The following is a 1,153,433-nucleotide window of genomic DNA, read 5'->3' on the forward strand; positions in this document are numbered from 1 at the left end:
GGACCTTTTGTAGTAGAGGTGGATCTATCTGAAGTGGGTAGACTAGAGAAATGGGCTCAAGGCCATTCAAAAGGGCAGATTCTGAACACCATGCCCCTAATTCACAGGAATTGCGTCACTGCCCATGGGAATCGTTCTAGCTAACATTGTACTACAGTAGTGAACGGCAATAATGCGTGGGCCGGGCCGGGAAATAACTCAATTTCTTCAGTCCAGATTTCTCATGATATATCAAACACAAAGGAGTCACATTGCTTTTCAACAACTATAATGTGCTTGAGCAAAGTCTAAGAGAAGGGTGGGTTAGCAAGAAATGAGATGATAACGTGATCAATATGGTCAATTATGAGGCACTGAGAATCAAATGCTTATAATAAGTAACTGATTTCTTGCATTAAGCCTGTAATCCCTCAGCTGTTTCCCCTTACTACTGAATGCCCCCACTGTCCTCTTTATCTTTATCACTCCCACCACCCCAGGCAATATTGGCCACTTCGGGAATCACTAGTTTACAATAAACTAATTGATGTGTGAAATATTATCAAAGACCTAATGAAAATCTAATTATCAATTGATACTAGAGCGTACAGTCATCACAGTGATATTTGATTCTGTGCTTCGCACTCCTGGAATTACAAATCGATGGTAAATATTAAAAATTTAAATTATAAGTCATAAATAGAAAATAGAAAGGGGAAAGTAAGGTAGTGCAAACAAAACCGAGAGGCAGGTCCGGATATTTGGAGGGTACGGCCCAGATCCAGGTCAGGATCCATTCAGCAGTCTTATCACAGTTGGAAAGAAGCTGTTCCCAAATCTGGCTGTACAAGTCTTCAAGCTCCTGAGCCTTCTCCCTGAGGGAAGAGGGACAAAAAGTGTGTTGGATGGGTGGGTCGTGTCCTTCATTATCCTGGCAACACTGCTCCGACAGCGTGCAGTGTAAAGTGAGTCCAAGGACAGAAGATTGGTTTGTGTGATGTGCTGGGCTGTGTTCACGATCTTCTGCAGCTTCTTCCGGTCTTGGACAGGACAACTTCCATACCAGGTTGTGATGCACCCTAGAATAGTCATACTTTATTGATCCCGGGGGAAATTGGTTTTCATTACAGTTGCACCATAAATAATTAAATAGTAATAAAACCATAAATAGTTAAATAGTAATATGTAAATTATGTCAGGAAATAAGTCCAGGACCAGCTCAGGGTGTCTGACCCTCCAAGGGAGGAGCTGTAAAGTTTGATGGCCACAGGCAGGAATGACCTCCTATGAAGAAGAATGCTTTCTACAGTGCATCTATAAAAATTAATGAGGGTTTTAGGGAACAGGCCAAATTTCCTTAGCTTTCTCAGGAAGTAAAGGCGCTGGTGGGCCTTCTTGGCAGTGGACTCTGCTTGGTTGGACCAAGTCAGGTCATTTGTGATATTGACCCCGAGGAACGTAAAGCTTTTGACCTGTTCCACTTGCACACCACCGATGTAAATTGGGTCGTGCGGTCCGCTACTCCTTCTGAAGTCAACAACCAATTCCTTCGTCTTGCTGACGTTGAAGGATAGGTTATTGTCTTCACACCATGCCACCAGGTTCTTAATTTCCTCTCTGTACTCAAACTCATCATTACCCGAGATACGGCCTACAATTGTTGTGTCATCAGCAAACTTATATATTGAGTCCAATGGAAACTTGGCTACACAATCATGGGTGTACAGTGAGTACAGCAGGGGGCTGAGTACACAGCCCTGTGGGGCACCGGTGCTCAGAGTGATTGTAGAGGAGAGCTTGTCCCCTATTTTTACAGCAACACACATCAAAGTTGCTGGTGAACGCAGCAGGCCAAGCAGCATCTATAGGAAGAGGCGCAGTCGACGTTTCAGGCCGAGTCCCTTCGTCAGGACTAACTGAAGGAAGAGTGAGTAAGGGATTTGAAAGCTGGAGGGGGAGGGGGAGATGCAAAATGATAGGAGAAGACAGGAGGGGGAGGGATAGAGCCGAGAGCTGGACAGGTGATAGGCAAAAGGGGATACGAGAGGATCATGGGACAGGAGGTCCGGGAAGAAAGACGGGGGGGGGTGACCCAGAGGATGGGCAAGAGGTATATTCAGAGGGACAGAGGGAGAAAAAGGAGAGTGAGAGAAAGAATGTGTGCATAAAAATGAGTAACAGATGGGGTACGAGGGGGAGGTGGGGCCTAGCGGAAGTTAGAGAAGTCAATGTTCATGCCATCAGGTTGGAGGCTACCCAGACGGAATATAAGGTGTTGTTCCTCCAACCTGAGTGTGGCTTCATCTTTACAGTAGAGGAGGCCGTGGATAGACATGTCAGAATGGGAATGGGATGTGGAATTAAAATGTGTGGCCACTGGGAGATCCTGCTTTCTCTGGCGGACAGAGCGTAGATGTTCAGCAAAGCGGTCTCCCAGTCTGCGTCGGGTCTCACCAATATATAAAAGGCCACATCGGGAGCACCGGACGCAGTATATCACCCCAGTCGACTCACAGGTGAAGTGATGCCTCACCTGGAAGGACTGTTTGGGGCCCTGAATGGTGGTAAGGGAGGAAGTGTAAGGGCATGTGTAGCACTTGTTCCGCTTACACGGATAAGTGCCAGGAGGGAGATCAGTGGGGAGGGATGGGGGGGACGAATGGACAAGGGAGTTGTGTAGGGAGCGATCCCTGCTGAATGCAGAGAGAGGGGGGGAGGGAAAGATGTGCTTAGTGGTGGGATCCCGTTGGAGGTGGCGGAAGTTACGGAGAATAATATGTTGGACCCGGAGGCTGGTGGGGTGGTAGGTGAGGACCAGGGGAACCCTATTCCTAGTGGGGTGGTGGGAGGATGGAGTGAGAGCAGATGTACGTGAAATGGGGGAGATGCGTTTAAGAGCAGAGTTGATAGTGGAGGAAGGGAAGCCCCTTTCTTTAAAAAATGAAGACATCTCCCTCGTCCTAGAATGAAAAACCTCATCCTGAGAGCAGATGCGGCGGAGACGGAGGAATTGCGAGAAGGGGATGGCGTTTTTGCAAGAGACAGGGTGAGAAGAGGAATAGTCCAGATAGCTGTGAGAGTCAGTAGGCTTATAGTAGACATCAGTGGATAAGCTGTCTCCAGAGACAGAGACAGAAAGATCTAGAAAGGGGAGGGAGGTGTCGGAAATGGACCAGGTAAACTTGAGGGCAGGGTGAAAGTTGGAGGCAAAGTTAATAAAGTCAACGAGTTCTGCATGCGTGCAGGAAGCAGCGCCAATGCAGTCGTCGATGTAGCGAAGGAAAAGTGGGGGACAGATACCAGAATAGGCACGGAACATAGATTGTTCCACAAACCCAACAAAAAGGCAGGCATAGCTAGGACCCATACGGGTGTCCATAGCTACACCTTTAGTTTGGAGGAAATGGGAGGAGCAAAAGGAGAAATTATTAAGAGTAAGGACTAATTCCGCTAGTCGGAGCAGAGTGGTGGTAGAGGGGAACTGATTAGGTCTGGAATCCAAAATGAAGCGTAGAGCTTTGAGACCTTCCTGATGGGGGATGGACCCGACGCAGACTGGGAGACCGTTTTGCTGAACATCTACGCTCTGTCCGCCAGAGAAAGCAGGATCTCCCAGTGGCCACACATTTTAATTCCACATCCCATTCCCATTCTGACATGTCTATCCACGGCCTCCTCTACTGTAAAGGTGAAGCCACACTCAGGTTGGAGGAACAACACCTTATATTCCGTCTGGGTAGCCTCCAACCCGATGGCATGAACATTGACTTCTCTAACTTCCGCTAGGCCCCACCTCCCCCTCGTACCCCATCTGTTACTCATTTTTATGTACACATTCTTTCTCTCACTCTCCTTTTTCTCCCTCTGTCCCTCTGAATATACCTCTTGCCCATCCTCTGGGTCACCCCCCCCCTTGTCTTTCTTCCCGGACCTCCTGTCCCATGATCCTCTCGGATCCCCTTTTGCCTATCACCTGTCCAGCTCTCGGCTCTATCCCTCCCCCTCCTGTCTTCTCCTATCATTTTGCATCTCCCCCTCCCCCTCCAGCTGTCAAATCCCTTACTCACTCTTCCTTCAGTTAGTCCTGACGAAGGGTCTCGGCCTGAAACGTCGACTGCGCCTCTTCCTATAGATGCTGCTTGGCCTGCTGCGTTCACCAGCAACTTTGATGTATGTTGCTTGAATTTCCAGCATCTGCAGAATTCCTGTTGTTTGCCCCTATTTTTACAGCCTGGGTCCTGTCTGTGAGGAAGTTGAAGATACCCCTGCAGATCTGAGTGCTAAGGCCCAGGTTCCGGAGCTTAGGAATCAGTTTACTTGGAATGATGGTATTAAAGGCAGAGCTGTAGTCAATGAAAAGGAGCCTTACATATGCGTCCTTATTCTTCAGGTGCTCTAAGGAGGAACGTAGGGCCAGAGAGATGGCATCTGCGTAACATCCATTGGTTTCCTCCTTACTCATTCTACTCTTCATATTCTTATAAAACATCAAATGATTGGTCAATATGAATTTGCTTTCAAAAATCCATGCTGAGTCTGCAAAACCCTATTACACCTGACTTATGGACACTCCTACATACAAATAAGTGTCTTTAAAATTATTAAGTTCAAATGCCCAAAGTACTTAAATAGATGCATAAGAATAGCATAACTAGTTTCCCCTCTGTTCACTGTTAGTGATGATTCTTTCTTGTGCACCTTCAATACCATTCACTGCGGAGGTATGGTAACCATATCAATTGATTATTTTCTGATCTAAAGATGAACTTGAGTTATGGCCACCTGTAAAATTGGAAATCTATCAACTTGTGTGGATGGACTGGAATGCCAATTTCCATTAGTTCCTCATTCTTACTGGCACCTTAGTTCTCTAGTATTTTTGGCAGGTTTTCTCGATCTTCTTCCATGAAGATAAAGTATCTGTTTACTTTCTCCATCATTTCCTTATACAATGTACCTACTTATAAATTCTCCCATTTCCCCTCACTAGTTTTTTCACTTTACATTTCTGTAGAAGTTCTTACTGTAAGTTACATTATCGTGATAATTGTAGTCTGATGCAAGAGTCACCCACAATCTTGGGCATGTTACTGAGATACAACAATCCTGCAGGGTGTGCTGGTACCTCATCCCTTTTACCATCACGCAACAACAGTCAAGAGCGGGGTTAAGAAATAACTCTTACAATCAGTTGCAAGTACATCTTCCCCTCGAGTTCATGTGCTGATTGGAAAAACACTTGCATTAATTTCACTAACATCCATTCTCATAATTCACTTTAAAGCAGTTATATCGCAATATGGTTTGAAGGTTTCAATAATGTATTTGTTCGTGGTGGCTGGGAAGCTGGGCCCGTCTCTGCAGCACCAATAGTTGTAGCTTATTAAGTGCACAGGATTTTCCTAATGTGGTGCTTGTTAATCATTGAATGCAAGTTACTTTGATCTTTTTATTGAAAATTTAAAATACCATATGTTATGTAAATTTATGTTTGAAATATGATATGTATAACAAAATATGAACTAATCCACTTTGTAGCTAAAGACTAAATTACCCTGATATCAGGAAACTTAAATTATTCTCAAGAAAAGTCACTGCAATTATTATATCGGTAACTGGTATAGTCATTTGGTAGTTTGTAGTTTATACAGCTAGCCGCCCGAAACAAACATTGCTTTTCTGTGTGGTATGTTACCACTAGTAATGATTTAATCCATCAAGTAAAAGGGTTTTAATTGGATTGATCAAGCAAATTTTACTATCCAGAAGTCATCATCCAAAGCTATGTTATATAAAAAGAATCTTTCTTTGAATAGAGAAGAAAAGATCATGAATAAGTATATCTTATTCAAAGTACTTCCTGTTTCATTAACAGAAAAATGGCAACTTGCTGACATCTCACAGTATGTTCTTCAGCCAAAAAATATCCATATAGTTTTAGTGGCTCCTGCATGCTGTGAAGTTCTCAAGAGTTGCCCAGTGCGAGAAACTATAGGATTGAGCAAACTCTTTGAAGTGTGCTTTCTTGCTTTGTTGAGCTACCAAGAATTTTAAGTCTCAGAAGGGAGCCATTTGAACAAGGTTCCTCTGCAGCCAAATTTTGAGTGGAGCCCTCCAGGAAACTTTCTTTTAGTATTGCCACCTGTGCTGCCAAGCTCAAACTTTCAGTCTGCCCAAGAATTTCCTTTCAGAGAGAAAAACAAAGATGTTCAATCAAAGGAATGTACAGTGAAATTATTTTTCTTCTTCAATAAAAAGTTATGATATATCCTCTTCTTTTCAAGAAGCAGGGAGTAGATGACATTTTTAAGCTCCAAAGATGGATGCCTCCACTAATGATGTTGCCATAAATCATTAACAATCTCATTCACTGTAGAGCTTTTGGACATATTGAATATGATATATTTGTAAAATAAGAGGGCTTGGTTGGACAACAAAGAACTTACTCCTGCATTCTCAAACACTATCTGTGCTGTTTGCAGGGCTAGCTTTTAATATGCATTCTTGATTCCCCTTGAGTCTGTAGTGGTGAATCACCATCTATGACGTTACCTGCAGCTTCCTCCAGAACAACAGTGCAGGAGTATTTAACATGTGTTGGAGCAACTATGCTATACTTCTGAGTTGGAATGGAGTCTGATTCAGAGGGAAACTTGCAACCACTGTACTTTTTATGTGCCTGTTCCTCTTCGATTTCCTGATAGTGGAGTTTGTAGATTTGGGAGATTTTGTTCAGGAAGCCTAGGCAAAGTGTGGTAATCCATTTCATTCAACTGGAATAATGTTTTACTGGTGGAATGATGAAACATTTAGGGATAGAGTGTCAGTCAAATTCGATCACTTCATCCCAGATGGTGTCAATCTTCTTTTATGTTGTTAGAGTCAGAGTAGTTTAGACAAGTGTAGAATATTCCATCACACTCCTAACACGTGCATTTTAGATAGTGGAAAGTTTGGGAAGGTGACCTAACTTGGTGTTCCAGTTGTAGCATTTACATGGTTGGGTTCTGATAAATTTCTAGTCAACCCATAGGGTTTAGAAGGTGGTGGCTTTGATAATATTAATGGCATACAGTGTAAAGGCAAGGTTGTTAGACTCTCTGCAGCTGGAGCAGGTGATTGTCTGGTATGAATATGAGTTGCTAGTCTTCACCATCTTTAAATTAAAGAGTGTGGTTGACTTCTATGAATTTCCTCAGTTCAGGGGCATTTAGGGCTAAACAATAAATGTCAGGTGGAGCTGTCCACATCACGTGGTGAATAAATTTTTTAAAAATATTCTAAAAGGTCACCAATAAAAGATTACTGGAAGAAATTGATGTTTCAGGCTTCTATTATTGTTATGGTCTGGTCCATGAAGTCTGCATTTTGGTTCACGATCCAGTCTGTCGATCCATATTCCAGGTTTTCCAGTTTTCCATTGTTCTGTTGGGTGCTCTAATTAAGGCACACGATTCTCGTTTGGGCAGACACATAAATACCTCCAGAGAGCAGGGCTTGGGTGCTGGATTATTCCTGTCAAAATCCCCTGACTGAATTCCTTCTCTGCCCTGTCTGCCTGTAGCCTTGCCCTGCAACCAGTGTCTGAAGCCTTGCCTTGCCTTGCCTTGCTTTGCTTTGCCTTGCCTTGCCTGGAGCCTTGCCTCACCTGTAACCCTTGCTTGCAACCTTTGCCTACACTGCTGTCAAGTTCATTAGCTGGAGTAAGGTAAGGAACTATCTATTGTTATTTTGAACTGTCTCTGTCCATGCCTTCACTAGGTAGGTCCAGCTGTTTGCTGCTACCTAGTGTTGGGAACTGTCTCTGTCCATGCCTCCACTAGGGAGGTCCAGCTGTTTGCTGCTATCTTGTGTTGGGAACTGTCTCTCTATGTTCTGTGTATGAGTCTTGGTCCTATGTCCTGTTCACAAAGAGGGGTCCCAGCTCTGTGTTCTGTGTCCCTGTCTCCCTTGACCTAGGCCCTGTGTCCCTGTCTCCCTTGACCTAGGCCCTGTTTTGTGTTCTTGTCCTGTCTATGTGCCTTGCCCAGCCAGGTGCTGGGGTTCCCTCGTCCTGTCCAGGCCATGTCCAAGAATCTCATCCTGTCCAGGCCATGTCCAAGAATCTCGTCCTGTCCAAGTCAAGGCTTTGTGTTCTTGTCCTGTCCACGTGCCTCATCCTGTGCCGGAGTTCCACATCCTGTCCTGTTACCTCGTCCTGTCCTTGCCAAGATCCTAGTCATGAGTCTTGGCCTAGACCTGGGTTCCGGTTCCGAGTCCCAATCAAGACCCAGGTTCCGAGTTCCAATCAAGACCCAGGTTCTGGGTCCTTGTCCAGGCTCTGGTTCCGGAGTTCCATGTCACTAGTCCAGGCTCATTGTTCTTAGTTCCTCATCCATATCCTGTGTCTCTTGTCCAAGTCCTAGCCCAGGCCCTGAATCCTTGTCTTGTCCAGGGCCTGTGTCAATGTCCAGTATCATTTCTTCCCCTCTTCCCTTGCTTCCTTGTCACACCTAGTACTGTTCCTAGTACGTCAGTGTCTGTGTCTTGCATTTGGGTCCGCCATCAGCGACCCCCTCTATGACAGAACAGTCCAGCCAGACTTGGACCCAGAAACACACACTGTTGTTAAACTCTTGCCATCCAGGGACCCCTCTTGTTGAATGCCCCCCCCCCACCCGTCCAGGTCATCGACTCTCCTGGCAAGCCTGTTGGTTGCCAGGAGGCTCCCATCAAGGGGGGTGGGGGTTACTGTCATGCTCCAGTCTGTGAAGTCTGCATTCCAGTTCACGGTCCAGTCCATCAATCCATATTCCAGGTTTTCCATTAAGGCACATGATTTTCGTTTGGACAGACACATAAATACCTCTGGAGACCAGGGCTTGGGTGCTGGATTGTTCCTGTCAAAACCCCCTGTCTGAATCCCTTCTCTGCCCCTTCCTCCTGTAGCCTTGCCCTACAACCAGTGTCTGAAGCCTTGCCTCGCCTGCAGCCTTGCCTGTAACGCTTACCGGCAACCTTTGCCTGCACCAATGTCAAGTTCAACCACCGGAGCAAGATAAGGAACTGTCTATCGTTGTTTTGAACTGTCTGTGTCCACGCCTTGGCTAGATAGGTCTGGCCGTTTGCCGCTACCTAGTGTTGGAAACTGTCTCCGTCCTCACCTCCGCTAGGTAGGTCCGGCCATTTGCCGCTACCTAGTGTTCAGAACTGTCTCTCTGTGTATGAGTCCTGGCCCTACGTCCTGTTCCCAAGGAGGGGTCCCGGCTCTGTGTTCCTGTCTCCCTCAACCTAGGCTCTGCGTCCCTGTCTCTGTCGACCAAGTCAAGGCTTCGTGTTCTCGTCCTGTCAATGTGCCTCGCCCAGCCTGGTGCTGGGGTTCCCTCGTCCTGTCCTAGCCACGTCCAAGAACCTCGTTCTGTCCAGGCAACGTCTAAGAACCTCATCCTGTCCAAATCAAGGCTTTGTGTTCTCGTCCTGTCCATGTGCCTTGTCCTGTGCAGGAGTTCCATGTCCTGTTCTGTGTTCTCGTCCTGTCCTTGCCAAGAACCTAGTCACGAGTTCTAGCCTAGACCTGGGTTCTGGTTCCTAGTCAAGGCCCAGGTTCCGAGTCCCAATCAAGACCCAGGCACTGGTTCCAGTGTTCCGTGTCGCTAGTCCAGGCTCCTTGTTCTTAGTTCCTCATCCATATCCCGTGTCTCTTGTCCAAGTCCTAGCCGAGGCCCTGACTCCTTGTCTCATCCAGGGCCTGTGACAATGTCCAGCGTCATTTCTTCCCCTCTTCCCTTGTTTCCTTGTCACACCTAGTCCTGTTCCTAGTGCGTCAGTGCCTGTGTCTTGCAATCGGGTCCGCCATCAGTGCCCGCCTCTATGACAATTATAGGGTGTCACTGGCACATAACCTAAATTCTACATACTTCACTGTCATAAGCAGAAACTATGCTGGCGTGGCATAATATATTGTATTTGGTAATACTCCAGAATCCAAGGAAAGGTGAGAAAGAATGCCAGTCATTCATGTTCCTGTTTATGTCCAGGAGATGGTGGAGTTGCAAATTTCGCTTAGCCAAGTACTGGGTGTTTTTTTCATAAGCACCTCATGAAATTTAAATAGTTTACTAAATTCTAATAAAGTAGCTTTGGGAAGAAATGTTATCTGCCTTTCCCTTTGCACAGAGTATTTCTAGCATTTTCTGCTTTAATGTCAAAAATCCAAAAATTCAGAATTTAAAGATATTTCATTCACCTCAATTTTTTAAATGGAAATGAGTTGAGTAGAGAATGGAGAATAGTGTCATCTCGTAGATATAAGGTTGCAAAACTCCAAAATCAGATATATTGACCTTTTCCAGTCTCTTCCTCATCTTTAAAACTAAATTATTTTCTCTTTCTCAGTTCTGATGAGCAACCTTTGGCCTGAAACAAGACCCTTATTTCTCTTTCCACAGATGTTGCCTGACCAACTGAGATTTTATTGCGTTTTCTGTTTTTTTTGCTTGTAGTCTCCAATAATTAAAGAACGAGCGCCAACACATGACTGTAGGTAACCAGAAAATTAATCAGATGGTTAGCAATTAGAGAAGTTCTGCAGATGCTGGAAATTCAAAACAACACACACACACTGCTGGAGGAACTCGGCAGGTCAGATAGCGTCCATGGAAACGAACAAATAGCTGATGTTTCGCGCTGAGGTGCTTCTTCAGGACTGGAAAGGAAGGGGGAAGTCCTCGAGTTTCTCCTGCATTTTGTGTCTTCCCCTTCCTTTACACTCCCGAAGAAGGGTCTCAGTCCGAAACATCAAATATTTCTTCACTTCCATGATGCTGCCTGACTTTGAGTTCCTCCAGTATTTTGTGTGTGGCAATGGGAAGGAATCAGGCAGATTGCAATTGGAACGAAATAACAGGAGGTTTGCTCTGCTAATTTTTTCCACAATTCCATCATTTGAAAATATCCCTGATTAAGACCGTAAGAACATAAGATATAGTAGCGAAAGTGGGACATTTGGCCCATCAAGTCTGCTCTGTCATTCAATCATGGGCTGATCCAATTCTTCCAGTCATCCCCACTCCCCTGCCTTCTCCCCATACTCTTCGATGCGTTGGCTAATTAAGAACCTATCTGTCTTTGCCTTAAATGCACCCAATGACTTGACCTTCACAGCTTCTTGTGGCAAGAAGTTCAACAGATTTATCAGCCTCTGACTAAAGTAATTTCTCCGCATCTCTGTTTTAAATGGATGTCTTTCAATCCTGAAGTCGTGCCCCCTTGTCCTAGACTCCCCTACCATGGGAAATAACTTTGCCATATCTAATCTGTTCAGGCCTTTTAACATTTGGAATGTTTCTATATGATCCCCCCCTCATTCTCCTGAACTCCATAGGGACTACTGGTGTTTAGAATATATTATATGTATTCTTGATTCTCCAACCTTTGTAAAACATTTGGCAGGTAGATTAGTTTTTCTGTTGAAGTATAAAAGTCAGTCACTCTCCCAATTCATACCAACTATGAGGGATCATGTCTATAGTAAGCACATATTGGAAAACCATAATCAGTACAGACACACAATTTTCCAAAGTGCTTTGCCAGTGGGTAAAGCCTCTTGCCAGTCACATACTTGGAGATCATTTATGTTAGAAGGAACAATGCCTGAGGGTTTGTGCATTATTTCCAGTGTTAGAGTGGGGAGAGCTGAAGAAAACAGTGTGGCATCTGCAAACGCCAAGTCTCTGGCTCAGCAACTCATGGAAAAGATGGTTAGACAGAAGTCTCATCTAGCCTTAGAGACTCAGACTATCGACAGAAGCAGAATTACTTTAAGGCCCTCTTTCTTCAATAGGTCAAGTTTGAGTAGCTTGCCATCCCTGCTTAACATGCACCTGAATTAATTTAAAGCCAGTCAGGGATCACAGAAATAATTAAATATCTTCAGGTTGTACCCAATAACAGGGTCAGAACAAGGGTTCCTGCTCTGCCATAATTTCGATATGGAGTGGATCTGGAAAATGTCAATGCCAGTATTCAGAGACTAATCACTTTGGTTATAATTGTTGGATTTTATGCAGATGAAAATGTGTGTCTGAATGCTATTGTTCTACTTCTGAGTGCACTTTGACTCCTTTCTTATTCTCTCTGTAAGACCTCGGTTAAAACACTTAAATGCACAACTCAAATAACTGGCACTGATGTAAAACTAATGAATCATTCTGAACTGAGTCCTATGCTAAGAGATAAAACCCATACTGTACATTAATTAAGCAATTCCACCATAATGGGATTTCATTTTAAATTGTAAAACTGCTCCACATGCAACCATAACCAACCAAGATAAATAGCCTCAAATATTTTGAACTATTAAGCTAAATAGCTAAATGTTTTAAAAAAGAGATTTTTTTTTTGACACTACCTAACAAACACATGTGTCAAGTATACATATTTCTACATTCATTCTTCATGACTATATTTTGGACGGGTTTCTTCATTTTGAGCAAAACCTGGTGTCTTTCATTTCCTAAGTCCTTGTTTGTTCAGACTGATTGTAAGCATAATTCTTGATTCCTGGGCTTCTGCCCAGGAGAAATGTACATATCCTGTTTGGTGTCTGCAATATCGCATTCTTTCATTGTACACAACTTGTAGTTTGGTCAGGCAGATTGTAGACAAGCTTTATTATGAATGCTTTTTACTGCCAACTGCAGTTATTTCTCTCAGAATTTCTGCTGATGAACCAAGCTAGATGATAGATACTAACTGGGAGAAACTGGATTCATACAATGTTTTTTTTGGCAATGTAAACAGTGAAATGTCTTTCATTTGAAGATTTAATTGATAGTGCACATTTTTTGTGCTAACTCTTCTGGCCAGCATTTTGAAAAGTGCAATACTGCATGTGTGGCATGGATATGGTAAGTAGTAAAGTAGGTACAGCAGATATTGACTGACATCAGGCTGAATTGATACCCTTTTCAAACTGGATCAGGCTGATGAACCTGGCCAGTCGTAACAGGCAGACTACCATTCTATACATCCCTTCTTTAAGGATATCAATTACCTTCACAGGAAAATGAGTTGCATTTGTGCTGCTTGTGGAGGAGTTCAAAATTTGGATACTAACAGGAACATAATTAATTTCTCAAACATGAGAAAATCTGCTGATGCTGAAAATCGAAAGCAACACGTACTCAGCAGGCCAGGCAGCATCTATGGAAAAGAGTAAACAGTCTTTGATTGAGACCCTTCATCAGGAGTGAAAAGGAGGGGACGTCAGAGTAAGAAGGTGGGGGGAGGGGAGGGAGAAGTACAAGTGGCAGGCGATAGGTGAGACTGGAAAGGTGGGAGGAGTGAAGGAAAAGCTGGGGAAGTTCTTAGAATAGTGAAAATAGAACTGGGAAGTTCCAGTTTTCTGAGTGTCCAGTCCCTATACACTTCTATTCTCCCATCAGGAGGGCCTTAAAGCTCTCCACAGATCCAACCAGTTCCCCTTCAACACGGCTCTTCTCCGTTAAGCAGACCGGTCTTCACCCTCAATAACTTCTGTCAGCTCCTCCACTTCCTTCAAACCCAAGTTCTAGCCGTGGGCACTTGCATGGGTCCCAGATATGTCTGCCTTTTTATCAGCTACATGGAACTGTCTATGCTCCAAGCCTACACCAGCATTGCTGCTCAACTGTTTTTACGCTACATCGACAACTGCTTTGGTGCTGCTTCCTGCACCCATGCTAAGCTTGTTGACTTCATCAACTTTGCCTCAGATAATATGAGATGTAATCACTGTGTAGCAAAGTGGTCCAATTCTGTGCTTAAATCTTTCCCAGTACCCACTTTTGATCACCTCTGTAGTCCCTCACCAGGACGTCTTGCCCAGGAGTAAAATATCTGACCTCCTTGTTTGAGGAGCCTTCTAATTGTCTCGGCTGTTTGTTCTGCATACTCCTCCTGAGGTTGGGTTTGAGGAGATCCACACGTGAATGTAGAGGATGACTTAGGAGCAGTATAGCTGACGAATTGTTGATTGCGGAGTGTGCTACTTTGCGATATGCAAGGAGGAAATTGGTGAGCTTGAGCTTCAGTGTCAGTGTAGTGTCTTCTGCTCACACTGTGTTCTTTAGACTCTGGACAAACATTTGTAGGTGGGTTGTAAGATGCAGATGTAAAATGTCTTATTTCGTTCATTTTCAGGAACAACTGAAATTGTTCTGTAACAAACTGTAGTCCATTGTCACTGAACACACTGCCAGGACAATGTAGGCCATTCACAGTGATGGAGAGGCACTGCACTTGGCTACTTCTGGATGTGATGGCATCCCGGATAGTGTATGGCAAGCTGCTCGATCTGCTGATCTATCCATGGCCAACAGACACTGCTTTCATTTTAACTGTGCTTTGTGCATGCCAGACATCTATCACTCCTCCAACATTTTATCTCTCAGCTTGGATGGTACAACAACTTTCAAACCCCACATATGGCAACTCCCATCAGGGTCAAGTTCATTCCAACACTGGTAAAAATGGGGAACTGGGATTTCTGCTGCTCATTCCTGCCAGAGTGCAGATGCAGGTACTACTCCCAAAATAAGCCGATTATAGCAATAGAGCCCTTCATGGGCAGTTCTGGTGAAAAAGACTTTGAACTCTTCTTCCATCTCCATCTGTAGATAGGACACAGCTAAGTTCACTTAGCTGAAATGTTTCTCTCCAGAAAGGTTTGCAAAGACCTCTATCCTGGGAAAAGGGCTTTGACCTACTTTCAGTACTGGGTTGCCATTCAAACACATTTTGTGGAATGAATGAAACAGCCAAGCCAGCGTCGAATTCCATTTCAATTAATTCTGATGTAAATCTCACGGTTAGGCAGACCTGTGTCACTCTCACCACTATCAGATTTTGCATTAACTACATGCAGATCAGTGTCTTTTTGAATTTGCAACTTGACTTTTTTTTTCTCTTCCCTGTACAGTCCCTTTGTGTCCATTTTGTTGCATTTTCTGTAAGTTTCACCTTTAAAACTATATTTTTTTGGTGTATGTGAGCCCCTGTCATAATGGTAAAATTTGTTTGGCCAGCCAGGCCTCCATCTAGATACTGAAATTTTGTTTATGTTCACTTTCATTTCTGACTGCAACTCAACTGTCTCTGTCAGCTGTTTCCATTGATAAAGCTATTTCAACTGCTCTTTCAAATGTAAGTTGTGCTTCAGTTTGGAATTGTTTATCTGAATGCTTTCTAGTAAGATTCCAAAAACTAAACAATCTTATTGCATCCTTAAGCCCATTACTGAACTGACAATGCTCAGACAATCTCTTCAGTTCAGCCACATACACTGAAACTGACTCTCCTTCCCTTTGATTCCCCTTATGAAACCAAAAGTGCTCTGCAATCAACAATTGTTTTGGTTGGTCATAGAAAACTAGAGCACAGAAACAGGACCTTCAGCCCATCTAGTCCCTGTCAAACCATTTAAACTGCCTAGCCCCACTGACCTGATCGATACCCCTCCAATCATGTACCTGTTCAAATTCTCTTAAATGTTGAAATCGAAATCACATTCACCACTTGCGCTGGCAGCTCTTTCCACAGTCTCACCACCCTCTAAGAGAAGAAGTTTCCCCTCATGTTACCCTTAAATGTTTCGCCTTTTACCCTTAATGCATGACCTCTAGTTTTTGTCTCACCTAACCTTAATGGTTCTAAATGTTCCTGTATTACTTTCACAATATCAGCAAAGCTTGTTTTGGCTGGATTGGTTGGAGCAGTCAAGCTTCTAAGCAAACTGTATGCCTTCAAACCCAATGCATTCAGCAAAGTGGCACCTGCTTCTCATTGGTTATTCAATTTGCTTTGAAGTACAGCTTGACTCGCTCGGTACACATCTTACAATTACTGTAGCTCTTGTGCAGTCAAACATGTCAATCTTTCTGATGTAACCAGCCTGGGACTCACTGATTATAAACCTGTGTATTTGTCCATTTTCTGCCCTTTTTTAAAACTCGGTCGTGTCTGTCCCTTAAAAAGAAGCAGGTGCTCAGCTGTTCCTCCTTCATCTACTGTTTCTGCTGCACTATTTTTCTTAACTCAAACGGCTTACTGCACTTTCAACAGGTAGCTAGTCATTTCGGCTTCATTAAAAAAAAAATTACCTTGTCACCACTGTTATGCTTTGCAACTCCAAAACATAAAACCTAATTGAAAGGAGAACAAAGGAGCTGGGAGATAACTTGTGTACTTTTACTTTAAGCAAGAGACGTACGTATGACATGGTGGCGTAATGCCGTATGCCATTTACGTTCTTCTACATATATCTTATGATTTATTTAAACAAAGAATCCTTAATCAACAACATATTACAATATTACACAAATATTACTGAAATATTAAATACACAACACTTATCACCACATCCATTGCAGGGTACATTTTTCTCTCTGTTACAACATAAGTAAGACTTCAATAAAAACATTGAAATGTACCATACCAATTACCTTCAACTTGATATTCACATGTGCGTCACAGAAATATTGAATAAAACCTACATCAACTACTCACCATTATACTCTCCCTTTCAGTGATGCCTTCCATGCCAGTGCCTGCCCTGGTGCTCCTCCACAGTGGTGTCCCAGTGGTGGTAGTGTGGCTGATGGATGCTGGTTTGCAGTGGTGGAGTTTGAATGCTAGCCTGGAGCTGCTCTCATGACACAGCAGCAACAGAAACACTCTGAGCTGTCTGGGTGTTGGAAACAGAGTGTGACGTGTAAAGAAGGATGTAATATTGAGTCTTAAGACATTGGTCAGATTGTACAAGAGTATTGTGAGCAGTTTTGGGTCCCTTATCAATGAAAAGATGTGCTGGCTTTGGGCAGTATCCAGAGGAGATTCATGAGAATGAAAGGGTTAATGTATGAGCAGTGTTTGATGGCTCTTGGCCCATACTTGCTGGAGTTTAGAGAATGAGGGGGTATCTCATTGAAACCTATTGAATATTGAAAAACCTGGATAAAGTGGACGTGGAGAGGGTGTTTTCTCTAGTTAGGGAGTCTAGGGCAGGTGGGCACAGGCTCAGAATAGAAGGATGTCCATTTGGAATAGAAATGAGGAGGAATTTCTTTAGCCAGAAGATGGTGAATCTGTAGAATTCATTGCCACAGACGGCTGTGGAGGCCAAGTAATTAAGTACATTTAAAGCTGAGTTTTGACAGATTCTTGATTATTAAGGTTACAGGGAGAAGGCAGGAGAATGGGGTTGAGGGCGATAATAAATCAACCATGGTAAAATGGCGGAACATACTCAATGGTCCTAATGTCCTGATTGTGCCTTTGTGACTTACGGTCTTATGGAACGCTGTCATGTAAAGAGAGAATAGCAGGTCGGTGTGCCTTGACACCACTGCTGCTGTCCACACAGATGCTGGAAGAGGGGTTATTGGTTCAGTGCATCGTGCTTAAAGCCACATTCAACCCTGCTGTTGAAAGCTATGATGGAGGCAGCCTGAGCTTTATACATGGTGCGGTTACAGTTGTGGTTTACTAGAAGCTGAGGCATCATTCATCAAATGCTCTGATATTACTGAGTTGGCTGGTGTTGATGGGAATTTGGCACCCACTTCGCTGCCGAAAAGGAGGCCTCCAGGTTCCATACAAAGCCTCATGCACTCTTCTATGCTCATTAATGTTACACTCAGGAATACTGACAGACTAGCCAATGCACCAACCAATCTCGGTGAAATGTGAGAAGTAGCATTGCTCCCGAACATGCCATCAGCTCTCATGAGCTGTGCATGTGCATGGAAGTCTTCTGTCAGCTGCTGTAACCTGTGCAGTACACTGTTCTGTGTCACTGTCTGAGCTAATGTTGCTGCAGCATCTTTCCCAATTTCATTTGGACATGTGGAAATTCCTGACTACTTGAGAAGAGAGAAACACAAGAGTAGGGTGTTAATGAGGGAAGTGGGGGAAGTAAGAGTGATTTATTTATACCAGCCATGTCCTATGAGTTACAAGAGACTGTAGATGAAGTGAGAGTGTAATGTGAGAAGTAGCAATAGCCCTAAACATACTGTCAACTTTCATAAGCCGAGCATGTTCTTTGTGGATCTGGCTTCTTCCTAAAGCTCGAAAGTCGTCTTTTTCATCCAAGGTACTGAACCGACAGAGGTGCCCCTGTTCCTCACCAATCTGCTTTTGTTGCTTTCAGTTCTGTGGTAAACTTCTCTTGCAACAGGGAAGGAAGTGTGGCCGAGCGTGTGTGGTAATGTGACTGGGGTGATGCAATTTTGCAAAAGCTGGGAGATGTATTGAAGCACCATCAAACAATGGAGAGTGTAATGGAATAAATGGATATTGTTTCTGAATCCTGTCTGATTACTGGGAGATGAATTTGGAATGTTTTCTATAAGGGTAAGGGCGATTGTAACCACACTTGACATCACTTCCACATGTCTTGATGGCTTCCTACAACCCCATGGTCAAAGGATTTGTCTCTTCCTTTCCATTTCAACCATAAATGGCATCTGGATTAAGTTTTTTCCTTTACACAGTATGCCGTTCCTGCTATATTGTTTACACAGCCATGAGATGACCTCCAGCATCATTTGCAGTTACAAAATAGTTGTCTTTAAGAGATCCAGCCTTGGATCTGACTAGTGTTAAAGTCAGCAATAACGTGATAACTGCTGTCTCATTGCTACCATCATTGCAATGAGATCTGATCTCAAGCTTTCCTTGTGACCTCCACCAACTCAGATGGGTGTGGGCTAATTCCACATTCTTAATTCCTCACCCATTTGCAGCACAATATCGCTTCAAGCTTTAACATTTTAAAAAATTGAGTTTAATATTTTTCCCCCCAAGTCTGAAGTGAAATTCAGCATGAGCCTACATATTTTACACTTTGAAAGTTAAAATTGATGAATGATTTTAATATTGGAGCACAGTTGTTTTTCAGTATGAACTTGAATAAATGGCCCTTTCCAGGTCCTGGATGGAAGGAATCATCACTGAATTGGTAGGGACGGCCAATTTCTCTCTGGAGCAGATGAAACCAACAATCAGCTTGAAAGAAATTAGAAATTACTCAACCGGCAATATATCAGTATATCAGTTGTTTATTCTGTTTAGAATCAGACTTTTGTAATAATCATATAACCATATAACAATTACAGCACAGAAACAGGCCATCTCGGCCCTTCTAGTCCGTGCCGAACGCTTACTCTCACCTAGTCCCACAGACCTGCACTCAGCCCATAACCCTCCATTCCTTTCCTGTCCATATAGCTATCCAATTTAACTTTAAATGACAACATCGAACTTGCCTCAACCACTTCTGCTGGAAGCTCATTCCACACAGCTACCACTCTCTGAGTAAAGAAGTTCCCCCTCATGTTACCCCTAAACTTTTGCCTTTTAACTCTCAACTCATGTCCTTTGTTTGAATCTCCCCTACTCTCAATGGAAACAGCCTATCCACGCCAACTCTATCTATCCCCCTCATAATTTTAAATACCTCTATCAAGTCCCCCCTCAACCTTCTACGCTCCAAAGAATAAAGACCTAACTTGTTCAACCTTTCTCTGTAACTTGCGTGATGAAACCCAGGTAACATTCTAGTAAATCTTCTCTGTACTCCCCCTATTTTGTTGACATCTTTCCTGTAATTTGGTGACCAGAACTGTACACAATACTCCAAATTTGGTCTTACCAATGCCTTGTACAATTTCAACATTACATCCCAACTCCTATACTCAATGCTCTGATTTATAAAGGCCAGCATACCAAAAGCTTTCTTCACCACCCTATCCACATGAGATTCCACCTTCAGGGAACTATGCACCATTATTCCTAGATCCCTCTGTTCTACTGCATTCTTCAATGCCCTACCATTTACCATGTATGTCCTATTTTGATTAGTCCTACCAAAATGAAGGACCTCACATTTATCAGCATTAAACTCCATCTGCCATCTTTCAGCCCACTCTTCTAACTGGCCTAAATCTCTCTAAGCTTTGAAAACCTACTTCATTATCCACAACTCCACCTATCTTAGTATCATTTGCATACTTACTAATCCAATTTACCACCCCATCATCCAGATCATTAATGTATATGACAAACAACATTGGACCCAGTACAGATCCCTGAGGCACACCACTAGTCACTGGCCTCCAATCTGACAAACAGTTATCCACCACTACTCTGGCATCTCCCATCCAGCCACTGCTGAATCCATTTTACTACTTCAATATTAATACCTAACGATTGAACCTTCCTAACTAACTTTCCGTGTGGAACCTTGTCAAAGGCCTTACTGAAGTCCATATAGACAACATCCAGCACTTTACCCTCATCAACTTTCCTAGTAACCTCTTCAAAAAATTCAATAAGGTTTGTCAAACATGACCTTCACGCACAAATCCATGTTGACTGTTCCTAATCAGACACTGTCTTTCCAGATAATTATATATACCATTTCTAAGAATACTTTCTATCAATTTACCCACTACTGACGTCAAACTCACAGGCCGATAATTGCTAGGTTTACTCTTAGAACCCTTTTTAAACAATGGAACAACATGAGCAATACGCCAATCCTCCGGCACCATCCCCATTTCTAATGACATTTGAAATATTTCTATCTGAGCCCCTGCTATTTCCACACTAACTTCCCTCAAGGTCCTAGGGAATATCCTGTCAGGACCCAGAGACTTATCCACTTTTATATTCCTTAAAAGCGCCAGTACTTCCCCTACTTTAATCATCATTGTTTCTATAACTTCCCTAGCTGTTTCCTGTACGTTACACAATTCAATATCCTTCTCCTTAGTGAATACCGAAGAAAAGAAATTGTTCAGAATCCCCCCCATCTCTTTTGACTCCACACATAGCTATCCACTCTGATTCTCTAAGGGACCAATTTTATCCCTCACTATCCTTCTGCTATTTATATAACTATAGAAACCCTTTGGATTTATTTTCACCTTACTTGCCAAAGCAATCTCATCATCTTTTAGCTTTTCTGATTTCTTTCTTAAGATTCTTTTTACATTCTTTATATTCCTCGAGCATCTCATTTACTCCATGCTGCCTATATTTATTGTAGGTATTTCTTTTTCCAAACCAAGTTTCCAATATCCCTTTAAAACCATGGCTCTCTCAAACTTTTAACCTTTCCTTTCAACCTAACAGGAACATAAAGATTCTGTACACTCAAAATTTCACCTTTAAATGACCTCCATTACTCTATTACATTCTTCCTATAAAACAAATTGTCTCAATTCACTCCTTCTAAATCCTTTCGCATCATCTCAAAGTTGGCCTTTCTCCAATCAAAAATCTCAACCCTGGGTCCAGACTCCATAATTATATTGAAACTAATAGCATTGTGATCACTGGACCTGAAGTGCTCCCAACACAAACCTCCGTCACCTGACCTATTTCATTACCTAATAATATTAGACTTATTCTCATTCTATTAGAATCAGAATGGGTAGGAAAATCTATCCTCACTTTCCATTCTTCCTGCCTCTATATTCAATGGATCCCCATTTCCTTCAGCTTCAATCAGATTCCATCACCAGATAAATCTTCACTTCTCTCCCTCTTCTGAAGAGACTATTCCATTTGCAACTCCTCAGTGTAATCTTCTGTCCCCACCAGTCACTCCCCTTCTCATTGCACTCTCCCATGCAACCTCAGGAAAAGCTTCCTGTCCTTTACTTTTGATTTAACCTGTTGTTTTACCATTTCAGTTCCCATCTTTGAGGGACCCACTCAGTCTTTCTGAGTAAAGCAGAAATTTATTGACGTTGTTTCCAGTCTGATGTGTTACATTCTGCACTGGAATGTGAAGAGAAGGTGAAAGATATTCTTGCTTTTGGAAACGTTAACTTTCCCTGGTACATGGCAAGCTATGATTATGGATGAAGGAATACATTTCAGAGGTATCTAGAAAGAAAGTCACACCAAATCAAATATAATGGATACAGAGAAATTGGATGTATCTGATGTTCTGTATCTATATTTGAGAAATGAAACACAGATTGGGTGACAGTTTTGTGGAACGTCTGCATTCAGTCCATGGGGTGACTCAGAGTTCTCTGCTGTTTGAAACTTTAATTCTTCATCCCACTCTCACTCAGACTCATCTGTTTATAACCTCCTGTCCAGAGTAAGTTTGAGGTACACCACTTCATTTTTCATTCTGGTACATTGCAGCCAGGCTCAATATTGAATTGTACAGCATCAGATAACTCACTCTGTCTGAATCAAAAATGAGCATTTCTGCTATGATTTATCTATTTAGAATATTGGCTAATAGAGGATTTCTCTCTCTATTTGCACTTTGATAATCTATTACATTTCATATCTTATTCACTTTTTTGTTTCTATTCTCATTGCTTGCATTGACCTATCCAATGAATGGCTTTTATAACTCTGGCAATCAAAATATCATCTTATCTCAGATATTCTTTGTTTAATCTGTCTCTCAAGAAACATCTCTGCATCTTAAGACTAACCTACCATTTTTTTCCCAGTTCTGATAAAAGGTATTCAATCCAAATCATTAATTTTTTATTTTTCCATGGACTCTGCCTGGACAATTGAGTGTTTCCAGCAGATTTTTTTTGTTGTTTTATTTTAGATTTCCATCATTTGCAGTTATTTGATTTTCATCCATCAAAGTAAGTTGCTAATGCAGAACCTAGTTTTCATAAAACACAATGACTTTACCTAGTGTGTTATGATACTTAATACCTGTATCCTCCTGCATTTAGTTTCACTTCAAGATTTTGACCTTGTTTTTTCAACAATATGGCTAGTAGAGGGATGTGCTATTATGATTATAGGGCCTGTACGTAAATCAACATTTCCTGAATTTCATGCCCTAATAAACATTGCTATGGGTGCCAAGTTCAAAATGTGAAAAATATCTTTGAAACAGGAATGGGTTTCAATAAAACTAGCAGGAACTTTTCAATTGGTTGCTTCTCTACTGAACGTTTTCAGTCAATGCTTTGATCATAGAGCACGAAACTAAGAACTTGATCGTTTCTCTCCATTCCTAGACACCATGTATTTGCACTACAACAAAACTTCCTTCATCTTTTAATTCATGAGCAAGGGAACAGTTCAGAGAAAGTCTAGCAGTATGAAAATAAAGGTCTTCAAGTTTAACTGAAGAAAAACTGGCTTCAGGTATTTTATGTCCCGATTCAGATATCTTGTTTAGTTCCTTGAGCCAACAAAAATATGATTGAGTCTCAAACATTGATTCTTCTGTGATTAATGAGAAAAAGTTAAAATTGTTTTGATTTTCATTTTAGTTTTCCAAATTGCATTCAGTGCTCACATGCATTTAAATTATATTTCTTCAAATGTTTGCAAAACAAATTCATAAAATCTCAAGAAGAACCCTTTCCATATGAAAAACACTTTAAAGACTAGTTCATCTTGAAAACAATGATCCAAATCATAACAGAATATTAAAGTACAATATAATTTTTCAGTTTATTTGGTGATGATAAACATTTAGAGACAAAGTACATAAATCTGAAATATAATTCCATTGATTATTTGATAACGTTTCTGAACTGCTATATTCTGGGCTCTGTTCCCATCACACTTTAATAAATCTCATTGCACATAGCAGGGCCTCCAAAAGCAGGGCCTGAGTTTATCACCAACCTAATCATGTATTTGAGATATCAGCAACAAAGGACCATTCCTAAATTGCAAAATAGAATTCCAAAATAATAGCTATATAACACCATAAATCAGCAAGTTGTTTGTCTTTGTTGGTCCCCCCTCACTGAAAGAGGGACATCTCTCTTTCCACTTATTGGGGAGGGAGGGAGAGAGTGTGGAATGTCGACTGGTTGGGTGAACGATTAGTTTTTGTTGTACTGCAGATTATGGTCTTGTCTTTGGGGTTTTGCTATTGCTTGGCTGGTAGGAGGGTGTTGATGCTTTTTTTGCTGGTAGTGGTGGAGGGGGATGGTCATTGTTTTGCTGCTGCTTGTGCATGGGACGGGGGCAGTGGGGGCTTAGGGGTTCTGTTTTTACTGTCATATTCTTCTGGGCACTCTTCTGTTTTCATGGATGTCTGTGAAGAGCAAGAATTTTCAAGTTGTATATTCCATACATTCTCTGATATTAAATGGAACTATTGAACTAAGTTCTGAACAAAACTGGTGGAATTGTGGAAAGGTAATACTGACTTTACTATTTTAATTTGCAATTATTAGTAGGCACATTTATTTCTGGGAAGAGCAACTTCAAACTCAGGAAAATAGATTTTGCCTATTGATAATGGTAAATAGTTTTGTATATTGGTATACAATCAGTCCAAGTTGTCATAATATTGCTATCCGAAGAAAGTGACTCGGCTTGTGTAGGTTGGTTCAATTAGTGAATGGTTGAAGGGAGGTAACTGTTCTTAAAGCTGGTGGTTTGGAAATTTAAGCTTCTGTACCTCCTGCCCAATGGTAGCTGTGAGAAGGTGGCGTCACCCAGAAGGTAGGGATCTGAGTGACGAGTCCACTACCCTCTGCAGCTTCTAACACTCCTATGTACTGTATTCAAATTGCTGTACTGTACTAGGTCATGATGATTGCTGCAGCAGTGTAAAAGTATGTGAGATCAGTGGTTACATCCAACAAAGTTGATTGCAGATACATATACTAGAAAAGACAAGCTCAAACAAGATGCATATGATTTATTCAGGAGTTCTTCACACACTGTCTGTCAACATTTTTATATAACACTGCTGCAACCCAGACAGCAACCTGGATAGGGGCAGCAGCCTGGATGTATTATTCACCACCAATATTGTAGATATTTAAAAACACTGTGCAGAAGTCTCAGGCACATATATATAAATAGGCTGTCTAAGACTCTTGCACAGTACTGTAATAATTTTATGTATTAAACTATACTGATGCTGCTGCAAAAAAAAACAAATTTCATGACACATGTAAGTGATAATAAACCTGATTCTGATATGGGTCTCTAATGTAGGAAAGGGGCAGGGAAAGGGGAATCATGGTTGGGAAAAGGAGAAGGGAGAGGGAACGGGAAGCACCAGAGAGACTCTGTAGTGACCACTAAAGCAAATGTGGAATCAAATCACTTTGTCTGGTGTCTCAGAGCTGAGTGTATTTGAATCTGCACCACCCCTGTCCCTGGCACTCCTCTGCCAGCTGCACCACACCCCTCCCATAGCACTCCACCCTCGCCATTCACAACATCCTTTGCTCCTGCCAGATTTACAAGCTCACTCTCTGCTCCATGTTGACATGTACAGTCTTGGGCACCCTGGCTATATGCTGTATATATGCCTAAGACTTTTTGCACAGTACTATAGATGCAGGATACTCTATATAATATTATTAGGGCAGCATGGAAGAGTAGCGTTAAATGCAATCACTTTACAGCACCAATAATCACTGACTGGGGTTCAATTCCCTCCGCTGTCTGTAAAGAGTTTGTGTGTTCTCCCTGTGACCATGTGGGTTTTATTCCGGGTGCTCCGGATTCCTCCCACATTCCGAAGATTACTGTTGGGGTTACTGAGCTGTGGGCATGCTGTGTTGGAGCTAGAGGCATGACAACACTTGTAGACTGCCCCACGACAATGCTCGCTGATGTGATGTAATGCGAGTAACACATTTTACTATGAGAAAGAAAGCAAGACTTTCTTTAGACTACTAGCTTGTGGAACAGTATGTGAAGGAGGATCATGGTTATTAGAAATGTTAAGATGGATAAGCTTCTCTGAGATATGGTATGACTTGGAATTCCCAAAATTTGGATATAGTTGGATCAGGTCAGATGGTAACTTTTAATTCCCTGAACATCTCCCCAGTTCCCATTCAAACTCCGTGTTTCTGATTTTAGTGAATGGGTGCAATTAAGCTCCTCTCATATGACAATGTCTGATTAACCATTTTAATGCAGCTAACTCTTTTTATTTTTTGACCAGTTCTAGAGCTTTGACCAGTGGCCAATCTGGACATTAGAAGTTTGGAGAGGAGGGGACTTCAATCAGGTCCACTACCTGAGCGTAAAAAGTAGGAGCGGTTCGCAACAGCATAATAGAACTTTGACCAGCATGCAACTGGCGTTTGGGATTGATTAGTAACAGCAAACTAAAGGAAGGCAGGAACAAGTGCAACGGGCATCGTCGCAGTGACTGCATCGGAGTGGTGATCTTAAGGCTTTAGTTCTTCGAGGCTTCCGCGAAGAGGCTTCACTCAGAAAGCAAAGGGAAGAAGATCTCAAGTTTTTCCCTTTCCTCCTTTATAATGGCTCAGATATGACAGTAGAGATGTCAGGCAAGATGGTGCAAACGTCCTCTTGTGGAATGTGGGAAGGCAGGAAGACCTCGCGTGTCCCTGACAGGTGAGAAGTGCATCCAGCTGCAACTTTTAACAAACCACGTTTAGAAGCTGGAGCTGGAACTGGATGAACTGGAGATCATTCAGGAGGCTGAAGTAGTGATAGACAAGACAGAGAGGTAGTTACACCCAAGGTGCAGGACACAGGAAACTGGGAGACAGTTAGGAAAGGGAAAGGGGTTAAGGAGCCACTGAAGAGTACCCCCGTGGTCATCCCCCTCAACAACCAATATATCACTTTAGATACTGTCGGGGTGGGAATGACCTAACAGAGGAAAGTCACAGTGCTTGGGCCTCTGACACTGAGACTGCCTCTGTGACACAGGAGGGAAGGGGGAAGAAGAGGCACACTGCAGTGATGGGGGATTTGTTAGTGAGGGGACCAGACAGGAGGTTCTGTGGGTGAGAACGAGATTCCCGGATGGTATGTTGCCTCCCAGGTGCTGGGGTCTGGGATATCTCAGATCGAGTCCTCAGCATTCTTAATTGGGAGGGTGAATAGCCAGAAGTCATGATCCATGCAGGTACCAATGGCATGGGTAGGATGAGTGATGAGGTACTAAATAGGGGGTTCAATGAGTTGGGTGCTAAGTTAAAGGACATGATCTCCAGGGTTGTGATCTCTGGATTGCCACCCATGCCACGTGCTAGTGAGGCTAGAACAGGGAAGATTATACAGTTTAATAGCTGCCGAAGGAGTTGGTGTAGGAGGGAGGGCATAATATTTCTGGATCATTGGGCTCTTTTCCTGGGAAGGTGGGACCTGTACAGAAGGGATGGTCTGCATCTGAATTGAAGGGGGACTAATATCCTAGTGCAAAGGTGTGTTGGTCATAGTCATACTTTATTGATCCCGGGGGAAATTGGTTTTCGTTTCAGTTGCATCATAAATAATAAATAGTAATAGAACCATAAATAGTTAAACAGTAATATGTAAATTATGCCAGTAAATTATGAAATAAGTCCAGGACCAGCCTATCGGCTCAGGGTGTCTGACCCTCCAAGGGAGGAATTGTAAAGTTTGATGGCCACAGGCAGGAATGACTTCCTATGATGCTCTGTGCTGCATCTCAGAGGAATGTGTCTCTGGCTGAATGTACTCCTGTGCCCACCCAGTACATTATGTAGTGGATGGGAGACATTGACCAAGATGGCATGCAACTTAGACAGCATCTTCTTTTCGGACACCACCGTGAGAGAGTCCAGTTCCATCCCCACAACATCACTGGCCTTACGAATGAGTTTGTTGATTCTGTTGGTGTCTGCTACCCTCAGCCTGCTGCCCCAGCACACAACAGCAAGCATGATAGCACTGGCCACCACAGACTCAGCGTTGTCCGGCAGATGTTAAAGGACCTCAGTCTCCTCAGGAAATAGAGACAGCTCTGACCTTTGTAGACAGAAGCTGCACGGTGGGGTTTAAACTAGAGTTGTAGGGGGATGGGAAGCAGAGTGTCAGACAGCTAGTGGAGAGGTTGTGGAGGCTGGTATTACTGAGACCTCAGACAAAGTTAGGCACAGAGTCTGAGTATGGTGTGACAAAATCAAAAATGATGAAAACAGGACTGAAGGTGCATCTGAATGTGCGTACTATACGGAATAAGGTAAGTGAACTTGCAGCACAGTTGCAGATTGGCAGGTATGATGTTGTAGGCATCACTAAATTGTGACAAAGATTATAGCTGGGAGCTTAATGTACAAGGATACACATTGTATTGAAAGTATAAGCAGGAAGGCAGAGGGGAGTGTTTTTGCTCTGTTGGTAAAAATTGAAATTAAATCATTAGAAAGAGGTGACATAGGGTCGGAAGATGTTGAATCATTGTGGATAGAGCTAAGGAACTCCAAGGATAAAAGGACTGATGGGTGTTGTATACAGACTTCCAAACAGTAGTAATGATATGGCCTATAAATTATAATAGGATATAGGTAATGCATGCCAAAAAGAGCAATTGTACAATAGTCAATATGCAGGTAGACTGAGAAATTCAGGTTGGTGCTGAATTACAAGAGGGGGAGTTTCTAGACTGCCTATGAGATGGCTTTTTAGAGCAGCTTGTGGTTGAGCCCACTAGAGGATCAGTTATTCTGGATTGGGTGTTGTGCAATGAACCAAAATTGATTAGAGACTTTAAGGTAGAAGAACCCTTGGGGGATATGATCATATTACAATGGAGTAAAAGGAATTATAGAGGCATGAGAGAGAAATTGACAAGAATTAATCAAAAAAGAACACTGGCAGGGATGATGGCAGAGCAACAATAGCTGGAATTTCTGGAAGCATTTCACAAAGCACAGGATATACACATCCCAAAGAGGAAGTATTCTAAAGGAAAGATGGCACAATCCTGGGTAGCAAAAGAAGTCAAAGTCAATGTAAAAGCCATATAATAGAGCAAAAATTAGGGTGAAGTTGGAGGATTAGGAAGCTTTTAAAAAGCAACAGAAGGCAACAAAAAAGTCATTAAGAAGATGATGATTGAATGCGGAAATAAATAAATAAAGGCATCCATTAGTCTTTGCAAGACCATGGATCTGTGCCTGGAAAGTCTTCACTCTCCAGGGCGCAGGCCTAGGCAAGGTTGTATGGAAGACCAGCAGTTGTCCATGCTGCAATTCTCCACTCTCCACGACACCAATGTTGTCCAAGAGAAGGGCATTAGGACCCATACAGCTTGGCACCATTGTCGTCACAGAGCAGTGTGTGATTAACTGCCTTGCTCAAGGACACAACATATGTTGCCTCGGCTGGGGCTCGAACTCACGACCTTCAGTTTGCTAGTCCAATGCCTTAACCACTTGGCCACGTGCCCACACACGGCCAAGTAAACAAGCCAATAATATTAAAGAGGATACCAAAAGTTTCTTCAGATACATAAATTATGAAAGAGGTGAGAGTGGATATCAGACTGCTGAAAAATGATGCTGGAGAGGTTAGGAATGGGGGACAAGGAAATGGCAGATGAACTGAATATGTATTTTGCATCAGTCTTTGCTGTGGAAGACACGAGCAGTATGGTGGAAGTTTTAGGTGCCAGGAGGCATGAAGTGTGTGAAGTTACCATAACTAGATAGAAGATTCTTGGGGAAACAGAGTAGAAGGTAGATAGGTCATTTGGACCAAATGGTGAACATCCAGGGTTCTGAAAGAGGTAGTTGAAGGGATGGTGGTGGTATTAGTAATAATCTTTCAAGAATATTAGATTCTGGAATAGTTCCAGAAGACTGGAAAATTGCAAATGTCACTCCAGTCTTCAAGAATGGAGAGAGGCAAAAGAAAGGAAATTATAGGCCAGTTAATCTGAACTCAGTAGGGAAGATGTTGGAGCCGATTATTAAGGATGAGGTCTCAGTACTTGGAGGCATGTGATAAAATAGACTATAAGTCAGCATGTTTTCCTCAATGGAAAATCTTGCCTGACATCTGTTGGAATTCTTTGAAGATATAACAAGCAGGATAGACAGGAAAATCGTTTGATCTTGTGTCCTTTCAGAAGGCCTTTGACAAGGTGCCACACAAAGCTACTTAAACATCCAAGAGCCCATGTTATTACAGGAAAGATTCTAGCATAGATAAATAAGTGGCTGATTGGCAGGAGCCAAAATGTGGGAATAAAGGGAGCCTTTTCTGGCTGGCTGCCAGTGATTGGTAATATTCCACAAGGTTCTGTGTTGGGACCAATTCTTTTCACATTATATGTCAATGATTTGGATGATAGAATTGATAGCTTTGTTGCAAAGCTTGCAGATGATATGAAGATAGCTGGATGGGTAGGTAGCTTTGAGGAAGTAGAGAGGCTACAGTGGGACTTAGATTAGGGGAATAGACAAAGAAATGGCAGATGAAATAGTGTTGGGAAGTGTATGGTCATGCACTTTGCAAGAAGAAATGAAAGGGCTGAATATTTTCTAAATGGCGAGCAAATACAAAAAACTGAGGTGCAAAGGGACTTGGGCGTCCTTGTGCAGGATTCCCTAAAGGTTAATTTGTAGGTCGAGTCTATGATGATGAAGGCAAATGCAATGTTAGAATTCATTTCAAGAGGACTAGAATATAAAAGCAAGGATGTAATGTTGAGAATGTTCAAGGACATCTTCAATCTCTCCCTCATGCAGTCAGAGGTTCCCTCCTGCTTTGAAAGGGTGACAATCGTACTAGTGTCTCAGAAGAGCCTGGTGAGCTGACTCAAAGACCAACACCCAGTTGCACTTGCATCTACTGTGACGAAGTGCTTTGAGAGCTTGGTCAAGGCCACAATCAACTCCTGTCTAATCAAGCACCTGAACCCACTGCCGTTTGACTGTTGCCACAGTAAGTCTACACTCAATGAAATCTCACTAGCTCTCCACTCAGTCTTCGATCACTGGCTGCTGTTCATTGATTACAGCTGAACATTCAACACAATCATGCCCTCAGTTCTAATCAAGAAGCTCCAAAACCTGGGCCTCCCTCTGCAACAGGATGCTTGACTTCATCACCAGGAGGTCATAGTCAGTGTGGATTTGGAAATATCATCTCCTCGCTGACAATCAACACAGGCACACCTCAGCTTAGCTCACTGCTCTACTCTCTGTACTCTGTCTGGCTAGGCATAGCTCAAATGCCAACTATAAACCTGTTGGTGCCACAAATGGTGTTGGCAGAATTTCAGATAGTGACGGGAAGATGTACAGGAGCAAGATAGGTTAGCTAGTTGAGTGATGTCACAAGACTTAATAGGTGCAGAAACCCATTAACTTGCATTCTTGCCTCACTTCCATGAGTTGACTGAACATGCACTAATCTCACTGACCAGGTCTCTTCTGGGTAATGCTATAGACAGGTAAAAGGAGTGGAGACAATGTACAATGGACTGGATCAGACTCAATCCAGTCCCCTGCTTACAGTGCTTGTGCTTCCACGCAGAAGCAGTGACCAAAAGAAAGTGTGACTCAGCCCAGTGGCTTTCTCAACTTTTTCCAGATCCTCGCATCCATTTGATCATTTATTTGATTCCTCACCAGAGGACTATCAAACTTGATAATATGCTTCAGAACCATTAATTCTCATATTGCAGTTGTAACAGAAACATGCAGTACGCATGACTCCTTTCAAAGAACCGATCAGCTTGATGAATCTAAAGAATGCAAATGATGACGAGACAAAGTGGCTCAGAATCGCTCCTTGAGTTTTGAGTTATCCCTTTGAATTCTGCACACACCACCAGTCTTTACACTTGTATTTAATGTACCACAGCAAGATCACGCACGGAGACCAAACCATCCACAAATTAAGACAAGTTCAGAATGTTCTTTGACAAGTGTAAAACAATTATGACCTGGTTATTTGAGACGATCATATGAAATGGTAACTGCTGGAGGTACTTTAATGATGTAAATTGCTGAAGAGTATCCAGCATTCAGCTATGTAGTGCATGGAGCACATTACTTGGGCAGGAATTCTACTCTGTAATTTTCATGATGTCATTTTCTTTTCAACTGCTGCCATAATCACATTTAGTTTTATTAAATGCATCACCAGGTTTTCCAACTGGCTTCAGCTGAAAAATATCTGGTTGCACAGAATGGATGACATCAGGGTCAATCATGGCAGGGACATCCCTATTTCAGTAAAAGGTCTGCCAGATAATGATTGTCCAATTCATACGAATGACCCTAACCTCTGTGGCACAACTGAACAACTTCAGCAGCAGAAAGAGAAAGAAAAGTCACTGGAAAAGAATTTTTAAAAAAATGTTGGTAGAATAAATATTATTGCCACTGGCTTTGTTTAAGTGGTTGAGGAGGGTAAAACATATTTAGTTCTCATTGGGTCATGTATGAAAAGCATTAAAACTAGGAATCATGACTATACTGTATATTTGGGTATTAGTGGAAGTATATTCTAATTTCTTTAAAAATATTTTTGATCCATTCAGTTTGAGCAGCATTCTACATTCTTAAAATGAAGTTTTCATCAATAAAATATACACAAGACTGATCACCACTGAGTCCACTGTAGGAGAGTTGATACCTTTTGTTGAATGCCAATTAAACCATTGCCAGTTTGAATTCTGGCTGAAGCCACAAAAGTATGAGTTTTGGGGTTTCAATTAAAACAATCAGAACCAATTTTCTCTATCATGTTTGCAACTGAAGGACATCTCTTGTGTTTTAGTATGTGTAGACTGTGCAATGTTTGAGTTCCTATGAAACAGATTATTTTTCTTATAGGGGAAAAGCTTGCTGATAGCAAGATCTAAATTATAACTATATTTCTTGAATGTGTCACTTTAAAAACAAGCATTTTGCTTCGCTACCCTAAGAACCAATGCAGGTGAAATTCAATGCACTAATATAGTGTGCATTCTATAGTAGGGAGCGAAATGCTCAAATGCATACAGTAGATTTAAACAATGAACAATAAAGATTGATGATTCTTTGAAATTAATTCATCAAATGTCTTTTGGCTACATAACCTAAACTGCAAGAGTATGTAGACTATTATTTCCTCTGTCACCATAGCTTTAGTTTTCTATACATTTGATTCTGTGACATCGATTTGATTTATGCCTTCTAATCTTGGGCCAAAAGTTTGAAATGAAAAAGGATAACACTACCTAGGAAAGCATAAACGTTTTTATTTATCTATTGTATCCAATCAACATTAAGTATCGGTGGTGTGCCAGCATGCTATTGACTTTAAATTTACTTTTAGCAAGCAATCAAAAGAACAGAAAATAACAATTCTACTCACATAAGCAAATTTATCTCTGCTAAGTGTTTGTGAAGTTTATTTTCATAACTTCCCACCATTTGGAATATATCCCTAAAAACTGAATGCAGAAAATTATGCATTGCTGACATTACAATTCTGAATACAAATTCTTCCTGGGCTCCTGGGCTGGCTTCTCTTACCATTGTGATCAAGGAACTTTGATTCTTGAATTGAGCCTTTGAGATATAGGTGATAATGGCTTGACATAGACACAAAACATAAATGGAGTGGCCACGGTTCCTGCCTCTTATTTGGAAAATCACACCATTTTCCCAACATTTGCCAATATAGTGAACAAATGAGGAGGAATGCCAAAACATATTCCTCTGAGTTTGGTGTACAAATTTAGATCTACTTTGATATTCGTGAGTGGGATTTTTTTTGAAAAATGTCACAGGCAAGCCCCGTGACTGAACATTAAATACATTTGATGGCAAAGGATTGTTACAGGTGCTGTTCAATGGTGCCTTTGTGTCTGGTGGAACAATTGCATAATTCTGTTCTTGAAACAGAGATCAGTTTTATGTCCTTTGCTGACAAAAAATGGAATGTGGTATGGTATGAATGGTTATACATTGGTTTTATATTGAAGTTTAAATCAAATAAGACCATTTCAAGGTTACAAACTCGGGACTTATGGATACCACTGCAGCTGAACAGGCTTCTATATTAGTAAACTTGTTTGTCTCTCCAAACAGCAATGCTACTTTACTTTCCCTCCACTTTGAATAATTGTTCCCCCTTTTCAGTCTTATGTGCTTTTGGTGACATTAATTACAATACTGTGAATGTTTGGTTACTATGTCAAATGATTTTGTGTACTTTCTGACATCGGTCTGTCAGTGGGTGCCGTCCCGAATCCGGGGCTGGCCGCTATGCATCTTCATCTTCTTCAATCTTGTGACAGCACCGAGAACAGCCTCTCCTCCAGTTTGTTCTTGCTGGCCGCCCACCGCCGCCCCGCCAAACTCGAGCCCGAGGCCGTCTCGGCCTCTAGCCGTGGCCGCTTCTTCGAGCTCGGCCCTTCCTTAGGCGGAGGCCTTGGGCAGGTCCAGGCACATGGTGCAGCACCCAAGTTCATCCTATCTCTTCTAATTAGGTGCACAGCATACGATTCGTAGATACGTGGTGAGGCTTTAGTCTCTTCCACGGAAGATGGCCATTGGCCCACAAGGAGCTCATCCGCCCTTTGTCAGGTCTTGTTTTTTTAGTCCTGCTGGGTGTCCTCACACCCTCCTCACCAGACTAAGTCCGGTGGGGGAGCCGGCCCAAGTCACCGACCACTCAACCACGGCCCCTGGCTGAGCTCCGGGTGCCCGCCCCCCACTGAATCTCTGACATATGGGCAAGAAAATGGACATCTGTAAAAGTGTTCATTACCCGATGATGGCCTGTCCTTTGAAACAAATCTGATACCAATAAATTATTCTCTAATGAATTTACCAGACAATCTCAGAACCAATGTATGGTTTCACTGGTTGCAGAAATTATTCAGAAAGGAACCAACAGTTATCTTTAAGGAATAAAGTAGCTTTGATATAAATGAGGAAATTATATTTGTTTTTAATTGTGCTTGAAATTAATGACTAATAGAAATCAATTTTTGTCACTATCATGGAACTTCAGAAGACATTGGAGTAGATTAGGCCATTCGGCCCATCGAGTCTGCTCCTACATTTGATCATGGCTGATCTTTTTCCCTCTCAACCCCATTCTCCTGCCTTCTCCCCATAACCTTTCATGTCATGTCATGTCTTATAAAGGATCTATCAATCTCTGCCGAAAACATACTTGGCCTCCACAGCCACATGTGGCAACAACTTCCACAGATTCACCACCCTCTGGCTAAAACAATTCCTCCTCATCCCTGTTCTAAGTGGGCAGACTTCAATTTTGAGGTTGTCCGAGATACACCCCCACCAAAGGAAACATCTTCTTCATATCCACTCTATCTTGGCCTTCAAGATTCAATAGGTTCAATGAGATACTCCTCCCCCCCTTAAGAAACTCTTGAAATAAAAGCAACAAGAACTGAATAGTTAAGGGTAGTGTTTTTCCTGGTTGTATCACCACTAGACTTTCGATGGTGTATTCTGGAATAGAAATAGAGACATCATTTGGTGTATTACATTTAATCTGTATCTGAACTACCTAGTTTTAGTAAGAATCATGAAGAACTAAAAGATCTACTTCAAAATGGAGCTTTGAGAAGTTTCATTTTCACAGTGTCTCCCCAGCATAGAAACTTGTCCTCTGCTATACAGGATCACAGGTTATCACCATCCACACGATTCAGAATTTTCCCTCCACTATTTCAACACACCAAGAAACCTCTGGTAGATCAATATGAAGTGTGCTTTAGATATGGTGCTTTGAATGTATTGATAGCTGTTTTCTTTGCTATAAAATGAGTCAACTTATAAAGTGATTAAGTTAGACCTTAAAATTTTAAAGTCCAGCAAACTCAGCTGGTTTTCCTTAATCATAATTCGTCTTGTGTTTCGGGAACTCAGAAAAGAAATACAAATTTGCTATTAATTAGTTAACTCCAGACATAAATCCGAAATCAATTATTGGCTGTAAATTCAACTAGATAACACTGTTTATTTCAGTATTACGTAAGCAAAATTTGAATTTTCCATAGGCGTGGTGTGATAAAGACTGTTACTAGGCTGCTTGGAGTCCCTCAGAAAATAGTGAGTCAACTTGCAACCCTAATGTCATTACAGCATCACAGCTACACAGAATGGTTCATTCCACTTACAATGATTCTTTTGCAGCAGAACTCAGCCCTCAAGCCCGAAGGGACTTGTCCTGGAAAAGTAGGGTCTTAGTCACACTGCACCAACCTGGGAGATGTACAAGGCTAGGAAACAGCTTACTGACTCCTTGGGCACTACACCAACACCCTATTACAAACTAGGCTCCAGAGTGCCCGTGACCCTGTCGTGATCTGTGATCCGACTATTAACCACAACAACAATGTACAATTCTTTCTGACATAATGCTGGATCACACAACCCCTCCTCCTAACTCCAAAACATAAAAACTAATTGAAAAATAAACAAGGGAATCCAGAATGAATGGCTAATTTCATTTTTACTCTATGCAAGGCATGCACATATGACATGGTGGTATAAGGACATATGCCATTTATATATAACCCATAAGGAGTTTTTGAAACAAACAAGAATACCTAATCAAACAACATGAATTTCTGTGGAGGATTTCCTACTCTTGCGGGATAACATCTTGCCTGACGAGAGATCTCTCTGCTTGGCAGGAGAGACGTGGTTGTAAAACAGTCTGAGGTACTGGGGCCTCCTCCGTGGTGGTTGTATTAGTTCTCTCTGGGCCTGCAGGAAGTAGTTCTGCCAGCTCTGGACACCTTTCTTCCGGATGTGTTGCCGTCCTGAATATCTAACTGTTTGATCTGCAGATCTACCCCAGGCCACCAGACAAAGCTTTGAGCCAACACGTTCACTCTGACCGTACCTAGGTGACCAGTATGCAACTCCTCCAACACTTTAGATCTCAGCTTGGATGGTACAACATTTTTCAATCTCCACAGCAAGAAAGCACCAGTAAGGGAGAGTTCACCCCTGCACTGGTAAAAGTGAGGGAACTGGAGTTTCTGCTGCACATTCCAGACATTCTGGGTGGCCATGTAGACCTGAAACAGGGCAGGGTCTTTTCTAGTTTGCCTTTGGGTCATCTCTGCCATAATAGGGAGATTTTGATTTGCATTAGGGAGAGTATATTCTTGGGAATGCCCCCTTTTGTGCCTTTTCTCAGGAATTTCCTTTTCCAAGGGGAAATGGGACTATCTATCAGTATTTCCATAATTAGATGTCCTCTTGAATTTAATATTACAATTGTGTTCTCCAAGAAACAGACCCCATTACTACCTTCATGCTGCGGCTGTTAGTGGAACACCGTTCGGTGGTATGAAATGGACTCTAATGGTTGATAATCAATAACAAGGGAAAACTCTGACCCATGCAAGTACTGGTTGAAATTGTTTACACCGCAAACCAGATCTAAGGCTTTTCTGTGTATACTTTTTCTCAGCAGTGCGAAGAGAACATGATACAAAGATCATTCATAACATGTGACATGATTGCACCTATACCATAAGGTGAGGCATCACAGGCAAGCTTCACCAGACTTTGTGGATCATAATGTGTGAGTACGATGCCCAACATAGAAACATAGAAAACCTACAGCACAATACAGGCCCTTCGGCACACAAAGCTGTGGGGAACATGTCCTTCTCTTAGAAATACCTAGGCTTACCAATAGCCCTTTATTTTTCTAAGCTCCATGTAGCCATCCAGGAGTCTCTTAAAAGACCCTATCATTTCCGCCTCCACCACCACCACCAGCAGCCCATTCCACGCACTCATCACTCTCTGTGTAATAAAAAAAACTTACCCCTGACATCTCCTCTGTACCTACTTCCAAGCACCTTAAAACTATGCCCTCTCGGGCTAGCCATTTCAGCCATGGGAAAAAGCCTCTGACTATCCACATGATCAATGCCTCTCATTATCTCGTACACCTCTATCAGGTCACCTCTCATCCTCCGCCACTCCAAGGAGAAAAGGCCAAGTTCGCTCAACCTATTCTCATAAGGCATGCTCCCCAATCCAGGCAATATCCTTGTAAATTTCCTCTGCATCCTTTCTATGGTTTCCACATCCTTCCTGTAGTGAGATGACCAGAATTGAGCACAGTACATCACTACTTCCTCTACCATTTAGAAAGCTGCCTCACACTGTTTTGTCCATTGCCATTTCTTCCCGATCTGAGTAATGAGTTCAAGGAACAGAACCTATCTCTGCATTTCTGATGCTGCTGTTAATGAAACACCTTTCTGTGGATTAAATAGACACTGGTGGTTGATGTTCAGTATTGAGGGTGAACTCTCTCCCATACAAGTCCTGGTTGAACGGTTTTACGGACTTAATGGCAGTAGCCAGGTTTGGCAGGAACCCATTAGAGTAACTAACAAATCCTAAAAAGGATACAACTGTGACACATCCTTTGGACTTGGGGCATCTGCCACTGCTTGACTTTTCTCAGCACACTTGTGTAATGCTTGTGTGTCAATGATGTAACCACAGTAAGTGATGCTTGGTTTAAGGATTTCATGCTCTGAGCCCATAATCTTCTGTCTTGAGATTTGGAGACGTTCCTTGTAGCAATGATGTCATCTAGGTAACACTGCGTCCCTGGGCAGCTGGCCCATAGCTTTCTGCCAGACTGCAGGTGCAAATGCTACTTTAGAAATAAGTCTATTATAGTGATAAAGCTCTTTGTGAGTCTTTCTGGTGAGAAACACTTCTACCTCCATCGGCTAGTAGGCCTCAGCTAAGTCCCCTTTGCTGAAGTGCTTCCCATCAGAAAGATTTGCAAATATATCCTCTAACCTGGGCAGAGGGTATTGATCTACTTTCTGTACTGGGTTGATGGTGACCTTAAAATTACTATAGATCCTGACCAACCCACTCTCTTGTCTATTGGGACCATTGGTGTTTCCCATGTGCTCCACTCAACCTTGGAAAGAATTCCTTCAGCCTCCATATGATGGAGCTCACTGGCTACTTTATCACAGATGGCATAAGGAACTGGATGGGCTTTGTAAATATTGGATGTGGCATTTTCATTTAACACAATTTTATCCTTGATATGTTTGAGTTCTCCAATGCCAATCCTGAACACTGCTGTGGCATCTTGCAGTACCTTTCATAGTTCACTATTAGTTGACTCTTTGGCAACTAAATTCTCCAATCAAGTCACAGATGTCTCAGCCAATCACATCCCCACAATGCTTCTGTTTTTAGCACACACAAGCCCAATGTGGCTTGTGGGTGGCTGTATTTCACTGTTACAAATCTCATATGTACTGCACTGTTATTTTTACTTGACCATTTCTTGCAGTGCTTTTTTAAAAACTCTCCGGTAGGGAGTCGTCTTGGGTTCATTTAAAACTTCCTCATTGCTACTGTTAAGATTTGTAATTTCAAAACGTGAAAATCCATTGAAAGAAAAAAAAATCAAGGAAGTCAGGAATGTGTGACTAGTTTCATTTCTACTTTCAGCAAGGCAAGAATTATGACATGGTGGCTTAATGACGTATGCCATTCATGTACTTTTACGTATAGCCCATAATGAATTATTTAAACAAACAGGAATGCTTAATCAAATATTACAGTATACTTGCAATATTATTCTCAAACATTACTGAAATATTAAATACACAGCATTTCTGAATTTCCCAGTCCCATTTCCCTGAAATATTGCTGAATCTTCCAACCCTTTCACCTGATGTTCAGAGTAATTGTTAAGTGCGCTTCGGCATGTAAGTTTCAAACATCTTTTTTTCAGTATAGAAGTATCTGAACCCATGATATTCCTTTGTCTGATGAGTATACTGTAGACGAGAGACAAATATAAACTGAGAACAGTATAGAAAGAATGGAATTTTTTAAATTCTGTGGTTATTTTATATATGCTGAGGTGGTTAGATTGACATTTCAAACTACTTTGTTCTATGTGTCCGCAGCATATGTCAACGCTACGATTGTAAGAGATGTCGTCTCAAGCAGCACGCATAATGAATGTCAAAGCTATTCTCAGCTATTCTATTATGTGGCAGCCAGTTCAAGTATACATTTGAACACTTTATACATCAAAGAACTGTCTTGAAGCAACTGTTGTAAATTCTGTTGGTTAAGTGGTTTTGTTTGGCAGTGTGCTCATTAACTCAAAACCTGGAGAGCTTTACAAAATTGATCCATGTATTTTGACTCTAGTACAAGTTAACAACTGGTGAATTAGTTCTTTGAGAATGTCAGTCTGTACTATGCATGTATGTACTGGACACCAACAGCGTTTGGCTAGGTAACAATGATCTCTTGCTTGTGACTTTGAAAGAAGAATGCATGAGACAATTGTGAAAGTGTTCCTTTCATTCAACTCAGTGTGTAAGAGACAACTCAGCAAGAAATTGGACCCATGCCCAGAATGTGCAGCAGGTCAGTGAAGCAACAGCTTTACATGCCATTGCTGGCAGGCTGAGGCCATCTGTAGCATTTATGTAGGCATACCAGTGGGATCTTGTAGTGTACCATGGAGCAAGTTGCAATTCCAGATTGATCTGAGGAAACCAGTCTGCAGAGGCCACACAAATCATTATAGGCAGCTTACTGGCAGCCAGAGTCCTACCTACTAGCAATTGCATTCTCATCTGACCCTCTCAGAGGAGTTCTGAAGTGTCAGTCACTCAGGGCAGCTATCAAAAAAGCAGCCGTAGAGACAAGATGCAGTCATAGAAACATAGAAAACCTACAGCACAATACAGGCCCTTCAGCCTACAATGCTGTGCCGAGCATGTACTTACTTTAGAAATTACCTAGGGTTACCCATAGCCCTCTACTTTTCTAAACTCCATGTACCTATCCAGGAGCCCCTTAAAAGACCCTATCGTATCCGCATCCACCACCGTCACCGGCAGCCCATTCCACGCTCTCACCTATCTCTGCGTAAAAAAAACTTACCCCTGACATCTCTTCTGTACCTCCTTCCAAGCGCCTTAAAACTGTGCCCTCTCATGTTAGCCATTTCAGCCCTGGGAAAAACCCTCTGTCTATCCGCATAATCAATGCCTCTCATCATCTTATAAAACCTCTATCAAGTCACCTCTCATCCTCTGTCCCTCCAAGGAGAAAAGGCCGAGTTCAATTAACCTGTTTTCATAAGGCATGCTCCCCAATCCAGGCAACATCCTCTGCACTCTTTTTACAGTTTCTACATCATTCCTGTAGTGAGGTGACCAGAACTGAGCACAGTACTCCAAGTAGGGTCTGACCAGGGTCCTATATAGCTGCAACATTACCTCTCAGCTTTTAAACTGAATCCCACAGTTGATGAAGGCCAATACACCGTACGCCTTTTTAACCACAGAGTCAACCTGCACAACTGCTTTGAGCGTTCTATGGACTCGGACCCCAAGACCCCTCTGATTCTCCACACTGCCAAGAGTCTTACCATTAATACTATGTTCTGCCATCATATTTGACCTACCAAAATGAACCACTTCACACTTATCTGGGTTGAACCCATCTGCCACTTCTCAGCCCAGTTTTGCAGCTTATCAATGTAACCTCTGACAGCCCTCCACACTATCCACAACATCCCCAACCCTTGTGTCATCAGCAAACTTAGTAGCCCATCCCTCCACTTCTTCATCCAGGTCATTTATAAAAATCACGAAGAGTAGGGGTCCCAGAACAGATCCCTGAGACACACCACTGGTCACCAACCTCCATGCAGCATATGACCTGTTTACAACCACTCTTTGCCTTCTGTGGGCAAGCCAATTCTGGATCCACAAAGCAAGGTCCCCTCGGATCCCATGCCTCCTTTCTCAATAAACCTTGCATGGGGTACCTTATTAAATGCCTTCCTGAAATCCATCTACACTATATCTACTGCTCTACCTTCATCAATGTGTTTAGTCACATCCCCAAAATATTCAAACAGGCTCGTAAGGCATGACCTGCCTTTGACAAAGCCATACTGACTATTCCTAATCATATTATGCTTCTCCATATGTTCTTAACTCCTGCCTCTCAGGATCTTTTCCATGAACTTACTCACCACTGAATAAAGACTCACTGGTCTATAATTTCCCGGGCTATCTCTACTCCCCTACTTGAATAAGGGAACAACATCTACAACCGTCCAATCCTCCAAAACCTCTCCTTTCACCATTGATGATGCAAGGATCATTGCCAGAGCCTCAGCAATCACTTCTCTCACCTCCCACAGTAGCCTGAGGTACATTTCTTCCAGTTCCAGAGATTTATCCAACTCAATGCTTTCCAAAAGCTCCAGCACATCCTCTTTCTTAATGTCTATATGCTCAAGCTTTTCAGTCCACTGTAAGTCACGCCCATAATTGTCAAGGTCCTTTTCACTGATGAAGACTGAAGCACAGTATTCATTAAGTACCTCTGCTATTTCCTCCAGTTCCATACATACTTTTCCACTGTCACACTTGATTGGTCCTATTCTCTCACGTTTTATCCTCTTGCTCTTCACATACTTGTAGAATGCCTTGGGGTATTCTTTAATCCTTTTCATGGCCCCTTCCGGCTCTCCTAATTTCATTCTTAAGCTCCCTCCTGCCAGCCTTATAATCTTCTAGATCTCTATCATTACCTAATTTTTCAAACCTTTCATAAGCTTTTCTGTTCTTCTTGACTAGACTAGATTTGATTCTGAGACTAGATTTCATGAAAAAAGAGAAACAGGAACTTTAAGATAAAGAGTCTGTACTGAGTACAAATATTGAGGAATCCTCAGTAAAACATGCATTAATGCTTTCCCCCTATTCTTTGGCACTAATTATTTCAAGATAGGTGAATCTTGTCATCACTAATTTATTGTTGAGGCTTTGGCAAGAAGGGGTAATTTTTTTCCTCCTTTCTTTCTTTCTGTCTTTCTTTCTTATTGCACAGTCAGAGCAGTGGCAATGCCAGGACGGGACAGTGGAATGCTCCTTTTGAGGAAAGTGGGAAGGCAGGGAAACCCCTAGAATCCCTGATGACTACACTCGCAGGAAGTGCATTCAGCTGCAGTTTCTTACATACAGTGCTAGGGGACTGGCGTCGGAGCTGGATGACCTTCGGATCATTCTGGAGATGGAGGAGTCGATTTCCAGTAGATACAGAGAGGTAGTTACACCCAAGGTGCTGAATACAAGAAAATAAAAGCTTTTGGAAGGTTCAGAGAGTTAGGTAATGTTAGAGATCTAGAAGATTATAAGGCTAACAGGAAGGAGCTTAAGAAAGAAATTAGGAGAGCCAAAAGGGGCCATGAGAAGGCCTTGGTGGGCAGGATTAAGGAAAACCCCAAGGCATTTTACAAATATGTGAAGAGCAAAAGAGTAAGATGTGAGAGAATAGGACCTATCAAGTGTGACAGTGGGAAAGTGTGTATGGAACCGGAGGAAATAGCAGAGGTACTTAATGAATACTTCACTTCAGTATTCACTATGGAAAAGGATCTTGGTGATTGTAGGGATGACTTGCAGCAGACTGAAAAGCTTGAGCATGTCGATATTAAGAAAGAGGATGTGCTGGAGCTTTTGGAAAGCATCAAGTTGGATAAGTCACCAGGACTGGATGAGATGTACCCCAGGCTACTGTGGGAGGTGAGGGAGGAGATTGTTGAGCCTCTGGCGATGATCTTTGCATTATCAATGGGGACGGGAGAGGTTCTGGAGGATTGGAGGGTTGTGGATGTTGTTCCCTTATTCAGGAAAGGGAGTACAGATAGCCCAGGAAATTATAGACCAGTGAGTCTTACTTCAGTGGTTGATAAGTTGAAGGAGAAGATCCTGAGAGGCAGGATTTATGAACATTTGGAGAGGTATAATATGATTAGGAATAGTCTGCATGGCTTTGTCAAGGGCATGTCATGCCTTACATGCCTAATTGAATTTTTTGAGGATGTGACTAAACACGTTGATGAAGGAAGAGCAGTAGATGTAGTATATATGGATTTCAGCAAGGCATTTGATAAGGTACCCCACGCAAGGCTTATTGAGAAAGTAAGGAGGCATGGGATCCAAGGGGAGATTGCTTTGTAGGCTGAAGGGCCTGTACTGTGCTGTAGGTTTCCTATGTTTCTCTGACTGGGTGGCCATCATTTAGGCAGGCAGAGTACACCTGTGGCCATTCCTCTAAATAAAAAGTATATTGTTTTGGATGCTATTAGGGGTGGGTGCGGAGGGAGGTGAGAACAACCAAGCAGAGGAAGCTACAGTAGTCAGGTCTCTGGCACTGAGTCTGGCTCTGTGATTCAGAAGGGAAGTTGGGGGTGGGGGGATATGAGCTGCAAGCAGTAATAATAGGGGATTTAGTGGTCAGGCAACACACAGGAGGTTCTGTGCATGAGAACCAGATTCCCTTATGATTTGTTACCTCTTACATACCAGAATCAGAGATCAAGTCCACAGCATTTTTAAGGGGGAGTGTGTGGGCTGTCAGAGGCCATGGTCCACATCGGTACCAATGACATAGCTAGGAAGGGTGATAAATCCTACAATGTGAGTTCAGGGAGTTAGGAGCTAAGTTAACGAACAGAACTTTCAGGGTGTTAATCTCGGGACTGCTACATATGCCACATGCTAGTGTGGCTAGAAATAGAAAAATAATCCAATTTAACATGTGGCTCATATGATGGTGTACAAATTTGGAGTATTGTGTACAGTTCTGATCACCTAGCTACAGGATAAGACTGAAGGAATACAGAGAAAATCTACATGGTTGTTGCCAGGGCTTCACGACCTGACTCATAGGAAAAAGTTGAATAGCTCAGGACTTTCTTCGGTGAAATACTGGAGAATGAGGGTTGATTTGACAAACAAATAAGGGGTTAGATAGGGTAAATAATCAAAACAGGTTTTTTCCCACCAAGGTGGGATGCACCTGGAACTAGAGTTTATGGGTTATGGGCGAAAGGTGAAATATCTAAGGGAACCAGAGTGGGGAGCTTCTTCACTCAGAGGGTAGAGAGAGTGTAGAATGAGCTGCTAAGGGCAGTGATGGATGTGGTTTTGATTGCAAAAGTTAGAGTACATGGATGGGAGGGGTGTGAGAAGCCATTGTAAGTTCGATGGAGCTAGACAGAATACTAGTTTGGCACGGTCTAGATGGGTGAAGGGCCCATTTCTGTGTTGAAGTGCTCTATGACTCTCAGATGAATGTATCACATCTGCTGCGGTACAATACCACATGAATTGTTTAGCCATACAAATCAGAGACTGCACACTTATGGAATATATTACTTCTTGATTTCAAAATATTGTTGAATAACAACATCATGAGAACATTCTTGATTAGCCATCAATTGCGAGAGCGATAATGCTTGCTGATCTCTCCCACTTATCAATGTGGAAATGAATAAACATGCTTCCCTCAGCAAACGTGGTTATACTAGCAGTGAACAATGATAATTTTTTTCATTTTCCAAGGACAGCATATTTTGCCTTTTGCTTAATTGCTCTAATATCTGCTTTACCTACCCTTTGTTTTACCTTTTTCATTGTTCACAGAGCGATGGCTTTCATTACCCTTATTTTGACCTTGTAAAAATACTCCTACACAGTCTTCTCATTTAATTTCAGCCTCCGCTCCATTATGACTGATCACCCTTCATTCACTCCAATTTCCGTAAGTAAATCACTCCACATTTCACTGGAATTTAACAACAATTTTACTCTAGATTTCATTGTATTCATTTCCGTAATTAATATAAAACTTACATTACTGTAACAGCATCAATGCTGCACAACTGCAAGATTCTCCTCTTGACCTAGTTAAAAATCCAGGAATGGGTTTAGACACAAAATACTTCTTGAACAGAAAACATTAATCAAGAATCCATAACTCGCTTGCTGAAAGGAAACAAAGGCTGCAGGTGGGAGATACTTTTCTGATTGGGAATTGTTGAATGGTAGTGTATCACAAGCATCAGTCCAAGAACCTTTGATTTTATGATGTACATTGTATATTAATACCTCAGAAGTAAATATAGGAGTATTATTAAAAAGTGTGGGTAACATGAAAACGGGTCATATTGTAGACACCTTGCCCACTCCACAACCATCAGACTCTTGAACAAAGGGGATAACTAACACTCACTTGCCCATCCATTGAGATACTCTCACAACCAATTATCTCACTTTAAGGGTTCTTTATCTTGTTATTTCATGTTCTCATTATTTATTGCTGTTTATTTATATTCGCACTATTTGTTGCCTTATACACTCTAATTGATCTTTCATTGAACCTGTCATAGTTACCATCCAATAGATTTGCTGAGTATGCCCACAGGAAAATGAATCACAAGGTTGTATATGGTGACATCTACGTATGTACTTTGATAATAAACTTACTTTGAACTTTGAATTTGGATCGTGAAAAAGGTTTTTAAAACCACAGCAGGATATAAATCAACTGGAGAGTTGTGCAGAGCAATATCATACAGATCTTAATCCCGACAAGCATGACGTAATGCATTTTAGGAAGCCAGATAAGGGTGAGACATTTACAGTAACTGGTAGGGCCCTGAGCAGTGTTGATAAACAGTGCAACCATGAGGCTGAAGTCCCTAGCTCCCTGAAAGTGGTGATACCGGTAGATTAGGGAGTAAAAATGTCATTTGATTTGCATGGATACTTGGAGTACTCTGTGTAGTACAGATTACTATGCTATAGGAAAGATGTGATTATGCTGGAAAGGTTAGAGCAGAGATTGAACATAATTTTGCCTGGACTAGAGGACTTTAATTATAAGGAGGTTTTGGGTAGGCTGGGTTTGTTTTCCCTGGTGCAGTGGGAGCTGATGAGAGACCTAATTGAAGTTTACAAAATAATGACAGGCAAAGATAGGATAGATGGCAAAAATTTGTTTTTGATATTGGAGGCCTCCAAACAAAGAGGGTGCACTTTTCAGATGAGAGGGAGGAGGTTTGGAGGAGATCAGTGGAGAAAGTTTTCACAGTGACCGTGGTTGATGTTAAATTTTGAAACTCCAAAACATAGAACTAATCAAAAGAAAAACTCAGAGCCAGGGATACACGTGTATGTTTTGCCCTACTTTTGCTGAGGTATGCACTTATGATGTGGTAGTGTAATGACGTATGCCATTCATGTATTGACATACCCAATGTACTCAGCAAAACCAGTATTCGTTTCTCGTTGGCTATTTCATTTGCTTCAAAATACTGCTCAATTCCCTTAGTACACAATATCTAGTTAACTCCTTTGCAATTGAACGTATCTATCTTTCTGACGTAGCCAGCCATTTCTACTTTTTTTTATTTATGATTATTATTACTTGGTACTCACTATTGATGAACCCATGAATGTTGTCTCTTTTCCACCTTTTCTTAGCTCAACCGTCTCTGTCTCTTCCTGAAGAAGCACATGCTGTGTTCTTTTTTTAAACTCAGATGTCTTGCTGTGCTTCAACAGGTAGGTCGTTGTCTTGGGTTCATTTGAAACTTCCTTTTCACCACTGTTATGTTTTGTAACTCCAAATCATAAAAACTAATCAAAAGAAAAACACAGAGCCAGGGGTACACATGTACATTTTGTTTTAGTTTTGGCAAGTTGAGCACTTATAATGTGGTGCCATAATGACATATGCCAGTCATGTATTTTTGCATATAACCCATAATGAATTATGTAAGCAACAAAGAATGCTTAATCAAATAATATTACCATATTATTCAAATATTACTGAAACATTAAATACACAACAGCTGATATCTGCTACATGTTCCCTGAGGAAGTAGCAGAGGCAGATATGAACACACGCATGAGTTGACAAGACATAAAAGGCTACAGACCTAATAAGGGTAAATAGGATTAATTTATGGTACATTGGTTGGTTTGGGGCTCTTTTTGATGCTGTACAACTCTATTACTCCAAGATAATTCTCCTAATATATCTCAGAAGCTGCTCCTTTACTGAAGGGAGGGATATTGATGGGTGTGTAAGATAGAATAGGTTACAGGAGATTAAGTGATGGAAAGGATCTTATAAAAAAAAGTTCTGAAAGCTGTCACATATATGATGGACTGAATGGGCTCCTCTGTGTTTTGAGAAAATATGATCATCCCTCCCATTATGCCATACAAAATAATACAATACAGTAAATTGCAAAGCAACTCTGCTATTTTTTATATGGCTATTCAAGTGCCTTAATCTCAATGGACAGGGTTTTCCCTTTGTTATACCATCACGTTATCCCACAAAGGACGAGAACTCCGTGATGGCCTGTAGGTCAAAATTTATAAACTATGAATAATAACTATGGGTAACATAGAGGCAGGTATGTAAGGTGTGCAGAGAAATAGTCAATACTGAGGAGGATTTCGATAAATTACAAGAGGATATTAGTAAGCATATGTCATATGTAAATAATTGGCCAATAAAGTTGAATGTAGATAAATATGAAATAATAAATTTGGTTTGATTGTGGTAGGAGGATTAGAGTTGCCAATTGCTAATTGTGAAGTGTAAGCCCAGGTTCATTAGAGGAATAAATGTCAGATGTTAGCAAGGCCAATGAAGCAAAACAAATGAAGCATTTGGATTTATTTCTCAAGGTTCAGAGATGATTAGTAAGGGTTAATATAAAACCAATATCATCCCTTACTTAGACCACACGTAATATGGTTCTGGAAACTATATTGTAAGGAGAATATAGAGGCACTGAAGAGAAGAAAAGAAGATATATGAGGAAGGTATTGGGAATATGAAGACAATCATAGCAGGAAAAAATATACAAATGGATCTCTTTTCTCCTGTGAAAAGGCTGAGGGGCTTTAAAGTTAAAAAGGATTTTGATTAGGTGCAGAAGAAGAATTAACCTGAAACCATTTACATTAGATGGTTACCAAAAAGTCCAATAGTGAACTCAGAAGGAACTTCTTTTCGCAAGGTGTAAAAAGAATCTGAACTTGTGCAACATAATATGCTTGAAATTAGTTGTATAGATGATTTTAAAAGGAGGCCAATAAGCATAAGAGGAAAAAAGGAATAGAAAGTTACACCAAAAGATTTAAATGAGAGATGGGAGAATTCCAGCTGGTTGTAACAAATACTTTGCTGCTTTGTCTTATGTTCTATGTAATCAAAAGAAATCCTGTGTGATTTTTAAAAAATCTTTTTCCTCTTGTGCAAAAGGAACTTAATAGAGAATGCAAAAATGCCTGCGCCTTGATTCCACAATAATGCAAAGTGTTTCCAAATGCTTCTCAATAGAATACCAGAATGAAATGCAGATATGGTATTAATTTGCCTTGTACAGGAAAATTCAAATCTCTGTTATGATGAAGTTTTAAAAAAAAAGTTTGAAAGTTGAAATTTATCCAGTGGAGGCTTTTTTTGTTTTTGGCCTGATTGTTCTGCTAATTGTTCCAGTTGTACATTACGCAAAACAAAATCTATGCCGTAGTGTAAGAGTTTCCAGAATATTAACATCTTTGACAAACGTTTTTTGGCTGATATGCATTTTCTTGGGAAAGGTGATTGACTTTACCAGGACTTTAATGTTTACTTCAGGGAGAATATGCAAAAAACAAACAATGTTCTCATGTTTCATTAAACCTATTATAACTCAATGATATGGAAAATTTGTAACTTGGGTCCAGATATTGTTCGGCAGGAACCTAATCAGAGAGTCCTGATGACTAATGTAAATTAGTCATTGAACCTGATCTGCAGGAGGTAGCTTCACTGATGCTGCCACTACTGATCGAGCACCTGAGAGTATTAGTCCAATGGACATAGGAGTCGGAACCAATACCTGAGTGCATTGAATGTAGACCACCTCACCAGTAAACTGGTAAGCTCTCCCATTGCTTCCACACTCAAGATAAGAGGGCAAAGTATATCAATTTCTACCTCACTATGTTAGTTCTATTCTCTGAAAAGAAATTTAGTCAGTTATTAGAACAGTAGCAACTTACTCTGCATGTTAGTTCAAATCTATATCTGACTATCTTTTAAGTTTATTTCATATTGTGTGTTTCAGGTTGGTTTGGGCAATAAATAACCAATTTCTGCAAAAGTTTTCATAATATTAAGATCTATGCAAAAATGTATCTGCCTGATGTGTTTTTCTACCAGAAAGCTGATTGTTCTATTGCATTTCAACATTATTTCAGGGATGGCAGATTTTTAGATATAGAAACATAGAAACATAGAAAATAGGTGCAGGAGTAGGCCATTCGGCCCTTCGAGCCTGCACCGCCATTTATTATGATCATGGCTGATCATCCAACTCAGAACCCCGCCCCAGCCTTCTCTCCATACCCCCTGACCCCCGTAGCCACAAGGGCCATATCTAACTCCCTCTTAAATATAGCCAATGAACTGGCCTCAACTGTTTCCTGTGGCAGAGAATTCCACAGATTCACCACTCTCTGTGTGAAGAAGTTTTTCCTAATCTCGGTCCTAAAAGGCTTCCCCTCTATCCTCAAACTGTGACCCTCAAAATATGAAAGGAAATCATGGGATTAGTGAAAGAAAGTGGGGCTAAGGCCATTGATCAGCCATGATATTAATAAATGATGGAACAGATACAAGGGTCCAAATGGCCTACTTTTGCTTCTGGTTTGTATTGTTAGTGTGAGATAGCTTCTCTTTCTGCTGTTTAAAAAGTTCCCCTGACTTTGATTCTGTAGTGGTTAGCAGTCTCTCTGAGACCAAGCATACATTCTTCTCCGAGTTGGCTAACTTCACGTGATTCTGGCCTGGAGGAAGGATCAAAGCCAAGGCGACAAAATCAAGATTACTCTATTCCAAATATACCGACACATCATAGCATGAAATGTAACTTTAAAATTAATTTCATTGTCATTGAGAGACACACCAGAGAGGGTCCACTTGGCTCACTCAAATCAACCACCAGAGGGACATAAATACAGATGAGACATTCCTGGATGCAAAAATAATAAATATGATAAAGATGAACACTTCAAATCCATTGTCATCTGATTTGTATACAATTTCATTTTTCAGTAGCACAAATGATCCTTTCTCATCTCATCTCTAATGACTTCAGTTAACGGGACCTTTACATGGGTACTAGAGTTGCTAGATCTAGATTCTCAAGAAAGTGGAGGTTTCAGACAAAGATTGGAAGGGAAGGAGAAGGCAGAAGATGCTGTGGCACCAGGTGGGAGAGAATAATGAATCATTGATCATCTGAATGCTAAAATGATTTATGGAAGAATGAAATTTTCTAAAGAGGTAGATCATTTAAGGTAAGGGGTGGGAAGTTCAAGGGGAATATTAGAGGGAAGTTTTTTACTCAGAGAGTGGTTGGTGCATGGAATGCACTGCCTGAGTCAGTGGTGGAGGCAGATACACTAATGAAGTTTAAGAAACTACTAGATAGGTATATGGAGGAATTTAAAGTGGGGGGTTATATGGGAGGCAGGGTTTGAGGGTCAGCACAACATTGTGGGCCGAAGGGCCTGTACTGTGCTGTACTATTCTATGTTCTATGTTCTAAATGCTCTTTCAAGATAATAAAAGTAACTGCTTCCAAAGATTAGTTGTTGCTTTAATGTAACTTAGATATCTTTGTTCTAAATTTGAATAATTGTTTCTCATCATCTTCATTTGGCACAGTTATTAATGCAAAAGGAGATTCCAGAAAAGGCACAGACACTGTTCCTTCTCATCTCAGAAGCACCGAATTTAATATCTACTTTAACTAAGAATTCATGGAAATTGAAGAAACACTAAAAGAACTGATTTTCTTTTTGGCTGAGATCTTGAGTGGTCTTGGCAGGGTGAGTATGTTGAGAATGTTTCTTCACGTACAAGAACCGAGAAGTAGGGGTTGTTCTTCAGCCTCTGCCTGTACGCAGGTAGGAGGAGCATAGTCAGGTGATCAGATTTCCTGAAGTGTGGCCCAGACATTGAAGAGTAAGCATTCCTAATAATAGTATAGCAGTGGTCGAGCGTGTTGGGACTCTGGTGCTGCAGGTTATACGTTTATGATAATTAGGCAGCTATTTCTTCAAACGTTCCTGACTGAAGTCACCAACAATGATTTGAAAAGCATTGGGAAAGGCTGTTTCTTTTTTGCTAATGGCAGCATTCAATATCTCAAGTGCCTGCATAACATCGACCTTTAGTGGTATGCAAACTCTGGTCAGGATTATAGAGGAAATATTGGAATGGTTGGCACATAATTGTTAGACATTCCAGGTCAGGAGAACAAGAGAGCTACAGGACCGCAGTGTCCAAGCACCACGAAGAGTTTATCATGAAACACAAACTCCCACCTTTTACCTTCTCCATATCAGCAGCGCAGCCCTCAAGTCTTACCATTGTAACCAACGTGTCCAGAATGAGCCCTGTCTCCATGAAACACTGAACGCAGCAATTTCTCATTTCCCTCCAATACAGCATTCTTGCCTTAGGTCCTCTATCTTGTTCTTCAGCAACTGTACATTTGCTAACAAGATGCTAGGTAGAGGAAGTTTCATTTCCCTGTGTTTTAGTCTAGCTTGTAGTCCTCCCCTCTTCCCTCTCTTATGGCCATGGTGATGTACCTTTGTTCACTTAAAAATGCTGTACCTGCATTCTTGAGAGTTATTTCAATGGGCAGAGTGGCCTATCCTAATTCATGTATTGGTATGTTTGAATTCATTGTTTAAGATGCCATTTGTCTGGATCTCTAAAATAACATTAGAGTACATTCATTATTATATTCTTTTGGTTCTGATTTATGAATAAGTTTTTGGAGTGAATGGTTACAAGAAACTTTCCTTTAGTTTTACTTGACATCTGAAGCAGAGTAAATTTCAACCTGTGACCACCATAGTAAAAGTAAAAGTAGACAGCAGGATTAGAGAGCTTTGCTATGAAAGTGGGAAGGAAAGTTGCCAGGTTCATGCTCAAAACTCATTGCAAAGCTGCAACTACTCACAGGTCAACTGCAAAGAAAGTTTCCATTTAATAATTCGCCAAAGATAAATTACTGTCTGTTTTTCACAGGCACATAGAAGGAAAGATCTAAACAGTTCCCTTCAACAAGTTATTAAAAAAATTTGAAGTGCATAATATTTTCTTCATATTTATATTTAAATCTTGTCATTGAAATCTTTGGTGCCTTTTCTACAATGTTTCCTATATTAAAAAATGCAAATCTAATTGCATGGTGTGGATGTGCCAAACGTACCAATCACTTCTTATCTGAGAACTGTACAAGTTGGATGTAATTTATATGCATGCCACGTAGACAACTACATCAGTTATCTGGGCCACATTATCTTGCTCAATTATGGCTATGGAGTTATTAACATTTTTTTCTATAAAGGCAGTGTTCAAGGTTTGCATATTAACTAAGGGAAAACAATTTTTACTGTAACAACAGTGAAATTTTGAACTGAAAGACAGCACTTTACACCATCCACAGGCACCAAAGGGCCCTTTCTTAGCTCCTGTCCCAGCAAAACCTCTCTTACCGTCTTTCCAGAGTTCTTCTGAATTCAGCAGAGAACACCTCACTTAACGCTTACTTCCAAAAATTGAAAAGTTGTACTGCCCTGTGCTGTCAACAGTGAACACTATGCTAATTTGTTTCTTATTCAGGGAAAAATATACAGTCTCCAGTAGAATTCAAGATGCTCTGCTGAAAGCATGTTCTCATTGGTAGTGTACTAATGTACTAGAGTTTTAAGTAACATGGAGTAATGGCTTCATTCTTCTTAGTGCATTTTCCAAAGAAGATATTTGGAGGCAGGAAGCTTTGCCTTAAAAATAATAGTTCATTTTCAAAATTCTCTTCTCCTGAAGTTTGATTTACTTCATGCACCATCCATTTGCCATCAAGCAGAGTCATCATAAAATGATTCTATCAATAGTTATCCTAAAAGATCACCAAGAACAATTACATTGTGTTATGTAATGCTGCCTTTGGTTATTAGTCACCAAACGGCAGAAATGTAGAAATCTGAATGAATAACTAACATTCAGCTTAATTTTGCCCAGCAGTTAGGGAAGAGAGCTGAATTGAGCTGGGTTGTGTAACAGTAGTCTGCACATATTTCTTGTGCCTTTATTGGTGAGGATGTATTTCAACTCGAAGGATCCCCTGCAAAATCTCTCTCTCTTTCTTTCTTTTCACCCTGCCCCTTCAGCCATCTTTGTCCTTTTCCCACTCCTGGCTTCATCCATCCACTTCACACATGTTCCAGCAACACACACAAAATGCTGGAGGAACTCAGCAGGCCAGGCAGCATCTATAGAAAAGAGTACAGCCGATGTTTTGAGCCGAAACCCTTTGGCAAGACTGGAGGAAAAAAAGCTGAGGCAGAAGGCCGTGGAAGAAAGAGGAAGGGGAGGAGTACCACCAGAGGGAGGCAATGGGTGGGCAAGGAGATACATGAGAGAGGGACAAGGGGATGGAAAATGGTGAAGGGAGGGGGGAATGGAGGCATTTCTGGAAGTTTGAGAAATTGATGTTCATGCTGTCAGGTTGGAGGCTACCCAAACATGTCCCCTTCCCCAATACCCTATATCTGGTTCCAACCTTTCCCTTCTGCTCAAGTGGCTTCCCATTCTCACTTCCTTTTACTTATCTGTATCCAGCTCCAACAGTGCTTTGTGTTCCAGCACACGCCACCCAGTAATAATTCTGCAGCCACACTTTCCCAGCTCTACTCCTGCTTATGTCTCCGACCCAGCACTATTTGCCTGTCATCTTACACCCCACCTCACTCTACCAATTGCCCTAGAATTCTTTCTTGTCTCTCCCCTTTTCCCCTCTGTGCAGGCCTCTTCTCCTTTCCACACTAGCGCTCTGAGCAGCAACCAATCCGCACATCAGAAGTTTGAGAGGAGGGGATTTCACTCGGATGCACTGACTGAATAAAAACAGGCAGCAGTGGATCATGGCAACGTAATTGAGCTCTGATCAGCGATCAAACCGCATTTGAATTGATTAGCGAGAACAAGTTAAAGGAAGGCAGGGCAAGCTCTGTGGCTGTTGTCTGAGTGGACAGAATTAGAGTGGTGATCTTGAGGCTTTAGCTCTTTGAGACTCCAGTCAGAGAAAGCTAAAAAAGAAAAGCTCTAGGTAAAGTTTTTACGTTCCCTTCTTTGTATCTACTCAGTTAGGACAGTAGAGATTCCGGGCAGGATGGCTGAACACTCTTCTTGCAGGATGTGGGAAGGCCAGGAGACCTCCAGTGTCCCTGATGACTACAACTGTGAGAAGTGCATCCAGTTGCAGCTTCTAACAATCCGCATTAAGAAGTTGAAGCTGGAACTGGATTGAACTCTGGATCATTCAGGAGGCTGAGCATGTGATAGATAGGACCTATAGAGGTAGCTACGTATACCCAAAGTGCAGGACACAGGAAACTGGATGACAGTCAGGAAGGGGAAAGGGGTTAAGGAGCCAGTGCAGAGTACCCCTGTGGCCATCCCCCTCAACAACAGGTACATCACTTTGGAAACTGCTGGGGAGGGATGACCTAACAGAGGGAAGTCACAGCGGTAGGGTCTCTGGCACTGAGTCTGCCTCCGTGACTCAGAAGGGAAGGGGAAAAAAAGGTGTACTGTGGTGACAGGTGATATGTTAGTTCGAAGAATAGACAGGAGGTTCTATGGGCAAGAATGAGATTCCCGGATGGTACGTTGCCAGGGTCCAGGACATCTAGGATAGAGTCCTCAGCATTCTTAAGTGGGAGAGTGAAGGGCTAGAGGTCATGGTCCACATAGGTACCAATGACATGGGTAGAACGAATGATGGGGTTCTGCACAGGAAATTAGGTGCTAAGTTAAAGGACCTCCAAAGTTGTGATCTCAGGATTGCTACCTATGCCTTTGTGGGTGTATGGGTTGTCCAGGGAGGGGTAGCACCTCTGGTGACAGGCTTGTTGTGCTCTGACCAGGGGCAGCTCATCCACCTTTGGTCCCCACCTGCCACCCAGCTCTCACCTGGGCTCCAAGTAACTGTTTGCATGTGACAGTGGCCACACCCTGGTGCACCACTTTGACGGGCGTGCTAAACCAGGTGAGAGTAGCCGGAAAGATCCAACTCTGGTGAGACAGGGACAGGCCTGCCCCAACATGTGAAGTTCAGTTCCAGCAGACGGGGTGGATGAGATCAACTACAAGATCTAAAGGCCAGGAAGGCGGTGCTTCAATCCTTCGTGGAGAGGGAGGGGTGTGACATGATGTGGAGAAGGTGTCATGGCTAACCACTGCAGCTGAGGAAGTCTCCAGTCGTGACGAGTTCTCGTACCATTGGACAAAGATTTTTGAGCCGAGAGAGGGGAATTGCCCTAGTGCAATGTCCTTTTCACTATAAAACTCTTCCCGCACAGGTTACGTCATTGTCAGAAATGACAGACAACCCACACACCTGTGCCATTTGCTAATGATGTCAGAACTAGGAAGATTATCCAATTTAATATGTGGCTAAGAAATTGGTGCAGCAGGGAGAGCATATAATTTTTGGATCATTGGACTCTCTTCCAGGGAAGAGGGGACCTGTAGAAAAGATACAGTTTAAACTGAACTAGAGAGGAAATAATATGGTAAGGTTTGTGAATGCTGCACAGTGGGGTTTAAACTAGAGTTGTAGGGGGAAGGGAACCAGAGTGCCAGAACACTTAGTGAAGAGGTTGTGGAGGCAGATGTTGGTAAGACCTCAGACAAAGTCAGAAATCAAAAGGTTGAGCATGATGCGACTAGAGTCCTGAGCTGTGTCGGACCTCAGGCCTGGATCAACACCTGGAATTATGACGCTGTGTCCATTAGTGAGACTTGGTTGCAAAAGGGGCAGGACTGGCAGTACAATCTTCTGAGGTTCCAATGTTTCAGACGTGACAAATTGGGAGGGATTAAAAGAGGAGGGGTGGTGTTACCAGTCAGGGAAAACATCACAGCAGTGCTCTATCAGGCCAGAATGGAGAACTCGAATAGTGAGGACTTGCAGATGGAACTGAGAAATAAGTAAGGTATAACCATGTTAATGGGACTATATTACTGACCACCCAACAGTCTGAGGGATTTAGAGGAACAAATTTGTAAAGAGATCACACACTGTTGCAAGGAACATAAGGTTGTTTAGTAGGTGATTTTAACTTTTCACATATTGACTGAGAATCTCATACTGTAAAAGGACTAGATGGGATAGAGTTTGTTAAATGTGTTCAGGAAAGTTGCCTTCATTAGTATGTACGTTCGAATGCTGTTCATAGACTTCAGTTCAGCATTCAACACAATCATTCCTCAGCACCTGATTGGAAAGCTGAGCCTGCTGGCCCTGAACACCTCCCTCTGCAAATGGATCCTAGACTTCCTGACTGGGAGACCTCAGTCAGTCCGGATTGGAAGCAGCATCTCCAACACCATCACACTGAGCACGGGGGCCCCCCAGGGCTGTGTGCTCAGTCCACTGCTGTTCACTCTGCTGACCCACGACTGTGCTGCAACACACAGCTCGAACCACATCATCAAGTTCGCCGATGACACGACCGTGGTGAGTCTCATCAGCAAGAACGATGAGCCAGCATACAGAGAGGCGGTGCAGCGGCTAACGGACTGGTGCAGAGCCAACAACCTGTCTGTGAATGTGAACAAAACAAAAGAGATGGTTGTTGACTTCAGGAGGACTTGGAGCGACCACTCTCCCCTGAACATCGATGACTCCTCCGTAGAGATCGTTAAGAGCACCAAATTTCTTGGCGTTCACCTGGCGGAGAATCTCACCTGGTCTCTCAACACCAGCACCATAGCAAAGAAGGCCCAGCAACATCTCTACTTTCTGCGAAGGCTGAGAAAAGTCCATCTCCCACGCCCCCATCCTCACCACATTCTACAGAGGTTGTATTGAGAGCATCCTGAGCAGCTGCATCACTGCCTGGTTCGGAAATTACACCATCTCAGATCACAAGATCCTGTAGCAGATAGTGAGGTCAGCTGAGAAGATCATCGAGGTCTCTCTTCCTGCTATTACAGACATTTACACCACACACTGCATCTGCAAAGCAAACAGCATTGTGAAGGACACCACGCACCCCTCATACAAACTCTCTCCCTCCTGCCATCTGGCAAAAGGCACCAAAGTATTCGGGCTCTCACGACCAGACTATGTAACAGTTTCTTCCCCCCAAGCCATCAGACTCCTCAATACCCAGAGCCTGAACTGACACCAACCTACTGCCCTCTACTGTGCAAATTGTCTTGTTTATTATTTATTGTAATGCCTGCACTGTTTTGTGCACTTTATGCAGTCCTGGGTAGGTCTGTAGTCTAGTGTAGTTTTGTGTCGGTTTACGTAGTTCAGTGTAGTTTTTGTATTGTTCATGTAGCACCATGGTCCTGAAAAACGTTGTCTCAGTTTTACTGTGTACTGTACCAGCAGTTATGGTCGAAATGACAATAAAATGTGACTTGACTTGAAAAGACCCAATGAGCGAGCGTGCAATCCCGGATTGGCTATTAAGGAATGAAGCCAGGCAGGTGACAGAAGTTTCTGAAGGGGAACACTTTGCATCCAGTGACTACAATGCCATTAGTTTCAAATTAAATATGAAAAGAAGATAGGTCTGGTCCACAGGTTGAAATTCTAAATTGGAGAAAGGCCAATTTTGATGGCATCAGAAATGATCTGGCAAGTGCAGATTGGGACAGGCTGTTTTCTGGCAAAGTTGTACTTGGCAAGTGGGAGGCCTTTAAAAGTGAAATGTGCCTGCCAGAATAAAAGGTAAAGACAACAACAGTAGGGAACCTTGGTTTTCAAGAGATATTGAGACCCTGGTTAAGAGAAAAAAAGGAGGTGCAGGTGTAGGCAAGTGGGAACAAATGAGGTGCATATGGACTATAAGAAATATAAGAGGACACCTAAGAAAGAAATCAAGAAGGCTAAAAGAAGGTATAAAGTTGCTCTAGCAGACAAAGTGGAGGAGAATCCCAAGGGATTCTACAGATATGCTAAGCGCCAAAGGATTGCAAGAGACAAAATTGGTCCTCTGAGAGACCTGAACGGTAATCCATGTGTAGAGCCAAATGAAATGGGGAAGATTTTAAATGCATTATTTGCATTGGTATTTATTCAGGAGATGAATATTGAAGTGTCTATTGAAGTGAGGCAAATCAGCATCAACTTCACAGATCCTGTACAGATTGCAGAGGAGGGGGTGTTGGTTACCCTGAGGCAAATCAGGGAGCATAAATCCCCAGGGCCTGACAAGGTGTTCTGTTGGATCCTATGGGAGGCAAGTGCAGAAGTTGCTGGGGTCCTTAAAGAGATATTTAAAAAATCCTTAGTGACAGGAGAGGTACCAGAGGATGGGAGGATAGCCAATGTTGTTCCACTGTCTAAAAAAAGGCTCTAAACATAAACATAAGGAAATTATAGGCCGGTGAATCTGACATCAGTTGTGGAAAAGTTATTGGAAGGTATTCTAAGGGACTAGATATATAAGTATTTGGATAGACTTGGACTGAATAAGAACAGTCAGCATGGTTTCATGTGTGGTAGGTCATGTCTAACCAATCATAAGGAAAGATTACATAGGTTAGGACTTTATTCCTTGGAACATAGAAAATTGACAGGAAATTTGATAGAGGTATACAAAATTATGAGGGGTATAGATAGGGTAAATGCAAGCAGGCTTTTTTCACTGAGGTTGGGTGGGACTACAAGCAGAGGTCATGGTTAAGGGTGAAAGGTGAAAAGTTTAAGGGGAACATGAGGGGAAACTTTGCTCAGAGTGTCGTGAGAGTGTAGAATGAGCTGCCAGCACAACTGGTGCATGTGAGCTCAATTTCAATGTTTAAGAGAAGTTTGGATAGGTACATGGATGGCAGGGGTATAGAGGGCTATGGTCCAGGTGCATGTCGATGAAAGTAGGCAGCTTAAATGTTTTCGACATGGACTAGTTGGGTCGAAGGGCCTGTTTCTGTGCTGTACTTCTCTATGACTCAGCCCTGATTCAAGGTTTCGACCCAAAACATGAATAATTTTTTCCCCAAGCAGATGCTGCTCAACCCGCTGAGTGTTTGTTATTCCAGGTTCCAGGGTTTGCAAACTCTTGCTGTTGTAGACTACCCAGGCAGCATGTAAGGTGGTACTCCTCCAGTTTGCATTGGGCTTCATCCTGGATGCAAAGAAGGCCAAGGATGGACTTTTGTCTCATTCAATGTCTCTTGTCATAGAGTCTGATCGCTTTTCATCATGTGTTCTAGAAAGGCTGGCTGAATTCAAAACTGAATCTTGAGGGCCAAAACTGTCCAATCGGAAGATGAGAAATTGCTCTTTAGACATGCATGAGCTTCACTGGAACAGTATAAGAGGTGGAAAGAGACTGAGTCTACAAAGTTGACCCCGAGTTCCAATCGTCCTTCATTCCATCCCCACTCTGAGCTCTCCAACTTTCATCATGGCTGTATTAATCATCTCTTGCCAAAGCTACCAATAATGAATAGGTTACTTTCATTAACCATCAGTTGAGGTTTGGATCACCGCAGGGCATTATCTCCCTGTTGATTGGAGATTATACAAACACCCCTAGAATGGTGGGGAAATGTACAGACTCCTGCACCCACATTGAACAAGGATTATGCATTTTCAGAAAAGTCGAACAACTTGAATGTGCACTTGGTTTAATGTCTTGAACTATTCAAGTCGATGATTGTACGTGGGGCCCTGATTGTGATTTTGTGATGTAACTGGGTGGAGTATGAAACATACATGCTGAGCAGTGTTTCACTTGGCAGGCAAACTGGAGAAGAAGTTATCTGCTTACTAATCAATGGTGCATCGCTTTTTTAATAATAGGCAAATAACCCATATACTTCCCTTCTGTAGAAGTCAAAAGAGGAAGCATTTCTTTGTTTTTGTAGGTCTGAAGTGTTTCTTCTGGCTCCACAAAAAAAATTCCAGGTCCCTGCCACACTCCTAATTTGCATTGCTCACTGCTGAAAATCAATATTACTCCCCACAACATTTCAAAGGCTGCTGTGGTAAGTTAGTAGCTTCTTCCTTAGTGACACCCAGCTATATATATATATATATATATATATATATATATATATATATATTAATTCATCATTTTGGAATGCTGGAATTGCTTGTAAGGCCAGTATTTACTGTCCAGCCCTTAGTTCGGCTGGGAAGGCACTGGTGAGCTGCTCCCTTGAATCATTGTGGTGCTTTTATTGAATTTACTCTCACGTAGTGTTCCTGGGTCAGATATTCCATGATTTACACCTAGTGACAATGAAGAAATGGTGATAGATTTTTGAATCAGGACAGTATGTGATCTGGAGGGGAATCTGCTGAAAGCAGTGTATTGCCCTTGTCCGTGGTGATAGACCTTGTGGGTTTGGGATGCACTGTCAGAGTAGCTAAGGAGAGTAAACTTTGTAGATGATAAACAGTTCTGTGCATCAGTGGTGGAGGAAGTGATATTCTGTGTGGTGGACAGGGCACCAATCAATGAGCTCTGCTATCCTAGATGGTATTGAGCTTCCTGAGATTGTTAGAGCTGCAGTCACCCACGCAAGTACAGGGTTTTTCATCACAACTATGACCTGTAGCTTGCAGATGGTGGGAGGGCTTTTGGTGTCAAGAGGTGAGTCATTTGCAGCAGGACACATGGCTTCTTACCTGCAACTGTGGTGGTTGCACAGTTGTGGTTGATCAGTTGAGTATCTGGTCAATAGCGGCCCGAGCACATGGCTGTTGTGGCAGCTGGTGATGGTGAAAACATTGAATGTCAAGGATAGGTAGTAAAATTCTCTCTTGTTGCAGATGACTTGTCTAACACTGTAGTAATGTAGATGGCATTTGCTCCTTATCAGCCCTTGACTGAATGTTGTCTATTCCATGTTACATGCAGTCAGGAAATGTCCCAATTTCTGACCTAATGATGGAAGGTAAGTCATTGATAAAGCAGTTTACAAACATTGGGCCTGAGACACTGTTCTGAAGAATTATTGCAGCACTATCCCAGTGCTGGGATGATTGATGTCCAAAAAACATAATTATTCTCTTTTGTGAAAAGTATGACTTTGAATATTGGAGTGGTTTTCCTTTGATGCCCATTGACTTCAGCTCTGGGCCTCCTTGATGTCACAATCTGCCTTCTGCTGCCCTAATGATCCAGGGGCTTCTGAAAGGAACAATATTTCTGTCCTTAAATATGGAAGTCCTAGAGGGAAGTTTAGAGAGTTGGCAGAGGAGTCAAAGGTTCAAGCGATGTTTGTGACTTGTAACTTTTATTTTCCAACTAATTACTTGTAAGGAATCCAATTCATTGTAATTACATCTAAACGAGAGCGATAGAAATATACCGACCTCTTTCTCACATCGAATACTGAATTTGTGCTCAGTAAAGTCATTGTAATAAGTAACAAAAATAACAGAAGCAGATCATTGTACATAGAAGTTTCTTCTATGCAAGTGACACCTTGCCACAAATGTTTGCAATACAGTGAAAGCCTCTTTAATGTTTACTTATTTGACTATGAAATGCTGAACTGCTATCCTTCCAAAACAGAACTCCATATCTGATTTATTTTGTGCAATTCTTTGTTTATTGGGCTGGATTGTGGCAGCCGTGAGATTCCCCCCAAGACAGCTGGGTAACACAATCCTTGCACCAAGCAGTATATTCAAATTTAATACCAATTTGACTTATTTGTGTGCAAAAAGCATGTTCAGATTTGACGTGGCTCTAAAACAGCTCATCTGTACTAATTACATTAATTATTACCAGCCTGATTTCTGTTTCATTCAAATGTTTGTCAGGTCATTCCTCTTCAAGATAAAAGTCCATGTGAAGATTATCTGGCAATTTATTTACTCAGTCTGACAAGAATAAGCAGAAACAGACAAGCTCCCATGCAACAAGTGTCAAACTTTGGGATTTGTTTAAGTTATCATCAGCCAGCAGCTGTTGTGAAGACTGGAGGGGGTGTTGAGTAACTGGCGGGGGAATCAAGGTGACAGTCACATTATATTAAAACTGATGTGCTCTTTTGATTTGTGCTTTTATGTCACAGAACACACATACTAGAAATTTTACACAGTACAAGTCTGTCTTCTGTGACATTATTCATTGTAAAGGCCTCATGACTGGTTTCTAACAACAGCAGTATTATGTCATTACAAAAACATTGACATAATTCCTTACACAACTTCATAGTGTTCTGAAGTGCTTTACAGTCAATTACTTTAATGTTAGAAATAATGACAGCCACTTTACAACAACAATATGATAATTACAGAATAATATGTTGATTATTATTATGATCAGCCACCAAACTCCCCTGTTACAGGTTTTATTTTACTGTCCAATCGAGAGACCCACCTTTGGGTGGGTTTGCTTTAAAGTCTGTTAAGAAGAAAAATATGCAATGTGCTTAATGCTACCCAGTCTTTTAAGACTGATGGTAAGAGTGCCATAAGTTGACATATTCTGAAATCATTGCAAGGATAAGCACAGCTGCTGAGTGAAACTTCAAGACAGACACTTGTTCACAAGTTGCACCTCTGGGACAGAAAAAAAACACGACAAAATATTACCTTTCCTCCTGTAATTTTTTATACTATCAAGTATGACATCTGAAGAATGACGAAAAATTCAAGCAAGATTAATATCCTCTCCTCTGCAATGCAATCAATGTTTAAAATATACTGACAAACAGAATAGATTGGTCCTTTTGTGTCAGAACCAGTGCATGCAAATGACTTTGAAATTGCATTTACCCCATTCACAGCACAAGCAACATTAAAAAAACATGACAAGTAAAATTATACACATACATTGCTGTGTATAACATGAAGTTGTATACAACAAGATGAAGAACTAGAAATTTAGCTGTGTCAAACATGTTTTTGATCACTAAGCACAATCAATATCTGGAAGCACAGATGCATAATGCAGCTGTCGATTGCTTGGCTACACGTACATATCATACATGTATGGAAAGCGTGTTGTGTGCAGGGGTTGATGTTAATCCTTAATGCATAATTTTCACCAGCCCCCATGATCTTAGTGCACATATATGCAATTATCCCTGTGTGGGCATGCACTGGAAATCAGCTCTGAACTGTGGGAACAAGTCCTGCTCCTGCTCTATTTGTGCAGGCACATGGAGTTTGTGCCAATAAATGAGACCTGTTTCAGGTTCTTAACATAGTGTGTCCATGGGGTGTTTTATTAGACTGTTTTATTGATTTGGGACCTTTCAGAACTTTTTGGCAGGTTGCAATCATAATGATCTCTTAGGACTTGGCAGGGGTAAATAAAAAGAAAGTGAGATGTAAGCAGAGTGACCATTGATGGAGTGGACAGTGTTAGAGTGGCCAGATTTTGGCTCATCAACTTTCAGCGAGAACAGACACATGCTAGAACTTAAGCTTGAGAAGTTAGAGGTATAACACGTGTAGGTGAGGTGGTAGTTCAGACAGTGGACTGCTCCTCCTGTGAGATGTAGGATATCAGGGTACCTGACAGTCTCCCTGATGACTACATCTGCGGGAAGTGCATCTAACTTCAGCACCTAAAGGTCAAGGAGCTGGAGCTGGATGTACTCAGGATCATCTGGGAGGCTGAGACGTTTACTGAGATGGTCACACACAGTGTAAGCTTCAGACAGTAGATGGATGACCAATGACAGATATAAGGGGAATAAGTAGTCAGCGCAGGCCATTTCCCTCAGAACAAGTATACCCCTTTGGATACTGCTGGAGGAAAATGAACTATCAGGGCACAACAACAGCAGTCAGACCAGAGGCACCGTAGCTGGCTCTGAGGCTCACCAATTCAGGAGGAGTGATAGTGATAGTGAAGTTAAGAAACTGCAAGGGTAAAAAGACACTGATAGGAGTTTTATTTATTTACAGTGTGGAATAAGCCCTTCCGGCCCTTCAAGCCACACCACCCAGCAATCCCCAATCTAATCCTAGCCTAATCACGGGACAATTTACAACGACCAATTAACCTACCAAATGCCACGTCTTCGGAATGCGGGAGGAAACCAGAGTACCCGGAGGATACCCAAGTGATCACGGAGAGAACGTACAAGCTCCTTACAGGCAATGACGGGAATAGAACTCAGGCTGCTGGAACCGTCAGGCATTGTGCTAACCACTGCACTACCTTCTGAAAGGTTTGAAGGTAGGTAAGTCACCTGGACCAGATGGACTATACCACAGGGCTCTGGAGTATATTAACTGATAAGATTGTGGATGTATTTCCTGTGGAGTATGAAGAAAGCTCACCTCTGTCCCAGGATACTGACGGACTTTTACCGCTGTACCATTGAGAGCATACTCACCAACTGCATCTCAGTGTGGTATGGCAATTGTCCTGTATCAAACTGCAAAGCACTCCAGCGTGTGGTGAAAACTGCCCAGCGGATTATTGGCACCCAATTGCCCACCATTGAGAACATCTACCATAAACGCTGCCTGGGCAGGGCGAAAAGCATTATCAGGGATGCATCTCACCCTAACCATGGACTTTTTACTCTCCTCCCATCCGGTAGGCACTACAGGAGCCTCCGCTCCCACACCAGCAGGCACAGGAAGAGCTTCTTCCCTGAGGCTGTGACACTGCTGAACCTCTCATCACAGCACTAAGCAGTATTGCACCCATATTGTACTGTCTCAGTACTTTTATATTTGTGTGCTGTAGCACTTCTTTTATTCGCAGTTATTTTGTAAATAACACTATTCTTTGCATTTCTGGTCAGATGCTAACTGCATTTCATTGGCTTTGTATCTGTACTCGGCACAATGACAATAAAGTTGAATCTAATCTTATGTAATCTAATTAGTACTGATCTTTCATGAATCACTAGATTCTAGAATGGTTCCAGGGAGAATCGTCTTTGGCCAGCTTCTCTCCCATTCCTCTGTAATTCCCTTTACTCCGCTGTAATACTGATACATCTGACTTTAGTTTCTCCTTCTCAGATTGCAGTGTGAGCTCTATCTTATTATGATCACCTCCTCCTATGGGTTTCTTTACCTTAAGCTCCCTAATCAAATCTGGTTCATTACACAACACCCAATCCAGAATTTCCTTTTCCTTTCTCGGCTCAACCACAAGCTGCTTTGAAAAGCTATCTCACAGGCTTTGTAAAAATTCGCTTTCTTAGAATCCAGCACTAACTTAATTTTCCCAATTTTCCTGCGTATTGAAATCCTCTTTGACTATCGTAACTGTGCCCTTTTTGCATACATTTTCTATCTCCTGGTGTAATTTGTACCCCACTGTTTGGAGGCCTGTATGTAACTCCCATCTTGCTTATTTTTACGTTGCAGTTTCTTAACTGTACCCACAAGGATTCTATATCTTCTGATCTTTGTCACCTCTTTCTAAGGATCAGAGCCAACAGAGGTTGGTTTCTAACCAACAGAGCCAACCATCCTGTCTATCTACTTGCCTGTAGGCATTCCTTCTTGTAAGCGTTCACAATAGAACCAAGAAATACAACAGAATAAATGAAAAACTACACAAAAACAAAGACTGACAAATAACCTTTGTGCAAAAGAAGACAAACTGTGCAAATACAAAAAAATTATTGATAAATAAATAATATTGAGAACGTGAATTGTTGAGTCTTTGAAAGTGAGTCCACGGGTTATGGAGTCAGTTCAGTGATTGAGTGAGTGAGTGAAGTTACCACACTGGTTCATGAGCCTCATAGTTGAAGGGTAATATCTGTTCCTGAACCTGGTTGTGTGGGACTCAAGGCTTCTGTACCTCCTTCCCAATAGCAGCAGTGAGAAGAGAGCATGGCCTGGATGATAGGGTCCTTGATAATGGATGCTGCTTCCCCTTGTGGCAGTGCTCCTAGTAGATGTGATCAATGGTGGGGAGGTCTTTTCTTGTGATGGACTGGGCTGTATCAATTACTTTTTGTTGGCTTTTCTATTCTTGGTTGTTGTTGGCTGTGATGCATTCAGACAGGATACTCTCTATAGAAGTCTGTCCAAGTTTTAGATGACTTGCTGAATCTGCACAAACATCTAAGAAAGTAGAGTCACAGCTCTGACTTCTTTCTAATGGTACCTATGTGCTGATCCCGGGACAGATCCTTGGAAATAAAAACTTCAAAGAGTTTAAAATTAACATCCCTCTCCATCTCCAATCCCCTAATGAGGTCTGGTTTTTGGATATTTGGTTTCTTCCTCCTGTAGTCAATAATCAGCTCTTTGGTCAGCTCAGACTGGCAACACAGTGAAGTTGCCCTAGATGAATTTATCCATTTCAGATCTAGTCTTGCTAGTATGATTTTCACCAACATGGAGGTGCAAGTTATACCATATGTACAAATAGTTTGAAAGTCTACTCTGCATTTTTGCATTAACAAACAGCCACAACCATTGTTACAAACACATGCAAACCATATGTATAGATAAAAGGGAGTAGCACAAATCATCAGCATCTAGATTTAAGAAATACATTTCCTAAAAATATCCTGTGTCCAAAAAATGTTATTGGAGCAAGAACCAATAATTCCCCACTGTGAGAGGATGTCTTGAACTCGGTCACACTGGGCAGCAATTAATTTCTTTCTCTCCAAAGTCATCTGGTGAGGATATCTTGATCAATAGAAAAATATCAGAGAAACATCCCTAATGAAATAGCTGGAGAGTGTAGTTAACCTTTGTAATAACTGTTCTGATGAAGATGTGGGTATAGATAAAGTGGCATGTGATTATTCTCAGCCAGTCTACTTTCACAGGAATCAATACTGTTGCCTGAATAGGTCACTGGGAGACACAACTCACCATGAACCAGTTACCAGAAACTGGAGTATGATAGGAAAAGTCAGATGTAGTCAAGTTTCTGGAATGTAGAAATGGACCAGTGCAGGACCAGCTTAGATGGGCATTTTGGTTGGCACGTCCGTGTTGAGCCAAAAGGCCTGTTGCCATGTTGTATGGGAAGGTTGCATGGTATGGGTGTTTTGAGTCCTTCTGGACAAATCAACCATATTTCAGCTACTTCTTGGATGTTCTCAGGGAGATAATGTCTCCTCATGCCAGTCTGAGCAAACGTTTGAACTGAGCCATGAGATCACTAGGAGCTTAGAAGAGAGTCTTTGAGATTCTGCTGTCACGGAACCCTCGGTACCCTCTACAAGGAATCTCCTGCTTCTCCATCAGCAGTTGCGTGCTGCAAATCTGCCTGCCATGACAGCACATCAACAGGAAAAGAAAGAGAAGGGGAAAAACTGTGATGAAAAGAACTCCTTTGTCAGGGTGAGTTTATAGGAAAAGGTTCAGTGTAGAAGCCAACTCCAGCATCTTGAGTCCCAAGCAGGGACATCATCTAGTGCACTAATCCATCCTCCAAGAAACCAGCACACAAGTTACTTCTTGGCCTAGCTGGAATCTAGCTCTGACTAGTGACATATAGTGTGCGGCTTCTGCTTAAAAATAGTCTTCACTATCTGCACAGTGCCAAGGTCTGAGCTAGTGAATGTGGGACAAATGCAAAGATACCCATCTTCTTTTGAATGGGAGAATTCAACTGCTGAGCCCCTAACAAGAGATACTTCATTTGGGGTGAGTGATGAGTAAAACCATTTACAGTTCAAAGTTCAACATAAACTTATTACCAAAGTACATATATGTCTCCATAAACAACCCTGAGATTAATTTTCTAGTGGGCATACTCAATAAATCCGTAATAGAACAATCCCACAGTCCATGTTATAAGACAGAAAGGACTGTAGAATGAGGATAGGGAGATACGAAGGGAGCTGGATGTGAGCACATTGTAATCCTCAATCATTTCCAATCCTTCGCTAGTCACATGTTGTGTGAGCCCATGGAAACCAGCAGCCTATCTGCAGAAGATGATTAGGACCTACATTTGTGTTAGGAAGAGTTGCATGTGTGTGTGAATGTGCTCCATGCACATGTACATAATAGATGCGTCACAGCTGAAGAGCTGGATGTTCCGGGTGCACAATGTACTTAGAAGACTCAGAATAGTGATAAGTGAATAACTACAGTTGTACAGTTAAGATTTGTTTTTATTTTTATTTAGAGACACAGCTTAGAATAGGCCCTTCCAGCCCTTCAAACCGCACCACCCAGAAACCCCTGATTTAACCCTAAACTAATCATGGGACAATTTACAATGACCGTTTAACCTACTAACCAGTACACCTTTGGACTGCTGGAGGAAACCGGAGACCATAGGGAAGATATACAGACACTTTACGGATGACGTTGGGATTGAAACCTGAACTCTGACTCCCCGCGCTGTAATAGTATCGTGCTACCCGCTACACTCAAGTGTATTTGTGTATTATTTTCCTATGTTTCATTCAACTTTACTAAGTGCTGGAACGCAACCTGAGTCTTCAGGCATTTGCCTCTCTGGCCATCTTCTGCCACAGCATTGTCTTTGCCCTTGCACTCTCAAACTTACATTGCAGATTTCTGGTCAGTGATTAAAGTCGATTTTCACCTATTTCCTGAAGATGGTGATTCAATGTACTTTCTCATGGGCCCTGGCTGCCCTCTCAAACCTCTACTAACAATCCCAGCCTGAGATTACCTGAATGACAGGGAGTGCTTTATTGTAATTTAACATTCACACCACAGTTTCCAGTAGAAATCAATGAATTATGCTCAGAAGAAAGATGGTTGTATCGGTTGTAATTGTGGAGCTATTGCTGTTGCTATGGTAACAAACCTAGCTGAGATCAGATAATTCTACAGATAGAAGGAGTTGAATTTAGGGTATGGATTCACTGCAGACTGAGTTCTATGGTGACAGGAGTTATTTTTGAAAAGTCCAAACTTACTTGAATTAAGAAGGGCTTGAAGCTTCCGTACAATCCCCAAAATCGGGAGTGCAATTGCTGGGGTGTCAAATGTGAATATTTTGACAAGGAGTGCTTCTGATATTGTATAAATGGATGATGTTGGTATTTCAATTCTGGCCTAAACGCAGACTTCCTGATTCAAAAGCAGGCTGCTCCTAATTGCCTTTCTTAAATATAGATGCTGATGATTTGTGGTACTTATCCATGCATATGGTTTGAATGTGTTTGTAACAGCAGTTGTGGCTGTTTGTTAATGCAAAAATGCAGAGTAGACTGTCAAACTATTTGTACATATGGTATAACTTACACCTCCATGTTGGTGAAAATCATACTAGCAAGACTAGATCTGAAATGGATAAATCCGTCTGGGCTCCTTCGCTGTGTGCCCAGTCTGATCTGACCAAAGAGCTGATTATTGACTACAGGAGGAAGAAACCAGACATCCAAAAACCAGACCTCATTAAGGGATTGGAGGTGGAGAGGGATGTTAATTTTAAACTCTTTGAAGTTTTTATTTCCGAGAATCTGTCCCGGGATCAGCACATAGGTACCATTACAAAGAAGTCAGAGCTGTGGGATTCTTTAAGTACTATACAGGTGAATGCTGAGAGGATGAAACTTTTCATGGAGAGTTCTGGGCCAAAAGGCATAAGGGGGCACTCATTTAAAGTTGATATAAGGAATAAGTTCTTCTCTCAAAAGGGTTATGCAACTTTGGAACTCTTTGCCACATACAGCTGTGGAGCCACAGTCCTCCAATGTATTTAAAGCTAAGGGTTGAGTTTCGAATTAATGGAGAGACCTGGGGAGAGGGCAGGAAAGTAGGCTTGAGAAATGTTGCATTAGTCATAATCCTAGTAAATGGCAGAACAGACTCAAAGGGCTGAATGGCCTGTATGTGTTACTACTTCTCATGGACTTACGATAGTCCTGCCAATATTGTCTGACCTCTAGTATCTTGCTCCAAGTTGTAGGATGTGGGTTCTCACAATCAGACTTCTGGACAACAGGAAATATTAACAATGCAAGGACAAAAGAATTAAAATCTCCATACAAGAATTTGTCCTTACGTTGCTAATACCTTACTGCCTAGGGAGGCAAATCCTCCCTCACCTCTGAAGACACCACAGTGTTAGAGCTGCCTCTGATCCTTCCCTACCAAACAACTTTGCACAAGATCACTAGATATCATATAAGACTGAGCATATTTGCAAATACATCTTGGCAGGATTACTCAAAATATTCAAAACTGGAAACTCCAGCAAACTTTTGCCCACTCCAGCCCATTGCAGTTTCTCACTGATGTAATACAGAACTGATAATCAAGGAAAAAAAGTATTCCTTTGTTCCTTTAAAAATCTATACATGTCAGAGGCAGTGAGATAGAATTTGGCATGATAGAAATTAGAGGAAAATTGAATTATTTCATAGGAAATGTACAGAAAGTTTACTAATGTGCTAGTGGCTCCGCCAAGCACATTCCTGTAGGTTTTGGACACTGTGCTAGAGACGTTTGATTTATTGTCCGCGTAGATGACCAATTTCTCCATCTGACTTTGAATATGGGAACGAAGGGTCTAATCCCACCAAACTCCCAGCAGGTTAGACAGCACCTGTGGATGGAGAAAAGGTAAACAATTCAGCTCAAAGAACCTTTGTCAGAACAGGGAAAGAGACAAACCGTGTTAGTGTTTTACTGCAGGGAGTGCAAGGAAAGGGTGGATAGATCAAAGGGAATATGTTGACTGAGTGAGGCCATTTTCTCTGGTGATAAGGTAATTTGGTCAGTAAATTAGTGTGTGCAGTCAGAGAGAGTATGGTCATTTGTTAATAACAGCTATAAAAGAGGGCTGTCGGAGACTGAGAATACAGGCAAAGGACTGTAAGAGCTGTGGAATTCCAGGCACAGGACATGCCCTGTGCTGTAAAAGAGAGACAAGCTGCACCACTACCATCAAAGTTTCTGTTTGCACAGCTGCAATGTGACCTGCATTCTATATTTTATTTCAGATTTCTACTATATGCAGCTTTTCTTTATCTCATCACCTAATACCTACTGTCATATTCCCTCTGGATTATATTATTGACGAGTAAAGCAATCATTAAGCTTGTTTTGTTTAGGAAGTTGCAATAGCCCTAAAGAAAGTTTCAAAACAAGGTTGGAAAGCACATCCCCTAAACAGGAGCAGAAGATTCCTCGAGTTGTTGCAATGGACTCTACTGGTCAGCCACTACTATAACCCAGCTTCCCCTGCCACTTGTTAGGCAGTCCAGCTTCAGTTGCCACTTCAGTTTAACACTTTCTGAGGTGGCTGATGAAGCCAGTGTATAGACGACAGACTCCTTCTCAGATGAATCAACTGTATCATTTGGTCAACTGCATATGGAGGCTTAAATACATAAGATGTTGAATGACATTGGATCTCTTCTCCACTAACAGCTCTCCCTTCAACACAAACTCAACAGAGGAAGGAGCATTTATTTCCGTGAAATTTTCCAAATAATGTTATGTTTTATGACAACAAGACCTTCCATGGAACTACAAATTCTGTGGCTCTAATTCAACAGTACATTCTCTCTAGGCCAAGAAGAATGACTGAAGTTTGACACACTAAAAAATTCAAGCTAACGGGAAGAACCTTTAATGTGGAAACCAAAGTCAACATTAACACACTCAAAGATTGTAATTCCTTTTATGTTACTGGATCATTTGTAAACACGAACAGGTCAAAAATCTTGGAACTAGTGCAGAAATACAGCAATGGCTTTCCACTTTTACTCTGAAGCTCAGCAGCAACTAGTTGCCGATTTTAAGATTTATTGTACACATGCTCTAAATTAGGCCCCCATAAATAGTTAAAAGATTAGGTACAACAAACTGTTAATTGCCATTGGGTGGTGACAAATGGAACTCTGCCGTGATCAGTGCCTTGCCAAAAGAACACAATGTTAAATGACATACATGCCCAAAAATGTCCTGGAATTTAATCAGCTGGAAGCAGCTTCACATGTGGAGATTAAAGGGTGGAGACCTCTATGTTTACATATTATAGTAGCTGTTAATGCCCTGGTTTTATTCAGTAGTAGCTCTAAGTTATTAGTGAGAGCTAGAAACTCAGTACTGCAGTGCGACTGCTCTGACAGCATTCTTGTAGTTCCCAATGGAACCTAAGTGTAAAGTGAGGATACGGATGATGTAATTACTCATGGATAACAAAATGCTGAAATAAAGAAGCTGCTATTATTGGCAGCCATGGATACATATATCAATTGCTTCCCCCTTCACTATACTTCTCCAATCTTTATCAATTCGCCATGATTATTGCACTTTTAGAAGCAACACCCTTGAACTTATCAAACAGGGTAGAAACAAGCCATTTGGCTAACTCATCCATGCTAATCAAGGTGACTTCCAGTATTAGTCCTTTTGCATGTGTTTGGTCCATATCCTTCAAAACTTTTCCTGTCCAATACCTGTCCAAAGGTCTATTTCATGTTGTAACTATATTCACATCTATCATCCTTTTAAATTTTTCTCCTTTCATCCCCTAGCATTAGACTCCCTCACCTGAGGAAAAGATTGTGGCCTTTCATGTTATCGATGGCCCTCATGATTTTACGCTTCCCATGCTCAAGAGAGAAGTCCCAGCTTGTCCAGTCACTTATTAAAACTCAAGCCCTGCAGTCCAAATCTTTTCTGCACCTTTTCCAACTTAATGACATCCTTCCTATGGCAGGATGACCAGAACGACACACAATACTCCAAGTTTGATTTCACCAGCAACTTGTACTATTGTGACATAATATTTCAACTCCTGAACGTAATGCCCTGACCAATGAAGGCAAGCACGCCAAAGGGATTTTTCACCACTCAGTCTACCTGTGTCACCAGTTTCAAGGAATTATTGCATGCACCTACCATGTACCCCAAGATCTCTCTGTTGTGCAACAGTCTCTAGGGCCCTACCACTTACTGTTTAAGTCCTGCCCTTCTAGTTAAAGTAGAATTTCATCCACTTAAATTATTTGTACAGCAGATGTTTGGAATATAGTTCCCAATTATCAAATGCAATTTAATGATTATAATGCCCTCACCAGCAACTCATCCATTTCCCGAACATCCATACTCACCCCATCTTCCCGTTGCCTTAAGTGATAGAGTCTCTCTTGTCCTTGCCTACCACTCTATGAGTCGCATCTTACATATCAATCTCCACAACTTCCATCATCTCCAAAGGGATCCTACCACTAAATATATCTTTACATTTCCCCCTCCCACTTTCCATGATTACCTTGTCCAGTCGTTCTTCCCCACTAATCTCACTCCCAGCACTTATCTTGGCGAGCGGCCAAAGTGCTACACCTGCCCATTCACCACCTCCCTCACATCCATTCAGGGCCCCAATCAGTCCTTCCAGGTGAAGCAACGCTTCACCTGTGAATCTGCTGGGGTCGTCTATTGTGTCTGGTACTCCTGATGTGGCCTCCTCTATATTGGTGAGACACATCGTAAATTTGGAGACCACTTCAAGCAGAATTTCCCGGTGGCCAAACACTTTAACTCCCATTCCCATTCTGATACATTGATCTGTTGCTACAATGAAGACACTCACAGGGTGGAGGACCAACACCTTATATTCTATCTGGGAGACATCCAACCTGAGGGCATGAATATTGATTTCTCCTTCTGGTAAAAAAAAATCCCTCCCCCTCCCCTCTTCTTCTATTCCCCATGCTGGCCCTTACCTCTTCTCTCCCGCCTATCACCTCCATCCTCCTTCCCTTTCTCCTATGGTCCACTCTCCTCTTCTTTCTGATTCCTTCCTCTCCAACCCTTTACTTTTCTTACCCATCTATCATCTTCTAGATATCCTCCTTCCCCTCCCCCCACCTTTTTACTCTGGCCTTTTCCCCTTCCTGCTCAGTCCTGAAGAACAGTCTCAGACCAAATAGTCATTTCCATAGTTGCTGCCTGACCTGCTGATTTCCTCCTGCATTTTGTGTGTGTTTCTCAAGGGAGAGTTAATCTTTGTACAACTGATCCCAGCAGCCTATACTATATTTAATAAAATCTATTTTAAGATCAGAAATTAATATCACAGATCTAATTATTACAGATTTACATAGAGATTGACATTCAAACTTAACAACAAGAACATGAAATTCTTTGTCACCTTGCTAATGATGTTAGTCTTTGAAGAAGGATGGTGATGTACTTACATTATATTAAAATTTCTAATTTAATGCTATTAATATTCCACTATTTATGCTGTGCTCATTACATGCTAATTACAGGAGAGACATTTCCATTTAAGATTATATATGAATATTATCAAAATGGAGAGAGAGTTCTCTTTTTTATTCATTGATAATTGATTTTCTCAAAGCCAATAATTAACGGCCTTTGAGAAAATGATAATGAGCTGCCTTGGTAAACCACAGGGAGTCTGCGTGGGAAAGGTAATATCAAAGAGCTATGAAACAGCGAGTTTGGAATATTGACACATATAATCTGCATTTCCAAATCAGGTTGATGAGTACTGTTGGATAGTGGTATAGAATTGTTATTTTCCTTGTAGTTTAACTTTCCTATGCTTGCTTGTATTTTTATACAATTACAACATACATGTAATTGTTCGGGGAATTTTCCAGTAATTACAATACAGTTACTTCTGTATTTTTTTTTAGAAACTTCTCATTTTTTCTTGAATCTGGCTATTTTATAGGTTAAATGTCATCACTGGAATTTGCTGATATCTCCATTCTGGTATGAGATGACCACAACTGCTTTTTAGTCTAGTCTTCTAGTTCATTTGACACTTCGACTTCTTCTTTGCTCTTGTAACTTTAAATAAAATGGCCGAAAGCAACAAGTTTTATGTCTCATTCTTGATTTCTGAAAAAAATTTGGGCCACAAAAGCAACATGATCCAACAGTACCTCAGAAGACAATAGAAATCATGGGTTGAAAGATCCTTCGTGAAATGTTGCAGTACATTTTGCAGAGAGTTCACAATGCACCCATCATGCACCAGTGCTGGAGGCCATTGTTTCTAGGCAGTGCTGAGGGTGCCTAATGAAGTGGAGTGATTTGCCTTCACAATGTTTGAGCTTTTGAATGTTGTTAGAGCTGCATTCATCCAGTTTTTGATCATACTCCTGGTATGTCTTGTAGAGGTTGAAACAACTCTGGGGTGTCAGGAAAGGAGCCACTCGCTCCAAAACACTCAGTGTCTGATTTGTACCTGTATTCATCACATTTCTGTAGCTGATCCAAACAACTTTTGGTTCAAGAGTAACAGTCCCAGATATTTCTGGTGGGGTCTTGGAGATATCACACCAAGGAAAAATAATTAAACTCTTTCTTGTTGGAAATGGTTATTGCTTGGCACTCACATAGAACATAATACTGTACAGCACTGGGCAGACATTCAGCCCATGATGCTGTTCCAATTTTGATACTTAATGACCTGTGTCATCTATATCCATCTATTCCCTTCACGTTCATGTACCTGTCACATGTCTGTCATGTTCATGTTCATGTGTTTGTAGGTCTCCCCTAAACCTCTGATGCTCTAGGGAGAACAATACATGTGTCAAACCTTTCCTTCTAACTCATACCTTTGAATCCAGGCAGGAAACTCATACCTTCTAATCCATCCTAGTATATCTCTTCTTCACCTTTTCCACTAGCTTCACGTCGTTTCTAATATGCGGCAACCAAATCTGCAGACAATACTCCAAGTACAGTCTGACTAAAGTTTTATATAGTTGCAGTATGACTTCCTTATGCTTGTACTCTTATACTAGAGGAGGGAACCGTGTGTAGCATATCTAAGCTTGCTGCAAATTGAGTAGAAAAGCAAATTGTGTAGAGGATGTGGAAAGTCTGCAGAGGGATATAGATAGGTTAACTAAGTGGGCAAGGATCTGGGCAAGTAGGCAGGTTCACCATTGGTAAATGCGAGGTCATCCACTTTGGAAGGAAATAAAAAAAGTAGAAAAGCAGATTACTATTAAAATGGTGAAAGACTGCAGAATGCTGTCATACAGAGAGACTTGGGAGTGACTGCACACAGACTTCTTTGTCATGTAAGGAAGCATGAGTGCAAATAAATACCGTACAATCATCACTAAAGAACCCTGCTTTTATCCTTATGGTGGAGGGAAAGAAATAGCTGAAGTACTGGAAAATGAATACAGCCCTGAGGAACTTCTGCAGTACGTCCAGGAATGATTAACCTCCAATAATAACAACCAGCTTTCTTCGAGCTAGTTATGACACCAGTTTATCTCAGTTCTAGCAGGGACCGCTGGGTATCACATTTGACCAAATGTCAGCTTAATACCAGGGACAATCATTTTTACTTCATCTCTGGAATTTAAGTCTTTCATTCATACTTGGATCAGAGCAGTACTGATGTTGATTGGTGAGTGTGCTTTAAAAGGAGCACAGAGCGGAGACTCAGGACAGTGTGATCGCGGGACCGTCGCAGCAGGGGACAAATAAAAGGAGGGGTAACTGAAGAGGAGCGGCCAGTGTGTGTGTGGTTCAGGGTAGGAGTGGAGCTTTGAGGCTTTGGCGAGCAGAGGCTGAGGAGGAGCTTTCATCTGAGGTAAGGCCAGGTAAGTTCCTTTAACTAATTTAATTAACTTAGGAGTAGGTAATGGAGGCAGCAGTTAGGGCAGTCGAGTGCTCTGTATGCAGTATGTGGGAAGTCAGGAACAGCCCAATGGTCCCTGATGACTACACCTGTAAAAGGTGCATCCAGCTGCAGCTCCTGACAAACTGAGTTAGGGAACTGGAGCTGGAGCTGGATGAACTTCGGATCATTCATGAGGCAGAGGCAGAAATAGACAGGAGTTTCAGTGAGATAGTCACCCCTAAAAGTCAGGAGGCAGGTAGCTGGGTGACTGTCAGGAAAGGGAAGGGGAGTAGACAGAATGAGCAGAGCACCCCTGTGGCCGTTCCCATTAATAATAAGTATACCGTTTTGGATACTGTTGGTGGGGACGACCTACCAGGGACAAGTTGTAGTGGTCACGTCTCTGACACCGAGACTGGACCCTCAGCTCGGAAAGGAAGGAGGGAAAAGAGGAGAGCAGTAGTGATAGGGGATTTGATAGTTAGGAGGACAGATAAGAGGTTCTGTGGGAGAGATCAAGAATCCCGGATGGTCTGTTGCCTCCCTGGTGCCAGGGTCCGTGATATCTCGGATCGAGTTCTCGGTATTCTCAGGAGGGAGGGAGAGCAGCCAGATGTTGTGGTTCATGTAGGGACCAATGACATGGATAGGAAGGAGGAGGATGTCCTGTATAGGGAGTTAGGTGCAAAGTTGAAGGACAGGACCTCCAGGGTTGCAATCTCAGGATTGCTACCCGTGCCATGAGCTAGTGAGGCTAGAAATAGGAAGATAATACAGCTAAATACGTGGCTAAGGAGATGGTGCAGGAGAGAGGGCTTCATGTTTCTGGACAATTGGGCTTTGTTTCAGGAAGGTGGGACCTGTTCCGGCGGGACGGTTTGCACCTGAACTACTGGAGGGGGACTAACATCCTTGCGGGTAAGTTTGCTAGTGCTGCTCCGTGGGGGGGGGGGGGTTAAACTAGATTTGCAGGAGGAGGGGAACCAGAGTGTTAGAGCAGATAGTGAGGTGGAGGAGGATAAAGGTCATGCGAGGACTGCATGTACAGAAATTAAAGGTTTGTATGTGATAGAAATGTTCTCAGGTGCATCTATTTCAATGCAAGGAGTATTGTAAGTAAGGCAGATGAGTTTAGGCTGTGGATTGGCACATGGGATTATGACATTATTGCTATTAGTGAGACTTGGTTGTAGGAGGGGCAGGACTGGCAGTTTAATGTTCTGGGTTTCCGTTGTTTCAGACGTGATAGAGGAGGAGAGATGAAAGGGGGAGGAGTGGCATTACTAGTCAGGGAAAAGATCACAGCTGTGTGTAGACAAGACAGCACGGAGGGCTTGTCTATAGAGGCCATATGGGTGGAGCTGAGGAACAGGAAAGGTGTGACCACACTAATAGGGTTACCACCCAATAGTCAGAGAGAATAATACCGCCCAATAGTCAGAGAGAATTGGAGGAGCAAATTTGTAGAGAGATAGCAGACCGATGTAAGAAACAGAAAGATGTAATAGTAGGGGATTTTAACTTTCCACATATTGACTGGGACTCCCACACTGTGAAAGGGCTAGATGGCTTGGAGTTTGTCAAATGTGTTCAGGAAAGTTTTTAAAATCAATATATAGAGGTACCAACAAGAGAGGATACAATACTTGATCTCCTATTAGGGAACCAGACAGGTCAGGTGACAGAAGTATGTGTAGGCGAACACTTTGGGTCCAGTGACCATAATGTCATTAGTTTCAAGTTAATTATGGGTAAGGATAGGTCTGGTCCTCAAGTTAAGGTTCTAAATTGGAGAAGGGCCAATTTTGTGGACATGAGAAAGGATCTAGGAAGAGTGGATTGGGATAAGTTGTTTTCTGGCAAGGATGTGTTCAGTAAGTGGAAGGGCTTCAAACGCAAAATTTTGAGTGCAGAGTTTGCATGTTCCTGCCAGGATTAAAGGCAAAGTCAACAGGCATAGGGAACCTTGGTTTTCAAGGGATATTGGCAATCTGGTTAAGAAAAAGAGAGAGGTGTATAGCAGGTATAGGCAACAAAGAACAAATGAGGTACTTGAAGAGTATAGAAAATGTACAAAAATACTAAAGAAGGAAATCAGGAAGGCAAAAAAAAGACATGAGGTTGCTTTGGCAGATAACGTGAAGGTAAACCCGAAGGGTTTCTACAAGTATATTAAGAGTAAAAGGATAATAAGGGACAAAATTGGTCCCCTAGAAGATCAGAGTGGTCTTCTATATGTGGAGCCTCACGGGATGGGGGAGATCTTAAACAGTTTTTTGGCATCAGTATTTACTCAGGAAGCTGGCATAGTGTATATGGAAGGAAAGGAAACAAGCAGTAGTGTCATGGAACATATAGAGATTAAAGAGGAGGAGGTGCTTGCTGCCTTACAGTAAATAAAGGTAGATAAATCCCCCGGGCCTGACATGATATTTCCTTGGACCTTGAGAGAGACTAGTGTAGAAATTGCAGGGGCCCTGGCAGAAATATTTAAAATGTCCTTAGCCACGGGTGTGGTGCTGGAGGATTGGAGGGTAGCTCATGTTGTTCCGTTGCTTAAAATAGGCTCCAAAAGTAAACCAGGTAATTACAGGCCAGTGAGCCTGACATCAGTAGTAGATAAATTATTGGAAGGTGTTCTGAGAGATCGGATATACAAGTATTTGGATAGCCAAGGGCTGATTAAGGATAGTCAGCATGACTTTGTGCATGATAGATCGTGTATAACGAATCTTGTAGAGTTTTTCGAGGAGTTACCAAGAAAATAGACGAAGGAAAGGCTGTGGATGTTGTCTACATGGACTTTAGTAAGGTCTTTGACAAGATCCCACATGGGAGGTTAGTTCAGAAGGTTCAGACACTAGGTATCCATGAAGAGGTTGTAAACTGGATTCGAAATTGGCTGTGTGGGAGAAGACAGAGAGTGGTAGTGGATGATTGCTTCTCAGACTGGAGGCCTGTGACTAGTGGTGTACTTCAAGGATCTGTGCTGGGACTATTGTTGTTTATTGTCTATATCAATGATCTAGATGATAACGTGGTAAATTGGATCAGCAAGTTTGCTGATGACACTAAGATTGGAGGCATTGTGGACAGCTCTGGACCAACTGGAAAAATGGGCCAGAAAATGGCAGATAGAATTTAATGCAGACAAATGTGAGGTGTTGCATTTTGGAAGGACAAATCAAGGTTGGACATACACAGTAAATGGTAGGGCACTGAGGAGTGTGGAGGAACAAAAGGATCTGGGAGTTCAGATATATAATTCCCTGAAAGTGACATCACAGGTAGACAGGGTTGTAAAGAAGGCTTTTGACATCCTGGCATTCATAAATCAAAGTATTGAGTATAGGAGTTGGGATGTTATGGTGAGGCTGTATAAGACATTGGTGAGGCCAAATTTGGAGTATTGTGTCTAGTTCTGGTCACCTAACGACAGGAAGGATATCAGTAAGATTGAAAGAGTGCAGAGAAGATATACTAGTATGCTGCCGGGTCTTCGGGAGTTGAGTTACAGGGAAAGATTGAACAAGTTAGGACATTATTCCTTGGAGCGTGGAAGAATGAGGGGAGATTTAATAGAGGTTTACAAATTTATGAGGGGTATAGACAGAGTAAATGCGAGTAGGCTCTTTCCACTTAGATTAGGAGAGATAAATACTAGAGGACATGGCTTTAGGGTGAAAGAGAAAAGGCTTAGGGGAACATTAGGGGGAACTTCTTCACTCAGAGAGTGGTGGGAGTGTGGAACAAGCTGCCATCTGACATGGTAGATGCGGGCTCACTTTTAAGTTTTAAGAATAAATTGGATAGATACATGGATGGGAGAGGTCTGGAGAGTTATGGACTAGGTGCAGGTCAATGGGACTAGCGGAATAAAGTTTCTGCACAGACTAGAAGGGACAAATAGCCTGTTTTCTGCGCTGTAGTGTTCTATGGTTCTATGGATCTGCTTGAACACAACTGAGACATCAGCAAGCAAGATGTTATTGATGAATGGTAATGCAAAGGGATTGAAATTGGGCTGTGCATTTGCTTTCACGCAGAATTGCAAAATGAAAATAAATAGCTGTTGACCTCCAAGGTGAGGCAATCCTAACCATTTTTGCAATCTGTAGTGTAACTTCTCTGCATATTTTGATTCTAGCTCCTTTTAAAGGGATCAATCAATGCTGAGTCAACTATTTAATGGACCTTTTTCTTTGCTTTAGTCCAAAACAGCATTTCTTATATAAAAAAATTCAGATACATTAATCAGATAAAAGAAAAAAATGTCTCACTATTCCTAAGTACATTAATCTCAGTAATTGAAAATATAGTTCAGCCTGTATAAGACGATGAAGTCCTGATGACGAGTCTCAGCCTGAAACGTCACCTGTACTCTTTTCCATAGATGCTGCCTGGCCTGCTAATTTCTGTCGGCATTTTGTGTGCGTTGCTTGGGCTTCCAGCAGCTGCAAATTTTCTCATCTGTATGAAATAAATGTGGATTTGATTCCTTGGAAGCCAGTTAATCTAAATCATGTCTGTTATCATTACTGGAAATTGAATCTTAAGCTCTGGCCCTGATCTTTCTGTCAGCAAGATTTCAGGTTGACACCAGAAAGTTCACACACTGTTCGAGCCTCCGGAATCACAGCAGTTCTGCTGATTGCAAAAGGGTTAATTAAACAGCAGCTTGCATCTCATTGCAGCAGACATTTATATAAATACTTCATAAAAAGTCTCTCAGCAAGTTGCTTCCTCTAGGCTAGGAAATATAGCCTGGGTTAAGAATTCTCACCATGTCTGCTTACAAGAGGGATTTGCCCATTAACAAAGTACTGGTGCCAAGTGTGGATTCTTAAACCCTGGATAGGGCTGATATTATATAAAGCAAGACTGAGCAATGATAGGAGGTAATTTCATATCAGTTCTAAAAAAACAACAAAATTTTCTGTATGAAGCTCCTTCGGGACAGCATCAGTATTAAGAAAACAGGCTAACGCCACATAGGTCCCGTGATAAAACCGCACTTTTGAATGACCTGATTACAAAGTTCAAATTAAATTTTATTATCGAAGTACATATATGTGATCATATATAACTCTAAGATTCATTTTCTTGTGGGCATACATAGTAAATCAAGGAAATACAATAGAATCAATGAAAGGCCACACCCAACAGCACAGAGAAACAACCATTGTGCAAAAAACAACAAAATGTGCAAATATAAAATTAAAAAATGTATAAATAAATAAGCAATAAATATCAAGAACATGCGATGAAGATTTCTTGGAAGTGAGTCCACAGGTTGTGGGAATATTTCAGTAATGGGGCAAGTGAAGTTGCCCTTCTGATTCAAGAGTCGAAGGGTAATAACTGTTCCTGAACCTCTTGCTATGAGTCCTGAGGCTCCTGAACCTTCTTCCTGATGGCGGCAACGAGAAGAGAGCATGGCCTGGATGGTGGGGTCCTTGATGATAGACGCTGCTTTCCTGTCACAGTGTGTCATGTAGTGCTCAATGATGAGGAGGGCTTTACTCATGATGGACTGGGCCGTATCCGTTACTATTTGTGCGATTTTCCGTTCGGGCCATTGGTGTTTCCATACCAGGCCGTGATGCAACCAGTCAACGTACTCCCCACCACACATCTATAAAAGTTTGCCAGAATTTTAGATGTCATGCTGAATCTTTGCAAACGTCTAGGAAAGTAGAAGTGCCATTGTGCCTTCTTCATGCTGGACCCAGGACAGATCCTCCAAAATGGTTAACACTGAGGAATTTAAAGTTGCTACCTCTCTCCACCTCTGATCCCCTGATGAGGACTCGCTCACGGACCTTCATTTTCCACCTCCTGAAGTCAATAATCAGCTCCTTGGGCTTGCTGACATTGAGTGAGAGGTTGTTGTGACACCATTCAGCCAGATTTTCAATCTCCCTCCTACATTCTGATTCATTGCTAAAGACAGTGGTGCTGTTAGTAAACTTAAATATGACTTTGGATCTGTGCTTAGACTTAGTGACAAAATTGTCAGCATATTATAAGACCATAAGGCATAGGAGCGGAATTAAGCCATTTGGCCCATTGAATCCATTCTGCCATTTCATCATAGCTAGTCTATTTCCCTCTCAACCTCATTCTCCTGCCTTCTCCCCATAACCTTTCCAGTTGTGACTAATCAAGAACCTCTACCTTAAATGCACCCAGTGACCTGACCTCCACAGCCACCAATGGCAACATATTCCATAGAATCACCACCTTCTGGCTAAAGATATTCCTCCTCATCCTTCTTCAAAATGGACGTCCTTTATATTGAGGCTGTGCCCACCAAAGGAAACACCCTATCCACATCCACTCTATCTAGGCCTTTCAACATTCAATAAGTTTCAATGAGATCCCCCTCATTCTTCTAAATTCCAGCGCGTACAGGCCAAGAGCTTTCAATGGCTGCTCATATAACAACTCTTCCATTCCCAAAATCATTCTCTTGAAGCTCCTCTGAACCCTTTCCAATGTCAGCCCAGCCTTTCTTAAATAAGGGGCCCAAAATTGCTCACAATACACCAAGTGAGGCCTCAACATTGTATCCTTACTTTTATATTCTAGTCCTCTTGAAATAAATGCTAACATTGTATTCTTCGCCACTGATTCAACTTTCAAATTAACCTTTATGGAATCCTGCACAGAGACTCCGATATTCCTTTGCAGCTCAGATTTTTTAAATCTCCCCACTTAGAAAATAGTCTATGCTTTTATTCATTCTACCAATGTGCATGGCCATACACTTCCTGCCGCTATATTCCATTTGCCACCTCTTTGCTCATTTTCCTAACCTTTTCAAATCCTTCTCCAACTCTCCACTTTATCACCTGCCCCTCCAGCTATCTTCAAATCATCCACAAACCTGGCCACAAAGCATTTAGTCATGCAAATTGTTGACATACAACATAAAAAGAAGTTATCCCAACACAGTTCCCTGTGGAACACCACTAGTCATTTGCAGCCAATCGGTAAAGGATTCGTCTACTCCTTCACTTTGCATCCTGCAAATTAGCCAATGCTCTGTCCATGCTAATCTCTTTCCCTTACTACCATGGGCTCTTATCTTGTTTCGGAGGCTCATGTATGGCACCTTGTCAAAGGCCATCTGAAATTCCAAGTACACAACATCAACCAATTCTCCTTTGTCTTTCCTGCCCATTATTTTCTCAAAGTATTCTAACAGATTTGTCAGCCAAGATTTTTCCTTAAGGAAACCATGCTGACTTTGGCCTATTTTATTGTGTGCCTCCAAGTACCCCAAAACCACATCCTTAACAATAGACTCCTACACCTTCCTAATCATTGAGGTCAGGCTAACTGGCCTATAATTTCCTTTCTTCTGCCTCCCTTTTTGGAGTGATAGTTGCAATTTTCCAATCATCTGGAACCATGCCAGAATCTATTGATTCTGGAAAGATGATTACTAATGCTTCCACAATCTCTTCATCTCCCTCTTTCAGAACCCTGAAGTGTAGTCCATCAGAACTAGCTGACTTACTTACCTTCAGACCTCTCAGTTTCCCAAGCACTATTGTTGTGTCTTTGCAACTGCGTATCTTGGCTTTAACTTCACATTGCAGCGAGAGAGGGAGAGAACAATGTGTATGTGTAGACAACAGATCAATACATAGTGCTAAGGTGGGGGGGGGAGGGTCATTGCTCTAAAAGAAATAGATTCATACATTACACTTCCTCCCCTTCAATGAACGTAACATAAAACTGTACATGTACAAAACATTCAATTTCCCTTTCACAAACCATATTCAAATCAACGTGCTTTCACAAGAACAGTCCATTACTAACTTTGCTGTTCTAAAGATTCAGTCTTTTGGGTGGCATTCTGTTTCTTTCAAGATGGCGCCTCGGGACCTGTGGAGTGGTACCAAGTTTGACAGGTGTCTTATCTAAGACAATTTTTTTGGTTTCCAGTGTCACGTTGCTGTCAGTGACATGATCATCTCTGAGAGGTAAGTCCGGTGACTGTAATGTGTCTGTCTTCTTAGATGCAATCAACTCAGGTGTGTTCTTCAGTTGAGCATCAAGAATCTGGTCTACATGACGTCTCCACGTATGATCTCCAACATCCACAATGTACAAGGAGAAATGTCCTCCTTGTCCATTGCTTTAATGTACTACAGGGAAAGTTTGGATAAACCCTCCAGCTAACCTATTCGATGCTCGGTAGTGAGGAGCTGACTTGAAATGTCTGATGCCATGAACAGTTGAAATTCTTCTGATGTGTATTGTGGTTCATTGTCACTCACAATTGGTTCTGGTAAGCCATTTCTGGCAAAGATAGTTGGCAGAGTAGAGACTTTCTTTGCTGAGGTGGTTGACTTCATTGGTATAACCTTCAGCCACTTCGAATGAGCATCCACAGCAATCAGGAACATGAAGTCCATGAATGGCCCAGCAAAGTCAATATGAACTGTTAGCCATGGTGACGATGGCCGCTCCCAATGGTGTAACGGTGCCTGTGGGGTGCATTTTGAATGTTTTGGAATCCCGAACAGCTTTTGGCCAAGTTTTCAATCTGTTTATCTATTTCCAGCCACCACACGTAGCTCAAGCAGAGACTCTTCATCTCAACTATACCCAGGAATCCTTCATGCAGAGTTTCTAACATTCTGGTGCACGATTTAGAGGGAATCACAATCTGAGATCCACACATCAGCATTCTTTGACGTACCAACAGTTGGTCTCGTCTCACTGAGACCTCTGGAAGCTTAGGGTTACCATGAGCTGGCCATCGTTGCATGGTGATGTCATTGACTTCTGACAATGTCAGTCATTCCTTGTTTTTCTTTCCGAATTTGTTACCAGCATCTGGTCCACCAATACAGTGTGGAACACTTCTGCTAGGCCACAGTTTGAAGACTTTTCTTCTTCAATTGCCAGTAGTGGAAGACGTGACAAGCTGTCAGCATTGCTGTGTTGTTTGGTGCCCTTGAAATCTATGTCATAAGAGTAGGGTCTGAGGAACAGTGTCCACAGTTATAGCTGGGTAGCAATCATCACTGGAATTCCCTTCCTGGGATTGAAAATTGACACAAGGGGCTGGTGATCTGTGACTAGCATAAACTTTTGTCCATAGAGGTAGTGGTAGAACTTCTTTATTCCCTATTCTAGACTAAAGGGCTCTCAGTCAAATCTGTGCGTAATTGCATTCTGCGCTCATCAGTGATCATGATGCAAATGCAATCGGGCGTTCAGATCCACCTTTCCTAGTGTGCAACGAAGTGACTTCAATGGCATAAGGAGACACTTCGCATGCCAGTTCGATGCTTAGCAATGGGTCATAATAGGTGAACAGTTCATCTGACGTTATTAGTCTCTTTGTTTCCTTGAATGCCCTTTCACATCTTTCTGACCATTCCCGCTTTGCTCCTGTCTGCAACAGTGCATCACTGTAGCAATGCTTGGGAGATACCAGTGGTATCAGTTTACAAGGCCCAAGTATGACCCGAGTTGAGCCACATTTTCCGGTTTGGTTGCCTGTAACACTGCTTCAATCTTCCCTTGTGACGTATGTAAGCTGTGTTGTCAGTGACATGTCCACAATATGAGGTATCATTCTTGAAAAATTCACATTGCTCCCTCTTTGCACGCAGACCATACTCATTCAGTCTGGTAGGCACTTTACCAAGGTTCTGGAGGTGCTCTTCGTCATTCTTGCCAGTCACAATCGAAGTAACATTGTGCTCTTGGATACCTTGGAGCACTTGGTCCATTGCTCTTTGCCAAATCGCTGGAGCTGATACAATGCCAAAGACAGGACAATTATACTGTGAGAACTTCCTGCTTAACCCCTCAGTCTCTATTTGCAGATGGGTTTGTGACAAGTCAATTGTTGAAAATCTCTCCCCGCCTGCCAAAGATGCAGTTCTACTGCATCCTTTGCCACGGTCTCTAATGATATTGTAATGGTCAATACCCATTCTAAGGATAGGTCTCTTTCCTAATCCTCTAAATTCCCACTAACTTTTGCTCTATCATATGCCCTCTGTTTGGTGTTTATGTTGGATTCGACTTCCCTTTTCAGCGGTAGTTGCATCATCCTGCCTTTATAATACTTCCTCTTCTTTGGAAATCTGCACCTTCCAAATTGCCCCCAGAAGCTCTAGCCTTCCCTTCTCTGCTGTCATCCCTCCTAGTGTCTCCTTCAGGAGGTTCTCCAGCAATTCTCACATGCCTCTATAATTCCCTTTACTGTACTCTTATACTGATATATCTGACACTAGTTTTGCCTTCTCAAGTTGCAGGGTGAATTCTATCATTTTATAATCACTGTTTCTTAAGGTTTCGTTTACCTTAAGCTCTCTAATCATATCCGGCTCGTTACACAACACTCAATCCAGAAATGATGATCCCTAGTGGACTCAACCAGAAGCTGCTCCAAAGAGACTAATTCCACAAACACTCTTTCGTGGGATCCAGCATCAACTTGGTTTTCCCAATCTACCTGCATATTGAAATCCCCCATGACTATCATAACATTACTCCTTTGACAGGCCTTTTCTATCTCCTGTTATAATTTATAGTCCACATCCTCACTACTGTTCAGAGGCCTGTATATAACTCCCATCAGGGTCTTCTTACCCTTGCAGTTTCTTAACTCTACCCACAAGAATTCTGCATCTTCCGATTCTATGTTACTTTTTTATAAATATATGATTTCATTCTTTACCAGCAGAGCCAGTCATCCACCTCTACCTACCTGCCTGTCCTTTTGATAGACGGTATACTCTTGGATATTAAGCTCCCAACCACAATTCAGCCATGATTTCCTGATAGCCATAACATCATACCTTCCAATCTCTAACTGCGCTACAAGATTATCTACCTTATTTTGTATACTGCATGCATTCAAATATAACATAGTCATAGTCATAATCATACTTTATTGATCCCGAGGGAAATTGGTTTTCGTTACAGTTGCACCAACCAAGAATAGAGTATAAATAAAGCAATATAAAACCATAAATAATTAAATAGTAATATGTAAATGCAGGAAATAAGTCCAGGACCAGCCTATTGGCTCAGGGTGTTCTGATCCTCCAAGGGAGGAGTTGTAAAGTTTGATGGCCACAGGCAGGAATGACTTCCTATGACACTCAGTGCTGCATCTCGGTGGAATGAGTCTCTGGCTGAATGTACTCCTGTGCCCACCCAGTACATTATGTAGTGGATGGGAGACATTGTCCAAGATGGCATGCAACTTAGACAGCATCCTCTTTTCACACACCACCGTCAGAGAGTCCAGTTCCATCCCCACAACATCACTGGCCTTACGAATGAGTTTGTTGATTCTGTTGGTGTCTGCTACCCTCAGCCTGCTGCCCCTGCTCACAACAGCAAACATTATACCACTGGCCACCACAGACTCGTAGAACGTCCTCAGCATCGTCCAACAGATGTTTAAGGACCTCAGTCTCCTCAGGAAATAGAGACGGCTCTGACCCTTCTTGTAGACAGCCTCAGTGTTCTTTGACCAGTCCAGTTTATTGTCAATTCGTATCCCCAGGTATTTGTAATCCTCCACCATGTTCTCACTGACTCCCTGGATGGAAACAGGGGTCACCGGTGCCTTAGCCCTCCTCAGGTCCACCACCAGCTCCTTAGTCTTTTTCACATTAAACCGCAGATAATTCTGCTCACACCATGTGACAAAGTTTCCTACTGTAGCCCTGTACTCAGCCTCATCTCCCTCGCTGATGCATTCAACTATGTCAGAGTGATCAGAAAATTTCTGAAGATGGCAAGACTCTGTGCAGTAGTTGAAGTCCGAGGTGTAAATGGTGAAGAGAAAGGGAGACAAGACAGTCCCCTGTGGAGCCCCAGTGCTGCAGATCACTCTGTCGGACACACAGTGTTGTAACTTCAGTCCTGTATTTGTCACCTTTTTCAATTTTGTCCCCCTGTACAGTGCAGCCTATCCCACTGACCGCAATGTTGCCCGATCATCTGCCTGTGCTTCCTGATAGTCTCACTACACACTACTTCTCACTACACACTACTTCTACATGTAAACCGACATCCCTAACCTCAGCCATATCACTCTGGTTGCCATCCCCCTGACAAATTAGCTTAATCCTTTCCCAACCCTTCAAGCAAACCTGCCCGCTAGGATACTGCTCTCCCTCGGGTTCAGGTGTAGACCATTCCTTCTGTACAGGTCATACTTTTCTCAGCAGAGATCCTAATGATCCATAAATCTGAAACCCTGCCCTCTGAACCTATTCATGAACCACACATTCATCTGCCAAATCATTCCATTCTTTCCTCACTGGCATGTAGCGCAGGCAGCAATCTAGATATTACGAACTTAAGGATCCTGCTTTTCAACTTTCTCCCTCGCTCTCCAAGTTCTCTTTTTGGGACCTTCTCTCTTTTCCTTCCCATGTCATGTTATGACCAGTTTCGTCAAAAAGTTGATGGGGTGCCATGACTTCTCTTTTTCTTTAAATGAGGACTGAGTAAAATTGAAGGAAAGGAGCAACTAAATTATTAAAATACATTTTACTTTGCAGAGACACCGAACTATCAATGAGTTAAAGGCTGATGTGATTAATACTTTGAAGAAGCTGCAAAAAGAGGGTGCACCTGAGTTTTCTCAGAAGAATTGCAATAAACAGGAAATAAAGTTTCAACCTTATAAAAACCTTATTTAAAAAAAGGCTATTTTCATGCTATTACGTTACACCTGAGGTCTCATCAGTGAGTAAAAAGAAACTGGAACTCTTCTTTTCCTTTAAATTTGTTTTACCAATTTTAATTTAATGGTGACTCATAGCACTTACAATATAGTAAAAAGATGATTTCCTTTTCTAATAAGAAATTAAGTCATTTGTAAATGCATGGTTCCAAATAAAGTGTTGATCTGCTCTAAAAATATGGATGAATGAATCCTGAGCAACTCTGAGTGATACTAAATAAGCACCTAGTTCTGAGCTGACCTGAATTAAGTCAATAATGCTCTCTTGTTACCACATTGACAGTGAATCAATCTGCTGAAAAAGACTCAGATCCTGTAAACCTTAAATATTGAACTCAATGTAAAATTACATGTATATAGCCAGAGTGTACCTTCAAGTAAAATAAAATAAAATTGCAGATGTTAACATTTTGAAAGAAGAACAGAAAATGAGAGCACAAAAGCCTCTCATTTAAATATTTTTAGTATTTTGTGCTTAAATTTGTATCTGCAAGCATTGGGTCATGCTTGAACTTTTACTTCAGTGTTATTTTCCTCCTTATCGGTAAAGCCTGACATAAACATTGATTTATCAACCATTTCCTTATTCCTCAGTATAATTTCTCCCTGTCTCAATCCACTAGTAAATATTAACTTTTGACAAATCTTTTCCTTTAATATTCCGTCATTTGTTCTTATGTTTACTGCTACATCAGTCTTTTATTCTATTTTCCCTTTCCCTATCTTGGTCCGCAATCACTGAATTCCAATTTTTTTATTATAAGCCTTTTCTTTTGATCTCACACTTTAATTGTTTGGCATAGGTGTGTCGATATCCCTCCTGGGTCTTGTGCTTTTAAAAGATATATATTGTATATGTACTGCAAACATCTATCGATTATGTTGGGCAATGCTTATAAATGTATACCCCTTTAAAATGCTTTCCCAGTCTACCATAACCAACACATACTTCATAGTTTCTTTTGTTTAGATTTAATACCCTGGTTTCACGCTGCGCTAAGTCACTTTCATCTTTATATAGAATTCTCTACATGCCCCTTAACCACCATATTACTAACTAACCCTTTCTCATTGCAAAATACCAGATCAGAAATAGTCAGTGCTCTCTTTAATTCCTTAATATACTGGCATATCTCTTATGTGCTCTCCAGACTATTATTGCTAATGGAGCTTTGTTCATTTTATGTGTAGGTTAAGTTCTCGCCTGATTATTGCATGATCTACTTTACATGTGCCTTTAATTTCCTGATTTATACTTGCTTTCATTACCACAACAGTTGAATTGTGCAAGAGAATTTGCTTTATACTGAACATTGGTAACACTTTCCACATTCTGCTCCTTTCACTTAACCCTGATTACAGCTCCCTCCTCCCATCTCACTTCCCACCACTCAAGTGTTTGAAGACCAATCCCTCAGACCTGATACCAAGCTCATGATCCACTGTGCAATTCAGTGTGTCCCCTGTTACCAATTTTTACCGATGCTCCAAACAAAGCATTTTGTCCGGATGCTCGACAGCTTGGTTTGGCGATTGCTCTCTGCACTTGACCGCAAGAAACTGAAGGGAATTGTGGGCACAACTCGGTGCATCAGAGGAATCAGCTTCCCTTCCATGGTCTCTGTCTATACTCTTTGTTCTCTCGGTAAAGCAGCCAGATTAATCAAAGACCCACGCACCCCAGGCATTCTCTCTTTTCCCCACTCCCCTGAAGCAGAATATATGGAAGACTGAAAGCATGTACCACCAGGCTTAAGGACAGCTTCTATTCCATTGTTATCAGACTCTTGAATGTACAGTACCTCCTGTATGACAAAATGAACTCTTCAGTTAGGGCATCAAATTTACAAGTAGGGACATTATGTTGCATTATCCCTGGTCCATGCCAAGAAAGCTCATCAATGCCTCTACTTCCTAAGGAAGTTAAAGAAATTTGCTATGTCCCCATCAACCCTCACCATTTTTTTATCAAAGCACCACTGAAGGATTCTATCTGGATGCATAATGGCTTGGTATGGTAACTGCCCAATGCGCTGTGTAATTCTTTGATCTGTATGAACGATATGCAAGACAAGCTTTTCACTCTGTCTCAGTACGTTTGACAATAATAAACCAATTCCAGTTCTAATTCCATCACACCATCTTCAAAGGTCTTGTGCAAAACAGCAGAAGGAGCACAAGGCATTCCATACAACCCAACTAGCAAAGTCATGGAGGAATTTGAAAACAAGGCTAATCATTGACGTACTGTTGAAGAATTTTGTGTTAATCATGGCACTCTGCCATATTTTCCAATTAGCACTGGCTCAAGCCAACCCATAAGTGGCACTTTAGAGTAACTGCTGTCCTCTTGATTTGCATGGATGTGACAATGCATGAAACAAATCTAAATTACAAAATACTCACTCCTTTTTGGTCTTATGGTTCATTACCAAACCACCGCGGGAAAGCAAGTTGTGAGGAGAGAGTAAGCAGTCTGTAAAAGAATAGTGGACAGCTTCAGTGAACGTGAAGATCTGATAAATGGGATACAAGATGAAGAAAGTATGAAATTATCCAAAATGGTAAGAAAAATAAAATATAAGAAGATTATTATTTAAATGGTGAGGGATTAGAGTGTTCAGAGTGGCTGAATCATCGGATTGTCCTGGTGTATGATTTGCAAAAACTATTATGCAGGTTCAGCAAATAATTAGAAAAGTTAATAGGATTGAATGCAGAACTAGGAAATTTATGCTCCATATAAACAAGTGAGACCACGTCCAGGATACTGTGTATAGTAATAGTCTTCTTATTTAAGAGGGAATTAAAATGTTGGAAGCGGTTTAGAAAAGTTTTAGTAGATCTGGAATAATGCAGACTGTCTTACGAGGAAAGCATTGGACAGACTAAGATTGTTTCTGCAGGCTTTAAAAGAGTTGTATTGAGGAGTTGATTGAAACATATAAGATGCAAGGAGGTCTTGGCAGGCTGGAAGTTTCCTCTTGTGGGAGCATCTAAAACTGGAGGTCACTTTTTTAAACAAAAGCATGATGTGTTGTCTATTTAAGACAGAGATAAAGTGAATTTATTTTCTCACAGAAGTCATCAGTCTTTGGAACTCTCTTCCTCAAAGGGAGATGAAAGGAGAATCTTTGGATACTTTTTAGGCAGTAGTAGAGAGATTTTTGACAATCAAGAAGGTTAAGAAATTACTGGATGTACACAGGAATGTAAAACTGAGGTTATAATCTGATCAACCATGAGCATTAAATAGCAGAGCAAGGTTGAGTGATTTGAGTGGCCAACTCCTGTTCCTAGTTTGGATATTTTGCAGTTAAAGGAATATAAAACAGCTTGAAATTATATGACAAGCCTTCTTTCTATAGTGTCTTTGTTTTGAAACTAACATTGCAAAATTGTCAAAACTATTTAGGAAACCAACCTCTGAGCTCTCCACTGTGTTGCGCATAGATTTGTGTGTGACTATGATGATGATCTACTATGACTTAGTGGTTAACCAATACTATATTTACTTGGAATTTCCAGGCATACAGATGCCTTCCCAAAAAGTCACGGGTAATTTTTCTCAAAGTACTAACATCTAACTGTTATCTGCTGTAAAGATTGTGCTCTGACTATGGGCTGAAAAACTTAGTTACTTGTCATTGAAAAGCATTCTTGCACTGAGCAAATAGACACTCTGCCAGCTCTAGTTCAGCTCCCAATTATCAGATAAAACTCTTTGCTGTAAGGTTTATATGGAGCATGGTGGGCTAGATGCTTCCGGGCCTCTTCAAAAATGACCAGACTCATCAGCCTTCAGGGACCAATGGATAAATCATTTTTTTTTAAATAGAAATGGTCAGTTACTTTGGCTAATGAGAACAAAATCAGTCTTTGGACTTGGAACAGTAGATAGCAAATAAAATTACTAAACATTTTTTTTCCAAATGTTTGACCCAAGACCCCTTGTTAAGCTTGAGCCATCCAACAAGTGCAAAACATTTCAGAGTGTGTTTAAAGTCCTGTCCAGAACATACCTCCTTTTTCTTATCCATCCATATTTTAGTCCCTCCAAACAATTGTGTCCATGCTTTTGTCAGGGCATGTTGTTTTTTCTATGTCAGTAAAAAAATTTTGTTAAAATCCAATTCATAAACATGAGAAAGTTTGCTGATTTATAATTCTGCGTTTAGTAATTTCCAGAAAAGAGATTATTACATTAGTTGATTGGTTGCACCATTTGGACCAACTGTTCTTTTGGTCCAATGACAGAAAACATCAGCAAAATCATTTTGCTGAGTTCAAAATCTGAGTGAAAGCTGTGTCAAAAATTTATGTCAACGATGTCTAGACACAGGGTCAAGCCAAAAAATGCTATTTTTAATTGGCACTACATCAATGTAAAAATCTCTAACACATAAAACTAGACTCCAAAGTTAGAGAAGATATTTAGGATTGGATTGCATTTTGCATGTGTTTAAGGTATGAACAACTAAATAATAACAGCAATTGAGTCAGGCCTTTGAATTGCATGTGACATTTTCTTTTCCTAGTATTTCAGAGATGTGATTAGGAATCTGTTTTGAGGTGCTCCCTGTAGAGTACAACACCTTACATTATATACACATCTCTTTCTAAACAAGGCCAATATAGTCAAGTCAATTCGCTTTTTATTGTCATTTTGACCATAAACTGCTGGTACAGCACACAGTAAAAATGAAGCAATGTTCCTCCAGGACCATGGTGCTACATGAAACAGCACAAAACTACACTAGACTATGTGAGACAACTCAAGGCTACACTAGACTACGTAAAACAACAGGAAAACTGCACTAGACTACAGACTTACACAGGACTACATATGCACAAAACAGTGCAGGGCCATACAATAACTAATTAATTAATTAATTAATCAACTAGACAATAGGCACAGTAGAGGACAATTTCAATATAATAATAAATCATGTAGATGTCAGTCTAGACTCTGGGTATTGAGGAGTCTGATGGCTTGGGGGAAGAAACTGTTGCACAGTCAAGTCGTGAGAGCCCGAATGTTTCAGTACCTTTTGCCAGATGGCAGGAGGGAGAAGAGTTTGTATGAGGGGTGCGTGGGGTCCTTCACAATGCTGTTGGCTTTACGGGTGCAACGTGTTCTGTAAATGTCTGTAGTGGCAGGAAGAGAGACCCCGATGATCTTCTCAGCTGACCTCACTATCCGCTGCAGGGTCTTGCAATCCAAGATGGTGCAATTCCCGAACCAGGCAGTGATGCAGCTGCTCAGGATGCTCTTGTCCTCTGTAGAAGCTGGTGAGGATGGCGGGGGGTGGTGGGAGATGGACTTTTCTCAGCTTTCACAGAAAGTAGAGACGCTGCTGGGCTTTCTTGTCTATGGAACTGGTGTTGAGGGACTAGGTGAAATTCTCCACCAGGTGAACACCAAGAAATTTGGTGCTCTTAACAATTTCAATGGAGGAACAGTCAATGTTCAGCGGAGAGTAGACGCTCCGTGCTCTCCTGAAGTCAACAACCGTCTCTTTTGTTTTGTTCACATTCAGTGAGAGGTTGTTGGCTCTGCACCAGTCCGTTAGCTGCTGCACCTCCTCTCTGTATGTTGACTCGTCGTTCTTGCTGATGAGACCCACCACGGTCGTGTCATTGGCGAATTTGATGATTGAAAGTCATTGAAGGTAGAAAAACGTTATTGAGATATTAAATCGACGTGCTAGAAATTCCAGTGCCAAAGATGACGTGCAACCAAAATGAAAATTACTTCTCCTCATGGGAATGAATTGATTACCATATAAGGATAATAATACATACTAATTTATTTTGGGACGTTAGAGCAACTCTTTCTTGCTATGGTGGGAAGTTTCCTGTGATAGATGTAGCTTGTTACTTCACTACGCTACATCTCCTCCTGTTCGGAATCAGGGTTACTGATAAGTTGTAACTGAGGAGGCAAGGCATCTGATTGAGAGATAAACATGAACAAAGAAACTGAAACAAAGACAGAAAATGTTGAAAAACTCAGCGGTCAGGTAGCACCTTTGGATAGGAAAGCAAAGTTATTGTTCAGGTTAAAGAAAGTGAAATAAGAGTCTTCAGATGAAGGACCTTTATCCAGAAACGTCAGCTCTGTCTCTCTTTGCCGAGATGCTACCTAACTTGCTGAGCGTTTCCAGTATTGTTTATTTTATTCCTATTGGCTGGTGAATGGCTCTGAGCAACATGACCTCTAACTGGAGAAACATCACTTTGAAAGATAGGAAATATCTTGGAAAATTTTCTAAGATAGCTTGGGAATCCTTCAATTGCAGGGCAGAAGGATACCTGACTCTCCATAGACTGCAATCCTGTGCAAGGTAAAATCCTCCCTAATCCATCAATATACTCAACCACATTATCAATGCTATGGTTGAACATTAAAATTATTACTCTCTCCTACCTCGGTTATTTCACTTGCGCTGTACCTCATCTTTAGAATCCAATACTTAAGCAGAAAAGTTTTAGCTGTTCCTGGAATGCAAAGGTATGATTTAACATCTCCTATCTGCTACAAACAATCCTCACAAAACCTTTTCCACTTTCTATTCCCTCATCACCTTCAATAAAAAGTTGCCTATGCAGTTTTTTTCTGGCATGAGGTAGAAGTGATGTCAAGGCTATCACTACAGGATGTAGGGATTATAAATAAGTGTAGGCATAATGGCCTTGATGTTTATGAGCAGGGTGTATATGAGAATGAAAACAACTGAAGAATCTGGAAATGCCAAGGCTGGAGATGACCTCTGAATTGTGTGGCAAGTTTTCTTTGATGTTTCCCGCCTGAGCCATCCAAATAGATTGCCTGACTTTTTTTTAAACTTATTGATTCACTTGTGAAAAGGCCCTTTTGTGAAATATCTTGCCGAGCCATTTAAACTGCATATCAGGGTTAGATGTTGCTCTGTAAAGTCGGAGTGGTTGCTGGTGCGCAATGGTTGAAAGCAATTATCCAGAGGCATCTTCTACTCCTCAGCTCTGGAGTGAGACGAAGTCAGATTCAACCTCAGTTAAGAAATGAAGAAAATCACTGTGGGTTTTGAGACACAGATTGGCTGAATGGGTAAGTGCAGTGGATTTCCTTTTCTAAAGAATATTAATTGTTTACTTCACATAACAGAGAAGGTGGATATTCAGCCCATTGTAGAATAAGGGCATCCGTTTCAGCATCCCATAAATCTCATCCCTTTTCTCCTTTTATTCCCTGTAGCCCTAAAACTTGTTCTTACACATATCCACTTCGATACTCTTACCATCCACCTACATTAAGTTACAGTAGCCAATGAAACTAATGGGCTGTTAAAATTCAGTAGCTTCAAGGACACTATTACTGATATTTGCTTTTGTTATTCCAGATACATTTAACTGGATTTAAATATTTTAGCTGCTGTGATGCTGTTTGCACACATTTCCATATATATCTGGATTGATAGTACCAAAAATTTAATCTATACTGTTGTAGGCAGTGGAAATAATGGTGGAATATAGGTTCCACCTCTTGGGAACTCACCGCTTGCACAAACTTGCCTGAAGAATGTAATATTTGGAACCAGAATATCTGACTGCTCTCAGAGCTCATTTACTAACTAACTTCCTGATCCCACTTTTCTTTGGGTGGATGCTGGTTCCCACCTGATTGAGCATTAAAGGGACATTTGGCCCTAAACCTCTCAGAAATCTCCCTAAGCCATCCCTATCCTACCCTCCCTAGAATGAACTAAACCATCCCTATCCTACCCTCCCCAGAAATCTCCCTAAACCATCCCTATCCTACCCTCCCCAGAATGAATTAACTGTTTAAGAGTTTGAACAGTTGCATGAAATTCATTATCATTTGTTTTTGGTTTATGACATATTGAACACAATATGACCCAATGCTTACAGATACAAATACCGTAAAAGCAAAAAAAAAGTATTGAAAATACTTAGATGAGAGGCTTTTGTGCTGAGTGTTTCCAGCATTTTCTGTTATTCTTACAAATTTTTAACATCTGCAAGTTTATTTTATCTCACTTAAGACCGATAGACCATAAGGTATAGGAGCAGAATTAGGCCGTTTAGCCCATCTTATAATTTCTCAACATTACATCTTTGCTTTTATATTTTAGTCCTCCTGAAATAAATGCTAACATAGCATTTGTCTTCCTCTCCACACACTCAACCTTCAGTGAATTCTGCACAAAGACTCCCAAGCACTGAAACATTGACTGTTTACTCTTTTCCATAGATGTCACCTGGCCTGCTGAGTTCCTTCAGCATTTTAGAAACATAGAAAACCTACAGCACAATACAGGCCTTTCAGCTCACAAAATTGTGCCAAACATGTCCCGACCTTAGAAATTACTAGGCTTACCTATAGCCCTCCATTTTTCTAAGCTCCATGTACCTATCCAAAAGTCTCTTGAAAGACCCTATCGTATCTGCCTCCACCACTGTTGCCGGCAGCCCATCCAATGCACTCACAACTCTCTGAGTAAAAAACTTGCCCCTGACATCTCCTCTGTACCTACTCCCCTGCACGTTAAACCTGTGTCCTCTTGTGGCAACCACTTCAGCCCTGGGAAAAAGCCTCTGACTATCCACACGATCAATGCCTCTCATCATCTTATACACCACTATCAGGTCACCTCTCATCCTCCATCACTCCAAGGAGAAAAGGCCGAGTTCTCTCAACCTGTTTTCATAAGGCATGCTCCCCAATCCAGGCAACATCCTTGTAAGTCTCCTCTTCACCCTTTCTATGGTTTCCATGTCCTTCCTGCAATGAGGTGACTAAAATTGAGCACAGTACTCCAAGTGGTCCTATATAGCTGCAACATTACCTCTCGGCTCCTAAATTCAGTTCCATGATTGATGAAGGCCAATACACTGTACGCCTTCTTAACCACAGAGTAAACCTGCGCAGCTGCTTTGAGCGTCCTATGGACTCGGACCCAAAGATCCCTCTGATCCGCCACACTGCCAGGAGTCTTACCACTAATACTATATTCTGCCATCATATTTGACCTACCAAAATGAACCACTTCACACTTATCTGGATTGAACACCATCTGCCACTCCCCAGCGTAGTTTTGCATCCTATCAATGTCCCACTGTAACCTCTGACAGCCCTCCACACTATCCACAACAGCTCCAACCTTTGTGTCATCAGCAAACTTACTAACCCATCCCTCCGCTTCCTCATCCAGGTCATTTATAAAAATCACGAAGAGTAAGGGTCCCAGAACAGATCCCTGAGGCACTCCACTGGTGACCAACCTCCATGCAGAATATGACCCATCTACAACCACTCTTTGCCTTCTGTGGGCAAGCCAGTTCTGGATCCACAAAGAAATGTCCCCTTGGATCCCATGTCTCCTTACTTTCTCAATAAGCCTTGCAAGGGGTACCTTATCAAATGCCTTGCTGAAATCCATATACACTACCTCTACTGCTCTTCCTTCATCAATGTGTTTAGTCACATCCTCAAAAAATCCAATCAGGCTCGTAAGGTACGACCTGCCCTTGACAAAGCCATGCTGACTATTCCTAGTCATATTATACCTCTCCAAATGTTCATAAATCCTGCCTCTGAGGATCTTCTCCATCAACTTACTAATCACTGAGGTAAGACTCACTGGTCTATAATTTCCTGGGCTACCTCTACTCCCTTTCTTGAATAAGGGAACAACATCTGCAACCCTCCAATCCTCCAGAACCTCTCCTGTCCCTATTGATGATGCAAGGATCATCACCAGAGGCTCAGCATTTTGTGTGTGTTGCTCGGATTTCCTGCAAAAAGGCGGGAAGAGAAGATTGCAGCGCAACGCGCGCACGCAGCTCTCCAGTGAAAATGATATCGTATCTGTTAAATAGGGGCCGTGGACAATTCTGATTTGATGAAGACAGACGTGAGAAGCAGAGGAACATTTGGAGAAATTTCTGGAATGCCTGGTTCTCTGCTGTTGTTACTGTGTGATCGAGAATCTCCGGAGGGTAGGCCCCAAAATCCCCGGCTTTGCCTGCTGCTGGCAACTGAGGCTGAGGTCAAAACGTTTGGACAGAGATGGTGCTTGGTACGCGGTGTCGGAGGGCTGATCAGAGCTCAAAGTTTTCGGACGACTCAGAGTCGGACTGTGGTTGGGCATGGCAGGGAGAGATTTCTGCCTTCTCCCGTCTGCATGAGATGTGGGACTTTCAAGAAACTTTGAACTTTTTTACTGTGCCATGGACTGTTCTTCAACAAGTTATGGTATTGTTGCACTGTTGTAACTGTATGTTATAATTATGTGGTTTTGTTAGTTTTTCAGTCTTGGTCTGTCCTGTTTTTTGTGATATCACACCGGAGGAAATATTGTATCATTTCTTAATGCATATATTACTAAATGACAATAAAAGAGAACTGCGTGTCCTCATAATCTAATCTAATCTGCAGATTTTCTCTTGTTTGTGCTAAGGACTTCCAAGTCCCTTCGCACTTCAGTGTTAGCATTTTCTCTCTATTTAGAAATAATCACACTTTCATTTATTCTACCAAAGTGCATGACTGTACACTTCCCAACGCAGTATTCCATCTGACAATCTCCGAATCTGTCAAAGATGTTCTGTCGCCTCTCTACTTCCTCAAAACTACCTGCCCCTCCACCTATCTTTGCAACAAAGCCATTAATTCCATCATCCAAGTCATTAACATACAATGTAAAAAAAATAAGTCCCAACACAGACCCCTGTGGAACACCACTAGTCACCAGCCGCCAACCAGAAAAGGCTCTCTTTATTCCCACTCTTTGCCTCCTGCCAATCACCACTTGTTTTTTTATTTCGCTTGAGGTTTCACTCTGGCTATATACTGAGTCTCATGTGATTTTGCACTGAGTACAGTAATACTGTCCAGGTGAGACAGGCTGAATGGTCTGCTTCTGCTTAGTATATTCAACGATTCAGAGCTCAGTTTGTAAGTTTGCCTTCACAAAACTGCTGCTCAATGTAGAATGGAAAGTGTAGAGGAGACGCGCGATATTGGAAGTAATATACACCAGCCTGAAGGAGAAATATGAGCACTCCTGCTCAGACTGCATCTTTGACATAGTTACCCTTACACGTACTAATTAGACAACCACCCTTCACCATGCCTTCAGAAATCCAGAGTCTGTATTTCCCTCTCTGAATCTCTGTGTCTCTCCTATTCTTAAGGCTTTTTGGGGTCACATATCCTCATTTCTCCTTATCTACGTTGGTCTTAGCTTTATTTAGAATTGTGTCTGTGAAGCTTCCTTAGTTAATTTATTGTCATAAAGTTGTTTTATAAATGTATGTTTATATTGTAAGTCACATCACACTGCCTTCTTAAAATAACCCCAAAACAAAATGCTACATTGGATTGATTTCAAACTCAGTCAACATAGTTATCAATAAGTTAAATAATAAGTCTCAACTGAAATAAAGATCAGAACAGGATGCTGATTTCCTGCCAACCATTTTCTATAATTACATAATACCTGCATCAAAGTACCTGTTCAGGTCTGTTCATCTTTCTGCTGATAGAAGTTCAAATCATTTTGGAAAGTATTTAGATCTATCTATATTATACTGTATATGCAGTGAGATCAGGAGAATTGTCATGAAGTGACGATGAGAAGTTGATGAGTGGTGGTATAGAATGTGGTGAAAAAGGAATGGTTGGAGCAGTCGTCAATTGTTCTTAATTTCCTCTGCATACTCAATTGCTCTTTCCAGAATGATGTTAGAGTAGATGGGGTAGCATTTTGTTCTGCCTGAAAATATTTTCCAATCATTTGTGGTGGTTTAATACAACAGTATAAATGAGCAATACTTAGAATTCAGTCAGAAGTTGCATTGTGAATGGTGGTATGCGTTGCCCAATTTTGTAGCCAATTTTGTCCCCACAATACTGCATAATGGTTCCTGTGGATAACATGAGCTCCCATCCCAACCATTCCCCAAGTTAAAACAGTTTGTGAAATTCAATTTTCAAATTAGAGATGGCCATATTATAAAAATGCTGCATCATTATAAGTTGGTGGCATTCATATTAGACTCAATTTTAATTGGCCACATATTCAATTATTATAAAACAACAACCTAGGTTTTCCGCTGGGTCAAAGGATGGAGTAGGGAAATATAAAAATCAAATCTCTCCTTAGGGTTTGTAAATCACCTTTACAATGGTGTAGATTCAAGTAATACTTTTAAAGATCCCCAAGAGTTTAAGAGGACAGTTTAACAATCAGCTACTTCAACAAGATCTTGAGAGAATGATCTTGTCACATCACCTCCTGACCTAGGCAATGCAATTATGTAGAAGAACTAGACCCTGCTTGAACACCAGTGGTGGAATTCCCTAAGGAGAGCACACAACGGCAAAGAGAAGACTGTAAACTCAGTTCCTCTATCCATACCAAAACAAAATGATTAACGTCCCTATCAGATAACCTAAACACCTATCTATTTTTCCGAGCTTCCGGTGTGAAAAAGACTAAAGAGCTGGTGGGAGACCTGAGGAGAGCTAAGGTACCGGTGACCCCTGTTTCCATCCAGGGGGTCAGTGTGGACATGGTGGAGGATTACAAATACCTGGGGATATGAATTGACAATAAACTGGACTGGTCAAAGAACACTGAGGCTGTCTACAAGAAGGGTCAGAGCCGTCTCTATTTCCTGAGGAGACTGAGGTCCTTTAACATCTGCCGGACGATGCTGAGGATGTTCTACGAGTCAGTGGTGGCCAGTGCTATCATGTTTGCTGTTGTGTACTGGGGCAGCAGGCTGAGGGTAGCAGACATCAACAGAATCAACAAACTCATTCGTAAGGCCAGTGATGTTGTTGGGGTGGAACTGGACTCTCTGACGGTGATGTGTGAAAAGAGGATGCTGTCTAAGTTGCATGCCATCTTGGTCAATGTCTCCCATCCACTACATAATGTACTGGGTGGGCACAGGAGTACATTCAGCCAGAGACTCATTCCTCCAAGATGCAGCACTGAGCGTCATAGGAAGTCATTCCTGCCTGCGGCCATCAAACTTTACAACCCCTCCCTTGGAGGGTCAGACACCCTGAGCCAATAGGCTGGTCCTGGACTTATTTCATAATTTACTGGCATAATTTACATATTACTATTTAACTATTTATGGTTCTATTACTATTTATTGTTTATGGTGCAACTGTAACGAAAACCAATTTCCCCCAGGATCAATAAAGTATGACTACTATGACTATGACTTGATGGCACTAGAAAACAATGATTACTCGAGTGACATCTTCCAGGTAGTCAATCAACTCAGTTTTTCTATGTTTTCTACTTATTCTTTTCATCTTAATTTTGTTTTTGATACTGTTGGAGCCTGTGACTCACAGATTGTTGTTTGATTGAGTGAGCTTGCACTCTGCTGTCCCCAGAAAAACTTCAGAAGAGAAATGCATGCATGAACTACCATGAGGAGAGGCTCAGGGACAAGACAAGGAGCCATGATCAACTGCATTTCTTGCTGATTAAAGCATCTTGGAAGATTGAAACATAGAGGCAAAAGCAGAGGAAAGCGAACAGTTCTCAGAGAGACCTGCTGAAAAGTGTTGGTTCAAGTTGCTAGTTTGAGTCACTGCCCTCAGAAGTGCCGCTGGTTCATGTCACGGCCCTCGGTGTGTTTGCTGGATCCAATGCTATTGGAGATGTTATTGAAATTCTGAAATTTATGGATTGGGCTGTAGTTCATTTTGGCCCCTTTCAGCTCTATGGGGTTTTTTCCCGTGTTCTCGCCCATTCTTTCTCGTGTGAATTAGTAGGCTGGGGGCTGGGGTGATCTGTTAGTTTTGTGCAAGGGAGGGGTTGGGGGTGTTTGAGGTTTGTGAGTGTTTGTTTCTTGTTCTTTTTGTGCTGGGGAGGGAGGATTGATGATGTCTTTCATTCAACTATTTCTATGGTTTTCTGTATCCTATGGCTATCTGGAGAAGGCAATTTTCTGAGTTGTATTCTGGATACATACTTTGATAATGAGTGAACCTTTGAACATGCTGACAACAGAGACTGCCTCCCTTCATTGTGTTAAACAACCATAATGTGATACTGCTGATAGCTTCAGTCTGCATTTGATATCATACTCTAGTCTTACCAAATATAGGGAGTTTGTCAGAATTACTTCAATCACCTGGACCTGGAAATGTTGAATCGAATGAAAGGTACGTTCTTTGTTTGAAAGTCACTTGAGCACCGATCACTGGGCAGCTAAGGCAGGACTTCAGGAGGATCTGAGTGACTGTCTCTCATATACATCCATACATATCATGACAATAGACTGAGAAAATTATTTTAATACATTTGATTGTTTATCTTCCGGGAACCAGTAAAATATATACATACAATGCAACTTTATAACAGATCTTAAGGCAGTTTTCTCCTTCACCTCTCTGGGGCATAGACCTCTCCCACCTCAGTACATTGCCGTCTTCAACTCATGAGCACTACACATGAAGATTTGTTCGTTACTTGTACTATTTTTAAATTGCTCCAAGATCAATGAACAGATACAAGGATTTTTAAAGCAGAGGTGGGCAACCAACCTATTTCCAATAGTACTCATAGGAATGGAGCTTAACAAGAAACTAATTTAATTATTCCCTTACTGCCAGCAAGATTCCATTGACCTAACTGACAAAGACTTTTCATTTTGACATTTTCAGCAGAATCCTGTCATTTAGGATGTTGTTTTGCTGAGGGAATCAAGATGTTCATAAACAATTGACTATCTAAGAGGGGGTGAATGCGTTCTTTTGATATCTTTGGATGCCTGTGCTAACAATGCCAGCAAGATTGGAGATCTGGTAATTGAAAAGTTCGTCAACATTGCTGGGCAAGGGTGTAGTGATGGATTAAACATCTGCTTCCTTCAGTCCCTCGATAATAATGCAGCATAGCATGAAGCTGAAGGAAAAGAAAGATTCTCAGTCATAAATAGCAGTTCGTTTCCATTATGTTTTGTTCAAAGGAGTCACAGGTGGTTGAAATATAGTCAAATATGCCATTGACTGACAAAATGAATGAAAGATCAGATTATGATCTACAGCATTACAACAATGAACATCATTATTACTTCATCTTTAAAAACATCAAACATTACAACAGGACAGGTGGCTTCTGTGAGAGAGAACTTTCGAATCTTTCAAGTCAGTGACCAAAAGCCACATTGTTTTTGGCCATATTTGATCCATTTAGTGAATTTACAAGCTTTTCCCTCCTTCCCTGAAGGATTTTAGCAGCAGGTGATCTCCCAGATGGCCTTCCATTGGCTGTCAATAGACAAATCAAGCTCCAACAATACCACTACTACACTCATTCATGCCTGCACCCATTGCCTAGGTAAATTTAACAAGTAGTTTTGGGAGAGCAAAGTGACATACCTGTACTCTTGCCCATGGATGAAAGATCATTTGAACTCTACCGAAAGTTGCTCACCTATACTTGAGAGAAGAATTTTGTTTTTAGAGCTAACCTGCCATGAGTCCTGTGGGCTTCTGCAGTGAGCCCCAGAGGGTTGGGCTTCTAGGTTTCTCAAGCACCTGTATTTATCAACTGTTGTCTTAACTAGTGTCGTTAAGCCCTTGTGATTTCTGTTTAATCTTGTCAAGTTAATTGTGACTGGCACAGGGTGTCTGCATTCTGTGATTATATAAAGTGGACTCCACATTAGCGCTGAACTCGGAGTCCTTAGTTTGAGAGTGATTCATCTCACTGTGTCACACCGTTGTGCCCCTGATGTTCTGTTGGGTTTCCTTTGCATAGACCCTTGTCTCCATCCCTACATGGGCATCTGTCATTCCTCCACACTTGGGTTCAGTCTTTGCCAGCACTCACAGTGACAGAAGGATCCTGCAATCAATGGACTCAGCAGAAGTACAACAGTGGCTTGGATATCGGTCGGCTAGAGACAGGGGTGCCATCTATACTCAGTGCATGTCCCAAGTCTACCTCCGAGTGCCCTGAGTCTATGTTCTAAGTGTTCGTTCCTCCACACTTGCCAGCGCTCACCGTTAGTTTTCTGTGTTTCATATATTTTCTAAATGTTCAATTTCAATGTTTTCCTCTACAATGAGTTCCAGACATTCAGATTTTTCTCCTTTATATTGTGTTTTATGAAATTGTAGTTTCTCTACTGCTGTAGGGAAGTTCTTTGCAGTGTCAGTTGTAGCCTGTGAATTAATTATAAACTTAAAAGGAGAAATATTAACCAAATGTACTGATACTATAAATAATGTCTACTTTGACGAATTCATTCATTTTAGTTCATAAGTTTGTACATACAGTACATGAGGCAAATCCCATGCTAATAATAGACAGAGTCAAAAATCTGTTGAAAACCGAGGAGGAAAATGCAGTACCTAGGTTGTGTTCCATCAATCTTGTTTCTAACTTGTATTTATCATGAAAACAATGAAAATGCTTTGGCACAGCGACTAGAAACTTTCAGAGTAAGTGGTGAATGCTGGTGTTTGTTATGCTTTTCTGGCTGGGAATGATCTAGAAGAATTTTGGATCAAAGTGGTTAGAGAACTAACAATCGGTTCATTCATGCAAGCACCAGTAAAGAGAAATTCCTATGTGGTCAGTATGTGCTGGGTCTTTGATCCTCCTTAATCTGGCAGCTTCAGTCAGCATTCAGGGCAACTTTAGGTTGCTGAGAATCGATGTATGAAAAAGTCACGTCTTGTCAAAAAGTCCCACAATCATGATAATAAAGCCAGTATTTCATTAGCAGTGGCAGGATGAGAGCCTTCAGCTAGCACACGGACACTGTGGATTGCTGTGGTTCTATTTACGTTTTCAGCATAATGCCGTGAACTTGAGTTACTTACTTCCATAACCCAGAATGCACAAGAATTACGTTAACATTTCTCAAAGACCAAAATGTGGCTGAAAGCTACTTCATAAAATCCTACCTTTTTAAGTACCGCATTTATAATTTTCTTTGCTGGTGCTTTACTCTCCTCCTTTGTTAACTACTTTCTACACTGTGGTTACAAATACACTGAACAACCTTCAACATTTTTCTTATGAGGCAGTAATTTGTGATTCATTCCTGACAGCTTTTCTTAAAATGCAGTTTGTGGTCAATCATTCTTACTGCCTGATCTTGCGTTTACAATTCACACTTTCGATTCATGACACAAGACACAAAGAAGAAGCAGCAACATAAGATTGTCTTTCTGTCCCCAGGTAGAAGAAAAAGAAATCACATGTACCCACCACCAATCAGGAAAAGTACAGCAGGCTTAACCCAAACACAGAGCAGCGGAGATGATTCAGCAACAAACGATAACTTTAATGATAAATTGCAAAATAACAAGCCATGAGGGGCCTCAAAACAAGAGAGAACAGATACTAAGCACAGCAGGCAACAAGGCAACTGAATGCTAAGAGCAAATGGTTGCGGCTGGCTGGTTCGATGAGTGAACAAGGGCTGTGGATGAGAGCTAAGCTTAAGTAGGCTGCAGGTGATTTCTGCTAACTGGATGGAAACTGGAGATGCCTGCCTGTGCAGGCCTGCCAGGACACTTGGCCCAAGGCAATCTGGGTGGGTCCAGTGGAGCTCCTTGATGAGCAATGGATACAAGATGAAACTGGACAGCATCTAAGACCTCTCCACCGGGCTGCATACTCTGTCCATGATGACATAAATCCATCGACCAGTGAACCATGTACACTGGACCACCTTCCATCATCCTAGGTTTGGGCGGTGCAGGGTCCAACTCAGTGCCCTGAGGGAAGCCATGGAGGTTGACTATATGGCGGAGAACCAGGACCCCATCTCAGTGGCTGATGGAAGTTTGGGGAGAATAATGAAATGGGCTACCTTGGAGAACCAGTCAACCACTATAACGATCACCGTGGCCTCATTGGAAGGCAGCAAACCCATGATAAAATCCATGGGGATGCAAGACCACAGGCGTTGAGGGATCGTATGGGGTTGCAGGAGCCCAGAGGGCCACTGGTTGGAGGAATTGGACTGGAGACATTGAGGGCAGACATAAGCGACCATGGTAGCCCACCAGAACTGGCATCACAGAAAATCTAGAGGCCATCGTGCATCTGAATGGCCGGACAGCAGTGTGGAGCAGGCCCACTGGAATCCTTCACAATGCATGACTGCCAGCACGTACATGTGGTTTTCTGGGGTGTCAGTAGGAAGAGGCTAATGTTGTAGGGCTTGGCAGATCTGGTTCTCAAGGTCCCAGATGATCGGGGTGAGGATCTGGGAGGATGGAATGATAGGCTGAGGGTTGACCTCTGTTTCATGTTCTTGGAGCCAGGTAGGTCTGTTGTATGGAAATGAGGTTATGGTGATTAGACCAGATCAGGCAGGGCTCAGATATCACCCAATATCTCCATTCCTCCAAGGCTCATTTAATGGTGAGCAGTTCCCTGTCTCTGACTCCATAACCATACTGTGTAGAGTTAAACTTGTGTGAGAAGGCAGAATAAGGCCACGTATTCCTGTCCAGTCCTCGCTGGGAGAGGATGGCCACTGTGTCCATGTCAGAAGTGCCCAACTGTACCACAAAACGACCGGAGGGACTCGGATGGCAGAGAATGGAAGTGATGGTGAAGTGTCTCGAGCTCTCCAGAAGTGTGGTCCATGGCAGCAGACCAGGTGCCTTAATGAGGGAGGGGAGAGGAGTGATATTTGGCTGTTGTTTTGGATGAAACAGTGGTAGAAGTAGAGGAAGCTGAAGAAGCTCAGTAGCTGTTTGAGTGAGTGCAGTTGGGGCACGAACGATTCACACTTTCTCTGGGCCCATTGTTATGCTGAGGGGGAAAGGACATAAACTAGGGGTGTGGAACTGGCATTTTTCTAACCTGCAGTACAGCTGGTTTTCAAGGAGACTGAAGGACTGAACAGACATGACAGATGTGGTCTTGGAGATTTTTGGAGAAGATGAGAATGTTGTTGAGGTGGCATGTCTTGAAGGCTTGGAAATGGCTGAACAGTGGGAAATTCCGAAAGGTATCACCAAGTATTCATAGTGGCCAGTGGGTGTTATAAATGCTGTCTTCCACTCCTTCTCCCAAGCGAGTGCAGATCAGGTTGTACAATCTCTGTAGATTCAGTTTGCTGAAGATATGGATCCACAGTTTGTTTCGAATGTGCTATCCATCAAGGGGAAATGGGGGGGGCGTTTCTTAGTGGTGATTTTGTTGCGTTTTCAGTAGTCGACGCAGGGACAAAGATCCCCATCTTTTGTGACAAAGAAGAATCCTGCTCTGGCTGGTGACTGGAATGGTTGAATGAAGCAGTGGTCCTTCACGATGTGGTCATTCACGGCTTGGGTCTCAGGAGAAGAGAGGGGGAACAGGTAACCTTGGAGACAGGTTGTGCTTGAGAGGGGGTTGATCGTGCAGTCATGTGGTCTGTGAGGTGGCAGGGTGCTGGTTTCCCTCTTACTGAAGGTGACGGCAAGGTTGTGGCATTCCTATGAAACTTTAGTGAGGCTTGGGTTTCCCTGTCTCCATCAATTTACCGGGTGAGGTCAACTGAGGTTGCAAACTGTTGTAGTGGTAGGTGGGTCCCCAACTCAGCATTGAACTGGATGATCATGTGAAGTGAGGGTCGTAAGGACAGAGTCAGGGGTAACCCAAGATAAGAGGAGTGCTGGGTGTGTTGATCAGGAGAAATTGGATGGATTTGCAGTACTCTCCTTTGATCATGTGCACAGTGCGTCTGCACTTGCTGACCATCCCAGACCCCAAGCAAGATCTGTCAATGATGGTGGTGCAGAAGGGATAGGCTAGGTATGAAGTCCAAGCGGCACACAGAGTCCAGTTGTCAACTGCATTGGAATCCACCAGAGCCTGCTGGGTATGTAGCACCATCGGTGTGTGGAGGAGGACAGAGAGAGAGTGAGTTGGGCTATGGTGCTGGCACGAGGGGCTGGCGAGAGCTCACCAGATAGAGGGCCCCTCACCTCTACATGGTGATGCCACTTCCCGGATGCAGTGGACACTTGATGCGTTGACGTTCAGCTGCTTCACTGTAGACACGCAAGTTGTTCCTCCACCAATGCTCGCACACTTGGGACGTTAGGGGAGGTCTCCCTAGCTGCCTGGGTTCTGGAGGTGCCGCTGCGGAGCACCCTGCAGTAGGAAACGATTTTGGGAATGGAACTGACCATTAGGAGGGTTGTTCTACAAGACACATTGATGTGGAGGGCCAGAGTGATGAGGCTTTCAAGGTCAGTGGGCATCTCCCAGGTAGACAGCTTGCCTTTCAAGTGCTCTAAGAGACCATGATGGTAACGGGCTCCAGTCGCACTCTGCCAAGTGGGTCCTGGATTCCATGGTGTAATCCAGCACCATGAGTGTGAGCCTTGACACAGGCAAAGTAACTGATCCGCTGCATCCCTTCCGCTTCCTGGATGGTCGAAAACCGTCACATCTCACCAGTAAGATATTCATATCTGCTGCAAATGGGGGTCTTCTTATCCCATTTAGTGGCAGCCCATATCAGGGCTTACCCAGTCAAGGGACAGATACTGAAGGCAATTTTGGCTTGATCTGTAAAACACAGAGATGGCTGGAGATTGAAGTGCTGGACACACTGCGACAGCAAACTGCGGCATCAGGTTGGGGGGCCATCAAAGTGTTCGGGCAGCAGAATCTGGGGCTCTGAGGGAGGAGGTTGACTGGCGCAGGGTTGCTGTATTGAGACAGAGATTTGGTTGGGAATGGTGAGCAGATGGTCAATGGTTTCCTGCTGCTTCTCGATTGTGTCCTCCTGTCAATGAGCAACTTGTTTTAGACAGGCAAACTCTGCTGGGTCAATCATTTGTTCATTCATCCACTCAGGAAATGTGGAGGAGTCTTCAACCAAACACAGAGCAGCAGAGATGATTCAGAAGTGAGTGATGACTTTAATAGTAAACGAGAAAATAACAAGCCATAAGGTGGCTCCTAACAAGAGAGAACAGATACTTGACATGACAAGGCAACAAAAGTAACTGAAGGCTAGGAGCAACTGGTTGAGGCTGGCTGGTTCGATGAATGAACAAGGGCTGTGGATGAGAGCTGGGTTTAAATAGGCTGCAGGTGATGAGATGGAAACGAGTAGCAGCTGATTCCTATTAGCTGGGTGAAGCATGGGAGGAATCTGCCTGAGCAGGTCTGACACCACCTTCCCTGTTTAATTCAGCACAGACCAACGATTCTTCCCACAGCCCAAAGGCACACAGGTTGATAGGTCAATTGTCCACTATAAATTGCGTCTGGTATACATTTGAATCTGGGGGGAGTTATCAATGTAAAACATAGAACAGTACAGCACAGGGACATGTCCTTTGGCTCACCATTATGTTTGGAACTAACTAACCAGTAATTAAGCACCTTACTGAACTAAACCCTTCTGTCAGCACAGTGCCTATATGCCTTCACTCTCTGTACATTCATGTCTATCCAAGAGACTTTTAAATGCCTCCTATTATATTTGCTTCACTACTACCCCTGGCAGTGAATTCCATGGATCCAGCACTCTTGGTGTAAAAATGTGCTCTGCATATCCACTTTGAAATTATCCCCTCTCACTTTAAATACCATGACTTTTACTTCTAGAATTAGACATTTCAACCCTGTGTAAAAAAGCTACTGGCTGTCCACCATATCTGCACCCCTCATAATCTTATATTCTTCTATTAGTTTCCCCCCCCAACCCCCACAACCTCTTCTTCTCCACAGAAAGCAACTTAAAGTTTGTCCAACCTTTCCTTATAGTACGGGATGAGGGTCTCTGCGTTGTACGAGCTATGATGGAAATTATAAAGCGGTTCGTGTACAATTAGACTCAAGGAATAGTTAATGGTCAGCATGAAATTGGTAGGCCAAAGTGTTTGTTTCTCTGCTGTATCTCTCCATGATTCAATGTGCAGGTATTTGTAAGCATTTGTCTAAAGAATTTGCCTACACCTCACACACTGTTGACCTTTTCAAGGATTTCAAGTTCCCTGGCTCATTTTCACTATGGATGTCCAGTCCCTATACACCTCCATACCCCACCAGGAAGGACTCAAAGATATGCCTGCCTATTTGTCAGCTATGTGGAACAGTCTATGTTTCAAACCTACACTGATGACCGTCCCGCACTTCTCCTATACTACATCAACAACTGCATTGGTGCTACTTCCTACACCCATGCTGAACTCGTCAATTTCATCCACTTCACCTCCAACTTCCACCCTGCCCTCAAATTCACCTGGTTCATTTCCAACACCTCCTTTCCCTTTCTCAATCTCACAATCTCTATCTCTGGAGACAGTTAATCCACCGATATCTATTATAAACCAACGGACTCTCACAGCTACCTGGACTATACCTCATCCCATTCTGCTACTTGTAAAAACACCATCCCCTTCTCTCAATTCCTTTTGCGTCTGCCCTCCGGATGAAGCTTTTCATTCTAGAACAAAGGAGATGTCCTCCTTTTTCAAAGAAAGGGACTTCCCTCCCTCCACCATCAAAGCTGCCCTCAATGCTTTTCTTCCATTTCACGCATGTCTGCTCTTACCTCATCCTCCCACCACGCTACCAGGGATAGGGTTCCTCTCGTCCTCACCTAAAGTCCCCCCCAGCCACCGCATCCAGCACATAATTCTCCAAAACTTCTACCACCTCCAACAGGATCCCACACCAAGCACATCTTTCCGTGCACCCCACTTACTGCTTTCCGCAGGGATTGCTCCCTACGTGACTCCCTTCTCCATTCATTCCCCCCCCAGTGATCTCCCTCCTGGCCTTTATCCTTGCAAGCGGAACACGTGCTACACTTCCTCCCTCACTACCATCCAGGGCCCTAAACAGTCCTTCCAGCAGATGCAGCACTTCACCTGTGAGTCTGTTGGGATCATTTACTGTGTTCGATGCTCCCGGTGTGGCCTCCTGTACATTGGTAAGACCCAGCATAGATTGGGAGACTGCTCCGCCGAGCATCTATGCTCCGTCCACCAGAACAATTGGGATCTCCCAGTGGCCACCCATTTTAGGTTGGAGGAACAACATCTTAGATTCCACTTGGGTAGCCTCCAACCTGATAGCATGAACATCGATTTCTCAAACTTCCAGTAATGCTCCCCAACCTCTCCTCTTCTCCATTTCCCATTCCCTTGTCCTTCTCTCACCTCATCTCCTTGCCCGACTATCGCCTCCCTCTGGTGCTCCTCCCCCTTTTTCTCTCTTCCCTGGCCTTCTGTCTCTTTCACCAATCAACTTTCCAGCTCTTTACTTCATCCTTCCCCCTCCAGGTTTCATCTAACACCTGGCAGTTCTCTCTCCCCTTCCCCCACCTTCTTAATCTACTCCTCATCTTTTTTTCTCCAGTCCCGCTGAAGAGTTTTGGCCCGAACATCGACAGTACTTTTTTCCATATATACTGCCTGGCCTGCTGAGTTGCTCCAGCATTTTGTATGTGTTGCTCGGATTTCCAGCATCTGCTGATCTTCTCGTTTGCCTAAAGAGTTATTTGAGGTTAATTTTGCCTATTTGATGATCGAAAGTTTCAAATGGATACCATCTCAAACAGGCTCAGCACAGTAATTGAATGAGGCAACATACACAAAGTGCTGGAGAAACTCAAGAGACCAGGCAGCACCTTTGGAAAGGGATACACAGTTGGCGGTTCGGGGTGGACCCTTCATCAGCATCTGCAGAATTTCTCGTGTTAATAACTTAACGAGCCTGTTACACAGTCCCAGAGATGTCTGATAAAACATGCATTTAATCCATGCCAAACAATAGTGCAAATCCCATGAAGATACCATAAAATCAAGAATCTATTAAATCTAAGCGGAACAGCTATGTTCCTTTGACTTTATTTTTTAATTAGTAATTTGGTAATTTTTTATAATTGTCATATGTATTGAGGTACATACACAGAAAAGGACCCTTTGCCCCATCTTGACTATGCCAAACTATTAATCTGCCTTGTCCCATGGACCTGCACCTGGATCATAGTCATCCATACCCCGCACATCCATGTACCTATCCAAACTTCTCTTAAATGTTGAAATCAAACTTGCATACACCACTTCCATTAGCAGCTCATTCTATACTTCTACCATCCTCTGAGAGCAGAAGTTTCCCCCATGTTTCCATTAAACATTTCACCTTTCACCCTTAATCTATGACCTCTACTTGTAGTCCCACCCAACCTCATTGGAAAAGGCCTGGTTACCTTTACCCTATCTATACCCCTCATAATTTTTTATACATCTACCAAATCTCCCCTCATTTTCCTACACACCAAGGAATAAAGTCCTAACCTATTCAACCTTTTCCTATAACTCATCTCCTCAAGTCCTGGCAAAATCCTTTTAAATTTTCTCTGTACTCCTTCAATTTTGTTGCTATCTTTCCTGTAGGTAACCAGAATTACATACTCACAACACGCTGGAGGAACTCAGCAGGTCGGGCTGCATCCGTGGAAAAGATCGGTCGACGTTTTGGGCCGGAACCCTTCGTCAGGACTGTAGGGGGAAGGGGCAGAGGCTCTATAAAGAAGGTGGGGGGAGGTTGGGAAGGAGAAGGCTGGTAGGTTCCAGGTGAAAAACCAGTAAGGGGAAAGATAAAGGAGTGGGGGAGGGTAAGCAAGGAGGTGATAGGCAGGAAAGGTGAAGAAAGAATAGGGGAAAACACAATGGGTAGTAGAAGGAGGCGGAACCATGAGGGAGGTGATAGGCAGCTGGGGGAGGGGGAAGAGTGACATAGGGATAGGAGTTACATACAGTACTCCAAATTAGGCCTCACAAACATCTTAAACAATATCAACATAACATCCCTACACGAGTACTCAAGACTTTGATTTATGAAGGCCAATATGCCAAAAGCAACAGTGAAAAACTTGCATACCATTCATACAGATCAATTCATTACAACAGTGCATGGAGGTAGTACAAGGTTAAACAATAACAGAATGCAGAATAAAGTGTTACAGTTACAGAGAAAGTGCAGTGCAGGTGGACAATAAGGCATAGGATTATAGACGTAAACTGTGGGGTCAAGAAACCACCTTATCTTACTAGGAGCCATCCAACGGTTTTATAACAACAGAATAGAAGCTGTCCTTGAATCTGGAGGCACGTGCTTTCAGGATTTTCTATCTTCTGCAGATGGGAAGGGGGTAAAAGAGAGAATGTCTGTGGTTGGGGGGAGCTTTGATTATGTTAGCTGCTTTTTCAAGGCAGCATGATATGTATGGAGAGTCTATGGGGTGTATGGAGGCGAGTGATGAGCTGTATCCATCACTCTCTGCAGATTCTTGTAGTCATGGATGAGCAATTTCAATTGGTAAGGGTCAAGCTTCCTTTAACTCTAGAGGAATTAGAGGCACTCGTGAGCTTTCTTGGCAATGGCATCAACATGATTAGCCCTAAACACAATTATGTGCATGATCCCTTCCTGAAGTGACCAGTTGTTTTATTTTGCTGACATGGATGGAAAGGTTGTTGTTACTAGGCTCCCTATCTTCCTCCTGCACTCCAATTTATCATTATTTGAGATATGGCCCATTACGGTGCTATTATCAGCAAACATGTATGTGGAGTTCTCCCTTTCTCTCTGGGGCTTTATAAGACACTGCTAAGGCCTCACTTAGAGTATTGTGAGCAGTTTTGGGACCCTTATTTAAGAAAGGATGTGATGACATTGGAGAAGGTTCAGAGGAGGTTCATGACAAGGATTCTGGGAATGAAAGGCTTATGGTCTGAGGAGTGATTGATGGTTTGGGCCTTTACTCGCTGGAACTGAGAAGAATGAGGGGGGATCTCATTGAAACCTGTCGAATTTTGATAGGCCTGGATAGAGTGGGTATGGAATGGATGTTTCCTGTAGTGGGGAGAGTCTAGGATCAGAGGGCACAGCCTCTGAATAGAGGAACATCCATTTAGAACAGAGGTGAAGAGAAATTTCTTTAGCCAGAGGGTGGTGAAATATTTTGGGGAGAGGGCAGGGGAACGGGGTTGAGAGGGAAGTGGAGACTCAGTGGGTTGGATGGCCTAATTATGGTCCTGTGTCTTTTGGCTTTATGGAGCTAGAGATGAAACTGGCTGCACAGTCACAAGGGAGCAGATTAGCAAGCTGAGAGTCCAGGCCCTGTGAGGTACCTGTGTTGAGAATAATTGTGCTGGAGCTGTTGCTGCCTTTCTCTACTGATTGACATCTGTTGGTAACATTTAAAACTGATTTTTTTTTGAAACACTAATTAGATTCAATGTGACTCAAATTCTTTGAGTGTTACAGGTGCCAGTTTAATTCTAATATGTCAGGACAATGTACCAGTTGGAAGTAAGATTTGGAATACTGATTCAACATCATTTTTGAGATCAGCATTCCAACGGATGCCTCTCACACAGCAGAATATGTTCAGCCACTGGAAATAACATTGCATTGAAACTGTTCTGTGCCTGGCCAAGGAGAACCCCTAAATTATTTGGTATCCATCTCGTAAGTTTGGTGATGGTCTTCTGCATGCTACCTGACCACCATGAGGGCATGTTCTTTGCCACTGGGGCACAGGGACATGAGGAAGAGAACTAGGAGGAAAGGAGGCAGCCTTTGCGGCTCTTTCTGCCTGGGTACCTGTCTACCAATAAATACAACCTCAATTTCTCTGTTTGTTAGCACTTAACCCCACCCATTCTTTGCTACTAGGCATCAATATGTTGAGTTGGTAACAATGCAAAAAACACGAAAGAAATCCATGAAATAAAATCTATAAACGAAACTTCCTCACGTTACAATGAAACATGACTTGCATTTTCTGGACGCATGACACTTGCAGGCCTTTCCTTGACTGGTGCTCTTGTGGAGTGCAGCTCCAGTGAACACACCATTGCTACTGAAACGCGATTGACTTCCAGCAGAGAAGGCTTTACTGGTCTTTGAGGATGACTACAAGCAGCCTTGTCTGCTGACAGCATCTCAGCATTATCAACAATAGTCTGTCTGCTTGAGAACCTAGATGGACTGTTGTCCTTCTGAATGCAAGATTGTGTTCCTTGGTGCCACTGCTACGTTCCACAGAACTCCCTCCGCGTTCATAATGACATGGGAGTATTAGGAACACTGTACTGTGGCCTTGCTAGAGATACTTCATCAGAGGAGAGATGATCTCTGTCCCTCATTATGTCATAATCAAACACTGTTTCCGATCAAGGTTCTGAATTGGAAAATCAATCTCAGGGTAGTATATGGAGACATATATGTACTTTAATTCCACCACTCTCTGTAGCCACAATACTCCTCCCATGTAAGAAGGTCAAGTTGGTGGAAAGAAGTGCAGGCTAGCTCTAAACATGCAAGGCACTCACAATATGACCTCTGCAGCAATAGCAGGCAATGGTACACCGTCTGCTTTCAGAAGCAACAAGCAGGGGTTAATCATGTTTTGCAATCATTGTTCTTTATTCAGCAGTTTTAAATTTAGCCTCTTAACAAGATGAATCAACACAGTGTTTCTGTACAGCAGAACAACTGTGAATGAAATCCCAGCCAAGAACCAGAGGTTATGGAATGACGGAATTATAGAATTCGTTAGCACAGGAATGAACCCTTTCGGCTCAGCACGTCTGTACTGACTTTGATGCCTGTCCACACTAATCATAATTTGCCTGCATTAGGCCATTATCCCACTACTCATTTCATATCTAAGTACCTATTCAAATGTTCTTTAAATGTTGTAATTGTACCCACCTATACCGCCTCCTCTGGCCGTTTGTTCTAGATAACCGCCACCTTCTGTTTGAAAAACTTACCCCTCTGATCATCTCATTTTAAATTCTGCCATCCAGTTCCAGATGACCCTGTCCTGGGAAAAGACTCTCCATATCTATCTTTCCTATACCACTCATAATGTTGTAATTTTCTATGACATCACTCCCCAATCTCCTATGTTTCAGTGGGAGTAAACCCAGCCTATCCAATCCCTCCTTATATAGAGCCCTGCACTCCAGGCAACATTCTAACAAATCTCTTGCACCCTCTCTCTATTGTCACCATATCCTTCTGCAATGGGGTGAACAGAGCTGTACACAACATTGCAAGTGTGGTCTAACTCATGTTTTGTATAAGTCCTAACTCATATGTTCAACATCCTGTCCATGAAGGCAAGCATTCTATATAAAATGTCAACTTTGCTGCTCGATCAGCCTGCGTCATCACTCTGAGGAGGCTCTGACTGTGGGTATGAGTCAGTTCCTCAGGACAGCATCACCAGCTAAGTTTAGTCATCACTGATCTGTTAGTCCTGCAGCTCGTCATGTCTGCCAACTGCCTGCACATGGTCCATATTCCTCCCTCCCCTGCCTGTTTGTAAACCAATCTAAATGGCTCTTAAACATTGTTATATCTGCCTCTATCAGCCCTGCACAGCCCCCTCCGGGTACCTAGTACCCATTGTGTAAAGAGCTTGCCTCACACATCACCTTAAAACTCGTCTCCCTCACCTTCAGCACATGCCCTCTAGTAATTGACATTTCATCCCGGGAAAAAGACTCTGATTATCTACGTTATCTATGCTTCTCAAAACTTTATATTCTTTTATCAGGTCACTCCCTCAGCCTTCAGAGAAAACTATCCAACTTTGTCTAAAGTCTCCTTATTTTAACACACTCCAATCCAATTGACATTCTATTGAACCTTTTCTGTGCCGTCCCATCTTTCCTGCCTAGAACTGTACACAATACTTCAAATGTAGTCTTACCTACTGTACAGTTACAAAATGACTCCCTGAATTCTATAGTCAAGTCCCAACCTTCATGCCATATACCTTCATCAACTCTCCCCACCACAATCCACTTGTTTCCACCACAAACTTGCATGCCAAGATCTCTCCGTACATCAATACTCTGAAGCATCCTGCCATTTGCTGTATACTTGACATTTCAAAGTGTAACAACTGATTAGACCATAGACCATAAGACCATAAGGGATTGGAGCAGAATTAGGCCATTTGGTCCATTAAGTCTACTCCTCTATTTTATCACCACTGATCCAATATTCCTGTCAGCCCCAGTCTCCTGCCTTCTCCCCGCGTCACTTCATGCCTTGACCAATCAAAAATCTGTCAACCTCTGCCTTAAATATACACAAACCCTTGGCCTCCACAGCTGTTTGTGGCGAAGAATTCCACAGATTCACCACTCTCTGGCTAAAGAAAATCCTCCTCATCTCTATCTAAAACGATTACCCTCCACATCCACTCTACCTAGGCCTTTCATCATTCGATAGGTTTCAATGAGGTTATCCCTCATTCTTCTGAGTTCTAGTGAATAAAGGCCCAGAGCCATCAAACGCTCTTCATGTGACAAGCCATTCAATCCTGGAATCATTTCCGTGAACCTCCTTTGAACCTTCTCCAGTTTTGGTATATCCTTTCTGAGATAAGGGGCCCAAACTTGCTCACAGTACTCCAAGTGAGGCCTCACCAGTGCTTTATAAAGTCTCAACATTACATCCCTGCTTTTATATTCTAATCCTCTTGAAATGAATGCTAACATCACTTTTACCATTCTCATCACAGATTCAATCTGCAAATTAACCTTTATGGAAACATGCACAAGGACTCCCTTTGCACCTCAGTTTTTTTTGTATTTTCTCTCTATTTAGAAAATAGTCAACACTTTTATTTCTTCAGCCAAAGTGCATGACCATACATTTCCTTGATACTGTCTTCCATCCGCCATTTCCCTTCAAGTGAATGCAAACATTACATTTGCCTTCCTCATCACAGACTCATTCTCCTAATCTGTCTAAGTCCTTCTGCAGCCCCTCTACTTCTTCAAAACTACCTGCCTCACGACCTATCTTCATATTGTCTGCAGACTTTGCAACAAAGCCATCAACTCTATTATCCAAATCATTGACATGTAATGTAAAAAGAATCAGTCTCAACACAGGCCCCAGTGGAACACCATTAGTCACGGGCAGCCAACCAGAAAAGGCTCCCTTTATTCCCACTCTTTGCCTCCTGCCAATCAGCCACTGCTGTATCCATGCTAGAATCTTTCCTGTAATACCATGGGTTCGTAGCTTGTTGAGCAACCTCGTGTGTGGCACTTGTCAAAGGCCTTCTGAAAATCCTGTACACAACATCAAGTGATTCTCCTTTGTCTACCTTGCTTGTTATTTCTTCAAAGAATTCCAACAGACTTGTCCCTTGAGGAAACCATGTTGACTATGGTCTATTTTATCATGTGGCTCCAAGTTCCCTGATCTCAGTAATCAATTCCAACATCTTCCCAACCATTGAGATCAGACTAACTGGCCTATAGATTCCTTTCTTCTGCCTCTCTCCCTTCTTGAAGAGTGGAATGACATTTGCAGTTTTCCAGTCTTCTGGAGCCATTCCAGAATCTAGTGATTCTTGAAAGATCATTACCAATGCCTCTACAATCTCTTCATCACCTCTTTCAGAACCCAGGGGTGTAGTCCATCTGATCCAGGTAACTTATCTATCTTCAGACCTTTCAGTTTCCCAAGAATCTTCTCTCTAGTAATGGTAACTTCACAAAATTCATAATCCTTGATAGCTGGAATTTCCAGCATACTGCTAGTGTCTTCCATAGTGAAAACTGATGCAAAATACTTATTCAGTTCATCTGCCATTTCCTTGTCCCCCATTACTACCTCTCCAGCATCATTTTTCAATATCCAAAACCCATTCTCACTCCTCTTTTACACATTATGTATCTGAAGAAACTTTGGTACCCTCTTTAATATTATTGGCTAGCTTATTTTTATATTCCATCGTTAACTTCTTAATAACTTTTTTAGTTTCCTTCTGTTGGTTTTTAAAAGCTTCCTAATCCTCTAACTTTATTATATGCCATATCTTTGGTTTTTATGTTGGTGTTGACTTCTCTTGTTAGCTACGGTTGTGTCATCTTGCCTTTAGAATACTTCTTCCTCTTTGGGATGTATATATCCTATGTCTTCCGAATTGCTTCTAGAAATTCCAGACTTTGCTGTTGTGCCATCATCCCTTCTTGTCAATTCTTGTCAACTCCTCTCTCATGCCTCTGTAATTCCCTTTACTCCACTGTAGTATTGATACATCTGATTTTAGCATCTCCTTCTCAAATTTCATGGTGAATTCGATCATATTATGATTGCTTTCCCCAAAGGGTTCTTTTACCTTGAGCTCTCTAATCAATTCTGGTTGAACTCCATCTGCCAATATTCTCTCCATATTTCTGATTAATCTATATCCTGCTGTGTCTTTTGACAGCCTCCCTCACTGTCCACAACTCCAACACTTTATGTGTTGTCTGCAAACGTACTGGTAAGACCACCTATATTTTCATATAAATCATTTTTATTAAATGAAACACCATTGATCACAGACATCTAATCAGAAAATCCTCCCTTCACCATTCTATGAGCAAGCCAATTTTGTATCCATCTTATCCATTCATCGTGGATCACATGGGATTTAATTTTCTAATCAGCCTACTTGAGGGACCTTGGTACCTTGGTAAATGCTTTACTAAAGTCCACGTGGACAACATCCCACTACCTTACTTTTAGCAATTATCTTCATCAACTCTTCAAAAAACTCAAATTAAATTAATGAGGCAGAATCTCCCTACAGAAAACCATGCTCACTATCCCTAATGTCCACACTTTTCCAAATCAAGTAACTCTTATTATAAAACAACTTTTCCACATATTTCCCTGAGGTAAGACTCACCTGATGTAAACCTATAAACCTCTGGATCATCCCTGTTACTCCTTCTGAACAAAGGAATGAAAAATAGCTATTTTCCAAGCTTCTGGGATCTCACTCTAGCTAAAGAGTGTCCAGGTGGTCAAGTAATCTCCTTCCTTTTTACCTCAGTATCATCTAGTAGATTCCGTCAGGCTCCAGATTTACTCATCTTAATGTTTTTCAACATACAACACCTCCACCTTATTAATATTGAATAAGAAGGTGTTGGGTTAACTCAAGATAATTGTCTTAGAATATTAGTATACTCCTCCCTGATCTCTGCATCATCCATGTCCTTTTCCTTTGTGGATACCGACGCAAAGTACTTATTTAGACCCACGTCCTCTGGCTCCATGCATAAAATCCTTGCTTTGCCTTTGGCCTTCGATCCAGAAATCTTTAACATCTTTGCTTAATAAAATCCTAACGATTTTAGTATTTAGATTTACAATTAATCAACCTTCCACTTCTTTTTGGAGAGAGGACTCCATTTTTCTGCACATCGTAGAAGTGCTTTCTGACATCACCTCTGACAACCTGATTCTCATTTTAACATTATGCCCCACTGATCTAATACCTGCCCAATCAAACATGCCAATCTATTTAAACAGCTCAATTACATCATCTCTTTTTTCTATATTCTGGGAAATCATCCAGACCATGCAAAGTTCTTGCCGTTATTTGCTCACAAATTGCCATATAGTCATTCCAAATTTGCCTCCATAGTAACTTACATTTATCAGGTGTTCCTAAACACAAAATACTCTGCAGATGCTGGGGTCAAAGCAACACTCACAATGCGCTGGAGGAACTCAGCAGGTCGGGCAGCATCTGTGGAAAAGAACAGTCAATGTTTCAGGCTGGAACCCTTCTAAGGGTTCCAGCCCAAAATGTTGACTGTTCTTTTCCACGGATGCTGCCCGACCTGCTGAGTTCCTCCAGCATGTTGTGACTATCAGGTGTTCCTGCAGTGCAAAATACTGCAAGTGGAACAGCGGAACCGTATCATGGAGCAGTAACAGGAGGGACTTAGAGAGGAGATGGAGATGGAGCCTAGTAGAAGGTTTTAGAGATGTAACAATCTTGAATTATGACTAGAAGTCAGTTTTATTTTCTTGTATGATAGCAACTTTTACCCAACATGTCAAAGTCAAGAGATAATGACAACAGACCATTATTTTCCAACGTTTCAGATTGTTGCTCACATTTACTCATTCCATGAGTAAATCTAAAATGATAAAATTGCACAGGAAGAAAGCACAAAAATAGGATCACAATCACTGGTAATTTTTTTTCATTCAATTCGTCATCCGCAAACCCTGGCAACTGATTCTATTTCTTGTACTGCAGCACCCCCGTCTGGATTGCTCTTGGAATCTGCAGAGTGTGACAAACAGGCTCATTGCTTGTTTGCATCCAGTCCATCTTCAAATCATTTTGACTACTAATAATTCCAGGAAATTGGTTATATCATTTGGCAAGAATTGTATTAGAATGAAAGTATGGAAAAAGTTAAGAGCAGATTAAGCTGGGAGGGTGATGCAATGGATATATGATTATTAAAACTATGGCTCAGTCCCATTTAAACTGGGATATCAAAGGTCATCACACTCAGTGGCCACTTTATTAGGTACGCCTGCACACCTGCTCTTTAATTCAAATATCTAATCGGCCAATCATATGACAGCAACTCAATGCATAAAAGCATGCAGACATGGTCAAGAGATCCAATTGCTATTCAGACTAAATATCAGAATGGGGAAGAAATGTGACCGAAGTGATTTTGACCATGGAATGATTGTTGGTGCCAGACGGGGTGACTTGAACGTCTCAGAAATTGCTGATCTCCTGGGATTTTCATGCACAGCAGTCTCTAGAGTTTACAGAAAATGATGTGAAAGACAAATAAAAACATCTAGTGAGCAGCAGTTCTTTGGGTGACAATGCTTTGTTAATGAGAGAGGTCAGAGGAGAATGGCCTGATTACTTCAAGTTGACAGGAAGGCGACTATAACTTAAATAACCACAGGTTACGATGGTGTGCAGAAGAGCATCTCTGAACATACAACATATTGACCTTTGAATCGGATGGGCTGCAGCAGCAGAAAAATATCAACTTTATTGGTCAACTTTGTTAAGTACAAGTATACCTAATAGCCATATCATGAAACCATATATTTCACTTCTTTTATGTCTTTTATATTTGTTTTTCATCTTGAATGTGATTCTGGAACTGTTGGAGCCTGTGATTTGGATTTTGGAGATCGTCTGGGCGTTTCCGTGCTCTACAGTCTCTGGGAGGCAGAGGCAGTGTACTGTAACCTCATGGCAGGCACCAGCCAATGTTTGAATATATTTTGCCGATTAAACCTTCCATTGTTCACCAATTAAAGCGATGAGGGAGATTGAAACATTGAAATGAATGCGGAAAGTGAGCACTAGTTGCCTACCTTTTTATCCAAGGCGAGATCGCTCTGCTACAGAGAGGGGAGACTGCCTTTTTATCGCTGGTGAGATCACTCTGTTATGAAGAGGGAAGACTGCCTTTTTATCGCTGGTGAGATTGTTCTGCTACGGCGAGGGGAGACTGCCTTTTTATCGCTGGTGAGATCACTCAGCTCCAGAGAGAGAAAGGCCTACTGCTTTGCCTGGAGAATGGTATTCAGGTTTTCTGTATTTTGGATTTGGGCTATAGACTTTTTTTCAGTCTTATAAAATCACAAGGGTCACAGAAAGGGTGAACCAACACAGCCTTTTTCCTAAGGAAAGGGAATTAAGAGCAGGGTTCGAAGATGAGAGGTGAAAGGTTTGAGGGATCTGAAGGGCAACTTCTCCGTACTGAGGCTGGTGTGTAAATGGAGTGAGCTGCCAGACAAAGTGGTTGAGGCAGGTGCAATAACAACATTTGAAGGAAATTTCGATAAGTGCATGGATATGAGAGGTTTAGAGAGATGTGGGCCATTTGCAGGCAAATGAGACGGAACTTGTTGGCACCATGTTTCCATGCCGTATGACTCTGACTCTAAGTGAAAGGTTTTCAGTGCATCCCAATGCATGTGGCAATAATAACCCAATAACCTGCAGGTTCTGTAGAGCTGATAGTCCGGGCCTGGACCACACATCAGTACTTCACCAATAACACAAAGGCAGCCAAAAGATTGATCTGAAAAATATGTAATGTTTGTTTACAGAGTTAATCATAATTTTGCAGATAGAATTGCCATTGTACAAGGGTCTAGCCTAGCGAGAAGTTCTTTGAATTTTGATGATGCTAAAATTTGTTAGTAAGCCACTACATGAAAGGAATCATTTTCATGGTGTCAAGAAGGTCCTAAAATATATCTTCAGCTACATGCAGGTGCTGAAGGGGAAGAAGGGAGTGTAAGTGCAGGCAAGCATGAAACATAATCCAATGTGGGAACAGGATTATTGAGTAAACAGCTAAGTGAGAAATCAGCAGGTACGATCCACTCAACTATCAATGATCCCAATTAGGAGAAGCAATACTCGAAGTACATGTCTGATTTGTTTGTAAAGCTCATCCTGTGATTTGTCTAGGCAGATATAGCTCATCATCTTTGAAATGCCTTCTGCTAATAGAAAAGAAACATAAAAATGAAACAGGAACACGGGATTTATTACTCATCTGCTCAGCTCAGCCATACATAATGCTGGCATTTTCAAGTTTTCCAGCAATTAAAAATGTTGCCCTGTCACAAATGGCTTTGGCACTAAAAATGGAGGACAAGGATCCCCCACTGATTTTATCTTGGAAAGTTTTTGAACTCTCTGTGAAATTTGACTTGTAATAAGGCATCCATATCACCAACAACCTCACCTGGTCACTCCAAACTGATGCAGTGAACAAGAAAGCTCACCAATACATTTTTTTTCTTAGGTGGCTGAGAAGATTTGCATGCCCATGAAGGTTCCCTTGAACTTCTACAGATCCACTATAGGAAGTATCCTGATGGGTAGCATCTCAACCAGGTATGGCAACTGCTCTGCTCTGGACTGATGGACTCTGCAGAGTGTGGTGAACATAATTAAATCCATCACAGGCTCGTCACTTCCTTCCATCCAGTCCATCTTCACAGTGATATGCTTCAAAATACAGGAGCTTGTAAATCTGGATGTCTAGACTTAATAACGGCTTTTTCTCCACTGCTTTCTTTTTCAATATTTTTATTGATTTCTTACATAAAAGAATACAGAGTACATTAGGATATATAATATATATCGATTACAATATATTGGAATCACAAATATAATCTCATTACCCTGTATCCATATACATTAAATTTAAACATAATATTGAAAAGAGATAATTTTATTATACAAAAAAAAACTAACCCACTACCAGAAGAAAAACAGCTGTTTGGTTTAAAAAAAAGAAAAGGAAAAAATCCTTATGATATAATAAAACAATATTGTTAGCCAACATCTGTGCTTAATAGCAAATCAAAGATTTTGAAAAAACTTTCAAAAAAGGTCCCTACAATGTTAAAAAAGATCTTGTCTAGGTTCAGAAAATGAACAGTGAATCTTCTCTAAATTTAAACATGACATAACATCATTTAACCAATGAGTATGAGTAGGCAGAGTGGCATCCTTCCACTTAAGCAAAAATGCCCTCCTGACTGTAAGAGAACTAAAGGCCAAAATGTGCAAATCATGTGACTCCTAAATAATATCATTTCCTCCAACAATAACAAATAAGGCAGTCAAAGGAATAGGTTTAAAATTTACTTTAAAAACCACCGAAAAAGTTTGGAATACTTCCTTCCAATATTTTTCAAGACTCGGACAAGTCCAAAACATATGAATTAGGGAAGCTTCTCCATTGTTACATCTATCACAATAGGGAGATATATCCGAATAAAAATGAGAGAGCTTATCTTTAGTCATGTGGGCCCTATGAATCACTTTAAATTGTAGAAGGGAATGATGGACATATAATGATGAGGTATTAACCAATTTAAAAATTTCATTCCAAGTATCCTCAGAAATTGGAATTTGTAAATCTTGTTCCCAGAGATTTTTAATTTTGTCTAAAGGAATATTTCTCATTCCCAACAACATGCCATAAATATTAGATATAGATCCATTACGGAACGGTTTCAAATTAAAAATTGTATCAAGTAAATTCTGATCTGGACTTTTAGGAAATGCATGTACTTGAGAACACAAAAAGTCTCTAATTTGTAAATATCGAAAAAAGTGGGTTTTGGGTAGGATATACTTAGCTGACAGTTGTTCAAATGAAGAGAGACTATCTCCAACAAACAAATCCTGAAAACATTTAATACCCTATCTATTCCACTCTTTAAAAACTACATCAGTCACAGAAGGTTTAAAAAAGTTAGAAAAAATGGGACTTGAACGTGAAAAGCTCAATAAACCAAAGTATTTTCTAAGTTGTACCCAAATCCTCAAGGTGTGTTTAACTACAAAATTATCAGTTAAATTACTTAAAGATAAAGGAATTGAGGATCTGAGAAGAGAAATGATAGAAAATTTATTAACAGAATTAGATTCTAAAGAAACCCAGACCGGACAGTCCTCTCAATTAATATAATACAACCAAAACTTAAGATTCCGTATATATATTACCCAGTAATAAACCCTAAAATTGGGTAAGGCAAAACCTCCATTCTTTTTAGCTTTTTGAAGATGAAATTTATTTAATCGAGAAATTTTATTTTTCCATATATAAGAAGATATAATAGAATCAAAAAAGGATTTAGGAATAAAAACAGGTACAGCCTAAAATAAATATAAAAATATAGGCAAAATATATATTAATGACTTGGATGAGGGAATTAAATGCAGCATCTCCAAGTTTGCGGATGACACGAAGCTGGGTGGCAGTGTTAGCTGTGAGGAGGATGCTAAGAGGATGCAGAGTGACTTGGATAGGTTGGGTGAGTGGGCAAATTCATGGCAGATGCAACTTAATGTGGATAAATGTGAAGTTATCCACTTTGGTGGCAAAAATAGGAAAACAGATTATTATCTGAATGGTGGCCGATTAGGAAAAGGGGAGGTGCAACGAGACCTGGGTGTCATTATACACCAGTCATTGAAAGTGGGCATGCAGGTACAGCAGGCGGTGAAAAAGGCGAATGGTATGCTGGCATTTATAGCGAGAGGATTCGAGTACAGGAGCAGGGAGGTACTACTGCAGTTGTACAAGACCTTGGTGAGACCACACCTGGAGTATTGTGTGCAGTTTTGGTCCCCGAATCTGAGGAAAGACATCCTTGCCATAGAGGGAGTACAAAAAAGGTTCACCAGATTGATTCCTGGGATGGCAGGACTTTCATATGAAGAAAGACTGGATGAACTGGGCTTGTACTCGTTGGAATTTAGAAGATTGAGGGGGGATCTGATTGAAACGTATAAAATCCTAAAGGGATTGGACAGGCTAGATGCAGGAAGATTGTTCCCGATGTTGGGGAAGTCCAGAACAAGGGGCCACAGTTTGAGGATAGAGGGGAAGCCTTTTATGACCGAGATTAGGAAAAACTTCTTCACACAGAGAGTGGTGAATCTGTGGAATTCACTGCCACAGGAAGCAGTTGAGGCCAGTTCATTGGCTATATTTAAGAGGGAGTTAGATATGGCCCTTGTGGCTACGGGGGTCAGGGGGTATGGAGGGAAGGCTGGGGTGGGGTTCTGAGTTGGATGATCAGCCATGATCATAATAAATGGCAGTGCAGGCTCGAAGGGCCGAATGGCCTACTCCTGCACCTATTTTCTATGTTTCTATGTTTCTACAAAGGAATTGAGGATCTGAGAAGAGAAATGATAGAAAATTTATTAACAGAATTAGCTTCTAAAGAAACCCAGACTGGACAGTCCTCTCAATTAATATAATACAAGCAAAACTTAAGATTCCGTATATATACTACCCAGTAATAAACCCTAAAATTGGGTAAGGCAAAACCTCCATTCTTTTTAGCTTTTTGAAGATGAACTTTATTTAATTGAGAAATTTTATTTTTCCATATATAAGAAGATATAATAGAATCCAGAGAATTAAAAAAGGATTTAGGAATAAAAACAGGTACGGCCTAAAATAAATATAAAAATATAGGCAAAATATTCATTTTAATAGAATTAATTTGGCCAATCAACGATAAAGAAAGGGGTGACCAATTTGATAGTGCCTTCTTATCATAATTCAGAAGTGTAAAAAAATTCTCTTTAGAAAGGAATTTATAATTCCTAGTAACCGTTACGCCCAAATAAGTGCTCCACTGCTATCAGACTTCTGAATCAATCATATTGCCTTCCATGTGCTGCTGCCACATTCTTGGATTTTTAATTCTATCTCTCTCAATTATTCTGTTATTGTCACTTCAGCATTTCTTTTAGAACGATTTCTAATTTCACAGCAATCTTTGCACCATTCTGTGGGTGCGTACTCCTCAGTGTATTTATTATAACTTGGTGTATAGTCAAAAAATATGCTAATCTAAGTCTGACTCTGAATCTGAATATAAAGTTGTTTGGCTTTATAATGTCATCAGAAGCCACTGGTGTACTATAACTTTGTCCCACTATCCAGCTTATGAATATTAGATCCAACGCAACTGTAATGTACTGAATGTTTTTCTGGTAGTAATATTATCTTATATTTCTGTGAAATAAACAGAAAAAAATTCTTAGACTGATTTACACTCAGTGGTCACTTTATTAGGTACACCTGTACATTAATGCAAATCTCTGATCATATGGCAGCAACTCGATGTATGTGCAGACATGGTCAAAAGTTTCAGTTGTCGTCCAGACCAAACATCAGAATGGGGTAAAAATGACTTTGACCGTGGAGTGATTGGTGCCAGACAGAGTGGATTGAGTATCTCAGAAACTGCTGATCTCCAGGGATTTTTACACACAAACAGTCTCTAGAGTTTACAGAGAATCATGAGAAAAGCAAGAAACATTGAGTGAGTGGCAGTTATATAGGCAAAAATACCCTATTAATGAGAGAGCATAGAGGAGAATCGGCAGACTGATTCAAGCTGACAGGATGGCAACAGTGACTCAAGTAACCACGCGTTACAACAGTGATATACAGAAGAGCATCTCTGAATGCACAACACATCGACCCTTTCTTTTCTTTTTAAATCTTTTTAAACACATCGACCCTTAAACTGGATGGGCTACAGCAGTAGAAGACTATGAACGTACCTCAGTGGCCACTTTATTAGGTACAGAGTGAAAATCAAATGTATCACTGATTTCATGAAATTAAATAGGTCTGAGGATTTCTACCACAAATACGAAAGAGAAATATTGAAAATGACAACAGAAGAAACAAAAGAAACACGAGCAGGAGTAGGCCAAATGGCTTCTTAAATCTACTTCACAATTTAGTAAGGTCAAAGGTGATCTGATCTTGGCTTCAACTTCACTTTCTTGTCTATAACCAGTCATTATTGACCAATAGGTTCCACTCTAGACCTGTTACGGATTACCAACTAGTATCACATTTAACCAGCCACAATGTAAATTAATTATTGCAAAGTCTGCACTGACAGTATGTTTCTGTGTGTGAAACATAAACAAATTAAATTGAATGGAATCTCTTCAAGAAAATTGAACAAGAAACAGTCATAAGAGTAAAATAACACCAACAATGTACATCTATACAATGTTTCTAAGGTAAAGATTATCTCAAAATGGTTCACAAATAGGCAAAATGAAACCTGACACTTAGCCAGGAAGGGAGGGATTAAAATGACTGACTGAATAATTGGCAGTGGATTTTGAAGGGTTTTTAAAGGAAAAGTGGGAAAGCACACACGTTCAGGAGTGAATTGCAGAGTGTAGGATATAGATTGCTGAACTTCTGTGCCAAAGATTAAGGGAAAGGTGAGGGGATGTACAGATGGGCAGAACAGCAGGAATGAGCCGCAGGATATTTTCAGCATTTTACACAAATTTTACTTCAGGGAAAATGAAAATAATGGAGTTCAAAAAGGAGAACGCTGGGATAATTAATCTGTAGCAACAAATGCTCAACCACTTCAAAATAGAGGGCTCTGTACTGCTCTCTGCAATTTTTTGCCATTTTTGAGTGGTTTGATTGCTGCGGACTGGGGTGATTATCATGCATCCAGCAGTGGGCTAGTGGTGTGGTGTGGAACTGAACTAAACAGAATACTACTGGACTCCTGACTTGATGTTTCATTTTCTATGTATTGTTTGCTCGCTTTTTGCTGTTTGCGTAATTGTTCTTTTCTCGTGCATTGGGTGTTTGTTGTTTTCTTGAACAGGTTTCATGGTGTTTATTTGTTTTGTGGCTACCTGCAGGAGGACAAATCTCAGAGTTGTGTTCTGTATAGAATCTTTGATAATAAGTGTTCTTTGAACTTTTGAATCTTTGGATCCTTGACTAGCTCATTGCGAGACCAGTCAGTATAGCTTGGAAATAACATCTCCTGTTGATTCACTATTAATACAGGCACATTGTGAAGGTGTATTTTGGAGTTAGGGTATATAGCAAATATTCATTTCCACAGCAAACAATCTGTGTAGCTGGTAGATATGAAAAGTAGCCTTTACTTGATACACACACTCTTACAAATAAGCTGACAGCCTTTTGGAGTCACGTGAGAGAGAGTGAGAGAGAGTGTGTGTGTGAGAGAAAGAGAGATCTGCTTGACCCAGCACTACATGATATTTTATATGCTAAAGATTAAAGAAAGTTTAAGACAATTCCATATTTACAAGCAACACACATCAAAGTTGCTGGTGAACGCAGCAGGCCAGGCAGCATCTCTAGGAAGAGGTACAGTCGACGTTTCAGGCCGAGACCCTTCGTCAGGACTAACTGAAGGAAGAGTGAGTAAGGGATTTGAAAGTTGGAGGGGGAGGAGGAGATCCAAAATGATAGGAGAAGACAGGAGGGGGAGGGATGGAGCCAAGAGCTGGACAGGTGATTGGCAAAAGGGATACGAGAGGATCATGGGACAGGAGGTCCGGGAAGAAAGACGGGGGGGTGGGGGGAACCCAGAGGATGGGCAAGGGGAATATTCAGAGGGACAGAGGGAGAAAAAGGAGAGTGAGAGAAAGAATGTGTGTATATAAATAAATAACGGATGGGGTACGAGGGGGAGGTGGGGCAATAGCGGAAGTTAGAGAAGTCAATGTTCATGCCATCAGGTTGAAGGCTACCCAGATGGAATATAAGGTGTTGTTCCTCCAACCTGAGTGTGGCTTCATCTTTACAGTAGAGGAGGCCGTGGATAGACATGTCAGAATGGGAATGGGATGTGGAATTAAAATGTGTGGCCACTGGGAGATCCTGCTTTCTCTGGCAGACAGAGCGTAGGTGTTCAGCAAAGCGGTCTCCCAGTCTGCGTCAGGTCTCACCAATATATAGAAGGCCACATCGGGAGCACCGGACGCAGTATATCACCCCAGCCGACTCACAGGTGAAGTGTCGCCTCACCTGGAAGGACTGTTTGGGGCCCTGAATGGTGGTAAGGGAGGAAGTGTAAGGGCATGTGTAGCACTTGTTCCGCTTACACGGATAAGTGCCAGGAGGGAGATCAGTGGGGAGGGATGGGGGGGGGGACGAATGGACAAGGGAGTCACGTAGGGAGCGATCCCTGCGGAAAGCAGAGGGGGGGGAGGGAAAGATGTGCTTAGTGGTGGGGTCCCATTGGAGGTGGCGGAAGTTACAGAGAATAATATGTTGGACCCGGAGGCTGGTGGGGTGGTAGGTGAGGACCAGGAGAACCCTATTCCTAGTGGGGTGGCGGGAGGATGGAGTGAGAGCAGATGTACGTGAAATGGGGGAGATGCGTTTAAGAGCAGAGTTGATAGTGGAGGAAGGGAAGCCCCTTTCTTTAAAAAAGGAGGACATCTCCCTCGTCCTAGAATTAAAAGCCTCATCCTGAGAGCAGATGCGGCGGAGACGGAGGAATTGCGAGAAGGCGATGGCGTTTTTGCAAGAGACAGGGTGAAAAGAGGAATAGTTCAGATAGCTGTGAGAGTCAGTAGGCTTATAGTAGACATCAGTGGATAAACTGTCTCCAGAGACAGAGACAGAAAGATCTAGAAAGGGGAGGGAGGTGTCGGAAATGGACCAGGTAAACTTGAGGGCAGGGTGAAAGTTGGAGGCAAAGTTAATAAAGTCAACGAGCTCTGCATGCGTGCAGGAAGCAGCGCCAATGCAGTCGTCAATGTAGCGAAGGAAAAGTGGGGGACAGATACCAGAAGAGGCACAGAACATAGATTGTTCCACAAAGCCAACAAAAAGGCAGGCACAACTAGGACCCATACGGGTGCCCATAGCTACATCTTTAGTTTCGAGGAAGTGGGAGGAGCCAAAGGCGAAATTATTCCCCCCCCCCCATCATCTTGGATCTCCCCCTCCCCCTCCTACTTTCAAATCTCTTACTCACTCTTCCTTCAGTTCGTCCTGACGAAGGGTCTCGGCCTGAAACATCGACTGTACCTCTTCCTAGAGATGCTGCCTGGCCTCCTGCGTTCACCAGCAACTTTGATGTGTGTTGCTTGAATTGCCAGCATCTGCAGAATTCCTGTTGTTTCCATGTTTACAAGCTTCCTTTGAACTACACACCACCTTCACACCTCCCTTTTCACCCTTTTCACACCCATACTGCAAACACCCAAATACACACAAATAACAAATTTAAATCTGTGTTGCCTGGTCTTCCAATTGACTTGGTTCACGGTTCTTAAGAATCCATTGTTCAGAGCTGCATTTTAGATCTAATCCACAATTCACAGAAGACTGGTAGCTGGAGTCAGTTGCTGAAGTTATTTGCTGTATGTGCTAAGCACAAGAACATTCTAGCATGCACTTGATTGCTCTTAGCCTGTACTCACACAGGGGTTTATAGGAAAGAGAGAGGGGAATATCATTGAAATCTACTGAATATTGAAAGGCCTAGGTAAACTGGGTGTGGAGACGAGGGGCTGTTTCCAATAGAAGGATTGACCAGAGGGTACAGCCTCAGAACAGAAGTGTGTCCATTTAGAATGGCAGTGGGTAGGAAGAGGATTGTCATTGGATATATTTAAAGCAGGGTTTGATATGTTCTTGATTAGTAAGAGAATCCAAACTTGTGGGTATAAGGCAGGAGAATGGGGTTGAGAGGGAAAATAAATCAGCCATGATCGAATGGTGGAGCAGACTTGATGAGCCAAATGGTCCAATTTTGCTCCTTATGGTCTAGTGAAAACTGAAACATTGATTCCGACTGGCCTGTTTGCTATTTTCAACTTTTATTTTGCTTTAATGCAAACTTTCAGCATCTGCAATATTTTATTTCTGTTCCAACCCCTTTACTTGGTTGTGGTCTCCAACTCAGAAAAGCTGTTATCTTAGCAGAGGGAGAAAAGAGACTAACAGTATTACTCAAATGTACTTTCAGGTTCTCGTTAAAATTCAATGTTCTCTAATTAATTTTTTTTATTTTTAAATATGATATTGCTTATTTTTTGGGCGGCAGGGGTGGAGATACAGTACGTCTCCACCAAAGAATACGTAAGGTTCTCCGTCCCTACGCTAGACTGCAGGTCACCCTCGGGCAAGGTGTAGCACCTGCTAAGCCACCTCCCCACACAGCCAACCCACCCCACCCCACCTCCGATCAAGGCAAACCACTTCTGCAGAAAATAAAATCGCCGAAAACAATATTGGTCCAAGACCACGATCGCACACGTCATACAACGCGGCACATAACGATAATGATCATTGCTTATCTTCGACGTAAATACTGCAAACTTCGACTGAAAGGGTCTGTTTAGGTGGGTGATGGGAGGGGGAACAGACATCTAATTCCTCAATGGATTTGAAGTCGTACACCATTTCGTATTAAAGATTATTATGGCCCCACTAGGTTTGCTTTACGATGGCGAGCTGAGTGAAGGGATATTGAATTGAGCTACTGTAGTTTTCCGCTAACTGCAATTACTTCTGACAGCTGTCCCAGTGCTAAATGCGTGCAAAGCTCTGAAGCTTCAATTCCTGAAAAACTTCTTGTCCAGGGTGACTTCTACAGGACAGAGGGATTCGGCTGGAAAAGGACAGGTCGCCACTGCACATACTCTGTTAATGCCACTGCAATAGGCTGGCGTGCAGAAATACCCTCCTCGTGTCGCAGAATTCAGAATCAGAATCAGGTTTAATATCACTGGCATATGTCAAGTTAAGTTAATTGTCATTTAACTATGTACATGCATATAACCATATTATGTATATGGAAACGAGACGTTAATTTCTCCAAAGACGGGTGTAAAGCACAGTAGTACACAAGCTCACGGCAACTTAAGAAGTTAAAGATAAAATCTACAGAAAAACCACGCATTAATACCAAACTAAAGTGCATAAATTAAATATTGTAAGGTACGGGACAGATTAACCGGAGGCATTTCGAAGGCGATGCGGCAGGGAATTTAGAAGCCTGATGGCCTGAGGGAGAAGTTGTTTGTCATCCTGACCGTTCTTGTATTTGTGCATCCGAGTCTCCTGCCTAATGGTAGAAAGTCAAAGAGGGTGCTGGGTGGCAGCAGTACAATGCAATAGGTAATAATAACAACTGTAAGTTACGATAAAAGAGTTAAATTAAGTAAGTAATGCAAAAAGAGAGAGAAAAAAGTCGTGAGGTAGTGTTCATGGGTTCAATGCCCAATCAGAAATCTGATGGCAGAGGGGAAGAGGCTATTCCAAAATAGTTGAATTGATATGGAATTAAAATTATTCAAGAGGGCTTAATAATTACCCCACTGAACACAAAAATAAATTAAAATTGATGACTTTGTATGTTTTCAGAAATAAACATGCAAAATACTCCGAAAAAAAATTAGTTATTTCTGGGATTCGGAATCAGTTCTGCTGATACAAAAACTATGTTGAAACCATTCCCATGAAAAGTCTCCCCTCAACGAGCCTTCAATATTATTTTCAAATGTGTCAATGTGCTTTGAATATTTAATACTATAAGTAAACTCTACTGAGAACAAAGCCTTGGAATGTGTTAAGACTTTTATTGCATTTTACTGCTTAAATATGTTCAACCGCTTCCCCGCCTCCTCGGATATCCTACTGAAGGAAGCTGGTGTTTTTTTAGTGGAAGGTAGGGACAGACACTTGTCAGAGAGCAACATACATGCTGGGCCGAAAATGGAAGCAATTACCTGAATAAGTGATAATTGTCGGGAATAATTGGAAACAGAAAACTGATAGGAAGTGTATCTGAAACAAACATATTACATTTTTTTTAAATCTGCTATAAACTTGCAAATGAAATCTTTTTCCATCGTGAACGACCTCCTTGCTCAGACTGATAGTGCTCTATCAGCCAAATGCAAGCCTAGAACACAGCGGGTACAGAAGCTCTTAACTGGATACAGTGAAAATGTGCTTGATTGTTAATTGCCGCAACTTTTGTCGATGGTACGAGATAAATACACACCTTCCCGCTGTTCGAACATATTACCTGTCTTCAATAAATTTCTAAAGGATCGTTGCATCGCTGAAGGGATAGTTGCATATATGGTTAACCTGCCTTGTCCAGTGCAATGATTATAAACACTGAGGTGAACTTAGTAAATTTAAACCCCAATCAATGTGATATTCCGAACGGTACCGAAATACCATGTCAGTTAACTGCGAATCCATTTTGAATTCCGCAGATCGAGAAGATCTTTAAGCACATCGATTACATCGACGTGGAGCACAGTAATGTCAACACTGAAAGCAAAACGGAACAGCAGCGAGAAGTCCAAGCGCCGAAGACAGACGGATATCACATTGAGTTGTATTTAAAAGTGGAGAAGTTCTCGGGAAGACTAGTGTAAAATAGAGCAGCATTAGAAACTAACAGATTAATTGTTACCAGTGCAAAGACTTTCTCTTACAAGAAAAGGTTTTTATTCTCTTTGTTTCAACAAGAGAGTGCTGTACCTACCCACTTTTCAGTCCTTAATTTTCAATGACGTTACCATTACCTAATACTCTGTTCTGAATATTCTGGGGATCCATTTGTCTAGAAAGTCAACTGAAATGACATCATAAATACTGTGGTTACTTTCATGCATTTTAAGAAAGTTAAACCAGGGTGCACAGGGTCTTGGGGAGAGTTACTGAACAGAGAGCTGTTGGCCTACAAGTACATAGTTCCTGGAAAGTGGCAGCACAGTTAGACATCCCTGGTGAGGAAGGCACAGGAGAAGCTTTCCTTCACCAAACAGGGCATTGAGTATAAGAGCTGGAACATAGTGTTACAGTGTATAAGACGTTGGTCAGGCCAAGAGGTAATATGATAGAGATAAAATGAACTCTAAGAGGTAAAATAAACTCTACCATATGACTCTAGGTATATAAAATAACTAGAGGCATAGAAAGGATAGATAGCCAGAGTCAATCTCTGGACAATCTAGGTGTAATCCCATATTGCTATTTAAATAACCTTTCTTTACTATTAATAACTAAAATAATTTTTCAACAACACATGACATAAGTATGATACGCTTGTTAGGTGACAGATTTTTGAGAGTAAAACTGAATACAGAAAATTATAATATCCCTTTGCTAGATTACAATGATGAGTAAACTTCAAAAGCTTCAGGACGTCCTGAAAGGGATCTGAAAAGCCCAATAAACATGCAAGTCCATCCTTTTATTTAAAGAATTTCTGTTTTAGAAGTGAAGTGAAATTAACTTCTCTACATCTCCATACCTTTTATAAGTATGCTTTTAAATTTAGAAAATAAAATTAACAAGAACTGACCTAATAGTTAAATGTTGAAATAACTCTGCTAGTAAATGCCTGGGGTCTTACAATGAAGTGTTCACAATCCCAGTTTGCTACTTCAACATTGTTGGTTCAGTTTACAGTATTTAATGTATTTGGAGCTTCTGATGTTCTTGGAAAAGAAACTGTGACCTCTATTGCCCGCATTTTATTCATATAAAGTCTGACACGGGCTTTGGTCTTTTCTTTTCTAATGCACCTTGGCCCATGTACGAAGACAAGATTAAAATTCACCTTCTTTTGTTGAATTTTCCCCCAAGTTCTCAGTCGTCGTCCCCCCCCCCACATTCTCTTTGGCTCACCTCAACCTGTTAGGTATTGTCCTCTTCAACATCACCACCCCGTGGAAAAACTTCAAAATCTATTGTCAAATCAAAACAGCGAGAGTGGTTCTTTATTTCTCCTGCTTAGTTGCTCATCCTTTCATAAAGAATTTTAAGTCTTACTTGTTCAATGAGGAATGTGATGAGATGCAAAACCAAATCTACTCTACACTGATTCCCATTCAATCATGTTTTTTCATATGCAGTTAAATATAAATGAGGAAGCATGCATGGAAAACTAATATGCTACTTTGGCATTTTCTACCGCTGTCTCAATAGATTTAATGTACTTGGAGTTTCTGGAATCATTGGATAAGAAAACACAAATAACCACAAAAACTAAACATTAGATTTGTTATCTGCCCTCTCATTATTTGTCCTGATGTAGGATCTTCACTCAAAACATCGACAATTCTTTGCCCCCATGCAAATGCAGCTCAAGCAATCGAGTTCTTCCAGCGGTTTATTTGATTGCCACAGATTAACCACATACCTTCAGTAGATGTACCACAAGGATCAGTAAAGAACTAGAGAAGCAGTTTAAACACAGATAGGAAAATATGGGCAGTGATACTTATGATTACCTTGATTCAAAAACAGTAGTATAGAATTATAATTAGAACAGTACAGCAAAGGAACATATCCTTTGGCCCAAGATATTGTGCCAAACTAAATTAGTAATCAAATGTGCAACTAAACTAATTCCTTCTGCCTGCAAAATGTCTGGATCATTCCATTTCCTGCACATCAAGTGCCTATCCAACTGACTCGTGAATGCTTCTATTACATTTGCCTCCACCTCCACCCTTGGCAGTTCATTCCAGGTAACCACTATTCACTGTGTGAAAAAACTTACCCCATGCATCTCTTCTCAATTTACCACTTCTGATTTTAAATGTACGCCTTCTGGTATTAGACATTTCAACCATGGGGAAGAGATACTGTCTGTCTACTCGATGCATCTCATAATCTTATAAACCTCTATTAGAACTCTACACTGCCTCTGCTGCTCCAGACAAAAATTACAAGTTTGTCCAACCTTTCTTTATAATGTATATGCCATCGAATCAAGGCAGCATCCTGTTAAACCTCTTCTGCACCTTCTCCAAGCCTCAACACCTTTCCTGTAATACAATGCTCCAGAGGCAGCCTAACTAGAGTTTTATACAGCTGCAACATAACTTTGTGACTCTTGAACTGATTTCTTCAACTAATAAAGGAAAGCAAGCCATGTGCCTTTTTTACCACCATATCAACCAGTGTAGCCACTTCAGGCAGTTATGAACTTGAATCCTAATATTCCTCTGCACATCAACACTATCAAGTGTTTTGCCATTAACAGTCTATTGTCCCTTTACATCTGCTCTCCCAAAGTGTAGCTTTTCATATTTGTCCAGGACAAATTTGCAACTGATCTCTAGTCTGCAGTATCCTTTGTCGGTCTTCTATGCTATCCATGCTACCAATCGCAGCATAGTCTGCAAACTTACTAACTTACTTTAATTTTATTAGAGCAGCATTTTAGCGTTAAAAAAGGAGCAAATGAATATGCAAAATATGAAAGTAAATTGCAGCTATTGGATATCTGAACCAAAAGCAAAAATATTGGCAATATTCAGCAGGTCAGGCAGCATCTGTGGAAAGATAAACAGGGTTAACATATTGGATAGATGATCTTTCATCAAACTTTTCTTTGCAGTTACATGCACTGAGTGGCAATTGGTAAAGTTTTAAGTTTATTTAAGATAATAATTAAAGTTCAGGTTATGATTTTATGTTATAATGTAACATATAATTCAGTGTTTCAAAGCTTGATCGATTGACTACTTGAAGCACCAGTCTGCAATTAATTACAGGTTGAAATTTGAGCACTGTGACATATTACAGTCATGTCATTTTTGAAGACATTTTCTCACTGTTCACCATAATTCTACCCATGTTGCTAGCTTTGGCTTGATATATAATGTTGCTCATGTCCTTGGGTTAGAAACATAGAAACATAGAAAATAGGTGCAGGAGTAGGCCATTCAGCCCTTTGAGCCTGCACCGCCATTCAGTATGATTATGGCTGATCATCCAACTCAGAACCCTGTACCTGCCTTCTCTCCATACTCCCTGATCCCTTTAGCCACAAGGGCCATATCTAACTCCCCCTTAAATATAGCCAATGAACTGGCCTCAGCTGTTTCCTGTGGCAGAGAATTCCACAGATTCACCACTCTCTGTGTGAAGAAGTTTTTCCTCATCTCGGTCCTAAAAGGCTTCCCCTTTATCCTCAAACTGTGACCCCTCGTTCTGGACTTCTCCAACATCGGGAACAATCTTCCTGCATCTAGCCTGTCCAATCCCTTTAGAGTTTTATACATTTCAATCGGATCCCCCCTCAATCTTCTAAATTCCAGAGAGTACAAGCCTAGTTGATCCAATCTTTCATCATATGAAAGTCCTGCCATCCCAGGAATCAATCTGGTGAACCTTCTTTGTACTCCCTCTATGGCAAGAATGTCTTTCCTCAAATTAGGGAACCAAAACTGCACACAATACTCCAGGTGTGGTCTCACCAAGGCCTTGTACAATTGCAGTAGTACCTCCCTGCTCCTGTACTCGAATCCTTTTGCTATGAATGCCAGCATACCATTCACCTTTTTCACCGCCTGCTGTACCTGCATGCCCACTTTCAATGACTGGTGTACAATGACACCCAGGTCTCGTTGCACCTCCCCTTTTCCTAATCGGCCACCATTCAGATAATAATCTGTTTCCCTGTTCTTGCCACCAAAGTGGATAACTTCGCATTTATCCACATTAAATTACATCTGCCATGAATTTGCCCACTCACCCAACCTATCCAAGTCACTCTGCATCCTCTTAGCATCCTCCTCACAGCTAACACTGCCGCCCAGCTTCGTGTCATCCGCAAACTTGGAGATGCTGCATTTAATTCCCTCGTCTAAGTCATTAATATGTATTGTAAACAACTGGGGTCCCAGCACTGAGCCTTGCGGTACCCCACTAGTCACTGCACTGAGCCTTGTGGTACCCCGCTAGTCACTATCCCACTAGTGCATTGCCTCTGATACAGCTGAGAGCTTGAGAGAACCAAGGACATAAGTATCAGAGTTCATCTGTTTGGATTTATCCATATTCCCAATTCTATCTATAACCTAGACTTCACTGATTTTTCAACATTAGGTTTTGTGCGCAGTGCTCCAGATCTGGAAAGCAAGATCTTTTGATGAATGTTGTTAAAAGTTGGGGCTACAAGGAACCACCAACGAGAGTTAGATGAACCTCTGTTGGGTCATAATGACTGCCCTCTCCTCTTCAACTCCTTGATTTAAGCAGAAAAGTCTATTATTTGTTAGCTCCTGAATCCAGTATCTGTCATAGTTTCCTTCAAAATTGCACTACATGATTTATTGGCACCAACAACTTTTACTTACTTAATGGTGAAGAATGATGGGAAAAAAACACCATATTAATGACGCAAACATGAGGAAATCTGCAGATGCTGGAGTTTCAAGCAACACACATAAAAATTGCTGGTGAATGCAGCAGGCCAGGCAGCATCTATAGGAAGAGGTACAGTCGACGTTTCGGGCCGAGACCCTTGAGTCCTGATGAAGGGTCTCGGCCCAAAACGTCGACTGTACCTCTTCCTACAGATGCTGCCTGGCCTGCTGCATTCACCAACAATTTTTTTGTGTGTTACCATATTAATGAGATTGGGGAGCTGGTTAGGGTACAGTCACAGCAAATGCCACTGATCATCAAATACCACTTGGTCTGGAAGGGTTCAAAAGAACAAAGAAGTAATTCAAAAACATTATGGAAAAGATGAGGTAACAAACAATCTGCTAGAGGAAGCAGTGGATCAATAACATCTGTGAGGAAAATGCAATTGTCAAATGCAGGGTTTTGAGGTAAAGCATTGACAGCTCCACAGATACTGCTTGACCTGTTGTATTTCTTAAGCAGATAGCTTGATGTTTCCCTGCCAGCAGTTGTAGTCTCATGTGTCTCCATGGAAAAGATAGGGAAGGATTTAGAATTTGAAAGTGAACATCGGGAGAGTGGAAATGGGAAAATCATGCGAAGATGGAGGGAATGACCATATATAGATAGATAGGTTCTTGATTAGCCAGGGCATCAAATGGTATGGGGAGAAGGCAGGGGAGTGGGGACGACTGGAAGAATTGGATCAGACCATGACTGACTGGCAGGGCAGACTCAACGGGCCGAATGGCCTACTTCTGCTCCAATATCTTATGGTCTTATAGTCTTAAATTTTTAAAGGAGGCATCACTGATTTTGAAAAGATTGTTGATGTGTTAAATCTACAGTTTAAAATATAAATGAGTCTTTTGCAAAATAATAGATGTATAATGGATGAAATACATTTAAACTGTTTAGAAGATTAAGCCAGTATGGAAGAGCAGATTCAAATACTGCCCCCGTAGAGTGACTGAGAACAAAGTTCCTGATATACTTGAAGGAAGTGAGAACTTGGATGGACAGATACTCTTCACCCTGCCCTTCTGGCATTGCATTAAGCTGAAATCATACTATAGGTTAAAATCCTCTGAGAAACACCTGCTCATTGATAATTTAAAAGGCAAAATGACTTCCAGAGTCACTTTTGTACCAAAGAGGATGAAATTGTGTTATTGATTTTGCCATCAGTTAAAACACACACAGGTGTCTATCTTATTTTTCACTAGTCAACTGCATGATTGGAATTGATTGATGGTTCCTGTGGGTACACCTATTACAATAGTATTTGCATTAAATGCTGCAGAGGCCTAATTATCCTTTTCGCAGGATAATTCAAAGGCAGGCTTATAAACTTCATAAAATATTATATCAAAACACCTGATCCTCTCTCTCAACAGAGAGAGAGAGAGTATAGACCCGCTCTCTCCCTGTTGGCTACTTTTGTGGCCAGAATTAAACTGTAGCAATGACTTCTCTTTGAAGCCCAGTAGTGTTAATTCCAAACATTCTTAACACCCTTGGCTCCTTCTTTTCTCTGTTTTAGCCTAACCCTGATAGGTGTAGATGACTTTTATTTGCAATTTGCCAACACCAAGTCCTACAGCTCCATCATCTCTTTTAGTCCCTGTGCTGACTCTGGCCGATGAAGCTGCAGCATCAGACTCTGCACGTTCATCCTCACTCACCCCACTTCCTCTCCATCACGATGATGGCAAGCATTTAAAGGTTGCATGGATGAACTACAACAATTGTTCATCCCAGTTTGGCAAAAGAATAAATCAAGGAAGGTAGTGCACCCGTGGCTGACAAGAGAAATTAGGGATAGTATCAATTCCAAAGAAGTAGCATACAAATTAGCCAGAGAAAGTGGCTCACCTGAGGACTGGGAGAAATTCAGAGTTCAGCAGAGGAGGACAAAGGGCTTAATTAGGAAAGGGTAAAAAGATTTTGAGAGAAAACTGGCAGAGAACATAAAAACGGACTGTAAAAGCTTTTATAGATATGTAAAAAGGAAAAGACTGGTAAAGACAAATGTAGGTCCCCTGCAGACAGAAACAGGTGAATTGATTATGGGGAGCAAGGACATGGCAGACCAATTGAATAATTACTTTGGTTCTGTCTTCACTAAGGAGGACATAAATAATCTTCCAGAAATAGTAAGGGACAGAGGGTCCAGTGAGATGGAGGAACTGAGTGAAATACATGTTAGTAGGGAAGTGGTGTTAGGTAAATTGAAGGGATTGAAGGCAGATAAATCCCCAGGGCCAGATGGTCTGCATCCTAGAGTGCTTAAGGAAGTAGCCCAAGAAATAGTGGATGCATTAGTGATAATTTTTCAAAACTCGTTAGATTCTGGACTAGTTCCTGAGGATTGGAGGGTGGCTAATGTAACCCCACTTTTTAAAAAAGGAGGGAGAGAGAAACCGGGGAATTATAGACCGGTTAGCCTAACGTCGGTGGTGGGGAAACTGCTGGAGTCAGTTATCAAGGATGTGATAACAGCACATTTGGAAAGCGGTGAAATGATCGGACAAAGTCAGCATGGATTTGTGAAAGGAAAATCATGTCTGACGAATCTCATAGAATTTTTTGAGGATGTAACTAGTAGAGTGGATAGGGGAGAACCAGTGGATGTGGTATATTTGGATTTTCAAAAGGCTTTTGACAAGGTCCCACACAGGAGATTAGTGTGCAAACTTAAAGCACACGGTATTGGGGGTAAGGTATTGGTGTGGGTGGAGAATTGGTTAGCAGACAGGAAGCAAAGAGTGGAAATAAACGGGACCTTTTCAGAATGGCAGGCGGTGACTAGTGGGGTACTGCAAGGCTCAGTGCTGGGACCCCAGTTGTTTACAATATATATTAATGACTTGGATGAGGGAATTAAATGCAACATCTCCAAGTTTGCGGATGACACGAAGCTGGGTGGCAGTGTTAGCAGTGAGGAGGATGCTAAGAGGATGCAGGGTGACTTGGATAGGTTGGGTGAGTGGGCAAACTCATGGCAGATGCAATTTAATGTGGGTAAATGTGAAGTTATCCACTTTGGTGGCAAAAATAGGAAAACAGATTATTATCTGAATGGTGGCCGATTAGGAAAAGGGGAGGTGCAACGAGACCTGGGTGTCATTATACACCAGTCATTGAAAGTGGGCATGCAGGTACAGCAGGCGGTGAAAAAGGCGAATGGTATGCTGGCATTTATAGCGAGAGGATTCGAGTACAGGAGCAGGGAGGTACTACTGCAGTTGTACAAGGCCTTGGTGAGACCACACCTGGAGTATTGTGTGCAGTTTTGGTCCCTTAATCTGAGGAAGGACATCTTTGCCATAGAGGGAGTACAAAGAAGGTTCACCAGATTGATTCCTGGGATGGCAGGACTTTCATATGAAGAAAGACTGGATGAACTGGGCTTGTACTCGTTGGAATTTAGAAGATTGAGGGGGGATCTGATTGAAACGTATAAAATCCTAAAGGGATTGGACAGGCTAGATGCAGAAAGATTGTTCCCGATGTTGGGGAAGTCCAGAACGAGGGGTCACAGTTTGAGGATAGAGGGGAAGCCTTTCAGGACCGAGATTAGGAAAAACTTCTTCACACAGAGAGTGGTGAATCTGTGGAATTCTCTGCCACAGCAAACTGTTGAGGCCAGTTCATTGGCTATGTTTAAGAGGGAGTTAGATATGGCCCTTGTGGCTACGGGGGTCAGGGGGTATGGAGGGAAGGCTGGGGCGGGGTTCTGAGTTGGATGATCAGCCATGATTATAATAAATGGCGGTGCAGGCTCGAAGGGCTGAATGGCCTACTCCTGCACCTATTTTCTATGTTTCTATGTCAACTTCCATATCAGTATTATTATCAATATTTATGTATACCTCATCCAATATGACTGAAATGCTTATCCATGTCACTTCAGTTCCATAATGAACCACTTAAAAGCTTTCCTAATCTCTAGCCTCCCTGTTCTATAAGCTTAAGTTCCATCCTGAAACTATTTTGCTGGCATTCCATCCTGCATGAATCCAGCTCTTCCAGCATACCTGTCATTGCAATTCCACTCTGCCTCTCTGATTACACTGGACAAAAATTTTTGCATAAGTGTTACTTCCTCAGAATTTTTTTTGGGTTATGATAGAATGCTTGAGCTGAACACGAATAAGGAATCATCCTGTGTTTATGATTGACCACTTGAAGCACAACACAAATATAAATTCAGACTACTTGTTTCACTTAGGAATCTGGAGAAACAAGAAATTAACTTTTATTGAATATAATGCACAAAATGCATAATGGTGCTGACTCTTTGCAATAAAAAGCTAAAAGGGTTCTATTGCTGATTTTTATTCATACTCAGTGTCTGAGGCTTCTTGCTTAAGTGTTCAACAATAACCAGCCAGCTTTGATGGATCCTAATTGCCCTGATACCTCTTCTCCATGACCGTATGTCCTGGAGAAATCCTTCACCATGCCTGTCACTGACAACACCAAGGTTTGCAGGGAAGATGTCTAAATGGGAATATAATAAATGTGAGTACAGACTTTGTCTCGATCAGCAATTTCACACCCAAGGTAGAACTCAAAGGCTTTTTTAATTAGGGGAGTCATGCTCTTTGAGATTTAAGCAAATACTCACCACAAATATAACAGGAAGTATCATGGCTGTTGCAACATTGGCAAGACGTTTTGCTATCAGAAGTACTCCTGAAAATACAATTGCTTTATTATAATAAGTGCACACAGAATGCTATGCACGTAGAACATGCATATCAATGTGATCATATACCAATATAAATGTAAATGCAATGCAGAAAATGGTGTATACATGATGCTTTTATAGCTTTCTAAAACTTGTCCTGCCATGCAGCTTCCAAAGATAGAAAACGTTAAGAGTTACACTGTGGGCAGCATTTTAATTGACTTGAATTATCAGAATTAGAATCAGGTTTATTATCACCGGCATGTGTCGTTAAATTTGTTAGCTTAGCAGCAGCAGTACAATGCATGATAATATAGAAAGAAAAAAAAGTACATGAGTAAATGAATTACAGTAAGTACATATTATATTAAATGGATTAAAAATAGTGCAAAACAGAAATAATATTTTTGAAAAAGTGAGGCAGTGTTTATGGGTTCAATGTCCATTTAGGAATTGGTTGGCAGAAGCGAAGAAGCTGTTCCTGAATTGCTGAGTGTGTGCCTTTGGGATTCTGAACCTCCTTCCTGATGGTAACAATGAGAAGAGGGCCTGTCCTGGGTGATGGGGGTCCTTAATATTGGCACCACCTTTCTGAGGCACTGCTCCTTGAAGATGTCTTGGATACTATCCATGATGAAGCTGACTAATTTTACACTCTCTTCTGCTTACTTCAATTCTGTGCAGAAGTACCCCCCACCATACCAGACAGTGATGCAGCCAGTCAGAATACCCTCCATCTGTAGAAGTTTTCAAGTGTTTTAGGTTGCAGCCCAAATCTTTTCAAACTCTTCATGAAATGTAGCCACTGCCTTGCCTTCTTTATAGCTGCATCGATATGTTGGGACCAGGTTAGTACCTCAGATATCTTGACACTCAGGAACTTGAAATTTTTCACTCTCTCCACTTCTGATCCCAGTCAATTATTCTGAATTGATTCTGATCAATTATGAATTGAAATAACAAATATAGATGATTACATAAAAAAATGTTGCGTGATAGGGGAATTTCATGGTGATTTTCATGATCAACAACCCAAAAGCCATAACATACACCCAGAGGTATTCAGGAAGCAAAATCTTTGCTGTTCAGTGTTACCTAAGTCTCAAATAATTACTCACCTCTTGTTTAAAACTTCGGTTGATAGTTGTAGTTCAGACATTCTATCAATTTTCTTTAGCTGAGATTGTATTTAGGCATTATGTAGAGCATAAACCACTTGGCCTCTCAGCTTCTTTGGGGGATGGAATTGACGAGAATCTGGAAAGTATGAAATAGGATTAGTGGAGATGGGTGGTTAATGGCCAGTGGTTCTGTTCCATTCCGCAAAAATTTATGACTATCTCACTTCGACAGCTGAACTGTTAATTCATCAAAATATCTAATCAAACAAGGTGCATTTTTGTTTTTACTTTTTTCCATTTTAAGGATGTGATTCTTATAATTAAGGAATTTTGTAATATTTAATTTCTAGAAGAGTAAAAAGGTGTCAACAAAATTGGATTTTCTGGCATGGTGGTCTTCAATCATTTTTACAAGATAGGATTGCGAGCCCCATACCCAGCCTTTCTCCTTTCACAGCCTCCATGACAGAGTTAATGAGATAATTACTTGATTCTTATCATTGCTTTTATGTTGGACCTCTCTGTGCAAAATTGGATGCGACACTTCCTACATTGATAAAACATTTGACTAAATTTCAAGTGACTTCAAGAGCTGTAAAACACTTTGGGACTGCCTGATTTTGCCCACGACCTTTCCTGTGCTAGTGACTCCCCAAAATTCAAAGGAACTTTATTATCAAAGTACATATATGTCACCATATACTCCCCTGAGATTTTCCTGTGGGCATTCACAGCAGAACAAAGAAATACAATAGAATTAGTGAAAAGCTACATACAAAGACAAACAGCCAATGTGCAAAATAAGACAAAATGTGCAAATTCAAAAAAAAAATAAATAAATAATACTGAAAACATGATTCATAGTATCTTTAAAAGTGAGTCCATAGATTGTGAACTCAGTTCACTGTTGAGGTGAGTGAAGTTATCTATGCCAGTTCAGGGGCCTGATGTTTGAAGGGTAGTAACTTTTCCTGAACTTGGTGGTGTGGGACTTCAGCACTATATATTCCCGCCCCCATTTTCATCGCTGTAAATGCTTAAGGGAAGATAGCAATCTTTGTCCAACACTATTTTATAGCAACTTATTCCAGGCTATTAGCATCGTGTCACAATATAGAATAGTCTTCCTTTTTTCCCCAAAACTATTGTCAAAGCGTCAACTACCTTGATATCAATCAGACCTTGATCAATCTTAAGATCAGATATAAAGGGGTTTTTTTTTGGCTCGAGATATATCGTTCTTCATTTTAAATTTCGTGCTCTTATAACTTGTTTGATTAGTCATACATTCTTCCAATGCAATCCATGAAGAACAACATCCCAATTAAAACCTTTTCCGTCTCCATCCTTCACGATCTGCCTGCAGGCTGTTGGATTAGACCACGTTAATTGCAAATAGTCCAATTCTCCTCGTCCTTCAATCGATTTATATTTAACGGATTTTTTAAAAGTGCAATCTTCTATATCTATACAGAAGCAATTAGCTGTATTTTCTCCCATTAATTGCTCTATAATTAAAGTTCAAATGCGATTTCGCTCCTGACCTATCGCAACCTAAACATTTAATGAATCTCGTTCAAGTCGTTAAATTTTAAAATAACGTTATCTGCATCTGTTTTCATTCTAGCTTGTTAGAACAATTATACTTTGATCTAAAGATAAAATAACGACGATAAACCCACAGCGGGAAAGTTCTTTGCGAATTCCGTGTGTGATGTATAAATGTTTGTAGAACATTTCAATAGCATGAAATTACTGTTAATGAAACTTGCTCCCTTTGTTTATTTTTTCCCGTGTACGGTGTTGCCACGATCGTGAGGAATGAGTGGCCGAAATTGTACCAAATATTACTATCGTAAACGTATTAAATAAATATTATTATAGTGTTCTTATCGAAAATAAATGCACAGTTGCTTTAACATGATAACCTATAACATGCACTTTTATCTTTAACATGTTGTCTCTTAGTGTCGCAGATAGCAGTCCATTAAGGACATATGTGTACATGCAATGATTCATAGTAATACCAAGCAGATGTTTTCCCCCGCCATGTATATCAGTAGTCCATTGCTGTATTTCACTTCAGATCATTACTGACAGAACCAGCTCTTTGAAGGAATTAACCAAAGAAGTATTTGGGCCACTTCGTGGGACCATACAACTCATACATGTTTAGAAAGCATACGTTTTCTTCTTCATGAAAAAAAACGGGGAAATTCCATGCTTAATTACAACTTTGCGGCTTATTCTAATAGTTATAGCACACATGGAAGGGAAAGTGGATCTCCAATCTTGCTCATGTCTACTCTTTCTCCTTTGGGAAACAGTTCGGTCTCACTGGAGCTCTTCGTTTTGTAGTTGCCGTTGGGCTGGAGCGTGACATCAGGGTTCTTAGAGCCGAATTAGCTTTTCACAAAAAGGATGCTTAGTTTAAAGCCCAGGCCTGTCCAGCAGAGTTCTGACATACAACCACCCACAGAGACTTCCCTGACTTTCCATTACCACCCAGTTTACCAGCGATCTTTAGTTATTCGAGTTAAAGCATTCGCCCTTTCAGTAGCCTTTGCATCATACCACTGCCCGTCTGTAATAGAGGAAACCGTACTCAGTGTTATTTTGAGCCACTTTCATTATTAGCCTTGGTCGACGATTGGTTGTTCGGGCTCGGTGGACCATGATGATGTCATGATGCCACCAGGTAAACTTGTCAAACTGGGGTGGAGAAGGTGCATTCCTCGGAGCTGGAGGATCAAGATTCTGCAGCATCTGCCTGCTCCCCCCATAAAATGAAAATGGCCCAAGAGTTGCAGTCAATCAGCGGACGGGAAGGTAAAAGAAAAGGTGATGAATTTCTATCGCTTTTTCCAGATCACACCAATTCTGTCAATTCAACGACAGGTGAGTAATATGAATTTAGCCGTGCTTTAAACGGGAGTTAGAACAACGCAGTCATACAAGGATTCGTGTAAACTTAAATCATCAATCGGCGATATAGTTGCTTTCAGTGTTATACATACAACTGATAAATAATCATACATAGAAAAGATGTCTGTGATCTTCATATAATGATTCATTGTAAAATTGCACGTTTTCCTCAATAGTCAGGCCCTTCAATTAAACCGGAGAAAAATACGGACAATGTATAAACGCATGCTCGGTATTATTTCCTATAAAATGTCTATTCTAAACTACGCTTGCCGTACAACTTTTGCCCTTGCTCATAACTCCGTCTCAAAATTAAAATTTCACTTATTGTTTTCAGCTCTCAAAACGAAGCTAGTTTTAAAAACAGCAAATGAAACCAAATAAATTTAAAATATGTATTATATTTTGTGTGCTTGATTTGTAGGGAGTAAAACGGAAGTTTAATTTTGTCATATACAGCATTTGAAATGTACCAGGTTCCTGGAATTTTGAATAAAGGGCAGGTTGGGATTATGTGAGTTATAATCGTAAATTCGTCAGGAGCTTTTAGGACCGTGCACCATCTCAAAATAAAACTTTCCAATACAATGAAGCACACCACATTCACATATTCCCCAACCTCCCGACACAAGGTATACAGTAATTTTCTTGCAAATGATATAAAACAATTCTGTATATGAGATGTCAATTATATCAAAATGGTCAACATTAGGTTCTGGATAAGCACTCCCCAACAGGTAGCATGGATAGAAAAAAACTGCATACCTCTCTGTTAACATGTAAAATGGGCTAGTACCCAATTTACAAGAAAGAGTATCTACTTGCTGGAAATTGGAAGAGGAGTTTACTTCTGTAAATGCAGTGGAATGCTGGTACAGTTTTCACTACAGTTTTGGAAAACAAGTTGGAGTGCTTTGTTACCTTACCCAAGTATATCATGTATGTTATCAAACTTAACTAGCTTTTGACTGAAAGCTTCGGATATTAATAGGAAATGTTTCTAAACTCAAAAAGAAAGAACTTATATCTTACATATCAGCCAATACATTATTCACATAAAAGTTTATGGTTTATAAATACAATGGAGTCATGCAAAGTAGTTTGTTTTACATTCCTAGCACCTAAACTGCAGAGGGTCAAGATTGCCTGGAAGAACTTGTGTATATTCTGACTAGACCTCAAACTAATTTCAGCATCAGCTGATAACAGTACACTGAGTTCGAGTAAGAGATAATAAATGCCATTTCTTTTTTGACAGAGTTGGGTGATGTCAACATTAGAACTGTTGGCATGTCACTTCACCTGTTCTCATAGTCACACTTCAAACAATGCTCTCTCATTTTCTAATTTATCATAAGTCATGGGCAAAATTGCCTTTGATTTTCTGATATATACGTATTTAGCTGGAGATGACATTCTCCTTTGCCAGGTACTTGCATCAGCGAGGAAAGAGCACAATTCTTTGGTTAATTCCTTCAAAGAGCTGGTTCTGTCAGTAATGATCTGAATAGCATTTTGTGTCAGAAATTGATAGAATATTTGGATATCTACGTGAATCAAGGAATAAGAGTTAGAGCAGAAAGGTGGTGCTAAGGTGACAGTGAAGGCAAAGGACTAACTGGTCCAATCCTGCTTTTATGTTTTATGTTCATATAATCTGTGTCCAATGGAGTCTTTAAACACTTTTAAATAGACTGACAGGCCATAGTTTTATACCACAGGCAGGTTTGAACCTCGGGCTGCTCCAACTACAGTAATCCTTTCCTAAGCCTGCCCTGCTTACAGTGTCACTTTTGCATTAGCTTTCAAAGAGGGTAAAACTGATAGTACTCTCATAGGTTTTTGCATCCTGGCATTAAGGGGGCAAAAGTTTTTTTTATATTCATCTGCTTACAAAAGAGCAGTATTCAAGTATTCAGGTATTATAATGTACTAATTTCAAGCATATTTGGGTCTTAGGTACAGTTATGGATTATGTCTTTGGAAAGAATAATATTGTAACACTGGGGAAATATTGTTCTATTGAGATTCATGAAGATCAAACATTACATATTATCAATTCTAGCACATTAAAATACTAGTTATTTATACTGATAACATTAAGTATTTTCTACATAAAATGCATTTAGATATTTAAATATACTGATAATGAAAGTTCATTTTTATCTAATATAGTGTATTTAGAAGTATTAGGTACTTAGTAGACACAGGTCTATAGCAATACATATTAAAGACATTATTTATAATTTGGTAATAAAAATGTAAGTGCAAAACAACTATAAATTTAATTTAAAAAACAAGCTGCTGGAAGAACTCATTGAGTGACATTTCAGCTCGACTCAAAATAGCAACGCTCCATTTCTCTCCAAAGATGTTACTTGAACTATTGAGTTCCTCCAGTAGTTTGTTTCTCACTCTAGGTTATATCATCTGCAGTTTCTTGTGTCTCTACTGAACATTATCATAGTATTGATATTGAAGATCACTACTGGAAAGCTTATCTATTAACTGACTATTCAGTGTGTTATTGAAAGCTCTATAATAAAATTGTGCAAAATTCATGTTGAATATTAGTAGGAATATTTCCATTATTCAAGCATTGAAGCAGTGATGGCTTGCCAGATATTAAATTATGAGTTTTCTATCCTTAATATTTGAAATCACAAGAATACAAAATTCAATTGCAATGAATTCATCTTTAAAGAGGACCCACCAAAAATTGGTAATGAATATACATGAATGCAATTTGATTAAAATTTAGATTTCTTTATTTAAAGATTCAGATTGCATGAGGAATTTCTTTTTGCTATTTTCTGTTAAATTAAATTTCTGTTTTAGTTTTACAATCAGGAAGCAAAGATTGTTACAAGGCTGCCATCAGAAATGTATATCTATCTTGTCAATATAATGCTAAAAAGTCTCCAGGCATAAGCTAACCACAGAGTTTCATCATAATCTGGTGTAAGTGGTTGATAATATTTATTTGAGCAATGCTGTTTTGGTAACTGTGGCATTTTGCAACATAACAGCTAATGACCTCAAGGCAACCACAGAAATGTGAAAACTTTAAACTTACTTAAATCTGGTTATGGAACTAAGTACATATCCTTGCAATTTTAATTCATAACACTATCAAATTCAAAGGTTGCAAGTGCACTTCCAAGTAGGATAATCACAGATTCTGCAGATTCTGAAAATCTAGAGCAACACACACTAAATGCTGGAGGAACTCGACAGGTCAGGCAGCATCTATGGAAATGAATAAACAGTTGACGTTTCAGCCAAGACCCTTCTTCAGGAAAGGAGTAAGATGCCAGAAAAAAAAGTGGGGGAAGGGAAGGAGGGCTAGCTAGAAGGTGATAGGTGAATCCAGGTGTATGAGAAGGGTAAAGGGCTGGAGAAGATGGAATCTGATAGAAGAGGAGAGTGCACCATGGGAGAAAGAGAAGGAAGGATACCAGACAGAGATGATAGGCAGGTGAGGAGGAAAATTAAGAGGCCAGAGTGGGGAATAGAAGAAAAGGGAAGGATGGAGGTGAATAGGCAGGGTATGATATTTCTGTTGCTTGTAGGGTTATGTGCCAGGATTAGTGGGGAGGGATGAATGAATAAGGGAATCATGGAGGGAACGCTTCCTGCAGAAAGTGGAGTGTGAGGGGGAGTTAAAGATGTGTTTGGTAGTAGGATCTTATAAAATGTGGCAGAAGCTGTGGAGAGTGATGTGTTGGATGAGTCTCATTGGGTGGTAGGTGAGGACAAGAACTCTATTCCTGTTAATGCATCAGGAAGGTAGGGTGAGTGCGGATATGTAAGAAATGGAGGAGATGAGAGCATCAATGGTGGAGGAAGGGCAACCCCATTGTTTGAAGAAGAAGGACATCTCTGATGTCCTGGAAAGGAAAGCCTCATCCTTGTATCAGAGATGAAGGAACCGTGAAAAGGGACTAGCGTTTTTACAGGAGACAGGGTGGGAAGGGATATAGTCAAGATAGCCATAGAAAATGATAGGTTTATAAATTATGTCAGTAGATAGTGGTCTCCAAAGATGAAGATAGAGAGAGTGAGAAAGGGAGGAGATGTGTCAGAAATGGACCAAGTGAATTTCAGGGCAGGTTGGAAGTTGGAAGCAAAGTGGATGAAATTGACAAGGTCAGCATGGGTGCATGAAACAGAACTAATGCAGTCATCCATGTAATGTAGCAAGAGTTGGGAAGCATTATCTGAGAAGGCATGGAATATGGGCTGTTCTACATAGCCAATGAAAGGGCCTCATGCGGGTGCCCTTGGCTACCCCTTGAGTTTGGAGAAAGTCAAAGGAGGAATTGTTGAGGATAAGGACCAGTTCTGCCAGACAGAGGAGGGTGATGGCTGGGCCTTTTGTTGAGAAAGAAAAGGAGAGCTTTAATGCCTTGATGGGAGAGAGAAGTGTATGGGGACTGGACTTCCATAGTGAAAATAAGGCACTCAGAACCTGGGAAATGAAAGTTGTTGGTGAGGTTAAGAGTATGTGAAGTGTCATGGATGTAGGTGGGAAGGGACTGAACCAAAGGGGATAGAATGGAGTTGAGGTATGTGAACACAAGTTCAGTGGTGCAAGAGCAGGCAGAGGCAATGGGCCCAGCTGAACAATCAGATTTGTGGATCTTGGGTTGGAAGTAATGCAGGATAAGGAAACAATGAATTTGGTGGTAGTGGATGGGAGTTCCCCAGAGTTGATGAAGTTAGTGATGGTGTTGGAAACAATTTCCTGATGGTGTGGAGTAGGGTCCTTATCAAGAGGTAAGTAAGAGGAGGTGTCTGGCCTCAAAAAAGGTAGAGGTGAGTCTGCCACATTACAACAGCACCCCCCTTTTCTGCAAGTTTGCTGATAAGGTTGGGATTGGGGTGGAGAGAGTTGAGGGCAGTGCGTTCTGAGGGGATAAAGTTCGAGGAGGAGAGAGGAATGCTGAAGTTGAGGTAGTTGAAGTCTTGTTGGCAATTAGAGATGAAAAGATACAGAGCAGGCAGAGAACCAAACTGAGGTGTCCAAGAAGAGGAGGAAGGTTGTAGACAGGAGAATGGGTCATTAGTGTGGGATGGGACATTCTTGCCAAAGAAATTGGTTAAGAGACGGAGAATGGGAAGGAGATCTTGGTGTTGTGGCAGACGCAGAAGTTGCAAATGTGAATGTGAATGGAACCTGATTCTTTTCAAGGTGAAACTTCACATTTTTCATTAACATTAGAACCATGTAGGGGAGAAAGCTGAATGCCTTTAATTTGGCATTTTAAGTACTGTACTTTGTATAATTTGCAAACAAAATTAATATTAATATAATACATTTAGTATCACTCATTTTGCTGATAGGACAGTTGAATGCATTGTGGGTGGATTTCAGAACCACTGTTTACCTTGTTATTTGTAAATAATCTAGATCTGCATACAACTGGAAGCACAAAGGTGTGGATAATAGCACAATCTAAATAGTACAGAGAATAATACTTCTAAAAGACATTGACTAATTAGATCAGATATAGAAAAAAATTAGTGATCTTTGGATAAATAGAATTTAATGCAGCTAAATTTGAAATGATGCACTAGGAAAGAATAGAGACAGCGCGGACCACCACCGAGCCACTTGATCCCCTCCCTTTCATTCTTAGTATTCTGGAGGTACCATTAATTCATATTTTTCTCATGCAAACTTTCACCCCTCCCTTCCCACCATCTCAGGACCCAAGCAGTTCTTCCAAGTGAAACAGCAATTCACCTGCACTTCTTCCAATATAGTGTACTGCATGTGGTGATCACGATGTATTCTTTCCAGTAAGTTGGGGTGTGGGGGGTGGGGGAATCAAATGCAGATCAGTGGTTTGCTGAACACCTCCACTTGTGACCTGGAGCTTGCAGTCACCTATAATAGTCACAAAGCTTTACAACCAGAGATAGGCCCTTCAGCCCTTTATGTCCTTGTTGATCATTTTTGCCTATCTATACTAATCCCAGTTCAGTCCATATCCTTCTATGCCCTGTCTAATCAAGTGCACATCTAAATGTCTCTGAAACCCAATAATTGAATCTGATTCGACTACTTCCTTTGGCTGCACGTTCCCAGATATCAAATATTTCTGATTAAAATACTTACCCCTCCACATTCCTTTAAAATACCTTCCTCTCACCTTAAGCCTATGCCTACTGTTTGATACCCTTAGGATGGAGAAAAGATTATGACTGTCTGACCTACAAATGCCTCTTTTAATGCCATATACCTTTAGCAGGTTACTCTTCAGTCTCCTTAGCTCCAGGTAAGACAAGCTCAGCCTATCCAGAGGAAAGCCACAGCAGTCAGGTCTCTGGCACTGTGTGATTCTGGGGAGAAGAGGTGAGAAGTAGTGATAGAGGATTGATTGATTAGGGAAATAAGCAGGAGATGTGGTGGATGAGAACCAGATTAAAGGATGGTATGTTGCTATCCAGGTGTCAGGGAGGGGGATAATATATCCTTAAGTGGGGGGGGGTGGAGGGGATGGATGAACAGTCAGAAGTTGTAGCCCATATCAGGACTAATGGCATAGGTAAGGGTGACGAGTTCCTACAAAGGAAGTTCAGAGAGTTAGATACTAAGTTCAAGGATGGGACTTTCAGAGTAATAATCTCAGGATTGCTACACATGTCATGTACTAATAAAGCTAAAAGTAGGAAGATAATACAGTTCAACATGTGGTTGTCCCTTTCTTAGGGATGAGGAGATGGTGCAGGAGAGGGGGCTTCAGATTTTTGGATCATTGGGTTTTCTTCCAGGGAAGGTGGGCCTTGAATAAACAGGACCACTGTTCCCCCTAATCTGTGAGGGTGTGCAGCGGCACAGTATCTGAAATGCTCCCATGCACTAGCCTTCGTTATGGTGCAGCTTCAATTTTCTTTACATAATATTATTTTAATTTTGAATTATTTGATTCATTCAACACTTGGATAATAGATTTCCTGGCGATGAGTTAAGAGAATGATGAGCTTTTGATCCTGTTGCGACAAATTTTGAATTTGGAAAAGAGAATGTATGACTGGCAAATAAATACTCAGCTACTATTATGAACTACGACGAAAGCATTGCCTGAAAAATATTGCAGTAATATGGTGATTTAAAATTTGTCATTTCTGATAAAGTTAAGGCTGGTTCAATTAAGATGCTTACTGATATGTTGAACTATATGCTTAGAAACAAAGAATTTAAAGAATTCTTGTTGATATCATTGATACATTTCAACCTGCTATTGCTGATTGTGAATGTGGATTTGGTCTTATGAATTCAATCAAATATAAATCCAGAAACAGACAAGGAAAAGGAATATTTGGATGATCTAATGAGGATTAAGATGTACCTTTCATTTGTCTGCAAAATTAATCTAGTATTGACAATGGATTTGTAATAAAATCAGAGGAGAAAATGTTTGCAAAATGTTAAAGATTTTCTTTGTTACACTGCATTTCATTATACCCTGCAATCAATAAATAAGTAGACCATATCAGGACATAAATAAGTGATTTTTCAATTTTCATTCTAAATATTCATAGTATGCATATTACAAAAAAACTGCCATGCAGTTTTCAGGCCATGTAAAAGTCTCCTGTTCAGAGCAATGGTTGATCTGCGTAGCTGTACAACAAAACTAGAGGGAATGTTGAATAGAACAGGTCGCCCCTGAAGTGTAGAGGACCAATATCCTTGTGCAAAGATTTACTAGATTACCCTGGGAGCTTTAAAGTAGAATTGTAGGGGGATGAGAACCAAAGGGCCAGAGCAGCTATTGGAGAGGTTGGGTGGAAAGTAGATGTTAAGCCTACATACAAAGTCAGGAACTGAATGGCTGAGCATGGCGGGACTGATGTACTGAGTTGTATCTATTTCAGTGCAAGGAGTATTGTAGGTGAGCCAGATGAGCTTAGAGCATGGATCAGCACATGGGATTTTGATATTGTAGCCATTAACTAGATTTGGTTGCAAGAGGGGTAGGACTGGCAGCTTAGTGCTCTAGGGTTCCAATGTTTTAGACATGATAGAGGGAGAGGTATTAAAGGGGGAAGGATGGTATTACTTGTCAGGGAAAATGTGCTCAGCCTCGACAGACAGGACAGACTCTGCCTACTGTCTACTGAGGATGTATGGGTGGAACTGAGGAATAAGAAAAGGATGTCCACATTAATGGTATTATGTTGTAGACCTCCAAATATTCGTAGTGAGAAGGAAGACAGTTGCATGAAAAATTAGGTTATGATAGGTGATTTTAACTTTCTATATAATGTTTGGGACTCACATACTGTAAAAGGACTGGATGGGATAGAGTCTGTTAAATGTGTTCAGGAAAGATTCCTGAATGAATATATAGAGGTCCCAACTAGAGGGCGTGATCCTAGATCTCCTAACAAGGAAAGAGTCAATGCAGGTGTCAAGGGGAACACCTTGGATTTAGTGATCATAATTCCACTAGTTTCACGATAATTATATGAATCTCAACCCTGGTTGAGATTCTAAATTGAAAATAGACCAATTTTGATGACAACAGAAAGGTTTTCTATATATTTCTTGGCTCAGTGATCATTTACTTGATTTTAGTCCTTTGTAGTCATTGGAACATTTTTATGTTGGAAATTTTCCTAAATCCAGTCACTGTCATAGTGTACCATTGATTACCATCTTCCCCATTCATCACAACATTTTCTAGACCAAAGCAATATAATATAAATCACAGTTGCCTTGTTGCAGCATATTGCAGTTGGTCCTGCAGATAAATTCTATTATAACTGGTTAAATTCTTACCATATATCTATAGATATTGAGAGTACTTATCAACCTGAGGTTAAATTCTTTCTTTACATTTAGATGAGATATGTAGCCACGAGGATGGAGACTGAACTTTATGGCTGGTAAATGGAAATTCAATATATATATTTTTTAAGTATTTGGTTAGGAACATTGTTCTGTGGTATTATCAAATTTCTGAGTCACTCCGATAGCTACTGACCAAGGACATGTAACACTGCAAAACAAAGTTTTCATTACATATGTGAAAATTTTATCTGTGATTCTTTAGATCACTGGTTCCTAAGAAATACTGTTTGACACAGTGTGCATAAAAGAAGGCCTACTAATGAGTCTGCACAAAGCTCAGTGTTACATTCTAATGCATTAGAATATAATGAAGTACAGTATTACATTCTAATTCTGAAGTCTGTTACTTAGGCACAGTCACTTGACTTACCCTGCTAATCAGTAGTGCTGGTAAGCACATAGTCCTTTTCAGACAAATTATTCTCTTTGTCCGTTTTGTTCTCCCTACCTGAAAAGTCTAGCTGCAGGTCTTGCTCACTTTCTCACGATATTAAATTATATGAAGTAAAACCAAGTGATTATCAGATTCCACATTCCCAGTAGGTTGGTATAATGGCTATGGTGAAGTCTAATCCCTGGATCCAGAGGCTGAATGAGTGTTTCCACCGCCAGCATCACGTCTGGTTGAGCAATCAGAACCTGGCTAGCTCTGTTCTGTTTTCGAAGCCAGGGCTTGACCTATTGTCAAATGCGAAGCTTATACCTCTTTATGCTCATGTTATTCTACTTACAAAAGGAAGAGAAAACAAAAATCAATCTCCTTGGATTGCATTTCTTTACAATTAGAAAGTGTACTGCACTACTAGACCTTCAGCTGTTTTCAAGATGGAAATGGAAAACATCAGTTTGCAAATGTCCCGTGTGTTCTTTCTTTACTTAAACATTTTATTCCAACCTGTATTCAGATTCATTTTTAAAGAACAGTAGAAAATGAATAATGTTGGAAATTTAACATCATTGTTTTGAAGAGACTATTTCACAAACGGGCATGATGAAATCTACCAGAAGTTGAGTCATGGAAATATGGTTCAGAATAATGGAGCTTCATCCAATAGAAAGAATTTTAATACTTAAGAAAATTACTTAGTTGCCAAAGAATATTACTGCTTCTATTATTTTTCAGTCTATGCAACATCAATAAATAATAAGATGCATTGAATTATTCAAGTCCATAATTATCAATTAACATTTTTGAACCTGTGCAAAGAATCTTAATTGTAATAATTAGCAGCAATGTCAAAAAGGTTTATAGAAGTGGAACAGCAGATAGAAGGACAACTGGTGAAAATGACATCTTAAATCATAAATGCAAAACATTGATAAATTGTGTTTTGAACTACATTTTTACATCTGCTGTTCTTTATTTCACATAAAAATAACTTTGTTTTTTTTTGTAAAGCACCAAAAATAACTGGAATATATTGCAATTATTCACTATTCAATTCTGGAAATTTGTATATGTAATAGCTCCATTACTTGTTCCTACAAACTAGGTCCTAGCTATGAAAAACAACATAGTGGGAGCAGTAATACTGCCACAGAATGGCTCTGAGCGCCAACCACCCTGTTTTTTTATCAACACACATCAAGGTTGCTGGTGAACGCAGCAGGCCAGGCAGCATCTCTAGGAAGAGGTACAGTCGATGTTTCGGGCAGAGACCCTTCGTCAGGACCCTTCCTGAGTTCTGACGAAGGGTCTCGGCCCGAAAGGTCGACTGTACCTCTTCCTAGAGATGCTGCCTGGCCTGCTGCGTTCACCAGCAACTTTGTGTGTTGCTTGAATTTCCAGCATCTGCAGAATTCCTCATGTTTGCTGTTTTTTTTTTATCAGTTTGGTTTACATTTGCAAAATTATTGCAATCTAATTCACTTATGATTCTTATGTATTCATTGGTATAATTTATTTTTAATTCTCTTGAAACATTGATCTGAGGAAGTAAACTCAATGCATGTTGTCACTCTTTGGCAGGTTAGGTTCACAAGAATGGTATATGAGAGGAACTTCAGTTACCTGGAAATAGAAAAATATAGGTTGCCTTGTTTTGAGCAGATAATATTTAGTCTTTGACCTAACTTGCCACATGTCTGTGGAAGACTTGAGTTCCAGTCTTAAGAGTATGAATGAAATTCAGTAGGGGTGGCAGATTGTTACCCTCTTCCAAAATTTTGGTGAATTTGGTCCCATTGCTCCATTATACTCAGTTCAATGTAAGAAAGTTAGTAAAACAAGGCACACCCAGTCAAGACAAACAGTGGCATTCTGGAACCAGACACCTCTGTCAAGTCATATTTTAGCCACCAGACCCTAGGAAACCATAGGCAAAACTTGTTATTTGGGTAAGCACAATGGATTGAGTACATGAGTAGGAAGCATGTGAGAGCATAGAGAAGATGCAGGAGAGGATCAGCAGTACGTTGCCTGGGATGGAATGAGGATAGAATGGAGACATTAGGTCCGTTTTCCTTAGAGCAGAGGAGGTAGAGGCAATATGATTATGGTAGATAAGATAATGGGGGATATAGATTGGCTGGAATGCAGGAAACTTTTCCCCATATCAGAGGTAGACAAAACAAGAGCAGGTATCTTTAATAAAAAGAGATACGAGATTCAAGGGGGATATGAGGGAGAACTCAGAGTGTGGTGGGTACCTGGATGCACTACCAGAGTGATGGAAGCTGTGTCGCTGATTAGCAGCGAAGAAGTCACTAGATAAGCACTTGGACTACTTAGGCAAAAAAGGATATAGGCCATGTGCTGCTCAGCTGGAATTAGTGTGGATGCTTGTTCATGGACTGCCTGGGAGTGCTAGGATGAATGGCTTGTTATCATGCTGTATCTCTCTGACGCTATGCTCAGTGAACCCAACATCTTTTCCAGATTTGGGAGGTTAGTTTACAGACTGTTTTCATTTGCACTGGTTAAATACACAACTGACCTAGACATAAAGATAGTGGTGAGGTGGAGATGCAGTTTGGTGTACTGCAATTATTAATAAAAATTGCGTATCATCACTTTACAAATAGGCTGACTAAGTCAAAAAAGAGAATATCAACTGTTCCTGACTCATTTTGGCTGCCAGACATTATGATGTCCATCTTCTAATTTTTTTATACTCGTATTTTCCCCATGCCTTGTCTTCATCCACTCCAAACTTACTGCCACAATATAATCCATGAATGTGATAAACACACTTGAACGGAACATATTACAGGGTGCTCAGATGTCCATGGAATCACGCAACTAATTGCTAGGTTTTAATTAGGATTTTGTTTTTTTTAAGCTTGCATTTTTTGCTTAATTATAATCTTCTGACATGTAAATGCCATTTCACTTATATTCAGAACTGAGAAGTGGATTATGATAAAAAGGTCACCCATTGGGCAATGAAGTGTTCTAGTAATGCAAACTTGGGTATCCATTGTCATTGTAGCTTTAAAAAGGTATTTATATTTACAGTATATTGAACATGCATTTAGAGATTACTGCCATGAAACATTGACTGTGCTTCTCTCTTCACAGATGTTGCCTGGCCTGCTGAGTGTTCCCACATTTAGATTTTATTTTTAGACATTTGTTTCTGATTTCAGTTGACAGCACTGCTTACAAGAAGTTCTCTGAGAATTCAAACTCGGGTAGTAACTCCTGCCTGCCGGGCAATTTGCACGGACAGGCCCACTACCCAACACCTGCACGCCGACGTCACCGGACCACCTTCAGTCAGGAACAACTGGAACACCTGGAGGCTACTTTCAGTAAAAACCATTACCCAGACATCTACTGCAGGGAGGAGTTGGCAAAGATCACCAAACTGAATGAGGCACGCATACAGGTCAGAGCTAAGGGGATTCAATTCGCAGAGCAAAGCTAAAATGCACAATGATGACTATGAGATGACTTTTTAAAGCAGCTTGTGATTTGAGCCACTAGGGGAATCACCTAATGTCGATTGGATGTGGTGTAATGAATCAGATTTGATGAGGGAGCCTAAGGTAGAGGAAACCTTAAGGAAGCAGTGTTCATAATGATAGAATTCACACTGCAATTTGAGAGGGAGAAGCTAAAGTCAGAGGTATCAGTATTACAGTGGAGTAGAGGAAGTTACCGAGGCATAAGAGATGAAGCAGCCGCTAGAAGGGATGACAGCAGAGCAGCACTAGCTTGAGTTTTTGGGAGAAATTTGGAAGGTTCAGAATAGATACATCTCAGAGAAAAAGGATCCTAAAGGTGGATAAGTCAAAGCCACATAAGAGCAAAAGAGAGAGCATATAATAGAGCAAAATATAGTCAGAAGTTAGAGGATTGGGAATCTTTTAAAACAGAAGGCAACTAAGGAATTCAAAAGGAAAGCATGACATATAAACAGTAAAAAAAAAGAGGCGAGAATAGATAGTGAACTGCTGGAAAATGATGCTGGAGAGGTGGTAATGATGGACAAGGAAATGGCGGATGAACTGAATAAGTATTTTGCACCAGTCTTCACGATGGAAGACACCAGCAGATGCTGGAAGTTCCAGAGCCAGGGGGCAGAAGTGTGTAGTTACCATTACTTTAGCATTATCATGGAAAAGGATAGAATCAGAGAGGACAGAAAAACTTTTAATTGGGGAAAGGCAAATTATGAGGCTATAAGGCTAGAACTTGCGGGTGTGAATTGGGATGATGTTTTTGCAGGGAAATGTACTACGGACATGTGGTCGATGTTTAGAGATCTCTTGCGGGATGTTAGGGATAAATTTGTCCCGGTGAGGAAGATAAAGAATGGTAGGGTGAAGGAACCATGGGTGACAAGTGAGGTAGAAAATCTAGTCAGGTGGAAGGCGGCAGCATACATGAGGTTTAGGAAGCAAGGATCAGATGGATCTATTGAGGAATATAGGGAAGCAAGAAAAGAGCTTAAGAAGGGGCTGAGAAGAGCAAGAAGGGGGCATGAGAAGGCCTTGGCGAGTAGGATAAAGGAAAACCCAAAGGCATTCTTCAATTATGTGAAGAACAAAAGGATGACAGGAGTGAAGGTAGGACTGCTTAGAGATAAAGGTGGGAAGATGTGCCTGGAGGCTGTGGAAGTGAGCGAGGTCCTCAATGAATACTTCTCTTCAGTATTCACCAATGAGAGGGAACTTGATGATGGTGAGGACAATATGAGTGAGGTTGATGTTCTGGAGCATGTTGATATTAAGGGAGAGGAGGTGTTGGAGTTGTTAAAATACATTAGGACAGATAAGTCCCCGGGGCCCGACGGAATATTCCCCAGGCTGCTCCACGAGGCAAGAGAAGAGATTGCTGAGCCTCTGGCTAGGATCTTTATGTCCTCGTTGTCCACGGGCATGGTACCGGAGGATTGGAGGGAGGTGAATGTTGTCCCCTTGTTCAAAAAAGGTAGTAGGGATAGTCAGGGTAATTATAGACCAGTGAGCCTTACGTCTGTGGTGGGAAAGCTGTTGGAAAAGATTCTTAGAGATAGGATCTATAGGCATTTAGAGAATCATGGTCTGATCAGGGAGTCAGCATGGCTTTGTGAAGGGCAGATCGTGTCTAACAAGCCTGATAGAGTTCTTTGAGGAGGTGACCAGGCATATAGATGACGGTAGTGCAGTGGATGTGAGCTATATGGATTTTAGTAAGGCATTTGACAAGGTTCCACACAGTAGGGTTATTCAGAAAGTTAGAAGGCATGGGATCCAGGGAAGTTTGGCCAGGTGGATTCAAAATTGGCTTGCCTGCAGAAGGCAGAGGGTGGTGGTGGAGGGAGTATATTCAGATTGGAGGATTGTGACTAGTGGTGTCCCACAAGGATCTATTCTGGGACCTCTACTTTTTGTGATTTTTATTAATGACCTGGATGTGGGGTAGAAGAGTGGGTTGGCAAGTTTGCAGACGACACAAAGGTTGGTGGTGTTGTAGATAGTGTAGAGGATTGTCAAAGATTGCAGAGAGACATTGATAGGATGCAGAAGTGGGCTGAGAAATGGCAGATGGAGTTCAACCTGGAGAAGTGTGAGGTGGTACACTTTGGAAGGACAAACTCCAAGGCTGAGTATAAAGTAAATGGCAGGATACTTGGTAGTGTGGAGGAGCAGAGGGATCTGGGGGTATATGTCCACAGATCCCTGAAAGTTGCCTCACAGGTGGATAGGGTAGTTAAGAAAGCTTATGGGGTGTTAGCTTTCATAAGTCGAGGGATAGACTTTAAGAGTCGCGATGTAATGATGCAGCTCTATAAAACTCTGGTTAGGCCACACTTGAGAGTACTGTGTCCAGTTCTGGTCACCTCACTATAGGAAGGATGTGGAAGCATTGGAAAGGGTACAGAGGAGATTTACCAGGATGCTGCCTGCTTTAGAAAGTATGCATTATGATCAGAGATTGAAGGAGCTCGGGCTTTACTCTTTGGAGAGAAGGAGGATGAGAGGAGACATGATCAAGGTGTACAAGATAATAAGAGGAATAGATAGAGTGGATAGCCAGCACCTCTTCCCCAGGGCACCACTGCTCAATACAAGAGGACATGGCTTTAAGGTAAGGGGTGGGAAGTTCAATGGGGATATTAGAGGAAGGTTTTTTACTCAGAGAGTGGTTGGTGCGTGGAATGCACTGCCTGAGTCAGTGGTGGAGGCAGATACACTAGTGAAGTTTAAGAGACTACTAGACAGGAGGAATTTGAGGTGGGGGCTTATATGGGAGGCAGGGTTTGAGGGTCGGCACAACATTGTGGGCCGAAAGGCCTGTACTGTGCTGTACTATTCTATGTTCTATGTAAGAAGGTGCTTGAGAAGCTCAAAGGTGAGGGTAGATAAGTCACTTGGACTAGATGGACTACACCCCAGAGGGAGCTGAAGAGATTGTGGGCATTAGTAATGATCACTCATGTGCGGCAACTTCTCAGAGGCTTTGAGAAAATCCAATTACACAACATCCAACAATTCTTCTTTATATATTGTACCTGTTATTTCCTCAAAGAATTCCAACAGTTTTGTCAGGAAAGATTTTTCCTTAAGGAAACCATGCTGACTTTGGCCTGTTTTATCATGTGCCTCCAAATACCCCAAAACCTCATCCTTAAAAATCAACTCCAACATCTTCCCAGCCATTGAGAAAATGCTAACTGGACTACAATTTCCTTTCTTCTGCCTCTTTTCCTTCTTGAAGAGTGGATGATGGAATGATGGTTTTATGGCCAGGGTTGCAGATAATACAACAATAGGTGGAGGGGCAGGTGGTGTTGAGAAAGCAGGGAGGCTGCAGGACTTACGACAAATTAGAATAGGCAATGAAGTGGCAGATAGAATACAGTATTGGTAAGTATATGGTCATTCATTTTGCAGAAGGAATAAAAGCAGATACTATTTTCTAAACAGGGAGAAAATTCAAAAATTTGAGGTGCAAAGGGACTTGGGAGTCCTCATGCAGGATTCTCTAAAATTGAACTTGCAAGTTGAGTCAGCAGTGAGGAAGGCAAAAGTGATGTTAGCTTTCATTTCAAGACTAGAATATAAAAGTAAGGATCTAATACTGAGGCTTTGTAAGGCACTGGTGAGGCCTCACTTGGATACTGTGAGAAGTTTTGGGCACCTTGTCTAAGAAGGAGTGTGCTGATATTGGAGAGGGTTCAGAGGAGGTTCACGACAATGATTCTGGGAATGAAAGGGTTATCATATGAGGAGCGTTTGATGGCTCTGGGCCTGTACTCACTGGAATTCAGAAGAATGAGGGGAGAATCTCATTGCTACCTATTGAATGTTGGAAGGCCTAGATAAGAGTAGATGTTTCCTATAGTGGGGGATTCTAGGACCAGACAGTACAATCTCAGAAAAGAGGGATTTAGAACAGAGACGATAAGAGATTTCTTTAGCCAAAAGGTGGATCTGTGGAATTTGTTGGGCTGTGGAGGTCAGGTCATGGGCTGAAGGTGGATGCTCAGAGATTCTTGATTAATTGGGGTGTGAAAGGTTACGGGGGAGGGGTGTGCAGGCAGGATAAGGGGATTGTGAGGGAAATGATCAGCCATGATGAAATGGTGGAGCAGATTTGATTGGCCAAATGACCTAATTCCGGTCTTATGTGAAATTTTACACACCATGTATGATATGTGTTTTTGTATTTATATTTACATGATATGATTAAGGGTTTAGTGATTTATTACATGATTTTCATTTCATTAATTTTTTCCATGTAATGCCACATTGTAATTCCACCCTTTACCTTTCTGAAACACAAATTCAACATTCCTAAATTTAAATATTGTGATGAACAGAAACTGTTCTAGCAAATGCTTCATCAGGCCCATAGGTGAGCCACTGAATCAATCCTGATTTTTTTTTTGTTCAGACTCATTGTTGTATCTAGTAATAAAAGTATAGTGGTCATTTGGGGGATAATTCACTGGGAGCTACTTAAAGAGAAAAGCATGTTATATAAGTGTAGATATCACCTTTGATGTTAGCTGGCACCAGGATCAAAAAGTTGGGTATTAAGCAGTCAAGGCAATGAGATAAGCTGGGACAACAGGAATTCTGCAGATGCTGGAAATTCAAGCAACACACATCAAAGTTGCTGGTGAACGCAGCAGGCCAGGCAGCATCTCTAGGAAGAGGTGCAGTTGACGTTTCAGGCCGAGACCCTTCGTCAGGACTAACTCAAGGAAGAGTGAGTAAGGGATTTTAAAGTTGGAGGGGGAGGGGGAGATCCAACATGATAGGAGAAGACAGGAGGGGGAGGGATGGAGCCAAGAGCTGGACAGGTGATAGGCAAAAGGGATACGAGAGGATCATGGGACAGGAGGTCTGGGAAGAAAGATGCAGGGGGGGGGGAGACCCAGAGGATGGGCAAGGGGTATATTCAGAGGAACAGAGGGAGAAAAAGGAGAGTGAGAGAAAGAATGTGTGTATAAAAAAAAAGTAACAGATGGGGTACGGGGGGAGGTGGGGCATTAGCGGAAGTTAGAGAAATCGATGTTCATGCCATCAGGTTGGAGGCTACCCAGACGGAATATAAGATGTTGTTCCTCCAACCTGAGTGTGGCTTCATCTTTACAGTAGAGGAGGCCGTGGATAGACATGTCAGAATGGGAATGGGATGTGGAATTAAAATGTGTGGCCACTGGGAGATCCTGCTTTCTCTGGCGGACAGAGCGTAGGTGTTCAGCAAAGTGGTCTCCCAGTCTGCGTCGGGTCTCGCCAATATATAAAAGGCCACATCGGGAGCACCGGACGCAGTATATCACCCCAGCCGACTCACAGGTGAAGTGTTGCCTCACCTGGAAAGACTGTTTGGGGCCCTGAATGGTGGTAAGGGAGGAAGTGTAAGGGCATGTGTAGCACTTGTTCTGCTTACATGGATAAGTGCCAGGAGGGAGATCAGTGGGGAGGGATGGGGGGGACGAATGGACAAGGGAGTCGCATAGGGAGCGATCCCTGCGGAATGCAGGGGGGGGGAGGGAAAGATGTGCTTAGTGGTGGGATCCCGTTGGAGGTGGCGGAAGTTATGGAGAATAATATGTTGGACCCGGAGGCTGGTGGGGTGGTAGGTGAGGACCAGGGGAACCCTATTCCTAGTGGGGTGGCGGGAGGATGGAGTGAGAGCAGATGTACGTGAAATGGGGGAGATGCGTTTAAAAGCAGAGTTGATAGTGGAGGAAGGGAAGCCCCTTTCTTTAAAAAAGGAAGACATCTCCCTCGTCCTAGAATGAAAAGCCTCATCCTGAGAGCAGATGCGGCGGAGACGGAGGAATTGCGAGAAGGGGATGGCGTTTCTGCAAGAGACAAGGTGAGAAGAGGAATAGTCCAGATAGCTGTGAGAGTCAGTAGGCTTATAGTACACATCAGTGGATAAGCTGTCTCCAGAGACACAGACAGAAAGATCTAGAAAGGGGAGGGAGGTGTCGGAAATGGACCAGATAAACTTGAGGGCAGGGTGAAAGTTGGAGGCAAAGTTAATAAAGTCAACGAGCTCTACATGCGTGCAGGAAGCAGCACCAATGCAGTCGTCGATGTAGCGAAGGAAAAGTGGGGGACAGATACCAGAATAGGCACGGAACATAGATTGTTCCACAAAGCCAACAAAAAGGCAGGCATAGCTAGGACCCATACGGGTGCCCATAGCTACAGAGATAAGCTGGGATAAGTTTGTGCAATAATTTTAGTACTCAGCTAAAACAATAGCAGAGTATCAAAAGTTTCTGCTGCCTGTATTTGTCTAGAAGACCACTGCATTTGCAAATGTAAAAATATGGTGTCACTTAGCAAATTCATTGTATAGTTCTACTCAATGAATTCCTGTTCTTTCAGGTTTGGTTTCAAAACAGACGTGCCAAGCATCGGAAACAGGAACGTGCCATTCAGAAGTCAATTCCTCCCACTGTTATTTCAGCTTGTGGCGGCCTAATACCTGCTGTTTGTCCCATGTCTACTTCATCCAGACCTTACCAGTACCCACACACCATTAATCATATGTCACGATTCTCTTCGATGGCAACAAGCGGCTATGGCTCCCCTTCAGCTGTCAGCCAATTCACCTATACCAGCACACACGCACATTTAGCCTCTGCACCTCCTGCACCACGCCAGCACGAAGACTGGTACAATCCCTTACGCTCCATTAACTCTCCCACAGCTGGCTTACCTTCATCAATGCTTTCCCTGGGACCCATGCCAAGTCTGGATCCACAAACACACTGGAGCTAATTGCTAATTGCAAAAGAAAATGTCTTGCTTTGCAAAATAAAATCAAGATTGTTTATTAACCCCATTTATCAGTTATATCCCCTAGATATCTGTTAACCATGCACTAATTTAGAGAATTTTATATATATGCAAATGTACCCAACTCAGCAATTGATTTTGTTAGTGGTAAAGATCATGTGAGGCATTTCCAACTATAAAATTGAGAACCGATTATAAAAATAAAAGCAACAATTTATTAAAAGTTGTGTTTCTTGTGCCTTTGGAAGTTTGAGCTTTCTACTTAATATTGATACTCAACACTGAATGTTGTATAATTTATCCAATTTTCCATAAATTTAAGGTATTTCTATTTTATACATTCTTAATACTTGAAAGATATCATATAGAAGAAAAAGAAGTTAATAATTAGTTTTATTTGGCACATGTAAACTGCAACATAAAGTAAAATACATCATTTGTGTCAAACCAGAGAGGATTGTGCTGGGCGGCAAGTAAGTGTCATCACCCTTCTGGTACAAACAAAGCATGCATATAACTCACTAACCTAACATTTGGAATGTGGGAGCAAACTCGTGCACCTAGAGGAAACCCACACAGGCACAGGGAGAATACACAAATTCTTTACAGACAGTTGTGGGAATTTTACCACTGGTGTTGTAAAGCAGTTCACTAACCACTACGCACCATGCAGTCCTGTCACCCATTTGCTCTAAATTAAATGGCAAAGCACATTTCAAGCTGCTTGGTAAATTTAATGGGAATGCTTTTCTACAATTGAAGTAAGAAAAGTTGGTCCTCCAGCTTAATGATAATGCCACAGAAAAATGCCAGCCTATGAGGTTGAGATCTACATTAAAATAAAAAGAGAGCTGCAAAGTGTCTTGATCTCAATTAGAACATTGGTTGTGCCACAATTTTACCTTCAAAGTGAAGATTGCACACTGGTCACTTCTACAAAAATTGCTATCAACTTAGATGGACAGATGTAGCTATGATAAGCAGATTGGTGAAGAGGAGGTCAAGTATCTTCATTCTTTACATTGGCTCTCTCACCAGCCACTGCAGCCTATCCTTCTGAACACTGGCTAGGTAGCTTCGTGTTTGCAATGTTGCGAATCCATTCAAGTCTTGCATGGTATATTCTGTATTTTTGTTATTCTCAGTACTTATGAAAATAACAAAAGTTAAAAGGGAGGTGTTGCATCTTAGTACGGCAAATGCAAGGAGGTAGTACACTGTTAAAGGCAAGTCCTTAACAGTGTTGCTGAGCAGAGAGATCTTGGGATCCAAGTTCATAGCTCCTTGAAAGAGGCTACACAGGTTGATAAGGTGGTTAAGGCAGCTTATGGAACATTTGCTTTTATTAGTCAAGGCATTGAGTTCAAAAGTTAGAGGTTATATTGCAACTTTGGTTAGGCCACATCAGGAGTACTGCATACAGTCCTGTATATTGCTCCACTATAGGAAGGATGTTGAGGCTTTGGGGAGGATACAGAAGAGGTTTACCTGGATGCTGCCTGGTGTAGAGGCCATGCACTATCATGAGAAGGTGGACAAACCTGGGTTGTTTTCTCTGAAGCAGCAGAGGCTAAAGGAAGATCCGATAAAGGTTTATAAGATTACGTGAGGCATAGATAGAGTAGTCAGGGAGCATCTTTTTTCCCAGGGTAGTAATGTCCAATACCAGAGGGCATGCACTGAAGCTGAGAAGAGGCAGGTTCAAAGGGGATGCAAGGGGCAAGTTTCTACTCAGAATGGTGGATGACTGGTATGGTGGTAGAGGCAAATACATTAGGGGCTTTTAAGAGATAGGCACATGAATATGAGGAAAATGGAGGTATATGGACATTGTGTAGGTAGGAGGGATTAGTTTTGCTGTTTATTTACTTTTAGCTGGTCCGGCATAACATTTTGGGCCGAAGGGCCTGCTTCTGTACTGTTTTATGTTCTAATTTCAAACATGGGTTTAACATTGAAGAATACTATTTCAACATATGAAGTAGTAGGTGGTCAGTATTTCGAAGCAAACAGCCTTGGCTTTGTTTGACTGATCCACCAAGTCTTGGCTCGATGTGACAACGCAAGGGCCAATGAATCAAATTTATGCACTCTATGCTAGAATCTCTCATGGGGCTGTCTTATTGGCATGGGACAGCGGAAGGAAATATAGAATATTTTTATAATACAGACCCAGAACTTATGGAGTAGGGGGACACTGGGTGAAAGAGTGGTGCTTAAGTAATCCACAGAACACTTTTCCAGTCGAGGAGAAATTCGGAAGTGGTCTGGCTGTAATTTACCATGTTTGATTTGTTTGTAGATGGTGTAGATATTTACACAGTTTTGTTGTTTATGCGGCAACAAATACACAATCGCTTCTTTATACTTTAAAGAATAACTGTTTATCATTAACTTTAGATTACTTTGCTACTTTCAGCCAGCCATCTGACCTCAAACCGTGAACACAAGATGTACCAAGCCCAAACTACTGGCATCAGCAATAATACTACCAATCTTTTAAGTGGTGTATCTATATACAAATTGAAAAGTGGAATAATTTGATCCAAGGATAGTTAAAAAGTTCTGAGGGTGTAATAAGTTTAAAATTAATTTAATTTTAAATTACATATGAATATTACAAGCACAAAATCTATGCAATCAGTATAAAATTGGTTTGTCCACTTTAATTAACACTTGCTGTAAGAGACACTAGTAACACGTACATTGACATATAAACAGTGTAACTGGAGACCAGAACGTTCTCCTTGTACTATTGAAAATGTTCACTGCTTAAGTCTACATTTAGTCCTTTGATAATGAATAATTTGCAGCATTTTAAATGGTACTCATTCTTTTCCAACAACTCAGATCTTAAAATACACTTTAATAAAATACAACAGAAACTTCTAATATAGGCTTTCATAAATCAAAAATAACTTTTTATCCAAATTACCACAGAACTGGTTCATTATGCTTCAATAAGCATAAAAATTTCTATTATACAGCACAACAGAAACTAGGAAATAAATGCAAAGAATGATCAGTGCAAATATGAATTATCATACCAAACTGCATGCTGGAAGTATTCCATTGCTGTCCCCTAGACTGGTTTAAGAGAGTGGAATAACAGACTTCTCAATTACAACTTCACACGAGTAGGTTTCTGAAATTAAATGTTTAATATGCACGTATAATGCTTTACTTCATATATATATTCTACCCAAAATCAGAATTGATACAAACAAAATAATTAACTGGTCTCCCATATTTCAACTGTTTAATATTGTGCAAGTCATGGAAGAAATGAAGATTTACAAACTAAAAACTTATCCTCCAATCCAATGGAGTTGCACTTATGGCTTAAGAGCAACTATCCGCTATTTTAACTTCTTAAAAAGATTAAGAAAAAGAATGAATTTGTTATGCTTTTATGTCAATATTTCATTCATTTTTTACTGAACAAGTGGCTCCAATGCAATGTCACAAAATATTGCAATATTAGGATAGCAAGCGTAACAGAATCCTTTACACTTCATTTAAATTGCACAAAAATATTTTTATAGATATCCAGTGAAATTTCAAAATTGGGTTTATAATTCTGTACAAGTTAAAACCTTCTGAGAGGCTGGTAAACTATAATTGGCTCAGCTGTTAAGAAAATAAAGTTAACTGACCTTTACCAAACAAAAAAACCTTACAATGGCAGTCAGAAATGGAAAATAAATCAATTGTGCTTTTTTATTCTAATGATTTTGCAAATTCAGCATAATCAATGTATCCATCATTATTTTTGTCATCATCTCTTAAAATATCATCAATTAAACTAACGATTTCCTCCTCACCCATGGGCTGCCCTTGGCCTCCACTTTCCTGCATAGGAAGACAGATCAGAAAAAAAGAGTTATTTGAGTGTGTGAAAACTAGGTTTTATACAAAAAAGATAGTTTACTTATGTAAATGTTTAAACAGAGGTTAATTTGAATTATTAGCATGTACGAGCATTTACAGCTATGCATTTTAATAGGTTCAGCTTCAATTAATACATCCTATGGGATTCTTCTTTTCCTTTACAGATGCTACTGAGTTTAATTTTATTCTGTTTCATTAATTTACAATTTGCAGCCCAGTACTTAATAAAATTGGATCATCATTTACACCCTGTACAAAACCTAGTAAATTATTCATTACAACTGCAAAAAAAAGTATGCTGCAAGTCATGCTTCTAGCTGCAGTCATACTGTCAATTTTTGCAGTAATAAAAAGTAATTTAAAAATTGCAAAGTGCTGTGAACCACTTATTTAATTCAGATCCTGATTAAAAATGCTTTTAAATCAAATGCTAATAATCACTGCAAATTCCATAGGGACCAGAATCACAAAAACCTGGAAAGCTCTAGGTTCTAAATCAACATAGATTTCACCCAATAAACCAGAAAAGACTGGTGAAAACTTAACATTTACCTCTTTATGTACATGTGCAATGGCTGAAATTAACTCCAATCCATCAAGCAAGTTATTCCCATCGTAATCATGCATTTTAAAATAATGAAGTTGAAGTTCTTGCGGTGTCATCTCGGATTCGGGTTTGTCTATAACACCATCTAAATGCTCCATTATATGACTGGAAAATTAATAGAAATTCATTTGTTACAAGCATTGCGTCCATTCAAAAACAGCAAATTAGGGTGACTAAAAAGCATATCTATTAGAGAATGTTCTGGAACATTAAAATGAAAGATACAGTGTAAACAAATAGATTTCTCTTATTTAGCACACAACAAAAACTAGCAAATTATACTAACTTTTCATTAGGAGGTCCGATATGAACTTCTAAGAAGTTATTACATACTCATATTACATAGCAATCCGTTCATCATAAAACAAATAATATTTCCCAGCTTCCAGTACTGTTCATCACCCCTAAAGTTACTTCAGCTAAGCAGCCAGGACATGGACAATGCAGAATGGAAAATTACAAAGCCCTTTGGTTTAATTAGTAACCAATCTGATTTCTTCACGCTAAACACTTAGAAAGATGGTACTGGCAGGTCCAAGTGCAAGTTCAAAAATGATTTGTGTTCATTTAAGTATTTCTGACTATATTTGAGTTCCTCCAAAATAATAAATCATTGCAATAAAATGGTTATTTGCTCAAGCCTTTATAGTTTCACATTCGTTCTTGAATTGAATCCATTTCTAATGATACAATTCTGTTCTGATATGAAGTATGGAGTTGCAATTTGAAAGTTCCAAAAAAGCACATAAACGTTAACTAGAAAAATTCCAAAAAGCAATACAATAGATTTTTAATGATTTCAGTTACAAATCTGAGCATAAAAAATCCACCTTGTATAGTTATGTGATGATTGGCCTTGCAATTAATAGAAAACTAATCGATAAAGCATTGGTGAAGCCTCACCTTGAGTACCGTGAACAGTTTTGGACGCCTTATTTTAGAAAAGATGTGCTGATGATTGGAGAGGGTCCAGAGGAGGTTCACAAGGATGATTCCAGGAATGAAAGGGTTATCATATGACGAACGTTTGATGGCTCTGGATCTGCACTGGCTGGAATTCAGAAGGATGGGGGGGGGGAATTTCATTGAAACATTTTGAATGTTGAAAGGCCTAGACAGAGTAGATGTGGAAAGGATGTCTCCCATGGTGGGAGAGTCTAGGACAAGAGGGCACAACCTCAGGATAGAGGAGTAACCATTTAAAACAGAGATGCTGAGGAATTTCTTTAGCCAAAGGCTGGTGAATTTGTGGAATTTGTTGCCACATGCAGCTGTGGAGGCCAGGTCGTTGGGTATATTTAAGGCAGAGATTGATAGGTTCTTGATTGGACATGGCATCAAATGTTACGGGGAGAAGGCCAGGAACTGGGGTTGAGGAACAGAAAAAGAAACGATCAGCCATGATTGAATGGCACAGTAGATTCGATAGGCCAGATGGCCTAATTCTGCTCCAATGTCTTATGGTCTATAAACTACCTACCCATCATATATATGGGAGAAACTAAGTTTGCAATCTCCAGGCACACAGCGAGAGAGAATTAGAGGTCCCTTTTCAATTTTCCTATTCCAGCTTCTCCTGAAGTGCAGTATGTTGTTGGAGGGAGTTGGGTATCACCAGTGTTATCAAGGACATGTTCCTACCATATTGCCTCATTCTGTGATGGCTAACATATCTGGTGTATGAACCCCAGAGACCAGAATATCTGCAACAATCAAGCAGAAAATTGAAGAGGCATCTGTTCAAAATGTGCCTGGCATGTTTCAGGACTATTCTGAAGTGTTTGTGACCTTGATTCCAAGCAAATAAAGACATATCCTTATGTTTCAAGCTCAAGCAACAGAGCTGTTCCCCCTCTGCTTTAAGCACATGAAGAAATAAGTGAACAAAGGAGCAAATTATTGAAGTAACTACATCCAAACAAATTGAAAATATTCCAAGTTAAAAACAGACTTTTTACTTGCAAAAACAAATGTTCAATTAGGTACAACTGGTAAACTAGAAAGGAATTACAAATAGAGAAAACTGCTTTAGTAGAATATATTTTCCTTATTGCAGAAAGTGAGTTACATACTCTTTGTCTTGAACAAGATTTTTGTCTAGACGAATGTTTGGTCGATGACCCTCAGTAATTTCAGGATCATGTGCTGGATGGTTTTGAGCATGAGTCGAAAACAGGTGTTGCCTGCCTGACAGTACAAGACACAAGAATCCTATAAAGCAGCTCCTTGCAATTCTATCGCTGCATTCCATGGTGTCAAACCTGCATAAAAGTGGCAGAGATTATTTCAATAAGAGCAATGAACTGCTGTAGTCCTTAACATTGTTCAGAAGACTAAGTACTTTTATTATGTAATAGTTGGAATTCAGAAGTAAAACTTCATAATATTAAAAGTTCCTGCAAAAATGAGGAATTACACTTAATTACTCTTTCTCTTAAAAAGCTCGATGGAATTCATGCATTTGAAGGACTAAAGGGTTCAAGTTAACCACACATCACTGGAAGATCAAATTGTCAAAATTTTGTACCAATTTTGCTTGTTTGACTATTTATTATTTCAGCTTCTATCAACAACAACAACAAATATAAATAAGTACCTTTAAAACAGCAAGTTGCTTTTCAGGAATATTACTAAATTACATGAAAAAAAATCTCAGGTCAGTTGACCAAAAACCTTGGGGAGTTCTTTTTAAGTCCTCCAGAAAGGTAGGTGGTCCATATACATTTGTTGCCTGCACACTACTAAACTCAGAAGAAGTGAACAATTCAAAGCTTGTGCTTCAAAAATTTGAAGCACAAGCTTTGAATTGTTCACTTCTGAAAGGTTTTCAGAGTTCAGTTACATTAGTAACAGGCATCAAGAGTGTGATAATTAAAAAATTCCAATAAAGGATGTGAAACACTGTAAATTAGATAATATTTTGTCAAAAGTGAATTGCTATCAACTATTCAGAGATTTCAGTTGATCCCAAGTATTTCCAGCATTTTAAATGTTTTTAATGTATGATAGCTTTATTGCTCTTTGTTTGGCAGATTATGGTATAGAACCAAGAGGCAGCAGGGAATGAAATCACTGGTAAGAGATGAAAAAGGATCTAGAGCTAGTGCTTTCCCAGTGTATATGACGAATAAACGCTTCTCGTCCGAAGGGTCTCGGCCCAAAGTCAAATATCCATAGATGCTGCCTGGCCTGCATTTTACGTGTAAACCAGGTACAGATATCAATTATAACCGACGTTTCAATGGCAAACTCTGCCGTCTTCTTCAGGGATGAAACATGGGCATATATTGGTTATAATCGATAGCTGTACCTGGCTTGAAGCCTAAGAAGTGTTTACTGGTAAGAGATGCTTATAGATTCCTGATAGCAGTCCTGATGTAGGGTCAGATAAATATGAGGAAGTTTACTGCAATACAGACTGAGCAAATGAAATCAGTGCTATTTTTCCACCATACCCCCTCAGAACACAGTTCCCCAATTTTTTTTGCCAAGCCTGCAACCCCCCCCCACCTCCATTTGCCCACCACCAACACACTCAATTCACTCCAAGAAAGGCACAAAACCTCTTAGTTGTACTGGAGAAATTAATGGTCCAGTGCAAGCAAGAAAACAAAAGTTAGTAATAGTGCAGTCAATGTGCTTGAAAATTGCTAAATCCCTAATTATATAGTTCAGAGGAATTTAACAAGGATGATTCCGGTAATGAAAGGGTTATCACATGAGCAAAATTTGATAGCTCTAGGTCTGTACTCGCTGAAATTTAGAAGGACAAGGGGGAATCTCATTGAAACCTTTCGAATGTTTAAAGGCCTAGACAGAGTAGATGTGGAACGGATGTTTCCCATGGTGGGAGAGTCTAGGCCAAGAGGGCACAGCCTCAGGATAGAGGGGCATCACTTAAACAGATGTGGAGAAATTTTTTTAGCCAGAGGGTGGTGAATTTGTGGAATTTATTACCACAGGCATGCAGCTAATGGAGGCCAGGTTGTTGGGTTTATTTAAGGCAAAGCTTAATAGGTTCTTGATTGGATAAGGCATCAAAGGTTACAGGGAGAAGGCCAGGGAGTGGGACTGAGGAGGGGAAAAAGGATCAACCATGATTGAATGGTGGAGCAGACTCGATGGGCCAAGTGGCCTAATTCTGCTCCTATGTCTTATAGTATGGTCTATACCTCCCCAGGATTGAAAGATGTGAATACGGAAATAATGAACTCCCTGGCTGTCATCTTCCAAAATTCGAATGTTTTCAAATAGTCCACATAGCAAACAAGAAAGGTGAGAAACAGAAAACACAGTATCTACAAGTGAGCCTGCTCTCGCTTATTGGGAAAACAATGGAATCTATTATAAAATGACATTAAAGTAAGACCATCTACTACAGATTTTTGAAGATGTATTTAGTAGAGAAGATGAGAGGGAACCAGTGGACATAGTACAGTGGATTTTGGTTAAACACATCGACCAGTATATTTTGGCCCCATTTAGCCAAAGTTTCATGGAAATAGTTAAAAAGGTATTAAAAAAAAAGACAAACTACTGTTTAACTGAGTAACACCATATATTGAAATGAAATACAGAGCAAACTAGAATATTACTACAATACCATAAAACTATGTACTAGTTCCCTTTAGTCATGAACAGAGAAATTCATTCAGTGTACATGTTCTTTTGATTGACTGGAAATGAACAAAATCAACAGACACCTAGGGTAAATAATGCCTTTAGACAATGCTATCAACGATTGCATCCTCCAAACCTTTATCATTGTAACATTCAAGATGATTGTTGATATAAATTCTTCATAGTTCTTAACTGTTGAAGTGAAATTTTTTCATCTTTTCTGGCATCTCCAAGACTGAATTCTTGAAACTGTAGTAAGCAAAACTGTTCTGAATGCTTATTTCCCATCAACTATCAATGATAAAAAAACTCACTGTCTTTTTGAACACAAGTGCACACAACTGATGCTATCTAATAACTATTCACGCTAAGCACAGTTAGTGTCTAATTGCACACAAATGCACAGGCCTGAAGCTACAGTTCCCATTTTGCAAAATTCTCCTGCCTCAATTAAGCGGTATAGTGTCCCAAATTAATGAAGGGAAACCGGGCTATTTTCTCGATTAGTTTCTGTTCTGTAAGAGTTGTCCCAAATAAGTGGCTGCCCTGACTAACTGATGGCCCCATTAACCAGAATCCACTGTACATAGATTTTTCAAGTTTTTTTTAAAAACAGGCCTTGTAAAGGATTGGTAAACAAGGTTAAAGTAGTTGTAACTTAGGGCAATAAACTAGAACAGAACAAGTGTAGGAAAACAAACAAAAAATAAACAGATCACGCTGACAGGCCACAACCACTGGAATTATGTGGGGATCAGGTTGATTATCAATGACGTCTTGAAATGTGTTGCTTCGTTTTAGTATAAAGAACAGTACATTGCATAAACATTACTACAAGATGCAAAAATAAAGAAATAGTGCAAAGACGGATGACGAGGTAATTCTCATACACCATTCAGAAATCCGATGGCAGAGAGGAAGAAGCTGTTCCTAAAACAACGAGGGTCTTCAAGTTCCTGTACTTCCTCCCTGGTGGCAGTAACAAGAAGGCATGCCCCTGACAGTGAGGATCCTTCAGGATGAATGTCCTCCTAATCCTGTGTATTTGGAGCCTCCTTACCAGGCAGTAATGCAGTCAGTCAGAAAAATCTCTACTGTACATGTGTAGAAATTTGCAAGTCTTCCATGACATAGCAAATCTCTTCAAACTCCAGCCTCTTTTAAATTTCTACAGATGCACAATAGAGAGCATTCTGATTGGTTGCAGAATCAAATGGTATGGAAGTTAAATTTGTAGGCTCAAAAAAGGCTGCACAAGGTCTCAAAGATTTATGAGCCTATCCATGCAAGTCTCATAAATCTAAATAAATGCCCCAATTAAGTTGACATAACTCAATGCAACACTTCTTTGCTGAATGACCCAAAAAGAGCAGAAAAGTATTTCCTGACGCCACAGACTGTAGACATTCTCCTATCAGACTATGATCCCATTCCCATCAACCCATTCTCTTACTTTTTCTATCTTACATCCTTCATCTTCACCCAATTCCCTCACCAACTCTCTGATGCCATTTTTAGACCTGGACTGCTGGAGCTGAGGCAGCAACACAAGATGCTACACTATTGGGCCACCTATTCCTCTATTCATTTGTCAGCAAGTATGTTTTCTCAGGCTAAATGGTGACATATCACAAATCATTATAAAAGGCTAGCTCTTGGTATAATACATTATGTGCTCTAGAACAGTGAATGTAGACACTTGTGCTAGGCACCAAAGTTTGCTGGCTGAATGTCTGGCTTATCATCACTAGCATTGTAATCCTCCACTTACAGCCTATACAGAAACAAACTCAGGACTGTTTTGATGGCTAATTTCTCAAAAGCACATGCACGCTTATCGTATACTAAGCAACACACATAAAAGTTGCTGGTGAACGCAGCAGGCCAGGCAGCATCTCTAGGAAGAGGTACAGTCAACGTTTCGGGCCAAGACCCTCTGTCAGGACTAACTGAAAGAAGAGCTAGTAAGAGATTTGAAAGGGGGAGGGGGAGATCCAAAATGAAAGGAGAAGACAGGAGGGGGAGGGATGGCGCCAAGAGCTGGACAGGTGATTGGCAAAAGGGGTAGACAGGATCATGGGACAGGAGGCCTAGGGAGAAAGAAAAGGGGGAGGAGGGGAAACCCAGAGGATGGGCAAGGGGTATAGTGAGGGGGACAGAGAGAGAAGAAGAATGTGTGTATATAAATAAATAACTGATGGGGTACGAGGGGGAGGTGGGGCATTAGTGGAAGTTGGAGAAGTCAATGTTCATGTCATCAGGCTGGAGACTACCCAGACACAATGTAAGGTGCTGTTCCTCCAACCTGAGTGTGGCTTCATCTTTACAGTACAGGAGGCCGTGGATAGATATATCAGAATGGGAATGGGACGTGGAATTAAAATGTGTGTCCTCGTGTCTGCGTTTATCGTATATTATCAGTTCTGCCGCTATCTGAGTGAGTTAGTAAATAATTGAACCTGTTACTGGAGGCGGGGGGGGGGGGGAAGGCTTAGTTCCAGAGTGTCTCTGCCACAAGCCTAACAGTAATTACCCCTCCACTACAACTCACATTACGACCACAGCAATTCATGCGAGGTTTATGCAAATCCGCTAAATAAGGTGTCAAGAGATAAAACAAGCTATTATCACATATCAGCTGAATAGAGGAACACTTACATCGCCCTGAGGTACGGAACCCCGCCCACATCCCTACCCAATTGGTACATCAGTCCTACTGGTTGTGACGTCCCGTGCGCTGATTGGGACGGAGAATGCCGGTCAAGCCATCTAACCGGCGTCACATACCAACCAGACGCTGTTGGTGATGGGGGAATAGCCACACGGCACCTGGACGCGCAGCATAAATGTAAACATGTAGCGTGGATTAAACACGCAAGAAATGGTCGCCTACCTTTCCCACGCCATCGCCTTCTGAAAGCGTGGCCGCTAAGCTGACTTTCGCTCGCGTATTGACCGTTAGACCGGACACTGCCGCAGGTTTAGTCGAAACCGCAGCCCTGCCCATCAACAAGACAACCACACACTTACCGCCTGTCACTATCTTGTCGCTCGGAGCAGCCTGCCCGCACGGCGACCGTGACTATTTCGCTCACTATTCACGGAATCCCCTTTGAACCCACGTGACCGAGACTCCCTTCAGCCTCGCCCCTCCGGAGGTTGATTGGTGGACGTCTGCGTCACGTGACCCCGGGGGGAAGCGCGTGGCAAAACTTGCAGTTTGCCACGTGTGTGTCTCGGAGGTAGAGTTGGCCAGCCTGGCCGGAGTTAGGATAGCTCCAGCCGATGGACGGAAACGGCTGCAGATTTGAAGCGGTCACGGTGCGATAAGCACCTGACTGATTGCAAAAGCAGAAAATGCTGCCAAATGCTCACCAAGTGCCCAAGTGGGGCAGCGGTTGAGCGAGAAGTAGAGTTCATTTTACAAGTGGATGATCGTCAGCCCTCCCATTCAGATTTGCATTCGTCGATTTGTTTGCAAAAAATATATCAATGGCGTGCTTATACATAATTAATGATCAACTTTAGCTCTTTGGGCTGGAGAATTTCAAACACTAAGATCTTTATCTGAGCTAACACCGCTGTCCATACAGAAAAGAACAGCTCCTCTGCGTTGACCTTTTATGGAATATGTTTCAGTTTATTGGAATCTTACTGATAATTCTAAAAGAGAAATATACTGTAATTGAAATGGCAAACTAGAAAGCATAGATGAACTGAAATGTGGAACTGCAGCGTTCAGATCAGGTGACCCTGACCTTACACAAATGGAGATACAATATCTGTAATGCTATTAGGGATGCCAAGAGACAATACCAGTCCCAGATCAGCCATAAGTGGTTTTACTGTGTATGTGTGTGTGTGTGTATGTATGTGTATATATACTGTAACGAGCTACAAAACTAAGTTGGGCGGCATCCCTTCCCGATGAACTTCATGCATTCCATGCACATTATGAGCAGGTTGACTGTTAAGCTCCATCTAATACCACATTTTGCCTTCTGAGGGGAAGCCAATTCTGAATCCAGGCTGCCAAGTTTCCCTGGATCCCAAGCATCCTGTCTTTCTGAATGAACTTACCATGGGGAACTTTATCAAATGCCTTACTAAATTCATTTACACCACATCCACTACTCTGCCTTCATCAATTTGTTTTGTCACTTCCTTAAAAAATTCAGTGAAGCTTGTGAGGAATGACCTGCCCTTCACAAAGCTGTGTTGACTATCCCTAATCAATAAGTTTCAATGAGATCCCCTCTCATTCTTCTAAACACCAGTGAGTACAGGCCCAGAGCCATCTAACATTCCTCATACATTAACCCTTTAATTCCTGAGATCATTCTCGTAAACCACCTCTGGACCTTCTCCATTGCCATCTCGTCCTTTCTTAGACCCAAAACTGTTCACAATATTCAAAATGTGTTCTGACCAATACCTTATAAAGCCTCAGCATTACGCTGAGAAACAGAGTAAATGTTTCACTTCCAAGACTCGAGAAAAATAAGAAAATAAATTTAGTTTAATTTGTACAGAGGATGAGAAAGGGACAGGTAACTTCAGCAGCTGTAATGTGTTCTTTTGTTCTCTCTCTCTCTCTCTAACTTTTCTTGTTAATCTATTAACCAGACAGGTCAGTAAGTGTTAAAAATCACCTGGAAATCATGACCTCAGCCTCAGGGTTATTCCTGTTCTGTTAAATATCCCTCCTACAATCACACTGCAACTTAAAACCTTACACTTCCTCCTTTACCACCATTCAGGGCCCCAGACAGTCCTTCCAGGTGAGGCGACACTTCACCTGTGAGTCAGCTGGGGTGATATACTGCATCCGGTGCTCCCAATGTGGCCTTCTATAATTGGCTCGACCCGACGCAGACTGGGAGACCACTTTGCTGAACACCTACGCTCTATCCGCCAGAGAAAGCAAGATCTCCCAGTGGCCACACATTTTAATTCCACATCCCATTCCCATTCTGACATGTCTATCCACGACCTCCTCTACTGTAAAGATGAAGCCACACTCAGGTTGGAGGAACAACACCTTATATTCCGTCTGGGTAGCCTCCAACCTGATGGCATGAACATCGACTTCTCTAACTTCCGCTAATGCCCCACCTCCCCCTCGTACCCCATCCGTTATTTATTTTTATACACACATTCTTTCTCTCACTCTCCTTTTTCTCCCTCTGTCCCTCTGACTATACCCCTTGCCCATCCTCTGGGTTCCCCCCCACCTTGTCTTTCTCCCCAGACCTCCTGTCCCATGATCCTCTCGTATCCCCTTTGCCAATCACCTGTCCAGCTCTTGGCTCCATCCCTCCCCCTCCTGTCTTCTCCTATCATTTTGGATCTCCCCCTCCCCCTCCCACTTTCCAATCTCTTACTAACTCTTCCATCAGTTAGTCCTGACGAAGAGTCTTGGCCTGAAACGTTGACTGTACCTCTTCCTAGAGATGCTGCCTGGCCTGCTGCGTTCACCAGCAACTTTGATGTGTGTTGCAACTTAAAATGAACCTGTTTTATCACTTTCCCAGTCCTGATGAAAGGTATTCAATCTGAAATTTTGCTTTGTTTCCACAAATATTGCCTAACCTGCTAATGTTCTATGTTTTTATAAAAATGCACTGATGAAAGAGACATTTCTTCTGTACACTTCCCTGAGAACACCTGTTTCCAATTCATGCTTCCAAATTCCTGCCTGATAGCCTCATATTTCCCCTTACTCCAATAAAACATTTCCTAACTTGTCTGTTCCTATCCCTCTCCAATGCTCTGGTAAAGGAGATAGAATTGTGATCACTATCACCAAAATGCTCTCCCACTGACAGACCTAACACCTGGCCGGGTTCATTTCCCAACACCAGATCAAGTACAGCCTCTCCTCTTGTAGGCTTATCTACATATTGTGTCAGGAGACTTTCCTGAACACACCTAACAAACTCTACTCCCATCTAAACCCCTCACTCTAGGGAGATGCCAATCAATATTTGGGAAATTAAAATCTCCCACAACCCTGTTATTATTACTCTTTTCCAGAATCTGTCTTCCTATCTGCTCCTCAATGTTCCTGTTACTATTGAGTGGTCTATAAAAAGCACCCAGCAGAGTTATTGACTTCTTCCTATTCCTAACTTCCACCCACAGAGACTCCGTAGACAACCCCTCCATGACTTCCTCCTTTTCTGCAACTGTGACACTATCTCTGATCAACAGCGCCATGCCCCCACCTCTTTTGCCTCCCTCCCTGTCCTTTCTGAAACATCTAAAGCCTAGCACTTGAAGTAGCCATTCCTGCCCCTGCACCATCCAAGTCTCTGTAATAGCCACAACATCATAGCTCCAAGTGCTGATGCACGCTTTATGTTTTGTATTTTTTTGTGATGCATCAGATCAGGAGTAACAATTATTTCGTTCTCCTTTACACTTGTGTACAGGAAGTGACATTAAATAATCTTGAATTGATAATACAAAATATTGATGTCAGCATAAATCATTGCTCATTTTTTCCTCTTTTTTTATTGCCACTCATTGGAAAGAAATAATGCTCATTATGAAAATGTACCATATTCCTTAAATGCAATAATAGCTAAAGTTAATGGAATAGTTTGAAGCAATTACATTTATTTGCATCTACTGTTGAAACAAATAAAAATACTGATTGGGATTCTGTATCACAGAAACGATTCTCTTGACATAACTTGGCTAGGTTTTATGCTCCACCTGGACTTTCTCACACTTTCTCTAACCCATCCAGTATTTTTGTCTCCCTCATATATTTACCAAGATTTCTCTGCAATTCATCCATCATCTCTTTTTAGGGACTTCCTCAGGTCTGAGAATGACTTGCTTCTAGTATTCTTCTGTGGGTTTTGAGATGACCAGTGAGAGCAACATAGGATTGCTGACTGCGACACAGGTGGGGCTGGAAGACCCTGATGGGGGTGGATAGGGACAGGTGAATCACTTAGTTGGTGGTGCGCTTGTTTCACTGATTACTTTTGGCTTGTTTTGGAAGCACACAGGCATTAATGCCTTCTAGAGCAGTCACGGACCAGAGACTTCACCACTCAGTGGGAATGCTGCATCATTTTCCAAGAAGGTTTTGAGAAATCCCCATGTCTTTTATTTTCTCTCTGTCTATTTGGTCAGCTATTCTTGTAATAGAACTCTGAATAGAGTACCTCTCTCACCTCATCGCCTTGTTCGCTCATCGCCTCTCTCTGGTACTCCTTCCCCCTTTTTCTTTCTTCCCTGGCCTTCCGTCTCTTTCAGTAATCAACTTCCCAGCTCTTTATTTCATCCCTCCCCTACCAGGTTTCACCTATCACCTGGTGTTTCTCTCTCCCCTTTCCCACCTTTTAGATCTACCCCTCAGCCTTTTCTCTCCAGTCCTGCTGAAGGTTTTCAGCCCAAAACATTGACTGTACTTCTTTCCACAGATGCTGCCTGGCCTGCTGAGTTCCTCCGGCATTTTGTGTGTGTGTTACTCGGATTTCCAGCATCTGCAGATTTTCTCTTGTTTCTGAATAGGATATTTAATTTAGGAGTGTAATTAGGGCCTCAGTGCTGTGCTGCTGGCCTGGGAAAAAAGCTGACGTTGGTTCCGTTAACCTGCCAATGGTATTTGGAGAATACCACAGAGGTAGTGTCAGTGATATCGGTCCAGAACAATGAAGTACAGTGAAGTTAATCCAAATCTCAAATGCAGAGGAAAGAAAATAGCAAGGATCATTCCTGCCGGATAGCTCAAGAGTTTTTTTGCCAAGTTTGTGATCTTTGTCTTCAGTCTTTTCCTCAGGTGGTCAAAGGCTGTACAAGTGCACTGCAGGTGATGGTGAGTGGAAGTGATGTAGCTCGGACAGTTTTATTGAAGCTGAGGTGCAATATTGTAGTGAGAAAGAATCCCTTACTGTTTTTCCTCACTGACTTGATCTTCAAGCTGGCAATCTTCTTCATATACAGTATGTCATATGCCACACGTAGTGTGTTTATGGGGAGGGATGTGGGGGGGGGAGTAGTGGGGCAGGGTCACAATATCAATATCAGAGCACCCACTTTCGCAGACTAAAGTGACTACTGAGTGTATGGCATATAGTCATAATTTGTCCATATTTGGCAGTGGCTATAAGAAAAGGAATACATGAAGCAATGTTCAGGCATGTCACTAGAGTTCTTTTAATATTTTGAATTTAATATTGAGAAATGGAATTTGCCTCCACTCAATTCCTTTAAATGTGTGACAGCTTTGGCACAACAGCTACTGCATGGACTTGACAGAGTGCAACCTTGATTCAGTACAAAGTAGTCTGAGGCAACAGTGAGAACTACTAAGTGGAAAAGGTGCTCTCACCTGGAATTCTGTAAATATGGTTTTTTTTCTGCTAGCTAAAATAGACTCTAAATCCACTCCATTTCCACACACTGGGTCCTGGTTCCTGGGCTCCCTTCCAGCTCACCAGAGCCCTGCTTTCCATGCTCCCTTCCCATCGATGGGGGTCCTAATTGCTGTTCTTTACTTCATTTCCACTCATCTGAGCCCTGTAATTTTATGTTCCCTTCAAGTTTATCTGGTTCATTGGAAATTTTTCTGTAGCACTGTACAATATGTTAAAAAAGTGAATTTTATAATTGTGCTAAGGTATTGTAGGCCAGACATAAATAATGGATTTTGGTCTATCCCACTGGAATGAGCGTGTCAATACAAGTTTGCATTTACCTTTCAGGGACAGCAGTATGCATGAACTGCCCTACCACAGGGGTTCCATAATTGTCCATCATTGTCCAGTGCTTGGTGGGGGGAGGGTTAAAACTATTTTCAAAACCCAAGTGCTTGGTACAATATATAGATGATATACTCCTGCAGACTGAAACCAAGCAGGAACATTATCAGCTATTGACAGAACTGTTGCAATTAATAGTTGCATAAGGTAAACACTAAAAAAGCACAGGTGATGAAACAAGAAGTTAGTTATTTGGGAATGATCTTGACACTGGGAAAAAGAGAAATTGATAAGCAAAGAGTAGAATCAGTTATGAAACTGCCTATTCCCTGAGACCTGAAAGGGCTACAGTCCTTTCTGGGGCTGGTAGGATACTGTAGAGATCACACTGATGGATTTTCCTCTAAAGCAGCTCTTTTAGTGGAATTACTGGAAAAGAATGTGGCATGGGAATGGAAATCAGAACATACCCGGGCCATCACAGCTCTGAAGTAAGCACTGGGCATTGTGCCTGGTTTAAAAACCCAAATCCGAATGAGCCTTTCTCATTGGAGGTGGCTACAACTGACACCACCTCTCAGCAGTGCTGTTACAGTAGACACATGGGAAGTTAAGATCAGTAGCTTATGCATCACGCACACACTCTCCAGTAGAACAGGGATATACTGTATGTGAAAAGCATTTGTTAGCTGTTTTCTGGGTGGTACAACATTTTGCCTACATGGTGGGACTTATTACACTGACAATACTGACCCCCATACATTACTGTTAGATAGAAGGATTAAAGATGGTTCAGTAAGCCAAAACAAGTGGACCCAAGGATCTATTTGTATCAAAACAAGAAGGAGGGCGTGGAAGCAGATCAGATAAAGTAATGACTGAGAACAAAGACACAAAGGAAAATGAAAAACCTTATTTTAACATTTTGTAGATGGCTCTTCATCAGTATAGGATGGTGAGGGAACCAGGTGTGTCATCTATGTAGAGGATGATCATGGCCAGGAAAGGTGTAGTATAGTTTTTAAATTATCCAAAACCATGAGTGCACAGGCAGCAGAATTGGCAGCTGTGGCGTATATGGTCAGCCATCCAGAATGTTTTCCGCCAGAGTCAGTCATACAATCTGATAGTATGTACGTTTGTAACAGCCTTACAGAACATTTGCCTCTGTGGAAGGCCAGAGGGTTTGTTTCACCTGATGGGAAGCCCCACTCATCTGCTGCTTTATTAAATTATATATATATTTGAGGAGGCAGAGGGAAAGGAATATGGTGTCATAAAGGTGAAAGCCCACTCTAAGTTATCTTCTGAAGGAAATAAAAAGGCTGATGAATTGGTGAAGCAAGGTGCTTCATTTGGGCAGGAAGGGCAGCCACAGATTGGGAAGCAGAAAGATCAAGAGATTAAGGTTATGGATTTAACAGAGGAGCAGAAGAAAGATAAAGTATTAAAAAAAATGACAGAAGGTGCAGGATCTGAAATATACAGAGAGCACAAGGGAGTGTTTGTCAAAGATGGAGTTGTCCTTCATGAAGGAAAGTTTGTGGTTCCAGAGGAGGGAAGAAACCAAATGATCCATTGGTACCATAATCTATATGGACACCAGGGATGCAAAAACATCCTGGAAAAGATCAAGAAAGTGGGCTGTTGCCCTCAGATGAAGGATAATGTGGAGTTTATGTCAAAAATTGATTGATTTGTGCACCATATAATTCTGACGGAAATGTAAAGAAAGGAGCCGTTCGACACACCGGACCAGTGGAAGGGCCTTGGACTAATTTGCAGATAGATTATTTTGGTCCCTTACCACCCACCCCAGGAGGGTACAAATATATTCTGTTAGTAATAGATACCTTTACAAAGTGGGTGAAGGCTTTCCTGGTTAAGGCAAATACAGCAAAGGCCACTGCAAAAATCTTGTTGGAAAGGATATTTACTTACTGGGGACCACCCTGATGTATTGAATCCGATCAAGGCACACATTTCACAGCCCAGATAATGCAAGATGTTGTGACACTTTTAGGGATCAAGCAGAGATTTCATATACCCTATAGACCACAATCTAGTGGAGTTGTGGAAAGGATGAATCGAACACTAAAAAATATGATTGCAAAAATGGTGCAACAACATGGCAGGTAGTTTTGCCTTATGCCTTGATGATAATAAGGAATACAGTGGCATCTTCAACTGGTTACACCCCGTGTAAACTCGTGACCAGAAGAAACATGATAGGATTGGAGGAGTTGTTACGATTAGATTTGTCAGAACCCGAAATCGTTGGGATTGTGTCAGAAAAGTGGGTACAACAATTGGTATAGACAGTGAAAGAGGTCAATTATGTGGCAGCCCACCACATAGGAAAGAGGAAACAACAGAGTAAAGCCTACTTTGAATCAAAAGTCAGTTCCATAGAATTAAGCCCAGGACAAAAAGTGATGATTAGAATACACCAACCCACCTCATTTTTAAATCTAAGGTTTTCAGGACCCTATGAAATTATAGATAAAGCAAGTCCTTCAGTGTACAAAGTATGACTTCTCCAGATAAAAGTGGGTGGTACCATATCAACCACCTGAAATTGGTGGGGACGAAACAGTAATGTCATCACCACTGGCACAAAATAATTGATGTGCATGATAGCCCTGATTTGGGAGACTTGAAGATGGAACAACTGTTCCAAGAAGATGCGGACAGGTCCTACCAAGGGGGTGTTTTTCATTTCCCTCGTCCTGAGAACCAAGGGAGTTTTGTCAAAAAAAATCAAAGGAAAAGGAAGATAAGCCAGTGCTTGTCCCTCCTAACCTGAAACAAAATTGGGTGAGGAAAAATGGATGCCTTGAGTCAAAAGACAATTGGGAGTCTGGATTGGATGGTCTAGAAAAACAAAATATGGACTTAAAATAATTTAAACTGGAAATAGGAGCAGATATTACCCTTGTGTATTACAGGTTGAACTCAACATGAAGAGAATATTGTATTCTGTTGCAATGATATTAACCATAACTGGGGACATGGTCAGTCTTGTTCCAGAGCCAGTACAGTGGACAAACGTGTCAACAGTGAAATTGTTGCTTGGGAAACACTCAGTGAACAAAAAAAAAGTCTTCCTAACGGACGTAGGTAATACAGTCTAACAAAGGAGAAATGGAGGACTCAAATTTGTATTGTGCACAGTAATGAAGGAGAACTTCAAGATCCAACACACTGATACAGATGAATATTTGTGGGACTATGTTGCTACTGAGTTGCCACCAAGTCCTCACTTGACTGCAGACTGGACATGTGTTGTGGAAGAGGCAAGGGAGATCATCCATCAATGGACTAAGCACACTGAAGTAACGAAAACACATGCTGGCAAAGCAAGTGAAATATTGAGTGACCCAGGCTTTTGGAGTAAATTTTGGAATTGGGGGATGAATGTTCAAGTACATCCATGGGCAAGGATAGTAACACATGTTGCTGTAATACTAATTTTATATACTGTACCCTGATAATTGTATTGATCAATGTATATCAACTGAGAAGATAGAAGGCTGAAATCATGAAACAGCAGAGACGATTATCAATATAAAATGAGTGAATTTAGTTAGTAAATATTAACATTATTTATAGAATGTAAGTGTTGCCCACCTACTAGGGTTTCATGGCAGTCCTATGGGCTGCCAACTGAATGAGAAGAGGATAATGATCCTAAGATAAATATCTTTCTCTTTGTTTCTCCCCGTTTTGTGGACTCTGAACTGATTCTTGCTCTTGGAAAATCTAATCAGAGCAACAGAATGTGGACACAGGAAGTTTCAGGCAATGATCTGCTAAACCTGAGACCATTCTCAAACAAGTAGCTATTTGTTATGTAAAGGTCGTGGACTCTGAACTGATGCTTGACTCTGGGACAATCTAATCAGAGCAATTGAATGTGGACAAAGAACTTCAGGTAATGACCTACTAAATCTGAGACCATTCTTAGAGGAGTAGCAACTTGTGTAAAATGCCAGACCTACCAAAGAAGGAATCTGTAACCGTATTAGACACTGTCTGGGTTGCCTCATTTATCTGGTCTAAACCAGTCAGAGTTGAAAGACTCAAATACACTAGTCTGGGGTGGGCAGAACCCTGAAACAATGTCGGTTGTAGCCCTGTACGATGACCAGTAAGAAGGTAACCCGGGTAGGTCAGGTGACCTCGAGGCAATGGGATGGAGATCCAACAGTTCAATTGATGAGGAACAGTACTGTATAAGACTCAGGAACTCCAAATATGCAGGGGCGATAACTCTCCAGCACCCGGAGACTGACCATAGTGGAGAGGGAGGACCCCACGGACATATGGAGATTGGGACTACGAGAAACACCAGGCCAGCGTAGACTTCTTTCCCGGGTAATACCTTTCCTCTTCATTGACTGTTCATGGAGGGTCAGGGATTCTAGTAGGGTGTATGCAGGTAGATAGTTTGTGAGCCCATGTGCTTTTTAGGTGAAACAATAAAAGCTACTTGCCAGTAAATCAGGTTCTCTGTGCCTCACTGATCATTATTACAAGGGGTGATTCTTGTAACAGAATTAATAGAAATAACATAACCAATAGTCTGGAAAATATGTTATTCTGGCACCACTAAATTCTCAAGTGTTGGAATTTTACCGTATGCACAACACTAATAGTAAGAATTAAGGAATATTCCTTTGGCTGCGTTTTAAATGTTAGGGGCCAAAACTTGCTAAATGCCTGTTGCAAACCTAAAGGAAGAATTATTGAAAAGACATTAAGTTTGAAACCTGTGGCACAGGGAATAATGCTGGATTTAGTATCATTGGCTACACATACTGAAATAGACAAATGAGATGTCCTTGGAAGGTGTACAGTTTAACAAATTTACAGATTGCAATTGCACAAATCTTTACAGGGCCAAATATGAACGAATGACTAAATGCCACTTTATTAATGCTTGTTCGTGCATATATCTCTAACCAGTCAATCACACGGCAGCAACATAATGCATTAAAGCATGCAGAAATGGTCAAGTGGTTTAGTTGTTGTTCAGACCAAACATCAGAATGGGTAAGAAATGTAATCAAAGTGACTTTGACCATGGAATGATTGTTGGTACCGGATGGGGTAGTTTGAGTATCTCAGAAATTGCTGATCTCCTGGGATTTTCACGCACAACAGTCTTCAGAGTTTACAGAGAATGGTATGAAGAACAAAGAACATCCAGTAAGCAGCAGTTCTGTGGGGAAGATCAGGGGAGAATAGCCAGACTGGTTTAAGCTGACAGGAAGGTGACAGAAACTCAAATAACCATGTGTTACAAGTGATGTGCAAAAGAGGATCTCTGAAAGCACAACATTGGCGAATCTTGAAGTGGATGCACTAAAGTATCAGAAGACCAGTTTATTAGGCCGCTGAGAGTGTGCTCTACTGTGAATATTTTGTTTTGAGGCAGTGATTCTTTTTACAATCATGTGACTATAGGCATATTTTAAAGTAATAATGTTTAAAGACAAATGCAAATCAGTTTGAAGTTAACAGTGCATTGTTTATTAAATGTTAAATAACTCTGTGAAATAATCAGTTCCATTCAAATATATTGCAATATAAATAATTGAACATTGGTATTGTACATTAAGTTTCTGCATTAAATAGAATATAAACTAAAAATGTTTTAAAGGCCTTTGTACTAAGAAAATACAACTGTGTGGAGATGTATTCCAGATCATCTCTCACTATTTAATTATGAAATTAACTTTGTTCATAGCAATAGTTTTAAAAGAATTATTTTGCTACTTTGCTAACTTAAAATTGAAAACGTCAAGTGAAATATGAACAAGTTTTTATGGTGATGTAACTAAACTATGACATAAATACTTGTAGTAATAATATAAATAAACAGGTGCATTCTGGTACAATGAAATTAATGTTATATGAATTCTGACATGTAATATTTCATGGAACATTATGATATAAAAGCAGAACGTAATATACTGTGCATTTATTGATATTCTAAAATAAAATCTTTCTTAATGTACCATCTGATTGAAAGAAAAAAAGAACATGGAAACATGTTACTGTTTACATGTTACAAACCCAAAGAGTTATGTATTTGCAACAAAAATGAAATACAGTCAGAATTTTTATTTTTGTAACATTAGTAAAAGTAAAATAAAAGATTTAATTGTGTGGTTATTGGCACTCAGTGCATTCAAACAGTATAACACTTATTAATGGAATGGACAAATTCCAGCATTAAACCCAAGGGAATTTTATTATCAACCACAACAGGTTGTTAGAATCTTCTGTAGTTTCAAATCATTGTAGCAACCAGAATTCTGGAACTTAACAGATGAGGCTTCTTAAATAACAGACACACTAGGAACAGTTATTAATGAAGAAAACAAGTTTGTTTGGAACCGAGATACGAAACTAATAAAGATAGTATAATTAATAATGTATTTACATCATTTAATATTGATATACATCTTTGCAAAAGTAGTGCATATTTAGAACTGGAAGTCCAGTCATGACACCTGAAAAATGAACTTCACATTAGTCCTGCTTGACTTTAAATGAAGGTTATATCCAATGCATTGTTAAATGAGATTTGATTAAAAGTATGCTTATCTTTGAAATTGATAACACAATTAGTCTAAGTGCATTTGCAGCAATTATTGTTGTTGGTATATTCAGATTTAAATGCTAGATAGGTAATTCTGTATACATGTAAGGGTGCCAACTGTTCTTTCAGGTGACAACATTCAGGTTTCAACCAAGCTGAATAAACAAGGTCATCCTTGGCTAATAGTGGAGGTACACACTGAACCTAACCTTAGAATGCAATAATAAGGAAAACTAAATTAACTCCTCAATGAGATTCTCAGCCTCTCTGGAGAAAGAAACACTTACTGTTTCAGATTGATGTGCTTTTGTCAGTTCTGAAGAAAGGTCATTGACTTGAAACTTTAACTCTGTTTCCCATCCTGCAGGTGTCACCTAACTAAGGCCTAACATTTCCTAACTTTCTTTCAGATTTACACCATCTAGTGTTCTGCTGTTCCAGCTCAGATTGGTGGTTAGAAAATATTCCCCTTCACAACAGTATGCATTAGATGGACTAGACAATGGTAAAAAGAGCTACTGCTTATTGATCAAGAACTTAAAACAGGAATATGAATCCTTAAGTATTCTATTGAAATTTATTAATCTAACCATGTTTCAGGACTTATTTAAGGCATCTGTTAGTCTTGCGAGACCATGGATCTGCGCCTGGAAAGTCTTCACTCTCCAGGGCGCAGGCCTGGGCAAGGTTGTATGGAAGACCAGCAGTTGCCCATGCTGCAAGTCTCCCCTCTCCATGACATCAATGTTGTCCAAGGGAAGGGCACTAGGACCCATACAGCTTGGCACTAGTGTCGTCGCAGAGCAATGTGTGATTAAGTGCCTTGTTCACAACACGTTGCCTCGGCTGGGGCTCGAACTCACGACCTTCAGGTCGCTAGTCTAATGCCTTAACCACGTGGCCACGTGCCCACACATGGACTTAAGAGAATAAACAAAAGCTATTTTTTTTTGGCTAGAAACCAAGTGAAGGACAGGACCAAAGGAAATACAGATGAAATACCTTCCATCTGTTGACATTGATTGGGCAGGGCTCTAGTTTTAGAACAGATGAGGGAAGTTAAGAGGTATGATCAGATGAAGAATTGGCATTTATTTTGGGTACAAAAAAGTGACTTTAAAGTCTAGGGAATATTTCAGTCAGGCAGCATTATGCTAGTCTGAGGAACTAGAATAGATGAATATAGAGAAGGAATGGTACAATGAGTTTCAATTTTATACACAAGCAGTATTCAGATTCCAAGGGCATTTTATTTGCTTAATTGGAAGAGCACTGAATTAATTAATTAAGAGCATTGAAAATGCTAATATAGAAAAAAGGAGACTGACAAAAAGAAAAACAAATAATTGAAATTAAGCTTCCCATTCTATTAATAACAAGATATTTACAACAGTAACTATCCAAAACTTAGTTACTTTATGGACTAGTTATTATTATATGCAAAATGAGATACAGTATTTGGTATTTAAACTCTGTTACTCTGGACTTCCAGCATCTGCAGAATCTCTTGGGTTTGGAATTTAAAGTTGGTTTAATATACAGGTAAGTGCTAAGTAGGACTCAATTGTTTGGATTCTTCAAATATTTACTTAGAAGTACTGCATGGATTTGAAAGAATTTCTGAAACATGGGTCACCAGTGCTGTACAATCTCTTAGCTGGCATCACATTTTATACCAGAGGAACCTTGTTTGTCCTTCATGCAATTAAACGTAGAATGTAAAAATGTAGAACAACTCTACAGTTGCAGGAATGAAAATTTGTAAGAATTACATTTGCTTCTTCTTCTTCTTGAATTGGGCCAGCTGCATTTTTGGGTGCAAGAAAGGGAACTCTCTGAGCAATGTTATCAGAAAGCACAGAGCACAGTGGTTGCACTTGTTAATCTATCTTCCAATGCACTGTATTAAAGAAAATGCCAGACAACTGGCAGGATGCCTCCAATAACAAGTTCCAGAATACATGGTTTAATATTGTCATTATGCTGAATTTTGTTTTATTCATTAGAAAAGGATTCTGCGTCAATTCCAACAATTTGGTTACTGTTCTATAATCTGAATTATTGCTGTGAATTAATTTATAGTGTATATTTTGACATGCTACTTATGGTCAGTACTTTACATTATATTCAAGGAAACAACTCTGGTAAAAATAAAAGGACTGAATCTGCACTAATATTTCTTTGGGGAATCAAAAAAAAGTTGCATTTGTTGGAAATCTAAAGATACAAAATGCAAAAAAATACACAGCAGGTCAGACAGCTTCTGTGGAAAGGAAAACATTCGACAGTTACAGGTCTGAGATCATTTCTCAATGCTGTCTGATCATTTTCTGTTTTTATTCCAATATTTCTTCTTTTTCAGGCCTTTGGAAACAATAATTAATGTTATTTTTCTGTTCTTCCTCCTGAATGTGTGAGGTGGAAGAATATTTACGATTCTTCTCTGACATTAGCTCTATTGCAGCACAATAGTTTTGATTCCTTTGAAAGAAATAAAAGATCTCTGTTAGAATTATTAACACTATGATTGACAGCCAAGTAAAAGGTTTTATCTATTTAAAAAGTCGTAACATTAATAACTAAGAATAAATGTAATTTGTCATGCATAGCATAATACATTGTTGAATAGACATTGCAAGGAAGAGGCTGCACGTATAGATGGACTTGTGGACAGGATGATATTGGAAGGTGGGGTTAGGGACTGAGATGAAAAAGAAATGAGAGAAAGATGGGACTAAAGCAAAACAAGGCTAGATTCTGCAAGATTGGTGGGAACAAATGATAAAGCGGAAGAGGTAGTTGAAAATATACTTCCATTCTCAATGACATTTATAATCTGGTCTGCTGTTAGTTATGAAGATAAAAGACACCGGGCAAAGATGATTAAGACGATGGATATTTATGGAGAAAAAGTGTTGATTTTGTTGTGGGGAGTTGCCTGTTTTTGTACAGATGTTCTCCCAGGTTCCATTCCTGTGAATTATTTGTAACACAAACAGTTCACATCAGAAATGTGGGCGCAAACTGAGTTCTCAGGCAGCAGAACCTGCCTGCAACCCCTGAGTAACTGGCATATCCATAACACTAGTCTCCCAAATGATTGCATACATGGGCCGTATGTAAGTTGGGTGTCTCTGAGCTGGGGAGGAGCTATATGATGACCAATTGGAGGGATCAAAAATGATTTCATAGCATAGGAAAAGTAAATGAACAAACATAAGGAAACAAGATAATCAATTGTAGAGGTGAATGAAGGACTAGTTTACTAGCATGATATTATGAAATACTTGGCAAATATTTATTACATTTCATATTTTGATGTTTTGTTCTGCTTCACCATTTGTCTTTTTTGTATTGATCACTTAGAATTACACAATCAAATTGTCAGTAATCTAGCCTTTGACTTTGAATTTCTGAGACAATAAATAATTTTTAAAAAACTTTTTGGTATTATGAACACTTCTGAATGTTGTTAATATTACATGTGGTGAAGTTGAAAATGATTAGATGGTGTGGAAATTAAAAAAAAAAGTAATATTTAATCATGCAGCGCATTAATCATCAAATCAAGCAGAATATTGAAAAAGACTGAAAGATAATGGTTGCAATTGATTAATGCCACACTCAAACTGTATTCCTTAAACCAATTCCACTCCTTAAATACTGGCTACCGAGTGACAATGGAATCTCAGGTACTGGGGACAGCCGAGAACCTCGGAAGTTGGACAGCAAGACTGGAGGAATGTAGGCATTTCAAGTTGTAGACACAATGTTTCTCTATACAGCAGTACATCCACAGTGACATATACTGTTTCACTATAAAGATAATATTAAACCATCAAACAATATCCATGTCAGGAAGATAGTCTTCATGTAAAATTAACATGGAAAATCTTCTAGACAGAGCAGCAGTGGAAATAAATCCAGAAATATTTACGAAATGAATGGATGCCATGCTGGGCGAGTGGTAGGATCATCCCCGAAGGATAAAGAAGATGAATCTTTTTCATGGCTTGCAATATCTATGGCAACAACATTTTAGATTGCCTTATTCATTGAAATTTTCCTAGTACCTTTGTGCTGGAAGTTAAGTATTATTAGAGTCATAGAACATGGAAACAGGACTTATGATCCATCAAGTCCATGTCGTCCATCAGGGCATTAGTGTACACTTCAAGCACCTGTGTACACTAAGGCCCCTTACATGTGCATTAACTTTCCCCAGATACTACCACTCACTTACACATATGAACAATTTAGAGCAGCGGTCCCCAAGCACCGGGCCGCAGACTGGTACCGGGCCACAGAGCATGTGCTACCAGGCCGCAAGGAAATGATATGAGTCAACTGCACCTTTCTTCATTCCCTGTCACGCACTGTTGAACTTGAACATAGGGTTGCCAACTGTCCCGTATTTGCTAGGACATCCCGTATATTGGGCTAAATTGGCTTGTCCCATACGGGACCGCCCTTGTCCCGTATTTCCCCTGCTAAGGTAGAGCATTCCTATGAAACCTTTCGTGCCGAAATGGCGTAAAGCGAAGAAGCAATTACCATTAATTCATATGGAAATTTTTTTTGAGCGTTCCCAGACCCAAAAAATAACCTAACAAATCATACCATAAAACCAAAAATAAATAACACTAACATATAGTAAAAGCAGGAATGATATGATAAATACACAGCCTATATAAAGTAGAAATAATGTATGTACAGTATAGTTGGAAAGATGAAGGCAAAACCGATTTGTGGGGGAAAAAAATCAGCACGTACGCGCATGCGCACGTCACTCATGTGCACACGGGTGCCCACGCAAGGCTTCATGGTCATGGTAGTCTTCCCTGGGGTAAAGTGTCCCGGAATTTGACCGCTACTTTTGTCCCTTATTTGGGAGTGAGAAAGTTGGCAACCCTAACCGTAAAAGACATGTTGAGGTGAGCTTAACCCGACTTGAACACCCTCCCCCTGGTCAGCAAGAATATTGTCAATATTAAACCGGTCCATGGTGCAAAAAAGGTTGGGGACCCCTGATTTAGAGCGACCAATTAAGCTACCAACTCATATACTCTTGGAATGTAGGAAGAAACCAGAGCACCTAGAAGAAATCGAAATGGTGTCAAGGAGAACATGCACTCTTCACCACTGGAGATTGCTATCAAGTTTGGGTTACTGGAGCTGTGAGGAAGTAACTCTATCAGTTGCACCATTGTGCCACTCTAAGTTAGTAATGTCTGTTTGTTTCTTAATATTTTTATATGGGTTGTGGGGGGCAGGGGGGCAGTGGAGAGAAGCGCATTACATGATTTTCACTTTTTATTTTGCTTGTTGTTAAGCAAAGATAAACTTTATGGCCAGAGATGTAAATAGAAACATAGAAACATAGAAAATAGGTGCAGGAGTAGGCCATTCGGCCCTTCGAGCCTGCACCGCCATTTATTATGATCATGGCTGATCATCCAACTCAGAACCCCGCCCCAGCCTTCCCTCCATACCCCCTGACCCCCGTAGCCACAAGGGCCATATCTAACTCCCTCTTAAATATAGCCAATGAACTGGCCTCAACTGTTTCCTCTGGCAGAGAATTCCACAGATTCACCACTCTCTGTGTGAAGAAGTTTTTCCTAATCTCGGTCCTAAAAGGCTTACCCTCTATCCTCAAACTGTGGCCCCTCGTTTTGGAATTTCCCAACATCAGAAACAATCTTCCTGTATCTAGCCTGTCCAATCCTTTTTGGATCTTATACGTTTCAATCAGATCCCCCCTCAATCTTCTAAATTCCAACGAGTACAAGCCCAGTTCATCCAGTCTTTCTTCATATGAAAGTCCTGCCATCCCAGGAATCAATCTGGTGAACCTTCTTTGTACTCCCTCTAAGGCAAGGATGTCTTTCCTCAGATTAGGGGACCAAAACTGCACACAATACTCCAGGTGTGGTCTCACCAAGGCCTTGTACAACTGCAGTAGTACCTCCCTGCTCCTGTACTCGAATCCTCTTGCTATAAATGCCAGCATACCATTCGCCTTTTTCACCGCCTGCTGTACCTGCATGCCCACTTTCAATGACTGGTGTATAATGATACCTAGGTCTCGTTGCACCTCCCCTTTTCCTAATCGGCCACCATTCAGATAATAATCTGTTTTCCTATTTTTGCCACCAAAGTGGATAACTTCACATTTACCCACATTAAATTGCATCTGCCATGAGTTTGTCCACTCACCCAACCTATCCAAGTCACCCTGCATCCTCCTCACAGCTAACACTGCCACCCAGCTTCATGTCATCCGCAAACTTGGAGATGCTGCATTTAATTCCCTCATCCAAGTCATTAATATATATTGTAAACAACTGGGGTCCCAGCACTGAGCCTTGCAGTACCCCACTAGTCACCGCCTGCCATTCTGAAAAGGTCCCGTTTATTCCCACTCTTTGCTTCCTGTCTGCTAACCAATTCTCCACCCACACCAATACCTTACCCCCAATACCGTGTGCTTTAAGTTTGCACACTAATCTCCTGTGTGGGACCTTGTCAGAAGCCTTTTGAAAATCCAAATATACCACATCCACTGGTTCTCCCCTATCCACTTTACTAGTTACATCCTCAAAAAATTCTATGAGATTCGTCAGATATGATTTTCCTTTCACAAATCCATGCTGACTTTGTCCGATCATTTCACCGCTTTCCAAATGTGCTGTTATCACATCCTTGATAACTGACTCCAGCAGTTTCCCCACCACCGACGTTAGGCTAACCGGTCTATAATTCCCCGGTTTCTCTCTCCCTCCTTTTTTAAAAAGTGGAGTTACATTAGCCACCCTCCAATCCTCAGGAACTAGTCTAGAATCTAACGAGTTTTGAAAAATTATCACTAATGCATCCACTATTTCTTGGGCTACTTCCTTAAGCACTCTAGGATGCAGACCATCTGGGCCTGGGGATTTATCTGCCTTCAATCCCTTCAATTTACCTAACACCACTTCCCTACTAACATGTATTTCGCTCAGTTCCTCCATCTCACTGGACCCTCTGTCCCCTACTATTTCTGGAAGATTATTTATGTCCTCCTTAGTGAAGACAGAACCAAAGTAATTATTCAATTGGTCTGCCATGTCCTTGCTCCCCATAATCAATTCACCTGTTTCTGTCTGCAGGGGACCTACATTTGTCTTTACCAGTCTTTTCCTTTTTACATATCTATAAAAGCTTTCACAGTCCGTTTTTATATTCCCTGCCAGTTTTCTCTCATAATCTTTTTTCCCCTTCCTAATTAAGCCCTTTGTCCTCCTCTGCTGAACTCTGAATTTCTCCCAGTCCTCAGGTGAGCCACTTTCTCTGGCTAACTTGTATGCTTCTTCTTTGGAATTGATACTATCCCTAATTTCTCTTGTCAGCCACGGGTGCACTACCTTCCTTGATTAATTCTTTTGCCAAACTGGGATGAACAATTGTTGTAGTTCATCCATGCAACCTTTAAATGCTTGCCATTGCATATCCACCGTCAATCCTTTAAGTGTCATTTGCCAGTCTATCTTAGCTAATTCACGTCTCATACCTTCAAAGTTACCCCTCTTTAAGTTCAGAACCTTTGTTTCTGAATTAACTATGTCACTCTCCATCTTAATGAAGAATTCCACCATATTATGGTCACTCTTACCCAAGGGGCCTCTCATGACAAGATCGCTAATTAACCCTTCCTCATTGCTCAAAACCCAGTCCAGAATAGCCTGCTCTCTAGTTGGTTCCTCGACACGTTGGTTCAAAAAACCATCCCGCATACATTCCAAGAAATCCTCTTCCTCAGCACCTTTACCAATTTGGTTCACCCAATCTACATGTAGATTGAAGTCACCCATTATAACTGCTGTTCCTTTATTGCACACATTTCTAATTTCCTGTTTAATACCATCTCTGACCTCACTACTACTGTTAGGTGGCCTGTACACAACTCCCACCAGCGTCTTCTGCCCCTTAGTGTTACGCAGCTCTACCCATATCGATTCCACATCTTCCCGGCTTATGTCCTTCCTTTCTATTGCATTAATCTCTTCTTTAACCAGCAACGCCACCCCACCTCCCCTTCCTTCATGTCTATCCCTCCTGAATATTGAATATCCCTGAACGTTGAGCTCCCATCCCTGGTCACCCTGGAGCCATGTCTCTGTGATCCCAACTATATCATAATCATTAATAACAATCTGCACTTTCAATTCATCCACCTTGTTACGAATGCTCCTGGCATTGACACACAAAGCCTTCAGGCGCTCTTTTACACCTCTCTTAGCCCTTATACAATTATGTTGAAAAGTGGCCCTTTTTAATGCTTGCCCTGGATTTGTCGGCCTGCCACTTTTACTTTTCTCCTTTGTACTTTTTGCTTCTACCCTCACTTTACACCCCTCTGTCTTTCTGCACTGGTTCCCATCCCCCTGTTGTGAACTAACCTCCTCACGCCTAGCCTCTTTAATTTGATTCCCACCCCCCAACCATTCTAGTTTAAAGTCACCTCAGTAGCCCCCGCTAATCTCCCTGCCAGGATATTGGTCCCCCTAGGATTCAAGTGTAACCCGTCCTTTTTGTACAGGTCACGCCTGCGCCAAAAGAGGTCCCAATGATCCAAAAACTTGAATCCCTGCCCCCTGCTCCAATCCCTCAGCCACGCATTTATCCTCCACCTCATCGCATTCCTACTCTCACTGTTGCGTGGCACAGGCAGTAATCCCGAGATTACTACCTTTGCGGTCCTTTTTCTCAACTCCCTTCCTAGCTCCCTATATTCTCCTTTCAGGACCTCATCCCTTTTCCTACCTATGTCATTGGTACCTATATGTACCACGACCTCTGGCTCCTCACCCTCCCACTTCAGGATATCTTGGACACGATCAGAAATATCCCAGACCCTGGCACCAGGGAGGCAAACTACCATCCGGGTCTCTGGACTGCGTCCACAGAATCGCCTATCTGACCCCCTTACTATCGAGTCCCCTATCACAACTGCCCTCCTCTTCCTTGCCCTACCCTTCTGAGCTACAGGGCCAGACTCTGTGCCGGAGGCACGGCCACTGTCGCTTCCCCCGGGTAAGCTGTCTCCCCCAACAGTACTCAAACAGGAGTACCTGTTGTTAAGGGGCACAGCCACCGGGGTACTCCCTATTACCTGACTTTTCCCCTTCCCCCTCCTAACCGTGACCCACTTGTCTGCCTCCCGTGGTCCCGGCGTGACCACCTGCCTGCAACTCCTCTCTATCACCTCCTCACTCTCCCTGACCAGAAAGATGCAAATCTTTAAGATATGATTTAGAAGGTAACTAAGATAAAAATAAATCTGTAAAAAAAAGCATAGTGTGGTTATTTGTCTCAGAGAAACCGTCACATTTGACTTAAATACTTGACATCCAACAAAAAAGTCATTTGATATTTACACTATAAACTAGAAGTGAATAATATAATTTTAATCATCATTACACAGATATTGAAATAGATCAGGTCCCTTCATTATTTTAGTTGAGAATTGAGAATGTAACTATTGTTCAGTGGCCATGTACGCAACATGGCACTTAGTTTGATTGCCATCTATCCAGGAGAGCAAGAGCCTTGTTTAACAGAGAAAAAATATACAACTGTTTTGTAGTTCAAATACTTGAATGCTATCTTCACTCTAAAGGAATTAAAGGTCTTACCAATGTTAATTAAAATTTCAGAGGCAGCTGTTAGAGTGATTTTTGGATTTAGGTCATTTAGCAGATTGGTTTGGCCACCAGTCTTCTATTCCCTGACAATGTACCGTGGATTTAGTTTGTAACAATGCATTTCCTAAAAACTGTGAATCCCAGTCCATTTGTAACAACGCATTTCCTAAAAGCTGTGAATACCAGTTCAGACACTGCTGGCACCTGGGAAGGATGTGAACTAGAAGGTGTGAAGTTTGCATGCTGTTTCAAAAGAAAGCATTATCTATACTTTGTAAATATGGATTGCCCTTTGTGTTTAGCAAATAAATATTGAGCCCCACACTGAGCCAGCAGAGCTTTCCACTGAAAGCGTCTCTGTATGATGCCTGCTGTACCTTGTTTTGTCAAATAAAGAAGCTGCTTTGTATCTACCAGTAACACTCTGTCCAGTGATTTCATTCACGCAACAATATCTGGTGGCAGGAGTGGGATACCTTCATGACCCATCATGTGGCCAGCGATCCTAGCAGTCTAAGTTGGTGAGTATTTTTCTAAAATAGCACTCACACTTGGATCTGTTCGGGTTGGTGGTACACGCGAACACGAGGTATCACAAACGCGGAGAACTGAACTGGTAAATATAAAAGTAGTGTGTACGCATGCATGTGTGTTTCTGTAAGTGGGGAAACTTTGCGTGTTAACTTGGTGAGACGGAGCCACCAGTTGTGAAGGGTGGTTACCGACGGTTTGGGACACCAGAGTGGGGGCGTGTATACTCGTTTGGGGAGCCGTATTTTAGTGTATATGTTTGCAAGTGTGATGCAAAGGAATACAGCAGGCATCATGAGTTCAGGTGTTCAAAAGTGGCAGATTGTGGAGTACATACTCTGTAGTTTTAACTATGTGCTGTTTAACTGCCTGCCTTTTATATTTTGCGTAGTGTGGGAATTAGTGTGGAGATATCTCAGGGAGAGGTTTTACCCAGATAGATCTACCAGAATGGCACCTATTGAGGTCAGGCAACGTCAGGTTGAGAACCCTGATGATCCAAGCCAGCCCTTGACCTTGATTACAACTATTCATAAGCCCTTCACCCCCCGGGGAGAAACAGAGCATTTTGTCTGAGTTGCCCTCATTTATGGTTGCCTGTGGGAATTCAGAATTCTGGCGTAAGCTTGAGAAAATGGTTGAAATTCACCAGATACACCCTAAAGATATACACTTGTCGGTAAAAGCGAAGTGCCCGAGGAATATGTGGGACAGGATGGCCCAGGGGGTGCAGGATGGTACCTGGGCAACTACTGGGAAAGCCAGCAATGAAGAAAGATATCACTTTTTTAAAGGGGAAATGAAGCAGCGACTGGGGGGAGGTGAAAGTAACTGGCGAGCGATAGTGGCAGTAATTCAAAAAGTTGATGAGACGGCCATGGATTATGCAGAACGTAAATATCATGCATATGAGGAGTATTCAGGGTTGGATAATCCAGGGAGGGACGACCAAGTCTTCCTGAAAATGCTGAAGGAAGGCCTGAGTTCAGCCCACCAGGAAGTTTTAGATTTAGTCATAATGGTGGGGTCGACCTACTCTGCGATAGTTTCCCGGGCCAAATGAGATAGACGGAAAAGAGTGCAAGAGAGATCGTAAAGTGGCTATAGTGGATGCAGCTGCTGTGATGTCCCAGAGAGTTTGTTTTGCTTACCGGCAGCCAGGGCACGAAACAAGGAATTGCTGGAATAGATGTGGGAGGGTACAGGAGTTGATATGCTACAGGTGTGGCCTACTGGGACATGGTTGGAGGCAGTGTCCGAAACAGAAGAAAGAAAAACAGGCGAACGCCACAGCAGACACACAATCTCTCAACCCATCAGTACCCAGTCTGACCAATCTAGGTCAGAAAAAGATGTGGCGGTGGGCCCCACTGCCAGCGCTGGTGACCCACAGATGTACACAACAGCAACGTTAGGGGGATGGCAATGCGATATGTTAGAGGACACAGGGGCATCAGTATCGACAACAGACTTACCCTTGCCAACAACCGGATGGGCCTTTATATTCGGGGTGTAGGAGGGAAAATAGTGAAGGCAGAAAGAAGTGAATCGCAAATACTAGAAATCAAGGGAGTGCAGCTTCCGGTATATTTCTGGGTATGTCCAAATATCGAGGGCACTATCCTTGGAATAGACATCCTAAGGGAAGCAGGAGATGGTATTGATTCGGGAAAGGGAGAAATAATATGGACAAGTCAGGGGCAGCGAACGCATACAACCAACAGAATACACAACCTGGCTAGCATAGTCGCAGCTGCCTCGATCACCAGAGAGTGGAGTCAGGATGGTGTCTATGGGTTACTTTGTCAGCAGTTCCCAGTTATGTGGGCTAGACACAAGCAAGATTGTGGTCGAGTAAAGATAAGCCCAGTTAAAGTAGAGGAGGGTCTGTATAAACCCCATTAGCAGTACTCTATAAAAACTGATGCACTGACCACTGTTCAGGGTATAGCGAAGGAACAAAATCAGCAGGGGATACTCAGAGAGACTGCAGCCACTACTAACTCGCCTATATGGCCAGTAAAGCCCAGTGAATCATATCCATTAACAACAGGCTATACCGCCCTTAAGACCAGGCTGAGATTGTATCCCATAGTGGCGGGCCCTGCAACAATCCTGAATGGCTTGTCTCCAGAACATAAAGTTTTTCCTGTCCCTCCGAGGGCAGACATTACTGTGAATAAGGCAGCAGGGGAACAAGAGGCAATTGAAATTGCAAGTGCGCAGGAAGGAACGACAGAAGTCAGTTTAGTAAAATTATACGAGGGGTGATTGATAAGTTCGTGGCCTAAGGTAGAAGGAGTCAACTTTAGAAAACCTAGCACATTTATTTTTCCTACATTTACACACTTAGTCCAGCAGTTGTGGAGCATACGGATCCCTTCTTTGTAGAAGTCAGCGTCTTGGACCTCCAGAAAGTGGTCCACAGCAGGGGTGATTGATAAGTTCATGGCCTAAGGTAGAAGAAGATGAGTTATTAACTTCAATCTTTCTGCATTTTCACTCAAAGAGTTGAACTGCACGTGCATGTAACGAGAGCTGTATAACTCATCTCCTTCTACCTTAGGCCACAAACTTATCAATCACCCCCGCTGTGGACCATCTGGAGGTCCAAGACGCTCTCATTATATGCACATGCAGTTCAACTCTTTGAGTGATAATGCAGAAAGTTTTAAGTTAATAAGTCATCTCCTCCTACCTTAGGCCACGAACTTATCAATCACCCGTGCTGCGGACCACTTCTACAAAGAAGGGATCCGTATGCTCCACGACCGCTGGACTAAGTGTGTACATGTAGGAGGGGACTATGTTGAAAAATAAATGTGCTAGGTTTTCTAAAATTGACTCCTTCTATCTTAGGCCACGAACTTATCAATCACCCCTTGTATGAAGAGGTGGAGGCAGAAGAGGAGAGGTGGCGGAGAAAGGGAGCAAAGGAGGGACCAGACGGGAGCTGGACACACGGGAAGGGAAGAGTCGCGGTGGCCCCACCATGTATTAGGCAGATACTGCTGAAGTTACATCATGGGGTAATGCATCAGGGAAGGCAGAGCATGATCACAACCCTCTGGCAGGACTGGTGGTGGCCAGGGATGGGCAGGGATGTTGAGAAATTCTGCTGCTGTTGTATCATTTGTGCCCAGCATAACCCTGGTAAGGGCAGAAAACTACAGCTGACAAATCAGTCTCAGTCGAGGGGACCCTGGGAAAACATCCAGACAGACTTCACAGGGCACCTGCCAAAAAGCAGGGGGAAAAGCTACTGGCTAGTAATTATGGATCACTTCACCTGGTGGGCAGAGGCTTTCCCAACAAGGGACTGCACCGCCCGCACCACTGCATGGATCCTAGTTCAGGAAATCCTCCCAAGGTGGGGAACCCCAGCTCAGGGAGGACATTTCATGGGGAAAGTGATGAAGGAAATGTGCCAACTGCTAGGGATTCAACAACGTTTCCATGTACCCTACAACCCCCAGAGTTCAGGAATGGCAGAAAGGATGAACTGAACAATCAAGAATGCGTTAGCCAAAGCTATAACTGAGACAGGAAAGACATGGGTTGATGTATTACCAGGAATCCTGATGAGATTGTGCGCAACCCTGAACCGCACGTTGGGTCTCAGCCGCTACGAAGTATCGATGGGGCGAGCAATGCGACTCCCCTATGGGGTAATTACGGGTTGCAGGGAGCCTGGGGCTTACAGGGATAGAATGACGCAATATGTGAAAGACCTTTGTAACCAACTTAAAGTGTTGAAGGACCCAGCAAAACAACAACAGCGAATCGCTGATCAGAGAGAGCAGAGGGGAAGGGGATAGTCCTTCCACAGCTCAGCGACCAAGTCATGGTGAGGGTGCTGCCAGAAAGGCCGGGGTTTGCCCCCAGGTGGATAGGACCACAGATGGTACTCTTAACCAATGATACGTGTGTCTGTGTACAGACTCGGCGAGGCAGCCAGTGGAAACACTGGACCCAGATTAAAGCATACAACTCACCCTCTTGTTGCTCCCACAGACAGAGCAGGGGATCAAGTGTACCCAGTAACCATGTAATTACAGAGAAACTAAGACAGGAACACCAGCCGGCCATGGCAGACCTGGCCACAGCTGATGAAAACATATCCGGAGGAAACGCAAAGGCAGAAAATGCTGACAGCATGGCAGAAGACACTGAGAACACGTTGGAAAACCATGAATAGCCTGCTAAAATGTGACAATGATGGTACTCTGTAAGGGCGGCTGGTTGCTGAAGGTAGATGATTAGTTTAATAGCATAGAATAGAAAAATATTGGAAAATAGATGGGGAAGGATTCTTAAGCTAAAGCAGAGACAGCAAATTCCACCACTTCGATGGCATTTCAGACTGCACATGGCATCTGAAAGCAGCCACCTAGAGTCTGAGGAACTGGGCCCTTTCAGCAGTTGGGCCAGTAATCAACCAGATAATTGGGAAGGGGGTACCACCGGGGAGAGGTCCTTGCAGGCATTTACATAGAGGACATCGATGAGAGGGCCCGTGGGTGCTCCTGGAAAGAGAGTTTCAGCGACCAGAGAATGAAGGGTTGAAGACAAAGGAATGTGATTAAGCTGCAATCAGCCTGCAGGGAAAGAGCCGACAGGCACACAAAAGAAGCCGCATTTCTAAAGACTTGTTCAAATTTGTGGAACATCCTCTCTGCTTAACATTTGGTAGGTAGCGATTAGGGAATGCTAGGGTAGATATCGAGGCACACAAAATTGGGGGGGGGGGGAGTTTCGAGGCAGGGCTTTTTTGCTGCCCTATCTGAGTAGATCCTCCTAGACTGGCCTTTCCTGGTACAAATTTATTTTTGTCCAGGAGGGCCAAGAGGAGGGACTGTTAGAGTGATTTTGGGTTTAGGACATTTACATTTAGCAAATGGGTTTGGCCACCCGCCTTCTGTTCCCTGACAATGTATTGTGGATTTAGTTTGTAACAATGCATTTCCTAAAAGCTGTGAATACCAGCTCAGACGCTGCTGGTGCCTAGGATGGATGTGAACCAGAAGGTGTGAAGTTTGCATGTAGTTTCGAAGACAGCATTATCTATACTTTGTAAATATGGATTGTCCTTCATGTTAAGCATATAAAATACCAAATAAATGTATTGTGGATTCAGCTTGGAACAAAGCTTTTCCTAAAAGCTGTGGATCCCAGTCCAGACACTGATGGCGCTGGTGGGATGGATGTAATCAGAATGTCAGAGGCAGCTACATTTTTGTGCAATAAACTTTAGAATATTTTCTTCACATTGCTAAAGGTGCATTTTAACATTGTACTGTATAGAAAATATCAATAGGTTGATTACCATCATAGTTATAACAAAGTTGGTCCTTTGGTTGGCCTGGCCTGTGAAAGTAATGGTTGGCTTCCCATATCCTTTAATTTTTGTCCTGCAGTTTGGACAGAAAGTGAAGATGGAAGTGAAAGGTGGTGAACAGCTCCTTTCTGGTATTGGAAACTATTGATGTAGCTGGCTATAAGCGAAGTGATTTCTAGGATCTGTAAAAATAAAGACAGAAATTGATGAGTTCAGTTGATGACAACATTTATTTTCAAAATGAGTAAAACTGTCCAGCTACAACTTTTCAAATATTAGTATCAAAGCAGACTGCCTTTAATTCTAAGGGAGTTTTAACTATTGACATGAATGAGTGACAAATATGTGACTGCTTTATTTTTGCTGTTAACCAATTAGGGATGATAAACATCCCAACAGTCTGTAAAATAATTCCCTATGCACATAATGCACATGTTTTGGCTTACACATTGCAAATAGAGAAATCATGTTTAAACTGCGAAAACAATTTGTGGCACATGGGAAAGAAAGGTGTCCAGGTTTATGGATAATGTTTTGGAGACCCCATTGAAAGTGAAAAGATATCCATTTCAGCAACTTGATTTCAGAGATGAAGTATGAATGATTGCCGTATTAAGATGCCTTGGTAAAAATGTGTCAATTGGGCATGAAAGGGAAAATGCTCCATGTTTGGAGCCATACTTCACACAAGATGAGGACTGTGGAGATTGTTGGAAGTCAATTATCTCAGCCCCAACTTACTGCCACTCTTATTTCATTACAGTTCATTACCTCTGACAAATAGAAGTTTGTGGGAATAATGTGCTAGTTTCTATCATCATTAACTACTGTATCAGTTCCTTTATATCCATCATAGAGCAAAAGGTGAGGATATTCCCTGATAATTATACATTGCTTTATTTACAAATGAGGCAGACCATGCCAGCAGACATGCAGCAAGATCCAGACAACATTCAGGAATGACTCACGTGGCAGGCAATAACTATCATAAGAGTGAAACTGACCACCTACCCTTGGTATTCAATAACATTACCATTAAATCCCAGGTATCAATCTCTGGCACCTGGATACAGTGCTGGATGAAGTTCAATGAATTCATAAGACTGGTCAATAAATGAATTCTGAAAGGCCTCATCCCAATAACTGCTTCACCACCCTCAGACATGTGCCAACCAGCATAATAAATTAGGACTTCAACTACTCAATGAAATCCACCCACCTTGTCACACAATTAATTTGTAGCTCACTAATTGTACAAACTGCAGCCTAACCATCCCCAACAATTACTCTCCACAGCACTCACTGATGAACTTTACTCTCAGGAGATGGCACTCAAAAGAGAGTAGCAAGGGCTACCCACAAGTAACTCTCATAACTTGTCAAACATATTGGGCTTATTTGATAAGGTAATGGAGCTGAATAAATAGGATTGTTTTTATTTTAGATTCAATTGTTTTACAAATGAATAAAGGACAGATGACTTACTTATTACTACAGAATATTAGATGTGCATAACACAACAGTGGTTTTCTGTACAGTTGGCTTGGACATTTAACATACAAACCTTCGGCTTTGACAAGGCAAACAGGAGCTTTTGTGTTGCTTTATCTTTTGCATATACACCTTCTGACAATTTTCTGACTGCAAGCATAAAGTCATCACTACAGCCACCAAACGTAATGATATTCTTGTATATATATGTTGTTATCAAACGCTGCAGAAATCAGGAAAGAAGAAAATGCAATTAGTATAACAATTAGGTAATTTCTTTTTCATCTTTAATGTTGCATTTCTCTAAAAAAATGAATGACAATTTACATTCTCAAACAAAGACATATTTAAGGGCACATCTGAACTACTGGCAGGGTTAGGGCTGCAGTGGATGGCATTGTGTTGAAGGTTTGGCAGAATTTATCTCCCTGATCTGACCTTTTGCTATGAATGTGGCTTGCAGGAATTTAGGAGTTAGTAAAGTAGGTGCCCTCCCACCCTGAGAGGGCTGTCAGCAGCAAAGTATTGGGAGGTGGAATTAAATGGAGTGCTTTATGCTGCAATGTTTCCAACTTTGTCAGCCATACTCCATCTGAAGTATTTAATTCAGACTTAGTAACTGTAAAAGTGGCTGAATTTCTAAATTTGATCATATACAATGACTTGCAACATTCAGTGATGAAAAATGAATTGACAGAAAATCAAGTGAATACTTAAATGAAATATATTTTGTTTCCTCTCACACTGAAGACATGTGGCCTAGTTAAGGAAGCAGTGAACGGTAACATTTCTATGTATGTGGCTAAAATACATTTTGCAGACTTTCCCCTAATAGTTTTCTTGAGCTATTGCATGAGTTGCATCGCAAACACAAGAACATCTGCAGATGCTGGAAATCCAAATCAACACACACAAAATGCTGGAGGGACTCAGCAGGCCCCAGGCAGCATGTCTGAAAAAGAGTAAGCAATTGATGTTTCAGGCTGAGACACTTCATCAGGATAACTCAGCCTGAAACTTCAATGGTTTACACTTTTGTATAGATGCTGCCTGACCTGCTGAGTTCCTCAGGCATTTTGTATGTGTTGAATGACTTGCATCATTCACTGTTCTGGGTTCAAAGGTTCATTCATTATTAAAGTATACAATTCTGAAATTCTTCTTCAGAGAGTCACAAAACCAAGAAAGATCATCGACCCCCAAATCCCTCCTCCCAGCACAAAAAGCAAACAAAAACGGGACAGGCACATTGACCCCCAAATCCCCTTCCCCTGCACACAAAAAAATGGGAAAGATTGGGTGGAAAACACAGAATATAAAAAAAAATTATAAGACTTGTAAGAAGTCTATAGTCCAAGTCCATATCCAAAACGCAGAAAACCTGGTGTTTTAACACCAAATGCTGTTTGTGGGTTATACATTATATATACCTAGGTAGTGTTGTATTTTTGTGTGCTAAGTTAATGATTTTATCTATAATATGATTGTGTTTCTCCAGGTGCTCTGTGCATGTGATAACCACATACATAGAACCCATTGGACATGCAGTGATCTAAAATTCTTAGAGTCATAAAGAAGTACAGCTCAGAAACAGGCCCTTTGGCCCATCTAGTCTGTAACGAACCATTTAATCTGCCTACTCCAATTGACCTGCACTGAGACTATAGCCCTCCATACCCCTACTGTCCATGTACCTAACCGAACTTTGCTTAAACATTGAAATCAAGCTCACATGCACCTCATTCCACTCTCTCATGACCCTCTAAGTGAAGTGGTTTCCCCTCATGTTCCTCTTAAACTATTTACCTTTCACCCTTAACTCATGACCTCTGGTTGTAGTTCCACCCAATCTCAGTGGAAAAAGCCTGTTTGCATTTACCCTATCTATACCCCTCATTACTTTGTATACCTCTATCAAATGTCCTCTCAGTCTTCTATGTTCCAAGGAATGAAGTTCTAACCTATTCAATCTTTCCATATAATTCAGGTCTTCCAAACCCTGCAACATCCTTGTAAATTTTCTCTGTACTCTTTCAATCTTATTTACACCTTTCCTGTAGGTAGGTGACCAAACTGAACAAAATAAAGCAGATTAGGCCTCACCAATATCTTACACAGCTTCAGCTTAACATCCCAACTCCTGTACTCAATACATTGATTTATGAAGGCCCATGTGTTAAAAGCTTTCTTTACGACCTATCTACCTGTGATCCCACTATCAACAAATTATGGACCTGTATTCCTAGGTCTCTTTGTTCTACCAGATCCCTCAGTCCTCTACTATTCACTGTGTAAGACCTATCCTGGTTGGTCCCACCAAAGTACAAGACGTCGCACTTGTCAAGTCAAGCCAAGTCAAGTGCAGTTTATTGCATTTAATTACATACATGTATATAACATATATAATGTATATAGACACGAGACAAAGTTCCTTCAAACCAGGGTGTGAAGCACATAACACATGATAACAAGGATAAAATCTATAAATGAATCACACATAAATAACAAACTAAAATGCATTAATATTAAATATTGTAAGGTATGGAACAGATTAACCAGTGACATTTTGAATACAATGCAGCTGTGAGTTTAGAAGCTTAATGGTCTGGGGGAAGAAACTGCTTCTCATCCAGACTGCTCTTGCTTTTATGCATCGTAGTCTTCTGCCTGATGGCAAAAAGTCAAAGAGGATGCTGGATGAATGGGTGGGATCCTTAATAATACTAAAAACCTTGCGTATGCAGCGCTCCGGATAAATGTTCCCAATGGATGGTAGAGAGACTCCTATAATCCTCTCAGCTGTCTTCATTGTCCTATGTCGGGACTTCAGGTCCGATGCTCGACTGCTCCCATATTAGATGGAGATGAAACTTGTCAGGATGCTCTTAATGGTGCTCCTGTAAACTGCAGTTAAAATGGGAGGTGGGAGCTTTGCTTGCCTCAATCTTCTTAGGAAGATTGCCTTCTTGTTCAGGGAGGTGATATTAAGGGATCAGGTGAGGTCATCGTGATGTGAACCCCCAGGAACTTGACGTACTGAACTTTCTCTATGGAGGAGCCACATATTCGCAGAGGGGGATGGTTCATCTGCACCTTCCTGAAGTCCATAATGATTTTCTTTGACGTTCCCACATTAAGGCTTAGGTTGTTCTCACAACAATCCACCAGCCACTGCACTTCTCTCCATACTCTGTCTCGTCATCGTACTTTATAAGGCCAACCACTGTTGTCTCATCCGCAAACCTGATGACATGGTTTGATCTGGATCCTGTGACACAGTCACACGTCAGCAGTGTGAACAGCAGCGGGGAGTGCTCGTGCTCAGCGTAATGAGATGAGAGATATTGCTGCTCACATGGACTGACTGCAGCCTTACTGTATCTTATTGTATCCAGTATCTGATTAAAGAGGGAGGTGTTGAGACCCAACAAGGACAATTTCCCCACCAGTTTCTGGGGTATGATGGAGTTTAACGCATTAAATTGCATCTGCCATTTTTCCGCCCATTTTTCCGTCTGATGTAGATCCCTCTGCAAACATTCCCTGCTGTCTGTGACACCCCCAATATTCATGTCATCCACAAATTTGCTGATCCAGTTAACTATTATCATCCAGAGCATTGATATAGTTGACTTACAGCAATGGAACCAGCATTGATCCCTGTGGCACACCTCTAGTCACAAGATTAGTTAGGCATGACCTACCATGCACAAAGCCATGCTGATTATCCTAATCAGTCCATGTCTATCCAAATACTTATATATTCAGTCCCTTAGAATGCCTTCCAATAACATTCCAACAACTGATGTCAGACCCACTGCCCTATAATTTCCTGGCTTATGCTTAGAGCCTTTCTTAAGTAACAGAACAACATTGGCTATCCTCCATTCCTCTGGTACCTCTCCTGTCACTAAGGATGATTTTAATATCTCTGCTAGGGCCCTGGCAATTTCTGCACTTGCCTCCCATAGGATCCGAGGGAATACCTTCCCTGATTTATCCACCCTGATTTGCCTCAGGATAGGAAACACCTCCTCCTCTGTAAACTGTACTGGGTCCATGAAATTGATGCCACTTTGCCTCAAATCTATAGAGTCTGTGTCCGTCTCCTGAGTAAATACAGATGCAAGTAATTTATTTAAGAGCTCCCTCATCTGTTTTGGCTCCACACATGGATTACCATTCTGATCTTCTAGAGGACCAAATTTGTTCCTTGCAATCCTTTTGCTCTCAATATATCTGTCGAATTCTATAGGATTCTCCTTCACCCTGCTGCTAGAGCAACTTCATGCCTTCTTTTAGCCCTCCTAATTTCTTACTTGCATTTGTTCTCGTGTTTCAAATGTTCTCTTGCATTTCTTATACTGTATAAGAATCTCATTTGTTCCTACCTGCCTATACCTGCTGTGCACCTCCTATTTTCCTTTAATCAGGGCCTCAGTGTCTCTTGAAAACCAAGGTTCCCTGCACTTGTTATCGTTAGATTTATTCTGACAGGCACATACAAGCTTTGTACTCCCAAAATGTTGTCTTTGAGGTGTCCCACTTACCAGCTACAGCTTTGCCAGAAAGCAGCCTGTCCCAGTCTACATTTGCCAGATCACTTCTGGCCATCAAAATTGGCCTTTCTCCAATTTAGAATCTCAACTCAAGGACCAGACCTATTTCTTTGCATATTTACTTTAAACCTAATGGCATTGTGGTCACAAGATGCAAATTGTTCTCCTATACAAAATTCTGTCACTTGCCTTGTCTCATTCCGGAATAGCAGATCCAGTATGGCACACTCTCTCATTAAGGAAGCTTTTGACAAACTCTATCCCATCTAATCCTTTGATTGTACGGAGTCCCAGTCAATATATGGAAAATTAAAATCACCCACTATAACAACCTTATGTTCCTTGCAACAGTCTACAATCTTTCCTCCAAGTCCCTAGGACTTCGGTGGTCTGTAATATAGTCCCATTAACATGATCATACCCTTCTTAATTCTCAGTTAATTCCCATAATGCCTGGATGAGTTCTCCAGTCTATCCTGAGGGAGTACTGCTGTGACGTTTTCTGTGACTAGCAACACCACCCCTCCTCCTTAAACCTCTCCCACTCTGTTACACTTATAACAAAGGGAACTGGGAACATTGAGCTGCCAGTCCTGCCCCTCCTACAACTAAGTCTCACTAATGGTTATAAAGGCACTCGTTAGTCTTGCGAGACCATGGATCTGCGCCTAGAAAGTCTTCACTCTCCAGGGCGCAGGCCTGGGCAAGGTTGTATGGAAGACCGGCAGTTGCCCATGGTGCAAGTCTCCCCTCTCCACGACACCGATGTTGTCCAAGGGAAAGGCATTAGGACCCATACAGCTTGGCACCAGTGTCGTCGCAGAGCACTGTGTGGTTAAGTGCCTTGCTCAAGGACACAACACGCTGCCTCGACTGGGGCTCGAACTCACGACCTTCAGGTCGCTAGTCGAATGCCTTAACCACTTGGCCACGTGCCCACATCACTAATGGTTACAACATCATAATTCCAGGTGTTGATCCATGCCCTGAGCTCATCCGCCTTTCCTACAATACTTCTTGCATAGAAATATATGCAGCTCAGGACTCTAGTCGCACCATGCTCAACCCTTTTGATTCCTGACTTTGTCTAAGGTCTTACCAACATCTGTCTCCACAACACGTCCACTAACTGTTCTGGCACTCTGTTTCCCTGCAACTCTAGTTTAAACCCTACCGTGCAGCATTAACAAACCTTACTGCTGGGATATTAGGCTCCCTCCTGTTCTAAAACCATCTCTTCTGTACAGGTCCCACCTTCTCTGGAAGAGAGCTCAATGATCCAAAAATCTTATGTCCTCCTTCCTACACCAACTCCTTAGTCATGTGTTAAACTGTGTAACCTTACTAGTTCTCGCCTCACTAGCACATAACATGGGTAGCAATCCTGAGATCACAACCCTGGAGGTCCTGCCCTTCAACTTAGCACCCAACCCCCTGAACTCCCTTTGTAGAACCTTGTCACTCATCCTACCCATGTCATTGGTACATGGATCACGACTTCTGGCTGATTACCCTCCCACTTGAGAAAGCTGAGGACTCAATCTGAGATGTCCCAGACTCTGGTACCCGGGATGCAACATACATCTGGGAATCTCATTCTTCCCGACAGAATCTCCTTTCTGTTCCCCTAACTAATGAATTCCCTATCACCACAGCACACATCTTCTTCCCCCCCCCACCCACTTCCCTTCTGAGTCACAGAGCTAGACTCAGTGCTAGAGACCCAACTGCTGTAATTTTCCTCTGTTTGGTCATTCCCCCCAACAGTATCCTAAGTGGTATACCTGTTGTTGAGGGGGATGGCCACTGGGGTACTCTGCACTGGCTCCTTAACCCCTTTCCCTTTCTTGACTGTAACCTAGTTTCCTGTGTCCTGCACTTTGGGTGTAACCGTCTTTCTATATGTCCTATCTATCACCACCTGAGCCTCCTGAATGATCTGGAGTTTATCCAGTTCCAGCTCCAGCTCCTTAATGCAGCTTGTTAGAAGCTGCAGCTGGATGCACTTCCTGCTGGTGTAGTTGTTAGGGACACCAGAGGTCTCTGTGCCTTCCTACATCCTACAAAAGGAGCATTCCACTGTCTTGCCTGGCACTCCTACTGTCCTAACTGAGCAAATGTAAAGAACATGGAAAAAAAAAACTCCTCTAACTACAGTGTTTTGATTTTGTTTTCTCCAACTGAAGCCGCTCTTTGCTGAAGCCTCGGAGAAATGAAGTCTCAAAATCTCCACTCAGACTCTGTCCACTCTGAGGCTTGCCCTTGCCTTACTTCAATTTGTTCTTGATAATGAATCTCAAATGCTGATTGGTCACTGGTAAAAGCTCCTATGGATATTCTAGGCTGGTAAATGGAGTGAACTACCTACATTCCATAACTAAAGAATGAGGTTTACTTTTGAAATACATAAAGGCCACCCTGCAAATCTGATGTTCCATGTTGACAAATGCGTCTATCTCTTTACAGAAAGGTTTTGCTTTCAGTATTTTACTTTTTAGGTAGAACTCTCTTGTGTCCTTATCCCTGCTATTGCTTTCTCTCAGAGCAATTCTATCCATCGATACCTCTAGTTGCCCAGGACTCCACACCCAATCTTTGCTCCTTTTTGATCTCCTTTTCTTCCACCCACGGTCCATGCTCAACTTTTCCTTTCACTGCAAACTGTCACTAACCTGAAAGGCCTTTGCCCATATTCTAGGTTCCAAAAATCTCAGTAGTTTCTGACCCACATCAGAGAGTCTATGAGTGTACAGCATTGATATGGGTCCTTAGGCCCATCATGCTGGAGGTGCCTATTGCACCTAACAACAATAACCCCATTTACACTGATTAGAATCAAACCTTTCGATGTCTTGGTGAAGCCAGTGCATGTCTAAATGCTTTGTAAATGTGTATGAAATAATATTTAGAATGTATTACATTTTGTACAACTTACGTTGCGTTTGTATTTTCGTGTGAACGTTGTGTATCTAATACTATGTGTCCGTGATGCTGCTGCAAGTACATTTTTCATTGCAATTGTACATTGTACATGTACTCATGCACAGGACAATAGACTTGGCTTCAACTTGACTTAATGTAAAAGGGAAAAATGCCTCTTTGGTTGTACAGCATCATTCTGAGTGTTTAAATAGTGGCAAATGTGTAATCATAATATGCAAAGATGATCAGCCTTACCATTGAGCTGTATTCCAGTACACTAATGCCATTCTCATTCACAGCCAACCATACTGGTGCAGTATCAGATAGTGGTGGGACTATAGGCTGTATAACAGAAATAAAAGGTGAATGATGATGTATATTACACTCAGAAAATCCATGGTAAATTGAAAGAATTTTTTTTTAAAGTTCTGGAAATATATGCACTCCTGAATATTGTTAATATTATAGATGGTGAAGCTGATTGTGTTAAACAATAATTTGACCACCTTCTTGATCATCCTTTGAATTCCAATGGCTTATCACAATTGCCAGTGCTATGAATTGGAATCCTCTTCTCTCCAACAAAAAAATATGTTCTCTCCTTAGAAAATTAACCAGCACATTACTGTTTAAAGTAAAATTTAATAAATGGCTATGCTTAGTTCATTGTCATTGAAATGTCATTGAAATTCTGTTGTACAAATCTTTAAAATGGATATTTAGAGCTTAAAATTACCTTAAGGTCAAGCAGACCAATACTATTTTTCGGATGACTCTGCCATAGTTGGATGCATCAGCAAGGGAGATGAGGCTGGGTACAGGGCTACGGTAGGAAACTTTGTCACATGGTGTGAGCAGAATTATCAGTAGCTTAATGTGAAAAAGACCAAGGAGCTGGTGGTGGACCTGAGGAGAGCTAAGGTACTGGTGACCCCTGTTTCCATCCAGGGGGTCAGCGTGGACATGGTGGAGGATTACAAATACCTGGGGATACGAATTGACAATAAACTGGACTGGTCAAAGAACACTGAGGCTGTCTACAAGAAGGGTCAGAGCCGTCTCTATTTCCTGAGGAGACTGAGGTCCTTTAACATCTGCCAGACGATGCTGAGGACGTTCTACGAGTCTGTGGTAGCCAGTGCGAACATGTTTGCTGTTGTGTGCTGGGGCAGCAGGCTGAGGGTAGCAGACACCAACAGAATCAACAAACTCATTCGTAAGGCCAGTGATGTTGTGGGGATGGAACTGGACTCTCTGACGGTGGTGTCTGAAAAGAGGATGCTGTCCAAGTTGTATGCCATCTTGGACAATGTCTCCCATCCACTACATAATGTACTGGGTGGGCACAGGAGTACATTCAGCCAGAAACTCATTCCACCGAGATGCAACACAGAGCGTCATAGGAAGTCATTCCTCCCTGTGGCCATCAAACTTTACAACTCCTCCCTTGGAAGGTCAGACACCCTGAGCCAATAGGCTGGTCCTGGACTTATTTCCTGGCATAATTTACATATTACTATTTAACTACTTATGGTTTTATTACTATTTAATTATTTATGGTGCAACTGTAATGAAAACCAATTTCCCCTGGGATCAATAAAGTATGACTATGACTATGACTATTCACAATTCTGGGAGTATTACCCCTCAATATGAAATATGCTTTCAAATTTCTGGCAAGATTTTCATTTGAATGAACACCATTCTTTGTAGCATTAAACTCAAGAAATACATCGACGGTGTGCAACACAATATTTATAATCTCACAGGACCAAAGGATCCCAGTTTTTGTATACTCACAGCACAACTAACTGTGACAAGTGATTTAAATTGCAAACTCATACATTTACTTGGAATGCTTTGCCCATGGAGGGCAAGGTTACTGTCTCTCTCAGCTTCCTAGTCTCCAGACATTTCAATGTTGCTGCAACTGATCTTTCCCATATTTTAGTTTGTTACTCACTGTTAAATTTATAGGATCACATAGTTCAAGGACAGAGGACTTATCTACTTCAGCTCACAGGGTTCTCCCAAAGAGCACAAATAGAAGACTACACTTATGTAGTACCACTGCTGTCAGCCTTTACCAGAGACACCTTTGCTGAAACTTTCTGATAGGAGAGGACAGTGGACCATGGGAGAAAAGGGAAGGGAAAAGGGCACCAGGGAGAGGTGATAGGCAGGCGAGGAGAAGAGGAGATGTGAGAGGAGCCAGAGTGGGGGATCGAACAAGAGGAGGGGGAGGGGGGGAAATGAAAAAAATTACTGGAAGATGGTGAAATCCATTTCATGCCATCAGGTTGGAGGTTTACACATATGGAATATGAGGTGTTACTTCTCCACCCTGAGAGTGGCTTCATCACGGCAGGGGAGGAGGCCATCGACTAACGTGTCTGATTGGGAAAGGGGACAGAAATTAAAACGGGACACTGGGAAATCCTGCCTTCTGCGGATCAAGCAAAGGTGCCTGACAAAACGGTCCCCTAATTTATGTAGGGTCTCACCAATTTAGAGGGAGCTGCATTGGGATCTCCGAATACGGTTGATGACAATTTTGCCCTGTAAAATCTTACCCAAGACCACGACACCAGTTTTATGTGACTTTTAATATAGCACAATGTTAACAAGGAATTCACATAAAGGATCAAAGCTGCATAAAAGTAAACAAAATAATACCTTCGCAGCAAACAGCTTTCCTCCAAAAAATGGCCATTTCCTAGCTACAGCTAAGTAAATGCGTATGCAGTCAGCAACAACACGGCCCCGGAGAGCCATCCATTTAGTAGAAAGTCGCTGATGTAATTGTCTGAAATAAACACACCGGTAATCAGGAACTTCTGCTGTATGTGCCTGCCAGACTGGTTTTTGAACAATACTTGCTTTGAAATCTTATCTGTGAATTTTAATTAAGCACTCAAAATGAATAAAATAATCAGTCTTTCAACAATGAAAAAGCTGCATGAGGATTTAAATGAACGTTAAAATTGCAAGCAATGCACGCACAATGCTGGAGGAACTCAGCAAGACAGGCAGCATCTATGGAAAAGAGTAAAGAGAAACTGTTTCAGGCTGAGACCTTTCATCAGGACTGGAGAAAAATATGAGGTCAGAGTAAGAAGGTGGGGGGGAAGAGAGGAAAGTGGTAGGTGAAACAGGAGGGGTAGGGAAGGGGTGAAGTAAAGAGCTGGGAAGTTGATTGGTGAAAGAGATAAAGGGCTGGAGAAGGGGGAATCTGATAGGAGAGTGTAGAGGACCATGGAAGAAAGGGAAGGGGGAGGTGATGGGCAGGTGAGAGACGGAAATGGGAATAGGGAATGGTGAATGGTGAGGGAGGAGCAATTACTGGAAGTTTGAGAAATCGATGTTCAAGGCATCAGGTTGAAGGCTACCCAGACAGAATACAAGGTGCTGCTCCTCCAACCTCAGTGTGGCCACATCATGGCAGAAGAGGAGGCCAGGGAATGACATGCAGAATGGGAATGGAAAGTAGAACTGAAATGGGTGTCCACTGGGGGATCCTGATTTGCTGGCAGGCAGAGCGTAGGTGCTTGCTGAAGCAGTCTCCCAATCTACGTCGGGTCTCACCAAAATACAGCAGGACACACCAGGAGCACTGGATACAGTAGATGACCCCAACAGACTCACAGGCAAAGTGTCACCTTACCTGGAAGGACTGTTTCGGGCCCTGAATAGTAATGATGGAGGAGGAGTAGGGCAGATGTGGCACTTGTTCTGCTTGGAAGGGTAAGTACCAGGAGGGAAATCAGTGGGGAGGGGAGGGACAAATGGACAAGGGTGTCGTGTAGAGAGTGATCCCTGTCGAAAGTGGTTAGTTGGGGGGGGGCAGGAGGGAAAGATGTGTTTGGTGGGATCCCATTGGAGATGGCTTAGACATGAGAGTTGTGTTGGGAGAGATTTGACAAGGGAGTGCTCCCAGTGTGGCTTCCTGTATGTCGGTGAGACCAGACATAAGATTGGGAAACTGCATTGCCGAGCATCTACTTTCTGAATGCCAGAAAAAACGGGATCTCCCAGTGGCCACCCATTTCAATTCTACTTTCCATTCTGACATGTCAGTCCACGGCTTCCTCTTCTGCCACGATGAGATCACACTCAGGTTGGAGGAGCAACATCTTATACTCGGTCTGGGTAGTCTTCAATCTGATGGCATGAACATTGATTTTTCGAACTTCTGGTAATTGACCTCCCCTCACTTCACCATTCACCATTCCTGTTTCCCTCTCTCACCTGCCCATTACCTCCTTCTGGTGCCCCTCCCCCTTCCCTTTCTTCCAGGTCTTCTATACTCTTCTATCAGATTCCCCCTCCTCCAGCCCTTTAACTCTTTCATCATTCAACCTCCCATCTCTTTATTTCACCCCCTCCCCAGCTCTCGGTTTCACCCATCGCCTTGTACTTCTTCCTCTCCTCCCCCAGCTTCTTACATCTGACTTCTCATCTTTTTTTTCCCAGTCCTGATTGAAGGATCTCAGCCTGAAACGTCGGCTATTTACTCTTTTCCATAGATGCCGCCTGGCCTGCTGAGTTCCTCCGACATTTTGTATGCGTTGCCCCAGAAATTTCCAGCAGCTGCAGATTTTCTTGTGTTTGAGTAAAATTCGCAAACCTTGGTTGTCAGTATTTGTCCTCAATGGTTCCATACTTACTTGAGTTCATCATCTGTACAGCCTTGTTTGTATCTTTTAGGATAAAATTTCTCTATTACTTGCTTCAGTGCTTGGTTTGATTTAGATTGCATTGAGATATGACATGCTGGAGTTGAGAATGGTCGTTCAAAGTCTCCAAACTCCACCTAATAAGAAAAACATGTAATGACGGTTGTGCCACCATATATTCACTGTTTCATAAAAGCTGCAGAAATAGGAACAGGAGTAGGTCATCTGACCCTGCCACAATTAGTGGATGTATCAAATTTCTCCACCATAACTATTTAATAAGTTAAATAATCTTGCTGGAAAAGGTTGTGATTACAACCAAGGTTCACAACTAGGTGATTGGGCATTCTACAGTAAACCATACAGCCTTTCTGATGAACCCCCTTTTATTGTATGGTAATTTGAAGAGTTGCTGTCGTGACCAAAAAAGGTTGTCAGTGCAATCTTCCCTCTGAATTGTATTAATCAGAGTGTAGAACAGGAATCCCCAACCTTTTGTATGATATTGGACCCCTACCATTAACCAAGGGGTCTGTGTACATCAGTTTGGATATCCCTGGTGCAAAAGACATTTCACAGTTTCCTTGAGTTTTACTATCTGTCCAAAGCTTGTTGGGGAAGGGCCATGATCTAGGGCCCTGACACCACTGGACACTGCTCAGCTGGGCCCACTGTAACAGGCTATCAAATGCTTCTTGGCTGTATTAAAGAAGAAAAATGTGTGGCATTGATACATTGTATGAGAATGTATTGATTTAATGGTGTAATGCCCCAGTGGTACACACCATATACTGTAGGTGATAGATATATAAAAAAAAATTCCCAGTCAAGAAATCAAACCAAAATAATGGGGGTGTTGGAAACCACTTTTGCTAATTAACATTTGTTGGAAACATTTTCACGAGCTTAGCACGATAGCTCATAAGATCAAATAGTTTCTCAGCACTAGTCTTTATGATTCCAAAGTGAAATGGCTAACTGTGATGTTTTGAAGAGCTGCTGGATTCATGTTTACAAGCTGTGAGGGAACGATGCCACGCAGCTTGCTTTGCTTATTTATACTGAAACATCATCTGAACAATGTTAAGCTTTTATGAAAAAAAATACAATCTGTAGCCTCAGGAAGCTTTCCGTGATACTTGATCATTAACAATAGGTAAATAATACTGTTTGTAGAGGATTACACACCAATAATATGTGGAATAAAAATAACTTACAGAAATGTGGAAGAAAGCATAGAAAGAAACTTGGTTTACATACATTTAGCTGATATAGATATTTCCTTTACACTGCTGAACTGAGACAGATTCATGAAACTGCAATTCATCAACAGGTCTGTTACATTCTTACCTGCGCTAACAGTGCTGCCATTTCTAATGCAAGTTCTTTGTTGACTGGAAAACGTCCATTTACAATTGCCTCATTAGTTTGGTACATCAGCAAGAGCTTTTCTCTATCTGTTTCTCCGCGAACTTGTGTGGAGAAATACAGCCTGCAAATATGAAAATAATGGAATGGAATATGTAACATTAATGTATTCCATCAGGGAGAATCAGAGTCTCGCTTGTTACTGAAAATAAATCTACGTCATTTGCAATTTAATTGGCTATTTAGCTCTCAGACTTGCTCTGATTTCAATAAAATGACAGCTGATTTTAATTCCATTTTCCTGCCTGATTTCCCCCTAACTCTCAAATTTTCTAAAGTCCAATGCTCTAAAGTTCAATGAATCGGCTTCTGCAGTTTTCTGGAATACAGAACTCCAAAGATTCACTATTCCTTCTAAAGAATAAATTCCTCTTTATATTAACCAGTTATTATCAACTGTGCCCCCAGTCCTTTATACCCTCCACAATGGGAAATATCCTCCCAGCATCCATCTTATCTCGCCCATTAGAATCTTACGCTTCAAAATGATCATCTCTCATTCCTCTGAACTCTGTTCAACCATTCGACATAACGCAGCCAAATCATTCCTGGAAGCGATCATCACTAAACTACCTCCAAACGCACGTGTATTCCCACTCCGTCTGGTTTCATCTTACCTGTTCTTATAGGTGAGCCGGACAGTTCTAATACCCTCATATTTGCCAGAATGCTGTTCCTTGGAGGCTTGTTCCCATTTGCAAATTATGTCACAAATCTGAAACAAGGTAAAAAACATTTCTGAAAATATAATGAATTTGTTAAACCTAGGCAAGATCATAACACCATGTTACAATAATATTGCAGTACATATATGGAATATTCCCTTCACTGAATTAGAATCAGAATCAAGTTTATTATCGCTAACACAGAATTTGTTGTTTTGTGGCAGCAGTACGGTGCAAAGGCATAAAATTACTATAAATTATAGAATAAATAAATTGTGAAAAAAAGAATGAGGCACTGTTCGTGAACTTTTCAGAAATCTAATGATTTTCTAGAGTGAAATCTATCCTTTCTTAAAATCATTATTTATCATAACCATGAATTAAACTGTCTTATCTTTCATAATAAAATTACTGTTAAGAAGTTTCCAACTAACTGTTATAGAAACATAGAAACATAGAAAATAGGTGCAGGAGTAGGCCATTCGGCCCTTCGAGCCTGCACCGCCATTTATTATGATCATGGCTGATCATCCAACTCAGAACCCCGCCCCAGCCTTCCCTCCATACCCACTGACCCCCGTAGCCACAAGGGCCATATCTAACTCCCTCTTAAATATAGCCAATGAACTGGCCTCAACTGTTTCCTGTGGCAGAGAATTCCACAGATTCACCACTCTCTGTGTGAAGAAGTTTTTCCTAATCTCGGTCCTAAAAGGCTTCCCCTCTATCCTCAAACTGTGGCCCCTCGTTCTGGACTTCAATTTTGCGCTTCACAAAAAAGTTTAAGTTCCGGAAACATAATCAGATATAAATATTCTCCAAAATATCTTTGCTATAACATGCCTACACAATTCCTGCAGAGGAAATTACAAAGAAAATGTCGGAATCCTTAGCAAGTCAGGCAGCAACTTTCCGCCAATGAATGTTACCTTCATTTTCTGATGAACAGGAAGCTGACCTCCTGTCGGAAGACTGAAACTGAAATCAAGCTGGAGCAATGTAGAATTCAAGGGAAAGTGCCAGGCAGATTTCAAACTCCTTTCTATCGTTTTCAAACTGACTGAACATTTCATTCTGAGTCCTTCACATCTACATCATCTTCTAGCAAATGCATAAGGTGGAAGCTGCTATCAGAGGCCTCTTTTTCTATGTGTATTACTGTAAAGGAGGGATCAATGGATGCAGTCATGCAAGCATTGCAAGACAGACACCATTGTGAAATCTACACTTCATAAGCAATGGTAAATTAATGTGATGTAGACATCACAAAGCTACTATTAAATGATTGTTCCTCAGCAGATCAGGCAGTAACTTTAGAGGGGAATAAACAGTTGATGTTTTGGCCGGCACCCTTCATCAGTACTGGAAAGGGAAGGGGGAAGACGCCAGATTAAGAAGTGGGGAGAGTGGAGGGAATATAAGCGAGAAGGTGATATGTGAAGTCAGATGGGCGGGTGAGGGAGTGACGGAGTAAGAGACTGGGAGGTGATAGGTGGAAAAATTAAAAGGGCTGGAGAAGAAGAAATCTGATAGGAGAGGTGAGTGAACCACAAGAGGGAAAGAGGGGCACCAGCGGTAGGTGGTAGGTAGCTGAGAAGAGATAAACTGAGGCAGGGGGGCAGAATGGCGAAATGAGTAAGAGGGAAGGAGAGGGAAAAAAATTAGCCAGTGTTGGAGAAATTGATGTTCATCCCATTAGACTGGAGGCTACCTTGATAGACTGTAAGGTGTTTCTTCTCCAACCCGAGACTGGCTTCATTGTGGCAGAAGAGGAGGCCATGGGCTGACATATTGGAATGGGAATGGGGATAGGAATTAAGATTGTAGGTCACCAGGAAATATTGCTTTATGCAGATGGAGCAAAGGTGCTTGAAAAAGTGGTCCCCCAATCTATGTTGGGTCTCACCAATGTAGAGGAGGCTACATTGGGAGCACTGGATACAGCAGAAAACCCCAACAGATTCACAGGTGAAGTGTTGCCTGGCATGGAAAGACTGCCTGGGACCCTGAATGGAGATGAGGGAAAAGGTGAATGGAAGGTGTAGCACTCCTTCTCCCTGCAGTGCTAAGTGTCAGGAGGGAGATTAGTAGAGAGGCACAAATGGGCAAGGGAGTCACCAAGGAAATGATCCTGTGGAAAGTGGAGAATGGAGGGGAAGGTAGAGATGCATTTGGTGGTAGGGTCCCGTTGAAGATGGCGGAAGTTGTGGAGAATGATGCGTTAGATGCGGAGGCTCATGGGGTGGTAGGTGAGGACAAGGTGATCTCTATCACTGTTAAGGCAGTGCATAGATGGGGTGAGCGCTGATTTCTAGGGAATAGAAGAGATTCGGGTAGGGACAACATTCATGGTGAAGTCCCATTCTTTAAAGGAGGAGGACATCTCTGATGTCTTGGGAGCAGATGCGGCAGAGATGAAGGAACTGAGAGAACAAATGCCATTTTTACAGTTGATGGGTTGAGAAGAGGTATAGCCAAGATAGCTGTAGGAATCAGTAGGTTTATAAAACATATTGGTAGACTGTTTGTCCCCAAGGATGGAGAAAGAGAGATTGAGAAAGGGGAGAGAGGTGTTAGAAATGGACCAAGTGAATTTAGGTGCAGGGTGGAAGTTGGAGACAAAGTTGATGAAATTGACATACTCAGCATGGGTGCATGAACCGCACCAATGCAGTCATCAATGTAGTGCAGAAAGAGTTGGAGAGGATTATCAGGAAAGGCTTGAAACATGGACTCACCTACATAGCCATTGAAAAGGCTGGCACAACTAGGGCCCATGTGGATGTCCATGGCGACACCTTGAGTTTGGCGAAAGAGTGAGGAGCCGAAAGAGAAATTGTTGAGGGTGAGGACCAGTTCCGCCAGATGGAGGAAGGAGGGGGCGGAGGAGAACTGGTTTGTTCTGTTGTTGAGAAAGAAGCAGAGAGCTTTAAGGTCTTGATGGGGATAGAAGTATGAAGAGACTGAAAATGGTGAAAATGAGGTGATCAGGCCAGGGAATTGAAACTTGTTGAGATCGAGAGCATGTGAAGATCATTGAGTGTTTTTGCCATGGATACCCAGTCCCTATACACTTCCATCCCTCACTGAGAATCACATACTCTCAATCTCCTGAACATGTACTCCCAATGTGGCCTCCTCGACATTTGTGAGACATAGATTGGTGAACTGCTTTGTCAAGCTCTTTCGCTCCATCTGCAAAAAGCAGGATTTCCTGGTGGCCAATTATTTAAATTCCAATCCCCAATCCCATTCTGACATGTTGGTCCATTGCCTCCTCTTCTGTATGATGAGGCCACTCTCAGGTTGGAGGAGCAACACCTGATATTCTGTCTGGGTAGCCTCCAACCTGATGGGATGAACATTGAATGCTCTGCCTTCCCTCTTCTTCATTTACCCACTCTGGATCCCTCTTACCTCCTCTTCTCACCTGCCCATCATCTACTCCTGGTGCTCCTCCTCCTTCCCATTCTCCCATGGTCCACTCTCCTCTCCTATCAGATTTCGTCTTCTCCTGCATTTTACCTTTTCTACCTATCACCCGATAGTTTCTTACTTCATCTTCCCTCCCCCACCCACTTGACTTCACTTATCATCACCTCCCCCATTTTGTTAGACTGGCATCTCCTCCCTTCCTTTCCAGTCCTCATGAAGGGTCTTGGCCCAAACATGCTGCCTGAAATACACAAAATGCTGGAGGAACTTGGTGTGTTGCTCTGGACTTCCAGCATCTGTAGAATCTAGAAGCTTGTGTAAATGATTGTTCCTGTTCATTTATGATTCACACTCATAACATGTTGAATGGCTTGTTGCAAATGGCAACTCAGGGTGTTGATATACAAAACAGTGAATAACAACTTTGCACTCAAATTCAGTAAGATCAAACAATTGATTGTGGAATATAGGAGGGAGGAAGCTGAGAGAACACACGCTAGTCTTCATCAAGGGATCAGCAGTGGAAAACAGGAGAAGTTTCAGGTTCCTGGAGGTCAACATCCCTGAATATTTATCCTGGACCCAACATATTGATGCAATTACAAACAAGATATGCCATGGGCTATACCTTATGAAGTTTGAGGAGATATGGTGTGTCACCAAAGATTCCAGTAAATTTTTTACAGATGTACAGTGGAGAGCATTCTGGTTGGTAGCATCACAGTCTGGTATAGAGGTGCCAACACAAAGAGATTTGCTGCAGAGCAGCAGACAGTTGTAAACTCAGTTAGCTCCATCATGGGCACTAGCCTCCCCACCATCAAAAACATCTTCAAAGTGAGATGCCTCAAGAAAGCGGCATCAATCATTAAGGACCCTCCCCATCCAGGACATGCCCTTTTCTCATTATATCCAGGGAAGTGGTATAGGAGCCTGAAGACAAACACTCAACATTTTAGGAACAGCTTCTTCCCCTCCACCATCAGATTTCTGAACGGTTCAGACACCAATGAACACTGCCTCATTTCTGGCTCTCTTTTTACACTACTTATTTATTTTTTTATATTTCTTATTGTAGCATATAGTAATTTTTAATGTGTCATACTCTACTGCTGCTGCTAAACAACTTTCATGACATATATCAGTGATAATAAGCCTGATTCTGACAATCTGGAATTGAGAGGGTAATTAGGGAACAACTTCATCCTGAAGTATAAAGTATCAGTAAAATGGAATGGTTTTATACAAGTTATCACTCATTCCATGAGAATATTAGTTTAAAATAATGGAATATACACTCTAGGGTATCTTTATTAGGTACCGCCTATACCAGATAGAGTGGCCACTGAGTGTACGTTTGTCTTCTGCTGCTGTATCCCATCTACTTCAAGGTTTGATGTGTTGTGCATTCAGAGAAGCTCTTCTGCACACTACTGTGTAATGCATGGTTATTTGAGTTACTGTTGCCTTCCTGTCAGCTTGAACCAGTCTGGCCATTCTCCTCTCTCATTAACAAGGCATTTTTCACCCACAGACCTGCCACTCACTAGATTTTTTTTTTTATTTCACGCACCTTTCTCTGTAAACTCTAGAAACTGTTGTGCATGAAAACCAGGAGGAGATCAGGAGTTTCTGAGATACTCAAACCACACCATCCGGCATCAACAATCATTTCACGGTCAAAGACACTTAGATCACATTTCTTCCCCATTCTGATGTTTGGTCTGAACAACAACTGAACCTCTTGAACATGTCTGCATGGTTTTATGCATTGAGTTGCTGCGACAAGATTAGCTGATTAGATATTTGCACTATGAGCAGGTGTCTAGGCGGATCTAATAAAGTGGTTATTTATTTTAAAATAAATTTATGAAAACTATTCTTTGGAAAGAAAGAAAATGTATTGAAATGATACTTTTATTCCATAAAGACATTCCCCAACTTTTTGAAGCAAGCTTGGACAAGATCAAAGTATGAGAATCAAATCTTTCACCAAAATTTAAGATACTAGGCTAATTGATTTCAGATATTAAAAGAGTGAGCACAGAATGCAAATCACAGTTTTTGATATAATATAGAAACTGAAAATACTGTAAACATTCAGTCAGGCAATTTTTGAAGGAAAAGAAACCAGTTAACATTTCATGTTAATGATTCTTTGAGAGAACTGAAAGCAAATCAGTTTAAAGTTACAGTGAGTGTGAGGCTGGATGGAGAGATCAAAGGGAAAAGTTGCCACGGCTACAAATTGTAGATGATGTCAATTGTCATCTGGTGGATGGGTTAACAGGGACACGGGGAGGAAACGGAGAGCCAAGAGCGGTTGTATGCGTGTACATGCGAGGAAACCTAGGCAACAAAGTTATTTAGATTGAGAAAACCAACAAGGTCGTGTTTATTTCAGATTTGTATGTGCAGCTTTTTGTTTAAGCTTTTCTTTACACTTGACTTCTTCACATGTTAATAATTTAAACAACTGTCTCTTGAAGTAATTAGTAGATCTTAAAATGTTCATTTTACAGTTCCCTTTTTCCTTGTATATTTACTGACCTTTCCTATCAGTCCTTCCAGAAAGACATTCCCCAGCCTGACCCAACTAATTATGATACGGTTAGGGATTTTTTTTCATTTATTCTATCCAACCGTTATCAGAGTATTGAACAAACTTGTACCTCAATGGATTCTTGACCCCACTGCTCTGCAATGCCAACATGTTTTGGTTTTAATAATTAAGCTGCACACATGTTTGTATGTATGAATTCCCATTAGTCAGAAGACCTCAGATCTGCTAAATGATTACCTTTATGTTTCCCTGGAGACAGTGCTCTTGATCATTTCCTGAAGGATCATCTGTGTACAGAAAGAATCCGGACTGCACAGGTTTCCTCATGCCAGTTTCTTGGTTGAGGGTGTGTAGAAATTCTTCCACTGTAGTGGATGCATCAAATCCAACCACCTATACACACAGAACACAGAAGTTTTATAACTAATGCAGGTTGTAAAAGTTAAAAATGTTAAATAAAACAACTGCTTTAATGCTTTCAACAAAATCATGTTGTCACTTCTTGCTGAAAATTATTTATTGTCTGTTGTGGATGCTCATGTTGCAGTTGTGATCATTATTTGGTTTTGTGCAATAGATTCATTGAAAAAATTAAGATACATCTCAATACACACTACTGTTTTTCAAGCATTTGCAATTAGATTCAATTTAAGACTTACAATCAGAAAAATTATTTTCAGATTCCAATGACTCAGTATTTTTTAAAAAAGTCAGGTCAAATATTCAGCACCATAACTTTTGCAATTAGTATTGACTACTAACGAAGAAAAAATATTGCCACAATTTGTTCTGCTTCAACAGAATGCACCAGAGCAATTAACATTCCATAAATAATGAGCGGTGGCAATAATCATATATTAGAAGTTATATTGCCAAGCTACATGCTCACCTGATAGGTGCCATTCATGAAATGAACAGGAATGCTGAATGGTAGTGAGTGGTGGTAGGGATTTCTCAGGAGTATTGATAGGATTTCCATCCTAGACGGTTTTGATTCCCGACCTCCATTTTTCTGAGTTCTGTCCAGTGATCGCTGGCAGTAAATAGCATACTTTCCTACTTCAGTTCTGCAATTTGTTAGTGGAGCACAACAAAATTATACTTTAAATTCTTTGATGTGTGAAACAAACAATGTTTCAGTAATGAATATTAGCAAAAATGCTGCATTATAATGGAGTTTTGATAAATCAATGGTTTAAATGGGAGAGGGAGAAGAATTAATATGTTCAGATGGAAGACCCTTCATTAAAACTGGGAAAAAGTAACAATTAGGTTTTAATTTGTCCATAACCAATATAACTCTTCCCTACTACACAGCCCAAAATCCTCATCCATAACCAATATAACCTTTCCCTCCTACACAGTCTATAATCAATATAACCCTTCCCTCTTACACAGCCCATATTCCTCGTCCATAATCAATATAGCCCTTCCCTCCTACAAAGCCTGTAATCCTCGTCCATAATCCATATAACACTTCCCTCCTACACAGTCCAAAATCCTCATCTATAATCAATATAACCCTTCCCTTCATTTTTCTTACATCCATGTGTCTATTGAAGAATCTCTTGAATGTCTCTACTGTGTCAGCCTCTACGACTACCCCTAGCAACACATTCCAGGCACTGACCACAGTGTGTAAATAGAACCTAGTCTGACATTTCCCCTAAACTTTACTCCACTCAACTTAAATGAATGTCCTCTGATTCTGACCATTATCACCCCAGAAAAAAGTGCTGGCTGTCCACTCTATCTCTACCTCTCATACACTTCAATCAAGTCACCTCTCAAACTCTGTCACTCAAAAGAGAATTGTGACAGAACAGGTTAGCAATGCTCATTCTCCCACCAACCTTGTCCCTTTGCCCTGTTAATCATTCACAGAACAGACCCCTGCAGAATGCCACTAGTTACTAACTTCAGGCGGAATACTACTACCCTCTGCCTTCTGAGGGCAAGCCAATTCCAAATCTATGTAGCCAAGTTTCTCTGGAGCCCATGCTTGATGACTTCCTGAATGAACCAACTACAGGGAACCTTGTCAGATGCCTTACTGAAATCCATACACACCACATCCAGCGCTCTACCTACATCAATTTTTTGTCACCTCCCTGAGAAACTCAATCAGGCTCGTGAGGTGTGACCTGCATCTCTCAAATTCCAAACTTGTGAGGCAAGTTTTTGTTCTTATGGAGCGGTAGGTGCCTGGGAGGCAGTGCCATGGGAGATGTTTCAAGCAGATAAAACAGCAATGTTGAAGAGGCATTCAGTCAGACACATGGATGGGCAGGAAACAGCTGGATTTGGACCATGTGTTGGCAGTTGGGGGGCAGTTTGAAATGGCATCGTGATTAGCTCACACAAAGGTGGACTGAAGGGTTTGCTATACTGTCTAAGTTATATGTTCCAGAGTTCTAATGAAGAGTATAAAACACAGCGTTTCCAGCATTTTCTTTTTACTTTAAATAAGTTACAGCAAGAATGGCAGGCGATTTGCAGTGATGATTGTTGGTGGTGGACCCATGTCAAAAAGATTCTGTGTGATCATTTACCCTGATCAGTTTTTATAGTTATTAAAATGTAAGATGCAAGTCAAGATTGTCAGCTCTGAGAATTTCATTTCCAACCACTGTTACTTCAGCAAACAACCATTGGGCTATAATTTACTGTAATAGGGTAGCTTGCATCATCAGTTTGACTTGCCCTCTTAGAACTTTTGCATGCCAAGTTGCCGAATTGTGAGCTGATAATAGACACTGATAATAGTAATTGAAGCATTTCCTCCAAGAAGGTGGAATAGAGGTGTATATTATTCTTGGTGAATTCTAGGTTAAATCAAGTGCTGAAGGAAAAAAAAAGTGAAAAAGAGTCAAGATAAACTAAAAGTAAATTTCAAAGTGATATTTGTTTTAAATCTTGAATATGAATTAAAATCTGAAGAAATTAGCATTTCCATCAGACAGGGAACTGAGCACAGGAATTGAGACATAATGTTGCAGTCTTTGGTGAGGCTGCATTTGGAATACTGTGTACAATTTGGTCTCCCTGTTGTAGGAAGGATTTGATTAAACTGAAAAGAATGCAGAAAAGATCGATGAAGATGTCGCTAGGACCAAAGGGCCTGAGTCATAAGGAGAGTTTGGCCAGGCTAAGTCTTTATTCCTTGTAGTGTAGGAGACTGACAGGTGACCTTGTAGAGATTTATATAATCATGAGGGACATTGATAAGGTGCAATGGTAGCAGTTTTTTCCACAGAGTAGAGTGTTCAAAACTGGGGGCAAAGATTTAGAGTAAGATTTAAAAGAGACTTGAGAGGCAACCTTCACATGTAGAGGGTAGTGTAGATAGTGCAAGCTGCCATTGTAAGTGGTTGAGGTGGATACAATTATATCATTTAAAAAGGACATGGATAGATACACAGAGGGGCAAGACTTGGGGGAATATGGGCTGAACGGAGAATATTGGGATTGGATGGGTGGGCACCATGGTCGGCATGGACTTGTTGGGCTGAAGGGCTTGTATCCATGCTATATTGCTCTATGATTCTACAGCATTTGGTTCATTTACACTCCTAGAAATACTGTCTGGCAGTAATGAGCACCTGACATATTAAAGCAGAATGTAGACTGAAGATCATGTTTTGTATTGTGAGTTTAGCCCTTATTTATTGCACAAATACAATGACCATGCCATTCAATGCAGTTTAATGTGGGCACATTGCTTTTGTGAAGCTGATAATAGAGTGGAACATTAGTTTTTGGATTTTTGCATTTAACTATGCTTCTCTTTTTTGAAGTTGCTATGATATTCATGCAGAAATACTGATCAGTGTCATTAATCTCAACATTATTAAGACACCATATTATTGACCATTTCTCTTTGTAGTGCATACCTAGGATCTGCATTCTGCTGCAGATGACCTCTGAGTAACCAGAGAAAAGGATGCTGAGGAAGAAAAAGGCCAATGCACAGAGCCAACAACTGCCATCCCTAAAATAGACAAAAAATTATTACAACCCACATGAAATGAAACTACTTCAGTTTACCCTAATTCTTATTTATTCTTTTAAACAGTATATTCTACAAATATTTATGAGCAATTCACTATTATAGGTCTCATTACAAAGATCATTTCAACCATAACCCAAGATGTAGACAATTCACAAGTATAATGAGAGAAGGAATACCTCACAGATTTAGTGAGTCTTAACCGACAAGTCATTTCACTTATTTTATTTCTCATCTAAATAATAATTTGACTCAATTTCTATCTAAATAATGCACAGCTTTACTGAAAATTCTTCATTGTACCTGCAGTGTTCCAGCCTGTTTCTGGGTTTGCTGCTTTCTTGTTTGCTTGATTAATTGGCAGTAGATCTCATTCTGAAGATCTTTATGTGTGAGACACACTTGTAAAGCACTCTGAGCCAGTGAGACATGATAGTCAATGGCAGGGGCATCAATAGCAACGTTGATGAATAACTGGGAAGTCTGGAGAGTAAAACAAGCATTTTATTTTATAACAGATGGTGGATGTTGGGGCAATTTCTCCTGGAGTTTGGTCAAAGCATAAGTAGCCAACATTTGAGACTAAACTATCTGACAAACTATATGTTCAGCTGGACCTAGAAGTGATGAAATAATGTGGTAACGTGCTTCTCAAGAATCATTGAACAATTTAGTTCTGAGGAAACGTTAGAAGTTCCTATAAGAAGCCAGGTCACACCGGAAAATGGGGGGAAAGTCCCTAAGAAAGGAAATACAGGATGTCAGAAGAAACTCAGATAACCCTTACTGCAAGAGTATAGTCTGCACAATAACTAACCTGGAAAAACGACAGTCAGTACATTATGATCTTAAGAATTGAGTATGTAAACTAAAGGTCATTTCTTAATGTAAAGAAAACAAAAGGGGGAAATAAAAAAATAGGATTCCCCCCCCCCAAACAATGAATGCTGATCTAATCTAATATTGTTCAATCATTTTGATGAGAAATTTCTAAAGCCTGAAGGAATGTGGCATAACACTTGCCTTTTCAGCTGTTATATACACTAAGATGGCAAAAATTGTAGCGATTTCAATATACGTCTTCTACACAAATACAGACACTTCTTATCCATTGAGCTGGTAACTTCACAAAGCTAACAAAGGAGATGGCCTGCAGTGACATTAGGATTTTTGTGTTCAATATTGAATTCGTCCTCTCCTGAAGATGTTGTGGCATCTTGGGGTAAACAGCAGTGAGCTTTGTTGTTCTCACTATTACTCTGAATGGAAGTTATGTCCCATTGTTCTTCACTTTACAAATGAATGTTACCTTAAACAGTTTGAGTGCTTCAGTTTGCAGTGCTGCAGATGGCAGTGTGGTAAGGGGAGACGTTATCCCATCTTTACAGTAGCACAGAGTGGGTTGCATCCAAATCTGAGGGGCTGAAAAGAGAAAACACAAAGAAATCAACCTTAGAACTGAATAAAAAGGACGTTCGTGAGGTTGCATTCCGCGGTGGTTTCTCTAGCGATTAAATGCATTCTGCATTGAGCTAGCCAAGCGTTGATTAAGGAGTGTGTCCATTACATTAGATCCAGTCTGGAGATCAATGCGAACGGACCACTGTCTCTTCCCCTGGGACTGTCAGCCCTCTTGTCCCCTGGTGATTGGGAGTACATCGACAGGTGCCCTGCTGTCCAAGGCGAACTAGTTCCATGAAGAAACACTGCGAGGCAGGTCAGGAAATACAACAAACCATCCAAACAAAATGCAGCCATCCCACTATTGGACCCAGAAAGGGCTGTCATCAATCAAACTGGGCAAAGCATCAACGAGGTGACTAGACTGATCCTCACCAAGGGGCTAAACTTCGCTCCGGTCCCCAGTGCTATACCTTATCAGGACTACATTGGCAGAGTACAGCAAGCAATCTGAAAACTACTGCAGAGGAGGTAAGGATAGAGGTCTGGATGGCCGTAAAAAGAGCCATTTTGCCAAAACCGAGCAGTACAAAAGGACAGCGACTGGCCCTCCAGGCACTACGGTGAAACACAGCCATCGTGATTTTACCAGTGGACAAAGGAAATACAGCAGTCCTAATGTCTTCCGAGGAATACCACAGTAAAGTCCAATGGATTCTGGACAATCTCATCTACCGAGTTTTATAGCAGGATCCCACAGATTCGATTGTCAGGATGATCTTTGCCTTACTGAAGAAATCCGGACTGCCAGCAGACACCTGCAAGACACTTCTGCCTCAGGCGTTGGTACCACCAAGATGTTACGGAGGGGGGACACCCCTCCCCCCCACCCCAAGGATTATCTTCTGTGGGATAGATTCTCCAATTTACTACTTTGCTAAGCATTTAATGACTAAATTTCTCCCTTTGTTGGGGTCTGTGAGCATTACATTACAAATTCGACTGACTTCGTTAAAAGGATAACCAACATCCAGCTGAACCTGGAGGACATAATGGTCAGTTTTCATGAGCGTTTCCAATAAGGACAGCTTAGTCCTCCTGCAGTTAGGTTTTGATAAGGGTACCACTGACTTTTTGAAATCATCCTTACATCGGCATACTTCCTCTACAAGGGGAACTACTATGAAGAAACGGATGGAGTGGCCGTGGGATTGCCCTTGTCGCTGGCTATTCCTAATTACTACATGGAGGACTTTGAGGAGAGGGCTCCGAGTTCATCGCCCTCACGCCGCAAATGCTTCTTCAGATATATCGATGACATCTTCATAGTATGGCCTCACGGACCCCAGGCAAACCAACAGTTCCACGACCATCTGAACAGTATACATCCAAACATTCAATTTATGACGGAGATGGAGAAGAATGGTTGCCTCCTGTGCCTGGATATTCTAATACAACGGAAACCGGACGGTAACTTTGGACATGGCGTCACATGGACTTGTACCTCAAAAGTAACAGTCACCATCATGCCTCCTAATGTAGAGTGGTTCTTTCGACTTTGATTAATCATGTGAAAACTATTTCAGACCTGGAGAGCTCTCCCCCAAGAAAATAAGTCGATTACACACAATGTTCCTACACTATGGCTACAAAATGAAGGAAATCAATTGGGCTCTTAAAAGCACTGAAAGAAAAATCAGGAAAGCTAATAACAAGGAGAAATCTGTTGCCACTGCCTGCCTTCCCTATAGTTCCATGCTTTCTGGAAGGATCACCAGGATCCTGAAGAAATACCGGATTAATACCATCCACAAACCCGTAGGGAAGCTCAAATCACACCTTATACAGTTCAAAGATGACCTGGGACTGGTGGGCTGGCAGTCACATGATTCCCTGTGAATGCGGAGCAGCGTAAATCAGCCAGACAGGATGCAGGGCAGAAGCCCGCATCAAGGAGCACAGGACGGGTATCTGTTTGGGTTACTCAGAAAAATCGGCGGTAGCGGAACACTGCATTCGCAAAGGCCATAGGATTCACTTTGACGTCACAAAACTACTGTGTCGCACCATTGGCTTTTGGGACTGCCTGATAAAGGAAGACATTGAAATAAAACTAGAAGAAAAGAATTTTAACAAAGGCAAAATTCTCGCTCTAAGTAAGAACTGGAACTTGATCGCAAACAAGGTGGAAGAGAGGAAACCTAACTGGATAAGGAATAACCTATCAGGAGGGATGGACTACGGGGGTATAAATACCACTGAACTAGACATGCCCATGCATTAACCCTGTAGAATATGGTGGAGCTTGTCATCGAAACGTAGGTTATAATCGATACATGTACCCGGCTGGAATTCCGAGAAGACTTTTTTCATTATGTACGCCTCTAGCTCAGACTCGTGTCCAGCATGGTTACTCATAAAGCGAATGCTTTTTAAGAAGACTTCCTTACCAGCTTTCCTTAATAGTCACACTGCAGTTAATAAGTCACATTTTAGTAACAGCTTCGTGGTTGGCAGTACTATAAGAATTTGGAAGCAGATTCAACTACACATTAAGGTCCCAAAAACTTATATTGACACTCCGATTTGTGACAATCATTCCTTTTTGCCAGGCCTGAATGATACTGTTTTTTCTACCTGGAAACAGAGAGGCATCTGTAGTGTAGGTGACCTATATATTAACGGAAACTTTGCCTCATTTGCGCAGTTACAAGCAGTTTACGATATCCCTGCATCTAGTTTTTCTAGATATTTACAAATTTGAGATTATGTTAGGAAATATATACCTAACTTTGAGGTTTTAGACAAACATGAGTCCCTGGAGGCAATAAATAAATTTGATCCTGTTACTCGTAGTGCGGTATCCTATTTTTATCATTTCCTACATCATGGAGCTCAGGTGAATACTGCAGGTTTTAAACAGGCATGGGTGGATGAATTGGGTATAGAACTGACAGAGGATGAGTGTTTAAAGAGTATACATGATTGTTCAATCAACATCAGACACAGACTTATACAGTTTAAAACAATACATAGACTCCATTATTCCAAAGAAAAGTTGCACAGTTTCTACCCTGATGTTTCACCGGTTTGTAATAGATGTAAATCTGTGAACAGTAATTTGTCACATTAATTCTGGTCATGTTGTAAGCTTTATGCATACTGGAAAAGTATTTTTCACTGTTTCTCTGAGGCTTTTGGGAAGCAGTGGGAACCAGACCCGCTCATGGCCATCCTTGGAGCAACAAGCTCCCTATCTTCAACCAATATGTATGAAAAAATGGCTGTATTGTTTGGCATGGTGATTCCTAAGAAGTTAATCCTGCAAATGTGGAAAATGGACTCTGTGCCGAAGCACGATCTGTGGCTGAGAGAACTGGAAAATACTTTACATTTGGAGAGACTGAGACTATGTAATGAGGATGGAGGGGACATCTTTGAAAGGATATGGGGCCCTGTATTGGACTTTCTCACGGGGTGAGGACTGAGGGTTTTTGGTGTGGTGCACCTCTGCTGTGTGTGTTTACTTTTGCCTTTATATTTTTCTCCCTTTTGCTGCTCAATATTTAATTTGATTTTGTTATGGTTGTGGTTTTTGTGGATATGCTGTATTTTTTGTGTTTTTTGTTTGTTTGTAATAAATAAAAATAAATACTTAAAAAAATTCTAAATCATTATTCAGATCAATAATAAGCAACATATGAATGCAGTGATCCATTTGTACACATAAAAAACTTTGTCTTGGCAATACCTCATTCCCAAATCATTGGAAAATGAGAATTCTTATGTCAGATGTTTGTAGATAGAAAGACATGCTTTGTGAATGAAATTTCACTTGTAAGGATTGCACTTACGTTTCTCACTAAATACTTAGGAGTAGTTTGATGCCTTTGAAGCTACTTCAGTATTGCTGAAGTCACCAAAGTCAGTACGTGAAATCGATAGTATCAATAAATGTGAGGTGTTAACTTTTGGAACGAAGGACAAGGAGGTCCCTTATTACTTAGAGGGTGGAAGTTCACATGATTAGAGGAACAAAGGGATTCTGGATCATATCAGAAAATATAGGGTTATCAATATCAGGACAGAATAAACAGACTAGGTCTTTTTTTCTCTTGAGAAAATAGGACTAAATGATAACCTTATGAAAGACTTTTAAAATGAGGTATGCATTTGATAGAATGGATGAAGAGAATGTTTCTTCTTGTGGAGACTATATAGTAACTAGAGATATTGTCAAATATCCAAATGGAAATTCGGAAGTAAAATTACTTTATTCAAAGAATAATGAGGTTGCGGAACTTACTGGTGGGGGCTACAAATAATATTGATGTGTTGCAGTGAAGGCTCAATAAGCAGAGAAGAAAGGAAGGAATAGATTTAAGTGGAAGAGAAATGGGAAGAGGATCATGGCTCATGTTGGGATATACAAGTTAAGATAAACATTCGGTGACTGCAGTTTTCATCCAATGTGATCTTATGAAATAAGCAGGACCTCAATAAGGATCATTTTAAAATTTTGACTTTACTTTCCACTCATCTTTGAAATAGTGAATGGGTGTCTGTGCCTATAATTTCTGTAACTGATCTTAAGTTTGATCTTGGTGAGCATCGACTCCCTAGGCCGAGTGAAGATGAGCTGGGACAATCTCTGAGCTGTCTCTGGATAGAAAGAATGAAAATGTGGAAGAAATGGCTGGCCATGTATTACCTGGAAAGGCAAATCTGAAAATCTAATGCAATCCAACTATAGTTTTTCCATTTCAGATGATACGACTGTATTGTATAATCTTCAATATCAAATTAAATAGTTATATAAAGTAACATTCAAAGCAGATCGTTTAAAATACTGCATGATATAGGGATGAGTAGTCCCCTCCAGATTCTGGGTTGGAATACATCTGGAATACAAAATTCGATTACTTATCGGCTAATAATTAGTTGTTTCAGCACAGGAGGTTGTGATTGAGAAGGTAGATGGTGGTTGGGACAAAATATAGATGCTTTTTCTTCAGTTCAAACCACATCAAGAATGCTTTATAACCTTATGAAAGACTTTTAAAATGAGGTAGAATTTAAACATAATGTTAAATATTTTATATACATCTGAAATATTCAATTAGACTTACATAAATCATTGTCTGCATTCAGCAGGTTGCCGACCAGTTGTTCAAATTCAGTTCCCACATTTATATCAGTGCAACCTGAAGCTACAATTAGTTGGTAAAACCAGGTGTCCTTGGAAAAAGCAAATCACATTAAAGCAACAATGATTAATCCAAGTCCTGATAAGATTCATATGAATTCTGTAACTGGCTAACTACAGGGCATTCCTTAAACTCAAGTTTAACTTTGATGAGAATAAACGTTCATATACGTGAGTGTCTACTTTGGTCAGGAGAAAATTGAGTCAGGTCAAACACAGGCTTTAGTGCAGTGATGAATAAAACTGCAAAGTTCGACGTTCAAAGTAAATTTATTATCAAAGTACATATATGTCACCATATGCCACCCTGAGATGCATTTTCGTGGGGCAGACTGAGTAAATCCAAGAAGCATAATAGAGTTCATGAAGGACCATACACAACAGGGATCCAACTGTCTCTAATATTGGGAAAGGCAAAATTCATGTCATTGTGAATGCAGGATCTTGCAGCACAGTTCCGTTGCAATTAACAGCAAGAACCATCATGTTGCATTAAACCACAAAATTTGCCTTTGCCCTTCACTGCCCTATTGAGAGAGGACTGCTTGGCTTGTGGTTTTGGCAAGAAACATTAAATATTAAACCCATCAATGCTCAGGTTGATGGAAAAGGATTCCAAGGGTTATACAGTGAAGAACAAGGTAGTTCTTACACTTCCTTATGCAGCATTATTTAATGAATAACCAAAAAAAATGATCTGTACACTTGCTTCATAGCTACTTGCGGGACTTTGCTGCGTGCAAAATCATTGCTAAGTTCCCCACATGATTACAGTCAATTAGCTACAAATCTTCTGGGGCAACCCCAAAGTCAAAGGCGCCTTCAGACACAGAATCACCCGCAGGTGTCATGAAAATTGTTAACTTAGCAGTAGCAGTTCAATGCAATACATAAAATAGAAGAAAGATAAAAAAATAAATAAGTAAATCAAATACAGTATACCTATATTGAATAATTTAAAATTGTGCAAAAAACAGAAATAATATATATTTAAAAAGTGAGGTAGTGTTCAAGGGTTCAATGTCCATTTAGGAATCGGATGGCAGAGGGGAAGAAGCTGTTCCTGAATCGCTGAGTGTTGCCTTCAGGCTTCTGTACCTCCTACCTGATGGTAGCAGTGAGAAAAGGGCATGTCCTGGGTGCTGGAGGACCTTCATAATGGACGCTGCCTTTCTGAGACAACGCTCCTTGAAGATGTCCTGGGTATATTGTAGGCTAGTACCCAAGATGGAGCCAACTAAATTTACAACCTTCTGCATCTTCTTCTGGTCCTGTGCAATAGTTCCCCCCCACCCCAACAGCTGACAGTGATGCAGCCTGTCAGAATGCTCTTCCCGGTACATCTATAGAAGTTTTTGAGTGTACTTGTTGACATACCGAATTTCTTCAAACTCCTAGTGAAGTATAGCCGCCATCTTGCCTTCTTTATAACTACATCGATATGTAGGGACCAGGTTAGGTCCTCAGAGATCTTGACACCCAAGAACATGAAACTGCTCACTCTCTCCACTTCTGATCCCTCTACGAGGATTGTTATGTGTTCCTTCGTCTTATCCTTCCTGAAGTCCACAGTCAGCTCTTTCATCTTACTGACGTTGAGTGCCAGGTTGTTGCTGCAACACCACTCCACTAGTTGGCATATCTCACTCCTGTATGCCCTCTCGTCACCACCTGAGATTCTACCAACAATGGTTATATCATCAGCAAATTTATAGATGGTATTTGAGCTATGCCTAGCCACACAGTCATGTGTATACAGAGAGTAGAGCAGTGGGCTAAGCACACACCCCTGAGGTGCACCAGTGTTGACCGTCAGTGAGGCGGAGATATTATCACCAATCTGCACAGATTATGATCTTCCAGTCAGTAAATCGAGGATCCAATTGCAGAGGGAAGTACAGAGGCCCAGGTTCTTTAACTTCTCAATCAAGATTTTGGGGATGATGGTATTAAATGCTGAACTATTATCGATGAACAGCATCCTGACAGGTGTTTGCGTTGTCCAGGTGGTCTAAAGCTGTGTGAAGAGCCGTTGTGATTGCATCTGCGGTTGACCTATTGTGACGATAGGCAAATTGCAATGGGTCCAGGTCCTTGATGAGGCAGAAATTTAGTCTAGTCATGACCAACCTCTCAAAGCATTTCATCACTGTAGATGTGAGTGCTACTGGGCGATAGTCATTAAGGCAGCTCACATTATTCTTCTTAGGCACTGGTATAATTGTTGCCTTCTTGAAGCAAGTGGGAACTTCCGCCCATAGCATCATATTGTGTATAAACTAGGGGCTTCTAATCCCTAATATAAAGCTCCTTACAGATACACTGCAGAGGTATACTAAATAACTGTGAACATAAAGCAACACGCACAAAATACGGGAGGAACTCAGCAGGCCAGGTTGCATCTGTGGAAATGAATAAACAGTTGACCTTTCAGTCCAAGACCCTTGAGCCCAGAAGAAGGATCTCGGCCCAAAACATTGACTGTCTATTCCTTTCCATAGATGCTGCCTGGCCTGCTGAGTTCCTCCAGCATTTTGTGTATGTTGCTTTGGACTTCCAGGATCTGCAGACTTTCTCCTGTTTATAATTGTAAACATACCTTTTCATGTTTAGAGCCTATGAGGAGGTAGGTAGGCCCCTGATTTTTGGGATGAATGGCAATTGTATAATGTGTAGAGAGCAGGCTCTGACTACTGGTTTCATAGTCTTCATCTGAATCACATGATCTGTCCACTTCTTCAATTGTGGCTTCCATCAAATTAATCTGACCTAAAGGAAACTTGAAAATAAGCAATATATTATGTTGTAGATAAAGCTACTGATTTTTGCTATTAATGTACAGCATATAACCAGTCTATTAAAGTTACTTTAGCAGACAGCACAAATTATTACCTAATTCACTACTATATGACTGGTGTATTAGAGTTTTATTTTGTCAAAGGGTGCTTAAGGTGGGACATTGTTTGGCAATTTAAAAAAAATTCACAAATGACCACTTTTAATTAAGATATATGTGCTCGCTGGAATTTAGAAGGATGAGGGGAGATCTCATTGAGACCTTTCGAAAGTTGAAAGGCCTAGACAGAGTAGATGTGGAAAGGACGTTTCCCATGGTGGGAGAGTCTAGGACAAGAGGGCACAGCCTCAGGATAGAGGGGGCATCCATTCAAAATAGAGATGCGGAGAAATTTCTTTAGCCAGAGGGTGGTGAATTTGTGGAATTTGTTGCCACATGCAGCTGTGGAGGCCAGATCGTTGGGTGTATTTAAGGCAGAGATTGATAGGTTCTTGATTGAACATGGCACCAAAGGTTACAGGGAGAAGCCGGGAAATGGGGTTGATTAGGAGAAAAAAGGATCAGCCATGATTGAATGGTGGAGCAGACTCGATGGGCCAGATGGCCTAATTCTGTTCCTATGTCCTATGGTCTTATATCAATCATTTAAGCCCGAGCACGGAGACAACACGATGAGCTCTGCATTTAAGTAACGTATTTGGAGGGGTGACAGGTACATGAGGCATTTCTCCACTAATGAATGGAAATAAAAATGTAACTAGCATAATATCTGAAAGTGGAACATTAAAATAATGTATTCACAGACTACAACATTCAGCACTCAGGAAGGTGAACAAAGGGCATTGGAAGTCAAAGCACACAATTTGGAGAGGATCCAGTCATTTAATGTTTGTGGTTTACCTTATTTTCCTGATTGCGGAAATAATAAAGGACTTTTCCAACAATTGCGCACCAGACTTTCTTGGAGTAACCATGCTTCACCTGAAAAAGAAGAGAGAATTCAAACATGAGGCTGCTTATGATAGTAGATGAATCAAGACTTAGTGAAGATATCTGGGTGAGAATTGAAAGCTATAAGGATAAAGGAATAACACTGGGTGTATGTTATAGACCTGCTTATGCCGTTAGTGATTTTAACAAACAACTCTATCAGAATATTAAAAGAAGCAAGTTCTGAGGGTGATGTTATAGTTATGGGTGACTTTAATTTCCCAAATATTGAGTGGGAGAATTCAGTGACCGATGGATTTCTGGAAATTGAATTAATTGAGTTATTGAATGATTGCTTTTTGACCCAGCATGTTAATGCACCAACAAAAGGGAAAGCCTGTCTAGATTTGATATTCTGTAACAATCAGGATAGAATTTTGAGTATGGAGGTTGTTGAGCCTTTAGGAACAAATGACCATAACATAGCTAGTCTTGAAGTTTTTTGGAAGAGTGTATCAGTGAAAATCAAAGCCATTAAATTGAATTTCAGAAAAGTAAATTCGTGCAGAAGTGGCAAAGACTTCGGAAGGTAAACTGGGAGGATTTGCTTGACGTTGAGTCAGTTGAGGAACAATGGAGTGGACTTAAAGAGCTAATACATGCAGTGCAGGAAATGTTCGTACACAAGGTCAGGAGAAGCAACAAAAATAATAGATCGACTACATGGATGAATAAAGATATACATAAAAATTATTGAAGAAAAGACAACTATATAAGGAGTACAGAAAAAAGAGCAATGATGTTAACCACAGGGCATACGAAAATATGAAAGCTATAGTCGAGAGGGAAAGTCAGATTGCCAAAAAGCAGGTTAAGAAGGATATTGCTGATACCATCTAAGATTGACCCCAAGAGAGTTTTTCAATGCTTTCATAGTAACAGAAAGGGCAAGGAGGAAGACCAATGCATTAGGAATAATAGTGCGGTGTTAAATTATGTAGAGAAGGACATAGCAGATACTCTTAACTCATATTCACCTGCGAAGATGTTAGCAATATTCCAGTAAGTGTAGAGAAAAATAAGGCTGTTTTAAGTGACTTAGGGGTCTTAGAAAGTGAGGTTCTGTTTCAGCTATAAAGGCTGAATGTGCTATGAAGAAAGAGTGAAATAATTAAATCTTTTTAGCTTAAGTAGACGTAGAATGGGAGGAGATATGATAGAAGTGTTCAAAACCATTAAGCTTGTAAAAGTAGATGCCAGCTTCTACTGCAAAAGTACTCCATCATCAAGGACACGGGGCCATAGACGAAGACTGGTTAAGGGGAGATTTCAGACAAACATCAGGAAGCAATTCTTTACACAGCGAGTTGAGGAAACGTGGAACAAACTACCTAATTGTGTAGTTGAGAGCCCTTCAAATCTAAACTCGATAGTTATTTCAACATATTATGTGAATGAGAATTTTGCAAGGGTTTTTTGGGCTGAATGGCCTGTTTTTGCCAAAAATGTTCTAATTTTCTAAAGTCAAAACTGGGATCTGACTTTATAGACACCAGAAGTAGCAGAATACAAATATATGTATTGTAAAAGTCTGTTAGCATTGGCTGAGTATGGCAGATGGAATTCGAGCCTGAAAGATATGAGGTGATGCATTTTGGGAGATGAATACAGCTAGGATATACAAAATGGATGGTAAGAGCTTAGGGGGTACTGAGGAATACAGGAGTTTTGGTGTTCATGTCCATGGATCCCTGAAGATGGATAAGGTGATGAGGAAAAGGCATAACAGGTGCACAATTTCATGAAGTAGAGCAGAGAATACAAGAGCATGGAGGTTACAGTATAGCTATTGGTTAGGTCACAGCTGGAGTACTGTGTGCAGTTCTGGTTGCTGCACCATAGCAAGAATGTGATTCCACTGCAGAAGTTGCAGAGGAGATCCACCAGGATGCTGTCTAGAGAAAGCACTCCAACTCTGAAGAGAGGCTGACAGGCTGAGTGTGGTTTCTTTGGAATGGAAAACTGAAATAGGTAAACAATATTATGAGAGGCTTGAATAGTGAGAAACCTATCCCGTTAGAAGAGATGTTTATAAGATCTAAGTTAGATTATATTAGAGGAATATTTTGTTTATCAGGTGACTGTGTCATTCTTTGAAATATCTTGAAATTTTAGTGTGATTGATTATTCAATTGTGCATCTCTTTTATAAATATGAATTACACAGTTGCACAACATGTAAATAAACATACACTTTAAACTTCAAAATATAAGTAATACTAGGACACAGCAAAATAAGATCTCAACACTTATGACAGCGTGGCTAGGCATATCTCAAACACCATGTAATGAGGCTATGCGGTATATCACCAAAGACTCAAACTTCTGCAGATAGAGCAATCTGACTGATTGCAACACCGCCTGATACGGAGTCTCCAATGCACAGGATCACAAGAGGCTGAAGGGAATTGTAGACTTCTGCCAACTCCATCATGGGCACAACTCTCTCTGCTATCATCTTCAAGAAGCAGCAATTCAAAAAGGCGGTATTTATTATTAAAGGCCCTCACCAGAATCAAGTTTATTATCACTGATGTATGTTGTAAAATGTATTGTTCTGCGGCAGCTGCAGTACAGTGCAATACATAAAAGAATTACTGTAAGTTGAAGAGAAATAAAAAGTAGGCAGCGCAAGAAGTGAGCAAATTAGGAGGTAGCGTCCATTGGTTCACGCACTATTCAGAAACCTGATGGTGGGGAGGAAGAAGCTGTTCTTAAAACATTGAGAGCACGTTTTCAGACTCTTGTATCTCCTCTCTCATGTTAGCAATGAGAAAAGGGTACATCCTGGATGATGAGGGCCCTTAACGATGGATGTCGTCTTCTTCAGGCACCACCTTTGAAGATCTGAGAATTTTTTTTTACTACCACCGGGGAGGAGGTACAGGAACCTGAGCATTCACTCTAAATATTTTTAAGTTATAGTAACTTCTATGTCATACACTTTATCACTGCGGCAAAACACCAAATTTCATGACATACTGTATGTCAGTGATAATAAACCTGATTCTGATTATTCGTATGAACTGTAAATTCCCGTATTCACCAATTGCTAACTAATAACTAACTATTGGATCATTACCTTGGTTAGTAAACCTTCGATCGATGGCTTCGTGTCTGGCTGCGTGTAGAGGGGGCTGGCAGCTTGAATGCGCAAAACATTCTGTAAAACCCGAATCCATTCCTCGAGAATATTAGGAGAATCTGCAGTCAAGTAGTAGGTCTTTTTCTCTGTAATAAGCTTGGAAAACATTACACACTCATTATCATCAGCCATCAGGAGTCCTTGTAGTTGGATAAATGATTGGACTACAAATTACATGGACTCAGAAATCTTTGGAAAAGATAACAATTGCAATCAGGAAGTTGATTGAAAGCAAATTTAATGCAAAATCAATTACAGGTTGAGCACCCCTTATCAGAAATGCTTGGGGCCAGAAGTGTTTTGGATTTTGGAATAAATAATAAGATAGTCATAATTTCCAACTCTGAATTTATGTGCTACTGTTAAGGAGCCTTTCTTATACACTTTTTCATCACACATATGTACTGAACAGTAAAGATTATTATATATTTTTAATATAATGAAAATGTAATGTGTGCAGGGTAACAAAAGCATCGGGAGAAAAACTGAATCAGCTGTTGAACAACAACAACAGGCTTTCAGTTTCCACCCATGATGCCGTGTTTACACTGTATTTGTATTTTACTTTTTTCTAGGTTTACGTAAGGTATAAAAGCAATCAGCATTGTAGACTTGTTCTGGTGCTAGATTTTCGTGATCAGTAGATGTTTTAAATATTCAATGCAATGCCTTTACTTAAATTTCTGCAACCAGCCCGCTGAATATTCACAATTACCCTCGATTTTAAGTTTGTTGTGATAGGTCCTTCTTTGTTTCATGATCAGCATACCATTAAGCAGCATATGTTTACTCCAATGCCGACCATACATGTTAGAGTTCTTCATATTTCTATTTTTCATTAACCTCTGTCGCTTCTCACAACTGTCTGTGCTGCACATTGCCTGGGAACCTTCCCAGCATCTTGTGTAATTTTCCATTTGTGATATCACTCCAGCGCTCAAAAAAAATTCAGATTTCAGAGGTTTTCAAATCTTGAAATTTCGGATAAGGAGTATACAACCTGTACTTCATTTCAATAACTGAAACGGGTGCTGTCATTGGCAAATAAACCGTAGAATACTAACCTGAATTGTTTGCTTTCCATCACATCTGACAATATGATTTGAGATATTGAGCTCAATTCGACCCTGGGGTTTACGGATGACATCACTCTGGATTCAGATGCATGAATAAAATTATCTATCAATAAATTCCACTTTGCAAATAATAGGACAATAACATTTAAATAATTTTACTAAATCCTTGATTAAAATCTACAAGAAAGTTTTATATCTTAGCTCTAAATTTAATGACACCACAGTGCTAAAAGCAAAGAGTTCTGTTTATCATACTTACTGGTGATTTGTAGTATAACAATTCACCGCCTTTAAGGACAAACCATCGCCGCTTCCATGTTTTTGCTTTTCCTCCCATTTTTAGCAAATATCCAGACTTTTCTAATGATTCCTGCAGAAGAGATTATTGTGCATTTTGATTATGGTTATCTAATGAATCCTTAGTATGCATCTTTGGCTGTTCACGTTTTCAGTGAATTTAGAGCTAAACAAGAGAGGCATATAGTTATGCATGCCAAGGGAGAAGCTGTGACTTATTGAATACAAGAGGTAATACCACTTTTGGCTTGTAAACAATATGTTATTTATAGGGAAGACAACCTATTCTCAAGATTTTTAAAAGATCTGTTAACTATTTGCAATGAATGGTGAAAGACTTAGGTACTTGAAGATGACTTACCTGTTGAACGATCAGTAATTACCTTTGTCCTGTCAGTGTTCTGCACCAGCAGCAAGAGAAGGATGTGTGCTTAGCCCCCTGCTCTACTCACTTTACACCTATGACCGTGTGGCTAAGTACAGCTCCAAAACCATATACAAGTTTGCTGATGACACCACTGTTGTGGGTCGTATCAAAGATGGTGATGAATCAGCATATAGGAGGGAGATTGAAAATTTGGCTGAGTGGTATAATAACAACATGCTCTCACTCAATGTCAATAAGACCAAGGAACTGATTGTGGACTTCAGGAGAGGGAAACCTGAGGTCCATGAACCAGTATTCAACAGAGAATCAGTAACTTCAAATTCCTGGGTGTCACTATCTCAGAGGACCTGTCCTGGACCCTACATATATAATTGCAAAGAAAGCACAACTGCGCCTCTACTTCCTCAGGAGTCTGCAGAGATCCAGCATGTCATCCAAAACCATGGTAAACTTCTATAGATGGTGTGGTGGAAAGTGTGCTGACTGGCTGCTTTATGGCCTGGTATGGGAACACCAATGCCTTTGAGTGGAAAATCCTACAAAATGTAGTGGATCTGACCCAGTACATCATGGGTAAAGCCCTCCCAACTGTTGAGCAAATCTACATGAAACATTGCCATAGAAAAGCAGCACCTATTGTCAAAAGTCCTCACCACCCAGGCCATGCTCTTTTCTCACTGACACCATCAGGTAGAAGGTACAGGTGCCTTAGGAATCACACCACCAGGTTCAAGAACAGATACTATCCCTCAGTCATCATGCTGTTGAACAAAAGGGGATAACAACTTTCATTCATTTCTGGTGCTCCCACAACCAGTGGTCTCACGCTAAGGACTCTTAATCTTGTTATTTCATGCTCTTGTAACTTATTGCTATCTATTTATATTTTCAATTGTACAGTCTGTTGTTCATTGATCATTGACTGTTTACAGTCACTGTTCTATAGATTTGCTAAGTACGCCCACAGAAAAAAGAATCTCGGGGTTGCATGTGGTGACATGCATGTACTCTGATAATAGATTTTACTTGAAACGTTTTTTGAACTTTGAAAGTTGGTCAAATATCCCGGTCTTGTTTGCAATTTCTTGCTTTTGTAAATAATGTTTAGTAGGGGAAAGATAATGGGAGTTACAGGCACTGTCATTGTGTGTTGTTTGTGCTCTTGGTTTCAGCAAGCTGGTTCCAGGGTTGTTACGGGCTCTTTGACCTGGCAAATCAAGCTCATCTTAATTCCTTCAATGATCAATGACCCCTAACAAAACAATTCAAGCAGGGGTCATTGGTTAATGATTAAATTGACTGATTTCTCCATATCCTCATCTGAAATATTATGGTTAGAGGTCATACTGTCAGATTAATAAACTCAATATACTTGCTGGTCCAACTAATAATTATTCTAACCCGAATAGCTTGGTATTAAAACAGGCTATTTGTGGCAGGAATTAAACTTACATTTTTTCCACTGTCAATGGAATGGGAAGAACATGTTTTTGGAAGTTTCTGCTCCGGCTCGGAACATTCTGTGTCAGTACAATATGCATCTGGTGGGATGGCGTAATCACTTTCTGAAGTCATAGATGACATTGAAACACCTGTACAAGACATGTGCATAATAAATTCATTATAATTTGAACAAATTCCATCTGTTTTGATGAAATTTATTTTAAATATAAGTATTGCACCCATATTGAAAGATCACAGGTTCAAGACGTAGGAATGTGTCTTGTTTTAGAAATATTCAGTTATTGGGATTTGGTTACAAGTCACACCATGCCTGGAAGTTTCTCTGATTTACCAGAGATTAAGCTAATACTGGAGATAAGCTCCCTTAGTTGTGATCCTGAATAAAAAGTCCAGCACTGCTTTGGTTTGCATTGCCTCAGCAGTGCAAAAGACAATTTTTATATTTCCTCTATGAAATAAAACACTTCTGTCAGATAAAAGAAGAGAAAATCTGCAGGTGCTGGAAGTCCAAGCAACACGCACAAAAGGCTGGAGGAACTCAGACAGCATCTATGGAAAAGAGTATACAGTCGACGTTTTGGGCTGAGATCCTTCATCAGGACGGTTCTGATAAAAGGTCTCGACCCGAAACGTCGACTGTTCACTCTTTTCCATAGATGCTGCCTCACCTGCTGAGTTCCTCCAGCATTTTGCGTGTGTTGCTTCCATCAGATAAAAGTACGTTTTGCAATATGCGCGTAATTAAAAAGGTTAAGAGAATGGACAAGAAAGACAACATTTTCTCCAGTTCCCTAGGACTTCCAAAGTATTGAGACTCTACTACTGGAAAGTCTCATTATTTTACATGCATCATTTATAAAAAAGGAATAACGAATTTTATTAAGAGTGTGAGTAAAATTTATTAAAGGGGTAATTTTGATGTGGATTTTGGAATCATAATTAGTGACAAGCATGAAGGGATAAATTTGTTCTCAATTTTTCACATGCTTAGCGGAAATAGAGAGGACATCACACCTCGTTTCATGGCTCGTGGACTGCTGGGGCTGCTGGCTTTGCGGGAGTCTGATCCTGCCATGGAAGTCCTGGAGCTTCCTCTTGAGCTGTCACTTTCATCCATTTCAGAGGACTCGTCTGAGAAAGGTCCGGTACTGATCTGAGTTGCTTTCTTAAAGTTTTAAGAAGATATCTGTGTTAATATATGGCAAGAACTTCCTCGTTCTTGACACTGTATTAATTAGATATGTGTGATAATCGACAGGGTCATTTAACCTATAGAAGCAAATATTACTGAAGGTTTTGTGGTTAAACTTTTGGCAATTGTGGTAAAGGCATATACTACAACGTACATGAATTTAAACCTTCCAACTTTTACAGGAGCATAGATAGAAACCACTTCGAAGTCTACACAGGAGTTCCTTCCCTCCTCCACCCTGCTTCTTTATACTGGGCATGTGGGAATGAATATTTCAAAGAACAATACCTGCTCATTTTGTTCAACGTTTGAGTTGTAACTCTCTGATTTATAAATATATTTTTAGAGCATAGAACATAGAAACCTACAGCACATTACAGGCTCTTCAGCCCACAATGTTGTGCCGTCCATGTAATCTACTCCAGAGGCTGCTTAGAATTTCCCTAGTGCATAGCCCTCTATTTTTCTAAGCTCCTATCTAATCTAAGAGGCTCTTAAAAGACCCTATTGTATCCACTTCCACCACTGCTGCCGGCAGTGCATTCCATGCACCCACCACTCTGTGTGGAAAACTTACCCCTGACATCCCCTCGGTACCTATTTCCAAGCACCTTAAAACTATACCCCTCGTGTTAGCCATTTCAGCCCTGGGAAAAAGCCTCTGGCTATCCACGTGATCAATGCTGCTCATCATCTTATACACATTTTTAAGTATTCTTCATGCTAAATTTTAGAGTCAACAAATCATACAATACAGAAACAGGCCCTTTGGCCTAATAAGCTGAATCTTGGTAATGACAGAGACAATGAAATTCTATGCAGACTGAATTTAATAATATAAATAAAATATAGTCACTATATATACAGTACAATACAGCGTGGGCAGGTCTGACTTAAGCAGAGAGCAGCTCAAAATATATTCTTAATCCAGAATGTGAGACTAAGAAGATATTGTCAAGTGAATATTTACCCATCTAATCCTCTTTTAAAAGAATTACAAGATGTGCTTCAGGAAGATTTTATAGAAAAAAATGTCATGCTCTCATTGTAAAGGGTTTTAATTCCATAAATTCCTGTTGTCTTATTACTCTCCTGCCAACTAATGGAGTCAATTTATAAACCTTTATCACTGTTCAATCTTTTCTGGCTACAGCTTCTTCTAGCTCTTCAGCACAAAGTTCACAGCTGCAAATTTTCACATCTTTCTTCACGACTCTCTCATCATTGACAACATTCTAAGCTGTATTGGCATGGTCAGTTTACTCCTTGCCTTACAATTTTCATCTCTATTCCATTAGGCATCATGGGAACAACTTCTATAAGTATGTATTTATTGAATGTGGTTACAAAGAACTCTGCAGTTTCAAAATTGTAACATCTATATCAACAGGAGCACTGCTTATGTTCAGTTGGGGTGCTAAGAATTGTTCTGAGATGTATTCTCAGCCTTCTTTGGCTTAGTTCGGGGTTCTTGGGGTTGGGGGATGGGGTAGTCTTTTACTTTTCTAATTTTTTCTGTCGGGCTGATTCAGAACTACAAAGATGTCCGCAGTGTCGAGATTTCCAGTTCCGCTCTAATCATGTATTCCCCTTCCGATTTCATGAGCTCACATTATGGTTAACCCCTTACTCACCAAAGGGTTAATTTTCAATTATGGCTCATACTATTAATTTTGTCTCTTGGAATACAAATGGTTTAAACCATCCAATAAAACCGAAAAAGATTTTCAAAGTGTTCCAAAGACTGAATGCTCATATTATTTTTGCACAAGAGACTCATGTAAGGAAAGAGGACAATCAACGCTTCTTTAAGTTTTGGAAAAAACAACAATACCATTCAAATGCTCAAGCCAAAATTAAAGGCGTTTCAATTTTTATTGATCCCTCAATTACATTTATTCATCAAGGCATTAGTTCAGATCCTAATGGCAGATTTCTGTTAATTACTGGGGTACTTTTTAATAAAAAGGTCGCTATGGTTAATGTTTACGCTCCAAATGTGGATTATCCTGAATTTTTTAAACACTTATTCACTTCCTTTCCTAACTTAAACGAGTATATGTTGATAATGGGCATGACTTTAATTTATGTCTGAATCCCATGTTGGACAGATCCATAGGTAGTCCGGCTTTACCGAATAAGTCGGCTACTATTATTAACTCTTTTATGTTGGATTCTGGGATTTCAGAAATTTGGAGATTTCTACATCCAAATGATTAGGAATTCTCCTTCTTTTCACATGTTCATCGTTCTTTTTCCCGAATTGATTATTTCTTGATTGACTCTCGTTTGATTCCATATGTAGTTGATTGTAATTATGACAATATTGCTATTTCAGATCATGCTCCAATCAAACTTTCCATCAAGTTAATGGACACCTCTTGTACTAGCAGACAATGGCGATTTAACCCTATATTGCTTCAAGATCCTGACTTTGTCAAATTTATAAAGGAGCAGATTGATTTCTTCTTTTCAACTAATACTACGGAAGAAGATTCCAATGGAACTGTTTGGGACGCCTTTAAAGCTTATATCCGTGGTCAGATTATTTCCTATTTGGCTGGTTTGAAAAGACGTGTTAACAATGAAATACTTCTGTTGGTTGATAAAATTAAAGAAGTCGATAAAAAATATGCTATTTCTCCCAGTAAGGAGCTGTACAAACACAGAGTTGAACTCCAATTGGAACATAGCTCATTATTAACATCCTCGATCGAAAATCAATTAATGAGAACTAGAAGTGATTTTTATATTCATAGCGATAAATCGGGTAAATTACTGGCTAACCAATTGAAATTTGATTCGGTTAAACATCAAATTACTAAGATTCGCAAACAGGATCATACTTTCACAGTTGATCATGCTGGGATAAACCAAACCTTTCAAGAATTTTATACCTCTTTATATCACTCTGATTTTCCTCATGATTCTAATTTTATGCGTGATTTTTTAAGTAAATTGAGTTTTCCGAAACTATCACCCGAAGATTGCTTATCATTAGAAACTTCCATTTCAGAGGAAGAAATAATAACTGCAATCTCATCATTGAATTCCAGTAAAGCAGCCGGTCCGGATGGGTTTACAGTGGAATTTTAAAAATATTTTTCCTCCATTCTTTCTTCTAAGTTGTCTAGAATATTCAAGGAAGCAATCAGTTTAGGTAAATTACCACAATCGTTTTATGAAGCCTCTATTTCCTTAATTCTTGAAAAGAATAAAGATCCTACTGATTGTGCATCACACAGACCGATATCTCTTTTGAATGTAGACTCTAAAATTTTTTCAAAAATTCTAGTAACTAGGTTGGAGAAGGTGTTACCTCAAATTATTTCCATGGATCAAACCGGATTTATTAAAAATTGCTATTCATCCTTTAAAATTAGGAGGTTAATGAATGTTGTTTATACCCCCTCACTTACTACCCTGGAGTGTATTATCTCATTAGATGCTGAGAAAGCCTTTGACAGTGTTGAATGGCCTTATTTATTTAATGTTCTTGAGAAATTTAATTTTAATTTGACATTTATATCTTGGATTAAATTGTTATATTACTCCCTGGTAGCCTCGGTTTGTACAAATAATTATAGATCTCCTTTTTTTCGTCTTTTTCGTGGTACTAGGCAAGGTTGCCCTCTTAGTCCTTTACTATTCAATATTGCTCTTGAACCTTTAGCAATTGCTATTCGTGACTCGCCAAATATTGTTGGTATTACCTGTGGAAATGAAATACATAAATTATCATTATATGGAGATGATTTGTTGTTATACATCTCTAACCCGGAGAAGTCAATTCCTGCTATCCTAGGTCTGTTAGCTCAATTTAGTAACTTCTCTGGTTACAAATTGAATCTTAATAAGAGTGAATTATTCCCTTTAAATAAGCAAGTACCTATTTATGGACGTTTACCATTTAAATTGGTTACTGATTCATTTATATATTTAGGGATAACAATTATGAAAAAATATAAAGATTTATTTAAAGCTAATTTTTTACCTTTAATTGATCAGATTAAACTTTTATTTACTAAATGGTCACCAATCTCTTTATCTTTGATTGGTCGGATTAATGCTATTAGATGATCATTTTGCCCAAATTTTTGTATATATTTCAATCGGTTCCAATTTTTATCCCAAAATCTTTTTTTGATAACGTAGATTCAAAAATTTCCTCATATATTTGGCAGAACAAAAATCCTAGGTTAGGTAAAAGGTATCTACAGAAATCTAAAAAGGAGGGGGGGGCTCGCCCTCCTGAATTTTAGATTCTATTACTGGGCAATTAATATTCGATATTTAAAATTTTGGTTATGAGATTTGGACGTATCTTTAAACCCTCATTGGGTAAATCTTGAATCTAATTCATTACAAGGGTTTTCCTTGGGTTCGGTTTTAGGAACTTTACTTCCTTTTACTTCTTTTAAATCGTATAAACAAATGAACAACCCAATAGTTAAGCATACTTTACGTATATGGTTTCAATTCCGAAGATTTTTTGGGTTTAATTAATTTATTCTAGCAAGTCCCATTATATCAAATTTACTTTTTCAACCTTCCACGATGGATCAAGCTTACTTTGATTGGAAAACCAAAGGTATAATATCTTTTCACGATTTATTTTTGGATAATTGTTTTATGTCTTTTGATCAACTCTCTAATAAATATAACTTACCCAGATCTCACTTTTTTAGATACCTACAGATTAGAAACTTTTTAATTACTGTCTCCCCTAATTTTCCACACCCATATCCAATGGACACTTTGGAAAAAATCTTAGATTTAAATCTCTCTCAGAAAAGTGTAGTAGCAATTATATATAATATAATTATGAATTTATGTCCTGATGCTTCTAATAAAATTAAAGCTGACTGGGAAAGAGAACTTGAGATTAATATACCAACTGAAAAATGGGAAAAAATTCTTCAGTTGGTGAATTCATCCTCTGTATGTGCTAAGCAGAGGTTGATACAGTTTAAAGCAGTGCACAGGGCTCATATGTCCAAAGATAAACGATCTCGTTATTACTCTTATATTAATCCAATATGTGACAGATGTCATTCCGAGATAGCTTCTCTAACCCACATGTTTTGGTCATGTCCCTTGTTGGAGAAATATTGGAAAGATATTTTTGATATTATTTCAACGGTCCTAAATATAGACTTACAACCTCATCCAATTACTGCTATCTTTGGACTACCAATGATAGACTTAAATAATTTAACCTCTTCATCACGAAGGATGATTGCATTTCTTACTTTAATGGCTAGAAGGTCCATTTTGTTGGATTGGAAAGAGATTAACCCTCCTAAGGTATTTCATTGGTTTTCACAAACTATGGTGTGTTTGAATTTGGAGAAAATTAGAAGTGCAGTTTATGACCCTTCCATTAAGTTTGAAAAAACTTGGAGGCCATTCATTCAGCATTTTCATTTGATGTAATTTGATCATTCCCAAACTTGTTTTATCTCTCTGTACTGTTGTTGGAGAGGAATGGAGTCGTCGACACTAAGGTTTTCTTCTTTTCCATTTTTTAGTTGTTAGTTTTGCCCAAGTCTTTTAGTTTAGTTGATTAATTCTGTTTTTCTTTGGGGATGGGGTTTGTTTTTTTTTGTTTTGTTTTTTTTTCTTTTTCATGATTTTTTTTTCCCAGTTTTTTTTTGCTTTCTATTATCCGTTGTTAGTTCTACATGATTGGGAGCTTTGTTAATTTACACTATTTGGTTTTGCAATTACTTTTTTAAATGTAACAATATATCTCCTACTATTTGTATTATTGTTATGTTTTGTTTCTATATTTTGAAATTAATAAAAAGATTGAAAAAGAAAGAGATGTATTCTCACAGTTTCCTTGGGAAAAAAATTGCTATACACACTTAACTGTAAACATTAATCTACACCTAAACCAATGTAAGGGAGTTGAATAATTGGAAATTTCATCGTCACCATCATGTGCTGTGTCATATGACGAGGGTGATTATGGTCTCATGATCATGATTGTTCTTGACAAATTTTTCCACATAAGTGGTTTGGCACTTCTTTCTTTTGGGTAGCATTGTTACAAGACATGTGACCACAGCCATTGTCAATACTCTTCAGAGATTGTCTACCCGGCACCAGTGGTTTCATAACCAGGACTTGTGATGTGCACCAGCTGCTCATACAAACATCCACCACTTGCTCCCATGGTTTAATGTGACCTTGATCGGGGGCTAAGCAGCTGCTACACCTTGTCTAAGGGTGACCCGCAGACTAGTGGAGGGAAAGAATGCCTTACACCTCCCTTGATAAGAGATGTATCTCCACGCCAACACCTAAAGTTGCCTGAGTAAAAAAAAAGCTAAAAATTCAGAAATATTAAACAAAAGCCTCGATGGCTTACATTAGCAAATTGTTCAGTGTATAATACTTCAAGTATAGGAGAATAAAGGAGATGTTATAGAGGTGTACAGAATTATGAGGGTTAGAGATAGGGTAAATACATGCAGCGTTTTCCCCCTGAGATTGGGTGAGTCTAGAAATCAAGGTCATAGATTTTATATTTAAGGGAAATAGGAGCGGAAGAACATCTTCACTCAGAGGGTGGTGTGAGTGTGGAATGATTTGCCAATGGAAGTGGCAGATGTGGGTTCAATTGCAACACTTAAGAAAAGTTCGGACAAGTACATAGATGAGAGGGGTATGGACGGCTATGGTCTGGGTGTGGGTGGATAGGACTAGGATGAGAATACAATGTTGCAAAGTGTATGGTTATGCACTTTGGCAAAAGAAATAAACCGTCAGACTATTATTTAAATGGGAAGAGAATTCAAAGTTTTGAGATGCAATGGGACTTGGGAGTCCTTGTACAGGATACCCTTAAGGTTAACCTCCAGGTTGAGTCGGTGGTGAAGAAGGTGAATGCAATGTTGGCATTCATTTCTAGAGGAATAGAGTATAGGAGCAGGGATGTGATGATGAGGCTCTATAAGGCACTGGTGAGACCTCACTTGGAGTACTGTGGGCAGGTTTGGTCTCCTTATTTAAGAAAGGATGTGCTGGTGTTGGAAAGGGTACAGAGAAGATTCACTTGAATGATTCCGGGAATGAGAGGGTTAACATATGAGGAATTTTTATCCGTTCTTGGACTGTGTTCCTTGGAGTTTAGAAGAATGAGGGGAGACCTCATAGAAACATTTTGAATGTTGAAAGGCATGGACAGAGTGGACGTGGAAAAGTTGTTTCCCATGATGGGGGAGTCTAGTACGAGAGGGCATGACTTAAGGATTGAAGGGCACCCATTCAGAACAGAAATGCGAAGAAATTTTTTTTAAGCCAGAGGGTGGTGAATCTATGGAACTTGTTGCCATGGGCGGCAGTGGAGGCCAAGTCATTGGGTGTATTTAAGGCAGAGATTGATAGGTATCTGAGTAGCCAGGGCATTAAAGGTTATGGCGAGAAGCCGGGGGAGCGGGACTAAATGGGAGAATGGATCAGCTCATGATAAAATGGCAGAGCAGACTCGATGGGCTGAATGGCCAACTTCTGCTCCTTTGTCTTATGGTCTTATGGAGAAATGAGTCAGCATGAACCAGATGAGCCTATTTATGTACTCACCCCTTTCAAAACAGTATAAACTGGAGTGGCCATGTTATTATAGACCAAACTGGTATAAGATTCCGATGTTGATTGTGAAGGCATGAAGCCAGTGCCTAGAATAAAGAATATGTACTATATAACTTGTTTAACATCCAGAAGCTACATTAAAATTCTGTGTTGTACAGAAATTAACCATATATCTAGTTGAAGGGATTGGACTGCTATACTGCCTTACTTGGAAGAGGATTAGACAAATTGTTTCCGATTATACTAACCTGAGTCAGCCGACCAAGATAAAGGTAGGTTTAATACTGACCTGTACTGATCTGTCAGAACTCACTTGAGGTGATTAGAGCAGGGGATAGTGAGTATGTTGCCCTAATGTTGGAAGCTACATAAGTCAGTGCACGTATATGGATACCAGATCTACATAATAAACTTAAAGACATTTGAAAGCCCGCCTCCAACCCCCACCTCCCCTCCCCACTCACAAGAGAATGAGCTAGGTCCAAGAAGCAGCTGAGCCAAGAGGAAACTGATTTCAATTTCCAGTCTCTTCAGCTTGTTTGACCTGAGCAAGATTCAAGAGACCATTTCTGAAGATCGGTCAAAAGAGGTGCATATGGGTTACATAGAATGTAAGGCAACTATCATATAAACATAGAGTAATGATTCATAGAAAGGATGCTATTCAATCAGTTTAACACAGGAAACAACTTTTAAATGACAGAATAGTGATAATATACTGTTCTAGGAGAGCATTTTCACACATTCAAACAGCTGGTATACAGATCTAACACAAATATGGATGACTGCATTGGTGGGCCATAAGAATTTCCATTTCCCTGCTCCCAGTTTTCAGTGACTCCCATGGGAACATTTGTGCTGTGAATGCTGGAGAAGGGGAGGACTGGAGTCAGATGTGAAGCTTTGGTAGGTCAATCCATGTGACATCAATAACCACTTAGGCCCAGACACAAAGAATGGTTGCCAAGACAAAATAGCTGAGAACTGCCACAATCAAACTGTACTTCAGCAAAAATCACTTTTTTTCCATATAAACAGAAAAAGAAGCCAAGGGAAATGCAAGTGTTTTTACAACAGAGGAAATTTTCTTTAAACTAATCTTATTAGACATATCAGAAAGGACACTGATTTAACTATTCACAGGAAAGTAAGCACAGTCCTGTAAAACTTTCTAAAACAGTAACTGTTCTATAATCACAGAATTTTGTGAATGAGTGACCACATACATAACTATTCCATTAATCTGGAAACATTTCTCTCTCATAGGTACCAAATACTTACATTTGTTACTTGGATCTGCACTAATGGCCTCTGACATTCTCATACCTGATTTGGCCACTGCATATATTCTGCTCTCCTATATGAAAAAGATAAAGGAAAATCTCTTAATGTCACTGAACTATCACACAAATTATTGAACTGCATACTTTCAGGAATATGAATTCCACACCAGGATCAAAAGCAAATTTTTGATTACTGACTTACAGTCTGTTTCCAGGTGGGTTAAAAAAAGGTCTAAGCAGAACAAAATCTTTATTTATTTCAATTTCTTTAAGTAAATTTATTTTCACCACATATTACCCTGAAATTAATTTCCTTGTGGGCATTCATTGTAGATACAAAGACACAACAGAATCAATGAAAAACTACACACAAAGGCGGACAAACAACGAATGTGCAAAAAAAGACAAACTGTGCAAATATGAAAGAAAACAAATAATAATAATAAATAAGATTGAGAGCGTGAGCTGTAGAGCCCTTGAAAGTGAGTCCATAGGTTGTGGAATCATCTGAGTGTTCAGTTGAGTGAAGTTATCCACACTGGCTCAGGAGACTGATGGTTAAAGGATACTGTTTCCTTTCCTTTACTTTATCCTATTCCTATTCCTGGACCTGGCAGTGTGGGACCTAACACTCCTGATGGCAGCAGTGAGAAGAGAACACTGCCTCCCAGCGGGAGTTCTCATTTATTTGAACACTCGAGGTATGTCATTTCACCGAGGGGGTGGTTTCTTAAAGCTTTAGTAGATCCATCACAATTTGTCAACACCTCCACCCACTAACTGCACCACTATTTTATTATTTCTCATCTGTCACCTTATGTACAGCCTGGTATCACTTTATGGACATACAATCAATTTATGTCTATAAGGTATCTTGTGTATTTACATTTACTGTGTTTTTAAATTATTGTGTACTGTATCTTTTATAGGTTTCTTTGTGCTGCATCAGATCCAGAGTAACAATTATTTCATTCTCCTTTACACTTGTGTGCAGGGAATAACATCGAACAATCTTGAAAAGGCGGATCACCTCTCACATCTGCGGCGTCACCTCTCGGCAAAGCAGACACTGATGATGGCATTCACCATCACCTTCAAGGTGCTGACACAACCTTTGTTTGAGGAAAATGACGTTGGAAAAACTAGCTGTCAGTAGCAGGGGTTCCTGAGCCCCAGAATGTTTCTGAGACGTGGACTACGTACACTAAACACTGAGGATATACTACCCACACTGTCTCCATAAAATCCTTCAAATTCTCTGGAAGGAACAAGTGGACTAATGCCAATATTTTCTCTCTGGTCGACAGCCTAGTGTTGTCATCTTTGCTACACTTGGTCAGCTACACTGAGTTGGTTGCATCATTTAAATATGCAGTGGCAGATTCGCCAAACAGACACTACTAAAAGTCTGACTCTGAAAGGGATTATCAGCTAAACAGAGGAAAAGATTCAATGATATGATCAAAGCATTTTTGAAGAAATAGAGCATTCCCACTGACTCCTGGTGATCTCTGGCTCATCATAACTTAAAATGAAGGAGCAGCTTCCAGGGTCAGACTGCAAACATTGAGTCCGTACATCAGCAGTGGAGCAAATCCCTGTGCAAGTGGCAGAAGGAAAGTACCACCTCATAAACAACCCTCCTGCAGTCATCTCCTGTCCCTTCTGTGGGAGAGTTTGTGATTCCCCTTTGGATGTAATAGTCACCTCAGAACACACTAAAGCATACTTGAAGAATGCCACATTTAATGCTACACCACCTACTGCTCTTACATCATTGAAATATATGCATTGTAAATCTAGTTCTAGCAGAACGTTGGTATAAACTGATGGTGTAATTAACTTAATAATATTTAAATATATTTCAACAATTACTTCATTTCATCATGATTTGACTGCTTGTTCTGTTCCTATGTCTTCTGGCAAGAGTTGAAAGGGCTCGATGGTCTTGGCATGACGACCATAGATGATGAACATTTAAAATTTATGACAATCAATTTAGTCACCCTTCCCTCTGCTTTCTTTCTGAGAATCAGTCATCATCAGTTACAGTATTCTACAAAGATAACAGATCATAATCAATTGATCACTAGGGTTGAGTATAGTCAGGTTAAATTGCAGCTATGTAGTCAAGATCTGCAGTGTAGCTTCAAGAGGCAGAGACAGCAAACAGAATGTATGCTTATGGGAATTCTAAGGGATTTTACTCCAATTCTTTCAAGTGAACCCTTGATTTTTAGAAAACCCTCAAGCATCCTTTTTTTTTCTCAAATAACCAAAGGTTTGTTGGCCATGTAACATCTAATTTAATGATTTCACAGCTTTAATAACTTATTTTTATTTTTTACAATGAGAATATGGGGAGAACTCAGAATATTGGTTTCTCTCACTTGATCGGTTATTTTCCATTTGCAATATACATCAATGAAAAGCCATACTGCAGAGTGGAGTTTATGTCTGAATGTGCAAGATGATAGAGACCTTATAGCGTCAAAGTACAGAAAAGAATACAGCTGACCCACTTTGCATGTATTGGCTGTTCTGAAAATTGCTCAAATTGTTCTCACCTCCATAAACTGCATCCCTTCGACTATTTTTCCAATTCCTTTTTGAAACGTATTACTGAAGAGAGCCAGATTACACAACCCAATTTTCAATTGTGTGGTAATGTAAATGTGTACGTTACTATTAAGTAAAATCCACATAATTTAGATTATGTTAGCATAACTTCAGTTTTCTTTTACATATATTGCTTGAGCAAACAGTCAAGCTTTCTTTTAAAATAATGCTTAGCAGATTCTCAATGTGCAGTGATGGGGGAGACTTGTACAGCAGCCTTTCCCGAAACTCTGCACTTAATTTCAGTGTGTTCTGTACTATGCAGTTTGGGTTTTAGAATCTGCTGGTTCACAGACTTTGGCAGATCTGATCACAAGTTCTTGGAATACTGGGAGGAATTCTGTCTGGGACCAGACACAATTCAGTGATGCTCCTTCTGTCTGCCCCCAGACATCATTTCTGCTATCAGAATTATTTATGTTCATCAGTGTATTTTTGGAATAATTGTTTTAGGTCTTAAACTGGATTAGCAGACAGACCAATTCTACAGAAATGTTTAGGTAAAACAATTTCAGAAGAGGGATCAATATTTCAAAAATTAAAAAGATATACCAGTCTAGACTGAAATGGATACTTGAAACCTTGGAGGTTAGGAAGGCTACATTGATTTAAAGCTGTCAGAGCAACGCTAACATATTCAAAAAGTTACATCTTTTAAAAAAATCAAGAAATAAAACATTAATCACTATTTATCAACACAACAGAGCAATAGGATTTACCCAGGAAGGGAATCTGTGCAAAGGAGGAGTTGGTGGTTTGTTACTGGGAACTTTGCCTTTGGTGTCTCCTGTGTTGAATTGCTCTTCTGTGATGTAGGTTTCAATTGATTCATAGCAAAACATTCCCTCTTCGTAGCCTGTTTCCATTTTCCCCAGAATATCACTTTCAACGTCAATGACATCAATATCTGTCTCTTCGTGATCCATTGGCCTCATCATACTTATAGCGTTACGGTTTCCACCAAACAGGCGATCAGTGCTTAACTGAGGCTGGCTACAATGCTTCTTTGCTTTGGCCACATTTACACTGAATACATTAGGAACCCTCAACTTTGGAGCTGTTAAGTCTGAAAGTGAATTTATTTCCGTTAAGGAAGCTGTGGGGTGGATGCTGGTCACTGCTGTAGGTGATGTTAGAATTGGGCTTGGAGTTTGCTTTTCATTGGACGAAGAATCGAGCCTTTGTGATTGAAATTTCTTGTTTAACTCATCAGAAGAGTAATCCTGATCTATTTTTTTATTTAGTGTTTTTGAGATTGCGACGCTTGGAAAATGATCCACTGCCTGAAGGAACTCTGCATCCTGTGACGGTGGTTTTTGCTCAGTTTCGCTCTCATCATCAAATGCGGTGCTGCTGTCGTCGGACGCTGTTAAATAAGTGTCACTCCCAATCTGACTAAGTCTAATTGCGTCCTCTGATGTCCGAGTAGAGAGGTTTGACCAGCATTTCGACCTTGTTTGATTTTTCCTCACTCCTTCATCGGAACTATCATCACTCAAAGGCATAAATGCTGTGGCTTCTTCTTTAGATAAAAGCTGGTGATTAGTCAGTCCTTTGCTACCTTGTATTTCCGATACACAGTTGCTTTGTGAGAAACCCCTTTGATCTATTTCAGTATTTTGAACAGGCTTTGTGTGGGACCTCTTGTTCATTTCCTTGCCTGGAAAGGATAAATACATGTTAAATTATGCCCATAATTCTGTGCTTAAAATGACAAAGATTGATGCATCAATGTGTTAAGTTAGAGATTTCAAATAGTAATGGACATAAAGTTATTCTCCTTCCTTGACTCCTTAAAATCAGACCAAGAGAGATACCAAGTTAGGCAGCAGGTTAGCACAGGAAATCAGAGGCTTTATCATTCCTAGAGTGTTCTCTGTTAATTCCCACTATCCCTTTAAAAGTACATCGGCAATAAGTACACGGGCAGCAGTGGAGGCCAAGTTATTGGGTATATTTAAGGCAGAGATTGATAGGTATCTGAGTAGCCAGGGCATCAAAGGTTATGGTGAGAAAGCGGGGGAGTGGGACTAAATAGGAAAATGGATTAGCTCATGATAAAATGGCGGAGCAGACTCGATGGGCCGAATTGCCTACTTCTGCTCCTTTGTCTTATGGTCTTAAGTAAATACAATAATCAGCTTGGCGCTGTTTCCCAGGTCTAATCGCCACTTTGTTAATTTGACCAGACCATTCTAAGAGCAAGATGCAGTTATGATTTCTGAGTTGGATTGGGATGGGACATGTCACTTCTAATGCAAGTCTCATACAGAGCGTAGCCAGGGAAGACTTGGTTCAGAAACATGCGATCATCCCGTACTTGGGCCCTATGCAGATTGGAATAGCAGGGATCTCTTTAGAGCAGTGTTATCTGAAGGTGAGCCAGCCTGCCTAGGGAACTCACTTCAGGTTTATTGATTTCAACTTGTTTTAGACTGGTTTTTTACATCCATGCCCACTCTTCTACAATATTGACCTCACAATCCAACCAAAGCTTATGATCCGACCCCACTGCTGATCTCGTGGGCACCAGGATCCAATTCCCTAACTGTACTGATCTATACAACTCAGCGATCACCCCCGACTCGGTAATCATCCTCCCGTACTAATAACCACTCTCTCCATTCCACCCAACAGGAGACAAATAGCACAGGGTACAAAGGAAAGGACCTTTCCTTGTGTAGGTTTGTTATAGCTGCTGAGCAAAGTGGTCACGGGCATGCAATGTGAATATGGGATAATAGGTGCCTATAGATGCCAATGAATTTTGAGGCCAATATTTTTCTTTCAGACTTTCCATAGAATGAGCAATCCACGGCAAGAATTAAAATAATTCTTTACCAATTCTCTAGAATGAAAGCACTTGACAGATTAACAGAAAAATGTCTGTATTAACTTCGGATAGTAAAATATTGTCTTAAGTTGCCAGCTGGTGAATACTTAAAGAATGCCCAGCCCATAATATACATTGTACATTATTAGGAAGTTGTTCACCTGTAACTTGTCTGTCCAGTACTCCAGCTTCCAGAGTATTTTGCTGAAGACTTTGGGGATTTCCTTTAAAGTAGCCAAAAGTCAGGCTGCTTAACCGCTGTGCTTTGCTTGAGGTTTCACTTAAGCCAGATGGTGACTTCTGTTCTCGACTCCCTGTAAGGGCTGAAATGGAGTGGTATGAAATTTGTTATTTCATCTTCCTGACTGCAGGGTAAAAGTGGTCCCTTTCCTTGTTGAAATGGTAGTTTAACTTTATTGTAATATATACTAGAAATTCCTTCGCACCAGAACTTCTCAAAATGAGACCTGTATTTCTCTGGTAAGGCATGGAGTTATCCCAGTGCAGGAAAGAGAAGAACATTATGGCTCACTCATTGACAAGTCAGGATTTTACATATTAGAAATGGGGGAAAAAATAAACAGCCTGCTGGGCAGCACAATGAATCAAGCTAGATAAGAATATCAACTGAAACAAGACGAAGAGTGGGTTATTTGTATTTAAATCTTCTGTTTAATACAATGGATCAGATGGTTGACTTGGAGAATGCAAAAGCTGGGGGTGTCTGTGTTTCAAGATAGACTCTTCATGATGCTAGTAATCTGTGGTCTTGTCGCACTCTTGTTCCTCTGATTCAGAACATCTGATGATTAAGTGCCGACTGTTCTACTTACCGAGAGAGTTCTCCTCTCTGATCCCGACCACAGTTTACATCCTGGCTGACATTAAGCAAGCACTCAAGGTACTGAGTCCAGTGATTAGAAAACAAGAAAATGCCTATCCAGACACCTTTCAAATCATTGTCAGGGACTTCAATCAGGCTTGTTTGAAGAAATCTCTACTCACTTATTATAAACATGTCACCTGCAGCACAAGGGGCACCAATACATTTGACCACTGTTATACTATGATTAGGAATATTGACCGTTTAATCCCTAGACTGCATTTCAGGAAACCTGATCATTTTGTTGTTTTCCTTGCTACCTGTGCACAGGCAGAGGCTAAAGATGAAGACTTCACAGATAAGGAGAACAAAGAGGTGGTCGTGAAGGCAGGGGAGTGGCTACAAGATTTCTTCGTGGGTGGATTGTACTGTGTTCAAGGACTCATAAGAACATAAGAAATAGGAGGAGTAGGCCATTTGGCCAAGCAAGCCTGCCCCGCCATTCAATAAGATCATGGCTGATCTGCCCGTAAACTCAGCTCCATCAACCTGCCTTTTCCCCATAACCCGTAATTCCCTTACTATGTTAAAACCTATCTAAGTGTTTCTTAAATATATTTTGTTAAGAAGCCTCAACTGCTTCCCTGGGCAGAGAACTCCACAGATTCACTACTCTGTGGGAAAAACAGTTTCTCCTCATCTCCATCCTAAATCTTCTCCCCTGAATCTTGAGGCAATGTCCCCTAGTTCTAGTCTCATCTAGATCCTCATCAGAGGATCTGAACTAGTAAGCCATGGTTGTCATGGACTTTATGAAAACAGTTGTAGACGAGTGTGCCCCCACAAAATCATTCAGAGTCTCAGAGTCTTCCCCCACCAGAAGCCCTGGAGGAACTAAAAGATCCACAATCTGCTGAGGGCCAAGTTAGTGGCATTCAGTTCTGTCGACCAATTAAAATGGAAGAGGTCCAGGTATGTCCTCTGGAAAGCCATCTCATACGCAAAGTGACAATTCTAGACCAAACTTGAATCACTGAAGGATTCCCGATAGCTGTGGCAGGACATGAATGCTATCACCTCCTAGAAGGTGAAACCAAGCGACATATGTGACAACAAGATTTTGCTCCAGATGAGCTCAATGCCTTTCAAATGGAGCCACCTTCATAAACCCCTACAGCTCCCAACAGCCCTGTGATTTCAGTCTCTGAGACCGGCATGAGAGTATCGTTCAGGAGGGAGAACCCATGGAAAGCATCTGGCCAAGACAGAGTACTTGGCTGAGCACTAATGACCTGTGCTGAGCAACTGGCATGTGTTCACTGATATATTTAATCTCTCACTTTGGCGGACTGAGGGACTCACCTGCTTCACTCAGGCTTCAATTATACCAGTGCCCAAGAAGAACGTGATAACCTGTCTCAATGACTATTGTCCAGTTGCACATGCATCAACTGTGATTAAGTGCTTTGAGATATTGGTGATGAAACCTATCAACTCCTGTCTGAGAAGCGACTTGGATCCATTCAAATTTTCCGACCGTCACAACAGGTCAACGGCAGATACCATTTCATTGGTTGTTCACTCTGCCCTGGGACATCCGGACAGCGATATGCATACATCAGGATGCTCTTCATTGACTATAGTTCGGCATTTAATACTATCATCCCCTCAAAACCAATCCATAAGCTCCAATAGACCTTGGCCTCAATAGTTTCTTGTACAACTGGATCCTTGATTTCCTCACTTGCAGACTCCAATCAGTTCAGACTGGCAACACCTCCTGCACAATCACCATCAGCATAGCTGCACCACAAAGGTGTGTGTTTAGCCCCCTGCTCTACTCGCCTTTATACTTACCACTGTAAGGCTAAGCACTTCTCCAAAGCCATATTTAAGTTTGCTGACGACATCACTGCAGTTGATCGATTCAAAGGTGGTGACAAATCATCATATAGAAGGGAGACTGAAATCTTGGCTGAGTGGTGCCACTAAAGCAACTTCTTACTCAAGACCAAGGAAATGATTATTGATTTCAGGAGGAAACCAAAAGTACATGAGTCCATCTCATCAGGGGATCGGAGGTGAAAAGGATCAGCAACTTTAAATTCCTCGGGTGTTATCATTTCAGAGGATCTGAGCTGAGTTGAGCATGTAAGTGCCATTACAATGACAGTGCCTCTACATTCTTGGAAATTTGTGGGGATTCAGCACGTCACCTAAAACTTTGACAGACTTCTATAGATGTGTGGTGGAGAGAATATTGACTGGTTGCAGTATGGGAACACCAATGCCCTTGAGCCTATAAAAGGTAGTGAATATCCCAGTCCATCACCCCTCACCATTGACATCTACATGGAGTGCTATCACAGGAAAGCAGCATCCATCATCAAGGTCCCCCACCATCCAGGCCATGGTTTCTTCTAGCTGCTGCTGTTAGGAAGGAGGTACAGGAGCTTAGGGAACCAATACCACCCAGTTCAGGGACAGTTATTACCTCTCAACCATCAGACTGTTAAACCAGATGGGATAACTTCACTCACCACAACAATGAACTGTTCCCAGAACCTATGGACTCACTTTTAAGGACTCTTTGTCTCATGTTCTTGATATTTATTGTTTATATATTTATTATCATCTTGTTTGGTACTGTTTTGATTCTTTGAATTTACTGTGATTACTGTAATGAAGTGAATCTTAGGGTTGTATATGGTGACATATATGCACTTCGATAATAAATTTAGTTTGAACTTAGAACTTTGACTAGAACATAGTTTCCACTCTGTCCGCCAGAGAAAGCAGGATCTCCCAGTGGCCGCACATTTTAATTCCACGTCCCATTCCCATTCTGATATGTCTATCCACGGCCTCCTCTACTGTAAAGATGAAGCCACACTCAGGTTGGAGGAACAACACCTTATATTCCGTCTGGGTAGCCTCCAACCTGATGGCATGAACATTGACTTCTCTAACTTCCGTTAATGCCCCACCTCCCCCTCATACCCCATCCGTTATTTATTTTTTATTTACACACACACACACAAAGATTCTTTTTCTCTCTCTCCTTTTTCTCACTCTGTCCCTCTCACTATACCCCTTGCCCATCCTCTGGGCTCCCCCCCTCCCCCTTTTCTTTCTCCCTGGGCCTCCCATCCCATGATCCTCTCATATCCCTTTTGCCAATCAACTGACCAGCTCTTGGCTCCATCCCTCCCCCTCCCCCTCCCACTTTCAAATCTCTTACTAGCTCTTCCTTCAGTTAGTCCTGACGGAGAGTCTCGGCCAAAAACGTCAACTGTATCTCTTCCTATAGATGCTGCCTGGCCTGCTGCGTTCATCAGCAACTTTTATGTGTGTTGCTTGAAATTTCAGCATCTGCAGATTTCCTCGTGTTTGCGTTTCAAATGCCATTTACCTTTTATTGTTCTGATTTTATTCTTGTACAAGTATTTCATCCATATAAAAATACTAATTTTGAGTAATGGAAACAAATGTTCCTTTTGGCAAAATATTCTATGTTGTGATGTGTGCTGTAAATCTAGAGAGAGCATTTTTAGCAATCTAATATTAAACATACATATTAGATTGTTTAATCTAATTAAACATATTAGATTGGTAAAAAGATTAGAATGAACAAACCAGTAACAGTAGATCACTTAGTGTCTAAATCCTAACTTGAGTCCAGAGGATGAAAGTATAAAAATGGTCTGAAACTTGGGTAGGAATATGCAGGCTGCATGTATACTTGATTTCACTTCCACGAGTGACTACAGTTAAATAAGTCCTACTTCATTGGGATGCCACCATTCCGAATGGCCAAAAGGCAGGAGAACCACTCATATGGGAATGTTACTCGTTCTCACTCTGAAGAATGATGAGCAGGAGCCAGCAGGTTTGAGAGTGTGACATAATGACAGAAGACTGCAGCCCAAAATATTGATGCTTCTGCATGTATACTCATTTCACACCGGTTTTTATAATCATTCTCAAAAAAGCAGATTCATGGGCATAAAAAGAGGAGCAAATTTTAGCAATCTACAAAATATATTGGAAGAACTCAGTAGGTCAAGCAGCATCTATGTAAGGAAGTGATGGATCAACATTTTGGGTATAAAATCCTTCATCAGCACTGGAAAGAAACATAGAACAGTACAGAACAAAACAGGCCATTCAGCCCACAACATTGTGCTGAACCAGCTATTGTTATGTTTATTATTTAGTGTTGCGTTTGTTATGTTATGATTGCACTGCTCCTAAGAAACGCTGTCTCATTCTGCCCTGCAGAGCTGATGTACGGTTAGAATGACAATAAAGTTTTTTGAATCTTGAATCTTGAAATCTTGAAAAGCAAATCAAAAACACCCAAACACTAATTCCTCCTACCAACACCATGTTCATATCCTTCCATCTTCCTTATATCTATGTGCCGATCCAAACGTCTCTTAAAAGCCTGTAATGTATTTGCCTCTACCACAATACCAGGCAGCACATTCCAGATATCCACAACTCTGAGTAAAAACTTACCCCTCACATCCACCTTGAATCTACCCCTCTCACCTTTAATGCATGCCCTCTGGTATTAAGCACTTCAACCCTGGGAAACAGATACTCTCTGTCCACTCTACCTATGCCTCTCATCATCTTTTAAACCTCTATCAGATCTCCCCTTCGCCTCTGGCACTCCAAAGAAATCAACCCAAGTTTATCCAGCCTCTCGTGATAGCACATACCCTCCAAACCAGGCAGCATCCGAGTAAACCTCTCCTGCACCCTCTTCAAACCCTCAACATCCTTCCTATAGTGGGGCAATCAGAACTCTATGCAATACCCTAGATGTGACTTAACCAGAGTTTTCTAAAATTGCAACATAACCTTTTGACTTTTGAACTCAATGCCTCGACTAATAAAAACAAGCATTCCAGAAGCTATCTTAACCACCTTATCAACCTGTGTAGCCACTTTCAAGGAGCTGTGAACTTGGATCCCAAGATCTCTCTGCTCAGCAACACTGTTAAGGATCTTGCCCTGAACAGTATACTGACTCCTTGCATTTGCCCTGCCAAGGTTCAATAATTCACATCTGGGTTAAACTCCACCTGCCATTCCTCTGTCCATATCAGCAACTGATCTATATCATGTTGTACTCTTTGCCAATCTTCTGCGCTATCCACAACTCCACCTATCTTGGTATCAACTGCAAATTTACAAACCCAGCCATCTACATTTTCATCCATGTGGTGGGAGGTGTGGGTGGGTGGGGATGGGTGGTGAGGTGGGTGTGATGGAGGTGTGGGAAGGGGTGGAAGATGTGGGTGGTGATGGGGGTGTGGGTGGGTGGTGATGGCAGGTGTGGGTGGGTGGTGATGGGGGTGAGATGGGTGAGGATGGGAGGTGTGGGTGGTGATGGGAGGTGTGGGTGGGAGTGATGGGAGGTGTGGGTTGGTGGGGATGGGAAGTATGGGTGGGTGGGGATGGGGGTGAGATGGGTGAGGATGGGAGGTGTGGGTGGGTGGTGATAGGAGGTGTGGTGGGTGGTGATGGGAGGTGAGGGTGGGAGTGATGGGTGGGTGGGTGGGGTTGGGAGTGCGGGAAGGGGTGAGAGGTATGGGAAGTGTGGGTGGGTGGGGATGGGAGGTATGGGTGGTGATGGGAGGTGTGGGAAGGTGTGGGTGGTGATGGGGGTGGGGGTGGGTGGGGATGGGAGGTGTGCGTGGGGGTGACAGGGGGAGTGGGTGCTGATGGGAGGTGTGGGAAGGTGTGGGTGGTGATGGGAGGTGTGGGTAGGTGGGGATGGGGGTGTGGGTGGTGATGGGAGACGTGGTGGGTGATGATGGGAGATGTGAGTAGGCTAATGAGGATGAGGTGTGGGCAGGAATGGGAGGTGTGGTGGGTGGTGATGGGGGCTGTAGGAAGGGGTGGGAGATGTGGGAGGTGTGGGTGGGGATTGACAAAGTGATCCCTCCAGTCTGCATGAGGTCTCATTGATGTAGAGAAGGCTGCACAGGATGCAATAAATGACACTACTGGATTCACATGTAAAGATGTCCTCATCTGGAAGAACTGATTAGTGTCCTGAATTGTGGTGAGAGAGTAGGGGCAAGTGTAACACTTAGCATGGTTACAGGGAAGTGCCTGGAGAGGGAATAAGTTGGGAAGGAGGGAAATGAGCAACAAGGGAGAAGTAGAGAGAGTGATCCCTGTGGAAAGCTGGGAGGGCAAGGGTAGATATGCTTGGTGGTGAGATCCTGTTGGAGCTGTTACAAGTTGTGCAGAACGTCATGTTGGAGGCAGAGGCTTATGGGAAGATTGGTAAGGACAAGGGAATCCCTATCCCTGTTAAGTCGGGGTGGGGAAGGATTAGGGCAGACATGTGAGACATGGATGGAATGTGGGTGAGTAACAGAGCAATTTTTAGCTTCATTTTAGCACATCATGGGTCAGCGGACTTGCAGCCTGCAGCATCCAGAGGAATAACAAGGGCAGTGAACATGTTCAATAATCAATAATACATCAATAATATATTGATAAGAATACACAATAGACTGCTGAGTTTATTCAGTGAAACATTAATATTTCGGGAAACTTTGTTCCTACCTTGTAGCTTTGTCTGAAGGATCTGGATATGTTCCATTTGTTGCTGGTTGGCAAATTTAACATTTTGATTTTCAGTTTCAAGCTACAGACAAGCAGAGAATATTAATGTGGCACTAAATCCTTTATCACTCCACATTAAAACACATCTAATTAGGTCAATAATATTTATTTTACTGAAAATGCTCATCAAAATATATTGTGTAATATTTATGATTTTATTCTCCCAAGCTACATTGTAAGCAGCCATCATTGAGGGGACTTGATGGGACAAATTAGAGGACATGAACTCTGAAGTGCGTTTACATGAGCTGATTAGCAGAAGCCTCTTCAGCTCCTCAGTGACTGTGAATGATCATGTGGCATAAAGTTTTTTAAATCACGACCAGCCTTTATCCTTCAATAGACGTTATTAAGTCTGATAATCTGGTCTTGATCATATGACTGTGGGAACTTATTGTTTGCAATTTGTAGTTTCTGTCTTTTCAAAAGTGAGTAAGGCTTACAAGTAATTCATTCTGGCACAAACACTCTGGAATATCTTGAGGTTGTCACATTATAAATACAAATAATCTTTTAAGTGTATTTTCAGAAACCTAATAATTAAAAAACTACAACTGCTCCACACCACTTAGAAATTCTAACACAGTTATAAAGAATCAAATACTGAACCATATTTACATAGGCAGTTCAGTATGTGGTGCTGATATTTTCCTATAAATATATGGCATGGCCTGAGTACCTCCTGTAACTTCATTGTCACCCAATCTTTGATTTTAGCTGCTTTCTCTTCAATAACTTTAGCCTCCTGTCCTCGTAGATGCTTCTAAAATACAAAAAAAGTTATATAACAATTTATATTTTGCACTGCAACAGAACACTGAACTATAAATGAGGAAAGTTGAATATTTGTGAAAGATACTTGAATCATTAGCTGATGGCCTTTTCATTTATAGTATAACTTTGTTAGAACCTTCTCCATTATTCTGTTCAAAACTCTGTCAAGACAACCGGTAGCAAATATGTATATACCGTACTTCAAATCCAAGTAGGGTCAATCATAGTTCAGAGTTCCTTTCTGCTCTCTGTACATGATTTGTTTTGCAAGCTTGTCTGATCTCATTTAATCTCCATTTCTTTCTGTCTTTAAAACAGAATTGAGGTTCCTCTGAAAGCTATTAGTGAAGTGAATGGACGATAAGATCCAGGATCAGGTTAGATGTACTGAATGAACAGGATTTACACAAAGTAATTGAAGTAAAGCTTCTGTCTTTGTCAGGAGAAACTTAAAATGATAATCAATCAGGAACTAATTAATGCTCATTATCCCTACTTTCTAATGAACACTGCATATGTGTTCATTCCACTTAGGGGCAACAACTTGTTCGGTACCTCCTGGTCACTGAGTGTTTGTTTGTGGTCTCCTGCAGCTGTAGCTCATCCAGCTCCAGGTTCGATGTGTTGTGCATTCTAAGATGCTCTTCAGCACACTACTGTTGTGATGTGTGGTTGCTTGAGTTTACTGTCGCCTTCCTGTCATCTGAACCAGCTTGGCCATTCTCCTCTGACCTCTTTCAATACAAGGCAGTTTTGCCCAAAGAACTGCTGCTCATTGGATATATTTTCCTGTTTCTCGCACCACAGACTGAACCCTAGAGACTGCTGTGCATGAAAACCCCAGGAGATGAGCAGTTTCTGAGGTACTCTGACCACCTGTCTGGCACCAACAATCATGCCACATCAAAGACACTGAGATCACATTTCTTCCCCTTTCTAATGTTTGGCCTAAACAACTGAAACTCTTGACTATGTCTGCATGTTTTTATGCACTGTTGGTGCTACATGATTGGCTGATTTGATATTTACAATAATGAGCAGGTGCACAGGTATATCTGATAAAGTGACATTAATAAAAGTGTTATATGTCTATAATGCTTTTCATAATTTAATAACCTATCAGCTTTGGATCTGGTCTGAAACATAAGAAATGCTCAATTGGACAAGCTAACCAATAGTTCTGATGTAATAGCTGGACCTGAAGTGTCCACAATTCCTTGCAGCTCAATGATGCTAAGTTGCTTTTAGTTCCAGAATCCAGATTTTCAGTTTCTGCGCTTCAGACGACCCAACAGTAACTGGTAAGCCCATCAAAACTCAGCACCTATGTAACAGGAGCAGCATTTATATAAAAATTAAGCTGAGTGAGGACGCTTTTAACTTTTGACATTTTCAATACCAATAATCAGTTCTATCTCTCTCCCAGCATTTTCTTTCGTCAATTAAATAAAACAAAATGTGAAAGGCTATAATTTAATTAAAGGATTTTCCAGGGTTTGTCTACCAGCAAAACTTTACTTCCATCAACTGTGGCCAATGCGTTTCTGGCTGAACACATGTCCACTAATTTACTAATTGGCTGATCAATCCGGTTTTCCCTTGAAAAATAATTCCTGAACATCTGGATTTAACCTCCAAGAGGACCACAACTTTGTCATGGCTTGGAGGCTTGCGTGTCTCAATGACCAAGAGAACTATGCTGGCTAGAGTCAGAGCCCCTTGCTTTGGCTCATGGCAGAGTCACCCATGCCAAACAGGTCAAAGGGTAGAGACCAGATGAGGAATTGTCCACCGTTACTCCAGGTTTGGAGGTTCAGCTCAGGGTTAATAACCAAACAAAACTGTTATGGAAAAAGCAAGGAAGAATCCTTCTATATCTGTGTATGATGGTATTCCTGAGTCTCCACCTGAGACTTGCATCGCCTACAGCAGGGAAGACTGAGAGGAAGCTACCGGCATGATGAAGGAAGCTCTGAACACTGGACAGAGGTGAAGCACCTTCATTAACACAGAATAAGCTGCAGAAGCTGGGATCAAAGCAACACTCGCAACACGCGTGAGGAACTCAGCAGGTCGGGCAGCATCTGTGGAAATAATCAGTCAACGTTTCAGGCTGGAACCCTTCATCAGGACTGAAGAGGGAAGGGGCAGAGGCCCTATAAAGAAGGTGGGGGGGAGGGTGGGAAGGAGAAGGCTGGTAGGTGCCAGGTGAAAAACCAGTAAGGGGAAAGATAAAGGGGTGGAGGAGGGGAAGCAGGGAGGTGATAGGCAGGAAAGAAGGAATAGGGGAAAGCACAATGGGTAGTAGAAGGAGGCAGAACCATGAGGGAGGTAGTAGGCAGCTGGGGAAGGGGGCAGAGTGAAATTGGGATAGGGGAAGGGAAGGGAAGGGGAGGGAATTACCAGAAGTTGGAGAATTCAATGTTCATACCAAGGGGCTGGAGACTACCCAGATGGTATATGAGGTGTTGCTCCTCCAATCTGAGTTTAGCCTCATCATGGCAGTAGAGGAGGCCATGTATGGACATATCCGAATGGGAATGTGAAGCAGAGTTGAAGTCGGTGGCTACCGGGAGATCCTGTCTGTTGTGGCGGACGGAGCGGAGGTGCCTCAGTGCCAGCAGGGGTAATAGGCAGTAAGTAAGTTAGCTGAATTTAAAGATCATTGAGCACACAGTCTCATGGTTTTGAAGAATATGATTGTTAGTTCAACTGTTCATTGCTTTTCCTGCTGCATTGAAAGGTTTAGTAAAAGCAGCGGGGATTATGGAATACAGAAGGAACTGAGCAGGTTAAAGTGTTAACAGTGAACTTTCCAGACTTACACAGGACATTTTTACACTTGACTTAACGTCTTCAAATCTGTAATGTTCAGCATCACTGAACACATTACCTAAGGATAATGGAAAAATTTCAAAGATGTCTCCTGAATTGAACTTATGTATAAATTCAAATTAACTTCAGGTTCTAACATAAAAAGTATCTGGTATGTCACTCAACATCTCCCTCTACTGGCCAGGCCAGAATCTGTAACTCACGATTCTACTGGCTTTTGAATGTTATCATTTTAAGTGAATATTACCTTGATGATGGATGAAAATGCATGAAAATCACTTTTTTCCAATTTGCATAGTTGACTTTATTTAAAAAAATAAATTGGATGCATATTAAGGCAGTTGTTGTCCATTCTTAGTAGTCCTTGAGAATGTTGTGAAACTCTCTCTACAATTCTCCTGCTTATGGAGATCCAAGACAGGTGACACTGAAGAATTATGTGAAACTTGGAACAGGTCTTACAGTGGTGCCATTCCATACATCATCTAGTGCATAGAATGTTCTTCACAGAGGCAACGGGAGTTACGATGCATATCATGCATCTTGTCTAAGTTATAATCTGCTATTATGGAGCACCTGTGGTGGAGGAATTGAATATTTAGCATGGTGGATGGGGAATTGCAACTGCAACTAAGCAAATGGATTCTTTCTGACTTAATAAGCGAATAATGTCTGTCGGTGCCCATTAATGAAGAAGTTGAAGGTAGCTGGTTATAGAACACCATCCTGAAGAAGTCCCACAGTAACGTCCTGTGGGTGTGATGACTGACCTTCAATATACACGAGTATCTTCCTTCTGCAAGACATATATCCCGCTAACAAAGATTTTCTGTGGCTCAAATATTACCAGAGATTCTTGTTGCCAAACTTGGTTAAATATTGTCCTGATGTCTCAGAACCTCAGTTCTTCAGAACTGGCAATATTATGACCTCAGTTCTTCAGAACTGCCAAACACCCCAGAGAACAGTGATTCTCAGACTGCAGCTCTGGAGTCACACATGGCTCAATGACATGTAACTTGTGACTCAAGATCTTTACTTTCTATATTAGAATATGAAATCAGAATTATGAAACTAGAATATAGTTATTACATTACATATCCCATTGTATAATGCTAATACCAGGATAAAAACTGGTATGGAGTAGGAAGTCAAAGTCAAAGGGTACATATTTAATGTCAGAACCACTGATACAAACATAAAAAAAAAATCAACCTTCAAACTCTTGCCACATAATGCATTGAATCAACAAGCATTTTCCAGTGACCAAAAAGCTAACCCTGAATTGTATTGGATTCAGTCCATCCAGAGCCACCACCAGCATTGAGCACAGTCTGGCAGGTTGCAATGTCTGTATGCCTGATGGAAGACTCTTTAAACATGTATTTTTTGAATGCCATGGGAAGAGGTTACCAGCTGAATAGAGGAAAAAGATTTAAGGTTATGTTCAAAGCCTCCACAGACCACTGGGCATCAATGGACCATAACACCACAAGGTGGATAGGGAGCACTTGGAATGATATCGAGAAGCTCAAGGCTATGAGTTAGGAGCAGAGAGATGCCATATAAATAGCAAAGGAGTGCTCAACCTCCCACCACCCATCCAGCCTCCCCAGTCTGGCTCCTTCTGTGGAAGGGTGTGCATTTCTCACGTCAGTCTCATGAGTCACCTTGAAGCCGACAGAACACAAGTGGAAACAAGTCATCCTCAATCCCATGGTACTGACTAAGAAAAACAAATTTGAATGTCTTCAGACAAATTATTTAAAATGAACCAAATGACATTCCTCTTTGGTAATTATCTTGGAACACACCGGCAATTTGATAGATCAGAGAATCTGCATATTCAGCAGCTGCTGGAGATCAGAGATTCTATTAGGCATTTGATTTCAGTTATGTTAGTTATTTATTTGGAGTCTATCACCATTTTCTTTAAATCAATAGAACATAAATTGAGTTGTGATGTCCCATAGAGGGAACAGGGGCAAGAGAAAGAATTCATGACAAGAAGACCACTACTATGGAAGAAAAACAAACTTAACTATAAAAACTTCAGATTTCATGTTTAACCGGCATCCATGTCTGCGTTACCAAGGAATGAATTACTGAAGAGGAGCTCAAACCTGTTCATCCAGCTGGAGTTCTAAACGCTGAATGATATCATCTTTTTCCACTACAAGGGCCTCCAACTCCTGGCAATTTTTATACAACTTATTCTCGGATTCACTTGTCTGGATGTTAGCTGCATTTAGCTTTTCTTCCATAATGCGAACCTATAGGTACAAACCAATTGTTCAAAATAGATTTAATAATGATTCTCTTTCCAGGAAAAGTAAATAGCAGCAGCTAATAATTGTTAGAGTACAAACCAAGGAGACATGACTATTCCATTAAACTCTGGGTAAAATTCTATGATTTCTTTGTGAGAGATTTCAAATTCCAGTATTTCTAAAATTCCACAGTCATTTGTTCACAAATGTATTTTAAACACACTGCAACCTCCTAGTACTGAGATGAAGACCAGACAGACTTCCCTGAATGAAATCATCATGTTCTGGTAATTAGAAGCAATTCAACTAATTGAAAGCAATTCCCTTTTGTAACAAGGTGGGAACGTTTGCAGAATGATTGCTTAACAGTGGCTTCTAACTCTGCTGCTAATACCGTGACTTTGTTGTGTCTCATGCATTCCTGGTAAAATGTAGATGTATCCAGAGAAATGCTAAATTTCTAGCAGACAAATTTTAAACATTTGTAAGAGACCACAAATATTCTTGTAAATGTACAATCATAGACACATGTAAATGCCACACAGAAGTCTATTTTTTTTAAGTTTTCCAGTGAGCAGATTTCAGATATTTAATCCTGATCACCAGATTGATGAATCACAATGTGAAATATGAGGTCCGGTCTTTTAAATTAAATATGAACACCAATGCATGCACTTTTTGGTTTCTTGACAGTTTTACAAGAGGCAGCCAATCCTCTGGCCTTAACTGATCGGATCAAGGAATCTTAAACATGCAGCTAAATTTCAAATTACTTCAGAAAGCAAATGAAAGCTTCTTTTTTGTACTATGAGTAACAAAAAATGTTCATAATTTTGATCTATTAATAATGAAGTCAAAAAGAACCAAGCTGAAAGAAAAAGAGAACACATAAGAGAGAAATAAGGGCTAAATGAAGCCAAGAGGTTGCTCTGGCAGACAACATGAAGGAGAATTGCGAGATATTCTACAGAGATATCTTTAGAGCAAAAGGATAACAAGGGACAAAATTGGGCTACCTGAAGATCAGCATAGAGCTGAAAGAGATGGGGGAGATCTTAAGTGGATCTTTTGCAGCTGCATTTACTCAGGAGATGAATAGAGTCTATAGACAGGCAAAATGGTAGAGGTGTCATGGATTATATCAGTTTCAGAAGAGGAGGTATGTTTGCTGTCTTGAGGAAAATCAGGGCAGATAAGTCCCTAGGGCTTGACAAGGGACTTGCCCCTCAGACCTAGTGCAGAAATTGCAGGGACCCTGGCAGGGGTATTTAAAACATCCTTAGCCACAGATAAGATGCCAAAGGACTGGAGGATAGCTAATGTTTTGTTGTAAATGAAAGGCTCTACGGATAAGCAGGGAGGTTATAGACCAGTGACCCTAACATCGGTAAAGGGTAAATTATTGGAAAGTAATCTAAGGGACAGGATATATAAGTATTTGTATAGACAAGGTCTGGTTGGGGATAATCAACATGGCATTGTTCTTGGTAGGTCATGTCTAACCAATCTTATAGTGTTGTAGAAGGAGGCTATTAGAAAAGTTGATGGAGGAAACGCAATAGACATAGTCTACATGGACTTAAGCAAGGCCTTTGACAAAGTCCCATGTGGGAGGCTGGTCCAGAAGGGTCAGTCGCTTGGCATTCAGGATGAAGTAATAAATATTTTCAATATTGGCTTAGAGTTGGGGAGTATTACCAGGAAAGACTTGTAATATGGTCTGTTCTGTGTAGCCAACAAAAAGCATCGCTGAGGCCCATGCAGGCTACCCCCTGAGTCTGGAGAAAGTGGGAGGAGCCAAAGGAAAAATTGCTGAGTTTTGCCAGAAGGAGAAGGGTGGTGTTGGAGGGGAAATGGTTATTATAACCTTTATTATGGTAGAACAAAGGGATACAGGAATAAAGATCCGTAATTCCTTGAAATGTGTGTTACATTTCCCAGATGGGGAGGTTCTTCACTCAGAGGGAACGAGCTACCAGTTGAAGTGGTGGAAGTGGGTTTGAGTGCAACACTTAAGAGAGGTTTGGATAAGTACATGGATAGGAGGACTTTGGAGGGCTTTGGATGGCTACGGTCCAGGTGTGGGTCAATGGGAATAAGCAGAATAATAGTTTGGCATGGATTCGATGGGCCATAAGGCCTGTTTCTGTGCTGTAGTGTTCTGTGACTCTATGACATGACAATGAACAGGAAGAAAGTTAATACCATAACTTAAATTACAAATTTGAAAACAAGCTACAAGTGTTTATGGGTTCTCAGAAATGTGGAAATAATTCCAGTATTTTAACATGAGCCGAAATTAAACTGCTGGTCATGGCTGCAAAATACCTCTGTACAGTCATTACCTGTAAATCACAGCATCACAACAAAGTATTTGCAGCTGTGATAGAACAAACAGAATGGGAATTTTGAAACAAACATTTTGAACACAAGATTTTTGGAACATTGGGCTCACTTCTAGGGAAGGCGGATTCTGTACAGTAGGAACAGTTTGCACCTGAACTGGAGGGGGACTAATACCCTAGTCGGAAGGTTTGCTAGTGCTGCATAGTGGGGTTTAAACTAGAGTTACAGGGGGATGGGAAACAGAGCGCCAGAACAGTTCGTGGACAGGTTGTGGAGAAAGATGTTGGCAAGACCTCAGACAAAGTTAGGAATCAAAAGGTTGAGCACGGTGCAACTAGTGACCAGTGCTGTGTATATTTCAACGCAAGTATCGTAAGAAAGGCGGATGTGCTCAGGGCATGCATCAACACCTGGAATTATGACATTGTAGCCATTAGTGAGACATGGTTGCAGCAGGGGCAGGATCGACAGCTCAGTATCCTGGGGTTCCATTGTTTTAGAAGTGATAGAGTGGGAGGAATTAAAGGAAGAGGGGTGGTGTTACCAGTCAGGGAAAATGTCCATCAGGGCAGACTGCAGAACTCATCTAGTGAGGCATTATGACTGGAACTGAGGGCTAAAGGTAGGACCACGTTAATGGGGCTATATTACAGACCACCCAACAGTCCTAAGGACTTAGAGGAAGAAATTTGTAAAGAGATGGCAGGCTGTTGCAAGAAGCATAAGGTTGTTATAAATGGGGATTTTAACTTTCCATATATTGACCTGGAATCCCATATTGTAAAAGCACTAGATTTGATAGGGCTTGTCAAATATATTCATCAGTACATAGAAGTCCTGACAAGAGAGCATGTAATACTAGATCTGCTAATAGGGAATGAGACAGGTCAGGTAACAGAATTTTATGTTGGGGAATACTTTGCATTTAGTGATCACAATGCCACTAGTTTTGAAGTAAATATGGAAAAGGATAGTCTGGTCTGTAGATTAAGATTCTAAATTGGAGTAAGGCCAATTTTGACGGTAACAGAACTGATCTGGCAAGTGAGGATTGGGACAGGCTGTTTTCTGGCAAAGCTATACTTGGTAAGTGGGAGGCATTGAAAAGTGAAATTCTGAGAGTACAAAGCTTATATGTGAGTGTCAGAATAAAAGGTAAAGATAACAAGTACAGGGAACCTTGGTCTTCAAGAGATATTGAGGCCCTGGTTAAGAGAAAAAAGGAGGTGCATAGCAGCTATAGGCTAGTAGGAACAAATGAGCTGCTTATGGAATATAAGAAATGCAAGAGGACACTTAAGTAAATCAGGAAGGCTAAAAGAAGGCATGAAGTTGCTCTAGCAGACAAGGTGAAGGAGAATCCTGAGGGTCTCTAGAGATATGCTAAGAGCAAAAGGATTGCAAGGGACAAAATCGGTCCTCTGGAAGACCAGAATGGTAATCCATGTGTGCAGCCAAAACAGATGTGGGAGATCTTAAATAAATGACTTTCATCTGTATTTACTTGGGAGACAGACACAGACTCTATAGAAGTGAGGCAAAGCCGCATCAACTTCATGGTCTGTGTATAGATTATCCTGAGACAAGTTAGACTGAATAAATCCCCAGGGCCTGAGAAGGTGTTTCCCTTGGATCCTACAGAGGGCAAGTGCAGAAATTGTGCGGGACCTAGCAGAGATATGTAAACCATCCTTAGCGTCAGGAGAGATACCAAAGGATTGGAGGATAGCCAATGTTGTTCTGCTGTTTAAAAAAGGCTGGTTTCCGGTCAAGATGGCGCCAGTGTATAATGCTCCCACAGTCAACATCTTCCAGTTAGCTCATAAAAATGTCTTTTTTACTTCTTTTACATCTGCTTTACACCTCAGATGTGTTTCTGGGACTGTTAGAGCCTGTGCTTTACCGTTTGGAGATCAATTGAGTAACTCAGTGCTTTGCTGTCTCCAAGAAGATTCCAGAAAGTGAGCATGTCCTCAGATGGCCTCGATTTGAAGAAACTCGAGACACCATTTTGCTGATTAAAGCACGCATCACTGCCAATTAAAGCACTGAGGAAGACTGAGACATCGAGGCGAATGCAGAAGACAAGCGAGAGTTCAGCACTGACTGTCTTCCTTTTGATCACTGCCGAGGAGTCTGTGAGCGGCCTATTGCTGTCTGGCTCACTGTGGCAGGTGGGTAGGCCTCTCTGCCTCATGTGGTGTCCCTCTCTTTTGATGAATGTTAGTGATATCATAGGATGGTATCATAGTTCTGTGTTTATGGATTGGACTATTGTGTTTATGGACTGTGGACTTTTTCAGATTTATGGTTTTTATATTCTATGTTTTTTAACAGCATATTTCTTTTCTGTTTTGTTGTGCGAGGGAGGGGGCTTGGGCACTAATGTTCTGGTGTGATGTATGTGGATACATGCTTTGATAATAAATGAACCTTTGAACCTTGAACTTCTGAAACATAAGCCAGGAAATTATAGGCTGGTGAGTCTGATATCTGTTGTGGGAAAGTTATTGGAAGGTATTCTAAGGGACCGAATATATAAATATTTAGATAAACATGGACTGATTAAGGATAGAAAGCATGGCTTTGTGCATGGTAGGACATGCCTAACCAATCTTCTAATAGTTTTTTGAGGAAGTTACCGGGAAAGTGGACGAAGGCAAGGCAGTGGATGTTGTCTACATGGACTTTAGCAAGGCATTTGACCACTTTCTGCATGGGAGGTTGGTCAAAAAGGTTCAGTTGCTCGGCATTCAAGATGAGGTAGTAAATTGGATAAGACATTGGCTCTGTGGGAGAAGCCAGAGAGTGGTAGTAGAGGGTTGCCTCTCTTACTGGAGGCCTGTGACTAGTGGTGTGCCACAGGGATCGCTGCTGGGTCCGTTGTTATTTGTCATCCATATCAATGATGTGAATGATAATGTGGTCAACTAGATCAACAAATTTGCAGATGACACCAAGATTGGGGGTGTAGTGGACTGTGAGGAAAGCTATCATAGCTTGCAGAGTGATTTGCATCAGCTGGAAAAATGGGCCAAAAATGGCAGATGGAATTTAATGCAGACAAGTGCGAGGTTTTGCACTTCGGTAAGACCAACCAGGGTGGGTTTTATACAGTGAACAGTAAGGTACTGAAGAGTTGGTAGAACAAAGGGATCTGGGAATAATATGTTGAAAGTGGCATCTCAGGTTAATAGGGTTGTAAGGAAAGAGTTTGGCACATTGGCCTTCATAAATCAGTTGAGTTCAGGAGATGGGATGTTATGTTGAAGTTGTATAAGACATTGGTGAAGCCTAATTTGGAATGTGGTGTGCAGTTTTGGTCACCTACCTACAGGAAGATGTAAATAAGGTTGAAAATTTTACAAGGATGTTGCTGGGTCTGGAGGAGCTGAGTTATAAGGAAAGATTGAATAGGCTAGGACTTTATTCCTTAGAACATAGAAGATTGAGAGGAGATTTGATAGAGGTATGCAAAATTATGAGGGGTACAAGACCATAAGACCATAAGATATAGGAGCAGAAGTAGGTCATTCGGCCCATCGAGTCTGCTCCGCCATTCAACCATGGGCTGATCCAATTCTTCCAATCACCCCCACTCCCCTGCCTTCACCCCATACCCTTTGATGTCCTGAATAATCAAGAACCTATCTATCTCTGCCTTAAATGCACCCAATGACTTGGCCTCCACAGCCACTCATGGCAACAAACTCCACAGATTTACCAATCTCTGACTAAAGCAATTTCTCCGCGTCTCAGTTCTAAATGGACGTCCTTCAATCCTGAAGTTGTGCCCTCTTGTACTAGAATCCCCTACCATGGGAAATAACTTTGCCATATCTAATCTGTTCAGGCCTCTTAACATTCGGTGTAGATAGGTTTAATGCAAACAGCTTTTTTCCACTGAAGTTGGGTGGGACTACACTAGAAGTCAAGTGTTAAGGGTGAAAGGTGAGAAGTTTAAAGGGAACATGAGGGGATACTTCTTCACTCAGAAGGTCAAGAGGGAATGGAATGATCTGCCAGCACAATTGGTGCATGCAGGCTCAATTTCAACGTTTAAGAGAAGTTGAGATAGGTACATGAATGGTAGGGGTAGGGAGGGCTATGGTCCCAGCGCAAGTTGACAGAAGTAGGCAGATTAAATGGTTTTGGCATGGACTAGATGGGCCAAAGGACCTATTTCTGTGCTGTAGAACAAAGGGATCTGTGAACCCTTTAGTGGATAAGAATGTAAGTCAGGGCAATGGTAGCTGATCAGCCCTTCTTGCCTTCTCCTCTATCATTAAGATTATGGCTGATCTACTCAGTGGCATTTTCAAGCACTATTCTGACATCCTTTGGTTTACTGAATCTCCTGATCTCCACTTTGACTGAGCATAATGATTTCCAGCCTTCCGCAGTGAAGCGTTCCAAAGATTCATGACCCTCTGAGTGACCTTCTCATTCAGTCCAAATCTGCCTATCGTTATTTTGAAACTATGCTCCTTTGTCCTAAACAGGAATGTCTAGTCAGTCAGGTGAAAGACCTCCCTGTATCTAGCCTGTCAAGCACAAAGAAATTTGTATGTTTTGGTGAGATCATCTCTCAATCCTCTAGACTCTGGAGAGGATAGAGAGATGATCTCATCAGACTTTAATGTAGTCATTAGACAAATCTGCCATCCTTACAAGAAGTCGAATAACCATATGCTGCCCTCCTTGTATGACAAGTATATCCTTTATTGCATTAGGAGACCACAACATTTCAGTACTCCAGACTCTAAGATCTTATATAATTACAAGACATGTTGCTTTCTCCTGAGTTCAAATTCTCTTGTAGTAAGGCCATTTGCCTTCTTAATTACTTGCTGCACCTGAATATTGGTCTTTAGTGACTTGTGTCCAGGCACACCCAAGCCCCTTTGAACATCAGCACTGTCCAATCTCTTGCCGAAGTGAACGTGATCATATTTTTCACATTTGTGTTTGATCTTCCATAGTTTATTCTCTTGCATTAACTCAAGGGAATGTGGGTGAGTAAAATGGGATTAGGGTTGGGTTAATCTAAATAGCTGTTTATTGTTCATTTATTTTGAACACCCGTTTCACTCTACACTTACAATTCTGTAAGCTTAGCTTCATTAGCGAATTTAGAAATCTGTCATTTCATTTCCTCAACACGATCACTGATATATTGTGACTGGTTGGAGCCCAAGCAGGACCCTAATAGTCACCGGATAATAAATGGAAAACCATCAACTTTTTTCTGTTCTTTGTTTACTCACAATAATCAATTCTCAGTCAATGTCCGTAAATCACCTCATTTCCGTGTGCTCTACTTGGCAGCCAATCTCCTGTGCAGGATCTTATCTAACACCTTCTGAAAATCCACGTACAATCCACCTACTAGTTTAGTTGCACCCTTGAAAAACTCTTGCAGATAAGTCAAATATAATTTCCTTTTTTGTAAATACATGTTAGTTCTGCTCAGTCCTATTATTCTTTGAGGTGTGTAGCACAGTGGTTAAGTTACTAGACCAAAAAGTAATGGTCTGAACAAACTAATTAAAATTAAAATAATTTAGTTAATCTGATTTTAGGATATGATAGTGGCAGTGATGGCAAGCTCATAAAACTATAAATAGTTGTAAAACAACAAGAGATTCACTTATGTCCTTCAGGGCCTCAATGAAGATCAATGCTGTTTAGTGAGTAGTGACCATCTGCGCTGAGATAGTTCCCATAAATCACAGGGAGGTGCATGTGCTAGAGTCACACTGGAACAATCAAGTTTGTTTATACACCACCTGCTGGTTCGCCTTGTCAGCACGACGGTTGGCATCCATTACTTGCCTCTCCAGTTGTTGCATCTGAAAAGCAGAAATCATTGTGTTAATATGGAGGAAAACTGCAAAACAATTTCCACAGGAAGATTCTAAAAATGCTTTGTAGCATGTGGAGATGGTTCCTTTCCTTTGGATGATTGGGAAAGGAAACCAACTGCTGGCTTAATCCAGGTAAAAAACAGGAATCCATTTCAACATTCAGCATTTGGTGGTTCCTCCAATGTTCATTTTATGATGTCAGTGATCTTCACAACCCTATCCCCCATCATGTAGGTCTTAAGGTTTTCTGTTTCTTTCTAGAGAACAGACCTAGGCAGCTGCCCTCCAGCAGCACTCCTCTCCATCTGACAGAATTGGTCCACAGTCTCAACTATTTCTCTTTCAGTTCCTCTCCAAACCCAAGGTGTAGTCACGGGCCCAGGCTATGCCTGCCTTTTTGTTGGTACATGGAACAGTACATATTTGATATTTACAATGGGAATGATCCCCAACTCTTTTTGTGCTAGATCAATGACTGCATTGGTGCTGCTTCTTGCACCAATGTTGAGCTCATCAATCTCATCAACCATGTCTGCAGCTTGCACCCTGCTCTCAGCTTTACTTTGTCCATCTTAAACAACTCTCTCCCCTTTCTCATCTTCCTGATCGCCTGCTTATATCTTTTATAAATCTACTGACTCACAACTATATTGACTATGCGTACTTCATACCACCATGTCACTTGTAAAAGTGCTATTCCCTTTTCTCAGTTTATCTATCTTCACCACATCTGTTTTCATGACAATACATTCTATTCTTCAAAGAATGGGGTTTCCTTTCCTCTACCATCGATGTTCCCCTCCGCATTTCCCAGACATCTGCCCTCGCCTCATCTCCCCGCAGCCGTAACAGGTAGGTAAGGACAGTTCCTCTTTTCCTTACCTACCACTGCACAGGCCTCCGGATCCAACACATCACTCTCCACAACCTCCATCATCTTCAACACATCTTTCCCTCCCCTTCCCACTCTTTGGCTTCTGTAGGGATCACAATATCGTTCTCCATGCAACTTCCTTGTCCCCATGTTTCTCATCACTCATCTTCGTCTTGGCACTTCCCACTGTAAGTGCTACACCTGTCCCTACACATCCTCCCTCTCCACCATTCAGGGCCACCGACACTCCTTCCAAGTGAGGCGACCATTCATGTGTGAGTATGTCAAAGTTGTATGGTATCCTGTGCAGCTTCCTTTAAAATCACTGAGACTCGATGTATATTAACTGACCAATTCATTGAGCCCTTTTGCTCTGTTCACCACAAAAAGGGGCTTTCCCAGTGGCCACCCATTTTCCATTCCAACATGTCATAATGAGACAACTCTCAGGTTGGAAGAGCAACACCTCATATTCTGTTTGGGCAGCCTCTTTACTGATGGTGTGAACATCCATTTCTCCCCCCTCCCCCTTTTCTCTTTTGCCAATCTCCATTCTGACACCTCCCTTACCCCTTCTCTTATCCTCACCTGCCTCTCACTTCCCTCTGATGTCCCTCATCCTTGCCTTTCTCCCATGGTCCATTTTCCACTCCTATCAGATTCTTTCTTCTTCAGCCCTTTATCCAGCTATCACCCCCAGCTTCTCACTTCATCCCCACTCCCCCACCTACCTAGCTTCTCTGTCACCAGGTTTTATCCTTTATATCTCCCTCTCCCTTCCCCTCCCCTCCCCCGTGGGAACGATAGCAGGACAGTGGTGTGCTTCTCTGGCATGATATGGGAGGTCCTCCAGTGTCTCTGATGACTACACCTGTGAAAAGTACATCTGACTTCTTACAGACCATGTCAGAGAACTGGAGCTGGATGATCTTTTGATCATTCGAGAGACTGAAGGATCGACAGACAGGAGTTACAGGGAGACAGTCACAGTTAAATTGCAGAGGCAAGTAGCTGGGTGATTGTCAGGAGAGGAAAAAGGAGTAGGCAGTCAGTGTAGAGTATCCCTGTCATGTTCCCTTCATGTTGTATGAGGGGAAAACCTGCTGAAGGATGCCCTACTGAAATGTGTCTATTTGAAATCAATGAATTGATAAAAACACAAGACCATGAATAGCCATGTGGCCCTTCAAGCCTACTGCTTCATTGGATAAGATCATAGCTGATCTGACCTTGGCCTCAAATTTATCTTCCTGCTATTTCCATTACACTGATTGTCTGAAATCTGTTTGCTTTGATCTCGAATTAAATCCACTTTGAAGTCTCCACAACTGGTTGGAAAATAAAAATGACCTGTGACCCACAGAGATAAAGTTTCTCGTGAAAAGGAGCAGTTCCAAAATTGATATCTGTGGAGCACCACTAGTCACTAGTCAGAGAAGATCCTGTTTATTCCCATGATTTGCCTCCTGACAGCCAATCTTCTGTCCATGCCAGAATCTTTCCTGTAATATCATCCACTCTTATCTTGTTAAACAGGCTCATGTGCGGCATCTTATCGAAGGCCTTCTGAAAATCCAAGAATGCAGTATCCACTGGCTCTCCCTTGTCTATCCTGCCTACTATTCCTACAAAAAATTCCAACAAATTTGTCAGGCAAGATGTCCCTTTAAGGAAACTATGCTGACTTTAGCCTTCCTTTTTTATGTGCCTCCAAGTACCCCAAAACCTCATCCTTAATAATGGATTCTAAATTGGCTCCTCCATTACCTCACAAACCTGCATGTTAACTTTCCATTTCGTGTACAGTACAATGAAAATCAAGTCCCTCTGTACCACAGCATCTATAGTCTTTCATTTAAATAATATTGTTTTACTATTCTTCCAATCAAAGCCCTTAACTTCATTTTTCCTCACATTGAACTTCATCTGACAATTTTTTTGCACACTCACTCAATTTGGCTATATTGCTCGGCAATGTTGTTTTCCAAATATCTTTGTACTTTTTAGCAGAACCGGCTACAAAATACCCAATCGCTCCCTCCAAGTCATTGACGTAGAGTGTCAACAATAGAAACTACAGCAGTAATCCTGAGTATCCCTCTAGTTTCCATCTGAAAATAATCCATTTTTCCTCATTTTCTATTTTTGACCAATTAGCCACTCCTCTGTCCCTGTTAATGTCTATGTCAGGAGCTCATTTATTTTGCATCGTAACCTTTTATTATAATAATGCCTGAAGGAAAATGATCTTTTGGTTCTCTTTGATCCACCGTATTTATTTGGCCATCAAAGAATGCTATTAAATTTATTGAACAAGTTTTCTTTCTATAAAACTATACTGATTCTATTTGATTGTATTTTGATTTTCTAAATGTCTTGGCTCTACTTCCCAGAAAAATAGATTTCAGCAATTTCCTAATGATGGATGTTAAGCAAATTTCAATGCTAAGGACTACTCACTGTAAAATCTCTTGAAAATATTCAACCTGGTTGAATAGGTTGTAGCTAAGCTTTACATAATTAAGCAACAATTACAACTGAGCAACTCAAGTGTGCAGGAAAATGTTTTAAGCATGAAGTTTAGTTTTCTGAAAATCTAAAATTGACAGGTTTTGCAAATTGCAGACATTAGTGAATATGGGACAAAAATTATATCGGGGTAGTCACATATCAACCATTGATCTCACTGGCAGATCAGTCTTGAGGAGTTAAGAGCATGTCCTTAATCCTATAATCAGGATGTTAGGGTAAGGGTGATGAACTTAGAGCATGAATCAGTACATAGAACTACAATGTTGAAACCATAACTGAAAAGTTTCAGAAAAGATAGAGGAGGAGGTAAAAGAGGGGGCCGAATTGCATTACAAATCAAGGACAATATCACAGGTGCACTCAGAGGAGACATAATGGAGGGATCAGACATGGAGTCCATTTGCGAGTAGGAAGGGTGTAATCACACTGATGGGATTGTACTACTGACTCCCTAATAGCCACCGGGGCATTGGGGAACAGATTACGTAATCAGATTAAGGAAAAGTGCAAAAAATTAACAGGGTTTTTGTCATGGGGGATTTGAACTTCGCTAAGATAAACAGGGACCATCTTAGTTTAGGGGTTTAGATGGGGCAGAATTTATTAAGTGCATGTCAGAAGGTTTCTTAAATCAATATGTGGACGGTCCAATGAGAGGAGGGGACATACTGGACCTGGTGTCGGGTATTGAGCCTGGCCAGTTGACTGATCTTTCAGTGGGTGAACAGTTAGGGAACAGTGACCACAACTCCTTAACTTTCAGGACAGTATGGTCCTTGTGGGAGAGTTTTAAATTGGAGTAGATCAAATTGCGAAGGCAAGAACTAAGAAGCGTTAATTGAGAACAGCTTTTTTTTGGGCAAGCCAACAGCAGACATGTGGAGGGTGTTTAAAGATCAATTGCGCAGAGTACAGGAAATGCATGTTCCTATTGGAAGAAAGGACGGGGGTAGAAAGATAAGAAACCTTCCATGTCCATAGACGTGATGAATCTAGTCAAGAAAAAATAGGAAATATATGTAAAGCTTCAGAAGTCAGGATCAAACGAAGCACATGAGGGGTATAAAGAAGCCAGAAAAGAACCAAAGAAGAGGATTAGGAAAGACAGGAGAGGCCATGAAAAATCCTTGGCAAATATGATTAAATTGAATCCCATGGCATTCTATACATACATCAAGAGTAAGCAGATAACCAGGGACCACTCAAGGATAGAGGGGGAAACATTTGCTTGGATGTAGAGAGTGTGAGTGAGGTACTTAATGTGTACTTTGCTTCAGTATTTACTGAGTAAAAAGATATGGAGGACAGGGAGATCAGTGCTGAGTGTACAAATGCGTTAGGGTGTTTAGACGTCAAGGAAGAGGAAGTGTTGGATCTCCTAATGAGTATTAAGGTGGCTAAGTCCCCAGGGCCTGATAGGATTTAACCCAGGCTATTGAAGAAGGCAAGATATGAGATTGCTGGGACTTGACCAGTATCTTTGTGTCCTCTCTAGCTACAGGTGAGTGGAGGACTGGTGAGTGGCTAATGTTGTAGCTCTATTTAAGAAGGGAACAAGGGAGAATCCTAAGAACTATCGACAGATGAGTCTCATGTCAGTTGTAGGGAAATTGCTAGGGAAAATTCTTAGGGATAGGATTTTTGAGCATTTGGAAACCCATGGCTTAATTAGGGAGAGCTAGCATTGCTTTGTACGTGGCAGGTCGTGCCTTACCAACTTGAGTGAGTTTTTTTGACAAGGTGATGAGAGAGACTGCTGAGGGTAGGGCAGTGGATGTTGCCTACATTGACTTCAGTAAGGTGTTTGACAAAGTCCCTCATGGGCGGCTAATCCAGAGGACTAAGATACATGGGACCCGCCAGAAATTGGCTGCCTGGATTCAGAACTGGCTTGTGCGTAGCAGCTAGAGCGTAGTGGTTGAAGGGACTGATTCGAGTAGGAGGTCTGTAATTAGTGGAGTTTCTTGGGGATCTGTACTGAGACCTCTGCTGTTTGTAGTGTACATAAATGACCTGGATGTAAATGTAGATAGGTGAATTAGTGAATCTGTGGATAATACCAAGTTTTGTGGAGTTGTGGATAGTGTAGAAGACTGGAAAAGAATACAGCAGGATATAGATCATTTGCAGGTATGGGCTGAGAAACAGCAGGTGGGGTTTAACCCAGATAAATGTGAGGTGTTGCACCTCGCTAAGGCAAATGCAAGGAGACAGTACACTGTTAAGGGAAAGATCCTTTACAGTGTTGCTGAGCAGAGAGACCATAATTTACAGCTCCTTGAAAGTGGCTACACAGGTTGATAAGATTGTTAAGGAGGCTTATGGAATGTTTGCTCTTATTACTTGAGGCATTGAGTTCAAAAGTCAGGAGACTATGTTGCAACTTTATAAAACTCTGGTTAGACCACATCTGGAGTATTGCATACAGTTCTGGTCTCCCCACTACAGGAAGGATTTTGAGGCTTTGGAGAGGGTGCAGAAGAGGTTTACCAGGATGCTGCCTGGTTTAGAGGGTGTGTGCTATCAGGAGAGGCTGAATAAACTTGAGTTGTTTTCTCTGGAGCAACAAAGGCTGAGGGGAGAGCTGATAGAGGCTTACAAGGTTATGAGAGGCACAGATTGAGTCAAGAGAAGGTATGCATTGAAGGTGAGGGGGGTAAGTTCAAGGGGATGTGAGGGATGATGGTAGAGGCAAATATACTGGAGGCTTTTAAGAGACGTTTGGCCAGGCACATGGATGTAAGGAAGATGGAGGGATATGGACATGGCGTAGGTAGGAAGAATTAGTGTTTGCATGTTCTTAATTTGCTTTTTAGCTGATTTGGCACAGCATTGTGGGCTGAATGGCCTGTTTCTGTGAGGTACTCTTCTAAGTTCTAGTCCATTATTATGATGAGATTTTGAGGTACTTGGAAGCACATAATAAAATAGGCCAAAGTCATCATGGTTTGCTTAAGGGGAAATCTTGCCAGACAAACCTGTTGGAATTCTTTGAGGAAATAACAGGCAGGATCGACAAAGGAGAATTATTGGATGTCGTTTTACTTGATTTTTCCGAAGGCCTTTGACAAAATGCCACACTTGAGGCTGATAAACAAGGTAAAAGCCCTTGGTGTTATTTTTCAGGTTGGCTGCCACTGACTAGTCGTGTTCCACATGGGTTGGTATTGGAGTCGCTTTTCACATGGTCAATGATCTGGATGTTGGAATTGATGGCTCTGTGGTCAATTTTGCAGACAATACAAAGATAGGTGGGGGTGGGCAGATAGTGTTGAGGAAGCAGGGAGTCTGCAGAAGGATTTAGACAGATTAGGAGAATGGGCAAAGAAGTGCCAGATGGAACACAGTGTAGGAAAGTGTATGGTCATGCACTTTGATAGAAGGAATAAAGGTGCAGACTATTTTCTAAATGGGGAGAGGTGCAAAGTGATTCAGGAGACCATGTGCAGGACTCCCTAGAGGTTAATATCCAGGTTGAATCAGTAGTAAGGAAGGCAACTGCAATGTTAACATTCATTTCAAGAGTATTCGAATATAAATACAAGGATGTAATGTGGAGGATTTTTAAGACATTTTTCGGGCCATGCTTGGAGTATTGCGAGCAGTTTTGGGCTGCATATCTAAGAAAGGATGTGTTGGCATTGGAGAAGATCCAGAGGAAGTTCACAAAATTGATTTTGGGAATGAAAGGGTTAATGCATGAACAGTGTTTGGCTGCTCTGGGTCTGTACTCACTGGAGTTTAGAAGAATGAAGGGGGATCTCATTGAAACCTATTAAGTATTGGGAAGCATAGATAGAGTACATGTGGAGAGGATGTTTCCTGTAGCGGGAGAGTCAAGGATCAGAGGGCACAGCCTCAAAATAGAAGGACAGAGTTGAGGAGGAAATTCTTTAGCCAGTGGTGAATTTGTGGAATTTGTTGCCACAGACGACTATGGAGGCCAAGTCATTGAGTATATTTAAAGTGGAGGTTGATAAGTTCTTGATTAATCAGGGTGTCAAAGGTCACAGAGAGAGAAGGCAAGATAATCAGGCTGAGATGGATAATAAATTAGTCATGATGGAGTGTGAGAGCAAACTCGATGGGCTGAATGGCTTAATTCTGTTCTGTTTTATGGTCTTATCATCTATGCTGCCACTTGCCTATTTGTCGTAGGATACAGAGAATTGCAAAGAATACGATGATAACATTAGAACTGTAGGAGACAGATTCTCTCCGTTATCAATATGCTTTCAATATACAGGACTGGCAAAGTTGACAAGAGATTTTCCTGCTTGAAATGGGAATCCAAATCACAAGGTATAAATATAAATAATAATTAACACCACATCAGGAATTACGGAGATGTGGAGCTCAGTATCACAGAGTAGCTGAGGCATTTAGACAGATATGAGAACAAGCAGTAAATGGAGGGATAAAGAGCATGTGCTGGCAACTGGGATTACTTCGATCAGTTGTACAGACATGGGCCAAAGGGCCTGTGCTTGCGCTGTACTGTTCTATGTGCTTTGACAGAATTAATATACAAGATTGAAAATATATTTCTCGTGCAAGGTTAAGTAAATTGGGAAAAATGCATCGGAGCGAGGAAGAAAATAATGACATGGATCAGAGAAACCGGGAATGTGCCTTTCTGCAAAGATATTCAGCATACCATCTCTAGATTAAACATTGGTGAATTGCTGCTGAAATTTAATTAGCTAAAACTGAATAGTTTACCAAAAATAGCAATGTCAAGTTTCACAATGCTTGTTCAGAGAGGACCAGTGAACATTAGCAAACTATCTCCTGGGATTATCTGATGGATCCAATTACCACACGAGATTTCTTTTGGTCAAAAATCAGTAATGTGACCACAACAGTGTTGGATTATCGAATTTGCTTCAAAAGACACAACCCTTGATTAAAATATGTCTCTCCAGTAGCCAAATTGACCCCAAAGAGCAGACATCCCACCTCTCCCGGAAGTTCCGGGAGTCTGCTGCGTATTGATAGCGGCTCCCTGATGCCCGGAATTTATATACCATATCCCAGAAATCGATTTTTTTGAGAGGGAGAGCGAGAGCGAGCATCCTGATTGGTCTCTCTTCGTGCTAAGTAGACCTATCAGTTTTCTCTGTGGCCGGGCTTTACAGTCGACCTCGAAAATAATGACAGCGTTTCTCGCTGCACTGTTTGCAACAGTGACTTTTCTATTGCCCGTGGTGGGTTAAAATATAAAAGACATGTTGAGGTGAGTTTAACAGGTGTCATTCATTTATTAGCATAGCTAACGTTATTTAAACTAGCTGGCTAGCTGCTAAGGAGCTACTCTATTGATGTCCCACGTGATGAGGCCAAACTCCCTGTAGACTTGCTTAAAGTTGTAATAGAATAAATATGATAATATAATATAATGTAAGTACATATTTTAATGTCACATTTTCTGCATACACCCAACTTGGTTTACAGATTAGACAAAATCACTAAACAAAGTATTACATACACCCTTGGAGGTCGACCGGGGGGGGGGGGGTGGGATATGGGGTTGCAACCTCCCTGAAATGAGTTTTTACAGGGTGGGATGTCTGAAAGAGTCCCCATTCCATTGTGTGTGAAAGAATTATGCAACAGAACAGCCTCTGAATAAAAAGGTGAGTGTTTAAAGACTTTGATTTAGAATCAACTTCTGTTAACAGCAAATTGGTTAATGACAAAGGACTTTTATCAGAGTATTTTCCTTTCTTTAATACATTAACGCAGGTTTAGATGGACCTTGCAAATTATGGAATAGTTGGTGTTTTAAACATGCCTCTGCCACATTTAAAACACTAACAATTAAATGTAAAAATACCACCCAATGGATTAAGCTTTGTATAATGTACACATCAGGTCCCATAAACGAGATGCCTCTGTTTACTAAATCAAAACATAATCAGCACTGTACAAAATAATACCATTATAGGCAGCATTAGAAGGTCCATTATTACTAACATTTACATAATAAGCACATTTTTCTCATATACACCTGAATAAAATGCCCACAGTTTTAATCTGGCCTTCCTTCCATTAGTATCAGTGGGATTGCCTTGTAAAGTTTTAAAAAAAAATATGATAAAATTTGCCATTATTTGCCAGTGCAAAATACATGGGTAATTTTTGTCTACTGATTCTACTTGTTGCATATATATTCATTTCCAGTGAAGTCAACGTAACTGTGTGGAGTCAGGTACAAGTGTCGGCTTTGCATGAATTTAATGTCAGTCACTGAAGATTAAGCTATGTGTAAATGGCAAAGTGATGTAAAGTAGAAACTGACACTGGAAATTTCCTTTCTTTAAACAAGCATAACATTTTGTAAAAAGGTGATATAAAAATAGGAGTGGGTTATTCAGGCTCTTCAATATACAGTGTCACAGCCAACCTTCTACCTTAAATTCACTTCCTGTGGTATTCCCATGTACCTCAAATCACCTGCATCCAATATTTCATCATCTATATTTAATATACTCATTGAGCAGACATCCATAACCCTTGCAGACAGTAAATTCCAAAGATTAAGAGCATTTAGAATAAAGATATTTCTCCTTTTTCTGTCAAATAGCAAACCTCTTGATTGTGACCTTTATTTTGGACTCTCAAGGCAGGGTAAACATCTTGCAATCTACCATATCAAGACACTTATAGTTGTTATACTTTTTAGCAGGACTATTTCCTTTTCCTCTAAACTGTAGCAAATGTCAGCCAAGTCCAAGAACTTTGCTAATCATAGAAACAGTGTAATTTTTATGTACAGTTTCTAAAGAGAGAACAGATAGGAGAATAAAGTTGTGCACAGCCCCTCTGGCTGTTTTCTCACTAATTGTTACAGTAAAGCATCTTTATTTATATACATTGATCACTTTAAATGACAAACCAAATGTCCCTCTCTTCTTCTGCTTTAAACATTGAGAAGCGTAGATAGAGTGCATGTGGAGAATACGTTTCCTCTGGTGGGAGAGTGTAGGACCACAGGGCACAGCCTCAGAATAGACAGACATTCATTTAGAACAGATGTGAGGAAGAATTGTTTTCAGCCAAAGGGTGGTGAATCTGTTGAATTCTATGCTACGACAGCTGTGGAGGCCAAGTCATTGTGCATATTTGAAAGGGGCGGGGTTGATAAGTTTTTGATTAGTCAGGGTGTCAAAGGTTTTGGGGAGAAGACAGGAGAATGAATAAGGCAGGAAATAAATCAACCATGATAGAGTGCCAGAGGAGACTCGGTGGGCTGAATAGCTTAATTCTGCTCCTATGCGTTCTGTTATTATGGTCTTCTGTTACAAAGCTGGGATACAAGGCACTGAATACAGTGATCTGTCAGTTTTTGATCCTCTTAATATGTTTTATTTCGGCGATATTAACTTTCTCAATTCCCAACTGCTTTTTTAATTGTACGTTATACTGAAGTATTAAAATTGGGATCAATAGGCAACCACTGTGCCTCTCAACCCTGATCTACACTTGAATAAGATCATCACTGATCTAAATGTTACTTCAGCTCTCCATTCCTGCCAACCCACAGATACTCACTTTAACTTCCTGTGACTTATACCCAAGACCACCCAGACTTTTCCGAGTCCCATCATTTCCCAGTCACCTTCCATTTCAAAAAAAATATTTTATTGTGTTCCCCTATCAAAGAGGATTATATTTGATTTCTTTACCTATGATACACTTCCGTCACTCTCTCAGCTGAATTCTATCCCTTTGCAGACACAAGAGACTGCAGATGCTGGAATCCGCAGCCTACATGCCTTTGCGTTGTCTTTAACTTCTCTTCAGAATTCATTTTCTAACTTAGTTTTGTGTCATCAATAAATTGAACATATTACAAACTGAGTTTCATTCATTGAAATAGCTGTCAATAACTGATGCCAGTCAACCCAAAGGACACCCTTTCATTTCTACCTTGTTTTCTCTCCATTATCCATAAATATTAATATACTAACCAGAATCCAATAAGCCCTGTGCAAATCTTTTGTGGCATATGTCTAAAAACATGCAAATATATTTAAGCTGGCCAAACCTTAAATATTTAAGAAAAGCTTTGTTAAAGGCTTTTACCTCCTAATAAAACAACACTGACAGTATTCAATCATATATGCTTTTCTAAGTTCTTCATTACTCAAATATTCTGACTACAAAGTAAGCCTCTAGATGAACTTCTTCTCTCTTAATCCTTTCTGAAAAAAAGTGAAATAACGTTTGCTCCCTTTCAATCCATAAAGACTTTTAAAAATCTTGAACACTGGCAGATCGAAATAAATACAAGGCCATCTCAGTGGCCAAGCAGGGCCAATGGACTAATTGGGAGAGCCTGGAAAAGAGGAAACTTAGCTGGTGTGACGTCTGGGAGATGGAGGGATCTCGGCTAAGTTTTGTCATCAGAGCCACTTATGACCTCCTTACCACACACCCCAGAACCTGAACCAGTGGTGGGGAGAAGACCCTGCTTGCTTTCTTTGTCAAGCACCTAAATCACTAAGGCACATTTTAACAGGATGCACCATGAGCTTCACCGGGGCGGTACACTTGGCGGCAAAACCAAGTTCTCAGACAGCTGGCATCAATCTTGGAACAGAGGCGAATCTGTTTTGTGAGGGGAAGATGGGGGCGCGACACAGCTCGCAGCGGCCACTTCGGTGGTGATGTCTGTTATTTGTCAAGTAGGCTGCCGTGCACAATCCTGTTTTGTTGGAGACAGACGTGAGAGCACAGAGGAACATCTGGTGAAACTTCTGAAATGCTTGCTTCACTGCTGCTGCTACTGTGTGATCCAGAATCTCCGGAGGAGAAGGCCCCGAGTCCTCGGCTTTGCTTGTTGCTCGGCAGCCGGGGCGGGGTCGAAGTGCTTGGTGCTCGGAGAAGCTGTGTCGAAGGGGCTGGTCGGAGGCTCGAAGTTTTTGGACAGACTCAGAGTCTGCTGTGGTCGGGTGCTTCCAATGGTGCTGCATCGGCAAGTTGGCAGGGAGAGTTCCTCCCTTCTACTGCCTGTGTGAGATGATGAGACTATCGGGACTTTGAGAGTTTTTTTTACCGTGCCCATGGTCTGCTCTTTATCAAATTATAGTATTGCTTTGCACTGTTGTAACTATATGTTATAATTATGTGGTTTTGTCAATTTTAGTCTTGGTTTGTCCTGTGTTTTCTTGTGATATCATTCAGGAGGAACATTGTATCATTTCTTAATGCTTGCATTTCTAAATGGCAATAAACGAGGACTGAGTGTCCTCATAATCATAATCATAATCACCACAAATGCTCTCCCACAAACATCGGCAGGAAATGTCCACATCACACGATTTGTACCAGCAGGCCAACCCAGAGCACCATATAACATCAAAAGATGTAAGCATTCTGCAGGTCGCTCGGGATTGGAAAATGGATGTGGACTTGGAAAAAAAGCCCCAGACATTGCGGCTACAACACTCCGGTCAGACATGGTCCTGTGGTCCACAACAGCCAAGCTGGCATATGTTGTGGAATTGACAGTACCATGGGAAGGTGGTGTCAAAGAAGCTCATGAGAGGAAAAAGACCAGGTACTCTGAACTGGCAACTGAAGCTGCCCAGAATGGCTGGAAGACCAAGATTTTCCCTGTAGAAGTGGGATGCAGCAGATTTGTTGCTACATCTATGACCAGTCTATTGAAGAACATGGGGGTGAGGGGTCACTCCCTCCAACAAGCAATCAAGTCCTTGTCAAACACAGCAGAAGAAAGCAGCAAATGGATTTGGATTAAAAGGAAAGACAACAACTGGGCTGCAAGATGAAGACAGGAGGGTATGGAACTGAGGGGGGTGTATCTGGGTCGCCCGGTAGCACTGTTGAGCCCTCTGGAGACGTCGTGGGCTTATCAACGAAATGTCAAAGAAGTAGGGTGCCCACCTGATGACCCCAATGACGCACTCCTTGTCACCACTAGTAGCCCACTGCCAACATCGAGATGCCGACTTACCATAGGGATTGAAACATCAAGTCCTAGTAGCTCTGCTCTACTACAGTGCCTATAAAAAGTATGCACCCCTCTTGGAAGTTTTCATGTTTTATTGCTTTACAACATCGAATCACAGTGGATTCAATTTGGCCTTTTTGACACTGATCAACAGAAAAGATGCTTTTGTGTCAAGTGAAAACAAATTTCTACAAATTGGTTTAAATGTATTACATTATTGTACTTTCGTTACTCTCATTATTGTACCATGTCAATGTCTCTGCAGTTTAAAAAAACCTGGGTAGGACATCATGTATAGGACATGTGTTAGCTTTCCATCCACATATTATTTCTGAACCAATGCTAACTTTTTTAATTCTTACAGTAGATTACTGTGGAAGTGCTGCCAACTGTGAAAGGACATACCAGATCAGACCAAGCAAGATTAAGTTAGAGATTACATTTGTGTATTCGAACAGAAAATATTTACAAATCAAGCTTTCAGCCATCATCTTCACTCAAATGTTTCATGTATTTCATCACAATTTACAAGAAAAATTGAGAAAAATCAAATAAGTGACATAGAAATCATGGTTCTAATCTTCCAGTCCTTAATCTTCTTACATCCTTCAACCCATATGATTTAAACTCAAATTAAAGGCATGATTAATCTGCTCGCTCAGAATTTCAATAATTGCTGCTTTCCAAGTGTTTATACACAAGTTCATCGCAAGGTCAGATGCACCAAAATGGGAACAGGAAAGCCGTGCATTTGTTTATAACGTCTGAAATTGTAAATGAGCAGACAGATCACTGGGTTGGCTGCGATGTTATCGCTTGCAAACTACTGCATCATGACACAAAGCAAGTCAAAGATTTAACTCTGTCTCATTTAAAGAAATGAGACAGTGTTGGGCACGTGGCCAAGTGGTTAAGGCGTTCGTCTAGTGATCTGAATGTCACTAGTTCGAGCCTCAGCTGTGGCAGCGTGTTTGTGTCCTTGAGCAAGGCACTTAACTACACATTGCTCTACTTTGTGCGAGGGTGGCGCCCCACACAGATTTCCAATCCGCACCTTGTAGGGCATGAAAATGCCCGACGCAGGCCTCTCATGGTCTGAGTCGACGTTCCCTCCTCTCCCATTTAAAGAAATTTTAGAGCTTTAAATGAGGCTGAAATTGAATGTTTTAAGAAGCAGGGCACAAGTGCCAACCCAAAGTGACAGACAATCCAAAGTGCCAGCTGCAGAAGATTCTTACTTTAAGGATAAAGGCTTCAAAAGAATCCTGATGATCAAACACTTGCTTGGAACTGCTGCCTATCAAAACTTTCTGCATAATGGCTTGGTGTGGTTCGGGCAGTACCACCCCTGTGTTCCCATCACCCCTCTGACACACGCACACACAAGATTATTGACATTTCCATGTATAACTGAACTCTTTCGGAAGCTTTGTGTAAATGCTGAGGTCTTAAAGTTGCAGTCAGTAGTTCACTGTTCTTCTGAATGTACAGTGATGCTGGAGTTCAGCTTGGAAGGAAGTGGTTGTGGAAATTCCCAGCTCTTTATAGTGTGAGATCCACATGAAAAGCCATGGTTGAACATAATGCTTCATTACTGAACTCAGTGGAAAGCAGCGGCTATTAGGAACTATGCATATATTAATCGACAAGTTTTAAGTATTTTTATAGGGCTATGACTGAATGTTTTTGAGCTTTAACGATGCTTAGATTTTATGAATTTTAAAAATCTTGCCATTGTGTGTTTAATGTATAGTTGGAATTCAGATTGTTTGACAGGTCGTAGGCTGAGGAGCCGGTTATAGTCACTGCTAAATTTTCATTCAGCTTTCTTATGGTAAGGCCCTGTGGAGGTCTATAAATGAGATGTCTAAAGTCATAGTCCCTGCTGGAATAATTGCACTGAGTAGGCTTACTGTATGTCCCAATCATTGACAGGCCCTGGTAAAAATTCTGGGCTTGTGTTGAAAGACACAATCAGTGATATAATAGACAAATAGCAGCTATCGTGCTGCAACCTTTCTTGACACATACTATGCCAACTAATAGAGATACAGGAACTTGGGGGCTACTACCTTTACAATGGAGAGGTGGGAAAGAGGAGAGGGTGGTGGGAATAATGACGATAGTTACTGCACAACTAATACTCTAAAGCAATCTGCACTGGCCTCTCAAACGTGACTTGAGTGCCTGACTGAGTTCAATACTCAAGTTTGCAAGAGACACCCAGGTTCAGAGTCACTGTAAGTTCTACTGAGTGGAAGCAGGAATTTGCCGTGATATAGAGAGACAAAGCTGTAGTAGACAAAGTTCAACCATCAAATCTGAGATTTGCCACATCAGAGCAAGAGAGGTAATTGAAAATATTCTAATAGTGAGAGACCAGGAACTATAGGGGGGAGAAATGTTTTGCCTTGGTACAGAAATGGAGGAAACCAGAGCACCTGGAAGAAACCCATGCGGTCATGGGAGAACACGCAAACTCCTTACAGACAGCAGTGGGAATTGCACCCGGGTCGTTGGTGTAATAGCGTTGTGCTAATCACTATGCTACCATGATATGTTTATCAGTTGAAATGTATTAGTTATCAAACCATTGACCTTTATCTCTAGAGGAGGGGTTCCCAACCTGGGATCCATGAACCCTTGCTTAGTGGTCTTGGTCCACTGCATAAAGAAGGTTGGGAACTCCTGCTCTAGAGGAATTGAGTACACAGAGTGAAACAGATGTTTCAGTTCTACAGAAACTTGGTCAAACTCCATCTGGAAACTAGGTTCAGTGTTTGGTAATGACACTTGAAGCTTACATCAACATGTTAATCCTGAGCCACCAAACAAGGCCAAAACTTTAAAAAAGTTAATAGAACAGGTTGCATTAACTTAATTTTGATTTCCGTCTTCTGACATGAAGGTTAACAATTGATTTTAACTGAGGTGTCTGAAATGGTGAAAATGAATTTGATGAAATTTCCATTTTTTGTGCCTTGCTTTTCAATACACAAACACAATCAGGAGTGAAATGGTGGTAGTAATAGGCTCTTGAAAGTATCTTGTGAAATATATTACAGCTGACGAAAAAGTATTTCTTTCAAAGTAGAGATCAAAGGACATGGACAAAACACAAGATGAGTGGATTTAATCATGACCCAAAAACACCAGAACAGACTGGAAAATAAATGACCTCCTCCCTTTAAAAACGCAAACATGGGGAAATCTGCAGACACTGGAATTTCAAGCAACACACATAAAAGTTGCTGGTGAACGCAGCAGGCCAGGCCGCATCTCTGGTATAGTCGATGTTTTGGGCCGAAACCCTTCGTCAGGACTAACTGAAAGAAGAACTAGTAAGAGATTTGAAGGTGGGAGGGGGAGGGGAAGATCCGAAATGGAACATACCAAACCTATTCTGGTATCTGTCCCCCACTTTTCCTTCGCTACATCGATGACTGCATTGGTGCTGCTTCCTGCACGCGTGCTGAGTTCGTTGACTTCATTAACTTTGCCTCCAACTTTCACCCTGCCCTCAAGTTTATCTGGTCCATTTCCGACACTTCCCTTCCCTTTCTAGTTCTTTCTGTCTCTATCTCTGGAGAGGGCTTATCTACTGATGTCTACCATAAGCCTACTGACTCTCACAGCTATCTGGACTATTCCTCTTCTCACCCTGCCTCTTGCAAAAATGCCATCCTCTTCTCGCAATTCCTCCGTCTCCACCGCATCTGCTCTCAGGATGAGGCTTTTCATTCCAGGACGAGGGAGATGTCCTCCTTTTTTAAAGAAAGGGGCTTCCCTTCCTCCACCATCAACTCTGCTCTCAAACGCATCTCCCCCATTTCACGTACATCTGCTCTCACTCCATCCTCCCGCCACCCCACTAGGAATAGGGTTCCCCTTGTCCTCACCTACCACCCCACCAGCCTCCGGGTCCAACATATAATTCTTCATAACTTTTGCCACCTCCAACGGGATCCCACCACTAAGCACACCTTTCCCTCCCCCCCCCCCTGCTTTCCGCAGAGATCGCTCCCTACACGACTCCCTTGCCCATCCCTCCCCACTGATCTCCCTCCTGGCACTTATTCTTGTAAGCGGAACAAGTGCTACACATGCCCTTACACTTCCTCCCTCACCACCATTCAGGGCCCCAGACAGTCCTTCCAGGTGAGGCGACACTTCACCTGTGAGTCGGCTGGGGTGATATACTGCGTCCGGTGCTCCCGATGTGGCCTCCTATATATTGGTGAGACCCGACACAGACTGGGAGATTGTTTCGCTGAACACCTACACTCTGTCCGCCAGAGAAAGCAGGATCTCCCAGTGGCCACACATTTTAATTCCACGTCCCATTCCCATTGTGATATGTCTGTCCACGGCATCCTCTACTGTAAAGATGAAGCCACACTCAGGCTAGAGGAACAACACCTTATATTCCATCTGGGTAGCCTCCAAGCTGATGGCATGAACATTGACTTCTCAAACCTCCGCTAATGCCCCACCTCCCCCTCATACCCCATCCATTATTTATTTATATACACACATTCTTTTTCTCTCTCTCCTTTTTCTTCCTCTGTCCCCTCTCACTACACCCCTTGCCCATCCTCTGGGCTTCCCCCCTCTCCCTTTTCTTTCTCTCTAGGCCTCCTGTCCCATGATCCTCTCATATCCCTTTTGCCAATCAACTGTCCAGCTCTTGGCTCCATCCCTCCCCCTCCTGTCTTCTCCTATCATTTCGGATCTCCCCCTCCCCCTCCCACTTTCAAATCTCTTACTAGCTCTTCCTTCAGTTAGTCCTGATGAAGGGTCTCGGCCTGAAACGTCGACTGTACCTCTTCCTAGAGATGCTGCCTGGCCTGCTGCATTCACCAGCAACTTTTAAGTCTGTTGCCTGACCTCCCCCTTTTGCTATTTTCTTACTTTTACCTCACTTACGACTGAGTCCTCCTTCAAAGAACACAGCTGTTTATTTAGCCAGGTGCAAATCAACAGGCATTTTAACTATTCAAGCACTGTAGTTTGCATTTTTTGTGACACACGAGTAAGTTTAAATGCAGTTGTATTTGCTTTACTGGTTTACTTTTCCCTTGAGGTACAATCTAACAATCTGTAACACGAATGTTAATTTAAAATACCAAAAATGTTAATTCTTTGAACGTCTTGGTTTTAATAACAACTGTTGATCATTGGGATTAACATCATACTGAGAATGTAATTGTATTATATAAGCGAACGGTACTCTAAAGTAACCTCTCAGCAGTTCATTCATGCTTACACATAAAATTCCAACTCCAATGAAGGACCCCTTGTTAAAGTTCTGCCTCTCTTTCATCAAAATCTGCCTTCTGCCAATTACCGCCCCATTCCACAGATTCCAGTAGAAACCCTCATCCAAACGAGTACTGCAGCAAAATATGTGTCTGTCAAAAACTATCTATGCAACTATATTACATATAAATGATGTAAAATCTTTTAATTTGTTTTGAATTAAGCTGTAAATAAAATTTCTCCTTCGACAAGTATCCTTCAGAACCACAATTTCTCCTTCGGTTCCACCCACTTGCTCTGGACTCGATGGGTAGCCACGGACAACCATATGTGCCCTAGCTACGCTAGCCTTTCGAACAGACCATTTTCCGAGCCTTCACTAGTAATGCTCCCTAACTCTTCCTGCACTACACTGACAACTGCATTGGTGCTGTTTCATGCACCCATGGCAAGCTTGCTAATTTCATCAACTTTGCCTCCAGTTGCCACCCTGCCCTTAAATTCACTTGGTCCAATTCTGACACTTCCTTCCTATTTCTTGGTCTCCTTGTTTCCATCTCTGGAGACAAGCTGTCTACGTACTTGTTTTATAAACCTACCAAATCCAATGGCAGTCTTGACTATACCTCTTTCAACCCCGTCTCCTGTAGAAATGCTGTTCCCTTTTCTCAGTTTTGTCTCTGCTGCATCTGTTCCCAGGATAAGGCTTTTCTTTCCAGGGCTTCAGAGACGTCCTCCTCCTTTAAAGAATGGGATTTCCCTTCCTCTGCCACTGATATTGCCCTCAAAAGCATCTCCTCCAGTTCCCAGACATCTGTGCTCGCCCCAGCTTTCCACCACCAGGGATAGAGGTCCTCTTGTCCTTACCTACAACCCCATGAGCCACCAGATTCAACACATCATTCTCCGTAATTTCCACCAAGTTCAATGGGACCCTACCACCAAATATATCTTTATCTCCTCCCACTCTCTGCTGTCCAAAGGGATCACTCCTTCTGTGATTCACTTGTCCATTTGTCCCTGCCCACTAATCTCCCTTCTGGTACATATCCCTGCAAGTGACAGATAGACTATATTTGCCCATTTACCTTCTCCATTACCTCCATTCCGGGCCCCAAACGGTCCTACCAGGTGAAGGAACAATTTCCCCCTGCAAATCCGTTGGGCTCATCCACTGTATCTGCTCCTGATGCTGCCTCTTTTACGTTGGTGAGACCTGACATGAATTGGGAGACCACTTTGTCGAGCACTTCCACACTACCTGCCAAAATCAGAATTTCTATCCATTTTAATTCCTATCCCCATTCCTGTTCCAACATGTTAGTCCATAGCCTCCTTTTTTGCCATGATGTGGCACTCTCAGGGTGGAAGAGCAACACCTCATATTCTGTCTAAGTAGCCTCTAACCTGATGGCATGAACATCGATTTCTCCTTTTATTTCCCACACTGGCCACTTACTACTTCTCCTCAACTGTCTATCACCTCCTGCTGATGCCCCTCCTTCTTCCCTTTCTCCCATGGCCCACTCTCCTCCCCACCAGATTTCTTCTTCTTCAGCCCTTTACCTTTCCCACTCACCCTAGCTTCACCTATCACCGTCTAGCTGGTCCTCCTTCCCCTCCCCGTCCTTTTTATTCTGCTGTCTTCCCCCTTCCTTTCCTGTCCTGAAAAAGGGTCTTGGCTAAAAATATTGACTGTTTATTCATTTCCATAGACATTGTCTAACCTGTTGAGTTCCTCTTGCATTGTTTTTCTGGATTTTCAGCATCTGCAGAATCTCATGTCTATATAGAATATGTTGCATAGTAAGATTATGGCAAACCAGACTATTCTTAATTCTTTACAGTTTGGAGTATTTGATGCTTTGCAACCAGTAAAATATGCATTTTGAAGAACAAACAAGAATTTAGTGTCTAAAATCCCAGCATTTTCCTTAGATAAGTTACACGATGCAGCAGACATCATTACCCAACACAGTATATAATGCAAGTTTAGTCACTGTCTTCTTTCTTCAGTCTGACCATGTGAGTCATAAACCTCAAGCAACTGCCGGGGGGCGGGGGGGGGGAGCTGCATTGGACAACTTTTTCTTTATATTACAAGCGTGCAAATTTTAACAATAAGTAAAAGACTTTGGGCTATGCAATCTCACTCACTTTGTTAGATCTACCATAGGAGTGAAATATCAGAATCAGAACTACTTTTAATATCACTGGCACATGTCGTCCATTTTTTATGCGACAGCAGTATATTGCAATGCATAATAATAAAAAGAAAATGAATTACAATAAGAAATATACAAATATACATATAAATTAAATTAAAATGATTGATATGAAATGAGAGGAACAGAAGTGGTGAGGTAGCGTTCATGGGTTCATTGTCCATTCAGAATTCAGATGTTGATGGGAAAGAAGCTGTTCCTGAAACGTTGAGTGTGTGAATGTCTTCAAGCTCCTGCCCCTCCTCCTTGATGGTAGCAATGAGAAGAGGGCATGTCTTGGGTGGTGGGGGTTCTTAATGATGGGTGCCACCTTTTTGAGGCACCGCCTTTTGAAGGTCTCCTAAATGCCGGGCAAGCTAGTGCTTATGATGGAGGTGGCTTAGTTTACAACTTTCTGCGGTTCTTCCCAATCCTTCGCAGTGGCCCCTCCATAACAGACAGTGATGCAACTAGTTAAAATGTTCTGTACGATACATCCGTAAAAATTTGCGAGTAGAAATTGGAAAATTAGTAGAACAAAGACATGGCTGAAGCAGTCACTGGCATGCTCAGAGAGAAATACCAATTGGACAATCAATGTCAACTTCCTCTTGAAATATCCACCATCACAGTGGGGATGTTCAATCATGATTGCATAATTATCAAATACATTTTCAGCTCCACAGCAAAGGAAGCTGTCCATACCTTCATGCAGCAAGACCCAGATAACTATTAAGCACAAACTGATAAATGACAGAAGTGTCAGGTGATAATCATTGTCAGCAAAAGAAGATCTAGCTATCTGCTTGGGGCGTTTAATTGTATTGTTTTTGTATAGTCCTCCGCCATTAATATCCTGGTCAACAGTGAACAAATGTTCAGCTGATAACGCATCTAAAATGCTGGAGGAACTCAGCAGGCCAGGCAGCAGCTTTGGAAGAGAGTACAGTCAACGTTTCGGGCTGAGACCCTTCAACGTTCAGCTGGATCTATCACATAAACATTGACAACAAGAGCAGGCCAGAAACAGGGTAACCCTTGATGAATGATTCACTTCCAGACACCCTACAGCCCTCCTATCATTCATACAGTTGAACCAGAAACACAATGGAATACACTCCGCTTGCCTATATGAGTCCAGCGTCAATAACACTGAACATTGTCCACAATAAAAGGCATCCAATGTACCAACCTAAAATTGTGGTTTGAGTGAATCCCATGTGTAAAATGTATGCCTAGCCTACTCTGACAGCAACTTCTAAACCTCCAGCCTCTACTACCAGGAAGGTTAAAGGAGCCAGATGTGCAGGAAATCATAACCATAAGAAATTATGCAGATGCTGGAAATCCAAAGCAACATACAAAAGATGCTGGAGGAACTCAGCAGGTCAGGCAGCATCTATGGAAATGAATAAACAGTTGATGTTTCAGGCCAAGACTCTTCTTCAGGACCGGAAAGGAAGGGAGGGGAGTTGCCAGAATAAAAAGGTAGGGGTGGGGGGAGGAGGATAGGTAGAAGGTGATAGGTGAAGCCAGGTGGTTGGAATGGTAAAGGGGTAGAGCGGAAGGAATCTGATAGGAGAGGAAAATGGACCGCCAAAGTGGGTGGTGGTGGGGGTGAGGGGGGAGCCAGGGATAGGCAGGTGGGAAGAGGTAAGATGTGAGAGTGGGGAATAGAAGAAGAGGGGAGGGGGAGGGAATTCTTTTTTACCAGAAGGAGAAATTGATATCATGCCATCAAGTTGCTCAGACGGGATATAAGGTGTTCCTTCTCCACCCTGAGGGTGGCCTCATCATGCCAGACTGGGAGGCTATGGACCAACATGCCAGAATGGGAATGGGAATGGGAATTAAGATGTTCCAGTTTCCCAGGAAGTTCTGCTTTTGGTGGATGGAATGGAGGTGCTCGATGAAGCAGTCCCCAATTTACGACAGGTCTCACCAATGTCGCTTCGAGAGCACTGGACACAATAGATGACACCAGTAGATTGGCAGGTGAAGTGGTCACTACCATTGCCAGATTCCCTTTCAAGTTGCAACCATCCTAACTTGGAAAAAAATGCTATTCCTTGATGGTCACTGGGCTAAACCCTGGGAAATGTCTCTCCCTAACAGAACTGTGGAAATACCTTTATCAGAGAGGACTCAGAAGGTGGAGGTGAAACCACTGTTCAAATCCACCTTCTCAGGGCATATAGGGATGGAAAATTAAATGCGGGCGCAACTAGAAATATCCACGTCCTGAAAAGAGATCAATAAAAAGCTCTACTGCACGTAGAGTACTGTGCAAAAGTCTTAGGCACATATATGGTGTCTAAGATTTTTGCACAGTACTGTATATTATGTCTTTCCAGTTACCAAAAACACTTAATACTACGGGGCTAATACAAAGTATGCTTCTTCCTGTTTCCCAACCACCTTCTAACCTTCTATTTTAACCAATGTACATTACTGTGCAAAGGTCTTAGGCACCCTCGATACATATATGTGCCTTGTACAGTACTGTACTTGCGAACTTACCATAGATAGTTTTGTTCCTACATAAACACAACTGCCGTCATACCATGAAAGTGGGATTTAGATCTACCCACTCTCTTTCAGCGAGATCCCAGATGTTCCTGCAACAGATTGTGATCCTTCTGCTGCAGCAGAGACATCCGGGAGCAGCCAGTTTCCTGGAGTTTAGACAGCTTGGGAGTGAGGTGGAAGGGTCGTCTGGCACTGCTGTCATGCCTGAAAAAAACATGCCCATCCAAGTTTATTTGTTCTCGCCAATCAAAAGATAAACAGGTGAAAAGGCTTCAGTTACACAGCAGAAAATGGTACTTTGCAATGCATCATGTAGTTTTGGGAGGAGGAGAAATCTCATTGGAAAGACAAGAGAACTGGAAGCATGAGCAAGGATACTAAGAGTTTAAGGTTCCAAGTAAATTTATTATCAAAATACATTTATGTCACCATATTGTATACTACCCTGAGATTCATTTTCTTGAAGGTATTCACAATAAATACAAAGAAACATGATAGAGTCAATGAAAAACTACACACAAACAAATATGGATAAACAGCTGTTTGGCAAAAGACAACAAATTGAGCAAACACAAAAAAAAAAATGACTGAGTAATAAATAATATTGAGAACAGGAGTTATAGAGTCTTTGAAAGTGAGTTCATAGGTTGTGGCAACACACATCAAAGTTGCTGGTGAACGCAGCAGGCCAGGATGCATCTCTAGGAAGAGGTACAATCGACGTTTCAGGCCAAGACCCTTCGTCAGGACTAAATGAAGGAAGTTAGTAAGAGATTTGAAAGTGGGAGGGGGAGGGGGATATCCAAAATGATAGGAGAAGACAAGAGGGGGAGGGATGGAGCCAAGAGCTGGACAGGTGATTGGCAAAAGGGATATGAGAGGATCATGGGACAGGAGGCCCAGGGAGAAGGAAAAGGGGGAGGTGGGGAAACCCAGAGGATGGGCAAGGGGTATAGTCAGAGGGACAGAGGGAGAAAAAGGAGAGTGAGAGAAAGAATGTGTGTATAAAAATAAATAATGGATGGGGTATGAGGGGGAGGTGGGGCATTAGCGGAAGTTAGAGAAGTCAATGTTCATGCCATCAGGTTGGAGGCTACCCGGACGGAATATAAGGTGTTGTTCCTCCAACCTGAGTGTGGCTTCATCTTTACAGTAGAGGAGGCCGTGGATAGACATGTCAGAATGGGAATGGGACGTGGAATTAAAATGTGTGGCCACTGGGAGATCCTGCTTTTTCTGGCGGACAGAGCGTAGGTGTTCAGCAAAGTGGTCTCCCAGTCTGCGTCGGGTCTCGCCAATATATCGAAGGCCACATCGGGAGCACCGGACGCAGTATATCACCCCAGCCGACTCACAGGTGAAGTGTCGCCTCACCTGGAAGGACTGTTCGTGGCCCTGAATGATGGTAAGGGAGGAAGTGTAAGGGCATGTGTAGCACTTGTTCAGCTTACAAGGATAAGTGCCAGGAGGGAGATCAGTGGGGAGGGATGGGGGGGAATGAATGGACAAGGGAGTCGCGTAGGAAGCGATCCCTGTGGAAAGCAGAGAGAGGGCGGGAGGGAAAGATGTGCTTAGTGGTGGGATCCCATTGGAGGTGGTGGAAGTTACGGAGAATAATATGTTGGACCCGGAGGCTGGTGGGGTGGTAGGTGAGGACCAGGGGAACCCTATTCCTAGTGGGGTGACGGGAGGATGAAGTGAGAGCAGATGTGCGTGAAATGGGGGAGATGCGTTTGAGAGCAGAGTTGATGGTGGACGAAGGGAAGCCCCTTTCTTTAAAAAAGGAGGACATCTCCCTTGTCCTGGAATGAAAAGCCTCATCCTGAGAGCAGATGCGGCGGAGACAGAGGAATTGCAAGAAGGGGATGGCATTTTTGCAAGAGACAGGGTGAGGAGAGGAATAGTCCAGATAGCTGTGAGATACAGTAGGCTTATAGTAGACATCAGTGGATAAGCTGTCTCCAGAGATAGAGACAGAAAGACCTAGAAAAGGAAGGGAGGTGTTGGAAATGGACCAGGTAAACTTGAGGGCAGGGTGAAAGTTGGAGGCAAAGTTAATAAAGTAATAGGTTGTGGAATCAGTTAAGTCATCAGTGTTTGGGTGAGTGAAGTTATCCACTCTGGTTCATGAGCCTGATGGTTGAGGGATAATAACTGTTCTTGAACCTGGTGGTGTGGGATCTAAGGTTCCTGTACCTACTTCCCAAAGGCAGCAGTGAGAAGAGAGCATGTCCCAGATGCTGGGGGTCCTTGATGATGAATGCTGCCTTCCTGCAACAGCACTCCTTGGAGATGTGTTTAATATGATTACTACACTGACATTGAATCCATGAACACCACCTTACTTTAAAAAAAAATATATAAAATATATATGTGTGTGTGTGTGTGTGTGTGTATATATATTAGATTAGATTAGATTATGAAGACAATAGTCTTCGTTTATTGTCATTTAGAAATGCATGCATTAAAAAATGATACAGTGTTCCTCCAGAATGATATCACAAGAAAGCACAGGACAAATCAAGACTAAAACTGACAAAACCGCATAATTATAACGTATAGTTACAACAGTGCAAAGCAATACCATAATTTGATAAAGAGCAGACCATGGGGACAGTAAAAAAAAGTCTCAAAGTCCCGATAGACTCATCATCTCACGCAGGCGGCAGAAGGGAGAAGCTCTCTCTCCCATGTACCTCCAAGCGCCGCCACTTGCCGATGCAGCACCATTGGAAATTTTATATACTATATAAAATTTGTTTTTGCACTCTTTTTAATCTATTCAATATACATAAATACACTTACTGCAATTTATTTATTCTTTCTATATTATCATGTATTGCATTGCAAGACCTAATTTTTAAAAACTATAGATTAAATCAGTAGTGCAATGAGGGGAATAAAACAGTGAGGTAATATTCATGGGTTCATTGTGTATTCAGAAATATGATGGTGGAGGAGAAGAAGCTGATTCTAAAAAGCTGAGGGTGTGTCTTCATGCTCCTGTACTTCCTCCTTGATAGTAGTAATGAGCAAAGGGGATATCCTGGGTTATGGGGTGCTAAATGACGGATGCCCACTTTTCGAAGCATCGTCTTTTGAAGGTGTCCTCCACCCTGCATTGATGGAGCTGACTAAGTTTGCAACTTTCTGCGGCTTTTCATGATCCTGTGCTCCTCCATTCCGAATGCTCTCCACCTTTGACACTCTCCCCGCCCCCGACCCCCGGTGAGGTCTGGATAATGGACCTCTGGTTTCCTCCTGTAGTCAGTAATCAGCTCTTATGTTTTGCTGATGTTGAGTGAGAGGTTGTCATTACGGCATTACTCAGCCAGATTTTCAATCTCCCTCCTTTATGCTGACTCATCATCACCTTTGATTCAGTCAAATACAGTGGTGTCATCAGCAAACTTAAATATGGCATTGGCGCAGTGATTAGCCTCACGGTCACAAGTATGAAGCGAGTAGAGCAGGAGGCTAAGCATACATCCTTGTGGTGCGCCTGCACTGATGTTGATTGTGGAGGAGATGTTACCAACCCAAACTAACCGGGGTCTGCAAGTGAGGAAATCGACAATCCAGTTGCACAAGGGGATATTGAGGCTTAGGCCTTGGAGTTTGATTAGTTTTGAGGTGATAATAGTTTTGAATTCAGAACTGTAGTCAATGAAGATATCCCCATAGATGCAACTTTACTGATCATTTGTTCTAGGGCTGAGTGAAGAGCTAATGAAATGGCATTTTCTGTTACCCTGTCGTGACAGTAGACAAATTGGAGTAGCTCCAATTCATTCCTTAGGCAGGAGTTGATATGCTTCACCACCAACCTCTCAAAGAACTTCATCACAGTGGATGTACTTTAAGTGCTATTGGACGATATCATTGAGGCAGGTTATTGAAGCCTGCTTAAAGCAGGTGGGTACCTCAGACTGCCAAAGTGAGAGGTTAAGGGTATTGATAAACACTCCTGCCAGGAATATGAGGTGCTCACAAGTTTCAAAATTTTTGAAAGAGAAGGTAGTTTGCTAATGAGGTGATAGAAATCAAGGGAGGTCATAAGGCTTACATCGGAGGGGCTGTTGACTGTACTTTTACTGGAAGGACAGCAAACTACAAGCCACAGAAATTACTTTCAATATAGGAAAATTGGACAGCTAGCTGTTTAACAGGGATAGGACTGATTATCAGATAATCAGGAGACAGAAACTCATTGAGGATGTTGGCCAAGAGAAACAGGAAACGATGGACTTTCAGACCCAAAGCTGGAATATCTTAGAAATCAGATTCACATTCAGTTTTATGACATAAAAAGGTAGCAATGTGATGTGGAATCCCTTAGCATTATCATGATGCCTCCCATCGGTCCAACAATCTCTTTGACCCCCTGCCATCAGGGAGACGGTACCGTAGTATTAGGATAAGAACTGTTGGGATGGGAAACAGCTCCTTCACCAGGCTGTAAGACAACTTCACTCCTTGCCATCGCCCAGGTCTCATCAAGTATGAAATGCCAGTAGATATACTGCTTACTTTTTAACTTGTATATGCAGCTTATCATTTGTTAATTTATTTATGATAATATTACTTTCCTCCAGGGGAACCACAACCTTATTGTGCTTTGGAGGCTTGCATGCAGCAATGACCTTCATCAGCAATGCTGGCTGGAGTCAGGGCTTTATGCTTTGGCTCTTGGTAGGGTCAGCCATGTCAAACAGGTCAAAGGGTAGAGGCCAGACTAAGAGTGGTCCACCAGTGCCCCGGGTTAGGGGGATTCAGCTCAGGGCTAACAACCCTGAGTGGTAAAACAGAACTGTTACAGAAACAGCAATAAAGGATCCTTTCACAGCTGAGTGTGATGTATCCCTAAGTCGCTGTCATGCAAGTAGCAGATATACAGTAGTGAAAACCAAGCTACTGACATGATGAAGGAAGACTTGAACACTGCCAGAGATGGAAGGCCTTCGTTGTTGCTCTAAACACTAGTGGTGTAACAGGCAGTAGATAATATGTGCTATGTGTTATGTGTGAGAGTTATATGTACTGTGTTGTGCACCTTAGTCTGGAGGAACATTGTCTTGTTTGGTGGTATATACATGTATGGTTGAATGACAATAAATTTGAACTTGAATAGTTAGTGCAGTGATGAATTGTTGTATCAATAGAGTTTCTCACATGTATCTACAGGAATTGTCTCTGGTTTAGTTATTGGCACCCTCATCTCAGAACCTGAACCTTGTGGGTTCAAATCCCATTCCTGAGACTTGAACACAACAAACAAGGCTGATACCCAAGTGTACTATTGCATCAGCTCTACCCTAAAGGAACCTACTTTTAGATGAAATATTAAACCAAGGTCCTTTCTTCTTTTCCAGGAAGGTAAAGACAATCCAATGCCAATATTTTGAAGGAGACTAATGCAATCGACTCTGGAGTCCCAGCAAATCAATATTACTGATTATTAATACTTGCAACACTCAACCTGTTTTCATAAAGCATGCTCCCCAATCCAGTCAACATCCTTGTAAATCTCCTCTGCACCCTTTCTATGGTTTCCACGTCCTTCCTGTAGTGAGGCGACCAGAACTGAGCACAGTACTCCAAGTGGAATCTGAGCAGGGTCCTATATAGCTGCAACATTACCTCTCGGCTCCTAGTGTGTTCAATAAGTTAATTTCAACAAGATAAAAAAAAGTGTGTGGCCCAAATGCAACCTCACTTAAGGAGTTTTCAGTCTATCTGATGTTATGGGAGGCTGCAAACAAAAGCTATCAATTTCCCTGGAACGATGAAGGAAACGTTAGAAAGAAGCACTTGAGCCGTCTAAAACTAGAAAACTCAGTTGTGTGGAAAGCAGGGGGAAGAAAATCACAATGTAATCGCTTTCCATCTCTCAGACCGCAAAATCCAACTAATCTACTTCAATATCTAGTAACCGTTAACACTCCAAGCTCTAATTCAGCAAAAGTCAAGAAGTGAACATACAATTTATAAAGTTTTTCTCCATTAAGTGGAAGAAGTAATCGGAAATGAAAAAAAGTAATCTCAAGGAGCAATTTGCCATAATTTGAGTCAGATTCACAGACCATGGCTATGTGATAAGGCAATCATGAGATTGTCTGTGAAAATCAAAGTCTCTGCCATTCCAGAATAAACACAACTTGATTATCTACACTTCATATCATTTCCCTTATGTTACAATAACACTGGAAGTACACAGTGGCTGCAGATCATGCTTTATATCCTAACTCCTTAGTTGTATGCACAGGGGCGGCCTTGATTTAATCTAAATAGACTGTGTTTGCTTGGTATCTGGATCAGCGAAAATGAAGGTGGCAGACAGTCGGATATGGAAGGTTAGGTCATTTGGGATGTAAGGGGAAGCAAGTGAGGTGGATTCAGAAATTGGCTTGGTGATAGGGAGCAGAAAGTGATTGTTGAAAGTCAAATCTTCGACTGGAGACCTGTGACTAATGGAGTGCCCTAGGGGTCAGTGTTCATTATGTATCTAAATGTTTTGTATATGAATATACACAACATGAAAAAAAACAAGAAAATACAGGGAACTAGGGAGGAAGTTGTGAAGCAGGACCTCAAGGGTAGTAATCTTGGGATTGCTGCCTGTGCCACGTGACAGTGAGGATAGGAATAGAATGAGGTGGCAGATAAATGTGTGGCTGAAGAATTGGAGCAGGGGAAAGGGATTCAGATTTCTGGATAATTGGGGCCTCCTCTGGGGCTGCTGGGACCTGTACAAAAGGGACAGATTGGACTTGAATCTAAGGGGGACGAATATTTTTGAGGCAGATTTACTGGAGCTGTTGGGAGTAGTTTAAACTAATATGGCAGGGGGATGGGAACCAGGATGATAGAGCTGAGGATGAGACAAAAACTTTACAATTAGACGATGGAAGTGACATGAATGTAAGAAAGGACAAGCCAATGATTGGGGGCAAATGTAGACAAAGGAGAGTCAGTGGATGTCATTTACTTGGATTTTCAGAAGGCATTTGATAAGGTTCCACACATGAGGCTGCTTAACAAGATAAAATCCTTTGGCTTTACAGGAAAGATACTGGCATGGATAGGGAAATAGCTGACAGGCAGGAGGCAGCCACTGGGAATAAAAGGAGCCTTTTCTGGTTGATTGCCAGTAACTAGCAGTGTTCCTCAGTATTGGGACTGCTACTTTTCACCTTATTTGTCAATGATTTGGATAATGGAATTAATAGCTTTTTGGCAAAGTTTGTGGATGAAACAAAGATAGGTGGAGGGGTAGGTAGTGCTGAGGAAGCAATGCGATTGCAGTAGGACTTAGACAAATTGGAAAAATGGGAAAAAAGGTAGCAGATGGAATACAGTGTTGAAAATGAATGACAATGCATTTTGGTAAAAGGAACAATAGGCAGACTATTATCTAAATGGAGAGAAAATTCAAATATCAGAGGTGCAGAAGGACTTCGGAGTCCTCCTGCAAGACTCTCAGAAGGTTAATTTACAGGTCGAGTCTGTGGTAAAGAAGGCAAATGCAACGTTGGCATTTATTTCAAGGGAAATAGAATAAAAAAGCAAGGAGATAATGCTGAGACTTTATAAGACACTAATCAGGCTGCACTTAAGAGTATTGTCAACAATTTTGGGCCCCGTATCTCAGAAAGGATGTGTTGTCATTGGAGAGAGTCCAGAGGAGGTTTATGAAGATGATTCTGGGAATGAAGTGGTTAACACATGAGAAAGTTTGGCAGCTTTGGCCTGTACTCACTGGAATTTAGAAGAATGCGTGGGGATTTCATTGAAACCCACCGAATGTTGAAAGGACTAGATGGGGGAGGGGGGATGTAGAGAGGATGTTTCCTATGGCGGGGGTATCCAGAACTACCGGGCACAGCCTCAAAATTCAGGGGTGATCTTTTCGAACATAAGTAAGGAGGAATTTTTTTTTAGCCAGAGAGTAGTGAATCTGTGGAATGCTCTGCTACAGACGGCGGTGGAGGCCAAGTCTGTCGGTATATTTAAAGTAAAAATTGATTGTTTCCTGATCAGTCAGGGCATCAAAGGATATGGCCAGAAGGCAGGTGTATGGGGTTGAGTGAGATCTGCGATCAGCATGATGGAATGGGGGTGCAGACTCGATGGGCTGAATGGCCTAATTCTGCTCCTAAGTCTTATGATTAGCAAGTTTACCGGTGATACCAAATTAGAGGGCTAGTACAGAGGGTTTTGTTAATATAGTGGGTTTCAATAAAAGAGTTCTTGATCAATTACAGAGATGGCTGAAGAATGGCAATGGATTTCAGCTTAGATAAGTGTGAGGTGCTGCACTTTAGACACTCAGACTTGGGTAGGATCTGTACACTGAATGTCAGGACGCTGATGAGTGCTGTGGAACGGAAGGACTTGGGAGAACAAACGGACAGTTTCCTGAAATTGGCCGTGCAAGTAGACAGGATGGTGAAGGAGGCATTTAGTACGCTGGTCTTCACCATGCCGGGCATCAGATTTAGGAGTAGGGACAGTATGTCACATAGTGCTGGCACAGCCACAGAGACACTACAGCCAAGATAGCTCAGCAATGCCCTACGTCCTCAGGAGGCTAAAGACATTTGTCATGTCTCGGCGGACCCTTACCAATTCTTATTGAAGTACTATAGAAAGGGAGGGGCCGGGTTGGATGAGGAAGCCCTTCAGTTATTGTCATAGTAGCGCCCCCCCCCCGCGGTGGTACATACGTGGCAACAATCCTATTAGTTTTAAGGAATGTATTAGAACATTAGTTAACACATTGACTACGGATATACGAAGGAAAACACATTGCATGGTTTATTCTAAAAAATAATATTTTTATTATGAATTAAGTTTATTTAGATATAAAATACATAGAAATTATCCTATCTAAACGCTTAATAGCTTGGCATGGCAACTGCTCTGTACGTGGTTGTAAGAAACTGCAGAGTTTTGGACACAGATCAGCACATCCCCATCACGGATAGTCTACATTTCTCACTGCCTGCATAATCAAAGACCTTACCTACCCAGGCGTTCTCTCTGCTTCCCTCTTTCATCGGGCAGAAGATAAAAAAGTCTGGAGTGTGTAACACCAGGCTGAAGGACAGATTCTACCCCACTGTTGCAAGACTACTAAGGGGTTTCCTAGTACGATAAGATGCACTCTTAACCTCACAGTCTACCTCATTATGATCTTGCACCTTATTGTTTACGTACACTGTACTTTCTCTTTAGCTGTTACACTTCATTCTGCATTATTACTGTTTTACAATGTTCTCCCTCAATGCATTGTGTATGATTTGATCTGTATAAACTGTATGCAAGACACACTTTTCACTGTTGTCTTGGTACATGTGACAATAATAAACCAATTCCAATTCCAGGTACATAAGTCATTGGTGAGGCCACACTTTGAATATTGTGTTTTAGGTTTGGTCACCAGGTATAGCAAAGACATTGTAAAGCTGGAGAGAGTGCAGAAGAGATTTACAAGGACACCGCCTGGACTAGAGGGCCTGAGTTATAGGTAAGATGCTGGCCATGCAGGGTATTTATTCCTTGGAGCCCAGGAGAATGAGGGGTGACCTCACAGAAGTTTATAAAATCATGAGGGGTCATAAGGTGGACACACACAGTCTTTTCCACGATGACGGGGAGTACAAAACTAGAGGGCACAGATAAGAGAGGAGAGATTTAAAGAGACCTGATAGGTAACTTCTTAACACAAAGGGTAGTGAGTACCTGGAATGAGATGTCAGAGGAAGTGGTCAAGGTGGATACAATTGAGGCATTGAAGAGGCATTTGGATAGGTATATGGAGGGGAAGGGCTTGCAGGGTTATGGGAAAATGCAGGCAACTAGGACTAGCAGGGAGGATGTGGTGTTCAGCATGGTCCAGTTGGGCTGAATAATCCATTACTGTGCTGTATGACCCTGTTGTTACAGCTTCTAGCATTATTGCTAAATTAATTTTCCATCCAAATCTGCTATTGTTTACTTTCTGCTTTCCTAAGAAATAGCCTTATCTTCTACAGTTTTATGTTGCTGCAGACCACGAAGCAGTTACCTATTATCGCATGAAATATTAAACACAGTATGTGATAATCAAAGTTTAATGTAGAGTCATAGTGAAGTACAACATAGAAACAGGCCTTTCGGCCCATCTAGTTCATGTCAAAACTTTTTAATCTGCCTACTCCCATCAATCTGCACCAGGACCATAGCCCTCCATCCCCCTACCATCCATTTACCTAACTTCTCTTAAACACTGAAATCCAGCTTGCACGCACCACTAGTGCAGCTCATTCCACACCCTCACAACCCTCTGAGTGAAGAAGTTTCCCCACATGTTCCCCTTAAACTTCTCACTTTTCACCCTATACACATAATCTTTGTAGACCCACCAAACCTCAGTGGAAAAAGCTTGCATTTACCCTATCTATACCCTTCAATTTTGTATGCCTCTATCAAATCTCCTCTCGATCTTCTATGTTCTAATGAATACAGTCCTAACCTATTCAATCTTTCCTTATAATTCAGGTCCTCCAGACCCGGCAACATCCTTGTAAATTTTCTCTGTACTCTTTCAAACTTGTTTAAATCTTTCCTGTAGGTAGGTGACCAAAATTGCATACAATACTCCACATTAGGCCTTACCAACATCTTTTTCCAACTTCCATCTCCTCTTCTCAATATATTGATTTATGAAGGCAAATATGCCAAAAGCTTTCTTTATGACACCCATCTACCTGTGACACCATTTTCAATGAATTATGGACCTGCATCCCCAGATTCCTTTGTTCTACCACACTCCTCAGTGACCTACCGTTCACACTGTAAAATCTACCCTGGTTGGTCCTACTGAAATGTAAAACCTCACACTTTTCTGCATTAGATTCCATCTGCCATTTTTCAGCCCATAGAGGTGGATACAATAGCATTTTTAAGAGACTCTTAGATAGGTGTCATGGAGCTTAGAAAAATAAAGGGCTCTGCGGTAGGGAAATTTTAGGCAGCTTCAGGTTACGTGGTCGGCACAATATTGTGGGCCAAAGGGCCGCTAATGTGCTGTAGATTTTCTTTCTTCTATGTTCTATGTTTTCCAACTGATGCAGACCCCTCTGCAAGCCATGATAGCCTTCCTTGCTATCCACTTTTCCCCCATTCCTGGAGCATTCCATAAATTTGCTGATCCAGTTAATGAAAAGTAAATGTTATTATCAAAGTACATACTGTATATGTCACCATATACAATCCTGAGATTTATTTTCTTGAACAAGTACTCAGCAAACCTATAGAATAGTAACTATGATAAGATCAATGAAAGATCAACCAGAGTGTAGAAGACAACAAACTGTGCAAATGCAGATACATGTGTGTGTGTGTGTATATATATATATATATATATATATATAATTAATGAAAACATGAGATAATGAGATAAAGAGTCCTTAAAGTGAGATCATTGGTTCTGGGAACATTTTAATGATGGGACAAGTGATTGCAGTTATCTTCTTTTGTTCAAGAGTCTGATGGTTGAGGAATAGTAACTGTTCCTGTACTTCGTGGTGCGAGTCCTGAGGCTCTTGTACCTTCTACCTGATGGTGGCAGCAAGAAGAGAGCATGATGGTTGGTGGGAAGCTCTGGTGATATATGCTGCCTTTCTATGAAAGCACTTCATGTAAATCTGCTCAATGGTTGGGAGAGCTTTACCCATGATGTGCTCAGCCGAATCTGCTACCTTTGGTAGGATTTTCCATTCATTTCCATTGTGTTTCCATACCAGGCCATGATGCAGCCAGTTAATACACTCTCCACTACACATTTATAGAAGACCGTCAAAGTTTTTGAAGTCACGCCGAATCTCCGCCTACTCCTCAGGAAGTAGTGCTGTCTTCACAACTGCACTGGAATAGCAACACCCAGGATTTTAAAGTTGCTATCCTTCTCCACCTCAGATCCTCCGATGAGGAGGCTCATGGACCTGTGGTTTCCCTCTCCTGAAGTCCATAATCAGTTCCTCGGTCTTGCTGACACGGAGTACGGATCCACAAATGAATTCTCTAATTATTTAATGAGTTAATAGAATGGAATTCAATGGGTTCACATTTTTGAAGCAAGACCAGTGATCACGTGTTTGACCATTAGACCAACAATAAATAGTTTGGTGTGATGTTAGGTTCGGGTGCATTGGGGTACCATGCAACATGGACGCAGCAGTTTTCAATTCCGGATTCATGCTGAAGCACATCGGCAGAGAATGTACTGTAATTAATTTTACTCTTCAAGATAAAAGGAGCATAGCAGGCATTCTTATTTTTAAGTATCATCTTGTGTCTGCTGCAGGAGAACCTTACATCCAGATACTAAATGAAAAAAGATCAAGCAGGGCTCCGATATTGCTGAGCTCTTGATCCAATTATCCCTCAGCTTTAATGATGCACAAATCTGATTTCTCAAATTTCTTTCTGTTATTGCATTCAATATTATTCAAGCATTTGTATCAGTAAGTAATCATCATAAAATCATTTCACAGATTAAAATATCATTCTGGAATGCATTTCTTAATGGTTCATTGCAGGACAAGGTGTTGTTTGCAACAGCTTTCCCTTGAGACCTATAGTTGGCCAGGAATAAGTAGTCTCTCTATTAGGCTACACAGGTCAAATTTAGACCATCTGTACTGGGCTGTACTATCCTCCAAATATGCAAGATCCCTTTCTCTGTTACTTTGTGTTGTTGCCATTGGCCATTCAGCCAGTGGCTTATTGCCATTCAACTTGAATGTATCCTTTGGAGTTGGAGGTAAAAATAAAAAACAAACTTGCTTGTATTATAATTTTTAACTTTATCTGGAACATGGGTAGGGTGGCCTAGAAATACAATCACACTGATCAGCATGGTAGCGTAGTGGTTAGCACAACGCTTTCGAGTACCAGCGACCGGGTACAATTCCCGCCACTGCCTGTATGGAGTTTGTACATTCTCCCGGTAAGTTTCCTCTGGGTTCTGGTTTCCTCCCACATTCGAAAGATGTACTGGTTGGTAGGTTAATTGGTCACTGTAAATTGCACCGGAAAGGCCTATTCTGTGCTGTATCTCAATTAAAGAAAAACAGACTTTATTCAGAGTGGTAAACAATAACAACTATATTTCTGGTCCCCAAATGGACCTGCAATGCACTTTCTATTACACTATATTCTGCATTCTGTTATTCCTTTTCCCTTGCACTACCTCAAAGTACCTTGATTTTAAAATGATCTTTATAGATAAACATAGAAACATAGAAAATAGGTGCAGGAGTAGGCCATTCGACCCTTCGAGCCTGCACCGCCATTCAGTATGATCATGGCTGATCATCCAACTCAGAACCCTGTACCAGCCTTCCCTCCATACCCCCTGATCCCCGTAGCCACAAGGGCCATATCTAACTCCCTCAAGATGGCTTGCAAAACCACATTTTTCACTGTATCTCAGTGCATGTCACAATAATAAACCAATACTATGCCAACTGCTATCTTGCCAACTACCCTTTGCTTTCTATCCCAATCCTCCTGGGTATCATATTCCAGCCTAGGACCAAAAGACCCATATCTCTAATTGCTTGGTGTCGCGACCCTGCCTGAGCCCTCAACCTGACCTCAACAGCACTGTCGAATCCTTGGCCACTCACTAGAACTAGAATTTGTAGGCCAAAATTAGTGAATTGATTATTTAATCAAATGTAAAACATTTTAGAAAAGTTATTTAAGGTTAGCTTTTCACTCCTGTAACTTTGTATTACAGAATAGTTCCATCATTTTATTATAAATTTGATTTATAGCACAGTGGTGATTTTTCGTGCCATGCTTCCATTAATCCGAACATTTAGAAACTTAAAAAGAACTGTTTATTTTAAAATAGTTCTCCAGCAAATTTGTTTATGATCTCACATTGTTTTAAAAGGGAAATGGGAAATAATGCTTGGAATATTTGTCTCTCTAAGAAACAACAGGTTCTGTCTCATAATTGTTAACTGATGCAGTACAAACCCATCCCAGACTATTCCCACAATCATATCATTTCCTCTGCATTCCTTCAAGTATAAGGAAATCTTTCTCAGAGTCGTAATGAGATCCAGTGTCCTTCCTCATGGTCTTTGGAATGGTATGAATATGGTGGGGGGAACAGGAGCAATACCTTTAGCTCCATGCCTTCTTCCACCAAGTCCATAACAACCATCAACCACTCTCTACATTAATACCAATCTCCCTACATTCCATCTTCAACTCTCCCTTGGTTCTACTGTTCCCTTGCACACCAGGGGTAATCTGCCTACAGACCCCAATATCTTTGGCATGTGGGACGAAACCCATGTGGTCACAGGGAGAACATGCAGACTCCAAACAACACCCGAGATCACATCTATAACTGGGTCTCTGGGATTGTGATGTAGTGTCTCTTCCAGTTGTACCATTGTGCTACCGTACGAGCAGTTCTTTGTGCTGACACGTTTGGCAATGCATGAATTAAGTTATGTGGGTATTTCATTCACCATCTGCTATTATTTCTTACAATCAGTGCTATTTCAATCACATTCAACTATTCTGTCATTCCTCTGAACTTCAGTATCATATACCCAATCAGCTAAGAATTGTGTAGCACAGAAAGGAACCCTTCAGTCATATTTATGCTGGCCATTTTGTCCATACACACCAATCTCATTTCTGTGTATTAGATCCATATTCTTCTATGCCTTGTCTATGCAAGTGCCTTGTCAAAATGTCCCTTAAACCTAGTGATTGTGCTTGATTCCACCATTTTGTGTAAAAAGAAACTCCTCAAATCCCCTTTAAAATTCCTTCCCCTCACCTTAAACCTATGCCTTTTTGTTTTTGATTTCCCTACGATGGGGAAAAAGAGGTTCCATCTATCCTACGTAACCTCTTACAATGTTATGTACCTCTAGTAGGTCACCCCTCAGCCCCTGTTGCTCTGAAAAGACAAACCCAAAATTTCCGTTCACTCCTCATTACTAAAGGAACAATCCAAGTGAATGAGCACTGCCATCTCTCCAGCACTACCACATCCTTCCAAAAGTATGCAACCAAAACTACACATAATATTCCAGGAGCAATGCAGCCAGTGTTTTGTAAAATTGCAAAGTAACATCCAAACTCTTATAGTCTGTGCCCTGACCTATGAAGACAAGCATACAATATGCTTTATTCAATACCCTATCCACCTGCGTTAACATTTTCAGGAAGTTGGACCCAAGGTCCCTCTGTTCATCAACATTCCTTAGCACCCTATCAGTTCTTGTAGGTGCCCAACTATCATTTGACTTCCCAAAATGCATCACCTTGTAATTATCTTGATTAAATTCTAACTGTCAATGCTTTGCCTACTTTCTCTTTAACCCATATCCTGCTGCAGCCTTAGACATGTTCCTCATTTTCCACAGCTCCTCTAGGCCAGTGCCTCCACTGCCAATGGTTCCAATCCCACTTCTGTCTGTCTCCAGGCTGTGACCTCTCACACTGCCGCAGGGTCCCACTGCTCCTCCTCCCCCATTCACACCTCTGAGCCCATCACCTTCTCCCTCCCCATTTCCCCTAACCCCTCCAACTCTCCAACATCCCTAACCCCTCCAAACCTCTACCCGCCCCTGATCCCAGCACCAATCTCTGCCACATCTTAAATTCCCCTCCCTGAGGTGGAAGGTTCTGCCCTCAGCAGGGGCCTTGGCAAGGGGTAAGGGGGAGCCAGGGTGAGGAATTGAAGAAAAGGGAAGGAGGAGGAACAAAATTACCTGAAGTTAGAGAAACTGATGTTCGTACCATTAGATTGGAGACTACTCAGACAGAATATGAGGTGTTGATCCTCTGACGAGAGTGACCTCACCATTGCAGTAGATGAGGCCATGGACTGACATGTTGAAATGGGAACAGGATTTGGAATTAAAATGGTTGGGCACCAAGAAATCCTGCCTGTGGTGGATGGAGCAAAGGTGTTCGACACCTACAAGTGCCTTCATGGAGGTGCTGAAACTGCGCCATCTTAACTCTTCTCTTCTTCTCATCTCCCCTTGATGCCCCTCCTCCTTCCCTTTCTCCCATGGTCCACTCTCCTCTCCCATCAGATTTCTTCTTCTACAGCCTCTTATTTTTTCTATCTAACACCTCTCAGCTTCTCAGTTTCCGCTCACCTGGCTTCACCTACCACCTTCCAGATTGTACTCCTTCCCCTTCCCCTCACCTTCGTATTCTGGCTTCTTCCCTTTTCCTTTCCAGTCCTGATGAAAGGAAGGTCTCACCCAAAACATTGACTGTTTATTCCTTTCCATCAATACTGCTTGACCTGCTGAGTTGCTCCAGCATTTTGTGTGTCGTAAATGGCAAATGAATTTCAGTAGAGATAAGAGTGTGAGTATCCACGTTACTCTGGGAAGTAACAAACACAAGACACACAAGACACTCCATATCCTGGAATACGGGGCAACAAACAATCGGCTGGGGGTGGGGGGGGGTGCGAGGTGGAAGGAAATTGTTGATATTCCACATCAAAACCCTGAATCCGGATTCAGGAGTAGTGAAGTATTCACACCTTGATGAAAAACATTTCATTTGGGTGAGAGAAATAGAAGAATGTTGTGCACCAGGAAAAAAGAATCAATTGAAGCAGCAGTTTGTGTAGAAAGCAAACAAAGCATTGTGCCAGACAATTGAGAAAAAATCTTACGTTAAATAAATTGAGTACAGTGAATAGTCCAACCGTACATCCCTGTCGTGCGAGGTGGAAACAGGTAAAGGTGGCTTACAGCACTCTGGTGAAGCAGCACAGGCCAATCCCCTACGCAGTGGATACTATGGGCTACAGGAGCACTGATGAACTCCAACCGTACCACTGACTTTGGGGGCGATGGAGCAAGGAGCTCAGCACCCAAGAAGAAAAGCAACTGTGAAGAGTTATGGTCTCCATATTTTAAACAGGAGAAAATACAGGAGAAGGTGCAAAATGATTGGTTAGTCACAGGCTGAAAGATTGAATAGAATGGATTGTTTTGACTTGAAAAGAGAAGACAGGGTGGATTTCTTTTTGGTGTTTGATATGTGGTATGAAATGGATTGATATGGTAGACCTGCAGAAATTATTTCCTTGCAAGTGAAACTAAGATATAAATATAAAATGAATATTACTAAATCCAGTCATGAATTCCAGAGAAACTATGATATCCAGAGACTAGCTGGAACTCACACAAAGTAACAGTTGAGGAGACTTAAATAACCACACAAGAAAAATAAACTTTACAAGCACAACAAGCAATCAGAAGGCAAACTGCAAATTTTTAGAAAACTGCAGATGCTATTTTTCTTAAATAAATGATGGAGAAACTCTGCCGTTCAGCGAGTATTTCAGTTCAAAATCCCTTCATAAGAACTGTTTGTAGTCCTTGATTGCAAAAGGATTTAAGTACAAGAGCAAAAATGTTTTGTTGTCATCTTATAGGCAACTGTGCACAACAGCATCTTGCCATCTCTGGTAATAAGATCATCGTCAGCTACAGATAATCAGCTGAAGGAACTCAGTTGGTCAACCAGCAGTTCCTGATGCAGGGCTTTGACCAGAAATGTTGACAATTCCTTCTCCTGACACAGATGCTGAGTGACTTCAGCAGATTGTTTGTTAGTCAGGATTCAAGCATCTGCAGCCTTTTATCTTTCATCTTTTGCCACATTAGATCCAAGGGTCATTTTCTTGTTCTGTCATGATTTATGGGTCAACAGATTGAGCTACACAACATTACTTCTAATTTCGCACTATATTTTATTGAAGTTCCTGGGTGGAATGAACTAGCTGTGAATTAGATCAGCTTCGTTCATCACTTATCACAAAAAAATTAAAAAAGTCACATTCCGCATTTTGGATGAATGTAAAGGAGGAGGCATGGCTCTGTTGATAAAAAGTGAAATCAAATCATTAGAAAGAGGTGACATAGGGATGGAAGGTGCTGTATCTCTGTGGATACAGCTAAGGAACTGCTGGAGTAAAACGACCCTGATGGGAGTTACGTACATACACCCAAACAGCAGTAAGGATGTGGTCTGCAAATTATAGTGGGATACAGAAAATGCAAGCCAAAAGGGCAATGTTAGAATTGTCATGGGGATTTCCATTTGCAGGTAGATTGGGAAAATCAGGTTGGTGCTGGATCCCAAGAGGGGCCATTTCTAGAATGTTGGTTGAGATAGCATTTCAGAATAGCTTGTGGTTGAGACCACCAGAGGATCAGCTATTCTGGATTTGATGTTGTGAAATCAACTGGAATTGATTAGAGAGCTTAAGGTAAAAGAACCATTGGTGGAAAATGATCATAATATGATCAAATTCACCCTGAAATTTAAGAAGGAGAAGCCAAAGTCAGCTGTATCAGTATTAAAGTGGAGTAAAGTGAATTACAGAGGCATGAAAGAGGATTTGGCCAGAATTGACTGGAAAAGAACACTGGCAGGGGTGACGACAGAGCAGCAATAGCTGCAATTTCTGGAAGCAATTTGGAAGGAACAGGATATATAAATCCCAAAGAGGAAAGGTATTCTAAAGGTAAGATAACTGTGACTAACCAGAGAATTCAAAGCCAACATAAAAGACAAAGAGAGGGCATATATCAGAGCAAAAATTAGTGGGAAGTTAGAGGATTGGGAGGCCTTTAGAAACCAACAGGAGGCAACTAAAGAAGTCATTAAGGTAGTAAACATGGAATATGAAAGTAAGCTAGCCAATAACATTAAAGAGGATACCAAAGGTTTCTTCAGACACATGAAATGTAAAAGAGGGGCGAGAGTGGCTATCGGACCAGTGGAAAATGATGCTGGAAGGGTAGTGATAGGGGACAAGGAAGTGGCAGACGAACTGAATAAGTATATTGTATCAGTCTTCACTGTGGAAGACAGTGGCAGCATGCAGGAAATTCGAGAGGGTCAGGGACCAGAAGTGTGTGAAGTTACCATTACTACGGAGAAGGTTCTTGGGAAATTGAATGGTCTGAAGATAGACAAGTCACTTGGACCAGATGATGCTCACCCCAAGGTTCTGAAAGAGGTGGCTGAAGAGATTGTTGAGGTATTAGTAGTGATCTTTTAAGAATCAGTGGATTCTGGCATGGTTCCTGAGGACAGGAAAATGCAAACGTCACGGAGAGAGGCAAAAGCACGTAAGTTATAGGCCAGTTAGTCTGAGAGTGGTTGGAGTCATTTGTTAAGGCTGGGTTTCATGGTACTTGGAGGTACATGATAAAGTAGGCTGTAGTCAGCATGGCTTCCTCAAGGGAAAATCTTGCTTAGTAACTGTTGGAATTCTTTGAAGAAGAAGATAGATAAAGGAGAATTGGTGGATGTTGTGTACTTAGATTTTCAGAAGGCTACTGACAAGGTGTCACTCATGATGCTGCTTAACAATTTAAGAGCCCATGGTATTATAGGAAAGATATTAGCATGGATAAAGCATTGGCTGATTGGCAGGAGGCAAAGAGTGGGAATAAAGGGAGCCCTTTCTGACTGGCTGTCGGTAACAAATGGTGTTCCACAGGTATCTGTGTTGGGACCGCTTCGCTTTACATTATATGTCAATGATTTGGATGATGGAATTGATGGCTTTGTTGCAAAGTTTGTGGAGGATACAAAGATAGATGGAGGGGCAAGTAGTTAAAGGAAGAAGATCTATCAAGTAGTTAAAGGAAGAAGAAAGGCTACAGAAGAATTTGCACTATTGAAGGATTAGGAGAATGGACAAAAAAGTGGCAGATGGAATACAGTGTCGGGAAGTGTATGGTTATCCACTTTGGTAGAAGAAATAAAAGTGAAGACTATTTTCTAAATGGAGAGCTAATTCAAAAATCTGAGGTGCAAAGGGACGTGGGAGTCCTTGTGCAGAATTCCCTAAAGGTTAATTTTGCAGGTTGAGTCTGTGGTGAGGAAGGCAAATACAGGACTAGATTATAAATGGATGTAATGTTGAGGCTTTATAAAGCACTGGTGAGGCTTCACTTGGAGTACTGCGAGCAGGTTTGGGCCCAGTATTTAACAAAAGATGTGCTGACACTGGAGGTTCTTTGTCATATGAAGAGCGTTTGATGGCTCTAGGCCTGCATTGACTATAATTCAGAAGAATGAGGGGTGACCTCCTTGAAACCTATGAATGTTGAAAGGCGTTGATAGAGTGGATATAGAGAGGATGTTTCCTATGATTGGGGAGTCTAAGACTAGAGTATACAGCCTCAGAATAGAGGGGTGTTCTTTTAGAATGGAGATGAGAAAGAATTTCTTTTGCCAGAGTGGTGAATCTGTGGAATTATTTGCTACAGGTAACTGTGGAGGCCAAGTCTTTATGTATATTTAAGGCAGAGGTTGATAGATTCTAGATTGGTCAGGGTATCGAGGGATAAGGGAAGAAGGCAGGAGACTGGGGCTGAGAGGGAACTAGGATCAGTTGTGATGAAATGGTGGAGCAGACTCAAAGTGCCAAATGGCCCAATTCTGCTTCTTCAACTTATAGCCTTATGATCTTATAAAATACTGAATATTCTCTATAGACTTGAGATAGCAAGACTGTTTGCAAAACATAACTGGTATTTTAGTTCAGGCCGTATATTTTCCTTTCCCACCCACACCTCATCGAAAACTCCCATTCTAATTGATCATATTTACTTGCCTTCTCTGCAAGCAGCTCTCGGATTTTACTGGCCTGCACGCGAAACTTCAGCATCTGTGACTCAAGAGTCATGCACCGCTCTTTCCAGTCTATACTCCCAGCCACTTCGGAACACTCGGCCATGGTCAATTTTATTCTTGTTTGAAGCTGGATGTGCTGTTGTCCAATATTCTAAAAACAAATGTGAAATTGCAGAGATAAATGAATAACTCCAAAACTCAATGGCAGTAAGGTCTATTGGTGACAATGCAGCTCAGCCTAGGATTGAAGCACAGCATTGTGATCCAGTTCATTTCTTTACAGCATCACCCTTTATGAATAGCACAGGTACAGTACACAAATTGATTGTTAAATTCTTTGAGAAGGCTTGCATTGAACATCCACAAGTTTGTTGGTTTATAAACACAATATGGAAGGAACAGATTACATATAAGAAAATGGATTGCACAGGCTTAGTCAGTTTTATGGGTAAAGGAAACACCAATTTTAAGGACAAAATTCTGCCACAAGATTAAGACTCTTTTACCTATAAATTAAATTGGATACCACTGATTTCTTAAACACTGCTACATGACGAAAGGCTTCCCTTGCCCAGAGAAAGGAAAATTGTGAGTTCTTCTGTGTCACCGAAAATCACTGACACTGTCCAGAGCAGGGGTTCCCAACCTGTGGATCATGGGCCGCTTGCTTAATGGTATTGATCCCTGGCATAAAAAAGGTTGGGAACCCCTGGTTTAGAGTGATTTATCATTCTGTGTTTCATTCAAGTTTAGTGTCATTCCTGCAGGTGATGATGTCAACCATCTGCAATGCAGTAGATTATAATGGGCAAAATTAGACCCTGTGGTCACACGTTTTATTTGCGTCCATTAGAACCATCTTCATACTTTATAGTAATTCATCATACATTAAGGATTTGCAGGTATATGGGAGACGTAATAAAGCACCACCGAAATGGAAATACTTGGTAGTTTTACTTAAGTACAAGTATTATTAAAAGGTATCAACTTTATGGGTGGCAGGGTGGAGATACGTCTCTACCAAAGGAGGTGCAAGGCATTCCTTCCCTCCACTAGCCTGAAGGTTCAAAGTTTAAAGTACAAAGTACATCTATTATCAAAGTATTAATACATTATACAACTTTGAGATTCATCTCCTAACAGGCAGCCACTAAAACAAAGAAACCCCAAAGAAGCCAGATATAAAAAAGACCAGAGAGACAAAAAACACATCATGCAAACAATAACTGCAAGCAAATAGTGTTCTGAACTGAAGTTTGCAAAGAGAGTCCCATAGTTCAGCACAGAGCCAAGTTGTGGAGCAGTGAAATGAAACCGTCCATCCCTCAACTCAAGCCCCGAAACCCTGAAGCTTTCAATCTGGCCCAGCGCCTAAACTGATGTCCAAACATAGGTTTCAGTCGCCTTCATGCACTCTGGGTCCAGGACTCCACTGTCTTGACTGGGCCTGTACCCAACCTTTCCAATTTGGCCCTGCGCTAAATCTCCATCCAAACATTAGGCTCAGTCGCCCCGATCTGCTCTGGTGCCTGGGACTCCACTGTCTCGATTTGGCCCTGTGTTTAAAGTCTCTGTCCAAACATCAGGTTCAGTCGCTTCGGTATGCTCTGGTGCCCAGACCTCACTGCCTCGATTCAGCCTTCAGCACAGTGCTTGAATTGACGGAGCCTCAGGAATTCCTTGCTCTTGGTGATGGGCCGCCATCTCGCCTTGCCTCAGCTCTGCTACAACAAATTTCCTCGAAGTCCAAAGGGAAGTTACAGACTATTAGCCTGCGATGATTGTTTGTCACAAAAAGTGAGAGTAACAAAGTATTTAGTTGTTTTCCTTGTTTTGTTAGCTACCAGCCAGAAGTCGCTGAGGTTCACCAGTGCCATCTTAAACCAGAATCAAGGAAACTCTTGGGCAAGGTGTAACCCCCTCCCCCCCAGGGTCAAGGTCACATGAAGCCATGGGAGCGGCAGCTGGATGGTCAGATGAGCAGCCAGTGCACATCACAAATCCTGGTCATGTGACCAGTGATGCCAGGCAGACAATCTCTGAAGAGTATTGACATTGGCTGGGGTCACCCACCTTGTAACGACACTGCCCGGAAGGCGGCAATGGCAAACTACTTCTGTAGAAAAAACTGTCAAGAGCAACCATGGTCGCCTACGTCATGTGACATGGCACATAATGATGATGCTCATCTTTATAAAATAGTGACTATCAATTTTGTATGCATGATCAATTAAATTTAACCTATCCCTATAAGCATGCTTCCCAAACAAAAAGCATCATTTATGAAAAGATACCAAGAAGCACTTATATTAAATGCTAACTTGTGCAAGCAGTCCAGTCTGATGGACATTTTCAAATACTTAGAATTCCTTCAAACCACTAAGATTGTTTATAAGTAGGCAAACATTGTAATCAAGAAAGTGGTGTAATGGTGTAAACATTACTTTACATTGGAAAACTTTACAATATATAAAATCTGCATGCAGATTATAGTTGGTGTATTTTCAGATCAACAATATTTGGCAATTTTAAAAAGTGAGCTTGAGCAATCTGAAAGCAATTGTACCGGAGTATTAGAAAGCTTGACTTTCCAGAGATATTGCCTTGCCTGCAGTTTTTATTTGCTTTTTGAATATGGGTAAGTCTATTAAAATAAAATATTGAACAAGATTTTGGCTTCAGGTAATCCTAGACCTAAGACCACCATGTGGCAAAGAGCCATATCTTTATCCAGAAAACAAGTAGCATTTTACTCTGTACAAAAATATGTTAATGAAGATTATATATAAATCTTAAAAAATGTATTAAGAACATGAAGGATGAATTCTGTTATTCATTTCAAAAATAAGCACACTGCATTTATGAATAATCAAAAAAAAATTCAAGTGTATGTGATTATCAAACATTTGTTCCAAGAATCTAAATTTCATTTATAACTGTTTTTGCTAAGTTTTGTCTGAGAGAGATACAATGGTGTGTTATCCTGGACCATTTCAAAAGGCTGTTAACAATTTAGTTAACTATCACATTTAGGGCTGACTGGATAGCGATGACAGCTTTTCTTCCCTTAGGGTGAATGAATGAATGCTTTAGATTTTATTTTTTGAATAATATACTTATATCTAAAATAACCTTTTCAAATGGTGGCAATCTAGTGCAAAAGAGATAAATAGTGAAATCTGTATTAAGTTCAGATTCAGCAATATTATTCTTTTGCGGTCTCTTGCCCAATTGTTTTAAGACATCCCAATGTGCCTTGCAGCCAGGACAGTACACACTTTGGATGTAGAAAGACTGCTGCAACATGGGAAACATGACAACGAATTTGTACACAGGAATCTTCCATGATCAAACAGCTTGATTATGGTTTAAGTCCATTGCCGGGTTGTGCTGAGTGAGGAACATTTGTAGTCAGGGAATATAGCAAATACCTAGAACAAAAATGACTTAGCAAGATATTTATTTTAGTAAAATAATACAACATTGTTAATATAGGATTGACTGAGATAAATATCAGAAGCTCGGAATTACTAACTGGTCGTAGAATTCAATTACAGGGGTTGAAACACTGCAAACTGATTGATAGTAATTTAACCCCAGCAGTCATACACATGTCCTACAACGACCAGGACTACATATGTTACACTTCTTTAGCGAACAGCTTATTGCTGTTATTGTTGGTAATATGTTAAATTGTCTCTTTAAGATCCCTAAAGCTCAGGAATGAACTTTTTTTTAAAAATGTGATTATAAGGTTGTGTTCTCTGTGAACAGACCAACTTAGAATAAAAAAAAACACATATTTAAAAAATTTATTTAATATACATTTGTCAATTTATAGAAGAGTATAGATTTCCAGGACGTTGATTAATGCCTTCATTTTATTCACATCTATTTGACCATAATAATATTAAAGACGAATAATTTTTAAGCAATAAACTGCTGGTTCACTCTGGTTAGAATATGCTTGCATCTTTTAATCGTATAAAATTCGCAAAAGACCACTTGTTTGAACATGTTGGAAACATTTGTTTTGGCTGTTTTAAGATGATCATTTATATTATATTGCCTGAGTTATGTTCAAACGTCCACACAATTTCCTTTCCAACAACTCTATTTTACCAAGGAATAAAATAAATCCACAATCCAATTAAAAAGAGCAGATCTCTTCTACTTCAACTAATCGGTACTTCATCTGAAAACGAAAACGTAACTGACGTACGGTCATGCACACATGGAAATGACTTTGGTTAACAGTAAATGTAATTTCTTCAACAAAGAAACAATCTGTTTTATTTTACAAATATTCTTATAAACAAACTTCGCAAAAGATACTGTACTACTGAAATGAAAAGTATTCGTTGACCCAAGCCATTTATAAAAACTCTACTCATGCCATAAGATAGACTTCAGACTTTCCTCTAAATATTTTACTTGTTGGGAATAGACAGTTACTTGAATCAACCTTTTAAAACAATGCAACAGTGTCCACTAGGTTAGTGGGAACTCCCAAATTATGCCTCAAACGCATCTTTTCCACACTACCACTGAATGACATCACTTGCAAAAAATACCCCGGTGGGCTCGCTAAGCCTCTCATGATCAAAATTCAGCATCTCCGTTTCTGACATCCACAGGCAAAAAAAAACCCCTACCTGATCAAACGCTCCATTCCCTGCGTTAAAATTGTGACACAATCGGATAAGGGGAAAATCCCAGGCAAGCACTTAATGCGGAATGATCCGCTGCCTCCCGTCCCGTCGCCCTCTCCATCACTGCGCCGCTAGCTTTCCCACACTCGGCTGTCAGCGCGCTCGGAATCCTCAGTATCCATCTGGCCAGGAACTCCCCGGGACAACCTTCCAGGATTGACGTTGGCCTCAGCCAATTGTCCGGCGACAAGCGCTTGCGCCCCTACGTTAACCAATAGCTGAACGACGAAGGGGCGGTGCCGTGTCCAGGTGGAGTTTGCGGAGGATTCGTACGACGCGAAGGCGGAATTGACGTTGGCGTGAAATGTTGCAAAGATGGCAGCGTGGTTTGTGCTCGCAACCGGTGAAAGGCGTCTGTAATAAAATTGCTGCTTTAAACAGCATTGGTGATACTGAATCGGGTTCTTAATCATTATATAGGCACCCGTATGCACTGATATATTTCTTTATCCCACAACATTTCTGCTTTAATTGAATTTATCGCCTAGGTTATAACTGGCGTGAAATCCAGTTCTGGTTCAAAAACTCTCATAAACAAGTTTCACTGTTTTTCTACCAACAATTCAAAACGATCTGGGCAGGGATGGTTGTCAAGAAGAAGAAACAAATCGACGTTGGTCGGATTATTCTGGATGATCAAAAACTTACAAGTTTGAGATGTAAGTAAACACGTGTATTACAATTCTGTCGCAAGGTAAAGGCGTTAACAACGATTTGTACAGCTTTCTGAGTTATCTGCATGTTTTAAAATGAAATAGATTAATTGGATTTAGAATATGTTTGGTTCATAAACACAAAGATTTGTATTTATATTGAAATGCAATTTTTGGCATGCATTTTGTGAGAACACTGTGATTGGATAAAGGACTAACAATCTGTTTTTGATGATGACTTTGACCAAGTAATCAGGAGATACAAAACATTGTAGATGTTGGGATCGGGAGCAACAAACAAAAAACTGGAAGAACTCTCTCAGTCTAGATGAAGCTTCTGAACCCGAAATGTCAGCTGTCCATTTCCCTCCACAGTCTGACCTTTCGAATTCATACAGCTCTTTGTTTGTTGCCCAAGAAATCAGGATGCAGGTATCATTTACAACACAAGAGTCAGACGTAGACCAACTCAGACAAGAGATGATCTAGCTTGACTTTTGATGGCAGAACTTTGAAATGATCCTCGTGTTTCTACTCTGCAGACTTTTGACTTTGTTACATATTTGCAATTAATCATATAAAATTATGTGCCTTTCATTTACTGTTCAATCAATATTTCAAGAGGACTCGAATATAAAACAAGGATGTAATGCTGAGTCTTTATAACACATTGGACAGACCACATTTGGTGTATTGTGGGCAGTTTTGGTCTGCATATCTAGGACAGATTGCTGATACTGGAGAGGGTCCAGAGGAAGTTTATGATGGGTCCCCGAGAATATAGGACTAATGTATGAAGAGTGTTTGATAGCTCTAGGCCTGCACTCACTAGGTTTTAGAAGGATGGGAGGGGGTGTGATCTCATTAAAACTCACTGGATATTGAAAGGCCTGAACAGGGTGGATGTGGAGAGAATACTTCCAGTTGTTGGAGTGTCAGGATTAGAGGGCACAGCCTCTGAATGGAAGGATGTTGCTTTAGAGTAGAGATGAGGAGGAATTTCTTTAGCCAGAGGGTGGTGAATCTCTGGAATTCATTCCCAAAGTCAGCTGTGGAGGCAAAATCATTGTGTATATTAAAGTGGAGGTTGGTAGGTTCTCAATTAGTTAAGGCATCAAAGGTTATGGGAAGGAGTTGTGAGATTGGGGTTGAGAGAGTATGATAAATCAATCATGATCAAAATATGATCATCTTAATGGGCCAGATGTCCTCATTCTGCTTCTATATCTTATGGTCTTAGAAGAACTCATTAAATTCCTTTTCCCCAATTATACTTCACTACCTTTGGCCAGATATAGCATCTGATGCGGAGAACAATCTCGCAAAGCTTTTGCTGGAGTGTGTGGAACTCATGGATGGAATCCAACAGCTGCATTTACTGAAGAAGGTACAATCTTATTTGTTTCATTTGTGTTCCTAAACAGCTTGTTCTTTTTTAACAGTGATAAAATGGTAACTCTTTTTCTAACCTTTTTTGTGGCTGTACTTTGAAACAACTACTTTTGCATTAAAAACCTTCAAATGTAAAAGCAAGTATGCTGTTTGCATAATTGGTAAGTTGGTTAGCATTTATATGTCTCAAAGGACAATGGGTGATGACAATCATCATCACAAGTCTGGGTGGAAGGTATGGAGATCCTGAGATGCCCAGTCATCAAGATCCCCCTCTCGGCCTCACCAGTGTTGTCCAAAGGAAAGCTTCTGAAGCATATGTTTGGCACCAGCTTGGCTGCAGGAGCTGCCAGAAGGATGTTCAATGATGTCTAGCCGCCTTAGGGGCTCCACTCCAGATCTGCTGTCTGGGTTTACTCCGTAGCCTTTGTCTCTCCCAAGGCTGCCCACAAGGCCGTGGGGCTACTTACCCACTGGTAAGTTATGACCATATAAATGAATCACCCAGTGCATGTTTTAACTCAAAACAATAAATGAAATACTTACTGGAGTTTTTTTTAGGAAAGTGCTAATTGTAAAATCTTAACTTTCAAGAGTTTGCACTTTTTTTTTGAGTAGCAAGTGTGTGTGTGTCAGGAGTATTTACCAGAACTATATTAGAAGTTAGCAATCCATTTAATTATGGTTGTTGTGCATTTTTTCTCGAGTTTTGATCTTTTGAATCAAAATGTAATCAAAAATTCCTACGGTCGACTACCATTTCTATAAATTACATTGCAAGTATGTACATTGATCTGATACAGTGGATTCTGGTTAATTGGGCCATTGGTTAATCAGGGCAGCTGCTTATTTAGGAGATCCCACTTCTTCTGGTGGAATCTCCTAGTGGCTACCCATTTTAATTCCACTTCCCATTCCTATTCTGATATGTCTAACCATGGCCTCCTCTACTGCCACGATAAGTCCACACTCAGGTTGGAGGAACAACACCTTATATTCTGACTGGGTAGCCTCCAACCTGATGGCACGAACATAGGTTTCTCGAACTTCCGGCAATGGCCCTCCCCTCTTCATCACCATTTCCCATCCTCTTTTCGCACTCCCACCTTATCTCCTTGCCTGCCCTTCACCACCCTCTGGTACTGCTCCCCCCATTTCTTTCTTCCATGGACTTCTGTCCTCTCCTATCAGACTACCCCTGCTCCAGCCCTGTATCTCTTTCACCAGTCAACTTCCCAGTTCTTCATTCCTTCCCCACCTGGTTTCACCTATCACCTTGTGTTTCCCTTGCCCCCCTACCCCACCTTTTAAACCTACCCCTCATTATCTTTAATCCAGTCCTGCGGAAGAATCTCAGCCCAAAACATCGACTGTACTTTTTTCTGTAGATGTTACCTGACCTGCTGTGTTCCTCCAGCATTTTGTGTTTGTTGCTTGGATTTCCATCATCTGCAGATTTTCTCTTGTTTGGGAGTGAAAATGAAATGAGTTCACTACTTCAACAAGTTAGAAACTATGAAGAATTTGAAGATATCAGCAATTGTATTGGAGGATGCATTTGCCATAAGCATTGTATGAAGGTAGTCCATTATCTGTGCCAAGTGTCTGCACTGATTTTGTTCATTTACAGTCAATCAAAAAGAAAACGGTGTACACTAATGAATTCCTCAATTGAACTAATTTTATAATGCTGTAGTGGTATTGATAGTGTTCTAATTTGCTCTCTATTTCATTTAAATACATAATTTGTTGCTCAGTTAAATATTATTTTGTCTTTATACCTTTTTTACCTATTTGCATGAAACTGTGGCTAATTTGGGCAGCTGGTTAATTGGACCAAAATGTGCTGGTCCTGATATGTACCAATTAACCAGAATTCACTGTAATTAGTCATTTTCCATTTTTGTGATGTTTTAAAATATGCAGTCACACATTTTAGCTTTTATTATTTCTCCTATTCTCACTGATAAACATAACAAGCTACTTTTACCATTGTATCGTGATGTTGTATTATCACAAATATCACAAAGATAAACATCTGAAATATATGAGCTGGGTCAAATTGGTAAATGGGATTAGGAAGGGATAATTGAAAAGCAAAAAAAAAATGTTGGAAATCCTGAAATTTAAAAAATGTACTGAAAATAATCTGCAAATTAGAGAAAATCTGCAGATGATGTAAATCCGAACAACACACACAAAATGTTGGAGGAACTCAGCAGGCCAGGCAGCATCTGGAAAAAAGTACAGCATTTTGCTCCAGCATTTTGTGTGTGTTGCTCTGAAAATAATCTGCTGGTAAGGCGGCATATGAGGAAAGAGAAACAGTTAATATTTACAGTCTATAACCCTTAATCAAAATGGGAAAAAATGAGAGCACTTGTATTCTCACTTTTCTCATTTTAATGTAGGACCATTGACCTATTTGTCTATTCACATATGCTGTTTGTCCTGAATTAGTTCATTTCAGTAACTTATTTGTTTGGGGTTTACAAGATAAATGTCAGTCTTCAACTACTTTTTGTTAAGATATTAATTAGTTTGATGGCTTTTGCAATTGAAAAAATGTTAATTGTGATGGAACCATGTTTTATTTCATTGTCCTCACTAGCGATTGTTTTCAATGTTGTTGAAATTTACTTTTCTAATTTTGTAAAATCTATGATGTTTGCATTTAAAACTTTTTTCAGATTGGTTCTTTGTTACAAAAGCTGGACAGAGACTCTCTTCAGAATTCACAAATGGACACCTGTATTAAAATGCTGGTTGACATTTATTGGGATCTGGAATCAAAAAGCCCTTTGAAAAGAGCAACTGCAAGGTAATTCATAGTTTTTTTTGGACAATATTTTGTATGATCTGCTTGTTTGGTATTTATGTAAAAATGCACAACTAGATGTGGGATAAACCCAACATGTGGGATTTTCAACTCCAATGAAATTATTTTATTAAATGTTGTGACTTTCTGTTTATTGAGCTGGGTCCTACTGTTAACTCTACTTTGTTGGATTCTTGCTCCATCTGACCCCTCCATGTGCCTTGTTTATTTCTGATATTCTTAATATTCGTACATTGAACATTTACCACAGACTCTCACATTCAATATTTTCTCATAACTACACCATCTGGTCACATCTTTATATTTCACAAATTTACCAATTGAATTCCAGTTTCACCTGGAGCCATCATATACTGGACTTAATATGATAGCAAAAAGATTCTGATTTTAAAAATCTGTTTCACTCTTTTACACATTTTCTTTCAATATCTGCTGCTTGTTTCTGAACTTGACCACATTTTACATGGTGATTTCACTTTTCATAAGAACATTTATTTGACATGAGCATCATCTCTAGGAGAGGAAAAGATCAAGAGCTGGATAAACAGTTTCTGAAAATGGAAATCAATGGAGTTGTTATTGTAAACAACTCTGAAGCCTTTAATCAGATTTGTATTCAAATGCTAGAAGAAATTCAGAAACAAGCTGTTGAATTTACACCACTGACATGATGATGTGTGTCATCTATTTATATTTTTTTGTTGTTAAACTGAGATTTTTTTCCCTGTCTGAGTTAATTGAATCTCATTGTGATTCCCGTTCCAAATGTTCACTTTATTGTGAAGGTAAGTAACTTAGCAATTCATAGACCAGGTGGCCATCTTTACGAGAAACGTGAAGTATGATCATCGCTTGATGATATAGGCCGTATGTCAGGAGCTGTGGTTGCTGTTCTATTGTAGCTATTGACGTCATCTTCCATAAAATATCACTGTTTGCTAATGGAGAAATGGGTACTACTGGATGTGCATAAATATTTGGGGAGCACCAGTCTTCACTGTTGAAGACACTACAGTATGATGGAAGTTCCAGGTGTCAGTGATCATGAAGTAGGAAATTACCATAAAGAGAGGGAAGGTTCTTGGGAAACTGAAAAGTCTGAAGATAGGTAAGACACCTGGACCAGATAGCATACACCCCAGGATTATGAAGGAGATGGCTGAAGAGAATGTAGAGACATTAGTAATGATTTGTTAAGAATTACCGGACTCTGGAATGTATCTGGAAAATTGCAAATGTCACTCCACGCTTTAAGACGGGAGAGAGGCAGAAAGGAAGGGAGAAAGGACACTAGGCCAGTTAGTGTGACCTGGATGGTTAGAAAGATGAGTCGAATGTTAAGGATGAGGTTTTAGGGTACCTGGAGGCACATGATAAAATAGGCTGTCATCAGTATGGTTTCCTCAAGGCAAAATCTCACCAGACAAATCTGTTGGAATTCTTTGAGAAGTAACAAGGCAGGAGAGACAAAGAATCAGTTGATATTGTGTGCTTGGATTTTCAGAAAGCCTTTGACAAGGTACCACATGAGGCTATAAGCCCATGGTATTACAATAAAGATTCAAGCATGGATAAAGCAGTGGCTGATTGGGAGGAGGCTAAGAGTGGGAATAAAGGGAGTCTTTTCTGGTTGGCTGCCCTGACTAGCGGTGTTCCACAGGAGTCTGGTTGGGACCGATTCTTTTTACATTATATGTCAGTGACTTGGATGATGGAATTGATGGCTTTGTTGCAAATTTTGCAGATGATACGAAGATGGGTGGAGGGGGAGGTAGTTTTGAGGAAGTGGAGAAGCTACAGAAGAACTTACATAAGTTAGGAGAATGAGCAAAGTGGCTGATGGAATACAGTGTCAGGAAGTGTATGGTTATGCACTTCAGTAGAAGAAACAAAAGGGTTGAATATTTTCAAAATGGAGAGAAAATACAAAATCAAGCAAGACACATCAAAGTTGCTGGTGAACGCAGCAGGCCAGGCAGCATCTCTAGGAAGAGGTACAGTCGACGTTTCAGGTCGAGACCCTTCGTCAGGACTAACTGAAGGAAGAGTGAGTAAGAGATTTGAAAGTGGGAGGGGGAGGGGGAGATCCAAAATGATAGGAGAAAACAGGAGGGGGAGAGATGGAGCCAAGAGCTGGACAGGTGATAGGCAAAGGGGATACGAGAGGATCATGGGACAGGAGGCCTAGGGAGAAGGAAAAGGGGGGGGGAACACAGAGGATGGGCAAGGGGTATATTCAGAGGGACAGAGGGAGAAAAAGGAGAGTGAGAGAAAGAATGTGTGTATAAAAATCAGTAACAGATGGGGTACGAGGGGGAGGTGGGGCATTAGCGGAAGTTAGAGAAGTCGATGTTCATGCCATCAGGTTGGAGGCTACCCAGACGGAATATAAGGTGTTGTTCCTCCAACCTGAGTGTGGCTTCATCTTTACAGTAGAGGAGGCCGTGGATAGACATGTCAGAATGGGAATGGGATGTGGAATTAAAATGTGTGGCCACTGAGAGATCCTGCTTTCTCTGGTGGACAGAGTGTAGGTGTTCAGCATCTCCCAGTGGCCACACATTTTAATTCCACATCCCATGAACATCAACTTCTCTAACTTCCGCTAATGCCCCACCTCCCCCTCGTACCCCATCTGTTATTTAATTTTATACACACATTCTTTCTCTCACTCTTTTTTCTCCCTCTGACTATACCCCTTGCCCATCCTCTGGGTTCCCCCCCCCCTCCTTTTCCTTCTCCCTTGGCCTCCTGTCCCATGATCCTCTCGTATCCCCTTTGCCAGTCACCTGTCCAGCTCTTGGCTCCATCTCTTCCCCCTCCTGTCTTCTCCTATCATTTTGGATCTCCATCTCCCACTCCCCCTCCCACTTTCAAATCTCTTACTAACTCTTCCTTCAGTTAGTCCTGACGAAGGGTCTCGACCTGAAATGTCGACTGTACCTCTTCCTAGAGATGCTGCCTGGCCTGCTGCGTTCACCAGCAACTTTGATGTGTGTTGCTTGAATTTCCAGCATCTGCAGAATTCCTATTGTTTGCGTTTTTAGAAAATACAAAAAATTGAGATACAAAGGGACTTGGGAGCCATTGTGCAGAATTTCCTAAAGGTTCATAGCAGTTGAGTCTGTGGTGATGAAGGCAAATGCAATTTTAGCATTCATTTCAAGAGGACTAGAAAATAAAAACAAGGATGTAATGTTGAGACTTTATCAAGTATTGGTGAGACCTTACTTGGATATTGTGAGCAGTTTTTAGCCTTTATCTTGGAAAGGATGTGCTGAAACCGGAGAGCGTTCAATGGAGGTTCATGAAAATTATTCCAGAATTGAATGGCTTGTCAGATGAAGTGTTTGATGGCTCTGGGGCCTGTACTCATTAGAATTCAGAAGAGTGAGTGGTGACCTCATTGAAACCTATCAAATGGTGAAAGACCTAGATGGAGTGGATGTAGAGAGGATCTACGGTGGGAAAGTCTACGACCAGAGGATACAACCTCAGAATAGAATGGCATCCTTTTACAATGGAGATGAGGAGGAATTTCTTTAGCCAGAAAGTAGTGAATCTGTGGAATTTTTTGTCACAGGCAGCTGTGCAAGTCAAGTCTTTATGTATATTTAAGGCAGAGGTTGATAGATTCTTGATTGGTTTGGGCATGAAGGGATATGGGGAGAAGGCAGGAGACTGGGGCTGAGAGGAAAATTAGATTAGCCATGATGAAATGGCGGAGCAGACTTGATGTGCTAAATGGCCTAATTCTGCTCTCATATCTTGTGGTCTTATAGCTGGAAATTTTACGTTAATTGTACTATTTGAAGGAATGGTGATTAAGATGGTACTCAAACTTATAATGCCTCAATGTTATCAGATATCTTGAGTTGTGAATAAAATTTTTAATTTATAAATTAAAATTATAACATTTTTAACTAAACTTGTTGGAGATAGCCTGTTGTAGAGTTGTGACAGTTGAATTATTGGAAGCATTACTTAAATTATGTTCAAGCTTCGGGCCAAAAATATACCAATGAGATGTCCCTTAGTAAGTAATATGACTTTATCATTGTTTCTAACCATGTGGAATTTCAATTTTCCTTTGCATTTGAAATGTTTAGATTTTGATAAGAGGTTATCAACTACTTCAGTAGGAACATCATCCTATGGCGTTTGATGCCTTTATTGTAGTAAAAGATCCCATAGTAGGTCACAGGAGAATAATAAAGATGGTGCTGGTGGAACAATGACGACACTTTGCTTACAAATCCCTGAATATGCTTCCATTGGCAGCCTGTAATTTCCCTTTAAGTAATGTACTTTTGAACCATCTTAATGAACTAATGATTTCACAGTCTTCTGAAGGATTAGGAAGACTTTACAAGATTACAGGTACTGCACCTTGAAGCAGATGAAGCACCATTGCCATGGCTGTAAGAGAGGGAGGAGGGGAGGACTCCAACCCAGATTGAAACACCGGGGTTGAAGCTTCATCGACTAAGTCTAACCATTCGGCTGTCCTCCTGCTACCTGCAACCAGGCAGTGGCTAAACAGCAAAGCTCCAGAAGTAAGGACAATGAAGAAGTGGACACAGGAGGCAGAGGAGTGGCAATGAGATTACTTTGAGTTGGTGAACTGGACCTTGTTCAAGAACTCATCAGAGGATCTGAACAAATACACCATGGTTGTCATTGCAGGTATAGCTGAGGGTGTTCCCACAAAATAATTCAGAATTGTCCCCAACCAGAAGCAATGGGTGAACCATGAGATCTGTGATCTGCTGAGGGCCAGAACAGTGGTGGTCATGTCTGGCAATCAAGTAGTATAAAAGAGGTCCAGGTATGATCTCTGGACAGCTATCCCACATTCGAAGTGGCAGTTACAGACCAAAGCTGAATCAACAGCTCGAGCAGTGCCTGGATGCCATCATCTCCTACAAAATGAAACCAAGCGACATAGATGATGACAAGGTTTCGCTCCTAGATTATCTCACTGCCTTTTATGCTTGCTTTGACCATGAAAACATGAAAGCACCTTCATGAACTCCCGCAGCCTCTGAGGCTACTGTGATCTCAGTCTCTGAAGCCAATGTGAGCGTATCCTTCAGGAGCCACAAAATGCATCTGACCCAGATGGGAAACCTGGCCAAGTACTAATGACCTGTGCTGATCAACTGGCTGGAATGTTCACTGAGATCTTTAATCTCTTGGTGTGGCAGTCTGAGATACCCAGCTGCTTCAAGTGGGCTTCGATTATCTCGGTGCCTAAGGAAAACATGGTAACCTGCCTGAATGACTATCATCCAGTAGCACTTACATCCACTGTGATGAAGTGCTTTGAGAGGTTGTTAATGAAATATATCCTCTCCTGTCTGAGAATTGACTTGGATTCGCTCCACTTTTCCTTCTGTAAGAACAGGTCCACAGCAGATGCCCTTTAATTGTCTCTTCATTCAACCATGGAACATCTGGAGAGCTAAGATCCATACATCAGGATGATCTTCGTTGACTTCAGCTCAGCATTTAATACTATCATCCCCTCAAAACTAATCAATAAGCTACAAGGCCTAGGCCTCAATATCTTCTTGTACAACTGGATCCTCGATTTCCTCACCTGCAGACTCCAGTCAGTTTGGATTGGCAACACCTCCTGTTTGTCCCACCCCCGTTAGGGAGGAGGGTATGTTGAATCCACGTCAGGACCACCATACTCAAAGAGCAGTTACTTACCCCACCTCTACCTCTAACCTACCCCTCCACCACTACTTTAACACTTCCAGTCAGTGACCTTATGTCATACTCCTGTGCCTAAGATCACTTTATGGACATATAATCAATCTATGTCTATAAACTATCTTATGTATTAATATTTTTGTGGTTTTTTTAATTGTTTTTGTTTGTACTGCATTGGATCTGGAGTAATACAGTAATTATTTTGTTCGCTTTTATACTTGTGTATTGGAACTGACATGAAACAATCTTGAATCTTGAACTTATGGTAGGAACCCAAAGCATTAGGTTTGGTTTTCCCAATAGTTAATTTACAAGGCTCTGTGTCAGATAAGCAGTTTAGAAGTTGTGAAAGGATTTGGTGACGTAGAACTGCATTTTACTAGTTTCTGTGAGTACTGATGCTGTGATTTGGTATGAGATTCCCAAGAATCAAGTAGTTGAGAAGTGGGGCTGTCCGGCTCAGTGTAAGGCCAGATGCTTGGAGGTACTTGGGTGGGGGGTGGTAACTGGGCACAAGAAGAGCTACCGTTACAGGGAACTCTCTGGCCATGACAAGTGCGGATTATAAAAAGGCTAGGCAATCGGTTTCAAGGGGGTTGAGGAATCGTTGGAGAGGAATCGTGTGGTCAACCTGTCTCAGAGGTTACATCTCTCATTTTGATGAGAGAGGCTTTGGTACTGTGCAGAGTGGAAACCAAATTCAAGGATTCAAATGTGGAGTTGTGGGAAAGAGGAGTACAGATTTGAGCTATGGCCCAATGAATTTGATGAAAGTGAAATAAGAGTTTGGGTGTATTGCATAAGGATGGAATAGTCACATGTTGACCTTTTGAGGCAAGATGTAATACCAGGAAACTTTATGGTGAATGGGTTAGTTTTGTTGTCAGTAACTTAGTAGAAGTAGAAGTAGAAGAGTGGAAGTATTATGGGGCTTCTGGCAAAGGCTGGATAGGGCATGAGAAGAAACAGGAGAAAGAGTGGTGAAAAATAAGCTAAGGTCTGGGAACAAGTGGGAATAGGACAGTTGATGGATGTTCTCACAAAGAAGTCTATAAGATCTCAGTATATTGGAGAAAGAGTGAAGGAGAGACGTTTAAGAAGTTGCTGCCTGTCTTTGCATTCCAGTAGGTCTCTAGAACTGTAGGCATATTTGGCAGGTAAGCAGGGCAGAGGATAATTAAACTGGTTCAGATTTATATTGATTCATATTTGCACCCTTGGAGGTAAGTAAGAGAAGGGTTTATATCAGAGTGGTGGTCACACATGTAAGTATGGTTGGAAGGGAGAAGGGAGGTTTGAATGCAGAGCAACATAAAGATATGGTCAGGCAAGCCTTAAATATTCTGGCTCAGAAGTATTTTCATTTCCTAAAATTCAACTGTTTAGCCTGCTAATGCATTAAGCATAATTTGAGATAAATCTGTTGCATGTCTGAATTACATATTCCACTTGTTAAATTGCATCTGTAGTATGGTGGCTCCCACATAAAGTGTCTCCAGTACTGTATTTAAATATTTAAAAATGAAATTCACCCACACTGAGATGCTTATTTTTAATGTATTTGCACAAAAGCTTCATTCAGATACATAACTCGTTCTTTTGCAGTACACTGGGCTGTGTTCCTGAAAACCTGCAGGAAGAAGTGGTTAGCTGCCTTGTCCATTGCCTGAGGAAAGAACTGTTGACAGTGGATAAAACCCATACCAGGAAGACAACTGACTCCATTGCAGCCTGCATGGAGAATTTTAGCTTGGGTAAATATGGGCAAGGGTGTGAGCTTGAATAATTTTATATTAGGGCCTTTCTACATGGTGTGCTTCACAGTCCATCATTTTCCAACATCTTTCATTGTTCTGGAGTGAATGGTATGTGGCTCCTTCACATTGCCACTACCTTACAGCCGAAAGGAAGGTTTAATGTAAATGCTTTTTGCTGGATTGTTGTTTAAAAGTATCTAAATTTTGTTCTCCTGTCTCTCATTCTCATTTTAGCCCTGCTTCAAATATTTATCCTCTGTTAAAATTGTATTAGTTTTGAATTCAATCACTCACTTTGATGCTTCAATAACCTGTATAAAGGAATTATTCTTAACTTGCCTTATAATCTTTTGATGATAGTTTTAAATTAGTTACCCCATTATCGACAGTTTCTCCGACACCAGTAAATAATATTTTTTATTCTGGTACCAGAACGTACTTAATTTTAACCAAATAGGGCTGTTTAAAAACAGAACTACAGGAGGAGTAGTGGATTATAAATTTTGCATGCTACCAATCAGATATTCAGGACAAGAGAGGCGAGGAAACTGGATGAGATTTGATGTTTTCCTTTTCTAATTGTGATGCATTTTTAACAAAGTAATCGCTCCTAATTTGGTTTTGTGTTTGCAGGTGAAAAATGCATGCAGGTTCTTTATCTGGAGGGTAGGTTCTACTTTAATTTTTTGAGCATGCCTTTTTTTGTTGTTATTATTCAACTGAAATCTCGACTAAGCAGTAGTTTTCTTTCATTAAGTGCAACACTGGTGTGAATTTTAATTTCCATATCAAATGCATTAATCTGGTTATATTTGTCATTGTTTGTATGATAACAAATCTAAAAGCTGAGAAACCCCACTTTGAGGTTTAACTAAAATTCAGAATTATCCTTCTGCAGGCTTAGTGCAGAGTAGGGGTTCCTTTGCCTTTTGTAGGTTTTGCCACATTGAGCCACCCCGTTTCAAAGTATAGTTGCTTCACTTGTTGCCTGCTTTTTGCTTGAAAAGCTTGTGACTAATATTGTCCGAAAAGCATATTGACTCACAGACCAACGGGGCCAGGTTGTTTTCAAAAGTGACCAAAAAGAGTCATTATGAATCCTTAAACAAGTGAATTGAGGAATGTTTTTATTTAAGGAAGGATATAGATCATGTGCAGGCAGAAGAGAATAGGTTTCAATAGCTTAATTAGTTTGGGCTTGTTCCTGTGCTGTACTGTTCTAATATGTATGTAAACTGGCAAGGAGAAGCTTTAAGCATATTTTTAATCTTTGTGTTTGTTAAATAAAGTAATGAAGATGTGCATTGCATTGACTCAAAGTCATGAAAGCTAACTTCTTCCAGAAGTCCAGAAATAAGACTATAAGATATAGGAGCAGAATTCAACTATTTGACCCATTGAGTCTGCTGCACCATTTCATCGCGGCTGATCCAATTTTCCTCTCTGCCCCAGTCTCCTGCCTTCTCCCATATCCCTTCATGCCCTGACCAATCAAGAATTTATCAACCTCTGCCTTAAACATACATAAAGACTTGGCCTCCACAGCTGCCCGAGGCAAAGAATTTCACAGGTTCACCACTCTCTTCCTCATCTCTGTTCTAAGAGGACACCCCTCTATCTGAGGCTGTGTTCTCAGAATCTGACTGACTTAGGTTAGCTTGGAGGTTGAAATAACTTGTGAAATTGCAGCAATAACTTTTTCTTCTTATTAGTTCTTCAGTTTCTGCATGCAGCAGTTCTGGATTTCAAGCTGCAGAATAAGTGAGTATTTTCCCAATTTTAACATTGCGTGTTGTGTTTATCAGTAAAGTTATTTTAAACGCCACATAGGTTGTAATTCTGAGAGTTAAAAGTGTTCTATGATTTTGGGATTGTAAGGTTACAGAACTGGTTGATAAAGTACTTACTACTCTTGTATTAAGATATTTTCTTTAAATGCTAACTATTCAAACTGTGTGAAGAACTTCTGTATGTTTCAAGCTAATAGTCCAGATGTAATTTCTAAAAATTGCTGTAACATTCTTGTACATTGCTGTGGGCTGGGTGAATATTAGGTATTTAGATAACATGCATATAGGAAATTAAGATTGTAGTTCAGATTATGAGGACAGAAGAGTCATAGAGCAGTGCAGCATGGATTCAGACCCTGCAGAGGAATGAATCCAAGTGATTATGATATCCCCTTGGTTTCCTGCATTCAGCCCATAGCCCTCTAAGCCCTGCCTCTCCATGCACCTGACCAAGTACTGCTTAAATGATACTAGTGTACCTACCTCACCCCCTTCCTCTAGCAGCTCATTTCAAATACTCGCTTCTTTCTCTGTGGGGGAAAAAGTTGGCCCACAGGTCCCCTTTAAATCTTTCTCCTCTCACCCTAACTCTGTCTCTTTAGTTTTGGACTCCCCTACCCTGGGGAAGACTGTCACCTTACACCTTATCTAAAATTACAGTGTTACTGCGTCTCATAATTTTACACATTTCTGTAATATCCCCCTTCATTCTCCTATGTTCCAAGGAATGAAGGCCTAAACTCCCGCTCTAATTCAGGTCTTCCGGTCCTGTCAACATCCTTGTAAAGTTTTTCTGCACACTTTCCAGTTTACCTGCATCTTTCCTGTAGAGTTGACTAAAACTGTAAGTAGTGCTCTATGTGTGGCCTCAGCAAAGACTTATGCAACTGTAACACAATGCCTTAACTGTTGAAGACCAACCTGCAAAACACCTTTATCACCACCCTGTCTAACTACGATGCTGCTTTTAACGAACTATGCCCTTGTACTCCGATGTCCCTCTGTTCACGTCAAACTCGTCAGTGCCCAACCATTCATAGTTTAAGTCCTATGTTAGTTTGACGTTCCAAAATCCATTGCCTTAAATTTCTTTGTATAGAAATCCATTTGCGCTTTTCAACTCTCTTCCCTAACTGATCCAGATGCCCCGTAATTGATGATAACCTTCTTTGCTATCAACAATGTCTCCTAATTTTGTGGCATCCTGATCAAGATTTGTGCATTCACATCCAAAAATAAGTTAAGGGTTTGCAAGCTTGAATATTTTTATGTTGCAGCTGAGCCACTGAGTCCATCCATTTATGCAAGTTGGGTGCTGACCCAACTTACAGGAGGTGATGTTAATTCATTGCACAGTGAAATTATTTTGTTGATTTTGTGAAATGCAAATATTCCACATTTATTGTTGAGATTGCTTCATATGTTTTTATGTAAAATCAAAATACTCCTTGCATTGTAAATGTATTTAAGATCAAGTTCTAAGTGATAATTTTTTTCAAATTTTGCATTTAATTAAAATGTGTAAATTAAGTTTATGTTTACTTTTAACATGGAGATTTCTGGATAAAACATTGGGAGGAGATGTAAATTTAGCCTTTAATTTATAAAGTCACGAAACTGCTGTTGCAGACTTTCTATTAAATTAAATTACGTCGTTTGCCAAAAAGTTCATCACTTTTTCTGTAAAAAATGCATTTTTATTAAATTATCTGATTTGTAACTCTGCTTTAGGAACCTTGGTGGGCAACATATTCTGCAGAACAAGCTGATGTACGATTTGCTACTGGCCTTAAAAACTTCAATGGTGCTTGTTCAGAAAGTTCAAGGCAAAATACATGATATTTTCTGTAAAAATCCTGAACCAGCTCTCTCGGAAGCTATGTGTGGATTGCTCACGTGCTTTATTGAAATAATCTTAGATGGTAAGTTTATCAGAAACTGCTGTAGTTCCATAGCCCAGGTCAACATGGTTCCTCAAAATTAAAGAGCAGAAAATTATCTTTTTTTGCCATACTAGGCAAGTTGCATGTTTTTAGTCCTAATCCTTCTTGTTTTTCTATAAGAATTTAAAATAAGACATTTGATTTTACTGGAATTGGTTTGAGAAACAGCTGGACATCTTTTATTTCTTCTGCAATTCAGGAAATTTCTTACAGACCGTTCATAGTACGGCAGGGATGGCCACGCTTCTGTTTATCAAGACTATTGTGGAATGCGATGAGTTGTTGCCAAAGTTGGTGAGTGGGACTGTCTTCTGGAAATAATGTTCATTTCAATTAATTGTTTAACTTTATTTTTATGTTGCCTGAGACAAACAGCTAAAAGAACTTAAGTTCTTACGAGAATGACAATACGCAAAAGCAAGATACTGCGAATGCTGGATATCTGAAATAAAAACAAAGGAAAATTATACTGGGAATATCCAGTAAGCCGTGCAGCATCTGTGGAGAGGGATATAAGCACATTAAAAGAAAATACTTGAGTAGATTCATAAAAAACATTGAAACTTGCTAAGTTAACAAATTTCACGTCACATGCCAGTGATAATAAACCTGATTCTAATCAAGTATTAAAGTTCAAAGTTAATTTATTATCAAAGTACATACAGTATATTTCACCATATACAACCCTGAGATTAATTTTCTTGTGGGCATACTCAATAAATCTAGAATAATAACAATAACAGAATCAATGAAAGATCACCCAAGTTGGATTAAAGAATGATTGGTAACATATAGTTTATAATTCTTTATTTTGATGGCTTTGATACCTATTCAAAGAGGGATTTGCATCAAAAAATGTGTGATTTTTGGGGAAAAAAAGAGAAAGTAATTTTTTCAAAAAATGTGCAATAATTTGTATCAAGTTGCATTCAGTTGTATGTTTTCCTGAAATTATAGTTGGGTCCTTCAGAGAAATTTTATGTATGAATATAATGTCCAAAATCATTAATGACCTCTGCAGTTGTGTACCTTTTGTATGTCTCGTACAATGATCTAACTGAGGTTTGTTGTACAGCTTTTCAGCTCATTTTGCCGAAAGGTCAAGATGGCGCCTGCGTACGGTGCTTCTTTGGTTGACATCTTCTGGATAGATCATGAAACCATTTTTTTCACTTCTTTTATGTCTTTTGCATTTGTTTATCACCTTGAATGTGATTCTGGAACTGTTGGAGCCTGTGTTTTGCTGTTTGGTGATTGTTTGGGTGCTTCATTGCTTTGTAATCTCAGAGGATTCCAGGAGGCAGAGGTAGCGTGAATGAACCTTGTGGTGAGAAAGCTGCGGGATACACGTGAGCCAGTATTTGTCCCCATTTCGCTGATAAAGCTTCCATTTTCACCGATTACAGTGGCGAGGGCGATTAAAATATCAAGGCGAGTGCAGAAGTTTGAAGATTGTCCGTCTCTGAGAGGATTCAGGGAGGTAGAGGCAGCATGAATGAACCTTGGCAAGAAGGCTGCAGGAAGGGGCACAGGTCTATGTTTAGGTCCATTGAACTGATTAACACTCCCATTGTTTGCCGATTAAAGCAACGAGGGAGATTGAAGCATCGAAGCGAGTGCAGAATGTGAGCGCCTGCAGCTTGCCTTTCAATCAAGTGCTCTGTACCAGAGAGCGGAGAGCCTGCCACGGCAGAGAGTGTTGTCCAGGTTTTTTTGGCGCTTTGAACTTTGAACTATAGACTTTTTTTTTCAGTCTTACAGTTTTTATATTCTGTGTTTTCTCACCCAGTCTTCTCGGTTTTCTTTTGTGCGGGGTGGGAGTTTTGGGGGCCGATGTGCCTGATCCATTTTGTTTGTTTTTCTGTCCAGGAAGAGAGATTTGGGGGTCGATGTGCCTGGTCCGTTTTGCTCACTTTTTATGTGGGAGGACGTATTTGGGGATTGATAGGCCTGTTCCATTTTTGTTCACTCTTTTTCCGGGGAGGTGGAATTTAGGGGTTGACTGCCTTTCTTTCTTGGTTTCATGGCTACCCGGAGAACTGAAGAATTTCAGAGTTGTATGCTTTGATACTTAATAAACCTTTGAACCATTTTAATGGCGCACGTGAGTCAAGTTGCCCACTTGTTGCCACTACAAGGGAAAATGTTATTAAATCAATCTGGATGCATTTCCCCTTCTTTTAGGAAGGCGGAGAAATGGAAATCCAAATGGAAATGGAAATGGAAAACATTAAAACGATTCTTTTTAGTGGAAGAGCACTATCAGTAATCATTACTTGACTAGCATGGACCCAAAACCACAACATGAATTTCAACTTATGCGATTCATATTGCACAAGGATTTATTTTTTGGTATTACATATCACTCTTTATTCAGAGTTAGCCTTTTAAGATTGCATTACTTCATCTGCTCTTGGTTGTGGAAAGGCTAATTTGGGCAGGAACCACTTTAAACAAAATCTTGCTGTGCTTATGGTCAGTGGTCAACCGATGGTGCTTTTTGTTGTATGCGTGGGATGAAGTCTTCTCTACAAAGATCTAATCATCACTGTTGTGGGAACTTTAGCCCCCTTCTCACCTTCCGGTATCTGTTGCTCATTCACTTGGCAAATTGTATTAGAAATTTATAAGATTTTTTTTCTTGTACACTTTTGCTATGTGCCTCTCTTAATTTCCTCTTTTTATTCATTGCTTTAGAGCCTTTTTGATTTTACTCCCATTATTCTAGTTTGCCAATTTTTTTTCAGATTTCTTCTCAGTCATCTTGGTTAAGCACATGGTCTGTCGGTTCCACTGAATACCAAAGTTACAGACGACCTATGCAACACACACAAAATGCTGGAGGAACTCAGCAGGCCAGGCAGCATCTATAGGAAAAAAGTACAGTCGAGGTTTCGGGCCAAAACGTGGACTGTACTGTTTTCTATAGATGCTGCTTGGCATGCTGATTTCTTCCAGCATTTTGTGTCTGTTGCTTGGATTTCCGGCATCTGCAGATTTTCTCTTGTAGCTGACCTATGCACGTCACTATGCACATCAGCTTACATTTCTGACCTAGTGCAGTTGAGGAAGAAAATTTAAGCAAATGATATACATAAGGCTTGGAATATTATTTATTTTTTAAATATTTTTATACTTCTAATTGTTTCATTTTTTTTTTACTTGTACAGGTTCACGATCTGCTTTTTAACTCCACGAAAAGAGTTGACAATGCCCCAAATTGGTTAATACAGAGTTGTGGGGCACTTTACCGAGCTGCACCGCCTGACGATGCAGTTCTTTTCCTCATCCAGGGAACACTGACCATGTTAGACTGGGGAAGTGGAAGAATGAGAGACGGCAGTGACCAGCTCCTGTTAGATATATTAACTGCTCTCTTGTCACTTAACTCCCGGTAAGCAGCACATTCACGATAAGTTCTAAACAAGCATGTGTTGTTGGATATTCAGAACAAAGAAAATTGATTTTCATAGCATTATAGAAGTGCCCTTTCATATCCGTAATAGCATTAGCAGAGGCAGATAACTGGCTGAAGTTAAAATAATATAAGAACATTTTAAGTAGTATACTGGTCTATTAAATCCTTTTACAGTGGATCTTTCAATCAGAAGCTTCAGTTATTAGGAAGCAGTTGCAATTTTGTGACAACGGGCTTTCCACTGTTTTCACTTTGTTGCATAATTGGTTGCAACATGGAATTAGAAGATCATTTTATGATGGAACTAGAAAAATGTCTGAATTGCGTGAATTGTCTAGAGTTTGAACCAAAAAATCAGAAGCTCAGCGATAGTTATGGTGATTTACGTTCTGATTGATGATTCACTTTATATGATTTGAGGTTGGTTACTTTGCCACACCTGTAATTTATTTTATATTTTCTCACCTTGCCCAATTACCCTTCTGAACTTTTGATTAGAGGAACTAGGTAAATGTGGCACTGTGTTAGTACATCAGCTTTAGATATTTTCCATTTAGTAAGAGTAAAGTGAAATGCCACCAGAAAGAAGACTAAATTGTAAGAAGCTTGAAATATTACAGTATTTCCATTCATTAGCATCTTCTATCAAGGTAGCAGGTGGCACCTAATTGAGGAGAAAACAAAAATCCAAAGAAAGGAATCTTTAGTGTTCGGCCACAAGTTGAAGGTTAGTGCATCTGTATGCACGACCCCTACTTGATAGCTGTTAAGTGTCCTAGTACCTTCAGCAGACTTAAGAAAATGGAGTTGGGTTTATAGCTGATGATGCATCAGAGCCTGAGATGCATGAGAGCAAAGGAACCCATTTGTCTGAAGGCACAGCTTTCTGCAGATGAGAATGGTGTAAACCATACTGAGAGTTGTGAGGTAAAATTAATGTTATCTGCAAGTTTTCAGTTGTCATTGCAGGAGCATGGATCAATTCTCATGCGGCCTGATTATCTTTTCTATAGTCTTCCCTTTGTAAAACACCTCTGATTGTTGGAAAATTTATTAATGTGCCCTTACACACCTAGAGAAGAGGGATGCTTATGTGAGAATGCTGTTCTTGGACTACAGTTCAGCATTCAACTCCATAATTCCCTCCAGGCTTGACTAGAAGCTCAGAGACCTCAGCCTTCACCCTGCCCTGTGTAGCTGGATCCTGGACTTCCTGTCAGATTGCCGGCAGGTTGTAAGAGTGGGCTCCCTCACCTCTGCTCCTCTGACCCTCAACACAGGTGCCCCTAAGTCCCCCTCCTTTACTTTTTGTGTACCCATGACTGTGTCGCCACCCCCAGCTCCAATCTGCTAATTAAATTTGCTGGCGACGCTACACTGATTGGCCTAATCTCAAATAATAATGAGGCAGCCTACAGAGAAGAAATCATCACCCTGACACAGTGGTGTCAAGAAAACAACCTCTCCCTCAATGTCGCAAAAACAAAGGAGCCGGTTGTGGACTATAGGAGGAACGGAGACTGGCTAACCCCTATTGACTTCAATGGATCTGGGGTTGAGAGGGTGAACAGCTTTAAGTTCCTTGGCATACACATCACCGAAGATCTCACATGGTCTGTACATGCCAGTTGTGTGGTGAAAAAGCCACAACAGCGCCCCTTTCACCTCAGACGGTTGAAGAAGTTTGGAATGGGCCCCCAAATCCTAAGTACTTTCTATAGGGGCACAATTGAGAGCATCCTGACTGGCTGCATCACTGCCTGGTATGGGAACTGTACTTCCCTCAATCGCAGGACTGTGCAGAGAGTGGTGTGGACAGTCCAGCGCATCTGTAGATGTGAACTTCCCATTATTCAGGACATTTACAAAGACAGGTGTATAAAAAGGGCCCAAAGGATCATTGGGGACCTGAATCACCCCAATCACAAACTATTCCAGCTGCTGCCATCCGGGAAATGGTACCGCAGCATAAAAGCCAGGCAACAGGCTCTGGGACAGCTTCTCCCACCAGGCCATCAGACTGATTAATTCATGCATATAAAATTGTTGTATGTCTGTGCTATATTGACTGTCCTGTTGTACATGCCATCTAGGGTGCTACAATGGGGGGGGGGGGGCGGACATGGGGGAAGGAAACCACAAAAGTTCAAAATTGGCCATGAGAGGTCCAGAAATTTTGCCAAAGCTGTAGCATGATTGCAGACCAGTATTTGGTTTAAGTGGAATTTACGAAGAAGTGACATACTAGAAAAGATATTGGTGTTGTCACAAAAAGAATTCTGCATTATATGGAATTTCCTTCTGTTTTACATTGTGCATCAGACATGCATGGTTGTAAAATGGCTTATTACTGTTCCCCCTCTTTGCAGTCCTTGAGGGAGTACACCTGCATATTCCAGCCAGAAAAGTATTATTTGCAAAATTGCTAGTTTGCTTCTTATTTCTATGATTTTACAATTTCTTATAACGGATTGGATTTCGTGAATGGAGTGTGTTCTGCACCATTTAACGTGTGTACAGATTATCCTGTTGTGTCACTGATCTCTTTTTATTTCAGTTTAAAGGAATCCAGTATGGCAATGTCAATTTCCAGAATTCTTGGTTTTTGGACGACATCCGCATTAGATGCTCTCCATTCAGACTCATGCTCTCAGTATCTGAAAAATTCCTTGAGTGGAAACTCTGAATCCATTCAGAAACTACTGGGCTACATATGGACACATTGGGAACATCCTTTAGATGCAGTGAGACATCAGACTAAAGCTATATTTAAAAACATTTTAAAAATTCACCAGAAGACGATCGATGGTTCGAGTGAAATGACAGATTCATTCTTCTTAAATGTGACAAAGAGTTTGTTGGATTTAGAGTGGCATATCAAAGGGAAATATATTTCACTGAGCTGTTTAGTAGAACATTTAGGTACAGATTATATACTAACGGTAGATGACTCCATCCCTAAACAAGTTTTAGGACTAATGCATGAGCAAGCGCTTGCACCATATGCAACTGATCTGTTAGAAAAAATGTTTATCAGCCATAAGAGCCAGTTGATGTCTTCACCGCAGTCGACTAGTTGGACTGAACAGTGGCACAAAACCTGGGTCCTGCCGTTTCTTCTGGCCTTGTGTGAGGAGAAGCCCAGTCAGACAACTTCCATCATTGACTACTATCTTCCCAAGCTATTAAAATGCAACCCAGACAGCCTGACGTATATGATCAAAGCGCTTCGCTCTTCTGACGAGGCCGACAAGAGTGGTGAGTAGGATGAAGGAACAATCGTAATGATGTTTGCACTAACATACTTTGTTGAAGGGGAGAAAATTCTTTTGGACAAAATCCAGTAATTGTAATACAAGTAATTTAAATGTATTTTTTATCCTTTTCTACATTTTCATTTTTCAAGTTCAGTACCTTATGAATGTTTAGTTCAAACAATATTCCAAAACTTTGCTGAAAGTACTCTGGCTGGGATGTGGGGGAAACATTACTGGAATTACATCGGGAGAGAAAACAGATTCAAATTTTGGATGGGATTTTTCCATTAATAATGGGGAGATTATTTTGACTTTGTATAAAGTTAGGCATTTTGTACTCCATTCAAGCAATACAAAGATTTTCCTGTGTCAAGCACTTTTAAATGGTTTTGTTGAAGCATGAGCCTTTCAGCCTTATAGAGTTAGCAAAATTAACATTTTCCTTAGTTTCTAAATAGGGTGAATCCTTTTCTTTTCATTTACATCCAATTTGATTGCTTTGATTAGTAACTTCTTGAAGGAGAAGTGTTAAGAACAAAGAACCAAAAAGAGCCGCACTTTCCATTGTACAGGTGCTTTTGTCAATATTACACTTTAATAATACAAGAATTTTAACAAAGTAAATGATGACATCACTGAATATTTGCAGTTAGAAACTTGTACTTTCTTTTCAGACAGTCTGAAATGTTTTCCCTTTGATACCCACACATGTCAATATTATCAGGGCATTTTTATAGGAAGATACTATATTAATGTCACCGACCCGCCTCTGGAATGCACTTACATCAAAAACATGGTGATTATAGCTATTTTCCTATCTTTATTTTATTTAATAAAATCTTGTATTAGGTATCTCTAACATCTCCCTCCCCTTTCTTGATTCTCTGACACCTCCCTCCTTTCTCAATCTCTCTGTCTCCAGCTCCTGAGACAAACTGTCAATCAATATCTTTTATAACCCTATTGAATCCCATGGTTATCCTGACCATACATCTTCCCACCCCGACTCCTGTAAAAATGCTCTATTCCTTTTTCTCAGTTCCTAGTGCTCCACCACATTTGTTCCCAGAACGTGGCTTTCCATTCCAGGACATCAGAGTTGTCTTCCTTCTTCAAAAAATGGGGTTTCCCTCCAACCACTATTGATGTTGCCCTCACACGCATCTCCTCCATTTCCCGTACATCTGCACTCACCCCATCTTCCTGCCTCCTTAATAGTAATGGTGTTCCTCTTTCCCTTACCTACCACCCCATGAGCCCCTGCATCCAACACATCATCCTCTGCAACTTCCGCCATCTCCAAAGCGATCCCACCACTAAATATATCTTTGCCTTCCCACACCTCTCTGCTTTCCGCAGGGATTGCTCCCTCTGCGATTGCCCTGTCCATTTGCCCCTCACCGCTAAACTCCCTCCCTGCAAGCGGCGCAAGTGTTATACCTTCCCATTCACCTCCTCCCTCACCTCCATTCAGGGCCCCATACAGGTGAGGCAACACTTCAGATGTGAACCTGCTATGGTCGTCTATTATGTCCGGTGCTCCCGATGGGGCTTCATTTCCGTTAATAAGACCCACCATAAACTGGGGGAGCCACTTCGTTGAGGACCTCCACTTCATCCGCCATAAACGAAACTTCCCGGTTCCCATCCTGACGTGCCAGACCATGGCCTCCTCTTGTGGCAAGATGAATCCACTCTCAGGGTAGTGGAGCAACACCTTATATTCCGTCCGGGCAGCCTCCAACCTGATGGCATGAATATCGATTTCTCCTTCTGGTAAAAAAAACCTTCCCTACACCCCGCCCCATTCCCAATTCTGACCTTTCACCTCTTCTCACCTGCCTATCTTTTTCTCCTGGGTCCCTTCCTCCTCCCCGTTCTCCTCTGGTCTGCTCTTCTCTCTTATCAGATTCCTTCTTCTCGAGCCCTTAACCTTTTCCACCCACTTGGCTTCACCTATCACTTTCCAGCCAGCTTCCTTCCCTCTTCCCCTCCCACCTTTTTATTCTGGCATCTTCTCTCTTACTCCTCAGTCCTGAAGAAGCGTCTCTGCCCAAAATAGCAACTGTTCATTAATTTTATATATTTATTTATTTTATAGAATATTAGATGTAAGGAAAGGTGAACAAACTTAGATTGTTTTCTCTGGTGCACCAGAAGCTGAGGGGAGACCTGTACGAAGGTTACAAAATTATGAGCAGTATAGATAGGATATAGAGTCAGGGTCTCTCTCCCTTTCTGTTGGTCTGAGTTGAGTCCAGCTGACTGGAGTGACCCTACCCAAACCTGTCTTTTGGTCTCAGCCCACAGTTTTTACTTAGTGCCTTTGATGTGCTCTGCAAGATCAGACAACCACTGCTTGTTCAGACTTGTTGTTTTCTTACAGCAGTACATTGCAATACATAGTGATAAAAATGATAAATTACAATAAGGAGTATATATTAAAAATAAATGAAATAAGTAGCACAACAAGGGAAGGTAAAATAATGAGGAAGTGTTCATGGATTCATTGTCCATTCAGAAATCCAATGGCAGAGGGGAAGAAGCTCTTCCAGAAATATTGAATTTGTGCCTTCAACCACCTTGTATCTCCATGGCCACCTTGTATCTCCACCCTAATGGTAGCAGTGAGAAGACGATATGTCCTTGGTGATGGATGCTGCCTTTTTGAGGCATTGTCTTTTAAAGGTGTCCTGGATGCTGGGAAGGCTAATGCCCATGATGGAGCCGACTGAGTTTACAACGTTCTGCAGCTTTTCCCGATTCTGTGCGGTGGGGACAGTGATGCAGCCAGTTAGAATGCTTTCCATGGTATATCTGTCGAAATTTGCGAGTATCTGGTGACATACCAAATCTCCTCAAACTCCTAATGAAATATAGCTGCTGTCATACCTTTGTAACTGTATCGATATTTTGACCCTGGCATAGATCTTCAGAGATGTTGACACCCAGGAACTTGAAATAGCTCACTTTTTCCAGTTCTGATCCCTCGATGAGGACTGGTGTGTATCCCCTTGACTTGCTCTTCCTGAAGTTCGCAATCAATTCTTTGATCTTATTGATGTTGGGTGCAAGATTGTTGATGTAATGCCACACCATTAGCTGATCTAGCTCACTCCTGTATGCCTCCTATTCACCATCTAAAATTCTGCCAACAATGATTGTGTCATCAGCAGATTTATGGGTGGCCTTTGAGCTGTGCATAGTCACACATTCGTGGGTGTAGTAGAGCAGTGGGCTAAACACCTATCCTTGTGGTGCGCCAGTGTAGATTGTCAGAAAGGAGGAGGTATTTTTTCCAATCCATGTAGACTGTGGTATCCCAGTGAGGAAGTCAAGGATCTATTTTCGGAGGGAGGTATTGAGGCCCAGATTTTGGAGCTTTTTGGTTAGAACTGAGGGTATGATTGTGTTGAATGCTGAGCTGTAATCAATAAACAGCATTACTATTCCACTTCATCTTTGAAGTTTTGATTTCTGTCATTGAAGCTGATTCGCAAACCGAGTCCTTTGATTTACTTAAGTCCAGCATACAGACAGACAATAGGTGCACATGCCTGTGTGTTACGCTTGGATATCACCATTATTATGTTTGTGATTGCTAATCCATTTGATAAAGGGCCTGCTAACTAAAATGGCCTGAGAGCCACTGTTCTGGGTCACATAAAACAAGAGTGACAAACAGTAAAAATAATAATTATTCATACTATTGTAAGTGTGGTAATTGCCATGTTTATTGCAGAAGTGGCACAGCATATAGTGCTGTTGCCTTGTAACTCCGGTGACTTGGGTTTGTGATCCTGAGCTCTAGTATTATTTGTGTGTTCCCACTGTGACTACATGCATATCCTCTGTGTTTTAGTTTCATCCCGTATAATAAAGATGGGCAGATTAGTAGGTTCATTGGTCGCTGGAAGTTGCTTGTTGTGTTGTGTAGTGGGAGAATCAGAGGGGAGTTAATAGAGATGTGAGATAAAAGAGATCTTAAGAAAGTAAGTGGGTGACTGGGACTAACGAAATAGCTCTGAGAGCCAGAGCCAGCAGGGACTTAGTGGGACAAATTATTTCTTACGCTTTATAGAATGATAGAATTAGGACATGGCCACCTTCAGGGTGAAAATACCCTTTCCAGTATTAGCGCACCTGACCAGATATTCATCCCGCTTGGTTTCCATATTTTGTGAGAGAACTTTTCACATTCTCTGTTAATCTTACAGTATACGTATAACTTCAATGTGCATGTTTTGCAAAAAGGGAATTGTATACTTTTAATATATTAATAATAAATGAAATGTTAGCATATCTTACACAAGACATTTAGTTTGTAATGTTCAACATTTTTCCTGCAAATTTTCTAATAGTTTTGATAGCAGTTGAATCATAAATTGGAATATTTTGATACCCCTTGAAAATGTATTAAGCATGGACTCCAGATGGAAATAAGAAATAACAGAGTAAAAGGAAGTTTTAAGCTGCTGCACAATGGTAATTACAGAGCAATTTGCTTCAGACTGGGTGGATCGATGACTTTTTCTGCCACTAAGTAGATTCCTTGGTTTGTTTCTGCTAGGTGCATTCAGCTGCAGAGGTGCTCTTGGAGCACTGATGACTTGCTTAAGGACGGCTAGAGCTCAGGGACTCTGGAGCACCGCTGAGAAGTCCACGTGGGACCAACTGATACCCATTAGCCTGATGAAACAGGCTTTGGTTCACAAGCATGAACAGGTATCGACAATTAGCGAACCTTTTTTTTAAGTCAACTTCCACTGCACTGGGAAGTTTTGGGGGCTTTCATTGAGTTCCTGGGAAAAAGTTATTTCTTTCAGCGGAGAATGGGAATGGTTTGGGAAAACATAGCTGAGGGAGCTGCACACGATTATTGATAAAACCTGAAGGTTCCCTCTGAGACCCCCAAAAAATGCTACGCATGCACACTCTTGACTCCATTAACCCCCCGTGGATGACATTTCCCTCAAAAATCCACAGGAACCTTTCGAGGAAAGAGGTTCACTTATTTCATGCTTTTCCCTATTTATTACCAGTCTCTTCAGTGTCTATCTCTGTAATGTTGCACTGTATTTCCTATTTGAAATATTAATTCTGTAAACCTGATGTCATCTAAAGCTTGCATCTTGCCATTCATTCTTCAGTCCTGTGCTCATTGCTTGCAAGAATTCATGTTACAAAAGGACACAGATTTAAAATCCTCTTCCTTATTTTCAAATCCATGGTTTTGCTACTCTAATCTTCCTCAATCCTTCTCTCCTCTGAATAGTCTTTCAATTTTAGCTACTTGTCCATCCTTGGCTTTAACTGCACTATCAAAGGTTCTTGGGAAGCTGAGAGATCTGAAGATGAATTAATCGCCTGGACCAGATGAACTACATCCCAGGGTTGTGAAAGAGGTGGCTGATGAGATTAGTTCATGATTAAGGAAAAGGGTTTTGTGTACTTGAAGGCTCACAATAAAATAGGCCAAAATTGGCATGGTTTCATTTGGAAGAAATCTTGCCTGGCAAATCCGTTGGAACTTTTTGCAGAAGCAACAGGCAAAATAGGCAAAGGAGAATCAGTGGATGTTGTTTACTTGGATTTTCAGTATGCTGATAACAAGTTGCCACACTCGAGGCTGCTTAACAAGATCAGAGCCATTATATTAAGGAAAGATACTGGAATGGATAGAAGATTGGCTGAAAGCTGGGAGGCAAAGAGTGGGAATAAAGGAGGCCTTTTCTGATTGGCGCCGGTGACTAGTGGTGTTCTGCAGGGACTGGTATTGTGACTGCTACTTTTCCGGTTCTGTGCTAGTGACCTGGATGATGGAATTGGTGGATTTGTGGCTAGTTTTGTGGATGATACAACGATAGGAGGAGGGGCAGGTAATGTTGAGGAAGCAGGGGGTCTGCAAAAGACTTGGACAGGTTAGGAGAATGGACAAAAGAAGCGGTAAAATATGCCCACAATTTATGAGCCCGTACTAATCCATAAGTCATTGGATGGTGGGAGGAAATTGGAGCACCTGGAAGAAACCCATTCAGTCATGGGGAGAATGTACAAACTCCTCATTGACAACACTGGGAACTGAATCCTGAGCACTGGGCCTGTAAAGCGTTACGTTGGCCCTATGTTACTGTGCTGCCATGTTTTCTGCTTTACTCATTGAAAACTCCCTCAGAGGTTTCTTTATGAAATATTTGTGAAAATTCTACTTTCATTTCTCCCACCTTGCTCCTGCCAAACTGCAAGATTCTCTCTTGTCTTTAAAAAGCATTGGATCATATTAGGATAATAGCTTTTATAGACTTTTCTATTCCTCTTTTTCTTCCACCTTTTGACTAAAATACACTAGTTTATATTTTACCACCATAGAAAGTAGTCACTCCAGATCCCTGCCTTAACCCTTGATTTCCTTGAACCCGCAATTTTTTTAATGCTTATAATAACATAATCACAGTTTTAGGCACTCTCGTCGATTGATCATTCATGCCTCTCAAGAAAATTTTAAAGATTTGTAACTTTCTCATGGCACCTTTCCCTTATTCGCTCAAGCAGCCAATGCCAAACCTAGGGACATTCACTCTAGGTTAGATCTTGGCTGAATAAGGTTTAGATTCCCTCTGCCTAATTGGAATTGCAGTAACCACCCACCTAAATTTTAAACAGGTTTTTGACATCAGAATCAGATTTAATGTCGCTGGCATCTGTCATGAAATTCATTGTCTTTGTGGCAGCAGTGCAATGCAATACATAATAATAGAGGGAAAAAAATATGAATTGCATAACAACCCGGCTGTTGGCTCTGACAGCCTGCATAGCGTGGCCTTCCCCTCCCCCATTCAATCCAGTGAACTTTCAGAATAGCCCCAGTAAGTGAAGTATTCCTTTCCTTTGGGTAGATCAACATATATAGCGTCTCCAAATGCAATCTCTCCAGCCTTTCAGTTAATTAAAGCAAAACTTCTATTTTCACCATCCTTCAATGCAAGCAAGCATCTGATATACTTCCCTGATTGTCTGCTGAATCTTTGTGTTATCTTTCTTTGATTTGAGTACTAGGAACACCCTACATATATTATTTTTAAATATTTTCCCATATTTCCTACCAATGAAATTGCTTCAGATTTTACCACATAGTAAGTCAGCAGAAATCTTCTCACTCAACCCCTCTTAACCAATCTATCTAAAGAAACGAAGGAATGTTTAAAATAACAAAGTTATAAAAACCAACCCATTCTTACTACAGGTCCGTCTTGATGCCCTGGGTTTGATTTGTGAGACAAACCGTACTACAGAAGCTGTATCTCAGCAAGAGATGGATTTAGTAAAGTTTTTCCTTCCATATAACATGAACAGTCAGTCTCCTGCAATGAGGCAGAAAATTGTGTGGGTCATGAAAAAGGTAAGCCAGTTTTGATTCTGCTGTTGTATTAACCTTCCAACAACAGTATCATGATATAGGCACTGTTAACAATATTCTTAAAGATGTTCTTGATACTTCAACTTACTTTGCCTCGCATTTAATAATTTTTTCATGCAGCTATTCTACAGGATACGGGATAATTCCCAAATGCTTTATAAACAAACCCAGGCTATTAATAGGCAGAAGAGCACTGGATGTGAAGAAAAAACAAATACTCAAGATCCAGAAGCTCAACTTCAACAGTACAAGGTACGGCCCAATTGACTAACAATATGTTTGCAAAAGAAAATTGATTGAAATTGAATCTATAATTGATGTAAAAGATGCAATTGATTATTAAAAATAAAACAATATTCTGGTTCTTCAATTACATTGCTGTATTTCACTAAACTATTTTCAAAGGTGAATTTTGCAAGAATTACTCAACCATACCTTGGTCTAATCTTAAGCATTTTTTATCTTTGAAATTTCATTTCTTGTCGAAAAAGTGATTGAGGACTTTACTTGGTGTGTGACAATGTACAGAGTGGGATCATGATAAAAAAAATTTAAATGTAACATCTGCTTGCTTTATGGTAGTCTTTCCCAAAATCAACATGAAAACTGGGTCATTGGCAGGAATAGACAAACTAAACAATGACTCACTTCCTATGTCACTAAGAGATTGAATAACAAGCGATTGAATAGGCTCATCGCTTTTTCTGGATGGCTTTTCAGGATTTTTCTAATCGTATAACAGGCAGAAAAGATACAATTGGGAAAAGACCAAAACCTTCAACATTTATAAGGATTTCCATTTGCTTTAATTCAATTCTTATGTAGCAGAAATAGAACCAGATAATAATTCAGCAAAACTCCAATTGCAAGACCCATGAAGCAGGATTCAGTCTTTAGTTATTTTAATAGAATTTCAAAATCTGTATTACATTTTGTTGAAACTTCTAAGTCAGATCTGTGATTGTTCTCTAAATTTGCATATGGAGAGCTTGGTTATGGTCTTAGAACATCTAAGGTGCAGGGTACAGGTAACTGAGTGACCGTCAGGAGGGGTAAAGGGTATAGGCAGCTACTACAGAATACTGTACCCCTGTAGCCATTCCCCTCAGTAACAGGTAGACTACTTTGGATACTGTTGGGGTGGGGTCGACCGAGCAGAAGAAATTCACAACGGTCATGTCTCTGGTATTGAGTCTGGCTCTGTGTGGCTCAGAAGGAGTGGGGTGGGGGGAAGAAGAGTCATAGCCGATTCCATAGGTCGAGGAGCAGACAGGAAATTTATGTGTACATGAAGGAGACACTCAGACGGGACGTTTGTGTCCCGGATGCCAGGGTCAGGGATGTCTTGGATTGGGTCCACGGCTTTCTGAAGGGGGGAGAGTGAACGATCAGTTGAGGTATATATTGTTATCAGTGACATAAGTAGCAAAAGAGAGGAGGTCCTGAAGAAAGAATATAGAGAATTAGGTAGGAAGCTGAAAAGCAGGATCTTCATGGTAGTAAGCTCTGGAATGCTGCCTGTACCACGTGCCAGTGAATAGGATGATTTGGCAGATGAATGTGTTGCTGAGCAATTGGTGCAGGGGGCAGAGTTTAGGTTTCTGGATCATTGAGGTCGCTGCTGAAGAAAGTACGACCTGTACAAAAAGGACGGGTTACTCCTGAACCGGTGGGTGGGAGGTGGCGCAAAATCCTTGTAGACAGGTTTGGTAGAGCTATTGGGTAGTAACTAATTTGGCAGGGGGGTGGGAGCCAGAACGATAGGGCTGAAGATGGGGCAGTTGGTATTCCAGTGTGTAGTGAGACTGTGAGGGAGGTCAGGCAGATGATGGGGCAAAATTACAGTTAATGAGATGAGTTGCAGTGTAAAAGTGAGACAAGATTGAAAAGAGTGATGAATACGGGACTGAAGGGGTTGTATTTGAATGCATGTGGTATACGGAATAAAGCAGGTGATCTTGTAGCACATTGGGAGATTGGCAGATGTGACGTTGTGGGCATCACTGAGTGGTGGCTGAAAGAAGATCATAGTTGGGAACTTAACATCCAAGGATAAACATTGTATTGAAAGAACAGGCAGGTAGACAGAGGAGTAGGGTGGTTCTGTTGGTAAAAATGACATCAAATCGTCGAAAGAGGTGATAGGATCAGAAGGTATATAATTTTTGTGGGTATAGTTAAGGAACTGCAAGTGTAAAAAGACCTCGATGAGAGTTATATACAGACCTCCGAACATTAGTTGGGATGTAGTGTACACATTACAACAGGAGATGGAAAAGCCATGTAAAAAGGGCATTGTTATGATAGTGATGGAGGATTTCAGATATGCAGGTAGATGGAGAAAATCAGGTTGGTGCTGGATCCCAAGAGATGTAATTTGTAGAATGCCTAGAGATGCTTTTTAGAGCAATTTTGTGGTTGAGCCCACTAGGGGATCAGCTATTCTGGATTGGGTGTTGCATAATGAACCAGATTTGATTAGGGAGATAAAGGTAAAGGAACCCTTAGGAGACAATGATCATAATATTGAAACATAGAAACATAGAAAACCTGCAGCACAATACGGGCCCTTTGGCCCACAAAGCTGTGCCGAACATGTTCTTACCTTAGAACTACCTAGGCTTACCCACAGCCCTCTATTTTTCTAAGCACCATGTATCCATCCAGGAGTCTCTTAAAAGACCCTATCATTTTCCATATAATATGATAAAATTTACTCTGCAGTTTGAGAGGAAGAAACTGAAGTCAAGTTTATCAGGATTACAGTGGAGTAAAGGGAATCACAAAGGTATAAGAGAGGAGCTGGCCGAACTTGATTGGATGGGGACAGTAGCAGAGATAACAACAGAACAGCAGTGGCTGGAGTTTCTGGAAGCAATTCAGGAGGCGCAGGATAGATACATTTCAAAGATGAAGTATTCTAAAGGGAGGCCGAAGCAACTGTGGCTGACTAGCAAAGTCAAAGACAGCATAAAATCAAAAAAGAGGGCATATAATATATCAGAAATTAGTGGGAAGCTAGAGGATTGGGAAGCTTTTAAAAACCAACAAAAGCCATAAGGAGAGAAAATATGAAATATGAAGATAAACTAGCTAGTAATATAATTGGGGATGCCGAAATATTTTTAAGATATTTAAAGAGAAAAAGAGTGATATCGGACTGCTGGAAGCTGACACTGGAGAGGTAGTGGAGGCTGGGGGGTGGGGGGGGGGGCAAAGTAATCGCGACATACTTAATAAGTACTGTGGAAGATATTAGCAGTATGCCAGAAATTAGAGAGTGTCAGGGAGTAGAAGTGTGTGTAGTTGCTAAGGAGAAGGTGCCAGGGAAGCTGAAAAGTCTGACGATAGTTAAGTAACCTGACCAGATAGACTAGACCCCAGGGGTTCTTTAAGAGGTAACTGAAGAGATTGTGGAGGCATGGTAATCTTTCAAGAATCAATAGATTCAGGAATGGTTCCAAATGACTGGAAAACTGCAAATAGAGCATAGAACTTAGAATAGTACAGCATAATACAGGCCCTTCGGCCCACAATGTTGTGCTGACCCTCAAACCCTGCCTTCCATATAACCCCCCACCTTAAATTCCTCCATATACCTGTCTAGTAGTCTCTTAAACTTCACTAGTGTATCTGCATCCACCACTGACTCAGGCAGTGCATTCTACGCACCAACCACTCTCTGAGTTAAAAACCTTCCTCTAATATCCCCCTTGAACTTCCCACCCCTTACCTTAAAGCCATGTCCTCTTGTATTGAGCAGTGGTGCCCTGGGGAAGAGGCGCTGGCTATCCACTCTATCTATTCCATTTATTTTCTTGTACAACTCTATCATGTCTCCTCTCATCCTCCTTCTCTCCAAAGAGTAAAGCCCTAGCTCCCTTAATCTCTGATCGTAAAGCATACTCTCTAAACCAGGCAGCATCCTGGTAAATCTCCTCTGTACCCTTTCCAATGCTTCCACATCCTTCCTATAGTGAGGTGACCAGAACTGGACACAGTACTCCAAGTGTGGCCTAACCAGAGTTTTATACAGCTGCATCATTACATCGTGACTCTTAAACTCTATCCCTCGACTTATGAAAGCTAACACCCCATAAGCTTTCTTAACTACCCTATCTACCTGTGAGGCAACTTTCAGGGATGTGTGGACATGTACCCCCAGATCCCTCTGCTCCTCCACACTACCATGTATCCTGCCATTTACCTTGAACTCTGCCTTGGAGTTTGTCCTTCCAAAGTGTACCACCTCACACTTCTCCGGGTTGAACTCCATCTGCCACTTCTCAGCCCTCTTCTGCATCCTCTCAATGTCTTTCTGCAATCTTTGACAATCCTCTACACTATCTACAACACCACCAACCTTTGGGTCGTCTGCAAACTTGCCAACCCACCCCTCTACCCCCACATCCAGGTCGTTAATAAAAATCACGAAAAATAGAACTCCCAGAACAGATCCTTGTGGGGCACCACTAGTCACAATCCTCCAATCTGAATGTACTCCCTCCACCACGACCCTCTTCCTTCTGCAGGCAAGCCAATTTTGAATCCACCTGGCCAAACTTCCCTGGATCCCATGCCTTCTGACTTTCTGAATAAGCCTTCCGTGTAGAACCTTGTCAAATGCCTTACTAAAATTCATATAGATCACATCCACTGCACTACCCTCATTTATATGCCTGGTTACCTCCTCAAAGAACTCTATCAGGCTTGTTAGACACGATCTGCCCTTCACAAGGCCATGCTGACTGTCCCTGATCAGACCATGATTCTCTAAATGCCCAGAGATCCTATCTCTAAGAATCTTTTCCAACAGCTTTCCCACCACAGACGTAAGGCTCACTGGTCTATAATTACCCGGACTATCCCTACTATCTTTTTTGAACAAGGGGACAACATTCGCCTCCCTCCAATCCTCCGGTACCATTCCCATGGACAACGAGGACATTTAGATCCTAGCCAGAGGCTCAGCAATCTCTTCCCTTGCCTCATGGAGCAGCCTGGGGAATATTCCGTCAGGCCCCGGGGACTTATCCGTCCTAATGTATTTTAACAACTCCAACACCTCCTATCCCTTAATATCAACATGCTCCAGAACATCAACCTCACTCATGTTTCCTCACCATCATCAAGTTCCCTCTCATTGGTGAATACCGAAGCGAAGTATTCATTGAGTACCTCGCTCACTTCCACAGCCTCCAGGCGCATCTTCCTACCTTTAATCGGTCCTACCTTCACTCCGTCCTACCTTCACTCCTGTCATCCTTTTGTTCTTCACATAATTGAAGAATGCCTTGGGGTTTTCCTTTATCCTACTCGCCAAGCCCTTCTCATGCTCCCTTCTTGCTCTTCTCAGCCCCTTCTTAAGCTCCTTTCTTGCTTCCCTATATTCCTCAATAGACCCATCTGATCCTTGCCTCCTAAACCTCATGTATGCTGCCTTCTTCCACCTGACTAGATTTTCCACCTCACTTGTCACCCATGGTTCCTTCACCCTACCATCCTTTACCTTCCTCACCGGGACAAATTTATCCCTAACATCCTGCAAGAGAATCTAAACATCAACCACATGTCCAAAGTACATTTCCCTGCAAAAACATCATCCCAATTCATACCCGCAAGGTCTAGCCTTATAGCCTCATAACTTGCCCTTCCCCAATTAAAAATTTTCCTATCCTCTCTGATTCTATCCTTTTCCATGATAATGCTAAAGGCCAGGGAGCGGTGGTCACTGTCCCCCAGATGCTCACCCACTGAGAGATCTGTGACCTGACCCAGTTCATTACCTAGTACTAGATCTAGTATGGCATTCCCCCTAGTCAGCCTGTCCACATACTGTGACAGGAATCCGTCCTGGACACACTTAACAAACTCTGCCCCATCTAAACCCTTGGAACTAATCAGATGCCAATCAATATTAGGGAAGTTAAAGTCACCCATGATAACAACCCTGTTATTTTTGCACCTTTCCAAAATCTGCCTCCCAATCTGCTCCTCTGTATCTCAGCTGCTACCAGAGGGCCTATAGAATACCCCCAATGGAGTAACTGCTCCCTTCCTGTTCCTGACTTCCACCCATACTGACTCAAAAGGGGATCCTGCTACATTACCCACCCTTTCTGTAGCTGTAATAGTATCCCTGACCAGTAATGCCACCCCTCCTCCCCCTTTCCGCCCTCTCTATCCCTTTTAAAGCACTGAAATCCAGGAATATTGAGAATCCATTCCTGCCCTGGTGCCAGCCAAGTCTCTGTAATGGCCACTACATCATAATTCCATGTATGTATCCAAGCTCTCAGTTCATCACCTTTGCTCCTGATGCTTCTTGCACTGAGGTACACACACTTCAGCCCTTCTACCTGACTTCTGCTTCTCTTTCCTCAAAGCCTCTCTATATGTTAGACCTGGCTTTACTCCATGCACTTCTTTCACTGCTCTATCGCTCTGGGTCCCATCCCCCTTGCAAATTAGTTTAAACCCTCCCGAACCATGCTAGTAAACCTACCTGCAAGGATATTGCTCCTCTCAAGAAGGAAGGGAGGCAGAAGAAAAGAAATTATAGGCCAGTTAGTTAGGAAGATGTTGGAGTCCATTATTAAGGATGAGGTTTTGGATTATTTGGAGGCACATGATAAAATAGGCCAAAGTCAGCATGGTTTCCTTAAGGGGAAACCTTGCCTGAAAAATCCGTTGGAATTCTTTGAGGAAATAACAAGCAAGATACTCAAAAAGAGTCACTGGATGTTGCGCTCTTGGATTTTCAGAAGGTCTTTGACAAGGGGCCACACACAAGGCTGCTTAACAAGATAAGAGCCCATGGTTTAACAGGAAAGATACCAACATCGATAGAATGTTCATCGATGGGCAAATTGGCAGGAGGCAGAGTGGTAATAAAGGGGCCCTTTTCTGTTTGGCTGCCTGTGACTAGTGGTTTTCCACAAGGGTTGGTGTTGGGACCGCTTTTTTTCACGTTGTACGACAGTGATTTAGATGATGGAAATGATGGCTTTCTGCCCAGGTTTGCAGACAATACAAAGATAAGTGCAGGAGCAGTTAGTGTAGATGAAGCAGGGTGTCTGCAGAGAACTTCAAGAGATTGGGAGAATGCAAAGAAGTGGTAGATGCAATATAGTGTAGGGAAGTGTATGGTGATCCACTTTGGTGGAAAGAATAAAGGCATAGACTAGTTTCTAAATGGGTAGAAAATTCAGAAATCAGAGTTAAAAGGGACTTGGGAGTGAGTCCTCTTGCAGGATTCTCTGAAGGTTAGGTGAAGGAAGGTTCTCTGAGTTGGTGGTAAGGAAGATTAATATAATGTTCGCATTCATTTTGAGAGGACTAGAATATAACAGTATACAAGGATGTAATACTGAGGCTTTATAAGGCATTGGTCAGATCGCTCTTGGAGTATTGAGGATAGCTTTGGGCTCCTTATCTAAGAAACAATGTGCTGGGATTGGAGAACATCCAGAGGAGGTTCACGAGAATGATTCTGAGAATGAAAGGGTTAATGTATGGGAAGCATTGATTGGCTCTGGGCCTGTACTCGCTGGAGTTTAAACAAATGAGTATGATCTCAATGGATCCTATTGCATATTGAAAGGCCTAGATAGAGTGGCTGTGGAGAGGATGTTTCCTATAGTGGAGAATTCTAGGACCGGGGACACAGCCTCAGAGTAGAAGGATACAGGTTTCCCTCGCCATCCGAAGGTAGAGCGCTGCTATGAAATGGTTCATAAGCTGGAATGTCGTAAAGTGAAGAAGCAATTACCATTTATTTATATGGGAAAAATTTGTGAGCGTTCGCAGACCCAAAAAATAACCTACCAAATCGTACCAAATAACACACAAAATCTAAAATAACAGTAACATATAGTAAAAGCAGGAATGATATGATAAATACACAGCCTATATAAAGTAGAAATTTCTTTACAACCATTGCCGCACTGTTCTCCGTAGCGAAAATCTCACGCAAGCGCTCTCGGCAGAAACACGGCGCAAGCGCTCTCCGCAGAAACACTCTCTCTAGTAACCTCTAAGCTATGAAGCTACCAAATCATTCCAAATAACACGTAAAAATACACAGCCTATATAAAGTAGAAATAATGTATGTATCGTGTAGTATCACTTACCGGAATCGAGAAGTCAGCGCCGAGCACACTGACGATGGGGTGTTAAGCTGAGTTGTCGGAGGTTGGGGTGGTGCACTGGCCCCTAACCTCCAGGCAGCGAACCGATACTGATCTGCGGAGAATGCAGCGGTAGCTGGGACGCACCCAGCATATATTTAAGAAAAAAGCTGAAATAAACAAGCTAATTAATTAGGTGCCGCCCGGCATGTAAATGTCGGCCCAGATCAGAGGCGATTGCCGATTGTGTCGCCTCTGATCTGGGCTGACATTTACATGCTGGGCGGCAGCTAATTAATTAGCATGTTTATTTCGGCTTTTTTCTTAAAGATGTGTTGGGTGCATCCCGGCTACTGCTGCATTCTCCGTGGCAATGTAGCGGTCTGTGGCCCGGGGGTTGGGGTGGTGGGACACTGGGGTGTCATCTCATCGCCATCTGTTTCCATCAGGGCAGGTAAGTCATCTTCTTCTATGTCTGCCTGCCTCGATGTCGAAGGTCGAGGTTTGTCGTCTGCTGTGGCTGATGTGGAAGGCTTGAAAACAACAGTATGTTTGACTGCTTAGCCTCATGCATTTTTCTATTATACATTTCTTTGTAAGCACTCAAACCATCCTGCAAATATGCCCTAAACCTACGTACCCTTTCAAAATTAAAGTCGTACTTTTCTGCGATCGTTGCAGCGAAAATCTCACGCAGTTGCTTCACGTTCAGTTCCTGCACGACTTCACTTTTGGTCCATTTGCTACTGCATTCGGTTTCGATTATTATCCTTTCCTCTTCCAATTGCATCAGCTCTTCATCTATCAGTTCTTGGTCGTGGGATGCCAAAACCTCTTCAACATCATCTTCGTCAACTTCCACAAGCCGAACTCACTTTGTCCTTAATCAAAACGCTTGATTATGTCTAGTTTTATGCTAAGTGTAACACCCTTACGAGCTCTTTTAGGCCTTCCCGATACCTTAGGACTCTTGCTAACGACTGCTCACAGGCATGTGTTTAAGCAATGCTGGCGAGAATGCAGTTCCGGGGGAGGAGGTTGGCTGCTCGGGGCGCGCGCTGCTTTTTTCGTAACAGTGAAAACACCTTCTGTTAGCGAAAACGGTTAACTAATGTAGGTCTTTCGTAACAGTGAGGTTTCGTTAAGCGAACGTTCGAAAAGCGGGGGACACCTGTATCTGAAAACAGAGATGAGAAATTTCTTTAGTCAGAGGGGAAGTGAATCTTTGGAATTCATTGCTACAGGCAGCTGTGAAGGTCAAGTCATTGGGTATATTTAAAGCAGAGGTTGATAGCTTCTTCATTAGTCAAGGCATCAAAGTTATAAGAAGTCAGGAGAATGGTATTGAAAGGGATAATAAATCAGCCATGATGGAATGGCAGAGCAGACTGGGTTGAATGAGCTAATTTTTCTCCTCTGTCTTAACACCTTATGGTTTTATAAAGCTCATTTGAAATATGTATTTTATTTTTAGTTTTATTTGTCTATGTGACTAAGAAATGGTGGTGATGGCGAGTGTCACAGAAGATGGGGGGGGGGAAGAACTACAAGTAAATGGGGAATAGTTAATTGTATTCCTCTTGACTTTCATGTCTAGCCTGAGCAGGAAAGATTTTCTTTCTTTGCCTATGTTTTCTGGTGCCTTTTGTTTACTCTTTTATGTATTTATTTATTAATTATTGAGATACAGTGTGGAGTAGGCCCTTCCGGCCCTTCGAGCCACACCACCCAAAAATCACCCGACTTAATCCAAGCTTAATCACAAGACAGTTTAAAATGAAAGTACTGACCGGTACGTCTTTGGACTGTGGGAGGAAAGTGGAACAACCAGAGAAAACCCACACGGTCACGGGGAGAACGTGCAAAGTCCTTAACGACAGCGGCAGGAAGTCTCTTCCTTCACATCGTATTCCTTCTCTGAAACTACCAGCCTGACATTTGTCATTTGTTTATTCACGTGGATATTGCTGGAAATGCACTGGTGTTGATATAAATATTCAACACGAGCTGATGTAAATATTCATAACATCAAAAGGCTTCCTATCCAGTTGCAAATTAAGCACATTGTTGAGGTTTCCTTCACAGACCCTACAATGCTGTCCTTGCCCTTTTCTAATTGGGGTTCGGCCTTTTGGCAGATTTGATAGATGACCCTCATGCCTTGTCATGAGTATTGTCACTTGTTTATTTCCTGTGATTAAATACAGCATGTTGCTGAGATCCTTTGTGCTATCCTTATTGGGCACCTTTGCTTTTTAGCTGTGGTACATTAACTTCTGAGATGTACTATATTTTAAAAAAATGGTCTGCTAATACTGATTCCCATTTTAGGAGTACAGTAAAACACTGCTAATATCCTATCCCCTCATTTGGAAGTCCTGATGGTTTGTTATCCAGTTCACCATATGATATTTGTGATTTCCACTCATCTGAGCTTCAGTTCCCACACTCTTCCTGCTTACTGCCTCCTGGGTTTCTGCACTCCCTGTCCACTTCTCTGGGGACCCAGTTCCCACACTCTCTTCCTACTCATTGGGCCCTGGGTCCCTGCGCCCACTTCCGTGACTGCTAACTAGGTCCCAGTTCCTGTAATCCTTTTACTCTCACATGGTCCTGTTAGCTATTGTTTTCTTCAAACGTCCCAGTTTTTGTTGCCCGCGCTCTTTTGAAACTTGAGTTTCACTGATACATTATTGTGTGACATCTTTTTTAAGAGGAAGTGGGTTAAATGTGTATATTGCCAAAGTCTCAGTTGTGCTGGATTAACAAAATATTCCATAAACTGCTTTGCACAGAGCCTTGGGGTCAGTAAATTGTCCTTTGATATATACTCTATAGTAAGTACTACAACGTGAACAATTCAGAAAGCAATGGAGATGTGCACAGTAATTCAGTCAGTTACTGACGAAGCTGTATATTTTTGTTGGTCCCTTTAACCTGACCATTCTTCATGCCTTTATAATGTCTTTTTTTGGAATTCTTTTTTTAACTGCAAATTTCCAAATAATATTGTCAAGCTGCCATAAGCAGCACAAGGTTTACTGAGATTCTCTGCAGTTTGGACATATTAACATTATTACAAATTCGTAGCTGAAATGTGGGACTAGTTCAGTTTTCATGCATAGTCTTTTTATGTTTCAGGATTTTTTGATCTGGGTGTGTGACAGACTATTCCAAGCTCTATTTCCTGGTGCTTCATTCCCAAGCAAATTTATTGTCCTGAGTCTCTTAGGAATAATTGCAGAACTTTCTGAAAATCTGGAAGGTAAGTTTGCAGTAAGGTGGCCCTACCTGTGCCCTGATCACATGGTTACTAAGTGGCAGTTACTGTTTTCCTTGGTAACTCTCAGCTATATTGTGTGAAACTCAACTTCCTGGGCTTCGGCCACTATTTACCACAATAATTGTGCAGTGTGTACTTTTTTAGATTCTTTAATTACTAGTACTTTTGTTTCTCTGCTTTCCAGATCAATTATCCTAATCTGACCTTCATTTCTTCAAGCCCATTTTAGTGCAGAATTGAGTATATCTGTCCCATGACTGGTTAGAAATTGATCCCCAGCTCCAACTGGCAACTTCACTGGTGTCAGGCCATGCTTGTCTTTTCAGTACCTCACACCAATGTAACATCATCCTTGAAAGCAATTCAATCCTGGTTTCTTTTCTCCACTACCAATTCTCCCACCACATTCCTTCTGTCTGCCTGCTCTTCCCACAATTCCCATAACATGAGGATCTCACAGACTTTTCTCTCTTGTCTCATCTCTTTTTTGCTATGAAGAATTAGCTCAAGCCCAGGTACTAAAGGCTTTCTTTATCTGCCTCTGTTTTTTCTGATACCTCTTCTTTTCCTTTGCGTTGTATTCCTGCTCCAGCCTGTTGTTTTTTTTATTTATCATCTATTCAGATGGCTCTTGCTTCACCAATCCACATCCTCCAGGTCATTCTGTCTGCTTGGAACTCAGCCCATAATTTTTCCACTCTCTCATCTTTCTCTCCCATGACAGCTGCCGCCTTTTATAGTGGTGTGTTCCCACTTTATGTTTGCACGTGTTACTAACAGTTCCTTCTCCCTGGTAGAGTCCTTCTTTATTTCCAAACAACTCTTAACAGGCATTGTAAATAGCATTCATCTTCAGACTTCTGTCCGTGCTACCACGACATCTTTTGCTGTCCAAAGACATTGACATTCATGTTTAATCTTAACCTGATTTTGGTGGCCTTGTTTTATTGTTTTTGATGCTTCTTTTACACACTCAGTAGTGATTAATATCAGAAAGAATTTAGAGATCTGCAATTTAGTTTTCATCCTTTAAGTGGGGGGTAGGGGTGTACTTAGTTTCTCTAGAGCAGGGGTTCCCTGCTTGGGAATTCTTGCTTAATGGTATTGGTTCATGGCTTAGAAAAGTTGGGAACGCATGCTCTAGGAGAACAAAATATTGTAGTAACATAAAGCTATATGTTACATAAAAACTTTGAAGATTGATTTTAATATAATAACTTTGCATTTTGTTGCAAACTTATTTTTTTTTACAGATCAAAGTTACAGGGTGTTCCAGATAACTGATGCCTTACAGCCTGCCTATGCAGATGCTTTGTTAGGGTGTTTGAACAGCACCTTTGAGGAAGTTAAGATCTTGGCCTATAATCTGATTAGGAAACTTCCAGCTACGATTTTAGGATTACAGGTAACAAATTTAAATTAGAGATTTGATGGATGTCCTTTTGGAGCAGATATATATCTGACCAAGTCTGTGTAATGGTTTGCTTCTTCTAACTTATCGAGGAGCTTTCTAAACACAAGAGATTCTGCAAATGCTGGAAATCCAGAGCAACACACACAAAATGCTGGAGGAATTCAGTAGGTCAGGCAACATCTCAATATCTGTGGAGAGGAATAAGCAGTCAATGTTTTTGGCCGAGATCCTTCATCAGGACTGAAAAGGAAGGGCGGAGAAGGCAGAATAAGAAGATGGGGGGAGGGGAAGGAGTACAAGCTGACAGGTGATAGGTGAAACCAAGTGAGGGGGTAGGTCGGGGAGTGGGTATGAAATGAGAAGCTGGGAGGTGATAGGTGGAAGAGATAAAAGGCTGAAGAAGTCAAGTCAAGTCAAGTCACTTTTTTATTGTCATTTCGACCATAACTGCTGGTACAGTACACAGTAAAAACAAAACAATGTTTTTCAGGACCATGGTGCTACATGAAACAACACAAATACTACACTGAACTACGTAAAAACTATACAAAAATTACACTAGACTACAGACCTACCCATGACTGCATAAAGTGCACAGAACAGTGCAGGCATTACAATAAATAATAAACAAGACAATAGGCACAGTAGAGGGCAGAAGGTTGGTGTCAGTCCAGGCTCTGGGTATTGAGGAGTCTGATGGCTTGGGGGAAGAAACTGTTACATAGTCTGGTCGTGAGAGCCCGAATGCTTCGGTGCCTTTTGCCAGATGGCAGGAGGGAGAAGAGTTCGTATGAAGGGTGTGTGGGGTCCTTCACAATGCTGTTCGCTTTACGGATGCAGTGTGTGGTGTAAATGTCTGTAATGTCGGGAAGAGAAAAGATGGAATCTGATAGGAGAGGACAGTGGACCATGGGAGAAAGGGAAGGACAAAGGGCATCAGAGGGAGGTGATGGGCAGGTGAGGAGAAGAGAAGGGGTAAGAGGGGAGCCAGAATGGGGAATGGGAAAAAAAAGCGGGGGTGGGGGAAATTAGAGAAATTTATGTTCATGCCTCTCCATTTCATGTTCATGAACTCCATTCATAATTCTAACTTTTAGGCAATACTTTGGTCATTAACACAGAAACTTACTGATTTGAGTTATGGTTTGCTATTTGCAAATTTCTGGTCAATTTAAGCACAATTGTTGCCTCTTAACAAAACCTGGCATTTTTTATTCAAATGGCCTCCAGTTAATCACTGTAGTTTCCTTTTCGGGTTATCCATTTGCTTTGCATTCAGATATATATTTGAACTAATATTACTATAACCTTGCAAATCCTGGTGATGAGACTCTCCGCCAAACTCTTTTTGACTCCTGATTTAGGTCATTGCTGATGTTAATCTGGGGAATTTCCAGGGACTCATGCTGATGTACTTCTGGTCTCAATGATGGTTCTCTTAACCATCACTGCAAATATTAGAGTAGTATCTCGTGCAAATTTTAATGCCACAACTGTTACTTTCTGATTCTTATGTAGAGTGCTTGATCTAGCTTTTTCTTTCAGATGGAGCAATTAATTAGTTAAATGTTATTCTTATCTACTCCATCTCGCAGGAAAGTGAGAAACTGCAAACACTTTTGCAGGCAGCTTTGGACCTTTCGATCAGTACAAAGCCATATGATTGTGTTACTGCTTCCTACCTCTTGACCCTTCTGGTACAACAGAAAGGTTTACTGCCAGCTCTTCGTGCTTGTTCTTTAAAACAAGAAGCAATTGATTACCAGTCTGATGGCCCCAGCAAGGCTCCTGAAAAGCAGCCAGATAAGGAAATTGTGGAAACAAATATTTTAGAAGGTTAGTGCTGATCTGCAATTCAATTCATTGTTTCTGGTAAAATCCTGCCATACATGACCATAAAGTTCCACATTGTGGATAAGACCAATGTTAATTGTTTTTGCTATCTTGTGAAGCATTTTGTTTTACATCTATTTCTGAGTACATTTTTAGAAAAATAGTTACAGGTTCTATCACACTCCAGTGATAAAAGAATAAGAACCGAGAGCTCCACGTTGCCTCTTGATGGGTAATTGTATTGAATGCCGGGATTTACCCGCAGGGAAAACATTATTACGTATATTGAGCATAGAACATACGGTAAAACAGTACAACACAGGAACAGGCCCCTCGGCCCACAACCTTATGTCAAACCAATTAAATTAGTCATCAAATGGTCAACTATACTAATCTCTTCTGCCTACACAATGTTCTACTTCAATTTTCCTCACATTCTTGTGCCTATCTAAACACCTCTTAAAAGTCTCTAATGTACCTACTTCTATCACCACATCAGGCAGCACAATCCAGGCATTGACAATCCTTTGTGTAAAAGACTGGCCCCTCAAGTCTGCTTTGAAACTACTCACTCTCACCTTAAATGCATGCCCCTTTGGTATTAGACTTTTCAACCATTGAAAAAAGATGCTGCCTGTCTACTTTGTTAAAGCCTCTTGTAGTCTTATAAACCTCAAAAAGATATCCCCTCCCCCCCGCCTCTGCCGCTTCAGAGAAAACAACCTAAAATTGTCCAGCATTTTGTTATAGCATTTGCCTTCTAATCCAGGCAGCATTCTGATGAACCTCTTCTGCACCCTCTCCAAAGCCCTGACATTCTTCCCATATTGAGGCAACCAGAACTGCATGCAATGCTCCAGATATGGCCTAACTAGAGTTTTATAAAGCTACGACATAACTTAGTGACCTTTGAACTCAGTGCCTCGATTAATAAAGGCAAGCATGCCATATGCTTTCTGAATCACCCTATCAACCTGTGTGTCCACTTTCAGGAAGCGATGAACTTGGACTTCAAGATCCCTCTGCTCATCAACACTGTCTTTATATTTGACCTACCAAGGTGCAACACTAAACTTTTGGCCTTTTTAAACTCCATCTGCCATTTCTCTGCACATATCTGCAATGATCTATATCCCACTGTATACTTTGTCAGCCATCTGTGCTATCCATAATACCATCGATCTTTGTATCGTCTGCAAATTTACTAACCCGCACATCTATATTTTCATCCAAGTGGACTGGGGAAGAAAAACTTAATGCGAAGGTCAGCAAATAGAACTAACAAGCTCATCACACACTGTCAGTGACGTAGGCTTTCTTAGATTATTTTGCTTTCCACTATTGCTTAAATGCAACAATGTGCTGTTAGATTTGTTCAAAGTTATCTGTGGATTTGTGGCTCAAAATAATTTAAGAAATGATGAAGAATGAGGTAACGTTGGGCGAGTATAGTCATGTGTAGGAATGAAAATGGACCAAGCTGACCTCCATGTCTTCCACTTGCTTCTTCTAGGGGAACTGTGCTCATGGAAGTGGGTAGAAAGTTGCTGGAGGTTTTTGATGGGAAAGTGACAGGAATTTAGTTTAAGGGTCCTAGGGAGAAGAAAAATCTTCCAAAAACAGGTGACACCTGAGGAAAGTGACAGAAAAGCAGCATCCAAAGGCCTATAACCAGCAGGACAGGCACCTCTTCAAGTCGCTCTCATGGCAACTTACTTGGATCTTTGGAGAGGAGCAAGTTCCTGCAGATATATGAATCCTCATTCACAAAATTTAGAATTGCCTTTTTTGAATTTGAAGTGTTTAAATTAGCAGTTGAATGGACACAAATCCTGACTGCTTCAAAAACAAAAAAGTGGTCAGGAGACCACTGTGGATACCTGTTTCCACCCTGTTCACCCTCACACCTGGCTAAATAATTGTTTCCTCCTGCACTTAGAAGAAGTTTTGCAGTTAATAATTATTTTTGCACTATACTGGAAATGATCACCTCCACTGTAGGTAGCATTACTGTCTTGATAAAAGTTTCAAAAGGGAATGCCTCTTATCACACAGGTCTGTGCATATTTTCCAAAAGTGGATCCCTCTACGCTTTCAACTTTATCCTTTTCTTTTGTTCTGGGCAGATAAGGGCAAAGTTACGCTGTATGTTCTGTCCTTGCCTAGATGTCCAGGAGACACAGGGAACTTTGTGAATTGAAGTCACATAAGTTTTAAATCTCCCAATGGTATTTATATTCATCTTTTTTAGTATGGTTCAAATTAGCAGGTTGCATGGTCATTGAGTGAACGCTGTCTAGTTTTGCTAACTCTCCATTCCTTTTCTGTGCTGGGGTGTTGGTGGAAAATTTAATTCACGCCAAGTCATTCTCACGATTGCTATAGCCTCTGAGACAGCTTAGAACAATCTTGCAACCATTCAACCCCGTACCCATCCAGTATCGCTGGCAGATCCAGTGCAAACATTACTCTTTAGTTAATGATCTAGTGGTGACCAATTCCTCCTCTTGTGGATGGGCATTCTCCTGCAGGGAGATCATCTGGTTTTGTTGGGTCTCAGCCTTGTTGGTGTCTGCATTCCTTTCTCATTCAGGGTGGCTCACTTCTGTGCTGGTTTAGTCACTAACCATGTATTGGTTTATATGGAAACAGCCAGCAGAACAGGAGAGGCCTTGGGTGACAGAGTGAAAGTAAGCATTTGGTATGTGTTGGGGAGCACTTTGGGTCCAGTGAGTACAATGCTATTAGTTTCAATATAAGTATGGAGAAGGATAAGTCTGGACCCAGGGTTGAGATTTTTGCTTGGAGAAAGGCTGACTTTGAGGAGATGTGAAAGGATTTAGAAGGAGTGGGACAACTTATTTTATGGGAAGGGTGTAATAAAGAAATGGAGGTCATTTAAAGGTGAAATATTGAGGGTACAGAATCTCTATGTTCCTGTTAGGTTGAAAGGAAAGGTTAAAAGTTTGAGAGAGCCATGGTTTTCAAGGGATATTGGAAACTTGGTTCGGAAAAAGAGAGATATCTACAATAAAAATAGGCAGCATGGAGTAAATGAGGTGCCAAGGAATATAAAGAATGTACAAAAGAAATTAGAAAAGCTAAAAGAAGATACGAGGTTGCTTTGGCAAGTAGGTGAAAATAAATCCAAAGGGTTTCTACAGTTATATTAATAGCAGAAGGATAGGGAGGGATAAAATTGATCCCTTAGGGAATCAGAGTGGACAGCCATGTGTGGAGCTAAAAGAGATGGGGGAGATATTGAACAATTTCTTTCCTTCGGTATTCACTAAGGAGAAGATATTGTGTAAGGTAAGGGAAACAAGTAGGGAACTTATGGAAACTATGATGATTAAAGAAGAGGGGTACTGGTGCTTTTAAGGAATATAAAAGTGGATTGTTCTCCGGGTCCTGATAGGATATTCCCTAGGACCTTGAGGGAAGTTAGTGTGGAAATCGCAGGAGCTCTGACAGAAATATTTCAAATGTCATTAGAAACGGGGATTGTGCCGGAGGATTGGTGTATTGCTTATGTAGTTCCACTGTTTAAAAAGGGTTCTAACAGTAAACCTAGCAGTTATTGACCTGTGAGTTTGACGTCAGTGGTGGGTAAATTAATGGAAATTATTCTTAGAGATGATATATATAATTATCTGGATAGACAGTGTCTGATTAAGAACAAACAACATGGATTTGTGCATGGAAGATCTTGTTTGATAAATCTTATTGAATTTTTTGAAGGGATTACTAGGAATGTTGACAAGGGTAAAGCAGTGGATGTTGTCTATATGGACTTCAGTAAGGCCTTTGACAAGGTTCCACACGGAAGGTTAGTTAGGAAGGTTCAATCGTTAGGTATTGATATTGAAGTAGTAAAATGGATTCAACAGTGGCTGGATGGGAAATGCCAGAGAGTAGTGGTGGATAACTGTTTGTCAGGTTGGAGGCCGGTGACTAGTGGTGTGCCTCAGGGATCTGTACTGGGTCCAATGTTGTTTGTCATATATATTAATGATCTGGATGATGGGGAGGTAAATTGGATTAGTAAGTATGCAGACGATACTAAGATAGGTGGCGTTGTGGATAATGAAGCAGGTTTTCAAAGCTTGCAGAGAGATTTAGGCCAGTTAGAAGAGTGGGCTGAAAGATGGCAGATGGAGTTTAATGCTGATAAATGTGAGGTGCTACATTTTTGGTAGGACTAATCAAAATAGGACATACATGGTAAATGCTAGGGCACTGAAGAATGCAGTAGAGCAGAGTGATCTAGGAATAATGGTGTATAGTTCCCTGAAGGTGGAGTCTCATGTGGATAAGGTGGTGAAGAAAGCTTTTGGTATGCTGGCCTTTATAAATCAGAGCATTGAATATAGGAGTTGGGATGTAATGTTAAAATTGTACTAGGCATTGATAAGGCCAAATTTGGAGTATTGTGTACAGTTCTGGTCACCGAATTATAGGAAAGATGTCAACAAAATAGAGAGAGTACAGAGAAGGTTTACTAGAATGTTACCCGGATTTCAGCACCTGAGTTACAGAGAAAGGTTGAACAAGTTGTGTCTTTATTCTTTGGAGCGTAGAAGGTTGAGGGGGGACTTGATAGAGGTATTTTAAATTATGAGGGGGATAGATAGAGTTGACATGGATAGGCTTTTTCCATTGAGAGTGGGGGAGATTCAAACAAGAGGACATGAGTTGAGATTTAAAGGGCAAAAGTTTAGGGCTAACATGAGGGGGAACTTCTTTACTTAGAGTGGTAGCTGTGTGGAACGAGCTTCCAGCAGAAGTGGTTGAGGCAGGTTCAATGTTGTCACTTAAAGTTAAATTGGATAGATATATGGACAGGAAAGGAATGGAGGGTTATGGGCTGAGTGCAGGTCGGTGGGACTAGGTGAGAGTAAGCATTCGGCATGGACTAGAAGGGCCGAGATGGCCTGTTTCCGCGCTGTAATTGTTATATGGGTATATGGTTAAGCATCAAAAATAAGGCAAAAGGGAAAATCTGCCATTCACTCAATTAATAAGAATGGTGGAAGTACTCCCCAGATAGGCAGCATTTCATCAAAATAATAGTTAATCTGTGGAATGCTCTGCCACAGACTGTGATGGAGGCCAAGTCGATGCATATATTTCAGGCGGAGGTTGATTGTTTCCTGATTAGTCAGGGCATCAAAGGATATGGTAAGAAGGCAGGTGTATGGGGTTGAATGAGATCCAGGCTCAGCTATGATGGAATGGCAGAGCAGACTCGATGGGCTGAATGGCCTAATTCTGCTCCTAATGGTCTAAGAAAGCTCACAAACCCCTCTACAATCTGAGGAGGCTGAAGAAATCTAGACAATGCACATCTATACTCAAGTCATTCTACAGATGTGTGGTAAAGAGCATCCTAACAAGCTGCATGGTATGGAAACTACACTGCGTCAGACAGGAAGCCTCTAGAACAGGTGGTCAAAACTGCCCAGAGCATCACTAGCACCAGCCTACCCACCATCAGGGATGTGCGTACAAACAGAGAGGTGCAGGAAAAGGGCCAGTAACATCATGAAGAATCCCACCCATCCTGCTCATGGACTGTTTGTCCCACTCCCATCAAGGAGGAGGTAATATAGTATCCACAGCAGGATCAGCAGACTCAAACAGTTACTTTTTCTAAGCAGTAAGGCTGATCAATACTTCCACCCACTAACCCACCCCTCCACACCCCAAACCACCACTATTTTATCATTTCCTGTCAGTTACCTTGTATACAGACACAAGTGTCTCGTGTCAGTTTATGGGCATACAATCAATCAACATGTATAAGCTATCATGTGTTTATAGTTATTGTGTTTTAATAATTATTATTATTATTGTGTTCTTTATCTTATTCTGATTTTTGTGATGCATTGGAGCCAAAGTATCAATTATTTTGTTCCATTTTATGTTTGTGTGCTGGAAATGTCATTAAACAACCTTGAATCTGTGGAGAGAGAAATGGTTTACTTTTCAGGTTGTTGACCTTTTATTAGAAACAAGAAATTTTACAAAATCAGACGCATTTTGCAAGTTGCAGAGGGGAAGGTAAAGAGAAGAAAAGGAATAGACACCAAGAGAGTCTGAATGAAGCAAGTGGTGGTGAGTCTCTGTACAAGATGGTACCGGCAATCATCAGCAACTTTCTGTGCGTTGCAGAGAATAGTTCCAAAATTCCTCTTATATATACTTCCTTTGAATTACTTTTGTTGGAATCCGCAGCATGTACTTTTCCTCCAAACAATGGACTTTTAAATCACCTCAGCGATTTTCAGATCTCATGATCAACAGGACCAGTACCTTGAGACACCTATAAGGCTTATCACAGTGGCCAAAGCATGGCGGCGGGGGGGGGGGGGGTGTCGAAGCCAGGCTAAAACGCAGAGGGATGAGGCCTCCTCTCCCCAGCACAAAATTGGTAAATGTGCAGTCGCTGGAGAATAAAATTGAGGATCCGAGGGCAAGACTGCTGTATCAGAGGCAGATCAGAGTTATGTCGGTAGTGTGCTTTATGTAAATTGGTTATCTGCGGATGTGCCAGATGTAGCAGTCAAACCAGAAGGATTCACGATTTACAGAATGGACCAAACTGCAGGCTCGGGGAAGGCAAAGGGAGGAAGTGTGTGTTTTATGGTTAATTCCTGTTGGTGCTCTGATGCAGTGGATCTATTGAACTCGTGCTCCCCCGATTTGGAACTAACGGTCAAATACCGACCATTCTATTTACCGTGGGAGCTCTGTGTAATCCTGACTGCAGTGTATATACCACCAGTGGCCGACTATAATCAAGCACTCGCAAGGCTGTGTGATGTCGTCTCCAAACAAGAAACAACCCATCCTATTGATTTCAAATTAGTCTTGCAAACTTCAACCAGGCTAGTTTGAAGAAAATCTTGCCCGCTTATCACCAGCATATAACCTGTAGCACCAGAGGTCTCAACATACTAGACCACTGTTACACTAAGATAAGAAATGCCTACCATTCCTTGCCCAGACTGCATTTTGGTAACATACATCAAAGTTGCTGGTGAACGCAGCAGGCCAGGCAGCATCAGTCCTGATGAAGGGTCTCGGCCTGAAACGTCGACTGCGCCTCTTCCTAGAGATGCTGCCTGGCCTGCTGCGTTCACCGGCAACTTTGATGTATGTTGCTTGAATTTCCAGCATCTGCAGAATTCCTGTTGTCTGCATTTTGGTAAATTGGATTACTTGGCTGTCCTCCTTGCATACAGGCAGACCCTGAAAATCAAAGCTCTAGAGATTAGGACAACTAAGAGGTGGTTGCGGGAGACAGAGGAATGATAACAGGATTGCTTTGAGTTAGTGGACTGGACCGTCTTCAAACACTCATCTAGAGATCTGAATGAATACACCATACTTGAAGTGGACTTCCTTAAAACAGTTGTAGACGTGTGCATCCCCACTAAATCATTAATAGTCTTCTCCAATCAGAAGGCCTAGATGAATCATGAGATCCAAAATCTGCTGAGGGCCAGATCAGAGGCATTGGAGATCAGGAAAGGTACAAGAGGTACAGGTATGATCTCTGGAAAGCCGACTCACAGGTGAAGTGGAAATTCTGTACCAAACTTGAATCAGCGAGGGATGATTGACAGCTATGGTAGGGCTTGAATGCAATCTCCTCCTACAAAGTTAAATCAGGCGAAATGGGGGACAGCAGGGCTTTGTGTCCAGGTGAACTCAATGCTTTCTCTACTCACTTTGACCATCGGAACATGGAGAAACCATTGCAAACTCCCACATCCCCCAATGATCTGTTGATCTCATTCTCTGACGTGCAGGCTGCCTTCCACAGTGATGAAGTGTTTTGAGAGGTTGGTGATGAAACATATCGGCTCCTGCCTGAGAAGGGACTTGGACCTGCTCCAATTTGTCTACTGGAGCAACAAGTCCACAGCAGGTGCTATCTCAGTGGCTCTTCACTCAATCCTGGAACATCTGGACAGTAAATATGCAGATGTCAGGATGCTGTTTATCTAGCACAGCTCGATATTCAATACCATCATCTCCTCAAAGCTAATCAATAAGCTCCAGATCCTTGCCCTCAGTACCACCTTGTGCAATGGGATCCTGGATTTCCATACTTGTGGACACCAGTCAGTTCAACTTGGCAATAAAATCTCCTCCAAGATCTCCATCAACGCAGGTGCACCACAGGGCTGTGTGCTTAGCCTCCTGCTTTATTCGCTTTCCACCTATGACTGTGGGACAAAGCACAGCCTCAATGCCATTTTCAAGTTTGCTGATATTACCACTGTTGTGGGCTGAATCAAAGGTGATTTTGAATCAGAATACAGAAGGGAGATTGAAAATTTGGCTGAGTGATGTCATAAAATCCTCCCACTCAGTATCAGCAAGACCAAGGAACTGATTATGGACTTCAGGAGAGGAGAACTGGAGGTCGATGAGCCAGTCCTCATTGGAAGATCAGAGGCAAAAAGGTTAGGTATTTTAAATTCCTGGGTGTTACTATTTCAGAGGACCTGTCCTGGACCCAGCACATAAGTGCAATTATGATAAAAGCATGGCGGCAACCCTGCTTCCTTCGGTGTCTGTGGAGATTTGGCATGGCATCTAAAACTTTGACACACTTCTATGGATGCACAGCGGAGAGTATCTTGACTGGCTGCATCATGGCCTGGTATGGAAACACAAATGCCAAAAGGTAGATTCTGCCCAGAACATCACAGGTAAAGCCCTCCCAACCATTAAGCACATCTACATGAAATGCTGTCATAGGAAAGGAGCATCCATCATTAGAGATCTCCACTACCAAGGTCATGCTCTCTACTTGCTGCTGCCATCAGGTAGAAGGTACAAGAATCTCAGGACTCATGCCACCAGGTTCAAGAACAGTTACTACCCGTCAACCATCCGGCTCTTGAATAGAAGGGGATAACTATACTCACTTTCCCCATCGTTGAAATGTTCCTACAACCAATAATCTCACTTTAAGGACTCTTTACCTCTTTAACTCATGTTCTCATTATTTATTTGCATTTGCAGTTTGTGTCTTCTGCACTCTGGTTGATTTTTCATTGATCCTATTATAGATATATTCTGTGGATTTGCTGAGGATGCCCACAGGAAAATGAATCTCGGGGTTGCATATGGTGACATATATGTACCTTTGATAATCAAATTTACTTTTAGTTTTGAGTCAAGAGAGAGTGAGTGAGACTAGGTGAGATAGGAGGGAAGAACAATACTGAAACTACAGAACACATCTGTTCAGTTATAGCTTGAGGATTTTTCAGCAGAAATTCATAACCAATCTGGAAAGGCTGGTTATTGGATAGTTTTAAGTTGCATGTCAAATCTTTGAAGGCTGTGATGCTTCAAGATGAGATTTTTTTTCCCTACTTATTCTTTCTTACTCTAGATTTCTAGCATCTGCAGAATCTCTTGTGTTTATTTTTCATTGATGCTACTCTGAGCCTCACCAGACTAGTGAAAGAGTCCAAGAATGGGGAGGTCATAGTGGGAGTACGATGGAGAACTGAATTGCAGGTAGATTGGAAGATAAGAGTCAAATCCCTCAAGAAGCCTTTCGACAAAGCAATTTACATTTGGCTTCTCTAAATGTTTAGTAAGTCACGTTGTGAACACCAATTTGAGCTGAATTGTGGCTTCACGTGGAAGTAGTGTTTAGGTCCTTCAGTGATAAGGAAAGGAAAGGTAAAAAGGCAGTTGGTGCATTTTTTTGCTGATGCATGGGAAGGTGCCACAAGGAGGGATGTGGCAGAGACCGACAAAGTTGGGAAGTCATGGAGAGATTAGTCCCTATGGAATACTGAGGACATAGTGAAGTATTGAAAATGTATCTGTTGGTGGACTCACATTGCAAATGGCAGAATTAGAGTGTATTTTAGTGTTTTAAAAAAGTCAGTATGTTAAGTATGATGTTAAGACTTTCAGCGTAAATTTTGGTGTTGAAAATATATATCAGAATATTGCATTTCCATTCATGGATCCAAAAGATTGGTGTTGGAAGGAAGCATTTCAGACATTAAAAATTGTGGATTATATTTTTGATTTTTTTTGGCATTTTGAATTCCAGTATTTGCATTTTTATGACTTGGAAGAATATAACATTTTAAAACTTTTATTTGGAATTATTTTTTTACTCTCTTGGGAGGTTAATTAAATTAGAAGGAGTCCAAAAAGGATTTTATTTCTCTAGCAGCTGCAGAAATGGCACTAAGGCAGAGCTAAAATGATGAACCATTGTTATTTCAGGCCCTGGGGCTTGGGTGGCCTCCAAAATCCTGAAAGACCATCACTTAATTGCAACATCTGGTTCCTGTTGTGGACAGGTTGTTGAAGTCATTTAGATTGCTAAGATCCTATGTGCGTGGGAAGGGCAGTTATTTTTCTTGGGATTGCACTGTTGTTGAATTCCCTCCACACCACTGAGCACATCAACATGGAGCATTGTCGCAGGAAAGCAAAGTCCATCATCAACGATCCTCACCATCCAAACCATGCTTTCCTCTCGCTGCTGCCAATTGGAAGAAGGTACAGGAGCCTCAGGACTCACACCAGGTTCAGGAACAATTACTACCCCTCAGCTATCAGGCTCTTGAACAAAAGGAGACAGATAACTTCACTCAACTTCACTTGCTCCAAAATTGAAACGTTGCCGCAATCTATGCAACCACATTCGAGGACTTTCACGATATGTTCTTGATATTTATTGCTTATTTATTATTATTTCTTTCTTTTTGTATTGGCACAGTTTGTTGTCTTTTGCACACTGACTGAATGTCCAAGTTGGTGCAGTCTTTCATTTATTCTGTTATAGTTGTTATTCTGTTATGGATTCATTGAGTACATCCGCAAGAAAATGAATATCAGGGTTGGATACGGTAACATATATTTACTTTAATAATACATTTACTTTGAAGTTTGATTCTACTAACCAGTAATTGGAATTCTCTTCATTACTGGCTAACTGAGGTTTTCGATGGATCACTTACTCAGTGGTGATCCATTATTGCATCTGTGCTTTGCTCCTGATGGATCAGATTCATTCTTATTGAGCTTTTACTCCTGAGGTGCTACTTGACTACGTTACTGTTTTGCCCTGTTTACATGTTTGTCCGTAGCAACTGTGGAACAGCTTTATTATCTTGACCAGACTGAGGCTGATTTGCTCTTGTTTCTGAATTGCTGTACAGAAACTCAATTGATGCCTTCTTTTCCTTGAAGACAAGATCTATATATAGCAATGAAAAACAGGTTCCAACAGTACACTTTAACTAATAATTTTATTCTTTTGAGGAAAGTGGTAATGAATGATATTTGAAATATAACTTCAGTGGTAGAGACTGTTTGTTTTGGTGAATGCTCTCCTGTGTATATTACTATGGAATGTGGCTGCACATTTTTGGCAGCATTTGAATTCTCTTGTTTAGCACCATTAAAGCAAATCTTAGCATGCATATTGGTGCTAAAGTTCTGCAGTGTACAGAAGTATTTCAGAAATGCAAGATCAGTTTCATGAAAATCATTTTCTCTAAACTTAATCCACTTTGGCGATCTTACTAGTTGCCTTTAAATCCCATTGCTCAAATGTATAGAAACAATTCATAAGGTCTTAGGAATTAGTATAAAGAGATATTTAATGGTTCTTTCGCATTTAATCTGGATTTAATTTTCTCCTCTAATTTTCTAGTTATTAAGTACCTGATGAATTGTCTGACAGTTGAGATCAAACAGGCTGAAAAATCTCTGGTGTTTGCGGCAGCTTCTAACCCCTTGTATGGAAGAGTTCATTGCATCATTGCAGTTCTGCAGCAGCTCTCCCTAAAGTAAGTGTTTGTACTTATTAACACCTGCAAGGATGCCACATTCTACTTCCAAGTACAGTGGATTCTGGTTAATTGGGACACATCGAGGCCAGTACATTTTGACCCAAATATGAAATACAGAATAAATTAGAACACTACCAATACGACTACAGTGCTACAAAACTATCTATTAGTTCCTAATAGTTATTGACAGAGGAATTCATCCAGTATATGCTGCCATGTTCTTTTGATTGAGTGTTAACACTGAGGAATTTAAAGTTGCTGACCCTCTCTATCTCAGATCCTCCAATGAGGACTGGCTCGTGGATCTTTGGTTTCCTTCTCCTGAAGGCAATGATCAGCTCCTTGGTCTTGCTGACATTGAGTGAGGGATTGTTGTTGTGGTACCACTCAGTCAGATTGTCAATCTCTCTCCTCTATGCTGATTCATCAGCTCCTTTGGTTCGGCTAATGACAGTGGTGTCATCAGCAAACTTGAATAGGGCATTGGAGCTGTACTTAGCCACATGGTCTTAAGTACAAAGCGAGTAGAATAGGTAGCTCAGCACACAGCCTTTGTGCTGATGGAGTTGTGAAGGAATGTCATAGTGAATGAAGGGAATTCCAGCTATTTTCTCGATTAGTTTTTCTTCTTTAAGAGTTGTCCTAAATAAGGAGCTGCCCTGATTAACCGATGGCCCAATTAACCAGAATTCACTTTATATAGTAAATTCCGGCATTAGAATTTGTCCTTCTGTAAATTGATTTTAGAAATGTCAGTGTTAATTAATGATAACAATTAATCTGTAGGTGGTGCTGTGATGGCATTTATAATGTAACATGAACTCCAAACTTGCACTATAGAAGTCTTTGGTCTTGTCAGAAGTATTCATTAACATGTATTCATTCATTTCTATTCCACTGAGAGGCAATGTAAAGGAAATGAGTAATTAGCCAAATATCTTTTCTATTTTTCCCTTTCACTGTTTTCTCCCCTTTCCATATCAAATAAAAATAGTTTCAAATGGTCAATCTTCATCAATAAATGAACCTGAATAATACTGTGACCTTTGACTTGCTGCTCCACACTGAGGAAGGTTCACTACTTCGATGAAACTGTTATAGTAACTTGGCTTCTGGCATACCCTGCTCCACTTGTTTTATACTTATGACTGTGAGGCTAAGTACAGCTCCAATACCATATTTAAATTATCTGATGACATCACTGTTGACCTTACCAGAAATAGTAACGAATCAGCATATTGGAGGGGAGTTGAAAATCTTGCTGAATGATGGCATAACAACAACCTCTCACCCATTGTCAGCAAAACGAAAGAGCTGATGATGGTCTACAGGAGGAGGAAACCAGAGGTCCATGAGCCAGTCCTCATCTGGGGACCGGAGTTGGAGAGGCTCAGTAACTTTAAGTTCCTCAACGTTAACATTTCGGGGATCTTATTTGGGTCCAGCAAGTAAGCGCATTACAATGAAGACATGGCCTCTTTTCTTAGAAGTTTGTGAGAATTCAGCATGACATCTAAAACTTTGACAAACCTATAAATGTGTGATGGAGAGTATAGATGTATCACAGCTTGGTATGGAAAGGCCAATGCCCTTGAATGGAAAACCCTACAAAAAGTAGTGGGTACTGCCCTGTCTATCACAAGTAAAGCCCTCCCCTCGACTGAGCACAATTACATGGCGATCTGTCACAGGAAAGCAGCAGCCAGCATCAAGGAGCCCCACCATCCAAACCATACTTTCTCTCTTGCTACTGCTATTGTGAAGGTGGTACAGGAGCTTCAGGACCCACACCACTGGGTTTGGGAACAGTTATTACCCCTCAACCACCAGGCTCCTGAATCAGAGTGGGTAACTTCACTCATCCCAACACTAATCTGATTCCACTGCCTATGGGCTCAATTTCAAGGGCTCTACAACTCATGTTCGCTATGTTATTTGTTATTTATTTATTTTACTATTTTGATTTTATTTTTGTATTTGCACAATTTGTCATCTTTTGCACATTAGTTGTTCATATGTATATAGTTTTTCGTTGATTCTGTTGTGTTTCTTTGTATTTACTGTGAATGCCTGCAAGAAAATAAATTTCAAGATGTTACAGTATATGGTATGTACTCTGATAATGAATTTACTTTGAACTTTTAACTGCCTCGTTCTTGGACATGTGTCCCTAAAGTGCAAATTTACAAACAACCCAATTTCTCACAGGGTGAGCCTGTTTACTGTAGTTAGTGTAGTTAATGGTAGTTGCATTTTGAGAGCCATGTCATATAGGAGCTGATGTCTGGTACTGTGTGCCATAAGTCCCACTTGACAACGGTACATGATATACACCACTATTGTGTTTAAAAATGTTGAATAATAAATACTTGTCACGTGATATAAGTGATTTTTTTGTAATTTATTTCAACATGAGTTGCAGAAAGTATAAATCAATATTTGTATTCACTTATGAAGGGTTGATGGGGATGCATACCAATGTTAGTTGCTGATTGAATCTTTCAAACTACATATACTATCATTGGCCAGATTGTTCACGCAATGAGCTATGCTGTTAGCATTACCAGTGCTTTTCAATGCTTTTTTCTTTTAGGTCCCTCACAAACCTTTCAGAATGGAGGACGGTTGTGGAAGGACTAATTTTAATGACCTTCCGTCTGTCAGCAGTGGTATCTCCTATTTGTCAGAGCTCCTCACCAGAAGGACTAATTCCAATGGACACAGATCTTGGTAAGCTACTGTAGTCAATCAAGTTACAATATCACCCGCTCATTAATTAATGTAGGGCATTTTATCAGAGGCTGCCTATCCGTACCTACTGCTGCCCAAGTAAACTTTGCCTACAAAGATATTGTGAATTCTGTGATGTGAACTCTGCCTTTCCCATTGTAGATTTAGTTAGTTGTCTGTTCCAAGGGGACCTTAACTTAGAATCTGGCGGCTGTGATACCATTGAGTAAGTTGAGTAGCCAAACACAATTTATGAACATTGCAAATTAGGAGTGAAGATCACAATTTTGAACTTACAGACCTTGACATCTGTAATTAAGGTGGAAGGTGAGATCATACACTTTGTTGAATTAAATAATCAAAATTGAGATCATAGAACAAAGTGGACAACTTCATTCAACTTCACTTGCCCCATCATTGAAAAGTTCCCACAGTCTATGGAATCACTTTCAAGGATTCTTCATCCCATGTTCTTGATATTTATTCCTTATTTATTTATTATTATTATTTCTTTCTTTTTGTATTTGCACAGTTTGTTGTCTTTTGTACTGTTTGAATGCCCAGGCTGGTGGAGTCTTTCGTTCATTCTATTATGCATTTATTGAATATGTCCACATGAAAATGTTTCTCAGTGTTACAGTATATGTTGTGATATATACAATACGTACTTTGATAATAAATTTACTTTGAGCTTTGAAATAACATTGAGAAAATCACAATCCAGTAATACAGATTGTTTTTTAAATGATTATAAGGTAGTAATTATGATTTTGTCTGCCCTCACTTGCAATGGGCCATCACATTTTCAAAGATATTGTGCATAAATAACTTATTGATCTGACTCATCACACTGATGAAGGCCGCAAAATAGTCCATCCTCTGAAGGAGTAATTTCTGGAGTTCTTTGTATAATAGCACAGGTAAGTGATTCAAGGTTACAATCATAGTTCCTCCTATACACTATTTAATGCTAATAATCACATTATTATATTCCATCTAATTTTCAATGACTCAGTGGCTCAGTTTAATGTCAGAGAATGTATGCGGTGTACAACATGAAATTATTACTCTTCACAGACATTCAGAAAACAGAAGAAAAACTCGAACGAATGACAGAAAATGTTGGAATCCCAAAGCTCCCCTTCCTTCTCCCACAAGCAGCCACAAAAGCATCAATCCTACCTCCTCCCGCTACCCCACTACTTCGACATCTCAAACAGGCTCTCTCTCTCTCTCTCTCTCTCTCTCTTTCTCTCTCGAGAGATACTGCTCCTGCAACAGACCAGTGGGAGATCAACAGCTTGCTGATTCGACGTTACAATCTGTAGCGTCACTTATTTGAGTTCCCCCAACTTGAGGGCCTTCTTTCTACAGCAGCATACACTGCTGTCTCAATGTTTCAATCTCCTGCGATGCTTTAGTTAGCGAAACCAGTGAGGAACTGGGTTGTGCACAGGGCCGCACCCCGAAAACACATAGCGATAGCAAAAACGCCAGGACGCTTGGCGAGTTCTCAGAGCGTGAACCCACCACCGTGAAAAACCTCAGTTGAGTGTAGATGTAGACCATGGACTGCACCAGCAACCCAGCCATCTCAAAAAAGAAAAAAAAGATATTAAAAGAGAAGGAATTAAATTGTTTCACCGACGAACTGGAAGAAGTTACCCAAGTCTGCGAAAACCTCTGGTGCCATCTTTAACTCCTCCCATGAACAGGCCAGGGTTAAGTTTTAAGGAGACAAGGGCTGCTTTATCCTCTTTGGACCTCTTCTGTTTAGTTTCTACTCTGCTGTGGATAAACATTTGAGATTGTGTTTGTGAAGACCAACCTACCTTACGCTGCTTGTCCTTCACCATCGGTATCACGTTTTCTACTTTGTTACCCTAGGACATCCACATGAAGCATGTCTTAAATTGGAAATCTGGCATCTCTGGGATTGTAAGCATTATACATATTTGTCTGCTTCACTTTTCTTTTTGCAATTTGTTTAATATATTGTTCAACAAAATTATCCTATTATTGGTAAATTCCACAACTATCCACACCAATAAAACTGTACCAAGTTTCAAAACTGTGGGATATATGGTAATTTAGTTTTCTGTTTTCTGTGATTTCACTGAACAAAGATAAAAGAGCTTTCTAGATTGACTTACTGTGCAATTACAGTATTTTTGAGAAGCTATTAAATACCTTGGATATATTTGATACAGCGATAGCCCATCCAGGATTAAAACCAAGAGACTGGATTTGCTGTACACAGTTGTCTTTGGCACTTGGTGTTACCCTGAATACAGCCATCCCTCCCTCCATCAGATTAAGTACCTAATTCCTTCATCGCTGGCTCCATACCAGCTACAGGCAAATTGGCAAGGCTCTGCAGCTGTACCTCCCAAACCCTTGATATGTTGGGTATGACATCAGCAGCAATGGTGTGCTTAATAAGAGTGAGAATTATAGACCAAGATGTCAGTGGACTGGTAAAATAGGCTTAAAAAAATTAACACCAGAAATTCAATCCAGAAATTTAATGTAAGCCTTTGGAGAAGGGTAATAGTTGAAAGTTCATAGTAAATTTATTATCAAAGTACATAATGTCACCATATACTACCCTGAGATCCATTTTCGTACGGGCATTCACAGTAAATAATAAACACTATAGAATCAATGTAAAACTGCATACAACAGAGATGGACAAATACCCTATGTGCTAAAAGACAAACTACAAATACAAAAAGAAAAGAAGATACTAAATAAGCAATAGATATTGAGGGCACGAGTTGTAGAGTACAGAGTTTGTGAAATCAGTTCATTGTTGGAGTGCTTGAAGTTCTCCCCTCTGGTTCACGAGCCTGGTGGTTGATAGGTAATAACTGTTTCTGAACCTGGTGGTGTGGGACTTGAGGCTCCAGTATCTCCTTCCTGATGGCAGCAATGAAAAGAGTGCATGACCTTGATGATGGATGCTGCTTTCCTGTGATAGCGCTGCTTGTAAATGTGCTCAATGGTGGGAAGAGCTTTACCTGTGATGGGCTGGACTGTATCCACTACTTCTTGTAGGCATTTCTGTTCGAAGGACATTGGTGTTTCCCTAGCAGGCCGTGATCCATCAGATACAAGGGAATAGATAATAAATGATAGAAAACAAAAGATGTAGATGAACGGAATGGTCCTGGATGTGTTACCGTAGATTCTTGAAGGTAGCAGCAGCAGGGGCAAGGTGGTTAGGACACAGATGGACACTTGTCTTTATTGGTAAAGCTCCTAAGCACAGAACCAGACGGGTCATGCTGGAATTGTGAAAAAAACATTAGTGATCCCACACGTGGAGTACTGTGCAGTTCTGACTTGGGTACTGCCTGGAGCACTGGAGAGAATTCAGGAATTTTGGAGGGAAGGAAGCTGTTAATTATGTGAAGAGATTGGCTTTGGCTGGAGCAGGTTTGTTTGGATAAGAGTGAAGCTTTAAATGAGCTGTGTAAATTTGAAGGGCCTAGGCTGTGAAGAGGGAGGGCCCTGAAGTTATTTGGCTGATGAGGTTCCATTTATTAGTTTTGTATTTTGAAGTGCCCTTGCTGTAATTTTAAATTATATTAGCCTTTCCAATGATATGTAAGATAATATTTTGGCTTTCTTTGGTTATGGAAACATCTATGAAAGTCTCTGGGGCGCTTCAATATGTTATTTCCCATGAAAAACCATTAAAGTGTGTTGTGTGATATTTACTGGAAGTATTTGACAGTTTCCCCAAAAATTGGGATTATGGCGCGTCAAAGGTCCGATTGTGCAAGCTTGGTCCTCCTAGAATTACTGCCTGAAATCCATGTGAGCACTATTGCAAAATAACATGTTTATACCAAGTAACATCCCGCCCTTTTCCCCCATCAATCATGCTCTTCGTCTCCGTTGAAGTCAGTGGTTTCTTTGGTGAATCCCCATTGCAACTTCGGGGAATCCCAACAAGACTGGACTCTGAATTTGGATTCCATGGAATTTGGTGTCAGATCAAACTGATGATTTAGCCCAGAAAAAAATCCCAATGCATCAATATCTGAACTTGCTGCTGTAGCAACAGCTGAACGTCAGTAGTTTTGATTAATGCCAATTGCAAAAGCCAGGCTGACCTTGCCCATTGAGATGACAGAGTGTGAATTCTGTTCCAAAGGTTAGTGCAGGAGCTGAGGTGAGAATGCTTGTTGATGTAACTAGTCATTGCATTGTTTCCCAAACAGAGACTGCTGAAAACTTGCATAGGATTATAAATGAAATAAAGCCACAAGACACCAATGATTATTTTGTACAAGTGAAAGTGCTGAAAAGTGATGAATGCAGAGAATCAAGTAAAAATCTTCGTGGATACTGCAATTCTACTGAAAATGTGAGCATGACCATGACAGGTAACAAAATCAATTATTCTTCTGAGCATTTATTTATGCGAAGGTTCACACTGAACACGGTATAAAGTTAACCACGATTAGATAGGCTTCTGAGGTTGTGCTGCCTCTCTGTCTACAAAGCAACCCCACGGGAATTTCAATGGCCACAGTAAGCTACACTCATAAAAACAGAATATAGCAATTCTAGGTCATTCACCCCATTGAGTTGACTCTGCCATTCAGTGACAGTATGAGTCCACTCTCCCAACTACCATAAAATTCTATCAATCTCAGACCTGAATATACCCAGTGGCCAAGCAGGCAAAATCCTCCAAAGCAGAGTATTCAGAACTTTTGGGGGAACAAATGGCCTTTTGCTTATCCGGAGACCACCACTCATTTCTGAGCTCTCTTGGCTGAAGATGAATTGGTTCAACTTGTGTAATCAAAACCTATCAGAATGATGTGTCATCTTATTTGGAGTAGAGATAAAGATATTCTTGAGCTATTAAGGAAAAGAAACACTTCTTCAAACCTATTGTGATCCTCCCTATTATTTCTTTAAATTTACATGTTAGTTCATAACTTCAGTCGGATTCTTCCACTTCTAATTTTGAGAGAAGTGACAGGCTGTAATATTTTAAACAAGCGATACTGCAGATCCTGGAAGTTCAGAGCAACACACACAAAAGGTTGAAGGAAATTAGAAGGATAGGCAGTATCTCTGGAAACGAAAAAAAAAAGGCATATCTTGGACTGAATCTTCGTCTGTTTAATTTTTTATCTAGCTTTTGCATTTATAATCCACCCCCAGCCTAGTCTTTCACCCTCAATAAAAAGGAAGTCCCAGGTGAATGATGGAATGATACCTACCATCTACTAGCTACTATTGTGCAGTGAGAACAAATCAAATCAAATCAAGTTAATTTTCGTTCAAACTGTATATGGATACAGTCCAACGAAACAGCATTCCTCTGGGGCCAGGGTGCATAACATACATTCAAAGTAGGCAAGAGAGAAAAAAACACACATCGTTATGGAAGAAACTACATGTGTAGTCTAAGTCCCTGAACGACACGCAAATTGATTGTGTCGGTCCAGGCAATCCAGCCTGTCATTCCACAGGATGAACACTGGAGGGCAGCACCGACAGGAGAGGCCAGTCCCCAACGGAGCACGGATGCCATGCTACACCGCCTCTGGTGTGTCCTTACTTGGACTGTGGAAGCAGGCAAGCCCGCGGTTACAGTGAGGCCGATGACTGCCTCATCGGCTGTCTCACCAAACAAAGGAAACAGGCCTGTGGCAACTTACATTATCGATGTCCAGCAGGGTCTTGGGATTGCAAAAGAAACATCTAAGACAGTCACTCATTCATGGTTATGCTGCACGCTGCTTTTGCGCACCAGCTTCAATGTCTTTGAGCAGCAGGCAGCAGCATATTCTGCACCCAGTTCAGCTCCTCCGAACCCTCTCCAGCTCGTCCGCAGGCTTCTCTTCCTCCCGGCCAACCGCCGGCTTCTCTTTTTCTGGCCCGTCCACTGGCTCCCTCGACACCCTAGTGGGCTACCCTGAACAACGAGCAGATTACTGATGCAGTACCCCTAACTCTTAGAATCCGGTATAGTCTTACGATCGTAAAAAAACCCATTTTAAAAAGAAAAGTGCACCTTTGTTTGGCCCTGGAGAGGCCACTGCATTCAAATGTGCTGCCATCTTACTGGAAGTTCCACACCATCAGCTTCAAGAGCAAACTATTTAACCTTCAGCCATTCACTTCTTGAACCAACCTGCAGAACATAGTCATAGTCATACTTTATTGATCCCAGGGGGAAATTGGTTTTCGTTACAGTTACGCCATAAATAATAAATAGTAATAGAACCACAAATAGTTAAATAGTAATATGTAAATTATGCCAGTAAATTATGAAATAACTGTTATAATTTCTTCATTTCAGTGACACTGACCATTCAGATCACTTTGCACTATAGTAGACAGTCTTAATTGTGTTCTTTCCTGTAGAAACTGTGTATAACATGTTTTGTTGTGAATGCTGCTTATTGGATACTATATGCCTGTATAGTGTCAGGTAAGCAGCATTCACAACAAAACGTAAGTTATAAGACCTTAAGATTTCAGAGCAGAATTAAGCCATTTGGCCCATCGAGTCTGCTCCACCTTTTCATCATGGCTGATCCATTATCCCTCTCAGCCCCAATCTCCTGCCTTCCATGATTCCATAAGACACAGGAGCAGAATTAGGCCATTCAGCTCATCGAGTCTTTCAGCCTTCTCCCCGTATACCTTCATACCCTGACTAATCAAAAATCTATCAAACTCTGCCTTAAATATACCCAATGATTTAGCCTCTACAGCTGCCTGTGGCAATGAACTCCACAGATTTGCCACTCTCTGGCTAAAGAAATTCCTTTTCATCTCTGTTCAAAATGGGCATCCCTCTATTCTGAGGCTGTGTCCTCTGGTCTTACACTCCCCCACCATAGGAAACATCCTCTCCACATCTATCGAGGCGTTTCAACATTCAGTAGGTTTCCATTGAGGTCATGCCTCATTTTTCTGAATTCCAGTGAATAGAGGCCTGGAGCCAACAAATGCTTCTCATATGACAAACCTTTCAATCCCAGAATAATTTTTGTGAACCTCCGTTGAACCAATGTCTGCACATCCCTTCTTGGATAAGGGGCCCAAAACTGCTCACAGTACTCCTGCTGAAGGCTTTCGGCCCAAAACGTCGACTGTACTCTTTTCCTAGATGCTGCCTGGCCTGCTGAGTTCCTCCAGCATTTTGTGTGTGTTGCTTGGATTTCCAGCATCTGCAGATTTTTTCTTGTTTGTCACAGTACTCCAATGAGATCTCACCAGTGCTTTATAAAGTCTCAACATTACATCCTTGCTTTTATATTCCAGTCCTCTCAAAATGAATGTTAACATTGCATTTGCCTTCTTCACCTCCAACTCATCCTATAAATTAACCTTTATGTAATTCTGCCCAAGGACTACTCTCGCGTCTCTTTTACACTTTATATATAGATGTAGAAGCTTTTGGTTTCCTCTTAAATATTATTGGCTAGCTTACTATTCCATTTTTTTCCTTTATAATTTTTTTAGCTACCTTCTGTTGGCTTTTAAAAGCCTCCCAATCCTCTAATTCCCACTAATTTTCGCTGTATTACATACTCTTTCTTTGGCTTTTGACTTCTCTTGTCAGCCACGACTGTCACCCTGCGTTTAAAATACTTCTTCCCTTTGTGATATATCCTGCACCTTCCGAATTGCTCCCAGATATTCCAGCCATTGCTGCTCTGCCATAATCCCTGCCAATGTTTTTTTCCACAGTTTTGGCCTCTCCAATTCCTTTTACTCCATTGTAATATTAATACCTTGAACGTCAGCTTCTCCTTCTCAAGTTTCTGAGTGAAATCTACCATTATGATCACTTGTCCCTAATGGTTTCTTTAACTTAAGCTCTCTAATTAATTCCGGTTCATTGCACTACACTAGTCCAGAATAACTGATCCCATAATGGGCTTAACCATGAGCTGCTCATAAAAGCCATCTTGTTGGCTTTGTAAAAACTCCCCCTCTTGGGATCCAGCAGCATCCTGATTTTCCTGATCTACCCGCATATTGAAATCCCCTATGATTGCCTTTTTGGCATGCGTTTTCTATCTCCTGTTGCAATTTGTAGATCACACCTTTACTACTGTTTGGGGGTCTGTATATAACTCCCATCAGGGTCTTTTCACCCTTGATGTTGCTTAGCTCTACCCACAATGATTCAACACCTTCCGACCCTGTGTCATCTCTTTGTAATGATTTGATTTTCTTTTTTAACCAACAGAGCCACACCACCCCCTGTCTACTGCCTGACCTTGTGATATAATGTGTGTCCTTGGCCATCAAGCTCCCGGCTATAACCTTCTTTCAGCCACGATTCAGTGAAGATGCCAATCCGTAACTGTGCACACATTCAAATATAACAGCTTCAGTCCTGTATTCACCTTGTTTGATTTGTCTGCCTTTTACGTTGCAACTCATCCTGTTGACTGCAATTTTGCCCAGTCATCAGCCTCTCCATGCTAGTGGTCTCAGTACACATTGCCTCTGTTTGTAAACCCACTACCTCATCCTCAGCACTATCCCTCCGGCTCCCATCCCCCTGCTCTATTAGTAGACTAAGGAATGGGGTATACACAGTTTCTACAAGAAAGTCTAGTTTATTGGCATTTGCACGAATCTATGAATGGACCTGTGCATGCATATATTTGTACATACGCTAATAAACTGGACTTTGTCTACTTCTTAGCCAAATTGAAGCAGCTTATTTTCGACTTGTCTGCCATCTGGTGGTTCATTAAAGAATCAGCAGAATCATTGAAAACTTGGTACACTATTCCACCGATTGCTATCCAATTCACAGTTCTAGGAATGGTTATTTTGGGGTGCTTGGAGGGTGCACATACTGTGGAGCATCCTGTTTAGAATAATATCAAAATACACGAATAGTGGAGATTTTAAATTTGGGATTACATTTAATCCTATGTGAGGAGCAATTTTTTCTGATCTCTCTATTTCGTAGGACAAACATGACAATAACATTTGTAGTCCCAATACAAGGTTTTGACCCTAAACTTCAGCAGTTACCTTCTCCCAACAGATGTTGCTCGACCACTAAATTCCTCCAACGATTTGTTTTTTGCTATATAATTTTACTGTTTCTCGTAGTTTGTCTTCAGTTCTCAGCTGGAGGCACTGGGTGGTGCTCTAACACTTGGTATTGTCTTAATGTAAAACCTGAATTTGTGAATATTCGTGGTGTATTCAACACAATTCCATAGAAGAAGCAAATCTAATTATCTATTAACTAAGATTGAAAACCCACCAACCAGAAACCGTCTTTGAGCATGTTTTCAGAAAGGGTTCACAGTTGAGTAATTTGGATTAATTTTTCGATAACTCAAAAATATTGTTTGAATAAAATCATCCTGACAGAATTAATTGCAGGAAATGTGGGCAAATATATTTTCTCGTTTCATTCAGATATTTTGTTCAAAGTTCTGTTTTGTTGTAAACTTAGAGAAAATTTAAATGATCATGACGTAAAATTGTCTTGCAATTGGATCCGTTTCTGAAGCTGTTAAAGTAATTATAAACTAGTGTTGTGGAAAAGAACATTGTACTTAATTACATATAATTTCTATTAACCTACATGTAAAGATACTAAATGTGTTGACTGGAGAGTTGCCGTGAAGTTTTATGTTAGATACTTCTATTGTGGCTGGCATACTTTAATGTGATGGTCAGGATTTATCACGTATATTGGGTTTTTGAACTTGTAGCTACCCTTGGGATATGATATCATAGAGGGCAAGAGATCAGTTATGAGTAAGTTACTCTGACTACCTCCTGCTACGTGACAAGAATGGTATTGGCGAATTTCCTTATTTAATTTTTGTTATTGAGATACAGGGCAGAGTAGGGCCTTCTGGCCGTTCAAGCTGCACTGCCCAGCAACCCCTGATTTAACCTTGTCCTAATCACAGGATGATTTACAATGATCAACTAACTTACCAACTGGTACGTCGTTGACTGCGGTAGCGAACCTGAGCACTTGGAGGAAAACTGTGATCACAGGGAGAACATGCAAACCCTTTACAGGCAGCGGCAGGAATTGAACCTGGGTCGCTGATACTGTAAAGTGTTGTGCTGACCACTACACTACCTGCCCCCCTATTTACAGTTTTATCAAAATGTATTAAGGATGGTAATTTCTAATTTGAAATTACATATGTTTCTCATATAGTATATTTTAATAAGTGCCGTAATTGCCTCAAAATCATAGTAAGATGAATAGAAAATACTCACGGTGCCTGTTACTGTGGAGATGACTAGTCGCGTGTGATTTTTAATCTATTGTCTCTATTTACCATAAGCAGATCCAGCCGGACGTTCCTGTCAGGTTACTGCTCAAATGGTTCTTGTGTGTTGTTGGAGAAGTATGAAGGAAATCTCCTTGCTGTTGGGATTCTTGTGTCAAAATTTGCCTGTTCAGTCAGCACCCAACTCAAAGGACGGACTACTCTCATTCCACCAGGTATCATTTCAATCCCTTTGTAAATAAGTGTGATTTCCATGTGGAGCACAATGACATTGGCAGATGTATTGACACAAGTGCTGAAAAGATATACAGTAAAACTTCATAATCCTTCATTTGCCTGTATTGTGCTGTAAGTTTTCTATGTTTCTATACCAGGTAATTTCTAAGGTAAGGACATGTTTGGCACAGCTTTGTGGGCTGAAGGGCCTGTATTGTGCTGTAGGATTTCTATGTTTCTGTCTGATTGGTTGGCAATCATGAAGGACCAGCATTTACTGTGATGTTAGTCCAGAATGTGAGCAGGGCATCCAGTGGGGTTTGCAACGAGCCAAGCTTTCTTAGCTGGGCCTCGGGTGTGGAGAGATCTGGAGTTGAATGTGAAGTACTGGAGGTCAGGAATGCAGGTAGGCTTATGGCTGGAGTAGCATCTGAAATGCTTGTATGTTTCCTATTCCTTTTAAATTCACCAGCTTCATCAGAAAATGTATGTTACAGTGTAACATGTAAGAAATGGTGAAGTAGAAGTTTTTAAAGAAAAAATATTAATAGGAACAGTATATAATTGTCTGGAAGATCTACGGGTCTGATGCTAACAGAGTCCCAAAATTTATCGGAATTGTACTCTCATGATTATGAAAGAATACTGGTATTTAAATAATCCCAAGAACAATGTAGTTAAATTCTAAATTCATTCTTAGTTTGCAGATCTGTTCAGAATGTGTAACTTATCAGAGAGCTTGCTTCTGATGGCTCAAGTCCTCGGGCACAAAAATGGTTGCTATCTTCTATGAAGTCTCTGTAGTGCCTTACCAAATGTTAAATAGTCTCATCGTTGTGGCTGTCCTTCGAGGTCGAGGATGATGGTCTTCGTTCTGTTGATCTACTTGTGGGCTCTCAAGTGGCTTATGAGTCCAACCTTGGCTTCGAAAGTTCTTCGGCATTCAGGACAGGTAGTTCCAGATGGCAGATCGGGCTTTGGTTGTTGCTGCCTCTCTTTCTATTTTCTTCTCTTTTCTTCTAATTCTGCACACCTGTTGGCTTCGAGAGTTGCTGTTCCAGAGCAGAGTTAGATGGCTTGATGTGACAGACAAATAATTTCCTTTAATTAGATTTGTACAGTTGATGAGAAAGTGATTTTGCTTTTTTTTTTGCCATGATGTCCCATCACTAGTCGATGTTGCACGGTGCATTGTAATGCTTCTGCTAGGGAATATCCATTTGCTTGTTGAGAACAATATTATATCTGGATCTTGTATTTCTTGTGAATATTAGGTGTTTCCCAGCTGCCACAGGACCCTGTGATCACATTTTTCTGCGATCAAGGGAAACAAATTTCTTTTGAAGGAATATAATTTCCGAAAAAAGGATGTTCAACCTGAAGCATTAACTCTGTTGACATCCACAGATGCTGAGTGTTTCCTGTTTTTTTCTGTTTTATTTCAGATTTCCAGCAACTGCAGTCTTTTAAACTTCAGGATTATAATTAAGTCTGATCATGCACAAACTGCTGGAATAAACTGCCCGGTCAATCAAAACTGAAAATTAATTTACTACAATTACAGAGATAGACATTGCGTATGATTTTGGAGCCTGGCATCAAATCTTATTGACAGGCCTATTATGCTACACATTATTGTGAAATTCTTGTTTGGCAGTAAAAAGAACTGTAAATGCTTGGATTAAAATACTGCAATCCAGATGGAATTGTTGCCAGATACAGCATTTACATTTCCAATGCATTATCCTATTAATAAAGCAGTTCAATTTCATTAAAACTCAAATGTTTTTTTCGTATTTTTCCTTGGCCATTTTCATCATTTTTGTTTCCATGGTAAAACCTGTACTTATTTCCAAAAGCTGGCTGGTTGATTACATTATTGCACCATGTAAATATGAATGACCTTAACAAGCACATACAGGGTTGCTTTGTTATTGTAGTCATTGTTAGACCAGTAGAAAAACTCAATGGGAAAAGATCTTATTCACTGCCTAGACAAATTAATCATTAGTCAAAGAAAATTTAATTATTTCACTTGTACAATGAAATAAAAAAAGTAATTTGAGAATATCTATATAAGAGAATGAAGGCATTACTGATGAATAGAAGAAGTAACATACATCAAAGTTGCTGGTGAACGCAGCAGGCCAGGCAGCATCTATAGGAAGAGGCGCAGTCGACGTTTCAGGCCGAGACCCTTCGTCAGGACTAACTGAAGGCCTTCAGTTAGTCCTGACGAAGGGTCTCGGCCTGAAACGTCGACTGCGCCTCTTCCTATAGATGCTGCCTGGCCTGCTGCGTTCACCAGCAACTTTGATGTATGTTGCTTGAATTTCCAGCATCTGCAGAATTCCTGTTGTTTGCGTTTAAATAGAAGAAGTAAACACATTTGGAGTACATAGGTCTTCCAGATTTTCTTTCCAATCATGAAAGTATGAGGAATGAAGAATCACTTCTTCCAAAATTATTGTATTGTTTTCCCTTGTAACTCTCATAATTAGTTGAGTTTCATTAATGCTTGTCACTCTGTACCTGGCTAGATTGTAGTAGATTTATAACTGTTAAAAAGGGTCTGAGACAGCAATGCATTCTGCAGCCTATCTTCTGTTTTTTTCAAATTTAAATTATGTCTTCATTTTGTTCTGAACAGAGCTAATTTATGGATTACTGTTTACAAATAATCGGACACAGATGAGATATTTAACTTTCTCGTAATGGTTACATGGGCCAGGCCATGAAGGAATATCTTTTCCTTATAAGTTTTTAATGATGAATTTGACATGATGTGAAAGTAAATTGGGCTTTCATATGCAGCTGAATGATTGAGAGCGTCACTCTGCAGAACTGCACGGTTTTCAGTTATGCAACATTTAGAAAGGCATTTCAAGGATTTTTTTAAAATCTGGAGTGTCCCATACTTTATTATGTAACCTGTTGTGTAATTACTTGGCTAACCTTCAGTTAGCTATTTAAGCCCCAATGCTAATATACTTGCAACACAGCTCCCAACTGCCATTAACTCTCCTAACACTATTTCAGCAGACCCAGATGACAGTTTTATTTAGCTGATATAAGCAATGATATTAAGGGTGATAAAGGACCAATATTATTTTGGATTATAATTCAGTTTTGGATGTTTGAAAAATAATTAAATTAGGTATTGATGGCATATAAGCATTGGTTATTCTTTTCAAATTATTAAATAAAATGAAGTTAAATTTTATGATTAGAATAGTCTTTCATATCTTTTTTTGATGGTGTCTCAACAAATCCTATTTCTTCCTTGCCAGCATCTTTCTTCCTAATTGGATTAAATGCAGCCTTGATTGTTAATATTGGGTCCATATGCTCTTGACCTTCTTAATTAATCTAAATCCTAAAAAGCCGGCGATAGGAACCAAAATTCAGTTTAACAAGAAATTTGCTAAATTGGCAGAAGATGGGATTTAACCTGGGCCTTCCTGACCTGCAGAAAGGCCCAGGTTTGGACACTTGCTGCCCAAGCAGAACAAATTGAAAATTGTTGTTCAACAAATATTGTTTTACAGACTGCTTAGCTGTTATAAGGTCTCTGCTATTGACTTCCTTCCACTGTATGGGAACTCATTGATTACATAATACACTAAAGTTAGTGTTTTCACATACTTTGCTTCCAGATTGTGTCAGAGGTTTGAAATGGTGGCTGCAATTTCCTGGTTCTCTTAGTTTTGCTATGTGGCTCACTAGCTATCCTGTGGTTTGGCAAAGAGCGATACTTTTGATTTGAAGTCTTTTATAGATATCATTCAAACAGTGCAAGTCTCATGATCACAAAGCACAGTGATTCTAGTTTGGAAGCAGGTTATGTGATATTAAGTCGTTTTATTTGCCTGACATTGTTGTGACTGAAAGTGCGGTATTCCTCACTTAAGTTGCAAATTGTGAAAGGTAATTGGAAGAAGCTGCATTATGTGGCAATTTCCGTAACATGTTTAAGGCATTGAAAGAAAAGTTATTCAGTTAGACGTAGAGATATGTAGTTTTTTAAATCTGAGTAACCAAGCAATTAAAAGTCAATTATTGAAATGATTAGAGTGCAGGAATCAAATTGCCTTTCCTACTGTGATGTACAGGGTCCTGGCATTCAAACATTCATGTCAAACTATAATTATTGTGATTTGCAGCAAACAAATTATTGTACTCTCATGCTATTGAGGTTAGAGGATTTCTTGTATTTTTCAGTTTTTTTAAAATTAAGTACTCTTAATTAGATTGCATTCGCTGGATAAAGATCTTGGTGGTGATCATTTTCAAAGATAAACTACCCAACTTGTTACTGCATTTAAAAAAAAAGCAATTTAGCACTCTCACCATGATCACGTGTAGCTCAGTTATAAATTTGACATCAGTTACTTTTTGGTATAGTGTTCCTTGATTACATTAATTCATCATGGGAAGCTGTAAATTCAGAGATTGCCCTTTTCACGTCTACAGCCTTGGATGGAAGGCATCTGCGACTGATTCTGTCCTTTATCTTGCATCCTGTGCATATTCATGGCTGCAAAGTTGCATGTGAATCGACTTGAGCAGCTGTAACCCTCTCTCATTGCATGGAACCCTCTTTGGCACGGTAACCATTTTATTTACAGTGAAAGGTGGCCTAGCGAGAAGCTCAAAGTGCCACTCTGATAAATGAGTGGGAAAAAGACAAATCCATTAAAAGTTAGAGTAATGTTAGTGGATCTTCAGACTTTAACCAGAATGTAAGGAATTATTGTACACCGGCAGATGTGAAAAGAAAACTAGAATTGACAACATTCAGTGAAATAAAAATTAAGAAGGAAATGCATTATTTTTAAAAAATTGCCTACCTTCTCCCCCCACCCCCTCACCCTCTGCAAATCCTATTGCATGGAAGGTTGCATTGGTGCATTTACTTTGCTAATATCTCTGGCTTGAGAAATATGGGCCATTATTTTTGAATTGGATAAAACTCACATTATCTTAATGGCTTTAATTGTGTTTATTAAATTTGCCCCCTCAAAGCTTTATTATTTTATTGGATACATTTTTGATCTCCCTTTTGGTGCTTTTGAACTAGTAGATTGAAACAGTAGGTTTTTGTTGAAAAGGAAGTTCAAAGTAAATTTATTATCAAAGTACGTGTGTCACTATATACAACCCTGAGATTCTTTTTTTTACAAGCCAACTAGTGTGATATTGCATCTCCTATTAGGGAACGCGACATACCGGGCAACAGAAAGGTATACAGGGGAACACTTTAGATCTACTGATTATAATTCCATGAGTTTCGAAGTAATTATGGGGATGGATGGGACTACTCCTTGAGTTGAGATTCTAAATTAGAGAAAGGCCAATTTTAATGGCACCAGAAAGGATCTGGCAGTTGTGGATTTGGATAGATTGCTTTCGGGCAAGGAGATGCTTGGTAAGTGGGAGGCCTTCAGAAGTGAAATATTGAGAGTACAGAGTTTTGTCCTTGTTAGAATAAAAGGCAAGACTAACTGGTCTGGGGAACCTTGGGCTTTTGAGAGATATTGAGGCCCCAGTTAAGAAGAAGAAAGAGGTGCACTCTATTCATGGCTGCAAAGTTGCAAGTGAATCGATTTGAGCAGCTGTAACCCTCTCATTGCATGGACCCTCTATGGCACGGTAACCATTTTATTTACAGTGTAAGGTGGCCTAGCGAGAAGCACTGAGCCGTCTCTATTTCCTGAGGAGACTGAGGTCCTTTAACATCTGCTGGACGATGCTGAGGATGTTCTACGAGTCTGTGGTGGCCAGTGCTATCATGTTTGCTGTTGTGTGCTGGGGCAGCAGGCTGAGGGTAGCAGACACCAACAGAATCAACAAACTTATTCGTAAGGCCAGTGATGTTGTGGGAATGGAACTGGACTCTCTGACGGTGGTGTCTGAAAAGAGGATGCTGTCTAAGTTGCATGCAATCTTGGTCAATGTCTCCCATCCACTACATAATGTACTGGGTGGGCACAGGAGTACATTCAGCCAGAGACTCATTCCACGGAGATGCAGCACAGAGCATCATAGGAAGTCATTCCTGCCTGTGGCCATCAAACTTTACAACTCCTCCCTTGGAGGGTCAGACACCCTGAGCCAATAGGCTGGACCTGGACTTATTTCATAATTTACTGGCATAATTTACATATTACTATTTAACTATTTATGGTTCTTTTACTATTTATTATTTATGGTGCAACTGTAATGAAAACCAATTTCCCCCGGGATCAATAAAGTATGACTATGACTATGCACAATAGGTATGGACAGCAAGGAATGAATGAGGTGCTTGAGGAGAAAAGAAAGGAAAGAGAACACTTGAAGGAAATCCAATAGGGCTAAAATAAGGCATGAGGTTGCTCTGGCTAACAAGATTAAGGAGAATCCCAAGGGCTTCTACAGCTATTTTAAGTGCAAAATGATAGCAAGAGACAAAATTAGTCCACTTGATGATCAGCGTGGTCATGTATGCTTAGAGCTGAAAGAGATGGGAGAGTTAAATAGATTTTTTGCACCTGTATTTATCAGGGAGACAGAGTCTGTAAAACTGAGGCAAAACAGAAGTGAGGTCATGGATCTTATCTGGATTACAGAAGAGGTGGTGTTTGCTCTCTTGAGGCAAATTAGGATGGATGAGTGTCCAGGGCCTGACGAGGTATCGCCTTGGCTAGAGCTGAAACTGTAGAGGTCTTTAACACGTCCTTAGTTGTGGGTGAGGTGCCTGAGGACTGGAGGATAGCTAATGTTGTTCCATTACTTGAGAAAGGCTCTAAGATATGGTTAACTGGATCAGCAGATTTATAGATGACACCAAGTTTAGGGGAATTTATAGGCCGGTGAGCTTGACATTAAGCGTGGGTAAGTTCATGGAAGATATTCTAAAGGACTGGATATGTAAATATTTGAATAGACAGGTCCTGATTAGGGATAGTCAATATGTCTTCGTGCATGGTAGATGATGTCCAACCAATCTTATAGAGCTTTTTGAGGATGTTACTTGGAAGGTTGATGAAGGAAGGGCAGAAGGTTGATGAAGGAAGGGCAGTGAATATAGGCTACGTGAACTTTAGCAAGGCCTTTGACAAGGTCCTGAATGGGAGTCTAGTCCTGACGAAGGGTCTCGGCCTGAAACGTCGACTGTACCTCTTCCTAGAGATGCTGCCTGGCCTGCTGCGTTCACCAGCAACTTTTATGTGTGTTGCGGGAGTCTAATCCAGAAGGTTTGGTTATTTGGCATTCAGGATGAACTAGTAAATTATATCCAACATTGGCTTAGTGGAAGAAGCCAAAGAACGGTAGTTGATGGTTGCCTCTACAACTAAAGGTCTGTGACTAGTGGTGTGCCACTGGGATCGGTGCTAGGTCCATTAATGATTTGGATGATAATGTGGTTAACTGGATCAGCAGATTTATAGATGATACCAAGATTAGGGGGGTAGTGGGCAGGGAGAACACTATCAGAGTTTGCAGTGGGATCTAGAACAAGCTGAAAAAATGGGCTAAAAAATGTCAGATGGAATTTAATGCAGACAAGTGTGAGGTGTACTTTGGGAGGATCAAACCAGGGTAGGACTTGTATGGTGAACTTTAGGGCATTGTGGGGCTCTGTAGAGAAAAGGGATTTGGGAATATAGATCCATAATGCTTTGAAGGTGGTGTCACAAGTACATAGGGTTGCAAAGAGAGCTTCTTGGCTCTCAAAAATCGCAAGTGTTAAGTATAGGACGTGGGATGTTATGCTGAAGTTCTGTAAGGTGTTGGTGAGGCCAAATTTGTAGTATTGTGTGTAGTCTGATCACCTACCTATAGGAAAGATATTAATAAGATTGAAAGGGTAGAGAAAATTTACAAAGACGTTGCTGGGACTTGAGAATCTGAGTTCTTAGGAAAAGGTTGAATAGGTTAGTACTTTATTCCCTAGAGTGTAGGAGAATGAAGGGAGAATTGATAGAGGTATGCAAAATTATGAAGGTATATAGATATGGTAAAAGTAAGCAGGCTTTTTCCATTGAGGTTGAGTGAGGCTAGAACTGGAGGAGATACATTAAGGCTGGAAGTTGAAATATTTAAGGAGATCATGAAGGCAAGCTTCCTCCTTCAGGAGGTGTGAGAGAATGAATGAGCTCCCAGTGGAAGTGGTTGATGTGGATTTGATTGCAACATTTAGAAGTTTGGATACGTACATAGGTGGAAGGGGTATGGAGGGCTATGGTCCAGGTGCAGGTCGATGATGCTAAGCAGAATAATAGTTTGGTATGGACCAGATAGCCCAAAGGACCTGTTTCTATGCTGTAGAAAAGACTAATTTACTGAATATTATTGAAGATGTGCATGAGCTATTGCAACCTTTGTCACTGCCTTTCAATCGCATCCAAATCAAAGGTTGCAAAATCCAGTTTAGGATTGAAGTGATAGAACAATCTAATGACCTGACAATTCTACTGCCTCGTTTACCACAGCCTACTTCACATGAGTTCATAGGTTCTATACAGGAATCTTACCTCTACATACATGTGTGTAGGGGTCATAATTGTGTCTTTCATGGTTTAAGCTGTGGTAAATTTCTAACTATTGCTTAGAACAAGCATGTCCAATCCTTGTTTGAAATATATTTTATTTTTGCTAAACAAGGCTGAGAAACTGTTGAGGCAATTTGAAATGGTGCTCACTGAGTAATTCGATTCGAGTTGATGCCAGCTGTTCCCCTAAGCATTCGTCACACTGGATGGAAGATGGGAAGCTGTTTTCCCATGGGGAGAAAGAGAACATTATTATGTTATGAACAGTTGCTCACACACTCTCAGTAAGTGGTTGCAGATCTGAGGCAGATGCCCTACTTTATGTATCAGGTAGTTAGGCGAATGCAGTGGCAATTTTATGATGAGAAAAAGGATGAATGGATTGTGGGGGAGAAAAAAGAAAGCTTAAAGCTATATCAGAAATCTTTGTGAAACACAACAAATTTTGTTGGATAGAATTTAAGAAATATATCTTTGTAACTTGGCCCATCTTATATTGGCCTGTCATTCCCCATCTACTGTCTGTTAGATGATCATTGTCTTCCTTTAATCCTGCCCATATTATGTATAGAGCCAAACTAAGCCCTTTTGGGAACAGAGGAACAGTTTCTGTTTCAGTTTGACTCCTCCTTTTCTCATTACTTCCATCGTAGAATAGTCACTTACAGTGCCTATAAAAAGTATTCACCCCCTCCCATTGGAAGTTTTCATGATTTATTGTTTTACAACATTGAATTACAGTGGATTTAATTTGGCTTTTTTGACACTGATCAACAGAAAAAGACTCTTTCGTGTCAAAGTGAAAACCGATCTCTACAAAGCGATCCAAATTAATTACAAATATAAAACACAAAATAATTGATTGTGTAAGTATTCACCCCCCCCCCCATATGACACAAACAAATCATCACTGGTGCTGCCAATTGGTTTTAGAAGTCATGTAATTAGCTAAATGGAGATCTGTTTTGGAGACCCACGTGCAGTCAAAGTGTTCTGAGATTGTTTTAAAAATACATCTATATCTGGAAGGTCCAACTGCTGGTGAGTCAGTATCGTGGCAAAAACTACATCATGAAGACAAAAGGACACTCTGAGCAACTCCGCGAAAAGGTTATTGAAAAGCGCAAGTCAGGAGATGGATGCAAGAAAATTTCTAAGTCACTGATAATCCCTTGGAGTACAATTAAGTCAATCATCAAGAAATGGAAAGGATATGGCACAGTTGTAAGCCTGTGTAGAGCAGGCCATCCTTAAAAGAGAGAATGAGTGACTGTGCAAGAAGGGGTCTAGTGAGGGAGGCCACCAAGGAAGCTATGACAGCTCTGGAGGAGTTACAAGCTTCTGTGGCTGAGATGGGAGAGACTGCGCATACAACAGCTGTTGCCCGGGTGCTTCACCAGTTACAGCTTAGGAGAATGGCAAAGAGAAAACCACTGCTGAAAAAAAACTCGTGAAATCTCAGCTAGAGTTTTGCCGGAAGGCATGTGTGAGACTCTGGAGGCAGCTGGAAGAAGGGTCTATTGTCTGATGAAACCAAAATTGAGCTTTTTGGCCATCAGTCTAAATGCTATGTTTGGCATAATCCAAACACTGCACATCATCAAAAACACAATCCCTACTGTGAAGCATGGTGGTGGCTGCATCATGCTGTGGGGATGCTTCACTGCAGCAGGCCCTGGAAGGCTTGTGAAGGTAGAGAGTAATGAATGCAGCAAAATACATTGAAATCCCAGAGGAAAACCTGATGCAATCTGGAAGAGAACTGTAACTTGGGGGAAGATTTGTTTTCCAGCAAGGTAATAACCCCAAGCATAAAGCCAAAGCTACACAGAAATGACTTATAAACAACAAAGTTAATGTCCTGGAGTGGCCAAGTTAGTGTCTAGAATTCAATCCAGTTGAGAATTTGTGGTTGGACTTGAAAAGGGTTGTTCACTCACAATCTTCATGCAATCTGACAGAGTTTGAGCAGTTTTGTAAAGAATGGGGAAAAATTACAGTGTCCAGATGTGCGAAGCTAGTGGAGACCTATCCACATAGACTCAAGACTGTAATTGCTGCCAAAGGTGCAACTACTAAATATTGATATGAAAGGGGTAAATACTTAGGCAATCGATTAATTTATATTTTATATTTGTAATTACTTTAGATCACTTTGTAGAGATCTGTTTTCACCTTGACAGTCTTTTTCTGTTGATCAGTGTCAAAAGAAAGTGAAATTAAATCCACTGTGTTCAATGTTGTAAAATAATAAAACATGAAAACCTCCGGGAGGGGAGGAGTGAATACTTTTTATAGGCACTTTATATCCACGACAAGCCACAGATTCCCACAACAATGTTCATCCTGCTTCCCGTAACAATTCCATTCCATTCTCCCAGTTTCTCTTGGTTATTGTACCTGATGATGATTCTTCCCACATCAATGTTTTGAGATGTCTTCCTTCTTTAATTACTGTTTATTCTCTGCCTTTGCTATGGGCTGTCAGTTGTCTTGTGCACAATTTTCCATATTTATGCTTTTGCCCTCTTTGTCCCATCTGCAGCGAGAATAGAGGTCCTTTTTTGTCATTTTGAAGCCCACCAGCCTGCACATTTAACCAATTACCTTCCGTAACTTTGGTCGTCTTCAACACAATGCAACGAGACAGACCGACCTTCCCCTCTCCTTTTAACGCATCCTAAGGACCATCCCCCGTGACTCCTTGATCCACTTCTCCATCTCCACTAACATTCACTCGCCTTCTCACATTTCAGCAGGAGACGCAATGCTGCTTTTCCCCTTCATATTCTGCAGGGATGCAAATACAGCTCTGAGGTCAAGAACAGATTCACTTGCACAACTTTCACATTAGTATCACACGTTCGATGCTCTTAGTGTGGTCTCCTCTGTGTTGATGAGATCGAATGCAAAATGGATGACCAGTTTGCAGGACATTTCCTTTCGATCTATCTGTATGACCCTGAGCTTCCGGGTTCATGGTAATTTAATTCTCTATCCCATTGCCACTCTGATTGATATGTTGTAATCTAATGAAGCCCAGTGGAATCACCACATTGTTTCTTCCTCCTCAAGTGCTGCACGTTGTGTTAATTATTTTCAGCTTTTTTCTGTTTTTAACTTGGATTCGTAGCGCTAGTGTTTTTGTCATTTTATTATTGTAAAATGTTCATCATCATCATTATATGCTGTGTCTTATGATGTCATCATTATGTGCCATTTCATATGATGTAGGCAGTCATGGTCTTCTTGGCAAATTTTTCTACAGAAATAGCATGCCATTGCCTTCTTTTGGGCAGTGTCTTTACAAGACAGATGACCCCAGCCATTATCTTCAGAGATTGTCTGCCTGGCGTCAGGGCTTGTGATATGTGCCAGCTGCTTATACAACCATCCACCACCTGCTCCCATGGCTTGACATGACCCTGATTGGGGTGCTACACCTTGCCCAAGGGTGACCTACAGGCTGGTGGAGAGAAGGAGCGACTCACACCTCCTGTGGTAGAGGCATATCTTCTTTAAAAGGGCTATCTATATTTTAATCCATTTTGTTTTGTCAATCATAAATTGCGTTTCATTCTTGTAGAATAAAAATTTCCTTTATCAAGTTTTAAAAAATGTTGAAATTTATTACCCAGACCAATAACCACTGACTAAATAATGGGTCAGTAGGCATGATGGAACAATGGCTTCATTTGTCATACTCTAACTCTGAAGCGATAGGATTACAGGCGGACTAAAACTCTCTCAGCTGCAATGCTATTTGTGTATTTCCTTTTAAAATGGTGGCCTTGATCTAGTGCCAGATAATCAAACATGCCTAAAGTCCTGCCTTTCTCTTAGTGCTGCTACACTTTGTCAGCTAAGCCACTCTCTCAAAACTGCTCCTTCAGAGATCAGTCGGACTGCTCTGTCAGCCTCATCTCTGCATTGATCCAACCTCTCTTTCAGGGCTGCCCCCTCCAAAATACTTATTGCTAAAACATGATGGATTTTACAGTGCTGGGTGACAGGTTTTCCTGTATATTGCGGATATTTACTTGACATCTTTATTAGTCAGTTGCAAAGTGAAGCATCTTTATTTCTTCAATCCAATTTTCTTCCTTTACTAAATTAGCCTCATTGTAAGCTAACTAAATTATCGGCAAGGAGCTGTTACTTCAATATTCAGTACAACAAAGATGTTTTGCTGTTCTTTGGAAAGCAGACATCACAACATAAAACCACAGCGATAAAATAGGGAAAAATGTGTTAATGAGTAGTTGCCGCTTTTGGAATCTTTTGAGCATTAACGTAAACTGAAAGTTCCCAGCAAACTTCACTGACAGAACATTACTACTGATTGAAGCAAATTTAATTTAAACCTTCTCACAATCCAGTTTAAGATGGTGCTATCAAAGATGTGCGACAGCTTACTGGTAAGTCATAAGGCAAGATATTCTACTAAAAACATCGTTCCTGGAGCAAATTGTGGTGAATTGTCACCGCAGACAGTGAGGAGGTAGGATGAGGCGAAGCTGATTTGGGGGATGCACCATGCTGAGGCATTGCGAGGTGCAACGTGTTCGAGCCAGTGTAGTAGACGGAGTTGGTATAGTTGTCAGAGGCGCAGTGAACGATTTGGAGAGGATTTGATGCCGAAGAGTTTTGATGCCTGTCTCCCTGACCCGAGATACGAGGTTGGATCACTCTAAGCACCAAGCCGATTTGGTGAGGTTGAGAATGGCTCTGGGCTGGGTGGACTAGGCATTTCGGGGTGCTAGGATTCAGTCCTGTAGTGTGGCATTGTCCGGTGCTTGGACAATTTAAACAACAGCCCAGATAGACTGGAAACCCGCCTGTCGGGTACGGAGGAGAGGGTTGGTCTGATTTCACTCGCTCTTCCGTGAATGCTTATTCCTTTCTCTGCAACACCGAGGCTGTGAACTAATCCGGCTGCTGTGTGTTTCTGCTCTGCTGGTGTGATGAACTGGGGACAAAGGCTTGGGTTTACTCTGGCTACTCTGGGAGTGGATCTGGGACTCAATCTGGTTTGGGATGCTAGATCTCTTAGTTTATTTGGGGCATTACACCGCTTAATGGTGACAGGAGACTGTTGCCGAAGCTGAGTGCACTTGTGTGGCCGCTGGACGCTACCTTGTGCTTAGAGCAAACAGTTTTTAAGTCGTGTAGTTGCATGCGCTTTTGTTCCAAAAGCAGTGATTTTTGTCACTGATAGTTGGCAATAAATAAGCAGTAAGACAATTCAGAATTGTTTTGCTTACTATTTTTTTAAGCATTCAGGCTTGGAGATGCCAGAAATGGCTGGGAGGGAAAATGAAATGAATTTTATACTTCAAGAATTTAGGAACTACGAAAAATTTGAAGGTATTAGCAATCATCTTGAATGTTATGATGAAAAAGAAGATTTGGGGGATGCAATCATCGAAAACATTGTATGAAAGCAGCCCATTATCTGCACTAGGTATCTGCGCTGATTTTGTTCGTTTACAATTAAAAGAACATGGCAGCATACACTGGATGAATTTCTCCATCGATAACAATAGAACTAATACAGAGTTTTATCGTACTGTAGCAGTATTGGTGGTGTTCTAATTTGTTATACATTTCATTCAATTACATCATTTGTTACTCAAATAAATGGTGGTTCACCTTTTTTATGCTTTTTCACCTATTTCCATGAAACTTCTACTATTTGGAGCTGCCACTTAATTGGGCGAAAATGTACTGGTCCTGCTATGTCCCAATTAACTGGAATCCATTGTATTTAAATTCATGAAGATTGTCAAAAAAAAATGGAATAAAAATCTTAGTGTTTCCTTTTTTAAGTCTTACTGACTTTTGGTGGAAGTATATCTTATGATATTCGGTGAAAGTACATGTATTTTGTATATGAATGTGTGTTTAACACATCTTTTTGTAGACTTCAACACTTAATGTTGTAATCACTGAAATAATTCTCAAGTCTGTGAATAATAACAGTGACAAAGGCCTATTGGGAATAATTTCTATCTTGAATGTTATTTATGAATTATTCAGTAGAAATTCATAGTTTGCAACTTATTGAAATTGATATCTTACTTATGACTGGATGATTACGAAAAGGTAAAATTGATTATGTAATGAATAAATTTGAAAGGCTTCCTTTAAATACGTTAAAAAGTCAGGTAACAATGCCCTTTTTTGCTGTATGCTCAGGTCTACCAGCTGCAGCCTAATCTTCTCTTGAGTCTATGTGGAAGGAGCCAATCTTGAGCCGATCAGTGGAAGAAAGTTTGTGTTTTACATGTTTGAATCGATTCATGTTCATTCCACAAAGACAACGTGTGACCAATTCAGTGAAATGAGCTTAAACAGAATAAACTGGCTGTCCTTTACATTATGAATTTTACTGTATAGTGATTAAAATTTATTTTTTGTATGAAAAATAAAAATAAACTGCTTGTGCTGGCAATCTGAAATGAAGGCAAATAATGTAGAAGATACTTGGGTCAGGAAATATCTGTTGAAAGTGATTGACTTGTATAAGAGGCAATGACCTGACACCACAGCTGAGTATTTCGGACATTTATTTTTCAAACTAATGTGTGTTCTTTTACTCTTAATTAAATAGGTTAGAGCAATTGGAGAGTACTTCAAATCCCAGCTTCTGCAATCTAGGCATAGAGGTGCATTTGAGCTGGCTTATGTTGGATTCATAAAACTTACTGAAATGCTCACCAGGTAAGTGTCAGCCAAGCTGAAAGTCATTTTACTTTCCAATAGAAAGGCATTGTTCTCCATGTGGTAATTGCAATCAACAGTAGGTTAATCACTGAAGTGTTGGCTGATTTTGAACCTTATGAATCACCTCATAAGCACCACAAAAAGGCACTTCATACATTGTTTTTTTTATTGCACATTGTAGCTTGCCATGCTAGGTAAAAATTGCAGCTGCACAGTGAAGATGAATTGTAGTACAGTAAAATGCAGGGGCAGGAGCATTGTGCATGCTTTATTTAAATGGGAAAATGACTGCAATCAAGCTGGCATCTCTGCTTCTGCTCCGGCTCAGTCTGCTTTCAGTGGTTTTCCAGAAATCTATTTGCATTGCATCTGAGGAATATTTAAAAAGATTTACCTCGTCAGAAATAAAACAATAAATTTTAGAATCACTCATCAGGTCGGATGGCATCTGAGGAAAGAGAAATAAAACTATTTTTAAAATTTATTTGGATGTGATCATTCTCTCCCCTCCCTTGCAATCCATTGTTAACGACGAGGTTTTGGAGTACTTGGAGGCACAATATAAAATAGGCTAAAGTCAGCATGGATTCCTTAAGCCAGGGGTTCCCATCCTTTTTTATGCCATGGACCAATACCATTAAGCAAGGAGTCCATGGATCTCAGTTTGGGAACCCCTGCCTTAAGGGGAGACCTTGCCTGACGAATCTGTTGGAATTCTTTGAGGAAATATCAGGCAGGATAGAGAAGGAGAGTCAGTGGATATTGTTGTCCTTTATTTTCACAAGGCCTTTGACAAGATGGCGCACATGAAGTTGCTAAGCGAAGAGCCTATGGTGTTACAGGAAAGATACTAGCATGGATCAAAGATTGGCTGACTGGCAGGAGGCAAAGTGTGGGAATACACAGTGCCTTTTCTGGTTGGTGTTCCACAGCGGTTAGTATTGTGTCCTCTACATTTCACTTATACGTTAATGATCTGGCTGATGGAATTAGTGGCTTTGTGGCCAGGTTTGCTGATGATACAAAAATAGGTGGAGGGTTGGCAGTATGGAGGAAGCAGGGAATCTGCAGAAGGGCTTGAGTGGATTAGAAATGGGCAAAGAAGTGGCAGTTGGAATACAGTGTAGGGGAGTGTATTCAGTTTGGTAGAAGGAATAAAGGCATAGATTATTTTCTAAATGGTGAGCAAATTCAGAAATTTGAGGTTAGTAGGACTTGGGAGTCCTAGTGTAGGACTCCCAAAAGGTTAACATGCAGGTTAAGTTGGTAGTGAGCATGGCAAATGCAATCTTAGCATTCACTTCAAGAGGATTAGAATATCAGAGCACGGCTATAATGCTCAAGCCTTACAGGGTTTTGGTAGACCACATGTGAAGTATTGTGAACAGTTTTACATCCCATATCTAAGGATGTCTAAGGAAGAGTGTCCAGAGGATGGAAGAGTTTATGTATGAGGAACACTTGATGGATCAGGTCCTGTACTCATTTCAGTTTAGAACAGAGGTTCCCAACTTGAGGTCCGCAGACCCCTCGGATAATCGTACTGCTCCATGGCACAAAATGGTTGGTAACTCCTGGTTTAGAAGATTGGGGCTTGGAGGTAATAAATCTCATTGTAATTAACCAAATATTGAAAGGATACATAGAGTGGATGTACTGTGGATGTTTTCATTAATAGCAGAGTCTCAGATCAGAGGGCATATTCAGAGGAGAAAATAAATTCTCCATAATCAAATAATGGACCAAACTTAATGGCCAAATGGCCTAATTCTGCTCCTAGGTCTTATGGTCTTATGTTTCATTCTTCACTAAAATGGCAAGATTTTTGTTTCCAGAATCATAATCTGGTTTATATTGCGCCATAGATGACATGAAATATCTTGTTTTCCAGCAGTAGTACAGTGGAAAGACATAAAGAAAAACCATGAATTACAGAATAACTACAGTCCTCCCTCGGTATCTGCAGGGGATTGGTTCCAGGACCCCCCGTGGATACCAAAATCCATGGATGCTCAAGTCCCCCCGTGGATACCAAAATCCGCGGATGCTCAAGTCCCTTATATAAAATGGCGTAGTATTTGCATATAACCTACACACATCCTCCCATATACTTTAAATCATCTCTAGATTACTTATAATACCTAATACAATGTAAATGCTATGTAAATAGTTGTTATACTGTATTGTTTAGGGAATAATGACAAGAAAAAAGAGTCTGTACATGTTCAGTACAGACGCAACCATCGCAGCTCTTCTGGGAACACTGATGCTGCCTCGGCATGAGCCGATGCCAGTTCTCCCGTGATCTTTAAGTTCTTGAGGCTGTAGCGCTTTGCATAGCTAGCCATCCATCCCTTACTAGCCTTAAACTCCTTCCTCTCGCTCACAACACAAGTAGCGAACGAATGAGACGTAATGCACAAACAACGAGTGCTGGAGAGAGACTGAGGATCTGTGAAATGGCGGGAGGCTACAGTAGGGTATGCCTACACATCACTTCATTCGTGTGGATTCAGCGTAGTGCTTGGCATGCGGCAAATTCAAGTTTTGCTTTTTGGAAATTTCTGGAGTTTTTTATTGGAATACTTTCGATCTGTGGTTGGTTGAATCTGCGGATACGGCGGGCCGACTGTACTGCAAATAGTGCTGAATAAAGGAATATTGAGATAGTGTTAGTGGGTTGCTGGACTATTCAGAAATCTGATGGTGGAGAGGAAGAAGAAGCTGTTCCAAATTGTTGACTGTGGGTTTCAGACTCCTGTAGCTCCTCCCTGATGGCAATAATGCGAAAAGGGCTTGTCCTGGATAGTTATGGTCCTTAGTGATGGATGCTTCCTTCTCGGGGCTTCTCTTGAAAATGGCCTAGATGACAGGTGGGATCCTCCTCAAGCTAGCCGATGTAAAATCAATGAACCTACTCAGCTGTTGTTGCTTAACCTTTAGAACCTAATCCTAACAGTTTCGTTAGAGCTTTGCTTGCAAATTTACTTACTCTTCCCTTCCTTTAACAAGATGCTTGCCCTCTACCCATGCAGCCAAAATCAGGGACTTGTAGTGTGGGAAAATGAGTTCTGCAGCCTGTAGAGAATGTTATAAATGAACTTGGCCACTCTAGAATGTAATTTAGTATTTTTGATTGTTGCCATGTGTATTCAGAATGATTCAGTGATGTTGTTAAAGCACAAGCTAACAAGACTGCATTTTTAAATGCCATTGTCAGCATTCTGCTCTTTTTAGCATTTTAATGACAGAAATGAACAGTTTCCTTAAGGTTTGTCATAGCCTGGGGGGGGTGGGGGGGGGGGTTGTTGTGGGAGGTAGTATGGATAAGCTCCCACTACCTATTAAATGCTCCCAATGACATGTGTCTCAAATAGCCTTTGACAACCAAGTCCAGATCCTGGACCTTCACATGTGGCTTACCTACTAAGCCTGGTGGAACCATTTCTACTGACAGGGTAGTGTTATTGGTGCCTTAAAACCAGTTGCTTCGGGCAGATGGAGCTCGTTAGCTCATCTAGAAGGAAAACTCAGCTTCCTTGCGGCTATACCTGCTCAAGTGGAAAGCTTTGGGAGTAAACCCTGAAGGAAAATCCTGAGCTGGAGTTCCGAAGGCAGTCCTACACTGTGTTCAGTGCTGACTGGCAACTCCTGGTGCCAAACTGTATCGGACTCTGCCGTTCCTTTGGATTCATTAGGTGTCTGGAGAGGCGGGGGAGCCTGCTGCATGGGCAACAGTTTGCTCTCCATATCATACTGCCCTGGCTTGCATTTCACACAGATAGCTAGGATGAAGCATCCGCGGTCAACCTCGACCAACAGAGGGCCTCAAGCAGGTTAAGACAGCCGATGTTAATTCTTTCTGGTACTCCTCGGTAATTCAGTGTAATATCTCAGTTTTCATGTTTCTCCTTAATATAAAAAAAGTCAAAATTTTTCATTAAAATTTTATTGAAATGCTCGGTCAGATTAATACCTCTGCATTTCTGCACCTGCATGATACTGCGCTCTTGCATTCCAAAGGGTAGGAGTGTTTAAAGAATGTGATTGGTGTTCTATCTATGGAACTTTTGTAGATAAATGTTTCATTATTTCACCAGAGCACAAATCAGTATGGATAGCCATGATTTTTATTTGTGTTCAGAAGAGAAAGGCCAGTGCTGACGCTACCATGCTGTACTGGTTTGATGTAAGATGTTTTTTGTGCTCCAGCATTGTTTAGTAGGGGACGATATCCAAATACAGAATGGAAACAGACCATTCAGCCCAACTCATCCATGCCAACTGTGATGTCCAGTGACCTATTGGGGTAAATTATGCTGATGTCATTATCCTGCTTTATTCAAATTGTTAAAGTGCTTAGAAGTACAAGGTTGATTTTTAATGAAAACTCACTAAAATGGTCAACTTGAATCATCTGTGCTGCTGATCAGAAAGGGTATTGAAGTCTTCATGAGTTAGAATAGATCAATCAGGATTATCATTGTACAATTTAACAATTACCTTGCAATTAGGTTCCAGGTATCATTTATTGATTGAAATAAGCAATACGTTATAAATGAGTTAGCATGTTCATAAAAAGGGATTTTCCTTAGTAGTGCAAGACATTAATACAATAGACAAGTGCAACAAATTATTGCCTGCTTTGTGGAATAGTTAACTTATATTTTGTTTTCACTCAAAGCACATATAATCATTGTTGAAGCGACACACATCAAAGTTGCTGGTGAACGCAGCAGGCCAGGCAGCATCTCTAGGAAGAGGTACAGTCGACGTTTCAGGCCGAGACCCTTCGTCAGGACTAACCGAAACGTCGACTGTACCTCTTCCTAGAGATGCTCCCTGGCCTGCTGCGTTCACCAGCAACTTTGATGTGTGTTGTTTGAATTTCCAGCATCTGCAGAATTCCTCGTGTTTGCATAATCATTGTTGACCCTGATTTCTGTCACTGAAGATCTAATAGGTTATGCAGGTGATAGGGTTCAGATAACTGAATGAAATATGTCTACAGAGAGTTCCTAACCTCTCCAGTGCCACTGAGAACAGATACCACATTGCAATTTGTTGCTCATTCATGCAAAAGAACATTCTGACCTGTTGACATTCTGACTCTGGTTTAGTCTAAGAAACAGTACTGATGATAGGCCATCTATCTGCCTTGGGATAACTGTGGAAGAAGTGCATATTATAAACATCTCATAGGGTTGTTAAACAGCATCAACATTTGCCATTTATGTAGCACCTTTAATGTTTAAGAACTGTCCTTGGCATTTCCATGTCACGAGTGAGAAATGGAGACCAATCCAAGTCTTTTTGTTAAAGGGAGTTGGTTCCATGGTGATCAGTATAGCATTAAATCAAAGTCTCTTGGAAAATATACTTCTTCCTCTCTGAAAACTGAGCGATAGCGATGGTATTGGGATAAAGTTTGAGTTAGGGGAGGTGAGCACTGAAGTGTGGTAATTGACAGAAAATAACAAAAGTTCCATCCCTAGAGATCTGATTCGTTCACTGGTGACATTGGCTTCTGAAAATGTTAATTTGATCATGCCTTAAGCTGAAGAGTAGTAATTACATTTTTTTAAAACTTGTCAGCCTTTTATGCTATGATACAGTGAAGGAAAACCAATCATTTTGGGAGACTGGCGCATGTGGGTAATCTGGAGAGAATCTGTCGATGTGCTAACAGAATCTATTTAACCTTGTCCTTAAAAAGAGAAGTTTTCAAATGAACTGTTTGTCTTATCTCCTGTGGTTTTGTTATCTGCTCTATAAAGATGGAAGCAATCATACCTTGTATTCTGAATATCACCTTCAGGTGCTGTGCCAGTGTTATCCACAATGGATTTCTCCTTGCAGATCATATATATTTAATTATAAAAAGAAGTGGAGCACATGTTCATATGTACTGTCACTGATGTGGTCAAGTGTAATAGTTATCATTTAAAATGTAATGTTTTGGTTTCAAATCGTCTAGAAGTTAAGTTTATCTCCCATCTTCAGATACTGAACATGAGGGTCTCCAGTCTACCCAGGAGTCACGCCAGTCTGAAGGCAGAGATTAGTTTTCTGAACACCTTGCAGGATCTAATCTTACTGCGGTAATCCGTCACCCATTATTACATCAAATGTGACTGCAGTAGGAATCATTTACAGTGAATTTGTCAGAATCAGGTTTACTATCACTGACATATGAAGGGAAATTTGTTGTTTTGCATAGTAATCATAAATTACTGTGAGATGCAAAGATAATTAGTGCAAAAGAGGAGTGATGAAAGTTGATCTTGGCAAGCAATTAAAGTTGTCTGACTGCATTGCATCATCATCCCTGAGGCCTGACACGGTCACTCTGTTGAACACCTCAGAGCAGGCGGTCATGGTAGAACTGAGAGTTCCTTGGGAAGTCCAGATTGAGGAGGCATTTTTGTGTAAGAAATACCAGGAGCTAACAGAACAGTGTCAGAAGCAGGGTTGGAGGGCATGATGCGAGCCTATTGGGATGGGGTGCAGAGATGTTGCTGGCTGCTCACTCTGCAGAACCTTCTCTCTCCTTGGCATTATGGAGGCTGCAAAGAGAAGAGCGATCAGGACCATTACAGGGGCTGCTGAGTGAGCCTCCAAATGGCTGTGGATCAAGAGGTGTGACCCGTGGATCAGTACTGCTGGGACACAAGCCTGACCCAGCCAGTGATGTTGAAAGACCTGAAACACCCGATGACTCCAAGTTACATCACTGATGATGTGTCCCAGTGCAACCTAGGATATATCCCAGCCTCTAGTTTAATAACATCTTTCCTATAAACAGGAGCTAAAATTGTACACAGTACACTAAGTGCAGCCTCAGTAAGGTCTTATTTATGTTACGTCCCAATTCTAATTTTCACTAATTCTAAAATCACGAATTTTCTTGTGTAATATCCGAAACACCATAATATCCAAAACACCAAATTCCTACTTGCTGCTCTTGCTCAATGTAAGATGGAATTTGGGCTGATTCTAAGATGGAGCATGGTGTTACAATGAAGGAAAGAAGGAAATTGTTGTTGGGTTGATTTAGCATTTCTTTTCCAGTAGAGTAGCAAGTGATGAATATGTATCTATAAAAGTCCTCTTGAATGTTTTTTAGGCCGTCATCTGTGATTGTCACGCACACAGCTGAAGGTGCCATGGAGTAATGCGATAAATGTTTAAGTCACAGTGCATTCATTAATTAATTGAGATACCGCATGGAATAAATGCTTTCGGCCTTCGAGCAACACCGCCCAGCTATCCCCTGATTTAATCCTAGTCTAATCACAAGACAATTTGCAGTGACCAATTATCCTACCAACCAATACGTTTTTGGATTGTGGGAGGAAACCGAAGCTCCTGGAGGAAGCCCAAGCAATCACAGGGAGAATGTACAAACTCCTAACAGTCAGTGACAGGGATTCCAATTTTCTAAGAGGACAGACAATATACTCTTTGGTCATTGGAATGATGACAAAGAAGGGGCAAAGCCATCAAAATAATTTTACAGAAGAGCACCTTAAGTAATGCAAAAGAGCTTTCCAGATGCACAGAAAGCAGTACCAGTTATTTCCTTAGCACTTATAGTTCAAGTTTAGGAATATAGGTGTACATGCAAGGTTGAAGATGAGACGTGGATTAAAACCCCCAGTGTCAATGGCGAACACAGTCTGAGATGTGCTGGAGCAGCCCACGTGTTGCCATGCTACCAGCACCAATATAACTTGCGTGCAACTTACTAACCTAATTTGTATGCCTTTGGAATGTGTGAGGAAACTGGACACCCAAGAAAATCCACTCAGTCACAGAGAGAATGTACAAACTCCTCACAGACAGTGGGGCAAATTGAACTCCAGTCTTGTATCTGGTGCTATAATGCATTATGCTAACTAATGAAAATGAGCTTTTTGCAGGAGCAGTACAGTACCTTTATAACTCTAAAACTTTATAATTGATTCACAGCAGGCTTAAGTTCTGGCAGGCAGGCCAAACTTAACAGAAGAGAACCTTGGAAATAACCAAATCTGAAAGAAGTTTGTTTAATTTTCTAATTATCTTTCTAAACGTGTCACTAGTTTGACTTAAGGTATAATTGTTCTCTATTTTTGAGCTAATATGCCTGATAGCATTGCTGCTGTCATGTGGAAGTTTTGAATGCTGTTAAGATTGAAGGACTGAATGAATGAATGCTGAAAACATGGTGCGAAGAGGTGACTTGTACTGAGCAGGAAGGTCAAGGTCATCCTGTTGGACTGTGCCAATTTGCAAGCATACATAACTATTCAAAACACAGAATAAACTTTGTTATATTCCCATTGATGCAGCTACTGTGTTCTACAGTACTGTGCAAAAGTCTTAGGTACATTTATATACTGTAGCTGAAGTGTCTAAGACTTTTGCACAGTACTGTAGTAATTTTATGTTTTGCACTGTACTGCTGCCGTAGAACAAAACTAATTTCATGACATATGTGAGTGATGATAAACCTGATTCTGATATGAGTCTCAATTGTGGACTGAGATTGGGAAGAGTCAGGCAGAGGGGAACAGTGATTGGGAAAAGGGGACGGGAGAGGACAGGGAGCAGGAAGCCCCAGAGAAACATTCAGTAGTGATCCATAAACCATTTGTTTGGAATCAAATGACCTTGCCTAGTGCCTCAGGGCTGGGTATGCCTGCACCCATGCCAGACCCTTGCCATTCCCAACATCCTTTTCCTCAAACAACAGGAATTCTGCAGATGCTGGAAATTCAAGCAACACACATAAAAGTTGCTGGTGAACGCAGCAGGCCAGGCAGGACGAAGGGTCTTGGCCTGAAACGTTGACTGCACCTCTTCCTAGAGATGCTGCCTGGCCTGCTGCGTTCACCAGCAACTTTTATGTGTGATCCTTTGCTCTCCGCTCCATATTGACAAATACGGTATTGTGCACAGTTCTTAGGCACCCTAGCTATAGATATGTGTCTACTAAGACTTTTGCACAGTACTGTGGTAGCCACACTCTGCATTGAATGAAGAAAGAAACAAAGACTTTTGGGTAACCTTCTTGGGTGGAAAATGCAGATAAAGAATATTAGTAGACAGAAGTTAGCACACAGGTGTCATTATGCTTTGTCTTATTTTTAGATGCAATCATGGAGATCTGCAGAAGTTAACTCTGCAGTGGCTTGAAGACGTTTTACAGGAAATTAAGTCCAGTGCCCCAGAATCCAAGCTGTGCCCAACCAGACGCAGTGCTGGAATCCCATTTTACATTCAGGTAAGGGAAGGGGGTGTTAGCACATAGACTCATTCCAGACATGATGTATGTAAGCATCTGGGTAGCTTTGTTAAGGGCCAATCTCATCTGACAAATCTGCTTGAATTTTTCGAAGAGGTATCTAATGTGGGGAGTGAAGTACATGCCGTTTATATGGATTTCAGAAGCGTCCCTTATAGGAGACTGGTCAGAATGTAAGGTGCCATGAGATCCAGGGCAAATTGGTAAATTGAATTCTAAATTGGCTAAACATTAGGAGGCAAAGAGCAATAGTAGAGGGTAATTTTGAAAGGGCTAATGAGATGAAGAGAAATACCACAAATGGTAGGGTGGTAGAGAATACTGAGGAGCAGGGGAATATTGCTGTGCAATTGCCAAGATCTGTAAGGGTGGTAGTGCGGGTAGATAATATGGTTATAAAGGTATTAGGGATACAGGCCTTCATTAATCAGGGCATTGAACATAAATGCAGGGAAGTTATGCTCCAACTTTATAAATGCTTGGTTAGACCTCAACTAGAGCATTGTGTGCAGTTCTAGTTGCCATGCTATGAAACAGATGATAGTGCTGGAGAGGGAGCAGAGGAGATTCACCACAGTGTTGCCTGGATTGGAGCATTTGAGCTCAAAGAGCAGACTGGAGAGGCTAGCCTCTTAACTTCCTTGGAGTAGAATTTAAGTGTGGACATGATTGAGCTGTATAAAATAATGAGTAATTTATAGGAGAGACTGGAGATCTTTTTTAACCATTTCAGAGTTGAATAAAACTATAGGACACTGATTTAGGGGTAAGGGGTATGAACTTTGGAGAGGATTTGAGGGGATCTTCTGCGAAAAATGAACAAATAAATATTCATAGTTTTGTTTCATCAACTACCATTTTGATTTGATAAACACGGCACATAAAGATTTTTTTTCTTTTCTAAATTAAGCACTACTGTTCACTTTAAGTGTAGAAGGAGGGCGAACTGTTTGTTGGGGTGGATGAAACAGACACAAGACAAATATTACAGAAGGATGGATGCATATTGCAGATTGAAGTCTTTTATATTTTCTGTCTTTAGGCCTTGGTCTCCTCCGAGCCTAGGTGCTCCAACTTGAGTCGTCTGAAGATGACAATGAGTGAATTGATCACACTTTCAATGCCAGCCACCTCCCAGGATGAACACGCCACCATTCCACAGGTAGAAAAAAGAATTTGAACTCATTTAATACTAGTACACTTTTAACAGTGTAATCTGAGTTCTCATTGCTAAGATGATTCAAGTGTAGATGAAGAAAGGAAAATTATTTGTTGGGTAGGTTAAACCAAATCCATGGCAAATACTGTAAGAGGATGGATTTGGGTGGGTGGGTGTGTGTGTGTGTATATAACTATCTCAGGTGACCCCTCAGGTAGTGGAAAACCACCCTTGCTGAATTCACACATCACTGTCAAAAAATCAAAATCTGAAATACTGAATAAAACTTCATTCACAGCACTTAGATGCTAATTTTTTTTTCAAGTTGCATTTCTTGACGTGTGCACCGATGATGTGTCTGCATTTTGAAAAATTGCGATTCAAAAGGTTTTCGGGGAATGCAGCCTCCCCTCCTCCCACCTCACCACGTGGGTGGAAACCGAGAAGAATACAAATATTTAACTGAAAAATTACTTCTCACCCCAGTACAGAAATAAGTATCAATGTACAACACAACACTGGTTAGGTTGTATGAAGCGGTGTTTAGACCACACTGAGAAAACTGCATACAATTCCAGTTGCTACACTACAGGAAGGCTCTGAAAGCATTCTATGAAAGAATGCAGAAGGGATTCACCGGGGTGTTGCTTGGAATGGAGGAATAAGGAGAGATAGAGAGATTGGAGAAATTGGGTTATTCTACTGGAATGTAGTTGTGGAACTTTATAAAGGTTTACAAAATTATGAGAGCCAGAGACAGGATGGTCAATCTTTTTTCCAGAAAAGGGGCAACTAGATCTAAAGGGCACTAATTAAAAGAAAGATCTGAAGGAGATCTAAGGGGTAAGTTTTTCACACAGAATGTGATGAATATCTGGAGTGATCTATGGTGGAGACAAATACAATTACCATGTTTAAGGGAAACCTGGACAAATATTGGATAGGAAGGGAGTTGAGAGATGTGAGCCAAAGGAGGGGCAAGTGGGACTAATGGAGGTGGGCATCACGGTCAAATGGAAGAGACGGGCTGAAAAAACGATTCCTGTGCTGTGCCGTGCAGCAGATTTTGTTATTTCTGTTGATTTTTTTTTTGCATTCCTTAGTGAGATTTACTGGCACTATATTCAACTTCACTTTCTTCCCGGGCAGCAGGTTCTTCTATTAGTATCTCAAATGCTTTTCCTTTGGCAGTCATCAACTGTTGTTTGTTTCTGTTGCTTGCTTCCTTTTTCTAGTCTACTGAGGACCCTCTAGGTTGGCTTTTGTTTTCCTTTGTCCTGTTATTGTACCTTTCCCTTAATTTTGCATTAGCTTTCTTTCATACCACGATTCAGATGCAGTGGTGTGCATACAGTTGCAATTTTGACCCTAATCCCTGATATTTGTTGTTCACCATTTTCTTTTCTGATTCAGTTTCACTTTAGTTTGCATGACAAACGAAAATTCAAGTCCCTTTGTCGGTTGCTTTCTGATTTCATGGAATAACTGCCAGCATGGTGGTCGACGGGTTTAACAAAAGGGTTTCATGTTAAGTGTTTTTGCCAAGTGACTCCAAGAGAAATTATTTTTAATGATTAAATTGAAAACAAGATTGTTTCAGGTGGCGAAATGCAAGTATTTTTTTAAAATTTCTTTCTATTCTCTGAGTTATCTTGGGCTCAGTGGAATTAGGAGCCCAAATTCAAAACATGTTATGATGGAGTATGCAGTATAATGCAGATAAGCATGATATTGTTCATTTTAACACACACAAAATGCTGGAGAAACTCAGCAGGTCAGGCAGTACCTATGGAAAAGAGTAAACCGTCAACATATTGGGCCAAAATCCTTCATCAGGACTGGAAAGAAAGAGAAGTAGTCAGAGTAAGAGAATGAAGGGGGGGGAGGAGGAAGTACAAATTGGTAGGTGATAGGTGAAACTGGAAGAGGAGGAGGGACTGAAGTAAGGAGCTGGGAAGTTGATTGATGAAAGAGATAAAGGGTTGCAGAAAGGGGAATCTGATAGGAGAGGACAGAAAACCATGGAAGGAAGGAAAGGGGTAGGAGCACTAAAGAGAGACAATGGGCAGGTAAGGACATAAGGTGAGAGAGGGAAACAGGAATGCGGAATGGTGAGGGAAAGGACGGAAGACTAGGAAGACAGGAAAATTGCAAATATCACTCCCAAATGTCACTCCACTGTTAAAGAAGAGAGAGCGACAGAAGAAAGGAAATTATAGGCCAGTTAGTCTGACCTCAGTGTTGGAATTTTATCTTATCTTGTTTCAGCTGTAGTAATCCCAAATGAAAATATTTGGTGACTCGATTTGGAGTTGCAGGCAAAGAATTGAAGTTTATCAGCGCCATCTTGATCTCTGTCGACTAGTATTGATAGTAGTCTTGATGGACTTGGAATAAAAAAAAGTCACAAGGTGATGATGAGGCTTTATAAAACCTCAAGAGTGCAATTCAGCAGTCCTAATGCAGAACCATGATTCAAAATGTCCACAGGTGTTGCTTGACCTACTGATTTTCTCCAGCAGATTTATTTTGCTGTAGATTCCAGACTGCATTGTCTTGTGTCTTCATTCATGTATTGGCTTTGACAGTTAGCTCAGTGTTAGCTCTGTATTAATCTTCGAATGAATTTTGGATAGCGTGGGTTTATGGGACATGAGGATAGGGTAAAAACTTATTTGAATCAATGCTGATGCAAAACAAGTGGACCAAATAGACAGGTTTTGTAGCATTTATATCCAAACCTTTTGGTTTTCTTTATCTTGTATTTTGGCAGAACGGAGTCCACAAAGCTTTGCAAATCTGCTATTGTTTTTGCGTAGTGGGAGGGGGTGAAATTGGGGCCTGTTTGTGAAGATCTATTATGGCCCACAGATGGTATATAAGTAGTGAGGTTTTTCAAGTGGAAAGTAGCTGTGCTGAGTCAGCATCTGCTAGGCATTCAGCCATCTCTTTTGTTTGAAGCTAGTTTTCAGTATTTGCATGCAGTTGTGACGTTCCTGTGTTGAAATGCCGATATGACATAAGGTATTGATTATTGATGTAGAATTCTGTCTGGCCAAAGAGTGACATTCGAGTAATGTATTGAGGTACTTTTTTCCTCATCACAGAGACTTTTTTTTCTCACTACTCACTGGTTCCTAAAATTCAAATTAAACCAGAAGTCTTGTTCATTAGAATAAGGCAAATTTGTTTTAAGAAGTAGACCAAAAGACCTTAAATGATTTAGAGAAACAGGCCCTTTAGTCCACTGAGTCCATATCAACCATCAAACACTGATTTACATGAATCCTAGATTAGCATCAATTTTTATTCCCTCACAGTCTCATGCAACCTCCACATAAGAGCACCCGAGGTCAGGACTGAAACCTGGTCACTGAAAGGGTGAGGTAGCAGCTCCATTTGCTGTACCATTTTACAATGAAGTATAAAGTTATAACTGATTCTCTAAGGCAGCAATTTTGCCCGCAATCTGAGGCATCAGAGTAGTCCAGTAGAAGCAACATATGGGAAAAGATAATGATTCCCACTCATATCCTGTGATGTATATACCACTTACTGCATATCATAAAATCTAAACATCCCCTTGCTCTTTCAGCCCATAAGGGGAAAAGGTCTTTTACTTTTGTCTTGGAAGAGCTGTCTCAGGGAATTACAGTTTCACAGGGGCTGGCAGTTGCCCCAATATGTTTGACCTTTATTCACCTGTATGCTCTTCAATCCAAGTCGTTGGATAATCAGAATTGGGAACTCAATTTTCACCTCATCATCTTTAATCCCCAAATGCTATCCACTTGGTTTCTCAATCATTTTCTCAATAAATAAGTGAAGAAGTATCGCGTTTTTTTGTGTTATTTATTTAATTAGGTTGTCCTTATCTAGTTTTAGGACTTGCGTGAAGATCTGATCACATTTTAGGTCATGTTTATGCAGAAATAGAGAAAATTTTACAGGGTTCACAAATTTAATAGCACCACTGTAACATCATAGAATTATACACTTTGGAATCACGCCCTTTGAGCCAAATTGCTTATGATCTCCAGATGCTCTCCTGAACATTTAGCCTGTACCCTTTTAAATCTTTCCTATCCATGATCCTATACAAATGTTATTCAAATGTTAAGGTTGTACCTGTATCTATAATTTCCTGTGGTAACTTTACACGTAGTCACCCCCCTCAGTATGAAAAATTTGCTCTTAACTCGGAGGATGAGAGGTGACCTGATAGTGGTGTATAAGATGATGAGAGGCATTGATCGTGTGGATAGTCAGACGCTTTTTCCCAGGGCTGAAATGGCGTGCACGAGAGGGCACAGTTTTAAGGTGCTGGGAAGCAGGTATAGAGGAGATATCAGGGTAAGTTTTTTATGCAGAGAGTGGTGAGTATGTGGAATGGGCTGCCGGCAACGGTGGTGGAGGTGGATACGATAGGGTCTTTTAAGAGACTCCTGGACAGGTATATGGAGCTCAGAAAAATAGAGGGCAATGGGTAACCCTAGGTAATTTCTCAGTTAAGGACATGTTCGGCACAGCTTTGTAAGCCAAAGGGCCTATATTGTTTTTCTATGTTTCTAACTCCATTTTAAATCTGCCCCTCCACCTTAATCATGCCCTTTAGCTATAGACTCTCGTAACTTGGAACAGAGACTAATCATCTGTCTTTTACACGTTCCTCATGATTTTATAAACTCTTCAGGATCATTGTTCAGAATGTTCCACACCAGGGAAAATTGTACCAGCCAATTCAGTCTTTCCTATTAATTCGAACTCTCTGGTCCCAGCAAAATCTTCACGAATCTTACCCATACCCTTTCTAGGTCAATCACATCTTTCCTATAGTATGGTGACAAGAACTGTGAACAATATTCCAGGTACAGCCTCACCAGTGTCCTTTACAGCAATAACCTGATGTCCTAATGCTTGAATTCAGTGGCCAGTGTGATGAAGGCAACCATGTCAAATGCCTTCTTCACCATCCTGCCTTCCTGTGTCATTAAAGGGAACTATGTATCTGTACTCTTGGGTTGCTCTTTCTAAGGCCCTAACAATACTGGGAAAGTCCTGCCTGGTGTAACTTTCCAAAATGTTTCATTTCACATTTATCTGAGTCAAAGTCCCTAGTTTTGGTAAAATTAGAGATTATTTTTATTTACATAATAATGATGTCATTAGAAGAAACACAAATAGAATCTTCATGTAGTGTTTTGTAAAGTTGCTTAATGTTGTACCCAGTGGTCTGAGGTCAGAAATAAAAACACAATCATAATACTGAAAATACACATTCAGTTTATTGGAATTTGTAAAGGAATGAATTGAGCCAATGCTCCAGATGTTGACTTTATCAGAATCCAAAACATTAGATTGCCATTAGCCTGAACAGTTGCTAATAAAGTACTTACGACATTTTTTGTTTTCATTTCAGATTTTCAGTATCTGCAGTTTTATTTTCTTTTCCTTGATAAATTCTTTGTTTAATGCCATGCCAAGCTAGGCCCTAAGTTTGTCTCTATCTCTGCTAGACCACTGAAACCGCTGATAATGTTGGCCCATGTAGAGGGGAATAAAGACAGATATGTTATTGCATTTCAACTTGCCATCCAGTTAGTCGGGCTGAAAAGTTCATGAGCAGATGCTGGGTGAAGTCATAACTTGGCCCATCTACCACTGAGCTTGACAAGACTGATAATTAGTACTTGTGAAGCCTTGTCTCAGTGTGAGTTGGTGCCTTTAGAAAAAGAAAGGGAGTAAATTGCAGGGAAAGTTTGTGATTTTTTAAAAAATCTCAAGTCTTGTTTCAATATTAATTTACCGGAAATTCATTTTAGGAAATTGACATTTATTGCTTATTCCGAATTTCCATTGTAAAAGGCAATTGTGTGTTGTCTTCCAAGACTACAACACTCCATCTTTTAAAGGTAGCCCTCAGTGGTGTTGGGTAGAAAACTTCAAGCTTTATGCGTGTGTGGGTGAAGAAACAATGACATGATATGATTTTGAGGAGAGATTGCAGATATGACATTTTTAGGTTAAAGTTCATAGATTTGGGAACTCTGTCAGTGTGGCCTTGGCAATTAACTGGAGTGCATCTTGAAAATAGTGTTTATATGGTTGGTGCAGATATGGTGACAGAAGCGTTTTCCTGTGCTGTATTGTTCCGTGTTCTCAGCCCAGTGAAAACCATGCTGATTTAAGCAGCTTTTAGAGACCAAAGAGTCTGTGCATAATTATAATTATGAATTGTGAATCCCCAAGGCCTTCTATACATAGATCAAGAGTATGAGGATAACTAGCAAGACGGTGGGACCACTCATGGATAAAAATCTGCTTGGATGCGGAGAATGTGAGTCCAGTACTTACTGAATACTTTGTTTCGGTATTTACCAAGGAAAAGGATATGGAGGACCAGGAGATTAGTGCAAAGTGTGTAGATATGTTACGACATTTAGAGGTCAAGGAGGAAGAAGTGTTGGGCTTCCTAATGAGTATTAAGGTGGATAAATCCCCAGGGCACCATGAGATTTGCCCCAGGTTATTGAAGAAAGAAAGAGGTGAGATTGCTGGGTCCTTGACCAGTTTCTTCATATCCTCTTTAGCCACAGGTGAGTGGCTAATGCTGTACCTATATTTAAGAAAGGAATAATAGAAAATTCTGGGAAATATAGACCGACAAGTGTCACAGCAATTGTAGAGAAATTACTGGAAAAAAATTCTTAGAAAATGTTATTCTGCTATTTAAGAAGGGTGGGAGGAAACAGAAAGGAAATTATAGACTTGTTACCCTGACATCAGTGGTTGGGAAGTTGTTGGAATCAATTGTTAAGGTTGAGATTACGGAGTACCTGGAGGCACATGACAAGATAGGCCAAAGCCAGCATGGTTCCTGAAGGGAACATCCTTCCTGACTAACGTACTGCAATTCTTTGAGGAAATTACAAGCGGGGTTGACAAAGGAGATGCAGTAGATGTGGTATAATTGGATTTTCAGAAGGCCTTTGACAAGGTGCCACACATGAGGCTGCTTAGCAAGATAAGAGTATGTAGAATTACAGGGAAGTTATTAGCATGGGCGGAGCATTGGCTAGTCGGCAGAAAACAGAATGGGAATAAAGGAATTCTATTCTAGCTGGCTGCTGGTTACCAGTGGAATTCCACAGGGGTCGGTGTTGGGACCGCTGCTTTTTATGATGTATGTCAATGATTTGGACTATGGAATTAATGGATTTGTGGCTGAATTTGCCGATGATACAAAGATAGGTGGAGAAGTGGGTAGTGTTGTGGAAACAGAGAGCCTGCAGAGAGACTTAAATAGTTTAAGGAAATGGGCAAAGAAGTGGCAAATGAAATGCAATGTTGGAAAGTGTATGGCCATGCACTTTGGTGAAAGAAAGAAATGGGCAGACTATTATTTCGATGGGGAGAGAATTCAAAATACAGAGATGCAAAGGGACTTGGGAGTCCTTGTGCAGGATGCCCTTAAGGTAGAGTTGGTGGTGCAGAAGGCGAATGCAATGTTGGCATTCATTTCTAGAGGTATAGAATATAAGAGCAGGGATGTGATGTTGAGGCTCTATAAGGCACTCGTGAGACCACACTTGGAGTATTGTGTACAGTTTTGGGCTCCTTATTTTAGAAAGGATATACTGACGTTGGAGAGGGTTCAGAGAAGATTCACGAGAATGATTCCAGGAATGAAAAGATTACCGTATGAGGAACGTCTGGCAGCTCTTGCTGTATTCCCTGGAGTTCTGGAGAATGAGTGGGGATCTCATAGAAACATTCTGAATGTTAAAAGGCCTGAACAGATTAGATATGGCAAAGTTATTTCCCATAGTAGGGGAGTCTAGGACAAGAGGGCACAACTTCAGGATTGAAGGACGTCTACTTAGAACAGAGATGTAGAGAAATTACTTTAGTCAGAAGGTGGTAAATCTGTGGAATTTGTTGCCACGAGTGGCTGTGGAGGCCAAGTCATTGGGTGCATTTAAGGCAGAGATAGATAGGTTCTTGATTAACCAGGACATCAAAGGGTATGGGGAGAAGGCAGGAGGATGGGATGACTGGAAGAATTGGATCAGCCCATGATTGAATGGTGGAGTAGACACGATGGGCCGAATGGCCTACTTCTGCTCCAATATCTTATGGTCTTATGGATAGGATATGTCAGCATTTGGAAGCCCATGGCCTAATTAGGGAGATGGCATGGCATTGTACGTGGCAGGTCGTACCTTACCAACTTCATTGAGTTTCTTGACAAGGTGACGAGAGAGATTGATGAGAGTAAGGCAGTGAATGTAGTCTACATGTATTTTAGTAGGTAAGGCATCTGATAAGGTCTCTCACGGGAGGCTCATGCAGAAGATTAGATGCGTGGGGCCCACGGCAAATTGGCTGTTTAGATTCGGAACTGGCTTGCGCATAGAAGACAGAGGGTAGTGGTTGATGGGACTTATTCAAGCTGGAGGTCTAATTAGTGCTGTTCCGCAGGGTTCTGTGCTGTGACCTCTGCAGTTTGTGATGTATATGAATGACCTAGATGAAAATGTAGGTAGATGGGATAGTAAATTTGCAGATGATACCAAGATTGGTTGAGCTGTGGATAGTGTGGAAGACTGGCAAAGAATTCAGTACACTATAGGTCTGTTGTAGATATGGGCTGAGAAATGGCAGATGGAGTTTAATCCAGATAAATGTGGGATGTTGCACCTTGGTAGGGCAAATGCAAGGAAACTATTCTAACAAGAAAAGATCTGCAGATGCTGGAATTCTGTGCAACTCACACAAAATACTGGAGCAACTCAGCAGGGCAGGCAACATCCAAACAAAACAGCCTGGCTTGCTGAGTTCCTCCAGCATTTTCTGAGATAGTGCACTGTTCAGGATAAGATCCTTGGTGTTGCGGAGCAGAGTGATCTTGGGATCAAAGTTCATAGCTGCTTGAAAGAGGCTACACAGGTCGATAAGCTGGTTAAGGAGGCTTATGGAATGTTTGCTTTTATTAGTCGAGGCATTGAGTTCAAAAGTCAAGAGGTTATATTGCAATTTGATAAAACTCTGGTTCGGCCACATCTGGAGTGTTGCATGCAGTTATGGTCACCAGACTATTGGAAGGATGTTGAGGCTTTGGAAAGAGTGCAGAAGAGGATCACCAGGATGCCGTCTGGTTTAGAGAGCATGTACTATCACAAGAGGCTGGATAAACTTGGGTTGTTTTCTCTGGAGTGTTGGATGCTGAGGGGAGATCTGATAGACGTTTCCAAGATTATGAGAGGTATAAACAGAGTGGACAGAGTGCATCTGTTTCTCAGGGTTGAAATGACTAATATCAGAGGGTATTGAAGCTGAGAGGTGGTAGGTTCAAGGGGAATGTGAGGATAAGTTTTTTACTCAGAGAGTCGTGGATGCCTGGTGTGTGCTGCCGAGTATGGTGGTAGAGGCAAGTACATTCAAGGCTTTTGAGTGAGGTTTGGACAGACATATGAATGTAAGGAAGGGGAGGGTTATTGACATGATTTAGGTAGGAGACATTAGTTATTTGAAAATTATTATTTTGCTTCAGAATTGTTACTGAATTATCCAATAATGTCCGTTCATGATATTGGATACTCACTGAAGTTTCAGGGTTGTTATCTGAGCGTTATCTGCATTTTAAGGAATGCAGTATATTGGTCCTGGGCATGACTCTCAACTGCAACCGGTGATGAGGCTGACTGGGGACTTTCAGAGCTTTGGGGAAAGTGGAGTTACCCCTTGGTCATTCATTGCTCCCAGGGCCGCTCTGACCCGGAACGGTAGCACCTGCAAGGGTTCCTGCTCAGGATACGAGCGAAGGCCAACGGCAGATCCAGCAAGTTCAGTAACTGAACTTATGATGGAGAAGGTGGATGAGCTACGATCTCAAATGACAACGGCTGTAGTATAGGCGGATGAACATTTGGGAAGAGAAATGGCGATTTCTTCAGTTTGCCCAACGGAAGGCAATCGCAGACCACTGCTGTTAGATACTAGGTTTCCTAGAATCTATTTGCTAAGAAAACCATGGTCAAACTCACAAAATGTATCACACAACAACAGCGTCAAGAGGATCTTCAAGACAATTTTGAAGATGCTTCGCTCGGTAGGATTGATTCTGGGCGGCAGGGGATCCTTGACCATCATTAAGCTGCTGCTCATAAAATTCAAGTAACACAAAAGAAAATTATTGCCACTTGGAATGTAAGAACCCTGTATCAAGCAGGAAGATTGGACAATGTGATAAATGAAATGGAAAGACTAAAAATGAACATCATGGGAACTAGTGAAGTTCGTTGGACAGGTGCTGGAACAAGTCAGAATAGAAATAAAACACTAATTTATTCTTGTGGAACATCCCATACTAATGGAGTAGGAATTCTTATGGATGAAAACATGGCAAAAAATGTTTTAGGACATTGGGCAATACCAGAAAGAGTGCTCCTTGTTAGATTCAGAGGACAACTTTTTGATTTAGCAATTATACAGGTATATGCACCAACAACAGATGGAACAAATGAGGATATAAATAAATTCTATGAAGAGCTTGAACAAGCAAAGAATGCATGCAAATCTCAAGATATTGTTATTGTCATGGGAGATCTAAATGCTAAAGTAGGACAAGGTGCTGATGGAAATACCATAGGAAAATTTGGACTAGGGGAAAGAAATGAAAGAGGTGAGAAATGGGTAGAATGGTGCAAGATGAATAATCAGGTCATTATGAATACCTACTTTTAAAAACCATCCAAGACACTTGTGGACCTGGAAAAGTCCAGGTGATAGCACCAGAAATCAAATTGACTTTATTACTATAAACCAAAGATTTAGAAAATCAGTGACTCAATGCAAAGCATATCCAGGTGCAGACTATAATAGTGACCATAACCCAGTAGTGTGTCATGTAACAGTAAAACTTAAAAAACTAAAGAAGCAAAAACCTGAACAATCCCTTGACTACTCGCAATTAATTAAAGAAGAAAACTTAAGACAAAAATTTACAGTTGAAGTAAGGAATAGATTTCAAAGTCTAGAAATAGAATCTGTTGAAGATGATAGCAATCATGTGGAAATGAAGTTTAACTCTCTGTAGGATGCCTTGGTAGAATCAGCAAAGTCAGTGATTCCTAAAAAAGAATACAGCACAAAGAATAAATGGATGACAGACGAAATCAAAAATCTAATGGAAGAAAGGAGACTGAAGAAAGCAAATCCTGTGGAATATAAGTCCTTAGATAAAAATGTTAAAAGCTTATGTCAAAAAGCCAAAGAAGAATGGTTAAACCAGGAATATGAACAACTAGAAAGAATCCCTATTACTGATCCAAAAAAGGTTACATCAACAAGTCAAGAATATCGCTGGTAAAAAGCTCTGCTGTTCTTCAGCTGGAGGTTTGAAAGCAAAGACAGTACCATCATCATGGAAAAAGATGAGATTATGAACAGATGGACTGAGTATATTCAGGAATTGTTTGAAGACGATCGAGGCAAAAAACCAGAAATTAAGAAGAACATTGAAGGTCCAAGTATTTTAAAATCTGAAGTTCGTAATGCAATAAATAAGATGAAGAAAGGAAAGGCAGCAAGTCCTGATGAATTAGTAATAGAACAATTATCACCCTTGAAGATTATGGAATTGAAAAACTTATTTAATCAATGACATTTATGAGACTGGTATAATGCCAGAAGAGATGAAAAAATCTGTATTTATCACTCTTACTAAGAAACCTGGAGCAATAGAATGTGAGTTACATAGAACCATAACTTTAATGAGTCATATTATTAAGATACTTCTAAGAATTTTGATGACAAGAGCTAAAAGTAAGATACAAGCTGAAATAGGTAAAGAACAATGTGGTTTTGTGAAAGACAAAGGTACAAGAAACACGATACTGATGTTAAGGATACTATCAGAACGAGCTATTCAAGTGCAAAAAGATTTGTCTGTCTTATTGACTACACAAAAGCATTTGATAAAGTGAAGCACAATAAGTTATTTGAAATATTACAGGAAACTCTAGATCTAGATTCAAAAGACCTCCACCTAATCAGAAATCTGTACTGGGAACAAACTGCCACTGTACGAATAGATGGAGTAGTGAGTCAGTTTATGAAAATCAAGAGAAGCGTTATCAAGGGTGTGTTTTCTCTCCTGATTTGTTTAATATTACAAAAAATAAGAGACATCTTGGGAATCAAAGTTGGCGGTGAAAACATCAATAATTTCAGATATGTGGATGACACTGTGTTAATTCTGAGTACAGAGGAAGAACTACAAAACATAATTGATATAGTTTTTGAAGAAAGTGCAAAAATGGGTCTATCTATCAATCGCAAAAAGACAGAATCTATGGTGATATCCAAAAAGAAGGAGAATTCTATCTACAGGCTGAAAATAAATGGGGAAGACATAAAACAAGTACAGAATTTTTGCTACTTAGGAAGCTGGGTGACATCAGATAGCAGGTGTGACATGGACATCAAAAGAAAAATAGGGATGGCAAAAGACACCTTTACGAGATTGAAGAGTATAATGACCTACACTAAACTAGGCACGACAACCCGCCTCAGAGTACTGAAATGTTACGTTTATCCAGTTATGTTATATGGATCAGAATGTTGGACAATATCTAGGAACATGAGGGAACAAATTGAAGCAGCAGAGATGTGGTTTTTGAGGAGGATGCAAAGAATATCGTGGACAAACAAATATCTAACGAGGATGTCATGAACAGAGCAAGCACAAAAAGAGAAATAATGTATGAGATCATGAAAAGGCAATGTAACTTCATTGGACATGTGATTAGGAAAGAGGAGTTAGAATGCACGGTAATTATGGGAAAGATTGAAGCGAAAAAGCAAGAGGAAGGCAAAGACAAATGATGATGGAGACAGCAGCCAGAGAACTGGAAATTAATACCATTTTCACTGTATATTTCAATGTACATGTGATAAATGAATCTGAATCTGAAACAAGATTGAACATTAATCACAAGGCGTACTGGCCTCCCAAAACTACTTTTGCTTTATTTCAGTGAATTGTGTTAAAATATAAACTTTAAAAATATCAAAATTTTGTTGACCCTCTTCTGTGCTGTGTGACTCTTCAGACTCTTCGATGTTGTTTGGGATATTAAAAATAAAGCAGCATCATCATTTAGTTATGTACATGTGCCTTTTTCACTTCTGTTTTTAGCTGAACAGTGTGAGGCAATGAAGTATTTTTGGGAGCAATTGGGTTGTTTTGTTATACAGGGGAGCTGAATTGATTGCACACGTTAATTGAAAGTTATTATTGGAGTGGTTAAGCTGTTGCAAGGCTGTTGTGCACCTTTCGATTATGAAGTTCAATAAGTCCTGACAGTTATTTTATTCAATTATGTCATAAAAGCCTATTAAACACAATAGCTCGGAATTAATTTACTTGGGAAAAGTGGTAGTATTTTGGAGGGGGAGGGTAGAGCCAATTTTATTGCTTTGCAACTGACTTTTCAGAAGGTTAAAAAAAGCGACACTGTAGATCTGATTGTGGGTGAGAAATTGTAGAGTGGGGATTTTTTAGATGGTAAACTTCCTCTGATTATTGGTTTAGTGTCCAAGACCGTTCTAACACAGAGGTTGAGAAAGCAAGCACAGCTGCCCGTTGACATAGCACCCTCTGAATAAACTGAAGGATAATAAGCTAAACATAGAATATTTGATGAGTGTGAGTGAATGGTTAACAAGGCTGTAATTTACTCCAGAGAAATGGATGGCATAGTGAGCCATTGAAGTGAAGTTCAAGTGGTTTCTGGATGTCAGTTGAGCCAGGAGATTAAATTACAGCCTTACACTCTTCCTGTTTGTGTGTTCTCGGTTTGTCCCTCTTTCTCTGTTTTTAATATTACATATTTTATTGTCCCAAATGCAAAAACAAACTGCAGTGAAAATTCTGGTGTCATGACTAAAGATTATTGCTATGACTCATAGTTAACACATTGACAGTTCCAAAGGATAATTATATATTATCAGTGCAGTGCAAATGCATCAAACTTATAACCTCTTTTCCATGGAAGTGTGTGGGTCAGCGTCAGCATCTGGTGCCTTATAAAATGATGTGCCGACTCTGTCCATAGCATATAGCCCTTTTCCATAGTAACGACTAAAGGCAGAAGTCTATTTGCGATATTGCAACTTCTAGCTATAGGTGGTAGTGAACAATTTACAATCATAAGATTGAGGAGGCTCAGTAAATGTTCTCAACCCAATTAAAGGAACAGCACAGTGGCTCAACTCCAGTGATTTGTGTTCATTCCTGACCACCAAAGCTGTCTGCATGGAGTTTGTGTTGTGTTACGATGGTTTCAGCCAGATCCTCAGGGTTTCATCGACATCCTAAAGACGTGTGGGTTAGTTGACTACTGTAACTTGCCTCTTGATTGTGGGTGAGCGGGAGAAGCTGAGGAGAGTTGATGGGAATGTGAAGAGATTGAAATGAGTTTCAATAGTTACATTTAATGTCAGAGAATATATATAGTATACAGCCTGAAATTCTTACTCTTCGCAGACCACGGAACAGAAGAAAAGCCCCAAAGAATGAATGACAGAAAAACATTAGAACCCCAATGCCCCCTCCCCCACCCCCACACAGCAGCAGAAAAGCATCAGCGCCAACGCCCACCATGCAAGTGATAGCAAAGCCCCCAAACCACAGTTCATCCCAACAGTTCGACATCCCACAGACTCTCCCTCACTAATGAGGGAGAGGGAGGTATCCTGTCACAGCGACAGGGGACCAACAGCTCACTGTTTCGATGTTACAGTACAGTGTGTTGCTTTAATTTGAGTTCCCACCCACTCAAGATCAGCAGCAAACACTCACCCTGTCCCACACGCTCTCCCTCACCCCCCACCAACCCCACTCCGGCCTGTCCTCTCCCCCTGCCCTCACCCTCACCCTACCCCACACCCCTCACCCTCCCTTTCTCCTCTCTCTCTTTACCCCTCTCTCTTTATCCCTTTCTCTCTACCCTCTCTCTCTCTCTCTCTCCCTCCTCTCCCTTCTCTCTCTCCCTTCTCTTCTCTCTCTCTCCCTTCTCTCTCTCTCCTCTCTCTCTCCCTTCTCTCTCTCCCTTCTCTCTCTCCCTTCTCTCTCTCCCTTCTCTCTCTCCCTTCTCTCTCTCCCTTCTCTCTCTCCCTTCTCTCTCTCCCTTCTCTCTCTCCCTTCTCTCTCTCTCCCTTCTCTCTCTCCCTTCTCTCTCTCCCTTCTCTCTCTCTCCCCTTCTCTCTCTCTCCCTTCTCTCTCTCTCCCTTCTCTCTCTCTCCCTTCTCTCTCTCTCCCTTCTCTCTCTCTCCCTTCTCTCTCTCTCCCTTCTCTCTCTCTCCCTTTCTCTCTCTCTTCTCTCTCTCTCTCCCCCTTCTCTCTCTCTCTCCCTTCTCTCTCTCCCTTCTCTCTCTCCTCTCTCTCTCCCCTCTCTCTCCTCTCTCTCTGTCCCTTCTCTCTCTCTCTCTCCCTTCTCTCTCTCTCCCTTCTCTCTCTCTCCCCCTTCGCTCCTGCTACCACTCTCCCACCTCATCCTCCCCACTCTCCCCTCCTACCAAGTCCTTAAATATATTGAAGACTTTTTTTAATACTAAAGGGTAAAGGGAGCACATGACATGAGAGAAAGCATAGGTCAGCCATGACTTTGTTGAATGGTGGAGCTGAACGGACTAGTGCTGTACACGTGCTCCTATTTTTTGTTTCCTAGACATTTTGTACTGATATTCTGGAGAGTGATTTTGGCTGGATATGTACAGTACTTGGATGAATTGATGTTATATTTCCTGTGGTGTAACTTAAGGATTCTTCTGTTCTGCATCTTGTAATTGGCGGAGGGGAAAAAACATTTATGATCCAAAAGGCATTTATCGTTCGTATTGCTCATACATAATTTCTTAACAGTTATTTTTGTTTTTGTCAGGTACATGCCCTGAATATCTTGAGGGCACTATTCAGAGATACCAAATTGGGTGAAAATGTCATTCCCTATGTGGCAGATGGATTGCAAGCAGCAATCCTTGGCTTTACATCTCCTGTGTGGGCAGTAAGTCTTCAGCTTCTAATATTAATTCCAAGTTTGATAATTGAATCTTTTCCATGCCTAATGTGATGTATGACAGAGAGCGTAAAAAGCATAAAATTGCTTAATCTAAAATGTGAAGGCTTCAGCAGTCTGTTTTTTGTCTAAATGCTTGTGAGGGGAGGCTTACCCAACATAATGGTAAGGTGAAATTGGCTTACTGTTGAACAAGTTGGCATCCGACAATAAGAGAGTGAGCTGTGTGCAAAGTTGTCTCTGGCTTTTATATTGTGATATGTGAATTATTGTGGAGCATGTGCAGCATTTTCGTTTTACATGTAAGCCGTGTGATCATTCCAAAATTAAAATATTGCATGTGAAAATAACATCTTTAGTTCCTTGACAAAAGGCCGGTTGGCACAGTGTATTGGACTTTTCCAGTTGAACCCTATTTTATCAAGTTAAGTAATGCACAATTAGATTACAAATCAATAAACTGAGATGGTAGTTATGGACTGAAAAAATAAAATTTTAGGTGCAAAAAATGTATTAAGAAAAACACATTAAACCAGGGCAGTCAGCGTGAACTTGTTAAAGGAAGGTTGTGATGGCCTAACTTAATTGAAATTTTTGGAAGATGACATACTAAAGAAGAAATGGGAGCAAGGATCTGCCATGTGGCTCTAAGCCTTACTCCATCATTTAGTAAGAGCAGAGTTGATCCATTCTTGACCCAGGCTGCAATTTTCTGTCTGCATCCTATAACCCTTGACTCTCCCAATAGAATAACTATCTGTTCATCTAAACTTGATCAGCAGCACTGGGGCTCCACAGGGGACTGTCTTGTCTCCCTTTCTCTTCACCATTTACACCTCGGACTTCAACTACTGCACAGAGTCTTGTCATCTTCAGAAGTTTTCTGATGACTCTGCCATAGTTGGATGCATCAGCAAGGGAGATGAGGCTGAGTACAGGGCTACGGTAGGAAACTTTGTCACATGGTGTGAGCAGAATTATCTGCAGCTTAATGTGAAAAAGACTAAGGAGCTGGTGGTAGACCTGAGGAGAGCTAAGGTACCGGTGACCCCTGTTTCCATCCAGGGGGTCAGTGTGGACATGGTGGAGGATTACAGATACCTGGGGATATGAATTGACAATAAACTGGACTGGTCCAAGAACACTGAGGCTGTCTACAAGAAGGGTCAGAGCCGTCTCTATTTCCTGAGGAGACTGAGGTCCTTTAACATCTGCCGGACGATGCTGAGGATATTCTACGAGTCTGTGGTGGCCAGTACTATCATGTTTGCTGTTGTGTGCTGGCACAGCAGGCTGAGGGTAGCAGACACCAACAGAATCAACAAACTCATTCGTAAGGCCAGTGATGTTGTGGGGATGGAACTGTACTCTCTGACGGTGGTGTGTGAAAAGAGGATGCTGTCCAAGTTGCATGCCATCTTGGTCAATGTCTCCCATCCACTACATAATGTGCTGGTGGGCACAGGAGTACATTCAGCCAGAGACTCATTCCACCGAGATGCAACACAGAGCGTCATAGGAAGTCATTCCTGTCTGTGGACATCAAACTTTACAACTGCTCCCTTGGGGGTCAGACACCCTGAGCTAATAGGCTGGTCCTGGACTTATTTCCTGGCATAATTTACATATTACTATTTAACTATTTATGGTTTTATTACTATTTAACTGTAACGAAAATCCAATTTCCCCTGGGATCAATAAAGTATGACTATGACAATGACTATTATATTGATTCAAGGAAGGTATTTCTAAGAGCTAATAAAGCTATAGAGCTTATTTGATGCAGTCCATTGATTTTTGCCACGACACCTGAAGTCCCATATGGCAGATTGGAAAAAATGAATGTCCTGGAAACTGAGTGGAGCCTAAAACTGGTGTACTGCTGTGAACCAATTGTGTAATAGCAGGTTTGGTGGTAGTTTTGTGGAGGAGCTGTTCGGAGCTCAGTGCCGGCTCACATGCTATTAATATTTAAATAAATGTAGGAGGTGTGAGGACCAGGAGATTTAGAGGAGATCTGTGGAGGCCTTTTTTTCACTCAGAGCTATGAGTACTTGGAATGCACTGCTGAACAGGCAGAAGCAGAGGCACTGGCAAAATTTGAGACGTGTCTAGAGGAGCAATAGTATCACTTACTATTAAGAAGACTGTAGTTCAAGTCACGGAAGATGGGATTAAAATAGATGGGTGTGTGTTGGTCAGCGTGGACGTGGTGGGTTAAATGTTATTGCACTCTGTGATTATGATACAAAATTGGTTGATAGTGACAAAAGTAGTTGGTCAAGTGTGCAGAGAAGTTGAAGATCTAGCACAATCACCTTGATCTTATTGTTCTTATATTTGCCCAATAAAGGGAAAGCTCTTCTATACCACCTTGTTACCTGTGCTGTTATCTTCAGGGATCTGTAAACATGCAGACCAAGATTGTTATAATCCTGTATACATTTTGGTATTCTGCCTTCTTTTGTGAAACAAGGGCCGTTGTGAAAGCAGCTATAGTGTGAGTGGACCAGGGTTAGAGTCAGAAGCTCAGGCTTTGGCTCACAGAGACTTCTATAACATAGAACATAGAATAGTACAGCACATTACAGGCCCTTCGGCCCACAATGTTGTGCCGACCCTCAAACCCTGCCTCCCATATAACCCCCCACCTTAAATTCTTCCATATACCTGTCTAGTAGTCTCTTAAACCTCACTAGTGTATCTGCCTCCACCACTGACTCAGGCAGTGCATTCCACTCACCAACCACTCTCTGAGTAAAATACCTTCCCCTAATATCCCCCTTGAACTTCCCACCCCTTACCTTAAAGCCATATCCTCTTGTATTGAGCAGTGGTGCCCTGGGGAAGAGGCGCTGGCAATCCACTCCATCTATTCCTCTTATTATCTTGTACACCTCTATCATGTCTCCTCTCATCCTCCTTCTCTCCAAAGAGTGAAGCCCTAGCTCCCTTAATCTCAGATCATAATGCATACTCTTCTAAACCAGGCAGCATCCTGGTAATTGTCCTCTGTACCCTTTCCAATGCTTCCACATTCTTCCTATAGTGAGGCGACCAGAACTGGACACAGTACTCTAAGTGTGGCCTAACCAGAGTTTTATAGAGCTGCATCATTACATTGCTACTCTTAAACTCTACCCCTCGACTTATGAAAGCTAACACCCCATAAGCTTTCTTAACTACCCTATCTACCTGTGAGGCAACTTTCAGGGATCTGTGGACATGTACCCCCCGATCTCTCTGCTCCTCCACACTACCAAGTATCCTGCCATTTACTTTGTACTCTGCCTTGGAGTTTGTCCTTCCTAGGTGTACCACCCCACACTTCTCCGGGTTGAACTCCATCCGCCACTTCTCAGCCCACTTCTGCATCCTATCAATGTCTCCCTGCAACCTTTGACAATCCTCTACACTATCTACAACACCACCAACCTTTGTGTCATCTGCAAACTTGCCAACCCACCCTTCTACCCCCACATCCAGATCGTTAATAAAAATCACGAAAAGTAGAGGTCCCAGCCAGAACAGATCCTTGTGGGACACCACTAGTCACAATCCTCCAATCTGAATGTACTCCCTCCACCAGCACCCTCTGCCTTCTGCAGGCAAGCCAAATCTGAATCCACCTGGCCAAACTTCCCTGGATCCCATGCCTTCTGACTTTCTGAAGAAGCCTACCGTGTGGAACCTTGTCAAATGCCTTACTAAAATCCATGTAGGTCATATCCACTGCACTACCCTCATCTATATGCATGGTCACCTCCTCAAAGAACTCTATCAGGCTTGTTAGACACAATCTGCCCTTCACAAAGCCATGCTGACGGTCCCTGATCAGACCATGATTCTCTAATTGCCTGTAGATCCTATCTCTAAGAATCTTTTCCAACAGCTTTCCCACCACAGACATAAGGCTCACTGGTCTATAATTACCTGGACTATCCCTACTACCTTTTTTGAACAAGGGAACAATATTTACCTCCTTCCAATCCTCCGGTACCATTCCCGAGGACATAAAGATCCTAGCCAGAGGCTCAGCAATCTCTTCCCTCGCCTCATGGAGCAGCCTGGGGAGTATTCCGTCAGACCCCGGGGACTTACCCGTCCTAACGTAGTTTAACAACTCCAGCACTTCCTCTCCCTTAATATCAACATGCTCCAGAACATCAACTTCACTCATATTGTCTGTCTCATTGGTGAATACGGAAGAGTAGTATTCATTGAGGACCTCGCTCACTTCCACAGCCTCCAGGCACATCTTCCCAGTTTTATCTCTAATCGGTCCTACCTTCACTCCTGTCATCCTTTTGTTCTTCACATAATTGAAGAATGCCTTGGGGTTTTCCTTTATGCTACTCGCCAAGGCCTTCTCATGCCCCCTTCTTCCTCTTCTCAGCCCCTTCTTAAGCTCCTTTCTTGCTTCCCTATATTCCTCAATAGAGCCATCTGATCCTTGCTTCCTAAACCTCATGTATGCTGCCTTCTTCCACCTGACTAGATTTTCCACCTCAGTTGTCACCCATGGTTCCTTCACCCTACCATCCTTTATCTTCCTCACCGGGACAAATTTATCCCTAACATCCTGCAAGAGATATCTAAACATCGACCACATGTCCATAGTACATTTCCCTGCAAAATCATCATCCCAATTCACACCCGCAAGTTCTAGCCTTATAGCCTCATAATTTGCCCTTCCCCAATTAAAAATTTTCCTATCCTCTCTGATTCTATCCTTTTCCATGATAATGCTAAAGGCCAGCGAGCGGTGGTCTCTGTCCCCCAGATGCTCACCCACTGAGAGATCTGTGACCTGACCCAGTTCATTACCTAGTACTAGATCTAGTATGGCATTCCCCCTAGTCGGCCTGTCCATATACTGTGACAGGAATCCGTGCTGGACACACTTAACAAACTCTGCCCCATCTAAACCCTTGGAACTAATCAGGTGCCAATCAATATTAGGGAAGGTAAAGTCACCCATGATAACAACCCTGTTATTTTTGCACCTTTCCAAAATCTGCCTCCCAATCTGCTGCTCTGTATCTCTGCTGCTTCCGGGGGGCCTATAGAATACCCCCAAGAGAGTAACTGCTCGCTTCCTGTTCCTGACTTCCACCCATACTGACTCATAAGGAGAGGAAAGGTCTGTAGGTAGATATTTTATGTTTTTTTTTATTGCACAGTTAGAGCAGTGAGAATGCCAGGCATTAAGAGTGCCAGGAGGAAGAAGTGAGTGTAGTTGCTATTACTGAGGAGAAGATGCTTGGGAAGCTAAAAGGTCAGAGGGTAGATAAGTCAACTGGACTAGGTGTACTACACCCCAGGGTTTTGATAGAGTTAGCTGAAGAGATTGTTGAGGCATTATTAGTGATGTTTCAAGATCCACAAGATTATGGAGTACTTCCAGAGGACTGGAAAATTGCAAATGTCACTCCACTCTTTGAAGAGGGAGTGAGGCAAAATAAAGGAAATTGTAGGTTGATTACACTTCAGCGGTTGGGAAGATGTTGGAGTCCATCACTAAGTGTAATGTTTCAGGGTATTTGGAGGCACGTGATTAGTAGGTCAATGTCAGCATGGTTTCCTTAAGGGAAGATCTTGCCTGGCAAACCTGCTGGAGTTCTTTGTGGAAACAATAGAGAAAGAAGAGTCGGATGTTGTTTTCTTGGATTTTCAGAAGGCCTTTGACAAGGTGTTGCACATGACGCTGCTTAACAAAAGAGCCCATGGTATTACAGGAAAGATACTAGCATGGATAGAAGATTGGTTGATTTGCAGGAGACAAAGAGTGAGAATAAAGGAGCGACACACACCAAATGCTGGAGGACCTCAGCAGGCCAGGCAACGTCTATGGAAAAGTGTAAACAGTCTACGTGTCAGACTGAGAACCTTCATCAGGATACCTTCTCTGGTTAACTGATGATAATTAGTGGTGTTGCACGGGGATAGATGTTGGTACAGCTTCTTTTTACATTATATGTCAATGATTTGGATGACGGAATTTACGGCTTTGTGGCCAAGTTTGCAAATGATAGGAATATAGCTAGAGGGGCAGGTAATGTTGAGGAAGCAGGGAGTCTGCAGAAGGACTTAGATAGCCTTGGGAATTATGCAAAGAAGTGGCAGATGGAATATAGTGTAGGAAAGTGTAAGGTCATGCAGGATTCCCTAAAGTTTAAGTTGCAGGTTGAGTCAATAGTAAGGAATGCAAATGCAATGTTATATTTCAAGAGGACTAGAATATAAAAGTGAGGATGTAATGCTGAGGCTTTATAAGGCATTGGTCTTACTGCACTTCAAAGTTCAAAGTGGGCAGCATGGTAGTGTAGTGGTTAGCACAACAGGGTGGAAGTAACAAGCATGGTTGCCAAAGGAGAGGCAGTGGATGCCATTTACTTGGATTTTCAGAAGGCGTTTGATAAGATGCCACACATGAGGCTGCTTAACGAGATAAAATCCTATGGTGTTACAGGAAAGATACTGGCATGGACAGTGAAATGGCTGATAGGCAGGAGGCAGCGAGTGGGAATATAAGGGGCTATTTTTGGTTGGCTGCCAGTGACTAGTGGTATTCCTCAGGGGTCAGTATTGGGACTGCTCCTTTTCATAATGTGAATAATTTAGATAATGGAATTGATGCCGAAGTCTGTGGATGAAGATAGCTGGAGGGGTAGGTAATGCTGAGGAAGCAGTGCAATTGCAGCAGGACTTCGACAAATTGGAAGAATGGTCAAAAGAGTGGCAGATGGATTACAGTGTTGGAAAATGTGCGGTAATGCATTTTGGTAAAAATAACAATAGTGCAGATTATTATCTAACTGGGGAGAAGGTTCAAACATCAGCAGTGCAGAAGGACTTAGGAGTCCTTGTGCAAGACTATCAAAAGGTTAATTTACAGGTTGAGTCTGTGGTAAAGAAAGCAAATGCAATGTTGGCATTTATTTCAAGGAGGATAGTTGTCGGCCCAGATCAGTGCCGATTTCCGATTGTGTCGTCTCTGATCTGGCTGACAATTACGTGTCGGGCAGCACCTAATTAATTAGCATGTTTGTTTCGGCTTTTTTCTTAAAGATGTGCTGTGTGCCTCCCGGCTACCATTGCATTCTCCGCGAATCGGTATCTGTCCGCGGCCTGGGAGTTGGGGTGGTGGGACACTGGGGTGTCATCTCATCGTCGTCTTTTTCCATTAGGGCAGGCAGGTCATCTTTTATCTCTGCCCGCCTCGACGTCGAAGGTCGAGGTTCGTCGAATGCTGTGGCTGATGTGGAAGGCTCGCTTGACTGCTGAGTCTCGCGCATTTTTCTATCATACAGTTCTTTGTAAGCACTCAAACCACCTTGCAAATATCCCCTAAACCTACGTACCCTTTCAAAATTAAAGTCGTACTTTATCATTGCAGCGAAAATCTCATGCAGTTACTTCACGTTCGGTTCGCTACTGCATTCGGTTTTGATTATTATCCTTTCCTCTTCCAATTGCATCAGCTCTTCATCTATCAGTTCTTGGTCATGGGATGCCAAAACCTCTTCAACATCATCCGAAACGTTGTGTTATGTACCCTGTAACTGGGTTGCCAAACCAGCAGAAATGGACCACTTAGTTGGAGTCTGGATTACTGGAACTAAGAAAGTTTTATTAAAGAAATAAGTAACACAGTACTCTAATAGTAAGGATATAAATGCAACAGGTTAGCAATGAATAAACACACATGTACACAGAACTAGGATAATAGGATCAAAATGATCAGTCTCAAGTGACACAGAGTTCAGTTCACAGTAATCGCCGTCGTGCCGTTGGGGAGAGAGAGAAAGCGAATATTCAAATCGTATTCAACAGACCTTTGATATTTTTCACAGTTAGCTTTCGGCGCAAGCCCATTTTAATGTCTTCTGAGGTCACCGACTGTGACCCCTCCGTTCCGGATACAGTCGTTCTTCTGCGGTGAACCCGGCACCCGGGCAAGGGTGGACACACACACCAGGTTCCCGCCGACCGTACCTTCTCACCCTGTGCATCTATGGTTGGCCCCGCGACCAGACCTCCAAAACACCCACCGACTTGTGGGGGCACACCGCTTTTCCAGGGTCTCGTTATCTCGTGGTGTTGTGTGTCCCTTGCCTTAGCGAACCTGTTCCTTTTATCCCCCTGCTGGGGTAACGCCTGTCCATCAAACTTCAGACAGTTCAGGTTCAAAGCAACCGGTCTCTGACAATACTCGGAACTGTGTCTCCTTTTCGTTAATCCCTCTCGTCTCTCTCTCATTAGCATTTTGAATGTTTCCCCCATTTGTCTCTCTCTTATCGGCATCTTCTGATAACTTGGTCACAGTTGACTGTACCTCTTCCTAGAGATGCTGTCTGGCCTGCTGCGTTCACCAGCAACTTTGATGTGTGTTGCTTGAATTTCTAGCATCTGCAGAATTCCTCATGTTTGCAACATCATCTTCGTCAGCTTCCACCAGCCAAACTCACTTTGTCCTTATTTCGTTCACCACGATCGAAACGCTTAATTATGTCTAGTTTTACGCTAAGTGTAACACCCTTACGAGCTCTTTCAGGCTTTTCGGATACCATAGAACTCATCTCGCTAACGGCTGCTCACAAGCATGTGTTTAAGCAATGCTGTTCCGAATCCAGGGGAGAGCAGCTGCTCGGGGCGCGCTGCCTTTTATCGCTCCCTGATTTTTTTCGTAACAGTGAAAACGCTTTCTGAAAGCGAAAACGGGGTACTAATGTAGGTCTTTCGTAACAGTGAGGTTTCGTAAAGCGAACTTTCGAAAAGCGGGGGACATTTGTATCTACATATGCAACCCTGAAATTCATTTCCTTGCAAGCATTCACAGTAAGTGCAAGAAACACAATGAAAATCTGTTCCAAACAGGATAAACAATTAATGTGCAAAAGACAACAAAACTGTGCAAGTAGAAAAAGGGAAAAAAGAAATATTAATAATAAATAAATAAGCAATAAATATTGAGAACATGGGGACGAAGAGTCCTTGAAAGTCAGTCCCATAGGTTGTGGGAACAGTTCATTGATGGGTGGGTGAAGTTCAGTGAAGAAGTTATCCCCTCTAGTTGAAGAACTTAATGTTGAGGGCTGATAACTGTTCCTGAACCTGGTGGTGTGGCTCATGATGCTCCTGTATCACCTTCTTGATGTCAGTAGCAAGAAGAAACATGGCCTAGATCGTGGTTGTTCTTGATGATGGATGCTGCTTTCCTACAACAGTGCTCTGTGTCGATGTGCTCAATGGTGGGGAGGGGGTTTTAACTGTGTTTTACTGGGCCATATCCACTCATTTTTGTAGGATTTTCCATTAAAGGACATTGGTGTTTCCATAGAGGGCCATGTTGCAACCATTCTATATGCTCTCCACCACACATCTATAGATGTTTGTCAGAGTTTTAGATAACCTGCGCCATATCTTCCTAATGGCACTTACATGCTGGACCCAGGACAGAAATGGAAAACATAGTAAAAACATAGAAAATAGGTGCAGGAGTAGGCCATTCGGCCCTTCGAGCTTGCACCACCATTCAGTATGATCATGGCTGATCATCCAACTCAGAACCCTGCACCAGCCTTCCCTCCATACTCCCGATCCCTTTAGCCACAAGGGCCATATCTAACTCCCTATTAAATATAGCCAATGAACTGGCCTCAACTGTTTCCTGTGGCAGAGAATTCCACAGATTCACCACTCTCTGTGTGAAGAAGTTTTTCCTCATCTCGGTCCTAAAAAGCTTCCCCTTTATCCTCAAACCGTGACCCTTCGTTCTGGACTTCCCCAACATCGGGAACAATCTTCCTGCATCTAGCCTGTCCAATCCCTTTAGGATTTTATACGTTTCAATCAGATCCCCCCCTCAATCTTCTAAATTCCAACGAGTACAAGCCTAGTTCATCCAGTCTTTCTTCATATGAAAGTCCTGCCATCCCAGGAATCAATCTGGTGAACCTTCTCTGTACTCCCTCTATGGCAAAGATGTCTTTCCTCAGAATAGGGGACCAAAACTGCCCACAATACTCCAGGTGTGGTCTCACCAAGGCCTTGTACAACTGCAGTATTACCTCCCTGCTCCTGTACTCGAATCCTCTTGCTATGAATGCCAGCATACCATTGGCCTTTTTCACCTCCTGCTGTACCTGCATGCCCACTTTCAATGACTGGTGTATAATGACACCCAGGTCTCATTGTACCTCCCCTTTTCCTAATCGACCACCATTCAGATAATAATCTGTTTTCCTATTTTTGCCACCAAAGTGGATAACTTCACACTTATCCACATTAAATTGCATCTACCATGAATTTGCCCACTCACCCAACCTATCCAAGTCACCCTGCATCCTCTTAGCATCCTCCTCACAGCTAACACTGCCGCCCAGCTTCGTGTCATCCGCAAACTTGGAGATGCTGCATTTAATTCCCTTATCCAAGTCATTAATATATATTGTAAACAACTGGGGTCCCAGCACTGAGCCTTGCGGTACCCCACTAGTCACTGCCTGCCATTCTGAAAAGGTCCCGTTTATTCCCACTCTTTGCTTCCTGTCTGCTAACCAATTCTCAATCCACATCAATACCTTACCCCCAATACCGTGTGCTTTAAGTTTGCACACTAATCTCCTGTGCGGGACCTTGTCAAAAGCCTTTTGAAAATCCAAATATACCACATCCACTGGGTCTCCCCTATCCACTCTACTAGTTACATCCTCAAAAAATTCGTCAGACATGATTTTCCTTTCACAAATCCATGCTGACTTTGTCCGATGATTTCACCGCTTTCCAAATGTGCTGTTATCACATCTTTGATAACTGACTCCATCAGTTTCCCCACCACCGACGCTAGGCTAACCGGTCTATAATTCCCCGGTTTCTCTCTCCCTCCTTTTTTAAAAAGTGGGGTTACATTAGCCACCCTCCAATCCTCATGAACTAGTCCAGAATCTAACGAGTTTTGAAAAATTATCACTAATGCATCCACTATTTCTTGGGCTACTTCCTTAAGCACTCTGGGATGCAGACCATCTGGCCCTGGGGATTTATCTGCCTTTAATCCCTTCAATTTACCTAACACCACTACTAACATGTATTTCGCTCAGTTCCTCCATCTCACTGGACCCTCTGTCCCCTACTATTTCTGGAAGATTATTTATGTCCTCCTTAGTGAAGACAGAACCAAAGTAATTATTCAATTGGTCTGCCATGTCCTTGCTCCCCATAATCAATTCACCTGTTTCTGTCTGTAGGGGACCTACATTTGTCTTTACCAGTCTTTTCCTTTTTGCATATCTATAAAAGCTTTTACAGTCAGTTTTTATGTTCCCTGCCAGTTTTCTCTCATAATCTTTTTTCCCCCTTCCTAATTAAGCCCTTTGTCCTCCTCTGCTGAACTCTGAATTTCTCCCAGTCTTCAGGGAGCCACTTTTTTCTGGCTAATTTGTATGCTTCTTCTTTGGAATTGATATTATCCATAATTTCTCGTCAGCCACGGGTGCACTACCTTCCTTGATTTATTCTTTTGCCAAACTGGGATGAACAATTGTTGTAGTTCATCCATGCAATCTTTAAATGCTTGCCATTGCATATCCACCGTCAATCCTTTAAGTGTCATTTGCCAGTCTATCTTAGCTAATTCATGTCTCATACCTCAAATGGTAGCACTGAGGAATTTAAAGTGGCTGATCTTCTCCATCTCTGATCATGGACATCCATTTTCCTCTTTCTGAAGTCAGTAATCATCTCCTCGACGTTGAGTGAGAGATTGTCATGGCACCAATCAGCAATATTTTCAATCTCTCTCCAATATGCTGATTTGTCACCACCTTTTTACGAAAGTGGTGTCGTCAGCAAATGTAAATATGGCATTGGAGCTGTGCTTAGCCTCAAAGTTTTAAGTATAAAGTGAGTAGAGCAGGGGGCTAACTACACAGCCTTGTGGTGCACCTGTGCTGATGGAGATTGCGGAAGAGATATTGTTGCCAATTCAAATTCATTGGGAACTGCAAGTGAGGGATCCAGTTATGCAGGGAAGTATTGAGGTCAAAGGTCTAGAAGCTCATTGATTAGTCTTGAGGGAATGATAGTATTGAATGGCAAGATGTTGTTAATGTAGGCATGCTGTTGCATGGATCTTCGCTGTTCAGATGTTCCACAGTTGAGTGAAGAGCCAGTGAAGTGGCATCTGCTGTTGACCTTTTGTAATGGTAGGCAAATGTGAGCAGATCCAAGTTACTTTGCAGGCAGGAATTGCTATATTTCATTATCAACCTCTCAAAGCATTTCATCACAGTGGATGTACCCAAATGCTACTGGATGATTGTCAATGAGACAGGTTACCATGGTCTTCTTAGGCACTGGTATGATTGAAGCATGCTTGAAGCAGGTAGGTACCTCCAGACAGCCAAAGTGAAAGATATCAGTGAATACTCCAGCCACTTGATTGGCATAGGTATTTCATACTCGGACAGGTGCCCCATCTGGGCCGGATGATTTCTCTGGGTTCACTGTTATAGAGGATGCTCTTATGCCGACCTCAGAAACTGAAATCACAGGGTCATTGGTGGCTTTGGGAATTCTTGAAGGTGCCTCCATGTTTTGATGGTCAAAGCAGTCATAAAATGCATTGAGCTCATCTTGGAGTAAAGCCTTGTTGTCATGTATGTTGCTTGGTTTTACTTTGTAGAGGTGATAGCATTCAAGTCCTGCCACAGCTTTTGTGCATCCTTCAGTGATTTGCTTGGTCTGGAATTGACACTTGGCATGCGAGATGTCTTTCTGGAGATCGTACTTGGACCTCTTTTATTTAACATGGTAGCTAGACCTGAATGCCACTGATATGGCCCTCAAATGGCTGTGGATCTAATTGTTCATCCAGCGCTTTTGGTTAAGGAAGACTCAAATGGTGGGGACACACTCATCTATGACTTTTAATGAAGTCCCTGACAACCGTGGTGTTTTCATTCAGATCTTCTGATGAGTCCTTGAACACAGCCCAGTCCACTGACTTGAAGCAATTCCTAGCCACTTCTCGGCCTCCTGTGACCACATTTTTGTTGTCCTCATCTCTAGAGCCCTGCCCTTCAGCCTCTCCCTGCATACAGGTAGAAGGATGGCAACCAAGTGAAAAGATTTCCCAGAATGCAGTCTAGGCATGGAACGGTAGGCACTCCTAATCGTAGTATAGCTGTGTTTGAGTGTATTGGGACTCCTGGGGCTGCAATTAGTATGATGATAATTGGGCAGAGATTTCTTCAAACAAACCTGATTGGTCCCAAAAAATGATTTGAAAGACGTTGAAGTAGGCTGTTTCTTGTTTGCTGTCAGCAGTTCTCAATATATCGAGTGCCTGCTTAACCTTAGCCTTGGGCAGTATGTGAACTGTGGTCAGGATCATGGAGCAGAACTCTTTGTATGTAGAATGATCGGCATTTGTTTATTAGACGTCCAGAGTCAGGGGAGCAAGAGTGTGGTAAGATGGCTGCGTCTGAGCACCACAAAGAGTTTAATATAAAGCACAGCCCCCCATCTTTTACATAGAAGCATAGAAAATAGGTGCAGGAGTAGGCCATTCGGCCCTCAGCAGTCCGGTTCATTCGATGTATTGATAAGCCCTCGGGTTTTACTAATGTATTTGTTGCATCTGGAGTGTGCCATCTGTCTGTGAAACAGAGAATACAGCAATTCCTCATTTCAATCCGATACAGCAATCTTGCCTTTAGGTCTTCAATCCTTTCCTCCAGCGATTGTGCATTTGCTAACAAGATGCTGGGTAGGGTCCTCCCTGCTCCGTCTCTTTCAGCCGTGGTGATGTATCTTCATTGGCTTAAATCATGTCTGAGAGTTAAGTCTGCCGAGTCCTTCAGAAGATTGTGAAATCACTAGTTCACAGCAGTACGTTACTTAAAGGGAAATTACAAACTGTACATTGCCTTGATAGTAGTTCAAAAGAAGTGTATGGTCATGCAATTTGGTAGAAGAAATGAAAGGGTTGACTATTTTCTAAATGGAGAGAAAATACAAATATCTGAGGTGCAGATACAAAAATCCGAGCCATTGCTGCTCTGCTGTCATCTATGCCAGTGTTCCTATCAATTCTGACCAGCTCCTCTATCATGCTGCTGTAATTTTCTTTACTGCATTGTAATACTGATATATCTGACTATCAAATTTGATCATATATGATCATGATCCTTTGAGGGTTCCTTTACCTTAAGCTTACTAATCAATTCCGTACAATTTGCAGGTTGAGTCTGTGGTGAGGAAGGCAAGTGCAATGTTAGAATTCTTTTCTCGAGGACTGGGATATAAAAGCAAAGATGTAATGTTGAGTCTTTATAAAGCACTGGTGAGGCCTCACTTGGAGTATTGTGAGCAGTTTTGGGCTCCTTATCTTAGAAAAGATGTGCTGAAACTGGAGAGGGTTCAAAGGAGGTTCACAAAAATGATTCCTGGATTAAACAGCTTGTCACTTGAAGAGCATTTGATGGCTTTGGGCTTGCATTCTCTGGAATTCAGAAGAATGAAGGGTGACCTAATTGAAACCTATCAAATGGTGAAAGGCCTTGACAGAGTGGATGTGGAGAGGATGTTTTCTATGGGGGGGAATTTCTTTAGCTGGAATTCATTGACACAGATGGCTGCGGAGATCATTGAGTATATTTAAGGCGAATATTGATGGGTTCTTATTAATCAAGCCATCAAAAGGTACAGGGGAAAGACAGGAGAATGAGGTTGAGAGAAATAATAAATCAGCCATGATGGAATGGCGGAGCAGGCTTGTTGAGCTAAATGGCTTAATTCTGCTCATACTGTATGTCTCGTGTCCCATGTGAATTCCCTTTTCTTGTTTGCCCTCTCCAAATGCAGTATTCTTTTTCCCTTTGCTCCCTTTCTGCCCAGAAATCAGTTCACTTGTACCTTCCTGCAGCCCTTAATTTTCTTCCTCACTATCATCTACAGTTCAGTTTTGGTATCATTGATGAATTTCTTGATCACTGTTTGTAGACTTATTTCCCGAATAATATGCATCACTAAATTCAAGAGGCTGAAGTCTACAAATTTCACAACAAATTAAGGGGACTAAAGACCACAAATTTTATGAGATGACTTTGTTTTAATGCCTTTGCACTTTACATCATATAAGTCAGTGATAGTAAACCTGATTATGACTCTGATTAGCCCTGTGTAAATCCATTACAAGCAACCTGACATTCATTAGAAATCCAGACAATAACTAAGCTTTGCTGTCTTGCACTGACCCAGTTTTTAATTCAATCTGTTGAGTGGAACTTTGTCAAATGCCTTGTTAAAAACAAAACATCAGGTTCATTCCTTGTTTTAGATAGGTAAGATTAGCTTTATTTGTCATATGTGCATTGAAACATACAGTGGAATGCATCGTTTGCATCAAGTCAAATCAGCAAGCATTGTGCTAGGCAGTCTGCAAGTGTCGCCATGCTTCCAGGGCAACACAAAATGCCCACATGCACTAATTTTGACCGTGCACCTTTTGAATGTAGGAGAAAACCAGCGCACCCAAAGGAAACCTACACATTCACAGGGAGAATGTCCAAATTAGCGTGAATTGTTTCCCTTTCCGGTGCTTGCTGATGCTGTAAAGCTATGAGCTAACCACCATGCTGCCGTGTCGCATATAGTGGTACTGTCTGACAAAATTCACTCAGGTGCAACCTTATTGCTGACTGACCTTGGTCACTCTGTACATCACCAAATACTGACCTATGTTGTCCGACAGAATTTTTTAAAGTAATTTTTGCAATACTGACTAGATTTTCTCTATACTTTTCTCCATTTCACTACAGTTGCCCTACTATCAGTACCCTAGTGCTCTGATGTGATGCAAGTGGGCAAAGGAGATGGAAAATGATGGGACGGTCAGAGCCTCACCCATTTCCTGCCTTGATTCTTTTAAGAAATGTCATAGTGTTATAAACCACTACTGCACAGAAACAGGCCCCTTGGCCCATCTAGTCCATGTTGAATTATTAATCTACTTTGTACTTGACTCCATTTAGATAATAACAGATTATTATCTAAATGGAGTCAAGTTAGGAAAAGGGGAAGTACAACGAGATCTAGGTGTTCTTGTACATCAGTCACTGAAAGCAAGCATGCAAGTACAGCAGGCAGTGAAGAAAGCTAATGGCATGCTGGCCTTCATAACGAGAATTGAGTATAAGAGCCAAGAGGTCCTTCTGCAGCTATACAGGGCCCTGGTGAGACCACACCTGGAGTACTGTGTGCAGTTTTGGTCTCCAAATTTGAGGAAGGACATTCTTGCTATTGAGGGAGTGCAGCGTAGGTTCACAAGGTTAATTCCCGGGATGGCGGGACTGTCATATGTCGAAAGATTGGAGCGAATGGGCTTGTATACTCTGGAATTTAGAAGACTGAGAGGGGATCTTATTGAAACATATAAGATTATTAAGGGATTGGACACGCTGGAGGCAGGAAGCATGTTCCCGCTGATGGGTGAGTCCAGAACCAGAGGCCACAGTTTAAGAATAAGGGGTAGGCCATTTAGAACGGAGTTGAGGAAAGACTTTTTCACCCAGGGAGTGGTGGATATGTGGAATGCTCTGCCCCAGAAGGCTCTGGAGGCCAAGTCTCTGGATGCTTTCAAGAAAGAGATGGATAGAGCTCTTAAAGGTAGTGGAATCAAAGGTTATGGGGATAAGGCAGGAAATGGATACTGATTGTGGATGATCAGCCATGATCACAGTGAAAGCCGGTGCTGGCTTGAAGGGCTGAATGGCCTACTCCTGCACCTATTGTCTATTGTCCCATTGATCTGGACCCGGATCATAGCCCTCCATACCCCTTCCATCTATGTACTTATCCAAATTTCTCTTAAATATTGAAATCGAACCCTCATCCACCACATCTGTTCGTAGTTTGTTCCACACTTTCACCACCCTCTGAGTGAAGTTCCCCCTCATGTTTCCCCTAAGCATTTCACCTTTTACCCTTAACCCATGATGTTTAATTGTAGTCTCACTCAACCTCAGTGAAAAAAGCCTGCTTGCCTTTACCCTCTCTATACCCCTCATAATTTTGTATACCTCTGTCAATCTCCCCTCATTCTCCTATGCTTTAGGAAATAAAGTCCTAAACTATTCAACCTTTCCGTGTAGCTCAAGTCCTCAAGTTCTGGCAACACCCTTGTAAGTTTTCTCTGCACTCTTTCAATCTTATTTACATCTTTCCAGTATGTAGGTGACTAAAGCTGCACACAATGCTCCAAAATAGTCCTCACCAACATCTTGTACAATTACAACATAACATTCATCTCCTGTACTCAATACATTGATGTATGAAGACCAATGTGCCAAGAGCTTTCTTTACGACCCTATTTATCTGTGACACCACATTTAAGGAATTATCGTGCTGTATTTACAGATCCCTCTGTTTCAAGTATCTGTGCCAGAGCCCCTGCAATTTCTGCACTAGCCTCCACAAGGTCCGAGAGAGCAGCTTGTCAGACCCTGGGAATTTAGCCACCCCGATTTGCCTCAAGACAGCAAACAGACTTCCTCTGTAATCTGTATGCAGTCCATGACGTCACTGCTGCTTTGCCTTACTTCTGTTGACCCTGTGTCCATCTACTGAGTAACTACAGATGTAAATAATCCATTTGAGATCTCTCCCGTGTCTTTTGGCTCCATGCGTAGATGACCACTCTGACCTGCCAGAGGACCAGTTTTGTTCCTTGCTATCCTTTTGCTCTTAGTGTACTGGAGCTTCAGAAACCCTTACTATTCCCTTTCACGTTGTCTGCTAAAGAAAGTTCATGTCTTCTTTTAGGCCTCCGATTTCCTCCTTAAGTGTTCTCTTGCATTTCTTGTACTCCTCAAGTATCTTGTTTACTCCTTCCTGCTATGCAGATCCTTCCTTTTCTTAACCTGGGTGTCAATATCTCTCAAAAACCAAGGTTCTCTAAACCCGTTATCCTTACCCTTGTTCTAACAGGAACATTCAAACTCTGTACTCGCAGAATTTCAGTTTTGAAGGCCTCCCACTTACCAAGTACACCCCTGCCAGAAATCAATCTATCCGGTCAAAATTAGTCTTCCTCCAATCTAGAATTTCAACCTGACGATGAAACCTATCTTTTTGATTAATTACCTTGAAACTAATGGCATTATGATCAGTAGATGCAAAGTGTACCCCTACATAAACCTCTCTCCTGCCCTGTCTCATTCCCTAACAAGAGATGTAGTGTCTTGCTCTCTGTAGTTGGGATTTCTGATTAAGGAAATTTTCCTGAACACATTTAACAACTATCCCAACCAGCCCTTTAAAAATATCGGAGTCCCAGTCAATCTGTGGAAAGGCCTGCTGCGTTCACCAGCAACTTTGATGTATGTTGCTTGAATTTCCAGCATCTGCAGAATTCCTGTTGTTTGCGTTTAAATTCACTACTGCGAAGCCTCTTCCGGTGATGCCTACACCGAAGAAGTTTAGATCCTCTCTTCGACGGGAGTTCAGTGAAACCATCTCTCACTGCTCCCCATCTGTGATTTCTTCGGCTCTTCTTCCTTCAGTTAGTCCTGACGAAGGGTCTCGGCCTGAAACGTCGACTGCGCCTCTTCCTATAGATGCTGCCTGGCCTGCTGCGTTCACCAGCAACTTTGATGTATGTTGCTTGAATTTCCAGCATCTGCAGAATTCCTGTTGTTTGCGTTTAAATTCACTACTGCGAAGCCTCTTCCGGTGATGCCTACACCGAAGAAGTTTAGATTCTCTCTTCGACGGGAGTTCAGTGAAACCATCTCTCACTGCTCCCCATCTGTGATTTCTTCGGCTCTTCTTCCTTCAGTTAGTCCTGACGAAGGGTCTCGGCCTGAAACGTCGACTGCGCCTCTTCCTATAGATGCTGCCTGGCCTGCTGCGTTCACCAGCAACTTTGATGTATGTTGCTGTGGAAAGTTAATGTCACCTACCATCACAACCCCATGTTTCTTGCAACAGTCTGTGATCCCTCTACAAATTGCTCCTCTAAATCCCATGGACTGTTGGTAGTCTATAACATAATCCCATTACTGTGGTCATCCGTCTCTTATAGTTCCAGTGATATACTGCAGCTTTACTAGATGAACTCTCCAGTCTGTCCTGACAGAGCACAGCCATGACATTTTTCCTGACAAGTAACAGCACCTTCCCTCTTTAATCCCTCCCACTCTATCACACCCAGAACAAAGTAACCCTGAAACATCGAGCTGCCAGTCCAGCCCCTCCTGCAGCCAAGTCTCACTAATGGCTACAGTATCATAATTACACGTGCTGATCCATGCCCTAAGCTCATCTGCCTTTGCTACGGTGCTCGTTGCCTTGAGATACATGCAGTTTAGAAAGCTAGTTTACCAGATTAGAAAGTTTAGAAACCAGATTAATCTTTCAATTCTGACTTTATATGTAGGCTTAACAACATTTTTCCCCACAAACATTCCACTGTCGTCTCTGGCGCTCAGATACGCTTCCCCTGCAGCACTAGTTGAAATCACCTCCTCCCCCCCCCCCCCAACCCCATACAGCACTAGCAAACCTCTGGCAAGGGTATTAGTTCCCATTCAGTTTAGGTGCAAACTGTACAGGACCCCAGGAGCCACCTTCCGTGGAAGAGAGCCCAGTGATCCAAATGCTGAAGCCCTCCCTCCTGCATGATCACCTCAGCCGTGTGTTATGCTGTAAGACCTTCCTATTTCTGTCCTCACTAGCACGTGATGCGGGTAGCAGTCACGAGATCACAACCCTGGAGGTCTTGTCCTTTAATTTAGCACCTAACTCCCTGAACTCACTCTGCCGGACCTCGTCACCCTTTCATCGGTACCAACGTGGATCACGGTCTCTGTCTGCTCACCCTCCCTCTTTAAGAATACTATGGACTCGATCTGAGATGACCCTAACCCTGGCACCCAGGAGGCAACAAAACATCTGGGGACCTTGTTCAATTTTTAAATACGTTATACCCCTTAATGTGTCCTCTACCTCGAGGTCTATGACTGTCAATACTTCACATTCTTCCTCCTCAATATCAATGCTTGTATGATTCTACTCTTCTGTAAGGACAGAAGCAAAGTCTTTATTTAGAACACACTTGGGACCTTTTTTTCACTCCAAATGACCTAATCTTTTCTTTGTCTTATAATGTCACAATAGAATGTCATTTAGCTCATCAGTTCTTCGCCTGTTTCCAGGGCAGTAGTGCTATTGGTTCCATTGCCCCACTCCTTATTTACCTGTACTCCTGAAACTCATCGTCTCTCACCACATGCCCAACAACTATTCTTTTGTTTTGCTTTGCTTTGCTTTGTCATTGTCCTCCAGTAGGGGCACTTTATAGTTGCTTTCAGCACACCTTCGGGATGCTGGAGGAAATTCAAACGTTCATGGAGAGAATGTGCAAACTCTACACAGACAACACCTGAGCTCAGGATCAAACCCAAGTACCTGCCGTTTTGAGGCAGCAGAGATCAGAATCAGAATCAGGTTTATTATCACCAGCATATGACGTGAAATTTGTTAACTTAGCAGCTGCAGTTCAATGCAATACATAATCTAGCAGAGAGAGGGAGGAAAATAAATAAAATAAAACATCATAATAAATAAACAAGTAAATCAATTACGTATATTGAATAGATTTTTTTAAATGTGCAAAAACAGAAATACTGTATATTTAAAAAAAAGTGAGGTACTGTCCAAAGCTTCAATGTCCATTTAGGAATTGGATGGCAGAGGGGAAGAAGCTGTTCTTGAATCACGAGTGTGTGCCTTCAGGCTTCTGTATCTGCTACCTGATGGTAACAGTGAGAAAAAGGCATGCCCTTGGTGCTGGAGGTCCTTAATAATGGATGCTGCCTTTCTGAGACACCGCTCCCTGAAGATGTCCTGGGTATTTTGTAGGCTAGTGCCCAAGATGGAGCTGACTGGATTTACAACCTTCTGCAGCTTCTTTCAGTCCTGTGCAGTAGCCCCTCCATACCAGACAGTGATGCAGCCTGTCAGAATGCTCTCCACTATAGAAGTTTTTGAGTGTATTTGTTGACATGCCAAATGGCTTCAAATTCCTAATAAAGTATAGCCGCTGTCTTGCCTTCTTTATGATTACATCGATATGTTGGGACCAGGTTGTGATTGTGCATTTTTACATCTACTTATAAAGAAGACTATTTTATTTCCTATATTTTTTACCTGAGAATTGTTGTCTCGTGCACCCTTAAAGCCTCCCTAATTTCATTTTTAATTCATCCATGTACCCTTTTGGGCCTCTTATCTAAGAAAGGATGTGCTGGCATTTGAGAGGGTCCAGAGGAGATTCATGAGAATGATCCTGAGAGTGAAAGTGTATGATGAATGTTTGATGACTCTGGGCCTGTAATCACTGGAATTTAGACAAATGGTGGGGGTGGAATGGAATCTCATTAAACTTGTTGAATACCTAAAGGCCTTGGTGAGTGGACATGGAGGGGATGTTTCCTCTACTGGAGGAGTCTATGATCAGAGGGCTCAGCCTCAGTATAGAAGGACATTCTTTCAGAAGAGAGATGAGGAGGAATTTTTTTAGTCAGAGGGTGGTGGATTGCCACAGACGTTGTGGAGGCCAGGTCATTGGGTATCTTAAAACAGGGGTTGATAGGTTCTTGATTGGTAAGGGCATCTATGGTTATGCAGAGAACGCAGGAGAATGTGGTTGAGATGAATGATAAATCTGCCAAGATGAAATTACGGAACAGGCTTGACTGACTGAAGTGTTTAATCCTGCTCTTATGTCTTATGTTTTTATGGCCTCTGATAATAAGATACCTAATTTATTTCCATCTTCCTACACTAGATTATAACCTGGTAGGTCATGACCCTTTTAAGCATACATTCAAGCGCTTCTTAAATTCTTTGAGTTTTTTTTTGCATTTTCCACATTTTCAGATAGGTTGCTCCATTCCCTTACCGTTGCTTAGGTGAAAAAAGGTCGTGTGATCTCTTCTATAAGACTTCTATTAATTACTTTTGATGTCTTGCTTTGGGAAGTAGCACCTTCCAATGTGATTATGCTTTATAATCTCATCTGCAATTCTCTCAAAGCTGGTGGTGGAAATTCCTTCTGTCTATCTCATTGATACAGACGTGAACCACCACCTCTGCCTATATTTATTCACCCACCTCTACATATCTCACAATGTTTCTGCAGCTGTTTAGGCCCTGGGACTAGATCAGCAACATTCCATTGCAGCCATGATGACATTGAACTATTAACTATTAACTTAACTATTGAAACAGTCAGGGCAGACCATGCTCTACCTTGAGATCTTAGAGTGTGTGTATTCTGGACCATCTTGTTTGTTCTATTGTGCTACCAGTAATGAACTTCCACTGAGAAGAAATGACATAGACCAGGACACAAGAGAGTGTCTGTGCCATTTACCAACAGGGCTACTCAACTTAAGCACACATGCTAACCTTAGGTCTGCAGGTCATGGCTCTACTGTCTGTACTCTTCTATATTCATAGAATATACAACAGTACAGCACAGGCAAAGGCCCTTGAGCCCACAATGTGTGCGCTGGATACAATGCCAAAGTAAAATAAATTTCTTCTTCCTGTACGTGAAGTATATCCCTCTATTCCCTGCATTTTCATGCATCTATCTGAAAGCCTCTAAAACACTTCTGTCATATCTGCTTCCACTATGACCCTCGGCAGCATGTTCCGGGTATCTACCACTCTGTGGAAAAAGTAAAAAAACATGCCTCATAAACCTCCTTTGAGATTTCCCCCTCTGACCTTGTATACATGTATTATACCCTGGCGAAAAGCTTCTGAATGTCTATCCTATCTATGCCTCTTTGGTAAACCTCTTTCAGATCTCCCCTCAGATGTTGACACTCCAGAGAAAACAACCCAAGTTTATCCAACCTCTCCTTATAGCACGTGTTCCCTAATCCAGGCAGCATCGTGGTAAACCTCTTCTGATCTCTTTCCAAAGCCTCCACATCCTTCCTGTGATGGGCCAACCAGTATTGCACACAATACTTCAAGTGTGGCCTAACCAAAGATTAATATAGCTACAACATGACTTCCTTGCATATATACTCAATGCCATGACCAATGAAGGCCAACAACTCCTAACTCTTATTAAAGTCGAAAGGGTTTCTGTCATTTTCGATAAGGCACCACCTCTAGGCTCACAGATGGTCAAAATTATCAGATAATTAAAAAATTTAAAGACTAAATGCACTCACACTCATTCGTACACAAACCTCTTAACTCGCCTTTCACATGGTGGCCAATTTCTCCCCTTGAGTTGAATGAACCTGCTGTACTTGCACCAGATGGACCTGGCACAGATTCAGCAGTGACCTCCCCACCCGCCTCTCTCCAGCTGTGACCTGTGGTCAGCTGCCTGCTGAACAGAAGGTTATGCTGCAGTCATCGCTTGGGAATTGTTCAGCTGTGGCTATGTTCATGAGCAGATCTCAGTGGAAAATTTGCCCCATTGTAAAAGCTTAAATTTAAATGCACTGAAATGGTACTTGAGCAGGGATCAGGAAACTGGAAATTAGCTCTAATCATGTGTGCTGTTCTATTTGCATTAATATTGCCAATATGAGTGGTGCGTGATCCCATTTGTTTGTATGAGTCATTTTCAAACCTCGGGATGTGAGAAAGCAGAAAATGGTGGTATCAGAATTGAGCTCCTCATTGCTTTTCAGCTTTGCTTGTTGTAGGGATTGGTTGTTAGCCCAAATCTCTTGCCAATGAGATGGAAGTAGATATAGCAATTAGTATTTTCAAATGTTTTACGAACTGGCTCTTGCCACTGATAACAGTGATTTTAAAGTTTGAAGGATTAAGTATAATTTTAAGAAGTTAGTTAACTATTTTCATTGGCACACTTTATTGATTCTCAGTCGACTGATGGAAAAACTCACCAAAAAAATTCTGCAGTGCAAAGTTTTCTTAGTTGAGCCCATGTCAAATTGCAGGTTGTGAGATGTATTTTTAAAAAGTCTGGCTGTCATTTTGTAGAGTGGGATATTTGTGGAAAGCGCGCTGCATTACCAACCAAATCAAACAAACCTGCTCTAAAATAAATAACCAAGGTTGCCAAAGCACAAGTTATAATTTAGAAGTTTCCAAAAGACGTGTGTGTTGTGGATGTAACCGTTCCTTAATTTGTTTACCAATGAAAAAAAAAGTCTTGTTTATTTCAAACTTTGATTTATTGAGTCGAGGGAAAACAGCATGTTAATTGTGGTTTTTTTTCACTGTACAAATATTGCATTTCATTGCATTTACTAAGCAAAGGCTAAAACTGCAGTTTTTTGTTTAATTGCATATCATTCAATATAATTTGTAATAATCTTGACTGCATGTTTATTTCTGATCACATTTGTTGGCTGACTGGCCTGGCTTCTTAGATCTGAAGCAGGACTTGTGTATGTGATTTTTATTTCCAGTAAACTGATCTGGAGTTTTATTTTAAATATTAGCTATCAAAACAACAAGGCGCAGCCAAATTCAACATTGCTTGAGCCCAAATTCACTCAAATTTAGACCTGGTGCTTGTTTATAGCTGAAGAATTGATCCAGTCACTGAAAACACACACACATATCACCTCTGGATTCAAATCCATTCTCTCTCTGCTGCCAGCTTTAGAGTTCTAAGTGAAATGATTTGGGTAGTCATTCTAATTCCTAAATAGCAGGAACATGTACAGAACAAAAATATACCTAATGTGGCAAAAACTTGTGCTAAAACTGGCAACCTTACTTGGCTCCGTGCAGGCACTTTCATTTATGAGCATGGAGGTCATGGGTTCACATTCTTCTTCTGTCCCTTCAGCTCACAATCCATGCTGCTGCTTCAGGGGACTACCGAGGGTGTGCCGCACTGCTGGAAGCACTCTCCTTTGCGTGAAATGTTCAACAGAGCCCTCGTTTAGCTACAGATGGATTAACACACAATAACCCATTGTCTTTCACTTTACCGATTGCTATCAAGTGATTATTTTACATAAAGTTTCAAATTCATAAAACTCATGATGAAACAATTTTTAAGGTATATTTTAGGCAGCGATTGATAGGTTCCTGATTAGTCTGGTTATTAAGGGATGCAGGGAGAAGGCAGGAGTTTGGGGCTGAGAAGGAAAATTGATCAGCCATGTTGAAATGGTGGAGCAGACTCGATGGGCCAAATGGCCTAATTCTCCTCCTATATCTTATGGCCTTATGGTCTTATTTGGCTGTAAAAGGTGTTTTAAAAGTTAATGGTAGCAAGTTATACAAGTCAGCAAAATACCTTAAATATTACACAATTATAACAATTAAGGTGCTATTTGCTTTTACATAATGTGGAGGTTTAAAACATATCCCGTAAAAATATACTGGTAAATATAAATACAAAGGATGCTCTCTACACTGCATTATATTCATCTTTGCTTTTAACCACCAGGTACGAAATTCTTCCACATTGTTGTTCAGTGCTCTTATCACCAGGATATTTGGAGTCAAAAGAGGAAAGGATGAACGTTCCAAGAAGAACAGGTTACTTTTTGCTTACATTTCCTTTTGTATTTGTTTATGAAGACAACATTTATTGTTTGTATGAAATTATTGTTCATGATAGTGAACAGGGTTGTATACACTGGAATATAGAAGGATGAGAGGGGATCTGATTGAAACATATAAGATTATTGAGGGATTGGACACGCTAGAGGCAGGAACCATGTTCCCGATGTTGGGAGAGTCCAGAATCAGAGGCCACAATTTAAGAAGGGGTAGACAATTTAGAACAGAGTTGAGGAAAAACTTTTTCACACAGTGGGTTGTGGTTCTGTGGAATGCTGTGCCTCAGAAGGCAGTGGAGGCCAATTCTCTGGATTCTTTCAGACAGTGTTAGATAGAGCTCTTAAAGATAGCGGAGTGAAGGGATATCGGGAGAAGGCAGGGAAAGGGTACTGATTGTGGATGATCAGCCATGATCACAGTGAATGGCAGTGCTGGCTCGAAGGGCTGAATGGCCTACTCCTGCACCTATTATCTATTGTCTATTGTCTATGATTTCAAATGGCCTTGTTTGCCAAGCATCTAATTTGAAAATTAGTTGTGCAAAGCTAGTTCAATAGTTGAGTGCATTTTACACATTTTATAACAGTGCAGTACTGCCTGCCTTATTGCAAGGGCTCTTTACACAAGTGTTACTGAATGTTGCCATCAATGTTCTCAAGCCCATGGCCACCCATAGACTGAAATTCAATTTTGCACGGTTCTGCCCATTTACCACCTAGTTATTTAATACTCAGAGTGGTGAATTGAAAATTAATTTGAGTGCACAGGAAATCTCTAAAAAATGAATTGCATTCAACTAACAGAACAAAAGAGGATTTCAAATAAAAGCTGGGGAAAATCCAGTCCTCTGGACAGTGTTCCAATTGTTAAAAATCATACCTCACAAGAGTTGGTCTAAAAGACATTGGAGAGTCTGAACAATGAGCTTGCAACAAATTAATCTATAGCATTTATTTAGGCAATAAATATTATTGCATAACTACAGGTTTGCCCCGCCATCCGAGCGTAGAGCGTTCCTATGAAACGGTTTGTAGGCACACAGCACATCTTTAAGAAAAAAGCCAAAATAAACATGCTAATTAATTAGGTGCTGCCTGGCACGTAAATGTCGGCGCAGATCAGAAGCGATTGCCGATGGCATCGGCACTGATCTGGGCCGACAATTATGTGTCGGGCGGCACCTAATTAATTAGCATGTTTATTTCGGCTTTTTTTTAAAGATGTGCTGTGTGCCTCCCAGCTACGGCTGCATTCTCCACAAATCGGTACAGTATCTGTCCGGGGCCCGGGGGTTGGGGTGGTGGGACACGGGGGTGTCACCTCATCGTCGATCAGGGCAGGCAGCTCATCTTCTCCTATGACTGCCTGCCTCGATGTCAAAGGTCGAGGTTCATCGTCTGCTGTGGCTGATGTTGAAGGCTTGCTTGACTGCTGAGCCTCGCGCATTTTTCTATCACACAGTTCTTTGTACGGACTCAAAACGTCCTGCAAATTTCCCCTAAATCTACGTACCCTTTCAAAATTAAAGTCCTACTTTATCATTGCAGCGAAAACCTCACACAGTTGCTTCACGTTCGGTTCTTGGACGACTTCACTTTTGCTACTGCATTCGGTTTTGATAGTTATCCTTTCCTCTTCCAATTGCATCAGCTCTTCATCTCTCAGTTCTTGGTCATGGGATGCCAAAACCTCTTCAACATCACCTTCGTCAGCTTCCACAAGCCAAACTCACTTTGTCCTTGCTTCATTCACCAGGATCGAAATGCTTAATTATGTCTAGTTTTACGCTAAGTGTAACACCCTTACGAGCTCTTTCAGGCTTTTCCAACACCTTAGAACTCATCTTGCTAACGGCTACTCAGTGCAATGTGTTTAAGCAATGCCGTTCCGAATCCGGGGGAGAGCGGCTGCTCGGGGTGCGCGCTGCCTCTTATCACGCACTAATTTTTTTATCGCGTGCTGCCTTTCTTCATAACAGTAAAAACACCTTCTGAAAGCGAAAACAGGTTTCTAATGTAGGTCTTTCGTAACAGTGAGGTTTCGTAAAGCGAACGTTCGAAAAGTGGGGGGACACCTGTATAATATTAATGATGGACAAACATTTGTTTCTTCTTGTGTCCTCAAATGATAGTCTCAGAACTGTTATTAATATTGCCTCTTTCTTCTTTTTCACTATTGCTTTATTCTAGTTTTGGAAATAGTGAGTACTGTTGGTCCTGGTTTTTGCCTTGGTTCTATCTACAATAAATGAGTGGTTCTGATGCATTTGAGTTGAGTGGCAGAGCACAGAATATATGAGTTTAACAAAAAGAATGTGTTGTATAGAAGAGTGACAAGTAGGTGCAAACAAAATAAAGTCTAGTGTTCAGATTAAACATTTCAAATTCTGCATGTCTGTTGGTTAATTATTGAATCCTGCAATTTATTTCTCCATTGTAATGTTTTGTTTCACTTTATTTATGTACATTTCCATTTTTAAGGTGGTTTTCTTCTCTGCCGCCTTCTTCAGCCTCAGGCAGTATGAGAGGGTGTAAATGTAGCAGATTTGCTGTCTTCTTTCGGTGTTGATTAGATCTATTGTTACAATTTTATGTGAATGTTCATATTGAGTAAAAGCAACGTGACTGCATTTAATTCATTTGAGAGCTGTTAAATTCCAAATAAAATGTACTCTTTTGCCCATCGGTAGATATTGATTTATCTGCTTCGAGAAACTAGCTCACCAGGAGAAGTCATGCATTGAATCTGTTGAATCCTCTAGTGAGCTACTTTTATTCAAGAGAAATGATGCAGTGGCAGTTACGGGCCATCAGGTGGTTCTCTAACTACACTTAACTAACTGAACATATTGTAGGTACAGGTATATATGACTGATAACGGAGTTCCTACTGGAAAAAGACTTGTTTCGTATTTTTTCATATTTTCACCATTTATTGGTTGGTCCTTTGATATTCACTACTCTAGGTTTCTGAATTTCCAACTCCACATTTGTCCATTGGCATTTAAAGAGAGTCAGTGTTGGAGAGCACAAAGCGTGCCATTTGATTCAGCTTGTCCATGCTGACCAAGTTATCTTCCTGAGGTAATCTTATCTGCGTGCATTTTGCCTCTGACCCTCTAAACCTTTACTGTCCATGTGCCGTGTCCAAATGCCCAAATGTCTTTTAAATTTCCCTGCTGACATCACTTACTTTGGCAGCTCATACCATGCAATCTCCACCCACTGTGTAGAAAAACTTGCCCCTCAAAATATTTTCCCTCTCACCTTAAACATACAGTGGTATGCAAAAGTTTGGGCACCTTTGGTCAAAATTTCTGTTACGGTGAATAGCTAAGCTTGTAAATGCTTTCTGAAGCCAGCTAAGAGTCTTTCAATTCTTGTTTGGGGGATTTTTGCCCATTCTTCCTAGCAAAAGGCTTCTATTTCTGTGAGATTCTTGGGCTGTCTTGCATGCACTGCTCTTTTGAGGTCTATCCACAAATTTTCGATGATGTTTAGGTCGGGGGACTGTGAGGGGCATGGCAAAACCTTCAGCTTGCGCCTCTTGAGGTAGTCCATTGTGGATTTTGAGGTGTGTTTAGGATCATTATCCTGTTGTAGAAACTATCCTCTGTTCATCTTCAGCTTTTTTACAGACGGTGTGATGTTTGCTTCCAGAATTTGCTGGTATTTAATTGAATTCATTCTTCCCTCTACCGGTGAAATGTGCCCCATGCCACTGACTGCAACACAAGCCCAAAGCATGATCGATCCACCCCCGTGCTTAACAGTTGGAGAGGTGTTCTTTTCATGAAATTCTGCACCATTTTTTCTCCAAACGTGCCTTTGCTCATTGCAGCCAAAAAGTTCTATTTTAACTTCATCAGTCCACAGGACTTGTTTCCAAAATGCATCAGGCTTGTTTAGATGTCCCTTTGCAAACCTCTGATGCTGAATTTTGTGGTGAGGACGCAGGAAAGGTTTTCTTCTGATGACTCTTCCATGAAGGTCATATTTGTGCAGGTGTTGCTGCACAGTAGAACAGTGCACCACCACTCTAGAGTCTGCTAAATCTTCCTGAAGGTCTTTTGCAGTCAAGCGGGGGTTTTGATTTCCCTTTCTAGCAATCCTACGAGCAGTTCTCTCGGAAAGTTTTCTTGGTCTTCCAAACCTCAACTTGACCTCCACCGTTCCTGTTAACTGCCATTTCTTAATTACATACGAACTGAAGAAATGGCTACCTGAAGACGCTTTGCTCTCTTCTAATAGCCTTCTCCGGCTTTGTGGACATCATTTATTTTAATTTTCAGAGTGCTAGGCAGCTGCTTAGAGGAGCCCATGGCTGCTGATTGTTGGGACAAGGTTTGAGGAGTCAGCGTATTTATAAAGCTTTGAAATTTGCATCACCTGGCTTTTCCTAACAATGACTGAAAACAAGCCATAGCCCTAACAAGCTAATTAAGGTCTGAGACCTTGGTAAAAGTTATCTAAGAACTCAAATCTCCTGGGGTGCCCAAACTTTTGCATGGTGCTCCTTTCCTTTTTTTCCACTCTAAAATTATACAAAACAAAAATAATACACTAATCTTGCTTAAAATGTTGAAAAGGATGTTTCATCTTTAACTTTATGACTTTTGGGCATCAGTTTATCTTCTACTCACTTAACTTACCACAGTAACAGAAATTTTGACCAGGGGTGCCCAAACTTTTGCATGCCGTTGTATGTTTATTTGGTAAATAGTTTGTTTAGTACTAAGTATTGACCATATACTTTGTTTTAAGACTTTGCCAAGATGAGGCCACCATCCGGGTGGAGGAGCAACACGTTGTATTCCATCTGGGTAGCCTCCAACCTGATGGCATGAATATTGATTTCTTCTTCTGGTAAACAAATCCACCCCCCCCCCACTACTCCCAACTGTGACGTTTTATTTCTCCTCACCATTACTCCACACACCCCCCTCCCCCCCCCCAGTCCTCTCTTCCTTCCCTTCCTGCTATGGTCCACTCTCCTCTCCGATCAGATTCTTTCTCCTCCAACCCTTGACTTAACTGGCATCACCTATCATTTTCCAGCTAGCCTCCATTCCCTCCCCCTGTCTTTTTATTCTGGTATATTCCCCCTTCCTTCTCAGTCCTGAAGAAGGGTCTTGGCCCAAAACGTTGACTATTTATTCTCCATAGATGCTGCCTGACCTGCTGAGTTCTTCCAGCAGCATGTATGTGTTGCTCTGGATTTCTGGCATCTGCAGGGTTTCTTGTGTTTACAATTTTAGTATAAAATACTGTCTGGAAGAAGACCCTAACTACGTTGCTTTTCCTTAATGATTTGAAAGAGGCACAGAGCATTAGGAAAGTGAGAGACGTCAACTTTTATTTGGCCAGAACAGGAAGAAAAACAAACACTGATGAAAGTAACAACTGGAGACATTTAAAAGCTGTTGAAATGGGTGTAGATAATTAACAAAAATTAAAGATTTATTTTAAAAATATTTGAAATCTGACTCAACCATTCAAGTGCAATTGCGACTTGCATGTTTGTTGAATGAATAACATTTGGTTGTTCATGTTAAATCAAGACATGAATACTTTGTCAGATTACAGAAGCAATCAGCTCAGGTCTTCTGACTGTGCTGTGTGACCTCTGTTCCAGTTTAGAAAGCCACGCTGCAATGAGCGTGTGCAAATATCAGAACAATACTCACCTGTAAAGAAGGCCTTGTCAGTTGTTCTCCTTCAGACTGTTATTAGAAGGTAAATAAGTTTTAGCCCATTACAGCAGGTGGTGGGTGATACAGGCAGTCCCCGGGTTACCAACGAGTTCCATTCCTGAGTCCATCTTTAAGTCGGATTTGTATCTAAGTCAGAACAGGTACATCGGATATTATTCAGTGTCAGTTAGTCAAACGTTTATCTTAGTATATATTTTACCTTTCTATGCATATAAAATGCTTAAGAAACGTATGTATTTCAATAATTAAACCACTGCGTTGCTTAGGAATAACTATGGCTTTCATCGGGGCAGGGCCTTTCCTATGCTCCATTATTCTCACTTTGTCCTTTATCCTTTAAAATTGGTCCAATCATTGACCAACTGTAGCCTAACGCTTTTCCAATGACTGATGGCGTTTCACCTCTTTCCGATCGCTTTATTATTTCCACTTTATTTTCAATCGTGATCGTTTTCCGTCACCGGAACAGAAACACTGCGGATTCAGCAGCAGCCGCAGGCGGCGGGCCCAAGCTCCCCCGGGTCCTAAAGTCCGCCCGTACTGAGACAGGTTAAATGGGACAAGTGAGGGTGGTGCTGACTGGAAAAGGGGGTCAAAAAAATTTAAGCCAAATACAAAGTTACACACTCAACACAGTGTTAACAGCAACGTGATCCGACTTAAAATGGCAGATGCCGACGAATTTTTAATATAATAGACTTTATGCCAGGCCATTCGTAAGTACGAGTTATTCGTAAGATGGATGTTCGTAACTTGGGGACTGCCTGTACAACCTTATTCAAAAGAGAGCTTATTGATCAATATACCATTTTGTTTATAACTTTATACACTGTAATTACAAGTAATCGTCAAGTTCATTGATATGGTTTGCTAAATTTATTCAGGATTTGAATCTTTGGTCAGATTTCAAATTCAGAGGTAAACAGTATTGGTTACTTACCTTCAAATTATTTGCTTGCCCAGCAATTGAAATGTGATTTTGAAGTTATCAGACTCCCTTATTCTGAAATGCTTCAATATCATTTTGCTTTTATTTGACAATTGATTAATTGAGAGCATGATCCATTTGGATGGCTAGAATGTACAGAACTTTGTCATAAATTCTCTCTATCATTTAGTAAAGTGTTGGCTGATCCTGTGCATCAAGATCTCTTCCTTGCCGTATCCCTTTGACCTCAGATTTCCTTGGTATTGGGTATTCTTCGTTTCGGCTTGAAATATTCTCAATATCTGACATTCTCAGGAGTCTGGTACAAAGAATGTTAAAGATTTATAAGCTTATCAATAAAAAAAACATTGAACAAGAATGTCTTTGCTGGGAAGGTTGGAAAGAAATATCTCCCTAATTTCTTTACACGGTTAGGAATTCAATCCTAATTCTAGATGCTTCCAGCCTCTGGGAAATGGCCTTTCTGCATCTTCCCTGTCAATCTCTGTCAATATCATCACATTCTTCTGAAAACCAGTGAATGTTGCTCTGTTTTAGTTCGTAGAACAAGCCATTCATTTCAGCATTCATTCCCTGTCACATCACCCCATGTAAACTGTTTCCCAAAAAATAGCTTAGTTTTTTTTACTAATATTTCCTTGAGTTATTTTGTACACTGTGTCTATGTTGGCTATAAGGTACCTATCTATATGAATCCCCTTTTTCAGTACTTCGTCCATGGTGTTCTTGGTTACAGCATTTAAAATGCTCTTCTCATGAGTTCTGAAATATTGTGAGGGTTCCTGCATTCATCACCTCAATGGAGTGACATGCCAAGTAATTTGGTGATCACCATTTGGACTAATGTATTACCCATTGACTGAACACCACTGGGGTGTTATCTCCAGTTTACACTTCCAGTAACATTTTAATTCAAGATAACAGTTTTGCAGTGTTTAAGATAAAGGCAGAATCAAGTTTATTATTAGCAGCATGTGAATATCTGCAATAATTTTGAATTAATTTTAAGGATATCAGAATAAGGCTACGTTTATGTTTGTATTGGTAAGTACCCAATTTAGGAATATCCTGTTTACTAAAAATCTTTGTTAACATGAAAATAGATCTTAGTTGTTACAGGCATTAACTCGAATTTATTTATTTCCTACCGGTAATTCATTGAGACATTCAGTGGTTCTGGTTTTGTTGACTTGCTCCTTGGGTATTTTTTCTGTATTTTCCTCCAGTGGATTTCTAGTATTTTATAGCTTCAGATTTTAATCGCCTGTTAGATTATTTTTCTCTTCAGGTTTATTTGTCAAAATTTTGAACCCGAATACAAGATCAGTGTACAGTATCTCTATTCTTAAACGTTTGGCCTAGGTGGAGGTTAGTGGCTCAGTAGTGGAAACTTCTTAATGTTGAGCATTCCCATTGATCCTTTATTTGCAGTAAGCAAGATATTGCTACCTGTGGAGAATGAGCAGTTTCCAAATGAGGGTATCCTTTAAATCACTGATAGGCTGATCACTGATTGTTGTAGATTGTATGTGTATATTGAGCACCGCAAAAATCTCAACTAGCTTGTATTAAACACTAAATCTTCCTGCTTAATACCCATTTCATCTCAGAAAAAAATGGAGCAGTAATTACAACACAGCATATATTATGCACTGGTAGACTGAGATGACATTGTTAATTCTGGCATTTGGTCGGTGGTTTGACTGAAAGAACAACATTCTCTTGCACCATTCACATGGTGTTATTAAGTTGTTTTGTGCTAGGAATTTCCCCTTTTTAATAACTTCCCAGTTTCAATAGTGTCGAATTGGAGTGATTCTCAGCAGCAACAGACTGCTTTCTGGCAGTGAGTTGGGGGAAAAACAGAAAACGAAAATCAAAAATCCGATCTTTGCTGGCTGCTTTAAAAAAAAACAACTGTGTAGCCAATGAGAATCCCTTTAGTCAACTAATGTAATTAGAACTTTTCACCTTGCCGGTAGAACGAATTCAAAAGTGTCAACCAAAACTGCTTACTAATTTTGTAAAGATTGAACGACATACTTTAAAATCTGAAGTTAAGCTTCAAAATTGTCTGGCTCAATGAACACAGATATACCTTTATAATCACCAAAATTTCTGCAAAATATGATTTTCCAAAATTGTGTTTTTCCAAGCCATGAAAATCTTTTCTTATATCCTGACAGTAATTATGCGGAGTAGAATCTGGTTTGTTTGATCAGTTGAAACGTTTTGTTTGACTGTTGCGCACTTTTAATCTGAACTCAAGAAGGTATAACTTGTGAAATATTAAAATGAAATGTGAAAGCAATAGGTACAGTATCTATAAATTTTATCAGTGGTTCAGTTGCTGTTGAGTCAGACTTCATGATAGAATATCAGAAGGTTCAAGGCTAAAATGGCATGTTCTCAGGTTTCCTACATCTGGCCAGGCTCAGGGAGGCACTATAATATTTACAATTTTATTAACGTGGGCTAGTTAGATATTATTTCCCGAGAAAGATTGGACTTGTGTGGGTGGGGGTTGATCTTCATTATAGATCGTCAGTTCTTGGTGGGAGGTCTTCATTTGTAATCACCGGTTCTTCTTATCAACACACTGGAAGATTATCTTAGCTCTGGAGGATGTGCATTGACAGGTAGCAATGTTGATCTCTTGAGAAAGAGGACTGAGTTATCAAGATAAGCACAAAAAAATCCACTCTTCTCCCTGAAAGTCAATAAAGGAAGGAAAACATTGTTTATAAGCGATGGTGGATAATGCATGGAAAAAATAATAAAATATGGAGCTTTGTTAAATGTTGGCCTTGGACAAAGTAACATGGGTATAGTTTGGCTAGAGGCGATACTGTATTATCAGGACCAGTATTTTAAACACAAACTGTTTTCAATATTTTGTTTTGGTCTTCCTGTAGGCCAATGAAAACAAGAATAAATCTTGCATCAGTTACATCATAATTGTGTACACATTCTATATTGTTCAACAGTTCTACTTGTATCAGTTAAACTAGATTGCTTTATTTAATTCCTACAATTTGATATCACCACATTGTTAGAATAATTAGAAGAGTCATAGTTAGAATAATTCTGAATAATTAGAAGAATCATAGTTAGAATAATTCTGTCCAATTTGTATAAATCAATCGATCCATAATTATCATTCAACACTAAAACCTTTCACTATACTTGTGCTATGAAAAAAGGTTCAGAGAGTTAGATGGCAGTAACTTAACTAGGTCAACAACTAAAATCTAGAAGGAAGGGGAGCACATGACTGAAATTAGATGTACATCTACTGTAAAGGAAAATGATGAATTGACATTTGAGTGTTTTGAAACCGAAAAAGTGAAAATTCACATACTGCCATCTTGATTTTACACAAAATTATACATAATTTCAACAAAATAACTACACGATTACTGGAAACTACCTTTTCTTCTCCTCAAGCATCTGAGATCATCTCAACCGTCAACATTTGCTTTACTTGGCTGGGCTTGCATAAGATCTAGTTGTAAAGTCAGCAAGGTTTGAAATTAATTATTCTGAGACACTGCAGAAAAATATGGATATGGTAGAAGGGAAGTAAGGGTAGTCCTGAGGCCCAGAAAGTCAGGCAGGTGGTGATGGAGAAAATTGACATGTGTGTGTGTGTGTGTGTGTGTGTGTGTGTGTGTGTGTGTGTGTGTGTGTCTCTCTCTCTCTCTCTCTCTGTCTCCCATGACATCCCTGACCATCCTTTCAGATAGATCCTCTTTGTCTTATCCGTCCCTCCCTAACTCTCTCTAACTTTTGTGAGCCATGCCATTCAGTGGGGGGGTGGCACAGCTAAAGGCTGTTGGGTAGAAGAGCTGAAGTTTCTGGTACTCAATGGCAGGCAGTAGCATTACATTTGGATGTTTGGATACAGTAAATCATCTTGCAAATGCAAAAAGATTAATAGGGACTATGACAATATGACCAAATTTTGAATATAGACGCTTTTAATTCAGATTTCAACGTCAGTCTAGTCTCAGTGGTAGCATTGTCTTGAATCAGAAGATTATGGATCAAGGCTCTGCTTCAATGACCACAGCATGCAATCTAGTTTCAAATATTTTAAATATTTTGCTCATTAAGGGATATGACATCCTTTTGATTTAGCATTAAACTGGTCTTTCTATTTTCTTGGATAATTGCATAAAGTTCTGTAGCATGTTTTGCACAAAAAGCAGAGAATTTACTCGTTGATTTTAATGTTTTGTTTATCTGATGGTTCAACTTGGAAATGTATAGATATTTTTCGTTGAAACGTCAGTGGCTTTCTTGCAATTCATTGGCTGCAATAGATTGGAAAGTTGCTGTGGAAATACGATTACAGTTGGCCTTTTCTCCACTATGTGCAGATTAATGAGATGATATAATACAGAACGATGTTTCCAGATGGGCGAGTTTTGTTTCAGACTGCTGTCCTGTATATAATTAGTGCTTTGGAAGCAGACTCATCCACTTCTCAGGGCACGTTCCTTATACCTGCTGAGGCATGTCCAATTTGGGATTTAGAGCTTAGAGACGTTGCAAAAACCATTTTCCTTCACTTGCATTCTTACTAAGACTGGTCATTCATTGTATCCTGATGAAGGGTCGCGGCCCGAAATGTCAACTTGTTTACTCGAAGTTCAAAGTACGATGTACAAAGTAAAATTTATTAGCGGAATACATACATGTCACCATATACGACTCTGAGCCTTTTTTTCCCTGCGGGCATACCTAGCAAATCTATAGAACAGTAACTGTAAACATCACGGAATGTAAACTGTAAACATACTGTACAAATACAGATAATAAATCCAGTGCCTATAAAAAGTATTCACCCCCCCCCGCCCCTTGGAAGTTTTCATGTTTTATTGTTTTATAACATTGAATCACAGTGGATGTAATTTGGCTTTTTTGACACTTAGCAACAGAAAAAGACACTTCTCGTGTCAAAGTGAAAACAGATCTCTACAAAGTGATCTAAATTCATTATAAATATAAAACACAAAATAATTGACTGCGTAAGTTTTACCCCTCTTTAATATGGCACACCGAATCATCAGTGGTGGAGCCAATTGGTTTTAGAAGACACATAATTAGTTTAAATGGATTTCTGTTTTTGGAGACCTGTGTGTTTCAGTTGATTGTAGTAAACATACACCTGTATCTGGAAGGCCCAAATGCTGCTGAGTCAGTATTGTGGCAAAAACAACACCATGAAGACAAAAGAACACTCCAAACCACTCCGAAAAAATGGTTTTTGAACAGCACAAGTCAGGAGATTGATACAAGAAAATTTCCAAGTCACTGAATATCCCTTTGAGTACATTTAAGCCAATCGTCAAGGAATGGAAAGAATATGGCACAGCTGTAAATCTGCCTTGAGCAGCCCGTCCTCAAAAACTGAGTAACCATGCAAGAAGGGGACTAGTGAGGGAAGCCACCAAGAGAGCTATCACAACTCTGGAGAAGTTACAAGCTTCCGTGGCAGAGATGGGAGACAGCACATAAAACAACCGTTGCCCGGCTGCTTCACTAGTCGCAGCTTTATCAGAGAGTGGCAAAGAGAAAGCCACTGTTGGGGGAAAAAAAAACTCACACGAAATCTCAGCTAGAATTTGCCAGAAGGCATGTGGGAGACTCTGAAGTCAGCTGGAAGAAGGTTCTATGATGTGATTTAAAACAACAAACATTGAGCTTTTTGGCTATCAGACTAAATGTTATGTTGTACACTGCACATCATCAAAAACACACCATTCCTACTGTGGAGCATGGTGGTGGCTGCATCATGCTGTGGGGATGCTTCACTGCAGCAGGTCCTGGAAGGCTTGTGAAGGTAGAGGATAAAATCAATGCAGCAAAATACAGGGAAATCCTGGACGAAAACCTGATGCAGTCTGCAAGAGAACTTCGACTTGGGAGATTTTTTTCCAGCAAGATAATGACCCCAAGCATTAAGCCAAAGCTACATAGGAATGGCTTAAAAATTACAAAGTTAATGTCCTGGAATGGCTAAGTTAGAGTCCAGACCTCAACCCAATTGAGAATTTGTGGCTGGACTTGAAAAGTACAGTTCACTCACGATCCCCATGCAATCTGACCGAGCTTGAACAGTTTTGTAAAGAAGTAGGGGGAGAAACTACAGTGTCCAGATTTGCAAAGCTGATAGAGACCTATCCACACAGACTCAAGGCTGTAATTGCTGTCAAAGGTGCATCCACTAAATACTGACTTGAAGGGGGTAAATACTTATACAATCAATTATTTTGTGTTTTATATTTGTAATAATTTAGATCACTTTGTAGATATATGACCTAAAGTGTCTTTTTCTGTTGATCAATGTCAACAAAGTCAAATAACAAATTTTCAGTCTTTTATCCTTTTAAATTTATTGATAAAATGCAAATAAACTGAAGAAAAAGCAGCAGTCAATGTCAAATACAGGTGAATTCTGTGTTATGGGTGTTTGGCTAACAGCAATTCACCCTTAGAAAATTCACAAATCACTACTTGAAGAATTGGAGCTGTGGAATAAAATTATCACAGAATTTATCTAGTGGGTGAGTAGTAGGAGAAAACTAAATAAATATACACAGTTTTTTTCCAACTCTCATTCCTTGACATTTGCAGAGACAGCATGGATTCAAGTTACAGAAAGTTGTGCTGTGGACCACTTTTAGGAATGCAATGCTGCCCCCCCCCCCCACATCCCCCGACACACACACACACACACTTATCCATCATGCCGGGGTTGCCTGTAAGTCATAAGTAATTAACTAAATGCAGATTCATAGTCTTAAGATTTTACTCAAACTGTAGTCAAAATGCACTTTCCATTCTAGAAACAAAATCCAAATGCCACTTGCATAAATTTGATACTGCAAAAAATAATTTTTGTTTGCCAAATACATAAATAAAACCAGTATTGATACACTTGAAAGCAGATTGTGAAATGTTATTATCCAATAAATAATAGCTGCAAAAATGTTCTCCTCTTGTTTAACCAATGTCATTTTGTTTGAAGTTCATGCACCCTAAATTCTTGATAAGGAAATAATTATATCAGATGGGAACCAGTAATGGAACAAGGAGATGATGATCTTGGAATTTAGTTACATCTGATGTGGGGCCGGAAAATGAATGCATAACGTGAAATTTAAGCACACACTATTACATTTGCAGATATAATAAGCCATGATGGTTGAGGGGTAGGCAGTATTTAAAAATGTGACAGTTGGACTAGGAAATATGAAACTAAGCTTTGAGTTTTTGAAAGCATTAATTCAACTCAATTGGGGTTTTATTTCTATTCAAGTTTCAAGTTCAAGTTTAGTTATCACTCAGCCATACATGAATACCCATGAATATAGCCAAATGAAACAGCATCCCTCTGGGACCAAGGTGCAAAATACAGTACCAACAGTCATACACAGCAGAAGCACGTACAGCACATATAAGATAGCAGTAAAGCATGCAGTCACACTAAAAATATATATTCTAACCCTCTTCTCTGAATGACATGTCCTTTAAATTAATGGTGCATGGGTGTTAACGGCAAGAAAGCAGTCCGCAGGCGAATGTACGTACGCATGCATGCAATCCAGCTTGTCATTCCACCGATTGAACACTGATAGGCAGCACCAACATTTCTTGCAGGAATGCAGTGCGATAACACTTCTGGCATCTTTTTTCCTGGACTGCTGCAATAGGCAGGCCGGAAGCCACGCAACCCTGCCACTGCCTACCTCACCAATAAACGAGGGAAGGGGACTTGCAGCATTTCATGTTGTCAATGTCCAAAAGGGACTTGCGATCGCAAGAGTAATGTTAACATCGTAATTCCCTCCAGGCTCAACAAGAAGCTTAGGGACCTCGGACTTCACCCTACCTTGTGCAGCTGGATCCTGGATTTCCTGTCAGATCGCCAGCAGGTGGTAACAGTGGGCTCCCTCACCTCTGACCCTCTGACTCTCAACATAGGTGCCCCTCAGGGCTGTGTACTAAACCTCCTCCTTAGCTCTCTGTATACCCATGACTGTGTCACCACCCACAGCTCCAATCTGCGAATTAAATTTGCTGACAATACTACATTGATGGGCCTAATCTCAAATAATAATGAGGCAGCCTATAGAGAGGAAATCATCACCTTGACACAGTAGTGTCAAGTAAACAACCTCTCCCTCAACGTCATAAAAACAAAGGAGCTGGTTGTGGACTACAGGAGGAATGGAGACAGGCTAACCCCTATAGACATCAGTGGATCTGGGGTTGAGAGGATGAACAGCTTTAAGTTTCTCGGCATACACATTACCAAGGATCTCACTCGGTCTGTATGTACCAGCTGTGTGGTGAAAAAGGCACGACAGCGCTTCTTTCATCTCAGACTGTTGAAGAAGTTTGGTATGGGCCCCCAGATCCTAAGAACTTTCCACAGGGGCACAAGTGAGAGCATCCTGACTGGCTGCATCATTGCCTGATATGGGAACTGTACTTCCCTCAATCACAGAACTCTGCAGAGAGTGGTGTGGACAGCCCAGCGCATCTGTAGATGTGAACTTCCCACTATTCAGGACAGTTACAAAAACAAGTGTGTAAGAAGGGTCATTAGGGACCCAAGTCACCCCAACCACAAACTGTTCCAGCTGCTACCATCCGAGAAACGGTACCACAGCATAAAAGCCAGGCCAACAGGCTCCGGGACAGCTTCTTGCACCAGGCCATCAGACTGGTTAATTCATCCTGTCGCAACTGTATTTCTATGTTATATTGACAATCCTGTTGTACATAATATTTATTATAAATTACTATAATTGCACATTGTACAATTGAACTGAGATGGAACGTAAAGATTTTTACTCATGTATTTGAAGGATGTAAGTAATAAAGTCAATTGAATTCAATTCAATAAATACTGAAAAGATGTTTAAATTCTAGTAAATACTTTTAGTACTACTTAACTGGATTGCCCAATGTACTTGTGTTATTTAAGAAGCAAGAAAAAAATTCAGAAGCATATCTATGTTTTTTGATTTTTTTTGCGAATGTGGAAAAAATCATGCATGTAATTAACACTTACAACACGCTGGAGGAACTCAGCATGTCGGGCAGCATCCGTGAAAATGATGAGTTGACGTTCCGGACTGGAACCCTTCGTCAGGACTGTAGAGGGAAGGGGCAGAGGCCCTATAAAGAAGGTGGGGGGAGGATGGGAAGGAGAAGGCTGGTAGGTTCCAGCTGAAGAACCAGAAAGGGGAAAGATAAACGGGTGGGGGAAGGGAGGCAGAGAGGTGATAGGCAAGAAAAGTGAAGAAAGAATAGGGGAAAATACAATGGGTAGTAGAAGGAGGCGGGACCATGAGGGAGGTGGTAGGTAGCTGGGGGAGGGGGCAGAGTGACATAGGGATAGGGGAAGGGAAGGGGAGGGAATTACCGGAAGTTGGAGAATTCTATGTTCATACCAAGGGGCTGGAGACTACCTAGATGGTATATGAGGTGTTGCTCCTCCAACCTGAGTTTAGCCTCATCATGGCGGTAGAGGAGGCCATGTATGGACATATCTGAATGGGAGTGGGAAGCAGAGTTGAAGTGGGTGGCTTCTGGGAGATCCTGTCTGTTGTGGCGGACGGAGCGGAGGTGCTGAGTTCCTCCAGCTTGTTGTGAGTGTTGCTTTACCCCAGCATCTGCAGATTATTTTGTGTTTATGCATGTTATTAAGTTGCATGTCAAGAGCTCCAAATTTATATTCACTTTACAGTTGAAAACAGTGCCGAATGTTAGTGGTTTGTTTGAGTAGTATAATGATCTGCCTTTTATCTGCAATCCAGTTAATATAAACAACTAATATGAAGTTTCTCATTTTGGAACAAAATTTGAAACACAGATTGAAATTCACCCATGGTTGCTTGTGTTTAATTCCCATATATAGCAATGGCAGAATTTTGTCCATGCTTTTGAACTCCAGTTGTGTTAGTGTCCGTGGGGCCAAATTGCAGGAGTATTCTGGGTAGCCATAGCAAAGTCTCATAATGTAACTCTGACCAGTAAAATCTTACTATGTTGATTTCTCCTCTAATAAAGGTTCAGGGAACTGAAACTGGATTTCAAATATTGTCAACTGTATCCCAGTTTAGTTAAAACATTCTTATTGATTCACAATTAGTTGCACTGGGTAGAAGGAATTGTATTTCTTTTTTAAAGATGATACTTCCTAGAAGAAGAGCTGGTAGTTTTTTCCCATCTTTTAAAATAACTACAATGCTTGTATATATATGAAACTTTCAACATGTTGGGAGAGACGTTGGGGGGGGGGGAGGGTGGAAGCATAAGACAAGAGTTCAGATGTGCAATTGGATAAATATGAGAGTGAGCCATTAGGAGAAAGGCTAATATTTTGACTAAAGAAATGTAAGTGTTTCTCTTAAAAAAGCTCCTTTGTAGTCTAAATAAGCCAATGCAAATTGCTGTTTAACTGCCTGAAATTAGTACATTGTACAATTGAAAAAGGGTGTCCAGAGGCTTTGACATCTTTCATCAGATTCTGATGAGAGGTTAGCACTGTGAAAACTTAACTGTTAACTATTTGTAGCATTTTCTATTTTACTTCAGAGTTCTGGCCTGTGCATATTTCATCTTTATCCTTAAACAAGTTTGCCTTGTTCATAGATTAGGGTGTAACAAATTTGCAGTAGGCCGAAGGGCCTGTATTGTGCTGTAGGTTTTCTATGTTTCTATTACATTTTAAGTATTATATACATAAAGTCGTTAAATTGCTGTTTGAATACTGCATGATAGGAAAATGTTAGTAAGGATGAGAGTTCAAAGTCAGGAAGAAAAATTGTATCTTGTGTTCTTTTTGGGGCTTAGAATGCAAATGAAAATAACCAGCTCGAGGTTTCTATTGATGGGAGCACTGACTTTATTGATTCCACAAATGTATTTTATGACAGTTGTTTACATGGACAATTATACAGACAAGATAATTATACTCACCTTGAAGCAGATAGCTGGGTAACTGTCAGGAAAGGGAAAGAAAAACATCAGTGCAGAGTATTCCTGTGGCTGTTCTCAATAACACTTTGGGTACTGTTGGGGCTATGACCTACCAGGAGAAAACTGAAGTGACCAGGTTTCAGGCACTAAGTTTGGCTCTGTGGCTCAGACAGGAAAGGCAGGAGAAGAGAATAGTAGTAGTGATTAGAAATTCAATAGTTAGGAGACAGACAGGAGATTTTTGTAGATCTGAAAGAAACTCCTGGATGGTATGTTGCCTCTGAGGTGCCAGGGTCAGGGAAATCTCAGGGAGGGTGAGCAATGAGAAGTCATGGTACATACTGGTACCAGTGACATACATAGCAGAAGCAATGTGGGCCTGAAGAGCAAATGTAGGGGACTAGGGAGGAAGCTGAAAAGCAGGATCTCTAGGGTAGTAAGCTCCAGATTGTTACCTGTGCTACTCGGTAGTAAGGGCAAGAATAGTATGGTTTGGCAGATGAATGTGTGGCTGAGGACTTGTTTTATTGGGCAGGGTTTTAGTTTTGTGGAGCATTGGGACCATTCTGAGGAAGGTATGACCTGCACAAAAGGGACAAGCTACTCCTGATCTCAAGGGAGACCAATGTCATTGCAGGCAAGTTTGCTAGAGCTTTGGGGAGGGTTTTAACTAGGTTGGCGGGGGGGGGGTGGATGGGAACCAGTCTGATAGGTCAAAGGATGGAGCAGTTGGTGTAAAGGTAGGTGTCAGGTATAGAAAAACTGCGAAGAAGAATAGTGCATAAATACAGTCAATTGGATTGGTTGAAATGAGTTTATTTTAATGTGAGAAGTAGCAGGAATAAGAGTGTTGAACTAAGAGCATGGATCAGTACATGGCCATAATAGAGACTTAGCTGTCACAAGAGCAGGAATGGTTGCTGGATGTTCCGAGGTTTAGGTGTTTCAAGAGGGATAGGGAGGGAGATAAGACAGGTGGGGGAATGCCGTTGCTTATCAGGGATAGTATCACAGCTGCAGAAAGGGAAGAGATCATGGACTCTACTGAATCAGTGTGGGTGGAAGTCAGAAACATGAAGGGAGAAGTATCTCTGTTGAGAGTATTCAATAGATAGGCTGGTTAAGAAGGCCTATGTGGTGTTGGCCTTATGTACTCAGAGGATTGAGTTCAAGAAGCCCGAGATAATGTTGTAGCTCTGTGAAGTTGGGTTAGATCACACATGGGATATTATGTTCAGTAATGGTCACAACATTATAGGAAGGATGTGGAGGCTTTAGAGAAGGCACAGAGGAGTTTTGCAGAGATGCTATCTGCATGTCTTATGAGGCAGGGTTGAGCGAGCTAGGGCTTTTCTCTTTGAAGTGAAGGATGGTGAGAGGTGACTTGATGAAGCTGTATAAGATAATAAGAGGCAGAAAAAGAGTGGGCAGCCAGTGCCCTTTTCCCTGGGTGGCAATGGCTAATATGAGGGGACATTATGAGGGTGAATGGAGAAAAGTATTGGGGTTTTTTATAGAGAAGAGCGTAAGTGCCTAGAACACTGCCAGGGGTGTTGGTAGGGATAGATACATTAGGAATATTTAAGGAGACTATTAGATAGGCACATGGATGATTAAAAAAGTGGAGGACTATGTGGGATGATCTCGGGGCAGGTTAAAAGGGTGGCACAACACGGTACTGTACTGTTCTATGTTCTTATGAAGCTAAGTATCAAAACCAAGTGTACAGTGTTCAACCATTTGATCCCTAACCTCCACCCTAGGCATACTGCGATCAACTAAGTCAGACGTTCCCAACCTTTTTTAAGCCATGGGCCAATACCATTAAGCAAGAAGTCTATGAACCCCAGGTTGGGAAGCCCTGAACCCCTGAGTTATCCTTACTCTGGTTATGGTTTCTCTCTCACTTGTATCCCCAAACAAACAACAATTCTCTTGGATGGTAAATGTATGGAATTGAGTTGTGTGCCATGATATGAGTCCAGGTTTATGGGCATGACTATGTGTTGCATGCATGAATCAACATGAAAAATGTGTAGATGCTGGATGAAGATACAACACTCTGCTGATGTGATTACATTTGATTGTGTTTGATTTTCCATTGTTACTTTTAAGCCTGTGATCATTGCTCATCAGAAGCATGATGCTGAGTACATAGGATTGCATATATTGGATTAAAGCGACATCTTCACAGATTACCAGTACAGTAATAAGAATGAACCAGTGTTCAGTTGCAAAACCCAATGCATCATACTCGTGATGGAAATCTAATTTCAGTCACGTTTTCCCTTCAATATAATGCAATATTTAGTTGCCTATGATGTGTCCCTGTAAATTCTAAATCTATCTAACAGTGAATTGCATATGCTGTTATATTCACATATGTACTAACTTGAAATGATGGTCATTTTCAGCTGCTAAGATTGGACTAAATTGGAATCTTGTCTAAAAGCATATCGTTGATCATTTTGCAAATTTTTGCTGTTCTTGTGCTAAAATTTGTCGATTGATGCTCTGGCATAAGGATAAAAAAGCATGAAATAACGGCTTTCTTTATACGTTTGTGGCCCATTCCAGTCCAACATCTGATGTGTGACTGTTGGATGTAGATTTTGCAGTTTCCCTCGGATTTTTCTGAGATGCAGGTCAAATTTTAGTTTGTACCTCTGTGGTCGGAAGAAACATTATTAAAAATTACATCAAAGGGAGTGGAAGCAGGAAAATAATTAATGAGTATTAATCTTTAGCAAGATGTCTTGCTGAAAAGAAACGAACTGTCATATGTCCAAACCATACCGTGAAGAGGAAACACATTTCATCTTTCATTCTACTACCATTAACAGCTAAATTAGTAGTCCATTTCAGTTTCTTTCCCTGGGACTTGTTCATCAAAAAAGTGCCTTATTTTTGGAAAGGTTGCACAATGCGTTTATTTTCATATATTGTATGCCTTTGCAACTTCAGGTAATCAACAGTGAATCAGTCTTGTTTAATTACATGCTTGATGTGACCGAAGTTAGGGTTTTTCCCCTGCTTACAATAGATGATGTAATTGTATTGAATGATGTTTTAAAATAAACAACACCAAAGTGTTATTTGTTCAGTTTGAGGTATGTCTCCAGAGGTCAAGTGAATCAGTCATGTTTCAGTGACTCAATAGGTTCTTATCCAAAAATGTTTGTTATAATGATTTTACCCTGACAATATCCTTGTTTTCGGTTTCCATTTATTTTGTCATAGACTTTAGTTATGGCAAGTTAGTGTATGTTGTCTACAGGGGCCTTTTCCTCCTGTTCTGAAAGTTACCGTCATTTAAAGGTTGGCATATTGCCAGTCAAGTTATTGGGATTCTGCATAAAGACGATAAACTTTAATTCAATTTATATTGAAAGGAGTGTCACATTACTGTGGTAACACGTTAAATTAATTTTTTTAAACTGTGCTGTGTAGTAATCCTATGTGGATTACTTGGTGCTCTTTGAGAATTATTGTGAATCAGTGCGTTCATTGTCCATTGTAAAAATATGTATACACTGATGTAATTAGAAATCTTCCATTTGTTAGATTTTGAAGAGTTGGGCACAGTTGTACTCTTAACATGAGAAAACAGATATCTTACAGAAAGATCACTGCTAAAGAGAATTACTTTTGTCTTTAAGAAAATCTAACTTTGAGATTGTTTTTGAATATTGCTAATTAAAGAAAGCAATTTAACAAATTTGAAGTCAATGCCAAATGCCATAACAAGCCCTCAAACTTCAGGGAGTTCTTCAGTCATCTGTGAAAAAAGATAACTGCAGTAACAGAAGGGTTGGGTGATCAGCTTAGTAGCTTTTAGTCTCTTATTGAATAGTTGATTCTGTTTTTCATTCAAAAAATGTTTCATGATGACTTTTAAAGCAAAACTTTGGGAATGAAGTCATAAAAATAATTAGAAACAAATTTATCCTGTTATGAAAGAGTTGATCACAAATATAATTTAAAACCATTTGAATTTACAGTGCAGTTCCCAAAGAGAGGATATAAAATGTTTAGTCTAGACTGAAAGGTCTGGACAAACCAGAAATCATATTTTTTGAATACGTCTGGATAAGATTAATGTTTGGGAGCATGTATTATTTTGCTTAGCACACCTTTTAATATTTTTCTTGTATTCAGCAAGTATCTTGAGTTCACTGTAAAATAAACTGGAAATGCACAAATCACAAACTGAGTTTGACAAGAAAAAGATGTGTGATTTGTGATATTTGCATTCAGTTGAAAACGAGAATCTTATCAATAGTAAAATACCAGAAGCTCTTCACTGAGATATTGCAGTATCCAAGAAATCCTTTAGTGGTGTGCCAAAAGATTATTTTAATTGACTAATCCAATAATTTGTTTTGCGTTGAGTCAGTGTGACATTGCGATGTTTCATAGTCACCAAGCATAAGTCTTCTGTATGAGAAAGCTATTTTGAACCCCATGTTGATGTCAGTTGACTAAATTGACGTAAGGCTTTGGTTTGCTGAGATGGTGACGATTCAGAGTTTAATGCAATTTGAATGTGTACCATCTGGGTCTGTAGTTAATTCATTTTCTTGGTGAAATGAATTCCTGTTTTCTTTTGCATTAGCTATCTCTGAAATAACTCCCGCCCCACCTCTTCCTTTTGAATAGCATGCCTAGAGGCTAATTATCTCAGAGACCCCTCAGTGGTGACAATTTAACTACAGCCAGCTTCTAAGTGCACTCTAACTCACATTTTCTTTTTGACCTAAGTTCCTGTCTATGCTAGACCAATACGGCTACTCAGATCCAAAACAGAGACACCTCCTTCTCCCTTATTAAGGAGAGAGAGAGAGAGCCTGTGGTGTGTCGTATACTGGGTGAAATGTGAAGTCATTGGGGTAATTGCAGGTCTGTGTCTTTGCTATTGCTTTTCTCGCCCTTGAGTGCTCGGTGTCAGGCGCCGATGTTTTTTTTGCCAGTGGTGGGAGGGGATTGTTGCTTGCTGCTGCTTACGTACAGGAGAGAGGGGAGCTGGGGTTGCCTTTAGGGCTCTAACATTTAACTGTCACTCATTCTTTGGGGCACTCCTCTGTTTTTGTGGATGGCTGAGAAGAAAAAGCTTTTCAGGATGTATATTGTATACATTTCTCTGATATTAAATTGGACCTTTAAACCTTTGAACCTTTGAATTATTGTTTCTAGTGTTCATTTACTGTCTCTTGCATTTACTACTTGTGACAAACTTTTTTCACTGCTGTGTATGATGTCTTGGTGCCAGGTATAGCTGTTACTTTTAACATGAATGTACAGAACTTTAAGTGGGTTGTGGCACTGCTCTTCCAACTGCCATCTTCTAAGTGAGGGACAGGCTGGGAAGATTGCTGGAAGACCTTGCAGGCTGAATTTTTTGCCAGTTATATGGAGGGTAATCTGTCACCTGGCACTTGAGCTAACATGGGGGAAACAGAAGTAAAGACGGTACAATGTGAGGAACAGAATAGATCATGGAAAGCATAAAAAACAAATAGGAGCATATATTGTTCATTGCTGTAGGAGTTCCATTAAGAATATATTATTGATTGGTGTACCTGGATGGTACATCTGAAACAAATCCATTTTTAGGCCTATAAGTTGAGGTAACCTTTCATGTCATTCCCCAGTCCTATAATTTTTTTTTTGAATTGACTTTATCCTTCATATACATGAGGAGTAAAAATCTTCATGTTATGTCTCCATCTAAATGTGCAATGTGCAATTTATAGTCATTTATAATAAATATTACGTACAACAGGACAGTCAATACAACATAGAAATACAGTTGTGTCAGCATGAATTAATCAGTCTGATGACCTGGTGGATTAAACTGTCCTGGAGCCTGTTGATCCTGGCTTTTATGCTGCGGTACCCTTTCCCAGATGGTAGCAGCTGGAACAGTTTGTGGTTGTGGTGACTCGGGTCCCAATGATCATTTGGGCCCTTTTTACACACCTGTCTTTGTAAATGTCCTGAACAGTGAGAAGTTCACATCTACAGATGCGCTGAGCTGTCCACCTCACTCTCTGCAGAGTCCTGCGATTGAGGGAAGTACAGTTCCCATACCAGGCAGTGATGCAGCCAGTCAGGATGCTCTCAATTGTGCACCTGCAGAAAGTTCTTAGTATTTGGGGGCCCATACCAAACTTCCTCAGTCGTCTGAGGTGAAAAAGGTGCTGTAGTGCCTTTTCCACTACACAGCCAGTATGTACAGACCACGTGATGAGGTCTTCGGTGATTTGTACACTGAGGAACTTAAAGCTGTTCACCCTCTCAACTGCATTTCCATTGATGTGAATGTCAATGCTTGTCTCCATTCATCCTGTAGTCCACAACCAGCTACTTTTTTTTTGCGACATTGAGGGAGAGGTTGTTTTCTTGACACCACTGTGTCAGGGTGATGACTTCTTTGTAGTGTGGCATGATGATGGTGCAAGTGCACTTCGAAGGATTGAAGAAAGAAGAAGGCAAGTGGTGTGTGGGAGGGCAGAACCTTCTGCTGAGAGTGCAATGATGTAACACTATTAGGGAAGGAAAAGATGACGAACAAAGACGAATGGAAGAGGATTCAAAGCCAATGGATATGGTTCGTTCGTTCATTATATGCCGAGTTGTATGACGTGGGCAATCATGGTCTTTCTGTGACCATGATGGTTTTTGGCAAATTTTTCTACAGAAATGGTTTTCCATTGCCTTCTTCTGGGACGTGTCTTTTCAAGACGGGTGACCCCCGCCATTATGAATACTCTTCAGAGTTTGGTTTGCATAACCAGGACTTGTGATATGTACCAACTGCTCATACAACCATCAACCACCTGCTCCTAAGGCTTCATGGTGACCCTGATTGCGGGGGGAGGGAGAAGTGCTAAATCTTGCCCAAGGGTGACCTGCAGGCTGGCGGGGGAAAGGAGCGCATTATATGTCCTGTGGTGGAAACGTATCTCCACCTTGCCACCCACCAATAGACAATGATGAAAGGAAATTGAAGGATTATAGGAAACAGGAGTAGAAAAGTGAGTGGAAGGAATTAAAGCTCAGCAGAGAATTGAGAATGGAACTGGGAAAAAAAATGCAAGGTGATATGCATCTCGGTGTAACTTGGCATGGAGAGCATTCCCTTCCTTGACATTATGTTCCTGTCTTCATGTTCCAGTCTGTCTTTGACAGAGAACTTTAATTGAAAGTGAAAATATATATGTCAGAAAGACTATGCAAAAGACCACAAGATAATAAAAGCACATGAGGTATGAGAAGGCAGAGCGGAAAAAATACAGCAGAAATAATGAAAGTAAGGCTAACGCCTAGCTTTCTGACAAATCTCAAAAGGAATGTCATTGAAGGTGTGTCTTAATGATGGGAGAGGCTCGGCTTGAGACATTGACTGTTCATTTCCCGCCATAGATGCTCCTGGCCCGAGCTCCTCCAGCATTTTGTGTGTGTGTGTTGACTGCCATTGAACATTTGCTGATGCTTGAAAAGGTGTGGGGGGGGGAGAATATTCCAAACCTTAGTGCCCTTGTACTATTGTTTAAAAATAGAAAATTCATTTTGTTATGTAAAGCTGAATAATCCTTATTTCAGAATACTTTTGCCTCTGGAATCTTTTAGTGAAGTAGTGTGCGGCAGTCAGGTGCTTTGTCTGAGCTGTAGTCATCACTGGAAATTGTGGTGCTGTCCGTTTCACAGACATTGATTAGCTGTGTTAAACCACATTTGGAGTATTGTGTGTAGCTCTAGTCATCGCATTACAAGAACGGTGTTTAGGCTTCAGAGAGGATGCAGAAGATTATACTAATTTTGATTTACCGACTAACATTGTGTGTGTATATGCTGGGATCAGCCTGCAGGAAGAAGATCACCTGTTACCTGGCTCTAAAGAGAAGTTGGGTAAACTTAATTTTATTTCCCTGGAGCATTGGAGGCTGAAGGACAAACTGGTTGAAGTATATAAAATTATGACAGGCATACGTAGATAGATTGTCAGAGTTCCCTGACTGGAAATGCCACATGTTAGAAGGTATAACTTTAAGGTGACATGGTCAAAGTTTAAATGAGATACTTAAGGTAGTGATTAGTGGAATTTCATCTTAAGGGGTGTCAATCTAATGATCCTATCAGTTCAATCACTCTCCTTATTTTGATAAATAGTCCCTTTGGAATAATGATAGAAACCCAAGATGATCCATGTCAATTAGATTATGAAGACATGCAGTCCTCGTTTATTGTCATTTAGTAATGCATGCATTAAGAAATGATACAATATTTCCTCCCGTGTGATATCACAAAACACAGGACAGACCAAGACTGAAAAAACTAACAAAACCACATAATTATAACATATAGTTACAACAGTGCAACAATACCATAACTTGATGAAGAAGTCCATGAGCACAGTAAAAAGTTCAAAGTCTCTGAGATGTTCCACATCTCACGCAGACGGGAGAAGGAAGAAAACTCTCCCTGCCATGCCAACCATGGTCCGACTCAGTCATCCGAAAACTTCGAGCTCTGATCAGCTCTCCAACATCGAGTACTGAGCGCCATCTCTATCCGAACGATTCGACCTCCATCTCAGTCACCAACAGCAGGCAAAGCCGGGGATTTTGAGGCCTTCCCTCCGGCCGGCTTAGCGAACAGAGCGGCGGACACCCCTGCTGAAATCCGGAGGAAAACACACAGAGGATGCAGAGGGGGATCACAAAGCCGAGGAAAGAGGACCGGGTCAAGACAACAGAGACTTTTGGAGAATAGGAGTTCGGTGGGTAATACCTTTCTGACTGACCGGAAGTGCACTGAGACTGGTAAGCGTAAAGGAGTTGGGTGCTTACTGATCTGGTTAACAACGGATGGTGCAATCCGGGACATATAACGATCGAGGAACGTGTTTGCAGACTGGATATTGAACTTTTTACTGTTGGACTTCAGCCACATTCCACCGTGATACAACACTTGGCGGCACGGGGGGTCGTTCCTGCCTGTGGCCATCGAACATGCAGCTCCTCCCGTGGAGGGTCAGACACTCTGAGCCAATAGACTGGTCCTGGACTTATTTTCCATCTGGCACAGTTTGCATTTTGTTGTTTGATTGTTGGGGGGGTTTTGTACTGCTATATTTACGTTCTATTCTTGGTTGGTGCAGCTGTAATGCAACCAAATTTCCTTCGGGATTAATAAAGTATATCTATCTAGCTATCTGAATGATTCACGACCGCGCAGTAACGACAGCAGTGAACCAGCGTTTCAGAAATTTTTCCAAATGTTCCTCTGTGCTTTTACGTCCCTCTCCATCAAGTCAGAATTGTCCACGGCCCCTATTTAATGGATACGATATCATTTTTCACCGGAGGGCTGCGCATGCACAGCGTGCTGCTCTCTCTCCTCCCGCCATTTCTCCCTTTATGAGAACTTTATTTAGAAATAGTTATTTGGCTTGTCAAACCTGTTAATGTCTGCACTCAAGGACCATATGTAATTAGATTTCTTATTTCTGTTTCATTTGGTGACAAAATGCTTTATTGAGATTGCTGTTAGAGAACAAACCTTTTTGAAAGTGGTGCTTCCCCAGAAATTTTTTGTTGCTTTAATAGACCGCTTGAGACCGAACACAAATATAATTTTAGACTACTTGTATCACATAGGAATTTGGAGAAACAAGAAATAACATTTTATTGAATATAAAGCATTTAATTGCATAATGGTGCTGATACTTTGCAATAGTTCAACTAAGCTAATAATGTTTCGTTGATGATTTTAATTAGTACTCAGTGTCTGAGGCTTCTCACTTAAGTGTCCAATAATAATCAGCCAGTATTGATGGATTCCAGTTGCCTTGATGCTATTTCTCCATGACCTCAATGTCCTGGCGAAATCTTTCACCATGCTCAGCGCTGACAGTGCCAAGATTTGCAGGGAAGAAGTCAAAATGGGAAAACACAAAATGAATCTTTAGTGACACGTTGCCTTTAATGATTTTGTATGCTTGAAGCATGGAGAGTCTCTTGACTGGCTGCATCATAGCCTGCTATGGAAATGTCTTTGAATGGAAAATCCTACAAAAGATAATGGATTTGACAGCTAAAGCCCTCCCAGCCATTGAGCACATCTGCATAGAACAGCACCCAGGCCATGCTCTTTTTTCCCTGCTACTATCGAGTCGAACGTACAAGAGCCTCAGGACTCACACCACCAAGTTCAAGAACAGTTACTACCTCTCAACCATCGGGCTCTTGAACAAAAGGGAATAACTTCACTCACTTGCCCATCCAATGAATTGCTCCCACAACTAATGATCTCACTTTAAGGACTCTTTATCTTGTTATTTCATGATCTCACTATATATTGCTATTTATTTATATTTGCATTTGCACACTTTGTTGTCTTAGAACATAGACAGTACAGTACAGGAATAGGCCCTTCGACCCACAATATTGTGCCAAACGAATTAAATTAGTAATCAAATGGCCAATGAAATGAATCCCTTCTGCGTACACAATATCTATATCCTTCCATTCCCTTCACGCTCGTGTGCCTACCTGAATGTCTCATAAAGGGATAGGCGGGAGGAGGCGATAGCAGCACGCCGCCCGTGCGCAGCCCTCCGGTGAAAAATGATAACGTATCAGTTAAATAGGGGCCGTGGACAATTCTGACTTGATGGAGAGGGACGTGAAAGCACAGAGGAACATTTGGAAAAATTTCTGAAACGCTGGTTCGCTGCTGTCGTTACTGCGCGGTCGTGAATCATTCAGATAGCTAGATAGATATACTTTATTAATCCCGAAGGAAATTTGGTTGCATTACAGCTGCACCAACCAAGAATAGAACGTAAATATAGCAGTACAAAACCCCCCCAACAATCAAACAACAAAATGCAAACTGTGCCAGATGGAAAATAAGTCCAGGACCAGTCTATTGACTCAGAGTGTCTGACCCTCCACGGGAGGAGCTGCATGTTCGATGGCCATAGGCAGGAACGACCTCCCATGCCGCCAAGTGTTGTATCACGGTGGAATGTGGCTGAAGTCCAACAGTAAAAAGTTCAATATCCAGTCTGCAAACACGTTCCTCGATCGTTATATGCCCCGGATTGCACCATCCGTTGTTAACCAGATCAGTAAGCACCCAACTCCTTTACGCTTACCAGTCTCAGTGCACTTCCGGTCAGTCAGAAAGGTATTACCCACCGAACTCCTATCCTCCAAAAGTCTCTGTTGTCTTGACCCGGTCCTCTTTCCTCGGCTTTGTGATCCCCCGCTGCATCCTCTGTGTGTTTTCCTCTGGATTTCAGCAGGGGTGTCTGCCGCTCTGTTCTCTAAGCCGGCCGGAGGGAAGGCCTCAAAATCCCCGGCTTTGCCTGCTGTTGGTGACTGAGATAGAGGTCGAATCGTTCGGATAGAGATGGCGCTCAGTACTCGGTGTTGGAGAGCTGATCAGAGCTCGAAGTTTTCGGATGACTGAGTCGGACCGTGGTTGGCATGGCAGGGAGAGTTTTCTTCCTTCTCCCGTCTGCGTGAGATGTGGAACATCTGAGAGCTTTGAACTTTTTACTGTGCTCATGGACTTCTTCATCAAGTTATGGTATTGTTGCACTGTTGTAACTATATGTTATAATTATGTGGTTTTGTTAGTTTTTTTCAGTCTTGGTCTGTCCTGTGTTTTGTGATATCACACCGGAGGAAATATTGTATCATTTCTTAATGCATGCATTACCAAATGACAATAAAAGAGGACTGCGTGCCTTCATAATCTAGTGTAAATCTAAGATCCCTCATGTATCTGCCTCTGTCTGCCACCACCTCAGGCACCCATCCCTCACAGCTCCTTTGAACTTATCCCCTCTCACATTAAATACACACTCTCTGGTATTCAAAATTTCAATCCTGGGAAAAGGATACGGTCTGCCTACTCTGTGTATGCCTCTCATAATCTTATAAGCCTTTATCAGATCTCCCCTCAGCTTCCGCTACTCCAGAGAAAACCCAAGTTTACCCAGCCTCTCATTATAGCACGTGCCCTCAAAATGAGGCAGCGCCCTGGTGAACCTCTTCTGTGTCCTCTGCAAAGCCTTGACCTCTTGCCTAGAATGGAGCTGCATGCAATACTCCAGAGGCGGCATAACTTCTATAAAGCTGCAACATAACTTACTGACTTTTGACCTCATTGCCTCTACAAATAAAGGCAAGCATGCCATATTCTTTCTGAACCACCCTATCAACCTGTGTAGCCATTTTCAGGGAGCTCTGTAGGGGTCTTGGCCTTAACAGTGTAATGTCTCCTTGCATTTGCCCTACCAAGGTGCAACACCTCACATTTGGCCAGGTTAAACTCCATCTGCCATTTCTCCACCTATATCTGCAACTGATCTATATCCCATTGTATTCTTTGCCATTCTCCTACGCTATCCACAACACCACCAGTCTTTGCACCATCTGCAAATTTACTAATCCACCCATCTACATTTTCATCCAGGTCACTTATATACATCACAAATGGCAGAAGTCCCAGCACAAATCCTTGCAGAAAACCACTAATCACAGACCTCCAGCTAGAATGTCCCCTTGATCACCACTCTCTGTCTTCTATGGGCAAGCCAGTTCTGAATCTAAGTGGCCAATTTACCATGGATCCCATGCATCTTAATCTTCTGGACTAGCTTCCCATGAGTCCAAAGTCTTACTAAAATTCACGTTGACAATATCCACAGCTTTTCTTAATCAATCACTCTCATCACCTCACCAATCTAGTTAATAAGACACAACCTGTCCTGCACAAAGCCATGCTGGTTCTCCCTAATTAGACCATGGTTTTCTAAATGCTCCTAAATCCTATCCCTAAGAATTCTCTCTAGTAACTTTCCTACCTCTGACATGAGACTCACCAATTTATAGTCTCCAGGATTATCCCTGGTTCCCTTCTTGAACAATGGAACAACGTTAGCTACTCGCCAGTCCTCCTGGATCTTCGCCTGTGAACACAAAGTTATTGGTCAAGGACCCAGCAAACTCTTCTCTTGCCTCACTTAATAACCTGAGTATATCCCATCAGGCTCTGGGGACTAATCCACCTTAATGCTCTTTAGGAGATCTAACACTACCTCCTCGTTTATTTCAAATTGCTCCAGCATATTAATACGTATGGCAAAAATCTTCTTCTTGGTAAATACTGATGTAAAGTACACATTTAGGAGATCACCCACATCCACTGCATCCAAGCAAATGTTCCCCTGCTTTATCTTTGAGTGGTCCTACCCTCTCCCTAGATATCCTCTTGCTCTGGATATATGTATAGAATACCTCTTTAATCCTACTTGCCAAGGATTTTTCATGTCCTCTCTTGGCTTTCCTAATTCCCTTCATGGTTCTTGCGTTTTTATAATCCTCCAGGCCTCCGTTTGATCCTAGCTTCCTAAGTTTTACCTACTTTTCCTTTTTGTTCTTGATGAAATTTATCACCTCCCTTGATAGCCAAGGTATTCTTACCTTGCCATTCTTGTCCTTCTTTTTTACTGGAACATACCTGTCCCGTCTTTAAACACCCTCCACATGTCAGATGTAGACTTGCCCAAAAACAAATGTTCCCAATTAACTCCCTCTAGTTTCTGCCTAATGCTCTTGCAATTTGCTCTGCTCCAATTTAATACTCTCCCACAAGGTCCATACTTATACTTATCTCCAGCTATCTTAAAACTTAAGGAGTTGTTATTGTTTGCTAACTGCTCACCCACTAAAAGGTGAGTCACCTGGCCAGGCTGTTTACCCAAAGCCAGGCCCAGTATAGCCCTCTTCATGTTGGACTATCGACATATTGTCATAAGAAACCCTTCTAGATGCACCTTCCGCCCCATCTCAACCTCTTGCATTAAGAAGGTCCCAGTTTATATTAGGGAAGCTGAAGTCCTCCATTACAAAAACCCTATTGCTTTTGCATCTTTCCTTATTCCGCCTGCATATCTGTTCGACTTCCTGGTGGCTTTTGGAGGTCCATAGTGCAATCCCATCAGAGTGATTGGACCCTTCCTATTTTTGAGTTCTACCCTTGGAGACTCAGTGGATGAGCTCTCCATTACGTCCCCTCTGAGCGCAGCTGTGATATTGTCCCAGATTAACAACACAGCTCCTTCTTTTACCTCTTCTTTTGCCTTCTTTTACCTCCTTCTGTATAGAAGAGTACAGCACAGGAATAACAGGCCATTCGTCCCACAAGGTTGTGCCAAACCAGCTAAAAGACAAATCAAACATATTCAAATACTAATCCCTCCTACCTACACCATGTTCATATCCCTCCATCTTCCTTATATCCATGTGTCTCTCCAGATGTCTGTTGTTGATCTTTCATTAATCCTGTTATAGTTAATATTCTATATATTTGGTGAGTATGCTTGGAGAAAATGAATCTCACGGTTGTATGTGGTTACATACTGTACTCTGATAATAACATTTACTTTGAACTGTGATGTTGTCAACCAGCTGCACGTAGGCTGGTGCTCTGTAGTTGCCAAGAAAATTTTCAACAACAAACTTGAATGCCTTCCATATGATTTTCTCTGGTCATAAGACATAGGAGCAGATTTGGGGCATTTGGCCCATTGAGCCTGCTCCACCATTCAACCATGGTTGACCCTTTGCTCCCCTTCTCAGCCCCACTCCCGGTCCTTCTCCCCGTATCCTTTGATGATGTGTCCAATCAAGAACCTATCAAACTCTGCCTTAAATAGACCCAACAACCTGGCCTCCACTGCTGCTTGTGGTAACAAATTCCACAAATTAACCACCCTCTGGCTAAAGACTCTCTTGTCCTAGACTTCCCCACCATGGGAAACATCCTTTCCTCATCTACTCTGTCTAGGCCTTTAAACATTCTCAAGGTTTCATTGAGAACCCACCCCCCCTCATCCTTCTAAATTCCAACAAATACAGACCCAGAGTTATCAAATGTTCCTTGAATCATCATTGTGAACCTTCTCTGAACTCTCAAATGCCAACACAACTTTTCTTAGATGAAGAAGCCCAAAACTGTTCACAATACTCAAGGCAAAGCCTCACCAGTGCCTTATAAAGCCTCAGCATCACATCCCTGTTCTTGTACTTTAGATCTCCTGAAATGAATGCTAACATTGCATTATGCCTTTGTCACCACTGACTCTACCTTCAAGTTAACCTTTAGATTGTTCTGCACAAGGACTCCCAAGACGCTTTGCATCTCAGATATTTGGATTTTCTCCCCATTTAGAAAATAGTCTGCACATTTATTTATTTTACTAAAGTGCATGCATTTTCCAACATTGTATTCCCTTTGCCACTTTCTTGCCCATTCTGCTAATCTGTCTAAGTCCTTTTGCAGCCTACATGTTTCCTCAGCACTACCTGCCCATCTGCCAATCTTCATATCATCTGCAAACTTGGAAACAAAGTCCATCATTTCAAATCAAATTCCATCATTTAAATCAGTGATACACAGCATAACAAGAAGCGGTCCACACACCGAACCCTGTGGAACACCTCTAATTACTGGCAGCCAACCAGAAAAGGATCCTTTTATTCCCACTCACTGCCTCCTACCAATCAGCCATTGCTCTAACCATGCCAGTAACCTTCCTGTAATGCCATGGGCTCTTAACGTGGCAAGCAGTCTTGTGTGTGGAACCTTGTCAAAGGCCTTCTGAAAATCCAAGTATACAACATCCATTGCATCCCCTTTATCTACCCTACTTGTAATCTCCTCAAAGTCAGTGAAGATTTTCCCTGAAGGAAATCATGTTGACTTCGTCCTATCTTGTCCTGTGTCACCAAGTATTCCATAAATTCATCCTTAACAATTGACTCCATCTTTCCAACCAATGTGGTCAGGCTAACTGGTCTATAATTTCCATTCTGTTGTCTTCCTCTTTTCTTAAAGAGCGGAGTGACATTTGCAATCTTCCAGTCCTCTGACACCATGCCAGAGTCCAATGATTTTGAAAGATCATTACTAATACCTCCACAATCTCTACGGCTACCTCTTTCAGAACCCTGGAGTGCAGTTCATCTGATCTGAGTGACTTATGTACCCTTGGGTTATTCAGCTTTTTGAATACCTTCTCCCTTGTAATAGTAACTGCACTCGTTTGTCTTCCCTCACATCCTTTAACATCTGGCACACTGCTTGTGTCTTCCACAGTGAAGACTGATGCAAAATACTCATTTAGTTCATCTGCCATTTTCTTGTTCCCAGTTATTATTTCTCCAGCCTCATTTTTTAGTGGACCTGTATCCACTCTCATCTCTTTAATTCTTTTTTCATACTTGAAAACATTTTTACTATCCACTTTGATATTGTTTGCTAGCTTGATTTCATATTTCACCTTTTCTCTCCTAATGATTCTTTTAGTTGCTCTCTCTAGGTTTTAAAAGCTTCCCAATCCTCTATCTGCCTGCTAATTTTTACTTTGTTGTATGCATTCTCTTTAGCTTTCACATTAGTTTTGATTTCCCTTGTCAACCACGGTTGAACTATTTTGCCATTTGAGTATTTCTTAGTTTTTGGATTACATCTATCCTGCATTTTCCTCATTTTCCCCAGAAATTCCTGCCATTGCTGCTTTGCCATCTCCTTCCACTTTGGTTTGGGCAACTTCTCCCTCATACCACTGTAATTTCCTTTGTAATTTCAATCCAGCATTGGAATATTGCTACGTCAGACTTTACTTTCTCCCTATCAAATTTCAAGTTGAACTCAATCATATTCTGATCGCTTCCTCCGAAGGGTTCTTTCATCTTAAGCTCCCTAATCTCCTCTGGTTCATTACATAACATCCAATCCAGTATTGCTGATCCCCAGTAGGCTCAACAACACACTGCTCTAAAAAGCTATCTCGTAGGCATTCAACAAGCTCACTGTCTTCGGATCCATTACCAGCCTGATTTTCCCAATCAACCTGCTTGTTGAAATCTCCCATGATTATCGTAATATTGCCCTTTTGACTCCTTTTCTATTTCCCATTGTAATCTGTGGTGCACATCCCAGCTACTGTTGGGAGGTCTGTATATAATTCCCATCAGTGTCCTGGGCCCACGAGAAGTTCTTAGAATTGCTTGCCATTGATGGCGTATTTGATTTTTGGACCAAAAAAGTGCCTTATTTAATCTTGGTATCCATTGTTCTGGGAAACATCTTTCTCAAATATCGAAATCCTTCATCTTCCTCCTTGTTCATCGTTTTCACAAAATTTTTCATCAGCATGGTGACAGCAGATGCTGTCCTTACAGTCTTGAGCCCAGTAATTCCGCTTTTGCCTTTGACAAACCCAAGTCTCTGACCAAATCATTTACCTCAGGTTGAGTTATTAGTTGAGGCGCATTTGACATAAAAGGTTCAAAATCTGTATCAGTATCAGTGTTGTTTCCATTCCAGGCTTGTGCATCATGGCATCTTCGTTTGTCTCCTCTGGAGCCAATGTCTCTGGTGGCATTGGTACTGGATGACTATCCACATGTGGCATACATCTCATGGCTGAAGGGAGATTGGGGTATTCAATGGATTTCTTGTTTTTAGCCGAGAAACCAGACACGCTGGTCAGACAGAAGTAGCAGTCTGTCACATTATCTTTCAGCTCTCGCCATACCATTGGGACAGTGAACAGCTTTGATTTCTGAATACTGTGCTAAGCTCTAAAATCAACAGAACATGTTATGCAACAAATGTAAGGAGCCCAAGCTTTGGCTAGGTCACTAATTTTACTCTCAAATTTGAGCTTATAGGCTTTCTATATAAGAGGCGTAGTGCCCCATCTTTCAGATTTAAGCGTATACTCACCACAAATATAACGGAAAGTATCCCGGTTGTTGCAACTTTGGTGAGTCATTTCACTATCACAAATGCTGTTGTAAATACAATTACTTTATTATAATGATGACACCCAATATGCTATGGCACAGAGCATGTGGATCAACATGATCGCAAACCGATATACTGTACATGTAAACGCAATATATGCATGTGTATACATATGTATGTGATGCTTTTATACCTCGCTTTTTAATATACAGTATTTCTGTTTTTGCATGTTTTTTAATCTATTCATTATACCTAATTGATTTACTTGTTTATTATTATTTTTATTTTATTATTTTTTTTCTCTCTGCTAGATTATGGATTGCATTGAACTACTGCTGCTAAATTAACAAATTTAAGCCACATGCTGGTGACAATAAACCTGATTCTGATTTTTCTAAAACGTGCCCTGCTATGTAGCATCTGCCCTGCCTAGGAGTGCCCAGGCATGCCTGAACAAGATAGAAAACTTGTCAGCTTACGTTGTGGGCAACATTTTAATTGACTTGGATTTTGAATTGAAATAACAGTTATTGGTGATTTTTTAAAAAATGGTGCAAGTCAGTGTCCTGATGAAAGGTCTCGGCCCAAAACATCAGCTGGTTACTCCTTTCCATAGATGCTGCCTGGCCTGCTGAGTTCCTCCAGCAGTTTGTGTGTGCTGCTTGGATTTCCAGTGTCTGCAGATTTTCTCTTATTAAGCAAATTTCATGGTGATTTTCATGATCAGCAGCCCAAAATCCATAAGATACACCCAAAAGCATTCAGGAAGCAAAATATTTGTGGTATGGTGCTGAAGCAGACAGCAAGCTCAGTTCTAAATTGTGTTCTTACATTATTTATATATATATATATATATATATATATAAAACTGCATGGTCTGCTAACCTTAAATTCCTTTAGTAAACTTAAAGTCCACAAAAGACTTACCATTTTTATTGTAACACACATCCAAGTTGCTGGTGAATGCAGCAGGCCAGGCAGCATCTCTAGGAAGAGGTACTGTCGACGTTTTGGGCCGAGACCCTTCGTCAGGACTAACTGAAAGAAGAGCTAGTAAGATTACTTAATAAGATCTCTCTTACTAGCTCTTCTTTCAGTTAGTCCTGATGAAGGGTCTCGGCCTGAAACGTCGACTGTACCTCTTCCAATAGATGCTGCCTGGCCTGCTGCGTTCACCAGCAACTTTTATGTGTGTTGCTTGAAATTCCAGCATCTGCAGATTTCCTGGTGTTTCCATTTTTATTGTCACTGTTATTCATGGTATGGTGTATGTCAGGGGTACCCAACCGGGGGTCCACAAACCCCTCGGTTAATTGTAGGGGTCCAGGCCATAAAAAAAGGTTGGGAGCTGCTGATGTATGTGTATAGTTTCTACTTCCTTGCATCAAAAGCTAATGAAACTTGTTACAAGTTTACAGTATAAACAAACCTAGCTTTGTTATGCCAGAAAATACTTAACTGTGAAATTGTGTTAAATGTAGAGAAAGGTGTTTCATTTTGTTGCTTGAACTTTGAATGGCCACCAAATGGAGAAAAGCTAAACCCAGTCATCTGATTGATGACTTGTTTGATTCAATAGGTTTATGCATCGGTGCTCTTTAGTGAGATGTTCAGCATTGTTTGCTTTGGCAGATCCCTGTGTACTTTGCTATTTTGTGCAGAGTTGCAATTAATGAGCTGTAAGGTAGAGTGTATTTGTTCTTTGAACAATTCACTGACTTTCCTTATGTGTATACCTGACTTTTAAGTGACAGCTTCTTAGTCCCTTGCAGTTTAATACAATGACTCTATCAAACAATGTAAATATTAGGATTTCATGAAGAATGGTGCACTTGAAATATCAAAGTGAAACATGGTCCCATTGTGTGCGAGCAATTCACCTGACCAATTTATAATTCTCAGCATTGAGGCTAGACGTCTGGGTACTACAGTGGCATTGCTGACCGCACTGCTGTCTCATAGCAGGAGACTTCAGATACATATCAGAATCAGGGAATCATTATCACTGGCATCGGTCATGAAATTTGTTGTTTTGCTGCAGCAGGACAGTTATTGTAAGTTACAATAAGAAATATAGAAGTATATATTTAAGTATCACAAAAAAAAACAAAAGTGAGGTGCTGTTTGTCTGCAGTGTGCATATTCTCTCTGTGACCATGCAAGTTCCTTCATTTGAGGTGGTTTCATCTCTCACCTCAAAAACTTGTGAACTGGCAGATTAATTGGTAACTATAAATTGCCACTCGTGTCTCAGTGAGTGAGTAGAGTCAGTGAAGTTGAAGAAAATGTGAGGAGAATTTATATATAAAAAAGTGTAAGGATGGATGGTTGAAGGCCACTTGCACTGCCAAAGGCATGCTTGCATTCTGTATGTCTCTAAGACTATGACATTGGCTGTCGGACTGTATTAGATTACTGTTTATTGACTGCAGCTCCACCTTCAGTAGTATAATCCCAAGCAAACTCAACTCCAAACTCTTAAACCTGGAACTAAAAGCCTGCTCTTACAACAAGATACAGTATTCAGCTTCCTGACCATCTGACTGCGATCTGTAAGGATAGGCAGCAACACCGCCGCCCTGGTTATTCTCCGCAAGGCTGCATCCTCAGCCCCCTACTCTAGTCCCTGTGCACTGATGACTGCATGGCCAGATTTTGCCCTAACTCCATCTACGTGTTTGCAGATGACACCGGATTAGTCGTCCAAATCCAAAATAACAATGAGTTCAGTACAGGAAGAAGACAGAAACAAAAATGAAACAAAAGTGCTGGTCATTGATTTCAGGAAGAGGGCTGGTGCACATGCTCTCGTTTACATGAAAGATGTTGAGGTTGAGCAGGCTGAAGTCTTCAAGAACATCACCAGTAGCCTGTTCTACACCAACTGTAAGAGCATAAGATATAGGAAAAGGATTGGGCAATTTGGCCCATCGAGTCTGCCATGGCATTTCATCATGGCTGACTTTTATGCCCTGACTAATCAAAAATCTATCAACCTCCGCTCTAAATAAGTTTCAATAGGTACTTTTAATGTCAGAGAAATGTATACGATATACTGTACATCCTGAAATTCTTTTTCTTGGCAAACGTCCACAAAAACAGAGGAGTACCCCAAAGAATGAATGACAGTTAAATGTTAGAACCCCAAAGCCTCCCCAACTCCCCCTCCCACACATAAACAGTAGCAAGGCAATGACCTCCCCCTCCCCCACCAGCAAAAAAGCATCGACACCCTCCACTGAGCACTCAAGCATGTAGTAAAGCATTAATAAAGATGCAGTACCCCAAAGACTACTTATTCACCTGGTGTTCAACATACTACAGGCTCTGTCTCTTCTTGATAAGGGAAAAAGTGGTGTCCCCATTCACTACCAATGTACCCAATGGCCTGGCCTACCTCATCTCTGTTCTTAATGGACTACCATCTATACTGAGGTTGTGTCTTCTGATCCTGGACTCACCCACTATAGAAAACATCCTCTGCACATCCACTCTATCTAAGCATTTCAATATTTGATATGCTTCAATGAGATCCTCCCTCATTCTTCTAAACACCTGCAAGAACAGGCCCAGAGCCATTAAATGTTCCTCATATGTTTAACCTTTCATTCCTAGAATCATTCCATGAACTTCCTCTGGACCCATTCCAATGCCAGAACATCTTTTCTTAGATAAGGGTCGCAAAATTTCTCACAATATTTCAAATGTGGTGTGACCCATGCGTTCATCTGCCAAACCATCCTATTCTTACCTTCCTTGGCACGTGGCACAGGCACGAATCCAGAGATTACTCCTTTTTAGCTTTAATTACTCCCTAATTTCTCTCTTCACAACCTTCTCCCTTTTCCTACCTATGTCTGGCTGCTCACCTGGGACCTGGGAGGTAACAAACCCTTCAAGATTGTTTTCATGTCCACAGAATTTCCTGTTGGTTCCTCTAACTAGCTTCTGAGGTAATTTTCGCCCCCCCCCCACCCAACTGTATCCAAAGTGATATCTTTATTATTGAGGGGAAGGTCATAAGGGTACTCTATACTGGCTACTTGTTCTCTTACCCTCACCTGACAGTCACCCAGGTACCAGCCTTCTGCAACTTTGGAGAAACTACCTCCTTGTAGCTCCAATCTATCACCTCCTCATTCTGCCATACAAGCTGAAGGTCAACAGGTTGCAGATGTAGTTATCACATCTTACACAGTGAACATACCACTAATTCCAGATAGATTGTTAGTCTACTAGTTAGGTACCGAGCAAGTACACTGAGAATGTCATGATGTCTGCGTACATGTAGAAAGCATGGCCAGAAAAGTCCTCAGCAACTCCACTTCCTCAGGAGGCTAAAGAAATTTTGACATGTCCTCTTTGACCCTAACCAGTCTTGCCTGTGCTCCATGGAAAGCATCCTATCCAGATGTATCACGGCGATGTCTGGTAACTACTCTGCCTGAGACTACAAGAAACTGCGTAGAGCGTGGACACAGCTCAGCGCGTTATGGAAACCAGCCTCCCCTTCTGAACTCTTTCTATATTTCTCCCTGCTTCAGTAGAACAGTCAACATAATCAAAGACCCCACCCACCATGAATATTCCCTATTTTCCCGCTTTCCATTGGGCAGAAGATACAAAGCCCTGACAGCATTTACCCATGTTCAAGGGCAGCTTCTATCAGCTGTTGTAAGACTATTAATCAGTATGTTCAATAGTTTTTAAACAGTGTGATGCAATGGACGTTTGATCTCACAATCTATCTTATTATGATCTTGCACATTATTATCTGCCTGCGCTGCACTTCCTCAAACTGAGACACTTGATTCTGCATTCGTTACTGTTTTCCTTAAAACTCAATGCACTCTTATTATGAAATGATCTGTATGGATTTTTGTCACCATACTTTGGCCCATGTGACAATAATAAACCAATTTGCCAAATGCAGAGGGTAAAATTGCCAAGTGCAACTATATTTATTTTACGTGGTGGTGGTCTGGTTAACAATCTAACAGATTTTATTTTGGCTTCTGCTCATCTGGGAAAAAATAGGCCAAGAATGGGGGTTAAGATCTGCTGACTCAGCCCATGCTGCATTCCAGCCCATCTACAACGATGAGGGGTTGGAGCCAATATAGCAGCACGATACAGAATTGGTTAATAGTCCGAAACCCAAGGATTTCTGGCTGTTAACCAATAATCAAGTACATGGATGCCCTTTCACCTGTAAGATGTGCTTCAAACTCGTGTCATTTGGGCTTGAGGAAGTATGCCATTTTTCTGGCATCTCGAGAATGGAAGCACTTAACCAATAGTGCAGGGGGAGCACATTCATCAGAAGGGTGGGTGACCACAATTCCAGGGATCGATTCACCACCACATATCCAGGGGATGATTAGTGCTGAAAATTCAAAATTAATGTTGGAAGTCTCAAATGAAACATATAAACATAGAAAACCTACAGCACAATACAGGCCCTTTGGTCCACAAAGCTGTGCCAAACATGTCCCTACCTTAGAACTATCTGTGCTTTACCCATAGCCCTCTATTTTTCTAAGCTCCAGGTAGCCATCCAGGAGTCTCTTAAAAGACCCTATTGTTTCTGCCTCCACCACCGCCGCCGGCAGCCCATTCGATGCACTCACCACTCTCTGTGTAGAGAACTTACCCCTGACATCTCCTCTGTACCTGCTTACAAGCACATTAAAAATATGCCCTCTTGTGCTGGACATTTCAGCCCTGGGGAAAAGCCTCTGACTATCCACACGATCAATGCCTCTCAATATCTTGTACACCTCTATCAGGTCACTTCTCATCCTCCATTGCTCCAAGGAGAAAAGGCCGAGTTCACTCAACCTATTCTCATAAGGAATGCTCCCCAATCCAGGCAACATCCTGGTAAATCTCCTCTGCACCCTTTCTATGGTTTCTACGTCCTTCCTGTAGTGAGCCGACCAGATTTGAGCACAGTGCTCCAAGTGGGGTCTGACCAGGGGTATAGCTGCAACATTACCTCTCAGCTCTTAATCTCAATCCCACGATTGATGAAGGCCAATACACCGTATGCCTTCTTAACCACAGAGTCAACCTGCGTAACAGCTTTGAGTGTCCTTTGGACTCGGACCCCAAGATCCCTCTGATCCACCACACTGCCAAGAGTCTTACCGTTAATGCTATATTCTACCATCATATTTGACCTACCAAATTGAACCAAATCACTCTTATCTGGGTTGAACTCCATCTGCCACTTCTCAGCCCAGTTTTGCATCCTATCAATGTCCCATTGTAACCTCTGACAGCCCTCCACACTATCCACAACACCCCCAACCTTTGTGTCATCATCAAATTTACTTACCCATCCCTCCACTTCCTAATCCAGGTCATTTATAAAAATCTCAAAGATAGGGGTCCCAGAACAGATCCCTGAGGCACACCACTGGTCACTGTCCTCCATGCAGAATATGACCCGTCTACAACCGCTCTTTGCCTTCTGTGGGCAAGCCAGTTCTGGATCCACAAAGCAATGTCCCCTTGGATCCCATGACTCCTTACTTTTTCAATAAGCCTTGCATGGGGTACCTTATCAAGTGCCTTGCTAAATCCATATACACTACATCTACTGCTCTACCTTCATCAATGTGTTTAGTCACATTCTCAAAAAATTCAATCAGGCTCATAAGGCACGACCTGCCTTTGACAAAGCCATGCTGACTGCTCCTAACCATATTACGCCCCTCCAAATGTTGATAAATTCTGCACTCACAACACGCTGGAGGAATTCAGCAGGTCGGGCAGCATCCGTGGAAACGATCAGTCAACCTTTCGGGCCAGAACCCTTCGTCTGGACTCAGTCCTGCTGAGTTCCTCCAGCGTGTTGTGAGTGTTGCTTTGACCCCAGCATCTGCAGGGTATTTTGTGTTCATAAATCCTGCCTCTCAGGATCTTCTCCATCAACTTACCAACCTCTGAAGTAAGACTCACTGGTCTATAACTTCCTGGGCTATCCCTACTGCCTTTCTTGAATAAGGGAACAACATCCGCAACCCTCCAATCCTCCGGAACCTCTCCCGTCCTCATTGATGATGCAGCGATCATTGCCAGAGGCTCAGCAGTCTCTACCCTCGCTTCCCACAGTAGCCTGGGGTACATCCCGTCCAGTCCCGGTGACTTATCCAACTTGATGCTTTCCAAAAGCTCCAGCACATCCTCTTCCTTAATATCTATATGCTCAAGCTTTTCAGTCCGCTGCAAGTCATCCCTACAATCGCCAAATGAAAACCAAAAATAATAGAAAAACTCAGCAGGTCAGGCAACATCTGTGGAATGAGAAACTGCTAATGATTCGAATCCAGATTTCTCCGTCAAAACTTGTCCTGCTTGTCGTGCCCACATCCCACTGAAGATGAATTTTAAAAAGTGAACCCTAAAAGCAAAGGATCTTTAAAAGACAGTTTTCTTATCTTTCCTGCTTCTGCTGCGTGCTTGTTTCCTGCCAGCCATTTAACTCACAGAAAGTAGGCATGGTATCTTTTTTTGATGTCTGGGACACAATGCCGTTGTTTATTTAAGGGATCATTATATTCCTTTTAAAGAGAGTAACTTTTTAAAAATTAAGTTGTACCTGCAGTTGGAGCTTTGAAGAAAGAAAGACTTGTACTTACATAGCAACACACGCAAAATGCTGGAGGAACTCAGCAGGCCGGGCAGCACCTGTGGAAAAGAGTACAGTACAGTTGACATTTCAGGCTGAGACCCTTCAGCAGGTCTCGGCCCAAAGTGTCGACTGTACTCTTATCCCTAGATTCTGCCCGACCTGCTGGGTTCCTCCAGCATTTTGTATGTGGTACAGTACTTGGATTTCCAGCATCTGCAGATGTTCTCTTGTTTGTACTTGTATTTACATAGTCCTTTTCATATCTCCATAAGCTTCTTAACTGCTAACAAGGTGTGCTGTTGTAATGCAGGTTACGTGGCAGCCGATTTGCACACAAGCTCTCAGAAGCAACACATGGCAATGGCCAGAGAATGGATTTTACATGATGTTGATCGTTGAATAAACATTACCCAGTGCATGAGACAATTCCCATACTCTTTGAAGTAGAGTTGCAGAGCCTTTAGGTCAATTTGGGAGAACACATGGGGTTTTGGATTATGGCACTCCAGTGTTCTTAACACACTCTGGTATTATTCTGGGATTTCAGAGTAAATGTGTCCGCATGATGTTCATCACTGAATTTTCTTTATGAAAGTTGGATTCTCTACGGTTGTGTGTCTTTGCTTGCGGGTTTGAGCCAGCCGTTGCTGTGTAACAGTGAACTAGAGAGCCACTGGAAGTGGGCAAAGAAGGGAAATTGAAGCCTGTGAAAAGAGGAAACTAGAGACAGAGGAGGAATTTGAAGGGGGAAGCCAGAGGTGAGAGGAACCATGTCAGTATTAGTTTAGCATTATTTTGTAGTAATGTGGTAACATTTTGCATTGCTGAGTGCCAAAGACTGCCCGAATGCTGTCTTGACGTTGAAGGCTAATTTGCTGTACCTGTAGTGAATAACCTGGAATAGAATCATCAGGTTTTTAAAACAATTGATTGTTTTTCTTTCTTTGAACAGTTCATTAGTTATATTGTTGGGGAAGAGGGGTTACTTGACGACTGGACTGTACAAAATGGGTGTTGATGGGTGAACTCTCTGGGAAAACATCCAGCCAGAGTTGGTAACTTTATCAGATGTACATAGCCATTGGTAATAACCATAGAATCGTAGAGAAGTACAGTACAGAAACAGACCCTTCCGCCCATCCAATCTAATACTCTCCTTAAAACATTGTTTCAACCAAAAGGGAAAAGACTTGTGTTATTTTTACCTGATACAGAATCCATTTATGAGTCTAGTATATACTTATGTGTAGGGCACTTAGCCCAATTTAATGTTGCTCATCAATAAGTCCAAAATTGAAGTGTTCAAATTTCAACGTAAAATTTATTATCAGAGTACTTATGTACATGCCACCTGTGGGCATACTTAGCAAATCTACAGAACAGTAACTGTAAACAGGATCATCGAACATCGGACTCTGCAAATACAATTATAAATAAATAGCAATAAATAATGAGAGCATGAAATAACAAGATACAGAGTCCTTAAAGTGAGACCATCTGTTTTTGAATTGAATTGAATAGACTTTATTTCTTACATCCTTCACCTACACAAGGAGTAACAATCTTTACGTTATGTCTCCATCTGAATGTGCAACGTGCAGATTATCGTAATTTGTAACAAACAGGGTGTGGGAACACCAGACATAGGAAGTGTGTAGCTCTCCCCTTTTGTTCAAGAGCATGATGGTTGAGGGGTAGTAACTGTTCTTGAAGCTGGTGGTGTGAATCTTGAGGCTCTTGTATTTTCTTCTGATGGCTGTAGTAAGAATAGAGCAGGGTGTGAATGTGATTTGGTTGTAAATCATTGACAACAGCTCTGGATTTTCATGTTTACATGTGGATGTACTGAACACATGAAAACTATCTCCCTCTCCCTCTCCCCCTCCCTCTCCCCCTCTCTCCTACTCTCCCCCCCCACCCTCCACTCTGTCTCTCATTCTCTTAGGTCATGGATTGAGCATCTGCAACCTTCCAATACCTGACTTTATTTCATGTAGTTTTGTGATTCTTTCATGGAGGAAGAGACCATTATTCCTGTTCATCCTCTCCTTGCCTCCGCCCCACCGAACCCCGAACCCCATCCTCATTATCTCATATTCACAATTGAAATGCATTATGTGTTAAAATTACAGTTGAATAATAAACCAGTTTTGGAATTTAAAACTGAAGGGTTTAGCACTGAAGAGTTTTCAAATGAATGTGGAAGACTAAGGAATACAAAGGGAATTAGTTGGAAATGTTTATAATAAGGGGCAATTATAATTCTGCCAGTTTTCTGGTCCTGTCAAGATTGAAAGTTGCTCTTATTTTGTGTACACTTAGATAACTTGTATTCATGGAAGAATTGCTGCAAGTTGTGCAGGGTCATCATCTGCAACCAGCTAATGCATTTATATTGAAAGAACCCTTCCCAGTCTTATCAAATGACGAAGCCATTTTGCATTGTCTGCTCAAAATGAAACTTCACATCAAAACTTAATTGTATTTGTGACAGTAGTTGAAAAAATATGGCAAATATGTAAATTACAAGTTGAAATGACCAAATGTAACTGTGTGAAAAAGCTAATGCAGAATTATGTGTTTATGGGAAAAATACCAATTATCCATCACTTAGGTGTTTCTATTAACCTTTATTTTTTGAATTAACTCCAACTGTACTATCATCCTGTAATAATGCTGAAGGGGAGTTTGTGCAATATGATAGGATGATAATATAGTTGAAATGCACAGTTCAGGAAGAGCACTCAAACCTATTCCACAGGTCGGTTACGGTCATCCCTTAATTTGGTGCCAAGATTGGGCATTTATTTAGTGCCATGCCTAAAAAAAAAACACAAAGCTGCTTGTGAATGTTCAATTATTTGGTGGAGGAAAGAGTTCTGGATTCCTTCTAACTAAATATGACGGAGTGCTTCCTAATATCACTGTAGTTGCTCTTAAATAAGTAGTGCAAAAGGAAAGGAAAAAATAGTGAGGTACTGTTCATGGAGTCATTCTCCATTCAGAGATCTGACGCTGTTCTTGAAATGCTGCGTGTGTGTCTTCGGGCTCCTGTAATGTCCTCCTTGATGGTACAAATGAGAAAAGCACATATCCTGGCTGATGAGGGTCCTCAATGATGGTTGCCACTTTTTTGAAATATTGCTCCTTGAAGATATCCTGACTACTACCCATGATGGAACTGGAACTTTCTGCAATCCTGTGCAGTGGGGGCCACCTCTCTGTACCAGATGGTGAAGCAGCCAAGTAGAATGCTCTCTATGGTACATCTGTAGAAATTGCAGGTATCTTTGGTGAATACCAAGGCTCTTCAAACTCCTAATGAAATATAGATGCTGTTCTGCCGTCTTTGTAATTGCATCAATATGTGGGGCCCAAGATAGACCTTCAGAGATGTTGGCACCCAGTATCTTGAAACTGTTCACCCTTTCCACTGCTTGTCCCTCAATGAGGACTGGTATTTCCCTCAACTTTCCCTTACTGAAGTCCACAATCAATTTCTTTGTCTTACTGACATTTTTACAAGGTGATTATTGTGACACCATTAACCAGCTGCTCTACCTTGCTCCTGTGTGCTTCCTTGCCAACATTGAAATTTTGCCTACAATAGTCGTGTCATCAGCAAATTTATAGATGGTGTTTGTGCAGTGCCTAACCACACAGGTGTGGGATTAGAGAGAATAGAGCAGTGGGCTAAACACGCATTAGAAACATAGAAACTGAGAAAACCTACAGCATAATACAGGCTTTTTGGCCCACAAAGCTGTGCCGAACATGTCCTTACCTTAGAAATTACCTAGGGTTCCCTGTAGCACTCTATTTTTTTGAGCTCCATGTACCTTTCCAAGAGTCTCTTAAAAGACCTTATCGTATCTGCCTCCACCACCGTTGCTGGCAGCCCATTCCACGCACTCACCACTCTCTGCGTAAAAAACTTACCCCTGACATCTCTGTAGCTACTTCCAAGCACCTTAAAATTGTTCCCTCTAGTGAGAGCTATTTCAGCCCTGGGAAAAAGCCTCTTACTATCCACACGATCAATGTCTCTCAACATCTTATACACCTCTATCAGGTCACCTCTTATTCTCTGTCACTCCAAGGAGAAAAGGCCGATTTCACTCAACCTGTTCTCATAAGGCATGCTCCCCAATCCAGGCAACATCCTTGTAAATCTCCTCTGCACTTTTTCTATGGTTTCCACATCCTTCCTGTAGTGAGGTGACCAAAACTGAGCACAGTACTCCAAGTGGGTTCTGACCAGGATCCTATATAGCTGCAACATTACCTCTCGGCTCCTAAACTCAATCCCATGATAGATAAAAGTTGCTGGTGAACGCAGCAGGCCAGGCAACATCTCTAGGAAGAGATACAGTCGACGTTTCGGGCTGAGACCCTTCGTGAGGTCTCGGCCCGAAACGTCGACTGTACCTCTTCCTAGAGATGTTGCCTGGCCTGCTGTGTTCACCAGCAACTTTTATGTGTGTTGCTTGAAATTCCAGCAGCTGCAGATTTCCTCATGTTTGCGTCCCATGATGGATGAAGGCCAATGCACCGTATGCTTTCCTAACCACAGAGTCAAACTGCGCAGCAGCATTGAGTGCCCTATGGACTTGGACCCCAAGATCGCTCGGATCCACCACACTGCGAAGAGTCTTACTATATACTATATTCTGCCATCATATTTGACCTACCAAAATGAACCACCTCACACTTATCTGGGTTGAATTCCATCTGCCACTTCTCAGCCCAGTTTTGCATCCTATCAATGTCCTGCTGTAACCTCTGACAGTCCTCCATACTATCCACAACACCAACCTTTGTGCATCAGCAAATTTACTAACCCATCCCTCCAATTCTTCAGGTGTATCATATTTTTTCCAAGTATGTTAAAAATAAAAGAGAAATGAGAGTGGATATGGGACCATTAGAAAATGAGGCAGGAGAAATAATAACGGGGGACAAGGAGATGACTAATGAACTAAGTGAGTATTTTGCATCAGTCTTCACTGTGGAAGAAACTAGCAGTACGCCTAATGTTGTGGTGTGTGAAGGAAGAGAAATGGGTGCAGTTACAGTTACAAGGGAGAAGGTACTCAAAAAGCTGAAAGACCTAGAGGTACATAAGTCACCCAGACCACAGGAACTTCATCCTAGGGTTCTGAAAGGTAGCATTAGATATTGTGGTGGCATTAGAAATTATCTTTCAAAAATCTTTGGACTCTGGTATGGTGCCAGAGGACTGGAAAATTGCAAATGTTACTCCACTCTTTAAGAAAGGAGGAAGACAGCAGAAAGGAAATTATAGACTAGTTAGCCTGACCTCAGTGGTTGGGAAGATGTTGAAGGCAATTGTTAAGGATGAGGTGATGGAGTACTTGGTGACACAGAACTAGATAGTACAAAATCAGCATTGGAACTTCAGGGAAAATCTTGCTTGACAAAACTGTTGGAATTCTTTGAGGAGATTACAAGTGGGATAGATAAAGGGGATGTAGTGGATGTTGTATATTTGGACTTTCAGAAGGCCTTTGACAAGGGCCGCACATGAGGCTGCTTAGAGCCCATAATATTACAGGAAAGTTATTAACGTGGTTAGAGATTTGGCTAATTGGCAGGAGGCAGCGAGTGGGAATAAAAGGATCCTTTTCTGGTTGGCTGCCAGTGACTAGTTGTGTTCCACAGTGGTTGGTGTTGGGACCACTTCTTTTTATGATTTAGATGATGGAATAGATGGCTTTGTTGCCAAGTTTGCTGATGATTTACAAAGATTGGTGGATGGGCAGGTAGTGTTGAGGAAACAGGTAGCATGCAGAAGGACTTATTTAGATTAGGAGAATGGGCAAGAAAGTGGCAAATGAAATACAATGTTGGAAGATGCACGGTCATGCACTTTGGAAGTAGAAATAAATGTGCGGACTATTTTCTAAATGGGGAGAAAATGCAGGAATCTGAGATGCTGAGGGACTTCAGAGTCCTTGTGCAGAACACCATGAAGGTTAACTTGCAGGTTGAGTCGGTGGTGAGGAAGGCAAATGCCATGTTAGCATTCATTTCAAGGGATCTAGAATATAAGAGCAAGGATGTGATGCTGAGACTTTATAAGGCAATTGTGAGGTCTTACCTTGAGTGTTGTGATCAGTTTTGGGCCCCTCACCTTAGAAAAGATGTGCTGGCATTGAAGAAGGTCCAGGCGAGGTTCACAAGGATGATTCCAGGAATGAAAGGGTTATTGTACGAGGAACGTTTGATGGCTCTGGGTCTGTACTTGCTAGAATTCAGAAGGATGAGTGGGGATCTCATTGAAACCTTTCGAATGTAGACAGAGTAGATGTGGAAAGGATGTTTCCCATGGTGGGGGAGTCCAGGACAAGAGGGCATAGCCTCAGGATAGAGGAGTGCCCTTTCAAAACAGATGCAGAGAAATTTCTTTAGCCAAAGGGTGGTGAGTTTGTGGAATTTGTTGCCACATGCAGCTGTGGAGGCCAGGTGGTTGGGCGTATTTAAGGCAGAGATTGATAGGTTCTTGATTGGACGTGGCATCAAAGGTTACAGGGAGAAGGTTGGGAACTGGGGTTTAGGAGGAGATAGAAAAAAATGGATCAGCCATGATTGAATGGCAGAGTAGACTCGATGGGCCAGATGGTCTAATTCTGTTCCTATGTCTTATGGTCTTAATCGTCAGTGAGGAAGAGATGTTAATTCTAATCCACATGGACTGTGGTTGCTCAGTGAGGAAGTCAAGGATCCAGTTGCAGAAGGATGTGCAGAGGCCCAGAGTTTGGAATTTGTTGATTGGAAATGAGGGTATGATTGTGGTGAATGCTGAGCTGTAATCAATAAACAGCAGCCTGACATAGATATTACTAATAAGCATGTGATCCAAGGCCGAGGAAAGAGCCAATAAGATTGTGTATAATTGTAGTAAGGTATAATTCCAGCATACCCCAAATCAAAATATTTTACCCCATGGTGCATTTTGCAAATGTTTCATTTGTGAAATTGTATTTTTGTTTTGGTTTTCCTTGGTAGAAATGGAGTTCCTGCATTTGGAGAAGTTGTGTAGATTTGGACCTGCAATAGAACATATTAAAACAAGAAAGCGCTAGAACATAGAATAATGACAATAACAACAAAAAAAACAAAATTCTGAGTTTTGTGTTTAACATTCAAGACAATCACCAAGCTGAAGTTAGTTTTTGTAATCAAGGATATTGATAGAGTTGTGTTGGTTAAATCCACGTAATTGGTTCTGTTTTGTAATGGATTCAGTAAAGAGGAAATACAAGCCTTGGTAGTTTATTCTAAACCTTTTGATCAAATGACAAATAGAACCCAATTTTCTTTTTTCTGACAACTACTTTTTATAAGAAAGAAGCTTATTGCATCTGTCTGGATTAACCAGCAATTTTCTATGTACATCACTGCTTACTTTATTCTGCAAGTTTTGCTGCCGCTGTAGGATATTTAGGATATTTTTGAAGTCAGAAGTGACATGCCTATCCTAAAGGCCAGACTCTGTAGGGAAGAGTGTAGAGCTGAGTGATGCTGACATGGGAGAGAATCTTAAACAAAGCGATAACCAGCCTGTGGTGTAGTGCCATCAGCACTGGAGTTCGAATCTGGCCAGCTCCTTGTATGCCTTCCATCTATGCTAGGTTAAACACATCTAGTAAAAAAAAGACAAATGCTATGGAAATGGTAAAAATGCCACCTGATGCGCAACAAGGCACGAAAAGGAATGACAACAAACGTATGGGGAGGAATCATTTTAACAGTCACGTCTCTGTTTTCAGTATAAAATGATGGCAGGCCCATTAGGGTCATTAAGGTATATAATTATCTCCTTGAGTATTAAATCTGTAGAAAAGCTGCTAGGTTGGATGCCAGAAGATGCTTCTATTTACGGATAATCATTGTGTTCTGGGTGAGATGGGTTAAAGCTTCAGTGGGTATGGATTCATTTCAGTTCTTTGTAAGGAAGTGCAGTGTGGGCTGAAGGAAGACTATGTTTCCAGTTATGGAGGGTAATTTGCTTGCTGGTTTACATTGGCTATGTCATTAATCCTGGGAGCTTTACTGATTGCTCGATGTTCCCTGATAGCATTGTAGAATTTTCAGGTTTTTTTTTGTTTTGGATTTTCCAGGAGCTTCTGTGGTTAGGAAATGAGTCAGTAGTGCAAGTGGTTGCATTGAGGGGAATTCTAATGTGGGGCCATGCGTAGAGTTGGGTTTAGGTTCAGGTGTAGCATCTGAAGAAATACCTGTCCAAAACCAGTACGACTATCTATATGTGTGTATAGAGTTGTAGAGCACAGAAACAAGATTTACAGCCTTCCGTGTCCATGCCAAAGTTTTGCCCACCTACACTAATCCTGTTTGCCCTCCATATCCTTATGCTTCTATACCTTGCCTGTTCACCTGCCTGTCTAAATGCCTATTAAATATAGTGATTGTATCTTGTTCCACCACCTCCTCTGGCAGTGAGTTTGAGATATCAGTCATTTTTTAATATAAAGTCCAAAATCTTTTTTAAACTCCTTGCTCTCACCTTATAACCCATGCCTTATATTTGTTATCTCTACCAAGGGGAATTAAAGTTCCAAACATTTTCTCTATCTGTGCCTCTTTTAATTTTATATCAGATCATGTTTTGCTTACATTACTCCAGGAAAAGCAAGCCCACTTAAGCAGTCTTGCCCTGTAACCAATCTCCTCCATTCCTCACCTAACATCATGGTGAATTTCCCCTTCATTCTCTCCAGTATAATCACATCCTTTCTACAGCATGGTGACCATGTTGTTCATCACCATTCATTAGTGTCCAGTGGTTTGCTGTAAGTATCTTAGCCCTATTTAACTTTTCAAAATGCATTACTTCATATATGTTGGGATTAAATTCCACCTGCCAATGTTACACCCAACTTTCTAACTGATCCTTTCCTGCATCTTGCTTCTGCTTTAGATAACTTACCCCACTATCCAAAATACTACCTAGCCTTCCTATCATCGAAAAATTTACTAATCAAGCATCACAAAGAAGTTGTTAATATATATCACAGACAACAAGGACCCAAGGAACACAACAAACACGTCTCTCCTCGGAAAACCATCCTTCCACCAGTACTCTCCGCATCCTATCACCAGGCCAACTTTGGATCCAAGTACTGAGCCTGCTTTTCGGGATCCCATGTGCCTTTCCCTTCTTGACCATACAATCACTTGGGACCTTGTCAAATGCCTTGTTAAAGTCCACTATGTTTACTGTTCTGCTTCATCAATCCTTGAGAAACTCCTTCAAATTAATGAGGCTGGGCTTCTCCCACACAAAGCCATGCTGACCAATCCTGATCAACCTCCAAGTATACAGAAATCCTATTCCTCAGTATTGTCTGACCACTTACGTCATGCCCACCACTCTGCAGAATCCTGGCCTATCCTTAAATAAAGGAACAATATTTGCTATACTCCAGACTTCTGACATCCAGCATGTGGCTAACAAAGGTGCAAATGTCTACATTAGAGCCTCAATTGATTCCTTCCTCACTTGTCATAGCAGCTTCTGATAGATCTCGACTGGCCTTGGGGATTTACTGACCCTTATGCAACCCATGACATCTTAAGTCTCCTCATTAATTCTGAGCTGCTCCTGATTATCCATGTACTCTTTCTTGACTTCACAACCTTTCGCGAACTCCTCCTTGATGAACGCAGATGGGAAGTATTAATTTATGATCTTGATCACATTGCTTGCCTCCCCACATTATCCTGAAGGGAAAGTGCTCTTTCACTGGCTACCATTTTGCTCCTGATATAGTGTGTTGTATCTAAGCAAGTCAGTGAATAAAGTGCAGTAACTGTTCAGTTGCAACAATGTTTCACACCAGTTTAGGATTATCTCTGTCCACTGCCCAAAAAGTAAATGGCCAACTAGTGAACAGGTTCATCTTCTGATGGGAATTGTGGGCCATACAGTGATGCAGCCAAAAGAGCTGCAACTACACAACTCCACAACTCCACATTCCTCTCATATCACAAAGATGTGCATATGGTTTATTGATCATTATAAATTGGTACGTGTGAATAGAGGCAGGAAAGCTGAGAATGGATACGAGGCAGAGAACTTATTGCAGGGTAATATGTGGGAAAATAGGGATTGACGGCCTTGCTTTGAGAACCAGTGTAAACTAAATGACCAAAAGGCATCTTCAGTATTGTAAGAAAATTTGAATACTTTGTTCATCAATATTGGCATTAAATATCCTATTTGTTCATAGATGTTCTAGTAATTTTGTTTTTCTCCAGGACTCAGCTATCTGAAGCTGTTGTTAATGAAATATAAAACCGTGTTAAATTATTTTCAAAATATTAATTAAAGACAGTTTTCCATTAAAATAAATAGTTGTAAAAGTGCATTTAATTTCATAACCTGAAATAATGTGAAATGCAATGAGTTGCAATAAAAAGGAAAACTTCATGGGGGAAATAGTGGGTGATGGAAAAGTTGAAATAGAATCTTCTTGTCTTCCCATACAAGAAAGTAAGTCTTATATTTTTCTACCCATGCATGTCTTTAGCTTCTCATGTAGCAATAGTTTCCTTAGCCTGTGCAAGGGAACGATTATTTGCAGTATCTCCAGCATGAATTTCAATATTGTCTCACTGCATATTTTATCTCACACTGTGATTTGGGTTGTGAAACTTTCAGACACATATTATGATTAATATATTGGAATATTTAGCATTTTCTAGCTATTGAAATCAGAATGACTAAAATTGCCATTAGTTAATAGTGAACCTCATTGAATCTGATGGAAATCAACAGCCGTGTAGAAAATGGAGTCAGTCAGATAGTTACTTGACGGAGGCTGCAACCACATTCCCTTCTAAAACATAAACTAAAAGAGTCAATGATCAAAAGAGGATGTATCAATCTGTTGGAGATGCTTCAGTCTGTAGTCTTGTCTCTGTATATCATTCTCAGGTATTTTATACTCTCCTTGTTAGCATTGATGCATGCAGTTCTGTGTATTTCCTATTCCCCTTATTTTGCTGTAAGACATGTCTTTTACTTAACTGTGACTTAAAGTTTATCCAATACAGGTATCATGTTTCCTAATATTCACCTAATATTCAAAACTTAGCTACTTCTCTGCTATTCATAGATCTGCTTATAGTTTGTCATCTTCCATGAGTATGTAAGGGGTTTTTTTTTGTGTCGCTGAGTAGTCTAATTAAAATGGCTCCTTTGTTATGTTATAATTGAAAGGGCTTCTTTGTTATGTTAACTGCTGAGAAAGTCCTTCCCGCTAGCAGTTTGTTTGAATCACGTTACTGATAAGAAGATGTTATGAACCAATTGCGATAGTTGTTATGTTTTTGGTGTATCTGTAAGATATTATATGCGCGGGGTTTTGGGGCAGAAGGTGGGAGAGAGAGACAGAGGATGGACCAGGTACTGTGAGTCTGCTAACGGGGTCGGATCCCGAGCAGGGTGTTCGGCGAGGAGAGGAGATGGAGATGGACTCGTGTGGAGCGTCTGGTCGACTACTGTTGTTGGTCCCAGGCGGCCAGTTGAGGTGGTCCAAGGGGTCGCAGGGTGAAGAAGAAGGGTCCTGAGCTCCAACTGTTTGTGCACGAAGAGATTGAACTTTGATAAGTGTGGCGCCTTTGATTTTCCTTTTATATTTTGTTCTCTGTTAATTAAATAGTTCCAGTAATATCTATAAACTGTAAATCATTTAATCATATCTGGTGTATTGTCTGTGATTTGGGCGGGGTGGGGTACATCACACAGCATCCACCCAAACTAATTACCCATTTTGGCGGGGCCGAGGGCTGTTTCCCTAGACGACAGCGAGCCGAGCGACCCTGAGGCTGGCCAGGGGGGCTACAAGTATATTCTCCAAAAGACCCAGATGGGAGTTATATACAGACCTCCAAACAGTAGCAAAGATGTGGGCTACAAATTACAAATGGAGTTAGAAAATGCATTGTCAAAGAGACAAAGTTATAATAGTCATGGGGGGTTTCAATTGCAGGTAGGTACTGAATCTCCAAAGGGGAAATTCGTAGAATGCCTACAAGATGGCATTTTAGAGCAGCTGGTGGTTGAGCCCACTAGGGGATCCGCTGTTCTGGATTGGAATGATGCAAGATGAGGAGCGTTTGATGGATCTGGGACTCTACTTACTGGAAATCAGAAGATTGATGGGTGGCTTCATTGAAAACTATCAAATGTTGAAAGGCCTCGATGGAGTGGATGTAGAGAGGATGTTTCCTATAATGGAGGAGTCTAATACTAGATGATACAGCCTCAGAATAGAGGGATGTTCATTTAGAACAGAGATGAGCAGGAATTTCTTTAGCCAGAGAGTAGTGAATATGTGGAATTCATTACCCCAGGCGGCTGTAGAAGCCAAATAAATCATTGGGCATACTTAAGGCAGAGGTTGATAGTGAGGGCATGATGGGTTGTAAGGAGAATGCAGGAGATTGGTGCTGAGAGGGAAATGGATCAGCCATGGTGAAATAGTGGAGCAGACTTGATGGGCCAAATGGCCTAATTCTGCTGCTATATCTTATGGTCTTGTGGTCTTATGTTTATGAGTGATTGGTCAATTTGTGGTATTACCATATGTTAGATTCATACCTAATCAGTTCAAAGGTTCAAAGGTTCAATTTAATGTCAGAGAAATGTATATAGTATACATCCTGAAATGCTTTTTCTTCACAAACATCCATGAAAACAGAGAAGTGCCCCAAAGAATGAATGACAGATAAACGTAAGAACCCAAAGTTCCCGTCAGTTTCCCTCCTTCCTGCGCGTAAGCGGCAGCGAGCAACAATCCCCCCCTCCCCCCACCGGCAAAAAAAAAGGAAGCATCTGCACCATCACCAAGCTCTCAAGCGTGAGCAAAGCAATAGCAAAGACACAGAATTACAGTTACCCCAAGACTTCGCATTACACCCGGTATTTGACATACCGCAGATTCTCTCTCTTCCCTAATAAGGGAGAAAAAGGAGTCTCCATTTTCCCAGCGAGCAGGGAGACAACAAACAACTCGCTGGCTTGTGACGTTATAAGGTACGTTACGTTGCTTTTTTCGAGCTCTGTGCCTGAAAATCGCAAAGATCCCCGGTCTTCAGGCCCACAGCAGATATCCTGACTCCCCCGATGACACACGGGTCACCTGTCACGACACCGACTCTCGATCCGCCCTTCTGTAGAGCCCCGAGATCTTAGGTTTCCGAATTCGAGCCGGACTCTCAGGCCGAACCCTTGGTGAGCCAAACAATAGCCAGCCATGAAACCCCAATGTGGCGACTACCATTGCCGGAAATGTTCCTTTTCCAGTTTCAACTCTATTATGCTGTATTGATTTTGCTTTAATTTTTATTTATTCAGATTCAGTAAAGCAACATCATGCTGTAGTTTTAGTCACTTCTGGAATGAGGGAGTATTTTTATGTTTATGCATAATGTCCTAAAAGAGAAAGAAGTGATGAGTTCATCTTGAACTGCTGCCGAATTCTGGTGAAGTTCTCTACACAGTCTTGTTGGAGTGGGAGTGCAAGGATTTGGATGTGGACGTATTAAAGGAACAACATTATGTTTCCAAGACGCGACGGTTGATGACTAAGAGAGTTATCAGCACAGGTGGTATTTCTGTGTGCCTGCTGCTCTTGTCTTCCTTGCTCTAGGCAAGTAACTGCCGCACAAAGACCAGAGGCTGCAGATGCTGGTACTTGGAGCAAAAAAAAACAAACTGCTGGAAGAACTCAGTGGGTTGGTCAACACCTTTGGAGGCAAAGGGAGGTTGACATTTTGGCTTGAGAGTTGGAACCATCCCTTTGCCTCCCCAGACGCTGCTTGACTTGCTGAGTCCTTCAGCAGTTTGATTTTAGTTGCAATACACTTTCTGGATTGCGCATACTGCAGTGAGCAGGCATTGTAAATGGAGGGGATGAATACAGTGGGTGTTGGGTAGGGTGCCTGTCAAACAGGTTGGAACTGCACTATTTCAGACAAGTGCAGTCAGTGTATTCTGTTCTGCTCTGGATTGTGCCTTACAGATGTTGGAAAAAGTTAGTAGGGCTTATGGGATGGGGCTGTAGTGTTTTTGTGGCTGGTGGGCTGAGTTTCTGGCCTCAAGTGGTTCCCTGAATGTTAACCACAGGAGACTAGACAATAATGCAGAGGATAGTCTGTGAGAATCTCTTACTGAAGATGGTATTTGACTGGCACCTGTCTGATGTGAATATAATTTGCTACCTGGCCCATGCCTGAATGTTGTGGGAATAGATGCGGCAATAGGAAAGTTGAAAAGTTGTGAATGTAATCGGACATCATAAGTCATCAATGGACATCGCCATCTAACCTTATGATGGAAGGGAGATCAGTAGCAAGGAGCTGAACATAGTTTGCTTGACGATAGTGTCTTAAAGGAATTTCAGTACTAATGCGCTGGGGTAGCTGATTTTTAAGAACTATAATTGTCATCTGTTATGTGAAAGAACACTCCAACCATTGGAGTTTCTTTCCACTGATGCCCATTGATGTCAGTATTAATACAGGTCCTTAAACCACACTTGAATGCCCTAATGTCAAATACTTGATGGAAATCCCCTTGCTGATTGTTAATCAGGAAGTGTTAATCTTCCAAGGCATTTTTACTTTTCAATGTAGCGAGTACTGTAAATTGCTTGCAATCCATGCTGCACACTTTAATGTTTCACTTATTCACTTTCTTTGTATCACAGGATGACTGGCAGGGAATTCTTTACCCGTTTCCCCACACTTCATCCCTTCCTCCTTAAACAGCTGGAGATGGTGGCAAGCACAATGGGCAGGTGAGAAACAAAAATGGTTCTAAGTTTGACTGCTTATGGAAAGCTAGTTAGAGCAGCCTTTGCACTGAAAGCAAATCTATCCTCGTAAAATCTTTTTCATTTCTGCGTAGTGAATAGAGCCATAAAGCACTACAGCACAGAAGCAGGCCCTTTGTTCCACCTAGTCCGTACCGAGCTATCATTCTGGTTAGTCCCATAAACCTGCACCTGGACCATAGCCCTCCATAGCTCTACCATCCATAAAAATATCCAAACTTCTCTTAAATGTTGAAGTGGGACCTGCATCCACCACTTCTGCTGACAGCTCATTCAGCACTCTCACCACCCTCTGAGTGAAACGGTTCCGTTTCAGGTTCCCCTTAAATATTTCATCTTTCACCCGTAACCTACACTCTCTAGTTCTAGTCCCACCAAACCTCAGTGGAAAAAGGTGCTTTGATTTCCCTGCTGTGATATGCTAAATTTATCCTCCTGTGACTTTCCCTCTGGAACAGTGAATGGTGCAGTGGTCCCAGCCTTGACCCCATCCCAGACAAAGTTTACTTTTGCTTTTCATTGTGGACATTAACACACCGTGTACGGCCAGGATTTATTGCATAATCCTACATTGCAAATTGCTTGGCTTAATCTGTCATTTCAGAAAGCATTCTAGTCAATCTGAAGCAATAATCTCCTGAAGGAATTCAGTGGGTCAGGCAGCATTTGTGGGTGATGGCAGTTTTTGAAACACTAACAGTCCCTTCTCTCAACCGCAACTCACAAGCATGCAGACACATCTGTGCAGACTGCTCCATTCCCTCAATTCCTCCAGTAGGCTTTTTGTTGCTGATGGAGTAATTGTGCATTCTCTTCCTTGCAAATTACATTTAATTTACCAAGGTGCCTCCTGGATCAGAAGTCAAAAGCAAACAAATGCATTGAGCCAGCAGCTGGTGTTCAATTCCTGCTGCTGGCTCTGAGGAGCATGTATATTCTCCCTGTGACCAAGTGGGTTTCCTCTAGATGCTCTGGTTTCCTCCCACATTCTGAAGACATGTGGGTTAGAGTTAGTAAGTTGTGGGCAAGCTTTGTTGGTGCCAGAAGCAAGGCGACCCCCAGCACATCCTCGGACTGTGACGGTGGGTGATGCCTAGGATAGATTTCACTATATGTTTTGATGAATAGAACTAATCTTCAATCTAATTTTATATTAGCTGGGGCTAAGGTACAATTTTCTATTTCTAAAACTTGCACGTTGAATAAACCAGAGTGTTTTATCATCTTTAAATTATTTAGCTTGGACGTGAGTCTGACATCAGTCTTCTGCTGAATTACTTCACCCATAATATTCATTCCTTCTCTCTCATCTCCATATATGTAGTGATTCTGGTGTTCTGAAGCTTCACCCCAGCCTGTTCTTGATGCTGCTTGTTCTGGGTCGATTATATCCATCCCCCATGGATGGCACATGCTCGGCTCTCAGCCTGGCACCCTTTGTGCCCTTAATCATAAGGTAAGGTGACACACCTAATTAGGATCTTAAATAAGAGAATTTTTTCTCGCATTGACAAGCTGAGCAATGTGTTTTTAGGCCTTCTTATGATCTGAATCTAAAGGCTTTTAAAAATATTAGTTAATTTATTACTTATTACCAGATGCAGACAATCTTGTGCAGCAGTATGTGTCAGTGTTATCCAGAAATAATCATCTGCTTATATTTGTAGTATTGTAATTATCCCAATTATTGTACTAGCTGAATGTTGAGTCTTGAATAAAAAATACAAACTGTGCTGAATCATATTGTTGGAAGATACTGTAAATACCTCTATTCAAGTGTGCAAGACAGTAATGGACTCTCCTGCTCTCATGCCCTCTTAGCAGTATGTCATTAAGTACACAGTGACGTAAGGTGTGGTATGTAGACCTGTAATGTTTAAGGGAAAATTCAGTGCATTATATATGCAAAGATGGTGAATATTTCCATCCATTTGATAGATGAAGCTTTTTGAGCATAATCAACTTATTTTGAAATATTTCTTTTGACCAATACATAACTGGAGAATATGATCTTTTATTTTAACCTGAGATATAATTGCATGTGATTTTTTTCGTATGTTGTAAGCATTTGAAAAATGCTAGGTGGCAGAAAACTATTTCTTCTTTTGGTCACTCAAATCCAGATAACAAATATTAAAAAAAGTACACATTTGCATTCAAAAGAGTTTATCCAATTAAGGTAGTGAGATGCCTTTAGAATCTGTGCATATGTGTGTGTCGAGCATGATATCTCAAGCCTCATTCATAGCATTTATAATTGCTGTTTATAGATCTTAAATAGTAAAGTAAGCTTCATAGTTAAAAAGGACAATGCTTGCTTTTGTAAAATTATTTTATTTAAAATCCATACTCTTAAGAAATTGTTTAAACCTTTTTAACATATTAGTAGTCAAATTAACATTTCGATTTGATTCTTGCGACGACAAACGTAGAACATAGAAATCTACAGCACATTACAGGCCCACCATGTAACCTACTTTAGAAACTGCCCAGAATTTCCCTAGCTCATAGCCCTCTAATTTCCTAAGCTCCGTGTACCTATCTAAGAGGCTCTTAAAAGACCCTGTTGTATCTGCTTCCATCTCTGCTGCCAACAGTGCATTCCACACACCCACCACTCTTTGTGAAAAACTTACCCCTGACATCCCCTTAGTACCCATTTCCAAGCACCTTGAAACTATGCCCCCTTGTGTTAACTATTTCAGCCCTGGGAAAAAGCCTCTGGCTATCCACATGATCAATGCCCCTCATCATCGTATACACCTCTATCAGGTCACCTCTCGTCCGCTGTCACTCCAAGGAGAAAAGGCCTAGTTCACTCAACCTATTCTCATAAGATATGCTCTGCAATCTCCTCTGCACTCTCTGTATAGTATCCACATCCTTCCAGTAGTGAGGTGACCAGAACTGAACACAGTAAAACTCACCGGAATTCAGAAGAATGAGGAGGGACCTCATTGAAACCCATTGAATGTTGGATGGCATCGACAGACTGGACGTGGAGAGGATGTTTCCAATGGTGGGGAAGTTTAAGACCAGAGGACACAGCCACAGAATAGAGGGACATCCATTTAGAACAGAGATGAGGAGGAATTTCTTTAGCTGAAGCGTGGTGAGTCAGTGGAATTCATTGTCACAGGCAGCTATGGAGACCAAGCCATTGGTTATATTTAAGACAGAGGTTGACAGATTCTTGATTAGTCAGGGCATGAAGGGTTATAGGGAACAGGCAGGAGATTGGGGCTGAAGCGGAAATTGGATCAGCCAAGAAGAAATGGTGAAGCAGGCTTGATGGGCCAAATGGCCTAATTCTGCTCCTATATCATATGATCAGCAATATGTACAATTATTGCAGTTATTTAATAATCTCCAAGATACAGTAATACCTCATCTCAGTAAATCTGAATTTATAGTTAAGTTCTAATATTTCCAGTCAGTGTAATTTGAAAAATCTCATTTCAGTGCTTACTCTCATCTTCCCAAGACTGATTATTTCAAAGCCCCTGTTACTTCGCAGAGTAGTAATATTAAACTTATTCTTGGTTGTGTTTGTGCCCTTGAGAAATAGAATACATGCTTAATAAAAACAGGAAACACTGGAAATCTCAGGAGGTCAGATAGAATTTGTGAAAAGAGAAACAACATTGATATTTCATGTTGAATCTGAAACCTTAACTTTATTTCTCTTTCCACAGATATGTCTGATCCATAGTGTGCTTCTAACATTTTCTTTCTTTGTTTTGGATTTCCAGCATCTACAGCTTTTTTTTAAATTTTTCAATCACTGCATACATAATAAGCCAGGACTGTCAAGTATAGGGAAACTGTTATAATGTGAAGAAATTATATGTACTATACCGACCTTTAGATGGAATTTTTAGTAATCTTTGTTTTATAACATCAAAAAGCAACATTAAAGAACATTTCAGCAGGAAGAAAGCACCAAATACAGATTAGTGCTTGTTAAGGTGTGCAAATTTTCATTGTCTAAGATTTTTAGTCATAGGAGATTGGCGATTCAAGTGCTCATCCAGATGGTTCTTAAACCTTATGAGAGGAACTGCTTCCACACCTTCTGAGTTAAAATACATTTCTTCCTCAGATCATATCTAAATTTTTTACTGCTCACCTTAAATCACTGCACTCTAATCTAGACACCTCTGCCATGGGGAAAAACTTTGCCCTATCTCTACCATATTTATGTGTCACATAATTTGTACACTCCTATCAGGATTCCCAGCACATCACACAAACCAATCTTCCGTCCTTGGACTCACTTTACAGCGCACGCTGTCGGACCAGTGCTGCCAGAATAATCAAGGACACGACCCACCCAGCCAATACACTTTTCTTCCCACTTCCCTCCGGGAGAAGGCTCAGGAGCTTGAAGACTCATACGGCCAGGTTTGGAAACAGCTTCTTTCCAACTGTGATAAGACTGCTGAACGGATCCTGACCCGGATCTGGGCCGTACCCTCCAAATATCTGGACCTGCCTCTCGGTTTTTTTGCACTACCTTACTTTCCCTTTTCTATTTTCTATTTATGATTTATAATTTAAATTTTTAATATTTACTATCGATTTGTACTCCAGGGAGCACGAAGTGCAGAATCAAATATCGCTGTGATTATTGTACGCTCTAGTATCAATTGTTTGGCAACAATAAAGTAAAGTAAACCTCCTTTCCCAAGGAAAGCAAATCCAGCCAATCCAGTCTCTCCTGATCACTGAAACACACCTTCCCATTAATGAAGGCTTGATTTATTAGTTAGGCCAAAAAGTAAATTTAAACAGAAGCAGTGTTCATTTAAGAAGCAGAAGTTTACTAAAGACTAATATCAAATTCAGTCAAATTATCCTTCAACAGCTAATTCAAAAATTTACATGTTTTCACACAAAATCTACACAGAGCAGCACATTTTAAAGTGGTTAACAGATGGTCATTGATAAAAACACAAGTCATAACAGGACTGTAGGTTTACTATGCAGATACTGTTACAGAGAAGGGTAAGTCAAAATATATGTCACATTCCCTTTGGGAGGAATCTAAAGGCTGTCTTGTATTCCTTCATGTACAGTAGCAGAAGGGATGATTGAAGAATTGAGGCTTCAATTCATATTATGGGTAAACAAATTAAATAGCCAGTAGTCAGGGCAGGTTAAATTATGACCTTACAAAACTCTAGGCATTAAGAAAATGTGGAAAATATGTATTTACAGACAGGGAGAAAGACTTGGTTATGATAGTGATATAATATAGTTACACTGTATGGAGATGTGACCACAGAGTGACCAAGATGAAAGATGAATGTTGCAGGATATTAAATAATTAGAAACAGCATGCAAAATTAAAAGATGGGTGGACATTGTTAGTAAACGGTGAAATTAATGCAATATTGAAGAAAGTTCTTTCTTGGTGTGGATTGAGTCTGGATGGAGGTAAGTTCAATGTTGAGAGTAACTTTGTTATTGAATGTATATATGTCACCACTTACTATAACCTTGTAATTTCTTTCCTTCTGGGCATATTCAATAAATCCAATAACCATAATAGAGTGAATAAAAGACTGCGCCAACAGTGTGCTAAAGACAACAAAATGTGCAAATTCAAAAAGAAAGAAATAATAATAGTAAATGAATAAGTAATAGATAGCAAGAATGTGAGACAGAGTCCTTGAGAGCAAGTCCATAGGTTTGGGAACAGTTCAGTGATGGAGGAAATGAAGTTGAGTGAAGTTATCCCCTCTGGTGTAAGGGCCTGATGGTTGAGGAGTAATAACTGTTCCTGAACCTGGTAGTGTGAGTCTTGAGGCTCCTGTAGCTTCTTCCTGATGGCAGTAGCGAGAAAAGAGCATGACCTGGGTGGGAAAGAGTCCCTGATGATGAATGCTGCTTTCTGGCGATAATGCTCCATGTGGATATGCTCAGTGGCAGGGAGTACTTTGCCTGTGATGGACTGGGCCGTATCCACTACTTTTTGTAGGATTTTCCGTTCAAGGACATTGATGTTTCCATACCAGGCTGGGATGCAGCCAGTCAATATACTCTCCACCACGTATCTATAGAAGTTGTTGAAGTTTTCAGCTGTCATACCAAATCTTTGCAAACTCCTAAGGAAGTAGTGGAGCTGCCTTGCTTTCTTTGTAATTGCATTTATATGCCGGGCCAAAGGGTGTCAAATGTTGGTCAGAATTGTCTATCATCAAATGGTAGTAGCAATGTAAGAGATAGTATTCAACAGAAAAACAAATATACAGTACTGTGCAAAAGTCTTAGGCACATGTAAAAAAAAATTCTATAAAGTAAAGATACTTCAAAAAAAATAATGAAGTGAAAAGTTTTTAGATATCAAAAAAGTTATTTTAAAGAGCAGTAAACAGTAAAACCTAAATCAAATCAATATTTGGTGTGACCTTTAAAACTACATCAAATCTCTTAGGTACACTGTTGTGTAGTTTTCTAAGAAAATCAGCTGATAGGTTGTTCCAAACATCTTGGAAAACTTGCCACAGTTCTTCTGCAGACTTTGGTTGTGTTGCTTACTTCTGTCCCAGGTAATCCTGGACAGCCTCAATGATGTTGAGATCAGGGCTCTGTGGAGACCACACCATCTGTTGCACAACTCCTGTTCTTTTCCCTGGATAGTTCTTTGTGACCTTGACCACCTTGTGTCTTGTTGCTATACTCACTCTTGTTATGGTGTAATAATTGATGATTTGAAGGTTAAACTGTCACATTTGCCACATCCCCATCTTTTAGTTTGTTTGTCCTTCACCCAGTTTGATTCCTTCTACACCTGTTTTTGTTTCAGTTAATCAGTTTAGTTCATTCAAATCATTCTGTCATTGATCATTAGCACCTGTTTGTTATCTTTGTTTAATCATGCATTGGGCTATATACCTACAAAGTAATCAGATTGATATTTGAAAAGTGGTTTATTACTTAATATGTTACTTTCTGTAACGTTTAATTTTCTGGAAAAGGAGTGTTTGGAAATTTACAATTTGCTCTTTTCTACTGACATACTAATACTGAAGACAAAAAATAAACATCTACGACAAAATTTATATAAAATATCTGGGGTGCCTAAGACTTGCACAGTATGGTACGTGAAACAAAAGTGCTGTACTAATCATGGATAATTTTTATCCTGATGTAGACTGACCAAATCAAATTGGAAACAATACTGCCAGTGGACGAAATCCAGATGGCGTGTGGAATCGTTTTTTGAACCAGATGTTGTGCACCCCCCTTGTAGTCAGAAGATGCTTTCCTGAATTGGGTATTATGCAACAAAGGGTAGCTAATAATTTTGTCATACAGGGTCTCGAAGAGAAGAGTGATTATCACATATAACAACTCTTCATAAAAAATGGAAAGTAAAGTAGTTCTATCCAAATCCAAGTCTTAAATATAAACAAGACCAAGCCCAAGGGAACCAAGAAAGTATAAGGAATGAATTGATGATAGATTGGAGGACTTCATTAAAGAGTGTGCCGGTGTCCATGAGGTGGTTAATATTTAAGGAACAGATGAAGGAAATGCAGCATTTGTACATTTTTGCCTGTTGTAAAAATATAAAAGGAAGACTGAACTAATCATGGCTAACAAAAGTTAAGTTTACAATTATATTACATAGATAGAGTCATAGAACACTACAGGGCAGAAACAGGCTCATCTAATTTGTGCCAACCCTTTAATCTGCCTAGTCCCATTGATCTGTACCCGGACCTCCATATTTCACCCATTTTAGCATCTACCCAAATTTCTCTTCAATGTTGGAAGTGACCTTGTATCCATCGCTTGTGCTGGCAGCTCGTTCTGCACTCTCACCACCCTCTGAGTGAAGAGATTTCCCCTCATGTTCCCTCAAACTTCTCACCTTTCACCTTTAGCCTATGACCGTTAGTTGTAGTCTCACCCAGCTTCATTGGAAAAAGCCACTTGCATTTACCCTATCTACAACACCTATAATTTTGTACAAGGTTATCAGAAAAAAATAGTAAATTTGAGAATTAGGAGTAGTTCAGACTTCTATAAAGGAGGACAAAGATTAATTAAAAGGACAAAAATGGAGTATGAGAATGAAGAAAGGGGCCCTAAATAGATGAGAATGATTAGTGATATGAAGCTGCTGTACAGTCAAAACTAGAAAAATTTCTAATAGTGAACAATGAAATGGTAGAAAAATTAAGCAGTATGTGTTTTTATCTTCACAGAAGAGGGCACAAGTAATCTTTCTGAAATATTAGGGAATCGAGAATCTAAGCAGAGTGAGGAACTAAAGGAAGTTAGTGTTAGGTAAGAATATAATGCTGGAGAAATTAATGGCACTGAAGGCCAATAAATCCTCGTCCCAATGTACAATAAGGAAATAACTGGAAATGGTGGATGTTCTGCGCATTATTTTCCAGAATTGTAAAGACTATGAGATAGTTTTGCTGACTGGAGGATAGCTAATGTAACTGCAGTATTTAAAAAGTGTTGGGAGAGACAAAATGGAGGCCTACAGACCAGTTAATGTAAGCTGAGTGGCAGAGTCTCTTATCAAAATATATTGCAAAGCTAGATAGAAAGTAATATTAATGGAATTAAACAATGTGGGTATGCCTTTCTGAAGGGAAACGGTGCTTGACCAACCAGAGGTTCTTAAGGAAGTAACTAAAGGAATAGATAAAGAAGAACTAGTAGATGCAGCGCACTTGGATTTTTGAAATGTTTTTGATAACATACCACATACAGGAACAGAGTTTAGAGAACAAAATTAAAGGCATGGTTTTAGAAGTAATGCAATGACGTGGCTAGAAAATTTGTTCTCAGTCAGGAAGTAGAAGGAAGAACAGGATTTTCTTTCAGGGAGGCAGGTTGTAACGTGTGGATAAAGTAAATTTATTATCAAAGTACATATATGTCACCGTATACAACCCTGAGATTTATTTTCTTGTGGACATACTCAACAGAATCAGTGAAAGACTGCACTAACTGGGCGTACTACTGGTGTGTAAAAGACAAAGGCATGGTGGCCAGGGTCATTAAAACCAGCTGCACCTCTAACCCCTTCCCAGTAACTAACAGTGTCAAGCAGGGCTGTGTCCTTACACCTACTCTGTTCAGCCTGCTGTTGCCACGATGCTGTTCTCTGCCCTCTCACAGACTGATGCGGGAATAGCAATTTGGACTGATGGATGCCTCTTTGATCTGCGGTGCCTCAAGGCCAAGACCAAAGCACTGGAAGCAAGGATACAAGACTTCCTCTTTAAAGATGACTGCGCTCTTGTATCGCTCAGTGAAAGGGACCTGCAGGAGCTCGCTGACTGCCTCACAATGGCAGCAAGAAAATTTAGCCTAATCATCAGCCTGCAGAAGACGGAAGTTCTACTTCACTTGAACTTCATACCAACCCTGTGGAGCTACAAATTGAATTGAGCTGAAGACCAAGATGGCAGTCTAAAGAGCAGTCATCCTGACTTCTTTGCTGTATGGCTGTGAAACCTGGACCCCATACCGCAGACACATCAAGATGCTTGACCAGTTCCACGTGCGATGCCTTCGCAAGATCATGGGCATCTCGTGGCAAGACAGAGTCCCCACCACAGAAGTGCTACGAAGGGCCGAGAGCTCTGGCATAGAGACACTGATCATGAAGGCTCAGCTTTGACGGGTAGGACATGTGGTCCAGATGGAAGACAGCCACCTTCCTAAGATGGTATTCTGTTCTGAGCTGGCACCAGAAAGCAGGGAGGCCCCACAAAGTGCTATTAAGACTGCGTGAAAAGTGTCCTTGAAGGCATGCAGTATCCGTGTGACTGGTTGGAAGGCCTTGGCCAAAGACTGCAACACTTGGCAGCCTACAAAGGCACCAGCACATTCGAAGAGCAGCGGCTGAAGGACCCTAATCAAAAGTGCCAGGACCACAAGGAGAGGTGACTTGATCCTTCAATGGCCGTAACGTACCTGACCTGCGGACGCATCTGCGCTTCCCATTTCTGGCTTGACGGACGTCCGAGAAGAAAAGACAGCAAACTGTGCTGATACAAAAAGAAAGAATAAGAAATAATAATAACAATGAATAAATAAGCAATATCGAGAACATGTAATGAAGAGCGCTTGAAAGTGAGTCCATAGGTTCTGGGAACATTTCAGTGATGGGACAAATGAAGTTGAGTGAAATTAACCCCTCTGGTTCAAGAGCCTGATGGTTGAGGGGTGATAGCTGTTCCTGAACCTGGTAGTGTGAGTCCTGAGGCTCCTGATGGCAGCAGTGAGAGAGAGCAGGACCTGAGTGGTGGCTGTTCCTGAGGGTGGAGCATCAGTGCTTGTGTCTCTGACTTGGATGAAGATCCAGTGATTTGGATGGAGAACCAAATGTAACGTTTTTTTTAAAGTTTGCCAGTGACACCAAACTGGTTGGTGTAACGAATACCAAGAAGGACACAGAGCAGCTGGGAAGTGGCATGGTGACCTTCAGAACAAGAGGGTTTGAGTATAGGAGCAAGGCTCTTTGAGATTACACCTGGAGTATTCAGTCTAGTTTTGGTCTCCTTACCATAGAGAGATTACAGAAAGATTCAGTAGATGAGGCAGGGCTGCCTTATAGATAGACAGATAGACATACTTTATTGATCCCTAGGGAAATTGGGTTTCTTTACAGTTGCACCAACCAAGAACAGAGTACAAATCTAGCAATATAAAACCACAAACAATCAAATTATAATATGTAAACCATGCCAGACGGAAATAAGTCCAGGACCAGCCCATTGGCCCAGGGTGTCCGACCCTCCAAGGGAGGAGCTGCAAAGTTTGATGGCCACAGGCAGGAATGACTTCCATGATATAAAGAGAGGCTGAGGCAACCATGCATGTATTCAGTTTAGAATGAGAGGACAATTTCATGGCTGAAATATTGGGGTTCCTCCTGTACTGTGGATACCTCCAATTTGCTGCGGGAAGTGTAATCACAACACTTTAATGAATTTTGACACATTTGGCAAATTGTTGGTGGGACTATTGATGTCAACATTTGGTATATCAATCTGAGTGAGTTCTAACGTCACCTGTGGAGGCACACTATTCCAATACTCCATGGAATAGAGTGAATGGCTACTCAATAAAGAAAGAATGAAGAAAACCAATAGAACCCATTTTTAAAAAGATCTTCAAACACCTAATATGCTGGAAACAAAAAGAAACAAATCGTGCAAACAATTAAAGTATGCAAATAACATTCAGAACTGAAGTTCACAAAACTGAGTCCACGGGCATGAAACCTATTATCACTGCATCTGATTCAGAAGCCCATTAGTTACAGGCCACAGCCTCAGTTCAGCGCAGAGACGCGAAAACCTCACAGTGCAGCAAGCTGAACCTCGCCTCTGGCCCCTTTCCAATTAACGCTAACCTTTCCAATTCTGCCCCGTGCTTAAATCGATCAAACCTCGAGTCTTTCCTTACTCTCGGGCCAAGGCCCAAACCCTGTCACCTTGACTCTGCCTCACCACCACTCATCTAGCCTTGGTTCTGCCGCATTGAATTACCTCCAAATCTGCTCCAGCCTTGGTCAAACACTGGCTCATTCCCTGTCCTTGGTCCAGGGGCCTGCCGCCTCTCGTCGCCACGCCGCAACCATTCCACACCTTCAGGGTTTCAGTTCACGACGCAAAAATGACAGGTCGTAAGGTGGTTCAAAAGCTCATCTCTGAAAGGGAAGTTAAAGGCTATTGGTTGCAGTGATCGTATCCAAGAAAAAGTATGAGCAATACAGTAATTTATAGTTTTGTTTGCTACCAGCAAGTCATTGCAGTGTTTTACCAGGTCTCCTTAAACCAGACATGTTCCTGGACTTAACTGGCTCTATAAAACCCTAGTTAACCACATTTGGAATATTGTGTTCAGTTCTGGCCACCTCATTATAAGGAAGGGTGTAGAAACTGTAGGGAAGATGCAAAGGAGATTTACCAGGATGCTGCCTGGAACAGACAGCATGTCTTATGAAGATAGGTTGAGTGAACTGGGGCTTTTCTCTTTGGACCAAAGAAGGATGAGAGATGACTTGATAGAGGTGTACAAGATGACAAGATAGTGCATATCCACAAACTTTTTCCCGGGGTGGAAATGGCTAATACAAGGGGGCATAATTTTAAGGTGGTTATATACGGAGATGTCAGAGCTAAGTTCTTTACAGTGAGAGTGGTGGACATGTGGAATGCCCTGCCGGGGATGGTGGTAGAAGTAGATTGATGTTAGAGCAGGTTAAAAGGTTGGCACAACAATGTACTGCAGTGTTCTATGTTAAATGACTTCCTGACTCGTGTAGTGAATGCCCTGACCAATGAAGGAGGTCATGCCGTATGCCTTCATAACTACCTTATCTATTGCATGTCCACTTTCAGTGAACTATGGACTTGGACTCCAAGATCCCCCTGTACATCAAACAGTTATAATCATGGAACAGAAGCTTGTGATGAAGAGCATACTGTTCAAAATGCTACATTCATTTCCCAACTGATTAGTGTGTTCAAGTACATTCCAGGCAATTACTGCTTTGCCAGTCAGTATTGATTTTAGATGTGTTTGGTAGGTCAAACTTTATTCTGACATCAGCCTACCATCTCTCCGATAACTACTTTGTCAATCTGGGGAAAATTTAGACAAAAGAATTCTATTCCTAATCACAAACTATTTTGTAGATCTTAAGTTTCTCATGTAAACGTAATGTTACCAATCACATATCAATAGAAATATTCAAAGAAATAAAGAGACTATGAATGACATATGATGGCCAAAATTCAGTGCACCATATTGACAGTTATTTGAAGAAATGGAATCGTAATGATGTCAATGCAGTTCTTTTTTTTCTAAAAGCTTGCTAAAATAATATGATCAGGTTTCAGCAGTTGTCATGTTGCCTTCTAAACCATTGGTTCAGACTCAATTTTACCCACAATACCACTGTTCAAGGGAAATTTTCTCTCACTTATCCAGCTGGAGGTAGATGGTTTTGGTTTCAGTTGGGCAGATGTAAAATAGATTCACAATGAAATTTTTGGGACAATTTGTTCACAGTTAGGATCGAAAGAGGTTTTGCTTACAGTATCCCAGTGTATTCTGTTCAGTACTGAACCAAATGCAATTCAGAAAAAATGTGCAAAGTGTTTATATCTTAAGTGCATCTTTCATACCAAATATTGGACAAGTGAAATGCATGTGTGTTTCTTATCAGGACAAGGTGGCACAATACATTGATATATAGCTGTTCTGATAGCTTGGAGTATCATTAAGGATCAAAAGTTGGAAGTGTTCACTTTATTTTGATATAAATAACATAAATTTGTGTGAAAAACCAGGGATACATATACATCTAGGGTGACTGCAAATTAATTCTCTTTTCAATGCAAGGTAGTCACATATATTGTCATATACATTTATGGCTTTCAAAATCTCAGGAGTACTGCTTTCTTACAGCTGATGCATCACAGCTATTTTCAATTTGCTCTCCTACCTGGTATGATAAGCTTTGGAAGATTTTAGCCAGAACCTCCCCTTGTGCTGATTTCCTTGAGTATTTGATGATGTATTTTGTGGTTCATTTTTTCTCCATTGGCTCTTCTGTTTGTCGGTTACAATGCTCCAGAACTCATTGCCAGTTACCTTGAATTCACTGCAACATTCAATTCTTTTTTGAAGGCTTACACTGAATATTGTGTCACTACGTTTGAAGCCATTGAATCTCTTTTAGGTGGGTTAAAAGTACTGCTTGACTTACTGTCTTGTTTCGTGATGTGACCTAATCTACCCCTCTCTCACGGGCTATGTAATAAATCCATTACAACAAATCCAATACTATAAAGAAATCATATCTATCTTTTGAAAGTACGCATTTCTATATTAATTTTCCTTGAAAGTAACTAGTTTTCTAGTGTCAAACAAGTGGCAATTTTCCAGATCAGTGATATCCCTCATAAATTGCTTGTAAAAACTGTTGTGTGATGCCTCAATATATGCTCACACAAATACCCAGTAAGGCGTTAAGTGTTGTGTTTCTTTTTTATATTTTACTAAATACTAACTGTGCATCCCAGTGGCCTTCCTCAGCATCCTTGTGACACTAGCCTTTTAAGACCAGCACAGTTTGCCCCTAAACTAACCCCAATCTTCCCTCTTTTGTTCTTGTTCCAATATTTATAAGGATAATCCTGCCAGGAACAACTGCTAGTGATACACATCTTCTACACAGATTTTCTCTTTTTCATTTTTCTTGCTGTGTTGGATTTGACGTTGAATCCACTCACGTCAATTAACTCTTTCACTTCTTTGCAGTTCTTAATCTCTTCAGTTAAGTTGGCATATGCTTTGTTACCAGCTTCTAGTTATAGCAACCTGTACGTCAAATGCAATTAATCTGAATACAGTATTAACTAAGGAGGGGAACTAAGAAGGTTAACTAACATCATCATTATTATGTGCCAAGTTGTATGACATGGGCGATCATGGTTGTTCTTGGCAAATTTTTCTCTAGAGTTGATTTTCCATTGCCTTCTTCAAGGCAATATCTTTACAAGATGAGAGACCACAGCCATTATCAGTACCCTTCAGGGATTGTCTGCCTGGTGTAAGTGGTTGCATAACCAGGACTTGTGATATGCATCAACTGCTCATACAGCCATCCATCACCTGTTCCCATGGCTTCACAGGAACCTGATTGGGAGGCTAAGCAGGTGCTAAACTTTGCCCAGGGGAGAGCTGAATGCTGGCAGAGTATAAATATTCTTTGGTGAAGTATCTCCATCCTGCCACCCAGTTAACTAACAAGCCCGCCTTTGAATGATCTGGTGTACCAAAATCTAGTTCACGTACCATAGTAGCACAGTCGGCTGCAGCCAACGATTATATGATCAGGGAGTAACCACAGTAACATTAGAACACTAAATTCCATGGTGTCCACAGTTCCACTTAAGTATGGTCTCATCAGATCAGTGAACAGTTGATATATGGTCCATATGTTTTAATAAGCTGAACTCTGCTTTTGAGTGTCAATATCATCTTAAATGCAATTTCAGGGTTCAGTTGGTGTTTCTCTTGCTGTTTCACTGAGGGGAATTGCTGGGAATTAGGGCCCAGGAACCCTTCACTGTCCAACCTGTAGCCTCACACCAACTCTGACAGTGACTTGTGTATCTGCATTCCAATAATGATTTGAACTTTCCGCCCTATTCCAGTCCTGTGCTGCAGCTCTAGGCTATGATCAACTAACTCATCTGAGTAAGAGTCATTTATTTAATCTGAAGTTATTTTACCTTATTTGTTGAGCCACAGTTCTCTGTACCATAGAAGGCCATTAGCTGATGCTCTGCCACTCAATGAGATCATGGCTGAACTGGTTTGAGAATGATACCAAACAGCTATTTCTGTCCACAGCCAATTGAGCACAAAATTGGACAAAACATTTAAAAGTTGATTAAATCCCACTGAACTCCTGGCACTTCTTGGTCAGTACATTGAAAATAAGGTGAAAGTTAGTTGCTTTTACAAATTTTATAAATTGTCCTTAACTTTTGAAGATAAACACTACATTAAGTATGAAGATGCCAAGCCAAAGATGGAAATGCTGGAGGAGGTGATCAAAGAAAGGAGATTTAAAAAGACTCTTAAATGAAAATAAGTCAATTGGTTTTAGGGGATTCTGGGATTTAGACAGCTGAAGATACGGCTGTTGATGTTAATGCTGTAGACGAGGGAAAATAGGAGTGCATGAAACTGGAGGCACAGAAGTTGAGAGGTACTGCATATAGAACTAGAATAGATTATTTAGTGATAGACTGATGCACCCATGAATGGATTTAAAAACAGCATTGAGAGTTTTAACTAACATTGGAGCTGGAAACCTATTAATTGACAAGTACAGGCTTGGGGTTTCAGCAGGATTTAGTGTTGAATAGGATAGGATTAATGGTTTTGATGAAAATCATCGATCTGTAATGTGAATTCTGTTTCTCTCTCCTGTGCTTTTGCCTGACACACCGGAGTGTTTCCAGCAGTTTTTGATCTAACTTATGAGCAGTAAAATTTTGATTGGTGTTCAGAGTATGGATGGTTGTGAATGAGCGTCCAGAAAGGCATTGGACTAATAGATGGTGTGGATGTCAAAGTGAAAATGAGAGTTTTAATGACAAGTGAGTGGCTCAGGTAGAGGTAAGGGCAGGTATAATTAATGTTAATGGAGGTGGGGAGAAAGTAGACAGCCTTTTTCAAAGTTCAAAGTAAATTTATTATTAAAGTACATACATGTCACCATGTACAACCCTGAGATTCACTTCATTGCAGGCAGACTTGATAACTCCATAATAGAATAATAACTAGAATAGAATCAGTGAAATACAGCACCAACTGGGCATTCAACCAGTGTGCAAAAGTAAAAAATTGTGCAATTACAAAAGGAGATGATGATGAAAATAATAATAATAATTTAAAAAAATAAATAAGCAATAAATATCAAGAACATAAGCTGAAAGGTCCTTGAAAGTGAGTTCATAGATTGTGGGAACATATCAGTGATGGGGCAAGTGAAAGTTGAGTAAAGATATCCCTTTCGGTTCAAGGGCCTGGTCATTGAGGGGTAATAACTGTTGCTGAACCTGGTGGTGTGAGTCCTGAGGCCCCTGTACCTTCTTCTTGGTGGCAGCATCAAGAAGAGAACATGACCTGGATGGTGGGGGTCCATGTTGATGGATGCAGTTTCTCTGTGTCAATGCTCTGTGTAGATGTACTCAGTGGTGGTGAGGGCTTTATTCATGATGGACTGGACCGTATCCACTACTTTTTGTAGGATTTTCTGTTCAAGGGTGTTTCCATACCAGGCTGTGATGCAGCCAGTCAATATACTTTCCACAACACATCTATAGAAGTTTGTCAAAGTTTTAGATTTCATGCTGAATCTTTGCAAACACCTAAGGAAGTAGATGCACTGCCGTACTTTTGGATAATGATTTTTTTTTAACATCAGCATTATTTTTCATAAGTACATCAAAGCATATAGTGAAATCTATCACAAACACAAGAAAATCTGCAGATGCTGGATGCCAAATCTGCTGATGCCAAAGCAACACGCACAAAATTCTGGAGGAACTCAGCAGGCCAGGCAGCATCTATGAAAAAGAGTAAACCGTCAATGTTTCGAGCCAAGAACCTTCATCAGGACTGCAAAGGAAGGGGAGAAGATAGTGGGGTGAGGTGAGGAAGAAGTACAAGGTGGCAGGTATAGGTGAAACTGGGAGGGGGGAGTGATGGGGTAAAGAGCTGGGAAGTTGATTGGTGAAAAAGAGAAAGAACTGGAGAAGGGGGAATCTAGTAGGAGAGACCATGGAAGAAAGGGGAAGGGGGAGGAGCACCTGAGGAAGGGGATGGGCAGGTAAGGAGATAAGGTGAGAGGAGAACTGGAACGGGGAATGGTGAAGGAAAGGAGGGAGGAGCAGTTCTGTTTTATTGCTTCCACATTGCTCTAAAGCTCTGCTGGCTGACCTGCCAAATATCCACCCTTTGTGAATTTCAACTCATTCAAAATTCAGTTAATTTGCTAAGTCCCATCCAATCATTACCCCTGTGACTGCTCATCTACACTGATTTCTGGTTCAGGAAATTCTGCCTGTTGTGTTCAGTTATGTTCACTCTTTCTCACTGCATACAAACAGAAATTGCAATGTGATGATCTGGTACAGCGCTGGTCTGAGGAAACAGGTGAGCTCCTATGCGACTGCTAATGAATCTGTAAACTGGTCCATATTAAAAGACATGGCAGCCAATCTAAATGAGCATGTTTTGCCTCTTGTATATATCTTCTTAGTCAATCTATCATTAGCAGCCATACCTTTATCTCCTGAACATTAATCATTGTAAATTCCTCACTTTGTCAACCTGTTCTTCTCCTTTTAAGCTAATTCTAATACCTTGGCCAAGTTCTTGGTCAATATGGCACAGAAGCTTGAAGGCACACACTCAGCGACTCAGGAACAGCTTCTTCCCATCTGCCATTTCATTCCTAAATGGACATTGAACCTATGAACACTACCTCACTTTTTAAACAATTATTTCTGCTTTTGCACTATTTTTAATTTAACTATTTAATTATATACTTACTGTAATAGATTGACTTATTTTTTTCTATATTATCATGTATTGCATTTTAATGCTGGCGCTAAGTTAACAAATATGCCAGTGATATTAAACCTGATTCTGATTTGAGGGAAAACTTGTCATAAAAGTCCTCTGATAAGACTGAAGGCATTTCATAGATACAAGTTACTGTAATACCCTTATATAAAATTGTAAGTTCTAGATTTTCAATTGAAGAATATGATGGCTCAAGCAACAATTTTAATGCAACATCTTGATGTGTGTCATGACAGTAATTTATCTAGGATAGAAAGTTAAATCTACTTACAGCCTAGGACTACAAAGATGATACATTAAGCTATAAAGTATAATTACTTCAAATTGATATTGCTAGTATTTGGAATCACCATCTCAGAACCAGCAACATGCCTACCATTTTAATAATCTACCTCAATTACTTTCCTCTCCCAAGAGTATTCTCCATGTTGGACAACATTAAATGATGTTACGTAGAGAAAAATACTATTCTAACTAGCTTAGCCTAATCAATTATTAGTGACATGTAATTTTATATCTTCTGCAAGAATGTTAGATCTATATTAGTTGTAAAAATTGTTTCAGAAAATTAGAGAGAGTAAATTAAAAACATGTACTTTAACTTGGATTCTAATTGCTATAAAGATTATACATGAAATACACCCAGAATAACTCAGAATAAAATGAAAATCAATTTCTGGAGTTGCACAACATTTTGTTTAATATGAGGGGATAAAAGTACATGGTAGATAAAAACCTTGTTCAAAAGCAGATCTTATTTTTAAAACCTTTACTACTTTTGCCCTTCCTGAAGCTGGGCTCCCACTACAAATTCTGTCTATGTTAATTTGTATCCTGAGTTGAACATGTCATAAACTGTTAAAGACATGTAACTTCTTTTTGGATATTACAAGCCAGAAGGGTGGTGGAGCACTCTGTAAGAAACTTTTGTGCAGAATAAGTGAAGATTCCACATCACCATTCCTCTCAAAACATCTTATTCAAGATCTTTTGAATGAGCTGCAGTTTTCTGCAGTGAACCATTCAGCCAGCCTAGTGCAGTTGAGTGAGTGTCAGCTCCTGTTGACCTCTATGTAAGAGCTCAGTCCATCATAAACTATCACCAACTGGAGTGCAAAGCTGCTGCAAAGGCATACAAAGGCTCATCTGATCCCATGATTTTAATTATTCATTTTTCAGACACTAGCATTTCTGACAAGGTCAGTAATTATTGTCCATCTGATGAGCAGTCTTTCTACTGTTGGGCAGGCAGTTACAAACGATTGATACCATGACAATAAAGGAAGATGATATCATTCCAAGTTGGGGCAATTTGCGAGTTAGACCAGGACCTGCAAATTATGACATTCCCATGCTACCCTTGTCTTTCTTGGTGCTAGAGGATGTGGTTTTGAATGTGTGCTATCAGGATGGCTTAGACAAGAAACCATAATAATTTTTGTAGATGGTACCCAGCGCAACCATGGAGTGCTGATGACTGAGAAAAATTAATGTTTAGGGTGATGGACGGGTGTGGGCTGTTCTGGATGGCGTTGAGTTTCTTCAAGCTGTTAGAGCTGCACTCATCTGTGAAACAGGAGTTCAAAATTCAAAGTAGAATTTATTATCAGAGAAAATACCTGTCACCACATAGAACCCTGAGATTATTTTTCTGTGGGTATACTCTATAGAACAGTAACTGTAAACAATGGACAATAAATTGTGCAAATGCAAACATAAATAAATAGCAATAAATAATAAGTATGAAATAACAAGATAGAAGAGCCCTTAAATGAGTTTAGTTATCCCCCTTTGTTCAAGAGCCTCATAGTTGAGGGGTGGTAACTGTTCTTGAACCTGGTGGTGCGAGACCTCAGACACTTGTGCCTTCTCCCTGATGGCAGCAGAGAGAAAAGAGCTTGGCCTGGGTGGTGAGGATCTTTGATGATGGTACTGCTTTTCTACGGCAGCATTTCAAGTAGATGTGCTCAATGGTTGTGAGGGTTTTGCCGGTGATGTACTGGGCCAAATTAACTATGTTTTGTAGAATTTTCCACTCAAAGGCATTGGTGTTCCCATACCAAGCTGTAATGCAGCCAGTCAGCATGCTTTTCAGCACACATCTATAGAGGTTTGGCAAGGTTTTTGATGACATGCTGAGTCTCCACACACTCTTGAGGAAGTAGAAGCGCTGTCGTGCTTTCTTCGCGATTATATTTATACGATGGGTCCAGGACAGGTCCTCTGGGATTGTGACACCCTTTCTATCTCTGATCCTTCAATGAGGACTGGCTCATGGGTCTCTGGTTTCCTTCTCCTGAAATCCACAATCAGATCCTTGACATTGAGTGAGAGGTTGTTACGACACCACTCAGCTCAATTTTCATTCTCCTCCCTGTATGCTGATTCATCACCACCTTTGATGCAGCCCACAATAGTGGTGTCATCAGCAAACTGTACTTAACCACACAGTCATCGGTGTAAAGTGAGTAGAGCAGGAGGCTACATACAAATCCCTGTGGTGCTCCTGTGCAGATGGAGATTGTGGAGGAAGTGTCTTTGCCAATCCAAACTGACTGGGCTTTACAAGTGAGGAAATCCAGGATCCAATTGCACAAGAGGATATTGAGGCCCAAGTTTTGGAGTTTACAGATTAATTCTGAGGGGATGAAGGTGTTGATGTATGCACCTTTGCTGTCCAGATGTTCCAGGATTGTGTGAAGAGCCAACAAGATAGCATCTGCTGTAGACCTGTTGTCTTGATAGCTGTATTGGAGCGGATCTAAGTCACCATTTAGACAGGCTTCAACACCAGCCTCTTAAAACACCTCATCACTGTGGATGAAAGTGCACTGGGTGATAATCATTTAGACAGGTTACCACGCTCTGTTTGGGCACGGGTAGGATTGAAGCCTGCTTCAAGCTGGTGAGAGGTTGACGATATCTGTGAATACCCCAGCCAGTTAGTCAGCATGTCTTCAGTACTCGGCCAGGTACTCTGTCCAGACTGGATGCTTTCCTTGGAATCACTCTCTAGAAGGCAGCCTGCACGTTATCTTCAGATACTGAGACTGAAGGATCATTGGGAGACACGGGGGTACGCGATGGTTCCTCCCTCTTCTGGTGATCAAAGTGAGCATAGAAGGCTTTGAGCTCATCTGGAAGCAAAGATCTGTTGTCCCCTTTGTTGCAAGCTTTAACTTTGTAGGCGGTTATGGCATTCAAACCCTGCCACAGCTGTCGAGCATCCCTCGTTGATTCCATTCTTGACCAGAATCTCCACTTTGCCCACGAGATGGCTTTCCAGATATCATACCTGCACCTCTTGTAGCTTTCTTGGTCTCCAGACTTGAATGCCTCTAATCTGGCTCTCAGCAAATTCCAGTTTTCATGGGCTTCTGATCGGGGAAAAAACCTGAATGATTTTGTAGGGTCACACTCATCCATAGCTGTTTTTAATAAAGTCTATAACGACCCTGGTGAAGTCATTCAGGTCCTAAGATGAGTTCTTGAACACGGCCCAGTCCACTGACTCAAGGCAATCCTGTAACTGTACCTCCACCTCCCTCAACTACCTCCTAGTTGTCTTTATCTCTGGATCCTTATTCTTTAGGTTCTGTCTGTATGCAGGTAGTAGGAGTACAGCCAGATGATCTGACTTGCCAAAATGCAATTTCAGGAAGGAATGATAGGCATTCCTTACCATAGTGCAGAGGTGGTCTGGTGTGTTGGGACATCTGGTGCAACAGCTGATGTGCTGGTGATAATTGGGCAGAGTTTTCTTCTGACAGGCCTTGTGTTAAAGACACCAACTGTAATTTGAGGATATTCTATTACACAACTGACTGTCTTGCAAGATGGAAGCACTTCGGTATCAGAAGACATGACAGCTATTGCAAGATAGCAAGCCTCTGTCATGTAATACTGTGGCTACAGAAACATGTGGCCAGTTCAATTGAATATTTTGATATTGATGGTAGGAGGTTCAACATGTTACAGTATTACCAAATGCAAGTGTAAGTTGTTAGACTGATGTTGGTGATGGTTATTGCCTGGTATTTGTCTTCCACAAATAATATCAGCTTCTACCTGGCTACCTCTTTCATTTTCTTCCACTTCACAAAGTATGCCTACATCCCAATTTCAAAACATAAGCTTGTTTGACCATCAGTGCCTCAGGGGATCAGCACCCCAGCTGTAGCTGGCTCAGGTCTGATCAGTTTCTTCTCTTGTTGTCCACAGAAAGTTGAACAACTTTCCCCTGCAGATTATTTCTTGAGTTGATCGCCCTTTTGATCTTTTGTGAACCCCATCTTTCACGTCTATTTGACACTCTCCCCCACCCCCCCCCCCAGGAGTTGCTCCATATTATAGATCTGGAAATGTAGATGAGAATAAATGATTGAAAGCTGAGTTCTGGATAAACAGAGTGGAAAGTCAGTATATGCTTTGGTTTACCCTAAGTGGCTTCGAAAGGGAATGGCACTGGTGACCAATAAGTGTGGTTTGTGAGGAGGGCTAAAGATGAGGGCACTATTTTTCCCAGTTTGTAATTGCAGGAAATTTCTCTTCATGGATATTAGGCAGATGTGTAAAAAATTAAAACCACCACTCAGTGATCAATCACCAACTAGAAATATGGTAAATCATAGAGGCCTCTGAAAATGAAAGGAACAACCAGAACTTATTCTGATGGCGGAGACTTAATTGAACCACCATCATTTCTCTATCATTGTATTTGTAATTTGTAATTAATTATTATTATTTTGTTTTCAAATGTTTAAACGTTTGGTCAAATGTTCTACATTAGTTTCATACCTCTCAAAAATTTAATCATTTAAATGTATGCTATGTTATTGCATATCATGTTTTTATCTTCAATTTTAAAAATTTAAATGGTTATGCATTCATAAGGTATAACTCACGAAATGTGTAAACAGTTTTTCACTAATGGGGTATTTTTGATGACCTGTACTTCCTGCAATGACCTGGACAATATAAATCTGGAAAAAAATAATCTATGACTCAATAGAGCTGGCTCCACCTCGACTTAAAGTCCTTGAACAGAACAAATCTGTAACTTGGTTATTTAGAATAATCTGCTTCCTAAGACATAGCAGTAGCATGGGTAAAGTTTTGCTATGCTTTTTCTCTTTGGTTGGCTGGCAGGAATGTGCTGAGGTTTAGATTGTTCCACTACAGCAAAAGTGGAATTTTCCATCAAGTGGGAGCTGGAATTAGACTGTGATGAAGTGTGTTGTATAACCTTACAGGTTAATATCTCAAGGACAGGCATGCCTCTGTACTGCACACTTTCACTTCACAGTGCATCTGCATTAACTAAATGCACAACCTCTAGTTGCTTTGGTATGATTTTGTCTTAGAGAGCAGATGTAAAAACTAATATTCATTGAGATATTAATTTAACAGTGTCTCTCAGACTACTGAAGGGCTAAACTGACCACGTACTTTCTAAAGTCCTCATTGTTACCTTTTATTATAAGGCTCACTTGAGGAAAGGAGCATGGATCACATGTTTACAGTAAGCAAACATATGCTGTTAAGTAATTCAAAATGATCTGTTCATGCAGTCTGCAGAGGACAGTGGAAAGCTCTGAATTCTGCACAAGTAATACTGCTGATGTGCTGTGGGCGCTAATGCAATATAATATGCATGAGAATAAACTCTTTTCATTTGCTTTTTCATTTCAAAAGGCCTTAGAAAGATTGGTTGAAGCACCAGTAATTATGTGTGCCTGAGAGTAAAGTAGCACGCAATGTTACCCCTTTAGTCAGATCTGTTATATGCTTGATTTTTAGATTCTAATAATGTTTTAAAAAGTTCTTGTACTTAGCATACTGTTCAGAACATATTTGCACGGTATATGAACCATATCAGGATGTTCTATTTTGGGGCATATTTTTTCTGGAGCACTACTTTTTGAACTCTTTGTCGAGCAAGGTCCACTGTAATTGAATGACTCCCCTGCTTCCAGTGTTGTTGCTCATGCTGGGTACAAAGTACAGCTATGTCCTGAATTTAGTAGCTGGCCGTAGAGGAATGACTAAGATTAACAATACTGGGCCAAGCTCTGCTGCTATATATCACTACCTCATCACCAGCTAGGTCTGCTGCTGCTTCAAGCCAGCGCCATTATGGAAGCAATCGCTCAAGTGGAAAGTTCTGCATTGCTCTAATTAGATCATGCGTAATAATCTGCTCTGAGAGGTCTATCACAGAAAAGTCACTTTTGTGGTCTCACAATTTCTTCCCTGGGGATGCAATATTGAAAGCTGAGGACAACCTCTCATTCAAGTCAAAATAATCTTACTGTGCCAGTGAGGAGGCTAAGATGATAGGATGACTGAGTGATGGCCTGCCCCTTCAGAGAATGAACATGTCTGTCAGTGACTCTTCTAAAAGGATAATGAATTGAAAACAAACTAGATGTCCTAAGGAAACAAGTGAGCTACGAACATAATAACAAAGATCTTTTTTGTATATCAAGTTTAGTGCATGCATGTTAAAGGAGAAATTATTCTTCAGTTGCTGGTATTAAGCAACAATATATTTATTATAGTGGAACTGAATTTTGAAAGCACAATTAGGGTTGCAATAAAGGCCAAAATTCTGCTTTTATTTATCTTAACCACGCATGGTTCCTGCAACATGGTGTGTTATTTTAACTGAAAACAAAATCGTTGCATTAATCTTGGTCTTTTTTAAGTTAAAACTTTGTGGGGAATAGATCACCGCACATTTAGTTTAATTTCAGATTAAAGTTTTATTGATAAGCTTTATGCCGATATCACATTCTGTCCCCCCTTTCCCTTTTTTTAAATTCCTTCCTTGCTCCACATTATTCTGAACTCCATTGTAGCTCATCCTTTCTCCAAATGCTCTTTGTCAAATTATGCTCAGCAAAAGATGCATGAAACAAATATATCCAGCTGGAGCATGTGGGGCTCTTCAGAAATTTCCGCTGACACCTACATGCTGTTTGTTTTATTAATCATCTGACATTCTATAACAATGGGAAGAACATTAAGTTAAATTCCATCATTCACATGGTGCAGATACAAAATGCAAGACCTCTTCAAGGAGTAGTGCCTCAAAAAGGTGACGTTCATCATTCAGGATTCCCACCACTCAGGACATTCCCTCTTCTCACTGTTACCATCAGGAAAGAGGCACACACTCAGTAACTCGAGAACAGCTTCTTTCCGTCTGCCATCTGATTTATGAATGGAGATTGAAACCATGAGCACTACTGACTTGATTCTGATTCTGATTCTGACTGTGGCATTGTGAGGTTTCACAAATAATGAAGAGTTGGTTAACTGAACAGATACTGATAAATTTCTCTTTTATCACAGATATTTTATGGCAAAGTAAAGTATCTTGTTTTTCATGAACCTAATTATTTTACTTGCCTCGATATGGGCAGAATGGAAAAAGTGCCTGTATCTCTTTTAAGATTGTAGCTGGTATTCATCCAGCTCCCCCACAACATGTCAGAAAGTACCGAGTAAAACATTTGTTATTTCACCTGCTTTCAATAACTGTAATAACTGGTTTGATTTTTGTGCCCCGGGCAAAACATCAACCTTTTAGCATCACGCAACAGGATAGCCTGCGTTCCAAACCTTGTCCCACTCATTGCATTTGCAGTCATGATCCAACTTGCACTGTTAAAACAGGTCATTGTAAGGAACTCAAATATATCTTTAATGGTGTATCATTTTTATAGTCAAAAGATATGGAGGATCAGGTCAAGAAAATAGAAATAATTATACTTTATACTTTATTGTCGCCAAACAATACTAGAACGTACAATCATCATAGTGATATTTGATTCTGCGTTTCCCGCTCCCTGGAATACAAATCAATAGTAAATATTAAACATTTAAATTATAAATCATAAATAGAAAATAGAAAAATGGAATGTAAGGTAGTGCAAAAAAAAACAAGATGCAGATCCGGATTTTTTGGAGGGTATGGCCCAGATCCGGGTCAGGATTCGTTCAGCAGTCTTATCACAGTTGGAAAGAAGCTGTTCCCAAATCTGGCCGTACGAGTCTTCAAGCTCCTGAGCCTTTTCCTGGAGGGAAGAGGGACGAAAAGTGTGTTGACTGGGTGGGTCGTGTCCTTGATTATCCTGGCAGCACTGCTCCGACAGCGTGCGGTGTAAAGTGAGTCCAAGGACGGAAGATTGGTTTGTGTGATGTGCTGCGCTGTGTTCACGATCTTCTGCAGCTTCTTCTGGTCTTGGACAGGACAACTTCCATACCAGGTTGTGATGCACCCTAGAAGAATGCTTTCCACGGTGCATCTATAAAAATTAGTGAGGGTTTTAGGGGACAGGCCAAATTTCTTTAGCTTTATGAAGGACAGGATCTACCTCCATTTGGATAGGCAGTGTCCGATACAAGGAGTCAGCAATAGAATTGTGTGTAGGATGTCACTCTTAAAGAAAATATAAAAGTTTTTTGAAGAAGTAACCAAAAAGGTAGATGAGGGTAGGGCAGTGGATGTTGTCTATATGGACTTCAGTGATGTCTTCAGCACGATCCTGGATGGTAGGCAGGTCTGGAAGATGAGGTCCCTTAGAATCTATGGAGAGTTAGTTATGTGGATTCAAAATTTGCTCAGAGGTAGGAAGCAAAGAATGATGGTTGAAGGTTGTTTCTTCAACGGAGGCCGATGAGTGTAATCCACTCTTCATATGGTCATAACCATGTTTCCTATCCTGTTTATTCCATAATTCTGTACTGTTTTATGTCTCTCACAGTTCACGTAAGAGACAAGAGTGGCACATTCACCCATTGAATGAAGAGAACTGTCATTGGGATTCACCAGATCTTGACTCCAATATCTCTGGCAGCCAATAACATTTACCAGCCCATCTAGTGATCCTTTTCATTCACTAATTCACAGCAACAGATCCATAATCCACCAAAAGCTGGTTTCATTGTAGGCTTCCCTGCTTTCCTTGGCTGTTCCATACTTGCAGAAATGTGAATTAAAGTTCTGATCACTCAAGGCTGACTCATCAGTATACGGAACTTCAGCTGTAGCTTGTGGTACCTGATACCAATGCTGATAATCAGGGTGAGGATGGTCTAATGGTATCTTATGAAATAAAATTAAAAATGTTAGTCCCATCTGCATAATATGAAATTGTTTTGTAATGAGCCGTTCGTTTTGCACAATGCAGTTCAAGAACTTGATATCTCATCATACTTGAATGAAGATTTCTTCATTCAGCATACACATTCCAATTATGTATTAGCTGTAGATGTTGCAAGCTCATTTTACTGCCGAATAATCTAAATACGATCACACTATTCGTAGAATTACACTAATGAGGATACCTTTTACAATGAATCTTGAACAGGCTTTGCAGTGTTGATCAATATAGCATGATACCGTTGCAAATTATAGTTACTAAAATATAATCAAGCACTTCACTGTGCTTCCTTAAACAAATTAAAAATTGTTTTGGCATCTTCCCCCTTCTTTTCCAGTACTGATGAATGGTCTTGGCCCAAAATGTCATCTGTTTGTTCCTTTCCACAGATGCTGCCTGACCTGCTGAGTTCCTCCAGTGTTTTTATATTTTGCTCTGGATTTCCAGCATCTGCAGAATATCTTGTGTTAAAAATATAATTGTGTAATTGTTGTTTCTGTAATTATATGTTCTATTGAATTAGCAATCAGGGATTGTTTGAAGGACCAAAAGCTTTGATTCAGAGTAACTCATCTGTCACTGGCGACATCATTAAGTGTGTAGACAATGTTGGTGCCTCAAAAACAGTCATCTCGTGGCCCAACCAGAAGCTCTGACTGAACGCTGAGGTATGCTCCCTACTAAAAGCTGGGGATGCTGCCTTTAAGTCTGGAGACAGAACAGCTCTCAAAGCAGCCAGGAGAAACCTCTTCTTAAGCATCAAGACTGCCTACACTCAAAGAATTGTGGAGCACCTCTCCGATAATAATCCCCAGCATAATGGCTGAGCATCATGGGCATTACTGACATCAGGATGCTCTTCATTGTCTACAGCTCAGCATTCGATACTATCATCCCCTCAAAACTAATCAATAAGCTTCAAGACCTAGGCCTCAATACCTCCTTGTGTTCTTCATTTTTAGACGTCAGTCGCTTCACATTGGCAACAACATCTCCTTCACAATCTTCATCAGCACAGGTACACCCCCTGCTCTACTCGCTTTACACTTATGACCATTGGGCTAAGCACAGCTCTAATGTTATATTTAAGTTTGTTGACGTCACCACTATCATTGGCCAAATCATAGGTGGAGGCGAATCTGCATATAGGAGGGAGATTGAAAGTCTGGCTGAGTGATGTCGCAACAGCAACCTCTCACTCAATGTCCGCAAGACCAAGATGATTATTGACTTCAGGAGGAGGAAACTGAAGGTCCATGAGCCAGTTCTCCTTGGGGAATTAGAAGTGGAGAGGGTCAGCAACTTTAAACTCCTCGGTGTTATCGTTTCAGAGGATCTGTCCTGGGACGAGCATGTAAGTGACATTACGAAGAAAGCATGGCAGCTCCTCTACTTTCTTAGAAGTTTGCGAAGATTTGGCATGCCATCAAAAATTTTGACAAACATTTGTAGATGTGTGATGGATAGTATATTGACTGGTTGCATCACGGCCTGGTGTAAAAATACCGAAGCTCTTGAACGGAAAAGCCTATAAAAGGTAGAGGATACAGCCCAATACATCTTTGGTAAAACCCTCCCTATCATTGAGTATAACTGCACTGTTGCAGGAAATCAGCATCCATCTATCAACGACCCCTTCCATCCAGGCCATGCTCTCTTCTCTCTGTTGCCATCAGGACTCTCACCACCATGTTCAGGAACAGTTTTTACCCCTCAAGCATCAGGCTCTAGAACCATTTTTCTCTCGACTTCACATGCCCCATCACTGAACTGTTCCCACTACCTATGGCCTCACTTTCAAGGACTCATGTTCTTGATATTTATTGCTTATTATTTTTTTCTCAGCTCAAGCTAGTAAAACCTGAGGCACGAGCATAGCCAAGTACACTCATTTCTCAATTGCTAGGAACTTTCAGATTATTCTAGTGGTGCTTAGTATGGTGGCTTTCTGGAGATTTAGAGAAATATTGCTGTGAGGGCCTAATTGTTTAATGGTATAGTGTAGTGACTTTGGGATGATACCAGTTTTAGATTGGAACAATGTATAGCCTGTTCGTATCCCATAGTCTTTTAATTTCCTCCTTTAATTCAACAATTTTTTTGTGTTTTTGACTTACTGATTTCTGTATGTTTTGTGTGTTTGTAATGGCTATATCTATTGAGTAAGTTGTTCTTGCTTGTTTATCTTGTAATATTATATCCAGACATTATTATGGGTTATCCTATCTATAATAATGGATTGGTCATCATATAATTTGTAGGAGTCTGACTGTAAAACAGGATCAGGCTTGTATTTATCGTCATATATTGTACAGTATCTTTTATGACTTGGTATTTTAAACTAAGATTTTGGTGAATGATGTTTGCCACATGCCTGTGCCTGTGTAAGTAATCAGATTGAGTTAAACTGTTGCAGGATCTTGTAATGTGTTGAATTGTTTCTGGTTTCGCTTGGCATTTTCTGTATTGAATTTGTTGATCTATTGTTATATATTTTTGATCATTTTTGTATTATTGCCAAGGAACCGCTCTGTTTCTGGGAAGAGATCTGCAACTCTGAGCCAGGCATTATCATCATTATTATTGTTATTATTACTTTTTTCTTTTTTATTTGCAGTGTCATCTTTTGCATGTTGGTTGTTTGACCATCCTGTTGGATGTGGTCTTTCATGGATTATATTGTCTGTCTTGTATTTACATGTGATTGCCCACAAGAAAACGAATCTCAGGGTTGTATATGGCAACATATATGTACTTTGAAAATATATTCATTTTAGACTTTGAACTGTAAGAGGAGGTGGAAGAGCTTGAGTCCTGGTGCCATGCAAAGAACCTCTTCCTCAATGCCATCAAGATTAAGGAAAAAGTTATCAACTTGATGAGAACTCACACCACTCACTCCCCTCTTTACATTAGGGAGCATTCCAAGAAGTTTCATCACTGCCTGGTATGGAAACTGCTCTGTTGTGGATAGGAAGGCTTTACATCGGGTAATCAGAAGTGCCCAATGCATCACCAACACCAGGCTACCCACCATCAAGGACATATATACAGAAAGGTACCGGAAAAGGGCCAGTAACATCACGAAGGGTCCCACCCACCCTGCTCATGGACTGTTTGTTCCATTCCATGGACTGTTTGTTCCATTCCAATCAGGGAGGAGTCTACGTATCAACCAGGGCAAGACCAACAAACTCAAAAATAGTTACTTTCCCCAAGTAACAAGGCTGATTAATACATCCACCACTATCGCACCCCTATCACACATTTATTAATTCCTGTCAGTCACCCTACGTACAGACACTCCTCTGTTAGTGAACGCAGCAGGCCAGGCAGCATCTCTAGGAAGAGGTACAGTCGACGTTTCAGGCTGAGACAGCTTTGATGTGTGTTGCTTGAATTTCCAGCATCTGCAGAATTCCTCTTGCTCCTCTGTTAGTGTTATTTTATGGACATTCTTTCAATCTATGTGTATATTTTTTGTTTTTTTTTCAATTATAATTGTGCTCTTTATCCTATTGTGTTTTCTTGTGCTGCACTGGATCTGAAGTAACAGTTATTTTGTTCTCCTTTGCATTTGTGTACTGGAAATGACATTAAACAATCTTGAATCTTGAATTCAGTTGATTATCGGTTTTATGTATCGGATGATGATTTATTCCATTGAACAGTGAGAGAGCATTAGAAATTGATTATAATTCTATTCAGCAGTATTTGCTCCTTTATGGAGGTGCGGAGGTGAAGTAAAGGAATGAGGCTTCGTGGAATCTTGTAGACTGCAGTATCATGTATACTACAGAACGAATGGGGAAGAATACACCCTGGTGACCATCAACACGAGATAATAAACAAGAAGTCCAATTGGGAACTTAAAAGAAAATCCTTTACTCAGAGGGGTGAGAATGTGGGATCTGCTGCCTCTGGAATTGGCTGCAGAAAATAATATGGATTCATTAACAGGGAGGCTTGCTGGGCACGTAGGGGAGATCTGTACAGAGTCACACTGATAGATTTAAGTGAAGGAATGCAGCAAGAGGCTTGATTGGGCTATTAACACTGGTGTAGACAGGTGTCTTCATTATTTTAACATTACAGAGCACTACAATGTTGATACAGGCCCCTCAGCCCTGCGAGTGCATGCTGACCACCAAATTGGTCCCAATTTCCTGCTTCAGCCCATATCTCGCTAATCCTCACCCCTTTGTGGAGATATTCAAATATTTCTATGATGATCCTGATATACCTGTCTCAACCACTTCCTCTGGCAGCTCATTCCATGTAGTCTCCACACTCTGCATGGAAAAAGTTACTCCAGGTCCCTTTTCAATCATTGCCCTCATACTGAATCTGTCCACCCTAGATTTACAACTAAGGGGAATATACTGAAATAATGTTTTTAGTCTATGTGTCCCTTAATTTTAAACTTTTCTATAATGTCACCTCTCATTCTGCTATCTTCCAAGGAATAAAGACCTTGCCTAGCCAAACTCTCCCTCTAACTGGCAAAATCCTTGTGAATCCTCTCTACACTCTTTTTAGTTTAGCCACATCTCTCCTGTAACAGGGTGACCAAAATGTACAAGGTACTCCAAGTGTGGCCTCACCATGACTTATACAATTGCAACACAATGTCTCAGCTCCTATACTCGTTGCCTTGACTGATAAATGCCAGCATGCTGAATGCCTTTTTCACCACCCTGTTTATCACTTTCAACAATTATGCACTGTACTCCTAAATCCCTCTCTTCCATTACACTCCCTAGTACCCTGCCATTCAAAGTATATATCCTATGCTGGTTTAACAATCCAAAATGATTTACCTCATATTCACCTGTCTTGAAATCCATTTGTCACTCATTGGCTCACTTCCCTAATTGATCAATGTTCCCCTGTAACCTACGATAAGCTTCTTCATAATCTACAACATCTCTTAATTTCGTGCCATCTGCCAACTTACTGATCAAGCCTTGTGCATTTGCATCCAAATAATTTATATAAATAATGAATGACGAGTCCCAACTCTGACCCCTGTGATATACTCTAGTTACCACCATCCGTTCTGAGAAGCCAGCTTCAACCACCACCCTCGGTCTCCAACCTCCATGTATATTTTGAATCCACATAACTAGTTCTCCCTAGATTATCTCCTGAGCAGCCATGATTTTCCCCTTGCTAAATGTTGAGGGGAAATATAGATTAAAAATCCTATCCTTTCTTGCAGCCCGAGACAAAGGCAGCCCTTCTAATCTCTAAAGGATCCTTTTATTCTTAAGAATATTCTGTGGAACCTCTTGGGATCTTTCTTAATTTTTCCTCATCTGGTCCATCCGATACCGTCTCTTTGCCCTCCTGATTTCCCTCTTCAGAATGTCCTTAATCTTTTTATAATCAATGAGGGATCCGCATGATTCTGACCTCTTTAGCCCAATGTATGCTTCATTCTTCTCAACCAGCAACTCAAATTCTTTTGTCAGCAAAGGTTCCCTAAACTTCTCAGGTTTACCCTTCACCTTAACAGGAATATGCTGCTCCTGTACATCTGCTACCTCGCTCTTAAAAGCCTCTCATTTGCTATCTAATCCTTTCCTTTCCAAAAGGCTCACTCATTGACCTCTGCTTGATGCAGTCTAACTCCCCCAAAATTAGCCAGCTCCAGTTTAGGAGCCTAGCCTGTGGATCTTTTTTCCATTCTAATCCTATTCGGTTTGTTATGCTTAGAGTATTTATGCACAGAAACATTAAAAAGACCTGTGAAAAGAACGATGAGGATTTCAAAATTGAGGCATTGCAGAGCAGAAGTTAATTTTGCAGATGATGGAATTCAAATAGTCCAGATGTCTAAAGGCATGATGACGGTCTTGGGGGGAATTGAACTAAGACAAGGGTAGTGCCCTGGTCCATATTACAAAGATGGAACAAAGCGCTCTTCAAAATGAAACTCAAGTAAAACTGCAAATGCTGGAATTTAGAAGTAAAAATATACTTGCTCGAAGTCCTTCCATTCCACTTTCACCTATTTAGACACCAGATGTACTGCCTCATGCATCTGTATTACCCATCAATTCTGTACATTTATTACATGCTATATATTTCCCCTCACCTTCTGTATTAACTCCTCAATCTGATCGGCTTGTGCTTCCAATTCTGAAGTCTAAATCACTATTGTCACTGATGGACAACGGTGTTCCCAACGCAGATGGGATTTCCCATTGTTTATCAAATAAAATATTTCAGTTACACAGTGTTAACAATATTTTGTTCTCAGAAATATCATGACTTTTTCACAAAATTAGTAAGCAACAAAGGGTATTGGAATGGATTTGAAAGTTGTTACAACTAGTCTTCAGTGTTTGTCAGAAACGCAGAATGCATGGGTGCAGTCATAATTGCCATTTGGAGCTGCTGGAATTAATTTGCTTTGCCATTCGTATTATTCATAAGCAATGATACCATCATTGCTTATGAATAATTATCTTCATGCTAGTAGTCACAAAACTTTAACAGTTGCAAGTAATGTTACTAAATAACTTTCTCATATGTTAGTATCTTTCTGAATGGTCAAGTAAACAATACAGCGGATTCAGGTTAATTGGGCCACGGTTACTCGGGGCAAAGCAACAGTCACAACATGCTGGAGGAACTCAGCAGGTCGAGCAGCATCCGTGGAAACAATGCTTCAGTTCCTCCAGCATGTTGTGAGTGTTGCTTTGACCCCAACATCTGCAGAGTATTTTGTGTTAATCAGGGCATCTGCTTATTTGGGAAAAATGTTAAAGAACAAAAACTATTCGAGAAAATTGCTAGGATTCCCTTAGATTTGGTACACTATGCCGCTTAAATGGGGCAGGAGACTGTTGCTGAGAAAGGTCTAACTAGCATCAGTTATGTGCATTTATGTGGCCGTTAATTGCTATACCATGCTTAGAGTGAACAGTTTTTAAATAGCACCAGTTGTGTGTGTTTGCATTCAAAAAGCAGTGATTATTTTTTGTCGCTGATACTTGGCAAGAAATAAACAGGAAGACAATTCAGAACAGTTTTACTGTTTGTGGCACTCAGGCTTGGAGCTGCCAGAAACAGACGGGAATGAAAAGAAACAATTTCACTACTTCAACAATTTAGAACTACGAAGAATTTGAAGGTGTCAACAATCATCGTTACAATGAAAATGAAGATATGGAGGATGTAATCGTCCATAGCATTGAATGAAAGCAATAGGTGTCTGCTGATTTTGTTTGTTGCGTACACTGCATGAATTCTTCTGTTGATATCGTTTGGATAGATAGATACTTTATTGATCCCAAAGGAAATTATAGTGTCACAGTAGCATTACAAGTGCACAGATAGACAAATATTGGAAGAGAAGTAAGACATAGTTTTCTCCTTTCGATTGTTCTTTCTTTCCTCTCCTTTCTATAAGTGTATACCTCAGATAAATGCTATGTGGAGATTTGTGACAAATATGATTATATGATAGATATGTATAGTATCTGAAATACATCTTATGGAAATGTATGTTTGATGATGAAATTCAATAAAAAAAATTACAAAAAAAAGAAGAGAAGTAAGAAAGAGTAAAAAATAAGTTACTGTACCTCAAACAGTCTAACAGGAGGGGGTCATCACTTCTCTGGCTACAGGTTGACTCATTATATAGCCTAATGGCCAAGGGTAAGAAAGACCTCATATAGAGCTCTTTGGAGCAGTATAGTTTTTAGAAACTAATACACAGTTTCATAGTAGTGTAGTGCTATTGGTAGTGTTTTAAATTGTTCTTTATTTCTTTGAAGTACGTAATTTGTTACTCATTTTTTCTTTTTTTTTATAGGTTTTTAACTATTTCCATGAAAGTTTGTCTAATTGGGGCAGCCACTTAATTGGCCAATATACGCTCTTCACAGTGTGTCCCAATTAACTGGAATCCACAGTATTTGATTTTTCCATTTTCATTCGTGTCATTAGTTATAATTACAGAAAAAGGTGTTTAGCTAGAGCTGTTTTTCTTTTCCCTACAGATTTTAACTTTCAGTTTGTCTCTGTGACTCTCTGCTCATGCGTTATTTACTCTTTTTTCCCCCTTTTCGCTTATTTTTATCCGCATTAGTTTGCATGTAGGTTTGAAAGTCATCACATTTATTCCTGATGTAACTTATTAGTGCTAATTTTAACAAGAAACCTGACAAAACGCCTTCTATATTGGTCTGAGACCAGTTTTCACAACATCTGTGCTTTTCATGCTTAAGGCAGCAAAGTCCTTTTCTTCTACTCATACAAAGCCAAAGCAGAGTCAGCAATAATTGTTTTCAAATACAGAGGGGGGTTCGTACAAAATCAACTCACTCTAGACTTTGCTAGCCACTTTCCTTTTTTTTAACTCGAACATCAAAAGGAGATCCTTTATTTAACATTTCAAACATTTATTTCTTATCACTTATCCCCATTTTATCTCTTGGAAAAACATTATTCAGAAGGAACTTTGAAAAAGCAAATTCATTGTGGCGAACATCAGAATGATGCACCAAAGTGGACGCAGTATGCTGTTTAGTTTGTGCTGTTTTTCAAAATGGAAAGTAATAATATTGAAAATATCGGAAAATGCTGGAAATATTCAGCAGATTAGGCAACTTAGTCGCAGACTTTGCATGAGAAAAACTAGTTTCTGTTTTATTTTGTAACTACGGTATCTGCAGTGTAAAACATGACTGGAATGTTAAAGTAGCCTTATCCCTTCTCAATGGGTGCACAGATATTTTGATTTATGTGAAATTGACGTTTAGGATGAAGGGCAGTGGTTCTATGTTGTCAAATCCACGAGTATCACAAACGAGAGAAAATCTACAGATGCTGGAAATCAAATACTGTAAACACACACAGAATGCTGGAGGAACTCAGTCGGCCAAGCTGCATCTATGGGAAAAAGTAAACAGTCAACATTTCAGCCTGAAATGTTGATGGTTTGCTCTTTTCCATAGATGCTGTCTGCCCTGCTGAGTTCCTCCAGCATTTTCAATGTATTACTAAATTCTTGTATATGATTGTTAATTGTATATAAGTGGAAGTGACAATGGGATAACTCATACTGAAGAATAATATTGATTCTTATTTTAATCAGGGTGGGATTAGAGGACACTTTTTGAGTGGTTGAAAGTGAGTTATAGTTTCCAAGGGAATGATGTTCTGAGAAAATATTTATTCATTAACTATCAATAATTTGGAAAGTAGCACATAGCTAATAGTATCAAATCTCACTGATTACAAACAGAACAGCAACTTGAGACAAAAGATTGACAACATTAATAGCAGTACCTAGCTTGATACAAGTTTTGGAATTATTTTATAAGAAGCATGGACAGAAATGTTGAAAGCTAACTGAGAGCGTTAGAGCACCTTATACATCATTAGGCTGCATGCAATAGGAAGTGTATTGATCACTATAGATTCATTAGAATGTTGCCTAGAATGAGGCAACTCAAAACACTTGGAATTTAATTTTCTTCGCTACAGATTTTGTGTTGTACGTTATGTGCATATGGCACAGAAACAGGCCATTTAGCTCAACCAGTACAGTCCTTCTGTTTCTTGAGCTAAATCTGCCACCGTAGCCCTCTGTCCTTCTTTGTATGTTTATCCAGCCTCGCTGTAAAAATGCATCTACACTATCTCCTTCGGCTATTCACACCAAGACTGAATTCTATAATTACCAATCTTCAGTTAAATATGTTTTTTCCTTTAAATTTTGTGTACTCGTTCTTGAGCTACATTGAAGGAGTGTTAACTGTGAAAGTCTTATAAAACATTGAATGTGAGAAAGCTACATCAGAGAGCAAGTATACACAGAGTTGTGAAAATGCTGAATTCGCAGCCATGGCTAGTTGTTAAAGCGGAAGTTGTCAGTATCTAAAATTAAATCAATAGACTGAAGAAAAAGAAGTGATGTGAAATGAGAGCAGGGTGTATGAATTTGTTTGAGGTTATTTTCCTTTGTGGAGGGCAAATATTTATAGTGTCTGGAGCCAAATAGTCGGTTTCCTTTCTGTAGTTTATATATATTTCTATGTATAGATGGAAAGGAGTGAAACACCAGTGTTGTAAAGATATTGCAGTATTAACAATCAACTATATACATAATGGTTATAAACAGTATTTAATTATTAAAGTTACAGCGATTGATGCATACTGAGAGAGCATTGTCTGCTTATTCATTCTGGTGGGAATGGCGGCAGAGCAGAAATGGCTGAAGTTTCTGCGAATAATTCACAAGGCACAGGATAGGTATGTCCCACAGAAGAAGATATTCTCAAATGGCAGGGGTAGGCAACCATGGCTGACAAGGGAAGTTAAAGACTGCATAAAAGCCTAGGAAAGGGCATATAAGGTAGCAAAAGTGAGTGGGAAGTTGGATGATTGGGAAGCTTTTAAAGTCCAACAAAAGGCAACTAAAAAAGCTATAAGAAGAGAAAAGATGAAATATAAGGGCAGACTAAACAATGATACAGCAGGATATGACAGGAAAGCAGGATACTAAAAGTTTTTTTTTTCAGTTATATAAAGAATAAAATGGAGGTAAGAGTTGATATTGGACCACCAGAAACTGATGCTAGTGAGGTAGTAATGGGCGACAAAGAAATGGCAGATGAACTTTATGGGTACTTTGCATCTGTCTTCATTGTGAAAGACAATAGCAGTGTACCAGAGGTTGTGAGTGTCAGGGAGCAGGAGTGACTGCCATTGCTATTACAAAGGAAAAAGTGCGAGGCAGACTGAAAGGTGTTAAGGTAGATAAGTTACTTGGGCCAGATGGACTACATCCCAGAGTCCTGAGAGAGGTCGCTGAAGAGACAACAGATGCATTGCTCTTGGTCTTTCAAGAATCACTTGATTCTGGCATGGTCCCGGAGGACTGGAAGTGTGCAAATATTACTCCAGTCTTTAAGAAGGGAGGAAGGCAAAAGAAAGGAAATTATAGGCCAGTTATCCTAGCCTCAGTGTTTGGGAAAGTGTTGGAGTCTATTATTAAGGATGACGTTTTGGGGTACTTGGAAAATAATGATAAAGTAAGTCAAAGTCAGCATGATTTCTTGTCAAGGGAAATCTTGCCTGACAAATCTGTTAGAGTTCTTAGAGGAAGTAACAAGCAGGGTGGACAAAAGAGAGGCAGTGGATGTCAGTTACTTGCATTTTCAGGTGGCATTTGATAAGGTGACACACATGAGGATGCTTACAAGATAAAATCCTGTAGCGTTACAGAAAAGATACTAGCATGGATAGCGGAATGGCTGACAGGCATAGAAACATAGAAAATAGGTGCAGGAGTAGGCCATTCAGCCCTTTGAGCCTGCACCGCCATTCAGTATGATCATGGCTGATCATCCAACACAGAACCCTGTACCAGCCTTCCCTCCATACCCCCTGATCCCTTTAGCCACAAGGGCCATATCTAACTCCCTCTTAAATATAGCCAATGAACTGGCCTCAACTGTTTCCTGTGGCAGAGAATTCCACAGATTCACCACTCTCTGTGTGAAGAAGTTTTTCCTAATCTCGGTCCTAAAAGGCTTCCCCTTTATCCTCAAACTGTGACCCCTCGTTCTGGACTTCCCCAACATCGGGAGCAATCTTCCTGCATCTAGCCTGTCCAATCCCTTTAGGATTTTATACGTTTCAATCAGATCCCCCCTCAATCTTCTAAATTCCAACGAGTATAAGCCTAGTTCATCCAGTCTTTCATCATATGAAAGTCCTGCCATCCCAAGAATCAATCTAGTGAACCTTCTTTGTACTCCCTCTATGGCAAGGATGTCTTTCCTCAGATTAGGAGACTAAGACTGCACACAATACTCCAGGTGTGGTCTCACCAAGGCCTTGTACAACTGCAGTAGTACCTCCCTGCTCCTGTACTCGAATTCTCTTGCTATAAATGCCAGCATACCATTGGCCTTTTTCATCGCCTGCTGTACCTGCATGCCCACTTTCAATGACTGGTGTATAATGACACCCAGGTCTCGTTGCACCTCCCCTTTTCCTAATCGGCCACCATTCAGATAATAATCTGTTTTCCTGTTTTTGCCACCAAAGTGGATAACTTCACATTTATCCACATTAAATTGCATCTGCCATGAATTTGCCCACTCACCTAACCTATCCAAGTCACCCTGCATCCTCTTAGCATCCTCCTCACAGCTAACACTGCTGCCCAGCTTCGTGTCATCCGCAAACTTGGAGATGCTGCATTTAATTCCCTCATCCAAGTCATTAATATATATTGTAAACAACTGGGGTCCCAGCACTGAGCCTTGCGGAACCCCACTAGTCACTGCCTGCCATTCTGAAAGGGTCCCGTTTATTCCCACTCTTTGCTTCCTGTCTGCCAACCAATTCTCTATCCACATCAATACCTTACCCCCAATACCGTGTGCTTTAAGTTTGCACACTAATCTCCTGTGTGGGACCTTGTCAAAAGCCTTTTGAAAATCCAAATACACCACATCCACTGGTTCTCCCCTATCCACTCTACTAGTTACATCCTCAAAAAATTCTATGAGATTCGTCAGACATGACTTACCTTTCACAAATCCATGCTGACTTTGTCCGATGATTTCACCGCTTTCCAAATGTGCTGTTATCACATCTTTGATAACTGACTCTAGCAGGAGGCAGTGAGTGGCCCTTTCTGGTTGGCTGCAAATTACTTACGTTGTTCCTCAGGGGTCAGTATTGGGACCACTATTTTTCACATGATTTGTCCATGATTTAGATAATGGAACTGATGGCTTTGTGGCAAAGTTTGTGGATGAGATGAAGACAGGTGGAGGGGTAGGTAGTGGAGAGGAAGCAATGCGATTGCAGCAGAACTTAGACACATTGGAAGAATGGCAAAAAAAGTGGCAGATGGAGACAATGTTGGGAATGTATGATAATGTATTTTGGTAAATGGAATGATAGTGTAGACTATTATCTAAGTGGGGAGAAGGTTCGAACATAGAGATGCTGAGGGACTTAGGAGTTCTTGTGCAAGACTCCAAAAAGATTAATTTACAGGTTCAGTCTGTGGTAAAGAAGACAAATGCAATGTTGGCATTTATTTCAAGGGGAATAGAATATAAAAGCAAGGAGATAATGGTAAGGCTTTATAAGACACTAGCCAGGCTGTAATTGAAGTATTGTCAACAGTTTTGGGCCTCATATCTCAGAAAGGATGTGTTGTCATTGGAGAGAGTCCAGAGCAGGCGCACAAGGATGATTCTGGGAATGAAGGGGTTAACATATGAGGAGCGTTTGGCAGTTTTGGGTCTGTACTCACTGTAATTTAGAAGAATGTGTAGGGATCTCATTGAAACCTACCAAATATTAAAATGACTAGATAAGGTGGATGTGGAGAGGATGTTTCCTATATGGAGGTATCCAGAACTAGAGGGTGCAACCTCAAAATTGAGGGATGACCTTTTAGAACAGAGGTAAGGAGGAATTTTTTTAGCCAGAGAATAGTGAATCTATGGAATGCTCTGCCACACTCTGCGGTGGAGGCCATCCGTGCGTATATTTAAGGCGGAAATTGATCATTTCCTGATTGGTCAGGGCATCAAAGGATATGGCGAGAAGGCAGGTGTATGAGGTTGAGTGGGATCCAGGATCAGCCATGATGGAATGGCAGAGCAGACTCAATGGGCTGAATGGCCTAATTCTGCTTCTGTGTCTTATGGTCTTATGATTTATCTGGCATGACCAAAATTTGTTGCCCCCCCCAACAACTTCTGAATTGTTGGCCATTTTAGTGGGTAATTAGGAGTCCACCATGCTACTGGGTTTGCGTGGCAAAGGGAGCAAAGGATCATGGATCTTTTTCCCGAATGAAATTAGTATATTTGCATCCCGAGGATATCCTTCCTTTGTTTGCCATCTAATTGACTTTGTTATTGTCATTTAAAATGATCCAAATTATATTACACTTACTGTTATGTTTAATGGTAAAATAGGGGTGGTACAGATAGAAGACAAACAAGTAGTAGTGGTGAGAAACTGAAAAAATTCACTGTTCCTTCTAAACAGCATGGGTGCATGGCTGCGCAGTATCTGAAATGCTCCCACGCACATACCTTTATTGTCATGCAGATGGAATTGGAGGCAGCCAGAAAAAGTTTATGAAATGTGGAAGATTTTTTTTGTACTGCATTTCATTATACCCTTCAATTAATAAATAAAATCAAAACTATTTGATTTTTTTCAATTATTATTCTAAATATTCCTTGTATGCATATTACAAAAAAAAAATTTGAAATGCCTCACAGCTGTAAAAAAAATTAGAGGGAACGTTGGGCTGCCTGCAATATATTTGTCATCTGGTCAAGCATCTGCCAGTGATACATATATCTTACATCCACTCGTGTGTTCTACATTACAGTAAGAAGTAATGACGTGTGCACTTTGGAAAGTGCCCTCCTACGGAGTGTTTCTGGATCAAGAGCACTTGGCTATGTTCCCATTTTCCATTATTTATCCGTGACCCTTTGGGAAACTGTGCACCAGTAAAGGTCACGGAGCGTATCTGGTCATTCCTGAATATGCTGCTAGCTTTAAATTTTGTTCCCAACTCTGCAGAACTTGTTGATGTAGCTAATGTAACTAAGGTGTAGCAACGTGGGCATAAAAGTGCTAACTAAATGGAAAATATCGCAGTGATTGTGATTATGGGATTAACTCTTCGTGAACTGCATCGCTTGTTTATTCATCCAGCAAACTGCATGCCACTGTGTTGTAAATAACCTTTAGTGGTCTCACAAAACTGAATCAACAAAGGTGAAATTGAGTGAATAATTCGTTACAATTTGGGTCACTGTAGTGATCTGTAGAATAGATTCCAGCTGCTGTTTTTGAGTGAAATTTTGATCTTCAAGTGTACAATGGAACAGTTTTCATCCTTAGGCATTTAGTGTCACCACTGATCACAGTGTGATGGGTTACAATGTATTCTAGTTAATTGAGCCATCGGTTAATCAGGGCAGGCGCTTATTTGGGACAATTCTTAAAGAACAAAAGTTCATTGAGAAAATAGCTGGGATTCCTTTCATTTATTTGGGGCACTATGCCATTTAGTTGGGCAGGAGACTTGCAACTAGCGTTAGTTGCACGCACTCACATGGCCATTAGACACAACACTGTGCTCCGAGCCAATAGATTTAAATAGTGCCAATTGTGTGCATTTGTGTTCAAAAAGTAGTGATTTTTGTCACTGTTTAGTTGGCGGGAAATGAGCAGTAAGACAATTCAGAAAAGTTTTGCTCACTGCAGTTTCAAACGTTCAGGCTTGGAGATGCCAGGAACGTCCAGGAGTGAAAATGAAACGATTTAACTTCTTCAAGTTGGAAACTACAAAACATTTGAAGGTTTCAACTTTGAATGTAACATCTTGAATGTTACAATGAAAATGAAGATTTGGAGGATGCGATTGCCGACAGCATTGTATGAAGTCAGTCAATTCTTCACATGGTGTCTGTACTGATTTTGTTTCTTCAAATTCAAGAGAACATGATGTAGATAAATTCCTCCTAGGAACTATTACAGTTTAATCTTACTGCAGTAGTATTTGTAGTGTTTTCATTTCTTCTGTATTTGTTACTCAGTTTATCTTTTTTGTACCTTTTTAACTATTTCCATGAAACTTCAGCTAATTGGGGCAGCCGATAAATTGAGCCAAAATGTACTGGTCCTGGCGTGTCCCAACTAACCAGAATTCACTGTATATTAAAAATCGTTGTTACTTTGCGTTAAAGCACTTGTCCCAGAGTATATTGCCTCTTGCATTGTATTTCTACACTTCCTCTCAATCCAGGTTGCATTTTAGGAACTGGCAAGTATGTGGCTGACGGTGCTAGAATGAGAATGTTTATGGTTGTTTCTTTTTGTTCCCTCTCTCTAAAATAAGATGATTGTTTGAGTCCTGTCTATTTGACTTTCCCGGATATGCCTTTCAGCACTTTCTGCTTCTCACCTCTTTCCCTGATACAAAATCTGAAACCATATGTTTGTTTTTTCCATAAAGTACCAGATGAGTCATCCAGAATGTCAGGAAACAAATCATTGAATTGGTGTGTAAATTGGAAGTGGCTCAAATTCCCCTGAAAGTGTTTGCAAAACAATAATTGGAAAGCAAAAGAAAAACTGCAGATGTTCAAAAGCTGAAATTAAAAACAAAGAATGCTGGAAGTACTCAGCAGCCCTGGCAGCATTTGTGGAGGGATCTGATTAGATCCCTCATCTGTTGTCTTTCTCCAGCAGAGCCTGCAGGACATTCCATGTTGACCACTGCCTGCTGGACTTGTGGTCCAAGGTGCTTCTCTGAAGGAAATCCTCTATGAATGACAGGCTGTGTGACAAAATCCAGCTGCATGGATTTCCCAGGAACAAGACCCGGCTCATCTGTCAGAACACCGGGGAACGTAGAAACTCAGCACATAGTAACATTTGGTGTGTGCGTATTTTGGTTTATGCACAGCCTGATGAGGCACAGACAAATTTCCATGGAGAGTTGGATATTGCAGCCCATAGGATGGGCTCCACCATGATCCACAGATGAAACAGAAGTTTGTTCAGGCGTTCCGAAATGTTACTAGTCTTTCACTAAGATACTACATGGACCACTGATTATTTCCAGCTTTTTTCTTTTGATTGCAAAACAGCAATGCAGTAATGTTGGCATCACATATTTCGGTCAAATAAACAGCCAATTTATTTCTGCCAAACGTACTCATGACTAAAACTATCAATGGTTACTGTCACTAGTGGAAAAAAATGCTTCTTTTTAATATGGGACATCACATCTTTCCAGGCACCTTCCTGTATTTGTGCTCTGCCATAAGGATGCATCCTTCAGGAAAAGTTTGTTATGGGAGTTCAGCTCAAAGAGACTTTAACCTGGAGTCCGGTTGATGGTCACAGTCGAAACCTTGTCCCATTGTGGGTGTCCAATTGAGCAATCAATAAAAATCAGAAATTTGGGGCGATGGTTCCTCTTGATCATAGGCAAGAATTTGGTTATCGGGTGTGAGGTGTATTTGGTGTTGTTGTACGTGGTCAGGTGTGGCCCATACCCCAATGCTCTACTTTGGCAGTCAACTTCTGTTTCATCTGGATCACAGTGGAGCACATCCAGTGGGTTGCAATATACAACTCCACAGAACTGAAAGAAAAGTAAACCCAATGTTGCTCTCGTACTAATGGCCGTTTTGTCTGTGCCTCATCAGGCTGTGCATAAAACCAAAGTACACACACACCGAGTGTTACTATGTGTACAATGTGCTGAGTTTCTACTGTCCCTGGCGTTCAGGTCTTGTTCCTGGGAAATCCATGCAGCTGGATTTTGCCACACAGCCCGATATTCATAGAGAATTTCCTTCAGAGAAACACCTTTGACCACAAGTCCAGCAGGCAGTGCTCAGCATGGAGAAGAACATGATCGGTTCTATGGGACGGTTTCTGAAGCAAACTGTCAAAATCCTTTGCCAAAATGCCTCATCACCAGAACTTGACAAACAAAACCAGGTGGAGGGAGGGGCCTTCCCCACATGACATTTCCTGCATGATTGCACAGATGCTCCCAATTCATGTTGCACTTGAGATGGTTGTGTTGAGGATGAACTACCTGACGGTAAATTTATAAAGTAGGTCTATAGAGGGTTACCAGGAACCTTGTCATGGTTCAATATGAGCAGCTGTGTATCAGGGCATCCTCAGGCTGCTCACAGGGACACATGATGAAACTGGTGCTGCTGGAAAATCATAACTGATGAACAAGCTTTGTGAAAATTTATGAGGTTTCTGGCATTCAAAAGTATTTGTATCCAAATCATCCCAATTGCTCTAAGAAACACCTGTCATTCATTAGTACTTGGTGCAAGATGAGACACAACGTCCATGTTTCACAACAAGTCTGTAAGGTTGTCTTTTTCTTGCAGATGTGGTCACTCGCCTGTGCATCGATCCCGTGAGATGGCTGCTCTTGCCCTCGTTCCCTTTGTGGCAATTGATCGAATTCTTCCAATGGCACAGTCCTTGATGGAAACCTTACCGGCTCCCACAGATCCACGTATACGACAGAACCAGATCCACGGGACACTGCTTCAGGTAAGAGCAAACAGTAAATGTGAGAGAGTAGAGCTGGATTGATAACCACCATAACCAGTCATCAGCAGGTTGCCTGATGGCAGGGACCACAATGTATGTTTTACATGCTTTAATCTAAATCAAGCCGTAGAGACAATCAAAAATATTAGAAATGTGTAAAACTGGATATGACTGCACTTACTTGAAAGTTATGTGCAGTATGAATAAAGACAGTGCTTTGTTTGGGCTGGTAATGGCCAGTTTGCCATCCTGTAAATTAAAGGGGATTTTAAATCCAAATCAATGGTTTCTTACATAATTTTATTTCCAATACTTCCCACAGGATTAAAAATCTCTTAAATAACAGTCCTTTTCCAAAAAGAGCCCCGGGGAACTTAGTTTTTTAGTCAAAATCATGTGTCATAATTTCTCCTGCTTTTAGTATTGTTTAGTAAAAGTGACTGTAGTGCTATATATAACAGCTGTTGAGCTGTCTGCTTTATTGCAAAGAAAGAAGAGGCGGGGTTAGAGTGAGAAATGGGCTTTTTCAGAGACCTTCTCCAAAAGATAAATGTACTGCCAGAGCTCCAACAGCAGTTTGGATGAAGTAAATCATATGTATTTCAGTCTAACATTCAGAGGGAAATGCTTACCTTCATGTTGGAGAACTGGCTGTGTCATAATTAGCCCTCAAGTTACAAAAGTTATTTAAAACATCTGTTATTGGAAATGTATTCACTTATTCATGAAAAGAAAATCCTTGGAAATCCAGTTGCTGATAACCAATATGTGCACTCTGATAACTGTACATGTATTCATTTTGGGCAATTCTAATTTTTAATATTATTGGAGTGATGTAGGGTTGGGTGGGGAGCCAAAGATACCAGAACAGGCTCTTTCAAGGTTTAACTGCAAATCTATTCATACATTCTGAAATCATGTTAGAACACATTGCAGTGTACATCATAAAACCTACCCACCTATCCTTCATTTCAAACCACGATCATACCACAGATGACCCTTGTGCTACAGGGTGTTGCATTCCTAGAAAACCATCCATATAGTGATTTTCTGTAATGCGAAGACACATCGACTGTGCGTATCAAAAAATGTAAATTTTTTTGAAGTGTATGTTTATTTATTTACATAAATTTCCTGAGCAAATTTTTATTCTGTATCTCAGATATTTTAAATGTTTTAAAACTGGTGAATACAGGTCCATAATTCCTTCAAAGTGGCATCACAGGTAGATAGGGTTATAAAGAGAGCTTTTGGCACATTGGCCTTCATAAATCACTGAGTACAGGAGTTGGGATGTTATGCTGAAGTTGTTTAAGATGTTGGTGAGGCTGAACTGTGCAGTTCTGGTCACCTGTCTACACAAAGATATCAATAAGATTAAAAGAGTGTAGTGAAAATTTACAAAGACTTGAGGAGCTGAGTTATAGGGAGTGGTTGAATAGGTTTTTATTCCCTGGAACATAGGAGAATGAAGGGAAATCTTTTAAAGTTGTACAAAATTATGAGGTTTGTTGGTAAGGGGAATTCAAGTAGCCTATTTCCCCTGAGACTGGGTGAGACCTAAAACTAGAGGTCAAAGGTTTAGGATGAAAGGTAAAATAGAAAACTTCACTCAGAATGTGGTGAGAGTGTGGAATGAGCTGCCAACGGAAGTAGTAGATGTGGGTTCAATTGAAACATTTAAGGGATACTTGGATAGGCTCATAGATAGAAGAGGTTTGAAGACATATGGTCTGGGGTGCAGGTAGATGGAACTAGGCAGATGTTCAGGTTGGCATGAACTAGATGTGCCATCAAGTCTGCTTCTTTGCTGCAGTACTCTATGTATCTATGACACTATGATTTGTGAATTATGTAATGGGGGATTTCTTTATAAGGTCACCTTAATAATGTGTATCATCTTTTTCTACTTTTGCTAGCTTAAGATTTACACCTGGTGACCTTAAAGCATTTAACGTATGGTGTCCCAATACTGGTTTAAAAAATTTGTAAGATGTATTGTGTAGGAGGAAGAAGAAGAAGAAGAAGAAGAATAGCCCTTAACTCAGCAGTGGAGTTATCAGGGCACCGTCGTGACGGTGTTTCTGTAGCAAGCTATTCTTGTTTTTACGAGGCCGAGTTGCTAGCTTGACGCTCAACCAGACTTGGATTTGAACTCGGGAACCTTCGCTCCGGAGTCCGGCACTGATATTATTGCGCCACTGAGCGGGACTGTTGTGTAGGAGGAGCCTTACATTGTGTCAGGGGTGATCTTGAGAAAGCAATCTGGTTTGTGCCAGTAAGGTTATTTCCTTGTAATCTCACAAGCTTTCTTTGTAGATGTGTTTCCACTTCACTGTTCCTAATTGCATCACCTTTTGCCCCATTACTGGTGACTAGTTACCCCGTGGTCACCTTGTAATATCACAGCCTAGTTTTCATTTCAGCTTTACCCACCACCTTGTGCATAAGGGATCCCTCATTGTTCTTTCTTCCCTAAGTAAATGTTAGACCAGAAAAAAAAAGATTATTCTACTGTACTTTTGTAAATAACAGCTGTTTGTATTAATATAGAACTTTAATGTTATAAAACTTCCCAAGGGTATGTCATGGGGTCATCATCAAACAAAATTTGACCAAGCTACTTGCGATGTTACGGCAGATTGCCAAATCTGGATTAAAGTGACAAGTTTGAGTGTGTGTCATGAGACACATAGAAAAAGTGGAGAGGTCTATGAAGGGAATTCTACAGCTTAGATTTTGGCAATTGAAGTATTGGCCATGTTGATGGAGTAGTTAAGTTTTTGGATGATCCGGGACCAGAAATGGATGGGAGCTGACATCCCAGGAGATGATAGAACTGGAAAAGAGTACAAGGGCAGGCAGTGGCTACTTGTTTACTCACTAATGTTCCTTCCACCATCTACATCAACTTCACCAATTTGCTCACCAAATGCATTTCTCTCACTGTTCAGCCATCTGCCTTTGGACTACCTGTGTTGACCTTAATTCAGAGGATGGAACTGGAGCCAATCCAGAGTGTGATTGTTTAATCTTGAATTACATTTCATTGGGAAGCGCAGCGTAAAAGTGTTCATGTTAGGTGTTCTAGGGATGTGATGGAAATGGAGTCATGCTATTAAAAGCAGAGCCATGTTCTTCTCATTTCATTCTGCCCTAAAAATGAAATTCTTCGTTGACACCGGGTCATGAATGCCAGCTGTTACTTTGCCTTTTGTTAAAATTAGGCACAACTGACAGTTCTGCCATCCTGACTGGTGCCATACATTTGCAAATGGATTGCACAAATGTGAATGAAACTTCTTACCAATAGAGTTACTTGAAAATCTATTACCAACTAGATTGTTTCAAATTGATTTAGAGCATAAATAGAACATAGAACACTGTACCAGAGGAACAAGCCTTTCGGCTCATGGAGTTACATCAAACTCATTAAACTGGTATTTAAGTACTGAACTAAATTACACAAGTTGATATCTCTCTACTTTCGACATACACATGTGCCCATCTAAAAGCCTTTTAAATGTCTCTGTTGTACTTGTCTCTGCTACCACCCAAGCAGTGTATTTGGTAATCCTCCACTCACTGAGTGCAAAAAAAACTAGTCCCACACATTTCCTTTGAACGTAATACCTCTGTCCTTAAGTACATAACCTGTAGTATTAGACATTTCAACCCTGAGTAAATGATACTGGCTATCTGCTATATCCACGCCTCTGATATTCCTTTAATCCTCTATTAGGTCTCCCCTCAGTTTCCACCACTCCAAATAAAACAATGCAAGTTTCTCCAATTTCTCATCATAGCACCAACTCTTTATCCAGACAGCTTACTGGTAAACCTCTTTTCCACACTTTTCAAAGCCTCCACATTCTACCAATAAGGGGGTGACCATAACTGAATGCAGTACTCCAAATGCAGCCTAACCAAAGTTTTATAAAGTTGCAAGACAACGTCTTGACTCTTGAACTCAGTGCTGTGAGTAATAAAGCCAAGCATGCCTTCATGCACGCCTTGTGCACAATCATTTTCAGGGAGCTCAGGACTTGTAGCCTGAGGTCCTGTGTACATCATCACTCTTGTGGGTCCTGCCATTAACCGTGCACACAGCAGCCATTAATCCTGCAGCAATTAGGTAAATTGTTGTTTAATTAGCTTGTTGAAGTTTGAGAGATGAATAAGTTCCAGAACACTAGGAAACTTTCCAGCTTCTCATATAATTTCATGTGATCTTCAGCTTACCCAATAGAGGAGCTTTGGTTTAATTTCCAATGAATGGTCCTTCTGGAATTGCAGTTCTCTGTCTGTACATATGGCAATCCTGTCTGATCTTGGCAGCTATGTCAAGAAAAGGGTGTGTAGTGAGAACCGCCAGGAGTCAACCACATTCAAAGAAGATAATTAAGTATGCCCTTTATTTTCCCTCTGTTAGAAAAGCAAGTGAAACATGTTTTTACAATTTGTACTAAGAGCACGTTACCTTGTGACAATGAATGTCTATTAAGTGGAGGTAGGGTGTGTCTGTATTCTTGGCTGGAGGGATCTTTTAACTCCAAAAGTATTTAACATGCATCGCTTAAGAACTAGCCAGTAATTTCAGAAATGCACTGCATTGGGACTGTGAAACCATTAGATTATTGACTTCAGGAGGAGGAAACCAGAGGTCCATGAGCCAGTCTTCATCAGAGGATCGGAGATGGACCGGGTCAGCATCTTTAAATTCCTCAGTGTAATCATTTCAGAGGACCTGTCCTAGGCCCAGCACATAAATCCAATTGCAAATGAAGCACCTCTACTTCCTCAGGAATTTGTGAAGATTCAGCATGACATCTAAAACTTTGGCAAACATCTGTATGTTGCAGAGTATATTGACTGGCTGCATTACAGCCTGGTATGGAAGCATCAATACCCTTGTATGGAAAATCCTACAAAAAGTAGTGGATATGGCCCAGTCCATCACGGGTAAAGCCCAGCCTAGCACTGAGCACATCTACACAAAGCATTGTCGCAGGAAAGCAGCCTCCATCAACAGGGACTTCCACCACCCATGTCATGCTTTCTGTCGCTGCTGCCATTCAGGAAGAAGGCACAGGAGCCTCAGGACTCACATCACCAACTTCAGGAACAGTTATTACCCCTCGACCATCAGGCTCTTGGACACAAAGGGCTAACTACATTCAACTTCACTTGAGCTGTCACTGAAATGTTTGCACAGCCTATGGACTCTTTCTAAGACTGTTCATCTCATGTTCTTGATATTTATTGCTTAATTATTTAATATTATTTCTTTCTTTTTGTATCTGCACAGTTTGTTCACTTTTGCACAGTGGTTGAACACCCGAGTTGGTGTAATCTTTCGTTGATTCAATTGTGATTATTATTCTATTATGGATTTATTGAGTATGCCCACAAGAAAATGAATCTCATGGTTGTATATGGTGACATGTGTATGTACTTTGATAATAAATTTACTTTGAACTTCAGGCTGAACTTTGTTCTTCATGAAATGGATTCAACATAATATTAAATCCTCTTTGCAGGCCCTTACTGTCTGCAATACAATCCCCCACCATTGTTTAAGTAGGGATAGGGCATTGACCCTGATGGCTGTGGATTCCTTGGCTGGTGACTTTAATTTGCTTGAGTGCCCATTCTTGTTCGTGACTCCAGCCTCTGTCAACAAGCTATTTAATTTTCAATGCTATGCTGTTGGATCCAGTTCTTTGTGGACTAATATACTCGTTATCATTTCTAATGAGAATAGCACACAATTTTGGTTCTTCTGTTTTGAAAAAATCCATATGTAGATAACAAGATAGAAACAAAGAGGCGAGCTGTGTTAATATTTGAATAGTTGGATATTTATCAGATTCTGAGCATGCATGGTATTCTTGTTTCATTGCCAGGGAGGAATTTTCTACTCTATGTCATTGTTGGAAAATCATTATCATGATATAGTCACATTCAAGGAGAATACTCAAATGTCCCCAGCAACTAAGGACAGGCATTGAAAGTAAACAAGCTAGCATTGCTCATATCATAAAATACATAAAATCTTCTTTCACTAGCAATGGCATTGTCCCTCTAAAATCCATCTCCAGGCATCTTTTATATTCTGAGTTTATTTAATAGTATTTGAGGATATCAATATTAATGTTGCAATAAATCAAAGCTCTGGCCATAAGGACTAAAAACCCCAAGCTACTTTTAGAGTGACATTTGCAATTGTATTTTAATAATTGGTATTGACATAAGAGGTGTTTCCAGACTATACAATGTTTCTCAATGGAGCACAGACTAGATTTTGTGATGAAAGTCTGTGACCAGGTTTGTTTCAGTCTTTCACAAAGACCCGTTTTCACTGTATGTTTTGAATTTTTATAAGTGAACTGATGCTGTTGTCATTGGCAGCACATTATTTACTATTTGAATAAGTGTTCATTGAAAATGTTTTTTATCGTTAATATTTATTTAGAAATACAGTGCAGAGTAAGCCCTTCCAACCCTTCAAGACATACTACCCAGCAACCCCCTACAGCCCTGGTTTAACCCTGACAATCGTAGAACCATTGACGATGACCAGTTAACCTACCCAGTATGTCTTTGACCTGTGGGACAAAACTGGAGGACCGAAAGAAATCCCTCAAATTTCATGGGGAGGTCGTACATGAACTCCTACACTCTGAACTGTAATAACTTTGCGCTTACCACTATGATACCGTGGTGCCCAATAGACTTCATGGGGTAGATTTTAAGTATGAATTATGCAGTAGTAATTAACCTAATTTCGACTTTTAGTTTGTAGTGTCTCTTGAAGCATATGTTTCTAAATTAAAGGTTCAAATTTTTTTAGCCTTTTCGGATGTAATTATACAGAGAATAATGCAGCAAAGATGTTAATTATATGGAGGATAATGGATGGTTGATATAATGTGTAGTTTTATTTCTCAAGCTCATTTTTTTCCCCGCTCCTCTCCTGAAGGCACCCACTGTTATTGGCACACGCTTTCATGGGCACCGACAGCCCAGTAATGCCTTTTTCAATTAGCTCTTTTGTGTGTTAACAGACTACAAGACTGTGCAAAACATGCTTTTATGGTTTTATCTGAAAGACCATGGCCTAGATGTGCTTGCATATAATGTTGAAAAAAAGTGGTGTTCGGATAAAAATAGATTTAACTTGGAGGAAAATGGAACCAATTTTTTGATCAGACCTGAACTTCCTAACAGGATTTTTGCTTGCATTAAAACATTTTGGCTTCGATTCTACTCTGTCTTGTTTACTCGTACAGCATCTTTTATGAAAGCTTCCCTGACTGTTGGAAGGGTCAGTCACGTGCAAACGTATTCACTGTCACGCAGGACCCTCCATCTTCACAGAATGAACTTAGTAGTAAGCTAGCCAGGCATTTTAGCAACGCAGCCTGCTGAATCAGTGAATGCCCCATAACACTTCAGTTCACTCTGAACACATTAGTGCGAACATATCATATCTTAAAGGTTTGGGCAGGGCCAAGGAGGACTTCTATTCTAAAACTTTTTGGCTTTCATCCCGATAAGAACAAGCTAATCCTCCTGGGCGTTGCCAGAGTTGAATCACTGCTGCCCGATAGATCATGAGTTGTGTGCAGATGTTAAGCTGTGATCTTCAATCCTTTGTTCAGTTGGATCCTGATTTCCTCACTTGCAGACCCCGATCAGTTTGGATTGGTAAAAAGATCTCCTGCATAATCTGCATCATCACAAGAGCAGCACAGGGCTGTGTGCTTAGTCCCCTACTTTACAGTAGTAACTGTGTGGCCAAATACAGCTCCAACATTTATTTATGTTTGCTATTGACTTTTGTGGGCCATATCGAAGGTGGTGTTGAATCAGCATACAGGAGGGAGACTGAAAATTTGGCTGAGTGGTGTCATAACAACAGCCCCTCCCTTAATTTCAATAAAACCAAGGAACTGATTGTAGACTTCAGGAGAGGAAAACCAGAGGTCCATGAGCCAGTCCTCATTGGAGGTTCATAGCTGAAGAGGATTAGTAGCTTTAAATTCTTGGGTGTTGCTATCTCAGAGGACTTGTCCTGGACCCATCCTATAAAAGTAATTGCAAAGAAAACATGACAGCGCCTCTACTTCTTTAGGAGTCTGTGGAGATTCTGCATGACATCAAAAACCTTGACAAACTTCAAGAGATGTGTGGTGGAAAGTGTATTGACTGGCTGCATCAAAGGAATTAAAGATAATGGGGAAAAGGCAGGTGGGTGGAGATGAGTCCATGGCCAGGTCAGCCATGATCTTATTGAATGGTGGAGCAGGCTTGACAGGCCAGATGGCCTACTCCTGCTTCTATTTCTTATGTTCTTATGCATTATAACCTGGTATGGGAGCACCAACGCCTTTGAACAGAAAATCCAACAAAAGGTAGTGGATTTGAACCAGTGCATCACGGGTAAAGCCCTCCCCGCTGTTGAGCACGTCTGCATGAAGCACTGTTGTCGGAAAGCAACGTCCATCATCAAAGATCCTCACCACCCAGGCCATACTCTATTCTCACTGCTGCCATCGGGTAGAAGGTACAAATGCCTCAGGACTCGCATCATCAGGTTCAAGAACAGTTACTACCCGTCAACCATCAGGTTCTTGAACAAAAGAGGATAACTACACTTATCTATTGAGATGTTCCGACAACCAGTGATCTCACTTTAAGGACTCTCTATCTTGTTATTTTATGTTCTTACTATTGCTATTTACTTGTATCTGCATTTGCACAATTTGTTGTATTCTATGCTCTATTTGCTCTTTCATTGATCCTGCTTTTAGTTGCTATTCTTTAGATTTGCAGGAAAAAGAATCAAGGTTGAATGTGGTGACATATATGCACTCTGATAATAAATTTTACTTTTAACTTTGAACTTTGAACTTCAAGAACCCTTTTCCACAGTTTGACTACAGACCACAATGAGGGCAGTAGTGAATTTCCTTACTGATTTCTGCATTTACTAAGTGTGTTAAATAGACCAGGCTTCCCACATCACTTCCCGTGATATGGGAAGTCCTCTCTGTTCATTGACGATGCACGTTAATAACACTGCTTTGTTTCTGCTGAGAGTGGTTCTATGGTAGATCAGCTTATTGGTATCATGCCTTGTGTGCCATCCCAGAACGCACGTAATATGGAAACAAATTTATGTGGGCAGCCAGATTTGAGGAGGATGTGCCACAGTCCCTTCTGATCGATGGAATCAGATGTTTTAGTGAAATTGAAGAAGGTAAGATGCTGTTCACAGCATGTTACTTGCTGTACAGATCGTGCCCACTGTTTCCCTGGATGGATGGAGTCCATACTGTCATTTGGGGAGCAGTTCTTTAGCATTGGAAGGAGGCAGGTTGAGGGGGAACATGGTGATGACTTTTCGTCAGTGGACAGCAGAAGTTCCCTCTGTGGTACTTGTGTTCCCTGTTGAAGGTGATCACACCAGCAGCATCTTCAGAGATTCCCTGGCACATCCTTCACTTCCCAGATGTGGGTGAAGAGTCTGTGGGTTTGTGATCCAAGCAGAGTTATAGGATTTTTTTTAGCAGTCCACTGCTCTCCTATCTACTTCTGAGAGCTCGACTACCTACAGAAGGCACCTCATGGCACTGGAAAGATGCAACTTATGCAACCTCTGCTGAAATCTTGAACTTCACTGGAAGGATAAGCAAACTAACATTACTGTTGTCTTCTGTTGTTTGCACTATTTGTGCTTTTTTTCTCTCTCTGCACATTAAGTGTTTAATGGGTTATTTTGGGTTTCTTGTGTTGTGGCTGCCTGTAAGGAGATTAATCTCAAGGTTGAATAATGAATATATACTTTGATAATAACTGTACTTTGAACTTTATTTCAACATCCCAATAGGAAGACTTTAGTCAGACTTTGCCAATTCGGCTGGGATGATAATGTTGTCTGTGTTCTCAACATTAGACTCACAAAACAGGCACTCTATTCTGAGCTCCATCATGCGCAGAGATTATCTGGCAGTCCCTGTGTCATTGGTGGAAGGGGTATACCATCTCACAAACAAACTCATGCATATCCTGTCCCATCTATTGAAAATGGTCCCCACATTTGCCCCAGTTAGCAACTTCAGAGAGCTCGGTGAAACAAAATGGAAGGAGGTTATTTTTGAGTGCAGGGGCCTGACTCTTATGAAGAACCTGCAGCTTCTTCTCTTTCTCTACCTACCTTATAAACCTATCACTGGGCCTTCCTTACACCTTCAACTGCATTCTGGGATTCAGAACTTGCCTCTAGTGAATCTGTGGTAATACCTAACCCTCCTTTTGGTGGAGGGCATGGAAATTAAGCATAGACATCAGTGACACCAGAGGCTGCACAGAAGGAGATTCAAATTGATATTCATTTAATTATCACATATGCAATGAATGCATCATTTGCATTTAACAGCCAGCACAACTCAAGGAGACAGAGAAGAGAACATTCTCTGTGTTGTTTTCCATCCGGGGAGCCACAGTCAGCTGTACTTCACTGAGGAGCAATGTCTGCACAGACTGTGCTTGACCAGATTGTCTGTACCTTCCCGATAACAGGCTCACAGAAGGCCAGACTGCTCTCTCTACTCAAGTAAAGGTTACTGTTATTCTCAGCTTCCCACCCCTTGGTCATTACAGTCCTGCTACTGATCTCTGCTAAATCAGTGTGTTGCTCACTGCTGCATTAGGAAAACCAACTAAATTCTGTATCGTAAGGACAACTATTTCATCTATTGTGTGTGTGTGTTTTTTCACCCAGAGCATACGGTGAGCTTGGCGTGAAGATTTGCTGACATTGCTGGCTTGCCAGACAGCTCAAAGATAGTGAAGAAGTTCAGGTCTGGCAGAGATTGCTTAAGCACCCTCCTTCCAGGCAAACTTGACTATTGCGTTGGACAGTATCGTTGGCTGTGGGAACACAGAACATCTCTCCTGTAATTGCAGCTCCAGGCCCCTGTCAGTTATTCACCATTGCTCCTTTAGAGCTGGATTCTCAGGCTGCAGTTGTATAATATTGCTAAAGAGCGTTTGGGTTACATGTGAAAATCCAGGGAAATAGATACGTTGAACAATATTTTTAATGGTGGTTTCATTAGAAGATTTTTACCATTCTAACACTCTAGAAAGCAGTACAAGTGTGCCACATTGCACTGATATTAATATTGGTATTTGTTTTGTTATTGTTACACATACCAAAATACAGTGAAAAAGTTTGTCTTGCATACTGTTCATACAGATCAAATTATTACACAGTGCATGGAAGCAGAACGAGATAAAACAATAACAATGCAGAATTAAAAATCGTAAAAGCTACCAAGAACATAGAATTCAGAACAGCACAGTACAGCAACAGGCCATTCAGCCCACAATTGTATGCCAAACTACTAAACCTAGCAATAAAATATGTAACTACCTAATCTCTTCTCCCCACACAGTCAATATCCCTCATTCTCTGCATTTTCATATGCCTGAGAGCCTGTGCAACACCTCCACTACCAACTCTGGGCATCCATCATTCTCTTAAAAAACTGCGTGACCTGCATTTCTCTGAATTTATCCCCTTAACTGTTTGCCCCCTAGTATTAGGCATTGCAGTTCTGGAAAAAAAGATACTGGCTGTCTAGCTGCCTCTCATAATCTTATAAATTTACATCAGCTTAGCCACTGTTGCCTCAGGAAAAAAAAAACAAGTATATGCCCTCTAATCCAGGCAGCATCCTGGTAAATCTCTTCTGCACCCTCTTCGTAGTGTTACATAAAGCTGCAATGTAATTTCTTGACTCAGTGCCCTGATTAGTAAAGGCAAACCTACCATAGGTCTTCTTTATCACCTTACCAATGTGTACAGCCTCTTTCAGGGAGCTATGGGCTTTTTGGGAGCTGAGAGATTCCTCTATACATTAACACTGCTTAGGATCCATTAATTATTGGCCCTTTACATTTGAACTCCCAAAGTGCAATACCTCACACTTGACTGGATTAAACTCCGGATTTAATCCTGAAAATTCTGAGCAAAAGAACCTTCAGACCAAATTCTCTCAACTTGAGCATTTTCTATCCACTTTCCAGAGGTCATCAATACTCTTCTTTTTGACCATGCCTTTTGGTCCTTCCTTTCCACAGCTTTCTCTTTACTTGACCTGTACTGGTGTTTTGTACTAACATTCGTAAACTTACTTGTTAACCAACAATCAAGCTGTAGTAGAATTGCGCATGTTTTTTACCTACTGTGCCTCTGTTATTTTCCAGTGACAACTTTATTGCTGGTAGCTAGGGCCAATCGATAAATGAAAAATTAATGTTCTACTGAGCTTTGATTTTTTTTAACTTTTGTTTAACCTTTGCATTTTGGCTTATCTATAATGATATTAAATATGATGACTTAATACTTAAGTGAAAATACTGAAATTGGGAGAGCTTAACTTCCAAAATAAAAAGTCAGAGATAAGAATCAAAATAGTATCAGAGTAATTAAGTTTGATTAAATCTAGCTGCCCTCGCTACAGAGATGACAAACATGCTCCAGATTAATAGATCATAAGACATAGGAGCAGAATTGGGCCATGCAGCCCATCGAGTCTGTTCCACCAATCCAACATGACTGATTTATTATCCCTCTCAACCCCCTTCTTCTGCCTTCTCTCTGTAACATTCAATGCCTTAACTAAACAAGAACCTTTCAACTTCTGCTTTAAATAAGCTCATTGACTTGGTTTCCACAGCTATCCGTGACAATGAATTCCTCAGATTCACCACAATCTGTGAAGAAATTCCTCCTTACCTCTGTTCTAAATGGACATCCTTCTGTTCTGAGGCTGTGCCTTCTGATCCTAGACTCAGCCACTTTAGGGAACATCCTCTCCACTTCCACTCTACCACGGCCTTTCAATATTTAATAGATTTCAATGAGATTCCCCCTCGTTCTTCTAAACTCCAGTGAGCACAGGCCCAGGGCCATCAAACTCTCCTCATACATTAATCCTTTCATTCCTGGAGTCATTCTCATGAACCTTAACTGCACTCATTCGAATACTAACACATCCTTTCTGCGATAAGGGGTTCAAACCTGCTCACAGAATTCCAACTGTGGTCTGACCAATGGCTTATTGACAATGACTCAGCACGACATCCTTCCTTTTATACTCTCGAAATGAATGCCAACATTGCACTTGCCTTTCTAACCATCAACTGAACCTTCAAGTTAACCTTTATGGAATCCTACACAAGGACTCCTAAGTCCCTTTGCACCTCTGATTTTTGACTTTTCTCCCCATTTTAAAAATGGTCTACACTTTTAATCCTTCTACCAAAGTACATAATCATGCACTTCCCTACATGATAGTTCATCTGCCACTTTTTTGCCCATTCTCCCTACTTGTGTAAGTCCTGCTGCAATCGCATTGCTTCCTCAGCACTACCTACCCCTCCACCTATCTTTGCCACAGAGCCATCAATTCCATTATCCAAATCATTGACAAACAATGTGACAAGTGGTGGTCCCAATATTGATCCCCGAGGAATACCACTAGTCACTGGCACCCAAACAGAAAAGGCCCCTTTTCTTCCCACTGTTGCCTTCTGCTTGTTAGTCATTCCTCTATCCATGCCAATATCTTTCTTATAAAGCCACAGGAATTTGTCTTGTTAAGCAGCTTCATGTGTGGCACCTTATCAAATGCCTTCTGAAAATCCAAGCAAACAACATCCACTGACTCTCTTTTGTCTATCCTGCCTTATATTTCCTCAAAGAATTCCAACAGATTTGGCAGACAAGATTTCCCCCTAAGGAAACCATGCTGACTTTGGCCTATTATATCATGTGCCTCCAAGTAGCCCAAACCTCATCCTTAATAGAGGACTACAGCATCGTCTCAACACCGAGCTCAGACTAACTGACCTATTATTTCCTTTCTTCTGGCTCTCTCTCTTCATGAAGAGTGGAGTGACAATGGCAATTTTCCAGCCTTCCAGACCCATTCCAGAACCTAGTGATTGTTGAAAGATCATTACTAATGCCTCCGCGATCTCTTCAGCTACCTCTTTCAGAACCCTGGGATGGGGTGTACACCATCTGATCCAGGTGACTTATTTAATATACCTTCAGACCATTCAGTTTCCAAAGAACCTTCTCCCTAGGAATGACAACTTCACACACTTCTGACCCCTGACACTCTTGAACTTAAAGAGTGGGGTGACATTTGCAATTTTCCAGACCTCTGGAACCATTCCAGAACTTAGTGATCCTTGAAAGATCTTTACTAATGCCTCCATAATTTGTTCAGATACCTCTTTCATAACCTTGGACTGTAGTCCATCTGATCTTAGTGATCTATCTACCTTCATTACTTTCAGCTTCCCAAGCAACTTCTCCTTAATGATAGCAATAATAATAATAATAATACTCACTTCTGTCACCTGATGCTCTTGTATTTCTGGCAAACTGCTTGTGTCTTCCACAGTGAAGACTGATGCAAAATACTTAGTCAGTTTATCGGCTATTCCCCTGCCCCTTTACTACCTCTCCAGTAGTCCCTTATCTGCTCTCACCTCTCTTTTATACTTTATGCATCTGAAAAGCTTTTTGTGTCCTCTTTATTATTACAAGCTAGCTTACCATTATATTTTACCTTTTCTCTCCTTTTGGCTATTTTAGTTGCCTTCTTTTGGTTTTATAAGCTTCCCAATCCTCTAACTTCCCACTAATCTTTGCTATATTATATGCCCTCTCTTTTCCTTTTATGCTGCCTTTGGCTTCCATTCTCCACCACGGTTGTGTCAGCCTCCCTTTACAATACTTCTTCGCCTTTGGGCTGTATCTATCCTGAATTGCCCCCAAAATCCCCAGCCATTGCTGTCCTCCTGTCATCCCTGCTAGTGTCCCCTTCCAATCAATTTTGGCCAGCTCCTTTCTCATGTCTCTGTAAATCCCTTTACTGCACTGTAATACTGATACAATGGACTTTAACTTCTCAGTCTTAAATTGCAGGGTAAGTTTTATCATATTTTTATCACTGTCTGCTAAGCGGTCCTTTATCTCAATTCCCTAACCATATCCAGTTCATTACACAACACCCAATGTAGAACAGCTGATGCCTTAGTGAGGTCAACCACAAGCTGCTCTAAAAAGTCACCTTATAGGCATTCTTCAACTTCTATCTCTTGGGATCCAAAATCAGCACCAACCTGATTTTCTCAACCTCCCTTCATATTGAAATCCCCCATCACTACCGTAACATTGCCCATTTTACATTCCCTTTCTATTGCCTGTTGTAATTTGTATCTCACATCTTGTCTACTATTTGGAGGCCTGTTATTCATCTCCTGTCATGATGTTTTTACCCTTGCAGTTTCTTAACTCTACTCCACAAGGTTCTACATCTTCCAATCCTATGCCACCTTGTTCTCAAGGCTTGATTTCATTTTTTACCATCAGAGTCACCCCACCCCCTCTGCCTACCTGATTGTCCTTTCCAGAAAATGTGTATCCTTGGATGTTAAGCTCCCAACTATGGCCTTCGTTCAGCCATGACTCAGTGATGCCCACAACGTCAAACTTGCCAATCACTAACTGCACTACAAGATCATCTACCTTATTCCTAATACTGCGTGCATTCAAATATAACACCTTCAGTCCTGTATTCATCACCCTTTCTGATTTTGCCCCCATGTTAGTCCATGAGCCAGTAGGGTTGGTTGGTACCATCTGTGGGGAATAATGCTTATAGTGATTTTTGGCAAGGTATACATCTGTAGAGTTAGAACATATGTAATAGCATTGCGCCAGTGGTAGCTTTATGTGTGCTATCATGCATTTTATAACACTATCCTAAAATAAGCATTTTTGAAAAGTGGCCAATATAAAGTACAACATATATATTCAACCTAGTGGTATTTTGTCATCAGTGATCCCTCAACATTGAAATTTGTCACAATGATAGCTGAGTTCAAGCACTTTTCACCAAATGTTGTTATAAAATTCTACACTGAAAACTATGTCATTGGTGGCACTCACAGTACAGTGCCCAATTTCAGTAGAGTGAATCATTTAATTTTTAAAAAAATATTTGTCAGTTGTTTATTTTGGAAAAGTCAATAAAAACCCTAGGACGCATATAATCACATGGATTTGTAGAGAATTTATTCAGGAATCCAAATAAGTAATCACTTTTTGTATATATTCCATATTCAGTACAGCAGAAAATGTTACCCCACCCCCCAAAAGGTAAAAAACCTCATTTGGAGAGATTTCTGGAGTTTTATCAATGTCATGATATTTTCCATATTGTTGTATCAAATCAAAACAGTCTTAAGCTTTTGTCAGAGCATATAGCATTACGGTACAATAATTCAAATGTGGGTTCCACACAGCCATAACCTATGCCCCATTTGGTTGTAAAATGAATATATTTAATCAAAGATTGCTTTCCATACTTTGTTTTCCATACTTTCATAACCTGTTAATAATCATAATAATTTTCTAAGTCTTCCACGTCTTCCACATCTCCATCTGAACTTTCCACATGCTCTGAGGTGGATGCCTGGTTCTCACAGTCTGCCAGTCTACACATGTCAGTACACCTGAGGCCATTTGCAACACACATACATCTTGGGAGTGAACATTTTATTTGACAGTTACCGGCCAGTAGATCCAGGATGGCATCGGGTGCTGGCTGGCCTTCCATCCAGTGCACCACTAACTGTTCAGCTTCCTCTTCTCTCTCCATCTTCCATCCTCCGCCAACAGGGCTTGGCAATTGTGGGTCCTTCTCCAAACATCTTCTCCGTACACCAGCCTGATAGTTGGCTCGCTGTGCATGTTTTGTTAAGCAGTCCTTGCCTGGTGGGAGTTGATGACTTTCGATTTCACCTTTTTTGGCACAGAAAAGGTGATAACTGAGCTCATTGACCTTGGTGGTCGATGCTTTTGGGGCATACAGGAGACATGTAAATGCCTCCTGTTTGTCCATCAGTTCTGGGGAGAGGTCCCATTCCTGACCCAACTCTAAGAATGTGTCCTGAGTTTCCCTGTTGCTGGTCAGAAGTTCCAGGGCACTTGTCTTCACTTTACCTGCAGAAACGTTTACAGTGTCACATCGTGTGTATGCGTGCAACCCGATGAGAGCCCTGCAAACCTCTATGCCAACAGTGGCAGCAACCTTCCTGATGTTTACAAGCCTTGTATGGGTTCTAGTGTCACACTTCTGGAACAATGGGGACTCAATCTTGTCACAAAATGCTAAAGATATGATAAAGCCATCTGTGTCTTCTGAGCAGATCACTACAGATTGGTATCCCTCTCTTGTGGCATGGGCAGCATGGAGAAGTTGGCGGCCATCTGCTTCTTTTTGTTGACACTGAAGAGCTGACACCTCCTCACTGTCTTGAGATGTGATTCTGTAACATTTATCTTTCACAGTTGCATACAGAATCTTCTCCTGTAGCTTTGCTCTGTACTCCGCCTTCCCCCATTCATGGACTATGAAGCTAATGAGACTATTTTTGTTACTGACTTTGGTCAGGAAGCTCCTCCACGGCCTCACCATCTGTGTGCCTGTGATATCTTGCAACTCATGACCAGTCTCTTAACCCCGTAGAGATCTTTCACTATTCTTGATAGAGTTCTCCTTGTATGTGTCAAACACAACATCTGTTCTGCTACTCTGACTGCCTTCCCTCAGAGCCATACCCAGAATTTTTGTGGCAACATCTCTGAAAGTAACTTGACCACTTTTCACTCTTTGGACCAAGTTCATTCTGTCAACCACTGTAGCAGAGTTTCCTGGGAGTTGCTCTTCTACTGCTACATTTTTCTGCAAGGTTGTGGATAAAGGAACTTTATTTGTGTCTTTCTCAGCAATTCTTCTGGTGTGGACAGGGCCCAGGGCAATGGTCCAAGGGGATGAGAAAGGATATCCTTCATACATAGACTGCGCCCTTGTGCCATCACTATGATGCATCCAAACAAAGACCTGTCTGCTTTCAAGATGATCGCCCTCCCATTTGATTTCACTTCGCTCTTCTTACACATATCACTGAATGTTTTCAGTTTTTTGGTTTTCATTGGGTCATGGAATTTCTTTGCTGGTGGATCTTCCTCTAGTCTCTCATAGCGTTGCTCACCAATCTCATATGCCTTCATCAGGTTGGAGGGAATGTCCTTGGGGGCTGCCTTTGCTGTAGAGATGCTAATGAGGTCCCACTTCTCTGCAAATGGGTTAACCCATTCATGTATGAGGCTAACCACTGCTGAAACTGCTTCCTCATCTTTCTTTATTCTTGGCCGCCGTAGCTCCGCATGACAAAGCTCTAATTTGTTGCCTTGTACCATCTCCCTCAACTGTCCCAGGAATGCACTGCGGTGCTCAGCTGTTATGTAGTAACACTTGATAGCTCCAGCATTCAGGCTGAACCGTGATGTGCCTCCAGGAGTCTATGTGTCTTTGTTCACTGTGGCTTCAATAGCCTGGTCCACAGGGATCTGCTCAAAGGGGAAAGCTACCACCGCTGCAATGCTATCACATATTTTCTAGCACTAGGAGTGTATACCTTGCCAAAAATCACTATAAGAATTATTCCCCCCAGATGGTACTGGTGGCCCAAATTTGGGGTCCTGGCTCACGGACTATGTTACACTTCATCTCATCTCATTGACTACAATTTTGCCCTATCACCTGCCTGTCCTTCCCCCCAGTCTCACTGCACACTGCACTACTTGTATATCAGCTACTTCACCTTCAGTTCCCACCTGCCTGCCAAATTATTTTTATTTTGTAAAATCTACAATTGGTTACATGCCCCACAAAATCCTGTATCATTATATTAACATTGTGTTAATTATTAAAGGTGAAAAGTAGTACTTTGGAAAATACCCAGTAAACCTTGTACCGAATACTTGCCTCTCAGAAACCGACCTTCAGTAACATAGGTGAAAAAAAAGATTCAGTTATAAACCAGCCACTGCCTGACCAGCTAAGTATTTCCAAGCAATTTCTGAAAATATATTGACTTTCTGTCTCCATATCCCATGCAAGGCAGATGATAGGGAGAAATGGGTGAAGTTTCAGTAGCTTTTCTCATGCATGCTTAACTCTGCAATGCAGTTTTCCTGGTAAATGAGATCGCTTCAAATCCACAGATCCAAGGAACCACCATACATTGGAAAACATGGGTGATGCCGGACTTAGGAATCATTCATTCACCTGTACACCACTTTGGTCAGGGAAGAAGCACTACCTGGTTAGGTGAAATATCAGAAGTTGATGTGCCATATTCTGGATGAGCTTAAAGATCTGATGACACTAGATTGACCATTCATAGAGGTGAATGACAGCTGCCACTCAACACCATCTCTGAATTTGCTGCACCATCAGCCTGTAAGATTTTATAACTAGACCTTTCAAAAGGAAAAAAAGTATATCATATGATTGGAGCCGATGCATTCGCATTTTACGGTATAACATATACTCTGGACAACACATTTGCTAGCATAAATTGTGTGAAAGTTTTGTGCACAGTAATGACATGATCATTTATTTGAGTGAGTCACTGGTGGCTTTTTCACTGAATTTTGCTTGAAGGACTAAGTTTAGATTACATAGAGGAACAACAGAGAGTAAGACAACCAAGTTGTTTGAATCACAATTGCAATGTAGACATAATATTGTTTACTGCCACAGTCCTGTGATATCTTTGTAACTTTCATGTAAACGTACTAATTAAGGTAAAGGATGGAATGAGCAGTTGAATAATATGAAATGAGCACTCTGTTAATAAACAGATAATGCTTTAAATATTATCAAATTAACTACAAGGTTGCAGAGAGTTAGATCTTGCCCACGGTAGTTGGCTGAAGCCAAATAAGGTACAGTATAGAGAACGTCAAGAGAAACACACTAACAGTTGCGTATATATTGTAGATGATAGTTTGGATTTACATCGAGCCAGACTGAATAGGAACAACAGGTTTCCTTCCCCAAAGACTTCAACACACTATTTGGGTTTTTTTTTAAAATACCGGCTAAGAGCTTCAAAATCATGATAACTGTTGCCAGTTTCTCAATTTCCTTCTTCTTCAGAGAATTCATATTTCATCTTTGTGTATTTTCACTTTCACTCTCACTTACACTGTTCTCGGAACTCTGGATTATTGGTCTAACAATATAACCAGTAATTACCCAGGAATAAAAGCACAGCACAGTACTACATTGTATACCGTTCTGCTGCAGTACCAACAGAGACATTCTGTGCATTATACGTGGGCTGTTGAGTGAGTGGAATCCTAAACACCGGAATAAATTGAAAAGGGGTGTAGATTTCTGGCTGGTGTTGCACCTTTAATATGCCACACTGCCTTTAGAAATTCATATTTCAGTTTTACATCCATAAACAGTAAAATTCAAACTAAGAGAGTAAAGTAAATCAGGCTGAAACTTGAGGGAAATTGAGAGAGAGTGATATGTGAAAATTCTAGCAAATTGAAGATTATCAAAATCAGTAAAATGGAAACAATGAGCCAATCGAATTTCTGTACATTCTTTTGTAAAGTTGTTTATTTGGTTGTGTGGGGCAGTCATTTACAAGGAGTTTCACTTTACCTTCAAAACAGCACTCTCACTGTAGCAATGCCCATGCTTTGAATCAATGACCAGTTCCCAAGTTGGTTCTTGTTAAGTGAAATCTGCAAACTTTATATCCTATCAGGCATCCATTATGAACATCTGTGATAATGTTAATGATTGACAGCCAGGCTGGTCATCACAGAATCTGTAAACATTTGCTGTTTGCATTTCATGCTCAGTAGGAAATATGAAATTGAGAAGTTGCAAGGGAAAAGAATTAGGAATTTCTTAGTGGTGAAGAATTTTAGAGGATGAGAGAGCAAAAGCCTGAAGAATTTTGCATCCACACAGCTGGTGTATTTACAGTTAATTTGACAAAAAGATTGGGAACAGACTGTCCTCCTTTTACATCTCCCAGGGACACTGGGAAGGAAGAGAATATTGTGCCCAAGCAAATACAGATGCAACAGAAACTATTGAAATACCCTTTTTGTGGAAATTGGAATGTCTTGAAGATAAACAACTTCCTTCTTGAATGGTGGCGCTTTTGACAGCTGTCCACATGGAGGTCATTTCCCAAAGAAACCAGGCCAGTGAGTGGTCAAAAGTAAATTATTTTTGTATCAGAAAACATTTCCTCTGTGGCTTCTGCGAAGAACTTGCTGGAGATGCTGACCATATTTTTCTCTGATTTTGCTGGCATGGACTTCTATGGTTACCTCTTCCACAATGCATTGCAAAGTTAGTTCACACCTGTCTTCTATTAATGTCGTGCTGAAAATTAACTGCATTTTTGTTAACATTACTGATAGAAGTTGATAAAAAAAATGCTTAGTAGTGAAAAGTCGGAGTAATCTCATATTGATACAGTCTATTAAGTAAATGGTCATAAGATGGAAGACTGTGAATATTTACATAAATTGTGTTATTATCCTACCCGATGCATTTAAATCTAGATATGTGAAGAACTGCCAAGCGTTTCTTGTTAGCATTGGCTGTGTTTCATTTTGATTTGATAATGCAGACTATTTTGATTCTTATTGCAATTTCTAAAACAAATGACCACAATACCACAATTTCAAATATTTACGCGGGTTTGTAGTACGAGTCATTTTTAATGGTCATAGTTACATACATGCCAACTCAGTTTCTCCAGAGCTTACAATTTGACAAATCTTCAAAAGTTGGCTGCTTAAAAATTAGCCTTGACTTTTATGCCTATTTATGTTTGTGATATAGTTACAAGGTACTGTGGGCAACCTGTAGCTTTAGTCTTGGGAATATTCAATGGATATAGAAATTCACTGCTTGCCAAGTAAGATGGAAATTGGCATTGATTCAAGGGAGGCACTGAGAAAGGCAACCAAATTTAACCTGACCATGCATTAACGTTGTGGCTGTTGCTTGATGAATTCAGTGTTCTTGAGTGGCATAAGTTAGTAACAATTGGTTTATTATTGTCACCTGTTCTGAGGAACAGTGAAAAGTTCTTTGTCTTGAGTACAGATCAAGTCATTACACAAGGCATTGAGGTAGTACAAGGTAAAGCAATAACAGAACGCAGAATAAAGTGCAACAGCTATAGAGAAAGTGCAGTGCCAGTAGACAATAATGTACAAGATCTTAATGAAGTTGATTGTGAGGTCAAGAGTCCATCTTATCTTACAAGGTAACCATTCAATTGACTTATTACAGTGGGGTAGAAGTTAAGGTTGTCCATTTCCTGCTAGTACATGTTACAGAAATTTATGGAGCAATTTCTGGAGAAAGCATCTTCTTGTAGATTAGATTAGATTCAACTTTATTGTCATTGTGCCGAGTACAGATACAAAATCAATGAAATGCATTTAGCATCTGACCAGAAATGCAAAGAATAATGTTATTTACAAAATAACTATGAATAAAAGAAGTGCTACAGCACACAAATATAAAGGTACTGAGACAGTACAATACAGATGCAATACTGCTTAGCGCTGTGATGAGAGGTTCCGCAGTGTCACAACCTCAGGGAAGAAGCTCTTCCTGTACCTGCTGGTGCGGGAGCGGAGGCTCCTGTAGCACCTACCGGATGGGAGGAGAGTAAAAAGTCCATGGTTAGGGTGAGATACATCCCTGATAATGCTTTTTGCCCTGCCCAGGCAGCGTTTATGGTTGTTGTTCTCAATGGTGGGCAATTGGATGCCGATAATCCGCTGGGAATTTTCAACACACGCTGGAGTGCTTTGCGGTCCGATACGGGGCCATTGCCATAATACACTGAGACGTTGTTGGTGAGTATGCTCTCAATGGTACAGCAGTAAAAGTCCGTCAGTATCCTGGGACAGAGGTGAGCTTAAATTAGGGGAGAAGGGTAGATAAGATTCTAAAAACATAAAGCATACTCTCAAAAATTCAAATTTTATAGTACTCCAAAGCAGTTAGAACAGATTGTCTCGATTGTCAGAAAGGGTTAGCCACCTAAGAGCCCACTTCTGTGTTGTAGATCTCTATGACTCTAAACGTTACATTAGAATGTTTACGTGAAGTCAACAGCAACCATACCAGTCTTTGTCCCAACCCATATACATTCAGTATTGTGTGTACAGTGTGGGAGGAGGAGATCAAACCATACACAAATTTAACTGGGCTCTTCTTATTGTGAGTGCTACCGTGGTCCTCGTGAGGTTTCTACTTTAGGAGTCTGTGTGATGTCGTCATTCTCCTTTTGAAACCATGAAACAAAATGTGGGTCCGTTGTAATAACAGTTTGCTCTTTGAGTGCACAATAATGTGTACGTCCCATGACAACCTAACCTTCCTTCTGCTGCATTGCCCCAGAAGTCTGCACAGGGACTGACAACATCACAAGCAGAAATCTCATTAAGGCTACCAATGTCACGCAAAACAGGAAGTGACTTTATTTTTCATTTAGAAGTAGATCACAGTTACAGACCCTTCCAGCCCAGTGAGCCCTATTAATTCTTACGACTAGTTGAACTTAGAGTGAAACAAAATGACTTGGAAAGAGTGATTGTGTTTCACTCATTTTCTGGTTCTTATAATGAAGGGAGATAAAATATTTTGGAAAAGGAAAAGAAAGTCATCTGCCCTCATGCACTCATGAAGAATAATGTGAAGGTTTAGTGTAAAAGCGTGTTTATTCTTATTAAGAATACTACAAGTCATAGTTTGTAACAGCTTAAAAGTCTTAATGTTTCCATTTGGGGCGAGGCATTAAGTTGTACTATTGGAGGTCTGTGCTGTTTGGCTTTTAATTTGTCTGTTCAGTTACCAAACAAGAATTAACTCCAGACACTTCCAGGCTGTGTAGGTCCTGGGTAGAAGTACTGTTGTTCTTATCTCATGCTGTATCCTTTTATATTATTAACAAAGAGCTAATTTTGGGAATAAGTTTTGCAAACTAATTATTGAAGAATGAAGTAAAACTTCTTCCTTTATTCATGTAGTGCGAGCCTGATGCAAACCTTTTGTGTTCAAAATATTCATTTGGTTTCTAACACATTCCTTCAGTTGTTATTAATGTTGTCCTTAAGTTTACCTTTGTTGGGAGGGTTCTGTTCAAAGGAGGAATGATGTTGCCAAACATTAATCTGTTATTTGAACTGACATATCTCATTGAGTGCATTGGAAGATCATTTATAAATAGCTTTTCCCAGTACAAAGATCAGCAGAATGCTGAGTTTCTTTTTGCGCTCCATTTGTTTTTGGTGCTTTGAGCTTCAAATAGCTGCTGTCAAATTTTAACTAACATGGGCTTAGTTTTTAAATATAACTTCACTTAAAGGAGTACTCCTGTAACTAGTGAGAAGGTTTTGCTTTAAAAGATTAATTATTTCTGCCTTGACTCCTCTGACATACATGCACAAACGTGTTTTTTTCTCTCAGTTTTTAAATACATCTTGCAGTTCAGACATACTTGTTATGGAGCTTTTCATGATGTGATAATATTTTGCCTCAGGTTGCATTTATTATAAATTGTATAGTTGCCCGACTGATTTTTCCCCCTTATTTGTTTTTTAACATCCAAACATGTACTTGAAACGGGAATCTTCTCAGAAGTAGCAGATAAATTGATGGAAAGTATTCTTAGAGATGGTATATATAATTACCTGGATAGACAGGGTCTATCTCCTTTTGACTGATTAGGAACAGTCAACATAGATTTGTGCGTGGAAGATCATGTTTGACAAATCTTACTGATTTTTTTTGAAGAGGTTACTAGGAAAGTTGACGAGGGTAAAGTGGTGGATGTTGTCTATATGGACTTCAGTAAGGCCTTTGCAAGGTTCCACACGGAAGGTTAGTTAGGAAGGTTCAGTCGTTAAGTATTAATATTGAAGTAGTAAAATGGATTCAGCAGTGGCTGGATGGGAGACGCCAGAGAGTAGTGGTGGATAATTATTTATCAGATTGGAGGCTGGTGACTAGTGGTGTGCCACGGGGATCTGTACTGGGTCCAATGTTGTTTGTCATATACATTAATGATCTGGATGATGGGGTGGTAAATTGGATTAGTAAGTATGCAGATGATACTAAGATAGGTGGAGTTGTGGATAATGAAGTAGGTTTTCAAAGCTTGCAGAAAGATTTAGGCCAATTAGAAGAGTGGGCTGAAAGATGGCAGATGGAGGTTAATGCTGATAAATGTAAGGTGCTACATTTTGGTAGAACTAATCAAAATAGGACATACATGGTAAATGGTAGGGCATTGAGGAATGCAGTAGAACAGTGGGAGCTAGGAATGATGGTGCATAGTTCCCTGAAGGTGGAATCTCATGTGGATAGGGTGGTGAAGAAAGCTTTTGGTATGCTGGCTTTTATTAATCAGAGCATTGAATATAGGAGTTGGGATGCAATGTTGAAATTGTACAAGCCATTGGTGAGGCCAAATTTGGAGTATTGTGTACAGTTTTGGTCACCGAATTATAGGAAAGATGTCAATAAAATAGAGAGAGTACAGAGAAGATTTACTAGAATGTTACCTGGGTTTCATCACCTAAGTTACAGAAGAAGGTCGAACAAGTTGTGTCTTTATTGTTTGGAGCATAGAAGGTTGAGGGCGAACTTGATAGAGGTGTTTAAAATTATGAGGGGGATAGATAGAGTTGGCGTGGATAGGCTTTTTCCATTGAGAGTGGGGGAGATTCAAACAAGAGGACATGAGTTGAGAGTTAAAGGGCAAAAGTTTAGGGGTAAGAAGAGGGGGAACTTCTGTACTCAGAGAGTGGTAGCTGTGTGGAACGAGCTTCCAGCAGAAGTGGTTGAGGCAGGTTCAATGTTGTCATTTAAAGTTAAATTGGATAGCTATGTGAACAGGAAAGGAATGGAGGGTTATGGGCTGAGTGCAGGTTGGTGGGACTAGAGTTCGGCATGGACCAGAGGGGCTGAGACGGCCTGTTTCCGTGCTGTAATTGTTATATGGTTATAAATAAAGCCAGCTTTTTGAAGTGAAATAAAATGCACATGCATTCCAATATTGCACTTTAAATATGTGTATCTGAAGACAGATTGTGACTTATTCCCTTGTGAAATATGTCCGTAGCTTAAACTCTTCTATTTACTTTGCATTTCGTCTGTCTTTGTGTAGAGTACGATTGTTATTGAAGCAGAATGTGCTTCCATTCCTCTGGCATAAAGAACAAAATTTGAGAGGAGATGTTGTATTGGGACATATTGATGTTACTTTAAATGCTTCCCTGCCCGTTGAGAATTGGGTCTATTAGTCCTGATTATTGCTTCCACTGAAAAGACTGCTCCTGGCACTGCAGAGAAAGGAAGTGGAGGTTTGGCACCTGCTCCCTACAACAAAGTGAGGAATTGGCATGTGAAGCAATCTCTGACATCTGTGGGGATTCTCATAACGTCACATCACTGATGCCATGTTAAGGATATATGGTAAATTTCCAAGAAGTAATGCAATCTCCAGAATCAGCTAATGTTTATTGTTTATCAGCAGAACCTGACAATTGAAGTCTGAATAGAGTGATTGTTGGTTGAAATATGTATCTGGAATTTTCTTGGATATTTTGCTTACCATTACAAAGCCTATTTGCATTGCAGTTTGAAGTGCCGTGTGTTTTTGCCAACATTTGCTCATCTTGTTTATTTATGTTATTAGTGCATATTGGGAAGGTATCTGCTCTGTGTTAAGCTAGCTGCCCTCAGCAGGGACAACAGTAGCACTGTTAAAATTGACCAGAGATTTAGAGGGAGTAAAATTGACTTATTGTCGTTGCTTCCCAGTGATACTAGTGCAATTAAGCTTGGGTGAAGATAGTATACAAGTTGGCTGTGATTTCCTGTCCTTATAGGTCAAATAACCTGAGAAAATCCAGCTCCAAGTTAACTCACGAAAAAAGATTTACACCACTGTGGCATTTGCATAGTGGGGTAGCTGATGAAGCTGTTGTCTCATAGCTCCAGCAGGCAATGTCCTCCACTGCTTTGTGGAGTTCGTTGGTTCTCTCTGTGTCCCTGTGGATTTCTTCCCACATCCTAGAGACTTGTCCTCCCTTCCCTCTCAACTCAACCCTCTCCTCCATAGCAATTATTTATTTTCATGATGAACTGCTTCAAGATGGAAATATCGGTCATCAGAAGTCCCCATCTTTTGCACCATGCCTTCATCACACTGCTACCATCAGGCAAAAGGTGCAGAAGCTTGAGGTTCAACACCATGAGTTACATCCCTTCAACCATTTGGTTCTTGAACCAACCTTCACAACCTAACCACTACCTCAGTATTGCAACTCTATGACCTCTGCACTACAATGAGCTATGTTTTGTTCTAATTCTGTTCTTTCTTGAACACTTTTGTATAATATATATTTAAATAATGTTTTTCTTGTAAATGCTGCATCTCTATTGCTCTGTACCTGTGACGCTGCTGCAGGTGTGCTTTTCATTGTGCGTATGGCATTAAACTTGATTTTGATATTTGAGCTTGTTGGTTAATTTTTTCATTATAAATTGTTCCTGACGTGAATAGGTGATAGAATCTGATGGGACTTAATGGGAATATGGGTAGAATAGGTTACAGAGAGAGTTAGTGGCGAATGGTATTGCTCTGTGAGCTGGCAAAGAATTGATGAGTCAAATAATCTCTTTTTGTTCAGTAAAGAAATACAGAAATAATCCAGAGGCATTCATTCTATCTTCAAAGTTAGTGCGGCGAGAAGGAATTAATGAGTAATTGTAAAGGTTGTTAAACCTACAGTAATTCTAGATGAAGCAGAAAATGATGAAAAGCGATGGGATATTGGTATACATAAAAGCATAAAGATTTAAGGTGATATCGCCCTTCATCCTTCGAGGCCAAGAGGAAAGTAGGTATTTTTAGGAATATGGAAAGGTGATTGAATATGCAGACTTACTAGTTATAGTGCAGGAATTAAAAGCAGGCAAACGTTACATAAATGTGGGTGATGTCAAACATCATCAGTGACTTGTACAGAGCCTAAAAAGAATTAAACAAAGTGGAAATAAACTACAACAATTGTTCATCCCAGTTTGGCAAAAGAATAAATCAAGGAAGGTAGTGCACCCGTGGCTGACAAGAGAAATTAGGGATAGTATCAATTCCAAAGAAGTAGCATACAAATTAGCCAGAGAAAGTGGCTCACCTGAGGACTGGGAGAAATTCAGAGTTCAGCAGAGGAGGACAAAGGGCTTAATTAGGAAGGGGAAAAAAGATTATGAGAGAAAACTGGCGGGGAACATAAAAACGGACTGTAAAAGCTTTTATAGATATGTAAAAAGGAAAAGACTGGTAAAGACAAATGTAGGTCCCCTGCAGACAGAAACAGGTGAATTGATTATGGGGAGCAAGGACATGGCAGACCAATTGAATAATTACTTTGGTTCTGTCTTCACTAAGGAGGACATAAATAATCTTCCAGAAATAGTAAGGGACAGAGGGTCCAGTGAGATGGAGGAACTGAGTGAAATACATGTTAGTAGGGAAGTGGTGTTAGGTAAATTGAAGGGATTGAAGGCAGATAAATCCCCAGGGCCAGATGGTCTGCATCCTAGAGTGCTTAAGGAAGTAGCCCAAGAAATAGTGGATGCATTAGTGATAATTTTTCAAAACTCGTTAGATTCTGGACTAGTTCCTGAGGATTGGAGGGTGGCTAATGTAACCCCACATTTTAAAAAAGGAGGGAGAGAGAAACCGGGGAATTATAGACCGGTTAGCCTAACGTCGGTGGTGGGGAAACTGCTGGAGTCAGTTATCAAGGATGTGATAACAGCACATTTGGAAAGCGGTGAAATGATCGGACAAAGTCAGCATGGATTTGTGAAAGGAAAATCATGTCTGACGAATCTCATAGAATTTTTTGAGGATGTAACTAGTAGAGTGGATAGGGGAGAACCAGTGGATGTGGTATATTTGGATTTTCAAAAGGCTTTTGACAAGGTCCCACACAGGAGATTAGTGTGCAAACTTAAAGCACACGGTATTGGGGGTAAGGTATTGGTGTGGGTGGAGAATTGGTTAGCAGACAGGAAGCAAAGAGTGGGAATAAACGGGACCTTTTCAGAATGGCAGGCGGTGACTAGTGGGGTACCGCAAGGCTCAGTGCTGGGACCCCAGTTGTTTACAATATATATTAATGACTTGGATGAGGGAATTAAATGCAGCATCTCCAAGTTTGCGGATGACACGAAGCTGGGTGGCAGTGTTAGCAGTGAGGAGGATGCTAAGAGGATGCAGGGTGACTTGGATAGGTTGGGTGAGTGGGCAAACTCATGGCAGATGCAATTTAATGTGGATAAATGTGAAGTTATCCACTTTGGTGGCAAAAATAGGAAAACAGATTATTATCTGAATGGTGGCCGATTACGAAAAGGTGAGGTGCAACGAGACCTGGGTGTCATTATACACCAGTCATTGAAAGTGGGCATGCAGGTACAGCAGGCGGTGAAAAAGGCAAATGGTATGCTGGCATTTATAGCGAGAGGATTCGAGTACAGGAGCAGGGAGGTACTACTGCAGTTGTACAAGGCCTTGGTGAGACCACACCTGGAGTATTGTGTGCAGTTTTGGTCCCCTAATCTGAGGAAAGACATCTTTGCCATAGAGGGAGTACAAAGAAGGTTCACCAGATTGATTCCTGGGATGGCAGGACTTTCATATGAAGAAAGACTGGATGAACTGGGCTTGTACTCGTTGGAATTTAGAAGATTGAGGGGGGATCTGATTGAAACGTATAAGATCCTAAAGGGATTGGACAGGCTGGATGCAGGACGATTGTTCCCGATGTTGGGGAAGTCCAGAACGAGGGGTCACAGTTTGAGGATAGAGGGGAAGCCTTTTAGGACCGAGATTAGGAAAAACTTCTTCACACAGAGAGTGGTGAATCTGTGGAATTCTCTGCCACAGGAAACTGTTGAGGCCAGTTCATTGGCTATGTTTAAGAGGGAGTTAGATATGGCCCTTGTGGCTACAGGGGTCAGGGGGTATGGAGGGAAGGCTGGGGCGGGGTTCTGAGTTGGATGATCAGCCATGATCATAATAAATGGCGGTGCAGGCTCGAAGGGCCGAATGGCCTACTCCTGCACCTATTTTCTATGTTTCTATGAAATTTTATGAGAAAGAATGTGCAGGAGTCTCTTTAACAAAGCTTAATTTAAAATTTCTGTACAACATATGTTCAACATGATTCTGGTACAATATGTTTGAAGAAACTTTTCTGTGTAACATATAAAAATTAAGTTACTGTGATGGAGCCTGCAGCCCCAAGTTTGACGTTAGCGAAAAGAACTAATTATTAATTCTAGTTAAACTGTACTTGTGTTGCCAGGTTTTTTTCCTGGTTTAGTGTTGTAGACAGCATAGGCTGTCAAAAGGTTTTGTTTAAATTAAACATAGATGTTGACCAAAGGTTAGGTGCACATAAAATATTGCTTTTCCTTTGGCTTTTCAGCCTTATTGTGTGTTTGCATTGCTACTTTGTTCCTGACTGTCCACAGCCAAAGAAAGAGATCAAATACTTTCTAACACAATAGCTTTTACACACATATCAATTTCAGAAATAAGCCACAAATTTATTATTTTCAGTCTGTGAGGAAAGAACAATAAAGTTAGCTTACATGCATTACTACTTCAAAATTACTTATAACACTGGCCCACTACTCAACCTCTTGCCCCTTTTTTTATTTTGCAAAAATAATAAACAAGTCTTTCATAGCAGAACATTAAAAATGAGCTTTTCCTGTGGAAAAATAGCCAAAAAATAAATCTGGATATGTGACCGATAGTGTTTCGATTTATGGTTTTGATAATGGGCAAAAATTGTCAGAACAAAGCATTTCTTGGATATTACAGCTTTCAGCTTAGTGCCAGATATTTGTTTCTTGTAAATTAATATATTGCATGGCTATTATTTGAAGTGCTAATTTTTGACATACTTGGAAGTCATTGGAGAAGCAAAGTGTCTCAGATAAAATAATAATAAAACTTGATCATCTATGGCCAAGGTTTGAGAGCTATGATATCAAGCATAAAAACACAAATTATAGAGTCATAGATCACTACAGCACAGAAACAGACCTTCGGCCCATCTGGTCAGAGCTGAAACAGTAATCTGACTAGTCCCATTGACCTGCACCTGGACCATAGCCCTCCGTAACACTCTGGTTCATGTATCTATCCAAATTTCTTTTAAACATTGAAATTGAACCTGCATCTACCACATTTCTGGCAGTTTGTCCCACCCTCTCACCACCTTCTGAGTGAAGAAGTTTCCCCTCATGTTCTCCATAAACATTTCACCTTTTACCCTTAACTGGTGACTTCTAGTTGTAACCCCACCCAAACTCAGTGGAAAAAGCCTGCCTGCATTTATCCTATTTATACCCCTCATAATTTTGTATACCTTTGTCAAATCTCCTCTTAAAATTCTACATTCTAGGGGATAAAGAACTAACCTATTCAATCTTTTCACATAACTTATGTCCTCAGGTTCCAGCAACAGCCTTGTAAATTTTCTCTGCACTCTTTTAATCTTATTTAAATCTTTCCTATAGGTAAGTGACCAAAACTGCACACTGTACTCCAAATTAGGCCTCATCAATGTCTTATATTTTCAATTTCAACATAACATCCCATCTACCACACTCAGTACATTAACTTATGAAGGTCAATATGCCAAAAACATTCTTTACGACCCTATCTACCTGTGACACCACTTCCAAGGAATTATGGACGTGTATTCTTAGATCCCTCTGTTCTACTGCACCCCTAATTACCCCAATGCTCACTGTGTAAGATCTACTCTGGTTGGTCCTCCCAAAGTGCAACACCTTACACTTGTCTGTATTAAGTTCCATCTCCCATATTTCACCCCACTTCACCAGCTGGTCCAAATTCAGCTGCCAGCCTTAATAGTCTTCCTCACTGTCCACTGCACCCTGCAATCTTGGTGTCATCTGCAAACGTACTTGATCCAGTTCACCACGTTATCATGCAGATCGTTGACATAGATGACAAACAACAATGCACCGAGCATAGATCCCTATGGCACACCACTGGACACGGGCCTCCAGTCAGAGAGGCAATGGTCTACTTCCACTCTCTGGCTTCTTCTGCGAAGTCAATGTCTAATGCAATTTACTACCTCATCTTGATTGCCAAATGACTGAACCTTCTTGGCTAACTTCCCATCTGGGACCTTGTCAAAGGCCTTGTTGAATTCCATGTAGACAACATCCACTGGCTTGTCTTCATCAACTTTCCTGGTAACTTCTTCAAAAATCTCTATAAGATTGGTTAGGGGCTTATCTCTATAAGCTTGGCTTATTATGCACAAAGCCATGTTGACTATCCCTAAACAGTTCCTGTCCATCCAAATACTTATATATCTGGTCCCTATAACTTTTCCGCTACTGATGTCAGGCTCACTAGCCTATAATTTCCTGGTTTATTCTTAGAGCCTTTCTTAAACAATGGAACAACATTAGCTATCCTCCAATCCTCCAGCACCACACCCGTGACTAAGGATTTTTAAATATCTCTGCTAGGGTTCCTGTAATTTCTACTCCAGCATCCCACAGGGTCCGAGGGAACACCTTGTCAGTCTTTGGAGATTTGTCAACCCTAATTTGCCTCAAGACAGCAAGCACCTACTCCTCTATAATCTGTATAGTGTCCATGATCTTGCTGCTGCATTGCCTCACATCTACGGACTCTGTCCATCTCCTGAGTAAGTACAGATGCAAAAATCAATTTAAGACCTCCCTCCTCTCTTTCAGCTTCACGCATAGATTGCCACTCTGATCTTCCAGAGGACCAATTTTGTACATTGCACTGTTTTTGCTCCTAATATATCTGTAGAAGCCCTTAGGATTTTCCTTCATCTCGTTTACTAAAGCAATCTCATGGCTTCTTTTAGCCCTCCTGATTTCCTTCTCAAGTGTTCTCTTGCATTTCTTATACTCCTCAGTTACCTCATTTGTTTATGCTTGCTCATACACTTCCCTCTTCTTAACCAGGGCCTTAATATCTCTCAATAAACAAGGCTCCCTAAATCTGTTATCCTAGCCTTTTATTCTGACAGGAACATACAAGCTCTGTACTCCCAAAATTTCACTTTTGAAGACTTCCCACTTTTGCCAGAAGACAATCTGTCCCAGTCCACATCCTTTCTGATGCCATTACAATTGACTTTTCTCCAATTTAGAATCTCAACCTGAGGAGCAGACCTATCCTTTTCCATAATTACCTTGAAACTAATGGCATTATGATCACGAGTTACAAAAGTGTTCCCCTCACAAATTTCAGTCACCTGCCCTGACTCATTCTCTAATAGGAGATCTAGGATCACACTCTCTCCAGTTGGGACTTCGATGTGCTGAGTAAAGAAACTTCCCTGAACATATTTGGCAAACTCTTTTCCATCCAGCCCTTTAACTGGTAATATGTAAAAAGATAAAATCACCTACTATCACAACCTTATCTTTTTTCTAACATTCTTTGTTCTCTCTACAAATTTGCTCCCGTGGATGGTAGGGTGGTCTGTAATATAAATTAATGTAGTCAGACCTTTCTTATTCCTCAGTTTGACCCATAAAGCCTCACTAGACAAGCTCCCCATTCAGTCCAGACGGAGCAATGCTGTGACATTTTCCCTGACTAATAATGTCCCTGTTTAATCACTCCAGCTTTATCACGTATAAAGCAATGGAACACGGCACAGTGAGTTGCTAGTCCTGCCCCTCCTGCAACCAAGCCTTACTAATGGCTACAGTATCATAATTCCACGTACTGATCCATGCCCTAAGCTCATTCAACTCTCCTGCAATACTCCTTGCATTGAAATATACGCAGTTCAGAACATTAGTCCCACCATGCTCAACTTTTTGATTCCTGACTTTATAAGTAGATTTAAGAACATCTTTCCCCACAACCTCTCCTCTATCAGATCTGACATTCTAGTTCCCATCCCCCTGCAACCTCTGCCCCATACAAATTATGTATATAATCTCTTTCTGGCTAGACATTCCCCCAAGCTTATGGTATTCTTGTTGAGGTATTCTTGCTTTGAGATGTGCAGGAATTGCTGTCTGGCAGCCTGGTCAATAAGTAAGTGATTTAGAGTCACTTGATTTCGGCACTGTCTGCTTCTCAGATTTCCCAAATACGTGAATATGATCATTCAGTGAAAATGTTGAAAACTGTTTTCCTCCCCAGAGGGGAAGTTAAGTTTTCTCCATTTTATTACATTGAGAAAACACACCTTCCCAAAAGTATTTTAACCAATATGCTGAAGTAATATAGAATGGTGAATTAAAGACCTGATGAGTTAAGGTTTCCTCCCTGCTCAGCATGGGAGCTGTATATTCTGATTGGCTTGGGATCCCATCTGGGTTCTTTAACCCTATAAAATCTACATTGCTACTGCATGAAAAAAAACACAAGGAATTATTTTTCAAAATGCTGAAGTATTTTTAAAAGAAAGTTACTCCCTTCACTTTCTTTTTCCGTGGAGATTGAAATTCTTTGGCACATCCTGTCTTATTGACCTCAATGATGTCACTGTTTGTTGCTTGTGTAGCCAGGTGGTGGTACATAGTGTCTTTTGAAAAGCTGATGTTTATGCAGTTATGTAGTGATATAGGAAATAAAAAGACTAACTCTCTGTGAGTTTAATCGGCAGCAGTTTATTTTTCTGTTAGAACTAGTTTTCTTCCAAGCTTTTCCACAGGTGTAAAGCAACATGCAGAACTCTGTTCCTGCCTCACGGAATTCATTCCTACTAGAAATATTTTAGATGTGTATGTACAGATGGAATCACACAGACACTGACTTACATGGACATATTTCTCCCTTTCTAGATTCTGACTGCTGTATCACTGATATCAACAGTGACTGAAAAATATATGTGGCTGACTGTTGTAGGGTGTGTCAAAGTACCACAGAATAGACTACTTTTATATTCCGTAATTCTTTACTATATTGTATATATTATGTATAGGTTACGTAGTTCACTCGAGTATACAGAAAAAATTGCCTCAGATGATACAAGCCAATCATTGTAGGTGTTATGGATTTTAATTACTGATATGCTACCATATATTGTGATACATTCTTTATAAATTAAAAATAAGTTAGTTTGCATCATTGGCTTTGCCTTTCATGGAGCTATAGCATATGTAGATCTGGAGGGAAAATTTGTGCAAATACTTGACCATGGTACAAAAATCCTGTCAGTGTTAAAGGCTGAGATGCTATACTGTATGGAACATTTCTCCTCAGTGATTTTAATGCATTAAATGTGAGAATGTTTCAAATGCTTTCCCCAGATTGCTGGATCTGGTGTGCGTGAAGTGCATCTGGCATGCTGCTGAGGCCTTACGTTGACGTTGACTGTGTGTAGTGTACTTAACTTTTGTAATGTCTCTTTGCAGTTATTTTCCCTCTTGCCTGAAGGAGTACATTCTGCTGATTTTTATCTTAATGGGCAGTTATTAAGCAGCCTGTAGAAAGATTCCTCTTGTTATGCCAATGCTTTTCATACCTTTTGAGTGATTTTAGCTAAGTCATGGTTAATGTTTGCTTTCCAGGAATTTTTGTAATTCAGTGTAGCAGAAAGGTAATAAGGATGAGATTTAACGTCATGTACAAAGTGATGATTATTTCTGAGTCATGTCCTGAGCTTGAACTGTATTGTTTAGTGGAAAGATCAATGACTAGTGAATGGACAGGGAACGGTAATTTTTGTTGTTGAAGGTTGGTTGACTATGGAATGTGCCATAGCTGGGAAAACTGATGGAAAACTAAAACTGAAATAATATCAGAGTTTCTGGGGAAGTTCAGAATTGTATGATCACAATGCTTTGGACATTCATGGTCCAACAGCAGAAAAAATGCAATGGCAAGGTTCTTTTATTGTTATTACCGTAACACAACTAAACTGATAAAGGAGAATGTATGAAGTGAAGATGCTTTGGAAAGATTGAGAGATCTGAGGAACCTGGAACAGATCATGTTGATTAGAAGTCAATCATCTCTTTTCATGTTTTCAGCCTTCTGAGAAGTTGTTCAATAAGAAGTTTTAAAGATTTCTTCAAAATTTGCCTATATACATAGAAGCTTCCTGGAAGTGGCATTGCAAGTGGATAGGGTGGCAAAGAAGGCTTTTAGAACGCTGCACCTCATCCGTCAGGGCTTTGGGTTTAAAACTTGGGATGTTATGTTACAGTTGCATAAGATGTTGGTGAGGCTGCATTTGGAATGTTGTGTTCAGATTTGGGCACTTGATACTGGAAAGATGCCGTTAAGTTGGAAAGAGTGCAGACAAGGTTTACATGGATGCTGCCCGGACTTGGGGAACTGAGATATGGAGAGAGGTTGAGCAAGTTAGAACTCTTTTTGTTGGAGTGTAAGATGAGGGGTGATCTTCTAGAGGTGTAAGTGAAGTGAATGAACAGTGTTTTTCCCAGGGTTGGGGAATTCAGCAGAATAGGTTTAAAGTGAGAGGGGACAGATTTAACTGGAGCTTAAGGGCAATTTTTTTTTCACCAAGAGGGTTGTCAGAATATTGAATGAGCTGCCAAAGGAAGTGGCTGACCCAGGTACTTGGACATCTTGGTCAGCGTGGACGCGTTGGGCTGAGGAACTCATTTCTGTGGACCATGACTCTGAATCCCCCACCCCACCCGCACCCCACCATGTTCATGATTGAAGGATCCCTTCTACAGCAATCCTACTGGCCTGCATTTAATTCATATCCTTCTATGCCGTGCCTATTAAGTGCCAATCTTAAATTCAACATTATATTTCAAGGTTCTGTGTACGGGAACCTGCATAAGCACTAGCAGCTGGCCCAACATCTGGATTGGTAGTGCCAAAGACATTGGGATTTCTTCTGAAGTTTGTAAGACCAGTGAGTCTTACTTCAGTTGTGGATAAACTATTGGAGAGGATTCCCAGAGACAGGATTTATGAACATTTGGAGAAGTGTAGTCTGATTAGGGATAGTCACCATGGCTTTGTGAAGGGTAGGTCGTGCTTCACCAGCCTGATCAAATTATTTGAGGAATAGACAAAACAAATTGATGAAGGTAGTGCAGCGAATGTAGTGTAAATGGATATGAAGGTGTTGACAATGTACCCCGGCTCAGAAAGTCAGGAGTCATGGGATCCAGGGAAACTTGGCTGCATGGATTCTGCTGTCCTGCTGAAGGGTCTCAGCCTGAAACATCAACTGTACTCTTTTCCATAGATGCTGCCTGCCCTGCTGAGTTCCTCCAGCATTTTGTGTGTGTTGCTTGGATTCGGAGTCGTGTTGCACATAGAAGTTGGGTGTACATGGAGCATATTCAGAATCAGAATCAGGTTTAATATCCCGAGCATATGTCACGAAATTTGTTAACTTTATGGCAGCAGTACAATGAAATGTATGATAAATAAATACGGGGGGAAAACTGAGTTACATTCAGTATATATATAATAGTTAAGTTAAAATAATTTGTACAAAACAACAGAAATAAAAAAGTCATGAGATAGTGTTCATGGATGCAATGTCCATTTAGGAATCAGATGGCAGAGGGGAAGGAGCTGTTCCTGAATCACTGAGTGTGTGCCTTCAGGATTCTGTACCTCCTTTCCGACTGTAACAGTGTGAAGAGGGCATGTCCTGGGCGGTGGGGATCCTTAATGATGGGCAGTGCTTTCCGAAGGCACTGCTCCTTGAAGATGTCTTGGATACTATGGAGGCTGGTACCCACCGTAGAGCTGCCTATTTTTACAAGTTTCTGCAACTTACTTCGATCTTGTGCAGAAGCCCCCACTCCCGCACCAGATGGTGATGCAGTCAGTCACAATGCTCTCCATGGTACGTTTGTGGAAATTCTCGAGTGTTTTAGTTATCAAACTAAATCTCCTCAAATTCCTAATAATATATAGCCACTGCCTTGCCTTCTTTATAACTGCATCAATATGTTGCGTCCTGGTTAGATCCTCAGAGCCATTGACACCCCCAGAACTTGAAATTGCTCACTCTCTCCACTTCTGATCCCTCTATGAGGATTTGTTTCTGTTCCATTGTCTTACTCTTTCTGAAGTCCACAATCAGCTCTTTGGTCTTGCTGATGTTGAGTGCAAGGATGTTGATGTGACACCACTCAACTACTTGGTATATCTCACTCCTATATGCCCTCTCATCACCATCTGAATTCTGCCAACAGTGGTTGTATCATCAGCAAATTTATGGATACTGTTTGAACTGTCCCTAACCACACAGTCAAGGGTGTAGAGAGAGTAGAGTAGTGGGCTAAGCCCACATCTCGGTGGAGCGCCAGTGTTAATTGTCAGCTAGCTGGAGGTATTATTTCCAATCCACACAGATCGTGGTCTTCTGCTTAGGAAGTCAAGGATCCAGTTGCAAGCTGAGGATCCAGTTGCACCTTTGTCTATTCTACCTGGAGGTCAATAACCAGTTGTGTTCTGGAACCCCCTGCTTTTTGTGATTTTTTTTGAAGGACTTAAATGAGGAAGTGAAAGGATGGGTTCATATGTTTGCACATGACACACATGTCGGTGGTATTGTGGATAGTGTAGAAGGTTGTCATAGGTTACAACAGGACATTGACAAGGTGCAGAGCTGGGTTGAGAAGCGGCAGATGGAGTTCAGTCCAGAAAAGTGTGAAATGATACTCTTGGAAGATAAAACTTGATGACAGAGTACAAGGTTAATGGCAAGATTCTTAGAGTGCGGAGGAACAAAAGGGTGTGTTCTTCAGGAAGAGCTTCTTCCCTTCTGCCATCCGATTCCTAAATGGACTTTGAAGCTTTCGACACTACCTCACTTTTTTTAATATACAGTATTTCTGTTTTTGCACATTTTTAATAATCTATTCAATATATGTAATTGATATACTTGTTTATTTATTATTATGGTTTATTTTATTTATTATTTTTTTTCTCTCTCTCTGTTAGATTATGTATTTCATTGAACTGCTGTTGCTAAGTTAACAAATTTCACGTCACATGCTGGTGATAGTAAACCTGATTATGATTCTTGGGGTCCAAGGTCATAGAACCCTCAAAGTTGCCACACAATTTGATAGGGTGGTTAAGAAGGCATATTGTGTATTGGCCTTCATTAGTCAGGGGATTGATTTCAAGAACTGTGAGGTAATGTTGCAGCTCTATAAACCTCTGGTTAGACCACACGGAATATTGTGCTTACTTCTGGTCACCTCATTATTGGAAGGATGTGGAAGTTTTAGAGAGCATGTTGTATGAGGATAGTTGAATAAGCTGGGACTTTTCTTTTTGGAGTGAATGAGGATGAGAGGAGGTTTGATAGAAGTGTATAAGATGATAAGAAGCATAGAAAGAGTGGATAGCCAGTGCATTTTTCCCAGGTCGACAACAAATAATATGAGATGACCTACTTATAAGGTGATTAAAGGAAAGTATATGGGGATGTCAGAGGTAGGTTTTTTTAAACAGAGAGTGCTAAGTACATGGAACACACTGCTGGGAATGGTGGTAGAGGCAGATATATCAGGGACATTTAAAAGACTTTTATGTAAGCACATATATGAAAGAAAAATGGAGCACTATGTGAAATGGACGTTGATCTCACCAGCAAATAATCCCTTGCACAGATCCTAAATGCTGTTCAACCAGTTTCAATCTGACCTGTTGTTAGTCTGCCTTGTGGACAGGTTCAGCATGGTGCAAGGCTTGACTAACTTCAATGTTTGGACCGCAAGAGCAGAATAAAGCCAGTGAGGATGCTCTGTGAAGACTGACTAATCTAGAATAAACAGATGAGAAATTTCATGTGAATTATTCTACCTTTTTTTCTTCTCCTGTTTACTTCATCTAAGTGTTTGTAATCTATTTTCTCTTCATTACTTCCCTTTAGAAATCTTTTAAGTGTTCTCCAAGATTTTTGTTTACAATGACTGAACAAATCAGTTTTGCTTTTATTAAATGAAATGTCCAGATTTTTAACAGAGTCTCATTTGCTGCCTTCTGCAATTTCATCTGTGGGAGATTAGGCCCATTAAATATCATGATTTAAGAAACTAAATTCTGCCTTTTATTATTTCCAGTTGCTGGATTTTCTTGTGCTTTGTGATTGGCCATTTTTCCATGAAAGTTTGAAAATAGTGTCCAAACAACTTCCAGACTTTTCTGTTACATAAGTGGTATTGTTCCCATGGCAGGGTGTCCAGTTTAGCTTTTAACTGGGCAGGGGAGATGCTGAGAAAATTATTTGGATATGAGACTGTTACCGCAAGCATAAATAAAATAATTTGCTCACTGACTCCAAGCTAGATTCTTTGCTTAAGTAACTTTAGTGTTTTTCTTGTCAATTCTTACTAGATGATCCAAAAGCTTTCTCACCTAGAAGTCTCTCTCTTTTAGACACACACACACACCCTATAATCCAATCATCTTTTTCAGTCATCTTTCAAACTTCTCCTCTTGCTTAACAAGATTATCATTTCCAGCATATTCTACTTTTAATTTATTCATGCTACGTTTCTTTTCTGGAATCATTTCTTGCTATCTGACTACCTGTCTGTACTAATGTACAACTAACCTTTCTTTCTATGCCATAATCCTGTAAACAAACAGTAAGTTCAGCTGCAGCAATTGACACTATTGCCCTGGGTTATTTCAGCATCAAGCTTGGCCTATATTGGCTTTCCCTTCCTGAACACCCTTCACCCTAAATCTCCTGGATTTTCTTCAGACCTTTGCTCTCAGCTGAGGCTGGAGAATAAGTTACCAACGAATAATGAATGTCAGCATTTAAAAATGTAGTGTGTATTTTGCAAGACACATCACTACTCCGTCCATTTTCTGTTGTGGCTTTTCTCTCATCATGAGTCTAACTTAGAGTAAAATAAGTTACCCGCTTTCTGGGTTCTGTCCAGTAAACAAGCTATCATTGTGCAACTGAAACTTGACTCTGCTGCCTGCAGGCTGTCTTGTCTGACCAACAAGGTACGGCAGTTGCTGTGCCTCTCATCATCAAGTTCCTTAAACTGAATATTGTGGTACATTTAACTGGAAAATTATTTTCTTTTTTTTTCAAACCTAATGTGATCTCTTGCAGAAAAAAAAAACAAATTTAACTAAAACTGAAACAGTATGGGAAAGTTAAATGTATAAAATAAAGGCAGAAATTGCTGGCAATATTTGCCAGGTCAGACAACAACTATGGAGAAAGAAGCCTCCTCCTTATTCAGTCACTCGTTGTCAAGGAACGCTTGCTTCCATTACCAGCCCTATGGTTTCTGTGGTGGCCGATGAGTCCAATGTGGCATTTGAGGTCTCTGCATTTCAGGCCAAGTGACTGAGTAGTTGGTGAGAGGGAAGGAATTGTTACATAAGGTCAATGACCTTTCCTCACATTTCTGAGGGTGTACAGAGCCCAGGAAAGTTGGTGGGGGAACGCATTGGTTGGAGACTGGGAGAGATCGAATAAAGTTGAAGAATTATGAAGCAGCGGAATAGATGATGATAAAAGGAACAATGGTACTTGGTGAAACAGTTTGGCAATGGACTGTGTAAACAAGGAAAGGTCAGAGGTATAAATGGTTATTACTTATTTGCCGTATTTGTCTCAAACCACTTGCTGCAGGCTGAAGTAGTTGATTTCCAGCCCTACAATCCCCAAAACAAAACAGAATACATATAGGGCCTGAGTAATAGTTGCAAATGTATTTTAGATGCACTTCAGACTGGGAAGTTGTCCATTCAATGAGAAGATGTGTTGCTTATTTAAACAAATGCTTATACTTTTGATCATGAATTGATGCAGATATTTTGAAATAAAAACAATGCACAGAATGCTCCAGCTTTATTCATAAATGTACCTATTTGTAGAATGCACATGAAGACCTGAAAAATGTAAGGCCATTATATGGCAGTCTGCACCAGTGAACTTCTTTGCTTAGTGAATTGCCTCTGTGAAACGGTAATTGTTAAAAGTGTACAGAATGTTAATAATGCTTTTACCATTAAGCAAGTATACTCACACTGCTTATATTAGATTCACGTTTGTTCAAAAAGGTGAAGATTAACTGATTAAGCTAAAAGTGTTTGGCTAATTGGCAATTAACATTGGGATACCCTTCAAACCTCTCTTGAAAGAAAGCATCATTTTGTTTCAGAAGTGTAATACGTAACAGTGAATATAAAGTATATTCAAGTCACTGTTGACTAGCATACACTTTAAAGTGTGTTTTCAAGTGAGGAGAAGTAAATGTATTGGATTCTGAACCTCAATAAAAATGTTGTGAAGCCTTTATGGAGATTGTGGAATGAAATGGTAAATTACTGCTGTTCTTCATTCTATCTTTACTTTAAAATGCTTTTTCATAACTTTTTTATGAATCATATTATTTGAGAGATTCTACTGGCATAATTATGCAACATTTTGTGTGTTCCAGTTCACAGAACTGAGTGGGAAGCATTGACCAGAACTCCTGTTAAATTATTTGTGGTGCTATTGCCCCATCATTTTCTAAACATTTGAGAACCGTTAATTTATTCCAAATCTTGGTTCAAAATAATAAATAGATGTATTAACATGCCCACAGCTCGGTATTTGCTTTAATTATATATACACTATAAATATTCACATTCCTGTGTGCAAAATTAGAACAACCCTTAGACTGTTCTTCTCTGACCTTTGAAAACGTTCTGACATCATTGTAGATTGTGCCTATCCCTGTGATCATTTATAGAATTGACAAAGCAGGCATAAACATTTTCAAATTGCAGTAGAGGAGCACAGAGTGAAAATAATCTTACTTGCAAGAATATAAAATATACTAGGCACTTAAGTATGCATCTCTGACAAATGTACTGGTTAATTGCTAGTTCATATTTATGTTTAACCCTGTTGTACACTATAATTTAAACTATAGAGTTAATTCTTGGGTTTCAGGAAAACAAGGAGTCCATTTCTAAAAAGGGGGAGCAACAGTTTGATGTTTCAACAGTCTTTGAAAATTGCCTCCCTATACAGGCAGCCTATTAATTCTAGTGAAATGAAAAGCTTAGAAAAATAAATGAATTCAAATTGCAATTTAAATCAACAAAACCAATAAAGACCACACTACCCACAGTGCAGTGTGTTGCTAAATGTATTTCAGCTGTAACCCATCTGTCAAGATGCTCAGAGTAGAGCATATACAGAGTGCACTCAGTCAAGCAATGGCAGTTATATATGCTGAGATTTACATCAGCCTGTCACTACTAATTCCAGGAACTCTGGAGTTGCTCTACATTCGTGAACAATGTCCAAATAAAATATCAGTTATTGCTAAGCTGAGTCATTGGAATGCATGTGGGAAGCAATTGGTGTATTTTTAACAGAGAGCTCACTAAAGCCTCAGCTGGAAACATGACATTAAAATCCAATAGCAGCATAAACTAATCCTACAGGGTAACTTTATTTGAATTGGAGTTTTGTTTCTGCTCCCAAGCCTTAGATGAGAATGGGCATGCAGGGACTGATAACTCCAGTATGTTGCATGATTAAAGAGATCTGTGGGGGTGCTGCTGAAATACTGAGTAGATGTTATTTTGGATATGCATTGCAGACATCTGCAAATTATCAGTGACAGAGCTATGTAAAAGGTTTGTCCAAAAGTGACTTGGAAGTTCCAGCACTTGCCTGCCCTGTCGCTGCATGGTCTACAAAACAGGAACCATGATTGGAATTTTCCGAACAATAGGTTGAAGAGTAAAGTAGATAAATCCGATGTTAGAATGCAGGTCCTTTTCTCATAGTGAATGCTAAATCTCAGCTCTGTGCCCACTTTAATTGTAGATTAACTGCATGTAAAACATCACCCAAAGAGTGAGCTTAGTTAACTTCTTAACATCAATAAAATCAGCTTATTGATGGCAGATTCAAAGAAAGCATCTGGATTTCCACTTTGCCAGAAGTGCCAAACAAAATCCACCTGGCTGCTTCCTGAGATCCCCACCAGACTGCAGCCAGTTCAATACATGTAGAATGCTGGAGGAACTCAGCAAGCCAGGCAGCATCAGTGGAGAGGAATAAACAGCTGATGTTTCCGACCGAGACCCTCTGTCAGTCTTGATCAATGGTGGCCTGAAGGACATTGTGGAAGACGTCACAATGGTAATACCATCGAATGTCAGGAGTGGGCTGTTAGACTCTCTCTGATAGGAGGTGGTCATTACCTTGCACTTTCGAGGTCTTACTCCCTGCAGACTTTGGCTGTTTTCTTTGCTGAGGAGATGTGAACTGAGTAGAATACGGAGAGAGAATGCCCGGGGTGGGTGGGATCTTTAATTATGCTGGTTGCTTTTCCGAATGAGCAACCAGAAACAGTGATTGAGGCAGGCTCATTGACGATGTTTGAAAGCTAGCTAGGTAATTACATTGACAGGAGAGGAATAGGGGGCTAGGAGCCAAATGCAGACAGATTGGGACTCACTCACTGAGCAATGGAGTTGGGCCTGTTTCCATGCTGTATGACTACGACTAAGCTAGCCTACGCCATTTACTGAGAGAGTGAGACAACTAGACACTGCCCATGGAGGGTAAGGCTGGTTTCCGTGAAGTGCTGAGCTGTGTTCCACAGCTCTCTGCAGTTTTTTGCAGTCGCAGGCAGAGTAATTACCATACCTAGCCATGATGCATCCGAATAGGATGCTTTCTGTGGTGCATTGGTGAAAGAAATGGTAAGAGTTGACAGGGACATAACGAATTACTGTGCTGAGGAAGTAGAAGTGTTGCTGAGTTTCTTGGCGGTAGCGTCTATGTAATTGGAGCAGGACAGGCTGTCGATGATGTCACTTCTAGGTGGCCATTTTATGACCATGCTTCGAGTGGATTAAACTGGCTTCACACCATAAATACAAAGTTGATGCTGGAATTCAGTCCAGATCTCAGTCCGAAATATTGACTGTTTATTCCTCTCCATTGATTTTGCCTGAACTGCTGAGATCCTCCAGCATTTTGTGTGTATTGCTCTGGATTTCCAGCATCTGTAGAATGCATTAGTGCTAAAATTGATTTATTACTGCAGCATGTACCAAAGTCAATGAAAAACTTACCTTGCATACCACTCATATAAATCAATTTATCACGTCAGTTTATTGAGGTAGTACAAGGCAAAACATTAACAGAATGCAAAATAAGATATTACAGTTACACAGAAAGTACAGTGCAGGTAGACAATGAGGTGCAGGGTCATAACAAGGTAGATTGTGAGATCAGGAGTCCACCTTATTGTACTAGGGACTGTTTAATATTCTTATAATAGTGGGATAGAAGCTGTCCTTTAAACTGGTGGTACATGCTTTCAAGCATTTTCTTCTGCCCGATGGGGGTGGGGGGTGCAGACAGAGAATGCCCAGGGTGGGTGGGATCTTCGATTATGCTGGTTGCTTTTCCGAGACAGTGAGAAGTGTTGACAGAGTCCATGGAGGGGAGGCTGGTCTTTGTGATGTGCAGAGCTGTGTCCAAAACTTTATTTTTTCTCTCTCCCACGTCCTTGCTGGTCAATTTATATTAAACTATTTGAAACAACTTTTGATTTTACAGCACTACATTTTGGAAAGAAGCTTATCTTCCATGCATTTGATGTAACATCCAGAAATCTGGATACAATATTAACTCTCCTAGAATGTGCTTGAAGGAGAGAATTGCCATGACTTTCATATTTAAAAAGCTTAGGGAACGTTCAAATATGGATTGCAGAGTTAGTAATTATGTTAAGATTATTCTTTAAAAATTTTTCGTTCATCTATTGGGAAAATCACAAAGTTAAAATATCTAAAAATGTGTGTCTAACTCCTGATGCATCCTATTTGTATTCCGAACTTTTTTGCCTGTGCTATGATCAAAGAGGCATGGTGCACTGCATATTTTTAGGGTATTAAACAAGTATAATATATTTAATTTTGAATAGATTGATGATACACGAGCATCAAGCAGTATCATGGTGAGGTATTAGACCTACTCAACACCCAGTAACTGGTGCAGTGATTTATTTAAAGGTTCTGCATATGGCACCGACATTAAAGCAACACCAGTCAGAACATGTGGGCCAACCGTTAAAGCTTGTGAACAAAATGCTGAAGTTTTGTATCTCAGATACGCAGCGTTTATTGTCAGTTGGAGTAAAATTTGTATGAAGGCCGTAGACAAATTTGAATATTGTTCACTATTGTTTATTGTTTACTATTGAAATGGTAGCCAGGAAGAAGTGTTCTCTGACAAGGATTCCTTTATATTCCATCCAGAAAAACAAAGTGTCTTATGACTGCATTATTTAGCAGTACAGGTGTGGTTCAGTGGTTTGACTTATGTGAACATTAACTTCAGATTCTTGCTGTCAAATCACAATGAATTGGTTCCAGGCAAGTGATGTGAGAGATCTTATACTTTCTCCAAGGCCTTGCATTAAAAAAAAACCTGACTTAGGTGTTCCTTTACCTTTCATTTTCAAATCCCTGCAATTTTAGATTTTGTTAATTTTATTTAAACCTATGTAATCCGATATTGTGAAAGGTTCAGTAAGGTTTTTGCCAGCAGTGATGTGATCTTGGAAAATGAGAATGTATGAGGAAATTAACAAAGACTACCTTACAATTCTGTGTGAACTGACAGTGTGCCAACAGAAACCTCATAAACCGCTGTGATCCTCTCAGGAAGAGACAGGTTTATCCTGGGATATAGTTCCACGGACAGCAGGTGATTGCCAATATTTTGCTCCACAGACTCTCAAAATAAGGAGTTTTCTGGATTTCTTTTATGTGATGTCGGTTAGAGTAAAACTGACTTTAAAAACCTGCCTTAGCCAGCTGTGTTTCTGGAAAAAGAAACAGAGGAACTTCAAACCTGCCGTATCGATGCTTAATGTCTCATTCCATACAGTATAAGAGAACCAAAGTAACATTTATGTAGCACCTTTCAGACCCTGAAACCAAACAGAATCAGGTTTAGTTTCATTGGCATATATCGTGAATTTGTTGTTTTGTGGCAGCAGTACATTGCAATATTAATAAAAACGATAAATTACAATAAAGATGTGTATATAAAAAAGACAATTAAATTAAATAACTAGTGCAAAAAGAGAGGGAAAAATAGTGAAGTAGTGTTCATGGGTTCATTGTCCATTCAGAAATCTGATGGCAGAGTTTCTAAAATGTTGAATGGCTGTCTTAAGGCTCCTATACCACCTCCTCAATGGTAACAATGAGAAGAGGGCACGTCCTGGGTGATGGGGGTCCTTCATGATGGATGTTTAATTTTGAGACATTGCCTTTTGAAGTGTCCTTGATGCTGGGGAGACTAGTGCCCATGATGGAGCTAGCAGAGTTTACAACTTTCTGCAGTTTTCTCCGGTTCTGCACAGTGGCCCTTCTATACAAGCGGTTCAGAGTAAATTTATCATCCAAGTGCATATATGTCATCATATACAACCCCAAGATTAATTTTCTTGCAGGCATACTCAATAAATTCAATAACCATAATAGCATCAATGAAAAGCTGTACAAACAGGGTAGACAACACATTATGCAACTACCGAAAGAAAGAAAAAAAAGAAATAATAACAATAATAATAAATAAGCAATAAACATCGAGAACATGAGATGAGGGGATTGAAAGTGGATGTGGGAACAGTTCAGAAATGGGGCAAGTGAAGTTATCCCTTCTGGTTCAAGAGCCTGATGGTTGAGGGGTAATAGCTATTCCTGTACCTGGTGGTGTGAGTCTTGAGGCCCCTGTGCCTTATACCTGATTGCAGCAGCAAGAAGAGAGCCTAACCTGGGTGATGGGGGTCCCTAATGATGAATGCTTCTCTCCTGTGATGACAGTCTGTGTAGATGTACTCAGTGGTGGGGAGGGCTTTCCTCATGATGGACTGGACCACATCCATTACTTTTTGTAGGCTTTTCTGTTCAAGAACATTGGTGATGCAACCAGATAGAATGCTCTCCACAGTACATCTGTAGAAATTTGACAGTATCTTTGGTGACATACCAATTCTCTTCAAACTCCTAATGAAATACAGCCGCACAGGATAGATCCTCAAAGGTGTTGACACCGAGGCACTTGAAGCTGCTCACCCTTTCCCCTACTGATCCCTCGATGAAGACTGGTGTGTGTTCCCTTGGCTTCTCCTTCCTGAAATCCACAATCAGTTTCTTGGTGTTACTGACATTGAGTCCAACGTTGTTACTGCAACACCACTCAGCCAGCTGATCTGTCTTGCTCCTGTATGCCTCCTCATCACCATTTAAAATCCAGAACAGCTTAGCTAATACCCTGCTTTTAAAATGTACTCTCTTTTGTAAATGTAGGCAAATGATCCGGGCAAAACACAGTTCCTACGTGTAGTAATAACTTAAATGATCAGATAATCTGCTTTTAATGGCAATTATCATGAAGAATATTCACTTAGAGAACTCTGGCCCTTTGATTATTAACGTGGGGTCATTCATACCCACCAGAGGACAGATAGTGTGAATTTAATGTTTCATTTGAATGATGGAACTGCTGATGATGCTGATTAAATACTCATGGTATTTTATGTTCTTTTGCTTGGATTACGTTTGAAATAGTGTTTTAATCTTGGCACATCTTCATTTGTACCAAAAGTGAAACTAGTCACAAGCATGAGCTATTCTTGTTCTGTCTGCTTGGTTCCATAATGGAAATTGCTGCACAAGAATAATTGTAGGTTTGTTTGTTCAAAATTGATCTAGCAATATATCCAAACATTAAAAAATTAGAATTTTATAGTGTCCACATGCAAAACTATTTTTATTTCTGTTCTGGTATAACTCCAATTCATTCAAATTTGTTGTTACAATGCATTTTGGGTAAGAGGTGATGAGAAAGACAAGAAAGGAAATGCCTTGAGTTAGTTCTGTTCGTGCCATCTCCTCAAACTCCTCACTCAGCTCACTCCGGCTATTGACCTTCTGGCCCAGCCCCCATCTTCTGATTCCAGACTCTCTCATCCCAAGCCTTATTTCCCTGCTGCACTAACGTAAGGCCTCTTTTGTACAGTACAGTAGGTCTTGAACCTCATAGCAACAGGTTTGCAATCGAAGCATTCACCACCCTTATTGCTTGTCTTCAAATACCATTCAGTTTATGACCCAAACTGTCATTAATTAAATGGACTTTAATTAATAGATCATAAACCAGAAATCCAGATGTAGGCTTGCCAAAGGATCAACGTAACATCTATTTTTTTTTGTAGAGCTGCACAGACCAACCATTGCTCTGAGCAGGAAATTTTTACATGGCCTGAGAACTGCATGGCACTTTAAATGTTTATTAATTTGCATAATATGAATATTTAGAATAAAAAGTGAAAAATCGCATTCTTTTGATTTTATTTATTAATTGAAGGGTGTATTGAAATACAGTATGACAGAAAATCTTTCGAGTTCTGTAAGTTGGCATTATATATAAAGGAAATCCTTGCTGTACGGGTGCATTTCAGTTACTGAGTTGCTACACACCCACGCAACTTAAAGTGAACAGTGCAAAGGATGTTCTCTCTTGTAGTATTTATTTTGACAATGTATTTTGCAACCTCTGCACAATATGTCAAATGCTAATTTGTTTGCAATTCATCAAATAGTTATTTTGCTATGATCTTGTGTGAGCTTTCTCGGGTCATAAATTATTACTTATACTGACTTCAAACTTAACATGATAAGGAGAGAATAGACACAACAAAATGACTAAGGTTTTTCAATTGACTGCCCCTCTGGTCAAATTGATGTCTACACTTGCCTACTTCATCTCCTCTACCTTTGGCCAACCCTCTATCCCTCAGATGTAATTATTTGTAATGATTGGTGTACCAAAGCTGAAAGGTACTACATGTAGGCATAAACATCTTTTGTACTATATGGCGTATGTAGACATAGAAGACAAATAGAATAATGGGATCATTGATATTAATGCCACTTCTTGCAATCACATCGAAAATAAGCTCCCTAACATTTGACCTACTTATAGACAATGTAATAGGGTTTCGACCACCAAACGCTGGCAGGGTTAAATGTAATATTTCATAGGTCTTGAGCTTTAGCACAACAATTTAACATTTAAGAAAAACTTGGACAGGTACATGGATGAGAGATGTATGGAGGGATATGGTCCAGGTGCAGGTCAGTGGGACTAGGCAGAAAAATGGTTCGGCACAGCCAAGAAGGGCCAAAAGGCCTGCTTCTGTGCTGTAAGGTTCTAAAGGTCATTGCCTTGAGACAATACAACTATTAAGCTGTTTCAAGTAACTGAAGGACAAACTAAACTATTCTCATGCTGGTTAGCCGTGCTATACAAAAATAATATTAATAGTTTGTCAAGTCCAGGTTGCATGGATCGTGGTCAGTTAATCTATTACGGAGTCTAATATTTCACCCGTACTTTTTGCACTAAAATTTAAACTTCTCAAAGTGATTTCAGAATTTTTTCATTAATAAAGAACAGGACATTTCTCATTCTCTTTACATCCCTTTTTATTGTGACTATGCCCATTTGGGCAGGCTGAATCACCTCAGTCCTGAATATGTTCAAAGTTGTTGAAGGTTAAGAATATAGATCTAGTTAGTTTTACTCTTCATAGCTGATAGCTCAGTTATATTATTTACCACAACAAATTATTTACCACTCAGTGGCCTCTTTATTAGGTACTGGAGCATAACCCAGTGTGCTGCTCTGCTGCTCTAGTCCATTTCCTTCAAAGTTCACCATGTTATGTGTTCAGAGATGCTCTCTTGTACACCACTGTTGTAATGCATAGTGATTTGAGTTACTGTCACCTTTCTATCAGCTTGAACCAGTCTGGCCTTTCTCCTCTGACCTCTCACTAATATGCTGTTTTTGTCCAAAGAAGTGGCACTCACTGGAATTTTTTTTTTGTTTTTTTTTGTATTATTTGCAGTAAACTCTAAAATCCCAAAAGACCAGCAGTTTCTGAAATGCTCAAACTACTATGTGTCAAAGTCACTTAGATCACATTTCATCCCCATTCTGATGTTTGGTCTGAGCCAACTGAGCATATGTGTTCAGGTGTGCATTCTTTTGTGCATTAGGTCAGCGGTCCTCAACCACCGGGCCGCGAGGAAACGATATGATTTGGCGATAGGAGTCTGCTGTACCTTTCCTCATTCCCTGTCACGCCCACTGTTGAGCTTGAATGCACGCGAGGTCAATACGCACGTGTCATCCATGTCAGCACGGGAAGGAGATCAACTCCTCGAGCTTGCAAATGACGGCAGGCTGAAAAGCATGTTTGATATAACATCTCTGCTGGCATTCTGGATCAAAGTCAAGGCTAAATATCCTGAGATAGCCACGAAAGCACTGAAAACGTTGCTTCCATTTCCAACATATCTCTGCAATGAATGCAACGAAAACTAAATTGTGGAATAGACTGGACATAAGGAACCCCCTTTGAGTATCGCTGTCTCCCATCACCCCTCGATAGGACCGTCTTGTTGCAGGGAAACAAGCCCAGGGCTCCCACTGATTCAGCGATATTGGTGTGTTGCAATGATTTTATATGTTCATACGGGGAAAATATGTGCTGTGTGTTTAATATCCAAACGTTACTTAAGATGTTATGATGCTATTGACTTATATAACCATATAACAATTACAGCACGGAAATAGGCGATCTCTGCCCTTCTAGTCCATACCGAACGCTACTCTCACCTAGTCCCACCGACCTCCACTCAGCCCATAACCCTCCATTCCTTTCCTGTTTATATACCTATCCAATTTTTCTTTAAATGACAATATCGAACCTGCTTCTGCCACTTCTACTGGAAGTTTGTTCAACACTTACCTCAAGCTCCCCTGATAATTGACTTATCGCTATATTCATGCGAGGAAAATATGCGCTGTGTGTTTAATATTAAATTCGTTAGATAAACCATTTTAGAAACGAAATTGAGTGTATTAGCCACTTACCACCTATATTGCGTTCGTGATTAACACCCACCCCCCGAACAGAATCGCCAAAAACGATTTGTAGATAAAAATCGGCACGTACATGCATACGCAAATCACGCATGCGCACTGGTGCCCGCGCAAGGCTTCATGGTCATTGTAGTCTTTCTCGGGGTAAACCCAACGTATTTCACTGCTACTCTTGTTCGTTGGCAACCCTACCACCCCCGGTCGGCCGGTCCGCAAGAATATTGTCAATATGAAACCGGTCTGCAGTGCGAAAAAGGTTGGGGACCCCTGCATTAGGTTGCTGCCACACGATTGGCTGATTAGATATTTATTTTAATGAGTAGTGTACAGGTGTACCTAACAAAGTGGCCACTGAATGCATAATCTCATTTCAGCAAATCTCCAACGAAATGTATCAATTGTGCATGCTCCATTTTCTCAAGTGATTCTGCAGGTGCTAGACATCCAGAGCAACACACAGAATACTGGAGGAACTCTGCAGGTCAGGCAGCATCTATGGAAATAAATAAACTGTTGATGTTTCAGGCCGAGACTCTTCTTCCAGACTGGAAAGGAAAGGGGATGCCAGAATAAAAAGATGGGGGGAGGGGAAGGAGGACTGGCTAGAAATTGAAAGGTGCAGTCAGGACAGTTTAAAAGGTAAAGGGCTGGAGAGGAATTAATAGTTATAGTTATAGTCATACTTTATTGATCCTGGGGGAAATTGGTTAAATCCGGTAGGAGGGGAGAGTGGATTTTGGGAGAAAGAGACGGGGTGGGGGGGGCACCAGGGAAGATGATAAGCAGGGAAGGAGAAGAGGTAAGAGGCCAGAGTTGGGATAAAAATGCAACAATTTCTTCTTCTTCGGCTCCTCCTCCTTTCTTCAAAAGGTCCAGTCAGTTACCCTACACCAACACCCTCCTCCATCTGGCAGAACTGGTCCTTACTCTCAGTAATTTCTCCTTCAGCTCCTCCCACTTTCTCCAAACTGAAGGGGTAGCCATGGGCACGCACATGGGCCCCAACTATGCCTGCCTTTTTGTTGACCATGTGGAACAATCCATGTTCCAAGCCTTCCCTGATAATGCTCCACTACTTTTCCTGCACTGCATTGATGCTGTTCCATGCATCCTTGCTGAGCTCATCAATTTCATTAACTTTGCCTCTAACTTCCACCATGCCCTTAACTTTGCCTCCAACTTCCACCATGGTGCGGCTGTAATGAAACCCAATTTCCCTCGGGATCAAAAAAGTATATCTATCTATCTAAATCCACTTGGTCCATTTATGACACCAGTCTTCCCTTTCTCAATCACTCTGTCTCCATCTCTGGAGACAAGTGTCTGCTGATGTATTATAAACCTACCAATTCCAATGACTATCTTGACTGTACCTCTTCCCACCCTATCTCTGGTAAAAATCCTATTCCCTTTTCTCAGTTCCTTCGTCTCTGCTGCATCTACAAGGGGTGATTGATAAGTTTGTGGCCTAAGGTAGAAGGAGTCAGTTTTAGAAAACCTAACACATCTATTTTTCCTACATTTACACACTTAGTCCAGCGGTCGTGGAGCATACGGATCCCTTCTTTGTAGAAGTCGGCATCTTGGACCTCCAGAAAGTGGTCCACAGCAGGGGTGATTGATAAGTTTGTAGAAGGAGATGAGTTATTAACTTCAAACTTACTGCATTTTCACTCAAAGCATTGAACTGCACGTGCATGTAACGAGAGCTGTATAACTCATCTCCTTCTGCCTTAGGCCACAAACTTATCAATCACCCCTGCTGTTGACCACCTGGAGGTCCAAGACGCTCTCATTACATGCACGTGCAGTTTAACTCTTTGAGTGATAATGCAGAAAATTTGAAGTTAATAACTCATCTCCTTCAACCGTAGGTCACGAACTTATCAATCACCCCTGCTGTGGACCACTTCTACAGAGAAGGGATCCGTATGCTCCACGACTGCTGAACTAAGTGTGTACATGTAGGAGGGGACTACGTTGAAAAATAAATGTGCTAGGTTTTCTAAAGTTGACTCCTTCTACCTTAGGCCACGAACTTACCAATCACCCCTCGTATTCCCTGAATACAGTTTTTTCCTTTCCAGGACATCAGAGATGCCCTCCTTCTTTGAAAAACAGAATTCTTGTTCTTCCACATTTGATGCTGCATTAACCCGCATCTCCTCCATTTCTCGGACATATGCAGTCACCCCATTGTCTTACCACCTTACTAGGGATAAAGTCCCTTTTGTCCTCACCTACTGTCCCATGAACCTCCACAAACACCATATCATTCTCCACAGCCTCCGCCACCTTCAATGGGATCCTATCACCAATCACATCTTTACCCTCCCTCACATACTCTCGGCTTTCCACAGGAATCGCTTACTCCATGATTCCTTTCCCACTAATCTCCCTCCTGGCACATATCCCTGCAAACGACAGAAATGCTACACATGTCCATTCACCTCCTCTCTTACCTCAATGGAGGGTCCCAAGTAGTCCTTCCAGATGAGGCCATATTGTTGGGGTTGTCTGTGGTATTTAGTCCTCCCATACGGCCTCCTCTACGTTGATGGGACCTGACGTAAATTGGGAGACCGCTTAGTTGAGCACCATCCACCAAAAGTGGAATTTCCCAGTGGCCAACCATTTTCATTTGTATCCCCATTCCTGTTCCAACATGTCGGTCCATGGCCTCCTCTTTCGCCACTATGAGGAGCCACATCTCATATTCCGTCTAGGTAGCCTCCAATCTGATAGCATGAACTTTGATTTCTCCTTCCAGTAATTTTTTTTCCTCCCCCTTCCCTTTTCTTCTATTCCTCACTCTGGCCTCTTAGCCCTTCTCCTGACTGCTTATCATCTCCTCTGATGCCCTCTTCCTTCCCTTTCTCCCATAGTTCACTCTCTTCTACCAGATTCCTTCTTCTCCAGCCTTTTACCTTTCGCAACTGTTACGTACCCCGTAACTGGGTTGCCAAACCAGCAGAAATGGATCACTCAGTTGTAGTCTGGATTACTAGAACTAAGAAAGTTTTATTAAATAAACAAGCAACACAGTACTCTAATCAAAAGGATAATGAATGCAACAGTTCAGCAATGATAAACATACATGTACACAGAATTAAGATAACAGGATCAATCAAGCTCTATCGTGATCTAGGGGTAAATGACCAGTTTCAAAGTGACGCAAAGTTCAGTTCAATTTAGTTCAGTTCAGTTCGCAGTAATCGCTGCCGTGGCGATGGACGGTGGGGGGAAGGAGAGAGAGAGCAAAACGAATGAATATTCAAAACGGCTTCCACACAGACCTTCGCAGTCAGCTTTCGGGCGAGCCCTTTGTGATGTCATCTGAGGTCACCGACCGTGACCCCTCCATTTCCCGATACGATCGTTTCTCTGCGGTGAACCTGGCACCCAGGCAAGGGTGGACACACACCAGGTTCCCGCCGATCGTGCCTTTCCACCCTGAGCGTCTATGGCTTGATCCCGCGACCAGCCGTCCAAAAACTTCCCACCGGCTTGTGGGAGACGCACCGCTTCCAGGGTCTCGTTACTTCGGGGTGTCGTGTGTGTGTCCTGCCTTAGTGAACCTGTCCCTTTTTATCCCCCTGCTGGGGTATCACCTGTCCATCACTTCAAACAGTTCAGGGTTCAAAGGGGGAGCCGATCTGGACAGCTCTCCTTCCGTTACTCTCTCCCGTCCCTTCATTAACATCTCCAAATGCTGCTCCATTGTTTTCCTTATCTCTCTTTCTCCTGAAGACAGGTGGCAGACCAACTGCTGATCCCACTGGTGCCAGCCCAGGCCAGCTAACATCTTAATTTATGTGTATTCTCGTCACACAACCATCTAGATCCACCTATCATCCTGTAACTAGTTCTCCTTCCCCAATCCCCACCTTTATATCCTGGCATCTTCCCCCTTCTTTTCCAGTCCTGAAGAAGAGTCTTGGCCTGAAACATTGATTGTTCACTTCCATAGATCCTGCCTGACCTGCTAAGTTCCTCCAGTATTGTGTGTGCTGCATGTTTTATTTTGATGTTCTCTAGTGTTTAATTGGAAGAACATTTCAAAATAAAACTATATTTTAGTTTACAAGGAAAGTGTTTAAACTAATCTGAGTCACAAATTTTTTCGTGTGAAGCCTGCACTGATTATATGAGCATGTAAATCAGGCCAACACTGGTTTTGTGTTAGTTGAAGAACTAGTGATGGCCAAGGCATTATGAGGAATCCGCTGCTCTTCAGATAATGGTTTTGCAGGTGGTTACATCCATTTTAAAGGACAGAGACGGGCTTCATTTTAATATTTCATGTGAAACATGACAAAATCAGTGTAGACTGTGCACTAAAATCACAAAAGTCATAGTCACAAGATTCTGCAGATGCTGGAAATCTTGAGCAACACAGTCAAAATGCTGGAGTAACTCAGCAAGTCAGACAGCACTTTTAGAGAGAAGTAAGCCTTAATGTCGGGTTTTGGCCCAAAACATTGATTATCCATTTCCTTCCATTTTGTATATGTTACTTATGATCTCAGAAGTGAGTCCAGAGTTTTTAGGCTGGTTTAGAGCTGAGAGTCATGGTCGATACAATGGAATGGTGGCATCAGCAAGTTGTGGAAGTTTTTGGTGATTTCGCTAATATTTCTTTTATGGTAAACAGATTATATGAGTATTAATTGCCATTTAACAGGAACTTGCTTTGTGTCATATGGCCACTTCATTTGCTTGTATCAAGCAATGGACTTCGAAGTTTGACATTTGATTAGTGCACTAAAACATTACATAAATTTGAAAAAACTTTCAATAACATACTTTTAAAGGTAGTTACTGTACGTACAATACTGTGCAAAAGTTAGGCACATGTAAAAAAATTCTGTAAAGCGAAGAAGTTTTCAAATATTTTTTGATATTTAGTTTATAAATATTAAAAATTACTATAAAGCACAATAAACAGTAAAAAACTAATTTAAATTAATATTTGGTGTGACCACCCTTTGCCTTTTAAACTGAATTAATTTCCATTGGCACACTGTCATGCAGTGTTATAAGAAAATTAGCTGCTAGGTTGTTCCAAGTATTTTGGCGAACTTGCCAGAGTCTTGCTTGCTTCTGTCTCTCCTGGTAATTCCAGACAGCTGCCATGATGTTGAGGTCATGGCTCTGTGGAAACCATACTAAAAACTCCTGGGTGCCTAAGACTTTTGCCCAATACTGTACATCAACCATTTATCCATCTCTGGTTCATATTATGTAACTTGTTTGTGCTAGCATGTGGTAGATTAGTACTGGAAGATCTGAACGAAATTAATTTTTCAATATATTTCAATAGAGATTGTTAAATTTTAGAGTTTGAGTAGCAAATTTCCGAGGTACATGACCATACACATACAGATTGGTCTTGTTTATTTCTTACTTCATTTTTTTTAAAAAACTGAACCATGAAGATATTCCCTTTTTTTTAATAAGAAATTGTTCAATTTGGTAAAAGTAGCTGTGTATGTTCAAAAGGCGCAGTCGACGTTTCAGGCCAAGACCCTTCGTCAGAACTAACTGAAGGAAGAGTGAGTAAGGGATTTGAAAGCTGGAGGGGGAGGGGGAGATGCAAAATGATAGGAGAAGACAGGAGGGGGAGGGATAGAGCCGAGAGCTGGACAGGTGATAGGCAAAAGGGGATACGAGAGGATCATGGGACAGGAGGTCTGGGAAGAAAGACGGGGGGGGGTGACCCAGAGGATGGGCAAGAGGTATATTCAGAGGGACAGAGGGAGAAAAAGGAGAGTGAGAGAAAGAATGTGTGCATAAAAAAGAGTAACAGATGGGGTACGAGGGGGAGGTGGGGCCTAGCGGAAGTTAGAGAAGTCAATGTTCATGCCATCAGGTTGGAGGCTACCCATACGGAATATAAGGTGTTGTTCCTCCAACCTGAGTGTGGCTTCATCTTTACAGTAGAGGAGGCCGTGGATAGACATGTCAGAATGGGAATGGGATGTGGAATTAAAATGTGTGGCCACTGGGAGATCCTGCTTTCTCTGGCGGACAGAGCGTAGATGTTCAGCGAAGCGGTCTCCCAGTCTGCGTCGGGTTTCACCAATATATAAAAGGCCACATCGGGAGCACCGGACGCAGTATATCACCCCAGTCGACTCACAGGTGAAGTGATGCCTCACCTGGAAGGACTGTTTGGGGCCCTGAATGGTGGTAAGGGAGGAAGTGTAAGGGCATGTGTAGCACTTGTTCCGCTTACACGGATAAGTGCCAGGAGGGAGATCAGTGGGGAGGGATGGGGGGGACGAATGGACAAGGGAGTTGTGTAGGGAGCGATCCCTGCGGAATGCAGGGGGGGGAGGGAAAGATGTGCTTAGTGGTGGGATCCCGTTGGAGGTGGCGGAAGTTATGGAGAATAATATGTTGGACCTGGAGGCTGGTGGGGTGGTAGGTGAGGACCAGAGGAACCCTATTCCTAGTGGGGTGGTGGGAGGATGGAGTGAGAGCAGATGTACATGAAATGGGGGAGGTGCGTTTAAGAGCAGAGTTGATAGTGGAGGAAGGGAAGCCCCTTTCTTTAAAAAATGAAGACATCTCCCTCGTCCTAGAATGAAAAGCCTCATCCTGAGAGCAGATGCGGCGGAGACGGAGGAATTGCGAGAAGGGGATGGCGTTTTTGCAAGAGACAGGGTGAGAAGAGGAATAGTCCAGATAGCTGTGAGAGTCAGTAGGCTTACAGTAGACATCAGTGGATAAGCTGTCTCCAGAGACAGAGACAGAAAGATCTAGAAAGGGGAGGGAGGTGTTGGAAATGGACCAGGTAAACTTGAGGGCAGGGTGAAAGTTGGAGGCAAAGTTAATAAAGTCAACGAGTTCTGCATGCGTGCAGGAAGCAGCGCCAATGCAGTCGTCGATGTAGCGAAGGAAAAGTGGGGGACAGATACCAGAATAGGCACGGAACATAGATTGTTCCACAAACCCAACAAAAAGGCAGGCATAGCTAGGACCCATACGGATGCCCATAGCTACACCTTTAGTTTAGACCACCATTCAGGGCCCCAAACAGTCCTTCCAGGTGAGGCATCACTTCACCTGTGAGTCGACTGGGGTGATATACTGTGTCCGGTGCTCCCGATGTGGCCTTTTATATATTGGTGAGACCCGACGCAGACTGGGAGACTGCTTTGCTGAACATCTACGCTCTGTCCGCCAGAGAAAGCAGGATCTCCCAGTGGCCACACATTTTAATTCCACATCCCATTCCCATTCTGACGTGTCTATCCACGGCCTCCTCTACCGTAAAGATGAAGCCACACTCAGGTTGGAGGAACAACACCTTATATTCCGTCTGGGTAGCCTCCAACCTGTTGGCATGAACATCGACTTCTCTAACTTCCGCTAAGGCCCCACCTCCCCCTCGTACCCCATCTGTTACTCATTCTTATGCACACATTCTTTCTCTCACTCTCCTTTTTCTCCCTCTATCCCTCTGAATACACCTCTTGCCCATCCTCTGGGTCACCCCCCCCCCCTTGTCTTTCTTCCCGGACCTCCTGTCCCATGATCCTCTCGTATCCCCTTTTGCCTATCACCTGTCCAGCTCTTGGCTCTATCCCTCCCCCTCCTGTCTTCTCCTATCATTTTGCATCTCCCCCTCCCCCTCCAGCTTTCAAATCCCTTACTCACTCTTCCTCCAGTTAGTCCTGACGAAGGGTCTCGGCCTGAAACGTCAACTGCGCCTCTTCCTATAGATGCTGCTTGGCCTGCTGCGTTCACCAGCAACTTTGATGTATGTTGCTTGAATTTCCAGCATCTGCAGAATTCCTGTTGTTTGTGTATGTTCAAATATTGCTTTGGAAATTAGGATCATTTGCAAGTTCTTTCTTGATTAATTATAGGTGTTATCAAACTTACTAATTCCACCTATTCCATTGGTGAAGGGAATATAAGGTAGATGGTGCTGAGAGTATATTGTTGTTCAACCTAGAACTTGCAAGGGGACTATTTAGTGCATCAGCCCATCCAACTCACAGTTCAGCAACGCCATCAGTTACACTCCGTCCCTTGTTATTCATCTGGTTTGCATACCATTTCAGTGTGCTACCTCTCTCCCTGCCTTGAGGAGCTTTCTGAAAATCCAAAGCATTTTTTTTTCCCTTCTTCCCCACCAAATTTGTTTTTGTAATAGTTACCGCGGCAAAGGCTGGTAAATTTCAGGCAACATGACATGGCATATTATTAAAAGGAGTATTCAACCAAGACATCAAATTGCATTGAATTGAGAACTAGACAGGGATAATTGTTTCTCAGTACTTTGGAGAGGTCTGTTGTAGAATTTGTATTATTTTTCGTGATCTTTGATACGAGTCTCATGATCAAAAGAATAGTACCTTTTTTAAAAAAAAGAGAAAGGGCTACTATGTTACCAGATGGTCAGTGTTGATTTAGATCAAGTTATAAATTTAACCTTGCGAAAGGGTACATTCAGTATCATGCTGTCAAATCCTGTTTACTTTCAACGTTAGATAAAACTAACCAATCAACAATGCTAACTTTCTGACAGCTGCTAATTAATTATATTTTTTAAATGTATAATGCTGCAAAGTTAGTGTAGCAGCTTAGGTAATGCTTTATAGCACCAGCGATAAGGTTTCAATTTCTGCCGATGTCTGTAAGGAGCTTGTACGTTCTCCCCGAGACCATATGGGTTTTCTCCCCCATTCGAAAGACGTACGGGTCAGTAAGTGTGGGCTTGCTATGTTGACACTGGTAGCATGGTGATACTTGTGAGCTGCCCCCTGCACGTCCTGGGACTGTGTTGGTTGTTGACACAAATGTCACGTTTCATTGTGTTTCGGTATACATGTGACATAGCTAATTTTTTTCTTCTTATTAGCATGCACTGAACCAACAGCCATTGTTGACTTTAGGTGAAGGGAAATCAAAACTCTGTAATAAAGATTTAAGTTTGCATAGCTGGCCTTGTCCTTTGTCTACTGCTTTTATTCCAGCTTGTGACGGTTATGAAAAGCCAGCTCGTTTGAATACTAATCCGAAAACAGAAACATTTTGTGCATGAGTTAGTTTTCAGTGTCTTAGGATATCACTTTTGGAATTTTAATGTTTAGAGCCTAACCTGCAGCATTGTGTGCAACAGACATCGTCACAATTCATTAAACACTGTAATTACTTTTAGTTGGACGTCTCACTCTTTTGTTTACCTCCTTAAATTAACTTCAAGCAATTGCTCAAGAATTATCACATATTTGTTTGCTGCCGTGATTGGAATGGCAATAAATTAACCACAGGTTGTCAGTGCTGCCAATAACTCATTGATACCTTTTTTTCATTTATGAAGGCATTTCATTTACTGCAGTCCTGCTATGACTCAAAACAAAGGACCAATTCAAGTCTTCACCAAGAGCTGAATGACATCATTGGCTGCACGAGAGCCAAAATATGGTTGGCAACGAGGTAAGTTTGAATTTCAATCTAAGTCAGTACTAAATAAGGAGTAATTTAGTTTTTATATATAAGCCAGAGGTATATTTAGATTCTTGGTTAAAAATTAAAGCTGTTTGCTTGTGTATTTTTGCAAATTCTTCATCATCTATCTAAGTGTTGGCAGATTTAATGGTACCATTTCTTTTTCCTTTCATGGGTTTTATATTAGTTGTCACAGTTCACACCCAAAATGGAAAACAGTTTCTTTAGATCTGGGTCTTGTAAAGTCCTTAGCATATCCACATGGATTTATTTCACTATTAAGACAAAATAACCAAGTATGCTCTCTTTGCCTATGTAGTTACAATTCCTGAAGTCATTTTAGGGATCTTGAATTTCACTTTAATTTCATTGAAAAAGTAACTTGGATTTATGTGACATCTTCAGTACAGTAAACATCCTGAAGCCTTTTGCAACAATTATTAAACAAAATTTGACATTGAGTGCAATGGCAAGAGATAGTAGGCACATCAAACCCACACAGAATAATCTAGTCAGTCTCGTTTCCCAACTTTCTTCTTATTGCCCAAACAAGCTTTTGTTTGACAAGTTTCTAACCATTTCCTTTGAAAGTGACAGTTCAACTTACTTCGAACACCCTTTCAGACAGTGAATTCCATATCATTCACTTGTTGATTGCAGGCAACTAAACCATGTCAGCACTGAATAGTAAGTCCTTGTAACTTCAGCACTAATTAGAGGTGTCCTCTAATCCACTCAAAATTAGACGACACGTGTATAAATTTAGGAAGCTTCCAATAATATGACCAGAGATGGGAAGTTTTCCATTAAATTAGAATAGATTCCCACGAATATAGCTAGACTATCTTCCGGGTATACATGCCTGTATACCTGGAAAACCACCACAAAGCTCTAAAGCTTTGAAAATAACTAAGTATGCAGTACAGGTCATGGTAACAAGTGGACTAGGACACATGTCAATTCAAACTGTAGATGCATCCAACATGTGAGTTGCTTTACATGAGAACACATAATGTAGTTTCTGACAGTGATGAATATAGAAATAATTTAAACAATCTGAATGATAAAAGCATAAGAAAGTCAGAGGGAAGACACACAAAATGCTGGAGGAATTCAGCAGGCCAGGCAACATCTATGGAAAAGAGAACAGTCAACGTTTTGGGCCGAGGCCCTTCATCAGCACTGGGGAGAAAAAGATGAGGAGTCAGAGTAAGACTCTTTCTTACTTTCTTACTCTGAAGCCTCATCTTTTTTCCAGTCCTGATGAAGGGTCTCAGCCCAAAACATGGACCGTACTCTTTTTAATAGATGCTGCCTGACCTGCTGAGTTTCTCCGGTATGTTGTGTATGTTGCTTGGGTTTCTAGCATCTGCAGATTTTCTCTTGCTTGAGATAGTCAAAGGAATTGGGATATGCTCTTTTAAAAATAAGTCTTAAATCGTACATATTATCATATCAATGCAAATAGTTTCCAGTGCCTTCAGCAGGTTTTAGACAATTTATTAATGCAGTCTGATGGTAAAAACCAAAGGAAGAGGCCAACAAGTATCACCCACCAGATACTTCTGTGTCCATTCAGGCAAGGGATCTATCGATGTCAAAGTGGTTTGTGATTGCTCTGTTGCAAGCCATGTGTTTTCCTTAAGACCATAAGACATAGGAGCAGAATTAGGCTATTCAGCCCATCAAGTTTGCTCCACCATTCCATCATGGTGTTTCATTCATTTGGTGCATGGTAACGCAAAGACCTCCATTGCCAGCACATTAATAAACCGAAAACTGTATAAGTCTTAGAACATATGTTAAGCTTGCCAGGTATAGGATTTTCATAACAGCTGAATAAATTAAGAAGTGGATTGAAAAGAGTAGATATAATGATGTTGGCATATTTACAGGCCCCACTGACCAATGGAATGTGCTTTATTGAGAAAAAAAAATATTTATTTTAACTAATGATGAATTGATACCCTGGAGTTTCATTTTGTCACCTTTGTGAGCCACACTCACATCCCCATCTACATCAACGGAGCTGTAGTGGAGCGTGTATCAAGCTTCAACTTCCTTGGTGTCCACATTTCCGATGATCTCACCTGGTCCCTGAACTCCTCCATCCTGATCAAAAAGACGCAACAGCACCTTTATTTCCTGTGGAGCATCAGGAAAGCTCACCTCTGTCCCAGGATACTGACGGACTTTTACCGCTGTACCATTGAGAGCATACTCACCAAATGCATCTCAGTGTGGTGTGGCAATTGTCCCGTATCGGACCGCAAAGCACTCCAGCGTGTGGTGAAAACTGCCCAGCGGATTATCGGCACCCAATTGCCCACCATTGAGAGCATCTACCATAAACGCTGCTTAGGCAGGGTGAAAAGCATTATCAAGGATGCATCTCACCCTAACCATGGACTTTTTACTCTCCTCCCATCCGGTAGGCGCTACAGGAGCCTCTGCTCCTGCAATAGCAAACACAGGAAGAGCTTCTTCCCTGAGGCTGTGACCCTGCTGAACCTCACATCACAGCGCTAAGCAGTATTGCACCCATATTGTACTGTCTCAGTACTTTTACATTTGTGTGCTGTAGCACCTACTTTTTATTCGCAGTTATTTTGTAAATAACACTGTTCTTTGCATTTTTGGTCAGATGCTAACTGCATTTCATTGGCTTGTATCTGTACTCAGCACAATGACAATAAAGTTGAATCTAATGTAATCTAATCTACTCTAATCATGGGGAATTCTGAATGTTCTGCTGAAAAGCTGTTAGCAGTGGCTTCAAAGGCTGAGTGGCCTGCTCGCATTTAAAGGGCAGTAATTTCAACGTATAAAAATGTAAAAACAGCCTGTTATATTTTTTTTAAATTTTAGATAACCAAGATTTGGATTATCTACTTTATACTTTATACTTCATTGTTGCCAAACAATTGATACTAGAACGTACAATCATCACAGCGATATTTGATTCTGTGCTTCCCGCTCCCTGGATTACAAATTGTTTTACTAATTTACTGGATTACTAATGTTTAACACTTTAAAAAGAACTGGAGTGGTAAATTAATAGAATACTTGTCCCTACTTTCTCTTTCTAAATTTCAAGTTTTTTTCCTCCACTACATAATATTTTTAGATCTGTCAAATGGAGCGATTTTTGGGGGAAAAAATAGTGTACCATAATGCTTACAACCAGGTTACTGCTTTACTGCAAAGTGGGAGCAGTATTTTGGATCCAATGCCAAGGACTGTGGATTTGTTACATGATAAATTCTAATAAGGTACTTTATATAAAAAAAAGTCAAGCTAAGCCCTTTAAGCCTCCAGTTACAGATCAAAGCCCTTTTCATTGTGAATGAAAGTTAAAATATGTTTAGTGAAGTCATGTGTGCCAGAAAGTTCAAAGTATGACTCTGGTACCATTTTAACAACTGTGCAGGGTTTAACTTCAACTCGGTGCAAGTAATTTGCTGGAAAACTGAAGGAAACATCTGTCTAGTATCACTTGTAGCCTTTGGCTTCTTTGTGTATTATTTTTGGAAGCATGAATTCACGTTATCAAAGCCTGTTTTGCCTTGGGATATAATTCATACAAGTGTTCTGTGCTGGCCTTTTGTATATTATCAGAAAATAAGCCCAGTGTCTTTCTAATTCTGAGAGCTTGAGATTTATACACATGCAGATGGGACAAGCTGTGCTTTCTTTATAAATCTTTTATGAATAATTTAGTTCAATGAGGGGGGAAAAGAACTTGCACAGTGTAAGTCCATGCTGCACAAGGAAAATCTGAGGGGAAAGAAAAGGTAGTTGCACTTCCACAAGGTGAGAAATAAACTATCTTTGGCTCAGAGGAACAAACCTCATTCCAAAGCTGCAAAATATATATGGGGCTGAATCCAACAAGTCAATAAATAGGAAGAGAAAATATTGTCGTAAAAGAAGAACAGAATGAGCAAAAGCATGTTGATATGATGAGCAATTCATTTTTTAAATTTTGTTTTCTGAATAATCTGCATTAATATTCTGCTTTTTATAGTTCATGATTTTGAAGCTAATTAAATAAAATCCCAAAACACATAAGCATCCCCAGGCAATTCCCAGTTCCTCTCCACAAATCATTTGCCTCAGAAGGCTTCATTTTCTTGGGCATTTATAAGTTTAAAGTAGAGGAAATAACTTTTTCCACTGAATCATTTTTGGCTCCTTAACAGGGTGAATCAAACTGAATGTGCATGAGGGTAAAAGTGAACAGTGATTTGTGTTCTTCTGCAGGGATTCATCCTGAAACCTTGGCAGTTCCTTTCCCTCCGCAGATGCTGAGTTCCTCCAGCAGGTTCTTTTGATAGCATTGCCCAAAAGTGGAAATATCTTGAAGCTGGTCTAACTAATACTTTTCAATCGTTGTTTCTTTAAACTTGATAGTTTTTGGTTCCTATTTATTAGGCTCTCATTCACTATTTCAACAGATGGTTTGAATCTCTGCCACACTGTTCATTTTTACCCTTTATCATCTTCCATTGTGGTTATATTTTTATGTATGTTATCGTATAATATTTACATTAGAGTTACTGTCCAGTTCATTAGCGTGCATTCTAAATGGATGCAGTCCTCCTGATCTAATGAGAGATGGGTGTCATTAATGATGCAGTCGTGGTTTGACATCTGGAGCTAACTGCACTTGACATTAATCCCCCAAAAGAGACAGGAAAGAGTTTGTTGTTTACCAGATGAATATTGGGAACATTCATTCTAGCTCATGGTGTGTTAAGTAGACAGAAGGGTGCCTGGTGTTCCGCCAAAGAGCGGCAGGTTGCCTCTGACAGATTTAGGACAGACTCTTACAGAGCATTTGGGAGCCTGATTTGAAACTTATCTGAAGGCTGGGAAACTGATTGTAGAAAGTAAGCAGAAGCTGCGGTAAGTGACACTTACAACCATACTTGTGAGCCTGGGGGAACAGAACACTGAATCACAGATCCTTGTGAAGCAAGTGGTCAATTTCCAGCCTCCCAGTTACTGGCTGGAGCTTCCTTTTCAATCAGCCCCTCACCCTCCATCTCTCAGAATAGCAAAACAATTGAAGAGCAGGTGACGTTGTTCAAATGCCCATCTGCATAAATCTTGGCATGATATTTCTGGCATTGCTTGATGTACATGAGGTAGAATTGGCAATGATCAAAATCTTTGTGGTGTTGTCCTTGAAGGTCGCCTGGCCCGTCTCTCATGCAGCCACTGAACTGGAAGTGCAGTCCCTGGTTCCTTCTTCCATTCCCTGATTCCTAGCCACACAACTTACAGCAATGTAGAGTGGCTTCTTGCCAACAATCCCTTTAAGGGATGGAGCCCTGTCTATTTGCTGCTGGCTCAGTGCAGGTGCCTGAGCAGAATCAAACTTGACTATGAGTGCAGCTTCCTTATTAGGAAAGATTGTCCTATGAAACCATGTTATGCTATTGTACTATGACTGCAATAAAAAATAGTGATCCTAATATTACTATATGGAGCGGAGTGGGTCAACCTCAATTTGATATCTTAATTAAGTCAATATTTATAAGGCCATTGTTTTTTAAAGTGTTCCACTTGCAGCGATGTTGTCTGAGAGGCAGAAAAAAAATCATATAAGAAGGTTCTTCTTTCTTGGAGCAATGAAGTAGGAATGAATGCTGAACTGGTTATTCTGTCTGCTGAATAATGTAATGCACTAAAGGAGAAGAATGGTGTCGGTTCATTATTTTCTATAATGGCACAAAAAAAAATGTTTTTCCTATTGAACCAAGGAAAATCTGGTTATAAATCTTGCTCTCTCCATGCTGAAGAATACAGCACATTAATAGTTACATTAATTGTTCAAACTAACCCTTTCCTTATCCAGTGGAAACTCAGTTCATATTCAAATAGGCTGAAGAAATGCATATGCAGATGTGCAGTTAATCGGAGCTGGGCTACAATCCAAGAATGGGGTTTCATTTTTATAGAAATGTGTTAGCTTATGGAAATAATGGGTGCCACTGACTCCATGTGTCAATTGACAACCAATGCCTTTAAGAACGGTATAGTAAATTGATTCACTGAACCACTGTATTGTACTTAAACATAAACCTGCTGTGGTAGCTGCTGGTCCTAGGTTACAGATATACATAAGGATGCGTTCTTCATTGTTTGCTCTTTTTACAGTGATGATGCCAATGAAAATTAGCACTATTACAACGAATCTAAAATATGGCTTGCTTGGAATCTAAAATCCTGGAACCTAAAGTAGTCAAGTTGTTTTGATACTCCCATTGTATAAATAAATGCACTAATTTCCTTGCCTGAAATCTTTAATATTACTTTTAGAGTCATAGAGTCTTACAGCACAGAAAACAGGCCCTTCATCCCAACTGTGCCAAGCCAACCAAGATGCCATCTAAACTAGTCCCATTTGCCCACATTTGACCGTTCCCCCTCTGAATATTACCAATCCAAAGGTCCTTCAATCTGTCCAAAGGTCCTTTAAATGCTGTTATTGTACCTCCTTAACCACTTCCTCTGGCAACTCATTCCATTTACATACCTGTTTCTGTGTAGAAAAGGTTCTGATTAAATCTTTTCCCTCTCACCCTAAACCTGTGCCCTGTAGTTCTGTTCTATAATTCATCTTCCATAGTGCAGAAATATTTCATATTGTGTGTTCCAATAGTTTTTCTTCTTTTCTGTAGCTTGCTCTCAACTATTTTTTCCACATTTTAACTTGTATCTTCAATAATGTTTTTTACAGTAAATGTGACCGGGGCTATGATAAGGTGTCATTTTGCCACAACCCAAAGAAATTGTATAACCAAATAAGAATACAGAAATGTAGTATGAATGTTACTTAAACAGGGGCATACATCAATAGGTTGCATTCATCTCTGCTTAAACGGCTAGGTTCATAATGGCAGTGTACAGAATGTATAGAAATGTATGTAAATTGTAATGTACACTAACATACAAGCCAGAATACAAGGAAGAAAGTAATTTCCTTGCACCAGTTTGCCATGAGTTATCACTTATACTCCCAACTCAAAACCGGCACATTGGAACATGGGTCCAGAGCCTCAGATACTGAGGACATCAATTCAGTGGAGAGGATTTTCTTGGTTGTTGTGTTAGCTACCTCATATTTCTCTCTAAGTTCCAGAATGAGATTGCCTATTGCTTGAAGTTTCTATTGCTGTTACTTGTGGGAATAGGAAATTTGAAAATAAGTAAATACAGTATTGTACAAAAGTTTTTGGTTCAACGTCCATTTAGGAATTGAAGGCAATGGGGAAGAAACTGTTCTTGAATTGCAGAGTGTGTGCATTCAGGCTTCTGTACCTCCTTCCTGGCAGTAGCAGTGAAGAGAAGGCACATCCTGGGTAGTGGGGTCCTTAATGGTGGTCACCACCTTTCTAAGGCACTGCTCCTTGAAGATGTCTTGGATACTACGGAGGTTAGTTCCCATGATGGAGCTGACTAATTTTACAAACTTCTGCAACTTACTTTGATCTTGTGCAGTACCCCTCCGCTCCCTACCTTCATACCAGACGGTGATGCAACCAGTCAGAATGCTCTCCATGATATATTTGTAGAAATTTTAAAGTGTTTTAATTGACAACACCGTCTTGCCTTCTTTATAGCTGCATCAATATGTTGTGTCCAGGTTAGGTCCTCAGAGATAGTATGACGTGCAGGATCTTGACATTGCTCACTCTCTCCACTTCTGGTCCCTCTATGAAGATTGGTTTGTGTTCCCTCAACTTAACCCTTCCTGGAGTCCACAGTCAGCTCTTTGATCTTGCTGACGTCATGTGCAAGGTAGTTGCTGCAATACCACTCAACTAGCTGGTATATCTTGCTCCTGTCCGCCCTCTCATCACCATCTGAAATTCTGTCAGCAATGGTTGTATCACCAGCAAACTTACAGATATCATTGTCAGCTATGCCTAGCCACACAGCCGTAGGTGTAGAGAGAGTAGAGCAGTGGGCTAAACGTACACCCCTGTGATGCACCAGTGTTGATTGTCAGCGAGGTGGAGATGTTATTTCCAGTCCTCACAGGTTGTGGTCTTCTGGTTAGGAAGTTGACAATCCAGTTGTAGAGGGAGGTACAGAGGCCTAGGTTCTGTAGTTTTCTGATCAGGTTTAGCATCACTCACATTGTCATGATTATTTATGAAGCAGTACAGTGCAATACATAAAATTGCTATAGTACTGTGTAAAATCCTTAGGCACCCTAGCGCTATAAAAGACTTTTTAAGACTTTTGCACCATACTATATATTTTGATGAACTTAGCAAAATACAACCATTTTTATAAAACTCAACTCCTGAGAGAATTTGGTTGAATTTCCTCCAGGCTGCTTCCATGGTGCTTTGACAAAACATACTTTGACAAAAGCCATGTTGATGATTATAAATGGTAGTGGAGCAGAGGGACATGGAGGAAGTTCCTACAATGGTTGTGCAGCTTATCATGATTTTGATAAATAAACTTTCTTGGTATACTAATTGGAGAACAGATGAAACCAGTTTATGTTTGACACAGGCCTTTTTCCCCATGAATTGCAGACTCTGACGCTAGACAAGAAGCAAATTGAACTATTCATGCCGTCAAATTCTTAAATACAGAGCAAAGCTTCCTTTGTGTTACATAAATCACCATTTCTTGTACAAACGTCTCTGAATAAGATAGTTATAATATCAGTCTTGGATAGGCAAAAGGTTGATATCTTACATCAGTACAGATTGGAAATCCTTGGGCTTTTTCCTCAGGAAATCGAGGCTGTTTATGAGAGTTGGGATTTAGGGTAGATCTTAACCTAATGCTTTAAAGTTGAAAGAACAATGCTTACCCATTCTGTTCACTAGTCGGTATCAGTGAATGTCCTGAATCTTATAATTATTTTTGCTCATCATGTTTCTGCTTAGTCCTAGATCTGTCTCAGATATCTGCTGGTGAAAAGAATTTGGAAACTGATCCATATATTTTGTTAAATAATGTGATAAAACTCTACAGCCTGACTAAATTGTAACAGACTTTTGTCTTAAATGCATGCTGGACTGCTTCAATTTTAAATCCTTTGGTGATCTTGGAATAAGAAGTATCTTGTTTCTTGCTGGTAATTGTACTGAACTGCATTTGATCAAGAACAAAACTTTAAGTTGTCTTTTGTAAAGCTAACTTACAGTTTAAGTATTCTACAAATCTTGAGATGAGACTGCAGAGGGAAGAGCGTATTTTTAGCACTGATCTGGCCAGAACCATTGATGTGATTATATATGATGAAAAACAATGCAAATATAAAATCCCAGAAATGTTAATAAAAGAATTTCTGTTGAGTTGCTGAGCCATTTAATCTTTTGATCTAATTTAATTATATTTTTAATTAGCTAACTTCAAAATGGAATTTAGTGTCCTAAAGTTGCTTTTGTTCCCTGTTGCCTTACCTCACTTTGCCCTGATACCGACCCTCGAACAGAACATTTTCACATGGCTAATACAAATTCAATTTATTCTATTCATTAGTTGACAGTAGGTGACTTTCACAACCACCCATTTTACTCAGAATAAGATCAAAGTTTATATGTAATGACTGATTATTCTGATTTCTTGTTTTTTAGGCAGAATCCTTGTTTCCTTACCAGAGCAACTTTTCTTGATATCATTTCTATCCTTTGTTCTCATTTGGATATCTCAAAAACAATAGGTAAGTTTTTACCAAATCAAATGTTCACATGTTATACACTATACCGTTTTTTGAATCCTTGCCAAATGACAACGCTGGTGGTTTCTGAACAGATTTGTACTCTTTTTTTTTTACATATCAGTGCATTTTACCAGTTAATCATAGGGAATGTCTGTGACATTTTTATACATTAGAGTGCTCTTGTATGGTCTATTCTCGCAGGATATTCAAAAAAAACATGAACAACTCTTCCAGCTACTAACCATGGCAGACCAAATGCCACAGGCCAAATAGTCCACTCATGTTGATTAGCTGATATCGATGCTCAGAGAGTGGGTGTAGAGTCAACAATGAATGTATTGCAAAAGAGTCCAACATGATTTTTACAAAACACACATTCAAAGGCTAGATTTGTACTAGTACAAAGTCAAAGTGATGAGAATGTAAAGGAGAGATGCTGTAGCAATTTTTCCTTTGGCTCTGATTTAGAACCATAACTTTTCCTCGTAGTGTGGATTATCCAAAAGTCATCTGCCTTCTCACCCCTGCATGTTCACCATCCCTGTCGATATCATCTGGTTTGGATCCTAATCACCTCACTGTATCTTCAGAATTGCTTTAAGGACACACTCAATCTTTCCCTGTACATTTAAGCAACTTTCTCTGCTGCGACCTTCCTCCTCCAAACCTCTGTTAGACTCAAACCTCCTGAATCCCTTTCCCTTTTTCCATCATTAGTGACATTGCTGTTAACCTCCCAGACTTAATAATTCCATTAATAATCACTTCCTTCTTTTGTCTGAGATCCATTTTTATATCACTGATGAACTGGAAATTTCTTTCAATTAATTAGACTCTGCAAATGGAATTTTTTTGTAAAATTATTATGATGAGGAATTTGAGAGTGTGGGTATCAATGAAATAGTAGAGCAGTTACTTTAACATTGTGTTTGCCTTGATGCCATCTGTTTTACTTCAGAAAGTTTATCAGTGACCAAAGAGAGTCAGTCATATCAAGCCAATTTTTTTTTTTGCTTTGCTTTGAACATACTTTATTTTGCCCTTCCTTGTATCATGGATTTCCACGACGTTCTTTAAACTCTTCCTCTGAAGTTTTGTTTATAAAATGACTGACCTTGTCTCTTACGAACATCAATCGACTCTTGGTTTGATTGATCTCCAACAAAATTCTGATGTACTCTTACTGGCTTTTGTGTCATGATTCCACTGAGGGATTGGTACTGTTCAATTTTGCTCAAAGTTGCATTGTGCAATATCTTACCTTTTCATCATTATTTTCTGATTTTCTCAGACCTGTACAGATATCCTTATTTATATTTGAAAAACACATGGCAGCAGCAAATATTATACTGTGGTTTAGTACAAAATGTAATGATATTGTTGAACATGGTAACAGTAATCTCAAGATCTTTCTCCCACTTTTTCTCTTTACTCCTACAAAACTAATAGCACGCGGGTCATGCAGCTCCCACAGAAATATGGTTTCAATAAAAATAAAGATGTAGTCAGTTATCAGTATTTGTACATGTGCAACTGATGCTTTATGAAAACTGTATTGTTCTGCAAGGACAGTGTTGTTTCCCCTGTATAGCTCAGTGTGATGGCAATGGTTATAATAGTTTAAATATCAGGGCTTTCATTAGAAATATGGAGGTTCTGTGATGGTGCAGTAAGGAAAAATTACTTTTTCTTGACTCAGCACATAGCCTAAGTGTAACATTGCTGAGCTTCTCATTTGATGAAAATTATCACTGCATTTTATACAAATCTGTAACGTTAGCACAAATTCTTGGGTGAACATCAACTTTCATAAATACTTCACATAAAACCCGAAGAGGTGTATGGCTCTGGTTTAAGTCACTTAGCCTGTCTGTCCCAGACAAAAAACATAATGAACCTGGTCTCACCTTTGAACAGTTCTCAGAATCAGAATCAGGTCTATTATCACTGAAATTTGTAGTTTTGTGGTAGCAGTACAGTGCAATTCATAAAATTATACACGGCCTGTCAGTGGCGTCAACAGAGCTTTACCAAGAGGGATTTCTCGCAGGTCGGCGGCGGTTATTTAAAAAGGGAGCGTCGAGAGCATTTGTCCATTGTATGTGGCCTATCAGCCGGGTCAACAGAGCTTTACCAAGAGAGATTTCTTGCAAGTCGGTGGAGGTTATTTAAAAAGGGAGCTTCGAGAGCATTTATCCATTGTACGTGGCCTATTAGTGGCATCAACAGAGCTTTACCAAGAGGGATTTCTCGCAGGTCTGTAGTGGTTATTTAAAAAGGGAGCTTCGAGAGCGTTTGTTCATTGTACATGGCCTATCAGCAGCTATAACCAGAACACCAATCATGACTTAAATATTGGGGAAGGTTTAGGCATAAAAGGGAGACACTGCCTAGCGGAGCGGTCATTGATGGAGTGATCTGAGGCAGAATGGAAGGGCTTCGGCGATAACAAGTCAAGGTGAGGTAAGTTACCTGTAAGGAATAGAAACAGGAAGTATGTCTCTGATGCCGGTGTTCTACTGGGTGTCAGATGTGTGAAGTCTGGGAGACTCCCAGCCTCCCAGATGGCAACATCTGCGCCAGGTGCATTGAGTTGCGGCTCCTTAGGGACCGCATTAGGGAACTGGAGATGCAGCTCGATGACCTTTGTCTGGTCACGGAAAGTGAGGAGGTGATAGAGAGGAGCTATAGGCAAATAGTCACACGGGGGCCTCGGGAGACAGATAAGTGGGTAACAGTCAGGAGAGGGAAGGGCAAGAGTCCGATACTAGAGAGTACCCCTGTTGCTGTCCACCTCAACAATAAGTACTCCTGTTCGAGTACTGTTGGTGGGGGGGGTGGGGGATGGCCTACCTGGGGGAAGCAACAGTGACCGCGCCTCTGGCACAGAGTTAGGGAAAGGAAGAAGGCAGCAGTAATAGGGGACTCTAGAGTTAGGACTGAGAGGCGATTCTGTGGACGCAGGAAAGAAACGCAGATGGTAGTTTGCCTCCTGGGATGTTTCTGATCATGTGCACAATATCCTGAAGTGGGAAGGTGAACAGCCAGAGGTCGTGGTACATATTGGTACCAACAACATAGGTAGGAAAAGGGAGGAGGTCCTGAAAACAGACTACAGAGAGTTAGGAAGGAAGCTGAGAAGCAGGTCCTCCAAGGTAGTAATCTCGGGATTACTGCCTGTGCCATGAGACAGTGAGTATAGGAATAGAGTGAGGTGGAGGATAAATGCGTGGCTGAGGGATTGGAGCAGGGGACAGGGATTCAGATTTCTGGATCATCGGGACTTCTTTTGGGACAGGTGTGACCTGTACAAAAAGGACGAGTTGCACTTGAATCCGAGGGGGACCAATATCTTGACGGGGAGGTTTCCAAAAGCTATTGGGGAGAGTTTAAACTAGAATTGCTGGGGGGGAGGTGGGAACCAAACTGAAGATATGGAGAAAGAGGAGGTTGGCCGTCAAACAGAGAAAGCTTGGAGACAGTGCGAGAGGGAGGGTAAGCAGGTGACAGAGAAGGGATACACTTAGACCGATGGTTTGAGATGTGTCTATTTTAATGCAAGGAGCATTATGAACAAAGCAAATGAGCTTAGAGTGTGGATCAGTACTTGAAGCTGTGATGTTGTGGTCATTACAGAGACTTGGATGGCTCAATTACTTCAAATGCCGGGTTTTAGATGTTTCAGAAAGGACAGGGAGGGAGGTAAAAGAGGTGGGGGCGTGGTAATGCTGATCAGAGATTGTGTCGCAGCAGCAGAAATGAAGAAAGTCATGGAGGGATGGTCTACTGAGTTTCTGTGGATGGAAGTTATAACTCTACTGGGTGTTTTTTATTGACCACCCAATAGAAATAGGGACATCGAGGAGCAGACAGGGAGACAGATTCTGGAAAGGTGTAATAATAACAGGGTTGTTGTGGTGGGAGATTTTAACTTCCCAAATATTGATAGGCATCTCCCTAGAACAAAGGTTTTAGATGGGGTGGAGTTTGTTAGGTGTGTTCAGGAAGGTTTCTTGACACAATATGTAGATAAGCCAACAAGAGGAGAGGCTGTACTTGATCTGGTATTGGGAAAAGAACCTGGTCAGGTGTCAGGTCTATCAGTGGGAGAGCATTTTGGAGATAGTGATCACAGTTCTATCTCTTTTGCCATAGCATTGGAGAGGGATAGGACCAGACAAGTTAGGGAAGTGTTTTAATTGGAGTAAGGGAAATATGAAGTTATCAGGCAGGAATTTGGAAGCATAAATGGGAACAGATGTTCTCAGGGAAATATACGGCAGAAATGTGCCAAATGTTCAGGGGATATTTGTGTGGCGTTCTGCATGGGTATGTTCCAATGAGACAGGGAAAGGATGGTAGGGTACAGGACCTCTGATGTACAAAGGGTGTTGAAAATCCAGTCAAGAAGAAAAGAAAAGCTTACAAAAGGTTCAAAAAACTAGGTAATGATAGAGATCTGGAAGATTATAAAGCTGGCAGGAAGGAGTTTAAGAATGAAATTAGGAGAGCCAGAAGGGGCCATGAGAAGGCCTTAGCGAGCGGGACTTTAAAAAAACCCCAAGGCATTCTACAAGTACGTGAAGAGCAAGAGGATAAGACATGATAGAAATAATAGAATAGGACCAATCAAGTGTGACAATGGAAAAATGTGCATGGAAACGGAGGAGATAGCAGAAGTACTTAATGAATACTTTACTTCAGTATTCCTACGGAAAAGGATCTTGGCAATTGTAGAGATGACTTACAGCAGATTGAAAAGCTTGAACATATAGACGTTAAGAAAGAGGATGTGCTGGAGCTTTTTGGAAAACATCAAGCTGGATGTCTCTGGGACCGGATGAGATGTACCCCAGGCTACTGTGGGAGGCGAGGGAGGAGATTGCTGAGCCTCTGGCAATGATCTTTGCATCATTATTGGGGACAAAAGAGGTTCCAGTGGATTGGAGGGTTCCAGATGTTGTTCCCTTATTCAAGAAAGGGAGTAGAGATAGTCCAGGAAATTATAGACCAGTGAGTCTTACTTCAGTGGTTGGTAAGTTGATGGAAAAGATCATGAAAGGTAGGATTTATGAGCATTTGAAGATGCATTATATGGTTAGGAATAGTCAGCATTGTCAAAGGCAGGTCATGCCTTACAAGCCTGATTAAATTTTTTGAGGATGTGACTAAACACGTTGAAGAAGGTAGAGCAGTAGATGTAGTGTATATGGATTTCAGCAAGGCATTTGTTAAGGTACCCCATGCAAGGCTTATTGAGAAAGTAAGGAGGCATGGGATCCAAGGGGACATTGCTTTGTGGATCCAGAACTGGCTTGCCCACAAAAGGCAAAGAGTGGTTGTAGACTGGTCATATTCTGCATGGAGGTCAGTGACCAGTGGTGTGCCTCAGGGATCTATTCTGGGACCCCTTCTCTTCGTGATTTTTATAAATGACCTGGATGAGGAAGTGGAAGGATGGGTTAGTAAACTTGCTGATGACACAAAGGTTGAAGGTGTTGTGGATAGTGTGGAGGGCTGTCAGAGGTTACAGTAGGACATTGATAGGATGCAAAATTAGGCTGAGGAGTGGCAGATGGAGTGCCAGATAAGTGTGAGATGCCAGATCACCCAGATAAGTGTGAGATGGTTCACTTTGGTAGGTCAAATATGATGGCAGAATATAATATTAATGGTAAAACTCCTGGCAGTGTGGAGGATCAGAGGGGTCTTAGAGTCCGAGTCCATAGGACACTCAAAGCTGCTGCGCAGGTTGACTCTGTGGTTAAGAAGGCATACAGTGCATTGACCTTCATCAACCATGGGATTGAGTTTAAGAGCCGAGAGGTAATGTTGCAGCTATATAGGACCCTGGTCAGACCCCACTACAGTGCTCAGGTCTGGTCGCCTCACTACAGGAAGAATGTGGAAACTATAGAAAAGGTGCAGAGGAGATTTACAAGGATGTTGCCTGGATTGGGGAGCATGCCTTATGAGAATAGGTTGAGTGAACTCAGCCTTTTCTCTTTGGAGCGGTGCAGGATGAGAGGTCACCTGATAGATGATAAGATGATGAAAGGCATTCATCATGTGGATAGTCAGAGGCTTTTTCCCAGGGCTGAAATGGCTAACATGAGAGGGCACAGTTTTAAGATGTCAGGGGTAAGTTTTTTACGCAGAGAATGGTGAGTGTGTGGAATGGGCTGCCAGCGACGGTGGTGGAGGCAGATACGATGGGTCTTTTAAGAGGCTCCTGGCCAGGTACAAGGAGTTTAGAAAAATAGAGGGCTATGGGTCACCCTAGGTAATTTCTAAAGTAAGTACCTGTGTGGCACAGCATTGTGGGCCGAAGGGCCTGTATTGTGCTGTAGGTTTTCTATGTTACTATGTTTCTATTACTGTATTATAAATTACAATAAGAATATGTAAAATAAATAGTGTGAAATGTAGTGTTCATGCAGTCATTGATCATTCAGAAATCAGATTGACAAGGGAAAGAAGCTGTTCCTAAAACATTGAATGTGCGTCTTCAGGCTCTTGTACCTCCTCTCTGATGGTAGTGGAGGGCATGAGAAGAGGGCATATCCTGGATGGTGGGTTTATCCTTAATGATAGATGCTGCTTTTCTGAAGATGACTTTGGTGCTAGGGAGGCTAATGGCCAAGGTGGAGTTGGCTGAGTTTACAACTCTCTGCTGCTTTTTCCAATCCTGTGCATTGAAGCTTCCATTCTGGGCCACCAGTTAGCATGCTCTCCACAGTACATCTGTAGAAATTTGCAAGAGATTTTGGTGACCTATCAAATTTCCTCAAGCCCTTAATGAAGTATAGCCGCTGGTGTGCCTTCTTCGTAATTGCATCAGTATGTTGGACCCAGGATAAATCTTCAGAGATGTTGGGCACCCAGGAACTTGAAACGGCTCACTCTTTACACTGCTGAATTTTGATAAAAAGTGCTGCATGTTCTTTTAATTTCCCCTTGCTGATGTCCACAATTAATTCCTTGGTCTTACTGATGTTTTGTGCAAGGTTGTAATACCACTCAACCAGCCGATCTATCTCACTCCTGTACACCTTCTTGTCACCACCTAGACTCTGCCAACAACACTTGTGTTTTTGGCAAATTTATAGATGGCACTTAAGCTGTGTCTAGCCACACATTCCTGAGTGTAGAAAGTGTACAGCAGAGGGCTAAGCAAGCATCCTTGAGGTGTAGTTGTGTTGACTGTCAGTGAGGTAGAGTTGTTTTGTTGATCCACATTGACAAAGGTGTCAAGGATCCAGTTGCAGAGGGAGCTACAGAGGCCCAGGTTTTGAAGTTTGTTGATTATTGCTGAGGGGATGAAGGGATTCTAGCATAACATCATACATTCACTGCCTCGACTTGTAAAGAAAGCCACCCATATGTGAAGCTGCTCTCCTATTTTCTCTAGGCCTCTTTTGGGGATCACCTCATTTCTTCCAATACTCTCCTGTACAGGACAGTCTGCAGAGATCATGACCACCAATTAGTTAATTCCTACTTTTAAACCTGCCCAAATTCTATCTTAGAGCTGTCCTTTCACTGGAGTGTAGATGACAACATGGTGTGGCCCAGTAGCCTGATCACTGTACAAAATGTCCTTGGGAACATCATCTATCAACATTGCTCATCCACTACAACTGTCACTGGCACATTAATGAGTAAATGCTAGGTTGTTGACCTTCTGTCTGGACATGCTTGGGATGAGCCTGAGGCAGTCAGGATGGAAAATACAGAAAGTGAAGGTTTGTGGTCAGGGCAGAAGGCTCTGAAAGAAAACACCCCTTAATGTGATGGGCTTTATTTAAATGTCTCTTGATGCCTAATCTTCTGCTCTGCTACTCTGCTCTCTCAGGTGGAATGACACTTTTTGGCCAAAGCTTGTTAGAAGAGGTTGGACATTTTTTAAAAATGCAGATGATGGAAATGTGAAAGGTAAACAGAAGATACTGGAAACTTTCAGCATCAGGCAGCACTTAAGAAAAGAGAGAGTTAATGTTTCATGTCAAAGATCCTTTGACCTGTATTCACTGTCTTCACTATTAAATGAAAACACCAATATAACTTTTTATTACCAATTTATCAATCTGCATTGCTTTAAGGAATTTTGGAAGTATACAGGAAGGATCTCTGATCTGATATGTTAGTTCTCGGTCTCTTTCCACATTTGCTGCTTCACCTGCTGTGTATTTCCAATGATTACTGTTTTTACATCAGAAGAAGATTAATTCCTCAGGCCTCTCTTTGGATTTAGATCTGTACCCTTATGCCATCAAGAAGGAAAAGTTATTTTGTATTGACCAAAGTCTAAGTAACTGGATTATACTTCCACTAGTCTAAAGAAGTTTTTTTGTGCTAAGCTGCTTACTTGCTCTATTCCCATGGATCAATAAGTTAGTGGTACAAGGAATGAATCAAACCCAGAGTCAAAAGCGATAGAAAGGTTAGTCCTTCCAGTGTATTTTCTAAAGTTCGGATACTGGAGATTTCCAGTACTGTAAGATTCTCTGATTGCTTTAAGTTCCAAGTTCAGTTTTGTTTCATCTGCCTGCAAGTTTGAGAGAATGTTGAAGGAGAAAATAACAAGGGGAGGGATTATAATAATGGTACAGTTGTAAAATTTTCCAGTGGTCTGGAAATGCAATAACTTCAAACTTTACTGTACTTATTAATTATGGTCAAATTGCATGGTATCAGAACTGGTAGTTTTACATTTTAAATCACTGTAACCGGGTAACATGCCAGTCATAAAATTATGTAGAAACTCTTTAGCACTATGCTTTTTGTTCGGTTTAATTAATATTTGTCTTGCCTTCAGGGCTGATTCCGTTGTTCTGGATCTTTTAGTTTAAGTTTCAAGAGAGTTTCTGCTCTACTGATGAAATTAGTGAGATAAAGCAATTCCTTGAACTAAGTACAATAAGTTCATTTAATTACTAAAGAAATGCTTGGTGAACATTTAATGAATCCATGCAGGAAGTCTCAAGTTTTACTCGAACCAAGGAAAACATAATTACTAAATCTGGTAACAGTATTGTAGTGAAGTTTAATCAGTCTCAGGATTAAGAAAAATGTATTAAAACTAACTCACTAATATCTTGTTTTTGAGCAGACTTCACTGAAAGTCTTTCCTCCGGTACATGAGCTTATTTGCTTGAGGAATGGGTTTTCTTATCAGCACTTGCCTACTCTAAAAGCAGTCAGTAAGGACCAAGTGAAAAGATTCCATTTAAAGTTGAGCAGTTGCCAGGTTTTGATGGGAAAGGTAAATGCAGCTCTTCCTTCACCGAGTGCTTTATATAGCATTGTGAATACACACTGTTAAACTATGCTTAAACTATGTCTCATCAAGAGACCTCATGCATTGCTTGTTTGGCTAACAAAGAGGAATTTTGTTAGTGCAGCTGTTCTATTGGATACAAACTGTACTCATAGACCTAGGTCACTGAAACTTTTCACCCTAATTGCTTGCGTTTTTGATTTATTTTTATAACAGTGTGGTGCAGGGTAACTTAAATATTTAGTTCTAATCTTTGACATCATGCAGCTATGGTTTTCTGTGCCTTCTCTCCTGCAGGCCATGGCTGCAGTGTAAAGCCTGATAGATGATGGGTATGTCTACGAAACGGGATGAAGGGGGATGCTTTTTCAGTCTTACTCATAACAAATATTCATTTGTCTGACAATCTATCCTTATTACTGTCCTCTCTGTTTGTCTTTCCTGTTGAACTAATCACTAAAATTAACCATCCCTCCCAGCCTAGGCATGTTTAAAAAAAAATCACCAGGTCAAAGGTTTATTTTTCTTCCTTTGATTGCGACAGTTGACATATTAGTTCTTACAGAAAGAGAAGTGTGATGATTTCTCATCTTTGACTTGGGCCCATGAAGGCAATAATTGGAATTCTGACAATGGGATTTAAATTTTATTGTTTTATTTTTCTTGTAAATGCCTGCAAGAAAATAAATCTCAAGGTCAGATATGGTAACATTTACAGTACATTGATAATAAATTTACTTTGAACTTCTTTTTTCTGAAGTACATAACATCACTTCCTCAGTCTATATCAGGGGTTCCTAAACTTTTTATGCCATGGAGCCTTACCATTAACCGAGGGGTCCGGGAACCCCTGATCTATGACATAGATTACATCATGGCAGCTGTGACAATAGTAGAGTTTCTATAATTGAGATCCATAACCACAGTTATGGGAAGTAGAATAGTTAACCAGATTTTCAGTTCCATATGCTCACAGCTAGCACTATGCTTGTGTATTATAGGTTGGAAGTGGAGAGGTGGTGGCTTAACTTTAAGTCCACTCCTAATAAAGCTAACCTAGGCATTGGTCATTGCAGAAGCACAAAGTCAGAAATATCCTGGAATATTTTAAAGCAAGTCCTGGGGTGAAATCTGGAGACCCAATACGAGTCTGGGAGTCTGGGGCCAAGGACTGAAAGCATTGGGGAGGGGGGCAGCCTCTCCTGGGGTTGGAGGCCTAGTGCAAGTCTGGGGCCAAGGCCTGAAGGTGCAGAGGCAGCCTGTCCTGGAGTTGGAGGCCTAGCTGTGTGTGAGTGGGTGGGTGGGAATGTTGGAAAGGGGCTTAGAATCATAGAGAGTCATAAAGCCATACAGCACAGTAACAGGCCCTTTGGTCCATCTAGTCTGTGACAAACTGTTATTCTACCTAGTCCCATGGACCTGCACGTGGGCCATAGCCCTCCATACCCCTCCTGTCCATATATAGTCATAGTCATACTCATACTTTATTGATTCTGAGGGAAATTGGGTTTCATTACAGTTGCACCAACCAAGAATAGAGTATAGATATAGCAATATAAAACCATAAATAATCTAATAATAATATGTAAATTATGCCAGTAAATTATGAAATAAGTCCAGGACCAGCCTATTGGCTCAGGGTGTCTGACCCTCCAAGGGAGGAGTTGTAATGTTTGATGGCCACAGGCAAGAATGACTTCCTATGACGCTCAGTGTTGCATCTCGGTGGAATGAGTCTCTGGCTGAATGTACTCCTGTGCCCAACCAGTACATTATGTAGTGGATGGGAGACATTGTCCAAGATGGCATGCAACTTGGACAGCATCCTTTTTTCAGACACCACTGCCAGAGAGTCCAGTTCCATCCCCACAACATCACTGGCCTTACGAATGAGTTTGTTGATTCTGTTGGTGTCTGCTACCCTCAGCCTGCTACCCCAGCACACAACAGCAAACATGATCACACTGGCCACCACGGACTCGTAGAACATCTTCAGCACCGTCCAACAGATGTTAAAGGACCTCAGTCTCCTCAGAAAATAGAGACGGCTCAGACCCTTCTTGTAGACAGCCTCAGTGTTCTTTGGCCAGTCCAGTTTATTGTCAATTCGTATCCCCAGGTATTTGTAATCCTCTACCATGTCCACACTGATCCCCTGGATCGAAACAGGGGTCACCGGTGCCTTAGCTCTCCTCAGGTCTCCCACCAGCTCCTTAGTCTTTTTCACATTCAGCTGCAGATAATTCTGCTCACACCATGTGACAAAGTTTCCTACCGTAGCCCTGTACTCAGCCTCATCTCCCTTGCTGATGCATCCAACTATGGCAGAGTCATCCGAAAACTTCTGAAGATGGCAAGACTCTGTGCAGTAATTGAAGTCCGAGGTGTAAATGGTGAAGAGAAAGGGAGACAAGACAGTCCCCTGTGGAGCCCCAGTGCTGCTGATCACTCTGTCTGACACACAGTGTTGCAAGCACACGTACTGTGGTCTGCCAGTCAGGTAATCAATAATCCATGACACCAGAAAAGCATTCACCTGCATCGCTTTCAGCTTCTCCCCCAGCAGAGCAGGGCGGATGGTGTTGAACGCACTGGAGAAGTCAAAAAACATGACCCTCACAGTGCTCGCTGGCTTGCCAGGTGGGCGTAGACACGGTTCAGCAGGGAGACGATGGCATCCTCAACTCCTAGTCAGGGTAGGTAGGCAAACTGAAGGGGATCTAAGTGTGGCCTAACCATAGGCCGGAGCAGCTCCAGAACAAGTCTCTCCAGGGTCTTCATGATGTGGGAGGTCAATGCCACCGGTCTGTAGTCATTGAGGCCGCTGGGGCACGGCGTTGTCGGCACAGGGACGAGGCAGGAGGTCTTCCACAGCACAGGAACCCTCTGGAGACTCAGGCTCAGGTTGACGACATGGTGAAGTACTCCACATAGCTGAGGGGCACAGGCTTTGAGCACCCTGGTGCTGACACCATCCGGGCCTGCAGCCTTGCTTGGGTTGAGACGTTTCAACTGTCTTCTCACCTGTTCAGCTGTGAAGCCCACTGTGGTGGTTTCGTGTGGGGGAGGGGTATAGTCATGAGAGCAGGGTGGGGGACTGTGAGGAGGGGTAGGAGGGGAGAGTATATCTATTCAAACATCCTTTGAGTTACAAAAGGAAATGGGCTTCTTTTGCTGTTGTTGTTTTGTTTTATTGTTGTTGTGGCTGCTTGTGTTATCCTGCTAAACATTATGGGCATGCTATATTGTCGCCAGAATGTATGCTAACACTTGCGGGCTGCCCCTAGCACATTTCACTGTATGTTTCGTTGTATTTGTGGCAAATAAATATAAATCTGAATCTGAAATGTGAAGCATCTGTAAAGCCAGGTTGACTTTCAGTTGCAGACCAATCACCTCACTCTCCTACCTGATCACTCTGACCCTATAGAGCAAATATTTGTCTATCCCTACACGAGTGTAGTTAATGACTCAGCCTTCACTGTGGTCAGGGGAAGAAAATTCTAAAAATTCACTGCATGCTCAGAGAAGTAATTCATTACCACCTATTAATTGGGCAACTCTTTTCTGTGGCATTTTGCCTCTTGCCCTAGATATTCCCCGTGAAGGAAACATCCTCTCAGATCTTCCCCTCCCAGGCACCATCAGAACCTCGAACAAAAAAGCAAACTGCTGAAGGAACTCAGCAGGTCAAACGAATCTGGAAAGGAATGGTCAACACAGCTCAAGACAAGTTGCTGCTCAACCTGCTGAGTTCCTCCAGCAACTTGTTTTCTGCTCCAGATTCCAGCATCTGTGGACTTTTGTGTCACCATTAGAACCTGTTTGATTTTATAAGAGCACCCCTCATATAAACATGAGTGGTGAAGTGTCAATTGTTCCTCATCAGCAACTCCAATGCTAGGAACTATTGGCTCAGTTTTTGGCCCCTACAATCCCAGGGATTTATATTTATGCTTTTTTAGATCATTTTTATACCACCAGCAAGTACACCTACCCCTCCCTTCCCCCTTCTCCTGGGAGAATGCTCCTTCTGCCAACCTTTTGATGCACCTCACTTCCCCAGACACTCACTCAATACAGGAAAAAGTTGCTGTATGAGGACTTATAAGAAAGATTTGTAGGACCACAAATGTTATCATAATAGAGCTTAATTTACTAAATATAATGTAATTTCAGAGTTGGAGTAAATATAACACATGACTGCTTGAATAATCCAGGCTGATTTTAATTATTTATAAGTGACCCAGATAAAGTTAGAAATTAGAAGCAATTCCTCCCCTTGGGGATGGTGACCGTGGTATAATTACATTTATTGTGATCTGTGATTCTGATACACAAAAGATCCAAAGCCATTTATTTAATTTGAAAGATGAAATGGATGATCTGAAATAAGTGGACTAGAGGATATCCAGCAGCATTTTACAAGAAGCCAAGTGGACTATATTTTAAAAAATAACACATGCCAAGATTCAGTAATTATATAATTATTATCTTAAATGAAACAGGAAGAAAATATCTTGTATAAATCCTGGAGGAAGGTTCACTAGGATATTTATCGGAGTTTACGGGAACACATTAAAAAGGCAGGTAGAAAAAATATAAGATAAGGGAAAAATATACTGTAAATATAAAACAAAATAGAAATGTTGTTGGTTGTAGAATTATAAATAGTAATAATGCCATCTACTATCTCCTTTTGTCCACGTTTATCTACTTTCAATGGCCCATTTTGTTCCAAAGTCTCAATGGAATGTTCCAGACAGTAACTAGATCTTAGGGGGTGAAGTCAGAGAACCTGACCTGAGCTGTCCTTGACTACTGGCAAAATATATATTTGAATTTCTGGCACTCACTCTTAACTCTTGCCTTTCAGGGACTTTTTGACAAACAGTACAAAATTCACCTCACAAACATCTGAGGACTGTGTCCAAGTTCAAAGGTTATCTCATGGACTAGTCAAGCAACAGGTTGACAAAGTCGTCCGTACATAATCATGAATGACACACGGTCATTGGGCCAGATTCCTCCATCACAAACCCAGAGTATCTCTGTCCCATCAGCAGGATAGGCCCATCATTGGGGGCAGCAGTGTGCTATGCAGGCAGAGAGAGTTTCTCTGGAAGTGGTCAGCATTGACTTCAGGCCCCATAAACTCCTTCGGCATCAGGTCTTACATGGGAATGGAAATCTAATTACCACCTACAGTCATCACTCATCCCTGCTCCTCCATATTGGACAATACCTGGAAGAAGCACTGAGAGATGCAAAGGCATAGAATGTTCTTTGGGTAGGACCTTCAGGAGTGGCTTAGCACCATCACCACAGACTGAACTAGCCATGTCCCAAAGAACGCAGCTGCCAAGTTATCCCTGCTGCAGATCTGGAACAAAGCGGGCAAATTCCAAAGAACTTTATTGTCATTCTAACCATACATCGGCTCTGCAGGGCAGAATGAGACAGCATTTCTCAGGGGCAGTGTAATCATAACATAACAAACGCAACACTAAATAATAAACATAACAATAAATAGTAAAACACAGCAGCCACATGTCAGTTAAAATCAGTTATAAGTGTCCGGTGCAAGTTAAAGGTGTCCAAAGCAGAGTCAGGTAGAGCAGCTATTTAGCAGTCTGACTGCCTGTGGGAGGAAGCTGTTTAGTAGCCTTGTGGTTTTAGTTTTGATGCTCCTGTAACATTTGCCTGATGGCAGAAGAACAAACAGTTCATGGAGAGGGTGTGAGGGGTCTTTAATGATGTACCATGTCTTCTGGAGGCATCGACTCTGAAACAGGTCTTGGACAGAAGGTAGGGAGACGCCAATAACCTTCTCTGCTCCCCTAACCACCCTCTGCAAGGCTTTTTTGTCGACAGCACTGCAGCTGGAGTACCAGGTTGTGATGCAAAAGGTCAGCACACTCTCAACCACGCCTCTGTAGAATGTAGTTAAGATGTTAGTGGGGAGTGATGCTTGTTTAAGCTTCCTCAGAAAGTGCAATCTCTGCTGGGCCCGTTTCACAATCCCAGTGGTGTTCCTGGACCAGATGAGATTGTCCAAGCTCTGCACCCCAAGGAACTTGATGTCTCCACTGTGGAGCCGCTGATGCTGAGACCGTCTGAAATCGACGATCATCTCCTTGGTTTTGGTGACATTAAGCATCAAGTTGTTATCCCTGCACCAGCTCTCTAGGTGTTTGACCTCCTCCCTGTACATAGTTTCATCATTTTTGCTGATGAGCCCCACCACTGTGGTATCATCTGCAAATTTAATGATCAGGTTCTCCTTGAATCTGGCGGCACAGTCATGTGTTAGCAGTGTAAACAGCAATGGGCTAAGCACACAGCTTTGTGGGGATCCAGTGCTCAGTGTGATGGAGTCAGAGATGTTCCTGCCAACACGGACTGACTGTGGTCTCTCTGTCAAGAAATCCAGAATCCAGCGACGCATGGCAGTGCTAAGGCCAAGCAGCGACAGTCTCTCTACTAGTCTCTGCGGGATGATGGTATTGATTGCTGAACTGAAATCAATGTACAGGATTCTGGCATTAGTGTCTTTGTTGTCCAAGTGAGAGAGAACTGTGTGCAGTGTGGTGGATAAAAGTAAACCAGAAGTAGCACCAGGTTTAAAAAGCGAGCCAGGTCTGCTGGGACTTCCTGTAGAACTGGGCATCACCTCTGTTAATAGGCAGTTGGCAAGGATGAATAGAAAGGAGTGAAGTTGAAGCAGAGCAGCCATTGTGAGGGTGGCCACAGCATGAGTGATCAGAATTATTAGAATGGGGAACTGAGGTTTTGGCTTAAGAGGCTTCAGCGAGGCTGAGGCTAGGTTGAAGAAAGGATGAGAGGGTTGAAGAAACAGTGGTTGATTAAAGATGTGGAGCATTTAGTTAAGAGGAAGAAAGAGACACACTTATGGTTTAGTAAGCAAAGATGTTTACTGAGCAGGGCTTTTGAGAGTTGCAAGGTAGTCAGGAAGGAGCTTATGAAGGGACTTAGGAGACCTAGAAAAGGACATGAGAAGGCTTTGGTGAGTAGGATTAAGGAAAATCCCATGGTGTTCTACGCACGCATAATGAAAAGGAGGATGACTAGAGTGAGGATAGGTCTGATCAGGAATAAAAGAAGAAATGTGTACCTGGAGTCTGAGGAGGAAGGGGAGATTATTAATGAATATTTTGATTCAGCTTTCATCAGTGAGGTACTTTAATGTTTATGAAGGCAACATCCTCTCTGTCTGAAATGCTGCAACATGTTGACATTAAGAAAAAGAATCTGCTGAGCCTTTTGAAAAATATCAAAATAGATAAGTCCCTGGGGCTGGACAGGATATACCCCAGGACGCTACATGAAGTGAGAGAAGAGATTGCTGTGCTTTAGACAATAACCTTTGCATCATCACTGGTCACAGGAGTAGTTCCAGAAGATTAGAGTGTAACACGTATTATTCCTTTGTTCAAGAAAGATAATATGGATAATCCTAGGATTCTTAGAGACAGGATTTACGGGCATTTGGAGAAAAATAGGCTGATTATAGATAGTCAGCATGGCTATGTAAAAACAGGTTGTGCCTCACAAGCCTGATTGAATTATTTGAGGAAGTGACAAAACAAATTGATGGAGGTAGAGCAGTGGATGTCATGTATATGGATTTTAGTGAGGAGTCTGACAAAATTCCCCATGGTAGACTCATTCAGAAAGTCAGGAGGTATGGGATTCAGGGAAACTTGATCCGCAAGGCATGCATTAAGAAATGGCTTGCCCATAGATGGTGGTTGTGGATGGAGCGTATTCTGCCTGGAGTTTGGTGAGCAGTGGGGTTCACAGGATCTTTTCTGGGATCCCTGTTCTCTCTGATTTTTATAGGGGCGGCACGGTAGTGTAGTGGTTACCACAATGGTTTACAGAACCAGCGACCCAGGTTCAGTTCTCGCCACTGCCTGTAAAGGGTTTGTACATTCTCCCCACAACTGTATGAGGTTCTTTCGTGACAACATGGGTTTCCTCTGGGTGCTCTGGTTTCCTCCCACAGTCCAAAGACTTACCAGTTGGTAGGTTAATTGCCCAGATTAGGCTTGGACTAAATCAGGGGATTGCTGGGCAGTGCGGTTCGAAGGGCCAGAAGGGCCTGTTCCACACTGCATCTCAATAACTAATTAAAGTGACTTAGATGAGGAAGGTGGGTTAGAAGGTTTGCGAATGACAAGAAGGTTATTGAATTGTAGATAGTATAGAAGGTTGCCACAGGTTACAGTGGAACATTAATAGGATGCAGAGCTGAGCTGAGAAGTGGCAGATGGAGTTCGATTTGAAAAAGTGTGATACACTTTGGAAATCAAACTTGATGACAGAGTACAGGATTAACGACAAGATTCTTAGAAGTGTGGAGGTACGGAAGGATATGGGAACAATGTATATAGGCTTCTTAATGTTGCCAGACATGGATAGGGGTTTTTAAGAAGCTGTGTGATGTGTTGACCTTTATTAGTAAAGGGATTGAGTTCAAAAGCTGTGAGGTAATCTTTCAGCTCTATAAAACTCTGGTTAGGCCACACTTGGCGAATGTGTTCAGTTCTGACCACCTTATTATAGGAAGGATGTGGAAGCTTTAGAGAGAATTCAGAGGAGATGTACCAGGACGTTGCCTGGAGTAGACAGCATGTTGTATGAGGATAGTTTGAGCTAGCTAGCGTTTTTCTCTTTGGAGCAAATGAGGATGAGAGGTGACTTAATAGAGGTGAACAGTATAAGATAATAAGAGATATTGATAGAATGGACAGCCAGTGACATTTACCTAGTTCAGCAGTTGCTTATACATGTGCGTATAATTGGAGGAAATTATGGGGGATGTCAGAGGTCGGATTTTTTTACATAGAGAGTGAGAAGTGCTTAGAACGTGCTGCCAGAGGTAGTGGTAGGGGTAAATGCATTAGGGTCATTTAAGAGACTCTTAGATAAGTACATAGAAAATAGAAAAATGGAGCACAGTGTAGGAGTTGGTTAAAATGTTGGCACAACATCATGTACCGAAGGGCCTTTATTATGCTGTTTTATGTTCGGATAGAGAACAGAGCAACATTAAGGATAAGCATATCTGGCCTTATTCTTGCCAATACAGATGCATCTAACTATGACACTACACTCTTCAGTCTACCTTTGCAATCAAGTCAGGAGATTCAATGAGTGTGGATGAATGCCTGAGAGCAGCACCGTGCGCAGCTAAAGATTACTGGGCAACTTGGTGAAGCTATAATACAGGGCTAAACAGCTAAATGCTAACGCAAGTGACTGAGCTGAGTGTGCTTTGATAAATGTTTCAAAGCTCTGCACTCCTGCCATAATAGATAGTTAATTAGATAACAGGACCTATTTGTTTTCAAGGGTGATGGTGCCCAGCACCTATGTGGTAGAGGCACGACTAAAGCACTCACAGCTGTGTTTGGTGAGAAGTGCAACTAATGATCCATCTTTGGTTCTTCCGGAGATCTCCAACATCACGGAAGCCAATCCAGTTGTAATACTGTCATTTACCCAACAATGTATAAAGTTGCCCAGTTTACAAAGAGCCAGTTTACTTCCTTCTCACCAGCTAATCTGATTCATTAGCAAAGCGACGGAAAGTGTAGTTGACGGCAGTTGTTCACCACCAACCCACTCACTAATGCCCATTGTAGACTTGCACAGGACCACGTTTGCAGATATTGTCAGCCTTGTTCTAAACAGACACGTGAGCTGAAATCCATTTTGACGGGGTAAATAACCATCCTTTACGACAAACAGAAACCAAGGGCCCACTTGAGGGAAAAAAAATTCCAAGGATTTCCGTCACCCCTTGCTCAAAGGAATACGACTGTAGTTGTTGGTCAATCATCCCAAACCCAGGACATGACTGCAAGAGTTCGTTAGTGCGGTAGAAACTGTGACTGAATGGATAAAGATTTACAATATGTGGACTTTCAGAAAGCTTTTGAAAAGCGGCTTGGTAGAATTATGGAATTTCAGCCAAATTATGTAAGAGAAAGTTTAGCAGCTTATGCATAAAATGGATTGACAGATAGAAAGTAAAGAGTTAGGGTAAGTAGATATTGTTGAGAATGAAGGAGGACTGCACACTAAGATTAGTTCTTCGTACACTCCTGTTCTTGGTTTATATAAATGGTACAAAATAGTGACTACATCAACCATCTTCAGTGGCTTTATCGGTGACTTTCCTTTTAGATGTAATCAGAAGTGGGGATGTTTGCTTTTGATTTCACATTTATTCATTTCTATTGTGAATCTACAGTAAATTGCTCATGCTGTCTGGCCTGCTGAGTTCCTCCACCATTTTGTGTATTGCTAACCAGCAATCTCTGGCATTCACTGATATTACCATAACTAAATTGTTCATCGTCAGCACCTTAAGTGGTCAGTGTGAAGAGGGCAACATTCAAATGGTTCAATTATCGAGAGAGAGATTACTCAAGTGCAGATGCCTTCCAACCGCAGCAGAAACTGCCTGCTGTCTCGGTGTTTCAATCTCCCGCGACACTTCAGACGTTGGCAAGGAACCAGGTCGTCCACAGGGTATCACCTCATGTACCTCAAGGTACATGACTTCCAGTCCACACCCCCAAGACACATGACTTCCAGTCCACACCCCCAAGGCACATGGCTTCCAGTCCACATCCCTCAGACACATGGCTTCCAGTCCACATCCCTAAGGCACATGTCTTCCGGGCTGCACCTGGAGATATCAAAGCATCAGGCTGCGTGACAAGTCCGAGAAGGAGAACCCACTGCCGTGGAGGATCGTAGTTTCAACTGCAGCTGCAGGTCACGATCTCTAACAGGACCCCGGCCACCTTGAGAAGAAAAGAAATGCAGAAAAAAAGAAGATGAAACTGTTTCAAGGACAAACTGGAAGAGGTTGCCCGAGTCTACAAAAACCTCTGGGGCCATCTTTAGCTCCTCCCACTCCTTTGACCTGAAAGTGAATTGAAGTAGCCATCTGACTACTCAGATTGCAGGAACATCCCAGAGCCCAGGTATTCTGTGATAAATGACTCAATCCTGACATCCCCAATAAATTTCCACTATTTATATAACATTCTCCTTAAAAGATATCCGAGAGACAACGAGGAAGAGACATATACAATTGTGATATTTAAAAGGCATTTGGATAGTTACATGGATGGGAACGGTTTAGAGGCATATGGGCCAAGCATAGTCAATGGAACTGCACTGTTATTATTCACCTAGGCAACTCCAAAACTTAACCCTGTAATCTCTACCACCAAAAAGGTCAGCCGGTTTGGGAGCATTGGAAGACTGACGCCTACAGGTTCTCTTTCAAGTTGCACATCGTTCAGCCTTGGAAATGTATTCATTCCTTCACTGCTGCTATCTGTATCCTGAAACTTCCTCAGTAAAAGCATTGTGTGGGGTACCTTCACTACAAGGAATGTACATTTCATGGAGGTTTACCATCTTCTGAAAAAATTAAGTATTAAATAAATGCCCCAGTGCTTTCCACATAATTTGTAACAAATCGCCATTACTCACATTTTACTCACATCACCAACAAGTCATGAAATTGTACACCTTAGCACAATTTTGTGTTGTCCACATCAAATGAGAGCAGGTGTGTATCTAGAATTAACCGTGTGTGCACTATTTCTTCAGTCTCGGTGGTACACACTTACCCTCACCTGGTGTGTTAGTACATGTTATATACATGCTGTTTGCTTCTTCTCCCTGCATTTTTCTGGCTGTATTTTTCATACAAGCTACTTATTAAATGATTTCTGAAAGTCCACATCTTGTAGATCTGCAGCATTGCCTTTATTCATTCATTCCTTCTTTTGAAATGTTACTAACTTTAGATTAGCTTAATACTTAACTTGGTTAGACCATGCATATATTCATAGGTACTTAACTTATCCCATCTGAAACATTGGGCCATATGAAGCAACAGGTTATAAGTATATTGCTGATCCATCCCTGATCTAAACCCTGGGAGTTCTATGTGATAGTACTGCAGGAGAACTGTAACATCGCATGAAGATGAGTCACTGCCTCATTCTCAAGGACATTTTGGAAACAGGCAATAAATGCAGGCCTTGCATTACCATATCCTGAAAAAAGGAAATAAAACTTCTGGCATGTAATAAAGGAAAGAACCTCAACAAAGAGAGATAATTCATTTAACTGGTCTCAGCTAATCATGTTGTCTGGCGCAACAATCTGTTGGAGGAACTCAGTTTGTCACACAGCATCTGTAGGAGACAGGAATTTGTCGACATTTCAGGTCGAAGCCCTGTGTCAGAACCCTGAACCACAGTTACTTACCTCCCACAGATGCTGTCCAAGCCACGGAGTTCCTTCAGCAGATTACTGCTCCCTTTTCTGGCACCTGCAGTGTCTTGTGTCTCCTTGTTTGTAAAAGCTAAATTGGTTTAAATTTCATATAAGAGCATTGTACCAGAATAACAACAAAAAAATTACACCAAAGTATCCAGGAGCTAGTTTATCATCTTTTTGTTGATTGTTCCTGGGAGCTAGATGATATTGGCCACCCGGTGCCCATGGCCACTACTTGTGAGCTGAAAAGTTGGACTTTGGTCAGCACTCCACAACACCTCACCTGTAATTTTCTAATGTTGGTGATAGTTCTGCAGTCATGTGAGAGATTTCTGAAAATACAATAAAATTGAGTGAACAGGAACAAATGTGTGCCAATTGAGCAGCTGTGCAACTTGGAGAGAAACTGTGGTGCCATTATCCATTGGTGGCGCAGTGAGAAGGTATGGGCTCATATCAGGCAGTTCCCTGACAAGGAAATGAGTGCAATGTTGAGGTTAGGATTTACACTACATGATATTACAAAGCACAATCAACCTTCAACACTACATGCTTGTATACTATTTGCCAATTTTGAATCACAAATAAATAATGTACATTATTTATATAAAAGCTGGTTATTCTGTGGTGTGACTTACCTGCTGACACCACAAAGCCTTTATACCATCTACAAACCGTAGGATGGGTGCATAATGGAATGCTCTGCATTTGTTTGGATGCGTGTAGCTCTAGCGCTCAAGAAACCTGAGAGCATCCAAGACAAAGCAGCCTACTGAATGAGGCCCCATCTGATATCCCAGCCCAGAGGTTCCCAACCTGGGAGTCCACGGACCCCTTGCTTAATAGTTCATGGCATAAAAGAGGTTGGGAACCCCTGACCTGGACATTTTTCCCTCACTACAATGACTGCACTGTGTATCATCTACAAAATGCTCTGTAATTACTCATCTAGCTTGTATGAAAGCACTTGTCAAATCTGTAATGTTCGTCACCAATGGTGAGAGCAACAAACATATGTGAACACCACAAATTGCAGGTTCCTTTCTGAGTCATGCGCTATCCAGACTTGGCAAAGTCCTATTGACCCTTCATGATCACTGTGTCTTAATTAGGGAACTTCCTTCCCGACTGCCTTGAGGGGAGTTGCCTTCACCAGAAGGGCTGTAACAGTTTGACAAGAGTGTGCAGTGTCACTTTCTCAAGGACAGTTGTGGGATGGCAATAAATGCTGTCCTTGCAAGCAGCATCTACACCCTGAAAATAAGTGAAAAAGAAATTCTTTTGTGGTATATATTCTGGGCTGTTTTCTTTTAGATCTTACTTTCAGTTCTCAGCCACCTGCTGTTTGCCAGCCTTTTAAATGGAAACGTTTTACAGTTTTCTTTCATTTGGTCTTTCTGTCTGCTTTCTCACAGTCTGCCTTTCAAGGACTTTGTTCCACGTGGCTTTGCTGTTCCTGTCATTATCAAATCTCACCTCAATTTGCATTTGCTGTATTTTTCTCTATATCAGTGTTTATTCTGTGATCTTGTCTTTCTTGTTCACCTCCTTTTCCAGTTCAGCAGTCATGTGTACAGTGCTTGAATCAACAGTTGAACAGCACATTGTTGACCTTAAGAATAAACGAGGACTGCAAGCCACCATAACAGACTTAAGTTATATAGTGCTTTTTGAAAGACTCTTGTTTGCTGCACCTGTGTGTTGCTAGGTGATTTAGTGCGTGTTTACATAAGGATTCTCAATTTTAAACTCATGTTACTTAAGCAGAATTGAAAGCATTGTTCCACGGATTAGCCTATGTCTATCATTGCTTTAACATGGAAATCTGCAGACTGAGAATGTGGATTTCAAATATCTTTGTAATATGAATCACAATCAAATTTGGAGAAGTCTCGCCATGAAAATTAATTAATTCCTCAGCCAGTATCTAAGATGTTTAAAAATTAGCTTTATTTCTCACATGTACCTCAAAACGTCAGTGAAATGCATCACTTGCACTAACTACCAACACATTCAGATGTGCTGGGGGCAGCCCACAAATATTGCCGTGCTTCTAGTGTCAACATAGCGAACTCACAACTTACTAACCCTAAATGTAGGTCCTTGGAAAGTGAGAGGAAAGCCATGCGGTCACAGGGAGAACGTGCAAACCCCTTACAGACAGCAGCAGCAGGAACTGAGCCTGGGTTTGCTGGTGCTGTGACAGTGTTATGCAAACTGTACGGCCCCTATAAAAGCATCAGGTTCGTGAATGTTTCTGAGGAGCTTGCTGAGACTGATTCATATGCTGTTCATAAATGATGCAGGGAAAAGGAATGCCTGGGATCTCAATAAACCACATGAAAATTTTACCTACCTTGTTTTGTCACATAACGCAGATGGAGTGTTCAAATTGGTAGTGCCAAAATGTGAATTTCCCTGGGCATCCTTAATGGTAAATAGATCATGTCAGTTCACTAGATTTTGCCTCTATGCTCTTTTAAATCTGGAAAATTATTGTACTTCTGCTGTTCAGATGAAGCATATATCACAATCAAAGAAAAGCCAAAATACTTTCCAGACAAGCTTGACACAATGAATACTGTAAAGATTAATCCTAGATAATTTGCTTTCTGCCTCTAATGAGCTTTTGGGCATCCTGAGGTCATAAACAACATCATATAATTTCAAGTTTGTTTATTTCTCTCTGCCAATTTCCACAATATGTTTAATGCCAAATATTTCAAATCTCCATTCATTAAATTGCCTTCTGAAAGCTCATTCTTATGTCAATATTGGAATCTTTCTCTGGATAGCTAGTGAACACCTCTCTTGCATTCCCTAATATCGTAAAGAAAAATGTTCCTGAGTGGAGTGTTGTAAATCTTTGAAATTCTCTACCTTCAAAGATTATAGATGCTCAATTGTCAGGGTCATTCAAGGTTGTGATTAGCAGACTGTAAAGATTTGTGGACTGAGAGAGACAGGGACTAAGTGCAGGCCCATCCAGGATCTTATAAGATCACAGAACAGCTCACTATTTCTCTTCATTTTAATTCTGCACATAATCCGGTAAAAATTTAATCATTTAAACTTTCACTTTCAGTCTCAGTCAGAATCTTTGTTTTGATAAGTTACTCTTGTTTCAATTCATACAAGTCTCAGATTCCCCTATACCATTGAGAGAATGTGGAGCAATTTTAACTCCAGAGCTCCACGGAGAGCATGTGGATGGATGATGATTACTGTTTCTTTTATTTTTTTAAATTTTATTGAGCTACAGCGTGGAATAGGCCCTTCCTGCCTTCGAGCCATGCTACCCAGCAACCCCCGATTTAACCTTAGCTCAATCACGGGACAGTTTACAATGACCGGCGTCGTGCCCGACGCCGGCCCCCTAGGCCTGAGTCGACGTAGTTGTAGTTACAGTGACCCATTAAGCTACCAACCGTATGTCTTTCAGCTGTGGGAGGAAACCCATCTAATCATAGGGAGAACATATGAATGCCTCCAAGGCAACAGGCGGGAATTGAGCCCGGGTTGCTGGTACTGTAAAGCATTGTGCTAACCACCTCACTACTATGCCTCCCCAGGCTTAAGTTGATAGCACAACACTTTACAGTACCAGCATTCATCATTGTTCTGACCCAAAATCCCACACAAATTTAAATGCACAGGTAAATATAAAGCTCTATAAAACTTCATTCTCAGATATACACCCTGCCATCTTTCCAAGCGAAGAAGTTTTCTATTTTTGACATTCCTACATAGAGAAAAATAACAATTAATTGCGCAGTGGGTTTGTATTAGCTTAAAGCTTTGATTATCAAAACTTTTATAAAGAAAGAAGAATTTATGTTGCTGATTAAAGGAAGCATGGTTCATCATCAGCTGTCTGACTAAAAATTTTACTCCACTCATCTCAGGCAGCCTGAAAAGTCATGTTGCATTGGAAAGGAGACATGTCGTTGTTAGCAACTTTTAGAATAACTTAATTACGTAGAAGAACATAAAAACATGGGAAGAGGACCAGGCCACTAGGCTCCTGTAGCCTGCCCTGTCATTCAATATGACCATGGAAAATCTATCCCAGGCCTCAACTTCTTTTCTGTGCCAGCTCCTCTAGGCTCTGATTTCCCTGACCTTTCAAATATTTATCTAATTTTTAAAGTACCTCCGGTTTCCACAAAACCTCCAGGATGGAAAATTCCTGAGCTTCATGGCCCATTTCAAGAAAAAGACTCTCGTGAACAGTTACACCTGTTGATGTGAAGATATGCATTTGACAGTGGTCAGAGAGGAGTTGTGTCCACTCTCTTGACTTTTACGTGCCTCTGAGCTTTCCAGGCAAATAGCTATTTTTTAAGAGAAAAAAAAGCTCTTAGCTTTTATTGTTTTTTTTCTCTTTCTCTGAATAGTGTGGAATTTCACCTTTGAAGTTTAATGGTCAAGTGTGAAGCATGGGTAACTGGCAGAATCCTGTATTATATTTTCTTTTCCTCCTTCACTTAATATAATTTCATACCATGTCCACAATTACAGGAAATGGTTTGGTCCATTGACTCTGCTGCTCCTGGGATCTCTTGTCATTTAGTGGAATTTCTTGTGATCCCACACAAACGTAATTAATGTAACCAAGCAGCTTTCTAAAGCTGTCGTGTTAAACCACTACAAAGGATAACAAAGGAGTAAAATTTAAGGAGGAGGGTGATTGCGACTTTTCTGGGGAAACTAATGATGGGTGACAATACTGGGTATATTGGATGTGCCCATCCCATAAATGTTTTTTTATAATGTTTAAATTAGCCTCTTTATGCTCTTTTTGAGCTTCACAACATGCTGGTAGAAAAGCCACACTGCTTCCCATTGGTGCACCAAGCAACAATAACACTCAGCCTTTGATGATATCTTCAGAGTGATAAATTAAAGACCCTTTTGTTTTTAAATATGTAAGCCTAATCAAGAACAGGATGAAATTGTAGACACAGGTGCTCACTGAAGGGGCAAAAATAAAATCATTTTTATTTCAATCTTCATTGCAAAGTGCATTGGATAAGGTCCTCTACATAGTGTCACTGCTTATGGGAAGTGACTTGGAAGTGAAATTTTTTCCCAAGAAGTTTGTCACAAATATAGTATCTTTGAATGTTACTTTAACTTTACCTTTAAAAATATTATGAAAAGCATTAAGTTTATAATGCACTGCAAATTGCAGACCTAACTAATAAATGCTTTCTTTCAGAATTAGAGATTCTAAACTTCTGGCAGGCTGCCCAGCACATTATACTGGAGTCAGAACTGTTTGCAGAGAGCCAGAAGATTTCACCAGCACCCGGACTAATTCAGTGGCAAAAAAGCATCACAAGGCTAACGTTGTCTGTAGTAGCAAAATCGGTTTCTGTACGACCAGTGTCACAGTCAGGAGATGCCACCTTCAAATTGGCTTCTGAAACTTCTGACTTTCAGCCCAGCCTTCTCCTTCCTCATCTTCTACACTCAGAACTCACTGAAGTACGTTTGCTGACCCTGGAGACACTGTTGTTATGGCTGGAAGACACAGATTTCCTCCAGCATAGACAGACAAATGGGAATGTACTGTTCCTGTTATCAGGAATTAAGGACACTCTAAAAATGCTAGCAGTGCAAGAAAAACACCCAGAATGTCTTGCCAAGGTGAGGGATTATCTTAATATAGTAACATGCATTATCACTGAGAATGAAGAAGTATCTCAAATGTGGCTTTCTTAAAACTAATGCTTATTTATCTTGAAGCCTTGCAAATAAAATGAGACAGTAGCCACCGTATTAGTTTTATATAATAAAACAAGTTGTGAAAGAACCAGTCTGAGTGAAAGCACTCTCATTGACTATTCAAATGGATCACTTTACTAAACCAATAGAGCTAAGAGCACAATCTAAAAGTGTTCAAACGACTGACTTTGGCATCTACTTGAACCTAACACAGCCTATGTATATAGTTTTATAACTAATTGCTCTGTCAAATATTCTAGGTGCTGAAAACCTTGTGCCATTTGGATATAGAGGGTCTGTTTCCTTGGATAGTGAATACTTCAGTGATGAGTGAAGCCAAATTTCTCAGGTGGATCTTATCAGTAGCAGAAACCACAAGAAGCAGGTACATCTCCAAGACTTCATAGAGATTTGACTTGAGCAAATATGTCCTCAGATGTTCAATATACTACATAGTTGCTGAAATTTTAGTTACTTAGTTTTGAAACCTGAATAGTCTGCCCGAAATCAGGAACTGCAATTTAATGAGTTTATTTACCATGACCCTATCATCATAGCAACATATCGTTGTATTTGTTGTGTGCTCAACGTTTTGTTCAGAAACATGGAGTGATTTTGGAAAGCAGGTGTGGCTTGAAGCCTGAATAAGATGTTGTTCTTAGCAGTCCTCATTGTATCTTTGCCACACCAAATGGCATAATAGAATTCTGAGGTTGAGTTTATCACAGATATACTTTTGTACCAGAACATAACTAAGGCTATTCATGAATCTATCTGCCAATTCGAAAAAACCATAAGACAATGGAGCAGAAATAGGCCATTCATCTCATCAAGTCTTCTCCACCATTTCTTCATGGCTGATTTACTATCCCTCTCAACCATATTCTCCTGTCTTCTCTCCATAACTTTTGAAGTCCTGACTAATCAAGAAACTATCAACCACTGCTTTAAGTATACTCAATAACTTGACCTTCACAACTATCCGGGACAACAAATTCCACGGACTCGCCACCCTCTGGCAAAATAAATTCCTCCTTATCTCTGTTCTAAATGGACTTTCTTGTATTCTGGAAACTGTGCCCTCTGGTCTGAGGCTCACCACTACAGGAAACATCCTCTCCGCATCCACTCTAGCTAAGCCTTTCAGTATTTAAGATGAGATGATTCAATGAGATCCCTCTTCATTCTTCCAAACTGTAGCGAGTACAGGCCTATCCCAGAGCCATCAAATGCTCCTCACACAGTATGTTAATTCTTTCATTCCCAGGATCATTCTTGTGAACCTCCTTTAGACCCTCTCAAACACCACATCTTTTCTTAGGTAAGGGGTCCGGAACTGCTCATGTTACTCCAAATGTGGTCTGACCAATTCTTTATAAATCCTCAGCATTACCTCCTTGCGGTTATTATACCTCTAGTCACCTGCAGACAACCAGAGATGGCCCAATTGATTCCCACTCTTTGCCTCCTGCCTGTCAGCCAATCTTCTATCCAAGCACATATCTTTCCTATGATACCTTGTTAAGCAGCATCATGCCTTCTGAAAATCCAAAGAAATATGTCCACTGACTCTCCCTTGTCTACTCTGCTTGTTATTTCCTCAAGGAATTCTAACAGTTCATCAGGCAAGAATTCCTGTTAAGGAAACCATGCTGACATTGGCCTATTTTATCATGCGCCTCCAAGTACCCCGAAACCTCATCCTTAATAATGGACGGCAACATCTTCCCAACAAATGAGGTCAGGCTAACTGGCCTGTAATTTCCTTTCTTCTGCATTCGTCCTTTTTTAACATTCACAATCTTCCAGTCTTCCAGAATTATTTCAGAATCTAGTGACTCTTGAAAGATTATTACCAAGCCACAATTTTATCAGCTACCTCTTTAAGAACTTTAGGGGAGAGTCTATCTGCTCCAGGTGATTGATCTACCTTCAGACCTTTCAGTTTTCCAAGCACTTTCTCCTTAGTAATGGCAGCTACACTCACTTGTGCCCCCTCACACTCTTGAATTTCTGGCATATTGCTAGTGTCTTTCACAGTAAGGTAGACGCAAAATACCGAAACTCATCCGTCATTTCTTTGTCCTCCACTATCTCTCCAGCGTCATTTTCCAGCTGTCCGATATCCACTCTCACCTCTCTTTTTCTCTTTATTTATCTGGAAAAAAAAGTTTTGGTGTCTTCTTTTATATTATTGGCTTGCTTACCTTCCTATTTCATCTTTTCTCTCCTTATGTTTTTTTTTAGTTGCCTTCTGTTGGTTTATAAAAGATTCCAAATCCTCTAAATTCCTACTTAATGTTTGCTATGTAATACATTCTCTCTTGTTTTTATGCTGTCTTGGCCCTCCCTTGTCAGCTGCACTGTAGGACTCTGTGACTCTATACTGTTGAGATAAAACGTTACACCATGGATGCACTATCATTCAACATCCTCCCTTATGTTAATGAAATTGGCCTTAGCCTGATTTAAGACTTTAATTACTGGTCCAGCCCTGTGGCTTTCCATAACCACTAAAATATACAGAGTTATAGTTTACACCCATGGAATGGAGATAAGGAAAATCAGGGGAGATGGAGAGACAGAAGAGGGAAAATTGCTCCTCCTTTACATTAAAGGACACAGTGAGAATTATTTGCGAAAGAAAAGCACATGAAAATCAGTGACGTAGTATGATTTAAAAAAAATAGATGATTCATGAAACCAATTGCATATGGTTTCAGCCTTGCAGGGTGGTTAAGTATTTGGACTTCTGTGAGTGAAAATGAAAAGTGTAGAAGACCAAGATCAGTTGATCCATTATGACCAATGAGTAATAAGGTTGATGGCTGTATCATGTGTGTGTGCACAATAACACGGGGAGATGATACCGACTTGACAGTGTATCACTACAGGAACTGTCCAGTACATTTGAGGGACGGCCCAGAATTTTATTAGAAACAAGCACATGGGCTTCATTATGCATGATATATTGGTAAAAATTGTGTGAAAATGGGTTTTCTAATCTTGATTATTAACTAAACCTTTTTTTATTTAAAGAGGAACAAAGGTCTTTCAGATTTGAATTGACTGCAATGTAAAGCTACCTCCAGACAGCATGAATCGCATCCAATGATGATAATTATTCCCTGAGTTGTCAACTGTGATTCGGTGCTAGCGTTTTTGCCCTTGAATTAGAGGTAGTGCTTTATTGTCAGAGGTGTGACACAGACCAAACTCGATAGGACAAATAGCTTAATTCTGCTCCTATATCTTGTGGTCTTGTTAAACTCAGACTCACTTTCTGTCGCGGGTGGCATAGTTTTGAAGAACAGTACATTTTAGCAACACAGCAGCGCAATGCTTTACAGTACACTGACCAGGGTTCATTTCCCACCACTGTCTGTAGTTTGTACGTTCTCCTCATGACTATGTGGGTTTCTTTGGGTACTCCGGATACCTCCCACATTCCAAAGATGTAGCGGTTGGTAGCTTAATTGGTCAATGTAAATTGTCCTGTGATTAGACTAGAGTTGCTGGGCAGCGCGAGTTGAAGGACCGGAAGGACTGAAGGGCCTATTCTACACTCTATCTCAATAAATAAAGAAATATAAAGTTCCTGTTTTAGTGAAAATTTATGCCATGACTAGACAGGATATCTAGTCATTATTGCATTGCTGTGTTACACATGCTGAACTCAACATGATGTGGGAGACCAAGTTCTTCCGTACTCAGTTAAGAAAGAAAAATGTAATACAAAGTCATTGTGTGGAATGAAGAAAATTAACATTTTTAATTAATGCGTGTGTGGAGAATGGAGAGCAGAGTGTATAACCTTAAATTAGTTCTCAGAAAATTTGTTCTCCAAATGACTAGTCTATAAAGTCTTTATTTGAATTGCACCCCCAAACTGATGATTTATGCTGAGAAGATAACACTTACCTATCTACGATAATTTACCATATTTCAAAACTACTTAATTAGCTATGAATGCCCAAAGTTGTTGATGGTGCTGTGTTATTTGTTTTCTTCTGTATTAGTTTCTGGTCTTCCTAAACTGAAAATGTACCAAATTTGCTCCCCTCCTCAGGAACATTATCACCAACTGAGCCAGCCTCAAGGATGACTTACCAAAATACTACCAGCCATGTCTCCTGCTCCACTAGGAGCCCAAATACCCTTAACTGATTCTACACAATTTATCAAAGATGCCTACCAAGCCACCCCCTCCTCACACTTTGATAAATCAGACCAGTAGGTTATGTTCCTTTCTGCCTGCATACAAACAGAAGTTGAAATTGGAAAATCCAGTACAGACAGTCATGCACTGCTGGTCTGAAAATATAGTTGAACTTCTGTGCAGCTGCTTTGAGTCAGTAGACTGGTCTCTGATCAAAGACTCAGCCGCCAGTTTAGAGGAATATGACACCACCTTTACCAGCAAGTGTGTTGAGGACTATGTACCAAAGTGGACGATCCGGGTGTTCTGAAACCAGAAACCATGGAAGTAGCAGGTGATCTACTCACTACAGAAATCTTGGCCTGCAGTGTTCTAATCAGGCCTTTACAAGAAATCAAAGTATGATCCCCGTAAAATATCAGGGATACCAACAGACAGCACAAGTTCAAAATCAAGTCCCAGACCAGCTATCAGGTGTGGCAGGGCTTGTGTGTTCTAATTGGCTACTAAACAAAGTTGGGTAGCATCACTGACAACAGTGCATTTCTTCCCAAAGAACTTAATGCATTTTATGCACATTTTGAACTGAATGAGATTGGAACATCACCTCCCAACCTGATAGCCACCAGTGCACCTGTATCCACAGTCACCATTGCAGACATAAGATCAGTCGTCTGGAGAGTGAACACACAACATGCATCTGGCCGAGTTGGTGCTCTTGGCTGTGTCCTTAGATCCTGCGCAGAGGTTTTGCAGACATTTTTAACCTCTCCCTATTTCAACCTGAGGTTATGAAAACTACTAGTACCTACGAAACACAAGGTAATGTGCCTTCGTGATGACAGCCTGGTGACTGTGACATCCATTATGAAATGCTTCAAGAGGCATACATTAACTTCAGCCTCTCACCTCAACCTTCACCTACCACCAAAACAGGTCCATGGTTGATGCCATCTCCCTGGTCCTACACTCATCTCTGGAGCACCTGAACAGTAAAGGCACTTAGGTTAGACTCCTGTTTATTGACTACAGCTCCACCTTCCATACTATAATTTCAAGCAAGCTCATCACCAAACTCCAAGACTGAGAGTCCCCTCCTTCTGCTCGTTCACATCCATAGATCCCTCAGAAATGCTGTGCAAGTAGATAGGGTAGATAAGAAGCCATTATGGTGTGTTGGCCTTCATTAGTTGGGAGATTAAGTTCAAGAGCGGCAAGGTAATGTTGCAGCTCTATAAAACTTTGGTTAGGCATAATTTTAAGGTGATTAGAAGAAAGTGTAGGGGTGATGTCAGAGGTAAGTTTTTTACACAGAGAGTCGTGGGTACGTGGAATGCCCTACCAAGGGGTGGTGGGTAGATGTAGATGCATTTGAGGCATTTAAGGAACTCTAGATAGGCACATGGATGTTGGGAAAATGGAGGTGAACAGGAGAGAGAAGGGTTAGATTGGTCTTAGAGTGGTTTAAAAGTTTGGCAATACATTGTTGGTTAAAGGGCCTGTACTGTACTGTGCTGTAATGTTCCATGTCTCTATTTAGTCAGTAACGATAGGAAGCAATACATCCACAACAATTATTTTCAACACTGGTGTTCCACGAGGCAGTATCTTCAGCCACTTTCTCTACTCCCTGTACACTCATGACTGTGTGTGGCCACGTTCTGCCCTAACTCCATCCACAAGTTTACAGATGATGCCACCATGGTGTGCAGTATCTGAAATAACGATGAGTCAGAGTACAGGAGGGAGATAGAGAGCCAAGTGACGTGGAGTGATGCTCCCTCAAGGTGAGCAAAACAGAAGGTCTGGTCACTGACTTCAGGAAGGGGACGTGTTGCACATGCGACAGTGCTACAGAGGCTACAAGGTTTATTTCGGCATTTAGTTACTAATTTATTTAGTTCCTATGCTGTACTGGTCTGTGTTCTAAGATGGGAGGAGGGAGCTGAGGAGATAAGCACTATTGCCACAGGATGGCGTAGGGAGCAGCAATGAATTGATTGAGACAATGACTAGAGGAGTGGGAACAGTGAATGTTTACCTGGTTAGAGGAAGACTGATGTCCAAATCCCCTTATGTTCCAGATAAAGACAGGCACTTTAAGCAATGTTAGGCAGATAACAAGCCTTCAGTTAACTGGACCAGTGCTTTAGGCCTGTGCTATATACAGAACAGAATTCAATACAGGTGATGTCAAACAAGCCATTTAAACATCTTACAGGTGGTTCAAAAATCTGGAATTGGTTTACCAGCACACAAAGCAGCTTTTAATAAAGTTCCGTCAGCTTGGCACATAAAATGTTGCACTAATTGGTAGAACTTCTAGGCCAAAACTCCATCTCCAGACACAAAACTTTGACAAATTACAAAGAGTGAAAAGAGTGATTTGGAAATGGCAATCACAGGAACTTCAGAAATAGATGTTCCCTGTTTTTGAATTGTATTACCTTTAAGTTCTGTTTACTCTGCTGTTAATTTATACTTAATAAATTTCACTTGCTAGCTTTCATCAAAAAAAAGAGAATTCAATTTTTTCAAAGATGTCAAAAAGCTGATGACCGAGTTTAAGAATTAATTTGCCTGTTATATTTTCCCAGGGTATTGTAAACCCAACTAAATTTGTTTTCTTGTGGTATTCTTGGGGTAGTTTCAATAGTTAAAAAAATCTGGATGCACTTATCAAAGATACTCGCAAGGGCATTAAATAGTGGAAGGATGGGCTGTTTGGGAGTTTTGAAAGATTCATTCTGAAGAGGTGTTACTTCTCACACATGCCATATATGTCTACCATATGTATTCACATGAGTCAGTGTTGTTGACAGAAATGTTAGTATAAAATTAACCCATATCCTGCCAACGTTCTTCATCTCCACATTGTCAACAGACTGTAGTTCGTTTGGTAATGACAGCTTTGAATATCCAGGAATGAACACTGTGCCAATTCCTATATTTTCCAATCAAGATACTCTGCCACTTGATCACTAGGTTAGCTAAGTGCTATCTTTCCAACTAATTTCTGCGTATGAATTGGAAACATAGTTTATGAGAACTAAGTAAATGATATTTACTGCCGTTTATTTTCTTCCTTTTCAAATGTAATGATCTTCATTAGAGCGGTGCCATAGCCTGATTCATGTGGAATAGCAGGGCAATGATTCTAAGTTGCAACCTTGTGCTACATAATGTATTTTCACTCTCAGTGCTATAGGCAAATTAATTTTCAGTGCTATGTTATATAATTAAAGTTGCATTGAAGTTCCAACTTTCTCCTTATGATTAGGACAATATTCTGGTCTTTTATGGGTTAGAACCTATACTGTGAAGAAAACTTCCTCTTGCTACTGACAGAACAATATTTCATTAAATCTATTTGGATTGTGAAAATTCTGTTCAAAACCCCAATGTGGAATGGAGCAAGTTAAGATAACTTGCTTTTTCTGTTGGTTTTGGAACTGGCAAGTTCTGCCATGTAAACATAGTTTAGTTTTCATCTCCCCATAGGCACTGCTTGAGCTGCTGGGCAGTTCAAACACTGTACCCTCAATTTTAGGTTTCAGCAATAGCTTTGACATTATCTCAGCTTTATTTGTTTCATTTATTTGTTTTTCTTCTTTCCAACTGCTCAGTGATTTATTAGACAGGTAAGATAGAGATAGATAGTCAGATACTTTATTGATCCCAAAGGAAATTACAGTGTCACAGTAGCATTGCAAATGCACAGATATACATATTATAAGAGAAGTAAAAAGAATGAAAGATAAGTTACCACAAACAGTCTAGCAGGCAGGGGTGTCATCACTTCCCCAGCTGTAGGTTGACTCATTATAGAGCCTAATGGTTGAGGGTAAGAATGACCACATATAGCACTCTTTGCAGCAGCACAGTTGTCTTAGTCTATTACTAGAAGGGCTCCTCTGTTCAGCCAAGGTGGCATGCAGAAGGTGAGAAACATTGTCCACGATTGCCAGGATTCCCCATTGGGTCCATTATTCTAACACAGCCTGCAGTGAGTCCAGTTTGACTCCTATCACAGAGCCAACCTTTCTAATCAGTTTATTGAGCCCATTGGCATCACCCATGTTGATGCCATTGCCTGAGCACACGACCGCATAGAAGACTGCACTGGTGACAACAGATTGGTAGAACTTGTGAAGGAGAAGCCTGTATACTCCAAAGGACCCGAGTCTCCTCAGGAGGTAGAGGTGACTCTGGTCCTTCTTATACACAGCCTCTGTGTTGGTGCTCCACTCAAGTCTGTCATCCAGGTGCACCCCCAGGTACCTGTAGGTCCTCACCACATCCTCGCCATATCCCACCGAGATACAACACTGGGCGGCACGGGAGGTCATTCCTGCCTGTGGCTATCGAACTTGCAGCTTCTCCCGTGGAGGGTCAGATACTCTGAGCCAATAGACTGATCCTGGACTTATTTTCCATCTGGCATAGTTTGCATTTTGTTGTTTGATTGTTTGTGGTTTTTGTATTGCTATATTTATGCTCTGTTCTTGGTTGGTGCGGCTGTAATGAAACCCAATTTCCCTCGGGATCAATAAAGCATATCTATCTATCTAAAGTGCCGATCTGCAGTGAATGAAGCTTTCCCCCCAGCAATGAGGGCTGTATGGTATTGAAGGCACTTGAGAATGATCCTCATCCTCACAGTGCTGCCCTGCATATCCAAATGGGAGTATACTCTGTTCAGCAGTTCATTGTCAACTCCAGTGTACTCCTAGTAGGCAAACTGCAGGGGATCAAGAGCTGATCTGAACAGGGGTCAGAGGTGAGCCAGGACCAGCATCTCTAGGGCCTTAATTTTGTGTGAGGTCAGGGCCACTGGACGGTAGTCATTCAAGACTTTCAGTTGGCCCTCCTTGGGTACTGGGACAAAACATGATGTTTTCCACACAGTCAGGAGCCTTTCCAGACTGGGGCTCAGACTGAAAATGCACTAGAAAATTCCACACAACTGCTCAGCACAGTCCTTCAGGACCTTGTGTTTCACACCATCTGGACCCGTGTCTGAGTTTCCCCAGGCCCTTCTCACCTGCTCAGTAGTGAAGGTGAGTTCATGATGACAGAGAAGACAGTGGGGGCTGGGGAAGGTGAAGATTGGGATGAGAGCAGTTGGTATGTGGCGGTGTGGTAGGTGCAGGGAAAGGAGGGGATGTAGATAGTGGTAGCCTGTGTTGCTCATTCTGGATAAATGTACGGATCTCCTGAATAACCCTGTCATCATGTTGTTGGAGACATTCCCTTCATCTTATCAATCTTTCCTCCAGCCACTCTGCAACTTAAAGCTAACTTGTTTTCTGAAGTTCTTGGTTCTGATGAGGTGGCTTTTAACTGAAGCATTTCTTGCTTCATAATTGCTGCCGTATGAGCTAAACGCTTCCAATATTTTCTGTCATTACTTCAGATTTCCAGCACTTTCAGTATTTTAATTTAAATCCACAGAAAGTTAGGGTAGTGTACACTTAACAGAAAGTTAAGTGTACAGAATTAGTGACTTGAAGATTAGTAAATTGGTTAATTATTGTCATATGGACTAAGGTAGTGAAAAACCTTTCTTGCATATTGTTCATACAGATAAATTCATTACAACAGTGCCTTCAGATAGTACAAGGACAAACAATATGAGAGTACAGAATAAAGTTTTACAGTGTACAGAAAAAGATAAAGAATAGACACATGTCAGTACATATCGGACAGTACACGTATCAGTTCAATCAGAATCAGGTTTATTATCACTGGCATGTGTCATGAAATTTGTTAACTTAGCAGCAACAGTTCAATGCAATGCATAATATAGAAGAAAAAAAGTAAAAATAAATAAATAAGTAAATCAATAACAGTATATGTATATTGAATAGATTAAAAATCGTGCAAAAACAGAAATAATATATATTTAAAAAGTGAAGTAGTGTTCACGGCTTCAATGTCCATTTAGGAATCGGATGGCAGAGGGGAAGAAGCTGTTCCTGAATTGCTGAGTGTGTGCCTTCAGGCTTCTGTACCTCCTTCCTGATGGTAACAGTGAGAAAATGGTATGCCTTGGGTGCTGGGGGTCCTTAATAATGGACGCTGCCTTTCTGAGACACTGCTCCTTGAAGATGCCCTGGGTACTTTATACGCTAGGACCCAAGATGGAGCTGACGAAATTTATGACCCTCTGCAGCTTCTTTCGGTCCTGTGCAGTGGCCTCCCCTCCATCATACCAGACAGTGATGCAGCTTGTCAGGATGCTGTCCTCGGTACATCTATAGAGGTTTTTGAGTGTATTTGTTGACATCCCAAATCTCTTCAAACTCCTAATGAAGTATAGTCACTGTCTTGCTATTCTTTAGCTGCATTGATAGGTTGGGACCAGGTCCTCAGAGATCTTGACACCTAGGAACTTGAAACTGCTCACTCTCTCCACTTCTGATCCCTCCATGAGGATTGTTGTGTGTTCCTTCGTCTTAACATTCCTGAAGTCCACAATCAGCTCTTTCGTCTTAACCACTCTACTAGTTGGTATATCTCGCTCCTGTCATCTCCATCTGAGATTCTATCAACAATTGTTGTATCGGCAAATTTATAGATGGTATTTGAGCTATGCCTAGCCACACGGTCATGGGTATAGAGAGAGTAGAGCAGTGGGTTGAGCACACACCCCTGAGGTGCACCAGTGTTCAAGCACAATGTTGTGCCAAACTAATTAAATTAATAATCAAATTCCTAACTAAGCTAATCCCTTCTGCCTACTTAATGCCCTTATCTCGCCCATTCTCTGCACAATATTGTGGCTAAGAGCCTCTTAAATACCTCTGTCATATTTGCCTCCTCTCGATCGCTGACAGTACTTTCCAGGCATCCATCACTTTCTGTGTAAAAAAAATTGTCTGGGGCATCAGCTTTGAACTTTCCTCCTTCTCATCTTAAATGCATGCCCTCTAGTATTAGGCATTAGACTACCCTGAGAGAAAAAATGATACCAGCTGTTTATCTGTCTGTTCCTTCATTATCTTAGCTGTCCTGTCTGACCTCAGCTTCCACTGCTGCAGAGAAAACAACTCAAGTTTGTCCAGCCTTTATAGCACATGTTATCTTCTTAACTCCAGCCTAGCAAATTGTTTCGTTCCTTGATTCCACCCCTTCTCTATATCATCTCCACCTAAACCATCCCACTTACTCACTTTTGGAAATTATGTGAGATTGTGAAAGAAAAACCTGTGTGTGTGTGTGTGTGTGTGTGTATGTGTGTGTATATGTGTGTGTGTTTGTGTGTGTGTGTATGTGTATGTGTTTGTGTGTGTGTGTTTGTGTGTGTGTGTGTGCGCGCGCGCATGTTTGTGGGGAATTGAAACCCGAGGGCAGCACTTGAAACCAGTGCCAGCACCTTTCTGTATTTTACTGCTTTCACAAAAGTTTTTAACATACAGAAGTATTTCACGGCCATTGAATTTTGGTGTTCAACCCTGTCTAATCAAATTTTTTTTTGGATGAATCTTTACAGATAGAAGTCTAAATGAATGGTTGGTTGATGAGGGCCCACAGACGCTGTTGTAATACATACATATGTGCAGAACCTTTTTTTTTCGCTACTGCTTCTATTTACTTATGTAAAATGCAGCCCTCGTGGATCATTATATTTCAGTGTAATGTCCCCAGCTGTTAACCAACCAGTAAATACAATCAAAGGTTAGAGGCTGTAATAGTAGTGCCCCTTGTGTATGTCTCATAATGAACCGTTTGACACAGGAACTTGATGCATTGCCACATGTGTGCAAAAATTTGAAATCCCAAGGAGTGAATGGAAGTATTTTATTGATATATTGTATGTTTATTGAGTTTCCATGAAGACTTGGATTTTCATACTTAAATAACAGTTGGAGAGGTTTCTTGGTCTCACATTTTGGCCAAGTCTGTCTACCCCACACATGGAAACTATAGGAACCAAGGCAAATTAGAGCAATATGCTTGAAATATTTCTTTTTATTAAATTACCTTCTCGCAGCACTGAAACTTTATTTATCCGTGTAGAGTTTTCATGAGAACAAAATCGATTTTTTGATTCAATTTCGTCAGTTAATTGCCCTTAATTCAAAAATATCATAAATATCTTTTTTAATTATAACTAATAAGGGTACAGTTATGTTCAGAAATGCAGCCCACAAACTTCACAATACCTTTTGATTTCTACCATATGAAAAACAAAAGATTCATGTTCTTCTGAAGTAATTTACAGTATTTTTTAAAGATCAATTTAATTCAAAATTCAGTAAGTTGTTTTAGTCATAGAGCAATATAACATGAACACAGATCCTTCAGCCTAACGACTCCATGCCAACCGCATGCCAGCTATTGCCAATCTTCTTTATTCAGCCTCGAAACCTCTATCATTCTAAGCCTCGCCCCTCCATGTATGTATCCAAATGCTTCTTAAATGGTACTGTACGCACTGGTATCTCAATTCATATACTCACCGTCCCTGCATGAAAAAGTTGCCCCTCAGTTTCCTTTCAAATCTTTCCCCTCTCACTATAAACCTAGGCCTTCTAGTTTTGGACTTCTCTACCCTGGGGAAGAGACTGTTACCATCTACATTTTTCTGTGCTTCTCATTTGTATAAGGTCACACTTCACTCTCTTGCATTCTTGTGAATAATGGCCTAGCTTGGCCAACCTCTCCCTATAACTCAGGCCCTCCAGTCCCAGCAGCTATCTTATAAGTCATTTCTGCACTGCTTCCAGTTTGACCACATGTTCCAATAACAGGGTGACCAAAACTGTATGCGGTATTCCATGAGTAGCCTCACCAACAACTTGTACAACTGCAACATCATGTCCTGACTCATGTACCCAGTGCCCTGACTGATGAAGGCCTGCGTGCTAACTGCCTTTCTCACCACCCTGCCTGCCTGTGGTACTGTTAACAACACACTAAGCAATTATACTCCTACTTGCCCTACCATTCATAGTATAAGTCCTATGCTGTTTTACCTTTCCAGAATGCATCACTTCGCTCTGAAATCCATTTGGTACACCTCAGCATGCTTCTCCAGCTGATCAGGATCCTTCTGTAAAATATGATAACCTTCTTCACAATCAACAACACCTCAGAATTTTGCGTCATCGCAAGCTTACTGATCAAACCTTGTGCATTCATATTAAAATCATTTGCATAAATAATGAATAACACTGACCCCTGTGACACACAACTCCATTCTGAGAAACAACCTTCAACCACCACCCTCTGCGCATTACCTATCCCTGCATTCCATCAGACGTAACTTCACTGACCAACCTATTCTGCAAAACCTTATCAAAGACCTTACTAAAGTCCAGATAGACAGCATTCACTGACCTACCCTCATCTACCTTTTTTGGTTACTTCTTCAAAAAACTCCAAAAGGATCATCAAACTCCTAATCAGGCTCCGTATATCTAATTGTTGGCTTCCTCAGAATCCCCTCATTTAAATTCCCCAGTACAGATTTCAGGAATGACTGGCCTGTATTCCCTTGGCTTTTCCAGTCTTCACTAGTGGCTAATAGTGAAGCAAATATCTCTGTTAAGGGGCTCCACAATTTCTTCTCTAGCCACCCAAAAGGTCTAAGGGTGCACATGGTCAGGCCCTGGAGACTTATCCACCTTAAGGCTGCAAATTCCTCCTCCCAAGTAATGTAAAGTTTCCATAGAGTCATAGAACAGAAACAGGCTCTTAGGCTCATCTGGACTGTGCCGAACTATTAATCTGCCTAGTCCCATCGACCTGCACCTGGACCATATCCCTCCATACCCCTCCCGTCCATGTACCTGTCCAAATTTCTCTTAACTGATGAGATCCAATCCATAATCCTGCACTTTCACTTGCAGCTCATTTCACAGATATGCCACCCTCTGAGTAAAGAAGTTCCCCTTCATATTCTCCTTAAACATTTCACCTTTCAGGAAGGGTAAGACGAAGGAGAACATACCAATCCTCATAGATGGATCAGAAGTGGAGAGAGTGAGCAGCTTCAAGTTCCTGGGTGTGAAGATCTCTGAGGATCTAACCTGGTCCCAACATACAGACGTAGTTATAAAGAAGGCAAGACAGCGGCTATACTTCATTAGAGTTTGGAGTGATTTGGCATGTCAGAAACCCCTATAGTTGTACCATGGAGAGCATTCTGACAGGCTGCATCACTGTCTGGTATGGAGGGGCTACTGCACAGGACCGAAAGAAGCTGCAGAAGGTTGTAAATCTAATCAGCTCCATCTTGGGTACTAGCCTACAAAGTACCCAGGACATCTTCAGGGAGCGATGTCTCAGAAAGGCAGTGTCCGTTATTAAAAACCTCCAGCATCCAGAACATGCCCTTTTCTCACTGTTAACATCAGGTAGGAGATACAGAAGCCCGAAGGCACACACTCAGTGATTCAGGAGTAGCTCCTTCCCCTCTGCCATCCAATTCCTAAATGGACTTTGAAGCTTTGGACATTAAACCCTTGGACACTATCTCACATTTTTTTAATATACAGTATTTCTGTTTTTGCACATTTTTAAATAATCTATTCAATATATGTAATTGCTTTACTTGTTTATTTATTATTACTTTTTATTTTATTTATTTTTTTCTCTCTGTGCTAGATTATGTACTACATTGTACTGCTGCTGCTAAGTTAACAAATTTCATGCCACATGCCGGTGATAATAAACCTGATTCTGATTCTGATTCTGATTTCAACTTTAAACCATGACCTCTAGTTCTCGTCTCACTCAATTTCAATGGAAAAAAGCCTGTAAATTCCTTTTTACCTGGTGTCTCTAGAAACGTGGCTGGTTAGCCCCTCACTAACAAGCCAATGGACTCAGCGGTGAGAAAACCACCTTTTTCAAACTCCATACGTCTGGGGTCGATATAACTCGGGTCCCACCAGACTGGGAGAGCCAGAATATTTCAACCACCCTCACCCCAACCTGTGTAAATGCTGCCAACTTACAATATAAGAAAGGTGTATTTATGAAGCAATGCACACAAAATGCTGGAGGAACTCAGCAGGCCAGGCAGCATCTATAGAAAAGAGGTCAGTTGATGTTTCACGCTGAGACCCTTCAGAAGGACCCTTCAAGAAGAAAAAAAGGGGGAAAAAATTAAAGGGCCAATTATAATTAAATGTGCACAAAGTTGGAGCTCAGATCTTCCAAAAGCTGGAGGTGCCCATATACTCACAGCGCCAACTCCTGTTCACTGATAGAACTTTCCATCTTGGACTCCATTGAATCGTGCATTCCAGTTGGATTGAATCCTACCGCTGGTTCTCTTGATCTACTCTCTCCATCTCCCGCTGAAAAGGACCTCAACCCCTTTAGTGTTTGTCGTAAAACCTCTCCACCCAGCTTTCTCTGGAATCTTCTCCCAATTCCACCATCCTGATTGGCTGACCTGACATTCCTAAGCTGCACATCACAACCCCTTATCATTAACAGTAACCCAAACACTATCAATAGAACACACTGCTTCTACAGAAAACTATTAAATGAAATTCTCACAGCATTAGCAGTAAACGCTTAGCAGTAAAGTCTTAACCAGGGTATTACACTATCTATACACCTCATAATTTTAAATAAGAGTAAATCTACAGATGCAGGAAATCTGAGCAACACACACAAAATGCTGGAGGATCTCAGCAGACCAGGCAGCATTTATGGAAATGAGTACAGTCAACATTTTGGGCAGAACTGGAGAAAAAAAGCTGAAGGGTAGATTTAAAAGGTGGGGGAGGAGAGAGAGACACACAATGTGATAGGTGAAACTTGAAGGGGGAGGGATGAAGTAAAGAGCTGGGAAGTTGATTGATGAGACAGAAGACCATGGAAGAAAGAAAAGGGGGGAGAAGCACTAGCGGGTGGTGATGGGCTGTCAAGGAGATAAGGTGAGAGAGGGAAAAGAGTATGGGAAATGGTGAAGGAGATGGGTTGTGGGGGCCATTACCGGAAGTTTGAGAAATCGTTGTTCGCGCCATCAGGCGGGAGGCTACCCAAACGGAATATAAGGTTTTGTTCCTTTATAATAAGTGTGGCGTCATCATGACAGTGGAGGAGGCCTTGGGTAGGCATATCGAAATGGGAAGTGGAATTAAAATGGGTGGTCACTGGTTTTTTTCGAGTGGATCTATTACTGTCGGAGGGCAGGAGGGATCACAGGGGGAGCAGTGAGAAAGGGTTTCACTGAACTTCCATCAAAGGGAAGATTCAAACTTCTTCAGGGTAGGCATCCCATATTCTATTTCTGTCGGAGGGCAGCAGGGATCACAGGGGGAGCAGTGAGGGAGGGTTTCACTGAACTCCCATCGAAGGGAAGATTCAATCTCTCCAGGGTAGGCTTTTTCCCTGCTGCTCTGCAACAGAAATAGATCCACCAGTAAAAGCGGGATCTCCCAGTGGCCACCCATTTTAATCCAAGCAGCACACACAAAATGCTGGACCAGGCAGAATTCATGGAAAAGAGTAAATAAACAGTCATTGTCTTGGCCCAAATAGACAACTGCTTTCTCTTTTCCATAGATGCTGCCTGGCCTGCTGCATTCCTCCAGCATTTTGTGTGTCTTGTTAGGAGTTGTTAATCTATTTAGTCATCAAGCTCCCAAGCCCAATGTATGCTTCCTTCTTTTACTTGACCAGAGGCTCAATATCTCTTGCCAACCAAGCTGTCCTAAAGTTGCCAGGTTTACCTTCATCCTAACAGGAATGTGCTGCTCCTGGATTCTTGCTAACACACTCTTAAAGCCTTGTATTTGCCATTCATACCTTTCCTTTCGATCAGGCTTACCAGTTGACCTCTGCTAGATCCCACTTCCCCCAAACTTAGCCCTTTGTATGGTAGGTCCCCAACCTAAGGATCTGTCCAATCCCTTTATATCACTATCTTAAAATTAATAGTAATAACATGTGAGAGCAGGAGGTTAACTTTTCAAATCTTACATTTTCTGCTAACTTAGTAATCACTCTGAACCGCCAGTCATTAAATTATCTAACGAGTTCAAGCAAGCAGAATACAAAATGTGATGCATGTTAGAAAGTTAAATGCAGGCATCTGGTCACCTTGAAGGCAAGTGGCAGGTACAAAGAATGAAACCTGGGGTATGCGCCTCCATGCCCCTCTCCTAATATTATCTAAATTATTGAACAGGAGTTTGTCTCCAGAATGTACTTGCAAGCCCCTCAAAAAGTGAGAAAATTTAAGTGATTGCATGTGCTTTTGATAAGGAACACATTTGTTTCAGGATGTTTAAGGATTCGTTTTGGAAATTAGCAGTGGATGATGTTTTGGTTAAAAGTAATCTAAATATATATTGTCAATTTAACTTTTGTTTTGAATCTCAACTATGTATTCACTCTGTTTTCCTTCTGTGATTTTAGTGTTGAGATGCAAAGTGCAACACTTAATCTGGCTTCAAAATTTGTGATCCATCTTGTGCAGAAGGAACAGGAGGTAATGCAAACCAACTAATCATTTATGGTAAATCAATATGTCTTCTGAGAATAGTTTCTATGACTTTCTCATATACGGCTCTTTCTCAGCAGAAAACCTTGGATTCCATAAGTGAAGATCTCAGACAGTGGGTCCATTTAGTTGAACAGAGTTGTGGAGTAGAGCAGCAGACAGAAATCCGATTGACAGCTGCAAAAGTCCTCATTGCTGCTGTCCCATCTTTCCTCGCCAATAAACAGCTTTATTTAGGTGGGTAAATACTTTGGACTAAGAAGAAAAAGTAGACAGGAAATATGTTTGCTGCTGCTCTGTGAATAAATGTATGGATCCATCAACAGTGCAGAGTGATTTGTTTATATTCTTCCCCCAAGAGATGATTGTCAATATATTGTACGGTAATTCGTGCATGATTTCTACATTGCTTGCATTTATAATGCTGCCCTACTGAGGCAGTTTTAAAATTAACATGACTCCTTGAACTATTACCTCATTCAGTAGAATACTGTTTCACACTTAATCATCTAGAAAGTCACTGAACACACATTAAAATCTTGCTTTACCCTTTACTTAACAATAATTGAATTCCCCATTTTGACTAGTCTGAACTGGTCTAAAATAAGTTAGGTCATGAAATGTAATTTTTTTTCATTGATTGCAAAATTTTAATTCAATTTCTTGATTTTTTCAAGGAAACAGAATTAGATCCAGATTTACTTAACTGCTTGGCATGAAAGGATTCTGTTCAGATAAGCATATATTGTAAAGAAAACTTTGTGGACTGCAGAATATTTTAATCCAGTTCCCCTAGAGCAGCAGGAAATAAAATACAGGTTGATAACTAGAGTTGCCATACAACACCACGAGTGTAATGGTACACTGTGAGACGCTGCAAGTGTGAATTGCCTCGCATATTGGGAGTTACTTCTCAATGAAGGCAGACATTGATGTTGAAATTCACCAGAACCATCATGCATCAGTGCAACTTTTTTTGTCATTTGAGAAGAATAGTGCTTGAAGATTAAGACAGCAGAATTAATACAGAGCTGATGGTCTATTGGACAGCAGTGGTCAATGCCCCACTACCATCTCCCAATCACTTCTTTCCCTTTCCACTTCCCTACATTCTACTCATCCTGCTCACTCTCCCAATCGCTATTGGCTGCTGGCCTAGAGAGCCTTTCTGAGCTATACTGCTGGCAGCATAGTGGTTCAAGATTGAAATCTTCTTTACTGGTCAGTTGCCTGGTGATCAGCAAAAGAAAGTTAGGCCAGAATAAAATCATGTCTAAACTAAGTATTTAAACATCGATTAGGCTTGCTACAGTAAAATATCCTACTATCTTTCATAGTCAAACTACGATTCAATTGAGATACCAGGGGGCCATAGATACTAGTAGAACAATACAGTACAATACAGGTCCTTTGGCCCACAATGTTTTGCCAGCCTTTTAACCAAGATGAATCCAATTCTTTCCTCTCTCATAGCCCTCTATTTTTGTTTAATCTATGTCCCTATTAAAGTGTCTCTTAAAGCTCCCTAATATATCTGCTACTACCTCCACCCTTGGCAGTGTATTCCTCACAATTACCACTCTCTGCATAAAAAAAACCAACCTCTGACAAACCCCCTATAATTTCCTCCAGTCACCTTAAAATTTCATGGACCCTTTCATTTCCAATTCCTCCCTAGCAAAAAGGCACTGACTGTCCACTCTATTTATGCTTCTTATCATCCTATACATCTCTATCAAGTCGCCTTGCATCATCCTTTCTCCAAAGAGAAAAGCCCTAATTCAACGTATAGATCTGAATGTGTAGACCTTGACCAGGTGATGTTGAGTTGGGGTAGACAAAGCATGTTTTAACTATAGCCCAAAATATTTCCTTTTGGAATATTCTCTTCTTTTGGGACAGTGTTATTTTGGGTAATTATTGCTGAGAACACTTACTTTGCTTTTGCAGATCTACAGGATACTTTAACCCTGTGGAGATGTATCTTCACTCTTCTGCAAGATGAAGAGCAGATGGTGAGGAATAAGGCCACAGATGTTATACAGATGATTCCGCGCTTTCTGACAACCTGTAAGGATAATGGTAAGTTTGTTTTCACAAAGGGAAGCTTAATAGTCACAAGTTTTTCAGTAACACATGGCAAATGAACATACAGTACATCTACATTTCAGAGAGCAATGGAGAATGAAGTGCAGGTACGTATGAGATCTTTCTTTCTCTTCTCTCAACCCATTCCCCTTTATTCTGCATCTTAACTCGTTTATCTCTAACGTTTTCCATTTCTTTTAAAGAGAACTGATATGTTAACTCTGTTTCTCTCCCCTTAAACATTATATCATATGCTGAGTATTCTCACCATTTTCTGTTTTATCATATACTTGCCAGAGTTGTTCTGTATATCCTTAATCTGAATTTTATTTAAAAAAGAGGATCGATTGCATATTGTTGCTGAGTTCTGGAGGGTCTCTGTACTCTGTCCTTCTGAAATAACTTTTCCAACTGCAGTTGCATTGAGAATGTGAAAAATGCCACTAACAGTAGAGAAAATTTCTGGGCTGTTGCAATGCAAAACGATTTAGAATTTTAGAAAGGCTTCTAACTTGCAGTGTGAAAAATGTTTCAAATTGAATGATCAAGGTGTCAGGTTATAATATGAAACATAGCTACTATTTATTCCTATTAACTGTTGTGTAGTAAAATTTGAAACCCTTCTTTTCAGCTTCATTATTGCCGACAGCCTCTCCCTCTCTTCCCACCACCAAAAAATGCAAAGGATATTCACCACAACACAGACAAATGCTGGAGGAACTCAGCAAGTCAGGCAGCATCTATCAGGGGGAATAACCAATCAATATTTCAGGCCAACACCCTGGAAAGGTAGAGAGCAGAAACCAGAATAAGAAAGGGGAAGTAGTACAAGTTGGCAGGTGAAAGGTGAACCAGTGGAGGGGGAAGGGGGATGGTCAGGGGAGGGAGGATGAAGTGAGAAGTTGGGAGGTGATAGGTGAAAAAAGTTCAAGGGCAAAAGAAGAAGGAATCAGATAGAGGACAGTAGACCATGGAAGAAGAGGATGGAGTAAGGACAGTAGAGGGAGTCAATGAACAGGTGAGAAGAGAAGGAGTGAGAGGGGAACAAGAATGGGGACTGGACAAAGAAAGAGGGGGAAGGGGAGAAATTACCTGGTTGGAGAAATCAATGTTTGTATCATCAGGTTGGAGACTAATCAGACAGAGGAATATTTAGGGAGATTATGCTGCAACTATACAGGGTACCGGGTACTGGTGAGGCCGCACTGGAGTACTATGTGCAGTTCTAGTCTCCTTACTTGAGGAGGGATATACTGACTTTGGAAGCAGTGCAGAGGTTGATTCCAGAGATGAGAGGGTTAGACTATGAGGAGAGGTTGAGTTGCCTGGGACTGTACTCGCTGGAGAGGAGAACTTATAGAAACATATAAAATTATGAAAAGGATAGATAAGATAGAGCAGGAAAGTTGTTTCCACTGTTCGGTGTGACTAGAACTAGGAGACTTAGCCTTAAGATTCGGGGGAGTAGATTTAAGACGGGGATGAGGAGGAACTGCTTTTCCCAGAGAGTGGTGAATCTGTGGAATTCTCCGCCCAATGAAGCAGTGGAGGCTACCTCAGTAAATATGTTTAAGACAAGGTTGGATAGTTTTTTCCATAGTAGGGGAATTAAGGTTTATGGGGGAAAGGCAGGTAGGTGGAGATGAATCCATGGCCAGATCAGCCATGATCTTAATGAATAATGGAGCAGACTCAACGGGCCAAATGGCCTACTCTTGCTCCTATTTCTTATGTTGGTATGTTCATCTTTGCTTTTGCCTTTTTGTTCAAATGTTTGGTACAACAGACAGTGTTTGTCGCCTGATATGTTATGCTAAATGGCTACTGAGGGTATGAATCTAGTTAACAATTCAATTCAGCTGAGGTAAGCATAAATGTCAAGGTCGGTTATATTGCTGCCATCTTTAGAGAGGAATCAAGAGGAGACTTATCAGTGATCACTACCTTTTATTTTGTTACCTTCAGGTAAACTGCATGTCCCATTAATAGTCTGATTAAAACCAAATAATCAGGCACAGTTCATGAGAAGAACATGCATGGGGTCTCAGTACTCTCTCCAGTGGAACTTTTACCTGAATTTGTTCACACCACATTTTTTTTCAAACTTTTGATTATGAATTATACTGAATACCTGACTATAAAAGCTAACAGAATAGCTTGATTCCTTTCTGCCCTTTTTAGGTAGTACAAATTTTCATTTTAACCCTGTACGCAAATGGAAATGAATGGAAAGATTTGTCAGATGATGTTGGGTTTTTACAGTAATTATTCACAGTATATTGCTGTTAAACCAAACAATCTGTGCAGTTTTCCTTTCTCATTCTCAATTTAGTTTACCAGATACACTTCTGTTAGAACTATGTTTGAATTGGTTTGTGTCTAAATTGTCAACTTACCCATTTAATGACTTCCATCACTATAACATTGCCTTTCATGGAGCAGACGTGTTTGGGCATACTTTAACTCTGTGCTCATTCATATCAGTACAACAGTTTAATATGCCACTTTGCTTGGCTAATGGCTCTCTGTTGGATTCTTCCCACTAGCAGAATGAAAAGTGAAAGGAATAATTAATTTAAGCTACACTTTGGGAAGGACTGAAAATTTTGTAGATTATTGGTGGACTAATATCTTACAAGTTTTATCAAATTTCAGCATGTCCTTGTCTTTTTAATTATGAAGAAAATGAACTATGTATCATTTTAATTCATCATATTATTCAAAGGTTCAAAGGTACAATTTAATGTCAGAGAAATGTATACAATATACATCCTGAAATGCTTTTTCTTCGCACCATCCAGGAAAACAGAGGAGTGCCCAAAGAACGAACGACAGTTAAATGTTAGAACCCCAAAGTCCCCCCCCCGTTTCCCCCTCCCACGCGGAAGCAGCAGTGAGCAACAATCCCCCCTCCACCCAGCAGCAAAAAAAAAGCACTTTCGCACCGCCACCGCGCACTCAAGCGTGAGCAAAGCAATAGCAAAGACACAGACTTGCAGCTATCCCAAAGACTTTGCATTTCACCCAGCATTCAATGTACCACAGGCTCTCTCTCTCCCTAATAAGGGGGAAAAAGGTGTCTCCATTTTTCCAGCGAGTGGGGAGACATAACAAACTCACTGGTTTATGATGTTAAAAGTCTACCACGTTGCTTTTTTCAAGCTCAGTGCTTGAAGATCGCAAAGATCCCGGGTCTCCAGGCGCACAGCAGATATCCGAACTTCCCCGACGACACATGGGTCTCCTGTCGTGACACCGACCCTCGATCCGCCTGTCTCCAGAGCTCTGAGATCCTCAGCTTTCGCATCTGAGCTAGACTCTTAGGCCGAGCCTTTGACATGCCGAACAACAACGGCTGGTTGTGGAACCCCGAGAGCGGGTCCCATTCCCGCAGAGAACCAAAGTCAGCATGTAACTCCAGGTCAGGGTTTTCAAAAGAACCCTGAAAGGGAAAAACAGAAATATTAAAGATGGAAATAGAGCTGTTTCCAAAGATGCAAGCAAAGGAGTCGCCATTAGGCGCCATTAACCTCCTAAGCTCCGCCTCCTCTGTTATTCCTAATAGAATAACAGAGTTGTCATTAAGGATATGCAAAGATTTTTGAGTTAATGCTCTCACTTACGTGCTTCCAATAATTCTTTCCCCTCCTTCAACAAATTGAATTGAATTGACTTCATTTCTTACATCCTTCACATACATGAGGAGTAAAAATATTTATGTTATATCTCCATCTAAATATGCAATGTGCAATCACAGTAATTTATAATAAATAGAACAGTGAATGTAATACAGTGTACACTCAAGTCAACATGAGTTCATCAGTCCGACGGCCTGGTGGAAGAAGCTGTCCTGAGCCTGTTGGTCCTGGGTTTTATGCTGTGGTACCGTTTCCTGGATGGTAGCACCTGGAATAGATCGTGGTTGGCATGGCTTGGGTCTCCAATGATCCTACAGGCCCTTTTTACACACCTGTCCTTGTAAATGTCCTGAAACATGGGAAGCTTACAACTACAGATGTGCTGGAACTCTCTGCAGAATTCTGCAATTTAGGGAGGTACAGTTCCCATACCAGGCAGTGATGCAGCCAGTCAGAATGCTTGCAACTGTGCCCCTGTAGAAAGTTCTTGGGATTTGGGGACCCATACCAAACTCCCTCAATTGTATGAGGTGGAAGAGGCTCTGTTATGCCTTTTTCACCACACAGCTGGTGTGTACAGAGCTCGGTGATGTGGATGCTGAGGAACTTGAAGCTGTTTACCCTCTCAGCCCCAGATCCATTGATGTCAATAGGGGTTAGCCTGTCTCCATTCCTCCTGTAATTTACTTTGAATGATTACTAAACTGGCTGTGGACAGCTATTAGAAGCTGCTAGGTATCCATATGGAGATAGTCCATCAATCTGATTTTAACAAGTTATGTATTTAAATATACTTTATCAAAAGGCCGTGAGTGTAATATTGTATTGTATTTTGGCCTAAGTCTCATCTGTATTTCATTGTGCTTTCTTGCTATTGATACGCCTTCCTGCAGCAGTGAAACAACCAAAGAAAAAAATGGACCGTACTGAATCAAAGATAGCAACTGATGATTAGAGTTGGGCCCCATTCTCCTTCAGTCACTTCCTTATTCATTATAATGCACATGGAAGCCATTTGGCCCATAGTTCTGCCAGCCCCCCTGATTAGTTCTATCAATCCCATTCTCCTTCTCCTTATTTATTTCCTGTACTTCTACAACAACCTCTCCCTCACTTGCCTTTGATTCTTTCTGCCTACATAAGGGCTATCACAGCAGCCTTTTTTGGGAGGTGGGAAGGAAGTGGAGCACATGGATATCACTTCAGGTCAGTAGTAAACCCAGGCTCCTGGAGCTGCCCATGATCTTCTTTCCATTGGAAACTAGGGATGTCTGTCAATGATTTCACGATGTTGAATTCTGCTGTCAGCTCCCCAACATAGTAAGTGATCCACTACTACCTGCAGCAAGATCACAAGCATGGACGGGTAATTGGCATGTAAAAATTCATGGCCATCTCCAATGCGATAGAGTCTAATCACGACCTTGGAAATTCAGAGGCATTACCATCATGGAGTCACTATTCATTAATATTCTGGAAACTTAACCAGACCAGCCATGTTGACTTCCCTACGTGGTGATTTTGTGAACAAGGCAACAAACACCAGACTATACTGTATTTCCACCCACCATTTCTTAAACTATGATGCACACTAGGTCCATTTTAAGCTACATTGGCTGGCCAGCCTTAAGCGCATAGTCCTGAAATTTGCCCTTCCCCTTTTATTAAGGACCATTTCAATGTAATGCAGTAAGGGCAGGATCAAAAGAGTTCAGGTTGATCATGAATCACGATTCCCATCATTTTCCATGTCAATACATCTTTACCGCTGTGTGACATGTAATTGCAATGAAATGGAAGTGAAGTAGAGTTTGTCACAACTTATTCTGGTGCTATACAAGTCATTTGACATAGTTTAGACAACAAAGCAATTGTAGATTTTGTATCAGCAGATTTTTAAAAAAACTGGAGGATTTTACTTGAGTGAAGCAAGCACAAAATCTGTTGAATAGCATTTAAAGCTGTTGTCTCAATCTCTTTAAAGTGTTTTCCATCACCATGAATTCAATTGTACTCTTTAGAATTAATAGTCTTATTTCTTTTCCTGTAGTTTCTAATACATAAAATTTGAAAACGAAAAGATGCAATCTTTTATAACTGGACAGATCTAACTCATTTCATGAAGAGCATATCTCACATTATTTGAATTAATTTGTAAAATATAGTTTTCCTCAACATGTACTTCCAGTTGCTAACTAGCACAGCATTCACATGGCAGTTATAACAGCACTGTATCTGGTCTTCAAAGTCAACTGAAGCAGACAGAGGTTTGCTTAGATAGAAATTATTCTCCCAGTATAAATAAGCAAGTTTTTTTTTGTAAATAGCTTCAGGAGGGTAAAGGATAGATTTGTATAATTAAAGCAAAATCTTTAAATCAAGTCCCAAGAAAGAGTCAGAGCTAAATATTAACCTTAAGTCTCTTCCTCTTTTAAATCAAAATCTACTGCACATCTTTTAAGAACTTTAAACATCTGAGGCCAGAATGCACATTTATCTGTGTGCTAGTCTTAACAGAGGAGTTGACTGGTTTAATAATGTGAAATCAGAGCACAGAGAGTAACTGCCAGCCTTCCTGGAGTTTCTCAGTTTAATCTCTCATAGTACAAACAAAAGACACTTTACATGCAGTAGTCATTAAAAATAACTAAGCTTCACAAAATATGGCTAGCAGAATAGCACACATATTTCAGGGTTACTAGGCTAAAGTGCATATGATGGTTCCAGTCTGAAATTTAGCTACAAGTAATAGAGTCTTTTAGTAGTATCATCAAATGGATCAGTTATAAACCATGAAATCCTAAATATAGAAATCTCATCACCATTTTTACAAACTAAATAAACCTCTGCTCTTGCTTTTTTAAAAAATAAAAAATCCATATGATATTTGCTAGTGCTATAATCATAATGCTCAAATAACCAGTTAATGCTTTTGCACATGTGAACATCTGTCTTGACTCAAAAAGCTGATTTTTGTGGTTCAGTCCTCAGTCTGGTTCTATCAAGTCTTGACTCAATTACAGCACCTCTTAGCCTCACACATTAAGCAGACTGAGCACTACTGAATGCTCCATCAGAGTGGCCTTGGAAGATCCTTTATTGGATGCCCTCTGCCCGATAAATCTTTCTTACAAATGATACACAGAATTCAAGATCACTTTCCAATAGGATAGGATCATGGTAGTTCCCAATTAGATGTAGACCACCATATTGCAGGATCTATCCCTTGGCGAAGACAGACAATGAAACACACCATTGTCTTCATTAACTATGACTGAATTAAGAAAAGTTATGGTGAAGAAATCTGGCACAAACTCAGAATCTACCAACCAGTAGTGTTGCCTGCCCTCAAATATGCTTCTGAAACTTGGGCTACTTTCAGCAGGCACATAAACACACAAGTGAGATACCACAAACACTGCTGATGTAAGATCCTCCCGAACCACTGTCAAGATAATTCCCTACAGTGGTCCTCTGCCAGACCAATATGCCCAGCAATGAGATGCAATTAGCTACTTTTAGCAGGTCACGTTGTTTGCTCAGTTTACATCATGCTCCCAAATCAGACCTTCCATTCAAAGCTCTGTCAGGAGAAGAAATTACCAGATGGATAGGATTTTTAAAAATGGAGGATGTTGTCAAGGTTTATTTGAAGAAATGCAGCATCTCCATTGAACCCTGGGTCTGGCACCTTCTGACCCATTTGTAGAAGGGCTTGTGCTTCCCACATTATCCTTCTCAGCTACTTCAAAACCCACAGAAATTAAATGGAAGTAAGTCATCCTCAGTTCAGGGCTTTGCTTAAGAAGAAGAGTATAACAGTACCTACTGAAGTGGCACTGAGTGTACATTCATGGTCTTTTGCTGTTACTTCAAGGTTTGATGTGTTGTACATTCAGAGATGTTCTTCTGCTTACCACATTGTACATTCAGAGGTGTTCTTCTGCACACCACTGCTGTAGTGCATGGTTATTTGAGTTACTTTCACTTTCCTATCGGCTTGAATGAGTCTGGCCATTCTCCTCTGACCTCTGTCATTAATGAGGCTTTTTTGCCCACAGACCTGCGACTCACTGGATGTTATTTCTGGTTTTTGCACCATTCTCTGTAAACTCTGGAGACTGTTGTACATGAAAATCCCAGGAGATCAGCGGTTTCTGAGATACTCAAACCATCCTATCTGGCACCAACAATCATTCTACGGTCAAAGTCACTTAGATTACATATCCTCCCCATTCGGATGTTTGGTCTGAACAACAACTTAGCCTCTTGACGATGTCAACATTGAGTTGCTGCCACATGATCGGTTGATGGAATATTTGCATTAATGAGCAGGTGTACCTATAAAGTGGCCGCAGGGTGTACATATCAAACTGTCCTAAACTTCGGTGCACTCGTGTGCATTGGAAATCAACCAGAGAGAATTGTCAGTGGTGTTGTTGGCTTGAGTTGGATGCGAGTCATTCTGGAATAGTAAATTATTTAACGGCTGTAGAATAGGATGAACATTTGTATTTAATGGTGACTTAGGCATGAGTAAATTGCAGGATTTCGGCATGCATTAAGATTTGTAACAGCTGCAATTCAATACAGAAACAAACTAACAGCTGCTGGGTTAATTAAATGGACCCAAAATGAACTACAATTAATAGAGGCCAGTTAACAATGCAGATTTTTACAAGACATTATCTGTCAAATTTCACATAATGATGACAAAAAGGCCTATGATTTGAATCATTTTGTCTGTACATTTGTCATAGAATTCCTGATTCCAAATGTCTGTCTGGATATTGGAGTGGTCTTTATGCAGATTTTGATGTGATGGATGAATTATTTTGGCTTTCCTGGTCCCCTTGTTCTAGCATTATTTCTCAGTTTTAGTGTAGAGCAATAGGTTCACGGAATTGTTTGTCATTGAGACTGAGTCCGAAGGTTCAGGAGGTTCTTCCCTGTCCACTTCCTTTTGCAACAACGGCAGCTCTTTCTGTGTGTAGAGCACCTTTAACATAGCAAAAAATATCCAAAAAGCTTCACAGGAGAATTATGAACCTAACAAAAATTTGGCATGAAATCATAGGAGATATTAAATGAAAGGTATGTTTTATAGAGTAGTTCAACTGAGGAATAAAAAGGATTCAGGGAGGGATTTCCAGAATCAAGGGCATTGACTGCTGAAGGCACAGGGCCTAGTAGTGGCAGTGGTATTCAGAGAAACCCAAGAAGAAAAACTTATCCCTCATCCTAGCTCCAAACAATCCGTCTCGTTTCTCTCAGTGCTTCATCAAGTCTGGTTGAGTGGCTGCTGTGCCAACTGATTTCCAATAAACCACTGGCCCATCCAAATTAAAAAGTGAAATGTCTTCTTGATTGTTTTTTCCTTGGTAGACTTTTAATATGCATGAATGATGATTAAATAATCCTAGAGTTTGCCACTTGGCCTTCAACTGGGGTGATTCACACTTATTTTTTGTTTATGGGTAAATACAAATAAGAATGTAGTTCAGCATTAGCAAAATTTTGGGTAAAACTTCTGAGCCACTCGGGAAAAATAATGTCTCACGCTTCTTTGTGTCATTGGCTAACACCTCCTTACCTGTATAGCATCACTTTCCATATTAATCTTAACCCCCTCTGTGACCTTGTTTGAATTTTTCCTTTGCTTTAATACTGGCATCAATTCCTGCAGTTGACAAGACTGAAATTCTCCTCCTTACCACATACTCTTCCTCTGGAGCATACCTGTCTTTATCACCTTCTTCAGTAAGAGTCCTTCGCTCATTGCTAACCAACTACAGTCACCAAATTTGGTGTCTGTTTTCATAATCATTTCACTCCAAATCATTTTTGGCATTTCCCCCATTATTAAGACATAATCAAGCTATTGTAAATAAAAACTCAGGTCGTTATTGATTCTTGTCACTCTTCTATTTCTACTTTCTGCTGTTTTCTTCAGGGGAACATATTGTTCCACTAATGTAGAACTAGTTGCAGATATTGGCGAAGAAATGTCGGATGAAGTTTAACATAGCCAAATGTGAAGTGTTTCACCTTGGTAGGTCAAATGTAAAGACCGTACAACAATAAGATATAGGAGCAGAATAAGGCCATTAGGCCCATCAAGTCTGCTCTGCCATTTTGTCTTGGCTGATCTAATTTTCCTCTCAGCCCTAATCTTTTGCCTTCTCCCCATATCCCTTCATGCCCTGACCAATCAAGAATTTATCAACCTCTGCCTTAAATATTTGCCTCCACAGCTGCATGAGGCAAAGAGTTCCATTGATCTACCACTCTCTGGCTAAAGAAATTCCTCCTCATCTCTGTTCTAAGAGCACACCACTCTATTTTTAGGCTGTGTCCTGTGGGTCAAGGCTCTCCCACCATAGGAAACATCCTCTCCACATCCACCCTATCAATGCCTTTCATCATTTGATAGGTTTCAATTAGGGCACCCCTCTTTCTTTTGAATTCCAGTGCATACAGGCCCAGATCTATCAAACACTTTTATATGATATTTTATTCAATCTTGGAATCATTTTTATGAACCTCCTTTGAACCCTGGCTATTGCCTGGACATCCTTACTAAGATAAGGGGCCCACACCTGCTCACAATACTCCAAGTGAGGCCTCACCAGTGCTTTATAAACATTATAATGCTCGACATTACATCCTTGCTTTTATATTTGGATCCTTTTGAAATGAATGCTAACATTGCATTTGGCTTCATCACCACTGACTCAACCTGCAAATTTATCTTTAGGGAATCTTGCACAAGGACTCCCAAGTCCCTTTCACCTCAGATTTTTGAATTTTCACTCCATTTAGAAAATAGTCTACCATTTTATTTCTTCTAACAGAGTGCATAGCGATACACTTTCCAATGCTGTATTCTATCTGCCACGTCTTTGCCATTCTCCTAATCTGTCTAAGTCCATTTGTAGCCTTTCTATTTCCTCAAATCTACCTGCCCCTCCACCTACATACCTTCATAACGTCTGCAAACTTCGCAACAAAGCCATCAATTCCTTCATCTAAGTCATTGACATATAACATAAAAAGAAGCGGTCCCAACACAGATGCCTGCGGAACACCACTAGTTATTGGCACCAAATCACAAAAGGCTGCCTTTATTCCCACTCTGCTTACAGCCAATCAGCCACTGATTTATCCATGCTACTATCTTATCTGTAATACCATGGACTCTTAACTTGTGCCTCATGTCTGGCACCTTGTCAAAGGCCTTCTGAAAATTACTCAACATTAACTGATTCTCTTTTGTCTATCCTGCCTGTTGTTTCTTCAAAGAATTGCAACAGCTTTGTCAGGCACGATTTTCCCTTGAGGAAACCATGTTGACTATGGCCTATTTTATCATGTGCTACCAAGTACCCTGAAACCACATCCTTAACAATCGACTTCAACATCTTCCCATCCTCTGAGATCAGACTAACTGGCCTGTAGTTTTCTTTCTTTTGCCTCTCTCCCTTCTTGAAGAGTGGAGTGACATTTTTAATTTTCCAGTCTTCCAGAACCATTCCAGAATCTAGTGATTCTTGAAAGATCATTACTAATGTCTTCACAATCTCTTTATCCACCTCTTTCAGAACCGTGGTGTGTACACCATCTGGTCCAGGTGACTTATTAAATCTACCTTCAGACTTTTCAGTTTCCCAAGAACCTTGTCCCTGGTAATGGCAACTTCACATATTTGACCCTTGACACTCTTGAACTTCCAACATACTGTCGGTGTCTTCCACAGTGAAGATTGATGCAAATACTTATTCAGTTCATCCACCATTTGCTTGTCTCCCATTACTACCTCTCCATCATTGTTTTCCAGTGATCCAGTATCCACTCTTGCCACTCTTTTACACTTTATGTAACTGAAGACACTTTTGGTATCCTCTTTAATGTTATTGACTAGCTTACTTTCGTATTCCACCTTTTCCTTCATAAAGACTTTTTTAGTTGCCTCATGTTGGTTTTTAACAGTTTCCCAATCCTTAAATTTCTCAGTAATTCTTGCTCTATTATATACCCTTTCTTTGACTTCTATGTTGGCTTTGATTCCTCTTCTTATCCACAGTTGTATTGTCTTATCTTTAAAATACTTATTCCTCTTTGGGATGTATATATTGTGTACCTTCCAAATTGCTTTCAGAAATTCCAGCCATTCTTGCTCTGCCATCATCCCAGCCAGTGTTCAGGCAAGATCCTTAACAGTGTTGATGAGCAGAAGGATCTTGGGGTCCAAGTTCATAGCTCCCTGAAAGTGACCACACAGGGTTGATAAGGTGACTAAGATGGCTTATGGCATGTTTGCCTTTGTTAGCCAAGGCATTGTGTTCAAAAGTCAGCAAGTTATGTTGCAGCTTTATACAAAGTCCTGGTCACCATTATAGGAAGGACGTCGATGCTTTGAAGAGGGTGCTGAAGAGATTTACCAGGATGCTACCTCGATTAGAGGGCATATTCTATAACAAGAGGTTGGACAAACCTGGGTTGTTTTTACTGGAACGGCAGAGGCTGAGGTGAAATCTCGTGGAGGTTTATAAGATTATGAGGGGCATAGTTGAGAGTTGACAAACAGTATCTTCTACCCAGAATTGAAATGTCTAATACCAGAGAGCAGGCTTTAAGGTGAGAAGGGGTAATTTCAAAGGGGGTGTGAGAGACAATTTTCTTACACAGAGAGTGATGGTTGTCTGGAATGCAAAGCCTGGGCTGGTGGTAGAGGTAGATACATTAGGGACTTTTAAAAGATGTTTAGATAAACACATGAATGTGAGGGAAATGGAAGGATATGGACATTGTAAAGGCAGAAGGGATTAGTTTAGTTGGCCATTTAATTAATAATGTAATTGGTTTGGCAAAATACTGTGAGCCGAAGGATTTGTTACACTGACAAACATCAACTCACCACAGTACATCTTCTTCCTATGAATCACTTCTGGTCTTGCGTGAATTTGATATTTTCTGATAACGCATATGCGTCAGGAATGCAAGCTTTAAAGTTATAGTATCTATTTTCCTTTAGTTTGAGATTGGCCTACTTGTTCACATTATTTTCTGATTTTCTCCAAGTGAATAATTGCTGTGCCATATTTTCAGTCTTAGAATTTTGATTTTAATAACAGTTGGTAAATTTATTTTTCATTTTATGCACTTGATGGTGTGACATGTGAAGAGTGTAATTGGTTAATTTGCTTTAACTCTGTCCCTGATTAATAAGACTATTTTCTTAGAGAAGTTACTCATTGTGAAAGTTGTTAACTTTTGGAGTTAAATGAAGCATCCTTGCCGAAGAGTGTGTATATCTTGCAAGACAAACCATTCTACTTTGTTCCCAGAAGCAACTTTGTTGCAACTCCTCTGTCTCCCTCACCAATTCACTTAATAAGAAAACAACTGTGAAAAGCAGAAATGTGGATAAAAGATGTCAGTATTACAAATGCTGATCCAGTCTTCTGATTACCTTTGTCACACCCATGACAGGCCCAATCATTACTGAAACAGGAACTTTAACTCCAAGTTCTAGGTTTGAATGATGAAATGTCACAGGCCATCTCCTAGTAATAAACAGGTTCTGTTTTTTATGGATGTCCACAGTCAATTTTGTCTACAAATTGGAAAATACACAGAAGTCACTCAGTATAGAAAGCATAGTATTGTAAACAAATGTCATTAAAAGCAAAATGTCATTAAAAGCACATAACACTGATGAGAAACAGCAATTAGTAAAGGTGGAAGGAGAGAAAGCTGGTTCTGCCTCTTACAGGGAATGAACATCAGACTTTTGAATATATTTATTTTATGGTTTCCAAAAGTTGAGTGTTCATAACCTGTGACAGCCTGTATGGAGTTTTGGAAATATATGGCCTTGGGCTTCTTAAGCAAGTCTTTCCAAAGGCCTTGGATTTGCACTGATAACGTGAGCTATGTAAAAATTGATCATTTAAACTTTTGTATTGAAGTGAAAAGTTATTCTACTTTTGTTTATTTGATTATAACACAATCTGTGCTGAGTATTGTTATTTTTGACATCAGTACCAAGAAGCACTGAATTTGCACACTACTTAATAAGAGAGAGTGTTAAGGAACTGGAGCTACAGCTGGATGACCATCAACTCATGTGGAGGAGTTGATAGGTAGGAGCTACACGAAGGTAGTCAGCCCTAGGTTGCAGGAGGCAGGAAAATGGGTGACTGTCAGGAAACGGAAGGGAAATGGGCCGACAGTGTAGAGTACCCCTGTGGCTGTTCCCCGCAGTAATAGGCATACTATATTGGATACCTTTTTTGTGGGGGGGGGGTGCGGGGAAGCAGCAGCGACCAGGTCTCTGGCACTGTGGCTCAGAAGAAAAGTGAGGAAAACAGGACTGCAGTAATGACAGGAGATCCATAATTAGAGGAGTAGACATGAGATTCTGTGGACATACCAGATGTTACGTTGCCTCCCAGGTGCTAGGTTCAGGGACGTCTCAGATCAGGTCCATGACATTCTAAAGGGGAAGGGTGAGCAGCCAGAAGCCTTGGTGCATATTGGCACCAATGACATGGGTAGGAAAAGCGAGGAGGTCCTGAATAGATAAGATGCTCGGTAGAAAGCAGAAAAGCAAGATCTCCAGGATAGCAATCTCTGGATCATTCTCTGTGCCACATGCCAGTAAAAGTAAGAATAGGATGATTTGGCAGATGAATGCATGGCTGAGGAACTGGTGAAGGGGCAGGGTTTCAGATTTCTGGATCATTGGGATCTTTTTTGGGGAAGGTATGACCTGTACAAAAAGGATGGGTTACACCTGAACCCGGGGGGGACCAATATCTTCATGGGCAGGTTTGCTAGAGCTGTTGGGAAGGGTTTAAACTAATTTGTCAAGGGGTGGGAACCAGAGTGATAGGGTTGTCAGTTTACAAGTAGAGGCAGTGTGTAGTGAAACTGTCAGGAAGGACAGGCAGATGGATGATACGGCAAAATTGTGGTCAGTGTGGTGAGTTGAAGTGTGAAAGGGGGATAACATCAAAAAAGGGTGACAAATACTGGACTGAATGTGTTATATTTGAGTGCACGCAGTATATAGAATAAAGTAGATTATCTTGTAGCGCAGTTAGAGATTGACAGGTGTGATATGTGGGCATCACTGAGTTGTGGCTGAAGGAAGATTATAGTTGGGAGGTTAACATCCAAGGAGACACATTGTATTGAAAGGATAGGCAGGTAGGTGGAGGGGATTGTGTGGCTTTGTTAGTAAGAGATGAAATCAGATCCCTAGAGAGAGGTGACCCGTAGGGGATTGGACGATGTAGAATCCTTGTGGGTAGAATTAAGAAACTTCAAGGGTAAAAAGACCCTAATGGGAGTTACATACACAACTTCGAACAGTAGCCAGGATATGGGCTACAAATTACAAAGGGAGATAGAAAAGGCATGTAAAAAGGGCAATGTTACGATAGTCATGGGGGATTTCAGTATGCAGGTAGATTGGGAAAATCAGGTTGGTGCTGAGAGAGAGTTTGTAGAATGCCTATAAGATGGGTTTTTTAGAGTAGCTTGTGGCTGAGCCCACTGGCAGATCAGGTATTCTGGATTGGGTGTTGTGTAATGAACCGGATTTGATTAGGAATTTAAGGTAAAGGAATCCTTGGGAGACAGTGATCATAATATGATAGAATTCACTCTGCAATTTGAGAGTGAAAAGCTAAAGTCAGATGTATCAGTGAAATAAAGAGCCATAAGAGAGGAGCTGGCCAGAATTCATTGAAAGGGGACACCGGCAAGATGATGGCAGATCAGTAATGGCTGGAGTTTCTGGGAGCAATTTGGAAGAAACATGATAGACACATCTCAAAGAAGAAGTAGTATTCTGAAGGCAGGATGATGCAACCTGACATGAGAAGTCAAAGCCAATATAAAAACAAAAGAGACAGCATAGCATACAGCTAAAACTAGCGGTAAGTTAGAGATTGGGAAACTTAAAAACCAACAGAAAGCAACTAAAAAAATTCCATAATGGGGGGGAAGGATGAAATCTGAATGTAAGCTAGCCAACAATATCAAAGAGACTACCAAAAGTTTTTTGTTAAATATATGAAGAGTAAAGGAGAGGTGAGAGTAGATATTGGGCTGCTGGAAGATGACACTGGAGAGGTAGTAATGTGGGGCAAGATAATGACAGAAGACCTAAATAAGTATTTTGTATCAGTCTTCACTGTGGAAGACAGTAACTGTATGTCGGATGCTTGAGAGTGTCAGAGGGCAGAAGTGAGTGCAGTTGCTGTTAATAGAAAGAAGGTGTGTGGGAATGTGAAAGGTCTGAAGGTAGGTAAGTCACTTAGATAAAATGGATTACACCCCAGGGTTCTAGAAGTGGTGGCTGAAGAGATTGTGGAAGCATTAGGAATGATGTTTCAAGAATCACTAGATTCTGGCATGGTTCTAGAGGATTGAAAATTTTAAAATGTCACTCCACTCTTCAAGAAGGGAGGGAGGCAGAAGAAGAGAAAATATAGGCCAGTTAGCCTGACCTCAGTGGTTGGGAAGATGTTGGAGTCAATTGTTAAGGATGAGGTTTCAGGGTACTTGAGGCACAGGATAAAATGGGTGAAAGTCAGCATGGTTTCCTTCAGGGAAAATCTTGGCTGACAGATCTGTTCGAACTCTTTAAGGAAATACAGGACAGACAAATGAAAATTGTTGGATGTTGAGTACTTGGATTTTCAGAAAGCCTGTGAGAAGGTACTGCACATGAGGCTGCTTAGCAAGATAAGAGTCTAGCAGGAAAAGTAGGAAAGATACTAGCATGGACAGTATTAGAAGAATGGAATAAAGGGAGCCTTTTCTGCTTGGCTACAGGTGGCTAGTGATGTTCAGCAGGTGTCGATGTTGGGACCACTTCTTTTTATGTTGCCTGGATGACGGTATTGATGGCTTTGAATATAAGTGAAGGGGCATGTTGTGTTAAGGAAGCAGGGAGGCCACAGATGGACAGATTAGGAAAATGGGCAAAGAAATGGCAAATGGAATACAGTGTCTGGAAGTGTATGATCATGCAGTTTGGTAGAAGGAATAAAAGCATAGACTATTTTCTGAACAGAGAAAATTCAAAAATCCAAGGTGCAAAGGGACTTGGGAGTCCTCGTGCAAGATTCCCCAAAGGTTAATTTGCAGGTTGAGTCAATGGTGAGGAAGGCAAATGCAATGTTAGTATTCATTTCAAGAGGACTAGAATATAAAAGCAAGGATGTAATACTGAGGCATTATAAAGCACTGGTGAGGTATCACTTGGAGTACTGTGAGCAGTTTTGGGCCCCTTATCTTAGAAAAGATGTGCTGATGTTGGAGAGGGTTCAAAGGAGGTTCACGAGAATGATTCTGGGATTGAAAGGCTTATTGAATGAAGAACGATCGATGGCCCTGGGCCTTTACTCACGGGAATTTAGAAAAATCTCATTGAAACCTATCGAATGTTTAAAGGCCTAATTTTAAAGTGGATATTTCCTATCTTGGGGGAGTCTAGCACCAGAGAGCACAGCCTCAGAATAGAGGGACGTCGATTTAGAATGGAGATGGGTAGGAATTTCTTTTGCCAGAGGGTGGTGAATCCTTGGAATTCATTCGCACAGGTGGCTGTGGAGTCCAGGTCACTGGGTATATTTAAGGTGGAGGTTGATAGGTTCTTGATTAGTCAGGGTGTAAAAAGCTCCAGGGAGAAGACAAGAGGATAGGGTTGAGAGGGAAATGGATCAGCCATGATGAACTGGTGAAGCAGACTTGATGGGGTGAATGGCCTAATTCTGCTCCTTTTTTTTTAAGGTCTAAGTGGCAAATTATTCTCCTGATATTTCATTGCTATTTTTCCTGCCCAACCTTCTCAAAATGTTAGATTGCCACCTCAATAATCTAATAAGAACTTACACAAGATTTTTCCCAGCATTGATTTTATTTTAATATGAATAGAAATTCCTGGAAATGCTCAGTTCTTTCCACAGATCCTATGTGACCTGATTGGTATTTTCACCAGTTTTCATGTTTATTTCAGATTTCCAGCATCTTTCTGATTTTCATTTACTTTCTTCTTTCTGACGTTTATAAAGTAGAAACCAATTGCTGAAAGGGTTTCTGCATCAATGATCATAGTCTTGTGATCTCATTAAGGTAGAACTAATTATTTAGTCAGCAAGTGTGTACGTGACTTCCTCTTGCCCTGTAGCGGAACCTTGGAAGGAAAATAAAAATGTCGATTGACACTTGGGGCATGTGATTGTAGCCTAAACCCATAATGGCTCAGTGCTAAATATATCCTAGTTTCTGTTGAGAAGGAAGTAAACATCAAACAAAATGCACACAGACACTGTTTTAAAATGTAAAAAATGTTATAAACTACACTTTGCTCAAATTCTGGTGTGTTTTTGTTTAGAAACAGACCTTCAAAAGAATGTCCTAACTTGTCCATGTCTATTTTTTCTCCAGATGTTGTGACTAGTCTTCTTAACTGTTTTGTTTACTCACCTCCTTTAGGTTTCTTTAGCAAATATCATCCTATTCCATTTTTAAAAGTGTTTTCTTAGGACCCTTGACCTAAAGTCATGTAAATTTAATAATTAGATAGAACAGTGTGTTTTGACTGTTCGGAGACCTGATGAGACATGATGTGGTGTAATGTATTCCTTTCTGTTTCGAAAACCACATGAAAGAATTAGAATCAGAATCAGAATCAGATTTAATATCACCGGTATGTCCTGTGAAATTTGTCAACAGTACAATGAAATACATGATAAATATAGAGAAAAACTGAATTACAGTAAGTATATACATGTCTATTAAATAGTTAAGTTAAAGGAAGTAGTGCAAACAGAAATAAAAATGTTGTGAGGTAGTGTTCATGGGTTCAATGTCCATTTAGAAATCGGATGGCAGAGGTGAAGAAGCTGTTCCTGAATCACTGAGTGTGTGACTTCAGGATTCTGTACCTCCTTCCTAATGGTAACAGTGTGAACAGGACATATCATAGGTGGTGGAAATCCTTAATGATGGACGCCACCTTCCGAAGGCACCACTCGTTGAAAATGTCTTGGATACTACGGAGGCTAGTCCTCATGATGGAGCTGACTAATTTTACAAGTTTCTGCAACTTACTTCGACCTTGTGAAATAGCCCCACCCCCGGTTGCCAAATGGTGATGCAGCCAGTCAGAATGCTCTCCACAGTACATTTCTACAAGTTTTTGAGCGTTTTATTTGACAGACCAAATATCCTCAAACTCCGAATGAAATACGAGGGGTGATTGATAAGAATGTGGCCTAAGTTAGAAGGAGTCAATTTTAGACAATCAAGCACATTTATGTTTCAACATAGTCCCCTCCTACATGTACACACTTAGTCCAGCGGTCATGGAGCATATGGATCCCTTTTTGATAAGTTCGTGTCCTAATGTAGAAGGAGATGAATTATTAACTTAAAACTTTCTGCATATCGCTCAAAGAGTTGAACTCCACGTGTATGTAAAAAGAGCATCTTGGACCTCCGGATGGTCCACAGCAAGGGTGATTGATAAGTTCATGGCCTAAGATAAAAGGAGATGAGTTTTACAGCTCTAGTTACATGCACTTGCAGTTCAACTCTTTGAGTGAAAATACAGAAAGATTGAATTGAATAACTCATCACCTTCTACTTTAGGCCACGAACTTATCAATCACCCCTGCTGCGAACCTCTTCAGGGCGATAAAAGGGTACGTAAAGAGGATGGGTGGTATGCAAACGTGGACTATTAGTATATTCTGTAATATAGGAGCTTAACAGCAGGTACAGAGAAATAACTTCAGAATCAGAATCAGGTTTATTATCACCGGCATGTGTCGTGAAATTTGTTAACTTAGCTGCAGCAGTTCAATGCAATACATAATATAGAAAAAGAAAGGAAAAATAAATAAATAGTAAATCATTTACAGTATACATACATCGAATAGATTAAAAAATCGGGCAAAAGCCCGAATAATATATATTAAAAAAGTGAGGCAGTGTTCACGGGTTCAATGTCCATTTAGCAATTGGGATGCAGAGGGGAAGAAGCAGTTCCTGAATCTCTGAGTGTGTGCCTTCAAGCTTCTGTAACTCCTACCAGATGGTAACAGTGGCATGCCCTGGGTGCTGGGGGTCCTTAATAATGGATGCAGATTCGTTCGATCCTGTGCAGTAGCACCCCCATACCAGACAGTGATGCAGCCTGTCAGAATGCTCTCCACAGTACATCTCTACAAGTTTTTGAGTTTTGTTGGCATATCAAATCCCATCAAGCTCCTAATGAAGTATGGTTGCTGTCTTGCCTTCCTTATAGCTGCATTGATGTGTTGGGACCAGGTTAGGTCCTCAGAAATCTTACATAGAACATAGAATAGTACAGCACAGTACAGGCCCTTCGGCCCACAATGTTGTGCCGACCCTGAAACCCTGCTTCCCATATAAGCCCCCACCTTAAATTCCTCCATATACCTGTCTAGTAGTCTCTTAAACTTCACGAGTGTATCTGCCTCCACCATTGACTCAGGCAGTGCATTCCACGCACCAACCACTCTCTGAGTAAAAAACGTTCCTCTAATATCCCCCTTGAACTTCCCACCCCTTACCTTAAAGCCATGTCCTCTTATATTGAGCAGTGGTGCCCTGGGGAAGAGGCGCTGGCTATCCACTCTATCTATTCCTCTTATTATCTTGTACACCTCTATCATGTCTCCTCTCATCCTCCTTCTCTCCAAAGAGTAAAGCCCTAGCTCCCTTAATCTCTGATCATAATGCATACTCTCTAAACCAGGCAACATCCTGGTAAATCTCCTCTATACCCTTTCCAATGCTTCCATATCCTTCCTATAGTGAGGCGACCAGAACTGGACACAGTACTCCAAGTGTGGCCTAACAAGAGTTTTATAGAGCTGCAGCATTACATCGCGACTCTTAAACTCTATCCCTCGACTTATGAAAGCTAACACCCCATAAACTTTCTTAACTACCCTATCCACCTGTAAGGCAACTTTCAGGGATCTGTGGACATGTACCTCCAGATCCCTCTGCTCCTCCACACTACCAAGTATCCTGCCATTTACTTTGTACTCTGCCTTGGAGTTTGTCCTTCCAAAGTGTACCACCTCACACCAAATCTTGAGACTAAGAGAGGGATGGCTCACTCTCTCCACTTCTGATGCCTCTATGAGGATTGTTCTGTGTTCCTTCATCTTACTCTTCCTGAAGACCACAATCAGCTCTTTCGTCTTACTGACGTTGAGTGCCAGGTTGTTGCTACAACATCACTCCAATATTTGGCATATCTCACTCCTGTTCGCCCCCTCGTCTCCATCTGAGATTCTACCAACAATGGTTGTATCATCAGCAAATTTATAGATGGTATTTGAGATATGCTTAGCCACACAGTCATGTGTACAGGGAGAGTAGAGCAGTGGGCTAAGCACACACCCCTGAGGTGCACCAGTGTTGATCGTCAGTGAGGAGGAGATATTATCACCAATCCGCACAGATTCTGATCTTCCGGTTAGGAAGTTGAGGGTCCAATTGCAGAGGGAGGTACAGAGACGCAGGTTCTGTAACTTCTCAATCAGGATTGTGGGAATGATGGTGTTAAATGCTGAGCTATAGTAGATGAACAGCATCCTGACACAGGTGTTTGTATGGTCGAGGTGGTCTAAGGCCATGTGAAGAGCCATTGAGATTGCATCTGCGGTTGACTTATTGCGGCGATAGGCAAATTGCAGTGGGTCCAGGTCATTGCTGAGGCAGAAGTTGAGTCTAGTCATGACCAACCTCTCAAAGCATTTCATCACTGTAGATGTGAGTGGCACTGGAATAACTTCCTTTAATAACTGTTTTCAGGGTTGGGGAATCAACAGGGTGGTGAAAATCTGCATCTATTTACTGAAAAGATGGAGTAAATCTCATTAAAGTTTTCAAGACTGAGTTTGGTTGATTTTGATCAAGAGTGCTAATGGTTACAAAACCAAGGATATTAAATGGAACTTAGCTACAGATCAGTTGTGATCTGATTGAATGGTAAAACAGGCATGACAATCAGAATGGCCTACTGCTGGTTTTTATACCAGTTACCTCTACTTTGTCCTGCCGAAGGGTTTCAGCCTGAAACATCAGCTGTACTTTTTTCCATAGGTGCTGCCTAGCTTGCTGAGTTCCTCCAGAATTTTGTGTGTGTTGCTCGGATTTCCAGCATCTACAGATTTTCTCTTGTTTATAGTAACTTTCCGGGCAAAAGTTGGTCAGTGTGTTATTAATGGCCATCTGTTGATCGAGTGAGATTCTTGGGGTGGGCTTCTCTTGCAGAGTGTTTAACTATAAACCTACACCAAATGGTTTTGGACGCTCTTCATCGGAGTAGGGGATTGGGTGGAGTAATGGGTGAAGTTATAGGTGGAGGTTCTTTCCAGTTTGATGGTCATTGACTTCTGGGGTGGGGAAAGAGTCCGCCTTGTTGAGTGGACTGTGCTGAAGTGGAAACTGTAAGGGAATACCTCAGAAGGGACAACAAACAATCTATCAGAGGAAACTCAGTGGTTTGAGCAGCACCTGTAGCAGGAAAAGACATGATTTAGGGTTTTGATCTGAAACATCAACAATTCCTTCCTCCCCCACAGATGCTACTTGACCTGTTGATCGCCTCCAACAGATTGTTTGATGCTTCAGGTTCTATCATCTGCAGCCTTTTGTGTGTTCCTCGTAGAAGGGACAAACAAATTGAGATCTGTAGAGAGAGGTTTCCTTCAAACTGTGCAACTAAAGGTCCAGCAGCACTAGGAAGATCTGGTTATCCGAGTGACTCTGACAGCAATGGCCAAAAGCTTTATTTACAACCATAGCAGGGGACTACTTTCAAGGAATTATGGATCTGTATTCCCAGATCCTTCTGTTCTATCGCATTCACCTGTGCCCTACCACTCGCTGTTTAAGATCTACCCTGGTTGGTCCTCCCAAAGTGCAATACTTCACACTTGTCTGCATTAAATTCCATCTGCCATTTTTCAGCCCATTTTTGAGGTCTACATCCTCAACCACATTATCATCCAGATCATTGATATAGATGACAAACATCAGACCCAGTATCAATCCTTGCAGCACACTATTAGTCACAAGCCTCTAGTCAGAGAGTCAGCCGTCTACTACCACTCTCTGGCTTTTCCTGTGAAGTCAATGTCTAATCCTATATACTACCTCAAATTGAATGCTAAGCAACTGAGCCTTCTTGAACACGGCTTTGCTGAAGTCCATTTAGACAACATACACCGCCTTGCCTCATCAACTTCCCTGGTAATTTCCTTAGACACGCACAATGCCATGTTGACTATCCCTAATCAGTTCCTGTCTATCCAAATTCCTATATATCTGGTCCCTTAGAATACCTTCCAATAACTTTCCCACTACCTTATGCCAGGCTCAGCGGCCTATAATTTCCTGGCTTATTCTTAGCGCCTTTGTTAAACAATGGAACATCATTAGCTATTCTCCAATTATCTGGCACCCCACCCATGGCTAAGAATGTTTTAAATATCTCTGCTAGGACCCCTGCATTTTCTGCACTAGTCTGCCACGGAGTCTGAGGGGCCTGAGAATTTATCCACCATAAACCAGGACAGCAAATATCTCTTCCTGTGTAATCCACAATGGGTCCATGACCTCTCTGCTGCTTTGCCTCATTTGTTTCAACTCTGTGTCTGTTTCCCCAGTAAATATAGATGTAAAAAATCCATTTAAGATCTCTCCCATCTCTTTCTGCTACACGCATAGATTGCCATTCTGATATTCCAGATGGGCAATTTTGTCCCTTGCTATCACTTTAATCTTAATATACCTGTGGAAGGTCTAAGGATTCTCCTTCACCTTGTCTGCTGGAGCAACACCATGCCTTCTTTTAGCCCTTCTGATTTCCTTCTTCAATGTCCTCTTGCATTGCTTATACTCAAATATCTCATTTGTTTCTTCCTACCTATACCTGCTATGCACCTCCTTTTTCCTAACCAGGTCTTCAATATCCCTTGAAAACCAAGGACCTCTAAACCTGTTATCCTTGCCTTTTATTCTGAGAGGAACATACAAACTGTGTACTCTCAAAATTTCACTTTTGAAGGCTTCCTGCTTACCAAGAACACCTTTGCCAGAAAACAACCTGTCCCAATCGACACTTGCCAGATCCTTTCTGATACCCTCAAGATTAGCCTTTCTTCAATTTAGAATCTCAGTCCGAGGACTAGACCTATCCTTTTCCATAATTGTCCTGAAATTAACGGCATTATGATCATTAGATGCAAAGTGTTCCCCTACACTTCTGGGAACTTCTGTCACCTGCCCTGTTTCATTCCTAATAATATTGCACTTTCTCTAGCTGGGACAGCTATGTACTGATTAAGGAAACTTCCCTGAACACGTTTGACAAATTCTTTCTCAATCCAGCCCTTTTACATTATCAGAGTCCCATTCCATATGTGGAAAGTTAAAATCACTTACAATCACAACCTTATGCTTCTTGCAACAGTCTGCAAACTCCCTACAAATTTGCTCCTCTAAGTCCCGCAGATGGTTGGATGGTCTATAATGTAATCGCATTAACGTGGTGAAACCTTTCTTATTCCTCGTTTATAATTGTAACCCTAGCACCAGGCTCATTAGTTAACTCTGCTAACCGCCATATGACTCAGCAGTGAGAAGACCACCTTTTGTACCAATGTACGTCTAGGGTCGGTATGATTTAGGGTTCAACCATACAAGAACATCTTGACGTTCTCATTAAAGAAACGCTGGTTTGAGTGAAAGCTGTGTAAATACTGCCCATACACAATTATCAGTTGGCAAGAAGTAACAGATCGCACACCGCACAAAATTGTAAAGAAAGTATATTTTACTGATTACAGCTTTAGCAAACAGTTATTAAGAGAAAGCAAAGGAAAAAAAGGAACCATTACAGTTAAGCCAGTCTAAATGTGCACATGATGATCGGAGCTCATTTCATACAAAGCTGGGTATAATCGTTACTTATGACACCAAACCCACATTCTGCATGAAAAGACCTGTCACGTTTTTTAACTCCCCTCGAAGACCATCTTGAAAAATCTGGTTCTTTGTCAGGTGTATTGTCTCTCCTTCGAGCCATTCGTCTGCACAAAGCACTTCTGGCAACTGGGACTCTCCTTCCCACGGCATCTTCCCTCTATCCTGCTCTGCAGCTCCCGCCTAAAAGACCCCACACCAGACTACAGTCCTTCAGCAAACTCTTCCCCACAGCTCTCTAGAACGTTCTGTCACATCCCACAATCCTGATTGGCTGACTCACATTCCTAAGTAGAACAACATGGGTCCTTATCTTAGCTGAAGCCAAAACACACTTTCCAGCATGGCACACTGCTTCTACAGAAAACTGCTAATATCAACTACCTCACAGCATAGCAGTGGAAATCTTAACCAGAGCATCACGTAACCATACAGCCTCATGGGATGAGCTTTCCAGTCTGTCCTGACTAAGCACTACCTTGGTATTTTCCCTGACTAGTAATGTCACCTCTCCCCCTTTAATCCCTCCTGCTCTATTATGTCTATAACAATGGAACCCCAGAACATTGAGCTACCGGTCCTGCCCCTCCTGCAACCGAGTCTCACTATTGGCTGCAATATCATAATTCCATGTGCTGATCCCTGCCCTAAGCTCATCTACCTTTCCTACAATACTCCTTGCACCACAACCACTCCACAATCTGTTCTGGCACTCTGGTTCCCATCCCCCTGCAACTCTAGCTTAAGCCTCAACCCCGTGCAGCACTAGCAAACCTTTCTGCTAGGATATTAGTTCCCCTCCAATTTGGGTGCAAACCATCTCTGCTGTACAGATCCCACCTTCCTTGGAAGAGAGCCCAATTATCCAAAAGCCCTCCCTACTGCGCCACCTGTTAAACTGTATGATCTTCCTATTTCTGGCCTCACTAGCACGCATAGGAGTCCTGAGAATCAGCCCTGGAGGTCCTGTCCTTTAATCTAGCACCCAGCTCCCTGAACTCACTCTTCAGGACCTTGTTACCTTCCTGTCAACGTGGATCATGACCACCCTCACACTTTAGAATATTGTGGGCTCGATTCAAGATGTCCCTGAGCCTGCACACGAAGGCAATATACCATCCAGGAATCTCGTTCTCATCCACAAAACCTCCTTTCTGTTCCCCTAATCAACAAATCCCCTGGAGCATATCAGCTGTCTCATCAAAGTATGCCCGTTTGAGCAAATGCCTAGCACAGTGTGGACATGCTCATATGTTAATGACTTCCAGGTTCATCTTCATTTGATTTCTTTTTGCTGTTGCCGCATCTCTGTCCTTGCATGATGATGTCTGGAGTTGGTTCACATTGCAGCAGCCTGCTGGAAGTGATCTGGCAATTGCTGAAGGGTTCCTGACTCCAGTGCATAATCCCTGCGGTCATGGGTAGCGAGCCATACAATGAAAAGCAATATTTCTGGGTCAGCGGTGTGCTGAAACATCACTTCCACTGTGTGGGCTGCTTCTCGGAGGTTCTGCATTCCTCCGCAGAGTAGCTGTCCAGAATTGTTACAGTCTGGTTCTCAGAGCACATTTTCAGCATTGTAAGGGCATCGCCTGTATATAACCAGCAATGTGAAGAAGGAAAGAGGCAATTTAAGGATAGGTTGGAAATGTTAATTCAAATAAGCCTGAAACCTTAAGGAGGAATTTCCACCAAGCTGCTAATGTCGCTTGTAATCTGGCTCCACACAGAAAGTTATTGTTCGGACCCTGGCTTTACTGCTTTCTGTTTTCTATCAGCAAGGTGTGAAGTTATGCAATTGTTATATTGTGCTTGTGTGTAAGGACTGAAGTATGAATATTAATTACGGTTCTTTACTGAAGGAAATAATTGAGTTAGTGATTCTTGACTGATTGAAGTCTAGACCTATTCAACTGTCCAGGAACTGAACTCAATTCATGTAATCAATTTCCTTTTTTTAAACAAAAGCTTGTTATTTTAAGCTTTTCAGTTTTTTACGAAGAAAAAATCTGCATTCCTTCTGAAGGACACATGCTATCAATAAACTGGGAAATTATTCTTCTGGACTAATGGTCCAATGCAGCCCACCATTCTGTCTATGAAATCCTGAGGGGACAAAACAATTTTTCATGTGGGTTGTGATTGTTCCGGTGTGTATGTTCCTGTCAGGACAGTGCAGTTTCCATTGAGATCATGGCTCCGACTCAGTTGTTTTTTAAAGTTTTAGGGATAGTTTGGGGGACAGAGAAGGGAGGCAGAGGTCAGGTAAGGGTTAAGGGCAATGATATGGGGGAGTTAGAGGTCAGATTAGAGTTTAGGGACAGGGATGTGGAGGATTTAGAAGTCAGGTCTCCACTCCTCACCCCTCGTTCAAGAAGCAGCAATGTGGATAGGTGATAAGGAACATGCAGAGTCAAGGCCTCTGTTCCATGCTCGAAGGCATGTGATGTGGACATGGGACAAAAGTCATCAGGAGTCTTAACCCCCACTCCAGTCTCGAAGACAAGCAACGTACATGGGTGAATAAGGATATAAGTGGATGTAGGCTGTCCCTGAGCAAGGGATCCTGGAATTCAATGTGAGCCAGAAGGACGGGGTTCCATCATCACCTAGCCCAGGATTTAAAACAGAAGATCAGAACCCAAAGGTCGATCAAAAGTCTGGATGTCAGAATGTGATGGCCAAACCCAGAGACTGAAGGTCTGTCCTGGTGTTGGTTGACTGTCTGTGTGGGTGGGTGGGTAGGTGGGAGGCAGGAAAGTAGCTTGTTTTACGCTCTGTCCACCAGAGAAAGCAGGATCTCCCCAGTGGCCACACATTTTAATTCCACTTCCCATTCCCATTCTGATATGTCTATCCACGGCCTCCTCTACTGTCAAGATGAAGCCACACTCAGGTTGGAGGAACGTCACCTTATATTCCATCTGGGTAGCCTCCAACCTGATGGCATGAACATTGACTTCTCTAACTTCCGTTAATGCCCCACCTTCCCTTCGTACCCCATCCGTTATTTATTCATTTATTATTTTTTTCTCTCTCTCCTTTTTCTCCCTCTGTCCCTCTCACTATACCCCTTGCCCATCCTTTGGGTTTCCCCCCTCCCCCTTTCTTTCTCCCTAGGCCTCCCGTCCCATGATCCTCTCATATCCCTTTTGCCAATCAGCTTTCCAGATCTCTCCCCCTCCTGTCTTCTCCTATCATTTCGGATCTCCCCTTCCCCTTCCAACTTTCAAATCTCTTACTATCGCTTCTTTCAGTTAGTCCTGACGAAGGGTCTCGGCCCGAAATGTCGACTGTACCTCTTCCTAGAGATGCTGCCTGGCCTGCTGCATTCACCAGCAATGTTTATGTGTGTTGCTTTGCTATTGTTTTGTTGCTTGTTGTGTTCTGTGTTTTCCTGCCGAACACTGTGGGCATGCTGTGTTGGTGCCAGAGTGTTTGGCAACACTTGCCAGCTGCTTCCATAACACCCCCAAGTGTGTTGTTTGCCTATGCAAACATTGCATTTCACTGTGTGTCTGGACGTACACGTAATAAATAAATCTGAATCTGAATCTTATCTGTTACAGGGGACCTTCCAGTAGGCATTTGTGACTGATCACATTGCACTTTTAGCTGGGAGAACAGATTTAAATTTTGAATTTTTAAAAATATATGAAAAATAATGATTGTTGAATTCTAAATGGCAAATTTGGACCTGGTGTACATGTACTTATCAAATAATCATTTGAAGCAAGGTTTTGGTTTGGCCTGCTTTGGAGTTTACTGGACTAATCTGGTATATCCTTGTTCATACCCCCCCCCCCCCCGAAGCACCCCTGCCTCACCTCCCTTTCTCAGTTCACATTTACCACCGAGCTATGTATCGTCACCAGATGTGAATTATTACACTTGACCTCTCAACTCCGGTGTGTATCATCCTTTGGTTACAGCTACCCAGCTTGAAAACGACATGATTATTCCTACTCCTTACCCATGAACCAGTTCTCAGGTTAGACACTGCACAACACTAGGTCGAAGGAAGTTTCTTCCTTATTGATCCTTCAGTACCTAAGTGACCAGCCCCCTTGCATCAGTAAAAGAAAACCCTCATTCATCTTAACTTCAATGGATATAAAACCAGCATGCTCAGTCAATCCACTTAAGCCCGTTCCTTCATCCCACAAATCAACATGGCAAATTTCCTCTCAAACGCCTCCATGCAAATACATCCTTTCTTAAGTGAGAGATTCTTGGCATAAAAACAGTGCTGAAAATGCTCAGCAGGACAGGTAACATCTAGAGTATTTCAGATTTATGACCTATCGTGTTCATGGTAACCTCAATTGGATACATTTAACAGACCAGTTGTGTAATGCAAGCAGACACTTCTCCACCTACACCAAATCTGATTCATCCTTACATTAGTATCCTGTGTTACACCACAGACCTTTGGTAGGTACCAGATTACATGCCTATCTCCAAGATCATTCTTGTGATGTGACTGGAACATCGCTGCTGACCCCCACATTCTGCCTAATTATCTTGCACATCACAACTATTATTACCATTAGCAAAAACCATTGAATTGCAGCTTTCACATTGCTGCGGAGTAAATAGAGCTTCCCTTCTGGACTTTAAGAAGTTTAGAAATTTCCTCATTCCCAGCAAACACCACACCCAAGTGATAATCATGCATCATCTTAAGTAATTTAAAAACTGAAATATCACAGCTAATATCTTAGCACTAATACCACCAGACTAGACATGCCCAGCATCATTCCTGAAGAGGGTGGCGGAGTTTGTCATCGAAACGTCTGTTATAATCTGTACCTGTGCTGGGCTTGAAGCCCAAGAGGATTTCTTCATATTATAAGCCAGGATCCCTTTTCATTTTAGCCCTGAGATTGTAGGGTTTGAAAGCTACCGTTATAGCTCAGTTACAAATGTCAACCAAAAGCAAAATATATTTTTTAATGGTTCTTCATGTTGGACTAGGTTCATATCTGTTGGAATTGTTATTGCAGAGATTACCGCAGTTCCATTCTATCAGTTTTTTCTTTTGAAAATATGGTATTTAAGTGTCTGTCTTTTCTGCCCAAAGAAGTGTTGTTCTTTTGGGAGGGCAGATGAGAATAAACACATCCCCATTTAAGCTGATGCTCAGCCTTCTACCGTCTCCAAGTACTTTGTGGAGGATGGGTAAATGTGAGGACTATGTACTTACTCGGTATTCTGTCCAGCCCTACCATTTTGCCTTCAAGCGTCAGTCATTATGTGGGTTTAGAGAACAAATTGTGAATGGTGTTTCTGTAATCTGTGGCTATAGTGTTACCATCTCAGGTAACAGTACCATTTTCTTTAAAGGATTTTGAGTTTGTTTGCCCTCCCCCACATAGTTTGCTTTTGACATGTCTCAGACTAATTTAAGGGTTTGAAACAGGCTACAACAGGTAAAAGAATGAATTGCCATTATGGTTGAGCCACAGATGTTAATTATATGTACTATTATTACATGTACAATAATTGTTGAGATATAATTTACCGAAGAATGTGGAAGACTAAATCAATTTTCCTCACATAGAAGGTACATAAATCAGTGCTGAGGTAAAATCTAGGTGAAGCTTTTAGGTTATAGAAATCTTGTATCATCAAAGTCACAAATTGGTTTCATGTCTGTTCAGTTCTAACCGCAGGGCATCTCAACTGGAATACATTTATGAATGCAGATGAATTGTAAATTGTAAATCTTATAATAATTTGTGTTGCACAATGGGCTGAAGGCAACACAGATGTTTTTGATTCATAATTGCTATATGCTTTTGCTATATTATTTTTAGATAATGCTGATATATGGTGAACATAGAACTGTTTTAAAAAAAAATCTTTGGTTTGTTTTCTTTTTCTATATTAACTCAATTTTTCACATAACTCATCTACCACCCTCCAGTCTCCCAAACCACCCCCCCCCCCCGCAAACACATATATACACACACACGCGCGTGCTTTTAGGGACTGCCACAGTGTATTAATGAATAACATATGTTATCCCATTTTGAAATAATTAAGTCCAAACCCCTTCACAGCAATATCCTTCTTAATGAAATATTTGCATGTTACATTTTTAAAATATTTATTTTAATAATATTCACTGTACCAGAAACATTCAAATCCATTAGAAAAAGCAAGTTCTTCTCTCGGTGAAAGGTTTGTAAAAGGGAAAGAAGTTTGATTAGAATCAATTAAGTGTTCTTTTGGCTGAAGGTTCAGTAATTTTTTGATTGCTGGTGTGTTTTTTTTAGCTATTGTCAGGTCTATGGTCATGTCGCCAAAAGGTTACAACTGTTCAGATCTTTCAAAAACATTATTCAAACAAGTTTCTGTCATTTGCTTCCTAATCATTATACTTTACTGTATAGATTTTAGCTTACATCTTTGTCAGCAGCATTTTAATTGTTGCCATTTTGATTATTTATTTCACTCTTCGAAACAGACTTACTGTTTCTTACCAGACTTTGAACTATTTTACCCAAAACATGGGTGCTGAAATTTATGCTGAAAACATTTAATTTGACAAAAGATACCTCGTGTTTAAAGATTTTGGCTAACTGTTTTCAGATTCTGGGAAATGTTGTTGGGGAGAAACTCCCTTCATGTGGACTCCTAGCAACAAAACCCCAATTGCAGTCTTGGAATGATACTTATATTTGTTTTGGGGCAGTTGGCAGTCACCTCTCCAGGGATATGTAATTTGGTGTATTTTCTGCCTTCCTCTTTCAATCAGTAATCAATAGCATTAAGGTTCAGTCCTGTTATGAGACTGTGAGATAAATTCAAGATCAAAGGTCAAACTGAGACATTTGCAGCAAATTTGTTGAACTTTACTCCTCTTACCGCTCCTTTTTTTCTGTTTCCCACCCCACACCCAGTGAAATGAGTTAGATGAGGTCACCAACATTTAGTAATGGTATTCATCTGAAAGGTCATCAGAATGAACTCCTGCAGAGAGTGTGGTCTCTTTATTTTGAATAAAGGACTGTATGGAGATAAGACTGAACACCACAAGTGTGTCAGATGGGGTTAGACCAAGCAGTGACATCGTCACTGCATATCTGTGTATTGATTGCAGTCCTGTTTTGTTGAAATATCAAACATGGAGTTCAACCCAGATAAGTGTGAGGTCACATATGATGGCAGAATATAGTAGTAATGGTAAGACTCTTGGCAGTGTGGAGGATCAGAGGGAACTTGGGGTCCGAGTCCATAGGACACTCAAAGCTGCTGTGCAGATTGACTCTGTGGTTAAGAAGGCATACAGAGCATTGGCCTTCATCAGTCGTGGGATTGAGTTTAAGAGCCGAAAGGTAATGTTGCAGCCCTACAGGACCCTGGTCAGACCCCACTTGGAGTACTGTACTCAGTTCTGGTCGCCTCACTACAGGAAGGATGTGGAAGCCATAGAAAAGGTGCAGAGGAGATTTACAAGGATGTTGCCTGGATTGGGGAGCATGCGTTATGAGAATAGGTTGAGTGAACTTGGCCTTTTCTCCTTGGAGCGACGGAAGATGAGAGGTGACCTGTTAGAGGTGTATAAGATGATGAGAGGCATTGATCATGTGGATAGTCAGAGGCTTTTTCCCAGGGCTGAAATGGCTAGCGCAAGAGGGCACAGTTTTAAGGTGCTTGGAAGTAGGTACGGAGGAGATGTCAGGGGTAAGTTTTTTTACGCAGAGTGGTGAGTATGTGGAATGGGCTGCCGGCAACAGTGGTGGAGGCAGATACGATAGGATCTTTTAAGAGACTCTTGGATAGGTACATGAAGCTTAAAAAAATAGAGGGCTATGGGTAACTCTAGATAATTTCTAAGGTCAAGACATGTCCAGCACAGCTTTGTGGGCCAAAGGGCCTGTATTGTGCAGTAGGTTTTCTATGTTTCTATCTTTCTATCAGAACTTACTGCCGGACATCAGTGAATAAGGTTAATATGCTGCCTGCTTGTTCACTCGAGTTAGCTTCAAAGCAGCTATTAGATATAAAACTAGCTCTGTAGATCAGAAATGATAAACGAGTGCCAGAAATCCTGGAGTTAACTATACTTTAGGTGAACGCAGCCCATATTGTAAACCTCACAGAATATTGCAAACCCACTAATCCAGTTGAATGGATTACTTTCGCACAATAAACCTTTTTGCTGTCTTGCCCCACCCCAATAATTTTCTCCAATCCTTCTCACCAATAAGCTGTCAGTGTACATTATTGTGGGTGCTAAGTACCCTCCTCAAAGTTCAAAGCAAATTTATTATCAAAGTACATATATACACCATATACAACCCTGAGATTCATTTTTTTGTGGACATTTGCAGTAAATATAAAGAAACACCATAGAATCAATGGAAAAAATTGCACACAACAAGATGGATAAACAGCCAATGTACAAAAGAAAACTAACTTAAATACAAAACAAAAACAAAATAATAATAATAAATAAGTAAGCAATAAATATCAAGGACATGAGATGAAGAGTCCTTGAAAGTGAGTCCATAGGTTGCAGAAACTTTTCAGTGATGGGGCAAGTGAAATGAGTGAAGCTATCCCAAGTTATCAGATTTAAGAGTCTCATTGTTGAGCGGTAATAAATGTTCCTAAACATGGTGGTATTGGTCCTGAGGCTCCTGTACCTTCTTCCTGATGGCACTACTGAGAAGAGAACATGACCTGGGTGGTGAGGATCCTTGATGATGGATGCTGTTTTCCTGTGACTCTGCTCCTTGTAGATGTGCTCAGTGGTGGGTAGGGCTTTGTCCATGACGGACTGGACTGTATCCACTACTTTTTGTACCCTTTTTTGTTCAAGGGCATTAGTGTTTCCATACCAGGCTGTGATCCCCTCCTGTAGCTCAGTCACCTCTGCTTGCATTAGCATAAACAGAGTGTGTCAGAAAACTACTTAAACGTAGGAAGAATTGCATCTCAGACCAGTGCTGTTCCCTACCAACATTGACGCTGACATTGCTACTGTTGGAAGTTAGTTGATAACAAATGTGGAACAAGAGTCTTTCTTCCCCTTCCTAAATTAGAGAAGCTGAGATCAGGTGGAGTGCTGGAGAAAATCACTCAGAGTTCCTGATGAGGGAGCTCATTGATCATTCTTAATTCATCGAGAAAGAGCTCAAAGTCTCTAACCCTAGTCACACCACTTACCATCCCTAGACTAACATTCAGTTATTCAATAATTCCTGATATTTTTCTTGATAGTGCTCCTATGATATGCCATCCCTTTGCTGATATAATGAGAAAGAAGTAGATGATTTATTTATCGAGATACAGGGCAGAGTAGGCCCCTCCAACCCTTCGAGCTGCTCCACCCAGCAACCCCCAATTTAATCCTAGCCTAATCGCGAAACAATTTACAGTGACCAATTAACCTACCAACAGGTACATCTTTGGACTGTGGGAGGAAACCCACACAGTCACGGGGAGAATGTACAAACTTCTTACAGGCAGTGGTGGGAATTGAACCCTGGTCGCTGGTACTGTAAAGCGTTGTGCTAACCACTACGCTACATGCCACCCATGAATGGTAATCTGAAGTGGTATTTTCAAATGTATTAGCAACAAAATAACAAACATCTGCAAACTAATCAGTGAGGGTGCTCTCTGATTTCCGTGGAATATTTTCTTCCCATGTATGAAGTATACGACCTCTACTTCAAGCAGTAGAACACATGACAGGATTCTGCTTGAACTTATTAAAATCAGGAAGTGCAGTTATAAATATCCTCCAACGATTAGTTTCATATGTCAGAAAGTTAATCACCTTAGAGAAATTATACAAATTATTGTTAATGATCTGAAATGTATTTTTTCCTATTTTACAGTTGTATAAATGTTTTCTTTTTGTTTTATTTTTTTTCCCAGTACTCTCTAAAAATAACAAACTCATTATTAGAGTGCATTTAATGGGGTCGTAAAAAAAAAGAAAGAATTTGCGTTCGCAGCTCATTTTGTAATCATTATTTTAATCATAGGGGGGAGAAAAAAACAGCAAGGTTCAGAAATAAATGACCAGGTAATGTGAAAGGTGAAAGTTACAGGAAAACATCAGGAAGAACAAAAATGCTGCACAAGAAAATCAGAACAATGGGAATAATGCCAGGGCATTTTGTTTTCAGTGGAGTAGTGCCAGGGTATCTTGTTCTTCCAGCTAATCAAGCAGAATTTGCTGAGCAGAACCTTTGCTTTAAATTTCATAGCAAAGGCAGCGTATTTGATAACCTAACTGTCCATCAGTGCTGCACTTTATGTTACACACTATATATTCAAACTCAATTTCATAACGGTGGAGAATCCTGGACACAAATATACACTCACTACAGTGTGCTCTCTGTTTAATAGATTACATGTGATTGAGTAATGTGCACATTAAGTTATATACTCAGAATCCTGAGGTACATCTAAGTGGAGTTTGAAAAGATAAACCCAGGGATAGCATCTAAATGGAGTTTGAAAAGATAACCCATCAAATGTGAATCTATTGAAACAAATTTAAATTCTTTTAATTGTGTGCATCAGAGAAAGTGGGCTGCTGATTCTTAGCAGCACTAATATTCTATTTTCATTTTGTAGACCCTTGTGATAATTGTCGGATTATTAATCACTGCTGTTTTCTGAGGGCCTTTGTGTTTCAGGCCTGGGGACTGGATTGTGGTTACCTGAACTCATTTCTCCTGGGACTCTTAATTCTGCCACAGAAGAATCTATCACCCAATGATCTGGAATGGATTAAAATACTCAATTTAGAGATGAATGAGCCATGTGTTAGCTCTAAGCTCCACAGGTCCCAAAAATTTTGTGATACTGTGAAAATGGAAAATGATTAAAATGTTCAAGAAGTCACAGAGCACATGCAGAGGAAGAAAGTTGAAGATTATGTTTGTAACTTTTAATCAGAACAGCATTTACAGATTTTATTTTAGATTTCCAGCATGCAAAGTATTTCACTTCTCTAATTTTATGATGTTGAAGTCAGCTATTTCAACTTTTTCAATTAAGTTAAGCCCAAAGCATCTACATTGTTAAATATATAGTAGAACAAAGTAACAATGATCATTTTTGGAAAAATATTTCTTAAATGAAACCTCAGTTGGGCTCATGGTGGTTATTAACCATTTTGAATATAAGTCACATGGGATTTTCAATCATAACTCTACACCACTGAATGCAACTGCATCCTAAATGGAAATCTGCTGACCAGATGACACATCACTAAAGCTCCAACATCTGCCCAACTTTGGTGGGTGTAATTTGTGCCCATGAATCATCATGAGTTGACTGGTGTTCTGGAGTGAAGAGATTAAAGGAGGCTTCCACACAGTAAAGAAACAAAATCATATCATCATTGCAAACCCGTGATTGTTCACAGGACTGATGGCAGTCCTCAGAGCAATTGCTCTCAATCTCAGCCTGGTCATGTTAAAGAGAACAGGAGAAAATGACTTATTTTTTTCAAAAAGGAAGGGGATCATGATCTCATCAGAAAGCTTCCATCCTTGATTTAGTCTGTTTCCCTTATGAAGGTCAGAAGCCTTTCTAACACTTGTTCCACTTCTGTGTTCATTTCCAGTTCCTTATATTGTATTGCATTTACCACAGATGTGTTACTGAGGTATCGTGTTTTACATGGGGTAGGGAAGAAATCATACTCAGTGCCTTCTTCTGCCCCTGGCAGAATGCTCTGAGAGTAAACATCTGTTTAACGCCTCAGTTGTTTTCCAAAAGAATAGTTTGGATAAGTTATGAGTACATTTTGGCCTTTAACTTCCAAGCCATTTGGTTGTAATTTTTGATTATGTTGTCCTTTTGCATCTAGCTTGATACAGATGATAAAAGTTGCAGTGAACAAAATTAATTACTTCTGCATGGGCAGCATTGTGTATAGAAACCTGAGAGGGAACTGATCAAGACTTGATACAAATATCTGTCCAGTTCCTGTAGAATAGTTAAGTGGAAGTTAAAACTGTAAATATTTTTAACTTTTGAAAACTGAAGCCACCCAGGATTTAGATGTCCAATTCGTAACATGTGCTCTGAATTAAAATTCACACTGCCAAATATTTTGCTGCTTTTTACTTGGCCTCATTGTGCTGTTTATAGAAAAGTAAATTGTTGAGGTCTTACATTTAATATTTTTGGATTGAACAGCACCCAGTAGAGGTTTTCATTAGCAATCAGGAGACATTTGCAAGTTGTATAAAATGTAATATGGATGCCAGGAAGAAGGTCTACATTTCAAGCTTGGCAATTTGAAGGCTTTGCAGTGAAAGGAACAATAAAACTAATACTGTCTGCTGTCATGTTACAGTGAAAATGACAGTAATTTTAGTGTTTCTGTGAAGGTGTAGTTTAACACAGAAACCTTGGAAGTTGGAGGTGCTAGAGATTGTAGACCCTAAATCTGGAGCAACAAAACCAGATGCTGGAGGAACTCCCTTTGTGGAGGGAAATGGACAGTCGATGTTTCCATTGAAGACCCTTCATTTGCAGAACAGATAGCCAGTATAAAGAGGTGAAGTGAATAGGGTGAGCAAGAGCTAACAGCACTGGACAGAAAATGTTTTGGAAGGTGTTGCTTCCTCAGAATTTTTTTTTGTGGTTATGATAGACTGTTTGAAGCTGAACACCAATATGATTTCAGACTACTTATATCACATAGGAATTTGGATAAAGAAATTAACTTTTTTTAATAACACATTTAATTGTATAACAGTGCTAAGCTAAAAATGTTCTTGCATTCAGTGTCTGAGGCTTCTCACTTAAATGTCCAACAATAATCAGCCAGCATTGATTCCAGTTGCTCTGATACTGTTTCTCTAAGATCACAATGTCCTGGTGAAATCTTTCACCATGCTCATCACTGACAGCGTCAAGATTTACAGGGTAGAAGTCTAAATGGAAATGCAGAAAATGAATCTTTAATGATATGTTGCACTTTATGATCTTTGTATGCATTCAGCATATTGTCAACCAGCTGCATGTAGCTTGATACTCTGTAGTTGCCAAGAAAATTTTCAACAATGTCCTTGAATGCCTTCCATGCGATTTTCTCTGGTCCCACGAGAAGTTTGTTTGAATTGCCTGTCATTGATGACTTGATTGATTTGTGGACCAACAAAAATGCCTTCCTTCATCAGTTATTCTGGAAACAAATGTCTCAAATATCAAAATCCTTCACAGAAATTTTGGTGCCTGGTGACAGCAGATTCTACCCTTGCAGTCTTGAACCCAGTAACTCTGCTTTTCCCATCGACAAACCTAAGTCTCTTACCGGGTCATTTAACTCAGATTGAGTTATTAGTTGAGGCTCACTCTACATAAGGGGTTCAATATCAGTATTGGTGTCATTTTCCATTCCTAGCTCAAGCATCATGGCATCTTTGCCTGCCTCCTCTAGACTCCATGCCTCTGATGCCTTCAGTACTGGAAGACTTACGGTACTGCAGCACAGGTCTCATGGCTGAAGGGAGATTGGTGTATTCAATGGATTTCTTGTTTTTAGCAGAGAAACCAGACGTGCTGGTCAGACAGAAGTTGCAGTCTGTCAGATGATCCTTCTGCTCTCGCCATATCATTGGGACAGCAAACGGCATTGACTTCTGAGCCAAGCTCTAAGATTGACAGTAGAGCAAATGTGAGGAGACCAGGCTTTGTCTTGGTCGCCAATTTTACACCCAAAGTAGAGCTCAAAGGTTTTTGTAATAAGAGGAGCCATGTTCCATCTTTGAGATTTAAGTGTATACTCAACACAAATATAACAGAAAGTATCACAGCTGTTGCAACATAGATGATACATTTTGTTATCACAGATACTCCTGAAAATACAATTACTTTATCATAAAGAGTGCACACAATGTGCTATACACCTACAGCATGCATGTCAACATGATTGCAAACCGATATACATGTAAATGCAATGAATGGACCCATGTGTGCATTTTGCTTTTATAGCCTTTCTATAACCCATCCTGCCATGCAGCATCTACCCTGCCTAAGCATGTTAGATAAGACAAAAAACTTTTCAGCTTATGTTGTGGGCAACATCTTAATTGTACGAATTCAAATGACAAATATAGGTGATATCAAAAAAATGGTGGGTGATGAGGAAATTTCATGATCAGCAGACCAAAATCCATAAGATACACCCAAAGGTATTGAGGAGCCAAAAATCTTTGTTGTCCAGTGCAACCTGTAGATGGATCCAGGTGAGGAGGGCTGATAGATGGAGGAGGGGAAAGTGGGATCAGCAACAGAGGCTGAGAGGTCATAGATGAAAGTATCAAAGGGCTACAGATATGGAATCTCAAAGCAGAGGAAAGTGGAGCATGGAATCAAAGAGGTGAAGTGAAATTCTCCAATTTCTAGTAAACTGCTCCACTCTGTCCCTTTGTCTTTTTCACCCCACTAATGTCCAGTTCCTCCTCCAGTCACACTTATTTCCCCCAACACAATGTGTTTTTTCCCTCCACTACCCGTTCCATCTACATATGACCCACACACATCTTTCACTGGATCCTATCTCCCCCCCGCCTTCCCATTTACCCTTCTCAGCTCCCTTATTTGCTCATTTAAAATATAAAAATGTTAAAATTATTGTTTAAAAGTGAGCTAGTCTCATTATACATGAAACTGCTCGATTGTTATAGAAGCCCATCTGCTTCAGGAAGGAAATCTGTCATATTTATCTCGCCTGGCATTTATGTGACTCCTAACTCACCAATGTGATTGATTCTTCAAAATCTCTTCAGTTCAGGTGCAAACAGGAATGGGCAATAAATGCTGGGATTGTTAGCAGTGCCCATCTCTGGTGAATGAACAGACAAAAAATATCCCTGGTATAATGATTAAACTTTTGTGTATGAATTCTCAGTGGATACTTAATGATATAGTAAACTGCAATAACTGTTTAAATAAATATTGGACCAAAAAGTTTTCATGTAGATGAAATGGTATCAACAGTTTTTGGGGGCTCTTTTGTATGAGAACCATCATTCAGGTGCTGAACCTAAAATATAAACCAATATTTACATGGACATAAAATAACAGAACAATCTTGAGCAAACAACAGGAATTCTGCAGATGCTGGAAATTCAAGCAACACACAGCAAAGTTGCTGGTGAACGCAGCAGGTATTCCAGGCAGCATCTCTAGGAAGAGGTACAGTCGACGTTTCAGGCCGAGACCCTTCGTCAGGTCTAACTGAGGGAAGAGTTAGTAAGAGATTTGAAAGCGGGAGGGGGAGGGGGAGATCCAAAATGATAGGAGAAGACAGGAGGGGGAGGGATGGAGCCAAGAGCTGGACAGGTGATAGGCAAAGGGGATATGAGAGGATCATGGGACATGAGGCCCCAGGGGGAAAGACAAGGGGGGAGCGAAACCAGAGGATGGGCAAGGGGTATAGTCAGAGGGACAGAGGGAGAAAAAGGAGAGTGAGAGAAAGAATGTGTGTATAAAAATAAATAACGGATGGGGTACGAGGGGGAGGTGAGGCATTAGTGGAAGTTAGAGAAGTCAATGTTCATGCCATCAGGTTGGAGGCTACCAAGACGGAATATAAGGTGTTGTTCCTCCAACCTGAGTGTGGCTTCATCTTTACAGTAGAGGAGGCCGTGGATAGACATGTCAGAATGGGAATGGGATGTGGAATTAAAATGCGTGGCAAATGGGATGTGGAATTAAAATGTGTGGCATGCTTTGTTTTCCAAGAAGGGATTTGGAATGATTTCCATTGATTTTATTTATCTATTATTAGTCATTTAATCCATTGCCAAGACATGGTAGTTGCAGGTTACGTATTAACATATGTTGTTCACTTATAACATGAGTTGGTTGGGGCACTTAGGAGAGTAGTCAAGATACCCTGGGTTAGGAGTTGCACAGTCAGAATGGGTATGGATGAAAAAATTGCTTTCCTGCAGAATGTTGGTAAGTTTAAGAGTAATGATGAAGGCTATTGAAAATGAAACTTTGACTCCACTTCCACAGATGCTGCCAGACTTGCTAAGTGTTTCCAGCAATTTCTGTTTCTAGTTAACTTTTTTATGAGCAACTTTATAGTCACCTTTACTGGATCCAACTTCTATTATTAAATTTTTTGATCTAAGTTCAAATTCTCTGCTCACTATAGTTGGAACTGAACTAAATGGCTAGAATGCAGCTATAATATAATATGAATCGAGATATGGTCATTGCATGTTTTGATTAGAGGATAAGGAATTTTGTACCATTTCTGGGGCACATTATTACTGTACTCACATCCATTGTGTCTACATGGTGTATATTTTTTCTGTCCACGTGTTCACAATGTGACAAGTCAAGTTTTTTATCTTGAGTGCCTAAATGTTTGGCTACTAAATAATGGTAGATATTTGTTAAGTAAAAATATACATGAAGTACAGTTAAAGTTTTTGTCTAATTTAATGTGTGGTCCACCCTAATTAGGTTGATAGTTGGAGTTTAAATGGTTCTCCACAGTTGCATTCATTTATGTGGAAACTAGATTCCCCAAAATTAGAAATAGAGCTTTCTGCTCCCATCTTCAAGATCTTTCCACCAAACTGTTGAACTACATATATCCAGATGAATTTTGCCAATTATAGGTTTGCTGGCTGCTCCTTCCGTTTAGTGTTCAAGTACTTCACTATAATATAGAAAATTCATCTGGGGAAAGAGGTAACCTTTTCTTAAACTGTCTGCAATTAGCTATCGAACAGGAATAAAATGAGATTTGATAGAGATAATTGAAAATCATGAGGCAGTTAAAGCAAGTAATGAGAAATTGTTTCCAGTGGCTGAAACGGTAATAACTGGTGATTAGCTAGAGAAAAAACAGATACAACCTGACGATAAACTTTCCAAAACCGCCAGCAGTTAACATCTGTAACACTTAGTAAAATGTTTGAGACAGATTCAAAAATCCGTTTGTGGGAGAATTTCAGTAATGCTGGGAAAGAGCATGGGATCAGGAGTGAATGCTAACTCTTGGGGGGTGGAAGTTAACACATGCTTGTTAGGCTGAATGGCTTCCTTAATTACTGTGTTATTCAAGAATTTTTATGAAAGCAGTAATTGAAGAAGAGTTGAGGCCCTCCAATCCATGTGAGAAAAGAAGGCACATATGAAGTTGAAAGAAGCTGTAGAGTGTAGAATAATCCGCTCCATCAAATGTTTAATTTACTGACCTTTATCATCTAATTCTGCAGTAGAAAATATTGCAGAAAAACCAAGTTGATGTCCGTAATTCAGCTCCGTATTTGCCATTTGAGGATCTTAGTGAGCAAATGATTATATTTCAAAAGTGGAATGAAGAATGCGATCTTTGAGAAACAATGGCACGTGTTAGCCAAAAGGGTGAAAAGAGACAATAGATGAATGCAGTGAAAATAAGATTAACTTGTTTAAATGACCTAATTTACACTGCAGTCTTAGTCCTAATTGTTGATTACCATAACATGAACTTCTCCGAAGGTACTAACCTGAGGACTGGAATGATATACTCGAGTACTCGTTCGACACAGTTTTAATGGGCCAGCATGTTTATATTACAGGATAAGGAATTTTGTATCATTTCTGGGACACATTATTACTGTGCTTATATCCATTGAGTATAGAAAATAAGGAGGCATGGGATCCAAAGGGACATTGCTTTGTGTATCCAGAACTGGCTTGCCTACAGAAGGCAAAGAATGGTTGTAGACGGATCATAGTCTGCATGGAGGTTGGTGACCAGTGGTGTGCCTCAGGGATCTGTTCTGGGACCCCTTCTCTTGGTGATCTTTATAAATGACCTGGATGAGGAAGTGGAGGGATGGGTTAGTGAGTTTGCTGATGACACAAAGGTTGGAGGTATTGTGGATACTGTAGAGGGCTGTCGGAGGTTGCAGCGAGACATTGATAGGATGCAAAACTGGGCTGAGAAGTGGCAAATGAAGTTCAACCCAGATAAGTGTAAAGTGGTTCATTTTGGTAGGTCAAATATGATGGCAGAATACAGTATTCTTGGTACATCTTGGCAGTGCGGAGGATCAGAGGGACCTTGGGGTCCGAGTCCATAGGACACTCAAAGAAGCTGCGCAGGTTGACTCTGTGGTTAAGAAGGCATACAGTGTATTGGCCTTCATCAATCGTGGAATTGAATTTAGGAGCTGAGAGGTAATGTTGCAGCTATATAGGATCCTGATCAGACCCCACTTGGAGTACTGTACTCAGTTCTGGTCACCTCACTACAGGAAGGATGTGGAAACCATAGAAAGGGTGCAGAGGAGATTTAAAAGGATGTTGCCTGGATTGGGGAGCATGCCTTATGAAAACAGGTTGAGTGAACTTGGCCTTTTCTCCTTGGAGCGACGGAGGATGAGAGGATGATAGAAGTGTTCAAGATAATAAGAGGCATTGATCGTGTGGATACCCAGAGACTTTTTCCCAGGGCTGAAATGGCTGCCACAAGAGGGCACAGGTTTAAGGTGCTTGGGAGTAGGTACAGAGGAGATGTCAGGGGTAAGTTTTTTACACAGAGAGTGGTGAGTGCGTGGAATGGGCTGCCGGCAACGGTGGTGGAGGCGGATACAATAGAGTCTTTTAAGAGACTCTTGGATAGGTACACGGAGCTTAGAAGGATAGAGGGCTATGGGTAACCCTAGTAATTTCTAAGGTAGGGACATGTTTGGCACAACTTTGTGGGCCAAAGGGCCTGTATTGTGCTGTAGGTTTTCTATGTTTTCTATATTCCTTGCACCCATTTTCATTGAAGTTGTGGATTACCATCATTGACGTTGAACTGTCTTATTTTTCAGATTTAGTTTATTACCTGAAAAAGGAACACACACACATACACATACAAAGTTTGAAGTTTATTTATCATTCAACTATACATGAATTAGCCTAACAAAACCCACTCATATTGAGAATGGGTCAAACTAATCTTCAAAATGGACCTCTGACATGATTCCTGTATGAGTGCAGTTTCTGCTAAAAAAAAGAGGAACATGTGTATAAATGTAGTTTCCACTACTGCATTCATATGTATGTTCCTCTTTTTGTATTATCATTACAAAGCACTTCATGTGTGCTTAGTACATGGTAGTGCTTTGAAAGATGGTTCTGAAGTTCTTGAACCTGGCAGGGGTTGAGGAATCCCAGAGGAGGTGGGCTACTCTGTTCCTACAGCACTGCTACCTGCCTTCATGTCCTCCCTCTCATTTTTATCCCAGTCAATAAGAATCCTTTTCAAGAAGCCCATAACCAAGCACGATCATTCTTCTAATGCCTTTTTAAGACAAATAATAAAGGAGCAGAAAGGCTTTTACTCTTTTCAGAAGGCATTTTTAGTGAATTTCTGGAATAATTTTTGCTGAGGTCTCATCAGAAGAACCCTGGGTAATGTATTTCTGGTGTCTTCTTTGCTGCTGCAGCATTGACAATGAAATGGTGAGCACCCCTTTGTACTGTACTTACCTTTAATGGATGCTGGAAGTCAATGGCTGTGCTCCTTTTACTGCCAAATAGGTGGTCACCATTTGGGAAGGACAGTGGTTGAAGAACACTGTCAAATTGTCTCATTGCTCCCTAGTAAGTGCTAGCTGACATCTTATGTTTAGCAAAGTGCACAGTTGGTGTCAGCTTTACCGGGTAGTGCTTTGGACTAACCTGAGGCTAAGCCACTGCTCCATTTTGTAGGTTTTTAGTAATAGGGGCGCCGCAGTATTGAGGTGGTTCGTGTGACACTAGGACAGCTCAGGGCATCGGAGTCTTGTGTTCAACCCCAACATCTTCTCTAAGGAGTCGCTATACATCCCCCCATGGAATGCGTGGATTTTCCCCGGGTCCTCCGGTCTCCCCTCATAGTCCAAGGATGTACCAGGCAGGTTAACTGGTCATTGTAAATTATCCCATGATTAGGTTGGCTTAAATCTGGAATGTCGGGGGTTTCTGGGGCTGCACGGCTCGGAGAGCTTATTCCGCACCGTGTCGCTAAATAAAACATAAATAAATAAAGTGTTCGGTCAAAATCTTATGCTTTGTTTCTACCATTTAAAGCAGAATCCGAGTCAAGGTTAATATCACCAGCATATGTGGTGAAATTTTTTCACTTAATGGCGGCAGTACAATGCAGTACAATGATAATGCAGAAAATATATATAAATGAGTAAATCAATTACATTAAATATATATAGAATAGTTACATTAAAAATAATGCAAAAGAAGAAATAATATAATAAAGTTAACTAGTTATCGTAGGTTCGATGTCCATTTAGGAATTGAATGTTGTTTGGTACTGCTTTAAATTAGTGTGCTTAATAAGAACAATATTAGTTTGATAAAAGTCGACTAACACCTTATCTGTCTGGTTGGTTTTCTGACAGTTGTTACTCACTTGGAGACTAAGCATCCACTTTTGCTGGAAAACACAGTGAAATGCTATTATTTTTTCTGCTTTTCTCTCACACCTCCTTTAAAACTTGTTGATAGAGCTTTACTACTTAATTTAAGCAAACATTTTTCATGCACCTAAGCATCTAAGAAGTTCAGCAACAGACACTTAGCACAACTGAGTTCAATCCTATTCACACTTGCGCGCAGTTGACACCCTATAGCACCAGACATGACCCAGGAACCAGAATATGAACTATTATTTTTCTCTCTGACCTACTCTTTGCTGACTGTCTCTGGCATACCAGCAGCCAATCCTAATTCTCCCATACCAGCAGCCAATCCTAATTCTCCCATACCAGCAGCCAACCCTATTTCTGCCATACCAGCAGCCAACCCTAATTCTCCCATACCAGCCCCCAACCCTAATTCTCCCATACCAGCAGCCAACCCTAATTCTCCCATACCAGCCCCCAACCCTAATTCTCCCATACCAGCAGCCAACCCTATTTCTGCCATACCAGCAGCCAGCCCTATTTCTGCCATATCAGCAGCCAACCCTAATTCTCCCATACCAGCAGCCAACCCTAATTCTCCCATACCAGCAGCCAACCCTAATTCTCCCATACCAGCAGCCAACCCTAATTCAGCCAACCAGCCCCTAACCCTAATTCTCCCATACCAGCAGCCAACCCTAATTCTCCCATACCAGCAGCCAACCCTAATTCTCCCATACCAGCAGCCAAATCTATTTCTGCCATACCAGCAGCCAACCCTATTTCTGCCATACCAGCAGCCAACCCTATTTCTGCCATACCAGCAGCCAACCCTATTTCTCCCGTACCAGCAGCCAATCCTGTTTCTTGTTGAGCTCTGTTGTCTTAGAGAGAATACCAATATCACCCAGCAAGTGGTGTCAAAGGTTAATGTAGTTAAGGAATAACGCCGATTAAGATAAGATTTGTAGAAAGCACAAAGCTATAAAGTACACTAGCTAAGCTTCTATCATTTTATGAGGAAATACAGATCTTTATTCTGATAATCTTCAGTAAGCAATATTGATCTTGTCTAAGAGCATCCTTCCATTAATATTTAGAACAACAATCCACTATTGAGCAGGTGAGAAGAGCTCCGGGGAAGCTGAGACACGGCAAAGCACTGGGGCCAGATGGTGTGAACCCCAAGGTCCTGAAGGAGGGTGTGAGCAGCTGTGTGGAGCTCTCCAGCCCATTTTCAATCTGTTTCCGCCTGGATAAAGTCCCGACTGTGTGATCCCAGTACCCAAGCAGGGCCAACCGAAAGTCTTGAATGACTGCCATCCAATAACCCTGACCTCCTACATCATGAAGACCCTAGGGAGGCTGGTCCTAGCTCACCTCTGACCCCTGATCAGATCAGTTCTCAATTCCCTGCAGTTTGCCTACCAGGAGCACATTGGAGTCAATGATGCTGTCATCTACCTATCTGAACAGAGCCTACTCCCATTTGGATAAGCAGGGCAACACTGTGAGGATCATGTTTTTTGATTACTCAAGTGCCTTCAATACTATACAGCCCTCATTGCTGGGTGAAAAGCTGTATTCAATGCAGATTGGGACTTCCATTTTGTCCTGGATAATAGACTACCTGACTGGCAAACCACAGTTTGTGTGGCTTCAGAGCTGTGTGGCAGACATGGCTTTAAGCAGCACTGGACCCCACAGGGGACTGTATTGATTCCCTTTCTGTTCATCTTGTATTCCTCAGACTTTAGATACAACACTGAGTCACCTCATCTGCAGATATTCCCTGATGACTCAGCAATAGTTGGGAGGATGAATACATCGCCCTGGTGGAGAACTTTGTCAAATGGTGCAAGCTGAATCATTTGCAGTTCAATATTCGTAAGACAAAGGAGACTAAGCCTGCATTGCTTCCTGTTACTATTGATGGTGAGGACCTACAGGTACTTGGCGGGGGGGGGGGGGCGCCAGGATGACAGAGTGGAGCACCAGCACAGAGGCTGTGTACAAGAAGGGCCAGAGTTGCCTCTACTTCCTGAGGAGTCTGAGGTCCTTTGGAGAATGCAGGCCTCTCTCCTTCACATTTTCTACCAGTCTGTTGTCGCCAGTTCATTCTTCTACGCCAGTGGTCCCCAGCCAGGCTGCGAGGAAACGATATGATTTGGCGATATGAAACAATATGAGTCAGCTGCACCTTTCCTCATTCCCTGTCACACACTGTTGAACTTGAACATAGGGTTGCCAACTGTCCCGTATTAGCCGGGACATCCCATATATTGGGCTAAATTGGTGTGTCCCATACGGAACCGCTCTTGTCCCGTATTTCCCCCGCTAAGGTAGAGCGTTCCTATGAAACCGTTAGAAATAGCATAAGGTGAAGAACAATTACCATTAATTTATATGGGAAAAATTTTTGAGCATTCCCAGACCCAAAACATAACCTACCAAATCATACCAAATAACACATAAAACCTAAAATAACACTAACATATAGTAAAAGCAGGAATGATATGATAAATACACAGCCTATATAAAGTAGAAATAATGTATGTACAGCATAGTTTCACTTCACAGAATTGGGAAGATTAAGCCAAAACCGATTTGTAGAAAAAAAAATTGGCACGTACACACATGCGCACACAGGTGCCCGCACAAGGCTTCATGGTCATGGTAGTCTTTCTTGGGATAAACACAAGTGTCCCGTATTTGACTGCTACTTTTGTCCCTTATTTGGGAGTGAGAAAGTTGGCAACCCTACTTGAACACCCCCCGCCCCCCCAGTCAGCCGGTCCGTAAGAATATTGCCAATATTAAACTGGTCCGTGGTGCAAGGTTGAGGACCCCTGTTCTACGCAGTGGTGTGCTGGGGCAAAGGCATCAACACGGGTGATACCAACAAGCTTAATAAACTGATTAGAAAGGCAGAAAGGCTGGCTCTGTTATAGGAGTCAAACTGGACACAGTGGAGGTTGTGGTAGAACAGAGGACCTTACGGAAAGTTCTGGCAACTTTGGGCAATGATTCTCACCCTCTGCATACCACCTTGGCTGAACAGAGGAGCACTTTTAGCAATAGACTGAGACAACTGAGCTGCTCCAAAGAGCACTATATGAGATCATTCTTACCCTCAGACTTTAGGCTCTATAATGAGTCAAGCTATAGCTGGGGAAGTGATGAGCCTCTGCTTATCACTTTGTGGCAGCTTATTTTTTTTATTCTTTCTACTGTCTTCTAATATGTATATCTGCTCACTTGTAATGCTACTGTGACACTGAGTTCCTTTGGAATCAATAAAGTATCTAATAAACAAGATCCAAAAGAAGCAAAGGCAAAGCTTGAAGATGTTCTTAAGAGTGAGAAGATATGGTGAAGGCTACTGGTGCCAATCCTTTTGATGTTGATCTATCACCTACAGCAAGGTGATTCTTTGATTAATCATAGTCATTGTCATAGTCATAGTCATAGTCATACTTTATTGATCCCGAGGGAAATTGGTTTTCATTACAGTTGCACCATAGAAACACAGAAGGAAGGGTTTTTCAACCTACTGTATTCATGCCAGTTGAAAAAAAGTGCTTTATCCTACCTTACATCACTAAGTCTATAGCCCCATGGTCATTAGTCTTCAGATACATATCCAAATCATTTTTTGTGTCAGAGGATGAATAGGAATGTGGTCATTTGTGCTGGGAAGTTGTTTGGAACATAAGAGTACATTTAAAGTTGTCCTGATTCATGCTGTGCTTGGGATTTTTTTTCCTTCCATTGCTTTATTTTAATTTTGATTGCAAAACTAGGAGACAAATTTAGAATCAAAAATTTTTCAACTTCAGCAATGAACCAAAGGCCAAGGAAGTCGATTGGAAACCAGAAAGGTCACAGCTGAATCATATCGTTATTCCATTTATAGAAATCTACATTGTCAACCCCTTGTCTGATTGCAGCATAACCAACAATTTTCAAGCTGCATTAACCCATTTCAGTAACTGTTCTGTTACAATGGATAAGCAGATGCTGGGCAGTTTAAATTGGACCATTTTGGGGGATATTCATTTGAAAAAAATAAAGCACATTAGGAATTACAACATTTCTGGAATAAACTTTTTGTTAAATTTGAATTAATCTCTTGATAGTATTATAATCTCTATAACATTGATTCAGGAGCATAATATTAAAGAATGCTTGAGATTGTTGCAGTAGAACATAGATATTGTATACATGAACATAAACACCAGAGGTACTGTGGTTGCTGGAAATTCTGAGCAACACACATAAAATGCTAATGGATCTCAGCAAGTCAGCCTGCATCTACGGAGGTTAGTATATAGTTCACGTTTCAGGCCAAGATCCTTCATCAGGAAGGTCTCGGCCCAAAATGTCAACTGTTTATTCCTGTCCATAGATGGTGCCTGACCTGAGTTTTCTGTATGTTGCGCAGGAGTTCTTTCTATGTTTGTGAAGTCAGCATGGACTTCATGACAGTCTGTCACTGCATTTACATTTTGCCAGTTGAAATGAATACTGTACTTCTAAATCTAAAAAAACCTTCAAGACTAGGTGAATCAAGAATTCCCCCTCCACCTCATTGTTTTTTTCCCATCTCAGTGTGAATTCTCGTCACTTTGCACTGTGACTTTTAGCAGGTTTGACAGAAGCTTTGTTGACTAAGCACAAATAGCCAATTCTAAAACTTTACGTCACTCTCATTCCTCAGGAACACCCCACCACTAAACACAGCAATTACCCACAGACTGCATTCCCAGTCCAAACAACCCAAGGTCTGAAGGAAGAGCTGACGAAGTTAGTCCTGACGAAGGGTCTCGGCCCAAAACGTCGACTGTACCTCTTCCTAGAGATGCTGCCTGGCCTGCTGCGTTCACCAGCAACTTTGCTGTGTGTTGCTTGAATTTCCAGCATCTGCAGAATTCCTCGTGTTTACCCATAGCTCTCTATTTTTCTAAGCTCCATGTAGCCATCCAGGAGTCTCTTAAAAGACCCTATCGTTTCCACCTTCACCACCGTCACCGGTAGCCCATTCCATGCACTCACCACTCTCTGCATAAAAAAGCTTACCCCTGACGTCATAAACACAAAATATTCCGCAGATGCTGGGGTCAAAGCAACACTCACAGCAAACTGGAGGAACTCAGCAGGTCAGGCAGCATCCGTGGAAACCATCAGTAAACGTTTCGGGCTGGAACCCTTCATCAGGACTGAAGAAGGAAGGGGCAGAGGCCAGCTTGTTGTGAGTGTTGCTTTTACCCCTGACATCTCCTCTGTACCTACTTCCAAGCACCTTAAAGCTATGCCTTGAGTGCAGTCCACTCCCTCATGCAGTCGATAGCCCAGGAAGGAAAATGGGCTTCATGTTCATGTGCTTTTTTTTGTGAGCCCCATCCCATTATATTTGAGGTAGTCCGATTTATAGATTAAAACAGCACGGAAACAGGCTGGTCAGTGCGGATTAAGATTCTCATCCAAGCCTATCCCATTTGCCTGTGTTTGGCCCGTTTTCCTCCAAATCTAGGCCTTACATTGGCTTCCATTCCTGCAAGTCCTCTCTTGAACAGCTTGTCTTTAGTTTCATCTCTTAATGGCTTCCTTATCTCCCATCACATCTCCTTATCTCTGTACTCTACAACTATGTGACATCTATTTTCCATTTGTAGCTATTGCATGTCTGATTTTCCCAGTCCCCTCAGTAACATGCTCAGGCCCCTAGCTGTAAACTTTCTTTGGTCATCCTTTCCAATCCTCTCTCCTTTTACTAACTTCTCAATCAAATACGTTGAAGATGTTGAATCACCTTTGAAGATGTTTTTGTGAAGCACTTTGCAACATTTTACTGCATTAAGTCCACTCGATTGAATGTTCAGGTTGAATTCTGAAATGAAGGAAAAAGCACTGTCGTCTAAAGTATTCTTGTCTGGTCTTCAGTTTGTGGTAATCCCTTTAACTTTGTAATAAGACATAATGAATTAAAATAAAAATTGGCTGCCTTCACCTTTACTGCCCCCCCACCCCTACCCTGCCAACCCTTTCGTTAACTTGATACATATGTTAGAGGACCCCAAAGTTGGAGCCACACTCAAACACATACTTTGATTTGCCTGGTTAAGTTTGTGACTGGAAGTTCGTACACTTGCTGCCAGTTGGGACTCATTAACAACTATTTTCGCAGCACAATTTAAGGAGCTAAAATTATTCAAAAGTTACAGCAACTAATTCAATTGCAGCCTTCAGGAAAAGACTAGTTAGAACAACTTGTGCAGTTTTCAGGAGATTTGCCAGGATATCGAAGATGGATGTTTTTTTAATCATTATTCAACATTTGAGCTGTTGGTTACTAAATCACTGCAGCAAATATGTTACTAAAATGTATATTTACATTCACCTTTTATTCAGTTAACTTGCTCATTAAAGAAAGGAAATTTCAATAGTGCCTTGTCTGACCACTTAAAAGCATTTCACAGCCAATTAAGTACTCTTGAAGTGTAGTCACTGTTACAGTATGGGGAAACTTGGCAGCCTGTTGTGTATAAGAAGGTCCCAACAAGCTTTATGGTGAAGTAATCTTTCAGAGATGTTGGTTTAAGACTCAACATTGGCAACATGCTGAACTCTCCTGCATTATTTTAAATAATAGCAAAACATCTTTCAGGTCACTTGGGATAGTTTTGGTGTATCATCTCATCTGGAAAGTGATTCTTCTGACCATGCACTATTCCTGTTGCATCTGAATCATTGCGACTGAAACTGTCCAGCTCGTTAGGCGAATTGACATCTGTAAATTGCCCCTTATTGTGTAAATGAGTGTTAGAATCTGAGGGAGTTAATGGGAATGTGGGGTGAATAAGATTACGGTAAAAATTAGTGGAAGTTTTATGACAGTAAAGGAATATGACAGTTTAAGGGAATAGCTCATCATTGCCTTTACAACAATGGGTCGGGGTGCCTGTTTCTGAAAGTGCATACATTTAAAGAAGACTGTCAGGGAGTTTCATATTCCCACCACTCTTTGGATGGAGTTGTTACTTATGAATCCACTGTCTGATTAAGGGGGTTCTGAAGAAGGGTCTCAGCCTGAAACGTTAACTGTTAATTCATTTCCATACAGTAGATGCTGCCTGACCTGCTGAGTTCCTCCAGCATTTTCTGTGTGTTGCTTTGTTGTTTTTTATTCACAGGTAGTGGAATTACACTCTGCCTCTAATCCATCAAAACCTTGTAGGAATACAAAGATCTGAATTCCACCCCCCCCCACCCCGCCTCTCTCTTCTGCTCATCGACTAGGTATAATCCCACATTTGTATCATTGCTGTAAACAGGGCAGCCTGTTTTGTTTATGTAAACAGTACAGTTTCACATAACTTCTCTACTTTTCAATCCTGTCACATTTCTTTTGTCTGTCATATTACAGATTCCTTTGCTCCTCTACCTATTTGGCTATTCATTTTCAAAATAGTATGCAATTCCTTACGTTTCCTATCAAATATTTTTGTGCAATTTATTGCCTCTGAATTGGCTTTGTCCTGATGACTCAAAGTAAAACGTGTATTTTGATTTCAACAAATAAATCGTAGGTGACAGTGGTCCCAGTACTAATTATTGTGCACCCTTTCCCCTCCCATCCTTTGACACTCTATCTAATTCCCATTTCCCCCCACTCTCTGGTTTTGGTTGACTGGTTCCTCATTTAACATTCCTGATCTTATTTCAGGGTGGCAGGTTGGAGATCTGACTCTACCAAAGTAGGTGTAAGCCACTCCTAAACAAGAGAAAATCTGCAGATGCTGGAAATCCAAGCAACACACACAAAATGCTGGCCAAGACATCAACTATACTTTTTTCCATCAATGCTGCCTGGCCTGTTGAGTTCCTCCAGCATTTTGTGTCTGTTGGAAGGCACTCCTTCCCTCTGCTAGCCTGAAGGTCACCCTTAGGCAAGATGTAGCACCTGTTCAGCCACTCACTACCCCCCCCCAAAAAAAAATCTGGATCATGTGAAGCCATGGGAGCAGCTGAGAGATGATCATATGAGCATATCACAAATTCCTGGATATGCAACCACGGATGCCAGGCAAACAACCTCTGAAGAGTATTCGCCCATCTTGTAAGGACACTGCCCAGAATAAGGTAATGCCATATCACTTCTGTCGAGAAATTGTCCAAGAATAATCATGGTCATGGAAAGACCATGAACCCTACATCATACGACATAGCATATAATGAACGAACGCTTTTATTTCTCATCCATTACATGGGCACATTATCAAATGCTTTTTGAAAATCTACATAAACTATATTTCACCCATGAGCTTGTTTTTGCTCACTGTTTGTCTTTAAAAAATTCTCTAAGTTTGGCCAAGCAGGAATATGTTACAAAGAAAGAAATTTCTATAAAAAACCACCAAGGCTGCCAGGAAAATTCTAAAAAAGAAATGAATATCACCACTGGCCACCAAGATTGAGCAAGATATGTGTCTTGACACCAAAATGCTCCTGGAATTTATTTTCATTGTTTATTATAATATATACATTTTTAACTTCATCCTTCCTTAGGAACTGGACTATTTTTCAGTCTATGGTATTTACACTTAAGGGTCTGTATGTGTCTAAGCACGTTCTGTCTCTACCTACATAATGATAGTTAGCCACCAATCCTCTAGCACTTTTTTCTAATAAATTATCAAATGTGATATTTCTAATGCAAATTCTCAAAATTTGTGATGAAACTCCTCGCTTATTGTCTTTAGGTTTGCCAATTTGTTTTCCTTATTTTTTTTAACTAATATGGTAATATTTCTAACCAGATATTGCAGCTACCTAATCATCACCCTGATAATTAGGGAGGCAAAATAATTACATAATTGGATTGACCATGCTGGGAAAAGCCAGAAGTTCGCTGCAGTTAAAGGTTCCCACAGGCACAAACAAATCCTGATCTTACTGTCTCAGTGATTCTGCAAATATTGGAATCCTCTTGTGGTGATCCAAATTTGTTGCAGTTCCTCAGCATTCTTTAAGGGGAATCTGCCCACTAAACCAATGTCAGGTTAGACCGATTCAGTACAGTTAGTCCTTTCATTTCAGTGGAAAGCCAAGGATAGCAGAGTGTGCTTAAGTAAAACATACACTAATCGCAAGAATTAAATTATTTGAGTTTTCCCTAATGATTCTAATTATTTTAACATGTTTATAAGAGTATTTTTATTGTCCCATTCATATTGACAGGTTTGCATATTTTTGAATGCTAGCAACATTCAGAAATGTTAATTTCCTTGTCAGGTTACGCAGCTGTCAGAATTACTTTTCTTCTTTTGTAGGCATAGTTAATTTTGGCCCACCCTTGTGACAACATTATTTTATCCTCCTGCAGGGCATCAGCAGGTCTAGAAATGCTAAGTTCATTCTTACCACTTGTATAAAAGTTTAAGGAGAGCTTGAGCAGTTGGCGTATGACTGCTTCCTTGTCCTCAAAAATTTCTGTCTTAATTGATTTATGATATCCTTTTAGTGTTTTGGCTATTCTTGGACAGTGAAATGTACTCTTCTTGGGCCCATGGAACACCATTTTAAATAGCTCACATGGCTGTTCTACATCATTATTTACTAATATTGTTATTTTTTTTCTTATTTATGTTTTGGTCTCTCAATCTACTTCACTTCATGATTCTAAAATCAGCTATGCCAATGTTCTTCCCAGTTACTCAGTTAAAGTTTCATGTATTATGGTCACTGCAGACTATTTTATGGTCATCTTGATGTCCTTGGATACAAGCCTAGAAGGGAGACCTGTATGTAGAACTTCCTAAAGGGGGATGGAAGCAGTATTCGGCTATTTGGTCCATTGAGTCTGCTCCACCATTTTATCATGGCTGATTCATTTTCCTCTCAGCCTCAAACTCCTGCCTTCTCCACATATCCCTTTATGTCTTGATTAATCAAGAATTTTTCAACTTTTTCCTTAAATGTACGCAATGATTTGGCCTCCACAGTCACCTGTGGCAATGAATTCCACAGATTCACCACTCTGGTTAAAGAAATTCTTCCTCATCTCCATTCTAAATGGACATCCCTCCATTCTGAGGCTGTGTCCTCTGGTCTTAGACTCCCTCACCATAGGAAACATCCACTACACATCCAATCTATCAAGGCCTTTCAACATTTGATAGGTTTCAATGAGATCCCCATCATTCTTCTGAAATCCAGTGAGTACAGGCCCAGAGCCATTAAACACTCTTCATAATACAAGTAGAAAGAGGAAAGAGGTCCTACCCAGTAAGTATAAGGAGTTAAGAAAGAGGCTCAAATGCAAGTCTTCAAAGGTAGTAATCTTCGGTTTATTTGCAGCACACTTGCTGGTCAGGATAGGAATAGAAAAATAGGGCAGATGAATGTGTGACTCAGGAACTAGTGCAGTGGGCAGAGTTTCAGACTCTTGGATTACTGGAACCTCTTCTGGGGCACAGGTGACCTGTACAAGAGGTCAGGGTTGTACCTTAACGAGAGGGGAACCATGGGTTTATGATGAGCGGGGGAAAGTTCAAAGGAGATGTTTTTTTTTAATATACAGAGTAGTGGGTGCATGAAATGAACTAGCAGGCTGGTAGTGGTGAAAAATATGATAGAGGCATTCAGAAGGCTCTTAGATAGGCATATGAATGTGTAGGAAATGGAAAGATAGTAAACATTAAATAATGGAAAAATGTAGGAAGAAGGGATTTGGGTGAGTATTTGATTACTAATTTACTTGACAAACACTGTGGACCAAAGGACCTGTTCTTGTTGTATGGTCCATTCTTGGAACCCTATTCCCTTATCCTCTTTACCTTTTATATCCATAAAACATAGCATCAGAATTAGGCCATTCAGCCCTAATTGATCAATAGGACTCCATTCAATCATGGCTGATTTATTTTTCATCTCATAAATTACTTCAGGTTAGTTAAAAAGTTCCCCTTTGTACATCCTCCTTTCCTTTCAGAACAGTCAAAGTGCCATCTATTATTGAGCTAAACGTGTCTTTTCACCATCTGTCCCGATTCAATTTGAAGAAGTGAGCTGCTGCTTACTAACATGTATATCTCTAGAAATAAACTAAGTCAGTTGTTTCACTTCAGCTTCTATAGTTCCGATGCTTGTACACCTTTCTGCTTATGCAGTCCTCTTAAAGGTTAGCCAGGTGACATCGCCATAGTATCGGTGTTGGAATTGCAGGATTAGTTAAACAAATACTTGATGATTGGTATGGACCAATAGAGGCAAATTCCCATACTCAATGTATCTCTGTCTGTGCACTTTTTAAAAGTTTCTGGCTGTTTAAGCCCCTTTCAAGGAATAGTTTTCCATGTTGAAGTTATATTTGGTACTTCATCTGGTTGACAGTCATGATGTAGAGAGCAAGCTTTCCTGTTAGAGCTGACTGCCTATTCTAGTTAAGGTACAAGTGTGGTAATTTTGACAGTGTTTCTGGTTCCAATATGTTATACAGACTGAAAACATTAAGCCCCGGGTTTCCCCATTAGGTAACCTTCACCTCAGTGCAATTCCCCTCACAGTTACCCAGTTCTTCCCAGTGGCCCGTTTCTTATATATTCCCAACTTTAAACCAGAATTCCCACCATCTTGAGCTTGAATGGGCTTTTATGCTGAATTTAGACAATCTTCTTCTGTGGAAGTTAAGAATCTTGGTGTTTTTCCACAGTCGAATGAATAACGCCTCAGGACAAAAGAATTGTATAGGCTGCTAGTCTCCTGTTGAATTTATGTGTGCTGCAACTTCCCAGGTTATTATCATTACAGGTATCCATGTAGTGAATGATTATAGTTACAAGACCTGGAGATAAATATGGCGCCACTGTGTGTTAGCATGCGATGTTTAACAGCTGTAAGCTGGAAACCAAGGATAGTGCTACCCATTAATCACATTCATTGTGTGCAATTATTGGTTTGGTCCTGAATAGCTAAGTTAGAGATTTATAGCCTTGCCTTCCTTTAACTCTTAAACTTTTAAAACATTGTTTCAGAGGGTACTGTTACACAAACGTGTTTTTTTTTCCCAGCTCTTTATCGAGTATGCATACAATGAAATCATTCAAGCTGAGGCAGATCATAGCATTCTCAAAGACTTGGCACTTGTCTTTAATAGCTAAAATTTTTATGTTAGTTTACGCAAGGCACTGCATTGCAGGTGAGAGTAAATTTAGCTTTATGTGGAATAAGAACATTTTTCATGCTCGAGCAATTTACCATTGCGGAGATGATGTTCTTAAGTGTATGTCCTGCTGAATGTCTCGGCCCGAAACATCGACTGTACTCTTTTCCATAGATGCTGCCTGGCCTGCTGAGTTCTTCCAACATTTTTTGTGTGTTACTTGGACTTCCAGCATCTTCAGATTTCCTCCTGTTTTTTCTTAAGTATATCGCAGCCTTTATAATAATTTTCATTTATTTGTTCAGGAGGAATTTCTATATAATTGTGACTGCAGCTTCTGCATGTGGTACTCTTATTTGGCAGCATAGAGTTATTACCAAAATTGAGATCATAAAACAGTGCACAATCTATGAGGAAAAATAATTCACTGATAAGAATGAAAATCAATGTCTCATGGATTAATAACATGGTTTTCCAGATTACAGAGCACCAGATAGTTGACTGGTTACTTCTGGTGTGAATCACAGTTGTACAGATTTGTGTCAGGTGACCACAAATTTACAGCATTTCTCCCATAGTGCTCAATCAGCCTTTGCTGTCAGAGTCACTTGGATAACCAGTTTTTCCTCGTGCTGCTGGACTTTTAGATGCACAGTTTGAAGGGAACCTCTCTCTACAGATCTCAATTTGTTTGTCCCTTCTACGAGGAACACACAAAAGGCTGCAGATGATCTGTTGGAGGCGATCAACAGGTCAGGAAGCATCTGTGGGGGAGGAAGGAGTTGTTGATGTTTCAGATCAAAACCCTAAATCATGTCTTTTCCTGCTACAGATGCTGCTCAAACCACTGAGTTTCCTCTGATAGATTGTTTGTTGTCCCTTCTGAGGTATTCCCTTACACTTTCCACTTCAGCACAGTCCACTCAACAAGGCGGACTCTTTCCCCACCCCAGAAGTCAATGACCATCAAACTGGAAAGAACCTCCTCCTATAACTTCACCCATTACTCCATCCAATCCCCTACTCTGATGAAGAGCATCCAAAACCATTTGGTGTAGGCTTATAGTTAAACACTCTGCAAGAGAAGCCCACCCCAAGAATCTCACTCGATCAACAGATGGCCATTAATAACACACTGACCAACTTTTGCCCGGAAAGCTAAATGTAATTTCTACCACAAGCAAGAGAAAATCTGCAGATGCTGGAAATCCGAGCAACACACACAAAATTCTGGAGGAACTCAGCAGGCCGGGCAGCATCTATGGAGAATAGTACAGTCGCCGTTTCAGGCCAAAACCCTTTGGCAAGACGGGAGAAAAACAGATGAGGAGTAGATTTAAAAGGTGGGGGAGGGGAGAGAGAACCACCAGGAGATAAAAATCCTTCCAGGTGAGGCAACGCTTCACCTGTTGGGGTCATTTACTGTGTTCGGTGCTCCCAGTGTGGCCTCCTATACATCGGTGAGACCCGACATATACTGGGAGACCGCTTCGCTGAGCATCTATGCTTTGTCCACCAGAACAAGCGGGATCTCCCACTGTCCGCCCATTTTAATTCCACTTCCCATTCTTATTCCAATATGTCCGTCCATGGCCTCTTCCACTGTTGTGATGAGGCCACACTTAGGTTGGAGGAACAACACCTTACATTCTGTTTGGGTTGCCTCCGACCTGATGGCATGAACATCAATTTCTCAAACATCTGGTAATGCCCCCCAACCCACCCCCTCCCCCCACTTCTCCATTACCCATCCCCTTTTCCCTTTCTCACCTCATCTCACCAATCAACTTCCCAGCTCTTTACTTCATCCCTCCCCTACAAGGTTTCACCTATCACTTAGTGGTTCTCTCTCCCTCCCTCCACCTTTTAAATCTGCTCCTCGTTTTTTTTTCTCCAGTCTTGCCGAAGGGTTTCGGCCTGAAACGTCGACTGCAGTTTTTTTCCATAGATGTTGCATGGCCTGCTGACTTCCTCCAGCATTTTGTGTGTGTTGCTATAATTTCTACCATATTTTCGAAGAAGGAGTCTGAGAGTCTGAGTGGGAGTGCCGAGAAAGAGATTTTTGAAATTTTCGTTATTTTTTTTCTCCAATGGCTTTCTGAGAGGCGGGACTGCGCAGGCGTGTGACGTCGGGCAGTGCAGCGCGGCAGATTTAAAAGGGCAGACATCCTGCTTCGGGTTTGATTCGAAGGAGTCTGAGAGTCTGAGTGGGAGTGCCGAGAAAGAGATTTTTGAAATTTTCGTTATTTTTTTCTGCAACGGCTTTCTGAGAGGCGGGACTGCGCAGGCGTGTGACGTCGGGCAGTGCAGCGCGGCAGATTTAAAAGGAACAAAGCCTCATAGAGCGGGCAGCGTAGTTTGCGGGCGGCGGAGTGAGCCGGGAGCAGAGTGAAGACTTAAGGGCTTCAGCTCACCGGGCTTAGGCGGAAGCGGGCGAGGCGAGGAAGGTTTGACATTAATTTTCTGTTGCTATTTGAGGAGAGGGGCATTATGACTGTGAGGGCAGTTTGCTGTTCTCAGTGTCGGATGTGGGAGGCCCTGGAGTCTCCAAGCCTCCCGGACGTCTACATCTGCGCCAAGTGCATCGAGATGCAGCTCCTAAGGGACCGCGTTACGGAACTGGAGCTGCAGCTCGATGACCTTCGTCTGGTCAGGGAGAGCAAGGAGGTGATAGAGAGGAGTGGAAGGCAGGTGGTCACGCCGGGGCCACGGGAGGCAGACAAGTGGGTCACGGTTAGGAGGGGGAAGGGGAAAAGTCAGGTGATGGGGAGTACCCCGGTGGCTGTGCCCCTTAACAACAGGTACTCCTGTTTGAGTACTGTTGGAGGGGACAGCTTACCCGGGGGAAGCGACAGTGGCCCTGCCTCCGGCACAGAGTCTGGCCCTGTAGCTCAGAAGGGTAGGGCAAGGAAGAGGAGGGCAGTTGTGATAGGGGACTCGATAGTAAGGGGGTCAGATAGGCGATTCTGTGGACGCAGTCCAGAGACCCGGATGGTAGTTTGCCTCCCTGGTGCCAGGGTCCGGGATATTTCTGATCGTGTCCAAGATATCCTGAAGTGGGAGGGTGAGGAGCCAGAGGTCGTGGTACATATAGGTACCAATGACATAGGTAGGAAAAGGGATGAGGTCCTGAAAGGAGAATATAGGGAGCTAGGAAGGGAGTTGAGAAAAAGGACCGCAAAGGTAGTAATCTCGGGATTACTGCCTGTGCCACGCGACAGTGAGAGTAGGAATGCGATGAGGTGGAGGATAAATGCGTGGCTGAGGGATTGGAGCAGGGGGCAGGGATTCAAGTTTTTGGATCATTGGGACCTCTTTTGGTGCAGGCGTGACCTGTACAAAAAGGACAGGTTATGCTTGAATCCTAGGGGGACCAATATCCTGGCAGGGAGATTAGCGGGGGCTACTGAGGTGACTTTAAACTAGAATGGTTGCGGGGTGGGAATCAAATTAAAGAGGCTAGGCGTGAGGAGGTTAGTTCACAACAGAGGGATGGGAACCAGTGCAGAGAGACAGAGGGGTGTAAAGTGAGCGTAGAAGCAAAAAGTACAAAGGAGAAAAGTAAAAGTGGCAGGCCGACAAATCCAGGGCAAGCATTAAAAAGGGCCACTTTTCAACATAATTGTACAAGGGCTAAGAGAGTTGTAAAAGAGCGCCTGAAGGCTTTATGTGTCAATGCAAGGAGCATTCGTAATAAGGTGGATGAATTGAAAGTGCAGATTGTTATTAATGATTATGATATAGTTGGGATCACAGAGACATGGCTCCAGGGTGACCAAGGATGGGAGCTCAACGTTCAGGGATATTCAATATTCAGGAGGGATAGACATGAAGGAAGGGGAGGTGGGGTGGCGTTGCTGGTTAAAAAAGAGATTAACGCAATAGAAAGGAAGGACATAAGCCGGGAAGATGTGGAATCGATATGGGTAGAGCTGCGTAACACTAAGGGGCAGAAGACGCTGGTGGGAGTTGTGTACAGGCCACCTAACAGTAGTAGTGAGGTCGGAGATGGTATTAAACAGGAAATTAGAAACGTGTGCAATAAAGGAACAGCAGTTATAATGGGTGACTTCAATCTACATGTAGACTGGGTGAACCAAATTGGTAAAGGTGCTGAGGAAGAGGATTTCTTGGAATGTATGCGGGATGGTTTTTTGAACCAACATGTCGAGGAACCAACCAGAGAGCAGGCTATTCTGGACTGGGTTTTGAGCAATGAGGAAGGGTTAATTAGCGATCTTGTCGTGAGAGGCCCCTTGGGTAAGAGTGACCATAATATGGTGGAATTCTTCATTAAGATGGAGAGTGACATAGTTAATTCAGAAACAAAGGTTCTGAACTTAAAGAGGGGTAACTTTGAAGGTATGAGACGTGAATTAGCTAAGATAGACTGGCAAATGACACTTAAAGGATTGACGGTGGATATGCAATGGCAAGCATTTAAAGGTTGCATGGATGAACTACAACAATTGTTCATCCCAGTTTGGCAAAAGAATAAATCAAGGAAGGTAGTGTACCCGTGGCTGACAAGAGAAATTAGGAATAGTATCAATTCCAAAGAAGTAGCATACAAATTAGCCAGAGAAAGTGGCTCACCTGAGGACTGGGAGAAATTCAGAGTTCAGCAGAGGAGGACAAAGGGCTTAATTAGGAAGGGGAAAAAAGATTATGAGAGAAAACTGGCAGAGAACATAAAAACGGACTGTAAAAGCTTTTATAGATATGTAAAAAGGAAAAGACTGATAAAGACAAATGTAGGTCCCCTGCAGACAGAAACAGGTGAATTGATTATGGGGAGCAAGGACATGGCAGACCAATTGAATAATTACTTTGGTTCTGTCTTCACTAAGGAGGACATAAATAATCTTCCTGAAATAGTAAGGGACAGAGGGTCCAGTGAGATGGAGGAACTGAGTGAAATACATGTTAGTAGGGAAGTGGTGTTAGGTAAATTGAAGGGATTGAAGGCAGATAAATCCCCAGGGCCAGATGGTCTGCATCCTAGAGTGCTTAAGGAGGTAGCCCAAGAAATAGTGGATGCATTAGTGATAATTTTTCAAAACTCGTTAGATTCTGGACTAGTTCCTGAGGATTGGAGGGTGGCTAATGTAACCCCACTTTTTAAAAAAGGAGGGAGAGAGAAACCGGGGAATTATAGGCCGGTTAGCCTAACGTCGGTGGTGGGGAAACTGCTGGAGTCAGTTATCAAGGATGTGATAACAGCACATTTGGAAAGCGGTGAAATGATCGGACAAAGTCAGCATGGATTTGTGAAAGGAAAATCATGTCTGACGAATCTCATAGAATTTTTTGAGGATGTAACTAGTAGAGTGGATAGGGGAGAACCAGTGGATGTGGTATATTTGGATTTTCAAAAGGCTTTTGACAAGGTCCCACACAGGAGATTAGTGTGCAAACTTAAAGCACACGGTATTGGGGGTAAGGTATTGGTGTGGGTGGAGAATTGGTTAGCAGACAGGAAGCAAAGAGTGGGAATAAACGGGACCTTTTCAGAATGGCAGGCGGTGACTAGTGGGGTACCGCAAGGCTCAGTGCTGGGACCCCAGTTGTTTACAATATATATTAATGACTTGGATGAGGGAATTAAATGCAGCATCTCCAAGTTTGCGGATGACACTAAGCTGGGTGGCAGTGTTAGCAGTGAGGAGGATGCTAAGAGGATGCAGGGTGACTTGGATAGGTTGGGTGAGTGGGCAAACTCATGGCAGATGCAATTTAATGTGGATAAATGTGAAGTTATCCACTTTGGTGGCAAAAATAGGAAAACAGATTATTATCTGAATGGTGGCCGATTAGGAAAAGGGGAGGTGCAATGAGACCTGGGTGTCATTATACACCAGTCATTGAAAGTGGGCATGCAGGTACAGCAGGCGGTGAAAAAGGCGAACGGTATGCTGGCATTTATAGCGAGAGGATTCAAGTACAGGAGCAGGGAGGTACTACTGCAGTTGTACAAGGCCTTGGTGAGACCACACCTGGAGTATTGTGTGCAGTTTTGGTCCCCTAATCTGAGGAAAGACATCTTTGCCATAGAGGGAGTACAAAGAAGGTTCACCAGATTGATTCCTGGGATGGCAGGTCTTTCATATGAAGAAAGACTGGATGAACTGGGCTTGTACTCGTTGGAATTTAGAAGATTGAGGGGGGATCTGATTGAAACGTATAAGATCCTAAAGGGATTGGACAGGCTAGATGCGGGAAGATTGTTCCCGATGTTGGGGAGGTCCAGAACGAGGGGTCACAGTTTGAGGATAGAGGGGAAGCCTTTTAGGACCGAGATTAGGAAAAACTTCTTCACACAGAGAGTGGTGAATCTGTGGAATTCTCTGCCACAGCAAACTGTTGAGGCCAGTTCATTGGCTATGTTTAAGAGGGAGTTAGATATGGCCCTTGTGGCTACGGGGATCAGGGGGTATGGAGGGAAGGCTGGGGCTGGGTTCTGAGTTGGATGATCAGCCATGATCATAATAAATGGCGGTGCAGGCTCGAAGGGCCGAATGGCCTACTCCTGCACCTATTTTCTATGTTTCTATATTTTCACTTCAGTAATAAGTTAGTGTTTTCACCCCACTATCCCTGTCACTGCTTTTCTATTTAATTCACCTCCACTAATAAGATGGCAGTGTTATTACGTGGATGAACTTAATATCCAGGAGCACTCTCATGCTATCCTTGTATTCCCACATTTCAAGCCGTGGCATAATGACACCACATCCGCCTCTACATCGTTCTCAAAGCATGACACTTCAGTTATATGAAAATCTGGCAAAACAAAGAATTGAAATAATTGTACCGGATTGCATGTAGATAAATTAACATTCTCTCAGAAAGCAGTTGTGATGTTTAAGCAATTAGATGCAGCACTGATGAAGAATTATGTTGTGAAGCATCACCTTGACTTTACATGTTTTACATAAACAGGCTGTTATTCTTTGTCCCATTTGAACAGAGCATTTAATCTTCCTGTTACAGTGATTTAGATTATGTGTATTATTGTGCTAAATGTTGTATTGGAGGAATATTTGGCTGCTGGAAGTAGATTCTATTTTTATCTGTTGGAATTTCATTTAGACTTTGAAACACAATATGGCTAATGATTGTAGCTTGCCAGAAAACCACACAAATTCTGTAGTTGCCCTGGTTCTGCAATGGTGCGTTGGTTATGAGAAGGAAGCGTCCATGCTCTCTACAGGCATTAACTTTCACTTATGTGGAATCCTGCTAAAATGGTCCACCCTTAAATTTCACTTCTTTCTGCCCCTCTTGCCCTGAGGCTGCAAAGTAACACATTGTCACATTTACCCACAGAACAACTGGAGGAAGCCCTGTAACTAAACTTTTAATAAAGAGAATATTTAACCCATACACTGGTGTGCCAGCAATTGATAAACTTATTGTAAGTTTTGTATTTTATTTTCCTGCTCTGGGTATATGATTTCTCTGTTTACTCACGATGGCTCAAAGGACAGATATAAATTTATAAATGGGGAGTGGTGGAGTGGGTAGTAACTTTAGTTTTACTAACATTGCCAAGAAGAAAATCAGAAAATCAGAAAATCCTGCCCTTTGTTCATGTGTATTATTTCACTTTTCTCCAATACAGAGATAAGTAGTTGACAAATAACCTGTGATTAAAGAATGCTGGCACCTGCCACATGTAATGATAACAAGTCAATCCATTCTCAGCCGTTCTGTTGGCCATAAAACCATAAGGCAGTGGAGCAGAATTCGCCATTCCCACATTGAGCGTGCTCCGCCTTTCAACCATAGCTGATTTATTATCTGCCTCAACCCCATTCTCCTGCCTCCTCCCAATAAGCTTTGATACCCTGACTAATGAAGAACCTATCAAACTCCACTTTAAATATGTCCAATGGTTTGGCCTTCACAGCTGTTTGTGGCAATGAATTCCACAGATTCACCACATTCTGGCGAAAGAAATTCTTCCCCATCTCTGTTCTAAATTGATGTACCTCTGTTCTGAGACTTTGCCCTTTAGTCCTTGACTTCCCCTCTGTCGGAAACGCCCTCTCCATGTAGGCTATTAAGTATTCGCTAGATTTCATGAGATCGCTCAGAGCCACCAAACACTCCTCATACATTAACCCTTTTATTCCCAGAATCATTCTCGTAAACCTTCTCTGTACCCTCTCTAATACCAGCACATCTTTTCTTAGGTAAGAGGCCCAGAACTCCCACAAAATACTCCAAGTGCAGTCTGACCAATGCCTTATAAAGCCTCAGCTGGTTTGAAGGTCTTGCCGAATGAAACCTCCTTACATACTTGGAGTAATTGGCATTTCTTTCCTTCTCCTATAGATCTTCCATACCTCAGAATGCCCTGGTCAGTTCTGTCAATGCTAAACCAGTTCTAGCCTCTCTGTTCATAAATTTAATTACTGATTTTTTTTTGTTATCTTGACTTGGCTGCTTAGTTCTGGAATATTGCTACTGAACTTCTAACACTGCACTGGATACTCCTTAAACTACTTCCTTGACCAAGCTTTTTTGCTATCACTCCTTCTGGGTCACTGTACTGCCACTTTTTAAAAACTAAATACTGCTATACAGCATGAAAACTGTCCTTCAGCCCAACAAATCCATGCTGACCAAGACTCCCAACTGAGCAAGTCCTATTTGTCCACATTTGGTCCATATGCTGCCTTTCCTACCCATGTACATGTTAAAGTACCTTTTAAATGTTATTAATCAGAATCAGAAGTTTAATATCACCAGCATATGTTGTGAATTTTGTTAACTTTGTGGCAGCAGTACAATGCAATAAATGACAAATATAGAAACAAATTAATTACAGTAAGTATATACATATTAAATAGTTAAATAAGTAGTGCAAAAACAGAAATTTAAAAAAAAAGTAGTGAGGCAGTGTTCATGGGTTTCATGTCCATTCAGAAATCAGTTGGCAGAGGGAAAGAAGCTGTTCCTGAATCATTGAGTGTGTGCCTTCAGGCTTCTGTACCTCCTTCCTGATGGAGGTACAATGAGAAGAGGGTATGCCCTGTGTGGTGAGGGTCCTTAATGATGGACCACTTTTAGAGGGACCACTCCATGAAGTTGTGTTGGATACTATGGAGGCTAGTGCCCACAATGAAGCTGACTAATTTTACAACTAATTGTACCTGCCTGAACTGCTCCCTCAGGCATCTCATTCCATATACTAACCACCTCTAGGTGAAAAAGTTGCTCCTCAGGTTCCTAATAAATCATAAACCTGTGCTCTCTAATCCTTAATTCCAATAGTGGGATAAAGATTGTTCATTCACCATAGTAACTATTGATGCCAGGAATAGGTAATAAAAGGACAAAATGCTGTAAATATTTTGGAAGTAAGGTAGAATCTGAGAAAAGAGAAATTATTAATGTTTTGAGCTGAAGACAATTCATCATATCTTCATCTCTAATTTCTTTTTACTGAGAGGTACCCAAGGATCTTTTTTGCCGTTAAAGCAACTCAAAAGAAGGAGAGGCACCTTTTGGCTCTTTGAACTATCACAACTTTGGTGGAAGGAAACAGCAGTCTGGTTACTCCCATTGGAAGAACATGATCTCTGCTCTGAATTTCCTACTAACAGACTGTGAGAAATCAACAAGAGTGAAACTTGCATCTCATCCCAAGTGTGTTGCTACAGTAGCAAATGCCACCTCACTAAAACAAATTACTTTTTCAACCAAATATTTGTTGAATCGACCTGAACCACGCTGAACTCTTCCAAGATCATTGCCCTCTTAACGATCATAAAACCAGACTAACCTATCCCACTTGAATTAGCACAACAACATTCTTTTTAAATTTCTGATGATTTGTATCAATAGAGAAGAAAGTAATCCTCCAGGGCCAAAATACCTGCTATCATTTCGATTGAACAACAAATGTAGCCCCTGTTGTACTTGAGTTTTGTCTTTTTTTTTGATAACAGTAAGCCTGTCTGCTTGGTTTTATTCTTTGATGCCATTTTTTTCTATTTACATTTTCATCTCCTATTTTAGGCTTAGAAGTTTACAATGTAGCTAGTGATTAAATCTCTTGTGTGCCTTCTTGATTGAGAGGTTGTAATGTGGCCGCAAGTGTCTTGCTGGTTCTCACACCACATTCTTGTTCTGGAAAATACCCAAAAATCAGATCACATCAGTATCAGTTTTATATGATGATTAGTCATCGGACAGCTGTAGTATTTTTTGGATTTAAGTTTGTTCTTATCACTTTGTTTTCTCCCTGCCATGCAGATATTTTGTACTCTGTCGTTAATCCGTCCCTGGCTCTGGATCTTGGCCTTGGATTGCTGTGTGAACTTTTGCAGTTCTGGGGCCAAGTCTTGCCTGGAATTGTCACCCTCATTGAATGGATGCTGGTAGAAGATGATACGGAAGAAGATACAGTGAATGAAAACCTGGTACGTTTAATAAGGGGTACTTTCCCTGCATTTGTTCATCTTAGCAAAGGATTTGAAAGAGAAGTAAAGGAAGGTTCCTATTCAAATGCACTACATATATGCAGTCCCTTCTGATACAAGAGGCAGCGCGGTGTTGCTGCTAGACCACGGCAACAGAGACCCCAGTTCAATCCTGACCTCTTGTGTTGTCTACAGGGAGTTTGCATGTTATGCCTGTAAACATATGGTTTCCACGTGGTTTCCTCCTACATCCCAAAGTTCCATTGACATAAGTTGGAATGTTAAATGATGTTAATTCCATAGACATAAATTGGCATGTTAATTGACTGTACTGTAAATTAACTAAATGTAACATTTGAGGTGGGAGTCAGGGTGGGGTCGTGGCAAGATTGAGAACATGGGAAGAATTTAAAAAGAGATTCAATCTAAGATTAGTGTAAATAAGTGGTTTATGGTCAGCATTGGACACCAACTGAAGGGTATTCACGTTAACTGAGTTTGTAATCCAATTCCTTCCAGTAATTTTACTTAGTTTTGAGGGTAAAAATCAGCTCCTCCCCAGGTAAATGATGCCAATTTTGCTTCTGCTGCTGTTCCATTGAAGGTGCTGTCTCTATCTCGTAATGCGGTCTCTATCTCGTAATGCGGTCTCTTGATGCTGACAGCATTCTCTTGGCTTCCCTAGATACTTGTTCTTCATGTTACAGAACAGGGTAAATGTAAGCAGAAGATCTTCCCATCTGGAAGGGACAGACTACATGACGGCTGAGCCAGCCCTAAAGTAAACCCTCTCTGAGTGTGGCTGTTGGGGAAGTGTAGAAGAGTTGTTGGATGTATAGGCATAGGAACCATCATTTGTTGAATATTTCAAACCCTTAGGCAAGATGAATTGTGATTAATTATACAACCCCAGAATCTCCTCTGGCTGAACTCAACCAAACTCCTCTGTAAGGGATCAAATCAAAGTCCTTGTCAGTTATAAATATCTCCACCTCGCTGGCGTACATTGGCCAAATAATGACTGGAATTTGTATCTGGAACGAAGGTGAAGCCACGACTGTCTGAATAGGCCTAAATGAATATAACTCAGACAATGAAACAATCATTGCCCGTTCATTAAATCAGTTTGGTGTGTCGGTGTGCAATTAAACACCCCTGCTTTTCCTGGACGTCAAGCAATTCAATGAAAGCACTTGGTTCATTGATCCAGCCCTTCTCACTGAGAGTACTGCTCAGGGTAAACCTGAATGGATGGAAGCATGGTGGGTGGCTGGCAACATGGGTTGTTAACTATCTGATTACCCCACCAACCTTCCAAGGAGTTTCTCGCAGGCTGGTTCTCAGTGATACCTGAGATTCTGTAGAATGTATGCCAAACAGACTCAGAGCCAGATGGTCACCAACAAATCACAACCCATTATGTTACAGCAGGGATAGGCCAGTGAATGTCCATCCTGTTTAAAATTAATCTCACTTTCTCCTCTTCTGTTCCCCATATTATGATTGAGAGAGTGTTGTTCATAAGAATATGGGGCAGATTTTAAATTACTCCCACTGTGAGAATTTGGTTTTAAGTTGGTGTTGGTGGGGGGAGGGGCAAATGGGGTAGGATGGTGGGAGGGGTAGATAGGCTCCCCAAAGTTTTCCACATGAAGTTGAATGGATGGTGTGTTAAAATAGCGTTACCATTCCCACTTAGCAAGCTCAAAGTCCCCAAAACCCACTCTAGCTGGAAGATGCAGATTCTAATGATGCACTTGTAGAACAGATTGACCTATAAAGGTGTATTTATTTCTCACCGATGAAATATTTACCAAGAAAAATACTCTGGATGATGCCCTCAAGTTAACAGTGGAAAGAAATGACCCGGCGACAAACACCAGATATCTACAGTGTGTTGTTTCACGGTTAATCAAATCTAACATATTCATTGGGACAAAGGTAATCAAACGATTTCTGGGATTATACTGGTTATTTTTTGAGAAGTAAATGAGGACTGGCTAATGATTACCCATTCATTTGTTTTTGAATTAATACTATTTAATGTAAAATGATCTCCAATGAAGAGACTTGTCTACTGAACCTGTTTCTCAATTGTGAAAACAAGCCCAGTTTTTAACAAATAAATATCCCCCGGGGGAGTCTAGGAATTCCAGGACTATCACCCCTACACTCTGGCTGAATTCCTGGAACCCAACTCTACTTATGGTAAGGATAAATTTGTTTTAAAATGGAGACTATTTATTACTATTATTTTAGAGCTGCTACATTAGCAATGTCTGATCGGTTCCTTTTAATCTCTGTTACATTTTATGAAATGGGAACTATAAATATCTGTCATTGGGATCATAAGAATATTATTTTCAATGGGTTTAACTCCTGGAACTGTTCACCTCATGGCATTGTGGAGGAAGTCTGCTCACCACAGACCACAGTGGATCAAACCAGGGTTCACCACACCTCCTACAAGGCAACTGTGAATAGGCAATAACACTGTTCCAACATGAACCCAATCCTGTAAATGACAGAAAAAAAAATGTATGATTAATTCGATGTTTCTTCTGGGGGAATTTGCAGAATTCTGTTTCCTTTCTAAATGAAATGTGTTTTTTTTTCATATATAGGGAGAATATGACTTGCTATTTGATAAAAGTGAAATTAACCTTTGGGCAGAGAAGATCACTTTTGCCAATCTGCTCCAGAAGCATCTGTCAAAACTTATTGTTCAGTCAGGGATTGTTCCAGATGAAGATTCCCAGCTCTGCCTTCTGTCAGCGAAGGCTTCTGACCTAGCGCAGCATGTAGGACAACTTCTTGAAGACCTACCTCCTGCAGCAGAATTTTCTAGAACAGTGGACTACACAAGGCTGAGCATTCAAAAAGTGAGGCTCTTGAACACAGCCCAGCTACTGAGGCAGCTGGGATTTGGTGCCATTATTGTTGGGCATTTGTGAAGCGTAATGACCTCATTATTTGACTGGGCCTAAAGCTGAGGAAAAACCGATCAGCAGAAGCACATTCATGACAAAGAGAGGTTTGTGGAGGCTAGAGGAAGACTGTATCCCTTAGGGCTGTGTGCCTAATGACATGAAGATTTTTATGCCAGTCGTAATTAGGTAACATTAATTGCTTCTCTCACTGAAGAAAATTGTTGGCATCAGAAATGAACTATTGTCATTGCTGTAGTAACGTTACGTGGACCGACCTGAAATCGAGATTTGCAAATTACAGTTTGAATATGGGAAAAGTTTGGATGAATATAAATTAATATGTTTTATCATTTTTTTAAACAACAAATAAAATTTAAATTAAATATTTAACTTTGGTCACATTTCTTAACTTAATTACCCGTTCTAAGAGCATCATGAGGGCCCGGGATAAAATTTTGGATCTTATCTTTACCAATCCTTTGGGGTCAAGAATGATTTTCTCTTGATTTGTGGGTTCTGAGGTGGTTAATGAGGCCAATGCATGAACTGCAGAGTCTTCCACAACAAACACAAGTTTGTGAAGTTGTCTGCTTCTTATATAGCCACAGGGTTCACAGTACATAGTTTTAGAACAAGAACATAGAATAGTACAGGCCCTTCGGCCCACAATGTTGTGCCAACCCTTAAACCCTGCCTCCCATATAAATAAGTTCTCTTTCTTCATTTTTTTAGACAGAGTTCCCAGTAGTTAGAGGGATGTTGCATTTCTTCAAGGAAGCCATGACCACATCCTTGAATATTTTCCTTTGTCTTACTGGTAACCACGTCCTAGGGCAGAGCTTGGAAAAAAGTGTTTGTTCTGGGAGTCCCGTCTTGGATGTGTGAGTGATGTGACTAGACTAACGTGGCCGATTTGTAGTAAGTAGGGCTTCGGTGCGTAACTATTGATCTGGTTTGGGTTTATTTACCAGTAATCTTTGGATTTCAGAGTCAGAGCAATACAGCACAGATGTCAGCCTGTCAGCCTAATGAGTTCATGTCAATCACAGTGCCAACCCAGGTAATCCTAATCCTAATCTGGCCCATAACCCTCCCAAGCCCCACCCTTTGTGTACCCATCCATGAGCTTCTTAAATTATACCTCTGTACCTGCTTCTGCCATTTCCTCTGACTGCTCATTCCCATGCGCTGCACTCTGCGTGGAAAAAGTTGCACCTCAGGTCCTTTTTAAAATCTTTCCCCTCACCCTAACCCTACACTAACTAGTTTTGGACTCCCCTACCTTGAGGAAGAGACTATATCATCCATCTTATCTGTGGCTCTCCTAATTGTAGACATTTCCACTATGTTGCTCCTCATTCTCCTATGTGTGAAGGAATAAAGGCGTAGTCTGACTCACCTCTCCCTAAAACTCAAATTTTTAGTCATGGCAATATCCTCATAAATCTTTTTATCAGTCTAACTACATCTTTTCTATAATAGGGCTACCAAAATTTTACACAGGACTCCTAATGCGGTCTCACTAACCACTTATACACTGCAATGATATGACCCAACTCCTATACGCCCTGCCTGATGATACACTGGGCACCTTTTTCACCACACACTGTCTACCTGTGATGCTGCTTTCAACAAGCTATGCACTTGAATCAGAATCAGGTTAATATCCCCGGCACATGTCATGAAGTTTGTTGTTATGAGGCAGCAGTACATTGCAATACGTAATAATAAAAATGGAATTGCAGTAAGTATATAAAGATAAATAAGTAGTGCAAAAAAAGTGGTGAGGTAGAGTTCACGGGTTCAATGTCCATTCAGAAATCTGATGGTAGAGGGGCAGAAGCTGTTCCTGCCTTCAGGCTCCTGCTCCTCCTCCCTGATGTTAGCATGGAGAAGAAGGCATGTTCTAAGTGATGAGAGGCCTCAGTGATGGAGGCCGCCTTTTTGATGCATCGCTCCTTGAAGATGTCCTGGATACTATGGAGGCTAGTGCCCATGATGGAGTTGACTGAATTCACAACTCTCTGCAGCTTATTTTGATCCTGTGCAGTAGCCCCCTGCCCCCCCCCCCATACCAGCTGGTGATGCAGCCAGTTAGAATGCTCTCCATCGTACATCTGTAGAAATTTGCGAGTATCTTTAATTACATACCAACTCCCTGCAAACTCCTAACGAAATATAGCTACAGTCATGTGCATCAATATGTAAGGCCCAAGATAGGTACCCCTAGATTCCTCTTTTCCATTACACTCCCTGTGTCCTACCATTCACAGTACAACTCCTATGCTGGTTTGACTTCCCAAAATGCACCATCTGACACTAATCTACAGTTTACCACTCCTTGGCCCACTTCTTTAGCTGATCACTATCCCACTATGATTTTCTAGAGACAGTCTCAGTGGTATTTTAAGAGCGCCCTGAGAAACCTGCTGCAGGTAGCCCAGTCCTTAAAGGTACGTAGCAGGGCAGGGATCACTGTTGCCTGGAGGACTATGAGTTTTGTGCCTGATCTGAGATGGTAATCATTAAGCACCCATTTCCTCAATCAACCCAAGGCTGAAGATTCACGTTTTCCAAGGTCTCATTGTGAATCTTTATGTTGAAGGGCAGTGTGTGACACAGCAGGAGACAAGGCAGTCTTGTGGTTATAATAAAGCCCTTCTTTGTAGTTTTAGTGAAGACGACTCGAAGCTCATCTACTGAGTGTGCACAATTACAAGCATTGTATATGTAGGTTAGCTCAACTAACGAGATCTGAGTGGCCTTGCTTTTGGAGCCAGAGTGATCAAAGATGAGCTATTTTCCCACAGGAATGTTGTTGGGGATAAGGAACACCACAGTGAGAAAGGTTGAGAAAAGTGCTGAATTAATGAGGCCTCCTTGTTTGATCCTGTTGTGCACTGAGACTGGTCCTGGTTTGCATGCTGTCATGGAGCATACACAAGACTGTTGAAATCGAAGAGGATATCCCACACTCCTTTCTGATTGATGGCATCCCTTAAGGGAGGTCAGTGCATTCACAGTGGCGCTGCATTCATAATGTCACAATTTCATCGGTGAGAACCAGGACAGAAGAGTCACTGCCAACTCCTCATCAAACAAGGTGGCATAATTAGGCCATTCAGCCCATCGAATCTGCTCTGCCATTCCATCACGGCTGATCCCAGATCTCACTCAACCCCATACACCTGCCTTGTTGCCATATCCTCTGATCCCTTAACCAATCAGGAAAATATCCACTTCCACCTTGAATATACCTCAGACTTGGCCTCCATCACATTCCACAGCATTCTACAGATTCACTACTCTCTGGCTAAAAACATTCCTCTTTACCTCTGTTCTAAAAGGTCGTCCCCTCAATTTTGAGGCTGTGCCCTCTGGTTCCGGGTGCCCCAACTATAGGAAACATCCTCTCCACATTCACCTTATCTAGTCCTTCCAACATTCAGTAGGTTTCAATGAGATCCCCCCACATTCTTCTAGATTCCAGTGAATGCAGGCCCAAAACTGCCAAACGTTCCTCATATTTTAAACCCTTCATTCCTGGAATCGTCCTCATGAACCTCCTCTGGGCTCTGTCCAATGACAACACATCCTTTCTGATATATGGGGCCCAAAACTTGACAATACTCCCAAGTGTGGCATCTGTGACTGCAATCTCTCCACAACCCAACCAGTGCAGTAATTTTGCAGAGATTCCAAATGGTTTTGATGCTGTGTATTTGATAATCTTGCTGTAAGTTCAAAAGTAAGACTTTCTCAAGTGGTCTGATCTGAAACCAGCTTGCTGACAAAGTGCAAACAACAACTGTTATTCTACTTTCTGACAGGCCACACTAGTGGGTTTATCCAAAATTACGCGGGGGGCAGAGAGATCCAGAATTCCGTTAACGAGTTCACAAAACTATCTGCTTCTGATGTTTTGCCATTGATTCAGTTTGAATAAAGATCTGGGGAAATCTAGTTTGTTTACTATTGGGAGGGGTGTCCTGACCACTCGTACTCTTCTGCTTCCTAAACTTCACAAATCTGTCTTTGTCTAGCTCTGTTCTTCTATTTCCCACTCTTTATCACTTCCCACACGCTCCAGCTTTCAATATCAGAATCAGGTTTAATATCACCGGCATATGCTGTGAAATTTGTTAACTTAGCAGCAGCAGTACAATGCAATACATAATAATGGGAAAAACGGAATTACAGTAATTATACATATTAAATAGTTAAATGAAGTAAGTAGTGCAAAAAATAGAAATAAAAAAGGAGGTAGTACTCATGGGTTCAATATCCATTCAGAAATCAGTTGAATGTTCCTGAATCGTTGAATGTGTGCCTTCAGGCTCCTCCCTGAGAAGAGGGCATGTCCTGGGTGATGGGGGTCCTTAATGAAGGACCATACTGCCATCTAAGTGGCTCCATCTGCAACAGTGACATCTAGTTAGTGGAAATTAGCCCACTATGCCCTTGCTACAGTAGGCTGGTTGTTCCACCCAACTAATCTCAGTCGTCAGCCAAGTGGTAAAAGGCCATCTCATGTCGATCCTGTAATTTATATCGAACAGTGCAGGTGGAAGTATCTTAAATACACAGACTAATAGGACTCGGGTAGTTGGCTTCCCACCAGCCTCTCAAGCACAATTAGGAAAACGCAAAGAGGTGATCTTCCATTGCAGCCTACCTTCCACAATAGCATGAAAAGTGTCTGCAAGGCAATGCTGAACCGAGTCAAAAAAGTACGATATTTTCAGTCACAGTTCGGTTTGAATTCTTACAGTACATTGGAGTCGGCAGTTTGTGTGTTTAATTCCCACTCCTGGGCCGTGAGCACAAAATTCTAAGCTGGTACTTCAAATATGCACTGGGCAAATGCCGTATTGTCAAAGGTGATACCTTTCAGATATGGTTAGTCAAATCTTCTTCTGCTTCTTTAGGTGGATACAGTAGGATCACATTGGGAAGGGAGTTACTCCTACAGTGCTAAACAATATTTATCCCTTAATAAGCACTAGTAAGAAAGATTATCTGGTCATTAGCACGTTGCCAAATGCAGGAGCTTGCTGTGACTAAATTGGCAAGGATGTCAAAAAGCTCTAATGTGTTTTGCAATGTCGTTAAGTCTGAAAGGCATTATGTAATTTCACCCTCTTTATTCCCCTCCCCCCACCCCCATCTGTTAAACAGCAAGCTGCTTTTTCAGGCAAAGAACGATGAACAATGAATTTTACTTCAGCTGTCTGGGGCAATAGTTCCCATTATGGATATAAAGGTGGCTCAGTGAATTAACTGGGCTCTGTTTAAACTTAAAAATTCAAAATGAGCCTCCTGGCGTTTGAACGCACCATAGAAATTATTGTAGTGGTTAAAAAACTGAAAGTCTGGCTTAGCAAATTGAAAACTAACACTGTCTGCCCAAACCCTTTGTGCAATTCAAATGTTTGCTGCATAGCTCGTCTCAGTTGTGCATCTAGATGAAAAACATCTACGTGGTTCCACGGTCTATTCAATTCACTTCAGCTATGAATATTCAGAGCTGAGGATGGCTTGAATCTCATGGAGTTGTTTCTCATGCTTCACTGTTTCCCTCAAGTCATTTCCCAAATAACAATGCTAGTAGGTAATCTTGTCAAGAAAGAATCAGGAGATTTGAGGTCAAAGTAAAATAAAATACTCTTATTTCAAACGAAACTCTACTGTTGTTTTTTGGTGTCTTGTTTGTTTGTGGATGGGGAGTCATCTTTTCAATGGTTTAATATTGGAGAATGTATACAGTATACAACCTCAAGTTCTCACAGACATCCACGAAGCAGAAGAAAACCCCAAAGAATGAATGACAGAAAAACATTAAAACCCCAAAGCCCCCCCACTTGTTCCAACAGGAAGCAGCAGTACCCACTACCCACCAAGCCAGCAACAGCAAAGCCCCCAAACAGCCCATCACCTACAGTCCATAACCAGCGCTTCGACATGCCATAGGCTCTCTGTCTCACTAACAAGGGACAGAAGTGTCACCCTTTCCAGTGAGAAGGAGATCAACAGATCACTGCCTCAATGTCACAACCTGAAGCGGCGCTTATTCGAGCTCGCCTGACTTGAGAAGCTGCCGACCCCCCCCCCATATCGAGAGAGAGAGAGAGCGGGATCAATTGCCCAAGTACAGAGGCCTCGGGCAGCCACACACATTCTCTCGATGTTCTGATCTCCACGGCATACCAGTCGGTGACCCTGGCGAGGAATGGAGTTGTCCGCAGGGGCCGCCCAAAATCGCACGCCTTCCAGGCTGCTCCTGGAGACATTGAAAACACTAGGCTGCTTGATGAGTTCTAGAAGCGGGAACCCTGCCGTTGTGTAGAACCGCAGTTTGAGTGCAGCTGTAGATCACAGACTCCAACGGGACCCCAGCACCTTGAAAAAGGGAAAAAAGAGACATTAAGGAGTGGAATTTAAGCTGTTTTGCAGATGAGCTCAGAGAAGTTGCCCTCTGTCACCACCTTAGCTCTGACCCCTGGCAGCAGATAATGTACCAGGCAGTGTTTGGAAAAAACAGGGAGAATAACAAGATTAAATACAGTAACTTCTAGAAAGATCAGAGAGACATGATTTGCCAATATAAAATTGTGGAGGCTGAGAATAAAATTGTGGCGGCTATAAAACAACAACAACAAAAAAATGGAGGGGAAGTTGATAGATTTAAAGGAAATCACCTGGTCTGACATCATTAGGAAATGTCTCCTTGTGCTTTCCAGGTACCTATGACTTGGCTTCAGCACCTCACCAAGATGTACTTTAGCGGAATTGACATTACAGAAATTTCATCTGGGATTAAAGCAGTTCTAGTCCCAGCCACTAACCCTAGAAGTGCCCTAATCAAGAAGGAACCTCTTGCGTGGGTAAACTGAATTGTGAAATTACCCACCCTCAGTTTATTAGCACTATAAATATTGTTCGGAGAAATTACTTCCAAAAATATCATCAGTCTGTAGTTTAAATGTAAGGTTTATGAACTTTGCTGCAAATCAGTCTGCTGTTGATTTAGTTGCTGCAGTAAAAAAAATTCCCACACGTCACATATTCAAGTTGTTGAAATTTCTAATGACGTGCAAGGACATGGCCAAAAAGGAGCTATAAAATGTAGAAAATGGCAATATTTCCAGTCTCAATCTTCATAAAAAGAACTAGAGAAAGATTGTGTTTTTCTCCCCCACAGAGTAAAGAGGTACAGGCAAATAATTCTTTTGTTGATAGCAGTACTTTTTCCTGGCATGCAACACGGTTACAATCATTCCAAGTCAGACTCTGCTACCTGCAGTGGTTGCCTCACCAATGACATCACCCACTAGTGTTTTCACTCTTCCAAGACACACCTACCCTTGGGTGTCTTCAGAAGAACAAGGTTCTAATAGCAATGTCTCTACTGCAGCAAGGGAATTAAAGATAGCTTCCCAGAATAGGTACTAGCCTTTAATTACTTGACCGTTTTTGTAGCTTTGTCCCCCAATTGGCAACTCTCGGCCACGACCCCACCCACCCGTTGAGCCCTGTTCCTTTCTGGCCGTGAAACTCAACATTTCTCATTGCCAACCCATACCCTCCTCAATTCCAATCCTCAATCTCCTAACCTCTTTCCCTGCCAACTCTAGGACCTTGTTTTATTCTCAGACACAGACATCCTTATTTTCTACTGCAATGGGGCAGCATACCAAGCGGATAGTTTGGTATAGTTTAATGCCTTAGGTCCCAGGTGCTCCTGAATCTTTAAATGGCATGCTCAGGAGCTAAATGCTTATCAATAAACTGTGTATCCAAGGATTTTGATACATATCTGGGTGTTGGAAGAATTTCCAGGCCTAATTTTCTTGTGTAACAGGATACATTCACTTGCCAAGGATAGACACCCAATGGTCTGTGTGCCACACGTATGAAGTACTCAATAAAATAATAATATACTCAGATGCATGTTTACCCACAGCTCTGCTCTCTTTACACTCATGACTGTGTGGTTAGGCACAGCTCAAGCGCCATCTATAAATTTGCCATTGAAAGCACTGTGTTGGTAGAATCTCAGATGGTGACAAGTAGGCGTACAGGAGTGAGATAGATCAGCTGGTTGAGTGGTATTGCAGCAAAAACCTCAAACTCAATATCAGCAAGTCCAAGGAATTGACTGTAGATTTCATGAAGGGGAAAGCAGGAGAGCACACACCAGTCGTCATTGAGCGGTCAAGAGCAGAAAGGGTGAACAGCTTCAAGTTTCTGAGTGTCAACATCCATCCTGGGCCCAAAATATTGATGCAATTATGAAGAAGGTGCACTGGCAGCTCTACTTTATTGGGAGTTTGAGGTGATTTGGTGTGTCACCTATGACTCTTGCAGACTTCTAAACCAAAGAGAGCATTCTGACTGGTTGCATCAGATCCTAATGCAGAGAATTGAAAAAGGCTAAAGAGGATTGTTGATTCAGCCAGCTCCATCTGGGGCACAACCCTTTCCACCAGTAGGGACTTCACCAAGAAACAGTGCCTCAAGAAGGCACTAAAGACCATCACCATCTGACACGCCCACTTCTCATTACTACCATCAGGGAGGGCATACAGGAACCTAGACTCACACTCAGCTTTTTAGAAACAGGTTTATCCCTTCCGCCATCAGATTTCTGAGTGATCCATAAACCATGAACACCACCTCGTCACTCCTCTTCCGCACCATTTACTTTTGCATCTCATTGCAATTTATATTTTGCATGGCACTGCTCGCATCACATGCCAGTGATAATAAACCTGATTCTGACAAATTCACTGTAAATGATTTGTACTGTGGCCACACTTGATGCAATAATGAGTGACTGATTACCTCAGTAAGATTAGATCCTGCAAGATGTTCAGGAAACTAATCTCTGCCTCCAGACTGGCATGACTCCTAGGTAGACTACAGACCCTCGCGTTCAGTATCTTAAACTTAATTTCTAGACTATTTGAAACCAAAACATTACATTTTGAATGATAATTATTACACTTGAAAACTATTACATATGAACATGTGCTCCACTTCCTTTTATAATTAAACTTATATGATCTGCAAGGAGAAATCCATTGTGGATAACACTGGCACAGCACCTGAAGGTGATATTAAGAATACAAGGTGTGATTGTTTCCACCTTTATAGAAACATAGAAACATAGAAAATAGGTGCAGGAGTAGGCCATTCGGCCCTTTGAGCCTGCACCGCCATTTATTATGATCATGGCTGATCATCCAACTCAGAACCCAGCCTTCCCTCCATACCCCCTGACCCCTGTAGCCACAAGGGCCATATCTAACTTCCTTTTAAACATAGCTAATGAACTGGCCTCAACAGTTTGCTGTGGCAGAGAATTCCACAGATTCACCACTCTCTGTGTGAAGAAGTTTTTCCTAACCTCGGTCCTAAAAGGCTTCCCCTCTATCCTCAAACTGTGACCCCTCGTTCTAGACCTCCCCAACATCGGGAACAATCTTCCCGCATCTAGCCTGTCCAATCCCTTTAGGATCTTATACGTTTCAATCAGATCCCCCCTCAATCTTCTAAATTCCAACGAGTACAAGCCCAGTTCATCCAGTCTTTCTTCATATGAAAGACCTGCCATCCCAGGAATCAATCTGGTGAACCTTCTTTGTACTCCCTCTATGGCAAAGATGTCTTTCCTCAGATTAGGGGACCAAAACTGCACACAATACTCCAGGTGTGGTCTCACCAAGGCCTTGTACAACTGCAGTAGTACCTCCCTGCTCCTGTACTCGAATCCTCTCGCTATAAATGCCAGCATACCGTTCGCCTTTTTCACCGCCTGCTGTACCTGCATGCCCACTTTCAATGACTGGTGTATAATGACACCCAGGTCTCGTTGCACCTCCCCTTTTCCTAATCGGCCACCATTCAGATAATAATCTGTTTTCCTATTTTTGCCACCAAAGTGGATAACTTCACATTTATCCACATTAAATTGCATCTGCCATGAGTTTGCCCACTCACCCAACCTATCCAAGTCACCCTGCATCCTCTTAGCATCCTCCTCACTGCTAACACTGCCACCCAGCTTCGTGTCATCCGCAAACTTGGAGATGCTGCATTTAATTCCCTCATCCAAGTCATTAATATATATTGTAAACAACTGGGGTCCCAGCACTGAGCCTTGCGGTACCCCACTAGTCACCGCCTGCCATTCTGAAAAGGTCCCGTTTATTCCCACTCTTTGCTTCCTGTCTGCTAACCAATTCTCCACCCACACCAATACCTTACCCCCAATACCGTGTGCTTTAAGTTTGCACACTAATCTCCTGTGTGGGACCTTGTCAAAAGCCTTTTGAAAATCCAAATATACCACATCCACTGGTTCTCCCCTATCCACTCTACTAGTTACATCCTCAAAAAATTCTATGAGATTCGTCAGACATGATTTTCCTTTCACAAATCCATGCTGACTTTGTCCGATCATTTCACCGCTTTCCAAATGTGCTGTTATCACATCCTTGATAACTGACTCCAGCAGTTTCCCCACCACCGACGTTAGGCTAACCGGCCTATAATTCCCCGGTTTCTCTCTCCCTCCTTTTTTAAAAAGTGGGGTTACATTAGCCACCCTCCAATCCTCAGGAACTAGTCCAGAATCTAACGAGTTTTGAAAAATTATCACTAATGCATCCACTATTTCTTGGGCCACTTCCTTAAGCACTCTGGGATGCAGACCATCTGGCCCTGGGGATTTATCTGCCTTCAATCCCTTCAATTTACCTAACACCACTTCCCTACTAACATGTATTTCGCTCAGTTCCTCCATCTCACTGGACCCTCTGTCCCTTACTATTTCTGGAAGATTATTTATGTCCTCCTTAGTGAAGACAGAACCAAAGTAATTATTCAATTGGTCTGCCATGTCCTTGCTCCCCATAATCAATTCACCTGTTTCTGTTTGCAGGGGACCTACATTTGTCTTTATCAGTCTTTTCCTTTTTACATATCTATAAAAGCTTTTACAGTCCGTTTTTATGTTCTCTGCCAGTTTTCTCTCATAATCTTTTTTCCCCTTCCTAATTAAGCCCTTTGTCCTCCTCTGCTGAACTCTGAATTTCTCCCAGTCCTCAGGTGAGCCACTTTCTCTGGCTAATTTGTATGCTACTTCTTTGGAATTGATACTATCCCTAATTTCTCTTGTCAGCCACGGGTGCACTACCTTCCTTGATTTATTCTTTTGCCAAACTGGGATGAACAATTGTTGTAGTTCATCCATGCAACCTTTAAATGCCTGCCATTGCATATCCACCGTCAATCCTTGAAGTGTCATTTGCCAGTCTATCTTAGCTAATTCATGTCTCATACCTTCAAAGTTACCCCTCTTTAAGTTCAGAACCTTTGTTTCTGAATTAACTACGTCACTCTCCATGTTAATGAAGAATTCCACCATATTATGGTCACTCTTCCCCAAGGGGCCTCTCACGACAAGATCGCTAATTAACCCTTCCTCATTGCTCAAAACCCAGTCCAGAATAGCCTGCTCTCTAGTCGGTTCCTCGACATGTTGGTTCAAAAAACCATCCCGCATACATTCCAAGAAATCCTCTTCCTCAGCACCTTTACCAATTTGGTTCACCCAGTCTACATGTAGATTGAAGTCACCCATTATAACTGCTGTTCCTTTATTGCACACATTTCTAATTTCCTGTTTAATACCATCTCCGACCTCACTACTACTGTTAGGTGGCCTGTACACAACTCCCACCAGCGTCTTCTGCCCCTTAGTGTTACGCAGCTCTACCCATATCGATTCCACATCTTCCCGGCTTATGTCCTTCCTTTCTATTGCGTTAATCTCTTTTTTAACCAGCAACGCCACCCCACCTCCCCTTCCTTCGTGTCTATCCCTCCTGAATATTGAATATCCCTGAACGTTGAGCTCCCATCCCTGGTTACCCTGGAGCCATGTCTCTGTGATCCCAACTATATCATAATCATTAATAACAATCTGCACTTTCAATAGAGCAGATAAGAAAACCACAGGAGATAAGACAAACAGTTCATTTGAAAACTTTTCTTTTTTAGGACATAGCACATCTACAGATTCTCTCCAGATTACCCACATGCGCCAGTCTCCCACAATGATTGGTTTTCCTTCACTGTATCATAGCATAATAGGCTTACAAATTTAAAAAAAAGTCATTTCTACTCGTCAGCTTTAAGGCATGATCAAACTAACATTTTCAGAAGCCAATGTCACCAGTGAATGAATCAGATCTCTAGGGTTGAAACTTCTGGTTTTTTTTGTCAATTACCACACTTAAGTGCTCACCTCCCCTAACGCAAACTTTATCCCAATACCATCGCTACCCCTCAGTTTTCAGAGAGGAAGTATATTTTCCAAGAGACTGATTTAATGCTTCACTGATCACCATGGAACCAACTCCCTTTAACAAAAAGACTTGGATTGGTCTCCATTTCTCATTCGTGACTCATGGAAATGCCAAGGACAGTTCTTAAACATTAAAGGTGCTACATAAATGGCAAATGTTGATGCTGTTTAACAACCCTATGAGATGTTTATAATATGCACTTCTTCCACAGTTATCCCAAGGCAGATAGATGGCCTATCATCAGTACTGTTTCTTAGACTAAACCAGAGTGTGAGTCAACAGGTCAGAATGTTCTTTTGCATGAATGAGCAACAAATTGCAATGTGGTATCTGTTCTCAGTGGTGCTGGAGAGGTTAGGAACTCTCTGTAGACATATTTCATTCAGTTATCTGGACCCTATCACCTGCAAAACCTATTTGATCTTCAGTGACAGAACTCAGGATCAACAATGATTATATGTGCTTTGGGTGAAAACAAAATATAAGTTAACTATTCCACAAAGCAGGCAATAATTTGTTGCACTTGTCTATTGTACAAATGTCTTGCCCTACTAATTAAAATCCTTTTTTATGAACATGCTGACTCATTTGTAACGTATTCCTTATTTCAATCAATAAATGATGCCTGGAACCTAATTGCAGATTAAATGTTAAATTGTATTATTGTATAATGACCATTCTGATTGATGTATCCCAACTCATGAAAACATCAGTGCCCTTTCTAATCAGCAGCTCAGATGATTCGAGTTGACCAGTTTAGTGAGTTTTCATTAAAAATCAACCTTGTACTTCTAGCACTTTAACAGTATGAGTAAAGCAGGAAATAGAAGCCTGCATAATTTACCCCAATGGCTCAGCAGAAGAAAATGTTTCATAAACAAGTTGCAATCTTACAAACAAATTTCAAGTTAGTAGAAAATAACACAGCAAATCAGGATATTATAAAATGATCGATGCTATTTCTGAACCCGAAACTTCCTTTTTGGTGACAGAACCAAACAAGAAGTTAGATAGACCTATCTTAAACTGTAAACACAAAATAATCTGCAGATGCTGGGGTCAAAGCAACACTCACAGCACGCTGGAGGAACTCAGCAGGTCGGGCAGCATCCGTGGAAAAGATCAGTCGACGTTTCAGGCGGGAACCCTTCTTTCTTTTCGATCTGTTATTTCTCAGGAAGTTGGATTAACTGTGTTTTATGCTTGCCTCAATACTTTGACTCTTACCTTTATGTAAAGATACAAGAAAAAAAACCTGGCAAAGAAATCTCAGGGGTTTCTCACCTTTTCAGCTCATGTTGTGGAATAATACAACACTCAGACCTAATTTAGACTTTATCTAAACACACACAAACACATTGTGCAACTGATATTCCTCTAAGCATTAAAATTGTGAATTAAGGCGTACACAGCTCACACCCGAGTAGGACTGAGATATTCTGAAGAAGAGTTATTGAGCTGATTCTGTCTCCAGAGATGCTGCCTCATCTGCGGAGCATTCCCAGCATTTTCTGTTTTTGTGTGGAGAATTTAATATACCTAGTTTTAACATTTCAGAAAAAGCCAGAAAGAAAAAAACAATGTTTATGTTCACAATGGGAGCTCTGTGCTTTTATAGGTTTTATTATGATGAAATCCATGATGATAAAATTTTTTAAAAGTGTGATGTTAAGATTCCTGGTGTGTAATATATGCCATCAAAGAACTGAAATGATAGAAATGGTGATTTTTCAGACTATTCAAAGTAGTGTCAGAAAAACAGAACAATAACATTGTAAATTCCAATATAAGCCACATTATAGATACGATATGAAGTAGAAGTGGATAACACATTTTTAAAAATAATGCTCCAAGATTACTATTCTTCCAGTCTGGAAAATTAATTGGGAGCAATGGCTATTGAAAATAGCAGAACAGTGGGAAGTAATACTCTCAATAAAGTTGGATTCAATCAGTGCAAGAGGAGGGAAACAAATAAACAAAGTTCAGCGAGATAATGGAGAAATTGCTCCACAGTAAGAAAAGGTGACACATGAGTCAACAGATATGCAAAGTTAAAGTACAAAGTCCTGAAGGTGTATTACAGTGTAAAATCCTGTGGGTAAATTGATTTAAAATATTATAAGAGACACATGAAAAAAAATGCTAATAATAACAAAGATGACAAAAAGCATTGTAGGGGAATGAAAAGATTAATTAAAATGGCTAAAAAGAAAATTACTGTTGGACAATGTTGATATTAAAAAAATAGTTGAAGATGTCAGGAATATTAAATATTTTTAATTTTACAATTGATGACAGTGAGAATGTGGGTATACTGCAAGAGGACAGAACTGGCATCAGTGTTGGCGCTGCAGTTACATACTTGCTAGTATGTGAAGATCATGGCTTCAAACTATAGTCATTTCAGGCACCAGAAACACCAGAAACACACTCGTGATGGAACCCCTTCTTAGAAGCTACTTCTGGATTTCCATACAGGCAGAGAAAGATTACAGATGTATAGTTTCAGTTTAGGAAAAAGACCATTTCCTAAATCATTCAAAAATCCTTCAGAGTAAGTGAATAAAAACAGTTAACTCTGATGGGGAATTGGAGTCAAGTGGTGTTCATATTAATTGGTCATTACCCCAAACTGTGGGAGTGATTTAGAGTGGACGAGGCAGAGATTTATGCCTATTTTAAGGAAAACCTTGAAATATTTGAAGATAAAGCTATAAGGCTATCAGAAGGCATTTAGAGTATAGAGCTGTGGGATAAGATTCAGATTGCTTTAGCAAATAGCCAACATGAAACAACAGTTTTCTTTGTGATCTTACATGGCAATCTGCATACTCTTAATTTTCTGCCTCCAACTTGTATGCATTCAGCGAATGGACATTAATGGAGAAGACAATCCAACTTTCGTTTCTACGTGAATTTGCAGTTAAAAAAAAACTATTTTTGTTATCTCAAACAACGTCTCATGGTAAACGTCAAATTGCTCTGGGCAAAACTGAGAGAACAGGTAGATCCTTATGCAGAATGCAAGTGTCAGAAATCATTTTGCCTGCAGAGAATAGTCAGGTTTGCCAGAGGTGAGAGGGGACAGAGATTGAACATATTCAAAACATAAGCTGTTCTCCATTGTATAGAAACTGAGATGTGGATATATGAAAACTCTGATATAGTTGGTTTACAAATTAGGATAAAAGAACATGGAGTAAAGGACTTACATTGAAAAATATAAATGACTGCCTGTCGCAAAATACAGAGACTGAAAACTGATGGAACTCAGCAAGGACAAATCAGCACTCACTTTGAAGCCAAACAAAGGACAGAATTGATAAAAAGTTAGATAATTTCCTATAGAGAGTTTTAATTTGTAACTTTAATCTTCAGGCTCTTCAACGCTTTTACTATTTGAATTTAGTTCCCTTCAGATTCCAAATAAATAGCTATAGTTGTCAATTGCCACTTGCTTGTTAGAGAAATCATGGATGCTAGCACATAGCAGTAAAAATGGGGAATTAATCATTATTCTATTATTTCCTTGATGTACCTGATGACCCCAATGACGTACCTACCCTCCCTCCTTTTCACCACTCCAAATCCACTGCCAACATCGAGAGTGCCAATTTACCATAGGGATTGAAACATCAAGTCCTAGTAGCTCTACTTTCCTTGATGTAATAGCTCCCTCACTCCAGAAGGTGGCACTCTGTCTCCATTTCAACTCCAGTAAATGAAAACTATTCTGGTCGAGCATGCTTTGCAAAGGGTTGGTTAATGAATGTTCATCTATTGATGTCAGGCCAGCTGCAAATTTAAAACTTTATTTCTTGATATAATGTTTGCATTTTCTTGTACATAAAGCACCTAAGTCCCAAATGTAGTCTGACAACTATTATCAAAAGTTTCAGCATATGAAGCAGCACAGTGATATGCAATAGCACTTTAATGGATTTATTTAATTTCCTAATAAACCCATACCACAGGAAAGTTGTGGCAATGAGTTTCATCCAACAGAATAATGGTCAATCGCTGCCATGCCTTCCTTCAGGACAGTGAATTTTTTGACATTCCCAGTAAACTCAAACGTAGGGCAGTGATAGTTTTAGAATTGGGAAAGTAGATCTTATCTTGTGCTTGACGAAATTTTTATAATTATATTTTTAAAAAAGAATCATTTCCTCCCTACCATTACCCGCTTTGGTCCTTAGTCAGAAAAGGGTTGAGTAATTTATTTCAGTGGAGGTGACAGTGAACACATTCTAGTTTAGTCATTGGACGATGGAAGGAGGTAATAAAATCAGTATGACCTTCTGTTCTTGATCACTATCCAGTCATATCATTTCCTGATTTCAGGGCTAGCTGGGATTGAATTTATGCCTGCTGGTATCCTCGCCATCCACCCTTCCCTCCCCATCTATTGTGTAGCTGCTGGTGCCTTTGAAAGTAGGAGCCAGAGAAGTTCATTTCCTTCACAGGTTCCTCTGTTCATCTCTCTCTAGGGTTGCCGATGATGTTGAGGGTGTGGAAACAATTACAGAACATTTTTGTTCATTTCAGCCCATTCCCAATTTTAGCAGAAGTTACTCTGGAAATAAAGGTGCTTGGAGCTCCAAGAGTTTTTCACAGATCTTCACAAAGGAGGAGGCTCTTCGTCCCATCTACGTCAGCCACAGAACAGTATCACTCCTCACTAATTTTCTAGATAACCTATACACCGTCATTTTCATCAACCCCCCCCGCCCCGCCCAACCACACAGTAGGAAGCATTTATTATTATAACAAATCTTCACATTTTTTGGATGCTGGGATGCTGGAGGTAACTGGAATATCTTGAAGAAACCAAGCTAGCCAGAGGGAAAACATGCAAACACCACACAGAACCCGAGGTCGGGATTGAACCCAACAGAGCTAAGACAGCAGCTCTAAAAAGACACAAGATTCTGCAGCTGCTGGAAATCTTCAGCAAACACACTCAATGCTGGATGAACTCAGCAAGTCAGGCAGCATCTATAGAGGGGAATAAACAGTCAAGGTTTCAGGCAGAGACCCTTCATCATGATTTTGCACAAGTAGCTCTACTAACTGCCCTGCAGCTATCTGAAATTAAAATCCTGACTGATTTTCCTTCTTTTGGCCATATTGTTCAGTCACTTATTCAAAAACCAGACAGAAATGGTTTTCAGAAACCGCAATGTACAATTTTGCATTTTTCTCTGGGACCACAGTAACAGTTTATTGTAGTAAGACAGAAAGACGATGGGGGGCAGTCTTGAGGCATTGTTCAAAAACAGACCTAAATTGTCTGTACTTACACAGGTTTCAAATTATGTTTTTAATGGCTTCACAAATTTCCCCGAGATACCTGCAAGTATAGCTATAACTACTAGTACCTTGGGTTATATAACTTAGAACATGAACTCATTAAATATATATCTTAACATCACATTCACTTGACTGATGTAAGTATGCCGTGAACCACTATAAATTTCAGTGGTTTCAGAGGTACCTGAATCTGAGGAAGACTGATGCCTAATCTTTCAACTCATGGTTGGTTACCTTGTTATTTGTGTGCTGATGGGAGCAATGATTTTAAATTAAAAACAGCCAGTTATGCCTTTTGTTTTCCTGATGGTTTCATCCTCTAAAGTTCCCAATGTTGCAAAGAGGAAAAGGTATTCTGTCAGAAAGAGCAAGACTTAGTTTCATGAATTCCAGAGTGATTACCTAAAAATACAATTGTTTACTTGCACTAAGTTAGGAAGTAAATTTACAGCTACAATGTACCCAAAGTGCACCTAAAGATCCAAAACCAATTAAGAATTATATGTTCTTTGCAAAGGATTGATTTATTTCAAATGTTTATCCTATGGAACTCCAAGTGTCACAGCTGCAAAAGACATTGATCATGGGAAGAAAGACAGTTTATAAAGAGGCCCTGCAGCAAAGTTCACAACTAAACAACGCAACTGTGATTTATTTATTTTTAAATTTTATACATTTTACAACTTGCAATTAAACATTTAAAATGGCTTGTGTTATTTCCAAATTAACTGTTCTCTGGATAAAGCAACTACTCTATAGTTAAATACAATTTACATGAAACACTGCTACTAAGTTTATGCTGTTGGAATTAAAAAAATATATTTTCCCATGAAAATATCGTGAAGGAGGAAGATATACCAAAGTTATTGCACAGAAATGCTGATATATTGTATAAATGCTTGCCAGGGAAGAACTAGCATAGACGAAAAGGCTCATCTCTCTTCACCATTCAAATCAAAGACAGACATTCATTTTTTCATTGAAATTATACAGTGCCTTATCACATCTTTCCAAAAACATCAAAGCGTTCAGACAGTATAAATTACTTTGAAGGACAGTTATAGATGTGTACCTGGAAGGGTTTTAATTACAGGGTTATTTCTCCTACCCTAAATATTCCACGACCTAAATCTTCCACTGATGAATTGTCACAGTCCATTTCAATTACTCAACTGGATACAAGTACCATTGAAAATACTTAAGGCTGTAGATAAACTAGTGTGTCAGACTGGCTTGAAATATTCCAAGCTAACCCTGCAGCAGTCAGCCATCTGCATTTTCAGACTCTGTATGAGCTGTTTCACCTCAATAACTGTCAAGATCCAGGGAACCCCCATCTCTGGCCCTTTATACCAGTTAATTTTGCAGCCTGATGTTTTGCATTCCTACTACCACCCCTTTCTCTTACCACTCGTCATGTGGGGTGGCATGGTAGTGCAGTGGTTAGCACAACGGTTTACAGTACAGGCGACACAGGTTCATTTCCTGCCGCTGCCTGTAAGCAGTTGGTACATTCTCTCCGTGACCATGCAAGTTTCCTCCCACAGTCCAAAGATGTACTGGTTGGTAGGTTAATTGGTCATTGTAAATTGTCCCTTGATTAGGTTAGGGTTGAACTGGGGGATTGCTGGGCAGCACGACTCGAAGGGTGGAAAGACTTATCTTTCCTGTATCCGCTGTATCTCTAAGGCTTTTTTTAAACATCTTGAAAAGCTGAACCTTGGCATACTGTTGGACAATTCTACCCTCAGTGCATTGCAACAGACAGAAGAATTTGATGACAGTGGGGTCAGCCCAATGCAATGGCCAGATTACTACTGCACAAGACCTTGCAACGCATCATTTTCCATAACCTGTAATAAATAATACCACATGCTAGAGAAACAGTCTTAGGGAGATTGCATTTTATTTCTCACAGACACTAAAATATCTGGAGACCAGTTATCACCACTCACATGCATAAAATTATTAACTGCCAGTACAATTGTGCAATAGCGATGTGCTCAGACACAGAAGTAGCAATAACCTCTTACGAATGCAATCAGTGCATATGACGCATAGGTTACACAGGATTCTGTTCATTTGGGAAACCGAACCACCGATTACTCTTCCTCATAAATTAGAGGCTTTGTTTCATTTTCCAAAATGACAATGTTAAAGCAAATCTTCCCCTTTTCTTTATTAGTTTCAAACTTTGCGGAGAAGGTTTGCATGCAAATAAGATTCGAGATTGTTTAATGTCATTTCCAGTACACAAACGGAAGGGAGAAGGAAATAATTGTTACTTTGGCTCTGATGCAGCAGAAAAAAAAACACAATAAGATAAAGACACAATAATAATATTTTAAAAACACAATAAATATAAAAATTTAATATATGTTATGTAGATAGATTGATTGTATGTCCATGAAGTGACCCTCTGCACAGGAATGTCTGTACATAATGTGACTAACAGGATGTGATTGGGGTGTGGATGGATGAATTTGCGGGTGGAGGTGTTGATCAGCCTTACTGCTTGGGGAAAGTAACTTTTTTTTGAGTCTGGTGGTCCTGGTGTGGTTGCTACATAGCCTCTTCCCGATGGGAGTGGGACAAACAGTCCATGAGCAGGGGGTCCTTCATGATGTTACTGGCCCCTTTTTGTATATATGTTTTTGATGGCGGGTAGGCTGATGCTAGTAATGCATTAGCCAGTTTCCTCTGCCCACTGTAGAGCCTTCCTGTCCGCCGTGGGTATCAAGCAGTGATGCAGCTTGTTAAGATGCTCTCTACTGTGCATCTGCAGAATGACAGGAGTATAGATTACAGAGTCCAGCCTCCTCAGAAAGCAGAGGGGTTAGTGAGTTTCCTGATTGCAGAAGTAAATTCTCAGTAAAGAAAATTTTGTTACTTGCTGCGAGGCCTTCCTGTGAAGTGCCTCGGCTCACTTTTCTGTTGTGTGGGAGACGGGGCATGAGAGGGCGCTCTCCGTTCTGTCTGCAAGGGTTGTAGATACTTTGCTGCTCGGCGAGTCGGTTCCAAGTCTGAACACTATTGGTGTTGCAACTGGAGGGGGAGGGGAGGGGCAGTCTGTGGAAAGGCAGTTATGTCAGTACTTAATAATTCGATTTTTACCCGTGGGGAAGGACAGGCTGATTCTTAATAAACGCTGCATTTTGAAAGGGTGGTGGGGATCCAGCGTGGCACTGGAACAACTTGATGGGAAGGCTGAAAAAAAAAGTAGTCAGCAAAACGTGGCAGAAACTGTATAGATCGTGGTTGAAGTCCCGTTTTTATATAGTCAGACGCAACATTGTTTATTTTAAAAATTGCAGAGATAAATTGCGGCGGGAGGGAAACAAGTTTGGAGCGTTTGATTATCTAGCCGTGATGGGCGTACGTTTAAAATCTACGGCTTATTTGATGAAGTGCAATAGCTGGAAACAAGTACGGTGACCGGAGAGGGAGAGGCGGACTATTACTTTTTAGCTTATCGTCTACTGTTTTTACGCATTCTTCGTTTCATTTCGATAAAAAAGTTTCCAAAACAGGCTACTTAAGAACTACGTCATTCAAAGCACCAACAAAAAAAATAAGCTATGGTTGCTGAGACAGTCTAAGAAAAGTACGTTCAGGCGCTTTAGGAGTTGGCAGAAGGTGGGGCAGTACCTCGTTCCGCCAAATTGTAGCTAGTTTGGCAGCAGTGTCTGTCTGTAACCCTGCAGGCTTAAAAGGGGCAAAATCCCCCTACTGCGAAGACTAAATTTGCTTTAATTCAGCCGGATCCGGACCAGGGTTTATGATCCACATGTAATTTGCATTTGAAATAGTTTAAAGCTATCAAGATGTAGCAAAAAAATTCAATAAGCCTTCGTCATTTTTCTCCTCTCACTTCCTGTCAATGTTGTATCCACCCATGAGACTCCAAGGAGGGGGATGGGCAGCTAGAAGAACCACGCAGTAGCAATTTATTGAGTTGCATATACCAGTTGCGTGCCGTTTTCTCCGTAAACTTTTTTTGTCCCTTGCTTTTGAATAAACGTTTGTTTCTTAAAATCTCTAAAGCTAATTACCCTGAATTTACTTACTGCTTTGTGTGCGGGTGGGTAGAGGGTAGTGGGTGGGGGGGGGTGGTGGTGATTGGAATGGAGGGGAGCAAAAAAAAATTAACGAGGAAAATCACAATCCGTGAAAGTGAGATATCTGTTCTCGTTAAATAACCGCGTGTAGAAAACCTTGAATTGCCTCACCCTGCATTCCAAGGCAGCTTGAATGCTAAATTTAGGAATATTTTCCCTTATGCCTTGGGATTATTAATAAAAATCTTCACACTTGCTCGCGCGTGTATAAACTTGTGTTCTTTATTGTATGAATTTGTCTGGGTAACCTTTTGAACAAGCTGGCCAAAGTTCCATGTTTTATGAACAAAGTGCCAGTCGGCCTTTTTAAACAAAATGAATTTACACTGTTCAACTGTGATCCTTCTGACATTAGAAACGAAATCGCTATTCCAATAAGAACCCCTTCTGCTCGATGAAATAAGGGAGTAATATCTATCCCGCCAGTTTACTTTTTGCAAAGACTTCGGTTCAACTGGAAGTATCACAGCTGTGCGCCTTTGTAACAGTAATGACGCATTCTCTCCAATGTATCGGTATTTCACCGAAGACCAGCACACTGAAAAGTCTCGCAAAACCGTTCAGAAAAGTTGCAAAGTCTTTGCGGCATTTTAGTTTTAAACGCGTATCTAGTTTGAAGTTTTTTTTTCGCGAAGTGATATTGACTTTCCCAGCTCGAGAGATAAGGATTTTTTTTGCAGTTTAGCGTAAGGAGCGCCTGTCAATCATGTCGCTGTTGTCATGGAGACTCTGGGCCAGGGTTCGCAAGCAGGCTGGTTAATCCCTCCCATTTCTCAGTGCTCAATATTTATAACAAGGCAGACAGGAGGAAGAGTTCTAGCAGTTCAAATTCGCCACCACCAAAAAACATACTTTTTTTTTATTTTTTTTCCTCTTCTCTTATACATTCGGACCTCACGTTTCTTTGCTGGGAGAAAACAGCTGTGACTCCAGCCTTCACGCGAGCAGGATCTCGGTTGTAGAAACTACTGCGTGAAGATGTCTACAACGCTTCTATCTGCCTTCTACGATATCAACGATTTCTTGTGCAACAAGGTAAAAAAAAGTTGATTGCTGAAAGTTAGGACGAAGAAAAGTTTTGGAAAAGTTTTTGTTGAAACTTTTAGCCACGCAATCGTGTTCCCCGAATGCATTTCTAAAGTGTATTTAGAATTTGAATGTTTTGAGATCTCGTCTTTAATTCATTGCTTTTATTTTATAGAACGAAAAATCCCTGAATAACTACAACAACTTCAATAGCATGCTGGATAAAAAGGCAGTGGGGACCCCTGTAACAAGTTTTGCACCGGGATTTCTAAGACGGCACTCGACCAGCAACTTGCAAGCGCTGGCTAATAGCTCGTCCAGCAAGTATCCCAGTTCATCTTTCCCTAACATCAAGGAATCGAACAACACGGCCATGCTGAACAAAGAGAACAAGTTCCGTGATCGCTCGTTCAGCGAGAGCGCGGAGCGGCTTCACCAACAGCAACATCCACCCCTCAGTCCGCTCCACCTCGTCCAGCAGCAGCAACAGCAGAAGCAGCCAGGCGGCGGCGGCGGGCAGGTCAACTCGACCCGCTACAAGACGGAGCTGTGCCGGCCTTTCGAGGAGAGCGGAACCTGCAAGTACGGTGACAAGTGCCAGTTCGCGCACGGCATGCACGAATTGCGAAGCCTGACCCGCCACCCCAAATACAAGACGGAGTTGTGCCGCACATTCCACACCATCGGCTTCTGCCCCTACGGCCCCCGGTGCCACTTCATCCACAACGCCGAGGAGAGGAGGCAGGCGCCGACCAACAACAACGCCGTCAACTCTTTCCACCACCAGCAACAGCAGCACCATTCACGACCGAAGCTGCATCACAGCCTTAGTTTCTCGGGCTTCCCCAGCGCCTCCAGCGGACTTGAGTCGCCGCTGCTGGAGAGCCCGACCTCCCGCACGCCCCCTCCTCCCTGCTCCTCCTCCTCCTCCGCCGCCGCCTCCTCGTTTGTATTCTGCGACGAGTTGCTGTCGCCCACACTGCCAGCCTGCGCCAACAACGCCTTCACTTTCTCCAGCCAAGAGCTGAGTAGCCTGCTCACCCCGCTCGCCATCCAGACCCAGCAGCTGCCTGGCGGTGGGGGCGGCACCGGGGTTTACAGCCAACAGCAGTCCGCCAACGGGTGCCCGCCCTCCCCCCCTTACCTCCTGAGCCATGTGCAGTCATGCCTGCGGCGACTGGCCGATTCCCCGGTGTTCGATGCCCCGCCGAGCCCACCGGACTCCCTGTCCGACCGGGAGAGCTACCTGAGCGGCTCACTAAGCTCCGGGAGTCTGAGCGGCTCAGAATCCCCCAGCATGGACCCGGGCAGGCGCCTGCCCATTTTCAGCAGGCTTTCCATCTCCGAAGATTAAAAGCAACAAGAAATAAAACCGAGAACTGCTCTATTTAACAGAACTTTTACGAATTGCAAACAAAAAAATCCTGCCAAGAAAATGCCTTCATTAAGGAAACAAATATTACAGGACTTGCTATTTTTGCCTTGTTAAGAGAAAAAGAACCTCATTCCAAACTTTGTTGCAAGTTAATCTATTTTCCATTGCCACCTAGTGGCCCGTTTGGCTTTAGAGAAGAGAACCGTGTTGCAGATTTTTTTTGTGAGGCACTCGTTCGTTGAGTTAGTTGTAATTGTTGAAATAACTGCTGATTGTTAATTTTTTTTAGCTGTTGAGTTGATGTGATAGCACATCGCAGTACAACTCGCTATAAAACTATTTAACTTATTTATTATCTCGAGAAAGTATACATTGGTAATTTGTTCATACTGTATTTATCGCGTATGATGAAAACAATAGATATATATTCTTTTATTATGTTTAAATTATGATTGCCATTATTAATCTGCAGAATGTGGAGTGTGTTCTTTTCACAGTAATATATGCCATTTTTGTTTTTGTAACTTCACTTGGTTATTTTATTGTAAATGATAAAAATCTTAATTTAAGAGATTGTATGTAATATTTATTTCATTAATTTTTTTTTCCTTGTTTACGAAATGAACGATTGCATGATTTCTATGTGCTAGAAATCAGTTCTTGATGCTGTGGAACTAGTTAGGATTGACGATGGTAGGCTTTTTTAAGAATGTAAAGTAACTGGGGATGTTAGACCGTCCAAAGTCAGTGGTTAAAACTTTAAGTATCAGACTTTAAATGTGGCATTCTTAAGTCAAAGTGGCATCATAAAGTTTTTGTATAAATGACACTGTGATTTTTTTTTTCCTTTTTGTTTCCCTTTTTATTTGTTTCCCTTTTTATTAAAAAAATAAGAGCCAAAATATGTAGCACCCTGGACCCAGTATTATATTGACAGTGCCTTCAGGGTCCAGTTACAGAGACAAGTTATTTTTCTTCTTAACCAAAATAACAAGTTTCAGAACAAATAATGCATTCCCTTTTTTTTTTGAAAAGTATTTTTTTACAATTTGGGGATGTCAGTTCTCTGAATGTAATAGTTTTGAAAGTGAGCTTTTGAAAGTTTTCTTCCCAGGAGAAAGGGGAGATGAGACATTGCCACCACTTTGATTAGTGAGGGGCCACCTCTAGGTCTGAACAGTTTTTGAAGTAAATCTGAAATGTCTGGAGAGTGGAACTCTGCTTTTGTTTTTTCTGGGATTTGCTATTAAAAGAAAAAGGAAAAAAAAACTTCATTTTCCAAGACAGTGGGTGAATGATAGTAGGTTTAGTTTGTACATAGTAGGTACAGATTATGAGCACTATGTACTCTCCTTTTGACTACTTTAACAGAAGTATCCTTTGAATGTAACAAAAGGAAAAAAAAACTTGTTTAAAATACTTGGGTGTCAGTTCACTACAGATTATAGTGTGAGACTGTAAAAATTTGTACTGTAAATTTTTTGTAGTTCTCCCAATAAAATCATTTTTGAAGAAATGTGCTCTAATGCCCTCTGGATGTTTGTGAATGCAAGCACAAGAATTTTCTGAATAAGATGGGGCTTTACTTAGTTGTGATGTTGCTATTGTGAGGGAAAACACTCCTCTTCCATCCAGATCATTCTAATACAAAGAAGTTTGCAAACTACTTGATTACAATTGCAAAAGGGCACTTAGTCTAATTCATAAATGATAGTGTTTCTTTGTACCATTGAAATAGTTTGATTATTGATTTGTGACTAGGACTCAACTGGAAATGGGCTCTCATCTGATCAACTTGAAAACCACCTGAATTCCTATTCTGGTAGTTTAGCACTTTGCCCTTCTGGGGGTGTGGTTAATTGGAGTTGCTTAATGAAACTTCACAGTAGTCAGGGACTTCTCTGCCCTTAAAGTACACTTACTCTGACTAATGTTCTTAAAGTGCTGTTTAAAGATCATTATAAGTAAGTTAACACACTAATAAACTAGGCCATCATACCAGTATTTTCTTGCAAATGTACATTCGTCACAGCTCTGATAAAGCAGAAAGGAATGATGACATACCTTTATCAAGGAGATGGTTATTGGGCGGCTTTCTGCATTAACAAAGGCAAATAATTTCTACCCAAAAAATGGAAAAGCTGTAGCCTTTGAGATCATGAAGTAGATTTGCAAACCTCTTACAAAGCACTCCAGGACTTGATACTGGAACATAAAACAGGAAATTGATCATCTAAAATGCATATCAGTTTTCTTAATACTAATTTTCGACAAACAAAACCTCAATCATAAATTGAAACATGTTGAATTGCATTATGATTCATTTTGCACAATCAGAAATCCAATTTAGTTGTATTTTAAAATCAGCAACTGAGTCAAATAATTCAAATTGATCATGAATTGCAGATTGATGAATGTCTGTTTAGGAACTCTGCTGGAATGGCAAAAGCATTTGGAGTTGTTAATTGTACAGCAAAATGTGGTCATGGAGAGACTGGAATAACCATTTTAGAATAAACACATCAGTTCTAGGCCTAAAGCTGCTTAGAGCAGAATTCTGAAATTCTTCCTGGTTGTGGACTGAAGAGGCCTGCATTATGCTTGCTGAATGCATGATGGCAGGCCATTTACTCTCCCTTTAGAAGAAGAATAAGACAAAAAATATGCAACTAAGTAATGCTCAGCTGAAACTTTACTATGTTTTAGGGGTTTTATTGCCCACACATCGTACTGGCTTTCCATGGTATGAAAGACCAGAGAAGCTTGAAAACCCCTTCCCACAGGAGTGTACCGATTAGCTTCCAAAATACTCCAAATTCAGTTCTATTTTCTGACCTTTTAGTTTTGCATTAATGCAAGTTTTTAAAAGTATTTCACTCAACTCTGTCAGTCTTGTGGATGCTTTGCAACATCCGTAACGTGTTCTTATTTTTACACAGTATATTCCCTTAACTTCTGCCACTTCATGTGCATGTAATTTCAGCCTTTGTTTCTATGAGTAATTACTGTTGCCTTCTGTTTAACGATGTTGGTGTTTTTTGCTGAGTTCAGTAATGTGAATGAAGTATACCCCAACTAATGAATTGACATAACTGGTGTCTTTTCTGTTAACCCTTTAAGTATTGAGCATTCTTTGGAGTTTTGTAAATCGACAGCATGTTTCTTACCATGTGGAAAATGCAATTATAATCAAAGTTCAAAAGCTCAAAGTAATTTATTATTTAAAGTACATATATGTCACTGTATCCAACCAGGAGATTCATTTTCTTGTGGGCATTCACAGTAAATTACAAAGAAATACAATAGAATCAACAAAAGACTGCACACAAGATGGACAGAACAACCGATGTGCAAAGGACAACAAACTCTGAAAATACAAAATAATAATAAGCAATAAATATCGAGAAAGTGAGATAAGCGGTCCTTGAAATCAAGTCCATAGGTTGTGTTCAGTTCAGTGTTGGGTGAGATAAATTGAGTGAAGTTATTCCCCCCGATTCAAGAGCCTGATGGTCGAGGAGTAATAATTGTCCCTGAACCTGGTGGTGTTAACGGTCTAGAGGCTGTTTTACGTCCTTCCTGTGGGCAATACTGAGAAAAGAGCGTGGCCTGAGTGGTAAGAGTTCAGGTGCTGGATGCTGCTTTCTTACAACTGCACTCCATGTAGAAGTGCTCAATGGTGGGGAGGGCTTTACCGGTGATGGACTGGGCTGTATCCACCTCTGTCTGTAGGCTTTTCTGTTCAAAGGCATTGATGTTTCCATTGCAGTCCATGATGCTAAATGAGGGAAATAGGTACTCTGAATGAAGTTACAAAAACTGATGTCCTTGGTATCAAAACACTTGTCCACACCCTAACTTACTTTCTCTGACCCATTAGTCCTTGCTTTGGTGACTACTTTTGGCTCACAGTTCAGTAGTACTTCCAACCATAAGACAAGACATAGGAGCAGAATTAGACTATTCAACACACAGTTCTGCTCCGTTTTAGAACCATACTGCATGGAAAGATGATCCAATGAATATACACAATCCATCAATTGCACATTTACAGTTATCCTTTATTAATCCCATTTTCATTTTCTCCACATTCCTATTAATTACCACCCATTCTACCACACCAATTTCCCCCGGGATCAATAAAGTATGACTATGACTATACTGCTATGTTACTAAAGGCAATTTTCTATTCCTATTTACCGATGTGCTATACATACCTTGGATTATTCAGAGGAAAACCGCCTACCAACGGGAAGAATGCCCAATCACTGGATGAGCCGAGGTCACAGGAGCAGTGAGGTAGCAAGTCTACTACTGGCACCACTGTGCTGCCTTACTGCTAGAAATCTTCAAGCCTGTACCCTTGGAACAGATGGCCCCCAAACTTGGCCGAAGTACAAAGTACATTTAGTATCAAAGTCTGTATACAGTCTACAACCCTGAGATAAGTCCTCCCGCAGACAGCCACGAAACCAAGAAACACCGTGAGATCATTAAAAGAAAACATCAAACACCCAGTGTGTGAAGTAAAGCAGATTACACGAACAGCAAAAAGCAGGCGAATAACACACTGGATACTAAATGTCAAATTGCAGAGTCCCCAACAGTGGTCCAGGTGACAATCACCCTGTTAGTTCAGTTTAGCGCTGTGCCGATGACCGCAGGCCACAACCGCAGAACCAGTGTCACACCAAAGCGCCTCCATCAAATCGCGCAAATTCCAAAAAAGAGTAATCAGAAGCACAGGGAACACGAATCGAAGTGTCCTCCAAAAGCAAGTTAGTGGAACACGTTTAGCACTGACGGTATTAAACCTCAAACCACACAGTCCTCGAGAAAGAGTCCTGCAGCCACGAGCCTCACCACAGAGGTGATCAAATTCAACACTCCTGCACCTTCCTCCAGCTGAGCAGCCTGCAGCGTGTCACCATTGGTCACATTGGTCACTGGTGCCATCTTGAAAAACATGGTCAACAGGTAGGTTTTAAGAAAGGGAAGACGAAAAGTGTGGAATCTCCTTACAGCCATTGCTCATGACAGCTGTCCAAGATCACCACTCCCCCAATTCTGGTTTCTTTTACATCACTCTTTACCACTGATGATCATGTACTCGGCCATATAGACCCTAGGCCCTGAAGTATCCACTTCCTTGTTTCTATGCCTTCTCTCCCTCTGAGTTAAGATGCTCCTTAAAATATATCAATGACCATGTTTTTGTCTACCTCTCCTAATCCCTGAGTGCCAGTTTCTCTTTGATGATGCCTCCGTGAATCAGCTCGGGGTATTTTACTGCTTTAGTGAATGAGGCAGAAACATTTTTTTTGTTTTGGACAGCAAGAACATTGTGACAACTAATTTGAGCAACCGTTCTTGGAGGATCAACAAAATCTCTTTGTAAAAACATATTCTTGAATGATCTTTAAGATTATTTGAATTTGTCACAAAAGAAAGCTATACTGCGAAGCTCATGAAAATCTCATCAAATTGAAATTGGGATTAGATTTCTGGGAACGGGACAAAGGTTTTTAATTTGTAAGCAGAAAGGTTATGGCTCAGTAAACAAAGTTACAGCTTAATATGGTGTCATGCCATGAAGATCCCAGTTAGGCTTCAGTGATCTTGGATTAGAAATGGGGAAAAAATAATCTGTGTTGGCATCTCTTGATTATATTCCAGTAAATTCTGCTGTAACTGCATGTGCAAACCAGGTGAGAACAGCACAGCTTGCAAACAGTCACAGTCCCGACTCTAATATGTAAGTGGGCAAAGAATCAGAGGGTTACTGTTCACATTGAACCCAGTGTGAATCAACACATCATTGGGAAGAAAGGTCATTGGAAAAGTAAAGGGAAAAATGCCATTGTGTTGGAAGCCAAATATTTTCCTTGGCTGAATAACTACATGTGTCCTTAATTCTGTTTTTGGAATTATCTCCATAAATAAGGAAGCTATGTAGCTCCTATCAAGTGAATGCAGATCATGGCATAAGTCAAATTTTGTATATGACACTGTTATCCATTCAAGTTCCAAAGCAGTAATAGATTTCTAACTAAAATGGACAGTGACATCCTAACCTTTTCATGTTTATTCTTCATTATTATTTCCACATCCAACAGTTTCTAAATAAGTACACTTAAGTTAACCGCACTATTCATTCACAGGGTTAAAAATAAAGAAATGATTAACAGATATGTGAACCCAGTCCTTGACTAGGTTCACATATTTGTTAATCATTTCTTTATTTGCTCTTTTTTTGTCAGCAGCTGGTTATAACTTAATGTTAATCAGTGGAAATTTATCTTTGAAGCAAATTTTGTGTTCAAATATTATCCAATTTATATTGAGTTCACAAATCTGTTTGTTTCACTTAACTTTAAGCCTGTCTTGTTCACATAACCTTAAGCTTGTTCAGTTCACTTAATCTCAATCACTGGTAACACTACCTCTGAACATTTATTTGTATCGGTTTCAAACCACATTCCATCACCCCCTCAAAATCCTACATTCTTTTGAGTTTTCCTCAGTCCTGCACTTTCAGCTGCCTAGCCTATAGTCTTCGTCTGCCACCACCTTCCTCTAGCTACTGGTCTGCCAGTTCACCTTATTTCCTTCACCCTTGTCTTCCTGATCTCCACTGAGGCCACTCATCTCCACTCCAACTGCTCCCTTAAACCAACTTTCCTTTCTAACCCCTGAATTTGCAGATCTGAACTGACGTGATGACGAACTGGTTAAGTTATTTAATATCATATCCGGCTGGATAATGCAATATTGGGCCTACTCTCATCTGACATAAACTGCCCACTAATTTTAATTGTCCCCTAGCTTAATCATACACCTCCTTCACAATCTGCTCTCCCAAATCATTTTCACTTTCGTCTCCAGTAACAAGTACAAGGATTTGATTGTGACTTGGATTGAGACCTCAACTATCTGAGCTACTTTCTTTCCTTCCTCTAGACCACTGGTCATAGTTTTAGTATTCCCTGAGTCCTGGGTCTAAATTTATACCTTTCTTCAGTTTCCCTTCAATCTATCAATATACTATCTTAAAAACAATCTTGACTAGGAGAACCACCTGCTTCCTGCTTCTACCAAACTAGTAGCTAGCCAGCTCCCTTCCTGATTTTAGTTTATATTATTCTCTTCCTGATATATTATTAATATTTCTCTCTCTGCAGCTTGTAATCTTGAAATCTTTAAATCTGTTGTGATTGGCTCTCCCCATGAGCCTTGACCTTTCACCTTTGCAAATGACTCCAACCTCCCTTCCCTTTCAAAAGCCCTGAAACATGTTATACCCTCCCAAATTTAAACCAGTGTTGCACCAAGCTCCACCTTTAAATCCCTCCAAACAGGTTTCTACCTCTACCACTGTACCAGAGCAGCTCTGATAGTTGTAAAGTCCACCAAGTAAAATTACTATGAAGTCCTCCGAAGATATTGTATGTGAGTTTGACAAAGATAATCTCGTCCTCCTAATTCTTGCAGGCCTTTCTTTTGCAGGGATTGTTAAAGTTAACAGGAATGTACAGTTAGTGGTTAGGAAAGTAAATTTATTCCAAGAGGAATAGAGTTTAGTCACAGGCATATATACTCATTGGCCGCATTATTAGATACACTTGTACACCAACTCTTTAATGCAAATATCTAATCAGTCAATCATTTGCCAGCAACTCAATGCATAAAAGCATGGAGACATGTCCGAGAGGTTCAGCTGCTGTTCAGACCAAGCATCAGAATGGAAAAGAAATGTGAATAAAGTGACTTTGACCGTGGAATGATTGTTGCTGCCACACGGTGGATTGAATATCTCAGAAACTGCTGATCTCCTGGGAATTTCACACACAACAGTCTCTAGAGTTTACAAACAATGGTGTGAAAAACACACACAGAAAAACATTCAGTGAGCAGAAGTTTTGTAGGCAAAAAAGTCTTGTTAATGAGAGAGGTCAAAGGAGAATGGCCAGACTGATTCAAGCTGAAAGGAAGTAACTCAAATCACAATGTGTTGCAACAATAGTGTGCAGAAGAGCATCTCTGAATACACAATATGTTGAACCTTGAAGTGGATGGGCTACAGCAGCAGAGGACCATGAAGATACACTCAGTGGCCACTTTATTAAGTAGAGGAGATACCTAATAAAGTGGCCACAGTGTATTTTTACAGTTGTACAGGACACTTGGTGAGGCCACACTTGGAGTAATGTATACAACTTTGGTCCCCTATTTAACAAAAGATATAGTAGCAATCCAAAGGAGATTCATTAGACTAATTCCAGGGATGAGAATTATCCCACCATTATTAGCTAAAATAACTATATTCTAAAGATCTATATTCTTTGGAATGTAGAAGAAGAAAGGCTGTTCTTATTGAATTGTATAAGATTCTTAGAGGTACAAAATGGTAGACGTCAATATGCTTCCACTATTGGGAGCATCTCAAAGGAGGAGGTGTAGTTAGAAGATTAGTGGACTGTCATTTAGAAGTGACATACTTTGGAAATTCTTCTTATAAAGGGTGCTGTATCTTTGGAATTCTCTACTGCTGAGGATAATTTAATAGGGCAACAGATACATTTTTGAAAGATCAGTCTTTTAGGGAACTGGCGTGGATAAGGGAAGATCCGCTATGAGCATATTGAATTGTAGGACAGGCTTAGGGAGCCCAGATGGCCTTTCCTGCTCTCGTATCCTTATGCTTTTGTGCGGTTGTTCAGAAAGTCCACATACAATGCATTTTCACTATAGGCTAGTCAGGTGGAGTTGCTCCTGGTTATAATTTTACTCTTCTAATCATAGACAAAGAATCTCCTGCAATGAAATCTGGCACTTTTACTTCTGGTGGTCCCAAGTACTTATGCTCAGTTATCGCATCATCTCACAGTATCCATGAGTAAGCTCACGACACATCATTCACCACCATCGCTCTTGGTTCATCTGCAATCTCTAAACTGTTATGCTGTTTACTGAATATGTAGTAATCGATGAACAGAAACTTATTTCAAATTTCAAACAGTAACTCAAAAACCATTACCTCAGTCTCTTGTCAGAAACTTAATTCCATGGCCCTTGACTCAATCCTTCTCTCCGGCAACTGTCTAAAAGTGAACCAGCCTTGCTGAAATAATTAATCAAGATGCATTTAAGAATCACACCTGTGCCATCATGGTGACTGCCCAGTTTGTTAACATCACTCTTTTGCTGAAAACCACCTTGCTACCTTTAGAATTGACTATTCCAATGGACATGTGGTCATCCTCCCTTATTTGGTCACTGCCAGCTTGGTGTCATCCAAAACCCCATTCTCTAGCTCACACCACGGTCCATTTGCCTTCACTCTGTATTTGGACAGCACGATATCATAAGCCAAATGGCCTGCACTGTGCTGTACGGCTCTGTTCAGCTCTGTTTATCTCACCCTGATATTGTGGATACCCTGTGCAATACTATCATCACTTCTTATCTGGATAGTGTGAATGTGCCCCCATTACTGTATAATATTACAGTAATTCTTGCATTACCATCTTATCAGTGTGAACTTGAAAATTTTGTAACTCTTGTATCTTTGATTTGTAAATCTTGTACACCTTATTTTTAAGGTAACTTTTTAAAAATTCTTTCTTACTTCTAATATTTGTATATCTGTGCACTTCTAATACTACTGTGTCACTGTAATTTCCTTTGTTGAAGTTAGGTCCATTAGCCTGTCTAAGGGGCATGGTTTTCTGGGTGTAGAGCACCTACATCACTCATAACATGGATTCTCGTGCTTAGTTCCTGCCATATTGTGTATCCAAAATGATAAAAGGAAATTATAAAACTGCAACCTTACTGACCACACGAGTTTAGCCTAGGGACAGTATGAATGCTTTCACTTCGTGCTAGCCGTAATGTGGAAGTCTGCATAACAACATGAGTCAACCTCTACAACTTAAAACTAACATATTTTCTCTAGTTCTCAGTTCTGATGAAGTTTACAACCAGAGGCATCAACTCAGTTTCTCCTTCTACAGATGTTGCTTGACCTGCTGGATGTTTTCTGCATTTTCTGTTGTATTCAAGAAATCTTGTATTAGAGTCGTAGCACCCTTCTCCCCGACTGGTCCATGCTGACTGTGTTGCCAGTGAGCCAGTCCTATCTGCTCACATTTTGCTCATAACCCTCTGCACCTCTCCTATCCGTGTACTTATCTAGATGACTTTTAAATGTTGCTAATGTGCCCACCTCAACCACCATCTTTGGCAGCTCACACATCACTCTTTGTATGATGTTCCTTTTAAATCCCTTGTCTCTGATCTTGAACGTATGTCTCTTATTTTTATCACCCATTCTCTGGGGAAAAGTGTGTACTATTACCCTCCCTGTGCCCCTCATGATCCTATGTAACTCTCTCAGGTCACCCCTCAATCTCCTAAATTCTAGAAACTAAAGTCCTAGTCTACACAACCTGTCCTTGTAACTCAGGCCCACAAGTTCAGACAATGTCTTGATAAATCTTCTCTGCATTGTTTCTAGTTTAATAACATCTTTCCTAAAACAGGGTGACCAAAACTGTGCACAATACTCAGGCTGCAGCCTCACCAACATACCTTCCCAAATCTGAAACTCAGTGCCCCGGCTGTTGAAGGATAGCATACCAGATGGCATCTTCACCACTCTAATCACATCCTTGCTTTTATATTCTAGTCCTCTTGAAATGAATGCCAGCATTGCATTTGCCTTCCTCCCTACCAAGTTAACCTTTAGGGAATCTTACACTAGGAATCCCAAGTCCCTTTGCACCTCTGATTTCTGAATTTGCTCTGTTTAGAAAATAGTCTACGCCTTTATTCCTTCCACCAAGGGTTATTAGAGGCTGTTAAATTGGAGTTGGCATTGTGCTGTGTAGCAATACTCAGTAGAAACTGAGTTGAGAGTAAATAACCGACAGACTGAGAAGGCTTCAATCTAATAGCAACAATGGTTAAGGGTTAATGTTTACTTCACCTCAGTTTCTGTTTGATCCAATTCAAAAAGAATTGTATCCACAATATGATAGTAATGAGCACTGTATTAGGAACTGATTCCTCTGGATATGAGTTAGTAGGTAGACGTTTCACTGAATGAGTGAGGCCGTAACAAAACACTTACTGCTGATTGCATTCAATTCTGGGCTACATTTTGAAGTTGCAATGTAATTTGCATGAATTTGGTGTTACTAGTTTGCATCTGGGAGCTACGATTAACAACATTATTCAAAGGAAGGAGCATTAACTCTTTTCAGGTTATCACGCAATGGCAGTCCAATGGCCAGATGGTGTCTCTGCAGTTCTCAGAAGGTTCCAGCCAAAAGGAATGAAATGAATTGTGAGGGAGTCAAGCATTGGATAAAGAGTAGAAACTGGTTTTAACTTACAATTTTGTAAGATGATAATTTATAATAGTGTATTAGTGTCTATGATTTAACAAGGGTAAATAGAAGCAAAGAGCATGCCATTTTTCAGTCTTGGGGTTGAGGATGACTTGCTTCCACTTCAGTTCTCTGGGTTTTAAGGCTACAAGTGAGGCCAGTGAGGGATCCCCTGACGTTGTCACGGGTGAGCCAGAGAGGAATACATGCACGATGGTGCTCTCCTTCCAATGTTTATACCAGACTTCTGTCTTGTCTCAGTGCCAGGGCTTGATGTTCTAGGTGCCATCTAGACAGCTCCTTCTTCATTTTGAGCACTTCTGGACAATGGATTCCAGGAGTCAATGGGTCAGTGGGTCTTAACAAATATTTGTATCTTTTCTCTCTGCCCACCTGAAAAACTCAAGTGACAGAACATAGAGCAGAGTGTCCATTTCAGCAGTTTGAAGTCAAGTGTGCATGAGATGTGGACTGGCCACTGGAGCAAGTGTGTGTAATTAAGGTCTTAATACTGGGATGTTGCCCTAGGAGAGGACAATGATACTAATTTGAATATCCTGCTAGTGAATTTGGCTTTTATGGAGTTTAATAGCTGAAGACTCAGAAGAATGTAGGAAGATAGGGATCACTACTGTTGATAGACCATAGACCTCGTTTCAGGTTTTGCATCTAGTCTTCAAATGCTCTTTTCCTCAGATGACCAAAGGCTCATATGATTGTTTTGCTAAAAGCCACAATAAACTTCGTCAATGATGTCAACCTTTGCTGAGAGATGGCCCCTGGGAAATGGAAGTAGCTACACTTTCAGGGTCATAGAGTCATGGAGTAATAAAGCACAGAAATAGGCCCGTCAGCCCAACTCATCCATGCCAACCATGGTGCTTGCCAAACCAGTCCCATTGCCTGCAGCTGGTGCTTATTCCCTGACACACTCCTAACCATATCCTTATACAAATGTCTCTTGAAAGTGTGGTAAACCATGTATATATGTTGTAACTCAGTTACCTGTCTGGACACACCCCTCTGCTGACTGCCCCTGTGGCTCCTCCCACAGAGTCCTGTATAAAGGTGTTCGCCTTGCCCCTCCCCCTCAGTCCGGGGGCAGACACTCACTGTGGAGGTCGTATTGTACAGCGAATAAAAGCCTTTCAGTATTTTACCAAACCTCAATCTTTTGGAGTAATTGAAGGTGCTTCAATTTTATTTGCTGTACGTTTTAAAACATGGAACATTCCCTGAGACCAGAAAAATTAGACCTCAATCCGCAAACACCTGAAGCTGGAAACGCTTTCGAACTCTGGCTGGCCTGCTTCGAAGCGTATCTAGAGGAGATTAAAGCGACCGACCCCGTAGCAAAGCGCAGAGTTCTACTCTCCAGGGTCAGTCCATGGGTCTATTCGCTGATCAGAGACCAGCCGAACTACGACGGCGCAATGAACGCACTCAAAAGACAATACCTGCGGCCGATAAACAGCGTCTATGCTCGGCACCGCTTAGCGACATGGCAACAACGCCCCGGGGAATCGAGTGCTGAGTTCATCCAGGCCCTACGGACACTCGCGCGGGCCTGCAATTGCCAGGAGCTGACGGCGGCACAGCATGCAGAACTCCTAGTGAGAGACGCCTTCGTCACAGGGACCAGGTCAGTGTACGTGCGCCAGCGGCTGCTGGAAAAAGCCGATCTTACCCTAAGTTCGGCGATGGAGCTGGCTGATACGTTGGAGGCCGCTCTGCATAACTCCGAGGCTCTCCAGGCACGCGATCCCCCGATGGCCTCGTGGGTGCTGCAGACCCCGCAACCTGCCGGCGAATAGACCTCAGCTGCCGCCAGTCGTGAGTCTGCGAAGTGCTACTTCTGTGGACTGGAGAAGCATCCCCGGAAACGCTGCGTGGCCTGACAAGCTACCTGCTCCAGCTGCGGAAAGAAGGGCCACTTCTCCAAGGTCTGTAAGTCAAAACCGCGAGCGGGATCCAGCAGCGCCACGTGCGAGATGTGGGGGTCACCATCTTGCCTGCCGCCATCTTCCCTGCACGCCACCACCTCGTGCGAGACATGGGGGCGGCCATCTTGGTCGGCACCACCTCCCACCGCCTACGACCAACGGGTGCTCACGGGGCACCGCACCATGCTGGACCAAGACAGCGACCCCACCCTGGCTTCCGAGACCCTCGACCAAAGCGCTCCCCACCAGCTCGCAAGGTCAATGATGGACATCCTGGTGGAGGGGCACAGGACAAGCTGCCTGTTTGACACAGGCAGCACGGAGAGTTTTATCCACCTGGCCACGGTGCAGCATTGTGGACTCATGATACGGCCGGTAAGTCGGAGGGTCACCATGGCCTCCAGGTCGCATACAACAGACATCCGGGGGGGTTATGTAGCGACACTACTGGTGCAGGGCACAGAATATCGGAACTTTACGTTACTGGTCTTGCCTCAACTGTGTGCCCCTGTGTTGTTGGGGTTGGACTTCCAGAGCCACCTGAAAAGCGTGACAATGAAGTATGATGGGCCTGTTTTGTAGAGATATGTCACGTACCCCCCTACTGACCATACACATACACCGACCCGCGCATCCCACCCAACATCATGCCAACTGCCACACTACCGACACCACATGCAGCCTCTCCACCATCAGGATCCCTCCCCCACCGCTGTTCACCAACCTGACCCCCGACTGTAAACCTGTGGCAACTAAAAGCAGGAGGTACAGCGCGGGGGACAGAGCCTTCATTAAGTCGGAGGTGCAGCGGCTGCTCAGGGAGGGGGTCATTGAGGCAAGCACAAGTCCTTGGAGGGCGCAGGTGGTCGTTGTTCGGAACGGGGAGAAGAATAGGATGGTCGTGGACTATAGCCAGACCATCAATAGGTTCACGCAGCTTGACGCGTACCCTCTACCCCGCATCGCGGATATGGTCAATCAGATAGCACAGTACAAGGTGTACTCGACCATAGACCTAAAATCCGCTTACCATCAGCTCCCCATCCACCGGGAGATCACCCTTACACCGCCTTCAAGGCGGACGGCAGGCTTTATCACTTCCTGCTCATCCCCTTCGGTGTCATGAATGGTGTATCTGTCTTCCAGAGGGAAATGGACCGGATGGTGGACCAGTGCCAACTGAAGGCCACGTTCCCATATCTGGATAACATCACCATCTGCGGTCATGACCAGCAGGATCACGACAACAACCTCCATAAATTTCTCCAAGCGGCCAAATCTTTCAACCTTACCTATAACAAGGACAAGTGTGTATTTGGGACTACCCGACTTGCTATCCTTGGGTGTGTCGTGGAGAATGGATTCATTGGCCCTGACCCCGACCGTATGCGCCCCTTGTTGGAACTCCCTCTTCCCAATACCCTCAGAGCCCTCAAAAGGTGCCTGGGCTTCTTTTCATATTACGCCCAATGGGTCTCTAACTATGCAGACAAGGCCCGCCTCCTGGTCAAGTCCACCACATTCCCCCTCTCAGCCGAGGCCCACGCAGCCTTCAACCGCATAAAAGGGGATGTTGCCAAAGCAGCAATGCATGCGGTGGATGAGGTCATTCCCTTCCAAGTAGAGAGTGACGCCTCCGACTTTGCGCTGGCTGCTACCCTCAATCAGGCAGGAAGACCAGTGGCATTCTTCTCCCGTACCCTTCAAGGCCCTGAAATTCGGCACTCTGCGGTAGAGAAAGAGGCCCAGGCCATAGTGGAAGCTATAAGGCACTGGAGGCACTATCTTGCTGGCAAAAGGTTCACCCTGCTAACTGACCAGCGCTCAGTCGCATTCATGTTTAATAATCAGCAGCGGAGCAAAATCAAAAATGATAAAATTCTGAGGTGGAGAATCGAACTCTCCACCTACAACTATGACATCATGTACAGGCCTGGGAAGCTCAACGAGCCCTCCGATGCCCTATCCCGGGGAACATGCACCAACGCGCAGATCGACCGGCTATATGCCCTACATGTAGACCTTTGCCACCCGGGAGTCACCCGGCTTTTCCACTTCGTGAAAGCCCGGAACCTGCCTTACTCCCTTGAGGAGATCAGGACGATGACCAGGGACTGCCAAGTCTGCGCAGAGTGCAAACCGCATTTCTACCAACCTGAAAAGGCACCACTCATCAAGCCCACCCGCCCCTTTGAGCGACTGAGTGTTGACTTTAAGGGCCCCCTTCCCTCCACCGACCGCAATGTGTACTTTCTTAACGTAATTGACGAGTACTCGCGGTTCCCCTTCGCCATCCCCTGCCCCGACACCACTACCACGTCAGTTATAAAAGCCCTGCGCAAGCTCTTCACTCTGTTCGGATACCCATGCTATATCCACAGTGACAGAGGGCCCTCGTTTATGAGTGCCGAGCTGCGCCAATATCTACTGGCTAGGGGAATTGCAACCAGTAGGACCACGAGCTATAATCCCCGGGGGAATGGACAGGTGGAGAAGGAAAATGGCACAGTGTGGAAAGCCACACTCTTAGCCCTCAGGTCAAAGGGACTGCCGGTCTCCCGCTGGCAGGAGGTCCTTCCCAAGGCACTCCACTCCATCCGCTCCCTGTTATGCACAGCCACCAATGCCACCCATCATGAGCGGCTCTTTTCTTTTCCCCGAAAATCGACCACTGGAACCACCCTACCAACTTGGCTGACGTCCCCGGGGCCAGTGCTGCTCCGGAAACATGCGAGGAGCAATAAATACTCCCCGATGGTCGAGAGGGTTCACTTACTTCATGCGAACCCCCAGTACGCCTACGTGGTTTTACCTGATGGGCGGGAGGACACGGTCTCCATCCGCGACCTGGCGCCCGCAGGAGCTCCGGGCTCCTACCCTGAACACTCCATGGTGACTATTGACCCCGTACCCACCAATGTATGTACCTACGAGACACCGTGCACCCCAAACCCTATACAGACACCACACGACACTCCCATACCAGGCGCGACGCACACGCACGAGGGATTACCGACGCCTAATGTGCTGGCACCTGAAGTCAGGCCGAAGCCAGCACAACCGCCATCGCCGATGCAATCACCGCCGGTGCTACGTAGATCACAGCGACGGACTCGACCGCCTGATAGACTTAACCTGTAAATATACTTCCTGTAAATATTGTCAGTCACTTCACCCCGCGGGACTCTTTTTAAAAAAAAGGAGGGGTGAATGTGGTAAACCATGTATATATGTTGTAATTGGGTTACCTGTCTGGACACACCCCTCTGCTGACTGCCCCTGTGGCTCCTCCCACAGAGTCCTGTATGTTTCGCCTTGCCCCTCCCCCTCAGTCCGGGGGCAGACACTCACTGTGGAGGTCGTATCATACAGCGAATAAAAGTCTTTCAGTATTTTACCAAACCTCAGTCTTTTGGAGTAATTGAAGGTGCTTCAGAAAGTTGTTACAGTTCCTGCCTCTGACAGCTCATGCCATACCACCCTCAGCATGGCAAAGTTGCCCCACAGGTTCCTTTTAAATCTTGCATCACTTATCTTAAAACCCCGTCCTCCATGTGTGTTCACCCTATCCATGCCCCTCATGATTTTATATTGTACACTCCTATAAGGTCACCCACTCAAACTCCTACACTCCAAGTAATAAAGTTTTACCTGCAAACCTCTCACGATATCTCAGGTCCTTGAGTCCTGTCAGAATCCTCATAAATTTTCTCTGCACATCTCTCCAGTTTAATGATGCCTTTGAGATCACATTGATGGGCCTTAATTTCTGAAGGAAGGTGTTATACAGGAAGACAGAACCATACCGATCTCTCATTTTCAGGACATCACTGGCCTGCTGCATACAGCACCTGCATAAGTGGGTAGATAGACCTTACATTATGAGAAAAGTCTCTCACAAGCTTGCTCCAACATTCAGAAGAAAAAAGTAGCTGTATTAGTCACAAGTACATCCAAACTGGTGGCCAGTGCTATCATGTTTACTGTTGTGTGCTGGGGCAGTAGGCTGAGGGTAGCAGACACTAACAGAATCAACAAACTCATTTGTAAGGCCAGTGATGTCGTGGGGATGGAACTGGACTCTCTGACGGTGGTGTCTGAAAAGAGGATGCTGTCCAAGTTGCATGCCATCTTGGACAATGTCTCCCATCCACTACATAATGTACTGGTTGGGCACAGGAGTACATTCAGCCAGAGACTCATTCCACGAGATGCAACACTGAGCATCATAGGAAGTCATTCCTGCCTGTGGCCATCAAACTTTACAACTCCTCCCTTGGAGGGTCAGACACCCTGAGCCAATAGGCTGCTCCTGGTCTTATTTCTTTCTGGCATAATTTACATATTATTATTTTATTATTTATGGTTTTATATTGCTGTATTTATACTCTATTCTTGGTTGGTGCAACTGTAATGAAACCCAATTTCCCTCGGGATCAATAAAGTATGGCTATCTATCTAAACACCTATACATACGATGAAATGCACTGTTTGTGCCAACTCACATTGGTGAGGATTGTGCAAGTGTCCAAACACATCCAGTGCCAACATAGCATCCCATTTCCTACTAACCCTAACCCACACATTTTGGAATGTGGGAGGAGACTGGAACACCCAGAGGAAACCCACTTGGGCATGGGGAGAATGTATAAACTCCTTACAGGCAGCAGGTGGAATTGAACCCTGACTGGTGAGCACTGGCACTGTAAAGCAATTGTACTACCTGCTGCACTACCACGCTGCCTCCTTCCACCCAGCTCTTAACAACAAGTATCTATGATGAGACCCTAAAGATTGTCATATCTGGTGAGACTTCTCTTAGAGCAGATATTAATAGTGAAATTAGCTTCCAATCTGATGTAAATTCATAGGCCATTTCAAAAGAAGAGCTCCTACATTGGCCTCAAGAGTCACTTCAGATCCCTCAGCAATGGAATGGTGGCAAGTTTTCAAACCCAAGACACCCCCAAGATGGTGATTTCAATGTAGTGGCAACTTGGGAGTTAAAGTAGCACTAATTTGAAGACATATATAAAAAGAAGTAGATATTAAGGAGAAATCATCTCAGTTTTTTTTTTAAAGAGATATGATGTACTTTTCAGTTCATGAAGGCAGGAGATATTAAAACTCTGGGAAATGAAGCACATTTTCATCCTGTTTAAGCAAAAGAAAATTATAGGGAGGATAAGCTTCCCTTGATTCTGTTCTATGCTTATGCCAAATACTCAAAGTTCAAAGAAGATTTATTATCAAAATACATATATGCCACCATATACAACCCCGAGATTCATTTTCCTGCAGGCATACTCAGCAGATCTATAGAAGAGTAACTATGAAATGAAAGATCAACCAGAGTGCGGAAGACAAACAATTAGCAATAAATAATGAGAACATGAGATAATTGAATATAGAGTCCTTAAAGTGAGATCATTGGTTGTAGGAACATTTTAATGATGGGGCAAATAAGTGTAGTTATCCCCTATTATTCAAGAAGCTAATGGTTGAGGGTAGTAACTGTTCTTGAACCTGGTGGTGTGAATCCTGAGGCTCTTGTACCTTCTATCTGATGGCAGCAGCAAGAAGAGAGCATGGCCTGGTGGGTGGGGATCTCCAATGATGAATGCTGCCCCACAAAATATAATCAGAATTGTTTATGCATTATCTGGAGCAAACACAATATGACCTCTCTATCTGAGATGGTCTGAGATACTAAAATTGTTGAGCTCCTTCCAAATATACCAAGTCAACCTTGTTAAGTTGCAGCTCCATATTGCTGTGGAGAGGAAGGTGTTTTTTTTATCCTATCAGTGCTGACTTCATTTGAAGGGAGATCCCAAAAGTAAAAGATCAATAAATTACCTTCTTGCACCATTTACTTGCACTTGTCTTCCCATCATATTGTAAAAATAAAATATTTGCACTTCATATCTTAATGAAAATCAATGAGGCCTGGCATATTTCACATTTTATGAAGAGATTTCAAAGGGAATTTAATGAAGGGTAAGAACTGCTTGGTTGGTTTTTATACAGTAAGTTGTTTTGCTTTAAGTCACTAAATGTCTGTCTAAATGGTTGAATTGTATTTGAATATAAACGTACTGAAATACAAATCATTTTATACTTCCCATGTGGCCAATCATAAAAGAAAGGGCTTAAATGGTATGCATCTTGGTGTAATCGGATATTCCAGAAATGTTTCTCTGATCACAGGGAAGAGCTGTACACCACTCAGAAGGAGAGGCTGGGGACGAGCTTCCCTGGAAAGCTGCATTCCTTGTAATAGAGAATGGTTCAGCTTAGCAAAAGTCTGCGGCAGACCTTTCCAGACCAAAACAAAACACATTTCTTTTCAGCTCATTCATCTTCAATATATTTGCCTTTCAACCATCAGGAGATCCACAATAAAAAAAAACACTTCTTTCATATTTTGAAACATAATTTAATTCTTTCCCACTCACAGTGCTTTCAAGCTGTACACATTATATCCTCCATCGTAGTGAGCCTGGCTCGGCCAAGGAAACAGGATATTCTAGAAGGGCAGGCAACTGAGTCATTCAGACTGAAGGCTGGCATTTCACAAAGCCATCATCCAATCAGCTTTTTACTTTCTCCAATGTAGAAGTGGCCCCAGTGCAGCACACTGGACTAGAATAAGTGCAAGTGATTCGCTGCTTCACCTGGAGAGAAAGTCTGGGTTCCTGGAAGGTGGGAAAGAAATAACAGATGTTGCCTGTGAAAGTGCCATTTGATGGGGCAAAAATCTCAACCCAGAATATTGATCATCTGTTTCTCTCTACAGATGCTGCCTGACCTTCTGAGCTCCTCCATCAGTACGCTTTTGCTCAGATTTCAGCATCTGCAGTCACTTGTGTCACCATGGGGTGTGGTAGGCAGAGACAGAAGATCAGGCAAGGGGGCTGTAAAAGGAGCTATCTCTACAAAGTGCTGTAAGGAAAGCGGAGAGGAAGGTATGCTTAGTAATGGTTCAAAGATGAGAAGATCTGCAGATGCCAGAAATCGAAGCAACACAGACAAAATGCTGGAGGAACTCGGCAGGCCAGGCAGCATCTATGGAAAAGAGTGAACAATCGATGTTTCGGGCCAAGGCCCTTCATCAGGACTTACTGTTCTTTTTTTGTTACAGGATTTTGAAATTTGAACCATGGCTTGCTTCTTGAGAATGTCTGCACTTTCTGGCCCAAAACTTATTCCAAGTCAAAGGAGCAAGAGTAAAACAGAGAGGTCAATCACCCTGAAAACCATTAACGGAACACATTTAGATTTGATGGTGGGGAGAATTCCTTATCCACTTTACACTTTTAATTGCTAATTACGCCATCCATCTGGGGTCTCTTCAATGAAGTTTACCTTTTACATGACTCCCTCTTAATAAGTTGTAAATGAAACAGATGCAGTCCAATAAAAAAAGTAACGGCATTTCAAGGCAATTATCAGTTAAATAATCACAAGTGGAAAACAAAATGTTTCAGACTGAACTTATTGAACCAGTTAAAGGAGCACCTGGTAGAGTGTTACACCAGACATATCTGCACACTGGTAAGCCAAAATAAAAGTACATTGTGAAAGCTCACGTAAGCATGAATAACATGCTCTTTAACTTATTCCAGATGAAAAGGGAATATTTTTCTTATAAAGCAAAGCAGACATAATCAGCTGCATGGCCTAATTCTGCTCTGGTCTTACAGAATATATATACAGTGAACACACAAAAACTGCTGGTGAACGCAGCAGGCCAAGCAGCATCTATAGGAAGAGGTACAGTCGACGTTTCGGGCCGAGACCCTTTGTCAGGACTAACTGAAAGAAGAGATAGTAGGAGATTTGAAAGTAGGAGAGGGAGGGGGAGATCCGAAATGATAGGAGAAGACAGGAGGGGGAGGGCTGGAGCTAAGAGCTGGAAAGTTGATTGGCAATAGGGATACGAGGCTGGAGAAGGGAGAGGATCATGGATTGGCAAAAGGGATATTTTGGATATCCCCCTTCCCCACCCACTTTCAAACCTCTTACTATCTCTTCTTTCAGTTATATTTTACAGTGTCCATAGCACTGATAGAAAATAAGCAACTATAGCAATATTTAACATTCTATGCTTCTTGTTGCATGTAGATTTTACTGTATGTTAACAGGTGCCTTCTCCCATTCCCCTGATATGTATCAGCCCAATGTGAAGGACTGTTAAATTAAGATGTTGCTATTACATCATGCCAATGGTCACTAATTGGTTGTAAATGCCTAACAGTGAACAACTAATATTTACATTAAGATAGCCGTGTTACGACCTGTGGAGTGAATCCTCTACCATTTCCCTGGATTGAATCTCTGGAAGACTCTGGGGATTCGGACCTATGGATACAATTTGCTTCTATTGTTTGCATGATTTATAACATCACGTGCTTTTTTCTCTTTCTCTGCACATGGGGTGTTGGTCTTTCTTTTTAAAATTGGGTTCTTTTGGGTTTCTTGCTTTGTGGCTGCCTGTAAGCAGACAAATGGCAAGGCTGTATAATTTATACATTCTTTGATAATAAATATACTTTGAATCTTTGAATCCCTCTGGATGTAGCCAATGGACAAACAAAGGGAAGAATATGAAAAATTCAAGGTGTCTGGGTGATCCTATAGTTGTTGACATAGACACACGCAAATCTGAGGACTTCGACATGGCGACACAAGCGAATGCGGATGCTAGAATCCTGAAGAGAAAATAAGTTGCTGGAAAAGAACACAACAGGTCAAGTAGCATCTGTGGAGACAGATGCATGGTTGATATTTTGGACCGAGATCCTTAATCAGGAGGTGGACATCAGTGGTGATACCAGCACTTATTGCCCATCCTTAATTTTCCCTGAGCTGGGAGGGTAGTTAGACTTCAATTCCTTCGATGAGAATGGATTCAAGCAAGAATGACAAGTTTTCTTCCCTGATAGATATTAGTGAGCCATATTTGCAATGAAGGTGCAGAGTTTTCATGGCAATTATTATAAGCCTTTAAGAAAAACTCCAGACCTAAATTTAAATTTCCCAATAACCCTATTGGATTCCAGCTCAGGCCCCTGTATCAATGATCCAGAGGTTTAGCTGGTGGGCCAGTAACCATGTTACCCTAACCCTAAGTATTGACCTTAGTGGATGGTAGGGAGGTCCAAGAAAGCAATGAGAGACGTTGCTAAAGTGGAGATTGGGAGAAAGCAAGCCTTTCTCTCTCTGGGATTTTACTTATCATTCCAAAAATAACATACTCGTAGAATAATGTTTCTCTATCAAGGTCCACTATGCAAAAACATTTATTCTAGTAGCCAGTGTGTGTAGTTTAAATGTAAACAGGAGTATAAACATATATTACTCACCTTTGTTTTTGACCTGTGATAGAGGTGCAGAGTAAGTTTGGGAATTTAAATTAGTCATCTTTGGAGGAACGCACACAGACACACACACATACACCTTTAAATCTACAGGATCTACTGGACTCTCTCACGGTGGTGTCTGAAAAGAGGATGCTATCTAAGTTGCATGCCATCTTGGTCAATGTCTCCCATCCACTACATAATGTACTGGGTGGGCACAGGAGTACATTCAGCCAGAGACTCATTCCACCGAGATGCAGCACAGAGCGTCATAGGAAGTCATTCCTGCCTGTGGCCATCAAACTTTTCAACTCCTCCCTTGGAGGGTCAGACACCCTGGACTTATTTCATAATTTACTGGCATAATTTATATATTGCTATTTAACTATTTGTGGTTCTATTACTATTTATTATTTATGGTGCAACTGGAATGAAAACCAATTCCCCCGGGATCAATAAAGTATGACTATGACTATGACTATAGGATGTGGGTGTGCATTCACTCAGAGGAACTCATTTACATGATTTAACTAAATGAAGGCCTTGGTTGTTGCTGAGGGAAAAAATGTTCACTAAGACAGAAGATCCGTTCCGAGAACTTCTCCCAACTTTATGCTCACCTGAATGGGAAGGCAGAGTTTTAATTCTTTGCCTTATTTGAAGGCTAATACTTTCAACATCTGCAGCATTTTCATCAGTCAAGCACCAAAAGTCAATCCGATGTACACTTGTCTGCATTTGTTTCTTTTCAAAATACGTGGAGGTATATCAACAAGGCAGAAGTGAGACCCAGCAGGGATTTGTGGTAGAAAGGAAATGGAATGTTCTGTCAGAGTCAATCTGATACATATGAGTAACTATTAATAAATATCATACATATAATAATAGGTATAGTCCATGGCATGATTTATAGGGAGTAATTTTAACCATCTGCCTACATCTGGCAGGTTGTGGACAGTTACCAAGAATATGAAGACCACACCTTTTACAACTTTCATCTGTCTTTCAGTAGAAATACTTAGCCGAGGTCCCTTCTGTTCTCACGAGTGGATGATAGAGGCCCATTGGAACTTATCAGTGGAAGAACAGAGGAATGCTGACTGATATTTATTCTTCCATCAGCATTTTCAGAATCACACTTTGGGTCATTATCACAGGACCCAAAAATTTGCTGTGTGCAAATTGGTTCTAATGTTTCTTACATTTTGAAGAATGCTGTCCTTGAAAAGTACTTCATCGGCTGTAAAACACATTTCAATATCCTGAAGGGGATATGAAAGGTGATTAATAGAAACATAGAAACATAGAAAATAGATGCAGGAGTAGGCCATTCAGCCCTTCGAGCCTGCACCGCCATTTATTATGATCATGGCTGATCCTCCAACTCAGAACCCCGCCCCAGCCTTCCCTCCATACCCCATGACCCCTGTAGCCACAAGGGCCATATCTAACTCCCTCTTAAATATAGCCAATGAACTGGCCTCAACTGTTTCCTGTGGCAGAGAATTCCACAGATTCACCACTCTCTGTGTGAAGAAGTTTTTCCTAATCTCGGTCCTAAAAGGCTTCCCCTCTATCCTCAAACTGTGGCCCCTCGTTCTGGACTTCCCCAACATCGGGAACAATCTTCCTGCATCTAGCCTGTCCAATCCCTTTAGGATCTTATACGTTTCAATCAGATCCCCCCTCAATCTTCTAAATTCCAACGAGTACAAGCCCAGTTCATCCAGTCTTTCTTCATATGAAAGTCCTGCCATCCCAGGAATCAATCTGGTGAACCTTCTTTGTACTCCCTCTATGGCAAAGATGTCTTTCCTCAGATTAGGGGACCAAAACTGCACACAATACTCCAGGTGTGGTCTCACCAAGGCCTTGTACAACTGCAGTAGTACCTCCCTGCTCCTGTACTCAAATCCTCTCGCTATAAATGCCAGCATACCATTCGTCTTTTTCACCGCCTGCTGTACCTGCATGCCCACTTTTAATGACTGGTGTATAATGACACCCAGGTCTCGTTGCACCTCCCCTTTTCCTAATCGGCCACCATTCAGATAATAATCTGTTTTCCTATTTTTGCCACCAAAGTGGATAACTTCATATTTATCCACATTAAATTGCATCTGCCATGAATTTGCCCACTCACCCAACCTATCCAAGTCACCCTGCATCCTCTTAGCATCCTCCTCACTGCTAACACTGTTGCCCAGCTTTGTGTCATCTGTAAACTTGGAGATGCTGCATTTGATTCCCTCGTCTAAGTCATTAATATATATTGTAAACAACTGGGGTCCCAGCACTGAGCCTTGCGGTACCCCACTAGTCACCGCCTGCCATTCTGAATAATTGTAACTCTAGACAAGTTTATTGTCATTTAACCGTATGCATGTGTATAATGTATATAACCATATAATGTATATAGAAACAAGACAACCTTTCTTTGATTCAGGGTGTAAAAGCACAGTGGTACACATAACACACATTAACTTGTAAAGATAAGGATAACATTCACAGATGACTCACACATAAATAACAAACTAAAGCGTGTTAGTATTAAATATTGTAAGGTATGTAACAGATTAACCTGTAACACTTTGAATACAATGTGGCAGGGAGTTTAGAAGCCTAATGGTCTGGGGAAAGAAACTGTTTCTCACCCTGACCAATCTTGTTTTTATACATCGTAGTCCCTTGCCCGATGGCAGAAAGTCAAAGAGGATGCTGGATGGATGGGTGGGATCCTTAATAATACTACGTGCCCTGCATACGCAGCGCTCCTGATAAATCTCCCCAATGGATAGTAGGGAGGCCCCTATGATCCTCTCAGCTGTCCTCACTGTCCTTTGTCGGGACTTCTGGTCTGATGCTTGACTGCTCCCGTACCAGATGGAGATGTAACTTGTCAGGATGCTCTCAATTGTGCTCCGTTAGAATGCAATTATGATGGCGGGTGAGAGCCTTGCTTGCCTCAACCTTCATAGGAAGTGGAGGCGCTGGTATAGCTTCTTGTTTGGGGAGGTGATGTTAAGGGATCAGGTGAGGTCATCTGTGATGTGAACTCCCAGGAACTTGGTAACTTTCTCAATGGAGGCGCCATGTATTCACAGAGGGGGATATTTTGTCTGTACCTTCCTGAAGCCCACAATGATTTCCTTTGTCTTCTCCATATTCAGACTCAGATTGCTTTTCTCACACTAATCAACCAGCCACTCCGCTGCCTGTCTATACTCTGTCTCATCATCATTCTTGATAAGGCCAGCCTCTGTGGTGTCATCTGCAAACTTGCTGACACGGTTTGCGCTCAATCCTGCGACACAGTAACATGTCAGCTGTGTGAACAGCAGTGGGCTGAGCATGCAGCCTTGGGGCACGCCAGTGATCATCGTAATGGGACGAGAGAAATTGCTGCCCACATGGTCTGATTGTGGCCTTACTGTTAAGAAGTCCAGTATCCAATTGCGGAGGGAGGTGTGAGACCCAGCGAGGACAGTTACCTCACCAGTTTCTGGAGCATGATGGTGTTGAACACTGAACTGAAGTCTATAAACTTCTGGCATGTGAGACCCCGTTTTCCAGGTGGAATGAGTAGAGCAGAGGATGGAAGCTATTGCATTGTCAGTGGATCGATTTAACCATTGTGAACTGCAAAAGGTCCAGTGTAGCTGGGAAAAAGGCTTTAATGTTTTCCAAGACAAGCTGCTCTAAGCATTTCACAGTGGTTGATGTTAATGCCACCAGGCGATAGTCATTTAGGCAGGTTACAGTCGCTTTTTTGCGTACTGGAATGATGGTTGCCGCCTTAAAAACAGAGGGGACAATGGATTGTTCCAGACAGATGTTGAATGTATCTGTCAACACCTCTGACAGCTGGGCTGTGCAGTCTTTCAGAACTGGGCCTGGTACATTATCGGGCCCCGAAGCTTTGCGTGGGTTGTCTCTGGCCAGGATCTTCCTCACCTCACCTCAGCTTCAGCCACACAGAGTGCCTGCTTCCCGGGGGGGAGGGGTGCCTTCCTCACCAGCACTTTGTTCTGCGCATCAAACCGGGCGTAGAAGACATCCAGCCTCTCAAGAAGTAAAGCATTCTGGTCACTGATGTGCAGCACAGACTTGTTGTCTGTAATCCTCTGAATTCCCTGTCACATGCGCCGCGTGTCTGTAGTCTTACAGAAGTGGCTGTAAAATCCCTGAGCATGCTCCCATTTGGCCTTCCTGCTGGAGCTGGAAACTCTTTATAAGTTTGGAATTACTTAGAAATAGATCAGCGATTCCCAATGAAAGTTAAATGATAACCACCCTCCCATACTCAGAGGTGTGAAATCAGTGGCTCCAGCGTGAAGCAAAGCTACAGAGGGGTGGGATGAAAGGATAGACAGTGAATGCTTTGGTGGATCTAGGTGGCAGGATCTGAATACCTCCAGGAAAGGAGCTCAACCTCACCTCAGTTTTCAGCACAGCTATGATTGCCTGCAGTTGATACATTTCTCCACATAATGCTTTTGATTTATACGTATGTGGGCTGGCTGCATTGAGTAACATGAAAATTCAGCACAGCAATTCTCTGCCTCTGAGGACGTGGGCACGTCCTGACAGTTTTCGAACACAAGCTCATGCTATGTGCCGGCTGCAAGTCACCTGCATGAAGGTAATCTGGATTCTACAGCACCGTGCAAAATTCTTAGGTACATGTTTATAGCAAGGGTGGCTAAGACTTCACTGTAGTAATTTTATATATTGCACTGTACTGCTGCCACAAAAGAAAACAAATTTCATGACATATATGAGTGGCGATAGACCTGATTTTGACATGGGTCTCTATTGTGGGCTGAGAAAGTGGGAAGGGTGCAGGGAGAGGGGAATCATAGTTGGGTAAAGGGGAAGGAAAAAAGGAGGAAGCGGGAAACACCGGAGAGACATTCTGTAATGATCAAGAGACCAATATTTGGAATCAAATGACCTTGCCTAGTCTGGGTGTGTCTGCAACAATGGCGCCCCTCCCCAACCTCTGGCACTCTTTTTCTGCCACCTGACCCACATCCCTCATGCATCGCTCCACGCTCACCACTCCAAACATCCTTTGTTCATGACAGATTTACAAACTCACTTTCCTCTCCATTTTGACAAATGCAGTACTGTGCAAAAGTCTTAGGCACCCTAGCTATATATATGTGCCTAAGACTTTTCCAAAGTACTGTATGTTTTAGCATCAATAACTGTAAGTCTGCAACTCATTTATGAGTAGTACAAAAAAGCTCATCCTTTATCTTGTGATGAAAATGCTGTATAGTGATTCGTCTTCTCCATGGGGTCATTCTAAGCTGTCAGAGGAAGGTGATATAAAAATATGATGCAAAGCTCTTGGCTGAGGTTTGGTGTTTGCAAGGAAATAGTGGTAATGTCGTATTTCACAACAAATAAATATTTGGCAATGACCTAAAAACAAGTTAGTGAGAAAATGAAGTCAATGTGATCGAAGACAACCTTTTTCACAGATTAAAACCTAGGATGGTGTGATAGGAACTTTTCCAATTGTTATTTTCTCCTGTGAAGTGGTGGAGAACTCTTTGTTCCCTACACGATTAAACCAGAACATCCCCAATGAACTCTGAACTGTAATGACAACATCAGATATGAATGGAGATGCTGCACACAGAAAAAACTCTTCGATGAATCCATCACAATAATTAAAGACTGAGGAATGTTGGTTAATTGTAGAGGGAATCCAGTTGATGGAGCAGTTCTATTTCCACTCTTTCCTCTTCCATCTGCCTACCACCCCTCCTTGCCTATTGCTTGCCAGCTCTTACTCCACTGCTTCCTCTCACTTCTTTATACAGGTTATTTACCCTCTGCCTTTCAGTCCAGATGAAGGATCCTGATGCGAAAGGTTGACCATCCATTTCCCTCCACAAACACTGGCTGACCAGCTGAGTTCCTCCACTTCTCCCTTCCTTTCCAGTCCCGATGAGGGGTCTCGGCCTGAAACACCAACTGTTTACTCTTCTCCATAGATGCTGCCTGGCCTGCTGAGTTCCTCCAGCATTTTGTGCATGTTGCTTTGGGTTACTCCAGTAGTTTGATAGTTGTTAGACCAGAGTTAGAATTCATCTGGACAGTAGCTAGAGAGGAAGGAGATAAGTAGTTATTGCTGCTGCTTGGAATACCTCGACAATGAAAGACACAATTAGGAAGAGGGAATAAAGCTCTCATGTCTTGAAACTTTGACCCTTCTCTACACCAGCTTCTGCGTTCTACCCTGTCTACAGTCCTGTCATTTTCCTACTTAATCTCTTGATAGATCAACCAGACTTGCTTTCCTTTCAAATCTTCCTGCTACAACATTGTGCTTCACTTTGATTCACCATTACACATATTACAGATATTGAGCAATGTTATCATACTGCCCTCTCTGTAAAATGTAAGGAAGAATAAAGTTTCAATATACAGCACTCCACTGCATCGCCATGGTATCTTAAAAACCTTAGTCACACGTGAATTGCATTTGAATGAGGCTATTGTAGTTACAACTCATTGTCAATTACAGAAGTGTGCATGAAGAAACAGTTTACATCTGGTAAGGAAGATGAATCACAATTAAACGACCTTTGGCAGTTTCGGTTGGAACAAGAATATTAATCAGAACAATGGGAAATTACCTTGCTCATTTCCAACACAAAACCATGAGGTTATTTTTTAAATCCCTTGGAGACATATTCATTTGGTTGACTGTTTACTGAAGAATCTTTTTTTAACTTCATTCACAGAATTCAGGTATCAGTGGTAAAACCAGCATTTGTTGCTTTTCCCTGAATTATTCTTGAGGTCTGATTTCTTGGGCATGTACACACACAAAATGCTGGAGGAACTCAGCAGGAGAGGCAGCATCTATAGAAAAGAGTATAGTTGTTGTTTCGGGCCAAAACCCTTCAGCAGTAATCAATAACATTCATCAAGGATTTGCATATAGACCACACTAAGTGAAGACCTCCCCTAAAGGATTTCAATAAACACAATTTGCATTAATGATGGTGACTTTTTACCTCATTGGTTAAATTCTGCTTCTGCTATGTTAGGATTTAATTTTATATCTATTGATCCCTGAGTCAATGTACAACATGATCCACTTGCCATGTCTTTCCTTCCCTACTTCTTTCAACTTCTTGCAAGGATCACTCTCTCTCTCTGTGATTCCCTAGTTCTACTATACTCTGTGACCCTAGAGTTTAACATCTCTCCCTAAACCTCCTCCTTTATCACTACCCGGTGACCTATACAATCCTTCCAGGTGAGGCAGAGATTCACGTGCATCTCCTCCAATTTTCTTTGTTGTGTTTACTGCTCTCTGTGTGGCTTCCTCAACAGCACTGAGACAGGCCACATACAAAGTGACGACCTGCACTCTATCTGCTATAGCCATTGGGAGCTCTCAGTTGCTATCCAAGTTAATTCACCTCTAAATTACTGCACTGAACGGTGTGTCCTTGGCCTCTTCCACACCCGAGGTGATGGTCAATGCTGCCAACAGGAACAGCACCTCATATTCCACCTGGGTTTCTCCAGTATGATAGCATGAACATTGAATTCTCCAATTTTAGACAAGTTGCTCTCTCTCTTTCCCTTTTTCTTCTCCTGTTATCAAATTCAAGAGATTGTTTAATACCATTTCCTGTACACAAGTGAAAAGAAGAGCAAATTAATTATTACTCTGAATGCAATTCAGCACAAAACAATACAATAAGATATAGAATACAAAAACAGTTTGGAGATCGATTGAGCGATCCAGCCCTCTGCTGGCTTCAGTAGGATTCTGGGCTCTGAGCTTGAACCCTTGAGGCCTCGAGGTGAAGGAACTTTGATATGGGATGTGAGCCAATAACTGACTCCATTTTGCTGAATAAAGCTTCTCTGGTTAAAGTGACGAGGAAGATTGAAACATCGAGGCAAATGTGGAAGGCAAGTGAGTGTTCAGCACCGGCTACCTGCCTTTCAATCCCTCTGTTACTGGAGGAGCTTGTTTGGCCTATTGCTGTGCCCGGTGGGTAGGTCTGTGCATTTGAGCTGTGTCTCCCTCTTTCCATAATGTTGAAGGATGTTACCAAGGTTCTGTGTTTATGGATTTGGGCTATGGACTATGGACTTTATCAGTCTTAATGATTTTTATATTCTGTGTTTTTGTCCATTCTTTCTAATTTTTTTCGGTATAGGGAGAGTGTTTGGGGGTCGAAGTTCTTGTGTTTTTTTTTGTTAGTTTTCTGTGCAGGGGAGTGGGGTTTGACGATTGTGTTGCCTTTCTTTTTTTTTGTGCTGGGTGGTGGGTTTGCTGTTTCTCTTTGAACTTCTTTCCATGGTTTTTCTTTGCTTCGTGGCTATCTGGAGAAGAAGAATCTCAGATTTGTACATTGCATACATACATACTTAGTCAATAAATGAACATTTGAAACTTTTTAAAAACTTTAATCATAAATACCTGAGGTAGCCTATATACACAGATTGATTGTATGTCCATAAGGAGACGCTAGGCACAAGAGTGTCAGTACAGAAGGTGACTCTGATAGGAAGTGATTAAGGAATGGTGGTGGGTGGGTTAGTGGGTGGAGGTGTTGATCAGCATTTCTGTTTGGGGAAAGTAACTGTTTTTGAGTCCGGTGGTTTGGTGGGATGCTACATAGCCTCCTTCCTGATAGGGTTGTGTCAAACAGTCCATGAGAAGGGTGGGTGGGATCATTCATGATGTTGCTGGCCTTCTCCTGGCATCTCTCTGTACATATGTCCTTGATGGCAGGTGGGGTGATATCAGTGATGTGCTGGGTAGTTTTGACTTCCCGTTGTAAAGCCTTCCAGTCTGCCATGGTGCAGCTGGCTGCAGGAGGAAATGGCTAGATAATTATTTCCTCCTATACCGTCCCCTGATTCTTGCTGAAGGATTTCGGCCCGAAATGTCGGCTGTACTTTTTTCCATAGATGCTGCCTGGCCTGCTGAGTTCCTCCAGCATTTTGTGTGTGTGTTGCCTAGGTTTTCAGCATCTGTAAATTTCCTCTTGTTTGTGCCCTGATTCTTTCCTCTTCTCTATCCACTCCATCTGCCCATCGCCTGCACACTCTTCTCCAACTGTTACCATCTGTCCTCCTCACCTCCCTTATCTAATTCTATACTCCACTTTCCTTTACAATCAGATTCAGTCAACAGCAACCCCTCATTGTTTTCACCAAGCATCTGTCGCAATTTCCTCTCTTTTCTCCTCGTAACCCCTATATTCACCTGGATCTGCATATTACTTGCCAGCTCTTCCTCCATCCCTTCTCCTCAACTCTTTATGTTGGCTATTTCCCCTCTACTCATTCAGTCCAGATGAAGAATCTTGACCCCCAAACCTCAACGGTCCATTTCCCTTCACAGATGCTGCCTGACCCGCTGAGTTCTTCCAGCACTTTACTTTTTGCTTCAGATTCCAGCATTTGAAACCTCTTGTATCTATATTAGTTGTATGGTAGCTTTTATTTTTACACAACAACTGCATCGCAAATTTTTCAGCTGCAGTGCTGGATGAGGCAGAAATTAGGCAATGTTTTTAAAGTTCTCGCATCTAGCTCCTAGAATGGTTCAGTATCTATACAGTGAAGTTCTGAGTGATGTAGATCACAAGTTTCAACTGAAACAATTTTCTACAGTTGGATTAAACTATCATTTTAAGGGATTTTTCTTCTCCAGCAGCATCGAGTTCAGGAATTTAGTCTTGCTTTCAATGCTTTTACACTCAAGTTTGAAATATGTGGAAACCTTAAATATTTAAATTTGTCTTCATTGGGAACTCTAAATAACTGTAAACAGACAATGTTTATTGAAGCTTTATTTATTCTGTCAGCCCAATCCAAGTGCATATTTTAATCACAGTCAAATGACATTGACCTTTTATTTTTTACTCGAAATGGCAATGAGGGTTTAATTCATTTCTACAGATGCAGACTTCTTGAGTCATTTCACCTGCTTCAAAACCATTCAGCTTTTTCTTCAGGTATAAGCAGTTGTAAAGTTGTGACATTATTTTAGCTTCAAAATTATTTTAATGTTAAAATGTTTTTTATACACGTGGCAGCTATGTGTCTACTGCAAATAGTCAGTCATGGAGTGTCACAGTTCTTGTTTGCTGTTTCATGATACTGAGGATACCACAGAGATTGCTCAGTGCTCACACACCTCCTGGAAGTTGTCCACAGTTAAAACGGCACAATCATATGGTTCCCATCCTGGATATTCTTCAGATGGGACCTTGCAGTGTACTTTGGACTAAATATACTACAGACAGCCAGGATGTAACTAGTACTGGAGAGATGAAGTAACATCAAGTCTATCAATGGAATGTGTTGCAGAGATTGATTTAAAAAAAAATACTGAAAGCGTTATGAAATGAAATCTTGGAATCTATAGCTGTGAATGATTGCACAAGGAAAGAATTTATGGGGGGAAATCGCAGAAAGCCTCAGGATTGAACCATTCAATGTGAAAAAAAAGAGTCCAGTGAACTGATTCTGTTTGTTGTATGTATAATTCAGTTCCTTACTGATTTAAAGCCAGATATATTATAGTAGCTGTTGGATGCTAGCTCCTGGTTAAAGAAAAGATGCGCCATTACATCTTGACTTGCTCTGATTAGAGGTTATGACAACTATTGCTCAAAACAATTTTATTATTACAATTCTGGATATGTGCAGAATAGGTTCATAGGTGCAAGTATTCAACCATGAAAATGGGGAAAACCAAAAGAGATTTATTAGGGGTAGATTCAGACCATCAGCAGTCATACACCATTAAAACCTGTAACCTCAAGTTCCAATATATCCCTCATCTTGCCATTATTATCAAAGGAAAGTACGGCAGATCAAACCAATTGCAGCACTAGACACACCTCAAAATGAAATGGGATTAGTTGGGTGAGGGGATAGGAGACCCATAAAGAGGAATGTGTGGATGAAGGATAGATGGAGACAGGTGGAAGAGGATAGAACCTGGATGGGTCAGAAGGAGAGAAAAAGGAGCACAGAGAGTGACTCCCCTACAGCAACTAGATGAAGTGTAGACTTGGGGACTATTTTGCTGAACACCTGCAAACTCTTGCAGTTGGAGCCTGACAGCGGAGAGTGGAACCTGGATGGGTCAGAAGGAGAGAGAAAGCAGCACAGAGAGTGACTCCCCTACATCAGCGAGGTGAAGAGGGGACTATTTTGCAGAACGTTATTTTGAGCTGCTGATTCCATGCCATTTCAACTCCTCTTTCATTTGTACACTGACCGGTCAATCGTCAGCCTTCTCTATTGCCAGGGTGAGGCTATCCTACCAAATCCTCGACCTTTACCAACAACAAGGACAAGAGCTTCAGGGGCATGGGCTTTCCTTCAAATCACTCAGCATCCTGATAGGCGATAATATCACCATTCCTTCTGTGTTGCTGATATCTGAATACCACTGTGTGAGTAATTTCATCAAAAAGGCTCAAAGAAGCAGCACAAGGATAAAAAAGGAACGGTAACAAATGCTGGCCATGCTAATGCAAAAAAAATTGGTTGGGAAAGATACGTTAACACGTCAGTAGCCTCATCTACTATAAAGTCTGACAACTGTTTATTTTTTTCAGTTCCTCTTTCAGTAACTTGAGAAATGTAGATGGGACTACGGTCAAGCTTATAGCATCCAACTCATATGTGTGCTTTATTTGTTTTAACTGTTGGTCATTCCATCATGGGCGCTAGCCTCCCCTGTATCATAAAGGCGGCATCAATCAATAAGGACCCCCATCACCCAGGACATGCCTTCTTCTCATTGCTGACATCAGGAAGGAGTGACAGGAGGCTGAAGGCACACACTCAATGACTCAGGAACAGCTTCTTCCCCTTTGCCATCCAATTTCTGAATGGGCATTGAACCCATGAACACTACCTCACTACTTTTTTGCAGTATTTATTTACTTTAACTATTTTTTATATACATACATATATATATTTTACTGAATTCACAGATTTTTATTATTATTGCATTGTACTGCCGCAACAAGACAACAAATTTCACGATATACGCCAGTGATACGAAGCCTGATTCTAATTCTGATCAGTTACATCATAATGAAGGTGTTCCACATTGTTTATCCCTCTTGTCATCTTAATCAACTCTGTCAAGTCATTTCCACACGAGAACGATTCATGTGAATTTATGGTTTTCTGCATACGATAAATAATGGGAGGGATTTTCCAAACACATGCCAATGTGGTGCAGAAGGAGACAAGTAGAGGAAGTCTGTGGATTACTGTGCCCTGAAGAGAATTTCTGCTCTGAGTGATATTATTATGCCTTTACTCAGTTAACTTGGTTAGGCTGATAGAATTCCGATCACTGACTCATCAGTTCAAGGACCGTGCTCAGAAGTGAGCACTCTTCTTAGAAAGGTAGTCAGCAGGATCACAGATTTTTGGGTACTTTATACTTTATACAATTGATACTAGAATGTACAATCAACACAACGATATTTGATTCTGCTCTTCCTGCTTCCTGGATTACAAATCGATAGTAAATATTAAAAATTTAAATTATCAATGATAAATAGAAAATAGAAAAATGGAAAGTAAGGTAGTGCAAAAAAAAAACCGAGAGGCAGGTCCAGGTATTTGGAGGGTACGGCCCAGATCCTGGTTAGGATCATTCAGCAGTCTTATCACAGATGGAAAGAAGCTGTTCCCAAATCTGGCCATGTGAGTCTTCAAGCTCCTGAGCCTTCTCCCGGAGAGAGGAGGGACGAAAAGTGTGTTGGCTGGGTGGGTCGTGTCCTTGATTATCCTGGCAGCACTGCTCCAACAGCGTGCGGTGTAAAGTGAGTCCAAGGACTGAAGATTGGTTTGTGTGATGCGCCGCGCCGTGTTCACGATCTTCTGCAGCTTCTTCCGGTCTTGGACAGGACAACTTCCATACCAGGTTGTGATGCGCCCTAGAAGAATGCTTTCTACGGTGCATCTATAAAAATTATTGAGGGTTCTAGGGGACAGGCCAAATTTCTTTAGTTTTCTCAGGAAGTAAAGGCGCTGGTGGGTCTTCTTGGCAGTGGACTCTGCTTGGTTGGACCAAGTCAGGTCATTTGTGATATTGACCCCGAGAAACTTAAAGCTTTTGACCTGTTCCACATGCGCACCACCGATGTAAATTGGATCATGTGGTCCAATTGGGTGTAGTCGGTGGGATCCACAGATGGTGGGAAGGAGGGGGCGTTAGATGGGATAGGAAGTGGTGTGCTGCTACCGCTGCTTTCAGTGTTTTTCCAGTGAAGGGACCTAAGGTTCTAAATGTGGTCCAAATGAGTGATAATGTCCCAAGGGTTCACACGAGTTTTGGAGGATATTTAAAGGACGCTTTACGAGGAGATCCTGAGAACATCCTTGAAGTGCAGATGGCGAAGAGAGGAAATCTGAGTTCGTATTTTAGATAGCAAAACTGGGCAGTCTGATACAGAGGGAGTAAGTTACTTGAAATTGAGTCAGGTATTGAAGTTGAATTTAGCAATGGAACGTGAGGAACTGTTATGGCTTATGTTTATGTTGTACCAGATAGGACATAGTACAAATTCAGTTATAATCTCGACATACAGATTGAAATAGGCCCTTCTGGCCCTTACCCCAATTTAATCAGCGGGCACTTTAGAACGACCGGTACAACTTTGGAGGAAACCGGAGCACCCAGAGGAGACCCACGTGTCATACAAACTCCTGACAGGCAGTGGCGGGAATTGAACCTGGGTCGCCTGCACTGTAAAGTGTTGTGCTAACCACTACGCTACTGTGCCATCCTTGTTTTAGGGAGAGTCCTATCTGCAGAGATCACTACTGCTAAATTTGATGTCTAACTGCCAAAAGCTATGCTGGCGCAATGATAAAATGACATCTGCCCTTGTATCTGGCAAGATTTTGCATTTTCCAGTGTCTCACAGAGAATATTTTACTGTCGACTATGGTGTTGTGCAGCAGAGATAGGTTGAAAGATTATCTTTGCTTTACTGCTGTCAAGTGTAAGGCCTATTCTAATACACTTCAGCAAACAACACAGTCTCAGAATGAGCTCAAAAAAGGTCCTGTATGCTGCTGCTTGGGGAGAGGTTGGGCGACCTGGGTTCCATTGTGGGTGTGAAATGGGTTGAACATTAGTCCTCTTGTTTAGCTTCATTTCAAAGGGAGGCTTGTTTGAAGTGAGGTACACTGTTGAGTAGAGAAAGTTTGAGGAAATATGGGGATGGTTACACCGTCTTACTGACACAAGTGGAAACAGATATTAGGTCTGCACAGCTCCTTTTGTTAAGATCATAGCTATAAATGCTGCAGGCATGATACAGCTAAGTTTAATCAGAATGTTTTACAGTCTCCTGGATTATTGGAGTTAAAGGCTCTTGTGAGGTCAAAAAAAAGACCATGAATTATTCCATGCTGCTCCCTGCATTTCCCTTGTAGTCGATATCTGTTAAGTTGGTTCTATTTCTAAAAGGACAGATTCCACATTGTGACTCAGCAAGCAGTTCCTTGTTCATGGGAGGAGGTTACTGAGCAGAACCCCGGTCAAGGAAACAGACAGCAGAGAGACCTCTTTGCATTTACTGTAATGGAATATGTGTCTGTTTTTATAGCCATCTCTGAGGTCAACTGGCATCTCTGCTCTTCCCAGGTGTGGGCGATGAAATAGTAAACTTGTGACTAAATCTTCTCTGTCAAGTTTCAGAGCCACAGCAAAAACATGAGCACATTCTGCAGCACGGAGACATCCAAATGCTTTATTGTTAGCCTGAAGGCCTTTCAGATGAGCCACTAAGTTGAAGTCATGGCAGCCTTTTAAGGTGAAAGTAAATAACATCCCTTAGTACTATTTAAAGGGAATTCTGTAACTAAAATTTCTTACGTAACCAATGTCTTCATGAAAAATAGAACTTCTGTATTTCCTAAGCATTCCCAAAGCATATGAGCGACTAAGAACAGCAGTAGTGTAAACTGACGTGCACAAATGTTCACTGACCACCCCCCCCGCCGTCTTCCCACTACACTGTACAAAGTCCACTGCCCTCATCTGCTAATCCGTCTGCACTGTACAATGTTTACCGAATCCCTCTGTTACTCCCACTGCACTGGACAACGTTCACGGCCTCCCTTCCACTCTCAGCGCTCCCATTATACGGTAGCAACATTCAAAAATACAAAGTAAATTTATTACCGAAGTACATATACATCACCATATACAACCCTGAGATTCATTTTCCTGCGGGCATACTCAATAAATCCAATAACCATAACAGAATCAATGAACGACTGCGCGAACTGGACATATAAGCAGCATTCAAAAGAGAGCAGACTGTGCAAGTACAAAAAGAAAGAAGAAATAACAAAGAAACAAACAATTAAGTATAGAAATAAATAAGCAATAAATACCAAGAGCATGAGATGAAGAGTCCTTGAAAGTGAGTCCATAAGTTGTGGGAATACAGTAGTTCACTGATGCAGCAAATGAGGTTGAGTAAAGTTGATCCTCTTTGGTTCAAGAGCCTGTTTGTAAGAGCGGTAATAACTGTTCCTCAACCTGGTAGTAAGAGTCCTGATGGCAGCAGCAAGAAGAGAGCATGTCCTGGGCGGTCAGGGTCCCTGATGATGGTTGCTGCTTTCCCGTGGCAACGCTCTGTATAGATATGCACAATGGTGGGGAGGGCTTTACCTGTGATGGACTGGACCATGTCCACTACCTTTTGTAGGATTTTCTGCTCAAGAGCATTGGTGTTTCCATACCAGGCTGTGATGCAGACAGCCAATATACCCTTCGCCACACATTTATAGAAATTTGTCAAAGTTTTAGATGTCATGCTGAATCTTTGCAAACTCCTAAGGAACCACATTCTCCTCTTTACTACCTGTACTGCCAGCTACCCCTACACTTCATCAGGCTTCTCACAAGTTCCACAGGAGCTGGTGAATTCCTTCAGTGTGTTGGGTGGGGAACGCACCCGTTGAGCCACTCGGTACTGGGTGGCATGGCCAGACTAAAATCAAAGTAGAAATGCAGGGTTGTGCTTTGATTTACTTCACTTTCTTTCAGTCACTAATTGTTTCCGTGTGTAAAAGATTTTAAGACTGTCTTCTGTAGGTAAGAAGTCTCAGCTTGAAACGACGATTGTACATTTCCCTTCATTGACACTGCCTGACCTGTTGTTTTCCTCCAGCTCTTTCTATGTTAAAATACATTCAATTGTATTAGTTTTAATTTTTAATAGCTCCTGTGTGTTTATGAATATTTGATATAAGCATGCATCCTTGGGGACAGCTTTGACAGTCATTGAGGAGTGGAGAGTTTTGGGATGGAAAAGGCACAAAGGTTAGGCCCTCCCTGGCTCTGTGCTGTGCTGGCTCACAGCAATGAACTGGAACCAACCTCCCAGAGGGTATCTGTGCTCAGGATCTTACTGGGTGATTGGCCATGCTCCAAGTGAAGGAAATCGTTCATTCCAGGGTGCCAAAAGATCTGTCTCAATATTTCAGCAAGGCAGAAATTGGTTTCGCCTAACACGTTGGGAAATACTTTTGCTTCTTTGCAGCTGGGAGCTGCAATGCAATGGCAGCAAAGAGGACAGCGGCTTTTGTCAGAAAGGATATGTTTTGTTTGCGCTCCTCGATCTTCAGCTTGTCTAGCCATGTCTAGACATAGACAACTAGTGGCTGCTCAGTACTGCTATTACACAATTGCACTATCAAACTATCCCAGAAATTATAACCATTTATTAAGAGAGAATTCTTTTTTGTTTATTGTTACACAGGCTATGCAGGAATGAAGAAAATTCATGTTTAGTTCATACAGCCTTTCATCAGATTTGCTGCTTTAGGAATTTAGTGAGATGAAGTCCCATATTTTGCAACATAATAACAGTGAATTTACAATCACTTTAGAAGATGATTCATTGGCTGTACATTGTTTTGGTATGTCCTCAGGCTGTAATAAGATGTTATATTAAAATTTTTCTTTAAGTGTGATAGATTGGCCTAATAACACTGGTATAACAACACCTCTCTTTGTTACCGACTATCCACCCCCCTCTGACAGTTTTGCAATCTAAACATTTTTGAACACTACTTTGCGATTGGATTAAAAAATAGGTAACCGCAAGCCGTGTAAGTCTACCAAATACTTTTGACAAAATTTGTTTTGAAGTTTAACTGGATTTCAGTTGCAGATTTATTTGGTGCTGCAGAAATAGTTATGCAATTCAGGAAACCTAGATTCCTCTTCGTAAGGGGAATAATGAGAAGCGGCTTTCTTTTACAATGTACGGCAGCACCCTTCCCCTTTTCACGCTTGGGCAATTCGTGAACAGTTGTAACTTCCTTCTCAAATTATGTTTTTGTTCTTAAATAGTTATTCAAGAGTATCTTTTCTGCTTGATCAGCTGTAAATGAGATCTCGCTCCTTTTATTTCGGAGCTCGAGAGCCAAGTGACGGATTTGGCACAAGAAAACCTAAGTGCCTAATGGGAAACTGCACAATAACAACTTGTTTGTGCCCTCAGCTTCTTGCAGTGGGAAAATAACGCTTTATCTTTCGAATCTATTAATATATTTGCAGACATTTGGTGTAGAAATAAAGTTGGATGGAACTTTCAACTTCAGCCTGGGTTTGGAACATCAGTATCAGTTCAGCAACTGATTTTTATGCATTCTGGCTAATGGTAAAGGGAAGAACAATCAACTGGGGGCAAGAAGACTAACTGATAGACTGTGTACTGTTTTGTTTGTATTTGCTCCAGAGAAAGCGGCACCCAAAATATTTATAAGCTTTATTGATTACCAATTAGTATTTGTTTATTTTTATACTTAAAACTCTAAATGAACTTTTCCTGTCCCTTTCTTTCCTGAAGTCACCCACGAGCACTGAAACTTTATCTTTTGAGCTTCCGTCCGATGCATTGTTTGACTGGCTGTTATTTGTTCATGAGCCTGAACACAAGATAGGCAGAGAGGCATGACAGCTGAGCGTGGCCTATCACTGGCATGCTCACTTTCCAGCAAGGATCACTGGTTAGCGATCAGGAGAGGATCTTTTCTGCTTTGCCTTCCACTAATGCCAAGGCTGGCAAGGAATAGCACTTTAAATGAATCATAATTATATCATGACAAAAATGCAAAAATGCATATTTTGATTCTGAAATGTTTTTTTTTTAGCTCGATATGATAGTTCTGACACAAAAGCTGATCCGTTGCAGTATGGTCTCTATGTGTCTGAGCCTCTCTTGTATGGGGACTCTAACTCACAAGATGAAATGCTTCACTGGTATATTGTGCCACGTTCATGTGCAGTGCATATTGTGTTACCTCAAACACTTCTTTCTGAGGAGGACAATCTGCTTCAGCATATGTTTAAGAGCCCAGCCTTTTCATCAATATCTTTTACAGATATATATTACTTCTCCTTGTTGTGACGCCCAGTGGTGCGAGACTCCCTAAGAGGAATCCATTGAGATGCTGTTCCATTTCCAGAAACTGGATTTTCCAAGGAGCAGCTACACTGTTGCAATGTGATTCATTTAGGTGCAGAGCCACTGCTCCTTTCTCACACCACACATTCACCCATTGAATTATCACACAGTACAATAATGCACTGAACTACTGCTCCACTACCAGAAAATGCATTCATTCACTGAACCATAACACCTTTACCACAAAATGTCTTCCCCACTGAGTCGATGCTTTGTTACCTCACAATGCATTCTTTCACTGAGCCACCAGACCTCTGCCACTCAATACATTCCCACACAATTTATTCATCCACTGACCATCATTTAATGGTCAGAATATGCATTCATTCACCAAGTGTCTGCTCCATTATGCACAATTCATAAATACCTTGTGCTACATCACTCCATTGCTGGACCACACATTCATCCATAAAGCCCCAATTCCATCGCAAGACAATGCATTCACCTATAGAACTGCTACTTCATTGGCATGGAATGCATGAAATTATTGATCCACCACATCTTTATCAGGAAATGCATTTGTAACACAGAGCCACTGGACCTTTGTCATCATTTAATAAGGAATCCAGCTGAAAGATTGTCTTTGAGAGGAAGAAAAGAAATGATTATCTATCCCCTCTTTATTTCAGAGTATTGATTGAGCCAACAGATCTATTTTCCTGCTCTAATCTTATTGAATTAAATATGAGTGAGTGTGTGTGTGTAATTATAGGCAAATATGTGTATAAATATGTAAATATGCAGAGGTGATTAATTCCAACAGCAGTTTAATCAGACTGTGCCAATTTTTCATTTCATAAATTCAGGAAATGAAAACCATGGAATGTTGATTTTAAAGCAGTTCAAATCTCAATGAATTCTGCTCAGAGCCCATTGAACTGAATGATTAAGTCTGCTTCCCAACCATGGATCTTTCTTAAATCGGTTGAATGATGACAACATTTTTACTTTTTATTACAAATGCAGATTATTTTTGTAACATCCTTGTATACATGTTAAATTGCCCGCGTCGCAGGAGATGCACTTGGACCACCGGAGACATTCACTCACCATGATAAAGGAACAAGACCGAGCAGCAGTTTACTATGTTGGATACTTCATATCCTTTGCAAAGATCTACAGAGTTATGTGGCCTATTACACTGTAATCTTATTAGATTTGGTATTGAATATAGAATGTTTGTTTTCTATTAGTTAATTTGATCGTCTCTATTTTTGATAAATGCACAGGCGAATGCTATTGTCAGATCACTTTAACTGATAATTTGCAGACCCATGATCAAGGTCTTTTTATGTAGTCATAGATTAGTTAGTTACAATGAAGTGAGGGAGAACTTAGAAGGCAATTCATATATATCTCCCTCTGGCTATCCATCCCATAGGATGATGATGGTTCCTTTCAGTCAGTTAGTGGGGTTTGATATGTTGAGGAAACCCCACTCCTCAGAAAGGAACAGCGTGTGCGTGAGTGGATTTTAGGTGAGTAGGGGGTTGCACAGGTCCAGACCCACCCTCTCGACATCCCCTCCTGGATCCAGCAGCATGGTGGGGTCCAAGACGGCTGGAGGAAGTTCTGTTGCAGTGAATGGCCAGACCAAGCTTTGATGCAAGGGATGCCCTTTCCACGCTTCATGGCACGTGTTTGCTAGATGGCCGTTGACCCTACGAGAGGGTTCATCCGCCCTTTGTCAGGTCTTGTTTTTCATCCTGCAGGGTGTCTAGCCACCCTCCTCACCAGGCAAGCCTGGTGGGGGAGCCGGTTTAGTCGCCGACCACCCGACCATGCGACAGGTAGTACTGGGTTACAAGGTACCAGTAGCACTCAGACGAGCGACGTGACCTCAATTCACATATGTATGATGAATGCAACATGCATTTTGAGATTCACGTTTTAAACAGAAGATGCTAACATGTATGTATCATGGCAGATTTGATAATAGCAGGGAGTCTGGTCTTCATCAATGAGGTAAAATGGGTGATGAGGAATGGGGCACATTGCATTGACTTCAACAGTGGAGAAAATATCAGTGATGAAGTGTAGGAAAGTTACATAAGTGATGAGGAAGTGTACAGGAGTGAGATAAATTGGGTGGTTGAGTGGTTTCGCAACAATAACCTTGCACTCAACATCAGTAAGACCAAGGAATTGATTGTGGACTGCAGTAAGGGGAAATCAGAAGAACACACTGCAGTCCTTGAGGGTGATCAGCTTCAAATACCTGGGTGACAACATCTCTGAAGATCTATCCTGGGTCTAACATATTGATGCAACTATGAAGGAGGCATATCAGCAGCTATATTTCATTCAATGAATCTCAGTGTTGTGTATGATGACATATATGTACTTTGATAATAAATTTTACTTTGAACTTTGATTCTGAAGAGATTTGATTTGTCACCAAAGGCTAGCAAATTTCAATAGATATACTGTGGAGATTATTCAGACTGGTTGTATTACTGTCATGTATGGACACACCAATACAGGATGGGAGAAAGCTGCAAAGGGTTGTAAACTCAGCCAGCTCCATCATGGGCACAAGCCTCTGCACCATTGAGGACAACTTCAAGAAGGTGACATCCATTATTAATGACTATCGCCATTCAGGATACGCCCTCTTCTCATTACCACCAACAGGTAGAAGTACAGGTGTCTGAAGACACACACTGACTATTTTAGGAACAACTTCTTCCCCTCTGCCATTAGATTTCTGAATGGCCTGTGTTTTGATCTCCTTTTACATGATTTATTTATTTATCATATATGTGCTTATTGTAATTGATAATAATTTTTTAATGTATTGTCCTGCACTGCTGCCACAAAACAACAAATTCCATGATGTATGTCAGTTATAATAAACCTGATTTTGATTCTAGTTAGGCGTACTGCTGAGGTCTTCATTAGTCAAGGTTGACCATGGATGTTAAGCCCTAGATGTCTAGATATGCAAAGCCAGGTCAGTACAATAAGGAGAGCAAGCTGTGGCCCATGTAGCAAGCTCCCTCTCTCCATGCATCTGATGCACTCAAAGGAGTGGCAGAGGCTGATACTGTATGGCTGGAGTTGCTAGTCAGGGTTGAAGTCAACATGAGAGTACCTTAGATACTCCAGCTCCAGACTTTTCCTTCAGGGTTTACTCCTGAAGCCTTCCCCATGAATGGGTATAGCTGTGAGGCAGCAGATGTTTGAGATCAGAGTTTTCCTTCTCCTAGATGAGCTGCCAACCGTGACTGAATAGCCCCACCTACCCGAAGCAGCTGCTTTTAAAGTGCTAGTAACCCGCCTTTGCCCCTTCTCCTGTTAGTCAAAGTGGTTCCAACGGGCTTAGTAGCTAAGCCACATGTGAAGGCCAGGAGCTGGACTTTGTTGTTAGAGGCTCTTTGAGACACACACCATTTAATTTGATAGCATTTAATAGGTAGTATGAGCTATCCCCCATTACCACTCCTGGCTATAATAAACTTAAGGAGCCTGATCCTGATACTAAAATCTGAAATTTGGTAGCTGCTATCCTTTAAATCAAAACTATCTATCATTTTGCATTTCCCTTTTATTTTATGTCCAAATTAAAACAACAGTGGATGGAGACCACTGAACGAGCAAAGGCATTGATAAATACATTCAAACATTTTTTTGGGTTCTCAATGTCTTCTGTATCATTACTGGTTTGCAAAAGTCTTCACACTATCCCTTTAAAACCAGTCCATTTTATTGATTGCTACTTTTATGGTTTTATGGCATGGACTTATACTGTAGTTTGTGTAACCAAGGAGATTTCTGGGTCTTCTACTTCAAAAACTTCTGCTATTGATCTTTGTTCTGACAGTACCAACCAGCACTGAGAGACTATAAACCTGAATTTCTCTTGTTTGGGAAAGAAAAAAAGGGAAGGAGCGGAAATTTAGCTCAACGGCTAAATATTTAATGCACATAGATTTTGTATTCTAATTTTTTAGACTTAGGATGTAGGGATAATAACAGAAGTTCCTAATTTAATGACAGAGGAAATTTAATTTATATTAGACAGTTCTGAACCATTCAGAGATGTTGCAAAGTGCTTTTCTTAACAATGAATTATTCTGAACTGCAGTCATTGGGTTTTGTAGACAAATGGTAAACAGTAAATGGCATACAAGCCCTGTGCATCCTTTAGGCCATGTCCAATGAATGGAATGGAATAGAGTTCTCAGAAAACATATTTTGTTGATTTGGAATTCATAAGATCTATATTATAATGCCAACCAGAAATAACCTGGATTTTAAAGGTGGAATTCACTCTCAAATATTAACAAATTCCCATCCACAAACTAATCTACATGGAACAATTCAGAGGAAAAGTGATCTGCTGTTTGCAGCATAATCTGAATAATTCCAACTGTGAACTGGTAAAACTGTTATGTTGTGGGTGACTTAGCGACTTTAACAAATTTGACTCAGTGATTTAATGACTCATTCTTACGTTCAAGTCCATCATTTCACTGATCTGGCAAAATGGGACCATACTTAGTATTTAGGAACTTAAATCGGCTATGTAGCCTCAGATATGCAACACCACACTATTCATTGTTTAACCATCGGATGCTTATCATTATTGGTTTGCAAAAGTCTTCACACTGTCCCTTTAAAACCAGTCCATTTTTATGGATAACTATTTTTATGGTTTTATGGCACGGACTTATACTGTAGTTCATGTAATCAAGGGGACTGGATATATAACTGTGTTACTGCTCAGTTATCATTCCAATGGCACAGTTGGTTAAATTACTGAGCAGCTATGCTCTGCAGGAATATGACATCTTTGTCACTCAATAAGACCATGGCTGATATGGCTGCATCAGTTTCAGAAATTGCACTCCCTTTTTTTAGGACATTGGGTTTAAACAGGTTCGGCCATCGATGATTCCCAGTGTGTCCTGGCATTTACTGATTGTAGCCGAAATTTTATAACAACCATTTGGATGAGGTTTTAGAAAAAATCTACAATATTCTGTGCAAAATATGTCCAGGAGGGAAAGTGAAGGGAAGGAAGAAATTAACAGAAAATCAATAAAATGTTTGTTTCAAGTGTACTAATAATATATCTACTGATCTACTGTGTTAAAGAGCATATTTGATGACATCTTTATAACACAATTTCCCACAGAATTTATGTTAAGGACATTAACTATTGTTAAAATAAGCTGCATGAACCAGGAAATTTCCATGTTTACATTTGTGTCTTTCATTCCTATTCTTTATCTTAGACTAGAGGGGAAGGGGGAATCTTTCCATGATCTAGGCCTTTCTTATCTTTGATATCTCTGTGCTTTAATCTGGAGTCATTGTACAATGTTGATTTTAATCACTGAACCAGTGGCAATTATGCTTTCATCTACCTTGGCCTTAATTTATGCATTCCCTCTGCTGATCACCTTTTCACTATCTCCAATAACAAATAACAAATTACTGAGAGTGAATCAATCATAAGTGGATTTATTTTACTTGCAGCAAGTGGAGACCATCACCACAGAAGTGGTGGTGATAGCTTCGAAAAAACGAATAGCATAGTCACTCCTTTATACGCAAGTATGGCTACCCATGCCTCAGTTGAAGGAAAGGGTGCATTCTGTCCTTCTGCTTAATCAGTGTATTTGGCATTCTTCCAGTAATGCACCTGCTGGTCTGCTGTTTGTCAAGGACACAGGTTCCATTGGCATGTTGTGTGAACACTATTAGCAAAGCACTCTGGTACAATACAGGTTCCATTTTGTTACAGATGCTAATGTATTGGCACATACAAAAGTGCCATTTTGCTACTACAAGTAAACTACATTTCCACAACTCCATATGCTACCACTCTAGCTCACTTTCCTGCCTTAAGACTTTGTTGAAGACTGTCTGGCTATCTTCTATGATTCACTATCAAACTCCCTTGATAATGCACTAAATGAACATCTTGGGACATTTGATTTCACTAAAGCTGCTATATAAATGGAAGTTGTTATTTATTGTTGTTACTGATTAAGGGGTCTTTAAATTTAAATGAGAAAATAAGAATGCAGAAAGTAATGGCACTTTAAAATGAGAGGAATGGAGAAATGGTGAAATTACACACTGAAGAAGGAAAAAGAAGAGAGCCACATCAATATTAAGAAAGTGAAGGCACATGCTATTTCCCCAATTGTACAGGGAATTTCCCTCATACACCTCAGTTATCAAGGTCTCTGGCATCTGAGTTTTTTAAAAATGAAAATAGAAGTTTATTTCCTCTGCAAAATGTTCCATTTGGCAATATGACAGACAAATCTTGAATTGTCTGCTCAGAGGCCATTGACACAAGGGTCTCATGTCCATGGTGATCTTACTTACTGCAACTGGTATTTCTAGGCAGAGTATCCCTGACTTACAACATGAAGCACTGACTAATAAAGTAAGCATTCTTTTGTACTAAGTGCACAATATACATGTTGGTTATTATTGTTGCTAACTGAAGATTAGTGTAATGTGACTTTACCTCATAAATAACGAAATGATGTGTTTTTGTAGCTGTATTATCTGAAGCATGATTAAAGGTTTGAGAAGGGCTGAGGCTTTATGAATAATGGTGCAAGTGAACATTTAACAGGCTTTTAACTTTAATGCGTAAGGTCTGAAAGACCATGCTAGCAATGACAGGAAACAGATATTTAATCTTGAAAGGTGAAAGGACTAAAGTCCTCTTTCTTAAAAACACCAGCCATCAGCAGAAGGAAATGTTTATGCTATAGTTGAGAATGTAATTCATATTTTATAAACACAGCCAATATTGATACAATCTCAGCTGGTGTGAGGAAATGAATGTTTGTGCACCTAATGCATTTTTACCCAACCAGCATATGCTGTGACAGCAAGTTGCATTGACAGGATATTAATGGTTAAATATATAAAAATCTGTTATGTCAAGATCCCAAGGCATTACTGCCAGACCTGGAGAGAATAATATCTGTCTAGGTTTGTACAGCACTGTAACACAGATGAAGGGGGCTTTGCAGGATGTTAATAAATTGGACGGAACCCCTGAGACTCTTTAGGCTTTTAATTTATATAAGCTATCTCATTTCCTTATAAACTGAATGAAATTCAAATTCAAAGCTCCCAGTGGCTCAGTTGGTGAATGCAGTGTTTCATGTAGAACTGAACTGTAAAGTCCAATACGATCCCAAGAGACCCAGTCCATGCTGAGCTGACTGATCTCAGATGAACCATTATAATTAGACTTTATGACCCAAATATTGTTTTGTCCATACCTGAATGTCTGGAAACTCTGGTAATCTGGTCCACAGTTATCACTGAAGCAAAGCAGATTAACTGTGAATTCATCTTTATTGCTACTTTTGGATCTCTTGGGCTATTCAGGGGGAAATGTCAGCCAACACTGACGCTCCTGATTGCTAAACACTGATGGAACTGTAACCCTCTCACTGGTCTTATATGCAATCTTGGCTTGAATGCCAACTTGACTAACAGTCACGTGACTCAGCAATGAGAAGGCCACCTTTATAACAATATGCGTCTTGGATTGGTATGATTTGAGGTTCAACCCAACAGGAACGTCGTGAGGTTCTAATTAAAGAAACCTCGATTTGAGTAAATGCTATGCAAGTACAGCCCATACACAATTATCGGTCGGCAAGAAATAACAGATCGTAAACTGATCATAAAGAAAGTATATTTACCAATTTCAACTTTATCAAACACTTACAGGAAAAAGAAAAGATCCCAATAGAGTTAAGACAGTCCATTGGAGCTCATATAGGCGTATTTGGGGGTGTATCGCTACTGACACGCTGGACCCACAGTCTGAGTGAAAACACCCACCACATTTTTGCACTCCCCTTGAAGACCATCACCAGGAAACTGGCTCTCTCTCTCAGGAATATTGACCCTTACTCCTTGGAGCCATTCATCTGCACAAGGCACTTCTTGCCACGGGGCCTCTCCTTCCAGCGACATCTACTGCACCTTCCCTTCTGTTCAACACAGCAGCTCCCACCAAAAGACTCCAAATCAGACTACTATCCTTCAGAAACTCTTCCCCACAGCTCTCTAGAACTTTCTCTCACATCCCCCAATTCTGGTTGGCTGATTCACATTCCTAAGCTGGACAACATGGGTCCTTAGACAAAACCAAAACACGCTTTGTAGCATGGCACACTGCTTTTAAAGAAAACTGTTAATATAAGCTACATCACAGCATAGAAATCTTAACCAGGGCATTACAGAGATGAGTCTGAAATCAGCTATAATGCCCTTCATGATTGACAACCCTATTTATTAGCTCCCATTGTTCAGATCTATGAAGAGAGGTAAATGGGTTCAAGTCCCCCCTACTAGCTAATGTCCGGCTATTAAGAAAAAAGCTGATAAACTAAGATAAAGACTGACCTACCAAAGAGAAATGAGGGACCTCTATATGCTATGTCTCACCGAAACGTGGCTTTAACTTGCTTCACCTGACTGCACCATTCAACCCCTAGAGCTTCTGAATTTACCAGGTAGACTGTATGGTGCCCTGAAGCAAAGTTAGAGGTGAAGGGGTCTGCTTCCCAATCAATATCTTGTGGTGATCTTACGTGACAGTCCTGTTGAGTTTCTGCTCGCTCATCTTGGAGTATCTAATGGCAAAATGTCATCCATGCTATCTACCACGGGAGTTCACTTCAACTATCCCGATGGTAGTCTACATCTTACTGCAGGCAGACGTGAAGCCTACACTCAATGAGTAGGCTTCAACAACCTTGAAGTGAGCTATTCTGAGGCCCTATTCATCATTACTGGCCACTTCAACCAGGCCAACTTCAAGAGTATTCAGTCATCACCCCCATCCAAACTTTGGTAAATCAGATCAACAGGCTGTGCTCCCTCTCCCTGCATACAAACAAGCTGAAACAGGAGGATCCAATACAGAAAGTCCTTCAGACCTACTCTGAGGAACTAGGTGAGCTTCTACATGAAAATGAGTCAATAGACTGGCCCGTGTTCAAAGACTTAGGTACCAGCCTAGATGAGCATGTCACCACTGTCATGTACTTGATCCACAAGTGTGTTGGGGACTCTGTGTACCGAAGATGACAATCTGGAAGTTCTGGGGGATCTACTCCCTACTGAAGTCCAGAACTGTGGTATTCAAGTCAAGCAACACTGACCCTAACAAGAAAGATCCAATGCAGCATAAAAACATAAGCATAAAGATCACAATAAATAACAAAAAACCCACAATAAACATGAATATAAAAGTAATCCTATAAACATGATGTGCAAAACTGTTGTATACGTAGACTGATTTTATGTACATAAAGTGATGCTAGGTGATAGTATGTATTGGTTGTGGGCATTGGAAGGGAGAAGGTGTTGATCAGCTTGACGGGGAGGTAACTGCTTTTGAGTCCAGTTGTCCTGATGTGGATGCTGTGTAGTCTCTTCCCCGATGGGAGTGGGACAAATAGTCCATAAGCAGGGTGGGTGGGATATTCATGATATTGCTGGCCTTCTCCCGATGTGTTGGGCAGTTTTGACCATGCATTGTAAAGCCTCCCAACCCCCATCCGTTGCACTGCAGCTTCCTTACCACACAGGGATGCAGCATGTTAGGATGCTCTCAGTAACACATGAATACTGATGTGCAAAGTCCAGCTCTCTTCAGCCCCCTCAGAAAGTGGAGGCATTCCTGAGCTTTCTTGACTGTGGAGGATCTATTTTGGGAGCATAAAAGTTTGTGCACTCCCAAGAGTGTTGTCATGGAGCCATGCACCAGCCTTTCCCACAATGTCAACAAAACAAAAGAGCTGATCATTGGCTTCAGGAAGGTGGGGGGAGGAGCATATCCTCCTTTTATATCATTCAGTGCTGAGGTTGAGAGTTGAGAGCTTCAAATTCCTAGAAGTGTACCTCAGGGCTCTACAATGGACACGTGCAGATAACAGAGCCTGGCACTTGGCACAGTACTGAGGGAATATCAATTGTCAATATCAAGGTTTTGTCTGAAAGTTTAGACAAGTATAAAATTTCTTAGTTATTTTGGGGATAAAAAGGTAGTGAATTATTCTAATGTCCCGACCTATACTTTATCAATCAAGCAAATTTATTCATTTCATTTGTTGCTTGTGGGAACTTCTTCTGCATCAAATTGGCAGCCACGTTTACTGAGATAACAAGAGTGTCAGTTCTGAAAAAATATCGTATCGGCTATGTATTACCCCAATCTTAAGGATTTCACGTGGCTGCGAGAAGGAACTGAAAGCATTGTATGTTTTTACATTGCATATGCTGGTGTCAGATGATAATAAACCAGCCGAACTTTGTCCAAAATTTTCTGAGTGCTTCTTTCTTTTGCTTCCAGCTCGTTGTCATTCCAAGTATAAAACAATGTGTAAGATGGGTCTTTTGTATTATATTAACTGTAAAAAATTTACCCCCCCCCCGAAAAAAAAGGTTTTCTGAAGAAAGCGATGTACTGGGCAGAAGAAAATGAAACTACCATACTTCTAATTTCAATATTCCTGCCATTTCAATATCTAAATAATCCAATATTAACTCTTTAATCCCAAACTTTCCTGAGATGCCCGAAAAAAACGTTGTGAACTTGTTTCTTTGTATAAATCCATTGGGTAAAGGTTTAATACCTACTATTTGCGGTAAGTTAGTGACCTTGAGGCGTGCCCCCTTTGATAAAATTAGAACTGCCTGGCAGCATGATTTAAATATTTCTCAGTCCGATGAGGTTTGGGATTCAATTCTTAATTCAGTCAACTCAACCTCTTTATGTGCTGGCCACTGCCTTTTGCAGTTCAAGGTTGTACACAGGGCTCTTGTGTCTAAAACTAAATTATCGTGATTCTATCCTGATATTAGTCCCTTTTGTGACAAGTGTAAAAGGGGTGAGGCTTCTCTTATCCACATGTATTGGGCTTGTCTTAGTTTGAAGAAATTTTGGAGAGAAGTCTTTTTAACTTTATCCCATATTCTTCATTGCCACTTAGAACCTAACCCTTTGATTGCTCTTTTTGGCACCTCGGGTGAAGTTGACATGCATTTAAGTCTGACTAAACGTCAAACATTATCTTTTGCCTCTCTTTTGGCTAGATATTTAGTTCTTCTTAGGTGGAGAGCTGTTGCCCCACCCACTCATGCTCAATGGCTTAGAGATGTTATGTCCTGCTTAGGCCTTGAAAAGATTGATTATTCACTTCTTAATTCAAACATAAATTTCCATAAGGTGTGGGGACCTTTTCTTGAATATTTTCATAATTCTTCTTTAGATTAAAGGTTTAGCCTCCTTTTTTTTTTGTATTTTATTCCCTTACTTTCAGCTTTTTTTTTCTGGTTAAGTTTTACGGTTTTTTTCATGTGAAATATATTGCAGTTTAGGTAGCAGGCAATATACTTTTTTATATTTACAGATCTGTGGTGACAAAAGCTCTGTTTAACTTTACATCAAAATGGTTGGCTTGGAGTTGCGTAGTGGGAGGGTAGGGAGGATACTAACTTTATATGATCTTATTTTGGGTGCTTCTTCTTTATTGTTATGAATTGTATATTAGACATGTTTGTTTTGCACTGTATAAATCTTTTTTGCTGGTGGTTTTTGTTGCTGTATTGTAGAAACTCATAAAAAATTAATTTAAAAAATCCAATATTTTGATCAAAGCTAAATTAAGTGGAGACGTATTCAGAAAATAAGACTAAACATAAGTGCTGGTAGATGGTCATTTAAGTTTCACAAAGGAACTTTAAGCTCCTAACCTCATCTCCCACTTTTGTCATTCAGTTTAATCTGTTTGCCCCTGCCTCAGACAAACTTTGTCACTGCTGATGATGCAAGAAAAAATTGAGAGAATGGTATTTAAAAAAAATAAGATTACTAAAAGCTTCTCAGTGGCTTTGTTAGTTTTTAATAGTGAAATCTCATATTTTTAATGGTGAAATCTCATATTTTAAAAAATGTTTTCTGGAAGACTGTAAAATAATGACGACCTGACACCAAGCCCAGAAGTGACTAATGGTGATATCACACAATAGCTTAGGACACTTGCTTTATACTTCTTGTCCTGATGTGTTAGTGACATGGCTTTCAAACTCTTTTCATTTGACCCTCTTTAACCAAATGGTTGCCCTTTGCAACTCAATATAACAAGTTCTCCAGACTACACACACAAAGTGCTGGAGGAACTCAGCAGGCCAGGCAGAGAAGGGTCTCAGCCCAAAATGTCGACTGTCCTCTTTCCCATAGATGCTGCCTGGCCTGCTGAGTTCCTCCAGCAGTTCCTCCCCCTCCTGTCTTCTCCTATCATTTTGGATCTCCCCCTCCCCATCTCACTTTCAAATCCCTTGCTAGTTCTTTCTTCAGTTAGTCCTGACGAAGGGTCTCGAGCTGAAACGTCGACTGTACCTCTTCCTAGAGATGCTGCCTGGCCTGCTGCGTTCACCAGCAACTTTGATGTGTGTTCCTCCAGCATTTTGTGTGTGTTGCTCAGATTTCCAGGATCTGCAGATTTTCTCTTGTTTGTTTTTAAGTTCTCCAAACTGCTGATTTGCATTTATTTAATTTAAAAAAAGATAAAATTAGTTACCCAATGCTGTAGCTTACCCAAGGTTCATAATGCTGACTTTGAAAATCAGTATTTTGGTAAATGAGCCATCCCTTTTACCCCAGTGGCTATTAATTTTTTTGGGGGGGGGCTGTTGAACTATAAGTCACATTATTATTAATTTGCTTGTATTATGAGTAGCAAAATGGTGAGGCAGTCTGCTTTAATGCTGTTCACCGAGGTGTAAATATCAGCCAGGATACCAGGGATAATACTCCTTCTCTTTAGAATTACATCTTGAGAACTTTGGCATCAACCAGGGAGGACAGAGGAGGAATGGTCCAACAACTCATCTGCAAGACAGCATCTCTGGCAGTGCAGCCCTCCTCAGTACGGCACAGATATGTCACCCTGCAATTTTACACGCAAATTTCTAGAATGTAGCTTGAACAATAGTCTTCCAGCTTGAAGACGGCACAAGATAAATCCATCTCTGTTTGATTTAATTTGGCCAATGGTTGTCATAAAGCAAGGAAAGATTTGTGCTTCAGGTTTTGCAATATACCTTGAAATCATTGCAGTGCTTTTTAAGTCTGATCACTCCTTTAATGGCGAGAACACAACAGCCAATTCCTGCACAGCAAGCTCCCAGAAATACCAATATGGGAATAGCCAGATGATCAACTTCCACAATACTAGCTTAGGAAAAATACTTGGCAAGACACTAAGGCTAGCTCTCAGACTTTTATTCGTACCAGTCAATGGATCCTTTACAAACCAGGACTTTTGCCCTTGTCCGAACCTGGTCAGAATTTGCTGTTTAATTATTGTGCAGGAACAAGGTGCAGAATGGCAGGAAGTTGGCACTGACAGAGTGGAGCCCACAAGTTAAACTGGCTGTCAGCAACTTTGTGAGCATAACAAGAGTTCCTGTTGAAGATGTTTATGGGCGGGAGGTTGACTGCCATAGGAAGTGGAACCAGTCTTCTGAACGGTGCTTTAAAGATTTTTGTTTCTGATCTGACTGAAATACTCCACTCTATCACTGGGGTTCATTTTAACCAAAGCAAAGTGCAACCAAATGGCAGGAGCAGACTGATAATTCAATTTCACTTTTCATGGGCTCTGTCAATTGTCAAAATTCTGTCAAATATATTCAACAACACGGGAGGGGAGTGAGAAATTACATCCAGGAACACCCGAGGGAAAATAGGGATGCTTAAAAACCTTCAAGAATATTTCAGACTAAAGCATACCAGGTAATGATAACCAGAGTAATTGCTACTTGACTAATTAGCAAATTCATTAGTTGACCCAGCTGCTTGTCCTTGGCATCACACTCGCTCAGTACAGTCATCTGTTGCTCTGCCTGCATAGCTCCAGAGTACAAACATTCTGTGACTAATGCTTGGGCTGCTCTGTTTATCCCAGGCCTCCACACAGAAGTTCACTTCATGCCATGGAGACCATAGAAAACATTCTTCTGACATCTTTGTTCCTCATTACATTGACAACCATTCAAACGCTAACACCATTTATACCCTGACAATGCAGATATCACAGAAACAACATATTTAGCCATGAAAAAAAACTCCTGGAAATCATTCATTTAAATGCATAGCCAAACTGAAGTGATGGCTGGAATGGCTCCATCAGATGTGCACGCTGCCAGGTAGGTCAAATGACTGACATGCTTTTTAATGGTTCTGCAAAGCAGCACAGTGGCTTATTTGTACGGGGCTCAACTGACGGTCATGGTAGTGTTGATGGCCCAGCGTTCTTTCCATTCAGACACTTCTGACATTCTCTTTGAGAACTTACAGATCATTGATGCACAAAAGCTTCTTTCATTGTTCTCAAATCTCATCGTAGAGTTCAGCACATCAAAAAAATGAACTGCAGTTACTGCAAGTTTCGAAATAAACCAGTAAAGAAGGCATCGAGCGGGCTGGTTAATATCTGAAAGAGAATGAACAAATAATATTTTGGGTTTGACCTTCGATCAGAGCTACACAACCAGTTTACGGAATTTCCTATGCCATGGGGATAAACTTTAATTATGCAGGATATTCTTTTTCATCAATGCTTCCCTGTTTTACTGTACCACAGTTCTGCTCCATTTCTCTGGAAGATGTAAAAAAGCCTTTTATAATGTGCTATGTCAACACTTCTAGCAGCAATGGGTCTCAGCTTTTTATGAGTCTTGAGAATAGAGACCGGAGGTGTGAAAGACAAGTGTTACCTTTTATTGGCCTTCAGATAGAGACAAACAACACTAAAATGCAGTAAAACATAAAAGATTTGCCAGCGGATGGGGTGATGGGGGTTGGAGGTGGTCACAGGTTTTTAATTGAATGCCAATTTCCCAAGCCCAAATACCAAAAAAAAATGCCTTGAGTGCAGCAGATGGTATGAGAACCTTTTTTCAGAAGCAAGAGGTTCAGAAGCTATTGTGCTTCTCTTTTTGGGAAACTTGTCTTTAGGACTGCAATTTGTGAAGGCTGTGTTCTCTCCAGTGTGAAGATGTAAAGTGATCTCTGCCTCTGTCTAAGTCTCTCTCTCTCTCTCTCCCTCTCTCTCTCTCTCTCTCTCTCTCTCTCTCTCTCTCTGCCTGTCTGTCACTCTCAATCTTTCTTCTTCTTTCATTGATCAGTCCACGTGTAGAACAACGTTTTCTTCAGAATCGGAATCAGAATCAGGTTTTATATCACTGGCATATGTTTTGAAGTTTTTTAACTTAGCGGCAGCAGTACAATGCAATGCATGATAATATAGAAAAAAATAAATAAGTAAATTAAGTACAGTAAGTATATATGTATGTATATTAAATAGTTAAATTAAAAATAGTGAAAAAACAGAAATAATATAAAAAGTGAGGTAGTGTTCATGTGTTCAATGTCCACTTAGGAATCAGTTGGCAGAGGAGAAGAAGCTGATCCTGATGTAAAGTGCTCTCTCTATTTTATTATTCACTTGCATATTTTTAAATAATCATGTGATGCATGAAAATATATCACTAATAGAAAATTGCAAGCTCTAAACTTTGTTCTTAGAATTTCTTCTTCACCAAGTGCTGACATATTTGAATTCCAGCATGGCCCCAGTTGAATAGTAACTTTTGCCCCAAATATTTGTAAGTTATTTAGATTCAGAGGAAGTGAATCACAACCAAAACACTATCTGAGAGCTCACCTGAGGTGTGCACACACATAGGAATTTGTAAATACACATATAGGCAAAAACTAATCTGTGGACATGCAGGTAAATTTTGATATGAGTTCATTTCTCTATAAAAAGGATAGATATGGTTGGGTTGAGTTGTTCTCTGATCTTGACAATCTATTACAAGTGTTTCGTCACCAGATGAGGAGACATCATAAAGTGATGAAACGTTTGCAAATGGATTGCCAAGATTGAGAGCATCTCAGCCCAACCACCAACCACCCATATCCTCCCAGTTATTTCTAGGATAGATATGGTGGCTATCTTTTCCTATACCAATTGCAAGCTGCAAGCAAGCATAAATAGGAAGTCTGAATTTGCATCCACAGGTGTTACAAATTCCTACATAGCAAATATATATTAAAAAAATTCAGTTTGATACCTACTTGATGCAAACACCTGCTTAAACTAATCAGCCTGATCTGAGGAAGTTATGTTGCTGCTATTTACATGACATCAATGATCATATTTAACTCAACAGTATATAACATAAATCAGCCATTAATTGACTTGACCGCGCCATAGCAATCATACGGTTTGTTTCTAAAGGTACAGTTTACTTTATATAATAAATGAGATAATGTTCACGTTTTGGTGGTTGTCCCTGCCTAGGTGAAATGTTTTTTGTCATTCAGCCATACACATGTATACTACTAAACGAAACATTGTTCCTCTGGGGGCAAGTTGCAAAACACAGTACATATAGTCACACACAACAGATACAGTTACAATCCAGCACATACAATCACAAATTAATATTAACGCAGGTCACTGAATGGCATGGCTGAAGATTGACAGGTTGACTTAATATATTCCTGCATACTTAATGATATTATACTTAATCTTCATACTTGACCATGTCACATGATATTAGATTCCAAGGCATTTAATCACATGACAGTTTCTCTTGGTAAATGCTGCAGCTTTTACTTATACTGATTGTCCATAGGTTACACCAAGCTCAGAAAAAATATGTTTTAACAATTGATGTGCGATGAGTTACATTGAAATGGGTAACTGGGAGATGTACACTGCTAACTTCAAAGTGGCTAAATAAAGCAAATGTGCACAATCATCAATGTACTGGCCAAACTTTAATGTAATGACTATCAGCAAATTGGGAGAACCAGAAACATAAAGTTGTCTGTGGAAAAATGGAAAATGTCTCTCAAATAGAAATGAGGTAATAAGTAAGAAGTCTGTGCCTTCCACTGTTGTGGTATCTATAAGAGGCGCTGCCTCAAAAAGGCAACGTCTATGATCAAAGGGACCCAGCGTCCAGCCCATGCAATCTTTTGGCAGCTACAGTGGCAGGGGGTACAGAAACCTGAAATTCCACACCCAATGGTTCAAGCTACTTTCTTTCAACCATTCAGTACTTGAACCAACTGATAAAACCCTAATCACTACAGTCCAACAACACTTCGAGCACTTTGCAATAAGATTGATGTTCTTGTTCTAATTGTGTTTTCCTTTAAAAAAATAAATATAATTTATGTTTTCCTTGTGATGCTATGTGCCTCTGCTGTCTTTACAAAAACATTTTCCGCTGCACCTGTGCGTACACGTACATGTGCAAATGGCAATAAACTCAGCTTTGAATTTGACTTTGGTTGGACAGAATAAAAGTTTTCATAATGGCACATCGTCTGCTGGAATCCTGGGGTATCAGTTCTTTTGGAATTAATATGTGCAAATCTATCCTTTCTTCTTGGTGACAAATTATGGATCTAGAGTTATATGGGTTGGTAATTCAACCATGAGCATGAAGGAGAATGATTTATCAGTATAATCACTGGGAGCTAGCTCATAGATATTGATCTCCAGCAATTCAAATGAAGAAGAGCCACAATGTAAAATACATTTTTAACTCTGACAGTCTGTCTTAGGAATGCTTAATGCTGACACTGAATGACTGAAGTGCACATTATTCCATTCCTATGTACTATTACCAAGTATGAAAATGTGCATGATTTTTCTTCCAAAATTTCCAGCAGTCTGAAGACTTATTGTGCACCTTAATTTAAATCATAACATAGTCAAAATGAAAAATATATTGAAACTTATGTATACTATGGAAATTTTGAAATATTTAATATGCATTGAATATGAACTGTGACTTTTGCATTATGTATGGGCTTTTCCATCACTTGAATTTTTATCATCATTATTATTGTACTTTTATTTTTTTCTCAAATCAGGACGGTAAAATGTGAGGTACAGGCATAGCCGAGCACACTCATTTCTCAATTACTAGGAATTTTTGGACTATTCCAGTGATGTTCAGTATTGTGGCTTTCTGGTGATTTACATAAATATTGCCTTGTAGGCCTAATTGTTTAATGTTGTTGTGTAGTGACTTTGAGATGATACCAGTTGTGGATATTACTACTGGGGCAATGTATGTACAAGTGACAAGTGAGGTTTATTGTCATTTAGTTACACATATATATATAATGTATGTAGAAACGAGACAATGTTTCTTCGAAACAGGGTGAAAACATATAAAACACATAACACATGATAACTTTTGAAGGTAGGGATAAAATCTACAGAATCACACATAAATAACAAACTAAAGTGAATTACTGCTAAATATTGTAAGGGTTGGAACAGATTAACCAGTGACACTTCGAACGTGATGCGGCCGAGAGTTCAGAAGCCTAATGGTCTGGGGAAAGAAACTGTTTCCCATCCTGACCATTCTTGCTTTTATGCATCGGACTCTCTTCCTTGGTGGTAGAAAGTCAAAGAGGATACTGGGTGGATGGGTGGGATTCTTAGTGATACTAGGGGCCCTGCGTATGCAGTGCTCCTGGTAAATGTCCCCACTGGATGGTAGGGAGACCTCTATAATCCTCTCATCTGTTCTCACCATCCTTTTTAGGGACTTCTGGTCCAATGCTCAATTGCTCCCATGCCAGCAGGGGATGCAACTTGTCAGGATGTTCTCAATGGTACCCCTGTAAAATGCAGTTAAGATGGGGAGTGGAAGCCTTGCTTGCCTCAGTCATCTTAGGAAGTGGAAGCTTTTCTGTGCCATCTTGTTCAGGGAGGTGGTATTAAGGGACCAGGTGTGGTTATTGTGATGTAAACTCCCACGAACTTGGTACACTTAACTCTCTCTACGGAGGAGCCATGTATTCGCTGAGGGGAATGGTTTGTCTGAACCTTCTTGACGTCCACAATGATTTCCTTTGTTTTCTCCACATTCAGGCTCAGGTTGTTCTTCTCACACCAATCCACCAGTGGCTCCACTTCCTCCCTATACTCTGTCTCGTCATTGTTCTTGATGAGGCCAAACATTGTTGTGTCATCTGCAAACTTGGTGACATGGTTTGAGCTGGATCCTGTGACACAGTGAGCTGAGCACACAGCGTTAGGGAGTGCCGGTGCTCAGTGTAGTGGGATGAGAGAGGTTGCTGCCCACAGGGACTGGCTGTGACCTCACTGTCAAGAAGCCCAGTATCCAATTTCAGCGGGAGGTGTTGAGACCCAGTGAGGACAGTTCCCCACCAGATTATGGAGTATGATGGTGTGAACACTGAACTGAAGACGATAAACAGCAGTCCGGCATATGGGACCCCATTTGCATCATCAGTGAATCGACTTGAGCGATAAGCGAAGTGGAAAAGTATAGCTGGGAGAAAGTCTTTAATGTGCCCCATGACCAGCCACTCAAAGCATCTCATAATGGTTGATATTAATGCCACCAGACGATATTCATTTAGGCATTTACCTGGTTCATGTACAATAGTCTTTCAATTTCCTCTTAAAATTTAGCAAATTTCTGGTATATTTCACTTACTGATTTTTGTATGTTATGTTATGTATATTTGGAATGGCTATTTTTGAAGAAAGTTGTTCTTGTTTGTTTATCCTGTGATGTTGTATCTGGACAGTAATTATGGATTGTCCTATCTGTAATAATTGTTTTGTAATATAATTTGTAGGAGTCTGGCTATAAAACTGGACTAGGCTTCAACAGTGGTAATGTCTTCATCTTTCTGGGTTGTGCTCTCATTTAAGTTTAGTGGTGTGTACTTCTTATCAGAATTGCATATGGTTGTGTGGAATGCTGAATCCTGTTTTTATTGATGAAAACATATCCACAGAAGTTTTATCTAACTATTGTGTAGATTTTTTTATGTCTGTTATTCCTTTTCCCACTTCTGTCCTAGATGGCATTAATCTAAGCACATTCAAGTGTACATAATGTTTTCTGAAATTTGTCATTTCAGTTCTTACTTTTCTTTGTAAATTTTCCAGATCTGTTTCGTACCAAGATATTATGCCAAAATAACATGTTAATATGGGTATAGTGAAAGTGTGTATTGCCTTTGTTGTCTTTTTCGTATTGAGCTCTGTTTGGCAGATTTTCTTTTTTTTTGTAATTTATTTTTTATTGAATTTCATCATCAAACATTTCCATAAGATGTATTTCAGATACTGTACATATATATCATTTAGTCATATTTATCATAAATCTCCACATAATATTTATCTGAGGTATACACTTATAGAAAGGAGAGGAAAGAAAGAACAATCAAAAGGAGAAAACTATGTACAGAGTAGGGAGTGATCTTTTTTACAACATATTCGTTGACTTGTGAGAATAAAATCAGGCCTATGAGGTGTTATGTAGTTAAACTATTTTTCCAGTATGAATAAAATTGTTCCAACTTATGATTTCCTTGAAGTAAATTCTGTCAAAAGTTTTTCCTTTATCTCACTATGATCTATTTTCTTTGCTTGTTGATATCCCAGATACTCATGTGTTTCATATTCACCCATCGGTTGTATTGTATCCTGCTGCCCTGTTTTGTATTCTATTAGCTCTATTGCACCTTTCTTTATGTTTAATGTCCTGCATTTATCTAGTCCAAAGTTCATGTTTATATCTTTCAAAAGTAGTTCTACTACCTGAATTAAGTGCTTTAGCTTTACTGATGAAGGAACATATAATCTTAAATGTCTAGAAGGTGTGTTAAGGTATAGCTCATTTCATTGTTTCTGATTTGATACACAATTTTCGTCCGATTTAGTAAATTAGAGAGCGGGTTTAAAGCAAGACAGAACCATAGTGGACACAGAGAGTTGACTTGGCAAATGCCTTGGTTTATTTTGATATTATTTTAATAATAATAATTATTCTTTTTATTTTTCCTCAGCTTAAGCTGGTAAAACCTGAGGTACGGATGTAGCCAAGCACACCCTTTTCTCAATTTCTAGGAAAATAATAATAATAATAATAATTTCTTTGTCTTTCTTTTTATATTTACACAGTTTGTTTCCTTTTGCACGTTCATTGCTTGTCCATCCTGTTGGGTGTGGTCTCTAATGGATTTTATTGTATTTCTTGTATTTACTCTGAATGCCCACAAGGAAATGAGTCTCAGGGTTGTATAAGGTGACATAATTGTACTTTGATAATACATTTACTTTGAACTTTGAATGTAATTTCAGGTTCAGCCAACACCATTGCAAATGCAGTGATAGATGATCAAGAATATTGGGGAACAGACTTGCAGTGAGCACGACAATTCGAATTTATTGTCAAGTATGGTGAGGTACAAGTACAATGGTAAAACTTCTTGAAGCAACATCACATTCATATAGATACAGACAAGTTTGGCAGGAAATATAATGAAAAGCTACAGCCATTCCTTTTTAGCCGTTTGGAAAATATCAAATGGAAATTCTCAGAGATTCCACAGTTAGATATCCACATATCACTTTTGCATAATCACAAGGGATACATCTGTCCTGGCTCCAGCACTTCACCGCTAATGATATGCAGGATATTTACATGTGGTATTGCAGAAAAAACTACGAACTAGTTTGTGTACAGCAAGATCCCACAACACAGCAGTGTGATAAACATGTAACGATCTGTTTCAGGAATGATGAAGAGATGATCAGTATTGGTCAGGATACCAGAAATAATTTAGTATATACAAGAAAATTTAAATATGCACCTTCTGCTGCTTACTGTAATTTGCTGTATGTGTTTATAAGAATTTTTTAAAAACAAAGGAAAGGACTAGGAATTGTTTCTCCTTTTCTTTCCAGTTTTGCAACCTTCGATTTGATGGGTGGGTGTCAATAGCGGTGTTCGCACCCGTAGTCTTATCACTTTGTGTTAATCCAGTCCTGAAGTCTGTTGCTTTTACTTAGGGTAGTGCTTGTGTATCAGATAAGTAATTCTCACACATGACAGAGTGAATTTATCATTTATCTTTCCAAACTGTACTTCCTGTTAAGGTCAATATAAAGCCTGCTGTGAAAATGCCACAAACAAGGAATAGCCACACTTCACCCAAAATGCATTCTTACTGATGTCAAATTTGCAGATCTGTGCTTTTGAGAGTAATTAGTAAATGACAGTAATCATGCTGGCACCCCTAATTAACAGCAGTGTGAAGCTTATTGTTTAAAGATGTCTCTAAGGTCTTGCTTTCCCTCCACACCCTGTTCAATTTGCCTCAGGCCATGGAATGCCACTCACATTGAGATGGCTTTTCAAATCCTTGTTGGCAGATCTCTGCAGTATCTCCGGGCCTGGCAGTGCAGGCAGGGAAACTTGGTCCCAGTGCATTCACATGTTGTAAAACGGAGCTGCTTGGAGCAAATTCCTCTGCCATTTGTATGTTTGATCTACGGTGGGTGGGGGTGGGGGTGGTGAAATGTTTTAAACATAGACAATCTCGCCTGTCCTTCAGAATTGATGGATGCAACTTCTTCAACACATTGAGAAGCAATACTTTCAGCAGACTTCTTGTAAATAATTAGACATGCTGCCTTGATAAAAAAACAAAATTTCATGAAATCAGTATCCGCAGACTTGGAAATCTAATGTGAGATTCCTGCTTCAGATCACTGTTGAACAATCACGCAGCATTCTGACTGCAACACACATCAAAGTTGCTGGTGAATGCAGCAGACCAGGCAGCATCTCTAGGAAGAGGTACAGTCTATGTTTCAGGCCGAGACCCTTCGTCAGGACTGCAGCTGGATCCTTGACTTGCTCATCGTGAGATCACAGTCAGTGTGGATTTAAAGTATAGGATCCTCCTTGCTGACAATCAGCACAGGCGCACCTCTAGGATGCGTGCCTAGCCCACTGCTCTACTGTCTTGACACTCCTGACTGTGTGGTTAGGCACAGCTCAAAAGCCACCTATAAATTTGCTGGTGACACAACTGTTGTTGACAGAATCTCACATGGTGACAAGGAGGTGCACAGGAGTGAGATAGATTGGCTGATTATCAGCTCCATATTGACAGATACAGTGCTGTGCAGAAGTCTTAGGCACACATATAGCCAGGGTGCCGGAGACTTGCCCAGTACTGTATTTGCCAATGTGGGGCGGAGAGTGAGTTTGCAAACCTGGCAGGAGCAAAGGATGTTGGGAATGGCAAAGGTGGTGTGTCACAGAAGGGGTTTGGGGCAGATGGCAGAGAAAGAGTGCCAGGCCGGGGGGCAGTGCGGGTGCAGACACGACCAACCCTGAGACACCAGGGAAGCTCATTTGATTCCAGACAAATGGTTTATTGATCATTACAGAATGTCTCTCTGGTGCCTCCCGCACCCTCTGCTCTCCCTTCCCCTCTTTCCAACCATGATTCCTCTCTCTTTGCCTCCTTCCCACTCTCAGTCCAGAATAGAGACCCGTATCAGAATCAGGTTATCACTCACATATGTCTTGAAATTTGTTTTCTTTTGTGGCAGTAGTACACTGCAAAACAGAAAATTATTACAATACTGTGCAAAAGTCTTAGCCATGCTAGCTACATATATGTGCCTAAGACTTTTGCACAGTACAGTAACTGACACAATAGTAGTTTTAAGTCATTTCAGCATATACTTAAAACAAACAATACAACATTTCTCAAATTTCCATTCACAGAACTGTGCCATTACTGATTACATGATCTGAAAATACTGATAATGAATAGATTGTGTTGGCCACAATAAATCAGACGGCAGAATTGTGTGGCTGAGTTTCATGATTTCTTTTAATCGTCCCAAACCTGATTTTCTTAATGACAACAGACAAATAAACATGATGTAAAAGCTGAAATTATCTGAGGAAATTGTTTTTAATGTGGTAATTCTTTAGATATGATATATAAAATCTGATTTTAATAAACATTTCTGTAATGACTAAAATATTTTGTGTTTATAATTTCCACAAAAATGCTTGAAAATTATCTTGTTCCAAATAATAATCAGCGCCCAGCTTTCATGGAGTGAGATGATGGTGCTGATGGAAGACGAGGTGTTAAATACATTAGGGGAAGGAACTGAGTAACAAATTACTGGAAGTCAACAGAATAGATCAAAATCTGCAGTTGAAATTCAATTAAACCAAATGAATTTCCATGAAGGTTTTCAAATCTAAAACATGGCCTATTTTTTTACCACAGATGTTGCCTGACCTGCCGAGTTTTCCCAGCATTTTCAGTTTTGATTCAGATTTCCAGATTTTTCCAACGTTTTATGTATTGCACTAAACTGTTGTCAGAAAACAACAAAGTTCATGACATATGCCAGTGATAGTAAACCTGGTTCTGACTGCGCCAAACATTGCTGCATTGACCCAATGCTAAATATTTAAAAGGTGTTCGAAGAACAGAAGAATGTCCTGCTCTGCTATTCAGTAAGTTTATGGGCTGAACTTTCAGCTCAGTGCTAATTTTGTCCCTTGAATCACTTTAATGCTATCGAATAATATGTTGAACTCCTTCTACAGCAGCTAAATCCCTACAGTCCTCTCAGGTAGAGTATTCCCAAGATTCGGTGGTCTCCAGATGGAGGATTTTCTTCTTTCTCTGCTGTGTTTGAGATTGTGACTCCTGATGGTTTCTGCTTAAACACGTGAGAAACTGAGAAGGGGATTTAAACTAAATGGCTTCCTTGTTTGGTCGCATGGACATGACAGAGCAAATGGCTTTCTTACCACATCATAAATTTCTCAGATTCTCTGACTTCCTTTTTCAGCTGACTAGTTTTGTTGCCCAGGATCATGCATGGAGAAAGCTCACAGAAAATTAGTGAGGTAGTTGCTCAATACCATGACAAGCAATCCATACATGTGGAGTAGAGAAAGAATAGAAAATAAGGAGTAAACATTTACAATCTGACTATTTTATGTTCCCTACCAGCAGTTCCAACTGGCATTGAGATAATATCTTCAAAGGAGTTCCTAAACCTCATTTCTGCTAAACTATTCACACTCTTCATGCTTCCCTTTCTGAAATTTGTTGTCCATCTCCTGGTTGCTCAAAGGATTATGCATATTTCTATATTTTCCTCACTCTCAGCTGGAACTTGACAACTTAATATTCTAGTTTAGTCAGTTTTAATGTAGTATAAACCAATTTTAAGTGGTCTAAGTAGCTATATTCCCTGCTTCAACTTTTTCTTTCCAAAGGAAGATCTCAAGCCCCTGAGATGCCAGATGGTATACACATGTGTACAGTTGTGTAAGATCCTTGGAAAGATCAGTAATTGATATTTACGCTTACCTTATGAAATTAATATAAAGTTTGGATAATCCTGTAGAGATTTTAAAATTTGCAAAAGTTTGCACTTTTATAGGCATTTTGAAACATAAATGTAATGCCATTAAACAGTAACATGTGGCAGAACAAATCTCACATGTCTACTTCATAGTTACTCTAAAGAGATTGTGTGCTGTATGCTCAAAATATCTGTTAACAGTGTCTTTCAATAAAAACAGGATAATTAGTGTCTAGTAGATATTCTTATCCAGCGATAAAGCCACTGAATAATAAATTTGACATAAGCTGCAATAAAAGCTGATTCAGACTCAATCATCAATTCTAGCTGAAAAGCAAGGCAAGAAAATTTAGTAGTACACTTCCAGATAGATGAGATTACAGAGAATATACTGATTTAATCAGCATTTCACCAGTGATTATCCAATGCTGCCCTAAAGCAATAGCTTTTAATTAATGTCTGAGATAAATATGTGGGGGATTAAACAGCTTTGGGGTAAATGGGAAAGTTCTCGGGATCTAGTCTCAATCTTTATTATTTAGTTTATTTCCCTAAATAAATGATAGACTTGTATTCTAATTCTGCCAACTTTGATAGTCACATAAACAATATTAATTTAATCAAGACACTGGTTCGTTCATGTCTTATTTCATAGCTCTGTCCATTCACTAAATATGATGACAAATACTGCAGCTAAACCTTATGAGGAGAAATTTACATTATTCCTTCTCTGCTGCAATTTGGCAAAGTGGCCCTAATGTTAGTTAATTGGTATTTTAAGTTGTTGAAGTATGGGTTGAAAAATTATACCAGGCATGGTATCTACTGGCAAACTATTAGCCTGATGGGAGCGATAATCTAGAAGTATGGCCTTAAATCCTACTCTTGTCTGCTGTTGGAATCTTGCTATTCCAGTTTTAACTGACAATGTTGTTCCTTATCCTTTTAACCAAGAAGGTGCTTTTGATAAACACACAAAGAGAAAGGGAGAAAATGTTCTACTAAAAAAAGAACCCCACCTTCTTTAAATAGAAAGCTAATTAAGTGTGCAATGAACAAAAACAATTGGAAATAGTTGTTTATATCATTGGAGTTGATGTAAAACTCGTTCCCATATTTTGTGAAATATTTTAATGAATTATACTGAAATTTTAAAACACTGACATTCCCTAAGGAAAATTTATGACAGTGGTATCTTAATAGCTGCTTAGAAACTAAACAAAGTGTAACAAGCCAAATAACTGTTTAGAGGAGAGCATTTTTATTCTAAAAATAAATTAACATTTTATGTTTATCCTGGAAATACTGATACGATGTTTAAACATTTCTATAGGCTGCTACAAAACATATTGCTTTAATGGATTTCTGTGTTATGCTTACGAGGTGCTTTGAAATGCTGATTCCGGTACCTAAATTACTGAGCTCTGGGTGATCTGGAGTCTATGGGTGACATCTGTTAAACACAAACTGTCATCTGTCAGCTTGAGATATATCAAGGGGATGGGTTTTAGAATGATCCTGTCAGAGTCGAAACAGTTGACACGCATGAAAATGTGTCTCACGTGTGTAACAATGAGAATGCATTTGATATTAATTGTTTTTGAAAGGAGTATTTTTGATTTTGAAGATCATGTAACAGTCCATGAAGTATTCCTATATTCGTACGAGTCATTGTAGACCACATTTCGTTTTATTTTTTAAAATTTCTACCTTCCGCTAGAGTTCAGTGGTCTGGTTTGAGAGTTTACGCGGCCAGCGGTGCCCTAGTTTCCACGCGATTGTGAATATCAGCAGGGTGTTTTACTTGTGAAGTTATCCTAATAGTCCTGGGTCCTGTCCTCTCCTCTCCTGACGTTCATATGTGCACCAAGTTCTTCAGCAAAATCCCTGTGTATTTGTTGTTTTTTTCTCCTTCCTTCATGCAGTACATTGAGGCCAATTGCCACACAGCCCATTAATATTAACTGGTTAGAGATTAGCAAGCACAGTAGAGGCTAAGGTGTTTGTTTAGGGCTTCTTGCTCTATTTAGTACAACTGACAGTAAATAAGGAAGCAGTTGGGAATAATTAAAATGCCCTTCCTAGTTCCACGATTGTTTACTGCTAGTTGCAAACCTTGGGTGTAGATTCTCATATTGAAGGTATTTAAAAGCAATGTTCCTTCTTTTCCGGATCTATACGTTTTCGCTAAGCTCACCAGCTATATTGATTCATTGAGGTTTGAAATCTTCCCATGTTGGTCTCTAAGGAGTAAAATCAGTTTAGTACTTCACTCTTCCGACACATAACACAAGGAGTTCTGATGAATGGCAGAAAGAAAGTACCACTGAGGTAGGTCTACATAAAAAAAATGAAATGAATTCAATTTTGTAAGTAACTCAATGGACCCATGTTGGACATTGGTTCACCTTGGTCTGCAGCATATCAGCAATTCTGCTAGAAACTGAATATGAATTGAACTAAACTGAATTGAATTGTATTGACTTTATTACTTACATCCTTCATATACATGAGGAGTAAAAATCTTTACGTTATGTCTCCGCCTAAATGTGCAACTTATAATAAACAGTATGTACAACAGGATAGCCAATATAGCATAGAAATACAAATGTATCAGCATGAGTTAATCAGTCTGATGGCCTAGTGGAAGAAGCTGTCTGTTGGTCCTGGCTTTTATGCAGCGGATGGTAGAGCTGGAACAGTTTGTGGTTGGGGTGACTCGGGTCCCCAATAATCCATTGGTCCCCTTTTACACACCTGTCTTTGTAAAAGTCCTGAATAGTGGGAAGTTCACATCTACGGATGCGCCGGGCTGTCCGCACCACTCTTTGCAGAGTCCTGCGATTAAGGGAGGTACAGTTCCCATACCAGGCGGTAATGCAGCCACTCAGGATGCTCTCAATTGTGCCCTTGTAGAAAGTTTTTTGGATTTGGGGGCCCATACCAGACTTCTTCAATGGTCTGAGGTGAAAGAGGCGTTGTTACGCTCTTTTCACCACATAGCTGGTATGTACAGACCACATGTGATGTGGATGCCGAGGAACTTAAAGCTGTTCACCCTCTCAACCCCAGATCCATTGATGCCAATAGGGTTTAGCCAGTCTCCATTCCTCCTGTAGTCCACAACCAGCTCCTTTGTTTTTGCAACATTGAGGGAGAGGTTGTTTTCTTGACATCGCTGAGTCAGGGTGATGACTTCTTCTCCTTAGGTTGCCTCATTTTTATTTGAGATTAGGCCAATCAATGTAGTGCCCACAGATGCTGATAAGATTCAATTGATCTGAGCAGGTAAATGGGCCAGAGTATACCAGGAGCCCACTGATTTGCTGGCAGTTTGCGGAGGATTTCAGAAATGATGTCTCCTGTTGGCATGTTAGAAACACCACGTCACCTGGTAGAGTTGGAACTGAGGTAAAAAAAAAAGCCCTCTTTTGATTTTCCTGATGACAAATAACAGATACGTCTCAAAATAAAAAAGGACATAAATAATATTAACATAAATCTCTAGAATTTGTGAAGTTAGCTGAGCTGAATGATGATAAATTGTTAGGAACCAAAGAATTTGTAAATCTGAGCACCTGAACGGAAATTTAGGAGGAAGTTCCCAAGCCAGAGAAATTCAAGTGGCACATTTTTATTTTGACAATGGATGGGCATTGGAAAAATATTAAGGTACTGATGGATGCTGAAGTTGTTGTATTTGAAGACATGAAGCATTCATTATAAAGTAAATAAATTACAGTGTAAATAAATGTAAATTCATATGAAATAATTGCCATTACTGAGATTTATCTGTTGACTGATCAAAGATGATATCTGAATTCAATATTTAGTAGGGACAGACTGAGAGGAAAAACAAGTAGGGTGCTGACATGAGTAGAGGATGAAAACTGAGAAGTATGAGAAAGGATATTGGCTTGGAGAACCAAGATGTAGAATCATTAAGGATGAAGCTAAGAAACACCAAAGAGAAGAAAACGTTTATGGGACTCCAAGTGATATAGGAGTCACCATCAAAATGGAAACCAGATATATGTTACAAAGATGCTACAGTAATCAATGGGGAATTTCTATGTTATATTGACTATCCTGTTCTACATAATATTTATCATAAATTACTATAAATTGCACATTTAGACAGAGATGTAATGTAAAGATTTTTACTCCTCATGTATATGAAGGCTGTAAGTAATAAAGTCAATTCAATTCAATTCAGTCTCCGGAATGCATTCTATTGTAGTGGATGAATTTCAGAAGTGTGTGCAAAATGGTCTTGAGAGCAATAGATGGTTTTAGAGTAAAATGTTGAGGAGCCAAATGGGGAATAGGCTATCCTGGATTTGGTGTGGTCTATTGAGAAGGGGTTCTTTAATAGGCAAGACGTGATACAGGCAGAAGTACAGATCTGTGAGGAAGAGAAGCGGATTTCAAAGGCAGTGGAACAAGGGTACCAGGGTGCCTGGACAAAGTGGGATCTGCCTAAGTGCAAGATCTCATGGGCAGAGTTATGCAGACTGGAGCCCTTCCGCATTTCCTTCCTCTTGCGATCTGTGTATGACACACTTCCTTCACCATTACATCTGTACACATGGTGGATGAGAGAGGACCCGAACTGTAAGCTCTGTGGTCAAAAGGGGACACTGGCTCATATACTGTCCAGGTGTAAAACAGCTCCAACTCAAGGATGGTATAGGTGGCGTCATGATAAGGTGCTACTGGCTGTTGCTGACACACTAGAGCGGGAGAGATGCAAGAAGAGGACGGTTGGCACAGATTTGAGGAAGGCCATCACCTTCATCAAAGAGGGAGCTAGACCTTTCATAACCAAACAACCAAAGCCCGATCTGCTGCTAACGGCCAGGTCCTGGAAGATGAGGGTCGATATGGAAAGGAGTTTGCAGTTCCCGGATGTGGTGCACACAACCCTACGCCCGGACATTGTACTGTGGTCAACCGAAGACAAGAAAATAATTCTGGTCAAGTTGACTGTGCGGTGGGATGAGGGATGGGAAGAGGCCCACGAGAGAAAGGCCTTGAAGTACCAGCCCTTAGTGCAGGAATGTAAAGACAAGGGATGGCAGGCATGGTTGTTCCCTGTGGAGATCAGCTTCAGAGGTTTCCCAGCCAAATCAGCATGGCGGTTGCTGTCAGATCTGGGCCTGGACAAAAGGAGCAAAAAACAAGCAGCTCGTAGGATGGGGGAAGAGGCAGAACGAACTTCTTGTTGGATTTGGAGTAGACGAGAGGAGGGGAGCTGGAAGCTCGGAGCAGACGGGCAGTGATTTGGCCGCCACTGCCGGCCCACCAACTGGAGAGTGTCGTGGTTAAGGGTCGAAACACTCGGTGAAGGTTGGGAACCACCTGATGACATCTGCTCCTGGCTGAAGGCTAAGGTTACCTTTTAAGGTACCTGGAGAATGCACCCTAACAGGTGTATGTAACAAGTAATAATCATGTTTAAGAGGATCCTTGGGAAGGATTAGCAATAACATGATAGAATTATTTTATGTTGGAAAGTGAAGTGGTTCAATCTGGGTGGTGGGGGTCATAGTCTCAGGTATGAGGTAAGATATTAAAAATGAGATGAAGGCCAATTCCTTCACCCTGTGGAATTTTCAACACAAGAAAGCTATGGAGGGCAAATTACTGAACGTACTGAAGAAGGAATTAAATAGATTTTCAGATGTAAAAGGCATCTGGGAGTGTGAGAGAGAAAGCTGAAATATGTTATCATTAATATCATATTCATTGGTGGAATGACTTAGTCCTGTTGCAATTTCCTTTGTTGCTAATACCTGTCCCCAGTGAAGGTGGGATGAGGTTGCAAAGAGTGACTGTTTGAATCCTCAAAGATATTTTCCATCAAAGCTGAAATTATAATATAGTCAAGTAATGATCATATAATAAAAAGCAGGAAATAAAAATTTGAAAGTGAAATATTGTACTTAACAGCTGCATTTTGGAGAGATTTATATTTTATGTATTGTATATATTGGATTAGCTTATTCTCAGTGTAAGTGGACATCATAGAACCCTTTAGGAAGGAAGTATCCAGAAAACTTCAGGAAAGTTTAAAAAATATGAATGAAGGGAAAGTTATTAAACTGGATTACAAGGTGGTTGGAAGAGAGGAAAAAAGAGTGCTGATAGTTAAGAACAATGTCAAGCTGGCATGATAGGATTGCAGTGTCCTATGAGACTTTGCTTTGGGGCTGTTTGTTGCCACTGTATTGATCAATGATTTAGATATCTGGTAAGGAGTCAGTGTTTGTCACTAGTGCTAAAACTCAAGAATAATGTTTCCTTTGGGGAGGGAAGTTTGCCATCCCTATTTAGTCTGGCTTATGTGTGACAACAAAGTCCAACAACATAACTTTCAACTGGTCTCAGACAATTCTTGTTGGGCATTTTTGGGCAAGCCAATAGTGCTTGCATTTTGTGACAAGTTAAAACAATTGCGAGGTGCATACCTTGCTGTAGCTTGTCTGGAGGAAAGTTTGATGAGAAAGGAAATTTGGGGATTCTGGTTCGCAACTTATTTAAAAGCACAAGTGTATACAGTGTAAGCATTAAAACAATGCCATTATTTCTCTGGTCCTCCCCAGCTTACAAAGCCTGACTTACTTTCAGCCAGTACATATGAGTAAGTTTTAGAGAGATAGGCAGAATGGATTTGCCAGCTATTATTGGGCTGTAAGCTTCTTCTTGTGGGTGAGAGCTTGCAACCATATTTCTGACCTGTGAATTGTTTGGATAATGAATAATGTAAATAGTGAATCCAAACAAAGTCTTAGTAAAGCCTTGTAACACATGCAAAATTCTGGAGGAACTCAGCAGGTCAGGCAGCATCTATAGAGAGGAGTAAAGAATCAATGTTTTGGGCTGAGACCCTTCATCAGGACAGAGTGACAAAAATACTTAGGGACTGATGAATGTTAAAGTTGTACTAGAAAACATGAAGTATTCATAATAAAGTGAAGAAATGCAGATAGATGTAAATGGACATAATATTATTGCCATTATGGTGATTTATCTGATGCCTGACCTAAGACAAGACTGAGTCTTAATGAAGGGTCTCAGTCTGAAACATCAACTGTTTATTCCTCTCCAGAGATGCTGCTTGACCAGCAGAGTTCCTCCAGCATTTTGTGTGTGGTTACTCTGGATTTCCAGCATCTGCAGAACTTCTTGTTCTTAGTAATGCCTTGTTTGGAACCACTGAACAGTTTTGGACTTAATGCTGTCAGAAAGTGGTTGAGGTATTATGCAGATCCGTTTAAACCCCTGCCTGCTGTGAATAAGCACAAAGCCAGCGAATTGGAAAGTGGGGCCTGTTTTCATTGGAACAAAGAAGATTATGGTTGATTTAATGAAGAAGGGACAAATTTGATAAAAACAAACTGATTGAAAGGTTTAGAATAAGAGGATTTGCTAAAAATGTAAATACACTGTATATTTAAGAGAAGTGGGAGAAAGAAGCGGGGTTGGTACTTTCAGAGGAGGCTTGGGGGAAAATCTGCAGCTTTCAATGGTCCTCGACTAATTCTTTGACTTGGAGAGAACATTGTTGGAAAAACATTATAAGATACTTCAAGACCCCATATCAGGAAAAATATAAAGATACAAATGTGATGTGTTGGAGAAGGTGCGGCTCTAAGGAGGCAAATCATTTTCATATTTTCTGGGATTGCCCTAAATTAAGTCTATTTTGGGAAGGTATTCATAGAACATTAGTTAAGGTACTTAGGTCCCAGATACCTCTGAACTTTGAGACGCTCTATTTGGGGCATGTATTGTTCCTTGAACAGAAGGAAGGTATAAAGTTGCTGCAGGCCCTCTTAGCGGCAAGTAAGAAATCAATCACTAGAAAATGGCTAAATCCAATACCACCTACATTAGAAGATTGGTACGAAATTATCTTGGAAATATTTAAAATGGAAAAGTTGACCTACTCCCTGAGAACTCAAAAAGAAACATTTTATCAAATCTGGAATAAATGGATTGAATATATAACCCCAATGCGAGCAGACTTTAGATGACTCTCCTAATGATTTATATTGCTCTTCTCATCAACACAGTAATATTGCTAACGTAAGCACCCCTAGTCTAAATGTTTGTTGTTTTTTTTTGGAAAATAGAGAATTAACACAAGTAAAGGGAAAGATTTGGGAAAGGGATAAAAAAAAAAGAAAAAATTAAGTAAATAAGTACATAGGGATTGGATAATTATGTCTGCGGGCAGGAACAAGCACGAACAAATTGGGATATAAACACCTACAATGGTTGGTATATAGGCTTGTATGCAACATTTTGGACCAGTGGAAATGGTCCAGAAGGGTTGTATGGAAACTATTATTACCATTTTTCTTAACAACTAATTTCATTACTTAGCCTAATAGATTAGATTTACCACAGTACATAATTATCTATTTAAATGTTTATTTTGCTTTTATATCATCTCAATGTGTACTTAAGAATGTATAAATAATTGTAGTTTTATACATATAAAAAATGGAAAAGGTTATATGTGTGAAAAAAGTACATGATAATTGTGAACTCCTTATCCAAATAAAAATAAAATTAAAAAAAAAGAATAAGAGGATTTGGTAATATGATTGTATGAACAAGATTCTGGACATGGAATATGAGAAACCTTTTCTTCAGAAAGATTTTGCAGCCACAGAACGCATTGCCAGTGTTTGTAATAGAAACAAAGACCTAATTGAAAGTGAGAGCAATATGTGAAGTAGACAGACATCCAAAATTAGCAATAATAATATTTGTGTAGATGATGTAGACTTAACATGGGTTGGTTGAGCCAAATAGTTTTTCTGCACGTAATGATGTCAGGTCTAAAAGTTTGGAAAATCTTCCATTTTGCATCTTAAAACTGAGAATACACCAGAACAAGTACTAGAGGACAATACTAAGTCTGTTTTGATGCTAATGTGTATTTGTTTATTTTACTAGATGTAGTCTTTCATTGATTCTATCGTGCTTCTATTTACTGTGAAAATGAATCTCATGGTTTTACTGTTTACAGTGACATATGTATGAACTTTGATAATAAATTTATTCTGAACGTTGAACTATTTGGTGCTTGGAAACGAGCGTCCCTCAGCTTCCTCTCATAATTGATACTGCAAGGCCCGGTCTAATTAAATTGGCTGCATAAGAATCATAATCAAAATCAGGGTTATTATCACTGATCTGTGTCATGAAATTAGCCATTTTTGTGGCAGCCGTATAGTGCAAGTACTACTACACATTACAAAAATAAATGAATGGACTATATGAGTAATGAGGCAGTTTTAATGGGTTCATGGACCACGTGGAAATCCGATGGCAGAGGGGAAGAAGCTATTCTTAAAATGTTGGGTGTATGTTAAGGTCACTACTTCCTTTGAGCTTTCAAGTCTGCTCTTTTAAAAAAGGATGATGTAGTACCCAAGTAGCAGGCATTTGTTTTCACCAAGTGTGAGATTTGAACTTTGTTGTATTGTACATGGATGCATGATATTTTGTCATTGCATTACTTTATTGCAAGGAATATTCTGATTTTTTTACCTGAAGGATGACAATACAACTTGCCCTTCATTTGGTTTCTTTCCCTGTAACACTGTGAACCAAGTCAATGCTGATCTCCACTGTGTTGTTCCTTCTCCTCTGAAAAGTATGAGAATGACCTGAGATTTCTCATTTATCTTTTACCCAAATGAAAAAGCAAAATGCCTCTTTTCAATGATTCTCAAAAAGCGTCATATTTGGTGAAAAAAAGAAAATGATTTATTTGAGTTTGTTTTGATACCTATTTAGTCTAACATGGATCAGCCATGATAAGATTGTGGAGCAGATACGATGAGCCAAATGGCCTAATTCTGCTCCTATACAGTACCTTATGGTCTTATGGAACTGCATGGAGAAGTTATTGCAGATAGTGAACAGAAGCTGAAGGATTGTCCAAAACATAATGAAGAACACCGAGTTGGATTGATAATTAGCTCTTGCTCTCTCTGCCTAATAGCAACCTTTGAGATTTTACAGTAAATAATGCAGATTTCTGGGGGCTGATGGTCTAAAACACTACTGATATAGCACTGAGACATAGCAACAAAAATGTTGTAGATTTGCAAAGACTGCAAATCCTAGAAGCTTTGAATAAAGTGGAAAATTTCCGAAATAGGTTTGATCACTGCTTGGTATACCTGATGTTGGATGGAATGATAGAAGGTAGCCCTGATGAAGGGTATTCGGCACTAAACATTGATTGTTTATTCATTTCCATAGATGGTGATTGACCAACTGAGTTCCTTCAGCATTTTGTATGAGTTACTCTGGATTTCCAACATCTGAGAATCTCTTGTGCTTATGACTGATACTCAGCTGTCATTAAGCCAGGAAGGGGAAATTTACCCAGGTGCCCCCTGATCATCCTCAGATGCCACTTCTTGAAGTTCCTTGGCTGGGATTGAATCCAAGCTGAGAAAGTTTCATGAAACTGGGTATCTTGAGAGAATATGCCTCTGGTTATCCAGAGGAAGTCCAGGCACACACTGGTTATTGGCCTAGTGTAGGAATGAGATCTGAGCCAGGGATAGCTGTTTGGAATTGCATTAGCCCCTATCTCCCATGGACTCTGCAGCTTAGATGGCACTTAGAACACCAACATACAGGTTGATCAATGGGGAGGATCAGGTCATGTCCATAGGGGTTCTTAACCCAAGACCACGGCCAGCAACACCTCAGAGAAATGTAATGGTAATACAGTACAATAAAATCTACTTTCCTGTGGAGAGCAAATTAAAGTTCCTGCTTGACTTATTATCGAGGAAGAGTTTCATGGGGGGTGCCTCCACCACTCATTACAAGCAGCCAATCAAGATGTATTTATTGGAAAGCGATTGCCCACTTTGACCTTGTCCTCCCACGAGGTCAGAACTGCGTGGCATTTGAAAGCTATGGTTCCCACTCTGTTACTGGTTACTGCCTGCAGCCATGGTGCACAGTCAGACCCATGCATGAACAATGACATGTGAAGCATGAGGAAGGACTGCCCTCAAAAGTTAGTAACTTCAAAGTAGTTGGATGGGAAGGGGGAAAACTAGTGGGATAAGAAGAAAGGGACTGAAAAGAGCCAGGGATAATTATAGTCCTTCTTAATGGTCTATTTTTAAATGGGGGGGGGGTATGGTATTGAGAGTGTAACTTGCTTTTTAAATATTCAGGTCCTTAGTACACCTAAAGATTAAAATAGAAAACATTCTCTGTTGTTTCACCTTGTGTTGCCACACCTATGCTTTAAGCTGTTAGATACTCCCTAACAGTCAGACTCTGGTATGTATTCTTTTTGTGACACTTGAAATTAAGCCAGTAACGCGAGATATAATTTAGGAATATAAATTTATTGCCAGCTGTTGAAACTTATATGGAGCTACCCTTCATGTATGCCATTGATGGGTTACAGACCAGGAAACTATTAATTAATTTGTTCAACAAAACACCCTTTGTTGAATCACAAGGGGTGCTCAGCTAGCTTTAACGTTTTCAGTGGAACCGCTTAAACAAGACACAATGTGAATAGCTTAAATACATGTAGGAAATATGTCAGGATTGTATAGTATAGTTTGAAGAAAGCTCTCTTCTCATCCATATCTCTCTCTCTCTCTCACACACACACACACACACACACACACACACACACACACACACACACACACACACCAACATTGACTGAATTTTCCACTCCCTAATACCGACCACATATAATGTCCTCAGTGCAGTCCTTGGGGGAGATTTTTACTCTGATCTAAAATGCCTCCGATACCTTCTTAGGTCTCTTACTCATTTCTACCAGTCATTACATTTACCTATGACGGAAGGGAAATTCCTCTGAGACCATAAGGTAGAGGTAGAGAAAATACCTTCGAGAGAGATCTTTAAACTAAACGAGTACATGTCGGACAGGAATACAAAAACCAGCTTTATCTAACATTATATAGAGTCTTGGAGGTCAAGTTATAATTTTTTCCTATTAACTGCGAACCTATAATATGAGTGATGATAAAAAATTAATTTGCAATGTAATATGAATATATTTTGAAAATCCAAATGGTTAAACAACCATGAATGCACAAAAGATTAGATTGAAATTAGATTAATGAAAAAAGACCAATTTGGTTTGCACCAAAGAATATAATTTGCCTAATAATAAGTAATTGAGCCAAAGTGGTTGATAGGAGTTGTAGGGGTACGGAGCGGCTAATTAATGAAATGGTGGAGTGGCAGCAGCAAACGGCACGACAGCCATTATATTTTACGGATACACTGACTACTCACCACACACAGTAAAGACGAGGAAATCTGCAGATGCTGGGATTTCAAGCAACACACATCAAAGTTGCTGGTGAACGCAGCAGGCCAGGCAGCGTCTCCAGGAAGAGGTACAGTCGACGTTTCAGGCCGAGACCCTTCGTCAGGACTAACTGAAGGAAGAGCTAGTAAGAGATTTGAAAGTGGCTTTGTGGAACAATCTATGTTCCGAACCTATTCTGGTATCTGTCCCCCACTTTTCCTTTGCTACATCGATGACTGCATTGCCACTGCTTCCTGCACGCATGCTGAGCTCGTTGACTTCATTAACTTTGCCTCCAACTTTCACCCTGCCCTCAAGTTTACCTGGTCCATTTCCGACACCTCCCTCCCCTTTCTAGATCTTTCTGTCTCCATCTCTGGAAACAGCTTATCTTCTGATGTCTACTATAAGCCTACTGACTATCACAGCTATCTGGACTGTTCCTCTTCTCACCCTGTCTCTTGCAGAAATGCCATCCCCTTCTCGCAATTCCTCCGTCTCCACTGCATCTGCTCTCAGAATGGGGCTTTTCATTCCAGGACGAAGGAGATGTCATCCTTTTTTAAAGAAAGGGGCTTCCCTTCCTCCACCATCAACTCTGCTCTTAAACGCATCTCCCCCATTTCACGTACATCTGCTCTCACCCCATCCTCCCACCACCTCACTAGAAATAGGGTTCCCCCTGTCCTCACCTACCACCCCACCAGCCTCTGGTTCCAGCATATAATTCTCCATAACTTCCGCCACCTCCAATGGGATCCCACCTCTAAGCACATCTTTCCCTCCCCCTCCCCTCTGCTTTCTGCAGGGATCGCTCCCTACGCAACTCCCTTGTCCATTCGTCCCCCTATCCCTCCCCACCGATCTCCCTCCTGGCACTTATCCTTGCAAGCGGAACAAGTGCTACACATGCCCTTACACTTCCTCCCTCACCACCATTCAGGGCCCCAGACAGTCCTTCCAGGTGAGGTGACACTTCACCTGTGAGTCGGCTGGGGTGATATACTGTGTCCGGTGCTCCCGATGTGGCCTCCTATATATTGGTAAGACCCGACGCAGACTGGAAGATCATTTCACTGAACATCTACGCTCTGTCCGCCAGAGAAAGCAGGATCTCCCAGTGGCCACACATTTTAATTCCACATCCCATTCCCATTCTGATATGTCTATCCATGGCCTCCTCTACTGTAAAGATGAAGCCACACTCAGGTTGGAGGAACAACGCCTTATATTCCGTCTGGGTAGCCTCCAACCTGATGGCATGAACATTGACTTCTCTAACTTCCACTAATGCCCCACCTCCCCCTCGTACCCCATCCGTTATTTATTTATTTATATATACACATTCTTTTTCTCTCTCTCCTTTTTCTCCCACTGTCCCTCTCACTATACCCCTTGCCCATCCTCTGGGTTTCCTCCCCTCTCCTTTTTCTTTCTCCCCTCTCCCTTTTCTTTCTCCCCGGACCTCCTGTCCCATGATCCTCTCATATCCCTTTTGCCAACCAACTGTCCAGCTCTTGGCTCCATCCTTCCCCCTCCTGTCTTCTCCTATCATTTCGGATCTCCTCCTCCCCCTCCCACTTTCAAATCTCTTATTAGCTCTTCTTTCAGTTAGTCCTGACGAAGGTTTCGGCCCGAAACGGCAACTGTACCTTTTCCTAGAGATTCTGCCTGGCCTGCTGCGTTCACCAGCAACTTTTATATGTGTCACTACATACAGTACTTGTGCTTATCCATAACCCATCTGGAATCCAACCAACATAATAGCTAACAGTCAGAAGAATTTTCCTATCACGTCAACTTTTTATCCTGCACTGCGCATTATCTGTCAATTTAAACTGCAGCTTCTTGTTCAAACGCAGGGCTTGTGAGCTACTGCCTAGTGTACAGTAACAGAAAGCAACAAGTTGATTGACAATCAAAAGATCTACTAAACAGAGGTAAATGGATCAATGCACTCAAAGCCCACTTTCATACCTGCTAATCAACACCTGTTAATTTCAATTTTAAAAATGTTAGACATTCATAATTTAAAACAGATTAACAAACTATTGACGCTAACAAAAAGGCTGGGAATACAGCTACTGGGCTCGCTCCAGCACTGTGGTCAGAAGAGAAGAACATAGGGTGAGCTCCATAAGCCTCTTATGGGTGGTACTGATGGAGTTGTGATGTAGCGATGCGGAAATTGATGAAAAAGCAAAAACTACCCCAAAAAAAGAACCTACTAGAAATCTGAATGGAAACCAGAAAAAATTGGGAATAGTCAGCAGGTCAGGCAGCATAGAAGGAAAGATTTTTCCTGACTGTTTTAACTCTGAAATTAACTCCGATTCTCTCGTCACATACTGCCAGGCCTGTTTGAGTATTTACATCACTTTCTCTTTTCATTTTGTATCTGCATTGATGCTAACCCAGGGGAATTCAGCAGAAACTAAGTATGATAGATATCTACGTGAAAGCTTAAATATGGCAAGAAGACACAAAGGAGGTTGTGTGTTTTCCAAGTGATGGAGGATGTAGGTGTGTCAGATAAGGAAGTCTGTGCTACATAAAACTTGAATAGTTTGTTATAGATTTGATTGTGGTGATATCTAATAGAGTTATTTTGGTCCACCACATTTAGATTGATTGGTTTTCTGCAGGTGGTTCCTCCCCAAGTGGTTATTTTCAAAATGATCAAATTGCCTCACTTGGTGTTCTGCAGCTCCCTTGTTTATTTGATGGAGAATTTGCCAACAGCCACAGATCATTACCTGTGATTCATTAAATAGCAGTAAATTACTTATCTGTTTTCATTGTATTCATTGCCAAGAGTTCACTACATTTTACAGGAATATGGGATAAATCCCATGTTCCCAGTTTTGTTCATGACATAGAGCAGGACACCTGGAGATGTTATTTTGCTGTCTGGAGACAGTGCAGCTGACATGGCCATTTGGGAAAAGACCCAGAGAGCTGCTATCACGCGCAAATAATCCAGTCGGCCTTGTAGTTGCTTTATCTTTTCCCCAGTTGAAAACCAGTCAAGTTAACCTGGATGTAACTACAAATGGCCTCTTTGAACCTGGGAAAATAAATACTATGAACACAGCTCCAAAGATGTTTATTGATGATACAGTGTGTTGGGTTGCCCTGGAGAATGCCCATATGCATTATATGTATATACATGCGTATTAAATCTTTCTATTTTCTGCTGAACTCCAATTTGACAATTTTGGAATTGTAATCTAGGTTCTACTATATACAACTGGCCAAGAATTAACACCATAAAACCATAATATTGGAGCATAATTAACCCATTGAGTCTGTGCTGTTATTTGATCACGATTGATTTATTTTCCCTCTTAACCACTTTCTCTTGCCTTTTCTCTGTAACATTTGAAGCCCTGACTAATCAAGAACCTATAAAAATCCACTTTAATATCAGAATCAGAATCAGGTTTATTATCACTGGCATGTCACGTGAAATGTGTTAACTTAGCAGCAGCAGTTCAATGCAATACATAATCTAGCAGAGAGGAAATAATAATAATAAATAAAATAAAAAATAATAATACATAAACAAGTAAATCAAGCTGTTCCTGAATTGTTGAGTGTGTGCCTTCAGGCTTCTGTATCTCCTACCTGATGGTAACAGTGAGAAAAGGGCATGCTCTGGGTGCTGGAGGTCCTTAATAATGGACGCTGCCTTTCTGAGACACCTCTCCCTGAAGATGTCCTGGGTACTTTGAAGGTTAGTACCCAAGATGGAGCTGAATAGATTTATAACCTTCTGCAGCTTCTTTCGGTCCTGTGCAGTAGCCCCTCCATACCAGACAGTGATGCAGCCTGTCAGAATGCTCTCCATGGCACAACTATAGAAGTTTTTGAGTGTATTTGTTGACATGCCAAATCTCTTCAAACTCTTAATAATGTATAGCTGCTGTTTTGCCTTCTTTATGACTGCTTTGGTATGTTGGGACCAGGTTAGATCCTCAGAAATCTTGATAACTAGGAACTTGAAGCTGCTCACTCTCTCCATTTCTGATCCCTCTATGAGGATTGGTATGTGTTCTTTCGTCTTACCCTTCCTGCAGTCCACAATCAGCTCTTTCGTCTTACTGACATTAAGTGCCAGGTTGTTGCTGTGGCACCACTCCACTCGTTGGCATATCTCACTCCTGCACACCCTCTCATCACCACCTGAGATTCTACCGACAATGGTTGTATCGTCAGATGCAATGTTAGTATTCATACCCAGTGACTTGTCCTCCACAGCTGTCTGTGGCATTGAATTCCACAGATTCAGCCACCCTCTGGCTATAGAATTCCCTCTTCAACTCCCTTCTAATGGGAAGTCCTTCTATTCTGAGGTTGTGTTCTCTGATTCTAGAATCTCCCACTATTGGAAACATCCTCCCTAAGGCCACTCTATCTGGGCCTGAAACATCAACTGTGCTTCTTCCCATGGATGCTGCCTGGCCTGCTGCATTCCACCAGCATTTTGTGTGTGTTGCTTCTATCTGGGCCATTCAGGATTCAGTAGAGTTTAATGAGATCCCCCTTGATCCTTTTAAATTCCAGCCAGTATAGGCCCACAGCCATCGGACACTCATATGGTAATCTTTTCATTCCCGGTATCATTCTTGTAAACCTCTTCTGGACCCTCTCCAATCCCAACACATCCTTTATTAGATATGGGGCTCAAAACTGCTCATAATACTCCAAATATGGTCTGACCATAGCCGTATGAAGCTTCAGCATCATACCTTTGCTTTTATATTCAAAAGAAGTTCTGCAGATGCTGGAAATCTTCAGAAATGCGTACAAAATGTAGGAGGAACCTTGCATGTGAAGCACAATCTATGGAGGGGAATATGCGGTTGGTGTTTTGGACTAAGACTGTTCATCAAGACCTCATGAAGGTCCTCGGCCTGAAACATCGACAATTTATTTTCCTCCATAGATGCTGCCTGACCATTTGAGCCCCTCGCCCCAGCATTTGTGGGTGTTGCTTTTATATTCTAGTCCTCTTGAAATGAATGCTAATGTTGCATCTGCCTTCCTTACTACGGACTCAACTTGCAAGTTGAACTTTAGGGAATCCTGCACAAGGACTCCCAAGTCCCTTTGCAGCTTTAATTTCTAAGTTTAGAAAGTAGTCCATGTCTTTATTCCTTCCAAATTTCAAAGTTCAAAGGAATAAAGACACAAAGTTTCAAAGTGCATTTATTATCAAAGAACATGTAATTATACAACCTTGAGATTTGTTTGCTTACAGGCAGTTGCAAAGTAAGAAATCCAAAACAACCCTATTAAAAAAAAAGCCCAACTTCGAGTGCCCGAAGTAGAAGAGAAAAAAAAATACAAAATAAATCATGTAAGAACAATAGAAACAAGCAACAGCAACGGCATTCTGAACCAAAATGAGTTCATAGGTCCAAATCCCTGGAGAAGCCAAGAGTAGGCCCACATCATGTTAGTGGGGCAAATCGTCGCAAAGTTCACAGTCATGGGGTACAGCAGCTGGGGACAGTCTCACAGCCTTACCACTGCGGAGAGAGAAGCGCCAAGGCTATCTGGGCTGGTATTTAAATTGTCTGAACTTCTCACAGCACTCAGTTCCACTGCCTGTGAATCACACCTGGCTTAGATTTTGCTGCTGAAAGAGCCATTCTCGACCTCGCCATATCGGCTGGGCACCCAGAACGATCGAAGGTGTCCGAATCTTGACACCCTGCCTTTCCAGTCTAACTGGGCTAGCATTTAGATTGTCCAAACAACGATTTGTGCCTTACATTAGGATCAGGGGCTTGCCGCAGCAAATCGTTCCAGGCCTTGAACGCGCTTTCCAGCGATTGACTTTGCACCTGGATCTTGCTGCTGAAGAAGCCATACTTGACCTCTCCAATTCGGCTCAGTGCCACCCACCCTCATATCTAACTTAGTTGGATAAGCATCAGAACTCCTCTGTCCCACCTTCTCCCCTCCGAATCGTTTACTCCAACCAGCACAGCTCCAACTCCAAGTGCGTTGATTTTGCAGCACACCAGTAGGGCACATCCCGTGAATTTGCTTTGCCTTTGCTTGCTTCTTCATTGTTTGCGGTGATAGTTTATCACAATTTACTTCAAAAGAAGTGTTATTAATAATAGTTTTAATCAAGCTACCAGTAAGCTGTCACACGTCTTCGGTAGCACCATCTTAAACAGTAAGTGCATGACCATACACTTCTCGACACTGTATTCCATCTGCCACTTCTTTGCCCATTCTCCTCATGTGTCCAAGTCCTGTGGATTCCCTGACCCTCCAACTATCTTTGATTCATACACAATCTTGGCCACAAAGCCATTAATTCTGTGATCCAGATTATTAACATATAACATGAAAAGTGGCAGACCAAATATCAACTCCTGCAGAACAACACTAGTCATCGGCAGACAACCAGAAAAGATCCCCTTTGTTCCTACTCCTTCCCTTCCGCTAGTGAGATAATCTTCTGTCCAAACCAGTATCTTTCCTGTCATACCAGGGGCTCTTACTTTATTTAGATCAAATTTAACTTCAGTCTTTTCCAAATATTCAGAACACATGTCAAATCTGGCAGATGTTAGCAGGAAATAGAAAAATCTTAACCACTATGTCAGTGTTTGAAATGCTCAATGTTTTTCTTACATTTCACTACATTTTTGCAACGGTCAGTGTGTCAAGTAATGGTACATACAGTCATGTGAGGCAGCTAGATTGACCAAAATCTGCTGAACAGTATTAATTCTCAAGCGGACTGTCTCCTAGTTATTACTGCTACTCACTTTTCTTTCCACTCACCACACACACACACACACACACACACACACACACACACAGACCCCTAATAACCTGAAGGCAAAGTACTTCTTTGAGCTATCCCAACTGCAGCACACACCAGCTGTTTACCCTTGTGAACACCTGTGAACCACTTGTAGCCATGGGCAAGCAGCCTAATGTTAACTCTCTGTCTTAGTGAACAAGACTCCCCTTGTGTGTCAGACACATTTATATCAGATTAGATGCAGGCTGTGCAGTTAATGCAGGGTTTAAGTTTACCTCATTTGGTGTGTCGTTGCCCAAAAGTCTTACACTTTGATTTTTCAAAAAATATCTATTCCATTAGAAAGAACTAACCTTGACCCTGAGTAGACTCGTCAGGTATTTCTCTAGATATTTATTATTTCTCATCCCACTGTTACTTACTTAAAAGCAAAAACAGTGAACCAGAATCACGTGACCCATTATCACATGTGTTATATGTGTGTGTGTGATGGCACTGGAGATGTTGCTGTAATGCAGCACCTGAAGATTATAAAGATTGATAGGGTTCTTTTAGAAACAAGGATGAGTTATGGTATTTTGGAAAAGGCTCAAAAGTTACGTGAAGCAAGTAGAAACAAACCACGAGAATTCGGTTCTCATAGTTATCGAACAGGACCAAAGATCTCATTGACAGGGTGGGCTCAGATTCTGTATGCACTCATCATGATGGAATACTGAATTATCATCATTTCTGCACTGAGAAACTAACCAAAGAATCTCCCTATGTGGACCATTTATAAAGCAAAAGTTCATTGCCAACTGTGACAATGAGAGATATGTACTCTGAACTATACTGTGGAGGACTTCCTGATTCCTGAACACAGGAATGCTTTACCCTAGAGCTCTGTACGGAAATTCGGTAATATACCTCGCTGGATTATTTTTCATCTGGTCTTCTTGCAACACGCAGAGAGACCAGGCCCATAAAACTGAGAGCGCTGAAGGCTATTTGTTCACTTACAGATCCTCCCCGAAGAACAAAACATTAGGCAGATCTCCAAAGGTGGAGTAACTTCCTGCAAATAAGACGCCAATTTCTATTCTTACCTGTACCTTCCCACAGAGAAAATGGAAACAACTATAGGACACAATAGGATGACAAGTGGGGGAAAGGAAAGAGCTGACTTTAGCTGGAGATTAGAATTGGTAAACTGGAGATTACGAAGGTCTGGTTAGAGGAAGCATAGGTCATGAGTCTTTGATCAAAGTACGTGGTATGTCACTATGCACTACCTTGTGATTCATTTTCCTGGAGGCACTTACAGGAAAATAAAGAAATACGATAGTAATTATGAAAAACTATATACTGCACAACTACCAATCTGTAAAGTGATAACGAGAAGAGAGGTGATAAGAGTTATACCAAGTTCTCAGGCGTATAGACAGGGTAAATGCAAGCAGGCTTTTTCCACATGTTGGGTGGGACTAGAACTAGAGGTCATAGGTTAAAGGTGAAAGATGAAATATGTAAGGGGAACATAAGGGGTAACATCTTCACTTAGAGGGTGGTGAGAGTGTGGAATGCACTGCCAGCGGAAGTGGTGAATACAGGTTCGGTTTTAACATTTAAGACAAAGTTGGCTAGATACCTGGATGGGAAGGATATGGGGAGCTATGGTCCTGGTGCAGGTCAATGGGACTTGCCAGATTAATAGTTTGGCAGGGACTAGATGTGCCAAAGGGCTTGCTTCTCTGCTGTAGTATTCTATGCTTTAAAAGAAGGAAAGTTGTGCAAATTACATACAAACATAAATTACTAAAACTGAGAATATCAGTTGCAGAGTCCTTGAAAGTGAGTCTGCAGGTTGTGGAATTAGTTCAGAGTTGCAACGAGTGAAGTTATCCACTTCAGTTCAGGAGTCTGATGGTTGTAGGCTAATAACTGTTCCTGAACCTGGTGGTGTGGGACCTAGGGCTCCTGTACTTCCTGTTAGCAAGAAGAGAGCATGGCCTGGATGCTGGAGGTCCCTGATGATCGATGCTGCTTTCTTGTAGCTCTCTTGTGGGGAGGGCTTTATCTGTGATGGATTGGGCTGCATCTATCACTTCCTGTAGATGTCTCCGTTCCTGCTCATTGGTGTTTCCATACCAGGGCGTGATGCAACCAGTTAGGATTCTCTCCACCATGCATCCATAGAACTTAGCTGAAGTTTTAGAAGACATGCTGAATCTATACAAACATCTCAGAAAGTAGAGATGCTGCCATGCCTTTGTTGTGATGATACTTATGTGCTGGTTGCATGACAGATCATCTTTTCTGGTAAGTCCAAGGAATTTAAAGTTACTCACCCTCTCCACCTCTGAGCCCCTTATGAGGATTGGCTTATGGACCTTTGGTTTTCTTTTCCTATAGTTAGTAATAAGCTCTATGGTTGTGCTGGCATTGAGTGAGAAGTTGTTTCTGTGACACCTTTCAAACAGACTTTTATACTCCCTCCTATATGACGATTCTTCATCACCTTTGATTTGGCCTGCAACAGTGGTGCTACCAGCAAACTTTAATATGACATTGGAGCTGTAGTTAGCCACACAATCACAGGTATGAAGTGAGTAGAGAAGGAGGTTAAGCACAGCCTTGTTGTGCACCTCTGCTGATGGTGATTGTGGATGATGTGCCAATCTATACTGACTTGGGTCTGCAAGTGAAGAAATCTATAACCCAGTTGCTCGGGGAGGTATTGTGGCCAAGGACCTGGAGCTTAGTGATTAGTTTCAAGAGGATGATAGTGTTGAATGCTGAGCTGTGGTCAATGAAAAGCAGTCATCTCTATTATCCAGATGATTCAGAGCTGATGAAGGGCTAATGAAATTGAATCTGCCATTGATCTGTTGTGATGATAGGCAAAATGGAGCATCACCAGGCCACACTCCAGGCAGGAGTTGATATCCTTCATGACCAGCCTCTCAAAGTACTTCACCACAGTGGATAGTCATAGTCATAGTCATACTTTATTGATCCCGGGGGAAACTGGTTTTCATTACAGTTGCACCATAAATAATTAAATAGTAATAAAACCATAAATAGTTAAATAGTAATATGTAAATTATGCCAGGAAATAAGTCCAGGATCAGCCTATTGGCTCAGGGTGTCTGACCCTCCAAGGGAGAAGTTGTAAAGTCTGATGGCCACAGGCAGGAACGACACTGTCAGAGAGTCCAGTTCAATTCCCACAACATCACTGGCCTTACGAATGAGTTTGCTGATTCTGTTGGTGTCTGCTACCCTCAGCCTGCTGCCCCAGCACACAACAGCGAACATGATCGCACTGGCCACCACAGACTCGTAGAACATCCTCAGCATTGTCCGGCAGATGTTAAAGGACCTCAGTCTCCTCAGTGGTACTGGACAATAGTCATTGTGGCAGGCTACCTCATTTCTCTTGAGCAACGGTATGATTGAAGCCTGCCTGAAGCAGCTGGGCACCTCAGACCACTGAGACAAGAGGTGGAGATGTCCATAAACACTCCAGCTATTTGAGTAGCACAGGCCTTCAGGTCTCGGTCCAGTGCACTGTCATGGCAAGATGCTTTCCATGGATTGAAGGATGCTCTCACGTCAGCCTCAGAGATTGACATCACAGGGTCATTGTCTGTAGGGGTTCACGAAGGTGTCTCCATGTTTTATCAGTTAAAAAGCAGTTTGTGAGCATAAAAGGCATTGAGCTCATCTGGGAGTGAAACCTTGCTCTCATTTATGTTGCTTGGTTGTTATGGTTAACAATCATCCAGGTATTACTCTCTCTTCTACATAGAACATAGAATAGTACAGCACAGTACAGACCCTTTGGCCCACAATGTTGTGCCGACCCTTAAACCCTGCCTCCCATATAACCCCCACCTTAAATTCCTCCATAAACCTGTCTAGTCTCTTAAATTTCACTTGTGTATCTGCCTCCACCACTGACTCACGCAGTGCATTCCATGCACCAACCACTCTCTGAGTAAAAAACCTTCCTCTAATATCCCCCTTGAACTTCCCACCCCTTACCTTGAAGCCATGTCCTCTTGTATTGAGCAGTGGTGCCCTGGAGAAGAGGCGCTGGTGGTCCACTCTATCTATTCCTCTTAATATCTTGTATACCTCTATCATGTCTCCTCTCATCCTCCTTCTCTCCAAAGAGTAAAGCCCTAGCTCCCTTAATCTCTGATCATAATGCATACTCTCTAAACCAGGCAGCATCCTGGTAAATCTCCTCTGTACCCTTTCCAATGCTTCCACATCCTTCCTATAGTGAGGTGACCAGAACTGGACAGAGTACTCCAAGTGTGGCCTAACCAGAGTTTTATAGAGCTGCATCATTACCCCGCGACTCTTAAACTCTATCCCTCGACTTATGAAAGCTAACACTCCATAACACTTCTTGATACAGTATGATTTACATTTTGGGAAGGCAGCTACTCCATGCCTGATTTTAGGCAAAAAAAGAGGAGGAGGCATGAATTGGAAACATATAAAGAATAAGTTTTATCTAAAGTTCTTTCCACATCAACTACTTTACTTTGGTTTTTGACCAAGAGTGTGTCTCACTGAATAGATCCTCTTATAAGGAATTTCATGGAACTTGCCTTTCTGCGTCACTGTGAAATCTTTTTGCCGTGCCTTTTTGAGATGATCTGGTAATACTTCATCTTAGAAGCACTACAGGGTATTTATTGATAGACTACATGTTTCCGTGATGCTTCTTGACACTTTGGTTCCTTCTTTTTCGCACTGGCTCCCACGAGAAGAAAGTTCATTAAACTGTTTTAAGCTTTCAGGAAACTTCTTAAGAATTCTAATTGTGTTATTTCTTGCAAAAAAAGTATACTGTATATTTTATGTTTTTCTTGTGAATGCTATCTGATGCTATGTACCAGTGGTGTTGCTGCAAGTATTGCCCCTGTGTATACATGTACTTAATTTTGACTTTGAACTCAGTACCTTTTACTCGCATGAGTATAGGGGCACATTAACTTGTGTGCATCATGCAAATTAACATTAAGAGAAAATATGAGCATAGAGGAATGATCATAGATTAAATACATACCTTTAAGACAGAGAAACACAACAGGACAAACTATCGTTTGCATGGCTGACAGGAGAAATTGAATTTAGTATTAAATCAAATAACAGGTTCCAAGTTTTTCAGCTGTAACAACGGACTGAGAATTGAAAGTTTTTTTTTAGAATTCAGCAAAGGAAGACAAAGAAATTGATAAATGAAGAGAAGGGAGGTTAAACTGATGAGGAATATAAAAGTAGGCTGTAAGTGATGTATAGCTATATAAACGGAGGAAAACTAATCAACTAGTCAGAGTCCCCCACTCTGACATATATGGTAGAATGCATACCAAGGAATAAAGAAATGCAGAAAATTGAACAAATGTTTTGTGGCTGATTTCATGGAAGTAACGCCCAAAACATGCCAGAAATATTATAGAAGTATCTAGTAAGATTGAAGTGTTTGTATTAGTTAAAGTATTGTATAGGAGCAGCTAGTAAAACTAAAAGCCAATAAATCATGAGGAGCTGATGAGCAGCACTATAGGAGTATGAAATGGGTGTCTGCATTGAAGGTGGATGCATTTTCCCATTTGTTCAAAATTCTGTGGATTCTCAAATGACTCATGTAGATTGGAAGATAGCAAATGTAGCCTCACTATTTAAGAAAAGAGGGAGTGAGAAAATAAAGTACTATGTTATGAGCCTAGTGAAGAAAAAACAAAGCAGGAAAATTACTGGAGTAAAAAATTAAGGATGTAATCACAGAACACTTAAAAATAATAATGGGCTTGAACAGAATCACCAAAGATTTCTGAAAAGGGAAATAATGTTTGACTAAACTGTTAAGGTTCTATGAGGATATGATTGGTAGAATATACAAAGAATGGATTTGGCGTACCTATATTTTCAGAAATCATTAGATAAAGTCAAATGCAAAAGACTGGTCGATAAAGTTAGTACTACATGTGGAGAAAGTAAAGAGGAAGAATAAATGAGTCTTTATCAAATTAGCAGGCTGTGACCAGTGGGATACAGCAAAGATCAGTACTTGGGACTCACAGTATGTCAATAATTGCTTGACAGGACTAAATGTTGTATTTCCTAGTTTTCTGAAGATAAAATGACACTAGGCTAGATTGTGTGCATTGAAAAAGATGTATGGAGACCTAGGTTTTATTGTAAGAATACTTGCATACTGGAGTAAATGTACCTTGCTGCAATTATAATGAACCTTGCTTGTTGGGACTTGAGGACTTACAGTAAGTCATAGGGGAAGGTTGATTAGATTGAGATTTTATTTCCAGGAATGTAGGAGAATGAGGGGAGATTTGATAGAGGTATACAAAATCATGAGAGGTATAGATAGGATTGGGCCAGCTAGTGGTGCAGTGGCATCAGCACTGGACTGCAAGTCAGATGGTCTTGAGTTCAAACCCAGCTGGGTCCCAGCCTGGACAGCAGCAGTATCTGCGCACAAGATATCTTCTGTATCTTGCCATGAAAACCCCATGGTCCATGAGGTCATGAAGAGTCGGATGAGGACTAGAGGTAATAGGTTAAGAGTGAAAGCTGAAATATTTAAGGAGAATCAGAGGAGGGACTTCTTCACACAGAGGGTGGTGTGAGTGTGGAAGCAGCTGTCAGAGGAAGTGGTGGGTGCAGGTTCATTTTCAACTTTTACAATAAGTCCAAGGACGTGATGGACATGGAGAGCTATGGTTCAGGTGTGGGTTGATAGGACCAGACAGAGGTTTGGCACAGGTTAGACAGACTGAAGGGCCTGTTTCCATGCAATGATCTACCTGGGTCTGGCCCTGTGACTCAGAAGAGTGGGGAATGGAAGAGGATGGCAGCAGTAATAGGGGACTCCATAGTTAGGGGACAGAGAGGCAACTCTGTGGACAGGAGATATCATATTAATAGTATTTGCATTTTAACTATTCATGTCAGCAGAAGCATAGAAAAAGAGCTCTTAGTGGTCGTATATAGAATCGCAGAGTCATACACCACTGAAGCAGACCCTTCATACAAATATCAACCATAATTCACATCTAACTTAGTCCTATTACCCTGCATTTCACCGGTATCCCTCCAAAACTTTCTATCATATACTTGTTCAAGTACCTTTTAAATATTGTTAATGTACCTATCTCAACCACTCCTTCTGGCAGCTCATTCCATATATCCTCTTTCACCATCTTGATGAAAAATTTGTCCTTGTGTTCCTACTAGATTTCTCCCTTCTCACCCTAAACCTATGTCTTCTAGTTCCTGATTCACAACCTCCGGAAAAAGATTGTGTGTATTAAGTCTATCTGTACCCCTCATAATTTTATGTATAAATATTCACAGCTATAGCTATAGGGATGAAAGTTGTAGTTTAAAGCCTTCTCTGGTCTCTAATGTGGCCAAGTGGTTAAGGTGTTCGACTAGAGAGCATCTTAATTGTAATAGCAGAGAAGATGGGGGAGGGCAATGTGTGGAACAGATGGAATGGAGTTGATCAGTGAAATGATGTAGCTATTGAAAGGACAATTAAACTCCTGCGTAGTGTTCTTGCCATGTGGGCTGTAAGCTCCTGGAAATGGTGTTTCAGTAGCTATCTTTCATTTGGTATGTGCTTCTGCCACATTCAAAATGATGACACTCTTTTCTCGACACCTTCATAAATGTCAGTGCTGTATATAGCTAACAGTCTGCACTGCTCTATGTTCATGTAACTTTCATGCACCTTCTCAAGTAATTTATCTTGCATCTTTTGTATTCTGAAGTGATCTGAAGATCGTGAGTTTGAGCCCTAGCCGAGGCAGCGTGTTGTGTCCTTGAGCAAGGCACTTAATCACACAGTGCTCTGCGATGACACTGGTGCCAAGCTGTATGGGTCCTAATGCCCTTCCCTTGGACAACATCGGTGTCGTGGAGAAGGGAGACTTGCAGCATGGGCAACTGCCGGTCTTCCATACAACCTTGCCCAGGCCTGCATCCTGGAGAGTGAAGACTTTCCAGGTGCAGATCTATGGTCTGGCAAGACTAACGGTCTCTAATACAAATCTGCAAAGATATCTTACATCAGGAATCAGCAAGTTTGCAGACATCAGTCTTGAGGCAAACCAGGAAGTGAAATAGTGCTAGTTAATGCACTCATTAATCTGAAACCCCAGAAGGAGCATGAGATGGGAGATCATGGTGTGAAGATATACTACAGAGTAAATGTGATACATCCACAGCTCTCTAACATCAAAGAAGAGGCTGACAACTTTATCAGCAAGTGGTTCAGAAGTCGCCTAGAAAGATAAAGCAAACCCATTGAGCAGCAAAACATTATTTGTCAACCAGAGTTGGTTATCTCAGCAGAAACTGGTGTATAGTTGACTGGATTCAGAATACAAAAGATGCAAGATAAATTACTTGAGAAGGTGCATGAAAGTTACATGAACATAGAGCAGTGCAGACTGTTAGCTATGTACAGCACTGACATTTATGAAGGTGTCGAGAAAAGAGTGTCATCATTTTGAATGTGGCAGAAGCACATACCAAATGGAAAATAGCTACTGAAACACCATTTCCAGGAGCTTACAGCCCACACGGCAAGAACACTACGCAGGAGTTTAATTGTCCTTTCAATAGCTACATCATTTCACTGATCGACTCCATTCCATCTGTTCCACACATTGCCCTCCCCCATCCTCTCTGCTATTACAATTAAGATGCTCTCTCTCATTCTTAGTTCCAGTGAAGTATCTTCAACCTGGAATATTCACTGTTACTTTTTCCACAGATGCTACCTGACCTGCTTACTTTATTTCAGTTATTTTTGTTTTTATGTTGAGAATAGACATTAGAAACAAATTCAGTCAAAATTAAAATAACATATAGGCTCAACACATAGGTGAAGTACTGGAAAACTGGAGAGCTGCTTAAATTATTTAAGAAGAATTGCAAGCAGAAGCCAGAGATCAACAGGCTGATGTGCCTAACAGCAATGTTGTGTTACTGGAGGGGATTCTGAGAGACCAGATTTATTTGCATTTGGACAAGCAAGGACTGATCAGGAATGGTCAGCATTGATCTGTGCATTGGGAATCTTGATTCATGAATTTGTGTTTTTTTTTGAAGAGGTCACTGAGAGGATTGATAAGGACAGGGTTGTAGGCCTTATCTACCTGGACTTCAGCAAAGCTTCTGACAAGGTCCCACAAGGTAGGCTGGTCTAGACGGAGAGATCACATGGGATCCAGAATGATCTAGCTAAGTGGATCCAAAATGAGAGGATCTGCAGGGAATAGCTTGCAATCATTGGAAGAAGTAAGTGTGGTAGTGGATGATCGTTTGTCATAGTGGAGGCCTGTGATCAGTGGCATTGTTAATACTGTATTTATATTGACAAATTGTAAATGACACCAAAATTAGTAGTGTGGTGAACAGAGAAGGAGTTTGTTTAAATGGGCCAAGGAATGTCAGATGGAACTCAACTCAGAAAAGCACTAAGTAATTCATTTTGTGAAGTTAAACCAGGGCAGGATATACACAGAGCTCTGGGAGTGTGGTGGAACAAAGAGACTGAGTAAATAATTCCCTGAATGTAGTGGCACTGTAGAAAGCATATGGCATGCCTGCCTTCTGATGCCAAGATGCAAAATATTGGTGAGACCGTACATGGAATATAATGAGCAGTTCTGGTCATGATACTAAGGAAGGACATGATTCAGTGAAAGACGGTACAGAAAAGCGTCACTGGGATGTTGCTGGGACTGCAGGCTGGAGTTATAAGAAGAGAGAGTGGATTGGCCGTGACTGTTTTCCTTGGAGTGAAGGATGACCTGATAGAGGTGTATGAACTCTTGAGAAGCATAAGTAAGGTGAATGGACACTGCCTTTTTCCCAGGGCAATAGAATCTAAAATTAGAGCACGTAAGTTTAAGGTAAAATGGGAAAAATTTAAAGAGGATCTGGGGGCAGGTTCTTCATACAAGGGATGGTGGGAAGCTGCTAAAGGAAGCTGTAGAGATACAATTGCAACATTTAAAAGATATGGTACTAATCAGATTACGTGCATCTTTAAGAATTTGGCTCACCACATGCTATGACATCACTGCGCCAGTGACTTCTGTTAAATATGAGTTAACTGTATTCAATAAAGTTTTGGTAGTGTTTCTTCAGTTATTCGAATTAGTAAGCAACCGATACCAAGGATGCTCTAGCAGAGGGAAACGACCAAATAGCCAACTGGAACCTTATCAAAGCCCAAGAGGTAAACGGAGATTCAAATGTTGATTTATGTTCACCTCAGGCTACACCCTTTAAGACTGACCTGATATTCCCTGCTGAAATACTGAATGGCAAAAGGTACATGACAGCAGAGCTCTGCAAAATATACCCTCCACAAGATCAAGACGTCAGACAATTAAATCTGTCTCTAGCCTAGGCCAGAACTGACATGGGAGAAAGTATTAGTATTGAAGCAGCGGAAATAAAGCAATAACTCAAGATCAAATGCTTCTTCTACAATAGAAGAATAACATGCATCAGATCATCAACACACCAGACCAACTATAAAGTGGAGATTTGCAGATGTTTATCACTTGAGTGCTGTTATATATGATGCATTAAGAAAGGCATAGTAGACAAGAAGCTAAGTTTTGAAGCAGTTCAAAAGTTTTAAGAAACTTGTAAAATACACATGTCTGTCTCCTAAACACCCCACCCACAGGGCCAGCTTGTTACACTCTCCACAAACCCAACTAAGACACGGTCTTTCCAAATACCACTGCACTTCCCACCCTCCAATACTCCAACCCCAAATAATAAGGCCTGACCTTCCCACAAGCTACTCAGCTCACCGAAGGGCCTATGGTTCAAACTGTCTGGTTCCTCCCCCTCCCCTCTACCTGATACCACTGAAATTACCAGCAGGTCACCCATGATGCTACAGCCATTAATCACCCATCACAATGCTGGTCTCGCACCTCACTCATCACCAGGCCTGCAGAGGATCAGAATTTCTAGGTATATGAACAGCAGTGATCATAAAATAGTTATGTGAAATGAAAATATGAGCTGACAGTTCCCTTCCCTCCTCCTGAGTCCAATGGGGAGAACCCCCACTATTGCACTGCCTGAGATCAGGTGAATTAACAGAAGAGGGATCCTATCCGAAACCCATAGCTTGGTGTTATCATGCTGACAGCTGCACTGACATGGTGAAACCCCAGTACCTCTTCACACATCTTGGAGGGGATCTGGTTGCTGCTTAGTCTGTTTATCATTAAAAACAGCCAGAATGTGAGTTGCAAAGAAAACCACAAGTCTCAATTGTTTTCAAAAGACTCAATACAGATGCTGATGATTGAACTTACAGCACAAGAGCATTTCTTGTCTCTTTGATTGAACTTTCCATATTCTAGTCTCTTGGGGGAAGCCATTCTTGCCAAGGACATTTATTCAGGGGAAGAAGAATGCTTAGAAGAAAACAATGAGCAGCAAACAAACGAATAAAGACTTTAACTTGAAAGTACCTCCTTCTGCAGTTGACTTCCTCCTTACGTAAATAATGAGCTGTACCGGACAAGGACTGCAGCAGTAAACATTGTTGTATTGGTACAACGCTCCAAAATAATACAAGACTTGAAAGATGGTGTGTTCTAACATTGCTCAATGGGAGTATGCATCCTGCATTTGTTTTCTTTTCTTTGATGCCCTAAAGGGAATTGAAGCACAGAAATGATGAAAACAGTCAGTTATTGTTAATTTGGAAGTACAGTCTCGAGGGTAGCCATCCTATTTGCTTCTTCAACATTTGGGTCCTCTCCTCCTTAAAAGTAAAACTGAACTAAAGCATTTGCCAGCTGCAACCGGCAGCAACCATCAACCCAAGGACTGTGGAATGACTGTTGGCAATCTGTGTTAACTCCTTTTTGGAAGATAATAGTAGGCGTCTGGGGAAAGGAGCCCTTTAGACAGCACCACTCATTGCAGATTATAAATGAATGGGCCAAACCCCCAGGGGAGCACGACCTCTAACATCTGGGTCATTTTTGCCTCATCCTTTGCCTATTATTTTAAGTAAGACTGAATGTTCAAGGATTAACTAGCTGACTTGTGTCCAAGATTTCTTGACAGCTACAACAAGGGGTTGCTTAATCAGCATTTAGTTTTAAAGACTATTAGGAATCCCCCCAAAGTCAGAAAAGTTTAATAATGACAGGTATTTTCCATGTGGGAAGATTTTTGAGCATGTTTACACCATATGTGCTGATATTTTGACAGCAGAGTTATATTACTGTCTCTGCATCAATTTATGGACTAGGGAGGTCTGATCAGCAGACGGTTAAGTTTTAAAATCATTGATTGAAGTCATGGCCTCTGCCAAATGCAAAAAGATAAAAAAATTAGCAACTCAATGAATGTTGCTCAAGAGCGATCCTTTTTGCCATTACATCGGAGCCCAGATAAAGATGGGGCATCTTAATGTGGCCATCTAGAAATATTTCCATAGCATTGGCATTCAAACCTAAATAACACTGCACAGATTTACCTCAATGACAACTGTCTGCTGTAAATTGAAGTTCTTTAATCTACTGTCATTATTTATTGCAAGTTCCATTACCTTCTTTGGTCTTCCTGGCTTCAATGCTTTGGGTCAGTATTTTCCTCCTCAGTCAGAATGTCACCCAATTTCTACCGATGCTGGTTAACCCCACCTTATCATTCACAATTAGGAAAAGTTCAAAGCAGAATTTATTATCAGAGTACATACATGTCACCACATACAACCACAACCCTGAGATCCTTTTTCTGTGGGCATACTCAGCAAATCTATAGAACAGTAACTATAAGCAAACTGTGCAGATGCAGACATAACTAAACAGCAATAAATATGGCGTCCGTTAGTCTTGCGAGACCATGGGATCTCACCTGGAAAGTCTTCACTCTCGAGGGCGCAGGCCTGGGCAAGCTTGTATGGAAGACCAGCAGTTGCCCATGCTACAAGTCTCCCCTCTCCACGGCACCAATGTTGTCCAAGGGAAGGGCATTAGGACCCATACAGCTTGGCACCAGTGTCGTCGCAGAGCAATGTGTGATTAAGTGCCTTGCTCAAGGACACAACACATTGCCTCGGCTGGGGCTCGAACTCACGACCTTTAGGTTGTTAGTCCAATGCCTTAACCACTTGGCCATGTGCCCACACGTGCATGAAATAACAAAATAAAAAAAGTCCTTAAATGAGTGTAGTTATCCCCTTTTGTTCAAGAGCCTGATGGTTGAGGGGTAGTAACTGGTCTTGAACCTAGTGGTGCGAATCCTGAGGCTCTTGTACCTTCTACCTGATGGCAGCAGCAAGAAAAGAGCATGGCCTGAGTGGTGAGGATCTTTGAAGATAGATCCTGTTTTCCTACGTCAATGTTTCATGTAGATGTGCTCAATGGTTGGGAGGGTTTTATCTGTGATGTATTGGGCTACCACTACCTTTTGTAGCACATTTGACCAAGGTTACCTGGACCTACATTTCCCTACTTGGCCAGATTTCCTTAATTCCTATGCCTTGGTTACACTAGAAGTAGCTATGAAAAGCATATCTTAAATTTAGGATAAAGCAGTCCATAGTGGGATTTGTCTTTGAACAGGGCAAGTTCTCCTCCCGATGAAGATTTTAAAGTTGTATTGCTATTTCTCTTCCCACAATTGCTTTCTTGCTGTTGAGTACTTCTGTCACAAGCTAACCCTCCTTTGATAATTTATTTGCATTTAGAATTGTACTGCACAGAAACCTTTGCCATCCTTTTTGCCTATCGACACTGATCCTATTTATGACATTTGGTCCTTATCCTTCTATGTCTTATTTATTTGTGCAGCATGTTCCAGATAACAAAGGCTCTTTGTGTTAAAAAAAAATTCCCCACAAATCCCTTGTAAACCTCCTGCCTCTCACCTTACGATAACCCTGCCACTGGAAAAAGATTATAACCACCTACCCTTTATATGTCTCTAATTTTCTAAGCATCGATTGGGTTATCCTTCAGCCTGCTTTGCTCCAAAGAAAACAAACCCAATCTGTCCAATAAATAAGTCTGCAACTGACATGAAAGCCGGTGATGCTGTGGACAGCAAATTGAGTCAACATCCCAATGAATCTCCTTTTCATTCTCTCCAGTACAATAATACCTTCCTATAGTATGGTGATCTGAACTGCTCACAATACTCCGAGAGCACGCGAACAAGTGCTTTGAAAAGTTTTTTGAAGTTGCAATATAAGGTTCCAGCTTTTATATTTAATGCCTTGACCTATAAAGGCAAACGTATCACCTATCTTTGTCACCATCTTCTCTACCTGTGTTGCTACTTTCAAGGAAATATACACTTGACTCCCAAGGTCCTTCTGTTCATCAATATTTCTTTACTCCCTGCAATTTACTGGCTATGTCCTTGCCCTATTTGATGTCTCAAAATACATAATCTTACATTGATTGGGAATAAATTTCACGTGCAATGGTCTGCCCAACTTCCATCTGTCTAAATTAGGGGTTCCCAACCTTTTTATGCCATGGACTAATACCATTAAGCAAGGAGTCTGTGGACTCCAGGTTGAGAACCCCTGGTCTATATCCTTCTGTAGCCTTTGACAACCTTCCTCAATGTCCTGAAAAATAGAGGGCTATGCGGTAGGTTAATTCTACTCAGTTTCTAGAGTAGGGTATGTGGTCGGCACAACATTGTGGGCGTAAGGGCCTGTAGTATGCTGTAGATTTCTATGATTGTCACCGACTTTCATGTCATCTGCAAAGTGATTAATCATTCCTCCTATATTTATATCTATCATTAATATACATACATCATAAACATCACCATTTTTACTGCTTATTTAAATAATTGGCACTTGCACTTGATTTGTTCAGGAAAGTATAATATGCAATGCTAATATGCAATCTACAGCACAATACAGGCCCTTCAGCCCACAAAGCTGTGCCGAACATGTCCTTACCTTAGAACTACCTAGGCTTACCCACAGCCCTCTATTTTTCTAAGCTCCATGTATCCATCCAGGAGCCTCTTAAAAGACCCTATCATTTCCGCCTCCACCACTGCCGCCGGCAGCCCATTCCACGCACTCACCACTCTCTGCGTAAAAAACTTACCCCTGACTTCTCCTCTGTACCTACTTCCAAGCACCTTAAATCTATGCCCTCTCGTGCCGGCCATTTCAGCCCTGGGAAAAGGTCTCTGACTATCCACACGATCAATGCCTCTCAATATCTTATACACCTCTATCAGGTCATCTCTCATCCTTCGTCGCTCCAAGGGGAAAACTCCGAGTTCACTCAACCTATTCTCATAAGGCATGCTCCCCAATCCAGGCAACATCCTTGTAAATCTCCTCTGCACCCATTCTATGGTTTCCACGTCCTTCCTGTCATGAGAATTGAGTACAGTACTCCAAGTGGGGTCTGACCTATATAGCTGCAACATTAACTCCCGGCTCTTAAACTCAATCCCACAATTTACAATTTACTAAATTAAAAAAATTGAGTTGGTCCTACCATTGACTATTGAAAACAATTAGAGAATCTCATGGCACTTTACAGGAGCATTTCCAGACCAAAAACAATATTGATGCCCTTGCATAAAAGGACATGTTAGATAAATGAGAAATATCATGGTCAGACAGATGGATTTTAAGAGTGGAATGGTTTACAGAATTAACTTCAGAGCTTTGAGCCTTGGTGGTTGAAATGCAGGCCCCCCAGCACAAGAGCAATTAAATGGTGAAGAGGTCAATAGTGCAGAGTTCGTGAAGGTTTACACGGCTGGAGGCAATTGCATGGATAGGGAGAGGCAAGCTCTCCGAGGAATCTGAAAACACCAATGAAAATTTTAGAGCTGAAATATGGCTTAGAAAGATTTTGTGCACATTGTGATATGGGAAGTAAAAGTTTAAACAAACTTGATGGAGCAAACAAAAATGGCCAGATTTGTCTCGTGATTTCCAAGTCCATGGATAACGAGGAGTCGGATGAGCGTTTCATCTACAGATGAGCTGGCGTAGGAGTGCCAAGCAATTTTACTGAAGTGGAAATAGGAGGTCTTAGTGATCATGCTGAAATGTGGTCCGAAGCTCAGAAGTAGAGATAGTGTTAGGATCAAAATAGGTGCAATGAGGTAGAGCAGGGTATTATTCTTATACAAGTAGAATGAATGCTGTGTTTTGGACGCTGTTACTGAGGGGCAGTGTGCTGTTGAGATGTAGGAGGGAGCTTGAATTATTTCCTTGGACAGGAGGATAGAGTGATGGTGCAGAAGATGGAAGAGTATCCATTGGTAGTGTTTCTCTGGCTATGACTGGATAGAAAAAAATGGAATCAATGAAGTGAGATTTTGTCTAGCTAGATGAGTACGAAAGCGTTTTGTTGGGGCTGGTGTGGTCAAGTGATGTTGAAACCTCTAACTTTTCTAAAGCAGTACTGTGATTAACTAAGTGGTCAGATTTAAGATAATATACACCAACACAACTTTGATTGATGAAACATATTAATAAGTTTCATTATAAAAGATGCTGCATCAATACAAAAACAACATTCCTCTAGCATTTTATTTGTGTTGGAATACGAAACATGGAAAGGATTCATTAAATACTTTTTGACAAAAATTATGCCTCTTTAAATCTGTGATCATTCTAAAAGCCCATCAACCTGCACCTTCTTGACATGTAATTTACAATATATCTCTCAATGTATAGCCAAATGTTTACTACATTATCTGTCAGTTATACATAATGCACTTTGTTAAAAATAGACAGGACACACGGGGTGGATAAACCACATGGCCACTGATTTATGTGAATATTCCGTGAAGAGTATCCTCTCCATTGTTTTCAGAAGTACTTACACAAACTGCGTCCCTGTGGATGGCTCACATCCTTCCAGGATTTCCTAACAATTTTTACTGATAGGAGCAAATGTCAAAAAACATGAATAATTATGCTGACTGTGTAAAAAGGGGGCACTGACGTGTGCACAATAAAAAGTAACAAATTCACTTCAAAGAAATCAATCTTTTAATAGCAGTAAGATCTGTACATTGTTAATAGTAAATATTTATAAAAGGCAGTGTCAAACAGAACTGGTAAAGAATTAAAGGCAGCTCTGGTGTGAAGATAAATAAATAGCCTGAAAATGGAGGGGGACCAACATTATTGAGGGCAGGTTTGCTAAAGTTGTTGGAGAGAGTTTAAACTAATTTGGCAGGGGGATGGGGTTAAGAATAATAGCGCTGAGAATTGTATACAAGTACATGTTGTGAGTAGTGAAACTGTGAGGTAGAGCTAGCAGATGCAGTCAGTGGGATGAGTTGAAGAGTAACATGGGAGCAAGATCAAAAAGGATGATAAATACAGGACAGAAGGTGTTAATATTGTATAGAATAAGGTAGATGATCTCGTAGCGCAATTAGAGAATGGCAGAAAAGAAGTTGGGAGCTTAACATTCAAGGATACACCTTGTATTGAAAGGACAGGCCTGTAGGCAGAGAGGGTGGTATGCCTCTATTTGTAAAATATGAGATCAAATCCTTAGAAAGAGGTGACATAGGAATGGAAGATTTTGAATCCTTCTGGGTAGAGTTAAGAAAATGCAAGGGTAAAAAGACCCTGATGGGAGTTATATACAGGCCTCTGAACAGTGGCCAAGTTGTGGGATATGAGTTACAACAGGAGAGAGGAAAGGCAAGCAAAAAGAGTAATGTTACAATAGTGAAGGGGATTTCGATATGCAGGTAGATTGGAAAAACCTAAGGAGAACAAAATAATTGATGATGGATCCCAAGTAGGGGAATTTGTAGACTACCTATGAGAGGGCTTTTTATAGCAGCTTGTGGTGGAGTCCACAAGGGGAAAGACAATTCTGGATTGGATGTTGTCTCATGAACCAGATTTGGTTAGGGAGCTTAAGGTAAAGGATGGCTCAGGAGGCAGTGATCATAACATGATAGAATTCACCCTGCAGCTTGAGAGGGAGAAAATAGTCAGATGTATCAATATTACAGTAGATTAAAAGGTATTACTAAGACATGAGAGTGTTGCTGGCCAAAGTTAATTGGAAGGGTTCACTATCAGGGATGACGGCAGAAAAGCATGGCTGGAGTTTCTGAGGGCAATTCAAAACATGCAGCATTGAGAAATCCCAAAGATGAAGAAGTATTCTAAAAGGAGAATGAATCATGGTTGATAAGGGAAGTCAAATTCAGCATAAAAGGAAAAGATGGGGCATATGATACATCAAAAATTAGTGGTACTTTGGAAGATTAGGAAGTTTTTAAAAACCAACAGAAGGCAACTAAACAAGCCATAATGAGAGAAAAGATGAAATCTGAATGTAAGCAAGGTAATAAAATAAATGAGGATACAAAATTTTTTTCAAACATATAAAGAGAAAAAGAGAGGCGAGGACGATATTGGACTGATGGAAAGTGACTGGAAAGGTAATAATGAGGGACAAGAAAATGGCAGATAAACTTACTAAGTATCTTGCATCAGTCTTCACTGTGGAAGAAACTAGAAATATGCTTAACATTCGAGGGTGTCGGGGACAGAAGTGAGTGTAGCCGATATTACTAAGGAGAAGGTGCTTGGGAAGGTGAAAGGTCAGAATCAGCTTTAATATCACTGGCATACTCTCTGTTGTGAATTTGTTGTCAGCATGTGATCTGACTATGAGATTGGAGAGAAAGGGGAGTGGATACTGGACCCACCACTGAAAGAATTCAGAAGCTGTAATTGGATAGTAATCAAAGTTAGAAACCTTGCTTTTTTTCTCCTTTAGACCTTCATTGTTTTACCATCGTCAAATTAAAATCAGCAAAATTTAGATTAGATTCCATTAGATTAGATTAGATTCAACTTAATTGTCATTGTGCAGAGTAAGTACAGATATAAAGCCAATGAAATGCATCTGACCAGAAATGCAAAGAATAATGTTATTTACAAAATAACTGTGAATTTAAAAAGTGCTACAGCACACAAATTTCAGAGATCTTTCAAGGTTGTGTGACTGTTTTTCAATCTGATTAGCCAAGATCTCCTCATAGTTTCTGTTGAATCCTAGAATCATAGAATTATCATGAGAGAAAGAGGCAATATGGCCCATTATATCTATGCTCACTCAGGCTGGAGTAAACTTAACATTCCCAAATTTCTGCAACACACATCAAAGTTGCTGGTGAACGCAGCAGGCCAAGCAGCATCTATAGGAAGAGGCGCAGTCGACGTTTCAGGCCGAGACCCTTCGTCAGGACTAACTGAAGAAAGAGTGAGTAAGGGATTTGAAAGCTGGAGGGGGAGGGGGAGATGCAAAATGATAGGAGAAGACAGGAGGGGGAGGGATAGAGCCGAGAGCTGGACAGGTGATAGGCAAAAGGGGATACGAGAGGATCATGGGACAGGAGGTCCGGGAAGAAAGACAAGGAGGGGGGGGGTGACCCAGAGGATGGGCAAGAGGTATATTCAGAGGGACAGAGGGAGAAAAAGGAGAGTGAGAGAAAGAATGTGTACATAAAAATGAGTAACAGATGGGGTACGAGGGGGTGGTGGGGCCTAGCGGAAGTTAGAGAAGTCAATGTTCATGCCATCAGGTTGGAGGCTACCCAGACGGAATATAAGGTGTTGTTCCTCCAACCTGAGTGTGGCTTCATCTTTACAGTAGAGGAGGCCGTGGATAGACATGTCAGAATGGGAATGGGATGTGGAATTAAAATGTGTGGCCACTGGGAGATCCTGCTTTCTCTGGCGGACAGAGCGTAGATGTTCAGCAAAGCGGTCTCCCAGTCTGCGTCGGGTCTCACCAATATATAAAAGGCCACATCGGGAGCACCGGACGCAGTATATCACCCCAGTCGACTCACAGGTGAAGTGATGCCTCACCTGGAAGGACTGTTTGGGGCCCTGAATGGTGGTAAGGGAGGAAGTGTAAGGGCATGTGTAGCACTTGTTCCGCTTACACGGATAAGTGCCAGGAGGGAGATCAGTGGGGAGGGATGGGGGGTACGAATGGACAAGGGAGTTGTGTAGGGAGCGATCCCTGCGGAATGCAGAGAGAGGGGGGGAGGGAAAGATGTGCTTAGTGGTGGGATCCCGTTGGAGGTGGCGGAAGTTACGGAGAATAATATGTTGGACCCGGAGGCTGGTGGGGTGGTAGGTGAGGACCAGGGGAACCCTATTCCTAGTGGGGTGGTGGGAGGATGGAGTGAGAGCAGATGTACGTGAAATGGGGGAGATGCGTTTAAGAGCAGAGTTGATAGTGGAGGAAGGGAAGCCCCTTTCTTTAAAAAATGAAGACATCTCCCTCGTCCTAGAATGAAAAGCCTCATCCTGAGAGCAGATGCGGCGGAGACGGAGGAATTGCGAGAAGGGGATGGCGTTTTTGCAAGAGACAGGGTGAGAAGAGGAATAGTCCAGATAGCTGTGAGAGTCAGTAGGCTTATAGTAGACATCAGTGGATAAGCTGTCTCCAGAGACAGAGACAGAAAGATCTAGAAAGGGGAGGGAGGTGTCGGAAATGGACCAGGTAAACTTGAGGGCAGGGTGAAAGTTGGAGGCAAAGTTAATAAAGTCAACGAGTTCTGCATGCGTGCAGGAAGCAGCGCCAATGCAGTCGTCGATGTAGCGAAGGAAAAGTGGGGGACAGATACCAGAATAGGCACGGAACATAGATTGTTCCACAAACCCAACAAAAAGGCAGGCATAGCTAGGACCCATACGGGTGCCCATAGCTACACCTTTAGTTTGGAGGAAATGGGAGGAGCAAAAGGAGAAATTATTAAGAGTAAGGACTAATTCCGCTAGACAGAGCAGAGTGGTGGTAGAGGGGAACTGATTAGGTCTGGAATCCAAAAAGAAGCGTAGAGCTTTGAGACCTTCCTGATGGGGGATGGAAGTATATAAGGACTGGAATCCAATAAGAAGCGTAGAGCAAATTTCTGTTTAAATATGCTCATAGAATTGTTATAAACTTATAATTCATGAGGATCTTGGTTTAGAAAGGATCTACTTACAATGATGTATTATAAGTGGTGATGTTTATAATCAAGTTTATGTAGGTGATGAAAATTGGGTATATTGCTAGATGTAGGCCAGCTTAGAATGCATTGGAACCTGAATTGCAATAGATGCAAATACTTCTTGTTTAGTGCTTTGGAATTCGGATTTTTGGAGGACCCTCTGTTGTGCCTTAACCTCAAAAGCACCCCTATACACATCTCAACAACGCAATGAATAAAATCTAGCAACATGTAGCATATTTGGGGCATATACTTGGCCAAAGATGGTTTTATCGAAGATTGAAGGGGAAGGTAATAATAAAACATACAGAGGTTTAGAGTGATAATTCCACTCTTAGCAGCAAGGCCTTTAATTTGAGTCCTAAATAAAAGTAAGATTATATAACCGAAAGGACAATATCAATGTGAATATGTCAGAATTATGATACTTCTCAATTTGAATATTCAAAGCACTCCAGCGTGTGGTGAAAACTGCCCAGCGGATTATTGGCACCCAATTGCCCACCATTGAGAACATCTACCATAAACGCTGCCTGGGTAGGGTGAGAAGCATCATCAGGGATGCATCTCACCCTAACCATGGACTTTTTACTCTCCTCCCATCTGGTAGGCGCTACAGGAGCCTCCGCTCCCGCACCAGCAGGTGTAGGAAGAGCTTCTTCCCTGAGGCTGTGACCCTGCTGAACCTCTCATCACAGCGCTAAGCAGTATTGCACCCATATTGTACTGTCTCAGTACTTTTATATTTGTGTGCTGTAGCACTTTTTTTATTTGCAGTTATTTTGTAAATAACACTATTCTTTGCATTTCTGGTCAGATGCTAAATGCATTTCATTGGCTTTGTATCTGTACTCGGCACAATGACAATAAAGTTGAATCTAATCTAATCTAAATGTGGCAGTGCTACAATATAAAGGCTCTCTTCCTGTTCAAAGTTCAAAACTGTTTAACGCCATTTCCAGCACACAAGTGTAAAGGAGAACAAAATAATTGTTACTGCGGGCCAGATTCAGCGCCAAAAAAAACAATAATGTAAAGAACGAACTAATAATAAAAAACACAATAAATTTAAACACATAAGATAACGTGTATACTTAGGTTGTTGGTATGCCCCTAAAATGACTGACAGGAAATGATAAAGTAGTGGCGGGGTGGGTTACTGGGTGAAGGTATTGATCAGCCTTACTGCTTGGAGAGAGTCGCTGTTTTTGAGTCTGGAGATCCCTGTGTGAATGTTGTGCAGCCTCCTCCCTGATGGGAGTGAGACAAACAGTCCATGAGCAGGGTGGGTGGGATCCTTCATGATGTTACTGGCCCTTTTCTGTACACATGTCCTTGATGGCGGGTAGGCTGGTGCCAGTGATGCATGGAGCAGCTTCGACTCTCTGTTGTGGAGCTTTCCTGACCGCTGCAGTGCAGTTTCCACACCAAGCAGTGATGCAGCTTGTTAGGATGCTCCCTACTGCACATCTGTAGAATGAAGTCAGTATACATAGATGGGAATAGTCCAGCTCTCTTCAGCTCCCTCAGAAAGTAAAGGCATTGGTGAGCTTTCCTGATAGTGCCGAATGTATTGTGGGACAATGAGAGGCTGTGCGAGATGTGCACTCCCAGTATTTTTAAAATGCTGTGCCACTGATGTAAAGAGGGGTGTGAGTGGTACAACTTCTCCTGAAGTCGATAGCCATCTCTTTTGTCTTGTTGATATTGAGGAAGAGGTTACTTGCCTGGCACTGGATCGCAGGTCTCCATCCTCCTCCCCGTAGGCTGGGTCATCCTTGTTGGTGTTGAGCCGCCCCACTGTCGTGCCATCAGCGAACTTGGCAATGTGATTACTCTGGTGTTTGGGCATGCAGTCATGTGTCAGCTGTGAGCAGTGGGCTCAGCACACAGCCCTGGACAGCACCAGTGTTGAGGATGATGGGGAGGGAGGACCAGTTGTGCGTCCTGACTACCCGAGGTCTGTTGGTTAGGAAGTCCAACACCCAGTTTACACAGTCCTGTATTTCCTTCATTATTATGGCTGTGTTCAGGTAAAACAGACCCCTCTCAGATCTGGTGTTCCCACCAGATGCAACTGATTATGCATACCACTGCATGTTTGCTTCCCCTTTGGGTGTGTGATGCATTATTAAATGCCGTTACAATCTGCTGGATTTGTTCTTTCGGCAAAGCAAGCAGTTAAATTAAAGAAGGAATATCAATTGGTTTATCAGAAGGGTTGAGTGAGCACTTAATGCTGGCGATAGAGGGGGAGAAAGATAAACCTGCTGTCGCCAACTGCCAGGAGGACAGGCTGAGATGGGCCAGCTGCTCTGTCTCTTTCAGGAATCAGATAAGGGCCTTCATCTCTCTGCCTGCTTGTTTTCATTCTGCAATTTATCTATGGGACACTGGTTTGATTGTTGATAATGTATCACTATGGTCTGATGAGCTCTTATTTGCTTAACCTTTAATCACTTGTAAAAGCAAAGTTAAACTCTTTGAACTCATTTTGCTTAATGGCTGTTTCGCAGTGGTTGCATTTAACTGTGCTTGAACAAGTCCTGTAAAAATCTGTTCACAAACATTCAGATATATATTGAGCAATCTCTATGAGATGGGATCAAAGTGATATGGAATCTCTATTCTGAGGGACCTTCACATATTTTGTAACATATTAATTGGAGATTCCCTGAAGCTGTTTTAAAATGTGCATTGCCCATGCTTTTATTTACAATTGCATGCATTCAGCCTTATTACTGAACACCCATTGCCGGCGTGTCAACTCTTGCACATATCCAATGATGCCCTAGTGAGCTTTCACGTGTAGTTTAACTGCTGAATGGCTTGGAGTTTTGGACTGTCCAAAACTTCACACATCTGTCTTAGCTAGGTGACTCAGTGACCAGAATTAATGGTCAGAACTGAAATGATTTACTCAGTTTGCAGAAGAGCTGTTGCATGAACTTCTGAATTTTCAGTGATTGATAATATTTCAAAGAAATATTCTGTACTGCTTTTCCTTCTGCTCGGAATGGCAGATGAATAGTTCAGTAGAAAAAAAATAAGCCCCCGATGGCCTTTTGATCCATTGGCCACTAAATGAAAGGTCAAATAGATACTTAGCCTTGTGCTGACACAAACCAGTTTCAGATTGTCACAGAGAGGTTTCAGACATCCAGCTGCACTCTAGGTTTTGGTCTGTAATCATAAACTTTGAAATATTGATTTTTAAATGTTCTGTATAAGCTCTACTGTAGCACAGACTTACACACAGCTGCAAATGGGAGGTGTCTTCCTCTGTGGACTACCCGTGTAATTCTTAGTCCCTCTATTGAGGGACAGGTCACGTATGCAGCCATAGCAGTTCCGATTCATGATGATAATTGGACCATACTTACTGCCAAGCTTTCAGATACTGCGGTGCTAAACTTTCTCTGCTTCTTAATTCTACCTCTCTGGGTTATTTCTGTTGTTGTAACTTCACCATTTCTTCTTGCACAACTTCAGGCAGCACTGCTATTTGCACCATTCTTGTTGTTTTGTGTTTGTTGCTGTCTTGTTATACAGTCGGCCCTCCTTATCCGCAAGGGATTGGTTCCAGGACCCCTCGCGGATACCAAAAAACGCGGATGCTCAAGTCCCTTATTCAACCTGTCTAAATGCGGTGGATCTTAGGACCCCGTGGAACCCTGGACCTTATTTAACCTGTCTCTAGTGCAGTGGGCATTAGGACCCGGCGGCGGAGCTCTGAATCCGCAGCGTTTCTGCTCCACGAAAATAATCACCATCGCAATTTAAAATAAAGTGAAAATAATAAAGCGATCGGAAAGAGGTGAAACACCATTGGTCGTTGGAAAAGCGTTAGGCTATAGTTGGTCAACGATTGGAACAATTTTAAAGGATAAAGTGAGAAAAGCCCTGCCCCGATTAAAGCTACAATTATTACTAAGCAACACAGTGGTTTAATTATTGGGTTTTGGTTTTGGGTTTTTGATCCTCTACATCAACCCGGCAGGGATGGACAGTGCACTTGGGAGCAGTCTGTCACTGGATCACACTCGGGAATTTCCGTTTCCGGGCCCGGCGCTGAAACATACGTTTCTTAAGTGTTTTATATGCATAGAAAGGTAAAATATATACTATATACTCAGACAAACATTTGACTAACTGATGCTAAATAATACCAGATGTACCTGTTCCGACTTACTTAGTAAGAGGACTTCCATTTTTTTTTGATCCCGATCCACAATAACCTACGCACATCCTACCGTATACTTTAAATCATCATCTAAATAATACCTAATACAATGGAAATGCTATGTAAAATAGTTGTTATACTGCATTGTTTAGGGAATAATGACAAGAAAAAAAAGTCTGTACATGTTCGAACAACAAGTGCTGGAAGAGCACTTCTGGGTTTTCTCGATTCGCGGTTGGTTGAATTTGCGCATGCGGAACTCGCAGATAAGGAGGGCCGTCTGTACTCTTTACCTTTTACTGTATACTGTTTATTCTGTGACCTTCATGTGAACAAGGAGTTTTGTGGCACTCTGATATATCTGATAATAAACTAATTCGAATCTAATTTCTCAGCTCCTCTACCTCTCTCTCATGCTCCTTAAACACTATCTCCTTGAGAAAGCTTTTAGTTAGCTGCCCTAATAACTGTTTTGTATAACTTGTTTCAGATTTTATTTCATTCTGTACTCAAGAAACCCCTTGGTGTGTTTTATTATAGGAAAAATATTATATAATTGTAAACCAACTTTATTTTTGAAGAATGCTTGATTCTCTAATTTGCCTCCATTTACTGTACAAAGCTCCTCACAGCAGATACTCTCAGAGCTCATAGATGATGGGGTGTGAGAAGGTAATTGTAGGGGAGGGACTCACATGGCTTGCATTTCAGGGGGTTAAATTTAGAAGGGCAAAAGGATCAAAAACAAGCTGTTAGAGGACTCAGAGGGTCAGGCAGCATCTGTGTAGGCCAAGAGGCAGCCACCATTTCGGGGTGAGACCTTGAATCAGAACAGAAAGTGCAGAGAGAAGATAAACAATTTAACGAGGTGAGGAGCTGAGGCTGGGCCACCTTTGTTATAAACTTCCAAACTGCACTCACATTCTCCCCCAACCAGGAGGGCTTTCAGGCTCTCTGTTTCTTTTGGGAACAAAGCCCCATTCAGTTCCCCTCCACTAGCACTCTTGTCTACCTGGCAACCTGAACATCAGCTTGCTCGGTTCCTCTCATTTACAATAAATCAAAGCCATGGCCACTTGCGTGGTCCCCAGCTATACATGTCCTTTAAATGTCTCTGATATTCAAAGGCAGTAAAAAAAAATGGAGCTGGTGTAAATATAATAGTTTTTTGAAATTAAAAAATATGAAGTTGATTTCAAAAACATAAAAGCACTCATATATATTTAAACATAATAAACTAAAATAGTGTATAGAGTATGGTGAGAGGGACAGAGGGAGAAAAAGGAGAGACAGAGAAAAAATATATAATAAGCCACACTCAGGTTGGAGGAAAAACACCTTATATTCCATCTGGGTAGCCTCCAATCTGATGGCATGAACATTGACTTCTCTAACTTCCGTTAATGCCCCACCTCCCCTTCGTACCCCATCCATTATTTATTTATCTTTTATTATTATATATTTGTCCCTCTCACTGTATTCCTTGCCCATCTTCTGAGCTTCCCCCCTCACCCTTTCTTTCTCCCTAAGCCTCCCATCCCATGATCCTCTCATATCCCTTTTGCCAATCACCTGTCCAGCTCTTGGCTCCATCCCTCCCCCTCCTGTCTTCTCCTATCATTTTGGACCTCCCCCTCTCCCTCCCACGTTCAAATCTCTTACTAGCTCTTCTTTTAGTTAGTCCTGACGGAGATTCTCGGCCCAAAACGTCGACTGTACCTCTTCCTATAGATGCTGCCTGGTCTGCTGCGTTCACCAGTAATTTTTATGTGTGTTGCTTGAAATTCCAGCATCTGCAGATTTCCTCGTGTTTGTGTGGAAAAATACAGAGACAGACTTGCAGCACAAAACCAAGTATCATCTAGAGGCCCTCGCTGAAATACTGCCACTGGCTTCACGAAACCACATTGATTGACAAAAAAAATCTCATTATTAGACAGAAAAGCAAATGGATAAAATGAATAATTGTTATTAATGAGCAGTTTTTTTTGTTCAAAATACTTATTACTCCACTGCACATATACCAACCTAGCTGCCAACAGTTTACACAGTTTGTCTTCTTTTGTACATGGTTGTTTGTTAGTCTCAGTTGTGTGTAGCTTTTTATTGATTTTCCTCCAAGAGGACCACAAACTTGTCATTGGGTTTGGAGGTTTGTGTGCCTCAATGTCCTGCAGAGCTACTTTGGTTGGGGTCAGGGCTTTATGCTTTGGCTCTTGATTGGGTCACCCATGCCAAACAGGTCAAAGGGTAGAGGCCAGACTAAACATGGTCCACCAGTCCTCCAGGTTCAGGGCTAACAACTCCGTATGGTAAAACAAAACTGCTGTAGAAACAGCAATGAGGAATCCTTCTACATCTGAGTACGATGCTATTCCTGAGTCTCCACCCGGGACTCGCATGAGTGACAGTAGTGAAAACCACAAGGAAGCTACTGACACGATGATCACTGCCAGTGATGGGGGACCTTCATTCCTGCTCTAAATGCCGGCAGTGTAACAGGCAGTAAGTAAGTTTCATTGATCCTATTGTATTTCTTTGTTCTACTGTGAATGCCTGCAAGAAAATGAATCTCAGGGTAGTATGTGGTGACGTATATGTGTTTTGATAGTAAATTTCCTTTGAACTTTGAATATAGATTTAAGCCTCAGATTATACAATTTTCAATCAACCACTTAGGAATGCATGATGACTCACCCTTGTTTTCTTCCTTACTCATGGGAAAATTCTTTGTCTTTGCTTGGCACTGTCCTGATGTTGCAAGGTTAAGAACAACAATATTATTACTACATTTTTGAGGACCCTCAGGGAATTATCCAAATACAAAGTAAGATGAATAATCCTGCTGAGAAAATGATTGTGGTAATTAGTCAATAAAATTTGCTAGCATAAGCTTTGATGAGTTCATTAAATTCTGGCCTTCTCCCTGTGTGGCACTATCAAGTGATGAAATTGTAAATGTGAGGTTCAAACAGAAATTATAATTGTATATGTAGTTTAAATGAAGGATATTGCATTTAATTTTCTAATTCATGTTTTAAGTACTGGATAATATTGTTCATTGGAATGTAAATTACATACCTAAGAATTATAATGTCTCCAATACTGTATAATAAGTTCTTATTCCATTGATGTCAAACATGTCATTATATGCTGAGAGGAAGCATATTCCCTTCCAACTGTGTTTCAATTTACTGGATGCCCATCCCAATATTCTCACACAGATAGTCACAGCTCTGTGTGGGAAAGAAAAATATACTTCCAATAAAATAATAATAGAACAGCCCATCGCTGCATCCTGCCATGTAGATAAGTCAGGACGCAAAGGACCTGTGTTTATATGATGCAGGCTACGTTCCTTTCAGCATGTCTCAAAGACCTTTTAGAGTTAATGAAAAATTTTGAAATATCAGAATGACAACAGAAGGCCTTTTGCCTCCTTGTACCTGCTTCATCATTCAGAATCAGAATCAGGTTTAATATCGCCAGCATATGTTGTGAAATTTGTTGTCTTTGTGTTAGCAGTACAATGCAATACATAATAATAGAGAGAAAAAAACTTGTGAATTATGGTAAGTATATTCAGACGGTGATGCAGCCAACCAGTTATGGTACATATGTAGAAATTTGGGAATGTCTGTGGCGACGTACCAAATCTCCTCAAATTCCTAGTGAAATATAGTCGCTGTCGTGCCTTCTTTGTTTGGGGCCAGGATAGATCCTCAAAGATGTTGACACCCAGGAAATAGAAATTGTTCACTCTTTCCACTTCTGATCCCTCCATGTGGGCTGGTGTTTGTTCCCTCAACTTACTCTTTCTGAAGTCCAAAGAACCTACTGGCAATCAGTGCAAGGTTGTTGCTGTGACACCACTCAAGCAGCTGATATATCTTGCTCCTGTGCACCCTCTTATCACCATCTGAACTTCTGCCAACAGTACTTCCATTTTCAGCATATTTATAGATGGTATTTGAGCTGTGCCTGGCTACACAGTCATTCAGTAAGATCATGGTGATCTTATACCTCAGCATCATTTTCCTGCCCTGACTTATACTTCTTGATTTGTGTAATATCAAAAAAATCTTTCAAACTCTGTTTTGACATTACTCAGCACCTGAGCATCCACAACCCTCTGAGTAGAGAATTCAGAATCAGAATTAGGTTTATTATCATAGACATATGTTGTAAATTCTTTTGATTAGTAGTAGCAGTATGGTTTCAAGACATAAAGATACTCTAAACTTACAAATTGATAAATAAGTAGTCTAAAAGACGAATAATAGGGCTATGTTCATGGACTGTTGATGGTGGAGCAGAAGATGAGTGTGGGTCTTCAGGCTCCTGTATCTCCTCCCTGATGGTAGTAATGAGAAGAGGGCATGTACCAGATGGTGAGGACCCTTAATGATGGATGCCACCTTCTTAAGGAAGTGCTTTTGAAGATGTCCTCTATGATAGAGAGGGTAGTGCCCATGATAGACCTGGCTGAGTTTACAACCCTTTCCAGCCGCTTTCGATCCTTTACGTTGGAGCCTCCATACCAGGCGGTGGTGCAACCAGTCCATGAGTAATTACTCACGATGAAGATTCTTCTGATCTCATTCCTTAATTAACAACTCTTTATTCCGAGACGGATCTCTAGTAGCAGACAGAGGCTTGGGATGCCTTTTAGTTCCAACATATTTAGTATTTTGTAAGCACATGGGTTTGGCACAGACTAGAAGGGCCGAGATGGCCTGTTTCTGTGCTGTAATGGTTATATGGTTATATGCAGCAACAGATCTGTATTTAGAGCGAGTCCATAAATCTAGAAATGTCCTAGTCTTACTCTTGCATTGGTAAGTGTGTCTGAAAAGTAATTATATCCCACTAAATAAAGTCTCAGTATCTTTCCTTGTGCAACAGTCGAATGCAAAATTAGCATTGCTGCTAAAATTTCTAGCATCAGCCTGTAGGTAATCAGATTCATGTAAGTTCAGAGCTTTAGTGTACATCTCCCTGTGGTCAATTGGTCTCCAGTGGGTACACACCCAAACACAATTTACAGAATATGATCTAGGAATTACAAAGTGCAGTGTGCCCATCTCATTCCGGATTGTCCTCTGAATGAGCCCATGTGACTAAGCATGTCATGCCATGAGGTCACACTTATTGACAAATACCTATAATACTTCCTCATTTAAAAGAGAAGAAAGAGTGTACTAATGTAGCAAAATTTACAAATGTGGCCAATTAACTGAGGCTCATAACTGTGCTGGTGTTGAGTGGAGACTTAACAATGAATCCTACATTTTCTTAAGGATAGATTAGTGCTTTCACTTCTTGACCTTCTTCAGCCATGTTCCTTTTCAATTCTTCTTTATCAATTATTGGACTTACTTCAATGACTATAATCAAACTTATAATCTCTCTCACTATTGTAGTGGCTTTGTCCACTACGTGACTGACAATGGTTCCAACTACACTTAGTGTAGTCCCTACAAAGCTGATTATATAGCTCCATACAAACCTCACTGGTGATCTCCCCTCTCCCCTCTCCACTCTCAGTCCCAATACAGAGCTTTGGCCTGAAATGACGACAACTTTTTTTCCTTCCACAGATGCTGCTCGAACCATTGATTTCCTCCAACAGAGTGTTTGTTTCTCTAGATTCCAATATCTGCAGTCTCTTGCATCTCTACACAAATTTGTTTGCTTTGTGCATTATGGTTGCTATCTAATCACCATCTCTGATTGTGATCAATGTATCATGTCATTAAGTTTATTTAATTCAATTATTTATTCAATTCCTAGCTTGTGATGTATATTGCTGAAGTCAGGGCTTGGAAAAAATTAGTTTGGTATTTGGCTTGATGTGTTTGCAAACTTCGTAATGTACACTTATTTCAGTGATTCTGCATATTGTCTGAGAAGCTTAGAAGTGGTTGCAAAGTTCTCACACTAAATACGTTCCTCCATTTCACCTTTTTGAACAAAAATGGAGTTTGTCTGGTTATGTAAATGATAATAATGATTATTTGCTTTGTTTTTTTTGCTAAAGGAACAAGTATCGTAATGTACGTACTACTGAGCATAATCAAACAAAGCTGTTCTGTTGCTCATAACAACAATGTTGTTTATATAATCGATCTTTAACTTTCCTTTTAGTGTCATGTCTCTTTTAGTGTCATGTTCCTTGAAGTAGTTAATATTCTGTTTAATCTCCTCTTTTGATTCCTTATTGGTTCATCATTGCACAAGTGTCTCCTTCGTGACTTTCTGTTACACTTGTATTTTCAAACTAAACTTCAAACCATTCTGGCTTCTACTGCTGGGCACGGACTGGGGCTGCATGCAGATGCACCACTCTGAACTGACGTATCTGTGTTAGATGAATACCTTTAGATCAGCCTCAGTTTTTCCGGTCGAACTTGTCCTTGGTGCCAAGATTACACATATGGCTCAGTATCAGAGCTTCCTCCTTTTTTTCCCACGTACGGAACAAGCACTGACGTTATGCTCTGGTTAACATTCTTCGGTGTTTCTGGAAGCCTTCTCCATTCGAGCATTGGACATAGAGGCACAAGCAGAGCAACTTGGCCCCTTACCCTTCTTTACCTTTCAGTCAAGGCTCTTCATGCTGCTACCCAGCACTAACCACACTATCTTTGATCAGTGTCACATGCATGATCAAACACACACAATGTATGTAATATATAGGACTGAACTTGTTCCATGGCTTTCATTTAAGGAAGGCACCATGATTACAGTCTGGAGACACAATTTTTTCATCGCTACAATTTTATCACCGATGATCTCACTTATCTTTGGTTTCTGGTTCTGAATTCTGAGCTGATGATTTTGCAACCTATCTACCACCAACAGAATGAAGCATCTTTTGTCCTGTGTGGCACTAGCAGCCAGAATTCCAGTGTGCCTAAGCCCAAGTCTATAAGTGCGATTACTTTCTTAAGTTTTCCCATGGCTCTATTTTATTCAGGGATATTTTCACTTTCAATCTCAATTTCAACAATATATCGTTTCTCTTTAGATCTGCAGAATCTGGTCCACAAAAAAACTAACTTTATAATCAATTCTAGTTTTCGCAATGTAGTCAAGTTGAATCTGAACTTCACTGTTCCTTCAGCAGTTACACATCTTGTACTCACTGACCTAAACACTTCATCCTTTATTTCTTTCATGTTTGAGTCTGAACATGAGTTCCCAATCTTCAAGTCTGCAAGTTAAAGTTACTGTGACTCCTTGTGGGTATTTGGACTCACCTAACCGCCTGTGAATATAAAGTCACCGGATGTCTTCCACGACATTGATCCTCAAAGTGACTTCATCCCTTATCCATTTGAAGGACACGATTGTACAGGAGAGGGTGCAGAGGAGACCGAGCAAGATTCTGACTAGTATGCAGTTGAGATATAGTTGAGTGTAAGTACCTCTAGTATGACAATTTGGATAGCTGGTATAAATGTAGAGTAGATTATATTGGCCATGGCATCAATCACTGCATTCCAAAAGTGCCACAGTGCATGAAATACTGTGAAGTATCTGATAGTGTAAACTGTTAAATACATGCAGTATTGACACAAATTGTATTAACATTTTAACCTCTAGCTGACTGTGCAGAGTTTGTTCAATTACAGTCAATTCATCCAGCATACACTGGATGAATTCCTCTGTCACTAATTATTAGGAACTAATACACAGTTTTATAGTACAGTAGTAGTATTAATATCATTCTAATTTGAATTTGTTCTGTACTTCATTTAAATACATAGTTTGTCTTTTTTATACCTTATCCATTAAACTTTGGCTAACTCATGAACAATTTCCATTGAACTTCGGATAATAGGGACAGCTGCTTAAATGAGCCAAAATGTACTGGTTCTGATGTGTCCCAATTAACTGGAACCCACTGTATTCAAAAGCATTAAGCAAGTGGCCCCAAGAATGCAATAATCATAGGTCGCACATAATCCTTTGCCAACAGAAACATTGTCTCCCTGTGTTGTAACAGTTGCTAGCTGTTTGGACAGTTTAAACCTTTATCTTAATCTTGGACAAATATACATATCGCTTATTTGCAGAACAGAACTCAAATATGTGATCATTTGATGATTGAGAAGAACATTCCCACAAGGTTGCCATGGCTAGTCTTTGAATTTTGATACAGACTGAAGACTCCAATCCTAGCCTGTACCAATTAAGGGTAATTCTGTCAGGCAGCTTTATAGTGAAGGCTGAACGAATATTTATTCAGTAATATTGCTCTATTGGTTAATTGCTTCCATTGTCTAAACAGACAAAATAATGTCCTTAATGGCAAACCATGACATTTCTCTGACATCGTAATATTGACATTGCGACCTTTCTGGATAAGTGTTTCATATCTCTGATATGCTAATGGCTGTTTAGGTGTGTTACATGGTGAAACTTGTTCTGCCAAACCCGCAAAATCATCTGAGATGACTTACAAATCAAAATGTACTAATGTTTCTAAGAATATTAGTATCATTATTTTATTTTCTTCCTGGCAGTGTAAAAATAGATGTCACAAGGGGGTTAATGAACGTGAAAAATTCTCAGTTCCTTGTGACTGTCAAAGTTGATTGAATCTTGGGACAATGCAATATTCTATTTGATTTCGCAAACAACAGGAATTCTGCAGATGCTGGAAATTCAAGCAACACACATCAAAGTTGCTGGTGAACGCAGCAGGCCAGGCAGCATCTCTAAGAAGAGGTACAGTCGACGTTTCAGGCCGAGACCCTTCATCAGGACTAACTGAAGGAAAAGTTAGTAAGAGATTTGAAAGTGGGAGGGGGAGTGGGAGATGGAGATCCAAAATGATAGGAGAAGACAGGAGGGGGAGGGATGGAGCCAAGAGCTGGACAGATGATTGGCAAAGGGGATATGAGAGGATCATGGGACAGGAGGCCCAGGGAGAAAGACAAGGGGGGGCAACCCAGAGGATGGGCTAGGGGTATAGTCAGAGGGACAGAGGGAGAAAAAGGAGAGTGAGAGAAAGAATGTGTGTATAAAAATAAATAACAGATGGGGTACGAGGGGGAGGTGGGGCATTAGCGGAAGTTAGAGAAGTCAATGTTCATGCCATCAGGTTGGAGGCTACCCAGATGGAATGCCCCACCTCTCCCTCGTACCCCATCCGTTATTTATTTTTATACACACATCCTTTCTCTCTCTCTCCTTTTTCTCCCTCTGTCCCTCTGACTATACCCCTTGCCCATCCTCTGGGTTTCCCCCCACCTTGTCTTTTTTCTCCCTGGGCCTTCTGTCCCATGATCCTCTCATATCCCTTTTTGCCAATCAACTGTCCAGCTCTTGGCTCCATCCCTCCCCCTCCTGTCTTCTCCTATCATTTTGGATCTCCCCCTCCTCCTCCCACTTTCAAATCTCTTACTAACTTTTCCTTCAGTTAGTCCTGACGAAGGGTCTCGGCCTGAAACGTCGACTGTACCTCTTCCTAGAGATGCTGCCTGGCTTGCTGCGTTCACCAGCAACTTTGATGTGTGTTGCTTCTATTTGATTTGCCTCATTTGTAACTTTCAGTTTCTTCTACCATGTTCTCGATGTTGTCCCAATTTTTTAAATTACCCCAAAATTAATCTAACCCTTCCTTCCAGAGTGCCTTCCATTTTTCTTTTCTCCATGTGCCTACTTACAAGTTTCTTAAATACCACTGCTGTATGTGCCTCTGTGACCACCCTCAGCAGTTCATTCCATGCACTGTGTAGGAAGTCTTACAGTTGATCTCCCCCCCCCCCCGAGCTTATACTTTTCTCTAATCATCTTAAAAAGATACCCCCTTATATTAGCCATTGCCCCTTGGGAGAAAGGTGACGGCTGTCCACTCCATCCGTGCCTCTTTTAACTTATCACATCTCTATAGGGTCACCTCTTATCCTCTTTCGCCTCAAGGAGAAAAGCCCAAGTTCTGTCAACTGTTATTCATAAGATATCCTCTCTAGTCAGGCAGCCTCTTGGTAAATCTCCTCTGCACCCTCTCAAAAGCTTCCTCATTTTTCCTATAATGAGGCGACTAGTACTATACACAATACTCAAAATGTGGTCTAACCAGAGTTTTATAGAGCTGCAGCATTACCCTGTGGCTCTTGAACTCAATTCCCTGTCTAATGAAGACCAACACGTCATCTTCCTTCTTAACCATCCTGACAACCTGCTTGGAATTTGAAGGATTTCTGGACCTGGAACCCAGGAACCCTCTGTTCCGCTATATTACTAAAAATATCATTAACCTAGTAATCTGCCTTCAAGTTTGGCCTTTCAAAGTGTATTACTTCATATTTTTCCAGATTGAACTTCATATGCCATTTCTCATCCTAACTGGATGTCTTGTTTTAACCTATGACAACCCTCTACATTAACCACACCACCAACTAAACAAAATACCTGTAGTTTACAATAGGTCTCTTCCTGGTCTGACTCAGAAGTTCCTAGATGCATTGATGCAACCAAGAGAGCAGTTAGACATGTGACTCATTCATTAAAGGAATTATCTCTCTGAAGCAACAATTATTGTTACATAAGACTTGCCCAAGAATGAAAATAATCTTGGTTTGAAAAATTTCCACATTACGAGTCCTGCAGCAGTGGTTCCCACCCAGAGTTTAAATTTAGCCTATTAGTTCTGAAAATGAGAATGAAAACCGTTCAGGGACATTGGCAAGCTGGTAGCTTTTGGGTGGCGTAGTAGTGTAATGGTTAGCGTAGTGCTATTACAGTGCCAGTAATGTCTGGGATCGTTTCATGCCACTGTCTGTGTGAGTTTGTACGTTCTGACTGTGACTGTGTGAGTTTCCTCCAGGTGCTCTGGTTTCCTCCCACGTTCCAAAGATGTTCGGGTTCGAAGGTTAATTGGTCATTTGGTGTAATTTGGTGCCACAGACTGAAAGGTCCGGTTACTGTGCTGTATCTCTAAATCAATAAATATAAATGAATTGGGAGCACGCACTCTGATTATCAGGGTCCAGGAGCTTGACTGTGACCAAAAATGGATGAAGGCTTCATGAGACTGTGAAAGTTGTCCCAGTTAACATGTAACGTTTGTGCTGACTGATCATTTTTGTCACTTAGGTCTGCAGCAAACGTTTTTCATTGGCTGCATGTCTATCTGGGAAGCAGACAAATATTGATTCAGTGTCTTTTAAAGGGTTGTTATTCTCTGATGCATATTGAAATGACAGGAAGATTCTTTGGAAGTAGAAAGTTGTCAAGAGGAGGGAGATCCTCATTCCACCTGGGAAAAACAGCCTTCTCGGGAATAATGCCTGTGCCAGAAGGTAGAAGGGTGAGAAGAAAGAATGCTGATGCTTAGTATTGGGCATGGAGGGCTTCCTGCTGAAAAGCCTACATGCACTGCCAAAGAGCACAGGGATGTCCAGTTTCAATCTGTTTAATAATAGCTTAACCAATAAGTTTAGGTCCTTAGCTTAATCCACAATCAGCTTTCCAATGAAATTCTATCACATGGAGCACACATACAGCATACTGAGCAATAGAATTTCTTGGCCACCAAAGAAAGACCAAACTAGTTCCAACTGTCTTGTGCAAGTTGGACAATTAGTTTATGACCTGGAAGGACTGAGTTACTTTTCTATTCTCAAATGTAGCAGTGATCAATTTATATTCCCTATACTTGTGAATGTAATAGCACTTAGAGTCATAGAAAGATACAACACAGAAAAAGGCCTCATGTTCCCCTTAAACTTTTCACCTTTCACCCTTAACTCATGACCTCTGGTTGCAGCCCCATCCAACCTCCATTAAAAAAAGCCTGCTTCAAGATTTACTTGAGAAATAGTTGTAGGTAGGTGTTTGGAAGTTGTTATTGTTGATATAACAATGCAAGCTTTTTTTCCCAACTTGCTGTCTGCCTATCTTTGGGTTTGCTGTGTAGTCTGATGTAGTAGTGACTGTGTTGCTTGGAATAAGTTACCGTCAAGCTTCAAACTAAGAATTGAATGTATGACTCCCAAGGTAACCTTCTGATTCAGAAATGGCCCAAGGTTGTTAGCATGCAAAGCAACCAATGATCTAAATTCCATTTATAAGGATGCCCTCATTTGCTTTCCTGAGCTACTATTGTCCTTGGTTCCTTTCAACTGATTGTTCTTAGGATATGTTCTTACGCACAAGGAAAAATTCATTTAATGATTGCAATTTCCTTTCTTCCACTGTACTCAAGGAACATAAGCAGGAAGCAAGAACATTTCGTTCAAAACAGGAATGAAGAAGATCAACATTTTGCTGGGGAAATTTCTACTGAACTATGAATATCTCAGAGAAATCGCTGAGCTTGCAAAGTAAAAATAGAAGTGGATGTTACATCTTAACTCTGATATTAATGATATCCAGTTTGCACTTTTAAGACTATAGTATCCAACATAAAAGGTGGAAAGTTGAAAATTTGGCTGGAGGCCACAGAATTTTAAGGATTGTCTAAAAAATTAGTCATTATTGGTGGGACACTGGTTGAGCAAGGTAAAGTTTCATAAAGTGCAAGGAAAATCTTGGCAAATACAAGCTGACTTATTTTCACAAGATTGGTAATTTCAAAGTTTATAATACTATTAACATGTTTGAAACTGGTTAATGTTTACTTGGTGATAATGGTTCCCTAGTAAATCTTTATTCATCTCTTTGCAGTTTTTCAGCTGCTTTAATAATCATCCTCATCCACATTCCTATACCTACTGCTGAAAGACTAGTTTTCTTTCTGGATATATAATTCTACTTGATGACATTTTCAGAACTGCATTGATAATTTTATTCACAACTGAGCAAGACCATGATTTTATTTATTACATCCATCCATTGCTAACCACCTGAAGCTAAATTGTCTGTTTATTTTACAAAATATTTAATAAATTTCCATTTGAGAATCATAGACTGGAAACAGGTTAAGAGGGAGGAGGGAGAATAGGGAGACTGGGCACAAGTCTCCAAGTAGCCATTTTTCAGTTCATTCTCACTGATCAAAGTGTGGAAAGATTTTCCATAATCTCTGTTGGAGGAATGGAAAGTAATGCTTATTTTTCACTGCCCCATCAGCACTCTAATGCTAAAGATGAGTCATGGAGTCAGATCATTGAGTGATTGAGTTTTTCAGAAGGAAAAGCAAGCCCTTTGGCCCAACTGGTCCAGGCAGACCAAGATGACCATCCACCTAAATGGAACTATGCTAGTTCCATTTAGGTGGATGGTCATCTTGGTCTGCCTCGAACAGTTGGGCCAAAGGGCTTGCTTTTCCTTCTGCAAAACTCAATCACTCAATGATCTGACTCCATGACTATGCTAGTTCCATTTGTCCAAGTCTGGCCCACATTCCTCTAAACCTTTCCTAACCATGGACCTAGGCAAGTGTCTTTTAAATGATGTTAATCTACCTGCCTCAAATACTTCTTTTGGCAGCTCATTCTTTCTGGGTGAAAAAGCTGTCTACAGGTTCCTATTAAATCTCTCCTCTTTGACCTTAAGTCTATGCCATCTGGTTCATGATTCGACAAGCATGAATAAACGATTGTGTGCATTCACACAGAGTGGCCACTTTGTTAGGTACAGGAGTGGAAGCCAGTGTGGTTTTCTGCTGCTGTAGCTCATCCACTTCAAGGTTCCACAAATTGTGCATTCAGAGACGCTCTTCTACACACCACTGTTGTAACGTGTAGTCATTTCAATTACTAATGCCTTGCAGTCAACTAGAATCAGGATGTCCATTCCTCTCTGACCTCTCTCATTATCATGGTGTTTTGTTCCACAGAACTGCTGATCACTGGATGTTTTTGTTTGTTGAACCACTCTGTGTAAACTCTAGAGACTATTGTGTGTGAAAATTGCATAAGATCAGCAGTTCCTGAGAAAGTCAAACCACACAGTCTGGCACCAACAATAATTCCATGGTCAAAATCACTTAGATCTCATTATTCGTCATTCTGATGTTTGGAATGATGAAAAGCTGAAACTCTTGACCATGCCTGCATGCTTTTATGCATTGTGTTGGTGACACCTGATTGACTGATATTTGCATTAATGAACAGGTGTACCTAATAAAGTGGCCACTGAACTTATGACCCTTATGATTTAAGGCAGTGGTCCCCAACCTCCGGGCCACGGACCAATACATTGCCATGAAGAATGCAGTGGTGCAGCGGTGGCCGGAACGCACCCAGCACATCTTTTTTAAAAAAGCTGAAATAAACAAGCTAATTAGATGTCGCCTCTGATTTGGGCCGACATCTAATTAATTAGCTTGCTTATTTTGGCTTTTTTCTTGTAGATGTGCTGGGTGTGTTCCGGCCACCACTGCACCCTTGCATGCTTCGCGGCAATGTATCGGTCCGTGGCCCAGAGGCTGGGGACCACTCATTGTGATTTAAGGTTGTCCTGGACTCATATACTTATTGTCATTGCTTGCATTTCAGTACTGTCAAATCTATTTCTTGCTTCCAAAGTTCACCTAGTTCGTCCACAATGAAGTGTTCTGTCTAGCAGTGACATTCCTTTAATTCCATCGTTCATGGAGCTTTAGTTTGAAAAGATATACAAATATTCGTACATAAACCAAGAGCTGGATGAGTCATCAACTTCTGTCAGCTAGTGATTCTGTTAGAGTTTGAATTGTGTGAGAGTCAGATAATGTCGTGGCAGTTGCTATTCTTTCAAAAGTTATCATGAAAAATATACTCCACCCTGCAGATTCTTGGGATCAATGATGGCCTTATTTCACTCCAGTGTTATAGCTCCTGAGGTAGCTAACATGGCTAATGTGGGAAATACAGACTCTTCCCCCAGTGGGGCAAGAGATGACAACTGAGCCTGTAAGTGGGGAGTTCGGGAAGTAGCATGCTTCTTCTACCTTTTATCTGCTGCTACTGTGTTTCTCAATGCCTGAGCTTGACATTCTTAATGTCATGAATTGGAATTCTGGGTTGAGGAAAGGCAGGTAGAAATTAAACTGGGCAAATGCAAGGGGAAACTAGGTGGTCAATAACAGGATCCTGATGAGTATTGATCTTAAGAGAGATTTGGGGGTGCAAGGCCATAGTTTTATGAAAGTAGCAGCACAAGAAGATAGGGTTATAAAGAAGGAGAACGCTATGCTTGCCTTCAATGGTTGGGGCGCAAGTTGGGAAGTCCCGTCACAGCCTTATAAAACTTTTGTTGACCGCATTTGGATTATTGTGTTCAATTCTGGTCACCCTGTTACAAGAAGGATATGGAGGCTTTGGAGTTGATGCAAAAAAGGTTCATCAGGATGTTGATTTGATTGGAGAGGTATCGCTTTGAGAAATTAGGCAGTCTTGAATTATTTTCATTGAACATCAGAGACAAGGGGACAATCTGATACAAGCATATAGAATTTTGAGAGTTCTAAATAGGATAGAAAATCAGAGTCTTTTTCCCAGGATTGAAATGTCAAATAATAGACGGCATAGTTTTAAGGTAAGAAGGGACAAGTTGAAATGAGATTTATGACGGGAATTTTTTTTTTTTACATAGAGAGTGGTAGGAGTCTGGAAAGCACTGCCAGGGCAAGTCTTGGGAGCAGATGTGATAGCAATGCTTAAAAAACATTTGGACTACCACATAAATGGTCAGTAAATAGAGGGATATGGACCTTGAGTGGGAAGATATGATTAATTTAGAGTGCCATCATCGTTGAAACAGATATTGTGGGTCAAAGTCATGTACAAGATAATGAGAGACATCGATCGTGTGGATAGTCAGAGGCTTTTTACCAGGGATGAAATGGCTAGCATGAGAGGCACAGTTTTAAGGTGCTTGGAAGTAAGTACAGAGGAGATGTCAGGGGTAAGTTTTTTACACAGAGAGTGGTGAGCGCATGGAATGGGCTGCCAGCTGCAGCGGTAGCGGTAATGATAGGGTCTTTTCAGAGGCTCCTGGATAGGTACATGGAGCTTAGAAAAATAGAGGGCTGTGGGTAAACCGAGGTGGTTCTAAGGTAAGGATGTGTTCGACACAGCTTTGTGGGCCGAAGGGCCTTTATTTTGTTGTAGGTTTTCTATGTTTCTATGTTTCTAAAGTCATGTTCTTGTGTTGAACTTCTATGTTTGATATAGAGAAAATTAAGAGATTAGGTCTGTTTTCCCTGAAGTGAGGCACGAAAATGCCCGATGCAGGCCTCTCATGGTCTGAGTCAACATTCCCTCCTCCCCCCTTCCTCCCTTCCCTGAAGTGAGGGAGGCTGAGAGAGGATAAAATTGAGGCATATGAAATTATGAGGCGTATTAATATGGTAGCCAGCCAGAAACATTTCTCTTATCTAAGATAGATGCAAATAGAAGACTAAAATTGAGGGTAAGTGGGAAGAGGTTCAGAAGGGATCTCAGTGGAGCTTTTCACTCAGAGAGTGGTGAGTACCTGGAATGCACTGACTGAAGGAGTTACTGACAGCATTTACAAAGTGTTTGAACATGCACTTGAATTGTCTAGGCATAGAACGCTGAAGGCAGAAAGATAGAATTAACATGGAAACAATTCATTGGTTGGCAAGGACACGGTGGCTTGTTTTCATGCAGTAGGAATATATGACAATGACCATCCTACTCCATTCTGAGTGGTCATAACCCGAGACTCCTAGGAGTCCATGGGAATGCTGAACTTCTACAAGGGAACTATCAACAATCAGCATCTCTCTGTCTTTCAGTGAAGGTAGGTGTGAATGATAAAATTCACCACAACCTTCAATGTGCTGGCACATTCCTTGTCTGATTGAGGAAAGGTGAAGATCAATAGTTCGTGGCTAACATAATACTTGTGAAACAGCTTATGATCCCTGCCCTCTTATACATTTCTGAGGCCTGGAATACCTGCAGTAGACACCTCAAGGTATTGGAAAAGTACCATCAAAATCCCCCAAGTTAACTTGAAGGATAAATTAGCCTACATCAATATGGCATCCCAGGCCAGCTTGCCCAGTATTCAATACAAGATCTGCAAGACAGACTCTCTATTTCTAGCCCTGTTAGGAGAGGAGATTACTTGGCAGACAAAGAAAATGATTCAAGTATATACTCAAAGCTTCATTGAAGGAGTGCCTAATTAATATGACACTATTCTTTTATTCCTTCACCTGTCTCTTTTATCTCCACACTGCCACAAGGTACACTCTGTTCCCTGATCCCTGACGATGCTCGTTTCAACAAGCAGATTTGTTCTGCATTATATGATTAGGGATTTTTCCTCTGTTGTGAAGCACTTTATTTCCATTTATCCGTTGAGCTGTGGTTAAGGTAAGAGATGGGATAAAGTCTTCATTTCTAGGTTTTTCAACTTAAGCTCTGATACACCCAGTATCACCAAAATTTAAGATGTTCTCAAAAGAATAAAATGATGGCTTTCATCCATAAAGACTTTACCTAAAAGAAGTACTGTGTCATTTTCTCTTGTATTGATGATTGCACCTCAAAAGTATAGCATCTGAAACATTACAGGGGCAAGTTGCCAGGGTACTTACTTAGAATTCAAAGGTCAAAGGTCAAAGTGAATTTATTATCAAAGAGTGTATATGACATCACATACTACCTTGAGATTCATTTACCTTCAGACATTTACAGGAAAATAAAGAAATACAATAGAACTTATGAAAAGTTCTAAACAACACGGACTGACAATCAACCAATGCACACAGATAATTCTTGCAAATCATAAAAAAATTAAATTAAGGATACTTAGTTGTGCAGTTCTTGAAAGTAAATCTATAGGTATAACAGGATTGGGTGCTTGGCCCAGCAGAGACCACTGCTGCTTCACATGATAATGTAGAGCTGGCCCCAGAAATTCTACTTGTTTGTTTGTTTGTTTATTTAGAGATGCAATGTGGAACAGGTCTTCCGGCCTTCTGAGCTGTGCCACCCAGCAACCCACCTATTTAACCCTAGCCGAATCACAGGACAATTTACAATAACCAATTAATCTTTGTATGTCTTTAGACAGTGGGAGAAAACCAGAGCACCCAGAAGAAACCCCCACGCAAACAGGAAGAACTTACAAACATTCTTGCAGATGGCATCAGAATTGAACTCTGAACTCTGGCATCCTGAACCGTAGTAGCATCGCGCTAGCCACGATGCTACTGGGGCACTCTTAAATTATTGATTGCATTAAAAAATAATTGTTAGAAATGATTAATATAAATCATATAGACAAAAATTTTCATCAGTCTGAACAGACCGCTAAGACTTTGAATATTATAAATTTTTGCACAATACCTGTCAGTTTATGACCTGGATTATTTTTGGATCTGCTCCATGTGCATTTAACTTTAGATTCTTCCTTTCTTTCGTAAGTTCTGCCTTCTGCTAGATGTGGTTCATGCATAAGGGCCAACGAGGATTAAAGGAAATTACTAACAAGAGAAATCTAAGGACATAAGGCGATAAGAAATTGGAGCAGAATTAGGCCATTTAGTCCATTGAGTCTGCTTTGCCATTTCATCAAAGCTGATCCATTTTCACTTTCAACCCCATTCTCCTGCCTTCACCTTGTGACCTGACTAATCAAGAACCTATCAACCTCCACTTTAAATCACCCAATGACCTGGCCTCCACAGACACCTGTGCCAATTCACTATCCTCTGGCTAAAGAAATTCCTCCTTACCTCTGTTCCAAATGGATGTCCCTCTGTGCCTTCTGTAGCTAGACTCTCCCATTATAGGAAACATTGCCTTCACATCCACCTTATCTAGGCCTTTCAACATTTGATAGGTTTCAATGAGAACCCCACTCATTCTTCTAAATTCCAGTGAGTACAGGCCCAGAGCCATCAAATGTTCCTCATATGATAACTCTTTCATTCCTGGAATCAATTTTGTGAACCTCCTCTGAAACCTCTCCAATATCAGCACATTCTTTCTTAGATAAGGGGCCCAAAACTGCTCACAATACTCAAAGTGAGGCCTCACCAGAGCCTTATAAAGCATCAACATTACATAGAAACATAGAAAACCTACAGCACAATCTAGGCCCTTTGGCCCACAAAGTTGTGCCGAACATGTCCTTACCTTAGAAATTACTAGGCTTACCCATAGCCTAGAATTCTTTGCTTTTATTGAATGTTAACATTGAATTTGGCCTCCTAACCACCGATTCAACCTGTAAGTTGAACATTAGGGAATCCTGCATCAGGTTCTCAAGTCACTCTGCACCTCAATTTTTAAAAGTTTTATTGCTTGTTTAGAAAACAGTCTATGCTTTTGTTCCTTCTACCAAAATGCATGACATACACTTCCTGACACCATATTCAACGTGCCACCTCTTTGCTAATTTTTCTAATCTGTCCAAGTCCTTTCGCACCCTCCTTGCTTCCTCAATATATTACCTGCCGCTTTATCTATCTTTGTGTTGTCTGCAAACTTGGCCACTAAACCATCAATTCCATCATCCAAATCGCAGACGTAAAAAGAAATGGTCCCTGCGACCTGCGCAGAACACCATTAGTCACCGACAGCCAACCAGAAAATGTCTGCTTTATTCCCACTCACTGCCTCCTGCCAGTCAGCCAATCTTTTACCCATGCTCGTGTAGTTCCTGTAATACCATGGGCCCTTGTTAAGCAGCCTCAAGTGTGGCACTCCTCAAAGGCCTTCCGAAAATCCAAGTAAACAACACCCAACAATTCTCCTTTTTCTATCCTGCTTGTTATTTCCTCAAAGGACCCTCATTTGGAAAGATCACTTCGAGGGGTTGCTTTGTGGCAGATGTCTCCTCATGCCAGATAGGAAATCTGAACGGGAAGTGTGTACCTCTGACGACTGAGGAACTGTGTACAGTAGGAGGTGAGTTGTCATCATTGTATCTTTCTTTGCTCCCCAATAGCATAAATGAGAGATGGGAGCACTCTTGAAGTTTACTGGCTTTGTATCACTGTCATGTTCCTCAACAACTTCTCAGATTGGAATATCCCCTTTAGACTTATAATGGAACTAGTTTTCACCCTCTTGTTGTAAGACCTACTGGGAAGGTTATTTCGTCATTTTAAGTTATCCGCTGATTATGTGACTGTTAATGGGCTCTGTTGGGGGGTTGCTGTGGTGACATGGCTTTAAGGGCTGAAAGGGCCTACTCTGTGTTTTTTTTTAAATAAATAAAAATAAATATGTATTTTTTAAAGCCAGACTCACTGTTGGTAACCATGAAACTACTCTGTTGTCTGAAAAACTCACTTGTTTCAATAGCTTTCTGCATGTCAGGAAGTCTCTCATCCTTACCCAGCCTGGAAAGTAGTAACTTTTAAACTATCAATGCTCTTGATTCTTAACTCTCTCCTCAGTCTGTAGGTAATTAGGGATGGACATTAAATGCTGGTAATCCCATGTAGGCTTATATAGTTTTGACTCTGCTTTCCCTATGCGGCAGCACTTGTGAAAAAGCAACCTATAAGGACGAACAAAACAAACAGCATTATATTTTGTGATTTTGACCTTGGTGTGTGCCATTAAAGCTTGGAAAAATTCTCCTGGGGAATCAACGAAGAAGTGGTAGATTAAACACAGAGCAATGCCTCTGAAGAATCCTTTTTCAGCTCCCACAATGGCTAATGGGGGACTAATAATAATAATTCCATCTCTAATTTTTTTATGTACGAGGGATAGATTTTCAGCAACCGCTCTGTTATCAAGTGGGTGTTGAGGAGCATTAATGTTTGCTTCTGGTAGTTTCTGTAGACCTTTGGGATTAACACAGAATATTAAAGTGATGGCACAGCTGCATTTTGTGAGTTGGGTTTTGTGTGGCAGTCTCACGGTTGCTAACTCCTTCAGGATAGATGTCACTGTAAATCCTCTTTCTGGGTTAAATGGGCAATCTAGGAAAAATATCTTAATTAATATATTCATTCACAAAACAAACACATAAATATCCACTGGCTCAAAGTGCTTGACATTGCAAAGAAGAGACTGATTGAGCTGTGAATTAAGATCAATAGTCAGGCTGTTGTAACCCAACCAAGAGTTGCCCTCATGATGCTAAATAGAGATTAAGTGAATTAGTGTGTCCACCTTTATTAAAAGAATTGAAACATAAAGAGAAAAGAAACAGGTATCAAAAGCTTCAATGGCACTCTGTACAGAGCACATTGCACCCATGGAACACCTTTTCCACACTTTGTCAGACGGCTAAGCCTGGGTATCACAGGGGCTCTTGAAAATGTAACAGAATTCTATATCGCATTTGCACAGATCTGCAGTTGGAGGTGAGGGGAAGTGCAGTTGAGTAAGGAGTGCTGGGTGTTGAATAACAGTCACAAGTTGGTTAACTGTGGTGTAGACACCTGTTGTTTGACTAAAGGAATGCCCTTACCGGGCCTTAAAGCCAGGCTTCACTTTTTTTTATCTTGGTTCCTTAGCTGGAGTAGTGATTACATTGAGTGCAAAGGGGAGAAACAGTTTATGTTCTTTGTGGTCAGTGCTCAGGGGATTATCTCCCAGCCAATGTTTATGGAGTGCCATAGCTAATGCCGCCCAGATGCTTTATCTGTGGGAAACCCTGAAACCACACTGCTCTAAGCTTGTGGTGTTGTCAGGAATAAATATTTTTTCCTATTCAGTCTGTTTGTATACACTCAAGGTTTTCACACCGAACAAGTGCAGCGGCAGTTAACCCAGGCTAGGACATGGTTTTACTGGTAAAATGCCTTACAGATGTTTGAGGTTACCAACTTTAGGTTACTAGAATTTAGAGTGGGGGATGGAAGCTGAGGAGGGAGGTGTACTTTTGCACATGTGACTTGTGGCTGTCTGGGTGAGCAGAATGCAGTGGAGGTGAAGGGAATTACTTCAACCACAGAATGCAAAGTTTCACACAGAAGTCTAAACCACAAAAGGATCTGGAAAAAAAAATGTCAGTCAGACTCGTTCTTTGCACACTAAACAAAAATCTAACTATTTACTTCTCTTGCAGGGAACCGCTTCTGTCCTGCCCAAAAATGTATACTTTTAAAGGCTTATATTAGCTCCTGCAATAGAGTGAGAAATAGCTTCTCGTTGCCTGATTATTATAGGACTTCCACTAAGCATTTTCCATGGAGGCTCCAGGACAGAAGAAAACAACTTTTACATTTATTGCGAGTAAAATTCAGAGGGTCATATAAGAAATTTTAATCACAAAATATGAAGAATGTAACAAGCGAATGATCTTCCAACTGAGTAATAAAATGCCTACTCACTTTCCAGTGGGTTGGGAAGATAATGTATCACGCGGCTGGACATGTTGGTGACTAATTGTGGGTCTGCAGTGTTGGCCGACTGGAGGCTAGAGCATGTTTGGCGAACAGGCATGAACATACCCTAACAGCACTCAATACACAAACAGTACTGCTCTTTTGATCCAGTGTCCTATAGATGAAATTACCCAGTGTGCTTTTAACTTAGAACAAGAAATGGTCTTCTCATAACTACCCAGCGAAGAGGTACAGGGGCCCAAAGAGACATACACTACATTTTAAGAACACCTTTTTTCCCTTCGCAATGAACGCCACCTCACTATTTTTGCTCTCTGGATGCACTACGTATTTAATTTTTAATATATATTTTTTATTGTAAGTTACAGAATATTTTATGTATTGCGCTGTAATACTGCCACAAATTTCATGACATACACAATATAAATTTCATGAACCATAAGGCTGTGTGCTTAGCCCCCTGCTCTACTTGCTTTGTACTTCTGACTGTGAGGCTAAGCACAGTCCCAAAGCCAAGTTTAAATTTGCTGATGACGTCACTGTCATTGACTGAATCAACGGTGGTGAGGAATTATCATATAGGAGGGAGACTGAAAATCCGGCTGAGTGGTTCCACAAAAACAACCTCTCACTCAATGTCAGCAAGACCAAGGAGCTGATTATTGACGTCAGGAGGAGGAAACCAGGGGTCCATGAGCCAGTTTTCATCAGGGGATCAGAGGTGGAGAGGGTCAGCAACTTTAAATTCCTCGATGTTATCCTTTTGGGGCGTCTGTCCTGAGTCCAGCATGTAAGTGTTATTATGAAGAAAGCATGGCAGCAAAGTTTGAAAAGGGTCTGTAGTGGTTAGTGTGATGTTATTACAGCTTGGGGTATGATAAGCACGTAAGAAATAGGAGCAGGAGTGGGCCATCTGGCCCGTCGAGCCTGCTCTGCCATTCAATAAGATCATGGCTCATCTGACCATGGACTAATCTCCGCTTACCTGCCTTTTCCCAATAACCCTTAATTCCCCTACTATACAAAATCTACCCAACTTTGTCTTAAATATATTTACTCCACTGCTTCATTGGGCAAAGAATTCCACAGGTTCACCACTCTCTGGGAAAGGCAGTTCCTCCTCATCTCTGTCCTAAATCTACTCCCCTGAATCTTAAGGCTATGTCCCCTAGTTCTAGTCTCACGTACCAGTGGAAACAACTTTCCTGCCTCTATCTTATCTATCTCTTTCATAATTTTATATGTTTTTATAAGATCTCCTCTCATTCTGCTGAATTCCAGTGAGTACAGCCCCAGGCGACTTAATCTCTCCTCATGGTCTAACCCCCTCATCTCTGGAATCAACCTGGTGAACCTCCTCTGCACTGACCCCTGTGGCAAACCATTCATCACTGATTGCCAACCAGAGTAACACCCATGTATTCCAACTCTCTACTTTCTATTAGTTAACTAATCCTCTATCCATGCTAAAACATCACCCCCAACTCGATGCATCCTTATCTTATGTGGCACCTTATTGAAAGCCTTCTGGAAATCCAAGTAAATAATGTCCATCTGTTCCCCTCTATCCACTGCAGTCATTATTTTCTCAAAGAACTTCAGTAAGTTTGTCAAACAGGACCTACCTTTGCTGAATTTGAGTTTCTGTAAGGAGTTTGTTCGTCTCCCCATGGAATGCCTGGGTTTTCTCCGGGTGCTTTGGTTTCCTTCCACAGTCATAAAGCATACTCGTTTGTAGGTTAATTCATCATTGTAAGTCGTCCTGTAATTTGGGACAACTTTGGGAAGTCTGATCACCTGGCTGAACTTCTACTCCCTGAGTATAGGCAGAGACTGAAGACTGCAGCACCAGTAGTGAGGACCAAGAAGGTATAAACAAGGGAAGCACAGAAGCACCTACAGGACTGTATTGAATCGGTGGACTGGACTGTATTCAGGGATTCATCTTCAAACCTGGATGAGTATGCTGCAAGCACGAGGAAATCTGCAGATGCTGGAAATTCAAGCCACACACATCAAAGTTGCTGTCTGGCCTGCTGCATTGCAACTTTCATGTGTGTGAGTATGCTGCCATTGTTACCGACTTCATTCAAACCTGTGTGGATGAATGTGTGCCTACAAAGACTCACTGTAAATTCCCAAACCAAAAGCCGTGGATGAACCAGGAAGTATGTCATCTGCTGAAGGCTAGATCTGTGGCATTCAAATCTGGTGTCCCAGGCCTGTACCAGAAAACCAGGTATGATTTGTGGAGTGCTATTTCAATGATGAAGAGATGATTTTGAATGAGGTCAGAGGCGAAATCGGATGCATGGCAACTCTGGCAGCCTCTGCAAGACATTACTTCCTACAAAGTGAAACCCAATAGCATGAATGGTAGTGATGCTTCACTACCAGATGAACTCAATGCTTTCTATGCCCATATTGAAAGGGAGAATATAACTGCATCTGTGAAGATCCCTCCTGCACCTGATGACCCTGTGATCTCTGTCTCAGAGGCCAATGTTAGGCTGTCTTTAAAGAGAGTGAACCTTCGCAAGGCAGAAGGTCCCAATGGACTACCTGGTAAGGCTCTGAAAATCTGTGCCAACCAACTGGCAGGAGTATTCAAGGACATTTTCAAACTCTTACTGGAACGGGTGGAAGTTCCCACTTCCTTCAAAAAGGCAACAATTATACCAGTGCCTAAGAAGAATAATGTGAGCTGCCTTAATGACTATCACCTTGTAGCACTCACATCTGCAGTGATGAAATACTTTGAGAGGTTAGTCATGAGTAGACTGGACTCCTGCTTCAGCAAGGACTTGGACCCATTGCAATTTGCCTATCACCACAATAGGTCAACGGCAGACGCAATCTTAATTTCTCTCCACACGGCTTCAGACTACCTGAACAACACGGGATGCTGTTCATCGACTATAGCTCAGCATTTAATACCATCATTCTCATAATCCTGATTGAGAAGTTGCAGAAACTGGGCCTCTGTACCTCCCTCTGCAATTGGATCCTCAACTTCTTAACTGGAAGACCACAGTCTGTGTGGATTGGTGATAACATCTCCTCATCATTGACGATCAACACTGCTGCACCTCCAGGGTGTGTGCTTAGTCCACTGCTCTATTCTCTATACACACGTGACTGTGTGGCTAGGCATAGCTCAAATGCCATCTATAAATTTGCTGATGGTACAACCAATGTTGGTAGAATCTCAGGTGGTGATGAGAAGGCGTACAGGAGTGAGATATGCCAACTAGTGGAGTGGTGCTGCAGCAACAACCTGGCACTCAACGTCAGTTAGACGAAAGAGCTGATTGTGGACTTCCGGAAGGGTAAGACGAAGGAACACATACCAATCCTCATAGAGGGATCAGAAGTGGACAGTGAACAGTTTCAACTTTCTGGGTGTCAAGATCTCTGAGGATCTAACCTGGTCCCAACATATTGATGCAGGTATAAAGAAGGCAAGACAGCGGCTTACTTCATTAGGAGTTTGAACAGATTTGGTATGTCACCAAATACACTCAAAAACTTCTATTTATGTACTGTGGAGTGCATTCTGACAGGCTGCATCATCATCTGGTATGGGGGGGGGGTGCTACTGCAGAGGACTGAAAGAAGCTGCAGAGGGTTGTAAATTTAGGTAGCTCCATCTTAGGTACCGACCTGCAAAATACCCAGGACATCATCAAGGAGCGGTGTCTCAGAAAGGCAGCGTCCATTATTAAGGACCTCCAGCACCCAGGGCATGCCCTTTTCTCACTGTTACCATCAGGTAGGAGGTACAGAAGCCTGAAGGCACACACTCAGCGATTCAGGAACAGCTTCTTCCCTTCTGCTATCCGATTCCTAAATGTACATTGAACCCTTGGACACTACCTCACTTTTATAATATATAGTATTTCTGCTTTTTGTATGACTTTGTAATTGATTTACTTATTTATTTATGATTATTGTTATTTTATTTTGTTTTTTTTCTTCTATATTATGTATCGCTTTGAACTGCTGCTGCTGTTAACAAATTTCACATCACATGCCGGTGATGATAAACCTGATTCTGATTAGGCTAGGGTTAAATTGGAGGTTGCTGGGAGGTGCAGCTCGAAGGGTTGGAAGGGCCTGTTTCACGCTGTAGCACAAAATAAAATAAAAACAAATAAAGATTCGATATGTCAACTAAAACTTTGACAAATTTCTATAGATGTGCGGTGGAGAGCATATTGACTTATATAGAAACACCGATGCCCTTGAATGGAAAAACCTACAAAAAGACATGGATTTGGGCCAGACTATCACAGGTAAAGCCTTCCCCGCCATTGAGCTAATCTACATGGAGTGCTATCATAGGAAGGCAACATCCATCATCGAGGCGCACACTGTACAGACCATGCTGCTATCAGGAAAGAGAGACAGGAGTCTCAGGACTCACAGCACCAGGTTCAGGAGCGGTTATTACCCTCAACCATCAGGATCTTGAACCAAAGGTGATAACTTCACTTAACTTCACCCATCCCTTCACTGAACTGTTCCCACAATCTATGAACTCACTTTCAAGGACTCTTCATCTCATGTTCTCAATATTTATTGTTTATTTATTATTATTGTTGTTATTTATTTTTTCTCAGCTCAAGATGTTAAAACCTGAGATATGGACACAGCCAAGCACACTAATTTATCAATTGCTAGGAACTTTCCGACTATTCTAGTGATGTTTAGTATTGTGGCTTTCTGAAGATTTACATAGTTATTACTGTGTAGCCCTAATTGTTTAATGCTATTGTGTAGTGCCTTTGAGATGACACCAGTTGTAGATGTTACTATTGGGACAATATATACTTTGTTCAGTGTGGGCACGTGGCCAAGTGGTTAAGGCATTGGACTAGCTACCTGAAGGTCGTGAGTTTGAGCCCCAGCTGAGGGAACGTGTTGTGTCCTTGAGCAAGGCACTTAATCACACATTGCTCTGCGATGACACTGGTGCCAAGCTGTATGGGTCCTAATGCCCTTCCCTTGGACAACATTGGTGTCATGGAGAGGGGAGACTTGCAGCATGGGCAACTGCTGGTCTTCCATACAAGCTTGCCCAGGCCTGCACCCTCGAGAGTGAAGACTTTCCAGGTGCAGATCCGTGGTCTCGCAAGACTAACGGATGGCTTTATTTTACTTATACTTTGTTCATGTACCAAGGTCTTTCAATTTTCTCTTTTAATTCAGCATATTTCTGGTGTTTTCACATTGATTTCTGTAAGTTATGTGCATTTGGAATGGCAATATCTATTAAAGAAGTTGTTCTTGCTTGTTGATCCCGTATTATTTTATTTGAATGGTTATTATGGATTGTCCTATCTGTAATAACTGATCAGTCATAATATAATTGTTGTACACTGACTCTAAAACTGGATCAGGCTTGTGTTTATAGTAAGGTTTAAGTACATTTTATGGGTTTTACTTTAAAGCCAGATTTTGATGAATTATGTTTGCCACCTGATTGTGCCTGTGTAAGTAATCAGATTGTGTTAAACTGCTACGGGATCCTGTATTGTGTTGGATTGTTTCTGGTTTTTCTCTGCATTTTCTACATTTATCATCTTGAATTTGTTGGTCTTTTATTATGTATTTTTGATAATTTTTTTTGTGTTATCCACCTGGCCTGTATTGCCACAAGGAACCCTTCTGTTTCTGGGAAGTGTCTCCAGTTCTGAGTCAGGCGTTTAACACTTCCTAGGACTAGAGGGCATGATCTCAGCATACAAGGACATCTCTTTAGTACAAAGTTTAGGAGGAATTTCATTAGCCAGAGTGGGGTGAAGCTGAGAAATTCATTGCCCTGGATGGTGTGGAGACTAAGTCATTGGGTATATTTAAAGAACAAGTTGATGGGCTGTTGATTAGTAAGTGTGTCGAAGGTTAATGGGGCTGAGAGGGATAATGAATGGCAGAGCAGACTCGTTGGGCTGAATGGACTCATCCAGCTTCTGTGTCTCATCGTCTTATAGTGAATATTTCAAACTGAGACTATATCAGGACAGCAAAACTGACACTATGCTACAATAAAGGGGTTGAAGGAAGATGGTCAGTAAAGAAGAGAGAATTAAATACATCTAGGGAGAGAATTCCAGAATATAATTTTTCATCAAAGGTAGGATAAGTAAGTACGGGGATGACGGCACTGGTCAGACCTCAGCAGTTTGGGTTAGCACATCAGTTTTGGTCCCCTAATCTGAGGAAAGACATCCTTGCCTTAGAGGGAGTACAAAGAAGGTTCACCAGATTGATTCCTGGGATGGCAGGACTTTCATATGAAGAAAGACTGGATGAACTGGGCTTGTACTCGTTGGAATTTAGAAGATTGAGGGGGGATCTGATTGAACCGTATAAGATCCTAAAGGGATTGGACAGGCTAGATGCAGGAAGATTGTTCCCGATGTTGGGGAAGTCCAGAACGAGGGGCCACAGTTTGAGGATAGAGGGGAAGCCTTTTAGGATCGAGATTAGGAAAAACTTCTTCACACAGAGAGTGGTGAATCTGTGGAATTCTCTGCCACAGGAAACAGTTGAGGCCAGTTCATTGGCTATATTTAAGAGGGAGTTAGATATGGCCCTTGTGGCTACGGGGGTCAGGGGGTATGGAGGGAAGGCTGGGGCGGGGTTCTGAGTTGGATGATCAGCCATGATCATAATAAATGGCGGTGCAGGCTCGAAGGGCCGAATGGCCTACTCCTGCACCTATTTTCTATGTTTCTATAGGAAGGATGTGGTGGCGATGGTGCAAGGACACTGTCGGAGATGTTGCCGGGGACAGAGTATTTTAGTTAAGAGAAGAAATAGATAAGGATATGTCTGTTCTCCCTGCAGCAATTGAGGTTATGAGAGGATATGAGGTATATAATATTATGAGGGGTATTGACAATGTAGGCGATGGGAATCTTGAATTGCTTGGACAATGAAGGCTACTGGCAAAATGTTGGAGGATGGGATTAATATAGATAGGTACCTAATGGACATGGTGGGTCACGTAGTCTATTTTCATGCACTGTGACTCATTGGATGTTCCTAAGAAACTTGTGGGGTTACCGGGTAGGGCATTGGGAGGCAGTTGAGGAGACTTCTGAGGAATTTCATGAAAAATTAATGACAATTTTATAGTTGAGATATTGCTCAATTTTGAGCTGATGCTGTTGAACAAGTGCAGCACTTGTTATCTTTGACAGGAAGCATTTTTCTCCTGACCTTTACACATGCAGAAGGCAAAACAAGGAAAACAATCAACAGTGTGCTGGAATAGTCAGGACTAGGAGTAACAACAACATTGATAAGGGATCGCATCCTCCATCCTCTTGGCATTCAAGCAGTCTTCACCCAGCCCTCTCCATATTCTGCTTTCGTCAACCTTTCATAGCCTCCCCCCTCTCCTACCTCCAGCCCTTTCAATATCCAGCCTTGATCAACCCTCCTGATATCCATCTTCCCCGTCAGCTTTCTCCTCTGGCTCTAGTGACAAGAAGTTAAAGTTGGGGGCTGATCCAGTAGTCAGCCATGTAGTCAGAATAGTTCAGCACTTCACTGATTTAGTGGAGGCTGGCACCTGTCAGGAGATTGGAGCTGAAGGCCTGCTAGTAAAGAAAAATACTCCTCACAGCTTGCCAATGGTGAACTGATCTTCACTAAATTTCCCTCTGTGATTGCCTGCAGTTGTATGGTTGCAGTAGAGAGGGTAGGTGGGCAGGGAATGGAGTTTGTGATAAGGAGGACAGACAGTCTTTTGATATTTAGCTGGGATGATGCTTCCAAGCACAATGATGGGCCAGGAGATGATGGTGAAATACAGATCACTTCCCGTAGGCAGCATGGGTGCACGGCCGCACAGTGATTGAAATGCTTCCACGCACATAGCCTTAGTGATCATGCAGCTGGAAGTTTCTTTAATATAATATTAATACAATACTAAACATACTACAACCTTTACTTTGAAACATCTTAGAGCTTCAACATGTGTACATTGTGTTTCAATTTTTATTCTAAATATTCATAGTATGCATATTAGAAAAAGAACATTTTAAGTGCTGCACAGTTTTCAAGCCACGTAAAAAATTCCTGCTCAGAGCAATAATTAGTCTGCACAACTGTTAAAAGAAAAGAGGGAACTTATTGATTGAGGTGGATGCAATAAGCCAACCGTTGGAAACCTGTGTCTTTTTTTTTGATTATGTCATCAAGGAGTGGCATTTCGATGAAAAGGAGACTTAGGGAGATATTGGAGGTAAAGCACTCGTGAACATGTGGTATAAGTTCTTTTCTCCGGATAGTTATCTGTTTATGACTAAAACCTGTTTAGCACAATCCAGCTAATGGGGAATGATAGTATGGTCAGATATGTTAAAGGGTCAGACGGATTGACCAGAATGAAGCATGAATTATCTATCTATGTTGAAACTGCCTATCTTTTATGACTTTGATAAAAACCATATTGCAATATGATGGGGTGAGACCTGGTGGAGGAAACCGGAACAAAGAGTTTTGGGTAAATTGGATATAAATTTAAGGACCTTGGTGGAAAAAAAAGAGAAGCTGGTGATGGGAAGATAGTGTGCAAGGGTGGAGGTTGCTTCTTATAATCCGGATGTTTATTCCAAAAATATTTTAAAAGCTGCTGAGAAATGTTAACGTAAACATTCTACAGTGATTTCTCCCATTAAAATGTCTGTTTGCTATGTTTATGGCCCAATGTTCCTCTCCTGGGTGATCACTGCTTTGTAAAAGACCTTTCAATGATTCAGGGCTGCTTGAATACTGCATCCAGCTGCTTTTAAAATTTACCACATGACAGACGTTCATATTTTAGCTGCAGAGGTTAATTTCAGGAGGTTTATGTGTATCTGCGTTTATCTTCATTTATCGCCCTAGGGTTTGGGTTCACAGCTAAGGTCATTATGATCAGTAAAAGGGAAATTCTTTTCAATCACCAGCGGATAACTGTGAACCTCTGTTTAAGAACGACATGGGAACTTAGGAACAAGAATAGGCATTCAGGCCTTTAAGGCCTTATAAGTGGTTAAGTTCATTTAAGAGCAGAGGAGGGTGATATTTCATCTACTGTTAGATTGGAAACCTGGCTTTCCTCCAAGCTACAACATCTGAGAGTAGATTTGACTGAAAAACAAGATTATGATAGTTAGATCAAATAAAGAAGCTGATTTGGTTAGTGGATGGTTTAAAGGCCAGGGACACAGTTTCTGGGCCAAAGAGAAATGGATGGGAGGCATAGTGGTGCAGCTAGCAGAGCCCACTGCCTCACAGAATCAGAGTCCTGGGCTCACTGCTGACCACAGGTACCGCTGCTGTGGAATTTGCATCTTTTCTCCAAGACAGTATGGTTTCCTCCCACATTTCAAAGACAAGAGAGTTGGTAAGTTAATTGATGGCATTAAATTGTCCCAATGTTTAATTGAGTGGTAGAATTTTGGGGTCCGTGATATGATTGTGTAGAGTATAGAACACTATTAATGTAGTATTACTGTAAATGGATGATTGATAAGCAGAGGACTGAAGGACTGTGACTCTGTGACTCCCTGTGACACTGAGAGAAAATATTCAGAGTGGCTAAGGTCGAGAACTCACTGACATTATGGAGAATTGAAACTGTAAGGGAATTTGATGGTGGACGTCCATTCTATCAGACGATGACCGGTAACCTGTGTAGGAAAGTTTGTTTTTTAAAGTGGAAAAGCTGTTGCGCTGGGGCAGTTCCATTCTGTAGAGCTCAGAAGTACCGGTCCTGTGGTATAAGCAGTAATCACAACTGGGGTCCTCTTTGGTTGCCGTGGATAGCCATGACTTGATCTGTGTCTTGTCATGACCTTCACTCTCCACAAAGTGTTGCAGAACCGCCTTCCTGGCCGTTGGATGTCACTGTAGATCTCATCTGCCCAGTACACCAGAGCTGGCTTTGCAAGCTAGGACAGGCATGTCCCTGGCTCTCAGGGGCACGAGGCCTGCCAATTACCCTCACCTGGTTTAGCCCACTTGTCAAAGTGGTGTACCAGGGCGTGAGCAGTGTTGCACGCAAACAGCTACTTGGAGGCACAGGTGACAGCTGAGTACCTGGTGGGAGCAAACGGTAAGTGAGCTTCCCCAGAATGGACATGACAAGCTCCTTCACCAGAGGTGCTAACCCTCGCTGGACACTGTATACACTCCAATTTGATAAGCATTTAATAACTTGCTTTGGGGAATAAAAGGAGATACGGGAGCAGGGGAATGGCTCCTCAAATAGCTTTCTTAGGGCAGAATATGCTGTTGTGATTCTCTTCTATGATGCCAAGGAAGTTAAAAAGAAAAATATGACTTTCTGGTAAATAAAATGAGACAGGTGTACCAAAGCAACCCAAATAACTTTGAAGCTTTAATAAGCAATGTGGTATAATGCAACCTCCTGCATCTAAATTATTTGCTGGCATACTACCAGCATAAATAAAAATCAAACATGGAATTTTGTTTGACTCAAAACAGCAGATAATTATTCTTAAAAATGCAAAGATTTTCTGAAGTGGCAGCACAATAGCAATAAAATGGGTAAGGGCAACAGAGACTGAATAAAGAACTTCTCCAGTCCAATAAATACCTTGGAACTTTTTAAATGTTGGGTGCTTTTTATTGGCTTATAAACCCTAGAGCTGCTTGGTTAACATTTCAACATCCTTTGTGACAGCTACAATATACATTCACATCACTTCTCTGCAAAGGGGCTAATGATAAACGTTTGCATAATTTTGGCAAATGCAAGAACTAATGAATGTATTCTCATATCATTAATAGGTTTTTCAATTATGTTTTAACATAAATCTTGCTAATTATTAATAAAACAAGAACAGCTTCACTTCAGCCTTGCTTCCTATGTTAGATAGACTATTCAGGGTCTTTGAATCACTTGAGTATGCAACAGTAATGTACTGTCTCATCTTTCATTGAATAAATATTTTATTTTCTTCCACATCTTCACATTCTCTGTCATTGTAATTAATGTTATTGCTCCTTATATTGAGTTACATTCTCTGTAATTTTCTGGTTGTTAATATAGTCCTCCTGCTGTGTAAAAACTATCTCTGTGCATTTAATCATTTAGCATTCATTGTTTCGCCTATTGAAAATATTCTGTGAGGTCTTGCCCAGTTTTTTTCATTCACAGCGTGAAATATTTGAATATAATATAATATTAAATTCACAGTGTTCATCAAATAATCTTATATTTTATAAAAATAATAAAATATGCAGATTAATGCAGTTTTGTTTGATATTTTAGTTTGAATGTGAGAGTATTGCTGTCATTGTAGCCAATGTAGGATGTTTTGCTTCAAGGATATGTTGATATGAATTTGCCTCTTGATTGAATGTAACTTCCAAAAAATCAAAACTAAAACCAAAAATGCTACTCAGCAAACATGGAGAGTTTATGTTTCAGGTCAATGAACCTTAATCAGAATTAGAAAATTGGGAGAAAATACATATTTTAAGTAAGTTAAAACAGGTTTTGTTTCAGCCCCTCATTCATACTCAACCTGTTGTCCTCCTCTAGTTCCAAGAGGTTTCCTGTGCTTTGTTCTATGATCCCAGACATAAAGTACTTGTGTAATTTCCCTGTCATCTCTTTATTCCCCAACTTGTTTCTCCTGTTTCAGTCCATAAAGGACTGAAGGTCCATATTCACTAACCTTTGCCTTCTTACATAGCAATAATGGTTTTTAAATCTGTTTTCATGGTTCTTTTCAATTAATCTTGTATTCTATTTTTGTTCTTTCAAGTTCTTTGTCCTCATTGTTGAAATCTGTTATTTCTTTCCAATTCTCCAGTGTACAGATCTTTCTGGCAATGTAAGTCTTTTCCTTTGATCTATCACTATTTTTAACTTGTCTTGCTAACCAGGTCTGGATACTCTTTTTGCTGGGTTTGTGCCTTAAAGGGATATATGTTTACTGTAAACTATTCTTCAAATGTTGTGTTTTCAGTTGCTTATTGAAAATTATTCCTTTTAAACTAGTTTCCCAGGTGAGGATCGTTTATACATTAATTAGCTTCCTTTGTTACGATTTACAAACGTAAGAATTTGAATTCAGATTGAACAAAACCTTTTTCAATTTTTATACAAATTCTTTCATTAGGTTCCTTAACATACTTACTTATCACTAATTTTTTTAGATTTTGAGAACACTCAGTCCTCGTTTATTGTCATTTAGAAATTCATGCATGCATTAAGAAATGATACAATGTTCCTCCAGAGTGATATCACAGAAAAACAGGACAAACCAAAGACTAACACTGACAGAACCACATAATTATAACATATAGTTACAGCAGTGCAAAGCAATACCATAATTTGATAAAGAGCAGACCATGGGCACGGCAAAAAAAAGACTCAAGTCCTGATCGACTCCTGAGTCCCCGATAGCAGGCGGCAAAAGGGAGAAACTCCCTGCCATAGACCTCCAGGCACTGACAACTGCTGATGCATTGGAAGCACCCGACCACAGCCAACACTGAGTCTGTTCTTCCGAAAACTTTGAGCCTCCGACCAGCCTCTCCGATACTGCCCCCCGAGTGCCATCCTCTGCCAAGTGCTTTTGACCTTGCCCCAGTCGCCGAAACAAGCAAAGCCGAGGATTCGGGGCCTTCTGCTCCGGAGATTCCGGACCACACAGTAACAGTGACAGCGAAGCGGGAATTTCAGAAGTTTCTCCAGATGTTCCCCCATACTCTCACATCTGTCTCCATCAAATCAGAATTGTGCATGGTTTCCTACTTGACAGATTACAGATATCATTCATCGGAGAGGCCGCATGCACTGCGTCGCGCCGCCATCTTCTCCTCCTCCTTTTTTGTCATCCTTTGCTGTCACTTCTGATTTCTTAGCCTGATTTATATGTAGATTGCTCTCCTGCATGTTACTCCATTTCTCTTATTATAAGCATCTTGAGTTCCCCCAGTTATGCTGTCCCATATGTTGCCAACACTGGGGTTTGGGGGGTGGGGGGGGAGTGCCTGCAACAACTCCCAATAAAATATTGCATCCTAACATATATCTTGTACCGCTGCAACCTGGTGTCCCAGCTCTTTTATTTAATACTTCTGCCCATGAAGTCAAGCATGCTGCATGCCTTCTGCACACGAGAGATTCTGCAGATGCTGGAAATCCAGAGTCACGCACACAAGATGCTGGAGGAGCTCAACAGGTCATGCAGGGCTCAGGATTCAGTCCTGATGTAGGCCTTGACCTGAAACGCTGACTCTTGATGCAATTCCATAGATGCCGCCTGACCCAGCATTTTGTATATGTTACTCTGAATGGCTTCTACACTTCCTTAACCTCCTACATCACGATTTTCAGGGAGCTTTGAACTTGCACCCTACATTTCCTGTGTACATCAATGATCCTAAGGTCCCTCACATTGACTGTATAAATTGTGTCATTATTGGACAATCTAAAATGCACTGCCTTATACTTGCAACACACCCAAAATGCTGGAGGAACTCAGCAGGCCAGGCAGCATCTATGGAAAAAAGTACAGTCGACGTTTCAGGCCGAGGCCCTGCAGTAGGACCTTCAGCAGGAATCTAAAATGCCTACCTTATACCTGTCTGGATTAAATTCCACCTGGCACTGTCACACCCAATTTTCCAGCTGGCCTATGTCCCTCTGTATCCACAGATAGCTGACCTCACTGTATACGATCATCGTGTTGTCAGCAAACTTATCAATCACATCAGTACAGCATTTCTTCACTTTCCTGATGTGAGCAGAGAGCTTAGCTTCGTAATAAGGCCTGGCAGTTCAGACTGAGATGACGAACCATTTGTTCTCTCAAAGCACTACGAGTCTTTGGAAATCTTTGCCCCAGAGAACTGTGGTGGCTGAATCCACAAATATTTTCAAAGCAGGCCTTTAGTCAGCAGATAATCAGTATTCATGGGAAGAGGTTGGGGAAAATTAATTTAAGGAAAAGTTGACTAGTGTGACCTGAACGAATGGCAGAGCAGGCTCAAGGGGCCAAATGGTTTACTCTTGATCTTATTTTTTATGGTTGTATAGCTCTTTGTACTACTGTGCTGTAGTCACTTTGTTCATCCTTGGTGCATTCTTTGATCTTGTCTCATAGGCTGCATGAATTGCCTGCTGGAGAGTCACAAGGGCTAAGGTCATCATACCTCCCCCATTTGGTTGTCACAATCTTCTGCTTCCATTTGCTGACCACTTCTGAAACACTTAGTGTAAGAGGCGTGATGGCTTTCTGAAACAAATTGTCCAGATAGCATTTCCTTTCACTAATGCATGCTGTCTGAATCTTAGACTCCAGTTCATCAACAGTGAGGTGAAATTTCTTGAGCTGCCCACACTGAGTCCATGATGTCATAGTGTCTACTCCCACAAACTGCAGTGCCAACACGTCACCTCTCCTGCCATATTTACCTTGTTAATAAATTTCATTCAATTTTCTTAATATTAAATGTTACACTCGCCTCACTGAAGTCCCTTGTTTTTTGATTGTTATGTTCCACTGATAGTCCTATTGCCATTGGGCTCTACACACTGTGTTAAAATACACCGTGTATTAGTAGAACCAACAGACTCCTCTACCCTGCTATAACAGATGTTCAGATAATTCAGTTCAGTTAATCATCTGTAGCTCATTTCCTAACTACCTGGCCGGTTATATTTTAACCACCTTATATACCTCATTCGCTGCTTGTTTACCACTACAAGGTTAAGCTAAGCTAAGCAAATACATATGTAAAATAAAATCATTTTCTTACTCATCAGATTCCAAAGAACATGGAAAGCAACCTGAAGACTTACACCTCGTGCTACCATTGGTTTTGGGCTACCTGTGTTCAGTTAAGTGGTTCAGGTCCATTAGTTACCCAGCAGACTAACTGTTTATGATGTTATAATTGGTCTCACTGCAAGTGAAAAAAATACAAGATAAAATTGAATAATTAGTTATTTTAAATGAGATCACTCTACAAAGTGCACACTCCCCATACAGTTTACAGAGCAGGTGCTGCACATTATGTTAAAATGTGCTTCTTCAGCTCTGCAACCCCATTTACCATTCTACATGCAATATAGGGGAAGTGCTAAATAAAACTACACCTTTAGCCAGTGACATTACTTAACCCTAATACTGTATCAATTATTGATGATTATAGTGGTCCATTATAGCATAGAAAGTAATAGTGCTGACCTAAATAGTCTCTTAAGTATGAAAAGGAAATGCCGCATTTATTTCAAACTTTGTTACATCTCTCAAAAAGTATTTTTGGGAGACATCATTTTAGTAACTCATTCAAATACAAGCACTGAGCTAATTCAGCAGTTGTAGTACACCTATAAGGTCCTAAAGCAGCAAGTGGTTATTTCATCTAAACTTGTGCTGTTGCTTTTCGAAGGGGTCGATGGGCTGGACGGTGTGGGTCCCCTGTTGCCTGTCATGCATTTTATTACTGAATGTTATAGCGTTTATTGCTCATCGTAGATGAGGTTGGCCGGCCCTTCTCTCCTGCATTCACATGGGAATACTTCCCAGCCTGCAGAGCTTGAAACTGGACTTGATCAGAGGCAGTAGGGATCTTGGAGAAATATCTCCATTCTAGCGTTAGCGAGTGGAATAACTCAAATGCTGAAATGTGGTATTGCAAAGCAGATTAGGAATGGGGCTTTCCAGGCTGTTTGCCTCAGGAGTGTTCAGGAGTAATCAAGGAATAATGAGGAATGTGTTATCTATTTTCTCATATATTTCCTATTGGCACAGTATTGTTATGGGTGGCACACCAGTGTTTGGTTAGCAGATCGCTTTAGAGTGCCACTGATCATCAATCTGGGTTCAATTCCTGCTGCTGTCTCTAAATAATTTATACTTTCTCCCCGTGACAGCATGGGATTCCTCCAGGTGCTCTGCTTTCTTCCCACGTGCCAAAGGCATAGATTTAAATTTACCAAAGATGTAGTGTTAAATTTAGTAAGCTGTGGACATGCTATTTTGGTGCTGGAAGCATGGCAACACTTGCGGGCTGCCCCACTCAATTCTCGCTGATTTGATTTGACGCAAATAACCCAGTTCACTGTATGTTTGGATGTTTCGATGCACAGGTGACAAATAAAGCTAATCTTTGTATTTTTTTTATCCTTATCTTTGTAACTTATATATTTTTTTATCCATGGCACCTTACTGCTGCCACAAAACAACAAAGATCACGACATAGGTCAGTGATAAAAAACCCAATTCTGATTCTAATTTCGGGGTATCTTCAAAACAGTCTTTTATATTATTTACATTACTGGCATTCCACAAGAAATGTCACTTGACTCACCAAGTCTATCTATATATAGCCCATGTATGATCTACTCTTTCAAAGACTTCACTCCGCCCAATTAAGTACCACTTCAGGCACCTTACTATTCATTATATGAAGTGTCTGGATATGACTTTCTGCATTCCAATTTGGCTGAGATAATACTCAATAAGAATAATTAATTAATTAATACAAAAGCTCCTGAAGATTCTGGTGATCCTGTGTTACTGAATTATGGCAGGCATACAATGTGTTAATGTAATTTGTTTTTTTTTTGGTCAGAGCAAGTGCTATTCCTGCTGTCTCATAGCTGTGCACACATGTCACTGCTGATACTAAAACCACACTCTGACACACCACATCTCTTTCAACAAGACTGTTATCGAGCAGCAGTGACTCATGGTCACATGAATAGCTTTTGGCAATCATTGTCTTGGGCTCAGTGACTTAGTGTCTCAGAAATGACACTTCCTGCAGTTGCACTACATGTATTATTTTGGTAGATGGTTTATTCACAAGAAATATTTCCTTTTGAGGTGAATGGTTAACCTCCAAAAACTGACAATGAGAAAATTTCATTACATTGTTACAACATTGTTAAATTGGTAACTAAGAAGGAAAGAAACATATTAGTAGAGCCTATCATTTATATCTTTCTTTTAATAACTTATCGCACTAGCAGTGTAAGTCTTTTGCTTCTTGTAGTTTTTGTTTTTTTTTGTGAAGTGGAAAGGACACATTCAGTGCTTGTTGTACTGCCTGGATGTCAGTGTTGGCAATGGTCAATGTTCTGTGCACACTAGCATGAGGCCATCACAGGACAGGTGAATGGGAAAGCATCCTGCAAAAATGCCCCAATCCAAATTTGGAAGGCCACCTTCTACTGCAGCAGTGTCTCAATCCTAATTCCTGGAACTTGGATCAGTGTAGATCCTATTATGCAGAAATTTTATAAGTACTTGAGGGAGAAGAGAAGAGAAAGTTTTACAAAGAAGGTTGAATAAAATAAAAAAAGGGATAAGGTTCATCTGAAGTATGAATGATGACATGAACTCGTTGAGCTGAATGGTCTGTTGTGATTCTGTAAATTCTATAACATGTCTATCATTTACCTTCTAAGATAGTTAGGAGAAGATCTTTGATAAACTTGGCCTATCTTGTAAGTTTAACCACATAATGCAATGACATTAATGTATGCACATTGAATACTACTTCTGAAATTTCAAACCACTGAACTCAATAAAAAACAAATTTCAGAAGTGGAATTAAATTTGCATTCACTGTTAGTCCTGAAGAAGGATCTCAGCTCGAAACGTCGACTGTCTATTCATTTCCATAGTCGCTGTCTGAACTGAGTTCCTCCAGCAATTTGTGTGTTGCTTTGGATTTCCAGCATCTGCAGACTTTCTCATGTTTACATTATTATAAACTGTCTTTACTTTTTTAAACAGAGAATATATTTCTACTCCAATTGACATTAATCTGATTAACTCCAAAAGTTATTTAGATTTATTCAGACTCGAGAAACCATGAAATGCTTTGACTGCCTGGAATCTGTTGTCCTTAGGAAATAACCATTTTATTCTATATGGTTCCAATGAGGCTCTCCATTGGTTGGGGTTGACCATAGAAATTGTATCCTAGTTCTCTTCGTGATGTTCAAGTACAATATGGAGAGCAAAAAGTTGCCCTTGCAGCAGGCTCCCCCTCTCTATGCAGCTCGTGAATCCAAGAGAACGGCAGAGATCGAAACAGCTAGACGCCAGGACAATCGCAAGAGTTGCCAGTTAGCATTGAACTAATGTAGGGCTGCCTTAGGGGCTTCAGCTACAGATTGTTCCTTAGGATTTATTCCCGAAGCCACAGGGTATAGTCACAAGGCAGCGGAGGTCTGAGATCAGTGTTTTCCTTCTAAATGAGCTGCCAAGCACGGCTGATGAGCCCCTTCTGCCCAAAGTGACCGATTATAAGGTGCCAGAAACCTGCCTTGTTGAAACTCTGCTCAAAAACATTTACCAGCAGATATTTAATCAGTTGTGAGGAGTCACTGAAGTGAATGTCATCTTCAAATGATTCTTCATAGAAATTTCTGCTAACTAGACCAGCACAGCCTGATGATTTCCAGGTCCAGCTTGAGTCAGTTCCATACCTTAACATACACTAAGCCACAGAAATTAACAGCTTCTACCACTGTGTTTCCTGTGGCACAGTTAGTGGCATTATTTTCTGTGAATCAGAAGGTCTTAAATTCATGTCCCACGTCAGAAATTTAAACCTGAGAGTTTAGACTAACACTCAATGTAGATGTTTTGAAGTTAAATTGAGATCTACTAGCTGAATATAAAAATTTCCACTGATGCCAGTTTGAAGAAAAGCCATGGAACTTAAGATACATTAAAGAAATATGGGGATGGGTTTACAGATGACAAGAGTTTAGGGGGATATGGTTAGCATTGTTACAAATGGGTCAAAGGGCTTTTTTCTGTGTGGTACATCTCTAGTTATATCAGGTGTTCTGGTCAATAGCTCTTTCTTCATGATTAGTAAGAAAGAAATTACTTGGTTGTTATTGCTTTGTCAATGGTGAGAAATGTCTGTTCACATGGCTGCTGTGTTTCCCACAATACAACAGTGACGACATTTCAAAATGTTCTTAGTAATTTAAAAACCATGCCTGATTGAACATTCTTTCTCTCTCTCTCCTTTTTCTCCCTCTGTCCTTCTAACTATACCCCTTGCCCATCCTCTGGGTATTTCCCCCCTCCCCCTTTTCCTTCTCCCTGGGCCTCCCATCCCATGATCCTCTCATATCCCTTTTGCCAATCACCTGTCCAGCTCTCGGTTCCATCCCTCCCCCTCCTGTCTTCTCCTTTCATTTTGGATCTCTCCCTCCCCCTCCCACTTTCAAATCTCTTACTAGCTCTTCCTTCAGTTAGTCCTGACGAAGGGTCTCAGCCTGAAACGTCGACTGTACCTCTTCCTAGAGATGCTGCCTGGCCTGCTGTGTTCACCAGCAGCTTTGATGTGTGTTGCCTGGTTGAACTGATACTGCATAAATGCATGTCCTTACATCATCCATTTTTATGCTAAAAATACTTGAAGTCTGTGCCTCAGTGACAAACTTTCCATGTTTCTTCATGGCTTTCATGCCCCCTTTGTAAGGTTCATTCCTAAAGTAAGTCCACTTGGAGGTTACTCGTGTTTATAAAACCCTGTAGTTTATCCTAATGATGTGAATGTTGCATTTTGTCCATTACCAAAGTAAGTTATAGAGCAAGATGGACTCAGAATTGTCATGCAGTTTAGAAGGGAGTTGGTGAATCTCTGGGATACAGTCTTCTCCTGGTCCATAAACAATGTTAAAAAACATTTTAACTTTTTAACTTACTTATATTTTTGAGCATCTTCTTGCTCCGATTCTGTTTCCACATTTAGAACGTCTGAGCTTTTCTGAGTAGATTGATGGTTAAGATTGCAGCTGTAAGTGGCTCCCTGTTTGTGTGCTTTCAGATAGAGCCTTGTGCTTTATGTGATTTCACCTGCTCTCTGCATGAATAGGCTGTGGCAGAATAATGGTAGGTTGGTGGTTTACTTTAACTGCCCACTTACCTACATTGGGTAGGTATGGTCAAAACCATACGACACTCAACTTTTTGAGTTGAAAGGTGTTTCCAGGAGTTCTTGCCTAGCTTCCCCAACACAGGGTAGCTGCTGTTCAAGGTTTGTAAGGGGGTGGAGGGTGGGGAGTCTGGGGAAGGGCAGCAATTGTTTGCAGTCACTAGGGGGACAGAGAGAGATCACAATCAACCATAGAGAAAGAAAATGATTACAAAAGATCCTCCTGTTGCATGTTGGGTTGCTTATCGGTACAGGTGCCTCCCGCTTTTCGAACGTTCGCTTCACGAAACCTCACTGTTACGAAAGACCTATATTAGTACCCTGTTTCCGCTAACAGAAGGTGTTTTCACTATTATGAAGAAAGGCAGCGCACAAAAAAAGCAGCGCGCGTAAAAAAAATCAGTGCGCAATAAAAAAAAAAGCAGCGCGCGTCTCGAGCAACCGCTCTCCCCCGGATTCGGAACGGCATTCTCGCCAGCGTTGCTTAAACACGTGCCTGTGAGCAGCCGTTTGCAAGATGAGTTCTATGGTATTGGAAAAGCCTGAAAGAGCTCGTAAGGGTGTAACACTTAGTGTAAAACTAGACATAATTAAGCGTTTTGATCGTGGTGAACGAAGTAAGGACTAAGTGAGTTTGGCTTGTGGAAGCTGACGAAGGTGATGTTGAAGAGGTTTTGGCATCCCGTGACCAAGAACTGATAAATGAAGAGCTAATGCAATTGGAAGAGGAAAGGATAACAATCGAAACCGAATGAGTAATGATAAAGTATGACTTTAATTTTGAAAGGGTACGTCAGTTTAGGGGATATTTGCAGGGTGGTTTGAGTCCTTATTAAAGAACTGTGTGATAGAAAAATGCGCGAGGCTCAGCAGTCAAGCAAGCCTCCACATCAGCCACAACCTACGACGAACCTTGACCTTCGACATCGAGGCGGGCAGTCATAGGAGAAGATGAGCTGCCTGCTCTAATGGAAACAGACGACAAGATGACACCCCAGTGTCCCACCACCCCAGCACCCAGGCCGTGGACAGATACCAATTCGCGGAGAATGCAGCAGTAGCCAGGAGACACACAGCACATCTTTAAGAAAAAAGCCAAAATAAACATGCTAATTAATTAGGTGCTGCCCAACATGTAATTGTCGGCCCAGATCAGAGGCGATCCAATCGGCAATCGGCACTGATCTGGGCCGACAATTACGTGCCGGGCGGCACCTAATTAATTAGCATGTTTATTTTGGCTTTTTTCTTAAAGATGTGTTGTGTGCCTCCCGGCTACCGCTGCATGCTTCGCGGATCGGTATTGGTTCGCTGCCCGGACGGTGGGGGCCACTGCACCACCCAAACTCCAACGACCCAGCCTAAAACAGCACCATCAGTGTGCTCCGCACTTTCCCAATTCCGGTAAGTGATACTACACTGTACATACATTATTTCTACTTTATATCAGCTGTGTATTTTTACATGTTATTTGGTATGATTTGGCAGCTTCATAGCTTAAAGGTTACTGGAGAGCGCTTGCACCATGTTTTTGCTGATGGCACTTGCGTGAGATTTTCGCTACGGAGAACAGTTCAGGCAATGATTGTGGAAAAGTATTTCTACTTTATATAAGCTGTGTATTTATCATATCGTTCCTGCTTTTACTATATGTTACTATTATTTTAGGCTTTATGTGTTATTTGGCATGATTTGGTAGGTTATTTTTGGGTCTGTGAACGCTCACAAAATTTTCCCATATAAATAAATGGTAATCGCTTTACGACATTCTGGCTTACGAACCGTTTCATAGGAACGCTCTACCTTCGGGTGGCGGGGGAAACCTGTATATATTGTGCTGTGCACAAGTCTTATACACATCCACATTAGGGTGCCTAAGACTTTTGCACAGTACTGTAGTAATTTTATGTATTGCACTGTACTGCTGACACAAAAACAAAAACAAATTTCATGATCCATGTGAGTTTCATAAACCTGATTCTGATATGGGTCTCTGCTGTGGACTGAGAGTGGGAAAGGGGAAGAGAGAGGGGAGGGAGTGGGATGTACCAGAGGGACATTCTGTAATTGTTTAGAATTAAATAACCCTCCCTGGTATCTCAGGCTGGCTGTGTCTGCGTCTTCGACATCCCCTTCCCAGTACTTTTGCACAGTACTGTATATCAATGTGTATTCCACTCTCTGTGATAGGACTCTAGCAATGTTCCTGGCTGATGCAGTCGCCTTCTTTAATTCGAGGCAATTTTGTGAACTGTGAGTATCTGCATCTCTAATAGCCTATAAACAATCTTGACAGGGCCGATGTTCAAACTATAATTTAATATTTGTTCTTTGTAAGAGGGAATATTGTAGTGTTAAATATTTTACTTTCTTTACTTAATATGACACAGAAGGCGATTATTTAATCATTAGCTTCATGCCAACTCCCAGAAGAGCAATCTCAACAGTCCCATTTGTAGTTTATTCTCTTTCACATACCCAGGACCTCTCTGCTTTTAATTTTTTTTTTGTCAGTTACCTACACAAAGAGATCATTTACAGTGGCTAATTAACCTACCAAGCATCATTGGAATGTGGGGTGGGGGGAACTAGGGCACCCAAAGGAAATCCACAGTCACAGCATATCATTAACACAGCTTTGGAAGATGTCTGGCTCAAAAAAAAATCCTTGCTGCAATTCGTCAGCAATTCTAACAGCTGTGCCACTCTGCACCACAAGAAGACTTTAATTTATCTTTCGGAGTCGTTGGAAATAATCAATGACATTCTTCCAAAGGAGAACAGAAATTATTCTTCAGGCATCTAGATCTCCCAGTCAATAGCATCAAATCTTGTGATACCACCATTACGTAAAGTGAATTGATAAGTATTTTAATCAAGTTTATCAATATGGCAGTTCATCTACTGTGGGACATTGCAAACTTCTATTTCTACGCAATGAAAATTTGATTCTCTTTAGCATTGTCAAACATTTCTGGGCCATTATGCCTCATTGTAGAAATTGAACAGTTGAATTCTGGTCACCATTACAACTCAGATGAAATTTCTGAGTTGGGGTACATGTGATGATCATTCCTTCTGAAGCATTGGAGATTAACTTGGAACATGTGGTCCTGGGAACCTTCCTTCAATACTGACCTCCACTGTGCAGAACCAGTCCTCTATTCATCATCCTTTGAATTCATAGAACCCAATCCCTCCACTGAATATGCCAGGTACAGCTAAAATTTTTCAGCAAAATGCCAATGGACAATACAATTATTGTTGCACGCTGTTTTGCATTTCTAGTGGATCCTAATAGATGTGGTAAAACTTCTCAGCACCAACATTTACTGCATTAATGGCAAAGTGTACTTGTGGCCTTAGAGCTCCAATGATATTCAGTATGACTCCTTCAGAGGATCCCTCCTTCTGAAATTTATCTCTGCACAAGCTAAGAGACTCAGCATGGTTTGTTGAATGTCTGTTCCAAGGTGGTTTCAAAACTCTGGCTTCATCTCCAAATGGAAACATGATTCTATTTTCTAAATAGCACAATCTGGGCACATGAAAGCTTCAGAATGAATTCCATTAGTATGGCAGCCACTGATTTGACTTGGAACAGATGGAGTTTCCATTGCATTGCACTTGGCAGTTTCTGGTCAGAGGTATGATAATGACATTTGGTTGCCCTTCCTGGCCAGTGCTTTGCAACAGGCAAGTCCCTGTTATTAATTTTAACGTATTATTTTAGTCACAGTATGTGGGCAACACTGATGAATTCTACAATAGTTATCTATCCAAAGTGCTGTTCAAATGAATGGCTTGCTGGAGAGTGGTCTATCTCCACACTGGAGATCAGGAGTCTTACATAGGCCAGAGCAGGCCAAGATCTCAGGTTTATTTCCTGAATCAATTATAATTTGAGGACAAAGCAGTATTTTCACTGTCATCATTAATTCTGGAAGTTAATTGATTGAATTTAAATACTTCAGTTCCTGAAATGGGATCGGAGCTCATATTTCTGCCAGTCTCGTAATTTAACCACCATTACATGTGCAATTTATAAACTGCCAAGGACAATATGAGAGAGTAGATATGACTGATTTTTCATTTTAGATTTCACAATATTGACTGACTTACGTTGCTTCACAAAATCTGCTCAAAGGGATGTATGGTATCTGACGAATGACATGGTATGCCACAGAAAACTAGATTTTATATACACGCAGTGGCCAATTTATTAGGTACACCTCTACATCAGCATGTTAATCCAAGTTGCTAATCAGCTAATTATGATGGAGCACTTCAATGCCCAAAAGCATGCAGACATGGTAAAGAAATTCAGTTGTTCATCAGAATGCGGAAGAAATATGGTCCAAGTGGCTTTGACCGTGGAGTGATTGTTGGTGCCAGATGGGGTTATTTGAAGCTCTTTAACTCAACCATCACTTTAAATCATCACCTTCAAATTCTCTGATCAATTCGTTTAAGTTCAGGTTGAAGTTTATTGTCATTTGCCTGTACAAATATACAATCAAATGAAACGTTGTTCCTCTGGACCATGGTACACCCACAAAACATATATCACACACAACACGTAAAATAAAATATTATCACAAACAAGTTAATAGAATATACATAATTCAAAATGCACGTAGTGCGCAGCACAGGAAAACACTAAACAGAACATTAAACAGATCACAGTCCTAGTGATGAGGCATCAGTGGTGACACAGCCTGAGGGAAGAAGAAGACGTTACCTAATCTGGCAGTCCTAGTCCTGATGCTTCTGTACCTTCTTCCTGATGGTAAAGGGCAAAAAAAGAGATTGTTGGGTGGGTGGTAGTGATCCTCAACGATACTTCAGACCCTTCGTATGCCGCTGAGTAGATATGATGGTGGTCTGCACAATTCTAATGCAGTCTTATTATTCAAAGGAACATTGCAATCTTAACTTTCAATGGTTTCTGATGTTAGGTGGTTAATAAGGGAATAGGCTCTGCAAGACTGCCCCAAAATTTAGTGACTCCTTGGTGGATATTGCAGGATGCTACGTACATGCCCAAGGATATGCATTGTATCAAAAGGACAGGCAGGAAGGCCGAGGAGGTGGCATTGCTCTATCAGTTAAAAATGAAATCAAATCATTAGAAAGAGATGACATAGGGTCAGAAGGTGTTGAATAGAGCTGAGGAACTGCAGGGATAAAAAGACACTGGTGAAAGTTGTATACAGTCCCCCAAACAGTAGTAAGGATGTGGCCTACATGTTACAGCGGGAGATAGAAAATGCATGCCAAAAGGGCAATGTTACAATAGTCATAAGGGACTTCAATCTGCAGATAGATTGGGAAAATCAGATTCATGATAGATTCCAGGAGGGAAATTTCTACAGTGCCTATGAGATGGCTTTCTAGAGCGTCTCATGGTTCAGTCCACTAGGGATCAGCTATTCTGGATTGGGTGTTGTGCAATGAACCAGAATAGATTAGAGAGCTTAAGGTAAAAGAACCCTTAGGGGACAGTGATCATAATATGATTGAATTCACCCTGAAACTTGAGAGGGAGAAGCTGAAGTTAGATGTATCAGTATTACAATGGGGTAAAGAGAATTACAGAGGCATGAGAGAGGAGTTGGCTAGAATTGATTGGAAAAGAGCACTGGCAGGGATGACAGCAGAGCAGCAATGCCTGGAATTTCTGGAAGGCACAGGATGAATACATCCTAAAGAGGAGAAGTATTATAAAGGAAAGATGACACCACCATGGCAAACAAGAGAAATCAAAGCCAACATAAAAACCAAAGAGAGGGCATACAATGAAAACAAAATAGTGGAAGTTAGAGGATTGAGAAGCTTTCAAATACCAACAGAATGCAAATAATAAAGTCATTAAGAAGGTAAAGGTGGAATATGAAATTGAGCTAGACAATAATATTAAAGAGGATATCAAAAGTTTCTTCACATACATAAAGTGTAAAAGAGAGGCGAGTGTGGACTGCTGGAAAATGATGCTGGAGAGGTAATAATGGGAGACAATGAATTGGCGGATAAACCAAATAAGTATTTTGCGTTAGTCTTCACTGTGGAAGACACTAACAGTATGGTGGGAGTTTCAGGTTTCACGTATTGTGAAGTGTGTGAAGTTATGATAACTAGAGAGAAGGTTCTTGGGAAACTGAAAGGTTTGAAGGTAGATATGTCACCTGGACCAAATGGTGTACACCCCAGAGTTAAGAAAGAGGTGGCTGAAGAGATCGTGGAGGCAGTAGGAATGATCTTTCTAGAATTACTAGATTCTGGAATGGTACCGGAAGACTGGAAATTGCAAATGTCACACCACTCTTCAAGAAGGGAGAGAAGCAGAAGAATGGAAACTATAGGCCAGTTAGTCTGACCTCAGTGCTTGGGAAGATGTTGGAGACAATTATTAAGGATGAGGTCTCAGGGTATTTGGAGGCACATGATAAAATAGGCCATAGTCAGCATGGTTTCCTCAAGGGAAAATCTTGCCTGACAAATCTGTTGGAATTCTTTGAAGAAATAGCAAGCAGGATAGACAAAAGGAGAATCAATTGTTGTTGTGTACTTGGATTTTCAGAAGGCCTTTGACAAGGTGCCACACATGAGACTGTTTAACAAGCTAGGAGCACGTGGTATTACAGGAAAGATTCTAGCATGGATAAAGCAGTGGCTGATTGGCAGGAGACAAAGTGTGGGAATAAAGGGAGCCTTTTCTGGTTGGCTGCCGGTGACTAGTGGTGTTCCACAGGGGTTTGTGTTGGGAGAAATTTTTTTTTACGTTTGTAAGTCAATGATCTGGATGATAGAATTGATGGCTTTGTTGCAAAGTTTCCAGACAATATGAAGATAAGTGGAGGGACAGGTAATTTTGAGTAAGTAGAGAGGCTACAGAAGGACTTAAACAGATTAGGAGAATGATCAAAGAAAAGGCAGATGGAAAACAGTACTGGGAAGTGTATTTTCATGCACTTTGGTTGAAGAAATGAAAGGGTTGACTATTTTCTGAATGGAGAGCAAATACAAAAAACTGAGGTGCAAAGGGATTTGGGAGTCCTTGTGCAGGATTTCCTCAAGGTTAATTTGTAGGCTGAGTCTGTGGTGAGGAAGGCAACTGAAATGTTAGCATTCGTTTCAAGAGGACTAGAATATAAAAACAAGCACTGGTGAGGCCTGACTTGGAGTACTTTGAGCAGTTTTGGGCCTTCTATCTTAGAAAGGATGTGCTGAAATTGGAGAGTGTTTAAAGGAGGTTCACGAAAATGATTCCAGGATTGAATTGAATTGATGGCTCTGGGCCTGTACTCACTGGAATTCAGAAGAATGAGGAGTGATCACATTGAAATCTATCGAATGGTGTAAGGCCTGGATAAGCTGGATGTGGAGAGGATATTTCCTATCATGAGAGAGTCAAAGATCAGAGGACACAGCCTCAAAATAGAGGGGCTTCTTTTTAGAACGGAGATGAGGAGGAATTTCTTTAGCCAGATGGTGGTGAATCTGTGGAATTCTTTGACACAGGCAGCTGTGGATGCCAAGTCTTCATGTATATTTAAGGCAGAAGTTGATAGACTCTTGATTGGTCAGGGCACGAAGAGTATCCTGGGAGAAGGCAGGAAATTGGGGCTGAGTGGAAAATTGGATCAGTCATGATGAAATGGAGCACATTTGACGGACCAAATGGCTTAATTCTGCATCTTTATCTTATGGTCTTATATACCCAAGTTATGAAGAGGGCTAAGCCCGCCAGCAATAAGAAGTATGGCTGGAAGCTGTCACAGAAGTGAGCAACAGGAATGCGTTTCTCACACTTCTGCATTCATGCCATAGTCCTTTCATCTCCTCATCAGATCAGGAGAGGTGACAACAGCAGCTCTTTTAACTCAATGTGTATTATGCCATCTGCCCCCTTAAATTTACTTTAGCACATTACTTCTGACACCAATTGACTCTGCAGTTTTACACTTTCATCTCTGTACTTGCATCCCCATCTGTTCAGTCATTACGGCCTTTATGAAGTGTTATGTCTCTCCTCAGAGTTACCTTTTACACATATTCTGCATTGGTTGATTCAAATCATGTCATCAATTATAATCACAGATCTCTCTTACTGTCCTGCCTTGAACATGAGAGCAGGTTTTGAGAACCTTTGAAATGCCTCTATCTTGTTTGCCTCCACTACCATCCCAGCAGTACATTGAAGACACCCAACACTCTGAGTAAACAAACTTGCCCTCAAGAACTTAATGCTCCCTCCTTAAGTGCAGGCACTGAAATGTAATTATCATTTGAACCCTGGGAGAAAGATGTTAACTGTCTACTTTATCGTGCCTCTCATATCCTTCTGTTTCTATCAGGTCTCCCTTCATCTTTGTTGCCCCAGAGGAAACAGCTCTAGTTTGTCTATCCTCTCCTCATAACACATGCCTTCTAATCCAGACAACATCCTGGTAAAACTCTTCTGAATTTTCTATACCCTCCTATAATGGAGTAACCAGAATAGAATGTCATACTCCAGAAGTGGCCTTACCAGAACCTTAAAAACCTACAACATAACATCCAGAACTCAATGACTCAACTAATAAAGGCAAGCATGGCATATGCCTTCTTTACCATCCTATAACATGTTCACCTACTTTCAGAGGGTTATGAACTTGGACCTCAAGTTCTCTTTGTATATCTAAATGAACAGCAGGATGCTGAGAGAGTAGACACACGGATGAAGAATAGTGCTGGGCGTTGATTGCTGCTTTCTTGAGATTTCTCCCTGTTCCATTTTCATAGTCATAATCATAGTCATACTTTATTGATCCCAAGAGGGAAATTGGTTTTCGTTACAGTTGCACCATGAATAATTAAATGGTAATAAAGCCGTAAATAGTTAAATAGTAATATGTAAATTATGCCAGGAAATAAGTCCAGGACCAGCCTATTGGCTCAGGGTGTCTGACCCTCCAAGGGAAGAGTTGTAAAGTTTGATGGCCACAGGCAGGATTGACTTCCTATGACGCTCTGTGCCGCATCTCGGTGGAATGAGTCTCTGGCTGAATGTATTCCTGTGCCCAACCAGTCCATTATGTAGTGGATGGGAGACTTTGTCCAAGATGGCATGCAACTTGGACAACATCCTCTTTTCAGACACCACCATCAGAGAGACCAGTCTCCTTACCAAAAAGAAATATACTTGAAATAGAGGAAGTTTAGTGAAGATTCACCAGGTTGATTCTAGTCATAGTGGAGACACAAGAGACCGCAGAGGCTAGAATCTGTAGCATTGGGGGAACTTACTGGATAAAACCACACTGACACTAGACACTAGAATACTACAGCACAGTACAGGCCCTTCAGCCCTCGATGTTGTGCCGACCCATATATTCCTTAAAAAAATGCACTAAACCCACACTACCCCGTAACCCTCTATTTTTCTTTCTTCCGTGTGCCTGTCCAAGAGACTCTTAAATACCCCTAATGTTTTAGTCTCCACCACCATCCCTGGCAAGTCATTCCAGGCACCCACAACCCTCTGTGTAAAAAAACTTACCCCTGATGTCTCCCCTAAAATTTCCTCCCTTAACTTTGTACATATACCCTCTGGTGTTTGCTATTTGTGCCCTGGGAAACAGGTACTGGCTATCCACCCTACCTATGCCTCTCATAATCTTGTAGACCTCTACCATGTCCCCTCTCATCCTTCTACGCTCCAAAGAGAAAAGTCCCAGCTCTGCTAACTGTGCCTCATAAGACTTGTTTTCCAATCCAGGCAACATCCTGGTCAATCTCCTCTGCACCCTCTCCATAGCTTCTACATCCTTCCTATAATGAGGTGACCAGAATTGAACGCAATACTCTAAGTGTGGTCTCACCAGGGATTTGTAGAGTTGCAACTTGACCTCTCTACTCTTGAACTCAATCCCCCTATTAATGAAACCTAGCATCCCATAGGCCTTCTTAACTATCCTATCAACCTGTGCAGTGACCTTGAGGGATGTATGGATTTGAACCCCAAAGTCCCTCTGTTCATCCACACTCTTAAGTAACTGACCATCAACCCTGTACTCAGCCTTCTGGTTTGTCCTTCCAAAATGCTTCACCTCACACTTATCCGGTTTGAACTCCATCTGCCACTTTTCTGCCCAACTCTGCATCTTGTCTATATCTTCTTGTAACCTTCGACAAACTACAGCTCCATCCACAACTCCTCCAATCTTCGTGTCATCCGCAAACTTACTCACCCATTCTTCCGTCTCTTCATCCAGGTCATTTATAAAAATCACAAAGGACAGGGGTCCCAGGACAGATCCTTGTGGCACTCCACTAGTCACCGACCTCCAGGCAGAATACTTTCCTTCTACTACTACCCTCTGCTTTCTTCCTTTAAGCCAATTTTTTATCCAAACAGCCAAGGTTCCACTGATTCCATGCCTCATGACTTTCTGGATGAGTCTCTTGTGGGGGACCTTGTCAAATGCCTTACTAAAATCCATGTAGACCACATCTACTGCCCTACCCTCATCAATTTCTTTTGTTACCTCTTCAAAAAACTCAATTAGGCTCGTGAGGCACGACCTTCCCTTCACAAAGCCATGTTGACTATCCTTGAGTAAACTGTACTTCTCCAAGAGCTCGTAGATTCTATTCTTAAGAATCCTTTCCAATAGTTTGCAGACCACCGACGTAAGTCTCACCAGTCTATAGTTCCCAGGATTCTCCCTATTACCTTTTTTAAACAAGGGAACTACATTTGCCATTGTCCAGTCCTCCAGCACCTCCCCTGCAGCCAAAGAGGATTCAAAGATCATAGCCACTGCTCCAGCGATATCTTCCCTCACTTCCCACAGCAACCTGGGGTATATCGCGTCCGACCCTGGGGACTTAGCAACCTTGATGTTTTTAAGAAGATCCAACACTTCTTCTTCCTTAATGTCCACATTGTCCAGCACACAGGCCTGTTCTATTTCGACCTCACCCTGATTAAGGTAGTTTCCACTTGTGAATACTGAAACAAAGTATTCATTTAGCACCTCCCCAACCTCCCCCGCCTCCAGGCACATGTTGCCTTCTTTATCCTTTAGCGGCCCCACCTTCATTCTTGTCACCCTTCTGTCCTTCACATATGCATAGAACGCCTTGGGGTTCTCCTTAATCCTACACGCCAAGGTCTTCTCATACCCCCTTTGAGCTCTCCTAAGTCCTTTCTTAAGGTCCTTCCTGGCGACCCTATATTTCTCATGAGCCCCTCCTGCTGCCTGCTTCTTATATCTAACATATGCTTCCTTCTTCCTCTTGACAAGTTGCCTCACGTGTTTCGTCAGCCACGGTTCCCTTTTCCTACCATTTTTTCCTTGTCTCAGTGGGACAAACCTAACCTGAACCCAGTACAAGTGGTCCCTAAACTTCCTCCACAATATTTCTGTGCTTTCACCCTTGAACATCTGTTTCCAATTTACTCTCGCTAGTTCCTGCCTCATCACTTCATAGTTAGCCCTTCCCCAGTTAAGCACTTTCCCATTTTGTCTGTTTTTATCCTTTTCTATAGCTATGCTGAAGCTAAGGGAGTTGTGGTCACTCTCAGCAAAATGGTCCCCCACCATGAGGTCTGCCACCTGACCAGGTTCATTACCCAGAACTAGATCCAGTATGGCCTCTCCTCTTGTCGGCTGGTCCACATACTGTGTCAGGAATCCTTCTTGAACACACCTGACAAATTCAGCCCCATCTATCCCCCTTGCAGTCAGGAGGTGCCAGTCAATATGAGTGAAGTTGGAATCACGCATAACTACAACCCTGTATTTCCTGCACCATTCTAAAATCTGCCTGCTTATCTGCTCCTCAACACTCACAACACGCTGGAGGAGCTCAGCAGGTCGGGCAGCATCCGTGGAAAAGATCTTTTCCACGGATGCTGCCTGACCTGCTGAGTTCCTCCAGCGTGTTGTGAGTGTTGCTTTGACCCCAGCATCTGCAGATTATTTTGTGTTTACCTGCTCCTCAATGTCCTGAGGGAGACAAAGTGGACGTTTAGAGGAATGAAAGGAGATTTCATTGAACCTAACATAATTCTTCCAGCACACAACAGGCTGAATGCAGGAAGGATGCTTCCCCTAGGTGAGGAGTCCAGTACTAAGGTCACAGATTAGGCCTGTGATGAAGAGAAATTTCTTCACACAAAGGAATGGAAACTTTGGAATTCTTTACTCCAACATGTTGGGGAAGCTCAGTCATTGTATTTATTTCTGTAAGGGGGTTTCGACTTTTATGTTACTGCGGAGGCTAATTAAAATGGCGTCTTTGTTATGTTAATGTAGGGAATGCGGCTTTGTTGTGTTAAACACTGAGAAAGTTTGCGCTAGCAGCTTGTTTTTTTTTAGAGGGTGATAAGAGGATGCTATTAACCAATTGGGATAGTTGTTATGGTTTTGATGTATTTGAAGATACTGTATGCGCGGGGATTGGGGGCAGAAGGCGGGAGAGCAAGACAGAGGATGGACCAGGTGCTATGAGTCCGCTAACGGGGTCAGACCCCGAGAGGGGCGTTCGGCGAGGAGAGGAGACAGAGACGGACTCGTGTGGAGCGTCTGGTCGACCACCGTTGGTGGTCCCAGGCAGCCGGTCGAGGTGGTCCGAGGGGTCGCAGGGTGAAGAAGAAGGTCCTTGAGCTCCAACTGTTTTGTGCACAAAGAGATTGAACTTTGATAAGTGTGGCGCCTTTTATTTTCCCTTTATATTTTATTCTCTATTAATTATATAGTTCCAGTAATATCTATAAACTGTAAATCGTTTAATCGTATCTGGTGTATTGTCTGTTATTTGGGCAGGGTGGGGTACCTCACACAGCATCCACACAAACGAATTATCCAGTTTGGCGGGGCCGAGGCTGTTTCCCTAGACGACAGCGAGCCAAGCGACCCTGAGGGCGGCCGGGGTGGGGGTGGGGCTACATTTCAAACAATGAACCATAGATCTCTGGATTTCAGTGAAAACAGGGGATAATGTTGAAGATCAGTATCATCTTGATGCATCATGAAGCAGACTCAGTGGTCCAGATGGTTGACAGTGACTCTTACTTAGAATCAAAAGAGAAAGTGCAGGAAAAACTCAGCAGGTTGTGCAGCACCTGTGTAATAGGAAACAGATCTAATGTCTCAGGTAAAAATCTAGTGAGTGTTCCAGCATTTTCTGTTTTTAGTTTATGCTTCCAGCATCCAATATTTTCCAAATTTCATTTCTTGTTACTACTTAGTTTGTTATCTCGTGTTCTTAAAATCCAGAGGAATATTAATAGGGTAGATGCTGAGAAGGTGTTTCCTCTAATGGTGTTATTAGGATGAGGGGCCACCCATTTCAGTTGGAGAGTGAGGAGTAATTCCTTCTTCCAGAGGATGCATGGCTCTTGACATTCTCAACCCAATGAGCTGTGAAACTGAAATCATCAAAGGTATTTAAGGTGGAGATTGACAGTAACATAACATGTAAAAAAGACCGGAGAATATTGATTGGGAACGTAGTGTTGCGCATGAAACTGGATCAGGCATGGTTTTATAGGTGGTGGGACAAGCTTGACAGGCCTGTCGGACAACTCCAGCTCCTGTTTCTCAGGGAGCTTCTAGTTCAAATTCAAATTCAAGTTCAATTTATTGCATTTCGACAATACACATGTACATCGCCAAATGAAGCGACATTCCTCTGGGCCAAGGTGTAGAACACAGCACATATAACTTACACACATAACACACAAAGTAATATTACCACAAATAAATTAACAAATAATAAGATGTATTTTTGACACAAGTTACAAAGTAAACAGTATTAAGCTGCTGTTGCTGCTTCATACATGTTGAGGTCTGGGTGGTGGGAGAGAGTTCAGTAGCTTAATGGCTGGGGGAAGAAGCTGTTTCCCATCCTAACCATTCTAATAACCCGGGGTCAGTGTTCTCCTGTATCTCCTACCCTTTTTCCTGGTGCCCTTTTTGATTATGTCTCTGTAATCTTAGAACATATTAACTCTTTATCTGCAGATACCAGCAGCAGTTTCTTAAGTGTTCATTGGTTTCTCTGTGTGTCAGTGTTCAGAGTCAGAATTGACATCGTAGTATGCCTTTACAGTGATTAATAGCAGTGTTTTGAAAATACATGCTTTTTATTTGACTTGTAGATTTTTGCCAATCTGTGGTGGAAAACCCAGCATTCATTAAAGAAAACATTCTGCTTACGTCATGAGAATATCGTGTACTTACTCCATGGTTATCAGAGAGGTGTGATGAGTAATGTTGAAAACATATTTGATTCAGAAACATTGACCGTAAATGTGTGGGTAAGTAAATCAAATGGGTGGGATATTTCACTGTAAAGGACTATTTTCTATTTCACTGTTTTCTAATTCATGGTAGTGACGTCCAAATAATTCTTATGTGGTTAAATTTGCCTCTTAAAAGGACTGATATAATTCACTGATGTACGTTCTATGGAGCTCCCCTATTTCATAACTTCAATATGTTATACATTACATAGTTTGTTTTCTGGCAAAAGTGTACTTAGTAAATTGGGAGGCCTTCAAAAGTGAAATTTTGAGAGTACAAAGCTTGTGCGTTCCTTTCAGAATAAAAGGCAAGGATAACAGAGTTAAGGAACCTTGGTTTTCAAGAGATATTGAGGTCCTGGTTAAGAAAAAGGAGGTGCATAGCAGGTCTAGGCAGCAAGGAACAAATGAGGTACTTGAAGTGTATAAGAAATGCAAGAGGACACTAAGATTGAAATTAGGAGGGTAAAAGAAGATTGCTCTGGCATACAGGGTGAAGGGGAATCTTAAAGGCTTATTCTTCAGATATAGTAGGAGTAAAAGGATAGCAAGGAACAAAATTGGTCCTCTTGAAGATCAGAGTGGTAATCTATGTGTGGAGCTGAAAGAGATGGGGGAGATCTTAAATGGATTTTTGCATCTGTATTTACCTGGGAGATGGACACAGAGTCTATAGGTGTGAAGAAATGCCGCAGCAAGGCCATGGACCCTATACAGGTTTATAGAGGAGGAGATATTTGCTGTTTTGAGGCAAATTAATATGGATGAATCCCCAGGGCCTGAATCCCCACGTGTTTCCCTTGGTCCCTGTGGGAGGCTAGTACAGAAATTGCAGGAGCCCTACCAGAGATAACTGAAACATCTTTAGACATGGATGAGGTGCCGGAGAATTGGAGGATAGCTAATGTTGTTCAACTCATTAAGAAAGGTTCTAAGAATAAGCCAGGAAATTATAGGCCAGTGAGCCTGACATCAGTAGTGGTAAAATTATTGGAAGGTATTCTATGGGACCAAATATACAAGGATTTGGGTAGATAGGAACTGACTAGGGATACTCAACATGAGGCTTTGTGCATGATAAGTCGTGTCTAACCAAACCTTATATAATTTTTTGAAAAAGTTACCGGGAAAATTGATGAAGACAGTGGAAGTTGTCCACATGGACTTTAGCAAGGTCCTTGACAAAATCCCACATGAGAGGTTGGTCAAGAAGGTTCATTTGCTTGGCATTCAACAACTGGATTAGACACTAGCTTCACAGAAGAAGCCAGGAAGTGGTTGTAGATGGTTGCCTATCTGTCTTGAGACCTGTGACTAGTGGTGTGCTGCAGGGATTGGAGCTGGTTCTGTTATTGTTTGTCATATTTATCAATGATCTGGATGATAACATGGTAAACTGGATGAGCAAGTTTGCGGATGACACCAAGATTAGAGATGTAGTGGATAGCGAGGAAGACTAACAAAGCTTGAAGCATTATCAGGACCAGGTGGAAAAATGGGCTGAGAAACAGTAGATGGAATTTAATGCAGGGAAGTGTAAAGTGTTGCACTTTGAGAGTTCCAATCAGGGACTCAAGGACCCGAGTTACAGGAAAAGCTTGTATAGGTTGGGACTTCAGTCCCTGGAATGTAGAAAATTGAAGGGAGATTTGCTAGAGGTATACAAAATTTTGAGTGGTATAGATTGGGTAAATGCAAGCAGGCTTTTTCCACTGAGTTGTGTGAGACTAGAACTCGAAGTTATGGATTAAGGGTGAAAGGTGAAATGTTTAAGTGGAATATCAGGGGGAACTTCTTCACTGAGAGGGTAGCGAGAGTGAGGAATGAACTGCCAGTGCAAGTGGTAGATGCAGGGTTGATTTCAACATTTAAGAAAAATTTGGATACGTACATGGATGAGAGGGAGGGCTATGGTCTGGGTGCAGATCAATGAGGTAGCACAGTCTAGATGGGTGAAGGGCCTGTTTCTGTGCAGTAGTGTTCTATGACTGTGACTGTATTATAGCTCATAATTAGTGCAGTCTTACCATATTCTGAATCATCACTAGTTTTGCCTTAATTCTGTGAAATATACTGCAGTATCCTTTCTGTTTTATATTACTAACAATGAGCAATAGGGATGATTAATAATTTTTTTACAACAGCAATTTTCTACAAAAGTTCTAGAGATTCCATACGTAACACTGTATCTGCGTCATTGTGGCTTAGACCTTGGCATTGGCCTCTTTGCGTATTTGAGAGGGCTATCTGAGTTCCTTTTTTGTTCAAGTCTCCTACTTTTTTCCTTCTTAACCAGGGCCTCCAGAGCAGTACCTGGATTCACAAAGGCTCCTCCATGCCATATTGATTCAGGACTAACTCAAAAACAGTTGCTTTCCACAAACAGTAAGGCTGACCAACACCTCCACCCACTAAAGGAGATGGTGATGGACTTCAGAAAGACTAAGCCTGCACTGCTTCCTGTTCCCATTGATGGTGAGGATGTGGATGTGGTGAGGGCCAACGAGTACCCGAGGGTGTACCCAGATGACAGACTTGAGTAGAGTACCAACACAGAGTCTGTGCACAAGAAGGGCCAGAGTCGCCTCTACTTCCTGAGGTCCTGTTAGACTGTTTAATGTAACTTATTTTTTATTTATTCTTCTTACTCCTCTTCTAATATTGTATATCTGTGAACTTGTAATGATACTGTGAAACTGTAATTTCCTTTGGGATCAATAAAGCATCTATCTATCTATCTATTTACCTCTACTTTATTATTTCTAGTCAGTCACCTATTGTCAATTTATGGATGTATATAAGCTATCTAATTGTGTTTTTTTATTATTATTGTGTTCTTCTTCTTTTGTGCTTTTTTTGTGCTGGTTCAGATCCAGAGTAACTATTATTTTGTTCTCCTTTACACTTGGGTACTGGAAATGAAATTAAACTATCCTGAATCTTGAATCTTGTCCCAATCTTCGATTTTCACAAGCCACATTCACTCCCTGCATTACTGCATGAACCCATTCCAGTCACAGTGAATCTTCCACAGTGAACAGTGTATGGAGATGAGCAGTGGAGATCATCCTAACACGTTGCATCACTGTGTAGTATGGAAAATGCACTACGATGGACAGGACGGCGCTACAACGGGTAGTTAAAACTTCCCAATGCATCACCAGCATCAGTCCACACACCATCAATGATATATATGCAGAAAGGTGCTGACAAAAGCTAGCAATATCATGAAGGATCCCACCCACAACCCTCTAGGTTGTCAGGGTGATCAACAGCTTCACCCTTTAGCCCACCCCACCAACTCTGTCCGCCCCTACATAGGCATTAAATAGCGTCACTTTATTTGCTTAAAATCAGTCAATGTATACACAACAGTTACTTGCACATTGTGTCTTAGAGGATTGATTTTATTTTTGTATTTATTGTGTTTTTGTGTAAATTGTGTTTTTATGCTGCATTGGATCTGGAGTAACAAACATTTCCTTCTCCTATACACTCATGCACTGCACTGTAGAGTGATGTTAAACTATTTTGGATCTCAGTAACAAACAAGAGAAAATCTACAGATGCTGGAAATACAAGCAACATCCACAAAATGCTGGAGGAACTCACAGGCCAGGTTGCATCTATGGAAAAGAGTAAACAGCTGACATTTCCGGCCGAGACCCTTCATCAGGACTCCTTGGCCCGAAACGTGGACTGTTTACTCCTGAGTCTCAGTAAGAGCTGCAGGCTACTTTTAGGCAGTTAGTTGGATTAGCTTTAAGAACATGCACTTTGTTAAGAGGAATCAAACAGCGGATTATTATCCAAATCTAAATGCAAATTAGTGAAGTTTTTAGCACAAGAAGTTAGAACTCGAGCCAAATATACATCTAGGATGGATTAGATCCTTGCAAATAGTTGAGATAAGAAGACAAATAGCACTTCAACCTTTATTGCGAAGAGATTGGAGCTAAAGAATTGAAAGGTTTTGCTATAGAAGTACAGGGTGTTGGTGAGACCATACCTTATTGAACCAAAACTTCTGAGGATTTCAGCAGCCGAAGGGTTGAACTCTGCACCCTTCGGCTGCTGAAATCCTCAGAAGTTTTGGTTCAATAAGGTAAAGGTAGTAAAAGTTAGTGAACAGCCAAAACCTTTTGCCCTGGAGCAGTATTTTTTTTACACAGACAGTGGCAAGTACCTAGAATGTGTTACCAGGAGTTGTTGGTGGAAGCAATTTGTCATTTAGCCATTTAGATGAACATGAGGGAAACGGAGGGATATGGATCATGTGCAGCCAAATTTGGTTGGTTTCATTTGGCATCGTAATTGACAGCTATTGTCAGCCAAAGGTCCTTTTTGTGTCCCGTGCTCTGTATGTTCTCTCCCTCTCTATGATCAGTTGAATCCTGGTCGCAAGTTTATTCCGACGTAGTATAAGCTGTCCCATGAGCAATGAGGTGGCTGCTACTTTGTGATGAATGGATAAGTACAGTATATTTCTCTTGGACAGGTAAAAGGAATCAGCCCAACATTAGGGAATGAATGCATCCAGCTTTAACATCCATGATTCGAATTGCAGGTCACATTAATCAATTGCCAAAATACGCGCTGATGTTTCAGACAGGTCACATTTTAATGCATGCAAAACATACAGAGCGCAATTCTGCTGAGCGTGAATGGATTTTCATCAGATAAATTTACTAGTGGGTGCTACACAGAAACAGGTCAATGGAGTGAGGCACTGAGTTGCCATTAAGCAACACACATCAAAGTTGCTGGTGAACGCAGCAGGCCAGGCAGCATCTCTAGGAAGAGGTACAGTCGACGTTTCAGGCCGAGACCCTTTGTCAGGACTAACTGAAGGAAGTTAGTCCTGACGAAGGGTCTCAGCCTGAAACGTCGACTGTACCTCTTCCTAGAGATGCTGCCTGGCCTGCTGCGTTCATCAGCAACTTTGATGAGTGTTGCTTGAATTTCCAGCATCTGCAGAATTCCTGTTGCTTGAGTTGCCATTAGCTGTTTTTGTCTTCATCATCTTTCTTAATTTATTGCATTTAGAAGTAGAGCATGGAGCAGGCCCTTCTGACCCAATGAGCCGTGCCTCCCAACAACCCATCTATTAATCACAGGACAACCTACAATGCCAATCAAACTGGTCACAGGGACAACGTACAAACTTGTTACAGACAGCACCGGAATTGAGCTCTGAACTCCAATGCCCCAAAGTGTAATAATGTCGTATTCTACCATGGTGCTCCACTTTCCTTAATCCTCACTATACTGTGAGAAAGTGGGAAACGTCCATGGAAGTAAAAGCCAGCAACCCTTTCGGTAAATATGTTAGAAAGCTTGCTGCTTAAAAAATCTAACTGTTGCTGTTATACTTTGCAGCAGTAAAATCTGCTCAGATTGCATATTCAGATTTTGATTTAAAAATATATGGGCTGAACTACTAATATAGTAATGTTAGGAGCTTTTTGAGTTAACCAATTGCAGATCAGATTTAGATCTGGGAACTTAGCATGGAGTGGTGACTAACTTTGCCCCACTCCTACCCTAGAGTAATATCACAACAGTGTTAAGTCCTGAGAGTATCGAAAAGCTATCAACCTTTGGTGTATTAATAAGGACTTCCCACACAAAGTACGTAGAACTGAACCTTACTGTATGTGTTATGGAACAAACATCATGCCCTGTTGTGCACGTCAAGAAAATCCTTTAATAGATCTCAAGAGGTACTTTTACCATATAAAACTTTATCATTATTCAAGTAATAAATGTCCAGAATATTAAAAAAATGAGTTCAGCTAATGTTGATTTATTTGACTACTGCTCTGGATATCAACTAAACTGAACATGTCAAACATACATGAACTTTGCCACCAACGCTGTATAAATGATGTCAAAGGATCTTGAGGCCCCCTTTGCGTGCATATTTCTGATCCAAAGCAGACTGAGACAAATGAGTAAAGTAAACTCTGTGACAGCCTTGCTGACATCAGCATTCTGTGCAGCTGCAAGCTAAGTGTGCATCTGGGAGATCTTGTCTTCCAAACTGAGCAGGGAACAGTAACAGCTCTGTAAAGCAGAAGGTTTCTCACACAAATATTTAAAAAAAACAGGAGCAGGGGTAGGCTGCTGAACCCCTCAAGCCTGTACTGCCACTCAGGTTATCATGGCTGACCAGAGCTGGCCCCAACTCCTTTCCAATGCTAATTCCCATAACCCTCAAATCCCCAATCATTCAGATATTTATCTTTCTATGTTTAAATATATATCTGATCATCTGACCTCCACCATCCTCAGGGGCAGAGAATTCTATAGTCACTACTTAGATCTTACTTACATCTTGATCCTCTGAGAGAATAAGTTTCTCTGCACCTCAGTCGTAAGTGATTTGGCCTCTTATTTTGTAGCTACGTCCTCTTGTTTATGATTATCTCATGAGTGGAAGGTAACTAAATTATAGAATCAGAATCAAATTTTTAATATCACTGGCATATGTCATGAAACTTGTTACTTTTGCAGCAGCAAATCAATGCAATACATGATAATATAGGAAAAAACTGAATTACAGTACGCATATATATGTAAAAATAAGTAGTGCAAAAACAGAAATAAATATGGGTTCATGGGTTCAATCCTCATTTAGAAATTGGATGCAGAGGGGAAGAGGCTGTTCCTGAATCACTGAGTTCGGGCTTCTGTACCTTCTTTCTGATGGTAACAGTGAAAAGATGGCATGATCTGAGTGGTGGGGGTCCCTAATGATGAACACTGCCTTCCTGAGACACTGCTCCTTGAAGATGTCTTGGATATCACAGAGGCTAGTACCCATGATCGAGCTGACTAATTTTACAACTTTCTGCTGCTTGTTTCAATATTGTGCAGTAGCCGCCCCCACCCCCAGACGATGATGCAGCCAGTCAGAATGCTCTCCACAGTACATTTGTAGTAGTTTTCAAGTGTTTTTGGTGACAAACCAAATCTTCTCAAACGCCTAATGAAATACAGCCGCTGTCTTGCCTTCTTTACAGTGGCATCAATATGTTGTGACCAGGTTAGGTCCTCGGAGATCTTGACATCCAGGAACTTAAAATTGCTCACTCTCTCCACTTCTGATCATTCTATGAAGATTGGTTTGTGTTTCCTCATTTCTGAAGTCCACATTTAGCTCTTTGGTCTTATTAAGTTTGACTGCAAGGTTCTGCTATGACAACACTCAACTAGATGGTATATCACACTCCTGTGCACCTTCTCATCACCATGCAAGATTCTGCCAACAATGATTGTACCATCAACAAATTTACGGCTGGCATTTGAGCTGTGCCTAGCCATACAGTCATGGATGTAGAGAGAGTCGAGCAGTGGGCTAAGCACACATCCCAGTGTTGATTGTCAGTGAGGTGGAGAGGAAAGACATTTTTTTCATTGTGGTCTTAAACTAAAGTTATTGCTTCTTATCCTTTTAATTCCCCCTCTGTCACTTGTTTCCTCTTTACTCTGAAAGCATTAATAGTTTCTTGCAGGAAGTTTCTGTAGATATCAATACCTCCCACAGGAGGTCATTTCTCAAATTAGTTGTCGGGTGCCGACGGTGTGGTAAAACCAGAGCCAATCTTCATGTGACGTCCTTTATGCATGATTTCAGATTAGGGTAATTGGACTTTGGTCAGGAGAGAAAAGAAGATTTTTCTGACTGAGAACCAGTGATTGAGCAGCCAGATGTAGCACTACTGTCAAAAAATGAGTTGGCACTGGCTAAATCAACAGGATTTATTAAATTGATCAAAATAAACTCAGAAAATGCAAGATATACTCAGCAAGTCAGGCAGTATCTGTAGAGAGGAAAGCTGACTTAATGTTTTATCAAGGCTTTCTACTTGTTGCTTGTAATTCATTGCCAAATTTGTTAATGACTCTGATATTTTATCAATTTGCTTAATTTCCCCTGCTGGATTCATATCCAACTTTTCAGTTGCCGCACTAACATAGAACTGTCCATCCAACATGATAGATCATAAATTCCCCTGCTTATCCACACCTGTTTGTGGGAAATTTACCTCTACCATCTTTTTTACCTGCAGGCATAAGTGTGATTGTAAACATTTTCTATCACAGTAAGCTTTGTTCCGTTAAGTTGCTTATTAATACTGGGGGTGGCGGGGTGGAGATGTGTCTCTACCAAAGAAAGCCTAGGGTGCTCCTTCCCTCTGCTAGCCTACAAGTCCCCCTTGGGCAAGGTGCAGCACCTGCATAGCCATCCGATCAGGGTCACGTGAAGCCATGGGAGCAGTTGGCGGTGGTTGTACATGCAGCTGGTGCTTGAAACAAGTCCTGGTTATACAACCATGGATGCCAGGCAGACAGTCTCTGAAGAGTATCGATAATGGCTGGGGTCACCTGCCTTGAAGGGACACTGCCCCAAAGAAGGCATTGGCAAACTACTTCCGTAGAATTTGCCAAGAGCAGCATGGCCATAGCCCACATCATACACAGCACATTAATAATGATAATACAGATCTATAATACAGAGATATCGTTCTTTTTCTAATTTTTAATGTGTCAAGTAGAATAGGGACTGACCTATCATTATTGGGACCTGAGTTTAAATCCAGCAGTTTAAATCATGAAAGGAAAATGGCGAACTTTGCTTCCTTGAGGGACTTGCTGTGAAGTGAGCATTGACACTTCACACTGTCATATTACTACTGCGAGTTACTGTGGTATAACAAACAACTAATTTGCATTCATGACACATAAAATGCTGGGGGAACTTAGCAGGCCAGGCAGCATCTATGGAAAAAAGTACAGTCGACGTTTCAGACTGAAACCCTTCGGCTGGACTGTAGAAAAAAAGTTGAGGAGTAGATTTGAAAGGTGGGGGCAGGAGAGAGAGAACCACCAGGTGATAGGTCAAACTTGGAGGGGGGAGGGATGAAACAAAGAGCTAGGAAGTTGATTGGTGAAAGAGAAGGCCATGGAAGAAAGAAAAAAGGTGCGGTGGGGGGGTAGGAACACCAGAGGGAGGTGATCAGTGGGCAAGGAGTTTATATGAGAAAGGGAAAAAGGGATGGGAAATGGTGAAGGTAGGGGGAAGGCACTACTGGAATTTTGAGAAAATAATGTTCATGCCATCAGGTTGGAGGTTACCCAGATGGAATACCAGGTGTTGCTCCTCCAACCTAAGATTGGCCCTACGACAACAGTGGAGGAGGCCATTGGTGGACATATCAGAATGAGAATGGGAAGTGGAATTAAAATAGGTGGCCACTGGGAGATCCCGCTTGTTCTGGTGGACGGTGTGTTGAGTGCTTGGTTAAGCGGTCTCCCAATCTACATCGGGTCTCATCGATATACAAGAGGCCACACTGGGAGCACCAAACACAGTAGATGACCCCAAAAGACTCACAGGTGAAGTGTTGCCTTACCTGGAAGGACTGTTTGGGGCCCTGAATGGTAGCGAGGGAGGAGGTGCAGGGGCAGGTGTAGCACTTGTTCTGTTTGCAAGGGTAAGTGCCAGGAGGGAGGTTAGTAGGGAGGGATGAATGAACAAGGGAGTTGTGTAGGGAGCAATCCCTGTGGAAAGCAGAAAGTGGGGAGGAGCAGTGGTGCAGTGCTAGCCAAAGCACACTGGAGTGCGTTCGGCACACCTTGAAGAAAAAAGCCGAAATAAACAAGCTAATTAATGAAGTTCTGCCCAGGGTGATTTGAGTGTCTCAGAAACTGCCGATCTCCTGGGATTTTTACGCACAACAGACTCTGGAGTTTACAGAGAATGGTGCCAAAAACAGAAAAACATCCAGCGAGTGGCTGTGCTGTGAACAAAAACATCTTGTTAAATCCACTTGTTGGATTTTTTTTGTTTTTGGCACCATCCTTTGTAAACTCCAGAATCTATTGTGCGTAACAATCCCAGGAGATCGACAGTTTCTGAGATACTCAAATCACCCTGGGTGGCACCAAATTAATTAGCTTGTTTATTTCGGCTTTTTTCTTAAAGATGTGCCGGACGTGCTCCAGTGCACTCCAGCTAGCACTGCACCACTGGGAGGAGGGAAAGATTGGTTTTGGGATCCAGTTATACTGTGTTCGGTGCTGGATTTACAGCATCTGCAGATTTTCTCTTATTTGTAATTTGCTTTCACCAACACTTTTAGTTTCAGAAATAATGTTAGGCAGGAAAACATGCCATTTCTTTAAATAGGCACCAGGGGCCTTTGACCTAAAGCAGGCTGATAGATTGCCTCAGCTCAAAAACTTCAGCTCATCCTGAGTTGTATATTTAAAGTCTTTCTACAAGTGTTTACAACAGTGTCCAATTAACAAGTTCAGCATAAGGACAAAGTTTACTTTGATGCCAATCCAGAAGGACTACATGTCATCTCCGAAGCTTCTTTCCTGTAGCTATCTAGCTTCTCAAAGCTCACTCAGGTGTAATACCCTAATAATCTTTGCACAACATCCATTAATGCAAACACGAGGAAATCTGCAGATGCTGGAAATTCAAGCAACACACACAAAAAATGCTGGTGAACTTGCCCTTAAACTTCCTTCCTCACCACCATTCAGGACCCTAGACAGTCCTTCCAGGTGAGGCGACACTTCACCTGTGAGTCAGCTGGGGTGATATACTCCGTCCGGTGCTCCCGGTGCGGCCTTCTATATAATGACAAGACCCGATGCAGGCTGGGGGACTGGTTCACTGAACACCTACGCTTTGTCCACTTGAGAAAGCAGGATCTCCCAGTGGCCACACATTTTAATTCCACATCCCATTCCCATTCTGATATGTCTATCCATGGCCTCCTCTATCGTCAAGATTAAGCCACACTCAGTTTGGAGGAACAAAACCTTATATTCTGTCTGGGTAGCCTCCAACCTGATGGCATGAACATTGACTTCTCTAACTTCCGTTAATGCCCCACCTCCCCTTCATACCCCATCCCTTATCTATTTATTTATTTATTATTTTTTTCTTTTCTCCCCTTTTTTCTCTCCTTCTTCTCCCTCTGTCCCTTTCACTATAACTCCTTGCCCATCCTCCGGGCTTCCCCCTCCCCTTTCTTTCTCCCTAGGCCTCCCGACCCATGATCCTCTCCCTTCTCCAGCCTTGTATCCCTTCGGCCAATCAACTTTCCAGCTCTGAGCCCCATCCCTCCCCCTCCTGTCTTCTCCTATCATTTCGGATCTCCCCTCCCCCTCCCACTTTCAAATCTCTTACTACCTGTTCTTTCAGTTAGTCCTGACAAAGGGTCTCGGCCTGAAACGTCGACTGTACCTCTTCCTATAGATGCTGCCTGGCCTGCTGCATTCACCAGCATTTATTGTGTGTGTTACAACATGCGTGAAATTGTCTTTCTTGCTTTCCTTGTTCTGTTGATAATTATTTAATCTGTTCATATGTTCACATTTATTTAAATTTGATTATTGAGTTTTGTACATCTGACCATTCTGCTAATTGTTGATTGCTGATGGCTGTTTGCACTATTGTCTTATAAATTGTTGGTTGATATTGGATTGTTTGTCATGGAATTGCGCAATCAATTCTGGTATGTTTGACATACTGGAAATAAGGTGATTCTGATCCTGATTCTGAATAGCAGTTTAACACTCAGCATTGGTATTTAAATATGGACTATAATTCTTAGTTTAACTGTGATGAAAATAGTATTAAAAATGTCACACTTCACGTAAATGGGCAGAACAATTTAGAAACTTCTGATTGTCCCATATAAGATTGAATTGAAAATTATTTAATGGTATAATTCCTCATACCTTCATAAACCTACAATCGCTAGCCACTTCTATAGGTACACCTGTACTCCTGCTCATTAATGCGAATATCTAATCAGCCAATCATGTATCAACAACTCAATGCATAAAAGCATGCAGACATGGTCAAGAGGTTCAGTTGTTGTTCAGACCAAGCATCAGAATGGGAGAGAAATGTGATCAAAGTGACTTTGACTGTGGAATGATTGTTGGTGCCATACAGGGTGGTTTGAGTATGTCAGAGACTGCTGATCTCCTCGGATTTTCACACACAACAGTCTCTAGGGTTTACAGAGAATGATGCGAGAAAGGAAATACATCCATTGAGTGGCAGTCAGTGGGTCAAAACACTTGGTTACTAAGAGAAGTCAGAGGAGAATAGCCAGACTGGTTCAGGTTGACAGGAAGGTGACAGTAACTCAAATAACCACACGCTACAACGGCGATGTGCAGAAGAGCATCTCTGAATGCATTACACGTCGAACCTTGAAGTGGATCGGCTTCGGCAGCAGAAGACCATGCACCTATCGAGATACATTCAGTGGCCACTTTATTAGGTACCTTCACTATCTAATAATCTTGCCTCTGAGTGAATATTCTACAAGTCTAGATGTTTCTTGAAAACGTGACTTAAAAATACATCTTAAAATCTCTGTAAATTAGTAGAAAGTCAAAATGGGATAAACAGCAACACTTAGCACTGGAAAAAACTCATGCGTTCAAAGCCAATCAGGTCAGTTAATCCTCTGTACTGTTCTCTGGGTTGTCATACTTTCCTAGATGAAGATTTAGATAGGCTCCATGTTAAATATCCCGAAGCTAAAGAATCCACAAGACTTAATAGGAGCATTATTAAATAAGTGCATTGTATGCAGCAATCATTTTGAAACATGCATTTTATGGATGTTAAGATTATCAGAGCCAAGTGAGTCTTTCCTGATTATGCTCACTTAAGTGGGTGACTAAATGACCCGCAAAAATGTTTCAGTAAATTAATCCAAAGCAAAGTATGAGAGGGCTGTTGCTTTTACATTGTAGCTTTGTGGGTTGCACTTGGATTTTTGACTCAGTATTCATAACGTTTATTTGCTTATGTCTACACAAGTTTGTTTTTGAAAAAACAGGAAGGAATATTAGTATAATGATTGGGGGATGGAAATTTGTAGTCTTGAAACCTATCACCAAGTTTCATAGCACTCAAGACGGTGCTAATCTAAATAACAAGATGCAGAAAATGCTATTGATTCCATTAATGTGACCTGGTCTCCCCGTTTGAGGTGACAATCTTGTTCCTGGTCCAAATGACTCAGCTACTCCATTTTAACCATATGAGCTTTTGAAGGGATGTTTCTGATACAGTGTTTGCACAAATACATTTGCAAATTCCAGCAATAAGGTGTCTAGTCCATGAAATTTAGAAGACGGAAGTTTTTAAGATTGTCAGGAAAACCAATGAGCTTTGGTTGTGAGGCTCAAAATGCTGAAGGAACTCAGCAGGCCAGGCAGCATCTAAGGAAAAGAGTAAACAGTCATGCTTCTGACCAGTGCCCTTCTTCAGGACTCCTGATGAAAGGTCTTGGCCCAAAATATCGACTGTTTACCCTTTACCATAGATGCTGCCTGGCCTTCTGAATTCCTCTAGCATTTTGTGCTTGTTACTTTGGACTTCCAGCATCTACAGATTTTCTCATGTTTGGGTATGAGACATCCACTTGAAAATTCAATATATTTTCAGGTACTGCTGCACAAAGAACCACCTCTACCTCATGTGCTGCATCAGGTCAGGCGACATGAAGGAAATCAGCTAGGTCTAGGGCAGGGTTATGCCTGGGAACACTGGGTGTTGTGAGGAAGAGCAAGAGTTATAGACTAATACCGCATGGAAATGGGCCCTTCAAACCAGCACATCCATGGTGACCAAGACCCCCATCTAAGCTAGCCCCATTTGCCCACGTTTGGCCCACATCTCTCTAAACCTTTCTTAACCACGTATTTATCCAAATTCTTAACTGTTGTTATTGTATCTGCCTTAACCACTTCCTCCATCTGCATACTCAATAGATAATCATTTATAAATACTCAGTGTTTTCTCTACATGAAGAAGTTGCTTCTCAAGTCCCTTCCAAATCTTTTCCCTCTCACCTTAAACCCATGTCCTTTAGTTTTCTGTACCCTTTCCCTGGGAAAATGACTGTGTGCATTCACCCTATCTATGGGCCTCTGTAATGTCACCCCTCAGTCTCCTTATACTCCAATGAATAAAGTCCATCCTTTCCTCATAAGACAGGCCCTTAAGACCTGGCAACACTCTTGTTAATCTGCTTTGCACTTTTTCCAACTTAATGACGCGCTTTCTGTAACAAGGTAGCCAAAGCTGTGCACAGTACTCCACGTGTAGCTTCACCAACTTCTTGTACAACTGCAAGATATTGTTGTAACTTGTCTACTCAATGCCCAGTGAGCAATGGAACTTGAGGTTATTTTTGTTCTTAATCTTAATGTGAAAATGAAGAATTTTACCATATAAAAGGATGTGGGGTAAATACATGTTTATAAGTTTTGGTCATGAGTTGGAAATGATCCTTGGTCATGAACTGGAAACAATCTTACTTAATGGTTGAACATGCTCTAAACATTAAATAACCCATTCCTGTAGACATGCTCCTACTTTTCCTGCTTCAATATTAACCCAGAGGTACATTGCCTTTTACTGAAGGGTAATAAAATTAATTCACATCTTTATATTCAAAAAGTATTACATTTTGTACATAATATTGTTTGTGTCCATTTCATGGAAATTTGTAAAGCTATTTTCAGACTAGTATTTGCTGCCAAATATGCTCGCTCTTATGAGAAATGGCTTGACCAGAAATCTGAAGAGACTTCCTTGTAAATTTTAGATTGGTATGGAAAATGAAAATAGGTTTCTGCATAAGTTGAAAATTCTGCTTTTACATATAAACAATAGACCAGTGCTATAATCCATAAGATGCTGTTGTAAATGTCCATCATTGGCTTCCAAACAATTTTCATAACATACAGTAGTGATATTAAATTTGATTCTGATTCTGAGTTCCTGAACATCTAATAAAAATGTGCTTTGTAAAATCTGCTCTTGCACATCACAGGAGAACAAGTGTCATGCCCAGGTCTGAAAAGAACAAGTCCTTTCAAATCTGGGCACAACATTATAACTCATGTAAAAGCAGGAACTAAAATAATGCCACATGGGGAGACACAGCAGTTTATTCAGATGCCTTGATGATGTTATTATCACCTACTTGCCTTATTCAAACATTTAGGCCTTTAGAAACACTTTTTTTCCACCTCACCATTACATAAAACATAGAACACAGAACTGTAAACACGAGGAATTCTGCAGATGCTGGAAATTCAAGCAACACACATCAAAGTTGCAGGTGAACGCAGCAGGCCAGGCAGCATCTCTAGGAAGAGGTACAGTCAACGTTTCGGGCCGAGACCCTTCGTCAGGAACATAGAACAATGCAGCCCATGTTGTAGTGTTAACTTTTTAACCTACTCCATTATGAATCTAACCCTTCCCACCCACATAACCGCCTCTTTTTTTCATCCACGTGCTTATCGAAGAGTCTCTTAAATGTCCCTAATGTTTCTGCCTCTACCATCACCACCAGCAGTGCATTCCATACACTTACCAATTCCTGTGCAATAGAATGACCTCTGACATCTTCTCTAAGAACTCTCGAGGTGGAAACTTGACTTCTTTTTTAAACTTGCTTTAGACCAGTTCTTGTGTAAAATTTCTTACTTTCTCCAATATTCTGATGATGAAAATAATATAGAGGTAAATAAGACCTATCCCCAATCCTATCTCAATATTTTCCTTAATGTGCAGCAAGTGTAGCTTCACAGTCCAGTCACTGGGGCTTTATCCTAATCCCTGGTGCTGACTGTGCAGAGAGTGCACATTTTCCTTGCGAGCATCTAGTTTCCTCTGGTGACTCCGATTTCCTCCCATGTCTAATTGTCATACAGGACGGGTTGTTAATTGGATACTATAAGTAACCCATGGTGATTGACTGGTCGAACCTAGGAGGAATTGAAGGGAATGTAGGAGGATTATAAGAGTTTGTGGGGCTATGGGATTTCTCTGAGAGCCCACATGGACTTGATGGGCCTCCTTCTGTGCTGCAAACCAATGTGGAAAGATGTGACCATGAGCTCTGAGTGCAAGCTGAAACATCTGATTCCATCCACATTCAGTGTCTGCAATGAATTTTACAGCAAATAAATAATTAAAAACAAAAATCTTACTAAAATCTTCTTGGCCCTTTCCTAGCTTAGGGACACCCAGCATATACTTGCACTATTGATTGTTACCTCTGGTTCTCGTTTCACCCAACTTGAGAGGGAAAAGCCTGGATGCATTCATCCTATCTATATCCTTCATGAATTTGCATATTTCAATAAAATCTCCTCTCATTCTACTGTGCTCCAAGGAATAGAATCCTAACTTATTCAACCTTCTTTTTAAAATAACTCAGGTTTCCAAGTCCCAGCAACATCCTTGTAGATTTTCTCTGCATTCTTTGAAGCTTATTGATAACTTTCTTGTTGCTAGGTGACCAGAACTGCACACATCAAATCATTTATCCAGCTATTGATCCCTTTATTGGAGCTCATGTTTGGTTTTCCAAAAGTAGATTCTCAGCGGTTGTGTTAGTGATAAGGTCACAGGGAGTACGCCCACAAATTGCAAATATGAACACGATGGAAAAATACTTTGTCGTGGTCACAGGTTAAGGATTGAATGATTCATATACATTTAGAAATGCTTAAATCTATTGAAATATATTCCCATTGTTATTGTTAAAAGTAATTTACTCAAATAATTTTGGAAAAGAGATATATAATCATGGTTATGAATCTAAAATTATGTCAGGGTCTTGTAATTGGTTGTGGCACAACAGCAGGTTGGGCAATTACAATTCTTTCAAATATTTGATGAGATATGTCAATGAAACTGATTTACCATGACCTACAATATTGACCAACACTGGTCACAAGTCCTTGCTTCTGTGCTGTGAATAGATTCTGATGAAATCATGCCAAGGGCTTTGACCTATATAAATAAGCTATGTTGCAAACAGAATGATTTTTTTTTGCTAAATCATCGTATTAATAACCGGGCAAAGAATGACAGCATTCTATTTTTATCACGGGGCGCCCACTTAGGCCGATCAGCAACAAATGCAGATCATAGAATTCTAAGTGGCCTCTGATGAGTGGGATTGCTCAAAGGTACCTCTCACCAGTGACATGTGACTACTATCACATGGTTCCCAGCTTTCAAACATGCTTAGTCTAGCATGACTGGACAGAATCAGAGCCCTGTTTGACTTTACTACAAAGATGGAGTGTCACGCATGAGACTGCTAAACAAGATAGGAGCCCATGATATTACAGGAAAGATACTAACATGGACAGAAGATTGGCTGACTAGCAAAAAGGAAAGAGTGGGAAAAAAGAGGGCCTTTCAGTTTGCTGCCAGTGACTAGTGGTGTCTGCTACTTTTCATGTTACAGGTTAATGACTTGGATGACAAAATGGTCTCTTTGTGGCCAAGTTTGTGGATGATATGAAGATAGGCAGAGGAGCAGGTAGTATTGAGGAAGCAGGGAGTCTGCAGAAGAAATTAGACGGATGAGGAGAGTGAGTGAAGAAGTGGGAGATATAATACAGTGTAGGGAAGAAAATACAAAAATCCGAGGTGCAAAGGGACTTGAGAGTCCTTGTACTGAATTCCCTAAAGCTTAACTGCTGGTTGAGTTGGTGGTAAGGAAGACAAATACAATGTTAGCATTTGTTTTGAGAGGACTGGAATATAAAAGCAAAGGTGTAATACTGAGGCTCTGTAAGGCATTAGTTAGACCACACATGGAGTATCGTGAGCAGTTTTGGGCCCCTTATCTAAAAACTGGTGTTGACAGTGAAGAAGGTCCAGAGAAGGTTCATGAGAATGATTCAGGGAATGAAATGGTTAATGTATGAAGAGCATTTGATGGCTCTGAGCCTATATGCACTGGAATTTCTAAGAATGGGGGTGGGGAGTCTCACTGAAACCTATCAAATATTGAAACGCCTACAAAGAATAGATGTGGAGAGGATATTGAGTATAGTGAAGGAGTCTAGGATCGCAGGGCACAGCCTCAGAATCGAAGGACCCTTCTGAACAGAGAAGAGGAGGAATTTCCTTAGCCAGAGGGTGAGGAATCTGTGGGATTTATTGCTACAGATGACTGTGGAGGCCAAGTCACTGGGTATTTTTTAACAGAGGTTGTTACATTCTTGATTAAATAAGGAGTCAAAGGTTACGGGGAGAAGGTAGGAGAATAGGATTGAGGGGGACAATAAATCAGCCACAATGAATTGGCAGAGGGGGCTCAATGGACCAAATGGCTTAATTCTTCTCCTGGATCTTATGTTCTAGTTTAGCAATGTGGATGGATGAATAATAATGAATTATGTTCTAGTTTTGCAATGGGGATGGATGAATAATAATGAATTATGTTCTAGTTTTGCAATGGGGATGGATGATGTATATATCCCGTATCTCGGGTAATGATGATTTTGAGTACAGAGAGGAAATTAAGAACCTGGTGGCATGGTGCGAAGACAATAACCTCAATGTCAATGTAAGGGGGTTTCGTCTTTTATGTTACTGAGGAGGTTAATTAAAATGGCTTCTTTGTTATGTTATACTTAGGAATGCTTCTTTGTTATGTTAAACGCTGAGAAAGTCCTTCCCGCTAGCAGTTTGTTTTGTATTATCTATTGATATGAGGACGAATGAACCAATTGGGATAGTTGTTATGTTTTTGGTGTATCTGAAGATACTGTATGCGCGGGGTTTTAGGGGAGAAGGCGGGAGAGAGAGACAGGAATGGACCAGCTGCTATGAGTCCGCTAACGGGGTCGGACCCCGAATGGGGCGTTCGGCGAGGAGAGGAGACGGAGATGGACTCGTGTGGAGCATCTGGTCGACTACCTTTGTTGGTCCCAGGCAGGTGGTTGAGGTGGTCCCAAGGGTCACAGGGTGAAGAAGAAGGGTCCTGAGCGCCAACTGTTTGTGCACAAAGAGATTGAACTTTGATAAGTGTGGGGCCTTTTATTTTCCTTTTATATTTTATTCTCTATTAATTATATAGTTCCAGTAATATCCATAAGCTGTAAATCATTTAATCGTATCTGGTGTATTTTCTGTTATTTGGGCGGGGTGGGGTACATCACACAGCATCCACACAAACTAATTACCCAGTTTGCCGGGGCCAAGGGCTGTTTCCCTAGATGACAGCGAGCCGAGCGACCCTGGGTGTGGCCAGGGGGGCTAAATTGTGTAGACTTCGGTCTGGGATTGGGTCTACTGGTATGCTGTGTGGGTGCCCTGTTTAAATCTGTAATGTGTGTCTCAGTGGGTTATTTACTGGTTATTGCTGTATGCGTGGTGGGTGCGGTCTTTGTTCGAGTTCAGGCTAGCATTGACGAGCTGGAGGTGGCACTCGGGGCTGTCCATGCTTTTGAGAGAGAGAGGAAAGAGTGGTCTAGCTCTGGCAGGTTCCGCCTGGCACTGGGGATAGTGTCCACCCCAAGAGGGGCGGAGACGTGCGAGACGTGGGCGGAGCGGATCTCTCAGTTATTAGATGAGTGGCAGTGCACGGTTGAGGGAGAGCGACAGGGATTGGTTGAAAGTTTGAGTAGGTGGGCTGGTGACAGTGTTAGAGCTGTCAGGTTCTTTTACACCGTAGTGACAGCTGTCAGTTATTTGGAAGGGGGGGCAAGTTTTCAGTGCGTCGTCTCTGGCTAGGAGGGCATCTAAATTGCTTGCAGTGCCAGGGGGATCATTTCAGGGGATCAGCACCTCCTTCAGGTGTTCAGCTGATCAGAGTGGTGTCGGGAAACTTAGTGGAGGCTCAGTGGGGGAACGGCTTGGGGTCTCTGGGGGAGCATGTTCCCAGCCATTGGACGAAGTAATTGTTGTTGACTTCACAAGGAGTAGCGGACCGCACAACCCTATTTACATCGGTGGTGTGCAAGTGGAACAGGTCAAAGGCTTTAAGTTCCTCGGGGTAAATATCACAAATGACCTGACTTGGTCCAACCAAGCAGAGTCCACTGCCAAGAAGGCCGACCAGCGCCTTTACTTCCTGAGGAAGCTAAGGAAATTTGGCGTGTCCCCTAAAATTTTTATAGGTGCACCTTAGAAAGCATTCTTCTAGGGTGCATCACAACCTGGTATGGAAGTTGTCCTGTCCAAGACCGGAAGAAGCTGCAGAAGATCGTGAACACAGCCCAGCACATCACACAAACCAATCTTCTGTCCTTGGACTCACTTTACACTGCACGCTGTCGGAGCAGTGCTGCCAGGATAATCAAGGACACGACCCACCCAGCCAACACACCTTTCGTCCCTCTTCCCTACGGGAGAAGGCTCAGGAGCTTGAAGACTCGTTTGGCCAGATTTGGGAACAGCTTCTTTCCATCTGTGATAAGACTGCTGAACGGATCCTGACCCGGATCTGGGCCATACCCTCCAAATATCCGGACTTGCCTCTCGGTTTTTTTGCATTACCTTACTTTCCCTTTTGTATTTTCTATTTATGATTTATAATTTAAATTTTTAATATTTACTATTGATTTGTACTCCAGGGAGCATGAGGAGCAGAATCAAATATCGCTGTGATGATTGTACGCTCTAGTATCAGTTGTTTGGTGACAATAAAGTATAAAGTATAAAATAATAAAACAGCCATGGTCAAATGGTGAAGCAGACCAAATGGGCTGAATGGCCTAACTCTGCTCCTATTTCTTATGGTCATATAAACTCAGCAGTCATATAATTGACATCCATTGTGTCTGAGTTTATATCCCTTTATGGAATTCTCTTAATTATTGCTGGCCAGGGGTGTAGTGGCATCCACACCAGACTTCGAGGTGAGTGGTCCTGGATTCAGATCTGGCTGACTCCTTGCATACTTCCCATCCGTGTTGGGTCGAGTGTCGAGCTAGCAACTCGGCTGTGTAAAAACAGACAAACACTAAAGAAACGGCAAAGTTGCCACCCAAAGTGCCACAAGGCGTGGAAATGAGCTAATTGTTAATTATACAAATAGTTCCTCAAAATGATCATTTATGTTGGAATCACAGTCACCATCACTTGCGTTTTGTGTGTGTAAGTATAGTGCCAAAATGAACGCAAAGCACTAAGCAGACATCAGAAGCAGGAAAATACATGTTAACGTTAATATGAGTGCCTGATGCTTGAGTGGGTAAATGGTGTTTAATGTTGCTGAAATCTTTTAGATTTTGGTATAGGTGGGCTGGTTATTCACTGAGCATTCTCAGGAATGGTGTAATTAGAGTGGTGTTGTTGGTGTGTGTCGGGGTGGTGTGGTGCCTAAAAATGAAGTGTTAATCCTTGTTTCTGGGTTTTGATATTCAAAGCTAGTATCCTTACTTTCTAATCATTAAAATTTAATCAAGACCTGTCAGTGAATAAGGAATATATACTTACGTAGGACTGTAATTGTAGACTTTCAGGATGGGGACATCAGAACTGTAACTAAACCCAGAGCTCTTCTGCTTCTGGAAGAGCAGGGTTGTAGAGCTCATCTATACAGGAGCATCCTATTTCCATAGATGGTGGTCAGAATTTGGAAATCTGTACTGCTGGAAATAGTTGCAATGAGTAGCAAATATGTATATAAAAGAGAACAAAGCAGAAAGATATGCTCACTAGGTTAAGTGAAATAGGTAGGAGGAAGATCCTGTGAAACAAGAGTACTTGTGTGTAGACTAATTGAACTGAATAGCTTGTCACATACATGAGAAAACTTGCAGTTGCTGGAAATCCGAGCAACACACACAAAATGCTAGAGGAACTCAGCAGGCCAGGCAGCGTCTATGGAAAAGAGTTAACAGTTGACATTATGAGCTGAGATTCTTTATCAGGACACCCCAAACAGCTTGCTGCAGTTATGTATATTCTTTATAATTTCTGATCAATGCTATAAAGTTTCCAGTCCTTAACGTGCATCTCGTATTTGGGAACTGGATCAGCTAAATGGACTAGACTTGTAAAGATACGACAGGAAGGATTTGGGGGTCGATGTGCCTGTTCCATTTGTTTGTTTTTTTTTGTGTGGGGGGGTTTCATGGCTACCCGGAGAAGAAAGATTTCAAGTTGTATACTTTGATAATAAATGAACCTTTGAACCTTTGAAAGGCTAACAGTACTGGCTGGAAAAGCAGAGCAGACCTCCTTCGAGGGGGGCAAGGGTTTATAAATTTTTATACAATAGCCGATCATTTCTTCGCACAGAGATAAAATGAAACAGATTGAAGATGGTATGTTGTGTCATTTTGGATGATGCTAGCCCTTTATTAGTGTATGCAATTTATTAGTTGGCATTCAGGCCACTGTAAATAGAGAGAGGACTTCAGAAGAAGAAGCTAGACTGAAGAAGCCACAAGAATGCCCAGAATAGTCTTTTGAGGGAAGAGATTTCTGCTCAATATTCAGCTGGAATTTGGACCAAATTCAAGTTCCTCCCCAAATTCAGGCCCCCTACCTTTGTGTTCCCAACGCAACGTAGAGTTAGGACCTCCTGGTACAGAGCCTTAAGGCTAAGAAGGTTCCAGTTTCGCTTCTCAGTCTGCTTTGAATTAACCAATTTCAGTTGATTGGAATGCAACAGCTGGCTTTAACATCCCCTGGGCTAATGTTCTTGTGCTTGATTGACAATATTCATATTCCTAATTGCTATGCACTAAATTTTGCTCCTGGCCTATGTACGGTATATGGAAAGGACAAACATGGGCAGGTAAATGGAATGGCAATATTCCTGAAGACTGGCTCACTGGATGCAATGTGAGACGCCTTATATCTAACTCTATATTTTCGGGGGAAAACACCAAGAAAGAAAATTAAAATAATTCTGACATCATTAAGTTCTCAGTCAATGGAAGAAACAGGCCTTTCTCTGGTTACCCATTTGATACAGATGTGTTTCATTAGAATACAGAGGATTACAGCAATTAGTTTTGGCCTCAAACCAAATCTGAAGGTATGCTATAATGGTAGGTCGCATGGATCCAGCTGTTTTACTGGATTCACACCAGTCATTTCTCCCAGAAAAAATAGCCCCAACTCTACAAAATGAGATACTTTCTCATTAAATGCGTCCAAAAGTTTTGCAGTTTTGTAGGAACTGTACATCAGATGTGTTATGGAGTTTCAGCGATTAAAGCTGGGAAAGCATGAACACTGGGTTATTGGAAAACATCGATGGAATGTAAGGGAAACAAATCCACAAGTGCATGCTTGAAACAAGTGACTGACGACAAATTTCTGTCCCAAACTTTGTGAGGGAGTTTAAATGAAGTGACCTGAATCTGTTCATCACCCCTCCTAGATTTATCTTTTATGTTTTAATCAAGACAGCCAGACCAAATGGATATCCAGTGAAAACCAGTTCCTTTTTAATTATGTTACAGTTTTCAACATATTACTGTAAATTGTTTCCTCTGAGTAAACCATTACTTTTTCATTACCAATATATTCTGCAGGAGCTACATCTGAAGTTTGATAGAAGCCTTATAACATTAAAACAAATGCTTCATAGTAATGTTATTTGGACTTTTTCTCTTCTAATTCAGTCAGAAATGCTCTGTATGTGTGGAGATTCCAATTTTGAATTTCAAATCTGTGCAGAAATAACTAAGTTTTATTAAAGGGAACGCAATGATCGTTAGCGCCTTCTGTTTATGAAGTGAGACAGAGATGATGGGAGGAAAACCAAGGCAACACAGGTTGAGCAGCCCCAATGTTTGAGGCCGAAAGTGTTTCTATTTCAGAGTTAGGAATATTTGCATCTATATAATGAGATACCTTGGGGATGGGACCCAAACCTAAACATGAAATCCATTTACCATACGGCTTATGTACATCTGGTGTGGAACTCACAGAATGAACTGCTCGCAGTTGAGGCGCAGTCTGACATGATGGAGCTCCACAAACTGTCGGAGTTGAGTGACTGCTTCCAACCACATCTATTACTGGGTTCCAGCACTACAGTTGGCTTCATATCTGCCATTGGTTTAAAACAGCCACCAGTTCCACCGCAACTATGATGGGGGGGTAGTTTTATATAATTCTTTTTAATATAATTTTGTGCGTGAAACAATAATGTGTACGTTGAAAGGTTCAGTGATCACTACCTCAGCCGCCCAGGTGGACAGCCAGTTGCTGTTTGGCATCACCGTCATTTCCGACTTTGAATTTATGTGCTACCTGTAAGCAGTCTGTGTCTTACACTTGGTCATCACGCATAGGTACTGATGCAGCCGTTCAGCATGACAGATTTCCATCACTGACGATCCTGGCAAGCTCCTCAATGAATCTTCCTGTTCCTTTGTGATCAGCAGAAACTTTATCTTTCAATTTTTGAAAAAAAATTAATGCAACCAGCCTGCTGAATACTCACAATTACCTTTAATTTTTCAGTTTGTCTTGACAGATCTCAGCTTGTTTCATGAGCAGCATTAAGCAGCATGTGTTCACTCCGACACTGATGAAGCCGCTCTTTCAATACGTAATTGAGATCTTCATTTTTGGCTTTATGCAGTGTTTTTCTATTTTTCATTGACTTCTGTTCATGACATCAGCGAGCTCACTTCTCATAACTGTTTGTGGTGCGCAGAGACCTGTGCCTCTCCTGGGAGCCTTCCCACCGCTTTGTGGAATTTTCCACTTGTGATGTCATGGCAGCGCTCAAGTTTTGGAGCTTTGGATAAGGGGTGCTCAACCTGTATCGTGATTTTTAATAATCATACAGAAAAGTTAACAGTTGTAGCCAATAGAGGGTAGGATTGCTTCGACCTGTAGTCCCTTGTGGCCGAGTAATTGCTAATGTTAGGCTTATGTATGGAATGCATTCACTCAGATGAAATACCAGAAGACCAGAATGACCCTGCGACGGAGCCCCTGCATGAATTAGCAGCTTTGAGATGGGAGGAGAGGAAGCTGGACGCAGTCTGAGTTGGCTGCAGGTGCAGATGTGAATCAATGGGCAATACATCCTCCATACACCATGTGCAATTAATTTATAAAGCTATTTGTAGAGCGCTTCTACACAGCTATGGTGCATGTATAGACAATTTTAATACCCCGCATCTCTGGTAAAATCTTTGAGGCAAACAAGTTATGAAAAAAAAATGAGTGCATGGTTCTGCTAATTGTTGCCAACATTTGGAAAAGGTTATAAAATCACTGGCTGCAAGGTAAACACTCAACCTCTAACCCCAGGACCACCCACACCCCCAGTCCTGTCCCTACATACTCGGCCACACCATCGAATCACCACTCCATACCACGACCACCTTTGCTACCTCTCCCATTTGCAGTGTAAAAATCTGACATAGTTTATCCAGTTACAAGTTGATAAAACATTTCCATTTACCTATGATTAAAACAGACGTGAATTCAGATAAAGCAGTTTAAATACTAGTCAACCCCTGACCAGGTGGATTTGCCAAATGCGATCTTGTGAAACATAAGAAGTGAATGAGCCAACAGCTGCTTAAAAGGCCTGCATAGGCTCCAAATGATCTTACATGCTAATAATGAATAATTCTTCAGCAGGCAGAATTCTCTTGCTTCAAGTGACTTGTTTTGACTCGAAATGCCTGTGCCTCGGACTATCCATCTGGTTCATTTGTTACTTTCAGTGGGGCCGTTTTCCCTGATTGGCAGTTATGTTGGAATGTAACTATAAATATGCATGTACAATGACCAAAATAACAGCACTGGAATGGCAGAAGAGAGAGCTCGGGCTTTGTTTCTTTAAAACAGAGGAGACCATCTGAAAGTGTTAATGGTGGTGAGGTAGTGAGCTGCCTACATGATTGAATTGTCAATTTGCATCATCAGTAAAATGGCGTAGGCAATCGGCCAGTACAATGTAAGACTGTCTCCAGATGGGATTTGTTATGTCATTGTGCATATTTTAAAAATGTTTGATATTTTAATCTACTTCATCTGCCAGAGGTGTTATGTAGAACATGTCATGCATTCTGGACTCAAAAGCATCCTCTCTCGGCTTGCGACTTAAAAGGTGTGGATTACATTAAGAACAAGGAGTTTACTTTCCCCTGTGTGTCACTTTACCGCAGAGTTTAAACATCAACCCCATTATTCCATTTATTTATCGAGATACAGCATGGAATAGGCCCTTCGAGCTGCACCACCCAATAAGCCCCCTAATTAAGCTTGGTCTAATCACGAGACCATTGATAATGACCAACTAGCCAGTATTTCTTTGGACTCTGGCAGGAAACCAGAGCACCTGGAGGACACCCATGCGGTCATGAGGAGAAAATACAAACTCCTTACAGACAGTGATGGGAATTGAAACCATTTTTAGCTGGTGCTGTTAAGTGTTCTGCTAACCACTATGTTACCATGCCACCCCATCTGTTAACACTGAGTTTCAGAGACTGGGCTGATCTACTATATTCACAACCAGGCAAATGGCAACACAATTAATTCAGGCCAGTTCATCTCCGCTTCTGTGAATTCATTTCCAGCCCTCCCACATGGTAACCAATTTCTGAAATCCCTGTTTCCATAAATACTTCCCTGAACTAACTGGGCAGCAGAGTGATAGAGCAGCTGTCTCACACCTCAAGTGGCTCGAGATCAATCCTCATTTCTGGTGCTGTCTGTGTGGAGTTTGAACATTTCTTTTTGCGACTGAATTGGTTTTCTCCCACATCCCAAAAAATTTCAGGTCAGCACACTAGTTGGCCACTGTGAATTGCGCTTGGCGTGGAGGTGAGCAGTTGAATCTGAGAATCTACATCTGTGAAATGTAAGGACAATGAAACAGGATTAGTGTAAATGGGTGATTAATGGTCTATGCAGACTCATTCAGCCTAAGGCCCTCTTTCTGTGTTCTATCCCACTATGTCTCGATGATTTATTGATGCTGAGATACAATGTGGGATGCGCTGAGACACACCACCAGTGACATAACCTGGTATCATTGGATTTTTTGGGTCTTTCAACATCAAACACTCTCGCCCAGGCGACGCAGCCAGTGTTGACCAGACCCTGGCTCTTGTCCCAGCAGCATTGGTTAGCGGGTCTCACTTCCTGATCCATAGCCATCTGGAGGCTTGCTCAGCGGCCTCTGTGATGGTCTTGATGGCTCTTTTGTTTGCAGACCCTGTTATACCAAGGAGAGAATAGGTTCTGCACAGCAAACAGGTATCGAAACCTCTCCACCCCAGCTCTATGGGCTTACATCGTACCCTCCACTCATGTCTCTGTCACTGCTGTACCAGCTCCAAGATGATTTATTTAATTTCTTATTATAGTCCTTTACCCCCATTCTACACAAACTCTACAAAGATTCAAAACTAACAGAAGTTCTTTGTAATTAAGGCAATTTATTAAAAAAAAGATAACAACAGAAATTAAGCCAATTAGATCTAAAAGAAAATGAATATCTGCAAAGCAATCTCAGGCTGAAACTATTATGGATATGATTATGAGAGAACCACTTACCTTTAATAAAATCATCTGATGGAGGGGAAAGAGATGGTATTTTTATGACTGTATTTACCAGCATTCAGCATTACAGAATAGTATCACGTTTCCTGATATTATCTGATGGAGAACAGCATGTTTTTGTTTCGAAAATCACACACTACATTCCTGATTGAAAATACTTCAGGAGGTAAGAGAGATGTATTTTCTTAATGGATATAAAATACCGACAATATTGGCTTTCCATTGCAAAGCAGTGTCTAGAAACCAACATTGACATGAGCAGTATGAAAAAAAGCAGAATGAACAGTACGCAGCCCACAATCTCAACTGAACTGAAATGAAAAACTGTGATGTAGGAAGGAAATTGTACTCTTTGTACCTTTGCTAACTGACCTGGGTGTTAGTGGGTGGGTGTGGGGAGATGGAGAAGGCGGGATAGAGCTGAAGTGAACATGTAAATGATGTCAGTTGGTGGGGATCAGGTGGACCTGTAAAGGGGATGGTCTAGCAGACTGCGTAGTGTGAACCAGGAGCAGAGATGGACAACGTAAAGGGTAAGTCATCAGGAACCTGAAACCGTAATAGAATCGTATGAGAACACAGAAAATAAGGAGGAACTTCTTTACCCAGAGAGTGGTAAATACTTTTTACTTTATACTTTATTGTCGCCAAACAATTGATACTAGAGCGTACAATCATCACAGCGATATTTGATTCTGTGCTTCGTGCTCCCTGGAGTACAAATCAATAGTAAATATTAAAAATTTAAATTATAAATCATAAATAGAAAATAGAAAAGGGAAAGTAAGGTAGTGCAAAATAACGGAGAGGCAGGTCCGGATATTTGGAGGGTATGGCCCAGATCCGGGTCAGGATCCGTTCAGCAGTCTTATCACAGTTGGAAAGAAGCTGTTCCCAAATCTGGCCAAACGAGTCTTCAAGCTCCTGAGCCTTCTCCCGGAGGGAAGAGGGACAAAAAGTGTGTTGGCTGGGTGGGTCGTGTCCTTGATTATCCTGGCAGCACTGCTCCGACAGCGTGTGGTGTAAAGTGAGTCCAAGGACGGAAGGTTGGTTTTTGTGATGTGCTGGGTTATGTTCACGATCTTCTGCAGCTTCTTCTGGTCTTGGACAGGACAACTTCCATACCTGGTTGTGATGCACCCTAGAAGAATGCTTTCTATGGTGCATCTACAAAAATTAGTGAGGGTTTTAGGGGACAGGCCAAATCTGGAATTTATTGCCACAGATGGCTGTCGAGGCAAGTCATTGGGAACAGTTATAGAGGAAATAGATAGGTTCTCTGAAGGTCTAACCTGAACCCAACATACTGATGCAGCTACAAAGAAGACACAGCAGCGGCTATACTTCATTAGGAGCTTGAGAAGATTAGGTATGTCACCAAAACCACTTGAAAATTTCTACAGATGTACCATGGAGGGAATTCTAACTAGCAGCATCACGGTCTGGTATGGGGAGGGGGACAATTGCACAGGATTAATGGAAGCTGCAGAGGGTTGTAAACTTAGTCATCTCCATCATAAGCACTAGCCTCCATAATATCCAGGACATCTTTATTTGGATTTAAGGAAAAAGGATCGGGAGTTAGTCATCAAATGCCATTAAGTCTGTTCTGTACTGATCTGTTTTTCAGTTCCACTTGCTGCATTTGGCCCATATCTCCCCATCTTTTAAATATCTGTTGATTTTTTTCTTCAAAAATCTAATTTTCAGCATCCAAATCCACTCATTCTGACAGCTCAGTCAGCAGCGGGAGCAGTGCACAGCAAAGAAGTTACTTGCAGGTGGACACCACTCAGTTTAAAAGAGAGCTTAGCGGGTATTTGGTGTCATTTTGGTGTCAGTCGGTGGTGAGAGCAGCATAGAGAGCAGTAAATAAAAATATAGAAGGGACAACTGGAGCGGCCATTGTTGGGAGTGAGCCAGTAGTGAGGGTAGGAGTGTCAGGCTTTGACTCAAATGAGGCTTCTGTTCAGAAGAGGCATTGGCTCTGGAGGAATTGTCTGGGTAAGTTTCTCTTTTCCCTCACTGTGGCAGGGGTACTTAGTATACTTTAAATGGCCGTTGTGTGTTCTTCATGCTGGAAGTTGGAGTCCTGGGAGTCCCAGAGTCTCCCAGAGAAAATCCAGTTGCAGCTCCTTGAAGATCCCGCGTTAGGGAGCTGGAGCAGCAGCTGAATGACCTTTGACTTGTATGGGAGAGTGAGGAGATAATCGATCAGATTTACAGGGAAGTAGTCACCCTTAAGTTGCAGGAGGCAAGTAGCTGTCAGGAGAAATGATGGGATGGTGAATAGGCTGTTAGCACAGAGCACCACATGGTCATTCCCCTCAATAATAAGTATACTGCTTTGGATACAAATGTGAAGGATGACCTCCCGGGGGAATGCCATGGAAACCAGGTTACTGGCACTGAGCATGGGTCTATGGTGCAGATGGCAAAGAGGGAGAAGAGGGGAAGTGATAGTGATAGGGAATTCAATCGTCAGAGGAACAGACAGGAGATTCTGTGGATGTGAACAGGACACCTGGATGGTATGTTGCCTCTCAGGTGCCAGTGTCAGGGACATCTCGGATCGCGCCCACAGCATTTTAGAGGGGAGGGAGAGCAGCCAGATATCGTGGTACATATTGGTACCAATGACATAGGAAGGAAAAGCAAAGAAGTCCTGAAGACCTCCAGGGTAGTAATCTCTGGATTGCTGCCTCTGCCATGTGCCAGTGAGGGTAGAAACAGGATGGTCTGGCAGATAAATGTGTGGCTGAGAAGCGGGGACAAGGGGCAGGACGTCAGTTTCTTGGATCATTGGTATACTTCTGGGGGAGGCATGACTTGTAAAAAAGGGGTGGGTTGCACCTGAACCCAAGGGGGACCAATATTCTTGCAGGCAGGTTTGTTATGGCTGCTGGGGAGGGTTTAAACTAATTTGGCAGGGGGATGGGAAACGGAGTGATGGAACTCAGGATAGGACAGATGGTAAAAAAGCAAAGATACCATGCAGTCAGACTGGCAGGAAAGGCAGGCAGATGACAGGATAAAATTGCAGCTAGCAGGGTGAGTATCAGTACATTAGAGATACAGGATCTAAAGGATTGCAAATAAAGTACTCAAAGTGTTATGTATCAATGCACAAAGCATAACAAATAAGGTGGATGATCTTATAGACAATAGACAATAGGTGCAGTAGTAGGCCATTCGGCCCTTTGAGCCAACACTGCCATTCACTGTGATCATGGCTGATCATCCACATCATCTTGTTGCTCTTTTACAGATTGTTGGGTGTGATGTTATGGCCAGCATTGAATCATGTCTGAAGGATGGTTGTAGTTGGGAGATGAATATCCAAGGTTATTGTATTGGAGGGATAGAAATGTAGGCGGGGGAGTGGCATGGCATCAAATCATTAGAAATATGTGACATAGGATCAGAGGATGTTGAATCCTTGTGAGTTGAGTTAAGAAACTGCAGGGGTGAAAGGACCCTGATGGCAGTTATATACTGGCCTCCCGACAGTAGCTGGGATGTGGACCACAGATTACAATGGGAAAAAGAAAAGGCGTGTCAAAAGGGCAATGTTCTGATAGTCATAGGAGATTTTAACATGCAGGTCGATTGGGAAAATTAGGTTGGTAATGGATCTCAAGGGAGTGAATTTGTTGAATGCCTACAAGATGGCTTTTTAGAGCAGTTTGTCATGGAGGCTACCAGGGGATCAGCTGCACTGGATTGGGTGTTATGTAATGAACCAGAGGTGACTTGGGGCTAAAGGTAAAAGAACCCTTAGGAGGCAGTGATCACAATATCACTGACTTCAACTTGAAATTAGATAGAAAGAAAGTACAGTCTGATGCAGCAGTATTTCAGTGGAGTAAGGGCGATTACAGTGGTATGAGAGAGGGGTTGGCCAAAGTAAATTGGAAGGAGCTGCTGACAGGGACGACAGCAGAGCAGCAATGGCGTGAGGGTCTGGGAAAAATGAGGAAGGTGCAGGATGGATGTACTCCAAAAGCAAAGAAATACTCAAATGGCAAAATAGTACAACCATGGCTGACAAGGGAAGTGAAAGCTAGTGTAAAAACAAATGAAAGGGCATACAACAAAGCAAAAATTAGTGGGAAGCTTTTAAAACCCTACGGAGAGCAAAAGAATTATTAGCAGGGGAAAGATGAAATGTGAAAGCAAGGTAGCAAACACTATCAAGGTGGGTAGAAAAAGCTTTTTCAAGTATATAATAAACAAAAGAGAGATGAGAATTGATACAGGACTGCTAGAAAATGAGGCCAGATAAATAATAACGGGGGACAAGGAGATGGCAGAGAACTAAATGAATATTTTGCAACAAGCTTCACTGTGGAAGACACTAGCCGTCTGCCAGGTGTTAAAGGGTGTGAAGGAAGAGAAGTGACTGCAGTTAGTATTACAAGGGAGAAGATGCTTAAAAATCTCAAAGACCTCAAGGTACATAAGTCACCCGGACCTGACGAACTGCACCCTAGGGTTCTGAAAGAGGTAGCCATAGAGATTGTGGAGGCATTAGTAATGATCTTTCAAAATTCATTGGACTCTGGCATGGTGCCAGGGGACTGGAAAATTGCAAATGTTACTCCACTCTTTAAGAAAGGAGGAAGGCAGCAGAAAGGAAATTATAGACCAGTTAGCCTGACCTTAGTGATGGGAAGATGTTGAAGGCAATTGTTAAGGATGAGGTTATAGAGTAGTTGGTGACATAGGACAAGATAGGACAAAGTCAGCATGGTTTCCTTACGTGAAAATTTGGCCTGACTGACCTGTTGGAATTCTTTGAGGAGATTACAAGTAGGATAGATAAAGGGGATGCAGTGGATGTCGTATATTTTGATTTTCAGAAGGGCTTTGACAAGGTGTCACACACAAGGCTGCTTACCAATTTAAGAGCCCATGGTATTACAGGAAAGTTCCTAGTATGGTTTAACAATTGGCTGATTGATGGAGGCAGCGCGTGGGAATAAAAGGATCCTTTTTTGGTTGGCTGCCAATGTGTAGTGGTTTTCCACAGGGGTCAATGTTGGGGCCGCTTCTTTTTATGCTGTATATCAATGATATAGATGACGTAACAGATGGCTTTGTTGACGAGCTTGCCGATGATACTAAGATTGGTGAAGAGGCAGGTGCTGTTGAGGAAACAGGTAGGCTGCAGAAGGATTTAGACAGACTAGGAGAGTGGGCAAGAAAGTGGCAAATGAAATGCAATGTTGGAAAATGTATGGTCATGACTTTGGTAGTAGAAATAGATGTGCAGTCTATTTTCTAAATGGGTAGAAAATCCAAAAATCTGACATGCAACGGGCCTTGGGAGTCCTTGTGCAGAACACCCTAAAGGTTAACTTGCAGGTGGTGAGGCAGGCAGATGCAATGTCAGTATTCATTCTAAGAGATCTAGAATACAGAATATAGAATCTAGAATATAGCAGGGTGGTGATGCTAAGGCTTCATAAGGCACTGGTGAGGCCTCACCTTGGGTATTGTCAACAGTTTTGGGCACCTCATCTGCGAAAAGATGTGCTAGCATTGGAGAGGGTTCAGAGGAGGTTCAGAAGGATGGTTCCAGAATTGAAAGTGTGATCATATGAGGAACGTTTGATGGTGCTCAGCTGGAATTTAGAAGGATGAGGGGTGATCTCATTGAAACTTTTCGAATGTTGAAAGGCCTGGACAGAGTAGATGTGGAAAGGATCTTTTGCATGGTGGTAGGAGTTGAGGACAAGAGGGCATAGCCTCAGGATAGAGGGGTGTCCATTTAAAACAGAAACACGGAGAAATTTCTTTAGCCGGGGTTGCTGAATTTGTGGAATTTGTTACCACAGGCAGCTGTGGAGGCCAGGATGTATTTAAGACGAAGGTTGATAGGCTCTTAATTAGCCACAGGATCAAAAGTTATGGGGAAAAGGCTGGAGAACGGGGCTGATGAGCGGAAAAAGAAAGGATCAGCCAAGATGAATGGTGGAGCAGACTTGATGGGCCAGATGGCTTAATTTTGCTCTTATGTTTTATGGTCTTATGGTCTTATGTTGCAGTCAACCAATCCTCACACTTGATAGTGGAAAAACATCACTTCTATGTGAAAAGAATGTCAAATTAATTCAAGTTACCTGTCACCAACTTGAACACTATCCATTCTAAATTAGTCCAGCAGCAGAAGTAGATGGATCTGTTCCACCAGGTTCCTTCATAATACTGGGAGAGTAATTCGTCTCCGGTCATCAGTCCCACTGCAAAGTTGTTGTCTTTTGACTATGCTCACTGAACTGTACTTATTTTCATTAAAGCCGGAGGGGTAGATTTGTGTTCTGCTGGCTTGCTTTCTTCTCCATGACTATGTCCAACTCCTGAGAGCACAAACCAAGTATATAGAGCACAAGAGGACACAGGTTTAAGGTGCTGGGGAGTAGGTACAGAGGAGATGTCAGGGTAAGTTTTTTACACAGAGAGTGGTGAGTGTGTGGAATGGGCTGTCGGCGACGGTGGTGGAGGCGGATACGATAGGGTCTTTTAAGAGACTTTTGGATAGGTACATGGAGCTTAGAAAAATAGAGGGCAATGGGTAAGCCTAGTAATTTCTAAGGTAGGGACATGTTCGGCACAACTTTGTGAGCTAAAGGGCCTGTATTGTGCTGTAGGTTTTCTATGTTTCGATGTTTCTATAGGGCCCTCCCTTATAATTTACTCCCTCGAGATCTAGTGTCATGGTTGCTGACCTCTCAATTTTTGACACTGTATTCTTCCCATTACAATGTGTTTGTAACCACAAAGGAGGCTGTTTTCTACCTGCATTGTGAATAAGTACTGAAGTTTGGAAATCTTTTCCATATTTGTTATTGATGATCATGTCTAGCTAAGCATGGGAAAAAGCTGCCTTACCCATTGATCTCAGTCATTTCTGTTGTGCAAACACTTGGCTACCTAAACAGATACTCTGTTATGATTCCTATCACTGGCAAAGACGACTGTCTGGAAAGAGGAAAAAAATTCCAGGTTATATTTAAATCCTCCTGACTGAAAAATATACAAGACCCACCAACTCTTAAAAATTCCTGGCTCAGGGTGGAGCAGGGGCATTAGGGATGGAATTGAGAACATCCATTATGTGCATCAGGAGAACAGAAACGCATCATGAAGGATCATAGCAGTGCATCATCTCACAAAGCATGTCCTTCACAATTTTGCCGTTTGAATCTGTGAATCCTCTTTAGCTTCAGCCATGAGCTTGGAACCCCAGAAGGCGATTACTTCTTTGGTTTTGGCAGCACACTTAAATCTCAGGAGTTCATCAGGATTCAATTTTTCAGTCTTGCCTTTTCCTCCTGGCCCATCAGTTTCCCGTTGACTAATCACACCCTGGAGACGCAGAAAACAGCAGATGTTGTAATCTGGAGCAAAAGATAAATAAATTGCTGGAGGAACTCAGAACATTGAATAGCATCTGTGGAAGTCATATCCTGGTAATGACAACTTATCAAGTGTCATTGAATGACATCCATTCAGTTTTTGATATTAAAGTACTGTTCTCATACACTGGTCACCTAGTGTGACTTTCAACAAAGGCTGTTAATCATTAGCAAGGAATTAGGAACCTCTTCCCTATTACAGCCAGTGATCTTCTCCGCAGAAGATGGTCTTCAACCTAAAACATAAGCCATCCGTTATTTATTTATATACACACATTCTTTTTCTCTCTCTCCTTTTTCTCCTTCTGTCCCTCTCACTATGTCCCTTGCCCATCTTCTGGGCTCCCCCCCCCCTTTTCTTTCTCCCTGGGCCTCCTGACCCATGATCCTCTCATATCCCTTTTGTCAATCAACTGTCCAGCTCTTGGCTCCATCCCTCCCCCTCCTGTCTTCTCGTATCATTTCGGATCTCCCCCTCCCCCTCCCACTTTCAAATCTCTTACTAGCTCTTCTTTCAGTTAGTCCTGACGAAGGGTCTCGGCCCGAGACGTCGACTGTACCTCTTCCTAGAGATGCTGCCTGGCCTGCTGCATTCACCAGCAACTTTTATGTGTGTAGCTCTATTTTTGTTTCTTTCTACATTTGCTGCCTGAACTGCAGAGTGATTCTGGCATTTTTTAAGATTTATTTTACATTGTCCCCTTTGGATCTAATTATCTTTTTTCAAATCAAGGGTGGGATGAACAAAGAATGAGTAATGAACTGAATGGGTCAACACTCGACTATAATTTTGTTGTGAATCATTTTAATATCACTTTTGTGTTTTGAAATACCAATATGATAACGAAGAGAAAAGCAGCTAGAACAACTAATTTAAATATCTATTTTGTACCTACCTTGTTCCTCATTCTATATGCATACTATTTAAGTATTCAAACCATTTTTAAATGGTAGAGATCTCTATTTTTAAATTTAGTTCATTATTCAGATTTTTTTTCAGAAAGCTTTCTCCTCTTCATTTGAGATTCTAAAGCACGGTTTCCCAATCTGGGGTCCATAGACCCTTCAGTTAATTGTAAAGGTTGGGAACCCCTGCTCTACAGCAATAACTGGCAATAAAATATGTCATGATAAAATGGAAAAAAAATCCTCCCTTTTGCTACTACAATTCCATCAGAATGCCCACACTGTGTGCGCTTTATATGTTCCCACCGTTTAAGTATGAGTCAGTGAGTGCAAAGGTCTATCCAGGAAATTTCAGCTTTACCAAAATTAATAACTCTGCTGAGAAATTTTGAATGTACCAAAAAGGGTTTTTGACACGTAACCGTGACAGAATGGATCAATCATTTTATATTATTTTGCCGTGTATGTGGTCTGATGAGCTGTGGTTTGCAAGCAGTAGGGTGTGACTCCTGTCAGTCATGTGGTTTTCAGGAACCCAATATATCTGAAATGGCCTTTGTGTTGACACCGTACTGAGATGTTCTTTCCAACTATTAGTTTCTATACCGTGCAGGTGCAAAACACGTATAGAACTAACAACTCTATGGAATTAATAGCTATGATCCAATTTACCTCTCATATCATTTTTAGAATAGCAAATAACTCGCTTAAGGGGATGAACTTTGATTTAAAAAATTTCAATGTACCAGTTTAAACATTGGGTACTCTTCAAACTGCAACCTTGAGTTTAAAACTAATTGAAATTTGTGATTTTAAAGACCAGGTGTAGGTTGCTAAAGCGGAAATATGGCATGGAAATGTGATGCACAGTTAACCTGAGCAGATAGAATACCAACTTCATGCTGCCCACTCATTTGTAGACAAGCCCCAGTTCTTTGTTTGGCCAATGGTGAGAAGGGTGTTGACTCTCTAACTCATAGCCCGAGTCCTTTTGCACCACTCCACACCGCCTTCAGGGCACAGGAGAGCGGATAAGAACATTAAGAATTTCCTTCTGGCATGTGGGTTGGAAAGAAGATGGAAATAACTGCAATTGTCTTTGTTGAGATATGTTGCAAGTAGTTTTTCACCGCAGCATGCTTTTCCTCTGTGAGGCTGTTCCCAGTGACTCAGGCTGAGATAAATAACAATTACTGTGAGAAGATTTGCAGGTTTATAAAACAGCCCCCCGGGCAGCATGGTCACGTAGTGGTTGGCACAACGGTTTATAATACCAGCAATCCGGGTTTAACTTCCGCCACTGTCTGTCGGAGTCTATATGTTCTCTCCATGACTGTGCTCTAGTTCAAAGACGTACCGGATGGTCGGTTGTAAATTGTCCTGTGATTAGGCTAGGATTAAATTGAGGGAATTGCTGGACGGTGCGGCTCGAAGGGACGGAAGGGCTGATTTCACACTGAATCTCAATAGATAAATAATCTGTGGCTTTCGCAGTGCAAGGACTTGTCCATTAATGAGTGCTGCAGACGGGCATGTCCCGTAGTCCAGGACTATGTGCCGATGGGCAGACGAGAGCTTGGTGCAGCCACTGCGAAGGTTCTAGAGGGACCTCCCATCATTGTTCACTGAGGACCTGGAACCTGTGGGAAAACCAAGCACATTCTCGATTGTGGGAATGTTAAGAATAGGAAAAGAAAAGTCATGTGATATACTGCTAAGCTTTCAAATGGAACAAGGTACTTGGTATGCCATGTATGGTTCAGAAACATTTTTATACTGAGATCAGAGACCAAGAATTAATCATATATTAGAAAATTTTTGAATATATTTTTGTAAAACAAACATGGGAGACAGCAGGCTCTATGGTTTCCAGCAACTGCATAGGAAAACATACTGAACAGGAGAAAGGTCTTGTGCACGCATGAGATGTCTTGTACTCATGAAAAGGGAATGGAAAGAGGTAAATGTGATAGTTAAATCAGGAATCATCCTAAGGTTCTGGATACTGAGCACCAATAAATTCAATGACTTCAACAACGAGGTGAAGACCGGTGAACAGATGTTTAATTGCGATATCCAACAATCTGCATCAGTAGGCACATTTGCTTCTTAATTTTTAATGATGCACACAAGAGATTGCTTGTTTTGAAGTGTTTCTCCAGCAGGTTGATGATGGCTATTCTTAATATCCATTCTGAGTGGTGGGTTTCGCGGGTGAAAGGTTTTCCCATTGGCTCCAATATAACCATGACTCCTTGATGTCAAATGCTATTACTCTCTTTTCAACTCAGGAGTTTAGTTCTTCAGTCCATATTTGGACCAAGTCTATAATGACGTTAGGAGTTCATAGACTTTGTCAGAACCCAAAATGAACTTCTGTGATCAGGTGGTTGTCAGGCAATTCACACTTAATAGAACTATTGATGATCACTTTCTTCATGTTTGAGAATAGTTAATGGCTGTGTTGGATTTAGAACACAGGACAGTACAGCACAATACAGACTCTTTGGCCCATGATGTTGTGCCAACCTATATACATGTACTCCGTAATCAACCTAATATTTCCCTCCTTCACAGCTCATAACCCTCCATTTTCTTACATCCATATGCCAGTCTAGGAGCCCCTTAAATAACCCTATAGCAGGAGCCTCTACCACGTGCATTCCAGGCACGGTGAAAAAAAAACCTTCCTTGTATATTTCCCCTAGGTGTTCCTCCACTCGTCCTAAATGGATGTCCTCTGGTACTGGCCATTGCCATCCTGGGAAAAGGGGTCACACTGTCTGCTATATTTATGCCTCTGAGTAATCTTATACACGTTTATCAAGTTGCCACTCATTCTCCTTCGTTCCAAACAGAAAAGACCTAAAACCTTTCTTCATAAGACCTGTTCTCAAATCCACACAGCATCCTGGTGAATCTCCTTGGCACGCTCTTTAAAGCTTCCAATCCTTCTTATAATGAGGCAAGCAGAACTAAACCCAGAACTCTAAGAGTGTCCAGATAGAGTTTTATAGATCTGCAACATTATCACGCGGCTCTTGAGTTCAATCTTATTAGAAATGAAGTACAGCATACCAATGCCTTCTTAACCATCCTATAAACTTGCATGGAAACTTTAAGGGATGTGTCTATATCCTGTATTGCCTATGACAATCATCTACACTATCCACGACATCTCCAACCTTTGTTTCATCTGCAAATTTAGTAACCCATCCCTCCACTTTTTCTACCATGTCATTTATAAAAATCACAAAGAGATGGGGTCGCAGAGCAGATCTCTGTGGAACACCATTAGAACATGACAGATCCCTTTCTAGAACACACTGGTGACAATCCTGGAGAAGGAAATGAGTTCATCCTTATAGAACATAGAACATAGAATAGTACAGCACAGTACAGGCCCTTCGGCCCACGATGTTGTGCCGACCCTCAAACTCTGCCTCCCATATAAGCCCCCACCTTAAATTCCTCCATATACCTGCATAGTAGCCTCTTAAACTTCACTAGTGTATCTGCCTTCACCACTGATTCAGGCAGTGCATTCCACGTACCAACCACTCTCTGAGTAAAAAACCTTCCTCTAATATCCCCCTTGAACTTCCCAACCCTTACCTTAAAGCCATATCCCCTTGTATTGAGCAGTGGTGCCCTGGGGAAGAGGCGCTGGCCATCCACTCTATCTATTCCTCTTATTATCTTGTACACCTCTATCATGTCTCCTCTCATCCTCCTTCTCTCCAAGGAGTAAAGCCCTAGCTCCCTTAATCTCAGATCATAATGCATACTTTCTAAAGCAGGCAGCATCCTGGTAAATCTCCTCTGTACTCTTTCCAATGCTTCCACATCCTTCCTATAATGAGGTGACCAGAACTGGACAGAGTACTCCAAGTGTGGCCTAACCAGAGTTTTATAGAGCTACATCATTACATCGCGACTCTTAAACTCTATCCCTCGACTTATGAAAGCTAACACCCCATAAGCGTTCTTAACTACCCTATCCACCTGTGAGGCAACTTTCAGGGATCTGTGGACATGTATCCCGAGATCCCTCTGCTCCTCCACACTACCAAGTATCCTGCCATTTACTTTGTACTCTGCCTTGGAGTTTGTCCTTCCAAAGTGTACCACCTCACACTTCTCCGGGTTGAACTCCATCCGCCACTTCTCAGCCCACTCCTGCATCCTATCAATGTCTCTCTGCAACCTTCAACAATCCTCTACACTATCTAGAACACCACCAACCTTTGTGTCGTCTGGAAACTTGCCAACCCACCCTTCTACCCCCACATCCAGGTCGTTAATAAAAATCACGAAAAGTAGAGGTCCCAGAACAGATCCTTGTGGGACACCACTAGTCACAATCCTCCAATCTGAATGTACTCCCTCCACCACCACCCTCTGCCTTCTGCAGGCAAGCCAATTCTGAATCCACCTGGCCAAACTTCCCTGGATCCTATGCCTTCTGACTTTCTGAATAAGCCTACCGTGTGGAACCTTGTCAAATGCCTTACTAAAATCCATATAGATCACATCCACTGCATTACCCTCATCTATATGCCTGGTCACCTCCTCAAAGAACTCATCTGGCTCTTATATTGGTACAAATTCCTCTAGAGTTAGACATCTTAAGTTACAGCCCATTTAGTTTAACATTTTCTTTTATTTTTCAGCTTGAAATCTTTTTCTTTGCAAGTTAGAGTTGTTCTCTTTCTGGAATTACAGGAGTATGTATCTCATCCTTATGCTAACAGCCACTATCCCTTACTCATTTGTAGTGAATGTAACTGCAACTAATGTGTTAATGCAACAATTTCTTGAAACTTTTCAAATGGCCAAAAACAATTGGCCTTTTGGTGATGCCCATTTCTGACAAAAATCTCAAAGGCTCTTGGGTTGGTTGAGACTAAGCTTCCATTTTCAGAGACTTATGGCAAGGCTTCTTTTCAAGGAGAATTGTTTCCCTGATGTTGCTTGATGATTCATCCTTTTATAGTGATACAGTATGTACATTAAATTATTTTGGTTGATAAAATCAAGAACATTATTGTGGTACAACCAAAAGCAGAAGTTAAATAAAACTCAGCAAGTTACAATGGAATATTGAGTTTATTTATATTCATATATTCAAAGAGTTATGCAGTACATGAATAAACCTTCGATCCAACTCACCCCACTAATCCGTTTTGTCTACATTTGGCCAATACCCCTGTAATCTTTCTCTATCCTTGCTCCTTATAACTTATGAACTTCTGTAGTGTCATGTAATAGCCTCCTTCCCTCCAGGGAAAATGGTCCAAACTGATGCAATCTGAGATAGTACAAGGGAAAATATCAGAATGCAGAATAAACTGTTACATTTACAGAGAAAGTGCAGTGCAGACAGATAATAAGGTGTAAGGTCATTATGAGGTAGATTGTGAAGTCAAGAATCCATCTTGTCCTACCAGGGGACTGTTCAATAGTCTTATAACAGTGGGATAGAAGCTTTCCTTGAGCTTGGTGGTATTGCAAATTTTACCTGATGGTAGGGGAGAGAAGAAAGAATGTCCAGAGTAGTTGGGGTCTTTGATCATGTTGGCTGCTTTACTGAGGCAGCGAGAATTGTAGACAGGCTCCATGGAGGGGAGGCTGGTTTCTGTGATGTGCTGAACTGTGTCCACAACTCTCAGTATTTTCTTGCTGTCTCGGACAGAGCAGTTGCCATATCAACTAGGTACAATACATTCAATGGTGTACTGACACCAATCGTTGAGTGTCAAAGGGGACATGCCAAATTCATTTCACCTCCTCAGGAAATAGAGACACTGGTGTACTTTCTTGGCCATTCCTTCTACATGGCTGCACCAGGGCAGGCTATTGATGATGTTTGCTCCCAGGAACTTGAAGGTCTCAATCCTCTTAACCTCAGTGCCATAGGCCTCATAGCACTACACTGTTTGATGAGGGTAAGTTCTTAGCCTTACTATAGCAGGGTATTCCTATGAGGAGAAGTGACCATGATGGGCCTATCCTCAAAGTATTAATAAGAATAGGTGGATTTCCTCTCAGATGGACTAATGAACTGAACTCATAAATTCGTATATGGGTAAATTAGCTGTTTTTACCCACACACCTGTGCAAGATTCGTGTGAATCTTTTCTGCACCCATTCCAGCTTAATCACATCCTTCCTCTTCTGTGACAATTGAAACTGCACACAATACTTCATCTGCAGCTGAACCATTGATTTGTACAATTTTAACATATTGTCCCAACTCTTATACTCAATAGCTTGACTGATGAAAACAAGACTTTTACATCACCCAGTCTACTTTTGTTCCCTCTTTCAGGGAATAGAGTACTTGAATCCCAAGGTGTCACTGTTGAATAAAGTTCCCAGGTTCCCAGGTCCAGCCATTCATTGTATATGTCCTATCCTGCTTTAACTTCGCAAAACTTATCACTTTACACATGTTGCTTTTGAAAACTTTCCTGAACACTGATATTGGAAAGTGAAAGAAAAGCTGTAGATTCTGGAAGCTGTCATCAAAACAGGAAATACTGGAGATTCTCTGGCAGCTTCTATGAAGAGACGAAGAAAGTTAATTTTTAAGGTTCGTCTTTTCATTGGACCGAATGAGTCCCAAGATTTATAAACAACAAACAGGGTCATACTATATGTAGTTTTGCAGAACTCACAGCACGATTAGGCATTCTTTTTTCTCACACGTTGGTTCCCCCTGTTCCAGATATCTGCTCTGGAAAGGAATGAGGGTGAAATGGCAGAGAGATAGCAGTGGTAGTGCATGTTGGTTCTGGTGCACATTGGCCCAGGTCAATAGCTATCAAATGATAGTAAAAATGTTGCGTGTGGTGGTTGCCGGCAAAGGCTTTGGGGAGTCAGCCTGCTCCACTGATGAATGGCAATCAGCTAACTAGTGAGACCTGGGGCTGCACCTCCCACAGTTTTTGTATGAATGAGTGAGAGAGAGAGAGAGAGAGAGAGACAGAGAGAGAGAGACAGAGACAGAGACAGACCCACAGACCCCTATTCTTCCAGTCTTCAGTGCTATGTGGTTCAGATTATTCTTCACCCTCCCAAAGAATGATGGCTAGTAGCAGCGGTAGGAATGACAGGTGGTACTCAATTTGACAAACCTTATGTCTTTGCAAGTCTTTGAAGTTTAAGCTTTTTTTTCTCATTAGCTAAGATGTCTCCTGATTTCATTTGTACTGCCTACAACGCAGATAAATTTTCTTAATGATCATCCTGAAACTTAGGTAGATCCTTACCAACAAAATTCTGGTGAAATATAGTCAGTGTCATATTGTTGGAAACACGAGAGTCAATTTCCTCACAGTCAGCTCCAAGAAGGAACAAAATGGAAGTGAGCCAATAATCATTGCTCACTCTCAGTTTATAGTGGCACTGGTGATGGTAAAAATTAAATTACCACATGCCATTTTTCAGCCTTTGTAATCTGATATTTGTAACAAAAACCCATTATGCAGTTGTGTATAGGAATATTGTGTAAAGATATCAGTCACATCTTGTAGTTTCATTATTAGTCTTGTCACGCATACAAGCTATTAAGAATTTATGTGAACAAATTCTGCAGAAGAATTTGTGAATCATGAAGTAGTTAAAATCATATTTCAACAAAGACTGAAGTCAGAGAATATGAGCATCCTCTCCTGCAGCACTGTAATTAGTCATCGAGATCTTCCACCCGACCTACCCCTTAATCTTCCCACTGAGAAGTTGCTGAGCTCCACACTTTTTCCACATGCCGGTGTTTATCTCACTGTGGACAGTAAGCTAGATTCCTGCAGGGAGATGGTGGATGAAGTATTTCGAATATGGAATTCATTGAAAGGATAAAGCAGAGAGTTTTCCTGGTCACGTTCTTTTATATTCGATGAACACTTATCAAGAAATTCATCTTCATCCACGCCATTTCTGCAATAGGAAATGCATAATTAATACTGCTAACCAGTCGAATAGTTTCTTTCCTTCTGCTGTTTCACTGGTATTTAGCTTCTCTTTATCGCTCTCATTTTCTTGTCTGTCTCTTTTTTTTACTTGTTTCAGGTTGCTTATCAGCATTGTGATAATGCTCTTTCCTTTTTTATCACCAGTTCTCCTTCATCCTCCTCCGCTGTTTCCATCTGCCCCCCTTCCCCGCCTCCTTAACCGAATTCTACGCTCCACCTTCTTCTCCTATCAGGTGCCATTTGTCACTTCGCAGCTTCTGTCATTAGTTCCACTCTTCCCTTCTGCCACATTCCTATTGCTCCTCTCCACCCTGATCCAGCTAGCGCTCGCTGGCTCTTGCTCCCCTTTCTGTCATCTATTTACATTGGCTTCCTCCTCTCTAACTTTCAGTCCAGAAGAAAGGATGTATCTCAAAACATCAGCTCTTCATTTCCCTCCAGTATCTTGTTTATTGCTCCTGATTCTAGTAACTGGATCCTTGTGTCTCTTATTCTTGCCACTCTCTTTCCTCCTTTGAGTCACTCTCTACTGCAGTTGGAGTCACTTTCTGCTGAAAGTTGGAGAAACTGCCAATGGCGTCATTGCCATGGTTTTGTCCCCCTGCACTTGCTCCATTTGTGCCTTTCTCAGTTCCCCCACACTGTGCATGAAGGCATGAAAGAACTAATTCTATGATAGATTTACCGAACTACCATGATGACTTCATCCTCAGGAAGTGTGCCTCCTCCAACTACCCCCCCTGCCCCAGGTTCTTCCAATGATTGTTAAGTGAATAAAAAGCTCATGATGAGGTGTGCTTCTTGTCACCAACAGCAATGGTCCTCCTGATTTAACATCTGGTCTTCGGGACTGCCTTCATACCTGTCAGGTCCCTTACCAAGATTTCCTGCCATCATTGTGAAAGTGAGGGATATGGATTGAACTCTGCGAAAAGCAGTGAGAGATTGAAAACTGCTGACAGCAGTTACACTTTGTCCCAGTACATGTTCAGGGGAAGCTATAAGAGAGGACATGTGCAGGACAACAATTTGACAGCATTTTCATTCACGACTCAATTGTGTCTCATCGGACTGACCACCAGATATTGCAGCTAGAATGGACGTGCCGCAGATTTACCCTTCTACAAACTCTTCCTCCCTATCATGGAACATGAGCAACCTTGTACTGTAAGAATGACCAGAGCATTCCCAGGAAGGACCAAAACACAGTCAAGCAATGATTTGTGAGCTGTGGAAACTGAAAGGAAGCACAGTTGTGATCTGAATAGTAATGAGTTGGAACAAAAATGGTGGAGTCTATTGATGATGTAACAGTGAAGGGATCTGGAGAGGAAGGATTTGTGCCTGGTGCAGGTGTGACCTGAATACTGGGATTCCAATTTTGACAGCACCTGAGAGGAGCTCACACTTGTCTCAATGTTGCGATGACCTTGCATTCTCCACTCATGGTGGACATGCTTAAAATTAAGGATTTAGGTAAGAGGAAAGAGTTTTAGAAGGATCTGGAGAAGATTGCTCTTACCAGAGGTCTGGAGCATAATACTGGTGAGGATACAGCTTCTTTCCAACTGTGATAAGACTGCTGATACGGATCCTGACCCGTATCTGGGCCGTACCCTCCAAATATCTGGACCTGCATCTCGTTTTTTTTGCACTACCTTACTTTCCATTTTTCTATTTTCTATTTATGATTTATAATTTAAATTTTTAATATTTACTATCGATTTGTAATCCAGGGAGCGGGAAGCGCAGAATCAAATATCGCTATGATGATTGTACGTTCTAGTATCAATTGTTTGGCGACAATAAAGTATAAAGTAAAGTATAAGGGAGGCAGATATTCTTATGACATTGAAGAAGTATATAGACAAGCTAAAGATGCTATAGGCTAAGTACTGATAAATAAGGATTAATGCAAATGGATTCTTGATAGTCAGCATGAAGATAATGGGCCAAAAGGTCTGTTTCTGTGTTGTATGACTCTATTATTCTAATTGCTTGCCTCTATTTGAATGTTTACTTTCAGTAACTCATCTACTAGCACACATGAGTTCCTTTCAATATCTTTCATAACTTAAGAAAAAGACTTTACTTTGCTATTTTTTCCTCAAAATGGATGGCTTCATGCATATTCCAACCGCCATGTGCTCAGAAATTCAGTCACTTTGCTTTTGTGACACTTCAGACTCCCTTATTATTCTCACATCTCATACTGTAACTCTGCTTTGTATCAGCAGCAAATTTGTTTTTATTATCAACAAAAAAGAAAATTCTGGAAAACACCAGAAGCACCTCTACTTCCTTAGAAGTTTGTGAAGATTCCACACAACATCTAAAACTCTGACAAACTTCTGTAGATGTATGATGGAAAGTATATTGATTGATTGTCCTGGTACGGAAACTCCAATGTTCTTGAAAAGAAAATCCTACAAGAACATAGAACATAGAATAGTACAGCACAGTGCAGGCCCTTCGGCCCACAATGTTGTGCTGACCCTCAAACCCTGCCTCCCATATAAGCCCCCACCTTAAATTCCTCCATGTTCCTGTTTAGTAGTCTCTTAAACTTCAGTAGTGTATCTGCCTCCACCACTGACTCAGGCAGTGCATTCCACACACCAACCACTCTCTGAGTAAAAAACCTTCCTCTAATATCCCCCTTGAACTTCCCACCCCTTACCTTAAAGCCAGGTCCTCTTGTATTGAGCAGTGGTGCCCTGGGAAAGAGGCGCTGGCTATCCACTCTACCTATTCCTCTTATTATCTTGTAGTGTTGGATATGGCCGAGTCCATCATGGGTAAAAGCCTCCACACCATTGAGCACTGTGGCAGGAAGGCAGCATCCATCATCAGGGACCTTCACCACCCAGGTCACGCTCTCTTCTCATTGTTACCATCAGGAACGAGGTATGGAAGCCTGAAGGTACACACTCAGTGATTCAGGAACAGTTTCTCCTCTGCCATACGATTCCTAAATGGACATTGAACCTATGAACACTATCTCACTTTATGAACAAAGTTTGAAGCACCACCCCTATGCTTCCCAATCTGAAAATAGCTTGCTTAATCTCCCTCTCTTTTCTGTCCATTGACTAATCCTCACTCCAAGTCATGAATTCCATGTACTCTATTTGCATTTAATTGAATCGTAGAATTGAGCATAGAGCATGGAACCAGACACAAGGAAGACTGCAGATGGCAGAAATTTTGAGGAACATAGACAAAATACTATGAGGAACTCAGAAAGTCAGGCAGCATCAATGGAGGAAAATAAACAGTCAATATTGCAGGCTGATATTGCACTTCACCTGGAAACAAACCACTTACATATTACAGACTGTAGTACACCACCCTATTCAATTTAAGTACTCCACCAAATGTGGTTACAATGATTAACAGCCATGGAAAATTTCCTTCCTAGATCTTCAGCATTTTGCAGCCTTTATTGTTGTTATCTTGATACTTCATCTGGGAAGCTCATGGGGCGATTGAGGAAAATGCACGCCACTCAGCTTGAAAGAAAATTTGGGATAGGTGTTGAGCTATTCACTGGGAATTAAGGAGAGATGAGGTGATGTACTTTAGACTTTCCAAAGGTCTTTGATAAGGCCTCACACATGGTATTATCGAAGATATATTAAATAGATCTCCCTCTGCTCTGTCAAATACACGTAAAAGAAGCTATTTGCAAGTGACAGAGGGTTTCTCCAAATATTCTGTTCATATATATTGCACAATTAACATTGCGAAGCAGATTATCTGCTCATATTGGTGTTTCTGAAAGCTTACTTTCAGCAAAGTGTCTGGTTTGATTTCTGCAGTGCACAGAACATAGGCAGTACAGCACAGTATGTATCCTTCAGCCCATGATGTTGTGCTAAGCTTTTAGCTGACTCCATGATCAATCCAACCCTTCACTCTTAAATAGCTCATAGACTTCCACTTCTCTTCCATCCATACGCCTATCTATGAATTTCTTAAATGTCCTTAAAATATCAAGTCTCCAGCATCGCACCAAACAGTGCATTCCACTTTCTACTACCTGTGTAAAAATATCTACCTCTGACATCTCAACTACCCTTTCCTCCAATCACCTTAACATTGGGCTCATTACTACCCTGGGAAAAAGCATTGTTGGCTGTCCACTCTATCTATGTCTCTTATCATCTTGTATACTCTATGAAGTCATCTCTCAAAATCCTTTGCTCCAAAATGAAAAGCCCTAGATTTCTCAAACTTTCCTCTTAAGTCATGCTCTCTAATTCAGGCAGCATTCTGGTAAATCTCTCCTCTGTACCCTTTCTAAAGCTTCCACATCCTTCCTATAATGAGGCGACCAGAAATGAACGCAATACTCCAAGTGTGGTCTAGCCAGAGTTTTACCGAGCTGGAACATTATCTTGCAGCTTTTGAACTCTGTCCCCCAATTAATGAAAGCCAACACACCATACGCCTTTTTAACCACTCTATCAACTTGCATTGCAACACTGAGTGCTCTATGGACTTCAACCGCTCTGTTTCTCCACACTGCTAAGAATCTTATCTTTCTCCCTGTCCTCTGTCTTCAATTTCAACTTTCTAAAGTTTTAAAACTTTTTGGGATTGAAATTCATCTGCCACCTCTCAAGCTAGGTCTGCATACTGTCCATGTCCTGTTGCAACCCATGATGACCTTCTACACCAGGAGTTGGCAACCTTTTTGCCTCTGTGGGCCAGATTGAGTATTAATGAGCAGATGGTGGGCCAGATAAATGCCATGAAAAACTTGAAATATGGGAATTATAAACTTTAAATACATCTAGCTATGTTTCACCTCAAATTAATGAATAAAGCTTGCTAGAAAATCATTTATGCTTAACCAAGGATGCCAATTAATAATCAAAGAACTCAGTTTAGTTGCAATTTATTTCAATCAAGGCATCTTTTGAATCTATTAAAAGGACACAAAGAACCTTTAAACATAAGACGTATGAACACAATGCATTGAATGGTGGGTAAATTAAGTATAATAAAAAAGAAAATTTTAATGCAAACAGTCAATAAATCAATGTGAAACTTGATGATGTTTGTTGCTTGAAAGCTTCTCAATATTGGGTGTCAGACTTGTTGATGCCAAGAGCAAGACATTATCCAGATGGGCATCAGTCAATCTTGCTCTCAAATGGTTCTTGGTGTGCTTCGTTTTTGAAAATAATTGCTCACACAAGTAAGTGCTACCAAACAATGATGCCATCTTTTTGCATGGTCCACTAAGTTAGGATACTTCCCACTTGGATGAATTTAGCTGGTACGGGTATTTCCTTCATTTTCACTGCTTTTCTTGGCAAAAAAATGACGTTTCTTTTCTGAAACTAGCCTTCATTCGCTCAACTTCATCTTTCCCTGCTTGCCCAGTAAACTTGTTAAAATTTCCACTATGGCAGGTCTCGTAATTTCACCTGATATTTGCCGTGTTCTTCACAGCAACGTTTTCTAGGCAAATGAGACAAAATAGTTTCCCAGCTTGCTCGTTGAAGAAGTAATCTAGTGTCCAAGTGTCCTGGAAATTTCGGCACTCAGTGTCTACCTCCCTGCGTTTTGCATTCATTGCCATTGGAATTTTTTTCTTTGATTTTATTTCGAAACGTGAGTTATTCAACAAGTATCGTAGCACATGTAAATACCTGGATATCTGAAACAGTGACGCTGTTTCTGTTTACAAACTTGAACGATCCCATCTGAAAACCTGCGCGTGCATGGATCTGAAAACCTGCACGTGCAAGGTAGTCTGCCTTCCCGTCATTTATATATACCAGTGTTTGGTTTGGAACAAAATGGAACCTGGGGCCAGTGTAACAAGACACCATGCATATCTATCAGTGTGGTCGCGTGAAACACTCAGAATAAGGAAAGACCGCTTGCAGGTCGGATCAGGCCCATGGGCCGTAGGTTGCCTACCCCTGTTCTACACTATCCTCAACACCACTAATCTTTGTGTCATCTGCAAATATGCTAACTCAGCCCTCCATTTCCTCATTCAAGTCATTTATAAGAATCAGAAAGAGCAAGTGTTTCAGAACAGATCTCTGTGGAACACCACTAGCCACAAACCTCCTGGCAGAATATACTCCATCTTCTACTACCTTCTGCCTTCTGTGAGCTAGTCAATACTGAATATACACTGGCAAGTTTTCATGGTTACTCTCCCTCTTGACTTTTTGGATGAGCCTTACATGAAGAACCCTCATCAATTTGTCTTGTCACTTCCTCAATAAAGTCAGTCTAGTTTATGAGGCACAACTTGCCCTTTACAATGCCATGCTGACGATCCCCATAAGACTGTACTTCTGCAAATGCTCATAAATCTCATCCCTAAGAATGCTCTTCATTTTTTTTCCCACGACTGTCGTAAGACTCACTGATCTATAATTCCCAGGTTAGTAAAGGAATAGCATTTCCTGAACTCCATTCCTCTGAAGCTGCTTCTGTGGACAAAGAGGATGCAAAGATCATCATCAAAACCCCAGCAATTTTTCCCCTTGCTTCTTCTCGTAACCTGAAGAATATCCATTCCAGCCCTAAGGACATATCTATCTTAATGTTTTCAAGAGCTCCATCACTACCTCTTTCTTAATCTTGACATGCTTCAGCACATTAGCCTTTTCTACACTGACCTCACATTTGTTGAGGTCCCTCTCACTGATGAACTCTGAAGTAAAGTATTCAGTAAGGACCTCCCCTACACAGTACAATAGCAAATACAATTCCAAAATACCCAAATGCCTGTAAAACGCTTTTGGATATACCGAAGTGATGAAAAATCCTTGCTTGAGGGCCAGTCCGGAGTGAAAGGCTCAATTATCTATAAACATACTGTAAATCTGTACAAGACTAGACTTGTGTGTCAGCTTGTTCCTTGTTGTTAGAATTGTTGGGTGCACTTGGAATGTAAACAGATCTGACTCTATAATACTGGCAGCTCTAGCAGGTGACTGAATTGCTTCAAGGTGAATGAGAAATCAAAAGGAAGATGATAAAAATATAATAAAGCAACAACAAGGTGGAAGAAAATAAAGATTGGAAAACTTATTTGACAATCGTGATCATTATTGTAACAATTTACATAAAAGTTTCAGTAATTTCTAGTGTTGGTGAGTAAGATGGGAAATAATAAATATTAGTTAAGAAAGCTCTTTGAAGCAGAGATACAGATGACCTATTTCTTACTCATCTTTTGACTAATATTTACCAAAGATGGTGAGTGGGGTGATTTTTTTCTTGCCCTTGATGTGTTACTAACAACGCTGGCTACTTCTTGCCTTCTTGCTCACTCTTAGTGGATTAGGCAAACTGTGAAAATGTAGTTCTCATTCTACTGCCTTGTTGATGTCATGTGCATATAAACCCTGAGATTAACCTCATGCCAGAAAAAAAGCTGACTGCCTTACTGAATATGCCACTGTTACCTTGGTCTTTTCTTTAATAACACTTTAGTCATCCTGAGATCAGAAGCCACATGTGGGTTTGATGTCAAGATACAAAAACACAGCTGAGCAAAGCCATTCAACATCTTACAGTTCATCCGATACAGCATAAAAAAAGTTTAGCTCCCTCCATTGTGCCTTTTAGCTCTGTCCTGAATAAATCTATTGTTTTTAGCTACAATATCCCTTTCATCTACTTTTTCATCTAATGCACATGTAGTCTGCCTTTTTGTGAAGGCATTTTTCTCACATTTTCTCTCAACATTTCCTTTCTTTAGTTTTGAACTGTGTTTCATTCTTGTTTAGTGGTAGTCTAGGCTGAGGGTTGAACCATCCACAAAATACCTATCCACCTGGCCTACCTCCAAAACTGTCAACTTCTACCATCAAAAAGGGCAAAGACAGCAGGAGCATGGGAGCACCCCCTTCATGCAGATTCTGTCCCTTGCCATGTCGCCCATCACTCTGACGTACTGCTCTTCTTTCATTGTCAGTTGCTCGAAATCCTGGAATATTCTATTCAACAATACTGGGTATGAGTGCCTTTATCAAAAGTTTCAAGGTTCAAGATTGTTCATTGTCATTTTTCAGTACACAAGTGCAAAGGGGAATAAAATGATTGCTACTTAGACCTTATGCCACTTAAAAAAACATAATAAATATAAATATAAAAGCAATCCTATTAAAAAATGTACAATGTACAATTAACTGTTGATTGTGGCCGTATATACGTATGTCTAGTTTATATATGTACATAGACTGATTGCATGTACATAAAGTAATGTTAGATGTGGAAGTATCCGAACATAAAGTAACAAGGTAACTCTTGGCAAAAGGAACTCTTCTTGGCAGTAGCAGGGCATATGACATTACAAAAGGACAGTGAGTAAGTCAGTGTCAGTATGAGGTTTGGAGTGTATGCGTAAAGTGGCAGTGCATGGGGGTTGGGATTCAAAGTGCTGGTGGGCTGTGGAGTGGAGGAGCGGCTGATGTTTATGTAGTGGTAGGAAAATGGGTGGAGGTGTTGAACAGCCTGACAGCTTGGGGTAAGTAACTGTTTTTGCGTCTAGTGGTGTGGATATTGTGTAGCTTCTTCCCTAATGGGAGTAGGACAAGCAGTCATAAGCAGGGTGGATGGGATCCATCATGATGTTACTGACCTTTTTCTGGCACCTTTCTGCATATATGTCCTTGATGGTGGGCTGGCTGCTGTCAGTGATGTGTTGGGCAGTTTTAACTACACATTCTACCAACCCATTCAGTTCTTATTCTTGAACAGTACTGAACCATCCCAACCATTGAGCATAGCTACATGAAACGCCATTGCAGGAAAGCAGCATCCATCATCAGGGACCCCCACCAGCGAGGACATGCCCTCTTCTTGCTGCTGTCATCAGGAAGAAGGCATAGGAGCCTCAGGAGTCGTATCACCAGGTTCAGGAACAGTTACTACCCCTCAACCATCAGGCTCTTGAGACCAATGGTGATAACTTTGTTCAATTTCACTTGTCCCATCATTGAGATGTTCCCACAATCAATGGACTCACTTTCAAGGACTCTTCGTCTTGTGTTCTCTATATTTATTTCTTATTTTTATTTCTTTCTTTTTGTATTTGCACAGTTTGTTGTCTTTTGCACATTGGTTGAACACCCTAGTTGGGAAGTCTTTCATTGATTCTGTTGTGGTTATTATTCTACAGATTTACTGAGTATGCTCACGAGAAAATTAATCTCAGTGTTGTATATGTTGTCATATATGAACTTCAGATAATAAATTTACTTTGAACTTTGAACTTAGAATTGTTCAAAAAGTTTGTTCACCATTTTCTATAGGACAAAGAGTGATGAATAATAAGCGTTTGCCTTGTTTCTAAGCCCCATGTACTGTGAGTGATTTTTTTTTAAAAGAATGGCACTCCCTATGGCACAGGGACATGATATTTTGTCTAGCAGCATGAGCCTGGGAAATTTGTCTTTGAGGCAATAATTTATAATCCAACTGGTCTGTTTATTTTCTATAGATTGCTCTATTCTGTTTTCAAATGACTATTTCATTGCATTGGAAGTTATTTTATAGACCCTGCCTCCATGATTTGTCGCACAGAATTTGCACATTCCATTATTCTAAAATTTTTTTTTAACTTTTGTGATCATCTTCAACTTATGTCATCTTGTAAGCCCTCTCATTCATCAAAAGCCTCCTCTTGTTAAGTTTGCCTCTGTAACTATTAGGAAGATTTTCACCCATTTATTGCCCTGTCATTGCTAATAAACAGGGAATTGTGCAGAGGATGCTGTAATAACATTCTTGCTGATCAGAAAACTGAAGAAAGTGCCCTTCAAAAATGACAGCCGAGATTGTGTGTGAAGAAATAAGAGGAGTGGAAGTTGCTGGGTGGCTGGGGTGGATAAGGGTGTCACCTTGGGTGTAATGCTTTCTCCGCTGAGTCACATGGTGAAACAGTTCACACTGCCATTTCACAGCTTCAGTGACCAGGATTCAATCCTGACTTCAGGCACAGTCTCTGTGGAATGTGTCTGTTCCATGTCTGGTTTCCCTGGGGTGTGGGTTGATCAAGCAGTTACCGTCAATTAAGGCTATTGAAAGTTAGACTCTGAAGGGACTTGGGGGACATGCGAGAGAGAATAAACTGCAAGATTACAAGGAAATAGAAAGGGGATTGAGACTAATGGGGTTGCTTTGCTGGGATATGACATGGTCCTATCGGGTTGAATGCTTTGTTGCAGAAATTAAGTAAAAAATAAAGTGGTCAGTGTTGGTGGGAACCGTGCAACTGCCCCAAATTCCACACAGAAAGTCTTAAACATACATTTGTACACATACTTGAATAATTGAATTATCATTTAATTGATTATTCAATTATAACACACATGAACAATTATTCTGGGGGATTCTAACCAGGCCAGTTTTGAAAATATCTCAAAATAATTATTACCAACAAATCACTTGTATTACCAGAGGAATCAACACATTGGACCACTGTTACACCACCAGCAAGAGTGCTTACCGTGCTATCCCACGTCCACACTTTGGAAAGTCTGATCACTCGACTGTACCTCTACTCCCTGAGTATAGGCAGAGACTGAAGACTGCAGCAGCTGCAGTAGTGAGGACTGAGAAGGTATGGACAAGGGAAAGACAGGAGTACCTACAGGACTGCTTTGGATTGGTGGACTGAACTGTTTTCAGGGATCCATCTTTGAAATTGAATGAGTATGCTGCAGTTGTTCCTGACTTCATTAAAACCAGTGTGGATGAGTGTGTGCCTGAGAACTAACTGTACATACCCAAATCAAAAGCTGTGGATAAACCAGGAGGTTTATAGACTGCTAAGGGCTGGATCTGTGGCATTCAAGTCTGCCAACCCAGGTCTGTACAAGAAAATCAGGTATGACTTGTAGAGATCTATGTCAAGAGCTAAGGAATAATTCTGAGTGAGGTTGGAGGTGACATCGGATGCACATCAACTCTGGCAATGTTTGCAGGCCATTACTTTGTACAAAGCGAACCCCAACATCCTGAATGGCAGTGATGTTTCACTATCAGATGAGTTCAACGCCTTCTATACTTGCTTTGAAAGGGAGAATGTAACTAAAGCTGTGAAGATCCCTGCAGCACCTGGTGACCCTGTGATCTCTGTCTCAGAGGCCAATGTCAGGCTATCTTTAGGAGGGTGAAGGATCACAAGACAGCAGGCCTTAATGGAGTACTTGGAAGGGCTCTGAATACCTGTGCCAACCAACTGGTGGGGGTGTTCAAGGACATTTTCAATCTCTCATTGCTACAGTCGGAAGTTCCCATCTGCTTCAAAAGGGCAACAATTACACCAGTGCCCAAGAAGAGTAGTGTGAGCTGCCTTAACGACTATTATCCAGTAACTTTGAGAGGCTGGTCATGACTAGAATCAACTCCTGCCTCAGCAAGGACCTGGACCCACTGAAATTTGCCTATTGCCGCAATAGGCTTTGGCGGACACGATCTCGTTGGCTCTCTATGTGGCCTTGGATAACATGGACAACACAAAAACCGAAGTCAGGATGCTGTTTATTGACTACAGCTCAGCGTTTAACACTATTATTCCTACAGTCCTAGTCGATAAGAACCGGAAGCTGGGCCTCTCTACCTCCCTCTGCAACTGCACCCTCAACTTGCTAACTGGCAGACCAGTTAGCCCACTGTTCTACTCTTTCTATACCCACGACTGTGTGGCTGGGCACAGCTCAAGTGCCATCTATAAATTTGCTGATGACACAACCTTTGTTGGTAGAATCTCTGATGGAAATGAGGGCTTACAGGAGCAAGATGTGCCTACTGGTGGAGTGATGTTGCAGCAATAACCCTGCACTCAACGTCAGTAAGACGTAAGAGCTGGCTGCAGACTTCTGGAAGGAACACATACCAGCCCTCATAGAAAGATCATGAGCGAGCAGTTTCAAGTTCCTAGGTGTTTATAGTGTTGAGGACCTAACCAGGTGCCAACATGCAGCTATAAAGAAGACTAGACAGCAGCCAGAGTTCATTAGGAGTTTGAGAAGATTTGGTGTGTCATCTAAAACACTCACAAATTTCTACAGATGTACTATGGAGAGCATTCTGACTGGCAGTGTCACGGTCTGGAATGGGGGAGGGTGGGGGTCTACTGCACAGGATCAAAGTAAGCTGCAGAGAGTTGTAAAATCAGTCAGCTCCATCATGGGCACTAGTCTCCGTAGTATCCAAGACATCTTCAAGGAGCGGTGCCTCAAAAAGTGTCCATCATTAAGGACTCCAATCATCCAGGACATACCCTCTTCTCATTGTTACCATCAGGAAGGAGGTACAGAAGCCTGAAGGCACACACTCACTGATTCAAGAACAGCATCTTCCCCTCTGCCATCCAATTTCTGAATGGACATTGAACCAATGACTAGTAACTCACTACTTTTAAAAAAATCTGATTTTGCGCTACTTATTTAATTTAACTATTTAATATACACACACATTTATATATATATAAAATTATATATTAATATATTATATAAAACCAGTATAAACATGAGTTCCTTTGGAATTCCTAACCTCTTTCATGAAGAGAGTAAATTGTAAAACTGCTGCTATTTCAATGGTAAGACTGGAGAAGTAGAGGATTTTTACTCCGGAGCCAAGAAGGTTAAGAAATTTTCTGTTACATGACTTCAAGCTGAAGAGTAAAATCTCCTTGCATTTGCACATTGATGGAACAAGACTAATGCTTGTTTTAATCTTTTCCTTAGAATCCATCCCAGTGTCAATTTCTACCTGAACTCATTTGCTACCATACTTCACTCATATGAAATAACTATTAACTCTAGATGCCTATTCTACAGTTTGGTTTCACACTTGCACCATCATTAAGCCTGATCACACCTGAAGTTCTGCTGCACTTGCTCTATCCCCATTTACCCAAAGATTTATGGACCTGCGCTGGCTCTCAGTTCAGCAGTCCTTCAGTTTTAAAATTCCCATTTCTCTTTTCACGTTTCTGCACTGTGACAGCTCTCTCCAGTAATATAGCCCAGACTTCAGCTTTCATTCTTCTCCTGTAACATACATCAAAGTTGCTGGTGAACGCAGCAGGCCAGGCAGCATCTATAGGAAGAGGCGCAGTCGACGTTTCAGGCCGAGACCCTTTTCATCCTCCGTCCTTCAATTCTTCTCCTGTTCTTGTTCTTTGATTATCTCTGACCTGAATTTAATCAATTTGTCTTATTCAAGACCCTAAATTCTGGCATTTCTTCCATAAGTCTTTCTGTCTCTTTCCCACTCTCTCTCCTCCTTTTAAAACTCTCCTTCAAATCAAACTTTCCTTCAAATCAAACTCTCCTTCAAATCAAACTGGTTTGCTTGTCTGAAAAGCAAGGTGTGTGTACACATTGCTCTTTAAGTCTTTGCAGAGTGGGCAGGCTAAAACATTTGATACAGGAGGTGCTCAGACAAGCTGTGTCAAGCTTCTGCTCAGAGCTCAGTAATACAAATGTGACATTACACATCATGAAGAAAATGACACATTTACACTCAGTTTACACTTTATTAGCTACACCTGCTCATTAATGCAAATATCTAATCAGCCAATCATGTGGCAACAACTCAATGCATAAATGTATGGTCAAGAGGTTCAGTTGTTCTGATCAAACATCAGAATGGGGAAGCCCTGTGATTAGGCTAAGGTTGAATCGCTCAGTTGCTGGGGGGCACAGCTTGAAGGAACAGAAGAGCCTATTCCGCATCGGATCACAAAATAAATAATAAATAAGTGTGATCCAAATGTCTGTCTGTGGAATGGTCGTTGCTGACAGAGGGAGTGCCTTGATTATCTCAGAAACTGCTGAAGTCTTGGGACACACAACATACTCTAGAATTTACAGAGACTGATTAAAAAAAAAACATCCAGTGGGCAGCAGTTCTTTGGGGGAAAATGCCTTGTTAATGAGAGGAGTCAATAGGGAATGGTTCAAGCTGACAGGACGGTGACAGTAACTCAAATAACCCTGTGACGTGCAGAAGAGCATCTCTGAATGCAGAACACGTCAAACCTTGAAATGGATGGGCTACAGCAGCAGAAGAAATGCCTAATAAAGTGTCCACTGAGTACCTATAGAATCGAAATAAATAGCTCTTTCCTGTGCAATGTCTTGAAATGACTTTCTATTTCAGAGGTGTTTTATAAACGCAAATACTTGCTGTTACTGCACACAGCAACTTCTCTTTGACTGAAACGCACTTGGCTTGAAACATTTGTCCAATCAAATATCCTCTTTCCAAGAATCGAATTGCCAATTTAAAGCTGATTTCAATAGTTTCTTTCCCTTTAGATTTTTCAGATCTTTTGTTGACAGGAAAAGCTGTATAAGATGGTGAAGTTGAAGGTATGATGGTAATCAAAGGCCTGAGTCATATCAGTCTCATGTGTTTCCCCTATTCTCCAATACTTTGGTGCTCACCTGTTCTTTCTTCGAGATCATGTTTCTCTATCCACGTGTACTGACAGTTAAATTCTTCCTGCAGTTAGCTCTTTCTCAGTGTCTACTGCACTTGCACTCTAACCTGCATAGGCCAGGCATTTCTCTGTTATCTTTCTCCTTGTAAATTTCCATTATTAGTTGGTGACTTCAGAAATGAGTCATATTTCTACATTTTTCAAAGGGACCTCAATACCCACAGATGAAAAGCGACAGTGTTGCATCCAGATTAAGGTAGCTGAATCTCGAGATATCAACCTTCAAACCTTTAAACAGAAAATAGACAGATCTTTAACTGAGTGCCATTTCCTTGAATTGATACAGGGAAAAATCAGGGCCATTATCTTGAATGCCAGTGAGAGAATTAAAGTTGATTGTATCACAAAATGAATTCACGTGTAGCTCAAAGATATGTGATCCAACTTTTACACCATTATTCTACAACTAAGTATTGAATTGATTGAAATTCCCAGCTTGGAGTGGCTATGACAACTATGGCAGGATAATAGCCTTTAACACCTTTAGTTTTGGAAGCTATCTCTGCTGAAATTGGCCTGTCACGTTGGGGACTAGATTAGCTGTGGTTTCCACACTGCTAAATAACTAATCAATAGAGGCCTAACACATTTAAAATAAAGTCACTTGGTTGACATGCTAGTGACAAAAGCAGATCAGTTGAATTATAGAACAGTGTGCACCAGCACGATCAGCAAATAGGAAGGGCTCATCTTTGGAAAGGAAAGAGAATAAGAAAGAAAACATTGAATTCCTTTCTGGAGAAATTTTGGGCCGAGAGCAGTCCTAAAGAAGGAGCTCAGACCAACACATTGACTGTTTAAATGCTACCTGACCTGCTGAGTTCCTCCAGTGTTTTGTTTGTGTTGCTTTGAATTCCTTTTCTGTTTTGGAGGGTTCTACTTTTTACTCAACATTGGTGCTTCACATGAACAATCATTTGTTTATTTCTTGGGCTGTAGTGGTGAGAATGCACTTCAATAGGTCATAGTAATCCTTGTACGCACCAGCACCATCCAGTCATTGGCTGACAATCGAGATCTGCAGATTTTAATAATATGGACTCATAATTTAGTGTTTGATCCAAGACAGCAGAGGAGCTCTCCACTCTCCCTCTGCCTCTCCCCAATACTGGCCACACCCCACCATACATACAGCAGAACCACCGCTGTGAAAAGTACAAGGTAATGATCTCATAGCCACTGTTTAGTCACAGGATTTGGATGAGAGCAACATATATGTGTGTTACCTTTTGGTATGAAAAATGGGAAGACATAAAATAAACTAGAAGACACAATTCTAAAACAGATTTGTGAATATTTGTCCACAGTTTATTGGAAGTGCCAAGGCAATTTAACCAAAGTGGTTAAAAGCTTAAAAGGGATATAAATAGAGACATAGATGTGTAAGGATTAAGATAAACCTTTATATAAAAAAACACAGTTGGAATTCTAATCCAGTTCTGGGCATAACACTTTAGGAAAGGAGTGAAGGCTTCATGGAGAGTTTGAAAGATTTTCAAAATTATTCCAGAAAAGGGAAACTTTTTGTGGATAGACTGGAGAAGTTAGGGTTGTTCTTTTGAGAATAAAGGAGGTTGTGAAGAGATCTGGTGGAAGTATTCTAAATTACAATTGGTATAAGAAAGGCCGCCCCCATAGTGTATGCGGAAAGAATCAGTAGACATAGAATGAAGATGATTGGTGAAGGAATTAAATGCAAGGAAAAGTAAATGGTTAGGATTTGGAACTGACTGTTAGGGTGATAGTGGTGGAAAATTCAGCTGTAGTGTTCAAAAGGGAGCTGAAAGCAAGGAATATTCAGGGCTCTGGGGAAAGTGGCGAGATGTCAGACTAACTGAATCATTCTTACAAGTACCAGTGGAAAATTGACATGTTGCATGGACTCCTTGCTGTATTTCATATGTACTTTAGCTTGAAGATGACTTTGCCTCTACTCCAATCCTATGGATTCTGAACTGACCAATGAAGGACTCACAGACTCCAGCACAAGTGGGGCAGGAGGTCCTTGGCAGAACTGGTGGGTAAATTGTTTGGGATGTTGTAAGCATCCTCTGCTTGTTCTAGTCCTCTTTGTAATGCCAGTATGGAAACGTAACTTCCCCGCTGTACCTTTTCAATGCTCTGTGGTTGAGGGTTAGGGGTTCCCATATTTAATGTTACTTGCTATGACAAAAGCAAAGACAATAGTTACATTATTGTTGAAAAATGTCCCATGTACCTTTGGTAAAGCAGACATTAAGTAAAGAGAGAATTTTAGGAAAGATTTGGGCTATGTAGGAGAGAAGGATTAGATTGATTGTGGAGTAGAATAAAAGGTAGGCAGAACATTATGGGCTGAAGGGCCTGTACTGTGCTGTACTGTTCAATGTTCTAAGGGGTCTTTTCTTAAAAGGCAGAAGATTGCAAAGAGGATTCCAGAATGTGTAGTCTAGTGGGTGAAGACACACAACACTGAATGTAAAGGAATGCAGTCCAGGAGATGGTTTGTTGGACTTTGCAAAGTCACTGACTTGTGAAGGTGTGAGACAATGGGGGGTGGGGGGTGGTTTACAAGAATATTTTAAGCTCAAGGTAACAGAGAGTAAGTGCAAACCAAAATGTATAAAGTTAGTATGAGTGCAGGATTTGGACAATAGTAGGATTTTAGTGGGAATGTTTTGAGGAAGATGATGTGAAATGAAGGTGGAGAACGAAGACTGCTGTGGCGACCATTGTATAGGTAAATTTGCAATATGCTACACGTCCGCACTCTTAAGTGTTAAAGTAGACAGACACAAACAGCAGCACTATCTGCTGAGCAGTTAAACATATGGCAACAGAAACTAACAGCATATGAACAATATTCCATTGCACAACCTTGACAATGAGTTACTGACCTCTGCTTGGTTTTTTCTTGTCTTTTAACTTGCACCGCAGAGGCAGAATGTCACAACGGAGAAATGGAACATTCTCCCTATTGTATTTTATTGTAATCATAAGAAATGTTATTATGTGCACAAGATGATTTAAGGGACTGTTAGGCATTCTTGCATGTCAGCATACCCACAACTCTAACCTCAAAGTGTCTGCAGTTAATAACGGTTTGTAAACTACCCAAACCTGCCTTCCATATGTTTCACAATCCTAAATTTGCAGCTCAATGCACTGATATTCCATGGAATTGTGGCTGGGTGTTTGATCTATTTTTGTTCTCTACTCAGATGATTTGTCAAAAGTAAAGCATTTCAGCCTTTCTTAACCACAGTTTCCTGGCTGAGGTGTAACGGCAAATTTAAATCCAAGAAGGAAACCGTTAAAGAGAGTGACGTTATCTAAAACTGGCGGTGGTAACAACAAATATGCTAACATTGACTATATATCATAACATAGATTTCATAATATTTGGCCACAATGTCTGCAGTGTGGCATACATGAAAATGAATAGCAAAAATACAAGGTCATTGCATGGCACTATCTTGTGAAAAATATAGCATGTTGGTAACTGAATAGAATATAAAAGCAAGGAGATAATGCTGTGTCTCTATAAGACACTAGTCAGGCTGCACTTGGGGTATTACCAGCAGTTTTGGGCCCCATATCTCAGAAAGGATGTGTTGTCATTGGGAAGAGTCCAGAGGAGGTTCACAAGGATGATTCCTGGAATGAAAGGGTTAACATACGAGGAGCGTTTGGCAGCTTTGGGCCTGTACTCATTGGAATTTATGCATGGGGATCTCAGTGAAACCTATTGAATGTTGGAAGGCCTAGATAGAGTGGATGAGGAGAGGATGTTGGTGGGGTTATCCAGAACTAGAGAACATTATCTCAAAATTGAGGGGTGACCTTTTAGAACAGGGGTAAGCAAGAATTTTTTTACCCAGAGTAGTGAATATATGGAATGTTCTGCCACAGACTACGGTGGAGGCCAAGTCCATGGGTATATTTAAGGCAGAAGATGATCATTTCCGGATCAGTCAGGGCATCAAAAGATATGGCGAGAAGACAGAAGTATGGGGTTGAGTGGGATCTGGGATCAGCCATGATGGAATGGCAGAGCAGATGCGATGGGCTGAATGGCCTAATTCTGCTCCTGTAACTTATGGTCTTAACTGGAAGGTGATAAAGAATCCCATCTTTGTGCAGGTTGTCCAGCTGCTCTGGATAAGGTGATGAAAGGCCATTTGGAAGATTGGTTTGCAAATGGGTGATCTCCCTTAGTGTATCTGATAGCAGCAAGGTCCTTCCCAATAAGCAGTGCACAGACCTATATATATCGGAGGGGCTGGTCGGAGGCTCGAAGTTTCGGATGGACTGACTCAGTGCCGGCTGTGTTCGGCTGCTTCCAAGGCATCGGCAAGTTGACGGTGCCTGGAGGTTTGTGGCAGGTAGTTTCTCCCTTTTGCTGCCTGCTATCGGGGACGCGGGAGTCAGTCGACTCACTCTGAGACTTTTTTTTGCCGTGCCCATGGTTTGTTCTTCATCAAATTATGGTATTGCTTTGCACTGCTGTAACTATATGTTATAATTATGTGGTTCTGTCAGTGTTAGTCTTTGGTTTGTCCTGTTTTCTGTGATATCACTCCGGAGAAACATTGTATCATTTCTTAATGCATGTAAGAGGACTGAGTGTTCTCATAATCTAATCTAGATAGCAATCACACCACTCTGTTGAGCTGTAGCCTTAAATTCAAGCCCCTTTGAATTAATGCTGGCTTGTGTGCTGGCTTCATGCTTGCAACTGCCAGTGAGGACTTAGTTTTTAGATTAGACAGTCCTATCATTTTCTTCCCTCTGCTAATATCCCTGACACTGGTATCTGCTTGAAGTCTATCTCTTTGTTGTCTCTGGTATCACTGGGTAGGTAATTGGGGTGCAGTCATGACTTCAGTCTATTGTGGCCTCAGATGTTGAGATCTACTTTGCAATGTAATTTATATGACACAGAACAATAATGGACAAATACAGGATTTTACTGCATTTTATACTTTGAGGGTTGATTTTGTCTGCCCTCACCTTGGAATCCTGATCTCTAATCTCCCATATTCTTGGCCATAGCCCTGTCTTCCAGACCCACAGACCGGATCTTCTGTTTCAGTTTCCTCCAATCTTCTGACCTCGTAGTTTCAGTGGCCTGTGTCTTATATCCCCTGTCCTGATTCCCTGTCACCCACTCCTCCTGCCTCCCATTGCCCCAGCTCCAATTAGCAGCCTCACTGCCTCAGCTCTGCCCTGTAGACTGTCACTCTCAATGGCCTCCAGCTCCTTCACTCCTATTCCCCAGTCTCACACTCCTCCGTCCCAAGATCAGTCTTTCACTCCCACAGACCTGGTTGCCAGCATCACCCCTCTCAGCCCTGACCATCCGCCTTGATCATTTCCTTCATGTTCCTCCTCCCGCCTTCATCCTCTGTCCCACTGAATGGTTATCCAATGTTTCCCTTTGCTAACTGACATGGGGCTTGACGGTGGGTGCTTCAGAGGGCCTGGGGAGGTGGGGACAGAAGGACAGAGCATATAAAAGGTGTGGTTAGTGGAGATCAGTCAGACCTGTAAGGCGGGTGGCCTAGCGAACTGTGTGGTGTGAACCAGGAGTGGGGACAGAAAGCATGAAGGACAAGTGATCAGGAACCTGAAACAGTAATCAAGTGATATGAGAATACAGAAAATGAGGAGGTCCATTATTAAGGACCTCCAGCACCCAGGGCATGCCCTTTTCTCACTGTTACCATCAGGTAGGAGATACAGAAGCATGTGAGCACACACTCAGCGATTCAGGAACAGCTTCTTCCCCTCTGCCATCCGATTCCTAAATGGATATTGAATCTTTGGACATTACCTCACCTTTTTATATATACAGTATTTCTGTTTTTGCATGTTTTTTAAATCTATTCAATATACATAATTGGTATACTTATTTATTATTATTATATTTAATATTATTATTATTATCTCTGCTAGATTGTGTATTGCATTGAACTGCTGCTGCTAAGTTAACAAATTTCTCCTCACATGCTGGTGATAATAAACCTGATTCTGATTCGGATTCTGACAATGGCTTTATGTTGACGTGACTAAACAGTAGACAGCTCCAGCTCAGAGCAAAAAGAACACACCTATTGCAACACTTGGGTCTTTTTTGAACGTGACTGGCAAGTTGCTCAAGCAACAGGGCTGTCTCAATGCAGCTTACCAGATTGCAACCAATGTGGTACAGAAAACCCCACTAAATCAATGACTCAGTAAGAAGCAATGTCCTTCCAGCGTATATCTTTCACAGGATCGGACGGGTTATTTTGTATCATCGTGATTCGCGTGCAGCAACTGGCATTCTTCCGCTTGTCTGCCCCACTGAACCGCTGCAAGGCAATTTCACTTAAATACCCTTGTGACATTTAGTGTTCTTTGGAACTTTAAGTATAGCAGGGGCCGGACGAAAGCTAACAACTTGTACAGTGTCTTATTTCATTTTTAAAATCAGTGGTAGAAAATCTCCCTTGGATGAATTGTCCATTGGAAGAACTGAATGAGATCCTTACTAAAAGAAAAGGCCATCAGGTTTAAGTCGGCATTGTTAAAGTGGGTTACCAGTGAAATAATCTTTGGAAGTGGTCTGTACTATTTAAGTCATTGTTGATACTTTTTAATTTTTATGCACCGACACTAAACATGGAACATAGTTTATGGCTCTTTAACTAAGCACCCAGTGCACTGAGCACTGTGTAAGAGATTTTTTTCTGGTTAATACCAATAATATAAAAACAAAACAGAGCTTTTAATGTAAGATGGGCAACCAGATGATCATCAGCCTGATTGCTCTATGACACCGAATAATCTTGTCTCCAGTGGGCCTTAGGTTTCTGAGCTCGGTTAATAGAAGCTTCAGTGATGATAAAATAAAATTATCATCAAATAAAAGTTCACTCAAAGTAAGTTTTATTATCCAAGTACTTCCTGTATACGTCACCATATACAACTGTGAGATTTCTTTTCTTCTGGGCATACTCAGCAACTCTATAGAACAGCAACTGTAACAGGATCAATGAAAGATCAACCAGAGTGCAGAAGACAACAAAATATGCAAATGAAAATATACGTGAGTAGCAATAAATAATGAGAACATGAGATCATGAGATAAGGAGCCCTTAAAAGTGAGATCATTGGTGGTGATAAAATTTCAGTGCTGGGGCAAGTGAGTGTAGATATCCCCTTTTATTCAGGACCCTGATGGTTGAGGGATAGTAACTGTTCTTGACCCTGGAGGTGGGCGTCCTGAGGCTCTTGTACCTTCTACCTGATGGCAGCAGTGAGAAGAGAGCATGTCCTGGGTGGTGGGGATCTCTAACAATGGATACTGCTTTCCTACGACGGCATTTCATGTAGATGTGCTCAGTGGTTGGGAGGGCTTTACCTGTGATGGACTGGGCCAAATCCACCACCTTTTGTAGGATTATCCATTCATAGGCATTGGTGATCCATACCAAGCCATGATGCAGCCAGTCAATACTCACTCCTCTACACATCCATAGAAGTCTGTCAAAGTTTTAGATGTCATGCCAAATCTCCACAGACTACTGAGCAAGTCGATGTGCTGCTGTGCTTTCTTCCCAATTGCACTTACATGCTGGGTCCAGGCCAGGTCCTCTGAAAAAGTAACTACCAGGAATTTAAAGTTGCTAACCCTCTCCACCTCTGATGAAGATTGGCTCATGGAACACTGGCTTCCCTCTCTGGAAGTCTATAATCAGTTCCTTCGTCTTATTGACATTGAGTGAGAGGTTGTTGCAATTACACCACTCAGCCAAATTTTCGATCTCACTCCTGTATTCCAATTCATTGCCACCTTTGATTTAGCCCACAACAGTGGTGTCATCAGCAAACATGAATATGGCATTGGAGCTGTACTCAGCCACACAATCATAGGTGTAAAGCATGTAGAACAGGGGGCTAAGCACACAGCCTTTTGGTGCACCTGTGCTGATGGGGACTGTGGTGGAGATATTGTTGCCAATCCGAACTGATAGAGGCCTACAAGTGATAAAATCTAGGATCCAATTGCACAAGGAGATATTGAGATCAAGGCCTTGGAGCTTATTGATTAGTTTTGAGTGGGTGCTGGTATTGAATGCCGAGCTTAGTTGACAAAGAGCATCCTCGTATGCACCTTTGTTGCTCAGATGTTCCAGGATTAAGTGAAGAGCCAGTGAGATGGTATCTGCTGTGGACTTGTTGCTCCAGTAGGAAAATTGGAGCAGATCCAAGTCACCTCTCATACAGGAGCTGATATCGTCCATCATCAACCTCTCAAAACACTTTATCACTCTGAATGTAAGGCAACTGGGTGACAGTCATTGAGGTCGGTCACCACGCACTTCTTGGGTTCTGGTATAATTAAAGCCTGCTTGAAGCAGGTGGGGAACACACACTGTGGAAGTGAGAGATTAAAAATGTCAGTGAACACACCAGTCGATCAGCGCAGGACACCATTATGGGCAAGGTTGTGGATGCCAGAAAAACTTGATAATGTCAAGGCTCCTGGCATTGCTCAGGAGTTAGGATCCTGCCAATTACTGGCCGAGCCTCTTAGATCTTGTGCCTCGGCCTCCCATTCAGCAATCTACAAATTAACAGATTGAGAGGGAAGAAACATGAAGATCATAGTAACATACAACAGGGAACCAGGCCTTACAGGCCTTTATATGCATTGTAAGTAGCTGATAGGTTGTGTCATACCCCAGCCTCTCTGTTCAGGGATGGGTTTTCCAATTTGACAAAGATAGCTTCTTTAATCCCTCTTTCAAACCACCTGTCCTCCCTGTCCAAAATGTGCATTGTAGACCTAACATCTCTACCCCGGCGTCACCACAACAGTTCACACTTCCATTCATGCAAAGATAAGTTAATGACCCTCTCATTACCTCTACGACTCTTAATAACCCTCATGTGATTGCTATACCTTTAAACAACTCAGAGTTTATAAACTGGAAAACTACCCATCATGCTTTAGAACTAAAGAAGCCTCTCAGATGAGTGGCAAAATGTCCTCTAGACAACACAGCAAGTCCAGTTGCCTTGATTTACTACTGTTTGATAAGGTGATTAGAATGGCAAGCATTCATTACATCTGTTAAATTCTGGACAGAAAGTTTTGGAACCTCTCAGCAGATCAGGAAGTAACTGTGGAAGGAGAAACATAGTTAGCTTTTCAAGTCCAAGATGATTTGTCAGAACATACTGATGGAAGGTCCTGGACCTGAGACATTAACTGTTTCTCTATCCACAGATGCTGCCTAACCTGCTGACACTTTGCTGTATTTGAGATCTCCAGAATCTGTAATTTCTTAAAAAAACATCATTTCTTGTTACTTTCTGAATTCTGGTTATGTATGATAACTGATTACTGAAACACTTGTGACAAATCCTTCCCGTTGCAATAGGTGCTGCCACTTTTTCTTTTAAAGTGTTTCCACAAACAGTGTCCTGTAGACATACTACTGCAATTTTATGAAATGGAATGACTACATGGGCAACTGTTCAGCTTACGGTTAATTTTCACTGGCCTGTCTCCATTTTGCTGCCTTAAGTACTCCGAAGCTCCCTCTTTCAAAGGGTAAATTCTGCCTCAACTTTATTATAACTTCTACCAAGCCTTCTTCATTAAGTGCAGAAATGACTGCTGCCTAGCAAAACTCAGAAGGCTAATTAGGCCTTGCATCCTTCTGCAATGTACTAATTGTCACAGGAACTCAATGAGTCATACAGTGCAGAACATGAAACAGGCAGGAAGGTTAGTTGTTCAAAGCTTCTTACCTGACATCGTGCTGATCTTATCAATCACATGGAACAAGATGCTGTTAACTATATCACTAATATTCCAGCAGAACTGTTTTCACTAAAAATTTTATATCCTACTATATACTAAAATATAAACTGAGTCTGCACAAAAACATCTTTGGGTTGTTAATTTTGGAGCTACAGGCCATGTCTTTGTATCATTACAGCTGATTTTAAAGTGGTTATAAATCTTCACCCAATACATTTGAACTAGATATGAACTCAGACCTGTAGCAATAAAACATACTGACTTACAGTACTCCATGGAGCCTCTAACCTTAAATCAAGTAACCTAGAGCGAGCTTGGTCACAACATAATCTGGCTTCAATCAACTATAGATAGCAACTGTTGAGTAAGAATTTGATGTACGTTCAGGGACAGCAGAATGAGGCAAGCCAAGCAGGGTGGCAAGGCTTCCTTCATCCTCGTTGAGGCAGAAGTATTAGATACAGGCACCAGTAAACACAAGCTCACTTTTGGTTTATGCGATCTACCGCTGTGACGTCAATCAGGTCAAATCTTGTGATCTCACTGAAAAAGGAGGAAGAGCAGCAAGGGCAGTAGTTTGGTGATATCACCTTCTGCTGATTAAAACTGCAAAAAACAGAGGCTGATAAAAAATTGTAACAGCAAAAATTGGCAGTGAGCATTTTTGTAAGATAATTTCTTATCATTTTCAAATATCCTGCAATTGTAGTTTGTTCTATAGCTATGAGTAGGTTTTAGGCCTGGGTTATTTCAACTCAGGAGCTTTTTCACAAGGCTCCTGTCTGCCTGAAATACGAAGGTAAAAAATGCTTAGTAGCAGATGATGAGCAAAGATGAAATAAGCTCATCCATCTTTTCTTGATGGCAATATTATTTCCCTTTGACCATAAGGAAAAATCCTTAGCAACCTGCAGGATGTCTTCATCCCTTCTTTTCCTATCCTTTTGGTAGATAAGACAAGGAGGCTACTTTGCTCAAGTACCAGGCAAATACCATTTGTCTTCTACTGATAAATATGGTGTTGATGGGCACTTGATGGTCAGCATACATCTGCTTGGCCAAAGGATTTGTTCTATGCTGTATGACCCAATTACTTGCCCAAGGTATCTGGCTCAGTACAGTGGACTCCTCTTTGTGATGCCAACAGTTATAATTAGCAGTTGATGGCTATGGTGTAGAAAATGCAGCCACTTAAAATAGTGCTGGCATTCTTTCCATGTCCCAGTCTGGGCCTCTTAGAAAAATGCAATGCTCATGAAACAATGTATGTTGTGTGTTTTGATCAGCACTTTATCTTACAGAACTTATTTCCAGGCAATATTGTTGTGTCATTGGTCAGTGTGTGGGTTTTTAAATGTAAACAACGTGAACCATGTGAAGAAGATGTTCCTGGTCCAAATAAGGGATCAAGAACGTCTTCTTCATCTTTGGCCTGATTTTTGTGCACCAAACCTATGAGATTTTTAACACATTGTCAAATAGTTGCTAATGTTGTAACAATATTAGAATGTCTTGGCCACAGGCACAGCTACTTCTGGAATACAAATGGGATTAAGATTAAGATTAAGTTTGTCACATGTACATCGGAACATAGTGAAGTGCATCGTTTGTGTCATACCAAATCAGCAAGGATTGTGCTGGGTAGCCTGCAAGTGTTGGCATGCTTTCAGCATCAAGGTAGCATGCCCTCAACTTACTAACCTTAACAGTGCATCTTTTGGAATGTAGGAAGAAACTGGAGCACCCACTGGAAACCAATGCTGTCACAGGAAAATGTACAACGCGTTACAGGCAGTGACAGGAATCCTACCCTGTTCTTACAGCTGATGCGGTAAAGCATTTTGCTAACCTTCAGTACCACAGTCTTCAGCAGTTCAGCTGATATGTTGTTGTACCACACAGATGTTACTGCATATAGTGGTCTCAGTTATATTTTGATACTGTAGGGTGAATTGGCTGAAGACTGGCTTCTGTGATGGGGGAAACTTTAGGAGAAGGCTGAACTGGCTCATGCACAAATCAGCTAGTAGTAACTGCTTTAGCTTGATGAAGGGTTTCGGCCTGAACCATCAAACGTTCATTCACTTCCATAGATGCTGCCCTACCTGCTGAGTTCCTCTAGCATTTTGTGTGTGTTGCTCTGGATTCCAGCATCTCTTGTGTTTATGCTTTAGCCTTGTTTTTTTTTCGATCTCATGCTCAGCTTCACCATCATTCATCATGGGATTATGTATGGTTCTTCTTTCGTCCCATTAATTGTTTAGTTATTAAGAGGAACCATATATAATACCATCACCTACCCTGGACTTTCTCTCTTCTCTCCTTTCCCATTGGGCAGATGATACAAAAGCCTGAAAGCACAAACAACCAGGCTCAAGGACAACTTTTCCCACTGTCATCAGTCTCTTCAACAGACCCCTTGTACTATAAGATAAACATTTGGCCTCACAATCTACCTCATTATGATCTTTGCCTTTATTGATTCCCTTCACTGAACTTTTTTGGTAGTTTAAACACTTTATTCTGCATTGTTATTGTTTTATCTTCTTCTGGTTCAATGCACTGTGTAATGATTTGATCCGTATGAATAGTATGCAAGGCAAGCTTTTCATTACATTGTCGTGCATGTGCCAATAATGAACTAATTCCAATAATTATCCATACCCAAATGTAGCTGGATTTGAGAGGACGGGGAAGTCTTGATCTGATCTATCACTGTGGAACTGCTCAGCCAGCTAAATAATCCTGTTTTGCATCTCCATTTAGTTGGTACCTTTGTTTTTCATTAAGTATCCAGCACAGGACTATTTATCGAATATTTGTTCAGAATGGAATATCTTCTTAGGCAGGCCAATATCAGGTATTTTGGTAAGCAAACATTTCACTACCACCATGTTGTGTCTTTACTATCATTGCTTCTGTGATGGCACAATGTTTTTTATGAGGACATCCTGAGTTAAATTTCCATGATCTTTCAAAAATAAGTGGTGAGCTTTGAATGGGCAAGGAGTGGTCCATCTATTGCTGAAATACATGGAGGTAAATTTATTGCAGTTTGGAGCTTTTTTGTTACTTAAGTGGTTTTGTAATTTCCTGAAGATGTTTCTAAACACATTAATAATATTTACCACATTCATATGGTGTGTTTCATGATGTGGGACTATTTCACTGTGATATGAGCCTATCAATTCTGAAAGATGGGTGCTTTTCAAATGGCAGGGCAGCATGAGACAAAATGTTGAAAGAAAACTCTGCCTTTTTTGGACTGATGGGCCAGATTTCTTCCAAACAGTTGAGAAATGGTTATGACAACAATGAATCTACTTCTGTAAGTCCAGTAAGGACATATTCATTGGTAAACCTGAGCTCTCGCAAAAGTTTTACAGAGTCCTTGTGTGTGGTAGTGATCATAAAATTTTCCATCTGTCCTGAAGCAGACACAGCTGACATGATTTTAGTGACTGGCAGTGAGTTGGCGGCAGAGGGTAAGTTTAGGTTTTGTAGTTACATGATACTATTTTTCTGAAGCTTGGCTTAAGTCCCCTAATCCAAGCAAATCTTGGTGAATCTCCTCTGTGTAGTGATTGCAGTGGAGAATATGTAGAAAAGATTCACCAGAATTTACCTGCATTTGACAACTTAAGCCCAGCTATCAGTATCAGAATCAGGTTTATCATCACTAGCATGTGACGTGAAATTTAACTTGGCAGCCGTTCAATACAATACATAACATAGAAGAGAAAAGAAAACAATAAATGAAATAAAAATAATAACAATAATAAATAAAAAAATCAATTACAGTATACATATATTGAACAGATTAAAAAATGGAAAAAACAGAAATACTGTATGTTAAATAAAAGTGAGACAGTGTCCAAGGGTTCAATGTTCATTTAGGAATCGGATGCCTTCAAATCACTCCCTAGAGCTATTTTTCCCTAGGGTGGCCTTGATAGAGTGGATGTAGAGAGGATATTTCCAATAGTGTGAGAGTCACATAGAGGACACAGCCTCAGAATAGAGGGGTATCCTTTCAGAATAGAGATGAGGAGGAACTTCTAGCCAGAGTGTGGTAAATCTGTGGAATTCTTTGCCACAGACAGCTGTGGAGGCCAAGCCTTTATGTATATTTGAGCCAGAGAATGATAGATTCTTGATTGACCAGGCCGTGAAGGGATACAGGGAGAAGGCAGGAGATTGGGGCTGAGAGAAAAATTGGATCAGCCTTGATGAAATGGCAGAGCAGACTCAATGGGTCAAATGGCCTAATTCTGCTTTTATATCATATGGTCTTGTGGCCTTAGAGTGAAGGAGTCCTCATAGATCTGTATAAAATTATAAGAGGTATAGATGGGGTAGACAGATAGAATCTCTTTTTTCTATGGTAGGTATATCAAAAATGAAGAAATTAGAAACCAACCTTGAGTGCACAGAATTTTTAAGAAGACCTGAAGAGAAATACTTTTAGACAGAGAGTGGTTGATATCTAGAATACACGGCCAGAGGAGCTTGTGGATTGAGATGCAATCATTATGTTTAAGGGATATTTAGAAAAACATTTAAATAGACAAGACATAGAAGGATGCAGACTTATTTGGGAAATGGAATTAGTAGGGATGGGCAAAACACTGGCATGGATGTGATGAGTCATTTTGGTGCCGTACCTCTTTGAGTCTTTAACCCTATTCCTTTAATATCTGACACAAAATTACTTTGAAAAATTTGAGGCCCTTTGAAACTCAGATTGAAAAGCAGGAAAACCAATAGCGTTAGTTCAGAATCAGAATCAGGTTTAATATCACTGGCATATGTCATGAAATTTGTTAACTTTATGGCAGCAGTACACGATGCATGAGAAAAACTGAGTTAGAATAAGTATATATATATATATATATGTTTAATAAATAGTTAAATTGAAACAAGTAGTGCAAAAAGGAGGAACAAAAAAGAAGTGAGGTAGTGTTAACACGAGGAAATGAGGTAGTGTTCATGGGTTCAATGTCCATTTAGAAATCTGATGGCAGAGGGGAGGAAGCTGTTCCTGAATCGCTGAGTTGATAATGTAATGAATTATCGAGGCACTGAGAAGTCTTCCTTACACTGATGTAAACCAACCTCAATTACATCAGATGGAGAATTGCTATATTCAACCTGAACTCCGGAAAGCCAATAAAGGCGCCAAGAGACAATATCGAGCCAAGTTGAAAGCCCAGGCTAACCAGAGGGATGCCGGTTGACTATGGCAGGGTCAAAATGAGAACACTGAGTGCAAAGAAAAGGCTGGGAATATCAATAACTGTGGCACTTCTCTTCCTGACAAACTTAACATATTCTACACAAGATTCGAATAGAAGAAGAGCGTCCCCGCTCCCTCCGGATGAACTGGGCCTGGTGGTATCGAGATTCATCGTCACTGAAGAGGACGTTAGAAGGGCCTTCCTGAAGATAAATCCAAGGAAGGCGACGGGCCCAGATGGCGTCCCGGGATGGGTTTTCCAGGCCTGTGCAAGTGAGGTAGCAGGAGTGTTTGCTGACGTCTTCAACTGCTCCTTGCTTCAGTCTAAGATCCCCTCGTGTTTTAAGAAGGCAATGATAATCCTGGTGCTGAAGAAGAGCAAGGTGGCATGCCTGAATGACTATCGACCTGTGGCTCTGATATCAATTGCTATGAAGTGCTTTGAGCGATTGGTTATGGCACACATCAACCACAGCCTACCGGTCAACCTTGACGCTTTGCAATTCGCTTACCAGAGCAACAGGTCAACAGCAGATACCATCTCTCTGGCCCTACATTCCTTCTTAGAATACCTGGAGAAAAAAGACGCATAAGTTAGGCTCCTTTTCATTGACTACAGCTCTGCCTTTATTACCATCATTCCAAGTAAACTGATTCTTTACCTCTGGAACCTGGGCCTTTGCACAGCCCAGCACATCACACAAACCAATCTTGCGTCCTTGGACTCACTTTACACCGCACGCTGTCGGAGCAGTGCTGCTAGGATAATCAAGAACACGACCCACCCAGCCAACATACTTTTCATCCCTCTTCCCTCCAGGAGAAGGCTCAGGAGTTTGAAGACTCGTAAGGCCAGATTTGGGAACAGCTTCTTTCCAACTGTGATAAGACTGCTGAACAGATCCTGACCGGGATCTGGGCCGTACCCTCCAAATATCCGAACCTGCCTCTCGGTTTTTTTGCACTACCTTACTTTCCACTTTCTACTTTCTATTTATTATTTATGATTTAAATTTTTAATATTTACTATCGATTTGTACTCCAGGGAGTGGGAAGCGCAGAATCAAATATCGCTGTGATGATTGTACGTTCTAGTATCAATTGTTTGGCGACAGTAAAGTATAAAATATAAAGTATAAAGTATAAAAATAATAGGAAGCCAATTGCATTCATTGTGTCAAGATGTCCACAAGACAAGTATGTTCCAATTAGTTTGATGCCCTTTTCAACATATTAATTTCAAATTGTAACAAGAGGAACTTTATGACTCATTAGAAATCTGCTGTTGATTTGTAAAGTGAAGCAGCTAGGAAACAAAGAGTAATGCTTTTTCCAAAATTACTACTAAAGTTATATACGTGATAACATTAAATACAATTCTGAAAGTATCAAACACCATTCAAAATGATTCACTCACAACAAACTTTCCACAATTCGCATAGCTCCCTGATGTTAAGTTTGTTTTTCTTTAAGCAAAGTATATAATGTTCCATTATGAACCACATACTTTGAAAGTATTTCCATCTTTTGACAAGTAATTCAAACAATTTATTTATTTGATAGCATCACAACACTATGACAGGAGTATTACAAATCTAACCCAGGCACTAGGCCCATTTTCCTTTTATACTCTCTGCAATATTTCTCCATCACACGAATCACACCGAACTGAGAACATCACAAACAATTCACAACAAATTCAATAGGCACGACAGCACAGGGTTGATTTTCACTTGCTTTCACTTTTGCAAATACTTTCATATACAAAACTTTTTGTAAACCTTAAAACCAACCACCATTTATAGCATCAGACCACTACACCATTGTTGGTGTTATGCCATATTTATTTCTTAATATAGCAAAATAAGATGTATAATATTTAAACAGCTTGTCTATTTGACTGACTATAATAAATGACTGAATCTGTTGCTTGTTTTAAGTAACTGAGTCCATGTACTGTTTGGAAATTGTTTTGTTTGGTAATGGGATTCCTTTTTCTCCTTATATATCCATAGAAAGTTTCCATTTCAGTACCTGCAAGTTAATCCCACTCCGTAGAAAAAAATCTGACGCATAATATGCTGATTCTGCATCTTTCTGCATAATATGCACTAAAGATTCTTTAATAAATTGAAACAGATTGACCATAATTTTAATATGCATTCCTGTTAGAGGTTACTGCTTTATATGTATAATCATAGCATGATATAAAATATCTTCAAATTAAAATGACTTTAAATCCTCTGATTTACAAATTGCAATCTGATACATGACTTGAGTTACTTTTCTTGCATTTTGCTTCTTCCCAGTGACTCAGCTGCTACAATAAATTTATTGTTGTCACGGAACTAGTTTAAATACTTTTTAAAAGATTTCAGTTGTAGAATTTTGCAGGACAGAGGCTGAAATGAATTTAAATACAAATTCTACTTCTGAATTGTTTAATCTGCATTTTCCAACTTTAGTTCCTATTTTGGGAATTTCCAAAATGGCTACCAAGGAAATTACTGCATCAATCCAAAATTTTTGCAACTTTGAGTATACAGGAAAAAATTGGTGGCTGAAATCCAACCTCCGTGGTAATGACATTATGGAATATTGTCCAGTTGATAAGCAGGGGATAGCTAATTGCTGAAACCACAGGGGATACAGTGGAAAATGGCTGTCAGTGTGAAGCATACAATGATGGCATATTAAAGAAAACGGAAATTGCCATTCCTGTAGAGATTAGTCGACAAGCACTGAGACCAATCAAAGTGCAGAAAAGCTGGATTAATCCCAGCTTGTTTCTGTCAATACCTCAGAGGGGTTAAACTGTATCCATGGCTACTTGGTAAAGTTTGTCTCAGTGTTGTGGCTAACCATGAGTTTGCTCCAGGAAGCACAGACCTGTGGAGGACAAACAATAGGGAATGTTTTGGAGAATTCACTGAGGAGAGACCAAGAGAACTGACAGTGACCTATGATTTACACAATGTATATTGTACATATATTTATATATTGTATCTAGGAAGCAGGTAAACACCACATGTCATGTTAATGTATGTAGTCAGGAGACTAAAATTCCCTTGAATGATGTACTGGCATTAGATTTGTTGAGAAAATTGCAAGAGATTAACCCCCATATTTTCTGGAGCACAGCATATGCATGCAGTTGTGAAATACCAGATGTGCGTTAAGACACAGTCATTTGGCGCAGTCTACAATGAATGTGAACAGACTATTGAACTGAGGAGAGCATAAAACACGTACCCAAAGCTGTTGTCAGGTCACACCCCCATTTGTCCCCCTCCTAACAGGATTCAAATGTTAGCAAACACACAGGGAACACTTCTACCATTTCATCACTGCAGGGAGCCAAGCATCACCTGAGTGACTGCATTTGATGAGATTATTGGGTAAACCGGGAAAAGAGTTCATCATGGCAGAATTCTGGGTAGATGTTTTGGTGCAATTAAAAATGAGAAAACTTCTAACTTTGAGTTCTGAGCTGATCTCACAATTGTGGATAATTCATACTAATCCTCTTAAGAGAATCACTGCAGAGTTTTTGAATTTGACAAAGTAATCTATTAAAAGACATTTTTTGAATAGATTTATTGCATATTAAGAAACAGCAAGGGTAAAAAGACCCTGATAAAAGTTATATACATACTGCTGAGCAGTAGTCAGGATGTGGGCTACAGATTATAAAAGGAGATAGAAAACACTTGTCATAAGTGCAATGTTACAATAGTCATGGGGGGTTTCAATATGCACATAGATTGAGAAAATCAAGTTAGTGCTGGACCCAAGAGAGAGGATTTGTAGAATCCCTATGAAATTGCTTTTTAGAGCAGCGTGTGGTTGAGCCCACTAGGTAAAAGGCTATTCTGGTTTGTATGAACCTGATGTGATTAGGGAGCTTAAGGTAAAGGAGCCGTTAGGAGATAGCAATCAGAGTTACAAAATACACGTGGACTAAGATGTTAACTGCCCTGTGCTATCACCAGTGGGATCATCAGTTGATCTGCCACCTGTCTTCAGGAGTTTCGGCCCGCTTATGATCGAGACTCCCTCGAGGTGGTGGGCCAGCGGTGCTAAAGCACCACCTCCCACTGGTGAGTTTAAAAACTTGGCAACTGCCTATATCAGAGTTGTTGGTCACTTCCATCCAACAGATATCCTGCTCTTCAGGTGTCTATGCAACTACTGAAGGATTTGCAAGATATGTATACACTGTCTGACTATCTGCCCCTCTGGACATACTTGGTCCACAACCATGCTGATCCTTTCTCTGCTGCCTCAGCTACAGCCCTGCTGTATGGTAGACTTCATCCTGTAACTTGAGAGGGAAAAGCTAAAGTCAGATCTATCAGTATTACAGTGGAGTAAAGGGAATTATAGAGGCATAAGAGAAAAGCTGGTCAAAGTTGTTTGGAAGGGGATTTTAGCGGGGATGACAGCAAGACGTCAATGATTGGAGATTCTGGTAGAAACTTGGAAGGTATAGGATAGATGCATCCCAAAGAAGAAGCCGTATTCTAAAGGCAGGATGATGTAACTGTGGCTGACAAGGAAAGTCGAAAACAACACAAAAGCAAAAGAGAGGGCATATAATAGAACAAAAATTAGTGGGAAGTTAGAGGATTGGGAAGTTTTTAAAAATCAACAGAAAGTAACTAAAAAGCCATCAGGAGGGAAAAGAAGAAGTAGGAAGGTAAACTAGCCAACAATATCAGGTATATAAAGAGTAGAAGAGAGGGGAGAGTAGATATTGGACTGCTGAAAAAATACGCTGGAGAGGCAGTAATGGGGGTCAAGGAAATGTTGGATGAATTAAATAAAGATTTTGCATCCATCTTCAATGTGGAAGGCACTAGCAGTGTTTTGGAAGTTCAAGTGTATCAGGGGGCAGAATTGAGTGCAATTATTATTACTTGAGAGAAGGTGCTTGTAGGCCGAAAGGTCTGAAGGTGGACAAGTCCGAGTCACCTGGACCAAATGGACTACATCCCAGGGTTGTGAAAGATAAGGCTGGAGAGATTGTGGAGGATTTGGTAAAGATCTTTCAATAATCAATAAATTCTGACAGTTTCGGAGGACTGGAAAATTGAAATGCCACTCCACTATTCAAGAAGGGAGGGAGGCAGAAGAAAGGAAATCATAGGCCAATTAGACTAACCTCAGTGGTTAGAGTCAATTGTTAAGGATGAGGTCTCAGGGTACTTGGAGGCACAAGATAAAATGGGCCAAAAAGAGCTCAGTCTCCTTAAGAGAAAATCTGTTGGAATTCATTAGTTAATAACAAGCAGGATAAACAAAGGAGAATCAGTGGATGTTGTGTACTTGAATTTTCAGAAGGCCTTTGACAAGATGTCACACATAAGGCTGTTTAAATCAGAGCCCATGGTATTACAGGAAAGATACTAACATGGATAGCTGATTGGCTGATTGGCAGGAGGCAAAGAGTGAGAATAAAAGGAGCCTTTTCTGGTTGGCTGCTGATGACTGGTGGTGTTGCACAGGGTTCGGTGTTGGGACCAATTCTTTTTACATCATATGTCAATGATTTGAATGATGGAATTGATGGCTTTGTGGCCATTTTTATGGATAATATGAAGATAGGTGGAGGGGCAGGTAGTGTTAAGGAAGCAGAGAGGCTGCAGAAGGACTTCGACAGATTAGGAGAATGGGCAAAAAAGTGACAGATGGAATCAAGTGTTGGGAAATGCATGGTCATGCTTAGTAGAAGGAATAAAAGCATAGACTATTTTCTAAACAGGCAGAAAATTCAAATATCCAATGTGCAAAGGGACTTGAGAGCAGTTGTGCAGGATTCATTTAAGGTTAACTTGTGGGTTGAGTTGGTAGTGAGGAAATCAATGCAATTTTAGCATTAACTTTGAGAAAACAAAGCCAGGATGCAATGCTGAGGCTTTATAAAACATTGTTGAGGCCTCACTTGGAGTATTATGAGCAGTTTTGGGCCCCTTATCTAAGAAAGGATGTGCTGATATCAGAGAGGGTTTAGAGGAGGTTCATGAGAGTGATTCCAGAAATGAAGCGTTATCATATGAGGAACGTTTGATGGCTATGGGCCTATACTCACTGGAATTTAGAAGAATCGGTTGGGGGTGGGGGTACGGGGGTGGTGGTTGGTAGTGGTGGAATTGAATTGAAATCTGTCAAATATTGAAAGGTCTACTTTAAGTGGATGTGTAGAGGCTGAGATGAGGGCATTCCAACAGCCAAATCCAGGCTCAGATGGGTGACCTCCCCAGGGGCTGTTGGTCCTTGCAACAATACCCTACAAAGTATTGGAATGGGATCACTTCTCCCATCTGGTTGGCCATCTGAGAATTCAATGGACCTGACAGTTTATCAAGAGACTATATTGGTGGCCATCTACGTCCACAATGTCCATGACCTCTTCTCTGTCTGTCCCACCTGTGCTCAGAATAAGAGTTCATACCAGCAACTTGAGGATATGCTATGCCTGCTGCCTGTGCTCCACCACCCCTGGACCTACCTCTAGGTATATTTTATCACTAAGCTGCCTCCGTTTGGTTATTGTGGATTGATTCTCCAAGGTTGCCCTCTTCATTGCTCTCCCTAAGTTCCCATCAACTCGTAAGACTGCCACCCACATGGTTCATCATGTATTCTGCATGGTTTCCCCCAGGACATGGTGTCTGATCAAGGACTACTGTTTACAGCCCACTTTTGGAAGGTTTTCAGTTCTCTTTCAGGAGGGATGGCCGGCCTCTCTTCTGGTTTCCACTCTCAATCTAACAGCCAGACTGTGAGAGAGAACCACAAGTTGGAGACAACCCTGCACTGCCTTGCTTCTTCCAACCCCATGTCCTGGAGTTTCCATTTTGTGTGGGCAGAGATTGCCTATAATAGCCTTCAGTCATCCTCCACTGGCATGTCCCCCGTAGAATGCCGGAAGGGATTCCAGCCAATGCTTGTCCCTGACTAGGAGATTGATGTGCGAGTTCCTGCTGCTGTTGATCGGTTGAACCAAAGGTACAAACGCGTGGAGACAAGCCATGGATTCTCTGCTGTGCATTCGGAAGCAACATGTCTGGCACGGTGTTAGGCTCCGCTGACAGGTGAGGTCTGTCAAACCAGCAGAGAAAGTCTGACTGGTATTGAAGGTTTTTTTCTGACCCTCTGAGTGAAGAAGTTTCTTCTCATGTTCTACGTGAGTCATAGAATCAATGAAATGTACAGCAAAGAACAGGCCCTTTGGCCCGTCTAGTCTTCACCATGCCATTTAATCTGCTTAATCTCATCCATCTGCACTGGCACCATAGTCCTCCATAACTCCTCCATCCATGTACATATCCAAACTTCTCTTGAACAGTGAAATCAAGCCTACATGCACCACTTGTGCTGGCAGCTTGTTCCAAACTCCCATGACCCTCTGAGCGAAGACGTTTCTCTTCAAGTTCGCCTTAAACTTTTTACCTTTCACCCTTAACCCATGACCTCTAATCGTAGTCCCACCAAACCTCAGTGGAAAAAGCCTGCTTGCATTTACCTTATCTATACCCCTCATAATTTTGTATAACTCTATCAAATCTCCTCTCAATCTTTACCTTCCAAAGAATAAATTCCCAATCCATTCAATCTTCCCTTATAACTCAGGTCCACCAAACCTAGCAAATTGCTTGTAAACATTCTCTGTACTATTTCAACCTTATTTACATATTTCCTGTAGGTAGGTGACCAAAACTGCACACAATACTCCAAATTAGGCCTTACCAACATCTTATACAACTTCAACAGAACATCCTATCTCCTGTACTCAGTACTTTGATTAGGAAGGTCGATGTGCCAAAAGCTTTCTTTATGGCCCTATCTACCTGTGATGCCACTATCAACGAATAATGGGCCTGTATTCCCAGATCCCTTTGTCCTACCACACTCCTCAGTGCCCTACTGTTCACTGTGTAAGCCCTACCCTACTTTGTCCTCCCAAAGTGCAACATCTTGCACTTGTCTGCATTAAATTCCATCTGCCATTTTCAGCCCATTTTTCCCAGCTGGTCCAGATCCCACTGCATGGCATGGTAGCCTTCCTCACTGTCCACAACAGCCCCAATCTTAGTGTCATCTGCAAGTTTGCTGATCCAGTCAATCACATTATCATTCAGACCACTTAAATAGATGACAAAACAGCAATGGACCCAGCACCGGTACTTGCAGCCCTCCACTTGTCACAGGGCTCCAGTCAGAAAGGCAACCATCTAATACCAGCCTCTGAGGTCTAATCCAATTTGCTACCTCATATTGAATGCTGAGTGACTGAATCTTCCTGACCAATCTCCCATGCCGGACCCTGTCAAGTGTCCCGCTAAAGTCCGTGAAGACTACATCCATTGCCTTGCCTTCATCAAATTTCCTGGTAACTTCATCAAAAAACTCTATAAGATTGTTAGACATGACGTACCTCACACGACACCATGATAACTATCCTTGATCATTTCGTGTCTATCCAAATACTCATGGATCTGGTCCCTTAGTATACCTTCCAATAACTTTCCCACTACAAGGTCAGACTTACTGGTGTATAATTTCCTGGTTTATAACTCAGTATTCTCTATTTTCATCTCACTTTCATATCGACCTGTGTCTTGGTGCAGCCACAGACATTATCTGTCATATCTGTATCGTCACCAGATGTGATAGTGCAATGCTCGGCAGGATTGCTTTCCATCATCCACCAATACTTCATTCTATCTGCGACTCTACCACCCACATTACACTGAAATTAGCAATCACACTAGCAAGTGAGAGATATTACGCACACCCACCACATCTTTTAACTTAAATGGATTCCCGATCATGAAACGCCAACATTTAGAATTTTCAACTTATCTAAGAGCATGTTGTCATTGTAATCTCTTCTATCCTTGAACCCACAAATTCATCATTTGACTCTGATGCCTAGTCATTGTCCTTATCAGTCAAGCCCACCAATGTGACTTTGCCACCAAAATGCCAGTCTTTGAACTTTTGCCTCTCCACCTTCTTCTCCCACCATTGCTTTAAGATCCCTTTTCACATCCAAGAATTTGGCCTATCTCTAAGCCTTCTACTCTCTCCTTCCTTGTCTTAACATCTATAAAGCACTTCAGAGTGCTTTCCATATGAAATGTACAAGTGGAGAGGCTGGACAGAGGACCATCACCATGTTGTGGAGAAGTTTGTGACCTCCTGAAATCCTGAATTGAATTGAATTGACCTTATTACTTACATCTTTCATGTACCTGAGGAGTAAAAATCTTCATGTTACATCTCCATCAAAATGTGCAAGGTGCAATTTATAATAAATAGTATGTACAACAGGACAGGCAATATAACATAGAAATACAATTGCATCAGCATGAAAAAATCAGTCTGATGGCCTGGTGGAAGAAGCTGTCCCAGGGCCTGCTGGTCCTGGCTTTTATGCTGCAGTACCGTTTTCTGGATGGTAGCAGCTAGAACAGTTTGTGGTTGGGGTGACTCAGGTCCCCAATGATCTTTCAGGCCCTTGTTATACACCTGTCTTTGTAAATGTCTTGAATAGCGGGAAATTCACATCTACAACTGGGCTGCCCGCACCACTCTCTGCAGAGTCCTGTGATTGAGCATACCAGCAGTGATACAGCCAGTCAGGATGCTCTCAGTTGTGCCCCTGTAGAAAGTTCACAGGATTTGGGGACACACACCAAACCTCTTCATCCATCTGAGGTGAAAGAGGTACTGTTGTGCTTTTTTCACCACACAGCCGGTATGTACAGACCACGAGTTCCTCAGTGATGTGTATTCCAAGGAACTTGAAGCTGTTCACCCTCCCAACCCCAGATCCATTGATGTCAATTGGAGTTAGCCTGTCTCCAATTCCTCCTGTAGTCCACAACCAGCTCCTTTGTTTTTGCGACATTGAGGGTGAGGTTGTTTTCTTGACACCACTGTGTCAGGGTGATGCCTTCCTCTCTGTAGGCCGCCTTGTTATTATTTGAGATTAGGCCAATCAGTGTAGCATTGTCAGCAAATTTCATTAGCAGATTGGAGCTTTGGGTGGTGACACAGTCATGGGTACACAGAGAATAAAGGCTGGGTCTTGGGACGCAGCCCTGAGGGGGCACCTGTGTTGAGGGTCAGAGGGGCAGAGGTGAGGGACCCCACTCTTGCAATCTGTTTGAGATCTGACAGGAAGTCCAGGGTCCAGCTACACAAGGCAGGGTGAAGGCCAAGGTTTCTGAACTTCTTGTCAAGCCTGGAGGGAATTATGGTGTTAAATGCTGAACTGTGGTCCAAGAACAGCATTCTCACATAAGCATCCTTCTTCCCCAGGTGTAAGGACGGTATGTAGAGCAGTGGCTATTGCATCGTCTGTCGATCAGTTGTGTCAGTAGGTGAATTGTAGAGGGTCCATTTTGTGTGGTAGCATGCTGCAGATGTAATCCCTGACCAGCCTCTCAAAGCATTTGCTTATTATGGAGGTGAGTGCGACAGGACACCAGTCGTTCAGGCATGTTACCTTGGCCTTTTTAGGTACAGGGACAATGGTGGATGTTTTGAAGCAGGAGGGCACTCTACACCGGGAGAGGGAGAGATTCAAAATGTCTGCAAACACACCTGCCAGTTGAGCTGCGCACATCCTGAGTACCCGCCCTGGGACGCCGTCCGGTCCCGCAGCCTTGCGACTGTCCACTCGTTGGAAACACCTGCGTACTTCAGCCTCAGATGACCAAGGTGCAGATCACTTCAGCAGCTCTCTTCGGGGGCTCAGTGTTGGCGACATCAAACCGAGAGTAAAAAAGATTTAGCTAGTCTGGGAGAGAGGCAGCGATGTTGGAAATACCACAGTGCTTAGCTTTGAAGTCTGTTATGGTGTGCAGACCTTGCCATAAGCTGTGTGCACTGTTGGTGGAGAGCTGTGTCTGGATCTTGTCCCTGTATTGTCGTTTTGCTGCCTTGATGACCTTGTACAAATGGTTGCTGCATTTCTTGAGTTGCTGTTGGTCACCTGCAATGTAAGCCCTGGGTCGCGTGGTAAGTGCTGCTCAGATGGAAATGCTGATCCAGGGTTTCTGGTTTTAAGACCACAAGACTGTAAGATATAGGAGCAGAAGTAGGCCATTCAGCCCATCAAGTCTGCTTCACCATTCGATCATGGGCAGATCCAATTCTTCCTGTCATCTCTTTTCCCCATACCCTTTGACGCCCTGGCTAATCAAGAAACTTTCTATCTATGCCTTAAATGCACCCAATGACTTGACCTCCACAGCCGCTCATGGCAACAAAGTCCACAGATTTACCACCCTCTGACTAACGTAATTTCTCCTCATCTCTGTTTTAAATGGACATCCTTCAATCCTGAAGTCGTGCCCTCTTGTCCTAGACTCCCTTACCATGGGAAATAACTTTGCCCTATCTTAGCTGTTCATGCCTTTTAACATTTGGAATGTTTCTATGAGATCCCCCCTCATTCTCCTGAACTCCAGGGAATACAGCCCAAGAGCTGCCAGCTGTTTCTCATACAGTAACCCTTTCATTCCTGGAATCATTCTTGTGAATCTTCTCTGAAACTACTCCAATGTCAGTATATCCTTTGTAAAATAAGGAGCCCAAAACTGCACACAATACTCCAAGTGCTGTCTCACGAGTGCCTTATAGAGCCTCAACATCACAACCCTGCTCTTACATTCTAGACCTCTAGAAATAAATGCCAAAATTGCATTTGCCTTCTTCACCACTGACTCAAACTGGAGGTTAACCTTTAGGGTATCTTCCACAAGGACTCCCAAGTCCCTTTGCATCTCTGCATTTTGAATTTTCTCCCCATCTAAATAATAGTCTACCAGTTTATTTCTTCCACCAAAGTGCATGACCATACGTTTTCTAACATTGTATTTCATTTGCCGCTTCTTTGCCCATTTCCCTAAACTATCCGAGTCTCTCTGCAGGCTCTCTGTTTCCTCAACACCACCCGCTCCTCCAAATATCTTTGTATCATCGGCAAATTTAGTCACAAATTCATTGATCCCATAGTCCAAATCATTGACATACATCGTAAAAAGCAGTGGTCCCAACACTGACCCCTGTGGAACTCCACTGGTAACTGGCAGCCAGCCAGAATAGGATCCCTTTATTCCCACTCTTTGTTTTCTTCCTATCAGCCAACTCCACCCATGCTATTACTTCCCTGTAATTACATGGACTCTTATCTTGTTAAGCAGCCTCATGTGTGGCACATTGTCAAAGGTCTTCTCAAAATCCAAGTACACCACATCTACTGCATCTCCTTTGTCTAGACTGCTTGTAATTCCCTCAAAAATTGCAGTTGGTTAGTCAATCAGGATTTTCCTTTCAGGAAACCATGCTGGCTTTGGCCTATCTTGTCATGTGCCTCCAGGCATTCTGTAATCTCATCCCTAACAATCGATTCCAACAGCTTCCCAACCACTGATGTCAGGCTAACAGGTCTATAGTTTCCTTTCTGCTGCCTCCCACCCTTCTTAAAAAGCGGAGTAACATTTGCAATTTTCCAGTCATCCAGTATAATGCCAAAGTCTGTCGATTCTTGAAAGATCATTGTAAATGCCTCCGCAATCTCTCCAGCTACTTCCTTCAGAACCCAAGGGTGCATTCCAGCAGGTCCAGGAGATTTATCCACCCTCAGACCATTAAGCTTCCTGAGCACCTTCTCAGTTGTAATTTTCACTGCACAAACTTCACTTCCCAGACACTCTTGAATGTCTGGTATACTGCAGATGTCTTCCATTGTGGAGACTGATGCAAAGTATGCATTCAGTTCCTCTGTCATCTCTATGTCTCTCATTACAATATCTCCAGCATCATTTTCTATTGGTCCTATATCTATCCTTAACTCTCTTTTACCCTTTATATGCTTAAAAAAGTTTTAAGTATCTTCTTTGGTATTAGTTGCCAGCTTCCTTTTATAATTCACCTTTTCCTTCCTAATGACCATCTTAGTTTCCTCCTGCAATTTTTTAAAAGCTTCCTAATCCTTTAGCTTCCCACCAGCTTTGGCTTCCTGGTAAGCCATCTCTTTTGCTTTTACTTTGGCTCTCACTTCACTTGTCAGGGTGCATCACAACCTGGTATGGAAGTTGTCCTGTCCAAGACCGGAAGAAGCTGCAGAAGATCGTGAACACAGCCCAGCACATCACACAAACCAATCTTCTGTCCTTGGACTCACTTTACACCACACGCTGTCGGAACAGTGCTGCCAGGATAATCAAGGTCACGACCCACCCAGCCAACACACTTTTCGTCCCTCTTCCCTGCGAGAGAAGGCTCAGGAGCTTGAAGAGTCCCAGATTTGGGAACAGCTTCTTTCCAACTGTGCTAAGACTGCTGAATGGATCCTGACTCGGATCTGGGCCGCACCCTCCAAATATCTGAACCTGCCTCTCAGTTTTTTTGCACTACCTTACTTTCCCTTTTCTATTTTCTATTTATGATTTATAATTTAAATTTTTAATATTTACTATTGATTTGTACTCCAGGGAGCGCGAAGCACATAATCAAATAATGCTGTGATGATTGTACGCTCTATTATCAATTGTTTGGCGACAATAAAGTATAAAGTAAAGTAAGGTACTGCTACTACTACTATACATATACAGGTTGCTGCAGGTGCTGGGTAAGGTTTGAAACTCAAATGGGCCCATGACAGATGTACCATGGAGAGCATTCTAACTGGCTGCATGACCGTCTGGATTGTGGGAGTGGGGATGGGGTGGTGTCTACTGCATAGGGTTGAAATAAGGTGCAGAGACTTGTAAACTTAGTCATCTCCATCATGGGCACTGGCCTTCATAGTATCCAGGACTTCTTCAAGGAGCGATGCGGCATCCATCATTAAGGACCCACACATCACCCAAGATGTGCCCCCTTCTCTTTGCTACCATCAGGGAGGAGCTACAGGAGCCTGAAGACTCACACTCAATGATTCAGAAACAGTTTCTTCCTCTCTGCCATCCAATTTCTGAATGGGTAGTGAACCCATGAATATTACTTCACTACGTCTTTTTTCTTCTCCTTGCATCACTTATTTAGTTTAACTATTTAATATATATACTTGCTGTAATTCATGTTTTGCACTCTATGATTATTATTGCATGCACTGATGCTGCAAAGTCATCAAATTTCACAACATATGCTGGTGATATTAAACATGGTTCGGATTCCAACTGTTGCTGATTTAACTGTATTGCAAGAGAGATCGCCTAAACAATGCAACTTCCGTGGAAGTACTTCTGATTTTATAGTGCAATGAAAAAGGAGGTTTTGATGTGTGGATGCCCCTGGAAGTTTTGAGCTGTCCATGTAGTCCAGGCTCTCCTGTTTCTTTGGATTAGAGATTTCAGTGACAGAGCTTACTTTCTGCATGACACCAATGTGCACCTCAGGCAACTATAATTTCGATCATTTGTATTTTACATGGATTTCTGGTCTCTAATGGGAGCTTTCCCAGTGAAGTGTATCTATGAGGAAGATACATAGATATATTGCCACACCATTGTGTAACTGGAGAAGGCAGAGGATATTTCTAAAATTTTCATATAGGAGTTCCTCCATTTGTGTATTGCAATGTTCTGGCAGTGATTATTTGCATGGAAGTCTTGGACAACTTATAGCAAGAGCTTCAAAGCACTGGAGAGATACCATCAAAGCTGTCTCTGCATAAAGCTCCACATTCACTGAAACAACTTCGATATCTTCCTCCAATCCACCAACCTTGACATTGAGGGTCTAATTATACTTTGTCATCGTCATTGGATAGATCACATACGAAGTTCAAATGTCTAACACCAGAGTGTTGAAAGAGACACACTGTCCTGAGCTATGTATTGGGAAGAGATTTCCAGGTGCACAGAGGATATGATTCAAAGATTTCCTCAAGGCTTTCCCAAAAAGAAGCCCCATTCCAGAGGGTATCAAGAAACTCAAGTCCATGCATTGGGAGTACAGAGCACAGCATAAGTGACAGAAAGGCTGCACCATTTCACAAGTTGCCAGTCCTCCTGACGTTTAGGTACTTTCTGCGCCATTTGTAGGAGTGTTTGCTGTTCCTATTGTTGCACCAGCTCTCCTGGAGCACAAAGGATTCATTTAGAAGCAAGTCATCCTCAGTTCCAAGAGGATGCCCAAAATGAAGAAGGGCCCGATAGTGACAAAGGTTCTCATTACTGCCCTTTGCTGGATGCAGCCCAAAGAACACTGTGTCTCTGCATCCTCAAATTTTCCTCATACCCTACCTTAAAATGATACAATAATGTAGGGTTGGGTAGATGTTTCCCTAATGTGCATGTTTTTTCCATACACTTCATTCATATATCATGGAACCAGCTCTGGTGACTGCTCGTTCTGTCAGTGAAGTAGAAAAGGGCCTAAATGCAAAAAAATACTTTATCACATGGAAGTACAAAGGATAAGTTACATGCTTGTGTTCATGCACCTTTCAGAAGCTGCTTAAATGGAGATGAATCAGTCAGGACAATTGAAGAAGGGTAGCCAAAGAATGAGAAAGCAGGTGGTTAGACCTCTATTAACATCCCAAGTTGCATTGTTCCATTTGAAGTAACAGTCAGACCAGATTCAAAAGGAAAGAGCAAAGAACAGGTGGATGAGGGAAGTTTGGTTAATTAAATCTCATTCTGGATATGAAAAGCCTGTTATATTTTATCATTGCTTGCCTTGACAAAAGTGTACCAGACAAAGTTTATAACATAAAAGCAGTAAATGCTGGACATACTCAGCGAGTTAGGCCGCATCTGATTGAAGAGTTGGAAATGTTAATGTTTCAGGTCAAAGGTCCTTTGTCAGTCATGTTGCTGCAGCAAGAAATGTTATCTCGGTTTCTCTTTGCACAAATGCAGCCTGGCCTATGTTTTCTGTTTTTATTTTTAGATTTCCAGCAACAGCAGTTCTCTGAATTTTCATTTGCCAGCCTTTATGACTGGCACATGGTTTCTGTAAACCATCAAGAGGAGAACTCACATTTACATTGCATGTTTTCATTACCCCTATAAATGATCTGGGACTTAAAAATGGCATGAACTATTTTCAAGCACTGTGATTGTCATGTAGGAAAATGAAGAAAAAAATCTGGGCACCCATAATTAACCATGGACCATCAGCTGTCCTTTATCACACTTTGTAAGCTCCCTCACTTTATCATTTCACTCACAGCAGGGGATCAACATTAGTTTAACGAGAGGTTCAGAAGTTAATATACAGGATCAGCAAGAAGTGAGGGAACCAGATGATATGCTAGTCTTTATTGCAAGAGGATTTCAGTACAAGAGAAGCAATATCCTGTTGTAATCATACAGGGCCCTGATGGCAAGGCAACTGGAGTATTGAGTACAGGTCAGTGGGCGATGTGTGGCTTCCAGGGCAATTTCTATGTGGTGGCGTTCCCGTGCTTTTGCTGCCCTTGTCCTTCAAGCTGGTAGTAGCCATGGATTTGGAAGGTCCTGTTTAAGGAGTATTGATGAACAGCTTCAGTGCATTCTGTAGGTCATACAAACTGCCTCTACTGCCAGTTTTATGGTGGAAAGAGTGAATGGCTGCTGATCAGGTGCCTCCCAAATGAGCTGCTATGTCCTGTGTGGTGTTGAGCTTATTGTGTACTCTTGAAGTTGTCCTCATTCTGACTGTAGTATTGAAGACCTGTGTACTAAGGCTAACTCTTCCTCTAGTCAAGCTATTACAGTACAGCTACAAAACTGGCACTGATCCAACAGTGTAGACATTATCCAGATATGTCCTCACTACAAACATCCAGACATTTCCACTCCATTGAATTATTGCCCTGTCACCCCATTCTAAATCATCATTGAGGTAATGAAAGGTGTTTTTGATAGTGATAACAGGAGCATTTTTCTCCAATAATCTGCTCACCAATGTCCAGTTTAGATTTCGCCAGACGTCATCGCGGCGGTCTAAACATGAGTTCCGTAAGTAAGTTAGAGTGACCTATCATGATAAAATGGCAACCCTTCACCAAGTATAGAAAGTGTGGTGAGTAAAATTGAGGTCAATGGCATCAAGGAAACAATACTCCAATGGGTGGAGTCATCCCTTGCCTGGAAACTGGGGTTATTAGTAGTTAATTATCTCAGTCCCAAACTATTATGCAGCCTCCTTGGCTGAACCATTGCCTCAGTGAAGATGTTTGCTGATGATTGATCAATGATCAGTTCTATTTATATCTCCTCAAGGAATGCAACAGTCATGCTTGCATGAAGCAAGACTTGAACACACTTTGGTAAATGGTATGTACTGTATGCCTCACGATGACCATTGCCAAAGAAAGAACATAACTGCCTAGTTCTGGCATTCAATAGGTATACCTTACCCAGTCTCTGAATGGGCATTGAACTCATGAAGACTACTTCAACACTTTTTTATATATTTTTTTGCACTATTTAAGTTAAATATTATATATATTTACTGTAATCACCCGCAAAGTTAAATTTCATGACATATGCCGATGATATTAAATCTGACTCTGATTCACCTGCGAGACAATATTAACCAATAGCTCAACTGACTCAGTCATGTCAATCAGAAACTGGGTCCCATACAGTGTTACTCACTTAATGCTCCAAAGCCTTTCCCAAATCTATAAGACACAAGTCTGGAGTCTAATGGAATATTCCTCACTTGCCTGGAACAATCAGGAAAATTTTCATTATTCCAAGACAAAGCAGTTGGCTTGATTGGAACCCCATTCACTACCTTAAGTAGTCTTTACATTCACTATCAGTGCATGGTGGTTGCAATGTGTGCCACCAAGAAAATGTACTGCAGTTACTCAGGACTCAGTCTATTCTGACAGAATCTCCAAAGTCTATAACCAAACAGGGCAATGTCTGCAGGTGCATGAGAATGCCATTCTCTGCAGGCTCCCTTTCAAGTTGTGCTCCAACCTCACATGGAAAGACACCACCTATTCCATACTTGTTGCATGGTCCAAATCCCAAGACTTACTCCATCACCTCTGCATGTTCTTGCAGAAATGTGACTCCAATACAACATTACATGCACCATCAACTTTCAGGCCATGGCTCACAAGGACTTGAGCTAATATTGTTATGTTCTGTCTGTGCCATCGTAACTATACAGTATGTACTGTGTGGGGCGTGTGACTGTATGAACTGTGTTTTACACCCAGGCTTCAGAGGAATGACATTTCGTTCAGCTGTATACATTTGTATGATTGAATAACAATTAAACTTGAACTTAAATATAACAGCACTATGGGAATGCCTTCACCGGAAGGACTACAGTGGTTCAAGAAAGTGGCTAACCACCACATTCTCAAGGGGCAGTTGGGCATGGGCAGGAAGCTATTGGTTTGACAGCAGTGCCTACATCGCCCAAAATGATTAAGTAATAAATAGCATTGACGCCATTGAAACTAATGAACTAGCCTCATTCAATTGGCCATTCAATAGGCCAATGAACTAACCTCATCCACTCACACAGTGATTTTGCTGTCATGCATTACAACTTGTTATGTTATGTGTAGACCATAACAAGCATTACCTTATTGGAAGTTCGGCTGCAAATTCAGTCAAGGCACCAGCTGCGTTTGGTATATTTCTTACATATTTTCATTTCCCCAATTTGAATGCAGTGACCTATTTCACACAGAATAACGATATTGCACTGGTTCACATAATATGCATGACCATAAGTGACTACTTCTCTGGAAAAAGTTTCAAAATGATGTGTGAGACACATGACCACAAAAACCGATAATTAAAGAAACTACCAACCATACAAATTCTAGAAGATAAAGAGTGGGGTAAGGGTGGGAAACATCTTTTAAAATGGTTAGCAATCTGCCATCTAATGTAATACATTTAATTACTCTTGAAAGCTATTTCCTGGTCTGTGGTCAGGCTGACACTGATCTGATTGACTGCAACAAAGTCTGGAGAATCACCTGGCTTACACTACAAGAGGAGAACTCATCCAACTGCCCTCCAATTAAGTCAATGGAGCAAAAGTCAGATGTTTTTTCAAAGATTCAATCAATTGTATTTCCTGAGAGTTCAGCGTGTTTGGTGTGTCCCTTTGACAAAGTGCATCCTCAACACTTAAAGTTCCTAATGATGAAGGAATGAAATTATGGGTGAATTTTCAGGGAAGTCCTTACAGAAACTTGTAGAAGGCACAATCTCCAAAATTAATAGCCAACAGCAAATCATGGTGCATGGTTCGTAATTTTAAACAGTGGCATACTGAGTGCTAAGTCTGATTGAAATTTATGTTAAATAAACATTATGGTCTAATCCCTAAATTTGCTAAGTTAATATTGAGGGATGGGGCATGTTATGTAGAGACTAGATATCAAGTGGGATTGCTGAGCTCAGAAAAAAGATAGAAAGACCAAAGTCAAAGCAAATGCTAGGAGGAGGTCTGCACTCAATAATTAAGATTTTCAATGTGTACATAATTATAACCCCTTAAAGATGCATGAAACCATGCAACAGACAGCTGGATTTGTAGGAAAATGAGAGGGCAATTGATTTAAAGATAATGCGTTTACTGGTATTCACTGTCCTTGAGAAAGACGAGAAGATACCTGGCTGCAAATTGTATTTGCTTTGGATAGGGTAAGCAAAAGATTCACCCATGCATGCATGTTTGCATTACAAACCAAATAGATGTGGTAATTTTGTAAATTATTTGCTGGGACCTACAGCTTCAGCTCTTATCTGGCCTGCTGTCTCTACAAGGATATGCCACCTTCAGAAAGCACAATAATTTATAAGTTCATATGCTTTATAATTATAGGTAATGGAATATTTTATTTTGCCCTTTTGCTATAATCAATGGCTTAAATGATTGGTAGTTGTGGATCCAGTGCTACAGAGAGGCTGCTGATATGCTAAAATTGACCTTCTAGCGGAGATTAAGTCAGCCTATGTTTTCACTCTGAATTAGTATTCGGTATCATTGCAGATAGGTACAGCTAAGGGACCTCTAAAGGATAGAAGAAGGTTCATTCTGGAGGTGATTGTCACTGCTTATGAAACTCATTTTATCAGCACTCAATGTGGGTTATCATTTAAGAATTGGCCTGAATTTTTGGGACCTAGAGAGGGGTGAGTATTGTCTGGGGAGGAGTGGTATGGCGGGATGAGGAGATGTGGAATTTTGGAAGGAGAGAATTTTTTTTACTGCTATCTGCCTGTGTACAGCATAATTGCCTTTATCTATTGGGATGTTGAGTAGTGTAAGGCAGGAGGTCATGTTGCAGCTGTATAAAATATTTGCAGTGTTGTATGCAGTTCTGATTGCCAAATTACAAGTTTTGATGAGGGAGTTCTCCAGATTAGTGAATATTAGCTATAAGGATCGGTTGGACAAAAGGGGATTTTCTCTCTGGAGTATAGGGGCTGATCAAGTACATAAAATTATACAAAGCAGATAGAGTCTTTTACCTGGGGTTTAAATGTCAAACACTAGAGGGTGTAGCTTTAAATTGAGAGGGCAAACTTATGAGACATGCTTTGTTTTACATCTCATGTGGTGGGTGCTTGGAACGTGCTGCCAGAGGAAGTGGTCAAAGCAGATATGACAGTAACATTTAAGAAGCATTTAGGCAGGCACACGAGCAAGGAGATGGTGGTGAAAAATAGACCATGTGCAGACAGATGGGATTAGAATGGATCGGCATAGAACATAGAAAAGTACAGCACAATAAAGCCCATTCATAGAACATAGAACATAGAAATCTGCAGCACATTACAGGCCCTTCGGCCCATGATGTTGTGCCAACCATGTAACCTACTCTAGAAACTGCCTAGAATTTCCCTAGTGCATACTCAGCCCACGGTGTTGTGCCAACCCTTTAACCTACACCAAGGTCAATCTAATCCTTCCCTCCCACATAGTCCTCTACTTTTCTTTCATCCATGTCCCTATCTAAGAGCATCCTAAATGTCCCTAGTGTATCTGTCTCTACCATCATACTTGACAGTGCATTCCACGTACTTGCCACTCTCTGTATCAAAAGCATGCCTCAGGTATCCTGCCTAAACCTTCCTCCAATCATCGTAAAATAATGCGTCTCTCATATTAGCCATTTAAGCTCTTTGGATTAAAATAACTATAATAATAATGGAACTGGGTCATTCATCAGCTCTCTGCAGCCTCTTGTGATCCTGTAGAGCTTCAATATCCTGCCATGATGCAACCAATCTGAATGCTCTCCATTCTAAAAATACAGGCGTTTACAAGAATCTCTTCAAACTCCTAATGAACTTTTATCCTCTCCTCTCAGGTTCCCCCTTCTCCAGCCCATTATCGCTTCCACCAGTCAACTTCCTGCCCTCTCCTTCTCCTGGTTTCACCTATCACCAGCCACCTTTTACTTTCTATGATTATGAAGGCATGTAGTCCTCTTTTATTGTCATTTAGTGATGCATGCATTAAGAAATGATACATTATTTCCTCCGGTGTGATATCACAAAACACTGGACAAACCAAGACTGAAAAAACTGACAAAACCACATAATTATAACATATAGTTACAAACAGTGTAACAATACCATAACTTGATGAAGAAGTCCGTGAGCACAGTAAAGTTCAAAGTTTCTCAAATGTCCCACATCTCACACAGACGGGAGAAGGAAGAAAGACTCTTCCTGCCATGCCGACCACAATCCAACTCCGAGTCATCCGAAAACTTCGAGCTCTGATCAGCTCTCTGACACCGAGCACTGAACGCCATCTCTGTCCGAACGACTTGACCTCCTTCTCGGTCACCAAAAGCAGGCAAGGCCGGGAGTTTTGAGGCCTACCCTCTGAAAGATTCCCGACCACACAGTAACAACAGCAGCTAACGCGCTTTTCAGAAATTTCTCCAGATGTTCCTCTGTGCTTTCACGTCCATTCTCCATCAAATCAGAATTGTCCACGGCCCCTATTTAACAGATACAATATCAATTTTCACCGGAGAGCTGCGCACATGCAGGCACGCCGCCATCTTCTCCTCCCTTCCCCCCACCTTCTTATTCTGACATCCTCGCCCTTCCTTTCCAGTCCCAATGAAGAGTCTCGGCCCGAAATATCAACTGTTTATTTCCGTCCATAGGTGTTGCTTGCCGTGCTGAGTTCCTCGAGCACATTGTGTGTATTGCTCTAGATTTCCAGCATCTGCAGTACCTCTTGTGTCATAATGAATATGCCTTGTTTGTCATTGCACCAATGTGTTGGGCCCAGAATAGATCCTCTACGATATTGACATGTAGGATCTTGAAATTGCTAATTTTTTTCCACCGCTGACACCTAAATGAGGACTGGTGTGTATTCTCCCAACTTCATCTTCCTGAAGACTACAATCAATTCTTTTGTCTTGCAGATATTGCATGCCAAGTTGTCATTGCAACACCACTGAATTAACAGATCTATATTAATCCTCATCACCATCTGAGATTTTACCAACAACAGTGGTGTCATCTGTGAATTTACATTCCATCTGAGCTGTGCTTAGCTTCATAGTCATGAGTGTAGAGAGAGTTGAGAAGTAGACGAGGCACACATCCTTAAGGTGTGTCAGTGTTGACTGTCAGTAAGGAGATGTTATCACCGATCTGTACTGATTGTGGTCTCTATTGAGTGCCAAGCTATAGTTAATAAACAGTAATCTAATGCATGGTCTGCTGTTGTCGAGGTGCTCCAGGGAGGAGTGGAGAGCCTGTAAGACCGGTTGCAGAGTGGGTAAATTGCAAAGGGTTTGGTGCCTTGCTCAGGTTGGAATTAATTCTAGTTATAGCCAACCTCTTGAAACACTTCATAGTGGAGACTGTGACTGCCACTGGGAACGAGTTGTCATGACAGCTTGATAAGCTTGAGAACATTGTTTATGTTCTCAGTCCTCTATACAAGGTTTATGACCTATGACTTTCATACTCTTGAGGTGACAGTGGCTTTTCGGAGCCACCATTGACAGTGAAATCTGTGAAATGTGGGCCATCCAGTAGTTTGATTTAGATTATGAGGACACACAATTCTCTTTTATTGTCATTTAGTAATGCATGCATTAAGAAATGATACAATTTGTTCCTCCAGAATGATATCACAGAAACACAAGACAAACCAAGACTAAAAAAAAACTGACAAAAACCACGTAATTATAACATATAGTTACAACAGTGCAAAGCAGTACCGTAATTTGTTGAAGAACAGACCATGGGCACGGTAAAAAAAAAGTCTCAAAGTCTCTCGAAAGTCCCATCATCTCACACAGTTGATTGAAGGGAGAAACTTTCCCTGCCATGAGCTTCCAGTGCCGCAAACTTGCCGATGCAGCATCCTGGAAGCACCCGACCACAGTCCGAGTCTGAGTCCGTCTGAAAACTTTGAGCCTCCGACCAGCTCTCCAACACTGAGCACCGAGCACCATCTCTGCCGAGCGTTTCGACCCCGGCCCCGGCAACAGGCAATAGGCAAAGCCAAGGATTCAGGGCCTTCCCCTCCGGAGATTCTCGATCGCACAGTAGCAGCGGCAGCGAAGCAGGCATTTCAGAAGTTTCTCCAGATGTTCCTCCGTGCTTCTCATGTCTGTCTCCATCAAATCAGGATTGTGCGCGGCCCCTATTTAACAAATACAATATCAATTCGGAGTGGCCACATACACTGCGTTGCGCCACCATCTTCTCCTCCCCTCCCCTAAGTTATTGCAAAACAACCAGTAAGTTGCTTGCACAAAATGGTCCCCACATGGGGAGAGGTGAGAGTATTGGCAGGGTGGCTAGTATTGTGATGTTATGGGATGTGGGGGGGGCTTGTGGATAGAGCAAGCATGGTTCTGGATTGTGCATGTGGTGCTTGATGGGTTTCATCTGTGCAGGATGATATTGAACGCCTACTCATTTTATCAGGGATAGAAAATTAATTAGAAAATAAACCAGATTATTAGACAGCTCCATTTTAATATAGGTGTTCGAACATATACAACTCATTGTATTCATAACCTATTTAATCTTTGCCATACAATATTAGACAAATACACATGAGACTAAATGCATATCAATCCTGGAGCCTTTCTTGAGTTAGAAAGAAATTCATGTGCTAATGGCCAACAACTTTCCAAGGTGAACTTCAGGGAAGGAGTTCTGTTCAATCATTTTCTTGACTTACAGGACAAGGACTAAAGAATGATACAAAATAATTCTGCCCAACATGTTGTGATAAAATAATAGTACATCCCAAATCTGTACATATGCTTCCCTTGACAATGTTAACTCATCGTGCTTCTGCAGTAAATGCAGTATTTCCTAACACGCCTGCCTTCAGCTGGTATGGCACAAGCTAAACTATTCAACAGCAATTTGCTGCTCCACACCTCAAAAAAGAATTGTTACTAATATTTGCAAGCCTCACCTCTGAGGAATCAATATTTTGACAAATTGTCTGGATTCGAGACTTCAGAAGCAGTTTTTTTGTGAAGTATATATTACTCAAGCACTACCTGGAAACTGGAGGACAAGTCCCATTATTTACATTGCCTATAAAAAGTATTCAGCCCCTTGGAAGTTTTCATGTTTTATTGTTTTACAACATTAAATCACAACGGATCTAATCTTTTTTTTTTGACATTGATCAACAGAAAGAAAATCTTTCATGTCAGAATGAAAACAGACCTCTGCAAGAGATCATACAAGATGGGGACCAGTGTGGGAGGTCACGAAGATACCTATGACAACACTGGAGGAGTTACAAGCTTCAATGCCTAAAGTAAAGAGAGAATGTACATACAACAGTTGCCTGGGTGCTTCACCAGTTGCAGCTTTCTGGGAGAGTGGCAAAGAGAAAGGCATTGTTGAAAAAAACTCACATGAAAGTTTACCAGAAGGCATATGGGAGACTCTAAAGTCAGCTGGCTGGAAGAAGGTTTTATGGCCTGTAGAAACCAAAATAGAGCTTTTTGGCCATCAGACTAAACATTATGTTTGAGGTAAGCCAAACACCGCACATCATCAAAAACACACCATCCCTACTGTGAAGCATGGTGGTGACTGCATCACGCTGTGGGATGCTTCATTGCAGCAGGTCCTAGAAGACTTGTGAAGGTAGAGAGTCAAATGAATGCAACAAAATACAGCAAATTCCTGGAGGAAAACCTGATGCAGTCTGCAAGAGAAATGCAGCTTGGGAGATTTGCATTCTAGCAAGACAATGGCCCCAAGTATAAAGCCAAAGCTACACAGGATTGGCTTAAAAACAACAAAGTTAATGTCCTGGAGTGGCCAAGTCAGAGTCCAGACCTCAATCCAATTGAGAATTGGTGGCTGGACTTGAAAAGGGCTGCTCTCTCACGATCCCCATGCAATCTGGCAAAGCTTGAGCAGTTTTGTAAAGAAGAATAGACTCAAGGATGTAATTGCTGCCAAAGGTGCATCTACTAAATACTGTCTTGAAGAGGGTAAATACTTATGCAATCAATTATTTTCTGTATTATGTTTGTAATTTATTTAGATTACTTTGTAGAGACCTGTTTTCACTTTAACTTCACCTTTTCAAATAAAGCCAAATTGAATCCACTGTTGTAAAACAATAAAACATGAAAAATTCCAAGGAGGGTGAATACTTTTTATAGACACTCTGTTCACTGCTCTTACTGGCCTTCTGATTTATCCTACTATGCTGGGAAACTTCATTAGCTTTGTCAACGGAAATCGTGGCTTCACTTGCCTGAAATGTGTCGCAATAATCATTAGTCAATTGTTAATACAACTCTTGCAGTAATAGTAAATCAGGATTGTTGACTTCAATTCAAGATGGTCTGCATGATTCACATGCTTTTTCACTTCACACCCAATGACACCACCTTGAGAGAAAGATACAAAAGAAGATAGTCAACAGATAAAGATCAACTATATATGAAATCCATTAAAACAAAATTCCAGAGAACATGACAATTAACATGACTCTGGCATTTAAAAGGTGAGGTAGAATAGATGAGAGGAACTACTTTATATCAGAGAAAGATTAAGATAATAGGGCCCTTTCTCTAAGATAAAAATATGGAATAAAAACACAGATTCAAGTTCGACCAAAAGTGAAATCTTGAAAGGGATGGTTAATAGTTGATATTTAAATTTCTTTTTTTTAAATATAATTTTTATTAAGTTTTCAATTTCTTAAATGTCTTAAAAGCTTCTGATAAGCTACTGTTTCCTAGGTTAATCATAAACTCAGAACACATGGAATCAAGGATTAATTAAGTAGCAGAATGGATAACAAGCTTCCCACAAAATAGAACATAGTTTTACTCGATCTTGGAAAAAGACGAGGAATTGCAATTTACAAGAAGGAGTGCCAAGTTCTTTAATGTTTGCCAATGACATAAGCAATCTGGATATTGGAACAACACTCTCAAAGTTTAAAGATGAAGGAAATCAGAAGAAATAGTTAATAGTGAGCATTGCAACAAAGCACAGGAAGTCATAATTTATCTTGCAGATTGGATGCGTCATTTGCAAATTAGTTTCCACATTGACATACCTGATGTGGTGAAAATATAATATACCTGAGCAAATGTAATAGGCCCACACATATAACTGAGGCAGGGAAAAAGTGCAATTTGGTACGGGAATACAAATTGCTGATACACGTAAATGTAGCAAAAAAGGAACAGAAAAAATACTGGTTTATATTTCCAGAAGAATAAAATCAAAACCAGAGAAGGTATATTAAACATACTAAATACATAGAATATTGTTTTAAAAAATTGTTTTAATCTCATATAAAGGTCACAGAGGCATTGAGAAAACAGATAAAACATAATAGAAAGATAATAGAATTAGAAGATTACAAATATCAAGAAAAAATAGATAGGAGCTCTTTTTCCCAAAAAAGAGCTGCTTGAAGGTTAGTCTGATAGAGACCGTTATGCTTAGCTTGTGTAGGCAGAAAAATGTTTTCATTTGCAGTTCTAAAGAATATAAAAATAAAATTGTCATTATTAAATCCATTAGAACTATATGAAAAATGTATTTTTCCAGGAGTAGGTAAAATAATATAACCTATTTTATTGTATTCCATCCATGTTTATGTTATATACTGTATAAAGTATAAATAATTTTTACTGTTATTCCATTTTAATGTCTCTTTCTAAAACCTATTGCTATGCCCCATTTCAGCAGTTATCACTTTTGTTATTATAATCCAAAACCAGTTATTCCAGCATACAAGAATAAAGCTGCAATTAAAGTGATCAAGTGAGCATACCATATGGAATAACTTACTACAGTTAAAAGAAAGAAGCAGAGGGAAGAAATGTCCTCGACATCTAACAGGTGAGAAAAACCAAGGTGAAATTGGCAAGCATGCAAGTTCTGATCTGCACCTATTTATGTTTTAGCGTGATAGGTTGTTAAGAATTTGAGCAACCCAGTTCTAGAGAGGCAGATTAATCATTATAATGCATAACTGAAGTTTGGTTCTTGAAAATCTAGCGACCATCTGGATTAAAACCTAATCGTGCTGCTGCACAAAAGCCAAGGGGGCAAGTCTGATGATCCACTAGAAATGATTGTGACTCAGCTTTATCCTTCATTATCTCCCCACTACTCCCCCAACTAACCACTGTTATTTACAGGAAAAGGTTAGATGGAAATTTTGACATATGGTTAGATGGAAAGACAATGATATGAACTCTTCACGAGGAAATCTGCAGATGCTGGAATTTTAAGCAACACACACAAAAATTGCTGGTGAACGCAGCAGGCCAGGCAGCATCTCTAGGAAGAGGTACAGTCGACATTTCCTGGAGATGCCGAAGGGTCTCTGCCCGAAACGTCGACTGTAATTCTTCCTAGAGATGCTGCCTGGCCTGCTGCGTTCATCAGCAACTTTTGTGTGTGATATTTGATATGAACTCTTCATCCTGGATGAACGGAACTGCCTGGCTGTTACTCTGAAAACTCAGTAAGGAAGAAAGACTGAGTGTTCATCATTCAATTCATCACAAGTTCATCATTTTGGACATCACCCTGCTCCATACAGTTCAACCCACCCCCACAACTATTGAGGTCAGCATATTAGAAAGCTGGGGGGATAGCTTTCTGTTAATGGTAATCTCCAATTTTACATCCTGAATCAAAGCTAAATTTTTCCATTTATAATCTGAAGGAAGTACAGATCCCAAATTATATAAATGTTATTCTGTGAAAAGAAAAACAATTGCATTACTTTCCTAATTCGAGATTAAAATTTGGATGCTGTGGATGACTTTGTTATTGTATAGTAAGGGTAATATACTGTATAATCTTTAAAAGTAATCTTCTAACAATTGCATTGCCAAAACTTGCTCCGTAAATGATTTGAATTTTGGATTAAAATACATTGCAATTGTCCTAAATGTTCAGAATCAGAAGTAGTAGTCATACCATCATCATGTACTGCTTAGTAAAAATATATGCAGGGAACTTAGGTGAAGAAATCTAGGCTGCCAGTTCAGTGCTGTACTTAAGGAGAGCTGCATTCTTGGAGGAGCTATCTTTTGGGTGAAATCAATTTAGAGTCAGTTTTCAGTATACCGTATCTGTTTTAACATTGCCAGTGATATGGTTCTTTTATGAAAATACTGCCGCATTCATGTAACTAAGCTGATGTCTGCAAAGAGGCATACTGCTGTATTGGTATGTAATTTAGAGCAAAGCAAAAGCAGTTTTCCTCTCAAAAGTGCCCTGTTTTTCTAACCATTCAAGTTGTTCTCTTTTCTGTTAATTTGAGTATGTGCCATAATGAAGATGAGCACCTTTCAGATGTTTTGGAAGATTTTGCATATTTCAGCTCTTACTTGATCATATCAGTCATGTCTTCAGCCTGCTCTCTGCACCTTCAACCCACAATAAAGCTGCTTATGCTGATAAGAAACAGCTGACAGTATGCATCGGTGGGAAAGAAGGCAGACTTTCTTTTCTAGAACTTGAGGCTAGAGGTTGGTGGGTGACGCAGATTGTGTGCTGTTTGTATTAACTGATCTGCCGGGTACAGCCATGGTTGACTTGTGGTTCAATGTTCCATCAGATACCTCTCGTGAGGATGTAGTGATAAAAACATAAAAGGCAATGTTCCATTTGCACCTGAAAGCAGCAAGGTCTTGGTATATATAATATTCCTCTTTGCTACATTTTTTCCTTGCACTTACCTGAAAGAAGTAGCAAAACAAAAAGCATTAATTGCAGGCAGGTGACAATATAGTCTGGTGCATGCTGTAACAATTAGATGCTGGAAATTTGAGTTAAAGATTCTGTGTTTGCAAGATTAGTGCTTTGGATGTGAGCCTTTAGCAGAAACCAGTACCTTGTTGAATTGCAACACCTACTCTGGGCTAATAGTTATTCATGCTATTATTTGCTCTGTGCATCCTGATGTACAGACCTTAAGCAATGCAACAAAAATTGAACCTCATGCTCTTCAAGTGCAAAGATTGTTATGAAATTATTGTTCCTATAAAAAGTATTCAACCACACCCCTCCCCCTAGAGGTTTTCATGTATTATTGTTTTACAACATTGAATCACAGTTCCCTTGCACACTGCATCAGGTTTAATTCCAGGAGTTCCCTGCATTTTGCTGCATTCATTTTACCCTCTACCTTTACAAGCCTTCCAGGGCCTGCTGCAGTGAAACATCCCCACAGCATGATGCAGCCACCACCATGCTTCATGGTAGGGATGGTGTGATTCTGATAATGTACGGTGTTTTGCTTATGCCAAACATGGCATTTAGTCTGATAGCCAAGAAGCTCCATTTTGGTTTCATTGGACTATAGAACCTTCTTCCAGCTGATTTCAGAGTCTCCCACATGCCTTCTGGCAAACCTTCAGCTGAGTTTTTTTTAACAATGGCTTTCTCTTTGCCACTCTCCCATAAAGCTGCGACTGGTGAAGCACCCAGGCAACAGTTGTTGTATGGGCAGTGTTCCCCATCTCAGCCACTGAAGCTTGTAACTCCTCCAGGGTTGTCACAGGTCTCTTGGTGGCCTCTGTCACTAGTCCCTTTCTTGCATGGTCACTCAGTTTTTATGGACGGCCTGCTCTAGGCAGATTTACAGTTGTGCCATATTCTTTCCAATTCTTGATGATTGACTTAACTGTACTCCAAGGGGTATTCAGTGACTTGATGACAGAATAGAGTATTAATGGTAAGACTCTTGGCAGTGTGGAGGATCAGAGGAATCTTGGGGTCTGAGTCCATAGGACACTCAAAGCTGCTGCACAGGTTGACTCTGTGGTTAAGAAGGCATACGGTACATTGGCCTTCATCAATCGTGGGATTGAGTTCAAGAGCCGAGAGGTGATGTTGCAGCTAGACAGGACTCTGGTCAGGTCCCACTTGGAGTACCGTCTTCAGTTCTGGTCACCTCACTATAGGAAGGATGTGGAAACCATAGAAAGAGTGCAGAGGAGATTTACAAGGATCTTGCCTATATTGGGGAGCATGCCTTATGAGAATAGATTGAGTGAACTTGGTCTTTTCTCCTTGGGGCGATGGAGGATGACAGGTGACCTGATAGAGGTGTATAAGATGATGAGAGGCATTGATCGTGTGGATAGTCAGAGGCTTTTTCCCAGGGCTGAAATGACTAACACAAGAGGACACAGATTTAAGGCGCTTGGAGGTAGGTACAGAGGAGCTGTCAGGGGTAAGTTTTTTACATAGAGTGGTGAGTGCGTGGAATAGGCTGCCGGCGACGGTGGTGGAGGCGGATACAATAGGGTCTATTAAGAGATTCCTGAATAGGTACATGGAGCTTAGAAAAATAGAGGGCTATGGGTAACCCGAGGTAATTTCTAAAGTAAGTACATGTTTGGCACAGCATTGTGGGCTAAAGGGCCTGTATTGTGCTGTAGGTTTTTCTATGTTTCTATACAGGAGGTAACTATTGGAGAAACTACTTATTTCACTGATCTGATGCAGTGGAAGATGATAGTGATGTATTGGAGCAATGCAACATGGTTAGTGTTACTCATTGAGCTGAATTATACTGTTCATATTGATGGAGTTACAAAGAAGGCATGTCAGCAGCTGTATTTCATTAGGAGTTTGCGGAGATTAGGTATGTCACCAAAGACACGTGCAAATTTCTACAGATGTACTGTGGATAGCATTCTAAATGGCTGTATCACCATCTGGTATTGGGGGGGGCACTGCACAGGACCTATATAAGCTGCAGAAAGTTGTAAACTTAGTCAGCTCCATCATGGGCACTGACGGAGTGATCTCTCAAAAAGGTGGTATCCATTGTTAAGAAGCCCATCACCTAGAACTTTCCCTCTTCTCATTGCTACCATCAGGGAGGAGGTACAGGTGCCTGAAAGCACACAGTCAATGATTCAGGAACAGATATATATAGTTGAACTTCAATTCATAGCATACAGGAGACATGAAGAATTGAAATTCTATAAGCATATGGGGTGAAATTTGGGAAAATGAGCTGCAGGAATTTGGTTCAGAGTATCTATAATACTCTATGCTGCTGAATTCTTTGGAAGAGAATGCAGTTAAACAATTGCCATTCAATACTATTCCAGAATATCATTAAACATAAGTGCAGGACATGATGTTAAATGAAAGTATTTTCATTTTAGTAACTGAAAATACTTGGTGCTATTCATGAAAGCATTTGTAAGGAATGCAGAACTGGTTTTTATGACTTGAATTGAGAAATTACTGTAAGTCAAGACAATATATTTGTGTTTTGCTGTCAGTATTTTAATTTAAAACTTTAACTCAGAAGTACCTTTTGCTAAATTGATTTAATGGAAAAAGGAATTTTAGAGCCTAGATTTTTGCCTCCATTGCCAGATATAATGGATTATCCACAAATTGCAGAGCCCTTGCAGTTTGTATAGCCTGTCTGATTTTCATCCCATTGTATTCAATGAAGTAAAAATAGGATGGGTTCTATGATGGACGTATGGACAAACTGTTCTGACAGTTATCCATGTAATAAACATGTCCTGTTATATCCACTAGGTATTCAGCCCTTGCTAAATTTGTTATTGAGTTTGTCTTTGATTTGAGCTCCCTAGGCTTCGTTGGTATTTAGCTACCTGTTTGATTTTTTTTATTCCAGTTCTCTTCTACTAGAGTTGTTTCTAGCCAGGTTAAGACACTGGTATCTGTAACCTTATTCAGTTGACAATTCCTTTACAGGCCCCTAGACTCTGAATGATGCTTGACACAAAGGGCTCCAGAAGCAAGCCCAATCTCTCTTCATCTGCACATTTCCAACAGAAATCAATGATTACCAATCCAAATCAGAAATTCCTGTCTGGCAACTCTCCTATAAGCACTCTCAATTCCTGAATTGAAATTCCTCTCTGGCAACTCTCCCATAAGCACTCTCAATTCCTGAATTGAAATTAAGGAACCTCTTTTGGACCCTAGCGCACATCAACCGACATGAAGAAAAGGTGATGAATCACACTGGAAAAGCTTGATCTTAGGGTAAGGTGCTGGGCCATATAAAGCATTTCCTCACTAAAAGAAAGCTGGATTATGTGTTTACAAAGAAGCGAAAATCTGCAGATGCTGGAGGGGCTCGGCCCAAAATGTCGATTGTCCTCTTTTCCATAGATGCTACCTGGCCTGCTGAGTTCCTCCAGCATTTTGTGTGTGTTGCTTGGAATATGTGTTCTTCTGGTTGGAGACAAGTCTGCTCCTCAGAGATTCCATTTTTGAAGAGAAGATACCATATACATATTGGTTATCATATAATGTACAATTTCACAATGTACTTGTGTTCTCCACATAAAACCACCCAAAATGATATTATCCAAGTTTAGTTTGCAGGTGTGGTTGGCTCATTTTTTATATTATATATGGTGGTGCTTCTTCATGTTATATTTTGGAAAGTGATTTTCTGGAGTTTGTTTTCATTTCACCGATCAGCAAAGATAATGTAGCATTTGAAATAAGTACTTTTCATTAAAAAAATTGGCATACTGTTTCAATGATTGCTTTAGATAGACTGAACTTGAGAATAACTATGTTCCTCACTGGTTACTTGACACATACAATATGCATACCATACCTTCTGTGGAACTATAGTCTAAATAGCAGATTTGTAATTGCCATTGTCTAGAGTTAACTGGTCTATAAAAATGTTCCAGAGTTCCAGTTGTTGTTGGTATTTCCATGTTAAAGTGCTTTGGGTAGTAGGTACAATGGGGCTATGGAAAATTGTGGGGGCATAAGTGCATAAATAATTACAGATTAGTTACTCCTTATCTGATCCAAACACCTTAAGAATGGGCACAATGAAGCTGCTTTCCTATCTTCCCAATGATAGTCATTGCCCAGGAGATCATGACTCTATGTGGCTCAGAGCCATCAGAAGCGGAGAGAACACAGGAGAATAAATGCCATTGGATGTAATTTCCCTGTTTGAAAATTACTAAAATCTACTGGTTGTCTGAAAAGCTTATTAAAAGAGAACGACACCATGAAAGCAAGTTCCAGCCGGACCAATTGCTCTAGGTGCTCTATCTGTATGTTCAGTGGTGATAGGAGAGCAAAACTAGTGATATGAACTTAATCCTGGAGGTCCTCAGACATATTACACTGGTTTTCTCTGAAGATCTTAAAGATCACTTTTGGTCATGTACCAAGGTAACACAATTTAAAGATCTTAAACATGAACTTTATTTGCCAGATGTACATTGAAACATATAGTGAAATTCGGTGTTTGCGTCAAATCAGATCAGCAAGGATTGTGCTGGGGCACACTTCCGGTGCCATTCAGAGCATGCCCACAATTCACTAACCCTAACTATAGGTCTATATATGTGGGAGGAAATCTGAGCACCTGGAGGAAACACACTCAAGGCAAATGACCAAAGCATCCTTGTTGAATGATCAATTTGCTCTGGAGACCCTTTCACAAGGCAAAATAACTCTTTGAGGTGGTCTCCAGTACCCGCACTTGAGTCTGATTATTATTCAGCTATTTATGATTTTAGAGGGGCTCATCTGAATCCATTCACCCTGGAGTTCTGCAGATATGCCACTGCAGGACCCCACTTCATTTGTGATTCCTCCAGTACCCATTGTGTTGTCTCTCCACTTGGTCTCATCAGGAAGACTTGCAGGTCACTTTCTTTGAATTGGTAAGTAGGAAGAAAAGACAGTGTGGAAGAAATCAGATGAGTGAAGGGAGAACCCTGATCATCTCTCTATTTCCTTTTCCTTTCCTTCTCAACAATAGGTTGAATTGAGTTTTCTGAATCTGTTATAAAATTGTGAAGCCTCTGTAATCGAACCTTAAAATTCCCACAGGATCGGACGTGAGGCAAGTGACTCGATGTTGACTTCACTCTCCCACAAAGATTTGTCGTTGTGTGAGGTAAGATGGCTGGAGGGTGGAAGTGTGGGCCACAGACGATGAAAAGGAAAGGGTTGAGGGCAAGTGAGTTGTGCTGATCATTCGAAGGTGATGGGTAGGGGTGGGGCTTGAGGAGGATAGAGGGGATTTACAGGACTTGTAAGTCCCAAATCCATAATCACATTAGGCACATTAGTTGAAGTCCTGTTCAAATCATTACAGATTGGGTTTGCAGAATAAACATTCTTCTCACTATATACAATGTTATAAATTGCTTCAAAAATGTTTTGTAAATATACATATCAAGATTCCAAAGGAAAGGACATTGAGAACTCTTCTCCTACCACAGATGCTCTCTAGTGCGTTGAACACTTCCAAAAGGTTGTGCTTTATGTTTTTTAAAATTTGTAATTTTGTTGTTTTTGATATTAAAACAGCTTTTCCCTTGTGTTGATGTAGAAGTCGTTTGAATGGCTTACTGATTAGTGTGTTGCACACAGAACACACAGAACCTGCTGGGCAATGTATTTTGCATCCATGTTCATGCTTTTCATTATAAATGGCTAATGACTTGGGCTGAAATCCATTTGAGGAGTCCAAACGCTGGGTGTTTGAGTTGCTATGAAGTTGGTTAAGAAGCAGTGTAAGTATCGAGACATCCTGAAACTAGGGCGAAACTTCCATTTCCTTCTCATGTTACTAGGCAACACTAACCAGTATGAGGGTGTGAAGCTGAACTCTAGAATGTTTTGCATTAATAACTATGTTTCCGTAATTTTCTGTACAACTGAATACAATATGTATTGAGCAAATCAAAGTTCTTGTAGACGCCAAAATAAATATTCCATTTACTTCTACAATGGCCTAGCATTGTATCTGAGGTCTTTGTAACCAGAATTTTCGATTGCTGTTTCGAAATTCTCACCAGCAGCATCGGTGCTTTTCATGTAGAACCTTTGTTGTGTGATCTACTCACACATTAATACTAAAAGCTTGAAAATGGATGCTTCAATTGCATTGCTATATGTTGCATTGTATTACAGCTGCTTCTACTTTTATAAGACAAAACATGACAATTTCATATTAATCAAAAGGTCAAAAGGTGATGAGGCTGCTCTTGAGAACACACAATTTTGGGTTTAGTATTTTGTTTTGTTAATTTGAATTATTTCATACAAGTTTAATCTCAATTGACTAACACATTAATGGGTGTCCAAACTGCTGGATGACAATGCATTGTTACCTGATCAACTAGCCAGTGTCTTTTTTAGAGTAGCTATCAGTTGCAGTTGAAACACCATCAGCTCAATCAAGAACGTCTTTGGGATTGACCTAAAAGCTGCTGGTTTTCCAGCAGAAGGATCTACTCATGACTAACTGTTGCTGAATAGCATATTCCAAGCTCCAGAAGTATTTTCTGCGAGCTATTTTCTAGTTGCCCCATTATAGGAAGGATGATGAGGCTCTGCAGAGGGTACGGAAAAGGCTTGCCAGGAATCTGTCTGGATTAGAAGGCATGTGCTAAAACTAGAGGTTGGACAAATTTGGGTTGTTTTCTCTAGAGTGGCAGAGGTTGAGGTGAAGACTGAAGGAAGCTACAAAAAGTTGTTAAATTAGTCAGCACCATCTTGGGTACTAGCCTCTGTAGTATCCCTGACAGCTACAAGGACCAGTACCTCAGAAAGGCGATGTCCATTATTAAGGACCCCCATCACCAAGGACATGTCCTCTTCTCATTTTTTACCGTAAGGAAGGAAGTACAAAAGCCTGAAGGCACACACTCAGCAATTCAGGAACAGCTTCTTCCCCTCTGCCATATGATATCTGAATGGACATTGAACCCATGAGCAAAATATCACTGATGTATTATTTTTGATTTTGCACTATTTTTAATCTATGTAATATACATGTGTATGCTTACTGTAATTGATTTACTTATTTATCTATATAATCATGTTTTGCATTGAACTTCTGCTGCTAAGTTAACAAATTGCATGACATATGCCAGTGATAATAAACCTGATTCTGATTCTGATAGAGGTTTATAAGATTATGAGAGGCATAGATAGACTATAAAGACAGTATCTTTTTTCCCCAAGGTTGAAATGCCTAATGCCAGAGGGCATAATTTTGAAGACAAGAGAGGTTAATTTCAAAGGAGATGTGATGAGCAAGTTATTTTTCCACAAAGAGTGGTGGGTGCTTGGAATGCATTGCTTGGTGTAAGGGTGGAGGCAGATACATTAGGGTCTTTTGAGAGATTTAGATAGGCACATGAATGTGAGAAAAATGAAAGGGTTGAGACTTGTGCAGGGAGAAGGGATTAGTGTAGTTAGTCATTGATTACTAATTTAATTGGTTTGACGCAACATTATGGGCCAAAGGGCCTGTTTCTGTACTGTTCTATGTTCTAAGATCAGGAAATCAAGATGCAGCTTGCTCTGAGAATCTATGATGGATGTCTTCTGAGTAATTCACCTGCGTCAAATCTTCTCTGCATGACGCATTCTTAAAAAGCAATTGGGATTTCTCACTGTAGGATATCACCAGTGTCCCCCTGCATTAACCCTGCAGATTCATGTTTCTTGACACAAGCACAGTTGGCATAGATTTGCATTATGGAAAATCATCATGTGGCCCATTTTCTAGGAGTGTAATCCCTGCCCCCTACCCCCCAATGATATGGAGATCCCTGTAATATATGGAAGTTTGACTGAAAGTAGGTAAATTATTGCCATTGTTTTTGTGACTTTTTTGTTGTAAATTTTATGGAGCTTTTCAATCAATTAAAGTACATGAAATATATCCAATAAGTATCATAATAGATAACTATTCACTAGATTTCAGGATTGCTTAGGACCAGAAATCCAAGCTTGAAGTTGTCTAATGTATGTGAAACCTTGCAAACTAGAAAGTATTTTAAAAGAAATCTGAGTCATTTGCTTTGTGTGAAAATCTCGTGGCTTGAGCATGTCTCGATCGTTGCAGGTGCAAAGCAATAACAGACAATTAAAAAGGAACATTCAGCATTTTCAGGTCTCGTCAGAAACTTATTCAACTGTTACACTTGGACAAAAGTTAAATTCAGAGGTGTGAGAATGAGAATGGTCTGTAATGCGAGCAGCACACACAAAATGCTGGAGGAACTCAACAGGCCTGGCAGCATCGATGGAAAAAAGTACAGTCGATGTTTTGGGCTGAAACGCTGACTGTACTTTATTCCATCGATGCTGCCTGACCTGCTGAGTTCCTCCAACATTTTCCCCCAACATCCTCCAACATCCTCGTGTTTGCGTTTTGTGTGTGTTGCTTGGGTTTGAGCACCTGCAGATTTTCTCTTGTTCATGGTCTGTAACTCAGCTGTTTTACTGCTCAGTGCATGTAATACAAATGATTAGAAATTAGTTAACCACATATGATTTTGTCCTATAAGTAAAGTTGAAATGGTGTGTCCAGGGAGGGGTAGCACCTCTGATGTAGGGGCTTGTCGTGCTCATTCTGGGGGCGGCTTATTCACCTTTGGTCCCTGTCATACTCTCAGCTCTCACCTGTGGCTCCAAAAAGCTGCGTGCACGTGACAGTGGCCACGCCTCGGTACACCACTTCAACAGGTGGGCTAAAGCAAAGGAGGGTAGTCTGAAGCTTCATACCCTGCTGAGACAGGGACATATCTGTCCTAGCATGCAAAGTCTGTAACGAAAACCAATTTCCCCCGGGATTAATAAAGTATGACTATGACTATGACTATGAAGTCAGCTCCTGCAGATCGAGCAGATGAAGTCTATAATGAAATCCAATGCCAGGAAGGTGGCTCTGCAATGCTCCATGGAGAGACAAGGGAATGACAAGGCACAGAAGATGTCATAGTCATCCACTGCAAGCAAGGAAGGGCCCAATTCGTGACACTCGGCCATACCATTGGATCTGGAATTCCAAGGTTGAGAGAGTGGAACTGCCCCAGTACAATAGCTTTTCCACTTCAACAGTTCTTCCTGTCATCATCAGACATGGGGGACAACCTCCACCATCAGATGCTGATAATTTATGTTACCACAAAAATCTGGCAAAATCCTACTTCCATCAAGTGCTTAATTGCAATGGTGAAAAGTTCAACCAACCCCTCAACGATAAGATATGCTAAAGCCATGATAGAATGATAAGCAGTCAACAGAATATACTCCAAGTGCAGATTGTCCAAGAGCAGAGAAAATTCCAACAACAGCACAGAGCAGAAAGATCGGTGTCTGACAGTGAGGATTATTGTTAATTGCTGCTCTTTGCAACAGAGTAGAAAGATTGGTTCAAATCTACAAATAACTTGAAACAGATTCCAGCTTATGAATGGGGAGGAGATGGTGTGATGGTGATTGTTAGAGGCAACTATAAATTTCAAAAATGACTAGTAATAACCTACTGTTTTAAGAGGAAATTTGTATTATGCAGGAGAATTTGAAGAAAGGAAAGTATCAGCAGATTGAAGGAGGATATAAAGACTGTAAACAAATAATTATCTTCAGCTCTTGAAGATGAGCAATAAATACAGTGTTGACTTGCTTTGGTGAGCTGATGCTATACAAGAATACCAATGTTATAATACCAGTGGCTAAGATCCATCTGAAGTTATAATTCACTAACACACTCACTGAATCCTTCAAGCAACAGGGATTTCATTTTAGACCGGAAGCATTCTTGGATAATATTCAATTAATTATCACAAGGAAGAAGATCATTTTTTCCCAGCACACATTCCTTTGTTGTCTTCATTTGAATTCCCTGTATTTTAAGTCCAAGCGTAATGTTTAATTGTTCCCTTCTACTTTTGCCCACCACTTAGAGTTATTTTGTGCCGGGCAGTTGACAGGATGCATGGACCAAGATGTGTGTTCTGCAACCTCTGAATTTTCTTTGCAGTCTGTATCACCACTCTGAAGTCAGGGTCATGAAACCTTGACTGGAAACCCACCACATGGAGAGATCACAGGTACTCAGTTGTACTGCACTGCAACACCAAATCTTGAAGTTCTGATATATTGTGTTTGCATACCCATTTCTGCTCAATGAATTCCCATTTCAAAAATGTAACTGGCAGGAGAGGCAGTCCTGACATCACATAACACAAATAAAAGGGCTGCAATTACTGTACTGCGCAGAAATTATCAATCAATTTATTGAAATTGTGCTTGTTCTTCTCTGAGCATGAAGATACTGCTAGTACAATTATAGGAAGTGGAAACTATGGTTAAAATACAACCAACCAGTTAGTTGCAAATGTGGAAGTCCTATTTCATGCACAGTAAACTATGCAGTAGGAAAGAGAGGCCACAGGTTGCTTTCAACCACAAGTTTGTTCTGTCCTTATCAAATTTTCACTTTTCTTTCACTTTTGTTCCCCATAGGAGGTCAATTTAAATTTAGCCATATGTGGCATTGAAACACTAGAAGTCTGTATTTTCATTTTGAAGAATGAACCTTTTTGTGCAGAAATAAAATGAATAAATAAAATTTTAAAATATTTTACTTTTTATTTTTAATAAAATAAAAATAAAATGCTGGAAACACAGTTCAGGTCAGGTGAAAGATCTTGGAGCTAAATCATTATCTCTGTTGCCCTTTCTGCAGATGCTTCCTGAATGATTGCTTCAGATATTATCTGTTTTCATTTCAGATTTCCAGCAATGGCGGCTTTTTCTTGTTCTTTCATTTTTTATGCAGGGTAACATTTACATTGTGATATCCCTATACACATATTTAATGCCCATGTGCCAGATTCCCCTCTCAGCAAAAGAGAAACTTAATCACAACAGGAATTTATGGAAAGGAGTGAGGATTATGTTCCTTTTTACAAATAATGATAATTGTCCTGTTTCCAGGTCCATCAAAATCACTCAATCCATGTTTATCATTTAGCTTCATAAAATAGGATCATATATTTAAAATATGTGTACTCAAGACTTGCATTCTATGTTTGGAAGGCTGGCTGGTGTAGAAGTCCAAATTTCTAGAAATCTTAGGGTAGAAGTCTTTGTGAGGGTCTTGGCTATATACTGTAATTCCATTCCTAACGAAGGGTCTCAACCAGAAATATTGACTGTTTATTCCCCTCCATGGATATTGCCTGACTTGCTGAGTTCCACCTGCATTTTGTGCGTGCTGTTGCTCAAGATTTCCGGTATCTGCATAATCTCGTGTGTCTATTACACCTTCAAGTGTTGAGCACACTAACTTTAGTTTGATACATGTTATGTTAACAGCGAACTTGCAAGTGGCTCTTGCATATTTCAGGCCCAATGTCCAATGGGCTGAGATGGAAATCAACCGTAAATTTATGACTAGAAAGGGGATGATACTGGAAACACGCAGAAGGCCTTTCAGCATTTGTGGAGGAAGGAACTGTCGCTAACCTTTCATCAGAACTAGGCAAATCATCCAGAAATCTGTTTATCTGAAACTGTTGAATTTAAGCTTGTGCCCTGAGTGCTGTAATTACTGAGTCAGAAGATGAGAAGCTAATGCTGGGCTTCTTAGGAACAATGGAAGAGGAAAAATGAGAGAGGATAGAGTGGGAGGGGAACTAAGATAAAAGATGACATAAAATGGTTTAATTTAATGTCAGAATGCATACAGTACAATTGAAAAGCCGGCATCAACCATGTAGGCGTTAAGCAATCTGCAGGTTATCGATTCTAGGTCATAGATCATAGATATGATAACACAGAAATGAGTCTTTCAGCCTCTGCCGATCAGGGTTAATTCCATTTGCCTCACTAGACCTATACAGTACCTCTCTACTTCTTTCCTATCCAAATGCTTTTTAAACACTGTAATGAAATCAGTCTCCAGTGTCTCCTTTGGCCGTTCATTCCAAATATTGGCTATCTTGGATCTGAAAAATTTACCCCTCAGATCTCCTTTAAATTTATGTGCTTCATAATTTTGTAAAGCTCTGTATAATCATCACTCGTCATCCTATGTTCCAGTGAGAATAGGCCCAGTTTATTCAATGTCTACCTATAACTCCAGCTGTTTATTCCAGGCACACATTGGTAACTCTGTTCTGCACTCTCCCTACTGTTACCACATTTTAATGTGCTAACCAGAGATATACACAATATTCTAATTGTTTTTCAGTGCTGCAAAATGCAACAACGCCTTAGCCTTACTCCATTGCCCTATCCACCTGTATGCCCACTTTCAGGGAGCCCTGAACTTTCACCCCGAAGTCTTTCTATGCATCAATGCTCCTAAGGTCCCTGCCATTTACCTCATGCTTGTCTAGATTAAATTCTGCCTGGTACTGCTCCATGCAGTTTTCCAGCTGATCTGTTTCCCACTGCATCGTTATACAACTTTCTTGCTATCTATAACTCCATCAACTTTTGAGCTGAGTCCAACCTTATTAATCATATTTACCACATTCTTATCCAGGTCATTTAAATATATTACAAATAACAAAGTTCTTAACAGCAATATGGTGATAAACCACTTGTTGCAGGTTTGCACTAACAGGGATACCCATCCACCATTATCCTCTACCTCCCATCACAAATCCAATTTTGAATCCAGTTCAGCAACCTGCCTGTACATTGACCTTCTGAAGCATCCTTTTATGCAGGGCTTTGTCAAAAGCCTTACTAAAGTCGACGTAGACAACATCTGCTGCCCTGGGTTCATTATCATCCTTAGTTACCTTTCTGAGGTGCAATCATTCCTGCAAAGAAACTCCACAGGCTCTTTCTAATCCTGTCAGCCAGCCAAAGCAGGGAATGTAGAACATAGAACACTACAGTACAGGAACAGGCCCTTCAGCCCACAATGTTGTGCCAAAATAATTAAATTAGTAACCAAATGCCTACTGAGCTAATTCCTTCTGCCTACACAATGCCCATATCCTTCCATTTCCCGCACATCCATGTGCCTATCTAAGAGCCACTTAAATGTCAGAAAGGGTAAGATGAGGAAACACTCACCGGTCCTCATAAAGGGATCAAAAATTGAAGGAGTGAACAATTTCAAGTTCACAGCAGCGGCTGTATTTCATTAGGAGTTTGAGAAGATTTGGTATGTCATCAGAAACACCAAAAATGCCTACAGTTGCACTGTGGAGAGTATTCTAACTGGCTGCATCACTGTCTGGTATGCAGGGGGTGAGGGTGGTGTGGGGGCAGGGGGCTACTGCACAAGATTGAAGTGGGCTGCAGAGGGTTGTAAACTTGGTCATCTCCATTATGGGTACCAGATTCCAAGGTATCCAGGACATCTTCAAGGAGCGATGCCTCAAAAAGGTGACATCCATCACCCAGGTCATGCCTTGCTCTCATGGCTACCATCAGGAAGGAGGTACAGAAGTGTGAAGACACACGCTCAATGATTCAGGAAAAGCTTCTTCCCCTCCGATTTCTGAATGGACATTGAACTCATGAACACTACCTCACTACTTTTTTTATTTCTGTTTTTGCACTACTTATTTAATTTGGCTATTATATTTATTTATTTACTGTATTTACTTATTTCTCAGTGTGTGTGTATATATATATATATATATATATATATATATATGTATATATACTGATGTAATTCAGTTTTTCTCTATTATTATGTATTATATTGTACTGCTGCCACAAAGCCAATGAATTTCACAACATATGCCAGTGATATTAAACCTGATTCTGATCCTGATGTATCTGCCAATGCTTCAGGCACCCCCACTCTGTGTAAAAAAACTGGCATCTCACAATTCCAATTGAAATAAACCCCCTCACCCTAAATCACGTTCTCTGATATTAGACGTGTCAACCCAAGGCAAAAGATACCTGTTGCTACTCTATCTATGCTTTTCATAATCTTATAAACCTCTATAAATCTCCTCTCAACCTCTGCCGTTCCAGAGAAAATAACCCAAATTTGTCCATCCTCATATTGCATCACATGCTATCCAAACCAGGCAGTGTCCAGCTAAACCTCTTCTGCACCCTCTCCAAAGTCTCAACATCCTTCCCATAATGAATGGGATGACCAAAATGCAATACTCCAGTTGTAGCCTGACTAGAGTTTTATAAAGCTGAAACATTAACTTCACAACTTTTGAGCTCAGTCCCTCAACCAACAAGCCAAGCATCCCACAGCTCAAATGCCAACTATCGATTTGCTGACAACACAACTATTGTTGGCAGAATTTCAGATGCTGACGAGGAGGTGCACAGCAATGAGGTAGATCATGAGGAATTCTGCAGATGCTGGAAATTCAAGCAACACACATCAAAGTTGCAGGTGAACGCAGCAGGCCAGGCATCATCTCCAGGAAGAAGTACAGTTAATGTTTCAGGCCGAGACCCTTCGTCAGGACTAACTGAAGGAAGAGCTAGTAAGAGATTTGAAAGTTGGAGAAGGAGGGGGAGATCCAAAATAATAGGAGAAGATAGGAGGGGGAGGGATGGAGCCAAGAGCTGGACAGGTGATTGGCAAAAGGGATATGAGAGAATCATGGGACAGGAGGCCCAGGGAGAAGGAAAAGGGGGAGGGGGGGGAACCCCAGAGGATGGGCAAGGGGTATAGTCAGAGGGACAGAGGGAGAAAAAGGAGAGTGAGAGAAAGAATGTGTGTATATAAATAACGGATGGGATACGAGGGGGAGGTGCGGAAGTTAGAGAAGTCAATGTTCATGCCATCAGGTTGGAGGCTACCCAGACGGAATATAAGGTGTTGTTCCTCCAACCTGAGTGTGGCTTCATCTTTACAGTAGAGGAGGCCGTGGATAGACATGTCAGAATGGGAATGGGATGTGGAATTAAAATGTGTGGCCACTGGGAGATCCTGCTTTCTCTGGCGGACAGAGCGTAGGTGTTCAGCAAAACGATCTCCCAGTCTGCGTCGGGTCTCACCAATATATAGAAGGCCACATCGGGAGCACCGGATGCAGTATATCATCCCAGCCAATTCACAGGTGAAGAGTCGCCTCACCTGGAAGGACTGTCTGGGGCCCTGAATGGTGGTAAGGGAGCAAGTGTAAGGGCATGTATAGCACTTGTTCCGCTTACACGGATAAGTGCCAGGAGGGAGATCAGTGGGGAGGGATGGGGGTGGGTACGAATGGACAAGGGAGTCGCGTAGGGAGCAATGTCTGCGGAAAGCAGAGGTGGGGGGAGGGAAAGATGTGCTTAGTGGTGGGGTCCCGTTGGAGGTGACGGAAGTTACGAAGAATAATATGTTGGACCCGGAGGCTGGTGGGGTGGTAGGTGAGGACCGGGGGAACCCTATTCCTAGTGGGGTGGCGGGAGGATGGAGTGAGAGCAGATGTGCGTGAAATGGGGGAGATGCGTTTGAGAGCAGAGTTGATGGTTGAGTGGTGCTGCAGTAACAACTCTGCACTCAGCATCAGTAAGACCAAGGAATTTATTGTACAGTTCAGGAAGGGGAAGTTGAGGGAACACACACCAATCTTCATCGAGCGATCAGAAGTGGAAGGGGAGAACAACTTCAAATTCCTAAGTGTCAACATCTCTGAAATCTATCCTGGGCCAACACGTTGATGCAGTTAGAAAGAAGGTATGACAGTGGCTGTACTTCATTAGGTCTTGAGGAGATTTGGTATGTCTCCAAAGACACCGGCAAATTCCTACAGATGTACCATGGAGAGCATTCTAACTGTTTGCATCACTGTCTGGTACAGAGAGGCCACTGCACAGGACTAGAAAAAGCTACAGAAAGTTATAAATTTAGCCTGCTCCATCATGGGCATGATCGTCCCCAGCATTCAGCACACCTTCGAAAGGCAATGCCTCAAAAAGGTGGCATCCATCATTAAACATCCCCATCACCCAGGACATGCCCTCTTCTCATTGGGAAGTGACGGTGGGCAGCAATCTTGCCAGAGATGTTTATTCAGGTTAAGGTCAGGGCTCTGGGACATCAATTTTCTTAACTTAAAGCCACTCTATGGTTGCTCTAGGAGTGCTCTTTGGGTCGTTATCCTGCTGAAAGACAAACTTCCTCCCCAGTTTAAGCCTTCTGGCTGAGGCAAGCAGGCTTTTATCCAGGATCCCTCTGTATTTAACAGTATTTCATGTTCCCATCGATCCTGATCAAATTTCCAGTCCCTGTTGCTGCCTCCACCATACTTTACAGTGGGGATGGTGTTACCTGGCTGATGCGCTGCGTTAGATTTAAGTCACAAGTGCTGCATAATGTTGAGGTCAAAATGTCCCACTTTAGTCAGAGCTTCTTCCTTGCCACTCTTCCATAAATACTATTTTTGTCCAAGGCCTTAGAGATTGTGGAGCCATGAACTTCATCTCCAGTTGCAGCCACTGACTGCAGCAGCTCACTCAGAGTGACTGTTGGCGTCACAGTGCCTTCTCTATTAAATGCCATTTTTCTCTGGCATCTATGTTTAGAGGGGCGGCCTGACCTAGGCAGTGTGGTTGTGCTTTTATATTTTTTGTACATTTTCACAATGGACTGCACTGAGATCTGAGGTATGCCCAGTGCCTTTGAGATGGCCTTGCATTCTTTCCCAGATTTGTGCTTCTTTATCATCATGTCCCTGTCTTGTCTTGAATGCTCTTTTGTCTTCATTTTGGTTTAGTCTGTTGATAATCTACCATAATGTTGGACTTTACAGAGAGAGGGGGTATTTCTTCTGTGAATTCATTGAAACAGGTGATCCTCCAATTTTCTACATCAACAAATTGGGTGAGTTGGTGAGACAATACAGTGTATTCCACCAGGGGAAAGTTAGTTTAGTAATTACAAAGGGGATGAATACTTTATTAGCCACGCAATTTTGTTTTTTAATTTTTAGTAAATTACTGCCAGGTTTTGGATTTCTTTTTTGATTTGACTTGATGCACAATGTTTTGTAGATCAGATCCAACATTCCTACTTTAAATTTAGAAAATGAGACATAAATAAATTTTTAATTTATGAAAATAGTTCTGGGGGCTGAATACTTTTTCAAGGCACTATACAGCATTAGTTGCACTGTTCCTCCATTTCCAAAATATCGTTGAATTAAATTCAGTGGAGGGGAATTTCAGAACTGGAATGCAATTTGGTTATGCTAATATTTTGTGTATTTAATACACATGAGACCCGGGATGAATTTGTACCCTCATAATTCTACAGTTCAGAAATACCCCATAGCAACTGTAGGACCCAAACATATTTCCATGTAGCCCTCTTCAATGAGCTAAACCTTGTCGATGCAGAAACTCATTCCTTAGAGCAGTCTCCTGCTTGAAGTGGTGCTGTAGTGCAGAGCTTTCATGTCATAGTTGGTAACTCTATCCCCAGATGTGTACCACCTGACAGTCCTTTTAGTTTGAAGGAATGCAATAGAACAGTTCTGAAAGTATTGACTATGCAATGTAAGAATGAAAGAGATTGCGTGGTTTATTCCTGTAATTTTTTATTATGAATAAAGTTTATTTTGATATAATTTTTTTAAATCCCCTGACCTGCTGGGAAAGCCATGCACCAATGACAAACAAGAGAAATTCATCGGATGCTGGAAATTCAAGCAACACACACAAAATGCTGGATGAACTCAGCAGGCCACACAACATCTATAGAAAAGAGTACCATCGATGTTTTGAGCTGAGACCCCTTGGCAGGTCTGGAGAAAAAATGCTGAGGCGTAGATTTAAAAGGTGGGAAGAGGAGAGAGAGAACCACAAAGTGACAGGTGAAACCTGAAGGGGGAGGGATGAAGTAAAGAGCTGGGAAGTTGATTGGTGAAAGAGGTACAGGGCTGGAGAAGGGGGAGTCTGATGGAAGAGGACAGAAGGCCATGGAAGAAAGCAAAGGGGGGGAGAAGCAGCAGAGGGAGGTGATGGGTGGGCTAGGAGATAAGGTGCGAGAGGAAAAAGGGGATGGGGAATGGTGGGGCGGGGGGAGGCATTACCAGAAGTTTGAGAAATTGATGTTCATGCCATCAGGTTGGAGGCTATCCAGATGGAATACAAGGTATTGTTCTTCCAACCTAAGTGTACCCTCATCACGATAGTGGAGGAGACCATGGATGGAAATATCAGAATGGGAATGGGAAGTGAAATGAAAATAAATGGTCACTGGGAGATCTCACTTTTTCTGGCGGACGGAGCGTAGGTGCGTGTTGAAGCGGTCTCCCAATCTACTCAGGTCTCTCCGATATGCAGGAGGCCACACCAGGAACACTGGACACAGTAGATGACCCCAACAGACTTGTAGGTGAAGTGTCACCTCACCTGGAAGGACTGTTTGGGGCCCTGAATGGTAGTGATGGAGCAAGTGTAGGGGCAAGTGTAGCACTTGTTCCACTTGCAAGGATAAACACCAGGAAGTAAATCAGTGGGGAGGGACAAATGGACAAGGGAGTCGCATAGGGAGCGATCCCTGCAGAAAGAGAGAAAGATGTGCTTGGTGGTGGGATCCCATTGGAGAAGGCGGAAGTTGCGGAGAATTATGTGCTGGACACGAAGGTTGGTGGGGTGGTAGGTGATGACAATAGGAATCGTATGCCTGGTAGGGTGGTGGGAGGATGGGGTGAGGGGAGACGTGCGTGAAATGGAAGAGATGCGGTTGAGGGCAGCATTGATGGTGGGGGAAGGGAAATCCCTTTCCTTGAAGAAGGAGGACATCTCCTTCATTCTGGAATGAAAAGCCTCATCCAGAGAGCAGATATGGCAGGTCTGGAGGAATTGAGAGAAGGGATGTCATTTTTACAAGTAATAGGGTGGGAGGAGGTGCAGTGCAGGTAGCTGTGAGAGTCCATGGGTTTGTAATAGACATCAGTAGATAAGCTGACTCCAGAGAAGCACACTCACTGCAAAAACTGTCCAACAACTATGGATATCTGAGATAAACAATCAATATGCTGGAGCAACTCAGTAGTTTGAGCAGCATCAATGGGAAGAAAGAAATGGTCGACATGTTGGGTCAATACCCTGCTTCAGGACCAGCATCTACAGTCTTTTGTGTCTTGGATGTCTGTGACATTCATAAGTATTAAAAAGATCCAAAAATGACTGAAGAATTAAAAATGTTATGTTATACTTCCAAATTTGAAAAATCGGATGCATAAGAGCAAGCAAACACTTAAGGATATTTAACAATTAAAAGAACACAGTTATTTAATAAAAAATATAAATGAGTTGAAACACTTTTCTCCCACAGACCCTCTCATGCCCATGAAATGAACAGATTCACTGAATCTGGCTCAAGTCCAAAGGCAGGTTTTCCCAGTGTGACTGTTAGAAAACTGAAGGAAGGTTTTTTCTGCTGCCAACCTCCTTGAGGAGTCAAACTTTGGATTGCAGTCAGTGTAACAACAGCAAGTGCTGCCCAGGAAGTCATCGACTGCAGTTACTTCAGATCTTCTTTACAGTGGAGTATTGCTCACTGACAGAACTAAAGGAGTTTCCTGTCTCACACTTCTAGTGACCTGGGTTCAATTCTGACCTCTAGTGCTGTGCGTGTAGAGTTTGCACATTCTCCCTGTGAGCATGTATATTTTACCATCATACACGTGTTGCCTGGATTGGGGAACATGCCTTATGAGAATACAGTAGGTTGAGTGAACTCGGCCTTTTCTCCTCACAGCGATGGAGGATGAGAGGTGACCTGATAGTGGTGTATAAGATGATGAGAGGCACTGATCGTGTGGATAGTCAGAGGCTTTTTCCCAGGGCTGAAATGGTTGCCACAAGAGGACACAGGTTTAAGGTGCTGGGGAGTAGGTACAGAGGAGATGTCAGGGGTAAGCTTTTTTATTCAGAGAGTGGTGAGTGCGTGGAATGGGCTGCCGGCAACGGTGGTAGAGGCGGATATGATAGGGTCTTTTAAGAGACTTTTAGGTAGGTACATGGAGCTTAGTAAAACAGAGGGCTATAGGTAAGCCTAGTAATTTCTAAGGTAAGGACAGGTTCAGTACAACTCTGTGGGCCGAAGGGCCTGTATTGTGCAGTAGGTTTTCTATGTTTCTATGTTTTCTACACCCCAAAAATGTGCTGGTAGGCAAGTAATTGGTTACTATCAATTGCCATTGTGTAGGTGAATGGTAGAATAAGGGATCATTGATGAGAAGATGGGAAAATTTGCAGGAGCTCTGTGAGCTTGCAAAGACACGATGGGCTACTCTGAGCTCCTTCAATGTTTGATGATATGTAATTGGACTTCAAATCATCACAGCAAACTCACCAACATACAATGTCTCTCCAAAATCTCTTGATCTTTCAAATCCATCTCATCTCAAGGGTTACTCATATAGTGGAGCAAATGCCTAAAAGAGACTTTGTTCGATCCTGAACCTGGGTGGTATTTGCGTGGAGTCTGAATGATTCCGCTATGCCCGGGTGTCCTCCAGGTAATATGGATTCCTCCTATATCGCAACAAAGTGAAGGTTGGTAAACTAATTGTCCACTGTGAATTGCACTAGTGTGAAAGTGTGTGAATAGGTTAGACTGAGAGAGAAGAATTTTTTGGTTGTCTGCTCAGACTATTGAGTTCCTCCAGCAGATTGTTTATCACAGATATCCATAGTTGTTTGGCAGTTTTCGCAGCGAGTGTGTTTGGTTCATGGCCTTCCCAGCATGTCTGGGGATTTTTAAAAGTCTGTTCCGTTCTCATTGTCGTTGCTTTGTGTTGTTCTGCTGAACATTGAGAGTGTGCCTTGTTCGTGCTGGAATGCGAGCACTTGTGTTGGTTGTTAACACAAATTACACATTTCATTGTATGTCACAGTGTCATAGAACACTACAGTACAGAAACACATCCTTCAGCCCATCTAGTTTGTGCTGAACCATTAATCTGTCTAGTCCCATAGACCTGCACCGGGACGATAACCCTCCATACCCCTCTCATCCACGCACCTATTCAAATTTCTCTTTAATGTTGAAATCAAGCACGCATGCTCCACTTGTACTGGCAGCTCGTTCCATAATCTCAGAGCCCTCTGAGTGAAGAGGTTTCCTTTTATGTTCTCCTTAAACTTTTCATCTTTCAGACGTAACCCATGACCTCTGGTTGTAGTCCCACCTAGCCTTAATGGAAAAAGTCTGCTTGTATTTATCCTATCTATACCTCTCATAATTTTGTGTACTGCTATCAAATTTCCCCTCAATCTTCTACATTCCAAAAAATAAAGACCTAAACTAATCAAACTTTCCTTATAACTCAGGTCCTCCAGACCCGGCAACATCCGTGTAAATGTTCTCTGTACCCTTTCAACCTTATTTGCATCTTTCCTGTAGGGAAGTGACCAAAACTGCACACAATATTCTAAATTATACAAACCCCTCATACAAACTCTTCTCCCTCCTGCCATCCGGCAAAAGGTACCGAAGCATTCGGGTTCTCATGACCAGACTGTGTAATAGTTTCTTCCCCCAAACCATTAGACTCCTCAATTCCCGGAGCCTGGGCTGGCACCAACCTATACACACACACACTCAACTGAACACCACTCCATTCCCTTTGCAATTTTTGCTCACTTCTTTCTCAATTCCTGCTAAAACATTGTTAACATTTACATAATTTGTTATTATATTGTAATTTGTCCTTTACTGTGCCTATTGTCTCGTTTATTAATTATTGTACTGTCTTGCGCTGTTTTGTGCACTTTATGTAGTCCCGTGTAGGTCCGAAGTCTAATGTAGTTTTGTGTTGTTTCAGGTAGTCTAGTGTAGTTTTGTGTAGTTTCAGGTAGTCTAGTGTAGTTTTGTGTAGTTTCAGGTAGTCTAGTGTAGTTTTGTGTAGCACCATGGTCCTGGAGGAACGTTGTTTCGTTTTTACTGGGTACTGTACCAGCAGCTTATGGTTGAAATGACAATAAAAGTGACTCGACTTGACTTGACTTGACTTGACTTGAAATTAGACCTCACCAATGTCTTATACAACTTCAACATAACATCCCATCTCCTGCGCTCAATACTTTGATTTATGGAGGCTAATGTGCCAAAAGCTTTCATTACAACCCTATTTGACTGTGTGAGGCCTATCAGCAGCTGCAAATGAGCACAATGGAGGCGTGCTTCTTGCAGGTCAAAGTCGGTGATTTAAAACGAGAGCATCGCAGGCGTTAGTCCATTGTGCAGGGCCTATCAGTGGTGGCAACTGAGCTCGACGAACTAAATAAAAGTACAGAAGGGATAAGTGGAGCAGCCATTGTCGGGAGTAGGCCAGTGGCGAGAGTAGAAGCGACAGGCTTTTGCTCATTCAGACTTCGATGAAAGCGGGCTTCGGCGAGGTAAGTGGACTTCGTTTTTGGTTTCTCTTTGCATTTTTTTGAGGAATAGCGAGCATGTCAGTAGGGTTAGTAATTTGCTCTGGGAGTCGGATGTGGGAATCCTGGGAATCTTCCAGTCTCCCAGATGGACACATCTGCGCCAGATGCAAGGAGATGCAGCTCCTGAGAGACCATGAGGGATCTGGAGCTGCAACTCAGTGACCTACAGCTTATTAGGGAGAGTGAACAGGAGACAGAGAGGAGTTACAGGAAGTTAGTCACCCCGAGGCTGCAGGAGTTAGATAAGTGGGTGATGGTCAGGGAAGCGAGGGAAAGATGTCAGATAGTAGAGAGCAACCCTGTGGCCATCCCCCTCAGTAATTGTTATCTCATTTTGGATGCGGTTGAGGGGGATGACCTGACAGAGGACGACCATGGCGATTGGGTCTCTGACACTGAGCGGGGGGATCTCATAGAAACCTTCCAAATGTTAAAGGGCCTGAACAGATTAGATATGGCAAAGTTATTTCCCATGGTAGGGGATTCTAGGACAAGAAGGCATGACTTCAGGATTGAAGGACGTCCTTTTAGAACAGAGATGCAGAGAAATTACTTTAGTCAGAGGGTGGTAAATCTGTGGAATTTGTTGCCATGAGCGGCTTTGGAGGCCAAGTCATTGGGTGAGATAGGCAGAGATAGATAAGTTCTTGATTGGCCAGGGTATGAGGTGAAAGCAGTGGAGTGGGGATGACTGGATCAGCCTATGATTGAATGGCAGAGCAGACCAATGGGCCAAATGGCCTACTTCTGCTCCTATATCTTATGTTCTTATGGACTGTGGCACCACTTTCAATGAATTATGGACCTGCATTCACAGATCCCTTTGTTCTTCAATACTCCTCGGTATGCCCGCAAGTAAACGAATCTTAGGGCTGTATGTGGTGACATACATATATAAACTTTGATAATAAATTTACTTTGTGCTTTGAACTTTCTGGCCTCACTAGCATGTGGCACAGGTGGAAATGGTGAGATCACAACCCTAAATTCCTGTCCTTTAACTTAGCACCTAACTCCGTGAATTCACATTGCAGGAGCTCGTCACCCATCCTACCCATATGACTGGTACCGATGTGATTCACAAACTCTGGCTGATCACTGTTCCATTTAAGAATGTTGTAGATTCGATCTGTGATATCTCTGGCACCCTGGAGACAACAAACCATCTGAAAATCTCGTTCTTGTCCACAGAACCCACTTCTGTTCCCCTAACCAATGAATCCTCTAACATTCTAGCTCTCCTCTTTTCCCAACTCTCCTTCTGAGCCACAGATCCAGACTCATTGCCAGAGGCCTTTGTTTCAATGCAGAGCTGTTAAGTAAGTGAATCTGAATCTGTGGAAAGATGATGAGAATGTGGGAAGAATAAAAAGTAAGATTAATGTAGGTTCAGTGTGAATGAGTGGTTGATGATTAGTGTGGACTTGATTGGTTGAAGGACCTATTTCTGTCCTGTCTGTCTTTATGACTCTAGAATTTGCAAATACTGTATCATCCCACTTCCAGCAATATACAGAGAAGCAACTGATCAGAACACTAACCTGAACACCTTTAATGGAGATTTTCAGGAACTTTCTACCTGATGAAGTCTCCAGAAACCCCATTAATCACGAATCCATCACCTGCCACTCCACAAGAGCGAGGAATCCTGGTGGAAAGCTCGAAGAGAAGGCAACTTTGTGGATAAATACCACATACCAAACCCAACAAACTCAGTGACGGCACTTGAACCTGCCACAGAATGTGTGGGCAGTGCTAAGCACGATTAAGACTGGTCACAGCCCATGTGGCCACTTGGTGCTTGACACCTGACAATCTTGTTTGGTTGCAACAATAGAAACATACGTAAACATAGGGCGTAATTGTAACTTCTTGGTCCCAATGTGAGTTTCATGTCAATGTCTTCTCACTGAACTTGTCCTCCTGGAAGGTAAGAAAATATCAAGAAGGGCATCAGACTAGTTGAGGAGCTTGCAATTAAAACAATGATTGAAAATTCTGTCTTAACGTCAAAAAGATTTTCTGGAGAAATGTATTGAAATTTCATTAAAAGCTGCTGAATTCTGTAGCTGCTGACATGATTTTAGAGGTGGGATTTTGTCTGCTCTAGAACATTTGCAACGCAAAGCATTCTTGGTTAATTTAGAAATAATTGTGGGGATGAGTTCTCGGGACAGCAGCCTGGGGTAGGGAAGAGAGGAATCATTTCAGATCACAGATCAGAAGCAATGTTTCAAAATGTGCATGTTTAGACTGGGAAAGGCACTGCGTGGCAGCAAACTTTGAAGGTTTCTAGCGACCAGGGAATGATAGCTTCATAAAATATTTACAGCATAGAAGGAATGCATTCAGCCACTGGTATTTGTATAAATGAGGGAAAAAAAATTTAGTGAAACTAGTTCCAATTTCCAGCAATTGTTCTGTTGCCTTGTAGTGTGCAGTATTTAGAGTATTTAATTTAGTAACGGTTTCTGTCTCAACCGCCTGTTCATACAGTGAGTTCCAGATGCTCAACTGTCTTGTTGCAGTCCTTTTGCCTTATTTTCCCTCTAATGTTTCTGAGCCTTATTCAAAGATTGCTTTCATTTTGTATTTCTCTTGACTTAATGAAAGAGAGCTTCAAGTTGTCAGAATCAGAACCAGAGCCAGGTTTATCATCACTCACATGATGTCGCAAAATTTTGAAGTCATTAGGTTAGGTTTTGCAGCCAGTGGTGGATGGATAGCGCTCCACAGTCAGTGGTTGCTCAAAGGCTTTTTCATGGCTGCTTAAAGTGATTGGGTGCCAGTACATCATTTCACTTAAAGATGGCGCGGTAACTGGCGACTTTGCGCGAGCTCTCCCGAGCAAACTGCCCTCTCCACTATCGTATACCCGAGAAACCTTTCTAAACTTCCAACTTAGCATGATAAAGATCAACAACACCCTGGCGAAGCTACTGACCGAGCGCCAGAATTGCTTCTTAAACTCCGGACCGCGCCTGGACCCGACCAACGTTCCTGGAGACTCGTGGTCTGCTACCGTGCCGGAGCGCTTGGAGACACGGCCCATTCCGACCAGCACCTCTCCGGAGCAGACCACCACACAGAAGTGACGGCGGAGACCTCAAGATGACCCAGACGCTTCCCCCGGAGCGACCACCGTAAAGCCCCATTGGTGGCCGTCCACAGTTGCCGGAAGTGAGGCCTCCACCGCCGACCTCGGAAATCGAGCCCGATTTGTGAACAGCTTCTTTCCAACTGTGATAAGACTGCTGAACGGATCCTGACCCAGATCTGGGCCGTACCCTCCAAATATCCGGACCTGCCTCTCGGTTTTTTTGCACTACCTTACTTCTCATTTTTCTATTTTCTATTTGTTATTTATAATTTAAATTTTTAATATTTACTAATTTTAACTATTTTTAATATTTTTAATATTTAATATTTGTAATCCAGGGAGTGTGAAGCGCAGAATCAAATATCGCTGTGATTATTGTACGTTCTAGTACCAATTGTTTGGCGCCAATAAAGTATAAAGTACAAAAAAAAAGTATACTCTATGAACAAAATTAGAATGGTACCCACATTAGTCTCGCAAAGAATTTCACAAGTGACGGACGAACTGTCCTATGGTATCAAACTGCGCTAAACATCAGTGAATGCAGTGCAAACTTTGTTTGGGTTAGAACTGAACAGGAACATGCCCTGTGGCCCAAGATGTGACAAGCTTCTGTCTATGAATGGTCTATATCCCTCCATCCCTGCATATTCATGAGTCTATGTAGGAGCCCCTTACTTGCTTCTATCACATCAGCTTCCACCACCAATTCCAGGTTATTGAGAAAATGGAGAATCTTTCAGCAGAGCCTGAGACTCAGGGCGTTGAGCTCTTATAGACCTCCCTCATGGAACACATGATTAACCAGCTCAGGAAAGTAAAATATCAGAAACTCATGACCATAATTTGGATATTGGGTTACAGGAAAGTGTGGACCAGTAATTAGAGGTCGTTACCTAGCTGCAGGTAATGGTTGATTTTGGCGATGGATTGGAGATATGATTGGGGTTTTGGATGGATATTGGGTTCAAAATTGGGGGGCACATGGTGCATAGTGGGGGACAAAGTTGAGGGAGGCAGTCAATGGGTGGGAGAAGATCAGTACTATTAGAGAAGGGTTCCTGAAGGAGAATGTGTATAGAAACCCATTTGTGGGTCCCCGAAGGAGAATAAATATGAAAACCTATTTGTGGGGTCCTCTCAGTTCTCAGCTGGGACCAACGCAGAGAAACGTCCAATTAAAACATGGTAATTGGACCATGTACCTGGGGTTATTATCATTTTTTCCCAAGTACTTATTTTGTAAATTTTCCCGATTTAGAAGTTGCTCAGTATCGGACATGCTCCGGAACAAAGTGAGATTACGTGCCTGGCAACACGTAAAATGAACATTGCACAGGAAGTGTTGACACACCATTCATGACCGACACAGGAATCACCTAGTGGCTACAAGCCCAATTTGTGACTTGCAGTGGCTAGTTGAATCTTCAGAGCAGTGAGAGAGTCAGCCCTGATACCAGCGTGATTGTGTTCCATGTGAAAATGACCGGGGCTGAAAGTGAAAGCAGTATCAGGTGGCCAAGGACTCATCTACTAATCAGCCGTGCAAAGGTTCATGTTCTGCTGAGTGGATAGATGCTTGTGACCAGCAAAGGGATGGCAAACCGTTTCTTGAGGTGCTGGGATCACACCTGCTGCCTGTGGCCAACTAGGAATGTCCGGAGTGTCTCTGCCTGTGACACTAACAGTTCCATAAGATCATAAGACGTTGAAGCAGAAGTAGGCCATGCAGTCCCTTCAGCCTGCTCTGCCTTTTCAACCTGACTGAGACATTTCCCACTCATCCCCATTCTCCTGCCTACCACCCCGTCAAATCAAGACCCTTTCAACCTCTGCCTTAAATACACCCAATAATCGGGCCTCCGCAGCCATCTGGGCAATGTATCCCATAGATCTATCACCCTCAGGCTAAATAAATTCATACTAATCTCCGTTCTAAATGTACAGCCCTCTATTATGAGGCTGTGCCTCTGGTCCTAGACTGCCCCACCAGAGGAAACATCCTCTCCACACTCGTTCTGTCTATATCTTTCTATATTTGATAGGTTTCAATGAGATCCCCCCTCATTCTTCTAAGCTCAAGGGAGTCCAGACCCAGAACCACCACACACTCCTCATATGATAAGCCTTCCATTCATGGAATCATTCTTGTGAATGTCCTCTGAATCCTCTCTAATGTCAGCACATCCTCTCTTAGATAACAGGGCCCAAAACAGCTCACAATGCTCCAAGTGAGGCCTCACTAGTAATGCTAGTATTGCATTTGCCTTTCTCATCACTGACTCAACCTGCAAATTAATTATCCACAAACTTAACCATAAAGCCATCAATTCCATCATCCAAATCATATTGATCCAAATCAATATCAGGGTGAGTATCAGGAATTCAGAATAAAAATGGGTCACAAATACAGTACTCAAAGTGTTATACCTCAATGCACGGAGTCTAAGAATTAAGGTCGATGATCTTGTTGCACTATTACAGATTGTCAGGTATTGTGGCAGAAGGATGGTTGGAGTTGGGAGCTGAAGGTCCAAGGTTGCACATTATATTGAAGGGATAGGAAGGTAGGCAGAGGGGGGTGCCGTGGGACCGCTGGTGAAGAATGGCATCAAATCAGTAGAAAGATGTGACATAAGGATCAGAAAATGTTGAATCATTGTGGGTTGAGTTAAGAAATTGCAAGGGTAAAAGGACCCTGATGGCAGTTACATACTGGCCTCCAAACAGTAGCTGGGATGTGGACCACATATTACAAGAGAAAATAGAAAAGCAGTGCCAAAAAGGTCAATGTTATAATTTTCAATTGGGAAAATCAAGATGGTAATGGATTTCAAGAGAGTGAGTTTTTTGAATGCCCACAAGATGGCTTTTTAGAACAGTTTGTCATTGTGCCTATGAGGAGATCAGCTATATTGGATTGGGTGTTATGTAATGAACCAGAAGTGATTAGAGAGCTTAAGATAAAAGGGCCTTCAGAGGCAGCGATCACAATATCATTGAGTTCAACTTGAAATTTGATAGGGAGAAAGAACAGTCTGACATAGCAGTATTTCAGTGGAATAAAAGAAATTACAGTAGTATGAGAGAGGAGTTGGCCAAAGTAAATCAGAAGGAGATGCTGGCAGGGGAGACAGCAGAGCAGCAATGGCGTGAGGGTCTGGGAAAAATGAGGAAGGTGCAGGATAGATGTACTCCAAAAGCAAAGAAATACTCAAATGGAAAAATAGTACAACCATGGCTGACAGGGGAAGTGAAAGCTAATGTGAAAGCTGACGAGAGAGCATACAGCAAAGCAAAAGTTAGTGGGATGTTTTTAAAAACCTCCAGAGAGCAAGTACAAGAATCATTAGGAGGAAAAGATGAAATATGAGAGTAAGCTAGCAAATAATACTAAAGTGGATATTAAAAACTTTTTCAAATGTGTAAAAATTAAAAGAGAGATTTGAGTGAATATCAGACTGCTAGAAAAATGAGGCCAGAGAAATAATAACGGGGAATGAGGAGATGGCAGGTGAACTAAATAAGTATTTTGCATCAGTCTTCACTGTGGAAGACACTACCAGTGTGTCAGATGTTGAAGGCCGTGAGGGAAGAGAAGAAAATGCAATTACTATTACCAGGGGGAAGGTGCTCAAAAAGCTGAAAGAGCTAATGGTACATAAGTCACCTGGACCAGATGAAATGCACCCTAGGGTTCTTAATGAGGTAGTGGTAGGGATTGTGGAGGCAGTAGAAATAATTTTTCAAAAATCATTGGTGTCTGGCATAAAGCCAGAGGAATGGAAAATTGCAAATGTCACTCCACTCTTTAAGAAAGGAGGAAGGCGGTAGAAAGGAAATTATTGACCTAACCACAGTGGTTGGGAAGATATTGGAGCCAATGGTTAAGGATGAGGTAATGGAATACTTGGTGACAGCATACAAGATAGGACAAAGTCAGCATGGTTTTCTTAAGGGAAAATCTTGCCTGACAAACCTGTTGGAATTCTTTGAGGAGATTACAAGTAGGATAGATAAAGGGGATGTAGTAGATGTTGTATATTTGGACTTTCAGAAAGCCTTTGACAAGGTGTCACTCATAAGTGTGCTTACCAAGTTAAAAGCCTTCCCTGTATTACGGGAAAGTTACTGGCATGGTTAGAACATTGGCTGATTGGTAGGATGCGGTGAGTAGGAATAACAGCATCCTTTTCTGGTTGGCTGCCAGTGACTAGTGGTGTTCTGCAGAGGTCAGTGTAGGGACCGCTTCTTTTTATGCTGTATATCAATGATTTAGACGATGGAGTAAATAGCTTTGTTGCCAAGTGTGCAGATGATATGAAGGTTGGTGGAAGGGCAGGTAGAGTTGAGGAAACAGGTAAGCTGCAGAAGGGCTTAGACAGATTAGAAGAATGGGCAAGAATGCATGGTCATGCACTTTGGTAGTAGAAATAATTGTGCAGACTATTTTCTAAATGGGAAGAAAATCCAAAACTCTGGGATGCAAAGGGACTTGGGAGTCCTTGTGCAGAACACCCTAAAGATTACCTTGCAGGTTGAGTCGGTGGTGAGGAAGGCAAGTGCAATGTTAGCATTCATTTTAGGAGGTCTAGAATACAAGAGCAGGGATGTGATACTGAGGCTTTATGAGATATTGGTGAGATCTCACCTTGAGTATTGTGAACAGCTTTGGGCTCCTCATCTAAGAAAAGATGTGCTGTGGATTCAGAGGAGGTTCAAAAGGATGATTCCAAGAATGAAATGTTTATCATACGAGGAACCTTTGATGGCTTTGGGTCTATACTCACTGGAAAATTTAGAATGATGAGAGGGGATATCATTGAAACCCTTCAAATGTTGAAAGGCATAGGCTGCCGTGGAGGCCAGGTACTGGGTATATTTAAGGCAGAACTTGATAGATTCTTGACTGGACATGGCATCAAAGGTTATGCGGGGAAAACCGGGGAGTGGGACTGAGGAGGAGTAAAAAGGATCAGACATGATTGAATGGTGGAGAAAACTCGATTGGTCAAATTGCCTAGTTCTGCTCCTATGTCTTACTGGCTTATATTTCATCCTTTACCTCCGTATGACTTTTTTAGTTGCCTTCTGTTAGTTTTTAAAAGCTTCCCAATCCTCTAGCTTACTACCAATTTTTGCCCTATTATATGCACTACCTTTTGTATTTATGTCAGCTTTAACTTCTCTTGTCAATCATGGTTGCCTTTAAGATACTTCTTTGGGATGTATCTGTCCTGTGCCTTCTGATTTGCTCCCAGAAACCAGCCATTGCCATACTTCCATCATCCTAGCTAGTATTCCCTTCCAGTCAACTTTGGCCAGCTCCTCTCATGCCTCTGTAAATCCCTTTATTCCACTGTAATTTTGTTACATCTGACTTTAGCTTCTCCCTCTCAAATTGGAGGGTGTATTCGAACATATTATGATCACTGCCTCCTAAGGGTTCCTTTACCTTAAGTTCCTACCTCCTTTTCCCTGCAGATTGTACACGGAGCCAACTATCAGAAGATGTGGTTGAGGCAGATTGAGTTGTATTATTTAAGAAACACTTGGATAATATATTGAGGGATATGGGCCAAGCACAGGAATTTGGGATTAGTACCGTGTGTATTGTGGTCAGCATTGACTCATTGGCTGAAGAGCATATATTGGAGTTATTTCTCTATGACTCCTAACAATATAGAACCATCAACTCATCTGTAAAAACTTAATTGGCTTCCTAGTTGCACAATGGGATTTGGATTCAGCTGCAATAATGAAATATTCCATATTGTTTCACACTGTGCCCCAAAACCCATCAATGCCAAAATGATAAGGTGGGCATTCATAACAAGTTGGAGGCATGTTCCTTGTGATTTTGAACTTGCAGGGAGGATTGATTTACTGTTGATGCTATTGGTTCACTTTAAATATTTCAACAACTGCAGAATGCTTTCAGATGTCATGAGCTTTTAAAGTCTAACATAAAGTAGAAATGCCAGTCAATGGCTCAGACAATGCTGGGTCCACCCATTGCCTGTACTTATCATTGTCAAAGGCTTCTGTACTCTTGATAGTCAGAGATAGTTCAACATATAGAAATAATTAAAAAAAAATAAAAATTATGAAGCATGTTTTAAAATTTCAAATGATATATTTAATTAAAGCACCAATCAGCCTTAGTATTGAAATAAAACAATTTACATTCCAGCCCTCTCTGACACAAAGCTGAGGAGTCGGATATGAAATGCACATGCACCCTCATTTCCGTGAGTATTGCTCCACCACAGAGCAGGTGGCCTGACGATCCAGTTGCAACATGCTTAACTCGACTCTTTCTTTGTAAGTAACAAGTAAAAATAAGCACAGGGATACAATTTCAGTCTCTTACTTTCTTCATCTGCACAGCCCACAATGCTTTGCTGCTGAGTAATAATGCACCATAAAGAATCAGAATCAGGTTTATTATCACCGGCATGTGACGTGAAATTTGTTAACTTAGCAGCAGTTCAATGCAACACATAATATAGAAGAGAGAAAAAAAACTAATAAATAAAATTAGAGTAAGAATAATAAATAAGGAAATCAATTACAATATACGTATATTAAATAGATTTAAAAATCATGCAAAAAACAGAAATACTGTATATTAAAAAAAAGTCAGGTAGTGTCCAAGGGTTTAATGTCACTTTAGGAATCGGATGGCAGAGGGGAAGATGGTGTTATTGAACTGCCGAGTGTGTGTCTTCAGGCTTCTGTACCTCCTACCTGATGGTAACAGTGAGAAAAGGGCATGCCCTGGGTGCTGGAGGTCCTTAATAATTGACGCTGCCTTTCTGAGACACCGCCCCGTGAAGATGACCTGGGTACTTTGTAGGCAAGTACCCAAGATGGAGCTGACTAGATTTACAACCTTCTGCAGCTTCTTTCGGTCCTGTGCAGTAGCCCCTCCATACCAGACAGTGATGCAGCCTGTCAGAATGCTCTCCACGGTACACCTATAGAAGTTTTTGACTGTATTTGTTGACATGCCAAATCTCTTCAAACTAATAATGAAGTATAGCTGCTGTCTTGCCTTCTTTATAAGTACATCGATATGTTGGGACCAGAGATCTTGACATCCAGGAACTTGAAACTGCTCACTCTCTCCACTTCTGATCCCTCTATGAGGATTGGTATGTGTTTCTTCATCTTCCCCTTCCTGAATTCCACAATCAGCTTTTTTGTCTTACTGACGTTGAGTGCCAGGTTGTTACTGCGGCACCATTCCACTAATTGGCATATCCCCGCCATTCAGGGCTTATAGAAAAGGATATCAACCTTGTGAAAGACAGTAAAAACATATTCCCTGCTTTATTCCTCTGTATCACAATGCTCACAACCTGATTATTATTAGAAACAATAGACATAACTGGACAGCAAGGATCTCTACCACAAACAAACAAGGTCAAAAAGATTGGAAAAGATTAGGAGTGTTTATAAGATGATTAAAAGAAACATGACAGAAAGCTTGGGGTTTAAAGGTATAAAACTTAAGGAAGGAGGGGAATAATACGCTTGGAGGTAGCTTCCTCTGTAGGAACAATAAAGAGTGGAATAACATGATTAGAGCTTTGATGGCAACCCATGGTTTAGAGAGATGCAGGAAAGAAGTTCACTGGACAATGGATCCAACACCAGGTCAGAACACAAAAGTTTAAAGGAACCATTACAGTGGTTACACAAGTGATTCTACAAATACTAGAAATCTTGAGTAACATACACCAAATACAAGTCAGGCAGCATCAATGGAGGGAAATAAACAGTCAATGTTTCAGGTCAAAAGCATTGCAATGATTCAACCAGTGACAGGCTAGAGAGCTTGCAGCTCACTAGTAAAGTTACTGATGCTCTCCACCTCCAATCCTCTAATGAGGACTGGCTTGTGGATGTCCAGTTTTCTCCTCCAATAGTCAATGATCGGCTCTTTGGATTTGCCTAGTCCAGAGGTTGTGGGAACAGTTCAGTGATGGAGTGAGTGAAGTTGAGTGAAGTTATCCCCTTTTGATGGCAGCAGCGAGAAGAGAGCATGACCTGGGAGATGGTGTCCCTGACGATGGATGCTGCTTTCCTACTACAGTGCTCCATGCAGATGTGCTCAATAGTGGGAAGGGCTTCACTCATGATGGACTGGGCTGTATCCACCACTGATTTTCCGTTCAAAGGCATTGGTGATGCAGGTAGTCAGTATATTCTCTACTACATGTCTATAGAAGTTTGTCAAAGTTTTAGATATCTCGCTGAATCTTCACAATCTACTAAGGAAGCAGAGGTGCTCCGGTACTTTCTTCATTACTGTACACGTGCCGGGCCTAAGTCAGTCCATAAGATGACAACACCAAGGGATTTGAAGTTGCTGATCCTCTGAAGAGAAATGGCCGATGGACCTTGATTACCTCCTCCTAAGGTCAATAATCAGCTCCTTGGTCTTGCTGATATTGAGTGAGAGGTTGTTGTTGTGGCACCAGTCAGCCAGATTTTCTATCTTCTCCTACATGCTGATTCATCACCACCTTTGATTTGGCCAACAACAGTGGCAAACTTAAATATGGCATTGGAGCTGTACTTGGCCTTATAGTCATAAGTATAAAATAAGTAGAACAGGGGGCTAAGCACACAGCCTTGTGGTGCTCCTGTGCTGATGGAGATTGAAGAGAAGACGTTGCCAATCCGAACTGAATAGGGTCCACAAGTGAGGAAACTGAGGAACCAATTCCACAGGCATTTATTGAGGCCTAGGTCTTGGACCTTATTGAAGGGATGATGGTATTGATTGCTGAGGTGTAGTCAATGAAGAGCATCCTGATGTATGCACCTTCACTGTCCGAACACTCTAGGGCCGAGTGAAGAGCTAATGAAATGGCATCTGCTGGTGGCATGTTGTGATGCTAGGCAAATTGGAGCAGATCTAAATCACTCCTCAGGCAGGAAATGATATTTTCAAAGCACTTCATCACAGTGGATGTAATTGCTATTGGACAATATGTCATTTCATGGAGAAGGTAAATTGGCAAGGGAGCACAAAATAATCCAAGGTCTTCCAGGAGAAAGGAACTCTGGGAGAATGAGTGGGTTGAAAATATATATATAATCCTCCAAGTCACTGGCATGGTATGAATTTACTACTCTGGTTGGCTGCATATACAGCTGCCTGTTCCCTTTCACGCACTCCCCTGTAAACCATGAAATATAACTTGCAATCTTGTGTAAACTCGGATGATGACGATGATATGAATTTCTCTGAATATATTGCTCACCCCTAAGATGTGAAAAACAGCTCTTGAAGTGTTTAACACCCACAAGCTTGCCAAGGGTTACTGAACTGGCGGTCTGCATAATATTTTCTGAGCTGCATTTCTAATGAATGAATACCTATCTTGTGCAAAGCAGATTTCATACAAGTGAGTCAACAAGGAACAAAAACATTTTGAAGGGCACTTCTCAAAATTAGAGGAAATGTAGGCTGCTGAATTTTTTCAATGATCAGATGGAATAGGTCAATTTTCTTTATCTCAAAGTTGAGATTGCAACAAGCTGTGCAAGAGTTCGTGTAGAATGGAGCTGATACAATATTATTTGGTCAAGCAATCTGGAGTAAAAGAATCAGCATGCTAAAGCCATATTTGTCTCTGCACAGATGTACAACTCAGTTTAAAATTGACTGAGTGGGCAATATCTGATGTAGAATTGTTCAATAACTATTTTGCCTCTGTCATTGTTGCAGAAGAACAAAATGGTCCCTGTGATAAATCATTGCTCTTATTTTCATGGTGGCACAGCTAGCAGAATCTCTGCCTCACAGTACCAGGAGCCCAGGTTCAATTCTAACCTTGGGTGCTGTCTATATGGAGTTTGTACATCTCCCTGTGTCCGTGTGGGTTTCCTGCTGGTGCAATGGTTTCCTTCCGAGTCCCAAAGAAGTGCAAGTTGGAAGGTTAATTAGATGCTGTAGATTGTCATGGTCTGAAGGTAAGTGTTGGAGCCTGGGGCAAGTTTGGGAGAATGAAAAGTGATAGAAGTGCAGGATTATCATAAAAAGGTGGTTGATGGTTGGTGTTGACTCAATGGATTGGAGGGCCTGTTTCTGTGCCTCTATCTGCCCATGACGCTTCACTTGCACCAGCCGAGTGGGGTGTATGAACTTGATTTCAACGTTTAAGAGAAGTTTGGATGGTAGGGGTAAAGAGTGCTATGGTCCCGGGACAGTTCGATGGAAGTAGGCAGTGTAAATGGTACAGCACAGACTAGATGGGCTGAAGGGCCTGTTTCGGTGCTGCACTTTTTATGACTATTTATTAACAGCATATTTGTTATAAAAACCATGATTTTTAAGTTCTGAACTTGGTTTGATATTGAACAGTTTGGTAGCTCAAGGTTGTGGTTCCTGAGACTAGTTTTAATTTCAGTTTCAGTTACACTTAATTACTTGAATTGAAATTCCCATCAGCCCTGTGGGTTTTGAACTTTTGTCTCTGGCCCCAAAGGTCTGGATCTATGTCTGCTAACTTAGTAACCTAAACAATGTTCCAGTAACAGAATACAAATAAAAAACTGCTGATGCTGGAATCTGAAACCCGAAAACAGAAATGCAACGAGGAATCAGACTGTCAAGCGGCATCTGTGGAGAGAGAAACCAGTCAATGTTTCAGGATGGAGAGGCCCTTCTTCCAAACTGCGGAATATTACCATAACCCTGATGAATGGCCTGTGAAATCTTAACGCCCGGAAGCTCTGATAATCCCTCGCCTGAATCAGAATCAATCAAAGTCAGGTTTATTATCACTGAATTCTGTGAAGGTGGCTTTGGCAAGACACAGCAATGCAGGTGGCAAACAAAGCTGCTAATAATTCTAATAAGTACATTTTTACAGGACTATGATCACTGCAACGCACAGCCTGTAATTTCTTACTTGGAAGTGTGCCTCATTCTCAAACCCAGGCCCTGCCACTTCGACATGCTCTCAGGCCTGGGCTTTGCCACCTCGATTCAGCCCACACACAACCTTTGCAATCTGGTCCAACATTTAAATTGGTCAAATATCATCCCATTCTTCACTCTTGGGCCGTTTGACTAATCTATTGGAATTTTTCGAGGATGTAACCAGAAGATAGACGCGGGAGATCCAGTGGATGTAGTGTACCTTGACTTTCAGAAGGCATTTGATAAGGTACCACATAGGAGATTGGTGGGTAAAATCAGAGCTCATGGCATTGGGGGGGGAGGATATTGACATGGATAGAAAACTGATTGGCAGATAGAAAGTAAAGGGTAGCAGTGAATGGGTGTTTCTCGGAATGGCAGGTGGTGACTAGTGGGGTGCCACAGGGCTCAGTATTGGGACCACAGCTGTTTACGATTTACCTCAATGTTTTAGAGGAAGGCACTGTGAATAACATCAGCAAGTTTGCTGATGATACTAAGCTGGGTGGCAGTGTGACATGTGATGAGGATGTTAGGAGAATTCAAGGTGACTTGGATAGGCTGGGTGAGTGGGCAGAAACTGGGCAGGTGGCGTTTAATGTGAATAAGTGTGAGGTTATTCACTTTGGGAGCAAGAACAGGAAGGCAGATTATTATCTGAATGGTGTGGAGTTAGGTAAGGGAGAAATACAAAGAGATCTAGGAGTACTTGTTCATCAGTCTCTGAAGGTGAATGAGCAAGTGCAGCAGGCAGTGAAGAAGGCTAATGGAATGTTGGCCTTTATTACAAAGGGAATTGAGTACAAGAGCAAGGAAATACTTTTGCATTTGTACAGGGCCCTGGTGAGACCACACCTGGAGTATTGTGTGCAGTTTTGGTCTCCAGGGTTAAGGAAGGACATTCTGGCTGTGGAGGAGGTGCAGCGTAGGTTCACTAGGTTAATTCCTGGGATGTCTGGACTGTCTTACCCAGAGAGGTTAGAGAGAATGGAACATGCTGGAATTAAGGAGATTGAGGGGGGGTCTGATTGAGACATACAAGATTATTAAGGGATTGGACAAGATAGAGGCAGGAAATATGTTCCAGATGCTGGGAGAGTCCAGTACCAGAGGGCATGGTTTAAGAATAAGGGGTAGGTCATTTAGGACAGAGTTGAGGAGGAACTTCTTCTCCCAGAGAATTGTGGAGGTGTGGAACGCACTGCCTCAGAAGGCAGTGGAGGCCAATTCTCTGGATGCTTTCAAGAAGGAGCTAGATAGGTATCTTATGGATAGGGGAATCAAGGGTTATGGGGACAAGGCAGGAACCGGGTATTGATAGTAGATGATCAGCCATGATCTCAGAATGGCGGTGCAGGCTCGAAGGGCCGAATGGTCTCCTTCTGCACCCATTGTCTATCATCTATTAGAGATATTTATCAGGAGCGCCTTATATGCAGGGCCTTTAGCATTGTCAGTCATTCCTCCCAGTGGTCCAACAATCTCTTTGATCCTCCACCATCAGGCATGGGGTACTGTATACATGTGTACAGTTGAATGACAATGAACTTGTACCTCCCAGCTTCTTACTTCATCCTCCAGTCTGGTTTCTCCTATTACCTTCTATCTTGGTCTCCTTCCCTTCCCCCTCCACCGTCTTCTGTGTAAGCCTTTATGTATATTTAAGGCAGAGATTGATAGGTTCTTGATTGGTCGGGGCATGAAGGGATACGGGAAGAAGGCAGGAGATTGCGGCTGAGAAGAAAATTGGATCAACCGTGATGAAATGGCAGAGCAGCCTCGATGGGCCAAATAGCCTAATTCTGCTCCTATTTCTATAATCCTATAGTCTTATTCCAGCTTCCTCCCCCTTCCTTTCCAGTCTTGATGAAGGGTCTGGGCCCGCAACGTTGACTGTTTATTCATTTCCTTAGATGCTGTCTGACCTGCTGAGTTCCTCCAGTATTTTGTTGCCAATGTTGTTAAAACTAATGTTGTTCCTGATTCTTATTCTGAGACTGGGGGTGAGGGGTTGGATGGTAGGGGGCTGCAGAGGCTAAATTCAATAGCTCCCCCACCATCACCTATATGAAAACTTTGATGTGGGATTAACTAGCAGGCCTAGTTTAACATGAAGCCAGCACAAAGTATTGTCAAGTGATTCATCAGCATACCATTCAAAGCCAGCTTGCACTACTGCACCTCTTAAATGGAAAGTATACTGAGGTTGCCAAAACTGGTGGGAGTTTTTTTGTTCAAAATTCAATCGGGCCTGGGATTTTTTTTTGACCAGAGCCATTGTGGGGGAAGAAGGATTCTGGTTCAGTGCCCTTGCATGAAGAGTTATGATTGGTCAAAGCATTTTGAAATACCATATCCCACCTTCTGTACCTCTATTCTTAGAAATTGCACAACTAACTATATAGTCCTCTACATCTGCCAACAATCTCCTTCAAAAAAAAAGAAAGTCTGCAGATGCTGGAAATCTAAATCAACACACAGAAAAGAAGAGGGAAGTGATGCAGAGACCAAAACTAGAGTTATTGAAGAAAAAAGTAAGAGTAGAATGCATAAAAGTAAAAAGCAAAAATCGCATTGGTCACTATTCTAAAAGGACGATGAGTATAAGGGCACTTTATCTAAATGCCCATAGTATTAGAAACAACGTTAGTGAACTGGTGGCACAGATCAGTATCAAGGCATATGATTTAGTGGCCATTACAGAAACCTGGTTGCAAGGTGGAGATGGCTGGAAATTAAATACCCAAGGGTATCAGGTGATACGGAAGATAGGCAGGAAGGCAGAGGAGGTAGGGTGGCACTCTTGATTAGGGATGAGATCAGGGCGATTGTGAGAGGCAATATATGATCTGTGGAGCAGAATTTTGAGTCCATCTGGGTAGAGATTAAGAATAGTGAGGGGAAAAAAGTCACTGGTGAGTGTTGTCTATAGGCCACCTAATAAAAATATTGCAGTGGCAGAGGCGATTAACCAAGAAATAACTGAGGCTTGTAAGAATGGAACAGCAGTGGTCATGGGGGATGTTAACTTCCACATAGATTGGGTGAATCAGGTTGGTTAAGGAAGTCTTGAGGAGGACCTCATAGAATGCATCCATGGTGGCTTTCTTGAGCAGCCTGTTAGTGAACCTACAAGGGAAAATACTATCTTAGATCTAGTCCTGTGCAATGAGACAATGAGATTAACGATCTTGTAGTCAGGGATCCTCTTGGAAAGAGTGATCATTGTATGATTGAATTTCGCATTCAGGTGGAGGATGAAATAGTTCGATCTAAAACTAGTGTATTATGCTTGAACAAGGGAGACTACAACGGGATGAGGGAGGAGTTGGCTAATGTGGAATGGGAGCACAGGCTATTTGGTAGGACAGTTGAGGAACAGTGGAATACTTTCAAGGAGATTTTTCACAGTGCTCAACAAAAGTATAGTCCACTTACAGTAAGGACTGTAAGTGTGGGGAGAGCCAGCCTTGGATAACTAAGGAAATAAAAGATAGTATCAAATTAAAAGCTCATGTGTACAAAGTCGTAAAGAGTACTGGGAGACTGGAGGATTGGGAGAACTTTAAAAAGCAACAGAGAACAATTAAACAAGAAATAAGGAAAGGGAAGATCGAGTATGAAAGTAAATTAGCACAAAATATTAAAACATAGCAAAAGTTTTTATAAATATATAAAGTGGAAGAGAGTGGCTAAAGTCAACGTAGGTCCCTTGGAAGACGATAAGGGGAAATTGATATTGGGTGATAAGGAAATGGCTGAGGCATTGAATGACTATTTTGTGTCGGTCTTCATGGTGGAGGACACGTCCAATATACCAAAGAAGGATGTTATGAACGAAATGGGAGGTGAGGACCTCGATAAAATCACTGTCACCAAAGAGATAGTGATGAGCAAACCAGAGGGCTGAAGTTAAATAAGTCCCCTGGTCCTGATGGGATGCATCCCAGGGTTCTGAAGGAATTGGCGGAGGTTATAGTAGACACATTGGTAATCATTTATCAAAACTCTCTAGACTCTGGGCAGGTCGTGGCAGATTGGAAGACAGCAAATGTCATGCCACTTTTTAAAAAAGGATGTGGGCAAAAGACGGGCAACTATAGGCCATTTAGCTTAACATCTATAGTCGGGAAAATACTTGAAGCTGTCAATAAGGAAGAAATAGCGAAACATTTAGAAAGGAGTGGTTCCATTAGACAGATGCAGCATGGATTCAGAAAGGGCAGGTCCTGTTTGACAAACTTACTGGAGTTCTTTGAGGACATAATGAGTGCAGTGATGAGGGCAATGAGTCACATAATGATAGAGGGGAACAGGTGGATGTCGTATACTTGGATTTCTAGAAGGCGTTTGATAAGGTGCCGCACAAGAGACTTATAAATAAGATACGGATGCATGGAGTTGGAAGAAGTGTATTGGCATGGATAGTGGATTGGTTAACCAATGGAAGGCAGAGAGTTGGTATAAATGGGTGTTTCTCCGGTTGGCAGTCTGTGGTGAGTGGGGTGCCGCAGGGGTCGGTGCTGGGCCCACAGCTGTTTACCACTTACATTGATGATTTAGAAGAGGGGAGTGAGTGTAGCGCAGCAAAATTTGCTGACGACACTAAAACGAGAGGGAAAGCAAATTGAACAAAGGATGTGGAGAGTCTGCAGAGGGATATAGATAGGTTAAGTGAGTGGGCCAAGGTCTGGCAGATGGAGTACAACGTTGGTAAATGAGAGATCATCCACTTTGGAAGGAATAATAGAAGAGCAGATTATTATTAAAATGGTGAAAGATTGCAGCATGCTGTTGTGCAGAGGGACTTGGGAGTGCTTGTTCATGAATCGCAAAAGGTTGGCTTGCAGGTACAACAGGTTATTAAGAAGGCAAATGGAATGTTGGCCTTCATTGCTAGAGGGATTGAATTCAAGAACAGGGAGGTCATGCTGCAACTATACAGGGTACTGGTGAGGCCGCACCTGGAGTACTGTGTGCAGTTCTGGTCTCCATACTTGAGGAAGGATATACAGACTTTGGAGACAGTGCAGAGGAGGTTCACCAGTTTGATTCCAGGGATGAAGGGGTTAACCTATGAGGAGAGATTGAGTCGCCTGGGACTCTACTCTCTGGGGTTCAAAAGAATGAGAGGGGATCTTATAGAAACATACAATTCTTGAAAGAGATAGATAAGATAGAATAGGAAAGTTGTTTCCATTGGTAGGTGGGACTAGAACTGGGGGACATTGCCTCAAGATTCAAGGGAGAAGATTTAGGACGGAGATGAGGAAAAACTGTTTTTCCCAGAGAATGGTGAATCTGTGGAATTCTCTGCCCAGGGAAGCAGTTGAGCCTTCTTCACTAAATATATTTAAGAAGCAGTTAGATAGGTTTTTACAAAGTAAGGGAATTAAGGGTTATGGAGAAAAGGCAGGCAGATGGAGCTGGGTTTACGGACAATCAGCCATGGTCTTATTGAATGATGGGGCAGGCTCGATGGACCAGATGGCCTACTCCTGCTCCTATTTCTTATGTTCTTATGTTTGCACACAAAGTACTGAAGGAACTCAACAGGTCAGGCAGAATCTGTGGAAAAGAGTAAACATTCACTGTTTCGGGCCAAGACCCTTCTCAGGACTGGAAAGGAAGGCGGAAGATGCCTGAATAAAAAGAAGAAGGAAGGGAAAAGAGGCTCGCTGGAAAGTGATAGGTGAAACCAGGTGGGCAGGAAAGGTCAAGGGCAGGAGAAGAACAATCTGAAAGGAGAGGAGAGTGGACGAGAGAAGAAAGGGAATGAGGAGGGGCCCCAGAGGGAACTAATTGGCAGGTGAGAAGAAGTGAAAGGTCAGAGTGGGGAATAGAGGAGAGGAGTGGAATTTGTTCACTGAAAGGAGAAATCGATATTCATGCCATCAGGTTGGAGGCTACCCAGACTGAATATAAGGTGTTGCTCCTCCACCCTGATGGTGGCCTCATCTTGGCACAAGAGGAGGCCATGGATTGACATGTTAGAACAGGAATGGGAATGGAAATTAATACGTTTAGCCATCAGGAAGTGACGTTTGTGGTGGATGGCGCGGAGGTGCTCGATGAAGCAGTTCCCCACGATTGACAGTGGGTCTCACCAATGTAGAGGAGGCCACTTCGACAGCACTGAATACAATACATGACCCCAGCAGATTCGTAGGTGAAGTGTTGCCTCACCTGGAAGGACTGCTTGGGGCATTGAATGGAGGTGAGGGGGGAGGTGTATGGGGAGGTATAACACATAGGCCACTAGCAGGGATAAGTGCCTGGAAGGAGATTAGTGGGGGGAGGGATGATGGAGAAGGGAATCACAGAGGGAGTGCAGAAAGCTGAATGGGGGGGGGTGAAGTAAAGATATATTTAGTAGTAGAATCCCTTTGTTGTTGGCAGAAATTGTGAAGGATAATGTGTTGGATGCGAAGGCTGATAGGATGGTAGGTAAGGGCAAGAAGGACTATCACTATTATGGTGGCAGGAAGAAGGGGTGAGTGCAGATGTATGGGAAATGGAGGAGATGTAGGTGAGGGCATCTCTGATGTTGTGGAACAGAAAGTCGCATCCTGAGAATAGATGCGGCTGAGGTGAAGAAACTGAAAAAAGGGAATAACATTTTTATAGGAGAAAGGGTGGGAAGAGATATTGTTGAGGTAACCATGGTAGTCAGTAGCTTGTAAAAGACATGGGTTGACAGTTTGTCTCCAAAGACATCAAGAAAGGGGAAAGAAATATTGGAGATGGAACCAGTGAATTTAAGAGCAGGGTGGAAGTTAGAGGCAAAATTGATAACTTGAATCCTCCAATCAGGATTTACACCTTATATTCACTGGGTAGTCCAGGCATCAATTTCCTGTGGATATGGTTGCTCTGGAATGAGTGGAGGGCCCGCTCTCCTCTGTCCACTTGCAAAACGCCAATGGGACAGACATTGGAAAGGAAGACACAAGGCAGCTTCTGTTGGGGATGGGATACCCTGAGTAAAAGAGGTCTAAAATTCCTTAGATTCTAACAAAGCCACATTACAGCATTTACTCTCTTCGGTGAGAAATATTGCTTCGCAGTAAAAAAAGTATTCATCTCTTTGCACACCTACTAACCTACTGGGCTGTGCAATAATCAAAGAGGAAGCAGACTCCAGTTATTTATAATCCCTCTGCATCCTTTCTGGAATCACTGCCCAGTGTGCGCTCAGAGCCCACCAACAGGACTTGAACAAGAAATGCTGGTTGAAAGCCACCAAGCAGCAACAGTAAATCCTTTGATGTAATCCCATGCACAAATGAGCCTTTTGAGCTGAAGCAATTACTGAGCTGTTAATGCTGAAGGTGTCTTTTAACCCACAAATCTGTGACTACGGCCTGTGGGGTGCAGCCCGAACACTATTGGTGGGTGCAGCTGCACAGATGTTAAATAATGCTGATTGCTGCCCCAGCAATGAGAGGAAATGTGAGGAGGGCCCAATTGAACTCTCATCATCTCCCTGTCAGCTTTGTTTTATGGTGGCACAAATGCCATCAGCTGCTAACTAGCCTGTGACAGACACAAACAGGAAATTAGCACCCTGCCGGTGTACAGTCTGAGCCGTGAGGGGTTTGTGCTGTTGTTTATCTATAAATGTAATCACTTAGCCTAGTTTATACACAAGCATACAGACACTCATTGACAGAGATAGAGAGAAGAGACTGATAGATAAAGTAAACTGAATTTTCTCATCGAGCTGATGCTTATTTGTAGTTCGTTAATGCACGCAATGAATAGATTTACTGTCGTTTCATTACTTTCTTGACAGTTATTTTCTGTCACTATATCTCTTGTTCAATTTTCTAATCATGTTTTCCCTTTTCCTTGTGTTGTAATTGCTTTCCCACTATTGTCCTTTGAGTTATGTACAGGTTGCTAAAGTGCAGACAATTAGTTAATGCTTTTTGTTAATAGTGTTCTGGGACTAATAATCATTTATTTTGGATTTAAATTCATTTGTATGCAAATGACTTGTATGTTTGTAAGTGGCCTGTATGCTTGTACAGGTAGGCACAATAATATGAGAGACAAACTGGTACTTAGCAATTCTCCACAGATGTTACCAAAGAAACCAACATTTTTGAAAGATTGCACCTTGCTTCTTCAATGATAGTCACTTGTTTTAGAACGTATAAGAGTACAGCACAGGAACAGGCCCTTTGGCCCTTGATGTTTATGATGCCAAATTAAACTAAATCACATCTATCATCATATCATTCCCTGAACATTCGTCTGCTTATCCAAAAGTTTCTTAAGTATCCTTGAACTTTCCAGGACCCTTCCACTCTGTGTGAAAAAAAAACTGGCTCCACCTCTTTTATACTTTTCCCCTCTTACTTTAAATAATAACCTCTAGTATTTTAACATTTCTATCCTGGGAAAAGGTACTGACTGCAAATGCTATCTACATCTCTAATAATTGTATAAACTTCTTTCAGGCTGCCAGCCTCCAGCACTCCAGAGAAAACAAATCAAGTTGGTCCAACCTCTCCTTGGTACTTATACATTCAAATCCAGGTAGCATCCTGGTAAGGCGATCGTCGGGCATTTTCATGCCTTACAAGGCGCAGATTGGAAGTCTGTGTGGGGCGTCACTCCTCGCACAGACACTAACTAGAGCAATGTGTGGTTAAGTCCCTTGCTCAAGGACACAAACACGCTGCCACAGCTGAGGCTTGAACTAGCGACCTTCAGATCACTAGACGAACGCCTTAACCACTTGGCCACGTGCCCATCCTGGTGAACCCTTTCTGTATTCTTTCCAAAGGCTTCATATCCTTCTTGTCATGGGGAGAACAAATTGCATTCAGTACTCCAAGTGCGGCCTAAACAAAGTTTTATTTAACTGCAACATGACATCCTTACTTTTATATGGAATGCTGCAGGAGCTCAGCAGGTCAGGCAGTATAAACAGCGGTGTGCAGAGGAGTTTTATACGGCCAGCTACATCATGGTCGACGCTCAGCTGGAGGGTCGAAGAAGCGCTATAAGGATCGGATGAAGAATGCTTTAAGGAAGTGCAAGATCAGACCCGAGGACCTGGAGGATGTTGCTGCTGACCATACCACTTGGTGACAGCAGTGTGGGAACAGGGTTTGTATTCTGGAGATGGAAAGAACAACCAGAAGACAACAGAAGAGAGCCAGGAGAAATGCAGCCATGGTTGCCACCACTACCACGTATGCATGTCCCACCTGCAATAGAGCTTGTGGGTCCAGGATAGGACTGTATAGTCATCAAAGATCCCACCGTTAAAGGAGTGGACGTCGTCATCAGATTTTGATGGACAACCGCAGAAGAAGAAGTGAGAGGAGTGCAGAGGAGAATCACTGAATGTACAATACGTCGAACCTTGAAGTGGATGGACTAGAGCAGCAGAGTGCCATGGACGTAGGCTCAGAAGTCACTTTATTAGGTATAGGAGGTATCCAATAAAATAACCACTGAGTGTAAATTCACTAAATCATCTTTCTATAAATCAATTCTGTTTCATTTAACCCTCTATCTCTATGCTGCGATCAGACAATAGTCTCTGCCTAATCCAATGTAGCCAGACATGGATTAAGGTGCTTGACTGTAATTTGTAGCTGAAATTTCAGTTGTTTAATTGTGTAACACCTCGACAATCTAACTAGTTAGAAATTTAAGATTTAAAATATGCTGGGATTAAACTATCTTTCCCTAAATACCACCAGAGGCAAAAGTGGATCTTGAATGGGCTTGTGGGCCAATCGTATTCAAGCATAGTCTGGGAGCAGCAGAGAACATGAATAACTGTAAAACAGAGATGGAATACAGCAACATCATCAGGTTCCTGCAGAGGTTTCAAAGATGAATAGTTGCATTTCACTCGCAAACACGAGGAAATCTGCAGATGCTGGATGTTCAAGCAATACACACAAAATGCTGGTGGAACGCAGCAGGCCAGACAGCATCCATTGGAAGAAGCACAGTCAATGTTTTGGGCCAAGACCCTTCGTCAGGACGAACTGAAAGAAGAGATAGTAAGATATTTGAAAGTGGGAGATCTGAAATGATAGGAGAAGAACAGGAGGAGGGGCATTAACGGAAGTTAGAGAAGTCAATGTTCATGCCATCAGGTTGGAGGCTACCCAGACGGAATATAAGGTGTTGTTCCTCCAACCTGAGTGTGGCTTCATCTTGACAGTACAGGAGGCCATGGATAGACGCTCTGTCCGCCAGAGAAAGCAGAATCTCCCAGTGGCCACACATTTTAATTCCACATCCCATTCCCATTCTGATATGTCTATCCATGGCCTCCTCTACTGTCAAGATGAAGCCACACTCAGGTTGGAGGAACAACACCTTATATTCCGTCTGGGTAGCCTCCAACCTGATGGCATGAATATTGACTTCTCTAACTTACGTTAATGCCCCTCCTCACGTTCTTACCCCATCCTTTATCTATTTATTTATTTATGTATTTATTTACTTACTTATTTATCCTTTTTTTACCTCTCTCTTTTTTCTCTCTCTGTTCCTCTCACAATAACTCCTTGCCTGCTCTTCATCTTCCTCTGGTCCTCCCCTCCCGCTTTCTTTCTCCCTAGGCCTCCCATCCCATGATCCTCTCCCTTCTCCAGCCTTGTATCCCTTTTGCCAATCAACTTTCCAGATCTTAGCTCCATCCCTCACCCTCCTGTCTTCTCCTATCATTTCGGATCTCCCCCTCCCCCTCCCACTTTCAAATCTCTTACTATCTCTTCTTTCAGTTAGTCCTGATGAAGGGTCTCGGCCCAAAACGTCAACTGTGCTTCTTGCTATGGATGCTGCCCGGCCTGCTGCGTTCCACCAGCATTTTGTGTGTGTTAGTTGCATTTCACTGTGCTTTCTCGGTACAGAGAAACCATAGATTAGATTTTTTAGAATGACTTTTGCTGGATATTTTGACATCTCTTTCAAAATTGCTTCATTTTTTTTAACAGCTATTTTACCTAAGTTGATGAAGAAGATCCTAAGATTGTTATTTCCTTCTGGAGGTTATTAATTAATGAATGTATTTATTGAATGATGTAAAACAGAAGAACAGCAAGTAAGCTATAAGCAGCACCAGCACAAGAGATTCACATGATAATTTCCTTCATGCATATCTCTGAAAAGTCCTCAGAATATCTAAAGAACTATTGATGCAGAGCTCTGGTTACATAAATAAGTGGGGAAGTTCCCAGATCTGTCCCCCTCCCACCACCCCCATATTCCAAAATAGGACAGCATCTATCTCAGGGTATGCCACGAGGACCTTGTAGCATTGTAGTCATTGTTACTCATTTGCAGAGAGCTTGCAATGACTGCTCAGCAAATCTTCGCAGAGATCTGACCTGTTCTATGCATCCACTCAAGTGCATGTAACTCCACCTCCCATATATTCAGTTTCCCATATTGCTAAGAATCACCCTTTGTTAATTTCTTTTTAAGATTATTATAACACCTCAAGGTAATTGGCAAGGGTTGATGAATGCAAGTATTTAGAGTTCGTTACAAAACAAACTAATCTGTTCTGGCAGTGCCAGATGTTTATGGTTTCAGAACTGGTCCTTTTCTTCCTCCTCACCTCCTTCCTCACTTCCAGCTTCTGCCGAGGTAAGAAGAATGAGAACGTAAAGAGTTGCCTGCCATTGATTTATACCTTCCAGTAAGGGTTGTGTAGGAGTTTCGTCTCAGTAAGAGCCTCAAGGAAGAGAAGTAATTGGAAATCCTTCACCACAAACATGAACCAGACCATGTGTGGGTGCAAACCTCCCAGACTTTCTTCTAGTGCTAATGGAGTGTTGCTAGAATTTTTCAAGGCCTTACTTCAGACGTCCCTGGATGAAATCCATGCCTGTACTGCCACATGCCACACTCATGTTTTGAATGTTTTCTGCAACTTGTCCGCCGAGACTTTCCACTGCTGATCATATATCCTCACCTCCATCTCAGCTTTGTAACAGACAGCTGAACCACCAATACAAAGTGCAGTAGCATCGCTGCGTCATAAACCCTAGAAACATAAAGAGTGCAATTATGACCTGGAATGTAATATGACCAACAAGGTACTGACCTTAGGAAGGACCAAAGAGCCTGAGGAACATTGAAAAACAATGCAAAATCTTAAAGGTAACATGGGGATTTTGAAGGAAAACTCTGCCATGAGAAGTGATATGAGAACAATGAATAGGGTGCAATACCCAACATAGCTCACTAATGGTGAGAAAAGGACAGCAAAATTGAAAGAAAAAGATGAACTTCAGTCGTTCATGTCAGATTATGAGAGAGATAAGTGAGCGCTGAAAACAAATTTCAGAATGACTATTGTTTTAAAGATAAAAACTGTAAGATATAGGAGCAGAATTAAGCCACTCGGCCCATCGGGTATGTTCATCAATTCAATCATGGCTGATTTGTTATCCCTCTCAACCCCATTCTCCCACCTTTTCACTGCAACCTTTGCTGCCCTGAATAATCAAGAACCTATCAACTTCCATTTTAAATACATTCAATGACACGACCTCTATAGCCATCCATGGCACTGAATTCAATAGATTCACCACCTTCTGGTGAAAGAAATTCCTTTTCATCTCTATTTTAAGTGGACATCCCTCTATTCTAAGGCTGTGTTCTCTGGTCCTAGACAACTACTATAGGAAACATCCTCTCCACATCCATTCTATCCTGGCCTTTCAATGTTTGATAGGTTTCAATGAGATCCCCCCATCATTTTTCTAAACTCCACCAAGTACAGGCCCAGAGCCATTAAATGCTACTCATACATTAACCCTTTAATTCCTAGAGCTTTCTCTGGACCCTCTCCAATGGAGGAACATCTTTGCTTACATAAGGGACCCAAAATTGCTCAAAATGTTCCAAGTGCTGTCTGACCAATGCGTTATAAAGCATTATATTCTTATATTCTAGTTCTTTTGAAAGAAATGTTAACATTGCATTTGCTTTCCTTACAACCCATTCAAACTGGAAGTTCACCTTTAGGGAATCCCGCACATGGATTCCCAAGTCCCTTTGCACCTCTGATTTTTGAATTTTCTCTCCGCTTAAAAAATAGTCTATGCCATTATCCCTTCTACAAAAATGCATAACCACATACTTCCCTACTCTATATTTAATCTGCTGCTTCTTTGCCTATAATCCCAGTTTGTTCTTCTGTAGGCTCCCTGTTTACCTGTCCCTCCACCTATCTATTTATCATCTGCAAAGTTGGCCACAAAGCCATCATTTTGTCATCCAAATTGTTAACATAAAATGTGAAAAGAATTGGTCCCAACACTGACCCCTGCAGAACACCACAAGTCACTGGCAGCAAGCAGAATAGGCCCCTTTTATTCCCACTCAATACCTCCTGCTGGTCAGCCAATCCACTCTCCATGCTGGTATCTTTGCTCTAATACCATGGGCTCTCATTTTGTTAAGCAGCCTCATGTGCAGCACTTTGTGAAAGTCCAAGTAAACAGCATCCATTGACTGTCCTTTTTACTATACTGCTTGTTATTTCTTCAAAGAATTCCAACACTTGTGTCAGCAAGATTTCCCCTTAAGGTAACTATGCTGACTTTGGCCTACTTTATCATGTTCCTCCAAGTACCCCAAATCTTTATCTTTAATAATGGACTCCAACATCTTCCCAACCACTGAGGTCAGGCTAACTGGCTTAAATTTCCTTTCTTCTGCTTCCCTCCCTTTGAAAGAGTGGAGGGACATTTGCAATTTTTCAGTCTGCTGGAACTATTCCAGAATCTACCAATCATTACTCATGCCTCCACAATCTCTTCAGAATCGCACATATTTGTTGAATTTAAGTTATTTTTTTCCAATGACTATAATGCAAGAAACATGATTGTATGGGAAAAGCTGTTATAGAGAGGATCTTGATTGTGCTTGTTCTTAGATCTTGGTAAAGTGCATTAGAAAAGATTAGGAAAGCCGTTTAACACTCATATTTTAGCCCTTTTGAGTGCAGGAGTTTGCAAATGCATTTTCAACAGCAAAACAACACTTTGCATTAAAACTGTGAAACCACTAGGAGAAAATCAGCTTCTCGTCTTGCATCAGCTATGCTATTGCACTTCCTGCTGAGCAAAAACGTGTGAAAGATACTGATACTTCACAGAGCCAGTAAATTTTTGTGAATACAGTTCATATATTTATGCCAAAAATTGTTGTTCTTAATACAAATAAAATATGAGATTATTGGACAGCAATTAAGTGAACAAATAACCGCAGAAAATAGTACTGACTTTTCAAGACAGAAATAACTTGGCCCAGAGGTTCATCTCTGGTCAGCACCATTCTAACATGGATTGAAAAACTCAGTTCCTTTAAAGTCTGCAAATAGGCTGAATGCACTGTTCATTTTGAGTGCTGAACAGAGTAATTCTGTTTAGGACATTTCACAGTTTTAGAACATCCAAGACATTTTATAGCCAATTATGTATTTTTGAAGTGTAGTGACCAGTAAGTGTCGTTGAACATCTCCTCACAGCAATCCTCCAGAAATGGCAACTCAAATGCTCTTGTGGATTCAAGTTTACAAAATATTAAAGCCATTCCATCATACACTGAGATTTTCTTTCCGAGGAATCTCTGTGACTGTTTAAACTGATCATAATATCTTGTGGTGCCAATTGGAACAAAACAAATTGATGATACTATTTTTTCGATGAAACCAACACACTGAAAAAGATAAAAGTGGATAAATGGACAATGTCAATTTGTGAAGACAAAACTGACTTTGCACCTCCTCAATGAATCACGTAATTCACTTTCTGTCCCTGTATACCTCAGACATTAGATACAACACTGAGTCATATCATCTGCTGAAATTCTCTGATGACTCAGCAATAGTTTTGTGTATAGAGGGAGGACAGGAGGATCAATACAGGGCCCTGGCAGAGGACTTTGTCAAATGGTGCAAACTGAATCATCTGCAGCTCAACATCAGTAAGACAAAGGAGATGGTGATGGACTTTAGGAAGATGAAGCCTGCTTTGCTCCCCGTTATTATTGATGGTGAGGATGTGGATGTGGTGAGGACCTACAGATACCTGGGGATGCACTTGGATGACAGGCTTGAGTGGAGCACCAGCACAGAGGCTGTGTACAGGAAGGGCCAGAGTCACCTCTACCTCCTGAGGGGACTGAGGTCTTTTGGAGTATTGGAGTATTCGGATTGGAGGATTGTGACTAGTGGTGTCCCACAAAGATCAGTCTGGGACCTCTACTTTTCGTGATTTTTATTAACGACCTGGATGTGGGGGTAGAAGGGTGGGTTGGCAAGTTTGTAGACAACACAAAGGTTGGTGGTGTTGTGGATAGTGTAGAGGATTGTCAAAGATTGCAGAGAGTCATTGATAGGTTGCAGTAGTGGGCTGAGAAGTGGCAGATGGAGTTCAACCCAGAGAAGTGTGAGGTGGTACACTTTGGAAGGTCAAACTCCAAGGCAGAGTACAAAGTAAATGGCAGGATACTTGATAGTGTGGAGGAGCAGAGGGATCTGGGGGTACACGTCCACAGATCCCTGAAAGTTGCCTCACAGGTAGATAGGGTAGTTAAGAAAGCTTATGGGGTATTAGCTTTCATAAGTTGAGGGATAGAGTTTAAGAGTCGCGGGGTAATGATGCAGCTCTATAAAACTCTGGTTAGGCCACACTGGGAGTACTGTGTCCAGTTCTGGACACCTCACTGTAGGAAGGATGTGGAAGCATTGGAAAGGGTACAGAGGAACAGAGGAGATTTACCAGGATGCTGCCTGGTTTAGAGAGTATGCATTATGATCAGAGATTAAGGGAGCTAGGGTTTTACTCTTTGGAGAGAAGGAGGATAAGAGGAGACATGATAGAGGTATACAAGATTTTGAGAGGAATAGATAGAGTCGACAGCCAGCGCCTCTTCCCCAGGGCACCACTGCTCAATACAAGGGGACATGGCTTTAAGGTAAGGGGTGGGAAATTCAAGGGCAATATTAGAAGAAGGTTTTTTACTCAGAGAGTGGTTTGTGCGTAGAATACACTGCCTGAGTCAGTGGTGGAGGCAGATACACTAGTGAAATTTAAGAGACTACTAGACAGGTATATGGAGGAATTTAAGGTGGGGGGTTATGTGGGAGGCAGGGTTTGAGGGTCGGCACAACAATGTGGGCTGAAGGGCCTGTACTGTGCTGTACTATTCTATGTTCTATGTTCTGTGTATGCAGGCCTCTCCTTCACATGTTCTACCAGTCTGTTGTCACCAGTACAACCTTCTATGCAGTGGTGTGCTGGGACAACAGCATCAACACGGGTGATGCCAATAGGCTGAATAAACTGATTAGAAAAGCTGGCTCTGTTATAGGAGTCAAACTGGACACACTGGAGGTTGTGATAGAACAAAGGACCCTACGGAAAATCCTGGCAATTCTGGATCACATTTTTCACCCTCTGCATGCCACTTTAGTAATAGACTAAGACTACAGTACTTCTCCAGAGAGTGCTGTATGAGGTCATTCTTACCCTCAGCCATTAGGCTCTATAATGAGTTAGCCTTCTGTTAGACTTGGAGATAACTTATTTTTTATTCTTCCTTACTTCTTTTCTAATACTTGTGTATTTGTATATCTGTGTACTTGTAATACTACTCTGACACTGTAATTTCTTTTGGGATCAATATATATCTATCCATCTATCTATCTATCTAATATCATCTACATCTTTATAAAGTAGTTAGAAAATGATAACGATGGATTCCACATATATTCTCATTGTCTATTGATCTATAAAAAATACAGATATGAGTACAATGAGCAAATTAAATCATCAAATTAAGTTACTAAAATGATGAGAAGGTATCTAGGTGATCACTCAAACATCCTGGTAATGAAGCATTGGTTAGCAATTCAACATCCGCACTCAGGGTAGATAGAATCAATCATATTTCTTAGTGATGAGAAACAATTCAACGAAGTCATGTTTGAATAAAAATGTGAAAAAAGCTTTCCACTCCAGATTTTTGGATTTTCTCTTCATTTGGAAAATAGTTTACCCTTTTATTTCTTCTACCATTTCTACTACCTCAGTTTTTTAACATACAGTATTTCTGTTTTTGCACAATTTTTAGAATCTATTCAATATACGGGTAGCCCCCCTGGCCACCCTCAGGTTCGCTCAGCTCACTGTTGTCTAGGGAAACAGCCCTCGGCCCCGCCAAAATGGGTAATTAGTTTGAGTGGATGCTGTGTGAAGTACCCCACCCCACCCAAATAACAGACAATACACCAGATATGATTAAATGAATTACAGTTTATAGATATTACTGGAACTATATAATTAATAGAGAATAAAATATAAAAGGAAAATAAAAGGCGCCACACTTATCAAAGTTCAATCTCTTCACGCACAAAAAAAGTTGGAGCTCTGGACCCTTCTTCTTCACCCTGCGACCCCTCTGACCACCTCGACCGGCTGCCTGGGACCAACAACGGTGGTCAACCAGATGCTCCACACGAGTCCGTCTCCGTCTCCTCGCCGAATGCCCCGCTAACGGGAAGGACTTTCTCAGCGTTTAACATAACAAAGAAGCATTCCTAAGTATAACATAACAAAGAAGCCATTTTAATTAGCCTACACAGTAACATAAAAGCCGAAACCCCCATACATACATAATCGATTTACTTGTTTATTTATTATTATGTTTTATTTTATTTATTATTTTTTTTTCTCTCCCTCTGCTAGATTATGTATTGCATTGAATTGCTGCTGCTAAGTTAACAAATTTCACGTCACATGCTGGTGATAATAAACCTGATTCTGATTCTGATTCTCATTCTGATACCAAAGTGTATGTCCATACACTTCCCGACACCGTATTCTACCCGTTACTTCTTTCAGTCATCCAAAACATTGACATATAACGTAAAAAGAAGTGGTCCCAACACAGACCCCTGTGGAAAGCCACTAGTCACCAGCAGCCAACCAGAAAAGGCTCCCTTTATTCCTATGCTTTGCCCTTAAGCAATCAGCCAATGCTTTATCCATGCTGGTATCTTTCCTGTAATACCATGATCTCTCATTTTGTTAAGCAACCTTATGCGCAGAACCTTGTCAAAGCCTTCTGAAAATCCATGTAAGCAACATCCATTGACTGTCCGTTTTTTCTATCCTGCTTGTTATTTCCTCAAGGAATTCCAGTACTTGTGTCAGACAAGAGTTCCCCATAAGGAAACAATGTCGACTTTGATGTACTTTATCATGCTGGAGGAGGAGAAGATGGCAGTGCGACGCAGCTCGCAGCGGCCACTCCGGTGATGGTGATATCTGTTATCTGTCAAGTAGGGTGCCATGCACAATCCCGATTTGATGGAGACAGACGTGAGAGCACGGAGGAACATCTGGTGAAACTTCTGAAATGCCTGCTTCGCTGCCACTGCTACTGTGTGATCCAGAATCTCTGGAGGCGAAGGCCCTGAGTCCTCGGCTTTGCTTGTTGCTTGGCGGCCGGGGGAGGGTCGAAGCGCTCGGCAGAGGTGGTGCTCGGTGCTCGATGTCGGAGGGCCGGTCGGAGGCTCGAAGTTTTTGGACGGACTTAGAGTCGGCTGCGGTCGGGTGCTTCCAATGCATCGGCAAGTTTGCGACGCTTGGAGGTTCATGGCAGGGAGACTTTCTCCCTTCTACTGTCTGCGTGAGATGATGGGGCTATTGGGACTTTAGACTTTTTTTACTGTCCCCCTGGTCTGCTCTTTATCAAATTACAGTATTGCTTTGTACTGTTGTAACTATATGTTATAATTATGTGGTTTTGTCAGTTTTAGTCTTGGTTTGTCCTGTGTTTCTGTGATATCTTTCCGGAGGAACGTTGTATCATTTTTTAATGCATGCATTTCTAAATGACAATAAATGAGGACTGAGTGTCCTCATAATCTAATCTAATCTAATGTGCCTTCAAGTACCTCGGGAAATATGCCAAGATTATTTGATTCTTGGAATATCATTTCTAATGCCTCCACAATCGCTGCAGCCGACTCTTTCAGAAAACTGGGGTGTATACCCACACGTTCAGGTAACTTATCTATCTTCAGACCTTTCAGTTTCCCAAGAACCTTCTTTCTGGTAATGGCAACTTCACACACTTTTGCCCCCGACACTCCTGAACTTCCAGAATATACTGCTAGTGTCTTCCACAGTGAAAACTGAACTCAAAAGACTTATTCAGTACATCCGCCATTTCCTTGCCCCTCATTATTACCTCTCCAGCATCGTTTTCCAGTGGTCCAAAATCCACCCTCGCCTCTCTTTACCACTTTTTGTATCTGAAGAAACTTTTGGCATCTTATTAATATTACTGGCTAGCTTACCATCTTATTCCATCTTAGCCTTCTTAATATATGTTTAATTTGGTTTCTGTTAGTTTTTAAATCTCCCCAATATTCTAACTTCCCACTAATTTTTACGCTATAATATGCTCTCCCTTAGAAGAAGAATTTAGGAATATTTATTTAAATTTTATATCCATCCCTCAATATGAGGGATTAAAAATCTTTGTGTTATGACTCCATCACAATGTACAGACATGTGAATTTAAAAGTCTAATGGCTTGTGGAAAGAAACTGCCCCGTAGCCTGTTGGTCCTAGCTTTAATGCTGCGAAACCATTTGCCAGACGGAAGCAGCTGATACAGTTTATGGTTGGGGTGACTGGTGGTCCCAATGTTCTTTCAGGCCTTCTTTCTGCACCTGTTGCTAGAAATGTCCTCAGTGGAGCGAAGTTCACATTGTTGCAAAAAAAAACTACTTATAACGATGATTAGTGAGGCACAGAGAGATCTGTATTTACTGAAGAGTTCCTTTATTGTTTAAACTAATGTAATCCTCAGGCTCGGCCAGCATGTGTTCGTCTAGGGGAGGACAACTTCTGGCCCCGCCAAACTGAGAAATCTCGTTCATGTGGATGCTGTGTGATGTGTTGCCCGCTTACAAATCCGCGCCGCAAAATATCAGACAGTACACCATATGCAATTAACTGATTGAACTTCATAAATCTTAATCTGAATATAGGGTTAGTAAAGAAAAATCTAATGGAAGAAAGGAGATGGAAGAAAGCAAATCCTATAGAACATAAGTCCTTAGGTAAAAAAGTTAAAAGCTTATGTCAAAAAGCCAAAGAAGAATGGTTAAACCAGGCATGTGAGCAAATAGAAAGAATCCCTATTACTGATCCAAAAAGGTTATATCAACAAATCAAGAATATCACTGGTAAAAAGCTCCTCTGTTCTTCAGGTGGATGTTTGAAAGCAAAGACAGTACCATTATCATGGAAAAAGATGAGATTATGAACAGATGGACTGAGCATATTCAGGACTTGTTTGAAGACGATTGAGGCGAAAAACCAGAAATTAAGAAAAACATTGAAGGTCCAGGTATTTTAAAGTCTGAAGTTCGTAATGCAATAAATAAGATGAAGAAAGGAAAGGCAGCAGGTCCTGATGAATTAGTAATAGAACAAATTATCACCCTTGAAGGTTATGGAATTGAAAAACTTACTGATTTAATCAATGACATTTATGAGACTGGAATAATACCAGAAGAGATGAAAAAATTCAGTATTTATCACTCTTCCTAAGAAACCTGGAGTAATAGAATGTGAATTACATAGGACCATAAGTTTAGTGAGTCATATCACCAATTTTGATGTAAAGAATTTTGTTGACAAGAGCTAAAAGTAAGATACAAGCTGAAATAGGTAAAGAACAATGTGGTTTTGTGAAAGACAAAGGTACAAGAAACTCAATATTGATGTTAAGGATACTATCAGAACGAGCTATTCAAGTGCAAAAAGACTGTTTGTTTTATCGACTACAGAAAAGCATTTGATAAAGTGAAGCACAATAAGTTATTTGAAGTATTACAGAAAACTTTAGATCTAGATTCGAAAGATCTCCACCTAATCAGAAATCTGTATTGGGAACAAACTGCTGCTGTAAGAATAGATGGAGAAGTGAGACAGTTTACAAAAATCAAGGGAGGCATTAGACAAGGGTGTGTTTTCTCCCCTGATTTATTTAATGTGTACAGGGTGTGTAAGAGTGTTTAATGTGTAAGAGACATCTTGGGAGTCAAAGTTGGTGGTGAAAACATCAATAATTTCAGATATGCAGATGACACTGTGTTAATTGCAAGTACGGAGGAAGAACTACAAAACTTAATTGATATAATTGCCGAAGAAAGTGCAAAAATGGGTCTATCTATCAATTGCAAAAAGACAGAATGTATGGTGATATCCAAAAAGAAGGAGAATCCTATCTGCAGGCTGAGAATAAACGGGGAAGACATAAAACAAGTTCAGAATTTTTGCTACTTAGGAAGCTGGGCGACATCAGATGGCAGGTGTGATATAGACATCAAAAGAAGAATAGGGATGGCAAAAGACACCTTTACGAGAATGAAGAGTATACTGACTAATACTAAACTAGGCATGACAACCCACCTCAGAGTACTGAAATGTTGCATTTATCCAGTTATGTTATATGGCCCAGAATGTTGGACAATATCTAGTAACATCAGGAAATGAATTGTAGCAGCAGAGATGTGATTTTTGAGGAGGATGCAAAGAATATCATGGATGAAACGAATATCTAATGAGGATGTCATGAACAGAGCAAACACAAAAAGAGAAATAATGTATGAGATCATGAAAAGGCAATGTAACTTCATTGGACATGTGATTAGGAAAGAGAAGTTAGAATGCACGGTAATTATGGGAAAGATTGAAGGGAAGAAAGCAAGAGGAAGACAAAGACAAATGATGATGGAGACAGCAGCCAGAGAACTGGAATTGAATACCAATGAATTGATCCACTTGACCTGAAAAAGTAGTGTGTAGGCCTTGGCAGTCAATGCTGTTATGGTCCGGATAAGGGTCTCTTTAAATTTACTTTGTTTATGTTACAATCCGGACCGTTGACTCCCTGTTTCCCTTTGGTTCCCTGTTTTCCCGTATCCCTCAGGCTTAGTGATTGAAGGCAATTTATTCTCGGCTGAACTGGTAGGTATAGTCTCCGGCTTTCAGCTGTTCGGTGCAAGAGCGTTTGCAAAGTCACCAAAGGTACGGTGTGCCTATGTCATCTGGCCGGAGCAAGCCTTGTCTCCGCCTGAAGTGAGTGCCAGTAATTCGCTTTTCCTCACCGGAGCAACCCTGTCAAGTCACCTCGCCAAAGTAAGCCTGCAAAGTTTCCTCACCGAGGTGAGTCTGCCAGTTAACCCGCAAGAGGGAATCAAGAACCGCTGTCTACTGTTCCTGGGCCAAGTCGAGAGCTCGCCACTACCCAGGGGCTCCAAGTCAAGTCCTGGCTCTGGGGGCATCCAAGTACCCAATCAAGTCCTGGCCCTGGCGGCATCCAAGTTCCGAGTCAAGTCCCGTCCCTGGCGGTCTGTGATTCCTGTCCTACCCACTGTCTGAATCCCTTCTCTGCCCCTCTTGCCTCTAGCCCTCATCTGTAGCCCTCGCCTGCACCTTGGTCTAATTCTGTGGCCGGAGTTAGATAAGTACTGTCTGGTGTTCTTTCACGTTGGTTTTGTCTTGTCCTCACCTCCGTGGGATAAGTCTGGCCGTCTTGCCGTTGCCCCGTGGGGGGTCATGAGTCCCGGCCCTATAGCCTGTACTCAAGGAGGGGTCCCGGCTCTCTGTTCTGTGTGTGAGTCCCGGCCATATGTCCTGTACCCAAGGAGGGGTCCCGACTCTGTGTTCTGTGTATGTGTCCATGGTTCCATGTACCTGCTCTCCTGAGACTGAGGCTCTGTTTTTCCATGTTCCTCCTCTCCCTAGCCCATGTCATGTCCATGCCGGGTTCTGGGGTCCGAGTGGGAGGCAAGACCCAGGTACTGGGTCCTTGCCCAGTCCCTGGCTCAGAGTCCATACCATAGCCTCTTCATGTCGCCTCTAGTTCTGGGAGCCGATTCCGAGTCCTAGACCAGACCCTTGGTCCCAGCCTAGTCGTAGTCCTGAGTCCTTGACCATTTCTCCATTTCCTGCTCCTGCCTTGCTCTCCTGGTATCGAACAATAAACTAAATTTAATTAACCTCACAAGATGTGTCTTGCATTTGGGTCCACCCTTGCTCCCAATGCCCCTCCACTGTGACAAAAGCTCACTGGGCATGGCACCTGATGATGATAATGAAAGAAAAAGGGCCCATTTTAAGAGAAAATTCAAAAGTACACTTTGAAGCTAAAGAATATGGCCATTCATCAACCATCAACCTCCTCCAAGTGTTGCTGACCTTCAGACCCTCGCTCCCGATCCACTCCATCCGGTGGTTTACCAGCTCTCTCCACATGCGTCTTCCTTTTCCTCCTCTTGCCGACCAAAGACCGCGAAAATCTCTCTTCCAGACTCACAAGAAGCAACATTTATCTTATTGGGTAGCCCCCTGACATTCCAAGCCTTGTTATCTCCAGTCATAACCCAAACATTGCTGCTACAGCGAAACCATTACATTAGCAGTGGAGAATTACAGAGAGGCCATTACATTAGCAGTGAAACCTTACAGTGCGTTACACTAACAAGTATGTGAATTCATACACTAAATATCTTGTGTGCATACCCGCTAAATATACGTAAATCTCCCGAATAGTCAAAGAATAGCAAAGGTGTTACCTAGGCAAAGGAGTTTATGCTGGCCAGGCATTCCTCGTTGACCCGATTCACTCGCCACATATTTCACACAGGGTTGCTTACGCTTGTATCTGCGATGGTTCAGCATTCAACACAATCATTCCTCAGAAACTGATTGGAAAGCTGAGCCTACTGGGCCTGAACACCTCCCTCTGCAAATGGATCCTAGACTTCCTGACTGGGAGACCTCAGTCAGTCCGGATTGGGAGCAGCATCTCCAACACCATCACACTGAGCATGGGGGCCCCCCAGGGCTGTGTGCTCAGTCCACTGCTGTTCACTCTGCTGACCCACGACTGTGCTGCAACACACAGCGCGAACCACATCATCAAGTTCGCCGATGACACGACCGTGGTGGATCTCATCAGCAAGAACGATGAGTCAGCATACAGAGAGGAGGTGCAGCAGCTAACGGACTGGTGCAGAGCCAACAACCTGTCTCTGAATGTGAACAAAACAAAAGAGATGGTTGTTGACTTCAGGAGGACACGGAACGACCACTCTCCGCTGAACATCGACGACTCCTCCATAGAGATCGTTAACAGCACCAAATTTCTTGGTGTTCACCTGGCAGAGAATCTCACCTGGTCCCTCAACACCAGCTCCATAGCAAAGAAAGCCCAGCAGCATCTCTACTTTCTGCGAAGGCTGAGAAAAGTCCATCTCCCACCCCCCATCCTCACCACATTCTACAAAGGATGTATTGAGAGCATCCTGAGCTGCTGCATCACGGCCTGTTTCGGAAATTGCACCATCTCAGATCGCAAGACCCTGCAGCGGATAGTGAGGTCAGCTGAGAAGATCATCGAGGTCTCTTTTCCCGCCATCACAGACATTTACATCATACGCTGCGTCCGCAAAGGAAACAGCATTATGAAGGACCCCACGCACCCCTCATATAAACTCTTGTCCCTCCTGCCATCTGGAAAAAGGCACCAAAGCATTTGTGCTCTCACGACCAGACTATGTAACAGTTTCTTCTCCCAAGCCATCAAACTCCTCAATACCCAGAGCCTGGCTTGACACCAACCTACTGCCCTCTACTGTGCCTTCTGTCTTGTTTATTATTAATTATTATTTATTGTAGTGCCTGCACTTTATGCAGTCCTGGATAGGTCTGTAGTCTAGTGTAGTTTTTGTGTTTTTTCTTACGTAGTTCAGTGTAGCTTTTGTATTGTTTCATGTAGCACTATGGTCCTGGAAAATGTTGTCTCATTTTTACTATGTTCTGTACCAGCAGTTATGGTTGAAATGACAATAAAAAGTGACTTGACTTGACTTGGTTATTCTTCAAAGTTACCTCTACCAGCACACACAAAGCATCTACTTTTATATCCATTCCTTATCAATTCAAATATCGCATTCCAGTGTCATTGGCCACAGGTCATGTGTCTGTCTTTTAACACCTTGTTATTGGCTCTGCTCCAAGCCAGCCAGCATCCATTTATTGCCCTTTTCCTATCAAGTGACAGTCGATAATTTATGGCTGTTTGTTCTTAATCAGCAATGGGCTCGAATTCCTTCAGGCAGGCATCAACCCCAACATTCACAAACCTGCATGTTATAGCCAACCAAAGAACATCTCACAAATAACTTCTTATTTGGAAATGATCTCCAGTCCAGCAGATTACCTGAAGAATCATTGTCTCTTCTTTAAGACATTGATCAAGCCCAGCATGTCAAGCTCACAAAATGGAGAATAGAGTGTCTTCACAAAATGGCAGCCTCCATCCCCAAGCATGCGGCAAGAACAAAGGCTGCTTCCACTGTCCTTGATTCATTTGAATACACTGATCCTTTCTGGCCAACAACATCCACAGATGTTCTGGGCTGTCTGTACCACTCTCTGCAGTGCCCGGCAATCAAGGATGGCACAGTTTCTGTACCAGGCAGTGATATAGCCAGTCAGGATGCTCTCACTGGTGCCCCTGTAGAAGGTCTTGAGTATCTTGGGGCTCATGCTAAACTTCTTCAGTCAGCTGAAGCGGAAAAGATGCCGTTTTGCCTTTTTTGGCACAAAGCTTGTGTGTACAGTCTAGGTGAGATCATCAGTGATGTGCATACTGAGGAACTTGGAACTACTCACCCTCTCAACTGCAGACCCATTGACGTTGATTGGGGAACGCTTGTCTTCGTTCCTCCTGTAATCCACAATCAGCTCTTTAGGTTTTTGGACTTTGAGGGAGAGGTTGTTATCTTGGCCCGACTGTGTCAGGGTGTCAACCTCTCTCTGTAGGCTGCCTCGTCACCGCTAGAAATAAGGCCAATAGAAGTCATGCCATCTGTGAATTCGATCAGCAGATTGGAGCTGTGTGTGGCAGCACAGTCATGGGTAGAAAGAGGGTGTAGAAGGGGACTCAGAACACAACCATAGGGGTCACCTATGTTGAAGGTCAGAGGGGCAGAGGTGTGGAAGCCCATTCTTACCACCTGTCGGCAATGCGATAGAAAGGCGAGGATCCAGCTGCACAAGGTGAGGTGCAGGCTGAGGTCTCTGAGTTTCCTGTCAAGTCTGGAGGGAATTATGGCATTGAATGCTGAACAGTAGTCCAGGAACAACATTCTAACGTATACATCCCTCTTCTCCAGGTGAATGAGGATGGTGTGTCGTACTGTTGCTATGGCATCATCGGGAGATCGGTTCCGTCGGTCGGTGAATTGTAGGGGGTCCAGTTTGGGTGGTAGCATGCTGCAGATGTAGTCTTTAACCAGCCTCTCAAAGCATTTGCTTATAATTGAGGTGAGTGCAACAGGGCGCCAATCATTCAGGCATGCCCTCTTGGTTTTCTTAGGTACAGGGATAATTATAGACAATTTGAAACAGGAGGGCACCACACACTGGGAGAGGGAGAGATTAAAAATGGCCGTAAACACACCAGACAGCTGTTCAGCACACACTTTGAGGACGCACTCTGGGATGCCGTCCGGCTCTGCTGCCTTACGGCTGTTGACACACTGGAATGCTCTACGTACTTCAGCCTCGGAGATGACCAAAGTGCAGATCTTGTCCGCAGCTCTCCTCCGGGATTCAGTCCTATCAATGAGTGTAAAAAACATTTAGCTCATCCAGGAGCGAGGCGGCGTGTTAGCTGTACTGCTGTATTTCCCCTTGAAGCCCGCGATGGTATGCAGTCTTTGCCTAATGCTGCGTGTATCATTGTCAGAGTTGTGACTGGATTTTTCCCCTGTGTTGCCATTTTACCACCTTGATGGCTGTTTGGCTTATATGTTTGATTTGAATTCTCTTGTTAGCTAAGGTCGTGTCATCTTCCCTTTAGAATACTTCTTCCTCATTGGAATGTGTATATCCTTTGTCTTCTGTATTGCTGCTTGAAATCCAAGACATTGCTGTCCTGCTGTCATCACTGCCAGTGTTTCTTTTTCCAATCAATTCCAGCCAATTCTCTCTCATGCCTCTGTGATTCCCTTTACTCCATATTGATACTTCTGACTTTAGCTCTCCTTTTCAAATTGCAGAGTGAATTTTATCTTATTATGATCACTGGTCCCTAATGGTTCCTTTACCTTAGGCACTCTAATCAGCTCTGGTCCATTGCATAACACCCAATCCAGAGTAGCTGATCCCTCAAGTTGGCTCAACCATAAACTTCTCTAAAAAACCATCTTGTAGGCATTCTATAAATCCCACTCTTGGGATCCAGCACCAACCTAATTTTCCCAATCAACTTGCATTTTGAATCCCCCATGAATATTGTAACATTGGCCTCCCATTGTAATTTTTAGACCACAACTTTACTACTGTTTGGGGGTCCGTATATAACTCTTTACTACTGTTTGAGGGTCGTTTAACCCTTGCAATTCTTTAGTTGTATCCACAGCGATTCAACACCTTCCAACTCTATGTCACCTCTTTCTAATGATTTGATTTAGTTTTTTTACCAACAGAGCCATGCCACCTCCTTGACCTATCTGCCTGTCCTTTCGATACAACCTGTATCCATGGATGTTAAGCTCCCAGCTAAAATCTTCTTTCAGCCATGATTCAGTGATGCCTACCACGTCATACATGCCAATATTTAACGATGCTACAAGTTTACCTACCACATTCCATATACTGCACACATTCAAATATAGCACAGTCAGTCCTATAATCTTTTCAATTTTGTTCACCTTTTACATTGCAATTCATCCTGTTGATTGGAATTTAGCCCTACTGTCAGTCTCTCCTTGCTAGGAGTCTCACTACACACTGCTTCTGTTTGCAATCCAACTTCCTCATCCTCAGCACTATCACTCTGGATCCCATTCCTGCGCCAAGTTAGTTTCAATCCTCCCGAACAACCCTAGCAAACTTGCTCCAAGGAGATTGGTTCCCATCACGAGTAACCCATCCCTTTCACACAGGTCATACCTTCCCCAGAAGAGATCCTAATGATCCATAACTTTAGGACTTTATTCCCTGGAGCGTAGAAGAATGAGGGGAGATTTGATAGAGGTATATAAAATTATGATGAGTATTGATAGAGTGAATGCAAGCAGGCTTTTTCCACTGAGGCAAGGGGAGAAAAAAACCAGAGGACATGGGTTAAGGGTGAGGGGGGGAAAGTTTAAAGGGAACATTAGCGGGGGCTTCTTCACACAGAGAGTGGTGGGAGTATGGAATGAGCTGCTAGATGAGGTGGTAAATGTGGGTTCTTCTTTAACATTTAAGAATAAATTGGACAATACATGGATGGGAGGTGTATGGAGGGATATGATCTGTGTGCAGGTCAGTGGGACTAGGCAGAAAATGGTTCGGCACAGCCAAGAAGGGCCAAAAGGCCAGTTTCTGTGCTGTAGTTTCTATGGTTCTATGGTTCTAAATCTGAACCCCTGCCCCCTGTACTAGTTCCTCATCCACGCATTCACCTTCCAAATCATTCTATTCTTACCCTCACTGATGCATGGTACATGGACCATTCCAGGGATTACTACTCTGGGGGCCCTGATTTTCAGTTTACTACCGAGCTCACTAAAACCTTTCATCAGTACCTCCTCACCTTTCCTGCTTATGTCATTGGTACCAGTAAATACCAAGACTCCTGGCTTGCCACCCTCTCCCTGAGAATACAATCGACCCAATCTGAAACATCCCTGACCCTGAAACCCAGGAGGCAAAATACGTTCCAGGTGTCTTTATCACAACCACAGAATTTTGTCTCTGTTCCTTTGACTATGGAATTGCCTATCACTACTGCAGCCATCATTACCTCTCTTCTCTTCTGTGTCACAGCATGAGACTCAGCGCCAGAGACCCGGACACTGTAAATGCTTTATTTCCCTACCTTTCTGGCCCCACATTCTGCCCCTCTTTCAATTCCCCATCTTGGCAGATATGTAAATGCATTGGTCCCTGAGTTGTCCCTGGTAAGTACCAATGCAAGTTATAGATTGTTACAGCAAATGCACTTAATATCTACACAAGAAGGTAATAATGAAATTGGAAGAGAACTTCATTAATGTAATAACCTTAGACAATCCCTTGATAGCTTGAGAAAGGCTGGGAAATAGAAAGAAAACACATTTAGGAACTGGCCTTTCAGGCAGTTGGATTTGTTCTGCTCAGTTTAGTAGTGGTTCATCTGATTTAACTTACCTCTTTCATCCAAGCCAAACTTTCTTTGTGTCAACTTACAACCTAATCCGGCAACAGCGTTCGATTTGCTGGTTGAAGCTAGGCTGACATGGGCAGTCATGAAGTGGGTATTTTTGGCATTGATTACATTGCTTTGTTTTGTCAGAAACGAGAACGAAGAGATTTGTAAATGGATCCAGCAACTGTACCTCTAAAGAAGAGAAAGAAACTTGTGATAGTGCAGCATTTCACGAGGGCAAGTATATGAAGAGCATGAGAGGATCGATGAATGCAGACATAATATCATTGAGCATTGGAACTAGGAGTAACACTTGGGATGCCAGCAATTTACTGAATATATAGTCAAGAAAATGGAAGTAATTTTCATGGATAATATGAACTTGGAAGAAGTATGTGAGACAGTGGGAAAGAAAATAATGTAAGTGTTATGTTTTGTAATTCCGGAAATTCATTGAAAGAAAAACACAGGAGCCCAGGAGACAACTCATGTACACTTCACTTTTACTTTATCGAGGTGTGCACTTATGATACAGTGGTGTAATGACATAAGCCATTCATGTATTTTTACCTATAACCTGTAACGAATTATGTAAACAACAAATAATGTTAATAAAACAACACTCCTCCCTGCTTAGCTATAAACTCAACTCAATGTAGAATGCATCTCAACTCACACTGCTCTCTAGTTGTGGAGGATTTCTTACTCTTGTAGGTGATGTTTTTCCTGACAAGGTGGGTCATTCTGCTTGGCAGCTGATCCTTGTGGCTGTGAAACAATCTCATATTAGAATAGAACTTCATTGTCATTGCTCAAAACTATATTTCTAGAGTCTCCTCTGTGGTGGTTGTAGCGGTTGACTCTGGGAGTGCAGGAAGTGGTTCTGATGGCTCTGGACACCTTTCTTCTGGATGTGTTGGCATCCTAAAGAGTTGGCAAGCTGCATGTTCTGCTCATCTATCCCAGGCCACTAGACAATGCTCCAAGCCCATGTTTTCATTTCGACCACACCTAGATGATTGGCATCTAGATCCTCCAACACTTTAGCTCTCAGCTCGGATGGTACAACAATTTTCGATCTCAACGTAAAGCAAACCGCATCAAGAGCAAGTTCATCCTGGCACTGGTAAAAATGCGGGAGCTGGAGTTTCTGCTGGACATTCCAGCCATTTTGAGATGCCATGTAGAGCCCAGACAATCTGGGGTCTTCTCTAGCTTCACTTTGCATCATCTCTCCTGTAATAGGGAGACATGCAATTTGCATTAGGGAGAGTACATTGAGGAGTGTCCTCCTTTGTAAATTTTTTAGGTATTTCCTTTCCCAAGAGTAAGTTGACAACCCATTAGCATTTCCATGATTAGTTGTCCTCTTGAATTCAATCTTGTAATTGCATTCTCCAAGAAAGAGAGCCCATCTCCGCTGCTGTTGGTGGAACACCTTTCTGTGGATTGAAAGTGGACACTAGTAGTTGTTGAGGGTAAACTCTCTCCTATACAAGTACAGAATGAAGCTTTTTACACCCCACACCAGACTCAAGGATCTCTGTCAATATGTGCATAACTTTTCTCTGTGGTAAGGGAATGTGGTGAAAAGGATATGGCGCATTCACTTCCATCGCTCATAATATGTGACATGACTGCAGTTATACCATAAGGAAAAGGCAAGCTTCACTGGACGATGTGGATCACAGTGTGTGAGTATAGTGTCTGATGTCACCATTTCCTTTTGGAAGGCTACGTCACACTACTTTGTCGATTGCCATTTCTTCCTGATCTGTAGGAATGAGTTCAAGGGGTGGAGCACATTAGCCAGGTTTGGCAGGAACCTGTTATAGTAATTGACAAATCCTAAAAAAAGGACTGCAACTGTGACACGTCATTTAGCCTTGGGGCATCCACCACTGCTTGAATTTTCTCAGCAGAATTGTCTAATGCTTGTGTGTCATTGGGGTGACCACAATAAGTGATGCCTGGTTTAAAGAATTCACACTTGTTACATCGTGCCCTGAGCCCATGATCTTCTAATCTTTTTAACACTGTCTTGAGGTTTTGGAGATGCTTCTTGTCATCCTCACCAGTAACAACGATGTCATTCAGATAACATTGAGTGCCTAGACAGCTTTACATCACCTGGTCCACATCTTTCTGCCAGAAGGCAGGTGCAGATATTACTTCAAAAATGAGCCTATTACAGCAATATAGTCCTTTGTGAGTGTTTATGATGAACACTTTGGACTCTTCTTCCATTTCCATCTATAGATAGGCCTCAGCTAAAATGTTTCCCTCCAGAACGGTTTGTGAATATATCCTCAATACAGGGCAGAGCACTCTTTTATTAGGTGCAATGGTGAACAGTAGCCAGATCAGAAATGCTGACCAAGTCAACTAGTTCCCAAAGAGAACTCTGATAGGCCAGTCAGATAGTTCACTGCTGCTCAACGATAGAACACAAAAAAATCATATGTACAGTTAAGAAACATTAAAAAATAGTAGAAATACTGGAGTCATGATGATCATGATGAAGTCTGCTGGAGAGAGACATTTATACATATGCTGTCCTCCATAATTCAAAAAGATTGAAGGATAAGGTTGCAGGGTGACAAAACGTGGCAGGAGAACTTGGAACTAAAAACTAATCCCTACCGAGAGAATACAGCACCTGTTCTTTCTGCACTGTTCTCCAGCAGTTTAAGGACTAAGTCCGGCTGGAACATAACTCACAAGTGCTCTTGAAAGTCAGGTATTAACCCTGCCTACCAACAACCAAGCATTGCCATTCTGGTCCCCTTCATATTGATCTACTTTTAATACTAGGTTGACGGTGCCCTTAAAATCACCACAGATCCAGATAGACCAATCCTTCTTGGCTACTGGAACCATTGGCATTGTCCATGGGCTCCACTCAACATTGGAAAGAATTTCTTCAGCCTGTATGTAATCCAGCTCATTGGCTACCTTCTCATGAATGGTATGAGGAACTGGATGGGCTTCGTAAGACTTGGGCATGGCATTTCGATTTAACACTACTTTACCCTTGATGTGTTTGAGATTTCCAGTGCTATCCTTGAACTGCTGTGGCATCATCCAATACCTTTCTTAATTTACTTTCAGTTGACTCTATTGAAGGGGATGTGGCATGCAGATGGTGAATAGATCTCCAAGCAAGTTGTAGTTTTTCAGCCAATCACGACCCCACAAAGCTGAACTTCTAGTGTTTAAAACATAACAGTCCAATGTGACTTGTTGGTTGAAGCATTTCACTGTTACGAATATCATTCCCACAGGAATTATATTTTCTCCAATATAAGTTCTTAGTTGGATATCTTCAGGCTTCAGTTCAGTATGTTTGAAATGCTGTTCCAACTCATTTTGTGGAATGACTGAAACTGCGAAGCCAGAGTTCAATTCCATCTTGATTAATTTGTCATTCACTCTGGTGTAAGCCGTATTGCTTGTCTCCTGTTAGCTTTCACATTGTAAATCTCAAGGCTACTCAGTCCTGTATAGCTCTTGTCATTATCAGATTTTTCATCAATAGCACATAGATTACTGCTCTTTCTGAAAATACAAGTTGACTTTTGATATTTTTCTCTTCCTTGTGGAGTCCATTTATTTTTGTCTGCCCAACGTCTCTTTGTACTGTTACAACACACACACAACCGCACCAGCTTCTGGGTTGAAAATACAAGTTGACTTTTGATATTTTTCTCTTCCTTGTGGAGTCCATTTATTTTTGTCTGCCCAACGTCTCTTTGTACTGTTACAACACACACACAACCGCACCAGCTTCTGGGGTTTAGACCTTCCAGTTCTCCGCAATATGGATAGCTGGCGTGGCCCCTTTAAAGATTCCGGACAGCCCTGCTCATTGGGAATAATGTTTTGAGTGCCAATAATTGAGTATTTAAAGAGCACCTGAATGGAGCCTTAGTGCTCAATTGTAAGCCCAACCAGAGATATCTAGCTTTTTGTTTTGTGCTTAGTTCTCTTTTCTTTTTAAATCTTTTTATTGAGTAAGTATACAAAAAAGGTAAGCCATATAAACATTAATACAATGTTAAAGTATAATAAAATTCCAAAAGGTATCAATACCAAAAAAAATACTACAAACAATGTAATTTAAACATAAGAAACCAAGATAACATAATAGTATACTAAATTTTATATATATCAATGGAAAAAAAGAAAAAAAAAACCCCAAAAAAAACCCACCGTGCAACTAACTAAAAGCAAGGCAAAGCAATGGGCTAACTTGAAACCAAACAGAGTTAAACTTAAAATCACGTCCTCAATCCCGACCTCCATTAAAAACAGTGAAAAAAAAACAAGAAGGGTAAATATTACATTAAATGAAAATATCGAATAAAAGGTCCCCAAATCTGTTCAAATTTAAATGAAGAATCATAAAGGTTACTTCTAATTTTCTCCAAATTCAAACATAAAATCGTCTGAGAAAACCAAAAAAAGGTAGTTGGAGCATTAAGCTCTTTCCAATGTTGTAAAATACATCTTTTCGCCATTAAAGTAAGAAATGCAATCATTTTGTGCTTAGTTCTCAATCCTAGCCTTGGATACTCCAGCATTTGGGTCTGAACCATCCTCGTTAAGGATTCTCATCAGAGTATGATTGAGCCAGTATGGACCCAGCGGGGTATCAGAGTCTTTCATCTGCTGTGACCAGCCACAGCGAGAAGACATCCTGCAGATAAACCACCTCCAGGTAGCCGTTTGTCAACTCTGGCAAGGAGCAAGCCAGAGTCACTTGGGAGAGCCATTTGGTCACTCTGTGGATCCAGTATATCTTCTAACCCCAGAGAGATTCGACGGCGACCCAGACTCTAGCTGTGGCTTCCTCATTCAATGCTCATTAGTGTTCGAACTTTGGCCGTGCTGGTTCCCCTAGGAGCATGGAAAGGTAGCCTTCATTATCTCTCTTCTGACTGGAAGAGTCCTGGCCTGGGCCACCCACATTGGAAATGAAGGTTGGAGGTTTGCTCAGATTTGGAGGAATTCCTGGCCCGTTCCACCACCCTTCTAGAGCCAGCTGAGCCTGGGACCATCAGATAAAGGTTCGACAGGGCGGATGGTCTGCAGCTGACTACACTATTGAGTTATGGACCTTGGCCCAAGAGAATGGCTTGAACAGGGAAGGCTAAGCCACTCGATACCACCACCGACTCTGAGGTGAACTGAAAAATGCCCTCGCCTTGGGAGAACCAGCAGAGGACTTAGAGTATATCGTCAACCAATCCACTTGTTTCGATAATCGTCGGGCAGAGCGTAAGTGGAACCACATCAAGAGGTCAAAGAGGCATAACCCGAGCCTGACCTCAATGCATCGCAGTTCCACCGCCCAATCTTGGACCATCACCAGCCCATCTCCTGCTCAGGATCCTGTCAACACTATGCAAATCAGTCGCAGAAGAATCTCCGCCATTGAGAGATTCCGCCGTCAGAGTTGAGGTTGCTGCTATTACTATGAAGAAGCAGGTCACTTGTGGGACATATGTCCAAAGCTGCAGCTTTCAGGAGAATTCTAAAGATCATGATGGACTGTGACAGTAACAGCCAGTGCCACATCATGGATTTTGGTGTCACACTGAGGGTGGAGATCTCCTGGTGTAAGAACCGACAAGAGGTGAATGCTTTTTTGGACTCTGGGGCAGATGGAAATTTCCTGCATTTGGGGACAGTCTGTTGGCTCAATATATCACTGCCAGAGTTAAGCCAGTCCATGCCAACAAGTGTCTTGGATGGCCATCTGCTTGGTTCCGGGCAGATCCAGCAGCAGACATTGGTCTTGCGGATGAGGATAGAAGGATCATGCAGAGGACATTAGTTTCTATATTATTGAGTCTCCTCACATACCCTTGATCCTCGGGCACCCTTTGGATGTCCCAGCATAACCTGTCTGTGAACTGGAAGGAAGGGAGGATCATTGCATTGTGCAGCTGCTACTAGAAGGTATTTTTCAGCTTGGTATTCTATCCCTGGACTCTCCCTGGTATTCTATCCCTGGCTGAGGAGGGGGCAGACTTCTGTTCAGGGTAAGCTGAAGCCTTTAGGAAACAGTCCTACCTTCAAAGGCAGACAAGCCAGCTCCAGCCAACAGGCCTGTGCAAGTCTCAACCCTGTCCAATCAGGGGTGCGCTGGAACTAGCTCTCTAGTTCAGGAGCAAGCCAAGAAGATGCCCAAGCAGTCTGGAACTCTAGCAGCTAAGCTAAAGGGCTCCAGTTGTCAGGTCCTATCTAAGGGGAAGGCTCCATAAAGGAGAGCATTGGAGCCTAGTCCCAGGAGCACAGGGACCATTTGTTTGCCTCGCTGCCAATGCCTGAGGATTTGGGCTCTGATTTGGTCTTTGTTTTCACAAAAGATCCTTGTGAACCAATTAAGGAGACACTGGGTTCTGCTAAATCAACTCTGCTACTAAAGAAGCCTCAGGAGTCACTCTCTGAATAAAATTCGGGATAATTGCAGCACCCAAGCTGGTAGAAATCCCTTCCATCGACAAGGATGTGGAAGAGATCTTCAGAGAGGGAAAGGCCTCGACTCTGCCACCTCACCGACCCTATAACTGCGCTATAGATCTACTGCCTGGTACTTGTCATCCGCGGGGTCGATTATACATGCTTAGGCCCAGAGAGAAGAATTATGGGGGAGTATATAAAGGAAATTCTAGCCCTGAGATTCATTCAGCCCTCCACTTCTCCAGCTGGTGCTGCCTTCTTCTTCATACGGAAAAAGGACGTGAGCCTATGGCCATGCATTGATTATAGAGGGCTGAATTACATAATGATCAAGAATCATTACTTTCTTCTACTCATGAACACTGCTTTTGAGATTCTCCAAGGGGCAAGGGTATTCTCAAAGCTAGACTTGTGAAGCGCCTACTATCTGGTTTGAAAAAAAGAGGACAACAAGTGGAAGACGGCATTCAACACATCGACCGGTCACTATAAATACCTGATCATGCCCTTTGGCCTTGTGAATGCACCAGCAGTTTTCCAGGTCTTTATAAACAACGTACTTTGGGATACACTCTATAAGTATGCCTTTGTCTACTGGGAAAAGATCCTAATTTTCTCAAAGTCCATTGAGGACCACTTTGCTCACCTCAGAGATATCCTAAAGAGACTTCTTGATCATGGATTTTACCTCAAGCTGGAGAAGCCTGAATTTCACATAACCACCATTTCATTTTTGGGTTTCTAATGGGAATCTCAAAATGGACCCTAGTAACGTTCAGACAGTCAGAGATTGGGCACAACCATCCAGTGTGAAACAAGTCCAAAGACTCCTGGAATTTGCCAGCTTTTACTAAAAGTTCATCAGAAACTTCAGCTCAGCGGCAGCTCCACTGACAGCACTAAGAGATCCATGGGCTTTTTTGTTTGGACTACCAAAGCGGAGGCTGCTTTTGCAGAGCTTAAACAGCAGTTCACGATAGTTCACATTTTGGTTGTACCTAAGCCGGAACTTCCATTTATCATTGAGGTGGATGCCTCAGACATTGGAGAGGGTGCAGTGTTGTCTCGGTGGGGGTCACCTTCAGACAGTAAACTGCACCCGTGTGCGTTCTTTTCCAGGTGGCTATCCCCGGCGGAGGAGAACTATGACATCGGAGACAGAACTGCCTGGGGTCAGTTTGTCTCTGGAGGAATGGCATCACTGGCTTGAGGAGGCCCAGAACTCTTTTATCGTCTGGGCAGACCACAAGAACCTGGTTTACATTCAGGAGGCCAAGAGATTGAATTCCAGGCAGGCCAGGTGGTCTCTTTTCTTTAACCACTTTAGTTTCATCCTAATCTATTGACTGGGGTCAAAGAACCAGAAGCCTGATGTCTTGTTCTGTCAGTTCGATGAGCCTGAATAAGTGGAGCAGCCGACCACTATTTTACCCCATGCCAAGGTGATAGTACAAATTCATTGGGGAATCAACACACTTATTCGCAAGGCCCAGGCACAAGGGGAGATTCCTCAGAACAGCCCTCTGAGTCAACGGTTCATTCCTAGTTCCAGCCATTTTCAGGTTTTTCAATGGGGCCTTGCATCAAGAATGAGTTTTCACCCAGGGATGTCAAGACCTTCAAGTTCATTAAGAAAAAATGTTGGGGCCCTGGAATGATGAGGGAGGTCCAACAATACATGCAGGACAGAACATTGGTGCATATCTCCTGACTGCAACTCAATTGCATCCCTGTCTGCTGTTTCTGTAGATATGGCAATTTCAACCGCTCTTTTAAATTGTGAGTTGTGCTTCAGTTAGGAACCATTTTTGAATGCTTTCTTGCAAGGTTCCACAAACTAAATGATCTCTTAGTGCATCAATAAGCCCTTCACTGAACTGACAGTGCCTAAATTCTTCAATTCAGCTATGTTCACTGAAATTAACTCCCCTTCCTTTTGATTCCACTTAAGAAACCTAATTGACAGTGGTTTTGGTTCTAAATGTTCCTGCATTATGTTCACAATATCAGCAAAGCTCATTTCAGCTGGATTGTTTGGAGCAGTCAAACTTCTGAGCAAACTGTATGCTTTTCCATCAATTTCACTCAGCAAAAGTGACACTCATTTCTCATTAACTATTCCATTTGCTTTAAAATACTGCTCATATATAAAACCCAACTACAGTATGTGTTGTGCAATTGAATGTATCTATTTTTCTGATGTAGACATTCATTTCTGCTTCTTTTTAAAAATTTCCTATTATTATCACCCTGTACTCATTGTTTATGAACTTGTGTATTTTGTTCATTTTCTGTCTTTTTTTTAAGTCGAACACTTTTCTCCACTTGTGAAGAAAAAAAACTACTGCATTTTTTTAAACTCGAATATCTCGCTGAGAGAAAACTTCTGTAGGTACCTTGATTTTACTTTAGTGAGGCACGTACTTATGACCGGTGGTGTGATGACGTACGCCATTCATATACTTTTACATACAACCAGAAATCAATTATCTAAACAGAATGCTTAATGAAACAATATATTTACAATATTACTCAAATATTACTGACATATTAAATACACAACAGTAAGTTCAATGCCAAGTCGAGTATTTGTTCTTATCAGCAGTCCTTGGTCCTGTTGAAAGCATCATTGCGTGTTAACCCCTTTAACTTGTCCATCCTCGTCAGTGTGTCATTCTTTATGCTTAGGTTCATTAGGTTTGTGCTTCATCAGAGCACTCTCTTTCAATGAATGGATGCCTCTGAGGTGAGTTCACTGTTGTGAAGTGCTCAGAGATAAGAGAGTGAATTCCAGTTAATTGGGGGACATTGAGACCAATGCATATTGCCCAATTAGGCAGCTGCCTCAATTAGCCGATGTTTCAAGGAAATAGTTAAAAAGGTCTAAAAAAAAGATGAACTATCATTTAACTGAGTAACATATTATGCATTTAAGTGAAATGCAGAACACATTAGAAAACTACAATACTATAAAACTGTATTAGTTCCTGAATGGTTTTTGACAGAGGAATTCGTCTAGTGTTCATGTTCTTTTGATGGATCATAAATGAACAAAATCAATGCAGAGACCTGGTGCAGATAACGGACTGTCTTTATATAATGCAATCGATGATACCTTCAAGTGTTTCATAGTTCCTAACTTATTGAAGTAGTGAAGTTGTTTCATTTTCACTCCCATCCATTTCTGGCATTTCCAAGCCTGAATGCTTGAAACTGCAGTGAGCAAAACAATTCTGACTTGTCTTACAGCTTATTTCTCGCCAGCTGTCAATGACAAAAATTGCTGCTTAAAACAGAAATACATGCAACTATTGCTATTTAAAAACTGTTTGCTCTAAGCACAGTATAGTGTCTAACAGCCATACAAGTGCACCTGACTGATGCTAGCAAGAAGTTGTTCAGCAACAGTCTCCTCTCCCAATTAAGTGGCATAGTGTCCCAAATAAATGAGGGAAAATCCGGCAATTTTCTTGATTAGTTTTTGTTCTTTAAGAGTTATCCCACAGTTAATCAGTTGCCTGATTACCCAATGGCCCAATTAACCAAAATCCACTGCATACACATATCTGTGGATTTTACTGAGAGGTTTTGGAGCAAAATCCATAAATAATAAAGATACCCAATCTGAAGCATGCTTTATGGAAGTTAATGTGGATACAGAAATAATAATCACATGCTGTCCAACGGATAGTTTGATTAAAATAAAATGACCAGTATTTATTATATAACCGCCACAGATGTTTCTATGGCTTGCTGCTCCACCTCACTTAGGCCATGTTTGATTGAATACTTACTGATACCAGCATTACAGGCACACTGTGATAAATAACGTGTACCATTTTTCAGCAAGGATCAATGAATGGCAACTTAAAAGAGTGCCAATAAGTTTTGCTTAACCTGTCCTGCTGAAAGGAAGAAGAAACAGGACTCAACCAAGGTGCCGTGGTGTTGAGTTCTGCACCCTCACGCTGAGTGCAGTCTACCTCTCCTCTCAGACAGCACTTGAGTAACTAAGTGCCGTAATCAACAAGATACTCCTCCTCCTCCCACCCCTCCCCCACCTTTTTACTTTGGCTTCTGCCTCCTTCCTGTCCAGTCCTGATATAGGTTCTCGGCCCCCAGTGTAGATACTGCCTGACCTGCTGAGTTCCTCCAGCACTCTGTGTGTGTTTCTCAAGATTTCCTGCATCTGCAGAATCTCTTGAGTTTATGAAGCTCTGTGCTGGTGATGCTGCTGCCAGTGAGTATTTCATTGCATGCATGTAATTGCACGTATGACAATAAACTTATCTTACACTTTAAAAGAAAGAAGTGAACTAAGTGCCTAGAGGGCATTTCATTTCCAAAAAGCTTCCAAATGATCGGAGGATGGTGCTGTTCTCTGATGTGAGGGGAACAAAGAAGGGATGAGCGTGATTTTTGAATGGTTTAGTCTGCCTTTATGCTGGGAAAGGTATTGAAGGACTGCTACAATTATGTTCAAGATAGCTTTCCTGTCTCATGAGATTATTGAAGCTGGTGTGAGCTGCATTCAGGTCTTGGGGATAACGCTTGTGGAACCAGCAGCCGCTGTTTTCTTTCGTTGTATCCTGTGTGTGTCATTTCAAAGTTCAAAGTACCTTTATTATACAGAATCAGAATCAGGTTTATTATCATCTGCATGCGTCGTGAAATTTGTTAACTTAGCAGCAACAGCAGTTCAATGCAATACATAATATATAAGAAGAAAAATAAAATGATAATAGATAAATAAATCAATTACAGTATATGTATATTGAATAGATTTTTTAAAACGTGCGAAAACAGAAATACTGTGTATTTAAAAAAAAGTGAGGTAGTGTCCAAAGGTTCAATGTCCACTTAGGAATCGGATAGCAGAGGGGACGAAGCTGTTCCTGAATCGCTGAGTGTGTGCCTTCAGGCTTCTGTACCTCCTACCTGATGGTAACAGTAAGAAAAGGGCATGCACTGGGTGCTGGAAATCTTTAATAATGGACACTCCCTTTTGAGACACCGTTCCCTAAAGACGTCTTATTGGGTACTTCGTAGGCTAGTACCCAAGATGGAGCTGACAGGATTTACAACCTTCTGCAGCTTCTTTCGGTCCTGTGCAGTAGCCCTTCCATACCAGACAGTGATGCAGCCTGTCAGAATGCTCTCCACAGTACAACTATAGAAGTTATTGAGTGTATTTCTTGACATGCCAAATCTCTTCAAAATCCTAATGAAGTATAGCCGCTGTCTTGCCTTCTTTATAACTACATTGATATGTTGGAACCAGGTTAGATCCTCAGAGATCTTGACACCCAGGAACTTGAAACTGCTCACTCTCTCCACTTCTGGTCCCTCTGTGAGGATTGGTATGTGTTCCTTCGTCTTACCTCTCCTGAAGGCCACAGTCAGCTCTTTCATCTTACTGACGTTGAGTGCCAGGTGGTTGCTATGGCACCACTCCACTAGTTGGCATATCTCACTCCTGTACACCCTCTCGTCATCACCTGAGATTCTATCAACAATAGTTGAATCATCAGTAAATTTGTAGATGGTATTTGAGCTATGCCTAGCCACACAGTCATGTGTATATAGAGAGGTGTGTCAGTGTTGATCATCAGCGAGGAGGATATGTTATCACCAATCTGCACAGATTGTGGTCTTCTGATTAGGAAGTCGCAGATCCAATTGCAGAGGGAGGTACAGAGCCCCAGGTTCTGCAACTTCTCAATCAGGATTGTGGGAATGATGGTATTAAATGCTGGATTTCTAGGTACTGGGCCTGAAAATTAGGCAAGCCAGTGAACTCGGTGGGAACTGCCACAGCCACATCATGTGACCCTACTCTCAGCAGCAGCAGCTGCAGCAGAGTTTCAAATCTCACCCTGTTACAGATCCACTGGAAAACCACCCAGATACCCTAAGAATTTAGCTCCTATATAATGTTCACACACACACACGCTCCTACTCAGTAAAGTGGAGACATGCTGCTGCTTTATTGACTTATACTACCTACCTCAGATGCTCCAACCTACCCACTGTGTTCTGAGAGGAAATACGCAGTCTTCTTAAAGTAGATGCGGCAATACATATATGGACCAAAGTTTATATTACTAAGTCTGTGCACATCTGTGAAACCCGTAAATAGACTATAATTGGCTTTTGTGTGAGAACTTTCAATGCTTGTAGCGGAATTCTTTGAGAGGGTTTATTTCTATTCATGATTATTGTTACTACACTCTCAACGCTTCTTCTTAATTAAACATGGTGAAGTGTTAGAGGCCTCAACCACCTGCATCTTATGGGGTGAGTGTCTTCTGGTGACGGGAGAAGTGGTGATAAATAAGATAATGTTTATCTCAAAGTAATAGACTGGAAGTCCTCCTTTCTGTTGTCACAGTGGCATGAGTATGATGAGCTAAATGAGTGTAAATTTAAAATGTTTCTGTAAATCTATCGTCATGACAATATTACAGGGAGTTGCTATTGTTGAGAACTGTTGCATGGAATGATCACTAACTGCTTTATTTAAGCTCTGCATGGTGCTGTTTGTGTGAACAATTTAAATTAACACATTAATAATTCACCAAAGGTGACACACATATTTTTTGTTTGGATTATGTGTAACTTAATTCATTTTCTCCAGGTTCACTAGTTCTCCAAGTCAGTTTAGCAGTACTCCTTTATTTAAACAAGAGTATTATTTTTAATCAATAAAGACAGGGAAAAGCCAAACATAAATCATTACAGATGTTTAACCTTTAAAAGAATTAATGACAAAACCATGTTGATGAATGCTGACAATTCCCTATCTCATTTGTCAAACTGTATTATATTATTACCTCCACCTCCCAATTTTCTCTCCACACTACTAGGATGTGTGGCCTGTGGGTCATTGACTCCTGGCCTGCACAGTTCATTTAATGAACAAATGAGCCCCTTCAGACAGAGCAAAATCACAGTAGGTGGAGAGTTTCATAAACTGGAAGAAAAAAGTCACCTTAGAATGTACCACTTCTAGTTAGAAACATAGAAAACCTACAGCACAATACAGGCCCTTCAGCCCACAAAGCTGTACCTTAGAACTAACTAAGCTTACCCATAGCCCTCTATTTTTTTAAGCTCCATGTATCCATCCAGGAGTCTCTTAGAAGACCCTTTTGTTTCCACCTCCACCGCCGCCGCCGGCAGCCCATTCGACGCACTCATGACTCTCTGTGTGAAAAACTTACCCCTGACATCTCCTCTGTACCTACTTCCAGGCACCTTAAAACAATGCCCTCTTGTGCTAGTCATTTCAGCCCTGGGAAAAAGCCTCTGACTATCCACATGATCAATCCCTCTCATTATCTTGTACACCTCTATCAGGTCACCTCTCATCCTCCTTTGCTCCAAGGAGAAAAGGCCGAGTTCACTCAATCTATTCTCATAAGGCATGCTCCCCAATCCAGGCAATATCCTTGTAAATCTTGTCTGCACCCTTTCTATGGTTTCCACACCCCTCCTGTAGTGAGGAGACCAGAACTGAGCACAGTACTCCAAATGGGGTATGACCAGGATCCTATATAGCTATAGTTTTTGTCATTCTTTCAACAATTCAATATGAAATACTGAAAAAATACAAAAATTCTAAAATTCAATGTCAACATTTCAGAGAGAATGGTCATTGATTGACCTACAAAATCCAAAGGACTGAGAAAGACTTTGTGCCTGCAACAGGATTTTCTGCTCATGTTATACTTGGATCAGGAAATTTACACAATAGGAGTGAACGGAAGGTGCATGGCTGACTAGGATTCCATGCTTGGATCAGAGTTATTCTTGGACCAGGCGCATGTTTATCTATATTCAGGTGAAGCAGAGTTTTCACGCTGGAACACAAATTAGAATGAGGTTACGAAGACTTTTTCTAGACGCACACAAGGATTTTGTTGTGTTTTCTCAATTAGCTTTTAACACTTATGTTTTATTTGCAACTGCAGTCTATTGGTGACTCTGAAAGAAGATAGGCTTCTGAATGTTGTGAGACCTACTTTTGTCTCTCTGTGAGAAGCCCTTAGAAATACCGACAAGAAAACAAACGATCCTAAGTTATTTAAACAGGAGAGAAAGTTTAATATTTGGTTTGTGGAGCTTTGCCAATGTAAGGTCAGAATTACTAGGACAAAGGTGTCCTGTGGCTGAGTTAGCCATTTTTGCTTTGCCACTATTGGGATAGTGTGGAATGAACTAAGTCCCTGTTGAGGTACATATATGCTGATGTCACAGACAAGGATACCATTAACAGAAATGGACTGCAATTTGTAGTAACACACACAAAATGCAAGAAGATTCCATCAAATCAGGCAACATCTGTGGAGGGGAATAAAGAGTCAATGTTTTGGCTGAGATCCTTTATTAAGATTCTTCATCAATTAACATTTGCAGGCTCTCCTTCAAAACAGTGGATGACCATATGGCTGATCAATAACATGACATGTTAAAAAGACCAAACTAGAGTAGTACGTAAAAAAAAATCTAACACCAATATGTATCATGAGTCATTAGGAGAACTGACCAGAAGCTTCATCAAAGTGGTAAATCCTTAAACACAGGTGCAAGGGTGGAGGAGTTTATCGGGGGAATTCCAGTGTTAACGGCTTGACAGCTGAAGATGCAGCTGCCAGGAAGGGGTAGATGAAGATCAGTGGTGTGCAAGGAGGAGCATTTGGAGAGGTGCAGAAGTCTCAAAGGGTTTTAGGGCTGAAATACTCCCTCAAAAGCTAGCAAATCCTGAAGAAAATGATAAGACAGCTTGAGAGTGACCCAAAGTTATCAAAGACAGAAATAGATGTTGGGCTGGAAATAGGACTAGAAATGGCAACAATGCCATTAAAGCTGCAGATACATGGAACAATGGGGTGCATAGGGTGTCCAGGAAGGGGTACCACCTCCAGGGGAGGGTCTTGTCATATCCATTGATCCCCATCAGACACTCAGCTCTCACTTGTGGTTCCAAGTAGTTGTTTGCCTGTGACAGTGACCACACCCCGGTACATCGCTTTGACAGGTGGGCTAAATCAGGTGATGGTAGCCCCTGGTGTGATAGGGACATGCCTGTCCTTCCATGCAAAGTCAGCTGCAGCAGATTGGGCAGATGAGATCTACAGTGAGATCCAACTGCCAGGAAGGCAGTACTGCAATGTTCCACAGAGAGTGACAGGCATGATAAGGCACAGCAGACATCATGGTCTTCGAATGCAACCAAGGAAGACCCCAGTTTGTGATGTTTGTTCATTCCACTGGTATGAACTTCCAGACTTCTGAGGTTGAGAGAGTGGAACTGCTTTGCCACTTTAAAAACTCTCCCGCACAGGTTTCCTGTCATTGTTGGACATAAACTTCAGAAATTGGTATGGAGATCATCTGAAATTACAGAAGAATTATGCAATGATATTTGTTCCTCAGTCACGGATCTTTACATAGCCCTAGGTCAGGCTTGATTTTTTTAAACCATATTTCAACATTTGATCTTACTGCAAATCTGTCTTTCAAGCCAAACCTAAGCTATTCTAGGGACATTACAGTTATTTAAAATATGTACAAAGTATGAGCAACATAGTGGAAGGTTTATTTCTTCCTGTTAAAGATTAAGACACATCATGCTAATACAGGAACCGTAAGTTACCATCCCAACTAAAATAAATCTGATTCAGAAGCCAAACCACAATCCAGATTCCAATGTCATAGTGCTGTTCACTTTTGTGGATGCCATATGGAACATTGAACTATCATAAAGATCGAGTTCAAGTTTAATTGTCATTAAACCATGCACATGTATACAACAAAATGAAACATTGTTCTTCCAGGAGCAAGCTGCAAAGCTCAGTACATATAGTCACATAGTCAGTACATACGGTCACATACAGTACATATAATCATACATCACCCTCTCATGCAGAGTTTTAAGTTCCTATAGTAGTTTTTGAAGATGAGAATGGAAATTCACTCCAAGCATATGTTTCATTAGAACTTGAACTACACTGTTAAGAGGTCTGCTGCTTGGTCCTGGTGTGGCAAGCCGATCAGTACTTTGGTCATTGCAAAGTTTTGGGGAGCCTTGGGCTTATGCAAGGGCTATGAATCATTCACAAAGGAAAAGATCCATGGGGATTTTACCAGGACTGAGTTATAAGGAGAGGCAAGGTAGGCTGGGATATTTTTCCCTAGAGTGTTGGAGGTTTAGAATGACTTTATTGTGATATACAGGAAACTTGTGGGCATACTTTTGAAGTGACAGGAGAACTGTTTAAAAGGACTTGCTGAAAGATGTTTCACACATAATGTATCAAGCAAACTGCCTGATAAAGCTGAAAGGGTTGGTACATTTACAATATTCAAAAGATATTTAGGTGTATTTATATGTTGATAAGCTGAGAGGGATATGGGCCAAAGACAGACCAATGGGACCAGTTCTGATTGATACCTTGGTCTTCTGTGCTGGATGACTATAAAAATGGGCCATATGAGGTCAAGGACGAGTGCAAATTGGTTGGGTGAGAAAGGGGGACAAACTTCTATAGATGTGCGGTAGTTGGCATCCGTCTGTCTTGAAGGACAGTGGGTGATGATGATCATCATCACAACCCTGAGCAGAGAGTATGGAGATCCTGGGATGTCTAGTCATCAAGATCCCCCTCTTGGCCTTACCAGTGTAGTCCAAAGGAAAGCTTATGAAGCAATATATTTGGTACCAGTTGGCTGCAGGAGCCGCTGGAAGAATGTTCAATGACGTCCAGCCGCCAGATTTTCTGACTGGGTTTACTCCTATATCCTTCGTCTCTCTCAAGGCTGCCCACAAGACAGTGGGGCTATTTACCCATAGCTGGGGGTCTGGTTCAGAAGCACCAGGGTGTGTCCAGACACCGCTGGGCCTGCGTGCTACATGTGCAGGGGCCAGACCTCCTCCCCGTCTTCTGCAGTTCAGCCTGAGTCAGAAAGGAACTCAGTTTCCGTATATCGTCAGCGAGGAGGCGCTACATGAGGGCTGCTGTTGGACAGGCTATGTACTGGCGGGGAGTGACTGACACATTCAGCTCTCCTTTTCGCAAGACTGCTAGCTAGCGGTGGAAGCTGAAAGTCAGAGCAACAAGCACTACCCACTACACTACCACACTAGATGTGTCACAACAACCATTTTGACACAGTGGAGCGTATATTGACGGGCTGCATCCTAGCCTGGTATGGAAACACCAATGCCCTTGGATGGAAAATCCTATAAAAAGTAGTAGATATGCTCGAGTCCATCACAGATAAAGCAGTTAGAACCATTGAACACATCTATACAGAACGCTGTCACAAGAAAGCAGCATCCATCTTCAGACACCCTCACCACCCAGGACATGCTCTCTTTTCGCTGCTGCCATCAGGAAGAAGATACAGGAGCCTCAGGACTCACACCAGCAGGTTCAAGAACAGTTAGTACCCCTCAACCATTAGGCTCTTGAACCAAAAGGTGTAATTTTACTCAACTTCACTTGCCCCATCACTGAAATGTTCACACAGTCTATGGACTCACTTTCAAGGACTCTTCATTCTCATATTCTAGATATTTATTTCTAATTTCTTTATCATTAGTATTTATTTATTTTTGTATTTGCACAGTTTGTTGCCTTTTGCCCAAGGTGGTAAGATCTTTCACGAATTCTATTATGGTTATTATTTCCTTATGGATTTATTGAGTATGCACTTAAGAAAATGAATCTCAGGGTTGTATATGGTGACATATATGTACTTTGATGATAAATTTACTTTGAACTTTGGAAGTCAGAAGACAATCACATTAAGAAGTGTTATGACTCAGCTTAGTAAATAGGATTGGGATATAGGAATGGATGAGTATTGGGGCCATGGAGTTGGTGGATCAGAGTTCAGGCATGAGTCCCATCGGGGCATGAGGGGAGCCAAATCCAGGGAAATTTGAGAGTGCTGTGGGGTTAGTGTCTCGGCAGCTCATGACCTAGTCAAATTGGTTGGATGGGACCAAAATCCAGGGTTGATCAGAATATTGGGGGAGATGCATAGGTGAGGTGAAATTGGGCCAATACCCTGGAGAACAAGCCTAAAAGTCTGAAGGTAACTAGCAATTTGCCATGGCTGAGCAAAGCAAAAACATGATTGTCCTTGGAGTGACCGATTGCTTCAGGATTACACATTTTCTCAGCCATCACAAGATATTTGTTGATGGTGGAACAATACCATTTTACTTCCATCTGTTGCTGAAATTGCATCAGATGTGTGTTTATCATTCAATCAAATTTGGCAACAACATGAAGCATGACATCAGCAGTTAGTGGCATCTGTGGTGGTGCTGCTATCTCCCAGCTCCAGCATTTAGGATTCAGCCCTGACATCCAGTGCTGTCCGGGAATAGTTTTCACATTCTCCCTTTGACTGTGTGGGTGTCCTCCACATGATCCAGTTTCCTCCCATATCCAAAAACAACATGCACAGACACCAAAGAAGCAGATGCTGAAATCTGGAGCGATGCACAAATCACTGGAGGAGCTCAGCAGGTCGGGCAGCATCTGTAGAGGGAAACGGGCAGTCAACGTACACATCTAGACCCTTCTTCTGGTCTGCAGTGAAGGATCTTGATTCAGAAAGTTGACCGTCTCCCTGAAGAAATACTGCCTGGCCTGTTGAGTTCTTCCAGTGCTCTGTGTGTTGCCAAGAACGTGCAGATTGGTTGATTAATTAGCCCATAGTGTTGGAATCTGGGGTGTGTTAATGGGAATGTGGTGAAATTGCAATGGGATGAGTGTAGGAGTGTAAGGAGGAAGTTGTCTATCTTGTGCTGCAGTGGTCAATTTTCACTGTCCATTGCCTTGATGGCTTTCTTGAATGTCTGTACGAATCTTTCTGTCAAGTCATTTGTGGATGGATGATAAGGGGCAGATGTAAAGTGCCTGATTCCATTGTTCTTTACAAAATTTTGGAATTCTTCGGACACAAATTGTTATCAGTTGTCTGTGCAGATTTGTTCTGGTGTGCCATTCCTGGCAAACATGGTCCTCAGAACTGTAATGGTCTTTTCTGATGTGGTTAACTTCATTTTGATGACCGCTGGCCATTTGGAATGTGCATCGATGGCAATTAAAAAAATAGAGTCCATAAATGGTCCAGCAAAGTTGATGTGCACTCATTGCCATGGTGATGAGGGCCACTCCCATGGATGGACGGGGGCATGAGGTGGTGTGTTCTGGATCTGTTGACATCCAGAGCATTCTTTAACTTTAAACCAACAACCATCAGGGTCATGTGACCTGTTCCCACAACGGTAACATTTCTTTGCTTCATTTCTGTTCAGTGACATTTTATTTGTGGCATATTCTGTAGATTTTTGTTGTATCTCAGAAGCACCTCGTGCGGCCGTTTCTAATGCTATTGAGATGTTTAGCACTTTCTCGAATGTAAGATCTTATTCACACAGGAGCTTCTTCTGTGTGGTTTCACAGTACATGCCACACACTAACCTGTCCTTCAATGCGTCTGATAGACCAGCTCCAAATTGACAATGTTCTGATAATTTGCGCAATTTAGCACAATATTCAGAAATGCTTTCATTTTTGCTCTGATTCCATTTATGGAATTTAAGTCTTTCAGCAATGACCAGCAGTTTGGGATTTAAATGCTGTTAGAGAGAGTCTACTATTTGCTTGAACGTTTTGTCAGCTGGCTTTTCAGTGGTTAACAAGCTCTGTAGCGGGCTGTATGTTTACGTGCCCATTACACTAAGATGCTGGCTTTCTTTTTTTCATTAACTTCGTTAGCATCACAATATAACTCTATTCTTTCAGTATAAGTTGCCCAGTCTTCAATGCCACTATCAAATGCTGTAATGGTTCCAATTAATGTCATCCTTGTTATGTTAATTTATCCTTGTTATGTGAATTTAGCCTCAGTCCCTTGTTAATTTAGCCCCAGTCCCCTGTTTTCTTTTTGACTCACGTGACCTTTTTTTTGCTGGTGTCCTTACCTATCATAATGAGTACATGCAACCACTAATCAGACTCCAGCAATGATGTTTTTGAACAGGAACCTGAGGTCCCACATAGATCTTCTCAAACCAGACATATGATGTGATATGGAGAACAGACAGTTCAAACACTTGAATGCCAAGTCAACACGGAGCTTCAGTGTGGGACAGTCAGTTCTTGCACGTGATTACCGGACTGAAAAGTGGCAGCCGGGCACAATTTCTGCCATAGACGGGCCACTGACGTATAGAGTACAGGTGGGAGAGAACGTATGGAGACGTCATGTGGACCAAACCCTGGATGCTCAGGTGAAAAACTCAACAACACCTTGCCCGGTCTCCCCTGACATAGAAGCAAACACTCCTGATGTGACCACATCAGCCTCATCTACAGATAAACCTGTCATCAGTGCTGAGGACACACCTGACGTACCTGTGGAGACTCATTCCCCAAAGCAAATGTTTCCAGACAGATGTTACCTGGAGAGGCAGAGAAGAACCCCCCCCCCCAGAGACTTGAGTTATAATTATTATAATAATTATTATTATATTACTTTATTATAATAAGGTATTATTAAGTTACTAAGTAAACAATTGGTAAGCGTTGTATGTTAAGGGTACACATATTTGTTTAGTGTAGTGCCTCCATTAAAAAAAACAAATGAAAAGGAGGAGTGTGCCATATAACCTACTGTATAATATAGGATTACTTTATGTTGTACTAATACACCATATTGAGCATGTGCTATTAGGCACGTATGAATCTGTATATATGTGTGTTCAGTTTGGTTTTAGTTAGTAAAGAACCCTGTTGATTTAGCTCCCTTCTCCAGCATTTTTATTAATGATGTTGTTGTGTAAACTGGCCACATACACAACAGTCACGAAAATAACTTAACAACATCTACATTCAAATTCTTCCATTCGTTTCCTATTCACGAGAAGATTGTTTTACCTTGGAACGATGTCTATCAATCATAGCAATGCTGAGAATGGAAACCAATAAGGAAAAGTAAAAACCAATAGAGAAGTAAAGGAAAGTGAATTCTGTCCCATCCCCTGCTGCCATTCCTTGGAATTCCAGAATTCAGGACAATTTACTTTGACTCAGAGATGCATGAAAGGGGACCAAGTAGTATTGAGAGTTTGATACTGGGTTGTTAATGTATCTACTTCAGCTACTTCCTTTAGAAGCTCATTCCATATATGAACCACCCTCTGCATGAAAAGACTGCCCCTCAGTACCCTGTTAAATCTCTCCCCTCTCACCTTAAACCAAAGCCCTCTTGTTCTTGATTCCCCAACCCTGGGAAAAGAAAGAATATGTGCATTCACCTTATCTATGCCCCCCATGATTTTATCCACCCCTATAAGATCACCCCCTTAATCTCTTTCATTCAAATGGATAAAGTAATAATCTGCTCAGTCTCTCTCTATAGCTCAGTCCCTAAGTCCTAATAACATCCTTATACTTTTTTTTCTACACTCTTTCCAATTTAATAGCATCTTTTATATCATAAGGTGGCCAACACAGAACCTTCCATTCCGAATGTAGCCAAACAAACATCTTGTACAACTGCAACATGACAGCCTAATTTCTATACTCATTTCCCTAACTGATCAAGGTCAGCCTGCCAAAAGCCCTCTACTCCACCCTATCTACATATAGCATCACTTTCAGGAAACTATGTACTTGGAATCCTCAGTTCATCTATTCTAAGGCGTACTCTAGGGCCCTGCCAAACGCTGTGAATGTCTTACTCTGATTTGCCTTCCTAAAATGTACTTGCATCTTAATCTGAATTAAACTCCTTTGTGATTTCTTGGCCTATTTACTTAGCTGATCAAGATCTTGCTGTGATTCTTGGTAACTTCATTCATTGTCTATGACACCTCCTATTTTAGTATCATCTACTATGGTTTCATCCAAATTATTGACTTAGATGACAAATAACAATCTTAAATTGGTGTTAAGTTCCTCGAGTATGGTAACTGGCACTGACAAGTATTTTATGAAGCCTGACTGTAAATTCAGTGTCCACAGGATGAATCATTGGTTCCACAGAACCCTAAGGTACAAACGTTTGTAAGAAAACTAGTAAACCTTAGATCACAGGTGGAAATGACCAACCGAAGGTCATTCAATTTCTCTCAAGTTAAAGTGAAGTCACAATGAGAACGAATGACATAGCCTGGCAGTCAGCGCAACGTTATTACAGCTTGAGGCACCGGAATTTGGAGTTCAGTCTTTCCATTCTCCGTAAGGGTTCTCTGTCCATCCTCCCTGTTGAACACCTGGATCTTCTCTGGGTCCTTTGGCTTGCTCCCACAGTCCAAAGATGTACCAGTTAGGTTAATTAGTCACTGTAAATTGTCCTGTGATTCGGTTAGGGTTAAATTTGGGTCATTGGAGGCTGCTGGGTGGTGGGGCTTGGACAGGGTTGCCAACTTTCTCATTCTCAAGTAAGGAACAAAAGTAGCAGTCAAATACGGGAATCAGCTCTCTATCACATCCGGCCAGCTTTGCCAAGGAATCACAGGTGAGCTGAGCTGTGATGAGGCACTCATGTGGTAGCCTCACAGTTTAATGTGGTTAGGACTTGAGGTCATATCTGGAATGAATCCTGGTCAGATGAGTTCATGTTCCAACTGTTCCACCCTTTTGCGGATAATCAGTATAATCAGTGTAAAAATAACTGCTTATTCATGAGTTCAAACTAACATCTATGAAGCAACTGTATTAGTGTCCTGCGCCACATGGTATTTGCTCTTTAAAAAAATGCAAACATAGGAAAAAGAAAGAAACATCTTGCCTCTCTGGCTTCTTTCATCTTTCAATGAAATCATGGGAAATCCATAACTAACCATATATATTTGCTATTTCTCCTATTTCTTAATGCTTCTGGTTATTAAAAATATCTATCAAGCTCAGACTTAAGATTAACAATTGAAACAAAGCTATTCAAAGTTTCTACCACCTTCTAAATATGAATGTGCTTTTGAACTTTACTCCTGAAATGGTTTCAGTAAAGAAGCTCCAGTGGGTATGGCCTTATTTACAGACCATTCTCCTGCTGCTAGATTTCCTAGTTGGAGGCAATAGTTTCCTTACATCCATCTTGTTTTTTTCTCTTATTCTCTTAAATACTTCAATCGTATCACCCATTAAATTTCTAAATTACAGAGAATATAATCTTAGTTTCAATACTTGCTTCTAATTTAACCCTGTGGGCCCAGATATCATTCTGGTATACCTATGTTGTGCTCTTTCCTTCCTAAGATGTAGTAACCAGAATGCTCATGGCTTCACATGTGATCCATTGGTATTAGCAGTCTTATGCTAAATTCATCTCCCTGCTGAACTGGAAGAGTAAGTATAACATGTTCAGAGTTCAAGTGCAGAAGCTGCAGAGGAAATTGTTTCTGCTCTCTAGTGGCTGCTCTGTAACCTTGCACCCTCTGAGGAAAACCACAGAGAAACAGAATAATGTGGATACTGGATACTGTCCTTTATTTACAGTGATTGGCATGTGTAGGAAGGAATGCATGATAAATAATAAGAGCAGGGAAAGAGTTAATTTAAGCAATAATAGCTTGTATTTATATATTTATGTTGTTAAGCAACTTTGATACAGTAAAACAGACCAAACTAAAATAAAAAAATAAGACATTTTGGAAACACTTAGCTGATGAAGCAGCATCTGCGAAAAGAGAAATAGTTAATATTCAGAATTCACTCATCCACCCCCCCACCCCGCCGTTCACTCAGTGTTTCCAGTATTTTCTGTTTTAATTTCAGTTTTCCAGCATCTACAATGTCCCAAGATATTAATGCTGAATATCCCAAGATGCTTCATTGGACTTATCGAGCCCCTTCTCATATTAGAAGTGACCACAATTTTGACTAAAAGATTTTAAGCAGTGAATTGGGTCGTAGAACGACCTGAGGTTTGGATGATATAAGTGCTGGGCCAGATTGAAAAGGTCAGGGTGTCGGCAAGTAACGCACTGTTTCAGCTCACTACACCGTGAGATTTACTTGCTGTTGTGCTGAACTGAGGCACAAACAGGGTCATACAACTAATGGGCTACTGAATCGGCTGCAGTGATGACTGGCTTCATGGCTGTGGACTCACATTCATGAATTTCAAATCTGAATGTTATTTGCTTACTTTTATTGTTCGCAAGATTTGTTTTTTTTCTGCACGTTGGGTATATTGTGGTCTTTCTTTAATGGGTTCTATTGGGCTTCTTTGTTTTTTGTCTGCCTGTAAGGAGAAGGATCTCAAGGTTGTATATAGTATACATTGATAAAAAATGTACTTTGAACTTTGAACTTTTTGAAAGAGAAGGTTAATAGGGTAAGTGTATGTGTATGGTGGGGTGGGGGGTGGAATTCCAGGGATTACATCTTGACAGCAGAAGACTATCATTGGTAAAATGAAAAAAAATAGGATGGGCTTTATGGTCAGAATTGGAGATATTCTGGACATAGTGATAGATAGGGAATTGCAGAGCGAATGGTGCTCTGGAAGGAAAGAAATGTCAGTGAAAAGAGATCATTTGAAATAATATTTCCTTGTTCCTCCTGTTTTTGGTATTGGCCAAAGTTCATCCCTAACATCAGTAAGGAAAATACCTTCTCACTCAATAAAGCCACTCCAAGAGCAGAAACATTTCCCGTAAGGAGTCTCCTCCTCATTATTTGTGATATATATTAATAACCTTTATCAGAATGTAGGATATATGATTAGCAAGTGTGCAGGTAATATGAAAGTTGTGGTGTTGTGGGTAATGAGGAAGGTTGTCTAAGGCTAAAACGGGTATTGATCAGATGGAAAGTTGAGCAGAAATAGAATTTATTCCCATCTAGTGTGAGGTAATGCAATTTGGGAAGTCAAATTGTGGTAGGACATATATGGTGGTATATGGCAGGGCGCTAAGGGATGTTGATGGATAGGGAGACCTTAGAATTCAAGTTTATAGTTCCCAGAAAGTGGCAACACAGTTAATTAGGGTGCTGAAGAAGGTCAGAGCATAGGTGGGATGTATTGTTGTAACTTTACAAAACACTGGTTTGATGCACAAGGAGTATTCTTTGTAGTTCTGCATAATAAGAAGGATGTCGTTGTGCTGGAGGGAGTGCAGAGAGGAGATTTGCAAGGATGTTACTTCCACTGGAGCCCCTTAGTTTGAGGAGAGATTGGATAGGCCAGACTATTAGTCCCTAGAACATAGGATGCTGACTGGTGACCTGACAGAGGTGTACAAAATTATGGGAAGCATAGACAGGGTTGATAATCATAATCTCTTTTGCATAGTAGGGATACGAAAGGCACTTGAGACATAGAATAAAATGCAACCAATGCAGACAATTCAGATTAATGAAAATGACCAAAAAAGGTTGGTGTGGAAACGATGGGCAAAAGGACCTGTTGACAAATCAGAGGTAGTCCTTCATATTTCCACTGTGATCTGTTGTGCTATTTATTGTGCTGGAATTGC

The 1,153,433-nt window shown here is 41.2% G+C and overlaps 5 protein-coding genes and 2 long non-coding RNA genes across 11 annotated transcripts; 4 read left to right on the forward strand and 3 right to left on the reverse strand.

The window, feature by feature from the left end:
- Positions 1-138,280: 138,280 nt before the first annotated feature.
- Positions 138,281-147,284, reverse strand: LOC134350088 (uncharacterized). The gene is made up of 3 exons (XR_010018806.1): positions 147,112-147,284; positions 145,931-145,998; positions 138,281-139,436 (listed from the first exon to the last, which is right to left on the reverse strand). It is a non-coding gene; the product is annotated as an uncharacterized LOC134350088 (long non-coding RNA).
- A 2,622-nt stretch (positions 147,285-149,906) lies between these two features.
- On the forward strand, positions 149,907-169,585 carry prop1 (PROP paired-like homeobox 1). The gene is made up of 3 exons (XM_063057256.1): positions 149,907-150,012; positions 162,494-162,735; positions 169,190-169,585. Exons 1-3 carry the CDS (start codon positions 149,907-149,909, stop codon positions 169,583-169,585), a joined length of 744 nt encoding a protein of 247 aa, XP_062913326.1.
- A 2,528-nt stretch (positions 169,586-172,113) lies between these two features.
- On the reverse strand, positions 172,114-181,886 carry LOC134350089 (multiple coagulation factor deficiency protein 2 homolog). 2 transcript variants are annotated; one of them, XM_063055019.1, is made up of 5 exons: positions 181,752-181,886; positions 176,174-176,362; positions 174,047-174,206; positions 173,428-173,455; positions 172,114-172,748 (listed from the first exon to the last, which is right to left on the reverse strand). In XM_063055019.1, the coding sequence occupies exons 2-5, from the start codon at positions 176,350-176,352 to the stop codon at positions 172,696-172,698; spliced, it is 420 nt and encodes a 139-aa protein (XP_062911089.1). In that variant the 5' UTR covers positions 176,353-176,362; positions 181,752-181,886; the 3' UTR covers positions 172,114-172,695. The 2 variants fall into 2 exon arrangements, with proteins under 2 accessions (XP_062911089.1, XP_062911088.1); XM_063055018.1 differs by having other exon boundaries at positions 172,160-173,455.
- Positions 181,887-192,974: 11,088 nt separating this feature from the next.
- On the reverse strand, positions 192,975-338,142 carry LOC134350465 (pleckstrin homology domain-containing family H member 2-like). The gene is made up of 31 exons (XM_063055678.1): positions 337,954-338,142; positions 333,279-333,449; positions 289,132-289,194; positions 280,850-280,999; positions 275,797-275,880; positions 275,058-275,139; positions 267,805-267,966; positions 265,530-266,470; positions 262,190-262,265; positions 260,900-260,994; positions 253,132-253,282; positions 252,106-252,245; positions 250,228-250,338; positions 249,957-250,043; positions 248,830-248,988; positions 245,659-245,739; positions 244,561-244,740; positions 241,885-241,993; positions 236,664-236,776; positions 235,658-235,837; positions 235,239-235,336; positions 232,235-232,412; positions 231,583-231,738; positions 225,300-225,397; positions 224,605-224,746; positions 223,246-223,391; positions 221,255-221,384; positions 218,834-218,920; positions 211,171-211,320; positions 209,595-209,788; positions 192,975-196,532 (listed from the first exon to the last, which is right to left on the reverse strand). The coding sequence occupies exons 2-30, from the start codon at positions 333,399-333,401 to the stop codon at positions 209,603-209,605; spliced, it is 4,458 nt and encodes a 1,485-aa protein (XP_062911748.1). The 5' UTR covers positions 333,402-333,449; positions 337,954-338,142; the 3' UTR covers positions 192,975-196,532; positions 209,595-209,602.
- A 158-nt stretch (positions 338,143-338,300) lies between these two features.
- Positions 338,301-768,122, forward strand: LOC134350466 (tRNA (32-2'-O)-methyltransferase regulator THADA-like). Of its 3 annotated transcripts, none has more exons than XM_063055680.1 (37): positions 338,301-338,669; positions 339,956-340,050; positions 342,746-342,876; positions 350,221-350,369; positions 351,006-351,038; positions 352,085-352,133; positions 353,894-354,084; positions 354,305-354,399; positions 357,276-357,499; positions 360,081-360,781; positions 365,351-365,505; positions 368,024-368,179; positions 368,318-368,449; positions 379,468-379,591; positions 380,863-381,014; positions 382,619-382,859; positions 394,570-394,705; positions 397,302-397,438; positions 401,668-401,832; positions 407,767-407,927; positions 423,079-423,188; positions 432,327-432,459; positions 433,523-433,642; positions 449,587-449,709; positions 475,196-475,287; positions 533,207-533,296; positions 534,657-534,788; positions 578,613-578,781; positions 640,176-640,291; positions 649,918-650,003; positions 676,844-677,274; positions 677,613-677,737; positions 694,898-694,970; positions 695,060-695,219; positions 696,933-697,064; positions 764,585-764,751; positions 767,376-768,122. In XM_063055680.1, exons 1-37 carry the CDS (start codon positions 338,594-338,596, stop codon positions 767,703-767,705), a joined length of 5,892 nt encoding a protein of 1,963 aa, XP_062911750.1. In that variant the 5' UTR covers positions 338,301-338,593; the 3' UTR covers positions 767,706-768,122. The 3 variants fall into 3 exon arrangements, with proteins under 3 accessions (XP_062911750.1, XP_062911752.1, XP_062911751.1); XM_063055682.1 differs by having other exon boundaries at positions 695,063-695,219; XM_063055681.1 differs by having other exon boundaries at positions 407,770-407,927.
- A 22,149-nt stretch (positions 768,123-790,271) lies between these two features.
- zfp36l2 (zinc finger protein 36, C3H type-like 2) lies at positions 790,272-793,406 on the forward strand. Its single transcript, XM_063055683.1, has 2 exons — positions 790,272-790,524; positions 790,691-793,406. The coding sequence occupies exons 1-2, from the start codon at positions 790,468-790,470 to the stop codon at positions 791,867-791,869; spliced, it is 1,236 nt and encodes a 411-aa protein (XP_062911753.1). The 5' UTR covers positions 790,272-790,467; the 3' UTR covers positions 791,870-793,406.
- A 254,237-nt stretch (positions 793,407-1,047,643) lies between these two features.
- Positions 1,047,644-1,067,051, forward strand: LOC134350468 (uncharacterized). 2 transcript variants are annotated; one of them, XR_010018896.1, is made up of 4 exons: positions 1,047,644-1,048,887; positions 1,057,151-1,057,966; positions 1,059,722-1,059,842; positions 1,066,836-1,067,051. It is a non-coding gene; the product is annotated as an uncharacterized LOC134350468 (long non-coding RNA). The 2 variants fall into 2 exon arrangements; XR_010018897.1 differs by lacking the exon at positions 1,047,644-1,048,887 and adding an exon at positions 1,052,285-1,052,328.
- Positions 1,067,052-1,153,433: the final 86,382 nt, after the last annotated feature.

This window comes from Mobula hypostoma, chromosome 8, assembly GCF_963921235.1.
Source record: "Mobula hypostoma chromosome 8, sMobHyp1.1, whole genome shotgun sequence".
In the NCBI taxonomy this organism is placed as follows: Eukaryota; Metazoa; Chordata; class Chondrichthyes; order Myliobatiformes; family Myliobatidae; genus Mobula; species Mobula hypostoma.

Bases quoted from the DNA above. Each gene is read 5' to 3' on its own strand.
- LOC134350089 (XM_063055018.1), bottom strand. From the start codon at position 176,352: ATGGAATGCAGCGATAGAATTGCAAGGAGCTGCTTTATAGGATTCTTG. The intron at 174,207-176,173 runs GTATGTAACTCA...TTAATTTTCCAG, and splicing joins AATCTTGTTCAAGACAAAGA to TCATATAATGGAGCATTTAG. The intron at 173,456-174,046 runs GTAAATGTTAAG...CTTCCTATGCAG, and splicing joins TTGCACATGTACATAAAGAG to GAAAGTGGAGGCCAAGGGCA.
- LOC134350466 (XM_063055680.1), top strand. From the start codon at position 338,594: ATGGTTGTCAAGAAGAAGAAACAAATCGACGTTGGTCGGATTATTCTG. The intron at 365,506-368,023 runs GTATCGACAATT...TTCTTACTACAG, and splicing joins TGGTTCACAAGCATGAACAG to GTCCGTCTTGATGCCCTGGG. The intron at 401,833-407,766 runs GTAACAAAATCA...ATTTACCATAAG, and splicing joins TGTGAGCATGACCATGACAG to CAGATCCAGCCGGACGTTCC.
- LOC134350465 (XM_063055678.1), bottom strand. From the start codon at position 333,401: ATGGCCGAGTGTTCCGAAGTGGCTGGGAGTATAGACTGGAAAGAGCGG. The intron at 262,266-265,529 runs GTAAATCCTATT...TTTTTCATATAG, and splicing joins TGCACAGATTCCCTTCCTGG to GAGAGCAGAATATATGCAGT. The intron at 245,740-248,829 runs GTAATGATCCAA...CTTCTTTTTCAG, and splicing joins TCGAAGGTTTACTAACCAAG to GTGAAGCATGGTTACTCCAA.
- prop1 (XM_063057256.1), top strand. From the start codon at position 149,907: ATGGCCCAAGAGTTGCAGTCAATCAGCGGACGGGAAGGTAAAAGAAAA. The intron at 150,013-162,493 runs GTGAGTAATATG...TTCTGATTTCAG, and splicing joins TTCTGTCAATTCAACGACAG to TTGACAGCACTGCTTACAAG. The intron at 162,736-169,189 runs GTCAGAGCTAAG...CTGTTCTTTCAG, and splicing joins TGAATGAGGCACGCATACAG to GTTTGGTTTCAAAACAGACG.
- zfp36l2 (XM_063055683.1), top strand. From the start codon at position 790,468: ATGTCTACAACGCTTCTATCTGCCTTCTACGATATCAACGATTTCTTG. The intron at 790,525-790,690 runs GTAAAAAAAAGT...TTTATTTTATAG, and splicing joins ACGATTTCTTGTGCAACAAG to AACGAAAAATCCCTGAATAA.